General features: G+C 45.0%; 1 protein-coding gene across 1 annotated transcript; it reads right to left on the bottom strand.

Moving 5' to 3' along the window:
• On the bottom strand, window positions 370,678-882,953 carry HS3ST4 (heparan sulfate-glucosamine 3-sulfotransferase 4). The gene is made up of 2 exons (XM_003124532.5): window positions 882,220-882,953; window positions 370,678-372,714 (listed from the first exon to the last, which is right to left on the bottom strand). Exons 1-2 carry the CDS (start codon window positions 882,951-882,953, stop codon window positions 372,078-372,080), a joined length of 1,371 nt encoding a protein of 456 aa, XP_003124580.3. The 3' UTR covers window positions 370,678-372,077.

Consider the following 1,153,433-nt stretch of genomic DNA (forward strand, 5'->3'; position numbering starts at 1 on the left):
TGGGAATTCTCGCTTTGGCTCAGTGGTAGTGTACCTGACTAGTACCCATGAGGATGCAGGTTCAATCCCTGGCCTTGCTCAGTGGGTTAAGAATCCAGCATTGCTGTGAGCTGTGGGGTAGGTTGCAGATGCAGATTGGTTCTGGCATTGCTGTGGCTGTGGTGGAGGCCAGCAGCTGCAGCTCTGAGTGTACCCCTAGCCTGGGAACTTCCATATGCTGCAGGTGCAGCCCTAAAAAGGGTGAAAAAATTAAAAAACTTGACCTGAATCAAAAATGTTGGCGTTGGGGTCTGACCAAGTTCTGTCTGGTTCAGAACCTTCGACAAGTCTCAGGACAGCCACCTTGTACGTCCCTAAGTCTGAGAATGACTGATGTTGCCGTTGTTTTGACAAAATCATATTTTGTGGGAAGTTTCTAAAACCTTTTTTTTTCTGGGAAAGTTTAATCACTTTAGAAAAAAAAATCATTGCAGGGAGAACACAAAGGCAGAGATACAGCTTTGGAAACATCACTGCCTCACTCTTGTCTCCATAAATAAAAATGCTCATGTTCAACAGGCTTCAATTTTCTTGGAAAATGCTCAATTTATATTCAGGCACAAGGCATTTGCACAAAGCACTGTGGGTTCTCAATGTTTGTAAAGGAGCCACTAAATTTTGTGCTCAAGAACATTAGCTCTGGAGTCAGACAGACTCCTGGATTCACCCCTTAGTAGCTGGGAAACATGGGGAAGCTACTTAACCTCATTGAGCCTCAGTTTACCCACTGGTGAGATGAAAGTTCGTATAGTGTCTGCTTGATGTGGTTCAGCCTGATCCCAGCTGCTCTGAAGGGAAGAGTCCACAGCTCAGGCTTACACCTGAATGATAAAAGGGAAGGTGGGACTCCCTGAACGTGGGGAGGAACTGTGATCATCAAGGTCAAGGTCAAGGTCAAGAAGAGAGAGAAACTTAAAGGAAAAGCATGGGGGCTGGAAGGTCCACTCTCTTCTTCCATTACAGTGATTCTTCTTTGGCTCCTACTTGGAACATTAGGGAGCTGGTGTGGTAAGATGCTACAGGTAGATTTGTAGGGCAAAGGCACAGCCATTTAATCAGGGGGGAAGGATAAGAGAAAGCACAAACACCCCAAACTTTCCTACCATTTTTGACTTTTTTTTTTTTTCTTTTTACTGTTGCACCTGCCGCATGTGGAAGTTCCCAGGCTAGGGGTCGAATCAGAGCTGCAGCTGCCAGCCTATACCACAGCCACAGCCACGCCAGATCCGAGCCACGTCTGAGATCTATACCACAGCTCATGGCCATACCAGATCCTTAACCCACTGAGCAAGGGCAGGGATCGAACCCACATCCCCATGAATACAAGTTGTGCTCCTAATCCGCTGAGCCGCAAGGGGAACTCCCTGAATTTTTCTTGATTATGCATTCACTTGGTGGCTCTACACTTTTGATCATTTTCCAGAGTCCTGACAAAGTTGGTTCTGACAGCTTCTGCTTGTTTTTTGATGTCTGTGTTGGAGCCCTGAGTCTGATCACTTCGTACTTGGCCAGTTCACTGACGCCAACATTCACTTTGAACATTTTTATTTGTCTCTGCCATCTCTCCCAGCCTCCACTTACCAAGATTGCTCTAAAATGGGTAGAGTAGGGCAGTAAGTCACTGGCTAAGAGCATGACTCCAGTAGTTCCCATGGCGGCTCAGTGGCTTGAGAACCGACATAGTGTTGGTAAGGATGCAAGTTCGATCCCTGGTCTTGCTGAGTAGGTTAAGGATCCTGAATTGCCATGAGCTGCATCGTAGGTTGCAGATGCCGCTCAGATTTGGTGATGCGGTGGCTGTGGCGTAGACTGTCAGCTGCAGAGTCAACCCCTTGCCTGGGAACTTCCATATGCCCTAAAAAGAAAAAAAAAAAAAGGGAGAGAGAGAGAGAAAGAGTATGAGGAGTTCCCATCGTTGCTCAGTGGTAACGAAGGGAACCCATGAGGACGTGGGTTCAATCCCTGGCCTCACTCAGTGGGTTAAGGATACTGTGTTGCCGTGAGCTGTGGTGTAGGTCGCAGACGTGGCTGGGATCCCGAGTTGCTGCGGTGGTGGTGTAGGCTGGCAGCTACAGCTTCAGTTTGATCACTAGCCTGGAAACCTCCATAGGCTGCAGGTGCAGCCCTAAAAAGATCAAAAAAAAAAAAAAAGTGTGGCTCTAAAGCCCAAGGCCTGAGTTCAAATCCTGTTCCAAGCTGTATGGCCTCAAGCAAGTCACTTACGTTTACCATGACTAGACTTTCTTATCTTTGGAAAAGAGGGATATGTAAGAATCAATGGCGGTGATTCCACTGAACTTAGAAGACTAGGTTCTCTGTAAGAGTCAGGGATTTTCTCTCTGAATATCTCATTTACTCCCGATTTCCAAATGCCTCCTCTGTCTTCCTAAGATGCAGGCAACACTCTATCACTTTCCTCCCCAGGATCCTGAAACCACAGTCATGCGGGCTTGTGAAAACCACTCTCCTTGGGAAATCCTTCTCATGGTGATTCTCAAAGAGAAACAGAGCTAGGGAGTTCCCGTCGTGGTGCAGTGGTTAACAAATCCGACTAGGAACCATGAGGTGGCGGGTTCGATCCCTGGCCTTGCTCAGTGGGTGAAGGATCCGGCATTGCCGTGAGCTGTGGTGTAGGTCGCAGACATGGCTCGGATCTCGTGTTGCTGTGGCTCTGGCGTAGGCCAGTGGCTACAGCTCCGATTCAACCCCTCGCCTGGGAACCTCCATGTGCCATGGGAGTGACCCAAGAAATGGCAAAAAAAAAAAAAAAAAGAGAGAGAGAGAAACGAAGCTTGCTGGAAGCTAAGCAGCAATACTATGTGAGACCCCACTAAGCTAAGTGTTCCCTTGAGTAGCTCTATTTAATTCTGCCAAGTTCATGCATTCATTTATTCACACCAATTTGTTAACCAGCACGGTATGTCGGTCCATGTCCTAGGTGCTGGCTCCACCGCCAGCTCTATAAACTTGGGCCTGCCATTGAATCTATCGGAGCCTCACCTCCTGATCTATAAAGTAAGGACGATACTAACGTTCCCTGAAGACATCATTTTGAAGATCTGCTAAGACATACATGCCAGGCGATGAGCATAATGCACTGTAACACGTAATAAATGTTATTATTAATACTATTCCCAACAATATCATCTTACCACCAATTACTTACCACATGAGCTTTTACTAGCAATCAGGTAGTGAAGTTTGCTGAGCTGTTCCCATTCATCAATTCAGCCATAGAGAGAATAACACCTCTCTGAGTTCTAGGTATTATTCTGGACTCTAGAAATTTCGTAGAGAACACAACAAAGCCTCTGCTCTCATGGGGGTTACATCCAGGGAGAAGGACAATGAACAAGCTCACACCAATACTTTTATCTAGAAATATCACTGTCATTTCACAGATTGAGAGCTTGGGGCAGTTGAAAAGATTGGAGTTCAGGTGCCCAGCCCCTATCCCTGCCACTCCTGGCATCGGCCCTCGTTCCGCCAAACGCCGAGGCCCATGCCCCCCAAGCTCCCTCACATCAGGCTTGGCTAAATTACCTTCCTGGATCCAGCCCCAAGAGATCCCCTTCTGTCCGGCTCCCTCTGACCCTCGGAGCATCCTCCTGGCCCCAGAAACCCCTCTGGGCTGCTTTGGAACCGAGAAGGAGCTGCATCTCTGATGAGCTTTCCTCCGAGCAAGAAAATATACAATGCCCGATTATCTATCTTAGTGGGAACAGCGTGTCTCCTCGGTGAAGGACAATTTTCAGCTAAGTGCATCTTATTTAAGGCTCGAAGAATGGCAGTTAAGCAAATGCAGGGGAGAAATGTATATGAAAACTATCCATGGAGAGCCCGTGGCTAAATATCTCAACTGCCGAGGGATGGTTTCCACATAATAGAGCATGATCGCTGCTCTCCAGTCGCAGAGGCATCCAGGGCAGGGGCAAAAGGCTTCGGGGTTTGATTTGCTCTCATTGATTTTCTTTATAGATCAGTTTGATACTAGACGTTATAAGGTTAATTTTGGGTGATTAACTCCTCCATTTTGGGATATTTGATTTAGTTCTCCTTTCAGACACTTTTTTCCCCATCGATTTTCAATGCTGCGCTTTCCAAGAGGGAGGTAGGCTTTAGCAAGGACCCGTCAAGCAGAGGTTCCCCAGGGCTGCCCAACCTTCCACCTGCGCGGGGAGAATAATGTGTGGGCAGCTGCGGGAAAAATACACCTTGTGACAGTCTGGGGAGACTGACGGCTTACCCTGGATATATCTGAGCAGGGCCTGGCATAGAGGAACATGAGCAAGGATTTCCGAGGATGTTACGCCTGGGCTTGAAGTTCAGCCCTGCCATTTATATAATGATTGACCTTGACCGTCAGGAGTCGACCCCTCAGTTTCCTCCTGAGTAAATGGATACTTGCTCTTTTCGAGCTCAGCATTCAGTTCCTCTTCTAGAACTAGAACCCTCACCTCCCCATTGTGCCATGCTCCCACCTACCCCTGGCCCTTTGCACATGCTGTGTCCACTGTTTGTTTCGTAGTCTCCTTTCAAGACACTCCACACCTTCTAACCCCCATGCTTCCTCTTTTTTTTTTTTGTCTTTTTGCCATATTTAGGGCCGCCCCCGTGGCATATGGAGGTTCCCAGGCTAGGGGTCCTGTTGGAGCTGTAGCTGCCTGCCTATGCCAGAGCCACAGCAACACGGGATCTGAACCATGTCTGCAACCTACACCACAGCTCACGGCAACGCCGGATCCTTAACCCACTGAATGAGGCCAGAGATTGAATGCACAACCTCATGGTTCCTAGTCGGATTTGTTAACCACTGAGCCATGACGGGAACTCCCCCCATGCTTCCTCTTGCTGGCTTCTCCATCTGCTGCCTCCCGGTCAGAGCCAGGATGCTGACTCCTCTCAGATTGGATTGTCAGTTCCATGAGGTAGGAATAGTCTCTAGCCTCGTGCCTGATTCATTGAGACCCACACTGGCTATTTCAGGAAGAGCAACTAAGATCAATGAACAAGTTTAGAATATGACTGGGGATTGTGTGTAGAGACACTTGAATTCTAGAATGTCCTTCTCTACAATTCAGGCAATGGCAGGGGTGGTGATTCCCTCTTTCGTGGCTGAGCCTAGCTTCTCACTGCCTCCCGACTGCATTTTTTGTTTGTTTTGTCTTTTTGCCTTTTCTAGGGCCGCTACCTGCAGCATATGGAGGGTCCCAGGCTACGGGATGAATTGGAGCTGTAGTCTCCAGCCTACACCAGAGCCACAGCAACGCAGTATCCAAGCTGCGTTTGCAACCTACACCACAGCTCATGGCTACGCCAGATCCTTCACCCACTGAGCGAGGCCAGGGATCGAACCTGCAACCTCATGGTTCTTAGTTGGATTCGTTAACCACTGCGCCATGACGGGAACTCCCTGACTGCATTTTTACCTAACAGATTCCAGGGACCAATCTCCAGAGTGTCCCTGGCCTCAGCTACAGCTCCTGGTCTCTGTCTACTCCGATGAGCAGAGATAAACAAATCGGGGACATCTGGTATTCCCTTCACCCTTATCCTAAAAACCCTAGAACCAGAATTAATCCAATAATAGCCACAGCTAACACTTAACTGGTTGTTAACGATGTGCCATGTTTTTTCACTCCTAAATGATTTTTCACTCCTTGAATTTCCATACAACCCTAACTGTTAGGCGGTGTTACTATATTCATTCCCATTTTATTGATGGGAACACCAGAGCCTAGAGAAGTCAAGTAACTGGGCAAAGCTCACACAGCTGGACGTGTACGTGGAGGATTTCACATGGTTCATCACCATCTCAAGAGCAGCCACCCTGTCCCCTACCTCCACTCTCCGCAGTCTCTCACCTTGACCTTCCCAGCCTTGACATGTGTCTGACACTCAGATCTGAATGGAATGAAATCGGATCTGACACTCAAACACCCCAACTCCTTTTCTGGACCTGTCTTTTCCCAGCTCAGTTCTGCTGGTAGGCACATGACTGTGTCTCTGACCTTGACCTGTGGCCAAGAAGGAGACTCAAACTGGCTTGTGGTTTCTGTTGGAACCTGCACCTGCCACCTGGAGTGCCGTCCTGGTGACCGTTCCACTCAAGGTCATGTCTACGCTCTATCATAGCTTCTCCTTGTCTAACCTGCTTTATACTTTTCTCCATCCCACTGGTTAGAAATGGGGGAGTCTGATGGTCCCTCTGTCCCTATGCCCTTTATGGGTGCCCTCTTTCTGACCCAAAGTCCTTAGCAGGAGTCTCAGCCGCTGATTCTTTTTTTTTCTTTTTGAATAGATCATTCCTGAATAAAATAAGAAACTGAGATATCAATTACCAAGCAGAGAAACTAAAGGTATTAAGAACTATGAATATGTTTGGTGCCACCCTGAGATGTTCTCTATAAGAAAATACATATTTTTTAAGAAATTATTGATATTGATATAATTATTTCTGGGTAAAGAAAGCGATGGGAGTTTGGTGGAAAGTGGACCCTGAGAAGAGTTTTTTGCATGATCAGGACTGATTTAAGTTTAGAATAAATTTAATTGAGTAAATTAATTTTAAAAATAAACTGGTGCAAAACCTGAGTTTAGCTTTTCTGTCTGTTAAGGGAACGGAGTGTTTTTTTTTTTTTTTGTCTTTTTAGGGCCGCACTTGTGGCATATGGATGTTTCCAGGGTAGGCGTCGAATTGGAGCTGTAGCTGCCCGCCTACACCACAGCCACAGCAATGCAGGATCTGAGCTGTGTCTGCAACCTACACCACAGCTCATGGCAATGCCGGATCCTTAACCCACTGAGAGAGGCCAGGGATTGAACTGGAATCCTCGTGGATACTAGTCGGGTTTGTTTCCGCTGAGCCACCTCAAGACAGGAACTCTGAAGGCTACTTTTGATAAGAGATTATATGAAGTTTTTTGCCTTTAGCGGGTCTGCTGTATTTGCTGTTGAGATCTCTTGTAACTTTGGTTAAGGGAGACATAGCCACAGTGACCTATGATGCTGTCGGAACAAATGTTTGTTAAAAACTGATAGTTTTGATGAACTTCATATCAAATTCTAAATAAAGTTCTTTTGATGTCACAGCCTCTGATTCTTATGATAAAAAGAGAAATTATGGTGGAAGTTAGCGTTTACTCTCCACGTACTGAACAAAGGGCCTTATGATATTCTTTCATTTAACCTTTTTCCCCTTCTGCCGTCCTGTCAGTGGGGGTATCATGACTCTGTGCTAAGGATGAGGCTTTTCAGATTGAGAGCAGAAGAACTGTAGGTCTGGAGTTCCCCTGGTGGCTCAGTGGTAACGAACCCGACTAATATCCATGAGGATCCAGGTTCGAACCCTGGCCTCGATCAGTGGGTTAAGGGTCCGGCATTGCTGTGAGCTATGGTACAGGTCACAGACGAGGCTTGGATCTGATGGTGCCATGAGCTGTGGTGTGGGTCTCAGACACAGCTCGAATCTGGTGTGGCTGTGGCTGTGGCTGTGGCTGTGGTGTAGGCCGGCAGCTGAATCTCCGATTAGACCCCTCGTCTGGGATTTTCCATGTGCCATAGGTGTGGCCCTAAAAAGTTCAAAAAAAAAAAAAAAAAAGAATTGTAGGTTTGATGTGGCAGGGCTGGAGTTTAAACTCTGACCTGTCAGACTCCTGATTCTGGGCTCTCTACACCTGCCCTGGCCCAGACCCCTGCATTCCCAGCCTGGGTTCCCCTGCCCTCTTCCCATGCCAGCCGGCTCCCCCACTTCAGACTCCAGACAGCATCCTCTCTGCCCCACCCTCCACCACCTCTTCTCATACTGATTGTCATTGTCTGAGACTTCTTTTCTTCTCCCCGATTCTACTGTCATTGTGTCTCTTAATCCCATAATGGGATAAGCCAGAAGCCATAGCGGGACAACAGTGGGGAAGGGATAAAGTTTCCAGAAGCTCACGGAGGCCCACTGCCATGATTCTATCTCATCCGATGACTGGTTAGTCCCCTGGTTATTGGAAGCCGATCGGCACCTGAGCCTTTTCCTTTGAGTCAGGGGATCCTGCTCCCTCTTCTTGATGCTTCCTGCCCTTAAACAATGGACAATGTCACCCCCTTCTTGATCATTCATTGTGTTCAGTCAGCCGCAAAACATGGGTTGATTTTCACAGAGTCCCTCCTCTGTGCCTCGCCCTCCACCAGGCTGGTCCTGTCGAAAAAAGGAAAACAGCAGGAAAGCAGTCAATTACAAATCCACATCGTAAGTATCAGAAAGATCTGAGCTCAGATCTGGGCTTCCCCATCCACTGACTAAGTACCCTTAGGTGGATCAATCCATTAATCTCTTAGGCTCCTCATGCAAGGAGCAGAGCGGGGCAGGGGAAACTTGGACATAACATTTACCTGGAAGGCTAGTTATGAGACTACTACTCATAATGAGCACTCTTCCCAGGATTAGACGCATAAAAGCCTTCAATAATAATACTATTGTTTAATCACAGACAGGAAGGGCAGATTGTGGTCGCCAGGGGGGAGGGGGGAGGAAGAGGGATGGACGGGAAGTTTGGGGTTGATAGATGCAAACCATTACATTTAGGATGGATAAGCAATGAGGTCCGACTCTACAGCACGGGAAACTCTATTTAATCTCTTGGGGTAGACCACGATGGAAGATGGCATGAGGAAAAAAAATGTATGTATATGTATGATGGGGTCACTATTCGGTGCAGCAGAAATTGACACAACGCTGTAAATCAACTCTACTCTAATTAAAGAAAAAAAAAAAAGATTTGTTTGGAGGTCCCGTTGTGGTGCAGCAGAAAGACATCTGACTAGTATCCATGAGGATGTGGGTTCAATCCCTGGCCTCGCTCAGGGGGTTAAGGATCTGGCGTGGTGCAGGTCGCAGACGCAGCTCGGATCTGGTGTTGCTGTGGTGTAAGCCTCCAGCTCTGGCTCCATTTCGAGTCCTAGCCTGGGGACTTGCATATGCTGTGGGTACAGCCCTAAAAAGAAAAAAATTTTTTTTTTTAAGATTTGTTTATATACTGAATGATTTCTAAAAATTAAAAAAGAATATTTAAAAATTATAATTTAAATAATATTTATATGATTAAATATAAATAAGATTAAATATAGAATAATTATAATGAATTACTACAATATATAATAATTAAATCCAATACATGTAATATACATATTAAATAATTTAAATAATAGTCCTAATAAGAATATTTGGTAATAGCATTATTCAATGTGATCATAATTGCAATAACAATAGCAAAAAAATCCACCGTTGTGAACATAACACTGATGGTGAGAGCGATGCAGACGGAGGAATCACGGAGAAACAGCACAGAGGTGGAAACACATGTCTGATTAGGGAGTAGGAGAAGGCTGCTTAGTGGAAATGTCTCAGGCAGAGTGATTCCTCAAGGGAATCGAAAATTAAAGTAAGAACAGCAAAGCGAATGAAGCAGAGAATGGGCTCCGGAGTCAAAGGGATTTCCTCTGCAGAGAGATCTTTCTGCAAAGTCCCAAAGGCAAGAGAGAAAACACATGCCAGGCCACCCCTCCCCCAGCAGGGTCCTCTGGGTACCTTGCCTAATTAAAACCTTCTTCCAACATTTGAATCAAAATCTGACTCTTGCTCCCCTGCCAAATTCCTACTTCCAGCCCCCTGGTAGCATTCAGAACATATCAGACCTCCTTTCTAGAATCATCTTCCTGCTATGGGAACAGAGAGCTGGTTCCTTCTATGTCCCTCCCCACCAGGGCAATGATGCCCAGCTCCTCTTTCTAGCTCCTTCTAGCTTTGAGTGATCTCACCCACCTGGTTGGCCCACCGAACCTCTGCTATTGACCCCTTGGCTTCTTGCATGTTTTCCAATGGTTAGTGAGTCATTTTCTCCCCATCATAACACTGGGGCTGACACCTGTGTCTTTAAAGGCAAAACCTCCATTGGGTGCAACTCCAAGGGCAGGTTCATCTCCCACATGGAAGCAGAGAGGCCACCCTGCTTAAAGGCTTCAAAGGACCAGTTGTTTTTTTTTTTTTGTCTTTTTTTTGCCTTTTCTAGGGCCACTCCTGTGGCATATGGAGATTCCCAGGCTAGGGGTCTAATCAGAGCTGTAGCCACCAGCCTACACCACAGCCACAGCAACGTGGGATCTGAACCACATCTGCAACCCACACCACAGCTCACGGCAACATTGGATCCTCAATTCCCTGAGCGAGGCCAGGGATTGAACCCATAACCCCACAGTTCCTAGTTGGATTCGCTAACCACAGAGCCACGACGGGAACTCCTCAAAGGATCAGTTTTGACTTGTGAATCTGTTAAGACTGTTTCCAAGCCCCTAAAAACTGGTCTCTCACTGCTCCCCCGCTTCCAAACCATGCTGCCAGCCCCCAGTCAGCCCTCCCAAATTAATGGCTCTTTGTTCTTCATAAGGAATGTTTGCTTGGTCCCATCCAAAGCTTGTGATATTGAGGTCACTTGCCCCCTCATCAGAGTTCAGACACCATCTGGGAACTGGAAGGGATTTCTTCCCAGAGCATCATCTTAGAAGAGTCCCAGAGCGCAGGGAAGACAGTAGTAAATTGTTCTCCCACGCAGGTGACAGTGGTGGAATGGACCCTGTGCTGGAGGCCCAGGGAGAGGAGTCAGAAGTCCAGGCTAGTCAGCCAGAGGGGAGTCTAAGGCCAGCAAGTATCCTACTTCCCAAGGTCACGGCCAGCAAATATGCCACTGCCCAAGGTCACAGTTCTCATCACGACAGCCTCAGCCTCCTGCACCACCTACAGAATGGCATTTCCAAGTGTCAATCCTTTGGACATGCACAGATTTTGATTTGTCCCTATGTCCCAAAGAGCAAGGAAGTAAAGTGCTAAAATAATACCTAATTTCTGAAACTGTTCCTGATGGTTTATGAGTAATAATTGCTTTTTACTCCCTGCGTCACAGAGAAGGGAGCCGATGACTATAGTATCTGAAACTTGCTTTGTCTTCTCTCGAGGTCTCCCTTCTGGAAATCCAGCCCTTCTCCATTCCCTCTGCTTGTATTTCACAGATACAGAAGCTTTCCTCTGGCTCGGGGAATGGGCACATGACTGAGTCCTCAGCCCGTAATCCTGGACATTGCTTCAGGGAGACTCTAAGGCTAAAGTTACAGGTGGTCATTTTTTTCTCTACCAAGAGAACCTATCTGAGAATGAAGCCAATAGAGAAAGAAGGAAACCCAATAATCAGAAAGAAACTTTTTTTTTTTTAGAAACCAATGTGCTTTGCTTTATAGTTTGCATATCTTCTTAACAATTAAAGTATAATTGATGTACCATGTTATGCCAGTTTCTGCTGTACAGCAAAGTTGTCCGGTCATACATATGTATACATTCTTTTTCTCATATTATCTTCCATCGTGTTCTGTCCCAAGAAACTGGATATAATGCCCTGTGCTATGTAGGAGTTCATTGCTCATCCATTCTAAACGTGATCATTTGCATCTACTCACCCCCAACTCCCCATCCTTCCCACTCCCTCCCTGTCTTCCTCTTAGCAACCACAAATCTGTTCTCTATGTCTGTGAGTCCGTTTTGTAGATAAACTCATTTGTGCCATATTTTAGGTTCCACATATAAGTGACATCACATGCTATTTGTCTTTCTCTTTTTGACTTACTTCACTTAGTATGAAAACTCTAGTTTTATCCACATGGCTGCACATGGCATTATTTCATTCTTTTTTATGGCTGAGTAGTATTCCATTGTATATAGCTACATCTTCTTAATCCATTCATCTGTTGATGGACATTTAGGTTGTTTCCCCACCTTGGCTATTTTGAATAGTGCTGCAATGAACATAGGGGTGCATGTACCTTTTTGAATTATGGTTTTGTCTGGATAGATGCCCAGGAGTGGGATTGCTGGATCATATGGTAGTTCCATACTTAGTTTTCTGAGGTACTTCCATACCGTTTTCCATAGTGGTTGTATCAATTTACATTCCCACCAACAGTGTAGGAGAATTCCCTTTTCTCCACACCCTCTCTAACCTTTGTTATTTGTAGACTTATTAAGGATGGCCATTCTGACCTGTGTGAGGTGATACCTCATTGAAATTTTGATATTCATTTCTCTAATAGACTTATTAATACAAAATTTTTGGATCCAGCTCTGCCACCCTGGAATGTACCCAATTCCTGAGCTACCGACAAATCATTATCTCAACTGAAGACAGATCCACTAGTGTTTTCTTTGCTTGCATCCAAAGATTCCTAAGACACCACTCCTAAAATCAGGAAATCCAAAATATGGGAGAGCAGAGAATGAGAGGAGAGTCTGGAGGTGAGGTGGGTGGTTGGATGCTAAACAAACATGGAAGGATTCTGAATTTGGTTTTTCAAAATGGCAGTGATACAAGTTCCTAGTAATTGTAGAGTAACTAGAAAAGACCTTAGACCCAGATGTGGTGACGCTAAGATTGCAGGTGTCTTTGTGCAATGTAACTTCTACATTCTCCTCAAACCCTCAGGAGGATCTGCTATACACACTCACCTTGGTTTATGATTTGAGGAAAATCAAAAATGGAAATAAAAGCTGCCTCAAAGATCTGATGAACAAAAAACATCCAGGAGAGATGCGATGAGATGTGTCTAAGTGTAAGAACTACCATAGGATCCAGCAATCCCACTGCTGGGCATTCATCTGAAGAAAACCATAATTCAAAAGATACATGCACCCCTATGTTCACTGCAGCACTAGTTACCATAGCCAAGACACGGAAGCAACCTAAATGTCCATCAACAGAGGAATGGATAAAGAAAATGCGGTGCATATATACGATGGAATATTACCCAGCCATCAAAAGAGTGAAATGACATCATTGGCAGCGTTGTGGATGGACCTAGAGATTATCATACAAAGTAAAGTATGTTAGATAAAGGCAGATACCATATGATATTATTTATATGTGGAACCTAATTTAAATGATGCTGAAGAACTTATTTATAAAGCAGAAACAAACTCATGGATTTCCACATCAAACTTACAGTTATCATAGGGGAAACATTTGGGGCGGGGAGGGATAAGTTGGGAGGATAGGAATAACGTACACACACTACTGCATATAAAATAGGTAATTAACAAGGACCTGCTGCATAGCGTAGGGAAAGCTATGCAATAGTCTATAATTACCTACCTGGGAAAAAAGAATGGATATCTGTATATGTAGAACTGATTCATTTTGTGGTAATCCCTGAACCTCATACAGCATTGCAAGTCAACTAAGCCCCAATAAAATCTTTTTAAAAATAATCTATCAGGTAGTCCTTCCTTAGGGATGCTAAAAGCTGCAAGAGAATGTCACTCCTGTGCTAACAATGAGAAAAAAAGCCGATAACCTGCAACATCCTATTTTTTGGAGGCCAACAGAGAGCTACGGTTATAAGAAAACTATGAGGCTACTGAATTTCAAAAGGCAACGAGCCCTTCCGAGGAGACATGGAATGAAATGATTGCATCTTTGGCAGAGCATGGCCAAGAAGGAGTGGTCATCAGAAAAGAGAGTAGAAATCAGCCTTTCTTCAGAAGGGGCCACGGTATTAGGTGTAGGAAACCCTTACAATGGGGTCCTTCTGTGGGGAAGAGAAATTAGACCCAACTCTGAATACAATGAGGACAAGTGAGAACTGAAAGCCAAGGACCAGTGGATGGAAAGTTCCTAAGAGGAAACATCGAGGAGAGAGGATGTGGTAGGGGGGATTCTGGCTAAACCCAACTGACAGGATTCTTGCTGCAGGCCGTCCAGGGTGACCAGACTTCATGCCTGGGTGATGGCGGAGGAGGAGGAACCCCAGCAGATATCAAAGTTGATCTGATGAAGAGGATTGGACGTTCTGGCTACACTGGAAGTAGGACTCAAGTTGGACAATGTAAAAACAGACGCAAAAGTCCAAAAGCTGAGGACTAGTTGAGGAGTTCAGAGGATGCCGAGTAGAGCTTAGCCAAGGAGAGCCTCTGTGCCACCTGTTTGTATGGACATAGAGTCAGGCCCAAACACACATGCATATGTAATATCCTTTAGTGCTTTTTTTTTTTTTTTTTTTTTTTTTGCTTTATAGGGTCACACATGCAGCAAATGGAAGTTCCCCAGGCTGGGGGTCGAATTGGAGTTGCAGCTGCCAGCCTAGGCTATAGCCTCAGCAATGCAGCATCCAAGGGCTTTAGGGTCATATCGTAATTATCTCTTTGGGCAAGGCAAGTCACATAGCTGGGTCTTACATTAATGGTATGGGGGACCTATCCTCCTTCTGTGATACTTTAAAAGAAAAAATCCAAACTCTTCTGCTACCTCCGCTGAGATCATTGACTTCACTTTGAGCGGCAGTTGCCTCCCCTAAAACGGTATCATCCTTGACCCAATATTGTTCCTGCGAAATTTAAGTGAGGCAAAAATACAAAGCTCTTAGCCCACTGCCTGATAGTGAGATGTTTACTGCACGCGTTTCCCCATCCTGTGTATTCACTGAACAAATATCTGTAGTAGGATCCATTGACACAGAATTTTAAAAGAATTATTGTTATGCAAAGCTTCAAGGGGTTGGGGAGAAAGCGAGAAAATGAGAAGAAGAATCTGCCTTTTAGTGAGAAGTGGTTTTTGCAGCACTCAAACCCTCCTCCTGAAATTCAGATTTAATTAAATCTGTCAAGATGTCCCACGCCAGGCAAGGTAGCAGGAAAAGGCAATGGCACTCTTGAGATAAAATTACCTTGGCGATAAAAATTGCAAAACCATTGTCCAGTCTGAAGGGGCATGGTGGTTTCAGTTCCCCAAGTTTCTAGCTACTGCAGTTTATCTCAGCTTATCCCTCTGGTGCAGGCTTGATATCTGAGAAGTGTTTTCAAGGAGACTGTTTAGCTGAGATTAACACTAAGGAAAGGATTGTCTTGCTTAAACCTTGAGCCCACATGGTCTCAGACGGGCATCCTGGAAGTGGGAGGGGCTGAATCTTGGAGAGGAGCACCGCTGACTGCTGGATGGCAGAGATTTCAGCAGGTGGCAACACCAGGCTTCTGGTTTTCTTGTCAACAAAGCTGTGATGTTGCATTCAAAAAGAACCGAATTTGGGTTGTTTTTAAGAATCGCAGCCTGAATTCCCAAGGCCTGGGAGTTCCATCTCTGGCAGTGAGAACACCAGCTTATTTGGAGGTGAATGAGAATTTCAGGTAGGGTTGCCAGAGGCAATAGAGAATTTCCAGTTACATTTGAATTTCAGGTAAAGAGTAGCTAATTTTTGAGTGATTAGCAAGTTTATACTAAAAAAAAAAATATTGTTTACCTGGAATTCAAAGGTAACTGGTTGGGAGTTTCTGTTGTGGTGCAGTGGAAATGAATCAGACTAGCATTCATGAGGATGTGGGTTCGATCCCTGGCCTCCCTCAGAGGGTTGGTGATCCGGCATTGCCGTGAGCCATGGTGTAGGTCGTAGATGCAGCTTGGATCTGGTGTTGCTGTGGCTTTGGTGTAGACCGGCAGCTACAGCCCCGATTGGACCCCGAGCCTGGGAACTTCCCTATGCCGCAGGTGCGGCCCTAAAAAGGAAAAAAAAAATGTAACTGGTTGTTCCGAATTTTTATGTGGTAAATCTAGCGATGCTAATTCCAGGAGGAATGTCTATCTATGTACAACTGGATCACTTTTCTGTACAGCCGAAATTGACAAAACATGGCAAACCGACTCTAAGAAGAAAATAAAAAAAGAATTGTATAAACAATTTTTAAACATTGAAGCGTGACTTTTGTGAGCATCATCAAGTAGACTCACAGATGTTACCTCATTGGTCCGCACGATGACCTTGGAAAATACACAGTCTGTCACCTAATGTCACGCATCTGTGACCAGAGCCCCGCAGCCTCCGATGGGCCAGTGTAGACTCAACCCCATGGAGATGTGCCACATCGAATGGTACAAGCTCAACTCAATCCCTCCCTCCCTGGTAGAAGTGTAAATTCAGGGAACACACACACACACACACACACACACACACAGTCGGTGGGGGCTCCAAACCAGCTCCCTTACTGTCCTGAGCAGGGTTTGGCCATCTTCCTGGCTTCCTAGAAAGCCTGCTGTGCATTAGAGAACCCGGGAGGCTGGGCAACAGTTGTGAGTCCTTGGGCGATGGATGAATTCCCTTGCACTTCCTGATCCTGTATATTCTTAAAATCCATCGACACTAAGCTAAGTGATCTCTGAATGCTTCTTCTTTCACTCTTAGGAGACAGACTTTCTGGATCATTACCGTCGCTGGGCTCTCTTGGCAGGTCAGCTCTCTGAAACAAGAGTGGACTTTCTCATGGAACAACGTTGTAAATTGGCATTAAACTCGCGCATGGTCCTTTTAACCTGTGACAGAACGGACGAATTATACTCCACCTTAGACGCGAGGCAGAATATTTGCTGTGTGTGACCCTGAGCTTCTGATTCCTATTGACAGGGTGAACATCCTAGCTCGGGTAGCCCAAACCCTTCAGCCAGTAGAGAGGGAGAAGGTGAGCTGGAGTTCATTTGAGCCAAGTTTAGTTCAATTTGATTTCTCCAATATTTTTGAGACCAAACCAATGCTTGGGATTAGAGCGGATGACAGGGCATCAAACGTAGTGTCCCTACGTCTTGACATAATTAAATCTTTCATTCCTGTTGACCACCAGAAGGCTGGCTATTTGCTTCTCCTTTTTTTTTCCCTGTCAAGAAGTCTGCTGCCAATAATATATCCAAACAGGAGTGTGTACCTGGCCAGTGCCTCAAGCATCAGAGCTGCTCTATAGTGTTTAAATGAATACATGATTGTGAATGAATTGGTGACATGGTCTGGGAGAGAATTAGGGCAAGGTAAATAGGTCTGCGATAGCTGACCACTAATAAACTACTGTCTGGGTCACAGTCCAATCAGGTTTGGTACACTTGACCTTGATCTAAGACCGGGTTGATATTAGAAAGCAGTGGGAAGAATGTTTTGGCAGCACCACAGTCCAGAGCTCCACTCTTGGAGCAGAAACTGCCGTAAATAGCAGGACCCACTTCCCAACTCAGCACCGTGTAACCTTGGGGGAAATTAATGAGCTACATACACTCTCGGGTCCTGCGTCTCCTCCTTGTAAGTACAGCGGGCATGATAATATTGCCGACCCCATAGAGGTGTTCATTCCACAAATGAGTTTTGAGCCCTGAGTCTGTTCAAAGTGTTCTCTGGGCAGTGAAGCTGCAGCAAATAGCAAGTCAGAATAGTTTCGGGCTTCCCACCCCCAGTTGCTTGTATTCTACTATGGGAGACAGAATGCAAACAACAAAAGGGATCAATAAACTTGTCTGTTATAGAATCATAAGAACTATTAAATTGTGTAAGAGAATATAATGTGGTTTTTACTGAGCTGGATGACATCCCCCTAAAATTGGGATCATTGGGGATGTCTCTGAAAAGACGATATTAACTCGAGGCTAGGATGATGATAAGAAGGCAGCTTTGGAGTTCCCGTTGGGGCTCAGGGGTAACAAACCCAACGAGCATGCATGCGTTCGTGGGTTTGATCCCTGGTCTTGCTCAGTGGGTTAAAGATCCAGCATTGCTGTGAGCTATGGTGTAGGTCACAGACTCAGCTCGGATCTGGCATTGCTGTGGATGTGGCGTAGGCCAGCAGCTGCCACTCCAATTCGATCCCTAGCTTAGGAACTTCCATATATTGAGGGTGTGGCCCTAAAAATATATATATAAAAAAAAAGTGGCTACTTTTTGAAGAGCTGATAAAGAGCATTCTAGGAAGCTGGTGTAAAACCCTGGCAATGGAAGAATGAGTATGTTTTAGGATTAAATGAAATTATGCATATAGAGGATTTTGCAGCGTGCGAAGGATATGTTGAATATAAGATAAACAGTATCTGTGATAATGATGAGGATGAAGATGAGGAGGAGAGGATGATGAATTAGCACTAGAGTCTGGCCATGGCAACAGGAGCAAATCCCACCCCCCCAACCCCTGGAAAGAGACCAGCAAGAACGAGGCTACGTGTGTTGTTGCTCAGAGCAGATGCACAGGCAATGGGGTGGGTAGAGAGGAAGGCTTCCACTCGGTAGGGAAACTTTTGCTGAGCTCTTCAGACTGTTCTCTTGCAACCACAGGATTGGAGAACAAAGGAGCTCCTGATAGCCCTCCCCACTCTGGTGAGGTCTAGCTCTGAGACGAGGTGGGGTCGAAGCTGCAGGTTGGAGAGGAAGCTCTCTGCTATTGAGCTGAGCTGGGACAGCGGGAGCCCACACTTCCCACCCTCAATTTATCAGACTCATCCACAGTCCAGAGAACCCTCACTCCCTACCCTTTAGAAGCGCTGGCAGCCCGGCACCTGCTCACAGGGAATCCGGAGCTGAGTTTATAAACATGCAGGTGCCTGCAGAGAGGCTGGCAGGGAAGCACCGTTGCCGAACATGTTCTCCTCTTGGATCTTTGTTGCAAACACTCCGGTGCCAGATCTCATTACTGCTCTGAGACCGTCCTCGCAAGGACTGCCTCTTCCCCGACATCTCCTTCTAAGTGGGCTCAGACTTTTGTGGTGCCGGCTCCACTCCCCACCCTGACACTGGGACATTCATATTTGATGGTGTTGGAATGAATTATGCACACACACCCCCTGAACACAGATTTAATGAGGGGATTTCTTCTCTGTTCCTTGCTTTGGTTTTTAATGGATTCCTGCCTTTGAATTAAGCATTGACTCAGCAACTTGACACTGCAGGAGAGAAGCTGTCCCTCCAACTAAGGGCAGCTTGGAGGTGGCTGTTTTGGAAATCAGCTCCATCTATAGGTTCGCACCATCTGGATCCTATTTCTGGGTCTGGGGCGAATCCAGTAATGAGGTCCTCCATGAGGGTCAGAGAAACAAAGACTATGCTGAGCAGGTGAAGAATAAATCTGCAGCTCTATGAATAGGGTTAACCCAAAGGCCACGGCGAGCCACAGCTGAAGATGTACTATTCTGAAGGGAAAATATGGAGCTGCCCATAGAAAAGCTGTCAGGGGCTCAGGGCTGCCCAGCCTCTGTTACCTGTTTTAATCTGCTATCAATAGCCTGATTTTTCTTATAAGGACATCGCTGCTCTATTTGAAACTGATATGGTCCTGGTAGGTAGAAGTAAACTATTCCATTTAGAATGAGTAAACCCTGGGGTCCTACTTGTACAGCAGGGGAACTATGGCCAAGCTCTTGGGTTAGAACATGATAGAAGATAGTACGAAACAAAAGAAGGCATGGATGTATGGACTGGGTCGTTTTGCTGTACAGCAGAAATGGAAGGAACATTGTAAATGAACAATACTTGAATGGCATTTAAAAAAAATAAACTGCTGTGGTCCAAGGAGGGGTTGACAGCCCCCCGTCTCAATGTGTGGACTTAGCCAATCAGAGTCTTTCACCCCACTGGCTAAAACGTTGGGTCCAGTGTAGGCATATTACCCCAAACTGGAATCAGCCCAAGGATGTTTGCCTAAAATTATGGAAAGATGCTTTTTTTTCTCTCTTTCTGCAATTCTTTATTGTAGAATGTACAGCTCTAGGAGCTGCTGTGGGCCACCACATTGAGAGGATTCTGGCCATAAAGTAACTGGTCCAGAGGCAATGAAGCATATCGCAGAGAAGTAGAGGGCGATGCTGAATGTACGTGACATTATGGGAGCACCTGGATCCAGTCATACCTGAAGCTAGTTTTCAATGAATACATAGCAACTGTTGTTAAACTCATTTGAGTTTGCTTTGTTTCCTTAAAAAAAGAGAAAGACCTCTTGACTTATGTGAAACCTGAGAGGAAACCATAAAAAAAAAAAAATAGGTTTTCCTGATCAGGTTTTCTTTTGAACAGAAAGTTGTTCAAGAAGAAATGGGTCAGGATGTAATAGGAAATGAAGAACCATTTTTATAGGGTGCTGGGTTCTGGCATGAAGCTTGCTTATAGATAAGGAGCTGGTCTGGCCGTGTCTCTGTTCCTGTGTCATTCTTGTTAGAGCCAGAGCAAATTTTTTGCTGTGAACTATCATAAGAGCGAATTTTTGCAGTGAAATTGATCCGCATGAAAATAATTTCAGGAGTTCCTGTCATGGCGCAGCGGAAATGAATCTGACTAGGAACCATGAAGTTGCGGGTTCAATCCCTGGTCTTGCTCAGTGGTTTAAGGATCTGGTGTTACCGTGAGCTGTGTAGGTTGCAGATGTGGCTCGGATCTGGTGTTGCTGTGGCTCTGGAGAAGGCCATCAGCTACAGCTCCGATTGGACCCCTAGCCTGGGAACCTCCATACGCTGTGGGTGTGGCCCTAAAAAGACAAAAGACAAAAAAAGAAAAAAAAGAAAATAATTTCAGTAGAATGAAAATAGAAAAAACATTGGAAGGTGTTTAACTATACCGAAAATTGATCCAAAAGTTAAGTAGCTTTGAAGAGTTAGTTCCAAAAATAATTTCTCCATGAAAATATATCGTTTATTGAAATCTTGATTAAAATTTAAATCCCCTCATTTTAAATACTTATGATGTCTTCATTCACACTTGGGATAAATTCTGAACTCTTTACCTGAATAGGACATGATCCGGCCCCTGCCTACCTCTTTGATGACATGGTTTATGTCCCCTTTCTGCCTAGATAACATCAAGTCACGATAGCTTTTTTCCATTTCCTTAAAAGAGTCAAGGTTTGTTCCTATCCTTTGCACATGCTATTCCCTCTGCCTGGAATGCTGTTCCTCATCCTCATTCTGCTCTCAGCGCAAACATCACCTCCTTAGAGAAGACTTCTCTGAACACTCCGTGTAAAATAACTCCCCCAGTCACTCCCTGTTCCATTAGAATGTCTTCATAGTGTTTTTCATTATCTGAAATCATCTTGTCTGTTTGTTTACTTGCTTATTTCTCTCTTTTAATAAAGGGAGTAAAGTCTATAAGGTTGCCAGCCTTGCATTCTTATTCAATGCTGAAATCCAGGAGGCAATCAACAAATGACTTCCCCAAACCATTAATATCCATTCTTCCTGAGTTTGCCTCAAGGCACATGCCACCTGGGCAGACTCTTTTTAAAAAGAATTTATTTTTATTAGAATATAGTTGATGTACAGTGTTGTGTCAATTTCTGCTCTCCTGCAGAGTGACCCAGTCATACATACACATACATTCTTTTTCTCATACTATCTTCCATCCTATTCTATCCCAGGCGACTGGATATAGTTCCCTGTGCTGTACAGTAGGACCTCATTGCTTATCCATTCTAAATGGAATAGTTTGCATCTACTAACCCCAAACACCCTGTCCATCCCATTCTCTCCCCCTTTCCCCTTGGCAACCCCTGGTCTGTTCTGTATGTCTGTGAGTTTGTTTGTTTTATAGGTAGGTTCATCTGTGACATATTTTAGATTCCACATAGAGGGGATATGATACGGTATTTGTATTTCTAGTTCTGATTTGCTTCACTTAGTACGAGACGCTCTAGCTTGAGAGGGCATAGAGAAAAGGGAACCTCCCTTCACTGTTGGTGGGTCACCATTGCCTGTCTTCTCATCTCTTGGACACCCCAGCACCACCATGTCACTGTCAGGGTCATTTACTGACACAGACCCTATGCATGTCCCTAGTGTCCACTTCTTCAAGAGGCCACTGAAACAGAGGCACTGCTACCCCCCCCGAATTGTTCTTTTATCTCGACTGAAAGGACCCATAATTCCCCAGGCTTGAGTGAGTTCCAGCGGCAACAGGATATCTTCCTGTTTGATCTATTGACATGAAATGAACACAACACGCAGACATCCACAAATGCACATCTTCGATCATATTAATAGAATAATAGTGTTTAGACGGAGGGAGGTGATGGTTCCACTCCTAAATAATCAGACGAAAATCCAAATATTTTGTCGGTACCCAAGGGTGCTGCTTTAATAATGTGGCCTTTGCCTATTCCATCCGTATCACTCTGCTCAGTTACTCTTCTTGTTCACCATTGTATCTACAATTCCCAGCACAGTTGCTGACACAAAGTTGGGACCACATGAGTCATTGAAGATGGACTTAATTTCATAAAAATATGTACCTTAGTGCCCCATCACCATAAGTCATCTGAACATGTAGCTTCCTCAAAACCTACTTGATATACTAATACCTGTTATATAAACACATGGCAGAAGAGTCTGTTAGTTAAGCGTTTAGCCTCCAGAGCAATATTTCTGTTTGCGTTGTATCCTTATTTCTTCATGTACTGACCAGATGGATTTAGGCAGTGTATATAAAATCTGAGTGATTTGTTTTATTTACTTATGTATTTATTTATGTATTTATTTATTTTAACCTGTAAATGAGGGCTGCCAATATGAACACCCAATAGCTATGTTTTTTTTTTTTTTGTGAAGATCCAGTGGTGTGACAATAACCACACAGGGCACCTCAACAAATGGTGTTTATCACCTATTAGATTCCGGATAGTCTAGTGCCTTCTCCTTTATCACCGCCTTCCAAACTACTTCATACAAAGGAGAATGTTAACATTAAGAATGGAAGGAGTTCCTGTTGTGGCTCAGCGATAATGAACCTGACGAGTAACCATGAGGATGCTTGTTCGATCCCTGGCCCCGCCCGCTCAGTGGGTTAAGGATTTGGCGTTGCTATGAGCTGGGATGTAGGCCAGCAGCTACAGCTCCTATCTGACCCCTGGTCACCCCACCTCCCCAAAAATGGAAGGAACATAGCTACATGAACGTATCTCTTCTTTCCAATCTACCCTGCCCTGGCATCCTAGGGAGTGCAAAAGCATCCTCATGTGGTGGAAGAGGCGTAAACAGCGTTCTCGATGGGTCTCTGTCCCGGATAAGCTGAGTCGGTCAAAGAGCTGGAACCACAGTAGTGGAGATGATTCTGGCACCGCTTCCATCTGGAGTGGCTAAGTGGACTCCAGACGCTTGTGTTAAGTGCCATGTGCAGGATCTGGTACAGAGTGGATGCTCAGCAAATGTTTACCAACCTGCCTTTGAGTACAGAGACCTGCTTGCGATGAACTGAGCTCAACTGACAAGGCTAATGCTGGCTGATTGAATTCCCTGGGGAGCCCCAAGCATTGTTAACAGGAGAAATGCTACAGTTCCATGAGAGGCTTGTCTTGTGTAGATTCTGTGACTGGTTCATTAATTCACCGTTCCGTGTTTTATTAAATTAATTTGAATTTTAATGAAAAAAAACCTAAGCCACAATGAGTCTTGTCTTGGGGAGAAAATAGTATTTCTCTGTAGGTTCAGGGACTAGGAGGCCAGAGAGGAGAGAGAAGCCTCCGAAATTTCCCCAGAGGTTAGAATCCATCGATTTACAGAGCAGGAAGTTTAAAAAAGATTATCTTCTACACAGTGACGGAGAGCTTGTCATAAATGGGAAAATGTCACCTGAAAGACATGGTGGGACGTGAGAAAAATGAGGTGGTAAGTAGGAGGAAGCCGGGGCTAGGCAGGGCAGGGACTGGGACATTTCGCTGGAGACAAAGAGAGCCCCTGGGATGGTCTTTAATAGCATGCGTAAGCTTGGGAATTTGGGCTGGTCTCTGAAGGTTATCCTGCACAGGAGCAGTGTGGTGGATGGCCAGCTCTCAGCAGTCTAAAAGGACTGTGATGGGCGTTCCTGGGGTGGCTCAGTGGTAATGAACCTGACTCGCATCTATGAGGATGCAGGTTTGATCCCTGGCCTTGATCTGGCGTGGCTGTGGCTGTGGCATAGGCTGGCAGCTGCAGCTTCAGTTAGATCCCTAGCCTGGGAACTTCCTTATGTGGTGGATACGGCCCTAAAAAAGACAAAAAAAAAAAAAAAAAAAAAAAAAGGAAATTCCCATTGTTGCTTGGTGATAATGAACCCGACTAGTTTCCATGAGGGTGCAGGTTTGATCCCTGGCCTCGATCAGTGGGTGAAGGATCCAGCTTTGCCACGAGCTGTGGTGTAGTTCGCAGAAGAAGCTCAGATACCATGGTGCTGTGGCTGTGGCTATGGGATGGGCCGGCTGCTGTATCTCTGATTTGCTCCCTAGCCAGGGAACTTCCGTATGCTGTGGGGTGGCCCTAAAAAGCAACAAACAAACAAACAAACCAAACAGTTCAAAAAAATAAATAAATAAAAGAATCGTGATGTTTTTCCTTAGGTGGGCGAATGGTGTTTCAGACCCTCCAAACCTAATGCCACGTATTATTCAGGAATGTGTTGTTTCCAAGGAATCAAACACCAATCAAACTGTCTTAGGCAATAAAGCATCTGGCTGAAGTAACAGAAAAGAGAGATAGGAGGGGTTTAGGAATAGCTGGATCCAGGTACTTGAACAAGGCCTGTGCCCTTCCTTCTCTTGAAGGTTGGCTTTAATCTCAGGCAGGTTCCTTGCACATGGTCATGAAATTGGTCACAAATAACTCTAGAGCTTCAAACTTATATCCTATCAGCCTAATAATCCCAGCATAAAGAGAGCATCTCTCAGTTATTATTCTTGTGGCAGTTCTGAGGTTTTATTTTATTGGCCCACCTTAGCTATTCCCTGGTTATTGTTAAAGGAATTGCAGTAAGCTATGATTGGCTGGTTTGGGTCATGTGTTCACCCCTACCTGTATGTAGCCAATCCCACGCAAAAGACACCGTCGTAAACTGAGGCTGGGTAGTTCCTTACAGGGTGATTGGGGTGTTAGTGTCTTCTTCGTGGTAGAAGGCAGGAATTCCAGGGTCTGGTGCAAAACGAAAATCAGATTCTGAGTCAGGAAATGAATGGTAAGCCTTAGAATAACCTGAGAAAAATAAATGTCTAAGTTTGCTGGATACCTATGAGGGTTTATCTTATTTACCCTTGTATCCCCGGTCTCTGTCTTGGTGCATGACACATCATAGGTGTTCAATAAATCTTTGCTAATACAGTGGAATATTATCCAGCTATAAAAAAGAGTGAAATGATGTCCTTTGCAGTAACATGGATGCAACTAGAGATTATTGCACTAAGGGATGTAAATCAGAAAGAGAAAGATAAATCCCATACGATATCTCTTTTATGTGGACTCTAAAAAGATGGGACAAATGAACAAATCTACAAACCAGAAACAGACTTATGGACATAGAGAACAGACGTGTGGTTGTCAAGGGGGAGGGAGTAGGATGAATAGGAAGTTTGGGGTTCCTAGGTGCAACCTATTCCACTTAGAATGGATAAGTCATGAGGTCCTGCTGTATAGCACAGGGAACTATGTCCAGTCTTTTGGGAGAGACCATGATGAAAGATAATATAAGAAAAGGAATGTATATGCATATATGACTGGGTCACTGGACTGTAGAGCATAAACAGGCACACCATGGTAAATCAACAACACTTTAATAAAAAATTATAATAAAGAAATAAATATTTGATAAATAATGACTAAAAGTATGTTACAACAACGGCTATAATTCCTACTAAAATGATGACAATGGCAGTATTATATAAATAATTGACCAAGCCAGATATTCAAAAGAAGCCGCCAACCACTACATAACTATTGTCTAACATGTACTGAGTGATTTCTATGTGCCAAGTACTGTGCTAAGCATTTTAGTTCCAGTATCTCATTTAACCTTCACAACAATCCGATAAAGGCAAGGCTTCTGTTATCCCCGTTTTACAAAGGAAGCTCAAAGAGATTATTTGGTCAAGGTGGTTGGATTTGTTCATCTAAATTGTAAAAAAAGGACCCCCCCAAATTTCACGGTGCCTACACCATGAAAGTAATTTTCTTGTTCATGTCAAGTCCAGTGTGGCTGGGTAGTGCAGGTTGTCCTGCAGGCAGTCATTCAAGGACCGGGGTTTCTTCCCTTGTGGCATTCTCCTCTCTTCCAAGGCCATGTGCTGCCCTGCATCATCCAGTGGATGAGGAAAGAGAATGTGGGGAAAGTTCACTGGCTCTTAACCAGCATGACTGGCAGGGGTACATTGCACTGTTGCTCACATTCCACTCATAGACGCAGTTATGCACCCTTCCCCCAAATCCAGGTGGGGTGTGTGCAAAGGAAATGGCATATTATATATTGATGATGCAAGAGTCATGTGTTCACCTAGACTCAGGTGAACACCCCCCATCATGCACAAGTCACACCCCCACCAAACTCTGCATACACACTCGAGCACTTACATTTGTCTTTTCGTCTGGGCATTAGTCAAATTTTCTCTACCATTGACCTCATCTCCATTCTCTTGCTGTATCTCCGCTATGACCTCTGCATGGACTCCCCCATGGGTAGAGGGCACTCTGTGGGTGACCTCTGGACCAGAGCAACCACAAGCTGAGCATTCACATGGGGACTGGAGGCAAAGCATGCTGACCTTGGCTCTTTGTCTCAATCAAATTCCACCTGCAGAAGTCATCTCGGCGGCGGCAAGCCCAAAGCCGAAATAATTTGATGATTTGATTCTAAGGAGATTTGGGGATATTAGTTGACTGAATAAGAAAGGTGCCTTCTAAAACCATCCCTCTTTCTAATCTCTTTGATCATTAGATTTGTTCTTAATCTCACACACAGACATTCTGTGATTTTTTTTTCCCCTTTTTTGGCAGGTTAATTAAACCTGTCTTTAATTTTTTCTTTTTTTCCAATTTCGTCTGAGCGCTGGGGAAAAGATCTGAGTCTCTAATCTCTGGCAGCATTTGTCATGGAATATTCCAGGCATTTGGAACCATAAACCATTCCTTCATTGAACTTGCGCTCCCGGCACTGCTCATTTCAGGCTGCCAGAAATCATCCCTCACTGCTTGAGTAACTCTAACTTGGGGGGGGGGGTCACTTAACAAGAAAATTGAACAATAAAAGTCTCAGGAAATTGGATATTTAAGCATTCAAAGTAATTGATATTGAAGAAAAAGTATGATGGACTAGAAATTATAGCCACACAATCTACTGCCCATTAGTTGGGACGTTCACATAACCCTAATCTAAAATTATGAGGGTTCATTACAGATGCAGTCAGACACAATCATCTCTAGTCCATATTTCAAACGTCCATGTGCTCCAAAATCCTCCTTGTCTTTCTATCCCTACCTTCGGGAAGCTGTAGGTTGAGATTTGATTTTTCTCATATTAGATTTCATTAGGGCATTGTGTCCTAGAAATTCCACATTAAACATAAGACTTAGGAAAATATTAAAAAGGTTGAAATACCAGCTAGAGAGCTAGAAGTAAAAAATATGAGAAGTGGTGCCCTTCAAGGACGAAACGAAAAAGGTTAAGAAAAGGAAGAAAGAGAACCTCTCTATCTTTATGGCCAGAGGGAGCTGTTGGAAGAACTCTTTCCCGGCTCAGACACACACCCTGGCTTCCCGTGATTGCTCTTCAAGGTGGCTGGTCAGCATGTACCTTGGTCCTTGCCTAATCTCAACATGAATTTCAGGTAATAGGAAAAAACAAAACAAAATCCAAGCTCAAAGCGAAACAACTAAAGCATGGAATCTGAGCAAAAGCCTGAAAATCTTTGATTCACTCAAGCTTCCCAGCCTTAAATATTCCCTCTGTAACCTTGACCTCATTCTGCCTTCTCCCATCCCCGCTTTCTCCCATTGGAAGGCTCTCCAGCCTCAAGCAGCAGAGAAGCCCTCTTTGAATTTAACATCCTTCTTCTGGTACCTCCTTAGTATATTTTTCTCTCTCCCACTTTTCATTCTGGAAGCCTAAGTGGCTTTATTATTTTTTTTTATAAAGTATAGTTGATTTACAGTATTGTGCCAATTTCTTCTGTACAGCATAGTGCCCAGAATATATACATTCTTTTCCTTATACTCTCTTCCATCATGTTCTATCCCAAGAGATTGGATATAGTTCCTGTGTTACGCAGTAGGACCCCATTGCTTATCCATTCTAAATATAACAGTTTGCATCTACCAACCCCAAACTCCCAATCCATCCCACTCCTTCCCCTCATCCCCCTTGGCAACCACAAGTCTGTTCTCTAGGTCTGTGAGTCTGTTTCTATTTTGTAGATAGGTTCATTTGTGTCAAATTTTAGATTCTACATATAAGTGATATCATATAGTATTTGTCTTTCTCTTTCTGACTTACTTGATTTAGTATGAGAATCTCTAGTTGCATCCATATTGCTGCAAAGGGCATCATTTCATTCTTCTTTATGGCTGAGTAGTATTCTTTTGTGTATATATACCACATCTTCTTAATCCATTCATCTGTATAGGGACATTTAGGTTGTTTCACGTCTTGGCTTTTAATAATGCTGCAATGAACATTGGTTTTTATCTGCATGCCCAGTACTTGGCTCACCTCTGAGAATTATCACACTCCATTGTCCTTTTCTGTTGGGATCTTCCTCTCCTTTGCTGACAAGTAGGCTCACAGCCAGGGGCAGAGTTTTATTCATAACTGCAACCCTAGTACTTAGTACATATAATTATAAATAATAATAGAATACACAATAATTACAGACTATACTGAATTGACTTCATTCATTCATCATCATTATTCAATAAAAGGTACTGTAAGTAAGTTTACCTTCAAAGTCTAGTTCAATGATTTCCAAAATGTTGATTGCAACCCAATGGTAGATGATGAAATCATTGAATAGATCGCAAGTTGCATTAAGGGAAAAAGAAAATTAAATGGTGGAATTGTGACATAGAATAGAGTAGGAGAGGGTGGAGTGGGTTAGATTAGGCTGGATGAAGGCAACATAAACTAGAACATGTCAGAGTGTGCTTCACATAGAAGGTTAAGTATTATTTCTCAAAAAATATACACTGTATCTATCTATGCTTATGTAACAACATCCGTTTGTACATACACACAAGTGTGTGTAGGAGGGTGGGTGTATTCTGGGTCATGACCTAAAAATTTCATAAGTATCTGATTTAGATAAACTAATTTATGCTCAGCTCTTGGTAGCAAAAATAAGTAGATGGTATATTTTGTCAAGCTACTGTGATGATCAGCAAGTTCCAAAGTCAAAATTTTAACACCCGTGAGGCAAGTTAATTAGCCCCCATGGGCTGTTTATTTGTGTTCTATTTTTAGCATCAGTCTTGAATTTCTATCCCAATATTTATTTTCCTCCAGTTCAGAGACATGCTTAAGTATATATTTGTTAAAAGCCAGGCCAATAGACTCCACTGCTTTCAATTGCCCAGCAACCCATCTTCTACTGCAAGCATGTTAGTTTCATACCAGGGAACCACTGGTTCCCCACTCTCAGTTCATATTGTTCAGCGTGGGAAGACCTTGCCTCTCTCTGGACCTAGGAATCTGTAGTCCATGTGTGTCTGACTCCCATCCTTTATTCCTTGACCACAGTGATTAATTTAGGTTACATCACTCCAGTTGCTCCAATGAGATCTAGCTCTGGAGTTTGGGCTGTCATTGAGGGGAATTTGCACAGGGCAAGAAAACTGGCGTCCCAACAGATCATATCATGGAGGACACCTATTTGAGAACAGGACTACCCCCCAAAAAAAACATAGCCAACAGGTGCAGTCCTACAACCAGCCATGGCCAAGACCAGGCACAGTTCCTCTTTCAAAATTAAGCCTGTGTGAGCTGATTTTGTTGTTGTTACAATGGAAACAACAACACAACCTGGCAAATACAGCCACCTTAAGACCTGTGTAAAATGGGGAATGTCACACATTTCTATGGTTGTCCCCTGCTAGTCACTTTTCCTCTCTCTGGGAGGGCAGTGCCACTCCACCACTTGACATTCAATGTGCCTTTTGTGTTCTGCTTCCCTGGGACTTGGACATCAGGCTTGGTCATCTGACTTGCTTGGATCAATGGAAGGTAAGAAGTGGCCCAAGGTCAACACCAAGCTAGAGTTTTAATAGTTTTTGTGTGAACTTTCTCTCTGCCACCAGAAAGGCATGTCCCATATGGTCCCATGGCCTGTGTCATCCTGTAATGTGAAGATACAAGGGGCCAAGCCACAGCCCACCCACAGCCCACCACATCCAGCATAGGCAGGAAATAAACTCCTGCATGTCTAAGTCACTGAGATGGGAGGCTTCTTTGTTTTCACAGCCATAAATTATTGATTCATTTTGCCTTCATCACTGCATCCACCCCCATAAGTCATTTTGCAGTATAGAGTTATGAGTGGACACACACACACACACACACTCTCCACACCCAAATTCCTTAGAGCTCTTTTCCACTGACATTTTCCCTTAACAAGTAGACTTGAAATAGAAGAAACATTTCAAAACCCTCTGTGCAGATTCCAGAAAGACAGAGTGGAGAGAAGAAAACACTATGGTAGATGCTTTAAATCAGATGAAATGATGCAGCCTGGAAAACTGGCTTCAGGAAACAGGTGGTGTAGACACCACTGGTGGCCATGGTTATCCTGCAACATGCACACTCTGGGCTATAACAAGATAATGGAGAGATGAGTTCTAAGAGGTCTGTTCTATCTTTGATCACTGCAGAAGCAGAGAGGCTCTGACTCCTGTGAGGCTGTCTGTGGTTGAAACAAACTTTGTATTTTATTTACTTTAATTTAAAAAAAAATTTTATTAGAGTACAGTTGATTTACAATGTTGTGTTAGTTTCAGGTGTACAGCAAAGTGAATCAGCCATACATATACATATATCCATTCCCCTTCAGATTCTTTTCCCATATAGGTTATCACGTAGGTGGGACATGTGTACAGTGGAATATTACTTAGCCATTAAAAAGAACCAAGTAATGCTATTTGCAGCAGCATGGAGGGACCTGGAGTACTAAGTGAAGTCAGTCAAAGACAAGTACCATATAATATCACTTATTATGTGGAATCTCATTTTTAAAAAAGATGCAAAAATGATATAAATGGAATGAACTTTGAATCCATTAACTCAGCTGTACTGTTGTAGATGCTGCAGGTATGTTGGCAACAGGATACCATACTGCAAGGAGGAGGCAGAACCATGTGATAGACAAGAAACAAATGCATTTGATGACTTCAGCATGTGCTCTGAGCTATGGAGATAGAAGCTGGGATAGTGATAAATGTGGTGGTGGGGGGTGGAGGGGCGTATTTGGAGGAGCTGCTGTGTTTAAGGAGATTTAGAGCTGAAGGACAAGGAGGCAGAAGATGATGAGGGGAGCGGTGCTCCATGTGGAGAGAATAGTACATGCAAAGAACCCGTGGCAGAGAATGCTGGTGTTTACTAATATCTGAGTTTCTCCCCTCTTGCCTGGGCACATATCTGGCTTGTGTCTCCAGTCCTGATGTAGAGCAGAGCCACACGACAGAGTCCTGGCCAATGGCATAGGGTGGAAATGATTCACTATTTTCAGGTGCAGCCATGATAACTTGTCTCACGTTCCTCCCTCCTCCCCCGGGGGCACCAGCGAATGCAGCCCTCGGGAACTGTGGGGTGAAGCCTCTGTCAGCTCTTCAGCCTCTGCCTCCCTGCCCCTCCTCCTCCACTGACTTGTATTGGACGGAGATGGGAACGAACAAGAAATAAACCCATCGTGTCAAGTGATTCAGCTTCTGGGGGATATTTATTACAGCAGCTCCTGATAGTTATCCTGTCTCACAACATTCTGAGGCAGGAAAGAACTTTCCTCTTGATTCCCCTTACTGGGCAAACCTGCCATGAACTTCAGTCTTGGCTGAGATGCAACAGTCAATAAACCCATTTGTCAGATGAAGAAACCGAGTTCCAGGGGGGAAAAAATGTCTAGGTTTCCACCTTCTTTTAAGACCTTATGTGTGCCTGTGTACCTATATCTGACTGGGTTGCTTTTCTGTACAGCAGAAATTGACAGAGCATTGTAAATCAACTATAATAAATTAAAAAAAAAATGGAAACAAAACAAAAAAAGACCTTGAGAAATTGAGCAGCGTTATACCCCCATTTCTATATGTTAACAGTTGGCTAGAAATGATGTGAGGGTGCCCATCTCACCCCACAAAGATTCAGTACAGGCTCCCTATTTTATGTCCTTCTGACCCTCTGTATACGTTATTCTTTACACTTATTTCACAAACACTGATACAGCACGTACTGAGTACCAGGCCCTATTCTATGAGCTTGGCAAATAGTAACTCACATAATCACCTTAACAACCCCACCGCAGGGGGACGGTTTTTCCACCCATTTGATGGATGAGGAAACTGAGGTGGTGAAGAGACTTGCCAAATGCCTCAGAGAGCAAACACGTGGTGGAGCGGGGATTTGAACCCAGGTATGTTGGTCACCAAACCTCTGCTCCTCATCACTACACCATGATGCCTTTTGTTGCTAGGCTGGTCTCAGTATTTGCGTTTGTGGCCCTTTAATAAACAAGGTGGATTTTTTTTGGCATGTGAATGGAACACAGCTGCCATCTTGCCTTTGTTACTTTCCCTCCAATTACTGCTTGTCAGCTGGATAATTCTAGGAACTTCCTTCTCGCCTTTGGCCAGGCTGCTTCCTAGTTGCGAAGGTGGTTGTGCATGTCTCTTAGCCCTTTTCCTAAGTCAAAGTGAGAAAAGCTTGGAAGCTAATTCCAAACCTGAGCAAGAAAACCTTGCAAGAGATTGAGTATGGGAGGGAGCCTTACTAACCCACGAGGGTGAAAAAGTGCTCCGTGTGTCATCTCGAATAATCCTCTCTGCATCCTTCTACTTTCAGAGCTCTCAGGGTCCCACCATCTTGAAGAGCTGTCATTTTATTTTCTCCCAACTCCTCAGCCTCTGACTACAGTGTCATTTATAGTGACGGTTCCTTCTTGGAAGCACTCCAAGGAAATGCCCTGTGAGAAGTGAGTTTTTACCATTTTCCCCCTCCCAGAACCAAAATATTTAGGGTCTTTAGAGAATGGTCTTCCCTGGAATACACAGCCTCCTCTGGAATGATTTGGTCTCAGTCTGGTGCTTTGCAGAAAGAAGGTCAGTGGAACTGAACTTAACCTGAACTGGTTTCCCACCTGGTACAGAAACTGCCACCATCACGTCACTGACAAAGAAGCTCTCTGCCCCCACTGGGAAGTACTTCAATGACAAGAAGCTCATGACTTTTCCACTTCTAGACAGCTTGTAGAAATTGGGAGCTGGTTCTTCCTGCCTTTTTGTAACCTGAATCCATTGGTCTGCCTTCCATCCCTTGGTCCATATATAATTAAGCAACCTGATTTTCTCTCTCACTCTTTTATCCTTTTTAAGGCCTCCCCAGGCTGTTTGCTAAGAGAGCTCTGAATAAGGGGAAATGGCACCTGTGCAAATATTAACAAACTTCTGCTTTCATTACATTTGTATATCACTTTTCTTAGCAACTTAATAGAGAAACTAAAGCGAAAACCATGTGTTTATGTGGGCAACCTTGGGTCCTTGATCTCATAAACCATCCAATGTCAATAAACCTAAGCTCAGTCTTAACATGGTGGTTAGAAAGAATGATAGCTCTCTAGTAAGAGATTGGCTTTTCCACTTACTAGTTGGGTGATCTAGGATAAGTCAACACCTCCATAACTTACTCAACCTCTTTGATCCTCAGTTCCCCCTTTTGCAGAGGGGCAGTCTCAATTGCGCCAACCTTATGTTGCTGCTATGAGAACACAAGTGAGATAATGCAGGTGAAGTCTTGGAATAGTGCCTGACATGGAGTAGGTGCTTGGTCAATGGCAGGATGGGGTGGAAGAAGAGGGCAAGAAAAAGAAAGAGACAGCAAGAGAATTGGGTTGTTGGAGTTCCCATTATGGCTCAGTGATAACAAATCTGACTAGTGTCCATGAGGACACGGGTTGATCCCTGGTCTCGATCAGTGGGTTAAGGATCCAGGGCCACACCTGCAGCATGTAGAATTTCACAGGCTAGGGGTCAAATCAGAGCTGTAACCACTGACCTACGCCACAGCCACAGCAATGCCAGATCCAAGTTGCATCTGCAACCTACCCCACCGCTCAGGGCAACGCCAGGTCCTTAACCCACTGACTGAGGCTGAGGTTCGACCCCACCTTCTCCTGGATACTAGTTGGGTGCATTACCACTGAGCCAAGATGGGAACTCCTGTGTTCCTTCATTTAGATGTCAATTACAGGTGAGTAAAAGGCATGAACTCCACTTGCACCTCCTGCTTCCCTTTTCTGGATCATTCCTCTTGTTTAGATCCAGAGTTTGAGAACTCCCTTCAGTTTACGTTCCTGTAGGAAAGGGAAGCAACTGCTTACCAAGTATCTGACACTGTGTTTTACATTCGTATGTAATGGATCATGTGCAAGGACGTTATCCACTGAGCTGATGGTATGCTACTCTCCTACACACGCACACACACACTCACACCCCTATCTTACAGGGGATGAGAGCCAGCATCAGAGCAATGAATTGCCCAAAGTTAGAAGTGGTGGAGCTGGCATCCAGACCCAGACTGGCTAACTCTAGAGAAGAAGCTTTCAATAACTCGGCTGTATTGTCTTTCATGAAAATAGAATTTGGGAGCCAGAAAAATCCTCTCGTGTCTCAGCTCCGTCCAGGCAAAAGCAAATGAGAAAGGGGATCCGTGTCCCTTGGCCTTCTCGCAGCAGCCAGCCAGAGCCATTCGACCTTGAAATCCCTCTTAGTAAGTTCTGAGCCTGCCTTTCTCTAATTTCCAAGGAGTTGCATTTGGCATCCAGTAAATGACCTGAAACTCTGCCATTGCTGGTTTCATTTCCATAGCCTCCTCATGAATGTTGAGAAATAGCTGGTATTTTCTCCAAACCTGACCCTCTAATCCCCAGGGGATGAGGATGGAAGCCAGATAAAAGTCTGTGTCCAAGCCGGACTTCACCTTCTATCTTGGTGGTTCTTGGATATGACCACTTGACCCATGCTCATTAGTTACAGGGACCCTGAGGGAACTCGGCCACCCTTACAAATGCCGCCAGGGCAGAGAGGAGGGAGGCTGTGCATAAACAGCCACACAGAAGGAAATGTTTCATTCATTGTGTACTGCTCCATTGATGTGCGTTGCCATGGTGACCTCTGATTATTTTTGAACCCGGAGAATTAATCCTATTACATTTTTCTGTCCTAATAACTTAAGAAATTAATTTTCTATATTATAAAATTCAAATGCACCATCCCATGAACCAAGGTTTAGCAAGTTAAACGAATCCATCCGATTGCATTCTGGGCTCAGAAATCCTGTTTTGCCAGATGGGAAAGGTCAGGACCTGGCAGCCAATGGGCACTGCTGACTTTACTCCTGCTCTGATAGTTGGCCCTTTATTTACAAATGCGGAGGCTCTTGCAGCGTTGTGAGAATCTTCCAGAAAGGGCAAGGCATGCTGAGACTCATAGAGCTTTGTTTTCTCCTGCTTATGGATTTTCAAATCCTGCCTGGTCGGCTTGGGTACCTCTCACCACCTCCCTTCTTCACTCTAAGCTCATGCTTGCCCTTTGTCCTGAAATAAGAGCCAGAGACCTGAGAATGGATGAGTTTTAGCATTAAATTTACCTGGATGTCACCCTGCTGTACAACAGGAATTGACAGCACATTGTAAATCAAATATAACAAAAGAAATTTTTAAAAAGGGAGTTCCCATGTTGGCTTAGAGGTAACGACCCCAACGAGCATCCTAGAGGATATGGGTTCAATTCCTGGCTTTGCTCAATGGATTAAGGATCCAGCGTTGCTGTGAGCTGTGGTGTAGGTGGCAGCTGCAGCTCCGATTCCACCCCTAGCCTGGGAATTTCCATATGCCATGGATGTAGCCCTAAAAAGGAAAAAAAAAAAAAAAAAGAGGTTTACCCAGTTGGACTCTGGCATTGGGTGACTCAAGGACCATCTTTGGCACTGCTGCTATAATGTCCTGTATGAACAACTTCGGTCCAAGGCGACTCAGCTGCCTCCTGATGACAGAACAGTTATGTTCTTTCTGCATTTCCCCCCGTCTAACCGCAACCATTTTTGCTCAGACGGTACGATTCCTTTTTCTGCCTTGGTCTCTGCCTGATCGTCCCACCCTCCCTTCCGTGATGAATTTTTCTACCAGGTTACCTCAACACCTCTTGCCCTCAAGAGGCTCCCTTTTGCTTCCCCCTTCAGGATTGGAAACATGCTCTGGAAAGATTGTCTGGGCTTTGAAACAGCTGTTTTCCTGACGGATTTCCCTCAGCTCTCCCGCTCCTGTGCTTGGTCGCTGTGTCAGGGTGATGAGAACGCTTAGACCCATTGGATACGGTGTGTCCGAAACATGGAAGAAAAGCCAGAGCTGCCTCTGCAAATAGCCCATCTCTTTTAGCTCTTACTCTGCACGGGTATATACGTCCATACCAAGCTCCAGCTTGACCTTTTCCCCACCTGCCACGTTGCCAACATCACCACTTTCTTCCCAATAGAAGACTAAGAGCTGAACAAAATCCATAACATTGGCGGTTTCCGTCCCTTTAAGGCCATTTGGGGCAACATGGATGGACCTAGAGATGATCATACGAAGTGAAGTGAATCAGACAGAGACAAATATGTGCTAGTGCTTATATGTGGAATCTTAAAAAAAAAAATACAAAGAAACTTATTTACAAAGTAGAAAGAGACTCACAAACATACAACATGAACTCATGGTTACCCATGGGGAAATGGGGGAATGGGGGGTAAGGGATAAAATAGGAGTTTGGGATTAACATGTATATACTGCTCCTGAAACAGGATGTCCACACCCAAGGCTTTGATGGATTACACATCCTAAAAAGCGTAGGAGCTGAAGGACACGATGTGAATCCAAAATGAAGTTAACTGGAAATATTAGAGGTCGAAGTTTTGGGACTGTGACCCTGATGGGATCTGTCTGACTACCACTGCCCTTGAAAGTGACACAGGGAATGCAGGACCCAATTTTGAAGGCTCAGCTCTTGGGCTCACAGGAACAGTCCTGGGGTTAATGTTTGACAACTGAGCTTCATACAATTTTGTTACAATTTCCTATAGATCCTCTTTGTCTCTTATAGGCTCTCAGGGCTCCCAACTTCCGAGTCATACAACTTCTAATCAGAGCCTTATTTAGGTAAACCAGACCCTACCCTGCCCCCCAGCCCCCATCAGCCTCTGTGATGGTTTGAACTGGAGCTGCAGCTGCCAGGCTACACCACAGCCACAGCAACGCAGGATCCAAGCCATGCCTGTAACCTACGCCACATCTCACAGCAACGCTGGATCCCCAGCCCACTGCGTGAGGCCAGGGATCAAACCCGCATCCTCATGGATACTAGTCAGATTCGATTCCACTGCTCCCCAATGGGAACGCCTCATGCATACTTTCTTAAGTCACTTCTTCTCCAGTGATGCTTGGCTGGATCCTGTGCTTCAAGTAACATCATTCTGGAGAAGGAGGAGGAGGGAAAGGATCCGGAAGACAAGGAGGAAGTGGAGGAGGAGGAAGAGATGGCAGACAAGAAAGGATGCTTATTCACAGTGTCATAGATACTGTACCAGTTCACGACATTACAGGGGCAAATGAGACTACTGTTGGCCTCAATCCGGTGTAGGAAGATGCAGACACCAATTTATACACCCGCAATGGGATCAATGCTTTTAGAGGTTTGCTTAAGATGCTGGTGGACAGAGAAGAGGAAGTGACTTCCTGGGAGGTTCTAAAAAGCTTAACTGAAGAGGTGACTTTTGAACTGGCATTTAAAAGATGCAAAGAGGCACCTCAGTTAGAAAAGGCAGGAGAGAAGTTCCCGTCGTGGCGCAGTGGTTAACGAATCTGACTAGGGACCATGAGGTTGCGGGTTCGGTCCCTGCCCCTGCTCAGTGGGTTGACGATCCGGCGTTGCCGTGAGCTGTGGTGTATGTTGCAGACGCGGCTCGGATCCCGCGTTGCTGTGGCTCTGGCGTAGGCCGGTGGCTACAGCTCTGATTCGACCCCTAGCCTGGGAACCTCCATATGCTGTGGGAGCGGCCCCAAAGAAATAGCAAAAAGACAAAAAAAAAAAAAAAAAAAAAAAAAAAAGGCAGGAGAGAGAGACATGCCAGGCTAATAACAACAACTTTTGCAAAAGCATGGCTTTGTGAACGAATAGGACCCCTATGGAGCAGGACTATTTTGTCTGGAAGTGACAGGAAACCCAGCTCGAACTAGTTTCAACGACACCATGACGCACCCCAAATCAAAAGGGAGTCATTGATGCATGTAACTGACACATCAGGAATATATGAGGTTCAGGAAGTACTGGATACAGGTGCTCAAGCAATAGCCTCCAAAACCTCTGCCTTTCTCTGTCTCTCTCACGTTCATGGAGCTGTTCTCACCAACACACAGCATTTGTAAAGCCTCCTCTCTTCACTTGTGCACTCTCTTTTGGGCATCTTTCTCTGCTTTCCTTTCTCCACCATCTCTTCTAGTCTTAGGTTGACTTGCCTGTGCGTGGGCACACATGCCCCCCCCAACCCCACATGCGCGCGCGCGCGCGCGCACACACACACACACGCACGTGTTTGTCTCATAAGAAATTCTCATGCACAGAGACTTTTCCCTCAATTTCTCTGTCCTTCTGTCTCTGTTTCCATCTCTCGTACTTATCTCTCCTCCACTCTGTTTTTTCCTCCTTCCAAAGCTGTCTCTTGCACAAGCTATTGGTTCTCAATGCCCTGTGGGGCATTTGGAAATGGGAAGGGACAATAATTTTGTGTTCTCTCTTTCTCTTTACCATGAGACCTCTCTCTCCTCCCTCCCCCATTTGCCCAGTTCAGTCCTGTCTGACCCTTCTCTGATAAATAACTCACCAAGGGAAGGTGTCATGAAGCTGGCATGGACCGCAGCCCCCAGCTTTCAGCAGGAAAAATGACTCTGACAGGCTTTTCCAGCAAGAGCCAGGCACTTACTGCCACAGCTGAGTATCTCTTCACTTTCACTGTATCCACGAATTCATATCAACAATAGCTAAAACATAGACTTTGGAAGAAAACCTAGCCCTTACACCAGATAAGCTCACAAATTCTTGTTTGGGTGGGGGCAGAGTCTTAAAACTTATATAACTATGTTGCAAATCCTTTTCTTCTGTTGCTCTGCTTCCTTGCCATGGGGACACAGATTTGACGTCCTGAAGCTTCCATGTTGCTTACTTGCCATAGTGGGGAACATTTGAAGATGGCTCTTTTCCACTTTCACCAGGGGATTGGCCATTCCTCAGATTTTCTATGAGCTCATTCTCCAAGCAAAAGCCTGAGTGACCCCGGAATCGGATGCATGTATCCACAGTTGGAAGTGAGTCTGGGTCTGATGAATCACGTTTCTATATGTCACTGTTGTAATGTACATGCATCCGAACCCTATGTACTTACCCCAGGGTCAGCAGTTGTACCCCAGTGTCTGTGGGATTGAGGGGAAGTGTTTTCTGAGAATATCTGTATGTGCTTCTCTGGCTGAGCTTTTGCATGAATCTGAGTGTGTGTGAACAACAATCATTCATTGACTTTTGATCTTAACTGGGGACAAGTTATTTTGAAACAATATCAGATATACAGAGATTCTATCTTGTTTGGAGCACCTATTCTTCTAGTGAGGAATAATCAAAATGTAAACATAATCGAATACTTTAGCCTCTCATAAAAAAAAATCAAGAAATGTATTCCAAGGAAGAGGGGGAGGGGGTGGCATGAACTGGAAATTTGGGGTTCAGAGTTGCAATCCATGACATTTAGAGTGGATAAGCAAACTGTTTGGAATGGATAAGCAATGAGATTCTGCTCTATAGCCCAAAGAACTATATCTGATCATTTGTTGATGGAACATGATGGAGGATAATGTGAAAGAAAAAAATAATGTATTTATGTGTGTAATTAGGTTACTTTGCTATAATAGCAGAAATTGACAGAACATTGTAAATCAACTATAATTGAAAAAATTTTAAAATACTTATATAATGGATAAGCCATGCGGTCCTACTGTATAGCACTGGGAAGTATATCCAATCTCTTATGATAGAACATGATGGAAGAGAGTATGAGAAAGAGAATGTCTATATATGTATGACTGGGTCACTTTGCTATACAGCAGAAATTGACACAACATTGGAAAACAAATCTAATTTTAAAAATTCAAAAGAAAAAGAAAGAAATGTACTCCCGGCATGCCCATCTCCAGAGAACACAGGTCTTAGCTCAGGAAAGAGACATAAGCAGCAGGCACGATTCATCTAGGCTTCCCAAGATACACTTTGAGACATTAGAAGTGACACAAAGTGAGGTTGAATTAATTGGAGAGTGTCAAGGGAGCAGGGCTGGGCACAGGGAGTGAAGGGGGCGTTCTCCTTTCCTGGGGAGGCTTTCTTGTCTGGATCTGGGGATTTCTCTCTGGTGGCAGATCCTCTCAGCCTCTGATGTTTGCTGCCTCCCTTGGTCCCACGGTTCAGTGAAAGCCCTTTCTATTTTCCAAACAGAGGATTAGAAGCACTGTTTTCAAGGTCACCCACCGCACAACAAGACCCATGCTTCCCTTTGAGGCTTGTTATGTAGAATCTGCTTGAAGCTCAGGTTCCTCTGGGGGTCGCCAGGCTGCGTGCGTGTGTGTGTGTGTGTGTGTGTGTGTGTGTGTGTGTGTATCCAGGTGTGAAAGCACCTGACTCTGGCTGAGACAATATGGGTGAATAAGGATGAAGATGATGCTTTGTGTGTGCGTGTGTGTGGGACTGTGTGGATTTGTCAGATGTGTGATTGGCCATGTGAGGCTGGCTTCATGGGGCCATTGATCTCTAGCGGGAGATCCTTTGTGTGAACCCACTGGGAGACAAATGACCCCATGATGCTCTCTGTTAACCACAATCTGAACCACGCTCAAGGCTGCAAAGGCATAGGCACATGTGGTGACTGATGCGCACACACACATACACACAGAGGCATGAAATTTCTTCCCATAGGCACCAGTCCTTACCATCTCCGACCCCAACACACACTACACATAGAGAGCTACTCAGCTACAGACTCACTTGCAGAAGATTTTTTTTTTTTTTTTTTTTTTTTTTTTGTCTTTTTAGGGCCACACATGCAGCATACGGAAGTTCCCAGGCTAGGGGTTGAATTGGAGCTACCTCTGCTGGTCTATGCCACAGCCCCGGCAACACGGGATCCTGTAACTCACTGAGTGAAGCCAGGGATAGAAGCCGCATCCTCATGGGTACTAGGAGGATTCTTAACCCGCTGAGCCGCAATGGGAACTCCCAAGGCGTCAGGTCTTGCAGTTCATCTCCAGTGCCCCAGCCTGATCTCCTGCCTCTTGCCCACACTGTGCCCTCCTCGCCCCGTTTCTGGGCTTTCCATGTATGTCTTAGTGTTTCATCCCTCTGGGATTTTGCACATTATGTCCTTTTTTCCCCTGAAACACCTTCTTACATTTTCTCTAGTTGGAAAATATCTTTCTCCGGGATTGCCCATTTCGTGAAATCTTTCCTGACCCATCATGACAAATTTGATTATTCTTTCTTGGGCGCTACCTCTGGACCTGAGCCTCTGTCTATTAGACCCCATTGTAATTGTGTTATACTTACAAGCATCTTGCCTCCCACACTGAATCAGAAGCTGCTTGAGGGGACCTGGCTGTGAGATGGTGCTGGGGAAAGAGATTGACAGAGCCAGGCTGGGATGTTTCTTCTGCGTCTGCTTAACTGGCGCTGTGCACCACTTCCTGATCTCTGCATGGCTTGGTTTCCTCCTTTGAAAATATGAATAAAACATGTGCCAGTGAAGGCTATTGTAATGGAGGAATGGGAAATCTTTCAGAGTTGGGTGTTTGACAAAAGATTGATTTGACTATTGCCCGTCACCTCTGTGTCCTTTGGGCTTTCAGCACTATTCCTAGAAGATATTTGCAGTCAAGGCAATTTCATCTGCCTGACCTGGAAAGTCAAAACCGGGATCCGTGGAGTTCCCATTGTGGCGCAGTGGAAACGAATCTGACTGGGAACCATGATGTTGTGGGTTCGATCCCCAGCCTTGCTCAGTGGGTTAAGGATCTGGTGTTGCTGTGAGCTGTAGTATAGGTCACAGACGTGGCTCGGATCTCCTCATTGATGTAGCTGTGGTGTAGACTGGCAGCTGCAGCTCTAATTGGACCCCTAGCCTGGGAACCTCCATATGCTGTGGGTGCAGCCCTAAAAAGCAAAACAACAAACAAACGACAACAACAACAACAAAAAACTGGATCCATGCACATCATGAGGAACACAGGAATTTTTGGAAAATGGTCTTCTTTTTAGGGCTGCTCCCATGGCATATGGAGGTTCCCAGGCTAGGGGTCTAATTGGAGCTGCAGCCACTGGCCTACACCACAGCCAAAGCAATGCGGGGATTTGAGCCGAGTCTGCGACCTACACCACAGCTCACGGCAACGCTGGATCCTTAACCCACTGCGCGAGGCCAGGGATCGAACCCACAACCTCATGGTTCCTAGTCGGATTCATTTCTGCTGCGCCAGACGGGAACTCCTGGAAAACGGTCTTTGAATAGTAACTACAAAAGGGCCAGTAATCTTTTTTTTTTTGGCTGGGTCACATAGTACAAGCGTTTTTATTTTTATTTAAAATTTTTAATTACACTTGATTTACAGTGTTCCATTGTTGGGGAGATGGCTCGGATTTTTAGTGTTGGAAAATGAGACACATGAACAGAGGAAGATCTCGACAAGGCTCTTTACTTCTGCAGGAGGGCGTGGGTACTCAAAAAGCACCTGCAAAAAAGAAAAGACCCTCCCTATTCATCCCTAACGCAGGTGATGTACCTGTCCCCTTCCCATGGGTCAGGTCAGGGCGCACATTCTTCTCGGTTGGCTACTTTGAAACAAATTGTTCCTGGGAGAAGAGGGAAAGAGGAGGGGGAGTTTCAGGAAGGCATTTCAGCAGAAACCAGAGCAAAACGGAGTAACCCAGATTTCCTTTGATAGAAAAGACATCATGTTACTTTCCACACCATCAATTTCTGCTGTCCAGCCAAGTGAAGGGTCAATAATGTTTAATCCAAGAACCTCACTTTGGTGGATGTAGCCTAAGAAAACAAGAAAAAAACCAAACCAAACCAAACCAAAACAAACACGCTGCCTGCACAAAGATGTTCATGGCTGCGTTATCTATATTTGCCAAAGGAAACAAAATACCCGACAGGCTTCTAAATGGCCAAGAATGGAGTTGGTAAGTGAATTATGACACATCTATTTGAAATCATATTGATCAGTTATTTCAAAGCTCAGTACAAAAGATTTCTAGTGATGCAGGGAAAATACTCTGTTCTAATATTAAAAAGATAAATACAAAACGGTTATGCTGGGATTTTTATTTATCTGATTTTCATCTGCAGGTGAAAAATATTTAAAGGAAATGTGTAGAAAGGAAATAAATCAGGCTTCTATTTTTTTTTGTTATATATTTCTCATTTTCTCCTCCTGGATATAAAATTCTTCTCTTTTCTCAGGTAGAGAAATTGATCTATTCTCTAAGTCTTTGCTGAGAGCCTCCATCAGATGAGAATTAGGGAATACACTCAGAAGATGGAGCTTCCACCTGTTTCTTTGAGGAGCCACAGTCTCGGGGATCAGACCAAAAGAGCCCCAGAAAATTATACTGAAATATGAAGAGGAAGCAGTTTCAGAATAAGGGGAAATACAAAGGCTTTCGAATGAAACAACCTGAGTCCTGATTGCAACCTGTGTGGTTCAAATCTTGTCGCTCCTATTAAAACCCATGATGTTTCCTCCCCTGACGCCCTCAGCATAAAAGTCAACCCCCTTACAATGCCTCCCAAAGCCCTACATGACCTGGACTGCCTCCCGACCTCATCACCTAGCACTTTCTGCCTTGCTCATCTGGGTAGGTCCAGCTGCTCTGTTCCCCTTGCTGCTCTTCCACACACCTAACCGAGCATGTTGGCCTTTGCAATGGACTGTTTCCACTGCCTTGAAAATACCCTTCTTCACCCACCAGGTATCACCAACTCTCTCGCTTCCCCCAGAGTCTGTATTCAAATGCTAATCATTTTAATGAGGTTTTCCTTGACCTTTCCCCCAAAAGTTGCAACTGAGTCTTTTTCAAATGCTAATCTTTTTAACAAGGCTGTCTTGGACCATTCTTCAAAAACTTGCAACCCTTAACTCTTCTGCAATTTTCTGCTTCATTTTTTTATAGCACTCAACTCTATCAGAAGTAATATGGATTTATCATTAGCTTCTGCCTCACTCCACTAAAACACGAGCTGCTTAAGGGCAGGGATTTGCACCTGTTTTGTTCACGGCTGTCTTGCCAGAGCCTAGAAGGATGCCTGGCACCTCCTAGGTCCTCAACAAATATTTGTGTATCAAATAAACATTTGAGAGCAAACTTCCATGAGTCCATCCACAAAATGGGCCATGATGATGTTCTCTTTATATTGAGTCACTCCATCAGAGCAGCTGACACCCAAAACACACTGAGGAGACCTGAGCAGAGGGTGAGTGTTGAATCATCTTGGTAAAGATCAGAGGGCTGGACAAGTAGTGCTCAACCAACTAGAATCCCTTGTAAAAGAGACAGCACACCAGCAAAGCTCCAGGGCCTACCTTGGAGACTCAGAGCTTTTCAATAAGAAAACACGCTTCCTTGCTGCACCCAGTGGCACAGAAAGTCAACAGCCCTGGGAGGGGGAAAAAAAAGACAGAAGAAAAGAAAAGGAAAGTCACCTCAGCTATTTTTGCATGCTGCAAAGGGCACAGATTTTTTTTTTCTTCTTCAAGTAATAAAACCAGAGAAACAAAAGCAATCAGTTTAACAAGTTAGATCTAGCTCTAGTCAAAGGAATGATTTTTTAAAGCCAATACTAAACAACCCCCTCCCCATCCCGCCCAATGCTGTAAAAGTCTCCAAATGTGAAACTCTTGGAGCTTGAAAAGGTCTGTCTCACCAGTGAAAATGCTTCCAATAATACCCAGAAACAAGATTCATTAAAAGCTATCTTTAGCGGTATCAGCCATGTGCCCTTCATAAAGTGCATCACAGTTCTCCACTGTGAATTGCAAAAGGAGAAGCCTGGGAAGGGTGGGAAGAAAAGAAGCCCTGGACCCTGGGGAGTTGTCTTACTTTGCCGGGAGAGCCAAAGCAAAAGGGAAGAGAAGGATCTGGGAATTTAAAGATAAATTCAGACTAGAAGTGGCAGGGATGGAGCAGGCACAGAGGTAGTTTATAAGTCCAATAAGGGCCCATAGATAGAGAGAAAAGCCTAGGGGACTATGAGAGATCACTGGAAGTTCATAACTGCTCAAGAAAGCCATCAGAACAAGGCGGGCTTTCTAGACAAAGGAAGCGTGAGATATGCCTCAGGTCATTGGGTGGGGGAATGGGGTGAGGCTTGAATTCAGGTTCAGACCAAGGGCAGGCGATTGAGGGCCGCCCTTCTGCTGATTTGAATAAGTGCCCTGACAGTCCTAGTCTGACCTTATAGGGTCAGATATTCTCTTACCAGATACAAGAGAGGAGTTACTACTGAAGAAAGAGGAAGCATCCCATCCCCAAACTCCTTAGGTGATAAATCACTCAAGAAAGCCATCCGAACCTCATGGAACAAAGCAGGCTTATGGAAGTATAAAACTAAAGAGAAGCACAAGATATGCCTCAGGTCATAAGTGAAGCAGAAAATGAGGTCTGCGTTCAAGTTCAGCAAGAAAATCATCCTCAGGACCAAGGACAGAAATTTAAGGGAAAGATGACTTTCCATTCCAAGAGACCCTCAGTGTACAGAAACCTGAGATGATTCAGCATATTTGAGCATATGTTACCGCCCTTCTGCTGAGTTGAATAAACACCATGCCTGTCCTAGTTTGACCTCACAGTGTCAAATACTCTCTTCCCAAATACAAAGGAGGAGCTAGTGATGTTAAGCCCTAAGAAGGAAGAAGAGCCTGTCTTTTCCCACCCCCGCTCCCCTTGGATGATAAAACTGTAGCCCACCTAATCCTCGGGGCAGAACCTCCTCATCCACCTGCTTGCCTCTCTCACAAGCATCCTATCTTCATAAATGTATTTCTTGCCTCTCGCTTTGTCTCTCGCTGAAGTCCTTTGCTGAGACACAAAAACCTGAACCTCACTAAGTCCAGACGCCAGGTGAGTGCTTCTCATTTTTTAAAAATGTGAGTGCAAGCCCCAATCTGGCGTCTGGCTGGGTTTGCGTCGCAACGCATGTGTTCAAGTTGGGGTTTAGTTTGGGTTCAAGTCAGTGGCGTTGTTGGTTACACTTCCAAGGCCTGCATGTGGGCTCTTGTCTAATGCTTGGAAATAAATTGTCCGAGGAGACACAAGTGCTGACAAAGCCAAAGGCTTTATTGGGAAGGGGTGCCTGGGTGAGCAGCGGGGTGAGCGCAGGAGAAATTCTCTGACGGGTGACACGCCGTCTCAGGTTTTATGGGAATTGGGTTAGTTTCTGAGTCGTCTCTGGCCAGTTATCTTGCTCAGCCCATACTTGATCTGATCTGACTCATGCTCCTTTTTGGTGGCAATGGTGCCTCTCAGCCAAGATGGACTCCAGCGCCAAGGATCCTGGAAGGTTGGTCATCTCTTCCCTCCCGTTGGCCCCTCCCCAGTCCTCTGGGTTCATCTTCAGGGCAGCACCCTGTCCCTTATCAGGGCCTCCTGTTTTGAGACAACTCATGCAAGCAGCTGTTAAAAGGCCTGACCAAGATAGGCAGTTGCAGTCAATGGTCCCCCAAGAATATGGTGGAGTTAATTACCCAAAAAAGAGAGGGTTTGGTCATCATAAAAGACAGCAGAGCTGATGCAGTTCAGGTTTCTGAGGTTGGGCTGAGATGTGTGGCAATGAATCAGCCATAGTTTCCCAAGGAATAAAATCAGTAGGCAAAGCTCCTTGGTTTCCTGAAGTTCTTTAGGCACCTGTAGCGCCCAGATCCTGTGTTCCTTGTGAGGCTGTAAAGCCATTTTCCAGTGTATGCTCATTGGTTCTCAGGTACTTACTGTGCACCAGGCATTGTGCTAAGCACTTTCCATGCATGAACTTCATCCTCCTAACAGCCCCCGAGGAAAATGTGGTTAAGAGCTAGGACTCTGGAGTGTGGGAGCTGGAACCCAGCTCTAGGTCTTAGGACCTGAATAGACTTGGGAAGTTAGGCAACCTCCATTGATACATCTGTAAAATGAGGATAATAATAATACTACTTATTTCAGACACTTGTAGGGGTTAAAGAATGAGTCCATCTCTAGCACTTAGAACATACCAGGCACAGAGTCAGTGCTTTCAAGCTGTTAGGTAATATTGTCGCTTATTGTGTGGATGAGGGAACTGAGTCCCAAAGAGATGAAGTCGCACAATCCTGATGTGGAAGAGCTGGAATGAAAACAAAGGTGATTTTGTCTCTCACATTCATGTTCTCCATTTGTCATATCATTTTTTTTTATGTCGAGGAATCCAAAATCCTGCATCACATAAAAATAGCTCTGATATCAGCTCTTAAGCTGTTATATCACAAATTGGGGGAAACTTGGGATAGAAACAGACAGATACCAAAGATTTTTACAAGGGCAAAATCTATAGAAGTTGAAGCTTGGGTCGGCTGCACAGGAAGAATGTAAGAAAGAGGTCAGCGTCGTTCCTGATTTTCCAGACAGGGTGCCTGAGTAGGAAAGAGAAAGACTTCCTTTGGGCTGATGGGCTGGGGAAAGGCTGCCAAGTGCTGGGTTAAACCACTGAGTTTAAACTGGGTGTGGTACAGATAGGGATAGAGTAGGATAGTTACAGAGCTGGTTGTAGAAGTCCCAGTAGGGGGGCCGTAGACAGAGAGGAAAACCTAGGGAACTTTGGGAGATCCCTATAAGTTAATAATGGCTCCAGAAAGCCAGCAGAACATCCTGGAACAAAGCAGGTGGCTTACCTATAAAACCATAAATAAAAGCACGAGCTATGCCTCAGGTCATATGATAATACGAGGTCTGCATTCAAGTTCACCAAGACAATGACCCTCAGACCCAGGACAGGATTTGAAGAGAAAGGTGACATTCCAAAGTAGGAGACCTTCATTATATGGAGACCTAAGAGGATTCAACATATTTGAGCATAGGTCTCCTGCCTTCTGCTGAGCTGAATAAACACCAAGACAGTCCTAGTTTGACCTCATAGTGTCAAATACTCTTATTAGTGGACACAGAGGAGGAGCTAGTGATGTTAAGCCTGAAGTCTACACAAAGAAGAAGGAAGAAAGCGGTCTTTTCCCCTCCCCCACTTTCATTGGCTTATAAAAATGTAGCCCAGCTAATCCTTGGGGCAGAACCTCCTTGCCTGCCTGCTTGCACCTTTCACAAGCATCTTATCTTAATAAGTCTATTTCTTGCCTATCGCTTTGTCTATTGTGAAATTCCTTCTGTGCTGAGACACAAAGAACCTCAAACTCAATAAGTCCAGATAGCAGGTGAGTGATGCTAATTTTTTAAAAAATGTGAGTTCAAGTCCCAATCTGGCTTCTGGCTGGGTTCAAGACCTGTCATGTGGGTTCAAGTCCCAATCTGGGTTTAGTCTGGGTTCAAGCCAGAGGTTTTTTTTGGTTTCAGCACATCCTAAGGGGCAGCAAGCTGTCTGGGTCCTGACCTCAGCTCAGAACCCTGGGGTAAAGCACAGATCTGAGAGTCATCAGACTATAAAAAAAGTGAACCTGGCGGTAGAGTCCTTTGCATGAGAGAAGCAGGGAGTCCAGCGGAAGCTCTCAGAAAACACTTACAGGTAGAGATGGGAGAAAAGAAGCCCCAAGGTGGATGGAGATGGTCGCATTTCAAAATGAGGGGTGTGCTGCCCAGACATCTGTTCTGTCTCAAATTAAATGCACATAATGCATAGCAATTCAACTCTACAGTTTGGAGAGAGAGAGAGAGAGAGAAAGAGACCCACACAGAAAGACAGGAAAACACAGAGAAAAAGTAAAGAGTACTCATGGATCTTTTTCTCAGTGAAACACATGTGTTTGGAAAAATGTATGAAACAGGACATACAAATCAGTGCCTTTCAATTGCTCTGAGCTGCTATAGAGTGTAGGCATCTTGCCACCCTGAGTGACAGCTAAACAAAACCACCAGGTCTATTCCAACCTGTAGTTGAGCTAAGAGATGGGCGGTGGGGGGCACACATGAATTATGATATACTTACCTGAGGCTTTATCTGTCTTGGAAACCTGGAATCCATTATGAAATAACCCTTAATGTCACCAGAACAAGCTCCCTGAGTAGTATCATGACAAACAAGGGAAGATGAGCCACTCGGTGGTGAGTATTTTACAGCTGTGGAAGAAGCTGTAAATTTTCTTGCTTTCTTCCTTTTTTTTTTTTTGGTCCCCCTTCTTTTTAGGGCCACACCTGCAGCATATGGAAGTTCCCAGGCTAGGGGTCAAATGGGAGCTGCAGCTGCCAGCCTACACCACGGCCACAGCAAAGCAGGATCTGAGCCATGTCTGCAACCTACACCACAGCTTGTGGCAACATTGGATCCTTACCCCACTGAGCGAGGCCAGGATCAAACCTGCATCCTCATGGACACTAGCTGGGTTCTTAACCCGCTGAGCTACCATGGGAACTCTAGAAGCTGTCCATTTTCCCTGGAAATCTGGAGTGAGAGATTAGGTGGTTCCATCTTCAAAAACTAGTTTCTGAGGACTGTTACCCCAAAGGCTGGGCTTAACCCAGAGAAGGCAAATTTAGCAAACAGACCTGTAGACCCTCTTTGCCAATCATTTGGCTTAGACGGGCAAGGAGAAGGCATAGGAGGGAAAGCAGAAGCCTGAGATTTAGAACTGGTAAATTAAAATCCCTGTCCTACAGCATTCCGGCTGTGGGATCCCAGGCGAGGCTTTTTACCCCGTTCAGGTCTTGATATTCTCTTCTTCCTGGGCAATGGCATGATAATGTATGTCTCGCAGAGCTGCTGGGAGGACGTGTCACAAAGTTCTGAGTGCTTGGCCCACAGGCAGTGATCCGTCACCATGAGTCTTTCCAAGAGGACTCACATAATGACATAAAACAGCAGACTAACTGCAAAGATCCATCAACCCCCTCATAAGCAGGAATTTTGCCAAGAAACCTATGCATGGTACTTAATAGATGTAGACATATATGTGACTGGGTCGTTATGCTGTACAGCAGAAATTGACACCACCCCGTAAATCAACGATCATAAAAATAAAAATTAAAAGATGTAAGAAACACGTTAAATAGGAGGAAAACGGTAAATCAACCATAATACAAATCAAAATAAAAAATTTGTAAAAAAAATCTTAAATAAAAGGAAAATGGTAAATCAACCCTCATAAAAATAAAAAATTGTAAAAAAAAAAAAAAGTTTTAAATAGAAGGAAAACTGGATAAAGATAACTGACAACTCTTGAATGCCCCTTTGGTCCCTTATATTCACTCCTTTAATTAATTCTCAGAGCCATGAGGTGTGTAAAATCATTCCTAGTTTAAAGATAAGGACGCTAAAGAGTTCCCGTTGCGACTCAACAGTAATGCATCCAACTAGTATCCATGAGGATACAGGTTCGATCCCTGGCCTTGCTCAGTGGCTTAAGGGTCCTGTGTTGCTGTGACGGTGGTGTAGACCGGCAGCTGCAGCTCCAATTCAACCCCTAGTCTGGGAACTTTCTGATGCTGGGAGCGCAGCCCTAAAAAGCAAAACCAAACAAGCAACCCCCCCCCAAAAAAAAATAAAGAACGAAAACAAACAAACAAGAGATAAGGACTCTAAAAGACGTGGAGTCATTTACATAAGGATAAGGCGGAGAGCTTGGAGCTGAACCAGGCTTTTCTGATGTCCAGTTGACAACACTTGTTATCACTAAGGTGCTAATCTAGGAGAATGGACAGGAGGTGGGCCTAGACTTCTCTGCTGCTTGGAAATATTTCCCCATTTTTTAAACATTGTATTATTCATGTTATATGTATCTTTGCACAAGACCCTTTGAACCCTTTTTTGGCATGAGATAGAATAACAACCACTCTCAATTAGAAAAAGTTATATTTGTACGTATGTGTTCATCTATACCTATTCCTACGCATGTAGCTGTATGTGTATGTGAATGAGCAGACCCCATGGCACCCAGTAGGTCTTCACTGTGAGTGAGGACTGTGCTTAACCCCTGACTTCACTCCGTGGAAGCACTTGGTACTTTCTACTGCAACAGCATAGAAGGCTCCTAGCAACTTGCACCTGCAGTCCTGTTTTCCGAATCAGTCAATCGCCCTGAATACTGGCAAAAGCCATTTTCTACAGGGAAAGGCTTTTATTTTTCATCTGTCTGCCATCTCTGTTGGAAAAATCCCCTCTCGGCTCTGGAAGCCTTCCTCACAGTCGGTGAAAATTGCAGGTCTCTGGATCCAAACAGGGAGGCAATTAGACCCTGAGTGTCAGTTAGCAAACATTCCGCCCACCCGTGCCCCCCAGGATCAGGCAGGCTTGCAAGACATGGAGGAGCCTTGTCTTGCCAGGACCCTTACAGACTCAATGACTCTTGCTACAGCTGGAAGTCTTTCTCACCTGGGACAGGTTGCAGGTGGTTCTTACAAGTCAGGAGCTCACTGCTGCCTAGACTTCTGCTCTGCCTCCTTGCCTCCCACACCCTACTTTCCTTACTCTTTCCTTTCATCCTCTCTGTTGATCGCTCCCACTTTGTGCACATGGAAATTGGGTGTGGTGCCCTTAGAGGTGTAAACTCCATCTCCGTTTAAGAAAGAGCTTGTTATTTAGCTGCAAGGAGTGCATCAAACTGAGAGCCCTCTGAGTCAAGGGGGAGATTGAAGTGTAGTTAATTTCAACAGATTTATGTTGAGCCCCTACTATGTTCTAGACGTGATTATGGGTACTGCAGGCCCACCTTTATGGAAAACAAAGATGGTGCCCATCTCCAGGGTGCTTGATTCTCACAGGGCGAGGGAAGAGAAGGTGGGCCATAACTAACTAAATAATAAGATTTCAGGTAGTGAGAAATACTCCAAAACAAATGAGCCAGGGCAGTGAAATCCAGAAAGGTGTGTAGGTGTGTATGGGTGTGTGTGGTGTACTATTTTAGCTAGGGTGGTCAGAGAAGGTCTCTCTGGGGCTTTTGAGCAAAAACCTGAAAAATGAAGGAAGACAGAACATATAAAGATCTTGAAGGAGAGCATTTCAGGCAGAGGGAAAAGGAAGGCTGAAATTCTTGATAACTATCCCCGAATAGTTTTCTCAAAATTATATTTTATGCCACATCGGCAAATCGTCTCTGTGCCACCAGTTATTTGTCTCATATTTTGGCAAACCCCAAGTGGGATGATCTCTAAATTGCCTCATTCTTTTATTGTGTGAGTCTCCCCAGGAAAGGCCAGTGTCTGAATGAAGAGAAGGGTTTGGAGGAAGAGAAGGGGCTATGAGTCATGGGCTTAGGATCTTCCTTGCAATGGTGCAGCCTCCAACTTTCCTTATCCTCACTCTTCTTCTTATTCAGAGTTAGAGTATAAATATCAAAACATGAGACAATTCTGTTCCTTCTCTTCCACCCACTCTCACCATTCACCTCAATCATCTTCCACCCTCCCCAGATTTCTGGATCTAGAGAAGAGAGAAGAATGAAGATCAGTATACTGTTGGTTGAATGCACTGCTAAGATTCTGCAGATTCAGCTCCATGTTTCTTTCATTCAGCCCCTGGCTGGGCTTTGCAATGCCTCATCCTCAACAAGAGACAATAGCTTCTCACCAGGATAGAGCAAATCTCTCTATACATTTCACACAGTTTCTAAGCTCTGACAGTGATTTTTGGGCAACAACTTTCTCAATTTGCCCAAGGATGAGTCAATGCCTTCTATGGATTCATGGCTTCATGATCTAATGACAATATGCAGATGAGTCTTCTAAATTTTATGTAGAAATTTGGATTTTCATGCACAAGGTGGTCTTCTGCACTCCCGGTCTCATAAGAAACCACATAAATTCTCTAGCCCAGGGTTTCTCAGCTTCGGCACTACTGATGTTTTAGGCCAGATTGTTCTTTGCTGTAGGGGACTACCCTGTTCATTGTTGGATGTAGTAGCAGCATCCCTCGCCTCTACTCATTAGATGCCAGCAGCACCTCTGTGCTTAGTTGTGAAAGCCAAAAAAATGTTTCCAGACATTGCAAAATGTATCCGGTTGAACACAACCATTCAAACCTAACACTTAAGCAGAAGGTATTTGATTGAAGATAAGAACACCTTTCTGATTCATTCACACAAATTAAATTTACACTGTCTCCACAATATCCTTGGAAGAGTAATTTCTGCCGTTTTTAGTAAGAAGCTCATTCAGAGGTCCTTAGTCTGGAGATTCCCTTCAGTCGGAGGTCCATTCACTGAGAAAATTAAAAGTTTGTATATATATTGGAGTTCCTGTCATGGCTCAGTGGTTAACGAATCTAAGAACCATAAGGTTGCAGGTTTGATCCCAGACCTTGCTCAGTGGGTTAAGGATCCGGTGTTGCCTTGAGCTGTGGTGTAGGTTGCAAACTCGGCTCGGATCCCTCATTGCTGTGGCTCTGGCGTAGGCTGGAGACTACAACTCCAATTAGACCCCTACCCTGGGAACCTCCATATGCCTCGAGAGTGGCCCCAGAAAAGGCAAAAAGACAAAAAAAAAAAAGTTTGTATATATTGAGAAATAATCTTCATGTTCAATGTCACACATTGCATTGCAAGAAGTGTTTCAGCAGCCCACACACTGAGAGATGCTCCCCTTGAATAACATTAAGACTGATGAGACCAACAGTGAAATCTACTAATTACAACTTACAGAATCCTGATTTCTCCCTGGCAAAATGCATAGAATTGACAATTGTTGGAGCATTCAGAACCCAGGTCCTGGGAGTTCGCACTGTAGCACAGTGGGTTAAGGATCAAGTGTGGTCTTTGCAGCAGCTCAGGTCGCTGCTGAGGCTTATGTTCCATCCCCAGCTCCGCACAGTGGGTTAAGGATCTGGCATTGCTGCAGCTGTGGCATAGGCGGCAGCTCAGATTGGATCCCTGACCTGGGAACTTCCATACGACGCAGGGGTGGCCCTAAAAAAGACATGAATAAATGAATAAATAAATAAATAAGAAAGATAAAACTCTGTTGTATTTACACCACCAGTAAATTGGATTTTTCTCTTTTCTGCTGACAAACTTAATCTTAACTGAATACAGTGCTTGTTACAGGGACTGTGAAACCCAGATTTTGGTGGCTCCTGTTTACCAGAACATAGCTATAAATGTTGAATTCAGTATATAGATTTCTTCCCTGCTGGGTTTTCTGAGTTTTCTGGAGTTAGCCAGGATCTAGAGAGAGACGCTACAGTCAGAGTTTGGCTGTGGTTCTTCTCCAATTGTAGCTATTTCCTGAGGCTTAAAAAAGTACCTGTGAATAACAACACACAAAACATCCTTGGGAGTCAGACTACTTATGTTCAAATCCTAGCAATTCCATCCGCACATTGTGTGACCTTCATGACAGGGTAGAACCTCTCTGTCCCTTGACATTCTCACCTGTAAAATTAGGATAAGGAGGGTAGGTTCCCGAGACGTTGGTGTGAAGGTCAAATGAAGCTGCCCACGTAAATCAAGAGGACAGTGCCAAGCCCTCTGGTAGCATTTGATAGATAAGTTAAATAAATATCACAGCCTCCTTCATAAGCTAGACATTATCATCATCTTTCTCCTATAGGGTGATAAGGAGCAAATAAGACAGGGGAAGGAACAAGCGTTGTTAGTACCTGGCACATAGTAGACACTCAAAAATGTGAATTCTTAAGAGTCCCCATTGTGACTCAGCGCGGTAAGAACTCGACATAGTATTGGATGGAGGTTCAATCCCTGGCCTCGCTCAGTGGGTTATGGCTCATGCATTACTTACTGCAGACAGCAGAGTGAGGTGCAAATGAGTCTTGGATTCGGCATTGCTTAGCTGCAGTTCCAGTTCAACCCCTAGCCCAGGAACTTCCATGTGCCACAGGTGAAGCCATAAAAAGAAAAAAAATTGTTCATTCCTTTCCACATCTCTATCTGTCACAATGGAGATAATGTTTCTCCGGGCATGGATGCTCTAGACAACCAATTTCTGCATCAGCCATTCCATCCTGTAGCCACAGATAAGGCAGCCTGACATTCAGATGAAGTGGAGACAGATGGTTTCGGGACAATGGACAAGATTTTGCTCTCAAAAAGCCCAGGTAGGATTTTCCGTCATGGCTCTGTGGTAACAAACCCGACTAGTACCCATGAGGACTCAGGTTCGATCTCTGGCCTCACGCAGTGGGTTAAGGATCCGGCATTGCCGTGAGTTGTGGTGTAGGTTGCAGACAGGGCTCGGACCCCACGTTGCTGTGGCTGTGGTGCAGGCCAGCAGCTGTAGCTCCAGTTCGACCCCTAGCCCAGGAAATTCCATACACATGACCCAGCAATCTCACTCTTGGGCATATATCTGGACAAAACTTTCAGTGAAAAAGATACATGCACCTCTGCACTGTTCACAATAGCCAAGACATGGAAACAAGTGTCCATCGACAGATAAATAGATTAAGAAGATGTGGTATATATACACGATGGAATATACTGAGCTATAAAAAAGAACAAAATAGGGGAGTTCCCATGGTGGCGTGGTGGAAACAAATTTGACTGGGAACCGTGAGGTGGCGGGTTCGATCCCCGGCCTTGCTCAATGTGTTAAGGATCCGGCATTGCCATGAGCTGTGGTGTAGGTCACAGATGTGGCTCAGATCTGGCGTTACTGTGGCTGTGGTGTAGGCCGGCAGCTGTAGCTCTGAGGAGACCCCTAGCCTGGGAACCTCCATATGCCATGGGTGTGGCTCTAAAAGGACAAAAGACAAAAAAAAAAATAAAAAGAACAAAATAATGCCATTTGCGGCAACATGAATGGAACTAGAGATTCTCATACTAAGTGAAGTAAGTTAGAAAGAGAAAGACAAATACCATATGATATCACTTATATGTGGAATATAATATACAGCACAAATGAACCTTTGAAATGCATGGACTTGGAGAACAGACGTGTGGTTGCCACAGGGGAGGGGAAGGGAGAGGGATGGACTGGGAGTTAGGGCTTAATACATGCAAACTATGCAATTTGGAGTGGATAAACAGTGAGCTCCTGCTGTATGGCACAGAGAACTATATCTGGTCGCTGCTGTGGCACATGATGGAGGATAATGTGAGAAAAAGAATATATATATATATATATATGAGTGACTGGGTCACTTTGCTGTACAGTAGAAGTTGACAGAACACTGCAAATCAACTCTAATGGAAAAAATAAAAATCTTAAAAAACAAAGAAAATACGACTCAGTGAGATCCTCTAAATGAGGGCGGGAGAATTTTCTGCTCGGCAAAATGTTCTTTCATTTTTTAAAAGGATTCAGTGTAGGAGTCCTTGGAAACAGCAGGTGCATCTGTACAATGGATACATTTGCTGATAAATGGTGGTTGAAAACCACCTGCTCTGGAACCTACAAATTGTGTATCCCCAAATGAGCAGCTGGCTACAGGCGTGGCTGGAGAGGTACAAATGCTTTGTTATAACAAAAGCCCCAAGATCTGAAGGACAATTTCTCCCTGAGAGACAGAGAGCAAAGCCTTGGTATCCTGGGATCTCTAAGAGCATGCTCTCATTGCCACAGAGCTGCATAGAGTGAAAATTCCAGCGACGGTGGCATCTTTGCAACGGCACAGTTACCAAGTACATTCAGATGGGTACCTAGCAAAAAATAAACTCTCAGTCGCAGTTCAGCACTTACCACCTGGGTGAGGCTTAGCCTCAGCTTTCACCTCGAAGATAAGGATAAATTATTATGCATCACAGCCACCCCCTGGGTGGCTGAGACGATTGGGTGGGATGGGTGGGATATACAGGTATACAGAGATATGTGCCGATATATTGAAAGCAATTACTGTGGTGTCTGGCACTTAGCACATTCTCAACAAATGTTTATATTAATAATTGTGGCCATTATTGTCATCACCGTTATTATTTTCAGAACCCCTTCTGTTGCTTTCCACTAGCTTTCATGATGCCATAGTCTGGTTTTGGAGTTTTTTTTTTTTTTTTTTTTTTTTTTGCTGTTTCTTGGGCCGCTCCCACGGCATATGGAGGTTCCCAGGCTGGGGGTCCAATTGGAGCTGTAGCTGCCAAGCCTACACCAGAGCCACAGCAACGCGGGATCTGAGCCGCGTCTGCAACCTACACCACAGCTCACGGCAACGCCGGATCGTTAACCCACTGAGCAAGGGCAGGGATCGAACCTGAAACCTCATGGTTCCTAGTCAACCACTGCGCCACAATGGGACTCCTGGTTTTGGAGTTTTGAAGCTACACTTTAGAGGAAATAGTTTTAAGTTCTTCCTGTGTTGAACTTAAATTTCATGGGACAAATTAACTCTTTAAACAGTAATAGTGGGGAGTTCCCATCGTGGCTCAGTGATTCACAAACCCAACAACATCCGTGAGGATGTGGGTTTGATCCCTGGCCTTGCTCAGTGGGTTAAAGATCCAGTGTTGCCATGAGCTGTGGTGTAGGTGGCAGACCCCATTCATGAGGATGGGTTCGATCCCTGACTTCGATCATTGGGTTAAGGATCCAGCATTGCCATGAGCTGTCAGCGTACGTCGCAGATGCAGCTTGGATCCTGCGTTGCTGTGGCTGTAGGGTAGGCAGGCAGCTGTAGCTCTTATTCAACCCTAGCCTGGGAACTTCCACATGCTGCGGGTTAGGTCCAAAAGATCCAGCGTTGCCATGAGCTGTGGTGTAAGTGGCTCAGATCCTGTGTTGCTGTGGCTGTGGTGTAGGCCAGCCGCTCTAGCTCTGATTTGACTCCTAGCCTGGAAACCTCCACATGACACAGGTGCGGCCCTAAAATGACAAAAAAAATAAAATCATAATAGTGATTCCAATTTATCACTGTGTTACTTTTTCACAAACAGTATTTCAATTTATTCTTGTAAAACTTCTATATAACCTTGAAAACTCTGCAGTTAGAGACACATAGGCTATGGGGAATTAAGTTATTTGGCCAAGATCAGACAGTTCATATTTTTTTGTAGTTTAAATTTTGGAAAGTACAAGCCAAGATCTTCTGGTTCTACAGACCTTACTTGGCTCATTCCTCATTATAGTGTCATGAGTGAAGATAACTAGCCACCTCGAGATACAGGTGTTCTTTTCCCTGGCTGGTTGAAGGTTGGCCAAGATGCTTACCTTGTTTCTCTAAAATTATACATTAAATGAAATTCATCGTTAGACATTATTTCCCTGTGCTTTGATTTAACAATGTAGGGACAGGAGTTCCCGTCATGGCTCAGCGGTAATGAGCCTGACTAGTATTCATGAGGATGGGTTCGATCCCTGGCTTCGCTCAGTGGGTTAAGGATCCAGCATTGCCATGAGCTGTACACCTGTTTGGTGTACGGCGCAGATGCAGCTTGGATCCTGCGTTGCTGTGGCTGTAGGGTAGGCAGGCAGCTGTAGCTCTTATTCAACCCCTAGCCTGGGAACTTCCATATGCTGTGAGTTCGGTCCTAAAAAGCAAAAAAAAAAAAAAAAAGAAAGAAGAAAAAGAAAAAGTATTTACAGACATGTTGTTTGCCTTGTAATAATTTTCTAGTCCAAGAGAGGGCCATTGATCCTCTTTTTCCAGGTGAGGAGATAAAGAAACGAGCAGGTGGTCTGCCTGGGGTCCCAGAAGTGCTCAAGGGCAGTGCAGGGAACACAGCTCACGTTGTCCGATACCCAGCCCATGACTCCTCCCCTTGTGTCCATAATTACCGAGGCCATCTTTGATCATGGGCTACTCATCCGTAATTAGAGAGAATCATATTAAAATGTTGTCTCCCGATGCATCCCGGGAAAGACAAAGCACTCTACAATTTTCTGCAGCCAAGCCCCTTTCCAACTCTTTTGTTTTGCTTTGCAGTGAAGGAAATGCAAAAGGAAATACTCAGTGTTTGAAAATAACCCCCCAGTGTATACCGATGAACTCTTTGCCTAAAAATAAATTCAATTGGGCAAGAGCCACCTGCTGTTTCTTATAAAGCAGCTCAGGAAACACAGATTCAAAGGCCTCAGGGATTTGATCACTATTCTTTCCCGATTCCCCATACTCTCTTCCTTTTAAAACCAACATCACTGAGCTCTAATTAAGGTACAATAAAACATGCGTATTTTAAGTGTACGGCTCCATGAGTTCAGCAAACACGGAGACCTGTGTTGCCATCATCCTGATAAAAATAGAGAATTTTTCTCTCCCTCAGAGCATCTGCTTATAAGCCTTTGCGGGAAATCTCCTCTGACTTCACATCCTAGGCAATGACGGATCTGCTTTCTTTTACTATAGAATAGTTTTGCCTACACTTCGAATTAATGGAATCCTGGGTGTGTTTGGTTTTTTTTTTAACTCTGACGTCATTGACTCAGCATAATGTTTTGGTGTTTGGTCCGCATTAGCCTGTGTATCAGTAATTTGTTTGTTTACATGGGTAAAAAAAGTACTTGAAGTACAAATAATATCTGACTGTAAACGCCTTCACCTGGACATTTAGTTGTTTCCAGTTCTTGGTTATTATGAGAAACGCTGCTATAAAATATTGATAAACAGGCTCTTCGTGGAACAGAGTATTCGATTTCTCTGGTGAATTGCTAGATCATCTGAGAAATGGAGGTTGAACTTGGTAAGAGACCTCCAAACCTTTTCTGAAAGGGGTTGCCAAGAATGAGGGTTGTGATTTTACCATGTTTGGCGTTATTCTCTTCTCTCAGTGCATCGTCAGGCAACAGCTTTCTGTCCCTATAGCTTAGTTTGCAATCTGTAGCATTCTAAGTAAATGGAACAAGTGTTCTTCTTGTTTGACTTTGACATTCAGCACAATGCTTTTGAGATGCATCTGTTTTCACAGGGCTGCTTGCTGCTACTGAGTCATATACCATTGCGTGGACGTACCACAATCTGGTTATTCCCTAACCTACTGAAGGACCTTCAGGTGATTTCCAGCCTTCAGCTAATATAAATATGAATAGACTTTCATTTACAGGTAGTTGTGTGGATACTTGCTTTGGTTTTTCTCAAGTTGTTCCCTCCAGGTGTAGAATAGCTGGGTCATGTGGGATGCATGCAATTAATGTTTGAAGAAAGTGCCATATTATCTCTCAAAAGGGTTATACAATTTTATATTCCCATGAGGAGTATAGGAGAGGTCTAGTTGCTTCCTATCTTTACCAGGATTGGGCATGATTATGCTTTTTAATTTCAGGCATTACATTGGTATGTAATATTGTCTCATTATAGTTTGAATTTGAATTTCCCAGTAGCTAATGATGTATAACTTTTCATGTGCTTATTTTCCACCTGTCTATCCTTTTTCGGTGAAATGTCTGCTCAAAACTTTTGCCTCCTCCCTTTTTTAAAAAATTGAAGTATATGTCTTCTTGAGTTGTCAGCATTCTTCATTTTTTTATCTTATTTTTTTCTCATTTAGGGCCACACCCATGGAAGTTCCCAAGCAAGGGGTTGAATCAGAGTTGCATATGCCAGCCTATGCCACAGCCACAGCAAAGCTGGATTCAAGCCACATCTGCGAACTACATCACAGCTCATGGCAACACCAGATCCTTAACCCACTGAGCAAAGTCAGGGATTGAACCTTCATCTTCATGGATACTAGTCAGGTTCATTATAGCTGAGCCACAGTGGGAACTCCTCTTCATTTTTTAAGATACAAGTCTTTTTATTATTATTTTTTATTATTGAGGTATAAATGACCTACCACACAATGTTAGTTCCAGGTGCACATATAGTAATTTAATATTTCTATACATTAAAAAAGTGATCACTGGGGTTCCTGTCATGGCTCAGTGGAAATGAATCTGACTAGCATCCATGAGGATGCAGGTTTGATCCCTGGCCTTGCTCAGTGGGTTAAGGATCTGGGGTTGCTGTGAGCTGAGGTGTAGGTCACAGATGTGGCTTGGATTCTGGGTTGCTGGGCTGTGGTGTAGGCCAGCAGCTCCAACTCCAATTCGACCCCTAGTCTGGGAACCTCCATATGCCATGGGTGTGGCCCTAAGAAGACAAAAAAAAAAGTGATCACTGAAATAAGTTTAGTTACTCTCTGTTACCATTAAAAGCTTGGGTAATTTTCAACACTCTGTCTTCCAATGTGCTGATCTGTTCTTCTGTATCATCTAATCTTCTGTTAATTCCTTCCTTCTGTTATTGTAGTCGTCATCTCTGATTGGTTCTTCTCTGTATTTTCTAAATCTTTGTTAAATGTCCCCCAGTGTCCATCCTGAGTTCACTGAGCATCTGTATGGTCATTATCTCGAACTCTTTGTCAGGTAGACTGCTTATCTCCACTTCACCTAGTTCTTCGTCTGGGAGTTTATCTTGGTCCTTCATTTGGAATAATTTCATATGTGGCTTCATTTTACCTAAATCTCTCTTTTTACTTCTATGTATTAAGGAGATCATTTTCGTTTCTTAATCTTGGAGAAATGGCCTTGTTTAGGAAATGTCCTATGGGGTCCAACAGCACATGCTCCTCTGGTCACCAGAGTTATATGCTCTAGGGGTGCCTCCTATGTGGGTTATGCAGACCCATCTGTTGTGGGGAGCCTGTTACTGTAGGTTTGCTGGTAGGTTGAGCTGTCGCCTGAACCAGTTGGCTGCCAGACTCCACCTCATGCAAGGAATGTTGTCTGCTGGTGGGCAGGGCTGTGTCCTGGAGTGACTGGCAGCAGAACTGGGGCAGTGTGGGTGGAGATGGGGTGTTCCAGCACTGGTGCTGGTCTTCTGTTGGGTGGGATCATGTCTCTGAACCCACTGGTAGGTGTAGCTAGGGGCCAGGGGTCAGATCCCAGGGAATCTGTTTGTGGGGCCCTCAGGGTCCCAGGGCTGATACCAGGTCTCTGATGAGAAAACCCCCCTATACTTTTATTAGTGCATCATTAAAGCACATGTTAGGGTAGATCTAGAAAGGCTTTTCTCTACAGTGACATGACTCTTAAACTCCAGCCTTCCTAAAAGGCTGGGGCAGAGTGAGTGACAAGTTGTTAAAACGAAGTCTCTCTTTGGACCAAACTGGAATTCTAACATCCCTTCATAACTTGACCTCTAGTTTATCCCTGTTTCACTTTCATCCCAGGAGTAACCTCTATCTTCTAAGACCAACACTGCGTCACTCTGCACATGTGCAATCTAGCCTTTAGCCAGGCTCATGAGGGCCTCTCATGCAGACTCCTGGGGCATTCTCCTTTTCATATCTCCCTTTCAGTTGTGTATGTCACACATTCCAGCTTCTTCAGCCACCCTGGAGACTGTTCTCGACTTCCTTGATGCAGTAAACCTGGCGTATGTACTCTGTTTGGACCACAGCCTCTTTTTCAGTTGGGAAGTTCTTCCCTGATGGAGAGCTAGAACAACTGTGGGACTCATCTGAATAATTTTCCTTCTTTCAGGGATTGTGGACTTGTGTAGCTTGATGTCCAATCCCTGAAAACTATTACCTTATTTATTCTGTTTAGGTGGCTTTTGTAAATGGCTCAACTTCACCCATTACCCGTGAACTTTACCAATTTTAACCCAAGAGACTTTAAGATCTGGGGTCCAATGCAATGGCATGTAGCTACCACTTCTCATCTTGCCCTCAATGATAAGCTAGTGTGTTTTTGTTCTTCAAGGGCCTTGTTTCTAAGCTGAAGTCTTATATCCAAAGAGAGAGAGAAGGAATATTTGGGGAAAATGAACTCTTTGGCCTTAGGTGCCAAAGACAATCTCTTAAGGCAAATCCTTTGAATATCTTGATGTGCCTTTCTTAAATTTTGAGTTTATAAAACCTCTCTATCTGAGTAAAGTCCAGGCTGAGACATGGCCATGCCTCATTTGTCATAAATATTTAACGAAAAAGAACTGTCATGGTCACTTATCAAGCTGGCAAAGCTTCCTTAAATATTAATACTTAGTTTTATTAAGAACGTTGTCAGAGTTGCCTTGCCTTAGACTGTAGGACATGTAAAATTTGCACAACTTTCTGAAAGGCACTGTAGACCATATCAAACAGTTCTAAAAAATGTTACAATTTTGGAAATTATTTTCCAGGAACGTATCCTTGTTAAAAAAAAAAAAAAGCCCACGGAGAGTAAAATGGTTTAAAAAAAAATTCTGGTGCAGTCACATAATGAATGAATACATGACTATGGCACAGCCATGAAAATGGCAATTGTAAGGAATATGTGTTGACATAGGAAATTGCATATGATGTAATGTACAGAGGTGAATAAAAGAATACAAATAAGTGTATGCAGAGCGTGTAGTCAGGATAGGCTAAGGCATGCTGTATCGATAAACAGACTTTTGAATCTCAGTTGCCTGATTCGGCCAAGTTATGCTTCACGCTCTTGTTCCAATCAGGTGCTGATGGCACAGCCCTCCTATGTCACTCTCCTTTGAGTCATAAACCAGCCATTGAAGTATCCTTCTACCATAAGACAAATGAGACAGAGAGAGCCAATAGCTGATTGGGCAGGGAAGATTGACACCAGACTGGAAAATGTGCCACCCCCATCCTTTGACCAGACTCAGTCTCAGGACCCAACTGGCTTTAAAGGAAGCAGAGAGATGGGTAGGAACTTATGGAGAGTGACGTGGAACAATGTCTGATACATTACGACCTGGATTTTTAGAAAATCAGGCTGTGTATCTACCCAGGTATCTATTTATCTTCAGTCGGACCTATCCATCTATTCATCCACCCATTCTTTTATCAAGCTCTATTTAGGAAGCGAGCAGAAGAAATACCCGGGTGTGCTTACAGTGATTGTATACAGACATAATGGGTGATTTTTTTCCCCTTATCTTGTTCTAAATTTGCTAAGTTTATTACATTGTAGGCGCCCTTATGTAATCAGAGAAGAAAGATGTTCCATTTAATTTTAAAAAGAGCAAGCCAACACACTTCAGTAATCTCCTTGATTGAGGGGGAGGCTAATTTGAATTAGCAACATCCTGAGTTATAGACTGTTTGCAAAGAGATACGGCTTTATTACTTTTAACTAGCATCTTGGACCTGTTTTAATGAATAGGTAGGCATGATTTATAATTAGCCTAGTAATTGTTTGCATCTAATTGAATACTTCTAAAGTGGCTTGAGAACTTTCTTATGTGCTTCCGAACATCAACTCAATTTCTCTTTTACTGTCACACATTCTTGAACGGCTAGCATCCAAATTCAAGAGCTTTTATTGTGAACAAATCAAAATAAATGCTCACGCTAATAGAAAAATGAAATGCTACATGACTGGGGGAGAAGCACTGTCCAACAGATATTTACCAGTGCCTCATATGAGATAAGGCCATGCTTTCCATCCTATAGGAAAGCACAGATGTGTTTTTCTTGAGCCCATAGACACAAAGGGGCTAGACTCTATTCTCTGCCCTAAAGCAGACTCAATGAGACCTGCTATTTTCATTCCATGTATTCAGAAACACTTCCTGGAGGAAAGTTTGAATGTGTTCGACTACCACTTCTCCTTCAGCTTAGAGCACACACTTTCTCAATTTTGCTCTACAGCCAGAGGGCTTCCTAGTCAATATGCTTCCCGCTACCCCAGGGCCTTTGCATATGCTCTCTGCTGTACTCTCAGTGAGCTCCTTTTCTCTTTCTCTATTTAATTCTTACTAATACTTCAGAACTCAGTTCGATTTTCCTGGCAGAACTGTTTGTTGAGCCTAAATCTCCCCATCACACACCATGCATCTTTCTTTCACGTATTCATCTTAGGAATCACTTTACAATTCATGGAGAATTTTTATTTCTGCCAATTTCCCCAATTAAAATACAAGTTTTGGAGTTCTTGTTGTGGCTCAGTAGGTTAAAAACCCCATGTTGTCTCTGTAAGGATGCTGGTTCAATCCCTGGCCTCATTCAGTGGGTTAAGGATCTGACATGTCACCATAAGCTGCGGCATAGGTTGCAGATGCCGCTCGGATCTAGTGTTGCTATGGCTGTGGTGTAAGCCTGTACCTGCAGCTTCAATTTGACCCCTAGCCTGGGAATTTCCATAAGGTACAGGTGCAGCAGTTTTTATTTTTTTTAAAGAACAGAGAAGGCAATTTCCATGATTCATTCTTCTTCAATAAAGAAGAATAAATTTGTCTTTATTTCCCAGATTTTAACACTGGGCTTGGCACAGAAGAGGCAGTCAATGAATACATGGTGAACTCGTGGATAAGTGAAGGATTTGGTGAGAAAACTAAGACACAGAGAGGTTAAGGAACAGGCTTGCAGCTAGAAGGAGCATGCTGCCTCCTTAGAGATTTTATATTATGAACCTAGAAAAGAAGATAATAAATGATCATTCATATTAATAAATAATGCTAGAGACGCCTAATGGAGCTAGCCACCATTTATTGTCATGGGCTCTGTGCCGAGTGGTTTATTATAATATTCAATCCTCCCAGAACCTCTGCAGTAGGTTTATTATCCATATTTTGCAAATTAAAAGTTAGAGAAGTTAAGCAATTCGGGGGGCGGGGGGAGCTTATAAACATTATTTATTTATTTATTTATTTATTTAAAGGGTAGTTGATTTACAATGTTGTGCCAACTTCTGCTCTACAGCAAATTGACCCAGTCATACATTCCCTTTCTGGTATTATTTTCCATCATGTTCTATCTCAAGAGACTAGATATAATTCTCTAAGGTCCTATACATAAGATCTCATTGATTGTCCATTCTACTTTTTTTAAAATTTTTTAAAAATTTTTTATTTTTTTGTGTGTTTTTGCCTTTTCTAGGGCTGCTCCCATGGCATATGGAGGTTCCCAGGCTAGGGGTCAAATCGGAGCTGTAGCTGCTGGCCTACACCACAGCCACAGCAACGTGGGATCCAAGCTCCATCTGTAACCTACATCACAGCTCCCAGCAACACCAAATCCTTAACCCACTGAGCAAGGCCAGGGATCGAACCCGAAACCTCATGGTTCCTAGTTGGATTCGTTAACCACTGAGCCACAACGGGAACTGCTGCTTATCCATTCTAAATGTAATTGTTGGCATCTGCTAACTCCAAACTCCTAGTCCATCCCCCTCCCTCCCCACCGGCCGTGACAACAAGAAGTCTGTTCTCTATGTCTTTGCATCTGTTTTGTAGATAGGTTCATTTGTGCCGTATTTTAAAGTCCACATATTTTTAACATATAAAACACTTTAGACACATTGAGAATAATGTGACAAACAGCCATGAGGTCAGACAGCATGAAAGGGTGGAGTGAAGATTCAAATTCAGGACTGCCTGACCCCAAACACCCCCAGTGTACCTCCTATGCTAATTTGGCCCCTGAAATTTAAACCATGATAACTGAGATACACTGGAGAGAGGGACTGGGGAGATTGGTTGTAACATGAGAGTTCAGACAACGGAGGGGTGAATTTTTATGGCTTACAACCATAGTTTTATTTCTTGCTTCTCATATATTCATTGAGCATGAGTCAGAGGCCCTAGGCCATGTCTTAGATGTCATGTTCATGGCAGGCTGACAAGGCTGCCCGCATCTGAAGCATCTATAGATGGAACGGATGAATGTGATAAACAGAGCGAATGTGATAAATACAACTCTGACCCTTAGAGCTTTCACCCCATGGGGATCCATGTCCCTTTTGCTCACATTTTACTGGCCAAAGCAAGTCACGTGGCTTACCAGCTTCCACAGGGCAGGGATGTCTGATAATCCTTTGTATCTAGAAAAGTGGAAAACCAAGCATATTGGGGTGATCCCCATCAATGAGCACTGCAGTGAGCATTCGCTGTGTGCTTGAGCAGATTTCTTAACTTCTCTGTGCTTCAGTTTTCTCGACTTCAGAATGAGGGCAGTCACCTAACAAATTGTTGTGAGAAAGAAATGGAAGCCTGTAGACGTGCTTAGCCTAACACGTATCTCATGATACATGCGCAGTAAGGAAGCTTTGTCTTTATGGCAGTTTGGATTTAACCAACTCCTATTACTTGAAGTGGTTTGATTCAACTTTCCTCCTAGTCTAAACAAATACATGGGGTCATTTCTCCCTACGATCTGTGTAGGTGGAGTTCTCTGATTAGCCAGGCATGACCAGGAGGTCACAACATTACGTCCAGGAGTCTCTGGCCTTGTAAATAGTTTCAGGTGAGTGGGTCCAGAAAAGCAGCTAAACTGTTTTGATGGGTCATGGGTTGAGTCGAGGAAAGACGAGCATGTACTTTGGAATCAAACCAAGGGAAAGCCCAGCAGGAGGGGTGGATGTAAAGGGTGCATCTCCAAAGCCTCCTTTGTGCCAGGGACAGAGACCAGGGAAGCTCACAACGTGGAAACAGAAGGATGAGCAGGAGGCAGACGAGCAGATGGGAGTTATTTTTAAAAAGAAGCAGCAAAAAAAGTCGTGGGAGGAGAATGCTCTAGACAAGGGAGCCCCGGGCTGGGCTATGGCTCCAGGAGTCCTATGGAGAAAAACATCTATCTGGGTTGAGAAGCTGGACCGTTATGCTGGGATGCAAAAATTCTCTGAGATAATAGGAAAACTGATACTAGCAGTATCTCCCACTCACCATGCCCCAGGCTCCCCAAAGAAGAGCATCCTCATTTAAGTCAGGAAACAATTTTCAAGTGACAGAAAACTAACTTTGAGCTGGTTTAAACACAAAGGAAACTGTACAGGTTCACATAATTGCAAAGTCCAAGGTGGGGCAGCAATGTCAGGCAGAAGTCACGTGGGTCTAAATCAGCATTGCAGGGATATTGATTTCTCTGTTTTGTTTTCTCCGTGTTGCCTTTCATCCTCAAGCAAGTTCTTCCTTCCAGGTGCCAGCTGGCAGCTAACACCTCTGGCTTGCGTTTGGTTTCTGATCATTCTTTTTTTAAAAAACATTTTTATTAAAATATAGCTGATTTACAATATTCCTTCAATGTCTGCTGTACAGCAAAGTGACACACACACACACACACACACGTATATGTATTCTTTTTTTTCCCATATTACCTTCCATCATGGTCTAACCCAAGAGATTGGACGTGGTTTCCTGTGCTGTACAGCAGGACTCCCTTGCTTACCCATTTTAAACATAATCATTTGCATCTACCAACCCCGAACTTCTGGTCCATCCCACTCCCCTTACTCCGTCCTGGCCACCACAAGTCTGCTCCATGTCCACGATCTGTTTCTATTTCATAGATAGGATTATCTGTGCCATATTTGAGATTCCACATATAAGTCATATCACATTACACACGGGCATCTCTCTCCCAGTCACTCTAGCAAGCGTTCGGGGATGCTCTATCATCCTTGTTGCAAACACCTTCCAGAACCGATCACCCAGGAACATGTGGTTTTCTGATTGACTAGGCTTGGGTCCCAGACCACTGATGGAATCAGCGCCTCTTGGATTACATGAATGGAATGAACAAAAACAACAACAACGGCAACATCGAAAAGAGTAGTTTCCTAAGGAGAAATGATAATGCTTAAGATGCAAGGAAAAAGAGGAGGTCGCCGAACAAGAAAAGGGAACAACTTTGCACATTGTAGGGACACCGGCAGTGGTCAGCAGCACCACCACTGCCAGACAGAGCATCACTCTCAGCAGGGATGAAGGATGTTCACCAGGTAAGCACACCTCCAACCCGGTGGGAATTCTGTCTGAGAGCCATCACTGCCCTTATGTCTATCCATGCGCCATGAGCATCGGTGTCCCTGCCCTGCTCTTTGAGTCCCCAGAGAAGCCCAAACTGTCTGAATCCCAGAACACTGACTGAGAGCATGAGACCATGATTATCTGTTGCTCGCTCCATATTCCCAGACCTCCACCTCTTTCCTGAAGACGCAGTCTTAAGTCTTCCTCTACGTGAGAGAAAGAACCTGGAATCCAGACACCAAATCCACATGCTGTTTTCTGCCACCCCTTGGGAGCAGACCTTAGAGGTAAATCTGGATCTTATTTGGACACGGTACTTAAAAATGTCCCCACAGAGAATGCGAACGTGCCTTTTCAGGCTGGACCCATCACGACCCCAGGTCAGCTGTGCAGAATCTGGAGTGAAATCGTAAGCATCTTATTTGGGACCTTCCTTCTCAACTGGAAAACCCATATGAGCTTGAGGCTCATTTCAGTTATCACCTGCTCTCTGAGCCATGGCCAACCCCCTAGAAACGAGTAGCTGTTTCCTTTTCCCTTGCTCCCATAATGCATGGATCATGTCCAAGAGAGCATTTGTGTGCCTTTACGTCAATCTTTCTTACTCATTCTTGTATCATTTCCTGGGTGGTAGGTAGGTACTTACATAAAAACATGCAGTGAATGAACAAATGGATTGTTTATGCAGATTGAGCTGGAAGAAACAGGCATTTCTAGGCATTTAGAGCATCCAAACCATTGATTCTATAGCCAAAGAAACCATCAGCCAGGGAGGGCAAACCGCTTACACAAAAGCATATGGAAAGTTCACAGCTATGTGAACTTGAAGGTGTCTTCCCTCTCAACCCATAGCTCTTCATCTTCCGGTTCCATCCCCCAGGGGACACTCTGTCTTAGCATTTTACATAATTGCATTCGCTCTTCCTGGTAAGCCTTGCTCTCCTGGTTCTAAAGATAGGAAGCCTAGGGTCAGAAAAAAAAAAAATGATTGCTAATATGTTTTCCAGCCCTGTGAATGCTTTAGGAACTGATTGGCCAACTCGGCCTCTGCCACTCTTCCTTGTTGGTAGAGAAACTGAAAGTATCTGGAGCCCAGTCTGCCTAGTAGAATGAACGTGTATTTTTTTCCGTCTCACTTCTCTCTATGCCGCCCCCCCCCCCCAACAAGGCAGAAGATCCAGTAACCTGAGAAGGAAAGGCTTTGAGGGAGTTCCCGTCGTAACTCAGTGGGTTAAGAACCCGACTCGTCTCCACGAGGATGCGGGTTTGATCCCTGGTCTCGCTCAGTGGATTAAGGATCTGGCATTGCCCTGAGCTATGGTGTAGGTCACAGATGCGATTCAGATCCCGTGCTGCCCTGGCTGTGGTGTAGGCCAAGCAGCTGCAGCTCCAATTTGACCCCTGGCCTGAGAACTTCCATATGCTACCCTAAAAAGAAAAAAAAAAAAAAAAAAAAAAAAGGCAAAAAAGAAAGAAAGAAAGAAATGCTTTGAGTACTACCAGCATCATGCTGCCCATGGCCAGGAAGCCTACTTCAGGTTGCCAACAAGAGCAGGAAGGTTTCGGAGGTCCACACAACTGATTCTGTCCTGAACTAGACCCTGACACAGAGCTTCCTACAACCCCCTGGAGGGAGGGAAGAATTAAGGCCACATACGCCAAAACCACAAGGCAAGTATTATAAGGATCCCCACCTTACAGTGGGGAAAAAGAAGTCAGACTCTGTTAAGCAACTTGCCTAAGGCCACCCATTTAGAAACTGACCGAAGACGGAATAGAACCTGGACAGTCTGACTGCCGAGTCCCCCTCCCTAGTGGCTGAACAAAAATGTGTCCTGAACAGATTGGAACAGCTGAGCTCACATCCCCTTTTGAGATCTCTCAGTTGATATGACTCCGTGTAAGCCTTGGTTGCCTCATTGGTAACATGGAACTCAAAATGCCTCACTAAGAATGTTTGTTTAAATGAATTCATTTATTCATTCATTTATTTTCTTTTTATGGCTGCCCCTTGTATGGAAGTGTTCAGCCTAGGAATCAAAATGGAGCTGTAGCTGTGACCTAGGCTTCAGCTTGAGGCCACGTTGGATCCTTAACCCAGTGAGCAAAGCCAGGGATCGAACCCCACAGCCACCACAGCCAGGGCAACACTGGATCCGAGCTGCATCTGTGACCTAGTCTGCAGCTTGCAGCCACGCTGGATCCTGAACCCACTGAGCAAAGCCAGGGATTCAAGAAACTGAGTGCAAAAGAACAGGAAAGGATAGTGGGGAAGGAGAGATTGAAGGAATGTCCAAGTGGATAATTTCACTACTTACTTACTGCTGCTAGAATCTTAAGACATGATTTGTGGGTATAAACGTGTAAATATCAGGAGTTTCCTCGTTGGCATCCTTGTGGAGACTCGTTGGGTTCCTAACCTGCTGAGCCACAGTGGGAATTCCCTGGTTTTATGATTATCAACATTATCTATAATGGTATGTAATGTGGGATGTAATTTTTATAGCAGTGGTGGAGAAAGCTTTGGAATGAAGACATGGTTCCATGTCCAATCTCCCTGACAAACTAACTCTGTTCATAGACTAAGTTCTGTGAACCTTAGACTTGAAATTAGTTGTGAAAATTTTTTAGTCTGCTAAAGAAGAAGAAGAATTGCTATTTACGAAAGATGGTTGTGAGTAAAGACTCCAAAACCTGTAAAACATCCAGCACACTGACTTGTGTATAGTCAGCTCTCAGGGACCCTCATTTCCATTCTTCCCTCTTTGCCAATTTATTGCCTGTCACTTCTTTAATTAATCCACCCCAATCTATAGGGAGGCCTCAATCCGGAATCCAAACTGTCAGAGACAGACTGGAAGCTCAAAACCCAAATGTGGAGCGAAGGTGCTTAGAGAATGAGAAATCTGGGGAGCATAGAGGAACTCAGAAAGTTAATGAGGCTTTTCAGATTTCTGCAGGGCACAAAATGATATTTCAGATATTTCTTAAGTTAGGAGCTGCTTAAGGTAAAGTTGAGGAATCAAGAGCTGGAGACAATTTATACAGCTTTTGTTGCTCCCAGGAGCTCAGGGGCTGCCTTAAAGGCAGAAGTGGAAAGTTCTGGCAGCGTGCACTCCCAAGGCTAACAGAGCTGAGCTGCAATTTCACTGCTTAACAGCAGGTGTCAGTATTCGCCATAATGCATACCACCATGTGCCAAGCTCTTGATTTTGGAAAATAGATTAATTGCAATTTTATCTAAGTCAATAAAGCTTCTATTTGAATACAGAAGTCCTCACCATGAGTGTAACAATCAATCACAAAGGAACAGAGCCCCAGGCTTCTCAGAAATGGTTATTTTGATCGTGGGCTAGAAAAACCTGTCAGAATTCTTAAACCTGGTATGAAGCCTAGCCATAGAAGATGAGCTGGTTAATAGCTGCCCAAGAAACTGAGTGCAAAAGAACAGGAAAGGATAGTGGGGAAGGAGAGATTGAAGGAATGTCCAAGTGGATAATTTCACTACTTACTTACTGCTGCTAGAATCTTAAGACATGATTTGTGGGTATAAACGTGTAAATATCAGGAGTTTCCTTCGTGGGTCAGCAGGTTAAGAACCTGACTAGCATCCATGAGGATGTGGGGTTCTATCCCTGGCCCCCCTCAGTGGGTTAAGAACCTGACGTTGCCTCAAGCTGCAGCATTGGCTGCAGCTGCAGCATGAAGCTGGTGTTGCTGTGGCTGAGGTGTAGGCTGGCAGCTGCAGCTCTGATTCAACCCCTAGTCCAGGAACTTCCATACGCTGCAGGTGAGGCAGGAAAAAGAAAAAAAAATAAATGTAAGTGTCCCGTGGAAAAATTACACACAGACACATATACCCATAAACCATAAGAAGTTATTTCCTTTCTATAAAAATATGTGCATTTGATAAGATATTTAGTGTGGTTAAAAGCGACAGCTCTGGGTGAAGGGTCTGGGTCAAAAAGTTAAAGCCATCACATGCTGGCTGAGGAAACTTGTGCATATTATTCATCTCTGGGTGCATTGGTCTCCTCATCTGCAAAATGCAGAAGTACTACCACCCACGGCACACAAGCATGAGGGTGAAATCATGCATGTTCAGTGCTAAACATATGCAAATATGACAGCTACATAATTATTCATAGGTAGGAATCTATGTTCTGATTGGTTGGGGCAGTCATACTGACAGACCTGTTAGGAATTATCCTAGTTTCCTGGCGTGGACACTGGGTGAAGGTTGGGATCTTTGGCTAAGAAGGTGGAGCTCCAGAGAGAACTCGTTTTGGCTCAGCAGCAGCAAATTCAACTGTTAGGAGCTGGAGATGATGAAACATGAGTAAAAAGGTCATATTTGACAGCAAACTTCCATCTTCTAATCTGTTTTCACTTTTTTTTTTTTTTTTTTTTTTTTTTTTTGGTCTTTTTAGGGCTGCACTTGCAGCATATAGAAGTTCTCAGGCTAGGGGTCGAATCAGAGCTGCAGCCACCAGACTACACCACAGCCACAGCAACACCTTATCTGCAGCCTACGCCACAGCTCATGGCAATGCCAGATCCCCAATCCACTGAGCGAGGCCAGGGATTGAACCTGCGTCCTCATGGACACAAGTCAGGTTTGTTGCCACTGAGCCACAACGAGAACGCCCTGTTTTCACATGTTTTAATATCTCATTTGGACCTGGGCTACTTTATTTCCAAGAGCCAGAGTCCCTTTCTGCCCCCGTTCTACCGGCTGCAGTATTTACGCAAGCCGTCACCTTATGCAAAAACATCATCTATAGCCTACCGGGCACCCCGCATCAACGCCAAAGCCCATCCTCAAGGGTCATGGAGATGTCCGCTGGACAAACCAGGAGGCACCTGATCTCAGATACGGAAGAGGTGTAGTTTCCCAGACTTTAAAAACAAAAAGAGAAAACAAACCCCAAACCCTTCATCTTTGAATCTGGATCCCTGGCCTGAAGCGCTGGGTCTGTGGCCCCATGCCTGCTCTTCTGAGATACTATTTATCGGTTTAGGAGGTTCTGTTTGCAAAGAGCTTAATGATGGTGGATAGAGGCTGTATAAAATATGGGCTGATTTGCAAACACGAAGGTGATAAATGAACAGATTTTTCCCTCAGATTGCTGAGCAAACATCAGCAGGGCAAACTAATGTAAAGATATAATCGTGATTAATCTCTTGATTAAAATAATTAATCTTGGTTAATTCTGCATTTAATCATCTCTTTTTATCAATGTCTACCATGCAGCTTTATAGAAATATTCATTTAGACTAATGGATAGTTCATTCCTCCAATTAGTCTGTTTACTCTGAGCTTCTCAACGCCTCAGATGCCAGCGTTTCCATCTGCAGCAAACTTCAGTTGTACGATCGTAGCTCTAGGCAGAATGTTCTTTTCGTTCTTTTCGTACCCAAGATGTCTCTACACAGTTTCATGAATGACAGAAAGTCCTGGAACGTAGAAGGAGATCTGAGGGCTTCAGGACCCGAAGGTAGCTGTAGGAATGATCCTGATCAAACATTTACTTCGGGATCCAGAGTTTTATTTTGTGGCTACTAATTACTTGTCATAGAAACATAATAGTATGCATTCGATAGGAATTACCAATTCATTCTTTCACGTCTGACATCCGACCTAATTCCTGCTGAGAGAAGGACTCGCTTTCCATGAAATCGCTTGTGTGTGGAATCTGAACTGTGGCACAGAGGGTCCTATCTGCAAAACAGACACAGATCACAGCCAAGGAGAGCAGATGTGTGGTTGCCGGGCAGAGTGGGATGAATGGGAAGTTGGGATTGGTGGATGCAAACTGTTATATTTGGAATGGATGGGCAATGGGGTCCTGCAGTCCGGCACAGGGAACCGTGTGATTGGGTCACTGTGCTGTGCAAAAGAAATTGAAGAAACATCGTAAATCCACTACACTTTAAAAAAAAAAAAAAGAACTTGCTTCCTACTTCAGAGGCGAGAGAACAGAAGTGTCAAGTGGTTATGGGGCTTCCTCGGGTTCATGTAATGAACCACAGAGGTAACATTGGATCCTGGCTTTTAAGACTATCAGGGCTCATTCCCAGTTTGAGTAAACTATGCCAAAAAACAAGAATGGCCGAGAAAGGCCAAGGGCCGTCAGCGCTTATAGGTTCTACAGGGAGCTTCCTGAAGGAGGTTGAACTAGCGTTTCTCCATCTGGATGAAGAAGCAGCAAGTCATTCATGCCTCTGATTTTTTTTTTTTTCTTCTTTTTTGGCCACCCCGAGGCATCTGGAGTTCCCTAGCCAGGGATCGGATCTGAGCTGCCCTTTAACCCACTGTGCCAGGCCAGGGATGGAACCTGTGTCCTGGCACTGAAGCAATACTGCGGATCCAGGGGTGCCATCACAGGCAACTCCTCATGCCTCTGATTTTTTGATGCATGCATTTGGTCAATATTTATTAAATATGTGTCTACTTTATCACAAGTACTGTCCTGGAAATAAGAGATCCATGAAGGAACAATAAAAAAGAGACTAAAACTGTGACTTCTGATCCTAGTGAAGCTACAGGGATCAAGTTTAGTGCTTGGATCACTGGATCACAGCTTGTACGATCCAGCATTGCAGAAATATATGACAGGACAGGGGCTCAGGGAAACGAAGTGGAGAGGAGAAGGAATGGCTGTTGGGGACAGAACTGGGGAGAGGACATATTCCTTTGGGAGTCACTTGCTGGATCATTCCCTCCCACTCTGTCTAATTTCACCATCCCACTTTTATTTTCACCAGGTTACGTGTGCCGTATGAATTTAGGTGATTTATTCATTGGCCTTGTTCTTCTTCTTTTTTTTTTGGTTCTCTCTTTACTAGAAGATAAGCCTCAGGGGATGTAAATTTATCTTGTTCCTTGCTATCTGCACAGTGCATAAAACTGGCTGACTCATGGAAAACAATGGGTAAACCCTTGTTGCATGAAGAAAGGGGGAGAGTGTCCGGTCTGTGGGACCTTAGGTGACACTAATTGGGCACCGCCTGCATACCATGCTCTATGGATACATCATTTTATTTTATTTTACTTATTATTATTTTTTCTTTGTAATTTTAGGGCTGCATCCACAGCATATGGAAGTTCCCAGGCTAGGGGTCAAATCGGAGCTGCAGCTGCCAGCCTACACCACAGCCACAGTAACGCAGGATCTGAGCCACTTCTGCGGCCTACACCACAGCTCATGGCAATGCCAGATCCTTAACCCACTGAAAGAGGCCAGGGATCAAACCCACATCCTCTTGGATCTTAGTTGGGGTTTGTTACCACTGAGCCATGACAGAAACTCCCATCATTTCATTTTATCCCAGATCCTTAACCCACCGAGCAAGGCCAGGGTTCGAACCTACAACCTCATGGTTCCTAGTCGGATTCTTTTCTGCTGCGCCATGACAGGAACTCCTATACATGACATCTAGTTACTGGTTAAATTAGTGATTCTCTTTCCATCACCACACCTGATCTCCACTTTGGATCTTAGCCCTTCCAAACCTTCTTCCACCTTCCCATGGATTTGCCCTGGTTCAGATTCCTCCTTGGGCTCTAGACATTGTGGGGCTTGGCTCCCACCTCTACTTTCAAAACAAGATACAAAGTTTACAATGTGGAGCACCTATTGTGGTTCAGCAGAGTAAAAATCCGACATAGTATCCATGAGGTTGCGGGTTTGATCCCTGGCCTTGCTCAGTGGGTTAAGGATCTGGCATTGCTGTGAGCTGTGGTGTACGTGGCAGATGTGGCTTGGATTGGCAGTGCCGTGGCTGTGGTGTTGACTGGCAGCTGCAGGTCCGATTCCATCCCTAGCCTGGGAACTTCCATATGCCACAAGTGTAGCTGTTAAAAAAGAAAATTTTTTTAAAAGTTTACAGGAGTTCCTGTCATGGCTCAGAGGTTAACGAATCTGACTAGGCACCATGAGGTTGCAGGTTCGATCCCTGGCCTTGCTCAGTGGGTTAAGGATCTGACGGTGCCATGAGCTGTGGTGTAGGGTGCAGACGTGGCTTGATCCCGCGTTGCTGTGGCTCTGGTGTAGGCCAGTGGCTACAGCTCCGATTCGACCCCTAGCCTGGGAACCTCCATATGCTGTGGGAGCGGCCCAAGAAATGGCAAAAAAAGACAAAAAAAAAAAAAGTTTACAATGCAGTTGTAAAACAGATTTCAGAATAATTTCAAAACCACCCTCCATCTTATCACTGTCATTCATTTTCAATTTCCCTTTTCTTGCTCTTACAACCTGAGGAGCCTGCCAGCTAAGCCACGGACACACAGAGAGAATTTTAAACTCTGGAATGGACCATGAGAAGTTATTTAATTTGATGCCTGACTTCTGCAGATAGAGACATAGAGACTAAATAGACAATGACACAAGTCATATGCTGGGAATTGGCATAGTTGGGATTTAAACCCACTCTGTCTTTCTAGCTCTCATTTTCTCTCAACCGTGTCCATCTAGTCTCTAGAAGTCCTGCCCCGGACACCAAAGTCCCCCACCCCCGCCACCTCCGTACCCCCCAACCCCCACCCCCAGCCCAGGCCTTGGGCCAATCAAGCTTCCTAAATGCCCAATCCTACCAGCTAGGACCCTCCCCTGTCCTCAAAGCTTTCAAGGCCAGACAGAGTCACACTCTGAATAGATGCCATCTGTTGCATATCTACCTTGGGTTGGTTACTTTGGAGAATTCAGGTGAAACCCCTGCAGCAAGGCCTGTGGGCTCCATGCTATTAGCTCTCATCTGCAGATCACGAAACTGAGGTATAGCAGGTATGGTGACTCCTCCGTCACATGGCTGGTAGGTGGTGGGGCCCACCTGTGAAGTGGTCTGTCTCCACCACTCCCGCGTGTGCTCTTTCCACTGAACCCGTTTCCCTCCCTAACCCTAACCCTAACCCTAACCCTAACCCTTTCCCGATGATGATTCGGAGCCCCCAGAATCATCATCGGGAAAGTGGGACGCTTTTCGCTTGAGTGGTATTCAAGTGAAACTTGACTTTTCAGATGAACTCTAAGCTAGAACAGGGATTTGATAAAGTGCTAGAGGATAGAGGTACAATTTTTTAAAAAATTATTGGGAACCTCCATATGCCATGGGAGTGGCCTAAGAAATGGCAAAAAGACAAAAAATAAATAAATAAATAAATAAAAATATTGGATTATGGTTGACTTACAATTTTGTATATATGAATATATATATAAAAGACTGTACATCGTCTTTTTCATATTATTTTCCATTATGGTTTATTATAGGGTGTTGAAGATAGTTCCCTGTGCTGTACAGTAGGATCTTGTTGATTATTTATTTTATGTATAATAGTTTATATCTGATAATCTCAAACTCCTAATTTACCTACCCCTCTTCCCCCTTTGGTAACCATATACTTGCTTTCTACATCTGTGCGTCTGTTTCTACGTCCTAACTAAGTTCATTTGTATTATATTTTAGATCCACATGGAAATGCGATCATGTGCTGTTTGTCTTTTTCTGACTTCACCTAATAATGATCACCTCTAGGTCCATCCATGCTGCTGCAAGTGGCATTCTTTCATTCTTTTTGTGTGTGTGTGGTTGAGTCAGATTCAATTCTGTATATGCGCCATATCCTCTTTATCCATTCGTAGGTCAATGGATATTGAAGTTGCTTCCATGTCTTGGCTATTGTAAACGGTGTGGCTATGAATACTGGGGTGCATGTATCTTTTCAAATTATGATTTTCTCCAAATATATGCCCAGGTGTGGGATTGCAGGATCACATGGTATATATTTCGTTTTTTAAGGGACCTCCATACTGCTCTCCACAGTGGCTCCAACAACTTACAGTCCCACCAACAGTGCGGGAGGGTTCCCTTTTCTCCACACCCTCTCCAGCATTTGTTATTTGTAGACTTTTTTTTTTTTTTTTTTGGTCTTTTTTTGTGATTTCTAGGGCTGCTCCTGCGGCATATAGAGGTTCCCAGGCTAGGGGTCTAATCGCAGCCGTAGCCACCAGCCTACGCCAGAGCCACAGCAACTTGGGATCCGAGCCTCGTCTGCAACCTACACCACAGCTCACGGCAACGCCAGATCCTTAACCCACTGAGCAAGGCCAGGGATTGAACCTGCCACCTCATGGTTCCTAGTCGGATTCGTTAACCACTGCGCCACGACGGGAACTCCTGTAGACTTTTTAATGATGGTCATTCTAACCAATATGATATGATACCTCCTTGTAGTTTTGATTTGCATTTCTCTAATAATTAGCGATGTTGAACACAATTTCTTTGTCCTATTGGCCATCTCTCTGTCTTTTTTGAGGAAATGTCTTTTAGGTCCTCAGAGCAGAAATACATTTACTTGCAGAACGTTCATTGGTCCGTGCATTTAACGAGTATTTTAAGGGCAAGCCCTTGCGCTGGGACAAAAGTCTGGACTAGGAGTGGGACCTTGGGATGAGGTTCAAACTCTGCATCCCTCAACTGAGGGGTTTTTGGAGACCCTTTCTTCTCTCTTTTTTCTCTGGAATTCCCATCTCTTGTGTGGTCAGCACAAACATGATGAACCTGGTGCTTCCTTCGGATTGATGGAAGCTATTTTCTCTCTCTGAAAGGCAATGCAAAGAATTCAATTCCAGCCTTCATGGATAAAGAGTCTGTCTCTGTCTTCACCTTGGAGATAGTTAGTAGGTGGGCTGAGATCAACTGTGGGTCTCAGGTAAGGAGCCCGTGTGGCTGCCTAACCATATTTAAAGCCTGTAGGTTTGTGTTTTTCCTAAGCTGGCCTTCAGGACTCTTTGAGCTCCTGGTATATCCACTTGGCTGAAAGTCTGTAGTGTCCTTTGAAGCAAAAATCCTGATCAAAATGATTCTCAACTTCCAGTGGAGCTTCAGAATCAATTGGAGTGAAAACAGTAGGAATGTCTGTCTTACCCCTCGAAATTCTGTGTCAAAGGGTCTAGGGTGAGAGCAGTACACATCCAGGCATGAGAGTTGTTGCTTTTAGAAAAGTGAAACAAATGCTTTTGCATCATGGGGTGTACCTGCCCCACATGCATCCTTTGGTCTGGTTGCAGGAGAAGCAGCTGGCTGGGTCTTTGAGGATTTGGGGGTCTTAAGTAGGGTTATGTGAGGTATTAAGTTGGCCTCTTTACCTTAAGGACTTCATGTTTACAGCAGCCTGAGGACTTTGGAAGTGAAGGGATGGACTGGAAAATGATGGGACGGCATTTCCCTCCTTCTCCTACCCCATCCCCGAGAATGATGGGACGGCATTTCCCTCCTTCTCCTACCCCATCCCCAAGAATTCAGGTCTAAAAGGGAATCGCAACTCTTTCCGCTTTGGAGCCATTCCCAGCAAAGACAATGCCTCGGCTTCTCTTTAATGAGACATGGAATGACACATTCCTGGCTCACTTCCTCTGAGGTCAGAAGCAGAGTCGAGATACTCTTTTCTCTGGGGAAGGAAAGATGCAAGACGTGGACCAGTGTGGAGGCAGAGGAATAGCCTGGATGACTTCTCACCTCACTAGCTCCAGATGGAGACAGAAGTCCTGCCTGTCATCATTGGACTGACATTCTTTAATTAATCTCATAACCTTCCCTGTTGGGGAGGTACAACTGCAGCTTTGAGACCCGCCAGACTGAATAGATTGGGAGTGGCATTCATGTCTAGACACAGAGCTAGCTGTGTTGCATAGGTAGCGGCACTCCAGGGTCTGGAGTTGCAAGGCAGAGGGGAGAGGGATTAGAGGATGTGTGTGCCATTTACAATATTGAAATTGGATTCTTCCTGGCTGGGGACCTATCACCCTGTGGAGTCAGATCAATGTTCAGAGCACGATGCAAATTCATGCTGGGTCTCCACATAGGCACCCCTCCCCACCCCTCCTCAGCTTTTGGCAGTCAGTTGTTCAATCAGTAAACAATTACTGGACACCCTGCTGGCTTCTAGGCACTGGGCTGGGAGTTTATTTATTGCTGCTAAGTTCCAACTGTGCATGGGACTCTGGGCTAGGTGTTCATTCACAGGTGCTACCTGAACATCTATAGTGGTAACCATTATTCTTGCCTCAAATAATGCTAAAATTTTTGTCAGGTGCTATTCTAAATGCTTGATATATTTTTAGATATTTGATCTTCCCAACAACCCTATAAGATAGATATTACCACTATTTCAATTTTACAGATGAAGAAATCAAGTCCCAGCAAGGTCACAGAGGAAGTGAGGAGAAACTCAGTGATTTAACCCAGGGTATTTGATGCAAGAGTTAACACTCAACTTCTCGGCATGTGCTTGGCAGAAGTTAGGTCCATATCTTTTTTTTTTTTTCCTTTTGTCTTTTTGCCATTTCTTGGGCCACTCCTGTGGCATATGGAGGTTCCCAGGCTAGGGGTCTAATCGGAACTGTAGCCACCAACTACACCAGAGCCACAGCAATGCGGGATCTGAGCTGCGTCTTCGACCTACACCACAGCTCACGGCAACGCTGGATGCTTAACCCACTGAGCGAGGCCAGGGATCGAACCTGCAACCTCATAGTGCCTAGTCAGATTTGTTAACCACTGAGCCATGACAGGAACTCCAAGGTCCACATCTTAATACGGGAGTAAAGACTCTGGGTGGTAGAGTTCACACTGCCTCAGTCTGAAGCTTGTGTCCATTGCTTACTTGTTGCAAGTCATTGAACTCTCATTAAATGACTCATCCTCATCTATAAAATGAAGTAAGTAAAAGTTCTCATATTCAGAGTTATTAATGGGATTCCATGACAGGTGTGGAATATAGACACACAAACACACACACACACACACACACACATATAGGGTGTGGCATATAGTTGTAAATCAGAAAATACTGAAAATATTAGTAATGATAATTATTAATAATCAAAACATAATATGGTAGTATTACAATTATATCATTATATATATATATATATATATATTTATCTCCTTGAAAATTTGGTCAAAGAGAGTTTCCACCCCTAAATATTTTATATTCTAGCTAATTTATGCACAAGTGTTTGGGGGTGGGGAGACAAAAATGCATAGAGAGATGGTTCTCAGTACATTCCTTGAGGGCCATGAATTTGTCTGTCTTACTGGCTGTATGTGCACCCTCAGTTCCCAAGCATGTCTTTCATAAAGTAGGTGAAACCTAAATATTACACATTTAATCAATCAATTGACCCATCAATCAATGTGTGAAAATACCAGAAATACCAGACTGAATTAGCTCTATGTCTAAGTATTATGGATCCATTATATACTTGCTGTCATTCAAAAAAAGAGAGAAAAGCTCTAAGGCATCTTGAGGTCTTGACATTAAAAGGGCTTTAAGACCACATAGATGAGAAGTGAGGTGTTGGGCACGGGGAGTTTCCATTACAGCTCAGCCGTAAGGAACCCAACTAATATCCATAAGGACGTGGGTTTGATCCCTGGCCTTGCTCAGTGTGTTAAAGATCCAGTGTTGCTGTGAGCTGTGGTGTGGAATGGTAGCTGTACCTCTGTTTCAATCCCTGGTCTGGAAACTTCCATATGCTGCAGGTGCAGCCCTAAAAACCAAAAAAAAAAAAAAAAAGTGTTGGGCAGGTTTGGCATAAGTGAAATACAAGACATTAAAAAGGTCAAGATGCATTTGGGAAGACAGGAACTGATCAGTCTGGGTGAGACAGAATATGCTATTTATATGAAGAGTAGAATGAGACTGCAAAGGAGACTTGGAGCTCGATTGTAAAGGGCTGTGAAGGATTTGGGACTTTGTCAAGTCATTAAAACCTTTCCACTGGTTGTGACATACCAGAATAAACCTGGAAACTGGCTCGATGGAAAAGGGTGTGACTGGAGCCCAAGATAGTCCACTGAGACACTTGCAATAATTCAAGTGAGAGGCAGTAAACTCCGAGCAAGGGACAGGGTCAATAGAAAGGAAATTAACTCACCTCTTTCTGGGATTCTGCTAATAGGAAAGAAGAGAAGAAAAGGAAGGCATTGGATTGACAACTAGCAGAGTCTGCTTCTACGCAAACCACCATCTCCGTGGAAAGAACCTTGACATCCGATGATTCTAGAATTGAACCCAGATCGGTTCTTACTGGCTATGTGAGGATGAGTGGATTCAATATTCTCTGCGAAGCTCTGTGTTCTCCTCTTTAAGAAATACATCAGGCTGGGTATACATGCATTATATAGGTGTGTGTGTCTATGCATGTGCACATATGTGTGTGTAGGGGGAGTGTGCATATGTGTAAATCTTCATGCCTGGCCTGCGTAGAGGATCCTAGACATGTAGGGTAGATTTTGGTCTTCTTTGTCACTTATTACTACACAATCAAAGAACTGATATTATGGCATGTCTTGCTTTTAGAGGCCAGGAACTGATTCTGAAGACCGAAGTGCATTTAGGAGAAGGTGACTGGACCAAATCTCGTGAATGTCCCTGAGCCTTAGTTGATTTATTTGTCATATAAGACAATGATATTTGCTCCATAGTGTGGCCGAAAGTGTAAAATGAGATACCAGTGCATAAAACACCTAATATTGTGTCTTGTACATCATAGTTACACAATTTAAAGAAGAATTAAATACTCTCTGATCGCTTGACCCTTTGGACACAAAGGTAGTGGCAAGTGGTTGAGGGAACATGTGACAGCTTTTGAGATACATCTTGAGGAGCAATCATCAGCTTGGGAGACCAATCAATGCCCAATCCAGGGCCATCTGATCTACAGACCTACTAAAGTTACGCTTTTTTAGCAACAAGATCTGATATATTTGACCAGAAAAATGCTACGTGAACATCCCCTGATTTCCCTCTGGAATTGAGCTTTTTCTCTGAGTTTTTCACAAAGCTGCAGCATGACAGGTAGCAGCCTATTTGGTTGGGGAAAAAAAGCCCCAATTCATTTTTATTGCAGATGTCTGCTTCAAAGGAGCAGTCCCCCCGACTCCATCTGCTGCCTGCCCCCCCACCCCCAACCCACCAGAAGCAATCACAGATTATTTTGGTAACTCCATGCCTTTATCTCAAAATCACTGCCCCAAATATAGATGCAAATATTGTTTTCTTCATCAAAAACACCTCCCACGCTCACACGGTGACTTAGCAGTTCCCTGGCACCCCAGTGCTTGTGACAAACCTCCCATTTTCTTTCAAAGGGTGGTCTCCTCCTGACCTAGTTGGCGGCTTAGGCTCCGCTGGACAAGAAGGCTGCTGTCACAGGTGCTGAAAAGAGATCGGGCTTCGCTCCTCCCACCCCCACTCCTAGGAAGTGACACACTGCGTGCAGAACGAATAGCTCTAACCCACTTTGATATTCCCTGGTATTTCCTGCCAGGCCTTGATTTCCCCAGAACATTTAGTCTGCTCTTCTGAGGGGCACTCCTCTGCCCTGCAGATTCAGGTCTGGGCCAGACCTGATCTGAGTTTAGCTAAAAATTGGAGTGACATGGTAGAGCCAATCAGAACCAGGATGCCAAAAAGGCTGGCAGTTCCTGAGAAAGTTACACACAGAGGAACCATTCCACCTAGCAATTCCACTGCTAAGTACATATCCAAGAGAAATAAAAACATACACCCACATTAAAAAAAAAGAACGAGGATGCCAGAGGAAATCATAGACGTTGACACAAGTCTCTCTTCAACCCTCACATGTGCACCAACTGAGGAACTGGAACATGAGCTCCAGGTTGTCCATGTGTGTCTCCCTTCTCCTCTCTTCCGTTTCTCTCTTTACTCATTTATTCAACAGCCACTGCTCTTTGCCAAGTCACTGTTAGTGTGTGGAAGAAAAATACATCAGGCACAATTCCTTTTCCTCAGGAATCACAATGTAGAACTATAGCATGGGAGACAGGTACATATATTTAGAGTTATTTCATAACCACACAACAGAATAGGTGTGTGTGTGAAAAGATTGGGGTAAAGGTATGCTCAAAAAAAAAAAAAAGTTGAATATACGCTAGGGTGGCTAGTAATTTTTTAGAGGTGGTGAGCAGGAAGGTATTCTCAGAAACGTAACATTGAACTTCGGCTTTGACAGATGAATAGGAGTTCAAAATCTAGGCCAGGTTGGGAAAACCATCTTCTGGGGGAAAGCAGCAAGATCAGAAAGCAATAGACATCGTGTAATGATAGATTCTCTGGGCAGCATTCAGAACTCCTTGGTGACTAGACTGAGCAAAAGCCCTCACTAAGTTGATGATGACAGCAAGGAGATTCTTGTAGGTGAGTAAACATTGTAAAAACATTTCACTGCCTTGATTAAATTGTATCCTTAGGTATTTTATTCTTGATATGATTGTATCGGAGCCAAAATTCATGCTGAGGTCTATCTGACACCGACATCTGTGTTCTTAATTTCCTTTTTGGATTCTTTGTTGTTGGTGAACAGAAACACAATGAATTCCTTCGCATGTTGATATCATACCCTGCACATTTGGTGAATTCATTTATTAGCTCTAGTGAGTTTTGTATGTGTGTGTGTATTCTTCTGATTTTTGAACATACAGGATCATACCACCTGTGAATACAGATAGTTTTACTTCTTTCAAATCCAGATGATGTTTATTTCTTTTTCTTGCCTAATTTCTCTGGCTAGAACTTCTGGCACAATTTGGAATAGCAGCGGTCAAAACAGGCATCTTTGTCCTTTCCTTATCTTAGGTGAATCAGTCTTCCACCACTGAGTATGATTTAGTTCATTTCCTAATATCTTTGAATAATATTTCATTGCCTGATTTATTTTTAAGCTAAAATATTTGCTTTGTCTGGAATATATTTATTATAAGGAATTAAGTAGGGATCTAGCTTATATCCACATGGATTGCAATTTTCTCCATAAGATTTATTAATTCATCTTTTTTCTCCAGTAAAATGAATTCCCTGTATCATGATCTCAGTAAATTTATCTCTGTATTTGTTTCAGTTTTTACATTCTCTACTTCCCTCTAGTGATCTGTCTTTATTCATGTGCCAGGACCATTTTACTTTAACTACTGTAGCTATAGATTATTTCTTCATATATAACATTAATCCTCATCAAAACGCTGGGTTTTTTATTTTGTTTGGATATTTTTATTTTAATGTAAACTTTAATGTCAGTTTCTTTGGTTTAAAAATGAGCTTGTTGGAATTCCCATTGTGGCGCAGTGGTTAACGAATCCAACTAGGAACCATGAGGTTGCAGGTTCAATCCCCGGCCTTGCTCAGTGGGTTAAGGATCCGGTGTTGCCGTGATCTGTGGTGTGGGTCGCAGACGCAGCTCGGATTTTGCATTGATGTGGCTGTGGTGTAGACCAGCACTTGCACCTCCAATTGGACCCCTAGCCGGGGAACATCCATATGCTGCGGGAGTGGCCCTAGAAAAGACCAAAAAAAAAAATTAAATAAAAATAAAAATGAGCTTGTTGATACATTTTAAGAAGTTATATTGAATGTACAGATTACAGATAATTCATAGTTTAGATTCATTTTATACCCCACAAAAAGAATATTCCTTTCTGTTTATGCAATATTTTGTGCCCTCCACTATTTTTTAAAGGTTCTTTTCATGTATATCATGAGCATTATTATTTTTTTTTGTCTTTTTGCCTTTTTCTAGGGCCGCTTCCCATGGCATATGGAGGTTCCCAGGCTAGGGGTCGAATCGGAGCTGTAGCCACCGGCCTACGCCAGAGCCACAGCAATGCGGGATCCGAGCCGCGTCTGCAACCTACACCACAGCTCACGGCAACGCCGGATCGTTAACCCACTGAGCAAGGGCAGGGACCGAACCCGCAACCTCATGGTTCCTAGTCGGATTCGTTAACCACTGCGCCACAACGGGAACTCCAGCATTATTTTTTTAAATGTATTTCTAGGCAAATTGAATCATTTCTCACCAAAAAGCTTCCACCTTTATTTGATTTTGAGGTTTGGCACATCCCCGTAAGCACCCAGTAAGTCCCGTGTTTTTATCCTTGAAGTACACACGGAGCTTCAGAGCCAATATTCATGCCGAAGTCTATCTGACACTGACATCTGCATTCTTAATCACAACGTTATGGCACATAGTTGAGAGGGAAGGACTGCGTTGCCCTTAACAGGTCAGTCTTACCAAAGACAATTATAACACACACCCAGCTGTCTGTGCGTAGAGCTGGACCTTTGGTATTTGAGAAAAATCAAAGCACAGGGATCCATTCCTACTCCATTAGTTTAGGACTGTCTTCAAAATCAGCCAGTGCCCTTCCTTTTCCGTGCCCCATCCCTATGATGCACATATCTATTTCAGCACTGCAGGTCTAGAGAAAACACCTCCCACTTACCCCGATGAAGGACGTGTTGATGGAAGAGTTGATCTTTGCGTTGAGGCTCCAGGATGCCAAAAGCTAGAGAGGGACAGTCTGGGACATAGCACGTTCCAAGATTTTTAGTAAAGTTGGATTTTGCTCCTCAATGATACTATTTGTGACTACCAGGAACATGAGTCAGTAAGAAGGAGGTGGGAAACTATGAAGTAAAAATGGTAAAATTTCTTGAATAGTCAATGTTACTGGAAATACGTGGAAAAAAAAACTTTAAAAATTCACACTGACATATTTATGGGGCCTGGGTTCTGAAATTTTTGCAACAACCACACAGCAAAGAAATTTGCCTTGTGTATTGACTCTGATATATAGAGATCCTACTTTTTAATGCAGAGGTACTTTAAAGCAAATATATATTTTTTTTAATTTAGAAAATATTTCTCTATGAGGTGGGATACTGCAGGCTAGGCTTTCATGCTGCTTGAGGATTTCAATTTAATCTCTAAGAATTTAAGGAATCTTCAGTCTACAAAACTCCTATAGAGAAGTAACTAATGTTAATATTTTGATACATTTCCTCTTATATCTATTGTTAACGTGTTTGTGTGTTTCTGTAGTGGGCTCATTCTTCAGCCCACTTTATTTTTTATGAAATGATGCCTCCTATTATCAACCATTTTTCAGAATATTATTTTTGTAAGTATGTAACATTCATATTATTGATATACCATGATTTCTTCTCTTACTTTTCTTATGTGGGACAATATTTTATTATTAAACAAGAGGCTGTGAAAAATATATTTTACTCTATGGACAAAATCTAACCCGTATTAATTTATTACTTCTACCTTAAAATACAGGCTGTGGACAAATGCCTGAATCAAAAGTCTGTGTGAGCCCACTAATACCAGTGGCTTTCTTCTGTTCCTCTGAAATGGGCCAAGTGACAAATACCTCTGGCGGTAACTCTGACTTCCGGAAAGATAAACTAGAAAGAGAATGCAATAATAATAACAACAAAATAACCATAATAATACTCACAACGAACACTTCTAAAGCACAAATCACAAGCCAGGCATTATTCTAAACACTTTCCATATTGTCTGATTTAATCGTCACATTAACCTGCGATATATTGTCACCACTTAATAGGCACCGAAACGAAAACACAAAGAGTTTAAATGACTTATGCAAGATTGAATAGCAAGTACAATGGCAGAATCAATGTGGTCTAGCTCCAGAGTTTATGCTTGAACCGCTGCACCCACATCTCTAATGAGATCACAGAATCAGATACAAATGATGGGTCAAGAAGACGGGAAGGAGGGCAGAATGCAGGTGAATGGCAGGGAAGATGGGGGAGGCTGCTACAAGGATACGTAGGCACTATGCCGGTCACTTCCTGTCTTATTTAACACTGAAGGGCAAAAATATGTATCCCGATTTATAGATGGGTAAATTGAGCCTCAACATTTGATTTACTTGCCTAAAGAGACAGAGCTTGCTTTGGATGAAGCTTGTATTCTCTGTATCCTCTCCATAAGAGCCTCATAGGAGAGTCCCCACAAGAGCTGAAAAAAAAAAAAGGCTCATGGTCCAGATTTGGGTGCTTCTTTTAAGTCACCCCAAGCCTTCTGTATGCTCATCCACAGAGCATCTTCCACTGCAAAGAGACATTTGTCATCAAAAATGTTCCTCCAGCCACCCAGCCTATCTGCTAAGGACCAAACATGCTGAAGAATTGCTTCCCACCTGATTTTATTGACTCTCACCCCAAATCATCTTTCTTTAAATAGGCTGTTTTCAAAGGGTGAGTGGAGAGAAGTGCCATTCCATCACACGACCGCCAAGACAAATCGCCCAAGAGGTTGGCAGCCCCGAAGAAAAGCTTTCCTGAAGTTACAGATGTGGAATTAACCTTTACATCCATCCTGCAAAGTGGGAAGACACAAGCGAGTGAGATGTAACTGGGGAAATAAAAGAAGAGTCTTACCCAGTGTTCAGACAGCAAGCAGAAAATGCCAGAGGAATCTATTACCGTCTTGGGCGGGCAGCTCAAAATGTTAGAATAGCCACAGGCTCGGCTTCTTCTGGCACCTTTCATCTCTGAGCTCTTTACAACATATAAATACACGGAGCGCTCTTCACTTAGTGCTGTGAAGTTGTCACCCCTGAGAGAGAATGGAACGGTCATTTAGCATCCTCACTACTACCTCCAGCATCTAAAACGCCCTCTTTTAAAATTCCCTCAGACAAGAGGCTTCCTCAGGAAGCCACTTGACGGCTGAGCAATGGGTCCAGGGCTTTGGTGCCATTCGTAGGGTTCACACTGGCCTCTACCCACAGCTCGGATGTCACCCCTTACCATCCTCCCTCTACTCGCCGCTACCCTCCAACCACCTTGGTCTCCAGTTCCTTCCTCCCCATCTCCAAAACCTTTTCTGCCTCCACATTTGGAATCGTTTCTCAACTTCTGCTTTTCCTGAGACTCTTCCTCTCTCTCTTCTGCATCCTTCAAGACATGACCAGTCCCCATAAAGAACTTCTCTGTCTCCATCATGGAAAGTAGCATTCTTGTCCCCTCTCAATTTCAGGTACTATCTGTTACCTCACTTGCTTGGTGTCTTTGTAGAACTTACAGGAATGTACCTTCTTTACCTGTTCTTTGATTTATCATCGGTCTCTCCCATTAGCCTGAAGCTCTGCAGGGACAAGGATCCTGTCTATCTTGACTCTTTCATCCCCCTCATGTCCTTATAGCTGTGAACTGAAGTTTGGCACTTGCCATCCGCCTCTACATGGGTTAAAGCATGAGCTACTGCAGCTACAACCCTCAACATCCCCTGAGCGGGGAGCTCTGGATAAAAACACACTCTGTGTGCTGGGAAAACTGGAAGAACAGGTCTTCAGATAGTCAAATATTTTTGGGAGATTTTATGTGCCCCGTTCTTGCATCTCCCCCTATCTAGAACAACACTAAAATCCAAGATGATGTCTGCTCCTCGAGACTAGCAGTAACTTCAGCTGCATGCACCTCCCCCTCACCTTTGTCATATCCTGATAGCCCCCCTTTCCTCTTTGGGGCGACATTTCAGAGCTATCTGAACTACCACCTTCCAGGCTGTAGTTAAGGATAAAACAAAGAATGTCATAGTCATCTGTAAATGCACTCTCCTCCAAGGGTGAAAGCTGGTGAGTCCTTCAGGATGTTGAAAACTCAGGATATTGACCCTGATGGCAGAGGTGCATATCAAAGGAATGATTTCAGTGAGCCCAGGCCTCTCTTGTTCCTGCTTCCTGCCCTTTGTTGCAAAGACTCATATATATCCTAGCTCTCCCCTTGGCCTCCCTCAGAGCGGTTTCTCAGGGCTACCTGAGATGCTGTCTCCTGGACTTTAGTCTTATTTTCACCCCAAATAAAAATTAACTCTCAACTTTCAGGCTGTGCATTTTTTTTTTTAAGTCAACATAGCTCAGCACCACCCAGCAAAGTGTTTGGTTTGTAGGAAATAATAACATGTCTTGGAAGGAATGAATCTATGAAGGCATGAAAAATATGAGGTAGCCCCATCATTTACGTGAACATCCCCACTTTCTGCTACGGCTTAAGCCATTTTCTCGTTCACCTCCCAGTGAAAATATCCATGAAGAGTGTAGGAAAGATTTAATGCACCATAGAACTGGAAATGAAAGAACACATTCTGTCTCATCTCTATTACTTAATTACTGGGTATTTTCTAGAACTACAAACTCTCAGAACATGAATTTCCTAAGGGAGTTACTGGGGGCTTCTGGGCAAAGTGGCATACTCAAGTTGAATCACACATCTACATTATTCTCCCAATACTCAGGAAATTAATAAAAATGGTAAGAGCCACAAAAAAATTGCTGGCAGCAATTGTATAATGAAAGGGATCCAACCGAAAACCTTTAAAAATGAGAATGAAGAAAAGGAACAGAATATTCTGTCAAAGAGCAGCAGACTCACTCAGCTTGAATTCACCAAAATAGTACTGGGCATGGAGGGGAAGTCAATAAAATGCTTATCAATACTTCCTAGTTTAGGGAGATCTGGCCTGAGGACTTGCTCATTAAAAGTTATAGAACAGCTTTCAATCTTGGCGACTTACCAGAGAATTCTTTTTTGCTGAGACGGGTGGAACCATTAAGTTCTGCCTCTTTTTTTTTTTTTTCTTCAGCCCCCTTAGACCTAATTAGGCATAATATCCAAAGTGTGAATTAATTTTCTTAAGGCATTGAACTACACCTTCAACTAAAGGGGAAAAGAAGAAGAAGAAGAAAAAAAAAAATCCTAGATCTTGGACATTTAATGAAAGAGATAGAGATAGAAATGAGGGGGGCGGGGAGGGAGAAGGAAAGCCTTGTTGATCTAATAATTTCTATAGCAAAGCTTACTCCCTGCCCCCACCTTACATTCCCTTATATTCTTACATATATATAAAAGTGCAGGTAAGGGATGCCTAAGCTCTTGCTGATCAAAAAGATAAGGACTAATGAGGGAAAAGCAGATTCACTTGATCTCTGTCTCTGTCTCTGTGTGTGTGTGTGTGTGTGTGTGTGTATTTACTTCATAGAAAGGGCATGGAAAGAACATCTGTGGTTAGTGTGAACAAGAGGCTTATAAAAACATTGCAATGCTGAAAATCTACTAATGCAATTAAAAGAGAAGAAACAGAGAAATATGCACTAGAGCTTACAAAAGACAGGTGAAGAAACTTGTTGAAAAGAAAACATAGCTCACAGAATTGCACCAAGGGTACTTTAGGCTACAGAAAAAAAACTAATTAGAATAAGATTTCAATAATAGGAAAGCTCAGAGTTGAGATAACAGAACAACAGAATGGGATGAAAAGGGCTATTGCAGCGTTCGGGAAATAAATTGAGACCCAAAACAACGTTATTATAAAATTAATGAATTAAATAGAAATCACAAGAATAGCATTGGCTCAGCCACAGGCAAAATGACTGTACAGAAAAACAGCTTGGGACAACCACATGAATCAAGAAGAAACTACACGAGAGGTTAAAAAGTTAAAAAAGAAGATACTGTAGGGTTTTTTTGTTTTTTTTTTTTTTTTTTGTCACCACGTGGGAAGAGCCTATTTCCGTATAAGACCAACAGAGAATAAGTGGGAGCCAAGAGATAATAAAGACAGATTCCAGGTGTTGTGACTTAATCACCTGGTTCAACTGTGCCTGAAGCTAGAAATTCCCAACTTTGGACGTTCTAGTTACCTGAGCAATAAATCCTCCACGTATTTGCATAAAAGAGTTTTAGTTATTTTTTTTTCACTTGCACCTCAAAGAAACCTTCTTAAGAAAATGCTTAGAGCTGAATGATCTAACATTGCGTGTGTTCAGTGTCTTATGTCCTCACCAACAACATAGAGATAATAATTACACCTACCCCATAAAGTTGCTGTATGTACCCATGTGTGGTACGTGAGCACAATGTCTGGGACATAATGGGTGTTATTCATAAAAGCTATCGTTACTGAGTTCAGAATGAATTCCACTAGGCTATTCCACCTGAAGTAGAGAGAGAGGTGGTTTCCATATTATTTGGTCTTGAAAGATGTTATTAGCTACCTTTTAAATGGCAATTAATACATGAAAGGGATTTTGCCAAGCGTTTTTACAGATGTTGATTTGTTTAACCCTTACGAAACCTATGGGGTAGATAAGTGATTATTCCCATTCATTCTCATTTTTCCGAGGAACAAGGAGGTTAAGTAATCTCCTCAAGATCACAGAGCTAATTAGTGTTGGAGGAGGTGTGACTCCAGAAGCCATGCTCCTTGCCAGGACTTCGTGCTGTCACAAAAAAGGCACTGTAAGAGCTTGTGGCAGTAGGAAAGAATCATTACAGATTCCCGAGCCAAAAAGTGACATTAGAGCAGTAAGGTATGCGTTTCAGGCAACCTAAGTCAAAAAGCTCCACGTGAGATGCTATTGTGGCTGTGTCTGTCAAGTGATTCTGTGAATGTCTTCTGTCCACCCTCTCAAAAGGAACTAAGTGAAGATACCCTGTGGGTTCAAGTTTCACCTTGGAGAGAACTTTTGATGCGAGCCAAACTCTACCCGCTGCTAGTAGCATCTAAAATAATCCTTTGACAAAGATAATTAAAATGTACAGAGAGCGAGTATGCTTTATTGAAAAAATTTCTGAAGTTCATGAAATGTGACTCTTTTCTCTGGTGATAGATAGTCAATCATTTTAACAATATAACAAGTTACCATTGTGCATCTCAAATGAAGGAGGAACAATAAAAAGTCAAGGAAGGGATGCTAATGGTTGGGATGAAGGCAGCTGCCTCCCTGAGCTGCGGGGGTGAAGGAGGTACGGATACAAATCTGACAGCAAAAAGGTGGGAGGGGAAAGCAGAGGGCGGATGCCAAGGAGTTGTCTAAGTAAGGAAACAAGAGTGAGAAAAGAAGAGGACATATTCAAAGGAAGAGGAAAAGGAAGAAGAGGTTCCATTTCTTAAGAGCCTGCTGTATCCAGGCAATGTTCGGGAACTTAAGTGTATTTTTCTTCACTTTAAAAGGGTCACAATGACACAGTTATTTTTTCTTACTTTACAGATGTAGGCATAGGAAGAAAGGGGAGAAGTGAAGGGAAGTGTTGGGTAAAGGAAGGATGTGGGGGAGAAAGAAGTGGAAGAGAAAAGGAAAGCAAAAGATCAACGTATAAATGGAGGTTGAAAAAGAGAGGTTAAAATAGAGTTTCAAAAAGAGAGAGGAGAGAAAGGAGATAGTGTTCATATAGAAGTACCAAAAAAGAAAAGAAGGAGAAAAATAGGAAAACCAACACGAGTCTAAATTCCCATAACCCTAAAGATAAGACAAGTTGAGCTCTTTTTTTCAAGAGATGCTCTACGGAAAGGGTGAGCTTGTTTCAATTCTTGTCTGTGCATATAAGGAAGAAGAGACATCCCACTAGTTGAAAAGTGGGCAGAGATTTGGAAATTGCTTCCAGGAAAGAGATATCAGTGGATCTTCTACAACGGCCTGGATGGTGGGCTGACGGGAGAACCTGTCTTCTTCCTGCCGTGACCTTCTCTCTTGAAAGTTCTTAGCAAGCCAACTGGAGGACCAATTATCCCACACAATCCTCCTAACAACCTTAGGATGTAGATATTATTATTAACGCCATCACAAAGCTAGTAAGCGGCTGAGATGGGATTCAGGTTCAACTATAAAGCTGAAGTTGGAAATACTGTCGCTTCTATGGTTGAATGAGTGGAAGGAAAATTATTATAATGTAGTCATCCTATAAGGTTAGCGGGATACAAATGCTCACCATTCTCTTAATTTGCCCTTCTCAGACCACACTGGATGAATAGTTCACAGGGCTAATCTGGAGGCATGCCTGGCTGAAATGTTTATGCCAGAATTTACTAAGGTTACACCCACTGGTTGCAACCACCCTGTAAATATGTTTTGTATGCACTGTATCGTGTTTCTTTTAAAAGCTGAATCAGTTGCAAATGTGAAAACATTAGGAGGTTTCACATAAAAACCTAGATATGCTCCTCTTCACAAGGTGGAGCCTGGAAGCAGAGAAGACTCTATTAAATAGAAGACGTATTTTAAAAATAGGACGGCCTGCTGAATAGCATTGAGAACTATGTCTAGATACTCATGTTGCAACAGAAGAAAGGGTGGGGGGAAAACTGTAATTGTAATGTATACATGTAAGGATAACCTGACCCCCTTGCTGTACAGTGGGAAAATAATAAAAAAAAAAAAAGAAAAAAAAAATAAAAAATAGGACGAGTCGAAGTCCAGAAGCTGATTCTGTTAGTTCTCAACAAACCAGCACTTCCTCATGGATTAAATACCCTGACTTGCCAGACCTTGGTTCTATGTAGTTGGGATTATGGTCATTCATATTAGAAAACCACAGGATGGGGAACTCCCATAATGGGGCAGCGGAAACAAACCCAACCAGTGTCCATGAGGATGCAGGTTCCATCCCTGGCCTCACTCAGTGGGTTAAGGATCTAGCATGGCCTTGAGCTGTGGTGTAGGTCGCAGACATGGCTCAGATCCTGTGTTGCTGTGGCTGTGCCATAGGCCGGCAGATGTAGCTCTGATCCAACCCCTAGCCTGGGAACTTCCATATGCCACAGGTTCAGCCGTAAAAAGCAAAAAAATAAAAATAATAATAAAAACAAACAAACAAACAGAAAACCTCCCCCCAAAACCCCACAGGATATGTGAGTTGGAAAGAATGGCTTCTTAAAATAAAACCAGGAAACTGTCACAGGAAGGGGAGGAAACGGATGTTTTAAAAACAGATTCCTGGAGTTCCCATCGTGGTGCAGTGGTTAACGCATCCGACTAGGAACCATGAGGTTGCAGGTTTGATCCCTGACCTTGCTCAGTGGGTTAACCATCTGGCATTGCCGTGAGCTGTGGTGTAGGTCACAGATGTGGCTCGGATCCTGCATTGCTGTGGCTCTGGCGTAGGCTGGCAGCTACAGTTCTGATTAGGCCGCTAGCCTGAGAACCTCCATGTGCTGTGGGTGCGGCCCTAAAAAAGACAAAGAAAAAAAAAAAAAGAAGAGGAAGTCAAAGGTAACTTATTTCACCAGGATCTTACTATTTTCCAGGCACAATTTTAAGTTACTCTTTCATTCAGTCCTTGCATTAGCCCTGTAAGTAAGAGGGGTGTTAGCACTATAAAAGATGGGGAAATCGTGGAGAAGTTTCTAGGCACTGTGGTCAAGGTCGCAAATCTAGGTGCTTATTGGTTTTGGATATGAACATAGATACTGATCCCCCCCCCACTTCCATTAAGGTGAAGTTAACTGCTCTTCTGAAATTTTCCCATTAGCCTACTTATCACACTAAAGCATTTGCTCATTTGCTTACGACATCCCATTAGATTGCAAGCTGCTGGTAAGGACAAATTGTGTCTTTTATACCTGTGTGGGTGACAACAATATCACCTAGTCAGTGGTTTGGCTCAACAGATAACTTAAATGAACATATGAATGCATGATGCATGCTTATAAAATTCATGGTATTTATTTTATTCTTCCACACGTTTTTGTGTATTTGTTTAAAATGCCTCTTGGCTGTCTCAACACTTGGAGCCCTCCTCACAACCCTTACTCATACAATCATATGCAAACCTATATACAAAATAATGTTTTATGAAAGTTGTTTACTTTACAGGAATAGGCAATACTCAAATCAGTGGCTGACCTTTGCTTTTCTTACTCAACAATGCATTGTAAACATACCTCTAAAATAACAGGTGTAAAAATCCAGTCCTTTTTTTTTTTTTTTTTTAAACCATGTATTACTTTATGGAATAAATGTACTGGGATTTGTTCAATTCTTCCTTTATTGGTCAGTACTCAGGCGGTTTCTTTTTTTTTATTTTTATTTTTTTATTTTTTCAGGGCCGCACACATGGCATATGGAAGTTCCCAGGCTAGGGGTTGAACTGCAGTTGCAGCTGCTGGCCTATGCCACAGCCACAGCCACGCAGGATCCAAGCTGTGTCTTTGACCTACACCACAGCTCAGGGCAATGCCAGATCCTTAACCCACTGAGCAGGTCAGAGATCCACCCCGAGTCCTCACGGATACTAGTCTGATTAATTACTGCAAAGCCACGATGGGAACTACCAGGATGTTTATGACTTTTGCTTTTGTCATTTTAAATATATCTGCATGCACATTTTTTTTTAATTTCTATTTTTTTTTTTGCTTTTCCGGGCTGCACCCACAGACTTTGGAGGATTTCCAGGGTAGGCGGTCTAATCAGGGCTATAGCTGCCGGCCTACACCACAGCCACAGCAATGCCAGATCTGAGCGACATCTTCGACCTGTGTCATAGCTCACAGCAGCGCTGGATCCTTAACCCACTGAGTGAGGCCAGGGATCAAACCTGCAACCTCATGGTTCTTAGTCAGATTCATTTCTGCTGCGTCACGAGGAGAGCTCTTGCATTTTTTTTTTTTTTTTTTTTTTGTCTTTTTCTAGGGCTGCACCTGAGGCATATGGAGGTTACCAGGCTAGGAGTCTAATCAGAGCTATAGCCGCTGGCCTACACCAGGGCCATAGCAATGCGGGATCTGAGCCGTGTCTGCAACCTACACCACAGCTCATGGCAATGCTGGATCATTAACCCACTGAGTGAGGCCAGGAATCGAACCTGCAACCTCATGGTTCCTAGTCAGATTCATTAAACACTGAGCCACGGTGGGAACTCCAGCATACATGTTTTTATTCACTCATACATTTGTATTTATGGAATAGATTTCCTGAAGTGGGCTTATCTGGGTTAGAGGCTGTATGTGTTTTTTTGTTTTTTTAATGTGCCAGATGTTGCCAGACAGCTTCCCAAATAGGTGGTAGCATTTCTTATTTATAGCACAAACACACGAAAGAATCCCTTCTCCTCAAGTCTTTGCCATACCTGTGTGTTAACAGTTTTATTTCTTTTCAGTCTATTGAATAAGAAATGACATTTTAACTTCCTTTTTTCAAATACTAATACTTGCCAGGATCTTATCATATGTTTATTGGCCACTAATTTCTGTTCTCAGGAATTACCAGACTGTGGCAGCATCTTCCAGGTGCCTGTCAAACCCCATTTCCTCTTTATCTGAAGCCCATAAAGGGACTACATTTCCCAGGTTTCCTTGCAGTTTACTGGGTCACGTGATGGAGTCCTGGCCAATAGAATGTGAAGGGAAGTAATGTGTTTTTCACCCCCAGGCGTGTTCCTCCATATCCTGTGGGTGATCCTTCATTCTTTTCCTCTAGCTTCCATCCTAATATAGAGGACTTAGACCCTAGAGAAGGGCAGAGCTGCCAGATGGAAGGAGCCTGGCGCGATAACAGCCACTTAACACACGTAAAGACTCAGTCTAGTCCTCATGGAAGTGATATAGAAACTTTTCTGTTCAGCTGTGGTGATTTGGATGTCACTGAGCCCCTGTCACTATCTCTAAAAATACTCCATTAATCTCCTTTGGCCTTGATTTTTTTTTTGTATTTTTGAAATGCTTTATTTTTTTCTAAATATTTATGAATCACCTGTGCGTAAACACCAATTTCACTTGCAATGTTTCGAATTTATGTTTTTCCAATCTATTATTTGTCCTTAGATTTCATAATACCTTTTCCCCTTCATTTTTTTTTTGGCAGTGATTTTGAATGTCCTCTGTTATTTAAGAAGTTTTCCATCAACCTGAGGTCTTACAAATATGTTCCTTCAGTGGGTGTTCATATTTTATTATGAATTATTTTTTACTTACATTTTCATTACGTCTTTTTTCCCACCTGGAGTTTATTTCTCTATGTTGGGGTTGTGTATAGTAGGAGTTATGCTTTGTGTCTTCCCGGAGGGATGGCCTGTTATGCCAGAACCTTTTATGAAGTGGACCTTTATTTTCTCATTTAATTAAAATATCGTCTATGTCAGAGACTAAATTTATTTATATACCAGAATCTATTCTATATTCTCTATTACTTTCTACGACAGTATCTATTATTATGCCAATACTGTTTTGATTAGAGAATCTTTAGAGTATGTTTTTATATAAGTGAGAGCATAATTTCTTCGCCTCCGTTCTTTTTTTTGTTAAAAAAAATCCAAAAAATTTTAATGAACTTATTTTGCCCCATTCTCCTAAAAGATGATCAAAGCAAAAAAGTTATTAAACAAAATAAAACATGGGAATTCTGATAGAAATTTTGGTAAATAGGTTTATTAATTTGGAAAGGGTGGATATTTTATGATACAAAGTCATCCCATTCAGGAGCATGCTCTGTCTCTCCATTAATTCAGATCATGTTTTATGCTCTTCAATAAAACTTTATAGTTTTATTCAGATAAGTGCCGTGCCGGCTAAATTTATTCATAGATATTTTATAGGTTTTATGACTATGGTGAATGGGCCTCCCCTCCTCCCACTTTCATTTCTAACTGTATATTTTTAGTATTGAATGATCTTTGATTTTCTGCCTCTATAATTCACACTACACTAGGAAGCCCTACCATAATCATTGTCGTAGAGAATGTGGAGGAATACATGCTTCCAATGTTTCTTTTATTCTGATAAGATCCAGAGCATCACAAACTATACATTCTAGTGGGGATATTCAGGGGACCAGGTTTAAAAACTGCTGAGCTACATGTGGTCTAAAGAATGGATGAACAATTCGGGTATGGACAGAGGTTGAGCTAAACTGATGACCTGTTTCAGCTGAGCTGGTCCCTCTTGAACGTGCATGGTAAGTATATTGGTTAGGACATCCCTTGGGTACATGTCAATACCTTGGTGACATAACTGAGCAAGTTCCCAGTGACGAGCTTAGGATGAGCTTGGCCTTCACGATGAGGACATGAAAAATAGGACCAAGAACACCATGCAAGGGACCTGTAAGGAGACTGAGACTATGGTAGGTCATAAGGAATACTCAAATTCCCAACAGATTAACTGAGCAGAACAAGAATTGGAGACCAGCGGAGGACACAGACAAATAGGTTCCAAGTGCTGTTATACAAAGTGCAGGATACAGTTCGATTGCATTTCTATGTACTAGAAATGAACAATTAGAAAATTTTAAAAAGTGAAATGCAAAGGCATAATTTTTCTAAAAGATGTACAATACCTATACAATAAAAATATATTTTTTTTCCTTTCTATGGCCACACTCGCAGAAGCTCCCAGGCTAGGAGTCAAATCGGAGCTGCAGCTTCCGGCCTATGCCACAGCCACAGCAACACCAGATCTGAGCTACATCTGGGACCTACACTACAGCTTGCAGCAACACTGAATCTCCAGCCCACCCAGTGAGGCCAGGGATTGAACTCACATCCTCATGGATGGTTCTAAACCCACCGAGCCACGATTGGAACTCCTAAAAATAATTTTTTAAATGTATAAAATCAATTAAAGAAGATCTAAAAATGGAGAGATATACTGTGTGTGTAGGTAAGAAAACTCGATGCTTTTAAGCTGTTTATTTCCTCAAACTCTAATCAAAATCTTAGCAAACTATTTTCTTATAGTAATTGATAAGCTGATCCTAAAATTTGTGTGGAAATTCAAAGGAGTTAGAATAACCAAAAATACTTCGAGGCACAGAGCTGGAGAACTTATACTATTGATGCAGAAAAATTTTATACACACATATATGTGGAACAGAATAGAGATTTACAAGCTCATACATCCATATGGGCTCAACGACTTTTCACAAAGGTGCTGAGGCAATTCACTGGAAGAAAGAATAATCTTTTCAATAATAATTGATTAGCTATAAATAAATAAATACATAATAAATAAAAAAAGAACCTCGATACTTGCCTCTTATACAAAATTTAACTCATGGATTATGGATCTAAATGTAAGAGCTAAAATATAAAACTTCTGAAAGAAAACACAGGAGAAAATCTCAGTGACCTTATTTTGGCAACTATTTCTTTAATAACACATGCACATGTGCATGAACACATGCACGTGCCCATGTACACATGCACGTGCCCGTGCATGCACACACACACACACACACCAGGAATGATAACAGAAAATATCACTAAATTAGATTTTATTAAATTTTAAAATGTTATTCTTCAATAGACTTCGAGAAATCAAAAGGCAAACCACACACTTGGAGGGAATAGTTTCAAAACATATATTTGACCAAAACTCGCATTTGAATATATAAAGAACTCTTATAATTCCAAACTAAGAAAACAATCAAACTATTAAAGCGATGGGCAAAATATTTGACATACACTTCACCAAAGACGAATCATGAATAACAAATAAGCATCTGAAAATGTGCTCATCATCAGTCAGTATAGAAACTTACCAAAACTATAGCGATACTGGAATGGCTAAAATTAAAAGACTGCTCATACCAAGCGTTGGCAAGGATGTGGAGCAAGAAGAATTTTCATACTCTGGCAGTGGAATGTAAAGTGATATGAAGTATGATCACTTTGAAAGTTTGTCAGCTTCTTTGAAAGTTAAGCATTCACTTATCATTCAACCAGTCCTTCCACCATTATGCCAAGAAAAATGAAGGCGAATACTGCAGAAAGGCACTTGAATAAGATTCATAGCAGCTTTATTCTTAATAGACCTAAAGGAGAAACGATCCAAATGCCCATCAAGAAGTGAATGGGGAGTTCCCATCATGGCTCAGTGGTCACGAACCTGACTAGGATCCATGAGAACGTGGGTTCGATCCCTGGCCTCGCTCAGTGGGTTAAGGAGCTGGTATTGCCGTGAGCTGTGTGGTGTAGGCTGAAGACGTGCCTTGGCCCCAGCATGGCTGTGGCTGTGGGCACTTCCTTTGCCTACCTGCCATTATTTCATTAAGCCCATGCTTTCCGCCACCAGTCTGCCTTGTTGAAACTTATAAAGTTAGGACTGGCTTGTACTATTGCTCATGCCCATTTAAACCTTCCAGAAGGCATCTCTAAGACCCAGATATTTGCTAGTATTAAGACCCAGATATTTGCCAGTAAGGATGACCTTTCTCCCATGGTGAGGGGAGTGGTCTCCATGGCCCCCTGCACAGGCCGTTTGAAAACAGGAACCCCAGCCTCTCCTCACTTGGCTGTCTGCCTGTTCCTGGAAGCTCCCGGAGCCAGCCTTTGACAGGATTAAGGTTTGATTTGACACCCCACTGGGGCACCGTTCAGGAACTCAGTTGTGCCAAGCAATGGAGTAGCACTTATTGGTTTCAGAGGGATGGAAAACAATTTAAGCAACCTCTGTTCTCTTCAGCCCAGACACACACCACTGCTCTGTTGACTTAGGAGCAGCTGCAGACACAGCAGAGACGGGAGCTCTCTATGAAATCCGTCCCTCATCTGTCTCCAGTACATCAAGGGAAAAACGGCATGCACGGATCAGTCAAAATCCTTTCCTTGTACCCTCCGGTTAATGCAATTCCTGGCTGCTTGTCTCGGGAAAGGCAGGGTGAGGCTGGGAGATATCAGAATTCTTCAAGCCTTGAGGAGATGAAATGCCCGAGAGAATGTAAAGATTTTCTTTTTCTTTAAGGAAAGAGCAGGGGCTGCAGGGAAAACTGAAAATTCTTGAGAAGTAAAGGAAACGGAGAGGAGATGGAGAGGTTTTTTAACGGAGACCAAGTGGGTGGATGTCTTTATGGCAAACAGGAAGAGGCACACCGGCACAAATGTACTTTCCAAAGTCTAAAGAGCAAAAACCAAAAAAAAAACCTGACAAACAAAACAGATCGATGGGAATTCCTGCTGTGGCTCAATGGGTTATGAACCTGACTAGTATCCGTGAGGATGTGGGTTTGATCCCTGGCCCCCGATCAGTGGGTTAAGGATCAGCATTGCCGTGAGCTGTGGTGTAGGTCGAAGACGTGGCTCAAAGCCCGTGTTGCTGTGGCTGTGGTGTAGGCTGTGGCGTTCGACCTCTAGCCTGGGAATTTCCATACACCACAGGTGCAGCCTTAAAAAGCAAACAAACAAAAACAAACAAAAAAACCCACCAAAACTCTTGAGTCTGTCCAAGTGGGGTGTGGTATTGGCAGAAAGTAAGAAATGGAAGGATGACCTTTAAAAGTCCCTAAATTTTAGGGTTAGGTCTCCAGAGCTAGACTGTGGGTCCAGGATGAATCTGGCCCCAACTTTGTCTTCAGGATTTTGTAGTCTAGTGGCATGAACATACGGGTTCTGATGACAAACACAGTGAGCTGTGGAATGCGGGGTGATAGAGAAGCATGCATGGGATGTGGTGAGCAGAAGACAGGTATGTTTTCTTGAGGATTTGAACAGGAGTTACCGCAGCAAAGACAGGTAGGTGTGTGTGTGTGTGTGTGTGGGTGTGTGTGTGTGTGTGTGTGTGTGTGTTTATGAGCATCCTAGGAAAAGATGGAAATTGGAACAAGGATCTGGAAGTAATACATGTTAAGATCCAACTGAGAAACCTTCAGGGGAGGGTAAGTTTAGAGTAGTGGTTTTCAAACCTGGCAGCAAGTTGGAGTCACTGAGAATGCTTAAAAATACTGATGCTCAGGTGCCACCCCCAGAGATATTGATGACACTGATGTAATTGGTTTTGGATAGGATTTTAGAATTTGAATATTTGTAAAGCCCATCAGGTGACTCTAATACAACCAGAGTTGAGAGCCCCTGGTTAAGAATAGCTAGTAGAGATGAATGGATTTATTGCGGGGGGGTGGGGGGCAGTCAGCATAGATCCTGACTTCTTTAGTGATAGTCCTTTATTCTGCTTTGAGGAATTACCTCTCCCCATCAGTGGGCAATCCTGATGAGGTGGCCACATGTGGTTGTGCAGGTTGCGCACTGCACATGGTTTCCTTGTGAGTTCAAGGCTGAAATGGAGCCCTCATTCTGTTCTCTAACCATGCACAGTGGAAGAGGGTTGTGCCTATTTCAAAGAAGGGCATTTCCTCCAAACTTATACCAAGGTTGTACCAAGGTACCATTTGGACTGGCAGCTACCTTGATTGTCAATCAAGAGTCCCTGCTCCCCCTTAGCCAGGAAGGAGGTACATAGCCACATGCGTGCCACCAGGGTTGTGTCTCTTCTTGGAACTTGTATCAAGGATGGAAAAATGATGGGAGTTAATTCACTCCAGTGACCTAAAACAATCCTATCAGCTCCTGTTACAAGAACCTCCCCAAACTCCCTCATCCCTGTGCTTTTTGAATTTGTCCTTCTGCCTTTCTGTTGATGAGGTGCTTTGAGAAAACTGGCACAGTTTCAGGGGAATAACATGGCACAAGAAGAGAGGTGCTAGCTTAGATAGGATGGGACATTTCTTGGAAGAGGTACTATAAGAAGCCATACATGGTTCTGATGGAGGGAACTTCCAGGCAGGTGGGAAGAGCAGGTGAAAAGGCTTTGAGGCTGGACTGACATGTGAAGAACAAGGGACAAGTCTGAAGAACAGCAATGACATTAGTGAGACTGGAGCAGGGTGCTTAGGGAGGTCCGTCTTAGGACCACAGACAGCATCTGGTGTGGCAGAGGATGAGACCATGGGCTCCGGAGTCAGCCAGTTCCTCTTGAATTCACCACCTTCCAGCTGCGCACCATTGGTCATATTATCTTACCTCTCTATTCTTCAGTGTCCCCATCTGTTAAATGGGGCTAATGATAGAACTACCCCCCAAGGTCCTTGTGACATGTTAACACATGTCAAGTGCTTAGAAAAATATCTGGGACATTAGAGTTCCATAAATGTTAGTTATGGTTGCCCCTCATGATGATGATTTGATTTTTATTTTCAGTGAAATGAGAGTCCTTGGAGGGCTTTAACCAAGGGAGAGGCGTGCTCAGATTCAAGGTTAAAATGACTCTGGCTGTTGTATTGAGAACAGCCTGAATTGGGCAAGTGGAGAAACAGAGATCCACGCATGTGACAGTGGTGGCTTAGAGTCAGGTGACAGCAGTCTCTTTATTGTTGCTGCTCTGCTACAGTTACTGGGACCCACTTCCTGCCCTTCCAAGCAAAGACTCCTAACCATGATAAGGATGTGAGGCTCAAGGTGGTGGGAGAGGAGGCAGGAGAGACAGGTGAAGGTCAGATCACAGAAGGTCTTAAATGTGATTCTAAGGAGGCTGATCTTTTGAGAGAAGGCAATGGGCACTCTTTGGAGGGCAGAAGGATGATATAGTCAGATTTACATTTTCCAAAGATCCCACAGATCTGCGTGAAATGGAGAGGAATAGGAGAAGGGAGATTTGAGATCAGAAATCTGGAAATAAGTATCACTAGCCAGGAGGCTGGAGAAAGAATGTTCTGATGGCAACATTAAGGTCTTAGAAATAATAACTATTTCTAATTCTTCTTAGTGGTGGTTTAGAACTTCTTTTTTTTTTTTTTTTTTTGTCTTTTTGCCATTTCTTGGGCTGCTCCCGGGGCATATGGAGGTTCCCAGGCTAGGGGTCCAGTCGGAGCTGTAGCCACCAGCCCACGCCAGAGCCACAGCAACACCAGATCCGAGCCGCGTCTGCAACCTACACCACAGCTCATGGCAACACTAGATCCTTAACCCGCTGAGCAAGGCCAGGGATCAAACCCACAATCTCATGGTTCCTAGTTGGATTCGTTAACCACTGAGCCACAACGGGAACTCTGGTTTAGAACTTCTAATCAGAAATTCAGCATGGGCTGAGTCCTCTAGAACCTGGAGAAATACCATCACATATTGATTTGTTTTAAGCCAGCGCTGGGAGAATTCTGTAAGGTGAACACAGCAGGACTTAACTCAGAGCTACTGGAAATAATCTCAGCCTCCAGCCTCCAGACCAGAGGTTATGGCAAGGCAGCATGTGTGCCAAAAATGACACCATCATGCTTTGATGGCCCTCTCCCTATTTAAAAATGTAAATGAGTCGCTATGGGGATTTTATATTCATATTTCAATTTTCTATACACAAAAATCTGGCTGACCAGGTGGGGCCCGCATTCCCACTGGCAGGATGGATCAGAGGTGGGGCATGGTGGAACCTACTCTCTAGTTTGCGGAGCCCCCATCGGGCCCGTTGAGGAGTTTACCCTACTGTCCAGCCTCTGTAAACCTTTTGCTGGCGATCCCTGCAAAGACGTGCTTAGCCCATATTCTGTGCGAAGGAGAATAATTGAAGCTGTGGGAAGCTCAGAGCCTACCTGTAAATAGAAGGGCCCTGGAATGAGTTACCTGTTCATCCCCCCAAATATGCCTGGCCCCCATCAACACCCCGTGCTCGGCACCCAACAGCATCCTGGCAGCTGTCCCCAGGGCCCGCTTCCCCTGGCAGCCTCACTCTCTTTCTTCACTCTACGCACCGCTTGTGCTCGGCTTCCAGGTCCTTAGAATAATTGGGTCTGAGCAAAGCACTGCCTCTATAAATATTAATTTGGTTATGCTTGGAATACTCTGCTTCTTTTAGATGAATTGTTAACTAGCTTTCTAATCGGGAGTTTCTTGATGGGCAACGCCAGCGCTCTCTCCCAGCTCCTTCCTTTGCTGGGGATGGGGGAAGGTGGAATTCGTTAGAAGTTGCCAGGGTTTATTTAGGAGACATAAGCTATGTAGGGTCCAACCCCCTGAAATTATAAGCACCCCCAGATTCTCCTGAACAATCTCAAGAGGAAATCAGTATGGGTGAAGAGGTGGATTTTAGCAACTGACGGATCATAATTAGAACTTCAGCTCTGCCGCAAAGTAACAGTATGTATTGAGGCAAATTATTTAACCTCCTGGCCCTTTGATGTTCTCATCTATAAAATGGGGGTGATAATATGATTCTACCATGGCTGAAACAGGGATTTAACTAGGTAGTATATGCACTAGGTACCACATAGCCGGTTTTCAGGGGAAAAAGAGAATTATTAACAGAGTTCTCTTGTGGTGCAGCAGGTGAAGGACCCCGGCATTGTCACTGCAGCAGCCCAGGTCACTGCTGTGGCATGGGTTCGATCCCTGGCCAGGGAACTTCCACATGCTATGGGCACAGCCAAAAAGAAAAAAAAAAGAAATATTAATGAAGGAGAGAAGATTTTAGAGCAACTTCGGGTGGGGGCTGGGGCTGGGGGGGAGACAAGGCATTTAGACATTTCTGGCCACCTATCCAAGCTTCAGAGAGGCATGATTTTCAGGTTTCCTGGATTCAAGTTAGAGTGTAGAGGCGGTCCTGCCACACAGTCGGCACCTCTAAGTCACGACTGTGTCTCAAGGTAGCAAATCCACCCATTTCTTCAATGAACAGTAATGGAGGACCCACTACGCACCTTCTATGGGAACGGTCCTGAGGAGAGAGTGGGGAATGGATTCAGTGTATGAGATCTGACAATGGAAAGGGGTTTGTGGCTGGAAGCCAGTGAGTCTGAGGGTTTAACAGAACAGATTTTTGGACCAGAGCGACTATTGGGTTCTCCGTTGTGTGTAGCTGTGGGATCTTGAGCTCACGTATGACCCCAGCTCACCATCTTTCCATACGTCATCTGTAGTATGGAAACACCTCCCACCAGAGCTGGGGACTGTAGTTTCTGCTTTCCTTGTGTGTCAGGGCTGCTTTCTCCTCCTCTTCCTTCTCTTCTTTTCTTCTTCTTCCTTCTTCTCCTCCTTCTCCTCCTCCTCCTTCTCCTCCTTCTTCTTCTTCCTCCTCTTCTTCTTCCTCCTCTTCCTCCTCCTTCTCTTCTTCCTTCTCCTCCTCCTTCCTCTTCTTCCTCTCCTTCCTTTCCTTCTTCTCCTTCTTCTTATGGCTGCATCTACAACATATGAAGGTTCCCAGGCTAGGGGTCCAATCAGAGCTGCAGCTGCCAGCCTGCACCACAGCCATAGCAAAGCAGGATCTGAACTGCATCTGTGACCTATGCCAAAGCTTGCAGCAACGCTGGATCCTTAACCCACTGAGGGAGGCCAGGGATCAAACCCGTATCTTCCCAGTCACATGTTGGGTGCTTAACCCGCCAGGCCACAAAGGGAACTTCAGGGCTTCTTTTTTGAAGGTTCGCAATCAATGAGCCAATGAATGTGAACTTGCTTTGTGTACAGCAAAATACAAATGAGTGTGCAGTGTTCCCCTTCTGAAAGGACAGTCACCAGGCCCAGCTCCCGTGAGATTTATACCAGGCTTATATCATTGTCACGGGCAGCCCTCCTTGGACTGACCAGCTAGCCAGTGACCTGTCTACTCTGTTCCAGCAGCCAATCAGTTTCATTTCTTGAGAGGATGGAAGCAAGCAAGGTGGTTCAGACCAATGAGCTCACTTTACAGGTGATCATGTCTGTGTGTCTTCCAGAAAGGCAGAGAACTAGAGCCCATATCCTCCAGAAACTCTGAAGTGCCTCTCTGTCTACATAAGTGGAATGTCAGGCCTTGCCCCAAAGCGCCCCCTTCCTGCACCAAATAACATTGACTTGTTAGCCCCCCCTCCCCGGGGAAAGTTCTAGACTAGCCTGACCCTAGTAGAGTAGTTAGCTATGTAGACTCCAAAGCCAGGCTCCTTGGGCTCCATACTTACTCTGCCATGTCCTTGGCATCTTGTCACCCTTTCTCGGCCTCAGTTTCTTTGCACAGTGGAGATAGTAATGAAGCCTAAGTAATAGGCTTGCTATAAAGTTAGCTGAGGTAAAGCAGTGACCATGGCATCTGACACATCGCAAGTCCTCAACTAATTCTATTATCATTATTATTATTATCATTGTCTTTTTAGGGACACGCATGTGGCACGTGGACGTTCCCAGGCTAAAGGTCGGATTGGAGCTACAGCTACCAACCTACACCACAGCCACAGCAATCCCAGATCCAATCTGCATTTTCGACCTACACCACAGCTTACAGCAATGCTGGATCCTTAACCCACTGAGCGAGGCCAGGGATCGAACTTGCGGCCTCATGGATACTAGTCAGGTTCATTACTGCTGAGCCATGATGGGAACTCCCAACTAATTCCGTTATTACTTGGATGTCATCCTTCCTGGTGCTCCATGGTGCCAACAGCTCAGACTGGGTCATCGCTTAGTGTGAGGCTAAAGGAAATAATAGAGAAAGTGACTAAAAGGACCTCAATACCTGGTTTTGTTTCATTCCTATCGCTTGTCATTACTATTAGTATTCATTATGGAGTGAAGACAAAGCTGGTGCCAGTTTCAGATAGGGAGCCTTGGGTTCCCACCCATGAGGTTATGAGGACTGTTAGACTGGGCAGCAGACAGCTCAGGGAAGGAAGGCTTTAAAGAAAACTGGCCTGGTCCAGAGGGCTGTCATTATTTCCATTTGTTCATTTCCCTAAGAGCAGTTTTCATATGAGCTGATAATTGCTGCCATTGTGGATTCCTGTCCCTTCCTTTGACCTGGGCTCAGATGGACATTGCAGAGGCGTCTCACACAAGCAGAAGAAGCTCACACACACTTTACACTGTTATCTGCCCTCACGGGTGTGATTAGGGACTATCCTTAAGGCAATTGGGACAATCCAGCAGGAACAGCCTCCTGAGGTGAAAAGCTGCTCCATCAGTCTCTTCCTGGCCTCTGAGGTTCTACATGGCTCTTCCTCTAGTTGCTTAGAGCAACTTGGGCTGGTGTGTCCAAAGTCTCCAAGGTGGGTTTTCAAGAAGCAGCAAGGTGTCTACTCCTGTCTAGGAAGAGCTGACCTGAGAATGAGGTGTTAGCCACTCTCTCTCATCTCACTAGCTTTTGAGCTCCAAGAAGGCAGGACCCACATCTGTTTGTCTTCTGCACCCACAATGCTCAGCACATATCAGGTGCTAGGAAGTATTGGGTGGGTGGATGGATGGATGGATGAGTGATGAATGAATGAATCAGTGCGTTTCTCTACATCTCCTATTTGCTACAGCCCCAAGGTATGTTCCATAATATCCACTGACAATCACAGCTCAGCTCCTAGATTCTTCTCAACAAAGCAGAGTTTTTACAACCCAGTCATTCCTTGGTATTTCCACCAGATGGGCTCAGCCCTATCTGTCTTCACTCCATTGTCTAACTCCATCGCAGACTCTTCAGAGTTAACCAGACCTCAGTGACCCAGCACACACTCTTTGGCAGCCTTTCCCATCTGTATCTACAACTGAACCCAGATGTATTCAGGTGATTTTCAGTCTTAAGCTGGATCCTTATGCTCTGAATAAAGAGAGCGAATCAAAGATTTAGACCTCAGTGTCCACTGCTTGTCTATAGAAGACCAGTGATGGCCAAGGTCCTTGGGTAACAGACTTTGCCCAGCTGGATATCAATCACTCCAGTTTGGGGCACCAACTTGATTGCTTAAGCCAGAAACCCAAAAACCCTTGACTCATCCCTTTCCTTTTCACCACACACCAAATCTCTCAGCAGGTTCTCTTGGTTCTTTGGGTCTATCTCCAAAACATACCCTCACTAAACCACTTCTGTTAATTTTATCTCTTGGGTATAACTTACACTCAAAATTGCATATAAGTATTGAACTCTATTCATTTTCCCATATGAATGAAAAATTGTATACAACACTTACACACAAAATTGTATTACACTCCTCTCATTCTTACATATGAATGCACCTGGGCTACCATCTGCAAGATATACGTTTCCAGCATCGGAGAAGTCTTCCCCCATAATCCTTTCCAGTGAATATCCTTCTAAGGTAACCATATGCTGGCTTCTATCACCTGTTCTTGACTCACACATTAAAGGACTCAAACTGTATATACTCTTTGGCAACTGACTTTTTTTTTTTTTTTTTTTTCCGCTCAACATGATCCATGTGACTTGCATGCATGTTGTTGTGTGATTTGGTAATTGATTTTCTTAACCATTTTCCTGCTGGTGGATATTTGGTTTCCTAGTTTGAGGCTTCCATCAATAAAGCTGTTAGAATTCTTTTACGTGAACGTTCATTCTTGTTGAACGTGTTCCCAGGAGTCAACGTCTGGGTCTTGAGATAGATGTATCTTGAGCTTTAGAAGAGACTGTCAGGTAGTTTTTAGAATGTTTGTAACAGTTCCTATTCCCACCAGTAGTAAATGAGAGTCTCCCTTGTACCTTTCTTTGCCATTACTCAGCATCTTTCATTTCCTTAATTTTAAGCCTTTTTTGTGGGTGTAGAGGCAATCACATCTTACCATCTCCATTGCTATCGCACTACTCCAAGGCACCATTGTTTGTTGCCTGGACAACTGCAGTGGACATCCCTTTGTTTTTAGCTCTTGCCATACCCCCTTCAATGCATTTTCTACCAAGCATTCAGCGTCCTTCACTTCCCCACTAAAACCCTCCAATGTCTCTTGGTTGCACTTAGAAATACATGTATGCTCTTATGGTGACCTTCAAGTATCCACATCTCCTCTTTCATCATTCAGATTTCATCCCAAATAGTATCTCCTCAGTAGACCTTTCCTAATGGATCAAGCCACATAATGTCCCCAGAGAATCACTACCTATTGAATCAATTGCTGCATTTTCTTTTTGTGTCTTTTTTTTTTTTTTTGGCAGTGGGGGGGCTGTACCCATGGCAGATGGAGGGTGCCAGGCTAGGGGTTGAATCAAAGCTGCAGCTGCCAGCCTATGCCACGGCCACAGCACCATAGGATCTGAGCCGGGGTCAGTTCAAGGCAACACCATATCCTTAACCCACTGAGCAAGGCCAGGGATTGAACCCAAGGCCTCAAGGATAGTCAGGTTCATTACCGCTGAGCCATGCCAGGAACTCCCATTGCTGTATTTTCTACACATCTCTTATGTCTACCTCCATCATTTGATTATTGGCTCACCACGAACTATCTTTTCCCACTTACCCTTAATCTCCATGAGAGCAGGACTCAGTCTTCCCTGCTGTGTCCCAGCACCCAGCCCAGTACCAGGCACATGGTAAGCCCTCCATGTGTTGGTTGGGTGCACTTGTCTCCATCTGGGAATGGAGTCTTGGGGGAGCCCCCAGTGCAGGTTCTTGAAGCTGTTTCTGTTGTCACCAAGCCACCATACTTCTCAAATAGACCTCAGACAAATGGTGGTCAGTGATATTAAAAGCATCAGGATGGGATGCTCAATTTCCCAGCCAGACTGGCCTGATTAGAATTCAACTCTATAGAAAGATGCTGACCAAGAAGAGCCCAACCTGCAACTTGGCAGCCCAACTACCCTCACTCAAGACTGTTTACCCAGAGTTCCCGTTGTGGCCCAGTGATTAACGAATCCGACTAGGAACCATGAGGTTATGGGTTCGATCCCTGGCCTTGCTCAGGGGGTGAAGGATCTGATGTTGCCGTGAGCTGTGGTGTAGGTTGCAGACACGGCTCTGATCTGGCATTGCTGTGGCTCTGGTGTAGGCTGACAGCTATAGCTACGATTGGACCCCTAGCCTGGGAATCTCCATATGCCACGGGAGTGGCCCAAGAAATGGCCAAAAGACAACAATAACAACAACAAAAAAGGCTTTTTACCCATGCTTCTTTGCGACAACCACTGACTCCTCAGTCTGAATATCTCCCCATCTCTGAACATGCCCCCTCCCCCCTGCCCTCATCCTCCACAGCTTCTATAAGATCTGCCTTCTGGAGGACTCTTGGAGATTGACTCTTCCCTTCCAGAGTCACCTGTGAGGGCAAGAAAGGTGTTGTTATTCTTCTCTCCATTTTTCACTTGGACACCCTGGGGCATGCTCTAATGGAGTCCCCCTCCCCTCCCCTCCCCTTCTCCACCTCCCCTTTCAGGGTTACCTGGAGGCTTTGCCACCTCCATCTGGCTACAGGAGTGAGACAGGCTGTGGAGAATCCATCTCCCTTTTGGAGACTGCATTTGAGAGACAGCAGAAACAGAGAAGAGCTGCTTTTAAGGGTTTGAAAAAAAAATGAAGTCTTTTCCTAAGCAATTTCTAGTCATGTAAAAGGACTGACACACCATAAAGCAGGCAGGGTAATCACAGCGTGCAGGATGAAAACCACTCTGGGAGAGCACAGATCCCAGGGCCGTGGGGGTGGGCTAAGCGCTGCTGGCAGCCTCTGTGCTAGGCGCTGCCCCCGTCTCTCTGCCTCTCTGTCTCCCTGTCTCTCCATTCTCCCACTGTCTCTCTTGGATTCAGTTTCTCTGTCTCTTTCTCTCTCCCATCCCCCAATTCCTCCCCAACCTCTGCTCCAGCCACCAGGAGCCCACATGGACCTAAACTCCCAAACAACAGAAATAATATCTCCATCCTTCTTCTTCCTTAAGATACAGGCCCCTCTGAAGGGAGAATGTTCAGAGATAGCCCACAAACGTTTCTCTCAATTACACACACACAAAGAAACACACAGGCACACAACTGCTGGTGCACACAACTGCTCGTGCACACCCACATGCATGCACACAAACACACACACCCTCATGCACACAGCTACTCATACACCCCCTCTGCCCACGAGGAGCGCCTCTGGCTCTGCCATTTATTCACTTCCTTTTACCCTCTGTCTCCCTTCAGTATCTTGGACACACCCACACTCTGGGAAGGACCCCATTTGGATTCTTCATTCTGGCTGCTTTGGTTTCCTTCTGTCTCTAGGATATAGATGTACATATATTTAAATATGCACCTGTCTTTTCCTCCGGCTGGGAGATGCTTTGCTGCACATCTGTGATATGGCAGCCCTTGCATTCCTGCCCCACTTGGCTCCAGAGTGGAGCTTCAGTGCATTGCCTTGGTGGACCTTGTGCAGTGGTGACTTCTACCATTCTCTTGACATGGTGTCACTGTGGTTGATGGCAGTAACCAATGGCCCTGCCTCCCCTCCTGAGTGAGAAAGGGTGCACAGCAGCATGGCAACAGCCGCCTGCCGTGGAGCAAGGGCCCCTGCAACTGAGATCAGCAGGGCGGGATCTTGGTTCAGCTCCCAGCCTCCCCTGGCTGTCTGTCCACAGGTCAGGGGTTCTCCTTTAAGGACCCTAGTCTCTTTGTCTGCGACTTGAGGGTGGCACAGGGGTTATTTTTCCTATACACCCGTTGCTTATCATTTTGTTACTTGCTCTGTATTGACCGAGAAAAGCTTAAATAGTCAATGAACTTCTTATGGAAAATCAATTAATATTCCTCTGGGTTCGAGCAGCAAGAAATCAAAGACCAAGGGCATAAAATGTATGTGCTCTGTCATTGAATTATCCATCCATCCAATCATCCATTTATCCATCCATCCAACCATCCATTTATCCATCCATCCAATCATCCATTTATCCATCCATCCAACCATCCATTTATCCATCCATCCAACCATCCATTTATCCATCCATCCAACGATTTATCCATGCACCGCTCTCCATCTCCACATCCATCATTCTAGGCAAAGCGAACCTCATCCCAATCCTGCACAACTACAGCATCCTTCCAGCTGATACTTCCGCTCCCATTCTTGCTCATCCTTCCTGCAGTCTCTTCACCACTTAGCAGCCAGAGTGATCTTTGACAAATATAAAGTGATTCATGTCGCTTCCTGACTAAAACCCTCTAATGACTACTCCCTCTTCTTGGATGTAATTCAACCCCCCTATTTAACTCAAGGTTTTGAGGGATCTGTCTTCACCCTCCTTACAGGACTTAGACCCCAATTCCTCCATCACCTCACTATGCTTTAAATATTTGAGCGTTCTTTCAGTTCCTTTAGCATACCAAGATCCCTCTCATATAAGGGGTTTCTCTCTCTTTTTTTTTTTTTTTTTTTGTCTTTTTTTGTCTTTTTAGGGCTGCACCCTTGGCATATGGAAGTTCCCAGGCAAGGGGTCAAATCAGAGCTACAGCTGCCAGCCTACATCACAGCCACATCAACATGGGATCCGAGCCCACAGGTAGGTCTGTGACCTACCCCACAGCTCTCTGCAAAGCCGGATCCCCCATCCACTGAACGAGGCCAGGGATCAAACCTTCGTCCTCATGGATACCAGTTGGATTCGTTTCCGCTGCACCAGCATGGGAATTCCTCATTAAGGGGTTTCTAGTGCCACTTAAATGTCTGTCTCCCGAAAGATGCCCCACAGTCTTGTTGGATGTCTATAAAGATCAATGTCTAAGTCAGAGCTGATCACAGCCCCTGGGATCCCCTTGTGGGCCACGTCAAACCTGATCAACAGTCTCAGTTGTGGTCAAATCCTCACCATTTTCTCCTCTCATTGGCTCAAGTTAATGAACTTCCATCTGACACAATTTATTCAGGTTATGCCGCTCCAATTCAAATTCAAGTCATACTAAATACTTCTGGACTCGGAGCTCAATAGATCAGATATGACGTTGAGTATAACTTCCTAATATAAATAATGATGTGATTATGACTGGTCTCCAAAGGACAAGAGCTTCCCTATGAAGGGCAACGGGCTTTTCTTTCAAGTGTCATAGATTTGGCCTTGACCTGGTCAAAGCCAGGGGCATGGACTCTGGGTCCTCCACGCTGGCTATTTCAGAATTCCATCGCAGATTCTCCACCCCCTGCTGAGCTTTTCGTATCCATGCCTTGGTAGTAACCAGGGTTCTCAACACCCCCTAATCTTATTATTATTATTATTATTATTATTATTATTATTATTATTATTTTGTCTTTTTGCCATTTCTTGGGCAGCTCTTGTGGCATATGCAGGTTCCCAGGCTAGGGGTCAAATTGGAGCTGTAGCCACCGGCCTACGCCAGAGCCACAGCAACGCGGGATCTGAGTCGCGTCTGCAACCTACACCACAGTTCATGGCAACACCGGATCCTTGACCCCCTGAGCAAGGCCAGGGATCGAACCCACAACCTCATCATTCCTAATTGGATTCGTGAACCACTGCGCCACGACAGGAACCTCCCCCCCACCCCCAATCTTATTTAACCGCTGTTCCTGAAAAGGAATGGGGTGGTTTTCAGTCAGTTCACGTTGAGATTTAGTGCGGCACGCAAGTGGTTGAGCCGATGTCAACGTCCGAATCAGGAGCAGCCGGCAGTCACCAGCCTTCCGTGCCCCCGCTTCTGCGAAGAGCATCCCTTGTCCATGTTTAATGGCCGAGATGCCCCTGAAGGCTGGGGACGCCGTGTCCCTTCTGACTCCGGGGAACGGGGTAAGCGGGAGGTCGGAGGTGGCTGAAGGGAGGAGCCTGGTCATCTGCCCCTGAGGTCCGGGAGTTAAGAAACCTGGGTCCGCCCTGGGGCAGCTCCACCCCTCCCCCTTCAGCGTCCTATTGGCCAGGTCACCGTCTGTCTCCGGACCTCAGTTTGAGCCCCAGATTTCCTCATTGGTGAGAAGACAGTTTGGACACCTCGTTCGGAGTCTGTCATGCACAAGTGGGGATCAAGTTCTCTCGCTGCCGACCTGCCAACCGCCCCATCGGAGGCTAGAAATCTGACAGATTGGTCAACTTTGTGTGTGTGCATTTCACTGTGTGTGTGGGAACTTTTTGGCTAACTCAAAAAGGGACAGATGTGGTCTCTAAAAACTTGTCTGTAGGATGTTAGGTCATTTACGATGATTAACTTAATATAATATATAACGTAATAATAATTTATACTCTATTCCTATAACAATTATAGGAATAGAATACAAATTGTATTGACTCTATTAATATAATATAAATTATATTAAAGATTTATGTGTGTAATATAATAAATTATATATATAATTTATAACATGATAAATTATATTAATATTATATATAATATAATTGTATTAAATAACCTAATATTTTACATGTATTATATATACTAGTTTATTCTCTCTCTCTCTCTCTCTTCTTCTTGTCCTCTTTCCTTCTTCCTTCCTTCTTTTGCTTTCTCTCAACAAATATCTCTTGAGAATAGTTATGTTGCAGGTGTTTCTATAGGCACTAGTAATGTCATGGTGAACAGGATGTGACAGTAGATTCTCATCATAATGGATGGAACAGGGCAACTGGAGAACCCGGCAGGTGTTGCAGGATCGCCGGTTATTAGCAGTATATAGAGCTAAGTAAATTTGGATGCTTTGGCAGGTCCCTAAGATCGGAGATTTGGGAGACAATAGGTGTCCTTTTCTTTTGTTAAACTCAGGTGATATGGGAGGCTCAGTCCCTTGCAGATCATTGCTTTGATATGGACATTCACAGGGACCATGGCATAACCTGGTCTTCACTAGAATTCCCAGGTTCTAATCCAGGCTCTCATGCCCACTAGCTAGGCCACATCAGGGAGGCTATTTTGCTTTTGTGTGTCTACAAAACAAGGATAATCAAAGAAAATTTCCCTCTTAGGATTCCAAGTATTTAATATGCCAATAGTTGTTAAGCGCTTAGAATTGAACCTGATCAATGGTAAATTCTGTAAGGACTAGTAAAATTATTTCCTCTATCTTTTATTTCAGTATATCTAAAACGAAGTGGGTTATCTTTTCATAAATAACATTTTTTTTTGGAGGCCTACACCACAGCCAGAGCAACGCAGGATCCGAACCACATCTGTGACCTTCACCACAGCCCACAGCAATGCCAGATCCTTAACCCACTGAGCAAGACCTGGGATCGAACCCACAACCTCATGGTTCCTAGTCGGATTCGTTAACCACTGCGCCACGACGGGAAATCCAGTAAATAACAGTTTCTTTTTCCTGTCTTCCCTATTTCCATGAACAATCACCACCTTTGTCCCAGGCTCCCAGGTTCCCGTGGAATCCATGCTGAGTGTTTTCTAGCACAGTCTTGGGAAGGCTTTGATGAGACAGAATGGTGGTGTTACCTCAGGATCCCCCAGGCTCATCCCTCTAATGAATCAACTTCTTCCCATCACTTGCAGGCTGAAGACATTGTATGGCTCCTAATCAACTGCTCTTTTTTTTGTCTTTTCAGGGCGGCACCCACGGCATATGGAGGTTCCCAGGCTAGGGGTCCAATCGGAGCTGTAGCCGCCGGCCTACACCACAGCTACAGCAACGTGGAATCGGAGCCTGTGTCTGTGATCTACACCACAGCTCACGGCAACGATGGATGCTTAACCCACTGAGCGAGAGCAGGGATCAAATCCTCATGGATGCTGAGCCATGACCGGCAGTCCTCAACAACTCTTCAGTTGAGCATTTTACAGATGGTCCAGCTACCTGTTCAGTCTCCTGTAACACCTGTTTGAGAGGCTCCCAACATTCCATCTTCCTGAACCCCATCATTCCTTCCTTTCCCATCTCTGGGCTTGTATTACCACCCACGGCTAGGAGGCATCCTCTTCTGCCTCTAGCCAACCAAGTGTCTCCCTTGCTTCAATATTCCATCACATCCAGTAGCATGTGTGTGTGTGTGTGTGTGTGTGTGTGTGTGTGTGTGTGTGTGAAGTCGCCCATCAGAGAGGTTTGCTCCCTTCTCTGAACCTCCAGGGGTGGAAGTCTGTGCTGCACGCTCCCTATTATCCGGTTATCAGGGAGATGGCAGGTCACAGGGGTTAATGGTAGAGACTCTGGGCTCTGCTCATCTTGGCTTTGTCCTCTCATTTTCGCACGTACCAGGGTTGAAACCATGGATACGATTCAGCTTCAAGGGCGTTCCTGTTGTGGCTCAGCAGGTTATGAACCCGACCCATATCCTTGAGGATGTGGGTTCGATCCTTGGTCTCGCTCAGTGGGTTAAGGATCTGGCGTTGCCAGGAACAGTGGTATAGGTCACAGAAGTGGCTTGGATCCGGTGTTGCTATGCCATAGGCCATGGCTGTGGCCCAGGAGGCCAGCAGCTGCAACTCTGATAGAGCCCCTAGCCTGGGGATTTTCATATGCCACAGGTGCAGCCCTAGAAATCTCCCCTCTCCATCCCCCTAAAAAAAGAAAAGAAAAAGAAAGAAAAGAAAAAGATTCAGCTTCAAACCTCAGGTTTTCTATTTACACAATAGTAAGAATAGTGCCTGCCCCAGAGCCTCCTAACTGGTCCCCAGCTCTACCTTTGTTCCTGAAATACATTCCCCACAGGAGGCCACAGTAATTCTCTGAAAACTTGATGTGACCCCTCTGATTTGAAATCCTCCAAAAAATGTCCATTGCCCTCAGAATTAAATATCAAATATCAAAATCCTGTCCTTGGCCAATAAGACTTCTCTGCTCTCCTTTCCCACCATCCCCCCACCCCCACCCCGCCCCGCCCCGCCCCGCCCTGCTTCACCTGCTGGCCTCCTGGTCATGCTCCTTGGATATTCCAAACCGGCCTCAGGGCCTTTACACCTGCTGCATCGACCTGAAGTTTCTTCTCCCATATCTCCCCATCACTCCCCCCCCCTTTTATTTAATGGCCACACCCGCCACATATGGAAGTTCCCAGGCTAGGGGTCAATGCAGAGCTGCAGCTGCCTGCCTAATCCACAGCTACCACAACCCAGATCCGAGCTGTGTCGGTGACCTACACCACAGCTCACGGGCACGCCGGATCCTTAACCCACTGAGTGGGGCCAGGGATTGAACCTGCAACCTTATGGATACTCGTCGGGTTTGTTACCAGCTGAGCCACAGCGAGAACTCTCCCATCATTCACTTTTATTTCATTCGTTCATTGGAGAGACTTTCTCAGATCTTCTGGCCATAAAATTTCACTCCAGCCCCTCTCCACTGACTTTGTACCTTAAGTTATTACCGCCAGGATTTATTATATACGTCTTTGTCTATCTATTGCCTGTTTATCTCTCCCCCTCAACACCACCGTAGGGGATATAAATTCCATGAAGGGAGGGGACCACGGTGGGATGCATTCTTTCATTCCGGGCCCTGGAAACAAAACAGTTCTTGGCACATGGTTGGCATTTGAGTAAGAGTAAATTAACAAGGGCGGCTTAGCCCAGTGCCAACATCCAGGTGGGCGCTCCACGTGCCATCCCCGTCATTGCCAAGCGCTCACTGCTGGCGCTCACATCTGTCTTCCGGCAGTGGGTGAACTCTTCAAGGGCAGCGGCTGAGTCTCATTCATCTCTGTATCCCACCCTGCCCCCACCCCTGGTACCTAGCACCGTGCAGGAGCCAATCCAGGCAGGTTCTCCTCAAAGACCTGCAGACTTCAGAAGGCAAAAGCCACAAAAAGGGAAAAAAGAAAAGAAAAAGCATGAAAGCCGCCCCTCGCTGGGGTGTGCGAGCACTGGGAACATTTCATCACTCTCTTATCTCTGGCAGTTAAGACACAGAGCCCTGGCAGAATGGAAGGAGAAGCGCTTCCAGGAGGGCTGCGGGTCTGACCATCCCGGGAGGAGGGGGTGTGCACGTTTCCGGGAGGAGCGTGCTCCCAGGGGTAGGTAGCCTTGGCCTTGGCCCCTGCCTGCCTCTTGGCCTTCCATTCCTTCCCTCCCCCACGGAGTTCTGCTTCCCCTGACCCTCAGCATCCCCTCCAGCATCCCCTCCCGCATCCCCTCCCGCATCCCCTCCTGCATCCCTCCTGCATCCCCTACAGCATCCCCTCCTGCATCCCCTCCAGCGTCCCCTCCTGCATCCACTCCAGCATCCCCTCCAGCATCCCCTCCTGCCAGAGCATAGACTCAGACTCCTTCCCACATCACCGTGACTCACTCTCTGGGACAGAGCTGTGACCAGACCCCAGGGCTGCGATGCCCTGGAATTCTCTGCCCCCTGGAGAGCCTTGGGGACTTTCTCTGCACTCTTTGTCTTGCTTTGAATGTTATTGAGGTGCCCTATTTATCAGAGTGAAAAACAAAACAAAACAACCGGCTTCAACCCAACACTGTATAGGGTTTAAAATACAGGCTGTGAATGTAATTTCCACGTGAGCCTGTGGTGAATAAGAGCTAAAGGGGAGGAGTCCTTACCGTTCTCCAGAGGGAAAACAGAAGGCCAGACAGACACTCCCAGGCGGTTGGTTCCTTTTCTCCTGCCAGGCTCAGACCCTCCCTCCTTGGCCTCTGGCTGCTTCCTGATGTCTTTGGAGACATGCCATTACCCTCCCCTAGTGAGAGATGGGCTGGCGGTGATGATTGAGGGGGGCGATGCTGATTGAGGAGGCGATGATCTTGCCAGCTGCAAACATCTGGGACATTCCCCAGGTGTGTTTACCTAAAGAAAGAGGGAGCATCAATAACAGTAAGTGTGGGGCTAGTGATTTAAAAAAAAAAAAGAAAAAAGAATAAAAAAGGGAGTTCCCAGTGTGGCTCAGTGGGTTAAGAACCCGACTAGTACCCATGAGGATGCAGGTTTGATCCCTGGCCTCCTTCAGTGGGTGAAGAATCCATAGTTGCTGTGAGCTGTGGTGTAGGTCACAGACTCGGCTTGGATCTGGGATTGCTGTGGCTGTGGTGTAGGCCGGCCGCTGCAGCTCCGATTCAACCCCGAGCCTGGGAACCTCCATATGCAGATGCAGCCCCCTGGAAAGGAAAAAAGATAGGTCGTGTTTGTCCCCCCCCCCAAACTTGGCATCCAGGCAATGGAACTGAGCAAAACTCAGCATCACAATAATAACAGTTTGTCTATATGATTATTTTCCATGTATCACATGTCAGGCTCTGCCCTAAGCGCTTCTTTTGCGTTACTGTATTTAATCTTCAGAAGCATGCTGAGACAGATACTACCATTATTCTCCTTTTCTAGATAAGAAACCTGAGGCTCAGAGAAGTTAAGACTTTACTCAAGGCCACACAGCTTCTAGGTGGCAGGTGGATTTGAATGTAGGCAGAGTCCCTGGATGGAAGGGCGGGTCTGGATCCAACTATCACTGTAAACATCACCTCGCATTTGTACAGCTGCTTTGTCCTTTCTTATAATGCTCAGAATAATGCTAACAACGACTTATAGTTAGTGATGCTTAGCAGATGCTGTCCTGAGCCCTTCTCTTGTGTGGTCTCGTATATTCCTCCCATCAGCCTCAGGAGGCAAGTTCTGTTATGACCCTGATCTTGCAGATACCACATCGGAGGACCAAGAACGTGAAGGCATGGACCCAGCATCTCCCAGCTGATAAGGGGAGGAAGCCGAGGTAACCCCAGGTAGTCCGGCTCCAGAGGCTACTCTCTTAACTGTTACAGTCGGTGTTTCACGCGCATCAGCCACAGGAAGATACTTGAATTCAAAAGGCAAGCTTGTTTCCTTAACAAACACAGCTCCAAAATATCTCCAAGAATGATGCATGTGCCAGAGGTACTTGCCAAGCATTAGGGGGCACATGAAGGGACCATCTCAATTTCCCCCCAAAAGTTTGTATGATTTTACCATGTAATTTGGGGGAAAGATACAGGCTCAGTCACACACTGGCTGTGCGAACCTGTGCGAGTCACTCATGCCATCCAAGCTGCCATGTCTTCAGTTTCACCTGCAAAACGGGAGCATGAAAACCTACTGTGTACAGTGAAGTGTCTGAGGCAGGGGAGGCCCTCTGTGTGTGCGGGAAGAAGACAGGACCCAGGGAGGGAGGAAGGGCATGAGGGAGGTGGCAGGGAAGGAAGGGACAGAGGGAAGAAGAGGAGAGGGAAGGCGAGGAAGGGAGGGAGGGAAGATGGGGAGGAAGGAGGGAGGAAAAAAGAAAGAAAAGAAGAAAGACAGGGAGGGAGAAAGGGAAGGAGGAAGGAAATAAGAATGGAAGGATGGGAGAGAGGGATGGAGGATGTGAGTCAAAGAGGGAGGGAGGAAGCAAGGCAGGAAAAGAAAGAGAAAGAAAGAAAGGGAAGAAAGAAGGGAGGGAGAATGGGAGGAAGGAGGGCGGGCAGGCAAGATGCACCACAAACTGATGTGTATCCCTGTGCCCTGAAAAGATAGCTCTAAAGCTGTAGCCACCTTTGTTTTTTGTTTTGTTTTGCTTTGTTTTTGTTTGTTTATTTGTTTGTCTTTTTTGCCTTTTAAAGGGCTACTCCCTCGGCATATGGAGGTTCCCAGGCTAGGGGTCGAATCGGAGCTGTAGCCACCAGCCTACGCCAGAGCCACAGCAATGCGGGATCCGAGCTGCGTCTGCAACCTACACCACAGCTCCCGGCAACGCCGGATCCTTCACCCACTGAGCAAGGCCAGGGATCGAACCTGCAACCTCATGGTTCCTAGTCGGATTCGTTAACCACTGCACCACGATGGGAACTCCAAGCTGTAGCCACCTTTGAACAGGCACTTGCTCTGTACCAGGTACTGTTGGAAGGTGCGCACATCTCCTCACCCGCATGTGGACCCTGTGATGTAATGAACATTCTCTCCATCCTGCCGCTGGAGACACTCGGGCACAGAGAATTGTGCCTGAGCTCTTGTGCTAAGAGCTGGCCCAGCCCAAGCAGTCAGGTTGGAATCCCTGCCATTCATATAGGGTGGCTCCATCCAGGGGCAAGAGGCGGGGGCGTGGGGCATGGTCAGTCTTTACCCATATAGAAGCTGACTGTGTTCTCTTCCGGTGGCTGAGCTGGCCCGTGCCCCCCGACACTGGGCACTTTGCAGGGACCTTCCATTAACTTTGCCATGTTGGGATCTTCCTCACCTGTGAGGTTGGCACTGAGAAAAGCTGAAAAAGGAAGTGCTGGCCATCTCCTGTGCGCTAGGCTCAGTTATGGCCACGCCCTTCTCTGTGCAGGCTGTCCCCAAGCGCAGTCGGGGTGCCACTGAAGTGGCCTATGGAGGAATCACCCAGTTTTGAAAGTTATCTACTATGTTAATGTTGCTGAGATATGCAGGCTATTCTTAATAAGGTCGTGGATAAATAATATTCGAGTTAAGACTAGAAGTAGGTCAATGTAAAGGGGGAAAATTAAGCAACTCATCACCCTGAAGGTGCAAGGACATGAAAGGCAAGACAAGAATGATGGAAGAGGAGTTCCCTTTGTGAATCAGTGGTAACAAACCTGACTGGTATCCATGAGGACACGGGTTCGATCCCTGGCCCCACTTCCTGCTCCCTGGGTGGAGGATCTGTCATTGCTGTAAACGGTGGGGTAGGTCACAGACACAGCGAGGACCCTGTGTTGCTGTGGCTGTGGTGGAGGCCAGCAGCTGCAGCTCCGATTTGACCCCTAGTCTGGGAACTTCCATATGCCATGAGTGGAGCCCTAAAAAGCCAAAAAAAAAAAAAAAAGGAATAATGACACATTAGGGAACTGCATTGTTTCATCAAATTCTGCTTATGAATTGGTTAATCCCATTTTACAGATGAGGAACAAAGGGTTTGTTTATTTGTTTATATTTTTCTTTTTAGAGCCTCACCTGAGGCATATGGACGTTCCCAGGGTAGGGGTCAAATTGGAGCTGCAGCTGCCAGCCACAGCTACAGCCACAGCCACAGCAATGCCAGATCCTTAACCCACTAAGCAGAGCCAGGGATCGAACCCTCATCTTCATGAATACTAGTTGGGTTTGTTACTGCTGAGCCACCACTGGAACTCTGGAACAAGGGGCTTAGGTCAAAATCAAATCGTTTTCCCAAGGTCTCAGCCCTTGACATCAGGCAAGCGGAGCTTTGAATGCAAGCACCTGACCGTTTGGGGTTCTCCCTCCACCATCTCAATGGTCTATTCCTCCTGTTGCACTTGACCTTGAGACACCCCTCCCCCACGTTGCCCCCATCCCCGACCTCCCTTTCCCATCAAGGGTCTCACTGAAATCTGGAGGCGTCACTAAGGCCAGTAGAAGTGCATTTATTTAAATTGTCAAGATAAATTAACTTTCAGAACCCCACTGGAGGAGTCCTGCACGTCTGGGCTGTGGGTTGGGAGGCATGAATATGCAAGTACACGCAGCCATGGAATTAGGCAGCGGCAAACATATTTGGAGGCGGCTGCTCATTTAATAATCTGGGACGACCACAGGAATAGACAAGTGGTCGCTCTGGCCCATGTGCGTGAGTAAAGTGATCATTTTATAACACAATTGCAGCCATTAGGTTTCCCCAGACAAAGCCAGGGGAACACCATTTGGGAGCAATCTTGGGTGTCGGCAGCTGAAGTCTGCTGCCTCCTCATTTCAGCTGTCAGACGGAACAACCTGTTTCCCATGGATGCAGCCTTGTGAAGTGGTGTGTGTAGTGGGGGGTGGGGGGCAGGGCCCAGGAGTTGAACAGCCTCGGGTTTGAGTCTCAGCCTTGCTACTGTTGTGTTTGGCACGTGCCATCAGCCTCCACGTGGAGTCAAACATGAGCCCCTGCAGCTGCTGACACGCAGCACCCCCTGAGCTCAGCTCAGCAAGGAGACCAGAGCTGAGGCTCTCTGTGCTCTGGGAAAACTGGAAGGACAGGTCTTCAGATAGGTATTTGTTTTGTTTTGTCTTTTCTGGGGCCGCTCCCCCGGCATATGGAGATTCCCAGGCTAGGGGTCTAATCAGAGCTGAAGCCACCAGCCTAACGCCAGAGCTGCAGCAACGCGGGATCCGAGCCACGTCTGCAACCTACACCACAGCTCACGGCAACGCCAGATCGTTAACCCACTGAGTAAGGCCAGGGATCGAACCCGCAACCTCATGGTTCCTAGTCGGATTCATTAACCACTGCGCCACGACGGGAACTCCCAGATAGGTATTTTTTAGGGGAAGATGTTATGAGCCCAATTCTTGCACCTCCTCATATCTAGAAAACCTAAACTCCTGTATGGAGTCTAGTGGCTAGTGGTCTCCTTCACGAGGCCAGCAGCAAACTTCTATAAAGTGTGTGCCTGGCTGCATGCACCTTCCCCTTCACCCGTATCACTTAGATCTAGATAGCACCCCATTCCTCCTTGGGGCAGTCTCTCAGGGCTGTTTGAAATACGGCCTCCTGGGCTGTAGTGAAGTGGACAAAAGAGGTCACAGTTATCTGTGAGCACAGCCACTCCCAAGGATGGGCCTGTGAGCCCTGAGGGAACTCAGGAAAGAAGGAAGACGGGCCCACCGTTGAGGTGTCTATCAAAGGAGTGGTTCCAGGAAGACCAGACCTTTACCTCTCCCCATAAAAAAACTGGTTTTTTGGGAGTTCCCATGGTGGCTCAGCAGAAACCAACTGGACCAGTGCCCATGAGGATGCAGGTTCAATTCCTGGCCTTGCTCAGTAGGTTAAGGATCCAGCATTGCCATAAGCTGTGGTGTAGGTCACAGATGCAGCTCGGATTCCACATTGCTGTGGCTGTGGGGTCAGCCAGCAGCTACAGCTCTGATTAGACCCCTGGCCTGGGAACCTCTATATGCCATGGGTGTGGCCCTAAAAATACAAAAAAACCCAAAAAAAACTCCAAAAACCTAAAAAACTGGTTGTCTGTAAATCTTTTTCTATAAATCTGGATATCTATAAACTTTTTGCTCCTACTATCCTCCCTTTGCTGCAAAAACTCAAATATCCTAACCTCCCCCTCTCCTCCCCAGAGTGGTTTCTCGGAGCTACCCGAGATGCTGTCTCCTGGGCTTAAGTCCTACTTTCATCCCAAATAAAACTTAACTCTCAACTTGCAGGTTGAAAAAAAAACAAAAACAAAAAAACCTTTCAGGTTGTGCATTTTTTTAGTGGACATGACCCATGAACTATGCCACCCACGCCTAAGCTGATCACCTGCTCTCTCCGAACCCCAGGTTCATTCATCTGTGAAAGGGGTTACTCTCAGGACCTTCCTTTAATGGGTAGTTGTGAGGTTTAAAAACGCTCATGATTCTATAGCTTTTAGAACATTGTTGCGTACAATGATTCTCAACTCCCCTGCACACCAGAATCACTTAACAACCTTCCAAAAATTTGCTCATGTCTGGACCCCACCTCTAGGGATTCTGCTTTGAGTGTGAATCTTAGAAGCTTGCAAATATCCCCGGGGATTCCAATGTATTGTTCAGGTTGAAAACCACTGTTCGAGTACAAAAGAGAAGTTTAATAGACAGAAGCTAGAGTTATCATTTCCTCATCGTGTTATTTGCCCTCCTGAGGCCAGCATAAAACTCCTTCCTCTCTTCTCAGGGGGCTTGAACTTCATCAGCAGCTCAACCTCTGTCCCCAGCCCTGATCTGGCTCAAGTCTACTCTTCTCAGAAGGGGAGAAAAGTGGGAGGGGATGGAGCGGGGGAGGGAGCACAGCTTCAAGGAGGATGGGATGCTGATGGGGCATTCGCTCTGAGCACATTTTCTAAAACTGGAGCTTTTTAAATAGTCACTCAAGATAATAAGACATAGACAGAGAGTTATAGCTACGATAATAGTCACCGGAGGAACGGTGTTCAAATAAGACCATGGAGCACACAAAGTGGTCCAGGTATATTACCCCTTAGAATGGTCATTCCCAGCCCATCCCCCCGTGGGGATGCTGAACCAGTTACCCTGACCCTGACCCTTTTACAAGGTCCTCACTCAATGCTATAACTTGTTCTTCCTGGGCGTGTCGGGGGAGGGGAGGGCATGAGGCATGAACCCAACCTCTGGGCAGCTAGGTGAAAAACAAGCTGCAGCCTCCTTGTCCAATGACACGTGGCCTCTGTTCTGGTCCTCTGCTCATCCTACGCCATGTCCCTCCTGGAGTTGAAATCCATCCGAAATTCTGGCCTTCCTTTTTTTTGGGGGGGGGCGGCGCCCATGGCATACAGAGGTTCCCAGGCTAGGGGTCCAATGGGAGCTGTAGCCATCATCGGCCACAGCCACAGCCACAGCAATGTGGGATCTGAGCCGCATCTGTGACCTACACCACAGCTCACAGCAATGCCGGATCCTGATCCTTAAGCCACCGAGCAAGGCCAGGGATCGAAACCATATCCTCGTGGATGCTAGTCGGGTTCGTTAACCATTGAGCCACAGTGGGAACTCCTCAAATCCTGACCTTCTTGACTGGGTCAGTGTGTTGGTGGAATACCCAAGAGCCATCCTCAGCTCCCTTTGTGCTGGCAGAACCCACTTCTTATCTTGGAGTGCCAGGCACTCATGCTCCCAGACCTTTTTGTTGTTAGTGGCGGCCAAGTGGTCCAGTGCTGGCCAATGCTGTGTGGGCCAAGCATCCTCTGGAGGCTTTGAGTTTCAGAAAGCAATGAAGATATTGATCAACACAGCTTTATTTCCGAGTTCCCGTCATAGCTCAGGGGTTAACGAATCCGACTAAGAACCATGAGGTTGTGGGTTTGATCCCTGGCCTTGCTCAGTGGGTGAAGGATCCGGTGTTGCTGTGAGCTGTGGTGTAGGTTGCAGATGTGGCTCGGATCCCGAGTTGCTGTGACTCTGGCGTAGGCCAGCGGCTACAGCTCCGATTGGACCCCTCTCCTGGGAACCTCCGTATGCCGCAGGAGTGGCCCTAGAAATGGCAAAAAGACAAAAAAACCCAAAAAACAAACAAAAAAAAACCCACACAGCTTTATTTCCCAATGAGTCAGGCTTCCAAGTCTTTGAAACGAGAATAAGCGTCCTAGGAAGTCTCCTGTTATATAATAATAATGGACTTCAGGACACCCATGGGTGATATGTCAATTAAGGATTATGATAATGAACCTTAGCATATAGTTCATAACCTGACCATGTGGCCACTCTCTGCCTTCGAAAACACGCAGGAATCCGGTAGCCCCTGATCTGAAGAGAGCAGGAGCACACGGCCGGGGCTGGCTCCCTGTGGGTGGAAGTTGGGATTCTTAGCTGCTGACTGGGGTGGCCAGATGAGCAGTGAAAGCTCTTTGGCAGCCCTGCAGCCATGATAAGGCATATGGTGAACATTGAGTTGGGTTATTGAGTTAGAAAGCTCAGGAGCTTGGATGCTGGGCTGGATGACGTGCAAGAATAGCTCTTGCAATCTTTATCTTTGGAGAAAAATAAGACCTACAAATGCCTAAGGCTGCTGCTATGGACTGAATTGTGCCCCCCTCCCCCGCCTCCCCCCCCCCCATTCCCTTGTTGAGAATCTAACCCTGAACGTGACTCTATTTGGAGATAGGGCCTTTAGGGAGGTAATTAGGATTAAATGAGGTCATAAGGATGGATCCTGATATGGTAGGATTCGTGTTCTCATAAGCAGACACCAGAACACCCACTCATTCTCTCTCTCTCTCTCTCTTTCTCTCTCTCTCTCTCCCCGCTTCTGGCATGTTAAGACACAGCAGGAAGGCAGCCTTCTAAGCCAGGAAGAGAGAGCTCTCATCAGGAACCCAGTGGCATCTTGATCTGGGACTTCTAGCCTCCAGAGTTGTGCAAAACTAAATTTCTACGGATTAAGCTCTCCAGTCCATGGTATTTCGTTATGGAAGCCTGGGCCAACTAGGACAGCTATACATCAGCGTATTCAGGATCACTTAAGGCGCAAACTAGCAGCCTAAAACAAAGGACTGTCCTCTGTGTCAGGGTGAACATGGTGGGGGTGGCTGATAAACTCTTGGGCTGACTCCCTGAGGGCCTGCTTCTCTGAGCTGTGGTCTACTAAGTTGCCGTCTGCCTCCACACTTTTGTTTTTTTCCTTTTTAGAGCCACCACCCATGCATGTGGAAGTTCCCAGGCTAGGGGTCTAATCAAACAGCTGTAGCTGCTGGCCTGTGCCACAGCCACAGCAACTCGGGATCCGAGCCAAGTCTGTGACCTACACTGCAGTTCATGGCAACGCCGGATCCTTAACCCACTGAGCAAGGCCAGGGATCAAACCCACGTCCTCATGAATACAGATTGGGTTGGTTACCACTTAGCCACAATGAGAAATCCTGCCTCCACACTTTTTGCTATGCTATCTAGAAAAGATACCTTCCTAAGACGTTAACCAGATCTCTGATGTTCTCTTCTCCCTGCTGAGACCAGGATTAGTAGAATTGTCATGACTCTTCTGTCAGGTACCCAAGAATCCCTTCTACCTTTTTGTGGGCATGATATCCTACAGGTTTTGGAAAAGTGTATAAAAGTCCTATGTGGGTGTGCTCCACTACGCTGTGGCAAAAGCAAACAAAAAACTAAGTACACAGAGTTCCCATTTGGCTCAGTGGTAACAAAGCCAATGAGCAACCATGAGGATGCAGGTGAATCCCTGGCCTCTGGCTCAGTGGGTTCAGGATTTGGCATTGCCATGAGCTTCAGTTTAGGTCACAGATGTGGCTTGGATCCTGCATTGCTGTGGCTGTGGTGTAAGCCAGCAGCTGCAGCTCTAATCTCCAATTTGATAGCCTGGGAACTTCCATATCCCCTGGGAGCAGCCCTAAAAATACAAAGAAGAAGGAGGAGGAGGAAGTGGAGGAGGAGGGAGGGGGGGAGGAATACACAAGCCAGAATGGTCATCATCAAAAAGTATACAAACAATAAATGTTGGATAGGGTGTGGAGAAAAGGGAACCCTCTTACATTGGTGGTGGGAATGTAAATCGGTGCAACCACCATGGAAAATAGTATGGAAGTTCCTCAATAGACTAAAAATAGGACTACCATATGATCCAGCAATCCCAGTCTTGGGCATCTATCTGGAGAAAACCATAATTTGAACATATATATACACCCCAGTGTTCATAGCATCACTATTTACAATAGCCAAGACATGGAAGTGACCTAAATGTCCTTCAACAGATGAATGGATAAAGAAGATGTGGTACATATATAAAAAGGAATATTATTCAGCCATAAAAAAGAATGAAAGCATGCCATTTGCAGCAACATGGATGGACCTAGAAACTCTCATACTAAGTGGAGTTAATCAGGCAGCAAAAGGCAAATATCATATGATATCACCTACATGCAGAATTTTTTTTAAAAAAAAGGATACAAATAAACTTATTTGCAGAACAGAAACAGACTCACAGGAGTTCCCGTCGTGGCTCAGTGGTTAACAAATCTGACTAGGAACCATGAGGTTGTGGGTTGGATCCCTGGCCTTGCTCAGTGGGTTAAGGATCCGGCGGTGCCATGAGCTGTGGTGTAGGTTGCAGATGTGGCCCGGATCCCATGTGGCTGTGGCCCTGGTGTAGGCTGGTGGCTATAGCTCCGATTAGACCCCTAGCCTGGGAACCTCCACATGCTGCGGGAGTGGCCCTAGAAAAGCCACAAAGCCCCCCCCCCACCAAAGGAAACAGACTCACAGACTTTGAAAAACTTATAATTACCAAAGGGGTCAGGAGAGGGGGTGGGAGGAATGAACTGGGGGTTTGGGATTGGCACATGCCATGCACTCTGCGGTATAGGGAATGATTGGCCAGTGGGGACCTGCTGTACAGCCCTGGGAACTCTACCCAGTGTTCCGTGAAGATCTATGTGGGGAAAGAATCTGAAACAGAATGAATGTGTATATTTGTAGGACTGACTCACTTTGTTGTACAGCAGAAATTATCACAACCTCGTAAATCAACTGTACATCAACAAAACTTTTTCCCCCCGTGGAGACACAGGGAACATTTATTGAGCACCTACTGTATGCAGGCTGGGGCTGTGGAAACAGGGGGATCTGGCCGCCCCTTCCTGGGAGCTCTGGTCTGAGTCCAAGAACCCAGCCTGCTCCCACTTTTCCAGGGTTCTCCTTAGAGCTCCACCAGGCTGGATCCTTTACACCCCTCGAGTCTCAGAAAGCCACCCACCCTCACTCTGTTCCCCAGTGGACTGTTTCGCTTCTTCACAGATCCAGCACTTCTGAAATTCTGGTTTACCCGCTGTGCCCTCCACACTAGAATAAGCATCTTGGGAGATTGGCCCAGCTCTGCTTCCCCAGCTGCTGGAGGAAGTGCTGTGTCCACCTGGGTGCCCAGGACTCCTGAAAGCAAAGCTAATCCCACCCAATGACGTCCTGACCACCTTGGCCTTTGGCCCCAAACACTGGGTAGCAAGTCACCAGCCAGAGGGGGCTGAGGCTCACAACTGTCCTGGGATGTACCCAAGGTCACTGGCCAGAGATGGGACAGAAATGATGGGAAATGTGGGGATGTCAAGAAGCCTGCCTCTGAGGAGTTCCCATCGTGGCTAATGAATCCGACTAGGTTGCGGGTTCAATCCCTGGCCTTGCTCAGTGGGTGAAGGATCCGGTGTTGCTGTAAGCTGTGGTGCAGGTTGCAGATGAGGCTCGGATCCTGCATTGCTGTGGCTCTGGTGTAGGCCGGTGGTTACAGCTCCGATTGGACCCTTAGCCTGGGAACCTCCATATGCTGCAGGAGCGGCCCAAGAAATGGCAAAAAGACAAAAAAACAAAACAAAACAAACAAACAAACAAAAAAAACACAAAGAAGCCTGCCTCTGAAAAAGGGCTTTCCTTTTTTTCTTTTTTAGGGCCACACCCACAGCATATAGAGGTGCCCAGGCTAGGGGTCGAATCGGAGCTGCAGCTGCCAGCCTACGCCACAGCCACAGCAATGAACCAAAACTTTTGGTAAAAAAGAAATGGATTTCCTTGGATACGTGCAAGGAAAAGAGGCTCAGAGATGTCATTTAACTTATCCAAGTAGGTGGTAGAACCAAGGCATAGCTCTAAGCCCGTAGGTCTTAATCACTACTTAGCGTTGGCAGTGAGGTGTAGTATGAAGGAGAAATCAAAAAATCACCCTTGGGAGTTCCCGTTGTGCTCGGTGGGTTAAGGACCTGACTAGTATCCATGAAGGTTACAGCTCCGATTGGACCCCTGGCCTGGAAACTCCCATATGCCACAGGTGCAGCCCTAAAAAAAAGAAAAAAAAAAATCACCCTTCAGCCCGCAATCCAAAGGGCCATATTTTATCTGTGGACATAAATCTTGGGGAATCACCATGAAACAAATCTTTTTCTGAAGACGCCAGGACCATAGGTAAAACCTGTACACAGGCCTAAATCTCATTCATTAGAAGCCATCACTCTCAGCTACGCTTGCCATTGTGTTTCTTTTTCTTTCTTTCTTTTCTTTTTTTTTTTCTTCTTTTTTTTAAGGCTGCACCTGTGGCATTTGGAAGTTTCCAGGCTAGGGGTCCAATCAGAGGTGTGGCCCCCAGCCTACGCCACAGCCACAGCAACTCGGGATCCAAGCCATATCTGCAACCTACACCACAGCTCACGGCAACGCCAGATCCTTAACCCATGGATCGAGGCCAGGGATCGAACCCGAGTCCTCACAGATAGGAGTTGGATTCGTTTCCGCTGCGCCACAGCAGAAACTCCGTCATTGCCTTTCTGATGTCAGGACATGCTCCCTGTGTTTAAAGAGCACCTATTTGCTGCAGACTGACTGGAGGGTTGGCTTGACTTTGTTGCTATCACTCTTCCTTATTTGAAAAGAGACATCACTTGCAACCAAATGACACACAATCCAGCCTGAAGGGAAATAAGAGACCAGAAGTCTATTCCCCACGATGGTGTAGGGATTTCTGTCTAGCTGTACACCTACCATGGAAGATAACCTTGCATACCTCAGTATTCTTTTTTTTTTTTTTTTTTTTTGTCTTTTTAGTACTGCACCCACAGCATATGGAGGTTCCCAGGCAAGGAGTCCAATCGGAGCTGTAGCCACCGGCCTACACCACAGTCACAGTAACGTGGGATCTGAGCCATGTCTTCAACCTACATTACAACTCACAGCAACACTGGATCCCTAACCATGGATCAAGGCTGGGGATTGAACCTACGTCCTCATGGATGCTACTTGGGTTCACTAACAGCTGAGCCATGACAGGAACACCAGTACTCTTTTGTATTCAATAAAATATCCATCGTTTTAAAGAACAGAAGAATAATAAAATTCCTTATTGTCAGTGTGGGTTTTCTGCTATTTATAGCCAAAATAAAACATGGCCCCAATTCATGTAGTCAATAAGGACCTTTCTTATTTTCGCAAATGAGACCCCACGTCCACTCACCAATCTCAGCTACTCCTAGTTTTCTCCATCATGGATTTCTAGGTTCCCTGGAATATTAGCCTATTTGGCTAGAATAAGAAATCCAGGGAGTTCCCATTGTGGCTCAATGGTTAATGACCCCGACTAATATGCATGAGGATGTCAGTTCGATCTCTGGCCTCACTCAGTGGGTTAAGGATTCAGCGTTGCCGTGAGCTGTGGTGTAGGTCATGGCTCAGATCTGGCATTGCTGTGACTGTGACGTAGGCCAGCAGCTGCAGCTCCAATTGGTCCCCTAGCCTGGGAACATCCATGTGCCACAGGTGTGGCCTTAAAAAGAAAAAAAAGAAAGAAAGAAAGAAAGAAGTCCAGGAGAAAAAAGGCCCAGCACGTGTAGGTGCTCACTGGTGTTTCCTGAAGGCAAGGTGGTGTTAGACGCCTTCCACCAGAATTTCTGTTTCCTGAATTTGGAGGCTTCCAGTCCCCATCGTTGGCCTCTCCATCCTCCATCCTTAACTGGACCCCCGGGGGAAGGGTAGGGAGGCTGAGGACGTGGGCAGAGAAGAGGAACCAAAGGAAATGAGGATCCAATTACCAGCTGTATGACCTTGGGGAAGTTGCTTAATTTTATGGAGCCTCTTCTGCTAAATGATAATAATGGTAATTATCGAACTGATTAACTCAAGGAGAATCGTTGCATTGATTCCTCACTGATAAATAGTATGACATTCTGCCCAAAGCCCCTCTTCAGAGCCCGCCCTCCTCTTCCCCAGGCGCTGGGAAGGCTGGCTATGGATGGCACAGCCCCCCCACCACAGGCAGATGACAACTTGGCCAAGATCGTGGGCTGGGGTGGCCCCAGCCTATGAGTGACTGCTGTGCAGACCTAAAGGAGCATCACCTTGGGTCACTTCGGGATAACATTCAAGGCCATCCCCCTCCCGAATATCCTGTGGGAGCTTCTGAGTCCTGGTCGCAGCCACATGGCAGGTCCATTTCTCTTCCTGCCCAATCTTGCCATCCCAGCTTCCCGACAGGTCAGTCTCCAGAGAGTAATCCTGAGTAAACTCTCTGAGTGCAATTCTCATTTCTGAGTCTGTTTCTAGGAAACCTTATCGAAAACAATGCTGATGACGGGGAGGCTACTAATGATAGTGGATCCACCAGGGCTGTGGGAGTCTGGGACAAGATAAGGACGGTCAAGAGTTGCCGCTGTCTAACACGAAAGAGTCAATCCTGAATCTGAAGCTTCTCTTCAGTGAGGGGGGAAGAAAAAGATTCCCTTGAGAGTCATTTGGTGTGATTTATTTCTCCTTCTTATGTTATCCCAAGAGGAGAGCCATTAGTTTCTCTCGTGGTGGCTGTCCTGGGTCCCCAGAGGGAGTTATTCCACAGGGAGGGGCCCTACCCTATAATATGCTCCGAGTCCCTGGCATTCTGTATGCTGTCAATGCTTTACCCTCTCTGAGCACTTCCATCAGAATCCATACCCTCAAGCTACAGACATCCTCTCTCACCTCCTCTCTCAGCTTCCAAGAGAGCTAATCCCCCATCTAGTGCTTTATCTGTCTAGAGAGAAACGCCCAGAGAAACCTGCCAATCTGAACAGAATAGAGTGTGGGAAATCGTATCAGACCTCCCTGTAAGTCACCAAACAGTGCAGGCAGTAAAATTCTAATACCACGCTGAGTCTGTTATTGTAATGAGAAGAGAAACTGATGCAACGTCAATCCATCCTTATTGCAGCATGAAGATTCTCCTATAATGCCGTACTGAACTCCAACTTGGAGGCAATCCCCTGCTAACCTACTCAAAACTGCCCTAGAATCAGCCTTTGAGTCTTCAGAATTTTTAGTCTGATGATAACCAAGAGAGGATTGTGGCTCTCAAAAAAAAAAAAAAAATCATTCCCACTGAGATCTTGAAACAGAGCCTCCTACAAAATTCAGTAATAGAAGAGAGATGGATGGGATAGAAATGCAGACTGGCAACCTGAGACATCGCACAGGTGAGGGAATATTGGTCCATATTTATTATTTTGCCTCCTGACAGCATCTTCAGACCAAACTGCCACAGAAGAACTCAGTCATGGTTCCAGGAAAAAAAAAAAGTACACAATTAGAGATAGACAGGGCAGATAGATAGTGATAGGAAAAAGAATACTTCCAGGCAAGGTAGAGCAAATGGCAAGACATCCAGGTCAGTGGCACTGGTGTGACTGCAGACAAATTCACATTTCCCGGAAAAAAAAATGAGATAATCATTGGGAGGAGATGGCAGGATGTGGTGGTGCATGTTTGACACCAGTCCTGTTCCTTTATTTGTGCCAGGATGGCTGATTTTGATCAAGTTGCAAAGCTCCCACCTCAAGGAAGCACATCATATTTCTAAGCCAGTCAAGGTACTCTGTGCTTTTGTGGATTATTTCCAGGTAGACTTGTGATGAGCCAATTAAATGAAAGAGACAGGCTGCTGGGGCTGGTCGGCAAGACATCTCTCCACAGAAGGATCGAGGTAAAGCCTAGGACTCTGTTATGCCATGCCCAGCTTGTTCCAACACATGTACACATAATATATAGTCATCAAAATATGCATATGGGGAGTCACAGCAGACCTATCCATCCATGACCTGAAAGAACTTGGAAGCAACTCAAATAACCATAAGTAATAGAATAAATAAGCGCCAGTATAACTATGTAGTGGAATATTACACAGCAATGACAATGAACAAAATATATGTACTCTCGACTCACTGGATGAATCTGTCACAGCCACAGAAGACAGTTGCCATAAAGGACATGCTGTGTTATTCCATTTACATAAAATTTTATTTTTTAATTTATTATTTATTTATTGCTTTTTAGGGCCACAGGTTCAGCACATGGAAGTTCCCAGGCTAGGGTCTAATCAGAGCTACAGCTGCTGGCCTCTACCCCAGCCACCTCAATGTGGGATCTGAGCTGCATCTGCGAACTACACCACAGCTCATTGCAATGCCAGATCCCACGAGCGAGTCCAGGGATGGAACCCGCATCCTCATGGGTACTGGTTGGGTTTGTTTCTGCTGAACCACAAGTGGAACTCCCATTTACATCAAGTTTTAAAATAAGTGAAACCTAATCTATGGTATTTAAAGTCAGGTGAGTGATTTACCTTGGGTATCAGCTAGAAGTGGAAAGTGGCCAAGGGTACCTCTGCATGCCAATGATACTTTGTATCAATGTTTGTGTACTTTGTTTCATGCCTGGATTTACTCCATGAAAGGTCATCCAACACACACTCTTGATTTAAGTACTGTTTGTATACTTCAGTTATACATCACTGAAAATTTATATCTAAAATTAAAATTGGTGGCAGCAGGGAGAAAGTTCTATTACTGCCTCTATCCCCTTACTTCCTAATTTGATGCTGTCTTGTGAAGAGGCAATGGCTGGAGCAGTGGCAGCCATTTTATTGTCACAAGGAAATATTCATGGGGTGAAATCCAAATATGCCAGAGAGAGTGGAGCAGAAAGATTAAGAGCTCCAGTTCTGGACAGTATGTTCAAGCTATGGAATTATTGCTTACCTCTTGGCTTAGATTTAAGGGGAGAATAAACAGCTTTATGATTCAAGCCACATTGTTGAGTTTTCTGTTACATGCAGCCCAAGGAATCCTAATTGATTCTGAGAATGGAAGGTGTATGATACAAACCCCTGTAAGAAAAAGGGGCTAGGAAGTATCAGAGAGAGTGCTGGGGCAGTAGCTTTATAACCTGGGTTCTAAATCCAGTTGATACTGGACTTGGAAGAAAATGAAGAAAATTTTGAGATTCGGTGGGGATACTTCTTTCAGACAATAATAGCTCTCCAGCAGCAATCCTCACTCAAGCCAAATTCTTTGTAGAGTTGAGGCTATGGCTAGACTTTTTGTCTTTGTCCAAAGTGGCTCCAGAACTGGGATAAAACCTTCAAGAGGGAGGGAAGGCAACCACAAAGATTATTGGGAGAAACTTAGAGAGAAAAAGTCTGCACACAAAGTCACATTTTTTTTTCTTGCTTTTGATACTGGGTTTCATTTCCTTCTCACCTTAGAAGTGAGCATGTGGTCTTATAAAATACCAAGTCTCTTTACTCTTCATCTTCATCCCAGAAAATCCTAGTCACCATTTATGAGTGCATTGCTTGGCAGAAGTTTCCCTCCAAAGAGCTTACGAAGGCAGGTCACCCTCTCTTCTTGGGTATTTGAGCAAAGGAAGCCTCTTTCATTGCTGGTCTTAAGCTCCCAGAGGGTTAGGGTTAGGGTTAGGGTTAAGGTTAGGGTTAAGGTTAGGGTGTTAACCATAACCCTTTCCCATCTGAAAGAAGGGGAACCTGCAGGCATGGCTGAATCCTGACATCACAACCACTGAGCTACAGAGACTCTGCCTTCCCACCTCCCTTGGAAAGAGCAGGTCATCCAAGAGGTCAGAGAGAACCTCGCAGACTCCTTTGTATATCTCCTGTGATAATGACCCATGGTTCCCATTGGATTCAGGCAATAGCCAGGAGGCAGAATTTGCAAAGAAGTGTGAGGAGCGTTGTCCTTGGGAAGAGGGTGGCTATAAGGTCATCTGATGTCCTGTCCCCTCCATGCTGCTCATGCTCTCCTAAACAAAACCTTCCTGCAACCCAGAGCTGGGTTTGCACACAGCAACAGGCACCAGACTTGGAGACCTTCAGAGTCAGAAGCTCCCTCTTTCCCTCCAAGAACGGCCTCATGGGGCATGATATTGATGATCGCATCCAGTTTTTTTAACTTTTTGTTTGTTTGTTTGCTTTTTAGGGCTGGACCTGTGGCATATAGAAGTTCCCAGGCTAGGAGTCCAATCAGAGCTATAGCCCCTGGCCTACACCAAAGCCACAGCAACACAGGATCTGAGCAGCGACTGCAACCTACATCACAGCTCATGGCAATGCCAGATCCTTAAGCCACTGAGCGAGGCCAGGGATCAAACCTGCATCCTTATGGATACCAGTCAGTGATCATGGTGTGCCATTTATTGTACGAAGGCTTCTCATTATGGCATATGTTTATCATGGTCATCGTTCTACTGTCTCTTATTTACAGAGATAACATTTAAAGTCATGGCCTAACTTTCCCAAAGTCACATAAGTAGTGGCAGACCTGGGAATTACAAGGCAGGAGAAAGAGTGGCAGGAACAACACTGAGTGCATTGACCTACTTCTGAGCCATTTATCTGTGAGGAATTGAGCAAAATCGGACTAGGAACCACGAAGTTGCAAGTTCAATCCCTCACCTCGCTCAGTGGGTCAAGGATCCGGCGTTGCCGTGAGCTGTGGGGTAGGTCGCAGATGCAGCTCGGATCTGGCATGGCTCTGGTGTAGGCCGGCAGCTACAGCTCTGATTTGATCCCTAGCCTGGAAACCTCCATATGTCACCGGTGCAGCCCTAAAAAGACAAAAGACCAAAAAAAAAAAAAAAAAAAAAAAAACCAGAAACCAAACCTGTCAACACTTTGAGCTTAGACCTCCAGCCTCCAGAACTGTGAGAAAACACATTTGTATTGATTGAGGCCCTCGCATGTGTGGTATTTGGTCGCAGCAGGCCCAGCAGACAAATACAAGATGCTACTAGATGTTGGGAGATGTCAAACTCCGTAGACACTTCATCCTGCGTATTGTAGCCGTTCAGTCCTCCAGCCTTCGTCTGCATCTAAATCACCTGGGGCATTAAAAAGGCCAGACAAAGGAGTTCTGTCAAGGCTCAGTGGTTAACAAACCCGACTAGCATCCATGAGGACGAGGGTTCGATCCCTGGTCTCGCTCAGTGGGTTAAGGATCTGGCGTTGCTGTGAGCCATAGTGTAGGTCACAGACACGGCTCAGATCCTAAGTAGCTGTGGCTGTGGTGTAGGCTGGCAGCTACAGCTCCAATTCGACCCCTAGCCTGGGAACCTCCATATGCCGCAGGTGCAGCTCTAAAAGACAAAAAGCAAAAAAAAAAAAAGCCAGAGAAAGACAAAATTCCATATGATATCCCTTATATGTGGAATCTAATAAGAAATGCTACTAAAGAATTTATTTATAAAATAGAATCAGGAGTTTCCATCGTGGCTCAGCGGTCATGAACCTGACTAGTACTCATGAGGACACAGGCTCGATCCCTGGCCTTGCTCAGTGGGTTAAAGATCTGGCATTGCCATGAGATGTGGTGTAGTTTGCAGACATGGATTGCATCTGGCATTGCTATGGCTCTGGCGTAGGCCGGCAGCTGTAGCTCTGATTTGACCCCTAGCCTGGGAACCTCCATATGCCACAGGAGTGGCTTAAGAAAAGGCAAAAAGACAAAAAAAAAAAAAAAAAAAAAGAGAGAGAGAGAGAGAGAAAAGAAAAAAATAAAGAAATAAATACATAAATGCGTAAAAGCAAGCTCACAGATTTCAAAACCAATCTTATGGTGACCATAGGTGAAATCATTAAGTGGGGATAGAAGAATTGGGAGAGTGGAAATAAAATACATACACTACTGAATAAAAGAGATGATTAACGAGAATCTACTGTACAGCACAGGAAAATATGTTCAATAGTTTTTAATAACCTACATGGAAAAAAAGACTGCATATATTTATATGTATGACTGATTCACTTTGCTGTACACCTGAAACAAATACCACATAGTAAGTCAACTATGCTCCAATAAAATAATGTTTCCAAAAAAATGCAACACTTCCCGTCGTGACTCAGCGGAAACAAATTGATGAGCATCCATGAGGATGCTGGTTCAATCCCTGGCCTCGCTCAGTGGGTTAAGGAACCGGCGTTGCCGTGAGCTGTGGTGTAGGTCGCAGACATAGCTTGGATCTGGTGTTGCTGTGGCTGTGGTGTGGGCTGGCGGCTATACCTCTGATTCAACCTCTAGCCTGGGAACCTCCGTATTCCGAGGGTTCAGCCCTAAAAAGAGGGAAAAAAAAGTGGGTGTTTAAGATTTACTTCCCAAGATCCTTGAGTTATGTTTTCTTACCATTCAGATCTGGACACACAGTCCCAGGGTGCCCCACCTGCTACCCCAGGACCACTACCCATCCAGGACAGCCCTTCTCTCTCCAAACACTGTTTCACTTTCCCCAGAGCATTAATCACCCTGAAAAAAGATCAGTGACTTGTATGTTTATTTCTCTCTCTCCAGAAAAGTAAGTTCCATGAGGTCAGGGATCTTGACCGTTTAGTCTTTTTTTTTTTTTTTTAAATTCATTTATTTTATGGGCTGCTCTCTCAGCATATGGATGTTGCAAGGCTAGGGGTCGAATCGGAGCTATAGCTGCCAGCCTATGCCAGAGCCATAGCCATGTGGGATCCAAGCCATGTCTGCAACCTACACCACAGCTCAAGGCAACGCCGGATCCTTTACCCACTGAGCGAGGCCAGGGTTCGAACTCACATCCTCATGGATGCTAGTTGTATTTCTTTCAGCTGTGTCACAACAGAAACCAATTGTTTTCTCTTTCAATTCCAACAACAGTTCTGTCAATTACATCTTACAAGCCCTATTTATGGACGGGGACACTGAGGTTCAGAGAAGTTACTGACTCCCCTCCCCCACTCCATCACATGGGTCAGAAGTGGTAGAATTGGGGCTTGTTCCCAGATTTGATTGAATCAGGAGCCACCCGATGAGGCTACTTATCTGTGAATTATTTCCTCTCTGTGTTATATTTTACAAACTATTTTTTTTTCACCAGAGAATCTCATTAATTTACTGTCCTGATGGAACTATCACTAACCCCACTTTACAGATGAGAAAACTGAGGTCTGCAGAGGGTTTAAGTGAGTCACCCATGATCATCAAAGCCCAAGAGGGGAGGTGGGGGCGTCAGTTACCTCTGTCCACAAATTTCATTCTTTTTCCCATCCTGCTGTTCTGTTTTCTGTTTCCTTCCCTCGCCTACCTGTCAAGTTTCCTCTTCTTTCCTGATGAAGTAGCAGCTCTCCCAGGCAGACACATCAGGACAAGGAATAGCCCACCAAGGAGCATCCCAGCAGAATTGCTCCCCGCAGGAAGCTGTGCCTGGCTTCTCCCTGGCAGCTCCATCAAGCCAAGGCCTCCCGTTGGCCCTTTCGTGCTGAATTAGGAAATGATAAGATTAGAATAGTCTAGGAGAAGGGAAAAGGGATTAGCATTTCAGCGCTCCAGGGCTGTGAAACAATCAGTAGGAATCTTGGTTGCCAAGGGGGGGGAAGGAAGTGGGTTGGACAGGGAGTTTGGGGTTGGTAGACACAAAAGATTACATTTATGTATTTATCCTGTAAGTCTTTTTAGGACCTCCCCGGAAGCATATGGAAGTTCCCAGGCTAGGGGGTGACTCTGAGCTGCCGCTGGTAGCCTACACCACAGCCACGCAACACCAGATCCAAGCCGCATCTGCAACCTACACGGAAGCTCTCGGTAACGCTGGATCCTTTAACCCACTGGGCAGGGTCAGGGATCAAACCAGCATCCTCATGGATACTAGTTGGGTTCGTAACCCACTGAGCCACAACGGGAACTCCCTGATTGTTAGGTTTTTTTAAACAATGTGCTTGAAAGCAGAGTCTTTGCTTGATGCTGCCACCTTCTACCCTAGAAATCGGCTTAGAGCTGGGCACACAGTAGACCCTCAGTTAATGGCAAATTGTATCACGTCTCTGTCTTCATTTTACAAGAGAGGAAACTGCGGCTCTGAAAGTTTGGGCCCCTTACCTAAGGTTGCCCAGCAGAGCTGGGACTTCAGCCTATCAGCTGCCTGACACAGAGCCTCACTTGACCTGCCAATCTGTCAGCTGAGGCGAGGTCTGGGGTCTGGGGAGAAGGAGGGAGCCGCGCTGGGCATTTCAACTCCTGGGGAAATAAATGGGGGTTGTGAAAGTTGGCCCATCTCTGCTCCATCACCAGCCACTTAAGAGGCCAGGCTCCTGAGAGCCACTCTCAGCGGTGGGGGACAGACCAGACCGATGGTCCCTAAAGACCCATCTCATTATCCCAGGAGCCAAATTGGGACCCTCGGAGAGGCTAACTGGCCCATAAATAAACCCCACTAATTTGGCAACTGAACAGGGCAGAGACACTGACTGAAGGCCAGGGAACTGGGGCTCCTGACGCCCTTCCCTCTGGGCTCATGGTCATGCTCAGAAAATAAACAGAGCCCTCCCCATGGCGCCAGAGAGCATTTGCGATAATGAAGCGTAACTGTCTTAAGTGAGTGCCTGACGATCTAATGAGCTGTTAAGCACAGTTCATTGTGCTTCTCCATTTGCAGGCAGTGAGTGGGCCCTGGTCAGTGGCAGGAGGGGTTTGGAAGACCAGCTGCAGATACATCTGGAAAAATGCAGTGGGTTACTGCATGTGCACGAGCACCTGTGCATGAAGTCAGCTGCAGCCGGGCTGTGCCTCTGCAGACACGCGGACAAGTGCAGGCGTGTGTCTGCAAGCACGTTGGAGCACACGGAGGCATGTGGTGCGTGCATGCTTGTGAACAGTCATTGCCCGTGGATGTGCACACCTGCGCAATTACACCTGTCCCTGCAGGCTTGTTCTGTTACCCACTAGGCATCCACACTCTAAGACGTGACTCCTAGGAGTTACTCAATAAAAATAGGCTGTCAGGGGGGTTCCATGGTGGCTCAGGGGTAAGGAACCTGATTAGTATCCATGAGGACCTGGGTTCAATCCCTGGCCTCACTCAGTGAGTTAAGGATCCGGTGTTGCTGTGAGCTGTGGTGTACGTTGCAGACACAGCTCAGATCTGGTGTTGCTGTGGCTGTGATCTAGGCTGGCAGCTACAGCTCTGATGGGACCCCCTAGTCTGGGAACCTCCATATGCCTCGGGTGTGGCCCTAAAAAGAAAATTGTAATAATAATAACAAACAGAGAGGGTAGAAGTATTTCTAAACAGTAGGAGAAGGTTGAACATTCTCAAAGCCATTACGTAGCTAAAGATGTCTGTGAAAAGTATTTTTCTTCTCTGATCCTTGGTCTCTGCTTGTCAAAGGAAGGCTTCAATTAGCATAGCAAGCAGGAGGATGATGGGAGTTTATACCTACAAACTTGTTTATACCTACAAGTTTATACCTTTTCTTGTAAGAGGCAAGGCCATTCCCTGAGAGGGTGTTGGCTGGAGAGCCGAGGAAGAGGATTTGAGGACAGGTGGCTAAATCTTGGAGGATTTTCCCACCATAAATAAGAAGGCAGGATGGCCCAGGTCAATAATAGGAGTCCCGAGGTGCCCTGGGCCTGGGTAGAATCTTACCCTAAGAATCCATGGGCTGGAGGCACCCCCCCCCCTTCTCAGATGCATTTGGAGCTCTACAAAAAAAGACAAGGGGAGTTCCCATCCTGGCTCAGCAGGTTAAGAAGCTGCCTAGTATCCAAGAGGAATCGGGTTCCATCCTCGGCCTCGTTCAGTGGGTTAATGATCCAACATTGCCATGAGCTACGAGATAGGGTTTGACTGCGCTGTAGGCTGGGAGCTCCAGCTCTGATTTGATCCTTAGCCTAGGAACTTCCATATGCTGCAGGTGTGGCCTTAAAAAAAAAGAAAATAAAAAAGACAGAGAGAGAGAGGCGCCTCTTTCAGGGGTGGGGCAGATGGGATGCTGATGGGCAAGTTCAAGGTGAAAGTGAAGGAGGATGACTTCAAGGAAGAAGGGGCGGGGTTAGAGACTGAGGTCTAGGGCAATGAGGGGTTCTTTCTAGGGGAAGAGGCGAGCTTGCACCTCTTTGATAATCTTCTAAAAATCACAGGCTCTTTCCCTGCAGAAATGCCCCGATCCCATTCTTTCAAAGAAGATGCACAGATCCGGAAGCTCCTGGACCAGCTGGCCCCTGATGCGTAGGATACTGGCTGGCTGGCAGATCCCACCGTAGCGAAGCCCGGGCTGCGAGTGGAGGGGGGGAGAGCAGGAAGCCAGAGTCCAAGTCCTTGGTGAAGACAAGGCTGTGATGAGGAGATGAAGTGACAAGGAGGCAGAGGATGTTGCCGTGGGGCCCAAGGCCAAGACGCCTGGCTGGTTAACAGGCCTCACAGGTCAGAGCAGAGCCCCGATACAGAGTTTTCCTGGTAGAATTGCCGAGAAGCATGGGCCTGACGTATTTACAGCTGCCTTGTATGTGTCTCTCTCTCTCTCTCTCTTTTTTTTTTTTTTTTTTTTTTTTTTGGTTTCTTTTTAGGGCTGCACCCAAGGCATACAGAGATTCTCAGGCTAGGGGTCGAATCAGAGCTGCAGCTGCCAGCCTACCCCACAGCTACAGCAATGCCAGATTAAGGCCAAGTCTGTGACCTATCCCAGAGCTCATGGCAACACCAGATCCTTAACCCACTGAGAGAGGCCAGGGATTGAACCCATGTCCTCATGGATACTAGTTGGGTTCATTACCGCGGAGCCATGAAGGGAACTCCAGCTGCCATCTCTTGGTCTGTGGGTATTAGAGAGAAAGATGAGACTCACGAATAAGTCCCCAGGATCTCTTTCCTACAGCTGCTGCCTTCTCATTTTTCCTTTCTTTCTTTCTTTCTTTTTTTTTTTTTTTTTTAATTCCTGTTACTTCTATTCCAAGATCTGCCTCCAGCTGTCTGTCTGCCACCTTGGAGTGCTTGAGTGTCCTTATCCAGCTCCCAAGACAGTTCTCCCATCTTATCCCTCTTCCCTGGAGTCTCTGAGCATCCTTTTGTCCAGGGCTGCCTTGTCCCTCACCTTCTCCCTGGGGGACCCTATGGCTGCTGCGCTCACAGCCTCAAATCCCTTTGTCCTTCCTGCCTCCCCCCATTTCTCTTTACTCCGCCCACCTTCCCATAGCGCATCCAGACACACCTAAGAATCTATGGCAACGGATGATGGTTCATTTTTCTTCTCACTTCTTGCAGCAGCGCCAAGCTGCTCCGTGTCCTGAGCATTTTGAAAGCTAAATGTTGATCATTCACCAATGACCCACAGGAGCAGAACATGGGGTGAAGCTCTTCCATCAACCTGGCCATTGACAGCAGATAAGCAAGCCTTTGCCACTGAATGGACAGCATCAATGCCCATTATGCATCATCCTGGAGTTCCCACTGTGGCTCAGTGGTAATGAACCTGACTAGTATTCATGAAGACACGGCTCTGATCCTTGGACACATGGGTTAAAGGAGCCGGTGTTGCCATGAGCTGTGGTATAGATTGCAGATGCAGCTCAGATTCTGCATTGCTGTGGCTATGGCTTAGGCCAGTGGCTATACCTACAATTCAACCCTTAGACTGGGAACTTCCATGTGGTTCAGCCCTAATAACAAAAACAACAACAACAACAAAAGACCATCTTCCTGAATTTCCCTGCTGCACTGTCAGAGACCTTCCATCCAAAGTCTTGAAAGAGCTAGGATCTGAAAAAGAGAAGAATGAGCCAGGGAGTTCCCATTGTGGCTCAATGGGTTAATAACCTGACTAGTATCCATGAAGATGTGGGTTTGAGCCCTGGCTTCTCTTGGTGGGTTAAGGATCTGGTGTTGCCGCAAATTGCAGCGTAGGTCACAGATGTCACTCAGATCCAGCCTTGCTGTGGCTGTGGCATAGGCTGGCACTTGCAGTTCCTATTCGACCCCTAGCCTGGGAACTTCTGCTTGCCACAGGTGCAGCCCTTTAAAAAAGGAAAAAATAAATAAATAAATAAGGAGCCAGGAATCTGTGGGTACCACAAGAGTGAAGATGAGGAAGCATGTGGGCTTCTTGTCTCTGTCCCAGGAGGATGTGGTGAATTCAAACATGGGTCTTAAACCTCCAGTGGTTCAGGCACGGTCCTGCGAGCACCTGTTCTTGCCACCACTACTTTGCACACTGTTCACACCCAGGACATATCGTTCTGAATTATAACTGCCTCTTGACCAGTCGGTTTCCTCATTAGACCTTGATCTCCCCTTGGGAATGTATTTTGTTCACTGTTGTATCTCCATTGTCCATCAGAGAGCCTGGTGTGTGGTAGGATCTCAGAGAGAGTTTGTTGATTGACTAAAGAATGGAACAAATGATGATCCATAATTCATAGACCGATAATGCATGCAGAAGCATTTGTCAGGTCTCCAAGGACCATTTCATTTAAAATCTGCAAGTGGCTGGAATTTATGTCAACTATGTTGACCAAGAGAGCTTATGTATTCAGTATCTACTATATGCCAAGTTCAAGGTGCCAAACTGCACAATGAGTGCACCAAAGTCTGGAGCATGTAAAGAACTGCCAAGCAGTCTGAATTTCAAGTATTCTTGCACAACACATTTCAAAGCCAGGCTTGGAATATGGGCCTGATCTGGAGTGCACGAATCATAGAACCCAACTTGGATTAAAAATGTGGGCCATAGTCTCCAACCTGATCTGAAAAAGTCTTAGGCCTTTTTCTTCCTGGAGAAATGTTTATATTTTCTTTTCTTTTTGTCTTTTTGCCTTTTCTTGGGCCACTCCCTTGGCATATGGAGGTTCCCAGGCTAGGGATCGAATCAGAGCTGTAGCCGCTGGCCTACGCCAGAGGCACAGCAATGCAGGATCCGAGCCGCGTCTACTCTCATGGCAATGCCGGATCCTTAAGGAAGGAATCGAGGTCAGGAATCGAACCCGCAACCTCATGGTTTCTAGTCGGATTCGTTAACCACTGCGCCACCACGGGAACTCCGAGGAATGTTTATTTTTATTGTTCCCACTGTGTCTTGAATGAGGAAGTCAGCAGAAGCTGGAGTTGAAAGACCACTTTACCTAAACAGTGGGGCATTTCTGCCACTTTGCTGAGCAGAATGATTCAGCACTAAGATAAAGCCAGTTGGGATCCTAACACCACCAAAAAAGTCACTGCCACTTTTTCAGTGTGCATCACAAAGGACAGTATCAGAAGCAAGGAGGAGGAGCTCATTTGTGACTCCAGGTCATCAGGGGCTGCTGGGAAAGAAATCAGGATTAACAGACCTAAATGGCAAAGACCTTGCAGCACATAAAGGACCCAATGGGGGATTAAGTCAAGATCAAGGCCCAGGCGGACAGCAGACAGTGGGACATGGGAAATAGAGGCTTCAGGCTCATCAACCCCAGTGCAAGGCCAAGACACAACAGGGAGATGGGTGACAATGGAGGACAGGCCAGTAATAGAAGCGTTGGCTGGATGTCATAGGCTAGATGAGCGCCTGGAAAATTGGAGTCAGGCAGACCAGAGATGGGATCCTTACTCCATGTCATTCCCGCTACGAAAATCCTGGTCATGTTATTAGCATCCCTCTTAAAATGGATATAAGCACATTTTCCATGAGAAGGAAATGAACTCAACATAGGAGAATCCTTAATTTATTCATTCCTTCATTCAACATATTTATGATCAGGGATAAGGATTTCTGATTTTTTTTTTTTTTTTTTTTTTATGGCTGAAGTTGCAGCATATGGAAATTCCCAGGCCAGGGACTGAATCTGAGGTCCCAATGAGATCTGCACTGCAGCTGCAGCAATGCCAGAGCCTTTAGCCCACTGCACAGGGCCAGGGATCAAATCTAAGCCTGCGCCCTGTCTGAGACGCTGCAGTCAGATTCTTAAGCCACTGCTCCACAGCAGGAATTCCATTGCGATCCTTGTTGCGTGTTTGCTATGCCCTGGATAATGTGTAAAGCGCTTCATAGGTATTAACTCTTTCAATCTCTAGAATAACCCTATGAGATAAGTATTCTATCTCTAGAATAACCCTATGAGGTAACTTCAGGAGTTCCCATCATGGCTCAGTGGTTAATGAATCCGACTAGGAACCATGAGGTTGCGGGTTCGATCCCTGGCCTCGCTCCGTGGGTGATGGATCCGGCGTTGCCGTGAGCTGTGGTGTGGGTCGCAGATGTGGCTGGGATCTCACGTTGCTGTGGCTGTGGTGTAGGCCAGCAGCTACAGCTCCGATTCGACCCCTAGCCTGGGAACCCCCATATGCCACGGGAAGTGGCCCTAGAAAAGGCAAAAAGACAAAAAAAAAAAAAAATTGAATTGAACTGAGTAAAGACTCTTCCAAATGAAGGCGCCAACAGGATGATGATTTAGAAGAAAAGTGTCCCAGAAAAAAAGGAACAGCAGGCATGAAGCTGAGGCGCATCAAGGAACAGAAAGAAAATAGCCATCCTGGTAGAGGTGAAGTGCAATCTCACTGAGGTTTTGACTCGCGTTTCCTTGATGACTGGTGATGTCGAGCCTCTTTTCACGTACCCATTGGCCATTTTTATATCTTTGAGGAAATGTCTCTTCAAATCCTGTGGGTGAGGAGATGGAGAAGTTGAAATCCTTGCGCTTTACTGATGGGCATGCAAAATAGTGCAGCCACTATAGAAAACAGTTCGGAGTTTCCTCGATTTTTTTTTTTTTTTTTTTTTTTTTTTTTGCCATTTCTTGGGCCGCTCTTGCAGCATATGGAGGTTCCCAGGCCAGGGGTCTAATCAGAGCTGTAGCCTCTGACCTATGCCACAGCCACAGCAATGAGGGATCCAAGCCGCATCTGTGACCGACACCACAGCTCACAGCAACGCTGGACCCTCAACTGACTGAGCAAGGCCAGGGATCGAACCTGCAACCTCATGGTTCCTAGTCGGATTCGTTAACCACTGTGCCACGATGGGTACTCCTTTTTTTTTTTTTTTTTTTCAAAATAGAAATACCATATAATCCAGCAATCCCATTTCTAGGCATTTATCCAAAAGAATTGAAATCAGGATATTGAAAAGATAGTAGCACTCCCATGTTCCTTGCAGCACTATGCGCCGTACCCAAGATGTGGAAATAACCTAAATGTCCACAGACAGAGGAATGCATAAGGAAAAATGTGTCATATACACACATACAATTAGCCTTCAAAGAGGCAGAAATCCTGCCGTATGCAACAGCATGGATGAATCCTGAGGACATGATGCTACGAGGAAGGAGCCAGTCGCGGAGGATAAATGCTGCAAGATTCCACTTTCATGAGGTATCTAAAACACTCAAACTCATTGAAATGGAAAGCCCAATAGCAATTGACCGGGGCTTGGGGAAGGGGGAAGTGGGGAGTTGTTCATCAGTAGGTATCAAGTTTCAGTTACACAAGTTGAATAAGCTCAAGAGACATGCTGTATCAGAGTTCCCATCGTGGCTCAGTGGTTAACGAATCCGACTAGGAACCATGAGGTGGTGTGGGTTCGATCCCTGCGCTTGCTCAGTGGGTGAAGGATCCATCGTTGCAGTGAGCTGTGGTGTAGGTAGCAGACGCGGCTCGGATCCTGCGTTGCTGTGGCTCTGGCGTAGGACAGTGGCTACACCTCCGACTGGACCCCTAGCCTGGGAAACTCCATATGCCACGGGAGTGGCCCAAGAAAAGGCAAAAAGACAAAAAAAGAAAAAAGTTAATGGGTAGATCTCATCTTAGGTGTTTTTACACACACACACCAATAGAGAAGCCGAACTAGAGTGAACACAGGTAAGAAAACAGTGGTCAAATCGAGTAGGTCAGGACAAGTGGTTGGATGGTCCTGATAAAAAGGGTTGTTTTTTTTTTTTTTTCTAAATGTCAAGGAAATACCACTTGAACAGTCTTTAAAGGAGAATAGAAAGATCCAGTGTGTTCCTTTTAAAAGATCACTCTGGCAGATGTGTCAGGAATGGATCAAACTCCTGCCTGGCAGAGATGAAGCACTCGGTAAACGTACGTTCCCTCCACAGGCTAGGAGGCCCCCGGAGAAAGAGACTAGGACGCTAAAATTCAGTGCAGTAAGTCCACACTCAAAGTCCTCTCTCCTGCAAGAATCGGGGAGGCTGTAAACCCCTGTAGGGAAAAACGACTTTGAGAGTATTTTGTTTGGTCCTGCGCTTATAGTCTTTGGCCAAGACGTACCCTCTGTTCAGACGCCTCTTTCCTTGGTCCATCCTGGCTTTATGCAGTGTGTATCTTATCATCTAAACAAGCAAGTCCTTTCAGAGCAATATTCATGTATTAATAACCCAAGGGGTCCAATCGGTTTGGCAGAGGTCAAAAGTAGTGGTGACTTTGTGCCCACTGACCAGTCAAGGCATCTCTAATGTCTGATCAAAAGAGGTTGGCTGCTGAGACATGATTCCTTAATTGTGGCATCTGAAACTGTTTTCTGCCCACTTGGGACCAGGAGGACTGACTCATCCTTTTGGTTGCCAGAAACAAGGATGACAAAACCAAAATTCTTGTCTTTAAAGAAAGACAAGTGTTGGATTTAACAGGAAGCAGTGTCTTCCATGAGAGAAACAAGGCATGTTAGCAATGGTCACCCCAAAATGCTGGCCATTCCACTCCACATACAGTATCTTCATACCATTTTCTTTTCTCTCACTTTTGGGGAGATGCCCAAAGACCCAGAACGGGACCTGGTAAAGGTCTGAGCTCAATTATGTGCTCAGAAGCCACTCAGAGATGTTGGTTTTCCAAACAAGGGTCCCTCAAATATCTCTGGGTCTCTCTGTTTCATAACATCCAGGCAGGCTGGGTTTGAAGCCCATGATGGGATGGAGTCTTGATTGGTAAGAGTCCATCAGTGGCTGCCATTGCAAACCTGGATGATATCAGAAGCTGAAAAATGGTAACACAAAGCAGGTACCAAATATCAGTGAGGGTCTCCTGGTGAACAGGGTAAAACAAAAACATTTGTGCAAAACCCTTTCTCCAAAGCTCTAAACCGTTACACTCCTAAGTCAAACAACTTCAAATAAATAAAATACAATCTAATGCCCAAGCCAAGAAGGATGATTCTCAAGTAAACTGGAGAGGACGAGGGACCTTCTGGGCTCAGTGCAGAGCAGGATGTGAAACTCTGAGGCTGAGAGGCTGATGTTCTCAGAAAAACGGTGGTCAAGGCTGCAGTATCTGTGCCCTGCAAGGAGAAGGAATGGGGGTCCTGGGAAACATTAGGGGGCCAGGGAAGATGCTAAGTCTGGATATAAGGAGGAGACACTGCCTTCCAGCCCCGGGACAGAGCCCAGAAGTAAATGTCTTCCCAGGGAGCTGAGAGAAAGCAGTTATTCATGAAGTGTTGGGATCCCGGATGAGCATGGGATGTAGGTGATAAATCCGAGTGCGAAATCTTCACATGGAATAGAAACTCCAAGGCCTAAAATTAAGGCAAAAGCTAGCCAGGGACAGGGCAATCTCTGGCAGAGGCAACTGCGAAACCAGACTGTGGCATTCCTCCCAAACATACATGCGCACAGCTGTGGAGGACAGCTCCCCCTGAAAGTGGGATCATGGGCAAAAGTGACAAAATAAATTGTATTACAAACTACATAGTCTGGGAGTTCCCGTCATGGCGCAGTGGAAACGAATCCGACTAGGAACCATGAGGTTGTGGGTTCGATCCTTGGCCTCACTCAGTGGGTTGAGCATCCGGCGTTGCCGTGAGCTGTGGTGTAGGTCGAAGATGCGGCTCGGATCTGGCATGGCTGTGGCTGTGGTGTAGGCTGGCGGCTACAGCTCCGATTAGACCCCTGGCCTGGGAACCTCCACATGCTGCGGGTGCGGACCTAAAAGACAAAAAGACCCAAAAAAAAAATTACATAATCTAATATATGGCACAAATGAACCTGTCTACTAAAAAGAAACTCATGGATGTGGAAAACAGACTTGTGGTTACCAAGGGGGAGGGGGAGAGCAGGGGAGGGACTGGGAGTTTGGGGTTAGTAGATGCCAACTATTGCAATTGGAGTGGATGAGTGATGAGATCCTGCTGTATAGCCCAAGGAACTATATATGCTCACTTATGATGGAACATGATGGAAGACAATACGAAAAAAAGAATGTGTATGTATATATATATATATATGTATAACTGGGTTACTTTTCTGTACAGCAGGAATTGCCAGAGCCTTGTAAATCAGCTATAATAAAACCATTTTTTAAATAAACTACATAGGGACTAAGGGAATTTACAACCAAAGAGACACTTGCTGAAAGAATCTCTACATGCTATAACCTGGCATGAAGAAAATTGAATCTAGGTAGACGATGAAAAGAAAAGAAACAAATGAAGGTAAAGACAAAAGAAAGTAAACATAGTCCCTTCTTGGCTAGAGCGTTGACAGGTTCACAAGTGAACACAGCTCTGGCTCTGGGATGCATAGAGGCAGGTGGGCGTGGGGTGGGTACCACGGGAAACAATAGGAGCTGTGTTTCCAGCTACACTGTCTCTCTTACCTTGGACAGCTGGCTATCCTCTGTCTCTGTTAGGAGAAGCTGCTCCCAGCCTTCCCAGATGATACAAAGTTTCTTCGCAGCATCAGAAGTTAAGTGTGTGGGTACCAGAGTGAGGAGACAGGAAAAGAAAGCCAGCTTTTTTCAAAACACTACAGCATCCTCATGGGTGGCCCAACCACTTGCTCCACCAAACAGACCTCCTTGTGGCTGGCCCATGAAGAAGCTTAAGGATGTCAAGAGCCTTTGTTTCTTTCTTTTTTTTTTTTTCTTGCTTTTCACTGCAATATCTGCTAACTTAAGCATGGCCTCCTGCGTAGCACACGTGAGCCGGCGATGGCAATGTCATGTCAGCACTCACTGGTACCTTTGGATGTGAACCTGTTGGCAAATTACAACCTGTCACTCTCAAATGAGTGAGCTGAGATGGAAATGTCAAGTCGAGCAGATGCCTTTTTTTTCCTTTTTGCGCTACAATTCAGGGAGGTGGCACAGATATGATGTACATGCTTAATGGTGGAGTTTTCAATTCAATAGTCGAAAGAGGGGAGAGGCAGAAAGAGGGTGACAAAAGGATTTTCATGGTTTATTGAGCAATCAAAGTGGGCCGGGTAAGAGGAATAGCACGGACTGGCGAGATCAGCTCTTCAATTAGGGAAGATGCAATAAAAGGACCAGAGCTTGGTTTCAAAAGCAGCCTAGCAAGGATGCAGGAAATCCTAGCAACCGTAGCATGCCTGCAGGAAGCGCACCCCAGGTCAAACCATGTGTTCTGATTACCACAGCTGCTCCGGGGAACTTGAGAGCAGAAGCACGGTGACGCATCTGCAGAAGGGACCATGGTACCTTGTGAGGACAAAGTCCCTCTGGGTCCCTTTCGAGTCCTGTGATATTGAGACTTAAAAGAAAGCAATTTCTGTGCTTTAAACTCCCTGAACTAAAGAAACTAGGTTCTATTTACAGTTTCTAGCAGGCAAAACATAAGACAGCAATGCTGTTTATTTTCTGAAAGTGTTCTTTCTCCCTGCCCTGGGCCCCAGGCATGTGAAGCAAAATAGAAACACCAAATTACAGTGCACATAAGCCAGCCCTGTGTTAAGGTTCTTGATCCTTCCTGATTCTGGTTCAGCAAGTGGGAGGTTTGGGGTACGGGGGTCACTGAGAACCTTAGAGCTAAGGTCTCAGACTGAAGCACTATTTTTTACCCAGGAAAGCACAAGGTTAGGCTCAAGTTCATAAAAGGGACTATCAAAAGGGTTTGGATGTGCTCTACCAGGCACCCAGATAAAGGACAGGGGATATTTCCAATCATTTTGACCCGTAATTCTCTCTCCTTTTTCCCCCTGCTCTGGGCAGTGTTTTCACAGCTTCCAAAGCATCCTATCTCAGCTTCTCTTTATGCACTTTGACAGCCCAGAAATCATTTGCGCTGGAACCTTTTATCTTTCCCCTATTTGATGTGAGTGTTGAGAAGACATATACGTAGTAAAAACAGCAGCTCACATTTATTGAACACTTACTGGGAACCAGGGATTAGCTTACTTAATCTTCACAACCATCTTTGAGGTAAGTACTAACACTTGCCCATATCAACTGTTGAAAGTCTGACGCCGAGGCTCAGCAAGGGGTTGCCCTCAGAGTGGGTCCAGGCAGATGGGCTTCAGAAATGTAGGTTTATCCATCACTCCCTAAGGCGATTATCCATTACTCATCTAAATGGCCAAGTTGATCCGAATGACAATGGCAACTCTTTGTCAGCAGGGGACAAAAGCCATGAAAAGATGATTCAGTTGCCACATGAAACCTTTGAGCAGGAATGCCCATGACTTTGAAGGAAGGTTTCATTTGCAAGGTATCTCTACATCTACCTGATGGCATGCCCTGTTGGGAATAAGGTATGCATTTTCTTCAGCATCCATAACAGACTCCCACACCCCCCGCCCACCCCCAAATAATAGACTTCATTTTTTAGTACAGTTTTAGTTTTAAAGGAAAATTGAACAGATGGTGCAGAGAGAGTTCCGTATACACACCTCACCTCCATTCCACCATCTCAGTGGATCATTGCTCCTAATATGAATACCTTGCATTTGTGTGTTGCTTTTTTTCTTGCTTTTTAGGGCCGCACCTGTGGCATATGGAGGTTCCCAGGCTAGGGATCTAATCAGAACTACAGCTGCCAGCCAATGCCACAGCCATAGCTACACCAGATCTGAGCCGCATCTGTGACCTACACCACAGCTCACAGCAACACTGGATCCTTAACCCACTGAGCGAGGCCAGGGATCAAACCCGCAACCTCTTGCTTCCTAGCTGGATTCGTTTCTGCTGCGCCACAACCGGAACGAACTCCTGTTTGTTGCCTTTGTTACAACTGTCATACGTTGTCTACTAAAATCCTTGATTTACATTAAGGTTCTTTCTTTGTGTTGTACATTTCCATGCGTCTTGACAAGTGCATGACGTGTACCAATATCACGGTGCCATGCAGAATAGTTTCATCGTCCCCCCAAAATGTCCTGTGCCTCATCGCTTCATCCCTCTCTATGCTCTTCCCAAACCCCTGGCAACCACGGATCTTTTTACCATCTCTACGCTCTTGTCTTTTTCCAAAATGTCATATAGTGAGAATCATGTAGTCGCTTTTCCGGACTGGCTTCTTCCACTGAAGAAAAACGCATTTAGGGATTTTCCATGTCTTTTCAGAGCTTGACAGCTAACTTCTTTCTATTGCTGAATAATATTCTATATTACAGATAGATCACAGATTATTCATGCACTTGTTGAAGAGTATCTTGGTGGCTTCCAGATTTGGGCTATTATAAATAAAGCTGCTATAAAGCTGTGCGCAGGATTTCTGCATACATACGTTTTCCACTATTTTGGGTAAATACCTAGGTGCATAACTGCTGCATCATATGGTAAGGCTATGTTTAGCTTTGTAAGAAATTGCCATTCTGTCTTCCAAAGTGACTGTACCATTTTGTATCCTCACCAGCAATGAATAATCTTTCCTGTTGCTCTGCATCTTTGCCAACATTTGATGTTATCATTTTTTTTTCTTTTTGGCTTTTAGTCATTCTAATAGTTCTGTAATGATATCTCCTTGTTGTCTTAATTTGCGATTCCCTAACATAGGATGTTAAGCACATTTTCAGATGCTTATTTGACATTTGCACCTATTTTATGGAGAGATATGTGACAGATCTTTTGCCCATTTTGAAAAATCCATTTGTTAGTTTTCCTAATATTGAGTTCAAAGAACTCATTGTATATTTTGGGTAAAAGTCCTTTACTAGATATGTGTTTTACAGATATGCTCTCCCAGCCTGTGGCTTGTCTCTTCATTCTCTTAAGAGCATCTTTCTCAGAGCACTAAACCTTGATTCTAACCATTTTTTTAAACCATTTTTTTTTTTCCTTTTATAGGGTGTGCGTTTGCTGTTGAATCTAAAACCTTATTAAGAATCCCAAGGTCACCTAGATTCTCTCCTATGTTACCTTCTAGAAATTGTGTGACTTGGAATTTACATTTAATAATCTAATTCAAATTAAATTAATTTTTGTGAAATTTAGAAAAAATATACCGATGTTCAAAAAAAATTTTTAAGGGGCTGCACCCACAGCATATGGAAGTTCCCAGACAAGGGGTCGAATTGGAGCTGCAGCTGCCGGCCTACACCAAAGCCACAGTAACACCGGATCCTTAACCCACTGAGCCAGGCCAGGGACTGAACCCATATCCTCATGGATATTAGTCAGCTTCATTACTGTTAAGCCACAGTGGGAACTCCTAAGATGTTCCAATGTTTTAGCACCATTTGTCTGAGAAGGTGTCTTTTCTCTCTTGAATTGTCTTTGCTCCTTTGTCACAGATCTGTTGGTTCTACTTGTATGGGTCTATTTCTGGATTCTCTATTCTATTCTAGTGACCATTTGCCCACACTTTCATCGATACCATATGTCATGATTATTGCAAGTAGATAATGTCCCCAAATCAGGAGGTGTCTGTCCTCTGACTGTTCTTCTGCAGCTTTGTGCTGACTAGTGCTTTTCCAGATTGACTTTATTTCTGTTTCATTTATTTTATTTTTTTTGGCCATGCCTGAGGCATGTGGAAATTCCTGGGGCAGGGATTGAACTCAAGCCATGGCAGTGGCAATGCTGACTCCTTAACCTCGAGGCCCCCAGGGAATGCTTCCATAGAAACGTCAGCATCAGCTTATCCATATCTACAATAGTAACTTAGTTTTGATTGTGATTGCATTGCATCTATAGATTAAGTTGGGAAGAATTGGTACCTTAGCAATATTGAGTTTTCTTCTTATGACTATGGGATATCTCTTCATGGATTTAATTTTTGATTTTTTCAAATCATAGTTTCATGGTTTTCCTCATATAAACATGATAAATATTTGGCTAGAATTATGCTGAAGTTTTTTGGTTTGTTTTTAGTGCTGATATAACATTATATTTTTGGTTTTAATTTCAAATTCCAATCGTTAATTTCTGGTATCCAGGAAATTGACTTTTATATATTAATCTCATACCCTATAACCTTGCTATACCCTCTTATTCCAGAAGTCTGATTCTTTTATTATTATTATTATTATTTTTGGTCTTTCTGCCTTTTATAGGGCCGCTCCCACGGCATAAGGGGGTTCCCAGGCTAGAGTTCTAATCGGAGCTGTAGCCACCAGCCTACGCCAGAGCCACAGCAACACAGGATCCGAGCTGCATCTGCGACCTACACCACAGCTCATGGCAACGCTGGATCCTTAACCCACTGAGCGAGGTCAGGGATCGAACCTGCAACCTCGTGGTTCCTAGTTGGATTCGTTACCCACTGAGCCACAATGGGAACTCCCCAGAAGTTTGATTCTTTAGGATATTTTACCTAGACAATCATGACACCTGCAAACAGAGAGAATTTTGTTTCTTCCTCTCTGTGTATTTTATTTCCCTTTTTCATGTTCCTACATTAGCTCGAACTTCCAGTAACTGTTAAATAGGAGTGGTTAGAGGGGACCTCATCGCTTAGTTCCTGATCTGAAGAAAGATTTACTTTCTCACCATTACGTATGCTTTTAGCTGCAGGGTTCATTATATTTTTTAAAATCAAATTGAAGAGCATACCCGTCGTGGCTCAGGGGTTAACGAATCTAACCAGAAACCATGAAGTTGCGGGTTCGATCCCTGACCTTGCTCAGTGGGTTGAGGATCTGGCATCACTGTGAGCTGTGGTGTGTCACAGATGCGGCTTGGATCTGGCGTTGCTATGGCTGTGGTGTAGGCTGGCGGCTACAGCTCTGATTTGACCCCTAGACTGGGAACCTCCACATGCTGCAGGTGCAGCCCTAGAAAAGACAAAAAATAAAATAAAAGTCAAGTTGAAGTTTTCTGAGCATTTTTGTTAGGAATGGGTGTTGGATTTTGTAAAATGCTTTTTCTCTTTTTCTGGATATGATCGTATGGTTTTTCTTTTTTTACATCTGTTGATATGATGGGTTGTGCTACTTGATTTTCAATGCTGAGTCACCCTGGTAAGCCTAGAATAAATCTGACTTGGTCATGGTGTATTAATTTCATACATTGTTGGATTCTATTTTCTAATGTGTTAAGGATTTTTGCAACTATGTTCATGGGAGATATTGATGTGTAATTTTCCTTTCTTATAATGGCTTTATCTGGGTTTAGTGTTAATCCCGGACCAGGTAATGCTGGCCTCGTTGAGTGAGTGAGGAGGGGTTCTCTCTGCTTTTAGCTTCTGGAATACATTGTAAAGAATAGCCTTCAGGGAGTTCCCATCTTGGCTCAGAGGTTAACAGACCCAACTAGTATTCATGAGGATACGGGTTCGATCCCTGGCCTTAGCTCAGTGGGTCAAGGATCCAGCGTTACCGTGAGATGTGGTGTAGGTCGAAGACTCAGCTTGGATCCTGAGGTGCTGTGGCTGTAGGCAGGTGGCTACAACACCGATTGGACCCCTAGCCTGGGAACTTCCATATGCCATGGGTGTAGCCCTAAAAAGACAAAAAAAAAAAAAAAAAAAAAAAAAAAAAGAATAGCCTTCATTTCTTCCTTTAAATGCTAGATAGAAGTCACCAGTGAAAACGTCTGTGGCTGGTTCTTTCTTATTCCAGTGATTTTTAACAATACATTTATTTATTTAAGAGAGTTAGGCCTATTTAGATGATCTATTTTTCCTTGCATGAGCATTGGTGGTTTATGTCTTTCAAGGAATTTATTTAATCAAGGGTGGAGGCATAGATATATTCATAATGTTTATTTACTCTCTCTTTTTTTTAAGACTGTACCCACAGCATATGAAAGTTCCCAGCTTATGCCACAGCCATAGCAATGCGAGATCTGAGCTGTGTCTGCGACCTACATCACAGCTCATGGCAACGCCGGTTCCTTAACCCACGGAGGGAGGCCACGGATCGAACCTGTGTCCTCATGGTTACCAGTCAGATTCATTTCTGCTGAGCTACAATGGGAACTCCTATTTACTCTCTTTTAATGTTGCTAGGATCAGGAGCAATGCCCCCCTTTCATTTCTGATATTAGTGATTTGTATCTTCTCTCTGTTTTCCTTGTTACCCTGACCAGAGGTCTGTCAGTTTCACGGACCTTTTCAAAAACCAGCTTTGGGTTTCATTGCTTTTCTCTATGGATTGCCTTGTTTTCAGTTTCATTAATTTCGTTCAAAGTTTCATTCTTTCTTTCTCTTTGCTTTAGGTTGGGATGGTTCTTCTTTATCTAGCTTTTTTTTTTTAAGATGGAAATTTAGAATATCGACTATTGATCATTTTTTTCTTTTCTAACACGTACATTCCTCATTTATATATCAACTTCTGCACTGGCTTGGGGGGGGTGGTTGGCTCAGGGACAGGGAAGTCCCCACCCCCAGTATTCTTGGCTGGATTCTGATACTGCCTGATTCTGCCTTTCTGTAATACTAACTTTGCGGATGAGTTCCAGAACAGAAAAACAGAACAATTGGCTAAAAAAACTGTTGTTATCTTTTGATTAGACTTTGGGGTGCTTCCTTTTATTTTTCATCCTTTGTGATATCTTTTGTTATTGTTGTTGTTGTTGCCTTTTTGCCTTTTCTAGGGATGCTCCCGCAGCATATGGAGGTTCCCAGGCTAGGGGTCTCATCGGAGCTGTAGCCACTGACCTACACCACAGCCACAGCAATGTGGGATCCTTCACCCCCTGAGCGAGGCCAGGGATTGAACCCACATCCTCATGGATACGAGTGAGGTTCATTATCGCTGTGCCACCATGGGAACTCCAACGGAATCTTTTCGTATGTTGAGTTTGTATCAGAATTTCTGTTTTAGGGGTGAGGGGGTCGCTGCTATAGCTAACACCACAAGGGACATCTTCATGCCTGTAGTTCCTTTCCAGGTTGTAGCAATTTCCTTAAATGTAATTTCCATATGTGAGATTCCTGGATGACAGCATGAAGCATTAGGGTATCATGTAAGCTCTTTTATCTCCAATGTAATTTTCAATAGGGTTATATTAATTATCAATATTGCTGGCTATACCTTGCAGCAGCTGTTTTATCATCTCCTCGCCAGCCGTGGCCACAGATATTTTTTTTTTTTTCCTCCTTCTCCTTGCCTAATGACAGATGCCTTTGAAAACAAAGATGTTTTTTAGCTCCTCCATTCCCTCACCACTGGCGGAGTGAATTTCTCTCAAAAAAACTGGCATATCAAGCCAGATAACATTTCCAATTTATCGCTCCCATGAAAGTGGCTGCAGGATAAGAACAAATACAGTCTGTGTTCCATCTATTCAATTAGAACAGAACAAGGAATTTATTTCAACACGCACAAATCAGCATATCCCATTCGGGTGGAATCCCATTTAGCATTTATGTAAGCTTAATTAAATCACCAATGGGGTTTCTTACAAGGAGAATGGCCTTCCGGAAATCTGCTTGCTAAATACTCTTCCCTCACGGTTGGGGGTCATAAATAAGTGATAGGGGCTGGTTTTCAGAGTCCGTCCCATCCCCTCCAAGTTTCAGATCTCTGCCAGAGCTCTGAGCTTGTAAACACAGGAGTGAAAGCTGGGGTGTCTGGGAGGCGAACATTATGCCGCTAGATTTATCAGCATCAAGCCTCTCTGTCTGCCCTTTCAGGAGGACGCATGGCTTCTAACCCAGGGGCCAAGATGTTCCTACAAAAACAAGCCAGACCTCATCAAAGTGGTGGGTCAGGAAGGAGTGAGAAGGACGCTAATACCAAATATTCCTGTGAAAACCAATGGCTTGCTGGCCCTGCACCCAAGTACGTTTCCAAATGCTTCCCATCTCTCTCTCTCTTTATGCCATCATTCTCCCCATCTCTGTCTCTCTCTCTCTCTCCTCTCCCATCCTTCTCCCTCCCTCTCGCTCCTCTCTCTCTCTTTCTCCTCCTCTCTCCATCTCTCCCTGTTCTTTTCAGTGGACAAGGATCCAGTCCGCATGCTTCCATCACCCAAGCCAGCATGGTACCCTTCTGAGTGCAAGCACGTTCATGGCCCTTTGGGTTTCATTCTTGATCAGCCAAGCCTTTCATTACCTTTCAGATACCCAGCTAAGCTTGACATGGACTCATTGGGTCAAACTCAAGGAGGCAAGGACTGTACTTGCCTAAAGTATAGGGAAGAGAAATCTAAAGATGCCTTTCCTAAGTGCCTGTGTCTCTTGTGTGGAACCCCAGGAATGAATGCATCAGCATAATTACTGAGGAGTGTTCCTTTCTTCTTTTTTTTTTCATTTTTGGGGCCACACCTGTGGCATATGGAGGTTCCCAGGCTGGGGGTCAAATCGGAGCCGCAGCTGCCAGCCTACACCACAGCCACACCAACACAGGATCTGAGCTGCATCTGCTACCTACACCACAGCTCACGGCAACACCGGCTCCCTGACCCACTGAGCCAGGCCAGGGATTGAACCCGCATCCCCACAGATGCCAGTCAGATTTGTTTCTGCTGTGCCACAGTAGGAACTCGTATGTTCTCCTCGGATAGTTTGGGTTTCTGCATCTTAATGCACTTAAGAGGACCCTGCGGCTATGTAGGCCTGAGGGTGAGATCCAACGTATTAACAGAGAGTCAGAAAAAGAGAAGCCTTTTTAAAATTATGTTTTAATTAGTCAAATCTTATTTCCCTAATTTCTTTTTACTGGACTCTCGAGCTCCAAAAATGGTGTGGTCTTTTGGGGGCACCTGCTCTAAAGAAATCCCTTCCCAAGAAGAATGAAGGGAGGAGTTCCCATTGTGGCTCAGCAGCAATGAGCCCAACTAGTATCCACGAGGATGTGGGTTCCATCCCTGGCCTCACTCAGTGGGTGAAGGATCCAGCTTTGCCCTGAGCTGCGTGCAGTGTAGGTCACAGACAGGACTCTGCTCCCCTGCGGATGTCGGCTGTGGGGTAGCCTGGCAGCCGCAGCTCCAATTCAGCTCCCAGCCTGGGAACTTCCATGTACCATGGGTGCAGCCCTAAACAGCAAACAACGAAAAAAAACAAGGAAAGCTGAAAAGGCCTGGGAAGCACCTCATTCATCCCCTCCATTTACACACGAGGACCCAGAAGGGAGGTCACCTTGCCCGGATCACACAGCCAGAGCGGGTCCCTTGGTCCTTATGTCTTCGGCTCCATGTTCCCTGCAGGAGAGCCGTGTAATTTGTCTTCTCTTTGACAGTCAAGGGATGGCATTTCCCTGGGATGGATGAGTTCCGACTCCTGCGATCCTTATTTACAAAGATGCTAACTCCATTTGCTTTGCTTTGCAGGCCTCAGGTGGCGGTGTCGGGGTAGGTTAATAGCCTCTTTGAATATGAAGACCTGTGAATTGGGATGCAGCTGAGTGTCAGAGGAAAATAAATTTGAGAGTGGAACGGAGGGTTGGGATTCTGGTTCTGCCGATTGCTCTGTGTTTGATCTGGAGGAGCTCTACACGCTCTCAAGCCTGTACGGTCCACCATGGCACCCTGGGGGTCCGTGACAAAACCTGACATGTATCAGGTGACACCTGCATGCATTCCAACAGAACTCGTTCTTTTAAAAAAGCCATGGAGGAGTTCCCGGCGTGGCGCAGTGGTTCAGGAATCCGACTAGGATCCAGGAGGTGGCGGGTTCAGTCCCTGGCCTCGCTCAGTGGGTGAAGGATCCGGCGTTGCCGTGAGCTGTAGTATAGGTTGCAGACGCAGCTCGGATCCCGCATGGCTGTGGCTCTGGTGTAGGCTGGCAGCTACAGCTCCGATTAGACCCCTAGCCTGGGAACCTCCATATGCTGTGGGAGTGGCCCAAGAAATGGCAAAAAGACAAAGAAAAAAAAAATCTGTGACCCTAGGAAATAAATTTGTAATGCAGAGCCTCCACGTTATTGTCTATAAAATATGAGTAATAATAGATTCTCCTGGAAGGATTGTCAAGAAGACTGAGTAAGAGAACAGGCCTAGAAGCTGGTACCTGGCAAGCACCTGATTATCCTTCCATGTACCTGTGGGGAGAGGCAGCGAGAGATGGAAAGTTCCCAAGGGGCCATATTTCAAATGACCTTGAATGTTACACTGTGGAATTGAACTTTATTTATTTATTTACTTAGCTTTTTAAGGCCATACCCGTGGCTTGTGGAAAGTCCCAGGCTAGGGGTCAAATGGGAGTGACAGTTGCCGGCCTCCACCACAGCCACAGCCATGCAGGATCTGAGCTGCATCTGCCACCTACACCACAGCTCACAGCAACGCCGGATCCTTCACCCACTCAGCGAGGCCAGGGATCGAACCCGCGTCCTCATGAATACTGGTGGGGTTCGTAACCCGCTGAGCCACAATGGGAACTCCCTGAACTTATCCTTATGCACATCCCATTTTATGGAATGAATTCCAAATGGTGAATGTCTTGGGGAGTTTTTTGGACCACTCAGGAAATGTGTCCAAAATGAGCCTATCAGAAAGGCTTTCTTCCCTCCATCCTTCCTTTTTTCAGCCTTCTTCTCTCCTTTTTTTTTCCTTTCCATCTTCAATCTGCACATCAGATGGAGGGTCTCCGTTGCAAATGTTTTTCCCTTTCGGTGACCAAATTCCTAATAGGCTGTGCCTCCCAGAAGCAAATTCCCTAACCCTGAGTGCATGGCGAACACATGGACACCTTTAAACCCATCCCACTTGGCAGAAAAGCAAAACCCCAGATCTTATTATAACCTCCTGTTCTTTGTCTCTTCTGTTCCTTGTCACCAAGGTAGTTGGAACCTCTGTCTTCAGTCTCCTCCTCCTCCTCCTCCTCACGTCCTGTCTGATTCATGTGTTGATGTCTCGATTCTGAGCCGAGCCAGCTGCTGCAATGAACTGTGACATCACAGGCAGAATTTATGAGCAGCATAAGCATCTGTCAGGAGAAAGTAGGAGAGGCTGGGGTACACTGCACAGGGAGCTAGATTGGCTGAGTTCAGACAGGACAGTGAGTGAGGCCATTGTACACTGTTATTTACTAATAAAAAATAACAATGCACGAAGTGCTTTTGTTTTTTATTTTTATTTTATTTATTTATTTATTTATTTATTTTTTGTCTTTTTAGGGCCACACCCATGGCATATGCAAGTTCCCAGGCTAGGGGTTGAATCGGCGCTGCAGCCTGACGGCCTATGCCACAGCCAAAGCAACATCAGATCCGAGCCACCTCCGTGACCTGCACCACAGCTCATGGCAACACTGGATCCTTAACCCACTGAGCGAGGCCAGAGATTGAACCCGCGTCCTCATGGAAACTAGTCAGCTTTGTAACCCACTCGGCCACAACAGGAACTCCCCTAAGTGCTCTTAAACATATTAGTTTGAATTCTCTTCATATCCCTATGAGGTGTGTATTCTTGTCCCTATGTTATAGAGGAGAAAACTAAGATTCACAGGCATTAGTGGCCTCCCCAGCTTTGCAGAGCTAGTCATGGATACAGTCAGGGTTTAAAGGTAGTGTCTTTTGGAAGAGAAAGTCTGTGCTTTTCAGCTGAACTTTCTCCCATTGGAAGACCCTCCCCTAACAGGAAAAGAAATGAGGGAACTATTTCTTGCACATTCTCAGGGATGAGAACAGGGATCATATCTTATGACAAGTGGAGAAGTGTCTGAGGATTGGCGTGGTTTAGGCGGGAAGCAGGGAGAGTGCACTGGCTGGGACCAGGCAGAAGATTACCCCATAGGTCAGAGCAGATGCTGAGAAATTCAGTCTGGCTGCAAATACTGACCTCAGAGGTGCAAGTGAGCAACAGAAGCCTCGTGTAAAAGTATAAACTTAATTCCAAGCATCTGAGATTGTAGCAGACACTAGTAATGCAGAGGTCAAGTGAGCAGGTAGCCCCACCTCGTGACTCAGTTCTGGGAATAGGAGAAAAGATTAGACTCTAGCCTTGAAAAGGAAAGGTGGCTACAAGCAGGCAGGGCAAGGGAGTCAGCACCTTGGACAGTTGTGGGGGCTATGGAGAAATCTACAGGGTAAGGCAGGCAAAACTTAGGAGCAGGGCTCAATCTCTTTCATGGATGTTCCTCTATTGAGCAGAAAAGAAGCAAAGATGCTATCCACATACTTGAGTGGTTAGTTCAGAGTCTACTAGCAGATAATTGCAATGAAGTGTGACATGTGCTAGCTATCACGGGACAGAATGAATTCCCAAGGAAGGGGTACTGCCTCAGCTTGAAGAGATGGAAGCAAAGAAGGCTTCAGGGAGTGAGTTGTATTCTGCCACTGCAGTCAGGGGAAGAAGGAGGTGGGAGGTAGAGGGAAGTCTGAGCAGAAGGAGAAGCAGATGCAAAGTCTTGAAGGTGGGAAACTGCCCGATGCATATTGAAAATCAGAGTAAGATTATCATGACTGGAGGGTGAAATGCAGATAGGGGTGAGAGGAGAGAGGCGTTTGGAACCAACCAAAAGAAAAGCAAAACCTAAAAGAGCTTTGGAAACCCTGGTGAGGAGTTTGGAAAATTATAAATACCAAGGACCCCTGGATACCTGGCTTTTCTTTCAAAAAAGAGCAGAAAAGATCTGGAAACACCTGGCCCCATGGTGCTATATAACTTGAAGTTGAAAAATGGCTGTCCCATTTAGGATGCTGAATGCACTCTAGTTTCCTATATCTTCCTCCTTCATGCTCTAGTGGTGGGACAGTGGAGTTTTATTTTGAGCATTTATTTCAAGCAGGAGAGGGATATGACCTTATCTTTACAAACATCATCTTGACTTCTAGAGGAAGGAGGGATTGAAGGGAAAATTATCAATTGTCTGTCAATGTTATATAAGTGAGAGATAATGGTGTCCCAACCCACAATGGTGGTGGAGATGGAAAAAAGAATGAATAGATGGATGGATGGATGGATGGATGGATGGATAGAAAGATAGATAGATAGATAGATAGATAGATAGATAGATAGATAGATAGATAGATAGATAGATAGATAGAAGAAAGGAGGAAGGGAGAAAGAGAAAGAGGGAGAGAAAGAGTTTTCAAGGAATTATCTCGCTCATGCAATTGTGGAGGCTGGCAAGTCCAAAATATGCAGGGTAGACCAGCAGGCTAAAGATCCAGGGAAATGTTACAGCTTGAGTCCAAAGGCATATTGGCAGAATTCCCTTCTCCTCATGGGAGGTCAATCTTCTTTCTACTGAGGTCTTCAACTAATAGGATTAAGCCCACTCTCATTACGGAGATTATTTGCTTTATTTAAGTCTACAGATTTAAATGCTGATGTCATCTAAAATATTTTCACAGAAACATCTAGAATAATGTTTGACAAAATATCTGGGTACTATTGCCTAGCCAGGTTGATACAAAATTTACTATCACAGACAGGAATTGTTCAAGCTTGTTAATATCAAAATGCCTATTAGAGATTCAAGAGCATCGTATAGACCAGGGATCAGTGAACCATACAGCCCCTGAGATAAATCTTTCCTGCCACCTGTTTTGATAAATAAAGTTTCATTGAAATACACTCACAGCCATTTACCTACATATTGTCCATGGCTGCTTTCATGCTGCGATGACAGAGTTGTCTCAAATTATCCATGGGCAACAAAAAACTGGCATATGTGAAAAAAAAGAATGTATATAATGACTGCATCACTTTGCTGTACAGCAGAAATTGACAGACCATTGTAAATCAACTATAACAGAAAAAATAAAAAACTTAAAAAAAAAAAAAAAGACTGGCATAAAGATCCAGTTTCCTCTCCCAGGGAGGTTGGCAAGTGCCATAGGGGATGTCAGGGCCCAGTCTCAAGCTGAGTTCAGGGTCAATGTCCAGTCCTAAAAGAGAACTTTGCTTTTGGGCAGGAGAACTAGAATTGAGTATTTGCAGCCATTTGGTCTGCAAAACTGAAAATATTTACTGTCTGAACCTTTATAAGAAAAATGTGCCATCTCCTGATATAGACGATTAAAGATATGTGCCTGGAACTCAACTTCAAGACTGAATTGAGACAGGAAGGTGCAAGAGAGTGTGGATTAGAAATGAGATGAGTATTTGGACAGGTTTCTGAGGTGCTCTGATATTTAGAGGTCAAGCAGAGGGTGTGAGTGCAGAAAGGAATCTAAAAAGACGCAGTCGAGTGAGACTGGAGGAAAACCAGAATATTGTGGTGTCCCCAACTCAGAGAGAGAGAAGTCTTAAGAAGGAAGTAAGTTATGTCAAATTCACATGAAATGCAAAGTAAGATGGGGACCCCTGGATTTGGCAGCATGGTGGAGAGGTGAGCACTGATGAGTTTGAATCAGGACAATGAAGTTGTGAAAAAGAAACTCAGTTGAGCTAAAACGAAAAGGAATTGAAATGTCGGAAGGCTGATCAATCAAGAATCATCAAGAAGTTCCCACTGGGTTAAGAATCCAACTGCAGCTGCTTGTGTTGCTTCAGAGGCATGTGTTCAATTCCAGTGCAGTGGGCTAAAGGATCTGGCATTGCCAGAGCTGCAGCGTAGGTTGCAGCTATAGCTTGGATTCAGTCCTTGACCCGGGAACTTTCATGTGCCATAGATGAAGCCATTAAAAGACAAAAGAAAAAAGGATCAACACACTTTTCAAGGAGATGTGTCATAAAGTAGAGAAGATGGTGCAGGAATTTAAGATTAAAGATTTTTTTGGCGTTCCCGTCATGGCTTAGAGGTAAGAAAACTGACTAGTATCCATGAGGACTCGGGTTTGATCCCTGGCCTCAATCAGTGGGTTAAGGATCCAGCATTGCCCTGAGCTGTGGTGTAGGTCACAGTCGCGGCTCCAATCTGGCATGGCAGTGGCTGTGGTTGTAGGCCGGCAGCTACAGCTCTGATTCGACCCCTAGCCTGGGAACTTCCTTATGCCGTGGGTACAACCCTAAAAAAAAAAAATTAATTAATTTAATATTTTTGTTAAATCATAGCATATACAGAAGACGGCATAAACCATAGGTGTGCAAAATATTTTACACAAAGTTAATATACTTTTGTAATGATGACTCCAATCATAAAACGGAATATTACCAGCATCTCAGAGCCCATTTGTTATAGACAATATATTTTTGTCTCCCCCAAGTTCATATGCTAAAACCCCAATCCCCAGTGTTATGGTTCTGGGAGATGAGGCCTTTGGGGTGTAATTAGGTCATGAGGGTGGAGTCCTCCTGCTAGGATTCTTGTCCTTATAAGAAGAGAAGAAAAGAGAGCTTGCTTATTTCTCTGCCATGTGAAGAAACAAGGGGAAGATAGCAACCAACAAGCCAAGAAGCCAGAATGCAACCATTCTGGCAGCCTGGTCTTGGACTTCCCAGCTTCCAGAAATGTGGGAAATATATTTCTGTTGTTTAAACCATTCAGTCTTTGGTATTTTGTTATGAGAGTCAGAGCAGAATAAGAGGCTTTCCTTGTACATCCTACAGTCTGTGTGGTCATCTGCTCTAGAGATGAAATTCCAGGTTTTGTTTGCTTGATAATGCCTTTATCTCACCTTCTTTATTTGAAGGGTATTTTCACAGGAATTTCTAACTCCTGTCTTTCAGCCCTCAGAAGAAATCATTACAGTTGCTTCTGGATCCCATCATTTCATATGGGAATTGGACCATCAAGTTACTGTTAATCCTTTTAATGTAACCTACCCCACCCCTTACCTTCTTCCAGCTGCGTTTACAATTTTCTCTGTGTATTTCAGCTTTAGTAGTTTTCTTCCAAGTGCTTAGGTTTTATATCTGTTTGTTTGTTAGCCTGCTTGGAGTTTGTAGGGATTCCCAAGTCTATGGGTCTCATCCATTTTGGAAAAAATAAAAAATCTATTTTCACTCTAGTCTCTCTCTGTGTGTGTCTCCCTCTACCTCTCTTTCTTTCCTCTCCTTATGAGAGTCCACGTACACAAAGATGAATCATTTCATTTTGTCCAATATGTTCTCTTAAGATTTTGTCTTTGAGTCTTTTTCTCACTTCTTCATACCGTCTTGTTAATACAGTATTGTTTTTTATAAAGCTCTCTTTTCCAGTTTAATGATTTTTTTCCTTCAGATCAGTTCTAAAATATTACTAAACCCATCCATTGAACTCTTAAACTTGATTTAGTTTCTTTCTTATTTTTCAATTTTTAATTTAATACTTTCAAAATATATATATATTTCAGTTCTCTGGTAGAATGCTCCACCTTCTCACCTGTTCAACTAAACATATTGATCAGAGTTATTTTAATGTCTATGCCCCAAAAGTCCAATATCTGAATCATCTATGACATGTCTCTTTCTATTATAGTTCTCCATGATTTAATTTCTTTATGCGCTTGGTAATTTTTTATTGTATGCTGGACATCGCACATGAAAATCTGTGAGTCTAGGAATGATGTGATTTTCCTCCAGAGTATTTGTTTTAGCTGTGGAGACAGATTGAGATATATCACCTTAATCCAATTAGGTATTGAGGTGATAATAAGCCTGAATTTCAGACTATATCAGGTCCTGTAAGACCAGCAAAAAGAACTTCCAGGCTCGGAAGAGGCGACTCCCCTTAATCACTCACGAGAAGCGGTCTTGATGCAAACAGCAAGAGGATTTTTATTCCAAGCGCGCTGGGGCCCACAGTCATACACCACGCAGGGGTAGAGGACTGCGGCGGCGAGTGTGGAGTCAGGACAGCTTTTATGGGGTTCACAACAAAGCCCGCGCTTCGTGGACCAATTAATTTAAATTGTTTTGGAGTTACACATTTGCGCATGTTTCGGGGTGGGGGAGACATGTTGTCACCAAGATATGTGTATCAACATTTCAACATCTTTATGGCGCAACCAATTTGAGGTTGTTTTAGAGATTAACCTCCTCTCCTTTTATCTTTTGCAAGCAGTTCTACAGAAGCTAAACAAGCAGTTAGAAACTCCCTTTTCTTGTTATCTCAAATAGTTTCAAGAAGTTTCATGCCTAGAGACACGTACTCAGGGCCTATTTTACTTCCGCATATTTTAAAACAGCAAAAAAACCTAACCTTTTACCTATAAGGAACAAACTCTGGAATTCAGAACAATTTTAAGCTTCTCATTAGCTTAGGTTGTATTTTCATCCTTTCAGTCCTATATCTGGTTTACCTTTAATCTCAGCTTATAGCCATTCAGGAGTACCTACGAGAATCCTGAGTGTGTCCAGGTCCCTGAAAAAAAAAAAAAAAGCCTTGCTTCATTTCTAAACCTCTTAACAGAAATTTATATTCAGTTTCTTAATCTTCTCCTGTGATGCTTGTGAATCAGAAAATGGCTCTGTGGGAAAAGTACGACAGAGTTTTAGGCTTACTTCTCACTAGCGTCTTGGTCCCTCAATTTCTGGCTGCTTTCATAACGTGGAATCCCAATTTTCATTTTCTTAATCCCAAGTGACTGCCAGAACTCTGTTTTCTGTTACTTTCTGCTCCAGCTCTTGACATCTTGGCCTTTTGTAATTGACAAGTTTTTAATGATAAAATATACATATAGCATAAATGTTACCATTTTAACTATTTTAAAGTGTACAGTTCAGCATGGTAAGTACACTCCACTGTTGTGTAGCCATCACCACTATCCCATCTCCAGAAATTTTTTATCATCCCAAACTGAAACTCTACACTCATTAAACATAGAACTTCCCATCCCTCCCTTCTCCCATATTTCCTCCAACTTAACAGGAGGGAAGTCTAAGAAGAGGAAACAGGTATAAGGAGATGCGTGGGGAGGGAATGAAAACTTTCCTCCGCTGACATCTGTTTTCCAAAAAGATGGGACGTCATATCATCAGGAGACCAGGAGGCGTGGAGAAGGAGAATGAAAGATCTGAAGGAAGGAGAGAAGTGATGAAATAGGCCTCTGGAGGATAGGAAGTCGTCTTGCTGGAGAAATACCATAGACCAGTCCTGAGCATCCTTATGAGGTGTGTGGTCATGAATTTTAAGTGCAACTGGTTGGTCTGCCGGTTTGATATTTTTCTCAGTAATGTTTAGCTAAGTAGGGAATTAACCATGTGAATGAGATGAAAGGAGAAGGAGAGAGAGGGAGGGAGAGAGAAAGAGAGAGAGGAGGGAGTGACAATGTTTTCAAGGAAGTAATGACAATAATATTCATGAAATATAAGCTGGACGAGGAGACAGAGACAAAACGCTGACAAATGGTAGAAAGATGCTGTGGGTAACGGACCAGAGGATTGTGACCAAGGAAGAATGGTTGTGCCGAGGATTCCGGTGTAGATGAGCAGGAATATTCAGGGATGGTTTAAAACTGAGGTCTTTTAAATATGTTGCAGATGTGCAGAGGAAGTAGTTTTACTGGGAGTGCGAAGTTCAGGGTATGAACAGTGGAGTGGGTGATAGAGGTAGAATAAGAGGTGGTTGGAGGACGGTAAGTCAAAGAAAAAAGGGACGGAATTCCTGTTGTGGCTCAGAAGTAATGAACCTGACTGGTATCCATGAGGATGCGGGTTCGATCCCTGAATTAAGGATTCAGCCTTGCCATGAGCTATAGGGTAGGTCACAGACATGGCTCAGATCCTGTGTTGCTGTGCCTGTGGCGTAGGCTGGCAGCTGCAGTTCCCATTTGACCCCTAGCCTGGGAACCTCCATATGCTGCAGGTGCAGCCCTAAAAAACACACACACACACAAACAAAAGCAACAAAGGGACTCAGTCACTTGAATTTTTTAGCCACCAAGATTGATGTGAAGAGTTGGGATAGGAAGAAAGATTATGAGTCAGGTGCTCCAGTGAATAGAGAAATCCAAGTGGACTCTGTCTTCACTTTCAGATATACATTCTTTCTCTCTCTCTCTCTCTCTCTCTCTCTCTCTCTCTCTCTCTCTCGCTGCCCCTCAACTTTGTTAGAAGAGATCCAAAAACCAGAAGATCAAACTTCCTACCATTTAAAATAGCTTCATGCCACCCTGATCTAATCCTCAGAAATGTTATCTGAATTTCCACGTGTCGCACTTTGAGAAGAGATTCTATATACGAGCAATGTCAATGCTAAACTCCTTTTGGAATTTACCTTGCATCTACTCAAGTTCCCTCTAATTAAAAACAAATCTATTAAGGCCTGGAGAGAAAGTAACTACATAGGAAATGCTGGCTTCCTTCCCAGCACCCATTTATCTTATTGAGAAGTTGGTATGTGGTTTGGGTGGAATTGACTCTACTCTTGCCTTCATCAGCATCATGTCATCCCCCTTGGACATGAGTGCCTTAGTGTTAGGCAAGTACACTGAGTTACACTGGTCAGAGTGAAGCTCAGAACTTTCTGTGGTTGGGAAAGAGGAGTTCTGTCAAACTCGGATGTGAATTCCAGACCTGCTGCAGCTATTTGGCTACGATGAGGACAAAGTCAGACGGACAAACCTGGAGGATGACAGAAATTGGAGAAGAACCTTGATCAAACAATGCATGACACTCAATAACCCTAGATTTCTTTTTTTTTATGAACTCATACAATTCTGTCCATATTTAATCCAGTTTACATTTTCAGTAAGTTACATCTGAAAGCATTCTTACATCCAACACAGAAATATCAGACTTGCCCCCTCCTGTGTCTACATCAGACAGCCAAAGTCAAAGCATCTTCCAGGTGAATGATCGGATTTAACCGAGGCTGAGGTATGACCAAGACACACGCTGATAAGCTCATGGTTGGTTTTCTGCCATGCTTTTGGTGAAAGTTCTCCAATGGGAGTCCTCGAAGAAACCAACTGACTTCTGAGTGACCCGAAGATTTAATCTGAATTTAGACACACCTGTTCTTCTGAACATCATTGTGGCCTGGCCACAGAGGCTCTGGGCTGGTTTCAGGCAAGGAGCAGATATTGTGAAAACACACTTGCCATCATCACAAAGGTCCTTCACTGCATATACAAGCTTCCTCCAACATGATTTTTCATTCAGACCTCTGCTCCTTGATATCAGAGCTGATTTAAGCTGTTGGATTGTGAAACAGAGCTTGCTCCTGATGCCCTAAGGGAACTCAGTGGTGAGACCGCTGGCAGCTGATTAGGTCAGAAATGCAGCCATATTAAACATGCCTATTGACAATCTAACTTGAAAGCTAGGAATTTCCCTTGCCTGTTAGGCTGCTCTAGTTGGCCTGATCGCCATGCGCTCCTAATGAGGAAAAAGACGCAGAAAGAGTTCTTGGAAGGACAGTACTTCCTGCTAAACTGGCAGCTGAGCTCACTGTTGCATAAAGCGCCATCTCATTTACCTACTGGAGGGGACGTTGGTGTTTGAACAGTTGCAGGATCGAAGGAAGGAAATCAGCCTGACTAGTCTTGCCCTTAGAAACCTGGGCTTATTGGACTAAGGAGCACGCAGGACCCAGGATAGAAAGTGTAATCCTCTTTGCCAGTGTTTTACTTAATAAAAAACAATTGCTTTTAGCATCTGATTCCCTCAGCTCCATTTGGCTGCAGGTGTTTTTTTCAAGTTCAACATGCAGCACAGTCCTTCCTGGAAATTAAGACACCAGGTAGGAATCAATCAGCATTTGCATTTGCATTTGCATCATTTGCTGAGAAATAGTATTTTAGATGTAAGTCTACTTTATAGGTTAAGAGGCTAAAGCTGTAAAGTTATCCACAGTCATAGAGCTAATAAATGTTGCAGCTGAAATGTAACCTCAGCCCACCTGAGAGTGAACTCTTTCTCTTATAACAGAGAATCTCAACCCTGGCTGTTCATTGGAATCACCAGGGGACATTTTAAAAAATTACTGATAAAGAGATCCTATCCAAATTTCCACCCAATTCATCAGAATATTTTGGAGTGGGACTCAGACATCAATATTTTATATGATCTCTGCAGATGAGCTTACGTTGCTGCCAGAGATGAGAACAATAGGGCTATTGCAGAGAATCTCAAATTTTAATATGCATCTGCAACCACTATGGAAAACAGTACAGAGGTACCTCAGAAACCTATGATCCAGCAATCCCACTTGTAGGCATATATTTAGACAAAACTTTCATTGAAGAAGATACATGCACCCCTATGTTCATTGCAGCACTATTCACAATACCCAAGACATGGAAGCAACCTAAATGTCCACCAACAGATGAATGAGTTAAGAAGATGTGGTACATATACACAATGGAAAACTACCTAGCCATAAAAAAAAAAAATAATAATGCCATTTGCAGCAACAGAGATGGCACTAGAGACTCTCATGCTAAGTGAAACATGTCGGAAAGAGAAAGACAAATACCATGCTATCACTTATAACTGGAATCTAGTATACAGCATAAATGAACCTATCTACCGAAAAGAAACAAACTCATGGACGTGGAGAACAGACTTGTGGTTGCCAAGGGGGAGTGGGAAGGACGGGGAGTTGGGGGTTAGTAGATGCAGACTACTGCATTTGGAGTGGATAAGCAATGAGATCCTGCTGTATAGCACAGGGAACTATATCGAATCACTTGTGATGGAACATGATGGAGGAGAATGGGATAAAAAGAATGTGTATAAATGTACAACTGGGTCACTTTACTGTACAGCAGAAATTGACAGAACACTACAAATCAACTGTAATAAAAATTTTTTAATATGCGTACTAATTTTGGAGGATTACTGTTAAAAAGGCAGATCCTGATTCAGTAGGTCTGGGGTGGGGCCTGAGGTGCTGCATTACCAAGAAGCTCCCAGGTGATGGTGATGCTAATAACTGAGGACCTTACTTTGAGTGGGAAAACTCTACAACAATGTTTTGCAAAATGTGATATATATAAGCATCACCCAGAATGCTAATAAAGTAGCTCAGGTTTGCTGGTATAGAATAGGACCTGGGCTTCTGTGTTTATATCAAGTTCCCCAGAACCACTGATCTACAACTGATTCTCAAAATTGGCTACACATAGGAATCAGCTGGGAACTTAAAAAGGGGGTGGGGGTAGGGGGAGTTCCCATTTTGGCTCAGCGGTTTAATAACCGGACTAGTGTCCATGAGGATGCAGGTTTGATCCCTGGCCTCACTCAGTGGGTTAAGGATCTTGCATTGCCATGAGCTGCAGTATGGGTCCCAGACACAGCTTGGATCTGGTGTGGCTGTGGCTGTGGCATAGGCCAGCAGCTATAGCTCTGCCCCCTAGCCTGGTAACTTCCGTATGTCACAGCTGTGACACCTAAAAAGACTAAATAAATAAATAGATATAAGAAATGGAAAAAAATAATGATGCCAGGGTCCTGTCCCTAGAGCTTGTTCTTTCATTGATCTGGATTGAGAAAACCACAAGCAGATGCAACATTCTATAAACTTGCCTGCTATAATAAGAGTGGGTTCCTTGGCCAAACCCCAGGCATTCCTTATGATTTCGAATCAATGGGAGGTTAATGTGAGATTCTAAATTTTTAGAAAGCATCACAGGTCCTCTTTGGATGAAGTAAGATTTAAAAATAAATAATAGGTATGACCCCTAAAAGATATTTTATAGGAAAAGTTTTTTGCTTTTCTCTGGGTCTGGGATGAATTTCGTCTCTCTTGCTGAATTGTGGAAATTTGGATTTCATCTTCTAAAATGTAAAAGCTAACCTTTGATTAGTGTTTGGTTCCTGCTATTAATTATAGCTGTTGCTTTGTCTCCAGGCTCCTGGGACCTGTTTCCTTCCCTCATGAAGTGAGGGTTGACCCACTATGCAGCCTCTAAGAATTTTCCTGTACTATATTTTATTTTATTTTATTTATTTATTTATTTTTGTCTTTTTGCTATTTCTTGGGCCGCTCCCTCGGTATATGGAGGTTCCCAGGCTAGGGGTCCAATTGGAGCTGTAGCCACCAGCCTCCGCCAGAGCCACAGCAACACGGGATCCAAGCCACATCTGCAACCTACACCACAGCTCACGGCAACGCCGGATCGTTAACCCACTGAGCAAGGGCAGGGACCGAACCCACAACCTCATGGTTCCTAGTTGGATTCGTTAACCACTGCGCCACTACGGGAACTCCCTATACTATATTTTAGAAAGAATGTTAGTGAAGTAGACTCCTGTTGTTTGCCTCCCTAGAAACTCTTCCACATGATTCCAGTAGCAGTCCTTGTTTTCTTTTTTCACCTTTTTTTTTTTTTTTTTTTTTTTACAGCTGCACCTGTGGCATATAGAAGTTCCTAGGCTAGGGGCTGAATCAGAGCTGCAGTTGCTGGCCTATACCACAGCCACAGCCAGGGCAAAGCAGGATCCAAATCACATCTGTGACCTATACTGCAGCTTGTGGCAGTGCTGGATCCTTAACCCCCTGAGCGAAGCCAGGGATTGAACCCTCATCCTCTCGGAAACTAGTTGGGTTCTTCACCCACTGAGCCACAGTGGGAACTCAGAGTCCTTGTTTTCATTTGAGGGTTTTTCTCGCCTCCCATTCTCTGACCTGGCTTCAGAATTTGATACATGTTATTAGTGAGAGTCGTCCAAAGAAACAGAAAGAGGGAGAGAGAGATTATGGGGAACTGGTTCATGTGATCCTAGAAGCTGAGAATTCTCACAATCTGCCATCTGCAAAATAGAGACACAGGAAAGCCAATGGTATAATTTCAGTCCAGGTCCGAAAGCCTGAGAACCAGGGAAGTTGATGGTATAAATGGTCTAAATCCCAGTCTCAGGACAGAAGATGACCTGAGATGTTCCAGCTCAAGCAGTGGAGCAGGAAAAATGGGCGATCGCTCTTTTCTCCACCTTTTGTTCTATTCAGTCCTCAATGGATTGGATGGTGCCCACTGACATTAGACCATAAGCGTTTGATGAGATTCAAATGCTAATTTCACCAAGGATCATCTTCACAGATACCCAGAAACAAAGGCAGTCAAAGTGGCACATGAAATTAACCAAACACTACAGCACATAAATGAGACCTAAGTTGATCAAGGTATCCCACACCCCTGGCCCACTCATTGGTTCCAAGGATGGGCAAGCATGTGACCAAAATAGAGTGAAACAAAACAAAGAAATAGAATCTTTTGCTTCTGGGAGTCAAGAAAGAACTCTTTTCCCATTGGGACTGAACCTGATGGCATGTGAAGAGGAGCCACTGTATTTGTCTTGCTTTCTGAAGAGAGCAATGTCATTGAGCTTGAAAATGAAACCAACATAGTCATAAAACTGAAAGTTCAACGAAGACAAACCAAATCCTGGACACATTGCTTTACACCTGGATCCAGCGGTGCCTGAAGACATCCCCCATGGATTTTCTATAATATGTGTCAATTTGGATTTTGCACAGACCAGTTTGGATTGGGTGCCTTTCCATTTGGAATCAAAAGAGAGTTCACTGAAGTAGTTAGCATTTAAAAGGTGACTCAGGTGTATGCCATAAGAATAGGGAAGCTGACCTAAAACCTCAAAGAATGTATATAAAATTGATATATTAGCAGAAAAAGATACCCCATATAGGGGGTATTTTTCACTGCTTCATAAGGCATGAGGAGGGAAATGAGTGTGGTTTGCAAAGGTAGCTATCTTATGTAAGGACAATTTCCTTTCTCCATCATTAGAAGATTTGAAAAGTTCAGTTGCCAAGGGAGTGGAGGAGGGAGTGGGGTGGACTGGGAGTCTGAGGTTAATAGATGCAAACTATTGCATTTGGAGTGGATAAGCAATGAGATCCTGCTCTATAGCACTGGGACCTATATCTAGTCACTTATGATGGAGCATGTTAACGTGAGAAAAAGTAATGTATACCTGTATGTGTAACTGGGTCACCTTGCTGTACAGTAGAAAGTTGACAGAACACTGCAAACCAGCTATGAAGGAAAAAATAGAAATCATTAAAAAAAGAAGAAAAATTCAAAGCAGTCTCCCTAGAACTGTATTTCCTCACCTTGCATTGTCATCAGACCCTTTAGTGGTCATCCGGTGACTGCAAGGACTATGAATTTTGAGTATTTCTTTGAAAGATTCGCCACAATGTTTTCAAATAATAAAACCACCAGATAACACTTTATCAGTTATTCATGTGGACAAACATTCATTCCCACTAAAGCAGTGGTTTTCAATCAGAGGCTCTTTTACCCCCTGGAGACATGTGGCAATCTCTGGAGACATGGTGGGAGGGATGCCTCTCGCATCTAGTGGACCTGGATTGCTGAGAATGTGGCTGAATAGTCAGTCTATCCTGTCCACGAAAGCTTTCAAAGACAGAAGTGTTTAGCCCCAAATTACAACCGTGCTAAAGCTGAGAACCCTCAGTCAGCTAGAGGTCTGATTATGTTTGCATTCTTCCACCTCGATTAATCAGGGTTCAATCAGCATGGGAGAGGTTCAACATCCAAATTTGTTATCACATTCTACCACATTAGAAAATCCCAGGGCACTATTCAAGATTGCTGAAAATAATATAAAATATTTAGTCGCTTTGTCATGCAGCAAGGAGCGGTGTTGACCATAAATAGACCAAGAAAGCTATTCAGGAACCAAAGCAAATCAGGATACTACTTTCTCTGAGCATCATGCCTTTGGTTGGCTATCTTTCATGGTACCTGTCTTTGGCCTTGACTTGTTCTATCCCTCTATCCTGCTGGCTGGCCAATTCCCTCCCTGTGAGGCCATATTTGTGTGGGTAATGACCACACCCATGGCGCAGCTAACACCGTTACCCTTGGTTCTCAAGACTCTCCAAAAAAAGCCCATCGGCTGACATGACTTAGCAATAACAATGCTTGGAGTTCCTGTTGTGGCATGGTGGAAATGAATCTGATTAGTATCCATGAGGATGAGGGTTCGATCCCTGGTGTGGCTCAGTGGGTTGGGGATCCAGTGTTGCCGTGAGCTGTGGTGTAGCTTGCAGATGCGGCTCGGATCCCGAGTTGCTGTGGCTGTGGTGTAGACCAGTGGCTACAGCTCTGATGGGCCCCTAGCCTGGGAACCTCCATATGCTGAGGGAGCAGCCCTAGAAAAGGCAAAAAAAAGGCAAAAACATACCAACAAACAAACCCAAAATGTGTTCACATGCGTAGTCTCATTTGGTCTGCGGAGAAGCCTCCTTAGACTGAATCTAAAGGTAAGGAGATGGAGGCTCGAAGTGTTTCAGTTCCTTGCCTTGGGTCACACAGCTCTTAATAGGAAGAACGGGTACAGAGTCTGGTTTCTGCGAGTGCTATTCTCATACTGTTTTTAAAAAGATGTTTTTCTTATTGTGTTTTTAACTACAAATGGTTTGTGTTCTTATTAACTAGCAAAGCAACGCAAGTTGAAGAAATACTTAAAACTCTCTCCATTTCCAGAGTTCCCCTTATAGCTCAGCAGGTTAAGAACGCGATTAGCATCCATGAGGATGAGGGTTTGATCCTTGGCCTCCCTTGGTGGGTTAAGGATTTGGCATTGCCACAAGCTGTGGTGTAGTTTGCAGATGCAGCCCGGAAGGCAGCAGCTGCAGCTCCTATTTGACCCCTCACCTAGGAATGTCCATGTGCCGCAGGTGTGGCATAAAAAAAACAAAACAAGACAAAAAAACACCTTTCCACGTCCAGTTTCTGATGCAATTGTTCCCAACCCTGGCTATAGATTGGAACTACATGGAGATCTTTTAAAAGTGTCATGCTGGAAATTCACGTCCAAGGGTAAGAGAGTGGTCTGGATTGGGCTAGAGGCATCAAGCTTTTTCAAAAGTCCTCCAGGAACTAAAATCATGTAGTTGATCTAAGTAACTTTGGAAAATGGTACTGTGACCAAAAACTGGAAGGCTAAAGACAAAAAAAAAAAAAAAAAAAAAAAAAAATTATATAAACTCTGAACTCTGTTTTGTAAATTTGTCTTTCATAGGGATTTATCTATCACCAATTCTCAAAGTCCTTTCATCTATGCTAGGGTTGAACAAACAAGGAAATGACTAGAAGCCAACAGGAGCCAAATATCTCACTGTCCCTAAAACAAATGAAACATTAGCAAAGATGGGAGTTCCCACTGTGGCTCCGTGGAAATGAATCCAGGAGGATGCAGGTTCGATCCCTGGCCTTGCTCAGTGGGTTAAAGATCCAGCGTTGCCGTGAGCTGTGGTGAGGGTCGCAGACGAGGCTTGGATCCTGTGTTTCTGTGGCTGGGGTGCAGGACAATAGCAACAGTTCTGATTAGACCCCTAGCCTGGGAACCTCCATATGCCATGGGTACGGCCCTAAAAGGACAAAAGACAAAATAAATAAATAAAATAATAAAATATTATTCAGAAAGAAGAAAAGACAGAGAGTTTATGTTCTCTTTATGTTTCAGCTTTGATCAGAAGACTAAGACTGTTTACAAAACAAAACGTCCTCTAGAATCATCTGGAAAGAGCGTCCTCTTCCTCCAACAATCGGCGTAATTATCAAGGCTGGGAGCAATTTCTTTCACACATCCCCAATCATGCTGCAGCAGCCCAAGAGTTCAGAGACAGGGGAATGTCTTTCTTTCTCTCTCTCCCTCCCTTTTTCTTTTTAACATAATCTAAATTTAACGAGCCCATTAAAGCCACTGTTTCCACAGTCGACGTTGAACTGATTACAATATTTAATAAATCCTATTCCCAAATGAGGGCTTTTAACCACCAGCCAGGATCCACAGTTGTAGTATATTCATCGCTTTTGTGCCAAGATCTTGTGGGAGTGTTAGATGGGGAACCCCTTTTGTGTGCCATCAAAGAGAGAGAAGTAATTATGATCACCTTTAAAGGTGCCATTTATTGTTCCCAGTGCGCTTCATAATGCCTGATAAAGCTGGAATCCAGGAGTTCCCGTTGTGGCTCAGTGGTTAACGAATCCGACCAGGAACCATGAGGTGGCGGGTTCGATCCCTGGCCTTGCTCAGTGGGTGAACGATCTGGCGTTGCCGTGAGCTGTGGTATAGGTTGCAGATGTGGCTTGGATCCCGCATTGCTGTGGCTGTGGTGTAGACTGGTGGCTACAGCTCCAATTCGACCCCTAGCCTGGGAACCTCCATATGCCACCGGAACAGCTCAAGAAATGGCAAAAAGACAAAAAAAAAAAAAAAAAAAAAAAAATCCCATCGTTCTGAGACCCTAAAACATGGCCAGGGATGTTGCATTCCCATCCTGGCTGTGTGCCGTTGGGTAAGCCACCTTGTCTTTCTGGACGTGGCTCAACTAGCAAACAGAAGTGTCTGACAAAATGAGAATTTTTGCTGTGCTAGTTTACGCTTCCGTGATTACAGTGCCAGTGTCACTGGCCTTTGCTGAGTGACCGGAGGAAAGACAAATGTCCCATGAAAATTGATTCACAGCTTTCTGTTCCCTGGGGGTGCAGACATCTTCCTTGTACGCATATGGGGGTCCCTGTGTCACAGCTACATTGCTTACCTGCTGAGGTCTGCCAGGGCAAGCCTGACTCTTTAGTGTGGCAGGTGGAGGGGGCATCTCCCCATTCTGGAAGGTCTTTCCTGCTATGAAAAAGACGAGAAATCTGCAGACTGGAAATAAGAACGATGGCAGTGGATCCCAGTGGTACCCGGGACGGTCTTGGAGAAGAATTGCATCTCTCAGATTGTCTGTGTCTCAAAGCACCTGAGGGTTGCTGGGTTACCAAGACTCTGTGTGTCTGGATGTCTGACTCATGTCTACATTTTTTTTTTTTTTTTTTTTGGTGGGGTGGGGTGGAGGAGCTGTGCCTGCAGCATGTGGAACTTCCCAGGCCAGGGATCCAAGCTGCACCCCAAGCCGCTGCAGTGACACCACACCAGCTCCTTAACCCACTGCACCACAAGGAAACTCTTTGCCTACATTTTTTTGGGGTGAGACCCAATCTTGCCAGTCATCTGTCTTTATACCTCCAGCATTTTTGTCTCCCGGGGGCAGCTCTTTGTCTGTCCCTTGTGGGCATGGGCCCCCGCTGGGTGTTAGCAATCTTGGCCTGCCTCTGCATTTCTTTCTGTCTTTTTTTTTCCCCCTTTAGGGCCTGAAATTTACTAACCTTTGCGGCTTCTGGCTTGTGTGGCTGTCTGAAAGGGCTTTTAAAGATGCAAAATTTACAGCCAGATGAAAGAAAAAGTCAGCCTGGGAACATCCCAGGGCATGGTACCAGCCCCAGGGTGACTGCAGCCCTTGACAGCCAGCCTTCCCAACCTTAGGGGAAATCCTTCTTCCCTCAGAGGTCCTGGGTGGCAGGCCTGATGGGAGGCACGAAAATGAATCAGCTGGAGCCCCAGGTTCCCCAGAGGAAGGGAGAACAAGCTGCAGAGCTTTGCATCATCTGTGTTTTCCTGCCTCCTGGCTCTGGGCTGCGTAGAAAAGAGCCCAGGGGGATCCCTTTATCAGATAGCTGATGGTCTCACGCCTCTCTGGTTCCCAGGGAAATCATGCTTTGGTCCATCATAGGATTTTCCTGGGCATAAATACACAGCAGAAAGGCCTCTGCCCTCCCGGAAGATGTACGGTAGGGTCCTGAGGCCAGCTGCCAAGCACATCTGTCCGTCCCCATCCTTCCTCCAGCACCTGGCAGCACAGAGAGGGGCAGGAGGCTGAGTCGGGTCCTCCAATCAGCCATCCTGCATCGTCCCTGCCTGCTTCACCCTCAGGTCCCCAATCAGGCTGCATCTGAGGGGATCCCCTGGTTTGTACCCTGGGATCTAACATGATGCTTGCCACACAGTCAGGCAAAATATCTAGTTTCTGAATTTGTAAAAGGTGGTTTACGCCCCTAAAGAGAAGCAGTAGGACGTCTCAACCCTAAGCTGAAGATTTTACAGCAGCCCCCACCCCCACTCCACCGCCCCCCCTCCATACTCATATCCATTCCCACCCAGGGCTGCATCTTTCTCACTCCCCTCATTTTTTTTTTTTTTTTTTTCAAATAAAGCAGAATGAGAAGTTCCCATTGTGGTTCGGTGTGTTAAGAACCCGACTGGTATCCATGAGGATTCGAGTTCCATCCCTGGTCTCACTCAGTGGGTTAAAGGATCTGGTGCTGGGAGTTCCCATCGTGGCTCAGTGGTTAACGAATCCGACTTAGAACCATGAGGTGGCAGGTTCGATCCCTGGCCTCGCTCAGTGGGTTAAGGATCCGGTGTTGCCGTGAGCTGTGGTGTAAGTCGCAGATGTGGCTCGGATCCCTGGTTGCTCTGGCTCTGGCGTAGGCTGGCGGCTATAGCTCGATTAGACCCCTAGCCTGGGAACCTCCATATGCCATTGGAGCGGCGCTAGAAAAAGGCAAAAAGACAAAAAAAAAAAAAAAAAAAAAAAGGGGATCTGGCGTTGCTGTGAGCTGCAGTGTAGGTTTTAGAAAAGGCTCAGATCCTGCATTGCTGTGGCTGTGGTGTGGGCTGGCAGCTATCGCTCCCATTTGACCCCTAGCCTGGGAACCTCCATATGCTGCAGGTGTGGCCATAAAAGGAAACAAAGAAAAAGAAAAGAAACCAGAATGACACATAAGAAATAAGTAAAGTGGCTGCTCCCAAGGAGGAGTTGGGCCACACCAGGAGTGGAAAGGAGAGTTAATTTAACCTGTATCAAAATAAACTTTGACTTAAAAAAAAAAAATCGCCAATAGGAATTGTCCTATCAAATATTAAGATAAGTTTAAAATTTGAATATGTAACATAATACTACACATAGTAAAGTATTTTATTTTATTTTTAAATTTTTTTCATCTTTTTAGGGCCGCATCCGCGGCATGTGGAGATTCTCAGGCTAGGGGTCGAATCGGAGCTGTAGCCACCAGCCTACACCACAGACACAGCAAGCTCAGATACGAGCCATATCTGGGACCTACACCACAGCTCATGGTAACCCCAGATCCTTAACCCACTGATCGAGGTCAGGGATTGAACCCCGGTCCTCAGGGATCCTAGTCGGGTTCCTTACAACTGAGCCATGATGGGAACTCCTAGCAAAGCATTTTAAAAGTATAAGTACATCCAGTGACAGGGAAGGTTTCCATTTACCTTTGTGGTCGGCAGAATGACAATTCCAGGAGGTGTCTGGGTCCTGCAGCCTGTGAATGTGTTACTTAACAAGGCCAAAGGAACAGGAAGATTGTCCTGGATTATCCAGATGGACCCACTGTAATTGTAAGAGCCCTTTTTTTTTTTTTTTCCTTCTTTTTTTTTTTTTTTTTTTTTGGCTATGCCTAAGGCAGGTGGAAACTTACAGACCAGGGATCGAACCTGAGTGACAGCCATGACAATGCCAGTTCCTTAACCCCCTGTACCACAAGAGAACTCTTGCAAGGGTCCTTTTAAGAGGGAAGAAGGAGGGTGAGAGTCCATAAAAAAGATGTGAGATTCAGGAACAGAGGCAGAGAGAGGCAGGGTCCTGAGCACAGGGATGCGGGAGCCTCTAGAAGATGGAAAAGGCGAGGAAATGCCTTCTACCCTTGAGCCTCCAGGATGCTTGTGGTCCTGCCCACGAGCTGTCAGATAAAGGGTGCTGTTTTAAACCCCTGGGGAAGTGATGATTTGTTAAAACAGCAGGAGGAAACGAATACAACCTCTGACTTCTCGTTCCCCTTCCCAGAGGCAATTTTCTCCTTCTCATTCTTTTGTCTCCTTCAAGAAACAATATACAATTGACCCTTGAACCTGGTGGTGGTTTGGGGTGCTGACCCCTCCGCACAGTTGAAAATCTGCATATAATAATGTATACAGTCGGACCTCCCACCCAAAGTTCTGGGTCCATGGATGCAACCCAACTTCAGATCATACAGCAACGTAGCACGTAGTTAGTGAAAAGCATCTGCATTTATTTATTTATTTATTTTTATTTTATTTATTTATTTATTTATTTACTTATTTATTTATTTTGCCTTTTCTTGAGCCGCTCGCGTGGCATATGGAGGTTCCCAGGCTAGGGGTCAAATCAGAGCTGTAGCCACTGACCTACACCAGAGCCACAGCAACGCGGGATCCAAGCTGCATCTGCAACCTACACCACAGCTCACGGCAACGCCGGATCCTTAACCCACTGAGCAAGGCCAGGGATCGAACCCATAACCTCATGGTTCCTAGTTGGCTTCGTCAACCACTGCGCCACCACAGGAACTCCCAGAATCTGCATTTAAATGGACACGTGTAGCTCAAATCTGTGTTGTTCGAGGCCAGCAATACATACACACATATGTACAAATTTATATATATACATAAATTATTTATAGCAAAATATGTATACATACACATATAGGCATCTATGTGATAGATTCACAGATGCAGAGAGGGAGACGGATCTGTAAATACATAAATAATATAGGCAATGCATATGTCATATTTAAAAAATACAAAAGATGCTAGGGATGTGTGCATAGGTATATATGGATATTTGCTTTGTTTTATGCAAATAGCATGCACCATACACCTCTCTCCACCTTGCTTTTTTCTCCTAACAGTATATCTTGAAGACCTCTCAATATCAGTGCACACAGATATACTTTGTTCCTCCAAAAAATTTTTTCATAAAAAATACAGAAAAAAATCAGCAAGAAATTCCTTGAGACACTGTGGGGTTTGATGTCTTGATTCTAAATACACTGGCCTGCTTCCTAGGGGCCCCTTCTTTAGTGTCTTGAAGGAATTTATTGATGATTCAGTAGCTGTCTTACTTCTGATGGACTATTCACTTCTCTCTGCCACCTTGTCATAGTTAGTGTCTCCTTCTAAAAGAAAAAAACAAAACAAAACCACAATCAGGCAGGAGGAGTTGGTGCACGTAGTGCGTGGGCACAGAACACTTGTCCTGTAAGTGGGTTTAACCCCTGTGGAAATTACCAGCCCCCCCAAAAACAACCATCTCTCTGAAGCCAGGGGGTTCTGGGTTCAATTCTGGCTGAACACCTGCTGGGGGTGTGAACTTGCCCTCCTATTTCATCTTGGAAGACAATCGCTGGGTATTTCAGTTTTATCTCTTGGAGATATTGAAGATCAAATTAAATGAGATGTGGAGTTCCCACGACAGCTCAGTGGGTTAAGAACCCAACTAGTATCCATGAGGATGCAGGTTTGATCCCTGGCCTCGTTCAGTTGGTTAAAAATCCAGGATTGCCGTGAGCTGTGGTTTAGGTCACAGAGGCAGCTTGGACCTGGTGTTGCTGTGGCTGTGGTGTAGGCCAGCAGCAGCAGCTCCAATTCAACCCCTAGCCTAGGAACTTCCATATGCCACAGGCGCGGCCCTAAAAAAAAAGAAAGAAACAAAAAATTAATGGAGATGCCACAAAAAAAGCCCCAGAACCATGCCTGTATTGGAGGTCCCTAAGACCACCCTCAGTTTTCAGGATTCTGAAGAACTCATGGTTATGGTTTATGACAGTGCAAGGATACATATTAAAATTAACAAAAGAAAGAGATACAAGTGGAGTGTCCTTCCATTTGTGCTTTTCATATGGAGCGAGCTTAATGTTTCCAGCAATGACCTGTGACAACATGCTTGAAGTATTGCCAAGCAGGAGAGCTCACCCATGCCTTGGTGTTCAGGGTGTTTTATCAGGGTTCAGTCACATAGGATGGAGCACCTCTCCCCACATCAGTGTCAAATTGATACAGCCTACCCCAAAGCCCTAGGCATTAAAAAATGGTCATTTACCTTACATCACACTGTTAGCATAAACAAGCTGGCATGGCTCAAACTCAGATACACAAAGACAGTCTTATCAGGTGGACTATTTCAAGGAAACTCACAGGTCACATCCCAGGAGCTGATCAAGACCTGAAGATCCTTGTGAATGTTCAGGGTTTGGGCAAACCATGTGTGCTGAGTTAAACCTTTCTGTACAAAGATTATCCCAGCAAATAAATAAAGGCTTCTATCTCTCTCCACTCCCCTTTCCTCTCAATTCAAACAAGATACCACATCAGTCTTCATGTCAAGCCTTTGTTAGTGTCATCCTACATGACTTTCCCAGTGATTCTCAATGGCGTCATCTGTCTCCTCTTTTACAGAAGATGAAACCAGGCTCAGAGAGGTAGAGGAACTTATTTCAATCACACTTTTACTGTGTTCAGGGAGAAGATTCGTTAAGCCTCTGACCCTATAAGCACTTCTGCTTCATCCCGATTTACTAAAATGGGCACCAAACAGATGACTGACATGGTATTTTGCATGGATACCCAGTAAATTCATAAGGTTTTATTTTTTTAATCTTTTTCTTAAATGTCACTTCCCCAAGAAAGACTTCTGTGGGTCCTCAAACTTAATTCCATCTACCTGTCAGCACCGTCACAAGCAATTTATATTAAGAACAATCAGGGAGAAATGGAGACTTCAGTCCTGAGAAGAAGTGGATGAAGATAGGCTGCCTCATTTGCTGTCATGAATCGGGACACCCTGTCCTTGGCCAAGAGGGTGGGTACCACTTCTTCTCCACGCTGCCAGGGAGGCTCAGCCTAGACAAACACCTGATTGCTCCCAGGATGGGGGAAGCAGCAGCCTTTGATAGTTGTAAGAAAGGCGTTTGCTGAGGGAGAAAGGGCATGACATTTGTACAGTCTTCTAAATCATTATTTTAAATGTTAAATGTTTAAATTTCTTGGACCCTGGGCCAAATTCCCAAATCACACTATCATTTAAAACGTGCACAGTGGTGCATTTCATTGCTTCTCTGAAGTACACAGGAAAACTGTAATAACAATTATTTAAAATTCATAACAGCTATTTTCCTAATATGTGTTATAAGTTGCTTGAAAGCAAGAATAATTTCTGCCTCATTCATCATATCACCCGTGTCTACAACAATGCCTAGCGCTTAGCCGACTTTCTGCAAATGCTTGATGAATAAGTACGTGAATAAATTAATACAGGGTCATAAGAGGGGTGTTCTCCTTAAGGATAGTTTCTTATGCCCTCTGGGAGGGCTGAGCACTTAGGGATAGACTGCTGTTCTATCAGGAAGACAGGAGGATAGACGGACTAAACTGTGTGTCCTCAGAATTCTCATGTTCAAGCCCTAATCCCCAGTGTGATTGTATTTAGAGATAGGATCTTTATGGAGGTAACTGAGGTTAAATGAGGTCATAAGACTAGAGCTCTTCTCCCATAGGATTAATGCACTTGTAGGAGGTGACATCATGGGAGGACACGGTGAGAATACGGCCAGGTGTGAGCAAAGAAAAGAGCCCTCACCAGAAGCCAAATTGGCCAGAACCCTGGACCTTGGACTTCCCAAGCTCCGGAATTTAAGAAAACAAATGTTGTCATTTAAGCCGCTGAGTCTGTTACCTTCTTTTGATGACCTGAGCAGACTAACAGGAAGGCTGTAGAGGTTAAGAGCACCTGCTCAGAAACCAGATTTGCCTGAGTTCAGTCCCCATCTCTGCCACTTACTACCTCCATAAGCTTCAACCTAATAACAATCCTCTCTGTGCCTCTCTTCCCTCATCCACACGATGAAGATGACAGTGGTCATCTCACAAGGTGTTGATGATTAAAGGGCTTGTCGTTACACAGAAAAGTGCTTAGAAGAGAGCCTGGGACAAGCTACGAACTGTATGAATGAGACAGACTGTGTTTGCAGAGATGGTCAGAGCAAGGTCTCATTCCACTGGCTCTTCTGCGGTGAGATCTCACTGCTCCTTCATGAGGAAAGAGACAAGAGTCCACATTTTCTTTCCTTAAATCTGGATTTTCCCCATAACCTGCTTGGACCAGAGGAATGTGGCGGGAGAAAGCTGCGTAACTTCAAGACTGGGCTTTAAAAGATCAGCTTCTGTCGTCATCTCTTGGAACATGAATTATTGGAACCCGGTCTCCATGCTATAAGAAGCTAAATCAGCCACAAGGAGGCCCAGAGGCAAGAAAATCAAAGCCCCAGATCACCTTCCCAAATGACCTCCCAGATGGCATCTGACACATATTGTCAGCCATGTGAGGGAGGTCACCTTGGACTTCCCAGCTTTCCCAGAACCTCAGTTGACACCATGGGAAGCAAGAATATTACCAGCGCACCCACACAGTCATGAAACTAATAAAGTGTTATTGTTTCAAGACATAAAATTTGTGAGGGATTTAATATAGCAAGAGGTAAGCCAAACAGAAATTAATACTAGAAATTGTGTCCTAGGTAACAAAAGCCTAAAACATCTGGCACTAGCTTTGGGATTGGAAGACGGCATGGGCTGAATGAAGGGCAGGGAGGAGACTGTTAATAAAGGCTGGAAGTGCAGTGAGAAAATTATTATTGAAGGTTTGAGGAAAGGGGACCTGTCTTAGGTAATAGCATAGCATTTGGTGACACTTTACCTATAGCACGGTGAGGGATAAAAGGCGTTCCTAATAACTTTATGAATCTGGTTAAGGAGGTTTCCTGAATAATACTGAAATTAACAAGCAGCTTTTTTTAAGCTGCCTATGATAAAGTATGCGGAAAAGCAAGATGATCTAAAGAAGGAAGTGTTCAATATTCAAGCAGAAATTAAAGAGCATATTCTCAACCTAGGACCTGCAGGTTTAGACAATAAAATTATTTCTATTTCCCAGCTTCTCTATGGAGTCACAGAGCCTCAAAGTAAACAAAAACTTGAGGCAAAGATCAAATCTAGGATATTGCCACTAAAACTGTAGCCTCAGGACAAGGTCAGGTAAAAGGTTTGGCTGTAACATTCCTTGTTAAAGCTTCAGAAAAACATAAAGAGGTAAGGCCTAGACCCCATCACCAGACAAAAGGACTTCAAATCATGTTGTGCTGCAGGGTCTTGCCTACACCCCAAAGTAGAGAGACCTAGAGATCTGTAGGGTTTTTTGGTAGGGCTTTTTTGTTTGGTTGGTTTGGGTTTGTAATGTGACCCTCAACGAGATTTATGAAAACAACACATTTTTTAAAAGAATTGTATTAATGAGAGTGACGCCAACCTGATCTAAAGAGACAGAGATAAAACAAAATGAAAAGTAAAAAATCTTTGCGTTCCCAAATTTCTATGACTAGGGAGCATTTTTTAGATAGCACCTCAGCTATAAAAATTCTAGTGGAAAAGAAAAAAATTACTTAGAAGGAAAAATCCAGGGGTCAGAAACCAGAGCCACAAACTACTGAGCATGATTCCAAGAAACAGAAATAGAACCTAATCAATATCCATTCTCTGCCTGCAGAGCAGGGAACACTAGCAACATTTCAGAAATGCTATGGACCAGTGGCTGCCTTGAGCCTCCCAGTCATGCTGGTTTTATTCTATTTCACACTGAACTTGTAGAAGCAGATGGATTGTCTTTTTTGGCTCATACATCTCTTCATCTGAGGAATGAAATCCAAGGAATTGAATTCAAGGATCCACATTTTGAATGAGATGACAATCTTGAACCTTCAGGCTGCGCCTGATGCCATAATTAAATGGGAATATTAGCCGTCTTGGGAAAAAATAAATATAGTTTGCATGCCATAGGGACACACATTGCACCACTGGGTATACTGTGCTAGATCTTGATTCAAATAATGGCCCCAGCAATGCCTTTCATTTCACATGTCCTCATGAAATGTAATCTTGAATGATGTTGTGATGGTGACAAACCAGAAACAACCTAAATGTCTAACATCAGAAAATGGGCAAATTGTGGTACTGGGCACTAAAATCATGTAGCAGCTGAATGTCTAATGGCATAGAGTGAATAATGCTCATGAGAAAATTTTTAAATAAGAGGCATAGTACAAAACAAACATATGTATATGTGTATACATACATATATGTACACACACACACACACACACACACATGTAAATGCAAAAGTGTACAAGAAAGCAAAAGGATAGAAAATCAACTGGGAAGGTAAACCCTCAAATGTGAAGAAAATTATCATTATCTCTAAAGTGGGATGGTGGTAATTTTTGTTTGCTTTTTACTTACTTCCATTTTCTAAAAATTAAGCTGGGAAGTTCCTGCTGTGGTACAGAGGGTTAAGAATCTGGCATTTTTTGGGAGGAGTTCCCGTCATGGCTCAAAGGTTAACTAATCCGACTAGGAACCATGAAGTTGTGAGTTCGATCCCTGGCCTCACTCAGTGGGTTAAGGATCCGGCCTTGCCATGAGCTGTGGTGTAGGTTGCAGACGCAGCTCGGATCTGTTGCTGTGTCTGTGGCATAGGCCAGAGGCTACAGCTCTGATTAGACCCTTAGCCTGGGAACCTCCATATGCCATGGGAGTGGCCCTAGAAAAGGCAAAAAGACAAAAAAAAAAAAATTTAACATTTTCTTTTCAGCAGCTCAGGTTGCTACTGAGGTATGTATGTTCGATCCCTGGCCTGGCACAGTGTGATAAGGATCCAGCATTACCACAACTGTGGTGTAGGTAAAGCTGTGGCTCAGATTCTATCCCTGGACCGGGAACTTGCAGAGGCCACAGGAGCAGCCAAAAAATAAATAAATAAGCAAATAAAAATGAAACTTTGCAACTTTTGTGGTATTTATATTTTTACTTTTTAATAATAATATGTATACTTATGCACACAGCACCCTGACACTCTCACTTTTTATATATATATAATATTTTTATAAATCCTGTAAAATCAGATTTTTATGATCATTATACAACTACAGATGTGATAAATTCATTTGAGTAATAAAAAATTAAAAAAAAATAAAGTTATGTTCAAAACAAGAAAAAATATGTTTACAATATTTCATTATAATTTATAATAAAAAACTCTCATCTTATAAATACATATATGTATTTCCATAGTGTTTCATTTTTTCCTTGCCCTGGCTCAGGCCCACACTGGATTCACTGGAGAAACAGGTGCATAATATGTCTGGTTGTCACTCAATCTTGGCTTGCGGTGAAGCAGCTTTGCAAATCACCTCTTACACAGCCTGCTGGAACCCAAATAAAGTCACAGATTGGGAGACGCAAAGATGACACAGATACCTGTCAGAGGATATGATGAAGTTTAACAAGGATGAATGCAAGGCCCTGACTTGGTATGAAGATGCCAGCTGCCCAAGGACATGTGGCTTAGCAGAGACACATATTTAAAAGCTCCATCTTTTTTTTTTTTTTTTTTTTGCATTAAGCTTTTAAGTCCTGTAAGAGTGATGAAGCTGCCAAAAAATCTGATGCGATGGTCGGCTCTATTAATAGAAGCAAAACACCCAGCATATGCGCTTACTGTAATGGGGTCAGTTCACATGCAGAAGATTCAGTTTGGCCCAAAGTGCTTCACAAGAGACAAACTGGAGTAAAACCAGGGGCAAGAGGCAAGACAGTCAGCCTTACTCAAAAAGACACATATTACTCTCAATTCAAAAAGACTTTAAGGAATTCCCACTGCAGTTCAGTGGGTTAAGAACCTATCACCCATGAGGATGTGGGTTCAATCCCTGGCCCCGCTCAGTGGGTTAAGAATCTGGCATTGCCTTGAGCTGTGGTGTAGGTCACAGACACGGCTCAGATCTGGCGTTGCTGTGGCTGTGGCATAGACCGGCAGGTGCAGCTCCGATTGGACCCCTAGCCTGGGAACCTTCATATGCTGCGAGTGCAGCCCTAAAAGGACAAAAAAGACAAAGTGACTCTATAGCTTTATTTAACTACAATAGTCATTAAAAGTATTTAAACCAGCTTTTCAATTGAACACCAAGAATAAATGCAAATAAATTGGGGCTTATATATCAGGGTTCAAATTTCTGATTAAACAAGGAGATTAAACCTAAAATTAAAAAAAATAAAAATACTTTGAATTAATGAGTGGATAGATGAATAGGTAAATGAGTAAGAGAGTAAGTCTTAAACTTTTTTTTTTTTTTTTTTGGTCTTTTTGCCATTTCTTGGGCCGCTCCCTTGGCATATGGAGGTTCCCAGGCTAGGGGTCGAATCAGAGCTGTAGCCTCCGGCCTACGCCAGAGCCACAGCGACGCAGGATCCAAGCCACGTCTGCAACCTACACCACAGCTCATGGCAACACAGGATCCTTAACCCACAGAGCAAGGCCAGGGACTGAACCCGCAACCTCCTGGTTCCTGGTCAGATTCGTTAACCCTGTGCCACGACGGGAACTCCAGTCTTAAACATTTTAAAAAAGCAACCCTATGTCTCGATAGCATCTATGTGTTCAACACTTACTAAACAGAGACTGGATCCCAAGCATTCTTCTAAGCATTAGAGAGAGAGAGGTTAAGTTTCGTGCCATCTTGTAACTTAAATTTTAGATAAAGCAAAAAACACCAACACAATAATTTGGGAGAGTTATGTTAGGAAGCAAATAAATCAGATTGTTTGGGTAGAAAGCTTTTGTGGGATCAAACATTTTCTATTTTGGTGATTCCAAGAAAGCCTCTCGGAGGAAATGACATTTGAAAAGTTGTGCAAATGAATTGGGACATATCGGAGTTCCCGTCGTGGCTCAGTGGTTAACAAATCCAACTAGCAACCATGAGGTTGTGGGTTCGATTCCCTGGCCTTGCTCAATGGGTGAAGGATCCGGCGTTGCCGTGAGCTGTGGGGTAGGATGCAGACACGGCTCGGATCCTACGTGGCTGTGGCTGTGGTGTAGGTTGATGGCTACAGCTCCGATGAGACCCCTAGCCTGGGAACCTCCATATGCCATGGGAGTGGCCCTAGAAATGGCGCGCGCACACACACACACACACACACACACACACACACAAAGAATTGGGAAATATCTTTCTAGAGAATAAGGACAGAGAGTGAAAATATCCCCCATCAAAGATGAGATGGCTTAACTAAGATAAAAAGTGAGAAAAAGGCAATGAGGTTGGCGCACAAAGAGAAGAGGAGCGTGGTGTGAGCTAAGATTAGTCAGGTAGGTGTGTCCCTTCTTGAACCTGAACGTTGTTCCACTGTCCCCAGCGTATGGGCTGACCCCGCCATATTTGGGGGTTTGAAGTCAGGGTTGAGGCTTGACCAACAGGATGCTTGTCCATAGAAGAATAAGCAGAGGGGCTAGAGAAGCAGCTATAGGAATAGTCTAGTTCCCGTAGGAATCCTCTTCACCTCTCTGGCAGGCTGGCATGTAGAATTGGTGTCCAAACAGAGTCAGGGCTTGTGTGCACAAGAGGTAGCTCAATGGTATCAGTTGATGGAAGCACAGGGGGCTGTTCAGCTCATCAAGGGCGGCATTTTCATTTTTCTTCTTTTTCGGCTGCGCCCATGGGCATGCACAAGCTCCCAGGCCAGGGATCAAACCTGAGCCACAGAAGGAACAACGTCAAATCCTTAACCATTAGGCCACCGGGGAACTCCAGCATTTTCTTCCTCTTTTTTCTTTTGCTTTTGAGGGCTGCACTCACAGCCTGTAGAGGGTCCCAGGCTAGGGGTCGGATTAGAGCTACAGCTGCCGTCCTACAGCACAGCCGCAGCAACTCCGGATCCAAGCCACATCTGTGACCTACACCACCGCTCCCGGCAATGCCAGATTCTTAACCCACTGAGCGAGGCCAGGGATGGAACCCGCACCCTCATTGTTCCTAGTTGGGTTCATTTCCTCTGCGCCACGACGGGAACTCCCAGCATTTCCTCATTTATATCTGTACCCAATGACAGAAGCTGTCTTGGTGGTTAATGAGTTGAAGTGAAGAGAAGTCGGGATACTTACGACCTTCAGATTACAGTAGTTGGACGGCAGTAATTGATGCCAGACTGGAATTAGAATTTTCCAAAGCACGGGGCACACGCCACAGTGGGTAATGTAGATGTTACGCAGACATACTATTACATAACATCAAATCAAGCAGTAAAAAGCTTCTTCCTTTTCAATTTCTTTTCAATTATTTCAATTTTGTCAAGGAGAACATCTCATTTGTCTTTAATACCTATGACTTCCTCTGTATCTCTTTTGGAAAAAGGGAAATAAATCCTTAAATGAAGACTCTTTTGCAGGTAATAATATCTTGCAAGACGTTTTAAACATTTTTGTGCTCTTATTGCGTTTATGTATCTAAGTATTTATATTTAAGGTAAGAGACATGGGATTGCAAAACTTTTTCTTTCTTTCTTTTTTTTTTTTTTTTTTTTTTTTTTTTTTTTTTTTTTTTGGCTTTTTAGGGCTGCACTGGCAGCATACAGAAGTTCCCAGGCAAGGGGTCAGATCAGAGATGCAGCTGCCAGCCTACACCACGGCCATGGCAACTCAGGATCCGAGCCGTGTCTGTGACCTACACCACAGCTCATAGCAAAGCCAGATCCTTAACCACTGATCAAGGCCAGGGCTCGAACCTGCATCCTCATGGATACTAGTCGGGTTCATTATTGCTGAGCCACAATGGGAATTCGGACTTTCTTTAATTTATTTTTTATCAGTTGATTTACAGTGTTGAGGCAATTTCTGCTATATAGCACAGTGATCCAGTCATAATACATTTTTATACATTCTTTGTCTCATATTATTTTTCCATTACGGTCTATCCCAGAAGATAGGATATAATTCCCTATGCCATACAGTAGGACCTCCTTGCTTGTCCATTCTAAATGCCATAGTTGGGATTGCAAAACCTTTTAAATGTTATTTTGTTCTTGTACTTATTTATGTAAGTATTTATATATTTAAGGTACGTGGGATTTATATTAATGGCAGTCATATAAGGATTACTTTTGCAAATAAACCATGTTGTAAAGAACCCTGTTGCTTAAAAGAACAAAGTATCAGGCACAGATATTTTATGTTGTGAACTGTAACTATGGGGAAAATGCATTAAAGTGCTAAGAAAATAGCTGAAATTTAGAAATCCCTGGTTAGAGTTTAAAGGCTTTCCCAAACTTGAGTTCTTTAGATTCCAGGGAACAAAATGGGTTTAAATCGCTTTGCTAAGTTCGTTGAACAAAGTCAACCCTATTCCAGAAAGCACCAAGCCAGTTTTCAGTTGTGTATGTTCAGAGTTCAAGAGTCATTTGCAAGAAGTATTAGCCCCACCTCCACTATCTTAACTGCAAGTTTCAGAAAACCCATGTGTAATGATTAATTTTATGTGTCAAACTTGGCTAGATCACAGAAATTTGTTGTTGGGTCAAACATCAGTCTAGATATTGCGGGAAAGGTATTTTTCAGATGTGACTAATATTTGCAGCCTGTCGGAGTTCCCATTGGGGTGCAGTGGAAACCAATTTGACGAGGAACCTTGAGGTTTCAGGTTCGATCGCTGGCCTTGCTCAGTGAGTTAAGAGTGGGTTAAGGATTCAGCCTTACTGTGAGCTGTGGTGTAGGTTGCAGGTGTGGCTCGGATCCCGAGTTGCTGTGGCTGTGGGTTAGGCCGGCAGCTGTAGCTCTGATTCTACCCCTAGCCGGGGAACCTCAATATGACGCAGGTGTGGCCCTAAAAAGACAAAAAACTAAAACAAAAAAGAAGTCTACTCATTGTAAATTTTTTTTGTTTATTTATTTATTTCTTTATTTATCTTTTTAGGGCCCCACCCGCATCATATGGAAGTTCCCCGGCTACGGGTCGAGTCAGAGCTATAGCCGCTGGCCTACAGCACAGTTCACAGCAATGCCAGATTCTTAACCCACTGAGCGAGGCCAGGGATCGAACCTGCATCCCCATGGATGCTAGTCAGATTTGTTTCGGCTAAGCCATGACAGGAACTCCTCAGTTGACCTTTTAAGAAAAGCAGAGTAGCCTCCAAAATGTGGGTGGGCCTGGACCAATCAGTTGAAGGCCTTATGAGCAAAGCCTGAGGTTTTTTCCCCCCAAAAAGAAGAACTTCTGCTTCCAGACTGCAACATGAGAAATTCTACCTGAGTTTCTAGCCTTCAAACTCAAGACTGCAACCTCAACTTTTACCTGGATGTCCAGGCTGTCAGCTTCCACTAAGAACTTCAGACTTGTCAGCTCCTACAATTGGGTGAGCCAATACCTTAAAATAGAATTAGATGGATGGATGGATGGATAGATGGATAGATAGATAGACAGACAGATAGATGTTAGATCTGACTAGTTAACTAGCTAGCCAAATAAATATATATCTCTATGTATAGTTTTCCCTTTACATATATGTATGAATCTATCTGTATAGGTAGGTAGGTAGGTAGGTAGGTAGGTAGATAGATAGATAGATAGATAGATAGATAGATAGATAGAGATATAATAGTAACAAAACCAGGAATTTACTAATAGCATGAAGGTATCTCTTCAGGCAACCCACAATCCAGGGGCTCAAGGAATAGCATGAAGATTTGCTTTCACCCATTTCTTGGCACTAATTTCTGATTGCAGTTGCATCATCAGCCTCTATAAGATGGCCTTTGTCAGCTCCAGCTTGCATCCTTCGAAGGATGATGAAGAGAGTGATTCATCCCCCCCCGCCCCCAATGCAAACCACTGTCATGGGCCTGAATGCATCTCTCCTGGATTAATCGCGTGCTCATTTCTGAACAGGAATCACTGAGGTCTGAATGGGACACACTGATTCCCTGACCCACAGACCTGAGGGTAGAGTGGACTGACTCCTCAAAAAGAGTGAATTCGAGGTATTATCAGAACGAGGGTGAGAGACTTTGGAAGCGGAATACAGAGCTCCATTGTACCGTGGCTTCTCCAACATTAGAACTAATCACCAAGGGATTGGTTAAAATGAAAATTCTGATTCTTTAGGTCTATGAGAGCGCTTGACTTCGGCATCCCTAATAAACCCCTGGTAATTCTCATAGTGCTGGTCCAGGGACCACATTTTGGGTACCAGGCGTTGCAACATAACATCCCAGAGGCTGGCTGATAACCATGCTTAGTAATGGTCAGTGGTCAGACTAAGTGAGAAGGGAGATTCTGCTTCAACACCGTCTATTATCAGCCCCTACTCATCACTGCAATAAGGCCTTGGCTTTCACATCCAGAGAGAGCCTGTCTCTTCCTTGCCGGCTGGAGGCATGGGCAGAAAGATGGTCAGATACATACATCATGTACCATGAGCCCCTGGGGCTGCCCAGTCATGCTCAAGGTATGAGGGGACAGATAAAGTTGTCCCTGTTACCTGGATGCCTTTGTATAGAAGCCTGCACTCCTCAGGATTGACACAATTCACCAGCTGGATCAGAGAAACAGCCCAGAGCTGCTGTTTGTATTCTATGAGCAAGATTCACTGGAGAAACCAGAGGTCAAGGTAGAGTCATATAATTTCATGGTTGAAGACTTTAGCCCATACTGCATACTTCTCAGATAAGGTGTTTATTGCTGTAGGGGAAATTTGAACTTTGTTGGACAAAGGAGACCAAAGTCTTTTACTTTTTAAATATCATGTTAGTCTTTCAGCCAACGGCTTACAGTCAGCCTTCTGTGTCGGGGTTTTAAGGAGTATGGGATTTGGGAGGTATCTGACATGAGAGAATCATTGAGCCTTATAGAAAATGCCTACAGTTGGATCAACTGTTCCAATTTAGATGCCAGGCAATCGATAGCTGATTCAATCAAGGTTTTCCCTATAACGAGGAATAGATATATCTGTGTCATTGGAGGAATTTGATGAATCTTGGCATAGCTGACCCAGTTCTCAGATATGGACCACAAAGAAATAAAACAAATGCAAAAAAAAAAAATCATTAGTCTTCAAGAAGTTGTGGATATGTCCCAGGATCCCGATATGACTTGCAAGAGTAATTTCTTGCAAAATATCATTCAACCAGGCCAAGGAACCTTGAGTTCACAGTATGGGGTAGGAGTTGAGGTTCAAGCCATATATCCCAGCTTCTTTGCACATTTGCATGAGTCTGAAATCAATCTCCCTTGCTACAATAAATCTGAAGTGATGGAGATGTATTTCTAAAGCATCTTACTTCATTTCATTTAATCATTGGATTTTTAAGTTCATCCATGTGTTCCTGAATTGCTTTCCAAGATGCAACCAAATCTATAATGGAAAAAAAATAATCAGGAATATGCGAGTATTTTCCTTGATGGAATAAGACTTCTCACGAAGACAGAGAAAGCAGGTCTTGTGTGAGAGGGCTCTCTACCACTGGCACAGTACTTGGCACATAGGGGGCATTTGACTGTGTTATGAAACGGGTGATATAACAGGTAACTGGATAAGAATATCTAGAAAGACATATTTGTCCTCTCACAAAGTTGATTTTCTGGTGGGAAGATAAACTTAGGTAAGGAAATGATTTGTGTTTGCAAAGAAACAGAGGCATAAAATTGCCTGGTGTGTTTCAAAGCAGGCAAAGATTTGGATATCAACCATGTGATAAATACGATGTCGGGAAAAGGTGAGAGGTTAAGTATGAAAAAGAGCAGATTATGACGTGTATTTTCCAAGCCCCTTTCTGTTGCAAGAGGCAAAACACGATTAAAAGTTGTTTAAGCAGAACATAAACAGTATTGGCATATGTACATGCAAAATCCAGAATATCTGGATTCAGGCATGGTTAGATCTAGATGTTCAAATGATGTCATTAGGAATCTGTGTCCCTAAATATATTTTGCTTTTGTTGCTTGTTCTCATTTTCAGATAGGCTCTCTGCCCGGGTTAAAAGAGCGATCATCAGCATCCACAAGCTAACATCTTCCTAACTGAGGAATCCCACTGGAAACAGATACCACTTGACCTGTGTTTTGAGGAAAACACAGCGTCTGAGGCTTGTTGGCTTTGGTCCTGGAGGCTAGGACTTTGTCCATTTTTTAGCCAATCAGTAGAGCCCCGGGAATATGCTAGTCTCATTGGCCACCCTGGATGGCTATCTCTGCATCCTGGAAGTATGATCTATTCAACCCAAATGGCGTGGGTTAAATTTGGGAGGCATAGGATTTTTTTTTTTTTTTTTTGTCTTTTTGTCTTTTTTAGGGTTGCACCTGCAGCACATGAAGGTTCCCAGGCTGGAGGTCAAATCAGAGCTACAGCTGCCAGCCTACACCACAGCCACAACAACACAACAACGCCAGATCCGAGCGGTGCCTGTGACCCACACCACAGCTCATGGCAACGCTGGATCCCCAACTCACTAAGCGAGGCCAGGGATTGAACCCACATCCCCATGGATACTGGTCAGACTCGTCTCCGCTGCGTCACAGCAGGAGCTCTAACATAGGAATTCTTAGAGAAATACCAGATGGAAGAGGACGAGCAACCCAGACCACTTATAAAAGTCCCACTTATAAAAGTCCCACTTATAAAAGTCTACAAGAGGCAAACTTATCTAGAGTAACAGAAATAAAATCAGTTACTTGCAGAGGGGAGGAGAAGTAGAAAAGATGAATTACCGAAAGGGCAGGAGAGGGATCTTCTCTCCTGGTGGGCACCGTGGGTTAAGGATCTGGTACTGTCACTGCAGAAGCTTGGGTCTCTACTGCGGCACAGGTTCAACCCCTGGCCCAGGAACTTTCATACCCTGCAGGCATGGCCAAATAAATTAATTCATTAATTTTAAAAAAAGACAGAAGAAACACTTTTGAGGTGATGGATAGATTCATTGTCTTGAGGGGTTCCAGGGTATAGCCAGCCGGTTCTAGGCTGACTCTCGGCAAAATGATTTGCTTTCCACGAGGCCGCTCTTTCCAGTTCTGTTCTCTATGGTAGCCAGCTATGTTGGGAATGGGTAAATGACTCAGAGCCTTGGCTCAGTTCTGGAAAAGAAAATATCACGCCTTCTTTCTCCCTCTGGTACTGGTACTATACCAGTTCCCAAAGGGCAGGTCCCCAGCAGATTGGTCGATGGACCTTCCGTATCCTTTGCCTCTCTTATCAGCTTCCCAAGGGCTCCAGGGACCCTTGGACAATGTCAACATAATGAAGCCTAACCCAAAGAAAGACAATATCCGGATGGTCAAGTCCTTTTCCACGCTTAGAGCATAGGACATATGACCTTTCTTTAGAAGTATTCTATTCCAGCAAGTTGGAAAACCCTTGTTCATGGCTTCTTGTCCTGAGACAAACGTCACTTCTCTCTAATCACCCTCTTTTTTCGTTCCAAATTCCCCTGTACATCTGCCTTCTCTCTGAGCCCTTAACTCTTTTTACTAGATGGTGTATTCCTTTCTCTGCCCCTCCAAGATACGATTGCATTTGCTAAGGAAAAGACTCTGCCATCCAGCTCCTCATTCTCTGTGATTAGCACAAAGTTTTTCTCCTCGTAGATACTCAGTCATGGGGGCTTCTTTGGTTCACTGGATAGAGAAAAGCTAATTGGCCCATGTGGGGAAATACGTGCGTGACATTGGCATTATGTCTATGAGCTTGGAGACAAGATTTGCATGCTTTTGTGGTCAAGGGAGCCACAGACTGTTCAAAGCCCTGGGGCTGGAATACGGGGATATCGGACAATACACCTCTTTAGTCAGATAATGGGGTCCTATTCACATCCTGTAGGAAGGGACTCAATGACATTCCTGGCCCCTTGGCCTTTGACAATCGACAATCGTCTTTCTGAGCAGCCGAAAGAAAGAGCCGCTGAGAAGGTGATTCATGTGAGCTCCTGCTGAGAACTTCAAATTGATCTTGGCTAAGAAAATGTCATTTCTCTGCCTGTCCCTTGGTTTCAGAGAAAAATATGGGGCGTTTCAAACAGACTGAAGAAGACACACAAGATAGTCCCCGGGGAAGACAGTAAGGCCATCCTAGGGTAAAAACAAATACATTCATCGACTCAATAATTGAAGTTCATTTCCATGCGACTTTGCCTCCACATTGAGCTACCTGGTTGATTATGATCTTCTTTAGCAATGATACACCTGACCCTCCCTGTGACATCCTGACATCCCAGGCTGCTGATCCCACCATGAAGTTCATTTTTTTTTTTCATGTATTAATAGACTACACCCTGTTGGCCTGATATTGTCCTTGACGTTGAGTTCATAGAAATAAATCAGACATGGTTTCAACTCTGAAGAGAAACAGTGGAGAAACATATATAAAAACAGGAAATTAAAATCTACTATCAGAAAGGTAGTAATAGAGACAACAATGAAACATATTGGTGATACAGAAAAAAAAAGCATCCTAGTTGTCACTTTGGTTGTTGAACATATGCATGCTAGCAACGACCATGTGGTGTACCAGGCTCTAGGGTCGCAGCAATGACACGAGTTGTTAAAATTGCTCATTTGAAAGGTCCCTGAGCTGATAAACTCTTGGATTGTTCAGAGATCTGAAGAGATAACAGTGTGGCTAGAGCTTGCTGGGCACAGGGCACACTGGCGTAAAAGGACATGGCAGAGCGGGGTCCCATCATGATGGGCTTTATAGGAAATGCTAAGAAGTGAGTTTTTCATGGTTTTTTTTTTCCTAGATAAAGGTAAACATGGAGTAATACAATATGATTTATGCTTTCCCACGATCATTCTGGCTGCCAAGTGGAGAATGGATTGGGCACAGTTGAGGGTAAAAGAAAAGTTGAGATTTGAAGCAGAGACGTCAGTGGGGATGTTGTCACCATCATTTGGGTGAGAAATGATGGCACATTCGACTTGGAAATGACCATTCAGATGGAGAGGAGAAGATGTGTAGAAAGGCATTCTCCAATAAGGCACGGATGAGCAAGCATCCAAGAAAAGGGGAACATGTGTACAAAATATGGAAGCAAGAAACAATTCAGGGACCTTTATCTTTCTTTTCCCCAGTCACCGATAAGAATATAAATCACACCAGAAACATCACAGCCACCCCCCCCACCATCATCATCGTTGTCACCAACTGTCATCACCACCCACCACCCTCACCATCACCCACCGTCAGCATCACCGTTATTGTCATCATCTTCGCTGCCATCCTCATGGTCATTGCCACCCTCGCCTTCATCATCTTCATGCTGAATACCATCAGAATGAATAATAATTTGTAATGCATAACAGTTGGGTATAAAAATGAATTTTCATCAGCATGAATTCATTTGAATTTCTCAAGGGGACTGGTTCAGTTTGGAGTTCCCAGTTGCTCACCACAACTGCTTTATTTGACACCTCTCTTCCCACCACTCCACTCAGTGTCCCTGGATGTTCCGATCCTGCAAAACTTATGACTGTCCTAAGACCGTTCATCTCCATGGTCTTCATGTGCCTCCCTTCCTAGTTTCATCACTTGGCCAGGTGTTCCCAACCTGTCCTGGACAGCTGTGTAGGTCTCATCATTTGTTTGAGACCCTTTACAGAGGAACGAGTTCTTAAACTTGGATCACTTGAGCGATCCATTTTTCTAACTATGAACATCACAAAAGGAATTATAATTCAAGTTTTCATGCTTAACTACCTTAAGAAATATCTTTCCGTTTTCAAATCATCCCCACACCATCCAAGCCCCAAGGTCATCTTGATTCTTCTCTCTTCAGCAGTCAGCTCCATGGAGAACCTCAATCTCCTACATCAACGAAAAGACAAAGAAAACCTTCATGCAGGACCACCTCTACTCTGCAACTTAAAATCTTTCTTCAGATCTTTTTTTTTTTTTATGATTTCAATTCAGCTTGTCTTTGCTCAGTGTCATCAGTAATGGATTACATCCTAGTTACCTGATTTCCTTATGTCAATTGAAACTTCTCCCAGCAGCTGTCAGAGAGAGCTGCCTCTTGAAGACTTTAAATTATTCCACTTTGTCTGAGTAGGCTATCTAGCTAACATCTGCCTTAATGATACTTAAAGTCACCGTATTTTATTCTCTCCATGCAGAGTTTGGGAACTTGGCACTCATTGCTCAGCTCTGAAACAATTAGAATACGGGCCTGTCTCTTGGTTAAATCCCTTGGTTTATCATTGAAAGAAGTGGGGTGCCCTTATAGTTAGGGACATATCCTTGTTAGATCCCTCTGCCTCTCTGCAGTCTAACTGCTACCCCCCTCCCCAGGGTCGACATTGGTCTGTTAAATCACAGCAATGTGATTTCAACTGGTTACAAAAGGAGCTAATCTTTTTTTTTTTTTTTTTTTTTTTTTTTTTTTTTGCCTTTTTGCCTTTTCTAGGGCTGCACCCACGGCATATGGAGGTTCCCAGCTAGGGGTCGAATCGGAGCTGTAGCCACTGGCCGACGCCAGAGCCACAGCAACACGGGATCCGAGCCGAGTCTGCAACCTACACCACAGCTCACGGCAATGCCAGATCGTTAACCCACTGAGCAAGGCCAGGGATTGAACCCGCAACCTCATGGTTCCTTGTCAGATTCGTTAACCACTGAACTACGACAAGAACTCCCTACAGAATATACTCTTGAACTCAGCTCAGTATCAGAACATCAGTCAAGAAAAAAATCCCATACAGAAAGTTATTGAAAAGGTATGGTCCATGATGCCAGAAATTTCAAAAAAGCTCTCTGGACAAAACCAAGCCACTAGACTGCTGGCAACCAAAATGTCATTTACAGATTCCTCAAAAACTGCTTTTCCTCAAATGATGCTTTGATGGGATATCCTCAAACTCTATTAAAAACAAACACACAAAAAAAGCATTGTTGAGTACTCTGTTCTTTTTTTTTTTTTTTTTTTTTTTTAGGGCTGCACCAGTGGTATATGGAAGTTCCCTGACTAGGGGTCAAATCTAAGCTACAGCTGTCAGTTTATACCACAGCAATGCCAGATCCAAGCTGTGCCTGCGACCTACACCACAGCTCACGGCAACGCCAGATCCTTAACCCACTGAGCAGGGCAGGGATCGAACCCACATCCTCATGGATGCTAATCGGATTCATTTCCACTGAGCCACGGCAGGAGCTCCCGAGTACTCTGTCCTTGACATCACAGAGACCCTCTGTATGAAAAGAAACAAAAATAAGCTATAAACATTATATAGTTAATCCATAGAGCTCATTCTTCAGGAATAACTCAAATTCCCCTTTGGAAATGGGAAGTTTCTATGGGAGTCCCTGCTGAGGCATGGCGTGTTAAGAATCTGACTGAGCCGAGGCTTCCGTCACCACGGAGGTGTGGGTTCCATCCCCAGCCTGGCACAGCGGGTTAAAGGATCCAGTGCCACTGCAGCAGAATAGGTCATGTCTGGGGCCCAGAGTCAATCCCTGCCTTGGGAACTTCCATACTTCCCTATGCCAGGGGTGCAATCATTTAAAAAAAAAAGAAAAAAGAATATTAAGCACAAAATACCATTACCATTCCTAGTCATTACAAACAGAAGCTCTGGGGCAGAACAATGTGGATTAGAATTTTAGTTTAGCCACTTCCTAACTTTGTGACTTTTTTTTTTTTTTTTTTTTTTTTGCTCTTTGGGTCTGCACTAGCGGCATGTGGAGGTACCCCGGCTAGGAGTCAAAGTGGGGCAACAGCTGCTGGCCTACAGCATAGCCACAGCAACATGGGAATCAGAGCTGCGTCTGCGACCTACACCACAGCTCACGGCAACGCTGGATCCTTAACCCACTGAGCGAGGCCAGGGATGGAACCTGCAACCTCATGGTTCCTAGTCGGTTTCGTTTCCGCTGCGCCACAACGGGAGCTCCCACTTTGCGACTTTGGATAAGTTAATTTGGCTCTCCTATTCTTAACATCAAAATTTCTGAAATGGGAACAGTGACGGTACCTGCTTAAAGGTTTAGAAGGCACATACATATACAGTGGAAGAGAGCCTGCGGTATGCTCAGCCTGTAAATAAGTTTTTGTTGCTAGGATATTGGGATCCAACTTATTTTTTATTTATTTATTTTTTTTGTCTTTTTGCCATTTCTTGAGCTGCTCCCATGGCATATGGAGGTTCCCAGGCGAGGGGTCTCATCGGAGCTGTAGCCACCAGCCTACTCCAGAGCCACAGCAACTCGGGATTCGATCCGCGTCTGCCACCTACACCACAGCTCATGGCAACGCGGGTGGGATCCAATTTTTAATTCCCTTCTGCCTGCCATGTTGCTATTATTCTTACATGCATGGTGCACGCACACATAAATACTCATTCTTCAGGGATGCTAATAATCCTTTGCTTGAAAAAGAGTGAAGTTGCTGTCCGTAGGTCATCCAGATCTTTACAAAACTCTGAATCCTAGGAGGGTCTCCCCATACCTGAAGGGCTTTCATTCACATGGTGACTATATCTTTCTTTGACCCCCAAAGCACGAGCCGGGGGTCAACGTTGCTAGAAACCAACCTCAGAAGAACAGGAGCTGGGGGATTAGAATTTCAGCTCTTCTTAGTTGTGATGTTTGGTTTCCAGGGCTCAGATATGAAATAGAAGAAGTGAGTGAGAGAATGGGAAGAGTATGAAGCCAAAAGTGTTTCCTAAAAGCAAGGTAAACTAGGGAGTTCCTGTTGTGGCGCAGTGGTTAACGAATCCGACTTGGAATCATGAGGTGGCAGGTTCGATCCCTGGCCTTGCTCAGTAGGTTAAGGATCCGGCATTGCCGTGAGCTGTGGTGTAAGTTGCAGATGCGGCTCGGATCCCGCGTTGTGGTGGCTGTGGTATAGGCCGGTGGCTACAGCTCCAATTCAACCCCTAGCCTGGGAACCTCCATATGCTGCAGGAGCGGCCCAAGAAATGGCAAAAAGACAAAAATAAAAATAAAAAATAAGAAAACCAGTGTTAAATTCAGCCTTGCCCCAGGAAATTCTTGGTCCTCACTTCCAATCCTCTGAAGAAGGGTGGAAACAGAGTCAGAAACTACCCCCAGCGTTGGCTTTGCTATGGGCTATGGTGTAGGCCGGCAGCAACAGCTCTAATGAGACCCCTAGCCTGGGAATCTCCAAATGCTGTGGGTACAGCCTTAAAAAGACCAAAGACCAAAAAAAAATAAAATACAATAAAATAAGTAAAAGAGTTCCCATTGTGGCTCAGTGGGTTACGAACCCGACTAGTATCCATGAGGACTTGGGTTCAATCCCTGGCCCCTCCCAGTGGGTTAAGGATCCAGCGTTGCCATGAGCTGTGGTGTAGGTCATAGATTCCGCTTAGATCCTGCGTTGCTGTGGCTATGGTGTAGGCAGGCAGCTGCAGCTCCAATTTGACCCCTAGCCTGGGAATTTCCATATGCCACGGGTGTGGCCCTAAAAATACCAAAAAAAAAAAAAAAAGGCTATAAAAACAGGGAAAGAAAGCATCTGTGACTTTTTTTTTTTAATCCATAGGGTATTACAGAATATTTTTTTATTTTTGAAGGACATAATCCTTACATGTGAAACATTTATATTCCAAAGATTAGATACCTTTAAGAACAAATATACGAAAATAACTCACATGAAAAAATTGAATTTAATATTTAAAGTTTATCTTAATAAAAAATTAAATAAAACCTTAGATACTGATCATTCTCTTCTATAAATGTTAATATTTATTTTACTGGAAAACTAGTGTTTTAATGTATTTACCAACAGATATAATTAGCACTACTGAAAAAAAATATCAGTGATTTCTTATCCTTGTCTCATAGGGCGCTAAAGCCATCAATTTTGGAATGCTACTGAGTTCTGTACTGTTATACTCACCTCATGACTAATTTTTTAAAAAAGCAGCAGAAATGAATCTGACTAGGAACCATGAGTTTGCAGGTTCGATCCCCAGCTTTGCTCAGTGGGTTAAGGATCCGGCGTTGCTGTGAGCTGTGGTGTAGGTCACAGACACGACTCAGATCCCACATTGCTGTGGTAGTGGTGCAGGCTGGCAGCAACAGCTCTGATTCGACCCCTAGCCTGGGAACCTCTATATGCCGTGAGTACGGCCCTAAGAAGACAGAAAAAAAAAAAAAACAACAAATGCTCTATGGTCTCCATTTGCTTATGTTTGTGTGTGTCTGTATATGTGTGTTTTATTTATTTAATGTTATTTTATTATTATTATTATTATTATTATTTTGATTTTTAGGGCCAAAACCGTGGCATGTGGAAGTTCCCAGGCTAGAGGTCCAATTGGAGCTGCAGCTGAAAACTATATCACAGCTCACCACAACGCTGGACCCTTAACCTACTGAGCCAGGCCCAGGATTGAACCTGCATCTTTATGGATACCAGTCAGATTTGTACGCACTGTTCCACAGGAACTTCTGTATATGTATGTTTTAGATGTGTGATATTTTTCTACCTGTGGATGGTATTACCAAAACTAATTTATAAAGAGCTGTATTTAATTGGTTTAGAGTTAAGCACTTATAAATTGAGTACTTCCAAAGTTCTCAGAAATTTAATGAAATTGAACCCAAATGCTTTTCAGTTTTACAGGAGCTAAGAAAATACTATTTATTAAAGCTAATTTAAATTTCTTGGTTTAATTAAAATAGACGTGTCTTAGAGTTATTAGCATTAAATATAAAACTTTTATTCTAGCTAGGTTTACTTGTCAAACTCGTGTTCTGTCTTGTACAAAATCTATCAGCAAAAGAAAAAAAAACTTGGTATAATAAAATTTTCATATCATAATTGTTTTGAAAAAATCAATTATATAGATGTAAGATAAGAGATTTTAGGTGCAATAATTATGCTTTATGATATGTATACTTAAACAGTTTTGGAAATCTTCTGATACCTTGACACTTCAGAATTTTGCTGAGTTAAATTAATGATGAAAATATATTGATATCTAGATTATTTCCAAATAAGAAAAAATACTGAACATTAATTCCTGAACATAGGTTTATCTACTTTTTGTCTTCCCATCACGGAGGAACCGAATGATAAATTTGAGTGTGTTAGTAAACATATCTTCTTTTTAAAATTTTTTATTGAAAAATTGCACTATAAGAAACGTATTACCTAGATTTTTCTTTTTTTTTTTTTTTGTATTTTTAGGGCTGCACCCGCAGCATATGGAGGTCCCCAAGCTAGGTGTCTAATTAGAGCTGCAGTTGCTGGCCTACACTACCGCCACAGCAACTTGGGATCCAAGCCACGTCTGTGGTGTAGACCTACACAACCACCACAGCAATGCTGGATCCTTAACCCACTGAGCAAGGCCAGGGATCGAACCCGCAACCTCATGGTTCCCAGTCAGATTCATTTCCGCTGCGCCATGACGGGAACTGCCTAGAAATTCTTTGTCTTTTTCTTCCCTTGGATGAGGTCACCATTCCACTGGTTCCTTTTCTATCAGTTGAGGAGTGGGTTAGAGATGATAGTCTCTCTGGGGGAAGGCACATTTCCTATAACAAAACAAGACCTGTGGGGGGTGTTACTCTCTGCAGCCCTTAAGCCATAAATGTTAATCAATAGTCATATCAGGAATTCCCGCCATGGCGCAGTGGTTAACGAATCCGACTTGGAACCATGAGGTTGCGGGTTCGGTCCCTGCCCTTGCTCAATGGGTTAACGATCTGGCGTTGCCGTGAGCTGTGGTGTAGGTCACAGATGCGGCTCGGATCCCGCGTTGCTGTGGCTCTTGTGTAGGCCGGTGGCTACAGCTCCGATTAGACCCCTAGCCTGGGAACCTCCATATGCCGCGGGAGTGGCCCAAGAAATAGCAAAAAAGACAAAAAAAAAAAAAAGTCGTATCAAAGAATGTATTGGAGTCCATGCTCCTACACGAACTACCTGAGTTACAGTCCATCTCAGGAGGATGCAGGTTTGATCCCCGGTCTCGCTCAGTGAGTTAAGGATCCATTGCTGCTGTGGCTGTGGCACAGGCCAGCAGCTACAGCTCTGATTCTCTGATTCGACCCCTAGGCTGGGAATGTCCATATGCTGTGGGTGCAGTCCTAAAAAGACAAAAAAAAAAAAAAAAAAAAAAAGAATTCTAATTGAAATATAACTAAAACTACTAAAATTAATAAAGGAAATATATGCAAGGAAAATAAGATATGTATTTTAAGTAAAAGAAATAATGCAACATAAAATGCCTTTCGTTAAAGGGAAAAGAAGTTGATTTTGTCCTGAAAAGAGGCTAAAAAAGGAGAGAAAACATAGGACGAAAAGGAAATTATAGAGGTGTGTGGAAAAGGAATCTTGAGAACAGAGTTATACATAGTCAAGCTAAGACCGAAATACATTTAATTAAATAAAAGAGTTTTAATACCAAAAGGAAGCTGAGACAAAATTAACATCTGGCTTTTCTAAAAGGACAAACTATAACATAGAACCAAGAGCGAGAGAAACAGGAAATCTTACACTGTCAAGACGGCTAAAATTGAATTAACATAGGGTTTTTTTTTTTGTCTTTTTGCTATTTCTTTGGGCCGCTCCCGCGGCATATGGAGGTTCCCAGGCTAGGGTCTCATCGGAGTTGTAGCCTACGCCAGGGCCACAGCATCGCGGGATCCGAGCCACATCTGCGACCTACACCACAGCTCACGGCAACGCCGGATCCTTTAACCCACTGAGCGAGGCCAGGGATTGAACCCGCCACCTCATGGTTCCTAGTCAGTTTCGTTAACCACTGCACCACGACGGGAACTCCTAACATAGGATTTTTTAAATTAAGCTTTAAGACCAATAGTGGAGGGAAATCTCCATTTCTAAGGGTGTCCCTTTGCCTGCCCTGGGAAAAGGAAGGAGACCAAAGCTCTAGAAACTTATCAATTAAGAAGGCAGCAAGTTAAATCTACATAACAACCTCACCCTTGTTTACCGTGCTTTTCCCAGTAAGGTCCCCAAAAGTAGGGTCTGGCTCGGTTTTCCTCTCTGTCTATGGTCCCTACACCTACCTGTGCCAACTCTATCCCTATCCATCTGAAAAACAGGGATCTGATTTCTGACACCTAGTTAGTTCATCAGGACTTCACTTGGGCAGTCTTGGCCCAGGCAATAAATAGCACTATTTTCCCGGTGTCAGACAAAGGCATTCAGAGGGGTGATCACAGAGGGCACTGCCGTGTCGGAGGCCTCTTTCCTGGGCCTGGATTCGTGTGTGCATCACTACGTGGCACTCCAAGGCCTCTGCAAGGAGAGAGACCTCAAAACCTCTGGCCCAGATAGGAATTACCAGGCCCTTATCATCGCCCTACTCCCTCTCACTGTAATGCCCCTCCTGCACCTTGAGCAATGGGACCTACTCCTTCCCGGCCCCTGCAAGGAAAGCATGTGGCCCACTTCTCACCCTGCCCCTCTAGGGCCCTTATATGCCCCCCAGCCAACCAGCAAGGGAATCAGAAGATCCCTCTTTGTCCAAGCAATCAGCAGGTCAGCAGGTGTATCCTGAGATCTTTCCTCTCCCTGGACGATAAAAACAGACATCTGCCCAGGGTTGGCTTGATGGAGGCACCTCATACCCCTGAGAGAAAAGTTATATTCCTTATGCTTCATTTTGAAATGAATACTTTGAAAGTGAACAGCTTAGAGTTCTTCCTTGTCCTTCTCCCAGACTCAGTTACACCCTAAACGCAATCGCCCATAAGCTAAAATTGGGCACCCTGAGCATAATTGCCTGTGGGTTAAAGATGATTAGCACGTGATGTTTTTCAGGACCTTTCTTAGTTTGCTCTCATCTCTGATCCATATGCCCTTTCCGCAAGTATTATACCCCAGAAAACCACCACCAGGACAATAACGAGATCTCCTGACTCCAGCACTTTTTTTTTTTTTTTTTTTTTTTTTTTTTTTTTGTCTTTTTGCTATTTCTTGGGCCACTCCTGTGGCATAGGGAGGTTCCCAGGCTAGGGGTCCTATCGGAGCTGCAGCCGCCAGCCTACGCCAGAGCCACAGCAATGCGGGATCCGAGCCGAGTCTGCAACCTACACCACAGCTCACGGCAATGCGGGAGCCTTAACCCACTGAGCAAGGGCAGGGACCGAACCCACAACCTCATGGTTCCAAGTCGGATTCGTTAACCACTGCGCCACGACGGGAACTCCTGACTCCAGCTTTGATGACTAAGAGTCCCCCAAAGATAAAAATTAAAAAAGAAAAAAGAAATAAAAAAAGAAAAAGGAAAGAAAGAAAAATTTAACTTGATTATGGGGCTTCTCTCTGTAGTGGAATACAACATGGCTATCAAAATTATTACGTTTTTAAAGCGTTTTTAATGATATAGCATATGCTTAAGATATAATGTAAACTTTAAAAAGGAGAATATGAAACTGTATTTGCAACATCCAATTATGTGACTGTAAATATAAATAAAGATATAAATACAGAAAAATATTAAGGAAATTTTAAAAAAAAAGGAAAAAAAAAGGTTCCCCCAAAGAAAGAAGCATGCATGCTAGTCCCCATCCTGATTCCTATCTGAAAACTTGTTTTTCTCCTTTTTACGATAAAACTCCTTGCAACTCTAAGGGGAGGTGCATATTCTTTAAGGCATTAGCCTGCTGGGACCCTCCTTTGCCTGGCAAAGCAATAAAGCTATTTTTTTTCTCCTTTCCCCAAAACTCTCTCTGGGTTTCAATTCAGCACTGGCAGAGTCTGAATTCCAGCAACAGGCTCTCTCTGATTATCAGGAAGGGTTCCTATTACATCCTGCTACACTAGCAGTGTCTCCTCTCTAAACTCTTCTTTCTCTTGACCTCACTCCACTGGAAACTTTCCAACCCCCATGCATGGACCATGACACATTAGTCTTACGAATATATATCTGCATTCTCTTCTTCACTTCCAGCATCTGATTGGGGGTTTCTCTAGGTGGCCAAGCCAATTCTGAAATAAGCTGGGCTGGGAGTTCCCGTCATGGCACAGTGGTTAACGAATCCGACTAGGAACCATGAGGTGGCGGGTTCGATCCCTGGCCTCGCTCAGCGGGTTAAGGATCCGGGGTTGCTGTGAGCTGTGGTGTAGGTTGCAGACACAGCTTGGATCCAGTGTTGCTGTGGCTCTGGCGTAGGCCAGCGGCTACAGCTCTGATGAGACCCCTAGCCTGGGAACCTCCATATGCTGTGGGTGCAGCCCTAGAAAAGACAAAAAAAAAAAAAAAAAAAAAAAAAAAAGAAGTAAGCTGGACTCGATCCAGGTTGTGGAGAATGAGTGGAGCGGCTCAGCAAGGTAGAGGCAGGCTCCTCATCCCGTGCCTTGGGGAGGACCAGGCAACGAGAGCATCCTCAGACCACACATGCGCAAAGCTGGCCCCACACTCAGAGGGGCTGCCAGCTCCTTCACTCAGCCACCCTAAGGCACACAGCCAGCAGCACTGCTGGTTCCCTGAACATGCCTAGAAATAGGAACACTCCCCTGTCTGAGTTAATTAAGATTTCAGCCTCCAGCAGATGCTACTGTGACTGCGGGGAAAGAAAAAAAAAAAAAGCCCCAATTTTCTTTCTTCTGAGCTCTTTCTTGTCTTCATGTAGACGTGTTCCCTGGAGATGCTACTGGAAGGAACACGGATTCTGAGTCAGGTTTCACGGACCATCAGGACAACCATGGACCACTTATAATCGTAACAATAACATCGACGGCCGTAAGAATCATACTAGCCATGGCTTCCTAGATGTTTTCTACAGTCCAGGCATCTGGTCAGGCACCTTCCAGTTGAGCATCTGGTTTCATTCTCACTCCAACCTAAAAGCTAAATAAATCCCGTGTTCCACATTTTATTTGGTGGAAACTGATCTTAGAAGGAGTTACATCACTGCTCAAATGCCGGTCTGCTTAGCCAAGAGACTTTTCTTGACCACGTTGTCTGAAATAAAATGTGTTTGCCGACAAGCACATGGGAATGCATGTATTTTCACGTCACCTGCTTTATTCGTGGTCATAATTCTCATCACCTCCCAACATCTGTATTCAATTTCCATTGTCAGCCTTGTCCCAATATTGATTTTGAGAACAGTCTCTTGCCTTCCCTCTTTGTACCTCTAGAGGCTAGAATAGCACCTGCCACCTAACAGGTGCTCCAGAAATATCTGCTGCTTGAACTCCTTCAATGAACCACTCATTTCCCACATAGCATTTATTATCATCAAGGATTATTTGAGTTACGTATACATTGACTGTGACTCTCTGTCCCTGCACTGGAATGTTAGATCCAGGACAGCAGAGGCTTTGCCCTGTTGGCTCCTGACTATAGTCCTTGTGCCTAAAACAGTGCCCTGTACCTACCGGGTGGTCAGTAGATGTCTATCTAGGACCCCGAGCTGATAAAAAGAGCACTGGTATTGAGCTCAGATCTCCCCGATTCCATATGCCCTGTGCTGGTTCTCTGTCATCAGTGTAGTCTGAAGATTCATTGTATCACAAACATCCCTGAAAGTTGAATGAGAAGAAAGAAGATGACAGCGCTATGTCCTTCCTGGCAATGAACTCCAGAAAGTGAGACCTCTTCAGAGAGAGCATCTTCCCTTTCCACCACTTCGGCATAGCCAGCTGGGGACATGGGGACCTGACTTACAATGAACATCAATTGTCTCCCAGCTTTCTCCTGCTGAGAAGATCAGTGGAGGGATTGCCTGGAATATTAGGCAGAAGAGAATAGGTTTGTGGATTCAATCAAAGTGGAATTGAGCTACAGTTGCCCAAACTGGGCCTCTGTCCCCTGGTGCCGAATAGAAATTCAGAGACAGAGTCTTGGGGGAAGGAGAAAAAGATCGCTTTTATGGCTCTGCCAGGCAAGGGGGACCACGGCAGACTAATGGCCTCAAGACTGTGTCCCCCCTTGGGAAGAACTGTGGGGAGTTTTACAGTAAAAAAAAGAGGACAAACAGGCTTTCAGACAGGAATCAGGACTGGGGCAAACACGCACGCTTCTTTCTTTGGGGGTGTCTTTAGTCATCAAGGTTGGGCGTGGAAAAAAGGGTCACAGGTAAGGATTAGGGTCGGTGCAAGCTTGCATTCTTCAAAGCTGGTGTTTAGTGGCCCCAGGACACGTCTTGGTGGTCCTCCTTCTTTCTGGAATGAAGACTGCTTCATCAAGTAGTTCATATCTTTCATGTGTTGGGGGTTTGAGTTCCGCAGAAAAGCTCAAAGATATTGTTATATGTATCCCTGGAGGAGGAACCAGGACTCTGGTCCAAGGCTATGTGATGGTTTCTTGATGGCTCCTCCCTGGTCTCTGCATCCAGCAACTGTTTGAACCTGCCCTTTGGAACTCCGAGAAGGTCAAAGATGCTGAAGCTTATTCCCTAAAAACTGGGAAAGGGGGACATAAAGGTTTTTGTGGCCAGGATCCCCAAGGGGCCCCGCTCAGTTACACTGTTAGTTTATTGACACATGTTTACCAAGCACCAACTCATTGGTAGGTCTCTTTCCAGATGCGAAAAGGAAGATACACTGTCCCTGCCTTCATAGAACTCAAAACCTCCACTATGCCCAAGGTCCCCAAGCCAGGACACTAATGCAAGCTCATCTGATCTGCAAGTCCATGCATTTCCCTTTGATGTAAATGGGGCATGCAGGTACATCCTTTCAAAGCCACAGAGAAACCTGAGCATCAGAAAGACTAAAGATGTATGCAACTCCAGGCAGCTAAGCAGCGCCCAATCCAAGTCCACAAATATCAAGTGCAGTTGTACTGAGTCAGCTAGCCCTGCAAAGGGAAGAAGAAGGCAGGCTTGGCCTCTCCCAGAGAAAACAAGTTCATTTTCCCTTCCTCCTCCTTTGCAAGCACCGAACTAAAGAAATTCACTTAAGGGGTCCTGTGGTTGGCAATCAGGAGAGATATATCTACTCTATTGGAAACTGGAGTAGCCCATTAAGTGGGTAGTCACACTCAAAGCTTTTTTTAGGGCTGCAGTGTGGCATATGGAAGTTCCCAGGCTAGGGGTCCAATCAGAGCAGCAGCTGCTTCCCTAAGCCTCAGGCGCTGCAATGCCAGATCCTTCACCCACTGAGCAAGGCCAGGTTTGGAGCCCATATCCTCATGGATACTAGCCAGGTTCCTTACTGCTGAGCTGTAATGGAAACTCCACATCCAAAGCTTTCTTCGTCATGCCTTGACTTTTTTCTTTGCTTTTTGTCTTTTTGTCTTTGCAGAGCCACACCTGCTGCATATGGAGGTTCCCAGGCTAGAGGTCGAGTCGGCGCTGTAGCCACTGGCCTGTGTCACAGCCACAGCAGCAGGGACTCTGAGCCACATCTGCGACCTGCACTACCGCTCACAGAAACGCCGGATCCTTAACCCACTGATCAAGGCCAGGGATGGAACCTGTGTCCTCAACGGTTGCTGATTGCATTTGTAAACCACTGAGCCAGGACAGGAACTCCTTTTATTTTTTTATGGAAGTATAGTTGTTTTAAAATTTTCTATTCATTTTAAGTATACAACTTAGGGATTCAATATTTTACAGACTGCACTCCATTTAAAGTTATTCTAAAATATTGGGGAGTTCCTGTCGGGGCGCAGTGGTTAATGAATCCGACTAGGAACCATGAGGTTGCGGGTTCGATCCCTGGCCTTGCTCAATGGGTTTAGGATCTGGCGTTGCCGTGAGCTGTGGTGTAGGTCGCAGATGAGGCTTGGATGCTGTGTTGCTGTGGCTCTGGCATAGGCCAGCGGCTGTGGCTCTGATTCAACCCCTAGCCTGGAAACTTCCATATGCCGCGGGAGCGGCCCAAGAAATGGCAAAAAGACAAAAAAATAAATAAATAAATGAAATATTGGCTGTATGCCCTGGGCTGTATGATATAACCTTGTAGCTTCTTGTTTTCTACTTAGTATCTTGTGCCTCTTAATCCCCTAACCCTCTCTTGTCCCTCCTCCTGCCCCTCTCCCCATTGGTCCAGGCAGTTTTATCTCTACATCTGTGAGTTGCTATTTTGTTACATTTCATGTGTTTTCTTTTTCAGATTCGCCACCCATAAGTGATCACACACTTATTTGTCATTCTCTGTCTGACTTCATTTACTAAGCATAATGCCTTGATCTTGATACATTCCCTCAGAGTACCAATGCTTTAGGCAAGGCAACTTTTCCCCCCATGAATCCAAGGCCAGATTACTTTTTAGGAAGAGGGAACCTCTCCTGGGAACCTCTGCCCCTAGTCCTCCTCTTATTCTTCTTCTTCTTTTTTTTTTTTTTTTTTTTGTCTTTTTGCCATTTCTTGGGCTGCTCCCATGGCATATGGAAGTTCCCAGGCTAGGGGTCGAATCAGAGCTGCAGCCACCAGCCTACGCCAGAGCCACAGCAATGCAGGATCCGAGCCGCATCTGTGACCTATACCACAGCTCATGGCAACGCCAGATCGTTCACCCACGGAGCAAGGGCAGGGATCGAACCCTCAACCTCATGGTTCCCAGTCGGATTCGTTAACCACTGGGCCATGACGGGAACTCCCTAGTCCTCCTCTTCTTAAGCAAAAGTCCACTTTCATGACTCTTCCAGGGTTCGGAGCAACCCTAAAGTCCATTTCAGCCATGGCCTCTCCTTCTTCCAGGTTCCAGGACGTAGGCTCTGCAAAGCCTGCGTGGCTTCATCACACCCTTGGATTCTCTTCTAAGTCAAGCTTGATTCACTCTCCCCATTTTCCAGGCAAATGACTTAAGGATCACTGCAGTTTCCTGGCTGATCCCAGGTCAGGCATCCAAGAAGCTGAACTCTGATTCGGACCCATGCTTACTTTTTGCTAAAAGTTTTGGCGTGAGCTCAGTGTAGTGATGGAAAGCCCCCCGACAACCTTTTTAAAAATTAAACTTAGGAGATAATTATAGCATCACATACAGCTGTAAGAAATAAAATAAAGACGATTCCCTATATCCTTGACCCACTTTCTTCTAATGGTTAAGATCCTGCAAAATAGATAGTGAAATAACACAGCCAGAAGACTGATGCTGCCAGAGTTAAGATACAGGATATTTCCATCACTTCAAAATCCTCTCATATTGCGCTTGTAGAACCAGATCTACTGTCTCCCACCTCCACCCCCTCCATAACCTCTGGCAACCATTAATCTGTCATCCATTTCTATAAAATTGTCATTTCAAGAATGTTATCCAGAAGCTTCCATTGTGGCTCAGGGGTAACAATCCCGACTAGGATCCATGAGGATGTAGGTTCAAACCCTGGCCTCTCTCAGTGGGTTAAGGCTCCTGCATTGCCGTGAGCTGTGGTGTAGGTCACAGACACAGCTTGGGTCCCACGTTGCTGCGGCTGTGGTGTAGGCTGGCAGCTATAGCTCTGATTCCACCCCTAGCCTGGGAACTTCCATATGAAAAGCACTGCTATTAAATGAAATCCTTAATTTTCTTGATTTTTCTCTATTTTGTCTCCTTGTACTCAATTACTGCTCATTATTAGTCCCTTTCTTTCTTCTCTGTTTAGGCTTATTTTGCTTTTCTTTTTTTCTAAATTCCTGAGCTAGAGACTTAGATTATGGATTTAAGTCTTTTCCTTTTTTCTAACGCACACATCCTAGTGCTATGTGTTTCCTTCAGCATTGCTTTAGCTGTTTCCCACAATTTTTGATACGTTTCATTTTCATTTTCTTTCATTTCGATTGATTTTTATTTCTTTCGAGACTTCCTCTTTGATCCATGGATAATTTACAATGGCACTGTTTACTTTCAACCTGTTCAGAAAATTTTCTGTTTTCATTCTGTAACTAATTTTCTGCTCGCTTCCCCTGTGATCAGAAAACACATTCTGTGATTACTTAAGCATGTTTATGAAAATCCTTTTTACAGCGTTTTTGAGAGTATCTCCTTGTATAGCTTTTTTAGTGATTGTTCTGGATGTTACCTTTTATTTACAAAAATTATTCCTGCTTACTAATATTGTTATTTTACCAAGTCAAGTGAAATCTTCTTCCTTTACAATCATCTTAAATATTTCCTTTACATCCATGTAAAACCACATCGGCGTCACAATTGCCTTTTCGATAATCAAATACAGTTTTGAAAAGTCAAGAGGAGAAGGAAAATACTGTATTTATTCATCGTTTGGCTGACTACCTTTTTTCTTTCTTCTTTCTTTCTTTAACAGTTTTCTTTCTGTTTAGAGAACTTCCCCCCCCCGCTTTATTTTTTTTTTGTCTTTTCTAGGGCCGCTCCCATGGCATATGGAGGTTCCCAGGCTAGGGGTCGGATCCGAGCTGTAGCTACCAGCCTATGCCAGAGCCACAGCAACACGGGATCCAAGCCTTGTCTGTGACCTACACCACAGCTCACAGCAATGCCAGATCCTTAACCCACTGAGCAAGGCCAGGGATCGAACCCGCAACCTCACAGTTCCTAGTCGGATTCGTTAACCCCTGAACCATGACGGGAACTCCTAGAGAGCTTCCTTTAAAAATCTTTAGAAATCTTCCTTTATCAGGCAGGTGTGCTGACAAGTTCTCTTAGTTTTCCTTCATCAAAGAATATCTTGATTTCTCCTTTATTACTGAACAATATTTTCACAAGTTAATATTTTTGAGTTAGGAATCCTTTTCTTTCAGGTGGAAAGACAGTGTTGCACCACTTCCTTCTGGTCCTCCCTGTCTGTTAAGAAATCCTCTGTAATTCAATTTTTTTTCTCCTATAGAATAAGAAGGAATTTCTCTCTGGTTGCTATCAGGATTTTTCCCTTGTTTTTAGTATTCAAAAGTTTGACTGTGATGTTCCTTGGTATAATTCCTTCGGATGTATCATTTTTGGGATTCACTCAGCTTTTTTTTTTTTTATCTTTTTGCCATTTCTTGGGCCGCTCTCACAGCATATGGAGGTTCCCAGGCTAGGGGTCGAATCGGAGCTGCAGCCGCCAGCCTACACCAGAGCCACAGCAACACGGGATCCGAGCCGCGTCTGCAACCTATACCACAGCTCACGGCAACACCAGATCCTAAACCCACTGAGCAAGGCCAGGGATCGAACCTGCAACCTCATGGTTCCTAGTCGGATGCATTAACCACTGCGCCATGATGGGAACTCCAGGATTCACTCAGCTTCTTGAATCTATAGGTTCCTGTCTTGGAAGTTCTCAGCTCTTATTTCATCCAGCTCATATTCAGCGCTTATGTCTTCAAGTGCCTTTTCAACTCCATCTTCCTTTATCTCTCTTTCTGGGACTTTGATGGCATATGTTAGATCCTTTATAAAAGCCCCACAAGGCTTTGAGGACTTCTTGCTCAACTTGTGGTCAATTTTCCCTGTTACTCAGATTTGGTCATTTCTCTTGTTATATCTTTCAATTCACTGCTTCTTCCTTCTGTCCTCTCCATTCCGCTGACGAGCCCATTCATTTGGCCTTTTTAGTTCAATTATTCTATTTTTCACATCTGACCTTTCCTTTTATTTATACTTTAGAGCATCTACTTCCTCACCGAGAGTTTCTTTTTTAATGTATTTTCAGCATGTTTGTAATTTTTTGATGACAACTACTCTCAAATCTTTCTCAGATAATTCCAACCTCTTTGCCATTTCAGGCTGGCACTGATTGATTGTCTTATCTCATTCAAGTTAAACTTTTCTTGATTCTTGGGCTCATGGATGACTTTAGTTGAAATCTGAACTTTTCAGGTATTCGGTTATGAGACTCTATACCTTAGTTCAACTTTCTGCACCACCTGGCTTTCTGGAAGACTGCTTTGGCAGGGAAAGGGGCTCTCCACGTCATTACTGCTTGGTGAGGGCAGAAATCTATGTGCTTTACTGTGTCTCTGTGTATAGCCAAGTGGAGGGTGGACTAGACTTCCGCTGGTACCTCCCTGGCTGGGATGGGCAGGTGTGCCATGTCGCTGCTTCCCATCCCTTCATCATTGACACCACAGGGTATGGCTTCACTGCTGGGCAAAATTGCAAGTCCTGAAACCACCGCAGTGGGGAGAGAATCAGAGAAGGAGATAGGAGAATGGAAAGAGAGGTCGCGGAGCGAGGTGATTGCAAGCATTGAAGATAGAAGATGGAAGATATTCACCAGCCCAGGAATCCAACAGCCTTTAGAAGCTGCAAAGGCAAGGAAACACGTCTCTCCTGTGGCTTCCAGAAGGACCACGGCTCTGCTGGCACCTTGATTTTATCACAGAATATTGAAGTAATAAATTGGCATTGTTTTAAGCCACCAAGTTTGAGGTAATTTGCTCCAGCAGCAAAGGGAAACGAATACAGCATATTGGTGACATCTGATTAGCAAGTTCTTTTTAACAAAATTGTGATGAAGATGGAAGGCCTTCGTGGATTTGTTTATTTGTTCATTTATTCATGTTTTTGAGTATCTACTCTGTGCCAGACACAGCCATAACTTTGGGAAGGCGACAAAGTGGGTGGATTTAAATATGAATTGAAAGCCTCCCTGCCCTCAATACACTCATCGTAAGGAGGCATTGCACCCATGGACAAGCGTCTCGAGACGCAATTATTGTCAGGGTCCACAGAGAAGTAGAGGCTACCAAGTTGTGGGTTTTTTTGTTTTGGTTTTTTTTTTGGTTTTTTTTTTTTTTTTTTGATGAAAAGAGAGAATTCATCTTTGCCCAACACGACCTTACGACTTTGTAAAATAATAAGCCGATATAAGCCAGAGTTGAAGAACCTTCTAGAAGTGTTGTGGTACAGTGACCCAGAAACCAACCACAGTGCCTCAGAGCCATGGGACACCCCCTGCCTGTGTTTGTCCCTGGTCCTACATGACCATCCACGTGACCTGGATGATAATAGGAGCCCTTACCTTTTAGTGTTGTGATGAAACTTAAATGCGTCTATTTGTGTAAGCATGTAATAAACGTAATACATGAGATTGCTAAATTGAAAGAAAGAGCTTGCAGAGCTCCCGTCGTGGCTCAGTGGTTAACGAATCCGACTAGGAACCATGAGGTTGCGGGTTTGGTCCCTGGCCTTGCTCAGTGGGTGAAAGATCTGGCGTTGCCCGTGAGCTGTGGTGTAGCTCGCAGACGCGGCTTGGATCCCGCGTTGCTGTGGCTCTGGTGTAGGCTGGTGGCTGCAGCTCCGATTGGACCCCTAGCCTGGGAACCTCCATATGCTGCGGGAGCAGCCCAAGAAATGGCAAAAAGACAAAAAAAAAAAAGAAAGAGTTTGCTTCAGACCCTATATCAGAATTTCTGGGAGCAGTGTTTAGAAATCTCTGTTTTAACCTTCTGGATACTCAAGATGGGAAGCTGTTGTTCTAGCTTCCCCCGCCCCATCCGTCCAGGCTAGACAGCCATTGGACCACGCCTCGTGGTTTTTTGTTTTCAGTGTGTTTTCTAGAGAAAGACTTTTTGAACGTTGCCCTGTCAACATTTTCCTTCCCAGCCTCATGAATTTTCTTTCAGTCTAGCTCAAACTTCATTTGTTGCAAAGGTATCTATCCCCTTTTTAAAATGCCAAAAAGGCGTTTCCACCTTTTTGGCACAGTGGAAACGCATACGGGTAGTAACCATGGAGTTGCAGGTTTGATCCCTGGCCTTGCTCAGTGGGTTAAGGATCTGGTGTTGCCGTGAGCTGTGGTGTAAGTAGCAGATGAGGCTCAGATCCTGTGTTGCTATGGCTGTGGCTGTGGCCAGAGGCTATAGTTCCTGTTTGACCCCTAGCCTGGGAACCTCCGTATGCCATGGGTGCAGCCCTAAAAAGTAAAAAATAAATAAATAAATACAGACAAATAAAATGACAATATTGGTGCTTTCTAGGGAAAGATCAGTGAGAATTCCCTGTCTGTATACACTTATCCAGCAGCTATTTAATGGGTCGTGCCCTGTGCCAGATACGCGTGTGCACTCAAGTATTTGTGTGTGTGTGTGTGTGTTATATTTATTTCTGGAGAAGTCAAAGTTCTTAACAGCAAATAGAACTCAGCCAACCAAATGTACATGAGAAGGGTACAGAAAAACAATATAATCCATGCTGTCAAAGACAGTTTTTCATTCAGAAAACTCTCTGGTTTCAACTTTGCTGTGGGTGAAGAGAAAACGGGTGCCTCATCCTTTGACTCAGCAGCAGTACAGGGCATGACAAGGCTCTACTCATAGATGCAACAGTGGCTGGTATCTGGTGAAATAGAAGTGCCATATCAAAATTCACTCATGGAGTTCCTGTCGTGGCGCAGTGGTTAAGAAATCCAACTAGGAACCATGAGGTTGCAGGTTCCATCCCTGGCCTCGCTCAGTGGGTTAAAGGATCCGGCGTTGCCGTGAGCTGTGGTGTAAGTTGCAGACGCGGCTCGGATCCTGATTTGCTGTGGCTGTGGTGTAGGCCAGCGGCTACAGCTCCAATTGGACCCCCAGCCTGGGAACCTCCATATGCTACGGGAGCAGCCCTAGAAAAGGCAAAGAGACAGAAAAAAAAATTCACTCATGGTTCATGCAGGAGCTGAGTGGAGGAGGCAAGAAGCAACAGGAGGCAGCGGGACAGAGTTCAGGGAGATACACCCTTGTACCACGGTGGCTCACATCCCAGGACTGGGAGCCAGACATATTTGGATTCTGATCCTGATTGTGCCAACTCCCAGCTGTGGGCACTTGGGTGATTCCTCAGTAAAATATAGACATGTTGTCAATGTAATAAAATGCAGTACAGGTAAAATTGTCCTTCCCCTAGGAGTTCTGGGAGGATGGCTGACATAATATCCATAAATATTCAGCCCAATCCCTGGCACATCTTTCTTTAAAGAGAAGCAGTTGTTGGGAGTTCCTGTGGTGGCACAGCAGAAACGAATCTGACTAGGATCCATGAGGATGCGGGTTTGATCCCTTGCCACACTCAGTGGGTTGGGAATCCCACATTGCCATGAACCCTGGTGTAGGTTGCAGACAGGGCTCCAATCCCATGTTGTTGTGGCTGTGGCATAGGCTGGCAGCTGCAGTTCCAATTCGACCCCTAGCCTGGGAACTTCCATATGCCGTGAGTGCAGCCCTAAAAAGCAAAATAAAATAAAATAAAATGTAATATAATATAATAATAAAAAAAAAGCAGCAAAAAAGAAAAGCCCTTGTTGATATCACCGGGTTTGAGGATGATAAAGATGGGGCTGGGTACCACTGTTTGTTTCCAGTTTGTTTTATTTTTCTTTTTCATCTATTATCAAGGTAACAAATGTAATACAAGTTCATTAGCAGATAAGGAAACACCAACTGCTTCTGTTTCCCCTGGACCCCTTCACCTGGCCCCCTCCGGTACCTCCACAGCCCACCTAGGACTCTACCGACACAGCTAAACACCAATAATGCCGACGAATGAAGCCTTCACGGTTGGCTCAAGAAGAACTTGAGGTCTCTGAAACAAGTACCCCACCCAACCCCAGGCTATCATGATGAGGGAGCCTGACTAAGAGCCTCATGATGGAACTTATTTAGAAGGTGAGTCCTACCAATCTAGCCCCTGATTCTTGTTCATGGACCAGGAGTTTCCAGGATCAGGTGGAAGATGAAGATGCTTCTTGATCAGTCTCCATAGAGCCTTCAGTGCAAGACAAGCCTCTTCCTGTCAAGTCCTGGAGGATGTATAAGCCCTTCTTATTTTATTTTATTTATTTATTTATTTGTCTTTTTGCCTTTTCTAGGGCCACTCCCGCGGCACATGGAGGTTCCCAGGCTAGGGGTCTCGTCAGAGCTGTAGCCTCTGGCTTACACCAGAGCCACAGCAACTCAGGATCCGAGCCACGTCTGCAACCAACACCACAGCTCATGGCAACGCCGGATCCTTAACCCACTGAGCAAGGCCAGGGATCGAACCCGCAACCTCATGGTTCCCAGTTGGATTTCTTAACCACTGCACCATGACAGGAACTCCCCTATGTCCTTTTTAGAGCTCTATAAAACATCAGCAGTTTATAAACTGTGGTCTCGGGCACCGTTGAGTGCTGTCCTTTCCCAGTCTTCATATCGGCTCCATTCTGTCTGCATCACACCACACGCCAAATACCAGGGCACCTTAGGGCAGCGGAATGCTCTCAACCAAGCCTCACAAGAATTACTCATGGAGCACTTACCATGTGTTGTTTTCTTAAGAGGTAAGTAGTGACAGATAGGAATTAACCAAAGGTAGCAAATCTGTCCAAAGCACGCCCCTGTGAATATGTAAATATCAGAGAGGAAGCACGGTGCAAAGGTTAAGGTCAAGGACCCGAGCCAGACGATCTGGCTCAAATTCTAGCTTGGCCACGCACTACATGGGTGATTTGAGGATGCTGATAACTTCCATGGGACTCACTTTCCTCATCTATAAACATCGACCACATCCTGATCATTGAATAACAGGGGTTGTGAAACCCAAGGATGCTCCCTTGTGCATCTACATGTTTGGTTTTTATAAACTCTGCTCAGCGATGCCTGGACACAAAGTATCTCTGACAATATCGCCGTTGTTTCTCAAAGTCTTGGCAACATGGACACTAGTAGTTTCCTGAGCCTCGAGGTTGGGGAGAAAAAAAAAAAAAAAAGAGGGCAAAGAATTACAGAAGGTGAGAAGAAAGAGGTCTTGGAGTCTATTAAGGAGTCTGCACATAAAGCAAGACACAGGTATTTGGAAACACAAGAAATCAATGTGTTGAAGGCATCACTCGATCCATTCATTCATTTATTAGCTCAAAGCCTTGGCTCTTGGCATTGGGAAGGAGAATGGATTTTTATTGCTTAATTGCCTGAAAGTGAAGGACTAGTGAATTGCAAAATCTTGTTGCTTAACTTGTAACATTAAGTATTGAACTAGCCAAAAAAAAAAAAAAAATCATTTCTGGGTGGTTGCTGATTAGCTTTTCTCAGGATATTGAGAGTTGAGTGCCGTTATTGCTCTTCCCTGTAATTCATAAAACACTGTGCGTGAGACACCTGAGCACACGTTTGCTCTCTTAAAGCACATGTTTTGCTGGGTGGCCAGCATGCTACAGATGCTTCATGGGCTTCCTTATCACGTGGTCCCAGCAACGGCTCTGGGTGAGCCCGAGTTCTGGAGACGGTGGCATCCTCATTGTGTAGTTGTGCAGAGATGCACACTGTTGGGGAAATGCCAGCTTCTTGGGGGCTCTCCTTTGAGTGTCTGCCCTCTGCTGTGCCCAGTCTCATTTATCTGCATGTCCAACCACCCAAGCCCAGCCTTCAAGGTAATAAAACCCCTACCTCCATCTGCAGGTGGTGACTGCAATTTGTTCATCTCCATAAATTCTGCATTGTCATATCAGAAATTTCTGACCCTTGCCTGCCCCTGACCAGCAGTCCTCTACTCTCTGTGACAACCTAGTCTACAAGACTTGGTCAACTCTTGGTTTCTTAGTCAGCCATTCACATCAAGAGAAGGCAGAAATCAGTTCTTCTAAGACATCCTTTTTTGTTTATTTTGGGTTTTTGTTTTTTTTTTTTTTTTTGGCCACCCAATGGCATATGGAGTTCCCAGACCAGGGATCAGATTGGAGCCACAGTGGTGATCTACTCTGCAGCAGTGGCAACACCAGCTCCTTTAACCCGCCAAGCCCATCCAGGGATCAAACCTGCGTGCTGGTGCTGCAGGGATGTCCCTGATCCCATTGTGCCACAGCGGGAACTCCTCTAGGACATCTTTTATTTTCACTTATTTGCATTTTTATTATAAACTCTTATCATTATAATTGTTTAAAATGATGACTGACATTTAAAGAAACAGAGCAATGATTTGGGGCCAGAGAAAACACACCAAAGGTCAAATTCATGGTTTTACGATTTTTGAGATAAAACTTCCTGTGACCCAAGAGTTCTTTTTCTTCCAGCAATGACCTTTCCCTATTTCTTTCTTTTTTTTTTTTTTTTTTTTTTTTTGGCTTTTTAGGACCACAGGCGTGGCATATGGAAGTGCCCAGGCTAGGGGTTGAATCAGAACTGCAGCTGCAGAGTTCCCGTCGTGGCGCAGTGGTTAACGAATCCGACTAGGAACCATGAGGTTGCGGGGTCGATCCCTGCCCTTGCTCAGTGGGTTGATGATCCGGCGTTGCCGTGAGCTGTGGTGTAGGTTGCAGACGCGGCTCGGATCCCGAGTTGCTGTGGCTCTGGTGTAGGCCGGTGGCTACATCTCCGATTGGACCCCTAGCCTGGGAACCTCCATATGCCGCGGGAGCGGCCCAAGAAATGGCAAAAAGACAAAAAAAAAAAAAAAAAAAGAACTGCAGCTGCCAGCCACAGCCACAGCCAGAGCAACACAAGATCCAAGCCATGTCTCTGACCTTTACCGCAGCTCACAGCAATGCTGGATCCTTAACCCACTGAGCGAGGTCAGGGATCGAACCTGCATTTTCATGGATACTGGTCAGATTCACTTTGCTGTACCACAACGGAATAGGAATGCTTCCCTATTCTTTTTTTTTCTTTTCTTTTTTTTTTTTGTCTTTTGTCTTTTGTCTTTTTAGGGCCACACCCATGGCACATGGAGGTTCCCAGGCTGGGGTCTAATCGGAGCTACAGCTGCCCACCACAGCCACAGACACAGCAATGTCAAATCCGAGCCATGTCTGGACCTACACCACAGCTCACGGCAATGCCAGATCCTTAACCCACTGAGCAAGGCCAGGGATCGAACCTACAGCCTCATGGTTCCTGGTTGGATTCATTTCCGCTGCACCACAACGGGAACTCACATGCTTCCCTATTCTTGAAGCATCTCTTCTATAAGTTTAATTTTTGTAATCTTACTTCTGTAAGTAAGATTAATTTCATTTTTGAGAGATTCCACCTTTACAGGTCTCTCTTTTTAAATTGCTGGTACAATTTCTAAATTACTATAGCTGTATCACACCTTGTGCTAATCTTTTCTGGAAAATCTTTCTTTTTCTTCCTTTCTGCCCTTTTCAAAAAAAAAAAAATCAAGTTCTGAGTATGTCCTGGGCACTGAGTTTGAAAAATGAGCCAGGAAGCAAGTTTTCCTCTTGAAGGACACACAGGTGGACAGACTATGAGGGTATTACGATGTAGCATGATAAGCATCATGGAATTGAAAACCAGAAAATGTATCTTCAGCTCTATCCTAATCAGGGCAACGAAGGCTTTTCAGAGAAGGTGACATTTGAGGCGAGTCTCAACAGATGAAAGGAGGAGAAAAACAAAGGCTGAGAAGAATTCACTCAGGAAGGTTAGATACAGTCAAAAGATTGCGGATTCTGTTGTGGCGCAGTGAAAACACATCTGGCGAGTATCCATGAGGGTGTGGGTTTGATCCTTGGTCTCACTCAGTGGGTTGGGGATCCAGCGTGAGCTGTGGGGTAGGTCATGGATGGATCCTGCGTTGCTGTGGCTGTGGCATAGGTCGGCAGCTCCGGCTCCAATTTCACCCCTAGCCTGGAACTCCCATATGTCACAGGTGTGGCCCTAAAAAGCAAAAAAAAAAAAAAAAAAAAAAAAAAAAGAATGTAATGATTTTGCTGTATAGCACAGGGAACTATATCTAGTCACTTGTGATGGAACATGATGGAGGATAATGTGAGAAAAAGAATGTATATATATGTATGACCGGGTCAATTTGTTGTACAACAGAAATTGACAGAACATTGTAAATAAACCATAAAAAAAAAAAAGATTGCAATTAGCCCATCATGAGATATGACCTAGAAACGGACAGACAGGAGACAAGAGAAGTAGGTGGTACCCAGCTCGGCTCCAGAAGGGTCTTGTTCTCTCCTTGGAGACCATTCTTGAACCTGCCAATGAGAGGCACCATTTGGAGGTGCCCAAGCTGCAAATGAACAGTGTTTGGGTTTGCTTTTGAGACAGTCCCCTCTGGCAGCAACCTGGACATTGGATTGAAGGAAGGGGAGGGAGGGGAGGTGGGTAGACCAGGTGAGAATTGACAAGGGCAATCTCAATGAGGACAACAGCAGGGATGGAGAGGAGACAGTAGGTTTGGGATGAATTAGGAGGGAGAGAAACCTCCCAGTGTGTAGCCACAGCTCTAATTCAGGCTGTCCTTATTCTTACCTGGATCATTGCAGCAGCCTCCCTAGCTGCCTCCTTGCCTCCTGTCTCTCCCTCTCCAATCTGACCTCTACTGTTGCAGGATCCTTGTCCCGGGAGACAGGACACCGAGGCTTTTGAGTCAGGAAGCAGCGTTTGTTCGTGCCGGCAATGGCTCAGCAGATTCGTACCCAAAGGCTGAGCCCCGAATGCATCGGGGCATCACTTTATATACCCCCTTAGGTTTCCTGTTACATCTAGGTCCCTTTGACCCCCTTATAAGGTTTTCCTTAATTTTTGAGGACAGTTAGAGATACGCCTGAGCTCACGGATGCAGGTTATGCTACGTTGTTGCAGAACTGCACACACTCGGGCACAAATGCTGGCGTTGCATGTTGCCTTCCCTTTGTTCTGGAAGGACCCTTCCCCCTCCCCAGGGCACTACCAGAAAAGTTATGCTAAGAATCAGTAGCCATGCAGTCTGCTCCCCTCCTTTAAAAACTGTTGACTCCCTATCAGCTCTAACAGTGGTTCTCCAGGGAGTAGAAGGGGTATTTTGTTCCCAGAGTGACATATAACAGCAGCTGGAGATGTGTTTGGTTTTCACAACTGGTATGTGTGTGTAAGAGGGGGAGGGGGGTGAGAGTTCTTGCTACTACCGTCTAATGAATAGAGACCCAGGATGCTGCTAAACATCCTACAAAGCACAGGACAGCCCCCCTGCTACAGACGCATCAGCATGTTGCTGATGCTGAGATTAAAATAGTCTCAGCTGGAGGTCCCATAGTGGCGCAGCGGAAACAAATCTGACGAGGAACCAGAAGGTTGCAGGTTCGATCCCTGGCCTCGCTCTGTGGGTTCGGGATTTGGCACTGCAGTGAGATATGGGGTAGGTTGCAGACTTGGCTCAGATCCTGCGTGGCTGTGGCTGTAGCATAGGCTGGCAGCTGTAGCTCTGATTTAGCCCCTAGCCTGGGAACTTCCATATGCCCTCCTAAAAAGCAAAAATAAATGAATAAATAAATAAATAAAATAGCCTGAGCTGTAGGATAGAGTCCCAAGCTCTTAATATGCTGCAACAGAGTCCCCGGTAATTTCTTTCTCTCCAGTCTCATTTAATTTTCAAGGAAATATATATATATACATATATATATATACACATATCTTTGTGTCCTTACTCAGGCTCTCAGCTCTATCTGGGATGCCTTACTTATCTACCTGAGGAATTTGTCCTCTTCTCTTTTTTTTTTTTTTTTAGGGCTGTACCCTTGGCACATGGAGGTTCCCAGGCAAGGGGTCCAATCAGAGCTACAGCTGCTGGCCTGTGTCGCAGCTACAGCAACGCAGGATGTGAGCCGCATCTGTGACCTACACTACAGCTCACGGCAACTCCAGATCCTTAACCCACTGAGCGAGGCCAGGGATCCAACCCACAACCTCATGGCTCCTAGTCGGATTCGTTTCCGCTGCACCACGACAGGAACGCCGGTTCTCTTCTTTTTTTCTGTCTTTTGTCTTTTTTGTTGTTGTTGTTGTTGTTGTTGCTATTTTTGGCCGCTCCCGGCATATGGAGGTTCCAGGCTAGGGTTGAATCGGAGCTGTAGCCACCGCCTACGCCAGAGCCACAGCAACAAGGATCCAAGCCGCGTCTGCAACCTACACCACAGCTCACGGCAATGCCGATCGTTAACCCACTGAGCAAGGGCAGGGACCGAACCCGCAACCTCATGGTTCCTAGTCAGATTCGTTAACCACTGCGCCACGACGGAACTCCGGTTCTCTTCTAGATTCTAAGGTCTGTTTCAGACAGCCCCTCTCTCAGATCTTTCCAGTTTCCTTTGCATAATGTTTATATCTACGTTTCTACACCTCTGAGACTTAGTGTTATCATGGGCCATCTCCCCCCTCCCCCCTTTTATTTCTGCCTTTTTCCTATTTAGAAAAATTCAGATTTTCAGATTACAAAAACACTTTGATTGAAATAGCACAATATGGAGTGCCTGTTGTGCTTCAGCAGGTTAAGAACCCAACATAGTATCCGAGAGGATGTGGGTTCGATCCCTGGCTTCATGTGGTTTCAACCCCTGGCTTCCCTCATAAGGAAGGCATTCCAAGGATTCCGAGCTGCCATCAGCTGTGGTGGTGCTCACAGATGTGGCTCAGATCCCGAATTGCTGTGGCTGTGGCATAAACTGGCAGCTGCAGCTCCCATTCGACCCCTGGCCTGGGAACTTCCATATGCCGCAGGTGCAGCCCTAAAAATTTTTTTTAAAAATTCATAGTACAATATAAAACAGTAACTATGCCAACCCATCATTTCCCTGTTATCCCACTTCCCCGATGCCTCCCTCTCCTCTTCCCTCACCCCCACCCCTTGACATGCTGTAAAGTATCAGACTTTTCTTCTAACTTATATGGCTGTACATCATCATATGTTTATTATGCATAAAAGGGCTTGTCTTTGCTGTTTATTTATATATTGCTGTGCCACCTGGATCTCATACTTGACAACCTTACAAGCAATAGATATAAATATAATCTTTTTGCTAATTTGCTTCTGCATATATATTCAGATATCTGTAACTAACCAGAAAGGCATCATATTATGGCTGGGGAGTTCGATTTTTCTGTTACGACGTGGGTTGTTTTTTGTTTGTTTGTTTATTGGCCCCACTCACAAATCCCATAACCATGTAACCTGTGCTTAAAAAAAAACCAGCTGTACATTTTTTTGTCTTTCTCTATTTTCATGCTAACTATTTGCAAACTTACACTCACACACCTTTGTCATTACTTGTTTAATAAAAGCACTATCATAGCAAACACATTTCTTTTTTTGTGTGTCTTTTTTTTTTTTTTTTTTTTTTTTTGGTCTTTTTGCCATTTCTTGGGCTGCTCCCACGGCACATGGAGGTTCCCAGGCTATGGGCTGAATCGGAGCTGCAGCCCTGTAGCCGCCCGCCTACCCAGAGCCACAGCAACGCAGGATCCAAGCCACGTCTGCGACCCACACCACAGCGCACGGCAACGCCAGGTCCTTAACCAGATCCTTAAACCTCTAAGCAAGCCAGGGATCGAACCCGCAACCTCATGGTTCCTAGTCGGATTCGTTAACCACTGCGCCACGACGGGAACTTTGCAAACACACTTCTTTACTTTTCTTACTCCACAACACCTTGTAGAAATTCTCCTGCTACAGCTATGTCATTCTTTCAAGTGGCTGCAAAATATCCTATCATATAGATTTTTCAACTCTTTCTTTGTCATCGGCACTTATTTCTATGACTTCACGCAATGCTGCCATAAACATCCTAGGATATGGATCCTAATGTATTGATGTTTTTGTTAACAAGGGTTAGATTCCCAGACATGGAATTGCTGGTTCGAATAGCATGTGTACTTTTAATTTTAAGAGATATTGCCATATTACATTCCAAAATGACTGTAAAAATTTATACTTCCTTCAGTAACTGTTGAGACAACAATTTTCACTTTATGCTCACCGGAATAAGTGTTAAAAATTTCAACTTCTGGAGTTCCCATTGTGGCTCAGTGGTAACGAACCTGACTAGGATCCATGAGGTTGCAGGTTCGATCCCTGCCTTGCTCAGTGGGTTAAGGATCCAGAGTTGCATGGCTCTGGTGTAGGTCACAGACACAGCTTGCATCCCATGTTGCTGTGACTTTGGTGCAGGCTGGCAGCTGTAGCGCCTCTTTGACCCCTGGCCTGGGAGCTGCCGTATGCCATGGGTGTGGCCCTAAAAGACCAAAAAAAAAAAAAAAAAAAAAATTTTTTTTTCAACTTTTTTCCAAACTTTTAAGAGTAAGGTGATTATTCTTTCATTACATGGATTAAAATTTTCTGACTATGAATGACTCTGCACCTCTACCTCACAACATGTAAAAAACAAATTCTATATCCACGCCAAGACTTGCACAGGAATATTCTTAACTTCGTTATTCAAAACAGTCAAAAATTCTCCTTCCGCTGGAAAATCGATAGACGTCTAAATAAAATCTAAATTAAAATATTAGAAACCAGTTGAAGAGACCACCTCTACAAATTCTTAGAATAATAAAACCTCATTAACTGCGACAGGATATATAGAGACTACAGAGGAATATGTAGGCAATTGGACTGAAGATAATTTTATGTTTACATCTCAAAATTATATTAAACAAAGTCAAAGGACAAATGATAAATTTCAGGACCTTTGTAATACAGATGACATGCAATGGCTAAAAATCTATAATAGTCAATGGAGTCTTATTTATTGAGATAAAGAGGCCAATAATAAGAGAAAAATTGACAAAGCCTATGTAATCACAGAGAAGCAAATCTAAGTGGCTAGGGGGAAAAGGATTTTTAGTTAATCACAAAGTGAATCCATAATTAGTGTTAAAAAGTTAAATCAATGATAAGCACTATAGGGAGTTCCCATCACGGCTCAGCGGAAATGAATCTGACTAGCATCCAGAGGAAGCAGGTTCGATCCCTGGCCTCACTCAGTGGGTTAAGGATCCAATGGTGCAGAGCTGTGGTGTGAGTCAAAGACGTGGCTCAGATCTGGCATTGCTGTGGCTGTGGTGTAAGGCTTAGATTTGACCCCTAGTGTGGGAACATCCATATGCTGCAGGTGTGACCCTAAGAAGACAAAAAGAAAAATAAACACTATAGAAATATTTAGAATGAAAATCGAATCACCTCTTGCTTGAAACAGGGTATTGACAGGCAGCAGAAGACCCACCTTGAGGGGTTTAAGTGAAGAGAGATAAAAGAAGGTGTAGGTTCAATCCCTGGCCTCACTCAGTGGCTAAGGATCTGGCGTTGCTGTGAGCTGAGGTGTAGGTTGCAGATGCAGCTCGGATCCCTTGTTGCCCTGGCTGTGGTTTAAGCCAGTAGCTGTAGCTCCGATTGGATCCCTGGCCTAGGAACCTTCATATGCCCTGGGTGTAGCCCTAAAAACCAAAAAAAAAAAAAAAAAAAAAAAGAAGGTGCAGTAGGCAGAGGTGTGGGCACAGAGAAGGAAATCTACAGAGGAAAGTCAAGGACTGACCTCCAGCAGCAGCAGGAAGCCCTTGATGCCCCAAGTTGAAAGTGGCCACGGGAAGCGTTTCTAGATCGACAGTTGGATTGAGGGAAGCTGGATCATCAGAAAGAAGCTGTAACCACAGAGGGATGCAGGCTTCATCCGAGCCGCAGCAAGGCAGGGAGTGCAGGAGACGTGTACCTGTTCCCCTCTCTCCTCCTGCCCTCTGATCTAGTGTCACAGATGCCCATTAGCCAAAACCCACTGGAAAGGAGAGGGCAAGGGAATCGTAAGAATGCAATGTGAGTTCCCACTGTGGTGCAGCAGAAATGAACCTCACTAGTTATCCGTGAGGATACAGGTTCCATCCCTGCCTCGTTCAGTGGGTTAAGGTTCCAGCGTTGCCTTGAGCAGTGGTGTAGGTCACAGTGGGGCTCAGGTCCTGCATGGCTGTGGCTGTGATGTAGGCTGGCAGCTGTAGCTCCGATTCGACCCCTAGCCTGGGGACTTCCCTAAGCCATGGGTGCGGACCTAGGGGAAAAAAAAAGGAAAAAAAAAAAAAAAAAAAAGAATGCAATGCATAAGACCAACCTCCTGAGGCACAGGGTAGGGCAGAAAAGGGTGGAGGTGGGTCAGGTGAAAAGGCAAATTGAGATTAACTAGCTTCCTGCCTACCAGTTTACCCTAATCCCCAGAGATGGAATAATGATGACTACTTGTTTGAGGTTTACTCTACCAGGGTGTTTTCTATTTTTTTTTTTTTTTCTTTTTTGCCTTTTTGTCATTTCTTGGGTGGCTCCCACGGCATATGAAGGTTCCCAGGCGAGGGGTCGAATCAGAGCTGTAGCTGCAGGTCTGCACCACAGACACAGCAATGCTGGATCCTTCACCCACTGAGCAAGGACAGGGACCGAACCCGCCACCTCATGGTTCCTAGTCGGGTTCATTAACCACTGCACCACGATCGGAACTCCGCTACCAGTGTGTTTTCTATGCACATTCTTATCACCACTTTTGTTTTCTCCCAAAGCTAATGTATTGGATGTTTAAGTAACCTTACTGTGGTGGATCAATAAAGAAAAAAAGAGGAAGATCCAATAGAAAAGAAATGAGGCACATAAATTGACGGTGCTCAAATGAAGAAATATACATATGGATAATATAGGGCTAAAAGAATCATCTCATTTGGTAATCAAATACATGCAAATTAAAACAACAAAATGCCATTACTCATCTATCAAATTGACGAAGAGCAGAATTATATATGGAATGCCTCTTGTCAAGAGTGTGGAGAGATAATACATTCACTGACGGTGGGAGAAGAAATTGTTTTATTCTTTCTTGAGGGTAATTTGCCAGGATATATCAAAAGGCTTATAAAAGTGTTATATTCTCTCCTCTGGTAATTCGGCTTCCGAGAATTTATCCAAAGGAAATATTCAGAAATTCACGAGATATTATCACCTCATTATTTATAATACTGGTACATTTTTTAAAAAACATAAATAGTCACAATAGGAGATGGGTGAGCGGAATTATGGCAGGGACATACAATGAAATATTATAAAGCCATTAAAATCACATTGCAGAGAGTATTTAGTGACAAAGGAGAATGCAGATGGTATTTTACGGAGAAAAACAATCTGAAATAAGTGATATATTGTATATTCTATAGTCTTAATTTTGTAAAAAACAAAAAGTGTGCGTGTGTGTGTATATATATCACATATATATATGATATATGTAATTTCAGATTTTAAGTACTCTAGCCAACTATAATCTCCCTTTTTCTGTATAGAGAAGAGATACCTCTACATCTACATAGAGAAAGAGGGAGGCTAGACATTAGGGGGAAATCTACTAAGTATTGACAGAGGTTCTATCTGTGTATAGAAATTTTCATACTCTGTGTCCTTTGTTTTCCTCAACGAACCATTCATCACCTGTACAAATTTCATGGAGGCAGGCATAGGCATTCCGCAATCAAGTCTTTTTTTTTTTTTTTTTTTTTTTTGGTCTTTTTAGGGCTGCACCCATGGTATATGGAAGTTTCCAAGCTAGGGGTCCAATCGAAGCTTCCATTGCTACCTATCCACAGCCACAGCAACTCGGGATCTGAGCCATGTCTGCGACCTACACCACGGCTTGCAGCAATGCTGGATCCTTAACCCAACAAGCGAGACCAGGAATCGAACCCATATCCTCATGGATACTAGTTGGGTTTGTTAGCGCTGAGCCACGATGGGAACTCCTCAGGTCATCTTCTCTTTGGCCACATGCAGCATCTGCTTCTCCCTTATAGGTCCACTGAGTTGATAGGTATGTTAAATTCCCAAATGAGAGATATAAAGGGACTAGAATTTGAAGAAGAAACATCAGTGTCTTTCCAAATACATTGTGATGTGAAGCTCTGTGGCCCCTGGATGATTTTCCTATGGATGCACCAATAAATGGTTGGATTTTTTAAACAGCTAAATTCTGGAAGATTTTATCAGCCCTTTGCTTGTAATTCAACCTTGGAGTTCTGTGTTCTTCTGGCTCTTTAAATTGTGTGGTTCATGGATGAACTGTCTCTAACAGGAAGGATTGGTAGGGGAGTTCCCTTCATGGCTCAGTGGTTAATGAATCGACTAGGATCCATGAGGATGCAGGTTCGATCCCTGGCCTCGCTCAGTGGGTTAAGGATCCTGCATTGTTGTGGCTGTAGTGTAGGTTGCAGACACGGCTCAGATCCCTCGTTGCTGTGGCTGTGGTGTAGGTCAGCAGTTACAGCTCGATTTGACCCCGAGCCTGGGGACCTCCATATGCCCCCACCCCCCCCCACCCCCACAAAAAAAAGCATTAGCAGGAGAGAACTTGAATGAGACCCTCTCTCTGTGACACTGACTTTAACTCTGTGGGTCTCTGTTTTGTTGCCAGAACTTGTGCCACATAGAAGCTGGGAGACAGAGTTTGGGGTGAAGGGGAAAAAAAATAGCTTTATGGCTTTGCCAGGCAAGAGAGGTCACAGAAGGTTAATGCCTTAAAGACTATGCTCCCCTTAGGAGAGATTGGGAGGTGATTTTTATAGCTTGGGAAGTGAAAAATAAGGCTGCAGATAAGGATCAGGGGAGAGGCAAGCTTGCATTGTTTTCAAAGCTGGAGGTCAGGGGTCTGGTGGTCTTTCCAGAATAAACAATGCTGAATTAACATCTTCTATTTGTTGGGAGGAAGCAGGACCCTGCCCCAAGGCTGCGCTATTGTCTCTGGGCAATATGCCTCCCTGGGGTCTGCCTCCCCTCCCTTTCCTGATTAGCAACTGTGTGAACATGCTCTTTGGGACTCTGGGAAGGTCATGGCAGCTGAAACTTACTCTCTCAAAATAATAACTGGGAGACCCAGAAAGGTTTGTGCACAGAAGCCCCTTAGGGCCCTGCTCAGTTAAAGTGGGAGAAATAAGAAAAATATAAAAAGGGGAAGAAAGGAAGGAAGAAAAAAAAAATCACCCATAATCTTATAACTCAAATGAAATTATAACACATCATATAGCCATCCAGGTCTTTTCTTAAAAATAGTGAGTTCATTGTTGGTTTGTTTATTTGTTTTTCAAAAAAGAACTCAACACTGCATCATTAGCATCTTTCCATAGCAATGCTTGGAAGTTATCATTTTAGTTATTTGTAGTAATGAATGTAAGTATGGTTGATAATTTCTTAATGTTGAAACTTTATAATTTTTTTTAATCCGAAGACTATCGCTAAACTAAGAACAAATTATAAGGTGTTCCTGTCGTGGCTCAGCGGAAAGGAATCTGACTAGTATCCATGAGGACACAGGTTAGATCCCTGGCCTCGCTCAGTAGGTTAAGGATCTGGCATTGCTCTGAGCTGTGGTGTAGGTCCCAGATGCAGCTCGGATCTGGCACGGCTGTGGCTGTGACATAGGCCGGTGGCTACAGATCTGATTCAACCCTAGCCTGGGAACCTCCATATGCAGATGGTGCAGCCCTAAAAAGACAAAAACAAACAAACAAACAAAACCAAAAAAACCCAACTGCCTTCACTTTTATTTATTTATTTATTTATTTATTTATTTATATTTTTTCCCACTATACAGCATGGGGGTCTTCCCTTCTTTAAAAAGAGTAAATATCAGAGTTCCCGTTGTGGCTCAGTGGTTAACGAATCCGACTAGGAACCATGAGGTTCGGGTTCGATCCCTGGCCTTGCTCAGTGGGTTAACGATCCGGCGTTGCCCTGAGCTGTGGTGTAGATTGCAGACATGGCTCAGATCCTGTGTTGCTGTGGCTCTGGTGAAGGCTGGTGGCTACAGCTCTAGATTAAATTCCTAGCCTGGGAACCTCCATATGCTGCAGGAGCGGCCCTAAAAAGGCAAAAAAAAAAAAAAAAAAAAAAGAGTAAATATCCATTCACAGCGTGGCCCTGATTTTGAACACTCTTGGATCATACAGGTGGAGACTGGTCTCTTAGGGAGGTGAAACCAGACACGGCCCTGTGGGGCTCCTGGGCGCGAAAGCCTTTCTGGGTCCCCCATTTCTTGTTCTTAGAAATGGGACCCATTCAATCTCCATGACCTTCCCTGAGTTCCCAGGGACAGGGTCAGACAGTTGCTGATCAGGGAAGGGAGGGGCAGCCAGGCAGCAATAGTCCAGCCTTGGGGCAGAATTCTGGTTCCCTCTCGAGGGATACGCCTAGTGGTACAGGCATCTTATACACCTAAGAGAAAAGTTATATTCCTTATGCTTCTTTTAAAAATGAATACTTTAACACTGAATAGCTTAGAGTCCTTCCTGGCTTAACTGCACCCTAAGCACAATCACCTATAAGCTAAAGATGAGGAGCCCTGAGCACAATTGCCTGTGGGTTAAAGATTATAAACACATGATGTTTTTCAGGAACTTGCCTAGTTTGTCCTAATCTCTGATCCATGTGCCCTTTTTAAATTTTTATTTATTTATTTATTTATTTACTTTTTGTCTTTTTGCCATTTCTTGGGCTGCTCCCGTGGCATATGGACGTTCCCAGACTAGGGGTCAAATAGGAGCTGTAGCCACCGGCCTACGCCACAGCCACAGTCACGCAGGATCCGAGCCGCATCTGCGAGCTACACCACAGCTTACGGCAACGCTGGATCCTCAACCCACTAAGGGTGGCCAGGGATCGAACCCGCAACCTCATAGTTCCTAGTCGGATTCGTTAACCACTGAGCCACAATGGGAACTCCCCATGTGCCCTTTTTGCAAGTACTATTATTCCAGACAATACCCCAAAAGACCACCACCAGGATCAGGCAGAGATCTCCTGACTCCAGCTTTGATGACTGAGATTCCCCCAAAGAAAGAAGCATGCATGTTTGTCCCCCTCCTGCATCCTATCTGAAAACCTGTTTTTCTCCTTGTTACCATAAAACACCTTGCAATTCTTTCAAATGGCAGGCACAGTCTTTAAGGCATTAGCCTGCTGGGACCCTCCTTTGCCTGACAAAGCAAGAAAGCTATTTTTTCCTCTTTTCCCCCAAACTTTGTCTCTGTGTTTCAATTCAGCACCTGCAACAGAAGCTGTAGCTCTCATCTGCACTATAGCCTCTGCCCCTCAAGCCCAGACATCATTCTCTTTGATGTGCTTCCCTGCTTTTCAAGGTCCTAATTTTCTGAGAAAGACCAAGCCCCGCATCCCACCCCACTGATTCCCTAAGCTTTGGCGGATAGTCTCTGTGTCATTTTTCTCCTTTTATGTAAACAAACTTGAATGCTTAAGCTGTTCTAATGTTCAAAGGATTTTGCAGATTTATTAATATATCCTCATTAACAACTCTCTAAAGTAATTTTGGGGGGGGGTCTTTTTTTTTTTTTTTTTGTCTTTTTGCCATTTCTTAGGCTGCTCCTGCAGCATGTGGCGGTTCCCAGGCTAGGGGTCCATTCGAGCTGTAGCCACCAGCCTACGCTAGAGCCACAGCAACGCGGATCAGAGCTGCATCTGTGACCCACACCACAGCTCACGGCAACGCCAGATCCTTAACCCACTGAGCGAGGCCAGGGATCGAACCCGCAACCTCATGGTTCTTAGTCGGATTCGTTAACCACTGCGCCACGACGGGAACTCCTTTGGGGGGGGTCTTTTTAGGACCACACCTGCCATAGGGATGTGGAAAAGGGAAGAGGGAGCTTGACAAGAGTGAAGCCATTTTGCTGCCACTGTCCATCTTGGTGAACTTAAGGCGACTCATACCAGGGCTCTGAGATAAACAAAGTCATTAGGACTTGAGAAACTCCAGGCTCTGATTGTTCTAAAGAAATTCAAAAATAGCTCTATTGCCTTGAGGTTCATCATTAAAGTAACAATATAAGGCATTCTGTACAGCTATACATCTTTCTATATCCTGCATGTAACTAAAGGTTGATGTAGCATGTCAGACACGTAAGCAAGCACTATAAATGTATCTCCCCCTTTCTGTTCAGGGTTCGTGATTGGGAAGTGATTCTCTGTGGACCCGCCAGCATAATAAAGCGGTTCCCATCTTCCTCCAGTATCTACACCATGGCATATGGAGGTTCCCAGGCTAGGGGTCGAATCAGAGCTGTAGCCCCAGCCTACGCTACAGCCACAGCCACGCCAGATCCAGCTGTGTCTGCAACCTACACCACAGCTCACGGCAACGCCAGATCCTTACCCCACTGAGCGAGGCCAGGGATCGAACCCCGTCTTCATGGATGCTTGTTGGGTTTGTTAACTGCTGAGCCACAATGGGAATTCTTAAAGTAAATTTTCTTATGTGCAAAATTCTATAAATGTACTGGCGTATCCTTTGTGGACTGGAGTTTGACCCTTGCCCTCGTTTGCCATCAATCCATCTACATGGATTGAATCATAAGCCACTGCTGCTGACCCACAGCCTCCGCTGAGCAGAGGTCAGGGTGAAAATCAGGAATGAGGCACTCTGCGCTCTGGGGAAACTGGAAGAATAAGTCTTCAGATAAATATTTTCAGGAGATTTTATGAGCCCAATTCTTTTTTTTTTTTTTTGCCATTTCTAGGGCCGCTCCCACGGCATATGGAGGTTTCCAGGCTAGGGGTCGAATTGGAGCTGCAGCCACCAGCTTATACCAGAGCCACAGCAATGCGGAATCCGAGCCGTGTCTGCAACCTACACCACAGCTCACAGCATCACCAGATCCTTCACCCACTGAGCAAGGCCAGGGACCCGCCACCTCATGGTTTCTAGTCAGACTCCTTAACCACTGAGCCTCGAAGGGAACTCCCTATGAGCCCACTCCTTGCATCTCCTCATATCTTTAGAAAAACACGAAAATCCTTCATGGTGATGTCTGCTCCTTGTGACTGGTAGTGACCTTCAGGAGATCAGCAACACACGTTTGTAGCATGTGTGTGTGCACGGCTGCATGCATCTCCCCCTCCCCTCAATCCTCTCCTGATAGCCCCCGATTTTCCTCCTGGGGTGGTATTTCAGCCCCATCTGTAGTTAAGGATAAAACAAAGAATGTCACGGTCATCTGTGAATGCAGTCACCGCCAAGGGTAAAAGCAGATGAATCCCCCATGCTGTGAAAACTCTGGATAGTGGCTCTGAGAGATGAGGTGCATATCAAAGGAATGAGTTCAGGGGGCCCAGGCCTCTTTTGTTCCTGCTCCCTGCCCTTTGTTGCAAAAACTCCTATATAGTCAAGCTCCTCCCAACCCCCAGCTCCTAGGAGTGGTTTCTCAGGGGCTACCTGAGATGTTGTCTCCTGGGTTCCAGTCCTAATTTTACCCTAAACAGAACTTAACTCTCAACTTTCTGGTTGTACAATTGTTTTAAGTCAATACCTTATGACCACTCTATAATCAAATTTAACTAGAATCCCCATTTTAAATATGGGAAAACTAAGGCTCATAGGGGTTACTTTTTTCCCAGTTACCTAGCTAACCAAGCAGCTGAATCAAGATATGAAAGCAGCACAGGACTTCCTGCTGTGGCACAAGGGGATACGCTGGGACATGGTTCGATTCCAGGCCTGGCCCAGTGGGTTAAGGACCTGGGGTTGCCACAGCTGCAGGGCAGGTAGCAGCTACTGCTCACCCAGGAACTTCATAGACCATGGGGTGGCCAGAAAAGAAAGAAGAAAGGAAGGGAGGAAGAAGGGAGGGAGAGAGAGAGAGAGAGAAAAGAGAGACAGAGAGAAAGAAAGAAAGGAAGAAAGAAAGAAAGAAAGAAAGAAGAAAGGAAGGAAGGAAGGAAAGAGAAAGATAGAGAGACAGAGAAAGAAAAGAAAGAAAGAGAGAGAGAAAGAAGGAAAGAACAATTCTTTTCCTTCCACGCTGATGGAAGAATAAAAGCTATTATACAAAAGCAACAAAACCTGTGGATTCCAGGTTGTGTCTTTGTGTGTGTGTGTGCATGTATGAATTCCAAGAAGAGAGTAATTTTTTTTTAACATATGAGAAACCCTTCATCTTTATTTTCTTGAATGAAATAATCACCAGCCAGGGCAGGGAATCTTAAGGGGCCAGAAAGCTGTGCCTTTTACAGCCGAGCATCACTTAAAGGAACCACATCCTTCCCAAACTTATTAGGACATAACCTTTCAAACCTGAGAGAAAAGGTCAGCTGTAACTAGAGAACAAAAGAGGTGTCTGCATTGGAGGTGGCGCTTTCACTGTCTCAGCTTCCCCAGTTTTTCCCCACCTCCGTGATGGTGAAAATCCTCGTTTGCAGGAATGCAATTACTCCTGCTGATTACACAAAGATTATCAAAGTGGTAAGCAGCAGAAGATTGGCTGAGATCGATGGTGTACAAGGCTCATATTTAACAGAGAAATGAAAGGAAGAGGGCTTCTGCAGCCAATAACCGAGGAGTGTAATGTCACATCATCAGGCTGAAGGTAAAGACATCATTGAAATCTACATGAGAGCGTGCTGCGCTGGGTCCTCCAACTCAAGATGAGCGTGATTCTGATTTCATATCTGAGCAATTCATTTGCCTTAAGCAGCACCAGCTTAGGAGGGTGTTTTTTCTTATGTCATTGCTCCATGAAGTTTGACCTCGATTAGTGGCAAATTAGGTTGTCTTTTTGCAAACGAGATGATGACAGATGGTTCACGAAACCACTGCAGCCGCATATTCCCAGCCAGAGTTTTGGGAGCTGAGGCCAGAGGCAGGATTCTACAGTGGTGACCGGCATGGGCTTTGATGCTGGAGAAATGTGGCCTCTGGGTTAGGGTTCCCCGCACGGTCATTGGGCAATCGTAAGTCAGTCACTTGACATCGAGGGGTCCCACCTGATCTGTAAAATTGGGTCTTTCTGGGAATTAAGGGGGACGTCATAGGAAGGTTCCTAGCAGGCATTCACAGACATTATTTAGCTCGTGCGCCAATGCAGTATATCAAACCCACTATTCATGGCACCTCTTCCAGGAAGCCTGCCTTCCTTCCTGCCTGCCTGCCTTCCTTCCCTCCCTCCCTCCTACCCCTCTCTTTCTTTCTTTCTTTCTTTCTTTCTTTCTTTCTTTCTTTCTTTCTTTCTTTCTTTCTTTCTTCTTTCCCTCTTTCCTTCTTTCCTTCTTTCCTTCTTTCTTTCTTTCTTTCTCTTTTTAGGGCAACACTACGGAAGTTCCCAACTAGGGGTCAAATCGGAGCTACAGCTGCCAGCCTGCCTCCATATGTCATGGGACACGCCCCTAGAAAAGCAAAAAGACAAAAAAAAGAAAAAATGTGTGTGTGCGTGTATAACTGATCACTGCTGTATAGCAGAAATTAACACAAATTTGTAAGTCAACTATACATCAATAATTTTGTGTGTGTGTGTGTGTGTGTCTTTTTGCCATTTCTTGGGCCACTCCCGCGGCATATGGAGGTTCCCAGGCTAGGGGTCGAATCAGAGCTGTAGCCGCCGGTGTACACCAGAGCCACAGCAATCCGAGATCTGAGCCATGTCTGCGACCTACGCCACAGCTCATGGCAAAGCCCGATCCTTCACCCACTGAGCAAGGCCAGGGATCGAACCAGCAACCTCATGGTTCCTAGTCGGATTTGTTAACCACTGTGCCACAACGGGAACTCCTTACGTGTCCTCTTAAACAATATGCATGTCAAGAGTGGCGATCCCATCCCCTTGTTCTTCAGTCTAAGCATTGAACATAGTCCGATGTCAGCAATAAGTACTTGGGACATTTTCCTGGAAGAGCATCATGAGAGGGACAAATATTCACATAAGTAGCAATGAAGATGGCCCCTGTGGGCATGCCTAAGTAGAGCCTGGAGGGCAGAAGTGAGTCCAATGGGTGGGAAAGAATGTACAGATCCTGAAAATCAGGAGACACAGTTTCTTTTTCTTTTCTTCTTCTTTTTTTTTTTTTTTTTTTTTTTTTTGTCTTTTTTGTCTTTTCAGGGCTGCACCAGGCTAGGGGTCTAATCAGAGCTGTAGTCGCTGGCCTACACCACAGCCACGTCAACACAAGAGCGAGCCACGTCTGCAACATACACCACAGCTCACGGCCATGCCCGATCCTTAACCCACTGAGCGAGGCCAGGGATCGAACCCGCAACCTCATGGTTCCTAGTCAAATTCGTTTCCACTGCGTCATGATGGGAACTCCAGGAGACACAGTTTCTACATTGACTCTTGGCACTGACTTGCTCTTCGTCATTCATTTACTCACACATTCATCTAACACATGTTCATTCAGCACCTACTAGGTTCCAAGCAAGCTCTCGGTCCTGGGCTAAAGGACAGACTTGGTCTCTGCAAAAACAAACCCTAATCTAGTGATTACAAGGATGATGCAGGTAATGAGAGGTCAAATACATGATGCCAAGAGAGCACAAAGCCAGTGACTCTCCCTGGCCAAGAGGTCCAGCAAAGCCCCCCATGAGGAAGTGGCTTTCAGGTGAGGCCCAAAGGAAGGTGATAGGTCAGAGGGAGAGATGGGGGGGAATGTGGTCCATGATCAGATAATCAAAGGAGCCCCATGCCAGGTATAAGTGTTCATGTCCTATTAAGATAGAACTGGTCTTGGAGTTCCCATCCTGGCTCAGCTGAAACGAATCTGACCAGCATCCATGAGGACCCATGTTCGATTCCTGGCCGCACTCAGTGGGTTAAGGATCCAGCATTGCCGTGAGCTGTGGTGGGGTTCACAGATGCAGCCCGGATCTGGTGTTGCTGTGGCTGTGGTGTAGGCCAGCAGCTACAGCTCAGATTCGACCCCTAGCCTGGGAACCTCCATATGCCGCAGGAGCAGCCCAAGAAATGGCAAAAGGACAAAAAAAAAATTGCTTTATAGCCAATCACAGTAGTTAAACCTTCACGGTAAAATAGACCTGGGTGTGAATTTCACTTTTTAGCGTTGGACAGCTTTTCTTTCTCGGCTCCTTCATATCCATTGCAGACTAGAACTGCATGGTTTCTTCCAGTCTGGGAGCTTTAAAAAAAAAAAAAAAAAAAAAATCTTCTATCTCTAATTACTTAACTACAGCAAGTAAGGTCTCTCTTGGATCCACGGATCAGATTTCACTCTTGCCTGCTGCTCTCAAATCACTCTGTGATTTGAGATGTTTTATCTAAATTGGCTACAATTCTAAACAACATCTAAGCACTCAAGTGTTGTTTGTAGGTCAGGCTTCCATCCTGAAGCAATACGGTACCTAATCAGGAGAGCCATCCTCTGTAATTCCCTGATGGCCTTATCTTCTGTAATTCCCACATGGCAATGGATTCGGGAACATGCACAGAGATTACACCTATCTGTATCTGTATCTGTATCTATATCTGTATCTATATCATCTATCTATCCAAGCTGTATGTTGTCATGGTTACCTGAAAGCTTGCATATTACCTACACACATGTGATTGGACCATGGAAATATTCATCTATATTTTAGCAAGGAGTCACATTATTATTATTATTATTATTATTTTGGTCTTTTTGTCTTTTTAGAGCCACACCCATAGCATATGGAGGTTCCCAGGGTAGGGGTCGAATCGGAGCTACAGCTGCCAGCCTATACCACAGCCACAGCCACATGGGATCTGAGCCGCGTCTGCAACCTACACCACAGCTCATGGCCATGCTGGTTCCTTAACCCACTGAGGGAGGCCAGGGATGGAACCCGCAACCTCATGGTTCCTAGTCGGATTCGTTTCAGCTGGGCCACAGCAGGAACTCCGCTTCTGTGTTATTTTGCAATAACAAAGGGTCCAGGTCAATAATGGAAGCACAAGAGGTAGGACCTGACCTTTAGGTCCAATGCTCAAGGTGTGTTGGCTGAGATTCAGGATTGCAAATCATTTTTTGGAGAAAGAAAGAAAGAGAGAGAGGAAGCTTAGACACACGGAGAGAGAAGAGTCTAGTTGGTAGAGAAGATCATACAGGGAGTTCCGATTGTGGCGCAGCAGAAAGGAAAAACTAGCTAGTAGCCATGAGGATGCAAGTTCGATCCCTGGCCTCCCTCAGTGGGTCAGGGATCCAGCGTTGCCGTGACCTGTGGTGTAGGTCACCGATTTGGCTTGAATCCTGCCTTGCTGTGGCTGTGGTGTAGGCAGCTGTAGCTCTGACAGGCCCCCTAGCCTGGGAACTTCTGTATGCTGCATCTGCAGTCCTAAAAAGCAAAAAATAAAAATAAAAATAAAAAAAGACCACATAGGGACCTGCAAGAGACTACATCTCAAAAGCTGTTTGGACACACAAGTTCCTGTCCATGTCGGCTAATACCAGTTCTCTGCCATAAAGAAAATGAAAAAAATAAAATAAAATAAAAACCTGAAAACATATCTGCCACATGAATAACCAAGGAAGAATGCACATCTTATATGAATCCATGAGAAAAAAAAAAAAAAAAACCTTTACGTCTTTACAGTAGAAAGATGCACTTTGAAAGGGAAGGAAATATGAATATCTCATAAACGTATTCTACTTTAATATCATTATTTATCTAGAAATTTTTTGAGACACCATTCTACTTCATCAGACTGGCAATATTTTTTTTTCTTTCTTTTTTTTTTCCATGCCTGTGACATATGGAAGCTCCCAGGCTAGGGACGGTATCAGAGCTGCAGCTGCTGGCCTAGGCCACCGTCACTGCAACATGGGATCCAAGGTGCATCTGCGACCTAAGCTGCAGCTTTTGGCAATGCCAGATCCTTAATCCACTGAGCAAGGCCAGGGATCGAATCTGCATCCTCAGACACTGTGTCTGGTTCTTAGCCTACTGAGCCACGACAGGAGCTCACAGATTGGCAATATTAAAAGAAAAAGTCTAATAGTATCATGCATGTTGAGGAGGTGGAAAAACAGGAAATTTTTTTGTTTTTTTGTCTTGTTGCCATTTTTTGGACCCCTCCTGTGGCATATGGAGGTTCCCAGGCTAGGGGTCCAATTGGAGCTGTAGCTGCCAGCCTACACCAGAGCCACAGCAACGCAGAATCCGAGCCATGTCTGCAACCTACACCACAGCTCACGGCAATGCCGGATCCTTAACCCACTGAGCAAGGGCAGGAATCGAACCCGCAACCTCATGGTTCCTAGTCGGATTCGTTAACCACTGCGCCATGACGGGAACTCCAAAAGGAGGAATTTTTATTCATGGCTAGTGGGTATTACACCCACTCAGGAAGGATCTATCCTTACATGATAGAGTTAAACTTGCTTCTTGGCATAGCTGAGCAATTCCATTCATAGGTGTACATTCTAATTTTTTTTTTTGTCTTTTGTCTTTTTAGGGCCCCACCCTTGGCATATGGAGGTCCCAGGCTACGGGTCAAATCAGAGCTGGGTCTGCCAGCCTATGCCACAGCCACAGCAATGCCAGATCCAAGCCACGTCCGTGACCTGTATCACAGCTCACAGCAATGCTGGATCCCTAGCCCACTGAGTGAGGCCAGGGACAGAACCCATGTCCCCATGGATACTCATCAGGTTTGTCAACTGCTGAGCCACAATAGGAACTCCATAGGTGTATATTCTAAAGAAACTTTTGCATATGTCCTAGGAGACAAGCTCAATAACATTTTACAGCAGCAGTATTTGTAGTAACAAAAGAATAAATATTCCAAGTGCCCATCTTCAAAGGAATTTATATATACATTATGGTGCATTTGTACAGGAGAATGTTACACAGCAATCAGAATGATCAAACTACAAAGCCGCGTACATGGATCTCACATTACAATTTTAAGCACAAGATCCAAATGATAAAGAAACGCATTCCCTATGATGCTTTGTGTATTATCTAAAACAGGCAAAAATAGGGTTTGGGAATGCACGCCTCTGCGGAAAATCTATAAACTGCAGTAAGGAATGAATAACACAAAATCTGAAGAGCATTTCCTTCGAAGAAGGAAAAAGGAGGCGGTCAGAAAGGGACACAAGGCTAACTTTCAAAGCCCTGATGATGTTTCGAGTTCTATTTCTCAACTGAAGTCATAGATATATAAGCATTTGTTTAAATAGTGTTTTGTTGTTGTTGTTTTAAGGCCACACCTGCAGCACATGGAGATTCCCAGGCCAGGGATCGAACCCACATCCTCATGGATGCTGGTCGGCTTTGATTCCACTGTGCCGCAATGGGAACTCCCGAATTGCATTCTTAGGGCTCCCTTGTCCTCTCCTGTGTCCTCGTGGATACTAGTCAGATTTGTTTCCACTGAGCCACGACAAGAACTCCTAAATAGCATTTGAAGATACACACATCCCTTTGTGTACTGGCATAAAAGATGTAAAAAAGATATACTTAATAGAAAAAATAATTTTAAATGGAATACAGGTATGAGACAGTAAGACTATTTCCAAAATGTCATCGAGAGGGCTGTTATAGGGGTTCCCTGGTGGCCTATCCAGTTAAGGAGCTGGCATCATCACTACTGTGGCTCAGGTCACTGCTTTGGTGCAAATTTGATCCCTAACTGGGGGAGTTTCACATGCCGTGGGCATGACCAAAAACAACAATAAAAAGACACCTGTTATATCGGACTTGCCAAGAAAGGAGGTTGGCTTAAAAATATCTCTTGTAGCATCAATCAGAAGATGCGAAAGGTGAGATTTATCCCGGTGATATGTGGGTAACATTCAGGAAAATTCAGGTGAAATCCAAGAATTCCCTCACAGTCATGAGTCCTCCAGGACAACTTTCCACATCTAATTTTTGCAGATGGTGGTGGAACAAGTGGAGAATCCCACATTCTCTTAGGAAGGACTCATGCCATCTAATCCACCAGCAATGAAAATGACAGCTAGTATTAGTTGAGCACTTACTATAACCCAGCCACTCTCCTAAGTGTCTGTACAAGAATGACTTCATGTAGGAAATCTTACTGCGTCTCAGTAAGTTAACAACCCAACATAGTATCCGTGAAGATGTTGTTCAATCCCTGGCCTCACTCAGTGGGTTAAGGATCCAGTGCTGCCACAAGCTGCAGGTCACAGATGAGGCTCAGATCCAGCATTGCTATGGCTGTGGCATAGGCTGGCAGATGCAGCTCCAATGTGACCCCTGGCCTGGGAGCTTTCATATGCCACAGGCGCAGACATAAAAAGAAACAAAAAGAATTAGTTCATTTAGTCTTCACAATAACCTGATAGATATATATTAATTAGAGACATAGGTGTTCCTGTTGTGGCTCAGCAGTTAACAAACCGGACTAGTATCCATGAGGATGCGAGTTCGATCCCTGGCCTCCCTTAGTGGGTTAAGGATCCGATGTTGCCATGAGCTGTGGTGTCGGTCACGGCTCGGATCACCAGTTGCTGTGGCTGTGGTGTAGGTCGGCAGCTACAGCTCCAATGTAACCCCTAGCCTAGGAACCTCCATATGCCACAGGTGCAGCTCTAAAAAGACCCCCCCCCAAAAAATAGACTTTTTTTTTTTTTTTTTTTTTACCAATAATGGCACTGAAGAAGCTAGCTAATGGTAGTAACTGAACTCACACTAGATACGTTTGCACCCAAATCCTTTGATCTAAACTTTTGTGCTACACTGTGTCTTTCAGTTTCCTCTGATTATATCGAAACATAAGAAACCGAGTTCAAAAGGTTGCATTTAATCCTTCTTTTTTTTTTTTTTAACAATGGAATAAAGTCATTCACTTTCCTGTCTTTTGGAGCTCTTATGTTCAGCACTGGCTGTGTATTTCATGCAGCACAAAGTGATGAATTATGGCATATGGTCCAACCATGTTCCTCTTTCTTTGGTGGTAATTCTGAGACATAATATGAAAGTCAGACTGAGACAGACCTCCTGGGATTTCTTCTAAGAACCTATTAATAAATCCATTAAGATGAATAATAACTTTCTCTTTATTAGTTTTTAAGTTGCCAAAATTTTTTTTGCATTATTTAGAAGATTAAAAAAAAAGTAAGTTTATATCTCCCTGAGTAATTACTTTGACTTCTAGGAATTTAATCTCATGAATATCCAAACAAGTGTATTATGGTGTCATTTTCAGTTGCCCAACAGCCGTTCTTTTTTTTTTTTTCCTATTGAAGCCCTCAGATTTTTCTTTGGGAAATGATTCTTTCTCTGTGATGTTGGTATAAATAAAGATGGTACGTATTTCTCTTGGCTAAATGGTGGACATGGAGCAAGACAAACCTCAGGGACTCTCTTTCCTGGACTTCAGTGGAGATGATTCAAGGTCAGACAAGAGTTGAAGTTGATTCATGTCCATGGTAGTGGCCTCAATGGACTTTCCATTAATGTCTGCTACTTGAGTCTTCAGAGCTCCCTAGGTATATTGCCTTTCTGATGTCTAGTCATTTCTTTTGAGATTCAAATTTGTAAGTTACCTCAATTGTTCCAGTAAATTCTTTCTCCCGTCAAGCTAGCCAGGGTTGAATTCTATCCCTTAAAATTGAAGGATCCTGGTGGAAATATTATACAAAAATATATTATGACACTCATCATTGTATTGTCCATAATAGTGAAAAAACAGGAAATGTCTTACAACATGAGAATAGCTTATATAAGGATTTATTCAAATAATAAATTGTGCCATAAGTACTCAAATTGGTGATGTAGATTTACATTTATTGCATAGTTTTATTTATTGACGAAATAAATTTGCCACATATTGCTAAGTGAAAAAGCAAATTAAGGAACAGTATGTATAATACGATTCATTATACAATATCATTTTCCACCAACATGAGTAGTGACCACGCCTGGAGTTCCTGTTGTGTTTCAGTGGTAATGAATCTGACTAGTAACCATGAGGACACAGGTTTGATCCCTGGCCCTGCTCAGTGGGTTAAGGACCTAGTGTTGCCTTAAGCTATGGTATAGGCCACAGAGGTGGCTCAGATCTGGCGTTGCTGTGGTTGTGGCAGAGGCTGTCAACTGTAGCTCCAATTTAATTCCTGGCATGGGAACATCCATATGCCATGGGCATGGCCCTAAAAAAAAAAAAAAAAAAAAAAAAAAAAAATACACACACACACACACACACACACACACACACACACACACACACATATATAGTGATGATTCCTGTATAGTGAGGTTAGGAAGGCTGTATTTCTTCTCTACTGTATTTGCTAGTGTTTCTTCAATGTATTTTATCTCTTTAGAGGAAAATATTTATTATTTTAATTTATGCTTATTTGAACAAATACAGTTTTCCCCCTCCAGTAATTTTTACGCTACAGTTCTGAGAAATAAAATGAGAATTCCAAATATATTGTTGCTGAGAGTTCCAATAAAGCACTACAGATTTTCATGGGACTAGATTCCTGCTCTGTATTTTTTTAATGGCTTCAGTGATGGACCAAATCAAAAACAATGACAATTACTTGAGAGACAAGTATTAATGGCTTAAACAAGGGAAATAATCTATCAGTCAGCTTTCTCACAAATCAGAAATAGGATTATTTATCCCTTAAAATGAATCAGAGCTATATAATGGGGAAAATCAGTGAACTGGAGTAAAAAAAAAAAAAAAATGTGTTTTCACCCTGGATCTGTCACTAACTAGTGCTATGTTATTGGGCTGTTGCTTAACCTTTTAGTCCTGCTCATACATAAAATGAGAGGCAGAAATAGTTGATCTGTGTAGTTTCTCTAGAGTCTAAGTTTCTTCAGTTTGCAAAAGGGTATAGAAACTCATTTTTATGTCCAACCTGTTGCATTTCTTGTCTAGCATCTCCTCTAATCATAATACCTGGTGTTGAAGTGGGAAGCCAATGTTTTTTGTCTTTTTATGGCCACATCTGTAGCATATAGCAGTTTCTCGGCCAGGGGTCAATTTGGAGTTGCAGCGGCAGCCTATGCCACAGCCACAGCAATACCAGATCTGAGCCACCTCTGTAACCTACAGCCTGGAGCATGGCTTGCAGCAACGTCAGATCCTTAACTCACTGAGGAATCAAGACTGCATCCTCACAGAGACTACAGGTCCTTAACCCACTGAGCTACAGTGGGAACTCCAGGAAGATGATCTCAAACCATCAAGTGTTTCATTAATCAGACATAGTCAATAAACTCGTTCTTTCTAATGGGGAGTCAGTGGATGGTTCAGAGCTCAGTCTGTGCCCCAAACAGAACCAATAAGATGGACTTCAGGGATTTTCCAGGATGGACTGGAAACAAGGCACTTTCTTCCTCCTAGAACTGATAAAATTGCAAAAGAGTTGCCCTCAGAGTCCTCTTTGCCACCAGAAGAGGAGAACATGGATGAAAACTTCACCCTAGAGGAGAAAGTAAGTCAAAGATGAGAAAAAAGAGAAAACCCTGATACTATTATTTCAACAACTGAATCCAGCCACTCCTAAAATCATGATGATAGCTAATCAATTAACTTCCCTTTTAGAAAACTTATTTTATGTGCCCACTTGACTGGGGATGCCCTGACAGCTGGTAAAACATGATTTCTGGGAGTATCTCTGCAGGTGTTTCCAGAAGACATTAGCATTTGAATGGGGGGGGGCAATAGCCAATTCGCTGAGGGTTCAAGTAGAATACAATTCCGTGGAAGGGGGAATTGGCTTTCTCTCCTTCTTGAGCTCAGATATCCATTTTCTCTTCTCCTGCCCTGGGACAATGATGCTTCTGGTTCTTGGGCTTTCAAATTCAGAGGAAGACTTTCAAAATTGGTACTTAACTATTTAATTATCCTCCTGGTTCTGTTTCTCTGGAGACCCCTGACAGATAACAGTTGCCTTGGCTAGAAACCAAAAGGATCTAATTTTACATGCACTCTTTTTAGGTTTATACATTTCTTTTTTTTTTTTTTTTTTTGTTTTTTGCTATTTCTTTGGGCTCTCCCGCGGCATATGGAGGTTCCCAGACTAGGGGTCCAATCGGAGCTGTAGCCAGGGCCACAGCAACGCCAGAGCCACAGCAACGCAGGATCCGAGCCGCATCTGCAACCTACACCACAGCTCACGGCAACGCAGGACCGTTAACCCACTGAGCAAGGCCAGGGACCGAACCCGCAACCTCATGGTTCCTAGTCGGATTCGTTAACCACTGCGCCACGATGGGAACTCCCGGTTTATACATTTCTTTATGGAGGAAAATGGCATCATATTTATTCTAAAAGTCAAATCCGTCAACAACAGATCCACCTGCATAGGGAGGCACTCATGTCAGCTTTATTCTCGCAAAAATCTGGGGAGGTTGTTACTATTTTCTTTATTTTAGGGACAACGAATATGAGGCTTAATGAAATCGTTTGCCCAAGAGAAGTGAATCAGTGAGTCTTCCTTTGGCAAGAATGATCAATTATCGGCAATTTTGGGATTATTTATTTCTCATGGGACTTGTTTACAAACTGAAATTTAGTTTCCTTTCCCTTTGGGCTATCACCTAACATTTATAGAGCCTTTAGTTTTAGCAAATTTGTTGATTCATTTATGACTTATTTATTTATTTATTTATTTTTAGGACCGCACCCTCAGCATATGGAGGTTCCCAGGCTAGAAGTCAACTCAGAGCTGTAGCTGCCAGCCTACACCACAGCCAAGGCAATGGCAGATCCTTAACCCACTGAGCGAGGCCAGGGATCGAACCCACATCCTCAAGGATACTAGTCAGTTAACCACTGAGCCACGAGGGGAGCGTCTCAATGCTTCTTTACAAACAAGTGTATGCGGTGAAAACCAATCGTTGTTCTCACCATCTCTTCTCCCTGTCTCACTGATAATGGGAATATAACCGTGTGGAGGGGATGGGGGGTTGGAGGCAAAATACTGTGTTTCCCAGTGTCCTTTGCAGTTAGGCATGATCATGTGACTACGTTCTAACCAATGGAACGTGGTGTGTAAGTGTCACGTGGCAGCTTTCTTAAAGGGCAACGGTAATTTACCCATTACCTTGCCTGTCTTTGCTTGTTTATCCACCCTCTATGTGGAATGTAAGTATGTTGAGTGGGGATCTAGCCATCACCTTGGATCAGGACGAACATGCAGTTTTCTGGAAGAGGCTTGGGTCCTTGAAGATTATGTGGGACCAAACCACTATGATCAGCCTTGGATGGTCTTCCCCTCTAATTTACATGAGAGAAATAAGCTTCCATTGTTTAAGCTTTTGTGGGTTTGGGGGGATTTTCTTTTTCTTTTTTTTTTTTTTTTTAAGTCTGCTTTCACTAGCTGCCAAACCTTCTGTAAAGTGATACAGTTTATTTGATGGAACAATTGACGTATCCTAGAACTAAAAAATTGTAGCGTGGGAAGAAAATTTTCAGGTCTTTAATTCCTATATCCACATATTAGAAATGGAGACCTTACATCTTTACAAGAGGGGAGGGTTCCTTTTAAGACAAATCAATCATCATTTTAGCTATCTTTTTTCTTGATATGCTAAATGCCCTTACATTTTTATCCAACGGCATAATTTCATGGCACCCAAATTTCTCTGATTATTTAGCCAGCTTGTTTTTAATTTTCATAAGGAATCAATAAGAATAATCAAAAAATAAAGTAGGAGCTTTGATTTCAGAGATTCATGAATTGGGATCCCAATATTAGCCTCTTTCTGACGCTGGAAGTTCCTTGTCCTTACTCAGTTCAATTACTTGTAAATTTCAGTGGATAACATTTAACTTTATAAAATTTTTAGAAGATGAGTAAGATGGTATAATGAATGATGTCTGTGAAAACCCCAGTGTCTAAGGCATAGTAGGAATTCCACGAATATTATTTTATTCTTTCAAATAGGAAACACAGCTTCATTTTACAGTTTGCATGGTGTGGCATGATGTAATAAACATTTATTTTACTTTCAGACCCAACCTGTGTTTTTTTCTAATACCTCATCCATTGGGTATGTGATTTTTAACACCACTTAACTTCTTAGACCCTTATTTTTCAAGATGAAAAATAGTTTTAATTGTATATCACATGGGTTGTGAGAAAGATTCGATATCATTTGTCCCAAAAGTCTAATATATAGGAGGTGTTCAGCAAATAGCAGCTATTATTAATGCTGTGGTTCCACTGCTACTCTCTGCAACATATATATTTTAATATAACAGAAGTTTCCCTGGATTCACTATGGTAATGAGAGGAAGACTAAGCATAGTCTGAATTGGGGGGTGGTCTTCAAAAATTTCTATCGTCCTCATGGAAAGACATGTTGGGATCATTCAAGTCCTTTTTAAGTACATTTAGACATACATTTAGAAAAAAAATAGCTATGTATTTACTCTCTTTTTCTTTTTCGGGCCATACTCACAGCATATGGAAGCTCCCAGGCTAGGGGTCAAATTGGAGTTATAACCACTGGTCTATACCACAGCCACAGCAATGCCAGATCTGAGCCACATCTGTGACCTATACCACAGCTCATGGCAATGCCGGATCCTTAATCCACTGAGCGAGGCCAGGGATTGAACCTGTGTCCTCATGGATACTAGTCAGATTCATTTCTGCTGTGCCTCGACAGGAACGCCACGACAGATCATTTAAAATAGCTTGTTCCCTTTTGCTTATACCAGAGGGAAACCCCAATGAACACTAACATGAGCCCATACACTCCCACAAATTGATTGTCTATTTAATTGAGGAATTCACCGAAGTCTCAGCCATGGCTGAATCTATATAATTAACCTTCTCATCATCATGAGCTCATTATGATATTCTCTCTTCCCCCTTGTCACAGCTCTGCTTCATCTGTTTTGCCTATTGTTTTTTTTTCTTTTCCTTTTTACATCTGCAACTGTGGCATATGAAAGTTGAGAGCTGCAGGTGCAGGTCTACGCCACAGCTACAGCCACACGAAATCCGAGCTGAACCTGCCACCTCCACCGCAGCTTGCAGCAACCCTGGATCCTTATCCTACTGAGCAAGGTGAAGGTCTGAACCCACCTCCTCATGGATACTAGTTGGGTTCTTAACCCACCCGAGCCACAGTGGGAACTCCCTGTTTTGGCTTTTGTATTGGATGAATTATCCCCACAGGATGGCAACTAGGTCCACAGGTAGCTACAAGCTTATATCCTAGCAGCTTAGCCACCTATTAAAAAGAGAATGTCACTTTCCCAATAGTGTTTGAAAATTAAAATAACAGATAAGTCCACAAATAACAAATGCTGGAGAGGGTGAGGAGAAAAGGGAACCTTCCGACACAGTTGGTGGGAATGTAAATTGGTACAACCACTATGGAAAACAGTACAGAGGTATCTCAGAAAACTAAATATAGGACTACCATATGACCCAGCAATCCCACTCTTGGGCATATATCCGGACAAAACTTTCCTTGAAAAAGACATATGCACCCACACGTTCATTGCAGCACTAGTCACAATAGCCAAGACATGGAAACAACCTAAATGTCCATTGACAGATGAATAGATTAAGAAGATGTGGTGTGTGTGTGTGTGTGTGTGTGATGGAATACTACTCAGCCATAAAAAACAACAAATAATGCCATTTGCAGCAACATGGATGGCACTAGAGACTTTCATCCTGAGTGAAGTAAGTCAGAAAGAGAAAGATAAATACCGTATGATATCACTTATATCTGGAATCTAATATACGGCACAAACGAACCTTTCCACAGAAAAGAAAATCATGGACTTGGAGAACAGACTTGTGGTTGTCAAGGGGGAGGGAGAGGGAGTGGGATGGACTGGGAATTTGGGGTTAATAGTTGGAAACGATTGCCTTTGGAATGGATAAGCAATGGGATCCTGCTGTATAGCCCTGGGAACCATATCTAGTCACTAATGATGGAGCATGATAATGTGAGAAAAAGAATGTATATATGTATGTGGGATGGGGTCGTCTTGCTGTATAGTAGAAAATAGACAGAACATTGTAAGTCAGCTATAATGGGAAAAATAAAAATCATTTAAAATTAAAAAAAGAAAATTAAATGAACAGAGAAGTAGACAATGAGGGGTTTCATGTGCATCTCAGGGATTTTTGCCTTCGCCATGAAAGCTATGGGGAAACACTGAAAGTTTTGAAGTTAGAAATTTTCTCTCTCCCTTGGGAGCTCCCGTTATGGTGCCGCAGAAACAAACCTGACTCGCATCCGTGAAGACTCGGGCTCCATCCCTGGCCTCGCTCAGTGGGTTAAGGACCCGGCCTTGCTGTGAGCTGCGGTGTAGGTTGCAGATGTGGCTTGGATCCTATTGCTACGGCTGTGGTGAAGGCCAGCAGCTGTGGCTCCGATCTGACCCTTAGCCTGGGAATGTCCATATACCCTGGGTACCGCCCTAAAAAGAAAAAGAAAAAAAATAGAAAGAAAAGAAAAGAAATGTTCTCTCTCCCTAAAAGACAATGGAAGAGAATAGGGAGAAATGAATTAGAAGGTCATTGCAGAAATGTAGGTTTCTGCATGACCTCTGATGATGGCAATGGAGACAGAGAAGAGAATTCTGAAGCAAGAAAGAGTTTTGAGGTCACATTGATAGGAGAGGGCCACCTCTACGGCAAAGAGAAGCAGAAAGGGTGATTCAGGGTATTTCTCAGTTGAGCAACAGGGTAGATCTTAGGGGAGTCCCCCGAAGCTGGTCAGAAGAAAAACGTCAATACGAGGATGTGAGGGGTTCCACGGACAATGAGAGCATGACCTGTCTCCACAGGTAGAGATGCGAATTTATCCAGAGCATTGCAGGAATAAGGAGATGGGTTATGCTGCGTGATAAAGACTTGCAGACAATGCTGAGTCACTCCTCAAGTGGATAATCGACAAATTAGAGCCAAGTCGGGGAAGGAAGCTCTGATGATGAAGAGCCTGAGAGTTATTATCAGGTGACTGGGTGTTTTATCTATCTGCCTCTTAGTATTATGGTGAATAATTAAAGCATTTCAATGCCTGCAGGGCTTTCTTGGCAGTACTAAACACTTAGTGAGAGGAAACTGTTGTTAAGAATCGAGGAAGGGGCATTCCCGTTGTGGCTCAGCAGAAATGAACCCGACCAGTATCCATGAGGATGCGGGTTCGATCCCTGGCTTCGATCAGTGGGTTAAGGATCTGGCATGGCCTGGAGCTGTGGGGTAGGTCACAGATGTGGCTCGGATCCCACACTCCTGTGGCTATGGCTGTGGTCTATAGCTCGGATCCCGCACTGCTGTGGCTATGGCTGTGGTCTAGGCCAAGAGCTATAGCTCTGATTCTCCCCCTAGCCTGGGACCTTCCATATGCCATGAGTGTGGTCCTAAAAGCAAAAAAAAAAATTCAAGGAAGGAAAGAGTGTACTTAGCTCAAAAGAAAAAGAAAAAAAAGGCAACTACTAAAAGATCAAGCAATATTGCATGTAAAAATATATCGACTCATCATGCTGTTACACATTAAATATATTATAATTTTGTCAAGACTTCAGTAAAGCTGGAGAAGTTATCCTAAAAGTCATTAAAAACCACTTTCAAGGGGCAGGAAAAGAAATTCTCTGCCTACCAAAAAAAAGCCTCTGAAGAATACTCCCCGCACCTGAGTAACCCTGCTCACAGCCTTTGGGACTTGGTAGAAATACATTTCAAAAGTAAAAGAAAAGCAGTGTCTAACAACGTGCAATAGACGCAGAGAAAATTGAAAAATATAATGTCAATTGTCCTCTTATTTGCAATTGAATATCTTCTGCATCTGCCTAGTGAGGCTTGTCAGGCTAATGAAATTTGGCACTTGGTAGCATTTCTATAGGAAATGAATCAGAGATTAGATGCTCAGAAATTTTAGTACCGGGAAGTACCTTAGAGAGTCCTGGTACATCCCTCTTACTTTATAAATGTAAAAGTGAACCCCAGAGAAGTCAAAGGACATCCTCTACCTCTAGTTTTAGTGAAAGAATAAGTGCTAGGAGTTCCCGGCGTGGCACAGTGGTTAACGAATCCGACTAGGAACCATGAGGTGGCAGGTTCGTTCCCCAGTCTCGCTCAGTGGGTTAAGGATCTGGTGTTGCCATGAACTGTGGTGTAGGCTGCAGACACGGCTCGGATCCCATGTTGATGTGGCTGTGGTGTAGGCCGGCAGCTACAGCTCCAATTCGACCCCTAGCCTGGGAACCTCCATAGCTGCAGGTGCGGCCCTGGAAAAAGACAAAAAGACAAAAAAAAAAAGAGTAAGTGCTAGAGGGAGCACCCGTTGTGGCTCAGTGGGTTATGAAGCTGACAAGTATCCATGAGGATTCAGGTTCGATCTTTGGTCTTGTTTAGTGGGTTAGGGATCCAGGGTTGCCGTGACCTGGGGTGTAGGTGCAGGTGGGGCTCAGATCCCATATTGCTGTGCTTGTGGCATAGGCCTCAGCAGCAGCTCCAATTCGACCCCTAGCCTGGGAGCTTCCATAGGCAGCAGGTGCGACCCTAAAAAAAAAAAAAAAAAAAAAAAAAAAAAAGGGCTAAAACCAAGTCATCTTGAAAAGCTCTGTTCTCTTTCACTCGGTGGAAAATATATCAGCGCTATGGGTGTTGACCTACAGGAAAGGTCACGCTTCCAGTGAGGGCCCCGCACAGAAAAAGAAGGTAATGGTTTGATTTACTTGTAAAGGGGGTAGCATTCCTTTTTTGTTTTAGTTTGAAGAGAAACAGGAAGCCTTCAACTGTTCTCTAAAAATCAATACGAGGAAACACACTCTTTTCATAAGCAAGAATTTAAGAGCTTCTTTGGGCCCCTGAGAGAAGCGGAAACAAAGAGAGATGACAGACAATCAAAGAAAAAGATCTATGTTAGGAGGAAAGAAGAACTAGGAAAAGTTGACAATGAAGAGGGGAGTGAGAAACAAAGTAGAGAAACAAAGTGAGAAACAAAGTAGAGGAGTTCCCATCTTGGCACAGTGCTTAACAAATCCGACTCAGAACCATGAGGTTGCGGGTTCGATCCCTGCCCTTGCTCCGTGGGTGAAGGATCCGGCGTTGCCGTGAGCTGTGGTGTAGGTCACAGACGCCGCATTGCTGTGGCGCTGTGGCTGTGGTGTAGGCCGGCAGCTACAGCTCCGATTTGACCCCTAGCCTGGGAACCTCCATATGCCGCAGGAGTGGCCCAAGAAATAGCAAAAAAAAAAAAAAAAAAGTAGAGAAGAGAAGAGAGGAAGGAATAGAGAGAAAGGGGGGGAACCAGATGGAAACCATCAATCCCAGCGTTGGAAAGAAAATGAAGAGATAAGGAGAAGGGTCTCCAAAATCAGAGAAAGAGAGCACAGGTTACATGAGATGAACTTACTGCATTAAGAATAATCATCAGTGAGTTCCCTTCATGGCTCAGTGTTTAAGGAACCCAACTAGGATCCATGAGGATGTGGGTTCGATCCCTGGCCTCACTCAGTGGGTGAAGGATCCGGCGTTGCCGTGAGCTGTGGTGTAGGTCACAGACACGGCTCAGATCCCATGTGGCGTAGGCTGTGGTGTAGGCTGGAAGCTGTAGCTCTGATTCAACCCCTAGTCTGGGAACTTCCACATGCCGTGGGTATGGCCCTAAAAAAAAAAAAAAAATTGTCACTGGGTCATACACCCAGGAAATAACAATTGAGAAAACCATGGCTTGTGAATGCTACCCTTTGGATAGTATTTCCTATGTATCATTAAGAACAAGAATGTTTACCATTTTTAAAGCTCCTACTGTGTACCAAGGGGCCCTACAATGATCAGGGCTAACCCTCAGAGCAGCACACCATGTTATTATCGAGTTTCCTGATCAGAAAGCCAAGGTCAGAGTTCCTGTCATGGCGCAGTGAAACGAATCCAACTAGGAACCATGAGGTTGTAGGTTCGATCCCTGGCCTCACTCAGTAGGTTAAGGATGCAGTGTTGCCGTGAACCATGGTGCAAGTTGCAGACGCGGCTTGGATCCCTTGTTGCTGTGGTTGTGGCGTAGGCCGGCAGCTATATCTCTGATTTGACCCCTAGCCTGGGAACCTCCATGTGCCACGAGTGTGGCCCTAAAAAAAAAAAGAAAAGAAAAAAAAGAAAAAATAAAAATGGCTTGAGACATTAACTTGACCGAGTTCACCAGAAAACAAATTTTCTCATTTCATTTGAAAGGGTTATTACAGGAGGGATAAGGCTAATTTCTCCTTCAAAAATAAATCAAGAAGATTTTACACATTCTAAAAGAACTTTGATTTTAGAAATCCCCTTAGTCTCTAATTCTGCACCAAAAGGGATTCTCAGAGCATTAGGAGCATTCAAACGATATTTGTTGAATAAATTATTGAGGAGATGGATAGAGGCATCCACCCGTATTTGTTGAGAATTATGCACCCCATGCTGGATACTAAAAATACAGGAATGACTAGGCATGTAAGCAATGAGAAGATAGCTTGATGAAAATTGAGGTTGTGGGAGTTTCCGCTGTGGCTCAGCAGTAACAAACTCAACTACTATCCATGAGGATGTGGGTTCAATCCCTGGCCTCGCTCAGTGGATTAAGGATCTGGCATTGCTGTGAGCTGTGGCCGGAAGCTCTAGCTCCGATTCAACCCTTAGCCTGGGAACTTCCATATGCCATGGGTGCAGGCCTAAACATAAAAAAAAAGGCAAAAAAAACCCTTTTTTAATTAAAAAAAAAAAATAAAGGGCATCTCAGAGTTCCTGTCATGGTGCAGCACAACCGAATCTGACTAGGATCCATGAGGTTGGGGATTTGATCCCTGACCTCGCTCAGCGGATTAAGGATTGGTGTTGCTGTGGGCTGTAGTGTAGGTCGCAGATGCGGCTTGGATGGATCTGATATTGGATGTTGCTGTAGCATAGGCTGGCTGCTGCCGCTCCCATGGTGCCCCTAGCCTGGGAACCACCATAGGCCACCAGTGGGGCCCGAAAAAACAAAACAACAACAACAAAAAGGCATCTCATTACCCTCTCACCACAACAAAAAGAAGCCAACCTTCTGACCAAAGCCTTTTTAGAAATAAAGAAATTGAGGCTCCAAGAGTTTAAGAACCATGTCCAAGTTCACCTAGGAGCTGACACGGAGAGAGCCAGAATTCAAATCCAGATCCGACTTAGCCAGGAGTCTCCATCAGCAATTGCTAAGATCCTTTATCAACCACATTTTTGTATATTCTGCTCCCACCTCTCACCTGCCTGGATTTCCAAAGTTTCCCTTGGCTGCCAAATAACCAGCTCCTTGGGTGTGGTGACTTTTTTGGCTCCTGATGAGGTCCGCTAGGGTATCTCGGCTACGGGGTGAAGCTGGACTAACCACAGAAGTTGGGAAACTAATTAGGAAGTTATACGATAGAGGTAAGTCTTGTAACTGCAGACCAGCCCTCGGTTATTGAATCTGTCATCTAGGGATATTGAAATATACCTTGCCAGGCTGTCGTGCGAATGAAGCAAATAGCATAAATAAAGAAACTGGCACATGTCTGGCAGGGCTCTGACAGATATTAATTCCTTCCCTTTCTCCAACTGCTGGGGCTGAACTTCGCACTAAATCTGAGTGGCAGCAAGTTCTATTGTCACCAGGAATGAGCTGTTGAGTGCAAGAAGGCTCATGCTCATAGAACGCTTTCGAGTATATTTCAAGGGCATTGACCTCCACAATCTTCCTCTTATCCATCTATAGCCCCCTCCCACAGCCACCCCCTGCAGTGCCTGGGACTGGGTCTGGCACAGAGTGAGTAGCAAATGAATATGTGATTGAAAGACTTCCCAATGAAGAAACGCCAAGCCTGGTCACACCCACCATCTACCTTAAGTTTCCTTGCCAGCGTGAAGACTTTTGCCTAAGAGGATTAAATCATAGAGGCTAGAGTCAGACCATCTGGGGTTACTCTCTCTGTGACCTGGAGCAAGTTACCGAATGTCTCTGGGTCTCAGTTTCTTTTGATGTTTGTGTGTGTTTCTTTTTAGGGCTGCACCTGCAGCATATGGAGGTTCCCAGGTTAGGGGTCCAATCCGACCTGCAGCTGCCAGCCTGCATTACAGCCCCAGCAAAGCCAGATCCCAGCTGCATCAGGGACCTACACCACAGCTCATGGCCATGTCGGATCCTTCCCCCCCGCTGGGAGGGGCTGGGGATCAAACCCACATCCTCATGGATACTAGTCAGGTTCATTACCGCTGAACCACAGCGGGAACTTCAATTTCCTCATCTGTAAAACGGAGATGAGATACCAACATCATGGCAACAGAATGACTTCAGATGTATAAAGTGCTTGGATCCGTGCCTGGTGCAGGATGGTTAACAAGTCAGTTCTTCTCTTTGGTATCATCTTCCCATCTTAGGGATGAAAAAGCTAAGGCTCAGAGTGTTCGAATGACTTGTCTAGCATCATAAAGTGGGTCTGTGGCGTGGCCGTGGTCTTGGACATCTAGCCATAAGCTCTGGCCGTTTTTCTGGGCTTCTCGTGTTTTCCTTGGGGATTGGAGAAGCAATGGCGAAAGTGGGCAACAGGGAAGGAAAGCCCAAGGCAAGCCTTTTCCAGAAAGGAACCCTTTATCCTTTTATCCCTGGGGAGCTCAGAGCTCTCCCCATCTTCCTCCACCTCCTGCCCCCACAGGCAGCCCCCCCTGGCTGTTTGGCAGCGGTGGGCTGCCAAACAGCCAGGGAAGGAAGTGACCTGTGCTGAGCACCCGTGATCTCAACATCGCCTTATTAAAAATTAAGTGGCAAATGATAACACTCACTGGGGAAGCCTTGCTTTCCTCCCAATTACTGTTAATGGAAGAAAATTAATGTAGCAATTAATGTGGCCATTCTTACAGCCCAACGGACCATGTGCAGGGCCACAGCCCCCATTCTAACCACAGCCCGAGAACAGAACCGGGGTCTGGAGCTTAATAAAGTTTTGCTTTTCCTGTGTTTAAACTCTCAGGCCATAACTTCCTTAAGAAACATACACACACACACAAAGAGATTATTTAACATTTTAGAGGTTCCCCTGAGCCATAAATCATTTTCACACACACCATATTTGTTGAAAAGGACAGAATACATTCAATTTTACAGTATATTAAACTTCATCTAATTTGAACGTAAGAACAGACCAGCAAAATAAATGACCAATTTCTGAAGCAGAAATTACCATTTGGTTGGTGCCATTACAGAGCGGCTGGTATTTTATCATGGTCTTAACATAATATTGCTTGTCTAGCGATGCATAGTTATAATGCTATTCCAAATTAGAAGGCGGTGAAAGAGAAGTGCATACGGTTTTTTTTTAATAGGCGTCATTTGTCAGATGTTATTCTGAGGGCTTTGTGCTGATGATAATATGCAGATTAAAGGAGAAGTAAATAGGAAAAAAAGGAGCCGAGGCCAGGAGGAAAGACGTCCCCACTCCTGGGCTCCTAAGATCCCCAGCTGTCAGGAAGAAAGGGGTGGCCAGGTGCTCACAGCCCCTGGATGCAGATAATTATTTTGCACCGAAGACTTCCAGGAAAAGGAAGTTCATGGTGTTGGACCAAAAGAAAAATGCCGCCCAGAATTTCAACGTGGGGTCTTAGCTGGTACAGTAACGATGCGATAGAACCAGCCCCGGCAGGTGCCGTGCCATCTACGAAAGGTTTTCGCATCTCTTATCCAGCTGGATGGGCAAAGAAAGCCCAGAGGTTGTCACTTCATTTCCTAATTAAACCTCTGTTAGCGGGGATGGGACTCAGGCTTGGCAAGGAAAAGGAACTTGCTGGAGTGGTTTCAGCTAGGAAATGCTGGGCAGGGAGGCAAAGCCAAACTCGTCCCGCTCTACTCATCAATTCAGTTATTCATTCAAGAAACGGTAAGGGGCCAGGCTCTGCGCAAGGTGCTAAGAAACTACAGAGCTTGGACTCTGACTTTCTGGAAAGCTCATGGTCTCAGGAGGTCTCAGCTGAGCACATGAATTAAATGCCCGGAGATGGAATTAAATTGCCTGGGTTTGGAGTTCCCGTTGTGGCTCAGTAGTTAACGAATCCGACTAGGAACCATGAGGTTTCAGGTTTGATCCCTGGCCTTGCTCAGTGGGTGAAGGATATGGTGATGCTGTGAGCTGTGGGGTAGGTTGCAGACGTGGCTCAGATCCCGCGTTGTTGTGGCTCTGGTGTAGGCCGGTGCCTACAGCTCCGATTCGACCCCTAGCCTGGGAACCTCCATATGCCGTGGGAGTGGCTCAAGAAATGGTAAAAACGCAAAAAAAAAAAAAAAAAATTGCCTAGGTTTGAATCCCAGCTCTGTTCCTTACAAGCTGTGTGACTTCAGGTAGATTACCCAACCTCTCTGGGCCTCACTTGTCTCGTCCATAAAAAGGACATACTAGAGTATCGATAGCACAGACTTGTTGAAAGTGAAATAGATTAAGCTGTGTTTGGACAGTGCCCAGCTTACTGATCTGATCTGCTTTACGCCCAACCTGTAAACTCTCTCTCACCGGCTAATCCACGTCACATCATCTCTCATCTAGAGTGCTCTGCCTCTGACCTGGTCTTGCAGGCTCTTCCAGTCAATTCTACTTAGAAGAACCTCTGTGAACTTTGTGAAGAGAAAATCTGATCCTGCTGCGCCCTGCTTCCCATTGCCCTTTGGATGGATTCAAACTCCTTCTCCTGGTTGGAAAAAAATCTCCACAAGCAGACCCCTGCCGCCTCTCCAGCATCTTCTCTCGCCATCCACACTCTCTATTTTGCTCTCTCCCCTATCGAATGAGTAACCACTCCAGAGTTTTCTCTCTTCTCTCTCCCATTTCTTTGAAGCCAATCCCTTCTTTCTAGAAGTCACATCCACGTCTCAGCTTGAAGAGCTCCTCCTCTGGAAAGTCAACCCTTAAGCTCAAGACGAGCTCAGATGCTGCCGTCTTTGCTCCCTGACTTTGGTCCCTGGATCCAGTTCCAAAGTGTGTGTGGAGGCTTCCTCAGCAAGGAGCAATTCTCAGACACCAGCAGCATGTGCAAGAAGTCACCTCAATTCTGACTCTATTTACCCAGAGATAGAATCTGATGCCACAGGTTAAGGGTTTAGTCCTAACAGGCTACCCTCAACTTCAGGTGCCCATCAGAACCCCAGATTGTCACCTGTGCTTCTGACCAACCAGCTATAAATTAGAGGTGCTAACGAGCATCCCCAACTCAGGATGCCTGTTGCAAGACCAGGTCGTTACTAGTAACTGGCCTTCTCCTTGGGTGCCATTAATTTGCTAGAACAGTTCACAGAACTCAGGAAACCCATTTACTCACTAGATGATTGTTTTATTACAAAGGCTATTAAGTGATATAAACCCACACCCAGATGCAGAGAGGCACAGGGCAAGATCCTAAATAAAGGAGCTCCTGTCCTCATGGATATTGGGGTTCCACCCATGGCACATGGACGCGATCTGGCTCCCCAACCTAGACATCCTCTCGAACTCCCTCTTTTTGGATGTTTATGGCAGCTTCATTACATAGACATGACAGATGAACTCATTGGCCATGGGCCACAGATTCAGCAGCGAACCCCTCTCTCCCCTCCCCAGAAATCAGGAGGTGAGACTGAAATTTCCCAGCCTCTATTCATTGTCAGTTCCCCCGGCAACTAACCCCAAACCTCAGCTGCCTTACAAACGTCATCTTCCATAACCTAAACCCCGATTGTGGTGGAAAGGGGCTTGTCATGGGTAACAAAACATCCATTTCACCTTTATTGCTCTAAAGTGTTTTCAGGAACTGAGGACAGGAGACCAAATATTATAATAAAAAGATGCTCCCGTTGTTCTTATCCCTCGGGAAATTCCAAGGGTTTGGGGACCCGTGAGACTGCAGATGAAAACCAAACTCCTATGAGAAATATATTTTAGAAGTTCCTGTCACGGCTCGGCGGTAACAAACCTGACTAGTATCCATGAGGACGCAAGTTCGATCCCTGGCCTTTCTCAGTGGGTTAAGGATCTGGCATGGCCATGAGCTGTGATGTAGGTCACAGACTCAGCTCAGGTCCAGTTTTGCTGTGGCTGGGGTATAGACCAGCAGCTATAGCTCCGATTCCGCCCCTCGCCTGGGAACCTCCATATGCCACGGGTGCACCCCTAAAAAGAAAAAGAAAGAAAGGAAAGAGGGAAGGAAGGAAGGAAGGGAGGGAGGAAAGAATAAATAAAGAGAAAGAAAGAAAGAGGAAAGAAAGCTATTTTAGACATCTGAATGACTAAATATATATTTTTTATTAATATTTTTATTAAAGTATAGTTGATTTACAATGTTGTGCCAATTTCTGCTGTATACCAAAATGACTGGGTCATACATATATATACATTATTTTTTTATATTATTGAGGCAAGAGATAGATGGGCTCCAGAGAGATAACTGCAACTAGCTTCATATTTACATTCCTGAGTCAGGAGAGACGTGGACTTTTGGACAGACTTTTTTTTTTTTTTTGTCTTCTTGCCTTTTCTAGGGCCACTTCCTGTGGCATATGGAGGTTCCCAGGCTAGGGGTCCAATCGGAGCTGTAGCCACTGGCCTACACCAGAGCCCCAGCAACTCGGGATCCGAGCCGCATCTGTGACCTGCTCACAGCAACACCGGATCCCTAACCCACTGAGCAAGGCCAGGGATCGAACCCGCCACCTCATGGTTCCTAGTTGGATGCGTTAACCACTGAGCCACAACAGGAACTCCTGGATAGGCCTTTACAACCAGCCATCTAGCTACACTCCAGGGTAGAAATAACCACAGGCGCAAGGCAAATAACTGGTACTTCCTCCTGTGAAAAAGAGGGGCTGAGCCCTGCTTGGGTAGAACAAAGAGGTTACGTGCTCCCCATCCTCAAGATCAGGGAGACCCCAACAACACATGCACAGAGAGACCCCCCACCTCCCGGGCCAAAAAGGAGGGGGCGCCAGACCATAATAAGTCCAGATAACGTTCCCGCCATGCTCTGCTTGGGAAGCCGTCTTGGCCAAAAGATGCCCACGCAGTTCAGGGGAGGGCCCTGGATCAGGTTAGGTGTGAAAGAGAGAACAAGTTAATTGGCCAAAGGAAGACAAAGACCCAAAAGACCTGTCCTATACGTAATTTAAATCCTATAAGTACTTTAACTGTCCTATAAGTAATTTAAATTTAAATCGCTCCTCATTCGGGGGATACCCGTACCCTCATTTCTCTTTGGACGTGTATTACTGCTTTACTTCTGCTTTAGAGCAATAGACTAATATTCTGTATTTCTTTTTTTTTCTTTTTTAATTAAAAAAATTTTTTTTTGTTGTTACAACTGGTTTACAGTTGTTCTGTCAATTTTCTACTGTATTGTGTGTTGACCCAGTTACACATACATGTATAGATTCATCAGAACTAATTAGACATAGTTCCCAGTGCTAGACAGCAGGATCTCATTGCCCCTCCATTCCAAAGGCAACCATCTGCATTTATTTACCCCAGGCTCCCAGTCCCTCCCAGTCCCTCCCCCTCCACCATGGCACCACAAGTCTGTTTAATACTCCATATTTCTGTGCATATGGAAGTTCCCAGGCTAGGGGTCTAATCAGAGCTGTAGCCACTGGCCTACACCACAGCTCACAGCAACCCCGGATCCCTAACCCACTGAGCAAGTCCGGGGATAGAACCTGCAACTTCATGGTTCCTGGTCAGATTCGTTAACCACTGAGCCACGACAGGAACTCCCCTATTCTGTGTTTCTAACGATAAACTTTACACCTGTTTTTCCAGTCTTTTCCTCCTTGAAACATTCTTGCTTTCAACAGGGGCAAGAATCAGGGGGCAATTCTACCTCTAGCTGGTCTAAAGGCTGGGATGCCTGGTTTTCATCCAGGCTGCCTAGGTTCAGTTCCCAAGCAGAGAATTAGAATCTCACTTCAAGGGAGTTCCCCTTGTGGCTCAGTGGTTAACGAATCCAACTAGGAACCATGAGGTTGCAGGTTTGATCCTTGGCCTTGCCCAGTGGGTGAAGGATCTGGCATTGCCCTGAGCTGTGGTGTAGGTTGCAGACGGGGCTCGGATCCTGAGTTGCTGTGGCTGTGGCGTAGGCCAGTGGCTATAGCTTCGATTGGACCCCTAGCCTAGAACCTCCATATGCCACACGAGTGGCCCAAGAAATGGCAAAACGACAAAAAACAAAACAAAACAAAACAAAACAAGTCAGAATCTCACTTCAAGCCATCACCCACTGCTACCTCTTTGAAATCATTATCTTCCGTCTTGGTCTCTCCTAGGAGATTGGCTATAATTCCCTGTGCTGTACAGCAGGACCTTTTAAGTTTATCTTTTCTAAATGTAATACTTTGCATCTACTTACCCCAAACTCCTGGTCCCTCCCACTCCCTCCCCCCCGCCCCCGGCCACCACAAGTCTGTTCTCTGTATCCCTGAGTCTATTGCTGTTTTGTAGACAGGTTCGATTTGTGCATATTTTAGGTTCCCCATATAAGTGATCTCATACGGTATCTGTCTTTCTCTGTCTGACTCACTTCACTTCGTATGAGAATCTCTAGTTGGATCCGTGTTATAAATCACAATATTGCCCTCCCACAAAACTTTATGTTTCGCTTAGTGCAGCACGTGTCACACCATAATACAATTATCGGCTGTCTTGTTTATTCCTCCCCATGGAGCATGCGTATCCATTGCATCGGGACTGTGTCTCAAGTTCTCCATTTATATCCCAAGTACCAAGCACAGGGCCCAGCAAAGAGAAGGTTCTTAGGACTTATTGGTTGAATGAATGATTGAATAAGCGAGAGCCAGCAGCCTCTGAGCTTGAACATTGCCCTCCACCTTTGTAACACCCACAGCAAGGTGTGAAGGGGCACAGGGCTGCTGGTGTGCCAAGGTGTGCCAGGCTGAACCAGGGCTCCCTGCAAGCCCCAGATTTATGCCCTGCGCTCCTGGCTGTGGGGCCAGCTTCCCAGATCACATAAATCACCATGCAGCAATCTGGCTCCCGAGCTGGGGAGCCTCCTAAGCTCACAGCACTTTGCAGAGGAGCCGCTGGAATTAGGCATAAATCCACTTCTTGATTGAATAAGCAAACACCCCACTGCCCAAAATGATTTACTAAATTACAAGGCACAAAGGCAGGCTTGGGAGATTCGAGCCTGGACCGGCTTCGAAATTGGACTTCCTCTAATGGTAGGGCTTCGTCCGCCTCTGCCCCTCCCTGGTTCCACCTGTGGCTTCTCTCCATCCATCCACACAGTCAACCTACATTCTCAGAGCCCCCACATTGTGCCAGGTGAGGGGCTTACACATAAATGAGCTCATTCAGGTTTAATCTATGCAACAACCTCAGAAATGTGGTGTCATTTTCCCTCCCATTTTTCAGGTGAGGGAACTGAGGTTCAGAGAGGTTAAGAAACACCCATGGTCACACAGCAAATGGCAGAGTTGGGATTCGCCTTGCAAAATATCCATCAACAGATCCAGGTGTATGTCTACCGAAGATTAGATTCTCCGTTGTCATGTTTTTTCTTCTTTGTCTACAAATACCTCTTTCCACTTCCTCTTTTTATATTTTTTCTCCTTTTTTTTTCCAGCTTTACCGAGGTACATTTGCTATACAGAAAACCGCCAATAATTAACATGTATGTGTACACTTTGGAGGGTTTGGACATACGTAAGTGTTACGGTCACTACATCAAGGTAATTAAAATATCCGTCACCTCCAGAAATTCCCTTTATTGCTTGTTTGTTTGTTTGTCTTTTTAGGGCTGCACCTGCGGCATATGGAGGTTTCCAGGCTAGGGGTCAAATCGGAGCTGTAGCTGCTGGTCTATGCCTCAGCCACAGCAATGCCAGATCCGAGCAGCGACCTACACCACGGCTCACAGCAACACCAGATCCTTAACCCACTGAGTGAGGCTGGGGATCCAACCTGTGTCCTCATGGATACTAGTCAGATTTATTTCTGCTGAGCCATAATGGAAACTCTCCTTTGTTGGTTTTTGATTGCTTGGGGTGTTTGCTTATCTGGTTTGGGTGTTAAGAACACTTCGAATGAGACCTACCCTCGGGAAATTTTTAAGTGCTCAATACTCTATTATTAAATATTAGCTCTATGTTGTACAGATCGCTGGAATTTACCCATTAACTTTATAGCCTTTGATCAGTGACTCCCCATATTTCTTCTCCCATCTTCTGGTAACCACTATCCCATTGGCTAGGCTGTTTGTTAGATTATTCTAGATGTCTGATATAGGAGGAGCCATGCAGTATTTGTTCTTCTGTGATGGTCTTACTTTGCTTAGCGTAATGTCTCCCAGGTCCCTCATGTTCTTGATTTTTCTTTCTCTTCTCCATGTGTGTGTCAGGACAGGGTTGGTTTTGCTGAACTGACAGCACTTCCCGCATCTCAATGACTTAATACAACAAGGGTTTCTTTTTTTCAAAAACATCCATTTATGTATTTAAAAAAAAAATTTTTTTTTTCTGGCTGCACCCCAGCATGCCGAAGTTCCCGGGGCCAGGGATCGAACCCCTGCCACAGCAGCAACCAGAGCCACAGCAGAGACAATGCTAGGTCCTTAACCCACTGTGCCACAAGGGAACTCCATCTTTAAAACTTTATCCATGTGTATTTGCCTTGCAATGTTGTTTCAGGTGTACAGCAAGGTTTATCTGTTATTCAGATACTTATACCCATTCGTTTATAGATTCTTTTCCCATAGAGGTTATTAGAGTGTTGAATAGATTTCTCCGTGCTATACTTTAGGTCCTTGTTACTTATTATATATGTGTGTGTAGTATATGCATATTTTTTATATATATACTAGTGTGTATATGTTACTCTGGACCTCCTAGTTTATCCCTTCCCCAATATTTCCCCTTGGTAACCCTAAGTTTTGTTTTGAAATCTTTGAGTCTGTTTCTCTTTCATGAATAAGATCTTTTGTATCACTTTTGTTAGATTCCACATATTAGTGATTTCATATAATATTTGTCTTTCTCCGTTTGACTTAACGTTATTATCTCTAGGTCCATCCCTGTTGCTGCAAATGGCATTATCTTGTTCTTTTTTATGACTGAGTAATAGTCCATTGTATGTATGTAAGGTTTTCTATTTTTTCGCTTAAGCCCCATGTTTACTGCAGTCAAGCGCCAAGTCTTTTTTTTTTTTTTTTTTTTTTTTTGTCTTTTTGTCTTTTTGCCATTTGTAGGGCTGCTCCTACGGCATATGGAGGTTCCCAGGCTAGGGGTCGAATCAGAGCTATAGCCGCCCACCTACACCAGAGCCACAGCAACGCGGGATCCGAGTTGCATCTGTAACCTACACCACAGCTCACGGCAACGCCGGATCCTTCACCCACTAAGCAAGGCCAGGGATTGAACCTGAAACCTCATGGTTCCTAGTCGGATTCATTAACCACTGTGCCATGACGGGAACTCCGAGCTCCAAGTTCTTGACTACACATGGTCACTCAGGCACTTAGGCTGACCCTCTCTGCCCTTCTGTAGGGCATGGTTTGCAACCCAGGGCTGTCTTGGTCCCTAGGCAGGAAAAAGTGAGAGAAGGGAAAGTTGAGAACTGGCAATGAATGCCTTTGACAGAAAGGTACCCCTGACCCTGCGGTTCCCAGGCCACTTGATATTGACATGACATAACGAGCCATGTCCCCATGAAAGGATTCAGAAGTACAGTCTTCCATGGGCCCTAAAAGGAGAGGATAACCTTTATTGAGGAGCCCAACCTAACATGCTCATTCTCCTCCTCTTATTCGCTTACAGACATGAAGCAACACACACATAATCCCTGCACTCAGAAGCTGACTTTAGGAGTTCCCATCATGGTGCAGCAGAAACGAGTCCGACTAGGAACCAAGAGGTTTTGGGTTCGATCCTTGGCTTCGCTTAGGGGGTTAAGGATCTGGCGTTGCCAGGAGCTGTGCTGTAGGTTGCAGATGCGGCTCAGATCTGGTGTTACTGTGGCTCTGGCATAGGCCAGTGGCAACAGCTCTGATTGGACCCCTAGCCTGGGACCCTCCATGTGCCGTGGGTGTGGCCCTAAAAAGACAAAAGACAAAAAAAAAAAAAGAAGTTGACTTTATGATTAGGGATACAGATAGGAATCCAATATGTGTGCAAAGGAAACCAGCACCTTGTTCTATGAAAAATAAACAAGTGGTTTTATAAAAACCTCTAACGGACAAATGATCCCCCCCTGAGAATCAGGAGAGGCTTTTGTTCAAGTGAGGTTTTTGATGACAAGCCACGGAATCCATCTCTGGTCAAATTAACGAGACAAGAAATGGAACCAGAGGATGTGGGGCAGATCACAGACTTGAATCTACGCAGGCTCCTCCTGCTTTCAATTTGAAATCTGGGACACGTATGTCGGTTTGGTGAAGCGATGTCTCTTTTCTGCCTCAAAGAAATTCTGGAAACAAAAGTATCTGGCTTTTTCAGATGCCAGGAACGAATGACGAATGTCCACGGAAGCTACTCTGAGAAAGTAACCGTGGAACTGAGATTTAAAGGAATAAAAGGAATAGGAAAAGGAGTGATAATTTTTTTTTTTTTTTTTTTTTTGGTCTTTTCGCCTTTTCTTGAGTTGCTCCCACAGCATATAGAGGTTCCCAGGCTAGGAGTCGAATCGGAGCTGTAGCCACTGGCCTACACCACAGCCACAGCAATGCGGGATCTGAGCCACGTCTGCAACCCACACCGAAGCTCACGGCAACGTCGGATTCTTCACCCACTGAGCAAGGGCAGGGATCGAACCCGCAGCCTCATGGTTCCTAGTCAGATTCATTAACCACTGAGCCACGATGGGAACTCCAGGAGTGATAATCTTAGACTTTCTTCCCCCATCTAAAAAAAATTCAAACACGTACCAAAGTAGAGAAGGGAATACCTTGGAACTCCATGTACTCATCACTTGGCTTCAATAATTATGAACTTCATATACATTTCATTTATACCCATATATACACACATACACACACATGCATATCTCAGACATCATGAAAATAGTTTATTTATAATTGTTTTTAAGAAACAACATCCCCTTGATGCCATTTTCCCACATAAAAAATACAGTAATAATACCGTAATTATTTGATATCACCAAATACCCAATTAGTATCCTTGACTGTCAAAAATGTGACTCTGTGTGATGGATCTGAGTCCAGATGTCAGTAGAAAGGAAAGGTGTGTCAATCAGAAAAGCCAGTCCTATGGTGATTGATGGATGTATCTCTCATCTCTCTTTTTTTTTTTTTTTTTTTTTTTTTTGGCTTTTTGCCTTTTCTTTGGGCCGCTCCTGTGGCATATGGAGGTTCCCAGGCTAGAGGTCGAATCGGAGCTGTAGTCACTGGCCTACACCAGAGCCACAGCAACGGGGGATCTGAGCTGAGTCTGCAACCTACACCACAGCTCACAGCAACGCCAGATCCTTAACCCTGAACTAGAGTCATGATAAGGAGGAAGCCAGAAACTCAGGGGTTTTGGTAAGTAAATAGATGGGTGCCAGAAGTATTCAGTGTATTGGATGAGATGAGGAGGAAAATTGAAGATTCCTGATCTGGAAGGCTTAAGTCAGAGTAGGAATCTAGGGGAAATAATAAAGCTTTTTTTTTTTTTTCTTTTTAAGTCTGCACCCATGGCACATGGAAATTCCTCCCAGGCTAGGGGTTGAATCGGAGTTGCAGCTGCTGGCCGACACCACAGCCAGGTGGGACCCAAGCCGCCCTGGTGATCTACACCACAGCTCACGGCAATGCAGGATCCCCAACCCATTGCGTGAGGCCTGGGATCGAACCGCATCCTCATGGATACTCATCAGATTCATTTCCACGGAGCCACAATGGGACCTCCCAAAATAAAGCTTTGATGGGGTAGTTGAAGCGTTCGTCTTAGGAGGTGATAAGGGTGCGATGCTCAGGCAGACAGGCACAGGAGAGAACTGGATACTGGAGTCTGGGTTTTGGCCGCATTGCTGAAGAACTTATGATATTCAGGGTGCCTCTAACTACTACAGGCTTCTACTGAGCACCCCGACCATAAGCAAATTTTTATTCGGAGCTGTCAATACTTTGAACCATGTCTATAGCCAGTAGGATCAAGGTTTGGCCAGTCTCAGGCCAACAGTCAATGAAATGGCCTCATAGAGAGATTTTGCCCAAGGTGGATATGCCATGTGGCCTCATGACTCATGGACGACATTGGGGAGAAATTAAATGGCTCAATCAGATGACTTTTCTCAAGAAGTTTACATAAGAGATAGGGACACAGAAGAGGGCCTAGCATCTAGACACCCTCAGAGGAAAGCCATAAAGAGAAGCTGCGGGGTGGCAAGTCCTAGAATGGAATCAGATAAACTCCCAGGAGCCACAGCATAATCAGTGATGGAGACTTTTCACTTCCAAGATTCATCAGTTCCCAAGGATGCTGATGAATTCCGGATGGACTTCCGATTTATCGCGGAAGGCCAACTGAAACCGGTCCTGGCCCTGTGGGGCTCCTGGGCACAAAAGCCTTTCTGTGTCCTCCTCATTTCTCCTTCTTAGGAGATGGGCCTCATTCAGCCACCATGACCTTCGCTGAGTTCCTGGGGACAGGGTCTGACAGTTGCTGATCAGGGAAGGGAGGGGATGAAAGACGAGGGAGGATCAGTCAAAGACAACGTAGGGTCCTTCCCGTCCTTCTCCCTGCCTTAACTGCACCCTGAACACCCATAAGCTCAAGATGAGGCACGCTGAGCCCAGTTGCCCCTGGGTTACAGATGATTAGCACATGGGGTTTTTCAGGACCTTTCCTAGTTTGTCCTAATCTCTGATCCATGTGCCACCCCCCCTTTTGTGTGTGTGTGTGTGTGTCTTTTTGCCATTTCTTGGGCCACTCCCATGGCATATGGAGGTTCCCAGGCAAGGGGGTCTCATCGGAGCTGTAGCCACCGGCCTACACCACAGCCACAGCCATGAAGGATCCGAGCCACATCTTCGACCTACACCACAGCTCACGGCAATGCCAGATCCTCAGTCCAAGGCCAGGGACCGAACCCGAAACCTCATGGTTCCTAGTCGGATTCGTTAACCACTGAGCCACGACGGGAACTCCTCATGTGCCCTTTATGCAAGTACTGTTACTCTAGGCAATACCCCAGAAGACCACCACCAGGATCAGGCTGAGATCTCCTGACTCCAGTTTTGATGACTAAGATTCCCCCAAAGAAAGAAGCATGCATGTTTGCCCCCCTCCTGCATCCTATCTGAAAACCTGTTTTTCTCCTTTTTACTATAAAACACCTTGCACTTCTTTCTCATCGGGGGTGTGGGGGCGGGCACAGTCTTTAGGGCAGTAGCCTGCTGCGATCCTCCTTTGCCTGACAAAGCAATAAAGCTATATTTTTCTCCCTGACCCCAAACTCTGTCTCTGTTTTTCAGTTCGGCCCGGGCAGACAGAAGCTGCATTCCAGCAACACAACCTCTGAAGTCATGTCCTCATGTCACAGGGAATTCTCCTTAGGCTGGAACTGGAACTCAGATACTTCTGATCAGTGCATTGAAATGATAACTCCCTGCCCCCTCCCGTGTTCCGTATTTATTTACCTGAGTTGTTGGGCCCAAGGAGGAGCCTTGCAAAGGTGGAGGGAGGAGTTTCCATGTGTAGGAAACAATAAAGACCACAGGAGAGCCTGGGTTGCTGAAGGAAAGAAGAAATATGCCCAAAGGTGAAGGATTTGGGGACGCGCTAGACCGAGTGTTGGGGAAAAGTGACTCTGGCTCCGATCATCCGTGTTCGAAAGTGAGACACATGAACACGGGGAGAGCTTGACAAGGCTCTTTCCTTCTGCAGAAGGGCATGCGTGCCCACAAAGTGGGCACCGGGAAGAAAAGACCCTCCCTGTTTATCCCTATCGCAGGTGGTACCTCAGTCCCCTTCCCATGGGTCAGGTCAGGGCGCCCATTCTTCTGGGTTGGCTCATTGGAAACAAATTGTTCCCAGGAGGCGAGGGGAAAGGGGGATGGAGGAGGGTGTCTCAGACGAAGCAGGACCAAAATGGGGTACTCAAGACTTCCTTCGATAGAAAAGCCATGTGTTCATGCTCACAACAGGGAAGATTGCCTTTTTGGCCAAGGCAACACAATTTAGCATGGACCGAGGGATAGGGATGCTTAACCACCTGTCCTGAAATCCAACACGGCTCTAATAACTTGAGGGTGGGCCCCTTGGGGCAAGATTAAGAAACAGTTCCCTGAAAACTGGGCATTTGCATCCACGGTCCTGAGAACAAAAGATTTCAGTGAAACGGAAGCTACTGGAATAAAGAAACGTACCAACCTATTTCTTTCCAAGTTTCTTTGAGCCCGCCTATGAATTCACTGAATTCTGTGGGTAGGGACACCAAGGGAAAAAGCAATTTCCAAAAGCTAGGCAGGGCTTAGAGTTAGAGAGATTTATTTATTTGCTTGTTTGTTTATTTATTTATTTATTTATCTTAAACTTTCTGAAGCTTTTTTTTTTTTTTTTTTTTTTTTGTCTTTTTGCCTTTTCTAGGGCTACTCCTATGGCATATGGAGGTTCCCAGGCTAGGGGTTGAATCGGAGCCATAGCCACCGGCCTATGCCACAGCCACAGCAACTCGGGATCCAAGCCGCATCTGCAACCTACACTACAGCTCATGGCAACACTGGGTCCTTAACCCCCTGAGCAAGGCCAGGGTTCGACCCCGCAACCTCATGGTTCCTAGTCGGATTTGTTAACCACTGCACCACGATGGGAACTCTGGAAGTTTTTTTTTTTTTTTTTTTTTAATGATTTTGATTTTTTTCCATTGCAGCTGGTTTACTGTGTTCTGTCAATTTTCTACTGTACAGCAAGGTAGGGAAACCAAGGGAAAAAGCAATTTCCAAAAGTTAGGCAGGGCTTAGAGTTCGATTTATTTATTTATTTATTTATTTATTTTAAACTTTCTGAAGTGTTTTTTTTTTTTTTAATGATTTTGATTTTTTTTCCATCACAGCTGGTTTACTGTGTTCTGTCAATTTTCTGCTGTACAGCAAGGTGGCCCAGTCCCACATACATGTATACATTCCTTTTTCTCACATTATCAGGCTCCATCCTAAGTGACTAGATAGAGTTCCCAGGGCTACACAGCAGGATCTCATTGCCTATCCATTCCAAAGGCAATAGTTTGCATCTATTAACCCCAAATTCCCAGTCCATCCCGCTCATTCCCCCTCCTCTTTGGCAACCACATGTCTGTCCTCCAAGTTCATGATTAAACATATGGAATGCTTCACGAATTTGCATGTCATCCTTGCGCAGGGGGCACGCTGATCTTCTCTGTATCGTTCCAATTTTAGTATATGTGCTGCCCAAATTTAGACCCTAGTGCCAAGGTAACCTCATTTGTAATCACAGAACAGCCAAACCGAGAGCTTCCAGGTACCTAGGCTTCTCTGGCATCCTTAGAATAAACTCCATCTCTCAGGAGTTCCCGTTGTGGCTCAGTGGCTAACGAATCCGACTTGGAACCATGAGGTTTCGAGGTCGATCCCTGGCCTTGCTCCATGGGTGAAGGATCCGGCATTGCTGTGAGCTGTGGTGTAGGTTGCAGGCACGGCTCAGATCCCACATTGCTGTGGCTCTGGTATAGGCCGGTGGCTACAGCTCTGATTAGAACCCTAACCTGGGAACCTCCATATGCCTTGGGAGCGGCCCTAGAAAAGGCAAAAAGACAAAACAACAAAAACAAAAACAATAAACTCCACCACTTGGGAGTTCCCGTCATGGCTCAGTGGTTAACGAGCCCCATGGGTGTCCATGAGGACACGGGTTTGATCCCTGACCTTGCAGGGTGAGATAGGGATCCAGCATTGCCGTGACCTGTGGTGTGGGTTGCAGACGAGTCTCAGAACCCGAGTTGCTGTGGCTCTGGTGTAGGCCAGCAGCTTGGCTCCAATTAGACCCCTGGCCTGGGAACCTCCCTGAGCCAGAGAGGGGCCCTGAAAAGACAGAGGACAAAAGGAAAAAACAAACAAACAAAAAACCAATAAACTCCCCCTGTCCCCTTTCTTTGTGATTGTAATGAGCCTAATTAACATCCTTAAAGAAAAGGGGTGAGCCTAATTAACATCCTTAAAGAAAAGGGGAACAGCGATTCCAGGATTCCAGCAAGACCGGCCCCTTATAGGCAGCCGCTAAACTCTTTTCCAATTAACCCTTTCCTGCCTGACACTTGATCTACTTTTGGTCTTCTCTCAACAGCTCAGAAACCTGGCAGCTTAATTTATCAGCCCCCTGCTTTGTAATAATTGTCCTCCAGCAATGGCTGGGGCAGTCTTTGTCCTTTTTCGTATCATCTCAATGATGGGAGCCATGAGACCAGTTCCTTTCACATCTTTCTTTTCCTACCGAAAGGTCCCTAGTGATAGGGATGGAGGAGGCACAGGTGGTTGTAGACTTCCTGATAAAGGACCATATTTAAAGAGGGAAACTTAGGGGACATGGGGAGATCACTGTTAAGGGAATAAATGGCTCAAGAAAACCATCAGCACAAGGCAGGCTTTTTTCATTAGTGGAGCCTTGAGATTTGCCTCCGGTCCTTGCACGGGGGATGGGGTGAGGTCTGCATTCAGGTTCAGACCAAGGGCAAGAGTCTGAGGACCAGCCTTCTGCAGATGTGAAGACACCCCTTACGGGATACCAAGGAGGAGCTGCTACTCCCAGAAAGGAAGAGGCGGGCTTTTCCAACCCCCTCTCCCCTTGGAGGATAAAACCGTCGCCCACCGGCTCCTGGGGGCAGAGCTTCCGTGTCTGCCCGCTTGCATCGCTCACAAGCATTCTATCCTAATAAATCTGTTTCTTGCCTATCACTTTGTTGATTCTTTTCCTAAATAAAAAGAAGTGAGAATGAAGAATGAAGTATTTAAAGAATGATGAACTTCTCAGCCCCCACCCCCACCCCCCGCCCGCAAACACCCTCCTAAAAATTTTGCAGGCAGATCACAACGAGAGCAAGGTAACCTCTCAAGAGGCAGCTAGTCTGCAGGCAAGGGAGAAAGAGGCAAAACCCGACCTCCTGCCCCCATAATTCATTGAGAGTCTTCCTCCCATTTTTTCCTTTAAAAACGGTCATGGCTAGGAAGTTCCTGTGGTGGTGCAATGGAGATGAATCTGACCAGTATCCATGAGGATGCTGGTTTGATCCCCCGCCTCTCTCAGGGGGTCAGGAATCTGGCATTGCCCTGAACTGTGGTGTAGGTCACAGATGAGGCTTGGGTCTGGCATTGCTGTGGCTGTGGCGTCAGCTGGCAGCTGTAGCTCTGATTCAACCCCTAGCCCGGGAACTTCCATATGCAGTGGGTACGGCCCTGAAAAGAAAAACAAAAACAAAAAAGCTGTCATGGCTGAGCAGAATCTTAAGGGTTGGTCTCTGGAAACGAGTCCACCTTCTCTCAAGATGGATGGCTTTTCTGATTAAAGCATCTTTTCTCTTTCTTTTTCTTTTTGGTAATTTATTGCTACACCTGTGGCATGTGGAAGTTCCCAGGCTAGGGGTCGAATTGGAGCTACAGCTGCTGGCCACTGCCAGGGCCACACCAGATCTGAGCATCCTCTTCCACCTGCACTGTCGCTCATGGCAACGCCTGATCCTTAACCCACTGAGCTGGGCCAGGGATCGAGCCCCCATCCTCATGGATACCAGTCAGGTTCATTTCCCCTGAGCCACAACGGGAACTCTAGCATCTTTCCTTTCTACTGACCCTTGTCTCTCCACGGATTGGCTTTTGAGCTGTGAGCAGCCGAAGCTACCTGAGTTTGGTAGTAACTATGCTTCACCGCTTGTTGCTATAGAGTCCAGGCAATAGCAGCAAAGAAACCAGCCGTAAAAGCCAGTGGTGACGACGCTGCAGGTGGCCCAGCCATCGAAAGCAGAACCTGACCAAAGGATTCAGTCCCTTTGAATTGGCAAGAGTTTAAGCACAGTGTCCATCTCCCATTAAACAGGAGTTGGGGGTCAGGGGGAGACCCAGGAAAAGCCTGAAGTCCCTGGTTGGGAAGGAAGTCACTCCTAAGCTTTTCTCTCCACCTCTGCCTCCTGATCCCGCCTCTCCCTCATCTCTCACTAAGCAGCCTCCTAACTCTTTCCCCTGAAGTCTATAACCAGAGTGGCCACCATAGCAGTGGCTTTATTTTATTTTGTCTTTTTGCCTTTTCTAGGCATATGGAGTTCCCAGGATAGGGGTCCAAGCGGAGCTGCATCCGCCAGCCTACGCCAGAGCCACAGCCACGCAGGATCTGAGCCGCATCTGCAGCCTACACCACAGCTCACGGCAATGCCGGATCCTTCACCCACTGAGTAAGGGCAGGGATCGAACCCGCAACCTCATGGTTCCTAGTCGGATTTGTTAACCACTGCACCACGATGGGAACTCCCACAGTGGTTTTAAAACATCAATGAATTCCTGCCTCTCCTGTATTCAGAACTCTCCAATTCTGCCCCTCCTGCTTGGAATAAAAACCAAAGTCCCCGAAATGACATCCATAGCTACTCATTTTCAGTATCATCCGTCCCACCGCTCCCCCCACACCCTCCACCCCCCCCATGACGTGGTTTTCTGCTGTATCCCAAATGCCAGTTGTGTAGGAAACACTCAACAAAAGCGTGTTCAGTGAAGAGTAAAGGAGCAGGGGAGTTCCCATTATGGCTCAGTGGGTTAAGAACCCAACAAGTATCCTTGAGGATATCAGTTTGATCCTTGGCCTCATTCAGGGGGTTAAGGTTCCAGTGTGGCTATAGGCTGCAGTGCAGCTCACAGATACAGCTCAGATCCTGTGTTGCTGTCACCTCCACAGGCTTCGGCTGCAGCTCCGATTCGACCCCTAGCCTGGGAACTTTCATTTGCTGCCGGTGTGGCCCTTAAAAAAAAAAAAAAAAGAGTAAATGAAGCAGAAGTTCCTTGCTGGACAGGATGCCAAGCTCAACGTGATGGAGAGTGGCTCTCCAGGATCCGTGCCTCCTGATGTTCACACCATCGTATAAAGTTTTCCCCTTGAGTATGGGTGAGACTCAACAGGAAGAATATACGTCTCACCAATAGAATATGGCGAGGGTGATGCTATGTCTATGATTATCTGTCCATCGTCTTGTAGGAAGCTTGTCAGTTTCATCTTGCTGGAGTCTCTCTGACTCCCTATTGGCTTGGACTAAGCAAGTTGCCATATGGGGGCCTCTCTGTCTTGGGAAGCCCACCTATCCAGGAACCAAAGATGGCCCCTAGGAGCTGAGGGCAGCCTCCAGCAATAAACTGGCTCATCATCAGTCTTATCATTTGTAAAGAGTTGCAACAGTCCAGCAAAGACTGTGCCTTTGCTGACGGCTGTCCCTGCTGCTGCCTTGACCACAGCATTCATGATGAGCAGCCTTAGGAGCAGCCGGACGCAGCTAAGCCATGGCTGGTTCACAAAACTAAAAGATGACAAATATGCATTGCTTTCAACCACTAAATCTTTGAGGATGTATGTGCAGGACTAGAAAGAAACACAAACAGACGAAGACGCATGGTCTGTTATCCATCATACGGAGACTTTTAGGTGGAAGATAATGTATCAGTTAGCTTTGGCTATGTAACAAGTCACTGCAAGCACTTAGTCGCTTAAAACAACGCCGTAGGTAGTTGATGACTCTGTATTCACTGAGGGTTTCTCGCAGTTTGGGCCAACAGGCTCCATCTCCGCTCAATTCTCTCAGGCATCTTTGGGTAGCTGGCATTCAATCATAATTTGAGCTCTTACAATGAACTAGGATGTAAATAATTAATTCTCCCATGAACACAAACCACTCTCTCTTTCTTATACAAAAATCTTTTTCATACCTCTAGCACAAACATACAGAAGCATGTGTGCAAACACACACACCCACGTCTTATTCTCATAGACTCTCTTATACTTTTACATTTTCTCTCAGGCTAATTAAATGAATCTTACATAAAAGAAGAAGCACGTTGCTGTGGCTGTGGTGTAGGCTGGCAGTTATTGCTCTGATTCAACCCCTAGCCTGGGAACCTCCATATGCTGCGGGTGCTGCCCTAAAAAGCAAAAACAAAACAAAAAAAAAAAGAAAAGAAAAGAAAAGAAAAGAAGAAGCCATTCCAAACTTGCTCTTCATGTCCAAACTTGCCCTGTGGGAAAGAAACACTTGCAAGACAAAATTCTGCAACCCAGACTTCAGCGAGTAAAGGTAGGGTGTCCTGTTGACCACACTTTGTAACATTCAGGAGTCTATGCTCTGTCCCTTTTCATGGGACTATGAAGAAAGATGTAAGATTTTAGCTGGGTCTTCAATTTTTTTTTTTTTTTTTTTTTTTAGGGCCACACCATCAGCATCTGGAAGTTCCCAGGCTAGGGGTCCAATCGGAGCTGTAGCCACCGACCTACGCCAGAGCCACCGAAACGCAGGATCCGAGCCACATCTGCAACCTACACCACAGTTCACGGCAATGCCAGATCCTTAACCCACTGAGCGAGGCCAGGACTCGAACCCACAACTTCATGGTTCCTAGTCAGATTCATTAACCACTGAGCCTCGACGAGAACTCCTCTTGCCACTATCTTGAATACTCACTTCAATCCCGAATCTTCAGCTTGCTTCCCACACTCTTTCCTTGACTCTCCCGCTGTTGGTCTTGTTTCCTTGACTTGCAGTGACAGTTTTAGCCTCTTCTCTCTCTACGTTTTCCCATCCACTACTGCAGCCTGATGGTCCCGGCTTTTCTGCACAAGGCACTGTAGCATCTTGAGGAAGAGCCGTGGCATCCTGGAAGGAACCCAAATTCTGGTGTCACTGAGGACGAAGCCAACGATGTGATGGAAAAGCCAGCAGGAGAACTTGAAAAAACACAGGGACATAGAGACATCTGGTATAAGGACACCAGTGCCCCCCATTTCAAAGACCTTGCCCTGCAGGAACCTCATCCAGGCCAGTGCTTCTCAAAGTGTGGTCCCCGGACCGGCAGCATCAGCACCACCCGGGAACTCATTAGACATGTAGAATCTTGTGCCCCTTCAGACCTAAGGGGTGAGAATCTCTGTGTGGGAAGAGGTGAGGGGCAGGAATCTGTGTTTGAACCAACCTCCAGATAATTCTCAGGCCAACTCAAGATTGAGAACCTGGCGCATGGTTCAAAACGATGGCCATGCCAACAATTAAAATCTGCTTTGAGAGGCCGAGCCATGCATGATGCACGTTAAACAGAGCTCCAAAAACACAACTTCAATCTACCATCCTGTGGCTGTGATTAAGATTCTCTCCTATTTTGTTGACTGATACTCAGTTCTTCTGCTCATTTATTTAGCAAGAAATGACAGCAACGACTTCATCCTGAGCACATAGTCTGCCTCCTCTTGGTGGGGGAGACCTGTGAAGAGATCCAGTTAGCATCGACTGGGGGAGTTCCCGTCATGGCGCAGCGAAAACGAATCTAACTAGGAACCCTGAGGTTGCGGGTTCGATGCCTGGCCTCGCAAGGGCGTGAGCATTCCTGAGGCAGAGGCGGCGCCGGGAGCCCAGGCAGCAAAGGGCAGAGACAGTAAAAGAACACTGCGTGCTCGAAGCCCAGCAGGCCCCTCGAATGAACACCAAGGGGCAGAGTGGGAGGGAGAGGCGAGAATTCTGGAATCTAGTGAACACAAGAAAAATGTTTTCATCAAGATTCTGCAGCAGTCGAATTTTGCCCAGGAAAAGAGTAAACTTTTCAGTCTGGCTGCATCCTCTCCGAGCATCAGATCCTTCAGTAAAACCTGTCAACTCCTGAGATCAATATTTCTGTTTCTTCTCCTCGGCCTGTCTCCCAGTTTTCTCTTATCACGAGGCTTCAAAAAAGCCTGTATCTTTCTTAGTTCTTGCCTGTCAGCGCTTGCTAGGAAGGCAAGAGTGTGTTATGGAAAGTGGGCCAGGGCCTCAGAGGTGCATTTCTTGGCTCTATCTGTTCACAATGGAAGCAGGAGCAGTGTGTATGTGTATGTGTGTGTGTGTGTGGGGGGGGCTGGATGTGCACACATGCGTGCAAGTTTTGAGCAGAGAGAAGATGCCATGACAATTCCAGGGACGGTCATCATGGCAAATTTTAGGGCAAGAAAACTACTTAAAAATCATCTTTCTCGGAGTTCCCGTTGTGGCGCAGTGGTTAACGAATCCGACTAGGAACCATGAGGTTGTGGGTTCGGTCCCTGCCCTTGCTCAGTGGGTTAACGATCCGGCGTTGCCGTGAGCTGTGGTGTAGGTTGCAGGCGCGGCTCGGATCCCGCGTTGCTGTGGCTCCGGTGTAGGCCGGTGGCTACAGCTCCAATTCAACCCCTAGCCTGGGAACCTCCATATGCCGCAGGAGCGGCCCAAGAAACAGCAAAAAAAAAGACAAAAAAAAAAAAATCATCTTTCTCTTGTAAGTAAACAAATAAAATAAAAATAAATAAGTGACCCCAGAGAGTTCAGTGATTTTTCCAAAGTCACACAGCAGTAATCACGTGGGTAGAAGGCATGGAGTAATTATTTGGTCCCAAATTTAATTGCCCATTAGAAAGTCTTGGGTAGGAGTTCCCGTCATGGCGTAGCAGAAACGAATCCGACTAGGAACCATGAGGTTGCGGGCTTGATCCCTGGCCTTACTCAGGGGGTTAAGGATCCGGCGTTGCCCTGAGCTGTGGTGTAGGTCACAGATGCAGCTCGGATCCTGCGTTGCTGTGGCTGTGGCGTAGGCTGGCAGCAACAGCTCCAATTAGACTCCTAGCCTGGGAACTTCCCTATGCCCCATGTGGCCCTAAAAAAAAAAAAGAAAAGGAAGTCTTGGGAAGCTTTTAAAAAATAGATTGTTAGCCCTCCTCATGCTGGCGGAACTAAAAGTTTTTAGAAAATCTGTGTGGTTTATAAAGCTCCCTAGATATTCTAAGAAGCCAAGTCTGAGAGCCATGTTATGGGAGAAAAAGCAAAGGACTGGGAATGTGATATATTAGGATTATTTTCATTCCAAGTACTTAATTCATACTGGCAAGAGCCAAGACAGGGATTTATTGTTCATGAAACTAATTTCAGGATTAAGGCTTTCAGGCATGGCTGGATCCAGGGGCTTTCAATAATGTCATCTGCAATCTCTCTTCATCTCTCTGCTCTGCTTCATTCTCAGCTGGATCTGAGTTCTCTCCTACAGGGACAAAAAACAGTCATCATGTCTCAGGGCGTGCATTTCATCTTTTTAGTTACCCTGGCAGAATGACAGCATTGCTTTTACAACTCCATCGAAATTATCTGGATTAGATCTCATTACCCTGCCAGTTTGATGACATAGGCCCATCCTGAAATCAATCACGGTGTTGGAGACATGCTCTGATTAGCCAGGCCTAGATCCCATGTCCAACCCTGGAGACAAAGATTGTGGAACACGTCCTGCAAATAAAGCAGGAATAACAATCTGGGCAAAAACTGAAACTACCAGAGAAAGGAGGGTAGAATTCAGGTCAATGAAATAACAAAAGCAATGAGATATTCACTATACTTGGGTCCAAATTTGGTGGCCATAAATGCTAGAAATGGGAGCAGAACTCAAGTTCCTAAGTAGGGACTTCCATTACAATACCAGGAGGAAGAGAAATGATTAAATGGCATCTTCCAGTATCATCACCTAAGACCTTGCATTAGCTCCACGTGCTATCTGAGGGATGGGACCCTAGCGTCTGGCCACTTCAAAATAAAATCCTAGCTCTAGGTGCTGCCTCCTCTCCCTGTTTGGAGCCCATCAATGCTCCCACTATCCATTCTGTTATCCATTCCGTCCTATAGTGCCCTTTTATTCTGACACATTCCTTAGCCTCCTTTGCAGCTATGCATGGTCATGTGACTGCAAATCAGCCAATGGGAAACTGATTGGGAAACTGACTGACCTCTAATCTCCTCCTTAGTAGATGGGAGAAGGACAGAAATGGGGCAGATCTGAACCACAAGAGGATGCTTCATGCTGAAGATGGCAAATCACCTGCTCAAGGCATCTACCACCTGTAGCCCTGGATGGTTCTGAGTGAGAAACGAAACTCCACTCGGTTTAAGATACCTCAACTTGGAATGTCTCCATTATAGCAGCTTAGCCTTATCCTAACCAATAAGCCATCCTTGTCACTCAGTCAAATCACCTCCCAAATCACCTCCCTTTAGCAACCCCCTTTTCTTTTCTTTTTATAGCCAAACCAGTGGCATATGGAGGCTCCCAGACTAGGGGTTGAATCAGAACTGTAGCCACCAGCCTATGCCACAGCCACAGCAACGCAGGGTCCGAGCCTCATCTGTGACCTACCCCACAGCTCGTTGCAGCGCTGGATCCTCAATCCACTGAGGAGGCCAGGGATCGAACCCACAACCTCATGGTTCCTAATCAGATTCATTTCTGCTGTGCCACTATGGGAACTCCCTAGAAAATCTTGGGAAGCTTTTAAAAAATAGATTGTTAGCCCTCCTCACGCTGGCAGAACTAAAAGTTTTTAGAAAATCCGTGTGGTTTATAAAGCTCCCTAGATATTCTAGGAAGCCAAGTCTGAGAGCCATGATATGGGAGAAAAAGCAAAGGACTGGGAATGTGATATATTAGGATTATTTTCATTCCAAGTACTTAATTCATACTGGCAAGAGCCAAGACAGGGATTTATTGTTCATGAAACTAATTTCAGGATTAAGGCTTTCAGGCATGGCTGGATCCAGGGGCTTTCAATAATGTCATCTGCAATCTCTCTTTATCTCTCTGCTCTGCTTCATTCTCAGCTGGATCTGAGTTCTCTCCTACAGGGACAAAAAACAGTCATCATGTCTCAGGGCTTGCATTTCATCTTTTTAGTTACTCCATTATAGAAGCTTAGCCTTATCCTAACCAATAAACCAATCCTAACCAATAATCCCAAATCACCTCCCTTTAGCTCCCCCCACTTTTCTTTTCCTTTTACAGCCGAACAAGTGGCACATGGAAGTTCCCCAGGCTAGGGGTTGAATTGGAGCTGCAGCTGCTGGTCTACACCGCAGCCACAGCAACACCAGATCCAAGCCACGTCTGCGATCTACACTGCAGCTTGTAGCAATGCTGGATTCTTGACCCACTGAACGAGGCCAGGGATTGAACCCAAATCATCATTCATGGACACTAGCTCAGCTTCTTAACCCACTGAGCAACAATGGGAACCCTTACCCCCTTTCAATCTACTCATCTCCATTTCATCCTTCCCTGATTTTCTAATTCATCAATAGTTTCTTTTTTTTTTTTTAATTTGATTGGGGTATAGTTGATTTACAATACTGCTTTCACTTCTGATGCTAGGTTCTTTACCTTAGTGCATGACACGTGTCTCAGGACCCTGGCTCTGAAGCTCTGTTTTCCAGTGGGAAAAGTAAGGATGAGAGTCATACGACTCCTTAGCGATGGAGGGAGGACCAGGACAGAGATGTCCCTGGGATCCATTTAGCAATGACCTCCAGTGGCCTCAAGGGATGGAGTTCCCAGACACGCAGGTGACACGAATGAAAATGTCAGGGATCTTCAAGACACAGACAAAATCTCTCTCTACCTCATACATAGGAAAAGGAGCCCCCAAGGCAAAAAGTAGCTGATTTTGTTCTCTTTTGAGAACTTTTAGAACAAGGCATGTCATCGGCTGGGCGTAAGGGGTTTCATGAACCAGAAGAGAGGAAGGGAGGGGACAGGCGAGGACAAGAGGAAGGGAGCAGGAGTTCCCGTCGTGGCGCAGTGGTTAATGCATCTGACTAGGAGCCATGAGGTTGCGGGTTCGGTCCCTGGCCTTGCTCCGTGGGTGAAGGATCCGGCATTGCCGTGAGCTGTGGTGTAGGTTGCAGACATGGCTCGGATCCCGCGTTGCTGTGGCTCTGGCGTAGGCTGGTGGTGACAGCTCCGATTCGACCCCTAGCCTGGGAACCTCCATATGCTGTGTATACGTATATATATATGTGTGTTTGTTATATGCTTTAACTTTCTAAAAGGAGAGTATTCATTTCCATTGCTATTTATATATTATATAAAATATATTTTAGTATATATAAGCCGTGTAGCTATGTGAATGTGTGTATATATGTGTGCAAACCACACACACACACAAATACACATACATATAGGTAAGTCACAAAGTTGACTACCTGAATTTCTTTCCATTTTATTTATTTATTTCTTTTATTATTATTATTATTTTGTCTTTTTGCCTTTTCTGGGGCGGCACTCGCAGCATTTAGAGGTTCCCAGGCAAGGGATTGAATCAGAGCCATAGCTGCCAAGCCTACACCAGAGCCACAGCCACACGGGATCCGAGCCGCATCTGCAACCTACACCACAGGTCAAGGCAACGCTGGATCCTTCACCCACTGAGCAGGGCCAGGGATCGAACCCACAACCTCATGGTTCCTAGTCGGATTCCTTAACCACTGCGCCACGACGGGAACTTCTCTTCCCAGTTTATTGAGAAAGAAGCTTTGTTTCCTATGTTTCCTTACAGCATAGTTCCCCTGCCCTAATGAAATGATCATAAAAACCCCAATACCCAGAACACATTAGATGGACCGAAAGCTCACTGATGGGTATTAGGTTCCACGCTAAGTTCTTCTTTGACCTTTTGAGACCCAATCAGGCCGGTACGGTGATTAATTCCCATTTCAAAATCTAGAGATTGAAGGAAATAGAAGCAGAGTCACTTAGCAAATTGGCAAGGGTAGAGCAGAATTAGGACCCTGTGTCCGAGGCGAAAGCTTTGTTATGTGAAGTAATGAATAAAAGCCACAGATAGTCTGGGCTGGGTTTTTTCCATGCAGACAATTTTGCAGGCACCCGGAGCCCCCGTGGAGATGCTTCAGGGGCCTGCCTTGCTGAAGCCAATACTTCTCTCAGCCAGAGGGCACCCCCCACCCCAAGTAACGAAGGAGATAATACATAATTTCTTCAACATCTGGCCACCCACTGTTTGTATGCCCTTGGCATAAACTACTTTCAGAGTTATTCCTAGTCTGACTGTTTGAGTACTTGTTTTGCTTTTGTTTTTTTTTTTTTTCTTTTTACTGCTCCACCCGAAGCATATGGACATGCCTGGTGAGGAGTCCTATAGCAGCTGCAGCAGCCAGCCTATACCACAGCCACGGAAATGCCAGCTCCAAGTCACCTCTGCAGCCTACACCTCAGCTTGTGCCAACACCAGATCCTTAATCCATTATGCGAGGCCGGGGATCAAACCCGCATCCTCACAGACAGAATGTAGAAACCCACGGAGCCCCAATGGGAAATCCTTGGGGGGGGGTTGTTTTGTTTTGTTTTTGTTTCTTTTCTTTTCTTTTACCATCCAAAGTATCTGAAGGGCATGTCATAGTATTTCTCAAACTTCAGCTATGGTTTGCCTATCACCACCGTGATTTGGCATAATTGTGCACTATTTGTGATGTTATATATATACATGCCTTTTTTTTTTTTTTTTTCCGGACTGCACCTGCAGCATTTGCAAGTTCCCAGGCTAGGGGTCAAGTCAGAGCTTCAGCTGCCAGCCTACACCACAGCCACAGCAGTGCTGGATCCTGAACCCAATGAGCGAGGCCAGGGACAAGGCAGGTGTATATAGGCCTTTTGAATACACACCATACCCACACCTACCCATCCCTTATACACACACACATATACACACAAACACATTCCAATCCTCGTCCTCACGACAGACCTCCAAGACACACACTGCCCTTTGAAAAGCAGAAAAACAGAATCCGAGAAGCTAAGAAACTCACCCATAGTGACACAGCCAGTAAGCAAGGTAGTTAGGACTCGAATCTGACTCTCCTTGTATCCAGAGTCCGTACTCTCTGTTTCCAATTCACATTTTATTGCTCCTTTAGATATTTTTTCAACCGCACAAACAGGCAAAATTCAGTGGTGTTCCAGACACCAAACAAGGCACCAAATGGAAAATAACAAGCTATGTTCTCTGCCACTGGGGAGGGCAAAATCTGATACCTGGGGCGGAAGGATAATCAAATTATCAGAGTGTTGAGTGGCAGGTCCTGTAAGTGGGATTTTCACAGGACGTTTGGGGGCCCAGAAGGGATAGCTGGGCTATAAGAACTTGACAGAGACAAGGGCTTGGTCCTTTTGGCTGTTTGCTTCCTAGATGGTCTTCACTGGGGTGGGGAAAAGGCACATTAAGAAGCCTCCTTCAGGGAATTCCCGTCGTGGCTCAGTGGTTAGTTAGCGAATCTGACTAGGAACCATGAGGTTGCGGGTTCGATCCTTGGCCTTGCTCCGTGGGTTAAGGATCCGGCATTGCCATGAGCTGTGGTGTAGGTTGCAGACACGGCTCAGATCCCACATCGCTGTGGCTGTAGCATAGGCTGGCAGCTACAGCTCCAATTAGACTCCTAGCCTGGGAACCTCCATATGCCGCAGGAGTGGCCCAAGAAATGGAAAAAAAAAAAAAAAAGAAGAAGAAGAAGAAGCAGCCTCCTTCGGGAGTTCCCATCATGGCTCAGCAGAAGCAAATAAGGCTAGTATCCATGAGGATGAAGGTTTGTTCCTTGGCCTCGCTCAGTGGGTTAAGGATCTGGCATGGCAGTGAGCTCTGTTGTAGGTTGCAGACATGGCTTAGATCTGCATTGCTGTGGCTGTGGTGTAGGCTGGCAGCTATGGCTCAGATTCAGCCCCTAACCTGGGAACTCCATATGCTGCAGGTGCAACCCTTAGGAGCAAAAAAAAAAAAAAAAAAAAAAAAAAAAAGAAGAAGAAGAAGAAGCCTCCATCAGCTGATGGAGGCAAGACCCAGCGCAGGTGTCAGGCATAGGAACCTCCAGCTCAGCTCCCACGTACCATCTCACAGAGGGAAATGTGTTCTGCAAATATACAAAGCTGGCCACCTGCCTGAGGAGACGCAGCTTCTTCCCAGACAACAGAAGGTTGTGGTTTTTTTGGTCCACTCAGCAAACACTGACTGCAGGCTTCTGTGTGCCTGATCATGGACTGGACCCTGGGGTCTCAGAGGTGCCCAGAGGCGCATAGGAAAATGTAGCACAGCCAATACTGAAGCTGCAGTATCACCTGGAGCCAGGTTAGAAACATCCTGAGCCCAGAGTGTGGAGTAGGAGGCTTATCTTCAGGTAACGGGGGCTCTGAAAAGCTATTAAACAAAAAAAGGCAGCACCTCTATGCTTTACCAAGACCGTTCTGGGAGAATTATGGAAAATAAAGATGCGTGATTGGAAGCCCCAGGAATCAGGGTGAGCTGCCTTGGCAAGTTCACCTGTTTCAATACGTCCCCAAACTGACAAAGTTGGAAAAAGACCAGATTCACGTTTTCTTTACTCTGAGGAAGAACTAGAAGCTGAAAAACATAGGTGGAAAAAAAATTGGTCTTTTTCCCATCTTAACTGGTACACTTCCAATCCTGCCACTAAAAAACCTTTCCTTGTCATGTAACTTCAATGGTTCAGGGATCCTTCAGCCTTGGGCGAGGCTTAATTCAAAGGCGCTGAGAATGTCTTCAGGAACCTACCTGTGTCAGCACTGTTTGCCTCTGCCTTGGACCCGGTTCAGGTGAAATTCTTCCTCATGTTGATAAGATGGCTGCAGTAGCTCCAGACATGCCATTGTCTCTGAGCATCCACCAGAAAGAGGGATTCTGTTCCCTAGTGTCTCAAAGATAGTTTTAGAACTAACTAAGTCACGAAGTGTTACTGGTGTAGTCCACCCACTTAAACCAAATAGGCTGGGAGAATGGGTGAAAAGTGGTTACGAAAGGAAAATCCGAGGAATTTTTTGTTTGTTCACTGTTTTTGTTTTTGCTTTCTTTTTTGTTCGTTTTACTTAAAGAAAAGAAAAATGGGGAGTGTCGTGGCGCAGTGGTTAACGAATCCGACTAGGAACCATGAGGTTGTCAGTTCGATCCCTGGCCTTGCTCAGTGGTGAAGGATCTGGCGTTGCCGTGAGCTGTGGTGTAGGTTGCAGATGCAGCTCGGATCTGGCATGGCTGTGGCTCAGGCGTAGGCTGGCAGCTGCAGCTCCGATTCGACCCCTAGCCCGGAACCTCCATATGCCGCTGAAGCAGTCCAAGAAATGGCAAAAAGACAAAAAAAAAAAAAAAAAAAAAAAAAAAAAAAAAAAAAAAAAAAAAAAAAAAAAAAAAAAGAAAGAAAAATGGATCCTAGGTGAGCAAGATCAATAGATGTAACACGATCATAATGCTCATATTCTATTGGGAGTGATTTTCAACCAAGGGTAATTTTGCCCATCCCTGGAGGACACTGGGCCATCTCTGAAGACAATTTTGGTCCTCACACTCTGGGGAGAGGGGTGTCACTAGCATTTAGAGAGCAGAGCTCAGGAATGTGGCTCACCACCCCATGACAGATAGCACCGTCCCCTGCAACAAAGAGTTACCCAGCTCTGGAGTTCCCGTCGTGGCACAGTGGGTAACAATTCCGACTGGGAACCATGAGGTTGCGGGTTCGATCCCTGACCTCGCTCAGTGGGTTAAGGATCCGGCATTGCCGTGAGCTGTGATGTAGTTCGCAGATGCGGCTCTGATCCCGCATTGCTGTGGCTCTGGCACAGACCGGAGGCTATGGCTCTGAATAGACCCCTAGCCTGGGAATCTCCATATGTCTTGGGAGCAGCCCTAAAAAAGGCCAAAAGACAAAAAAAAAAAAAAAAAAAAAGAGTTATCCAGCTCAGTAAACTTGAGGAGTAATAAAATAGTAACTGAAGGAGTTCTTATGGTAGCTCAGCCGAAACGCATCTGACTAGCATCCATGAGGATGCAGGTTCAATCCCTGGCCTTGCTCAGTGGGTTAAGGATCCGGTGTTGCTGTGAGCTGTGGTGTAGGTTGCAGACGCGGCTCGGATCCCGAGTTGCTGTGGCTGTGGCATAGGCTGGTGGCTACAGCTCCAACTGGACCCCTAGCCTGGGAACCTCCATATGCCATGGGTGCGGCCCTAAAGAGACAAAAGAAAAAAAATTTTTTTAATTAAAAAAAGATAGTAACTGAAAACATCACTCTATAAGATGGTTATTACTGCAAAGAGGGAATAATAGCTTTATACTGAACAAACCTGGCAGACTTTGATCAAAGTTAATACCACCGGTAGGGAGATGAGCAGACATCCCGCGCCTCTGAATACAATGCCCTGAGAAGAACACACTGGCCCTTGGGTAGCATTTCTGCCCAAAGCACAAAGCCTGACTCTAACCGCGAGCAACATCCAACAAACCAAAACCCAAGTGCATTCTGTGTAACAGTCAACTAGTTGTCTTCAAAATTTTCCATGACAGGAGTTCCCATTGTGGCGCAGCAGTTAACGAATCCGACTAGGAACCATGAGGTTGCGGGTTCGATCCCTGGCCTTGCTCCGTGGGTGAAGGATCCAGCGTTGCCGTGAGCTGTGGTGTAGACAGGTGGCTTCAGCTCCAATTTGATCCCTAGCCTGGGAACCTCCATATGCCGCGGGAGCGCCCTAGAAAAGACAAAAAAAAAAACAAAACAAAAAAAAAACAACACACACAAAAGTTTCCATGACATAAAACACAAAGGAAGGTTGAAAACCTATTTCAGGTAGGAGTCTGGTCTTAATGTAAAATCCAGGATGTTCTTACTGTGAAAACACTTGGGGGTTAATTGATGATTAAGTACAAATCTGTACAAAGTTGATGACTGAGATTTGTACTGAAACAATAGTATTGCCTCAGAGTTAATTTCCTCACTTCATAAAAGAAGAAACAATAAATAGGGAGGGGAAAATGTGTAGAAATTATGTATCTGCGTGTGTGAGTATGCATATGTATATACACATACACAAATATAAGCTATTCTTATTTTTTTCTTTTGATGGCTGCACCTGCAGCATAGGGAAGTTTCTAGGTGGGAGGGGTGGAACTGAAGCTGCAGCTGCCAGCCTACACCACAGCCCCAGCAACGCCAGAGCTGAGCTGCATCTGTGACCTACACCACAGCTTGCAGCAAGGCTGGATCCTTAACCCACTGAGTGAGGCCAGAGGATCGAACTCACATATATTGGGTTTTATCCTGCTGAGCCACCATGGGAACCCCACATATAATATACTTTTTTTTTTTTTTTTTTTTTTTTTTGCTTTTTAGGGCCACACCCTCAGCCTGTGGAGATTACCAGACCAGGGGTCTAACTGGAGCTACAGCTGCCAGCCTACACCACAGGCCCAGCAAGGCCAGATCCAAGTCATGTCCGTGACCTGCACCACAGCTCACAGCAATGCAGGATCCTCAACCCCCTGAGTGAGGCCAGAGATCGAACCGGCAACCTCATGGTTCCTGGTTGGATTCGTTCCTGCTGCGCCACGATGGGAGCTCCACATACACTATTCTTGAAAAAATGTTCCAAGTACAAATTTTCTAAGCACAAAATAAAGATGAGAAGCATTTAAAAAAAAAAAAAAAAGTCATCCAGCCCAGATTATCAAGAGTGCTGAGCCTGAAAAGCTCTGGTATAAGTGATACCTTCGAAAGTAGTGAGCTCTCCAGCTGGACAGGTAACCAAGCAGAAACTGCCTGGCAGTTCCTTTGACAATAGGGCATTAGGGATTTAAGGCCTTATGGAAAAACAGACTCTACCAGAATGTCTCATTGCTTGGGTCCTCTTTGGCAGGGCATACAGGAAAAAGTTCTTACAGGTTGTAGGCTACATGTAATTCTGTGGAACCACCTGCAATTTCCCTCTCTTTCTCCCCTTCAAGAAAGCATAGCCTAAAAGAAAAAAAGGGGGGCTCTTACTGCGGCATGAATCTTCACTTTACCTGTATTGTTTGAATATTTAATAATGTGAATATAGGAGTTCCCATCGCAGCTCAGCAGTAACGAGCCTGGCTATTGTCCACGTGGGTTTGATCCCCGACCTTGCTCAGTGGGTTAAGGATCTGGCATTGCTGTGAGCTATGGTGTAGGTCACAGAGGCAGCTCGGATCTGAAGTTGCTGTGGCTTTGGTGTAGGCCAGCAGCTGCAGCTCTGATTTGACCCCTAGCCTGGGAACCTCCATATGCCGTGGGTGCAGCCAAAAAGGAAAAATAAAATAAAATAAATATGAGCCTGTGTTTATTTAAATGACACATAATTCCTTTGCCTTCACTTTTACACGTGTACAGATTGGCTCTTCCTCACAAAGAAGCATCTCACCAACCAGATTTGTGAATCACTGACTTATTATTATAAGGTCTCCTCTAGTCCTGACGTTTGATTATTCCAGGCATTGGATCTTTAAGAGTAAAGGAAGGCGTTCCCATCGTGGCTCAGCAGTAATGAATCTGACTAGCATCCATGAGGACACAGGTCCAATCCTTGGCCTCGCTCCGTGGGTTAAGGATCCGGCATTGCCATGAGTGTGGTGTAGGTGGCAGACACGGCTTGAATCTGGTGTGGCTATTATGGCTGTGGCGTAGGCTGGCAGCTGTAGCTCCAATTGGACCCCTAGCCTGGGACCCTCCATATGCCTGGGCTGTGGCCCTAAAAGGAAAATAACAATACTAATAAAAGTAAAAGCAATTTGGGAGTTCCCTGGTGGCCTAGCAGTCAAGGATCTGGTGTTATTCCTGCTGTGGCTCGGATCACTGCTATGGCGCAGGTTTGAGCCCTGGCCCAGGAATTTTGCAAGCTTTGGGCATGGCCAAAATAAATAAGCAAATACAAATAAAAGTAAAGGCAATTTAGGGGGAAAGGCTTAATATAGGGAGACTGCAGGCCCTCGGAATTCATTCATTTATTTATATGTATCCATTCATCAGCAAAAACTAACCATACATTATATACTCACCACACACAAGTCTAGGGGCTGGAAAAAAAAAGAAAATCATATATCTATATATAGAGAGATAGATACATACATATATATACTCACACACATATTCAAATATATATACATTTATGCATATATATTTTGAACCTGTGTGTATATCTACCTGGCCTTCCTGAATACCCAGGCTTGATAGCAGAAGAACGTACACAAACAGAGCAGTAATTATAAAACAGTGCGGAGACGATTTTGATGAAATTGTCCAGAATATGCGCTCCAGAAGCACAGAGTAGGGTCAGCTGAGCCAAACCTGGGTTCAGGGAAGCTGTCAGGGAGGTGACATTTAAGCTGAAGGATGCGAAGGCGGTATCCAGGGAGACGGGGGCGGGGGTGCAGGGCCCCGGGAGAGGGAGGAGGCCGCATGAAAAAAGCCTCCTCGGTAAGAAAGAGCCCAGCGGTCGGTCGGTGTTTGCCAGCCTCCGAATCTGCAGTGCCAGGTGCGCCAGCCTGGGGAGAAGAAGGTGCAAAGGGTTTCTCCGCTCTGGGTGAGCTGCCCAGGCATCCGGTTTGGGGCCTGTTCCAGCTGTCTTGATATTTCCGTCTCCCCAGAAGTGAGTCATTTCCCCACTCGCTTCTGGGGTGACATTTTTTTCCTGCAAAACCATCATCTGTAGAATGAAATGTTTCCAGCAGTGATGCTCTCTGAAGGGAAGATGGCGTGATCCGAGCCCGGGCTGGGAGGTGTGTGTGTGTGTGTGTTTCTGTCTTCTGCCAGAGAGCTGGAGGGGACCCAGACACAGCCATTGCCAGAGACACTTGGGAGGAAATAGAGGGTGTGAAAGACACTGGGTTTTCGTATGGGATGGGCTTACATCTCTGATGCCTTGGATATGAGAACATGCAGAAGTTAGGACTTGGACTCACCATAAATGGGGATCCTGCATATTTGCAAGAGATAATATGGCAGACAAGACCCCTGATGAGGGACTTCCCGTCATGGTTCAGTGGGTAACGAATCAGACTAGGAACCATGAGGTTTGGGTTCGATCCCTGGCCTTGCTCAGTGGGTGAAGGATCTGGCATTGCCGTGAGCTGTGATGTAGGTTGCGGACGAGGCTAGGATCCCGCGTTGCTGTGGCTGTGGTGTAGGCTGTGGTGTAATGAACCCAAACAGTATCCCGGAGAACTCCGATTCGACCCCTAGCCTGGGAACCTCCATATGCCACGGGAGCAGCCCAAGAAATGGCAAAAAGACAAAAAAAAAAAAGACCCTTGATGATCCACTTCTCTTTGCCCCTTATCCCTCCAGTCCTGGCACTGCCTCCAGCCACACTGACAACTTTTACTTCCTTCAGTTCACTCTTAGTGTTTCTCAATCTTGAGCCTTGCTTTTCCAGTGCATGGAATATTCTTCCTCTGGGACGTTACCAAGGCAACGCTCCTTCCTTGGCCCCGCCCATCTCTCAGAAGGAGATGATGATTCATACAGTCATGGGTAGTATATGTACTTATCCTAGTGCCATCTTTATATCGCATCACCATGGCTTTTTTTTTTTTTTTTTTTTTTTTTTTTTGCTTTTTAGGTCTGCACCCTCGGCATGTGGAAGTTCCCAGGCTAGGAGTTGAAGGTCGAATCAGAGCTGCTGGCCCTAGACCACAGCCACAGCAACGCCAGATCCAAGCCACATCTGCAACCTACACCACAGCTCATGGCAACGCCGGATCCTTAACCCACGGAACGAGACCAGGGATCGAACCGGCGTTCTCCTGGATACTGTTTGGGCTCATTACGACTGAGCCACCATGGGAACTTCCCTCCATGGCTTTTCAATTTGTCCAGGCATCCTGCTAGATTATACACCCTGCATAGATAGGATTGTGTGTAGTTTGCTCACTGCCATATATCTACCTGGCAAGTAATAATGTGACGAATATACATGTTCAATAAATAGTGGATGAATAATTAAGAGATTGAATGAAGACATGGAAAAAATTTTAGAGCTAATAGAAGGCTCCATAGGAGCCTCCATAGGAGAAACCAAAGTGTTAGAGGCAGTAAGTGAAACCAGGACCCAGTGTCAGGCCAGACACTCCCTTTTTCCCACTCCCAGACCTATTTCCATGGCAAAACTATGGGTCTGAGAGAGGTGCTCCCAGGGGATTATCAGGTTTTTGTTTTTGTTTTAATTTGGGGAGCAAGGGGCGGGGTGGTGTCTAATAATGGGAATTTGAAGATCTTGAAGCTGTGAAATAAAGACGTGAAAAAGGGAGTTCCTGTTGTGGCACAGCAGAAACAAATGCGGCTAGTATTCACGAGGACGTGGGTTTGATCCCTGGCCTGGATCAGTGGGTTAAGGATCTGGAGTTGCCATGAGCTGTGGTATAGGTCATAGATACGGGTCGGATCCCTCGTTGCTGTGGCTGTGGTGTAGCCAGCAGCTGTAGCTGCATTTTGACCCCATAGCCTGGGACGTTCCATATGTTATGAAAACAGCCCTAAAAAAAAGCAAAATCCTTTGAGGGCCAGGCAACCAGCTCTCTGCCTCTGCTGGCCTTTGCCAAGCAATTATTCTGACTAATTGAATGTCATACGAAGCATGCTCCATTCCTGAAATCAACGTATTTCTGAAGAGTTGAGATACAGAGCGAGCTATGGAAGTTTCTCGGAGATGGCTCTCCGGCCTGATCTAGCTGGGCCTTAAAGAAAGCAGAGAATTTCATAGGTGGGAATGTAGGAGGCTCTGTAATTCCACGAAAGTAAGGCCTAAGTGGTTCATAAGTGGTAAGTAAATCTTTCTGCCTGAGAGCCAATCAAGCAAAAAGAATGATAAACAAATTTATCAAAAGAAATTATTTCAAAGTTATAAGAAAATTCAATGTGTGTGCATCTCCTCGATCTGTTATTTAACCCTCTTCCATCTTTGGAAATTTTTCATTTTCATTTTGACGAGCAAAAATTTTTTTGTCTTTTTTTTTAGGGCTGCCCCTGCAGCATACGGAAGTTCCCAGGCTAGGGGTGGAATCGGAGCTGCAGCTGCCAGCCTACACCACAGCCACAGCAACTCGGGATCCAAGCTGCATCTGTGACCCACACCACAGCTCGCTGGATCCCTAACTCACCGAGCGAAGCCAGGGATGGAACCTGCCGCCTCCTGGATCCTAGTCACAAACTAGTCTGTAAACCCATCTTGTTTCTTTCTACCTCTTGTTCAAAATACTCCCATCATTTTGGGTTCCCGGGGCCACACAGGCTCGATTCCTTTTCAAGTCCTTTGCATCTATGGGCAATATTTTTCCTCTTGCAACTTCCATGGTTTTCTTTACTTTATTTGGTTCTCAGCTCACTTTTTTTTTTTTTTTAATATTTTAGGGCCGCACCTGCAGCACATAGACGTTCCCAGACTAGGGGTTGAATCAGCACTGTAGCCACTGGCGTACACCACAGCCACAGCCACAGCAACGCAGGATCTGAGCTGTGTGTGACCTACGCCACAGCTCAAAGCAACACTGGATCCTTAACCCACTGAGCAAGGCCAGAGATTAAACCTAGTCCTCATGGATGCTAGTCAGATTTGTTTCCGCTGAGCCCAACAGGAACCCCTCAGCTCACTTCTTTTTTTTTTTTTTTTTTTTTCCGAGATTTCTAGGGCTGCTCCTGTGGCATATGGAGGTTCCCAGGCTAGGGGTTGAATCAGAGCTGTAGCCTCCAGCCTACACCACAGCCACAGCCACTCAGGATCAGAGCTGTGTCTGCAACCTACACCACAGCTCACAGCAACACCGGATCCTTCACCCACTGAGCAAGGGCAGAGATTGAACCCGCAACCTCATGGTTCCTAGTTGGATTCGTTAACCACTGCGCCACGATGGGAACTCCTCAGCTCCCTTCTGAACTCAAGGAATCCCTCCCTGACCGCCTTCTTTTCTGTAGCTTCCATTCCTGGTCACTGTCTTTCACACCCTATAGTTTAATTTCCGATATGAAATTTCTCGCTCTCTCCAATTACCTTGCATGTTCATTTATTCCCTTCTTTTTCTGTCACTCCACACCAGCACACGTGTTCCATGGGGACAATAAACCCCTTTCATTGGTCTATCTCCAGCGTAGTAAGATTTCTGGGCACACAGTCTGATCCCCCAGAATATCTATTGAACCAGTGAGATGATGAGGCTACCCTTATCTGTGGGCATGTCCACAGAGCCTGGGAATTCTAGAAGCCTTTCCAAAGGAGATGGCATGGATCTGAGCCTGGACAGATGAGTAGAATTTGTTGTCTAAGAACAATGCTGAGCGTTTCCACTGTGGTCAGCCGTAACAAACCTGACCGTATCCGTGAGGATGAGGGTTCAATCCCTGGCCCTGCTTGGTGGATTAAGGATCCGGCGTTGCTGTGGCTGTGGTGTAGGCTGGCAGCTGCAGCTCGGATTTGACCCCAGCCTAGGAACTTCCATATGCCACAGGTGCGGCCCTAAAAAGACCGGGGCGGCGGGGGGGAGAGAAGCATGAACCATGAAAATTTAAAAAGAAAATTTTCTTATTTTTAAAAAGAACAATTGGGAGTTCCTGTGTGGCGCAGCGGAAAGGAATCCGACTAGGAACCATGATGTTGCGGGTTCAGTCCCTGGCCTCTATCAGTGGGTTAAGGATCCAGTGTTGCGGTGAGCTGTGACATAGGTGGCAGATACGGCTCGGATCCTGCATTGCTGTGGCTGTGGTGTAGGCCGGCAGCAACAGCTCCGATTAGACCCCTAGCCTGGGAACCTCCATCTGCAAAGGGTGTGGCCCTAAAAGGACAAAAGACAAAAAAAAAAAAAAAAAAAAAGTGCAATTGCAAAGACCCAGAGGAGGAGATTAGCATCAGTGGATGCCTGAAGAGACACTCTCTCCAGCCACCTCAAGGTGATGCTAGGATGCTAACATGCTAAGTGCTTTATCAACCTCACCTCAATTAATCTTCACAACCTTACAAATGTGGCCATAACATTATTATTGTTTCCTAAATGACAAAGCAAATTCTCAGATTGGAAAAAAAAAAAAAACCTTTATAAATGGTCCAGTGGTTACATGTTGGGGTGCTCTTAGGCACTGTGCTGCTTACCGACAGAGTGAATAGAAGGGGCAGAAAATAACTGGGAAGGGAGTTCCCGTCATGGCGCAGTGGTTAACTAATCCGACTAGGAACCATGAGGTTGGGGGTTTCGTCCCTGCCCTTGCTCAGTGGGTTAACGATCTGGCGTTGCCGTGAGCTGTGGTGTAGGTTGCAGACGCAGCTCGGATCCGCATTGCTGTGGCTCTGGCGTAGGCGGTGGCTATGGCTCCGATTGACCCCAGCCTGGGAACCTCCATATGCCAGGGGCGCCCAAGAAATAGCAAAAAGACAAAAAAAAAAAAAAAAAAAAAAAAAAAAGAAAAGAACTGGGAAGTAGAAGGGGTGCCTGGCCGATGTCTTTGTACCCCAAGATAAGAAGGTGGATCTCATTATATTAGCGATTGGCGGTCATTCCTTTTTTTTTTTTTTTTTTTTCCTTCTTCTTTTCACGGCTGCACCCTTGGCATGTGGAAGAGCCTAGATTAGGCTCACATCAGAGCTGCAGCTGCAGGCCTAGATCCCAGCCCCAGCAAAGCCAGATCTGAGCTGTGTCTGCAACCTATGCTGCAGCTTGCAGCAATGCTGGATCCTTAACCCACTGAGTGAGGCCAAGGTTCAAACCCACATCCCAACTATGTTGGGTTCTTAACCTGCCGAGCCCCAATGGGAACTCCCTGGGGGTCTTTCTAAGAGAATGAAAACATAACCAGAGTGGCATATTTGTCCGCTTACTGTCCAGTGTGAAGATGGATGTGAGAGGAGAACGATAAAGTTAAGACATAAGGAAATTAGAAAGTTTGAAAGGAATACTTTTGTCCGAAATAGCAGTACCCGAGATAAAGAAAAGAGTAGGCATTTTTGTGACCTGGGCCAGGGGTTTAGAATCATGAAGAGGACTCAGTTGCTGGTTGGATAAATAGGGAAATAGGCTCATTAAGGGGGAAAAAAAATAAAGATGCTCAGCCTCTAAGAAACAGACTTTAGCACATTGAGGTCTAGTTACCTCTTTCCTGAAAGGCAGAGCCAAACTGTCATGGGTCCAGAGTTCACCAGCCCTGTTATTTTGGTTTGGGTGGTTTTTATTTTTTATTTTATTTTATGTTTTGCTTTTTTGGGCCGCACCCCTGGCATATGGAAGTTCCCAAGCTAGGGGTCCAACTGGAGCTGCAGCTGCCCGCCTTCGCCACAGCCACGGCAATGCCAGATCCGAGCCAACACAGCTCATGGCAATGCCGGATCCTTAACCCACTGAGCGAGGCCAGGGATTGAACCCACACCCTCATGGATACGAGTCAGGTTATAACCCACTGAGCCACGGTGGGAACTCCCAGCCCTGTTATTTCAACTCATGGAGAGGAGCCCTCTACCCACTAGCTCCAGGCACACCCCTGTTTCTTCCTCTCCACCCACATTCAATTAATCCTAACATCCAGTCTCTCTTACCTCCCCCTAAATCTCCGAAATCCTTCCATCCATTGTGGTTTCCAGGCCACTGCCAGAGCCAGATCACCTGCTGCCCAGACGGAGTGGTTCTCGTGTCCCCCCTTGATACACGTGAAATTAACACCTTTCAAGAGGGTCCAAATGTTTACCCCAAACACTAGGCTTAGTAGATGCAAACTACTACCTTTTTTAATTTTTTTGTCTTTTTTTTTTTAACAGTTTTATTTTTTATTTTATTTTTTGTCTTTTTGTCTTTTCTAGGGCCGCATCCGCGGCATATGGAGGTTCCCAGGCTAGGGGTCGAATTGGAGCTGTAGCCACCAGCCTACACCAGAGCCACAGCAACGGGGGATCCGAGCCGCATCTGCAACCTACACCACAGCTCATGGCAATGCCGGATTGTTAACCCACTGAGCAAGAGCAGGGATCGAACCCGAAACCTCATGGTTCCTAGCTGGATTCGTTAACCACTGCGCCACGACGGGAACTCCTGTCTTTCTTTCTTTCTTTTTTTTTTTTTTTAATTAGGGCTGCATCTGAGGCATATGGAAATTATACATAAGATGATTAAACAAGGATCCGTATGATCTCTGCATTTAACGCTGTCCACCTTGACAGCTAATCTGGATTTTGTACGTGTAGGTATAATTTCAAATGTATAAAACCATTGTAAGAGCTCTCATATTCTCCTCACTCAGAACGATCAGTGATTTCCATTTTGCCCGATTTGAATGCCATGTTCTCTAGATATATAGCAATAGATAGCCAGATAGGTAGAGTAAACACGTATAGAATTTTTTTATCGAGACAAGATTGCATTTTCTTTATTTTTATTAAAGTATAGTTGATTTACAATGTTGTACCGATTTCTACTGTACAGCAAAGTGACAGAATCATACATATAAATACCTTCCCTTTCTTATATTATCGTCCATCATTGTCTGTCCCAAGAGATTGGATACAGTTGCTATACAGTAGGAGCTTATTGATTATCCATTTGAGGTTTTTTTTTTTCTTCCTTTTTACGGCTGCACCTGCAGCCTATGGAAGTTCCCGGGCTGAGGGTTGAATTGGGAACTGCAGCTGCCAGCCTACACCACAGCCATAGCAACGTCAAATCTGAGTCCCATCTGCAGTCTACACCACAGCTTGAGGCAATGCCAGATCTTTTCACCCACTGAGCGAGACCAGGGATCGAACCTGCATCCTCATGGAGACTATGTTGGGTTCTTAATCTGCTGCAGCACAATAGGAACTCCCTGCTTATCCATTCTGAGTGTAAGAGTTTGGGAGTTCCCCTCATGGCTCACGAATAATGAAACTGACATGGGCTCAATGAGCTGTGTTGTAGGTCACAGACCTGGCTTGGATCTGGCGTTGCTGTGGCTGTGGTGTAGGCGGGGGGCTGCAGCTCCAATTTGACCCCTAGTCTGGGAACTTCCATATGCCTCAGATGCAGCCTTAATAATAATAAATAAATAAAGACCAAAAAAAAAAAAAGTATGGAGTTCCTGTTGTGGTTCAGTGGTTAACGAATCTGACTAGGAACCATGAGGTTGTAGGTTCAATCCTTGGCCTTGCTCAGTGGGTTGGGGATCCGGCGTTGTGGTGAGCTGTAGTGTAGGTTACAGATGCGGCTCAGATCTGGTGTTGCTGTAGCTGTGGTGTAGGCCGGTGGTTACAGCTCCGATTCGACCCCTAGCCTGGGAACCTCCATATGCCGTGAGAGCGGCCCTAGAAAAGGCAAAAAGACCAAAAAAAAAAAAAAAAAAAATGGTAATAGTTTGCATCTACTAATCCCAAACTCCCAGTCCATCCCAATGTGTGTGTCTCAAAACAAAAACCTTCTCTGTCATAGCCAAGTATGAAAACCAAAAATTTTAACACAGATGCAATATTATTATCTATTATTGAATGAATTCACAGCCATATTCTTTTTTTTTTTTTCTTTTTAGGGTTGTACTTGTGGCACTAGGAAGTTCCAAGGATAGGGGTCGAATCAGAGCTACAGCTGCTGGCCTACACCACAGCCACAGCAACTCGGGATCCGGACCACATCTGCAACCTACACCCCAGCTCACGGCAACACCAGATCCCCAACCCACTGAGCAAGGCCAGGGATCAAACCCACATTCTCATGAATACTAGTCGGATTTGTTTCCACTGCACTACAACAGGAACTACCCATATTCAAAATTTGTCAGTTTTCCTAATATGTCCTTTTAAACTATCTGAATTTCCTAGTTCAGGATCTAATCTAAAATCATGTATGGGATTCAGTTGTCAGGCTTTTTTGGTATCCTTTAATCCTGGAGAGTTCCATCCCTTTGTGTTTTTTTGTTTTTTGGGTTTTTTTTTTTTTTTTCCATGTCTTTTTAGGGCTGCACCCATGGCAGGTGGAGGTTCCCAGGCCAGGGGTCCAATTGGAGCTATACCCGCCAGCCTACACCACTGCCACAGCAATGCCAGATCCGAGCCTCCTCTGTAACCTCACAGTTTATGGCAATGCCAGATCCTTAACCCACTGAGCGAGGCCAGAGATCAGAACCTGCTTCCTCATGGATCCTAGTCAGATTCATTTCCACTGCACCACGAGGGGCCCTCTGCCTTTGTCTTTTTTTGACCTTGGCATTTGCGAAGAGCGCAGGCCAGTTATTTTGCAGAATGTCCCTGATGTCAAGTTTGCCTGATGTGTCCTCATGATTGGATTTAGGTTTAATATTTTGCCAGAACTCGGCAGAGATGATGTAGGGTTCTCCTCGGTGCATTACTTCATCAAGATGATGTCAAATCGTTCCAATTTATGCTGGAACCTGGGTCACCTGGTTAAAATGGTATCACTAAGTTTCTCCACCGTAAAGTGTCTGTTTCTCTTTTTCGTTAATAAGCATCTGGTGAGAAAATATATAAACAGCTCATGCTCCATTAAACTTTTACCCACAAATTTTATAATGCGTCATGACTTTCTCATTCTATCATTCTTGCTATATTTATCAGTGGCACTTTTCTAGAAAGAGGAGCTGCCCTTTCCTCTAGTGTTTATGCATGTATTTATTCATACACTTATAACGGAGTTGATTCACTGATTTTTACTTCATTTGATAGATGAGAATCCATTTCTATCACCATTTATGTTGATAATCAAACCATCTCTTATTTGGCCGAGGGCGGGGGGGGGGTCTCTTCCAGTTGGTTCCTTGACCTTTCAGTGTGTCCCTGTCGTTCTGAGCAAGTGGGACACAAGATGCTCCAGCCTAGTCAACATTGCACTAGGTTGACAATCAAAGACAATCTCTTATCCAGTCCTCTGGGATTTTTCCCCATTTTTTAAATTGTACAAGCTCTTTCTCTTCTGCATTAGGGCATTGGGGCATGGTTGTCCAGCAAGCTATTTTTTCCTACCATAGTTTTACTAGATAGATACAGAGTAAGGGTATAACAAATACAGTTGACTAGGAGTTCCCATGGTGGCTCAATGGTAATGAATCCAACTAGCATCCATGAGGATGCGGGTTCGATCCCTGGCCTCACTTAGTGGGTCTGGGGGCTGGCATTGCTGTGAGTGATGGTGTAGGTAACAGATGTGGCTTGGATCCTGCGGTTGCTGTGGTGATGGTGTAGGCCGGCAGCTATAGCTCTGATTCCATCCCTAGCCTGGGAACTTCCATATGCCATGGGTGTGGCCCTTAAAAAAAATGCAAAAAAAAAAAAAAAATACGTGTAGTTGACTCAGTGGATAAAAATGTGAAATAAGGAATCATGTCTATTTGAGTCCAGAAGACAAAAACATGGACACATGAGTAGCAATTACAATGGAGTGTTAGGATTCTATGTCATGCAACAAGGAACTTGGGAATGTATTCAAGCAGGTGCTTTTAACCTTTTGCCAACAATGTCACAGAGAGAAAGCACGCTTGGTGGGGAAGGAAAGAAGTAGAACAGACGATGTCTGAGGTTTCTTCTAACTCTAAGAACCTATATTACTGGTATTCTATAAAGTCTTTTTTTTGGGGGGGGGATGCTGCATCTATGGCATATGGAAGTTCTCAGGCTAAGGGTCGACTTGGAGCTGTAGCCACCACCCTACACCACAGCCACAGCAACTCCAGATCCAAGCCACATCTGTGACCTACATCACAGCTCACAGCCATGCCGGATCTTTAACCCACTGAGCGGGGCCAGGGATTGAACCCACATTCTCATGGATACTAGTCGGGTTTTTAACTTACTGAGCCACAATAGGAATTCCTACAAAATATTCTCGGGCAGGTGTTTCTCGTATATTTTAGAGCCCCATATGTGGGTGGCTTTTTAACTTGCCTTTTCTTTTGGATTTTTACCAAGATTCCTGGGCAGTTGGATGATTTTAGATGCAGATTTTCCCATCAAGGTTGTCATCAGTTAAGAGGAGTTAACAAGCATATTCAGGAAGTGTTCGGTGGTAGTAATTTGTTCTTTCCAACTTTAGAAGGCGTAATTACCTGCCTTTCAACATGGAGGAGGGATCCAAAATCATGGACAACCCTTTGCCCTGGAAATCAGGGTGGTACAGAAGAAGGGCAGCTGGTCTGATGATGAGCAAAGTGGGTTTGTCTTACAGATGCCATGCCTGCTGGTTGAGAGTCCAAGCTCATTTGCAGCAACATGGAAGGACGCAGAAATTATCATACTAAAAGAAGTCATTCAGACAGAGAAAGACAAATATCGTAGGAGATCCCGGATATGCGGACTCTAAACAAACAAACAAAAATTGCAAAGGAATTAACAAAACAGAAACAGATCCAAAGATTTTGAAGCCAAATTTATGATTCCCAAAGAGGAAATGTGGGATGGGACAGATAAATTAAGGGATGGGGACCGACACAGGGACACTGTGATATATAAAATCAACAGGTAACAAGGACTTAATGCACAGCAGAGGGAAACCTACTCAGAACTGTGTAATAACCGGGAGTTCCCGTCGTGGCGCAGTGGATAATGAATCCGACTAGGAACCCTGAGGTTGCGGGTTCGATCCCTGGCCTCGCTCAGTGGGTTAAGGATCCGGCGTTGCCGTGAGCTGTGGTGTAGGTTGCAGATGTGGCTCGGATCCCGAGTTGCTATGTCTCTGGCACAGGCTGGTGGCTGCGGCTCCGATTCGACCCCTAGCCTGGGAACCTCCATATGCCATGGGAGCGGCCCAAGAAATGGCAGAAAGACAAAAACAAAACAAAACAAAACAAAACAAAACTGTGTAATAACCTATGTGGGAAAAGAATCTGAAAAGGAATGGATAGATGTCTATGTATAAGTGATTTACTTTGCTGTACACCTGAAACTAACTCATCTTCCTAAGTCAACTATACTCCATTTTTTAACATTTATTAAAAACAAAACAAAACAAAAAAAACTGTTCCAACCCTGAAACCCTATTGGACAAGGACTGATATAGGTAATGGAGCAAGGCCAATGGGAGAAAACCACATCTTTCGGGACCCCCATGTTGGTACCCCCCCATCTTAAAGGAATAGAACCTCCTATAAGACGATAGAAAGAGGGGGCTCTTCTCCCTCCTCTCAGATGTCCTGGGAGCTATTTGCTTTTCTTTAATAAAGATTTTGCTTGCTTAAAAAAAAAAAAAAGTTGGAGTTCCCATGTGGCTAAGTAGATTAAGTTCCTGACCTAGCATTCATGAGGATGCGGGTTTGATCCCTGGCCTCCCTCAGTGGATTAAGGATTTGGCATTGTTGCAAGTTGCAGTGTAGGTCTCAGAAGCAGCTCAGATCCCGAGGTGCTGTGGATGTGGCGTAGGTCTGCGACGGCAGCCCGGATTTGACCCCTAGCCCTGGAACTTCCATATGCTGCAGGTATGGCCCTAAAAAGAAGAGGGGGAAAAAAAAGATTTCAGTCTAGGTTCAGATGAGAATCCCAGCTTCATTCTCCGAGAAGGGTGGGAAATGTTTACTACTCCAGCTCAGGGAACCTCCGTTTGCTCATCTACAGAATTCTAAAAGAAAGCCTGTCTCTCAGGAATGTTGTAAGGATTGAGAGATCACATTGGTGACACTGGCAAAGAACGAGGCACCTAGTAAGAGCCAAATCCATAAATGGTTGCTGCTGTTATATACATGACATTTAAGCAAGTGGTTTCAGCTCTTTGAACCTTACCGCTGCATCTATTACACTGAATGATAATAACCGTAGGCACTTCGCATCCACATGGTGGATTCAGGCAACCATGGATCAGACTGTCCTCCACCACTTTGCATAAGAGATTTGAGCATCTCCAGCCTGTGGTCTCCACGGAGATGCGATATCCTGGAACCAATCCCTTGAGGATGCAGAGGGACCACTCGTACTTCTCTTACAAGGTTTTATTGAGGCTTCACTGCACTAGGGCACCGATAACTTCCTACCGTACTGAGTTGTCCTACGTAAATGCTCTGAACTGTTGGTGAAAATTTAATCTGATCTATAGCAATATCTACAAGAGGAAAGTTTAGATTTTAGCAATATGATGTTCTTTAATACATTTCTCAAAGATTGGCAAAATATCGTTTTCTCCATGCAGACCTTACATTTACAAAGTTACACCAGACAGGACTTAATTGAAAAATACCTCTGTCTATTTGGCTTCCAAAATGTGCACGTAGCAAAAAGGCTGTGACATTTTTAAATATGTCACGTCTCACTGAGAAAATATTTTTCAATGCAAAAAAAAATGCTTTGGGCTTCTTTTTGCTAATGAGACTATATGAGTGACAGGAATTGCTTTGGGGACACGTCCAAGGTTGGCTTGTTCTAATCTATTCCTTTTTTATCTCCCGGATTTACTCTGTCCACACACAGGGCCCTGGATAATTCACCGGGCAACTTGCAATTGGACTCGGGGTTTTATATAATGCAGGTGCCACATGTAGCCCTCTGTTCTTGTGCATCATTTTATGTGACTTATCATCCACCTGAAATGCCCATTTTCGTTGCCACCCCTCTCATCTATGTCCTCCTAGAAGATGCCTACCCTGGCCTTCTGTACACCAGCACCAATTAAGTCTCAGAGACAGAGGTTTGGGTGAAACCAACAAAACAGCTTTATTGTGTTGCCGGGCAAAGGAGGTCACGGCAGGCTAACGTCTCAAAACTGTGTCCTCTCTTGAGAGAGGACAGCAAGGGGTTTTATAGGTTTAGCTCAAAAAAACAGGACTGTCGGAGTTCCTGTCGTGGCGCAGTGGTTAACGAATCTGACTAGGAACCATGAGGTCGCAGGTTCGATCCCTGGCCTTGCTCAGTGGGTTAAGGATCTGGTGTTGCCGTGAGCTGTGGTGTAGGTTGCAGATGCGGCTCAGATCCCACGTTGCTATGGCTCTGACATAGGCAGGTGGCTATAGCTCTGATTAGACCCCCAGCCTGGGAACCTCCATATGCCACAAGAGTAGCCTTAGAAAAGGCAAAAAGACAAAAAAAAAAAAGGACTGTTGATGAAGATGAAGGCACCTGCGTTCCTCTTCTCCATAGATCATGTCAAAGGCATCAAAACCAGGAGTTCCCGTCGTGGTACAGTGGTTAACGAATCTGACTAGGAACCATGAGGTTGCAGGTTCGATCCCTGGCTTTGCTCTGTGGGTGAAGGATCCGGCATTGCCATGAGCTGTGGTGTAGGTTGCGGATCCCACGTTGCTGTGGCCCTGGCATTGGTCGGTGGCTACAGCTCTGATTCGACCCCAGCCTAGGAAGCTCCATATGCCACGGGAGCAGCCCAAGAAATGGCAAAAAAAAAAAAAAAAAAAAAAAAAAAAAAAAAAAAAAAGGCATCAAGGGGTCCAGTGATGGTTTCTGGTGGTCTTTGCGCCTTGACCTTCTCTCTGCAGGGAAGATTGCTCCCAAAAGAAGGGGGCATGGGGAGTGGTTCAAAGGAAAAGAAAATACCAGGTGTGCTATAACTCTACCTAGAAAGTAACCTTTAGTGAAAGAAAGCAACTAATCAAGGAAGAAATCATTTGTGAAAAGCTGGGACGTTCATGGCCAAGGCAGGACATAGCATCCGGGAGACTGCTTTAACTTGTGTTTAGCTGGAACCATATTTCCTCATCATTTGCTCTTGAGTCAGCCTTTTGAGCCCGAGGGGGGGCCTGGGAGGCTACAGGAAAAGCCTTTTTCTCCAAAGCCCAAGGATTCAGAGGCTGGTACATGGTTTCAGTTTCACATCCAAGCTTAAAGCGATAAAAATCTCAGGAAGAGTGTATCAGACTTGCGAGGTGTTTCAAGTAAGCGTTTGAATGGACAGGAGGAGCCATAGAATTACCAAGAATATTGGGAGGAGGGGCAGAGGAAGGAACGTTTGTGCTGGGGGGGGGGCACAAGTAAGCTAACTTAACCTTCTACACGGTTGGAGATCAAAAAAATTGAAATAAAAAGCAATGCAATGAGGAGTTGCCCTTGTGGCTCAGTGGGAGATTCATTACCAACCATGTAATTACTTTCTCTGTGTCTCAGTTTTCCCATCTGTAAAATGGCAATAAAAATAATGTAACACTCGGAATTCCCACTCAGCTCAGCCAGTTATGAACCTGCCTAGTATCCATGAAGATGCAGGTTTGACCCCTGGTCTCGTTCAGTGGGTTAAGGATCCAGTGTTGCTGTGAACTGTGGTGTGTAGGTCGCAGATGTGGCTTGGATCCTGTGTTGCTGTGGTTGTGGCGTAGACTGGTATCTGCAGCTCCAATTCAATACCTAGCCTGGGAACTTCCATATGCTGTGGTGTGGCCCTAAAAAAATAACAACAACAGCAACAACAACAATAATAATACTACAATGAGAGTGTTATCTTAAACCTTGCAGGTTACTGCCAAGAGAGCTAAGAATGATACTGGTTAAAAATAAAGACGAAAAGGCGGGGGTGGGGGTGGGGGGGTGTGGAGAAGAGATTCAACAAATGATTGTTGCTTTTTATTATGGGCTATTCATATATACATATATATATATATATATATACTTTTTTTTTTGGTCTTTTTCTAGGGCTGCACCTGCAGCATATGGAAGTTCCCAGGCCAGGGGTCTAATCGGGGTACAGCTGCTGACCTACACCAGAGCCACAGCAATGCAGGATCAGAGCCGCATCTGTGACCTACACCATAGCTCATGGCAACACCAGATCCTTAACCTCCTGAGCAAGGCCAGGGATCGAACACACAACCTCAGGGTTCCTAGTCGGATTTGTTAACCGCTGAGCCATGATGGGAACTCCCCTTTGTACTTTTAAAAATCCATATTCCTGTGTTGCTCTGATATGATAAATTAAGTAACTTCTCTCATGTCCCTGGAAAGTCACTCCTGGGTGTCTCTGGGATCCCAAAATTTATAATTGTTTATAATTATGGGTTTTTTTTTTTTTCTTTTTCTTTTTAGGGCCTAACCTGTGGCATGTGGAAGTTCCCAGACTAGGGGTCAGATTGGAGCTACAGCTGCTGGTCTATGCCACAGCCACAGCAACTTAGGATCCGAATCTTATCTAAGACCTACACCGCAGCTCACGGCAACATGGGATCCTTAATCCACTGAGCGAGGCCAGGGATCAAACCCACATCCTCACAGATACTAGTCAGGTTCTTAACCCTCTGAGCCACAGTGAAAACTCCAATTATGTTTTTATAATTAATTCTATCAGCAAACTGTGAGCATCTCGTTGGCAGGTAGGATACCTTAGTTATCTAGTTGCCCTAATGGGTCCGGTACCTAGAAAGTATAAAGGAATGGTTGTTGAATGAATAACAGGGAACCGGGGTTATAAAATGGAAGTAAACTGACATGAAGCAGAGTTCCTGTCATGGCTCAGTGGTGAACGAACCCGACTAGGATCCACGAGGAGGCAGATTTGATCCCTGGCCTCGCTCAGTGGGTTAAAGATCTGGCGTTGCCGTGAGCTGTGGTGTAGGTCGCAGACGCAGCTCAGATCTGGCTGTGGCTGTGGTGTAAGCCGGCAGCTGTAACTCCAACTGGACCGCAAGCCTGGGAATATCCATATGCCACCGGTGCAGCCCTTAAAAAAACAAAACAAAACAGGAGTTCCCATCGTGGCTCAGTGGTTAATGAATCTGACTAGGAACCATAAGGTTTCAGGTTCGATCCCTGGCCTGGCTCTGTGGGTTAAGGATGGGGCATTGCCATGAGTTGTGGTGTAGGCTGCAGACACGGCTCGGATCCCGTGTTGCTGTGGCTCTGGCATAGGCCGGCAGCGACAGTTGGGATTAGACTCCTAGCCTGGGAACCCCCATGTGCCTTGGGAGCAGCCCTAGAAAAGGCAAAAAACAAAACAAAACAAAAAAACCTGACAGGAAGCTTTCATTTAGAAGTTAGTGAAATCATCTTAGTGAATATGGAACAATAAACTGAGAGTAGAACAGTGCTCTGATAAACAAGTACACGGTTGTAGGAAACAGTGAAACCAGCGGCCCTGAGTTAGGCCAGTGGGAAAGATGGGGGCAGACAAGGAGGACTCCGAGTCCTTAAAGAAATGATATCTGTGCTGCAAACGGACATGCATCAAGGGTAGTCACTTATAAGAAGGGAACAGCCAGAACGGTCCCTAGCTCAGGCTGAAGATTCTGTTTTTATTGCTACTTTATGTCTTGGGACAGAAAAAGAGGAGCTGCCAACCAGATGTTTTCCAAGTTCAAGCCAGAGAGAGATGCGGGAGCTGAGAATGTTGGACAAGGAACGGGCTGCCAGAGGAAACGGGAGGAAACACCCCATGAATATCATTCAAAGAAAAAGTTGGGGAAATGATGTTTCCTGCTGAATACGTTGTGATGTCTCCCAGTAGGAAAAAAAGTTTTGACGTCCCTTCGGCTGCCAGCTTCTGTCCTAGGTCTTTAGTCTCCTTGGCAGTAAAATATATGGTTGTCTACATTTTCTAGCTGTCATTCTTCTCTCTCCTTTCCCTCTTAAATTTGCTCTATAAAAATTTTTTGGTTTTGGTCTTTTTAGGGCTTCATCTGCAGCATATGGAAGTTCCCAGGCTAAGGGTTGAATTGGAGCTCTAGCTGCCGGCCTACACCACGGCCACAGCAATGAGGGATCCACGGCCACAGCAATGAGGGATCCGAGCCGCATCTGCAACCTACACCACTGCCATGGCAAAGCTGGATCCTTAACCTGTTGAGCAAGGCCAGGGATCTAACCGGCATCCTCATGGATGCTAGTCAGATTCGTTTCTGCAGAGGCACAATGGAAACTCCTCCACAAAATCTTTTTCAGGTCCGACGTGACCTCTGAGTTGTCAAATCCTGGGATAAATGATTGATCTTATTAAACCTGAACTCTGTCTCTTTATCATTATTATTATTATTATTAAAGTATAGTTGATTTACAGTGTTTCATCAAGTTCTGTTGCACCGCAAAGTGACCCAATCACACACATTTCCTGTGCTGTACAGTAGGGTACCATTCCCATCCATTCCAATTGTGACAGTTTGCATCCCCAAACCCCCCCAAATGCCCATCCACTGCCTCCCCTGAACTCTCAACTCTCACAGTCTCATTCTCTCCCCCCAGATGTCACGACGTCTTCATCTGACTTTCCTGGACTTTCTCCCATTTCGTTGGTTCTCCTGCAGTTATTCTGTAGCTCTTCATTTTTCCTTAGTCTCTTAATGTTGGAGGACCAAGAGCTCGGTCCTCGGACCTCTTCTCTGCTGATGCTCGTCCCTTGGGTTTCATTCAATTCAATCTCATGGCTCTTCCTAGGGACTTCCGGTTCAACCGGAAGTCAACCCAGAATTCCCTCCTAATCTTCAGACCCATACATTGAGCTGCTTCGTCCATATCTCGGCTAGGATGTCCAAAAGACATCTTAAACTTACCATTTCCGAAGCTAAACGCTTGACTTCCCCAATGACTGCTCCAACCCGACCGCAACCTTCCCCAGATCACAGGAAGGCAGCTCTACTTTGCAGCTCCCAAAGCTAAACTTCTTCAAGTCTTCTTTTTTATTTATATCCCCATAGCATCTGCCAGGAAATCCTATTTGCTTTACCTTCTGTACACATCCAGAATCTGACTATAATTCTAGAATAATCAACCATCGTCTCTTTGATAGATTACTCTAGGAGGTCCCTGATAATTCTTCTGGCTTATGTTATGTCCTGACTTCTGCTGATCACAGAGGGCAAAATTATTTCTTTGAAATACAGGTTAAGGGAGTTCCTGTCGGGGCTCAGAGGAAACGAATCTGTCTTGTATCCATGAGGACACAGGTTCGATCCATGGCCTTGCTCAGTGGGTTAAGGATCCGGCATGGCCATGAGCTGTGGTGTAGGTCACAGACGCGGCTCAGATCCTGTGCGTAGGTGGTGGTGTAGGCCAGCAGCTGCAGCTCTGATTGGACTCCTAGCCTGGGAACCCACATATGCCATGGGTGCAGCCCTAAAAAGACAAAAATACAGGTTAAAAGAAGACATGACAACCATCTTATACAAATGCTTTCAGAGAACAGGAGAGTGAGCACTTGCCAATGCATTATACAGAGTCAGAATTACTGTGATACCAAACCTGACACAAACATTATAATAAACACAAGTACAGCCTAATATTGTTCATGAACATAGGTACAAAAATCCACAACAAAATATTAATAAATATGTTAAATCCAACAATATATAAAAAGAGTTTGTTCTAGGGACACAAAGTTGCTTTAACATTTTAATTTTAATTTTTTTATTTTATTATTTTTTTTTTTATCTTTTGTCTTTTTTGAGGGTCCCATCCATGGCATATGGAAGTTCTCAGACTAGTAGTCTAATTGGAACTACAGCTGCCAGCCTACGCCACAGCCACAGCAATGCCAGATCCGAGCCACATCTGTGACCTACTCCACAGCTCACGGCAACGCCAGATCATTAACCCACTGAGCAAGGCCAGGGATCGAACCTGCAACCTCATGGTTCCTAGTTGGATTCGTTTCTGCTGCGCCACGATGGAACTCCAACATTTTTAAAGCAACTGGCATAGGAATTCCCATTGTAGCTCAGTGGTAGCAAACCCGACTAGTATCCATGAGGATCTGGATTCAATCCCTGGCCTTGCCCAGTGGGTTAGGGATCTACCAGTTCCGGGAGCTGTGGTGTAGGTCACAGACGTGGCTTGGATCCTGCGTGGCTGTGGCTGTGGTGTAGGCCAGTAGCTGCAGCTCCAATTTGATCCCAGCCCAGGACTTCCATATGCCACATCTGAAGGCCTAAAAAGCAAAAAAGAAAAAAAGAAAACCAGTAAAAAAAAAAAATAAATGAATGCATCGACTAGCATACTTCATATCAATAGAATAAATGAGGAAAAACAGATCATTTTAATAGGTGAAGAAAAATAATGTGATAAAACCCAATACTCATTTGGGATTAAGAAAAAAAGCATTAATATTCAGAAGCTATGAACAGACGGCATCTCCCTCAATCAAACAAATGGCATCTATGAAAACCTTTCAGCCAACATCATATTTAATTTCAAAATACTGAGTGTTTTCTTCCTGAGTTAAAGGTATAGAAAGGATAAGTACTCTATTCAGCAGTCTACTGGAGCCAGAGTAATAAAAGCAAGAACAATACAGAAAGGAAAAAGTAAAACAATCTCACATTTCGGAAGGAGAAACTTCTATATTGTTCTACAAACATTCTGAGCTGGAATTTACAAAACAATAACTAGAACTAAAAATTAACTTCAGCAAGTGTGCAGGATAAAAGTTAATATATAAAAATAAACAAATAAAAATCAAATGTATTTGGGGGTCTCAGCAGAAACAGTAAGACAGTAAAATTGGAACAACAATTCCAATTATCGTAATGAAAAAAACTAAAAAACTCAGACATAAATTTAGCAAAAAACATACAAGATTCTTTTTGAAAAGCTTGGGACATGGCTAAGAGAAATTAAAGAAATTCTGGAGTTCCCATCATGGCTCAGAGGAAACGAATCTGACTAGCAACCATGAGGACATAGGTTCGGTCCCTGGCTTTGCTCAGTGGGTTAAGGATCCAGTGTTACCGTGAGCTGTGATGTAGGCCGGCAGCCGTAGCTCTGACTGGACTCCTAGCCTGGGAAACTCCATGTGCCATGGGTGTGGCCCTAAAAAGACAAAAAAAGAAGGAAAAAAAAAAAGAAGACAAAAAAAGAAAAAATAAAGAAAGAAATTAAAGAAAATCTAAATAAATGAAGAGCTATACCAAGTCCATAGACACAAAGATTCAATATTGCTAAAATTTTCAGTTCTCCCAAAATATATCTAGAGTTAATGAACTCCCAATTGAAATCTCAGTATGTATGAAGGGTCAAGCTGACTCTAAAATGTATAACAGAAACTAATAGAACTAGAATAGTCAATCCGATTTTGTTTTTTAAAAAATATAGGGAGTTCCCCAGTGGCTTGATGGGTTAAGGACCTGGCATTATCACTGCTGTGGCTTGGGTCACTGCTGTGGCATGAGTACAGTCTCTGGCCTGGGAACTTCCACATGCCATAAGCATAGCCAAAAAATAAAAAAATAAAAATAAATGTAAAAATCCATATAGGAGGACCTAAGCTATTTGATTTTAAGGCTTACTCTAAAGTTATAGTAATCAAGACAGTGTGAGATTTCCCATCGTGGCTCAGCAGTAACAAACCTGACTAGTATCCATGAGGACGCAGGTTCGATCCCTGGCCTTGCTCAGTGGGTTTAGGATCCTGCATTGCTGTGGCTGTCAGGCAGGTCGGCAGCTGCACCTCCAATTTGACGCCTAGCCTGGGAACTTCCACATGCTGCCAGTATGGCCCTAAAAAGACAACAAACAAAAAACCAGTGTGGTACTGGCAAGTAATAGACAGATAGATCAATGGAACTGGAATAAAATCCGGAAATAGGCTCACACACATAGAGTTAATGGTATCAATTTTTGACAATGGACCAATGCAATTCAATGGGAAAATGATTTTCTTTTTTTTTTAAGAAACAGCGATGGACCAACTGGCTCTCTGTGTGGTGGACAATGAACACCAGTCTTTATCTAACACTATGGAGAAAAATAACTCAAGATTGATCATGAACCAACATGTAAAATATAAAACCATGAAAGTGTCTAGAACAATATGGGCAAAAAGATCTTTGTGGGAGTTCCCATCATGGCTCAGTGGTTAACGAATCCGACTAGGAACCATGAGGTTGCAGGTTCGATCCCTGGCCTTGCTCAGTGGGTGAAGGATCTGGCGTTGCTGGGAGCTGTGGTGTGGGTTGCAGACACAGCTCGGATCCCACATTGCTGTGGCTGTGGTGTAGGCCGGCGGCTACAGTTCCAATTGGACCCCTAGCCTGGGAAGCTCCATATGCCGCGGGCGCAGCCCAAGAAATGGCAAAAAGACCAAAAAAAAAAAAAAAAAAAAAACTTTGTGATCTTGCCTTAGACAAGGATGTCTTTGCTGGAGCCCAGGAACTCAAAAATCTTATCTCTGGCAGCATTAATTTGAAAGAACTGCTTCAGGTCACAATCACTCAACGAAAACACTTTAATTGGGGTTCCTAGGAAGTTGAGGCAGTAAGCAGGGCTGAATGATAAAGGGGGGTGGGGATTATCAGGGGGCTTTAAAGAAAACACCAGCCCCCAGCCCTCAAAGGTCCTTACCGCCTTCATCTCGTTCCCTGAAAGTAAAACGAAGGTTCCTTGGGGTTAAGCTCGACTCTAGAGATGAGGTTCTCTTTACAATTATCCATTCGGGCTCATTCAACAAAGACCTAATTATGCCAGCCTAGTGTCAAACAGCGGTGAGCAAGCATCAGAACCACTCAGAGGGCTGGGGAGGAGTTCCCACTGTGGCTCAGCGGTAATGAACCTGACTCATACCATGAGGATGTGGGTTCAATCCCTGGCCTCACCCAGTGGGTTAAGGATCCTGCATTCCTGTGAGCTGTGACATAGGCTGGCAGCTGTAGCTCTGATTCAACCCCTAGTACATGCAGCCCCCCCCCCCAAAAAAAAAAAAAACCACCCAGAGTGTTGGGTTGCTGGGTAAAACACAGATGGCTGGGCCCCAAGAATTTGCAATTTTAACACATCTTTCAGAGCCACTGCTTTAAACTAAGGAGGAAGAGCGAAGGATTTCTTGTTAGGTCAATCCTATGCTCGAGCCAGTTTCTACTGGTTTGCGAGAGCCAAGCGAGAGCTTGACATCAGTTTTTTTTTTATATATATTTTATTTTATTTTATTTTCCCACTGTACAGCAAGGGAATCAAGTTATCCTTACATGTATACATTTTTCCCCCACCCTTTGTTCTGTTGCAACATGAGTATCTAGACAAAGTTCTCAATGCTACTCAGCAGGATCTCCTTGTAAATCTATTCTAAGTTGTGTCTGATAAGCCCAAGCTCCCAATCCCTCCCACTCCCTCCCCCTCCCATCAGGCAACCACAACTCTCTTCTCCAAGTCCATGATTTTCTTTTCTGTGGAGATGTTCATCTGTGCTGGATATTAGATTCCAGTTATAAGTGATATCATATGGTATTTGTCTTTGTCTTTCTGGCTCATTTCACTCAGTATGAGAGTCTCTAGTTCCATCCATGTAGCTGCAAATGGCATTATGTCATTCTTTTTTATGGCTGAGTAGTATTCCATTGTGTATATATACCACATCTTCCGAATCCAATCATCTGTTGGTGGACATTTGGGTTGTTTCCACTGACATCAGGTTTTTTTGTTTGTTTGTTTGTTTGTTTGTCTTTTTTTTTTTTTTTTTTTTGCTATTTCTTGGGTCGCTCCCACGGCATATGGAGGTTCCCAGGCTAGGGGTTGAATCAGAGCTGTAGCCACCGGCCTACGCCAGAGCCACAGCAACACGGGATCCGAGCCACGTCTTCGACCTACACCACAGCTCACGGCAACGCTAGATCCTTAACCCACTGAACAAGGCCAGGGACTGAACCCGCAACCTCATGGTTCCTAGTCAGATTCGTTAACCACTGCGCCATGACGGGAACTCCTGACATCAGTTTTGATGGGCATATTCATGCCTGAGAAATGGACAAACTCTCCAGATGAGGACTTCTTATTTCCCAGAGAGCTCCTTATAACTTTGACCAAGATGCTACTGAGGCAGACACACCTTGCCACGTTCGCATTCTAGTTTTCCTGTATCTGTTAATACAAGAACTTTCAGCAAGGCACGTACCATTTGCTAAGCCGGTTTCCCCATCTGCAAACAGGCTTGCCTACACGATTGCTGTACAGATTAATTGATAATAATAACGTGATTATTTAGTTAGTATTTAGTACGTGGCACATGTTATGCCCCCATAAGAGAGCTATTATTTTATTATTAGTGGGAGCAGCCTGAAATGTAAATGCAACTAGGGAGATACAGTCTGAGACAGGCCCTCATAGAAGGAGAGGCGGGATGTCATCAGAGCACAAAAGAAAGCCCTAACTTCCAAATTGGAAGCTTATAGTCAGAGACACATTCCTTTACCATTTCTTTAGAACCCAGCAGGGTGAACCAAGTGGGGAGGCAGAAGGGAGGGACCAGCATCCCGCACTCTCCTGGAGGGACCTTCTGACATGAGGCTGTGGGACTTGATTCCCACACAATGAAATCCAGGTTCTGCACATTGTTAAATATGTGTCAGATTCAGTTTGTCATTTTTGATCACATCAAGAGCCCTGTTGCTGTTAGCCAGGGCTTCAGAGCTAGTTGCTCTGGCATTGCCGTAGATGGTTCAAGATTTTCTTTCTTTTTTTTTTCCTTTTTGCCACTTCTAGGGCCGCTTCTGCAGCATATGGAGGTTCCCAAGCTAGGGGTCAAATCGGAGCTGTAGCCACCGATCTACACCAGAGCCACAGCAACTCGGGATCCGAGTCACATCTGTGACTTACACCACAGCTCACGGCAATGCCAGATCCCCAACCCACTGAGCAAGGCCAGGGATCGAACCCGCAACCTCATGGTTCCTAGTCGGATTCGTTAACCACTGAGCCACGACAGGAACTCCAAGATATTCTTTAATAATGAAAACAAGTGGGGCTTCTGCAATACTGTGCCCAGCCTTTCCACTTCCTTGCATCATTTGCCCAAGCACCATAGTAGGAAACACAGGTTTATTTGTTCCTGTGCCTGTTTATTCAGAGCATATTCACCAAGCACCTACACTGTGCCAGGCTCTAGCCCACACCCTTAAGATGCAGGAGTGGAGTTCTTGTTGTGGCTCTGCAGGTGAAGAACCCGACTAGCCTCTATGAGGATGCAAGTTCATTCCCTGGCCTTGCTCAGTGGGTTAAGGATCCTGCAGTGCCGCGAGCTGCAGTGCAGGTTGAAGAGGTGGCTCAGATCCTGAGTTGCTGGGGTAGAAGCCAGCAGGTGCAGCTCTGATTTTGCTAGGGATGGAATAGGCACCTGCGGTTGTAGAAGGGCCAATAAGGGACCATAGATAAAGAGGGAAACTTAAGGGACTTTGGGAGATCACTGTAAGTTAATAAATTGCTCAAGAAAGCCACCAGAACAAGGCAGGCTGGCTTGCCCAGTGGAGAAGCGAGAAGTGCCTCAGGTCCTTGGGTCGGGGGATGGCAGGATGCCTGCATTCAGATTCAGATCGAGGGCAAGAGTTTGAGGACCGCCCTTCTGCAGATTTGAATACACCCCTTACTGGATACCAAGGAGGAGCTGCCACTTCCAAAAAAGAAGAGGCGGGCTTTTCCAACCCCCACTCCCCTTGGAGGAGAAAACTGTCACCCACCGGATCCTGGGACCAAAGCCTTGCATCTGTCACAAGCATCTTACTTATCTTAATAAATCTAATTCTTGCCTATCGCTTTGTCTCGCACTGAATTCCTTCTGCGCAGAGGCATGAAGAACCTGAACCTCAGTGAGTCCAGACACCAAGTGAAGGATTCTAATATAAAACCGTGGGGGCGAGTCCCCATCTGGCTTTAGGCGGGAGTTGCATCCCAGCCACATGGGTTCACATCCCTGTCTGTGTTCTGGCTAGGTTCAGGCCCTTAGGGCTGTCTGTTGCATTTGAACCCTAGCCCAGAAACTCCCATATGCCGCACATGCTCCATTAAAAAAATAAAAATAAAAATAAAAAGATGCAGGGGTGAGTACAACAGACAGGATCCGTGCACGCACGGAAAGTATAGACTTAACCCTCTCTTCATTCATTCCCGTATTTAATTGCTATCGGGACGATAAAATGTGAGCTCATAATTAGCAAACTCATATAGTCTGAGAAGGTGACATTTACCTTGAAACCGAAAAGGATGAAGGGGAATGAGTCAGGGATGTTGGGTAAGAGCTAAAGAAGGGGACTCCACGCTCCGGAAGAATTTTGTACCAAGGAAACGGCAGAAACAGAGGCGGTCATTGATATAAAGGAAGAGCAGCCTGGCGAGAGCTCAGGAGGTCAAAGAGAAATGCAGGCTATAGGCTGAGAAATGCCAGGGCGTAACTGCACAGGGAGAATTAAGGATTCTAAGCTGGGAAACGACATACCAGTGTTTTTGTTTATTTGTTTGTTTTTGCTTTTTAGGGCCAAACTAATGGCCTATGTGAGTTCCCAGGCTAGGGGTCGACTTGATGGAGCTACAGCTACCGGCCTATACCCCAGCCACTGCCACAACAACGGGGGATCTGAGCCAAGGCTGTGACCTACACCACAGTTCACGGCAACGTTGGCCAGAACGCTGACCCACTGAGCGAGGCCAGGGATCGAACTCCCATCCTCACGGATACCAGTTGTATTTGTTGTTTCTGATAGGCCACAATGGGAACTCCCAGCTTTGTATTTTTAAAAGCTCTCTGGAGAGTTCCTTTTGTAACACAAAGGGTTTGGTGGCATCTCTGGCGCTCTGGGATGCAAATTGAACCCCCCCTCCCGCCCCCCACCTGGCCTGGGGGAGAAGGATCTGGCCTTGCCTCAAACTGTGGTGTAGGTTGAAACTGCAGCTCAGATAGGATCTCTGGCCTGGGAACTCTGTATACCAGTGGGCAGTCAAAAAAGGAAAGGAAAAAAAAAAAATCGAGCTCCCGTTGTGGCTCAGTGGGTTAAAAACCTGACTCACTATCTGTGAGGATGTAGGTTCTATCCCTGGCCTCACTCAGTGGGTTAAGGATCTGGCATTGCCCCAAGCTGCTTTGTAGGTTGAAGATGTGGCTTGGATCTGGTGTTGCTGTGGTGTAGGCCTGCAGCTGCAGCTCAATTTGACCCCTGGTGCGGGATCTTCCTTCCATGAGCCACAGGTGTGATAGTTAAAAAAAAAAGAAGAAGAAAAAAAGAAAGGTCCCTGGAGTTAAGGGAAATGCCTGAGACTAAGACTGGAAAGATTGCAAGATTCATTGATTCTTTTGATGGGGGTGGTGAGAGAAAGGATAGGGTCAAAAATGAATTTTCTTCTTCCTCTTTTTAGGGTGCACCTGCAGCATATGAAGTTCCTGGGCTAGGGGTCGAATTGGCAGAGCCTACACCACAGCCACAGCAATGTCAGGTCCAAGATGCATCTGCAACCTATATCATACCTCAGGGCAATGCTGGATCCTTTAACCCACTAAGCGCGACCAGGGATCGAACCCACATCCTCATGGATGTTGGCAGCGTTCTTCACTACTGAGCCACAACCGGAATGCTGAGTCCTAGGTTTTTAAGCCTGAATGTCCTGGGGGGTGAGATGTTCTCCTCCAAGATCAACACTGGGGGAAGGTCAGTTTGGGAAACTGGAGGTGCTGCGGGGGAACTAGGAGCAGGGGAGATATGTCGGTGGTGACCTCAAGCCGTCAGTTAGATTTATGAGACTCGGACCTCAGAGGAAGGATCCAGGCTGGAACGCTAACTTCCAGCGTGATCAGCGTGGCTCCATGACAGTGAAAGCTCCGGATGCGAATGCACTCACCTGGGGGCAGGGAGGTCGTGGAAAGAAACAGAGCTTGAAATCCTGCCCTTAGGAGTAATAACAGTGAAAGAACCAGACAAGGCGAGCCAGAGAATATGCAACTGACAGCACGTAAGACGCGAACCCAGCCAGAACCCAGATTGGGACTTGAACCCACATGCAGGCAGGGACTAGAACCCAGCCTAAACCCAGATTAGGACTTGAACAGCTTTTTAAAATGAGAATCACTGCTTTAAAGACCTGGTGTCAGGACGTACTGAGGTTCAGGTTCTTTGCACCTCCGTACCAATAGGAATGCAGCGAAAGACAAAAGGCTAGGCAAGAAATAGATTTATTTTTATTTATTTATTTATTTTTAAAATTTCTGTCTTTTTGCCTTTTCTGGGGTCGCACCCGTGGCATACCGATGTTCCCAGGCTAGGGATCGAATCAGAGCCGTAACCACCGGCCTACGCCAGAGCCACAGCAACGTGGGATCTGAGCTGCATCTGTCACCTACACCACAGCTCATGGCAACGCCGGATCCTTCACCCACCGATCAAGGCCAGGGATCGAACCTGCAACCTCGTGGTTCCTAGTCGGATTCATTAACCACTGAGCCACAACGGGAACTCCAAAAAATAGATTTATTAAGATAAGATGCTTGTGAGACATGCAAGCGGTTAGGCAAGGAGACTCTGCCGCAAGGAGGGCTACAGTTTTAGGTGGGCTACAGTTTTATCATCCAAGGGGAGTGGGGGTGGGAAAAGAACGCCTCTTCCTTCAGTAGCAGCTCCTCCTTGGTATCTGATGATAAGAGAACATTTGACCCCACGAGGTCAAACTAGGTCTTGGTCTTGGTACTTACTCAAGTCAGCAGAAGGGGGGTCCTTAAACTCCTGCCCTTGGTCTGAACCTGAATGCAGGTCTCACCCCATCCCCCTCCCAGTGACCTGAGGCATATCTCACGCCTCCACTCGTCAAGCCAGCCTGCCTCGTTCTGACGGCCCTTCTCATCGATCACCAACCCACCGTGGTCTCCCCAAGTTCCCTAGTTTTCCCTCTCAAACTATGTCCCCTTACTGTGTGCCTATCTTACTCCATCCTCTAGAAACAAGGTGGGGAGTGTGATGAGAGGAGAAACTGCTCAAGAGCCCACATCGAGGAGTTCCCATCATGGCGCAGTGGTGAACGAATCTGACTAGGAACCATGAGGTGGCGGGTTCGATCCCTGGTCTTGCTCTGTGGGTGAAAGATCCGGCGTTGCCGGGAGCTGTGGTGTAGGTTGCAGACGCGGCTCAGATCCCACATTGCTGTGGCTCTGGTGTAGGCTGGCGGCTACAGCTCCGATTCGACCCCTAGCCTGGGAAGCTCCATATGCCACGGGGGCAGCCCTAGAAAAGGCAAAAAGACAAAAAAAAAAAAAAAAAAAAAAAAAAAGAAAAAAGAAAAAATCCACATCAGTTAAGCTGTAAGCAGTAAGCAAAGCCAGGGATGGAAAGAGCTCCTTGGACCTACCAACACGGCGTAAATAGTGACCTTGGGAAGGAACCTCCCGGGGTGGGAGGGTTGCGCAAAGCAAGGGGTCAGTTTGCAGGAGATGGGTTGCAAATGATGGTGGAGAAGTGGACTTGAAATAAGAACTAAGAACTAGGAGTTCCCGTCGTGGCGCAGTGGTTAACGAATCCGACTAGGAACCATGAGGTTGCGGGTTCGGTCCCTGCCCTTGCTCAGTGGGTTGACGATCCGGCGTTGCCGTGAGCTGTGGTGTAGGTTGCAGGCTCGGCTCGGATCCCGCGTTGCTGTGGCTCTGGCGTAGGCCGGTGGCTACAGCTCCGGTTCGACCCCTGGCCTGGGAACCTCCATATGCTGCGGGAGCGGCCCAAGAAATAGCAACAACAACAAAAGACAAAAAATAAAATAAAATAAAATAAAATAAAAAAAAGAACTAAGAACTAGAAAAATGACCCCCCCCCCCCCCCCCGCCACCAGCTAGAAAGGCAGCCACGTGCCTGTCAGCAGGTTTGCTGGCCACACCCCAGTCGTCTAGCAATCAGAAAGCAACCAGGTGCCTATGTGACTGTCAGCAGGTCCACACACCAGATCTCAGCAATCTTGTCTAACAGCCCCCTTTCCCCTGGTAGGAGTTGCAGCTGATCAGTTCACTTCTGTAATGTTGCTTGCTACCCAGGGATAGGAGAGGGCAGGGCTGGGGTTGCTCTCTCTGGAAATCGTAAGACCCACAAGTCCACAAGTCCAGAAGTCCGTATTGCTTAAAGGTTACCCAGCACAAAGACCTGGTGCTCAGACTCTGGAGGCAACTCCTCTGAGCCCGCACCGCTGCTGAATTAAACCTGGCTGTGCCGCATCTCTGAGGGCCCCTTGTCTCTTTCTGCGGCCCCGGTGTCTGCAACAGAGTCAGGGAATTTATCGAGACTCCTCCGTGTTGAGCTGTCTGCCAGGAAGAAGAAGCAAGAGAAAGCCAGTGGCCAGAGTGAGATGTAGGTGACAGTTTTTGTCCATTGTGTGCTTTTCTGCACCAAGTAGCAATGGCACATCGATCATTCAGCAAACTGATTTTTTTTTTCTTTACAGTTTGATTTTAGGTGAATTTCAGTAAATTGACCTAGAGCCAAATTCAGAAGTCCAGGTCAATAAAAGCCATCAACTATGGAGTACTTTCGACAAGGTAGGCTCCCAGCTGAGTGGACACGCTACGATGTCTCATTAACACCTCACACATCATTAGGAAGTAGGGTGGTTTTGGTCTCAATTTACTGGCCAGGAGATTCAGGCCCACGAAGGGTCTGTAACATGCTAAGATCACACAGCTGGTAAACAATGGAGCCTGGATTCAAGCTGGACCAGCCTGGCACCAAGCTCAGGGCTCTTCATTGTCATGCCTGGGCTGAGTTCCAGTGCAAGGGATAGCTCTGGAATGGCTACACCCAAAAGTGTCTTCCTGAACAGAAAGCAGCAAGGAACTCCCTTTTTTTTTTTTTTTTTTTTTTAAGGCTGCACCTAGGGCATATGGAATTTTCCAGGCTAGCGCTTGAATCTGACCTGCACCTGCCAGCCTATGTCACACCCACAGCAACACAGGACATGAGCCGTGTCTGCAACCTACACCACAGCTTGCAGCAATGCCAGACCCTTAACCCACTGAGTGAGGCCAAGGATTGAACCTGAATCTTCATGGATCCTAGTTGGATTCTTAATCCACTGAGCCACAGTGGGAACTCCAGCAAGGATTGACTTCAGATCGTAGAGTGAGAATTGGATCTTAGAAAAGCATTATTTGGGGCGTTCCTATAGTGGCACAGTGGAAATGAATCCAACTAGTATCCATGAGGACATGGGTTCGTTCAATCCTTGGCCTTGATCAGTAGGTTAAGGAGCTGGTGTTGCCATGAGTTGTGATGTAGGTCACAGATGTGGCTCGTATCTGACATTGCTGTGGCTGTGGCATGGGCTGGCAGCTGTAGCTCCAATGCGATCCCTGGCCTGAGAGCTTCCATATGCCATGGGTGCAGCCCTAAAAAGCAAAAAAAAAAAGCTTTATTTTAAGGTTTCTCAGATAAATGGAGAGGGTGGCCTTATATCAAGGAGGTCTTCCTTCTTTGTAACTTTTTACTTGCGTATATTGTTTCCTCTCTCAGATTTCAGTGTAATTGTCACTTTCTCAGGAGCACAGCCCCTGACCTCACTAAGTGGGAGGTTTCCCTTTACGGATGTGGAGTCTCATAGTTCGGTGTTTCACGCCTATTCAGAGCTTCAAGTTTTCATATGTACAGGGATGAGAGACATCCACCCCACCCCCCAAGACACGCAAACATTAGAAGATTAGACGTAAAAAGTCAGGAACCTAATGAAACCCAGCAGGACCCCATGGGGTTCCTGGGCACAAGCCTTTCTGTGTCCCCATTACTTGATTTTGAGGAATAAGGTTCAGCCTCCATGACCTTCCCTGAGCTCCAAAGGGCACTTCAAACAGATGCTAATCAGGGAAGGAAGGGGAACCAAAGACCAGGGAGGAGCCGTCAAGAGGCAATAGTGCAGCCTTGGGGCAGGGTCTTGGTTCCTCTTCAGGAAATATACATAACGGCATCTTTGAGCCCTTATGCAGAAATAAAACTCCCAGCAAATGAAAACAAGAGAGGAAGACCACCAGAACCAGTCCTGGGGCCACTAAACGACAGCTTGGAAAAAGAATTAAAGCTTGAGTCTAGCCTGAACCTTATCTGTGGCTCCAGTTTCTTTTTCTTTCTTCCTTCCTTCCTTTCTTCCTTCCTTCCTTTCTTCCTTCCTTCCTTTCTTCCTTCCTTCCTTCCTTCCTTCCCTCCCTCCTTTCTCTCTCTCTCTCTCTCTTTCTTTTTTTCTTCCTTTATTGCTAGGTCACACCTGTGACATATGGAAGTTCCCAGGCTAGGGGTCAAATCAGAGCTGCAGCCTACAATGAAGCCACAGCAACACAAGATCCAAGCCAGATCTGTGACCTACACTGCAGCTTGTGGCAATGCTGGATCCTTAATCCACTGAGCAAGGCCAGGGATTGAATCTGCATCCTCAGGTTCTTAACTTGCTGAGCCACAGTGGGAACTCCCCTATTTTCTACTCCCAAACTATGAAACACCTCCTAATCTCTCCCAAGGGAAGGCACAGTCTTTAAGGCATTCACCTGCTGTAACCTGCCTTGCCTGGCAAAGCAATAAAGCTGTGTTTTTCTCCTTTACCCAAAACTCTGTCTCCCCATTTCTATTTGGTGCCAGTGGCGAGAGGCTGAGTTTCAGCAATGCTAATTGCCTTCCTCTGCTTGGCACCTAGCACAGTTCTTGGACCATATTAGGGGTTGACAAACGTTTGTTGAATTAACAGGTTGTGGGAGCATCTCCCCAGGGGCACGGGGATGAGGTTGTAACCCCATCACAACCTCTGCTTTCATCCTGGGTACCCTACAGCACTGGGACATGCAGGATGTGAGTTCCCTGGGCAGCAGAGCATCACGGGGATGGAAAGGGGTGTCATGGTCTATGCACACGGGTCAGAAAAAGAATTTTCCAGATTCAAAGCAAGGTAAAGAAAAGACAACTGTATTGAGGCAAGAGACCCTGTTACCACATCGAGGGACCTTCTGATGATTGGGGAGAGCTGACCCCGTGTGCATGGTCGCGTCTGTTTTTGTAGCCTAGAGACAAAGGGGAGAGTGGAGAGGGCTTAACAATACATCTGCTGACCAGTTGATGCTTGTGGAAAGATGAGGTCTTACGATACACATGTTGGTTGGTGAGGGGCATATAAGACCCCTATAAGGATGAGTAAGGTGTGGGCCACATGCATTTCCTAGTAGGGGGCAGGAAGGAGAAGGCCAGGTTGCTCAAAGAGGGGAGGGGGCTCAGGAACATTGTAGCAATTACAATGAGACGGGTGTGATGATAAGAGTCTGATAATTCTTATCTTGGCCAGAGGTTTTTGGAGTTTTGTTTCCTTGGAGAGTTCTTCAAGTCCCACAAGGAGGAGGGTGTCTCGGACACTTAGGTCTAGAGAGCTGTCTTGGTGAATCAAAGAGGCCAAAGATCCAAGCCATGCTTTAGACCCCCCGCTGGAGACCTCTGGCTGATGCAATTTGTCCTTGGATCAAAAGGACATTGAACTGGAATAGTCAGGTATTTCTGCTGTGCTTTTTAAATGGAAGGGCCTTGGGTATATTTGGCAGGCTATGTACAGATGTCGAATCCGGCTTGCTTATCTCCGGTTGGGTAGGGGACCAGGGGACACCATTCTCGCCGTGTACGAGTCAGTTTCTCAGCCATCCTAGAATTCTCCCCGCCCCCTGTCCCCTCCCTCTGCCTTCCTCTAGACATACATGCAAGCTCATAAGTACAGTCTTCCTTGTAAACCTCTCCCTAATTCATCCTCATCTCTCCAGTCCATTGCTTATGTTCGGGATCTCGCTCTTTCTTACCTGGGCTTTCATCTTGGCCTGCCATTGAGGTCACCTGCCATCCCTTCTCTCAGCAGGGGTGTACTTTGTAAAACACCCATCTGACCCTGCTGCTCCTCTTATAGAGCACGTCAGTGGCTCTCCACTGCACTTAGGATAGAGCGTAAACCCTCTCAACAGGCAATGAATTCCGCCCCCAATCTAGTTCCATCGATCCCTCCCACTCCATCTCTGGCCACTTCTCTCAAAGAGAACTTTTGCTGTAGCCATGGCATCTCCCAATTGCATGCCCTGCGAATACTCAGGTCACTATGCCTCTGAAGAGACCATTGCCTCCACCTGGAAAGCCAGGTGCCCAGGACAAAGTCCCGCTGACTTTTCAGGACTCAAATCAGACATATACCCTCATTGTCAAGCCATCCCCCAAACCCTAGGATAATTCACTTGTATCCAAGTGAGAATCAGACTGTAATCCATTGTCTGTGATCACCTGGAAACTTATGTGATAATTTCAGAGTTCTTAACACCTTCTGTCATTTTTTTTTTTTTTTGTCTTTTTGTCTTTTTGCCTTTTCTAGAGCCACTTCCCGCGGCATATGGAGGTTCCCAGGCCAGGGGTCCAATCGGAGCTGTAGCCACCAGCTTACACCAGAGCCACAGCCACTCGGGATCCGAGCTGAGCTGCGTCTGCGACCTACACCACGGTTCACGGCAATGCCGGATCCTTAACCCACTCAGCAAGGCCAGGGATCGACCCCGCAGCCTCATGGTTCTCAGTCAGATTCGTTAACCACTGCACCACGACGGGAACTCCACACCTTCTGTCTTTATCTGCACTCCCCCACGAGTCAGTGGGAAATTTAAGGAGGTTCAAGGCACACCATGGCCCAGAGCTTGGGAATTCAGGCAATGGTGTCATCGAGTTCTAAGTTGAACTCCTGGTTAGGTCACCGTATGGACCTGGGGGACTTTTTAACTCTCTGCATGGGAGATTTTTTTAATCCGTAATGTGGGCAAAAAGAGCAAGCAACTTGTATCCTTCTCGTGGTACCCACTGAGTACAGAATGCTTAGTGATACCATTGCTGGGTTTAGCATAGAGCACCGAGTACAGGCACAGACATCATCCGATGAAAATGACCATCGCACACGTGTTCCCTGTCCCTTCACCCTCTCGTCCCCACAACACAGCGCCTGGGACAGAGGCAGGGTTAAATTTTGTGGAACGAATGAAGTGCGAGTTCAGAGGGAGGTGTGGGGATGAGACGAGGAAACGTGTCCATTTCTTCGATCGGGACTCAGGTTGGAATGTTACCACCCAGCTTCGTGCTTTTTCCACTCACAGAAGCTGCAAGGAGACCTGACATTTTCCTAGTCAACCTTTATTCAACCCTGGTCTGTGTGCCAGGTTCCTGGGCTGTATGCTTTCATGCATGAGCCAGATGTGAGTCTACCCGGCATTGTTATTGTTTTTTTTTTTTTTTCTTTGTTTCTTTTTACGATTGCCCCTGCGGCATATGGAAGCTCCTATGGGCTAGGGGATGAATCTGAGCTGCAGCTGCCAGCCTGTACCGCAGCCACATCAACACCAGATCCATAACCCAAGGAACAAGGCCAGGGATCAAACCTGCATCCTCACAGATACTGCATCAGATCCTTAACCTGCTGAGGCACACAATGGGAACTCCAAGCATGCCCTTTTTGTCTTTTTTTTTTAGGGCCCCACCCTCGGCATATGGAGGTTCCCAGGCTAGGGGTCAAATCAGAGCTCCAGCTGCAGGCCTATGTCACAGCCACAGCAACATCAGATCCAAGCCGCATCTGTGACCTACACCAGAGCTCATGGCTGGATCCTTAACCCACTGAGTCAGGCCAGGAATCAAACCCGCATTCTTGTGGATACTAGTCTGGTTCCTTACCTCTGAGCCACAACGGGAACTCCCCAGCATGCCCACTGTTCCATGAGAAAACAGAGAGGCAGTGAAGGTGAGTCAGTCAGTACCGCTGGAAGGGCTTGAACCATCATCTGCCTGATTCCAGAATCCCAACTCCAACTTCTGTAGTCAGCATCCACGGCATTAAACCAGAACGCTCCCCCAGGGTTCCCAGGTGGCCCCCGCATTTCTTTGCAGAAAAAGATTCAGAGGAGAGTGCTTCTGCCGATGCCGTTGCCTTGAAACATAAATAGTTCCTCACTGTGGAACTGTTTGTTATGAGGAATGTGCGGACGGGAGAGAAGTCAGACATAAAATCATTATTTCATGCAGAAAAGACACTGCCAAAGGGATAGAATTACTTACTATATTAATTCTGTCCTTCAGCCCCCAGCTCATCTCTCTGCATAACGACTTAGTCACAGAATGTATTGTTGGCAGCATTTGGGGACATTTCCACTATGATTTCTGCAGAAATTGAATAGTCTGAGACTTCCCGTACTATTCCCTTTGGCTCTATCGCCTCGCTCTTCTGCTGGTCCTTCGACCCTTCTCCACCCACCCCCGTTTCACCCTATTTGCCAATTGCTATTTCTTCCCACCTGCTTCCTTTCCTTCCTCGTATCCCCCCTTCTCTTCCTCCAACCCCCTCTGTCAACCCTCCTTTTCCCCTCCCTCATTTTTCCATCTGCCAAATGGCATCTTGTGCAACAGGCTGGAGGAGCTCCCAGTGGAAATTCCACATTTGCCTTAAATATGGTACTGCAAGGAGAGGGTCCATAGGGCATCATTTATGTTATTTATTTTTGTCTTTTTGTCTTTTTAGGGCTGCCCCTGTGGCGTATGGAGGTTTCCAGGCGAGGGGTCCAATCGCAGCTACAGCTGCCAGCCTACACCACAGCCACAGCAATGCCAGATCTGAGTGACACCGCAGGATCCACGGCAGCGCTGGATCCTAACCCAATGAGCGAGGCCAGGGATCGAACCCACATCCTCATGGATGCAAGTCAGATTCGTTAGCCACGGAGCCATGACGGGAACTCCCATAGGGGATCATTTTAAAATCATCATCTAGAAGCATCCTACAGAATCATCTTCTAGAATCAATCCATAGACCCATCATACGGATCAATCACAGAGAACTATCCTATAAAACCATTGTATAGACACATCACACAGCCCCTCAGAGTTAGAATGTCGTGGATTAAGACAGTGGGGAGGTAAACCTCATCTGTTTACCACTATGTTTATGTATCCATTAACCATTCTTTTTTCTTTTTCTTTTTCTTTTCTTTTCTTTTCTTTTTTTTTTTTTTTTTTTTTTTTTTTTTTTTTGTCATTTCTAGGGCTGATCCCTCGGCATATGGAGGCTCCCAGGCTAGGGGTCTAATCGGAGCTGTAGCCACTGGCCTACACCAGAGCCACAGCCATGTGGGATCCAAGCTTCGTCTGCAACCTACACCACAGCTCACGGCAACTCCGGATCGTTAACCCACTGAGTAAGGCCAGGGACCGAACCCGCAACCTCATGGTTCCTAGTCGGATTCGTTAACCATTAAGCCACGACGGGACCTCCCATCCATTAACCATCCTTAATCCACATTTTTTTTTCTTGCTTTTCATTTAGGGTCACAGGTGCGGCATGTGGAAGTTCCCAGGCTAGGGGTCAAATCAGAGCTACAGCAGCCAGCCTACAGCCACAGCAACACCAGATCCGAGCTGCGTCTTCAACCTACACCAAAGCTCATGGCAACGCCGGATCCTTCAACCCACTGAGCAAGGCCAGGGATCAAAGCCACATCCTCACGGCTCCTAGTCAGGTGCATTACCTCTGAACCACAGCGGGCACTCCTCTTAATCCACATCTTAATGGATAGAATGTGATAGGCATTTCCACGTCGTCCAGAAGTCCAGTAGCTTTCATTCAATAAGTAGTTGACTAGATCTGCTCGGAGGTATGAAGCAGGATTAAGTAAAAAAAAAAAAAAAAAAAAAAAAAAAAAGAGTGGAGTTCCTATTCCAGCAAAGAGGAAACAAACTTGACTAATAGCCACGAGGTTGCTGGTTTCCATCCCTGGCTTCTCTCAGTGGGTTAAAGGATCCAGCATTGCCATGAGCTGTGGTGTAGCTCACAGAAGTGGCTTGGATCCCTTGGATCCGGCGTTGCTGTGGCTGTTGCAGAGGCTGGCAGCTGTAGCTCTGATTTAACCCCTAGTCTGGGAACTTCCACATGCCGCATGCTCGCCCCCACTCCGCCAAAAAAAAAAAAAAAAAAAGAGTTTAAGCAACAATATTGCCACTTAGATGATGTTTGCTAACCTCCTGCCTCACTTCAGAAGATTTATGAGCTAATTGTACCAGGGGCATAGAGAGTTGTCGTGTGGAAGAGGAATTTTCTTCATGGTCTAGTATGAGCTAAGGTCTGAGGCTGTTTTGCAATTTCTTTTAAATTAACGCCAACTCCTGCCACCCCACGTGGATACCTGGTGTGCTGTGCATGGCTCTAGGAGATTTAAATTAACCACCTCATTTAACCCTCCGAGCAGGGGCGAGCATGTCCAGTTTAAAGATGAGCAGAGGAAGTTCAAAGAGATGAAGTCATTTTCCCAGTATTAACAATACTATGGAATATAAATAGTAGTTATAACTGTTGCAAGGAGGACACAAAATGTGCAAGGTAGATAAAAAATTGCTACCAATGTTTACTGAGCCTTCTTAAAACTAGACTGAAAAAAGCGGAGACTTGTTATGCTTTTCTTTGGAAGAATTATATTTCAAAACCATTACCTCTCCTGACTTAGGAGTGTAAATAAGTTCGATCAAAATCCAAAAGATTTTGGAGTTCCCGTCATGGCTCAGCGGTTAAAAAACCCTACTAGCATCCGTGAGGATGTAGGTTCGATCCCTGGTCTCACTCAGTGGGTTAAGGATCCAGTGTTGCCATGAGCTGTGGACTAGGTCTCAGACGTAGCTCGAATGCCACGTTGCTGTGGCTGTGGTGTAGGCTGGCGGCTACAGCCTCTATTGGACCCCGAGCCTGGGAACCTCCATATGCCACAGGAGATGCCCTAAAAAGACAAAAAAAAAAAAAAAAAAAAAATCCAAAAAATTCTCGTATCTTAACAGAGTGATTCTTTTTTTTTTTTTTTTTTTATTTTGGCCACACTCACTACATGTGGTTCCCAGGCCAGGGATTAAACCCACACCACAGCAGTGACAATGCTGGCTCCTTAACCCACTGAGCCACCAGGAAACTCCAATAAAGTAATTCTTAAATTTTAAAAATCAACATCCTGGGGCAGCTAGGAAAACATTAATAAGCAGTGAGAAGAATGTCTGTTAGTGTAAACTAATAAACTAATTTACTAATATAATAATGTAATGATATGCTAATGAGGAAGGTGTATATAAGTTATATTCGTAAAATGAATATAACTTATATGAAACAGTGTGGGAACCAGTTCAAGAATGGGTAGGTTAGTCAAAGAAAAAGAAATATCCCAAGAAGAGATAAACATATATAAAAATGTACAATATGATAAATATGGCATTTCACATCAGCAAGAGGAGAAAAATGAGGTCAAAGCATCCTTTGATTCCTTCATTGTAGCCTGTGAGAGCTTCAGCTAAACTATGCTTATATTCCTTGCCACAGAGACTATGAGATAATAAGGGTCATTTTAGGCCCCTGTATTTGGGGACCACTTGTTACACAGCAATAGATAACTAATACACAGCTTTATATAATAACTAATACACAGCTTTATTTATAATAATGTGAAACAATAAAAATGTCCTTTAAGAAGAGATAGAGTTTGAATAATCCAAAAATTTATATGGAGCCATAAAAGACCCAGAATTATCACAGCATTTTTGAGGGGGAAAAAACAAAAACAAAAACAAAACAGGAGGCATAACTCTCCTAGACTTCAGACAATATTGCAGAGCAACAATAATCAAGACAGTGAGGTATTGACAGACATAACAGATCAATAGAACAGAATAGAGAGCCCAGAAATAAACCGATATACCTATGGTTAATTAATCTTCAACAAAGGAGGCAAGAATATAAAATGGGAAAAAGACAGTTTCATCAGCAAGTGGTGCTGGGAAAACTGAACAGCTGCATGTAAGTCACTGAAACTAGAACACAGCCTCATGCTATGCACAAAAATAAACTCGAAATGGCTTAAAGACTTAAACATAAGACATGACAGGCGTTCTTGTTGTGGTGCGACAGGATCAGTGGCATTTTGGGAGCACTGGGACGCAGGTTCGATCCTCAGCCTGGGACAGTGGGTTAAGGATCCAGGATTTCAACAGATGAGGCTTAGTTTGCAACTATGGTTTGGATCTGATCCCTTGCCCAGAAACTCCATGTACTGTGGGGCAGCCAAAAAAGAAAAATAAACAAGCAAAAACAAGACATGACACCATAAAATTCCTAGACGAGAACACAGGCAAAACATTCTCTGACATAAATAGTAGAAATGTTTTCTTAGGTCAGTCTCTCAAGACAATAGAAATAAAAACAAAACTAAACAAATAGGACCTAAGCAAGTTTATAAGGCTTCATGCAGCAAAGGAAACCATTAAAAAAAAACAAAAAGACAACTTGTGGAATGGGAGAAAATCACTGCAAACTGGCAACTGACAAGGGCTTAATCTCCAAAATATACAAACAACCCGTACTTCTCAAAAAGAACAAAAAAACTAAACCAATCAAAAAATGGGCAGAAGACCTAAATATTCAACCCAAGCCACAGCAGTGATGGTGATAATGCTGGATCCTTAACCCACCAAGCCACCAGGGAACTCCAAAATTGATCTCTCTTTTTTTTTTTTTTTTTGGAGGTAGATAATAGTTCATCCCAGGTTTTTTTTTTTTTTTTTGTATTTATTTATTTTTTGTGAAAGTATAGTTGATTTACAGTGTTGTGCCAATTCCTGCTGTACAGCAAAGTGACCCAGTCATACATCGTACATACACACGCATTCTTTTTCTTTTCTTTTCTTTCTTTTTTGGCCATACCCGCAGCATATGGAAATTCCCAGGCAAGAGGTTGAATCGGAGCTACAGCTGCCAGCCTACACCACAGCCCCCATCCACTCGGGATCCGAGCCATGTCTGCCACCTACACCACAGCTCACAACAACACTGGATCCTTGACCCACTGAGCTTAGCCAGGGATCGAACCCACATCCTCATGGATACTAGTCGGTTTCATTACCACTGAGCCATGACGGGGAACTCCCATCCTTTTTCTTATGTTATCTTCCATCGTGGTCTATCCCAGGAGATCCATCGGAATGGCCAAAAATAAACAAACAAACAAACAAATAAATAAACATTAAAGACAAAAAGGTTTAACAACACAGAATTTTCATGAAGCTGTCGAATGAGTCTTCTAAGCCTGTACCTCCTAATATTTTTCGGACATTTATACTTAAGAATTTTGATGGTATCTTCCAAGTTTTTTTTTTTCCCAGAGCATATTCTTACATGCGCTACTCACAGTATCCCTGGAAAGCACTGGTTCTTATGCTCAAGCAGGCATAAACGGTACCTGAAAACTTGCTAAAACAAGCATCTCGAGGCGTTCCTGTCGTGGCTCAGCGGTTAACGAATCCGACTGGGAACCATGAGGTCACGGGTTCAATCCCTGGCCTTGCTCTGTGGGTGAAAGATCTGGCATTGCCATGAGCTGTGGTGTAGGTGGCAGACACAGCTTGGATCCCGAGTTGCTGTGGCTCTCGTGTAGACCGGTGGCTACAGCTTTGATTCGACCCCTAGCCTGGGAACCTCCATATGCCGTGGGAGTAGCCCAAGAAATGGCAAAAGGACAAAAAAAAAAAAAAAGGAATTTTAAGTCCACACCCCTAGAGACTCTTTTTCTGTAGTTTTGAGGAGGAGCTTGAAAGTCTGCCTGTCCAACACGTTTCCCAGGCTCTCGATGTTGCTGGTCCACGGACGGCACTTTTAGGAACACGCAGAGGAAAGAATCATGTCACCCATTTCTCAGATGTAGAAATGGGTCATCATCTACAGAAAGCTTGTAAAAGAGACTGAGCGCCTCCATCTGAGCTGAAAATAATAGTCACTCCTTTCCCTAGGGGCTGTGAGCAGCCAGCTCCGGAAGGATGTCCAAGCAAATTCCTTAGTCCATCTTTGGTAAAATCTTTTAGTAAAGTTATTTTTCTCATTCTGTCTCTCCTTGTAGCCTTGGGCTAGCCGGGCCAATCGTGGAAAAGGTGAATGATGAGCAAATGTGCTGTGATGAATATTCCTACAAGCTTATTAGGGAAAGCTGTCTCTGGCGTAATAAGAAAACAATCTTCTCTAGTCCCATGGCCAAGGTTAAGAACTCCCCAGGTCACATCTAAGCCATCCCCAAGCTGCCTGCCTACAACTTTCCCTTGATGTTGATTAAGGATAATTTATTACAGACCCAAAGGGGAGGTTGGGAGGGGTGGGGAGTGATGGTGGAGGCAAAGATGAGCTTACCTTCCATCACTCCCATCATGAAAAGAGCTAATCAAACCATTTTCAAAAATGTATTTCTCTCTTTAGGGGACCCCCATCTACCTCCATTTGGGGCAATTGATTTCACAGCGCTGTTGTCTTGCGTTGAAAAAATGAAAAATGGAAAAAAAAATGAGGATGTAGTGAACTATAAAATTGCTAATTATTTTCTAGTAAATTTATTTTTAAATAACTTTAGACATCAATTACAGGCACCATTAGGCACCATGAAGGTCTGGACGTGTTTACCAAACAAGGGCAGCGCATGGCTAATTCTTGTCCCATCTGGGAGTCCTCATCCTTCCCTTCCCGCTCCCCTCAAGCACCCCTCCTCCAGCCCTCCTCCCAGACCCCGTGTTAGTATCAAGAGCTGAAATTAAATGTCATAAATAATGGCAGATCGTTTTCATTTCAAGGGCCATGGCTCAGTCAAGCCACAGGTGTCTTAGATGAAGGTGCGTGCAGGGGGATGATTTTCATTCTAATTGTCACTTTGGGGTGCATTTTCCAGCCCAGTGTTTCTCTACTATTGCCACGGATTAGAATCACCTACCTGGGAAACTTCCACAAAAACTAAACCATCTTCCTGCCTCGGCTTCCTTTCAAGCCGAGTACCTTGGAACTTAAAAAATTGTTTTAAAAAATGTCTCCTGCCTTGGAGTTCCCACTGTGGTACCAGGGGTTAAGGATCGGGTGTGACTGAAGGGGTGGTGCAGGTCGCAGCTCCGGCTCAGATTCGATCCCTGGCCCGGGAACTTCCATGTGCCAGGGGTGGGCGGGGGGAGAAAAGGAAAAAACAAATGCTCCTTTGTGGGGCTAATATTCATCCAAGGATGACTTCAGCCTTCGCCCTCACCAGCGGCAGGCTCAGACTTTCCAAACCAGAGAGGTAGCAGCAGCATGTTAACCTCTGCCTTTCTCTTGTTTCATGTGCGTTCAGTTGACTGGAGTTGAGGGTTAAATAACAAGCCAGAACCGAGATGCACTGGCTCACCTGGAATGGTGGGATCGTCTCGGGTGAGTCTCTACCTGTCCATCATAAAACTTGGGGGCCTCTATAACCCCCCTCCTTTTTTTTTTTTTTTGCATTTTAGGGCCACACTTGCAGCCTATGGATGTTCCCAGGCTAGGGGTCGAATCAGAGCTGCTGCTGCAGGCCTACACCACACCCTCAGCAACACGGGATCCGAGCCATGTCTGCAACCTGCACCACAGTTCATGGCAATGCCGGATCCGTCACCCACTGAGCAAGGCTGGGGATCGAACCTGTGTCCTCATGGATACTAGTAGGACTCATTTCCCCTGCACCCCAACAGGCACTCCCTTTATAACCATTTTATTCAGCGGCCTTTTCAAGGTAAAATCGAACATGCTCAGACTCTGCTTTCTCTGGCATCATAGGCAAACCTCAAGTTGCTTACCTGTCAAACCAGGACAGAAGGCTGGTGCTGGATTCTGTGCATCAGCTCCAGCGTGGAAGTTCAGGGTCCATCCTTTGGTGTGACACCCTTGGCTTCTTAATCTGACTCTGCCACTCGGTAGCTGTATCATTTGGCCTCCCTGTGCCTCATCTCCTCTTTGGTACCAAGTAAGAAGGTTGGGAAAGTGAAATGAGTGAATATATGGAAAGATGCTCAGAGAATTGAAAAGGGCTCCAAGCCTGGTGGCATTTCTAAAAAACACAGGTGACACTGTCTAATCCACAGTAGGTATGTACCTCCTCGTTTTATTTTATTATTTTATTTTTTTGCTTTTTTAGGGCCGTACCCACTGCATTTTGAGGTTCCCAGGCTAGGGGTTGAATTGGAGCTGTAGCCACCATCCTACACCACAGCCACAGCAATGCCACATCTGAGCCATGTCTGTGACCTACACTGCAGCTCATGGTGACACTGGATCCTTCACCCACTGAGCGAGGCCAGGGATCGAACCTGCATCCTCATGGTTCCTAGTCGGGTTCGTTAAGCACTGAGCCATGACGGGAATGCCAGGTGCTTCCCTTTAGGATTGTTGAGTTCCCCTGCCCAGTACCCAGTGTTTGTTTCCACATTTAGCCCACGTGAACCCCCGGGGCAGAGGGCTTTTGCCTGGTATGGCACTATTTGCAAATACCCACATCACCTCATTTTCCCAAAACGGCGCCTGTGGAGGGGCAGACGAGGGAAGACGTGGGAAGACGTGGCTGGATGTTTGCCATGTATCTGGTCTCCAATGTTCCATTATCCCTTGGCGTCTGTTGTGCCATGTCTTGGCTTCCGAGTGGAAGTCCCACACCACTCTGGCATCAGAACCTGGATGTTCCTTCTTAGACACAGTGCCTGGACCACCCATCATGATCTGTGATCTCTCTTATCCTTTCATGCAGACGCTGCTTCTCTCCAGGTTTGTCCTCACAGCAGACACCCCAGCATTTTCTATGTTTTTTTTTCTTTGATTTCGAGGACCACACCCATGGCCTATGGAGGTTCCCAGGCTAGGGGTCAAATCGGAGCTGTAGCCACCAGCCTACGCCAGAGCCACAGCAACGCGGGATCCGAGCCGCATCTGCGACCTACACCACAGCTCACAGTGATGCCGGATCCTTAACCCCTTGAGTGAGGCCAGGGATTGAACCTGCAAGCTCATGGTTCCTAGTCAGATTCATCTCCTGTGCTCCATGACGGGAATTCCCACCCCAGCATTTCTTACGCATAATCCCCCTTTTTTTTTTTCCAGAAAGATCCTGGAATTGTCTGGGCTGGGCTGGATGGGCTGTTGGGTGTAGAGAAGATATCAGGTTTTAATAATACAGTAAGAGCATATGAATTCCCACATGTGACTCTAATGTATTGGGTTTTGGTTTTATTTTTTTGTTTGTTTGTTTTGTTTTGTTTTGTTTTTTTGCCATTTCTTGGGCTGCTCCTACGGCATATGGAGGTTCCCAGGCTAGGGGTCAAATTGGAGCCGTAGCTGCTTGCCTGCACCACCACAGTCACAGCAACACAGGATCCGACCCGTGTCTGCGACCTACACCACAGCTCACCGCAACGCTGGATCCTTATCCCACAGAGCGAGGCCAGGAATCGAACCATCATCCTCATGGACACTAGTTGGATTCAAGTTCTGCTGTGCCACAATAGGAACTCCTTCACTAATGTTTTTATTGTGGCAAATACACAACCATCAAATCCATTTTTTTTTTTTTTTTTTTTTCCTTTTCAGGCTGCACCTCCTGCTGCGTATGGAGATGCTCGGGCTGGGGTCAGAGGCGAGCTGCACAGCCACAACAATGCAGGATCCGAGCCACATCTGAGACCTGTGCCACAGCTTGTAGCAATGCTGGATCCTTAACACACTGAGCAAGGCCGGGGATTGAACCCGCATCCTCATGGATCCCAGTCAGGTTCTTTTTTTTTTTTTCTGTCTTTTTGGTATTTCTTTGGGCTGCTTCCGCGGCATATGGAGGTTCCCAGGCTAGGGGTCCAATCGGAGCTGTAGCCACCGGCCTACACCAGAGCCACAGCAACTCGGGATCCAAGCCGCGTCTGCAACCTACACCACAGCTCACGGCAACGCCGGATCGTTAACCCACTGAGCAAGGGCAGGGACCGAACCCGAAACCTCATGGTTCCTAGTTGGATTTGTTAACCACTGCGCCACGACGGGAACTCCCCAGTCAGGTTCTTTAACCACTGAGCCACGAAGGGACCTCCGAGAATTCCCTTTCTTTTTAAGGTGTTATCTAGGTTATCCACCTATGGACTCTTGGGTTTCTCTTATGTTTAGTTCAATTCATTTATGTGGAATAAATAATGACCCCTGACTGGACCATTGAACTTGGAAGAACTAGTTTCTGATCCCAGTTGTGTCTCGGGAGCTGGCTTCTCATGTCACCAAACCACTCTCAATTTCCTTATTGATAAAGTTGGTTGGAGGCTTAAGAATCAAATACAGGAGTTCCCGTCGTGGCGCAGTGGTTAACGAATCCTACTAGGAACCATGAGGTTGCAGGTTCGGTCCCTGCCCTTGCTCAGTGGGTTAACGATCCGGCGTTGCCGTGAGCTGTGGTGTAGGTTGCAGACGCGGCTCGGATCCCGAGTTGCTGTGGCTCTGGCGTAGGCCGGTGGCTACAGCTCCGATTGGACCCCTAGCCTGGGAACCTCCATATGCTGCGGGAGCGGCCCAAGAAATAGCAACAACAACAACAACAACAAAAAGACAAAAAAAAAAAAAAAAAGAATCAAATACAGGGGGGAAAAAATATATATATATACATACACACACACACATATATAAAACATTTTTTATTTCTATATATTCTGGAAAGTTGATGCCAGCCCGGCTTGGGTTTGTCCCTTAGGGACTGGGTGACCTTGACAAGTTAGTGACCATTTTTATGACCATAAAGTCTGGACCCATAGACTGCCTCCTCATAGGCTAATTAGGAACATAGAGAATACGGGGGTGAGGAGTTCCCATCGGGGCACAGCAGAAATGAATCTGAGCTGAATTGTTGCCAGTGGACAGAGGCTAAGTCTCAGCTACACGATTAGAGCGAGGGGGTTCCCGTCATGCCTCAGCAGGTTGTGAACCCAACTAGTATCCATGAGGATGCCAGATTGATCCCTGGTCTTGCTCAGTGGGTTAAGGATCCAGTGTTGCTGTGGCTGTGGTGTAGGCTGGCAGCTGCAGCTCCAATTCAACCCTAGCCTGGAACTTCATATGCCATAGGTGCGGTCCTAAAAAGCAAAAAAAAAAATAATAATAATAATAATAATGCTAGGAGTTCCCGTTGAGGCTCAGCAGAAATGAATCTGACTGGTATCCATGAGGACACAGGTTCAATCCTTGGCCTCGCTCAGTGGGTTAAGGATCTGGCATTGTGTGAACTGTGGTTGAGGTTACAGAGGCAGCTTGGATCCCGTGTCGCTGTGGCTCTGGTGTAGGCCAGCAGCTGCAGCTCTGATTTGACCCCTAGCCTGGGAACCTCCATATGCTGAAGATGAGGCTGTAAAAAGAAAAAAAAAATATAACTCAAGACTAGAGCAGATCCAGGAACAGAGCTGCAGGGCTGACCAAGAATCTCTGGTGAAAATTAGAAGGAGGATCCTAGGTGGGACAGAGGGTCAGGACATGTGTTCTTTGGCTGAGAAGAGACTTAATATGATTTTTTATCGCCAGAGCAGCAGCAAATGATGTGTGAGGGGTGGGGTGGGGGCCAGGCAACAGCCAAGGTGAGCTATCAGTTTGAGCTGACAAACCGTGAGCCTCTGCATTTTTATTTTTTATTTTTTATTTTTTGGGTCTTTTTAGGGCTGCCCTCATGGCATATGGAGGTTCCCAGACTAGGGGCCAAATGGGAGCTATAGCCACTGGCCTACGCCACAGCCACAGCAACACTGGATCCGAGCCTCATTTGCAAACTACACCACAGCTACAGCAATGCCAGATCCGAGCCGTGTCGGTGACCTACACCACCACCCACAGCCATGTCACATCCTTAACCCACCGTGCAAGGCCAGGGATCAAACCCACATCCTCATGGATTCTAGTCAGGTTCATTACCCTGACCCATGACGAGAACTCCAAGCCTCTGCAGGTTCACCTGAGCCTTTCCAGAGATAGCAAGACCACATACCTCTACACGGAAGAACATAATGATGCTTCCTTCCCAGGGCTGTTAATGTCGGTGAAAACATCCCCAGTCCAGGTTCCTCGGCGTTGGCTGCGGTACCCAGAATGAGATGATAAAAAGCATCCATTTGACAGCCTCTTTTTCTTGCACTCAAAGTTTTCACGGCTACAAAATAATCATCGTGATGGGATGAGCCATCAGTGCTTAGAGCATTTGCCAGGTCTGAGCACTTTGCTGAGTGTTCTGCGTGGCGATCTCAGACCCCCACAAGCCTAAAAGCTTGGTCCCATTATGTGCCAATTTGACGGGCCAGTGCTGCAAAACTGATTATGGTTGGGAGCTGTGCGTGGCTAGAAAAGAGGTTGGTTAGGTGGTCCAGGGCTACACAGTGAAAAAATCCATACCCCACTGGCCCTTCCCTTCCCTTCCCAGTTTGGGGGGGCGGGGGGGATGATGGATGTTTCCTCTACAGGCCTCATTTCTTTCACCTTTGAAAGGGAGACGAGCTGGGGTTCATGCTGTGGTCCGGTGGGTTAAGAATCTGACTGCAGGAGCTCCCGTCGTGGCGCAGTGGTTAACGAATCCGACTAGGAACCATGAGGTTGCGGGTTCGGTCCCTGGCCTTGCTCAGTGGGTGAAGGATCCCGTGTTGCCGTGAGCTGTGGTGTAGGTCGCAGATGTGGCTCAGATCCCGTGTTGCTGTGGCTCTGGCGTAGGCCGGTGGCTACAGCTCTGATTCAACCCCTAGCCTGGGAACCTCCATATGCCAAGGGAGCGGCCCTAGAAAAAGGCAAAAAAAAAAAAAAAAAAAAAAAAAAAAGAATCTGACTGCAGTGGCTTGGGTTGTTGAGGAGTTTCAGGGTTAATCCCAGCCCAGTGCAGTGGGTTAAGTTCATGACATAGTATCCGTGAGGATGCAAGGTTCTATCCCTGGCCTTGCTTTGTGGGTTAAGGATCTGGCATTGCTGAAAGCTGCAGCACAGGCTGCAGATGCGGCTCGGATCCAGCATTGCGGTGGTTGGGCGTAAGCCGGCAGCTGCAGCTCCAATTTACCCCCTAGCCTGGGAACTTCCCTACTCTGTGGGTGCAGCCATTAAAAAAAATGTAATTGTCTAACAGTCTAGTGGAGTCCTGTAATTTTCTTGAGGGACAGGTTGTTTGGGTCATCTCCCCATGGTCTAATAAAGTTACCTGGCAGAAGATATTATCCTCTCTTCCTGGGTAAGAGGCTCTGATCACTCTCTCTGGCCACAAAGATCAAGAAATGCAGAGAGGGGTCAGCTAGATTAAGTTTATCTGGGAGCTCTCTTCTCACAGTCATCTTTCACAGCACTGGCTACCCAGGAGGAACAGTCTCTCTGTTTGAACAGAATACAGTGATATAACGTCCCCTTTTTTTTTCTTTTTTGGCTGCCCCATGGCACATGGTGTTCCCGGGCTAGCGATCAGATCTGAGCCACAGCTTCAACTGAAGCTGCAGCTGTAGCAAAGCCAGATCCCAACCCACTGTGCCAGGCCAGGGATAAAAAAAACATCCCATGATGCCACCAATTGCACCACAAAAGGTACTCCCCCCCCCTTTTTTATTTTTAGGGCTGCACCCATGGCATATGTGAGTTGCCACACTAGGGGTGGAATCGGAGCTACAGCTGCTGACCTACACCACAGCCACAGCACTGCCAGATCTGAGCCATGTCTGCTACCTACACCAGAGCTCAAGGCAATGCCAGATCCCCTTCTGCTGGCTGAGGCCAGGGATAGAAACTTCATCCTCAGGGATCCTAGTCAGATTCATTTCTGCTGCACCACCACAGGAACTGACACTCCTCTTTTTTTCTTTTTTTTTCTTTTTTTTTTTTTTTGGTCTTTTTGCTATTTCTTGGGCCGCTCCCGCGGCATATGGAGATTCCCAGGCTAGGGGTCTAATCGGAGCTGCAGCCACTGGCCTACGCCAGGGCCACAGCAACTCGGGATCCGAGCCGCGTCTGCAACCTACACCACAGCTCACGGCAACGCCGGATCGTCAACCCACCGAGCAAGGGCAGGGATCGAACCCGCAACCCCATGGTTCCCAGTCGGATTCGTTAACCACTGCACCACGACGGGAACTCCCCTCTTTTTTTCTTAAAGGAGGAACTTTGCAAATGGAATTGTTCTTACCCAGCACTTTGAGAAACTGCCAGGATGTTCCATTCCAGCAAAGATGACCAATGCATGGTCTGGGTGGCAGAAGGCTTTTCTCAGTATGAGCCCCTATTCTTCCTGTGAAACTCAAGCCACAGCATATCAGCTCAAACACAAAACCTGGAGCTGAAGCTCATGACAGGCCTGGCTCTCTTCCTATAAAGAACTAGCCTGCCCTGGCAAGGTCCCCTTCTCTCGGTAAAGAGATGGCTTCTCCAGGCAGGCCCTTATCTGGAATGAGAATTTCAGACCCCCAGCCAATCAGTAAAATCACACCACCCTTCCTTATTCTCTGGCTATAAAAAGAAGCAGCCAAATTCCATTGGGGGTTGGCTTCCCCTGACCACCAGGAAGCCATCCTGCTGTGCTAGCAGTGTTTCTTATCTCAATAAACTCATCTCTCAGAGTTCCCACTGTGGTGCAGCAGAAATGAATCCAACTGGTATTCATGAGGATGCAGGTTCAATCCCTGGCTTCGATCAGTGGGTTAAGGATCCAGTGTTGCCATGAGCTGTGGTGTAGGTGGCAGACATGGCTCAGATCCCATGTTGCTGTGGCTGTGGTGTAGGCTGGCAGCTGAAGTTCCGATGTGATCCCTAGCCTGGAAACTTCCATATGCGGAGGATGGAGGGGAGAGCCTAAAAAGCAAAATAAATGAATAAATAAACTCATCTCTCTCCTCACCTTGCTCTGCATCTGGAAATTCTTTTTCCAACCCTCGCTAGGACCATGCCGCTTCTGCAAGCTCGTCATGTGGCTGTAAGCTGTTCCCTGCCTGGGGAGGCAAGCAGGGAAAAGGAAACTAGCCAGCGTTGGAAAACTTCCTCTGGGACAGACCATTTAACCTCTCTATCTTCTGTTTCTTTTCCTGCAGAATGGGAATCATAACCTAAATCAGAGTCGAGTGTCCTCACGGATGGGAAAACGATTTATAACCTACTAAGTGGCGAAGTCAGTTCCATAGCTCATCTGTGCCGGTCCAGCAATAGCTCAGTAAATCTCTTTCCTCTGGGGTCCACATGGTGTCAGAGAATGTTTGGCTACTGCCCTGGGAAAATGTCCCACAAGGAACTTGAGAAGAATATAAAATCCCATCTCAGCTTTTTTTTTTTAGTGAAGCCCAGAAATTCCCCAAAGGAGGAGATGCTCCCTGAGTCCTGATTCTGCCATGTATTTGTTATGTGACCATAAAGTATCCTTTTAACTCCCCTAAGCTTCAATTTCCTCGTATATAAATGAGGGAATATATAAATGGAAGAATATTCATGCCTACCTCATAGGGTTGTTGGATAAAGTTGATTAAAATAACCTATATAAGGTGCTTATATATGTCTTTATCCAACTTGGTAACCATGCATTGAGGCCTTACTACATGTGAGGCCCTTTTCCAGGAGCTCAAGGGCAGAGGGGTAGACCACAGTCAGGGGGTCTCTGCCCTTTCCTCCACCCCTGCCCCCCCAAGATAATGTCCCAGTGGAGAGAGCCATTGAACACAACGTGATGCATGCTCTTGATGTAACAACAGGCACCAAGAAGTGCTATGAACAAAAATGGTCCAGGCTAAAATTTGGAGGGGTTATGGCTTTATATGGGGTGGTTGGGGAAGACCCTTCCAAGATGGAGATATTTGAACAGAGACCTGAGGAATGAAGCAATAGGTCACATGGATATCCAGCAGCAAATGACTCTGGGTGGAGGTGATCTTGGAGAGACAGCACTGAGTGATGGTTTGGAGTGAGATCTTAATTCTCTGCTCATAAATTGAACCTGGGCCACCTGGAGGAAAACCAGGAATCCCAGCCACTAGACCAGCTAGAAGCTAAAGGTAGAAATTGCCCTGATCGCTATCCCCTGTTAACACCAAGAATGTTTCAAAGAGGCAAAGACTGTGAAAACAGGTATAAAGTTGATTGTTAGAGACACAGTACAACATGTGGGAGATCACACAGAGAAGGAGTTTATTTATTTTAGGCAGAAGCAAAGCAGTAAAACACACCCTAAAGAGGAGTGTGGGTGTGGGCATCTTCCTGAATGAGAAGTGCATCAGAGAGGTGATTTAAATCACTTATACATGACAGTTCTTCTGGGTCTTTGTTTTCCTTTGGCCAATTATCTTGTTTTATTTTCCACACTTGACTGGACCCAGGGCCCTCCCCAATATGCATGTGCATCTTTTGGCCAAGATGAATTCCAGAGCAAAGTGTTATGGGATAGTTATCAGGACTTATAGAATGACACCCCCTCCCTTTTGACCCTAGGAGTCTTTCTGCACATGTATAATTTGGGAGATCTCCTTGACCCTGGGAGTAATTGAAGTCGTCATCTTATCTTTCTTTGCCTCCAGCAGAGCTCAGTGTCTGCCATTAAATTTCCCCTTGAGGTGTCAAAGAGAAGCAAGGCCCAATTTACTAACAAGTCTCAGGTGTCCTTAACCCAGGGGCCCATCAACCTCCTACATCAGAGGGAAGAGCAATCAACACTTAGTAAGTGATCAATAAACACTGGTTTGAAATAAAGGGGAAGCTCTATAGACAGATGGGATTGAGTCAGATATAAATGGAGAATTCTCATCCATGATGATAAAATGCTGAAAGGAACCTGAATTGGTTCTCCAAAGCCTTTCTCCAGAGAGATAAAAACTGTCTCTCCTGAACAGCCTATATGTTCATAGACAGAGGAATGGATCAAGAAGATGTGGTACATATAAAAATGGAGTACTACTCAGCCATGAAAAAGAATGAAATAATGCCATTTGCAGCAACATGGAGGGAAATAGAGATTCTCATACTAAGTGAAGTAAGTCAGAAAGAGAAAGACAAATACCCTATGATACCACTTATGTGTGGAATATGAAATAGGGCACAAATGATCCTGTCTATGACATAGAAACAGATCAAGGACATGGAGAGCAGACTTGTGGTTGCCAAGGGGGAGGGGAGAGGGAGTGGGATCGACAGGGAGTTTGGGGTTAGTAGATGCAAACTATTACATTTAGAATGGATAAGCCATGAGTCCTACTGTACAGCACAGGGAACTGTATCCAATCTCTTGTGATAGAATATGATAGAAGATAGTATGAGAAAAAGAATGTATATACATACAGCTGGGTCACTATGCTGTATAGCAGAAGTTGACACAATGCTATAAATCAACTATACTGTTAAAACAAACCAAAACAAACAAACAAACCAAAAAAAAAAAAAAACCTGTCTTTCCTGGACTGTACCCTTTCATCTTGTAGTCCTCCGTGATGTTTTCAGAGGAAAAAGTCAGTTGCTCATCCCAGCCTAGCAAAATATACAGAGCACAGCTCTTTGCTTTCCTTTATTCATCACATTATTTCTTCACGAGAGATCAGTACGCTCAGTGGGTAAAGAGGCAATGATGGGAAAGTGAGATTAAGAGCAGGTAATGGACTTGTTCAAGGTTACCTAAGTAGTGGGGCATGAGCTTGAATGAACCCAAATGAAGAGAGCAATCTCTTTGGGGCTCACCTCATTAAATACCATGTTTACTCATTCACTGAATGCTTTATTCATCACCCTTTATTTGCTGTATCAATCCTAACACTCAACGTCAGGGGAACAGAGCTGAATGAGACACTCTTACTCCCATCCTCCCAAATCATGGCTCAGAGGACTGAATCACGGGATCTCCTTGGCACTGCAGAGTTTTCAAAGTGCTGAGGATGGGACAACCAGTTCAACCAGGGAGTCATGGAAGGGATATTCCCATAGACTTTTCCAGCATGAATACTATTTTGCAGAAAAAGGATTGGTGAGGGGAAGGTATTACAACTGAGCCCCTATGGGACTCCTCGACACACAAGCCTTCCTGTGTCCTCCATTGCTTCTTTTTAGGGAATAAACCTCAGCCTCCGTGACCTTCCCTGAGGTCCAAAGGGCAGCAGCTGATCAGGGAAGGGAGGGGATGCAGACACCAGGGAGGAGCCATCAAGAGACAATAGTGCAGCCTTGGGGCAGGGTCCTGGTTCCTCCTCAAGGAATATACAGAACAGTATCTTTGAGCCTTTCTGCAGGACCCAAACCCTGCCACAAAAGGAAGAACAACTTGATGAGTCATTCTTCATTCTGGGAAGAAGGAGGACCACCAGAACCAGTCCTGGGACCACTAAACACCAGCTTTGAAAGACAACACAAGGGAGTTCCCGTCATGGCTCAGTGGTTAACGAATCCGACTAGGAACCGTAAGTTTGCAGGTTCGATTCCTGGCCTTGCTCAGTGGGTTAAGGATCTGGCATTGCCATGAGCTGTGGTGTAGGTTGCAGACGTGGCTCGGATTCCGAGTTGCTGTGGCTCTGGGTGTAGGCCAGTGGCTACAGCTCCAATTCAACCCCTAGCCTGGGAATCTCCATATGCCTCAGAAGCAACCCTAGAAATGGCAAAAAGACAAAAAAAAAAAAAAAAAAAAAAAAAAAAAAAAGAAAAAAAAGAAAGAAACTGAAAGACAACACAAGCTTGCCTCTACCCTGGTCCTTACCTATGGCCCTACTTCCCACTCCCCAAGCTATAAAACCACCCTTCCAAAGAGGACACAGGGTTTAAGGCTTTAGGCTGCGGTGGCTCCCTTTACCTGGCAAAGCAATAAAGCTATCTTTTTCTTCTTCACTCAAAACTCTGTCTCCACATTTTTATATGGCAACCACAGAGAGAGGCAATAGTATCACATGTACAGGTGTTGCCGTGTTGCCTCCATCCACCAGAGTGGAATAGAAATGAAGAGACAGAGGCCTTTTGGTCTTGTAGGCAAAGGAGACCACAGAAGGCTAATGCTCTAAAGACTGTACCCTCCTTTGGGAGAGAATAGGAAGTTGTCTTCTAGTTTGGGAGTGGAAAATAGGGCTACAGATAAGCATCACAGTAGATGCCAGCTTGCATTCTTCTTCATAGCTGGTATTTTACTGGCCCCAGGACTGGTTCTGGTGGTTCTTGAGGTCATCTCATTGTGACCTCCTTTCTGGAATGAAGGAGGCTTCACCAAGTAGTTCACATCTTTTGTTTGTTGGAGGTTTTAATTCTGCAGAAAACCTCTAAAATATGGTTATGTGTCTTCCTTGGGGAAGAACCAGGACCCTGCCACAAGGCTGCACTATTGTCTCTTGATGGCTCCTCCCTGGTCTCTGCAACCCCTCCCTTCCCTGACTAGCATAGGTTTGAACCTGCCCTTTGGAACGCAGGGAAAGTCAGGGAGGCTGAAGCCTATCCCCTACAGGTGAGAAATAGAGTTGGGGGGGGTGGCACAGGCTCCTGCTCAGTTTCACAGGTAGAGCAAAAACTGTGTAGGGAATGATGGCAAATCAGTGTGGCAGGACCACTGGGTATGCAGTAGTTGTCAGGGAGGAGGTTGGAGGGGTGGTTTAGGGGGAGATTGTAAAAATCCTTATGAGCTAAGCTGAGGAATTTGGAATCTCTCAAGAAGGCGATAGGGGACCATGAAAAATATTTTTTCTGCTTCCCAGCGTCTCTGTTTGGAGTCATTCTCCCTCATTCCATAATTATGTTTTCCAAATCTTAAGGGCAGGGGCTGGCTCTGTCTGGTCCCCAGGTGTGACTTAAGCCGGGCTAGGAGAGGGCTTTCAATTCCTGGCCACAGTGATTGGTTCCTGAGTAGTCATGTGACCCATTTATGATGGAGCTCTTAGGCAAATATGTTTTCTGGGGAATTGTTAAGAGTCCTGTGGGTTGGACTGCAAGCAACCATAATAATATAATGTGAAAAGACTCTGAGAATGATAAGACTCTCATCATGTGAAAAGAGATCTGTGGAGGCAAAATATTGGAAAACAGAGCGGGTAGAGGAGAGGAGACTGAAAAAGGGCAGACATACTGATGTATAGACAATTCCATTCTTGGATGCAGTTATACTTTAAGCCACCATCTTTTGGAAAACTCACTTACAGTGATCCAGTAATTATGAGGCAGAATAATAACTCAGGGAGTCCGTGTAGGAGCAGGGGCTTCGATGCATTCTTTGAATAGGGCCATTGATGAACATTTGTGGCTTAAGGGCTCCAGGGAATAACATCCCCACAGGCCTTGTTACTACAGAGAGTGTACCTACGCCCAGATGGACTTGAATCCCTAACCCCCTGTGACTCAGTCTACAAGAAGAGAAGCACACAAAAAAACATGAGATTTACAGGATATTTCCACCCCCAAGACCCCTACTGGTCAAGGACTGCTGTAGGTAACTGGGCAAGGCCAGTGGGAGAAAACCACATCTTTCTGGACTCCCATGTTGGTACCCCGCATTTTTAAGGGATAAAACCCCCTATAGAACAATACAGAGGGGGACTCTTCTTCCCTGTCCTGGTCCTGGGAGCTCTTTGCTTTCCTGTTATCAAGACATTGCTTGCTTGCTGCCTGTGTGTTCTCGAAGTTCAGTCTTCGGCTCTGTGAACAAGTATCTGGATTACAGGAGTTCCCGTTGTGGCACAGTGGTTAACGAATCTGACTAGGAACCATGAGGTTGCGGGTTCGGTCCCTGCCCTTGCTCAGTGGGTTAAGGATCTGGTGTTGGCTGTGAACTGTGGTGTAGGTTGCAGACCCAGTTTGGATCCCACATTGCTGTGGCTCTGGTGTAGGCCAGTGGCTACAGCTCTGATTCGACCCCTAGCCTGGGAACCTCCATATGCTGCAGGAGCAGCCCTAGAAAAGGCAAAAAGGCAAAAAGTCAAAAAAAAAAAAAAAAAAAAGAATCTGGATTACAGTAACCTCTTTCCAGCATCTTTGTCTCTTTAGTCCATATTCTCCTTTGAGTCAAACTGTCTGTCCCTGCCAGGTAAAGAGGTGACTAACTTATACAGGAGTCATGAGTAGTTTATTAGAGGAAGTTATTATCAGTTTCCTTTGCCAGCTACCATGGCCCCAGATGCAGGATTAATTATAAATAAGAAAGGGACCAAGCTAGTGGAAAGGAGACCACTTATAGGGAGACCTCAGAAGATCATAAGAGAAATATAAATATTTAATATAAATGTGCTTTGTTTGTTTGCCTTTTCTAGGGCCGCTTCCCATGGCATATGGAGGTTCCCAGGCTAGGAGTCGAATCAGAGCTGGAGCCATCAGCCTACGCCACAGTCACAGCAATGTAGAATCCGAGCCGCGTCTGTGACCTACACCACAGCTTAGGGCAATGCCAGATCCTTAACCCACTGAGCAAGGCCAGGGATCGAACCCGCAACCTCATGGTTCCTAGTCAGATTCGTTAACCACTGCACCACGATGGGAACTCCAATATAAGTGTGTCTTATGCAAACCTCAGAAGACCATAAGAGAATGTAAATGCTTAATATAAGTATGTTTATGTAATTGTTTGCTACATCCGACAGCCCTGAGCGGAAGTGATGAGAAGTAGCTAAATTCTGGACATACTCACTTTAAAATAATATGCAGGGTATAGGAGAAAGACAAGAATGAGGATGGATGTAACTTTTTGGCTTGGAAAGACAAGCCATTTCCTCAGATGGAGACACATTGGGAGGAACTGAATTGGGTGGGTTTAAAACAACTGGAATTTGTTTTAGGTGGATTAAGATTGAGATACCTTCTATGCCCTCCAAATGGACAAGTCAGAGGTAGTTTGAGATAAGAATCTGGAGTTCAGGAAAGAGATTTGGGCTTCAACTATGAGATTCAAAGTCACCAGCAGGGAGATGGAGTTTAAAACGATGAGAATGGGGAGTTCTTCTTGTGGCACCGTGGAAACGAATCCGACTAGGAACCACGAGGTTGGGGATTCGATCCTTGGCCTTGCTCAGTGGGTTAAGGATCTGGCGTTGCTGTGAGTTGTGGTGTATGTTGCAGATCTGGCATTGCTGTGGCTCTGACAGCTACAGCTCTGATTGGACCCCTAGCCTGGGAACCTCCATATGCCTCAGGTGTGGCCCTAAAAAAAAAAAAAAAAAAAAAAAAATGCTATGAGAATGGGAGTTCCCATCATGGCTCAGTGAAAACAAATCTGACTAGCATCCATGAGGACACTTGTTCCATACCTGGCCTCCCTCAGTGGGTTAAGGATCCGTCATTGTTGTGAGCTGTGGTGTAGATTGCTGAGATGGCTCGGATCCTGTGTTGCTGTGGCTGTGGTGTAGGCCTGCAACTCAGCTCCTATTCAACTCCTAGCCTGGGAACTTTTTTTTTTTTTTTTTTTTTGCCTTTTTATAGGGCCGCTCCCTTGGCATATGGAGGTTCCCAGGCTAGGGGTCGAATCAGAGCTGTAGCCACCAGCCTACGCCACAGCCACATCAAGGACAGATCCGAGCCGCGTCTGAGAGCTACACAACTGCTCACGGCAACGCCGGATCCTTCACCCACTGAGCAAGGCCAGGGACTGAACCTGCAACCTCATGGTTCCTAGTCGGATTTGTTAACCACTGCGCCACGATGGGAACTCCTATATGCTGCAAGTGCAGCCCTAAAAAGACCAAAAAAAAAAAAAAAAAAAAAGGGAATTCCTGTCACAGCTCAGCAGTTAATGAACCCAACTAGGATTCATGAGGATGCGAGTGTGGTCTCCCACTCAGTGGCTCAAGGGTCCGGCGTTGCTATAAGTCACAGATTCGGCTCGGATCCCATGTCGCTTCGGCTGTAGCGTCAGCCGGCAGATGCAGCTCCAATTGGACCCTTAGCCTGGGAACCTCCATATGCCGTGGGTGGGGCCCTAAACAGCAAAGCAAAACAAACAAACAAAAAACAACTATGAGAATGCATGAGATTGCCTGGAGCAAATGCAGATGAAGAAAGAGTGAGCCTTGGAAGATGAAGAGCCAGCAAGCATGATGGAAGAGCAGCCAGTGCTCAATATTTGTCTTTAAGTCAGGATGGAGCCCCTGGGAGTTGTTTACCTTAATGGGGGTGGGGGGAAGGGGGGAGAGGCATTTACAGTCTGGTTAGGATTTAATAGCATCCTTTTAACCTGGAATGTATGGACTGCATACTTTGGGAGAAAACCATGTAAAAGCTTGAAGAGATAGATCAACTTCTTGAAGTTTGAGAAAGCACCTAGGGGAATGTATAACTTTCCTAACACTGGTGGTGCTGAAAAGATGATGGATCTGATGATGTTTTGTGAGATGTGGCTTTTTATGGTGATGGAGGGATAGAAGTGGGAAGAAATGGGCAAGTGCTTTGTACTATGGCAATGATGGCAACATCCATGTCCTTCTAAGGCCAGTTCTGCCCTCTAACCTAGGCTCCATATACCCTTGATTGATCCCATTGAGGCAGGAGATAGAGGGGCTCCTGGATAGACATTTGCAACTAGCCCCTGGTTTCCACATCCTGAGGCAGGAGATAGGTGGGCTCTGGGATAAAGATTTACAACCAGCCACGATCTAGACTCCAAGATAGAAATAACAACAGGCACAAGGAAGGTAATTAGTACTTGCCTTCTGTGAACTTGTTAAAAAATGGTAATGAGGAGTTCCCATCATGGCTCAGTGGTTAATGAATCCGACTAGGAACCATGAGGATGCAGGTTTGATCCCTGGCCTTGCTCAGTGGGTTAAGGATCCGGCATTGCTGTGAGGGGTGGTATAGGTCACAGATGTGGCTCGGATCTGGCGTTGCTGTGGCTCTGGCATAGGCTGGTGGCTGCAGCTCTGACTTGACCCCTAGCCTGGGAACCTCCATATACCATGGGAGCGGCCCTAGAAAAGGCAAAAAGACAAAAAAAAAAAAAAAAAATGGTAATGACAGGATCAAAAGAGGGCCTGAGTCCTGCTTGGGCAAAAAAACAAAGAGGTCACATACTTCCCATCCTTGGGGTCAGGAAAGCCTCAATTACGCATGAGCAGAGATCCCCCACCTTGGATCAGAAAGGGACAGGGTGTCAGACCATAATAAGTCTAGATAACCTTCCCACCATGCCTTGCTCTGGAATCCATCTTGACCAAAATATGCAAACGCAGATTCGGGAGGACCCTGGGTCTGGTCAAGTGTGAAAGATAAAACAAGATAAAAAGGAAGACAAAGACCTGGAAGAACTGCCCCACAGAAGTGGTTTAAACCACCTCTCTTGTGTACTCCTCATATAGGAGGATACCCACAGCCATGCTCCTTTGGGTGTGTATTACCACTTTGCTTCTGCCTTAGATAGACTCCTTCTCTGTGTGCTCCCCCACATGTCATAGGGTCTTTCTTTCTTTTCTTTCTTTCTTTCTTTCTATCTTTCCTTCTTTCTCTCTCTCTTTCTTTCTTTGTTTTTTAGGGCCACACCCATGGCATATGGAGGTTCCTAGGCTAGGAGCCAAATAGGAGCTGTAACTGCCAGCCAACGCCATAGCCACAGCAATGCAGGGTAGGATCTGAGCTGTGTCTACGACCTACACCACAGCCCAAGGCAATGCCAGATCATTAACCCACTGAGCAAGGCCAGGGATCAAACCTGTGTCCTCATGGATGCTAGTCAGATTCGTTAACCACTGAGCCACGACAGGAACTCCAGTTGTAGTGTGTTTCTAACTACAAACTTTATACTTATTTTTACAGTCTTTGCCTCCTTGAAGCATTCTTGTTTTCAACTGGAGGCAAGAATCAGGGCAATTCTGCTTTTAGCCTCTAGCTAATCTAGTGGCTAGGATTCCAGCTGCCCAGGTTGGAGCAGAGAATAAGATCTCACGTCAAGCCATCATTTACTGCTGTCTCTCCAAGATCTCCATGATTCTAGTTAGCATCCTGAGGTCATGGTGATTTCTCAAACACTGAGGTGGGCTGATGCAGGTATTCTCTTTCTTGCTCCGTGGATGCTAGGGGTGTATAATTTAGGATGCTTTAATATGCAAAAAATGTTACACACAATTACAGGAGTCTCAAGTCATGAAGATGTTTCATCAGTCCTGTTCCAACATCCTCAGTGTTGGCTTTGTTTCTTTCCCTCATGGTTACAATATGGCTGCCACAACTCTAAATCTGTCATCCTTTCAAAACAGCATTCAAAAGCAGTAAAAAAAGAAGAAAAAAAAAAAAAAAGGATTACTGTCCTAACCTATTGTAAAAAAATCTTTAAAGATTATGTTTTTCAAAAGTCCTGAGCAGTCCCCTACTCAAGTCCCACTGGCCAAAAGAGGAGCACATGTCTCCTGGCCATGGGGCATTAAGTGAGCGGAATTGCTTAGATTGGTCATGGTTCATCCTGTGGGTTGTGGAAGAGGTCCACCTTCCATGTACCTATTGCTACTTCTTACCAGAACTAAACCAGGGTTCTGTTATCAGGGAAAAGGGGAAGAGAGAAGTGTTGGATAGGGTATCAACAACATCTGTCACAAGCATCATGGCCATTGATACTATAGTTTTAGAAGGCAGATTATGATGTATTGTTGAAACCATGGGAGTAAAAGAGATCTTCCAGAATATACACAAAATTGAGAATTGAACCAAGCAGAGCAACCTCCACCATTGAAAAAAGAGAGAGTCTGTGAAAGACATAGGAAGAGATGGGACAAGTATTGGAGAGAAGAATGATATGGAAGTGATATCGTATGATACCATATGGAATGATATGACAGCAGGAGTGCTTCATGGAGCAAGGAAGTGGCCAACAGTGTCAAACGCTAAAGAGAGATTATGTAGATGAAGGCTGAGAATGGCATTTATTTATTTATTTGTTTATTTTTAGGGCCACACCCACAGCATACGGAGGTTCCCAGGCTACAGCTGCCAGGCTACACCACAGCCACAGCAACACCAGATCCGAGTCTCCTCTGTGACCTACACCACAGCTCACAGCAATGCTGGATCCTTAACCCACTCAGCGAGGCCAGGGATCGAACCTGCACGTTCTCAGCCTTATCAGGTCCCAAAAACACAGCTGGGCTTTCCAAACTGCCCAGCAATGGTTGGCACACATGCACCAAGACCTAAGAGGTGATGCCAAAATGACTCGAGGTTCATTATGCTGCATTTATAATAAAGAAGCGTGGCAGGTTTTGCCCCACCCCCACCCCCACTGTGGTTTTCACTTGGGTGTTAATGAGTAAGTGCCTGCCCACAAGGAGAAAATTTCTATGACCGAAAGCTGTCAATCACCTTGTCAATCAAATGAAGCAGGACACAGGGAGGGACTTTCTATGACTCTGAAAAACCAGCCCTTGCCCCGCTGCTGAGCTTCTTCTGGTTTCCAGCCAGACAGTCCGCTCTCATCTCTAAGGAGTGTGCTGTAGCTTGTTTTGCTTAATTAAATTTCTGCTTCTTGAAACTGCTCTGTGTCTTTTGTTTGAATTCTTTCAGGGAACAAGGAGAGAGGAATTGTAATAGATTAACATTAAATATAAAGACCAGTGAAGAGCAGTTCTGTCGTGGTGCAGCAGAAACGAATCCAACTAGGAAACCATGAGGTTTTGGTTCGATCCCTGGCCTCCCTCAGGGGGTTAAGGATCTGGCGTTGCTGGGAGCTGTGGTGTAGGTTGCAGACTTGGCACAGATCCTGGATTGCTGTGGCTGTGGTGTAGGCCAGCAGCTGTGGCTCCAATTCGACCCCTAGCCTGGTATCCTCCATATGCTGCAGGTGCAGCCCTAAATAAATTAAAAAAAAAAAAAAAAAAAGACCAGTAAAGCAGGGGTTAAATGAATAAAGCACATGATCCTAGAGGTTAAGAGTTGAGGATTCAAGGCGTTCTCTTCTGGTGCAGTGGGTTAAGGATCCGACATTGTCACTGCAGCAGCTTGGATTCAGTCCCTGACCCAGGAATTTCCACATGCCATGGATACAGCCAAAAAAAAAAAAAAAAAAAAAAAAAGTTAGGATTCCATGCAAAAGTAGAAAATGATGAGACATATGGGTGGAGGAATTAAGGACGCAAAATAGCTAGTAGTCTATAATAATAAATATTATAATAATGATAATCGTAGCAAGTCTATTGAGCTCTCTCTTCTCCAGCCCCCTCTTAAATTCCCTGCCTGTATCATCTCAGTCCTCTCTCCACCCTGTGAGGTGTGCGCTGTCATTGTTTACATCCGATGGATGAGGGGAGGCAAGTCCAACGGGAGGCCGAGAGGCAGGACGTTGATTTTTCTCTATGACGTCAACCCCCTTGGCCAATAGAACCAAGTGTGGGTGGGGGGACTTCCGGATAGGGAGAGCAAGCTTGAGGAAAGGTGGAAATCTTTGTTGTTGAAACTTGGCCTCTGTCTGCAATTGCCGAATAAAAACGCAGAGACAGAATTTGGGGGGAAGGAGAAAAAGATCGCTTTATTGCTATGCCAGGCAAAGGGAGCCACCGCAGCCTAAAGCCTTAAACACTGTGTCCTCTTTGGAGGGGTGGTTTTATAGCTTGGGGAGTGGAATCAGGATTAGGGCCATAGGTAAGGACCAGGGTAGAGGCAAGCTTGTGTTGTCTTTCAAAACTGGTGCTTAGTGGTCCCAGGACTGGTTCTGGTGGTCCTCCTTCTTCCCAGAATGAAGAATGACTCATCAAGTTGTTCTTCCTTTTGTTGGAGGGGTTTGGGTCCCGCAGAAAGGCTCAAAGATACTGTTCTGTATATTCCTTGAGGAGGAACCAGGACCCTGCCCCAAGGCTGCACTATTGTCTCTTGATGGCTCCTCCCTGGTGTCTGCATCCCCTCCCTTCTCTGATTAGCAGCTGCCCTTTGGACCTCAGGGAAGGTCACGGAGGCTGAGGCTTATTCCCTAAAAAGAAGCCACGGAGGACCCAGAAAGGCGCGTGTGCCTAGGAACCTCACAGGGCACTCGCCTGGTTACAATCCATGAAACAAATTCAAGGGACCAGGGGGGGAAAAAAAAGAGCTGCCCAGGGAGAAATAAAAGGAATGAATAACAGAACTGAGAACCTAGCTGTGGTTAGAAACCGGAAATTTATAGAGACCCCAATCTGCATCCTCTGCCAAGTGCACCAGAGCAGAATAAATGGATGATGGGATTCATCTCGGCTTGGGGACTGGTCTGCGAGTCTATGATTTAGACGCTGTGCTCAGATGTGCTGCCTGTGGCATAAACAGTCCCCGTTTTGGTGTTTGCTTTTTCCTTCCTCTCAGCAGGATGGTCAGAGTAATGAAAGCCCTTATTCCCAAAGCCCTTCCCCCAAGCAATCCCAGAAGCAGAGCCTCTTCGCTGGCACCCCTTCTACTGGGATGAAAACCAAAAAATCTTTTCTTCTTTCAATGACGGAGAGAAGACGCCATCACAAAATCTCGCCTTGGATCGTCAAAGCCACAGTGGAATCTGCAGCCCTCATCTCAAATGGTACTTGCTCTTTTCTCGTGGGAGAGAAGGAAGCAAAGTGATTGCTAAATATCGCTTTTTCCATGCGTTATCGAAAAGAACACACACCACTTTTTTTCTTTATACCATTTATTATAGATATTTTTTTTATCATTCCCAAGGCTGTTCCTATGATCTTAGAAACAAACTAGTGACAAAAGCTCATCCCCTAAAGACATGTACATTTAAGGGGAGATATCATTTGTTAGAGAGACACTGGTGTAATTGAGTTGCAAGTAAAAATATGGCAGAGGTGGATCTGCCAAGGGGATTGGGGTTCTTGAATATTTTTGAGAGGAAAAAAAAAGACTAAATCCTTCCATCCAGCACAGAGCTGTGTGAAAGCTGCCCTGTGCTGTCCCAGCTTTGCCTTTGTGGACTCACCATCAAGGCATGTGGTTCAAGAACCACAGTTTGCCATTTTTTTCAACCTGACTCCAACCTCATCCTGCAATTCCAGCTCACTTCATTCCCCTTTTCCCCACCAGGGGGTTTTGTGTTTCTCCCAGGCAGGGAAAGATAAAACACAACCAAAAAAAGAAAGTTAGTTAGAAATGTTCAAAAAGCTTAATGTTGGAGTTCCCTTGTGGTGCAGTGGGTTAAGGATCTGGCATTGTGTCACTGCAGCAGCTTGGGTCACTGCTGTGGCAAGAGTTTGATCCCTGGCCTGGGAACTTCCACATGCTGAGGGCACGGTCAAAAGGAAAAAAAAGCTTCGTACTGACTGCCCTCTCAAGTTGAGACTTTATTTTTTTATTATTTTATTATTATTATTAATTTTTGTCTTTTTGCCTTTTCTAGGGCCCCTTCCTGTGGCATATGGAGGTTCCCAGGCTAGGAGTCTAATCGGAGCTGTAGCCGCCAGCCTACGCCAGAGCCACAGCAATGCGGGATCCTTCACCCCCTGAGCAAGGGCAGGGATCGAACCTGCAACCTCATGGTTCCTAGTTGGATTCGTTAACCACTGTGCCACAACAGGAACTCCAGCAAAGCTACTTTGAATACCCTCAGTTTGTCTCCTTTATCTCTGATGTGAGCGTAGTGGAAAGTGCATTGGGCTAGAAGTCAGTAGACACAGGCTGGGAGCATGTCTCTCCTGTTACCTTAAGTGAGAAAAGATGCTTCTTTTTTTTTGGTCTTTTCACCTTTTCTAGGGCCGCTCCCATGGCATATGGAGATACCCAGGCTAGGGGGTCTAATTGAAGCTATAGCCACCAGCCTGTGCCAGAGTCTCAGCAATGCAGGAACGGAGCCGCGTCTGCAACCTACACCACAGCTCATGGCAATGCCGGATCCTTAACCCGCTGAGCAAGGCGAAGGATCGAACTGGCAACCTCATGGATGCTAGTCGGATACATTAACCACTGCACCACGACGGGAACTCCGAGACAAGATGCTTCTTAATTGTGTGTCTCTAAAGTGAAGACCTAAGTAGGACAGGATTCTTGACGCCTAATGTCTTTATTAATTAGTCTGAACCTGGATTCCTGCATCCATTATTCTAGTTCTCAGAGCCCCTCTAAAGATTGCTCCTGACTTTCCACTGCTTTTTTTTTTTTTTTTTCTTTTTTCCCTCTCAGAATAGCCTGCCCTGAAGCTGCAGGACCCAGGTTCCCTAGGCATATGCAAAAGATAATCCAGCATCTCTGTTAAGGGAAGACGTCTCTCAGCAGAAACAGTGAGGTAGGAGGGGGCTGGATGATAAGAGCAAAGGGCAAGAAATCAATCAGGGAGAAGTCCCCATTGTGGCTCAGCAGTAACAAACCTGACAAGTCCATGAGGACCAGGGTTCGATCCCTGGCCTCGCTCAGTGGGTTAAGGATCCAGTGTTGCCATGAGCTGCGGTGCAGGGTGCAGACTCACCTTGGATCTGGTGTTGCTGTGGCTGTGGGCCTAGGCCAGGAGCTTTAGCTCCCATTCAGCCCCTAGCCTGGGAAACGTCCATGTGCTGGGGGGTGGCCCTAAAAAGACAATTTTTTAAAAAAGGAATTAATTAGGGAAGGATCTAGCTAGGAAACCTACTGGGACGTACTTCTGGGGCCGGGTGGCTGAGACAAGAGATCTGATGCTCTGAGACTGCTCACCGTGAAGGTAGATCTTTTTTTATTTTGGACCAAGAGCCAGAAAATGGGTTCAAGCTTGCTTGACGTTGGTCAGTGAGATGTGCTCCACCAAAGGAGCTCCTCGTCTCACATTTTGTCCTACTTACTGTCCTGCAATTGTCACAAGAACAGGGTGTTATGGGTCCACTCAGAGCCAGAAAGAAGCTGTGACGGAGATCGACGCCCCCCACCCGCCCCTCTCGCCCCCACCACCTGCCGCCGCCGCTGCCAACACAACAGACTGTTCCAGCACGGCCTCAAGGATGAGCTGCTAACTGGTCATTCATCTCCTGTTTTAAAATCATCCTGTTCCAAGTGGTCCAGCGTGATTGGATGGAATCAGAGCTATTCAGGAAAGGCCTTAGAGAAAAGATTATGAAAAGACCCTTTGAAATCATATTTCCTGCTATTATGTAGGACAGGCTGTAATGGGGGCTTCTGCCTTCCACAGTCCCCAAGGCAGCAACCTGGGCTGCAATTTTCCTTCAACCATCACGCGGCTGCACAACTTAAAGTCTCTGAAAGTCCCATCACAGTTCCCGTCTGTAAGATACTGGCTAAGACTTGTTGGCCATCCCTGACCTAGAGGACAAAAAAAATCTAACCTAAGATTTCTGAGTGCGTGTGTATTTCCTTTGGACTGGTATTGATTCTGTTCCGTTTTCAGAAAAGGTGGGTTTGGATTCCTTCTGGCTGTGGGGTTCCACCATAGTTGAGAGCCAAGGAAAGAGGGTGGTCATTTGACCGTGGCCTTAGACCATGCCAAGGAAATTCTAGCCAGGTGTGGCGGGGTGTCTCTAGCAGGACTTATGTGCCCGATTCGTGGCTGGACCAGAGTCGTTGAAAGACAAGACAGAGCAAGTTCTGAGAAGAGCTTTTTCTTGCTTTATTTATTTTGTGTTTTAGGGCTGCAACCAGAGAATACGGACGTTCCCAGGCTAAAGGTTGAATGGGAGCTAAAGCTGTCAGCCTACAGCACAGCCACAGCCAAACACAAGATCAGAGCCACATCTGCAATCTACGCCACAGCTCCTAGCAAGGCTGGATCCTTAATCCACTGAGCGGGGGCCAGGGATCAAACCCTCGTCCTCATGGATCCTAGTTGGGTTCTTGACCGCTGAGCTACAACAGGAACTCTGAAGAGATGATTTTTGACAGTAAGATCCCTTAGGCCTATTTCTTTCCTGTCCCCAAAATTCTCTGCCTCAGAGCCGTCTTTATCCAATCTTGTTATTTTTTGTGTTTTTTTGGCGGGTGTCTACCTCTTTGTGCTTTGGCCTAGTTTCGAAGCCCAAGAAGAGTTTGATGATTTGAGATGAAGCAAAATGCTGCTGAGGAGGGGGTTTTAGAAGCCACAAGGACTTGGTGGTCTTTCTTTTGCCTTAGTTATTACCACCGCCCCCAATTTCATGTTTCCGTAGCATCCTGTACCTCATCCTTGCTCATCACGGTGCAATTTTTCTTTTTCTTTTTCATTTTGGGCTGCCCTGTGGCCTATGGAGGTCCCAGGCCAGGGATCTGATTTCAGCCACATCCTTCACCCACCGTGCTCGGCTGGGGAGAGAACCTGGGTCCCGCTGCTCCAGAGATGCCACCACGGCTCCCCTTGCACTACAGCAGGAACTCCTTTGTTATTTTTATTTATTTATTTGTTTTTACTCTTTAGGGCCGCACTCGCAGCATATGGAGGTTCCCCAGGCTAAGGGTCCAATTGGAGCTACAACTGCTGGCCTACACCACAGCCACAGCAATGCAGGATCCCAGCCGCTTCTGCAACCTACCCCACAGCTCACAGCAACGCCGGATCCTTATAACTCACTGTGCAAGGCCAGGGATCGAACCTGAAACCTCTTGGTTCCTAGTTGGATTCATTTCCACTGCACCATAATGGGAACTCCAGGAACTCCTTTTTTTTTTTTTTTTTTTTTTTTTTTATTAATGGATGTACCCATGGCATATAGAAGTTCCTGGGTCAGGGATTGAATCTGAGCCGCAGCCTTGACCTATGCCACGTGAGGTCACAGCTGCAGCAATGCCTGATCCTAACCCACTCTACTGGGCTGGGGATCAAACCCTTGCCTCTGCAGGGCCTGGAGCAGCTGCAGTCAGAGTCTTAGCCCACTGCACCACAGTGGGAACCTCTAGTGTAAACTTTTTCCTATGTTTTTCATTTCACCCGTGTCCAGCTTCCCTACTAGGCTGGGAGCCCCATCAAGGCATATCATCTCAGCTCTCTCGCGTCTCTCTCTCTCTTTCTTTCTTTCTTTTTTTTGCTTTTCAGGGCCACTCCCACAGCATATGGAAGTTCCCAGGCTAGGGGTTAATTTGCAGCTGCAGCAGCTGGTCTACACTGCAGCCACAGCACCGCCAGATCCGCGCTGTGTCTGCAACCTACAGCACAGCTCACGGTAACACTGGATCCTTAACCCGCTGAGCAAGTCCAGGGATCGAACCTGCATCCTCACAGATGCTAGTCAGATTCGTTGTTAACCACTGAGCCACAACGGGAACTCCATCTCGCATCTCCCTTTCAACTTCCCCTTGGTCACTCTACACATAAGTGTGGAATAAAAGCCTGAATGAAAGACGCTGACTCTAGAGCACAGCTTTCCCGTATCCAGGGACACTCAAGATGCTTGCCCATCTACCCTCTGTGGACTCCCACGTCATGCATTTTCTTGGCCTTTATTTCTTGCCTTGTTGATGGAGGATGTACTACTCTTACCTTGAAATAATGTATTTTTGCAATTTATAAAAAGCAGTTTCAAGTAGCTCTTCTGTCTGCAAAGGATACATCCTTACCCCCCTTCATAAGGTAGAAATCACATGAACACATCTCTCCCCACCCCAATTCGTTACCCCAAGAACCCGAGGCGGTCCCTCTGCCTACTCTGTCTCCAGAAACATAAGAGATCCCCTCCCAAGCACCTGCCCTTGTTCTTAAGCTTCTTGTCTTCCAGGTAAACATTTTGGAGTCAAGAATTCAGAGCCCAGGAGTTCCCGTCATGGCTCGGTGGTTAACGGACCTGACTATGAACCATGAGGTGGCGGGTTCAATCCCTGGCCTTGCTCAGTGGGTTAAGGATCTGGCGTTGCCCGTGAGCTGTGGTGTAGGTTGCAGACATGGTTCAGATCTGGTATGGCTGTGGCTGTGGTGCAGGCTGGCGGCTACAGCTCTGATTGGACCCCTAGCCTGGGAACCCTCCATATGCCACAAGTGCAGCTCTATAAAGCAAAAAAAAAAAAAAAAAAAAAAAAGAATTCAGAGCCCAGAAGCTTGCAGACTTCACCCATTTCTATCTCAAGAGGATCTGTTTTGCCCCCTTTGTGCATGAGTCTCAGTGCCTTGTGGCATCTAAAGAACCTTGAGGAAGTTCCCACTGTGGCTCAGCGGTAATGAGCCCGACTAGTATCCACGAGGATGCAGGTGCAATCCCAGTCTCTCGATCGGTGGGTTAAGGATCTGGCATTGCTGTGAGCTGTGGTGTAGGTTGCAGACGTGGCTCAGATCTGGCATGGCTGTGGCTGTGGTACAGGCCGGCGGCTACAGCTCTGATTGGACCCCCAGCCTAGGAACTTCCATATGCCTTGGGTGTGGCCCTAAAAAGCAATAATAATAACAAAAGAATGTTGAGCAGAGGAGCAAGAGGAAGGCGACAGTGAGGAGAACCTGTTTGGATATGGGCTGGGGGTGGGAGTTGGGGGGTCGGGGGAGGGGCCTGACCTGGGTAGGGGGGAGGTTTCGCATTTAAATGCCAGAAATCCAGCCAGTTCTGAGCTATTTATAGGGGGCTTTTCTTCTGGCCGTGGTTAGCTCAGAGCAAAGTCAATGCTGTTTCCTCCCTCCTAGCACTCACATCGTGGTCCAGTCTGAGTAAAGACACACCCTTGAAACACCATCGAGGCATGTTGTTCCAGAAGAGCTATCAAGAAGCTCCTTCCTTCCCCACCTCCTCGATACTTTCATCACTTTTTTTTCTTTTTTTCTTTTTTTTGTCTTTTGTCCTTTTAGAGCCACACCCGTGGCATGTGGAGGTTCCCAGGCTAGGGGTTTAATCAGAGCTGTTGCTGCCGGCCTATATACCACAGCTCACGGCAACACCAGATCCTTAACCCACTGAGCGAGGCCAGGGATCAAACCCGCCACCTCGTGGTTCCTAGTCGGATTCGTTTCCGCTGCGCCCTGACGGGAACTGTGCATCATCTTCTTCTCAATCATCATCAGCATTGCTGCCATCATCCTCACTATCCAGTATGTCAATAAAGCACTTCATTATTTTTAAATATCTTCCGTCTATTAATTAGATGGTCATTAATTAATTACCACCCAGGGTTATCACAGTAACTCTGGGTGGTGATCCAGTAGGGATTAAATATGCTTATTTTTTGAGGTAGAAAAACTGAGGTTCAGATGGGTAAGGCTGCTTGTCCAGGAGAGGGGCATGGATAAAACCTTTCTTCCGATGGTAGTGAGACAGACGTTCTTTTTTTTGGGGGGGGAGGGGGGATGAAGGTAGAGGATGGACACATGGGAAGGGGTGGGACAGACTGGAAGGCTCTGAAAGGAAGAGACAAGGGATTGACATTTGAAAGAAGTGATCCGATGAAGACTCTCAGGGAGTTCCCTGGCAGCTCAGGGGGTTAAGGACCTGGCATTCACTGCACTGGCTCAGGTCGCTGCCGTGGCACAGGTTCGATCCCTGGCCCTGGAACTTCTGCATGCCTGGGGGTGGACTGATCAGACCACCCTCTCCTGAACTTGAAATTTGGTCTGAGAGGCTCCTAAAAGTTGCAGAAACTTGCCAATGAACGGCCACCTTCTTCCGTGGCCGTGAAACTCTGACGTCAGGGTTTTCTAAAGATAAATGGGGCCAGTGAATGCCTGTCGCGATGTTATTCTTGCTGTTGTGTTTTGAGCTGGTAGTTCTCGGTTATAAGGTCAAGGTCAAGGTGTTTCTACCACTCAGGTACAGAACGTTACAGGCAAAAAGCAATGAACTTGGGGACAATGACAGCTGTGCTCTTTGGAAGGATGAATTCTCCCTTCTTCATCTCGACCCACTCGCCAGAGCCTCTCCAAGATTGTGAATCATCCATTTGAGGGAACGGAGGGAATAGAAAATGAGCTATAATTTATGCTTTGCTAATTCAAATCAGAGACAGGATCCAGTCTCCCGTGAGTCGCGATGCTCACGTTTAAAAAGGGTGGAAGGATTATGAACCTGACTCTATTTTAGCAGCTTGACTTGGCTTTTTCGGATAGGAAATAATTCCTTTGTCAAGTGTCCCCCCTGATGAAGGAGACGGCTGCGCAGCTCACTCGGAGGCACAAGGATCAAACCAGAGGAGACATTGTAGAAAAGGGACCTTAAACATGTCAAGTTTGCCTTTCTTTTCAGACCCAAGAGCTCTCAAGCATATCGCCCAACAGACTCTTCAAATAAAAATCCTCCAGATCTCAAGGATTAGACCTCTGTTCTATTTCTCCAGAGAATTTTAGCCTCCTGTTATATGCAAGAGTGAAGAAATAGTTCCAGGAGGGTTCCCCATTTTATTTTGTGGGTGAAAATGTCTTTTTCTTTTTTTCTTTCTAGGGCCAAGCCCGTGGCACATGGAAGTTCCCAAGCTAGGGGTCGATTTGGAGCTACCGCTGCCAGCCTACACCACAGCCACAGCAACTCGGGATCTGAGTCACCTCTGCGACCTACACCACTGCTCACGGCAACGCTGGGTCCTTAGCCCACTGAGCAAGGCCAGGGACCGAACCTTCATCCTCACGGATACTAGTAGGACTCATAACCCAGTGACCCACAGTGGAACTCCTGGGTTCTCTACTTTTATTTCCCGGGTCAGAACATCTTCTTAATCAGAACTAACCATATTAAAAATTGATTTGTGGAAGTTCCTGTCATGGCTCAGGGGTTAACGAATCCGACTAGGAACCATGAGGTGGTGGGTTCGATCCCTGGCCTTGCTCAGTGGGTTAAGGATCCGGCATTACCATGAGCTGTGGTGTAGGTCACAGATGTGGTTCAGATCTTGCATTGCTGTGGCTGTGGTGTAGGCCAGCAGCTGTAGCTCCGATTCGACCCCTAGCCTGGGAACCTCCATATGCCTCGAGTGTGGCCCTAGAAAAGACAAAAAGACAAAAACAAACAAATTAATTTGCTCATCCTACTTATGTGAGAATACATACTTACTGAGTTTCTTCTTTTTTTTTTTTTTTTGTCTTTCTAGGCCGCACCCAAGGCATGTGGAGGTTCCCAGACTAGGAGTCAGATTAGAACTGTAGCCTCTGCCCTACACCACAGCCACAGTAACACCAGATCCTTAATCCACTGATCGAGGCCAGGGATTGAACCTGCGTCCTCATGGATACTAGTCAGATTCTTTGACACTGAGCCCCGTCAGGAACTCCCTCACTGGGTTTGTTTTCAAGCATCTTCTTTTTAAGCATCCTTAAGGTCTTGATGTTCTGGGTTTATGGGGACAGACAGACAAGTCAGGGACATGGGGAATGTGTACATGTGACTGAGGGACTGGGCTAACATGTGTCCAGCCACCAGAGAAGAGATATGGGTAGGCTCGAATAAGGGTCATCCTTCGATGGTGGAAAAACATCCTCAACATTTTCCTAGGAGTTCCCAATGTGGCGCAGCAGGTTAAGAACCTGATACAGTATCTGTGAGGACTCGGGTTTGATCCCTGGCCTGACCCACGGGGTTAAAGATCTGGCACTGCCGCAAGCTGTGTCATAGGTCAAAGATGCAATGTAGATCTGGTGTCACTGTGGCTGTGGCGTTAGACTGTAGCTGAGGCTCCAATTTGACCCCTAGCCTGGGAACTCCCATGTACTGCAGGTGTGCCTATAAAAAAAGAAAACAACAACAAAAAAACCCAAACAAAATGGAAGAAAAAAAGCTTTCCTGCCCTTTGACCTCTTAAGGTGTAGGCTCTCCCCTTACCTAGCGGTCATTGAACCCCAAAGGGCACCTATTCCTCCAAGGAAGCCATAACCCTAGCGACCATGTCTCTTGGAAATATCCCCAAAGAATCATAAAAGGAGGGGAGGAAGGAGAGGGCAAAGAAATACACAGGTAAGACCTCCTTCCTTCTCCATCCCAGCTTCCATAAGAATGTTTTTGTTTTGTTTCTGTCTTTTTTTTTTTTTTTTTTTTTTTTTTTGCTATTTCTTGGGCCGCTCCCACAGCATATGGAGGTTCCCAGGCTAGGGGTCAAATCGGAGCTGCAGCCACCGGCCTATGCCAGAGCCACAGCAACGCGGGATCCGAGCCGAGTCTGCAACCTACACCACAGCTCACGGCAACGCCAGATCCTTAACCCACTGAGCAAGGGCAGGGACCGAACCCACAACCTCATGGTTCCTAGTCGGATTCATTAACCACTGCGCCACGACGGGAACTCCCAGAATGTTTTTGAAAAGGATAGATGCCTGGGCCCCAGCCTAGAGATTCTGATTCTTTTTTTTTTTTTTTTTTTTTTTTTTTGTCTTTTTCTCTTTTCTAGGGCGGCTCCTGGGGCACAGGGAGGTTCCCAGGCTAGGGGTTCAATCGGAGCTGTAGCTGCTGGCCTACGCCAGAGCCACAGCAGCCCAGCATCCGGGCTGCATCCGCAACCCACACCACAGCTCACGGCAACACCGCATCCTCAACGCACTGAGCAAGGCCAGGGATCGAACCCGCAACCTCGCGGTTCCTAGTCGGATCTGTTAACCACTGAGCCACAATGGGAACTCCGAGATTCTGATTCTTTGAAAAGTCTGAAAGGGAGCTTAGGAAGCTGGAGCTTGAAGACACACCCCAAAGGTGACTCGGATGTGTAACCAGGTCTACTCCTTGCTTTGCTTATAAAATAAGGCCCCAAATCAACCAGCCCCTAGTACACTTTTCTCAGCCAACAGGTCATTGCTTTCCTTCAAATAAGTATGTATGTGCATATGTGCATGCATTTCTATCTGTCTTTTTATTTTTTTTTTTTCTTTAGGGCCACACCCGTAGCATATGGAAGTTTCCTGGCTAGGAGCTGAACTGGAGTTGGAGCTGCTGGCCTACACCATAGCCACAGAAACTCAGGATCCCAGCCACATCTGTGACCAACACCACACACAGCTCATGGCAATGCCAGATCCTTAACCCACTGAGTGAGGCTAGGGATCAAACCTGCATCCTCATGGATACTAGTCAGATTTGTTTCTGCTGTGCTACAACTCCAATAGCTACTTTCTTACCTGGAAAAGAAATTTCCTTGTGAGGTTGTTTCTGAATCTGGCACATCAGTGCATTCCTCGCCAGGACTGGTAAAGCTAGGGGGGCATGGTACCCCTTGCGGGGGGGTGGGGGGGAACTCTTCCTTTGTTCTATTTTAAGAATCATCCTGAGGTTAACAAATGGTTAATGAACACGACTAGGATCCATGAAGATGTGGGTGTGATCCCTGGCCTGGCTCAGTAGGTTAAGGATCTGGCGTTGCCATGAGCTGTGGTGCACGTCAAAGACGCGGCTCAGACCCTGCATTGCTGTGGCTGTGGTGTCGGCTGGCAGCTACAGGTCCAATTCAACCCCTCGCCTGGGAACTTCCATGTGCCATGGGTGCAGCCCTTAAAAAAAAAAAAAAAGAATCATCCCACCCGGCATCCCTAATTCCCCAGATGATTCCCTAACCTGGGTGTTTCTGGCTATCCCAGAGAAGGGGTGCTCCCAGCATTTGAGGGAGAGGGAGAGAGGTGGGGATGGGGGGTGACCAAGACAAACACACCATCAGAGCCCATAAATCAGGTTGCATTAAGCTTTATAACAACACAGGTTTCATTTAGCGGGAGAAATGACAGTTTAATAACAGCCGAACAGATTCCGCTCCCCCCCACTCATACATATTTCCAATTTTGCAAGAACAGTTCCTGGTTTTGGAGATCTGTGAAGAGTGCTTTATGTCAAATGCGGCATTTTAATCAAATCCAACTAATGGGAAGGGACATTGTATTCAAGAGCCCTTGATGGGGGTGTCCGCAGACAGCCCTAACCCTCCCCCACCCCCACTCCCTGGCTCTCACAAATGGAGTCAGCCCTCCGGGTACCACCCTGACGCGTGCCATCTCTGAATCGAGCAAATGAAGCATGAGGTGACCATGTGGGGGTGTTGGGGGGCGGCAAATAGATGGTGACGGCTCTCTTGTGGGTTGTGCCGCTCAAGGTCATGCCAACATGACAAAGACATGCCAACGTTGGGGTCCTTCCCCCCCTGGGGACCCTAAAGGACAGAGCCTATCCTGATAGCACATCTCAGAAGCATGGGGCTTGCTGAGGATCTGCAGGCACAGAGACCTCCCACCAAGAGGATGGGCTTTCACTCCCAGAGCCCGCTTGGATGTGCACCAGCCTCGGGGCTCTGGACGCAGCGGCAACTGCACTGCTCTGAGAGCAGCCCCGTGAGCCTGCGTCTAAGGAGGGCGTGGGCTAAGCTTTTGCACAACCCAGGATGCGCATGAAGAGGGAGACCCGAGCCCCCCTCGGAGGGCTCTTAGAAGGCTTCCAGGGGTGTCAGCTTTTGCGGGGAGGGGAAGGAACACGCATGCCTCTGCCTTCGCAAGGTGAGGAGGGAGGAAGTCAAAGGGTTGTGGGATGAGAGCTGGAAGGACAAGGCTAGAGACACCTTGGAGGGAGGACCTTGCTCCCTAGGAGTCCTGGAGCACTCAGCCACAGTTAGTATTCTGGTGAGATGCCGAAGCAGAGGTTGATAGAGCAGGAGCCTTTGACGGAGACGGGGCTAGAACTTGGGCTTCCCAAATGAGACTGAGAGCTCCATGCCAAAAGCAGAGCTTTTGTCCTTTTATGATCATGGAAACCAACCTTCACGGCCCTGTCTCTGACCCTGGCTGCTAGCTGTCCCATCTTCAGACTCAGTTGACCCACGGAAGATGAGAATGAGCCGTGGATTCTGGTGGCCATCTGGTCAACCAGATGCCTGGTACCCACCCACCCCGCCCACCAGGAGCACACCGTGGGCTCTGCCCCTCTGCCTGAGCCAATAGCGTTGGAAGCAATCCTGATGGGACCAAAGGAGGAGATTTACTTGGCACCACAGCAGGGCTGAGGCTGCAGACCCTGGGGGAGCCAGGATTCAGGTAAGGAGCCTCCAGAGCGATTCCCCAGCCTTCCCTCCCCAGCTCCAGCCTCATTTGTCACTCTCTTCCTGTTCCCACTGGAAATCTTGACCCGTCATTTGGTAAAACATCATGTTGAAGGGTTTGTAGAATTTCCGCAGTCTGTGGATCACATCTGGGTCAATGCGAGGATGAGTCCGACCTTTGCTCTTGCCCAAACACCTTGGGGCACCGCTGTCTTCTGGCTTCTTGAGGCAAGGGAACCCCTTGGTTTTATTGAAATAGAAATGTTTCTCAGTCACCACACGCTTGAGGCCCAGAAAATCCTGTACTTTGGCCATTTCCCCGGCAGGGTCCACTATGAGTCGCTCACCGCTGACAAAGAGGATCTGAGAGAGGGGAAAGTACTGGAGCCAGTTTTCCAGATGCAGCGCATAGATGCCTATTCGAATGGCGCTCCAGGAGGCATCGATCAGCCCGAGGGTCCGGTTTTTGAAGGCAAGCACCTCGAAGGTGGGGATCTCAGGTTTCTTCGACAGCGTCTGGGTGTAGTCAGAGATGGCCCTGGTCACGGGGTTTCTCACCACCACGATCAGTTTGATGTCCTTGGCCATGGAGTGGATGCGCTTGGGGGCTTCGTTTGTCACAAAGTAACTCGGCGTCTTCTCCATGGTTAACTGCCCCTCCACCGTCTTAGGCATCACATTTCTGGAAGAGGGAGGAAAAGGAAAGACAGCCATCATTCCTCTCCAGCAGGCATGTAACTTTTTTTGCACAAAATGTATGCTATCAGGAGCCACGTGGGGAGCTCCCACATGAAATTCACATACACTAGGAAGCTCTTTTTGACTCTGTGTTGCACTATAGCTCCGAGTACCGTAGTTTCAGAAAAGGTAGCCTAAGGCTTAGGCATTCATTCTTGGGAACTTTACACACCTGAGTTTACCTGTTACGCTGAACCCAGATAGACTCTCTCTCTCTTTTTTTTTTTTGTCTTTTTGCCTTTTCTAGGGCTGCTCCCAAGGCATATGGAGGTTCCCAGGCTAGGGGTCGAATCGGAGCTGTAGCCACCGGCCTACGCCAGAGCCACAGCAACGCGGGATCCAAGCTGCGTCTGCGACCTACACCACAGCTCATGGCAACGCTGGATCCTTAACCCACTGAGCAAGGCCAGGCATCGAACCCACAACCTCCTGGTTCCTAGTCGGATTCGTTAACCACTGCGCCACGACGGGAACTCCTGAACCCAGATAGACTCAATTTCTCTATGTATTAGTTTTATAATCTCTGAAATGATGATAATGAGAACACCTACTTTGTATGGCTGTAAAAGGATTAAGGAAAAGAATGCTTTTCAAGCATTTGGCACAGAGGCTGGCATGTGTAAGAGCTTAATAAGTCAAGGATATGATTTAAAAATTTAAAAGAAAAATTTTTTTAGGGCTCCGCCCACGGCATATGGAGGTTCCCAGGCTAGGGGTCCAACTGGAGCTGTAGCCTCTGGCCTGTGCCACAGCCACAGCAACACCAGATCCAAGCTGCATCTGTGACCTACACCACAGCTCACAGCAATGCAGGATCCTTAACCCACTGAGTGAGGCCAGGGATCGAACCTGCTTCCTCATGGATGCTAGTCAGATTCGTTTCTGCTGAGCCACGATGGAAACTCCAAGGATATGATTGTTGCAGTGACTTTCCAGCAGTGTTTGAGCGCAACAAGACCTCAAAAATGATTTAGCCCAGGAGTTTCCATCATGGAGGAGTGGAAACGAATCTGTCTAGGAACCATGAGGTTTCGGGTTTGATCCCTGGCCTTGCTCAGTGGGTTAAGGATCTGGTGTTGCCATGAGCTGTGGTATGGGTGCCAGATGTAGCTTGGATGTGGCATTGCTGTGGTGTAGGCTGGCAATTACAGCTCCAATTAGACCCCTAGACTGGGAACCTCCATATGCTGCGGATGCAGCCCTAAAAAGACAAAAAAACCCCACAAAAAACAAAAAAAACATCTAGCCCAGGAGTTGCCCAACTATGAATTGCCTCCTGTTTTTGAATGAGCCACAGCTAAGAATAATTTTTAATCTTCAAAAGATTGGGGGGAAATACCTGAAATAATAATACCAACATTTTGTGATGCATGAAAATTACATGTGATTCAAATTTCAACGCTTATAAATAAACTTTCATTGGAACACCGTCACATTCCTTCCTTTTTGTCCTGTCCTGTGGTTGCTTTTGCATCTACAGCAGAGCTGAAGAGCTGCCAGAGACAGCATAAAGTTGAACACATAAAGTTGAACATATTTCCTATCTGGCTCTTTAAGACAAACCTTTGCTGACCCCTGACCTTGTCCAGAGGCATCTTTATGTGAAAGAGGAAACTGAAGCCCAGAGCTAGGGCATTAGTCAGGCTTTGTGACCTCTGTATGTTGAATCACCTTCCTAAGCCTTATTATCCTCCTGGGTAACATCCTAAAACTTACCTCAAGTTCTGCTGAGACAGCAAGGACATACCGCGTGACAGCATCTAGCATAGAACTGGTTTTATATGGGAGTTCCCATCGTGGCGCAGTGGAAACGAATGCTACTAGGAACCACGTGGTTGTGGGTTTGATCCCTGGCCTGGCTCAGTGGGTTAAGGATCCGGCATTGCTGTGAGCTGTGGTGTAGGTCACAGACATGGCTGGATCTGGTGTAGCTGTGGCTGTGGTGTAGGCCAGCAGCTGTGGCTCCGATTCAACCCCGAGCCTAGGAACTTCCATATGCCGTGGGTGTGGTCCTAAAAAGCCAAAAAAAAAAAAAAAATGGTTTTATACATGGGATTTCTTCATTCTTGACTCCCCAGGTGGCCCAGCAAGCCAGTGATGGATCCCACCCCAGGCCCCATGTCTCTTGGTTTCCTTCCCAAGGTTGCTTCTCCAAACCCACCCATCCAGCCGTGTTCACCTCCCCAGTGACCTGGGTTTATTGGGGAGCTCCAAGATATCAAAGGAGTTTTGAGGCTTCCTACTCACACCCAATGTGGCAGGTCTATCAGCGAGAAAATGAATCTCGGGATCCTATTATACAGTCAATTTGCTGTAGGGATATGTAGTCCAAAGTTAATTGGCATCAACCTGTTCCCTACCTGTCCGTGCAGCAGGCCATCTGCCACCACGTGCTCCATTAAGCCAACGCCCTCTCGAGCCTCGCGCCAAAGTGGTACATGGAGAATTACACAAGACCTCTTTGTTATGATGACATGCTTTTAAATGTCTCCGCTAATAAAACTTAATACAGACGAAGATCCCTTGGCTTCCCCTACCATAATTAAATTTATTTACTATCGTGTGTTCGGAGAAAGAATGACTTTTCTTTTATCTCTAATTCACATGCTCTGTCAATAATTAATTGCTACTGGGTTTTGAGCTTTCTCGGCAAGCACTTTTATTAGGCAAGAGGAATTTGCCTGGTGGAGAAATTCACATTGAGTTCGACGCTGTTAGTGGCTAACGGGTGGGCTGTGTGTAGTTTTCAGATCAAAGCAACAGCTTTGGCCATGAGTAAATGTGCTCATCCTGAACTGACATCGCCTCTCCAGAATTTTTTTTTTTTTTTTAACCGATGCATGTTTTTAAACATTTAATTTGATTTTTTATGAGTGTATGAGTTGATGTACGGTGTTGTGTCAATTTCGGCTGCACAGCAGTAGTGAGCCAGTCATACACATATGTGTTGTATGTATACATATATATGTTGCATGTATATATAATATATATCATACCCAATATATAATATACACAAGAATACAATACACAAGACAGAATATGTGTATTTTATGTATACACTTATATACATATATAATGTGTATGTATATATATGTATATGCATATTCTCTTTCTTATTCTATCTTCCATCATGGTCTATCCCAAGAGATTGGATATAATTTCTGGGCTGTACAGTAGGACCTCGTGGCTTATCCACTCTAAATGTAACAATCTGCATCTACCAACCCCAAACTTAATTTTATTTATTTATTTTTGTCTTTTTTTTTTTTTTTTTTGCTATTTCTTTGGGCCGCTCCCACAGCATATGGAGGTTCCCAGGCTAGGGGTCGAATTGGAGCTGTAGCCTCCAGCCTATGCCAGAGCCACAGCAACTCGGGATCCGAGCTGCATCTGCAACCGACACCATAGCTCACGGCAACGCCGGATCGTCAACCCACTGAGCAAGGGCAGGGACCGAACCCGCAACCTCATGGTTCCTAGTCGGATTCGTTAACCACTGTGCCACGACGGGAACTCCCCCAAATTTAATTTTAAAGGCCTTCATGTTTGTGGGCCCATTTGGCTTGCCTCAAATTTAATTGTGTCATTTGGGGGGGTGGCAGGGCTAAGGAACACAGTTTGGGGGAGTCAACCTGATTCAAGAACTCTAACCAGGAGTTCCTGTCATGGCACAGTGGAAACGAATCCAACTAGGAACCATGAGGTTTCAGGTTCAATCCCTGGCTTCACTCAGTGGGTTAAGGATCTGGTCTTGCTGTGGCTGTGGCATAGGCTGGCAGCTAGCTCCAACTGGACCCCTAGCCTGGGAAGTTACATATGCCATGGGTGCAGCCCTAAAAAAAAAAAAGACAAAAAAAAAAAAAAAAAAAAAGAGCTCTGGAGTTCCCATTGTGGTGCAGTGGAATTGAATTCGACTAGGAACCACGAGGTTGCAGGTTCGATCCCTGGCCTCACTCAGTGGGTTAAGGATCCGGTGTTGCCGTGAACTGTGGTGTAGGTCACAGATGAGGCCTGGATCTGGTGTTGCTGTGGCTGCGGTATGGGCTGGCAGCCGTAGCTCTGATTGGACCCCTAGCCTGGGAACCTCCGTATGCCATGGGTGCAGCCCTCAAAAGACAAAAGACAGAAAAAAAAAAAGCTCTGACTATCCAGGCAGGTCACTTTGATGGTGTTACTTAACCCACTCCGAACCTCTATTTTCTCATCTAAAAAAAAAAAATAGTTTAATAAGATTCCCTCTCTTATAGGGTTGTAGTGATAATTGCATGTGATACTGCAGGTAAATCACTCCCAATAGTGTCCAATTAATGCTGGAATTTAAAAAACTTACACCAGATGAGCAAGAGCAATGGGCACAGCAATTCTCAGAGGAGTGCAAGGAGAAAATATTTACATTTGACCAAATGGAAAAGCTGAGAAATGTGGGAACGAAGGAACCGATCTAAGGGGAGAAAAAAAGTATATTCTGATTCGAGCCCATAGTATCAACTCTAATTCCGAATCTGGAGGCTGGCGATCAACAGGGGAGCTGTTATTAGTTGAGCTGGAGTTGAAGGAACATCCAGATACCCTGTTTTTATCTCAATTGGAGAGAGAGATTTTTCTGATTTCCTTATGGAACTCGCGCATAGTATAAAAATATTAAATAAATGTTGATGCAAAGAAGTACTGAAGACAGATATTTTCACATGGCCTTTTCCAGATTTCCACCCCTCAGATGTGTTTTTGCTCCTTTATTTTTTTTGCCTTTTTCCCTCGCACAGGAGCAGCTGCAGGGTTTTTCTTCTCATTCTGTCTCTGTCATTCACTTCTTAGACTTCAGTGTTTGTTTTCACATTGACCCCCTTCAAATTCAACTCTTTCGCTTCAGCAAATTGCTACAGCCTGTCAAGCTCTTTGTGAATCTCGAGTCTCTTTTTTTTTTTTTTTTTGCTTTTTAGGGCCACACCCACTGCACATGGAGGTTCCCAGGCTAGGGGTCGAATCTGAGCTCCAGCTGCTGGCCACAGCCACAGCCACAGCAACGGGGGTTCCGAGCTGCATCTGCGACCTACACCGCAGCTCACAGCATCGCCGGATCCTTAACCCACTGAGCGAGGCCAAGGATCAAACCTGAGTCCTAATGGATGCGAGTCAGATTTGATTCCGCTGAGCCACAATGTGAACTCCTGTGAATCTTGAGTCTTATCGGAAGCATCTGGGAGAAATGGTACCCAGCCTATAAGCCCGTGTGTATAGGGGAGTAAGTGCGTGCCTAGCTCAGTGCTTTGTGCAAAAGGGAATGGGGGGGGGGGCTGGAGAAGGTCCTGGAGAAGGGAGAGGGGGGCAGAGGAGCCCAAATGTCTTTGATCATTATGGGACAGATGGATTACGCCATGTACTTCAGCAGAGTTCCTGCATTTGAGGCACATGCGGTAAAATCATTTCCTTGTGCCAAGATACAACTGTTGTGGCGTGAGATACATAGGATTTTTGCCAGTAAGAAGCTATTCAGTAGCTGCTCAAAATCAACCAAGGAGCAGCTGTTCCTCCTTCCCCAAACTGATTCTGAATCAGGTACACTCATTCATTCCTTCATTCCATAAGTGCTCACTTCCATAAATAGAAATATAATAGTGACCCAAACAGACAAGGAGGCGCTGACCCCACAGAGCTTCCGCTCCAACTACGACGTCAGATAAAAGGAGACCTCTTTGTAGCATCACATAAATAATCAACAGAGCAGGTATTGGACTTCCTGATGTGGCTCAGTGGTTAACGAACCCGACTAGTATCCATGAGGACGTGGGTTCGATCCCTGGCCTCGTTCAGTGGGTTAAGGATCCAGTGTTGCCGTGAGCTGTGGTGTAGGTGGCAGACATGGCTCTGGCATAGGTCAGCAGCTACAGCTCCAATTTGACCCCTAGCCTGAGAACCTCCATATGGCATGGGTGCTGCCCTAAAAAGACAAAAAATAAATAATAAATAAATAAATAAAAATCAACAGAGCGGGTATCATCACGCATCCACTTTGCAGAGAAGGAAACAGACTTAGAACATAAAGACATTTTTTTTTCCAAGTCTCACTGAGTGACTATGTCTGGTTCCTAAGCTCACTGGCCAAGCAAACACCTGACAGCCATTCCTGGCACGTAACAGGTGTTCAATAAATATCCGCCGAACAAATGGATGAATAAGCCATTGATCGCCTGTCCTTAGCTGAGGCTTTTTTTGGGATAGGTTTTCTTATCCTCATCTGCCCATTTCTCAGCTCTTATCCCCTCATTGGTCTCCCCACCTGGGCCCTGATCCAGCAGCTATTTCTCTTATTTTCATCCACGCCCAGGGCAGGTGGAAGTTCCAGGCTGGGAATCGAACCCACCACCACCATAGTGACCTAAGTTGCTGCCGCTGCAGCAGCTATTTCTATGTTTCCTAGTCTCCTTCTTCCTGAAACACTAGAGAAGGCAGCTCTCACATATGTGTAAAACCAACCTCTCCCCAACTGGGCTTTGGATGTTACCTCCTTCTACCTTTTCTGGAAATTTCCACCCCCAATTCTCCTTCTTTCTCCTGGTTTTAAGTAAGTTGTTTCTGACCGGGCCTGACACTTCACATGCCTGTGTTCTCCTGTCTTCGTGTGCTTGAGGAATGGACTGGAGACCAGCCATCCTGAAGGGGCGGGAGCAAAGCTAAAAAAGTGAGAAAAGAAGGTAAGCAGATGGGGAGGGAAGGACATCGGGATTCTCAGGGTCCAGGGGAAAGACACGGAATTTTATTCCCTCTGTGATGAGAAGCCATTGAAGAACATTCACAGGAGAACATAAGATCTGCCGTTTAAAATATATCTATCCAGGACTTCCCACCGTGGCTCAGTGGAAATGAATCTGACTAGCATCCGTGAGGATGCAAGTTCGATCCCTGGCCTTGCTCAGTGGGTTAAGGATCTGGCATTGCCGTGAGCTGTGATATAGGTTGCAGACACGGCTCGGATCTGGAGTTGCTGGGGCTGTGGTGTAGCCCGCCACTACAGCTCCGATTTGACCCCTAGCCTGGGAACCTCCATATGCCGCAAGTGCAGCCCTAAAAAGAAAAAAAAAAAAAAGAGTGTCAGAAATGACTCCAAGATTGTTGACCTGAGCTCATGTTTCAGCCTAGTGCAGTTGATGGATGTGGAGAACATGGGGAAAGAAGCCGGTTTCAAGGGACAATACCAAGTCTGACGTTTTGATCAGACTTAGGAGACACTCCAGCTGGGGAGTGGAGGAGTCCTCTGGACACAGGATTCCGAAAGGCAAGGGGGAGCCCCGGTGGAGGTGGCCTTTTATTTTTTTTAATCTTTTTGCTATTTCTTGGGCTGCTCCCGCAGCACATGGAGGTTCCCAGGCTAGGGGTCCAATCGGAGCTGTAGGCACTGGCCTACACCATAGCCACAGCAACGTGGGATCCGAGCCGTGTCTGCAACCTACACCACAGCTCACGGCAACGCCGGATCCTCCACCCACTGAGCGAGGCCAGGGATCGAACCCACAACCTCATGGTCCCTAGTCGGATGCATGAGCCACTGAGACACGACGGGAACTCCGAGGTGGCCATTTATAACGTGTTCATAAGCCACCTGCAGAATGTAGGGAGAAGGAAAGTCAGATTCTCTTTACCTTCACCAGGAGAAGATGGGTACCTGACCTTTGCCTATTTGGGGAGTTCTCCTGAATAGGAAAGGTGTTTATTGATTTATTTATTTTTTAAATTTTTATTTTATATATATATATATATATATATACACACTTTTATTTCCCCAATACATTTTTTTTTCTACTGTACACACGGTGACCCAGTCACACATACATGTATACATTCTTTTTTCTCCCATTATCAGGCTCCATCATAAGTGACTAGACATAGTTCCCAGGGCTACACAGCAGGATCTCATTGCCAATCCATCCCCAAACCAATAGTCTGCATCTATTAACCCTAAGCTCCCCATCCATCCCACTCTCTCCTCCTCCCCCTTGGCAACCACAATCTATTTTTTAATTTATTTACTTTTTTGGCTTTATTATACGGCCGCACCCACAGCATATGGAAGTTCCCAGGCTAGGGGTCGATATGGGGCTGCAGCTGCTGGCCTGCACCACAGCCACAGCAACTCGGGATCCTAGCCATGTCTGCAACCTACCCCATAGCTCATAGCAACATCAGATCCTTAATCCACTGAGCGGGGACAGGGATAGAACCTGCATCCTCATGGATACCAGCCTGGTTTGTTACCATTGAGCTGCAACTATAACTCCCTAGGAAGGGTGTTTAGATGCCAGCATGCAAAAAATCTTTTAAAATTCCATTACAAAGATTTTCATTAACTCCTTTGAATTCCTGGGGTCTTTGGTAACTTCCTGTATGGCAGAGCTTAGAATAATGTCATAACATGGCTTGTTTCCCTGCCTTCGGTGACTAGTCTTGAAAACGGGGAAGGAACCTACGGGAACCTCCTGGGCACAGAAGCCTTTCTGTGTCGCCCTTTTCCTGTGTGTAGGAAATTGGCTTCATGCAGTCTCTTTGACCTTCTCTGAGTTCCAAAGGGCAGTTGCTAATCAGGCAAGGGAAGGCAGAAAAAAAAAAAAAAAAAAAAGTCATGCGGCCTTGGGGCAGGGTCCTGATTCCCTAAAGAATTTTCATAACCATATCTTTGACTTCTTCTGCAGGGACTAAAGCCCCCATTCAGGTGGAGGTGGTATATTCACGCTGAGGGTAAGATTCCTGGAGCCCCGCCCCATCGCGTCACCACCAACCAATCAGAAGAAAGTCACACACCCTGCAGCCCTCGCCCCAAATTTTGCTTATAAAAACTTCTCCCCACAAACCATTGAGGAGTTCCAAGGTTTTTGAGCGCAAGGCACCCATCTCCTTGCTTGGCTCTGCAATAAACCTTTCTGTGCTCACAACTCCGGCGTTTCTGTGTGGCCTCACTGTGTGTAGGTCGCACAAACTTTGCTCAGTCTCAGTTTCTCCAAGCCAAGGGCAAAGTTTTATTCACCTTTGTATCCCCAGTGCCTGATGTAGTACCTGCCACCTGGCAGGTGCCCCATAACGATGTGTGGTTGTTGATTGAATAAATGAATGACAGGCCAATGAAACATGATCCCTGGGGGTCAGGAAGACTGGGGCAGTTTGGAGGACACGACTCCTCTAAGCAGGTTTTCCCTGCGCCGGGTTCAGCATTTCTGAGTTCCTTACCATCCTTCCTTGTCTGAAAGACCCTGCAGTGCAGCGTGGACCATATGGTGAGAAAACACTGCATCTGGGCTTGGAACAGCTCGTTAACAGTATCTGGGGTGCTCAGAGCAGCCGTGACATTGGCGTCAACACACAGTCCTGAAGCGAGAATCATTCCGCAAGATCACACAGCTGGTCTCACAGCCCCAAATGTTTATGAGACACCATCCAACTCGCTCACCCTCCCCCACTTTCGCTCCCCTGGCGGTGGCTCCAGGCTAAGCCCCAGCCCCCTCGGAATGCAGGTCAATCACCACAGCAACAACATATTGCAGCCATCCTACCATCGTTATCATACATTCACCCAGTGCTTACTCAGTGCTGTTCGGCCGCTGAGAGTTCAAATTCTGATACCAGATCAACGTCTCCAAGCGCTTTCAGACACTGGGCTCTATAGCTTGCGGGTTAAGAGGAGAGACAGGAATTTGGATCCACTGATCATATAGCTAAGCAGGACGACAACCCTCTCTCCCAAATCATCTTTTTTTTTTTTTGTATTTTTTCTTCAACACTTTTTTTATTTTATGATTTTAATTTTTTCCATTATAGTTGATTTACTATGTTCTGTCAATTTCTACCATACAGTAAAGTGACCGGTCGTATGTATACATATATATGTTTATATATTCTTTTTCTCACATTATCCTCCATCATGTTCCATCACAATTGGCTAGATATAGTCCCCCCCGAATCCTCTGCTTTAGCTTCTCCCTGAAGTACCTGGATAGCAATATCTGATGCACACTTCCTGAGTTGTTTTACAGATGCTAAAACTCCCACCAAATGGAAGAAATTAATTACTTGATGATGGGGAGCACCTAGCCCCCAGGCTTAATAGCGCATAAAGATGGATAATATTAACCCCTGTGACGTCACCCGGTTACCTCACCATCAGTCAATCAGAATCGTGCACGAGCTGATGGTACCCTGCAACTCCCTTCCCTCACCTGGCTTTTAAAAATGCCTTCCTGAAACCCAGCAAGGAGTTTGGGCTTGTTGAGCACTAGCTACCTGGATTCCTTGCTTGGCACCTGCAATAAACGCTGCACTTTTCTTCACTGCACCTCAGTGTGGGTAGATTGGCTTCATTGCTCGTGGGACAGCAGACCCTTATTTGGTTCAGTATTAGCTCTGTGACTCTGGACAAATTACTAACCCAAGTAGTTGGCGTCCCAGTCGCATCATCTGGAAAATGGGCGTCATACTAATTACCATTTCAAGGCGATTATATGAGGGTTACATGAGTTAATGTCTAAAAGAATGCCTCACATATTGTAGGTTAACTATGAAATTTTTTTTTTTTTTTTTTTTTTTTTTTTTTTTTTAGGGCCACGCTCTTCGAATAAGGACATTTTCAGGCTAAGGGTCAAATCAGAGCTGCAGCTGCCAGCCTTTGCCGCAGCCTCAGAAACACCAAATCTGAGCCACAGCTGCAATCTCGAAACACCAGAGCCTTAACCCAATGAGCAAGGCCAGGGATTGAACCTGCATCCTCATGGATGCTAGTCGGGTTCTTAACCCATTGAGCCACAACAGGAACTCTAGTTGTGAATTTTTAAAACAACTTTCTTAAAGAGGTACGACTGGGAGTTCCCTGGTGGTCTAGTGGTTAGGATTTGGCACTCTCACTGCTGGGGCTGAGGTTCAAACCCTGGCCTGAGAACTGAGATCCCACATCAAGCTGCTGTACCCTGAAGGGGGAGAAAAAAGGTACGACTATTCTCCCTACTTTTTTTTTTTTTTTTTTTGGACTTTTCCATATGTACCTGCAGCATATGGAAGCTCCCAAGCTAAGGGTCAAATCAGAGCTGAAGCTGCCAGCCTACACCACAGCCACAACAATGCAGGATCTGAGCCTCAACTGCAGCCTACACCACAGCTCATGGCAATGACAGATCCCCAACCCACTGATCAAGGCCAGGGATCAAACCTACATCCTCATGGATACTAGTGGTTCTCTACCACTGAGCTATGATGGGACCTCCTCTCCCCACTTTAGAGGTCAAGAAACTGAGGCTCAGTGGAATAGATTCATTAGTCCAAAGTCAGAAGAGGTGGAACTGAAATTCAATCTCAGGTCTGCCCTGCCCCTTAGCTCAAGCTCTTAGTCGCTGCCTGACAATGCTTAACCAAAGCACAGAGGCTCAGCAAGGTTGCCTAAGTAGCTCAAGTTCACTCTGCGGGTAGGTGTCAAAACTAAATCAGAAAATGAGACTCATTGCGTTTGTCGTAAAGATGGGCTGTCACTGACTAACCCCTGGGAGCTATAGAAACCTGGGCCAGAATCCCCAGAAATTCTGGCCGGATCAAGCTCCATCATTCACTGTGATCTCTCTCTCTCTCTCCCCAGCCTCCTCAGTGGAAGCAAATGGACACGATCAGAACGCCGAGAAGAGGGCAACATTAGATAGAAAGAGCCTGTGATCTCTGGGAGGGTCAGCAGCTGAGCTTGCCTTTGGCTGGCCTGAATCAGAGGTACGCGGGCACCTCACATTTTCCCAAATGCATTTTCCAGTGGAATAAACGGTGCCTACATGAGCAATGGTTTCTGAGCCCTGCTGATAAACCGTAACCCAGGGGAACGGTGATTAGAGCCAGGGCACAGGGGAGGGCTGTTTCCTCTGCATTGAGGAAAGAATCTCAGAAATGCAACTGGTCACCTGCCACTTGCCAAGCACTGAGCGAGGCAATTTCACCTCTTATTCCAGCTGAACCTCACGCTTGCGAGTATTCACTGCGCCCATTAGAGAGATGTGGAAACTGAGCGTCAAAGAGATAATGCGCCCTGCTCAGGACCACGAAACTAGAGACTTTTCAGTCCCATTCTGTTGGAAAGTTTATTATCCTATCCTATTCTATTCCATTCCATTCTAGACTATTCTAGACTTTTCTAGTCTAGTCTAGTCTATTTTCTCTTTTTAGGGCTGCTTCAGCAGCATATGGAGGTTCCCAGGTAGGGGTCCAATCACAGCTGCAGCTGCCAGTCTACACCACAGCCACAGCAAGACCAGATCTGAGCTGCATCCACAACCTACACCATAGCTCGTGGCAATGCCAGATCCTTAACCCACGGAGCGAGGCCAGGGATCGAGCCTGTGTCCTCAGAGATACTAGTCAGATTCGTTTCCGCTGAGCCACGATGGGCATTCCCTGTTGGAAAGTTGATGGTGATTTTCAAATCCAAACTTATCAATCCTGGAATCCCTGGAGGCGAAAAGTCAAACCCTTTGGAAAGTATGTTTCTTATGTGAAGACCCCAGAAAAGCATCTGCCAGGGCCTTAGGGAAAAGGGCTAAATTGAAGCGGAGACAAAAGGCATCCTGCGTTAAAGCTCTAACTTAAGACCTAACCTGGAGGAGGTCCCTCCATGGCACAGTGGGTTAAGAATTTGACTGCAGCGTCAAGGGTTCGATCCCCAATGGGGTGCAGTGTGTTAAACGCATTCAGTGTTGCCATGGCTGCAGCTTAGATCCAAATTGATGGCCCAGGAACTTCCATATGCCATGGGGGTATCTCTACAAAGAAAAATAAATAAATAGATTAAGTGAAGAGCAAGATCTTGCCCTGAAGAAGCGTGCATCTTTCTGAAACAGTAGTATACTCTGAGAAGTCTACCTTGTTTCAGGATTCACAGGGGCTCCATGAGTTTCTGGCAGGAAATCACTGGGAGGCGTTACTTGCTGAGGTCAACTTGATTCGACTTGATTCCAGGGTCTATAATCACCTCCTTTATTTTTTTTAATTTAATTAATTTATTTATTTACGTCTTTTTTTTTTTGCCATTTCTAGGGCCGCTCCCGCGGCATATGGAGGTTCCCAGGCTAGGGGTCCAATCGGAGCTGTAGCCGCCAGCCCACACCAGAGCCACAGCCACACAGGATCCGAGCCGCGTCTGCAACCTACACCACAGCTCATGGCAAGGCCAGATCCTTAACCCACTGAGCCAGGCCAGGGATCGAACCCGCAACCTCATGGTTCCTAGTCGGATTCGTTAACCACTGCGCCACGATGGGAACAAGCTTGTCAGTGGGAGCTCATCCTGACAAAGGTGAGTGGCTCGGTGTTTCACTTCGGGGTTCTCTCTGTGAACCACGACGGGCTTTGAACCACCCACTTCCTGGGTTTGATGCTCAGTTTCATCATCTGTTGAAAAGGAATAATAACCTCCACTCAAGCACAAGAAAAGGCATCCGGCATCCCAGCCCGGAGCACGTATTGGTAAAAGACGACCCCTCCTTCACCCCCGCACCACCCCCCGCCCTGCCCCCGTCTTGCTATGGCTGCTAGTGTAACACAGCACATGGTAGGTGCAAACAAATGGATTCATTGAGTGAGTAAAAGAAACGACTACCCTTGCTTAAATTCTGAATCTACACGCCTCTTGCTGGTTACCTCATGTACCCGCTGCTCTGTAAATATTGATGACCTTGGAGTTCCTGTTGTGGCTCAGTGGTGGACGGGCCTGACTAGCATCCTTGAGGATGCGGGTTCGATCCCTGACATTGCTCAGTGGGTTAAGGATCCGGCATTGCCGTGGGTTGTGGTGTAGGTCCCAGACGTGGCTCAGATCCGGCGTTGCTGTGACTGTGGCAGTAGTCTGGTGGCTGCAGCTCCATTTGGACCCCTAGCCTGGAACCTCCATGTGCCTCGGGTGTAGCCCTAAAAAGACAAAAAAAAAAAAAAATTGATGACCTTGATTGACAGAAACCCACCTCTCCAAGGGGTGTTGATACAACCCACTCTGAGAGCACTAGACAGCTTTTCTTTGGCACATAGATTCCAGCGAATTCCTAGAAATCTCTCCTCTCTTTTTTTGGTCTTTTTTAGGGCTGCACCCACAGCCTATGGAGGTTCCCAGGCTAGGGGTCGAATCCGAGCTGCAGGTGCCAGCCTGCCCACAGCTGGTGGCAAGGTCGGATCCTTAGCCCACTGAGCCAGGCCTGGGATCGAACCTGCGTCCTCATGGATGCTAGTCAGATTTGTTTCCTTTGAGCTCCGACGGCAACTCCGAGAAATCTCTCCTCGCCTCCCTGGGTTACCCAAGCATTTGATCATTGCTGGGCAGAGCATGGGCCACTTTAGGGGGCCCACACCTCAAACCGCACAAATCGTAGGCTTGCCTTTCTTTTTCCCTGTCTTCTCTGACTTTTCCCAGTGCGACACCCCGGCTTTAGCATCAACAGACCACCATATGCCGAAGCCGCCTTGTTCGTATGGTTTGATTTAGAAAGCACATATGGACAGAAAGCAACGATGCAGTTGACGATGAATTTGTGATGGAGTCATTACCACTGAATCTACATTTTTGAGAGTGGCCATGTGTGTATGAAATTTTCATTGATGTGGTCCATACCCAATGCTTGGTATTGATTTCATCTATACCCGATGCTTGGTATCTCGAAGGCTGGAAAGGTCCCTTGCAATAATTCTCAGGTTGCAGTAAGTCACAGGTTGGGAAGCAGGGCTCTAAAATCTGACCCATTGCCTGCCCACAACCTCCATCAGCGCCTTCTGACCCACCACTTCCCCTTCAATCTTTCCTCTTTTGTTATTGGAATGCCTCACCCCAGAGGTTCTAAAACAAGATGCTCCCTGGTTGGAGTTCCCTTCATGGCTCAGTGGTTAGCGACTCCAACGAGGATCCATGAGGATGTGGGTTCGATCCCTGGCCTGGCTCAGTGGGTGAAGGATCTGGTGTAGATGTGGCTGTGGCTGTGGTGGAGGCTGGCACCTACAGCTCTGATCTGACCCCTAGCCTGGGAACTTCCAGATGCTGCGGGTGCGGTCCTAAAAAGAAAAAAAAAGATGTTCCCTGGTTTTGAATGAATGAGCTTATGGCTCACTTCACCTGCCCCTGACTGGAGATTCCCCCTGGAGTTTATTGTTTCGATACTTTATTCATACGCATTCAAAGGGCGCCCCACTGCAGAACCTCAAGCACCCATATCTATTAGCTGTTTTACTGTATTTTCTTTTCTCCGGCTCCACGTTTCAAAGGGCAGGTGCCACAATGAAATGATGAAGGAGGTGTCAGCGTGTCTGCACCAGCACCTCGTGTTCATGATTTAATGGCTGGTGACAGGAGCCAGCTCCTCTTGGGAAGGCTTTATTCCAGGTCTCTCCAGCCCGCCCTGCACTCTTGGCTGTGTCAGTGCATCACTGCCTCGGGAGCCTGCCAGCCCTGCTTCCTTCTCACCTGCCTCCTGCAGCTGAACCAAGCCCTACTTCCTCTTGCCGAGTCTGCCTCCTTCACCTGTATGTGTGTCTTAGCCCGACAGCCTCTAACTGTGGGGTCCCATCCTGGCTCTGCTATTGTTCATCTAAAGAACTTTGGGAAAGCTAATTTTTTTTAAATTAATTATAATTGATTTACAATGTCCTGTTAATTTCTGCTATACAGCAAAGTGATCCAGGAGGCATACTTATTTTTTTGTTTGTTTGTTTGTGATTTTTTGTTTCTTTGTTTATTTTTTTAGAGCTGCGCTTGTGGTATATGAAGGTTCCCAGGCTAGGGGTCAAATGGGAGCCACAGCTGCCAGCCTACGGTACAGCCACAGCAACGCGGGATCCGAGCTGTGACTGTGACCTACATACACCACAGCCCACAGCAACCCGGATCCTTAACCCACTGAGCAAGGCCAGGGATCGAACCTGTACTCTCATGGATACTAGTCAGGTTCACCCTCGCTGAGTCACAATGGGAACTCCAGGTATGCTTTTACATACATTCTTTTTTTCTGTACTGTCCTCCATCAAGGGATTGGATATAGTTCCCTGTGCTATACAGCAGGACCTCAATGCTTATCTATACCAAATGCAGACGTTTGCACCTGCTAACCCCAAACTCCCAAGTCCATCCCACTCCCTCCCCCTGGGCAACAACAAGTCTGTTCTTCCGGTCCATGAGTTTGTTTCTCTTTTGTAGACAGGTTCATTTATGGTGTATGTTATATCTGGTATTTGTCATTCTCTTTCTGACTTTTATTTAAACCACCTCAAATCTTAGTTTCCTCATACAGTGGGGATCACCAGCAAGACCAATCTCGGAGCATGTTTTATGAAGATTAAAGGGCTGGTGCTTAGGATGGGGCTGTAGACTGTTGGTCCCCTCCCACCCAAATTCATATATTAAATCATAACACCTGATGGGATGGGATTAGGGGGTGTGGTCTTTGAGAGGGGCTTAGGTCATGAGGGTGAAGCTCTCATGAACAGGATTAGTGCCTTATAAAAGATACCCCGGGAAGTTCCCTTCCTTCTTCTGCCACATGAGGATATAGAAAAATTGCCTTTTAAAACCTGCCAGGCAGGTTATCATCCGATGGTGACCCGCCAGCTCACTGATCTTGGAATTCTCAGCCTCTAGAACTGTGGGAACTAAATGTTTGTTGTTTAAGCCACTCAGTCTATGGTATTTTTGTTCTAGCAGCCTGAACAAATTACAACTTAGCACAGTGCCTGGAAGGAATTAACTGCTCAGTACACATGTTAATTATTTGCTATTATATATGAAGGCTGTTTATTCATTGTGCATTCATCTTAGAAGCGTGCACTGATGATGAGGTCATTTCAAGTTTACCTCATGTGCATCCTTAAAGCAAACTTGGCTTTTGTACATAATTTGTATGGGTTTCTTCCTTGTGATCCAAGGAGGCTGACCAGCTAGACAGATAAGGCTCAGTCAAAGCACTCAGTGTTTTATTGGTGGAAGGAGTTGCTCTGGTCAACTGATGCCTGGCCATGGAAACGTGTTGAATAAGTCGGTCAAGATGGGAAGCATCCGTCTACGGGAAGGACAGGTGTGAATGGTGTAGGAAGAACAATGTTTTGTCAGACTGACAGGTGCCAGCTCTAGTGTTGAAGAAACTTGTTCTTGCTGCTGAGAGAATGTAGCCCAGAAGCCCCCCTTTGGGGCTACATTTGGTCACAATGGCAGGACAGCCTCTCTTACACTGTGTCCGGGTAAGAGCCTTCCACGTTTGCCCTTGAGATTTTTTCCTTCATAAAGTTGCATTCCCAAACCAACAGCTCCAGCTCCCATGGTGTAAAGCAGCATCATAAATTCATTAGTGCTTCCTACTGTGCCTGTACTTAGATCCGACTCTCACAGCTTGGGGCGCACGAAATACTCAACAGATTTTCAAACCCATCAATCTGATCATATAACAGATGGAGACATGACAGTTAGAGAGGAAAGAAGAACAGTGCACACCTAGAAAGATATCCACAAACACACACACACTCTGCTCCAAAGACTGAAGTTCTTATATTATCAGATATTCCCCTAGAGGGTATCTCTCTCCATCTCTTTTTCACACACACACACACACACACACCCTCTGCTCTTCCCATAACTGACTCCTTCTCATTATTCAGGTCTCAAACATCACCCACTCACAGCACAATCCTCATCCTCAGGCACCATCTAAATCACTCTCCTTCTCACCTCTCTCCTTCTCTTTGTTCATTTCCTAAGGCTTATCATTTTCCGACATTATCTTGTTTATGTGTGCATTTTCTTGTGTGTTGTCTGTCCTGAAGAGGCAAGCTCCCAAGAAGGAAGACAGTTTGGCACTTCTGTATCCTGCTGAGTCCCTGGCACCCCACATGGTGCCTAAGATTGAGACATAGGTCTCAATCAATATTTGCCCAAGGATGGAAGATATAAAGGAAGGGAAGAAAAGAAAAGGCATGATTGGAGACAAGAGAAGGAGGAATAAAGGAAAGGAGGAAGGTGGAAGGAAAGAATGAAGGATGGAAGGAAGGATGGAAGGGAGGATGGAAGGGAGGGTGGAAGGACGGATGGAAGGACGGATGGAAGGGAGGATGGAAGGATGGATGGAAGGACGGATGGAAGGACGGATGGAAGGGAGGATGGAAGGACGGGTGGAAGGACAGATGGAAGGACGGGTGGAAGGACAGATGGAAGGACGGATGGAAGGACGGATGGAAGGACGGATGGAAGGGAGGATGGAAGGATGGATGGAAGGACGGATGGAAGGGAGGATGGAAGGACGGGTGGAAGGACAGATGGAAGGACGGATGGAAGGGAGGATGGAAGGATGGATGGAAGGACGGATGGAAGGACGGATGGAAGGGAGGATGGAAGGATGGATGGAAGGACGGATGGAAGGACGGATGGAAGGGAGGATGGAAGGATGGATGGAAGGACGGGTGGAAGGGAGGATGGAAGGACGGGTGGAAGGGAGGATGGAAGGACGGGTGGAAGGGAGGATGGAAGGACGGGTGGAAGGACAGATGGAAGGACGGATGGAAGGGAGGATGGAAGAATGGATGGAAGGACGGATGGAAGGACGGATGGAAGGGAGGATGGAAGGATGGATGGAAGGACGGGTGGAAGGGAGGATGGAAGGATGGATGGAAGGACGGGTGGAAGGACGGATGGAAGGACGGGTGGAAGGGAGGATGGAAGGACGGTGGAAGGGAGGAAGGAAGGGAGGGAGGAAAAAAAAGATGGAAATATAAGAAAATGTGCCCAAATTGAGGCATAGAATTACACCCAATAGCTTTCCTAACACACCTCCTATTGAGGATTGAGAAGTAAAGACTGACTTATACATAAAGCCCACTTAGTAACTCCACCTAAACTTTAACTATTGTTATTGTCATTATTACTGTCATAAAATTCATCTGCTTAAACCCACTTAATAATACCTCATTTTTTTTTTTTTTGTCTTTTTGTCTTCTTGCCTTTTCTAGGGCTGCTCTCGCAGCACATGGAGGTTCCCAGGCTAGGGGTCTAAACAGAGCTGGAGCCGCCGGCCTACACCACAGCCACAGCAACGCGGGATCTGAGCCGCATCTGCGACCCACACCACAGCTCACGGCAACGCCGGACCCTTCACCCACTGAGCAAGGCCATGGATCGAACCTGCAACCTCATGGTTCCTAGTGGGACTCGTTAACCACTGAGCCACACCGGGAACTCCTTAATAATATCTCATTCTATTAAAAAAAAATCTTACCTTCTTTTAAGGATTTACATGGATCTGTGTGATGTGTCCTCTAAACTCAATCCCATTTCGTCCAGGTCCCAGCAACACTGGCCTACTTTCTGTCCCCACCCACTCCAAATCTCTTCCCTCCTGGAGTTGCTTTTCCCTCATCCTGCAATGGTCTTGCTCCAGATCTCGGAGGGCTGGCTTTTTCCATCCTTCAGGTCTGATGGTCAATGACTGGCTTTGGGCTATTAGGAAAGCCACTAGCCACATGGAGCTATTAACATTTACATTCATTCAAATTAAATTGAATTAAAGATTCAGTTTCTCAGTGCCAGGAGCCACACTTTGAGGGCTCAATAACTACAAGTGGCCAATGGCTACTGCGGTGGAGATGCAGATCTAATCTGGTCCATTATTGTATCATGTATATTCCATTATCTTATCATGTTCTATTGGATAGCACTGGCCTGGTCCATCAGCTATGATTTTTGTGACATCTGTATGCCACTTAAAATTCATCTTTCAGGAGTTTCCTGGTGGTTCAGCTGGTTAAGGATCCAGCATTGTCCCTGCTGTGGCTCTGGTCATTGCTATAGCTTGGATTTGATCCCTGGCGTGGGAACCTCCACACACCGTGGGTGCAGCCAAAAAAAACAAAAAAAACACAAAAAAGTCATCTCTCAGAGGCTTTCTCTGATCATTCTACCAAAACGCATGCCACTCTTCATCCCATTTTTCTGCTTTCTCTTCCTCTTCACCCTTGGCGGCACTGATTAAGATTTGGAATTATGGAGTTCCCGTCGTGGCGCAGTGGTTAACGAATCCGACTAGGAACCATGAGGTTGCGGGTTCCGTCCCTGCGCTTGCTCAGTGGGTTAACGATCCGGCGTTGCCATGAGCTGTGGTGTAGGTTGCAGACGCGGCTCGGATCCTGCATTGCTGTGGCTCTGGCGTAGGCTGGTGGCTACAGCTCCGATTGGACCCCTAGCCTGGGAACCTCCATATGCCGCAGGAGCGGCCCAAGAAATAGCAACAACAACAACAACAAAAAGACAAAAAAAAAAAAAAAGATTTGGAATTATCCATCTGGTTTTACTTACTGGAATTATCTGCTTTCACTTATCAAATTCTGATGGCCATTCTACTTGGAAGTGAACTCTACAATGGCAGAACTTTGTCTTATTCACCAGGTTTTAAATCTATCTCTAATAGAGCATGGTACTTAATAAATGACAATGGGTAAATGAATGACTCCCCCTGGAGGTTCACATTCACATTTTTACACACATATACACACTCCTTTCATACATGCATATAGCAGGACAAAGGAAGAGATGTAAGTTCTAAGCTGGAGAGAAGGTAGACAAGGCGGAATGCTAAGAGTTCCCGCTGTGGCTCAGTGGGTTAAGAATCCAACTAGTATCCATGAGGAGGCAAGGTGTGATCCCTGGCCTCGCTCAGTGGGTTAAGGATCTGGTGTTGCTGCAAGCTGCCGTGTAAGTCTTGGATGCGGCTCAGATCTGGCGTTGCTGTGGCTCTTCGACCCCTAGCCTGGGAACTTCCATATGCTGCAGGTGTAGCCCTGGGAAAAAAAAAAAAAGGCTGAGAGCTGATTCTTACTCTTGCCCAGCCCAGCCCAACCCACTTCACAGAGACGCTACACATTTATTATTATTATTATTATTATTATTATTATTCTGCTTTTTAGGGCCTCACCCACAGCATGTGGAAGTTCCCGGACTAGGGAATAGGAGCGGTCACCTCTGGCCTACGCCACAGCCACAGCAACAGAGCAACATGGGATCCGAGCCATTTCTGCAACCTACACCACAGCCACAGCAATGCGGGATCCGAGCTGCGTCTGTGACCTACACCACAGCTCACAGCAAAGCTGGATCCTTAACCCCTGAGTGAGGCCAGGGATCGAACCCGCATCCTCATGGCTCCTAGTCGGATTCGTTTCCTCTGTGCCACAATGGGAACTCCTGAGGCTCTCTACACATCTTGCCAGACTTCTCCAGGTCTGGACTCAGGGTCCTAGTCAGGTTTGAGCACCCAGGAGAAGGAGCTTTGGGAATGATCCAAGTCTAGGACATGGGGTCTGTGCTGCCAGCTGGCCGGGGGCACACGCAAAGTCACAGCCTTGCTGCACATCTGATTGACTGCCCACAACTTCTTGCCCTCACATCTATCCACCGTAACCTGCAGTCATTACACTCACATGTCAAGAAAGCGGCCCTTTGGGAGAGGGTTTTGGGGGGAGTCAATATTCTCTGGCCATTCTCCTTTGATGCTTCTCTCTAGAGCATCTATCTCACAACTGAGTGGGCAAAGTAAGATGCTGCTTTTGCTGAAAGATCCCAGGGAAGCAGGACACTGCCCCCAGGTGCCTGTGGATCTTATCTTCTGCCTGGACTCGCTCTGCCTGGTCTGTAGAATGGTTTGTCCCATTCCTGAGCTCAGCACACATTTGATGAGTTGCGGTGGGACACAGTCTTCCTTTTACTTGGCAACCTCTGTGGACCAATTCTTTTTTTTTTTTTTTTGTTCTTCTTTTCTTTTGAGGGCTGCCCCCACGGCCTATGGAACGTCCCAGGCTAGGGGTCGAATTGGAGCTACAGTTGCCCGCCTACACCACAACCACACCAACATGGGATCCGAGCCACCTCTGCGACCTACACCGCAGCTCAGGGCAACGTCAGATCCTTAACCCACTGAGTGAGGCCAGGGATTGAACCTGCAACCTCATGGTTCCTAGCTGGAATGTTTCCACTGTGCCACAGTGGAAACTCCTCACATCTCATTTTTTAAAAACTATTTTTTTAATTAAAAAAATTTTAAATTACAGTTGATTTACACTATCCTGTTAGTTGCAGGCATACAACACAGTGATTCATCTCTTTCTCTCTCTCTATTATGTTCTAGAGATAGAGATACATCTGTTCATTTTTTGTTTGTTTGTTTTGTTTTTTTGTCTTTTTAGGGCTACATCCGCAGCATATGGAGGTTCCCAGGGTAGGGGTTGAATCGGAGCTACAGCTGCAAGCCTACACCACAGCCACAGCCATGCCAGATCCAAGCCACCTCCGCGACCTATATCGCAGCTCACGGCAATGCCAGATCCTTCACCCAGTGAGCAAGGCCAGGGATCGAACCCACAACCTCATGGTTCCTAGTCGGATTTGTTTCTGCTGCGCCGCAACGGGAACGCCTATCTGTTCTTTTTCAGAATCTTTCCCTTATGGGTTATTACAAAAAATTGAGTGTATTTCCCTGTGCTATATACAATAGGTCCTTGTTGGTTAACTCTTTGATATATGGCACCGTATATATGCTAATTCCAACCTCCTAATTGGTCCCTCTCTCGACCCACCACATCGCATTTTTCAATGAATGTTGCATTTTATGGTAAATGCAAATCACTGTTTATTTAGCCATTTCCTCATAGTCTTTGGATTTTCATCAACTCCTAAAACAAAGAGTTCCCATCGTGGCACAGCGGAAATGAATCCAACTAGCATCCGTGAGGATACGGGTTCAATCCCTGGCCTCATTCTGTGAGTTGGGGGATCCAGCGGTGCTGTGAGCTGTGGTGTAGGTCACAGAGGCGGGCTCGGATCCTGCACTGCTGTGACTGTGGTGTAGACCGGCAGCTGTGGCTCTGATTCAATCCCTAGCCTGGGAACTTCCATATACTTCAGGTACGGCCCTAAAAAGCAAAAAAAAAAAAAAAAAAACAAGAAAGAAAAGAAAAGAAAAGAAAAATTCCTATTTCGATAAACAATGTTGAAGTGAGCCCTGCTGCACGTGTCTCTCTTTGTATGTACTTGTTTGAGAATTTCCCAGGTTGGGTGGTTGAGTCATGATGAGGGTTGGTGTCTACAGATCTTAATGGATACTGGCACACTGCCCTCTGTGGTGGTCAAGCCAAATTACACTCCCACTCATAATAAGTGACCCATGTCCCCTCACATGTCTCATTTATTTATTTATTTATTTATTTATTGGTCTTTTTAGGGCCACACCCGCAGCATATGGAGATTCACAGGCTGGGGTCTAACTAGAGCCTACAGGTGCCGGCCTACACCACAGCCCCAGCAACACCCGATCTGAGCCACATCTGCCACCCACACCACAGCTCACGGCAATACCGGAGCCTTAACCCACTGAGCGAGGCCAGGGATCGAACCCACAACCTCATGGTTCCTAGTCGGATTTGTTTCTGCTGCGCCACATGGGAACTCCCTCTCACAGGTCTTAATGATACTCTTTATTTCCACCAATCTGGTGTCTAATAACCATCCTTTAGGACTCAGCCCCCTTGTCCTGTTTTCCCCAGGGAGACAAATTACTTCCCTGCTCTGGCCTCTGCTGCCTGGTCTATTTGTGCTATTGACCTATCGTGCCATAGGGCACGTATGTATTTTTATTATTTATTTTTTGTCTTTTTGCCTTTCCTAGTGTAGCTCCCATGGCATGCGGAGGTTCCCAGGCTAGGGGTCTAATCGGAGCTGTAGCCACCGGCCTACGCCAGAGCCACAGCAACGCAGGATCCGAGCCGTGTCTGCAACCTACACCACAGCTCATGGCAACACCGGATCCTTCACCCACGGAGCAAGGCCAGGGATCGAACCCACCACCTCATGGTTCCTAGTTGGATTCCTTAACTACTGAGCCACAACAGGAACTCCAGGGCACATATGTATTGCCTTGTCTTCTTTATCAGATTCTGAGCAACTTGGGAAAAAGGCCAAAATAGTCTCCCAGGAAAAGTTTGCTTGGTTGGACCAGATGAACCCCCTGCTTTTCCCAGATGCCATACTATGTCTTTGCCAGGAATTCTTGTACCCCTGGCACACCAGGCACAGGTGGAGTATCATGTGAACTTCTGACATTGAGAAATACGATGGGAAAATAATTCTAGGCAGAAATGAATGTGATGGAGTACAACTGAGCAGAAATAGAGGAGGAACGAAACTCGAATGAAGAGCCTGCTGGCAAGAATAAGTGTTAGCCAGGCTCTGGTGACCCCCGCATTCCAGCACCTTGGTAAAGAATATTGTACTCTGGCCACCGTCCTGCCCTGTGCTCCCTGGACTCTATGCTTTAGCCTCTTAGAACTTCTTCCCATTTCCCAGATACAACAGATTTTTCATGTCTTATATTTTGCACATGATGTTCCAGGTTCCCGAAATGCCCTTCCCTTCCTGCCCAGTGTCTGGGCGGGTCTTTGTTCATGGCACACCTGATCCAATGGACTCCTCCTCTGGGCAGCTTCCCTGGAGTGAAGCTTTCAACAATCTCAAATATTCCCAGATAGCCTTATGAACCCATCCACCCACAAGGGAACAAGAAGATTCGATTTATTACAGAGATCGCCTAAAGACTAAAGAAAAAACAACAACAAAAAACCACTCTCCTGATTTTTGGTTAGTGTGTATGTGTCTATCATAAGTTGCATTTCTAAACAATACACTGTTTCATTTCGTTGTTTTTTTTTTAATGACATAACACAGTATTTAGTCTTTTGTTCAATTTTTATTTTTTTGTCTTTGTTAAGGCCACACCTGCAGCATGTGGAGGTTCCCAGGCCAGGGGTCGAATCAGAGGCACAGCTGCCCCGCCTACTCCATGGCCACAGCAACACAGGATCTGAGCCACATCTGAGACACACACCACAGCACACGGCAATACTGGATCCTTAACCCACTGAGTGAGGCCAGGGATTGAACCCGCATCTTCATGGATCCTAGTCAGATTTGCCAACTGGTGAGCTATGACGTGAACTCATGTTCAATTTTTAAAAATTAAACAGTATCTTTGTAAAATCTATTCATGCCATGACATTCAGAGTTGGTCAATCCATTTTCACTGCTGTATAGTATTCCAATATGTGGACATGGCATTATCCATTTTTCTCATGATGACACTGGGGTTGTTGCTAGACTTTTTTTTTTTAAATAAACAATGGTGTTATGTAAATCCTTGTGCATGCCTCTTGATATAAAGGGGAAGAATCTCTCTTAGGTATTTTCCACACAGTGGAAATGCTCTGAGGCACTCATCCTTATAAGATGATCGCACTGAAGTTATAATCTACCCACCTGTGCGTAAGAACCCCACATTCATCCTCCTTGTGGCTTAATGTGTGGTACTGTCAATTTAAATTTCTCTGCACTTGAGAGGCCTTGTTTATGTACTGATGGTTTATGTTTCTTCCTGTGTGAAATATCTGTATCATTTATCCATTTTTTTTATATTGGATTGTCTTTTTTTTTTTTTGGTAGGAGTTCTTTCTATATTTTGGGTATACTACTCCTTTCTCTGTTATGTAAATTGCAAATATCTTCTCCCAGTTGGTGTCTTAACTTGTGACCTTCTTTATGTGTCTTTTGATGGCCCAAAGTTTTATTATTATTATTATTATTATTATTATTATTATTCATATTTAGGGCTGCACCTGTGGCATATGGAAGTTTCCAGGCTAGGGGTCGAATTGGAGCTGCAGCTGCCAGCCTATGCCACAGCCATGGCAAGACAAGATACAGGCTGCCTCTGTGACCTATGCCACAGCTTGCGGCAATGCCAGATCCTTAATGCAAGAGGCCAGGGATCGAATCCTCATTGTCACGGACTCTATGCCAGGCTCCTTAACCTACTGAGCCACAACGAGAACTCCAGGGTGGAGAAATATTTGAGTGTCAACAATATATACAGATGGTATACACTAAAGCATATACCAAGATGCGAAAAGGCTCCAGATAATTTTACATTGATCTCAGGGGCTGGAGGTGTAGGCAGATGGATGTGCCAGGAGATAAGCCTGGGAGAGCAGGTGTCTCCAGATGGACCAGACATTTCTTCCCCCAGCTGTGCACCAATTCTGCATCCCAAATCTGGGATGCGCTGCCAGGGAACCAGCGCCATGCCCAGTTCCCTCCACCCCTCTCTTCCTTCACCCCTAGACAAATTACTAGCACTGGCTAATGTTTGCTCTGGCTCATAAATGCATAATGCCTACCACACAAACCTCAACTGCCTGTAATCGAGACTCACGCACATGCAGAAAAGATTGTGTGCGTGGAAGATATAAATGACGCCGTCGCCTGGGGTTGCTGCAGGAAACGGGGCCACTGACATGGAAATTGCATTCTGCATTTACTACCTAAACAGCCTGCCTCCCTTTGCCGCCCTGGAAGGTAAAGGGAATGAGCTGTAAATATTTTACAGTTGGTAATTTGCGGGAGTAAATCACAGTTCGTTTTGCCAGGGAGTGCATGGCGGGAGCGGAGTTTCTTTTTCTTCTAGGGGTTATTTGTGATGTCATCTTCCTGGTTTTCATCCTGCATTTAATTTAGCCCTCAGCATGTTTCTATCTTTGTAGCGGGAGTGATGCCGTGTCTCTTGGATGGACTGGAGCAGTGGGGTAGGGTGGGGCGGGGAAGGGAGGCAGAATTCCTGTAGATGCTCCAAGCCTGAGCCCACTGGGTACCAACGTGCTTCACCCGGCCATTTTTTCATTCACTTGCTAAGCCATTTCTGATTAATCACTGTATATCAGATAGCTGCTGAGTCCTGGAAGAAGAAGATCAATATTACCCATCCCTATCAAGGAATTCACAGCCTATTTGGGAAATTCCTAATAATACCTAAAACATACTCATACCAATGACTGTTCAATATTAATATTTATTGAGATTCCCAAGTGCTTAACAAGATTAAACCCATTGAACCCTGTGAACAATCCTCTGGGGTAAAAATGACTTTTTTGTTTGTTTGTTTTTATTTTTTAGGGCCACACAGGCAGCATGTGGAGGTTCCCAGGCTAGGGGTCAAATCAGAGCTATAACCTCGGGCCAACACCACAGCTCAAGGCAACACCGGATCCTTAACCCACCAAGGGAGGCCAAGGATTGAACCTGCATCCTCGTGGATGCCAGTCAGATTTGTTTCTGCTGAGCCGTGATGGGAACTCCTGAAAATTACTTTCATCCCTATTTTACAGATAAGGAAACTGAGGGACAGGGTTGTTCGAGGTCACACAACTGGCAGGATTCCACTACAATAGCTCCTTTGACCCCATCCATGCTACCTTTTGATAGGTGAACAAGCAAGAGGAAGAGGGTTAATTCTGATGAAGTATCTATCCCATTGGCTTTATGATCTGTGTGTGGTGGTGACTTCTACAAAAAATCCTTTAATTTCCAGTTCTGGAAAATAAGCGCTATGATTTTTACGAAAAAAGTAGGCTCAGAGAGTGACCCACCCAAAGATACCCAAATAGCATGTCCCCAGGCGGCGATTCGAAGCCAGAATCTTCTGACTCTATACCAAGCTCTTTCCATGCTGCGGTGCAATGAGGGTAGATGCAGACAAAGATATCTTAACAGAGAATAACAAACCCCTGGGCATCTGGGAGGTGAAAAGGGGGCAGTTAGTCTAAGTGATGAAGATGATAAAGAAGATTTCAGATAAGCAAGGGTTGTAAAGGCAACAGAGCTGCTGAAATATCACCACCGATGATTTGTTTGCCTAAGTTCTTACAGGAGGGTGTCAAGTCCTTCTGCATCCAGCAGAGGAGGAGAGATGCAGGGAGGTGGCACAGGAGAGGCTCAGGAACTGATGCCATGAAGTCTTCCCTCCTCTCCCCATCTGGGCTTGGAGGTAGGCACGTGAAGAGAGGTACCTGGTTCTACTTTCTTCTGCTCACGTTTTTGCTATTTCCAAGGAAGGCACTTTTCCTGCCACCATTGTGAATATTCCCAAAGCTGCTCAAAGGCAGGGGCTAAACATGCTGTTTATTCTAAGTGGAGGGTTGGTCTGAGCTACATGATCATGCATGATGCCCCTTTGGGTTATTTAAACCTCACACCCTTCAATGTTGAGCTCTTGGCTTTTCCTTCGAGTTGTATGCATGCTTTGGGCTCCATTATTTAGAACACTGGTTAGCAACAAGAAACGTTTCCAGACAACTATTATAAGGGAGGCATTTATTCAAAGGATATATGAGGTGACTCATAAGGAAGAGTCTGTGAATGGGCTTAGAAAGGGTAGGCTATACGGGAGCTGGGAACACAGGCTGCCGGGGCCACCAAAGGGATGGGTCAGAGTCAACGGTCTTTGTTTTCTCCTTCATTTAATTTGTCTTTTGTTCCTTATTTATCCCTTCTTCTTCTTCATCTTCATCTCCATCTCCTTCCTCTCCTTCCTCTTCCTTCTCCTCCCCCACCTTCTTCTCTTCCTTCCTTCTCTCCCTCTTCTTCTCCTTTTCCAAACCACTCTACTAAAAATCAAAAGTCCTGGCAGAAAACATCTGATTGGTTTACTTTATTATCCAAGTGAGAGACAGTCCCAAACTCCACAGAGTGGGACAGAGGCGATGCCCTGAGTATACATGGGGGCCCTTTAAAGCAGAAGACCAGGTCAGAGGTGGCATCCGAAAAGGGATGCAGAAGGAGTGAGAGGATGGCAGAGGAAACACCACTGCAAAAAAGTTCCGGGGTATCCAAGGATCAGGGAGCCAGGGGCCAGGGTAACTAGAAAGAAGTGTGAGACTGGGAGAGCAGGAGGAAATTAGGGCAGAAAAGCAGCCAGGGTTGGATAATGTAGAGCTTCGAGGCCACTGTAAGAATTCTGGATTTTATCTTGTAATGAGATGGGAACCCATGGATGGTTTTGAGGGGAAAGACATGGCCAGCCTTATACATTTGGAAGATTGCGATGCTTGATGTGTGGAGAAGAGACTCTAGGGGGTAAGTGTTGAAGGAAGACCAATTAGGAGGCTACTTGAAATCATTACAGTGAGAGGCGATGATCTGGACCAAGGCAAGTGGGATGGGGACATGATGACAGCCTGATGACAAGAGCATGGGCCTGTAAACTGAACTGAAGGCGTGAGAGAAAGACAAGAAACAAGGATGACCCCAAGGTTGCTGTGCTGTGTAAAAGGAAGAACAGAGCCAAGGCTTTCTGTGAAGAGGAAGACTCATCAAGAAGCAAGGTCTGGGGAGTTGAAAAACAAGAAAAGACTTTGCTTTTGGACTCGTTCACTTGGAGATGCTTCTTAGACAGCCAAGTGGGACTGTTGAAAAGGCAGCTGGAATTACAAGTTGAGAGTTAATAAGTCTGGATTGAGAGCTGTCCACTGAAGATCAGGAGACAAGAGGTGTTGATAGCCTTGAAAGTGGCTGAGCTCAGAAAAGGAGTGGGTGAAAATAGAGAAAATGCCTGAGACCCGTGTCCTGGGTTCTCCCTGAGCCCCGAATGAGAGAGCTTCCACAAAAGGAATCTGCTGATCCTTTAACACGTGGCACCAGCACAGAATGGTCATGTTTCAGTCACTTACTAGAGTCAGAAGAGTGAGTCTAAGGTGACGTCAACTTTCTGGCCCATTGTCTTTTCTCAACCCCATGCCCATCACAAACAGTTCAAGCCTAGGGATACAGTAGAGACTGGGATGGGTTGGTGGGAGAGAGGCTGGGTACCCAAGCTTCCGGGAGGGCAGTCTGCTCCCTGACATACTTAGATAGTGTAGCCAAGCAGGACCCTGGGAAGTCTTCCCAGAGTGGCCCCCCACTCATGTCCTCCACCTGCATTTTTATCTCTAGAAAAACTTTAGTCAAAGAATCCATTTAATCAGAGAAGTGAGAAAATACAGAGAAAAAGGAAAACTGTCAAGCAAGACAGAATGATAAGAGTTTAGCCATTCAACGAAGTCAAGGACCTTTAGTTCCTTCTTCTTCAAGGACTATAGATAATAGTCTGAGCTATGTCCTTGGAGTTGCTTTGCAGGTACTGAAGGGTCCCCCCTCTCCCCCAGCCACCCCACTGCACCAGGTAGAAAAAGTCAACTGCATGCTGTCCACAAGCACATAGACCCCAGACCAGTTGGAACCAGAAGGGTGAAGATGCTGACTCCCAGTGACCTCACTACTCACCAGTCAGGAAAATGTCCATGAGCTGAACACACCCTGCTCCTCAAACACTGTAAGACTTCTCACTAACCCCTCCAGCGGGGGGCATGGTCCTTGAGGCACTAGCTTGCTGGGTTCTCCTCTTTGGCAATTACAGCTACTTTTTCTATTTCCTCCAACTCTGTCTCCAAGTTCTATTTGGCATAGGTGTACAGAGGCAGCTGAGATTTTGGCAGCCATAGGATGACTGGTAGTAGTACCAGAGGAAGGGAGGCCTTCCAACAAGATAATGCCAAGGTCTTAGATGATGCCTTAACTGAAGCCTGTTTGTCTAAACCAACTTCTCTTAATGAGCAGCCCACCTAGTGGTCAGGCATGAAACTCCCACTTCCTCTGAGGAGTTCTACATCTAGTCAAATATATATATATATAAATATTTAAAGTACATTTAGGGCATTTTAAAGACCTAAACAAATATGTTTAAAAGCATTCCAGTTGAGCTTTGTATTTGCAGTGTGTATGTGTGTGTATATATTTATCAAATTTGCACGTTTTATGAAAGATGGGCTTTCTCTGTATTGGCGTGGGCGTTGTCTTATATTTTATCTACTTTCAACCCCTTTAAGTAGTTTTTAATGCCACTGTTAGAAACCCATGTTTGAAACTTTGGTTTCAGGGATAAAAAGAATAGGATATGCAAATGGACGTGAAACATTCAAGGGTATTGCATTTTAGAAAATGTGGTCGTTAAGTGAATTTATTGCTTGGCAAAATAGCGTCAGGCTAATTAAGCTGAGAAAGTTTGGATTAACCGTGTACCCAAAGACGCATCCATGGAGATCAAATAAAGTGGCCAGACAGATTCATTTGAAGGAATAAAGTCAATGCACTTGTAGAGAAAAATCCTTGGGGAAGCAGGAGGTGGGCTGGATAGAAAAGTACTTCCCAGCCAGGATGGCCAGGGTAATGCTGTCTGTCCTAGGAGGGCAGTAGAGGCCCGGGGGGGTGTCCCCCTCCCCTTCACAGCTTTCATGGCTATTCTGAGAGCTCCAGAGCAAGATCTTTTCCTTCCTTAGGAGTTGTGATTCCATGAGAAGAAAACTGAGTGGGCATCACACGGCTCCAAGTTCAGATCTGGACCCTCCAACTTATAAACGGTAACAATGATGGTTCTCTTGCCATTTACTTTATGTCTTAGGCTTCATTTTCCTCCCTGATGATGGTGATGATAATGTCTTCTTTACCCCACGTGGTGATGACTCAGTAAGGCCGTTATATAAACATCCCCAACTCTGAGTAGCAGAGTTAAGGTTGGTAACTCCTCAAAGTCCTTCTCCAGGACAGATAACCAGATTGCATTTCCCAGCCTCCCTTCTAGTTGAATATGGTCATGTGATTGAGTTCTGGCCAACAGAACATGAGCTCAAATGATGAGTTCACTCCCAGATCTGCCCCATAAAAATTTTCCACTCATGATTCCCAGCTTCTTTCTTCTTCCACCTGCTGGATGTTGACATCCAGACAGGTCTTAGAAGCTATGTGTTTACAATGTCAGAGCCTATATCAGCCTGGATTCCTGAGTCACTGTGTGGAGGAATCCTTTTCTCCTCGTGCCCAATGATCTGCAAGCCCTTGGCGATTTATGTGAGTAAAAAGATAAACTCCTACTGTATTAGCCTGCCCAAACTGAAATAGACAGAAACTGACACACTGAGTAAATGAAAAAAAACCCAGAGAGAGTAAATCACCAAACATTATACAACAGAGACAGCAGCTGGACATGAAGTATTGTTGGATGGAGGTGGGATGTATTTGTTTTATATGTACCAGATCTTGAATGGGATAATGAGCCTCATGCCGCCCAAGGGACAGCTGTTTCAAGGAATGGTATTTTACTTGGCATGATTTGTTACCATGTGAGGAAATGGCTAGGAAGAAAATGGTAACAGCAGAAGAGAAAGAAAGAAAAACAAATGGTGGTGGGACTGATGAGAAACCCTGAGGCTTTTCCTTGTAGCAACATGGAGAATTCAAAGAACCACCTTTGGTGAGTCTGTAGGATTCACGACAAATGCCCCAGCAGGTAGGTAATATCAGAACTCAGGACCCTGGGCGATGGTGATGCCAAGTCCCTTGGAGGCCTTCTTGATAAGAAAAATCCTTGCTAGACTGAGCCAAGAGACCTTACAAACACTGGATGTTAGCCTGACTTTAGGCTTTTAATTGCCATAGGCTACTTATGGAATGGTTACATTGACCTGAATCGAACCACTATCTATAAATTAAGAGTGCTTGTAGGTGGGATATGCTTTTGTATCACACAACTTTTTTCTCATGTCCTTGGAAGAAGGGAAATGATACCAAAAAAAAAAAAAAAAAATTAATACTTTCCCGAAACAACCCATGTTATTGTGCTAGAGCCTTCTGATTGGGGTCAGAGAGGAATCTCTTGTCTGTTAAGAGACTATAACCCTAGAGTTCCCGTTGTGATGCAGTGGAAATGAACCATGAGGTTGCGGGTTTGATCCCTGGCCTCGCTCAGTGGGTTAAGGATCTGGCATTGCTGTGAGCTGTGGCGTAGGCCAGCAGCTGTGGCTCCAATCTGACCACTAGCCTGGGAACCTCCATATGCTGCAGGTATGGACCTAAAAAGCCGAGAGAGAGAGAGAGAGAGAGAGAGAGAGAGAGAGAGAGAGAGAGAGAGAGAGAGAGAGAGTAACCCTGAGACAGATATCAAAAGGAGATAGAGAAAAGATTGCAAACAAGGCAAAGGTTGGGGGGGGTTGACAATAACAAAAATAATATAGTTTCATTATTTGGTAAAGAAAAAAAGAAACCTGTGAGATCACAAAGTAAAAAAGCATATACCCAGCCTTCCATCCATCCATCCATCTATCCATCCTTCCCCTCATTCATCTATCTATGCATCCATTCCTGCATCCATTCCATATGCATTGATTGAGGACCATTGGTACCTAAATCCTATGCATAGAAATGCTCAAAGTATCAAGACAATGAACCAAGAATCCTAAGGAAAAGGAGAGGGACATACTGATGAGCAATATATGTAAACAAAGTCATGTTTAAGTTCATGCATTTATTCCCCAAGTGTTTACTGAGCACCGCCCAGGTCTTGGGCACTGGGATGGCAGACACATTCTGTGCCCCCCAAGGACCCTCCACTTCAGTGGTGACAAGGGGCATGATGGGACAGACCATGGGTGCAGGTAAGCACCTTACAAAGCAAAGAACTGAGAAGTCATAAATTTCAACAGAAGAGTAATCAGGAAAACTGCCTGGGACACGTGTAAGCTGAGATCTGAAGGAAGAGAAGCTAACCCCAAGAAAAGCCAGACAGTAGATTTCTAGTATACGGAGTTGCATGGGTTTGGGCCCTGAGTCAAGGGAATAAAAAGTGACTAACTGGCCACGACATAACTGGCAGGGGGAGGGTTATGATATGAGGCTGGAGAGGATAGCCAGGCCCAGGAGTTTGGGTTTCTACAGAAAGCCCTTTAAGTACAAGGATGCTTTGAAGTGGGTCAGTTGTGAAGAGTCCTCCCAAGCTCCGGGGGTGGGGGGTGGGGAAGGGACTCGAGCTGTGGGGGGATATAAGTGAGGAGCCTACATGAAGAGAAAGAGGGTAGCTTGGCTGGAGATGGGAGGAGGAGATGGGGGAGGCTGAGGGGCCTTGGAGACATACTGGAGTAAACAGCTCTGCTGACAGGCTGGACAAAAGCAGTGTGGGATGTGGTGACAGCAAGGACAATCCCCAGGCTTCAAGTGTCAAAAACTGGGCAGATGATGGTGCCATTTACAGAACTGGAGGATGGCCTCGTCCAGCCCTCATCTCCTGCCTTTAGCCCTGGATGAGCTAGGGAGTTCCTTCTGCCTCATCTACAAAGTGGGCATAATAATAGCTTCCTTAACTACCTCATAATACTATTAAGAGGATCTCAAGAGATAATGTGATAATAATGAAAACACTAATGCAGGCATTTATGGGACGAAAGAGGCTCTCCATGATGCCAGGTGGTGCTTCAAGTACCTTTTTTTAAAGATCTGTACTAATGATTCCAGTTGGGGTGGGGGAGATTTATGAGGCATGAAAACGAGGCAAGGGGACTAATTTTCAGAAGTCAGAGTGGAAAAGTATTCCTGTTACTATGTGGTTGTACCATGGACTGGGAGAGAGTGCACAAGAGTGACTCGAACATACCACCCTGAGCCCCACTGTTCTCAAAATCTGGGGCAACTAAGTCATCCTTAGATGCCTTGGGGAACCAAGAAGGCACCTGCTTAAGGGCACAGATCTGGAGGATCTGAGAGGGCCCCTGTCCCCAAAGCATGTGTGGTGAGGGTATCCAGACTTGTTCCAAAGAGGCTGCCATTCTGTGACCTTGAAGCAAGTACCCAACATGAAGTAATTACACCTGTTCATGCATGACACTGGGAGGATTAATGCCTTCAGGGCACCACTGTTATAAGAACAAGATGACGATACAATAGATGGAAAGGTCCTTCCCCCAGATACCCACTTGGCCCCTTCAGAGTTTCTGTCCTTTCTCCTTCTCAGGGACCTCCCCCTTCTCTTCTTTTCCAAAATAGAGATCGGATAATCCCTATGCCTTCTCCTCTTAAATCTTATCACCACTGTCTCCCGTTTTTGTTTATTTATTTACCATCTGCCTCCCTCACTAGAATGTAAGCTCCAGAAAGGTAGGAGCTTTGTCTAGTCTGCTCACTTCTCTGTCCTTTGGTACCTGGCTCATCATTGGCCCTCAGTGCATATTTGTTGACTGGATGAAGAAATGAATGTGAGTTAATTTCTCACGAAGATGACAGACACGGAGTGCATGTTGGAGTCCCCTCCTTTGACTCCCCCATTGACTGTGGGAGCAATGTTCCCTCCAGTCCAACTCAGACCTGTCCTTCATCTTGAGGTTTGAGTGCAGGATGGAGTCTGAATGCCTGGCTTCAAATCCTAGGTCTGCTGCATTCTAGATATTTGACTTGGGCTGATATTTAACCACTTCATATCAAGACCCTCCCGTCTTTCCTCTAACCATCGATCAATCCATCCTCATGCCCGTCTGTATCTTCATCCATCAACAATCACGTATCCAAACTTTCATCCATCCATCCTCATCATCCATCCAATGCTGATGCATTTGACAAACATCTACTGAACACCAGCTTTGTGCCAGATTCCATGCCACACCCTTCAGATCCCAAGATACCTAAATGTGATGCTGAATTTCATGGGTCAACTTGATTGGGCCATGGAGTGCCCAGGTATTTGAGTAAACATGATTTCTGGTGTGTCTCTGTTTCTGGATGAGATGAAACTTGACTTGGCAGACTGAGGTTGAAGCCCTTCCATCCATTAAAGGGCTGAATAGAACAAAAAGGCTTAATGAGAAAGGACCTTTTCTCTCTCTCCCCTACCCTCTCTCTGTCTGTCCATCTTCAAGCTTGGACATGGGCTTTCTGTCTTTGGACTTGGACTCTGACTAGAATTTATAGCATTGGTTTTCCTGGTGCTCAGGCCTCCGGACACAGACTGGAACTTACATTATTGGGTTTCCCGGGTCTCCAGCTTGCAGACTGCAGATCCTGGGACCTCTCAACCTCTCTAATGAGATGAGCCGATTCCTTAAAATAAACCTCAGTCTCTCCCTCCCTCCCCTTACCCTCCCTCTACTCTCTCAATAGATAAATAATCTCTTATTGGTGATGTTTCTCTGGAGGATCCAGACTAACACAATAAGCCAATGTTTCTGTTGCATGATCTAGAGCCAGGACCTGGAGCCTCTACCCCACCAGGTCTAGTAAATCATCTTCAGTTGTGATGCCTCAGCAGAATGGTGACTGGACAAAGAAAAGTGGGAGCCACGTTGCTCGGCTGTGGCCAATCTCCATTACTAACTTCATTTTGGCATCTCTTTAGGATATATCTGCCCTAACCTCCCTTTTGTGTCTGCATCTGGTTCATTAGCCCCCTCCCACAGTTGGCCTTTTTTTTTTTTTTCTTTTTTGTCTTTTTAGGGCCGAACCCACCAGATCCAAGCCGCGTGTGTGACCTAGACCACAGCCACAGCAACACCAGATCCAATCCATGTCTGCAACCTATACCACAGCTCATGGTACCACTGGATCCTTAACTAGCTGAGCAAGGTCAGGGATAGAACCTGCATCCTCATGAATGCTAGTCAGATTCACTTCCACTGAGCCACAAGGGAACTCCCCAGTTGGCCTTGCACACAGAGGTCCCCAGCAGCAGAGGAGAAACAAAGTCTGGTCATCATGGGATATCAAAGGTATCAGGAAACAAATGCCAAGGACCTGACAGATGGGCTTCAATAACAAAGAAAGGACAGAACTACAATTCAAAAAGATACATGCATCCATATGTTCATAACAGCACTATACACAATAGCCAAGACATGGAAACAACCTAAATGCCCATCAACAGATGAAAGGATTAAGAAGATTTGGCACATATACACCATGGAATACTACTCAGTCATACATAAAAAAGATTGAAGTAATGCCATTTGCAGCAATATATCCTTGCAACTACAGATGCAAACAGAGATTCTCATATTAAGTTAGGTAAGTCAGAAAGAGAAAGACAAATACTATATTGTATCACTTATATGTGGAATCAAAAATTTGGCACAAATGAACCTATCTACAAAACAGAAACAGACTCACAGACATGGAGAATGGACTTGTGGTTGCCAAGGGGGAGGAGGAAGGGAGTGGGATGGATATAGAATTTGGGGTTAATAGATGCAAACTATTACATTTAGAATAGATAAACAATGAGGTCCTACTGTATAGCACAGGGAACTGTTGTCCAATCTCTTGGGATAGAATATGATGGAGAATAGTATGAGAAAAAAATGTATGTATGTGTATGACTGGGTCACTTTGACGTACAGCAGAAATGGCACAACATTGTAACTCACCTATATTTTAATTAAATAAAAATAACAAAGAAAGGCTAGGAGCAGGTGACCAAGTTATCCTCTGCTACTTAAAAAAAAAAAAAAAAAAAAACAAAAAACCCAACATGTACTTGAATCTGATTGGACATAATTTACATCCAATAAGCATCCATTGACTCTTATGTGCCAGATCCTATGCTAGATTTCTTCAGTACATCTATTGATGAATCCACCCAACAACACACCTGATAACATGCATTAAATTCATAGAGGCTTAATATGACCATAGATCAAGGTAAGCCTTACAAGTGAAAAAAAAAAAAAAAAAAAAAAAACCACCTCCCACCATTCCCCATCCCTCTTCTTCTTTTTTTTTTTTTTTTTGAATGATTTCTATTTTTTCCATTATAGCCCCTCTTCTTTATTAGGGGTTGCTTAATTATCTAGAAGGCATAGTGATTGAACTGTGAAGATATCTGCATACAGACATAGCCTTTGCCTCTTTCTTTGGTCTACCTTAGCAGTTCTCAAACTCTAATGCACCTAAGAAAAACTTTACAGGGTTGTATAATAAAACCTCATATACTGTGCTTTACAGGTGGTTTCAGGAATTCTCCAGGGTAATGTTGACTCTGTATCTTGAGTGAGCCCCATGTGCTCAGAAGCTATCCTAGTAAACCCGATTCCACTTCATCTTCCCAACATCAGCCCTCACAAGTCCCTTGATGAATCCTCAGGGCCGGGTGAGGGGGCCCAGGCTGGCAGAGGCTTTGCCAGCTCTTGCTGGCCTCATGCCACCCTCTTCCTATAACTCAGTGTTGCTGATTCTCTTCGTTGTTGCTGGGAGTTTGGGCATCTCAAAATTAAAATCCCTTATGACCATTTATGATGGCACACCCTTCAGATGGTGGGGCAAATCTTCCACAAGACTCCCGGGGGTCCCTAGGGGCAGGGGTTTCGACGTGGCAGTGTGGGATTCTCAGGTCACCTTTATGGAGCTCGTCGCTTTTATGGGTTTGGCTCCTTGGGTCTCATTCATTGGTTCTTGAGGACAATCCCCTTCCTGGGGGAAATTAGGTGCCCTCCCCCACCCCTCAGGTTCTTCTGCAGAATGAAGGGAATGGGGCATTGATTATGAATCTAGTTGCTTTTATGGGTTTGGCTCTTTGGGTCTCATTCATTGGTTCTTGAGGACAATCCCTTCCTGGGGGAAATTAGGTGCCCCCCACCCCACCCCGGCCTTGCAGGTTCTTCTGCAGAATGAAGGGAATGGGCCATTCTCTAGACAGGGCCCTGCAGGCTTTCTGTACCATCTTCCCCAAGGTCTTTCAGCCCATATGCCACAGCAAATCCTGTGTGGACACAGCCCAATAATTAATGACTTCCCCAGGATGGCTGAAAGAACCATGTTGGCAGGTGTCAAGTGATTTATTCAACTCTCCCTTTCAAAAAGAACTCTGGCTCTACAAACCGATTCCACACCAGTCCTGATCTTGCCTCGTTCTAGCTGTGTGAGCTTGGGAAAGTTTCTCAACGAATCTTGAGTCTTCTGTAGAGTTGTCCACAGGAGAGTTGTGAAAATTAGGGGAATGGAAAAGAAGGGTCAGATATTAAATGTCTATGATGCACCTGTTACTTCATATATATACTTTCATGGGAGGCCTATTAACAAAACTATGAAATTACAACTAGTATTAATGATAAGGGGGCTTGCCATCATAGCTCAGTGGAAACACATTTGATTAGCATCCATGAGGATGTAGGTTCCATCCCTGGCCTTGCTCAGTGGGTTAAGGATCTGGTGTTGCTGTGAGCTGTGGTGTAGGTCACAGACACAGCTTGGATCTGGCCTTGCGGTGGCTGTGGCATAGGCCAGTGGCTACAGCTCCGATTCCACCCCTAGCCTGGGAACCTTCATATGCTGCAGATGCAACCCTAAAAAGACCCCCCAAAATGATAAGTGTGAAAATGAATTACTTACAAGACTGGCACCAGGCCATCTATTCCTCATGCATTTTCTTATATGGCTCACAAGCCCCTATCAGGTGGGTAATGTTGTTTGTCTACAGGAAAAACTGAAGCACAGAGAGGTTAAGTGACTTGCTCCAAGTTGCACAGTCCAGAATCTGGGCACCCAGGACCCAAACTAACAAGTCACTGGCTCAAAAGGCCATGTGGGCTCTCCTGTCTCCTAGTATCATTGTTCCAGTCTTGCGGGTATGGAAATTAAAGCTGTGAGAGATAAAACAATCAGCCTCAAGTGGCATAGCTTGTAAATGGCAGATCTGAGGTCTGACCCCTGAAGCATGCTGCCTCTGGGATTACTGTGACCACAGGTGTCAAGGCCAGCAGCACTCAGCATACGTGAGCATCCTTGCTGCTTTCCTTCAGTGTCCTTGTCTTTCTATCTGTTCTTCATCTACTCTCTGCAGTGTCACTTGGCATGCTGTCCCTTTTCACAAACCTACCCTAACCTCTCTGGCTCCGGCATCAAGCCCTCCTCTTCTACCAGGCTTGACAGCAGACTGCAGAAGTCAGGCTGCATGCGCCCTCTATCAGGACTGTCAGGTGGTACCCAGCTCTGCTCTCTGCTGCCACAGGCTGGGAGCAGCCCTTCCACCTCTCAGCTGGAAGAAGTCAACCTTCACCATCTGGAGACGCAGACAGCTTCATTCTGATTTCTAAAGGCCTGTAGGTTGCCTCCTCATAGGCACTTTCTCTGGGAGATGCTGAGGGGTCTGGCTAAAGGCCCTCTAGGAGGAAGAGTGGGGCTGGGACCACCTTGTGACCCCTGCTCAGAAGAAGTCCTGCTGCTAGGGACATGCTTGCGTGGGTGTGTACACACATACACACACACACACATGCACAGAGCACACACACAGATATGCAGCCCCCACAGGAACCCTGGAGCAAGTCCCCAGGCAGGCAACAAACAAGGGGAGACAGGTCTTCTGGGCAGACTTTCATTCAGAGACAATTAAGCTTCTGCTATTGGTTTGTCTGGATGACACTATGAGAAAGCAGCCGGGTGGATTTTTGTGGAATTTGCAGGGTATACTTTGGATGGCTTGACATAAAATGCAACCTACATGGCCCAAGGAAAATTTAATACTGGGGGGTCCTCGTGGAGACCCCACATAGAAAGACAGTCTTTCTCCAGAGCAGTTGAAACAGAGGCAATGAGAGGCCCATGTGATGGCCAGTTAGAGGAGGCATGACACCTGCTCACATGTCAAGGATGGATAATATAAGCTTCTAGTCACCATCTGATCTGGAGCTCCTAATTGTAGGTGCTGGTTTGCAATGTGCAGCCTTGTCCATGGCAATCAAACATGCAAGCTCCTCCCTTGTGTGCTCATTGAACATAACTGACATGGTGTGTCTGGAGGATTTGTGCCTGAAATTAGAGTTGTGTGAATTCATCAGCCTCCCATTTACTCTATCTTCAGCCACTGCCATCACCAACCAACCAACCAACACAACAATGACCACCACCAAAGAGCCAATGCAAAGCAATCTATACTATCATCAACCACTACCACAACTAACCACACATCATGACAGCCAATCAATCATGAGAACCCACCAACATCACTACACAAAACCAGCCATCACCACAGCTGGTCACTCTCTCAACCAGCCATCCACTACAAGCAACAAGACAACTATCACGAACACACACAACAACCACAACCATAGTTAATCAAAGACCATCATAGCTAATCAGACATTTCAACCAACTTCCAACACAGCCAATCACCAGCACAACCAACCACCAAATGCCTTTATATTCAAGCAGCCACCACCACAACCCAACACTACCATCCCAACCAACCAACGGCTAACTCACCCAATAGCCACCACTATTAGCTAACTTGTATCTAGCTTTTACTATGTGTTAGGAACAGTGCTAAGTACTTCTTGTGGGTTGACTCATGTTATCCTACCCTAACCCAAGGGGATAGACATTACTGCTGCAGCTGTTATAGCCACTACTATGATGTTTCACTGTATTAGTTATACTGTATCATACTCTGATGCCGTGGTCATCACCACCAATGCAGAAGGTGTGATATAGAGAGGTTAAATAATTTGCTCAAGGTTACACAGATAGAAAAGGGCAGATTTGGAAACAGAATTCAGGCACTCTAGCTTGAAGCCAAACACTCAGCCACTAAATAAAATTATTCTGAATGACAGGGATCCTGTGCTAAGCACATCCCCCAGACATGCACTGCTGTCCCTCGGAAGGTCTTTCCATTTGACGGGGACATCTCTCGTCAACACCATGCTGGTGCTGAGCATTCTGCTAGTTTCTGGGAGAGGCAGCCCACCATGGGCCCTGGCTGACACTGCGAGCTCTTGCTGAGTGAACCAAACCACAAGACTGATCTGATGCTTCTCAGAGGCTGAACTGTTTCTATAGCTGGTCACACGGGCAACTTAGTAGGTCAAGGCAACCATAGTGGCTCCCAGGGACCTGCTGATTCCCAGGAGATGGGACAGCCTCGTTAATGCTTGCTTCTTATGGTATAGAGCCCCTGGCCTTGGTCCCTTGATGGTCAAACAGCACGGGCAGCATTTATTTGGGCCATCGTGTTGCCCATGGGACTCAGGAGCAAGAGGTAATGTACCATGTTGATGCTCCCACTATTTGTCATGCTTTGAGTAACAGATCATCCCACTCTGGTCCATGGAGTCTCCCCATCTACACTCAGGGTTGCTCCCTGCTGTCCCCTGTATGGCTGGGGTTTGTCCCTCATCGTAAATAATGGAGCTAAATACGAGGAAAATGGATGTGGTCTCACCCTTATGAGCTTTAAGTCTAATGAGAGGGACAGACACAAAATACAATAATTAAATCAATGTTAAATTGTAATAACGACAAATGGTGCAGAGATGATGCACGATAGATGGTAAAAGCCTATAATTTAGGGATTTGACCAAGTCAAATGGACAGAAAAGGCTCCCATGAAGAAGAGTTGCAGTTGGGCTGTAAACATTTTCAGGACCTTGGAGAAGGCCACACGCCTGAAGGGTTTTTATCTTTTTTCTTTTCTTTCTTTCTTTCTTTCTTTTTTTTTTTTTTTTTTTTTTTTTTTGTCTTTTCTAGGGCCACACCCATGGCATATGGAAGTTCCCAGGCTAGGGGTCCAATCGGAGCTGTAGCCAGCAGCCTACACCACAGCCACAGCAACAGGAGATCCAAGCCGCATCTGTGACCTACACCACAGCTCGAGGCAACGCCAGATCCTTAGCCCACTGAGCTAGGCCAGGGATGGAACCAGAAACCCCGTGGTTTCTAGTCAGATTTGCTAACCACTGAGCCATGATGGGAATTCCCAAAGGGTTTTTATCCTTATGGGAAGAGAAACGGGACAGCGCTTCAGGGTTTTAAGTCATGGGGGATGTGAGAGATATAATCCGAATCATCTTATGTTTTTAAATCATCACTTTGACTTCTATGGGGAAAATGGTTTGGGGGGAGGCAGGATCATTGTGGAATAGATTGAAATGGGGGTGGCCGGGGCCAGTCGTCCAAGAAAGAGATGTCAGTAGCTTGGCCTCAGGTGGCAGAGATGGTGCGAAGTGGAGAGATTGGAGTTATTTCAGGGTTTAAATCAGAGGGCTTGCTAATGGCTTTGATGATAGGAGAGTGAGGGAGCCAGAGGTGTAGGTAGGTCCTGGGTTTGGGGTTGGCTCCGCAGAATGACAAGGGTCCCCTGGTTCCTTTAAAAAGCTGTGTTTTCAGTTAAATCCCAATTCTAATACCAGCTTGTGCCTTAATGGGAACGAAGGGGCCCCCAGTGAGCAGCTGATTCATTATGTTCTCTCCAGAGCAGCTTGGGGCTTGCTCTAACCAAGTCAAGGGGATTGAAATCCTATTCATTGTGAGTAAACACATTTGACTGCCCAGAGGTGCCCCTCTGTGTGGCCAGCATCACACCTGCTGCTGACTTGAATGGTCAAATTACATCTTTCACCAGCTCCCATCAGGAGCTGGTGAAAGAGATGCCAGCAGGTTCTTAATTATCCTGGCTCTTCCAGGTGTCACAAAATAAACAGATGCAGAAACTGGAACCCCCAAAGTGTTTAAAGAACAATTAATCATTAAAGAACAATTAATCAGCACATTCCGCATTAAAGGCTTGGGGAAAAAAAACCCTACACAATCGAGGTGGTCTGGAGGGAGAAATTATTGGCTTAACGATGATGGGGGGGGTGAAAGAGGAGGGACAGAAGGCAGGGACTGTACCAGCTCTACATCTGGGCCAGTGTGTGCTGTGCCCAAGACCCAAGTAAACCACTGTCAGGTCATCACAAAATATGGAGAACAGACCTGATGTGCACTCGTGAAAGATGCAGTTAAAGATCAGTTAGCAGAGAGAGAAGTGAAGGAAGGGACTGATATTTATGAAAGGTCAGGGTTTTCTGCATTTCATTCATTTGGCAAGTATCTCTTGTACATCTGCTAAGAGCCAGGCATTATTTTAGGTGTTTGGAAAACAGGTGCAATACATATCCTCTTGGGGCTGATGTTCTAGTGGGTGCATCAGACAGCAGAAGGACTATAAGGGAAAATAAAACAGTGCAGCAATAAACATTAGGGTGCATGTATCTTTTCACATTATGGTTTTCTCCAGATATATTGCCCAGGAGTGCACTGCTGGACTGAATAAGGATGTGGTACGTATATACAATGGAATATTATTTAGCCCTAAAAAAGAATGAGCTAATGCCATCTGCAGCAATATGGAGGGACCTAGAGATTATGATGCTAAGTGAAGTAAGTTAGAGAAAGACAAGTATACAAATACATGAGATCATGTGTATGTGGAATCTAATGAAAATGACACAAAAGAACTTATTTATAAAACAGAAACAAAACCAATCTTCTAGTTACCAGAGGTGAAACCACTGGGGGAAGGGAGGAATTGGGAAGGTAGGAAAAACATATACACGCTACTGTATAGAATAAATGATTAACAAGAACCCACTGTATAGCACAGGAAAATCTACTCAATGGTTTGTAATGACCTATATGGGAAAAAAAGAATGGATATAATTCATGCGTATGACTGCTTCACTTTGTCCTACACCTGAAATGAATACAACATTGTAAACCAGCTATACTGCGATAAAATTCTTTTAAAAATAAAGTTGTTATGTTAACTAAAGAATCAGAACTTTTGTGAACGGGATCAGAAAGCAAAATAAACAATTACTTCTTTCTCAAAAAAGAAAGAAAAGAAAATGAAATGAACAGAGAGGGAGGCTGCTATCATGAGTAGAGCAATGAGGAAGCGACATTTGAGCCGAGGCCCTGAATGAAAAACAGGCATTGGGATTAACTGGGGGAGTTAGCACTCCAGGAACATCCCAGATAAATTCCACTTAACATCCAAGACCAGTTCGTTTTTGAAACCCATTTTACAGATGAGAACGTGGAGGGCTGGCAAGATGAGCTGGTAGGGCTGGGGTCATTAAGCTTGTGACTGGCAATGCTGAGGTTTCACCCTGCACATTGGCCAGGCTTTAAATCAGCTCCTCTTTCAACTGCACTCATCTACCTGCCTGCTGTGACGTTGCATTTCAGGGTGCCATCAGTCACGGTGAGCGTTCGGTTCCCCCCATAACTGAGCATGGATTAAGGCTGCCTTATCCATGGTCTCTGCTGAGGGGAAGCGCAGCAGAGAGAGCAGATAGAAAAGACATGGACCACGGAGGAGAGAAGGATGGGTCCCTATGTCCTAACTTGACTCACACATAAATCCTCCGTGACATTCACTCCTTTCTGCTACAAAATGCACCTCCTAAGATGCAAAGAACACCCCGTGGATGGTAGCTGTAAATGAGGCGTCCGCAACAGCTATGACAATGGCTAGAAATCTCCCACGTGTTTCTTGAGATCTGAACCAGGTATCACCCCTTTGTTGAGACTTTCTGAATCCCTCCAAGTAGAATTCATCTCTCCTCTTCTTGTTTCACAAATCCCCACTCAAGTATTTATTTGTCTTTAAATGGAGCCATAAAGTGTGCTTTTTGGAGGATAAGACTAAAAAGGTTTATGGGGCTTGATGGGCCTCTGTCCTACCCTGTGGAATTTTAATCAATGTCTTTTTGGTGTTCACATGTGACATACAATCTAAGATGCCCTAAGGATTCTTTCGTATATGGGATACAGGAATTTCTGAAAAAAGAAGTATCTGGAACATGAACTACAGGCCCTAAACAATTATTATAAGACTCACAAAGATTCTGCCCCTAGCCCGGAAAACCAAGACTGAATCGAACAAAATCAGTGCCAGCCACGAAAAGCTGTGTCATCCAAGGTTTTTTTTGGTTTGTTTTTTGTTTTTTGTTTTTGCTTTTTAGGGCTGCATCCGCGGCATATGGAGGCTCCCAGGCTAGGGGTCCAATCGGAGCTACAGCTGCCAGCCTACACCACGGCTATGGCAGGGCAGGATCCAAGCTGCATCTGCAACCTACACCACAACTCACGGCAACGCCGGATCCTTCACCCACTGAGCAAGGCCAGGGATCGTACCTGCGTCCTCATGGATCCTCGTTGGGTTCATTACCACTGAGCCACAAGGGGAACTCCCCATCCGAGATTTTAAACAGAATAAACTCTTTTCCTAACCTGCACAAAGCCATCAGTTACAGCACCTAAGAATTTCACCATTCTTTCTTCTCTAGTTGAGCAGCGTATCTTATTGGTTAAAGGCACAGGTGTTTAGAGACAGACTGACCACCTAAGATCCGAATCCTAGCTATGACTCTATTATCTGGTTGTTTTTTTTTTATTTCTGTTAAATATTTTATTTTTCTTAGTTGAAAGCTATTTGATAAGTATGAAATGATGCAAGAAGTGAACATTTTCAAACACAACAAGAAATCCAGCATAGGAAATTCACCATCCCCGTAACATCTGAGGCAGTGGTATCCCAGATAGACCCGTTTCTGTCATTATTCATGAAGACAGATGGAAGCCACCTTTATTTTCTCAGTTTGTTCCAAGGTTCGTAAGAGAAGCTGGTAAGGCAGAAAGGAGAGAAAGGCAGAAAGGAGAGAAAGACAAAACCTAGGATAAAAAAATTCCGTTTTCTTAGGCCATGGCTCAAAGAAGGTACTGCAAGGAAACAAAACAGCTCCCCCTCCCCACTCCACATATTAAAAAGTCAAACTGCAGGCTATCTTAGACTGATACAAGGCGAAAAGAAATGGGACCACCTTGGGTATGATGACATTTAAAAAGAGGTAACAGGAGTTCCCACGGTTGCGCAGCGGAAATGAATCCAACTAGGAACCATGAGGTTGTGGGTTCGATCCCTGGCCTTGCTCAGTGGGTTAAGGATCTGGCGTTGCCGGGAGCTGTGGTGTAGGTCGCAGATGTGGCTCAGATCTGGCATGGCAGTGGCTGTGGGGTAGGCCAGCAGCTGAAGTTCCAATTAGACCCCTAGCCTGGGAACGTCCATATGCCACAGGTACAGCCCTAAAAAGCAAAAAAAAAAAAAAAAAAGTAACAAACCTATGTACTGTTAGAAAATGATTACAGAGATGACTCCAGAAAATATGAAAAATAAATGGGTAGGTTTCTCTTGAGGGGGAACAAAAAGAGCCCAAGAAAGAAGTCTGAAGGTTGACCAGCCTGGAAACTTACTATGTTTGACCTTGGGTAAATTCCATAACTTTTTTAGCCTCAATTTTCTGATGTGTCTACCTTAGGAGTAACATATACTTTTTTTTTCATAAGGACTAATAGAGATCATTCAAGGGCTAGCACAATGGTTAAAATAACACTCACGAAATGGCACGGTATTATTATTATTATTATTATTATTATTATTATTATTATTATTATTATTATTATTATTTCTGCCCGATAACACGACTGAAGCTCTGGACTCCTACACCCTCAATACATATTGGTTGGATGATGAAATGAATGAACTCACTTTTACATGTGCTACTTCATCTTCACGCAATTCTGTGGGATGATCCTTGATGGGGGTCCCAGGTTAGAGATGAGAGCTTTGAGATTTCCAGAAGCGGGTGAACGAACCTGCCCCCAAATGACAGAATTGCTAGGGAAGCGTCAGGGTTTGAGGTTCATTTTTCTGGATCTAAACCCTAGCCTCATTTCACCTGGCGGAACTCTCCAGGATGCTGGATGAGAGAGGAGCCAAAGGAGACAGGACTTTCCATCCAAGAGTCCCATCTGGAAGGCCAGGAGCTGTGTCCCACTGAGCGAGCCACCAAACGGAGGAGAGCTGCGTTCAGATGCAAGGTCTGCAGGTAGCACGGCAAAGGGTTTATTAGCAGCCAGGACTCAAGGGACGTACCCAGAACAAAGGGAACTACCACAGACGCTGGTCCTTTGGTTGGCAAAGGGTGGCTCTTAGGAGACGAAGAAGTGATGGAAGCCTGATCACTGTTTAGACTGGAGAGCATTTAATATTTCAGTCCCTATAATCTTTTGAGAACAAGCTATGGGAGATGAACTGGGGTGTGAGGTTTGAGGCTGGACTTCAGAAAGAAAGGCAAAAGGAAGACTGGCCAGAGAAAGTGAATTCCAGGGGAGAGGCTATTTTTCAAGGGCCTGGGTGGCTTGAGAAAGACAAATTCCCTGTAAGTCTCCATAGAAAGCCCTTGGCTGCAGGCATTGAAGTAACAGAGAAGGATTAAGGAAATTAAGTCTGTTTCATTTGGATAAACAGGGCGGAAGAGGAGGCATAATAACCATTCACAGACATCTGAAGAAAGGAAAAATTCAAGAGCAACAGATTATAAGAAGCTAGCCCATGGGGATCTGGCCAGGAACAAAGGAACCAAGTTATGCCAAGGGAAACTGGACCATTGGGGGCAAGTCCAAATTTGGCAGAGAAGCCATCTTACCGAGAGCAACTGGTCCTTTTGCTGTTTCTCAACATACTACGACCATTCCTGCCACAGGACCTTTGCACTTGCCGCTCCTCTGTAATTCTGCATTTTGCTGTAATTCTCTCCTCCCCAGACCTCATAAGTTTGCATCAAGCTCATTTCCCATGTTATCTCCATCACAATCCACATCGCGGGAGCCCTTAATCTGCCCCCAGCAACCAGCAAATTATGGTTTTCTCTTATTCAGGGCACATGTCACAGGTGAAATTATTGCCTTTAAATCTCTATGAGTTTTTTTTTTTTTAAATCTTCTCTGTACTGGACTATAAGAATGTATGCCTTTGTCCATCTAAATCAGAGATCTGCCAAGTGCTGACCAGGGTCAAATGGGGCCCCTCGGTTGCTTTTGTAAATACACTTTTATTGGAACACAGCAATATCGATCCACTTACGTATGGTCGGTGGCCTGTTTCCTGTCACAATAGTGGCGTTGAGTAGCGTGACAGAGACCTTATGGTCTGCAAAGTCTAAAATGTGTATTACCTGGCTCATTATAGAAAAGTTTGCCAAATCCTCGTTTGGATAGCACTGAATATTCAAGAGCTTGAGAAAGATTCGATAGAATGAATGAACGAATGAGTGAAATAAAGGTTGGAAGGGGATAAAAGTCTAAGATGCTCAAACTAGTTGCAAGAGCTACAGAAATAGTCAAATTGATGCCGTTCTTTTTGTTTGTTTGTTTTTTTGTTTTTTGTTTTTTGCCATTTCTTGGGCCGCTCCCGCAGCATATGGAGGTTCCCAGGCTAGGGGTCCAATCAGAGCTGTAGCTGCCAGCCTACACCAGAGCCACAGCAACGTGGGATCCAAGCTGCGTCTGTAACCTAGACCACAGCTCACGGCAACGCCGGATCGTTAACCCACTGAGCAAGGGCAGGGATTGAACCCACAACCTCATGGTTCCTAGTCGGATTCGTTAACCACTGTGCCACGACGGGAACTCCTGCCGATCCTTCATTTTAATACAGTTTTCCAAACACTCATTCTAGTGTCACGGACTGTGCCTACAGCTGGGGACGAACAAAATAATAGACATCATTCGAGTGGAGATTCTAAGAGGTGGTGTGGGAGAGACACTAACAAGTAAATTGCCATAATTCCATGTGCTGCAGAGGCATAGAGAAGGCGCTGTCAGAAGACCAGTGGGAAGAGCTAATTATGTCAGACAGGAAAACAGAAGCAGGTGACAGAGAGTATCACTGCACATGTCATTTCACCTTGACATTGAGTGCCATTACTAATGGCTTCTATTTATCAGGCATTTTCTTTGTGCTGGGTATCGTCTAAAGGCTCATTCTGGAGTTCCCGTCGTGGCGCAGTGGTTAACGAATCTGACTAGGAACCATGAGGTTGCGGGTTCGGTCCCTGCCCTTGCTCAGTGGGTTAACGATCTGGCGTTGCCGTGAGCTGTGGTGTAGATTGCAGACGCGGCTCGGATCCCACGTTGCTGTGGCTCTGGCGTAGGCTGGCGGCTACAGCTCTGATTCGACCCCTAGCCTGGGAACCTCCATATGCTGCAGGAGCGGCCCTAGAAAAAGGCAAAAGACAAAAAAAAAAAAAAAAAAGAAGCTACTATTTTAACATGAAGGTTCAGGTTTGTAGCTCCGAGGTTGGAAAGGATGGAAAAATCACACACAGCTCTTTCTATCTTCTGTGCACAAGTGGTCCAAATAGGTCACGTGACCATGCTTAACTTCAAGGGCCCTTGAAATGTGCCAGGAGGAGGAACAGGAACTAACCAGTTGCGTATTAGTGATGTCTACCAAAGGGTTATTTACAAAGGGCAAAACCACAGTACATAGAGGTTAGGTAATTTGTACAAGCTCATACCACTAGGGAGAATGAAATCTGGTTTCAAAATCTCATCAGACTATGTCTGATCCTACCACTTGTTCCCTTGGCTAAAAGGTTTAAAACAATCCTAAATGCTGGACCAGAGTTTCCCAGGGAGAGAAGGGGGTCATTTAAGGCATCTTTAAGTCAGTGATTTAAAAAAAACAGAGGGTAAAGCTCAGCCAGCGATTAAGGAGTGCTGGAAGACAGCACAGCCATCACTGCAGCCTGGAAAGTGTGCCCAGGTAAAGAAGAGCTGCAGTCACGTCAAGGCTTAGAGAATTGTATGGGAATCTGAAAGCGACTGACAGAATGAGATGCCACATCGCCATAAAGCCTATGCGATAAAGACCCTGTGGAATACCAGCTCGGTTCGTTCCTATCGCTCTCTCATTTCAGAGAACACATCCCATGAATTAAATGGTGTCTGCCTGGCAATTCCTACATGGCTTGGGGTCCTCTTCCTGGCACCTAACTCTTGGTACATGCTATTTCCTATCCCTCAGACAGTCTTCTGATTTCTCCACTCCGGGAAATGCTCCTGCTCCTGATAGGGACGGAGGAGGCACAGGTGGTTGTAGAAGTCCCAATAGGGGGAACATAGATAAAGAGGAAAACCTGGAGGGGGGGGCATTGGGAGACCACTGCAAAGTTCAAGTAAGCCATCAGCACAAGGGAGGCTTGCTGGACTAGTGGAGGTGTGAGAACTGCCTCAGGTCCTTGGGTGGGGGGATGGCATGACGCCTGCATTCAGATTCAGACCAAGGGCAAGAGTTTGAGGACCACCCTTCTGCAGATTGGAATACACACCATACTGGATACTAAGGAGGGGCTACTACTCCCACAAAAGAAGAGGTGGGCCTTTCCAACCCCCACTCCCCTTGGAGAATAAAACTGTGGCCCCCTGGATCCTTGGGGCAGAGCTTCTGTGCCTGCCCGCTTGCATCACTCGCAAGCATCCTATCTCAATAAATCTATGTCTTGCCTATACTTTGTCTCTTGCTGAATTCCTTCTCCACAGAGGTATGAAGAACCTGAACCTCAGTGAGTCAAAACACCGGGTGAGGGATTCTAAGTTAAAACTGTGGGTTCAAGTCCAATCTGTGTTTCGGCTGGGTTCAGGCTGTCAATTTTAGTCCCAAGGACACAGCTTGGACACCTGGTCTCATGGAAGCAGAGCAGTATATGCCCCGGAGTGGACCTCCCAAAACACTGTATACTTACTTTATCAATAGACTTCCTGTATCAGTGTACAGTATTTAAAATGCCTCATAAACTCCTCGAAGGCTCAGCCTGAACATTACTCATCCCTGACTCCTCTACACCTAGCGGAGGGCTTGGTACTTTTGAGATTCTCAATATATGTCTCTTGAATCAATGACTGTATTTGGAAAAATTTCTATAGCCCAGGGCTCCCCAAACTTTGATATGTATGTTTATTATCTAGGAATATTTTAAAATCACATCTTGATGGCATCACTCTGGGGTGGTGCTTGAGATTGTAGATTTCCAATAAGCTCCTAGGCGATGCGCCTAGATGTTGGTCCATGGAAACTGATTATCCAGGCTGTCGGAGATGCTGCGGATGCCCACCTGTATCTTTTCCTCTCATTGTTTCCATGGATGCCAAATGGATTGACTGCAGCGGCCAGCATCGGTGACTCTTTGCTTGAGGTCTTTCTCTGGCTGCTGGACCGCCCCCCTCCAACTCAGCCCTGCAGGGGGCAGACGGGAAGTGGCTTAGAATGAACAGCCCCAGGAGATGCCATCAATGGGTCACTGAGGTTACCTGGTGAATGAATACCCAGGCTCCCCCATCCCTCAGTGGAAGTTGCTCTGAGATGTTCTCCGCAATGAATCCCAGAGTTTCCCTGTGGGATTCTGCTTCCACTGCCCACACTGGTGACCTGCCTGATGGTGCATCTGCTATGTGCTTTCTTTCCTTCTCTTTTTTCTCCTCTTTTATCTTCCCTTTTCCTGGGATGACGATGAACATGAACCACCTGTAATCCCATCATTGGCTCAGAGATGCTCTCAGGGGAAACCACCTTAAATCAAGCCTCTAAAATTCTAGCTACCTGCTCTGCCTGTCCTTGGACTTCTGTTAGGTATTCATTCATCCTTTTCACTCATTCATTCTACAAGTGGGCATGTAGTGAAAGATCAATCAATACTTAAGAGTAGAAAATAATTTTGATTTTGTTTTTCTGTGTTCCTAATTCCCAGCAGAAAAGCAGACAAAAACAGATTTCCAAAGGAGTTTCCATCATGGCTCAGTGGTAACGAACCTGACAAATATCCATGAGGATGCGGGTTCAATCCCTGGCCTTGAGCAGTGGGTTAAGGATCCGGTGTTGCCGTGAGCTGTGGAGCAGGTCGCAGATGCAACTCAGATTCCGAGTTGCTGTGGCTGTGATGTAGGCCAGCAACTGTAGCTCCGATTCGACCCCTAGCCTGGAAACTTGCCTATGCCGCAGGTGTGGCCCTAAAAAGAAAGAAAGAAACAAACAAACAAAAACAGGTTTCCATAAAATGCTGGTTGGTGAGAGGAGGACAAAAGGAAGAAGAGACTTTTTTTTTTTGTCTTTTTAGGGCCGCACCCAAAGCATATGGAGGTTCCGAGGCTAGAGTCCATTTGGACCTGTAGTTGCCAGCCTACACCAGAGCCACAAGCCATGCCAGATCCAAGCTGTGCCTACAACCTACACCACAGCTCACAGCAACGCCAGATCCTTAACCCACTGAGCGAGGCCAGGGATCGAACCTGCAATCTCATGGTTCCTCGTTGGATTTGTTTCAGCTGTACCACAATGGGAACTCCCGCCTTGTCTTTTTGAATCTAGCTTTGGCCATGGTGGGTGGAGCTCTCCAAGTATGAGAAGTTGGGCTGTCAGGCAGATGAGTTCAAATTTCCCTTCTACCAATTGCTCAAAACGTACTGGAATTCTCTGTCCTTATCTTTAAACCTGGGCTGTCAATAGGATGTATTTTGCTGGCCTAGTTATTATGATGATTAAATGAGATAATGGGGAGTTCCTGCCATGGCTCAGTGGAAACGAATCTGACTAGCGTCCATGAGGACACAGGTTCGATCCCTGGCCTTGCTCAGTGGGTTAAGAATCCGGGGTTGCCATGAGCTGGGGTGTAAGTGGCAGATGTGGCTCAGATCCCGAGTTGCTGTGGCTGTGGTGTAGGGCAGCAGCTACAGCGCCCATTGGACCCTTAGTCTGGGAGCCTCCATATGCCATGGGTGTGGCCCTAAAAAGACCAAAACAACAACAACAAAAATTAGACAATGGATGAACATGCCTGATGCACGATGCTCATAAAGCAGCAGATTCCATGACATTATTTTTATCACTGGCTTCTTCCAATAAGCCAGCTCCAGTGCTCAAGCCCTTATGACTGTTGCCTGAAAGAGTCTACAACAGAGCTGAGAGGCAGCTCTTGATAGGTGAGATCCCAAGAGGAAGCTCCCTTTCCTCCACCTGAACATACATGGTTTTGCCTATCACAGTGGAAGTTCTGGAATCAGATAGACAAGGTGGCATTCAAATCCCAGCTTTGCTACTGGGGATTGTGGGCAATTCCATCACCTCTCTGAGCTCCGGTGTCCTCATCAGTCTAATAGGCATAGTCATAATATTCACCTTACACCATTAAGGTTTTGCAACGTTTGAAGGACATCAGATCTATAACACACCTGACAAGTAGTCAGAGCTAGATAACCATTTGCTGTTTTCATTATCATCCTTGCTCTTGTTAATATCAGACTGATGCAGGTGACAGGGCTTTGAGCTCAGCCTGTGTCTGACCCTCTGTGAATCCAGGAGTCCAACGCTTGATGGGTTCTCCTTGACTGCCAGCTTCAAAAGAGCTCTTCATGTTTCAAAGGATACATTTGTTAAGTCTGTGAATTTGCATGCTGCCCAAAGCCCCCCATGGCTCCGGTAAATTCAGATTATTCTGTTTATTCCTTCGGTCCCCGCTGCCGGGGATCGGGTGGAGGTAGTTTGTTGCTTATGTCTCTGCCTTCCTAGTTGCCCGCAAAAGGCAGGCTTTGCTGCCGCCACGGCCCCTGAGTGACATGTAGATGGTGGCACCCGCGGTCCCGGTCACCCACAAAGGGGCTGAGATGTTCCTGGGAACAGCCCCTTCCTTGCATCCTGCCAGGCACCACAAGGCACACAGCCGGCTGCCTGTTTCACGATCAGTTTTCGGAATCAGTACCAACAGCTGCTTTCATCCTTATACAAGACAAACACAGTCCTTCCCCTGTTTTATTATTAACACATTCTGGCATAATTGCTCGGGCTCTCAACTGTGACCTGTTAGAAAAGCACTCAGCTGTGGAATTTTCAAGGGGAATACAGCATCGTGGTTAAAGACAGCCATGCTCCTGTTTCTGGACCAAATCTATTTGTCGGCAAGCCCCTAAGTCAAATCTCTTGTTGAATTTGTTCAAACATAAATTAATAGTTGAATTTACATAGATTTAATGTCTCATAATCTCTCTGGTCTGGGAATCTACATTCAAGACTAGATGCACGGGCTCAGATAGATCGCATTTAAGGCTGAAAATAATCTTAATCCCCCCAAAGCCCAATCCTTTTGCACATTACTAAGCCAGACAGCCAATCCTTTCTAATAAGATGCACAAAACCTGCTGCTGCCAACGAGTAAATACACATTTCTAGGATTTGGGCCACAGGCAAGGGTCTGTTTAAAAAAAAAAAAAAAAATTAAAGCTCAGACATTTTGCAAAGGAAATGTGGTCACCTGTTATTTCTGTCCCCCCCACCCCATGACACAAACACTGTTCATCACGGAGGGTTATTCAAAGTGCTCGGAATATACATTCTTTCAGTGACATCCACATACATGTCAGTTAAATGAATTCAATTCATGCGTGCAACCAATATTCATGGAGTCTGTGTTAAGTGCCAGGCCCTGGCCTTGAGCACACAGCAGTGAACAAACCCAGTGAAGGCTCTGCTTTCCTGGAACTGATATTTCAAGGGGAGGAGACAGACATGCATAAATGTGTAACATGGCAGGTGGCAGTAAGTGCTCAGAACATAAGTATAGCAGAGTAAAGGTTAGCGTGACAGTGGTGGCTGGGACATGGTGGCAATACTGCCTGTTGGATAAGGTGGTCAGCTTCCTGCAAAGCCTGAGCCATGCAGATAACTAGATGTCATAAGCGATTATCATCAGGGCCCCTGATCAGTCTGGCCTCATTGTGACCACACTCTTTTGCAACATCCACGTTGCTCTTCCTTCTATCAAGAGGTGGCATTTATTTCCCCACCTCCTTGAGTCTGGGCTAGCCATTGGTCAAAGCAAGCCATTCTTGCAGCCCTGTCTTTATTCAACCCCGAGACCTCCATGATGCAAAGAGGCCCAGCTTAGCCTCCTAGAGGCCAGAGTAGCCCAATGAAAAGCAAGCAGAGTGGCTGGACAAGTCAGTGAGGTCATCATGGACCATCAGAGGATTGTAGCTGATCCCAGGTGAGAAGAGCAGAAGTGCCGCTCAGGTGCACTCCACTGAGACATGAGAAAATATAAGTCGGGTTGTTGTGAGTTTCAGGTGGCTTGTTATGCGGCAATAGCTAGCTGCAACACTAGGGAAAGCGTATCCCCAAAAGAGGGACTAGCAATGCACAGGTCCTGAGGCCAACTCTACTTATGGATGGTGGGGGAGAGGGGAGACAAGGGTGGTTCAGAGAACCACAAAATGGCTAGTGTGGCTGGAATAAAATGTGCAAGAATTCTTAACCATTCTGAATAATTTCTACGGAATGCAGAGTTCCAGTACCGTGAACCTATAAAAGGATGGCTACTCCTGTCTTCTGCGTCCTCACGTTCCAATACCAAGACCTACTGTAGCTTGAGATACCTTCTGGTTACTTCATTTAATCCTTGACATGGAAGACCTCATTCTTCCCATGTTAGACATGAGAAAACTGTGCTTGGAGACAAGACGTTTTGTGCCTACCTGGTGAATGAAAAAGCCAAAAATGGCTCTAACTCCAAAGGTCATGTTTTGGTCATTATGCTTCCCAGGCTCTGAACCCTTCATTCCCTCCCAAGCTCAAACAGTGGGGGACTTCTTCCAAACCCACTGTCTTGAATGCAGCCATTCTGATAGTATGGGGGGGGGGGCTGAGTCACTCTTCCCCAATCCAATACTTTAATTGATGTTAACACATTTAACCCATTAGAATGCAATCTTTGGGTACAGCAAGCCCATGTCAATGCCAGAATCATTGTTCTAACAATGTAAACCCCTATATTGTGTTCCTACTAGATTCCTGGACTGCCCGTATCCCTCCCTATCAAGTCTACACAGTGCCCTTTCGGGATGTATTGGGCAAAATGTTTAAGGAGAATGAATTGCAACCATATTTATATCCCAGCCAGCTGAGAAAATATCTAAGGATCATGCTATATTGTTTCTTAAGCACTTTAGTCCAATTTACTGCCACGTTCCCAAGGTCTACAGATTATTTGCATAAAACTGCACAAGACCACATCCTGGGATGAGTCATGCAGCTTTCCAGTTCGATTCACAAGTGGTCATAACACATTCCAACAGAAAATATACAGTTATCCATTCATTCTTTTAACAAACCTTTGTTGAGTATCTGTTATTGATTGGGCATCCTGGTCAGTGCTAGACACACAACATCATCCCTGTCCTCAGGTAATTACCATCTGATAACAGAAGAGATAGCATGGTAAGGATTGAAATAGAATATCCTAAGCCCTGGGGCCAAAGGGAATAGGTGCTAGGCAATCACCTCAGAGGTCTGCCAGCCCATACTGTGAGGAAGAGAGTTGAGGGGGAAAAAGAGAGTCTGGAGAAATTTCTTGGACTCAGTAACACACTTTTTGAGTCTTAAATTAAGAGTCAGTCAGACAAAGAAAATAGGGACAGGTGTTCCCCCAAAGTAAACTCAGGAGCCAGGATACTGGCAGAAAAGATATAGGAAAAGTGATAGTTGATGGACAGTGGGCGGGAGATAATGGAAAGTATGAATATTCATATTACCAACCACATTGTGTGCCAAGTCTGGAAACTAAAGCTTTCTTCTGATTTCAAAGGTCAAGAATTCATATACTAAGAATGATAAAAAAGATATTCAGCTGATAAACCACGTCCTTTACGGACCCAGGCTTTTTCTTATTTCCCTTCCATTATTCTCAGCCAATTGATGTTTTTCCTTTCCTGCCTATCACTGTCAGATGGCTACTCGGCTCCAGGCATCACATCAACATTCAAAATAGGAAGAAGGACGGAAGGAGACAGCACCATTCCTAAATGTCCTTTTATCAAAACCCCAAAAGCATTCCCAGAACTGCCTCCACAAATATCTTTCTACATCTCACTGTCCAGAAATATTCCCTGGGGCCCCTATCTAGTTGCCAAGAAGGATGGAAATGTCTGGAGTGTTTTCCAGCCCCCATAGTAGAAAAAGAGCCATTTGAGACTAGTTGGTCAGAGAGTTGTGCCTGATGAGGGATTTTAAGAAAAAAAAATTTCACTGGGGGGGGGGGGGTGGTGTGGGGAAGAATTTCTGAAACATGTGGAGAAGCCACAAGTTTCCTGTCTTTAGAGGGTCCTGAGAAATGATGAGGGAGAAGGAGAAAGAGGTGGCATGGAAATGACAGTTCATATTAAATGAAGGGCTTTTAGTCTGAAAATTGGAAGGCTGAGAGGGGATTCCTGAAATACTCAGTAAAAATAATCAAAATTGGAAAAAGAATGTAAGTTATCTATCAATTTCTACAATTTCCACAATAATACCTAGACAGTGCATTAGCATTAGCTCTTGCAACACAGACCATTATGCTCTGTGTTGTTCAGTCCTACCACAGCTCCTAAGTAGAGAAAATTGAGGAAAGTGAAAGCAACAAAGTTTCCATCCAAGGCTGACACAAGTAACCATTGGCAGAGGTTGTCAAGATCAGGATTGGGGCATCACATCCCCAGTAACACATTATATCTCTGATAGAATATTAAGGAAATTGAATGATGCCTAGAGTATATATGATGCTTAAAGATTATTTAGATTTTGAGTCTAGATTATGAAGTCAAAAAGGATGACAGCTCTCCAAATCTGCATAATCCTAAACTTTTCAAGAATAATTTTGACTCTACATAAATTTCACCCTCAATAGTGATATTAGAACCCAGTCTCCCTGCAAAATGGGACAACACTCTTTCTAATGGTGGCTGTAAAAAAATAAAACGAGTCATGTAAAGTGCTCAGCACAGTGTCTAGAATACATAGAGTGCTCAATAAATGTCTGTTGAATACATAGATGAACCTAATAGGGTCCCTTTGCTGTACAGCAGAAATCAACTATAATATATTTTTTAAGGAACTTACAATAGTAAGAACTTAATAGTAAGACCTTGTAACTCCAGAACTATGTGCTGGACAGTGTTCTAAGTCTTGCATGTATTAACTAAGTTAAGTCTCTGAGATAAGTGGTAATGTTTTGCCCCATGACATGAAAGCGATTTTGACCAGTATACTGTACTGCTTTCCATGGGCAAGAAAAGGAGCTATGATGTCTTGGTTGCCACCTTAAATTTCTAAGACAGAGGCCACCATCACACAGATATATTCCTTCCAACTATGCCAGGGGCTCTAGATACCACTGGTCTGATATAAGTACCAATTCTGATGCCCCGTATCCCCTACCAAAAGCACCACACTCATTAGTCAAGATTCTACATGGTAGGTAGAAGATGGACCATCCATATTCTAGATGGCTCTTCTAAAAGCTAACACCCCTCCTCCAAAATCCTGGGTAGTCTGAGTCAGAATGGCCCAAAGAAATAGCACATACAAATATCTTCTGAGCATTGAGAACAATGAGCCCCAGAAAGGAAAGGCACCTGGACAAAGTCACCCAGTGGTGGTGCACCTGCATCCAGAACCCATTCCTTCTGGTGCTGTTTCTTTTTTAAAAAGTTTATTTATTTATTTATTTATTTATTTATTTATTTATTTATTTAGGGTTGAGGGTATGGCATATGGAAGCTCCCAGGCTAGGGGTCGAATTAGAGTTACAGCTGCTAGTCTACCCCACAGCCACAGCAATATGCCAGTTCTGAGCCATGTCTGTGACCTACACCACAGTTGGTGGTACTACTGGATCCTTAACCTACTGAGCGAGGCCAGGGATGGAACCCACATCCTCATGGATACTAGCTGGGTTCGTTTCCATGGAGTCACAATGGGAACTCCAAGGTGCTGAGGTTTCTACATTACTCTGTGCTGACTTTCTCAAGAGGATCCTTCCATGCTTGATGAGCCTTCCTTCAGTTACCGTAAGACCCAAAAAGAGCATCATCTCCATTGGAGAAGGTGGGAAAAGCATTTGACCCAAGTTACACTTTTCCAACCAGACTTCTGATAAATGTTTCAAATGAGGTTATGCATTCAGCAACAGTGATACACTAACATGATTGAAAGACATGGCACATTCCACGAGGGCAAGGACAAGAATGAGGAAGGTGAAGTGCCTTGGGCACTAAACTGGAGGGGGTTCCATCCTGACAACGAGCCCCTTCTAAATTTTGCACCCTACACACGCTTGACTTCCTTCCTGCAAGTCCTGGCCCGAGTGCCTCCTGAGCTTTAAACCTGAGTCCTGGGACCCACTTTTATTTAAAAATAAATCTTCCAATTACCCCAAGAAGAGCACAACTATTTTGCATCATATTTTCCTTAGCAAAAGCTTTAAACATAAACATTTGATAAATGCCACCGTCCATAACTGTTTTGACATTTCATGATTTTTTTTTTTTAAATATAGCAAAGCCTCAAAAAACATAAGGGCCCCGGGACATCTCAGAAATAGAGATATCTCTAAGTTCAGAAACACTTTCTCTTTGCTCTGGAGTCAGCTTTGGGCTTAGAAGTTCCCTGCCTGGCCTCCCTCTTCAGTCCTGAAGCATCACTTGGGGTCTCAAGCACCCATCAACTTCTCTCTCTCCCCACAGCCCCTTCCCTGACCCCTGTTCTCCCTCACCCCTCATTTACTCCTGCTGATGTGTCTCTCTCTCTGTTTCATGTGCTGCCTCCTCAGATCACAAAGAATTTCCTCCTCAGGGTGCGTGGAGCTCTGTGTAGGGGTGCTTATGGGGCTTCATGCATAATTAATGGCAATTCAGCTACACATGTTTTCTATTAGCAATTCAGGCTCTTTTAGGACTTTTTAAAACACACTTTGCAATTCACCAAAATTCTGAGAGGCATTTAAATAGGAAAAATCTATAAAAGCACAGAATGTTGGAGGGTTCTGGAAGGAGGCTTTAATGAAGAATTTCTCCCCAGAGGAGCATTTTCTGAAATGCTTTTTGCTCTGTACCACAAGTTTCTCCAGATGAGTACAAGACTAAATCGCAGGTCTCCTCAAAAACAATGTCAATGGAATACATTTTTTAAAAAATGGTCCTGGGTTACCATAACAACCAAGGTTCCAACATCATGTTGACTAACTGCAAAGTGATATGATCAGGAAGACCAGAGCCGAGAACAAAAGTATCAGGTTGCTATAGCAACCGGATATACAGAAGATGGAGTTGTTTCAATAGGGAAGTTTTCAGTGCAAAAGTAAACGCACGGCATCCTTCTAAGGTGAAAGATCACCCAGGCAATTTTTACATTCGTCAAGTGTTATCCTATCATTTTATTTGGTTAGCAAAGCTCTAGGGCAGAAGCTTTATCAGTGAGCTACTGCTGTATAACAAATAATCTGAAAACACAGTGGCATTAAACAATAACCATTTATTTTTCCCACGAGTCTGTGGGTTGCTTGGGGGAGTCCTGCATATCTGGGCTGGGCTCAGGTTATATGTGCCAGGCTCCTCGGATTTCAGCAGGGCTTGTTCAAGAGTCTGCAGTCAGCTAGTAAGTCAGCAGGGGGGGCCGGCCAGACTAGGAATGTGTCACTTGTGATGACTTGCTTTGTTCCTTGCAGACTTTACCATCCAGCAGGCTACCCTGGATTTCCTCTCATGGTGCAGCAGAGTTCCAAAAGAAAACCAAATCTCAGAAGACCTCTGGAGCCCTTGAATCAGAACAGGCAGGCTACACCTTCTATGACATCTATTGACTAAAGCAAAGCATGAGGCCAGCCCAGATCCAAAAGGGATGGAGGAGTTCCCATCGTGGCTCAGTGGAAATGAATCTAACTAGTATCCATGAGGACACAGGTTTGATCCCTTGCCTCGCTCAGGGGATTAAGGATCTGGTGTTGTGGTGGCTGCGGCATAGGTGGGCGGCAACAGCTCTGATTTGAACCCTAGCCTGGGAACTGCCCTTTTAGGGGTGCAGCCCTAAAAAAAGAAAAAAAAAGACAACAACAACAACAAACAGGTATGGAAAGGGACTCCATGTCTTGATGGAAGAGGCTGTAACATCCCATTGCAAAAGGTGTCGATAAAGGCAAGAATTGAAGTAGTTTTTGCAAACAATATTCCAAGATGCCAACACTTAAGTATGACACACACTTGAAAATCACACACCAAAGCTGAACATGCCCAAATCAAACAATCCACCTACACATTAAAAGTCATTTTGCTTCCAGAGAACAAAACAATATCATAAAATGCCAAGTTAGAGCTCATGCATTGAACATAATTTTTGACGGTGTATTTTCAAGCTTCTGTACTTGGTCTTTAATTTCACTCCCTTCCTTCAAAACGGAAGAGAGTCAAGTGACACTTGAGGCCCAAAGGGCAGATAAGTGAAGCTGAATCTGAGATTGCCCCAAATGTTCACTCATCAGCTGATGGAAAGAGGCAGTTTGGTGAAGTGATTCAAGTGTGGGCTTTAGAGTCAGACTGTCTGGCTTCAAATTTGCTCTCAAACTCTGGCTACATGAACTTGGATAAGATGTGGGACCCTCATGATGCCCAGAATTCTCATGTGTAAAACGAGGGTAGACTATATCGTTGCTCCGAAGATATACTTTTCACCTTTCATTATCTCTGAAGTTGAAGGTGAGAGGTACCATACAATTAGTGCCATGTTTAAAAGTCACACGTGACACTGCTGTGTATCCAGTTAATGGCACCTTAGACGCGGGAATTATGGGGGTGCCTTCTTCAAAGGGCTGAGTGAAATCTACACCGCCTGATTCAAAGAGTGTTTATCTCCAGCAAATGCTCCAAAATATGAGTCTTGAGGAGGAAAGTTCACATTTGGCTCACAGATTGGAGGTTTAAGAAAATAGACATACAGAGTTCCTGCGATGGCTCAGCAGGTTAAGAACCCAACATGGTGTCCCTGAGATGTGGGTTTGCTCCCTGGCTTCACTCAGTGAGTTAAGGATCTGGTGTTGCCACAAGCTGCAGTGAAGGTCACAGATGCGGCTCAAGATCTGGTGTTGCTGTGGCTGTGGCATAGGCTGGTGGCTGCAACTCTGATTCGACCCCTAGCCGGGGAACCTCCATATGCCATAGGTGAGGCCCTAAAAGGGGGGAGGAAGAAATAAAAAGAAGTAGACATATATTTATGTACATTCAAATGATGCACAGTTTGAAAATTTAAAAGGGAAGGACAGTCTGAATCTGCCGCTTCTGTTTTTTGTTTGTTTGTTTTGTCTTTAGGGCTGCGCCCATGGCATATGGAGGTTCCCAGGCTAGGGGTTGAATCGGAGCTGTAGCCGCCAGCCTACACCACAGCCACAGCCATGTGGGATCTGAGCCGCACCTGCAACCTACACTACAGCTCACGGCAACGCCAGATCCTTAACCCACTGAGCAAGGCCAGGAATCGAACCTGCATCCTCATGGATACCAGTTTGATTTCCACTGAGCCACAACAGGAACTCCTGAATCTGCTCCTGTTGATGTCTTTTCAGGAGAAGTGAAGACACTGAACTCCCTGGATGCCTCATTGGTGCCCGCAGCCATTTTTCTTGACCACACAACCCTGTCACAGGAACCCTGGGTGAACAATGCCACCTGCCCATTTTACTGAAGAGAAGCCTCAGAAGCAGCGAGGTGGACAAAACTGGTGTTTGGGGTCATCACGTCAGAGAGGGTTCAAACCCAGATTTCTCTGACTCCAAATTGCCTTCATTCATCTTCCCTGGAGCAGGGACAAGCAGAGAGGGAATAGGAAGGTCTCCACTGTTTCACTGATCGGAATTGCTGTGTTAAATCTGTAGCGGGGTGGGCAGCAAGGCAGGACATCTCTCCTCTACAGGCAGTAATGTGGTTGGATGTGGGGACTGGGGGACTTTGTGCCATGGACTGAATATTTGTATGCCTCTCAAAATTCCTATGTTGAACTCCTAGAGGAGGTGAGGACTTTGGGAGGTAATACGATCCTAGGGGTGGAGTCCTCACGAAGGAGATTAGTGCCCTCATAAAAGAGGTCTGACAAAGCTCCTTGTCCCTTTCCATGAGAGGAGATGACAGCCAAAACCAGGAACCTCCATGTGCAGCAGACATGGAAAAAAAAAAAAAAAAAGAAAGAAAGAAAGAAGGAAAGAAGGAAAGATGAAGCCAGGCTCCCATTTCTTAAACTGTCACGTGTACTAGTCACCGTGCTAAGCATTGCGAAAAAGCTAGTACTATCCCCATTTTAAAGATGAGAAGACTAAGACCCAGAGGCATTAACCAGCAAATAAATATTAAATCCAGAAGGTGAACCAGATCTTAATCCAATGTTCTTTTCTCTTAACTTCTCGGAATTGGATCTGAGATATTCAGTTGGATTTGAATTTGGGGATTCTGGCTCTGAGGCAGAAATCTCATGATTGGAGAGTGGACATATGCTCTTTGGGCCACTCAGTGTTCACCAACCTCTCTCTCCCATGTTTAGCCCACGTCCTTCAAATAGAACTCCATCATCAACTCTAAAAGGTGGAGCCCATGACCCAACCTAGCTGATTAGAAGAGTTCCCTCTGCTGGCTGCTCTAGGATTTGTTCAAGGCTGAGCATGTGACCTGAGACCATCCAATCAGGATGAATCTCAGGAATGTGGTAGGGACCACGGGGAGGAAAGAAAACAAAGGAATGTCCTTCCCATGCAACCTGAACCTCAGGAGGATTCGAAGCTAAAATTGCTGGTTCCATCTTGTCACCACAAGATCAGAATTGGTTAATCACTTCTCGGTGTTTTGGGCTCAGATCAAGTGTAGATCAGAATTGGTCAGAGAAGAAAGTTAGCACAGAGGTCTGAGCCCTGAAATGGAAGAAGAAAGAGAAACTGAGAATCAGAGTCTTTTTTTTTTTTTTTTACAGCTTCACTTGCAGCATATGGAAGTTCCTGGACTAGGGGTTCGAATCGGAGCTGCAGCCGAAGCCTATGCCACAGCCATGGCAACACCAGATCCAAGCCTTTTCTGTGATTGTAAGGCCAGGGATCAAACCTGCATCCTTATGGACACTATGTCAGGTTCTTAACCCACTGAGCCACAATAGGGACTCCAGAATCAGAGTCTTAATGACATCATCTGAAGCTGAGTCAAACTGCACTTGAAGCTAGCATGACTCTGACTTTGTTTGGGGTTTTTTGGTCTTTTTTTTTAGGTCCACACCTGCAGCATATGGAGGTTCCCAGGCTAGGGGTTGAATCAGAGCTGTAGCTGCCAGCCTACACCACAGTCACAGCAATGCCAGATCCAACTGTGACCTACACCACAGTTCACAGCAACACTGGATCATTAACCCACTGAGCAAGGCCAGGGGTAGAACCCGCATCCTCATGGATACTAGCTGGATTATCTTCTACTGAGCCACCACAGGAACTCCCTAGCATGACTCTTAACATTCTTCCTATTCCTGAGCCGATAAGCTCCTAGCTGTGTAGACGAGCATGTCAGATTTTCTGCCTACAATGAAAAAAAAAAAAAAAAAAAAGTCCTATCCGAATTCTGGGCATGAAGTAAAGTTAAAGATGCCAAGCTCCCAATTATTGGGCCAGGATTTCTTCAATCCACCCTCCTTCTGGTCATAATTATTCCCAGATGCTGGTGGGCAGCCCAGATGGTGAGCGGAGGTCAAGAAGAGCTTGCCGAAAGAAGAAGGGGTGGAGACTTGGCACAGGCGAGCCTGGGGGGTCTCTGCTGTGGCCTAGGGTTGCCCTCTGTGCCAGGACCACCCCATCCAGCCGTAAGTACTCTCTGTGCAGTGAACTACCTCTTCTTAAAGACGGACAATGCAATGTCCACAATCAAGTGCAACCAATTTATTAGTGCTTTCCGAGATGCCAAATAGCCAGTTGGCTGAAGGAGTCTGTGGAAATAATTTAATTAGACAAAAAAAAAAAAAAGACAAAAAATCTTTGACAAATTTCCACATCAAAAGCTGTTCAAAACACTGCATCACCAGGGGATTGGGAATGTGTGTGCCTTTTGCCATGAATAGAAAATGTGCTCAGAAACCAAGAACAGAGACATAAACAGGCCCTGGAAAGGATGAAGACATGTAATAAACGCAGTTCCTCAAGGATCAAGCACAGCATTCGTCTTACTGAACATCCTTACAAAAGATCGAGGATTCGTTGTAGAGTAAAAAAATCCCATTGCATGGATACGAGTGAATTTCTCCCATTAGTGGGAAGCCAAACGGAAGGGAGAGAGACTCCTGCCGGAATCCCAGGCCATTCAGTAATCAATGACTGATCGGTTAATGACAAATCCAGGCTGATCCGTGGCAGGAAGGTCTTTGAAGCTACTCTGCTCTAGTGGGCATTTCTAGATTGAAGAGAATTAGAAACTGCTGCCTGGTGCCCGATACCGTATTTGGTAGAGGGCTGAACACGTACGAGGCATTCAATCAATATGTGTTAAGTCATTATACCAGATTTCAGATGACAAATCCGCCATCACCTTGGCTCTCTCCCACCTCATGGCTAATTAGGGAACCACGTTGAGAAAGAGTCCCAGTGCCTGTCACACCTAAGTGTCAGGATTATGATTGATTGGCAATGTCTGCCATGGAGAAAAATAAAAGAAAGAGAGCAGAGGGCAATGCAAATACACCAATGCATTGAGTGTCTGAAGGCTCTGTGCAAACTGAGCTGTTTGAGAGCAGGAAGCCAGGTGCTCAGGTGGGAGGGCATTTCAATCACGCCATGGCCACCAGGACATTCTCAGAGCAAGCGAGGAAGGCAAGAGCTACAGCAGAGCTGAAATGGAGTCTACTCTGGTGGACAAGGTTCCAGCTAGGGGTTCTTGCTGTGGGTTAGCGGGTTAAAAACCTGACATAGTGTCCATGAGGATGAGGGTTCGATCCCTGGCCTTGCTTACTGGGTTAAGGATGCGGCGTTGCAGCCAGCTGCAGCGTAGGTCACAGATGTGGCTCAGATCCGGTGTTGCTGTGGGTGTGACATAGGCCGGCAGCTGCAGCTCCGATTTGACCCCATAGCCCAGGTGCAGCTATAAAAAGAAAAAGAAAAGGTTCCAACTAATGCGTCATTGGTGTTTATCCCAGGTTACCAGCCACAGAGACCCCTAGTAGCAGGAGAGCATAGGTCAAGTTCAAATTGCTGCATCTACGTATCAGGGCTTCTGGCTCCTAGGATCTCTGAGGGAGCTTGAGAAGTCATCAATCTTTCCATGGCGGGCAGGACTGAATTTCTCTGAATTGGCCTTAAGAAAACCCTAATGCACGCACTTAGGCTCTGACAATAGTCAACACAATCACAAGCAAAAGAAGGCTAATAATAATAATGATAATAATAATAATAATAATAATAGTCTTAGGGTTTATGGATTTCGGAATACAATGTGTTCCTAGAGTTCCGTCTTCCTAGAGTAAGCCATTCCATCCTATCAAAATCCCAGTAAGATGTCGCCATTGTCACCATCTTCACAGCTCAGGCCCTGAGTGTTTTTATGTTCTCCCTGTCTCACCTTGGGAAGAACAGAGCTGGGACCCTAGCATATATTAGGCGTGCTCATGACTCAGTAAATGAATGAAAGAATTGGTTGATGAAGCCAGCTTTTCTAACCCAAGTCGAGTACCTTGCCTATTTCTTCCAATATTGGTACCCAAAGGGTCCTCTCTTCCCTATGGTAGTTCATTGTTAAGAATAAAAGGTTGCCGGGGGCGGGGGGGACTGGGAGTCTGGGGTTAATAGATGCAACCTATTGCATTCGGAGTGGATAAGCAATGAGATCCTGCTGTAGAGCACAGGGAACTGTATATAATCACTCGCGATGGAATGTGATGGAGGACAATGTGAGAAAAAGAAGGGACGTATATGTGTGACTGGGTCACTTCGCTGGACAGTAGAAAATTGACAGAACACTGTCAGCCGACAATAATGGAAAAAATAAAAATTATTTTTAAAAAAAGAATAAAAGATAGCAATGTTGTGAACACAGGTCTACCTCTTCTGACCTGGTAGTATTCTGTAAGAAAACCGGATCTCACCTCTTAGGGACAGTATTTAAGAAAAAGGGGGGAGGGGGGTGGGGTGGGGAAGAAAGACCAGGAAGGAGGAAAAAGGAGCAGCCCAACGATCCCACTGGTCATCATCCTGAATCGGTCGCATGGACCAGGGCTTTCATTGCTTCCAGAGCTTCTGCCACCCCCTCTTTATGTAGTCTGGGTTTCCCCTGGTGGTGCCTCCTTCTTTGAACTAGAGGCTAGGTGAGCTGCTCTGGCTTTCCTGTTGATCCCGTCTCAAAATCTTCCTTTGGATGACATTCGTTCCACCTGCCTCAGAAAGGTGTGACCCACGGGGCCTCGGACTTCAGTTCATGCCTTCACAGCCAGCATCCTCCTACTTGCCCCCCCGACCCGCAGCTTGAACCCAGACAATGACGGAAGGCACCTGAGGCTCTCTTGACACCTGTTCATTTGACCTAACTGTGGAGACCCCACGGTCCAGCTCTGCAGTTTGGGGTCTATGCCCTCCCTCACCCCCCCTTCCCCCTCTGAGCCTCTGTTATTCCATCTGCAGCAGAAAGGGGCTGAAGGAGAGGTTCCATGAGGATGCTTCCAAAGCCAAGATCCTGGAATGTAACTGCATCCATGTGGAAGAAAGCAGAAGCAAACTGATAACAGAAGCAATTTCCAACCCTCCTGATTCTTCTGCCTTAGGGAGCGGGAGGGCTAAGCAGAAATACAGCCATTCTCCAGTCATTCTTCCATGTTGCTCTGAGGCAAAGATATGACGGACAGGAAAGAATCCTGTAATCACCAAGCAGGAGAGCGTGCAATCCATTAAGACCTTTTAGTCAAAGCTGCCACCGAGCTGTCCACCTCCTGCAGTGCCATGAGCCTTGCCACTCCCCAGTTTTGATGGCTGAGGAGCCCTCCCCTGCTGACCCCGTTAGCTCACTCGTGTCACCGCCCTCCCCAAAGGCCCCACTGAAGCCAACCAAAAGGCCTGCACCAAGCGATACAATCTAAAAATATTACCATCACTTGGAACCTGATTTCTTTTTCTGCTTTTGACAAATGGGAAAGTCTCCATGGGTTGCTCTGAGCTAATGCCCAGATGATGCTCAACTAACACTCACTTGTGCAGCCAGGAGCTCAGCTTCTCTCCTCTAGTGGTGGGAACACTTTCTAAAGAAAAGTCTGGTGGGAGTTCCCGTCGTGGCGCAGTGGTTAACGAATCCGACTAGGAACCATGAGGTTGCGGGTTCGGTCCCTGCCCTTGCTCAGTGGGTTAAGGATCCGGCGTTGCTGTGAGCTGTGGTGTAGGTTGCAGATGCGGCTCGGATCCCACGTTGCTGTGGCTCTGGCGCAGGCCGGTGGCTATGGCTCCGATTCGACCTCTGGCCTGGGAACCTCCATATGCCGCAGGGGCGGCCCAAGAAATAGCAAAAAGACAAAAAAAAAAAAAAAAAAAAAAAGCCTGGTGGCTTCCTAGCAATCACACAACTGGAGTTCCCCTTATGGCTCAGCAAGTTAAGGACCCAACATAGTGTCTGTGAGGATGCAGGTTCATGGTTTTGTGTTTTGTTTTGTTTTGTTTTGTTTTTTGCTTTTTAGGGCCACACCTGCAGCATTTGGAAGTTCCCAGGCTAGGCGATGACTCTGAGATACACCTGCCAGCCTGCACCGCAGCCACAGCAATGTGGATCAGAGACACATCTGCAACCTACACTGCAGCTCACGACAACACCGGATCTTTAACCTACTGAGCAAGGCCAGGGATGGAACACACATCCTCGTGGATCCTAGTTAGGTTCATTAATCACTGAGCCGCAAAGGGAATTGCCAAGGATGCAGATTCAATCCCTGGCCTCTCTCAGTGGGTTAAGGATCTGGTGTTGCCACAAGCTGCAGCAAAACATCAAAGATGTGGCTCGGATCCGATATTGTCGTGGCTGTGACGTAGGCTGTAGCTGCAGCTCCCACTTGACCCCTAGCCTGGGAGCTTCCATATGCCACAGGCACCACAAGTACAGAGCCTATCTTCAAGGCTTCAATAGGGCCTTTTTCTTGCAATGACTTCTGTTACTCACACTTTTCAAGGATAACCTCCCCCCCCTTCCATCAGGACATGATTAAATGTCCCCTCGTCAGGAAGAACTTCTCAGATCGTCATCACACTATATTTTAATCCTCTCTCATACTTTCTGGAAGGACTGTGCGCTTCTGCTTTGGACTCCCGGTGAGATGTCCCCTCTGTCTCCTCCATCATGGAGACCCTAGCTTGGCCCCAGACCTGTGCCTCTCTCCGCTTCACACACACAGACTAGATACATTCCTCGATCCCTATGAGCCTTGGTTTTCCCACCTGTAAAATGGGGATAGTATCAATTTCACAAGGGCAATGTAAAGACTAAATAAGAGCATAATGTGAACCACTCAATAAATTGTACCCAGTGCTAATTATAAACTGAAATACGTCTTATAATACTAATCATGAGAAATACACTGAACTTGGCATCTCTGGGTAGTTACATGATGAAGGATGCCAAGGCTGATCTGTGGTATCATGAAAATCAAGGGAAAAAAAACAGTCAATAAATGACTGTGTGTCATGGCTCATTATTGGGTCAAGTGCAAGGATGCTCTTTGTGATTTTTTTTTTAATATTCATGGAAGGCGTTAGCAGAAGCGCTTAATCAGTGAATGAAAGAAGAGGCTGGAGCTTCAAAGGGTGAACACAGGTGGGTAAAGAACATCAGGTTTTACTGCCCTGAGATAGACTTGGTAGCATCTTGAAGCTCTGAACTCTTCACTATGCATTCATGGGAATCCATGGCCATGATCTCTGCCCTCAGCTCAGGCTCTCTCTGAAGCCTTTGGATTCAGATGATGAATCCCAAAGGTATCTTTTGATGGAGTCTTTTCTTGTAAAGTAATGAATGTCCTGGCGCTAAAACCACTCGGGCTCCCATTTCTCATCTTTCCATTTCATTTTGGTGAAAATCGCCCCCCTTCTTACACAACCCTGTCCTGATCACTAAGCTCTCAAAAATTACCACTTTGGTTCATTGGCCACAGTTCCGATTATTCGATTGCCCAACTTTCCTGCTTCCTTGATAGAAATTGACAAGGATTCACGGAAGAGAGGATTTAGCACTTGCACTGGTAGGTAAACTGAATCCACTGAGAGGGGAAGTTGATTAGAAAAGACAAGAGTTAACATCCTTCTGAAAAAGAAAAGCTCTTGATGTGTATTCTCTCTCTCCCCCACCCCCAATCCCGTCTCTCTTTCCCTCTCTCTCTCTCTCATGCAGGCACCCCTCCCTCTCTCTCAGAGGTGAGGATGCATTAAGATGTAAATCCAACCTGTCAGGTATGGAATTGTGTTTACACTCCGAAGGGCGCTTGATCAAATGTCCAGTGAGCCTGAACCATGTGGCTAGACAAGCCAGGTCATTTAGAACTCTTGGCCCAAACTTCCTTGTCTACGTGAATCGAATCAACCAGATGGTTAGTATGTAACTTCTTTCTGGTCGATGTATATTCAACTGTTGTGAATTACAATATATGAGGAAGGTATTGTTCACAAGGTTACCTAAGAGGAGAGGGAAGCGACAGAGTCTCCACATGCATCTTCACCTGATGACTCTACAGAGTGGAAGACATTTGGACAGGGACTAGGTTCAGAGAATTTTAAAGTGAGCCATTGGTGGCTTCTTCTATGGGAAGTTTTTCTTCAAATCCATGAGATTTGACGTCTATTTGTAGCCTTAGCTCCATCGATGCGCAACACCTAGACGGAGGCTGTTGCCTTGGATCAGAAGGTATGCCTGAGGCTTCCCAGATAGCCCCTGGACCAGCCAGATCCAACCCCTGCCCCTGCCCCGTGACTCAAGCACAGTGCCTGAGTTCCCCCTAAATCTTCATCCTCCTTGGTCCAATACCTGCCATGAAGTAGGCAAAGTATGATGCTCTACTAACATCAACTAACCCTCAGAACGGAGAGCTGAGCCTCAGAGAGGGTAAATCACTTATCCAGAGCCACTTAGCTTCCCAATGCTAGAGCTCAGATTTGGAGCTCGTCCATTCCAGCTTCACATCCTGTGCCTTCCTCTTTGATCCCAGCGGCTCCCTCCCTGTTGGAGCCTTGTCCCTCTCATGAATGATTCACATTAAAGAGCATTTTCAGATGATCCAAAAGGACCAACTTGTCCATTTAAGAAAGGTTAACGGAGAGGTGGTAAAGCTATGGTGGGACCCCGAGTTCAATCTCATAGGCACAAAAGAGAAGAATCCAATTTGATTTTCATTAGGTCCTCAGAGAACTTCTAGTCCTGGAGTTGGGAACGCGTGGGACTTCAGGGTCTGCCTACGAGCTACTGGGGAGTCAAGATTCTCTGCTGAGCGGGGGAGCAAACACCCTTCTGTGGACAAAGGTGGAGCCTTCACAAATATTTGCTTCTGCCACTCTGAGCACATGGTAGAACTGCATGTTTTCACCTACTTACACTCAGCCATGGCCTTATGACTTACTTTGACAAATGAAATGGGGGAAGAAGTGACTTGTTGCCTGTTAAGATCCAGGGCATCTCCTGCCACATGCTCCTTTGCTGGTCTTTGTGGTAGCAGAAGTCTGGGTTTCAGGGGAGCCTCCATGCCGGGCAGTGCACCCCAGTTGATGCATGATAGACATGTTTTCTAAACGAGGAATAAGCACTAAGATTTTTTTTCATTTTTATGTATTGAGATTTTTGTTGTGATTGTTACAGCAACAGAACCTAACCCATACTGTTACTTGTCCAAACATCCACAGTAAGTGCTAAATAATAACCATAATAGTAGTAATAGTAATAACAAATGTGAAAATTACGAGAGGGAGAGTGAAATGACTATATTGGGGGGAAAATCATATATACATATACGATTCTGATTTTTAAGTCTCTAGTCAAGTAAAGTGGGTCCATAGAGGTCCATCCTTGACCCCCATAGTGCACAGGAATACATATGGTAGTCTCAAACTGAGAATCAAGATGTGGTATATATACACAATGGAATACTACTCAGCCATAAAAAAGAACAACATAATGCCATTTGCAGCAACATGGATGGAATTAGAGACTCTCATACTGAGTGAAATAAGTCAGAAAGAGAAAGATAAATACCATATAATATCACGTATAACTGGAATCTAATGTACAGCACAAATAAACCTTTCCACAGAAAAGAAAATCATAGACTTGGAGAATAGACTTGTGGCTGTCCTGGGGGAGAGGGGAAGAGTGAGAGGGATCGGGAGCTTGGGGTTAACGGATGCAAAGTATTGCTCTTGGAATGGATTTACAATGAGACCCTGCTGTGTAGCATTGAGAACTATGTCTAGATACTTACACTGCAACAGAACAATGGGAGGAAAAAGAATGTATACATGTATGTGTAACTTGGTCCCCATGCTGTACAGAGGAAAAAAAAATTAATTAATTAAAAAAAATAGATTGCTTGGGAGTTCCTGCTGTGGTGCCACAGACACAAATCCAACTAGCATGCATGAGCATGCGGTGGGTTCGATCCCTGGCCTCATTCAGTGGGGCAGGGATCTGACGTTGCCTTGAGCTGTGGTATAGGTTGCAGGCGTGGCTTCAATCCTGTGTTGCTGTGGCTGTGGTGTAGGCTAGCAGCTGTAGCTCCAATTCAACCCCTAGCCTGGGAACCTCCATATGCTGTGGGTGTGGCCCTAAAAAAGAAAACACCAAAAAAGAAACAAACTCTTTGTCCTGGGTTGATCAGGACCACATTTTCTAAAGTTCAAATTTGGGTCTTCCTGAAAAAGAATGACTCCTGTTCCCTTTAGAGCATCACAGATGATGATATAAAGGGAAGAGAGGTTCCTTCCTAAGACCCTAGTGTTGACATCTTTTGGAACCAGTGTATGTTCATTTTCCTCTACCTGCCATTTCTATGTCTTGGGAGGTTCATGCTGGATGTTTGAAGCAACAAGTGGTAACATTAGTTGTCCCAGTGCTGTGATGAGCATTTAAAATGATTTATCTCATTTGAACTTCTTGAATGAGAAACCTGGCACCCACTCTCACTGACCATCATAGAAAGACAACGTACACATCAATCTATATGGGAAAGTGGGCTTTGAGGGATGCATCTTGTGTTGCCAGGATACACACTTAGATGGCAGAGCTGGAAGGGCCTAGACAGTATCTTTTACAGATGGGGAAATGGAAGCCCGGAGAGGGAAAAGGGCTGCCTCAAGTGAGGACCACAGCACCCTAGCGGCTTAAGACGTGAGTCCAGGAGTCCAGTCCTTGTGGTCTGTTTCACTTTATTCCAACAAACCTCATGGAATCATGTGAAGGCAGCCAGCATATGTTCCATAAGAGGGAGAGAGTTCAAGAAGGTAGAAAGGGCATATGTTTAGTAAATCAGAAGTCCCCATCTCACATCAGAAGTCATCTGCAGAAATAACGGTCCCTGCATGGAGGCAAAGCAGCAGCAAGTAGAAAGAAGGACACAAATACATTCCGGCTGCAGAGTCCAGGAAGCATTGGGAGTGGCGGGGACCAAGCACAGGCCACATGGTCTGCATGGTGTGAGCTACACACTCCATCTGACCATCACGATGGAGGAATACAATGCCAGCGTGGCCAGATCTTTGGCGTGTTTCAGGATAAGCCACAATTCTGGATCTTAACTTTTTTTTTTCAAAAAAAAAAAAAGATGCAATCTCCTGACTTTTAAATGTCATCCCTCCCCTCCTCCCCAAAGAGCATTGTGTAAGATGGACAGAAAACTTTTTGCAACATCTGGGAAGCAGAAGGCTTAGGTGGGCCAATTTGAGGCAAAGAGAAGGAGGAGGAGCAGACAGCAGGGTAGCATGGGGTCTGGTCCTGCCTGCTAGGACCACGTCAACACATGGACGGTCTCTCTGCCTTGGTCCCCAAAGCGTACATGATCTGCACCCAGCTGATTCTTCTCTGAACCCATCTCTTCCCAGTTTCCCCTACTGCTCACCCAGGCTCAGCGCCACAGATGGTCCTGCTGTCTTGACAACACACCGACCTCATCCCTACACACTACTATTCTGGCTCCATGTTTGCGTTTCCCCCAAATCCGTATGTTGAAGCCCTAACCCCTCTTGGGGTGGTATTTACAGATGGGGTCTTTGGGTGGTGATTAGGTTTAGATGAGGTCCTGCGGATGGGCTCCTCACGAAGGGATGTGTGCCTTTAGTAGATGAGGAAGAGACAGTACAGCTTCCTTTCTCCAGCAAGAAGGAGGCTGTTTGCAAGCCCAGCAGAGATTCGTCATTGAAAACCAACTTGGCCAATACTTTGACCTTGGACTTCCAGCCTCTGGAACTGTGAACAGCACTGCCTGTTGTTTAAGCCACACTGTCTGTACTTTTTTGTTTCAGCAGCCCAAGGAGAGTAGAACAGGCACCTTCGTGCTTGCTGCTTCCTCCACTTGGAATGCTCACAGGGCAGACCTCACAGAGTTTATTCCTTTACCCCATTCAGATCTCAGAACAACTGTGATGCAAGACAGCCTCCTATTCGCCTCCACTTCAACACCTGCTTGCTTGTCATCCTTCCCCATGGCCTTGACCCTTCCCTGAACTTATCTGACATGCTACCTTGCTTGACATTACTTTTGTTTCTTTCTCATCTGTCTCCCCTCCTGACCGTCATGGAACTCATGGAAGCCAAGACATGTCATGTCTTTTTCATTTTTTATCTGCAGGGGTCAGCCCAGCACTGAGGGGTATCTCAATGGTATTTGTTGAAAGAAAGAGGACGAGGGAGTTCCCATTGTGGCTCAGTGCGTTAAGAGCCCAACTAGTATCCATGAGAATGTGGGTTCGATCCCTGGCCTCACTCAGTGGGCTAAGGACCCAGCATTGCCATGAGCTGTAGGTCGTAGATACCGCTCAGATCCTGAGTTGCTGTGGCTGTGGCATAGGCTGCAGCTGCAGCTCCAATTCTACCCTTAGCCTGGGAACTTCCATAAGCCACAGGTACAGCCGTCAACAGGACCAAAAAAAAATGAAAGAGGATGAGAAGAAAGGATGGAAAGGAGGGAAAGAGGAAGGAAGAGAAAATGAGAAACGGAAGGAATGGGATAGGGAAAAAAAAGAGGCAAGAAAAGAAAACTCCCCTCCTCCAACCTGGGGGATCCTGAAAGTACCATTTTGTATCTTTCAGCCTCCGAGTCCTCTGGGATAAATAAACACAAGAATGCTGACCTCCCAGGGTTGGTTTGGAATTAAAAGAGACATCCCTGGAGAAAATGCTGTTAGACACACATGCCCTGCAAAGGTGGGTTTCCTGGAATGATGCTGATCTTCCTCAGGAAAGCTTGTGGTAAGACAGCTGTATTATCTCTATTGTGGGAGCCTAGGCAACTGCGTAAGGCTCCCACACTTGTCAGCCTCTGCTTGAGGTTTGCGGGTAATTAAAGGTACAGTAGGCAGGTGTCACTAACTTCTTAACCTGAAATTCTCTCCCACACCTGCCCCCACTGGCAAACAGATTCCCACGACTCAGAAGATTTCCTTTCAATTATTCTCCCCGGAGTGCTGCACCTTTGTCGGGCTCGTTATTAAAATTGAGAGGCCGCATTTATTAAACCACGGTACTTCGCTAGATGAACACACCATGGATGCCAAGCTCCTTAAAAAATCACTGCTCCCCAAGGAAGATCCTTGACCTCCAAGCCTGCATGGTCCAAGCCTGCATGGTCCTCCCTGCTGCTGAGAGGTTTTTGTTTTGTTTCTTTTTTTTCATTTCCAGCTAAATTGCCCAAGTAGGGAATTAGGTCTTCTGAGGAGGTGTGTCTTTTGCATGCTTCTGAGTAAAAGCTGTAAAGGCAAAGATGCTCTTTTTTTTTTTTTTTTTTTTTTTTGGTCTTTTTAGGGTTGCACCTGAGGCATATGGAAATTCCCAGGCTGGGGGCTGAATCGGAGCTGTGGCTGCTGGCCTATGCCACAGCCACAGCAACTCGGGATCTGAGTCATAGCTGTGACCTAAATCACAGCTCACAGCCATGCAGGATCCTTAACCCACTGATGGAGGCCAGGGATTGAACCCATGTCCTCATGGATACTAGTTGGGTTCCTTATCACTGAGCCACAACAGAACTCCAAGGCAAGAACGCTCTTGAGTGGCTCTTGGGAAAGACTGGGTGTGAGGTTCACGGTAAGAACATAGACCACATGCCTCGCACAGTTTGCAGTGTGTTCATACATCTTGGCTCATTTATTATCAGGGCTGATGTAAGGGGTAGATCTCAGCCCACTTGGCACGTGAGGAACAGAGGCTCAAAGGCTCAAAGAGTTCAAATCCTTTGGCCAAGAGTGCCTGGTCAGAAAGAGATGCTGCTGTGAGTCAGAGCTGTTGGAAAGTTCTCTGGTCTCTTAGCTGGGACTCCATCTGACTTTTTTTTTTTTAACTAAAGTATAGTTGATTTACAATGTTCCTTCAAATTCTGCTGTACAGCAGCAAAGTGACCCAGTCATATATATATATTTTTAAATAGTCATTTTTGTTTCATACTATCTTCCGTCATGTTCTAACCAGAGAGACAGAGCATAGTTCCCTGTGCTGCACAGTAGGACCCCATCACTTATCCATTCGAGATGTAATAGTTTGCATCGACCAACCCCAAACTCCCCGTCCACCCTACTCCCCCCCCATCTATCTTAATCCCTGTTTTAGCTGCAGCGTCCTGCCCAAGACCTGGCACGCTGAAAGGACTCAGTAACTCTTTGTGGATAACTGTTTCCAGAAAGACGAGCAGAATTCACACTCTTCTGTGCTGCATAGTGTGGGGCTCTATTCAGTTCCGTTTATAGAGAGGAAAGAAAGGCAGAGCCAAGCTTCCTAATTCTTCTCTGTGGATGAGGCAATTCCAAGGTGTGAACACACACACACACGTGCACACACACACACACACACACATGTCCCTCTCCAGCACGCACGTGCACACACACGTCCCTCTCCAGCACACATGTGCACACACACACGTCCCTCTCCAGCACACACGTGCACACACACACACACACACGTGTCCCTCTCCAGCACACACGTGCACACACACACACACACACACACACACGTGTCCCTCTCCAGCACACACACGCACACACATTCACAAGGACATCCTTCCCCCAGATGATTTCCCAGTAACTGTCGCCACTTTCCCTCCTCTTTTCCTTGCCTCCGCCCACGAGAGCATTTCCCAGGATCCACATCTTTGCGTTCCATCTTCAACACTTTTGCTCTGGCTTATCAGAGTTTTTCTATTGTTTTCATGACACTTTCTTTAAATCAACCCACTTAAAAAAAAAAAAAAAAGCAAACAACCACTTGGCTATCCTGAGATATCAAAGGCAAGTTTTTGATGCTTATGGCAGGTGGGGGCTCAGAATCATCTCATAAATGAAAGGCAAGCTTAAAAATCAAGTAAGATGGGAACAAGGGTATTCTCTCTCTCTCTCTCTCTCTCTCTCTCTCTCTCTCTCTCTCTCTTTTTGTTGTTGTTGCCTTTTAGGATTGCACTTGCAGCTTAGGGGTCCCATCGGAGCTACAGCGCGGCCAGCCTACACCACAGCCACAGCACCACCAGATCCGAGCCACATCTGCGACCTACACCACAGCTCATGGCAACACCAGATCCTTAAACCCACTAAGCAAGACCAGGGATCGAACCTGCGTCCTCACGGATACTAGTTGGATTCATTTCCACTGCAGCACAATGGGAACTCCCAGAGATAGGATTTTTAAGAGGTGATTCAGTTAAAATGAGGTCATCAGGATGAGCCCGCACCCAGTAAGACACGGCGTCCTTATAAGAAGAGGGATTAAGACACAGACACGCAGAGAGGGAAGACCACATGAGAAGGAGAGGGTGGCCGTCTGCAAACCGAGGAGAGAGACTTCAGAAGAAACTCACCTGCAGACCCCCTGATCTCAGACATCCAGCCTCTAGAACTGTGAGAAAACATATTCATTTTGTTTAAGCCACCCAGCAAACTAACACACAGTCAAAACAAAAGTTGAGCCCCTTCCCAAAGTTCACGTATTCTCCCTCTGTCTAGGCCATTATGACAGATCTGTGTGAATCAGAAGCCATGATCCTCTTGGGAGTTCCCGCTGTGGCTAAGCTTGTTAAGAACCTGACTAGTATGCATGAGGATACAGGTTCGATCCCTGGGCTCACTCGGTGGGTTAAGGATCCGGCATGGCCCCGAGCCAAGCTGTAGGTCGAAAACCCAGCTTGGATCCAGCGTCGCTGTGGCTGTGATATAGGCGGGCAGCTGCAGCTCCAACTTGACCCCTAGCCTAGGAAATTCCATATGCCACACACATGGCCCTGAAAAAAAAAAAAAAAAAAAAAAAGAAGCCATGACTCTCTTCAAGCACCACTTTGAAGGCTTCCTTCTCCGTGAGATGTTTTCCATGCAAGTGTGATTTCTGCTTTTTTGCCAAAACCCCTGCAGGCTTCTCTTCATGCTGCTCACCATCCATGATGGAACCAGCACGTTCTCTTTTTTTAAATTTTTTAATGTTTTTGTCTTTTTAGGGCTGCACCCATGGCATATAAAAGTTTCTAGGCTAGGGGTGGAGTTGGATGAGTAGGAGCTGTAGCCGCTGGCCCGTGCCACAGCCACAGCAACACTAGATCCAAGCCACGTCTGCAACCTACACCACAGTTCGTGGCAACTGGAGGGTCCCAGAACTGAGCGAGGCCGGGGACTGAACCCACGTCCTCATGGTTCCTGGTCAGATTTGTTTCCACTGAGCCACAATGGGAACTCTGGAAGCCTTCAAAGCGGTGCTTGAAAAGGGTCATGGCTTTTTCTTTTTCTTTTCTTTTCTTTTTTTGCCTTTTAGGGCCACATTTGTAATATATGGCTAGGGGTCCAATTGGACCTGCAGCTGCCAGCTTACCCCTTTCTCTGCTCATCCTGAGCTTCTAGCGTATAAAGCCCGGGTCTTTCTTCGGTACTAGGAGCTCAGTAACTGCATCTTCGATAAGCCTGGATTAAGGGAAAGGAAGTGAAATGATGGGAGACGGGAGAAAGTGAGAAATAGCTGAGAAAACAAGGGCTCTGGAGACCAAATCCAGGCTTGAGCTCTGCTCACTGTCATTTGCTGGCTGTGTGACCCTCAGTGACTTCTGAGGCACTCTGAGCTTTCCTTCTCTCACCTGTAAGGCAGGGTTGATAACAGCACTCTGTGAGGTTGTTTGAAGGATTAAACTAGACAACGAGGACTTCCAGGGCAAGAGACCAGCTGGCAAACGACTGCACCCACTGTCGACCAAACTTCCCACTCCAAGAATCAGGAAAACACACACACCAATAAATGCAAAGTTGCTGCAGCCCTGGGAACAAGACATATCGATCAAAATCTTTGAGGCTTTTGAAAGATTTCCTCTAATTAAAGAAAGGAAGTGTCCTTGCAGGAAAACAAGGCCAGGCCCTTCTGGGACAACTTCTCAGCCACAGAAGCTTAGAGCCCAGAGCCCTGTGCCAGCCAGAGGCAGGGGAGCTCCCTGCACCAAGTGAAACTCTTTTCAGAGGTACCCATGCATACTTCTTCTTTCTATTCCTCTAATCAGTGCATCCTTTCTGGATTCATGCTGGACCAGGATGCCCAGATGGGAACAGCTCTCTGACCGCTTCTCTTAAATAGGAAAGGAAAGGAGGTAAGAAGGAGACATGAAAACCAGAGCAGCTGTGGTTTTCCACATTTTTTTTTTTTTGCAAGAAAAGAATGAAAAGGAAGCATGTCATATAGCAGTTAAGAGCACAGCCTCCAGAGCTCCTTGCTCAGGCGAAAATGCTGGCTTGAACATTCATCAGCTCTGTGATGCTGGGTAAATTATATTGACTCAGTTTTCTCATCTGTCAGGTGAGGATGCTAAGAGTAGCAACCTCATAAGGTTCTGGTGACATTTGCATAAGTGTAAAGGGCTTTGAAATAGGGCCCAGCACTTTAGTAAGCATTGTTTAATGTTTGTTAAATAAACTATAGCATATGTGTGTATAAATGTGAACTCATGCACACACACACACACACACACATTTCTCTGCATAAAGCAAAGATAGAAAAATTCCTTCTGAGTCTTAAAAAACCACGCTGGCTAAAAGTCCTCTAAGGTGTCAGGAATTCAGCTCAGAGTGGTTAATAGCACTGATAGAAGAGGAGGTCTAACAGGAATCAGAAGTACCGCAGAGGACATACAAATGAATCCAGAGTCTGACATGGGCAAACATCATAAGATGATGGTTGAGAAGTCTTCTTGTCCTGGAGTTCCCGTCATGGCTCAGTGGTTAACGAATCCGACTAGGAACCATGAGGTTGTGGGATCGATCCCTGGCCTTGCTCAGTGGGTTAAGGATCCGGCGTTGCCTTGAGCTGTGGTGTAGGTTGCAGACATGGCTTCGATCTGACTTTGCTGTGGCTCTGGCATAGGCCGGTGGCTACAGCTCCAATTCGACCCCTAGCCTGAAAACCTCCATATGCCGCGGGAGCGGCCCAAGAAATGGCAAAAAAAAAGAGGAAGAATTCTTCTTGTCCTTTCATGAGAAACTATAAGTACAGCCAAAACTTGTACGGCAACAAAAAAGGGATGCAGTGCCCACACTCATGAACTGTGGGTAGAAAACACCCATGAAGAAGATATACTCCAGGCAACAAAAGAAAATTTCTGAAAGCAAAAATGTTTTATGGCCCCAATAAAGTTTCAAAGACATAAACTCAATGAAATAAAAAATAAAGTGGAGATGATAAAACGATGAACTGAAATGGAAAGAGCTGTTTCTGATAAGCTAGATTGGAAAACAATAATAAACTCAGAGAATAAAAATATGCATTAGGCACGGTAAAGGAACAGGTCCTCGTCAATGGACAAACAGAGTCGTTAATGTTGCAGGAACATTGGGAGGTTATAAAAGTGTAGAGAACCTGCCAACAAAAGATGAAAATGTTGAGAGAGGTGGGAAATTCACAGATGACAGCTGTTCCTGAAGAAAAGGCCAGAACACACAAAACCAGTACTCACAGGTTTAGGAAGACACCGTGGAGAGACGTTAGACACAAAGCTGGCCTTAGCAGAGCTCTAGTGTGGGAGAATCTCAGCAATGAGATAAAAGTCACCAGGAGGGATAAAATTCACCCTCTTCCCACGTTCTGCAAGTTCTAGTGTTGTGCGAGACTAAATCAGTATTTCCCAAACTGAATCCCGGGGGAGAGTGTTTGCAATACTGCTGCTTCTTCTGGGTAAAAACATCTCTCTGGACAAATGCATTTGGACGAGAATATGTTAAACTAAACTAAAAATAAATTCCTACTCCATAACTTTAATGCTGAGCTGCATTATGAATTTTGAAGAGAGCGCGATATTACGCCGCATTTTCAAAATCAGAAAGGATAAGAGGTCATTTTCTGCTGATACTTTTGACCATGATGCCAACCGCCCTGTCTTTTTCAGCTCTTGTAACTGCTACTGACATCTCCCAGACACGGCGGAGAAATGCCAAGGTAGACCTTGAGCAAGCAAATGCCAGGATCGTAATATGTCAGACTCTCACAGATGTGCCCTCAGCGCTACCCCCGCAGCCTTTAGAGCAGCTTGATATACAAATTACACATTTACACAGGCTGTCGGTGCCTTCGGAAAAACCATGGTTGGGAAGACCCCTGGCAGCCTTGCAGGAAAGCACTGAGATCCACAGACCGGTCACCCAGAAATCCTGTCCCAGAACTTAAGTGCTTCTGTTTCCTTTTCCCGACACTCTAGTGCTGAGCCCCTGCTTCCATATGGCTGAAGCTTCACTGGGACATGGAGGACGTGTCCCCTGGGTCCTGCAGCATCACATCTACCTGGGATCTGGCCCCCACACCAGCAGCCTCTGCTATCAGCAGAATCCGAGCACCATCCCCACTGGATGGCAGAGTTGATCTGAACCCCCTACTTTCTCCACCTCTAGTCCAGGCCTCCTCCTTTTTTTTGTACGTGGTCCAGATCTGCCTCTGGACTGCATGTTCTGATGCATTGATGGTCTCCCACCAGGACTCATTTGTAGATTTCTGCCTTTCCTCCTCCTCCCACTCTCTTCTGGTGGAATGGGGCTTGGTTGCTCCTTGGAGCCCCTGAAGAGCCAATGCTGCAACACTTACAACAGCTCTGATGCAACATCTGGTGAGGGAGAAGCAGGACTCACTCGAGGTGTAATTAGCAGGTGTAGGAGGTATTGCCAGGTTTCCACATCCAAATAGTGCCCTGTGCCCAGAACTGCAGGGCGGGGAAGAGCTGAGATCTTGGAGCTGGGCTGCTTGGATTGGAATCCTTGTAACACCACAGACTAGTTGTGCGGTTTGGGGCTATCGGTTGAATCTCTCTGTGTCTCAATTTCCTAATCTGTAAAATGGGCAGTGCCTACACTCACTGAAATTGGTTAAGAGCAAGAATGAAATATTGCCATTGGGAGCAACATGGATGCAACCAGAGATTCTCATATTAAGAGAAGCAAGTCAGAAAGAGAAAGACAAAGACCCTAGGATATCCCTTACATGTGGAATCTAAAATGTGGCACAAATGACTCTATCTACAAAAAAGAAACAGACTCAGACACGGAGAACAGACCTGTGGTTGCCAAGAGGGAGGGAGGAGGGAGTGGGGTGGACGGGGAGTTTGGGGTTAGTAGATGCAAACTATTGCAATTTAGAATGGATAAGCAATGCGATCCTACTGCACAGCAAGAGAACTATGTCCGATCTTTTTGGATAGAACATGATGGAAGATGGTATGAGAAAAAGAATGTACGCACATATGATGACTGGGTCATTTTGCTGTACAGTAGAAACGGGTACAACACTGTAAATCAACTATACTTTAATAAGAAAATGAAAAAAAATAAATTGGTTAAGAGGTTCTTGCATCATTCCAGGCAAAAGATAATAAGGGCCTGGACTGATGTAATAAGAAGATGAAGATGAAGATGAAGATGAGGGGCTGGAATGTGAAAAGCATTTGGAGATCCAGTGGTCCCATCGGAGGTCAAGTTATCACGGGAGATGGGTTCTAAGAAGATGGGGAGGTGTAAAATGGGAAAGAAATCATTCCAGGGTAGCTCCTAACATTTTTCCTAGGGTAGCTGAGAAAGCGTGGGCGATACCAACCAAGACAGTTCATAAAAGAGACTCATGTTTGCTGAGTGTATTCCCAGTAGTTCTGCTGTAACGATGACTATCTCTGTTCATTTTCGTCACCACGCTGTGGTGACAATCCTCAGATAAGAAAACCGCGTCCATGGCTTGACATCTGCTACTTCTCTTAATCCTCACACCAGCCCCAGGAGGCAAGTGTTCTACTCTTACTTCCATCAGGTCACAACGTAACTGAGCATCGGAGAGGTAAAGCACCTGGCCCGAGATCACACAGCACCTCGGCTGGGATGTCAACCCAAGCATTGAACTCCTTGAGTTATCTGCCTTCCAGTATTACACGCTGCCTCTCAAATACACTCTACCCAAGAGGCATTCCACACCTTATCATCTGCTCCATCTTCTTGCATGAAATAGTTCAGAGTCTTCATTTTTTCTTGGACCCTTCCTTGTATATTTGAGAGTTTACCTTAGCTAGCATGGAGGTATGTTACGCATTTGTCACAACTGTTCTTCAAACCTGTGTGGGCATTATGTTTGCATGGTGTGGTTTCTGTGTCTAATTATAGCGTTGAAAGCTCTGACATGCATAGACAGATATGTATAGAGAGATTAGCAACACACAGCAACACCATTTTAGCATCCAAGTTAAAGAAGAATCGCCTGTTTTTAACTCTTGGGCACTCTTTGCCTAGCTGACAGCTAAGTGAAATTAGGGAGTGGTAGAAAGCTGTGAATTCTGCTCAATATTACTATTACAGGTTAGTGGGGAAAAGGGGATTTTCCAGTATAAAATGATACCGCCAAAAATCCAGCCAAAGGCTTCAAAGTCCAAGCCACTCTAAATGTTGATTTGACTCAATTGTGCAATTTACAACATTCCTATTTCCCCGGAGAAGCGTCGTTCCTGAGGAAAATGGTGAAAATGGAATGGAAAAGAGGAAGGAGAAGAAAAAAAGTAATCTCACAGAGCCACAGTGGCCGGGGTTCACTTGCATCCTTGGGGAAATTTATTTCCACCTCCCCTCCAAAAAAGAGCCACAAGTAATGCTTCTCCCAAGCCACCATCCCAGCTGGATCACGGTAAAAAGCTTTTAGAAGGGAAGCAGTAAGTACATTCAACGGTTGAGATGTATTTGGATGTAATCCTAAAGCAGTAGCCTGGGTAATCGCCAAGCCATCAACAACTAAAAGGATTGAGACTATTAGATGCGGACAACAGAGAAATAATGGATGTTAAGGAGGTCGGGAAACAGAAATGATTGAATTCACCCACCGCATGGCTCTGAAGCTGATGACGGGAGAATGGAAGCTCCATTTTCTAATCACTGAACTATTAAACACACACACACACACAGGCTGATAAATGCCAGCCTCAGTGTTATCACGTAGGTGGCTCAACAGTCACTTTCCTCTTCAATGTTTTGAAATACCAAAGGACCTTGGTCTTTTACTCATTTCAGAGTGGAAGATGAAGGAAGTCTTCCTTCTCCGCCAACAGTTCAGTCTGGGACGGCTGGATGCCAGGCCATCGAAGGTTCTAGAACCTTGGAGGCAGGATGCTGGAACATAAGGCAGGCAGGGACATGCAACATGTCTATCCATGATCTTAAAGGATTTTTGAAGAAGAGCCAGTCCTTTTTCTCCAGCCAAGCTTTTGCTACTTGCCAAGAACATGATGCTTCCGTGGATCTGTGATTCTTGCAGTATGGACCCATAAAATCTACGCATATCAAATCATCTGTGTCACCTGCTAAAATGTGGAATCCCAGACAAAGGTCCCCCCACCTAATGAAGGGCCTGAGTTGGGGCAAGGATTCTTATGCCACTGTCTTCGAGAAGGACACGGTCATCAGTGGGATCAGAAGGTGTGGTTTGAGCAGGATCATCTTAAATTCCAGGCTCTTGGACATTTTTATGACCAGGGGTCCGCAAACTACGGCCCACTGGCCAAAACTGGCTGCCACTTGCTTTTATAAGGAAAGTTTTCATGGAAACATGGTCAGATTCATTCATTTTTCTCTTGGAGTCGTTGAGACTAAATGTTTACAGAATCAAAAATATTTACTCTCAGGGCCAGAAGAAGCTGGCTCCCTTCCAAGGTAGACCAAGGGTTTTCAAGCATTTCTCTGCATCTGAATCACTTAGAGATTTTTGAAAAAAAAAATTTGAAGTACAGTTGATTTACAAAGTTGTGTGCATTTGTGCTGTATAGCAAAGTGATTCAGTGATACATGCATACATTCTTTTTCCATTCTTTTCCATTCTGGTTTACTAGAGGACTCTGAACACAGTTCCCTGTGCTATACAATAGACTATGCTGTTTATCTACTCTGTATTGAATAGCTTGCATCTGCTAATCCCAAACTCCCAATCCTTCCCTCCTCCTCCCCCCCTCCCCCTTTGGCAACCACAAGTCTGTTCTCTAAGTCTGTAAGTCTGTTTGTTTCATAGATAGGTTGATTCGTGTCTTACTTTAGATTCCACATATAAATGATATCATATGGTATTTGTCTTTTTTTTTTTTGTCTTTTTTTTGTCTTTTTTGCCTTTGCTAGGGCTGCTCCGGTGGCCTATGAACGTTCCCAGGCTAGGGGTCCAATCGGAGCTGTAGCCGCCGGCCTACACCAGAGCCACAGCAACGTGGGATCTGAGCCGCATCTGCAACCTACACCACAGCTCACGGCAACGCCGGATCCATAACCCACTGAGCGAGGCCATGGTTCCTAGTTGGATGTGTTAACCACTGCACCATGATGGGAACTCCAGTATTTGTCTTTTTTTTTTAATTTGTTTCTATCAGGGTATTGTTGATTTACAGCATTGATTCAATTTCTGCTGTGCAGCATCGTGACCCCGTCATACAAATATACATTCTTTTTCATATTATCTTCCATTAAGATCTATCCCAAGAGACAGGCTATAGTTCCCTGTGCTATGCAGCAGGACCTCATTGCGTCTCCACTCTAAATGTAAATAGATGGCATCTACTAAGCCCGTAGTCCCCCCCAGGCCAGTTGGGTCAGAGTCTCTGGGAACAGGTCTGGGAACGTGGTATTTGTCTTTCATACCATTTCCCCAGACTCATTCTCAGAGACTCTAAACTGACGGGTCTAGGGTCAAGCTGGGATATAGGTACTGTTTAGAAGGTTGTTCAGATGATCCACCATGCAGCCAGGATGGGACCCCCTGCTGTAAAGGAGATTATTGCACACAATTTGCGAACAGGTTGGAAAGAGCTTGCTTCATAATCCCAGCTCCCCACCGCTGAGTGTCCTTGGGCAGCCTACGTAACTTGTGTGTCTCAGCCGCCTTATCTGTAAAAGAGGGATCAATGGTCTCTTTGTTGGGTGAGGTGTTATAAAGATTAGAGATGAGTAATGCCTACCTCCCCAGACAGGGCTTCGCATCCAGGAAATCTCCATAAATGATGGTGGTGATGAGGGGGTTGGTGACAAAGGGATGCTGACAATGACAACCGGCGAGGGAGGGCAATGCCTATGTCTTTAATGATGCAATTCAGCATACTCGGGAAGGGGGAACCAAGATAAAAAAGAGATGATGGGAGTTCCCGTCGTGGCTCAGCGGAAACTAATCTGATTAGCATCCATGAGGATGTAGGTTCAATCCCTGACCTCATTAAGTTGGTTCAGGAGCCGGCGTGGCCATGGGCTGTGAGGTAGATGTCAGATGCGGTTTGAAACCTCCATATGCCCTTAAAAGCAAAAAAAAGAAAAAAGAAAAAAAATGTGATGACCCTCTGATGAAGCTCACAGCCACGTCAGACAAAGAGGCACATAAAAAGATATTGACTGCAACAGAAAAGAAACACGGGCCAATAGAGGCAGACAGGTGGCAGAAGAAGAGAAACTAATTTCCAATAAATACACACAAACAAGTTCAACCTCAGTAATAATCAGGGAAATGAGAAATAAAATGTGAGACATTTTCTCCCAGGAAACACGCAAATATTAAAAATGTTGAAAATATTCTGCATTCATGGAAGTGTAATTTTATAGACTTTTTAGAGGGTGAATGGGCAAGTTAATATCTGTATTCTTTGCAAATTCTCTATTTATGTTGAAGATAGCTAGTCTGTAGGAATATATATACACACACTCAGAGCAGAGACCTGTGTAAGAAGGTCCACCATGGCCTGGTTGTAACAATGGAAACCATCTAAATACCCCACAAGATGAGGACTGGCTGAGTCATCCCTCTAAGTAATCCCTCTACATAATTTATTGATTTTTTTTTTTTTTTGTCTTTTTGTCTTTTCTAGGGCCGATTCCCATGGCATATAGAGGTTCCCAGGCTAGGGGTCCAATCGGAGCTGTAGCCACCAGCCTACACCAGAGCCACAGCAACCCAGGATCCAAGCCATATCTGCAACCTACACCACAGCTCACGGCAACGCCGGATCCATAACCCACTGAGCAAGGCCAGGGATCGAACCCACCACCTCATGGTTCCTAGTGGGATTCGTTACCCACTGGGCCACCACGGGAACTCCATCTCATCAAACATTTATGGGGTGTCTCCTTTGAGCTCAGGAATGTCCCAGGTGCTGGATATATGGCAAGAGAAAAACACAAAGGCCTGCCCTTATGTTGCTTCTCTTCTGGTCTCTAGAGTGACAAGATGCGATCATGATGAAATGCATCATGTAATGGTGAGTGGCACAAAAAGCGTAAAGCTGGAAGGGGGGAAAGGAAATGGTGCGTGGGAATGGGGCCCCTTTTTCAGTTAGGGTCACCTAATTGTGGCCACGCTAGGAGGTATCATGAACAGAGAGCCAAAGGAGCCATGGAAACAGAGGAAAGAGCTTTCCAGGCACAAGAATAGCAGGTGCAGATGACTTGACTCAGGGCTGAGCTTGCATCTCCCAGCAACAACCAGGACCATCCCGCCAGCGTGGGTCAGCAAGATGACTGGGGGTCAGAGGGCGGGCAGGGGCTGGGACAGCTCACATAAAGCTTTGTGAAATATGAAAGGGATCCTGGGCTTTTCCTGAGAAAGATGGGGGGTGGTGCTCCCTGGAGGCCTCTGAACGGAGAAGTGGCTTGAGCTGTTCTATGCTTTAAAGGATCCTTCTGGCTGCTCCACTAGGAAGACTCCAGAGGCAAGAGTGGAAATGGAGAGACCGGCTGGGAGGACCCTGGATGTGCACGATGTGCTGAAGGCCTGGGTAACTGAGTCTGTGGGTCTGGATCATTGGATATAAGTGGGGGAAACAGGATCCCGGCAAGACGTGGACATCACTGGACCCGCTTCCTTAGGAAGCAGTTCCCTAATTCTCTCTGACAAACGTGCCTATAACATTGCAGAACCCAGCGTGGGGGCCATATCCCACATGTTGAATTACTGGAAAGTTTTAAAGCAATCTATTAAAGTGTTATAAAAAATATGTACTATCCTCTCATCTTCATAATGACCTGGAAAGTCAAGTTCAAATTTATAATGCTCTTATTTCTCAGGCAGTCTTGCTAAAATATGACAGCATGGGGCGAGCTTATGGCTTGTGGCTCCTGGATCCCTACTCTCAGCCTGTCCCCCACTTTCCTTCCTCCTGCCAGCAATGTCCATCACTGGAGTGGCTTTTTGTCCATGTGTGGGTACCTTGCAACCTGCACATTGAAGCTGATGGACAACTAGCTTTATATCCCCTCATATCCCCTCTCGGTTTGGTAGGCAACCTTCTCTCAGTAGAGCAGATCTAGGGAAGAGGCAGCTTGGGTAGGGAAATCCAGGTTCACTATTACCAAGAGAATAGTCCAGAGGGGAAGGGACTGGTTGCAGTGAGCAAGTGGCCTTGGTCCATGGCCTCCTGGTCCCAGGGGACGTGGGAGAAGAGCTAGAGTGGAGACCTTCAGGGTATATGACCCAGGGCAAGGATGCTTCTTGCATGGGCTTAAGAATGGTGGTACTTCCCTTCTTCTTCTTCTTCCTTTTTTTTTTTTTTTTTTTTTTTTTTGCTTTGTAGGGTTGCACCCATGGCACATGGAAGTTCCCAGGCTAGGGTTACAGCTGCTGGCCTATGCCACAGTCACAGCAATGAGGGATCCAAGTTGTGTCTGTGATCTATACCACAGCTCACAGCAACACCAGATCCTTAACCCACTGGGTGAGGCCACGGATCGAACCTGCATCCTCATGGATCCTAGTTGGGTTAGTTAACCACTGAGCCGCAAAGGAACTCCAGGTACCGCCACCAATGAGTTTTATCCAGGTGGCAAGGCTTAAGAATGGCACTGCGCTTCTGAACCAAGATGGTCACTGCTCTTTACCAAGGGATATAGGATGCTATGATGGGTAACCCCACCAAGAAACCACCCAATGCAGAGGAGTTCCTAGGAATTTGAATCATGAATGGGGGGGGGGACGCTGAAGGAAAAGTTTTGGACTGGCCACGGGGTCTTGAAATACTTGTCTCTTACGTCCTATTCTCTGGGGTATTGGGGGTCTTCTGGGTCCAGTCCTCTCTTAGATCCCTTTGTTCAGCTATTACTTCCATTCCATGAGGTTTCCCCAAGGTGTTCTTTTTAAGGCATTCGTCATTCTGAGATAGGTTTCTGTGCCTGTAACCCCAGAAACCCTACAAGATGTTACAGAGAAGTTCATGCAGCACGTGAGAAGAGGTGAACTTCAGTCCATAGAAAACTGGAGCTTGTTAAACAGAGAAGTGGCCTGGGGCTTTGTTTGTTGGTTAGTTTGGGTTTTGATTTTGTTTTCAAAAACAAGTGGGGAAGATGGATGGGAAAGGAAGAACATATGTCTGGCCTTCCTTTCTCCTCCAGGGCTTTAATCAGTGGCTTAAACACTGATATGAATTTGTACCTCAACCTGAAGTTGAACCTCAAGAAAGGAAGCAGAAAACATTGAGGGTAGGTAGGTAAGAAAGATGCCAGGAGAAGAAGAAGAGCTAATAAGCTCATTTTCAGACAAGAGCAAAGATTCAAGCCTGACTCCCAGGAATTACAGACTGGTCAGAATCACATCAAACCCCAGTTCACTTCTAGAAAACATTATAGAACAGATGGTTTTTGAGCAGGGAGAAGCCAACCGAGGTTCGGTGTGATGCAGCCATGCCAGACATCTGTCAGCCCCAGCCTTCCCCAGGCCTGTTTAGCTGCACGAACTGAAATGCTTCAGCAGTAGGATGCATGCTGGGTGCTTTGGCCTCACTATCTAGTGTGATCTTAATAGGGTTGCCCTGAACTTGGTATATGTACCTCGATTCTATTTAGCCGTAGCTTTCCCTTAAACCTTCAGCCTCTAAGTCTCTTGCTGAAATCAATATCTCAACTCACCTGTCTAGGGTCTTGAAACCACTACTGCTTTATAAAGTACTCCCTTGAGAAATTCTCCCTGGAGAGATTGCCCTTATGGTGGCTGTCTGCTGTCTGTACCTGGCCAGCATCCACTTCCCCTTGGGCTGGTGATAGCTCCATATTTGACCTTGAGAGAGGACTCTTCCTCCAACCTCAGTTCCCAGGCTCAGTGAGGCAGAGGGAAAAGGGGTCGTTGACTTTGTGTCCATCTCCGGGGCTTTATCTTTGTTGAATGACATAAGGAGATGCCACCAATGAGTTTTAGTAGGTTCCTACAAGGACAAGGTCAATGGCAGGATGATTGGATCGGGTGTTCATTTGGGGAACATCCCTCAGGCTCACATGGAGGAAGAGACAGGATGCAACAAGACCAACTGGGAGACCATTGAGAGTTTTTGAGAAAAGAAGATGGTGGCTTGTACTAAAATATTGGAAGGAGTAAGAGAAGGAGTTGGACTCAAGTGACTTAGGGGCTAAAATCAACCAGCTGGTGATGACCTGGACTATGAAGGATGGAGAGAGAAAAAGATGTTGCAAAAGAGACTAAGCTTGTGCTCTGTGCACGGATGGATAACAGTGACTTCGCTAATAAAAGGGGAATCTGAACAAGAACCAAACTTTGAAGGCATTCATGAAGACTATGGCTTCCATTGAATATTTTGACACACCTAAGAGAAAGTGTTAAGAAGCCATTGGATATGCAAATATGGACCCCTAGAGATGTGCCTGGGTTGGAGATACTAACTCGCCTGTCGGTGTACAAAGCTACAGATGTGCAGTTTATATCAGTGAGAAAAGAAGAAAGAGCCAGAGACTAACTCGGAGTTCACTTTGACAATTCTCTCTTCCCATCTAACACTGAGGCTATTGGCTTTCTTCCCTCTACAAAGACCCGCCCATGACTTGTTCTGACTTAATTAAACCTCATCACCACCATGGCTAATTTCTGGGGATGGTATTTTGACTTCGTGAACTATTTTTCATGGCACAAGTATAACAGTGCCTTGCATAGGGATGGTTTAAGAGATCTGACCACATGATAAGGCTGATTCAATTTTTTGTAATTGGTTCTCCTAATGGAGACACCAAGCATCTGGAAACTGAAACTCTATCCTCTGCGATTCTGAGACCCCCTTCTCCCATTTCATGGAATGTCACCAGTTTGGGGGGATTACATATCAGGGCAAAAGTGGATGAGTCTGATGATAACTTATGGATAAAGGTCGCAGACAGAGAGCAGCCAGGAGAACAAGCAGGATGGGAAACAAGATAACGTGGGGGTTATTAGGGAGAGGTCTGACAAGAAGGGAAAACAGACTTGTTCTTTGTGGCTCCTAGAACAAGAGTGGGGGACTTATACCTCTTGTGTTCTCCAGCCCGCATAAGCCTGGTACACAGCAGGCTTCAATAAATGGGTGTCAAAAGACTCTATTGATGATGATGAATGGATGGAGCAGGGATGAGGCTTAGCAGAGGATGCTGAAGTTGTCACCTGTGTATCTTGTGTATACATCACCCTTAAGTGCTGCCTGGTGCCTGGGCATTTGTTTTTAGCACCCACTAGAGTCTTGCCCCTGATAACAGGATGTCCATGGCCCCACCTCCAGCTGGTCCCTCCCTGGAACCCGAAGAAGCTAGAGTCGGACAGCAGGTGCTCCAGAAAGATCCTGGAGAGGAGGCAATCGGGGTGAGATTCTCACAATCATTTACTGCAGCTCTGACTGTCTTTCCTGCCATCACCCAGAGCTGAAATCCGACTGTGGAGCCTGGACTCCAGATGGCAGGGCATGGATGGGAAAACATTTATTCAACTAGACGATGTGCAGTGCAGCCTTTTCACCTCTCTTGGCCCACATGATCCGCAGCACACCTCGGTCCTCCCGTGACCTTTCTTTAAAGATGAGGAAGTTAAGGGAGTTCCCTCTGTCACTCATCGGGTTATGAACTTGACTAGCATCCATGAGGATACAGGTTCGATCCCTGGCCTCGCTCAGTGGGTTAAGGATCAGGCATTGCTGTGAACTGTGGCGTAGGTCACAGAGGCAGCTCGATCCCATGATGCTGCGGCTGTGCTGTCGGCTGGCAGCTGCAGCTCCAATTCCATCCCTAACCTAGGAACTTCCATATGCTGAGGGTGCGGCCCTAAAAGAAAAAAAAAAAAAAAGATGAGGAAGTTGAGGCTCAGAGAGGCTGGGATGAATTCCCCTGCTTGCAAGTCACAGAGCGTGCTTCAAGCTCTGAGCCTGGCTTCTTTCCATTCATCTTGGCAGCCTCTCTCCAAGGTCTTGATGAGTAGGTCTCACCTCCCACACACCCTCCAGTGAGTGTAAAGAGAACCCCTGAGCTAGAGCCACTTTTCCCTAACTTATGATGAGGATGCTAGGGCCAGAATTTAAATCAGGGTGAAAACCACGTCTCACTCTGCCGGGCAGATGACAAGACTAAGGGACTTCAGAATGCTTAGGAAACTATTCTCAGGGTCACGGAGCTGGAGTGTGACCCCAGGCTGGCTGGAACCAGGGGTGTAGTTCTGGGGCACCATATACCCATTAGCTACGTGAAGATAAGATACAATAGCTTTTTTTTTTTTTTTTTTTGCTTTTTTAGGGCAGCACCCGCGGCATATGGAGGTTCCCAGGCTAGGGGTCCAGTTGGAGCTAGAGCTGCTGACCCACGCCACAGCCACAGCCATGCAGGATCCAAGCTGTGTGTGCAACCTATACCATAGCTCACGGCAATGCCAGATCCTTAACCCACTGAGCGAGGCCAGGGATCGAACCCGCAACCTCATCGGATTTGTTCCCTCTGTGCCATGATGGGAACTCCCAAGATACAGTAGCTCTTATGCTCAGGGAAGCCTGGATTCCCAAGTGAGAGAGTTCACTTTACTCTACACCCTCTCCAGCATTTATTGTTAACAGACTTTTTCTTTTCTTTTCTTTTATCTTTTGTCTTTTGAGCATCACACCCATGGCATATGAAAGTTCTCAGGCTAGGGGTCAAATCAGAGCTACCGCTGCCAGCCTACACCACAGCCACAGCAACGTGGGATCTGAGCCTCATCTGTGACCTACACCACAGCTCACAGCAACGCCGGATCCTTAACCCACTGAGCGAGGCCAGGGATTGAACCGGCATCCTCATGGATACTAGTCAGGTTCATTACCCCTGAGCCATGACAGGAGCTCCTTTTTTTCTTTTTCTTTTTTTTTCTTTTTTGGCCACCCCAGAGCATATGGAGTTTTCAGGCTAGGGTTCAGATCTGAGCCACAGTGACAACCTGTACCTCAGCTGTGATAATGTTAGATCCTTAACCCCCTGTGCGGGGATTGAACCTGCGTCCCAGTGTTGATCCCATTGCACCACAGCAGGATCTCCTGCAGACTTTTTGATGATGGCCTTTTTGTGACATCCCCATGTATCACATGTCATAGGAGGTGATACTTCACTGTAGTTTTGATTTGCATTTCTCTAATAACTAGCAATGTGGAGCATTTTTTTTTAATGTGGTTTTTGGCCACCTGTATGTCTTCTTTGGAGAAATATCTGTTTAGATCTGCGGCATTTTTTGATTGGGTTGGTGCTTTTCCTTTTGGTTTTTTTATTTGGAGAATTTTTTCATGTGGTTTTTGGCCACTTGTGTGTCTTCTTTGGAGAAGTGTCTTTTTAGATCTTCTGCCCATTTTTTGATTGGGTTGTTGGTTTTCCTTTTTTTTTTTTTTTTTTTTTTAATTTGGGACCAAGTTGCTCCTGTCTGCTTGATTAGGAGCTAGCACTCGCCTAGTCCAAATAGATTTGATGATAATTAGCCCTGACCCCGTGCAGTGTTTTAGTGGCGTAAAGCCCCCTTAGCTCCCTCCCTGGTTGGCATATGAACATCTTTCTTGGGCACGCGAAGTCCAACCATGGCTCTAAACTTATTCTGATAGAAATGAGTCAGACAGAAGCCTCATCTGTGCCCACGGGGTCGAGGCAGGAATTGTTCCAGCTGCTGCCTAGCTGGGAGCTGCTCGGTGATCTGAAGCCATCTCCTTTCTCAGTTCTACTGGTTCTCCTGGGGCGGTCCATGCACTGGGGTTTACGTGTCAGCCTCTCCAGTCCTCAACACCAAGTCAGATCCCTCTTCTCCATCCCAGCAGCAAGCCTGGGGCAGGCAGCAGGGATGGGCAATTCTGCTCCAAATGGAGCTCTTGGCTGGAGCCTCCGTGCTCCGACCCACCTGCCTTCCTAATATCCCCAGCTGTCACTTTCCTGAGCCTGCTACATAGGTGCCTGCTCCAGGTTAGATATTTTGCATAAATCATATTATTTCATTTTCTCCATAATCCCCTTTCTTCACAGATATTTACTTTGCATTTCCTGTGTGCCAGGCACGGTCCCAGGGAAGCAGCCATGAACAAAAAGCAGGCAATGGTTTGCCCTGGGCGGCGGGGGGGGGGCTCATGTTCTTTAATGGGAAAGCAGCTCTTTATTTTTATTATTATTTTTTCTTTCTACAGCTGCATCTGTGGCCTATGGAAGTTCCCAGGCTAGGGGTCGAGTCAGAGCTGCAGCTTGCCGGCCTGCGCCACAACCATAGCACCACCAGATCTGAGCCTCAGCGAGATATACCACAGCTGGCAATGTGGGATTCTTAACCCACTGAGTGGGGCCGGGCATGGAACCTGCATCCTCACAGAGACAAGGTCGGAGCCTTATCCTGCTGAGACACAATGGGAACTCCAGGAAGCATCTCTTTAAATGACACCATTATCCCCATTTTTAAAGAGAAAAATAAAGACCGGAGAGTGTTTTTTTTTTCTTTTTTTTCCTTGGGGCCGCAACCGAAGCATATGGAGGTTCCCAGGCTAGGGGTGGAATAAGAGCTGCAGCTGTCAGCCTACACCACAGCCACAGCAACACGGGATCTGAGCTGTGTCTGCAACCCACACCATAACTCGTGGCAATGCCGGTCCTTGACCCACTGAGCGAGGCCAGGGATCAAACTTGCATCCTCATAGATTCTAGTCGTGTTCATTACTGCTGAGCCACAACGGGAACTCCCTCCCTCACTCCTTTTGACTCTGGATATGGAAATGACGGCCACCCAACCAGGATGAGCCCCTCTCTGGCCAGTGCCTTCCGGCCAGCATCCTTTTTCTCTTGGGATCGGTGCTGAGAGAGACCCAGGACTCCCCCAGGCAGAAGCAGCTTCATACTTTGCAGGGCCTGGTACAAAGGGAAAATGCGGCATCCTTGCTTCCAACATTATTAAGAATGTCAAGATGGCAAAACCAGATCCTTCAACCAAGTGTGGGGCTCTTCTCAATGCAGGGCACAGTGCCCCCAAGCCAGTCCTGTCCCCCGGGTCTCCTACAGCTACGACAATGTCACCTCCCTTAAGCATCTTTTCCTCAAGGCGATTCTGGGGACTGACTTATTATCATGTCCAAGTTCCAGATGAGGAAACCGAGTCTCTAAAGCCAAGAATGACCCCGAATGACCCCATCCAGCTCTCAGAATTAGTAACTGTGGCCAGATCAGAATGATAACAAAACAGCCAAGAGTTAACATGTATGGGGAGTTCCTACTGTGGCTCAGCAGTAAGGAACCCCACTAGTATCCATGAGGATGTGGGTTCAATCCCTGGCCTCGCTCAGTGGGTTAAAGAGCCGGCGTTGTCATGAGCTCTGGTATAAGTCACAGATGTGGCTCGGGGACCCTGTTGCTGTGGCTGTGGCATAGGCTGGCAGCTGCAGCTCTGATTCAGCCCTTAACTGGGGAACTTCTAGGTGCTGCAGGTGTGGCCCTAAAAAGACAAAAAAAAAAAAAAATTTAATATGTATGGAGTCTCAGGACTCAAACCTAAGATTCTCTGAAGCCAAAGCCCACGCTGGCGCGCACGCTGTCTCTCTGCCTCCTGCCTGTAGCTCGGGGCCTCTGTGTTGAATGTAGAGCTTAGATGGGTTTGTGCCTGGATTATAAAGTCTGGCCTGGACCACTTAAGCTTTTGCCCAGAGGTAGAATCAATGCATGTGTCAACCACTATCCAGGGCCGTGAATATCCTCCCCAAAGCCTAGAGGAGAGGCCCAAGCGGAGACAGCGGGTAGCATCTTAACAGATTGCTGTTGCTGCCAAGTCAACCTTATCCTCCGGCTGGCACAGGGACCAGGCCATCACGGCGCACTCAACAGGCAGATGGAGGGCTTTCTCTCCTGGATAACTAAACATGCCCAATAGAGTTTTCTATTTAATTACTGCAATTTTTAAAATGAGGTTCAAAATAGAGCCCCTTCCTCTCACTTGCTCTCTGCCCCATTTAGACCATTTTAGTACCAAGTTAAGACTTTGGGAGTTCCCGCTATGGCACAGTGGGTTAAGAATCCTACTGTGGTGGCTAGGGTCACTTTGGAGGCTCGGGTTTAATCCCTGGCCCGGCACCATGGGTTAATGGATCTGGCATTGCTGCCGCTGCAGCATAGATTGCAGCTGCAGCTTGGAATCCATCCTTAACCTGGGAACTCTATGCCTAACCATGTGTCGTGGGTATAGCCCTTAAAAAATAATAATAATAAAAATTTTTAAAAAGGCTCTTTGTTATCCAGATCACTTCTTTCCTGTGTGATGCAATCTGGCCACACCCTTAGGTGGGTAAAATGTTTAAGACCCAAGAGGCAGGCATAACTGAATTTAGGTCCAGCCTCTTGTATAACCGGATGTGTCAAGGATGCTTTAAACCTCTCCTAATCCTCACTTTCTTCTCAGCATAACAAAAGCATGCAGCATTGTAACTACTGGGTCCTGAGCCCATGAGCATCCTGTTTAATAAATGGGAACAACTCGCAGAGAATAACTGGCAGTAACGCTCTTTCGTTGTTCTCCTCAAACACCTCTGCTGCCTCATTCCCCTCTTCATTCATTTATTCCATATAAAGAAAGCTCACTGCCCACTTCCTAGGTCCCAGAGCTGTACCACAGTTTGGAGAAGCAGAAGAGAGACAGAGATCCAGAGGTGCTCACAGCCTAGCAAGCCAGGAGGAAGTAAAGGTTGACCTAACTAGTTATACTACCCAGGAGCTGACGCACCGGAGAACTTGGAGATAGGACAGGACTGGGTAAATCAAGGAAGGCTTCTTGGAAGAGGGGGCATGAAGCTGGGCTTTTCCATTGGACAGGAAGCAGCTCAGTGGGTAGTGTTTCCACTACTGGCCAATGAGTGCCACCGAGGTTTCTTAGCAACGGAATGCCCTAGTTTCTGGACAGCAGTGGCTCGAGTCCAGGGTCATCCCCAGTTCAGAGTGTTACTTTTGAAAAGGCAAATACATTTTTGTGTTAATTTAAATGTAACTTCTGAAAGCAAAGAGATCTTTTTTCATACGCGAAAGGTCTACAGTTGGAATTTAGGAGAGATGGATGAGCAGGAGCCTTCCGAAGGAAGAGGGAGGGCGTTGACTTATGAGTAAGGATTCTGCCAGGTGTCCTTGGGTATTTTCTAAGTGCTGAGCCCACAGAGGTATGCAGGCACAAAAGGTTTAGCATTTATCACTCAAATGGCCTGCAATGGCATCTACCTCCCCTTTGGCCTTTAGCAGGAGGTTTGGGGGGCTCCTTCTTCATTGAGAGCATGCGCACCAATGTCCATTTTCTGTACCTGCCTTGGAGGACACCTCGGATTTGTCCCAAACACTTATCATGATCCCATTTCTCTTGCTAGGGATTCCTTCAGGGGTCGATTCGTGACCCAGTTCGGAGAACAGATGTTTTTTTTAATGATTTTTATCTTTTCCATTATAGCTGGTTTAGAGTGTTCTGTCCATTTTCTACGGTGCAGAAAAGTGACCCAGTCACACACACACACACACACACACATATATATATACACATTCTTTTTCTCACATTATCCTCCATCGTGCTCCATCATAAGTGACTACATAGAGCTCCCAGTGCTATAGAGCAGGATCTCATTGCTTATCCATTCCAAAGGCATTCGTTTGCATCTATTAACTCCAGATTCTTAATCCCTCCCCCTCCCTCCCCCTTGGCAATCACAAGTCTGTGGAGAACAGACTTGAGGAGTTCCCGTCGTGGTGCAGTGGTTAACGAATCTGACTAGGAACCATGAGGTTGCAGGTCCAGTCCCTGCCCTTGCTCAGTGGGTTAACAATCTAGTGTTGCGGTGAGCTGTGGTGTAGGTTACAGAGGTGGCTTGGATCCCGCATAGCTGTGGCTCTGGTGTAGGCTGGCAGCTACAGCTCCGATTAGACCCCTAGCCTGGGAACTTCCATATGCCGCGGGAGCAGCCCAAAGAAATAGCAATAAGACAAAAAAAAAAAAAAAAAAAAAAAAAAAGAAAAGAAAAGAAAAAAAAGAACAGACGAGCAGAAATCAGCTGGGAAGCTTCTAACAAAAAGGAGCAACAAAGAATGATCTGGTTTTTTGCATTCTTGTTCTTCTGGACAGAGCTGATTCTGGATGGGATGCCTCATATTGCTGCATCTAGTTCATAGCTATGAAGAAAAGCTAGCCGGTATAGAAAACTGACACATCACAACAGCAGAGGAAGACAAGAATAACCAGATCATTAGTGACATTGCTGAGCTACTGAGTCATCCAAAATTGGAGCATCTCACCTTTCAAACTTATTATGTCCAGTAGTGCATTGTTCCTTTTGTGTAAGTTGATAGAAGTAGAACTGTTATTTGTGGCTAAAGGCATATTCATGATTAAGCTCTAGTCTGTTGTGTTTTTTTGTTTTTTTTGTTTTGTTTTTTTCTTTTTGCCATTTCTTGGGCTGCTCCTGCGGCATATGGAGGTTCCCAGGCTAGGGGTCTAATCGGAGCTGTAGCTGCCAGCCTACACCAGAGCCACAGCAATGCGGGATCCAAGCCGAGCTGTATCTGCGACCTATACCACAGCTCACGGCAACACCGGATCGTTCACCCACTGAGCAAGGCCAGGGATCGAACCCGCAATCTCATGGTTCCTAATCGGATTCGTTAACCACTGCGCCACCATGGGAACTCCCCATATTGGTTTTTGAAATCACCGACTTGGTCCTGGTTATCAACATAAGGAAAAATGAGGGGCATTTATTAACAAATGGATGTGGTTCCTAAGCCTTCTGGTACTTGGGAAACTTAATTGCTTGTTACTACCCATCCTCCCGAGTGAAAACATCCATCCACGCTACAGAGGCAGGAGCCAATCCTGGCCTTTCACTCACCACCCCCTCTTGGCTAGCTAGTAATTAAAGAACTAATGGCAATCAGCAGCCAATCAAAGACAGCCTTGAGTTCTAGGGAGCATTCGGGACATCAACTGTGGGACCCAGGGTAAGAATAAAATCATAACATACAGGGAAAGGTGGCAATCAAGCCGACCTACAACTGGGATCCTATTTTAATATCAGGTGATGTTACAGCACCTTCCTGGTGGAAAAATTTGACCTTTGTGTCAAAAAGTAACACATCTTCTCTCTTATATCAGAGATGATTTCAAAGTGTTATTTTCACCCTCTGCAAAATTGTAAAAGCACCACATACCCCATGGTTTGGAGGCGATGGGATGGAATTCAGTTAAAAAAGTAAAATGTGAACTTTGCTCTGTAGTAACTTTATTATTAACGGCATGGGAGAGAGGGGTGCATAAAATCAAGACAATTCACATCGCATGAACTAGCTTCTCGTTGGCCACGCAACTCTAAGCAGGTCCCTAAGATGAGCTGGCCTTTGGTTTCCTCATCAGAGGTAAGGAGGCTGCACTTGACTCAGGGCTTTTACTAGATTATATTTTGTCAATGTGGCTCAGGCTGGGATTATGAGATCAATTAAAGAGGTTTGGAAAGAGTTGTGTAAAACATGAAGCATTATGTTAAACAAGATCCATTTAAAAAATAAACAAAACCCAAACCAAAACCAAACAGACTAGTTCCAGGGTGCTCTTCCCACATGTGACTTGTGTCGGAATTCCAAAGCAAAGAGAGACGTAACACCAGCTCATGATCAATTATAATAATTCGAGATCTCATTCACGGACATGTCCTGGACACTAGATACTGATCAACCCAAGTGCTTTCTATATATTCCCTCTGTTACCAAGAATGATCCCATAGGAAAAGCATTTTCAGATGGGGATACAGAGACTCAGATTGGACAACTTGCTGAGGTCACACAACCTACAAGCAACAAAGCCGGGATGCAAATCTGGCTGCAAACCTCATGCTAATTCTATTCTACTGTGCCACATCAATTAGCAAGACCAAAGGTGAGAACTGGCCAGGAAAACTCCGTTATGCATGCTGGCGTTTCAAAGTAGCCAAAATTACTTTTTTTAAAAATTCTGTCCTTCTGTCCATTTATTTATTTATATATTTAGGGCCACACTGGCGACACATGGATGTTCCCAGGCTAGGGATCAAATTGGAGCTGCAGCTGCCAGCCTATGCTACAGGCAACAGCAAGGCCAGATCTGAGCCACATCTGTGACCTAAGCGACAGCTGCGCAGCAACCCCAGATCCTTAACCCACTGAACAAGGCCAGGGATGGAACCCACATCCTCAGGGACATGGTCCGGTTCTTAACCGACTGAAACATAACGGGAACTCTCTTCTGTCCGTTTCAATACCCTTTCTCTTATCAAACCGATTGTGCCACTGTTTGGGGCAGGAAAAAAAAAATATGGTCCATGGATATACATAGCCTTTGGGGGGAACTAGGGGACATCAATGTTACCTCAATATGACAATTTTCAGTCATTAACAACGAAGATGATTAAGATTTTTTTAAATTGAAGTTTAGGTGACTTACAGCATTATATTAGTTTAAGGTGTACAAAAGAGGGATTGAGTTAGTACTTTTATAGATTATACTCCATTACATGCTATTACAAGATAATGGCTGTGAATCCCCTGTGCCATACAATTTATCCTTGTTGCTTATCTATTTCACAGAGTAGTTTTTCATCTATTTATTACTATTTTTTGTCTTTTTGTCTTTTCTAGGGCCGTTCCCATGGCATATGGAGGTTCCCAGGCTAGGGGTCTAATCGGAGCTGTAGCTGCCAGCCTACACCAGGGCCACAGCAATGTGGGATCGAGCTGCCTCTGTGACCTACCCCACAGCTCACGGCAATGATAGATCCTTAACCCACCGAGCAAGGCCAGGGATCGAACCCGCCACCTCATAGTTCCTAGTTGGATTCGTTAACCACTGAGCCATGACGGGAATGCCTCACACAGTCGTTTTTAACTCTTAATCTTCTTATACCCCTATGTTGTCCCTTCCCGACGCAGTCTCCCCACTGGTAATGGATAGTCTGTTTTCTGTATCTGTGACTCTGTTTGTGTTGTTATATATATGTTAACCCTTTGAAGTTTTCAGATGCCACATATAAGTGATATCATCCAGTATTTGTCTTTCTCTGTCTGCCTTCTGTCATTAAGCATAATATTCTCCAGGCTCATCCACATTACTGCAAATGGCAGAATTTTGTTCTTTTCATGGCTGAGTAGTATTCCACAGTCTATGTGTATATATACACCACATCTTCTTTATCTATCTGTCTGTCCAGGGACATTTAGGTTGCTTCCGTATTTTGACTCCTGCAAATAATGCTGCTCTAAACATGGGGGTGTATGTATCTTTTCAAATAGTGCTTTCATTTTGGGGGGAATATATACCTAGGAGTGGGCTTGCTGGGTCATATGATAAATCTATTTTTAGTTTTTTGAGGAATCTCCAAACTGTTTTCCATGGTAGCTGCACTAATTTACATTCCTGCCAATGGCATAAGAAGGTTCCCTTTCCTCCACATCCTTGCCAGTGTTTGTTATTTGAACTTTTTTTTTGGGGGGGGGGCCATGCCTGTGGCATGTGGAAGTTCCCCGGGCTTGGGATCAAACCCACCTCATAGCAGTGACTCAAGCCACAGCAATGACAATGCCAGATCCTTAACCTGCTGAGCCACCAGGGAACTCCTTATTATTTGTGGACTTTTTGATAATAGCCATTCTGACAAGTGTGAGGTGATATCTCATTGTTGTTTCAATTTGCAGTTCTCTAATAATTATCTATGCTGGGCACCTTTTCATGTGCCTGATAGCCATCTATATGTCTTTGGAAAAAGAAACGTGTAGTCAGGTCTTCTGACCATTTTTTGATTGAGTTGTTTGTTTTTTTGATCTGGAGTTGTAGGGACCTGTTATATTTTGGATAGAAATCCTTTGTTGATCATATCATTTGCAAATATTTCCTCCTATTCTGTGAGTTGCTTTTTGTCTTATCAATGGTTTCCTTAACTGTGTGAAAACTTTTACTTTAAATTAGGTTCTACCTATTTATTTCTGCTTTCATTTCTTTTGCCTCTGTAGACAGATTCCCCCAAAATATAGCTATGATTTATGTCAAAGAGTGGTGTACCTATGTTTTCTTCTAGGAATTTTATGGTTTCAGGTCTTACATTTAGGTCTGTAATCCATTTTGAGCTTATTTTTGTATAATATCATTCTTTTACATGTAGCTGTCCAGTTTTTCCAGTTTCTCCAGTTGTATAATATCACTCTTTTACATGTAGCTGTCCAGTTTCTCCAGTTTTCCTGCCTCCTTTGTCATAGATTAATGGAGCATAGGTGCATGGGTTTATTTCTGGGCTCTCTACTTTGTTTATTTCTGTTTTTATGCCATTACCATGCTATTTTGAGCACTGTAGCTTTGTAGTACAGTCTGAAATCTGAGAACCTCCAGTTTGATTCTTTTTTCTTCATGATTGTTTTGGCAATTTGGGGTCTTTTGTGGCTCCATATGAATTTTAGAATTATTTGTTCTAGTGATGGGAAAAATGGCATGAGTATGTTGATAAAGATGACATTAAATTTGCAGATGGCTTTGGTATGGCCACTTTTACAATATTACTTTTCTGATCCAAGAACATGGACATCTTTCCATTTCTTTGTATCATCCTTAATTTTCTTTTTTTTTTTTTTTTGGTCTTTTTGCCATTTCTTGGGCTGCTCCCACAGCATATGGAGGTTCCCAGGCTAGGGGTTGAATCGGAGCCATGGCCACCAGCCTATGCCAGAGCCACAGCAACATGGGATCTGAGCCGTGTCTGCAACCTACACCACAGCTCACGGCAACGCAACGCGGATCCTTAACCCACTGAGCAAGGCTAGGGATTGAACCCGAAGTCGGATTCGTTAACCATTGAGCCACAACGGGAACTCCCTCAATTTTCTTCATCAACATTTTATGGTTTTCAGAGTAGAGATCTTTCACCTCCTTGGCTAAGTTTATTCCTAGGTATTTTAATCTTTTAAAAGCATGGGAAAATGCTTGAGGAATAAAGTAAAGAAAGGAAAGGGAAAAAAATACCAAATAGCATACACAGTGAAATGACTAGTTTTCTAAAAAGCATTGTTATAGGCTAGAGAATACTATGCAAACATGAACTTTTTCTTTTTTTAATGGCAGCACTTGCAGCATATGGAGGTTCCCAGGCTAGGGGGTTGAATCAAAGCTGCAGCTGAATGCTTACACCACAGCCACAGCAACGCCAGATCTGAGCTGCATCTGTGACCCATGCTGCAACTTGTGGCAATGTCGGATCCTTCCCCTACTGATCCAGGTCAGGAATTGAACCCCCATCCTCACAGAAACAACACTGGGTTCTCAACCTGCTGAGCCACGAGGGGAGCCCCACATCAACCTTCTTACTGACTTAGGGCAGGATAACAAATGAAGGTCCATGGACCAGATCTGCCCTGCCACCTGTTTTGTACAGCCTGCAAATTCAGCCATCTGCCTCCGTCTACCTGTTATTGGCAACAGCTTTCAAGCTACATGGGTAGCCTCTTGGGCCCTAAAACCTTAAAATACTTATTATTTGCCCTTTGCAGAAAAAGTGTCCAGACCCTGGCTTAGAGGCTTGGGATTATGAACGTATTTTTTTGTTTGTTTGTTTGTTTTTGTTTTTGCTTTTTAGGGCTGCACTCGTGGCATATGGAAGTTCCCAGGCTAGGGGCCAAATGGGAACTACAGCTGCCAGCTTACACAACGTGGAATCCAAGCCACATCTGTGACCTACGCCACAGCTCACGGCAACACCAGATGGGATTCTTAACCCACTGAGCGAGACCAGGGATCAAACCTACATCCTCATGGATATTCCTTGGATTCGTTTCCACTGAGCCACAACGGGAACTCCTGAACATGTCATATTAATGCTCAGTTAATCCCATGGGAATAGTAGAAAGGGAGTGGGCATTAGACATTGCCTACCACTAACATTTTTTAGAGATCGCTTTCTTGATTTCAACTAAAATTCATCCATGAAGTGAGTATGCACCATTGTACTGAGAAGAGAACTTTGATGAAATGTAAGCGTTTTTTTTTTCTTTTTTTTTAGGGCTGTACCTGCAGCATAGAGGCATGCCTGGGCCAGGGATTGAATCCCAGCTGCCGCTGCAGCAATGCCAGATCCTTTAACCCACTGCCCCTAGCCAGGGATTGAACCCACTGTTCCTTAGTGACCTGAGCTGCTTCAGCTGGATTCTTAACCCACGGCACCACAGCAGGCACTCCTGATGGGATGTGTTTAGAAGCCTCCAGCGATGCCAGGCATCCCTGTAGCCTTGCAGATCTATGGGTCTCTGTGGCAGACACAGTGGCGCAGGGATGGCCACTTTATATCATGTCCAGGGAAACTCAAAAGTGCAGAAATTTCTTTTTTTTTTTTTTTAAATCAAAATTTTTTTTAATTTTTTTTTTGTCTTTTGTCTTTTGTTGTTGTTGTTGTTGTTGTTGTTGCTGTTGTTGTTGTTGTCGTTGCTATTTCTTGGGCTGCTCCCGAGGCATATGGAGGTTCCCAGGCTAGGGGTTGAATCGGAGCTGTAGCCACCAGCCTACGCCAGAGCCACAGCAACGCGGGATCCGAGCCGCGCCTGCAACCTACACCACAGCTCACGGCAACGCCGGATCATTAACCCACTGAGCAAGGGCAGGGACCGAACCCGCAACCTCATGGTTCCTAGTTGGATTCGCTAACCACTGCGCCACAACGGGAACTCCCAAAAGTGCAGAAATTTCTAACTCCGATGTCTCGCAGAGCTAGACAGGCAACACAAACCAGTAAAGTGGACTGTGCATAAGACAATAGGGAGCGGTGGGGACAGAGGGAAATGGAGATGACCACGCCCACCCCATCCCACACGTGATGGATGCTGCTGCCCCTCCCTGGCTGGTCACTGCTCTGCCTGGCAAGAATGCAGGCTTCCTGTGGCCAGATCTTTGACCTTTTCTAAGGAAGCTAAAAATCCAGCTAGTTAGGTAAAATCTCCCCCTATTTAAAAGTTGGCAATTAAGGAGTTCCCGTCGTGGCGCAGTGGAAACAAATCTGCAAGTGCTTTAACTCTATTACTTTAGGAAGCAAGGACCGTCTCCGCCGTCCCCATTTTATAGATGCAGAAACTGAGGCATAGGCTAGGTTCATTCATTCATCCATCAAAGATAGCAAAACTAGCAAATGCAGAGATTGGCTTTGAATCTAGGTGATGTGGGTTCCAGACTTCTTTGGGTTCTTCGCCTGAGCTTTTCACCCTTAAATGCCCACACAGATCATCTGCAGTTCTAGTTAAATTCAGATTCTGGTTCAGGAGGTCTGGGGCGGGGAGCTTGAGCTTCGTTTCCTACAAGCTCCCAGGTGATGCTGATGCCACTGGTCCGTGAACCACACTTTGAGGAGCAAAGCTCGTAACCACTCCTCCAGGGGCTCTCAAAGTATGATCCTTCAGAGCTGCGTCACCAGCATGTCTAGGGATGTGGGAGCTCCCTAGACATGCCATGCATCAGGTCCCATTTCAGATCTAAAGTCTGGGGTGGGGGTCCAGCAATCTGTGTTTGCAAGGCCCCCCTCCCCGCAATGATTCTGATGCAAGTTCTTAGAAATGCAAAGCCTCAGTCTTTTTTTTTTTTTTGCTTTTTAGGGTTGCACCCACGGCATATGAAAGTTCCCAGGTTAGGAGTCCAATAGGCGCTACAGCTGCATTCCTGTGCCACAGCCACAGCAATGCAGGATCTGAGCCAAATCTACGACCTATACCACAGGTCACCACAATGCCAGATCCTTAATCCACGGAGCAAGGCCAGGGATTGAACACGCATCCTCATGGATCCTAAACAGGTCCATTAACCACTGAGCCACATAGGGAGCTCCCACATCCTCAGCCTTAGGGCTCCCACAGCCCCATCCTTTGTGAATGTCCTCTAGCTTGGCTCTGGTAACAGAGTGAGGCGTCCCTCTGTTTTAGGACTTTGATTCTTGCCTGGGCTGGGGAGACACAGTATAGGGTGCCAGTGGCTCTGAATTCCTCATTCCTGGAGCCCCACAAAGAGCATCACTTCCTTAAGTAGAAGCAAGGGCTGACTCTGTTCTACAGATTTATCTTCCATTCCAGGCTAAGATCAAGTGAGATAAAATCACCCTGGTTTGACTCAAGTCCCCTCTTTTTTTCTTTGTCTTTTTTTTCCTTTTTAGGGCTGCACCTGCGCATTCCCAGGCTAGGGGTCCAATTGGAGCTACAGCTGCTACCTTCGCCAGAGCCACAGCCACGCGGGATCCAAGCCGCGTCTGCATCTATACCACAGCTCAAGGTAATGCTGGATCCTTAACCCACTGAGTGAGGCCAGGGAGCGAACCCCATCCTCGTGGATCCTAGGCAGGCTTGCAACCCATGGAGCCCCAACGGGAACTCCTCAAGTCACCTCTGATTCCACTACCAACTGTCAAAGGTAACTGCCTGTGATTCTCTGGACTTGCCGTCCCTTCTCGCAAGTTGCTCGTTTCCTGCAGTTCAGGCATCCACAGACTTTGCAAGGTTAGATGGGCGGGAGCTTGGGCGTACTTGGAGGAGGGGTATGGGGGGGGGGAGGATCCCAGAAACCACACAGCTGTTATCTGAGGCGCCAGAAGTGTTTTGACAGTTTTCAAGATGGACATTAAATCACACACCGGAGAGAAAGTGAAGTGGGTGTCAGTCAGGCTGGGGGTGGGGGTGGTGCAGCTGGCGAGTAGCAATTGCGGTGGCTGTGTGCTGGGATTCAGAATGAGAATCATAAATCTTGATTATTCTCTGTCTCAGCTGATTTGAACCAAACGCCTCGGACAGGGATAGAGTTCACATCGTGCTGAAAACTGCCAAAACAAACCCCCACCCGATGACACGTACCAATGGATACAAACAGCCCTCGATCTATGTTCACACTCACGCTGTCACCACTGAGGCAAAGAGGTTATGTTTGGCAGATCTGGGATCTGTTCTTTCTTTCTTTTTTTTTGCTTTTTTTTTTGCTTTGTAGGGCCACATCCACAGCACATGGAGGTTTCCAGGCTAGGGGACGAATCGGAGTTATAGCTGCCGGCCGTCACCACAGCCACAGCCGTAGCAATGCGGGATCCGAGCCAGGTCTGCGACCTACACCACAGCTCACGGCAACACCGGATCCTGAACCCACGGAGCGAGACCAGGGTTCGAACCCGCAACCTCACGGTTCCTAGTCAGATGCATTTCCAATGCGCCACGATGGGAACTCCAGGGGATCCCTTCTGATAAGAAGAGGTAGGCTGGATCTGGGGGAATGGGGGGCAGGGGGGAAGGGGAGGAGGGACCCACTGCCCTTTCTCAGTGTTTTCATTCCAGTCTCAGGGAATGGCTATCCCCACGCTGTCAGAACGCTAGCTGCTCTTATAATGAAGGCAATTAGTAGAACCAGCCCTCCTGACTCTGAGTGCCCTCCTGTTCAAATGAGGCACCCTATGGAAAAATGGAAATGCAGAGTCGTTACCATAAAGCCATAATTAAGTAAACCATTCAATTATGGATGAAAAAAAGGCCTTTAGATTAATAAGAATATTGTATGCTTAAGAGCATTAAAATATTGGCAGATTACCATTTCTGCATACATAATGAATGAACTTGGAGACCAGAGTGATTGGGATATAAAAATACTAAACAATGATGCCCTTCCTTGGAGCCTGATGCTGCTGCTGGGGATCTCGGCATGGAGGGACGTGCCAACAGGACAGGACCCCCGACACTCCCATCACTGCTTAGAAGTGAGGGTTGAGAGGTGAGGTGGAAGGGAGGGGAGATGAGAAACAAACGTGGAGTAGTTGGCAGCTTCCCTGTGCAGGATGAGCATGGGGCTGGAAGAACTCTCAGCATCCAGATGAGAAAATTCAAAGGCATGATGTGGAGAAGGCGGGGGATGGGGGAGAGCCAAGTCACATGACTACAGGGGCCAGGCAAGTGACACTAACAGGTCAACTGAGCTAACGGAAAGGTCATGAGGGAGCTTCCGTTGCGGCTCAGCGGTAATGACCCCTACTAGTGTCCATTAGGATGTGGGTTCCACCCCTGGCCTCCCTCAGTGGGTGAAGGATCTGGTGTTGGGCACAGAGAGATAAAACAGTGTTAGCCCTGCTCTCAAACAGCATCCAGCCTAGAAAGCTCCAACAACCAGTGAGCATGAAAACAGAAGGCCACGGGATCAACGCTCCCAGGGCCATGCGGGCAAGGTGCCATTTTGGTTTGGCTTTTTGACCCAACCGTCCAACCCACCTGGAATCCTGCCTCAGGAAAGAGATTCTAGAAGCTACTGCCTGGCTTCTGAAAATGTGTGTCCCAAGTTCATCTCTGCTCTTTTCCAACCATCCTCAGAATAATCCTCACTGTCCCAAATCTCCCTTTGGTACCATCTGTGGGGTCTGCCTTTCCTTCCCAAAGTCTTTTTTTTTTCTCCCCCACCAGCCTACGCCAGAGCCACAGCAATGTGGGATCCGAGCCACATCTGCAACCTACACCACAGCTCACAGCAACGCCGGATTCCCTAACCCACTGAGTGAGGCCAGGGATTGAACATGCAACCTCATGGTTCCTAGTCAGATTCGTTAAGCACTGCGCCACGACGGGAACTCCCTTCCTTTTTTTTTTTTTTTTTTTTTTAAAGGCTTTTGCCTCCTTCCACTCTTCAGGGCTACCCATCCTAAACTTCCTAAATAAACCAAGGGACTCTCAGTGCTGTCCTCTGAGGTCACTTTCCACCCGGAAAGTCCCATTGTTCCGACTTCCTACGAACCCCACGAAGGGGCTGATGGCTTATGGGAAAAGGGTCTTCCTGATACCATAAAATTTTGGCTCTGCAATAACTCACCCAGAAGGGTGATTTAGCACCATGCTGCCATTAAAGCGTTTCCATTTTTGCCAGGTCGACATACCTCCTGTTCTATCACTAGGCAAACAAGGTATAGAGCCTCTATTTCCTTGTTTCTGATGGCAAACTGGCCAATGTTTTCCTAGCTTGTGGCATGCATCAACTATCCCACCACATGCAGCCAACTGCAGTCCTGGTTTCCTACTCTCTTCCAGAAGCAACCCGTTAATCTGGCACATGGTCTGCCTCTCAATTTATCATGGGACAGGTTTTTGCTTTGTTCTTTTTTTTTTTTTTTAAGGCTGCATCTGTGGCATATGCAAATTCCTGCACTAGGGGTCGAATCAGAGGTGCAGCCAAAGGCTAGGCCACGGCCACGGCCACGGCCACATCAGATCCAAGCCACATCTGCGACACCGGTGATCTACAATCCTTAACCCCCTGAGCGGGGCCAGGGATGGAACCCCCCCCATCCTCATGGAGACCATGCTGGGTTCTTTTTTTTTTTTTTTTTTTTTTTTTTTTTTTTTTTTTTTTTTTTTGTCTTTTGTCTTTTTTTTTTGTCTTTTGTTGTTGTTGTTGTTGTTGTTGCTATTTCTTGGGCCGCTCCCGCGGCATATGGAGGTTCCCAGGCTAGGGGTTGAATCGGAGCTGTAGCCACCGGCCTACACCAGAGCCACAGCAACGCAGGATCCGAGCCGCGTCTGCAACCTACACCACAGCTCACGGCAACGCCGGATCGTTAACCCACTGAGCAAGGGCAGGGATCGAACCCGCGACCTCATGGTTCCTAGTCGGATTCGTCAACCACTGCGCCACGACGGGAACTCCCCCATGCTGGGTTCTTAACCTGCTGAGGCACAGTGGGAACTCCTGTCATGAGACAGTTTAATCAAATGTGGACCACGGCCTAGCAAGGATCACCAGGTTAGTTGCTAAGAGTCTTCTCGCCCCTCACCTTCCCATGGGTAAGTTAATTCTAATTATTTTTTTGATATAGAGAGTTCCCGTCATGGTGCAGTGGTTAATGAATCTGACTAGGAACCATGAGGTGGTGAGTTCGATCCCTGGTCTTGCTCAGTGGGTTAAGGATCCAGCGTTGCCATGAGCTGTGGTGTAGGTTCCAGATGCGGCTCGGACCCCATGTTGCAGTGGCTCTGGCGTAGGCCAGTGGCTATAGCTCCGATTGGACCCCTAGCCTGGGAACCTCCATATGCCGTGGGAGTGGCCCAAGAAATGGCAAAAAGTCAAAAAAAAATATGTATATGTTATAAAATCACCCCTTACCTGGTACTAAGTTCTGTGTTGTGAAAAAGGCTAAGTTGTGCTGTGATCACAAATTAATCTTGAAGGGTCACTCCCCCACTTTTTTTTTTCTTTTTCCTTTTTCTGCTGCCCCTTCGGCATATGGAAGTTCCCGGGCCAGGGATGGAATCAGAGTCTGAGCTGAGACCTATCCTGCAGCTACAGCAACACCAGAGCCTTAACCCTCTGCACCAAACCAGGAATCGAACTGGCACCTCCACGGAGACAAGCCAGATCATTAACCCACAGAGCCACATCAGCAACTCCCGTGTCAGTGCCTTAATGCGATGAATGGTTATTCTTTGGCTCATGCTGTATGAGCGATGCTGGCTGGCAGGGGGCGCTCTGCTCGACACAGTCCCTTAGCAAAGGCTACACTGGAGAGGGCTGAGGTTATTTCAACACACAGCTTCGTGGTTGCCTGTGGTCTGGATGAATCACACAGAGTTGAGTCTTCACGTGAGCTTTTCCTTGCCTCAGCTGCCTCTTAGGACCAATTCAAAGCCCTGCCTAACTACAAAAAACAGGACACAGAATCTCCTTGCATACCCAGGAGGGAGGGAAAAGCCAGATAAACTCTGGACATCAAAGCCTGGTGAGCTTCCTCGATTATTGGTAGGATAAGGCATCATTTAGGATAATAGAAGCTCTGTGCTTGGAGGCCCTCCCTGCCCGAGTCTCCCCTAAAACTCTCTTTGGTTGGTTCTGAGATGTATCATTCTGAGTCTCCCCTAAAACTCTCTTTGGCTGGTTCTGAGATGTATCACTTGCTATAATAAAACATGACTGTAAGTACAGCCCTTTTCTGCGTTCTGTGAGTCATCCTAGGGAATTATCACACCTGAGGGGAGTTGTGGGGGCCCCTAACTTTGTAGCCAGCTCGTCTGAAGTGGGATCACCCTCCACACGTGTGGCTAAGGGTCCGCTATCTTGGGCAAACTTGACGTCTAGAAGACTATATTCTCAACCGCCAGTGTGGCTAATTCCACGTGACAGTGACAGGGTGGGATGGTTACATGGGTAGTCGTGGAAATCCCAGTAGGGGACCACAGACAGAGAGGGAAACCTAGGGAACTTTTTGTGTCTTTGGAGTTTTTTTGGTGTGTGTGTGTGCTTTTAAGGCTGCACCCATGGCACATGGAAGTTCCCAGGCCAGGGGTCGAATCAGAGCTCCAGCTGCAGGCCTACGCCTCAGCCACGGCACTGTGGGATCTGAGCCACATCTGCAACCTATACACCACGGCTCAGGGCAATGCTGGATCCTTAACCCACGGAGTGAGGCCAGGGATCGAACCCACATCCTCATGGATAATGGCGAGGTCCTTAACCCACTGAGCCACAAGGGGAACTCAAACCTAGGGAACTTCAGGAGATCACTGGAAGTTAATGATCACTCAAGAAAGCCATCAGAACATCGTGGAACAAAGCAGGCTTGCTGAGCTATCAAACCATCAATAAAAGCACCATGACCGGCCTGGTTTGACCTCTTAGGGTCAAATACTCTCTTAACCTGAAACAAGGCAGCAGCTAGTGATGTAAGCCTGATGTCTACTCGAAGAAAGAGGTGGTCTTTCCCCCTCTCCCACTTTCCTTGGATTATAAAAATGGAGCCCCCCTAATCCGCACGGGGCACAGCTTCTTTGCCTGCCCGCTTGCATCTCTCACAAGCACCCTATCTTAATAAATCTATTTCTTGCCTATTACTTTATCTCTTGCTGAATTCCTTCTGCCTTGAGACACAAAGAACCTGAGCCTCACCAGGCACCAGGTGAATGATTCTAATTTAAAAAAAAAAAGAGGGTTCAGAGTTCCTGTCGTGGCTCAGTGGTTAACGAATCCGACTAGGAACCACGGGGTTGCGGGTTCGATCCACGACCTTGCTCAGTGGGTTAATGATCTGGCATTGCTGTGAGCTGTGGTATAGGTCGAAGACACAGTGGTTTGGGGATCCGGCATTGCCCTGAGCTGTGGTGTAGGTCGAAGACGCGGCTCGGATCCCACATTGCTGTGGCTGTGGTGTAGGCTGGCAGCTACAGCTCTGATGAGACCCTGTGCCTGGGAACCTCCATATGCCATGGGAGCAGCTCCAGAAAAGGCAAAAAGACAAAATAAAATAAAATAAAACAAAACAAAACAAAATAAAATAAAACAAAATAAAATAAAAGTAAAAATATTTCAAATTATTAAAAAAAAAAAAAAAAAAGAGGGTTCAAGTCCCCATCTGGGCTTTGGCTGGGTTTGAGCAGAGGTGTTTCAGTTTCACAAGTACAAGTGTAACAGGGTCCTCTATTTTTCATCATCAACTTTATTCATTTTGTCAGAAAACTCTTTTCTCCAGTGGTTCACTATTGCTCCTTGTGGGAAAGGGCTGTTCTGTTGTCCATAATAACCAGAAGGAGCTTCCAATATGCTGAGAGACAAGATGTGACGGAAACGAATCGGATCTTGAAGTCACGAGCGTAAACCCTCAGTCCATCCCTGTGTTTGTTTGTTTGTTTGTTTTTGTCTTTTCTAGGACCACTCCTGTGGCATATGGAGGTTCCCAGCTGCGGCCACCGGCCTACACCAGAGCCACAGCAACATGGGATCCGAGCCGCGTCTGCAACCTACACCCCAGCTCACGGCAATGCCGGATCCTTAACCCAACGAGCAAGGCCAGGGATCGAACCCGCAACCTCCTGGTTCCTAGTCGGATTCGTTAACCACTATGCCACGACGGGAACACCCATCCCTGTGTTTGTAAATGGTGGTCAAATCACTTCACTTTTGGGGGGATTCGCTGTCTTCCCATGTAAAATGGTGGTGAGGGAGCTTTTCATCTGTTCATTCATGAAGTCTCCCTGGAGCAGCCATTATGTGCCAGGCAGTGACTGGGCTCCAGGGATAGAGTTTCCAACAAGAGGAAATCCCTGCCTTCATGGAATGCACATTCCAGGAGGAGAAATGGACCACAGACAAGGAACTTGACATGATGAGAAACATCACACAGGGAAATTAAACGGGGGAAGGAAAGAGAAATCGATAGTGGAGTGGATACTTTTTTTTGGCAGACTCTCTTAACACCTCTCTGAGGACACATCGCATGTGCAAAGGCCCTGAGGCAGGCACACGTTTGCTGTAATTGACATATAGAACAATTCAGTCATCAAGAATCACATGAAATAAAACCTACAAAGTTAAGGAGCTTAGCACCCAATGCTTAAATGAAAATTTCAACCCTGGTTAGGTGGCTCTGTATAAATGTGCATTGAATATTACTGGAAAACATGCCCGGGAATAAAAATGGTTGTTTTGTTTTTTCGTTTTTTTCTTTTTTTTCAGGGCTACACCTGCAGCATTGGAAGTTCCCAGGCTAGGGGTTGAATTGGAGCCGCAGCTGCTGGCTTATGCCACAGCCACAGCAACGCCAGATCCGAGCCACACCTGCCACCTATACCACAGCTCACGGCAACACCAGATCCTTAACCCACTGAGCGAGGCCAGGGATTGATCCTGCGTCTTCATGGATGCTAGTTAGATTGGTTTGTGGTGAGCCACAGTGGGAACTCCAAAAATGGTTGGATTTGATTGTGTGTTTTCCACGTATTTTATATGTATTAATGTATCTGATCATCACAACGTCCTCCTAAAGTTGATAATGTCATCACCATTTTTCTAGCTGACACTGAGGCAAGAATCTTAAGTGCATACTCTGCGCAAATGCATACTGCTTATAAGGGGAAACCCAGGAATAGGACCTGGGCCATGATCTCTTGAGTATCTTGCCCCTAGTCCCTGAGCTCTACTGCACAGGTAACAACGGCTCTAGGAGTTCCCTCGTGGCACAGTGGGTTAAGGACCTGGCACTGTCACTGCAGCAGATTGGGTTGCTGCTGTGGCACAAGTTCCATCCCTGGCCCAGGAACTTCCACATGCTCCAAGGGTGGCCAAAACAAAACCAAACCAAAACAAAATCCAAGATCTGATCCTCTTTTTCTGCCCCCCAAAAACACACGTGGCCCTCTCCTGGGAATTCCTCATTTCATACATGTATGTAATAAATTTATTCAATGAGCATTGATCAAACCCCTGGGAAGTTGTCAACCCTTAAACAGGCCCTGGGAATATAAGAATGCAGCCCAGTTTCTCTGCATGCTGGAGTGTGGGGGTAGAGACAGGTGCAAAATCATAACGCACTATTTCAAGCCTCGAAATGTCATTTCACTGTCTTCCATGACTTTAGCTTGTCTTCCCAACAGGGATATATCAGCAGAGGCTGTGGCATGTAGAAAATTTACTGCTAGTGTATCTGGACATTTTCATAAACAATGGGGAAAATATTAGTGGCTTCTGAGAAACAAACAAACAAAAATTACAATGGTAGAATAATAGGTTTCAAGAAAGCTTCAATTATGCTTAGAAGAGACTCCACGAACAAGGTGTTCTCAGCTGCTTGAACCTTGGTTTTTCTACCTCAATCTTTCCCCTTCATTTTGGGGATGTATTTGTTTGTTTGTTTATTGGCCGTGCGTGTGGCATGCGTAAGTTGCCAGGCCAGAGGTCCCACTGTAGGTCAGTGTTCATGAACCCGACTAGTATCCATGAGGACTCGGGTTCGATCCCTGGCCTCACTCCGTGGGTTAAGGATCTGGTGTTGCCATGAGCTGTGGGGTCGCTCGCAGACTCAACTTGGATGCTGCCTTGCTGTGGCTATGGCGTAGGCTGGCAGCTGTAGCTCTGATTTGACCCTTAGCCTGGGAACTTCCACAAGCCATGGGTGCTGTCCTAAAAAGAAGGAGGAAGAGGAGGAGAAGGAGAAGAAGAAGAAGAAGAAGGAGTTTTTGTTCCTGGGCCAGGGATCGAACCTGTGCCCCAGCAGTGATGATGCTGGATCCTTAACCCACTGAGCCACAAGGGAACTCACCTCTTTTCCCCTTTATTGGAAGATTTGGCTCATTGGATGAGGTGCAACCTGTGCCTTTCTTTTGGCTACTGTTGCATATTATTTCTTCTCTCCCTGGTCTTCAAGCTCACACACTTTGACAGGAAACTGTGGAGTCCTTTCCCCACGTGCCACGGGAGAGGCGGTAAGACGGGCATCTCTGTGTTCTTGTTTTACGGTAAAATAGGATTGTCTGCACCCTCGTCCTGCTGGCTTATCTACGGAGACACAGGGCCCTGTTGCCGTGGTTGATTAATTCTCAAGATTGATTTGGAATTTGTACATATCTCCTTCACTATCATTAAAGAGGCATTAATTGATTATTCAGGTGCAGAATCTATTCTGTTCTCCAACTTTTACAGCCCTCTCAATCTCTTCCAGAAATTGCAAGGGCTGTTTGGCCCTGATCCGGCTTTCATTAATCTTGGCTCGAGTAAGACGTGGGAAACGAAGCCAGGACCCTGCAGACCGCGTCGCCTCATTTCTGTAACTTAGATCTGCACCTCATCGAGTCCTTCTAAGATGTGCCATTGATGAGTGAAACGTGGGTTTCGGAGTTCCCGTCGTGGCACAGTGGTTAACGAATCCGACTAGGAACCATGAGGTGGCGGGTTCGATCCCTGGCCTCGCTCTGTGGGTGAAGGATCCGGTGTTGCCGTGAGCTGTGGTGCAGGTTGCAGACGTGGCTCGGATCCTGCATTGCTGTGGCTCTGGCGTAGGCTGGTGGCTACAGCTCCGATTGGACCCATAGCCTGGGAATCTCCATACGCCGAGGGAGAGGCCCTAGAAAAGGCAAAAAGACAAAAAAAAAAAAAAAAAAAAAAACGTGGATTTTGCTCTCCTGTCTATCATCTCTGCACTGTCTCCATTTAACACACACACACACACACACACGTATGCATGCACATACTCCTGCTGGCAGAGTGTGACTGGCAGTCCACCCGCCAAACCCAGCCTGAAGTCATGTTTTATACCCCGGTTCACGTATTTGAAACAGTAAAATTGGAATGCTTTCAAGTAATACAGGGGCTCTGCAGTGTTTTGGATACCATAGATGCTACCAGTCTTTATCCTCTGGTTTCAGTCATATACCTCACCTGCCTGGCCGCTGGAGGAAACTGAATTTGCAACCCTTATCTCCGAATGGAGTGGGATCCTGACGGGCTCCCGGGCACAGAAGCCTTTCTGTGCCTTCCAGTTCTTATACGAAATGGGCATCATGCAGCCTCCGTGACCCTCCCTGAGTTCCAAAGGGCAGATTCACACATTTGCTACTCAGAGAACAGAGGGGAGGCCGAGACCAGGAAGGAAAAGTCAAGAAACAATCGTGCAGCCTTAAAAAAATTTCTTTTAGATCTTTTTTATGGCCACGCCCATGGCATATGGAAGTTCCTGGGACAGAGATTGAAGCTGAGCCACACCTGCAGCAATGCCTGATCCTTTGGACCTGCTGTGCCAGGCCAGGGAATGAACCCACACCCCCACAGTGACCCTTAGCTGCTGGAGTGGAACTCTTAACTCACTGTGCCACTGGGAGAATGCCAAGACATACACGTAAATGTCCAGCAGGACAAATGCTTTGAGATGAGGTGATGATACCATGAAATAAATTAATAGAAGCGGGAGTTCCCATTGTGACTCAGCAGGAATGAATCCGACTAGTATCCACGAGGATGCGGGTTCGATCCCTGGCCCTGCTCTGTGGGTTCAGGATCCGGCGCTGCTGTGAGCTGTGGTGGAGGTCGCAGATGCGGCTTGGATCTGGCGTTGCTGTGGTTGTGGTGTAAGCTGGCAGTTGCAGCTCTGATTCGACCCCTCGCCTGGGAACCTCCATATGCCACATGTGTGGGCCTAAAAAAAAAAAAAAAATACATAAATACATGAACGAATGAATAGAATCAGCTGATCAGAGAGACTTCCCCAAGGAATTCAGAGTTGAGCAGAGAGCTGAAGGAGGAGAAAGAGTGACTCGGTCATGGCTTTGGAGGAGGGAGAAGAAGCTGTGAAGCAGAAGCAAACACATGGGCAAAGGGCCCAGGACAGGAGCCGCTGGGTTTAAGGAACTGAACGAAGGCCAGTGATGCGCCCGGAAGACCAGCAGGGAATATCCCCGCTGTCTCTGACCACCAGGCACATTGGAAGCATGGTCATTTTACCCATGGGAGCTGCATGCAAAATAACGTAGGGCTTGGAAGGTACTAAAACCCAGCAGCTACTTCCCAGAAACCAGCTGAGTCTGAATCTGTGGCAGGTACTGAATTTGGTACTTCCTGCTTAATTTTTCTTCTTTTCTTTCTTTCTTTCTTTTTTTTTTTTTTTTTTTTTTTTTTGCCTTTTCTAGGGCCGCTCCCACGGCATATGGAGGTTCCCAGGCTAGGGGTCGAATCGGAGCTGTAGCCACTGGCCTACACCACAGCCACAGCAACCTGGGATCCAAGCCACGTCTGCAACCTACACCACAGCTCACGGCAACGCCGGATCCTTAACTCACTGAGAGAGGCCAGGGATCGAACCCGCAACCTCATGGTTCCCAGTGGGATTCGTTAACCACTGAGCCACGATGGGAACTCCCTCTTTTCTTTCTTTCTTTCCTTCCTTCCTTAATGCCTTCCCTTCTTTCTTTCCTTCTTTCTCCCCCCTCCCTTCTGTCTTTGCAGCTGAGACTCTGTATCAACTGCTTTGGGTCCTAAAAGTTCATGTCCTTGGAGGGAAAAGAGAGACAAGCCATGTGGGGATGCAGGTCCCCTGGTGTGGCCTCATAAACCCCTATTTCCATTCATATTTCATGACCACAAAATGTGAGGTCCTTGAAAGTCATTGTCGTATGATGGATAAAAGCCCTGGTCTTCATTGCTCGAAAGTGCACATTCGCTAGAAAGGAAAGGGCCTTTTCTTGGGAGCTTGCACACCTTCTGAGCAGCAGGCCAGGGGATGTGAAAAAACAGGACAAGGGCGGCAGCATTTTATTAAGTTCTAGGGGGCTTTCAGATACGATGCCCTCTCCTTCCCCAACTTCCCTAAATTGTATATGGAAACACATTCCCATTTGGCAAATGTGTGCAGAGGTTAAACCAGCCACAGATAAGGAAACGGAGACAAACGGGAGTCCCAAAGCTGGTAAGTGGGAAACCTAAGATCTGAATCCAGTTCCATGGGATCCAGCGTCTTCCCTGAGCTAAACCAATAAGCTTCAGATTATGCAAAAACATGTTTTCAAACATGTACAATAAACTTTATTTTATATATATATATACACACACATGCATACATATATGTCTATATGCTATATATGTATATATGTGCATATATTAAAGTATAGTTGATTTGCAAGTTTGTATGAATTTCAAGTGAACAACAGAGCGATTCAGATATACTCTTTTTCAGATTCTTTTCCCTTATAGATTATTACAAAATATTGCGAAGAGGTCCCTGTGCGATAGAGCAGGTCCTTATTAGGTTATCTGTTTTATATATCATAGTGTGTGTATGTTAACCCCAAACTTCCACTTTATCCCTCTCCCACTTCCCCCTTTGGTAACCATGTTTGTTTTCTATGTCTGTGGATCTATTTCTATTTTGTACATAAGTTCTCTTGTATCATTTTTTCTTAGATTCCCTGTATAAGCAATATCATGACGCTATTGGTCTTTGTCTGGCTTCCTTCACTGAGCATGCTAGTCCCTAGGTCCGTCCACGTTGCCGCAAATGGCCTCATTTCCTTCCTTTTTATGGCAGAGTAATAGTCCACTGTGTATATGTACCACCTCTTCTTATCCACTCCTCTGTGGATGGACATTCAGGTGACTTCCAGAGATTGTGACACCTAGAAAACGGCAGTTATAAACACAAATACCCCCAGGAGCCTGTGCAGGACAAATGAGGGAGAAGCAGGCTGGGAGAAGCACAGTAGAAAGGGGATCCATGAGCACAGGCTCTTTTGAAAAGGGGCAGTTACTCATCTGCCCCTATTGGTAATTGCCCTGTGGCACCGAGGACAGATCTCCCGATATTTCAAGAGAGTTTTCAAATCCAAATAGTTATGTAAAACCTCCAAGCTGTTACATTACTAGCATCTAAGATAGATAGATAGATAGATGATAGAAATGATTGATAGAATAATTATTGATGATAGATAGATAGATAGATGATAGATAGATAATGATTGATGATAGATAGATGATTGATGGATAGATAGATGACTGACAGATAGATAATGATTGATGATTGATAGATAATGATTGACGATAGATAGATGATTGATAGATAATGATTGACGATAGATAGATAGATGATTGATGGATAGATAGATAGATAGATAGATGATAGATGATAGATGATTGACAGATAATGATTGATGATATAGATGATTGATAGACAGATAATGATTGACGATAGATGATTGATATATGATAGATGGATAGATACATAGATGATTGATAGATAATGATTGACGATAGATAGATAGATGATTGATGGATAGATAGATGATAGATGGATAGATAGATAGATAGATAGATAGATAGATAGATAGACTGACAGACAGCTAGATAACCAACCTCTGTAGGAACCAGAGATGTACTGAAGCCTCATTTAACCTAATGGTTCTGATTTTGGCCTCCAGGAGACATCTGTCCATGTCTGGAGACACTCTGGCTTGTCACAACCAAGGACAAGAGATGCTATTCTCCTCCAGTTCTAGAGGCCACGGATGCTTGTCAATATCCTCCCATCTGTAAGGACAGCTCCCATCATGCAGATCTAGCTCCCAAATGGCCACCGTGCCAACGTCAGGAAATTCTGGTTTAACTTCTGGTCCCTCCAGCTCCGATTTCTAGTTTAAAGATTTCTCTCCATCCTCCACGTTCCTCATCCCTCACGGCAAACATCCGACCACAGGGGTGGCGTGATACTGACTTGCTTTTTCTTTGGTTCGCCTTGTTCCAGACCCAGGCTAATTCTTACCCACGCGGAAGGTCCTGCGTTATACTTGAAAATCCAGCTTCATGGTCAAGTGTATAAGAAACAGGAGCAATTCAACTCCAGTCAATAACGTAAACAAAGCCCAGTGGAGATAAACCCCATTACCAGGCCCGAAGTGGCCCAGGGCACCTCTGCTCCTGCTGATTAGCGTAAATGCTAAACACAGCCAATTAACACACTCTAAGGCTGCTTATCTCCTGTCACTTCTCGTGGAAATAAAGTGCAGTGCTAAATACACATATTGATTTAGCCATTAAAGCCAGCATCACTCAAAATAAAACTCATTATGTTATTGGGTAACAGCAAAGTCACCATAGTTTTCAGGATGGGCCGTGTGATGAAGAAATTTCACGCTTACATTTTTCGATTGCTTTCCCAAACCATCCTGAGCCCCTCCTCCTAGTCTGTGTCATCACCAAGCCTAGAAAGTAGAATTCTGCCTTCACCTTTACGTGATCTTTGCTTTTAGCCCTAAAAACGGACGTGCATAAGAGGGTCCTTTGTCTTTAAAGTGTTATTTCAGCACAGACAAGGAAATTGTATGCTTGAAAGGAAGGGAATTAAACAGGAAGATGAACTGGGATATTAAACAACAAATACAAAAGAAAAAAAAATCACAGGCATTATAATAAAAACGGGTTAACTTTGAACATGAACCATAGGCACTGATCCGATGCTTATGGGCCAAAAAAAAAAAAAAAGGCAGAAATATCTTCCTAGTTGAGGGGTACACAGGACTGAGTTATCTGAAAAAAAAACTTTCTCATGAAATCACTTCGAATAGATATTTTAATTTATTCTGCATTAGAGACCAAGTGCCACATAGCACGTCCTAGCATTTTGGCAGCCATCCCATTTTACCAAGATGATTTAAATCTCCCCCATGGGAAACCAAGCCCCAGTGAACGCTTTGTCGCATTGACCTTCATTTTCCAGATGCTAATGTGGGGTGTGGCAGGTAGGGGACCTTCTTCCATGGCTGTGATCGGTCTCCAGAAATGCCTGCTTCCACAAATGCCCAAAGAAGTTAAGGATCTACTTCTAGGGTTTATGTTCCCACAGATTTCATTTGAGGGCTCTTTCCCCTTTATTTCTGATGGACAAGGTTGGACCCATGATCTGAGCCCTTGTCAATACCTCTCTGCCAAACACTGTCTGTATTACAGCATCTTTGTCGAATACGAAATAACCAGTTTATTTATCCGCTGCTCTTAATACATGGTTCTGGTGTGTTACAAATCAATGATGGAAAAAGAAGGGTACTTACAGCTCAGGGAAGTATACATAATCCATAGACTCTCCTATTTATTCAACACACCTTATCGATGGAAATCTGTTATACTCAGGAATATTATTTGTCAGGCTGGCCAGAACCCTTGCTTTAAAAAAAAAAAACCAAAAAAAAAAAAAAAAAACAACAAACTTTCTGTAGGAAGTCAGGATTATGAGATGCAGTGAATGTGTGCATTTTTCTCTTTTCCCTCCAGAAATACCACTAAAATGACAGTAAATACATGTGAAACTCTACTTTCTAGGTTTGTTAGACATGTATAAGAAAATACATGGGCAAAGAGAGCAGGAGAGGCGACAAGAGTGGGTAAGGAAAATGCCAGGGGGAGATGGAAGGATACACCGGATCTAAGCCACATGCAGCCTGGCAGGCACCAAAAAGAGGCAAGCAAAATTGTTCCAAAGAAACATGGAAGGGCCAGAACTTGGAGGTTCCAGGCAGAAGGGGTGATCACATTACATGGAGATATACAGAGTGTTGGGCGGAATGTCTGCTTTTCTCAAACTGCATTGTCAGGCGATTCCGCCCCACTCCAGCCCACCCTGTCACCTGCCACGCTGAAACGACCTCCAACATGAAAGAGACAGAAACAAACACAGATGGTGGTTTCAGGAGGGGGACCCAATCAGGGCAGTTCATCCCACTGCCCATACTGACCAGTTCAGGGACGGCTATATCGCCTATAGCTGTCTCCATGCAAATCACCCTGGGAACTTCTGCTGGAAATATTAAGCAAAAGACACATTCCTCTCCCTGGGATTACTAAACTGGGTAGAATTTGAGCCTAGAGTTTCTCCTCGTTCCCCAGAGGAGAGACTGTCTGAGAAGAGAGTCATTAGGAAAGCTGGTCCAAAAAATGAGAGAGGCAGATTCATGATGGACATTGTTTGAGCACCAGGATCCAGCCATACCTGAAGCCAATTATCCCTGGATTAAAGTTAGCAAATACTTATTGAGCAGTTACTATGTGTCAGCCCATGTTCTAAGAGATTTACCTCCATTAAGACAATTAACCCTCCCTGCAGCCGTGTGATGAAGGTACTATAATTATTTCTGTTTTACTGATGAGAAAATTGTTTGGACAAGTTAAGTAAGCAGTGGATCCAAGAGTCCACCTTGGGAGGTCTGGCTCCAGAGCCTGCGTGTTTAAAACTTGCTATTACATAATCCCTCATTGTTAGTTCTGGGAGTCAATCAATTCATTTAAGTCAGCTGGAGTTGAATTTCTGTCTCTTTTATCTGAAAGAGACTTAGCCAATCTACCATCTTGTCTGATGGGAACAAGAAAGAAATCTTTGCGGATGCGAGCCTGCCAAGCATGTAAACACTATTTGTATAAAATGCCTTTATAAACCTTTCTCCTGTGAATCATTTTCAAGTAAGGGAATCTAAGGATGCATCTGGGAATCTAATGTCCTTTCTCTGGAAACACTGAATAATCCAAATCTTGTGCTCTTTCTAAAGTCCAACATGTTCAGGAGCTCTTATTTCTGGATTTTTTTCCCAGGATCTAAGCCCACCTTCCCATCATTCATCGAGATTTGTCCATTACTACAATTTCCGGTCAGAGAGGAATTTAGCTCTTAACCCTTGCCACTATTTCTGGTTTATTTCCTCTCCAATAAACGACCTAGAACGTTGTCACACTTTGTCCCACATGGCCTCACAAAGTACACTCTATCATCTATCTATCTATCTTTCTTTCTTTCTTTCTTTACCTCCCTCCCTCCCTCCCTCCCTCTCTTTCTTTCTTTCTTTCTGGTTGCACCTGTGGCATATGGCAGTTCCCAGGCTAGGGGTTGAATTGGAGCTGCAGCTGAGGCCGATGACACAGCCACAGCAACTCGGGATCTGAGCCACATCCACGACCTACGCCACAACTTGCGCAATGCCACGAGCGAGGCCAGGGATCAAACCCGCATCCTCATGGAGACAATGTCTGATTCCTAACCTGCTAAGCCGCAATGTGAGTGCCACAAGGGACATCTCAGTGTGTTGAGTGTTATGGTCCCTTCCCTTTTCCTTGTAATCCCAGCCGTTCCTAAGGTGTTAATGACAGCCTGTGCACGGATGGTCCCCAAGAATCATAGGGAGTTTTGACTCTTCTGAACACTATACCTCAAATTTCAATTTCCTACAAAACATATGCAGCTGGAAATCTCACAGGAGGAACTACATCAAAACAATTTCGATCACTTTCGAGCTGCTTCAGAACCCCCACCCACCTATCCCTTCATCTATATTTCAGGTCTGTTCATGGTGATACCATTCACTCCAGATTCTAAAACATACAACTTGATTTTTTCCTCCTTGTCCTGGCCCCCTGTCCAATTAGTCACCAAGTCCCAACGACTCTTCGTTAAAATAACTCTCAGAGGAAAAAGGAACCCTCTTCTCTTATGCTGTTGGGATGAATGGAAACTGGTGCAGCCACCATGGAAAACAGCATGGAGTTTCCTTTAAAAACTAAAAATAGGAGTTCTCGTTGTGGCTCAGTGGAAATGAACTCGACTAGTATCCATGAGGATGAGGGTTCGATCCCTGGCCTCACTCGGTGGGCTAAGGATCCAGCATTGCTGCAAGCTGCAGTGGAGGTTGCAGATGGAGCTGGGATCTGGCATGCCTGTGGCTGTGGCATAGGCTGGCAGCTGCAGCTCTGATTCTACTCCTAGCCTGGGAATTTCCGTATGCTGCACCTGTGGCCTTGGAAAAAAAACCCAAAAAACCCCCAGAAAAACTAAAAATAGTTTTATATGATCCAGTAATCCCACTCCTTGGCATACACCCAGACAAAAATCTAATTCAAAAAAGATAATGCTCCCCAGTGTTGTTTATGTCAGCCAGACATGGAAGCATCTAAATGTCCATTGAAAGATGAATGGACAAAGAAGGTGTGTATATATGTGTATACACAAATATATATACATATACACACATACACACATACACGTGCTGGAATACTACTCAGCCATAAAAAAAGAATGAAATAAGCCATTTACAGCAACATGGATGGACCTAGAGATTATCACACTAAGTGAAGTCAGCCAGACAAAGACAAATATCATACGATATCACCTATATGTGGAATCTTAAAAAAATGATATAAATGAATTTATTTACAAAACAGAAATGGACTCACAGACACAGAAGACACACTCAAGGGGAAAGGCTGGGAGAGGGACAAATTAGGAGTTTGGGATTAACCTACATATACTACTATACATAAACTAGATAACCAACAAAATCTACTCCATAGCCCAGGGAACTATATTCACTATCTAGTAATAACTTGAAATGTAAAAGAATCTGAAAAATACACACACACACACACACACACACACACACACACACACACACACACACAGATGACTGAATCACTTTGCTGTACACCTGAAACTAATACAACGTTGTAAATCAACCACACTTCAGGGAGTTTCCGTTGTGGCTCAGCAGGTTAAGAACCTGACATAGTATCCATGAGGATGTGGTTTCAATCCATCCCTGGCCTCGCTCAGTGGGTTGTGGATCTGCCATTGCCACAAGCTGTGGCGTAGGTCACAGAGGTGGCTCAGATGCTGTATTCCTGTGGCTGTGATGTAGGCTGGCAGCTGCAGCTCCTCAGTCTCTCTTCACCTCCAAGGCATTTCCAACCGAATCTGCTCTCTCCACTGTTTTTGTTTTGTTTTTGCTTTTTTTAGGGCCGTACCTGCGGCATATGGAGGTTCCCAGGCTAGGGGTTTAATTGGAGTTGCAGCTGCCAAGCCTACACCAGAGCCACAGCAACGCCACATCTGAGTCTCATCTGAGATCTACACCGAAGCTCACGGCAACGCCACATCCTTAACCCACTGAGCAAGGCCAGGGATCGAACCTGCAACCTCATGGTTCCTAGTCAGATTCGTTAACCACTGAGCCATGACAGGAACTCCTGCTCTCCCCATTGTAACCAGCGCAATAGCTTTTCAAAAAAAAAAAAAAAAAAAAAGTCACAGTCCTGGAAAAAATGGCACAGTAGGCACAGGCAGTTAGGAAACTCTTTCTCAAATCCCTTTAAAATGCCCTCAAACAACCAATAAGAGGATAGTGTGATATCTCTGCAAACAGGATAAAATCAATCGCATCCTGAATCAGGGCCGGGTTTATATTAATTGCAGTGTCTTTCGAAATGGATTTTAAAACATATCTTCTTATATCACAAGCTTGTTGAAAAATCTCAATTACTTTGCTATTGCCTAAAGAAAGATAAATTCCAATATACTTTAGACGTTTTGTTTGGAACTAATTTCAAACTTAGAGAAAAGTTGCACGAATAAAAATAGCACAAAAAAAATACATGTACTCAGATTCACCTATTGCTAACACTTTGCACCTATCCTTTGCTTGATATAAATATTCACACAGACTAATATTTTCTAATCCAATTTTCGAATACGTTGAATATATTGTAGCCTTTCACCTGGAAATAGGTCAGTGTCTATTTCTAAGAACAGGAGATGTTCCGAAATTTTTTTTTTTTTTTGGTCATTTTACGGCCACACCCGTGGCATCTGGAAGTTCCCAGGCTAGGGGTCGAATCAGAGCTGCAGCTGCCAGCCTATGCCACAGCCACAGGCCCACCAGATCCCAGCTGCTTCTGCATCCTCCAATGCTGGATCCTTAACCCACGGAGCGGGGGCCAGGGATCGAACCCGCATCCGCATGAGTACTAGCTGGGTTCGTAACCACAATGGAACTCCACGAATAAGAGATGTTCTTCTATATCCACAGTACAGTTATTCTCTTCGCTAAATTTAACACCGATTCAGTATTTTTTAAATCACATCTGCCATCTGAATTCCAAGACTGTCAATTGATCTATTACAGTCCTTGATATATTTTTCCTCCCTTTAGTATAGGATCTAGCTGAGGATCAGAGACTGCCTTTAGTTGTTACATCTCTTTAGTCTTCTTTCATTTGGAACATTTCCACAACTTTTCTCTATCTTTTATAACATTGATATCTTTCAAAAAATATAGTCCCTTTTAAAAAAAATAATAGAACTTCCCTCATGTGGGGTTTGTCTGATAGTTCCTCATGATAAGGTTCAAATTAACCACTCCCCCAAGGAATACCATATAAATATAACCCTGTCCTTCTCAGGATAATATGTCTAGAAACCCAAATACATCCAAAGTGACATTCAGGGTCTTTACGTATTGACACTCCCTGGAAGCCATATGCTCATTGGTCTCTGCCTAGCGGACCACCCAGGGACCAGCCTTTGGAGAATCTGTTCACCTACCCATCATCATTTCATTTGGAGAATGCCCTCCCCGAATTCTTTGTGAATGTCTTTTGGTCCTCTTGGTTTCCATGGGGTAAGTCCTGAAGCATCTCTGACTCCAGAGATAACATCAGGGACCAGGAATGGCCAATGAGGTCCTTCCTCTCCTTAGACACAAGCAAGGATGGACATATATCGCTATAGAGAACACTATGGAGCTTCCTCAGAAAACGAAAAATCAAGTTGTTGTATGATCTGGCAATCCCACTCCGGGGCATATATTCAAAAAAGATGAAATTTGAAAAAATACATGCACCCCTATGTTCATAGCAGCACTACTTACAATGGCCAAGACATGGAAAGAGCCTGAAGATCCATTGACAGATGATTGGGTAAAGATGTGGTACATATATACGATGGAATACTACACAGCCATAAAAAAGAACAAAAAATAATGCCATTTGCAGCAACGTGGATGGACCTAGAGATGATCATACTAGGTGAGGTAAGTCTGAAAGAGAAAGACAAATATGATATGGTAATTATATATGGAAGCTAAAATATGACACAAATAAACTTATCTTGGAAACAGAAGCAGGCTCACAGACATAGAGACTCATGGTTGCCAAGAGGGATGGGGGTGGGGAGTGGGTCTAGCGGATGCAAACTATTGTACATAGAATGGATAAACAAGTCCTATTGTATAACATCAGGAAATATACTCAATATTCAATATACAAGTCCTATTGTATAACATCAGGAAATATATTCAATATCCAATATATTCAAATATATTCAATATATTCAAATATATTCATGATAAACCATGATGGAAAAGACTATAGATATTCTTATATGCTTTTCTGCATAACTTTGCTGTACACCAGAAACTAATGCAATTAAAAATCAATTATGCTTCAATGAAAAAAAAAATAAGGATGGTCACCTCTCCCAAGTTTGGCCACCCTGGACTTCCTCTGGACTTTTAAGGACAACTCTTTACTTTCAGCTTGTGAATTATGTGTTTGGATCTATGAAGAAAGAATAGCTGATCACAATGTAGAGCGCCTTCTTGAGAATAGGGAAAATGTAGCTATAACTTGAACATACAAGAGAGAGAGAAAAAAAGGAAGAGCTATGTGATGGCCTCATATAAGCACCTGATTCCTGCCATGCCTGAAGCCTTCCTTACCCAGGGCTTATCAGTTCCATGAACTGCTATAACTTCCTGTGTTGTTGAAGCTAAACATGGATGTCTTTATCTTGCAAACTGCACTACACTGACTTTTTCACCTTTTTCACATTAGTCTGTGTTGCCGACATTCCAGCATGGTAACAGATTGGGCAATAATACATACATTTACTCTTTTTTCTTTTTGTGTATCTTTAGGGTCCCACCCATGGCATGAGGAGGTCCCCAGGCTAGGGGTCGAATCAGAGCTCCAGCTGCCAGCCTATGCCACAGCCTACACCACAGCAATGTGGGATCCAAGCCACGTCTGCGACCTACACCTCAGCTCATGGCAACGCAGGATCCTTATCCACCGAGCAAGACCAAGGATCAAACCGGAGTCCTCATGGATGCTAGTCGGGTTCATTAACCGCTGAGCCAGGATGGGAACGTGTACATACATGTACTTTTCAAGAGTGTGTGCATTTATCTACAGAACAGATCAGCATCTCTGATTCTGTGTTTGCCTATTTTTTTTGGCCATGCCCATGGCATGTTAAAGTTCCTGAGCCAGGGATTGAACCCGAGCCACAGCAATGACCCCAGCCACAACAGTGACAACACCAGCTCCTTAACCCTCTGAGCCACTGGGGACTTCCTCTATGTTCATATATTGCTGAACCGAGTGTGCAACCTTCCTCAGGAGTAGCCTGATAGATGAGACAAGTACATAACTATTTAAAATTATATTTTAAACAGAAAGTTCAAAATGAGTTTCTAAGAACCCTTAAGATGTGTCTAAAGTAGTTCTCAGAGGAAAACTCATAGTTGTAAATGCTATGAATTTTAAGTTCTACAAATGAAAATAAATTATACTTAACTCAAAGACCCAGAAAAAAGAACAAGATAAGTGCAAGGAAAACAGATGGCAGCAGTTTAAAAAGATAAAAGCAGAAATTACTAGATTACAGAATAGAAGAAAAATACTTGAAATGATGAGAACCAACCAAAACAAAGTTTTCAGAAAAACCATCTGTTCACCTAATCAAGAGAAGAAGAGAAAAATATGAATTGACAATATTGAAATAAGAATGGAGAAACAGTCTCAGATGCAGAAGCAATTCTCTTATGCAGGAAAGAAATACACACCCAGAAAGCTTCAGAAATCAATTATATCAAAACTCCGAGGGGAAAGGAAAAAAAAAAAAAGTCTTGCACCATTTAACCTGTTATGGAGCATCTTTGTTTGTTTGTTTGTTTTTCCTGCAGCATCTATAGTATGTGGAATTTCTCAGGCTAGGGGTCGAATGCCCCAGTCACAGCAATGCCAGACCCGAGCTGCACCTGTACCCGACATACAGCTTGTGGCGATGATGGATCCTTAACTCAGTGAATGTGGCCAGGGATTGAACCTGCATCTTCACAGATACCATGTCAGCTTTTTAACCCACTGAGCCACAGGGGGAATTCCCAGAACATCTTTTTAAAGCAGAAGGCATTAGGTGTACAGAGGGAACTCTTAAAAATTTATCAAGGCACTTCAGCAGGAGCATTTTGCTAGTTCTCAAAGTCTGACTATGGATTCATCAAATGGACCAGAGAGGGAAGTTCATCCTACACAACAGGAATTTGGGGAGAAAGTCTTGGATGTACTAACATAAAGAGGAAATAAGCATTTATCAGATGGCAAGAGCCTGAGAAGAGTGAAACAAGGATTAAAGTCAGGATCAGAGATGAAAAATACTCTGGGAGTTCCCATCCTGGCGCAGCAGTTAACGAATCCGACTAGGAACTATGAGGTTGCGGTTCGATCCCTGGCCTCGCTCAGTGGATGAAGGATCGGGCATTGCCATGAGCTGTGGTGTAGGTTGCAGATGTGGCTCGGATCCTGAGTTGCTGTGACTCTGGCGTAGGCCAGTGGCTACAGCTCTGATTGGACCCCTCGCCTGGGAACCTCCATATACCATGGGAGCAGCCCTAGAAAAGGCAAAAAGATGAAAGAAAGAGAAAGAAAGAAAGAAAGAAAGAAAGAAAGCAAGCAAGCAAGCAAGCAAGCAAAGAAAGCAAGCAAAGAAAGAAAGCAAGCAAAGACAGAAAGAAAGAAGAAAAGAAGGAAGGAAGGAAGAAAAGAAAGAAAAGAAAAAAGAGAGAAAGAAAGAAAGAAAAAGAAGAAAGGAAGGAAGGAAGGAAGAAAAAGAAAGAAGGAAGGAAGGAAGGAAGGAAGGAAAGAAAGAAAGAAAGAAAGAAAGAAAGAAAGAAAGGAAGGAAGGAAGGAAGGAAGGAAGGAAGGAAGGAAGAAAGGAAGAAAGGAAGGAAGGAAGGAAGGAAGGAAGGAAGGAAGGAAGGAAGGAAGGAAGGAAGGAAGAAAAAGAAAAATACTCTGATAATCTGGATATGGTACTAGACTTTGGTAGGTAAGACCAGAGAAGTAGTCACACTGTGATATCAGGCACATGACACCAACTCATCATGACTCAAAAATACAAGGTGGTTAATGAAAATGGGAAGTAACTTTAGGTTACACTGCAGAAGTCTAGTATCTAGCCAGAAGAAAATAACAGCCTCCCTCGACAGTGTTCTGGTCAGTACACTGATAGAGTGCTCAGTTTTAAATTTAAATCAGTATGGCTGTACCTCAGAAAACTAAATCTAGGGCTACCAAATGATTCAGCAATCCCACTCCAGGGCATATATCCAGACAAAACTCTCGCTGAAAAAGACACATGAACCCCTATGTTCATCGCAGTGCTATTTACAATATTCAAGACATGGAAACAACCTAAATGTCCACTGACAGATGAAGGATTAAGAAGATGTGGTATGCATATACAGTAGAATATTACTCAGCCATAAAAAAGACAAACGAATGCCATTTACAGCAACATGGGTGGAACTAAAGATTCTCATACTAAGTGAAGTAAGCCAGAAAGACAAAGACAAATACTGAGTGATATAACTTATTTGTGGAATATAAAATATGGAACAGATGATCCTATCTGAAAAAACAAACAAACAAACAAACAGAAACTGATCATGACCAGGGAGCACAGACTTGGGGTTCCCAGGGAGGAAGGGGCAGGGGTGGTATGGATGGGCATTTGGGAAGTTTTCTGGATGCAAACTATTATTTTTGGAATGGATGGCAAGGGGATCCTACTGTACAACACAGGGAAATGTGTGTGATTAGGTCACTTTGCTGTACAACAGAACTTGAAGAAAGAGAATGAATCAACTATAATAAAAGAAAAAAAATTTTAATCTTTTTTTTTAAGGACCATATTCAGAGGAACCCTAGGGGGTAATGATGTGTGTTTCAATGTGGTGTTGAAACAAATAAATAGATGGGGGTGGCAGTAATAAACCTTGAGATTATATTAATATGTGTATTTACCTATCTCTATCTCCAGTAACCAAAGCATACTTTTATTTAATAAACGGTGCTGGCACAACTTCTTCTTATCTGGGAAAAAATGGAACCCTATATCTTGATGGAATCTACTGTTTTGCTTATTCTTATCCTTTGGGGAAAAAGAATTCACTTCTCTTTGGGGAAGAATTCACACACACACACCCCCCAACACACACACACATGTGCACACATGCCCAAGTTGGGCCCTAAAATCAGCCAGAGCAGTGGATACATGATCCAGGCATGTCCAACCACAATCTCATCCTCCTGGAAGAAAGGAACTCATTTGTTTATAGGCTCATGGTCCCCAAATTAACTTGAGACTTCAGTTGGAACTATTCAAAAAATACTCACTTCTTGCTGGGATTCCTACATGGAGGGGACACAAGTGTGGAACTACTAGGGGACATGTGACCATGAAGCCAGTGAAGAAAACATCATAAATAAGGGATGGAGAGACACGGGTTCCTGACGCCATTAAAGAGAGAACCTAGGTCCAGTCTTTCTGGCCATATGAACTTTCCAGTTACGTGAATCTACAAGGCTCTGTACCTAGTTTGAGTTCCGTTTCTGCTAGTCGCCATCCAAAGATTTCTAGCTAATTCGACCTATGAGGAATGACTAAAGGAACTGCTGATTTTGAAATTGAAGTGACCCATGGAAACCATGATTGCCCTCTTTAAACTCGCAAAAACCATTTTTTTTGACATCAAGATAAGGCGAGGCTAACCTGTATCATGAGTATTAGTTTGCTTTTTTCTGGAGATTTTAAAAATAAGAGGAGTTCCCATCATGGCTCAGCGGAAACGAATCTGAATAGCATCCATGAGGACATGGGTTCGATCCCTGGCCTCACTCAGTGGGTTAAGGATCCAGCATTGCCGTGAGGTGTGGTGTAGGTCATAGACGTGGTTCACATCTCACGTGGTTGTGGCTGTGGTGTAGGCCAGCAGCTGCAGCTCTGATTGAATCCCTAGCCTGGGAACCTCCATATGCTGTGGGTGTGGCCCTAAAAAAAAAGACAAAAAAATACAGTAAGACAAGAAAAATAAATTAGTTCCTGTACTATTTGAAAAGAAGAGCTTTTTTTTTTTTTTCTTCTTTTCTTTTGTCTTTTTTTTTTTTTGCTATTTCTTGGGCCGCTCCCGTGGCATATGGAGGTTCCCAGGCTAGGGGTCTAATCGGAGCTGTAGCCGCCGGCCTACGCCAGAGCCACAGCAACGCAGGATCCGAGCCGCGTCTGCAACCTACACCACAGCTCACGGCAATGCCAGATCGTTAACCCACTGAGCAAGGGCAGGGACTGAACCTGCAACCTCATGGTTCCTAGTCGGATTTGTTAACCACTGTGCCACGACGGGAACTCCTTTTTTTTTTTTTTTTTCTTTTGGCATATACAATTATCTAGAAAAACCATTTTCATTTGACAAAGTGGCTGGATGTAAGATAAATACAAAAATACATTTTCTAAATCAAGCATTCACTCACTGAAAATCAAAATCGATAAAAACTCTTAAACATAATAAAAGAAATACTTAGAAATAATTTAACCTACATGATATGGGACTTACATAAAGAAATCTCGGGGAGTTCCCGTCGTGGCGCAGTGGTTAACGAATCCGACTAGGAACCATGAGGTTGCGGGTTCAATCCCTGGCCTTGCTCAGTGGGTTAACGATCCGGCGTTGCCGTGAGCTGTGGTGTAGGTTGCAGACGCGGCTCGGATCCCGAGTTGCTGTGGCTCTGGAGTAGGCCGGTGGCTACAGCTCCGATTCAACCCCTGGCCTGGGAACCTCCATATGCCGCGGGAGCGGCCCAAGAAACAGCAACAACAACAACAACAAAAAGACAAAAGAAAATAAAAATAAAAATATCTTCTAAAAAAAAAAAAAAAAAAGAAATCTCTACAAATGTATTTAAGAATGTCAATCTAGGAGTTCCCATCGTGGCGCAGTGGTTAACGAATCCGACTAGGAACCATGAGGTTGCGGGTTCGGTCCCTGGCCTTGCTCAGTGGGTTAACGATCTGGCATTGCCGTGAGCTGTGGTGTAGGTTGCAGACGGGGCTCGGATCCTGCGTTGCTGTGGCTCTGGCGTAGGCCGGTGGCTACAGCTCCGATTAGACCCCTAGCCTGGGAACCTCCATATGCCATGGGAGCGGCCCAAGAAATGGCAAAAAGACCAAAAAAAAAAAAAAAAAAAAAAAAAAAAGAATGTCAATCTACAGATCAGTAAATGGGAAGATGTATTATGCCCATAGATGGGATGACTTATCTATTAATACATTGATATTTGAAAACTGCCATACCAGGTCAACACAATTTCAATTTTGAGTACCAAATTCTTGTTAATTTTATAAAATTATATTAGTTTTCATATAGAAGAATGAGTTTCCCCAAAATAACCAAAAAAAAAAAAAATGAGTTAAGAATAGTAAAGAATGACTTGCCTTGCATGGTATTAAAACATACCTTGAAGTTACCATAGTCAAAACAATATGGTGTTGAAACAGACAAATAGATGGGGGTGGCAGTAATGAACCTTGAGATTATATAAATATGTGTATTTACCTATCTCTATATCCAGTAACGAAAGCAAAATTTTATTTAATAAATGGTGCTGGCACAACTTCTTCTGATCTGGGAAAAAATGGAACCCATTATCTTATACTGCATATTAAATTTTTGATAGACTAAAACTGTAACATAAAGAAATCATAATATAGTTAAAATCCTATGTTATAATTAAAATTCTATGCCTATCTCCAGATATCTGAACCACACAAAATAACCAGAAGCTATAAAACTCTCTCCTAACACTTTATCTTGTCCTCAATCTTATCTTGTCCTCTGATGGAGATGGATGGATGCAAAGCAATCACAGAACAAATGAAGGCTTCTTAGAATCTATGAAGCTACCAGGGGGTAGTGCCGTTACCACCAATGCCTGCAGAGAATCGCTATAACCAATAATTAGAAGGCCTTCGGTCTCAAATCTTATCTGGTCTCTAATCACATTTCTTTGCTAGTTCTCAGCTAAGGAAAATTTTTCCTGTATCATTATTTACACTGATTATCTCCTGGTCCATCTAAATTACAAACATAGCATTTTTTACAAGGAACAAATCAACTGAAGCAAATGTGCTTCTTAGCGAGGTGACACACAGTCACTGTTTAAATACATAGTCCTGGGAGAGTCTTGGGAAAATGGAAGTGGGAACATCAGAAGAGAAAAAGTTCTCGATTACTGTGCAAAATACTTTTAATATTAAAAAAAAGTCAGGTTATGTCATTACCTCCGTTTTATAAGTGAGGAGACTACATCTCAGCAAGTTTAAATAACTTATTCAAGATCATGGTTTTAAGTTTCTTGATGTATTTTCCTATCTGTTCTCTCCTTGCAGCACTCTGATTTCTCACTGAGAAAAACCATGTATCCTCATTCTCAGTCCTTGTGTATCCAGGGATGAGCACATGACTGAAGCAAAGACAATCACTGTTTCATCTCCTCACCACACTCAGGGATAGGCATGCGACTGGTCAGTCCTATTAGAATAAACTTAAAAATTTTGTTGGAATTGTTGAAAAACAGAAGCTATTTCCAGTCGGGTAGCTGAGCTGGTAAACTGTAAGCCTTGAGCTGCCAGAGGCTGCCCTGTGGACAGAGTCAGCCTAAGAATTGAGCTGAACAGATGAAAGCATTTTCAAGAACTAGGGCAAGAGACAGAGTCTTGATTGTACAGTTTGAGCCCCTGGATCCAGCCATACCTGAAGCAAACACTGCCTTTGGACTTTGCAGGTACAGAGACGGATAGATTCCTCTCTTTACTTAAATCGCTTTACGTTGAACTGCTGTCCTCTGCTCTGAAAATGTCTTGATTAATTGAGGCACCACTGAGCTAAGAAGTGATAGAGCCAAGATACAAATGCTTTTCTTTTCTGACTCCAAGTCATCATCTTTCCACGAGGTCATGCTTCCTGGAAAAGCACTGTCTATTAGCTGGAGGAAAACAGTACAATTCACAAAAGAATCTGCTCTGATAGCTGACACATCTTATCCTGCTGTGAACACTACACTGTCTTTGATAAATGGGATTAAGGAAGAATGTTCTGGGAAAGTTGATGTTAATGGGATTTAAATTGTATTTTAAAAAAACCAATGAATTAATTCCCAAGGATTTGGCTTTATTCAATAGGTACTTGACTTGGGCAAAAAGCACATGTTGGAGTGGAAAGAACAATGGACTCTGAGTCAAAACAACAGAAAAGTAATTCTGGTTTTAGAATTCATCCATTCTGTGTGATTTTAGGCAAGAAGGGGGTCGTTCTCAGAGCCTTAATTCTTTCTCTTCCCCCTGGCAGAGATTTTGTAAGATGAAAATAAGATCTTGGCTGTTAAGTTCCTTTATTTATTTTTTAATTACAAAGGGCTATAAAGTAATATTATTAAATGTTGCTGGAGTATTTGAGTACAGTTTAGATTTCCAGTGCCCTTATTACAACATATAATAGCGAGTCCTTAGAATGAGCATTAAAAACAAATAACATATTTAAAGAAATGAATATTGGTTAAAAAAATAGATAAGTAGGATCTAGTTAATTGCATCTAGTAATAGAAGACATTAGCTCAAAGGCAGTACTTGAAAGATAAAAATGGTGACTCAAATAAACAGCATAGATTGTGTTCCCTTCACAATATTATATGAAAATGGTAAGATACGTAGATAATATAAACACGATAAAATGGTCAAGAGGACAAATAAGTTATAATAAGCCGGAAAAAATAAATCTAAAAGATTAAAAATACAAACAAAGACAATGCAAGAATAAAACTTAAAACATGATAGGGTCATTAATAGGGAAAAGAGGAATATATTATAAAACTCAGGGAGTTAAGTAAAACAATGCACTAAGGGGGTCAGAGGGATTCTAAAGTCAGACAGCTACTTGGATCTGCACCTGAGATTTACTGAATTCATATAGTATATTCCAAGGACTCGGTATTTTTTTTTTTTTTTTTTTTTTTTGTCTTTTGTCTTTTTGTTGTTGTTGTTGTTGCTATCTCTTGGGCCGCTTCCGCGGCATATGGAGGTTCCCAGGCTAGGGGTTGAATCGGAGCTGTAGCCACCGGCCCAAGCCAGAGCCACAGCAACGCGGGATCCGAGCCGCGGCTGCAACCTACACCACAGCTCACGGCAATGCCGGATCGTTAACCCACTGAGCAAGGGCAGGGACCGAACCCGCGACCTCATGGTTACTAGTTGGATTCATTAACCACTGTGCCACGACGGGAACTCCGGACTCGGTATTTTATATTCAGTACCTCATGTATCCTTTTTTTTTTTTGGTCTTTTTTGTCTTTTCTAGGGCTGCACCTGCGGCATATGGAGGTTCCCAGGCTAGGAGTCTGATCGGAGCTGTAGCTGCCTGCCTACGCCAGAGCCACAGCAACGTGGGATCCTAGCCGCATCTGCGACCTACACCACAGCTCACGGCAACTCCGGATCCTTAACCCAATGAGAGAGGCCAGGGATTGAACCCGCAACCTCATGGTTCCTAGTTGAATTCGTTAACCACTGCGCCACGACGGGAACGCCAGTATCTCATTTATCCTAACAGTAACATTGCAAGTTCAGGACTAACATTCCCATTCTACAAACAGGGACGTTGAGGCCTGGCATGGTTAAAGTATGTGTCATGGTTTCACAGCAGGTACAAGTGCAGCTTAGGTCAGAAGTTCGGCGTTTTGGCTTCTAAAGCACGCCGGCTTCACTGCACACTGTCTCTCAAACAGCCGGGGATACCGCTCAGCGCCCCACAAAGGCTGCTGCTGGGAGTCACTGAGATTTCCAGACAGAATTACTATCTCTGGGGCATGAAGTAAAAGCTCCATGGAGCCTACGATCCAACCCACGTAATTTCAGTAACCATCCCATTCACCCCATTTCTTCCCTTGGGAAACCACCATACCGCACTGGCAGCTCATCCTAACTCTGGGCGGAGCACCTAACCCAGGCCTCAGCCAATCAGGTTAGCCATTCCTTTCACAACAGTGATTGGCTCCAAGGTGGTCAGATGACCCGAACTGGGCCAATCAGAGCTGTAATCTCAGATTGCAGCCTTCCCCATTGAGATCTTCGAGCATCCCCACCCAAGCCACATCCATCCTTGATTTAAACCGAAAATACGAAGTATCACACCGGCGGCAGCCGTCTATCCACCACAAAGGGGAGTGCCCGCCTGGGAACGCGCCACACAGAGTACAGGACTGAGCTGAGCAGTGGAGAAAGAACAGTGTCCTCATGGCACTGCTTTACCCTCTGGCAAGCCAGACCTAAAGCGAAATTACCCTTGCACCTCACACGGGCAAGAGCCAGCGTGCCTGGAGGTTTCTCTTCTTCGTAACCTAAAATTTACAAAGACATCACCTTGAAGCCTTATGTCTCTAGGGTGAGAAGCCATGAAGGATATCAAGAATATTTCTCAGCCCAGCCTCAAGCCCCAACAAGATGCTGACTGTCATCTCGGGCTATGCGTGTCACTTGTCAGACTGCTGTGGTCCTAAAGGGGAGCTCCCGATACCTCTCCAAGGTCTTGGATGTTTCCTTTTCAGACTATGTGGTTAAGAAGATCACAGATTCCTCAGGCAGCTGCAGCTGCGATTTGACCCCTAGCTTGGGAACCTCCATATGCCGCGGGTGCGGCCCTATAAAGACAAAAAAAAAAAAAAAAAAGAAGAAGAGCAGATTATTACCTTTTGCGTTGGGTTTCAGGAGAGAGTCAGATAATCCTGGATTCAAAGATGAGCTCTGTCATACTAAAAGCTTTTCCCTTCCTCTGTGCCCTGATACATATTCCACCACCTGAAACACACTTCCAATCCTCTTTCCACCCCTCTCACCCACCCTGCCCCGTGTGCCTGGCTTCCCACTGGTCAGCACACAGAACTGTTTAGACATCACTCCTCCAGGAAGCCTTCCTTGACTTCTCACCCTCAAGTCTAAAGTAAGTTCACTTTATCAAGATTCTCAAAGCACTTCCATGTTTTCCTTGTCTCAGCACTTGTAGCACCGTAATTATCATAATCGTGTGATAGATATCTAGTTCTTCCCACCAGAATAGAAGCTCCAGGAGGCAGGGAGTGTTTCCTAGAATTTACCATTGAAACCTCATGAACTAGCACAGTGCAAAAGTTCTGATGAATGAACAAATATCTCAGCCTTTCCATTTCTTCATCTGGGTAAGGGAAGCGGCAGCCAGCCTTCCAGGATTGCTTGGAGATTTAACTCAGGGTGTAGATAGATAGCCCAGTGCACGTGTGGCACACACTGGGTGCTCAATAAATGTTAATTCACTTCTACATCAGTCATTTACGCTTTCCAAGAAATTTTTTTCTTTTTCTTCTTCTTCTTTTTTTTTTTTTTTTTTTGCTTTTTAGGGCCACACCTGTGGCAGGTTCACAGGCTAGGGGTCAAATCAGAGATCTGGTTGGCAGCCTATGCCACAGTCACAGCAACGCAGGAACTGAGCTGCATCTGCGACCTACACCACAGCTCATGGCAATCCAACTAGTATCCATGAGGACTCAGGTTCGATCCCTGACCCACCAAGCGAGGCCAGGGATCAAACCTGAGTCCTCATGGATACTAGCTGGATTCATTTCCACTGTGCCACAATGAGAACGCCCCCCCCCTTTTTTTTTTTTTTTTTGCTTTTTAAGGCTGCACCTTTGGCCTACAGATGATCCCAGGCTAGGGGTCGAATCAGAGCTGCAGATGCCAGCCTACACCACAGCCACAGTGATGGGAGATTTGAGCCACATCTTTAACCTATGCCACAGTTTATGGCAATGCAGGATCCTTAATCCACTGAGTGAGTCCAGGGATTGAACCCACATCCTCAAGGATGCTAGTCAGGTTCTTAACCGGCTAAGCCACAATGGGAACTCCCAGAAATTTCTTTCTTATGGAGTCATTCTTTGCTAATCACTAGCTTGCTCTTTCCACATGCCATTAATAAAACTAATAAAATCCTCACTGTTTCTTCAGGAGCCCATGACACCTCAAGGGTTAATAATAATCTGTCTCAGCTTGACAGTAATTCCTGGGTCACAATCACCCCCGGAAAGCTCTTTTTCTCTCCATAGCTGTCAACACGGAAATAAAGTGATTAAAAGTGTTAAAGATCATATATAATAAATGGCGCCAATATAAAACTTAATGCCCCTCATATTTCCTTTGAGTTGCTACCTTTTGCATTAATTGAAGCAAGAAATGTTCCACTTAGTTAAAATATCTACTTAGTATCCTGCTCATAAACACATCTGCAACCCAGAGCTCACTGGTTCAGTGGGTTTAAATTAGTTGGTATCAATGTTATTGATGACAGGAGGATTCAGAGAGCATGCAGAGGCCATAATGTGGAGAATCTGGCTCTAGGTTTTCATTTTCTGCACAGGCATGGACACAGTTTTGCAGATGTGTGTGTGTGCGCACGCGCACGCGCTCACGCGCACGCGCTCACTGCAGGGTCTTACAACAAGAGCTACAAAGAGGACGACAACAGGCCACTTTATGGCGACCCTGCCATCAGAATGGATCCTTGGCTGAAATGAATGGAAACTGTCCTGTTATGTGCTGGAGGCAGCAGGACATTTTTATTGAGCATCTATTATAGATGAGGCAACAGTGGGCACAGTGGTTAACGGCACTGGCCCCAGAGTCAGAGGGATTTGGGTTCCTTTCGAATATACCTCTGCCACTCCCTACATCTCCTTGGGCACAGCACTAAACTCTTTGATCTGCTGTTTCTTGGGGATGAAGTCGGCAGAATAGAAGGAATCGAGCTCAACTTCTCTCCTAAAAACAGCAAAATTATAAGCAAATGCTGGGCAATCTTCAACCAAATGGACTGGAAACTTTCAAAAAGACATCCTACTCCAGAAGACAAAGAGGAGGCCACATCAAGAGGTAGGACGGGCGATTATGTGATAAAAGCAACCCCATCGCTCCCGGGTGGGAAGCCCCACAGACTGGAAACGAACTGGTTCACAGAGACTCACCTACAGGAGTGAGAGTTCTGAGCCCCACGTCAAGTCCCCACGGCTGGGGAATCTGGCACAGGGAGAAAGAGCCCCCAGAGCATCTGGCATCGAAGGCCAATAGGGCTTGTGCGCAGGAGCTCCGAGGAACTGGGGGAAAAGGAGACCCCATTCTTAAAAGGCGCACACAGACTTTCACGTGAGCTGGGTCCCAGGGCAAAGCAAAGTCCCCATAGGAATCTGGGGCGGACCTGACTGCAGTGATTGGTGGATCTCCTGGGAAAACGGGGTGAATGTGACTTGATCTGCTGTTTCTTTATCTGAAAAAAATTGAGATAAAATAGTACCTGTATCATGAGGTTATTGTGAGAATTAAATCCACCTAAGGCACTTAGCAGTGACGGGCACATATCAAATGCTAATTATTATCATTATCATAATACTTGGGTAATGTGATTTCATCTTCACCCTGGTCTTATTAGGCTTGCGTTATTATCACACTGGAAGGTTCACCTGATTTAGAGCCAAAAGATCTGGGCTCACAAGTTGTTAAGAATGGCTAAAGTCCAGGGAGTTCCCGTTGTGGCTCAGTGGTTGACGAATCCGACTAGGAACCATGAGGTGGCCGGTTCGATCCCTGGCCTTGCTCCGTGGGTTAAGGATCTGGCCTTGCCGTGAGCTGTGGTGTAAGTCGCAGACGCGGCTCAGATCCCACGTTGCTGTGGCTCTGACGTAGGCTGAGGGCTACAGCTCCGACTGGACCCCTAGCCTGGGAACCTCCATATGCCACGGGAGCAGCCCAAGATATGGCAAAAAGACAAAAAAAAAAAAAAAAAAAAAAAAAAGAATGGCTAAAGTCCAGAACACAGCCAATACCAAATGCTGCCCAGGATGTGGAGCAACAGAAACCCTGGTGCATTGCTGGTGGGAATGCAAAATAGTACAGCAACTCTTGAAGACAGCTTTGCCTGCTTCTCACAAACCTAAACTTCTCTTACCATACAATCCAGCAGTCACACTCCTTGGTATTTTCACAAACGAGTTGAAAAATTATGTCTACACAAACACCTGCACAAACACCTGCATGTCCCCACAAACTAAAGCTGCATATTTGTGGCAGCTTTAGTCATAACTGCCAAAAGCTAGAAGTCACCAAGCTGCCCTTCGGAAGGTGAGTGGATAAATAAGGTATGGTATATCCAGACAATGGAATATTATTCAGCACCAAAAAAAAAATGAGCTATCTAGCCCAGAAAAGACATGGAAGGGAGTTCCCACTGTGGCTCAACAGGTTAAGAACCCCACAAAGTGTCCATGAGGATGCAGGTTCGATCCCTGGTCTCGCTCAGTGGGTTAAGGATCCGGTGTTGCTGCAAGCTATGGTGTAGGTCACAGATGCGGTTGGGATCCGGCATTGCTGTGGCCATGGGGTAGGTCTGCAGTTGCAGCTGCAATTTGACCCCTAGCCTGGAAACGTCCATGGGCCACAAGTGTGGCCCAAAAAAAAAAAAAAAAAAAAAAAAAAAAAAAAGATCAGCAGTTGCCAGGGGCTAGGGATGGGAGAGGGGGAGGGGAAGGCGATAAATAGGCAGAGTCCAGAAGAATTTTAGGGCCGTGAAACTATCCCGCATGATACTACAATGTATCTCATGGTTGATCCATGTGATTATACATTTGCCGGTAGAATGTACAACACTGAGAAGGAACTGTATTGCGGACCTTCGGTGCTTAAAAAAGAAAACCATCCTAGAGCCCAAGTACTGCATCACCTTAGAACAGTGTACTCCATCTCTCCAAACATCCATGTTCCTATTCATATAACAGCAATAAACGACCTAAGTCAAGGCGCTCTGAGTTTAAACGAGGTCACACATTTGAAAGCCTCTAGCTCAGGAGAGGCGATCAAGAAGTCCGTGTTACAGATACTGACTCACAGACTTCGAAAAACTTATGGTTTCCAAAAGAGACAGTTTGCGGGGTGGGGTGGGGGGATGTGCTGGGGTCGTGGGATGGAAATCCTATAAAATTGGATTAAATTCATTGAGTAAGAAAAATAAAATAAAACAAAATAATAAAATAAAATAAAATAAAATAAAAACAAGTTAGTGTTAGACCCAGGACAGAAATGCATCCACAGTCCCACGTGGCCTCAGCTTGGGGGCGGGGCATCTGTTTCCGGAAGCACAGCCTGGACTAGGGGTGGAGCCTGGAGGCAGGCACAGAGCCAGCGGCTGACAGGAGGAAGCCTGTGCTGTTTACATTCCTAATTACAGGAACCAAGGCTTCAGCACAGCCAGGTGTCATTCCAGCAGACAAGGTTAATAGGATGTGAACGGGCCCAGCTGCCACCGCTCTGCTCACGGAACGACAGGCGTGGAGGGGACGTCAGATGCAGGAGCCGGCAGCCTGGCCGGGCTGGTCCGCTTCAGCTGCTCGGAGGCACAGGTTAAAATTCCGTCTTGCGGATCCTGAGTTTCTCTTCCGACCCCCTCAAGGTTGCTGGAGGTCCGTTTCACAAAAGGGCACTGGCACAGGGGTGGGGGGACGGAGGCCAGGTCCGATATGTAGCCAGTGGCTTCAAACATTGTCCTCTTTCCCCCCAGCAGCGGTGAAATTTAGGGAGGAGACATGCATGCGGCTGTTAGCCCACAAGCTTCCGAGGCCAAACCCTAGGGTGGCTTCCCGCCTTTGCCACTTTCAAGCTATGTGAACAGCAGCAAAGCATTTAACCATTTTGGAATTCAATTTCCCCATCTATAATATGGGAGGAGTCCTTTTAGGGTTGCTAAAGCACATGGGAAACTCCTTACAGGCACATGGGAAACTAGCTCAATCAATATGAGTGAGGGAGCTCCCATTGTGGCTTAGTGGGTTACAAATCCGACTAGTATCCATGAGGATGTGGGTTCGATCCCTGACCTTGCTCAGTGGGTTAAGGATCTGTGTTGCCAAGAGCTGTGGTGTAGGTTGCGGATTCGGCTCAGATCCCGCGTTGCTGTGGCTGTGGCGTAGGCTGGTGGCTACAGCTCCCACTCAACCCCTAGCCTGGGAACTTCCATATGCCACGAGTGTGGCCCTGAAAAGCAAATAATAATAGTAATAATAATAATAAATAAATATTAGTGAAAATGATTAGCAGTATTGCTTTCATGGGCTACCTGGATGAGTTCTGTGCCCAGACATCCATCAGTCCACGGTCTGTGCCCTGCCAGCCGGCAGACGCTTTAACCAGACCGATTAACAATCTGTTTCTGATCAATGATTTATGGCTTCTGTGTCCCTGTTAATGAAATGTAATTGCCATGCCTGAGATGTAACGCGGCGGCAAAAACAAACCGCCATCTGAAAATTACATCCCGGGTCCCATGAGTAAAGCCACAGCAAACATGCGGAATGTCTTCTGATCAGAGAAGCGAGGGCTGCCAGGCATCGCCTTGGAGGCGCTTGTTCTGTTTGAAGGTGGGAGAGGCGCTCCTTGCCAGTGTATTATTCTCCATAAAAATTAACGCCATAACAGGACGCCAAATGGCTTCGGCTAATGTGCTTTTGAATGAGGGCTAAATTTAATTCATAAGCATCCGTGTCAGGACTAAAATACCATTTTTATGGACACTGTGAGCATAAACAGCAGGGCTGCCACAACCAGGACGGCCACTGAATGTTGACTTGTTTCCCTCCGCGTGGCTGTTCAGACAGCAGGGGACTGGAAACCAGAGAGAGAGAGAGAGAGAGAGAGAGAGAGAGAGAGAGAGAGAGAGAGGGAGGGAGGGAGGGAGGGAGGGAGGGAGAGAGAGAGAGAGAGAGAGAGAGAGAGAGAGAGAGAGAGACTGTGGGCTGGGGTCCTGCCTCTGGCTTCTCCTGTTTTATGATCTCGGAAGCAACACAACCAGAAACGAAAATGAAAACACACCATCCTTGACCTTCCGTCTCATCATCTGGAAAATGGGGAGAGTCACAAAACCCACATCAGGGAGATGCTGTAAATAATTAGCCTCTTTTTTTTTTTTTTTTTTTGTCTTTTTGCCATTTCTTGGGCCACTCCCGCAGCATATGGAGGTTCCCAGGCTAAGGGTCCAATCGGAGCTGTAGCCACTGGCCTACGCCAGAGCCACAGCAACGCGGGATCCGAGCCGCGTCTGCAACCTACACCACAGGTCACGGCAACGCCAGATCCTTCACCCACTGAGCAGGGCCAGGGATCGAACCTGCCACTTCATGGTTCCTAGTCAGATTTGTTAACCACTGAGCCACCATGGGAACTCCAGTAATAAGTCCCCATTTATCCCTTCGCGCATAATGCCAATTTCCCGTCTCGGTTCTGGGTACGTGGCAGTCATCGTCAAAACAGAAACCACCTGGATCTTGTGAAACTTAAACTCAGGCAATAGAAAATAAGTACACTGGGGAGGGAGTGGGAGGGATCGGGAGCTCGGGGTTATCAGATACAACTTAGCATAGATTTACAAGGAGATCCTGCTGAGTAGCATTGAGAACTATGTCTGGATGCTCATATTGCAACAGAACAAGGGTGGGGGGAAAATGTGTACAGGTAAGAATAACTTGATCCCCATTCTGTACATTGGGAAAAACATTTAAAAAATAAAATAAAATAAATGACAAAAAAAAAAAGAAAAGAAAAGAAAAGAAGTACACTGGATGCTATGCCAAGGAGAGGTCGTTGCCATTGAGAAAGAAATGAAACAGAAGAAGAATGGTTGTGCCCAGGGAGTGAAGGATGCAGGCAGTTTGAAAAGGGGTGGTCAGAAAAGACCAGCCCGAAAAGATGCCATTGAAATAATCCTGGCGGTGGTGGGTCTATATAGGGCAGGACTTGAGCAGAGAACCAGACTCAGGCGGTAAACAGCCAATAAATGGTACCTATTGCTCCTGAGTTGCTGCTGTGGTTCCTGGGTGTGAGAGTGCAAGTGTGAGAGCTTTGACTGCAAGAGATGCAACACGAGTCAATGGATCTGTGTGTGTCAGACTTTTGTCCCTCTTCCTGCAATAGAGATTAACTTTAACACGGGTGCCCTGAGCAGGAGAAGTGCCCTTGACCCCAGGAAGGCCGAGTGTTCTGACTCGTTTCACAGAAGGTCTCCTCTACCTCCTACAGCAGCCCATACATGCTGGGCGCTCAGATATTTGTTCAATGACTACATGAAGCCAAAGCACATGGGGAGGCAGGGAGGCTTATGGCACGTGGAAATTCCTGGGCCAGGGCTCGAACCTGCAGCAACGGCAGCGATCTGAGTCACAGCAGTGGCAATGCTGGATCCTTAACCCACTGAGCCACCAGGGAACTCTGTGTTTCTAGAGACTCCTAAAATTAAAATTCCTTAGGTGGATTTAAGAAAGGGAATGTGCACATATGTATGATTGGGTCACTGTGCTGTAGAGCAGAAATTGACACAACACAGTAAATCATCTATACCTTAATAAAAATAAAATTTAAAAAACAAACAAAAATCCTAGGGAGTTCCCATTGTGGCTCAGCGGAAACAAACTCAACTGGTGTCCATGAAGATACAGGTTTGATCCCTGACCCCACTCAGTGGCTTAAGGATCTGGTGCTGCGATGAGCTATAGTGTAAGTTGCAGATGCAGCTTGGATCTGGCACTGCTATGGCTGTGGTGTAGGCCAGCAGCTGTAGCTCTGATGAGATCCCTAGCCCGAGAACTTTCAGGTGCTGCAGGTGCACCTAAAAAGAAAGTAAATAAATAAATAAAATTCTAGACATCCCCCTTCTGGAATCAAAAGACCAACCCTCAAATCTGCGCCCTGAAACTTCTTAACTGAGTGCTATCGAAAAATGCCACGTTCCCTAAACTGGGGATTTTAAGAGTAGCTTATGAGTCACAGAACAGGGGTAGAAATGGGACCTAAATGCAGATTTTTCTGAACTCAAAATCCCATGCGCTCGTGGATTCAGGATGGTGCGGGCATAGCTCTTTCCGAAGCACAAGGGAAGAACTTCACACAGGTTCAAACAGGTTCACACGGTCAGACCCTGCCTTGGCTCTCTTACTGTATTTCTTCCGACAGAAGCTTTCTGATAATAGGAAAGCCGTGACCTTGGGATTCAGAGAGAGAGTTAGACTACACAGATTACCTGCATCTGAAAAAGAGGAATCCAAATGACCTTATGCCATTGCGGGAATTAGAAATTATATAGAGCATTTATTGAGTATTAATAGGACACAAGCGCAATGCTAATAAGCATTCTTGGGCCATCACTGGCTTTAATTCTTACAGCAAGAGTACCGCTATCCCCATTTTGCAGAATAAGAGATTGAGCCCTGGAAAGGTAACATTTTGCCCATGTCACCCAGCAAGAAAATTTGGGTTAAATATAAGCAGTCTGGGAGTTCCCGCTGTGGCTCAGAGGAAAGGAACCCAACTAATATCCATGAGGATGTGGGTTCAATTCCTGTCCTCGCTCAGTGGGTTAGGGATCTGGCGTTGCCGTGAGCTGTGGCATAGGTTGCACAGCTCAGATCTGGCATTGCTGTGGTGGAGGCAGGCAGCTGCAGCTTCAATTCGATCCCTAGTCTGGGAATTTCTATATGCTGCAGATGTGGTCCTAGAAAGCAAATACACATGTGTGTGTATATAAATATAAATAAAATATATATACATACACACACACACTCACATAAATATATATATGTACAGTCTGACTTCAAAGCCTATGCAACAAATTGATACCATACATTTCCCTTAAAGGCGCCAGCCCTCTTCTGGGTACACCGTAGGTACTTAAGCAAGAGATTAGTCCTAACCTTTCTGTAAGGTGAAACCCTATCCTTAGTGCCTATGTGCACTGCCCTTCTTTCCACTTCTATGCCTTTGCCTGGAAGGGCCTTCCTGCCCGAAGCGCTTTTCCTGCTTCTCTGGTCAATGCGGTATCTGCCATGTTTATCATGGTGAAAAGGAAGATCTACTTTGTGAAGCCAACAAAAATGGCAATGGGACAGCCAGGTTGACCTTAAATTCCAAACAATCTACCTGCAGTGCAAGTACAGTGCACGGTTTTGGTTTGCTTGTCTTCTGTTTTACTGACTGCCCGTGTCTCTTTATCTAGTCTTCTAAAAATAACCTCAATTTTCTTTTGAGGGAGATTTCTCATCCAAGTTATCAGTCCCAGGTAGTTTATCAGAAATAACTCCAATTCCAGGCTCTAGGAATGACACACCATGCACCCAGGGTCACCTATCATACCTAAGGTGTTTACTAAAACTATATTAGGATATACACAGCTTTTCTTCTGGGATGACCAAATTGGGGGTGTGTAAACCCCGGATAGACAGACCTATGGCCATCTTTTTCTTTACTGAGGAGAACAGAGATGAGAATTAAGAGTAAAAGAAAAGGAGACAGATACCTCCATGGCATTGTCTGAAACTCCTTGATCTAGCCATACCTGAATCAGTTCAATGATTCCATACATCTACTTTATTTTCCTGAAGCCATTCTGGGTTGGGTTTCTGTCATTTGCAACCAAAAGACACCACATGCACACATTCTTTAATATTTTAGCCCTAACCTTTTTGTAACGTTTATTACCCAAAAGTATATATTCGATGACCTCAGTGATTTTATAGACGCCTTACGAACAGCATCAGATTCCTTTCCCAAGTCACTAAGAACTTGCAAGAGGGTCGAGGGTACTTGGCACCGGCTCGCATTAATTAGAATCACCTATTTAGCAGCCTTGGGTTTTGATGCTTACAGCATCCATGGTGTTCTGGTCAGAGATGGAGATATAAAGTCAGGTTCTCTTAGAACTGGCCCTATGGTTTACTGTGTGATCTTGGCAAAGCCCTCTCACCTACTGAAGTCTCAGTGCCCTCATAGAAACTGGGGAAAATGATCTTGTCTGGAACAGTAGGTGGAAAAGGGACTTGATAAGACTCCTCTCTTGAGAAAGACAAGCAGTATCCCCCACTTCCCTTCCCTTTTCCTTGGTCCCTAATTCTGTTTCTATCCACACAGGCAAATGGACTGCTCTTCCAGGCAAGTAAACAAATCGAAATTAATTTATCCCGACAGGCGTGTCAACTCTGCTTGAACGCACAAGGGAAGCCGGCTGGCCTGGTTTATACCACACAACAGGAAAAGCACCAGCCATCACCTATCACGGGGCTCTCGTGTGACTGACATGATGCTGGGGGGAAATCAGCTGCAAACTGCAAAGCACACAGGAGGACCAGATAAGTAAAGGATACACACTTTCTGGAGGTCAGCAAGGAGCTATGAGTCCTTAATCAAAGTTCCAACAAATCCCTGAGAACATGCTTTCTTTTACTGGGCAAATAAAGTGTAATCGAATGCAAAAAACAAACGAACAAACAAACAAAAAACAACAACAAAAAAAAAAAAAAGAGAGAGAGAGAGAGAGAGGTATCTTCTAAGTGCTAGCCTGAAGTTTCAATATACATCTCTAATCATCACAATTCATTCCAAAGACATGAACTGACTCCTGGCTGTATGTTACTTAGCAAAGGGATGAGGTTAAAGCAAATGGCCCCAGAAACTCAGACCAGGGAAGGAGAAGAATGTGTGAACAGGGGCCCCAAGAGAAGCCTGTGCAGAGAAGTGAAGGAGGCCCCCATCTAGCTGTCAGTCCCAGTCTGTATTCCTGGGACCCACGAGCAGGAACCAAGGTAGGAAGGGAGATGCTGTGCAAATACCCCCCGCTCCCTTGCCCCTTGGGTGGGATCGCCTTGACGTCCAAGGTCAACTTTAGCTCCTGGAGTTCCCCATGGGATCAAGAACCCACAGCAGTGACTTAGCCATTACTGGATGTGTCCCCTGTCCCCAAGCCTTCCCCGCTCCCCTACCTCTATCTCCTGGAATCCCTTTCCAAAGTCACTCTTTGCACTTGAGTCTTTGTCTCAGGGCAGCATCTCGAGCCACCCAAACCAAGACATCCTATGAGGGAAGAATCACTGTGCCTGTTCTTTACAGAGGCGGGCCTGAGATGTAAGGTCACACAGGGGGGGTCCCCCCACGCCCTCCCAGTTCGTGATGGGGATTTATAACAGGTTATGTCACTACATGACATCCAGCGAACCAATGGAAGGATCTCTTCTGAGATTCTCCACTGTCACCGCCAACATTGGCAAGGGATGCTTATTTCTCCCCCGCAGATGAAACACCGGGTCGCATTAAGTGGTGAATAATTCACTTCACTCATCTTTATGAATATGTATGGAGGTCCACGGAGTACCAAGAGCTGACCCGGGCCATGCAATAAATATTAACTCAGGACAATGACACAGATCATTACTTTAGATGCTTACAGAGATGGAGGCACATAATTTTTGTTGTTGTTGTTGGTCTTTTTAGGGCCGCACCTGTGGCATATGGAAGTTCTCAGGCTAGGGGTTGAATCAGAGCTACAGCTGCCAGCCCACAGCCACAGCCACAGCCACACCATATCCGAGCCATGCCTACAACACAGCTCACGGCAACGCCAGATCCTTAACCCACTGAGCAAGGCCAGGGATCGATCCCGCATTCTCATGGATCCTAGGTGGGTTTGTTACCACTGAGCCACAACGGGAACTCTGGAGGCTCATACTGAACCCCAGATCCTATAACTCTAGGAGGCAACGCAAGCAGGTCTGAGAGTGGGATTTGGAAAGAAAGGGGCAGGAATGCCAGATCGTCTTCCCAGGCTCTTCCAAGGCGGTGTCACCACGCTTGTCCCCTCTCTAGAGTTCCAGTCCCATCTGACCTCTGGGTCATTCCTGACCAGCCTCATTTCCACCCACGGCAAATCTCTGCAGTAAGGGTGCTGCTGTGGCGGGCAGCTTCTAAGACGGCCCTGGTGATCCTCGGCTCCTGGTGGTCATGCCACGTGGCACCCCTCCCCTTGGGTGGGGACTTGGCTCCCCCACTCCTTTCTGACAGAGCCTGGCAGAAGTGATGGGCCGTCATCTCAGAGATGAAGATCTAAGATGCTCACTGCCCCCGTGCCCATGCTCACTCTGGCCCCTTCCCTCGCTCACTCTGAGGGAAGCTGTGTCATACACTGTCCTGGTGGCTGGGAACCGAATCTGCCAACCACCTCAACAGTGAGCCTGCCAAAGGATCCTCTCTCTTCTCCATCCTAAGATGACCACAGCTCCAGCTGGCACCTCGAGGGCAGCCGGTAGACTATGGCAGAAGACTTGGGTAAGTTGTGCCCGAATTTCTGACTCAGAGAAACTGAGATAATGCATGCACCTTTTTTTTGAGGGGGGGGGCACCCCTGAAGCATATGGAAGTTTCCCAGCTGGGGTTGCATCAGAGCTGCAGCTGCCAGCCTACACCACAACCACAGCCATGCCATATCCCAGCAGTATCGTGACCTGTGCCGTAGCTTGTGGCAACACCGGATTCTTAACCCACTGATGGGGGCCAGGGATCAAACCCACATTCTCATGGAGACTATGACTGGTTCTTAGCCCGGTGAGCCACAAGGGGAACTCCACACATGTTGTTTTAAGTCATGGCATTTTAAGATCATTTGTGACACGGCAATAGGTAATTAATACAGATACTTTCTCATCATCTTCAGTGTTGTCCTTGCTATGACTAGGCTAACATACTAGTGCTATTCCTAATTCAACTTCTACTAATTTTATGCTTCTACTATTTCCATTAATACTGCAATGCCTGGAGCAGTGTAAGTGCTCGAGAAATATTGGAAGCCACCCGCCTTAGTCTGTTTAGGCTGCAGTAACAAAAGACCACAGACTGGGCTGCTCATAAAAAGCAGAAATTTGGGGTTCCTTTTGTGGCTCAGTGGGTTGTCTCTGTAAGAATAAGGGTTCACTCCCTGGCGTCTCTCCGTGGGTAAGGATCCGGCGTTGCTGCAGGTTGTGGCATAGGTTGCACATGTGGCTCGGATCTGGTGTTGCTATGGCTGTGGTGTAGACCAGAAGCTGCAGCTCTGATTCGACCCCGAGCTTGGGAACTTCCATCTGCCGCAGGTGCAGCTGTATAAAGAAAAAAAAAAAAAAAGAAATTTATTATTCACAGTTCCAGAGGCTTGAAGTCCAAGGTCCAGATGCCAGCATGGTCGCGTGAGAACCGTCTTCCAGGTGGCAGACTTCCCATTGTGCCCTCACAGGGCAGAAGGGATGAGGCAGTTCTTTCCGGCTTCTTTTATCAGAACACTGATCCCACTGACAAAGGCTCCACCCTCTTGACCTAAGCCCCTCCCCGAAGCCCCACATCTCCTCATACCATCACCTTGGGGGTTATGGTTTCAACATATGATTTTGGGGGGGACAGAAACGTTCAGACCTTGGAGTTCCCGTCGTGGCTCAGTGGTTAACGAATCCGACTAGGAACCATGAGGTGGCGGGTTCGATCCCTGCCCTTGCCCAGTGGGTTGGGGATCAGGCATTGCTGTGAGCTGTGGTGTAGGTGGCAGATGTGGCTTGGATCCCACGTGGCTGTGGCTCTGGCGTGGGCTGGGGGCTACAGCTCTGATTGGACCCCTAGCCTGGGAACCTCCATATGCCGTGGGAGCGGCCCAAGACATGGCAAAAAGACAAAATAATAATAATAATAATAATAATAAAAAATAAACATTCAGACCTTGGCACTCCCACCACCATCACCATCGCCTTCACTACCATCACCTCCACACAACCAGTATCACCATCGTCATTTCAGCATCATCCCCAGTATCGCCATCATCACATCAGTATCAGCATCATCACCCTTATAATTATCATTGTCTTTACTATTTAACGACAGCTACTGTGATGTAACCTCCGTAACGAGGGCAACCAACAGGGGCATATGATCATATGTAAATCTCAAAACTGATCTTTTTTTTTTTTTTTTTTTTTTTTGCTTTTTAGGACTGAATCCAAGGCATATGGAGGTTCCCAGGCTAGGGGTCGAATTGGAACTTTAGCCACCAGCCTACACCAGAGCCATAGCCACATGGCATCCAAGCCGCGTCTGTGACCTACACCACAGCTCACAGCCACGCCAGAGCCTTCACTCAAGGAGCGAGGCCAAGGATCGAACCCGCAACCTCGTGGTTCCTAGTCGGATGCGTTTCCATTGCGCCCCGATGGGAACACCTCCAAACGGATCTTTTCAGGATAAAAATCAGATCCCCCACCTGCCATGATGGTGACCGTGTTTTCTTGGGTTCCCAGTGCCCTTCTGATGTGGATCAAAATCCCTGACTTGTTCTAGGCTTTCTTTCCCTCTCTCTGTGTCAGCCACTCTGGCTTGAAGTCCCTCAAAACCCCCCTGGCTTCCTCCCAGCTCAAGGTCCCTGCACCTGCTGCTGTGCTGCAAGGTCCCCTCCCTCCCTGTGTCTTTAATCTCTGGAGTCCTCTCTCTGAGCACTGCTCCAGCTCTCAGCTCTGCCTTGCCTTAGATGACCACTGCCCTGCCTGAGTCACAGAAGACATAGCCATCTCTTCACTGCATGTTCCCCACAGCTGACTTGCTGCATCTGTTGGTTTTTTTGATTTATTTCTCCCTCTCTCTCTTGGAGTCCTGAGGTCCACAAGCGTAGAACCTGTGAGTATCTTCTTGTACTGAATCTTCCAAGAGCCTTGTTTGAAATGTCATTTTTTTTGAGCTCCGCAGAAGCCCTGTACCAATTAGTTCCTTGACATGTCCTGAATGAATGAAGCAAATTTTGAAAATGAGGATGCTGTGTTCAGATCACACCGCGGCTACATAGCAAAGCCAGGATTCGGACTCGGGTGCTTCAAGGGTTAAGTCCTTTAGGCAACCCTTACACAAAAAAAGCCTAAACTCTCCCCTTTTCTTTCTTTCTTTTTTTTTTTTTTTTTGTCTTTTTGCCATTTCTTGGGCCGCTCCTGCAGCATGTGGAGGTTCCCAGACTAGGGGTCCAATCAGAGCTGTAGCCGCCGGCCTATGCCAGAGCCACAGCAACATGGGATCCGAGCCACATCTGCAACCCACACCACAGCTCACGGCAACGCTGGATCCTTAACCCACTGAGCAAGGGCAGGGATCGAACCCGCCACCTCATGGTTCCTAGTTGGATTCGTTAACCACTGCGCCACGACGGGAACTCCCCCCTTTTCTTGATAAACCTGAGCCCACAAGAAGCACTTTTCCTGGACTTGTCTCAACACCTGTTTCTGACATAGCCCCAAACCACAGAACGTGGGAGTGTGTCTTCCTTGGGCTTACTTTCCCTTGGGTCATCTTTTCTGTGACTTAAGGGTAGAACTAAGCTCCCGAAAGCAGGCTTTAGACTCTCTTTTCTGGAAACGGACAGCAATGGGCTAAAAGTCACAGAACTGTATTTCCTGTTTCTCAGTCCCTTCCCCGTGAACCCAGCACATCACGGATAACTGCCAGGAGCCCACGTCGTGAATTTTAGACTGTCTGCTGCCCCGCTATAGTGGAGATAAGGCTTTTCTCTTCTCACCTGTTTTTCTGGTGATCTTACTCTAGAAGAGAGGTCCTCAAAATGTGATACCAAACTGGCAACATCTCTCCTTCTTAGAAATTTGATAGAAATGTGAATTCTTGGGCCCCATTCCATGCACTGTGCCAGGGACCCTGCAGGAGGGGACAGCAATTTGGTTTTTTGTTTGTTTGTTTGTTTTTGCTGCACTCATGGCATATGTAAGTTCCCAGGCTAGGGGCTGAATTGGAGCTGCAGCTGCCGGCCTAGGCCACAGCCACAGCAACATTGGATCCAAGCGACCTACACCGCAGCTCACAGCAATGTGGATCTTTTAACCCACTGAGCACAGCCAGGAATCGAACCCACATCCTCATGGATACCAGTCAGGTTCTTAACCCGCTGAGCCACACCGGGAACTCCAGCAATCTGTTTTTACAAGCTCTCCAGGCAAAGTTTGAGAACCACAGACAAAGAGACTGATGACCCCCCCTGGCCTGCCGTACCTCCCCAAGACAAGAGGTGAGAAGACAGAATGTGGCTCTCTGGCTCGTTCTCAGAGCACCGAACCAAGATGACATGTGGAATTTATGGAAAAGAAATAATGAGAACACACAGAACTACACCTGAGCAAATATAGCCTTGAAGGGGAAAGGAAGAAACCAATGAAAATGGAAAAAACAAACAAACCAAAAAAAAAAAAAAAAAAAGAATAACCAGAGAATAACCAGGGGAACCAAGAGAGAGCTATACTGGGTTATGGAAGCTGAGGGAGCGAATAAACATGGATAAGAGAACCTGCTTCCAGATCGGGTTCCATCTCCACCGCTGCCAATATGGCCATCTCAGCCAAAGAGCTCTGTGTTTCTAGAATATTCTTCCCACCCCATCACTTCTCTGAAATCACTCTCTGTAGAATGACAAGCCACCATCTAAACATCGTGACCTCTCGTCTTGCTTGGTGTATTTCTTATTCTTCTGGAACTCTTTATCTTCTGAAACTGCAGACCAGCTCCTAACTTCTTTGAAACCCTCTCTCTTCATGTTGCCTCAGTCTACCTCTTGGGAGCAACTCCTAAACGCCAGGCACTGAAGTAAGTATTTTCACATGGCAGGTCTCATAGAGTTCCCACAGCAACCCTGCCATGTGAGCATGAGATACTCATTTTATAAACAAGGAAACTGAAGCAGAAGATATCTGAGTGACTTGCCCAGTGTTACAGGACTGATCACTGGGGGCCTAGGGATATACCCTCAGTAGCCCAATTTCAGAGCTAACACTCTCAACCCCCACATTCTCTATCCATGGCATGAGGCTGGCACTGTCCTAAGACCCTCAACTCTGAGATTAATAGTCTTCCTCTCAAATGACTAGACTGGGAGTTAGGTGAGCAGAATTCCCTTGGTACAGTCATCCGTCAGTATCTGTAGGGGATGGGTTCTAGGACTCCTAGGGATACCAAAATTCATAGATGCTCAAGTCCATTATATAGGACACTTTGGTTCAGTTGGCACTCCATATTTATTGATGATGCAGCGGTGGATTCAACCTATTGCGGATCTCTCGGGTTAGCTGAATCCATGGATGCAGAACCCAGCCCAGGACATGGAGGGTTAAAAACTACACCTTGCTATCTTGGAATGAAGCTGAACTTCTGCTGCAGTTCTCTATGAAACATGCTGTGTGTCCCACTGGGATCCCGAGTCATTGCAGGACTGAAGTTAAAAGAAGCCATGCAGCCCCCACAGCCCTCTGATGAACATTTTTTAATCCCTTAATGAACCTCCATCCCCAAAAGCACCATCTGAGTCTATTTTTCCAGATTTTCAGGAACCTGATTCCTAGGCTGGTGAATCATGTGTGTGTGTGTGTGTGTGTGTGTGTGTGTGTGTGACACAGTATGCACCTCACACTTCCATTCAACAGGCTTTGCTAGAGCCCTGAATCACTGGTGTGTACCAGCCTCTGCTACAGACTGGGAGTCAGGGCCGAATAAGACAGAGTCCACTATCCAGGAATCCACCACCAATTCCAGCACAGAAGTTGTGTGGCTAGGCAAGCAGTTCAAGAATGTTCATTCAGGGAGCTGACCAGAGGGAATGACCTCCTGAGAGAGAAGAGAGATGCTGCTGGAGGAGGCAAAAAGGAGAGGATTCCAGGCACAGGCTGCACATTGTGAGAACACGTCCACAGAGTTTAAACTGTAGGTCAAGCTTTGCCCTGAGGGTCCTAGGTATGCCATCCCATTTGTTGTGCACAAGATTCTGGGATGGAAGCATTGCTATTATCTTCCTTTTTCAGCTGAGATAGAGCCTCGGGCGACATAAAGCAGGGAGAACAGGTCTACCCTACCCTGAAATCTGGGGATGCTTGGTGGAGGGTGAAGATGGTGAAGAGGCTGGAGCATCAGTGGACCCGGGTAGATGGTGGTGGAAAAGGACCCTAAAGAGGGAAACTGGGCTTCAAGGGTGGAGGAACTTGAAGAGCAGCCTTGTCCCCTAACCTGCCCCCCACCTTTCCCTCTACTCATTTTTCTTCTGGCACTTACTGTCACACAACACTCTGTGCATATTTATTTATTTATTCGATATCACACCTCGTCACTGGAATGCAAGCTCCGCGAGGCTAGGGTTTTTGCCTGTTTTCTTCACTCGTGTCTCCACAGTGCCTAGAACAGGGCCTGCCCCCCAGCTGGTGCTCGAGAAATATTTCCTTAATAAAGACTAGATGGTTGCAGACCAAGAACTAGGCACCTCCAGCTGTAGACAGAGGAGTGCTGAGCTCAGTTTTATTTTAATAAGAGAACTGTGGCTGGGGAGGCATTTGGCCCCAGGAGGTAAAGGCGGGCACCTGTTTATGACAAGGGAACAGAGGCCAAGGTGATGGAGCCAGGATGACCCTGCACAGGTTGCCAGATGTCGCTCCAACTTAAGCCCTCTGAGCAAACACAGCCACTGGGCAAAATGCACAGGAGAAAGGACATGGAGGAAACTGGAGGGGACCCAGTGCCTGGAAAGGCACACCTATCAGTTTATTTATTTGTTTTTTGGCCACACCCCTGGCATGTAGAAGTCCCCAGGACAGGGGGGCACTGAACCCGTGCCATAGCAGCAACCCAAGCTGCAGCCGTGCTAATGCTAGATCCTTAACCGGCTCTACCACCAGGGAACTCCAATGCCTTGGAGTGTAGACGTCACCCTGGGAATAAGCTGGAACCGCTGAAGTCTTAGGGAGCAAGGGGTCATATTTTTAGTTTGGAAACACTCACTGTGTGGAGAACGGATTGGAAGGAGACAGGACCAGAGGCAGGAACACCAGGAAAGAAGCAGGTGGGATATGAGCGAGAGAGAGCGGATGGGGCCTGAAGTGGGAGCAGTAGGAATACAATGGAGGAAGCAGAGCCAAGAGGGAGGCGTGGAGTCAGGGTGGATACTGGGTTACAATGTACACCACTGGGTCAGTGGCAATACACTATCTCTTCTGGATGATCCACAGAAGAGAGGAAGCCAGTTGAAGGTTCAGGGGTGGGGAAGGACCTCATTCAGTTTCAGTCTTTTTTTGGGGGGGGGTCTTTCTAGGGCTGCACCTGCAGCATGTGGCGCTTTCCAGGCTAGGGGTCCAATCAGAGCTGTAGCCACCAGCCTACACCACAGCCCCAGCCACGCCAGATCCTTAACCCACTGCACGAGGCCAGGGATCGAACCCGCAACCTCGTGGTTCCTAGCCAGATTCGTTTCCACTGCGCCACAACGGGAAGGTCTCAGTTTCAGTCTTAAAGGACATCTAGGAGGAGCTGGTGGGAGAGTCCAGTGAGGTAAGAGAGACAGCAGGTCAGCCGTCTGACTTGGGCAGAGCCGTAAGCTCTCTCCATCAGGACCGCGTGGTCCTTAGGTCTGCGGGTCCTGGCTCACCCCGTTCAGGACATCGTCTTCTCCCCAAGTTTCTCTGTGCTCTTTTTCTGCCTTTGCTCTATATGTTCTGCTCCTAAACCTGAGGATAGTCAGTCGTGCAAATAGTTAGAGGAAGACGGAGAAGGCAGGGAGGGGAGGGAGAAGCAGAGGTGGGGGGGATGGGAGACGTAGAAGCTGTCTGAGACTTGTCTGGGTGCATCTGAATCCAGGCACAACATTCCTAAAGAAGACAATGACTTATTTTTATTTTTATTTATTTTTAGGGCTGCACCTGCAGCACCTGCAAGTTCCCCGGGGCTAGGGGTCAAAATGGACCTGAAGCGGCAGGCTTCCACCACAGGCACCGCCACAGCAACACCAGGTCAGAACCTATGCCACAGGTGGCAGCAACGCTGGATCCTTAACCCACTGAGCAAGGCCAGGGATCAAACCTGTGTCCTCACGGATACTAGTCAGGTTCTTAACCCGCTGAGCCACAACAGGAACTCCTGCTGGCTTTTTTTTTTTTTTTTTTGTCTTTTTGTCTTTTTGCCTTTTCTAGGGCTGCTCCCGTGGCATATGGAAGTTCCCAGGCTAGGGGTCGAATCAGAGCTGTAGCCACCAGCCTATGCCAGAGCCACAGCAACGCGGGATCCGAGCCGCTTCTGTGACCTACACCACAGCTCATGGCAACGCTGGATCCTGAACCCACTGAGCGAGGCCAGGGATCGAACCCATCAACCTCATGATTCCTAGTCGAATTCGTTAACCACTGAGCCATGACGGGAACTCCCTACTGGCTTCTTTAGAATTCACATCCTCAGCCTTATGATACTTGGCCTATGAAAGGAAAGAGGGAGGGTATAGCTACTTCTTTAATTAAAGCAGTAGTTGTGACTACAGCTGTTGACAGTCTGATTTAAACTCCTCTTTGGGGAGGAAGAGGAACCCCCAGCACCTCTGAGTGGATGCCCTGCAATGTCCAGTGATGCCAGACACAGGTGGCTGCCCCTAGCCTGGGGACTTCCATATGCTGCAGGTGCTTCCCTAAAAAGAATACAATACAATACAATACAGAAGCTGGCAACCTGCTATGTGGTTAACAGGGTAATATTTCAGGATGGAGTTCTCAGACTCATTCAAAGGCGAGTTCAGGGAGTTCCCGTTGCGGCTCAGCGGAAGCAAATTCGACTAGTATCCCTGAGGACATGGGTTCAATCCCTGGCCTCGATCAGTGGGTTAAGGACCCGGCATTGACACCAGCTGCGGCACAGGTGGCAGATGCAGCTCGGATCTGATGTTGCCATGGCTGTGGTGTAGGCTGGCAGCTTCGGCTTCAATTGGACCCCTAGCCTGGGAACCTCCATGTGCCGCAGGTGTGGCCCTCAAAAGCACCCACCTCCCCCCAAAAAAATCAGGTTCAGAAAACTTGAATGTGATTCTAGGGGGGAAATTATTTAAAAACAAAGAGACGTCATGTTGGAAAATAACGACCTTTTAGGTCCGGGGCTTCTGATCGTGTTATTTATGGTCTCAGTATTAAGAGGAAAGTGGTTGGCCATGTTTAAAGGATTAAGGTACAGGATGTGATGAGAATTTAAAGGTGAAAGAGGGCACAGTGTGTTCCCAGGACTAAAAGGCTTTCGGTCTGTCGGAACCTGGCAGGCAGGTAGGGAGTGGTGACACGTTATTTGCATTTACACAGAGTGAGAGAAACAAAAGCATGGCATGTCTGCGAGGTACCAGGGATGTCTCTGCACATTAGATTAGCCTAGTCATGCTCCAGCGAATATGTAAGGCGAGAATTAGCCCTCATTGAAAAACTGACAACTCTGATAATACGTTACAAAAATCGTATTAGTATAATAAGAACAGTAATGATATATGCTAAGCGCTCAGTCTGGGCCAAACAACAGGCCAAGTTACTTACAAATATCTTCTCATTCAATCAGCCCCCAAGATCCTAAGACAGGGGTCAAACCCTACCTGGGAGCTAAGGATGGTTTTCAGAATATTAAGTAGTTGGGAAAAAAAAAAAAGGTGATTTGGTCATGTGAAATTTACATGAAATTCAAATGTCGGTGTCCATAAATAAAATGTATTGGAACACAGCCCGGTTCATTCATTTCCATGTCACCTATGGCTACTTCAGCACCACAAAGCAGAGGTGAATTGATGCCACAGATACCACATGGCCCATGCAAGCCAAAAATGTTTACTATCTCGGGTCCTTTAGAGAAAGAGTTTGCTGACTCTGGCCCCAGGAGATGGGCAGGCATTCTCCCTCGACACACTGTGCTGGTGGTACATAGCTTTATGATTATTTTTTTCCTGTCTTTTTATGGCCATGCCCACAGCCTATGGAGGTTCCCAGGCTAGGGGTTGAGCTGGAGCTGGAGCTGCCAGCCTATACCACAGCCACAGCAACCTGGGATCCAAGCCACATCTGTGACCTACACTGCAGCTCATGGAAATGCCAGACCCTTAAGCCACTGAGCGAGGCCAGGGATCGAACCCGCATGCTCATGGATACTAGTCAGGTTTGTTACCATTGAGCCACAACAGGAACTCTGGTACAGAGCTTTAAAGAATCCCCTCTCTGGCCAGCTTTGCACAGCCAGGACACAGCAGAGCAGTGGCTAGAAACCCCTCCTCTCTTTCCAGACACCACATGTCTAAATAAGACCCCACACTGCCTCCCACCGGCCACTCCTTCCCAGACATGGCTTTGCAGGAAGCACCAGGAACCTTCTAGTGATTCAGAGATGAGGGGAGTCAGGAGTTACGTTGACACTTCTGGAGAAATCGGGGCAGAACACACCAAAAGACAACTCACAAATGATCAAGAATGGTTTGAAGAAAAAGGCACATGAGCCATTTGCGGTAAAATAAGCACCATTAAGAATAGATACAATATTTAAAACTATGAAGTGGGGATACAGGAAGAAATTGTAAAATTCACTGCTGTTGAGGGTACAGGTTTTCAGATACTCTCATACAATTTTGGCGGAAAGAGAAACTGGGGCTAAGTTTCCGGACATTAAACTGGAAGCATTATTCAACTTCTCTCCTTTCCTGATACAACTGGAGACGGTCCCTTTATTTAATTCCTTTTGTTTAGTAAGAGGGGTGCTCTATGAATCCCACTTAGAGAAATCATATGAGATGTAAAGAAGGAATTCCCGTGGTGGCGCAGCGGAAATGAATCTGACCAGGAACCATGAGGTTGCGGGTTCGACCCCTGGCCTCGCTCAGTGGGTGAAGGATCTGACATTGTGGTGAGCTGTGGTGTAGGTCGCAGATGTGGCTCGGAGCTGATGTTGCTGTGGCTCTGGTGTAGGCTGGCAGCTGCAGCTCCGATTAGACCCCTAGCCTGGGAACCTCCATATGCCGCGGAGGCAGCCTTCAAAAAGACAAAAGATGAAAAATAAATAAATAAAAATAAAAATGGTTGTTTGCTTGCACCGTTGTACACTAGCAATAAAATTGGGGGTAGGTGAGGAATTCATCCATAGGTAAAGAAATTTACCAGCATATCACACTATTTAGCCCTACTAGCCATTTAAAAAAAACAAAAACAAAAACGTGGTTTTGAAGACTATTTCACTTATGAATTTTGTTCTGCATGAGATCAGAAGCCACAGAGAGATGTGACAGAGATGGGATGCTCTTGGACTTAACATTCAATGATCTTCCGTCGTGGAAGGAGTGACTCGGAAGAGGGGGGAGATGACCGATTAAAAGGGCTATTGCAATATCCTAGGTGAGAAATGATTTTCGCTTAGACCAGTGTGGTCACGGGAGAAGGAAGAAGTCATCAGGATATTTTTCAAAAAGAGAGATTAAAAAGAAATAGAGATGACAGGATTCGCGGATGTATTTCTTGCATTTCATGGTCAATGCAGAAGTCAAGGATGATTCCAGGGCTTTTGACCTGAGCAACCGGATGTATAGAGTGGCTATTTACTAAAATGGGGAAGCTGGCATTGGAGGAGGTTTGGGAAGAGAGAGGAAGCAAAGGAGGGAGGGAGGAAGAAAAGAAAGAAAAAAAGAAAGAAAGAGAGAGAGAGAGAAAGAAAGAAAAAGAAAGGAAGAAAGGAAGAAAGAAAGAAAGAAAGAAGGAAGGAAAGAAGGAAAGAAGGAAGGAAAGAAAGAAGGGAAGGAAGGAAAGGAAGGAAGGAAAGGAAGGAAGGAAAGAAAGGAAGGAAACAGTGTGAATACATTAAATCCAAAATAACTATTATGGCAATTTCATGTGATTCTGTAGTTTTGACTGTCAATGATTTATTACAAATTATTGAAGGATGACAGCATACCAGTTTATAATGACATTTTTCTAATTGTTATTACGATTATTATTTTTTGTCTTTTCAGGGCTGCACCTGTGACATATGGAGGTTCCCAGGTTAGGCATTGAATCGGACCTGTAGTTGCCAGCCTACGCCACAGCCACAGCCATGCCAGATCTGAGCCACGTCTGCAACCGACACCACAGCTCACAGCAACGCTGGATCCTTAACCTACTGAGCAACCTGCATCCTCACGGATAGTAATCGGGTTTGTTAAGCACTGAGCCATGAAGGGAACTCCTCTAATTGTAATTTTTTTGTAAAAACGATAAAATAATACATTCATTAGAGAAGAAAATACACACACACACACACACACACAAAGAAAATGACAATTGCTTATAAAGCCCCCTCTCTCAAGATAACCACGCTATCCCTTGCCTTTAGACAAGAAATTTCTTTCTTTTTCTTTTTTGGCTACACCCGTGGTAGCATGCAGAAGTTCCCAGGGCAGGGATGGAAGCTGTGCTACAGCAGCAACAGCAGTGACACCAGATCCTTAACCCACTAAGCCACGAGGGAACTTACTAGGCAAAAAGTTCATGCTATGTTCTTAAAACATGGTCCTTGGTTGCTCCAGGGCCCCAAAGGGGAATTTCTTTGTCACCTGGAACTGTAAAGATCTAGCAACTTCCTTTGCTGGCTTCCCCATCAGGACACATTTTCCATCCCCCAAACCAGATTAAAGGCTCTCTCTGGGGGAATTTGCATCCTTTAGTTTCTGAGCTTCAATTTCAACATGATTTTCATGTTCTTACAGAGGCTTTCCCACGACGTGGTGCTGCAAAGGGGCTAAGAAGCTTAGCGCCTCCGTGTCCTATAATACTATCCAAGTTATCGCTGGGGGTGGCGGGGGCGGGGGGAATGCTGAAAATAGCTTCAGAGGCAAACAGCCTTGGACACCACGCAGGACCCTCTGATATCTCACAAATCCTAGTGTCGGATGAAATAGTAACAACTAATGGCTGGATGGCTGCTGAAAAGGTATTTAGATAAACACAGCTCAGAGAGATTTAAAGGTGAAGTCTTGAAAAGAGAGGCTGACCCATTAGGGAGAAATGGAGAATATTTAAAATTTAAACCCCTTCAGTCATATAACAAATATATATCTTGTCTCCGGTCAGAACTGAGCAAGAAGCTAGGGTCAATCTGAACCTGCCCCCTTGTCCTTGTGAGGAAGCTGTCTTGTTCTGTCTTGGTTATTTGTTTTTTTGTTTTTTAGGGCTGCACGTGCGGCATATGGAGGTTCCCAAGCTAAGGATCAAATCAGAGCTACAGCTGCCAGCCTACACCACAGCCACGGCAACACCAGATCCGAGTGGAGTCTGTGACTTACGCCACAGTTCACAGCAACGCCGGATCCCCCCACCCCCTGATCGAGGCCAGGGCTCGAACCTGTATCCTCATGGATATTAGTCAGATTCATCACCTCTATGCCACAGCGGGAACTCCATTTTGTCTTGTTTTGTTGGCTGCACCTGCAGCATGTGAAATTTCCCAGGCCGGGGATGAAACCCATGCCACAGCAATCATCAGAGCCCCAGCAGTGACAACACTGGATCCTTAACTCACTGAGCCGCCAGGGAACTCCTGTAAGCAAGCTGTCTTGTATGTTTGACCTCAGGCAGGCAGAAAGACTCTTGCTTTTCTCTGAGAGTTTTGCAAAGAGGGAAAGGCCATTTCTTTAGCGTGTGGACACTGGCACTACAGTAGAAGTACTTGGGCTACAAAATCAAATAGCCTGGAAGTTGTGCTCTGCTAATAACACACCCTTAAGCTTTCAAGTCTCAGTTTCCTTCCCTGTAAAATGGGTATAATAAAAGTCTACAACACTGTTGAGTTCTCAAAAAGTATGCCACAAACAGTAGCAATAAGTGTATGTGTGTGTGTGATTGTTAAAATATTCAAGCTCAACAAAATCATCCCCATTTCAGATGAAGAAATGGAAACACAAAAACTCCAATGACAAGCCCAAGGTCCCAGACCGAGGCACGGGGTTCAGACTACACATGAGCTCTGCGTTCTTGGGATTATTTTCCAATAGCCAAGCAGCCCTCGGACTGGGAGGGAAAAAAATGATGCTCGCTTTGTGGGCCCTTCCAGGGATCATTTTGCAGAAGAAATCATTTTCTGGCTACTGGATTTTCTCCTGTGAGACTCTCAGGACCAAGAAAGATAACCTCTTTTCTGAACTGGAATAGGTGGCTTCAGAGCCTCTGGTCCTGTCCCTTCCTTCTCTAAGGTCATCCATCTATGCCTATGACACGCCTCAGCTTCAAAAAATCCTTCCTGGCTTCCCACTTGGTAGGAGATGGGCTCCGAGCACCTGTCACAATCTGGCACCAGCCTAACGTTCTAACCTTCAAGGGTCCTGCTTTGCAGCCAGAGGGAACAATTGCTGATCCCCGGACACATCCAGGGCCCCCCAGCGCTGCTTCTCTGTCCTCCCCTGACCACACGGCAATCATTCTCTCTTCTGTGGTCTTTACTTTTGAAAGGAACATCCATCCCCCGGGACACCAGGAGCTCTGTGAAGAAGGACCCATGGAGAACTCATCGGCTCCCAGTCTTCCCTCGGGTCATTCCCAACCGCACCAAAGATGGTGACTTTGAAATAGGAGGAACCTTAGCACATATTTGCTCAAATAGACAACATATATGAGCCGCATCTTCTTAATCCATTCAAATGAACCTGTTTACAAAACAGACACAGATTCCCAGACATAGAGAACAGACTCCTGGTTGCCAAGAGGGAGGAGGAGGGAGTGGGATGAACTGGGAGTTGGGGGTTAGGAGATGCAAACTATTCTTATTTTATTTTATTTTAGTCTTTTGTCCTTTTAGGGCTGTACCCATGGCATATGGAGGTTCCCAGGCTAGGGGTCTCATTGGAGCTGTTGCTGCTGGCCTATGCCACAGCCACAGCAATGCCAGATCTGAGCCACACCTGCGACCCATACCACAGCTCACGGCAATGCCGGATCCTTCACCCACTGAGCGAGGCCAGGGATCGAACCCACAACCTCATGGTTCCCAGTTGGATTTGTTTCTGCTGTGCCATGATGGGAACTCCAAACCATTACATTTAGAATGGCTAAGCAAATGAGGTCCTTTTGTGCAGCAGAGGGAACTATGTCCAATCTCTTGGGATCGACCATGATGGAAGATAATATAAGAAAAAGAATGTATATACACATATATCATATGTGTGTGTGTGTGTGTGTGTGTGTGTGTGTGTGATTGGGTCACTTTGCTGGACAGCAGAAATTGACACAACACTGTAAATCAACTCTACTCTAACCAAAACAAGCAAACGAACAAATGTGACATAAATAATATTAGCCATCATTAATAACTATGGGTTTTTAAGTGCGAACTATGTCTCTGACACACCTCCGAAGGCTTTACTTGCAGAATTCGTTTAATCCTCATAACCGCTGTGGTGGGAGCTTCAGACCTGGCTCCCAAGGATCCGCCCCACGGTGGCATTCATACTTTGATTATGGGCTGGACCAGGAGACTTCCTTCTATTGTCTACAACACACACGAGTGATGGGATGTCACCTCTGAGATTAGGTGATACAGGATGAGTGTCTTGATAGCACTCTTTTTTTCTCTTACCCTCTCATTCTCGCTGCTGAACCAGTCCGACAAGCTGTAAGCTGCCTTACACACAGAGGTTCATGTGGTGAGGCACCAAGGAAGCCCTCAGCCAACCTTCTGGGAGCATCTGAGCCCTATAACTCAGATCCCATGACCCTCAAGGAATTGCATCCTGACAGTACCCTCTTGAGTGAGCTTGGAAACTGACTGCCTCCAGCCTTAAAATAACTACGGCCGTGGCTCACATCTTGACCGCAGCCTTGAGAAAGACTCAAAATCTGAGGACCCAGATACACCATTCCTAGATTTTTTTTTTTTTTTTTTGTCTTTCTGTCTTTTCTAGGGCCACACCGTGGCATATGGAGGTCCCCAGGCTGGGGGTCTCATCAGAGCTGTAGCTACCAGCCTATGCCAGAGCCACAGCAACACCAGATCCAAGCTGCATCTGCAACCTACACCACAGCTCACAGCAACACTGGATCGTTAACCCACCGAGTGAGGCCAGGGATGGAACCTGCAACTTCATGGTTCCCAGTTGGATTCGTTAACCACTGAGCCATTATAGGAACTCCCATTCCTAGATTCTTGACCAGCAGAAGTTGCGAGATAACAAACAGTGTACTTTCATGCCATTGAGATTTGGGCTGATTTGTTACACAGCAATAGTTAGCTAATACAACTGCTTACTATCCCATTTTGTAGATGAGTGAAATAAGGCCAGGAATGGCTCAGGGCTTTCAAGTAAACTGTTTAGCTAGGAAGCAGCAGAGCCAGGATTTGAACCTAGGGACTCTGGCTCCAGAATTTTCACTCCTGACCTCAATGCAATAACAATAACGAGGGATGAATGGAGGAATGAACAGTTCATGATTTTTTTCCTTTCCCTCACTTGAAGGGACCTGCTCACTCCTGGGGAAAAGCTCATTATTAACCTCACCAAATGGCACCCTCAGTCCCCAACAGAGTATTTTACCAGCAAAGAGACTCTGCAAGAGTGTCTATGTCTTAGCAAAGGTAATGTTTGGGTGGAAGGGATGTGAACAACGCATGGAAATGGACTGCACGAGTTGAGGAATGACATAATAATGCAATAGCTGAGAGCTTGCAACAGGCTTCTAACAGATGCATCACCTTATCAAGTCACATATATTATAGGAAATGATTTGCTTTCTCTCTCTCTTTTTGTGCTTTTTAGGGCCGCACCTGCTGCATATGGACGTTCCCAGGCTAGGGGTCGAATCTGAGCTACAGCTGCCAGTCTACACCCCAGCCACAGCAACACAGCATCTGAGCCCCATCTGCGACATGCACCACAGCTCACGGCAATGCCGGATCCTCAACCCACTGAGCAAGGCCAGGGATTGAACCGGCATCCTCAGGGATACCGGTCGGATTTGTTTCCACTCTGCCACCATGGGAACTCCCTGCTTTCTCTCTCTAAAGACCTTCTAACATCCTCAAGTGAAGTTCTTGGTGTTATGAATTTTTGTATCTCCACTGCTTCCCAGGGACTTGTCATGTGAAGAGTTCTCCTGCCATGAGTGCTCCTCAGAGGAATGAAGGAATGAATGAGTTAATGGGAAAAAAATGAATTAATGGGTGGATGGGTGGATGGATGGATGAAATGCATTTATGATGATTACTATATGGATGCATTCCATCATGAGCTTCTTTGATATCTAACTCACATATAAAAGGATTACTCAAGAGCCAAACCCTCCCTTCACTCGAAAACAATCAAATGAAGGGGAAAGGAAAAACTAATACTTCTTGAGCACCTATTATGTTCCAGGCCTTGTCTTGAAATCATGTTTAATCCTCCCCTCTCAACAGCTTGACTGTCCCATTTTCATCTTGCAAAGGGACTCCGGCAGGTGATGTGGGCCTGCCCCAAGTGACACAGAGGGCCAGATTTCTGACCCCATTGCTTCCGACGTCAAAGGCCATTTCTCTCCCTGTCCTTCCACTCGTGGCTGCTGAAAGGATGGCGGGGGGAGGGACGTATGTGCATATTTCGAATGAGAGTGTCTATACTGCCGACCATAAGGGTATCAGGCTGTATTCATTCTACCCACGAACACTGACACGAGTGCAGTGCTGTTCTAGGCACTAGTTCAGAGCGCTGTTTGGGGTGACATTTGGGATGGCACTCTGCTCTGGGAGAACTCAAAACACAGATCTTGGAGCATGCGACCCTAATAATGCTCACACTGAATAATCAGCTCCTCTTCCCAGGCTCCAGGAGGATCTGAAAGGGAGACCATCTGCTCCTTATGAGTACACGGTGAGCTCAAGTTCAAGTCCGTGCAAGGCCACTTGCATCGTCCCTTAAGAAAAAAAAGAAGGAGGAGGGCACGACACCACTTTGTCTGCAGTGTGCCAGCCTCCCACGCACAGACTGCCTCAGTCAACTCGGACACAGGCTGGCAAATTGCCATGGGCCTCGTCTAAGGAGAAAGCTGACACTCCAGGGGGCCAAGGGACTTGGCTCAGGTTGCAGATAGGAAGAATAGGATCTGGAATGAAATGAAGGCCACCCAGCTCTACGGTCGAGACTCGCAAATACAGTACTGTGCTGACGGCTTTGCAAAACATTTACACACACACACACACACACACACAGACACACATGCACCAGACCCTGCTGACACCTCTACCAATTTTTTTCCAGGTAGATTGTGGGGTCCTACCAGCCCAACATGACAACACTATTTTTGCATGCATTCAGCTAGAATGGTTTTATATGGCCAGGATCCTAGACCACTCCCTGTTTGAAGGAATAAAATATCTACAGAGGACAGGAACCTACCCCCAAGCTTTGTGTTCCGAAGACTCTGGGACCCAAGGCATGCGAGCCTAACAGAAGCACTAAAAGAACACTAAATCCATCATTAGTCATTCAAATATTGGTAGAGCAGGTGTATAATGTAAATGACTAATGATACTAACATGATCATTCGTAGTCACCACTGGAGCCTTTGCTGGATAGTGACTAATGGTCAGATGCTAGTCTATACCCTTCACTTGTATTAAATACCCATTCATTCCTCATAGCAACCTTTCTTGATGAAATTTAAAGTTGGGGAAATACAATGCACGGAGGGGTTAAAGAATGAGGTCAATGACTTCAGACCTTCCTCCAAAGCTACGGTCATCAAAACAGTATCTCCGGAATCTAATATACGGCACAAATGAACCTTTCCACGGAAAAGACACCCATAGACGTGGAGAACACACTTGTGCTGGCCAAGGGGGAGGGGGAGGGAGCGGGGTGGATCAGGAATCTGGGGTTAATAGGTGCAACCCATTGCCTTTGGAATGGCTACGCAGTGAGATCCTGCTGGGAATAATTCCACTGGGAATTATACCTGGTCACTTATGATGGAGCCAGATGGAAGATAAGGTGAGAAAAAGAATGTATCAAGGTATGTGTGACTGGGTCACTTTGCTGTACAGTAGAAAATTGACAGAACACTGTAAACCAGCTATAATGGAAGGAATAAAGATCATTAAAAAATAATAAATAAATGTTGTCTACTCAAACAAACAAACAAACAAACAAACAAAAACCAAGTGGTATAATACTGGTGCAAAAACAGAAATATGGAAACAGATAGTTGGAACAGCATAGAAAGCCCAGAAATAAATCTGTGACAAAGGAGGCAACAATATACAATGGAGAAAAGACAGCCTCTTCAATGAGTGGTGCTGGGAAAACTGCACAGCTACATGTAAAAGAATGAAGTTAGAATATTCTCTAACACCATACACAAAAAGAAACTCAAAATGAATTCATGACTGGCATTCCCATTGTGGCTCAGCGGAAATGAATCTGAGTAGTATCCATGAGGATGCAGGTTCGATCCCTGGCCCCACTCAGTGAGTTAAGGATCTGGCTTGTTGTGAGGTGTGCTGTAGGTTGCAGACATGGCTTGGATCTTGTATCGCTGTGGTTGTAGCTGTGGCTGGCAACTACAGCTCCGATTCGACCCCTAGCCTGGAAACCTCCCTCCATAAGCTGTAGGTATGGCCCTAAAAATAATAATAATAATAAAAAAAGGATTAAAGACCTAAATATAAGACCAGATACTATAAAACTCTTGGAGGAAAACATAGGCAGAACACTCTTTGACATACATTCAGCAATATCTTTTTGATCCACCTCCTAGTGTAATAAAAATAAAAACAGAAATAAACAAATGTGACCTAATTAAACTTAAAAGCTTTTGCACAGCAAAGGAAACTATCAACGAAATGAAAAGACAACCCACAGAATGGGAGAAAATCTTTGCAAATGAAGCAACTGACAAGGGATTAATCTCCAAAATATACAAACATCTCATACAACTTTAGACCAAAAAAAACCTAAAAAACAACCCAATTAAAAATGCTCAGAAGATCTAAACAGACATTTCTCCAAAGAAGATGGACAGATGGCCAAACCGCACATGAAAAGAGGCTCCAGGAGTTCCCGTCGTGGTGCAGTGGTTAACGAATCCGACTAGGAACCATGAGGTTGCGGGTTCGGTCCCTGCCCTTGCTCAGTGGATTAATGATCCGGCGTTGCCGTGAGCTGTGGTGTAGGTTGCAGACGCGGCTCGGATCCCGCGTTGCTGTGGCTCTGGCGTAGGCCGGTGGCTACAGCTCTGATTGGACCCCTAGCCTGGGAACCTCCATATGCCGCGGGAGCGGCCCAAGAAATAGCAACAACAACAACAACAACAACAAAAAGACAAAAGACAAAAAAAAAAAAAAAAAAAAAAGAGGCTCCACATCACTCATTATTAGAGAAATGCAAATCAAAACTGCAATGAGGTACCACCTCACACCAGTCAGAATAGCCATCATCAAAAAGTCTACAAACAATAATCGCTGGAGAGGGTGTGGAGAAAAGGGAACCCTCCTACACTGTTGATAAGGTGGTGCCACCACTATGGAGAACAGTAGGGAGGTTCCTCAAAATATGGAACTGCCATATGATCTAGCAATCCCACTCCTGGGCGTATAAACAGAGAAAACCATAATTCAAAAAGACACATGCACCCCAATGTTCATTGCAGCATTATTTACAATAGCCAAGGCATGGAAAAAAACCTACATGTCCATCGCCAGTGGATTAGATAAAGAAGTTGTGGTACATACACACAATGGAATATGACTCAAGCACCGGAAAAAGAATGAAAGAATGCCATTTGTAGCAATAGGGATAGACCTAGAAATTATCACACGAAGTAAATCAGACAGAGAAAGAAAGGCAAGCAGCTTGTGTGAGATCACTAAGATGTGGAATTGAATGAAAAAATGATGCAGAAGAACTTACAAAAGAGAAATAGATTCAAAGACTTTGAAACCAAACTTACGGTTACCAAAGGGGAAATGTTTGGGGGGGGGGTGGCGAGAAAATTAGAGTGTTGGGACTAACATATATACATATATACACGGCTATACATAAAACAGAGAGGAAACAAGCATCTACTGGATGGAACAGGGAATTCTCCTCACTACTGTGTAATAATCTATATGGGAAAAGAATCTGAAAAGGAGTGGATATCTATCTATCTACCTATCTCTCCTATCTATCTATCTATCTATCTATCTATCTATCTATCTATCTATCTATCTATCATCTATCCTATCTATCCCATCTATCTATCTAGCATCTATCGATTGATCAATCTATCATCTATCATCTGTCTAATTATTCTATCTATCTATCACCTATCTATCTCTTCTATCTATCCCATCTATCTATCCCTTCTATCTATCCCTTCTATCTATCTAGCATCTATCGATTGATCAATCTATCATCTGTCTAATCTAGTCTATCTATCTATCTATCACCTATCTATCCCTTCTATCTATCTAGCATCTATCGATTGATCAATCAATCATCTATCATCTGTCTAATCTATCCTATCTATCTATCTATGTAACCTACCCTATCTATCATCTATCTATCCTATCATCTATCTATCCATACGTGTATATATATAACTGATTTACTTTACTGTATGCATGAAGCAAACACAACTTTGTAAGTCAACTATATACTCCAATAAAATTTATATATATATATATATATATATATAAAGAACTAGGCTAGTCACACAGCTAGTGAGGGGCAGAGGCAGGATCTGAACCCCAGCAATTGGGATCTAGAATCCATATTCTTTTCAAAAAAATAACTGATGTATAGTTAAATTACAAGGCTGTGGGAGTTCCCGTCATGGCTCAGCGGAAAGGAACCTGACTGGTATCCATGAGGACAGAGGTTCGATCCCTGGCCTCGCTCAGTGGGTTAAGGATCTGGCGTCGCCGTGAGCTGTGCTATAGGTCATAGACACGATTTTGCGTTGCTGTGGCTGTGGTGCAGGCTAGCAGCTATAGCTCCAATTCGACGCCTAGCCTGGGAACCTCCACATGCCACAGGTATGGCCCTAAAAAGACAAAAAAAATTTGCAATATTGTGTTAGTTTCAAGTAGACAGCAAGTGATTCAGTTATATATATCTTTTCAGATTCTTTTCCATTAGAGATATTGATATTTATATAGATATGTAGATAGATATCGGTAGTATAGACATTGAGTATGGTTTCCTGTGTTATCAGTAGGTCCTTGGCATTCACACTCTTAAAATACTACATCATGCTACTTATCATTAATATGAATACAGGAAGGGAGTTTCCTGGTGGCACAGAGGGTTAAGGACCCAGTATTATCACTACTGCAGTGTGGGTATGATCCCTGGCTTGGGAATTTCCACCTGTCTCAGGCACAGCCACCCCCCCAAAATATATATATAATTATATATATAAATACATATATGTAATTATTATTATTATTTTCTTTTTTGTCTTTTTGCCATTTCTAGGGCTGCTCCCGCAGCATATGGAAGTTCCGAGGCTAGGGGTTGAATCGGAGCTGTAGCCACCGGCCTACACCACAGCCACAGCAATGCAGGATCCAAGCCGTGTCTGCGACCTACACCACAGCTCACGGCAACGCCAGATCCTTAACCCACTGAGCAAGGCCAGGGATCGAACCCGCAACCTCATGGTTCCTAGTCGGATTCGTTAACCACTGAGCCACGATGGGAACTCCTATGTGTAATTATTTATACATAACAAAACACAAATGAAATAACCTGCCACTCAACCTCAGTGAATGAATGGTGGTGACGGGGAAAGGCACAAATAGGAGCGCTCATGCCTCATCTAAGGGGGCAGCCCCTGTTCACCTCCCACTGCTCTCGGCCTCTAGAGGTCCTGCTTTTCCAGATTTGAAGTGTTGGCCCTGTGCTAGCCAGCAGAAGACACCCACAGGCCCATCAGCTTGCACGCCACCTGTTTGCAACTCATCCTCAGGAAGGACAGGTCCCAGGCCGGGAGTCCCTGACTCCATCAGGGAATCCTTCCAACTCTGATTGCCGGGATCTTCCTGAGCCCAGGCTAACATCTATCTGCCCATCCAGCCTCCATCCTGCTTCTTCCCTCCTGTGCAAAAGCCACCCAGGACTTCCCTCCGACAGCTTTTTACATACTTTGATCATTGCAATGATTTCGGAGCTGACACAAATCTCATCCCATCTAACAGAGATGAGAAGGCAGGTACCATATTCACACGCCCATTAGAGCAGCTGAGGGTCACTGCCTCTAGGGCAGCTCTGCCAACCCCACCTGGCCCCAGGCCTCCCCCCCGCCCCACCAAGGCAGGCACAGAGCCTCTGAGCCACCAATTAGCCCCTGAGGTCCCCAACCCCATCACTGGGTCAGATGGCTCAGCCTTATCTTCTTCTCCTTCTCCTCTCCTGAGTCCAGGAGGTGATTTTCAGATTAACTCATCAAAATTAAGGCAAACCAGTGATATCCTTATTAGGATTTGAATTGGGAACAGGCTCAAAAGAAATACTTAAAATGGGTATCTTTTGCTAAGAGGTAAGATTAGTGGGTGGGCAACTTTCTTAAATTTTCTTTTCGCAAGCCCTAATTTTTCTAAAAGAATAGTGTATGCTTTATATGCACACACACACACACACACTTACATATACACATATACATATATAAATATATATTTATAAATTTATATATAAGTATTTTTTTATAAATTTATATATACATATATATATAATTTTTTTGGTCACACCAGCAGCATATGGAAGTTCCCAGCCAAAGCAGTGACAAAGCAAGATCCTTTAACTGCTAGGCCACCAGGGATCTCCTGTACGCTTTACATCATACAGGCAAAATATTTCAAATCTCTGATTTTAAAATAAGAACTAGGAAATACATTTCTTGCACTGGACCAGCAGTCCTCACACCTGAACTTGCCCCAGAATCATCTAGAGGACTTGCTACAGCTGAGATTTCTGGGACACACTCCAAGAGTTTCTGAATCCGTAGGTCTGGGGTTGGGCGGGTGCCCAGAAGTTGTGTTTCTAGCAAGCTCCCAGGCAACCACATTTGGGAACCACCACTTGAGAACAATCTGAATAGACCCATCAAAGTTAGGCAAGGTGCTGGTCTGCCCCCTGGGTCTGCCAGCCACTCCATCTCAAAATTAGGCCTTTTTTGCATTGTGGCTCAGGGGAGATGAATCCAACTAGCATCCGTGAGGATCCAGGTCTGATCCCCGGCCTTGCTCAGTGGGTTAAGGATCCAGCGTTGCCGTGAGCTGTGGTGTAGTTCGCAGATGTGGCTCGGATCCGGTATTGCTATGGCTGTGGTGTAGGCCAGCAGCTGTAGCTCCTATGTGACCCCTAGCGTGGGAACTTCCATATGCCGCAACTGCGGACCTAAAAAGCAAAATCAAAAAACCAAAAAAAAAAAAAAAAAAAAAAAAAAAGAAAAAGAAAAAAGAATTAAGCTTTTTCTTCTATGGGACTCTGTGCAACTGGCTCCAGGCAAATCTTCTCCCTGCCCATCAGCATCACCTTCCATTCAGGCAGAACTGGGTAAGCACGTGTGTTGCAAGACCGTCTCCCTGGTACCCAGCTACCCAGCATCCCAGAGCAGACGTGGCGGACAATGATGTACTTCTCACTTCTGGGCAATAGTAACCTCACTGTACCTTTCAGAATCTCATCATTTGGTCCCTCCCTAGTCAAAAGCCACCCTTTCCCAGCTGGTGACCCATACCCGTGAAGACAGAGAATCCAGTGGCAGGCCATGGAGCCTCCAGGTCCAAGCCTGTGGGTGGGAATGGGAGGCACCATCCCCAAGGGAGGAGGAGGCTTGATGCCTGAAGTGACACAGCCACTCCCCTTGGCCCTGCCAGGAGTCAGAGGATGGCTTGGGGGCTTGTTCCTGAGAACGATCCTGGTCCCAGCAGCCTTCTAATGGGGAAGAATGGTAACATCAGGGCACCGTGAGAGGCACATACAGCATAGTGGTAAAGCATGCAGGCTCTGACGTCACAAGTGCATGAGCCCACCCATCTCTGTTACGCTCTAGTCATGTGACCTTGACCGTGTCCCTTAACCTCCCTGGGCCTTTTCTCCTGCCTCTGTAAAATAAGTCTAATAACTCTTCCATCTTATTTTTTCCCTTTCTTCCTCCCTCCCTTCTTTCATTCCTTCCTCTCTTTTTCAGCTATACCCCCAGCATATGGAAATTCCAGGGCCAGGAGTCAGATCCGAGCCAGAATTCCAAGCCAGACCGGTGACCTATACCACAGCTGCGGCCAAGCTGGATCCTTAACCCATTGCCCTGGGTGGGGGATCGAACCAGGGCCTCCAGAGACAAGCCGGATCATTAACCCCATGCTCCACGGCAGGAACTCCCAACCCCTACTCTGCTAAAGGACATCTATGAATATTAAATGCGATCCCCCGGCTAGGACATTTTCCACAGCGCTGGGGCACAGGAGAGGCACTCAGAAAATGTTAGGTGCCACTTTTCAAAAGAAGGACGCACTGTGACATTAAATCACAGGTACAAAAGTACTTACAAAGAGTTCTGGATGTAAAATGACATGAAGTTGCACTCGAGCACATTTATAAATATTTTGTTCACTGTGATTTGGGGTAAAAGAATACCATACCATGCCTCACATCAGTCCAGATGGGTGAACGCGACCTGGAGAAGGAGAAGGAAATGTTTCTGCTAACAAGGCACTTGAAGGCACAGACGTGGAAAAAAAATTTTAAAAAGAATCAAAGAAAGAACGAAGGAAAGGGACTCACGACGGGGAGTTTTGCACAAGGCAAGCAGTGGTGCTCGCAGGCGGAGGGTCAGAGTACTGCGAAGACGGAAAGGCAGGAACCTGTGGACTCAGTAACTCTGGGGCGCACACTCCCTGCTCCGAATATTAACATCCCTGTGTGGAAGGCATCTGGCCCTGGAAACGGCACAGCCCATCTGCTCACGGCTTCAAGGCCAGGGATCCAGGATGCTGAAGTCAAGATCCCAGGATCGCACGATCTCTGCAGCGCCGCCTCTCAAACCAGCGCCTCCTGGACCACAGGGCGGGGATCCTTCCGCCTCCAGTCTCCCAACCCCTTTCATGCGCAGAAGAGTGGGTGCCCATCTCTCGAGCTGAAGGCACCACCTTCTTTGATCTGTTACAGCGTCCCCCGTGAACCTGTCAATGTCTTTAGAACGGAGCCTGCCCGATTGTTTTTTGTTTTTTTTGTCTTTTTGCCATTTCTTGGGCCACTCCCACGGCATATGGAGGTTCCCAGGCTAGGGGTCCAATCGGAGCTGTAGCCACCAGCCTGCGCCAGAGCCACAGCAACGTGGGATCCGAGCCGAGTCTGCAACCTACACCACAGCTCACGGCAACGCCGGATCGTTAACCCACTGAGCAAGGGCAGGGACCGAACCCGCAACCCCATGGTTCCTAGTCGGATTCGTTAACCACTGCGCCACGACGGGAACTCCAGATTCCTTTTTTTAAAAAAAATTTCATTGGATATAGTTGATTTACAAAGTTGTGTTCATTTCAGGAGCACAGCAAAGTAAATCAGTTATACATATACATATATCCACTGCTTCTCAGATTCTTCTCCCATATAGGTTATTACACAGTATCGAGTAAATTTCCCTGTATACAGTAGGTCCTTGTTAATCATCTATTTTTTATACAGTGGTGTATAAATATCAATTTTTTTTTTTTGTCTTTTTGCCTTTTCTAGGGCCACTCCCGTGGCATGTGGAAGTTCCCAGGCCAGGGGTCCAATCGGAGCTGTAGCCACCTGCCTATGCCAGAGCCACAGCAACATGGGATCTGAACCACATCTGCAACCAACACCACAGCTCACAGCAACGCCGGGTCCTTCCCCCACTCAGCAAAGCCAGGGATCGATCCCGCAAACTCATGGTTCCTAGTCGGATTCATTAAGCACTGTACCACGATGGGAACTCCTATATATCAAGTTTAATCCAGTAATGTATTTCCCCACCACCTGCCATGTTTCCCCTTTGGTAAATATAAGTTTGATTTTGAAATCTTTTAGGTCTGTTTTGTACGTTCTATTGTGTCATTTCTATTAGATTCCACAGATTTGTGATCTCAGATAGTATTTGTCTTCTCTGTCTAACGTACTTCACTTCGTAGGTATTTCTACTTCAACGAAGTCACTCTAGAACACCTGAACTTCTATTCATTTTTATGCACCTGGCACTTAACCTATTGCTTGGCGCATAGCAGCTACCTTTAAATGTTTGTGGAACAAATGAAACAAAATGAATAAATGCTTAAGTAAAGTGATATCGATGGAGCATCATGCCGTGTGATAACACATCATCATCAAGACGACTGGCAGCACAAAGTTATGTGGATAAGCTAATGTTACATGAAATTACAGGAAACAAGGTGATGTGTTCGCTAGGATTGAAACGATGGGGCAATGTTTACATCTGAGCTGAATCTGAAAAAAAGAATAGACAAGAAGCATCATTCTGATTAATTATCCTTTACTGAGCGACAGAACTCAAGGGATTTAGAACAAAGGCTTTGAGGAGTTTCCTTCATGGCTCAGCAGTTAACGAACCCGACTAGGATCCATGAGTATGCGGGTTCGATCCCTGGCCTCGCTCAGTGGGTTAAGGATCCAGAATTGCTGTGAGCTGTGGTGTAGGTCGCAGACTGGCCTCGGATCTGGCCTTGCTGTGGCTGTGGTGTAGGCTGGCAGCTGTAGCTCTGATTCAACCCCTAGCCTGGGACCCTCCATATGCTGCAGATGCAGCCCTTAAAAAAAAAAAAAAAAAAAAAAAAAAAGGCAAAAAAGTAAATAAATAAGAAAGAAGGCTTTGGAATCAGTTCGCCTGTGATCAAAACCACGCCACCAGGTCTTAGCTGTGGGACTCTAGACATGTATTTAAATTTGCCTTCATTTTCTCCTCTGCAAAGTGGGACCTCATAGGGTTGCCATTACGTTATTAGCTAAAACATGCCAATCACTTGAAACAGTGTCTGTCAGAAACAAGTACCCAGTGCTATGTATCCATGCTTATGATGAGGGGATTGGGAGATTTTTTTTTTTTTTCAGTGATCTTTAATCTTGCTATGCTGAAGGGGGTCCATTTTCTTTTTGATTCTTTTCTCTTTTCTTAAATAAATTTTATTGGAGTATAGTTGACTTAACAGTGTTGTACTAGTTCCAGGGTCACCGCAAAGTGAATCCGTTTTACATATAGACGTTCCCATTTTTTTTTTCCCAAATAGGTTATTACAGCCTATTGAGTAGATTGCCGTGTGTCATACAGTAGGTCCTTATCACTTTTTGATTTTATATATTGTATGTTTATATATATATAAATATATTGTATATATTGTAGGTTAAACCAGAGCTCCTAATTTATGCCTCCCGCCCACGGTCTTCCCTTTGGTAACCCTATGTTTGATTTTGAAATCTGTGAGTTTGCTTCTGTTGAATGGTCCACTTGCTTATTTATTTATGTATATATTTATTCATGTATTTATTAATTTATTTATATTAAACTCTAATTGATTTATAATATGCCAATTTCTGCTGTATAGCAGAGTCATACGCGCATACACATTCTTTTTCTCACACTATCTTCCATCATGTTCTATCCCAAGAGATCGGATATAGTTCTATGCTGTTCAGTAAGACCTCATTGCTCATCCAATCTTAAATATAACGGTTTGCATCTACCAACCCCAAACTCCCCATCCACCCCACTCCCTCTCCCTTCCCACTTGGCAACCACAAGTCAGCCCATTTTCAAGAGCATTCCTTAAATCCTGCCCAGAGATCACACCAAGTCACCCCACCCCATCGTCCCCTCCCACACGTCAGCAGCTCCCCAGCACGGATGCCCTGACTCAGCCCATAGAACTAGATCCGCAAAGGACGAGGATGCAGAGCTAAAACGGAAGGACGTTTGCCTCCAGCATTACAGCACTGAATTCTTTGATGATTCCGAGAATAAAATGCTGATGAAATCCCTCCGGGAGTACTTGCTGCTGGGTCAAAAATCATTGAAGGTATTTGGTCTGTTTGGAAACGGGAAATTCATAGGCCAGGTAGGAGAGAAAAGAAGCGTTGGTTTGAGGTCTAACTGTCTCTATAACTGGCTGAGGTCTTTTTTCAGCACATGGTAGGAGAGTCCCAATATTCCAGGGCTGTAGATGCCCAGACTGTCCACTGGGGGCAGCACTTCAGAAAGTCCATCTAAGGCTAATTAAGAAGGAGTACAGTAGAAAATGGACAGAACACTGTAAACTAGCTATAACGGAAAAAATAAAAATCATTTAAAATTTTTAAAAAAGGAGGTAGAAAGTACAGAAGCTGGTGAGAAGGTGAGTCCCTGCAGTTTAGACGTTCAGCAAGCAGGAACACGAAGAACCCAGGTTGGGCAAGGAAGGGCAGGCATGGCCAACCTTGCCTATGGAAGGGCATTGCTTCAGGGTTCATGAGCAAAATCTGGAAGTTGAAGATTCAACTCACGCTGCATCTCTCTTCATGCAACCTGGGTACAGATGTGAAGCCAATGTAACATCAGGTAAGGGGGTTTGCATTTGTCCAGAAGTACACCTCTGCTTTCTAGAACACACCTGATTTTGATACCCGTGGCTACCACTGCCCCCAGGATTCCTCCCTGGCATTCTCTCTTTTTGATTTTTTAGGGTTGCACCCAAGGCACATGGACGTTCCCAGGTCAGGGGTTGAATGGGAGCTGTAGCTGCTGGCCTACACCACAGCCACAGCAACGACGGATCAAGCTGCGTCTGCAACCACAGCTCATGGCAATGCCGGATCCTTAACCTACCGAGCGAGGCCAGGGATTGAACCCACATTCCCATGGATACTAGTCGGATTTGTTTCTACTGTGCCACAACAGGAACTCCCATTCTCTCTGTTTTGATAGGACTATACTTTCCTCTGTATCTCAGGTGGGAGGGGGAGGAGAAGTGATAGCAGTTGTAGTCGCATTATCTATTGAGTGGTTCCTTTTTTTTTTTTTTTTGGCTTTTTGGCTTTTTGCTATTTCTTTGGGCCACTCCTGCGGCATATGGAGGTTCCCCGGCTAGGGGTCTAATCGGAGCTGTAGCCACCAGCCTACTCCAGAGCCACAGCAACACAGAATCCGAGCCTCATCTGAAACCTACACCACAGCTCACGGCAACGCCGGATCCTTAACCCACTGAGCAAGGGCAGGGACCGAACCCGCAACCTCATGGTTCCTAGTCGGATTCATTAACTTCTGCGCCACGACAGGAACTCCTATTGAGTGGTTCTTATGTGCTGGACATTATTTTAAAGGATGATACATGTGGTAACTGATGTAGCCACAGCATTCCAATGGGATAGTGTGGGAGAGATTCTTAGCATTCAGCAATGACCCCTCCACATCTCCCAGCCTGCCTGGGTTTGGTCAATCACGCATCTTCTTCTGAAAGGAGTAGGACCATGTGGGTCACTCCAGACTGAGGTGCTCAGCATCTCTCTTGCCTCCCCTATGGTTTCAAGGCTGGATGTCAGAATGTCAGAATTCCAGAACAGTACAACCAAAGGATGGAATGGCTGGATCCCTGAGTCACTGCCTGGAGGAGAATTATTCTGGAAAGATGTGAGCCCGTCACGGGTCTGTAGGAGGAAGAAATGTTTACCGTGGTTAGCTACTGCTATCTGGGGTTGTTTTTTATGGAAGCTAATAAATGACTCTGATGAAAACAGGTGGAGATTGTTGTCATGTCCACTTTACAGATAAGAACACAGAGGCCAAAATAAGGATCAACAGGAGTTCCCACTGTGGCACACTGGATTAGGAATCCAGCTGCAGCAGCTCCGGTGGGCTGCAGAGGCTTGGTGGGTTTGATCCCCAGCCCCGTGCAGCAGGTTAAAAGATCCGGTGTTACTGCAGCTCTGGCATAGGTGCAGCTATGGCTCAGATTCAATCCCTGGCTTGGGAACTTCAATATGCCATGGATGCAGCCACAAAATTTAAAAAAAAAAAAAAAAAAAAAAAAAAAAAAAAGGATAAGCAACATTTCCAAGGTCAAAAACCAGTGAAGGTAAGAGCTGAGATTAAACCCAGATCTACCGAGCTCTAACATCTGCGCTCTTCTTCTTCTTTTTTTTCATCCCTTGTTTATGGTTTTTGTGTGTGTGTCTCTTTTCACATTTTCCAGGATGGATATCATCTTATACAAGTTCCAACAGTTAAAGTGAGCCCCAGGAGGGGCATCTCTCATTTTTTCCTGGATATTTGGGAATAAAATCCATGACAGTCTACCTTTTGTCTTCTTCGGGTGTCCATGAGAGCTACCTACACCAGAAGATGCTAGTGAGTTTGTTCAAGAACGGTTTGTCTGGAGTTCCCGTTGTGGTGCAGTGGTTAACGAATCCGACTAGGAACCATGAGGTTGTGGGTTCGATCCCTGCCCTCGCTCAGTGGGTTAACGATCCAGCGTTGCTGTGAGCTGTGGTGTAGGTTGCAGACGCAGCTCGGATCCCGCGTTGCTATGGCTCTGGCTTAGGCTGGCAGCTACGGCTCTGATTGGACCCCTAGCCTGGGAACCTCCATATGCCGTGGGAGCGGCCCAAGAAATGGCAAAAAGACCAAAAAAAAAAAAAGAATGGTTTGTCTGCCATTCCCTTCTTTCTATCATTGCGTCGCACCATCACATCTGGCTAGAAAGAAAATTAGTGTCCAAGAACCTTGCACATTGTCTCAAAGCCTAATGCGTTTTATTTTCTAAATATCAACATCACCATCATTCCCTGAAAACCTGCTTCCCAGTTTACAGAGCAAATATGCAGAGATAATTGGGCATAGGAGGTGGCACAGCAAGAAAGTGAATGGCGTGAACTTTTTTAAGTCAAGGAAAAGATTTGTCTAACTCTTTCATTCACTCCTGTGTGACCAGATGTAAGCCTCTTGCTATGTAGGTCAATTTACTCCTTGTTAATAAGAGAGATTTATCCCACTGGGGGGCTGTGATAATTCAATAAAATAGTGCTTTGGACGCCTAGGTTTCAAGTAAGAGGAAGCTGGGTTCAAAAAGCAATGTGGATAACTATATTGCCCTGTTCCCCAGGTAAGAAACTTACTCTGTGTAGTTATTTTGAGCTCTCATTTTCATTATTCTTGGAGATCAGGAAATACATCATATTAATCTGTGGGTTCCTTGTGTATCGAAGGTATGCAGCACCAACAAGGACCTACTGCAGAGCACAGGGAGCCCTACTCAGCCGTCTGTAATGATCCACTTGGGAAAAGAAGGTGAAAAAGAATCAAGGAGTTCCTGCTATGGCTCAGCAGTAACGAACCCAACTAATATCCATACGGACTTGGGTTCGATCCCTGACCTCGCTCCGTGGGTTAAGGTGTAGGTCACAGATGCGGCTTGCATCTGGCATCACTGTGGCTGTGACTGCGGCCGGCAGCTGAAGCTCCAATTCGACCCCCAGTCTGGGAACTTCCATATGCTGCAGGTGTGGCCCTAGAAAAGCAAAAAAAAAAAAAAAAAAAAAAAAAAAAAAAAAGAAGGAAAGAAAAGAAAAAGAATGGAATGGAATGGATAGATGTATAATGGAATCACTTTGCTGTACACCGGAAAGTAACAAAACATTGTTAATAACTTTTTTTTTTTTTAGGGCCACACATGGAGGTTCCCAGGCCAGGGGTCTAATCGCAGCTGTTGCCGCCAGCCTACGCCAGAGCCACAGCAATGCGGGATCCGAGCTGCATCTGCAACCTACACCACAGCTCACGGCACCGCCGGATCCTTAACCCATGGAGCGAGACCAGGGATCGAATCCGCCACCTCACGGTGCCTAGTCGGATTCGTTTCCACTGCACCACAACGGGAACTCCAATAATATTTTTTAAAAAGAAACATAACTGACATTCCTTGTGATGTAACTAGATATGGTGAAATGATTATCACAATAAAGATTAGCTATGGGTTATTATTTTTTTAAGCATGGGGCAAAATAAGTGTTCATTGCGTGTTTTGGAAGAGGAGAGACGCAAAGACCACAGGGGTTTAAACCACATGAGTAGCGATAGGAGGGATTACACTGCCAGGAACGCATGGGGGGCAGAGGCCACACACCCCGAAGACACGGCCACCTCATGGGTGGCTTGGTTGACCAGCAGTCTCATCCTTCCACTTCCTTCTCATCCCCACTCATCCCGCTCCTAGTTCCTAGGACAAATTTGTATGTGACAAATTCCAAGGTACTTCCTGGGGCCCATTTGCAGATGGGCGTTGTGACCGTACATCCGCTAACCATTGTGCCCTAGGAGTGTCTCTTGTTCTCTCCTTCCTTCCAACCCAAGACGGAAGATGCACTAACCTGTCCCAGAGGCTGTGCCGAGACCAGTCCTTTTACACGTCTCCTTCTATGTGTCCAAATATGTATGTTTTGAACTATGGGAAGAGGCAGCAATGGGAGGGAGGCGAAAAGGGCAGGGCTCATGCATTAAGCCTAATTTTCTTTTTTTTTTTTAATTGACGCATAGTTGATTTACCATGTTGTGCCAATTTCTGCTGTGCAGCAAAGCGATCCAGGCATTCACATATATACATATGCACATATATCCATTCTTTTGCTCGTATTATCCTCTTCCATCATGTTCTATCCCAAGAGACTAAATGTAGTTCCCTGTGCTATACAGTTGGGTCTCACTGGAAGAAAAATCTCAAATAAACAACCGAACCTTACACCTAAAGCAATGAGAGGAGGCAGCTTAATTTTCTGACACTCTTAGCCATGCATCTGAGGATTAAGCCCAGTGAGCAATCGTCACCTAAGTCTCCTTGGACCAAGTTTCATGGTCTGCTCAGGACCTCATGGGGATGAGTGTCTGGCTGGGCAAGACAGGTTAACACACATCACTCCGATTTTTTTTTCTTTTTCCTTTTTAGGGCTCTACACCTGCGGCATATGGAAATTCCCAAGCTAGAAGTCAAACGGGAGCTGCAGCTGCCAGTCTACACCACAGCCACAGCATCGCTGGATGCCAACAGCATCTGCAACCTACACCGCGGCTTTTGGCAATGCCAGGTCCGAAACCCACTGTGCGAGGCCAGGGATCGAACCTGCATCCTCATGGATACGAGTGGGGTTTTGGACCCCCTGAGCCACAACGGGAACTCCAGAACAGCTATTATTCTGAACATTAATTATTGTCTTATTATGGATCTCTCTTCAATTGCACTCCTGAGGGTTTGCTGCCTGTGGAGTCCCCAGAGTCTAGAACCGTGCCCGGTCCGTAGTAGGTATGCAGAGATTCCCGGGAGAAAGAAGCGGACCATGACTTAGCAGACACACCTGCTGTGAAGGTGCCTGGTTGCTGCGGGATGAGACCCCCTGCTACTGCGGTCCACACATCTGTCTCCGCACCCACCGGCATCTCGGGATTCACAGCTGCTCCCAGGAAACACTAAATTCCGCCAATGACAGGCTTCCTCCCTTCCCGCGGTTGTTTTGCAAGATAGAGTGTTCAGAGGACTGCATGGAAGGTTCACTGATTTTTCATCAGCTTACATAGCTGCAGATAAAATTTAATTAAACAGATCCCTGCAGTCATGTGCCCACTGCCCCGGATCAAGCCAATTATTTTCCTTTCGTGGCTTTGATGAGAGAAGATGCAGAGAAGGTGTTCAAGCTGGTGAGATGCTCTGTGGCCGAGAAACGGGGAGCTTCTCTCCAAAGGAGGAGTCGGAGGGTCTGGGGAAGGGCTGAGGGTGGGAACCCTGACCAGCTCTGACCACAGACTATTCTAGACTCCTCATTCTCTGATCACCTCCCATCCTCCCCAACACGACCCCCGTCTGGGCTCTGAGGGTCTCTCTATGGAAATCTTGCCTCCTGGTCTCCAGTTTCATCCAGATCCAACACCAAACCCCACACTTCAAGCAGGGCCCCTCCCTTTCTTTCTTTTTTATTTTGTTTTTCAATTTAAAATTTTTTTGTATTTTTTTTATTAAAGTATAGGTGATATACAATGTTGTGCCAGTTTCTGCTATACAGCAAAGTGACCCATTCCTACATGTGACCTCACTGCCCATCCATTCTAAATGCAATAGTTTGCACCTACTCACCCCAGACTCCCCGTCTATCCCACTCCCACCGCCCCGCCCCTGGCAACCACAAGCCTTTTCTCCATGTCTGTGAATCTGTTATCATTCTGTAGACAGGTTCCTTTGTGCTATATTTTAGATTCTAAGTCCAGGAGACAGATACCCTATCATGTCACTTACAGGTGGACTCTAAAATATGGCGCAAATGGACCTTCCTTTATTTTTTAAGACACAAACTTCATCACACCATCTCTTGCTCCGGGAAAGTATCCACAGGAAATTAAAGTCTTTCGTATTCCGACCTCGTCATTTCCTCTTTCCCGCACGCTTCCCCGCACTAAGGGGTTGGAGGTGGGGCAAGTGATCTAGTTTGGGCCAGTGGGAGTTTATGGATTGGGTCTAGGAAGGCTTTTACTCTGGGATGAAAGAAACTATGGGGGAGTTCCTGTCGTGGCGCAGCAGAAACGAATCCGATGAGGAACCGTGAGGTTGCGGGTTCGATTCCTGGCCTCGATCAGTGGGTTGAGGATCCGGTGTTGCCTTGAGCTGTGGTGTAGGTCACAGACATGGCTCGGATCTAGTATTGCTGTGGCTCTGGCATAGGCCAGCAGCTACAGCTCCAATCAGACCCCTAGCCTGGGAACCTCCATATGCCACGGTGCGGCTCTAGAAAAGGACAAAAGACAAAAGACAAAAGACAAAAAGAAAAGAAAAGAAACTATGGGGAGCCCTGTCTCTTCTTCCTGCTGTGAGCATGGCTGTGTGAGCATGAGAATGGCAGACAGGGGGCAGACATCAAATTGCCATAAGGCAACAAGCCAACACCCCAGGGGAAAGCAGAGTGGAAACCCAGGCAGCGCCCTCACACCTGAGGACATGTCTCAGTCTACCAGACCAACTTTGTGTAAGACAATGAACTGTGTGTGGGGTCCATGCCTCCAAATAGCTCATGGCAATGACACCTTTACCCACTACAGTCAATAAAACAACACGCTTATACAAGGCACTATGGAATGAATCACTTAGCCAAAGGATATTGGCCACCATGTTGGCTCAGATCAACCAAGGTTTATCACCATGGCCTGATCTCCCAGAAATGTCACCATTTCTCCCCAAACAAGAGTCTATACACATGGAGAAAAGGAGAACAGCTTGGCTTTTTTTTTTTCTTTTGTGGCCACCCTGCAGTATATGGCGGTCTCAGGCAGGGGATCCAATCTGAGCTGCAATTGCGACCTACACCACAGCTGCAGCAATGCCAGATCCTTCACCCACTGCTGGGCAAGGATGGAACCTGGGTCCAGGTGCTGCGGAGATGCCGTGGATCCTATTGGGCCACAGCGGGACCTCCAAGGAGAGCAACTTTTGAGGAGGCTACCAGCACAGTCTACCATCGCCGTAAACGAGAAATAAGATTTTGCCAAGAGAAGAAGAAAAGATGCGGGCTTTAGGCAGAGGCATTAATATGCATTAGACTTGTGGCTGCCGGGGGCGGGGGGGAGGGGAGTGGGAGGGATGGGGAGCTTGGGGTTATCGGATGCAACTTGGAATGGATTTACAAGGAGAGCCTGCTGAGTAGCATTGAGAACTATGTCTAGATACTTACATTGCAACAGAACAAAGGGTGGGGAAAAATATATACATGTAAGTGTAACTTGGTCCCCATGCTGTACAGCAGAAAAAAAATTAAAAAAAAATATGCATGGAGGCATGGGGGTGGGTGAAGGATGCGCAAAGTCTAGGGCTTGGGAGCAGAGGTAGATGTTACTTCTCTAACTCCTCCAAGTGAACTGGGATGACGCCTGACATCTTTACAAAGGACGCATGTGGTCATCATATAACTGAGTCTATCTTCCCCAAGACACTGCCAAGTGCAGTTCCACGTCCTATTCCTCTTATTCACGTTGCTATCATCTTCCAGCAACCATACTAATCACTCCGATGAATGCTCATTGGATAAACAGAGGAAAGACAGAATCTCATTAGAAGTGCCCTGGGAGTGAAACAAATCAGACCGAGAAAGACAAATACGGTATGTTCTTCACTCACATGCAGAATCTAGAAACAAAGCCAAACCACCACCACATTCAGAGGAAAAGAGATCAGACTTGTGGTTACCAGCTATGGGGGCAGGAAGAGGGGAAATTGGAGGACAGGGGTCAAAAGGTACAAATTTCCAGTTCTGGGATAAATAAATACCAGGGATCAAATTATGGCAGGATGACTCTGGCGAACATTGCTGTTCTGTGATACTCTATGTGGCAAAAGGATCTGAAAAAGAAGGGATACATGCAGAGTTCTCGCCATGGCTCAGTGGTTAGTGAACCCAATTAGTATCCAGGAGGATGCGGGTTCCATCCTTGGCCTTGCTCAGTGAGTTAAGGATCCAGCGTTGCCGAGAGCTGTGGTGTAGGTTGCAGATGTGGCTTGGATCTCACGTTGCTATGGCTGTGGTGTAGGCTGGCAGCTACAGCTCCGATTGGACCCCTAGCCTGGGACCCGCCATATGCCACAGGTGGGGCCCTAAAAAGACAAAAGACAAAAAAAAAAAAAAAAGAAGGGATATATCTATTTATATAACTGAATCGCTTGGTTGTACAGCAGAAATTATCAGAATATTCTAGATGAACTCTTCTTCAATAAAACTTTAAAAAATGAACAAAAATGCTGTATGTGATCTATAAAGTTGTTAACAGACTGTATACTAAGAGTTCTCATCCCAAGGTGAATTTTTTTCTTTTCCTTTATCTATACGAGATGAAGGATGGTAACGACACCTCCTGGGGTCAGCTTTTCAAGATATACGTAAATCAAAGCATCATCCTTCTATACACCTGTTGTATGTCAATTATTTCTCAGTAACATTGCAAAAAAAAAAAAAAAGTTCTCTGGGAGTATATCTGCCACTAGGCAGCCCATGGCCAAACTCTCAGAGCCCAGGGCAGGGAGGCTTGCCCACATCGGAGATAAATAGACTTCGCATACTCATCTGTTTACAGAGCCACTGTAAAGATTCCTAGTGGGTCATGCATTGTCAGGGCTCACAGTAAAGACGATGGCTTAAAACAGTAGACTTGAACGGGTTTCCCAGGGATAAAAAACGATCAGCGGGAGTTCCCATCGTGGCGCAGTGGTTAACGAATCCGACTAGGAACCATGAGGTTTCGGGTTCGGTCCCTGCCCTTGCTCAGTGGGTTAAGGATCCGGCGTTGCCGTGAGCTGTGGTGTAGGTTGCAGACGCGGCTCAGATCCCGCGTTGCTGTGGCTCTGGTGTAGGCCGGTGGCTACAGCTCCGATTAGACCCCTAGCCTGGGAACCTCCATATGCCGCGGGAGCGGCCCAAGAAATGCCAAAAAGACCAAAAAAAAAAAAAAAAAAATGATCAGCGAATGAACCTCTGCACTAAGAAAGAAAGGATGCTTGCCCACTGTGGACTGGAAACGCATTCTGAAGGCTATCAAGGCACGGATGCGGTTCATTACCCCGTGAGGACAGCTTGCAGGGACTCTGTCTTTTCTAGTCTCACAGCCCAGGGCCCTAACCTTCTAGAATATCCCTATCTGCCAACCAGCCTCCGTTGAAGGGGAAATGCAGCTGGGGGCCAAAGGTACCTATAAGGTGACCCCGTCACAAGTTCAGCATATCAGCCAGAGGGGCTTTGAGTGGCAAAGGAGAGGAGGTGGCAGCTTTTCAGAAATACCTTGTTCCAAGTCCCACTCATAGGGACCACCTGCTCCCTGGCCTGCCCTTGGCCTTACAGAGTTTCTAGGACAAGAGCTGCTACGGCCCTTTGCTACACGCCTTTGACTCAGCTCCTCGGGTTGATTTTTATGACAACAAGCTATTCCCCAAGCCCATTCACTGCAGCATCCCACCCCAATCTTTACCAGGACTCAGGTTCTCAGGCGTTATCCATCCATCATGCATAAGACAAGATTTTGAAACTTTTCACCATGGCACAGTACTTAAGAGCTGGGAAGCTGGCAACAGACTGCAAGGGGTTCAAATCTTGGCTGTTCCCTAATTTTTTCTCACTTGTTCAGCCATTCGATAAATATTGCCTGAGTGGTTGCCGTGTTGCAAACAGCCTTCTAGTTACCAGACAGGAAACGATCCACAGAGGGTCACAGAACTTAACTTTGTGTGTGTGTACGTGGGCAATGATTGGGCTGATAATACCATGTACTAGACTCAAATCATTCTCACTATCATTGGATGCATCATGTAGGATCAGGTTTGGCTGTAAGTGACAGAAAACCCAACAATGGCTTCAACAAGACAGATTTCCTTTTTCTTTTTTTGTTTCATGTTTTAGGGTGGCACCTGCAGCATAGGGAGGTTCCCAGACTAGGGTCGAATCAGAGCTGTGGCTGCCAGCCTACACCATAGCCCCAGCAACTTGGGATTCAAGCCGCATCTGCGGCTTATGGCCACGCGGGATCCTGGACCCACCGAGCAAGGCCAGGGATGAAACCCGCCTCCTCATGGATATTGCACCACACGGGAACTCCCAGATTTCTTTTTTCTTTGACCTAAACGCTTGAGGTACGCTGTTCAGACCTGGTGTGATGGCGCCACAGTCTGCAGGCTCCAAGGAACCTTCTTCTGCTTCGCTCCCTATGGTCAACCTCTTAGTCCAGAGCAGTTGTTGCCAGGGCATCTTTTTGCCAGAAGTATCACCATTCCAAACAGGCTGACCGTGCCTGGCTGCAAGCACCTGAGACTCTCAGGGTGTTTGGTCTACGGATGAAAGCCTGGAAGTGCCAGGGAAGGCATGTCCCCCAAAGCAGCCCTTAACCAATGGCAGTCAGGTGTGGGCACATAAATACCCCAGGTCCCCCACCTTTCAATCCGAAAGCTTCTGAAGCATGTGTTAGCATTTTCCCCGGAGCTCCCGAGCAGGATGGAGCTGTCGCAATTTGCTCATTCACACATGCTCTGCTAGCTTTCTCACCTTGTCTCCCTTCGCCATCCCCTATCTGGGCTTCCTGGGATCCCTCAGCACATACATCACTTGCTCTGAGATCTCTGATGGAGTCAGCTCTTTTGGGAGAAGCTCATCTAAGACACAGCCTAAAAGGGTCCCCTTCAGCTCTGCCCATCTCACCCCGGTTCCAGCCAGTAGGAAGGAGGAAGCAGTGCAAAGGGGTGAGCTCCCCTATGTATCTATTTTTTCATTCCTTTTTACGGCCATTCCCAGGCTAGGGGTCAAATCAGAGCTGCATCTGCGACCTACACGGCAGCTTCTGGCAAAGCCGGATCCTTAATCCACTAAGCAAGGCCAGGGATTGAATCCGCATCCTCATGGATACTAGTCGGATTCCTTTCCACTGTGCCACAACAAGAACTCCCTGGTTGGTTTCTTAACCCACTGAGCCACAATGGGAACTTCAGGAAGACCTACTATCTCTCTCTCTTTTTTTTTCCTAGTTGCTCCCTCGGCACATGACAAGTTCCCAGGCCAGGGACCAAATCCAAGCTGCAGGTGCAGCAATGGCCAGGGATTGAACCGGCGCTCCATAGTAACCCAAGCTTCAGCAGTCAGGTTCCTAACCCACTGTGCCACGGTGGGAACTAGCTCCCCTTCCCTTTACAGACTATTTCTAGGACTTCCCTTTGTGGCTCAGCAGTAACAAACCCGACTAGTACCCAAGAGGACACAGGTTCGATCCTTGGCCTTGCTCAGTGGGTTAAAGATCTAGTGTTGCCGTGAGCTGTGGTATAGGTTACAGATGCGGCTCAGATCCCACATGGCCGTGGCTGTGGTGTAGGCCAGTAGTTGCAGCTCTGATTTAACCCCTAGCCTGGGAACTTCCATATGCTGCAGGGGCGGACCTAAAAAAAAAATAAGAACAAAAAACAAACAAACAAAAAGACCATGTCTCTTGGAAATTCCATTGGCTACTTTGCTGACACCCATTGACCAGAAACGACACGGTTTCCCTGGGTAGTGAAGGAAGCTGGGAGTTTTAGTTCTTAGTCTGAGTGGTTGTACGTGCTGTGAGATCAGAGACCATATCACTAAGAAAGAAGAGGTATGTGGCTCCAATAAGCCAGCTTGTCAGTGTCCAGGGCATAGGAAAGGCAGAGCCTTGTGGGGTAGGCTGAGGACCCACGAGCAGGTGCCTGGGTTCCTGCTCAATCATAAATAGCATTTCCCACACACCTTTTTGCCTTCCTCCCCACACGCTGCCCAACCCAGTCTAAGCCTAACTTCCTCGATCTCTCCAATCCTGGGAGAAAAGCCAGGACTTTGTGACATCAAACCAGGCCAGGATACAATTTATTTACTTATTTATTTATTTTTGTCTTTCTGCCTTTTCTTGGGTCACTCCTGCGGCATATGGAGGTTCCCAGGTTAGGGGTCCAATCGGAGCTGGAGCCACTGGCCTATGCCAGAACCACAGTAATGCAGGATCCGAGCCGCGTCTGCAACCTACACCACAGCTCACGGCAACGCTGGATCCTTCACCCACTGAGCGAAGCCAGGGATCGAACCCGCAACCTCATGGTTCCTAGTCGGATTCAATAACCACTGAGCCACCACGGGAACTCCCAGGATACAATTTGTATATTCAAATCATTCATGCTGGCTTTTCCCTCACCTCAATTTTGGATAAATAACAAGTGGCACAGAAGCCCGCAACCCTCAAAGGGCTTCGATGAGTCATAAAGAAACAGGACAAATAAAGCGATGTGGGGTGACATGTGTCTAGTGAGAAATGAGTGGACCAGGGTGGAAGCCACAGTGATGAGAAGCGCTATAGACACTGAAAGGCCATAGAGTATCAGGGTTGGAGTTCCCGTTGTGGCGCAGTGGAAACAAATCTGAGTAGCATTTGTGAGGAGCACCCGTGAGGACGCAGGTTCGATCCCTGGCCTCGCTCAGTGGGTTCAGGATCCGGCGTGGCCGTGAGCTGTGGTGTAGGTCGCAGATGTGGCTCAGATCTGGCATTGCTGTGGCTGTGGTGTAGGCTGGCAGCTAGAGCTCTAATTAGACCCTGAGCCTGGGAACCTACCTATGTCATGGGTGCAGCCCTAAAAAGACAAAAGACAAAGGAAAAAAAAAAAAAAAAAAGAAAACATGCACTATCTGAAGACATAAGCTTCCCAACCACTCTATAGGTAGGTTTCATTACTGGCACCATTTTATTTTTTTTATTTTTACGGCTGCACCTGAAGCACATGGTCGTTCCCAGGCTGGGGGTCGAATCGGAGCTACAACTGAGGTCTATGCCACAGCCACGGCAACACCAGATCCTTAACCCCCTGAGCGATGCCGGGGATCAAACCCAGATCTTCACGGATGCTAAGTCGGTTCTTAACCTGCAGAGCCACAACGGGCACTTCACGGGCACTATTTTAAAGATAAAGAAGCGAAGGCATGCCCTCCGTCATACAGCCGGTAAGAAAGAAGCAGGGAAAAATAATTTTTGAACGTGGATAATCGTCATACATATTTTAGCTCTTTTTGATGTGCCTGGCCCTGGGCTGAGGGCTTGTCGTGTTTATGAAATTGAAGCCTCGTGATGGCCCTTGAGGTAAGGATGATTATTTACATTGTACACGTGAAGAAACTGAGACCGAGAGAGATTTAAAAGCTTGAAAGGAGTGACACCAAGATTGAAGAGACCATTGTGTCCAAGGGCCGATCAGATGCCCGAATCCCTTTTATGGATGGGTCTGCCTGTGGCTACATGTCCATCCTCTAAATTGCTTTACATCAGAGAACACACAGCATCCTAGACACATCCACTGCTTTCTTTTCTTTTTCCTTTCTTTTTTTTTTTTTTTTGTCTTTTTGCCATTTCTTGGGCTGCTCCCGCGGCATATGGAGGTTCCCAGGCTAGGGGTCGAATCGGAGCTGGAGCCACCAGCCTACACCACAGCTCACAGCAACGCCGGATCCTGCACCCACTGAGCAAGGCCAGGGATCGAACCCGCAACCTCATGGTTCCTAGTTGGATTCGTTAACCACTGAGCCACGACAGGAACTCCTCCACTGCTTTCTTGAACAAAGCCAGCTACACAGTCACTGGGTTGGGGTTTTTTGTCTCTTAAGTAGTTATCTGAATTTATTTAAAACTTTATTTATTTGCATTGATGTATATTTGATTTACAATGTCATGTCAGTTTTAAGAATACAGCACTGGGATTCAGATGGATGGATAGATAGATGTATGTGTATATATATATTTGTACTCTTTTTCAGATTCTCTTCCCTTATAGGTTATTATAAAAATTTTTTTTGTCTTTTGTCTTTTTAGGACTCCCCACCCCCCACCCCAGCATATGGAGGTTCCCAAGCTAGGGGTCCAATTGGAGCTGTAGCTGCCAGCCACAACTACAGTCACAGCCACAGCCAAGCAGGATCTGAGCCAGCGTCTGCAACCTACACCACAGCTCACCGCAATGCCAGATCCTTGACCTACTGAGTGAGGCCGGGAATGGAACCCACATCTTCATGGATACTCATTGGGTTCTTAACCTGCAGAGCCACAACAGGAACCCTGGCATGGCACTGCTTTTATCAAGTGGCACATGGTTAGAGAATTGGGGTATGGTTTGGGGCTGGCCTGCCTCAATTTCAAGGACCTCAAGGTTAGCCTACAACCAGAGGACTAGCATGGGAAGTAGAACCCACAGAGTAAGAACCCACATGGCCTCCCTACGCAGGTAAACTTTTTTCAAGTTTCCATTTGTGCATCAGAGCATGTCACAGCTCCCAGGAGTAGCAGGTTCTTGCCTTTTCTCGCCATCATGACACAGGAATGTATGATCGAGGCAGGATAATAACTCAGGGAGTCCGTTTAGGAGCATGGGCTTCGATGCATTCTTTCATATGGCCATTGATGAACATATGTGGCTTAAGGACTCCAGGGAATATCATCCCCACAGGCTTTGTTTACTACAGGGAGTGTACTCATCTCTAAGCCACTCCTCAACTGATAGAAAAGGAATGAGAGAGGCGTTCCCGTCATGGTGCAGTGGTTAACGCATCCGACTAGGAACCATGAGGTTGCGGGCTCGATCCCTGGCCTTGCTCTGTGGGTTAACGATCCGGCATTGCCGTGAGCTGTGGTGTAGGTTGCGGACGCGGCTCGGATCCCACGTTGCTGTGGCTCTGGTGTAGGCCGGTGGCTCCAGCTCCGATTGGACCCCTAGCCTGGGAATCTCCATATGCCATGGGAGCAGCCCTAGAAATGGCAAAAAGACAAAAAAAAAAAAAAAGAAAAGAAAAGGTATGAGAGGAATGGTGACTCAGTCTAAGGACGAGAAGGCCAAAGAAACCATCAAACGTACAGGGCATTTCCAATCCTGAGACCCCGATTGGACAAGGACTGATATAGGTACCTGGGCAAGGCCAATGGGAGAAAACCACATCTTTCTGGGCCCCATGTTGGTACCCGCATCTTTAAGGGATAAAAACCCCTATAGGACAAGAGGTGGGGCGGGGGGAATCCTCTTCTTTCCCCTCCCAGCCTAGCCCAGGAGCTATTTGAGTTCCTATAATGAAGACTTCGCTTGCTTGCTACCTGTGTGCACGCAAAGTTCCTTCTTTGGCTCCGTGAACAAGAACCCGGATTCCGGTAACATCTTTCTGGTGTCATGATTATCCTCACTTTCACAGGTAAGGGAATCAAAACGCAGAGAGGTCAAATGACTTGCCCAGTATCACCCAGCCTGTAGCAGGAATTCACATCCTTCCATCACTAAGGATCCTGCACTGGATGCGCAGAGACGTGAACCACAGGCAGCCACCCCCTGGAAAGACCAACGGTGGCTCCAAGCTCATAAGCTGCATATTCACTGCTTCAGGCCCCATCAGTCGCTAAACCCTGTCTCTGGTTCCAGCGCTACCCAGACCCAGGTGATGCTGGAAGGCCTATGCCCTAGCAGCAGGTGGGAGTCAACCTTCCAGAGGGAGGGACTCATCAGAAGAGCCAGTGGGATGCCCTTGCCTAGAATCCATGCTTCCCACGGAAACAACACATGCTGGAGTCCACATGCTGCTGGGGACAAGGAAGGCCCAGTAGGGTGGCGGCAAAGGAGTTGATCCAGAGACTGTTTTCAGTAACAATAGCAAAAGTGATCAAAGCCGGCCTATGGAGGACCTTTCCTCCTGCTGGGCTTGGGTCAAGGGGCAGCACAAATGTTATTTCACTTAATCCCCAAGATAACACTAGGAGGTGGGTTTTACTGCACTTATTTGCAGATGAAAGAACTAAAGCTCAAGTGATCAATGCATCACGCTGAGCAAGAAGGTGGACGCCAAAGTCCAAGCTCTTCTACCTACTGGGCTCAGGAATGCAGCTCCCAGGTGTCAGCCTGGACCTTATCCTCCTTCGCCTTGTAATGGCTCAACAGCCATTGACCCAGAGATGCTTGAAAGGCCCCAATGGAACTGGCTTAAAAATAAATATTTCAACGGGGGCAAAGGCAAGATAAGGATATGCGATTACCAACTACTCTGTATAAAAGAGACAAGCAACAAAGATGTATTGTACAAACCAGGGAAATATAGCCATTATTCTGCAATCACTTTAAATGGAATATCATCTACAAAAATATTGAATCACAATGCTATACATCTGAAACTAATATACGGCTATTAATCAATACACCTCAATAAAATATTGAAAGTATTTACACAGGGAAAAAAGTTTATTCATATTTTTTTTTTCATTTTTGTTTTTTGGCCATGCCCGAGGCATGAAGAAATTCCTGAGCCAGGGACTGAACTCAAGCCACAATAGTGATGATCCCTAACTGCTCAGCCATCAGAGAACTCCATAGGGAAAAATTTCTTTAAATAAATATTTTGGGCATAGACTAGTCAAATTTACATAGCATCAAAGAAGAAATGTGACAGTCATCATTTATTCATTTGTTTATCTGGTCATCCATGCATCCATTTATTGGTCTATCCAGATACCTGTCCAGCCATCCAATTAATCAATCATTCATTTAAATGTATAATCAGTATTGCCTGGGTCCCCTCTATTAGGCCCTGTGCTAGCCTTGAAGAGGGAAAATAAAAAAGATGAATAAGACCTCTTCCCAGACCATTCCCAAGGATTAACATTTTAGATCAGTCACATTTCTGAGGACTACCTTGTGGGAAAGAAGGGCAGGTGCACACCTTTGCAATACGGTCACTCGAGGCCAGGGAGTTGGATGGGTCGTCTACCTGGACTTGAGTGAATCCGTGGTCCTTGATTCCCTCCATCTCTTTTCCAGCTCACTGCCCTCATTGATGCCAAGGCTATCATTCCCTGAAAGATTAGAATTTGGGTCAGTGAATAAACATCATGAGTTGGTACAACAAAGATACTGTGTGAGGTTGTAACAAATTTGCAATGTGAATTGTCCTACAAAGGGATATGCCCTAGAAGACACTGGACTCTTTGGGGTCATTCAAGGAGACTCTGATCATCATCCCCACACGCAAGATTTGCTCTTGACCAAACTTGGGTCAAGTTCCTCTCAGCTCCATTGTGACAAGACCCAATCTTGGGTTCTATCTTTGGCTCATTTAATCCAGTTGAAGCAAGAATCAGGCAGGGTCAGTTTAGCAAAAAATCTCCCACCCTTGATATCTAATCAGATTCCTGGTCCCCCACCCTTAGCACCCTGGCCTGTCTTCAGCCAGATTCCTGCTGAGTCGGTTTAGCAAGAACAGCACTTAGCCCTGATGTAGCCTCGAGGGATTTTTCCATCCATTGACCACCATCTTGATTCTTGGCTAGAAACCCCGACTTGTCTTTTGTTGTATTGGGAATGGAGCCCGGTTCCATACTGCAGTCTCTCTTCTCCTATTGCAATGGTCCCTAAATAAAATTTATTTTTACGACTTGACGTTCTGTCGGGCTCTGGGTTGCTTTGACACATGGATGCTACGGAAGGAAAGTCCACGTGGAGATGATTCATTTGCTCCCTCAAAAACACCTCATTAGATGATACCTGTTCTGAAAAGCAATGTATCCCAGTGGGTTCTGAGGCAGAGGGAGTAACAAATACCATCTGGACATGGAAAGTCTTTGGGCTGACTGTCAACTCAATAGTCTCATCCTCAGACTCCAGCTTCTATTAACTGGCAAGGTAGTAAATCTTTCTTTGCTTCCGTTTCCTTGTCTGTAAAATAACAGCATCACTGCAGAAAGATGTGAGGGTCAAATCCTGCAATGAGTACCCGCTCAGGGTTTTACACACACTCAGTGCTCAACAGTTACTAGCAATGATAACCATGGCTCCTAAGGGTAACCTGTCTATAACTAGTAGTAGTTGTTGACATAAAAAATATACCCAACTTGGGAGTTCCCATCCTGGCTCAGTGGTAAGGAACGTGATTAGGATCCATGAGGATGCGGATTCAATCCCTGGCCTTGCTCTGTGGGTTAAAGGATCTGGCATTGCCATGAGCTGCAGCGTAGGTCACAGTGAGGCCTGGATCCCGAGTTGCTGTGGCTGTGGTATAGGCGGGCAGCTGCAGCTCCAATATGACCCCTTCCCTGGGAATGTCCATATGCCACGGGTGTGGCCCTAAAAAAGACAAAAAAAAAAAAAAAAAAAAAAAAGTACAAGGTAAAAGTTGAGAGTTAAGTTTTATTGGGGGCAAAATGAGGACTATAGACCAGGAAGCAGCATTGCAGACAGCTCTGTAATACACCTTTCCAAAGCGATGGGGGGGGGGTGCACATATAAATGATTTTGGTGAAAGGGGAGGTACATGCAACCAAGCACACATGTTACAGAAGGCTGCTGCTGGTCATGAGGTGCAGATGTCACCAGAAAGAATTTTAGCGCTTGTCTAGATACGAGGCGATGTCAAAATCAGGCTCGTGAAATCTTCTCCTGAAAATATCTAACGATCTGAAGACCTGTTCTGCCAGTTTTCCCAGAGCACCGAGTGCCCACCCTGAGCTCTCCCCTGAGCTCCTTCCAGGGGGTGCTGAGGGGCAGCAGCTGCTGTGGCTCCTGATACAATTGTGTAGAGGCAGGTGGCAAGTGCCAAACTCCAGTTCACATAGTCATTGATAAGAGGGTATGAGAGGAGTTCCCATCATGGCGCAGTGGTTAACGGATCCAACTAGGAACCATGAGGTTTCGGGTTCGGTCCCTGGCCTCGCTGAGCGGGTTAAGGATCCGGTGTTGCTGTGAGCTGTGATGTAGGTCACAGACGCGGCTCGGATCCCGTGTTGCTGTGGCTCTGGTGTAGGCTGGCGGCTCCAGCTCCAATTGGACCCCTAGCCTGGGAACCTCCATATGCCGCAGGAGCGGCCCCAGAAATGGCAAAAAAGACAAAAAAAAAAAAAAAAGAGGGTATGAGAGAAGGGATGGGGTGATGGAGGCACAGTGCATTTGAGTCAGAGAACCTTTACAAAGCGGCTGGAATTTTACACCATCTCTAAACTCAAGAATCAATATAAGTAATTAGAACAAGGGGGTACAGAGTGATCAATGCTGTGAGAAGGCAGCAGCAGGAGAAATTCTTTCCAGCTTGGGGGATAACAGGTCTTCAAAGAATGAGGTGACATTTGAGATCATGGCAGGACTAGAGTTTATCCACGAAGAGGGGTCTGGAGGGCCTTTCAAGAGAAGGAAAGCAGGGCACACGTGCCAGGACCCACCCACTGGCACAGGTGTTCAAAGCCAGTACCAGCTATCATCCTTTTCCCACAAAGTTAACATCCAAAATCCTTTTTCTTTTTTTTTCTTTTTTTTTAGGGCTGCACTCCCTGCATATGGAAGTTCCCAGGCTGGGGGTCGAATTGGAGCTGCAGCTGCTGACCTACACCACAGCCTGAGCAACTCAGAAGCCAAGCCGAGTCTGTGACCTGCACCACAGCTCATGGCAATGCTGGATCCCCCACCCACTGAGTGAGGCCAGGGATCGAACCCACATCCTCATGGATACTAGTTAGATACGGTACTGATGAGCCATGGTGGGAACTTCCCAAAATGCTTTTTTTTGGGGGGGGGGGCATGGCCTGCAGCAGTGTGATGGGGGATCTCAGTTCCCAGACCAGAGATTGAACCAGGGCCATAACAGTGACAAGTGCTGAGTCCTAACCACGAGACCACCAGGGAACTCCATTTTGGGACAATGCCTGAGCTGATAAAAATGTTTACCCTTGTTGTTTTTCCATTTTGTGGCAGCATATTCAAGACTTGGGTAACAGGTTGTCGCTCCAGAATCCAGTGAGATGTTATGTGTTTATCACACGACCCTGTCTTTCTAAAACTGAAATAATTCTAAACGTCAAAATGTCTGGTTTTGAATAAAAAGATAGGAAACTATATTGAAAATCTCTAACATTTACTGAAACCTCCTTATATTCAAGCTCTTCCCCAAGCACTTAACTAAGTTAATCTTCCAATGCAGGTAGGTAGTGCTATAAATATTTTTGCACAGATGAGAAAACTGATATATGAGGAGGTTACTAACGTGCCCAGACTCACACAGCAAGAAAATTTCAAAAGCCAGGATTCCAAGCCACAAACCTTTATTCTATTTTATTCTATTCTTTATTCTATTTTTATTCTATTTTATTTTTTTCTTTTTTAAATTTTTGTCTTTTAGTCTTTTTTAGGCCTGCACCTATGGTATATGCAGGTTCCCAGGCTAGGGAGCTAATGGGAGCTGTAGCTGCCAGCCTACACCACAGCCACAGCAACTCAGAATCTGAGCCTCATCTGCGACCTACACTACAGCTCACGGCAACGCTGGATCCTTAACCCAATGAGCGAGGCCAGGGATGAAACCCACAACCTCATGGTTCCCATTTGGATTCGTTTCTGCTGAGCCACGGGAATGCCATTTTTTTTTTTTTTCTTTTTGGCCTTTTAGGGCCGCCCCCTTGGCACATGGAGGTTCCCAGGCCAGGGATCAAATCAGATCTGCAGCTGCCGGCCTACACCACAGCCACAGCAACTCAGGATCCGAGCCTCATCTGCCACCTACCCTACAGCTCACGGCAAAACCGGATCCTTAACCCACTGTTTAAGGCCAGGGATTGAATCTGAGTCTTCATGGATGCTAGTCGGGTTTGTTAACCCCTGAGCCGTGACAGGAACCCTTCAAAACCTTTATTCTTAAATTCCACATTCAACCATCTCTACACACTGAGATTAACTAGGAGCAAGTGTGGGTGATTGTATGTATTTACTCCCAATTCTTCTTTCCTTCCTTCCTTCTCCTCTCTGTCCATGCCTCGCCCTTTAGAGCAGGACTATAGTTCCCATTCTCTTGAGGCTGGCTTGCTTTAGTCAACCAGATGTTAGTAGAGGTGACATGAGCAGAGACTTTATTTTTTTATTTTTCTGTCTTTTTACCATTTCTTGGGCTGCTCCCACAGCATATGGAGGTTCCCAGGCTAGGGGTCCAATCGGAGCTATAGCCACCGGCCTATGCCAAGAGCCACAGCCACTCGGGATCTGAGCCACGTCTGCAACCCACACCACAGCTCATGGCCACATCAGATCCCCAACCCACTGAGCAAGGCCAGGGATCGAACCCGCAACCTCATGGTTCCTAGTCGGATTCATCAACCACTGCGTGATAACAGGATCTCCGAGCAGAGACTTTACATGGGTTTTTGTGGTTTGGCCTGCCCCCTAATCCTCTCATGATGTATCCTGGAAAGTGAGATCCAGGGAGCTGAAATAGGGAACACGTAGACCTGACCTGCACCCCATTCAGAGCGTGAAGCACAGCTGTCTCTGGCAACTCACTGCTGACTCACGGAGGGGAAAAAAAAAGCTTATTGGAAGCCACTGAGGTCTGGAGAGTGTTTCTTACTCAGCATGATCACAGCAATAGCTGACTGACTCATCTGAATTGCTGAGCATGAGGTGGATAAGGGAGCATTTCCTGAGATGAGGATTTAAAGCTGACAATGGGGAGTTCCCGTCGTGGCGCAGCGGAAGCGAATCTGACTAGGAACCGTGAGGTTGCGGGTTCGATCCCTGGCCTCGCTCAGTGGGTTGAGGATCCGGTATTGCCGGGAGCTATGGTGTAGGTCGCAGACATGGCTCGGATCTGTTATGGCTGGGGCTGTGGAGTAGGCCGGCGGCAGCAGCTCCTAGCCTGGGAACCTCCATATGCTTCGAGTGCAGCCCTAAAAGACAAAAAGAAAAAAAAGACATAAAGCTGACATTGGCCATAATGGGAAGTATCCTAAAAAAAATGTTAAAAGTTTTGAATTCCATCCCCAAAGCAATGGGGAGTCTTTAGATCCTTCTGTGCACAGACATCAAATGATGACTTCTATTATCTACGCTGCAGCAGAGTCACCTCTTGAAAATACAAAATGAGTCACTACCTCCATCCCCCATCCTCAGACCTACACTTACTTAATACCTGTTCACAGCTTTCTATTGTCTTAAAACAACATCCCAAAGGCTTAACATCACCCAAAGTCCTCAGTCTGGGAGTTCCCGTCGTGGTGCAGTGGTTAATGAATCCGACTAGGAACCATGAGGTTGAGGGTTCAATCCCTGGCCTCGCTCAGTGGGTGAAGGATCCGGCGTTGCCGGGAGCTGTAGTGTAGGTTGCAGACGCGGCTCGGATCCCGCGTTGCTGTGGCTCTGGCTGTAGGCCTGTGGCTACAGCTCCAATTCGACCCCTAGCCTGGGAACCTCCACATGCCGCATGAGCGGCCCAAGAAAAGGCAGATAAAAAAAAAAAAAAAAAAAAAAAAAAAGTCCTCAGTCTGGCCCCCACCCCCCTCAGCTCCCCAGCCAAATCTTGCCCTATGCGTCCCCTGTCACTGTGTTCCAACCCCCACGGTCCTTCTTTCAGTCCCCTGAATGTGACCACTCCTATTCACCACAGGACTTTTGCATGTGTTTCGTGTGCCGCTAGACAAGCTCTGTCCCTAACACTTTGTACTTAACTCTCAATCAACCTGTCACTTCCCTCTGGAAGCCTTTTCTGCGTTCTTGGCTAGGTCAATTTCCCCTGTTACATGTGCTCTTAACACCATGAATTTCACTATATGTCACTTCTGAGCGTTGTGGTTTCACACTTGTTCATGAAATCTGATGAGCATCTGTCTCTGAGACTTAAGGGTTGACTTTCTGAGAGCAGCCACGAGGTCTTCGGCCCCTTCCCCTTATCTTTTGTCTCCCCAGCCTGGGCACAGCCCCTGATACAGGGCTGATGCCCCATAAAAGGTGCCGAATGAAAGAACATTATTGGATGTTAGCTCAGAGCGCAGGGAGGACAACGGATGATTTTGGTTGCCTAAAGCACCCGAGAGCAGAACGAATCCTGCTTCCTTACATTTGCCCTTTCAGCTTCTGCTTGGTTCCTCTGAGATGCTGCCAAGACAGACCGCTTCCAAAGCACGAGTGCAGTGGAAATGCATTATCAATCTGTTAGGACCAACCGGGAAACAGGACCTCAGCGCGGTGCCACGTGGTCCATCGATGTGGCAGGTGCTCATCCGTGGATGAACCCCGCGCTGTGATTTTACAATCCCAAAGACTCCCGTTATTGAAGGAGGATGAAACATCTGGATACGGCAAACTCTCCCGACAGGTTGTCTATACCGTCCCCTTCAAAATCGATGCCCAAGAAATGAGCGTTTCTCGGACAGCAGAAAGAGCAGCGGGCATGTGCCGTTTAAAACCCTTCGTGGTCTCCAGCAAAGACGGCCTGGATTTCCTCTGGGAGGGACCGGGAATCTGGGATCAGGTCATCCAAGAGGCCAGGGGTAGGACTGAATGGTGCCCTCCTTTCCCTTGTGTTTGTGCTGCGGGAAAGGACATCGCTGTCACTCACAGACTTGTGAAATACACAAATGAATTCAGCAAGTAATTAATCAACACCCCGGGATCAGTTCTGATCATCAGATGGAAGTCTGTATCCCAATAAAGGTCAAATGAGGAGCAGCTAAGTGAGGTCATGAAAGCTGGGGCTGGAAAATGGGCAGTAGGCAAATAGGATGCTGGAAACCATGATCTAAATTTGCTATGATTCAAAAATTAAGCACCAAGGAGAGAATACATTTGAAAGAGCATAAAAATCAAATTGGGGATCTCAAACATTGGTGAGGACGTGGCAGGAGAAGAAACTGCCTTGATTTCTTTGGAAGGCGCTAAGGCATTGTATTTTTTTTTTTTCCTCTTTTTGTCTTTTTTGGGGCTGTTCCCTCGGCATATGGAGGTTCCTAGGCTAGGGGTCTAATCCAATCTGTCGCTGCTGGCCTACACCACAGCCACAGCAATGTGGGATCTGAGCCCCATCTGCAACTTACACCACAGCTCACGGCAACGCCGGATCCTTAACCCACTGAGCGAGGCCAAGGATCGAACCTGAAACCTCATGGTTCCTAGTCGGATTCGTTAACCACTGAGCCACGATGGGAACTCCCGAGGCATTGTATTTTAAAAAATGAGACGCACATACATTTGACGTACAATTCTTCTCAGGATATTCCTAGAGAAACACTCATCCAAGTGCAATAGGAGGCAGATGATGGGAAGTTCACTGCAATATGTTCATCACTGCAAAAACTGGCAACAACCTCAGCTCTCCAGCATTAGAGGACTGATGAAATAAATCCATCTAGGCAACGAATTTTTTTTTTTTTTAAGGCTTGCACTTGCAGCACACAAAAGTTCCCGGGCTAAGGGTCGAATCAGAGCTGCAGCTGCAGGCCTATGCCACAGCCAAGCAACGTGGGATCCGAATTGCATCTGCAACCTACGTCACACCTTGCAGCAGTGTCGGATCCCTAACCCACTGAGTGATGCCAGGGATGGAACTGCATCCTCATGGATACTATGTTTAAGTTCTTAACCTGCTGAGCCACAGTGGGAACTCCCAGGCAGCAATGTTACTACCCATAAATGCTTCCAGAAGATACTGTAAGCAAGTTCTCAAATGACATAACAGCTGTGTTACAATGACCTTAAATGCACATATCTAAAATAAGAAAAGTCTGAACCTAGAAATTATCATACTAAGAGAAATTAGTCAAGACAGTGAGAGACAAACATCATATGCTATCACTTATATGTGGAATCTAAAAAAGGATACAAATGAACTTATTTGTAGAACAGAAACAGACACATAGGCTTTGAAAAACCTAGGGTTATCAAAGGGGACAAGGAGGGGTGGACTGGGGGTTTGGGATGGAATCCTAAAATTAATGTCCTAAATTAGGTTGTGACAATGGTTGTACAACTATAAATATATTTTAAAAAATGAGCACTGTTGTTAAAAAAAAAATAGCAATAGTGTATATTGTGCCTTTTTCTTTTTCTTTTTTTTTTTTTTTTTGCTGCACCCTTGGCATATGGAAGTTCCAGGGCCAGGGATCAAACCCGTACCACAGCAGTGACTTGAGCCACAGCAGTAACAACTCCGAATCCTTCACCCACTGAGCCACCAGGGAACTCCAGTATATTGTGCTTTATTTTTTTTTCCTTCGATGACATTTATATGTGTGCACTTGCGTAACGGTGGCCCAATACGTTACACCCCAGATAGTTAAGAGTGGTCACCTGTGGAAATGGCGTGGGAACTGGAATTGGGTCTGGAGGTTCCTGGAGATTTTGGCAGAGTCTATAATACTCTGTCCATTTCACAAGGGATAACAGAGCCAGACTTAACTAGCAAACTTAAACACTTCAAAACAAACAAACCAAAATAAAATAAAATTAAATTAAATAAATAAATAAAAGGGTCCCCATGCTGTATGGTGGGGGGAAAAATTGTTGGGGAAATAACAATAAAAGATAAATTAAAAAAAAAAGTTGCAAAACAAAGCACGTGCATCAAGAGCATGCACGCGTTAACCCAGAACCAAAGAACTGAGTTGACTGACATTGTACTTGAACTTGCAGCCAGGAGAATGGAGACGTTGCTCAGAGAGAGACCGAGGGTGTCCTGATGCTCCGATGTGGTTCTGAGGGCTTTTGCTGCGGGCTGGTCTCTCTGCAGACATTCTCAGCCCTAGGCTACCGCCGGGTACCAGGGCACCTCGGACACATGGGGAAAACGAGGCTGTTTCCTTATAGATCAGCAACGTGGAAAGGGGAAGGGGGGCGTGGAGAAAAGAAGCAAGAGAGCAGGGAAATCGCCACCTCTCGCGAGATAAAGAAAGGCTCCCCAGGCACCACGGCTGCCGCTGGGCTCATTGAGAGTTTTTACAAATCATCGGAAAGGGACTTACAGTTTGCTATCGAAACATACAAAGTCCACTGAAGCTCTGTATATAGGAAATAGGAAAATGCCACGCAGATAAGAATAAACAGACCACAGAGTCGAGATGACCACAGGTCCAACCTCTTCTAATAATTCTTACATCTCACCAAGCTGCGGCTGATGATTACATAAGATTGCTCATGAAGGTCCCTGGAAATTGCAAACTGGTACACAAATGTTTATTTCTCTGATCATGTCGTGGCTGGTTTTACATCAGATTTGATAACAGACCTAAAAACAGAATCCATAAGAGAGTCTGATTTTTTTGTTTGTTTGTTTTTTGCTTTTTAGGGCCGCACCCGCGGCATATGGACGTTCCCAGGCTATAGGGGGTGAATCGGGAGCTGCAGCTGCCAGCCTATCCCACAGCCACAGAAACTTGGGATCTGAGATGCATCTGCAACCTACACCACAGCTCAAGGCAATGCTGGATCCTTAACCCACCGAGTGAGGTCAGGGATCCAATCAGTATCCTCATGGATCCTAGCGGGGTTCCTAAGGCTCTGAGTCGCAACAGGACCTCCTATGGAGTCTGGGGTTCTATTCAGCCATCCATCCTGATCGTGAGTACTTTGCAAGAATGATTTTGGGAGTTCCTGTTGTGACGCATCAGAAACGAAAAGAAAACTGATTTTCCTTTCATAAGGAATCAGCCTCAATTTTTGGTTTGTTTTGGTTTTTCTGTTTTCTTTTTTTTTTTTTTTTTTTTTTTTTTTGTCTTTTGTCTTTTTAGGACCACACCCACAGCATATGGAGGTTCCCAGGCTAGGGGTCTAATCAGAGCTATAGCTGCCAGCCTACACCACAGCCACAGCAACACCAGATCCAAGCTGGATCTGCGACCTACACCACAGCTCCCGGCAACGCCCGATCCTAAACCCGCTGAGCAAGGCCAGGGATCGAACCCGCAACCTCATGGTTCCTAGTCGGATTTGTTTCCGATGATGCGTCACGACGGGAACTCCTGTTTTGGTTTTTCTTAATGGAAGTACTATATCCAAATTTAAAAGTTGGAGAAGTAAGACAAGGGGAAAAAAGCCACCCAGAGTCTCACTAGCCCCCAAATGCCACCCAATATTTGCCATATGAATGACGGAATGAATGAAACGCGTCCACGTGTATCATTTGGCTGCCCTCCCTTTTCAGTCTTTTCTCATTACCAGGCTTTACATGCTGGTAAGGGGAGTATCGCTCTCCATTTTTCCTGCCTGCACTTTCCACTAATACCACACACAGCTTCTCATGTTGCTCCACAGGCTTCAGAACTGTGCATCATTTCCTGGATTTGAGGTACGATCGTGTATTTAATCCATCCTTGAGGTTGGAACCGGCATCACATCCTCTGTATCCCCTTCCAGGGGGTATCTCTGTTCCAAGTTCTCCATTCTCTGCCCTATACTTAATGCCCAAGACTTCCCAGTGCTAGGCATTTATATCCAATATCTTGTAATAACCTATAATGAAAAATAATCTGAATATATACACATATACACACACACACATCCCTATATAACTGAATCGTTTTGCGCTACATCTGAAACACAATTTTGTAAACCAACAGTAAAAAAAAAAAAAAAAAAGAATATCTCAGGGCTTAGAATCTGGTTGATGAGTGGTGGCTGGCAGGGGCTCCATTTTACATAATTATTCACCTTCTCATTAGTTTATAGTCCTGATTATTGTTATCTCTGTGTGTGAATACAGTGGCTTGTCTTCCAAACTGCTTGGTTTATTCACTGAATTTTTTTTTTTTTTTTTTGGTCTTTTTGCTATTTCTTTGGGCCACTCCTGCGGCACATGGAGGTTCCCAGGCTAGAGGTCGAATCGGAGCTGTGGCCACCGGCCTACGCCAGAGCCACAGCAATGCTGGATCCGAGCCGAGTCTGCAACCTACACCACAGCTCACGGCAACGCCGGATCGTTAACCCACTGAGCAAGGGCAGGGATCGAACCCACAACCTCATGGTTCCTAGTCGGATTCATTAACCACTGCGCCACGACGGGAACTCCTGTATTGTTCACCTGGTGATGGATATTTTCTCAGCTCCTGTCTCTCCTCCCTCAGAACCCAGGTTTAGGGCCCCAGGTCCTATAAGGGTACTGAATTTCACTACCCATCCCGTGGACCAGCTCCCACTACCTAAGCCTTACTGCCAAATAATTACAGGACCACGTGACCCAGGGGGATTCTATTCATCTCCCGAATTCTTTCCAATGGGCTTATTCCATCCCATGGACCAAGCTGCTGTTCATCTGCAGATTCAGTCAATAAATACTGATGGACCATCTATCGTGTGTCACGCATGGTTATAGCTCTGAAGATAAATGACAGAACAAAGATCCTGCCCTCATGCGAATCCCATTCTAGAGCTGGGAGATGCACAGGAAAGATGTGAATCAGTAACCAAGGCCAGTACAGAAATGCTATGAAGGAAATACACACGCGTATTGGGTGGAACGTAACTGGGGGTGGAGGGAAAGGACTTTTGTTTGGCTGGTCAGGTAAGGGCTCTCTGAGCAGTTAATATCTGAGATGCGACCTACGTGAGAAAGGGCCAGCCAGATGTTCGAGGCAGAAAGAATAGCAAGAGTGAGGACCCACTGCAGAAATGAAGTAGATATGTTCAAAGTCCAGAAAGGAAGCCACGGGTTGATTTTTCTGGGTCAAGGTCAACGAGCAAAGGGGAGAGTGGTAGGTGATGAGGATGCGGAGGCCAGAAAGCGAATTACCAAGCAAAGGAAAGGACTTGGTGAGAAGGGTAATATTCTTTTTTTTTTTTTTTTTTTTTTTTGTCTTTTTAGGGCTTCACTCATGGCATATGGAGGTTCCCAGGCTAAGGGTCCAATTGGAGCTGTAGCCACCGGCCTACACCACAGCCACAGCAATGCCAGATCCGAGCCACATCTGCGACCTACACCACAGCTCAGGGCCACACTGGATCCTTAACCCACTGAGCGGGGCCAGGGATCGAACCTGCGTCCTCATGGATACTAGTCAGATTCATTTCCACTGAGCCACAACGGGAACCCCAAGGAGGGTGATATTCATGAGAGTGAAAAGCTTCTACCTTATAAGCACTTTAGTCCATCTGGTCAACCTACCTTATGCTCCACTCTCTCAAGGGGACTGAGGTTTTTCTCCTAAACCCCTCTTCCTATGATTCGTTTATAGCTCTTATAATAAATCTTCTTCCCTAGGGAACTGCCTCTGCTCTCCATGCTGATCAAGACTTGCAGACTTGCCTGAAAGGGAGTTCTCTCCCAGCCCCATGGTACAGCTGACCCTGACTCCAACCTTCTGGTTCATTCTGTACATCTCAGCTCACACCTCTGAACCATGCCTGATTCTGCTTTGCCTGTTGGACTAACACCCCGGGCATTTGGGGAGCAAGTAAGCATACCCTAAACCCGCACCCTACCCCTACTAAGTGGGGCTCCACTTGATCCTGTGTCCTTCTTGCTCCCCACTTAGTCCTGGGGCTGCTCCTAGCACGCCTTGTCCTGACCATGCTCTTGTTAAGGCTCATTTGCACCTCATACAGGTGCCCCCAAACAGCACTGTAAAGCTTAATCCTCAGACTCATGCATTCAACTAGCTCCAAATAACCCTTGATTGTTTCAAAAAATCAAATCTGGAGATCTGTCACAATTTGAGAATGTTCAAAAATCACCTTCAGACTCTGATGGTAATTTCCGAAGAGCAGTTCCCAGAATAGCTGGGAAATCGCCATGCACTTGGAAGAAAGCTCTGACCTCCTCAGGGGTCCGCCTGGAAGAAGGACCACAACCATGAGGATGCACGAGAACCAATGTATTTGTTAATAATTGGCCTCATTACCCGCCTACCACCCACGCGTTTTGTGGTCATAACTCTTGCAGCACTTTGGGGTCCAGATTCTTATCTGGGCAATTAGGCACCAAACTGGGAGAGCCAGGGCAGCAAAGCTGAATAGTCCCATTATGTATTTGCATTTTGGGCAACGGCTCCTTTCCTGGCATGGTCTCTGGATCCTTCATCGTTCTGGCTGCCCTCTTTTCACCTGTACTTTGCAAAATAAGCATCTTTTAAAAGGATACCGAGGACAGAATTCTCTCCTTCTGATGCAATCCGGGCCGTGCAAAAAAAGGCATGTGCACTGAGCCTTTCTCCAGAGAAGGGCACCCAGGACCCACAGGACCAGGGCGAGCGTCCACAGGACTGCTTGGGTCAATCGAGTGCCTGCTTTGAAAAAATATCGTTGTGAACATTATACAGCTGGAAGGGAATCCGCAGGATCAAGACGTCAAAACTTCCTTAATGATACTGCAAGACCTGTCCACACGGAGTCAAGTCTACTTTGCTTGTAAGGCAACCGATGCTGATGCAAAGGAGTATCTTCACCCTTTCACCAGGGTCCCCACCTGACCCGGTGAGGTGTCTGTCTTTCTCTCTCTCTTTCTTCCTTTTTTCCTTTCTCTCTCTCTTTCCTTCCTTCTTTCTATTTCCTTCTTTCTTTCTATCTCTGCTTCTTTCTGTCTTTCATTTTTTCCTTCCTTCCTTCTTTCTTTCTTTTTCTTTTTGTCTTTTTCTTGCAGCAGCAGTATACAGAAGTTCCCAGGCTAGGAGTCTAAGCAGAGATGTAGCTGCCAGCCTACACCAGAGTCACAGCAATGCGGGACCCAAGCCACGCCTGCAACTTACACCACAGCTCACGGCAACGCCAGATCCTTAACCCACTGAGTGAAGCCAGGGATCAAACCCACATCCTCGTGGATACAAGCCAGGTTCGTTACTACTGAGCCATGATGGGAACTCCAGAGGTGTTATGTGTTTCTGATCTCTGCAGGTAGGTTTCACGAGCCAAACAATTCAGCGTTGCAAACATATCTGATTTAGAGTCAGAAGGGCCAACTTTATGCATTCAGCCAAAAAGAAAGAAAAAAAAAAAACCACCATAGATCATTTATTAAGTGTCAGATATCACATTAGACTCTGAGGATACAGTCATGAGCAAGAAGATGCAGATGTTGCCCTTGCAGAACTTCTCGTTTGGTGGGAGAGGAGGAGCATAAATCAACAGTTACCCGCCTTACTTACTAATGGCCAAGGTGAGAAGTGTTTCCGGGGAAAAACAGAGGCACCTTGAAAACACAGATAATGGAAATCTGCATTCTGGGAGTTCACTCTGCGGCTCAGTGGTAATGAACCCGACCTAGGATCTATGAGGATGCGGGTTTGATCCCTGGCCTCGCTCAGTGGGTTAAGGATCCAGTGCTGCAGGAGCTGTGGTGCAGGTCTCAGATGCGGCTCGGATCCCACATTGCCGTGGCTGTGGTGTAGGCCAGCAGGTGCAGCTCTGATTCGACTCCTAGCCTGGGAACCTCCATATGCCCGCAAGTACAGCCCTGCAAAGCGAAAAAAGGAGTTCCCATTGTGGCGCAGTGGAAACGAATCTGACTGGGAACCATGAGGTGGTGGGTTCGACCCCTGGCCTCACTCAGTGGGTTAAGAATCCAGCGTTGCCGTGAGCTGTGGTGTAGGTTGCAGACGCAGCTTGGATCTGGCATTGCTGTGGCTCTGGCGTGGGCTGGCAGCTGTAGCTCCAACTCGACCCCTAGCCTGGGAACCTCCATATGCCGCGGGTGTGGCCCTCCAAGGACAAAAGACAAAAAATAAAAATAAAATAAAATAAAACAAAACAAAACAAAACAATTAAAAAGCAATAATAAAGAGAGAAAGAAAAGAGAGAAAGAAATCATCGTTCTCCAGGGGATCAAGGAAGCCTTCTCTGATACAGTGACACTTCAGCCAAAGTCTCAAGGACAAGAACAAGGAGACAGGACACGTGAAAAAGAGAGGAAGAAGGGTCCCAGGATGAGGGAACACCGGGGACACAGGCTTTGAGCCACGAAGGAGGTTGGCGTCTCGTGGGAATTAAAAGATTTTTTTTTTTTCTTTTCTTTTGCTTTTTAATATTGTAGATAAAACCTTGGGAGGATTTTATTACTGTTTCTTTCTTAAGAACAGGGGTCAGGTCTCTATCACCGTGACGATCTTTCCAATATGCTCTGTATTGTGGAGCCAGAGACAGGTGTGCGGGCTCCTGCCTGCGTTTTCACACACAGACGTGTTGCACCCTGGCAGAGAAGGCGCACTTCTTCTTTTTTTTTTTTTTCCCCCTCCTAAAAAGACAATGAAATATATGTACCTCCTAAGTCCCCAACCTCATCAGCCCATGGATGCAAAATGAGATTCTGCTCTTCTTTCATAGGCAAATTATTATGGCCGGAGGCCCTCCAACTGTCTCCCAGCTGTTTCTGAGAGTTTGCGTGGGGCTCCTGTGTGTCCAGAATTATGCTTTTAGTTTCAGTTTGCTCTGAGCTTCTTGCCTTGCTGGGCCCATCTGTCCTCACGCGTGATGACTGCTGTTGGAGTTCTTGGCTTTAGAGAGAGGATGCTGCTGTTGAGGTCCAAAGGGACAGTCCTGGTATGTTTCAACACGTGCTAGGACCAGCCGAACATGGAAGCATCTTTGAAGCTAGGACACTGAGCCAGCGCTGCTCCCGACCATTGGCTACCCCCGGAAAAGCCTGGGCTGCGGTGATGTCGCCATCCTTCCTGTTCCCTCCTGCCTCCTTGTGGCCAGAAGTCTGGTGGCTCCCACCAAGGGGTCCCTGGATCCAACAGAGCTGGGATGCTTCCCTCCATAATCAAGAGCGAATGGCTGCATTTCTCTGTTCCTAATGCTGTGTTTACAAAACAGATACACCCACCAACTTCACAGTGTCCTTGGGAGGACAGGACAAGCTAACGAATGCAGAAGGCTTCTGTACCTTCTGAACATTAGCCACCAAAGCCTCGCACAGAAGATCCAAGCTCTGCCCAGGTAAAAGCTATACTTAGGTGGCCCCTCAGAGCCAACCAGACAATGGGGGCCTTTGTAATCCAGGGAGTCCTCAAGACTCACAATCATCGACAGGTTCCTAAGAAACTGGAAGAAGCCCCCTCCTTTGGAATATAGTTGGATAGCAAGAGACCATGGTTGGGAGTTCCCACTGTGGCTCAGTGGTAATGAACCTGACTAGTATCCATGAGGATGCAGGGTTGATCCCTGGCCTCATTCAGTGAGTTCAGGATCTGCTGTGGCCGTGAGCTGTGGTGCAGCTCGAAGATGTGGCTCTGACCCCGCACTGCTGTGGCTGTGGTGTAGGCTGGCCGCTACACTCGGATTGGACCCCTAGCCTGGGAATTTCCATATGCTGTGGGTGTGGCCCTAAGAAGACAAAAAGAAAAACCAAAAAGAAAACATGATAGTAAATTGACTTGTTAGTGCAACGAGACCTTCTGTGTTTCACTAGGTCTGGGGTTCATATGAGAGCACAGGGCACAACCTCTCTTTGCTTGCTGTCTCTTTCTTCCTGATGCTTCCATTGCTTCCATTCTTACCCCCTTTAAACTCACGCTCACCACCCAGCGGCAGGAGTGCCCTTGTTCTCTCTAGTTGGCAATCGGCTGGACAGATGTTCAATTTCCCTATTAATCCCAAAAGTAGTCCCGCAAAGATAACACCTTGTCCCTAATTGGTCCAACATGGGTGGCCAGAAAACCGACTGCCCCGACAATGTACTCCACCCTGACCTTCAGGAGCTGAGTGACCTCTGTTCAGAGCACAAGCCTGAAAGATCCCCCAAAACCTCAATGCCACAAGCCAAACGCCAGTGGCGAAAAGCACGAATATCCACTACGGCGACCCCTGCAACCATGCTCTCCATTTTCCATGGGAAGAATTTCTGATCTTCCTTCGCAAACCCACTTTGCTAAAACTCTTCATCACAAGAAAAACAACCACAACTCTGTATGGTGATGGATGTTGACCAGACTTACCATAGTAATAATTACGCAGCGTATACAAATATCAAATCACTATGCTGCACACCTAAACCGAAAACAGGCATCCCTCTGTATCTGCAGGGAACAGGTTCCAGGATCCCAACCCTCCAGGATACCCAAAATCTGAGGCTTAAGTCCCTTATATAAAATGGCACAGTATTTGCCTATAACCTACGAACAGTCTCCAATATATTTTAAATCTCTGGATGCCTTGTAATACCTACGACAATAGAAATGCCATGGAAAGAGGTACCAATACAATGTAAATACTATGAGAAGGTTGGCAGGGTGGCAAATTCAAGTTTCACGTTTTGGAACTTTCTAGAATGTTTTTCCAAATGTTTTGATCTGCAGTTGGTTGAAGGTTCCGTTACAGAAAGCTGGATACAGAAGGCTGGCTGTTTAATGTGATCTGTCGGTTGTACTTCAATTTTAAAGACCTTCGGAATTGGGCTGTGATGATGGTTGTACAACGATAAATGTAATAACAGGCATTGAGTTAAAAAATAAAAATTAGGAGTTCCTGTCGTGGCTCAGTGGCTAACAAACCCGACTAGTATCCATGAGTATGCGGGTTCGATCCCTGGCCTTGCTCAATGGATTAAGGATCTGGCGTTGCTGTGAGCTGTGGTGTAGGCCAGCAGCTGCAGCTCCAATTGGACCCCTAGCCTGGGAACCTCCATATGCCATAGGTGTGGCCTTAAAAAGACAAAAAAGAAAGAAAAATAAAATAAAATAAAACCCCCTTGTTTTGCCTCCCATGTGAAATCATATAATGCTAGAAAAGCAGGCACTTGTATATTCTGGATTCCCCCAGTTCTGTACAGAATTTATCCCACTGGACAGTAATATATCCGAATCTGCTGCTGGGAGAGCCTCAAAGGCAGAGACCCAGCCTTATTCATCTCTATATTCCCTGCATGTAGCGGGTTCCTGGCACAGAGCAAATGCTTAGTAAGAGTTGATGAATGGGCGACTATCTATATATTTTTGGCCTCTGCTGTTTTATTATCTTCATCAAACTGCTGGTGATATTCATCTTCTGGTCGAACCAGTCCCCCCAGATCTTATGCTGTTCCTGCCTTTACAGGTACACCTTCCAATCTGGCTTTTCCTCTCATCTGATGAAAATGCAATTCATATTTTAGACCTAAATACAGACTTGGCCTTAGCGCTTACCAAGGATCCACGGGTAGTCTCAAGATCGGAGAGTTCTAAGTCTTGATTTCATGCTTCCTCTTAATAACTATGATGCTCACTTGGCATCATTTGCATATCTGATGAGGAGGCCTCCTAGGTCCTGAGCAAATCCCTGATTAAAATGTTTACTAGGGCAGAACCGAACACGGAAGGTCCTTGGTGGACCCATGGGTCTCGAACACAAGACTCCTTCTAGGTGCAAAAAGAACTATCCATCACATCCCAAGGTTCAACCAGCTGGAGAGTCACCTGAGGTTGTCGGCATGAAGGAAATACATCATTGTCTTTTTTTATTCCTTTTCCGGCCATGCCTGTGACATGAGGGAGTTCCCCGGCTAGTGGTCGAATCAGAGCTGCAACTTCTGGGCTATGCCTCAGCCGCAACAAAGGATCCTTAACCCACTGACTGAGGCCGGGGATGGAACCTGCATCCTCATGGACGCTATGCTGGTTTTTTGACCCACTGAGCCACAACGGGAACTCCACGTCATCGTCTTAATCCATGGACATACAGAGATGCTTCCTCAGTTATCCAGCAGAAGCCAAGAGATCCTGGTACCCTAATGTGCTTTGTTGGCCCCGTGAATTTTTTTTAATTTGGCTTTTTTGTTTGTTTGTTTTTTAGGGCTGCACCTGCGACATCGGGAAGTTCTCAGGCTAGGGGTTGAATCGGAGCTGCAGCTGCTGGCCACAGCCACAGCTGATCCGAGACACATCTGTGACCCACACTGCAGCTTGTGCCAATGCTGGATCCTTAACCCTCTGAGCGAGGCCAGGGATCGAACCGCATCCTCACGGATGCTAGGTGGGTACTTAACCTGCTGAGCTACAACAGGAACTCCACAATTTGACATTTTTTAATGTGGGAAATTTCACAAAGCGGTCTCCATGTCTAGCTTTCCAAAAAGCACCCCCCACACACACCCCCGCCAACACCGGTACCATGGGGCTCATGTCACCAAATTGCAGCCACCAGCCTGAGCTCATTCTTGAGAGAAAATACCCTCCAGTTGGCCACAATCCACATCTGGAGTCCTCACTGATCTGCCCAGACCTCACCAGCATGGGAACTCACAAGCCCTGGTCTTTAGCCCACTTCCCATATGCTAAAGTGACTGTTCATTACTGTGGCTCTGGTGTAGGCTGGCAGATGTAGCTCTGATTCGACCCCTAGCCTGAGCACCTCCATATGTCATGGGTACGGCCCTAAAAAGACCAAAAAAAAAAAAAATTTCAACTGTCAAAGGCTTGGAAGTTCCCCAGGATCAGAGTTCCATGTGTGTACCTGCAACAAGGCTCGAGCAGGAGAGCAAAGGGCCTCAACCTGAATATTCCCAGTATCAAAAGGCCCCGAGAAACGATCATGCTAAGTGAAGTCTGCCATATAATGAGACACCAACATCCGATGCTTTCACGGACATGGGGCATCTGAAAAAAGGACGCAAGGAACTTCTTTGCAGAACCGATACTTTGAAAAACGTATGGTCTCCAAAGAAGACAGTTTGGGGTGGGGGGAGGGGGATGCGCTGGGGTCGTGGGATGGAAATCCTATAAAATTGGATTGTGAGGATCACTGTACAACTATAAATGTAATAAATTCATTGCGTAATAATAATAATAATAATGTCCATAGTACCGCAGAATTCACTCTGCCTTTTTTTTTGGGGGGGGGTCTTTTTGCCTTTTCTTGGGCCGCTCCTGTGGCATATGGAGGTTCCCAGGCTAGGGGTTGAATCGGAGCTGTAGCCACTGGCCTACACCAGAGCCACAGCAACGCGGGATCCGAACCGTGTCTGCAACCTACACCACAGCTCACGGCAACGCCGGATCCTTCACCCCCTGAGCAAGGCCAGGGATCGAACCTGCAACCTCATGGTTCCTAGTCGGATTCGTTAACCACTGAGCCACGACGGGAACTCCTCACTCTTGTCTTTTATAACAGAACCAATCATTCGTGTCTGTTTTCATGAGTGGGTAACATGTCCCCCTCAACCTCCCTTCTTCTCCATCTGACTGGGTCTTCTCCTCTGGCATCACACTGGAAACAATGACAACGTCTTCCAGGTGCCAGGGTGCCAAGTTTTTCAACTTTGCCTCTTGTCTCCCCCTGGTTGGGTGAGTCTTTTCTTTAATCACTTCGGTTCCTTCGGTTTTTTTTCAGGGGGCATGGTTTCCAGTCCCTGCCTATCAGCCTGATCCCCTACTCTTACCCCCATGAATGGGTGGCAGCCTTCAAAGGGCAGCTGACATCAAGAGGCAAACGGAGCAGACACTTAGAAACAAGTGCAAAAGGCATCTCTCTGGGAGGTGAGGACCTCCTGCCAGGAATTATCAAGGAGTCTCAAGGTTGGAAGGAACCTCAGGAATCCCCTGGCCCTTTCTAAGATACAGGAGAAGACATCCAGGGTGCTGGGAAAATCAAATGGGATTCACTCTCCTCCAGGGGATACAGAAGACACAGCAGATAGACTTGGACTGCACAGGACATTGTGACACCCGCCAGAGAGTTCCAAGGGCAGGGTCAACCTCCACCATGGCCTCAAAGAGTTCTTTTTCTGCCCCAAGAAACAGGGGACGTGGAAATTTTTTTTTCTTTTTTTGGCTAGGCAAAACCTTACTTTAAATGTAACAGAAGGTGGAAAACCACTGCAAGACGCCTCTGTTTGGAATGATGCTTCACCTGGGAACCAATTATCACCAGGAAGAGTGTTCGAGAATTAGGGAAACTAACCTTTTCTAATCCGCTGTCTAGCAGACACCTCTCAGCAGCCAATCAATATCGGCTGCAGTGGAAGGGCACCCGAGGTCTCTCGCTTCGCCTTCACATCAGTAATTAAAGCCAGTTTAATGAGACTGCCCAGGAGCTGGGTGTCTGAGCGCACGAGGGGGAGACGGCAGCATTGAGTGAGAGCGAGCTGGTGGGTGTGAATCACCCTGAAACTCTCTGGCAAAAGTGGGATGAGATGCTGGGGAAACAGGCCTCTGAATAAACAGAAAAGGCTCTTGATGGCCTGCCGTCCTTGACAGCCGAGGGAAGGAGAACTTGAAAAAGATCCACGTTATTGTCTGAGATTATTCCCCACCCCCCAGCCCAGCCCTGTTCCCATCTTGGCAGAAAACGCAGCTCTGAAAGCTCCTCGTCCCTCTGTGGAGTGGTGGAAAGAACCTAGATTTATTTTATTTTATATAATTTTTGGCTTTATAGGGCCACACCCACAGCATATGGAGGTTCCCAGGCTAGGGGTCGAATCAGAGCTGCAGCTGCCGGCCTACACCACAGCCACAGCAATGCAGGATCCGAGCCACATCTGCAGCCTACACCACAGCTCACGGCAACGCCAGATCCTTAACCTGCTGAGCAAAGCCAGGGATCGAACCTGCTTCCTCCTCATGGATATTAGTTGGGTTTCTGTCCACTAAGCCATGAGAGGAACTCCGCATAGAGCCGAGATTTAGAAACCGGATTTAAACTGAATTTAAAGGCCACTTCTGCCACTTAGAAGCGGTGCTATCTTGAACGAGCCCTGCTTCACTTTCTCGGCCGCCTCTTCTGTCGAATGGGATAATAACAACACGGGCCTCTCTGAAGGATTTCCTGGGGGATACGTGGGCTCATGCATTTAAAGTGCCAAGCACGTGGAGCGCCCTCGGAGGATCCGGCTTGTCTCTGTGGAGGCGCCAGTTCGATCCCTGGCCCGTCACAGTGGGTTAAGGATTTGTGTTGCTATAGCTGTGGCCTAAGTTGCAGCTCCGGCTCAGATTCCGTCCCTGGCTTGGGAGCTTCCCTATGCCGCAGGTATGGTGGAAAAAGGGAAGAAAATAAAAATAAAAACAAAATGCCAAGTGTAGTGATTGCCTCCCAGCGAGCATTTAACCCATCAGGTAAGGGGATCAGCTATTGCTTTCCCTCTGTGTCAAGCGCGGTGCCTGGCTCCCGGGAAGCATTTAAAGCCATCACGTACAGGGATCAGCTACTGTTTTCCCTTCTTGTCTCAGGCTTCTCATCCAGGAAATGGGAGGAATAACATCCCACAGAAGGATGCTGTTAGGTTGATGAGAGCCTTCACTAAGCCCAGCAAGGAGCAGCCACGAAAGCCGGCAACTCCTAACTCCTTTTCTGGACTAAAAACTGCAGACGGAACATCAGCAAAGCGGGATCAGGCAGCAAACGGCTTTACAGAGGGTCGGTGTTGCAATGTGGGGGGGTGGGAGTGGGGGCGAGATCAAGGGCACGTCACTTCAATGCAGTGTTTTGCTCTGTTTCTTTCCAAAACCTCTCCTCGAGGGAAAAGCAGCCTTTGGAAACCGAGTCCCATCTCATTGAATTGTCTCCCCATCATCTGCCCATTGGAAGCCGTGAGACAGCCTCTGCCATGACATCTCTTGGACATGGGGAACCCTGAAGGCAGAGAGGCAGCCCCCAGACAGAACCACATGGCTTGCGACACGTCCCACATAAATTACCTCTGGGCCCTGAGCGAAACAAAAGAACTGAAAATCAGCCTGCGTTTTAACGGCATCTCCCTTTCAGTGGCACCCGTTCCCACCAAACAGAATCTATCTGCATTCGCCTGGACCAGACGCATCCTGGTGATGGAAGAGCAGCGATTTCTCATCTCCATTCTACCTAATGAAGTCCGTCACATTTTATGGCCAAATGGCCCTGGTAATGCCTCTGTAACTGCCCATGGAAGGTGCTTTGGCTTGCGGGGAATAAAGGGCGAATCTGAATTTCACCCAGATAAACTCATGACTGGGTCAATACATCGGATGGTTATCGTGGCTGCCCTGCACTTTATCTAGTTTTAGGCCTTGTTTCTGCAAGGAAATAAAAATACAAATGACCTGAGTGCCTAAAAGCCACAGGCCTGAGGGAGAGGAAGAGCGTTGGGGAACCGTTTTCTGGAAACGTGAGGAGCACAGGGGGCCAGGCCTTCGCTGTTGGTAGCAAAAATGTAGTAGGGATTCAATGGGGGCAACAGAAGGAAAGAAAAAATCACTTATTCCGGCACCAACTTGGCCTTTTTCTCCACCATGGGTGATATTCCATTCACAAGGGTTTAAACAAGTGATGAGCTTCATTTCACAGCAGTGGAAACTGAGGAGCAGCAGTAGAAGGGGGCTTTTTCCAGGTCACGGGGGGATTTTGGACCTTAGATGGGAACCGTGGTTCTGGGTCCCTCTCCTCCCAAATACGTGGGACAGTCCCCTTCCCTGGTCCTTTGGGGGTTAGGTGTGATCTGTGACTCATTTCGGACCCTGTTGAGGGAGCAAAGGAAAGAGTGTCACCTCCATGAGAAGCTTCAACCGTCAGTGTACAATTCACAACTCTCTCTCTCTGCTGGGACCAAACCCAAATACCAGAATGGTGCAACCTGGACTTTCTACCTCCTTCTTTATTAGCATCTTAGATGGATTTTCTGAAGTGCTGCCCCCAGTGGACAGTCTGGGCATCTACAGCCATGGAATACTGGGAATATCCTACCATGTGCTGAAAAGAGATGGGAGTTCCTTTTGTGGCGCAGTGGAAATGAATCCGACTAATCACCATGAGGTTCCGGGTTCAATCCCTGGCCTCGCTCAGCAGGTTAAGGATCTGGTGTTGCCAGGGGCTGTGGTCGCAGATGCAGCTGGGATCCAGCATTGCTATAGCTGGGTCCTGAGCGGCTGTGGCTCTAATTCATCCCCTAGCCTTGGGACCTCTATATGCAGTGGGTGTGGCCCTAAAAAGCAAAAATGAAACCTCAGCCAAATATAGGGACCTTTAGACCTCAAAGTTGCCCTTTTGACTTTCCGACCAGCGCTGCTTTTTCTCTCTCACCTGGCCTATGAATCTCCCGTTTCCAAACAGACCAAATACCTTCAATGATTTTTGACCCAGCAGCAAGTACTCCCACAGGGATTTCATCAGCATTTTATTCTCAGAATCATCAAAGAATTTAGTGCTGTAATGCTGGAGGCAAACGTCCTTCCGTTTTAGCTCTGCATCCTCGTCCTTTGCGGATCTAGTTCTATGGGCTGAGTCAGGGCATCCGTGCTGGGGAGCTGCTGACGTGTGGGAGGGGACGATGGGGTGGGGTGACGTGGTGTGATCTCTGGGCAGGATTTAAGGAATGCTCTTGAAAATGGGCAGACTTGTGGTTGCCAAGTGGGAAGGGAGAGGGAGTGGGATGGATGGGGAGTTTGGGGTTGGTAGATGCAAACCTGGGTCCTGAGCAAGCAGACAGGAGCAGAGCTCCAGCCAAACCGTGATGGGCACGAGCGAAACCGAGAACAAACGCTTTGCCATCTCACGCCCCTGGGATCCGGGTACTGCTTGTTGCTGAACCACACCTGAGCCCATCCTGACTCTCAGCTCCTGTGTTGAGCTCTTCCCTCCACTGACAAAGTCAGAAATTGAGCTCAGGTCTCCCAGATCCAAGTCTCCAATTGTTCTTTGGCCCGCCTTCTGCCATGAGGATTGCCTTCATTTGTTTTACCCCTGTTTGTAGAATACGAAATTAAATTAAATTTGGAGTAAGTCACTTGTCTGAAGGCACAGTGCTGACGAGTAGCCTTATGATGTCTGTTTTAGGATCAGAGCCCCTCTGAGCACCCTCTCCTTTGATTCCTTGTCCTCGCCACTCACCCCTCTCCCCACCCCCTGCACCCGGAAATCCTTCGTCCAGGAATTAGCTGCACCCTCTGTGGAGTCGGATGCAAATGCAACTTCGCCTAAGCATCTCATCTCTCTGAGTCTTCATTTCTTCATCTATACAAAGGGTGGCAATCATAAGGCACCCACCTCATGGGGTAATTGCATAATGTGCAAAAGTGCTCGACGCCCGCCATTCAGGACATGCATTAAGCGCCCAATATATTCTCACCCTCACTCCCCTTCATTCAACAGTACTTTGGGACTCAGAAGATGCCAGCTTTCCTTGGGCATGGCTACTGCCAGCTCAGTTCTCCCACTGTGTCCACCAGCCTGTCCTGCTGAGATGCCAGGAAGCCTGTCCCTCAACCTCAACAGTGCAGGGGGAGGGACCCTGCTTGCAGTGGGTTCCCTGAGGTGGATCCATGGGCAGGTGGCTTCTGGCCTTGGGCCACGACTGCCCAAACTTTTTATCCTCCAGGGCTCACTCAGCTACACAAACTATAATCAATTGTCTTAACCCTGTTATTATTACTTTGGATGTCCAAGAACTCACATTCCTTTTTCTTCCATTTTCACTAAATATCAGTCCAGTGCCTACCAGGTGCCAAGGCATGGTGCTAGGTGGCTAGAATATAAATGCGATTCAGACACAGCCCCCCTGGGATTGACAGATAGCAAGGGAGAGAGACATAGAGAGAGAAAAAAATGTAGAGAGGAGCCAATCTAAAACACTGATCAGGAGTTCCCGTCATAGCTCAGTGGTTAACGAATCCGACTAGGAACCATGAGGTGGTGGGTTCGGTCCCTGCCCTTGCTCAGTGGGTGAAGGATCCGGCGTTGCCGTGAGCTGTGGTGTAGGTTGCAGACGCAGCTCGGATCCCGAGTTGCTGTGGCTCTGGTGTAGGCCGGTGGCTACATCTCCGATTGGACCCCTAGCTTGGGAACCTCCATATGCCGCGGGAGCAGCCCAAAGAAATAGCAAAAAGACAAAAAAATTTAAAAATTAAAAAAAATAAATAAAACACTGATCAGTGTCTATGATAGAGGATGTATGAGGCGTCCTGGGGGCACAGGGCTTTTATGCGACAAAAATTGACTGAGCACCTACCTCTTCTGCATATGACATTTTGTCCACCACTGAAAGCACAGTGCTGGAAAGGCCAGGAACTCTTCATTCTCCCGTGGGGTTTAGAAGCGGCTCTCTGCACCAGGTCTATTCTCCCTGTTGACTCTCTATGGCCAGTCTGATGGCTTAGGCATGACTGACTCCACTCTCTGAATCCTAGGATGCTTCTGGCATCAAGACTTGGCCAGGGGGAGCCTGGTGACAGTTCCTGGTTCAGGAGCGGGGGTATCAAATATCCATGGAGGGCGTGACAAAGAGGTCATCTCAGCTTACTGGGCTTCCTACACTGCTAGGATGTAAGCCTGGGGAAACCAATGTATCTTTGTCAATGTTTAGAGAGGATCAGGCTGAGGATGAAACCAGCAAGCCAGGAAAAGGAAGACAAGAGATGGAGAAAGGAAGATTTCTCTCAGTATTCTCTCAGCCACAGTCCTGCTGAACTACTGGATCCAGCCATACCTGAAGACACTATTATACCTTGATTTTAGAGTTAATTGAACTTTTTTTTTTTTTTTGCTTCAGCCAGTTTGAAGGGCTTTCTGTCCCTTGCAAATCCTTCATTTCATTCTAAGACAAGAGGCAAGAGGAAGAGGAAGTAGAAATTTCTTTGACGAGACCACAGCATTTCCCAGCCCAGGACTTTACAGATCTCAGAGCGACATTTTACAAAAGTGTTTCTCTAGCAAATGGTTAAGGATAGGAGTGGCTGGCGTTTAGACAGGGCTGACCCAGAGAGGTCTGTGCCAAGTAAAAGCTCCACCCCAGACTCATCTAGAAAAACTGACATTTTTTTAGGCAAGATCACTGCCACTTGGCTTTGCAAAGGTCAGCAAACAGAGGCAGACTCCTGCCTGCTCCTTGTCGGACAAGCGGGCCACAGCTATTTCATTTGTCCCTTCGCTGGTGTTAGATGGGCACCCTGGCCAAGCCTTGAGATGTCAGTGCGGAAAACTGAGCTTTCCAGCCCTTCCTTGGATTCGGGTTCAAGTCTCCCAAAACTAGTGACCTCGGGGACAGAACAGTCACTCCACACTCATCTTGTCTTGCCTTTGGTTTTCACCTGGGGCAAGGGGTCCAGGCAAGAGGGCATTACAGGGGGTGGGCTGGGGTCTGAGATTAGAAGGCAAGAGACCTGGGGGGGGTAGTCCTGGCTCCTCTGAGGTGCCCTTGAAGATGACCTTCGACCTTCCGGAGCCAGTTTCCTCATCTGTCATCTGCCAAACTAGGTTGCTTGCTCCACCTGCTCCCTTTCCCGCTTTTCTCCACTTGGTTCCTACTTTCATGACTTCTCTGAGTTTCACCAAACTCACACAATATAAATACTCCACCATGCCCACTGCCACTGCAGCAGCATCTTTTTAAATTTTTTTTTGTGTGTGTGTGCGTCTTTTTGCCTTTTTCTAGGGCTGCTCCTGTGGCATATGGAGGTTGCCAGGCTAGGGGTGCAATCGGAGCTGCAGCTGCCAGCCTACACCACAGCCACAGTAACGTGGGATCCAAGCCACATCCGCGACCTACACCACAGCTCACAGCAACGCCGGATCCTTAACCCAGTGAGCGAGGCCAGGAATCGAACCCGCAACCTCGCGGTTCCTAGTCAGATTTGTTAACCCCTGAGCCACGATGGGAACTCCTGAATTTTTTTTCATTGACGTATAGTTGGTTTACAATGTTGTGTTAGTTTCTGGTGCACAGAAAATGATTCAGTTATATATATATATAATTTTATGTATATATATGTGTATGGTATGTATATGTATTTATTATTACTATACACACACACATATATACACACACATATATATATATTTAAGATTCTTTCCCTGTATAGGTTATTACAGAATGTTGAGTATAGTTCCCTGTGCTACACCGTAGGACCTTGCTGATGATCTATTTTACATATAATACTGTGTATCCGTTAACCCCAAATTCCTAATTTATCCCTCACCCCAGCCTTTTCCGCTTTGGTAACCGTAAGTTTGTTTTCTATGCCCTCGAGTCTGTTTCTGTGTGATACCTCAGTTCATGTGTGTGCTATTTTAGAGTCCGCGTATAAGTGAGATCACATGGCCTTTGTTTTTCTCCATCTGACTTGCTTCCCGTAGGGGAATGATCTCTAAGTCCTTCCATGCCATGCAGAGACACCCCAGGCTTAACATTCTCAGGTGCATGCATGGGGTCCAGCAGAAGAGGGACTAGATGGACTCTTTTTTTTTTTTTCCTATTTTTTTTTTCCTATTTCCCTGCAGCATATGGTGTTCCTGAGCCAGGGATCAGATCTGAGCCACGAGCCACAGGTCAGACCTACACCATAGTTGTAGCGATGCTTGCTTCTTGAACCCACTGTCCAGGTGCATCCTGGGTCTGCAGATCTGCCACAGATCCCATTGCACCACGGCGGGAACTCTGAGATGGATTCCTGGAACTGGAGAAGGCTCACCCCCTGCCTGGGCCCTGAGGAACCTCAAAGGGAGCATTCCTCACAGCCACATGGGCCACATGAGGTGAGTGAGAGCATAATGGTTGGGATTCTGGGATTCTGGACCCAGAATCTTTGCAAGAGTAAGAAGAAGGACAATTACTGCCCAAGGAGCAGTCTACAGTGATCAGAGAAATAGGCCTGAGCTTATTCAGGGCTCCATGTTGGGGCCAAGTAAAAGAAGCTAGCTGGATGGTGGTGGCTGGTGTACGGTTTGCAGATGTGCTTATTCTTATTCAAAACTCTCCTCTTTAGACTTCTGCATCTACATTGCAATAGTCTTGTTTGTGAGTTTTGGGTTTGATTTGGGCTGGCCCCGGTTAAGAGGGATTCCTTTGATCTGAAAATGGGGGTCCTTTGAGGTCTCTTTACAAATTAGCAAAATGAAGTCTGTGGGGGCCTTTCTCATGCTTTAGAATGGGAGCTTTATGGTAAGCTGGTAATTTTTTTTTCGGGGGGGGGGGTATCCACCAAGGAGGCTGAAATTTGCCTAAAGCCTCACTTTGCAAGACAAACACCTGCTTTCCCGATGGTTTGTGATCCATGGGCAACACGGTATGGGGTGGCAAATGGGGTTGCTGCAATTTTTTTAAGACACAGGGTCCTGCAGAGCCAAGTGAAGCTCTGAAAATGGGTGAGGAAAGGGCGCCGCCCTGCCGCCAAGTGTGTATTTGCAGGCAGACATCCCGGTGTCCAGGGGAGACTCTAGCTGGACACTGACACCCCATGTGGAAAGCAGGAAACAGCAGCGAAAGCATCCATAACCCTCAAGGTCACGGCAAGGAAAAAGGGCAACTTTTTTCAGAGCTCCAGGGATCCCACTGGATGGGGCCCAAGCACCAAAGTCACAGGTTTCAAATTGGCCCATGGCCCGCACCTGGCCAGCAAATAGCATCTATTCCGTGTCTACTTGTTTCTAATTGGCCAAGCAGGATAAAGGCTTGGTCTCCCCTGTCCAATCCTATCCTCAGCACCTAAAGCTGTATCCTCAATAAACAATCACCAAATGGATGGATAAATGGATCCTGGAAATTGAGTGATTTTTCCCATAAACATCCAGATGTACAGCTGCTTTTGAAAAATTAGAAAACTAGGAAGCGGGGGCTGTGTAGCAACTGTACCCTGAAGACAGAAGCTACTCCCTTCCCTTCCTCCATTTGACCACAGTCCTCACCACTCCCTATTGTCTCATACTGTTCATGTCTACACATCACTGCCAGCGGGTAAGCGTTTTATGCTTGCTGACCTAAGCCACTGTGAGAATTTTCCAGGTTAAAGCAACTCTAGTCCCTGAAGAGGGTACAGTCAGAGAACCCAGCGTATCACTGGCTTTGCTAGCCCCATAAGCATCCCTCTTGAGAAAGCTGGGCCTCACTTCTGCCAGGATCTGTGAACCACAGGAGGTCAAAATGTCACAAACCCATCCCGTATCTTGTTCTTCTTTTGCTTCCAACATTTCCAAAACTGGGAACTGGGATCATTGCAAATTCAAAAGAATCCAGCTACTTTTTAAATTTTTTTTTTATTATTTTATTATTTTATTTATTTATTTTTTAAATCTTTTTCGAGCCACATCCGTGGCCTATAGAGGTTCCCAGGCTAGGGGTCTAATCGGAGCTGTAGCCGCAGGCCTACGCCACAGCCACAGCAAATTGGGATCTGAGCCACAGCTCATGACAACGCCAGATCCTGAACCCACTGAGCGAGGCCAAGGATCGAACCTGCAATGTCATGGTTCCTAGTTGGATTTGTTTCCACTACACCATGAACAGAATTCCCCAAAAGAATCCAGCTCAGTTTAGTTTTGTTTTTTGTTTTTTTTTTTCTTAGTAACCTCACAGGCAGTTTTTTTCTTTCTTTCTTTTTTTTTTTTTCCTAAAATGCTTTCCAAATGCTAAGTTCATTATTACTACCTCACATTGCACTGGGCCTTTGCCTTCCAGGCATCAGTGTGGCAGGGAAAGATGCAATTGGTGTAGCTGATCAGGAAAATCAAAGAGCTTCACACTAAATTAGTCAAGGACCTTAAACTAGTCCGAATGACCCCACTCATCTTGGAGGGACCCCAAAGTGAATGCAAAAGGTAGGGGGGCACGCACTCACCAAATCACAATTAACGCCTAAAAGGTACAGACCTATGGGGATCCCAGTAAATCCATTAGGTATGGTTCTTGGGAATACACTATCAGCAGCTGGGAAGCACAGCAGTTTGGGGCTGAAGTATATGGATTTCTTGGTTAACGAGATCCAGGTTTGAGGTTTGGCTCTGTCACTGACTATCTGCAAGTTCTGAGCTTCGGCTTCAGTCTCCACATCTGTCAATGCCCATAAGACGAGAAAGTACATTTTCTGGAGTTCCCGTCCATGGCGCAGGGGTTAACGAATCCAACTAGGAACCATGAGGTTGCAGGTTCGATCCCTGGCTTCGCTCAGTGGGTGAAGGATCCGGCATTGCCATGAGCTGTGGTGTAGGTCACAGTCGCAGCTTGGATCTGACATTGCTGTGACTGTGGTGCAGGCTGGCATCTACAGCTCCGATTAGACCTCTAGCCTGGGAATCTCCATATGCTGTGGGAGCAGTCCTCGAAAAAAGGCAAAAAGACAAAAAAAAAAAAAAAAAAAAGTAAATCTTCAATGGATGTGAAGGTCAATAAGGATGGTGAGGTTTCATTAGTAATATAAAGACCTAGCAGAACTTCTGGCACCCTGGAAATGCCAGGGCAACATTAGCTACACTCTTCTAAAAGAGCAATGGCATCGACGTTTGCCCCGGATCAAGCAATAAACTGAATTCATGCCTGTGATCAGTCCTATATAGACTGTTTTGCTTCATCGATCGTTTGCAGTCGTTCTGTTCAACCTGCAGGGTAAGAAAGTGACCTGTATATTTACACTCAAGGTGGAGAAACACACACGGAGACAACAACAAACAGCAGGTCATTTTACAAATGCATCCAAAGGATGCTAGGAGCCTAGAAGATGAAGGTACTCTGCCAGGAAGAGTCTAAAAGTTCTCCTAGGAGTTCCCATCGCGGCGCAGCGGAAAAGAATCTGACTAGGAATCATGAGGCTGCAGGTTCGATCCCTGGCCTCAATCAGCGGATTAAGGATCCAGCATTGCCGTGAGCTGTGGTGTAGGTGGCAGACAGGGCTCAGATCCCGTGTTGCTGTGGCTGTGGCATAGACAGGCGGCTACAGATCCGATTCGACCCCTAGCCTGGGAACCTCCATATGCCGCAGGTGCGTCCCTTAAAAGATAAAAAGACAAAAAATTTTAAAAAAAAGTTCTTGGAGAGGCAAATTTACAGAGACAGAGAGATTCTGTCAAAGTGGTTGCTTGGGGTTGGGGGGGTGAACTGGGGAGTGATTACAAAGGGGCGTAAAAGATCTTTTGGGGGAGAATGAAGTGTTCTAAACTGGACTGTGGTGATGATGCAACTATGTGAATTTGCTAAAAATCATTGCATTGCACATTCAAGTCAATTTTAGTAATTGAATCTCGATACAGTGCGGTTTTTTGTTTGTTTGTTTGTCTGCTTGTTCATTTTTGCGGCACATGGAAGTTCCCAGGCTAAGGGATGAATCAGGGCTACGGCTGCTGGTCTGCACCACAGCCACAGCAAAGTTGGATCTGAGCTGCGTCTGTGATCTACTCCACAGCTCATGGCAACGCCAGACCCTAAATCCACTGAGCAAGGCCAGGGATCAAACCTGTATCCTCATAGATACTAGGTGGGTTCATTACTGCTGAACCACAATAGGAGCTCCCTGTTCTGTTTTGTTTTTGTTTTCTCTCTTTTTTTTTTTTTTTTAAAAAAAAAAGAGTTTACAGAGGCGGTGCCATTTAAGCTAAGCCTGCAGGATGGGTAAGATTCACTGTATAGAGAGGATGTGTTTTTTTTCCCCAAGTCCTGACATAGAAGCAAAGGCAGAGAGCGGGCAGAACTTAGCTGATCAGAGACCACCAGTATCACGGCAGGTGGAGGAAGAGGCTGGTGAAAAGGCAGGTTGAAGCATTTCTACCCCGTGATGAACTGGGGGGCAGGGGCGCCCCAGGACCCAGTTGTATCTCCCCACCCTCTCTAAAGCCTGCCCTCCTCCGCTGTTTCACCTTCTCTCTCCTGCTCTAACAGTGGGCTTTGACTTTGCAAAAAAAAAAAAAAAAGTCTGCACACACTGATTGAAACCAGAAATCCCCTCCTAGGACCTGAGAGCAGAGCACAAAGTGTTTGATTTCTCTGTCGTTCCCCCCATGGAGGCTTCCCCTTCACTGGTACTTAGAGGATTTGTAGCGTCTTTGCGGAACCAGCACAAGAGGTGACTCTGCTTAATCCCCAGATCTTCAGAGTTTGGGCTGCTCTCGGTTTATGTTTCAAGAGCTCCACGGTGTCATCTGTGACAATGAGCCCCGAGCTCTCCGTGCAGGGAGCAAGCTGGGAGAAATTGGTGCTCAGAAAGCTTTTAAAGATGAGAAAGCTGAGGCGACAGCAGCACTCTCCAAGATTTTTACCCAAGCCACAGTTTCCCTGCTGGCATGTCTCCTCTGCCCCCTTAGCAAATGGGGTTAGAGTTCCCGATCCCACCCTCCTGATCTACGGTGACTGGATCTCTGATCCCAGCCAGGCCACTCATGTGATCGCTTTGAAGCATTTAGAATGGAACTGAGGGACATTCATTGTGCTGGGCGGGTCAATGAACCTGCACCCATATCGAATTGAGATGGATGGAGTTAACCTTTTCCCTCCATCCTAACAGCTGTCTATATCCCAGGTCTCATCCTCTCTGAGGTTGGGTTCGCTTCATTACCTCCTTGGGATTTAGTTCATGTTCGGTATGCTTCTAGAAAATTCCTCCATCTGGCTGACACAAATCGGAGGCGCATTCCTTCCACCTGTAACCACACTGTCCTAACTGAGTCAGAGAGCGGTTTGCCCAAATCCCAATGCGAAAGCCACAGCAGAGTCCTTCTCTCCCACCAAACCAGGCATCCTGAGGTTCATTTACCCAGGATGGCAGATGTCAGCTGCTCATCAGTTCCGGCACCTACATAGCATGCACGTGATTGCTTTCCAGAAGCGAATCCACTTCCAGTCCAGCCTGAGAGGGAACTGCATTTTATAAGAGAAGGACAAATTGTAGTGTGGAAATGACAAATAGAAACACAAGCCAGGAGAGGCGAGGAGGGGTTACAGTCACTGGACTTCACAGCCACTGCAACAGTTCTGGTTTGGCTTCAAAAATGGGTCACCAGGAGTTCCCGACGTGGCGCAGTGGTTAACGAATCCGACTAGGAACCATGAGGTTGCGGGTTCGGTCTCTGCCCTTGCTCAGTGGGTTAAGGATCCGGCGTTGCCGTGAGCTGTGGTGTAGGTTGCAGACGCGGCTCGGATCCCGCGTTGCTGTGGCTCTGGTGTAGGCTGGTGGCTACAGCTCTGATTAGACCCCTAGCCTGGGAATCTCCATATGCCGCGGAAGCAACCCAAGAAATAAAAAAGGGTCAAAAAAAAAGACCAAAGAAATAAAAAAGGGTCAAAAAAAAAGACAAAAAAAAAAAAGGGTCACCACATATAAAACACAGAAGAGTGCCGAGCACAAAGCAAGCGCTAGTTACCCTTAAAGACTTGTTACTATCCTGCAGGTAATGGGAAGCCTGTGAACAGTTGTTAGCCGAGGTAATATCACTTTTAGGTATTGAAGGTCCCCTGGATGCAGGGTGGAGAGTGAAGCAGTCAAGAGCCTCAGAGGATCGAGGAGATGGGTGGAAGGCTGTGGCCGATCCTCAAAATGGGAAATGACAGTATCTTTAACTAGAGTGGTGTCTGTCCGCAGATAGAGAAGCCAATAGACCAGGGCGATGCTGAAGGGGCGAAATTGACAGGACCAAGTAACAGACTATTTGGACTAAAAACCGCAAGCATCTCAGAGATGACGCCTCTGATTTTGGACTGAACACCTAGATGGCTGATCACGTCGTTTAACTGAGACAGGCACGAGGAGAAAACTAAGTTGTGTAGGGAGGCGATTAAGTTCCGTCTTTGGGGACTCTGAATGTGACATGAATGCGAAACAGCCAAGTGAAGATGTCAAGTAAGCATCTGGGTATTGATGACCGAAGCTCAGAGGGGAATCCGAAAAAGGAAACATTCTGAGTCAGTGTTGTTGCAAAGCAGAAGCCATGAGTACGGATGAGATGCTCCAATGCAAGCTCTTGGGGTCACATTCCAGAGAAATCCAATGGGATCTACCTAAGCATGATGGATGCTGCAGCCCACGGAGCACCCTCCCCCAATGCCGCCACCCCCAACTCAATGAATATTTACTTATTGAATAAACAAATCAATCAATCCATTCATGAACGGGACTGAGAGCTCGAGCTACTTATCAGATCCTTCCATGGAGGCAGCGAGAGGGAACTAGGTTCTGGAACCCAATTTTTGTCTTCCCGGTTTTATGGAGAAACCATGGGCATGCATCCCTATATATGTTTAAGGCATACAGCATGATGGTTTGATGTGCATGTACTGTGTGTGCAATGATCACCGTGACAGGTTCAGCTCACATCCATCATCCCATATAGATACAAGGAAAAGAAAAAGACATTTTCTCTCTGTGATGAGAACTCTTAGGATTTACTCTCATAATCACCTTCTTATATATCATACCACAGTGACAGCAGCAGTCATCAGATTAGGTAGCACATCCCTGTTACTTTCGTAGAACTGAGAGTTTGTACCTTCTGACCACCTGCCTCCAACCCCCACCCCAATTCTGGTGACACGTCTGATACCTTTTTCCACAAGGTGTTGTTGCTTTTTTTTTTTTTTTTTTTAAATATTCCACGTATAAGTCACATCATACAGTATTTGTCTTTCTCTATCGGACTTATTTCGCTTAGCAGAATGCCTTCAAGATCCATCCCTGTTGTCTTAAATGGTAGGACTTCTTCCTCATGTTATGGCTGCGTAATATTCCATTATAGCCATATACCCTATCTTCTTTATCCCTTCATTTGCCAATGGACAGCTAGGTTGGTTCACGCCTCCACTACCGTAAATAATGCAGGGATGAATATGAGAGTGCAAACGTCTTTTGAAGTTACTGGTTCCATTTCCCTTGGATATATTCCCAGACATGGAATTGCAGGATCATACGGTAGTTCTATTTTTAACGTTCTGAGGATCCTCCATACTGTTTTTTCCATAGTGGCTTGTAGCTGTACCTGCACACAACTTTCCTTCCCGAATTCTAGGCTCTCCTTGACTATCATTCATATATAGAGATGGATATGAATACTCACATATTTCAGAATAAACACAGAGCCAGACATGGCAGGTAAATAAAACACGTCTGAAGCCTCATTCCAAAAGCAAGAACCAAAAAAACACCCCAAACCGGATTTCACTGCAGAAATCTATGCATTACTATTCTTCCAACATATCAGCCTCTTTTACAGATGCCTAGGTTTCAGGCAGCAGAATTCTAGAAGAGTCAAGCCCTGAGCTTTGCAGCATGACCACAGGAAAATAGAGAAGAATCAGGCAAGCTTGACTGAGAGGAGACATTTCATAACTTTGTTTCATACAGATACAGAATGTGCCTGGAGTACCGGATCTTCCAGTAACATCAGCTCAAAAAGCTCTCAAAACACCCTGCCACCTCCTCAAAAGAAATTCCAGGAGTTCCCGTCGTGGCGCAGCGGTTAACGAATCCGACTAGGAACCATGAGGTTGCGGGTTCGGTCTCTGCCCTTGCTCAGTGGGTTAAGGATCCGGCGTTGCCGTGAGCTGTGGTGTAGGTTGCAGACACGGCTCGGATCCTGCGTTGCTGTGGCTGTGGTGTAGGCCAGTGGCTACAGCTCCGATTAGACCCCTAGCCTGGGAACCTCCACATGCCGTGGGAGCGGCCCAAAGAAATAGCAAAAAGACAAAAAAAAAAAAAGAAGTTCCAGAGAGGAGTAACCTGGAATGCGAAGATTAGCATCTTAGAATGCCTTGTGTGGAGTTCCTGTTGTGGCGTCGTGGAAAGGAATCCGACTAGGAACCATGAGGTTGAGGATTTGATCCCTGGCCACACTCAGTGGGTGAAGGATCCGGTGTGGCCATGAGCTGTGGTATAGGTTGCAGACTCAGCTTGGATCCGGCATTGCTCTGGCTGGGGCATAGGCTGGCAGTAACAGCTCCGATTCGACCCCTAGCCCTGAGAACCTCCATATGCTGCGGGTGCAAGTCCTAGAAAGACAAAAAAGACAAATAAAATATAAAATAAAATAAAATAAAATAAAACAAAATAAAACAAAATAAAACGAAATAAAATGAAATAAAATAAAAGAAGGACTTGTCTGAAATCCATTCAGCGTATGGATCTGTGCAATAGTGGTGAGACACATGGACAAGAAGAAAGAGCAAAAACAAGGTTGGTGAACTTGATAGAGTGGAGTCAGAAAACCTAATTTTTAAGGGTGGCTGCTATGGTCATCCAGTAATTGTGTTTCTATCAAAAAGTTTATATTATATTCTAGATGCCGCCCCTCCGGCAGGCCCTTCCGAGGAAAACTGACCAATGGACGTGCCCTCTGCCATTGAGTGGACAAGGGTGAAACTCAGCTCCAGGGCAGCTCTTCTGTATGGAAGTATTTCTTAAATTTTACTGTGCAAAAGAATCAACCAGAAAACTTGTGAAAATAGTTGAGTGGGACCCATGCTCTGAGACTGGAATTCAGTAATTCGGCACGTAGCCATGAATTTGCAGGTCTAATAAGCTCCCATGTGGTGATGCTGGTACCCAGGACCGGTTGTGAGTATTTGGTTTAACAGCTGTTATCTCTGCCGTGACAGGGGTGCACAAGTAGCCAACATGCCCAGAAGAGTGTCAAGCCACAGTAGTTGCTCAAGAAATATCTGTTGAAGGGAGTTCCCATGGTGGCACAGTGGTTAATGAATCCAACTAGGAACCATGAGGTTTCGGGTTCGGTCCCTGGCCTTGCTCAGTAGGTGAAGGATCCGGTGTTGCAGTGAGCTGTGGTGTAGGTTGCAGACATGGCTTGGATCCCGTGTTGCTGTGGCTCTGGTGTAGGCCGTTGGCTACAGCTCCGATTCAACTCCTAGCTTGGGAACCTCCATATGCCGCAGAAGCGCCCCAAGCAATGGCAAAAAGACCAAAAAAAACAAAAGAAATATTTGTTGAATAAACAGTCTGCTGGCTGCTCAGTCCAGATCACAGACAAGACACAATGGTGGCTTAGACTAAGGAGGAGCAATAGAAGAGGAGAAGCAGCATGTCATTGACACGGACATGAAAAAACAAAGGCTTTTTCAATAACAACAACAGCAAAAAACCAAACGACCCAAGCAAAAAACCAAATGACCCAAGCAAAAAATGGACAGAAGACATTTCTCCAAAGAAGACGCACAGAGGGCCAACAGGCACACAGAAAGATGCTCAACATTGCTAATTATTAGAAAAATGTAAATCAAAGCTATAATGAAGTTATCACTTCACACCTGTCAGAATGGCCATCATCTAGAACATCTGGAGAGGGTGGGGATGTGCATTGGTGCAGCCACTATGGAAAACCGTATGGAGAGTCCTTCAAAAACTGAAAATAGAGTTGCCACATCCCACTCCTGGGTCTACATCCAAAGATACAGGAACCCTAATGCTCACAGCAGCACCATTCACAATAGTCCAGACATGCACGCAACCTACGTGTCCCGAGGACTGGCATAAGACGATGTGGTACATATATACAGTGGAGTACTACTCAGCCATAGAAAAACATGAAATAATGCCATTTGCAGCAACATGGGTGGACCTAGAGATTATCGTATTGAGTGAGGAACGTCAGAGAAAGACACATACCATGTGACAGCACTGGTACGTGGAATCGAAGCTATGAGACAAATGACCTTCTGAACAAAGCAGAGAAGATTCACAAGCAAAGAAAACAAACCTTTGGGTACCCAAGGGGAAAGAGGGCCGGGGAGGAAGAAATTAAGAGACTGGGATGAGCAGATACAAACCACTATATATAAAAGAGATAAACAACCAAGTCCAGCTGTATAGCACAGGGAGCTGCTTCCAAGATCCTGTAATTCACCATCATGGAAAAGAATATGAAAAAAAAAGTATACTTTTTAATTGAATCACGTTGTCGTACATCAGACATGAACATATCAACTATACTTCGATAATTTTTTTTTTTAATTTTGGGAGTTCCTCTTGTGGCTCAGTGGTCACACACGCACCCGACTAGGAACCATGAGGACTCGGGTTCGATCCCTGGCCTCGCTCAGTGGGTTAAGGATCCGGCATAGCCATGAGCTATAGGGTGGATTGAAGACGTGACTCGGATCTGGTGTGGCTGTAGCTGTGGTGTAGGCCGGTGGCTACAGCTCCAATTGGATCCCTAGCCTGGGAACTTCCATATGCCACACGTGTGGCCCTAAAAAGTACAAAAAAAAAAAAAATTTTTTTTTTTTTTTAAAGAAAACAATGGCTTTTGAGGGAAATCAAAGACAACAGGGTGAAAAGAGGCACAGATCCCATAAAATACACAAGGCAGAAGACTTCAGTCCACACCCTCTGCTTTATAGATGTTTAGCCCCTGGATTCTTTCCCTGACAGTGGGCAGGAACTGGGCCTTTTTCTCGGGGCCTTTGTCAAGCCAAGCCTCTTGGAAGCCTTAACATAGGCTACATTGAATTCTTCTCCTCCTTCTCACTTGTCAACCCTCTCAAGATGGATTATTTCCTCTTCACTCCTCTAAAATGATTGCAGAATCCACAGGACACAGGTAGGGCCCTATTAGGCCTTAAGCCAGCAGCGTTCAGACCCAAGTAGCCATGTCATCATTCTGAGCGCTAGCCCCTCTCCGCGTTGGTGGCACCAGCTTTCCTAATTTCCCCTCAAATCACCTTGTCGCTCTCACTTCTAACCTGGGTCCTTGTAGTCTTCCCACTGCAGTAGAATTTGCCAAGGCGCAGGCCTGGACCGCTTCTCAATCCACACAAGCTCCCATGACCTGCAAATCCAGTTATTGCCAATGACACCCCCAACCTTCACTGATGCCCTGACCTCAGGCGGATACACACAAGTGCTTTCTTGACCTTTCTAGGTGCATGTGTACCGGGACCAGGCATCTCACACTTAGATCCAAGCAGAATGCTGGATGTATCCCCACCCCCCACGACACTTCAAATCTTCCCTAGTTAATTCTGATTATGATCACTTTTTGTCTTTTTAGGGCAGCACCCTTGGCATATGGAGGTTCCCAGGCAAGGGGTCCAATCGGAACTGCAGCCACTGGCCACAGTCACAGCAACAGCTCCGATTCGACCTCCTTGCCTGGGAACTTCCCTGTGCCGTGGGTGTGGCCCTAAAAAGCACAAAGAACAGAAAAAAGCAAAAAAAAAAAGGAGGAATTCACTTCATCCTAACAAGGATATGAGCAAGTAAAATGACCATTTTACAGATGAAGAAAACAGTTTGGGAGAGTCAGAATAACCTGTCTAAAACCACCAAGTTATGAGTAGTGGGGCCAGCTTGTGCTGCATTGAATGGGTGTGATTATTTGTCTGCAGAAAGACCAAAACAAAAGTTTCTGGAAGCTCCCTGGTCCACAGTTAATGCTCTAAAGGCATCTGTGTCCAAAAGATGCTTTAACCTGATCATGAGGTTTGGAGATTTTTTTTTTTTTTTTTTTTTTTTTTTTGGCTTTTTGCCTTTTTGCCTTTTCTAGGGCGGCTCCCGCAGCATATGGAGGTTCCCAGGCTAGGGGTCGAATCGGAGCTGTAGCCACTGGCCTTCACCCCAGAGCCACAGCAACGCGGGATCTGAGCCGCGTCTTCAACCCACACCACAGCTCACGGCAACGCCAGATCCTTAACCCACTGAGCGAGGCCAGGGATCGAACCTGCAACCTCATGGTTCCTAGTCGGATTCGTTAGCTACTGCACCACAATGGGAACTCCAGTTTGGTCATCTAAAAGTAAGCATGTTTGGGGCGAGTCAATACATTTACAGCCTAGGGCAAAGGGTTTGTTTTTTTTTTTTGTTTTGTGGGTTTTTTTTTTTTGGACCCTGACCAAGTTTCTGTTTCTTACCTGTTTGTTTTATCTCTGGAAAGGCACCTGAAACTTATCAACAAAGGTGATGGTCATGGCTTGAAGGTTTGGTCAGCAAACACACACAGTTGCAGGTTACAGAAAATCTGTTTTCACCCAAAGAAGTCAATATCTAGGTTCCATGTACAGCGATGGGGACAGCCAAAGCTGGTCTGTGAGTGTGGGCAGCGTAAGGACACTCAGAATTGTCCAAAAGGCTCATCTCCACGACTCCCCATTGCACCTGAGACAGTAACCCTCACGGATTCAGTCTAGGCAGCCCGTCTCTGGCTTCCCTGTCCAATTCATATCCCAGTGTGTTTAGAAAGATGACAGAATGCCTGTTTGCTAAGCCACTGCTATGCGCCAAAACCAAGCAAGGCATCTTCCCAACTCATTTAACCCTCACTTAGGAGGGATCATTATCACTTTTTATTTTTTTAATTTTTTTTTTTTTTGTATTTTTTTAGGGCCACACTTACAGCATACAGCAGTTCCCAGGCTAGGGGTCGAATTGAAGCTACACATGCCCACCTACACCACAGCCACAGCAACTCAGGATCCTTAACCCACTGAAGGGAGCCAGGGATCGAACTCTGGTCCTCATAGATACTAGTCAGGTTCGTTACCACTGAGCCACGACGGGAACGCCCCATCATCTCTTTTTAGAGATTCGGAATGTGAGTAGGTTAACTTGCCCAAGATGGTAGGATTGGCTAAGGACAAAAGGCAGCGTGGAATTCCCGTCATGGCGCAGTGGTTAACAAATCCGACTGGGAACCATGAGGTTGCGGGTTCGATCCCTGGCCTCGCTCAGTGGGTTAAGGATCTGGCGTTGCCGTGAGCTGTGGTGTGGGTCGCAGACACAGTTCGGATCCCGTGTTGCTGTGGCTTTGGCATAGGCCGGTGGCGACAGCTCCGATTCAACCCCTAGCCTGGGACCCTCCATATGCCGCAGGAGCAACTCAAGAAAATGCAAAAAGACCAAAAAAGAAAAAAAAAAAAAAAAAAAAAAAGGTAGTGGTACCTGCACTGAAGAACCAATTCAAAGAATGACACAACAACAACAAGGAACCTACAGCCGTGGATCTGTACCCTTCAGAGCGCATGCTGCCTCACTGAGCATCAAAGATCCACTTTCTACTCACGCTGCCAGGGCCCTCTCCTGGCACACAGTGTGGGACTGTTGAAGGGACATGGCTTTTGGGGTCGGATCTCGATTTGACGTTTTCCTCTGCTACTCATGAGCTATGTGATGCCCGGGGATTTGCATCTCTGTACCTCTGGTCAGGGGATCACGCGTCCTGTGGCGGTCTAGCCTCTAAGAGGCACATCAGTGAAAATTATTTCTGCTTTTCCTTCTCCCTGTCCCAAGGAAACGAGCAGGATGTTTCCCTTAAACCCCGACACTGATTCCTTTCCTTTCTTTTTTTTTTAATTTTATCAGAGTAGCGTTGACGCCCCGTGTTGTATTCGTTTCGGGTGTACAGCAAAAGGAATCAGTTTGTATAACTGGATATTCAGAAATCCATCCTTTTTCCCATAGGTTATGACAGGGTTTCCGGTAGGTCTATAGACCATTGAGTAAATTTCCTGTGCTCTGCAGTAGGTCCTTGTTAATTACCTACTTTACATATAGTGGTATGTATGAAATCCTTCCTTTTTTTCTTTTTTTCTTTTTTTTTTTTTAACATGCCAGGCATCCAGCTAAGCCCTTAATACACCCCGCGTTCATTTAATCCTCCCATACTTTCATTTAATCCTCCCCTTTCCCTTCCAGATCAGGGAACTTACGAACTTGGCCTTGGAGAGGTTAGCTTGCCCAGTCTTGGAATGAGGTTAGGACTCTGACTTGAACCCTCGCCTATTTCAAGCTGGAGCCCAAGCTATGTAACCACTACCTTATACTGCCTCTCTCTCTACCCTCCCAGACAAAACATACTTGAGAAAGCATAAGCTTGTTTCATTCGTTCATGCCTTTCACAATAATATTCCCTAACATGGCATGCTACAGTTATGCATAATCACCAGGACATTTTTTTGGTTTGTTTATTAAAGTTGACCAAGCACATTTAAAGGGAGAAAAATCAGGAGACATCAGCTCAGGTTGTATAAAAATCAGCCCACCTGATCTGATCTGACGACAGACAGGAAATTACGAGACATTCAATATCATCCGTGGGAGTTTATTCTGGGTATTATTTTACCTAACAAGTATTCTTAGAACTCCAAACACATGCGCAGACGTTAAGGACATGAAACTTTTATGCTCTATGTTTTCATCAACAGCTCCTTATGCATCAAGAAAGGGTAAGGGGGAGTTCCCGTGTGGCTCAGTGGGTTAAGGACCTGACGTTGGCACTGGAGTGGCTCAGTTCACTGCCGTGATGTGGGTTCCATCCCTAGCCCAGGAGATTTCACATGCCCCTCAGGCGTGGCCAGAAAAAAAAAAATAAGGGAGAAAGGGCCGAGAAATAGACGGAAGAGGCAAATAATTTCATCCCTTTTAAAACAGACTTGAAAAGCAGATGCATTTGTGCTGCTCATGTCAGGCCAGGTTCGCCTCTCCTTGCTGCTGCAAGCAGATCGATCTGGCTCAGAAGGGATGCTCTTCAACAGAACCGCTTCCAGGAATCTCTCAGGGCTGCTGACTATTTGAAGGCTCTGGGCTTCCACGAAGCGAAGACAAAGAATGACACATGTCATGCTTTAGAGCAGTGGCTCTCAGCCGTGCCACCCCAGGTATAACTGCCAACATCTGGAGTCATCTCGGACTGTCACAGGCGGGGAGGTAGATGCTCCCGGCATCTCGTGGGGAACTGCTAATGAAATCCTACAATGCACAGGATAGCTCCCCCACCTTGCAAGAAACAAGCGTCTGCCTATAAGGTCAGTAGTGCCCCAAATCAAGAGACCTTGCTTTAAGGAAATGTCTCTGGTTTTGTTTGTTGTTTTCAAATTTACCCTCTCCTGTCCTGTCCTGTCCTGTCCTCTCCTTCCCTCCCCTCCTCTCTCGTCTCCTTTCCTTTTGCTATTTGAGTCCACACCTGCGGCATATGGAAGTTCCCAGGCTGGGCATTGAAGAGGAGCTATAGCGGCTGGCCTACACCACAGCCACAGGAATATGGGATCCAAACCACACCTGCAAACTACACCACAACCCACAGTTATGTCGGATCCCCGGCCTACGGGACAAGGACAGGGACTGAACATGCAACTTCACGGACACTAGTCAGATTCGTTTCTGCTGCGCCCACAACAGTAACTCCTTAAATTTATTCTTTTCTATGTTAAGACCTAAACGAAATCTCTTCTTTAAAGACAGATCTCCCATTTCCCTCACACCCTTTTTCTAAGAACAATATATTTCAATTCTCATTACAAAGAGAAGTTTTAGTAAACAGAGGTGCCCACTCTCATGCTTTCAGCAAAATATATACAAATCCATTATAATATTTAAGACAATCCTAGACACCAACAGAGGAAATGTCTCCGGTTTTGAATTTATTTATTTAATTATTATTTAAATTATTATTTTTTTTAGGGCCACCCATGCAGCATATGGAAATTCTCAGGCTAGGGGTCGAATCAGACTTACAGCTGCCAGCCTATATCCCAGCCACAGAAACGCCAGATCCAAGCCACATCTGCGACCTCCACCACAGTTCATGGCAACGCCGGATCCTTAACCCACTGAGCGGGGCCAGGGATCAAACCCTGGCCTCATGGATACTAGTTACCACGAACAAGAACTCCTGGTTTTGAATTTAAAAAAAAAATTAGGAGTTCCTGTTGTGGCTCAGTGGTTAACGAATCCGACTAGGAACCACGAGGTTGTGGGTTTGATTCCTGGCCTTGCTCAGTGGGTTAAGGATCTGGGGTTGCCGTGAGCTGTGGTGTAGGTCGCAGATGCGGCTCGGATCTGGCATTGCTGTGGCTCTGGCGTAGGTGGGCAGCTACAGCTCTGATTCGACCCCTAGCTTGGGAACCTCCATATGCAAAAAGACAAAAAATAAAAATAAATTATCAGTGGCAAAGCAAATTACTATCAGCCTATCAATAAAACGGTCTTTCTAAAAATTATTCCATTAGATTACTTTCTGAATGAGCCTCTGAGACTCCCTCGCCCTTTCGGGACTGTCTGCATCCCTCAGCCCAGGGAGCAAGAATCTCTGCAATCTGATTGGCCACCTTCTCCTTCCCAGCTCCTATCCCACCAAGAACCAACTGCGCTGGACTTCCCACCACCTCCCAGGCTAGCCTTGAACCTGCACCCTCCCTGGGCCTCTGCGCACCATTTACCCTCAGCCCGGGAACTCTTTCTTTTCTCCTCTACCTTGCAAAACCCGATTCATCCTTCAAGGCTTCATGCCATCACCTTCTTCAGCTTTCTGAAAACCCTTTTGCCCAAAGTTCGAGGACCCACAGCATGGGAAAACAGAATCTCAGGCTGGCATCCCAGACCTAGTGAATCAGAAAGAGCTTGCCTTTCATCAAGATTCCAGAGGCTCTATTTGCACATGAAAGTGCGAGAAAACTGCTGGGGGCCTGAGCTGCCAGCCGCCTTCTCTCCACTCCCAGGGCTTCCTAAACAGACCCGCAACCCCAGATCCCTGGTGACACAACAATCATTTGTTGGTGTGTCTGTCTTTCTCTCTACTCTGTAACCCTGATCTGGAGAAGGATGCTAGGGTGTGTATCTTTGTATGACGGGCATCAAAATAGAAGAGGCACATAGCAGACACTCAATGGACGACAGAGAAACAAATGATCAGCCTATCCATCCAAGCTTCCCCCCATCCCTGCCTGATGGAAACACTCCAGTCTTCCCCAGACCACTGAGTCTGGTGGGAATCCAGGACCAGCCACAGGGGTATAACAGCCTCAGCGCACCCACCCAATAGTTCTTAGAATTAAGAAGACTCAGGATCCTTGGAGTTCTTCTCCATGGGGCCACAACAGTGAAGAGAACAGACACAAAACAACACAAACTCCAGCACTATTCCCAAGAACCAAGACATGGAAACAACCTAAACGTCTATCAACAGAGGAATGGATTAAGACAATGTGGTACGTACACACAATGGAATACTACTCAGCCCTAAAAAGGACCAAATAATGCCCTTGGCAGACACATCGACGCAACTTCAGATTCTCATACTCACTGAAATAAGTCAGAAAGAGAAAGGAAAATGCTACAGGCTATCACTTCTACGTAGAATCTAAAATGGAGCACCAGTGAACGTATTTACCAAACAGACACAGATCACAGGCACGGAGAGCAGACTTCTGGCTGCTGGGGCCGGGCAGGGGAGGAGGAAGTGGGATGGATGTACGGGGAGTTGGGGGTTGATAGATGCAAACTATTATATTTAGGATGGATCTGCAATGGGATCCTGTTGTATAGCACAGGGAACTATATCCCCTATTCATTGGCCCTAACAGCTCCATCAGTTTAGAATGATGGGGTATCATGACAGAAGATAGTATGAGAAAAGAATGTACTTAGGAGTTCCCTTCATGACTCAGTGGTAAAGAACTAGTATCCATGAGGATCCGGGTTCGATCCTTGGCCTTGCTCAGTGGGTTAAGGATCCAGCATTGCCACGAGCTGCAGTGTAGGTTACAGATGGGCCTTGGACCTGGCGTTGCTGTGGCTCTGGCGTAGACCAGCACCTACAGCTCTGATCTGACCTCTCGCCTGGCAACTTCCATATGCTACAGGTGCAGCCCTAAAAAGACCAAAAAAAAAAAAAAAAAAAAAAAAAAAAAAAAAAAAAAAAAAAAAAAGGAATGTATTTATATGTATGATTGGGTCACTATGCTGTACAGCAGAAATTGACATAACACAGTAAATCAACTATATTCTAATAATAATAATAAACCAGCACTCATCCTTCTTCTCTGGAATCTGCCAGGGACTGGGGAGCAGGAGACAGGGATGAGGGAGAGGAGAGCTCCCAGGTAAGCTCCACCCCCCTGAGCTCAGACCCTCCCACCACTTCCTCCAGCCCCCTTCCATGACCCCCATTTCTGCATACCCCCCAAGGACATGGGGAGGGGGCCTTTTCTAGGGATCCTGATTTCATGATTCTTTAAGGAGCTCTCAGGCCTGGGAAACAACCGGGGTGGAGCAGTCTCCCCTGACTGATAACACTTATCTGGGTTCCTCTGTCTGGGGGAGATTCATTCTGTAATTTCTGGGACCTCCGAGGGAACGTCTTCGTATTTCTCAGTACAATAAACAGTAGTCACTATTCATTGGCCCTAACAGCTCCGTTATCAAAGAGTCCAATATTATTACCAGGCATTAAGGTACCTGCAATTAGTTTGTTTTATTCTCCCTTTTGGTGAGATAAGCCACGAAGACGGGGCAGTCTGGGTATCATTTGCAATTTGTTTGTGAGTTAGACAAATTTCCATCTAGAGCCTTATCTACCCTCCTTCCTGGGCTTTCTTGTTGGACCTCTTGCTGTGCCTTCTTCCCATTAAGAATATGATTATAATAATGCTCCTTATCAGGGGTCTGCAAACTATGACCCGGGGGGCGATTCTGGCTCACCAGGCTGCTGCTGCAAATGGAATTTTCCTGGGAAATGACCACGCCCGTTCATTCACTTATTGCCTTTGCCGTTTTCATGATCAAACAGCAGAGCTGACTAGTTGAAACAGCAGAGACCCTCAAATCTGAAATACCTGCAATCACGCCTTTTACAAGCAAAGATTTTGTTTGTTGTTTTTGTTTTTTCTTGGGCTGCACCCACGCATATGGAGGTTCCCAGGCTAGGGGTCCAATCGGAGCTGTAGCTGCTGGCCTATGCCAGAGCCACAGCAACGAGGGATCCGAGCTGCATCTGCAACCTACACCACAGCTCACGGCAACGCCAGATCCTTAACTCACTGAGCGAGGTCAGGGATCGAACCCGCAACCTCATGGTTCCTAGTCGGATTCATTAACCACTGAGCCACGACGGGAACTCCTACAAGCAAAGATTGCTGAAGGTTCTGTTGGGGCTCCGTGGGTTAAGGATCCAACGTTGTCTCTGTGAAGATGTGGGTTTGATCCCTGACCTCACTCAGTGGGCTAAGGATCCCACATTGACGCAAGCTGCAGTGTAGGTAGCAGATGTGGTTCAGATCTGGCATAAGCCTCAGCTGCAGCTCTGATTCAGCCCATGGCCCGGGAACTTCCATACGCTGCAGGTCAGCTGTGAAAAAAGGAAAGAGAAAATAAAATAAAGTAAAATAAAATAAATAAAACAAAACAAGACAAGACAAAAAAGAGAAAAGTAAAGGAAAAAAAAAAAAAAGACTGCCAATGCTTGCGTAATAGCTAATGTTTCTAACATTTAAGTCCTATGAAAAATCCTTTAGATGGTGTGTGTCCTTTAATCCACAGAAGATCCCATTTTACAGACCAGACTATCAAGGCTCAAAAGGGCTGGCCCAGGGCCCCATCCGTGCTAAAGAGCAGGGTCAGGGTTCCAGGGTCTGTGGCCTCAGCCGTGTCTCACTGACATCTCCCCACACCTCTTGAGATCTGAACCTGTCCTGACGCTCACCAGCCAAGGGCCCTTGTTAAATCAGACACGTCACCTTGTCCCCTCCTGCACATGCGTTCAAAGCAGCCCCCTGATAAAACCGAGTACGATGCAGTTCTGGGTCTTAGACGCCATGTGGCGGGAAAAACATCTGGGGTCTGGGTTAAACATTTTAAGGTGGTTGCTTCTCAGGAGACCTACGTCCATCTGTAGCGGGCATGCTGGGTCCCCGCTGGCTGCCTGGTCCCCAGCTGTATCTGGTCTGATCCGGTTCCTCTACTCTCTCATGTCGCAAACGGTGGCCCACAGACCATCAGCGCCAGGGAAGCATCTCGGGCTCCTCCCTAGACCTACGGAACCAGGATCCACGTGCTAACAACACCCCAGGGACTCGGTGGGGATCTGAGAGGCTCTGCTCATAACCCATCCGGATGAAATCTTGCAGATGACACCATCAGTCTCAGCTGGTAGGATGAGCCAGAGCGTCTCCAGAGTCTCACCATGCTGGCCAAAGGGACATCTGTCCTGGATTCTTCAATCTCATACTTTCCAAAGACGGCACCCCATTTTGCCCCCCCCCCAAGACCCCATGGTTTGGACGCGCAGATGACTTCCAGGACTCTGACACTTTTGCCTTTTATCCCTTTCCCTGTCCCCTCCCCCTGCTGTGCTGGGATTCCAGACACTTAAATACACTCCACTCTCCACCGAAGAGCCCCTTCTATCCTGCCAGGGCAAGATCTGCACGCCCTGGATGCTCGCAGAGATAAGCCAATGCCGACCTCCTATGTGCTCGACCTTGACGGCTTATCCTCACCCTGGCTCCTGTTCCCGATGCCCCAGCCAGCCTCCCGCCTGGGACGTGACACTCAGTAATCCCTTGTAGGCAATGCAAAGGGTGTTTTGCCCTCACCTGCAGATGGGACACGCCTGTGCATGAGGATCTGGACCAAGCCTCACACAGCCCAGGGCTCAGCATACAACAGATGCTCACTCACGGCCTGATGATGGACCCACGGATCGCCAAACGCTGTGAATCCCAAAACAGTGTTTCTGACCTCAGGTCTCCCCCCTCCCACTTTACCTCCATCCGTCTCAAGCCCATAAGAAAGAAAGAGAGTCAGTTAATAGCCTGGGTGGTGAGGCAGCACCAGAGTTGAACGATGCCACCAAACAGAGCATCTTTGTTTTTTTTTTGTTTGTTTTTTTTTTGTTTTTTGGTTTTTAGGGGCACACCCGCAGCACATGGAGGTTCCCAGGCTAGAAGTCAAATCAGAGCTACAGCTGCCAGCCGGCACCTCAGCCACAGCAACGCGGGATCCCAGCCACATCTGTGACCTACACCACAGCTCACGGCGATGCCGGATCCTGAACCCACGGATCAAGGCCAGGGATCAAACCCGCATCCTCATGGATCTTCGTGGGGTTTGTTCCCCACTGAGCCATGAAGGGAACTCCACACACATCATGCTATGCATGTGACCCCCCTGCCCCCCGCCTCCCCGTCCCATCACTTGGTATCTCGGCTTCCCAGGGACTCAGCTGTGGCAGATGTCCCCAGATCCAAGCAGAACCCCGCCAGGCGGAGCCGGCGCTGTTTGCCTACCTCCTAAAACCAGTCCGATGTTCCAACACAGATGCCAATTGGCTTCTCATCTCTCTCTCTCTCTCCCCACACCTATGAGTCAGCCTCCTCCTCCCTCTTCTATCGCAAACACACATCTGTTCCGACTTAGGATAACTCAAGCAAAATTAAACGAATCTGTTGCGTGTGTCTCCAAGGTTATTTATAGGACTTTAATACAGGCTGATACAAAATAAAGAAAGAGAGAGAGAAATAAAAATAAGTTATCTCCTCGGGAAGCCAAGCAAAGTTCAAGGAAGAGAAACATTCGTCATGTCCTTGGGGCTGATGAAGCTGTACGCGTCTTGGGTTTATCACAGTCTTTCTTCCAGGTCCTGGGAAAATCAATGAGGCCTGTTGGATTTTGAGAGATCGATATTAAAAATATGCGCTTTGCAATGCAGAACATGTGCGCGGTGTGCGTGTTTCAAGGGCCCCAGCGCCAGCAGGACCATCCTAATCCGGCCCTTGGAGGATGTAAATATTGACCGTGAGGATAAGGACACCTTCCCTGTGCAGCCCCTTCAACGCCTGTCTGTGGGCTTTGCGCTGGCCCGCGGTGGCAGGTGGCTGAGCCCTTGGGTCACTGAGGAATCTTCAGCTTTCTTTACTCCCTGCTTGCGATGACGCCTTTTATTATTATTATTTTTTTTTTTGTCTTTTCTAGGGCCACACCCGCAGCATATAGAGGTTCCCAGGCTAGGGGTCCCATCGGAGGAGCTATAGCTGCTGGCCTACGCCAGAGTCCCTGCAATGCCAGATCCGAGCCGCATCTGCGACCGACACCACAGCTCATGGCAACGCCAGATCCTTAACCCACTGAGCAAGGCCGGGGATTGAACCCGCCACCTTATGGTTACTAGTTGGGTTCGTTAACCACTGAGCCACGACGGGAACTCCTGATGATGCCTTTTCAATAATTTTTTTGGCCACGGCATGTGGAAGTTCCCGGGCCAGGGATCGAACCCAGGCCACAGCAGCGACCCAAGGTGCAAGAGTGACAATGCTGAGCCTTAACCTGATGAGCCACATGGGAACTCTGTGATGATACTGCTTAGAAATAGGTCAGAGAGGAGGTTTTATAATAACTTTGTATGGTGTGCCATCTATAAAGATATCAAATTACTATGCTATATATCTGAAATTAATATAATATTGTAAGCCAGCTATTCTGTAAATAATTAGATAAATATTAATTAATTAATTGGGGGAAAATGCTATTAGGGACGTGTATAGGCATAAGGATCTCATATACTTTTTCAAACAAGCATATTCTGAAATGCCATGTTATTAGAAGTAAATAAAGTTTTGAGGAGTTCCTGCCATGGCTCAGTAACCATGAGGTTGTGGGTTTGACCCCTGGCCTCGCTCAGTGGGTTAAGGATCCAGCGTTGCCGTGAACTGTGGGATTGGTCGAAGACTCGGCTTCGATCCCCCGTTGCTGTGGCTGTGGCCGTGGCCGGCAGCTACAGCTCCAATTCGACCCCTAGCCTGGGAACCTCTATGTGCCGTGGGTGTGGACCTAAAAAGACAAAACGACCCCCTCCCCCCAAAAAAAGTTTTGCCTCTTTTTTTTTTGCCCCTTCATGGTGGGAGATCTAAAACTAGCCAGAAATGGGAGTTCCCACTGTGGCACAGTGGGTTAAGAATCCAACTGCAGCAGCTTGGGTCTCAGTGGGTTAAAGGATCCAGTGTTGCTGCAGATTCAGGTCACACCCCGCAACTCAGATTCACAACCCCTGGCCCAGGAACTTCCATATGCTGCGCAAGCATGCCACACACACACACACACACACACACACACACACACACACACACACACACACACACACACACACACACACACACACAAAACTAGCCAGAAATGGTGCCTTTGACATTAAAGGACACACAGAGATTGTTCCTGGACATGAGCAGGAAGAGATGGTGCCTGGCGCCTACAAAGACTCTTCATGTGAAAATACTGGACAATGAACAAGTCCATGATTCCTGTTTCACACGCACAAAAAATAGGCAATGAAAAATGGGAAAGAAACAGGTCAGAGCAAGACCTACAGGTGCCAAAGGAAATGACCAACCAGAATGGTAAGATCAGTGTTTGCTCCAACCTGGGAGACCAGGTACCCTGTCCACTGCTAGACCCCCTCACTCATCTCCCCATCTTCCCAGCATCTCCCCAGCCTCCTCTCCCCACACACCCCTCCTCACCTCTGCTAGAACCAGCCCCCAGGTCTCACCCCCTCCATCTCGCCTCCACACTCTGGGTTAATCCCTCCGCCACGCCCGCATCTGCCACCTGCCATGCAGCTGCCCGCACAGCCTCGATGAAGACAGGCGTCATAATTGTGTTTCTCTAAGGCTTGAATTCTAACATGTGGGGCCTTTTGTTAGGAACTGATCTGATTTCACTTTGCTCAGGAGCGGTCCCCAAACACCCTCCCCAGATACCAGGCACACTGGCCCTTAGCAGGTTTTGTGTGTTCACACCTCCAGGCATTGGCTTAGTAAACAGCTAGTCATCCACATGAGGTGCGAAAGCCTTCCCTCTGTCCTTAAGTTCAGATTTTCTTGGGCAGATGTAAACATTTCTTTTTTTTATGATAACATAGGTTTTCTCGATTTCACATCTAGTCCACAGTATGTTATATTTCATATGTATCTATTTACTTGTTTTATACTCTGTCTTTCTCATTGGAATATAACCTTTCTTTTTTTTGGGGGGGGGGTCTTTTTAGGGCCGCACTCATGGCATATGGAAGTTCCCAGGCTAGGAGTCACATTCAAGCTATAGCCAACAGCCGACACCACAGCGCACGGCAATGCCAGATCCTTAATCCACTGAGCATGGCCAGGGATCGAACCTGCATCCTCATGGATGCTCGTCAGATTCGTTTCCGATGAGCCACGATGGGAACTCCCGATAACCTCTTTTGTGGTGGTGCTTGTTGTTGTTTGGTTTTTTTGGCTGTGCCAGGGGCACACAAAAGTTCCCGGGCCAAGGATCAAACCCACGGCACTGCAATGACGCCAGCCACAGCAGTGACAATAAAGGGCACTTAACCCGCGGAGGCACAGTGGCACCCTTGGAAGGTAGTTACTCTGAAGACAGTGATGCTGTCATGTTTATGGCTCTAATCTAGAATTAGCATCTGGCACATCATAAAGATTCAAAATGTATGTGTTGAATGAACGAATGAAAGCCCCCAGGCTCGACGGTGCGTTCACTGAAGTCAGAATTTCTTATTCATTTCATATTCTGGGTACAAAGTGAAGTGCCTGACACAAAGTAGGAATCAAAAAAAAAAAAATCATAATATTTTGTTGAATCAAATTGGCTCGAAAAGCACTTGGCAGGGGGACTTTACCAAGGGGGTCCTCAGAACTGCTTGTCTCTGTACAAAGCCAGATTAAAAGCTCAAAAGTGCGACGGCCTTCCGCAGACAGAGACGGGAGGCTTCCGGAAGGCTCAAGGACAAACGATTCCCCACATCTCAACCCCCCATATCGGCGATTACACGTCCCAGGCTTCACAATTCTATTTATGAACGTAAATCTTCACCTTATCTCAAGGACACATGCTGCAATGTCAACTCGATTTTAAAAGACCTGTATCGTGGTCACCACTTTGATCTATACATTTTATGGTGGCACCATGTGCACTGCTGCAGTTAAGCTTGAGTCAGCACTTTCAGAAGGAAATCCATGTTCTGGGGATTTATAACTTGGCCGTAAACACTTAACTTCGGCGTTGGTGATAAAGAAACAAAATCCGCCCCGATGTGCAGACATGTGTAAGGGAACCCGATGAGCTCAGGGAGAAACCACGGGTCTCCCTTCTGCGAGCTGAAATTTGCCATCAATGTCAAGAAGACCATATCATGAATGAAGACGAGAAGCTTCTTCCACTTTTCAAAGCAGAAGCTTGATTATGTGGACTCGTGGACTCTCTAATGTCCACTTAGTTACCAGCCTCTTCCCCACGTCCAGGCAGTCACAATATCCTACTGGTCTACCTGCCAGCCTTCTCACGTCTTCATGGGCTTGTGAATTACCTGGGCATCTCCCTGGCATAAAGCCTGGGGTGTTACCCCAGAGTCTGCCTGCCTTTCTCTTTCTTTCTTTCTTCTGTCCTCCCTCCCTCCCTTCCTTTTTTTTTTTTATGGCCACACCTGTGGCATATGCAACTTCCCAGGCTAGAGGTCTGGTTGCATCCCAGAGCCACACCAGATCTGAGCCTCATCTGTGACCTACACTGCAGCTTGTGGCAACGCTGGATCCTTAACCCACTGAGTGAGGCCAGGGATTGAACCCAGATCTTCACAGACACCAGGCGGGGCGGGTGTTCTTCACCCAATGAGCCACAATGAGAACTCCAGAGTCTGCATTTCTTATAAGCTCCCAGGGGCTAGAGAGGCTGCTGCCCCGAGGACCAGTCTTTGAGACGGCCAGCCTTGGAGAGCCCCCAACTTGTCCCCCCCTCTGCATCCCCCTTCTTCCTAACTGCAGACCCTCCTCATTTCACAGCTGGCCTGGTTTCACATCTGTCCCTCTATCTACTTTGCTGCAATCCCATCTGCTTTGACTGTGTTTCATCCTTCCGTATGCTGCCGAGGAAGTTTTAGAGGCGAAATCAAAACCGTATCACTCCCTGCTTAAAACATTTGATCATCCCAATACTACCTTCCCTAAACAATTAGGCCAGACTTTTTTTTCTTTGTCTTTTTTTTTTATAGCCACACCTGCAGCCTGTGGACGTTCCCAGCCTAGGGGTCGAATCGGAGCTACCGCTGAGATCTACACCACAGCCACACAGCAACACAGGATCCAAGCTGCCTCGGCAACCTACACCACAGCTGGCAGCCATGTTGGATCCTTAACCCACTGCGCGAGGCCAGGGCTTGAACCCGCATCCTCACAGACACCATGTCAGGTTCTTAACCCCCTGAGCCACAGCGGGAACTCCTAAGCCAGAATTTTTTAGCCATCCCCAGCCATCTCCCCATCTCCCCAGAGAGGATGAATCATTCAATCCTTTCCTGGTCCTACCACTTCCTACACACTGCCATTAAATCTGTCAGAGTTTCTATTTATTGACCCATGTGTCTGTCGACCTCAGCTGACTGTAAGGTCGCAAAAGGTAGGAAGCAGAGTTTACTCAGCTCAGGGTCTGCCAGTCAATAGGAATTCAATAAGTGTTGGATGACAGGAGGAATTAATAAATTCATGAGTTTATAATAAGAGCTAACATTTATTGAGCACTGCCTGTTTACCAGGCACTATGCAGTAGGCTTTATATTTGTTAACTCATTTCATGGTCAGAACCACCCTGACAGTTAAATACAGTAAGCCCCACGCTGTAGGTGAGCAACTCGAGGCTCAGAGACGCTGCATAACTGTCCCAAAGATGCACAGCTACCAAGCGGCAAAAATCAAATTAAGTTCAATTTGATGAAAATTCCAAAATCCTTTCTCTTAATTGCCAAGCTATAGCGACTGATAAAAAGAGCCCCACACAATACATGAGCAAGTCGAGGCTCAGTGAAGCTACGTAACTGTCTCAAAGACGCACAGCCACTAAGTGGCAAAATCAAATCCAAGCTCCATCTGGTTGAAATTCCAAAATCTTTGTCTTAATTGCCAAGCTATAGCGACCGATGGAACAGACAAATGAAGGCGGGGATGCAGGAATGAATGGCTTTTGTTGCCCTTGGAGATCCACAAAGCCAGGCAACCTCTTCCCCGGCATTAATGAACGTACCCTATTCAGATGGCCAAGTGCGAATAAAAGAACAAAAAAAGGAGATATAGGCCTCTGGTTTATGGCCTTGACCTCTGGCAGCTCCAAATAAGATTTTATTTTTAAAAAGCAAATGCCTCCACCTGCTGTTTCAGCTCCTTGACACCAGGAATGAAGGACACGAAGATGCCGCAAGATGCTTGGCCCTCTCTGCTTCCAGTAATTGGAGGATGTCATTAGCTCGGCAGAGCTACAAGCGGTGTCCTGAGAAAGGCCTGTGTCATGTTGAGGGGACTTGATGTAACTATATTCACATTTAGTGAACACTCAAACACGGTGGAACAAACACACAGACACACACACATCTATAGCTATGTCTGTCTGTCATCTACCTAGCTAGTTATCTATCTACCACTTATCTTCATCCTTCTGTAAAGCAACTTCCGTTCTGACCCTAAGTCTTTAACATGCAGAGTGCAGTGGAAGGGGAAAAAAAAAAAAAAAAATCCCAGGTCCAGCCAGATGTCATCCCCTGATGTTGAAGTTCAATGACAAGATGCTGGGAGTTTGAGGGTAGGATGCTAATGACTCCGGGGATCTATCCAGCCAGTGTGCCCTGCTGCCTCCAAGGCTCTCTGCTACTTCTGTATCGTGCTCAGAACCTGCAGTTTTTTAGAAAGCTACCCGGGAGTCTATTTGCCTAGAAACGCCGCATCGACTTTTCTTGTGGAATCTTCTGGTCTCCCCTGCATGCATCCAGGAGGTGTGGGGTCGCCTCTCTTTGGCATCCAGAGACTTCGCCCTCCCTATGGTCAATCATTCTCTAACTAGATGGGTTGAAAGGAATGACTCTCTTCCTAGGATGGGGAGGAAGAGGCCCATCCTCTCCCCACAATACCACTCTACACCCCAAATCACTGCCCCTTTTGGGGGGCCTCACGGTTTTTGTTGTTTTTTTTTACGGCTGTACCCTCAGCATATGGGGGTTCCCAGGCTAGGGGTTGGATCAGAGCTGTAGCCACCAGCCTACACCACAGCCACAGCAATGTGGGATCCGAGCTGCATCTGCGACCTACACTACAGCTCACAGCTCAGCTGGATCCTTAACCCATTGAGGGAGGCCAGGGATCGAGCCCCCATTCTCATGGATATTAGCTGGGTTCGTTACCGCTGAGCCACAACAGGAACCCCCGGGCTTCAGCTTTTGAACACAAAAACCAGAAAAAAAGTGTGGGGCAGGCAGCATTGGTTTTCTTCCTACTAGATCTTTCTTTGAAGCAATGAGTACTCAGCTGAGTATCTCCTTTGCTGGGGCTGGACTAGGAGAGAGAAGAAAGAAAAGGCTGAGACGTGGAGTTCCCGTCATGGCTCAGTGGGTAACGAATCCGACTAAGAACCATGAGGTTGTGGGTTGGATCCCTGGCCTTGCTCAGTGGGTTAAGGATCTGGCGTTGCCGTGAGCTGTGGTGTAGGTTGCAGATGCGGCTGGGATCCCGCGTTGCTGTGGCTCTGGTGTAGGCTGGTGGCTACAGCTCCAACTGGACCCCTAGCCTAGGAACCTCCATATGCCACAAATGCGGCCCTAGAAAAGGCAAAAAGGCAAAAAAAAAAAAAAAAAAAAAAAAAAAAAAAAAAAAAAAAGAGAGAGAGAGAGAGAAAGAAAGGAAAGAAAAGGCTGAGATGTGCAGAATAAAAGAAACATCATTAATATCCCTCTTTATCATAGACATGTGCCATGGCCATGAATATAGAGACATCACTACAGAACCAATAGATAGTGGACATAAACATATGACAAGATAAAATAATGTTAATAGACTTGTATTTCCCAACTTCTAATCTTTTCAGGCTAACTCATTTTTTCCCATTTCCCAAAACTCTAAGGAAGGTTCTGCCTGGAGAGACAGATTGGGGTGGGGGCGCCATTGTAATGGAAAAAATGAAAGCAGGGGAGCAGAGGAAAAGAAAAGGCTGAAAGACACTAGTACATCATTTAGGATGAGAGGCGCTGAATCAGCTTTTCTGTGTGAGAAGAAGAGCAGGACAGGGAAAGAAATGAAAGTGCATTTTAAGAACGATTGCTGAAAAGGTCCAATTACTCCCTGGAGCCGGAGGTGGGATGTCACACCATCAGCTCCCACGAGGTGGGGGAAGGTTCTGCAGGTGCTAGGAGTTGCCCTCACTCAGATGATGTACATGGCTGGGACTCCACAGAGACCCAGGGACCATCCTGGTACAGAAACAGAGACACGTGTGTAGGGCCAGGGATGGATTTTGTCCCAGAATCTTTACCCGGAACCTGCATCGGAGGAGGGAAGGTGACCAGCTAGAGAGAAGGCAATGCCTATGAGCTCACGGATGCCAGAGACCCTTGCCTAACACCACAGAGGCAAGCACCCAGCCCATTCACTCAGGGTGAACCGCAGGGTCCCTGTCCTGACTTCCAAGAAGAGTAGATCAAACTCCAACAGCAAGGGAGTTCCCCTTGTGGCTCAGCAGTAATGAACCCAACAGGTATCCATAAGCATGCAGGTTCAATTCCTGGCCTCCCTCAGTGGGTTAAGGATCCATTGTTGTCATGAGCTGTGGTGTAAGTCACAGATGCGGCTTGGATCTGGTGTTGCTGTGGCTGTGATGTAGACTGGCAGCTGCAGCTCCAATTCAACCCCTGGCCTGGTAACTTCCATATGCTGCAGACGCAGCACCCCCCACCCCACCCCCCGCCAAAAAAAAAAAGGAAAAAAAATTTCAACATCAAGGAATCAGAAGCAGGTGTCACTAGGGTGATGGAGCAGGCAGAGCAGGGGATCCATTGTCTCATAGACTCTTCAATCTTTCTAAAACCATCCTTCCTCTGCTAACAACACCCCAGTCTTTTTTTTTTTTTTTTTTTTTTTTTTGCTTTTGCTGTTTAGGGCTGCACCCTTGGCATTTGAAAGTTCCCGGGCTAGGAGGGTTGACTTGGAGCTGCAGCCGCCAACCTACACCACAGCCACAGCAACTGAGGATCTGAGCTGCATCTGCACATCTGAGACCTACACCACAGCTCAGGGCAATGCCAGATCCTTAACCCACTGAGCAAGGCGAGGGATCGAACCCGCATCCTCACAGTTACTGGTTGGGTTTGTTACTGCTGAGCCACAACAGGAACTCCAACATTCCGGGCTTGCTGTGTTACATTAATCCACCCACCTAACTCGCCTGGTACCTAAGCGGATCTGAATGCACCCTAACTCTCTCCTCTTCCTGCCCCCCCCCCCCGCAAAGACTCAAGGATATACATGTTCATGGGTTTGGAAGGAAGTTAGAAAAAAAAATACAGAAGAAATCATCGAGTGTCATTGTTTAAATTCTAATGTAAATTCCAATAAAGTTGTGAAGTGCTATGGGCATAGAAACCAATTTCTGCCAATACCAGTTATTCATTCATTGATTCATTCCTTCCCCTTTGATCAACCACCAGAATTACACCATAGAGGTGATGGATGCAGACTCTGGAGCCAGACAGACACAGAGTTGGAATAAACATCAGCTATTTTGTTGATAATGATAATAATAAACACTACCGTGCACCAAGCGAGGGGCTGAGTGAGGGGTGAGTGAGGGGCTTATAAAGATAACCATCCTTCATTTACCTTAGAATTGCTCAAAATCCGGCCAGAGATGAAGTCTAGTAAAGAAACTCTGCTAGGGAGTTCCCGTCGTGGCACAGTGGTTAACGCATCTGACTAGGAACCATGAGGTTCCAGGTTCGATCCCTGGCCTCTCTCAGTGGGTTAAGGATCTGGCATTGCCGTGAGCTGTGGTGGGGGTCGCAGACACAGCTCGGATCCCGAGTTGCTGTGGCTCTGGTGTAGGCCGGCGGCGACAGCTCCGATTCAACCCCTAGCCTGGGAACCTCCATATGCCACGGGAGTGGCTCAAGAAAAGGCAAAAAGACAAAAAAAGAAAGAAGAAAGAAAAAAAAGAAAAAAAGAAACTCTGCTAGGAAGGCTTTCAACCGCACATAACTGATCTTCTAGATAATTGTGCTAAACCTATGAGAACATCCATCATTTATGGAACAAGTTTGAAAGGAGGTGGTCCCAGGGTTGGACCGGCAACTCTGTGATCTCCTGATGAGATGTCTATCTTTCCACATCTCCTTCCTGAGTATGTACGTCAGCTTATTATCCCGGTATATGTTGCTGGGTGACCAGAACAAGGCTGCCACTGAAGGAGGTACCAGGGTTGGTTGCCTTTAAGACAGGAAGGAGGGAGGGAGCGGTCCAGCGGAGCCTACTCCCAGGCTTGCCCTGACCATCCAGAAGCAAAACACCTTTCTAGAAGTCCTTCGACGGACTTGTCCTAAGATCTCAACAGATACACCTGGGTCACAGGACCTCCCCCTCCTCCCACAACCCCGTTAAGTTCAGGAGAGGCAGATGAAGTCCATCTTTCTATTTTTTTTTTTTTATACCTGCACCTAAAGCATATGGAGGTTTCCAGGCTAGGGGCTGAAATTGGAGCTGCAGCTGCCGGTCTACACCACAGCCACAGTAACACCGGATCTGAGCCTCATCTGCAATCAGCTCCTTGACTTGCGGCAACGCTGGATCCTGAGCCCACTAAGCGAGGCCAAAAATTGAACCCAAATCCTCATGGACCCTTGTCGGGTTCTTAATCCACTGAGCCACAATGGGAATTCCTGAGCACACACTTTTTTTTTTTTAACAAAGTTGGGTTTTTTTTTTTTTTTTTTTTTTTTGGCTTTTTTTCTAGGGCCGCACCCATGGCATATGGAGGTTCCCAGGCTATGGATCAAATCAGAGCTGTAGCCACTGGCCTATACCACAGCTCATGGCAACACCGGATCCTTAACCCACTCAGCAAGGCCAGGGATGGAACCCCCAACCTCATGGTTCCTAGTCAGATTCGTTAACCACTGCACCACGACGGGAATGCCTACAAAGTTTTATAAAGACTTGCCATGAAGCGTTCATACATGCAAAAGGTTTAGAATCGTGCCTGGCACGTAAAATAAATAGTAACTATTGGAGTCCTATCAGGATTATGCGTATCATCAGCTGAGAGGCAAAGCGAGTTCAAGGAAGGGTGATGAGATGCTGGAGACCAGCAAAGAGGTAGTTAGTTCCACAGAACGAGGGGACGGTGGGGATGGCGAGAGAGACCATAGACATTTAGGAAGAGGAATCTGCAGGTCTTTGTGTAACAAAAGTGAAAGCGAAGGTCCCTCGTCTCTGCGCCGGGGCTCCAGGCGGTCTGAGTCGCAGCCTCACCCTGACACACTGCCCAGTCCTCCCGCACAGACTGACTCCAGTGAGCACTGTGCATACACAGATAAAAATCCTCGAGCACATTCTGTCCCCAAGGAGGCGCCTTGTCATTTTCAGAACATTAGCTGTCACAAAGAACGAGAGCTCTCTTCTGCTGAAGTGAAAAAGGAAAAAAAAAAAAAAAAAAAAAAAAAAAAAGAAAAAAACAAAAAGGAGTTCCCATCGTGGCACAGTGCTTAATGAATCTGACTAGGAACCATAAGGCTGTGGGTTCGATCCCTGGCCTCGCTCTGTGGGTTAAGGATCCGGCACTGCCATGAGCTGTGGTGTAGGTTGCAGACGTGGCTCGGATCCTGCGCTGCTGTGGTTCTGGTATAGGCCGGTGGCTATGGCTCTGATTCGACCCCTCACCTGGGAACCTCCATACGCCACAGGAGCAGCCCAAGAAATGGCAAAAAGACAAAAAAAAAAAAAAAAAAAAAGAATCTGAAATTTAAAAAGGATGCCAAATCTTGCTCCAAAGACCATATCGACAGCCACAGAGCGTTCTCCATGAGGCTGCCTCCCCAGGAATATCATACCCAGGAACACAAATGCCGCATGGCCCCCCAGCTGGGAGGAAGTGGGGGGAAGAAGCCCAATTGCAGGGTGTTTACCTGGCCAGTAATTGCACCCCCGCCCACCCACGCCCCCCCCCATCTGACTCAGTCCTTATCTTGGTCCTATAGACACCAGAGCACAGTGCCATTGGGTAACTGGCCAGTGGTGGCGCATCTAACAAAAGGTCTCTCTGGGGAGGTGGACCGTGTTTGACCAGCCCGTGTTTTGCCCCAAGTGCAACTGTGGGTGAATATTAAGGAAACCTCAACATGGGGCAAAATGAGGGCTTGAAGGCTAATAGGACACGGTAATGTTATTTTGGACTTGATCGTGTTGAATCACCCAAGACGTTTCCCTTTCTCTCTAACCAAGTCCTGGCATCCTTTCATAGGTCCATAATTAGATGTGTAGCAGATTAGATAAGCTACAGGGCACTGGAATCAGATTACATTGATTCCAACCCCAGAGGGCTCCTCTAAGAAGGGACTGAGAGAAATTTGCATCCTGGCTCAGCGGTAATGAACAGGGCTATTATCCATGAGGATGAGGGTTTGATCCCTGGACTCGCTCAGTGGGTGAAGGATCCAGAGCTGCCATGAGCTGTGGTGCAGGTCACAGATGCATCTCAGATCTGGCGTTGCTGTGGCTGGGGCACAGGCTGGCAGGTGTAGCTGTGATGCAACCCCTAGCCTGGGAACCTCCAAATGCCATGGGTGTGCCCCATACCCCCCCAAAAAAGAAGGGGCTGAGATTCTGTTTGTTGGTCGGCGGGGGGGGGGGACCCAAAGGGATGTGTGGTGTCAAGCCTGGGCCACCACCTCCTACTCCCTGAAAGAAGTTGCTCAGCAGGGCTGCCGATGTTGCTCCCACCCCATCTCCCTTTCTTCTCCATCTCTCTGTCTCCTTGGCTGCTGCCATAATGGAAGGTTGGTGTCCCTCCAAATTCCTCTGCTGAGTCGTGATCCCCAGTGTGATGGTGTTTGGAGGTGGGGCCTTTGGCAGGTGATTAGGTCCAGAGAGTGGAGCCCCATGAAAAGGATTAGAGCCCGTTTGAGAAGAGACACACGCTCGCTCCCTCCCTCCCTTCCCCTCTCTCTCCCTCTCTCCTTCCTCCACCCCATCTCTCTCCTTTCCTCTCTCTCCCCCTTCCTCTCCCCTCTCCCTCTCCCCTCTCTCTCCCCCTCCCCCCTGCCTTCCTCTCTCTCTCTCTTCCTCTCCCCTTCCCCTCCTCTCTCTCCCCCTTTCTCCCCCCACCGCCTCTCCCCACTCCCTCTCCTCCTTCTCCCCCTCCCTCCTCCCATCCTCCCTCCCTCTCCTCATCCTCCCCCTCCCTCCTCCCTTCCTCTCTCCCTCCCCCCTTCCCATCCTCCCTCTCTCTCCCCCTCCCCATCCTCCCTCTTTCTCCCCCTCCCCCCTGCTCCTCTCCCTTCCTCTCTCCCTCCCCCCTCCCTTCCTCTCTCTCCCTCTCCCCATCCTCCCTCCTTCCCTCTCTCTCTCTCCTCCCCTCCCTCCCTCTTCCTCTCCCTGCCTCCTTTCCCCCTCTCCCCCTCGCCTCTCCCTCCTGTCTTCCTCTCTCTCCTTCCCTCTCCCCACCGCCCCCTCCCTCTTTCTCTCTCCTCTTCCCCCTGCCCCCTCCTTTCCCCTCTCTCCCCCTTTCTCTTCCCCTTCCCCCTCTCTCCCTCCTCTCTCTCCACACCCACCCCGTCTCCGCCGCCCCTCCCCCTCCCTTCCTCTCTCTCCCCTTCCCTCTCCCTATCACCCGTTCCCTCTTTCTCTTTCCTCTTCCCCCCCTTCCTCTCTCTCCTTTCCTCTCCCCCTCCCCCCTCCCCTTCCTCTCTCCCCCCATCTCGCCCTCCCCCCTTCCCCTCCTCCTCCCTTCCTCTCTCTCTCCCTCCCTTTCTCCCTCCCCTTCCCCATCCTCCCTCTCCCTCTCTCTCCTCCTACACCTGCTCCTCTCCCTCTCTCCCCCCTCCCCATTCCCCCTCCTTCCTTCTCTCTCTCTCTCTCCTTCCCTCCCTCCCCCCCTCCCCCTCACCCCCTGTTCTCTGGACAAGGGGACCATGGGCAAACCAAAAAGAGAATTCTCGCCAGACACTGAATCAGCCAGCACCTTGAGCTCAGACTCCCCAGGCTCCAGAACGGTTGAGAGAAGTACCTCTCTGTGGCTTAAGCCACGAGTCTGTGGTCCCCCGTTATGGCAGCCAGAACTGACTCACCAGAACAGACTAGGAAGGCCTCTGCCTCAGCTCTGGCCTGCATCCCTCCCTGTCCACTGCCTGCTCATCAGGCTCCCATCACTGGTCCTCGGATCACGCCCCCGTCCCTGTCCACGCTCTACAAATGCATCAGCATGATCTTTCCAAAATGCACCTCTGATCACGTCGCTGCCCAAGACTGAAAGGTTCCATCATTCCCCACTGCCCCATTCACCATGGCCAGACCTATACTGTCTGATCCTTGTCTACCAACCAAGCTTCACATCCATATCAGGCCAGGGGAGTTTCCACTGTGGCTCAGCAGGTTAAGGACCTGACGTTGTCTCTGCGAGGATGCGGGTTCGATCCCTGGCCTAGCACAGTGGGTTAAGGATCGGGAGTTACCACAAGCTGCAGTGTAGGCTCTAAGTCACAGACATGGCTCGGATCCCCTGTTGCTGGGACCGTGGCGTAGGCCGGCAGCTGCAGCTCCGATTCAACCCCTAGCCTAGGAACTTCCATGTGTCGCAGGTGCGGCCCTAAAAAAAAACAAAAAAACAGCCCCAGCCCATCCACCCTTTCTCCCAGTCCCACTTGAACGGACATCACCTATTCCCGCAAGCCCTGATGCGTCTCTTTGCACACCCTGTTCCCACCGCCCAGCACACACACGCGCCCTGCCTTCCTCATCCAGTCTCCTCTCCCACAGCCCAGCTCAGGCACTTCCTGGAAGGATGCTCCCCAGCAGTCACTCTCATGACAGCCCTCATCCCGCTTCCTTCCATTACTGCTTCTCTTCTCTGACTCCCAGACCAGCCAGAGCCTAGAAGCTTGACTCGCTCCTCTCTCCATCCTTACTGTCCAGGACCTGGTATGCAGTAGGTACTCAGTAGATGCGGGCTATGAAACATGAGGGATTCCAGGCTAGAGGGAACTCCAGGCAGGGTGGGAGAAGTATGCCTACCACCTTGGCGCCAGTAAATGAAAAAGAAGCCTGTCAACTACAAGACATTATTACAATGTTACGGAAAAGCCAAAGACCCCCAGAAAGATGCCCCTCCAAGCACCCCCATTCTGCTGCCCAAGGTGCTTCGGGCTCACCTTGTCTCCTACCTCATCGATATTTATTGACTACTGGCTTCTTTGTCTAGAGCTGGGAACCACTTCATTTGCATACTATTTGCATACGATACTGTTTTATTTCAGCTTGAAGCAGGCTTAAAGTAAGAAATTGCCCCTGTGAACCAGGAGCCCCCCTACCCCGACTCTGTTCCATTAACAGAACAGAACTTTTGAACCTCTGAGGATGCCCAAAGCACGCTAAAGAAAGTGCCTAAAATGGTAAAGGGAGTTCCTTGGTTTCAGTCTGGATTGTTCCTGGCTGGTTCCCTAAGGCCGAGCCACCGCCTTAAAAACCTCTCTTAGGGATGATAATAATTGTAAACCTTGTCTTCAGTTTACTCTATGCCAGGCCCTGTTCTGAGTACGTTTCTCATGCTTAGTTTGTTTACTGTTGACAATGGATCCACTAAGATAGGTATGGTTTGTGGTCCCACTTCATGGAGGAGGAAGCTTCAAGGCAGGGAGAGTTTAAATGATTTCCGCAGCATCACAGGGCCGGTAGCTGGTGGGGCCAGGGTGGGAAGCCAGGTAGTCTGGTTCCAGAGCCTGTGCTATTGACGTTCACCTTGTAATAATTCAGTAAGACTATAAACACCTGCCGCAGATTAGATTCCAGAACGATGACACTTTTCTTTCAATGGCACTGTGACATCGCTCTCACTGAAGAGTGGGGCCCTGGCTCCCTGCCCTTGAACCTAGAGTAAGTGACACTGTGTGATTCCTCGAAGTGGTTCCTGCCATGAGTCAGTGAGTTACCTCCACCCTGGAGTCAAAGTGCTAAAAGGATAAAACCTGCAACCTAGGATACTCTATCCAGCAAGATTATAATTTAGAATTGAAGGAGAGATAAAGAACTCAGCCAAGGAGTTCCTGTCTTGGCGCAGTGGTTAGCGAATCCAACTAGGAACCATGAGGTTGCGGGTTCGATCCCTGGCCTTGCTCAGTGAGTGAAGGATCCGGCGTTGCCGTGAGCTGTGGTATAGGACACAGACTCGGCTCGGATCGCACGTTGCTGTGGCTCTGGTGTAGGCTGGTGGCTACAGCTCCGATTGGACCCCTAGCCTGGGAACCTCCATATGCCACAGGAGTGGCCCAAGAAATGGCAAAAAGACAAAAAAAAAAAAAAAAAAAAAAAAAAAAGAACTCAGCCAAGCAAAAACTAAAAGAATTTAATAACATCACACCAGCCTAAAAGAAATGGGAAAAGGTCTCTTCTCTAAGTGGGAAAGGAATGAATTTATAGGAAAGCAACAATCCCACTTGGAAGGGCAAATCTATGGTGATAACTGAGAATCAAACACTTCAGCCAATTCAAAGATTAAAAGACTAAAAACTGTAAAAAGCGATTATAAATATAATAAATAGTTCACAGACGAACATGAAGATGTAAAATATGACATCAAAAGACCAGATGTGGGGGAGAAGGGTGAAAAATGTAGATCTTTTAGAATGTGTTTGAACTTAAAGAGCTACCAGTTTAAAACACGTTGTTATAGATCAATATATATGAGCCCCAAAGGCAAACACAATAAAAAATTACAATAGATGCACAAAAAGCCAAAATGAACACAAGTATACTACTAAAGAAAATCATCAAAGTGCAAGAAAAGGAACAAAAACAAGAAATGAAAAGAACTACAAAAACAACAGGAAAACATGTAATAAGATGGTAATACGTACATACCTATCGATAGCAGTGATATTTAAAATATCCAAGCTATGGAAATCACCTAAATGTCCATCAAAAGACAGATGGATAAAGAAGATGTCATTATACCTGTACAATGGAATATTACTCAGCCATTAAAAAGAGTGAAATTCTGCCATTTGCAACAACATGGATGGACCTAGAGAATATTATACTGCGTGAAATAAGTCAGACAGAGAAAGACAAATACCATATGGTGTCGCTTAAATGTGGACTCTAAAAAAAAATAAATAAATGAATGTATATAGCAAAGCAGAAACAGACTGACATATATAGAAAACAAATTAGTGGCTACCAGTGGGGAGAGGGAAGGCAAGAGAGAGAAGATAGGAGGTAAGGACTAAGAGATACAAACTACTATGTATAAAATAGATCAGCAGCAGGATATATTATACAGCACAGGGAATTATAGCCATTATTTTGTAATAACTTTTAATGGAGTACAAACTATAAAATATTGAATTAGGATGCTGCACACCTGAAACTAATATAATATTATAAATCAACTATACCCCCATAAAACCAAAAACCCCTGTAGGATGTACAGGAAAGTCGATAAGAAAGTGGATCCTAAGAGTTCTCATCACAAAAACATTTTCTTTCTCTTCTTTTTATTGTATCCATATGAGATAGATGATGGATGTTAATTAAACCTATTGTGGTAATCAGTTCACACCACATGCAAATTCAATCATCGTGTGTGCACCTTAAACTTACACGGCGTCGCATGTCAATTACTTCTCTATAAAACTGGAATGAAAAATGCCCTGAAAAATAGTAGCGACGGCTATCTCTTAAATCCCTCACCCCCATGACTGAATAATTTGGCCCTCAAAATTGAGCCTGTGTGATTAATAATATTGTTGATGCCAGGCCAGCAAGAACCTGAGACTCAGAGAAGGTCATTGTCCCGGCATGCAGTTGCGTGATGCTGCCTTGGTGTCCCCGGAGAGGTCACATCTTAGAAAGTAGAAAATATGATCAATTATGGATCCCAAGATGGAAAAAACACTTGGTTTTTCTCCAGGAAAAAAAAAAAGAAAAAAATCCACTTGATATTCCAAAGAGGACAAGGACCCCAGTCTAGAGTTCCTCGACTTTAGAAATACCCTTTAGGGAGTTCCCGTCGTGGCGCAGTGGTTAACGAATCCGACTAGGAACCATGAGGTGGCGGGTTCGGTCCCTGCCTTTGCTCAGTGGGTTAACGATCCGGCGTTGCCGTGAGCTGTGGTGTAGGTTGCAGACGCGGCTCGGATTCCGTGTTGCTGTGGCTCTGGCGTAGGCCGGTGGCTACAGCTCCGATTGGACCCCTAGCCTGGGAACCTCCATATGCTGCGGGAGCGGCCCAAGAAATAGCAACAACAACAACAACAACAAAAAAAAAGAAATACCCTTTAGGAGTTCCCGTCGTGGCGCAGTGGTTAACGAATCCGACTAGGAACCATGAGGTTGCGGGTTCGGTCCCTGCCCTTGCTCAGTGGGTTAAGGATCCAGCGTTGCCGTGAGCTGTGGTGTGTGTCGCAAACACGGCTCGGATTCCGTGTTGCTGTGGCTCTGGCGTAGGCCGGTGGCTACAGCTCCGATTGGACCCCTAGCCTGGGAACCTCCATATGCCGTGGGAGCGGCCCTAGAAAAGGCAAAAAGACAAAAATAAAATAAAATGAAATAAAAGCCCCTCCCACCAACATGGCCATTATTATCATTATGATACACAGAAATGGAATGGATCCCTCCCAAAGAAAAGAAAGCAGAATCTTACTCTAGTCTATTTAAAAAAAAAGTATCCCAAACAATAATATCGATAATCCCTAAAATCCCACAAAGATGCAAAAACACCAACTCCCAGATTCCCAAGGGTTTATTCCCCCCCTTCCAGACACCCGCCTGTGGCTAAGACATATTTTGACCCTCATCCATTTCCTGCCATCTCAAGATCCTAATCACATTTCCATTCTTCTCCAGAAATTTAGGGATTGGAAGACCTAGCTTCTGACCTAGAGGCAGGTGGTGACCGTCTTCATCTCCAGTCTTAAAAAAAAAAAAGCCAAAACAGAAACCAAACCTTAGCCAAGTGATGATAATATCAGAGTCGCATCCTCCTGGCAAAGAGGAGAGTCCATAAAAGTGAGCGAGAAAAGATTCAATGGCAATGCAACTAATGCATCTCCAGAAGGGCTGCTATCGGCTGCAGAGCGCTCCCTATTAACGAAATCAATTTAGCATCCGAATTCTCCTCCTGTGGTGCATACTGAAGTGGGATCTGACAAGGATGGAAAACAGATTTGTGTTAAATACTGCCAATAAAGCCTGAAGCTCAAGGTTACCGCAGTCAACGGAAATCCAGGGCTGCAGAAGCCCCGAGATTCTCATCCATCAGCTAGAGTCAGCAGCTTTGAAAAGCAATCCATAGGGTTTGGCTCAGGAAGAAGGAGAGGTAACAAAACTAGGTCCCGGGGGCCACAGTTGCCTAAGTGGCTGCTTTGGGATTAGGTCCTTAAAATAAGCCGGAGCTTCCACATCTCCAAGTACCGTGTTGGTTTTTCTTGTTCACAGGCGAGATCTCTTATTTTTGCTTTCCTAGCATCCATTTGACCCAGTGTTTTGTGTGTGTGTGTGTGTGTGTCTGGGGGTCTTGGGGGGGAGTTAGGGGTCAAATCAGAGCCACAGCCGTAATGACTTGCAATCTACGCCTCATCTTCGACCTACGCCCCAGCTCATGGCAACACCAGATCCTTAACCCACAGAGCAAAGCCAGGGATCGAACCCACAAACTCATGGATAATGGATACCAGTTGGGTTCCTTACCACTGAGCCACAACGGGAGCTTCTCAGCTCAGCTTTTTCTGTCAACAGCATCCAATGTAACCCGGGCAACATCTCCTTCTCTATTTCTCAGTCCATGAGTTTTCAGTGGAATTGAGCCCCCCTCCAGCTCTAAGGGTAGGAAGTCACGGGAACGCACCCTGTCCAATCAGAGCCAAACAGCACCCTGACCTCGTGAATGCTTCCGGGATGGACGCACAACTCACGAAGGCCCATCAGAGCCAGTGTGACTCAGTCTTGGAATTCATCAAAGTTGTCTATTACAATAAGTCGTCTTCCTCCCGGGGTGGCTGGGAGGACTGGAGGCAGGTTTGCAGCTTCTGGAAAATCATCTTATCATAATAAGAGGAGAATGCAACCAGCCCAAAGAAAGACAGAGATAAGCGATGGAGAAAGACAATCCAAAATCAGGTCAGATCCTTGGAGCTCCTAGGATCAAGCCATCCCTGAAGGCCATCCCCTGGACTTTCCAGTTCCAAGATCCAATAAATTTGATCTTTCTTGTTTTTAAGTCAGTGTGAGTTAGGTTTTTCTAAGTAAGTAAGTAAGCAGGACCTGGAGTGCCCACTGTGGCTCAGTGGGTTAAGAACCCAACATAATGTCTGTGGGGATATGGGCTTGATCCCACAGTGGGTTAAGGATCCGGCGTGGCCATGAGCTGTGGTGTAGGTTGCAGATGTTGCTGTGGCTGTGGTGTAGGCTGCACGCTTAGCAATGACTCACATCTTCCTATCGGACTCAACACTCTGATGTATTAAGAACACATGGACCTATGATGGAAGACTGCATGAGATTCCTGGGAAGGAGACACAAGGTCTCAAAGCCAGACCGTCCACACACCCACTCAGACCCCTCGCCCCTTCCAAGCACTTCCTTCTCCATCTTCCTGAAAAGGCTTCCCCTGGTTTCAGAATCGTGCTTTGCCTGAGCCCACAACAAGTTGGTAGTGCCTGGGAATTGGGGAGCCCTTCCTTCTCCACTTATTTGCCTTACAGTTGATTCAGAATTTTATTTTTTGTAGGGCCCCACCTGTGGCATATGGACATTCCCAGGCTAGGGATCGAATCGGAGCTGTAGTTGCCAGTTCACACCACAGCCACAGCTCATGACAACTTGGGATCTGAGCTGGGTCAGCGACCCACACCACAGCTCACTGCAACATGGGATCCTTAACCCACTGAGCAAGGCCAGGGATCGAACCCTCATCCTTGTGGATACTAGTCAGGTTCGTTACCGCTACACTATGATGGGAACTCAGATTCAGAGGTATTTTTAAACCCCATCTCCCAGAGTTTCCCCCAAGGACTGAGTTTTGGGCATTCCCTGTGATAGCTGGCTTACTAATGCCCCCCAACTGGCCGCCTCCCCTTCCCCCATCTCGTCCCCACTCCCTCGGTGCTGTCCCTACCTCCCCAAAGTCACCCATACAAGCTCCATCACAGTCTCAGTGCTGCCCCACCTTTTGCAAATCCCCTACCATGATCCCTAAAAACTCATCTCTTCCCTCAGCCTGCCTATCTTCTGAAGCCAAACAAAATCCTAGAAGCTCCCCCATTCCTCCCACCCCCAAAACTTATCAATACCTTCATGCAGCCCAAAATAGCTTTCTTCCAGAAGGCATGCTGCTGCCACCCTGATAGGAAGTGCCTGGACACACCATCGCAAAGGATGGCAGCAAGCATGTGGCTGGTACCCAAGGGGCAGTCAAATGTCAGGAGCCCAAGTTCCCACAGTGGCTCAGCAGAAATGAATCTGACTAGTATCTATGAGGATGCAGGTTCGCTCCCTGGCATCTTCCGAGGGTTAAGGATCCAGAGTTATCATGAGCTGTGGTGTAGGTCGCAGGTGCTGCTCGGATCTGGCTTGGCTGTGGCTGTGATGTAGGCCGGCAGCTACAGCTCCGATTCGACCCCTCACCTGGGACCCTCCATAGGCTGCGAGTGTGGCCCTAAACTCACTTAAGAGCCTGGCCCACTGCTTTCCCAGGATCTGCCCCTCCCCCCACCTGGCACCCCTCTCCACCTTCCCTTTGGCATTTTATGCCTATCCAGCCACGCACTAAATTAACTACTTGCAGTTGCCCTAAAAGAGGCTCTGCCAGCTCTTTCCTTCTGCCTTGTTAAATGCTGTGCCATCTGCCTGACACCGTATCTTCTCAAAGGCTCCTTAGGACTTGCACTCCCTCAAACTCCGGGGCTCCTGAACCTTCTCACCCTAAACAGGGACAGAGCTTGGAGTGGCTTGAGTCAGAAGACAGCATCTCTCAGAGCAGCGGATCGAGACGGGTCTGATGGTACCTTGGCCAGATGTCAGACGGACTGCAGATTGCGGTAATGAAAAGGTTTGCAAAGTGGTGCACAAACACCACCATCATTTCAGGTGTTCTGCCAGATGTCTTCAGGGGATACATAAATACAGCAATAGACAATTATCAAACGACACAGTAGGAAAGATGCTCTTTTTTTTTTTGGTCTTTTCTAGGGCCGCACCTGCGGCATATGGAGGTTCCCAGGCTAGGGGTCGAATCGGAGCCGTCGCCACCGGCCTACACCACAGCCACAGCCATGCTGGATCCGAGCCACGTCTGCAACCCACACCCCAGCTCACGGCAATGCCAGACCCTTCACCCAATGAGCAAGGCCAGGGATCGAACCCACAACCTCCTGGTTCCTAGTAGGATTCGTTAACCACTGAGCCACGACGGGAACTCCAAGATGCTCTTTTCAAATGTCCTCCATTCTTTCTGATTACTTAGAAGAAGAAAGTCTCATGTTCGTTATTCCTATGTCTTCGACATCTCACACTGGCTAATCTCTCACTTGTAAAAGGCACAGAATTAATAATATTGTTTTCCTCTCATTGTATTATGTTTGTAATTATCTCCTCCTTAAGGTGAGTGATATCTTTAGTTTCTTTTCCTTTCTTCTTTTTAGGGTTGTACCTGCCTGCGGAACATAGAAGTTCGCAGGCTGGGGTGGAATGGAAGCTGCAGCTGCCAATGCCACGGCCACAGAAACGCCAGATCCAAGCCACATCTGAGACCTGTGCTGCAGCTTGGGGCAATGTCGGATCCTTAACCCACTGAGTGAGGCCAGGGATCAAACCCGCATCCTCACAGACACTATGACAGGTTCTAAACCTGCTGAGCCCCAACAGGAACTCCTGGTTTCTTGGCTATTTATACGGATGAAGTAAAGGTTTCATTTCAATGCAAAGAATCAACATAAAGCTGTAAGTTAAGGTGATATTTACACATATATGGCTGATACATCTATATATTATATACATAAAATAACATTATATATATTGCATATATTAACCACAGTGGATGCTTGAAAGATTCGTGAAGTTGGCACTCAGAGAAGTCTTAGAGGAAAAAAATACCTAGAAGAATGAGCTAGAGTAGCTGATTTTGAAGTTGTCCTTCTTGCTTGACACTGATGCAGGGTTTGGGGGGCAGATCCCCAAAGCAGGTGTCCTTCCAAATTCTCAGAAGAAGCAGAATTTGAGACACAGGCTGGAGGACACAGGTCTTCCCAGCTTCATACAGGGCTTTGGAAACCAGATGATAATTGGAACTTTCCTGCTCCGCACCCCTTAGGGTTCTAAGCTGAATTTTCACATGCCAGGATTATTTCAGAGTTGAAAAACTTCCATTCCAGCTCCACTGGGCTTCTCTGAAGTACAAGGCCAAGGAGGAAGCTCCCATCTCGCCAAATCCCAGCTGTGATGTAGGAACCAAGGCTCTTCTATCTTTGATAAACAAATGAAGCTAAACCTTAAAGATGTTTTCTGATCCTCACTTAAAGAGGCAGCCCCAAAGCAAGACAGCCAGACCTTCTTCTAAGCAGCTTTGGACCTCCAGGTTGAAAAACCATGAGTGGTTAAAGCTTGTCATTTTTATTCCGAATTGTGGCTTGGAGATATGCAAACATGGGCCTTTTCTCCTAACCTTTCTTTTTTTTTTTTTGGTCTTTTTGCCTTTTCTTCCTTGAGCTGCTCCTGCTACATGTGGAGGTTCCCAGGCTAGGGGTCGAATCGGAGCTGTCACCACCGGCCTACGCCAGAGCCACAGCAACACAGGATCCGAGCCGCATCTGCAACCTACACCACAGCTCACGGCCACGCCGGATCCTTCACCCACGGAACAAGGCCAGGGATCGAACCCGCAACCCCATGGTTCCTAGTCGGATTCGTTAACCACTGCACCACGACGGGAACTCCATCTCCTGACCTTTCCCATCACCCTTTCTCCCTCATCCAAACTCCTTCAATGATATTTATCCAGCAGGCTTTTCTGAGCCAGGCCCTGTTCTAAACACCAGGGATAAACAAGAGGCCAGAACCACAAAGCAGCTACGCTCCAGAGACTCTAGAAAGGGGAGACAGACAGACAGTAAACACCTATGACCATCAATAAATGAAAAGATGATTCCAGAGGAGGTGATGCTATTTAAAATAGCAAATATGATTCATCAAAGTATGTCCGAGAGGCCCAGACAGAGAGAACAGACTTGCGGTGGCTGAGGGGGAAGGAGCAGGATGGATGGGGCATTTGGGGTTCGTAGATGCCAACTATTCCATTTATTTTATTTTTTTTTTTTTGTCTTTTTTTTTTTGTCTTTTGTCTTTTTGTTGTTGTTGTTGTTGTTGTTGCTATTTCTTGGGCCGCTCCCGCGGCATATGGAGGTTCCCAGGCTAGGGGTTGAATCGGAGCTGGAGCCACCGGCCTACGCCAGAGCCACAGCAACGCGGGATCCGAGCCGTGTCTGCAACCTACACCACAGCTCACGGCAACGCCGGATCGTTAACCCACTGAGCAAGGGCAGGGACCGAACCCGCAACCTCATGGTTCCTAGTCGGATTCGTTAACCACTGCGCCACGATGGGAACTCCCCAACTATTCCATTTAGAATGGATCAGCAATGAGATCCTACTGTCCAGCACAGGGAACTGTATCCAGTCTCTTGGGATGGACCACAATGGATGATAATCAAAGAAAAGGAGTGTGTGTGCGTGTGCGTGTGCGTGTGCGTGTGTGTGTGTGCATGCGCGCGACTGAGTCACTTTGCTGTAAAGCAGAAATTGGCACCACACTGTAAATCAACTATAACTATAACAGCGTGGGTGTACACATGGAGAATGATTAGCTGGGGCCGTAGCTAAGGATCCCTGTAATATTTTGATCTGAAGCTTGAATAACGAAAGGATCCAGCCTTAAAAGATCGCAGGGAGGGGAGGTCCCGTCGTGGCTCAGTGGTTAATGAATCCAACTAGGAACCAAGAGGTTGCGGGTTCGATCCCTGGCCTCGCTCAGTGGGTGAAGGATCTGGCGTTGCCGTGAGTTGGGGTGTAGGTCACAGATGCGGCTCGGATCCCTCGTGGCTGTGGCTCTGGCGTAGGCCGGCAGCGACAGCTCTGATTCTACCCCTAGCCTGGGAACCTTCATATGCTGTAGAAGTGGCCCAAGAAAATGGCAAAAAGATACACACACACACACACACACACACACACACAAAATCGCAGGGAGGGATGATCTTGGTAAGGGGAGACGCATATACAACAACCATGCAACGAGCCTCCCTCCATTCCCTGCACTTCTTGTCACATGGCATAGAGACGGGGCTCTAACGTGGGTCTCAGGAACCAACCACGCCACAGATCTCTCGGGGTCTCAGTTTTCCTATCTGTAAAATGGTAACAAGAGCAATAACACTTATTTCGTAGGATTGATGCGACCATATGATGGTTTATCTCAAATGCTCGGTTTACTTCCTGGTAGACGCAACGATGCTTATGGATCACGCACCTTGCGTTACTTTTCTTGGACAAACTTCAGAAGGCATTAAGATCCACAGAAGCTAGTGGACCAGTCCTTGGCAAAAGCTGACCTGAATTTGAATCCTGAGGCCCTTCTTGCTCAATGAGTTTGGGATTTGATGATTGTGCAGAAAAAAAAAAAAAAAAAAAAACCTGATGTTAAATTAAATTTTATTTTATTTTTTGTTGCTGGGACTTTCTGTTACCCCTTCAATAACTAGAGTATTCTACGCCCACTGTCTTCCCTGAAGGTTTTTTTTTTTTTTTTCCCTAGCTGGGATCCAAGGAAAAAAGGAATCCCTGTTTGGCCTTTGAGGTTCAAAGCAGGCCTTTGAAACTCAGGGCAAGGACTACAGTCTTGAGTAAAAAGGCTTTTTGAGTTTCAAGAGCCAACGTCCTTTGAGTTTCAAAAGACCCAAATCCCATGCGAAACAAAAGGCCTAGAAGAATGGGCTCGCTGATCTGTGAGAATAAGGTTTTCTTCTGCCATCCAAACATCCCACAAGCTGGTGGGAAGGAGCGGAGGAGAAATCTGAGGGTTAGAATCTGGTCAAGGATACGCACAGAAGCCAAGTCCAGTGGGACGCAAGGGTTAGGACTATAACTGAAGATATGAAGGGACAGGGGAACCTCTTTTCATCCCAAATGGAGCCCAGCAACGTCAACAGGATTCGAGAATTCTCCAGCACCCTCCTGAGGGGCAACACCAGCCTGGGGCTATGGACGAGACCCCCAAGAGGCTAGGATTCTTGGATCTGGAGACACTGCGTGGATAAAGGCTGAGGCTGGTGCTGCCTTCTGCCATTCAAGAGAGCACTGGGAGTTCCCGTTGTGGCTCAACAGGTTAAGGATCCAATGTTAACTCCATGAGGATGTGGGTTCCATCTCTGGCCTCGCTCAGGGGGTTCAAGGATCTGGTATTGCCACGAGTGGTGGGGTAGGTCGCAGATGCAGCTCAGATCCGGTGTTGCTGTGGCTGTGGTGTCGGCTGGCAGCTGCAGCTCTGATTCGACCCCTAGCCTGGGCACTTCCCTATGATTCCGGTGTGGCTGTAAATAGCAAAACAAAAAGAGAGCGGGCCCTGGGCATCACCATGGTAGTGGCTCTTTTCTTGGGTACCTGGTAAGGACAGCAGTCAGCACCCGTAACAAGGGGAAACCTGTCTGTACCCCAAGTCTTGGCTTAGCATCATCTGACTTAGCCCACGTGAACCAATCCTCTTTACAGTGGCTCAGAGTAGTCATAAGCCCTCAAGATGGAACAGAGGCTCTAAAAATCAAGACGAATCAGCCTCAGCCTCGACACTTCAGTGGGAACCCGCTTGAGTCCCCCCTGGAGCTAGAAGCACACTAAACCTCGCCTTCATTATACAGGTGCAATCAAAAGGGATTTGCTGGGAAGATAACCCACCATCAATAAACTAATGATCTAGAGAGAAAGCAGCCGAAAAGTGCCTGATGAAGCGGGCACAGCTCCCTGTTTTGTCCCCTCTCCATACACCTTCTCTCCTCGAACTGAAAGGAAATTTCGGGAACACAAACCTCTGCAACGGAGGGGTGGATGGGGAAGCTCCAGGGTCATCATTCCTTTTGCTTTCTGGATGCCTCGCTCCAGAAATCTTTCACGGAAGCTCTAACAACTAACTTGACAAGGGACAGGAGGGAGGATGGTTCTCAAGGGTGCATTCAGTTAACTCTGACTCAGCCCCGGGCTGTCATCTGTGGGCTGTAGCTGATGGAACACAAACCACCGGCTTCACGAGAGTTACGACTCTGTATATAAGCACATCAACAACAGAGAGGGATGGAAGGTAACTGCCTCGGTTTCCCCAAAGGGGCTCTTTAGGATTTCAAAAGCAAAACAATCTGAAGATACTAAAGGCAAAATGTTAATATAGGAGAGGGGGGAGCAAGAGGTATCAACCATGGGACATAAGATCGGCTCAGAGATGTCGTATGCGACACGGGAATAGAGCCAATATTTTATAATAACTAAATGGAAAGTAATCTTTAAAGAGTGTATAAAAAGACACTGCTAAAAAACGATCAACGAGAAAAGAATAATAAAATAAAACCCCAAGATGAAGAATAAATACATGAATTAAAAAAAAAAATCATTGAAGGAGTTTCCATCGTGGCGCAGTGGTTAACGCATCTGACTAGGAACCATGACGTGGCGAGTTCAATCCCTGGCCTCGCTCAGTAGGTTAAGGAACCGGCGTTGCCATGAGCTGTGGGGTAGGTCCCAGACGCGGCTCGAACCCTGTGTTGCTGTGGTTGTGGTGTAGGCTGGCAGGTGCAGCTCTGATTTAACCCCTAGCCTGGGAACTTCCATATGCTGCAGGTGCGGCCCTCAAAAGCCAAATAACACTAATAATAATAAAAAAGAACTGTGAAGAGAAAATACACATAATGACAAACAATGGGTCTTTCATTCCTCACTCCAGACTAACCTAAAGTTTTTTTTATAATGTCAGCGTAATTAACTGTAACATATTCTTTTACATAAATGGATTTTTTTTTCTTCTTAGGGCCACACCTGCGGCATATGGAAGTTTCCAGGCTAGGGGGTCAAATCAGAGCTGCAGCTGTGGGCCTACACCACAGCCACAGCCACAGCCACACCAGATCCCAGCTGCCTCTATGACCTACCACACAGCTCGCGGTAACACCAGATCCTTAACCCACTGAGCGAGGCCAAGGATAGAACCCATATCCTCATGGATACTAGTCGGGTTCCTAACCTGCTGAGCCACAATGGGAACTCCCCAAATTGATTCGGTGATGAAACTAAAAACAAAACAAAACAAAAACCCTATTGTTACACTAAGGTTTGACCACTCACTGGAAAAACCCATCCTTACTGAAAGCTACAACACTCATGGTTACTGCTGAAACAGGGAAAAGATATAAACTAAGATCAGCCAACAGAAGAGGTGCCAAGGGCAGAGTCCAGGGAAAGAACCAAAAGAGGGGCTCCCATTGCTTTCTCCCAGTGAAGTAAGGATGCATCACTTTTGGGGGGCATCCACGTGCAACAGCAGGCATGGAACATGCCAACCAAAGGACCTCCCTTGGCCTCAATGTCCAATTATTGGGGGGAGAGGGGTTCCGTTATGCAGGCATGACTGATGGCCCACAGGGCTGGTCTGTCTCCCATCTCCACCCCACGAGCCAGGACCCAAAGCCCCCACCCCAAGTGCTATTGTTGGTCTTTCTGGAGTGGCTCGGCCTCAGCCTCCAATGCGGCCATCCTCGATCCTAAATCATATTGTCAGACCATCCGGTGTGACCCAAGGTCCCAAGCAAACAAAGACATGCCAATCGCACATGACATCAGATCACCTCTCGGGAGCCAAAAACAAAGACCGCACTTCTTGGGCAAGGTCACTGCCTTCCTGCTTCCTTCTCCTCTCCCTTCTTCCTTCCACCTTCCTCCCTCCTTCCTTCCTCTCTTCTTTCCCTCGTTCTTTCTTCCACCTTCCTTCCTCTCTTCTTTCTCCCTTCCTTCTTTCTTCCTCCTTCCTTCCTCCCTTCTTCCTCCTTCCTGCCTTCCACCTTTCTTCCTCCTTCCTCCCTCCTTCCTTCCACCTTCTTTCTTTCTTCTTCCTTCCTCTCCTTTCTCCCTTTTTTCTTTCTTCCTCCTTCCTTTCACCTTCCTCCCTCCTTCCTTCTTCTTCTTCCTCCTTCCTTCCTCCTTCCTTCCTTTCCTTTCTTCTTAGAGTAGAGTTGGTGTACAGTGTTGTGTCCATTTCTGCTGTACAGCACAGAGACCCAGTCTCACGTAGACACACATTCTTTTTCTCATCCTGTCTTCCATCATGTTCTACCCCCAGAGACCGAATATCATTATCTGTGCTGTACAGCAGGACCTCATTGCTCACCCAAGGTTAAATTCTTTACCCACTATGAGAAACAAAGCTACTACAAACAACAATATTAAGAAGTATCCTTGCATTAGATAACAAATGCTTGGAATCTGATCCCAGATACCCAGAGATGCCCAAGAGCTGTTTGGTTCTGCCACAACCTTACCACCTGGACACTGTCTAGATGGGCTTCTGCCTTCCTTTGGTTGTACCCTACATCTTCAAGGGGGTTCCGACCCTCTGCCATTTTGTTGTTGCTATTCTTTTATTCTATCACAATTTCAATCATGCCAATTACAAAAACAGCAATCATTGCTATCGTGTATTGATCAGTGACAAGTGTTCCAAGGACTGAGATGAACTTTTAGCATACACAATCAAATCCCATTATCTAAAAAAAAAAAGTCTCCAGGATGTAATTTTTTTTTTCTTTTCGCCATTTCTTGGGCTATTCCTGAGGCATATGGAGGTTCCCGGGCTAGGGGTCGAATCGGAGCTGTAGCCACCAGCCTATGCCAGAGCCACAGCACCTCGGGATCCGAGCCACGTCTGGGACCTACACCACAGCTCCATGGCAACGCCGGATCCTTAACCCACTGAGCAAGGGCAGGGATCGAACCCGCAACCTCATGGTTCCTAGTTGGATTCGTTAACCACTGAGCCACAATGGGAACTCCGTTTTTTTTTCTTTTTTAGGGCCGTGCCCATGACACATGGAGGGTCCCAGGCTAGGGGTTGAATCGGAGCTACAGCTACCAGCCACAGCCACTCAGGATGTGAGCTGCATCTGCGACCTACACCACAGCTCATGGCAATGCCAGATCCCCGACTCACTGATCAAGGCCAGGGACAGAACCCGCATCCTCATGGATACTAGTAGGAATAGTTTCTGCTGTGCCACAGTGGGAACTCCTCCAGGATGTAATCTTTCAGCCCCATTCTGCAGATGAGAAAACTGGGGAACAAACACATGAAGCTCTTCATTCAAAATCTCACCGCTAAGAAGAGACAGAGCTTAGACTCAAACTCAAGTCTAAGCTCTAAGTGCCCTTGACTTTGCTGCTGCACTAATAGCTCCTCCCCTGGGGATACCATCTCATTCATGCCACTCCCCACCACCACTCTGGCCCATCCTTCGTCAATCCAGGATGACCACCTAAGAAGCCAGCTGGCCACCACTTGAGGCCAATGAAGCTTCCATCCACCAGCAACACCAAATCCTACCGAAAAGAGCCCCACGCTGATCATACAACCCAGTAGCCCTCTGTCTGGACGCTGAACACCCAGAAGCAGCTCCCAGTCTACTTCACCTGGACCCAAATGACTCCCCCAAATTCAATTCCTTTTTGGGTGTCTGTCCATTCATCCAGCGATTCTTTATTCCCAATCTCTGACATCTAATTTTTTTTTGGGGGGGGCGTCTTTTTAGGGCTGCACCTGCAGCATATGGAGGTTCCCAGGCTAGGAGTCGAATCAGATCTGTAGCTGCCAGCCTACACCACAGCCACAGCAATGCTAGATTGAGCCGCATCTGTAACCTACACCACAGCTCACGGCAACATTGGATCCTTAACCCACTGAGCGAGGCCAGGGATCGAACCCACCACCTCATGGTTCCTAATCGGATTTGTTTCCACTGCACCACGACAGGAACTCCTGTGTACTATTTTTTTTAACTTTTTTTTTTTTAACCAAAAGAGTCATGTTTTGGTTAAGTGCCCTCATTCAAAATTTATTGTAATTTGTACTGACAGATGAAAGGATAAGAAAATACACAAATAGAGTGGAAGGTCTCGGTCATGAAGTGAAAGGGTTTTAGACAAATCTACCTGCCAGGGGCGGTCACACAGATGAGCTGTCCTCACTCCTGGGCCCTGACTTCAATGCTTCCTCTTTATCTTTCCCACTAGACCAGCGCCTCTGCACTCCCTGCTTGGTTGCAGTCCTTGTCCCAAAGGCATGTTCCAGCCACCGTTTCGCTCGTGCTCAAGGAGCCAGCTGGTTCTTCCCACTTACCTCCTTGCAGGGCAAGCCATCTGCACTGAAATCAGAGCAGAGGAAGATGAACTGCCCGCATCCCACAGGATTTCAGGCAGAACCAGAGGGGACCACCCATCCGTTACAGCCAGCACATCCTCCTGCAAAACCACTGAACTCACCCCAAGTCCATAAAGCTCCATGCTTGCAATCCTAACTCGCATCTGGCTCTTTATTTAAGAGACATACAAGCAGGGAAAACCTCTGTGTTGGGACGTCTCTATTCATTCCACTCGCCTGTGCCTATTTTCACTCTATTATTTCATCTATTAATTTAGCAACCCAAGTGCTCCGATCCGTGAGTTATTTAGCAATTACTGGGGGGAATGCATGGGTCTAACAGACTTGCGGGGCCCGGGGGGCGGGGGCAGTTTGACAAATGCCCATTAGCACCAAGCCCAGTAATGGCCCCATAATGCTGCCTGGCACTTAGCCGGATGAAAGCAGCTATATATTGTAAAGCGTTTTAAAGGGTGTCAGCAACCTTAATGAATTCTCACTGCTCTGGGAGCAAAGTATTTACCCCCAGTTGGGACTCTGGGAACGGCCGCACAGTGATGATGGAGCAGCAAGAGAAAAACACCCTGAATCGAGTTCACCTTACAGTCCATTGAAGTAGTTTCAAGCACATTTGCATCTGGAGCCTTTAGCTCATTCAACAACTATTTATGGAGCTCTGGCCACATGCTGGGCAGCGTGTTAGGCTGTGGAGGAGCAAAGAGGAGCCCAGGAGACAGGGGCTCTGACAACGTGAAACTGGGTCTTATGAATGAAACAGCCATTAAGCAAAGATACCTCATTAATTGATTCATCACGCAGGCAACCCGCTGAGCTGTATGAAGAGAAGCTGCTTGATGCTTAAGAGGAGGAGCCTGGGGTAACCCTGAGTCTCGGGGAAGAAAGGTCTGGGTTTGAGTCACCGAAGGACCAGAGCCATGTGCCCTTGAACCACTTTCTTTGACTCAGTTTTCCTCATCTACCAAGAAGTATCCACATCAAAATTCCATGGAAAGGATGAAGCATATCAGCGGGCCCTGCCCCGCAGTAAGTGCTGAATTACAGTGAGCAGGAATAGCTACGATCAGTTTTCTCCAACAGCCTCCCACGGTATGGGTTCACTACTCATCTGAAGTCACATCAGTTAAAGCTGCAAGAAGTTTCTGGAATCCTTCAGAACGAAACAGATCTCTAAAGTCTGCCAAGTGCAACTGGGTCTGAGGTTAACCCCAAGGAATTCAGCTTGGATGCCGGAGACAGCGACACCCTCCCACAATAAGCATCCTCGCTGAGAGTAAGAGCTGGGAAAAGTGGTCCTATTTCAACCTGAAGCAGAGGATGGTGGCTTCGGGGAACCCTTTCTGGAGCTGCCACCAGAGTCCCCACGATAGTGCCAGAGCAGCGTGTTTACCCTTACTGAGCCAGGAGGGAGGGCGCGCTGTCAACATTTTTATCAAGGACTCCAATAAAGGCTGATAAAAATCGGCATGTGATACGAAGTCAGGACTCTATCATGCAGGCAATATGCTACGGGATGGAATCAGGATCCCAGGAGACCTCCACCAGCTGGTGGGTTGACTGATTTACACGGCATGAAATGTAGCAGACACCAACTCAAGGTCCTGCCCTCAGAGCACAAAAGCCACCTGGACAAGCCCTGAGTGGGGAAGCAGGTGGGATCGCACCTGGCCGGCTTTTGCAACCTAGAAACTCAGTACCTGTCAGCAGTGCCACGGGGCTTGCAAAGAACAGTTAGATCATTGGGGGCTGCATTCCTTGAGGTCAAGTTCTAGAGCAAGGGAGGTGATGTTTCTGTTCTGGTCTGCTTTCTGTCATAAGTTTGAGTGTCGTTCTGCTAGATACTAATACTTTTCAACATTATGGAATAAATGCAATCGGGGGCGCGATGGGGACTTTGCTTTTTTTTTTTTTTTTTGTCTTTTTGCCGTTTCTTGGGCTGCTCCCGCGGCATATGGAGGTTCCCAGGCTAGGGGTCGAATCGGAGCTGTAGCTGCCAGCCTACGCCAGAGCCACAGCAACGCGGGATCCGAGCCGCATCTGCGACCTACACCACAGCTCACGGCAACGCCGGATCGTTAACCCACTGAGCAAGGACAGGGATCGAACCCCCAACCTCATGGTTCCTAGTCGGATTCGTTAACTATTGTGCCACGACGGGAACTCCAGCGATGGGGACTTTGAATCACACCCTTTGTGGTTGGAGACACTGGGAATGATTAACACCAAGAGGAAAAGACTTGGGATGGGGGATATTAATTTTTCTTTCTTTCTTTTTTTTTTTTTTTTTTTGTCTTTTTAGGGCCACACCCACGGCATATGACGTTTCCCAGGCTAGGGGTCAAGTCGGAGCTAGAACTGCTGGCCTAGGCCACAGCCACAGCAACTCAGATCCAAGCTGCATCTGTGACCTACACCACCACTCACCGCAATGCCAGATCCTTAACCCCCTGAGCAAGGCCAGGGATCGATCATGCGTCCTCATGGACTCGAATCAGATTTGTTTCTGCTGAGCCATGATGGGAATTCCAAGACATGTACTTTCAAATTTTCCCAAAGCTGTAAAAGTAGCAATGGATTGGGGCCAGGCAACAGTCTGAACCCTAAGCATTGCAACCACTCCTTCAGTCCTCATCACAACTCCACGGGATCCCCAACGGAAACGAGGAAACTGAGACGGACAGGGGTCAAAGGACAGTACCCCCGAGACCATGCATCCTGTGAGTGATGGAGCTTGGACATGAGTTAGGTCCACGGGTGTCCTGATTCCACGTGTTAACCAAGATGCAGCTGACTCTATGGAAGACACCCCTTCCAGGAGACACATCCGAGACTAAGGTTCACGAGTGGAACGCGTGTTTGCACACTTGCCAGGAAGATCCTGACCATAGGGGCCCTGTCTTGGCCATCACATCTTTTTTTTTTTTTTTTTTTTTTTTTTTTTTTGTCTTTTCTAGGGCAGCTCCTGCGGCATATGGAGGTTCCCAAGCCAGGGGTCGAATCAGAGCTGTAGCCACCGGCCTACGCCAGAGCCACAGCAACGCGGGATCCGAGCTGCGTCTGCAACCTACACCACAGCTCACAGCAACGCTGGATCGTTTACCCACTGAGCAAGGCCAGGGATCGAACCCGCAACCTCATGGTTCCTAGTCGGATTCGTTAACCACTGAGCCACGACGGGAACTCCTTGGCCATCACACCTGCAGTGCCCTGGCCATAATAATATCTAATAAATATCTACCAAAGAGTTGAGCTAATAAATGAACAAAGACAAGCAGCGCAGTTGCAATAAGGAACGACTCTCTGTGGCAAGAATCATCTCTGTACAGAATCCAAAAAAGCATCACCAACTGGGTGGCACAAACAACATGAGGTTATTCTGTCACAGTTTTGGAGGCTAGGAGTTTGACATCAAGATGCAGCGGTTCCCTCTGAAGGCTCCAGGGAAGAACCTGTCCTTGTCGCTTCCTAGCTCCTGGCAATCGCTGGCAACCCTTGGGGTTCTTTGGTTACTGCTGCATCACTGTCATTTCTGCCTCTGTCTGCGTGGCACCATTCCCTCCAGGTGTGTACCCTCTGTGTCTAGAGCTCTATTATTATTATTATTATTATTTTGGTCTTTTTAGGGCTGAACCCACAACATAGGGAGATTCCCAAGCTGCCAACCTACACCATAGCCACAGCAACGCCAGATCTGAGCCACATCTGTGTCCTACACTGCAGCTCACGGCAAAGCCGGATCCTTAACCCACTGAGAGAGGCCAGGGATCGAACCCAAGTCCTCATGGATACTACTTGGGTTTATTACTGCTGAGCCACACGTGGAACGCCTCTAGAGCTCTTCTAGTAAGGATCCAGTCATCGGGCCATGGCCCATCCTATTCCAGGATGACCTCATCTTAACTAACCACCATCTGTCAAAATCCTATTTCCTAACAAGGTCACTTTTCCGGGGTCAGGGTGGACATGATTTCAACTTAGCATCACCACTGAAAAGGATGAGCAATTTTAGGAAGTAGGACATGGCTCAACCCTCAGAATGATCAGAAGAGGTTTTCTTTTTTTTTTCTCTCTCTCTCTCTCTTTTTTTTTTTTTTTTTTTTTTTGTCTTTTTGCCTTTTCGAGGGCCACATCCGCGGCATGTGGAGGTTCCCAGGCTAGGGGTCTAATCGGAGCTATCGCCACCAGCCTACACCACAGCCACAGCACCTTGGGATCCGAGCCGCAACTGCGACCTACGCCACAGCTCACGGCGATGCCAGATCCTTCACCCACTGATTGAGGCCAAGGATCGAACCCGCAACCTCATTGTTCCTAGTCGGATTCGTTAACCACTGAGCCACAACAGGAACTCCGGTTTTCAAATGTAACAGTGAAGACTCAGGCAATAAAATGACAGAACCATCGAGAATATCATCCTTTCCTTCAATAAACACTTACTAATCCCAGCTGTCTACTAGCATAGTCGTAGGGTTGGTAGAGTGCAAAATGAATAAGGCACAGTGGCTTCTTTGGTGGGTCTCAAAGCCTGCTGGGGGAGACAGGCATGCAAAGGAACAACCAAAATATGATACGGGAGTTCCCGCTGTGGCTCAGGGGTAAGGAACCTGACTAGCATCCATGAGGACACAGGTTCCATCCCTAGCCTCGCCAAGTGGGTTAAGGATCAGGCACTGCCACGAGCTGTGGGTTGCAGACATGGCTCAGATCCCGAGTTGCTATGGCTGTGGTGTAGGTGCAGCTCTAATTTGACCCCTAGTCTGGGAACTTCCAAATGCCACAGGCGCAGTCCTAAAGACACACACACACACACACACACACACACACACACACACACACATGATATGAGGAAGCTTGCTCTAAGGAACCATGAAAGCATAGAAGTTACAGTGATTAACTCAGCCTGGAAAGAAGATAAGGGGAAAAAAATTAAACTGGCAAGGAGGAGCGGAAACCATCAGAAACATTATGGCAAAAATGTGTGCATCCAGCCCAAGTTCCATCTGTCCTTCCCCCTTCTTGGAAAAACACAAAAATTCCATTTGGGAAACCACGCCTTCTGCATTCTCAGCACTGCCTACAGCATAGGATGAGCCCACCCCCAGCTCCAGGAGTTTCAGGCCAGGCAGTATATCCCATGTCACTGATTAAAGCCACTAAGAGACAAGAAGACAGTGGCCAAGGTGGAAGGACAGAGATGTTTGGATTTCACTGCATTCCGTGCTGTAAGAATATGAGGCTTTCAGCAGCTGGAACCATCTTGCAACCCAAAGGGGAGAATCATGGAGCTGCCAAGAAACACAGCAGATCCTGGGAATGGAGCCATTCACAGGAAGCAAGGCCAAAGGCGGGTCCTGTTAGGTTAATTTACGTCCTGAATCCAACCATACCTGAAGCCAGATCTACCCATGGACTCTTCATTATGGGCACGAAAAGATTTATTTCATTTTGCTGAAATCTGTGTGACACCTACAAACTAAACGACCCTTCATCGAAACAGTAGTCCAGGATTCAAAAATGGCATGGGAATTGCTGGTGGCTGAGCAGGTTCACAATCCTGTGTTGTCACCACTGTGTTGCAGGTTCAATTCCTGGCCCAGGACCTTCTGCGTGTCATGGGCACAGCCAAAGGACAAACAAACAAACCAACCCCAAAATTGGCAAGTCAGAAGTCACAGTAGCCAAATGAGCAGATCGCTTTCTAGGCATGGTTGTGAATTTAGTATGGAGGGTAAGTGAGCAAAAGAGGTGGCGGGTCTCATGGAAGGGAATTTAGGTCAAGGTGAGTTTGAGTTTCACTGTGAAGGTTTTACATCCCTTCCAAATTCTGAAAGTCTTTGGTTTCCAAGACGGTATTCCAGAAATCTTTGTAGGAGAAAAGAAACTTTAGCCCAAGAATAGCAGTCTAGCTTGCCTGAGTTATAGCCTCAGATGTGAATGTGCCTATTATGGGGCATTTTATCTGTAGCCATCAATCTACAGAGAAGCAGGGAGTCATGGGTAAGAATTACTGCCCTGGGCTCCTGAGCCCACGTTCCCTGGGCATGCTGATCACACACTTGGCAGTAACATTCACAGACTGCACAAGCCACCCCTCCACGGCCAAGTCTCCCCATCCTCAGGTACCTGAAAGCTGAGCATCCTTGGGGAGGCTGGAAACTTCCACTTCTGGGCTTCTGAGCATTCTTTCAAGAGCAGGGAGCAGAGCTGAAGCCTGCAATTGCCTCTTAACACGCACACAGACCCCAAGCCTCATACTGGGCACGACAGCTGTGATATCGAGTGGCCCAGGGATCGTCAAAATTCATTCTAATCCCTCTATGTGGGGCACATCTGTTGGTGTCTAGGTAGGAGATGGGGGCTGCGATGTCAGCGGTCAGCGTAGCCATGCAGATTGGACCACGCACACAGATGCTAAGAGACCACCTGGCATTCTCACTAATGCCATGAATGATCAAAGCCATACAGTGGGGGCAGAGACCCCTCTCTCTTCAAATGGAGCCAGGGAAAGAGAAGCAAGGCCCCCAGACACTCAGCTCTCCAAGAGGCAAGGACAGGGACAAGGGCACAAGTTCAGAGAAAGGGGAAGCTCTAGGAGAGCTTGCTTATCTGGACTCCTCTTGGTAACCTGGTTGTTCGTTGGATAATTATCTAATTCACTAAAATGTAGGTTCCACGACCGCAATGACTTGGTCTTTTGGGGATGAACCCTGTATTCCATTTATTTGATGATGACAAACTTTGGGGTTAGTAGATGCAAACCACTCCATTTAGAATGGATAAGCAATGAGGTCCTACTGTATAGCATTGGGAACTAGACCCAGTCTCTTGGGATAGACCATGACGGAAGTTAATATAAGAAAAGAATGTAGGAGTTCCCGTCGTGGCGCAGTGGTCAGCGAATCCAACTGGGAACCATGAGGTTGCGGGTTCGATCCCTGGCCTCGCTCAGTGGGTGAAGGACCCGGTGTTGCCGTGAGCTGTGGTGTAGGTCGCACGTGCGGCTCGGATCCCGCGTTGCTGCAGCGCTGGTGTAGCTGGCAGCTAAAGCTCTGATTGGACCCCTAGCCTGGGAACATCCATGTGCCACGGGAGCAGCCCTAGAAAAGGCAAAAAGCCGAAAAAATAAAGAAAAGAAAAGAATGTATATATGTGTATGTATGACTGGGTCACTGCTGTACAGCAGAAATAGGCACGAAACTTTAGGAACATCCACGATACTTTAATAAAAACAATTTTAAAAAAGAAGTGATATTCACTGATGATACACCAATAACACTACAATGGGGCTACTGTGGTCAGGTGGTCGTCGAAGTGCGTGTATGTGCATGTGCATGAGATCCTGTCAATAATCTCATGAGGTAGATATGATTTTTTTTTTTTTTGGTCTTTTTGCCTTTTCTAGGGCCACTCCCGCAGCATATGGAGGTTCCCAGGTTAGGGGTCAAATCAGAGCTGTAGCCACCAGCCTACGCCAGAGCCACAGCAACGCGGGATCCAAGCTGCATCTGCAACCCACGCCACAGCTCATGGCAACGCCGGATCCCTCACCCACTGAGCGAGGCCAGGGATCGAACCTGGAACCTCATGGTTCCTAGTCAGCTGCGTTAACCACTGAGCCACAACGGGAACTCCGGTAGGTACGATCTATCTTTAACCCCTCTACAAATGAGCACGCTGAGTCCTAGGCGGAATAACATGCACAAGGTCACACAACCAGTAGGAGGTGGAGTCAGCATTTGAACCCCAAGCAAATTGTCTCTAGCATCCAAGCTCTCCTGATGACCATGCTTACACTGCCTTTCAACTGCCTGGGACATTGATTCGACAAGTACTTACGGAGTATCAACGACACTCCAAGAACACTTCTAGGCGCTGAGGATTCAGCTATGAAATAATAATAAAAAAAGAAAAAAGCAGGAGTTCATTAAACATTTGCCAGATGGATGAATAGATGATGCGGTAGAATAGATGGTGAGAAAGTCGCCTGACTTGATGGATGGATGGGTTGATGGATGGCCGAAGAACAAGGTGGGAATTAGAAATATGGAAAGGATCCGTGGACTATTACAGGTGAGTCATCAATAAAAGAGGCTGTGGATCTCTCTTTGTCAGTTTTTTCTCTGCTTTTGAGAGTCATTTGTCAGTGGGAGGCACACAGGCTCCAGGACCAGAAGCCTGGCTCCATCCCTTTACCATCTGTGTCATCTGGAACAAACCACTTAACCCCCCTGGACCTGTTTCCTCACTTACAAAATGAGAATAACCCCGGTTACTCACAGAGTTGCTGGGGATTAAATGTTATTTGCTATTGTTTGGAGCCCGGTTCAAATGTTATCTCTTTTCTGTAGCTTTCAATTCAAGTCCATTCAACACATGTTTATGAAATGTGTCCTCTATGCAGACACTGCACTGGGGGTAAAGATACAACAGTAAATTAGACAAATATGGCCCTTTTATTCGGAGAAATTTAACTTTAGCAGGAAATGGGAAAAAATACCAGTGAGTGTTAAGAAAAGGAGATTGTGAGATGCTGGGGAAGTGCTGAATAAGGATAGAATTTAGCCTCTCTTCCTTTGTGCTCCTATATGGCATCGCTTGGGTTGGCTACGGGTGGCCACATTTATCTCCCCTGTCAATCAAGGCTCTTAGAGAGATGCCTACACAATCCTTAAAGAGGAATCAATGGCAGCAAGTGGATATATGGGTGGATGCTCAATGGATGGATGGGTTTATGAATGGAGGAAAAAAAGGAAGGAAGGGAGGAAGGGAGGGAGGAAAGATAGATAAATATGTAGATGGATGCATGAATGGATGGATGATGGGGTGGAAGGAAGGAAGAAAAGATAGATGCACGGATGGGTGGCTACACGGATGGACAGACAATTGAAGGAAGCTGAAGCAGTGATCCACAGTCAGGGAACAGTCAGGACTTCACAAAAGCTAAGTCCAGGTGCAAAACACAGTTTACTCTGAGGCGATGTCCACATATTTGAAAAGTCAATGGAACAAGAGCACCAGAGGGAGATCTGGGCAAAGCCAGAAACTTCAACTGAGATGATAAATAGGAAGAGGAAAAGCAGGGCCTGGCTGTAGGAGATGCTGCTGGCAAAAAGAATCACCTAGATAGCTGGACCGGGGCGTGGGCGTAGCATGTTCCAAAAGATGGCCACAAAGATCTTCCATCCTTGGAGTTCCCCTCATGGCTCAGCGGAAACGGATCAGACTAGCATCCATGAGGATGCAGCTTTGATCCCTGGCCTCGCTCAGTGGGTTGAGGATCCAACATTGCCCTGAGCTGTGGTGTAGGTCAAAGATGCAGCTCGGATCTGGCATTGCTGTGGCTGTGGCTGTGGCACAGGCCAGCAGCTACACCTCCGATTGTACCCCTAACCAAGGAATCTCCATGTGCCCCAGGTGTGGCCCTAAAATAAAATAAAGACCAGAAAAAAAAAAAAAAGATCTCCCACCCTTATTGATGCACCCCTTCGCAATATGACTTTGAAGTTCCTCTCCTGCAGAGGTGGAATTTATTCACGGCCACCTTGAATCTGGCCTTGCCCAAGTGGTCTGCTCGAGTCAATGGGACATGAGCAAGTATGATAAAAGCGGAGGTGGAAAAACACTTGCACACTGGAGTTTCCTCTCGGGCTGCTTTGGGAAACCCCTGACCACTGTGATACGAATCGCCAGGCTGACTGAGCTTGCCAGACAAAGAGGGACCCACGGCTGTGTCGCCTCTACTGAGCGGGGCTGACACAGAGCCCATCCTTGGGCAGGAATGGGACCAGCCTAGAAAAGGCAGCCTCTGCTGAGCTGCCAGCCATCTGCAGAGATCAGGTTGCATTGGCCCCTAACCAGAAAAACCACCCAACCAGCCACAGCCTCACAGGAAATAATGAAATGAGGACCATTTTCAGCCAGTAGTTTTGGGGTGGTGCGTTCTGTTCTGGAAGCTCAGGGAAACACAGCCAATCATGAGTAGCCACGCCCACCACAGCAGACTCAGCCAATAGGCTGATGTGGATGAAGTACCGCCTTTCTATTTGCCAAGCCTTGGGGCGGAGGGATCACTTCCGGAAACACCCTTCTCCTGAGCAGGCGCAGAGGAGGAGACCACTCTGGAATTCCAGAAGCAGGCGGCGCACATGTATTTATTCCATCACATTTAATTGTCGGGTAATTTATTCCACACACATGCATGGAGCATCACACAGGTTAGGCCCTGCTAAGAGAGTGAAGGTAAGAGAGATGTGGGCCGTGTCCCCACGTGGCTATGTCATCATGTCAGGGGCTGGACAGGGGTCCTCGGCAGAAAGAGAGTTTTGAGCAGGAAGTGGCATTATGACAACTGTCTGGCCTAATTCTGGGCCCTTAGCCAAACAAATCCACCCACGCACTGCCTGCCGGCACCCAGAAAGGAGGAATTACAGCTGCCTTCCCGCTTCAGAGTGGATGACAGTACAGACGCCATTGTCTGTGTCTGGATTCAGGACTTAGTATTTGCGTTAATTAATCTCCCTGTGCTTCAGTTTTCTTATTAATATATATATATATATATATATAGCTGGTAATAGTCGCTACTTTGTAGGGTCGTTGTAAGGGTTACATAATCCATATACATAGAGCACCTGGCTCTATATAAGCACTATATGTCATTATTTTAAAAAATTTTTTTCTTCCTGTCATTCTGTTCTCACTCTATGAAGTTCCTCACACATGGCTCGGAACTTTTTGGCCCCAAGATGGGTTTCCTTCTCCAGTTTAGATCCCGGGCACCCTCTCTGAGCAAGCCATGAAAATATGCCTCTAGGGTCCACTGCTGCCAAGGGTGATTGACCGTTTCAGGACTGTCCAGTGGCCTGGCCAAATTTCTTTGAGAATTGTGTCTGGGAGTTCCCTAAGGCTCAGCAGGGAAGGATCCAGCCTTGTCACTGCTGAGGCTCTGGACACAGCCGTGGTGAGGGTTCGATCCTGGCTGGAGGACTTCCACATGCCACAAGCATTGCCAAAGAGAAAGGAAAAAGAAAAAAAAAATGTATGTACGACTGGGTCACTTTGCTGTACCACAGAAATGGGAGCAATACTGCAAATCGAGTGTACCTTAATTAAAAAAAAAAAGTTAATTAACTTAAAAAAAATTATCTCTTGCAACAAGTCCCACCCAACCCTTTGGCTTCATACTTTCCCCCAAACCTCTTGTATGTTTCTTTTCATACTGACATCTGCTCCCACTCCTTGGAGGACCCAAAGTAACATATTCCTTGACTCCAGAGCCTACGTACATTCTCTGATTGCCTCTGATTATTGCCACAGGTAATATCCACCCAAACCACAAGAGTTCAAGACCCCGAGCCTCCGTCTCCCTTCTCTGTGGACCAGGAGAGAGTGGAAGAGGAGGAGGCATCAGCTCCATCTCATGTCCCACGTCTTATAGCCTCTACCTTAAACCACAGCTGAAACCTGACCACTGCCCCCCGCCACTGCCCCCCGACCTCCACCTCTGCGGTGACCCCTGGTCCAGACACACCATCCTCTCTGGCCTGTGTGGTGGCAGCAGAATCCTAGCTGTCTCCATGTCTCTGGACCAGCCCCTCTTCCACTGACTTGGTTAAAACAAAATGAGCCTATTAAACCTAAGGCAGATGATGGGGCACCTCTGTTTAATACCTTTTTTAAAAATTTTTGTCTTTTTAGGGCCGCACTCATGGCACATGGAAGTTACCAGGCCAGGGGTTGAATCTGAGCTGCAGCAGCTGGCCTATGCCCCAGCCACAGCCACTCAGGATCTGAGCTGAGTCTTTGAGCTACACCACAGCTCATGGCAATACCAGATCCTTAACTCACTGAGCGAGGACAGGGTTCAATCCCGCATCCTCATGGATACTAGTCAGGTTCATTACCATTGAGCCAGGACAGGGTTCAATCCCGCATCCTCATGGATACTAGTCAGGTTCATTACCACTGAGCTCCTGTTTAATGGCTTCCAATAGATTCCTATCTTGCTCAGACCGAAGGGTGAAGCCCTCCCCATGGTCTGAAAGGCCCTCCTGGACCTGCTCTCACCCAGCCACCAGCTCACTCCACTCTGTGTACATTTTCCCTCTGGTGCTTCCCACTCAGAAGGGTTTCGTCACTTGCTGTTCCTCTGACTGTAAAGCTCTTGCTGAAGATACTGCGGGATTTGATCCCTTTCTACTCAAATGCCACTTTCTTTTCTTTTTTTTTTTTTTTTTTGTCTTTTCTAGAGCCACACCCACAGTATATGGACATTCCCAAGCTAGGGGTCCCATCCTGGCTGTAGCCACCAGCCTATGTCAGAGCCACAGCAATGTCAGATCGAAGCCATGCCTGCGACCTACACCACAGCTCACAGCAACGCCAGATCCTTAACCCACTGAGCGAGGCCAGAGATCGAACCCACAACCTCATGGTTCCTAGTGGGATTCGTTAACCACTGAGCCATGACGGAAACTCCTCCAGATGCCGCTTTCTTAGAGAGGCCCTCACCAGCCACACTGCCTGAAATTCCAAACATCTGCTCTCTATCTCCTTCGCTATTTTTTTTCCCATAACATTCATCACTATGCAACATGGTGTATAATTTAATCATTTTATCGTGGATATTGTGAGTCTCTCCCTAACAAAAATGAAAGTTCCATGACTGTGGGTAATCTTATCTGTTTTTGTTCACTGCGGTTTTCGCAATTCATTGTATGGTATCTGGCACATAAGGGAGAGAGGAAGAGAAGGAAAGAGGGAAGAAGAGATGGGGGGAGAAGGGATGGATGGATAAAAGGATGGAGAAAAGAAGAGAGAGAGAGATGGATGAATAGATGGAGGGAGGGATGGAGGAGAAGGTGGAAGGAGAGAGGAAGGGAGGGAGGGAGGAAGAGGAATTGATAGAGGGATGGATGGAGGAAAGGAGAGAAGGTGAAAAGAAGGAAGAGAGACGCATGGATGAGAAAGGGCCAGCCAGGCACTAGAAGTACCACAAGACCATTAGAGAGAAGCAAACTGGGAGTTCCCGTCGTGGCGAAGTGGGTAACAAATCCGACTAGGAACCATGAGGTTGTGGGTTCGATCCCTGCCCTTGCTCAGTAGGTGAAGGATCTGGCGTTGCCATGAGCTGTGGTGTGGGTCACAGACTCGGCTCGGATCCCGCATTGCTGTGGCTCTGGTGTAGACCGGCAGCTACATCTCTGATGAGACCCGTAGCCTGGGAACCTCCATATGCCACGGGAACGGCTCAAGAAAAGGCAAAAAAGACAAAAAAAAAAAAAAAGAGAGAGAGAGAGAGAGAGAAGCAAACTGCTATCTGCAAAAGGGATTCTGTGTCTCCATTTCCCCAGGTGGGAGAAAGAGTCAATAACCCCACCTACCGACAGAGTCTCTTTGAGGATGACACGGGTCGGTGCTAGACTCTGAACAGATAAATACTCAATAACTGTGAGCAGTGTTGCTGCTTCTGCTGCTGAAGATGTGTTGTGCAGACTTGAGATGTGTTTCCAAGGTCCCACAGATGCCCTGGGAACCAGCGACTGAACTCCTGAGCACTCCCTAGAACTACGTGTAAGACACTGAAAGGCACTTATTTTGCTGCTGAGAAAAAGAAAAGAAAAAAAAAGCAAAACAAAGTCAAATAACTTGCCCAAAGCCAGAGTGTTTACAAGTGGCTTAGAACAAGATGGAACCCATGGGCTACGGGAGGTCTGCCTTCAACAGCTCTCCCCCTTCCCAAATCCTGGAGACTCTTCTGATCCTTCCCACACGCAGGGACACATTGACACAACCTGTGCTTCTCTACTTGTGCTGAGACTGATGTCACTTCACAGTCCAGACGTTCCCTCCCTTGAGGGGCATCTGTGCGCTCACACCATCCGTTCTCCACAGAGAGCCAATCACCAGCCTGGTCCCTGGGGCTGTGATGCAGATACAAGCCCCTCCTGTTCCCCAGGAGCAGATGGCTGCCTCTGAGGCCATATTTCATTGAACTCCTCTTGGGTACCCCAGGAACCTTCAGTAATTACTGCTATTATTCTTACATTAAATGAGTTTTAAAAAAAAAAATCAGAATGCCTGGGAGTTCCCACTGCGGCTCAGTGGAAATGAAGCTACCTAGTATCCATGAGGATGCAGGTTCGATCCCTGCCTTTCCTCTGTGGGTTAAGGATCCGGTGTTGCCATCAGCTGTGGTGTAGGTCACAGAGTGGCTGTGGCTGTGGCATAGGCCAGCAGCAGCAGTTCTGATTTGACCCCTAGCCTGGGAACTTCCATATGCCTCAGGTGTGGCCCTAAAAAAGCAAAAAAAAAAAAAATCAGAATGCCAAAGGTACAGTGGAAATACACACAGATATGTACACACAGCACTTAGATGCATTAGGGATTCTTAAGGATTTGACACAAAGAAATTCTGGGGGCATCATTCTACCAGTGGACCTGTCTACACAGAGATCATTTCATCTCATTTTCTCTTCCAGGCAGATGTCGTGTTTATTAACCACCTCGCCTGCAATTTCCCCGCAAGGAACGCAGCAGGGGGTAGGCAGTGACAATGGGTGACGGGGTAATCTCTGTTTTTCTGGATTCCTCACCCGTTTTTCAAGTTGACAACCTGAATTACAACATTTGCTCCTTAAGGAAATTACGCACCAGGAGTGTTAGCCTCCCGATGAAGCGCTCGGGTTCTGCTTCTGTTTGCTGGAATTCTGAACTGGTTTCAAAGTGAGGGCTCCCCTCATCTCAACTGTTTTCTGTTTACAAAATTGTTTCTTCTCCAACTGAAACAGGGGCTGCATCTCTTTTTCTTCTGAGACGACCCTGAAGCGGAGCAGGCTGCTGCTCGGTGTCAAGGTGCTTCTGGGTGTCTGGTACAGGCTGGAAGAGGGACATGTGTTGTCATGGCCGTGGCCTCCGATGGAGGGGAGAGAGAGGAGGAAGAGGAGAGAGAAGCAGGCTGTGATGCCTGCTGTTCCATCCGGATTTAGTATCTTACAATGAATCTTCAATGTGTGTGGGGGGAAAAAAAAATCAGCTTTTTGGCACAGAAGTTGGAAGGTAGTTGCCTTCCCTTTTACTGGAGTCCAGAGACAGTGGCCCAGTCCTGGCATTTTCCATCTTGGTGGCCTACATCCTTGAGCAGGTGGGAGACAGAGGTCGAAGCAGCAGGAGCAGCAAGGTCGCAGGTCCCGGTTCTGATGTAGTTGGTACCTGTACATCTGATATGAACTATCCTAGGATCTTTTTTTTTTTTTCTTGGACTTTTTGTCTTTTCTAGGTCCGCACCCACGGCATATGGAGGTTCCCAGGCTAGGGGTTGAATCGGAGCTGTAGCTGCTGGCCTTTGCCACAGCCACTCCAGATCCAAGCCGCATCTGTGACCTACACCACGGTTCATGGCAATGCCGGATCCTTAACCCACTGAGCCACTGAGCGAGGCCAGGGATCGAACCCGCAACCCCATGGTTCCTAGGCAGATTCGTTAACCACTGAGCCACGATGGGAAGTGCTATCCTAGGATATTGACTGCTTTATTTTTCTGTTATGTCAAAAGAATGCTCTGAAGGAGGTACACTCATATCTAAAGCTATATTCCTACCTGTTTATCTATCTTCATCTTTCTACCTCTTTGTCTTCTCTCTATATATATATCTTCCTAGTTCTCTATCCATCTATTTATTTTTCTTTTTAGGGCCACACCTGCGGCATATGGAGATTCCCAGGCTAGGGGTCAATTCCGAGCTCATGGCAATGCCAGATCCTTAACCCGCTGAGCAAGGCCAGGGATCAAACCTGCATCCTCAAGGATCCTAATCCGATTCATTTCCACTGAGCCACTTCGGGAACTGCCCCCATTCCTCTTCTAGGTGAATGGATGAGTGAGCTCCCCAGAGAACCAGGATTCCCTCAAATACTCATCAAGGAGGAATAGAGGGCCAATGAAATGGATGCTCTGACCAGGAAAATTCCTCTGCAAGAACCCCGTGCATGGACGAATAAAGCTTCCAGCCTCTTCTGCCATAAATGTTATCTTTAATATAGAAGAATAAGCCCTCTAAGTACAAGATGAATCTCCAGCCCTTTAGAGATCCGTGAATTACTTAGAAGTACAAGTGAGCTTGCATCAATAGATGACACATGTGACGTCTCAGACCATTAGCCTCTTTTATGGACTGAATCCTGCCCCCTCCAAATTGATAGGCTGAAGCTCTAACCCCAATACTTCAGACTGTGAGTGAATTTGAAGATCAGGCCTTTGGGGAGAGGATTCAGTTAAAATGAGACCATTAGATGGGCCTTAACCCAAGCTGATGGGTGTTTTTATAAGAAGAGATTAGGACACTCAGGGAGCATCCAGAAGCATCGTGCCCAGGGAGACAACTAAGGGATGAGGCAGCAACCAGGTGGCTGTCTGCAGGCCAAGGGAAGAGGCCTCCCAGGACTATCAACCCTACTGATACCTTGATCTTGAACTTCTAGCCTCCAGAGCTGTGAGACACTAAATTTTTATTGTTTAAGGTCCCTCCCCCCAGTCAATGGTATTCTGTTACAGCAGCCCAAGCACATTAACACATGAGTCCAAATTTTGGACATATTGGATAAAAAGAGGCAGATTGGAGGAAAACATAGGAGTCTGCATCATGGCTCAGCGGAAAAGAGTCTGACTAGAATCCCTGAGGATGCAGGTTCAATCCCTGACCTTGCTCAGTGGGTTAAGGATTCGGTGTCGCCCTGAGCTGTGATATAGGCCTCAGATGTGGCTCGGATCCTGAGTTGCCATGGCTGTGGTGTAGGCCAGTGGCTGCAGCTCCAATTCAACCCCTAGCCTGGGAACCTCCAGGTGCCACAGATGTGGCCCTAAAAGACGACACAAAAAAACAAAACAAACACTTCACATGTAAAGTTTCCATGTTCATGTGATTTTAATCTAACTGTCTAGATTGAATAGATTTTCTAAGAGCTTCTACTGTGGCGCCATGGGTTAAGGATCTAGCATTGTCTCTCTGGCAGCTAGGGTGGCTGCTGAAGCACGGGTTCGATTCCCAGCCCAGTGCAGTGGGGTAAAAGGGCCGGTGTTGGCACAGCTGTCATGGAGTTTGCAGTTGCAGCTCAGATTCAATCCCTAGCCCAGGAGTTTCCATATGCCACGGGTACAAATAAATAAATATACTTTCCCCCCCAAATAGACCCTATAACACCTGTCTATAACATCAAACCAATGTTTAATCTCCGTAGATGACATGGCCGTGGGAACCTTCCATCTGCAGCGAGTCAGTCAGAAGCACAGGTGACAACCCAGGCTTGCAAGTGGCATCTGCAGGGGAGGGCAGTCTGGTGGGACCGTGCCCTTAACCTATGAAATCTGGTGCTCTCTCTGGGTCAATAGTGTCATCATTGAGTTGACCTGTGTCAGAGGATTGCTTGCTGGGTTGGACACAACCCTTCACACCTGTCAGAATGGTTCCAGAATCTTATCGGGCTGGTCACCAGAAAGACCTAGCCATGATTAGAAGTTTAGAACATTAGGAGTTCCCTTCAAGGCTTGGTGGTAATGAATCCAACTAGTATCCATGAGCAGACGGGTTCGATTCCTGGCCCCCCTCAGTGGGGTAAGGACCTGGCATTGCTGCAAGCTGCAGAGGAGGTCGAAGACACAGCTCCGATCTGTTGTTGCTATGGCTGTGTTGGCAGCTGCGATGCAACCCCTAGCCCGGGAACGTCCCTGTGCCGTAAGAGCAGCCATAGAAAGAAAAGGAAAAAATAACGGGCAAATTATATTCTCAAGGGGTGCCAGGTGGTAAAAAGAAAATGAAAAGCAAGGCATCCGTTACTCTTACTTAAGATAGAGTGTGTTTGTTTTCTGCAAGAAAGGCAGGAAGATGTAATCTCCATCAAGCTATCTGAGGAGCTGGATAGAGTATCTCACGGATCAAAGTAACGGGTCTATGAACATGGCAATGTTTTCATTCACTACACTTTTTGGCGCACCATTTCATGGACGTTTTATTTTCCAAGAGAAAAGGTAAACACAAACAAAAGTGTTCATGCGTGCCAACAATTTAAATCATAAAACATTAGAAGAGAAATAGGTCTTCTTTTTCAGTCAGGGTGTCTATTTATAAAGAATAGGATCTACACTGTTTTTCTTTTCTTTAAAAAAAAAAAAAATGCTGGCGTTCCCATCGTGGCGCAGTGGTTAACAAATCTGACTAGGAACCATGAGGTTGCGGGTTCGATCCCTGCCCTTGCTTAGTGGGTTAAGGATCCGGCATTGCCATGAGTTGCGGTGTAGGTTGCAGACACGGCTCGGATCCTGAGTTGCTGTGGCCCTGGTGTAGGCTGGCAGCTACAACTTTGATTTGACCCCTAGCCTGGGAACCTCCATATGCCACGGGAACGGCTCTAAAAAAGGCAAAAAGACAAAAAAAAAAATATGCTGGTGTATAGTTGACTTACAGAGTTGTGTTAGTTTCAGGTGGACACCAAAGTAAACCAGTTATACATATATCCATTCCCTTCGGATTATTTTCCCATATGGGTTATTACACACAATTCCTGTGCTGTACCGTAGGTCCTTGGTACCTATTCTATATATAGTAGCGTGTATATGTCAGTCCTAACCTCCTAATTTATCTCTCCCCTGCCACATATCCCCTCTGGTCACCATAAGTTTGGGTTTGAAATCTTTGCATCTGAAAGTTCTTTTCTATCATTTCATATTAGATCCCACATATGAGTGATAGCGTACAGTATTTGTCTTTCTCTGCCTGACTTATTCACTATGTATGATCATTTCTAGATCCATCCATGTTGCTGCAAAATGGCAATATTTCATTTTTAATGGCTTAGTAATATTCCATCGTATATATGTACCACATCTTATTTTTTCCCCCATTTTTTAATTTATTTATTTTTTCTTTTTAAGCTGCACCTGTGGCATATGGAAGTTCCCAGGCTAGGGGTGGAATTGGAGCTGCAGCTGCAGGCTTATACCACAGTCACGGTTAACACTGGATCTGAGCTGCATCTGCAACCTAATGCTGCAACTTGCAGCCATGCTGGATCCTTAATCCACTGAGTAAGGCCAGGAATTGAACCTGCATCCTCACGGAGACAACATCAGGTCTTTAACCTGCTGAGCCACAACAGGAACTCCTTTTCCAATTTTTAAAGTTTTATCGAAGTAGAGTTGATTTTAAATGTGGTGATCATTCATTGTACAACAAAGTGATTCAGTTATATATATACACATACCCATTTTTTTTTTCCAATTCTTTTCTCATATAGATGATCACGGAATATTGGGTAGAATTCCCTGTCCTATACAGCAGGGCCCTCTTCGCCAGTCATTCCATATGGCAGGGTGTGCATATGCCAATCCCAAAGCTGAGTCCATCCTTCCATCCTACCTGTCCTCTTTGGTCAAGGTGTTTATTTGTAAGTAACGGAATCTACTCTGGTTTATTTATTTATTTATTTTGGTCTTTTTAGGGCTGCACCCGCAGCATATGGAGGGTCCCAGGCTGGAGACTGACCTGGAGCTGTAAGCCGCTGGCCTATGCCACAGCCACAGCCACGCCAGATCCAAGGTGTGTCTCTGACCTACACCACAGCTCACAGCCACACTGGATCCTTAACCCACTGAGCGAGGCCAGGGATCGAACCTGTGTCCTCGTGGATGCCAGGCAGATTCATTTCTGCTGAGCCACGATGGGAACTCCTGACTCTGGTTTTTCAAAGTAAATACATAGAACAGAAGTCACTGCGGTGCAGGGCCCACCAAAATCAGGTACAAGGTCACCCGAAGAAAGAGATTCTAGTCTGAGCTCATGGAACCACACAACAGAACTGGGTCACCAACTGAATCGCCTGCTGCCATCAAGAAACTCCTGAGTCAAGAGACACCACTGCAGCTATAGATGCCAGGGCCCCATGGTTACTGCTCTAATCTATACCTGAACAATGATGCTCGGATTCAGTTCAAACCACTGTTTCACACAAGGCTAAAAATCACCCTTGCCCTGAAAATAAGATGTGCTGGGGATGGCAGGTTTGTGCGGTATGGGGTCTTGATTGCTTGGTTTTTGTTTTTCTTTTTTGGAATTCAACCTGGACGAAGCAAAATTTATATCATGGGGTAATATCAAAATGTAGCACTCATTGGAGTTCCTTTTGGGGCTCAGTGGTTAACAAATCCAACTAGCAACCATGAGGTTGTGGGTTCGATCCCTGGCCTCGCTCAGTGGGTTAAGGATCCGGCGTCACCATGAGCTGTGGTATAGGTTGCAAATGCAACTTCAATCACGAGTTGCTGTGACTGTGGCTGTGGCCGGCAGCTGCAGCTTGGATTCAACGCCTGGCCTGGGAAATTCCATATGCCACAAGTATGGCCCTAAACAAACAAACCAACCAACCAAATAAATAAAAATAAAATGGACAACATTTTGTGTAGTTACTATACAGTAGAGAACAGTGAAAAATTAAGTAACACACATGCAATAGCCTGAGAGAGCACGCCTGCATTTAATTTTTGTTTGCCACTCTTTTTTAAAGAGATTTGCCAAAAATTGCATTGTCTGTCCTTTTTGTCTTGACAAACGTGCTTTTGTTAAGACGGCCAATCCTTCAGAAATCCACACGCAGAAGATGGAGTTAATGTGATCTGAGAGCAGGTGTCACCTTTCTCCCTCCCAAATTCCAAGGAATGACCCTCCCCCCCCAAAAAAACATGTATTTTTTAAAGGAATCTGTTCAAAAAGCCAAGGATTGTGCCAGACCTGTGGGGGGAATGTTGGAATAATCCCCACACGGCCGGAAATGACTGCTTCAAAGGAAAGATCACATGTTCCAAACCTTAAATGAACAAACGCAAAAAGTTGCAAAGTCCCCATGGGGTCATCTCAAGTTGAAAAACTGGGGCATTACATTCACAGCAGCGAGACCAAAAATAAATAATGTAATAAAAGAAATAAATAAAAGACACATACACAATGTTCAAAGGTCTACAGATATGGAGGCACATTTTAAAAATTATATGGGAGGAGTATGTAAAATTTATACCCGTCACGAAAATCCATGCAAAATGAATGACTTCTTGGGAAAATATCATTTACTGAAATTGACTCAAGAAGAGGTAGAAAACTCGAGTAGACCAATAACCATCAAAGAAATTGGAAATGCTGTCAAAAAAACTACTTGAAACGAGGTGCCAGTGAAAGCAATTTGGAAACAGCTATTAAAATTAACAACACACATACCTTTCAACTCCGAAATCCCACTCCTGGGAGTCTATTACATGGAAATAAAAGCACACCGGCACATAGATGCGTGGCAGGACTGTTAATGCAGAAATACTTGTAGAAAGAAGAAGCCGGGGAGAGAGTGAACGGCCTACCGTGGAAAATTATATAGTCATAAAAACCAAGCTAGATTTTTAGCAGCTGATTTGGGGGCAATCAGCAGATCGTCTTGATGGCAGAATACAGCGTGACCCAGAGACACATGGATACATGTATTCTGATTTTGATAACGCAATGAACAAAACAATTTCCTGTGTGTGTGGTATGGTGGGATGTGTGTGTGCGCACCACATGCATCTGGATAATTTTATGAACATAGAAAAGGTCCTAAAAACCTCCAAACCAGGCTGTTAGCCCTGGTTCCAGAGGAAGGGATGGGAAATGGGTTGCTAATGAAAGTGGAGGGAAAAATAAAAAGAAGCCGTTTATCAAAAAAGAGAAAGAGGGATTTCATGTTGTGACTCAGTGGGCTACAAACCCAACCAGGGTCCATGAGGATGGAGGTTCGATTCCTGTAAATCAACTCACTCATTGGGTTAAAGATCTGGAGTTGCGGGGAATTGTGGTGAAGGTCATGGATACAGCTCGGATCTGGCGTTGCTGTGGCTGTGGCAAAGGGCGGCAGCTGCAGCTCTGATTTGATTCCCTAGCCTGGGACCTTCCAGATGGAAGTTTTCGATGGCCCTAAAAAGCAATTCAAATAAAAAGGAGAAACAAAAAGATTACATATAAAGAGGATTCCATGTCAAAAGCTTTTCACGCTTATGATTCCTTTGATGTGTAGTATTAGCTACGTGTATTTCCAAGTATGCAAGTGTGTGTGTGTAGGTTTGTTTTGCGTGTATTCATCAGTGCATAAAGTGAAGAGTGAAAAAAGAAAAACATCAATAAATGCAAAAGACACCCACCCAAGTTTTCACAGGTTTTCCAAACCTTTAAGACACAAAACTATAATTCAAAGATACATGCACCCCTAGGGTCCTTGCAGCACTATTCGCAATAGCCAAAACACAGAAACAACCTGAGGGACCACGGACAGATGAATGGATTAAGAAGACATGGTGCATATACAATGGAATACTACTCAGCCGTTAAAAGAACTAATGCCATTTGCAGCAACATGGCTGTGAGTAGAGAGTCTCATACGAAGTGAAATAAGTCAGAAAGAGAAAGACAAATACCATATGATATCACTTATATTTGGAATCTAAAATATGGCACAAGTGAACTTTCTAAAAAACAGGAGCAGACTCACAGACATAGAGAACAGACTTGTAGTTGCTAAGGGGGACAAGGGGGGGGAGTGGGATGGATGAGGAATTTGGGGTTGGTAGATGCAACCTACTACATTTAAAATGGATAAGCAATGAGGTCCTACTTTATGGTACAGGGAACTATGTTCCAATCTCTTGTGATGGAACATGATGGAAGATAGCATGAGAAAAAGACCATTATATGGGTCCCTTGGCTGGACAGCAGAAATTGACACAACACTGTAAATCAACAATCCTTTAGTAAAAATAACTTTTTGAAAAGATGCAATAAAAAGGCCCCGAACAATTACAAGGAAGGAAGCTTCTCCGCTTGTTCTGTGAATCCCAATGACAAACCCATACAAATAAGATACACACACCAAACTAGAGCCTCGTCCCACGGATGGACCTAAGTGAATCATGGGGCATCCTCTCCAGAAGTGCATGAACGAATAGCACGGCCAGCAGGGTTCGCTCAAACCATGTCAAGAGACTTTCGGATTTAGTGCCACCAGGCAGAGAACTCGAAGTCACCACGCCCATCCTTCCAAGAAGGAGAACCTGAATCAATCACACGCTGAGCAGCAGAAATGAACACAACATTGTGAATCAACTCTACTTCGATAGATTCTTTTTTTATAAAAGAAAAAGGGGGAGTTCCCGTCATGGCGCAGTGGTTAACGAATCCGACTAGGAACCATGAGGTTGCAGGTTCGATCCCTGGCCTTGCTCAGTGGGTTAAAGATCCAGCGTGGCCGTGAGCTGTGGTGTAGGTTGCAGACGCGGCTCGGATCCCGAGTTGCTGTTGCTGTGGCTGTGGTATAGGCTGGCGGCTATAGCTCCGATTCGACTCCTAGCCTGGGAACCTCCATATGCTGCGGGAATGGTTCAAGACAAGGCAAAAAAACTAAACTAAACTAAAATAAAATAAAATAAAAAAAGAAAAAGGGGAACACTTAGAAAATGAATGACTTTTCTTGGACCCATTAGAGAAGTCCCTCACCTCATCATCTACAGGTGAATCTGGAGAGTTACTGTCAGGATCTGCTTACTGCAGTGACAGACTGTAGAAACACCTGCATGGTCATTTTGACAAATTGCTGGAAGCCAGCAATGGAAAGGGAAGATTCTTGGGGGCGGGGGGTGTCTTAGGGGGTCTCTGATCTTCGAACACCGAGTGTCCAATGATTCGATTTAATTCTGACACTAACTATCCAGAGTTAGTGCAGACCCGACAGGCTCGTGGGTTTAGTCCAACAAGACAGCCCACTTCAGATGCCGGCCACACGCAGGACACCCAGGCTGCTCACACATTGGCCAGCCAACTACAAATTTGGTAGTTCCTATGACCACCTTCGTAGATTCTATAATTTACTAGAATGAGGTCCTTGACTCAGGAACATACTTAATTTACATTGGATCATTTATTGCAAAGGATACATCTCAGGAACAGCCAGATGGAATGCATGCACTGGGCAGGGGACAGAAGTAGAGGGCGGGTGTGGCGTTTCTGTGCCCAATTTGGGTGTGACACCCTCCAGAGCATCCACCGGTCCATGAACCCACAAGCTCTCTGAACCCCATTGTAATTTAAGGGTGTTTGTGGAGGTTTCAATACATAACCACGATTGGCCATTGGTGCTTAATGCAATAACAGCTCCCCTCTTCTCCCCAGAGGTTGGCAAGTGGGACTGAAAATTCCAACTCTATAATCATGACTTGGTCTTTCAGGGGACCAGTTCCCATCAGGAAGCTACTGAGGGAGCCCCTGCCAGGCATTATCTCACTAGTCTAAAAAGAGAGCAGGGAGTTCCTGTCGTGGCGCAGTGGTTAACGAATCCGACTAGGAACCATGAGGTTGCGGGTTCGGTCCCTGCCCTTGCTCAGTGGGTTAACGATCCGGCGTTGCCGTGAGCTGTGGTGTAGGTTGCAGACGCGGCTCGGATCCCGCGTTGCTGTGGCTCTGGCGTAGGCCGGTGGCTACAGGTCCGATTCAACCCCTAGCCTGGGAACCTCCATATGCCGCGGGAGCGGCCCAAGAAATAGCAACAACAACAACAACAAAAGACAAAAAAAAAAAGAGAGAGAGCAAATTCCAAGGATTTTTAGGAGCTCTGTGCCAGGCATTGGAAACAACGAGCAAATATGTATTTTTTCTTATACCACAGAGGCCCTCACACGTTCATGGATTTTGTAACCGAGCAGGGCCCTGTGGGGCTCCTGGGCCCAAAAGCCTTTCTGTGTCCCCCATTTCTCGTTCTTAGGAAATGGGTCTCATTCAGCCACCATGACCTTCTCTGAGTTCCTAGGGACAGGGTCCGACAGTTGCTGATCAGGGAAGGGAGGGGAGGCAGAGACAGGGGAGGAACAGTCAAGAAACAAAAGAGTCCAGGCTTGGGGCAGGATCCTGCTTCCCTCTCAAGAGATACACATAATAGCATAGGCATCTTATCCACCTAAGAGAAAAGTTATGTTCCTTATGCTTCTTTTAGAAATGAATACTTTAAAAATGAACAGCTTAGAGTCCTTCCTTGTCCTTCTCTCTGGCTTAACTGCACCCTAAACATAATCGCCCATAAGCTAAAGATGACGCAGCCTGAGCACAACTGCCTGGGGGCTAAAGATTATTAGCACATGATGTTTTTCAGGAACTTTCCGAGTTTGTTTTCATCTCTGATCCATATGTGCTTTTCACAAGTACTGTTACTCTAGGCAATACCCCAGAAGACCACCACCAGGATCAGGCTGAGATCTCCTGACTCCAGCTTTGATGACTAAGATTCCCCCAAAGAAAGAAGCATGCATGTTTGCCCCCATCCGGACTCCTATCCGAAAACCCGTTTTTCTCCTTTTTACTATAAAATTCCTCGAAATTCTTTCCAGTGTGCTTCGGGGGGGCGGGGGGGGCACTGTCTTTAGGGCTCTAGGCTGCCGTGACTCTCCTTTCCCTGGCAAAGCAATAAAGCTAACTTTTTCCTCCTTCACCCAAAACTCTGTCTCTGTATCTCTCTTCGGCACCAGCTGACAGATGCCAAGTTGCGGCAACGGTTTTACCTCCGGAAAACCCAACAGGGTCTCATGGTGAAGAGCAGAATAAGATCAGCTTGTGGTTCTGCTGAGGGAGACACTGGGAAAAGAAGGCAAATCACTGCAGGATATGCTTAGAACATTCTCCCTAACAAAGGACGACTCCCTGGGGGTGAGAATCTATTGGAGATTTATCCCCTCTGTGGGAAGGGCATTCCCAGACTCCAGGAATTTGAAGTCCTGGTGCTGACAGCTACAGCAAATAGTAAATATGGTCCAGCCCATGGCCACTTAACATAAAACTTCACACTAAGGGAATATTACCTCAGTGCCTATTACCCCATATATCACATCCAACTTTCCACAAATAATTACAAGGCAAGTGAAAAGGCAGAGAATGAAAGGATGGATGGATTTGAGGGTTTCTAATTCACAGAATTCACTACATTACAGATTAAGAACAAATGTATTTGATCCAAGTAGACTGAAGAAAAGCATTTCACAAATTTCATCCTTTTTTTAATGAAAATTCTCAGAAAAGTATTTCCCAACGGAAGAAAGTATACCTACCAAAAATCTATAATAAATGCCAACATAAGACATATTCTCAATGAGGAGTCCCCATGTGGCTCAGTGGGTTAAGGATCCAGTGTTGTCACTGCTGTGTCTTGGATCACTGCTGAGGCACGGGTTTGATCCCTGGTCTGACACAGTGGGTTAACATCTGGCACTACCACAGCTGTGGCCTAGGTCGCAGCAGCGGCTGGGATTCGACCCCCAGCCCTAGGGACTGCCACGTGCCACAGTTAAGGCCAAAAAAATATATATTCTCATTGCTTGCATCTACTAACCCCAAACTCTGGATCCTACTGTACAGCACAGAGAACTATATCCACTCTCTTGGGCTAGACCATGATGGAAGATAATATGAGAAAGAATGAGTGTGTGTGTGTGTGTGTGTGTGTGTGTGTGTGTGTGTTTGACTGGGTCACTTTGCTGTACAGCAGAAATTAGCACAACACTGTAAATCAACTATACTTTAATTAAAAATATATGTATTCCTGGAGTTCCCATCGTGGCGCAGTGGTCAACTCATAGAATCCAACCATGAGGTTGCAGGTTCGGTCCCTGCCCTTGCTCAGTGGGTTAACGATCCGGCGTTGCCCTGAGCTGTGGTGTAGGTTGCAGATGCGGCTCAGATCCCGCGTTGCTGTGGCTCTGGCGTAGGCCAGTGGCTACAGCTCCAATTCGATCCCTAGCCTGGGAACCTCCATATGCCGCGGGAGCAGCCCAAAGAAATAGCAAAAAGACAAAAAAAAAGATATATATATATATATTCCCAATGAAGTTGGGTATGAATGAAAAATGTTGCCTGCCATGTCAGTAAACAAAGGATGCCACACAGCCATCAAGCCCCTACGGCCAGCCTTCCCCACTCAGCAAGCCCTGAGGGAACTCAGGATGGAGATAAAACGGCTGCCCACCACCAAGCCCTCAGCCACTGCAATCATCCCCAACTGTGTACCTGGAGAGGACTCAGGATGAGAGAGAACAGGATCCTGGCTCTAGGCAGCTAAGGTTGCATGTCAAAGAAATGACTTCCATGAGCCCAGATTCTTGCATCTCCCCACATATAGAAAAGGGACATCTTAACTTGAGATGTCTGGTTTTCTTTCATTAACAGGAATCGTTTGATATTCCCACTACCTGGGCTGGGTTGCAAAAACTTCTACATATCCTGGCTCCTTCCTTGCCACTGTGGAGCAGTCACTCAGAGCCATCTGAGATACTGCCTCCTGAGCTTGGGGGTTGCAGTCCTCAGAAAGTCTGCCAAATAAAACTTAACTCTCAACTTTTAGGTTGTACTTTTTTCCCCCAATCGCCCTGAAAAAGACAAAATCCCTGATATCATATTTGCTGTGAAATATTTTTCTAGAGTTTGAACGAAAGCAAACTGGAGACAGAATAGGAACTCAGGTAGTTAGTATAGCAGCCTGGGCTCCAATACATTCTTTTGATATGGATATTGATTAACCTTTGTGGCTTAAGGGCTCCAGGGAGTAACACCTCCAGGAGCCTTGTTTTATTATAGGAAATGTGCCTTCCCCACAGACTTTGTTTACTACAGAAAATGCGAATCTCTAGCCCACTCCTCAGCTGATAAAAAAGGAATGAGAGGTATGGCGACTTAATCTAAGGACAGGACAGGACCAAGAAGCCATAACACTTACAGGGTATTTCCAACCTGAAAACCCTATTGGACAAGGACTGATACAGGTCATTGAGCACAGCCAATGGGAGAAAACCACATCTTTCTGGTCCCCACGTTGATACCCCCCCCATCTTTAAGGAACAAAAACCCCTAAAGGACAATAGAGGAAGGGTGGGGGCTCTTCTCTCTGCTCCCAGCCGTCCCAGAAGCTATTTGCTTTTCTTGAATAAAGACTTTGCTTACTTGCTACCATGAACAAGAACCCAGATTCCAGTATCATCTTTCTGGTATCAATAAGACATGTAAAGGAGATGAAATATTAGAAAAGAAAAAGGGAAAGTCATTATTAGTAGAAGATATGAATGACTACCTGGGAAGACAGATAAAAACAACTGAAAAACGATTCGAATAACCCATTTCAGTTAGGTGAAACTGAAATACTTTATAAATATACAAAAGCCGTTCCCTGTCCTGTACACAAACAACAGTGAATTAAAAGCATTCATGATACAGATGGCCAACAAGCACGTGAAAAAATGCTCAACATCCCTGATGATTAGAGAAATGCAAATCAAAACTACCATGCGATACCACCTCACACCAGTCAGAATGGCCATCATTAATCAATCCACAACGAACAAGTGCTGGAGGGGGTGTGGAGAAAAGGGAACCCTCCTGCAGTGTTGGTGGGAATGTAAGCTGGTACGGCCACTATGGAGAACAGTATGGAGGTACTTTAGAAAACTATACGTAGAACTACCATATGACCCAGCAATCCCACTCTTGGGCATATATCCGGACTAAACTTTCCTTAAAAAAGACACATGCACCCGCATGCTCATTTCAGCACTATTCACAATAGCCAAGACATGGAAACAACCCAAATGTCCATCGACAGACGATTGGTTTAGGAAGATGTAGTATATATACACAATGGAATACTACTCAGCCATAAAAAAGAACAACAGAATGCCATTTGCAGCAACATGGATGGACCTAGAGACTCTCATACTGAGTGAAATCAGTCAGAAAGAGAAAGACAAATACCATGTGATATCACTTATAACTGGACTCTAATATACACAAATGCACAAATGAACCTTTCCACAGAAAAGAAAATCATGGACTTGGAGAATGGACTTGTGGTTGCCCAGCGGGGGAGAGGGAGGGAGTGGGAGGGATCAGGAGCTCGGGGTTAATGGATGCAAACCATTGCTCTTGGAATGGATTTACAATGAGATCCTGCTGAGGAGCATTGAGAACTATGTCTAGATACTTATATCGCAACAGAACAAAGGGAGGAAAAAAAATGTATACACATATGGTCCCCATGCCGTACAGCGGAAAAAATAAATAAATAAATAAAAATTTAAATAAATAAATAAAAGCATTAATGAAAAGATCTATCATTGTCAAATAAATGCGATAGACAAGAAAAAAACAGGCAAGACAAGTGTAAAGAAGGTGGCATAAATGTATAGAAATGCCTTAAAGAAGGTCTAAATAACTCAATAAGGCAAATAGTTTAAATCTCCCCCTGAAAGTATCTATAAGCTCAGTCCTGTTTCAATCAAATTCTCAGCAGTATTTTTATGGAAATAAACAACCTACTTTTAAAGGAAAATTATTTTCAATCACAAAAATTCTGTAAAAAAAAGAGAGGAACATCTGCTCTATTGGCTACCAATAAATTCTGGGAAGCTAAAGTAATTTAGCAAGTGCGTTCCTGATGTAAAAACAGATAACTAGGAGTTCACGTTGCGGCTCAGTAGTTAACGAATCCGACTAGGAACCATGAGGTTGTGGGTTCGATCCCTGGCCTTGCTCAGTGGGTTAAGGATCCGGCGTGGCCATGAGCTGTGGTGAAGTTTGCAGACGTGTCTTGGATCCCGCATTGCTGAGGCTGTGGTGCAGGCCGGCAGCTACAGCTCCGATTAGACCCCTAGCCTGGGAACCTCCACATGCCGCGGGAGCAGCCCTAGAAAAGACAAAGAGACAAAAAAAAAAACAGATAACTAGTAAAACAGAAGAGTGTCCAGACATACAATCATGACTTGAAAGTCTGTGTGCCACGAAAGGGGCCCTGAAAATCAGAGGAGACTCACAGAACTGACAACAAAAACTGGAGTTGGGGGAGTTCCCTGGTGGCCTCATGGTTAAGGATCTGGGCATTGTCACTGCATCGGGTTAGGTTACTGCTGTGGCGCTGGTTTGATCCCTGGCCCAGCAACTGCTGCATGCCACAGGCATGGCCAAAAAAAACCAAAAACAAAAAACAAAGGAACAAAACTGGAGGTGGCCTGACTATACATTTGGAAAATATTTAATGATATTCATCCTTCATGTTACACACACAAAATGAAACTACAGATGAATGAAGAATCTGGATATTAAAATTAAATTAGAAGACAATGTAGTATATAACACTTTTACAATCTTGGGATGGGAAAATATTACACAATACATTAAAGCATGACTCAACAAAAGAAAAAGAAAAATGATTGACTTGCCCTTGTGATAAAGTTAAAACATCTGTTTGACAAAAGACTCCGTACAGCAAGTTAGAAGGTCATATTCTGGGAGAAATCATTTGCATCATATATGAAAGAAACAGAATGTTGAAATCCATAATATTTCAGAACTCCTACAGCAGAATTTTTAAGGACAAAGAAAGACTCCTCATTTTTTAAAATGATAGGAAAGAGGAATTCCTGTCGTGGCGCAGGGGTAACGAATCCGACTAGGAACCATGAGGTTGTGGGTTCGACCCCTGGCCTCGCTCAGTGGGTTAACGATCAGGTGTTGCCGGGAGCTGTGGTGTAGGTCGTAGACACAGCTCAGATCTGGTGTTGCTTTGGCTCTGGCATAGGCTGGCAGCTACAGCTCCAGTTAGACCCCTAGCCTGGGAACCTCCACATGCCCTGGGTGCATCCCTCAAAAGACAAATAAAATAAATACAATACAATACAAAAATAAAATTAAAATAAAATAAAATGATGGGGAAGATATATAAGAAATTTAGCAAAGATGAAATATAAATAGCAGATAAATATTTGAAGAGATGTTCAAGTTCACTAGTAATCAGGGAAATGGACCAGACTCTCAAACAGTTGGAGCTGAGACATTTCAACAGTACCAAGAAGAAACTGGCAGTTAGTCCCTGTACCCAGGCTCCAGAACTGGCTGGCTTCCCATTCGTTCTGCTACCTTTTTATTCAATGTGATCTATTTTTTAATTTTTTTATTATAGTTGATTCACAATGTTCTGGCAATTTCTGCCATACAGCAAAGTGACCCAGTCATACATATACATCCATTCTTTTTCTCACGATATCTTCCATCATGTTCCAGCGCAAGTAATTAGATCGAGTTACCCCTGCTATACAGCAGGATCTCATTGCTGATCCACTCCAAATGCAATAGTTGGCATCTCCTAACCCCAAACTCCCAGTCCCCTCCCACTCCCTCCCTCTCCCCCTTGGCAACCCCAAGTCTGTTCTCCAAGTCCATGAGTTTGTTTCTTTTCTGTAGATAGGTTCATTTGTGCCATATGCCAGCTTCCAAATGTCAGCGTTATCATATGGGATTTGTCTTTCTCTTTCTGACTTTCTTCACTTAATATGACAATCTCTAGTTCCAAGTGACACGCAAGCTACCCCATATCATTCCATTGCATTTGCCCTAACGTTTTCTAGGCTCATCTTCTGTCACTCACCACCTTAGCTAACAGAAGTTTTATGGAATTTTTAGCAGGTCACAAAGCCCCATTTTCTACTTGTATTAGTTCCCTGGAGTTATTATAACAAAGTCTCACACATTGGATGGCTTAAGACAACAGAATTTACCACGTTGCAGTTCTGGAGGCTGAGAGTCTCAATCAAGACCCCACCACGGCCATGCTGCCTCTGAACCCTCTAGGGACTGTTTCGTTGCCTCTTGCTAGCTTCTGGTGGCCCCAGGAGTCCCCTGGCTTGTGGCAGCACTGCTTCCTCCCCTGACCATCTCCTCCCTGTGTGTCTTGATGTTTTCACAAGGCATGCTCCTTCCTCTCTGTCTCTATTCTTCTTATAAGGACCAGACATATAGGATTAAGGGCCCAGCCTAGTCATCTTAACAAATTACATCTGCAGTGATCTTACTTCCAAATAGATGGCATTCAGCGGTACAAGGGAATTGAATGGCAACAATTTTTTTTGATGGAGGGAGACACAATTCAACACATAGCACTACTCAATAAAATAATAATATTTTTACTTGATAAAAACAGTGCAGTATAAATACACACAGACTTGGATGGGTCTCAAAGACACTATACCAGGGAAAGAAAGCAATCTCAAAGGTCCCATGTGGCATGATTCTGCTGGAGAAAAAAAAAAAAAAAAAAGATGGAGAACAGATCAGTCGCTACCAAGTGGTAGGAATGGGGGGAAGGTGTGACAAGAAAGATGTTTGGGGGTGATGCAACTATTCTGAATCCTTATCGTGATGGTGGCTGCGTAAGTCTTTACATGTGTTAAAATTCTGGAACTGTATACCCCCAAAAAGTGACTTTCACAGCATGATAATTTAAGAAATAAAAATTCTGAAAGCCACAAATTGGAGTGCTATGGGTCTTTCAGACTATACTTAGAGAGCAAAAGGCTGGTGTTTTGAGGGCCATCCAAATATTTAGACAAAAATCATACCCCATGTTGTTTCTGCTGCATAAAATCAGCCCCAAGCAGAACTAAATGATTCTGACATATTCCCGGCTTTGCATGTATAGTCCTTGATTTGAGAGCTTTTCCTCTATTGGGAACTGTAATGCAATATTGTTTACTCATCATATATGTCACACATTGATGATTGTAGAGTCAATCCTACAGAACCACAGAAGTTCTTTTAAAAAAAAAATGAAATGAAATAGTGGAAACGAAGCTATTTTTATAAATTAATACAGGGCAGATGCAGAATCTGTGGCTCTAGACAAATTTATAACGATCCAATCCTTCCATTCCTACCAGAATTATTGTTTTTGGTATTGCTCAGTGATCCTGTTATTTTGGCACTTTCCACTGCCAAATACCTGCCACATAACAGGTACTGTGCATTTCTTCTTGATTCCATCCCAGATGGTATCTAGAGATTTCTGTCCAGAGCAATGAATGATTTTTCTGGATGGTATAAACTTAGGTTTGGTTTTCGCATTGTGGAATCTAAACAATTTTAGCAGGTCATTCAGCAAAATTCCTTGATCCCCAAAATATGCCAGGATTTTTTTTTTTTTTTTTTTGTCTTTTTTTAGCTATTTCTTGGGCCGCTCCCGTGGCATATGGAGGTTCCCAGGCTAGGGGTCGAATCAGAGCTATAGCCACCGGCCTACGCCACAGCCACAGCCACGCGGGATCCAAGCCGCGTCTGCAACTTACACCACATCTCACGGCAACGCCGGATCCTTCACCCACTGAGCAAGGGCAGGGACCAAAACCGCAACCTCATGGTTCCTAGTCGGATTCGTTAACCACTGTGCCACGACGGGAACTCCAGAATATGCCAGGATATTAGCACGGCCATTAGCACGGCCATCGTTCACCCATCACTATCATTATCATCACAATTATTAACACCTAGAAGAGCCAGTGTCTATTTCTCATCCCCACTCTACGTCCCTGGGCCCCAGCTACCTGGCTGGGGCCTTTGTTCCATGTCTCCTCTTTCCTGGACCCAGGCTGCTCATCACCTTGGCCAAGAAAAATGGGAGAAGTCTGAGCATCTCAGGTGGGTTCTCGTGGGAGGTGCCAGGAGGCGGAAATGGGCATCAAAGGCGAATGGCTAAGAAGGGCCTCTGGACTCAATGCTGTGTGCCTCTGAATCTCTGCTCCATCACTTACGCCTTCTATGACCCTGAGGAAATAACTGAAACTTTCTGTGCCTCTATTTCCTCATCTGTGTAATGGGGGCAACACGAAGCACTGCTTCCCAGAGTTACGAAGCGTCCGTGAACCAATGCTCAACGCATAACCATAGTCCATGTTCGATACGATCTTAAAAGTGATGGAAGAGTTCCCATCATGGCGCAGGGGTTGACGAATCCGACTAGGAACCATGAGGTTGCGGGTTCGATCCCTGACCTCGCTCAGTGGGTGAAGGATCCGGCATTGCAGTGAGCTGTGGTGTAGGTTGCAGATGCGGTTTGGATCCCGCGTGGCTGTGGCTCTGGTGTAGGCCGGTGGCTACAGCTCCGATTGGACCCCTAGCCTGGGGACCTCCATATGCCGTGGGAGTGGCCCAAGAAATGGCAAAAAGACAAAAAAAGAAAAAGTGACGGAGACCACTTTAAGAGTTGATCTGGGGAGTCACAACATCTGCCTTCATTGCTTTAAAAATAGGACTCATGCTAGCTTTGCTGTGGAAAACGGATGGAAGCGAGTATCAGGTATTATGTGTGTATTATTGGCAATGATAAGGGAGCAGAGGCATCCAGCGTGATCTTCAAGATTCTAACAAAGAGACTTCATTCACCAAGAGAGTTACCAAACAGTTAGGCTGAAGATTCGAGAATCGTTCAAACTGGAGTATCCAGCATACATGTGACAATACACTTAGGGAAGGGTCTGAGCTGTGGGTCTCCACGTGGGACAGTCAACAGAGCGACAGGTGTGCTAGCCGAAAGGTGAGCATCCTTCAGAGAGAGTAGGCAGAAGAAGCAGCGAAGGTCAGAGTTTCAGGAGTACTTAAGGATTTCCAAGGGAAAAGGATTTGGGAAAGAGACAGACAAGGAAGATTCAAAGAGGAGTTCCCATTGTGGCTCAGCAGGTTAAGAATCCGACGAGTCCTATTGCCTTGGGAATGGATAAGCAATGAGATCCTGCTGCGTAGCCCTGGGAACTATGTCTAGTCGCTTATGATGGGGCCTGATAATGGGAGAAAAAAGAATGTATACATGTACGTGTAACTGGGTCACCAGGCCGTACAGCAGAAATTGACAGAACACTGTAAACCAGCTATTATGAAAAAAAAAAAAAGAACCCGACTAGTATCCATGAGGATACGGGTTCAATCCCTGGCCTCAATCAGTGGGTTAAGGATCCAGCATCTCCACAAGCTGAAGTGCAGGTTGCAGATGCAGCTTGGATCCCACGTTGCTGTGGCTGTGATGCAGGCCAGCAGCTGCTGCTCTGATTCGACCCCTATTGTGGGAACGTCCACATGCCCCGGTGTGCAGCCCTCACTGGGAGACACCTAACCTGAGCAACACTGATTCAATTCCCAGTTCCACCACTGATGCACCTGACTTTGGATGATTCTCGTATTGTCACCTTCCTCATCTATAAAATCAGATTAACACAGAAGCCACCTGATACAGTTGTCACTTTGGATGATTCATAAGTGAGTCTACAAAATGCACAGACCAGGACATGTACCCCTAGGTCCCTAACCGTCTACCATTGTTAATATATCCCTGCCAGACCCATTAATAACTTCTCTAAAGTGTCGGCAGGCATTTCTCATTAAGAGATTGCATGTCACCATCAAAGCAAACTGAATGGTCCCTCTGGGGAGTTTATAACACGTGATCAATTCTCGCTTGTTGACAAGGTCTCATGCGAGTACTTCGAACACACAAGCCCCAGGATTCTCCCACTTGACCCCACTCGCCTCTATTTCAGCCGTAGAGATTATCCATCCGTGTCCTTTGCTGTGCCCTGCCAGCTATGCCCCCAAGCTTGAAAGCTAATCTTAAAGGTAACTGCAAAAGACAACAGTGATAGGGGTTATTTGGGGAAGAAAGAGAAGGTCACACGAAGAGAATGGAAAGTGCTTGTCTGGAGTTCCTGTCGTGGCACAGCAGAAACGAATCCGACTAGGAACCATGAGGTTGCGGGTTCGATCCCTGGCCTTGCTCAGTGGATTAAGGATCTGGTTGCCTTGAGCTGTGGTGCAGCTCACAGACATGGCTCGGAACTGGTGTTGCTGTGGCTCTGGCATAGGCTGGCAGCTGTAGCTCCAGTTAGACCCCTAACTTGGGAACCTCCATATGCCTCGAGTACGGCCCTAAAAAGACAAAAGAAAACAAAAAAAAAAAAAAAGAAAGAAACAAAGAAAGTGTTTGTCTGGACAGAGGACAAACGGGAGGCTCTTTACTCAATCAGCCCAGTCTGTGGCACCCACAAGAGCCTCAGCGCTCACAGAGATGGGAACAGTGGCAAATGGTGATGACAGCCAATTACAAACTTGCCCTCCCACATGGCATCAAGGACAGGGAGCAAATAAGACACAGGAAATAAAGCCAAGGGCCACATCCCCACGGTGCCAGACATCTGTATGGAAAAGCAAGCACATATTATATATAAGCCCCCAACAGAATCACGTACTAGAAGGGATGGGGCAGAAAAATGGGAAAGCGTTGCCTTATTTATGAGTCGCCGCTAGCCTTGGCCATGCCTCAGTCCTCTTGGCAAAATATTCCTTGAGTGACTGCTCCAAGTTAAGCTCCATGCTTTAGGAGTCCAAGGATGGCCAGCTATTAAACTATACGAGTGACATGGGGAACTATCAGATGAAAGGAGCAAGTTGAGTCCCCAAAGATTTGGTAATGGGCCAACAGATTCAGCCTCTCCCTTCGCGGACAAAGAGTATTTCCACATGAAAATCTATTCCTTTTTCATCCTCACCTGCCACCCCTTCTCGCCCCTTCCTTAATAGAAAACAGAGTTGCCACAATGCCCTTCTAGCAAAGTCCCAATCAGGCCCAGTGCTCTCTTGCCTTGGTGCCTCTACAGGAAATTTCCTTCCCTTTCTTTCACTTTGAAATCCTTCTGCATTCAGCAGGCACAGCCTCTGAAGACTCAGGCGATGCCAGGGTCTCTGCAGGGGGCTGCAGAACCAAGAATAGCATAGTAATTGTTTTGCAGGAAGGTGTTGGGAGCAGGGAGATTAAAGCAGCAAAGAAATAAGAATTTTGTTTTCTTTTTCATGAATTTCCCGGAAAGTTAGTTGCATAGGGACGGATCATGCAGTGTGCTAAGTGCTAGAATTTAGATGCAATAAAGTGACACAGAAACAGAAAGAAGAGATCCATTGATTGTTAGGGCTAAGGATTTCCAGAAAGGTTTCACAGGGGAGGAGATATCTGAATATCGTTTCAAAGGCCGAGTTAGAATTTGTCAAGATGCGAGGTCAAGATGTGAGGTTTTATCAACTGATACAGGATCTGCAAACTGCTGATGCCACAAGGAAAGCTTAAAAAAAAATATAATCCTATATGCTCATGACAAGAAATACTCTTGGGACAGAAAAAGGCAAAAAGATTGAAAATAAAATAAAAGGGCAAAGTGTCAGTTAAATGTAAAAAGAAGGAAAGTGGAATTAGTCATTTAAATGCCAGGAAAAAAGAAAAAACAGAATTCAAATTAAGAGACCTTATAAGGAATAGAGGAGGATATTTTACTAATAAAAGATGATCAGCTTCTTCTTATTAATAAGAAGCTATAAGAGTCATGAAAAGGCAGGCCTCTAACAACCGAACTTGAAAATAAATACACCAAAAGCATTTGGGATTCCAAGGAAAGAGTATAAATTTCCTGCTCAGATTTTCATAGATCTAGAGAGATAGACAGATAGGCGGGATTTCAATGATGGCAATTAACAAATCTGAGTAAACAGAGATATGTTCATTTACATGCTTACATGTATGTAAATACCATTGACCCTTGAACAACCTGAGAATCAGGGACACCAACCTGCCAGACAGTCAAAAATCTGCATATAACTTTATTGTTGGCCTTGCATAGCCCAGGTTCCACATCCATGCATTAAACTAACCACAGGGAGTTCCCATCCTGGCTCAGCAGAAACGAACCTGCCTAGGATCCATGAGGATGCAGGTTTGATCCCTGGCCTCGCTCAGTGGGTTAAGGATCTGGCGATGCCATGAGCTGTGGTGTAGGCTGCAGACGTGGCTCAGATCCCACGCATGGCAACCTCCATATGCCATGAGTGTGGCCCTAAAAAATACAGACAAAAAATAAATGAACCGCAGATGGTGTAGTAATGTGGATACTACATTGAAAAGAATCCACCTAAAAGTGGACCCGCATTGTCCACACCCATGTGGTTCAAGGGTCAACTGTCCACAGCTCTGCACTTTACATGTATATTTTGTATCCTGAAGACATACATCCTTTAAAAATAAATTGACTAAAGATTCCAGTGTGTTTATCAAGCCATAAATAAAATCTCGAATTCAAAAGAAGACAACACTGTTAAAGGCTCACAGGGGACTCCGTTTGGTACATTCAGAAATTATTAACAGGCGTTCCCATTGTGGCTCAAAAGAAATGAACCCGACTGGTATCCATGAGGACAAGGATTCGAACCCTGGCCTCTCTCAGTCGGTTAAGGATCCCGTATTGCCGTGAGCCATGGTGGAGGTTGCAGACTCGGCTTGGATCTGGCGTGGCTGTGGCTATGGCCACAGCTCTGATTCAACCCCTAGCCTGGGAACCCCCATATGCCACAGGTGCAGCCCTAAAAAAAGTCAAATAAAAAAAAAAGAGAGAGAGAGAGAAATTATTAACAAATAAATAGCCAAAAACTGAAAGTAACAATATCACAAAACAATCCCAAATTATATTATATCCCAAACTACACTGAACACCATTTTCTTTCCTTTTGTTTTTATTTGTTTTCTTTTTGTTTTTGGCTACACTCATGGCATACAGAAGTACACAGGGCAGGGATTAAATCCAAGCCACAGTTGCAACCCACGCCTATGCCACAACTGCAGCAAAGCCAGATCCTTAACCCACTGTGCCAGGCCGAGGATCAAACCCATGCCTCAAAAGCAACCTGACCCCGCAGAGACAATACCGGATCTTTACTCCACTGTGCTACAGCGGGAACTCCTTGAACACTGCTTTCTAAATAACTCTTGGATTAAACAGAAATTCTAAACTGAAATTATAACCTGTTTAGAAGTGAACAAATCGAATACTGCATCTAAATTACAGAATGTAGCAGGACTAAGAAAAATTTATAGCAGCAAATGCTTGTAGGAGAAACCAAAGAAGGGTGAAAATAAATGCACTAAACATTCAGCTAGGGAAGCTGGAAAACAAGAACAACAATAAAAACAAACTGAAGAAAGTAAAAAGAAAAGAATATATAAAGATAAAAACAGGAATAAATGAAACCAAAAATAAAAGAAAAATAGGAGAGACTGCGGCAAGAAAGCTAAAAGCGAGCTCTATAAAAAAAGAATAATAAACAAACATCTAGCAAGACCGATCAAGAAACAGAGCACAGATAAAAATTTTTCAAGAATGATAAAGTATGTATAACTACACATGCAAGGGAGTTTATATCATATATAAATGTATGCCAATAAATCTGAATACCCAGAATAAATAGTTTATTTTTAAGGATCGTTAATTTCCCAAAGTAAATTCAAAAAAGGTTTTAAAGAAGCAAAGAGACATTTTCAAAAAATTAAAACTCAATGAAATAACCCTTCGAAATCCCCAGACCCAGAGAGTTTTATGGATGAGTTTTACCAACTTTCTCACCACAAATAATCTAGAGCTTAGTGTGACTTTACTGTGACTCTTTTCGAGCCCTGGCAAAGATGGAAAGCTTTCCAAATGGTTCTGAGACAAATGTAAAACTGATACAACCCGTTCTGTATTTCAACAGAAACAAAAACCCTCAAAAGAACAAACCAATTTGATACGTAAACATAAATTCCAAAAATTAAAACAAAGATCAGTGGTTTTCATCTAGCAGTGTCTCCATCAATAAGATGACAGGATCAAGGAAATTTTCTCAGAGATCCTATGATGATGCATCATTAGGATTTCTGACATTAACCACGTTCCTGAAATTAAAGAGAAACCTTAGGTGACCACCTCGACATATACTGATCATTTTGATGAATATCTTTCTAAATTCCCAGGAAAAATTCACAGCAAGCTAGAAACGGAAGGAGATTTGATTTCATCTGATAAAAGATATCCCAACAGAAATCTCTTAGAAACATCACCTTTAGGAGTGAAATAGTATAGCCATTCCAATTCAAAGGAAGGATTAAATTCAAAAGTTTTCATCACTGTGATTATTCAAAATTGTTTGGGATATTCTAGACATTGGACTTACTCCCCCCCAAAAAAACTGAGAAGAGCTAAAATTATGAAGAAAACCACAAATTGTCCTCATGTGCATGTGTTTTAATTCCTGCCCTAGGGAAAAATTCTGCTAAAATCACCTTAATTTTTTTAATTAATAAAAAGGTTATAAAAGTGACCAACTGCCAACAAAAATCAATAGCCCTCCTCAACACCAATAAGAAGTTACAATGAGAAAAGATCTTAATTACGACACCAGCATGCAATATCTAGTTGTAAGCAGAAACAAAAATACAGAAGAGGCTAGTCAATTACAAAATTTTACCCAAGTATATTAAAAATACTTAAAAGGTTAAGTGTTAACTTTTTATTTTACTTGATTATCTATTATTTCAACGCAATCCCATAAGAATTACAAGGTGGAAGTGAAACAATAAACGACTTGTAAAATATATCTGGAGAAGTAAATATGAGCAAATATGACAAAATAAAAATCTGGTGTTAAGAGCTGGTTGGAAGAGGCAGAGGCATTTGCCACTCTGGGTGTTAATATTAGTATATCCAAGAAGCTGTAGTAATTAAGAGATTATGGTTCTGGGACAAGGATGAATGAGTGGAACAGAACAGACAATCCAGAAACGGAAGGAACGTTTGATTATGATATTGAGAAAACTCACTACCCGGAGAATGACATTAGAATGATGGTGGGCTAAGAAGGTCCTCACCAAAAACAATGATTGAAGAATGACCCATCCATAAAAACAGTTCCGGAAGAACTCTGGCATAAAATTAAGAAACTGTTGCAACCTGGTGGAGCATTAACAACAGAGAAGGACTGCAGAAAAAACTGTAGAAAGCATTTTATTGCATTATTTCATCCCCAGGCTGGTGTAGGTCAGTGTCAAGAAGCATCTCCTTGGTTACAATTCCCCTCCCTGCATGGGAATAAAAAGGAGAGCAGGAAAACTCCAGCAGCCTTTGCCACCCCTTCAGATACCTGCCACCATCATCCCTGAGGACCCCTGAAGTCTTGGCCCCAACATCCATGCTGACTCCAGCTAACGGGGCTGCCTGGAGTGCATGCTGCTGCTCCCCCTGTCCAACCCTGAAGGAGGCAGAACCACAGCTGCCACTGCTCATCCCAGAGTTGAAGCTGTGCCACCAGAACTGGCAGCACTGCACAGTCTATCAAGTCAGTGCCCATGTGCCCACTGATGGGTAAAGGTCTTTCCTCATGGAAGCCAGTCCATAAAGTCTGGAAGGAGTGGCTGCTCATTCAAATGCACAGACACAAGGGCAAAGCTACAGGATACATGAAAAATCAAGGAACATAATACCACAAAAAGAACACAATCATTCTTCAGTAACTAACTCCACAGAAATGGAAATCTATGAACTGCCTGACAAAGACGTTAGAAAGCAGCTCAGCAATCTACAAGAGAACACAGACAGCTGAATGAAATCGAGAAAATAGTACAAGAAGTTCAACAGAGAGTTAGAAATCACCCCACCCCAACACACACACACACACACACGTGCGCACGCACACAAGAACCAAAGAGAAATTCCGGAGCTGAAGAATACAATAAATTTCAATTTAAAAACATGATAGAGGATTTCCCAGGTAGCTCAGCAGGTTAAAGATCGATCTACTGTTGTCACTGCTGTGGCTCAGGTTTGATCCCTGGCCTGGGAACTTCCCCATGCCATAGGTGCAGCCAAAAAAAAAAAAAAAAAAAAAAAAAGCTTCAAAAGCAGACTCAACAAGGGAGAAGAAAAATCACCAAACTCAAGGACAAAGCCACCACAAACAAAGAAAACTACAGGCCAATATCCCAAAAAATGATAGTAACAAAAATTCTCAGAAAAGGATTATACACCAGCAATCCCACTCCTGGGCATATATCTGGATAAACTTTCATTCAAAAAGATACATGCATCCCTATGTTCACTGCAGAACTATTCACAGTAGCCAAGACATGGAAACAATCTAAATGTCCATCAACAGATGAATAGATTAGGAAGATGTGGTGCATATACACAATGGAAGACTACCTGACCATAGAGAAGGATGAAGCAATGCCATCTGCAGCAACAAGGATGCAACTAGAGATTCTCAAATGAAATGAAGTAAATCAAAAAGAGAAAGATAGATACCATATTATATCACTTATATCTGGAATCTAATATACAGCACAAATGAACCTTTCCACAGAAAAGAAAATCATGGACATGGAGGAGAGACTTGCAGTTGCCAAGGGAGAGGGGGAGAGAGTCGGATGGACTGGGAATTTGGGGTCTATAGATGCAACCTATTACATTTAGAACGGATAAGCAATGAGGTCCTGCTGTATAGCTTAGCACAGGGAACTATATCCATGGTCTCTTGGGATAGACCATGGCAGAAGATGATATGAGAAAGGGAATATATATGTATATATATATATATATATATATGATCTGGGTCAATTTGCTGTACAGTGGAAGTTGACAGAACATTGTAAATCAACTGTAATAAAAAAAAATTTTTTAAAGGATCATACACCATAATCAAGTGGGATTTATCCCTAGGTTGCAAGGATGGCTCACATCAGTAAATCAATAAGTGTGATACACCACATCAATGACATCAAAGATAAAAATTATACTGTCATCTTAATAGATATGGAAAAAAAATTGATAATTCAACGTCTTTTTATGCTAAAAAAATTCTCAAAAGAGCGGTTATAGAAGGAATCAAATTTAATCTAATAAAGGCCATAATATGACAAGCCTACAGCTAGCATCATACTCAATGGTGAAAGGTTGACAGCTTTCCTTCCAAGATCAGGAGCAAAAAGAGTCAAGGGTGTCCATTCTCACTACTCTTATTCGACATAGTTCTAGAAGTCCTAGCCAGGGCACTTAAGTAAGAAAAAAATAAATAAATACAAGGCAGCCCATCAGAAAGGAAGAAGTAAAATTGTCTCTATTTGCAGATATAATTTTATATAGAGAAAATTCCTTAAAAAGAAATCCACCCAAAAAACCTTTTAGGATTAATAAATGAATTTAGTGAAGTTGCAGGATATCAAAAAGAGCATACACAAATCAGTTGAATTTTTATACACTAACAGTGAACTACCTAAAAGAGAAAACAATTTCATTTACAATAGCATCAAAAAACATACAATGTTTAGGAATAAATTTAACCAAGGAAGTGAAAGACCTATGCACTGAAAATGGTAAGATATTGATGAAAGAAATTGGAGACACAAAAATAAAGGGATACCTCATATTTATGAACAAAGAGTTAATATTGTTTAAAGGTCCATGTTACCCAAACCGTTTATAAATTCAATGCAATCTCTCAAAATTCCAATGACATTTTGACAGAAAAAATAGTCCTTGGAGTTCCCATCATGGCTCAGCAGTAACGAATCCAACTAGAATCCACGAGAATGAGAGTTCAATCCCTGGTCCCACTCAGTGGGTTAAGGATCTGGCATTGCCATGAGCTGTGGTGTAGGTCACAGATGAGGCTTGGATCCGGCATTGCTATGGCTGTGATGTAGGCTGGCAGCTGTGGCTCTGATCTGGGAACTTCCATATGCTGCCAGTGCAGCCCTAAAAAGACAGAAAAGAAAAAAAACAACCCTCTAATTCATAGTTAACTATAAAAGATCCTGAATAACCAAAGTAATCCTGAGAAAGAACATGCTTCCTGATTTCAAAATATATTACCAAATAAAGAAGATGAATTCATAGAGAATAGACTGGTGGTTGCCAGAGGCTAGGGGGTGGGAAAATGAGGAAATGTTGGTCAAAAAGTACCAATTTCCAGTTACAAGAGGAGTAAGTTCTGGGGACTCAATGTAGCATGGTGACTATAGTTAGCCATACTCTATTGCATGCTTGGAAGTTGCTGAGAGAGTAAATTTTAACTATTGTTACCATAATAACAATAACAACAAATGGCTCAGATCCTGTGTTGTGTGAGGTGAAAAATGTGTTAACTAAACTTACTGCCATAATGATTCTGCAATATATACATGTGTCAAATCACCACACTGCACACTTTAAATGAAAACAAATAAAAGATTTGCGCATTGAGATTTTTAGAACATTGACAGGGGAAGTTAATTTCACAGATTAATTTCACTAATATAGATTAATGAAAAGACCTCCTGTGTTTATGCAATGGAAGAATTAATATTGTTAAAATGTCCATACTACCCAAAGTGATCTACAGATTCACATGGAAGCACAAAAAAGCTGGAGTTGCCAAAGCAATCTTGAGCAAGAAGAACCAACCTGGAAGCATCACATTTCCTGATTTCAAAATATATCACAAAGCTACAATAATCAAAATAGTATAGTAGTGGCATGGAAACAGACATACAGACCAAGGAAACAGAATCAAGATTCCAGAAATAAATCCACACACCCACTATTACATGATCTTCAATAAGAATGTCAAGGACACACAATGGAAGCATAGTATTTCAATTAATGATGTTGGGAAAACTAGATATCCTAAGGCAGAAGAATAAAATTGGACTCTTATCTCACACCATATACAAAGATAACCCAAAACAGATTAAAGACTTGGTGGTAAGACTTGAAACCATAAAACTACTAGATAAAAATATAAGAAAAAATTATCTTGACATTGGTCTGTACAATGATTTTTTTTTAATATAACACCAAAAGTACAGGCAATGGGAGTTCTCATTGTGGCCCAATGGTTAACGAACCCAACTAGCATCCATGAGGATGTGGGTTCAATCCCTGGCTTCCCTCAGTGGGTTAAGGATCCCGCACTGCCGTGAGCTGTGGTGTAGGTTGCAGACGCAGCTCAGATCCCGAGTTGCTGTGGCTCTGATGTAGGCCAGTGGCTACAGCTCCAAATGGACCCCTAGCCTGGGAATCTCCATATGCTGCGGGAGTGGCCCTAGAAAAGGCAAAAAGACCAAAAAAAAAAAAGGTACCATATGTAAGTATATAAATGTTATTCAGTCTTATAAACAGAACAAAACCGTGCTATTTGCACATGAATGAGCCCAAGGGACATTATGCTCACTGCAATAAACCAGACAGAGAAAGACAAATACTGTATGATCTCATTTACATGGACCAGGTGAGGAGGGAACGGGGAGATGTTAGTCAAGGTACGAAGTTTCAATTATGAAATAAAATGAAGTTCTAGAAATCAAATGGACAACAATGCAACGGCGGTTAACAATACTAGAGTGCATACTTGAAGTTTGGGTAAGAGGGTATATTTTAAGGGAAAAGGGAAGGAAGGGAGGAAGTGGGGAGAGAGAGAAAGAAAGTAAAAGAAAGGAAGGAAGGAAGGAAAGAGAGAGAAAGAAAGAAAGAGAGAGAGAGATAGAGGGAGGGAGGGAGGAAGGAAGGAAGGGAGGAAGAAAAGAAAAGAAAAGAAAAGAGAGAGAAAGAAAGAAAAGAGAGAGGAGTTCCCGTCATGGCGCAGTGGTTAACGAATCCGACTAGGAACCATGAGGTTGCGGGTTCGGTCCCTGCCCTTGCTCAGTGGGTTAAGGATCCGGCGTTGCCGGGAGCTGTGGTGTGGGTTGCAGATGCGGCTCGGATCCTGTGTTGCTATGGCTCTGGTGTAGGCTGGTAACTGCAGCTCCGATTGAACCCCTAGCCTGGGAACCTCCATATGCCGCGGGAGTGGCCCAAGAAATGGCAAAAAGACAAAAAAAAAAAAAAGAGAGAGAGAGAAAGAAGGAAGGAAAGAAAGAAAGAGAGAGGGAGAGAGGAAGGAAGGGAGAGAGAACATGAGGTTGCAAAGTGAGGAACATATTCAGTCTTTTAACTATGGTGATGACTTCATGATATCAACATGATGCAAAGCATCAAGTTTTACTTTATACATTAAACGTTCCCAGTGTTTCTCAATTATATCTCGATAAAGCTGAAAAAAACTCCTCTAGCTATAATATAGACCTTTTTTTTTTGTTGTTGTTGTTGTTGTTGTTGCTATTTCTTGGGCCGCTCCCGCAGCATATGGAGGTTCCCAGGCTAGGGGTCGAATCAGAGCTGTAGCCACGGGCCTACGCCAGAGCCACAGCAACTCGGGATCCGAGCCGTGTCTGCAACCTACACCACAGCTCACGGCAACGCCGGATCGTTAACCCACTGAGCAAGGGCAGGGACCGAACCCGCAACCTCATGGTTCCTAGTCGGATTCGTTAACCACTGCGCCATGACGGGAACTCCTAGACCTTTTTTTAACATAAGGAAAATGGTTGGTCCCCATGCTGTACAGCGGAAAAAAATTTTTTAAATTAAAAATTAAAAATTTTTTTTAAAAATTAGCAATGACTAAAAAAAAAAAAAAAAGAAAGAAAGAAAGAAAAATGGGATTCCTGTGGTGGCTCCATGGTTAACGAGCCCGACTAGCATTCATGAGTTTTCAGGTTCGATCCCTGGCCTCGCTCAGTCGGTTAAGGATCCGGTGTTGCCGTGAGCTGTGGTGTAGGCCGGTGGCTACAGCTCCAATTCAACCCCTAGCCTGGGACCCTCCATATATGCTACCGGTGCAGCCCAAAAAAATAAAGAACAAAAAAATAACATAAGAGAAATAAACTTTCTACTGGTCTCAAAATAACATCTTCATTTGCAGAGTGAGAAGGGTGACAAGTATTTTCCCATATAAATAAAATCAAATCCCAGGTTGCTGTTTTGAAAAGAAACATAAAAATCAGACGTGTGAATATATTCAAAAATATTTAAAAATTCCCAATGGCAATAATGAAAACATAAATCACTAACAGAGGTAATAACAGAATTTACTGCCTTCAAAATGTACATTCCAGAGTTCCCATCATGACTCAGTGGTTAACAAATCCGACTAGGAACCATGAGGTTGCAGGTTCGATCCCTGCCCTTGTTCAGTGGGTTAAGGATCTGGCGTTGCCAGGAGCTGTGGTGTAGGTCGCAGACGCAGCTCGGATCCCACGTTGCTGTGGCTCTGGTGTAGGCCGGTGGCTACAGCTCCAATTTGACCCTTAGCCTGGGAACCTCTATTTGCTGCGGGAGCGGCCCTAGAAAAGGCAAAAAGAAAAAAAAAAAAAGTTTATTCCTGTGAGCTGAAAGATGCTCTAAACTTCATTAGGCTACTGATGACCAATGGGAAAAGGCAGCTTAAGCGGCAAAGAACAGGAGATATTCATGCCAAAGATGCAGGTGCTGCTGGTGAGTTACCCAAAACTTCTCATCCATGTCTTTGGACAGTTCCTGTCTCCGTTCCAGTCCTTATAAACTTCCTTGCAGATTCTGGGAAAGCTGTAGCTTTCTCTTTTTTTTTTAGGGCCGTACCCACAGCATACAGAGGTTCCCAGCCTAAGGGTCGAATCGGACCTGTAGCCACTGGCCTATGCCAAAGCCACAGCAATGCCAGATCCAAGCCAAGTTTGCGACCTACACTGAAGCTCAGAGGCACCACCGGATCCTTAACCCACTGAGCGAGGCCAGGGAGCGAACCTGTGTCTTCATAGAAAGTAGTCAGGTTCGTTTCCACCAAGCCACAACAGGAACTCCTGTAGCTTTCTGATAAAAAGGACAGGTGTCACTGGCACTACTATTTTGTGATCCAGGGGAACAAGCCAAGAGACTTAAAAGACCCAAGGGCTGACAAGTCTGAGCCGCAGAGCAAATGCCGGCAGCTTCATACCTCTAGGCTTCATGTTGCAGAAGAAAAATAAACCCCTATTTACTAAAGTCACTGTTAATCCGGTCCCTTCTTCCTTGCAGGGACTAGCACTTCCAAACACTATCAGTGCTATAAAAGGAGCATCAGAGGAACCACAAAGACAAAAACCCAACAGAAAAACAGACAACGGTCAGAACTAGTCATTTAGGGGAGAAGAGAAATAAACAAAGGTGTGTTAAACTTAGCAAGAGTAAACTTGTGGAGTTCCCGTCGTGGTGCAGCGGAAACGAATCCGACTGGAACCATGAGGTTGCGGGTTCGATCCCTGGCCTCGCTCAGTGGGTTAAGGATCTGGCATTGCTGTGGGCTGTGGTGTAGGCTGGTGGCTACAGCTCCGATTCGACCCCTAGCCTGGGAGCCTCCATATGCTGTGGGTGCGGCCCTAAAAAGACAAAAGACAAAACACACACACACACACACACAAAAAAAACCCACAAGAATAAACTTGTAAGAAGGGACAAACTGAACAGGGAGATGGCACAATTCAACCTTCACGTGGGCAAAAATTAAAACAGAGAGAGAGAGACATATACAACAGCCAATGTTGCCAGAGCATAGGGAATGGCTAATCATTGTCACAGGCCCGTCCTTGGCATGGTCCTTTTGAAAGTCAATTTTTCATCATCACTTAATCAAAATTTTCAAGGGGCTTCCCTTTGACCCTTGACCCAGCATTTCTACTTCTTAGACTCGATGTTACAGAAAAAAAAAAAAAATGTTGCATGTGATCCCAAAGATATATATGTTCAAGGGGGACCACTGTTGGATTGGATATAATGTCAAAAAAAGTGGGGGAGTTCCCATCGTGGCGCAGGGGTTAACGAATGCGACTAGGAACCATGAGGTTGCGGGTTCGATCCCTGCCCTTGCTCAGTGGGTTAAGGATCCGGCGTTGCCGTGAGCTGTGGTGTAGGTCACAGACGCGGCTCGGATCCCGAGTTGCTGCGGCTCTGGCGTAGGCCAGTGGCTACAGCTCTGATTAGACCCCTAGCCTGGGAAGCTGCCCCCTGCCACCACCTGCGAGGGAAGTGGCCCTAGAAAAGGCAAAAAGATCAAAAAAATAAAAAAAAAAAAGGTGGAAATACAACATGAGCATCATTGAAAGAAGAGCTAAATGAATTATCTCAGTCAGCAACTACAACGTATGAGGGCAACCCTATGTACTGATACAGACAAAGGTCAAGATATGTTGTTTAAAAGAGAAATAAGGAGTTCCCGTCGTGGCGCAGTGGTTAACAGACCGACTAGGAACCATGAGGTTGCAGGTTCAGTCCCTGGCTTTGCTCAGGGTTAAGGATCCGGCATGGCCATGAGCTGTGGGGTAGGCTGGTGGCTGCAGCTCCGATTGGACCCCTAGCCTGGGAACGTCCATATGCCGTGGGAGAGGCCCTAGAAAAGGCAAGAGACAAAAAAAAGAGAGAGAGAGAAAGAAATAGGATTTCAGACACACGCTGGCCCTTGATAAATCATTTCTGAACCAGTAAGTGTGGAATGTTTCATTGAATGAATGGATGATCCCAACTTTGATGAACAAGCAACAAAACGCTAACTGTATCTTTGCAAAAGCACAGAAAGCAGTCTTGCAGGGTGGACAGCGAGGTGTTAAAAACTAATACATCCAGGGAGAATAATTCATGATGGACCAGGATGGGGATGAAGCCTGCATAGCAGTTGCAGATTATTCCTTTAACTCCTTGGCCACTGAGCTGGGGGGGAGGGGAGGGAATATTAGCATCCAGCTTAAATTAGAGCCAAATCCTGTCTAGGTCAAGAATCCAGGATCCAAACTTCAGAAGGCTGGGCCAACTTGAGAGAAGAAGCCCTTCCAATCCCATTAGAATGAAGTTCAAGTCGAGAATCCAGGATCCAAACTTCAGAAGGCTGGGCCAACTTGAGAGAAGAAGCCCTTCAAAACCCATTAGAATGAAGTTCAAGCCGAGTCCTAGCCCATCGCCTTGCATCCAGCAAGCCTGATCCTTCAAATGATAATGCCATCCAAGACTTGCATGATAATCAGAGAACACTGCATAGAATGCACTATAGCTAAAGGGACTCATTAAGAGCCAGGATTGAAAGACTGAAGTTGATTACAGCTGTTAAAGGTAGGTGATCATTGGACTCATAGCCCCATCATTTTATTTCCAGACTCTCTGCCTGAGAAGCTGAGCTCATGCTGGTAACCCATCTTGAAAGATCTTGCTTAGTGGGTTAAGGATCCGGCATTGCTGTGGCTGTGGTGTAGGCTTGGCAGCTGTAGCTCCGATTTGACCCCTCGCCTGGGAACTTCCATATGCTCCGAGGGTGGACCCCAAAAGACACAATAAAGAAATAAGTATATAACAATCATTCAGTTTCCAAGAAGACAAAGGTCCAGGAAGAGGAGGAAATGGAAATTCTGCTGTGGAAATGCAGGCAGGCGCCCGTCCCTCTAAGCAACACTTAGTAAACTGCTTACTGTCATGACTCATCTGGCTCCTCTCTTTATATGCTAATTTCATGAAATTCATCACCTCACAGGCAGATCCTATTATTAGCACCATCTTCTAGATGAAGAAAGGAAGGCTTTGGTGGGTCAGAATAACTTGGTCCAGACAGCAGAGCTAGTAAACAGTGGAACCCACCCATTCACAATTCCTTATTCTCTCGGGAAATACTGATGAAATACCTGTACAAAGGGGCCTGAAGTCCCTTGAGTTCAAAATAGCTGTTGGTCCCTGAAGATTTTGATTTCTCTGATTCTGGTGTTAAGAACCATATTTCATTGACTTCCTAATAAGAAGATTAGTAAGGCAAAAAGCACAAAGAAGAGTTGTTTGTTTGTTTTTTTTTTCCCCCCTGGGACTAATTCAATTAACTTACTGGGCTTTAAAATGTGCCCATCCAGGTCCCAGATTCTGGGAACACAGAGATGAAAAAAAGACACAGGGTCTGCCTTAACAGCATCCCAGCCCATTGGAGGAGAGAAGGAGGGCAAAAGAAAAAAGAAAACCACAGTACGGTGGGATCCATACAATTATCAAGTTGTTTGAAGTGTTTTCAAAGGAGATAAGAAAAAGCCCACACTGTTTCAGTATCTCCATTATCCAAACTTCATTTAGCATCGACTCAGATCTTTGGGTGTGCACGTGCTAGATTTCACCATCCATCCTGCAAGGACTGCACTCAGCCTAAAAGACGTGGTTCAGGGAGCCATACGTACTCCCCGCACTGAAGCCAAAGCTTCAAGATGCCTCGAGGTGACCTTTGTGTTAACAGAAAGCAGCCTCATCTGAGCCTCTTCCCTGCCCACTGGAAAAGGGCATTTCTCTGCAGCTGGACTTCCCATATGACAAAGCATCCAAAATGTCAAGGAGCCATTGACTTGCATCTTTGTGCCCACACATCACAAATATGGTTTCTTATCGTGGTGGCACTGGGCTCAGCCCCAAAGCGCCAGATGGTACCGAGTCCTCGAGAATAAAGCCATCTGCAGAACGATTCCTTCCACGGCCGTTCCCATTTGTACTGATTATAAGCCTCTATCAGAATGTGTTTAGAACTCTTATCGGTGGCTAATCCTAGCCTCTTCATTACAGCTCTGGGTTTAAGATGATACGTTGAGCTGTAAGAAGGGGAGAAACATACTGAATGAAGTGTCTGCCTATCCCCCACCGATGTAACTGCTAATGACATTCCCCCACCTTCGTGGGCGACTCACAGACCAGAGAACAATTGAGACGCACTCGTGTAATCATACAAGATGCAAATCTAAGGATAACCAGATGCTACAGGGGACGGACCCTGGTTTTGAATTAAAGACGAAGGAATTAGAAGACTTCACTATGAGATTTCATTTGGCAAACTATGAGATTCTACTGTCTAGGACAAAAAGCCGTCTGGACCATAGATGGACGGTGGATTGGGTATAGCTTACCCGTGTGTAATCGTTACAGGGGTGCTGCCTGCAACAATGAAAACTGCATTGTTTGTTTGATCTGGGACATTACAACATGTAATATCTCATAAGAGGATAGTCCGTAGGTGATGAAATCCTCTTCCGAATCAATTTTGGCCCCAGCAGGTTGATACATTATTTCCTCACAGAGCTCCAAGCATTAAGGTACTCATAAAATGAGTTAATGGCCCATTTAAAAATGCCCTTTATGGAAAAAATTACTCTTCTATTCCAGGAAGCTGACATTACATTATCTTTATCATTACAGTGGGATAGCATCTGAGAACTATTTACATGCAGGCACTGGCTAGGCTAGAAGTTACGTGATGACCAACAATGTATGTGCTATTACAAGTAAAATAAAATACGAAAGTTATTTAATATAACCTATCAAAACACTCTCTAGAGGAAGAGTCAAGATGTCTTGCTGACTTGACAGAGCCACACTATATGGAGAAACTTCTGGGTCTTGGTATATTGCTTCTCAAAATGGCTAAAGGAATCCGAAAGCAATTTCAAATTTCTACTGCAATCACCAAAGCTCTCTGTCCAGTCTTTGCAACAGAGGGTGTCCCAGAAAGGTTTTTAGGACATGTAAGGAATTCTGACCAGTCTTGTCTGAACGGGCTCCATCACACCCCCTCATATTTCAGTGAGTTTTCAGGATAAAAGAGACGTGCGGATGATCAAGGCACCTTACGCTGTCATAAGAAGAGAGCGACCAAAACAAACAAACAAAAACAAACAAAAAACCCCATTCTGGTTCCCATTCATCAATACACCATAGGCAGTATAACTCAACCATTTCATCTTGGGCCAAACCAATGTCTTCCAAGACAAATACTCCACAATGAAAATATTCCAGATTGAGCTTCTTCTCTGCCTATCCTTTCCTCCTTTGTAATCAGTAGTGTTTAGCTTTTTCTCACAAAGAACCGGACCTGCCTTAAAATTCAGCCCTTGATCCCAAAGGCCCTTAGAGCTCAAAACATTGACTGGCTTTGGTGATCATTATTTTGCCAAGAAAATCAGGGGACAGGAAAAGGGCAGAAAATCCTGCCTGGGACCTCTTCTGGATGATACTCTAGATCGTCTGTGTCAACTCATCATAGCCAAAAATGTGGTGATGACCACTGACCAGTACAAGTGGCTCTCCAAAGCCCCTGTATTTTAACAAACACTAGAATATAGCATAATACCCTCTTGCCAAAAAAAAAAAAAAAAAAAAAAGATCATATGAAAAGATTGTGTGAGTGTCATGTAAGTAACACAAGGAGGGATCCCGTGCATTAGAGATCATTGAATACGAATTCTGTGTATGCAGGGGGAGGTGGGTGGAAGTGAGTGGGAGGTGTTTTTGTCTCGCTGATCACCCCTCATAATTGCAGAGGAACTACAACTAACTGTCCTAACGTGGAAGATTCTTTAAAACTAGGGGACGGAGGATCGAGGGAGGAAGGTCATTATTTTATCCCATTGGCTCTCATGAGCAGTCTACTGGTAGAAGGGCCAACAAGTCCTCTTTTGTGAGATTTACTTTGTTTCCTGTGTGATGTCTTGAGACAACCAAATATTTCTTCCCAAACATATACATGCATAATACATTCCATAAAGACATTATCTTTGTTCCAAGACGTTCATCTTTAAAGATCTGTTTTAAAAGGATCAATACCGGGCGTTCCCGTCGTGGCGCAGTGGTTAACGAATCCGACTAGGAACCATGAGGTTGCGGGTTCGGTCCCTGCCCTTGCTCAGTGGGTTGACGATCCGGCGTTGCCGTGAGCTGCGGTGTAGGTTGCAGACGCGGCTCGGATCCCGCGTTGCTGTGGCTCTGGCGCAGGCCGGTGGCTACAGCTCCGATTAGACCCCTAGCCTGGGAACCTCCATATGCCGCGGGAGCGGCCCAAGAAATAGCAACAATAACAACAACAACAACAAAAAAAAAAAAAAAGGCAAAAGACAAAAAAAAAAAAAGGATCAATACCAAAGAAGGTAGACCCATAGAGTACGGGGTTGACATGTATCAGATATGTTAATTTTCCGAGATTTTTTATGCAGGGTTGGTTCTTGTGTTGGAGCCAGTCTTCAGGTTACCTGGCAACTTCAAAATGAGAAGGTCACCAACACCCCGCCAGACCCCCTTAACCCACATCTCCCAATGCCAAGGCCAATGTAGTTGCATTTTATTTCTGTGGAGCAGTGACACCTAGTGGCGGGGAAGGCAAATCACAAGAGAGAATTCTGAGGTACCTACCTTTCCATTCCTCAAGGGATCTTTAATGTCTCACTGGGATTACTGGGGGGGGGGTGCCCCACACCCCAAAATGGGCTTACTTATTTTCTTGGTTGTGCACTGGTCTTATTTTGACGCTATCTGAAGATATCCAGTGACTGATGCTTCAGGGCCATCTCAATGGGCTGGATGTTTTCCAGCTTCTCTGGAAAGATGTAAACCCTACACGGTGCTCAGGAATGGGAGTGGGAGGGTCTATAAAAAGACAAAGAAGGTACTGGTGTTCTAAAGAAGAAGGATGAGGAGTTCCCGTCATGGCGCATTGGTTAACGAATCCGACTAGGAACCATGAGGTTGTGGGTTCGATCCCTGCCCTTGCTCAGTGGGTTAAGGATCCGGCATTGCCGTGAGCTGTGGTGCAGGTCGCAGACGTGGCTCCGATTAGACCCCTAGCATGGAAACCTCCATATGCCATGGGAGAGGCCCAAGAAATGGCCAAAAAAAAAAAAAAAAAAAAGAAGAAGCATGAGCAAATAGGGTACCACAGCTCTTCAAGAGCCAACCAAGGACACTGGACGATGTTCCAAAGATGCTAGAGTGAAGAGCGCACTGAGGAAATTTTACCAGGACACTGAAAGATGCAAAGATGACCTGCAAATATGAATCACCGTCATATACTCATTGGTTTTCTGCCGTTAGACTGTGAGTTTCCTGAGAGCAGAAACTATTATCTTTTCCTTTTGTTAAAGCCAGCTACACGCGTCTGGCAAATAGCAGGTGACAGTACATGTTGAATGAAAAAGAAGAGCCATAAAGAGGATGAATCAGTCAGGCGAGGACTTCTGGGAAAGCTGCATAAGATAAGAAGCCTGCAACAGACTTCCACTAAAGCTGAGACAGCTTTTAGCAAACGTGATGTAGTTAAGTCATAGTACTAGGAGTTGCTATCCACGGAAGACTTACAACACGCTATGCAAATGGCTTCCTCTCTTAGCATTTAGCATCTGGGAAACCAAAGCACACTCCATTCCAGCTATGGAGTTGCAGAGTTGGGCTTCTAACCAGGAAACTGGCTCCAGCATCCCTGCTCTTGGCCAGGAGGCTATACTGCCTCTCTTCACTAAAACTGATTATTGAAGCTCTAAAAGAAGCAGTTAATTTAAAATTGAAAACAAGACCTTTTAAAGGGTGAGATCCATCATTGCATTGAAAATATGAAATATATTCTATATAGCATAGATAAATATATATTTATATACTTACTAAATACATAAATATACATTTATATATATTATATATACATACACATAATATATATAATTCCCTCAATGACTCTGTTGCAACAAAAGAATCCACCCCTTACAGAAACTACACAATCGGCTGTCCCAGCTCGAATATCCATGTACCCCTTCAAGTGTATGAAAGTAGGCACGAGCCCACCTCTACCCAAGACATGTATTTTTTATAACGTTGGCATATTTTATAAGAGGTAGGCTCCCCCCTCCTCTATGCCCAGCCCCCAGACTTTTTTTTTTTAGGGCCACGCCCACGGCATATGGAGGGTCCCAGGCTAGGGGTCCAATCAGAGCTGTAGCCACCGGCCTACACCACAGTCACAGCAACGCCGGATCCTTAACCCACTGAGCGAGGCCAGGGATCGAACCCTCCACCTCAGGGTTCCTAGTTGGATTCGTTTCCGCTGTGCCACGATGGGAACTCCCAACCCCCCAGACTTTTTAAGAACAAGATTTGAGCATTTCTTAAGAATTCCTGGTAAATGTCCAGAAAGTGGATCTCAGAATTTTTTCCCACACATTCCTCATTGAAAAACTCTTTCTTCCCGAGGCCGTTCGGAAGCCCAGTTTGTCTGCCTAGACATCGAAAGAAAAGCAGGATACGCTCTATGTCACATTCGGGGTCCGTGTGTGTCTAGTCTGAACCAGAATGAGCTGAATGGCATCCAATAAGTTTTCTGACTTGATGATATTCTGCAGTGGAAAGACCTAGGCTTAGTGCCCCAGATAAGTCAGCTTTTTCAAGAAGGAAATCTGGTATCTCCTAAGCTCCATGTGTAATCAGCCACGAATGAAAGATTGGCAAATGAGCCATGATTGGCATCAACCCATATGGACCTGAAAAGACCTGAGGTCCCCAAGAGGGCACGTGCGCCCAGAACCGCATAGCAACTCTTCCTTAAATCCTCTTTCTCATTATTACAGTACCCGGGGTTCCTGAAGAATAGCTCGCAGATACATTTGGGGGGAGCACTGAAAAGACCAACTCAATACTCCTGAAGTCACCTTACCTATAAAAACCATGTAGGCTTCCTTTAATCGGAATTCTTGTTACCTTGGGTTTTCTGTTCCCCGTACCCTTTAGTCAAGAATTATGCAAGGTTATACGCTAGGTCTATTGTTATTTAGCATTTATAGTCCACAGTGCCTTTGGGACTAGATTACCTCCCTGCGTGATATTGTTTTTCATTTCTATGCTGATAAATACACCATTTCACCCGTCACTTAAGCAACCCGTTCAAGCTCTGCTGTTATTTTAGCTCCATATTGTCAAACAGGTGGATTTATAAATGTGTTACCTGAAGGAAACGTTCCCTCCAATAGCAGAAGTGGAGACTTTATTTATTTATAATTATTTGTTAGATTTGTAAAAATGTTCCTGCTGCCGGAAAGCCTCGGGCTAAAGACAAATTAAAACCCTTTTGAATGTAGTAAAAACAGCAGTGGCATCATTTTAATTATCCATTGGGGGATGCCAGGCAACAAAGATGTATTTATTTCTTTCTTTCCTTGTTTAATGTGGCTGTCTGCTTAGGGATATGAACTTCCTGTCTGCATGTCTGTCACAGTGACTGCATCGCCAGCATCCATTTACTCCTGCCTAATAACATCCTGATTTGTGTGTGTGTGTGTGTGTGTGTGTGTGTGTGTGTGTGTGTGTGTGAAGGGGGTATAGGGAGTAGGAAGAGATTATTCTATTCTTTTATAATTTTGGGAGGAAATGAAGTCAGGATGATTCTCTTCCAAAAGAAGAGACTAGCTCTTCCCTCTGCCTGATCTCGACATGGCTGTGGCAGGTGCTGCCCAGGCCTCTGGAATATCCTTCTATCCATTTCCATTTCTTCCAGGCTTCCTTTTCATTCCTTGGTTCTCAACATTTTCCTACAAAGTTCTCCTCTGTATGCATGCACCAGCATCAATGTATTTCCTTGCAATCAAGGCTTCTACAGAAGGCTCAAAGAAAAACAAAGAAAAACAATGTGAACCGCTCTTTGGCATGAGAGACCATATGCAGATCTGTTTCCAAACCCAGGGAGCTTTAGTCGAGTTAGGGAACCACATTATTCTTAATGGATGGGGAGTTTGGGGTTCACAGATACAAACTCTTACATTTAAAATAGATCAGCAATGAGGTGCTACTATACATACAGCACAGGGAACTACGTCCAATCTCTTGGGTTGGAAGATGATGGAAGATAATGTATAAAAAAAAAAAAAGAATGTATAGATACATATATGTGTGTATTTCTGGGTCACTGGGCTATACAGCAACAAAGGAACATTGCAATCGACTAGATTTTAATAAAAATTTTTAAACAATTAAAAAAAATAAAGATAGCAGAGGGTAGTCATTAAAGCAAGGTTCTGACCTTCAGGCAGATGTGATTTCGACTTCAAACTCTGCATATACTGGCCTTAAGCCAGCTCCTTTAACTTCTCTACCCCCTCAGTTTCTTCATCTGCCAAATGGTCTCATTCTAATGGCTTCGTGAGAAAAGCTGTGGAAGGCACGTCTCTCCGAAGATGGCAATAAAGAGTGCTCAATAAAAGTTAGCGAATTTGCTTTTTTTCATCATCTGTCAACTGAGGAATAATAATATCCACACTCACTCGCAGTTATTTTTAGGATCAAATGTGTGAGACAATACTTTGAAATATATAAAGAACCTCCCAAGATGAAACCAGCAAAAAAAACCAGAGAAGCTGCCCTCTGGCTCATGCACAGAACTGAACTGGCTCAGGCAGCAAGACAATGTGGTCCCTCTGGGAAGGGATGCTTAGCCAAGAGTGAGGACATTTGCATGTTCCACTAGAGGCAGGGAGAGGAAAGCTGCCCTAACAGACCAAGAGACATATTTTAGGAAGTCTCTTTTTTTTTTTTTTTGTCTTTTTGCCTTTTCTTGGGCTGCTCCCACAGCATATGGAGGTTCCCAGGCTAGGGGTCAAATCAGAGCTGCAGCCGCCGGCCGACACCAGAGCCACAGCAACACAGGATCCGAGCCGTATTTGCAACCTACAACCACAGCTCACGGCCACACCGGATCCTTCACCCACTGAGCAAGGCCAGGGATTGAACCCGCAACCTCATGGTTCCTAGTTGGATGCATTAACCACTGCGCCACGATGGGAACTCCAGGAACGTCTCTTTTTATTTTTATTTTTTTTTGGGGGGGGGATGCTTCTTGGCATTTCTTTATGTTTCTGGGGTTTTTTTTTATTTTATTGGAGATATAATGTTGTGTTAGCTTCAGGTGTACAGCAAAGTGAATCAGTTATACATATATATATATATATATAAAACTGATTACATAGATATATGGAGATATATATATGTATACCCATTATATGTGTGTGTGTATATATATATATATATATTAGAAATATATCTATGTATATCCATTATATGTACATATATAATGGAAATACATATATATGTAATGGAGATATATGGAAAGATATATATGCATATCCATTATATGCGTATATATAGTGGAAATACATATATATGTCATAGAGATGTATATATCTCCATTCTTTTTCAGATTCTTGTCTCATATACATTGGTACAGACTATTGAGTCCCCTGAGCTCTACAGTAGGTCCTTGCTGATTATCGATTTTGTATACAGTAGTGTGTATACACCAATCCCACCCCCCCAATTTATCCCTCCCCCCAATGGTTGCCCTTTGGTAACCATAAGTTTGGTTTCGAAATCTTTGAGTCTGTTTCTGTTCTGTGAGTTAAAAAGGCCCTCTTTGGGAACTAGGTTGATGATGCTGCAGCTTAGATGATGAAACATTTATAAACAATAATATGATGAAAACCAACGCGCCCATCACTCAGCTTAAGAAATGCAGCCTTGCTGGGCGTTCCCTTCATGGCTCAGCAGGTAACGAACCCGACTAGGATCCATGAGCATGTGGGTTCGATCCCTGGCCTCGCTCAGTGGGTTAAGGATCTGGCACAGCCACACTGGGGGGTAAGTTCCAGCTCGGATCTGGCATTGCTGTGCCTGTGGCATAGGCTGGCAGCTGGAGCTCCAATTTGACTCCTAGCCTGGGAACGTCCATGTGCCTCGAGTGTGACCCTAAAAAGCAAAAAGAAAAAAAGAAAAAGAAAGCTTTGCTAATAGTGATGAAATCCTTTATGCAGCTTCTCCTGTTACATTCCTCACCCTTTCCCTCAATTTCTCCACAAATACATTCCACCATACGTACCCATAAACACATACGTACATCATTTATTTTGCAAATTTAAAAATTATAGAAAGAACGGTTCCATTTGGAATGGGTGGGCAACGGGGTCCTACAGTACAGCACAGGGAACTCTGCATGACTGGGTTACGTAGCTGTCTACCAGAAGCGGAAGAACCCCTGGAAATCAATTATACTTCAAAAGAAAAATTACCAAAGACATAGTGGTGCTGTACTGTATGGATTCTTAGGCAACTTTCTTTTTTTCTGTCTCTCACGACGTTATGTTTTCGAGATACAACATTTGCTGGCATAGTTTTTTTTTGTTTGGTTTTTTGTCTTTTTGCCTTTTCTAGGGCTGCTCCCACGGCATATGGAGGTTCCCAGGCTAGGGGTCCAATCAGAGCTGCAGCCGCCCACCTACACCAGAGCCACAGCCACGCGGGATCCAAGCCATGTCTGTAACCTACACCACAGCTCACGGCAATGCCGGATCCTTAACCCACTGAGCAAGGCCAGGGATCGAACCTGCAACCCATGGTTCCTAGTCAGATTCGTTAACACTGCGCCATGACAGGAACTCCTGGCATAGTCTTGTTCAGTGTGAACAGTGTGATTTGATAGGAACACGGACGATGATAATAATGGACATTCAGATGACTTTCGAGGCCAACATTTTCTCATGCCTCTCCTTGTGCCTCTATTCCAGAATATCTCAAGGCTAGGAATTCTCAACTTTGAGAATCCACCAGCATCACCTGGAAGGCTTCTTAAAACAAAGATTGCTAGGGCCCTCTCCCAGAGTTCCTTTTTTCTTTTCTTTACTTTTTTTTTTTTTTTTTTTTTTTTTTTTTTTGGTCTTTTTAGGGCCACACCCACAGCATATGGAGGTTCCCAGACTAGGGGTCAGATTGGAGCAGTAGCTGCTGGCCTCCACCACAGCCACAGCCACACCAGATCTGAGCCACGTCTGCGACTGACACCATAGCTCACAGCAACGCCAGATCCTTAACCCACTGAGCAAGGCCAGGGATCGAACCCGGGTCCTCATGGATACTCGTCAGATTCGTTTCTGCTGAACCACAACAGGAACTCTATTTTTTTTGTTTGTTTTGTTTTTTTTTCATAGTTCCTGATGTGGTAAGTCCAAGATGAGATTCAAGTATGTTCATGTAACGAGTTCCCAGGTGAGGCTGAGGTTGCTGGTCCAGGAAGGACACTTCAAGAACCTTCGCTCTAGGCTATATTTAAGAGGGGACGTGGTGGGCCACAGAATAGAAACACCTTCAGCTTTGCTAGAAGCAGTTGCATTGACAATGTGTAGGAGTTTCCATTCTCCAAATCCTCATGGACCCAGGAAAAAATACCTTTGTCCAGTTTTTTTGGTTTTGTTTGGTTTTGTTTTGTTTTCAGAGTTGCCAATTCATCTTCCCGCAGGGCAGAACGTTTCTCAAGGTTGAGTTTCATCAGCCCTGGCACACAGTACCCCCTGCAGAGTTGGTTATGAAGGGGTGAACGCTCAGCCCCACCTCTGAGTCCACCCAAAGCCTCCTAATCCTGCACGTGGAGAAGATTTCAGTCTATGAGACAAGAACTGAAATATCTATGAAAGGGACATGCTTGGCGACTCTATTGATTAATTTCCTTGGATTTCAAATTCTGCCTTTTCATCCAATGAGCCTCTGGGTATAACCAAAACAGAGCTCGTGCTGGCCAAATCCCACTTGTCACTTCAGGGTTCGTATCACATTGAGTGGCCAGGGATCTGTCTGGGAGGGGACAGCAGGCAGAAATCCTCATGTACTGAGTTTCCACTACAGGTCCAGACACTAGATCTCATTGAATTTTCAGAGAAGTCTACGTTGCAGGCATCTTTATCTCCAATTGCATAGTCATAGCAATACTAATACTACTAATAACATGAGCTAAAGTTATTGAGTGCCTTTTATGTATCAAGTACCTTGCCAAGCTCCTTGTATGGATCAATTCACTTTTTTTTTTTTTTTTTTTTTTTTTTTTTTAGGGCCGAACCCACGGTATATGGAGGTCCCCAGGCTAGGGACTGAATCAGAGCTATTGCCGCTGGCCACAGCCACAGCCATGCAGGATCCGAGTCACATCTGCGACCTACACCACAGCTCACAGCAACCCCAGATCCTTAACCCACTGAGCAAGGCCAGGGATCAAACCTGCATCCTCATGGCAGACCCATTTCCACTAAGCCACAATGGGAACTCCTGGATCAATTCATTTAATCCTCACCATGGTCCATGACAAGGTTTAGAGCAATTAAATAACGAGTCAGTGAAATCTCTTTTTTTTTTTTTGTCTTTTTAGGGCCGCACCCACAGCATATAGAGGTTCCCAGGCTAGGGGTCTAATCAGAGCTGTTGCTGCCAGCCTATGCCAGAGCCACAGCCATGCCAGATTTGAGCCACATCTGCGACCTACACCACAGCTCACAGCAACGCCAGATCCCTAACCCACTGAGTGAGGCCAGGGATCGAACCCACAACCTCACGGTTCCTAGTCGGATTCGTCTCCGCTACACCACAACGGGAACTCCGCCAGTCAGTGAAATCCTAATCAGTTGGCTCCCCGATCACCGTTCCTTCCTTTTTTTACCATCGGCATCAGTCACTTCTCCTGCCCACATCTGAAATGGAATCCCCAGTTTGGGGAGATGCAATCTCAGCTTTGTTTCTATCGATCCAGCTGAAATTAGTCCCAAGGATCCCAAGCCATTAAGGAGAAACACACAAAGACTTATTTGAACAACCTCCCCCTCCCCTGCCACCCAAGGAAACTAGCTGGGTTCAGTGGACCCAAACTCCAACCGGAAGGCGATTAAGGAGAGCTGAAAATAAACACAAAACTTAATTTGAAAATATATTTACCGACCCCCCTCTATCAGTCAGATGTCCACCTGGCGTTTGCACAGGTCTAAGTGCTGTGAACCTCCGCTGAAGACAGGCTTTCTGCTCCCCGTCAAAATCACTGTATCAAAGACCATTCGCATTCAGAAGCCGTTGCCTTTTCTGTATCTTATTATTTTTTTTTTGTTTGTTTTGGGAAATATGGGGAGTCTTTGCTCTAGTTTTGCTACCAGCCAGGATGAATGATCATCAAAATACAGTCAGCAAAATTTTAAACTGTGGATAAAGAAACGATATTAATATCCTTTCTAAGGTAATCAGTACTTTTTGTTTGACAAAGAAATTGCCCATGGTTTAGGGTTTATGCAAATCATACATGTTAATGTCAAAGCTGCAGAGTATATAGCTTTGCACCTAAGTGTTTGCGGAAAATACGTGCCAATACATTTGAATACTTTCCCTCCTATAAACACGACGATTTCATAAATATACAGCACCTTGTTCTTAAAAACATTTATTATAATTTTATGCAATGCAAATCACATTAGAATAAATTATTTTTTGCTAAAACGGCCACGTCAGCAAAATCACAGAGAAATAGCAAGTCCCCACCATTGTGAGCTTTTCAATTACATCAAAATGAGTTCACGTCCCCCCCCGCAAGGGTATTCACTTGGATGCTCCGAGCCAGTCACCACCCCTCCACCCCAGCCTCTCAGTCAATCCAGGCATTCTCTGTGTTCAAGGCACCAGCTCACACCTTTGCTGCCCCATGTATTTATAAACAAACTTTCTTTTTTATTTTTCTTTCTTTCTTTTTAGGGCTGCACCTGCAGCATATGGAAGTTCCCAGGCTAGGGGTCCAATCGGTGCTGTAGCTGCCGACCTAGACCACAGCCACAGCAATGCAGGATCCGAGCTGCGTCTGCCACCTCCACCACAGCTCATGGCAACACCAGACCCTGACCCCCTGAGCGAGAACAGGGATCAAACCTGCATCCTCATGGATACCAGTCAGATTCATTACCACTGAGCCCCAATGGGAACTCCCGCACAGGTACTCTCAGCTGCATGAAATGCTCACATCAACTTTATACGTTCATATCTATGATCCGCCCGAAAATTAGAGAAAATGAATGTGCCGTGAGGTTAATTACTTCACCGAGTTTACAAAGCCAACCAATGACAAAGCTTCTCTGAATCCATAGCTTCTGAAGCCATAACTTGGTTTAAAAGCCAGCTCTACTGATGGCAAGCTCTGTAGTTTGCAAGGAGTTTCCTCATTGGTTACACGAAGGGTAAAGATTTCGCAGAAAAGTACTGTATAGATTAAATGAGATGAAAAGCACAAGTCAGCCTGGCACATAGTGGGTCAGATTTACTCTTGAAAGTGGTTCCTGCAGATCAATTTAACAACTTAAAGCAATCCAATATATGGGAGAAATCAAAACATGCTCAATGCAGCATCTTCTGAGATCTTTATTCTAAAACCTAGTTGGAGACTTAAACATAAGACCTGACACCATAAAACTCCTAGAAGAGAACATAGGCAAAGCATTCTCTGACATAAACCATATTTCATTGTCTCCCAAGGCAATTGAAATAAAAACAAAAATAAATAAGTGGGACCTAATCAAACTTATAAGCTTTTGCAAGCAATGGAAACTATATGAAGGAAGGAAGGAAGGAAGGAAGGAAGGAAGGAAGGAAAGAGAGAGAGAGAGAGAGAAAGAGAGAGAGAGAAAGAAAGAAAGAAAGAAAGAAAGAAAGAAAGAAAGAAAGAAAGAAAGAAAGAAATGGAATGGGAAAAAAATAGTTGCAAAAGATGTAATCTATAAAGGCTTAATCTCCAAAATATATAAACAACTCATACAAGTCAACAACAACCAAAAAAAAACCCAATAACCCAACCGAAAAATGGGCAGAAGACTTAAAGATTTTCCAAAGAGGAAGACATACGGATGGCCAGTAGGAACCAGAAAAAATGTTCAATATCACTAATTATTAGAGAAACGCAAATCAAAACTACCATGAGATACCACCTCACACCAGTCAGAATGGCCATTGTTAATGTCTACAAATAAAAAATGCTGGAGAGGGTGTGGAGAAAAGGGAACCCTCCTACACTACTGGTGGGAATGTAAATTGGTACAACCACTATGGAAAACAATATGGAGGGTACTCAGAAAACTGAGTATAGAACTATCATATGATCCTGCAATCGCACTCCCGGGCATATATCCAGATAAAACTACAATTCAAAAAGATACATGCACCCCTATGGTCACTGCAGCACTATTCACAATAACCAAGATATGGAAACAACCTGAATGTCCATCGACAGATAAATGGATTAAGAAGATATAGTACATATATGCCATGGAATACTACTTGGCCATGAAAAAGAATAAAGTAATGCCATTTGTAGCAGCAACATGGATGAAACTAGAGGGTCCCATATTAAGTGAAGTAAGTCAGAAAAAGAGAGACAAATACCATATAATATCACTTCAATGTGGAATATAAAATATGGTACAGATGCCCTATCTACAGAACAGACACAGACTCACAGACTAGAGAAAAGACTTGTGGTTGCTGGGGGTGGGGGGAGAGGGGATGGACTGGGAGTTTGGGGTTAGTCAGTGCAAATTATTACATTAGAATGGGTAAGCAGTGAGGTTCTGCTGGATAGCACAGGGAATTATAACCAGTCTTTTGGGATAGACGATGATAAAAAAATATATATAAGAAAGGAATAAGGAATTCCCTTAAATCTATATAGATAGATAGAGAGAGAGAGAGAGAGAGAGATGATGGATAGATGATTGTGTCACTCTGCTATACAGCAAAAATTGACACAACATTGTAAATCAACTATATTTCAATAAAAAATAAATAAATACATTAAAATAAAAACCTCTTTGGAGTACTTTAGATCTAATTGAGGCCTTCAGTAAAAGAGTTCCCCTAGAAAGAAACAAAAAGGCTGGGTTTTTTGTTTGTGTTTTCTTTAAGGAGCCCATTTTATGTTTTCTACCCTGACAACAAGTTTAGAAGTTCCCTTGTGTTGTAGCAGGTTAAGGATCTGGCACTGTCACTGCAGCAGCTCGGGTCACTGCTGTGGCATGGGTTCAGTCTCTGGCCCAGGAGCTTTTACATACCACAGGTGCGGCCAAAAAAATCCCCAAACCAAACCAAAACCAAACAGCAAGTATATTTTTTGTTTTTCGTTTTTTTTTTAGAGCCGCACCCGCGGCATATGGAGGTTCCCAGGTTAGGGGTCTAATTGGAGCTATAGCCATGGGCCTATGCCAGAGCCACAGCAACGCAGGATCCAAGCCACGTCTGAGACCTACACCACAGCTCAGGGCAACGCCGGATCCTTAACCCACTGAGCAAGGCCAGGGATCGAACCTGCAACCTCAAGGTTCCTAGTCGGATTCATTAACCACTGCGCCACGATGGGAACTCCTTGCCCTGTCTGTTCTACAAACAGCCAAGCCACGGCATAAATGAAAAGACATCCCTCCCACTAGTAAGATCCTTCGTGTTATGAATGAGAAATCACTTTCTCCCAGACCATCCCTGGAGCACGTGTCCAGGGGAGTTAAAATTTCACCTGGGACCACAGCACAGCGAGTGGTGGCTGAATTCTGTGAATGAATGACCATAGAGTCATCAGCACAAGACAGAGGGGTCCCACATTTTCACAGGCAGAAAGAAGTCAGATAATCCCACCGGAAGTAGGAAGGACTGAACACAAGACTTCCGGGGTGCAGGGGCTGGAGTGGGGGATCTGTGATCTCTCAGGGACCCTCCTATCTTGAAAGCTGCCTCTCTGCAGCCCGATACACAGCAACAGACGTGTCCCACCAAGGCCTGGATACTAGTCAGGTTCATTAACCGCTGAACCACGATGGGAACTCCTCTTATTTCTTTATCAAAGACCTTTAGAGTAGTGCTATTCACTCTTAATCTCTTGATGTAGAACTGACATCTCTCTCATAGCAAATGGGCACATTCTCTCCTTGGCCAACTAGAAAATAAACAACATGTAAGCCGGAGTTTCCGTTGTGGTGGTGCAGCGGAAACGAATCCATGGGTCTGAAGTAAAGCTTGAATTACCCCCTCACATTCTTGGGGTGAGTCCAAGACCTTGGGAGGAACCCTATAGTATGTTCAGATGGTCATTTTGGCTTCTGTCTTTTAGGGCCGCACCTGCGGCATATGATGGTTCCCAGGCTGGGGCGTCAAATCGGAGCTGTAGCTGCTGGCCTACACCATAGCCACAGCCACAGCCACAGTCAGGCCAGATTCGAGCCATATCTGCGACCTACACCACAGCTCAGGGCAATACCAGATCCTTAACCCACTGAGCAAGGCCAGGGATCGAACCTGTGTCCTCATGGACCCTAGTCAGATTCATTTCCACTGAGCCACAATGGAAACTCCCAGATGGTCATTTTTTTAAAATCTGAAATAGATGTTAATTTCCATTTTGCTTTAAAAAAAGGTCTTCCCCAAAATTACACATGGAGGGTCCCACAAACTGGACAGCCTTGCCCGGGTGGAATTGATGCTTTCATAATGGGGAACACAAGGGTGTCTTTAAGCATAGAAGTGACACAACCTCTGGTGCAGAAAAATCACTGGGCCCTCCCCCTTCAAGGAGATAACGTGTTCTTGCTTCTCATTTTCCATTCCACAGCAGTGAAACAGGCCACACGGTTCTGACTGGCTTTAAAAATTGTATCTTACATGAAAACGCTAGCTCAAGAAAATAATGAATATGGTGGAAAAAATAAACAGGAAGGAGAAAGACTTGTGGGACAGGCAGAGATGGCAGAAGCTCATGTCTGTCATCTCCACTTTATTGTAACGATAAATTTTAAGTCCTTTGACATCTTGCAGAAGATGGTCCCACATCCGCATGTGGTCCCGGACACAACACTGCACCGTCATCATGGTTCATCCGCCCTCATGCTCAATCCAGCAAATCCTGCACGTCGGAGGACTTGCTTGCTCATTTCCCTCCCAGAACAAAGGAACATGCCTCCAGGTTGGAGGTATCAAGACCAGTCCTTGCACCCGCCCTACGTTGAAGATACGCCTCTATACTTCTCATGCCTTCCTGAAACCTTGGCTCCATGACCTGGGGAAGGCACAATGACACTAGCACTCATCACAAAGGCATCCATCCACTCTACAACCATTCATTGCACGCCTGGTACACAACGGATCCTGTGGCAAATGCCAGAAAGATGGGTAACGGTGCAGCTGTTGGAATCTTTGCAAACCACTTCAGAGCTAGGTGAACTTCTGCAAGATGTCAAAGGATTTAAAATTTATCGTTACAATAAAATGGAGATGATAGACGTGAGCCTCTGCCATCTCTGCCTGTCCCACAAGTCTTTCTCCTTCTTGTTTATTTTTCCACCCTATTCATTATTTTCTTGAGCCAGCGTTTTCATGTAAGAGACAATTTTTAAGTGTCTAGCTTGATGGATTTTGACAAGTGTACACTTGCAGAGAAACTCTACTGAGGACAAGATATAAACCACTCCCATCACTCCAGGAAGTCCCTTTATGCCCTGCCACCCAGAAAAAAAAAAAAAAGTTTCCTATTTCTATCGCCATGGATACATAGTATCCTAAAGAAGTATTATTTCGTGTCTGGCTTCATCTGCTCAACATCATAAAGTTGTTGTTGGGGTTTTTTTTTTTTGCCTTTTTTTTCTTGAGCCACTCCTGTGGCATATGGAGGTTCCCAGGCTAGGGGTCAAATTGGAGCTGCAGCCACCAGCCTACACCACAGTCACAGCAACACGGGATCCAAGCCACATCTTCGACCTACACCACAGCTCATGGCAACGCCGGATCCTTAACCCACTGAGCAAGGCCAGGGATCGAACCCGGAACCTCATGGTTCCTAGTCAGATCCGTCAACCACTGCGCCACAACGGGAACTCCTTTTGTGTGTGTGTGTGTGTGTGTGTGTGTGTGTGTGTGTGTGTCTATCATCATAAAGTTTTGAGCTATGTTCATGTTGTCATATAAATCAGTTGTTTCTGTTACTGTTTTTGCTGAGCGGCATGTATTCCATTGCCCGTGCATATCTACAGTTTTATCTCTCCATTTACCCAAGGATGGATATTTGGGTTTTTTTCCCCGTCTGGCTATTGTGCATACAGCTGCTGTGAACATTGCTGTACACTTTTTTTTTTTTTTTTTGTGGCCACAAGATTACATTTCTCTTGGGTGACTATCTAGGAGTGGAATTTCTGGGTCATTGGGCAAATGGATGTTTATCTTTATAAGAAATTAACAAACAGTCCCCCAGCAAGCAATGTAATGTTCCAGCAGCTGCTCCATAGCCCAACACTTGCTTTGCCAATTTTTTTTTTTTTTTGGTTTGTTTGTGCCATTCTAGCAGTCGTGGATTGATATTGCATTTGTGGTTGGAATTTGGAGTCCTCATTGACTCATGATATTGAACAGGCTTTCCATCCAGTTATTGGCTATTGATAGCTTCTTTTACGAAGTGTATGTCCAAGCCTTTTTGCTCATCTTTATGTGTTTGTGGGTTTGTATGGTAAAATTTGTATCGTAAAAATTTGCATATTCATTAGACATTCTTCATCAGATAGCTGTACAGTGACTATTGTGTATACAGTCTTTGGGCTGAACCATAAATGTAACCACACCTACCACTAAGCATTCAGTGATAGGAATCAACAAAATCCTTTTTTTTTCTTTCTATGGCCACACCCACAGCATATAGAAGTTTCAGGCCAGGGACTGAATCTAAGCCACAGCTAGGACCTGAGCCATAGCTGTGGCAACGCCAGTTCCTTTAACCCACTGCACCGAGCCAGGGATCAAACCCTCACCTCAGTAGTGACTCGAACCACTATAAAATCCTCTTTTTAGAGGGTCAATTGAATTAAGTCTCTAGATTCTGTCCTTTGCAAGTGGGAGTCCTGATCAACGTATTGAAAAATAGATGTGAGGATTAAATGAGGTTGAATGTGGTGATACATGGATAGTCTTTAGCATAGAATCCAGCATATGACAAATGGTTTTTGCTGTTTTCATTTACATCAAAAAAACATAAAGCAGCTCTTTCTATTATCAAGCGAATAATATTTCTATAGGAGGGAGAGGCAAAAAGAATCTATGAGAGTTTACGGGAAAAGCTTATACTTGAACACAGAAAGGCATGTCAAGTAAGCTTTCCAACAAAAGACTAGACCATTTTAGGCAATAGTAAGACTTGAAAAGGAAGATGGCAGAGGGAAAGTGGTGTCTAGACAAAATGAAGGGTATGAAAGAGGTCCATAGGATGCAAAGACCTGTGGCAGTTAGGCAAGGCTGTAGTGTGGGACATAATGGGACATGATGGCGATGAGATTAGGAATGGAAGCAAGGTCGGATTATTCAGAGTCTTTGCCACATAGGGTGTGTTCTTTGTCTTACAGACCTAGCTTCTTGAAATTCATCTTCAGAGCAGCCCTACCAGCATCAAGTCACCTGGGAGCTTAGTACTATGGATCAAATCAAAATCTGAACTTTAAAAACACTCCATGTGATGCTTAACACAAATAAAGTCAGAAAAGCACTGCTACGGAGAATGGGAGTTAGCTGAAGATTTGAGTAGGAGAGTGATTTGATCAAATTTGTAGGTTAGGAATTCAGAGGCATCATGGAGAATGGTCTGAAGGAAGCTAGACCAGAGACCAGAAGATCATTTAAGAGTCCATTGTTGTGAAATCTTGCCAGACCTCAAAAATTAGTGATTAGAGATGTGGTATATGTACACAATGGAATACTACTCAGCCATGAAAAAGAACAAAATAATGTCATTTGCAGCAACATGGATGGAACTAGATACTCTCATACTAAGTGAAATAAGTCAGAAAGAGAAAGACAAATACCGTATGATAACATCACTTATATCTGGAATCTAACATATGACACAAACAAACCTTTCCTCAGAAAAGAAACTCATGGACTTGGAGAACAGACTTGTGGTTGCCAAGGGGGAGGGGGAGGGAGTGGGACGGACTGGGAATCTGGGGCTAATAGATGCAAACTATTGCCTCTGGAGTGGGTAAGCAATGAGATCCTGCTGTATAGCACAGGGAACTCTATCTAGTCACTTGTGATGGAACATGATGGAGGATCACGTGAGAAGAAAAATGTATATATGTATGCGTGACTGGGTCGCTTTGCTGTACAGTAGGAAACTGACAGAACACTGTAAACCAACTATAATGGAAAAAATAAAATCACTTAAAAAAAAACACTTTCAGGACACAATGTATATTGCAGGGGTCCCTACAATACTGTTCTTCTTAGATCTTTCTGGAGACATTTGCTAATATTATTACTAAATCCTATTAATACTTATCATGATGTCTAAAAAATGTTTTGGGGAAGCCCTCTGTTGCAAATACTGGACAGAACATTTCAGAAATGTGAGATTCGTTTATCATCATTATCCTAGCAAGAGTTATTTGATATGTAATAAGCAATGCTGACATTATTCATTATATTTTGATATGTAGTTGATAGGAAATGAATTGATTATGTATTTTATAGGTAATGAATAATGTTGACATTATTCATAATAATGCCCACTACAAAGGGCACCCTTTGCACCTGACTTCTAACCTTCAGAGCAACCCTGAAACACTGGCAACTATAATAATGTGTCATTTACCTCCTCTGCATCCGTTTCCTTCCTAAACTGGAAAGACCCCTATTTTCAGCCAGATGGTTTCACAAGGACTGAAACCACCTTTAGCTCCATCTTAATAGTCATGATGATTGGTTCAGGGAAGGTCATGTGATCCAGGGGAAGCCAATGGGAAGCAAGGAAATGTCTGGAGTCCTTACAAGGAGGGTGTTTCTGTAGGAGCTGCCCAAGGAGAGGCTTCCCTTTTCTCTGTAAACTGTGATGGGAAGGTGAGAACCTGTGATGTCTGGAACAATGGAAGTTATTTCAGCTACTAGGAAGGAAGCCACTCTGAGGATAAAACTGCCACTGAAGGCCAAAATTACAGAGAATTGCAAAAAAAATATACCTAGATTCCCTGATGAGAAAATGACGCTCTGACTGGATCAAGCCACGCCTGGAATGAGTCACTTCTGAAAGTTTGTGTTAAATAAACCAATTTTGTTGTTATTTAAGCCAGCAGTTTCTGTCAATTGTTGCTAACAGTTTCCCAATTGATAGAGCGCCATTGTGTTCATTTTCCAACTAAGCTGAAAATTAAAGAGGCTAAATTATTTGTTTGATCACAGAGCGGATATTTAAAATCAAATCTGTCTCGCCCAAAAGTCCATGCCTTTTCAGCGAAGTTTTGATCCTTATCAAACTTAATTTTTGAATCAACATTAAAGAACATAAATGAGGAATAATATTTAATTGAAAACTATATGGTGCATAATTTATTCAACCAAGAGGGGAAAAAAAAATCACAGCTTGAGAAAGTAGAACATGTTCCATCTTTCACTTATGTACTTATTTAATTTTAACTTGCTAAATCACTAAGGGAATATTTGCTGGAAACCTATATTACATATGGGCACTGTATTAGAAATATAAAAATGAATAAGAAAATGATCCTACATGTGTATTCATCAAACAACAGAGCCTGGGAAAAAAAAAAGAAAAGAAACAAAAACAGATAGTGCTAAAAAGAGATACAGAAAATTCTGCAGTTCGAGTCTGATGCATAATGCCCCAAGCCCAGCAAATGAAAACACTTCTAGACAAAATCAGGAAAGGAACAGAAATTCTGAACACAATCAGCCAACAGGATCCAGTGGACATGTATAGAACATTCCCTCCAAGAAAGCAGAATATATTTTTTTCAAGCATTACAAACATTCACAAAGATAGATCATATTCCGGGGCATAAAATAAATAAAGCTCAACAGATTGTAAAGAAGTGAAATCATACAAAGGATTTCCTTTGACCACAATGGAACCAAAATAAAAGGTGATAATAGAAAGACCACAGATAAAATCTCTTACTATTTGGAAGGTGAACAATATGCTTCTAAATAATATATAAGTCCAGAAGAAAGTCTCCAAAGAAGTAAAAATTATCTACAACTAGATGAAAATACAATATATCACAATATTTGGGATGCAGTTAATGCAGAGCTGTCACCAAAATCTATAACAGTAAATGCCTACTTTAGAAAAAAGGAAAAAATCTCAAAGCAAAAAGGATAAACTTCTACCTCAAGAAACTAGAAAAAAAGGACAGAAGAAACCCAAAGCAAGCAGAAGAAAGCAATGACAATGGCAAGAGCAAAAATCAATGAAATTGAAAAATAAGAAAACATGGAGAAATCAATGAAAAGAAAAATTGATTCCTTGGTGGAAAAAAAAAATCAATAAATTTGGTAAAATTCAAGAAAAACTGACAAAAATAAAAACAGAGAAGAAACAAGTCACCAATCCACAAATGAAACAGAGGCTACCACTACAGATCTTAGAAACATTGAAAAGATAACTTTACATTCATAAACCTAACGACTTAGACAAAACAGAGAGTTCCTCAAAAACCACAAGCTACTAAAATCAAGGATGATGAAACAGAAAGCTTGAACAGTCCTATGAACATTAAATAAATTGAATGCATGATTTCAACACTACCGAAAAGGAAATCTCCAGATCCAGGTGGTTTACTGGATGATTCTACCAAACATTTCAAAAATAAACACCAATCGTGCCTCATCTCTTCTCAAAAACAGAAGCATTCTGCTGTATAGCCCAAAGAACTCTACCTGATCACTTGTGATGGCACATGATGGAGGATAATGTGAAAAAAAAAAAAAAGAATGTGCATATATGTGTGACTGGGTCACTTTGCTGTATGGTGGGAATAGACCGAACAATGGAAATTGACTATAATAAGTTCTTTTTTAAAAGATGAAGCAGAAGGACCACTTTTCAGATCACTTCAGGAAGCCAGTATTATCCTGTTTTGTTTTGTTTGCTTAAGACAAAGACAAGACCAAAAGAAAAAATACAGATCAATATTTCTCACAAACAATTAGCTAATTCGGCAACGTAGAAAAAGAATGAAACACCCTGACCGCATGGGAATTACTGCAGGTGTACAAAGCTGATTCAAAAATCAGTGTAATTCACCATCTCACCAGGCCAAGGAAGAAAAAATAAATGCAGAAAAACCATTTCACAAGATGCAACATCAGTCATGATAAAAACTCTCAGCAAGTTAGAAACAGAGTGGAACTAGACCAACCTGATAAAGATCACCTACAAAAAGCCAGAGCCAACATCATACTTGATGGTGCAAGAATTTTTCACTAATATCAGAAACAAGGCAAGATGTCCATTTTCAACCCTCTTATTCAACATAGTACTAGAGAGTCTAGCCACTGCAATATGGCAAGGGAAAAAAAATAAAAGATGAAAAGCTAACCAAATTAGAAAGGAAGAAATAAAACTACCCCTTTTTGCAGATGACATGATTGTCTGATTGTCCACATAGAAAATCCCAAGGAACCTACCCCCGAAAAACCTTCCAGAACTAACAAGTGTGTTCATCAAAGTTGCAGGATATAAAAGCAGCACACAAAGAACACTTGAATGTTCAAATGAACAGTGAACACATATAAACCAAAATTTCAAAGACAGTGTCAAAACCACTCCAAAGAAAATAAAACACTGACTTCTAAATTTAACAAGGCATGTACAGGATCTGGATGCCAAAAATTACAAAATGCTAATAAAAGTAATCAAAGAAGATCTAAATGAATGGAGAGATATGTCATGTTCAGGAATTGGAAGACTCGACATAGGAAAGATGTCAAGTCTCCTCTAGTTGATTTATATCTAATGAATTTTATCAAGATCGACACAAGGTTTTTATAGAAGTACGCAAATCTGTTCTAAAATGTATATGGCAGGAGTTCCCGTCGTGGCACAGTGATTAACGAATCCGACTAGGAACCATGAGGCTGCGGGTTCGGTCCCTGCCCTTGCTCAGGGGGTCAAGGATCCGGCATTGCTGTGAGCTGTGGTGTAGGTTGCAGACGCGGCTCGGATCCCGAGTTGCTGTGGCTCTAGCGTAGGCCGGTGGCTGCAGCTCTGATTCAACCCCTAGCCTGGGAACCTCCATATGCCGTGAGAGCAGCCCAAGAAATAGCAAAAAAAGACAAAAATATAAAAATAAAATAAAATAAAATGTATATGGCAGAGCACACGCCCTAAAATATTTTAAATGATCCTGAAGATAAAAATATAGTAAGAGGTTATCACTTACTTTGATGTTTACGAAAGTAATCAGGACAGTGTGTACTCGTAAAAAGAGAGACACACAGATCAGTGGAACAGAAGAGAGAATTCAGTAGTAGATTCCAAAACAACCGTACCCAGCCGATTTTTAACAAAACAGCAAAAGCAAGTCAACAAAGTAGGTGGGAGCAAGTGGACATTTGCACAGGCAAGAAACTGAGCACGGACCCGAACTTGAAATCTTACAAGAAAATTATCTTAAAATGGATCATGGACTTAAGCGTAATATTACAACACTTTTAGAATAAAGAGAGGAGGAAAATCTTTGAGTTGTATCCTAGGCAAAGAACTCCTGGAGTTCCCGTTGTGGCCCAGTAGGTTAAGAACCTGGCTAGTACCCATGAGGATGCAGGCTCAAACTCTGGCCTTGCTCAGTGGGTTAAGGATCCAGCATTGCCATGAGCTATGGTGTAGGTTGCAGACGCAGCTTGGATCCTGCGTTGCTGTGGCTGTGGCTGTGGTGTAGGCTGGCAGCTGAAGCTCGGATTCAACCCCTAGACTGGGAACTTCCATATGTTGAGAGCATGGCCCTCAAAAGCAAAAAAAAAAAAAAGAATTCCTTAGACTTGACAATAAAAGCATGATTCATAACAGAAAATATTGATAAACCTCATCTCATTAAAATTAAAAACATTTGCTCTGCCGAAGACTCTAATAAGATAAAGGACAAGCTACAGACTGGAAGGAAACATTGGCAAATCACAAATCTCACAAAGAACTAGTATCTAGAATATATAAAGAACACTCAAAACTCAACATTCAAAATCAAACAATCCAATGAGAAAATATTCACCAGGCAAGAAACAGCATTTCATTTCATCTTAGCAAAGAAGCACATGAAAAGACGATGGATGTCATTAGCCTGAGAAAGTTAAGACACAACGAAGTGTCACTACATATCAGTCTTAAAAATGTGCAACTTCGGAGTTCCCATTGTGGCTCAGTAGTTAACGAATCTGACTAGGAATCATGAGGTTGCGGATTCGATCCCTGACCTTGCTCAGTGGGTCAAGGATCTGGCATTGCCATGAGCTGTGGTGTAGGTCGCAGATGTGGCTTGGATCCCGCTTTGCTGTGGCTCTGGCATAGGCTGGAGGCTACAGTTCTGATTAGACCCCTAGCCTGGGAACCTCCCTATGCCAAGGGAGAGGCCCTAGAAAAAGCCAAAAGGAAAAACAAACAAACAAAAAAAAAAAACAATGCAACTTCGATGTTGGTGAAGATGCACGGAGCTGGATCACTCAGATATCACTGATTGGAATGTAAAACGGTACTACCACTCTGGACTACAGCTGGACAGTTTCTTGTAAAACAGATCATGTGACTATCACATGACTCAGCAATTGCACTCTTGGGCATTTATGCCAGAGAAATGGAAATTTACATTCACACAAAAACCTGTACATCGTGTTCACAGCAGCTTTGTTTCTAATAGCCCAAAAGGGAAAGAACCTAGAAGTCTTCCAACAGATGAACCATGAAATAAACTGGATTACACCCAGACCATGGAATACTGCTCAGCAAGAAAAAGGAATAGGAATGAATTATAGATACATACAACAACTTGGATGAATCTCCAGGGAGAGCTGTGGCGTGAAAAATCCAACCTCAAAAGGTTACATGCTGCCTGATTCCACTTATATAACACTCTTGAAATGACAAAGTTCCAGAAATGGAGAGGAGGAGAGTAGCTGACAGGTGCTGGGTGGTGCTGGAAGAAAGTGGGTGTGGTTATAAAAGGGCAACAAGAGAGATTCTTGTGATGGTGAAAACGCTGCTATATTTCGGCTGTGGACTCACAAACCTACACGTGGGATGAAATTGCACAGATTTAAACATGCAACCACCCACCACACACACACACACACACACACACACAATCATATACACAATGGTTGTAAATTTCCATTTCTCTGGTGGGTTTCACAAGTGGGTTCAAGTGAAACTGAGGAAATCTGAATAAGCTCAATGTCCCCCCAGCTGGGCTACTGTACCACGGTTTTGCAACGTTACCAAGCTCCCGTTGGGGAAAACTGCATAAGAAATAGGTGTGATCTCTCCCTACCATTGCTTACTACTGTCTATGAATTAACAATTACCTCAAAATAAAAAGTTCAATTTTTTAAAAAAGAGTGAGCAGTCTCCACTCTACAGAAGTTCGTGGTCTGTACAAACAAACAGAGGACAACCATGGAGAGAAATAATTCAAATTGCGTGTGATAACTCTCATGTACAAGTGTATGCAGTCAACTCGGAGATGCAGTGGATGTGACTGCTGTGACAGGTGCAATGACACTTGATGAGTAGAGAACTTGTAGGGAAATGAAGGCATAAGAATTGGACTAATGCCCTGTCTCCATTGTGTACACACACACACACACAATCACATACCCAGAGGAACTAACCAGAGAACCACAGAGAAGCCCTGTGTCCCTGGGCTGAATCCAGAGGAAGGTGTCACTGACTGTTAGTACTTTGAGAAATGTAGGGGACACACACTGCTGATGTAAGGGCCCTGAAATCAAGGACCACGGACAACCTCCTTACTGGAAAGCACTGGTGGCAAGATGTAATTTGAAGGAAACTAAACAGCATCCCATAAAGGCCCTCTTAAGATAGGAAGTCCCAACTCAGTAACAGTGAGTAGCATCAAAAAAGGAGCCTAGAGTTCCCATTGTGGCTCCGCAGGTTAAGCACCCAGTTAGAGTCTCCGTGAGGAAGCAGCTTTGATTTTGGCCTTGGTCAGTGGGTTAAGAAACCAGTGATGCTATAAGCCGCGGTGTAGATTGCAAACGCGCCTCAGATCCAGTGTTGCTGTGACTGTGGCACAGGCTACAGCTCCAGCTCCAGTTTGACCCCTTGCCCAGGGAACTTCCCTATGCCTCAGGTGTGGCTGTAAAAAGAAAAAAAAGAAGGAGCCAGATTGGGTCCTCCTGCTTTGCTGCCAAACAACCAGCCAAACACAGGCACCAGAGTTCTAGCAGAGAGCAATTGCTGATTGGACTCAGTTGGTCCCCAAAGCCCTGTCCCATTACTCCTGAGGCTGTGGTCACCTTGACTTTCAAATGCCAACCTAAGTCATCCACCTCTCCAGCTTGAGAAGACACTGAAACAACAATCATACCAATGACCAATTATTAAGCGCTCGTAGGAAGTGTGAGCCTATGAATGAAGCTTGTTAAACACATTCTTTCATTTCTCCATTCATGCTACGCAATTGAAGATAAGGATCCCAGAGGACCCGAGGGCACACAGAACAAAGCCCCAGACAAAGGCTGTGCAACGTGGGAGCAAAGAACAAGCAGAACCACGGCTGACCACACGCAAGGATGCATTTTTTTAAAAAAAGAAAGAACGCCACCTCCACGGTCACAAGAGGCTTGGGAACAGAACGCGTAACTTCGAAGGAGGATTTAAACACAACATACAACGAGCAGAGGAGGCTCGTATTTTCAAGAAAAACTGCTGGGGAAATTTTAGATACCATCTGCTTTGCGCTCTCCAGGAAATCAGAGAAAACACAGACCCTGTAAAAGACGAGGAAATAATAAGGCAATTTACTGCGGTCAGGGCAGGGGGGTGGGAGGGGCGAGGAAAGAGAAAGCGGATAGAGTTAGGGAATTAATTCAAGGAAAGAAATGACGGGTTCCAGAATGAAAACATGAAAGGGATGTGGCGCCGCACTGACAATACAGGAAATTCCAGCACCTTGTTGAGCAAAACAAATTGGAGACGCTCATCCCGAATGCACACGGACAAGGAAAGGAGATAAAACTAATTAGAAATTAATTGTAGAGTGGTTTCTATAGACAAGTTGATGACAGTGTCGCGAAATACAAACTTAAAAGCCTGGGGAAGAACAGGGGACCAGAGAGAGAGGAACTCCAAAGCCACGGGTGGTGTGATCACAGTTGGCGCTCACTTTGGACAGCTGAGTACTTGATCGAGGCTCTGAAGTCTGTGAACAGAGCTGGAATTCACAGCCAGAGGCTAGTCTATCCCTAGGGGAGGGATGAGGTGGGGGACAGAGAGGGACAGATGGGGAAGGGCCCAAACAGAAGGCACCTAAAAACCACAAAATGGAAGGGCTTTTTGTTCCCTCAAAAATAAAATAAATTTTTTTTTTTAATTATAGTCAACTTACACCGCTGTACTAATTTCTGCTGTCACAGCCACGGATTTTTTTTTTTTTTTTTTTTTTTTTTGGTCTTTTTAGGGCCACACCCACAGCATATGGAGGTTCCCAGGCTAGGGGTCCAATCAGAGCTGCAGCTGCCAGCCTACACCACAGCCACAGCAACACAGGATCCGAGCTGTGTCTGCGACCTACACGGCAGCTCATGGCAATACCGGATCCTTCACCCAATGAACAAGGCCAGGGATGGAAACCTCAACCTCAGGGATACTAGCTGGATTCGTTAACCAGTGAGCCACGATGGGAACTCCAGGACTTATTTATTAGCCAAAGGGAAGAAGTGAAAATACAGCAATGTCTGTAACCAAGCAGGACCCTCTGGGGCCTTCCCAGAATAGACCTCCACCCATGTCCTCTGTCTTCCCTTGATCTGCAGAAAAACTTTAGCCAAAGATTGAACTTTTTGTTTGGTTTGTCCGTTTTTAGAATTTTTAATTACAGTTGATTTACAATTTTCTGCCGTTCAGCAAAGTGACCCAGTCCTACATATATATCCATTCTTTTTCTCGCATTATCCTCCATCATGTTCCATTACAAGGGATCAGATAGAGTTCCTTGGGCAAAGACGACACGTAAGCAGAGAAGTGAGAAAATGCTGAGAGAAAGGAAAAGCAAGTCAAGGACCTTTAGTTCTTCAAGGTCTATAGACAGCACTCTGGAGCTCTTGGAGCTGTTCTGCAGATAACTGAAGCCCCCATCAGGTAGAAGAAGTCAACTCTAAGCTGCCCACAAGCAGGCAGAGTCCAGACAGGGTGGAACCAGAAGGTGGAGGATGCTACTCCCAATGACGTCATCACCAACCAATCAGAAGAACGACCGCGAGCTGACCACGCCCTGCTCCCTGAACACTGTACCCTCCTCGCTACCCCTCCAGGGCAAGGCACCGTTTTGCGGGCACCAGCCTGCTGTGGCCCCCTTTGCCTGGCAAAGCAGTCAAGCTCTTCTTTTCTACGTCACCCCAAACTGTCTCCATGATTCAATAGAGGGCCGGTGCACAGAAGCCAAATTTTGGAGATGGGGTCATATCTTGATACCACAGGAACTGGTTCCAGGACCCACCACAGATAACACGGCACAGAAAATACAAGTTTTGCAATCCAGAACTTTCTGGATCTTCCCTCCCCCCTACCCTGTCCCCAACAGAAAGTGTGGAAGCTGTGGACACAGAGGACCAGCTGCATGCAGTTCTGATGAAAAACCGTTGTAACCAGGTGACTGTCTATTCAGGAAAGTTGAAACTCCTTTGTGAAGCAGCAAAAAAAGAAATTCTCTTCGCAGACCCTGACCCACGAAATGAAGCCCTCGTGTACCTTTCATGAAAGGAAAAAAAAAAAAAAAAGTCTCTAAGAAAATGCAGTCAAATAGGGAATGAAATAAAAAATAAAACCCTTATTTGTGAGGAAGGCATGTCATAAAAGAACCAAAGACCATGAAGTGAGTGCTGAAAACACCTGCACATTCCGTTCCCCTGACCTCGGCCCCTGGCACCATGCTTCGCCTGGAACATACTCAGTGCTAGAGAAATGTCTGCTCCGTCATATTTAATGATGACAGGAGGGAGGAATTAAAGGCAAGAACAGGAACAGTAAATTGTCTCGCTTTTTAATTGAACATCATTCTGGAAATTGTTGTCGATGTGCGAATATAAGAAGAAACAAGACTTGGATAAATTTCAGAAAGGAAGAGGTAATGATAACATTATCGGTGGATCATACATCCCACTTAGAAATCCAGACTCCACCTCAACTTCTTACAAGTGTTCACTGAGAGGTCCAGGGTATCTATCATTACATTGCTATATGTTGTATATATTAAATTATGCATATCATTTAAAATCTAGCAGCTTCCCCATATGGTCACCTCCAGTTAAAAAACACCGTACCGATGACCACATTCACCATAACAACAACAACAACAAAATGTAAAACATCTTTTAAAGTTTAAATAACTTTACAGAAAAACGCACACAACTCAGAAGAAAAACATTAGACCCTTGGATGGAAGACAGAAAGTTAACAGAATAACACCGTTATAGACCCAAGGTCTTAGATGGGAACAATTCAATATTGTATATCCACTGATTTTAAGTCCTTAAACATTAATCTACAAATTGAGTGTCAGTGATTAAAATCCCTGACTTCATTGGAACTTGACAACGTGATTTTAAAATTTATCAGCAAGTATAAGAAGATCAGAACCGTCCGAAAAAATACTGCAAAAGAATGAGAAGGGAGCAAGTTTCAGTCCTAGAGAATAAAATGTACAGTAACAATAAAAAAAATTTGTTCCTGAGAGACCATAACAGAGGTAGATCAACACAACAGAATAAAACAAAATAAAGAAAAGAAAACATCTCACATATATGTGTTTAGTGCACCCTAAAGATATTTCAGATACATAGAAAGAGACTAGTATATTCAGTAAATAAATTTAGATAAAAGACAGGCTTAAACTACACCTGGGGTCTTACACTAAGATAATCTGGAAAGGAATGAAAAATTGAAAAATGAAATGATAAAAATAAACGGAAGAAAATCTAAGTATTCATGTCATCCTTTCCTGCTTGCTTTTATTCATAGCACTCAGCAGTTTCTAAACTTTTATATCAATTCTTTATTATTTTGTTGCCTGTCTAGAATATAAGCTCCAAGAGGCAGGATTTTTCATCATTTATTCCCAGTGCCTTTGAAAGCTTCTAGGACATAGTAGCTGAGCAAAAAAAAAACACAAAAAAAACACACAAAAAAACCACCTTAAGTAAATGAATGAATAATATATCAGATTATGAAAAGTTTAAGTCCACAATCAAAGAGGAAAAAAAAGAAATTAAAAAGAAAATGTACATTTTGCTAATGAATTGGTCGAACTATATTTTTGCTCAAAGCAGGGACTGTGACTCGTCCCCTTGTTATCTTTAGTGCCAATTACACAGAAGTATTTTGAAAATGTTCAGTTTGCTGACTTGAAATCACTAGGTTCTAAGCTCTTGTGCTGTTACGTAGCTTTTACCCCTCTGTCTCTGAAATAAACATTTAAAAATATTTTTAAAACATCAAAGAGGAAAGTAACACGAAGGGGAAAAATACACAAGATATAAGGCCAATTACATTTTTCTCTTCATCAAAAAAGACAAATACGGTGATATGATAGATGGCGAAATAGGTGCGACCTTCAAGGCTGACTCTCTATGATTAAATGACCAGCTTTTATAAAACCGTAAGGATGAAACATGGGCAAAGATGTTCCCCAAAGAAAAAATGCTAAAGGCCAATAAGCATTTAAAATGCGTAACATCACACAAAAGAAATCATATTAAAATAAACGTGAAAGAGACTTTGTTTCTCTTCTGCCTGGCAAAGTGTGATCACACGCTGTCTTTCATCAGTCTTGCGAGGACACTCTCACGCCTGTCAGCAGACGTCAATTTTGGTACAATTTTTCTGGAGAGCAGTGAAATCTGTCAACTTTTACACAAGCATGCCCAGTGACCAGCAATTCCACTTGCCCTACAGAAAAGCCTGCAAAAATACAGTATTCAGACATATAGGAACAAAGATTTTTTTTTTTTTTTTTGGTCTTTTTTTGTCTTTTTTTTTGTCTTTCTGCCATTTCTTGGGCCACTGCCTCAGCATATGGAAGTTCCCAGGCTAGGGGTCGAATCAGAGCCGAAGCCATCAGCTCATGCCAAAGCCACAACAACGCAGGATCCGAGCCGGGTCTGCGACCCACACCCCAGCTCACGGCAACGCCGGATCCTTCACCCACTGAGCGAGGCCAGGGATCAAACCCGCAACCTCATGGTTCCTAGTCGGATTCGTTAACCACTGCGCCACAAGGGGAACTCCCGGAACAAAGATTTTTGATGCCCTGCTAGCATCATAACAAAATTGCAACCCCTTAAATGTCTCAGGTAGCAAGTACATTAAGGTACATCAACACAATGGAATAAGATGCTACATACCAGGGTGGGTCAGAACTACATGAATATATATCAGTGATACACTGAGCAAAAGACTGGAAGTGACTCAATAGTGTGGGTGTCTTGTCTCTGTGTGTGTGTGTACAACAGCGGTTCTGATACTGTGGTCCCGGACCAGTAGCATCAGTGGTACCCAACTCCCTGAAATGCAAATTCTCCAGCCTTTACCCCAAACCTACGGAACCATAAACCTCAGGTATGGGATTCAGAAATCTGTGTGTGTGTTTCTTTTCTTTTTAGGGCTGCACCTGCTGCATATGGAAGTTCCCAGGCTAGGGTTCAGAGCTACAGCTGCCGGCCTACACCACTGCCACGGCAATGTAGGATCTGAGCCATGTCTGCAACCTACACCACAGGATCTGCAAAAATGTCCGATCCTTAACCCACTGAGCGAGACCAGGGATCGAACCTGCGTCCTCATGGATACGAGTCAGGTTCATTACCACTGAGCCACAATGGGAACTCCAGAAATCCAAGATCATCTAACGCACACTAAAGGCTGAGAACCACTGGTGAATCTTGAAAGATAGACACCAAACTGTATCTAAAAGTTGTCTCGGGGTATAGTTTCATGAGGAATTTCATTTTTTCCTTTATATAGTTCTATATTCCAAATGACATGTATTGCACTTGACATTAGAAAAGGAAAGTTATTTCCATTGCAGAGCAGAAGAAGGGGAAAGAGAGAGAATGTGTGTGAGAAAGAGAAAGAAGGAAAAAATGTGACTGAGCAATAGAAAAATGGACAAGAGATTGAAGTGGGTGATGACATTCCCGCAAAAAGGCCAGAAAATTTCCAATAAAGGTATGTTTTAAATATTCACTTTGACTAGACTTCAAAGAAATTTATAGTAAAATCTGGCAAGTTTTTCCCTTTATGCAAAAAGCACCATTAAGAAAATTACCAAAAAACCGAATGGATTCACAGGTATGGCGGACTCAGAAACTTTGGCAAATGTTACAGAAAGAACACTGGAAATTTACAACAAAGGTGTAAAACTGGGCATATATATTTGACCCAGTAATCCAAATTCTATGTATGTCTCCCCATTAAATATTTGAGGGTATGATTCTTTCCATAATAAGAAAACATAAATTGAAAGTATCTGAACTATTCTACAAAATAAAATTGATTTAAAGAATTATGCTACACACTGCTGTTGTAATAATTTTAATAATTATTTTATTTAAAAAGATAGCATCGGAGTTCCCAGTAGTAGCTCAGTGCATTAAGAGTCCCACAGAGTCTCCTTGAGGATGCAGGTTCTATCCCTGGCTTCTCTCAGTGGATTAAGGATCTGGTGTTGCCACAAGTTGTGGCCTCGGTCACAGATGTGGCTCAGACCCAGTGTTGCTTTGGCTGTGGTGTAGGCCAGCAGCTGCAGCTCCAACATGACCCTTTGCCCAGGAACTTCCCATATGCCACAAGTGCAGCTGTTGTGGGTTTTTTGGGGTTTTTTTAAAGGAAAAAAAGGATGGTGTGGAGTTTCCTGGTGTCTTAGCTGGTTAAGGATCCAGCATTGTCACTGCTGCAGCATGGGTTCAATCCCTGGCCTGGGAACCTCCACATGCCTCGAGGGTGGCCCTAAAAAGCAAAACAAACAAACAAACAAACAAAACAAAGAATAATTCATCCTAACAAGGATATGAGCAAGCAAAATGACCATTTTACCAATGAAGAAATACGACTGGAGCGTTAGAATAACTTGTCTAAAACCACCAAGTTATAAGCAGTGGGCCCAACTTGTGCTGTTGGCATCCACACTGGTAATCACTGGGCATGTAACAGCATTTATATTGGTGATGGGTCAAGGAGAAAAGGTATCTGAAAGGTTAGACACGAAAACAAGACTAATGGTTAACTCTGGGTCATGGCCTCCAAGGCAAGTTCGATTTTGTTTTCTATCAGTTTATCTTTTGTCTCTAAAGAGTCGAGCAGACTCAGGCTTGTGTAAGAGGGAAGTATTTAACTGGTGACATACTTGCTTTGTCCATGAACAGAAAAGAATGAGTAAGAGCTTCCTATGAGGGCAAGCCCTACAAAATCCAACCAGCAGAGAAAGAATCTTTGAAAGGCATGGAGCTTTGAAAAGAAATGGTACTTCAAAGTGACAATGAGGAGCTGAATGTGGGTGGCAGAGAAACCATAGAATACCATCCTTCCGCTTCAAGACTGCAGCGACCCAAAAAGAGAAAGCTCCAGGAAATGCTGGTTCTAGCCTTCTCCAGGAAAATCAAAAAAATGTGGCTTGTCCTTATGGAAGAGACCCTTGGGTCTTCAAACCACACGGGACCTTCCTGCTTCATCTACATCACCACCAAGATGATTCTTGGATTCTTCCAGAAAGCTTTTATCTTCTCATTAGAAAGATCACCTATATTAATACCTGTGCTATGTGACCAGCAATCTCAACTCAAAGTCCAGGGACCTAACAGGGAGAGTAGGCAGGTGGCTTGCCTGATGTATATGGCTCTGTGGATGAGACTTTGTCATCATAGGATGGCAGGTTCCAGGTGAAAGCTGGAGACAAACCTCTGAAGGACCAGGATGCCACAGAGCCTCATAACTTCCCAACTGTCTGCAGTCAATATTCAGATTTCTTCCATCAAGCCATCCTAGGGCATCCAATCCCTTTCTTTGTGGGAGAAATTGTCCTTCTCGTAGATGATATGATTCTTCAAAACATTACTGCCTCTCCCGTGGAAGGCTTTTATTTTTCTCCACCCACAGGCATCGAGATGGCCCATGTGACTTTCTTTGGCCAATGAAATAAAAATGCAAGTGTCATATGTAGATATCCAATCAGACGTTTTAAGAGTCCCAGTGCGCTTGTGGTATTCAGCTGCTATGTTCTCTTTTCTCTGTGCCATAAAACCACTGATATACCTGATAGGTGCAGCTCTATTACCTTGGATCCCAGAATAAATCAGTTACATAGTATAATTACACTTAACCCCAAGTCATGATGTGTGAGAAGTCAATCATGGTGGTCATAAGCCAGAGACTTTGGGGCTATTTGTTACTGCGTGGTAACTCAGTATACACTGACTGATACACTACCATTCTCCCACTTACCACTCAACACGAAGACTCACTCCCTCCTGGAAGGTCTGTGACCCACTCTCTGCATTATCAGAGATAGAAAAGCTGGCCTGTGCACATATTCCTTGCTGAAATTGAAGGCGTTTTTAACTCTCCTTTGAATTCAATGATCTGCCTCACTGGTTCCTCGCTGGAATAAAATAGCAGGCTGATGTCCCCGCCCCTTCCTTCTGCCCCAAGCTCACCACATAATTATATCAAAAACCTCTCCTTTCTTCCAGCATGTCACATGCCCCCTGCCACTCCTGTGATGACAGGAAATGAGAAGCAATGGACAGCTCCATCAGCAGAGAATGAAGTGGCCTTCAGCCAGCAGCCAAAAGAGGACAACACTGGAAATCCCTCATCCCAGTCAATATCCTTAAGGGCTCTTGGCTTTTCAAGCTTTACATAAAGCAATGTACCATTTGAGTAAACCTGTTTTCCAAGAATCCAGGATTCCGGCTGGAATCCATCACTCTATCCATTGGCGACAAAGCTTAGTTGTCACTGGCAATAAAATGCAAGCATCTGCTTTCTGAATGGTTTCTGAGCCGTCCTTTTGGACCTGGGCAAACCTATCACTTGAATGTGACAAGTTCTAGAAGACTAGGAAACAAAAATACAGGGAGCATTGGGAATGGTCAAGGGGTATCAATAACAACAATAGCAAAAACAACAGCAACAATATTGATATTAAATATGATACCTAAACAAGAGCTCTTGCATGGCACACGGGGTTCTAAGGTCCTCACCTGCATTCATTCTCTTGCCATTCCTAACCTACCTGAGAATAGAGTGCAATTTATTATCCATACTTTCTAGAGGACAAAATAGAAGATTAAAAAAGGCAACTTGCAAAAGGTCATATCATAAGTCAATGGAAGATTTTCAATTCAAATGCAGGTCTCTTAACATCACAAGCACCTAGTCATCACAAGATATTGCCTGAGATTAAGGATACAAATAAATTAAAATGCTTGGACATTCTTCCATGTCTGGCATCTTCGTTCAAGAAAAGTCATATAGATGAAGGGGAAAAACTGACAGTGTAGACAGCTTTTGTTTGAGTCCAAACAGTGGGATTTGTTCACTGTGTGATCTGGACCACCCACTTAATTTGCTCCTTAAAGGTGCTACCTCATGTATAGAATGAGGAAAATGATTTTCATTTCATAAGGTTGCAATGAAAACAGAAAGCGGTAGTAGATGCAAGCAACAGCTATAAACTCCAAAATGCTAAATAAGTGTCATGTATAATACATAATTCACTTTTGCAATGATATAATTAGTTGCATAATGGCAAGAATGAACTGATATTGACCAGAACTATTAGACCAAAGACAGGAAATCTGAATATAATATCCAGTTCTGAGCATCAGTGTCTTCCAAACCGGAGTAGCTTGTAACAGACAAAAGCTCCCACCAAAAGCAGTAAAAAAAACCAATAACATATTATCAAAAGTCATTTGTTTGAAAGCATCAGAAGTATCAGAGTTTCTGCAGCAACCAGAATTTAAAATCCACACCCTAAGGTGGTCTCCTAAGGTACAGAGGTATCTGTGGTTACTGCAGCAGCTAGGGTCACTGCTGTGGCATGGGTTCAATCCCTGGCCAGGGAACTTAGACACACCACAAGTATGGCAAAAAAAAAAAAAAAAAACTAAAATCCAGACCCCAGAGAGAAGGAAATCTCCCTGAGGTGAGCCTGGTTTTCTGAAAGCTGATATTTTCCACAGGACATCTGTCGATTCTTTTTTTTTTTTTTTTTTTTTTTTTTGTCTTTTTAGGGCCAAACCCAAGGCTTATGGAAGTTCCCAGGCTAGGGGCTGAATCGGAGCTGCAGCTGCCAGCCTACACCACAACCATAACAACACAGAATCCAAGCCACATCTGTGACTCACATCACAGCTCATGGCAACGCTGGATCCTCAACCCACTGAGCAAAGCCAAGGATCGAACCCACCTCCTCATGGATACTAGTCAGGTTCGTTACCACTGAACCACAACAGGAACTCCAACTTTTGTCAATTCTTGCCACCGGTTAGGAAGTTGAAAGGATAGGCAGGGTAACTGCTACAAGGGATAGAAACCAGCAGAGGTACAGGCAATTGCACAAAGCTAAGGTTAAAATAAATTGGAGCTCAGAGCTGCCAGAACGTGAGGGGCAAAGATCAGAGACAGAAGGAAAGAACAGAGATTTGAGACCTGTCTGTCTTCCATACCCGTTTTCTTCTTCAGGCATTTATCTATAAATGTCACAGAACAGAAGGTTAAGAAGCCACACTAAAAGGGATCAAAAGAAAAAAAGAATTTTGACCATCTCACTGGGCTAGAGAGACAAAAATTGGATTTGAAGACCTGCCAAGGGGAACAGTTCTAGGAAATGTGATAAGCTCCAAGTCAAGACACCTGGAGGCTGAGACCTGAGGATTGGGGTTGAACAAAAGGTAGCCTGGGTCTTAGAAAGAATGCAATCCAACTTCAAGTCAGCCCTGCCCATGGTGGTATGCGACGATCTGTCCCCGGCTGCCTGGCGTGGAAAATGATGAGTCTTCCATAAAGAGTGCTAACACCACCCAGAGCTTCTAAACCTTGGCATCATGATGCCCAGCATCTAGCTGAAATCACCAGACATATAAAAGAGGGGGATCCATGGAGTTCCCGTCGTGGCGCAGTGGTTAACGAATCCAACTAGGAACCATGAGGTTGAGGGTTCGATCCCTGGCCTCACTCAGTGGAGTAAGGATCCGGCACTGCCGTGAGCTGTGGTGTAGGTCACAGACTCGGTTTGGATCCCAAGTTGCTGTGGCTATGATGCAGGCGGCAGCTCCAGCTCTGATTAGACCCCTAGTCTGGGAACCTTCATATGCCGCAGGAGAGGTCCTAGAAAAAACAAAAATAAAAAATAAATAAAGTGGAGAAGGAAGCAATCAAAACCTACAATTCCTTTTTTTTTAGGGCCACACTTGTGGCATATGGAAGTTCCCGGGCCAGGGGTGGCATCGCAGCTACAGTTGCTGGCCTACGCTATAGCCACAGCAATACAGGATCTGAGCCACCTCTGAGACCTACACTGCAGCTCACAGCAACAACGGATCTTTAACCCACTGAGCAAGGCCAGGGATCGCACCCGCATCCTCACGGATACTAGTCAGATTTATTTCCATAGCACCACAACGGGTACTCCCCACAACCTACAATTCTACACTTTGAGAAAACATTCATCACTAAAGTTAAATAAATGAAGTTAATTAAGTTAATACAGGTTAAATAAAAACATTTCCAAACAAGACCTCAGAGAATCCATTGCCAGGAGACCCGTGCAAAGCAAACACTATAAAGAATTATTCAGGGAGGAGGAAAATAATCACAGAAAGAAACAAGAAATGCAAAGAGTAACTTTTTTAATGTTTAAATCTGAGAATTATCTTAATGAAACACTGTACAAAAAAGTATGAAGTTTTGCAGAATATAAAATATATGTAGGAGTTCCCGTCATGGCACAGCAGAAACGGATCCGACTAGGAACCATGAGGTTGCGGGTTCAATCCCTGGCCTCGCTCAGTGGGTTAAGGATCTGGCGTTGCCGTGAGCTGTGGTGTAGGTTGCAGACATGGCTCAGATCTGGCTGTGGCTGTGGCGTAGGCCAGCGGCTGTGGCTCCAATTGGACCCCTAGCCTGGGCACCTCCACATGCCACTGGTGTGGCCCTAAAATGACAAAAGACAAAAAAAATAACATTAAATTTAAAAATTAAAATAAAAAATAAAATAAAATATATGTAGAATTAAAATAAACGACAACTATAACACAAAAAGTTTGAAGGGGTCAAAGAAGTTAAAATGTTCCATAATTATTTGTGAATTTATTAATATTGGGCTGTAACAATTCAAAGATTCATGTTTTAATCCCTGGACAACCCCTAGAAGAATATCTACACACCAATAAAGAGGGGAAAATGGAATAATAAAAAAATGCTGAACTAACCAAAAAGTTACCAAACACACACACACACACAGAGGAATATAAGGGAAAACAAACAAAAAATGCTTAAGTAAAAATTACAACACAGTAAATAAATTAAATATAAATCATTTGATATATCAACTTAAAATATCACAATGAATTAAAATAAAAAGGTATATATTGATTTTATAAGAGATATACCTTTCATATAAAAATAAGCACAGGCTGACTGTAGGGCTTAGAAAAAGTTACAGCTTGAAAACATGAAATAATAGAAATTGATGTAGCTATTGTTATATAAGGGAAGGGAGACTTTAAAATAAGACACATAAATACAGATAAAAAGAACATAGAAATAAAATATATGTAGAATTAAATATCCTATAAACAGTCAATCCTACGAACAGTCTAAATTTGTCTGCAGCAAATAGCATAACATCAAAAATAAAAGCAAAAAAAGAATATAACTAAAAGAACAAGCAAACGCATAAATATAATAGAAGACTTTTTAACAAACTGTTCTAGTAACTCACAGTAACTGGTAAAAGAAGCAAAGCAAAATACCAGAAAGAAGTTTTTAAAATCTTGACATAACTAACAGTATTTATCTAAATGAAATATATAGGATGCTATACTTAACAATGACATAATAATACACAAAACTCAAGAGTATCTGAGTGTTTATTAAAATTTACCATATTCTGGATTTTAAGGTACAAGCAAATATAATTCAGAATATATTGTTTCACTGCATTAGAATCTAGCAACAAATCAATAATGAATTAAAAACTAGGAAATCAAAAATGTTTCGAGACTAAGCAATATAATTGTAAATAACCATGGGTGAAAGAACTTATTAACATGGAAATTAGAAAATAGTTCCCTCTGAATATTAACGAAAATAAAATTGGTAGCATATAGCTAAAGTTGTAATTGGAGGGAAATCTATAACCTTAAATTCATCTATTAGAGACGAAGAAAAACAGAAAAGAATTATCTACTAATCTAGCTGAAAAAATTAAGAGCCTACTAAACTAATACAGAAGGAAAAATAAAATAAGGGCAAACCTAATACGTAAAAAATAGAGAAAATAAAGAAAGTGGTTCCTTGAAAAAATATACAAATTCATAAACACCTAGAAGATGGTCAAGAAAAAAGAGAAACAGTAGAATTACAATAACAAGAGCGAAAGGAGGAGTTCCCGTCGTGGCGCAGTGGTTAACGAATCCGACTAGGAACCATGAGGTTGAGGGTTCGGTCCCTGCCCTTGCTCAGTGGGTTAACGATCCGGCGTTGCCGTGAGCTGTGGTGTAGGTTGCAGACACGGCTCGGATCCTGCGTTGCTGTGGCTGTGGCGTAGGCCGGTGGCTGCAGCTCCGATTCAACCCCTAGCTTGGGAACCTCCATATGCCGCGGGAGCGGCCCAAGAAATAGCAACAACAACAACAACAACAAAAAAGACAAAAAAAAAAAAAAAAAAAAAAGACAAGAGTGAAAGGAGCATCAATTCTCAACCAAATATTAGCAAAATAAAGTCACTAATACATTAAAAGGCTCATACAACATAATCTAGTGGTATTTACCCCAGGTATGCAAGGATAGTTCAGTATCTGCACATCAATCACTGTGATACACCACATTAAAAAACTGAAGAATGAAACTCAGAAGACCATCTCCAAAGACACACACAAAGCTTTTGGAAACTTTTACTATCCATTTACAATGAAAAAAAGAAAAACTCTCTGGAAAGTGCACAGAGAGGGAATATATATCAGCACAATAATAAGTCCATATATGACAAGCCCACAGTCAACATCATACTCAGGGGTGAAAAACTGAAAGCATTTCCTCTAAGATCAGGAATAAAACAAGGATGCCCACTCTCACCACTTTTATTCAACATGCTACTGAAAGTCCTAAGCGCATCCATCAGTCACGAAAAAGTAATAAAAGGAATCGAAACTAGTAAGTAAGAGGTAAAACTGCCACTGTTTGCAGATGACATGACATTATTATACATAGAAAATCCTAAAGATGCGACCAAAAGCTACTAGAGCTCACCAATAAATTTAGGAAAGGTTGCAGAGCACAAAATTAATATACAGAAATCTGTTGGATTGGGAGTTTGGGTTAATAGATGCAAACTATTACATTCAGAATGGACAAGCAATGAGGTCCTACAGGGAACTACAGGAACTGTGCTGAGGAAGCACAGGGAACTATGTCCAATCTCTTGGCATAGACCAGGATGGAAGATAATATAAGAAAAGGAATGAATGTATATATATGTATGACTGGGGCACTTTGCTGTACAGCAGAAATTGGCACACCATTGTAAATAAACTATAATTAAAAAAATATAAAAAAAAGAAATCTGTTATGTTTCGATATACTAACAATGAACTATCAAAAAGAGAAATTAAGAAAACGCTCCCATTTACCATCCCATCAAAAAAATAATACACTGAAGAATAAATATAAATATAAATAGCTCATGCAGCTCAATACCAAACAAAGAACCCAATTTAAGAAATGGGCAGAAGACCAGAATAGACATTTTTTAAAGAAGATGTACAGATGGCCAGCAGGCACATGAAAAGATGGTCAATATCAGCCATCATCAGAGCCATGCAAATCAAAACCACAATGAGATAGGACGTCACACTTTTCAGAATGGCTATCGATGAAAGCTTTATAAATAACAACTATTGGTGAGGATGTGGAGAAAAGGAAACGTTTGTACTCTGTTGCAGGACATGTAAATTGGGGTAGCCTCTATGAAAACAGTATGGAGGTTCCTCCAATAACTAAAAATAGAACTACCGAATAATCCAGCAAAGTCACTCCACGGTATATATCTGAACATGACAAAAACACTAACTTGAAAAGATACATATGCACCAATGTTCTCAGCAGCATTATTTATGAGACAGCCAAGATATGGAAACAACTTAAGTGTCCATCAACAAATGAAGATGAAGAAGATATGGATCTATATAATGGAACCGTACTTATCTGTACAAAGAATGAACTTTTGCCACTAGCAACAACATGGATGGAACTGGAAAGCATTATACTTAGTAAAATAAGTCAGACAGAGAAAGGCAAATACTCTATGTTATCATATATATATGTGGAATCAAAAAATCTAACAAATGAATGAATATAACAAAAGAGGTACAGATGCACAGATACAGAGAAAACCCTAGTGGTTACCAGTGGGGACAGGGAAAGGAGGAGAGGTAAGCTAGGGTAGGGGATTAAGAGGCAAAATGACAATGTATAAAATAAATAAGCTATAAGGATATATACAACGCAGGAAATATAGCCAATAGTCTATAATAACTTTAAATGGAGTAAACTCTAGAAAAACTTTGAAACACTATATGTACCCGTGAAACGAATACAATATTGTACATCAGCTATACACAATTTTACAAAGAGCAAAAAAGAACAACGGCATCCCAAATCCCACTTAAGATCGCGAAAGAACATTAAGAACGACGTTATGCCAGCACATTTGAAAAGTCAGATTCATGGAACAATTCCTAGAACACCACGATTTAGAAAACCAGTATGTGAAATGAAAGAAACGCCGCCAAACTGGACACTAACAGGCCAGTAAGGGGAACCCTCGTGTCCCACCATGCATTAGCAATTACTCCACACAAGAACAGACCTGAGCACATGGCCCACATCTCCAACACGCATACATCACGCATCTCCAACAGGAAGGTGTTGCCTACTTTACTCTCCAAGAAGAAGAAAACTCTCTGGCCAAAGACAAAGCAGCCAATCAGAGGCTGTAGCAGCTCAGCCAATGAGAAGCTACCGTAACTCTGACCTCCCAGCCTCCTCCAATGGCCTTTTTAGTTACTGTAGCCCCTCCCACTTCCTCTATTTCCCCTCTCCAGCAGTCTGAGCCTAGATCTGCCACAGTTCATATGCCCCCAGTTCCTCTGGCTAATCCCAAGTAAACCTCTTTTTCCTGGTAAAATAACTGAGAGTTGTATTACTAACTTTGACATGTTCCATAAGAGACGGTAAACCTGAACAGTTCTGTATCAACTAGGGAAATTAAATATAAATTAAAACTGCCGTAGAAATCGCCAGGTCCTAATAGCTTCATCAGTGAATTCTTCTTAAACATTTAAATTATAATTAACCCCAGTCTTACACAAAACCTTCCTGAGAAGAGAAAGAAAAAACAAAAACAATCAGATAAACCAGGAAGACTTCCCAAGTTGTTTTCTGAGGCCAGCATTATCTCAGAAATAACTATGTACAGCATTACAACAGCCAAAATCTAACATAATGGTCCAAGAAAGGAAAATCCCAAAGCAATCGCTCTAATAGACATGGATGCAAATACACTAAAAAAAAGAAAAATGGTCACATGCATTCAATTAATGTAATGATGCATCTCAATATTAAAAAAAATGAAATTCACTATATTAACAGAAAAGAGGAAAAAAATCATACTACTAGATGTATAAAAATCATTTGATAAAATACAATACCCTATTCATGTTCACTTATAAGCAAATTATTGATAAAATTATATTTCCTTTATCTGACAAAGAGCAACTTTGAGACCCTAGAGTAATTATCATAATTCAATTTTAAATGTTCAGTTTCCCCTCTGACGTAAGGAACAAGAACTTGCTATTCCCACTATAATCCCACAATAGACAAGAAATAAAGTTACATAAGAAAATGAAATAGGAGTTCCCATCATGGCGCAGTGGTTAACGAATCCGACTAGGAACCATGAGGTTGCGGGTTCCGTCCCTGCCCTTGCTCAGTGGGTTAAGCGTTGCCATGAGCTGTGGTGTAGGTTGCAGATGCGGCTCAGATCCCGCGTTGCTGTGGCTCTGGCGTAGGCTGGCAGCTACAGCTCCGATTGGACCCCTAGCCTGGGAATCTCCATATGCCACGGGAGTGGCCCAAAGAAACAGCAAAAAGACAAAAAAAAAAAAAAAAGAAAAGAAAATGAAATAAGAGGATTAGAAAGGAAGAAATAAAACTGTCTTATGCACAATTCATTGACTCATATATATTAGGAAACCCAAGAGACTACGCAAATTACAAGAAATGAAAGTGAATTTGGTCAATATCCCAAAAATCTATTTTATTTCTACATACTTGTAAAAAAAAAAAAAGGCTAGAAAATGAAAAGCTTTTAAAGATACCATTTGCATTATCAGAAAATACTTAGGACTAAAACTAACGAAAGATGCAAACAACCTGCACACAGAAAACTAGAAAATGTTCTGAGATAAATTAAGACGCTTTAATAGATGGCAGGATATACCACATTCATGGGTTAAAAGAGAGATTAAAGATGCCAAGGGTCCCACAAATCAGGCTGTAGATGTGATGTAATTTCAACACAAATCAAACGAGTCGGCTTGTCACGATGATTCTAAAGTATGTATGGAAACACAGACAGCCATAAAAAAAACAAGACAATCATGAAGAAAAAGAATAAGCCCGAAGGGCTGCGTCTTTCAGATATCAAGAGTCATTCTAAAACTACAAGAACTAAAATGGTGTGAAATTGGCTCCAGGATAGACAAATAGTCCAGCAAAACAGAACAGAGGACAGAAAGAAACTCACAAATATACAATCTCCTGATTTGTAACAAAAATGACATTATATTGTAGTGACAGGAAAGTGGGCTTTTCAATGAGTCATTCTGTGTTATCTGGATACCCCATCAGAAAAATAAATAAAAGAAAGAACAAATCTTTACCTCTACTTCGGCATGAATCAAGCGTATATGGAGTGTAGCTCTATGCTTGAAAAAGATAACAATAAGCTTTTAAGAAGACAAAGAATATCTTCAGACACTAGATAAAGTTTTAATTTTTAAGCAGGATTAAAAAAACAAACAAAAAAAACTTACTTTAAAGAAAAATATTGATAAACAAGTCTATATAAAAATTAAAAATTCCTGTTCACAAAGACAACATGAAGCAAAAAGGCATGTCACAGACTGGCTGACAGTATATTCCATACATATATCCAACATGGAACTTCTATACACCATAAATAAAGAGCACCTATAAATCAATAAGAAAAAAAATAAATCATTAAACAGTGGGCAAAAGACTTGATGACATACCTCACAAAAGAATATAGCCAAGGAGTCCCTGTTTTGGTGCAATGGGATCAGTGGCATCTTGGGAGCACTAGGATGCAGGTTCAGTCCCCAGCCTGGAGTGGGTTAATGATCTGGCATTGCCACAGTGGCAGCTTAGGTCACGACTGTGGCCCGGGAATTGATATGCCACGGGACAGCCAAAAGAATATAGCTTATGAAAAAGGACTCGGTCGTGTCTTGCTAACCAGCAGAAAAATCTTAAAACCAGAGTAAGATACACTACAACCACCAAAAAAGACTAAAACTTAAAATAACTGACAATACCGAGTCAGTTGGACAGCATGTTGACCCCTCAAATGCTGCTGATAGGAATTAATGTTGCCAGCAGCAAATTTCAGAAAACTGTTTATAATACCACCTAAGTTTGACGCTAAGTATACGTTATAACACGAATTGAACTACTTGGAATATACTCAACAGAAATATATATATATATATATACATATACATATATATATACACACACATATACATATACATATATACATATATATATATACATATATATACACACCCCCCCAAAGGAATGTTCAGGAATGCTAATGGGGAATTGCTGTCATGGCTGGCTCAGCAGAAACAAATCTGACTAGTATCCATGAGCCTAGTTCAATCCCTGGCCTTGCTCAGTGGATTAAGGAGCTGGCATTGCCATGAGCTGCCGTATAGGTCGCAGATGCAGCTCAGATCTGGGGTTGCTGTGGCTGGCATTGGCCAGCTACAATTTGACCCCTAGCCTGGGAACCTCCATATGCCATGGGTGTGGCCCTAAAAAAAAGACAAAAAAAAAAAAGAATGTTCACGGTAGCACTGCTTATAATAACCAAAAACCAGACTCGTCCTCAACATTCATCAAGAGTCGAATTACTTTCAATATATTCACACAATAGAATACTATATAGTGATGAAAAAGAATGAACAACAGTGTGGATGAGACTCACAATCAATGTGGCGCTAACGAAACCAGACACAAAATCTAGACAATTTACGGTTCCATAGAAGTAAAGTTCAGATAAGGCAAATTAATCTGTCCAGACAGTTTGAGTAATTGGATGGTAGTGATAAGGATACAAGTAGGTGGTGTTTTCTTTTCTTTTCTTTTTTTTTTTTGTCTTTTTGCATTTTCTAGGGCCGCACCCGTAGCATATGGAGGTTCCCAGGCTAGGGGTGGAATTGGAGCTGTCGCCACCAGCCTACGCCAGAGCCACAGTCACTCGGGATCCAAGCCGCGTCTGCAACCTACACCACAGCTCACGGCAACACCAGATCCTTGACCCACTGAGTGAGGCCAGGGATCGAACCCACAACCTCATGGTTCCTAGTCGGATTCGTGAACCACTGCGCCACGATGGGAACTCCAGGATCTTGTGTAGCAGTCTTTTCAACTTCTTCTGATAGGAAATACCCAATGCCCCCCCCCCAACTCCCAGGCCAGGAATTACAAGCAGAATTGACCCCCAGATCCACACGACCCAGGCCTGTCCAATCACAGTATTCCATCTCCTGACCGCATGATTGACTGATTAAGAAATGAGCATATAACTCAAATGTTTTTAGGAGAGCTTTTTGATGGAATTATCTGACAAGAACAGTAAAGGTGGCCAATGAGACTGATAAACTAACGTGAACACAATAATTAGCATCACAATCACACTGTGAGATTCTGCCTGTGAATAAAGAAAAAATAGAGAAAAATAGAAATAATGATGATGATGATGATGATGACAGACAGATAAAAGATGACAGATGAAGCTATAGACAGACAATACACAAATGATAGTTGGATAGAAGGAAAGAGAGAGAGAGAGAGAGAGAGAGATGAGGCGTTCCCGTCGTGGCACAGTGGTTAACGAATCCGACTAGGAACCATGAGGTTGCAGGTTCAATCCCTGGCCTTGCTCAGTGGGTGAAAGAGCCAGCGTTGCCGGGAGCTGTGGTGTAGGTCGCAGTTGCGGCTCGGATGCCACGTGGCTGTGGCTCTGGTGTAGGCCGGTGGCTACAGCTCCGATTCGACCCTTAGCCTGGGAACCTCCATATGCCACGGGAGCAGCCCAAGAAATGGCAAAAAGACAAAAAAAGAAAGAAAGAAAGAAAAGAAAGAGAGATATGATAAATAGATGATTCATACAGACTGACTTATGATGACATACTTTTGAAAACCTGAATAATGTCACATCCAATCTTGGACTTTCCGGTTTTGCAAGCCAAGAAATTCCCTCTTTTGCTTGAGGCAGGTAGTTGGGTTTCTGTCCCATGCAGAGCCCCAACTGTGAAAACTCCCAAGGCCACTTCCTGCTTTAATTCCATGATTCAGGCAGTGCATTCACACTTTTCCAAATAAGCATCCTTTATGGCCTAACGAGAATGAACAACAGATTCGGGAATCAAGTGCTTCCGTTCACAAGCTTGATATGTCTTAATCTCTTACTTTATTTATTTATTTATTTGTCTTTTTCTCTTTTTAGGTCCACACCTGTGGCATATGGAGGTTCCCAGGATACGGGTCAAATCAGAGCCACAGCTGCTGGCTTACACCACAGCCACAGCAATGCTAGATCCGAGCCGCGTCTGCGACCTACACCACAGCTCATGGAGATGCCGGACCCTTGACCCACTGAGCGAGGCCAGGGATTGAACCTGCCACCTCATGGTTCCTAGTCCGATTCATTTCTGCTGCACCACAACAGGAACTCCTATTATTTTAAATAAAAAGAACATCATGCAGATTTTCTAACCTAATCCCTAACATCTTGTCTCCATATGAACATATTTCCTCCACAGTAAAATCACCGTAAAATCCATACTCCAAGGAGTTCCCGTGGTGGCACAGTGGTTAACAAATCCAACTAGGAACCATGAGGTGGCGGGTTCGATCCCTGCCCCTGCTCAGTGGGTTAAGGATCCGGTGTTGCCGTGAGCTGTGGTGTAGGTTGCAGACGCGGCTTGGATCCACGTTGCTGTGACTGTGGTGTAGGCTGGCGGCTCCAGCTCCGATTCGACCCCTAGCCTGGGAACCTCCATATGCCACAGGAGCGGTCCTAGAAAAGACCAAAAAAAACAAAAAACAAAAAACACTCCAAGAAGAGACGCCATATTATTCTGAGTCTGTCCATGCCACCTACATCAAATGGGGAACTCCTGGGGGACAGCATATCCCTGGTTTAAAAGAACAGACATAGGAAGGGGTTCAGACCCTCATTCCTACAGGAATCAGGCAGGGAAGACAAAAGGGTACAAAAGAGAGGGACTACAAGCCAGTTAAAGCGGGCAGCTATTTCTCAGCTCCACCCCATCGTGGCTACCTAGGAATATCTCTGCAACCTACATGCAGGCCAAAACACATCTGCAAGATGAATAAAGTCAGGAGATGACCCCTTTCCCCACGATGGATTTTTATTTTTATTTTTATCTTTATTTTTTTTGCTTTTAAGGGCCATACCTGCAGCATATGGAGGTTCCTAGGCTAGGGGTCAAACTGGAGCTACAGGGCCAACCACAGCCACAGCCACAGCAAGGCCATCCGAGCCACCTCTGCAACCTACACCACAGCTCATAGCAACACCGGACCCTTAACCCATGGAGCAAGGCCAGGGATCGAACCCATGTCCTCATGGATATTAAGTCGGATTCCTTACTGCTGAGCCACAATGGGAACTCCCCCCTGTCGTATTCTCAACACACATTCCTCTATTTTTCCAGGCAAAACTGACACCGTTGCTAACATCCGGTCTCCGAATAGCCTGTATTTTCCTTCTTATGAAAGATATTTCTTTCAAACAGAGATAAAGCAGAGAAGCTTTGGCAGATGTTTATTTAGTGAAACTATATTATACTTTCGGTAAATCAGAGGGCTTTCCCTAAGCAAGCTCTAGAAGGAAAATTACCCTATTCCACCAGGGTCCCGGACCCCTCATGTTTTCTGTGACGTTTTTAACAGCCTTGAAGTTTCAACCTCAACCGGCAATGTTTGCATGGCTTTTCATTTAGCAAGTATGGAGCAGAGAATAATCTGGCAGCTCGTTCTTAGTACATGACAGAGGCAGGCTCCTCCCAGGAGAAGCTGGTACCCATGAAAGTAATTTTTTCCATGCATTTTGCTGAGACAACAGACATATGGCTGTCACTCTTAAGGCAGACACCAGCCTCGGAAATTACAGGGTGCGTCTTTTTGGATAACTTAATACAATCAAGAATTTGATGTGAATCATTAAAGAAAGGGAAAAAAATTAATTTAAAAACCGACACCAGTGACCTTTCCAATTACGGATTGTGGCTCGTGTATGACATGCATTCAAAGGCGACTGCCTGCCTGATTTATTTGTAATAAAATGTCCTTTACGGGGCACAAGATCGCATTGTTCACGGGAGTCCACTGTTCAGTTACGAAGAAGATTTAATTGGTATCTAACTGAAAAAGTGAGGAGTTATCTGCCCTGTCGCCCAGTGTTTTAGTTACACATCATTTTGGAATAATAACAATAATGAACTGGGTAACGAGATGGAGTACAGATTAGCCACAGGACACCGGGGTAGGGGTTTTCTGCACAAGTTTTGTATTTAATCCTCTCAACGCTTTAGGATAATAAGCCTTGGACCCAAGAGGAGATTAGTCACAGAGGAGTGAGGATAAGCTGTCAGAAGTTGCAGAGCATGGATCCTGGTCCAGGTCTGACACCAGAAACCAGGCTTTCAACCATGCAACCATTCACTGACTACAAAAGTTGGAGGGGACGCAGGTACCGTCCCTGGCCTCACTCGGTGGGTTAAGGATCTGGTGTTGCCATGAGCTGTGGTGTAGGTCGCAGACGTGGCCTGGATCCGGCCTTGCAGTGGCTGTGGCACAGGCTGGCAGCTGCAGATCTGATTCAACCCCTAGTCTGGGAACCTCCATACGCTGCAGGTGCAGCCCTAAAAAGACCAAAAAAAAAAAAAAAAAAAAGTTAGAGGGTCCTTTGGAAATTGAGGCAGGAGATAGAGGGGCTCCAGGACAGGATAGGAATTTACAACTGGCCTCCTGTTTACACTTCCTGAGGCAGGAGATAGGTGGGTTCTGGAATAAACATTTACAACCAGCCACCAAATAACTGATACTTGTCTTCTGTGACTTTGTTAAATGATGCTAATGACAGGACCAAAGAGAGGGGCTAAGGCCTGCATGGGCCAAAGACCAAGAGGTCACATGCTTCCCATCCAGGGGGTCAGGGAGACCCCAACCACACATGCACAGAGAGGCCCCCTCCAGGTCAGAAAGGGAGGGGGTGCCGGACCATCATAAGTCTAGATAACCTTCCCGCCATGCTTTGCTCTGGAATCCATCTTGGCCGAAAGATGCACACGCAGAACCAGGAGGGCCCTGGGTCCGGTCGGGTGTGAAAGATACAACAAGTTAACCGATCAAAGAAAGACAAAGACCTGAAAAGAACTGTCCTATATAAGTGATTTAAATCACTTCTCTGGCTGCTCCTCGTGGAGGGGGTTGCTGGCACCAGTACTCCTTCTTTGGGTGTATATGATGGCTTTGCTTCTGCCTTGGATAAATAAAAAGACCCATTATTTCTGTGTCCACTGTGTTGGACTGGGTTTCTCACAATAAACTTTGTGCCTATTTTTACAGTCTTTGCCTCCTTGAAACATTCTTGCTTTCCACAGGGGGCAAGCATCAGGGCAATGCTGCTTGTAGCCTCTAGCTGGTCTGGTGACTAGGATGCCTGGTTTTCATCCAGGCTGCCCAGGTTCCTGTCCTGAGCCGAGAATTAATTAAGATCTCACTTCAAGCCATCACTCACTGTTGTCTCTCCAAGATCAAAATCAGCTACCGTACCTTCCACTCTGCACAATCATACCAACTTCCTGATCGTTCGCCCCAAATCTGGCCATTTTCCTGTCTCCTCTCGCTCAGTAGCTATCACCACCTTCCATTTAGCTGCTCCAGCCAGAAATGCAGGAGACAGTACTGATTCAGACTCCTTCTTCCTCCCTCCCCATCCAAAGTCAAGGCCGTTCCAAGACGTGCTGATTCTAACCTCTTCGATAACAATTGTTGGAGTTCCCGTCGTGGCGCAGTGGTTAACGAATCTGACTAGGAACCATGAGGTTGTGGGTTCGATCCCTGGCCTCGCTCAGTGGGTCAAGGATCCAGTGTTGCCGTGAGCTGGGGTGTAGGTTGCAGACACGGCTCGGATCCCACGTGGCTGTGGTTCTGGCGTAGGCTGGTGGCTACAGCTCCAATTCAACCCCTAGCCTGGGAACCTCCACATGCCGCAGGAGTGGCACAAAAAAAAAAAAAAAAAAATAGCAATTGTTATCAATTCACTTCTCTCACACCTTCACCATCACCAGCCTTGTCCAAGCCAACAACACATCTCCAAATATTGCAGCAGGGAGTTCCCGTCGTGGCTCAGCAGAAATGAGTCTGACGAGCATCCATGAGGACACGGGTTCGATCCCTGGCCTCGCTTACCAGATAAAGGTTCCAGCATTACTGTGAGCTGTGGTGTAGGTTGCAGACAGGGCTCAGATCTGGTACTGCTGTGGCTGTGGTGTAGGCCAGTGGCTACAGCTCTAATTCAACCCCTAGCCTGGGAACCTCCATATGCCGCTGGTGCAGCCCTAAAAAAAAAAAAAAAAAAAAAAATGACAAAACAAAATATTTCAGCAGCCTCCACTTTCCACCCTGGTCTGGGTCCAATCTGTGTTCGGTATAGCTAAGTGACCTTTGAGCAATGCAAATGCCACCCTTCCTGCTCAATGATCATTTGATGGTTTCCCAATACTCTCAGAACAAAGACTGGAATCCCTGACAAGGCATCACCAGCCCATCGCCCTGCCTGCCTGCTGGGGTGCAAAGGACCCCCCAATTCCTCCCCGCTTGCCTCACCCACGTCCCCTCTTCCTGTCTGTGCTTTGGAAGCCATTCTGGGCTCCCGGGTTTCTGACAGCTTGGTATGCCCTCCAATCACAACTATCATACATGCTGTTCCCTCTGCCCATAAACCCTTCCCTTCCTCTTTCCGTGGCTAATTTGCAGATGTCCTTCAAGTTTCAGCTCATTGCCACTTCCTCAAAGTCAAGCCCCCTGACAGAACTTTTTTTTTTCATTTGTTGGATTTTTTTTTTTTTTTTTTTTTTTGCTTTTTTTTAGGGCCACACCCATGGCATATGGAAGTTCCCAGGCTAGGGGTTAAATCACAGCTACAGCTGCAGCTACAGCCACTGGGGATCCGAGCCATGTCTGCGACCTACACCACAGCTCATGGCAACGCTGGATAACCAGCCCACCGAGCGAGGCCAGGGATCGAACCCGCGTCCTCACGGATACGAGTCGGATTCGTTTCCGCTGAGCCACAACAGGACCTCCACAAGGGACCTCTCTTGTGAAACACTCACCATGTTGCCAAAACGAATCTCAAAGACAGAGCTGACCGAGTTTGGGATAAAAGAGACAAGAACAGCTTCATTGTTTTGCCAGGCAAAGGGGAGACACAGCAGAGGCTCAGGCAGCCAGAAACCTACATCCTTCCTGGGAGGATGTGCTGAGAAGTTTTACAGCCATGCTTCATGGGTGGGATTGCTGCTAAGGATCGGGGTGTGTACAGGGCCTGCCTTCCTTTCATCTGGGCTGGGGTAGGGGGAAGGTCTCTAGAGGAGCTTCTGTGGTTCTGAGAGGTTATCGAACCTTGCTTCTGGAATGAAAAATGCTCCATCAAAGTAGTCAACATCGTCCATTTGCTGGAGGGTTCAGTTCTGCAGAAGACCTCAAAGATACTGCTTTGCGCATCCCTTGAGGATGCCCCAAAGCTGCACCATCGCTTCTTGACTCCCTGGTCCCTGCATCCGCTCCCTTCTCAGAGCCATGGTTTGAATCTGCGCTGATGAGCCATGGTTTGCTCCTGTCCTTGGGAACTCCGAGGAGGTCATGGAGGCTGAATGAGTCCTGTTTGCTATAAATAAATGGAGGACACAGAAAGGCTTCTGACCCAGGAGTCCCACCGGGTCCTGCTCTGTTTCAAGCATAATTACAGTGCTATATTTCTGTGTGACCCCATGACACATGGGCCACTTCTCTGGACTCATTAGAAACAAATTATTTCTGCATGTCTGAAAAGGCTGAATTAATGAACAGTCCAAGGCAGCGTGGTGAAATGGTGGCATGTTTCGAGGTCAGGGACCTGAGTTCGAGTCCTGACTCTACTCACCGGCTGGGTGACCTTCAGCGAAACACGTGAACTTTCTAATTCTAACTTTTCTTGTATATAAAATAAGGATGGTGTTGACACCCACCCCTGTCTTCCCAGGGTTGTTGTTAAGGTTAAATGAGATGGACAAGTGGATATATTAGCTCATAGCTCCAGCCACATGGTAAGGATTCAACTAGCATTTATTGAAAAAAAAAAAAAAAATATATATATATATATATATGGAGTTCCCATTGTGGCTCAGTGGGTTAAGAATCTGACTAGTATCCATGAGGATGGCAGATCAATCCCTGGCCTTGCTCAGTGGGTTAAAGGATCCAGCATTGCTGTGAGTTGCAGTGTACGTCACAGATGCAGCTCAGATCTGGCCAGCACTGCAGCTCCGGATTTCACCCCTAGCCTGGAAACTTCCGTGTGCTGCAGGTGCAGCCCTAAAAAAGACCAAAATAATAATAATAATAGTAACAATTTAGATTTGTTTCCAAGAAATATTTAGTAAAAAAGAAAACTGCAGGTGGTCAAAAAGTACAACCTTCCAGGGAGTTCCCTGGCAGCTCAGTGGGTTAAGGACCTGGCATTGTCACTGCAGCAGCTCTGGTTGCTGCTATGGTGTAGGTTCAATCCCTGTCCCAGAAACTTCTGCAAACTGAAGGTACAGCCCACCCCCCCGCAAAAAAAGAGGTACAAACTTTCAGTTGTAAGATAAATAAGCACTACAGATATAATATACAGCAGTGACTATAGTTAACACTGTTATAAGTTATATATATATATACATATTTATATATATTTATACTTCTAAGTTATATTTAAAAGCTGTTAAGGAGTTCCTGTCGTGGCGCAGTGGTTAACAAATCCGACTAGGAACCATGAGGTTGCGGGTTCGGTCCCTGCCCTTGCTCAGTGGGTTAAGGATCCGGGGTTGCCGTGAGCTGTGGTGTAGGTTGCAGATGCGGCTCGGATCCCGCGTTGCTGTGGCTCTGTCGTAGGCCAGTGGCTACAGCTCCGATACGACCCCTAGCCTGGGAACCTCCATATGCCACAGGAGCGGCCCAAGAAATGGCAAAAAGACAAAAATAAATAAATAAATAAATAAATAAATAAATAAATAAAAGCTGTTAAGAGTAGATTCCAAGAGTTCTCATGCCCGGGGGGAAAAAAACTTTTTTTCCTTAATTTTTTTTGTACCTATATAAGCTGATGGATGTTAATTAAGCTTATTGTAATAATCATTTCATTTCAAATCATTATGCTCTACACCTTACACTTATACAGTGCTGCTGTATGTCAATTACACACACACACACACACACACACACACACACACACATTTTTATAAAAGGGCCACACCAGCAGCATATGGAAGTTCCCAGGTTAGGGGTTGAATGGGAGCTGTAACTGCCAGTCTACACCACAGCCACTGCAATGCCAGATCCGAGCCTTGTCTGTGACCTACACCACAGCTCACAGCAATCCTTAACCCACTGAGCGAGTCCAGGGCTTGAACTTGAGTCCTCCTGGATACTAGTTGGGTTCTTAACCATGGAGCCACAGCAGGAAATCCTATGTCAATTCTATTTTAAGAAAACTGGAAACAATTACTCAGCAATATGTCTAATATAATAGCATTTGTGTTTAAACACCCTTGAAACTGGGCTGGAGAGTACATTTCTACAGAGACCAAAAAAGGCTAGAAAACTATAATCCAAATACATGACTGAGATGGGGTTTGAAAAGAAGGCTGGCATGGAGATCAAAGTAAGGGGACTTTGGCCTTATTTCTCTGAAAAGGATAATATATTCATATACGAGTCTAATAAATAAATGTCAAATAGCCAAATAAAACAGATGAATCACTCCAGCCAATTTGCTCATCTACGAACTTTGTGTCTTTCTTATCATTACAGTTTAGACCTATGCCTGGATTAGCAAAAACACTCGAGACATACATTGAGTGAAAATATATATATTTTTTTATTTAAGTATCATTGATGTACAATATAGTGATTCATAAGTTTTAAAGGATACCCTCTATTGATAGTTATTAACAAATACTGGCTACATTCCCTGTGCTGTACAATATACCCTTGAATTTTTTTTTTTTTTTTTGTCTTTTTTTGCCTTTTCTTGGGCCGCTCCCGCAGCACATGGAGGTTCCCAGGCTAGGGGTCGAACCGGAGCTGTAGCCACCAGCCTACACCAGAGCCACAGCAACACGGGATCCCAGCCGCATCTGCAACCTACACCACAGCTCACAGTAACGCCGGATCCTTCACCCACTGAGCAAGGCCAGGGATCGAACTTGCAACCTCATGGTTCCTAGTTGGATTCGTTAACCACTGAGCCACGACGGGAACTCCATCCTTGAAATTTTTTTTAAAAAACATTTTTATGGCCACCCCTGCAGTATATGGACGTTCCAGGGGCAGAGATGGAATACAAGCCGCAGCTTCAGCCTATGCCAGAGGTGAGCAACGCTGATCCTTAACCCACTGCACCATAGCAGGAACTCCGAGTATAGCTTAGTTTATACACACTACTTTGTATCTCTCACTCCCCTACCTCTAAATTGTTCTTCCCCCATTCTCTCTCGCCCCTGGTAACCATTAGTCTCCTCTCTGTTTCTTTAGCATTACATTCACTAGTTTCTCATATTTTTTAGAGTCCACATATAAGTGATATCATGCACTATTTGTCTTTCTCTGCCTGACTTATCTCACTTAGCATAATACCCTCTCAGTACATCCATGTAGTTGCAAATGGAAAATTTTCACTCTTTTATTACTACTATTATTTTGCTTTTTAGGGCCTCACCCGAGGCATATGGACGTTCCCAGGCGAGGGGTCGAATTGGAGCTGCCGCTGCCAGCCTACTCCACAGCCACAGCAATGTGGGATCCCAGCCAGGTCTTCAACCTACACCACAGCTCATGACAACAGCAATACCAGATCCTTAACCCGCCAAGCGAGGCCAGGGATCAAACCTGTGTCCTCATGGATACTGGTCAGGTTCGTTACTGCTGAGCCACAAAAAGAACTCTGAGAATTTCACCCATTTTTCATGGCTGAGTAGTGTGTATTGAGTATATATTTCACATCTTCTTTATCCATCTATTGAGCGACACTCAAGTTGCTTCCATCAATATCTTGGCAATTGTTAAAAAAAAAATACATTTTAAAGAACAAATAAGAAAGGTATAGTGATATAAAAAGTCCTAAAAAGGAGTTCCCATCGTGGCCCAGTGGTTAACAAATCCATCTAGGAACCATGAGGTTTCGGGTTCGGTCCCTGCCCTTGCTCAGTGGGTTAAGGATCTGGTGTTGCCGTGAGCTGTGGTGTAGGTTGCAGACGCGGCTCAGATCCTGAGTTGCTGTGGCTGTGGTGTAGGCTGGCAGCTACAGCTCCGATTCGACCTCTCGCCTGGGAACCTCCATATGCCGTGGGAGCGGCCCAAGAAATGGAAAAAAAAGACCAAAAAAAAAAAAAAAGTCCTAAAAAGCATTTACAAATTTGGTCACTCAAGGAGTTCAAAATCTCTGACATCTATGTAAGTTCTAGAAGGAGATACTGGTGATGGTTGCACATCACTGTGAACGGACTTCATCCCTGAACTGGACCCTTAAAATTGGGTAACAATTAGAGTTCCTATCATGGCTCAGCAGACATGAATCTGACTAGTATTCTTGAGGACACAGGTTCGATCCCTGGCCTCACTCAATGGGTTAAGGATCCAGCGCTGCCGTGAGCTGTGCTGCAGGTCACAGACTCGGCTTGGATCCCGCGTTGCTGTGGCTGCGGTGTAGGCCAGCAGCTATAGCTCCAATCTGACCCCTAGCCTGGGAACCTCCATATGCCGCAGACAAAAAAATAATGGTTAAAAATGGCAGGTTTGAGGTTATGTATATTTTACCAACAACAACAAATTCATAAATATCTCTCTTCTGAGTGTAAAAGAAAAAGTAATGGCTGTTTCTGAATTATGACAAATCTTTATGAATTGTATTTTTCACTGTCGCCTTGCCCCATCCTTCAATAGAACGAATTTCTCTGCAAGAGTAGTTGCAGCTTCAAAATGCCTTCTGTGTCAGAGTTCCCACTGTGGCTCCGCGGTAATGAACCAGACTAGTGTTCGTGGGGTTGCCAGGTCAATCTCTGGCCTCTCCCAGTGGTTTAAGGATCCAGGGTTGCTATGAACTGTGATGTAGGTCACAGACGAGGCTCAGATCCCGTGTTGCTGCGGCTGTGGTGTAGGCGGGCAGCTGCCGCTCTGATTCGACCCCTGGCCCAGGAACTTCCATATGCCGTAGGCGCAGCCCTAAAAAGCAAACTAAATAAAGAGCTCAAGTGTCTAAAAGCAGGAAATTGTCATCAGGCCAAAAAAAAAAAAAAAACCCTAGAACTGGTTTGATGACCACAACGCAGGGGAAACGCAGCAATGGGATTTTCTGTGAAAACTGCCATCCACAGAACTGATTTTAAAACAGAGGGCAGACAAGCCAAACCCTCCTGGTTTGAAAAGCAAAGACTGGAAAGACGGCAATCTGAAGCAGCGTTAAACACTGAACCATTCTGGAAGGTATTAGAAGGATTGGAAGAGGAGTCGCAAGCTATAAATAAAAGCAGCGATGAGGTAAAGAAAGATTTAGACTGGGGACAAGAAACATAGTGGAAAATTGAAAAAGAATCTTTTCACTAACAATGACACCTTCAAATATATCTGCAGTCTATAAAATATGAAGAAAAAAAAAAGAAAGGGATTCCTCTGATAGGAGATACTAGAGCAAGGCAGATTAGCTAAATAGCTCCCCATCTTCCTCTTCCTCCCCCCAAAGAAAGCAGCAAAATGAGGGATGGATTAGGTTTTCTTTGTGCTAAGTGGGAAAAGAAAACGCTATTGACAATGAAAGCATCTGACAAGAGACCCGATACCATTGAAACAGACAAGCTATTATTGCCAAAGAACTAACATCTATGAAAAGTATTTTTAAACTCTTAAGCCCAAGAAGACTGGGGTGGATTTCACACATTCATGTTTGCAAAAATACACGAATCGATGTTATTTTTCACCCCTTTGGCGTCGTCTCATTGCATAAAATCTCATTGATTTTAAATGAGGTCAGAACATTAACGAGCTGGTATTTAATGGGCTCGCATGAGATGATTCAATATTTGTGTTAAAGAACAATTGGATAGGAGCGCCTGCTGTGGCACAACAGGATCGGTGGCATCTTGGGAGCCACTGGGACTCGGGTTCGATCCCGGGGCCGGCACAGTGGAATGGGGACCCAGCGTTGCCACAGCTGAGGCTTGGGTCAAGACTGTGGCTCAGATCTGACCCCTCGCCGGGGAGCTCCATATGCTGCAGGGTGGCCAAAAATGATCAATAATAATAATAATAATAATAATAATAATAATAATCCTGAGACACAAAATACCAGTAAACAGAACCCAATACAACCTGATCAAGTGTATTATAGTCTTCTTATAAATTGAATTCTAAACTATATTGTTAAGATCTGAGAGTGCAGAAAATCTGAGCATGAGCTAGAAAAGAATTGGTATGAAACACACACAAAAAGCAGGAGGCAGAGAGACAGCTGCTAGAGAGGGCACCGTGTACCACGGAGCCCAGGGCTCAAATGCAGTGATGCTGAACCAACGGACACCAGCAAAAGACAGGGGTGTTTCTGCTTCGTGGCTGAGTTTCGTTCTGTTTTCTGTGTGATGAGATTTTTTTAGGAGGGAGAAAACACTAGATGAAGATGACAAGGACATACCCCGCCCCCCAACCCCAAAAAGCCCACAGGAGAGGAAAGAGAATCATTTAAGCATCTTTTCTCAGACAGCAAAGGAAAAGAAGACCGCTAAATTTTAATTTCTGCTGTGGCAGCTCTGTAGCACTGGCACTCAGGTTCGATCCCTGGCCTCGCTCAGTGGGTTAAGGATCCGATGTTGCCGTGAGCTGTGGTGTAGGTTGAAGACGCAACTCAGATCTGGCATTGCCGTGGCTTGTGGTGTAGGCTGGCGGCTGTGGCTCCAATCAGACCCCTAGCCTGGGAACCTCCAAAAGTCGTGGGTAAGGCCCTAAAAAGACAAAAAAAAAATCTTGACTACATCACCAGGTCCATGTGGGATCTTGGATAAGTTATGTGTACACCCCATGGCTGGGGTTCTACTTCTCTCAATGCAGACTGTGATAAGTCCTTTGGCATCAGGCTGCGGGGGGGAGGGGGGCTAAATTTGTTTGTGGGAGACTCATGTTTCCATGGACCACATGTAAGCCATTTGTGAGAAAAGGTTCTTTCCAAGAGGACAACTTGGAAGGGAAAAAAACGGGGGAGTTCCCATTGTGGCACTTCAGGCTAAGGACCTAGGGTTGTCTTTGTGGCAGCACTGGCTTGATCCCTGGCCCCGCACAGTGGGTTAAGGACTTGGCATTGCCGTAGCTGTGTGGCAGGTCCCAGCTGCAGCTTGGATTCAATCCCTGGACTGGGAACTTCCCTGTGGCACAGATGCAGCCAAAAACAAACAAACCAAAGAAAGGAACCTCAATAGAAAAATGATGGGAATAAGGACCCCGCTTTCCTGAGAGCAGAGGAAGAAGCCATAAGTGACAATGCAGACACAGATGCAATTACTGCCAACCAGAGAATTGCTGGTGAGACTGCTCCAGCAACCAGGGGTGTATCTGTAGATGGGAGCTCAAAAGAAACCCCAAAAGCAACCATGAGAGAAAAAGCCTGCTTGAAACATCTGCCAATTCCAGAAAGTGCCAAGAGCATCTCACGACAGTTCCCATCAACTAAACACATTATCTCCTTTCCCTCTCTCCCCAGGGCCCTCTCCAACTCCGGAGAAGGCAGAAACTGGTCCATAGGATGAGGAAAGAGATCGAGGCTGGCCACCTCCCTTTCATGATGGCAAGCCACCCAATAGGCAGCAAGCCCTAGAAGCCAAGTTCAAAGTTTTAGCAATTGCCCTAGACCGGATACGTTTTATTTCAGCCACACCTGCAACAAGTGGTAGGTCCCAGTCCAGGGCTCAAACCCACAGCACAGCTGCAATCTGTGCCACAGCTGCAGCCACGTGGGATCCTCAACCCACCATACCACAGAGGAACTTCCTGGACTAGATTTTTATTTATTTTTTATTTTTTGTCTTTTTAGAGCCACAGCTGCAGCATATGGAAGTTCCCAGGCTAGGGGTCGCATCAGAGCTGCACCTGAGGCCTATACCACCAGATCCTTAACCCACTGAGCAAGTCCAGGGATCAAACCTGCGTCTTCATGGATCCTAGCCGGACTCCTTTCCGCTGAGCCACAGTGGGAACTATGGGCTCAACACTTTTCAAACAACATCCCATGTAATGTTCACAACGACCCTATTTGGGGCGGAGGGGGGGGAACCTACCATCATCATCCCCCTTTTACAGATGACTGAAAACTGCTTACTTTCCCAAAGTCACATTAATTCGCGGCAGGGCTGGAGTTTCAAGCAACCATACAAATTCTCTGTTTCTCCTCCTCTTGGAACAACTTGCGTAATAGAATAATCATCATTCTTATGGACTTAGGGCTTACCCTGTGATGGATCAGCGCAAAGGACTTTCCACGAGAGCCGCCTATGATTGCCCTCGATTTACGGATGCAGAAATCAGGGTAGAGAGAGCAGGTGACCCAAGATTATGCAGCCCTTGACGCCTAAACTAGGAATTTTTTTTTCTTTCTGTCTTTTTAGGCCCACACCTGTAGCCTATGGAAGTTCCCAGGCTAGGGGTCGAATTGCAGCTGCAGCTGCTGGCCTACACCACAGCCACAGCCACGCCAGATCCAAGCCACATCTGTGAGCTCCACCTGAGCTTGTGGCGATGCTGGATCCCTAACCCACTGAGGGAGGCCAGGGATCAAACCCGCATCCTTCAATGGAGATAACCTCAAGTCCTTAACCCCTGAGCCACAGTGGGAACTCCTAGACTAGACCTTGAACCCAGCCAAGCTGACCCCAAAACCCAAGCTCTACGACAAGCAGTGTGATCTACCGCCTCTCTGAACGTCGTTGATAAACGATCGAGTACGCTGTGAATGTCAAAAGGGACCACGACTACCCTCATGACCCCTCAGCCCCATGGGAACCAGGGCAGGTCTTGGATGACCTATCGTCACAGGGGTGTCAGGCACAGGCACGAGCAAAGACCCGGAGGCAGGAGTGAACACGGCAGGTGCCAGAAGCAGCGAGACCAGGAGCGGCTCTCACGGTGGATCTCATTCACCAGGACCACCCGGAGAGCGAAGCAGGCAGAGAATAAACCATAAATCCACGAAACAACTGTTCGCCCTCATGCACTCGCTTGCCTCCGAGGACACCCTCATCACTCACGCAAAGAAGAAATGGAGCAATAACCAACTCAGGGACCTAGGGATGAAAGCGGAGGAAATGGACTCCTCCTTTGGCGATGCCAGAGCCATAAATCCGCGGCTGCCAAGCTGCAGAGCCAGCCCTGTGCTCGGGCGCCGTCCGTCTTCCACCGACCCATCAGGAAGCCTTCCCCCTTGTAAACTGCAGCGGGTGGTGGTGTCGTTATGACTGTTCTTACCCTCCTGCGTCTCTGTGTGACTTGCAAACGAGTTAGCCTGGTGGAAAAGGAAGCTGCGCTCATCTCTGAAGACCCATCTGGAGCTCAAGTCACCTGCTCTGAGAAGGTCGGAGAAAGTGGATTTTGTTCTGAATATCTGGAAAGGGGTCCATAGCCCAGGACTTTTTTTTTTCTCTTGTGAGGGACATGTTTAAGGTCAGATGCTTTCGATTCCTCAGGGTCCAGCAGAGTCTCTGCCTGTCCATAGCGAGCAACGAAGAAATAGGAATGTGGGTTGGTTGGTTGACAAATGAATGAATAAGTGAATGAATGAATGAATGAATGAGGAGTTCTCGTCGTGCCTCAGTGTTTAACAAATCCCACTAGGAACCATGAGGTTGCAGGTTCGATCCCTGGCCTTGCTCAGTGGGTTGAGGATCCAGCATTGCCGTGAGCTGTGGTGTAGGTTGCAGACGAAGCTTGGATCCCACGTTGCTGTGGCTCTGGCGTAGGCTGGCAGCTACAGCTCCGATTAGACCCCCTAGCCTGGGAACCTCCATATACCGTGGGAGCAGCCCTAGAAACGGCAAAAAGACAAACACACACACACACACACACACACACACACACATAAATGAATGAATGAATGAAATGATCAGTACAGAGGAAAAAAATACAGACTTCAAGATCAGGTCCACTTAGGCGCAGATCTTGCTCAGTCACCAGCTTCCTGTGTGATTTTGACCAAGTCACTGAACCTCTCTGAGCTTGTTAGTTGATTTGTAAAAGGGAATAATATTAGCCACAGTGATGGACTTGTGTTCTCTCTCTTGTTTTGTTTCTTTCCATTCTCCTTACAAGGACTGTCCGTCTCCTATGTGATCTGCCTCCTTGATGTTTCTCAAACCCATCAGGCCCTCTTCCACCTCAGGGCCTTTGCACCTGCTCCCTCTTCCCCCAAATATCACCTCCACTTTTCTCCCTACTACTCTCATCTTCTCATACCTAGGATTTCGTTTCGTTATGTATCCAATGTATCAGCTGTACATGGTTGTGCTTCCTGCTGTATCCTCAATGCCTGGAGCTGTGCCTGACACAGACGGCAAACAATAAATATTTGCTGGGGGGAAAAAAATGAGTGATTGCTCCATCCTGGCCAAGTGATGGAGATGGGAAGGATATTGGCAGGCTCAGCGTAACGGATTCGAGAAACAAACAAAACAAATAAAGCAGGGACAGGACATGTTAATCAGTCAGTGGATCAGTGGCCATGAGAGTTCAACTCACTAAGTGGAAACCCAGGCACTGGGGTCAACAGAAAATCCCCACCTATACAGGGCAGGGGGCATCAGGGACACCTAATGCTTTTCAGCTGGGGAAGCCCCGCAGGAAGGGGTGTGGGGTGACACTGATCATGAGGTACATGGATTAAAATAAGGAGAAAGTATTGTCTAAGCAATACCCGTGGGGGGAAATGCATCTTGTGATGAAGGCATGCATATCTGGGAGGGAGGATTGGTTATGTTTTATTGCTAAAAACAGAATGCATGGAGGAGTTCCCGTTGTGGCTCAGCGATTTAAGAACCCAACATAGCATCTGTGAGGTTGTGGGCTCAATCCCTGGCCATGCTCAGTGGGTTAAGGATCCAGCATTGCTGCACGCTGCGGCAGAGGTCATAGATGCAGCTCGGATCCCGTGTGGCTGTGACTGTGGCAGAGGCTGGCAGCTGCAGCTCCAATTCGACCCCTCGCCTGGGAACTTCCATATGCTGCAGGTGCAGCCCTAAAAAGAAAAAAAGAAAAAAAATGCATCGAATCGGTAGAACGGTATCAGTCACCAAGATGTGGAGAAACTTAGGAACAATGCGGAGGAAAGATTCTAGAGTTGAGATATTCTTGTGTCCACAAGAAAAGGAGGACGCACTGAAGCTAGAGCTTCAGAGAAGAGGGAATGTACTGAGAGTGAGCAACTGAGCATATACAAAGCCTTAACACCCGATGTCTTTTCTCCCAGGGGCTCAATAAGCCGAACACCTAAGTGACTGAGGTCGAGTGTTTGCCCTATTGTGTCAAATTCCCAGCAGAAGCAGCAAGCCGCGTGTCTACTAAAGAATCAGCCAACTATCGTGGGTACTAAGGTTGCACTTCAGCTGAAGGTCAGACCTCTGGAACAGGAGGAGGCAGCTAACTTCTTTGACAGAATATCACTACTGGACCCCAGCCTGGGACTCACCAAGTAGCCTCGGCCCTGCAGGAACCAGACTCCTTCAAGCCAGGATTTCTAACTTATCTTTCCTTCCTCTAATAAGCACAGGGCCAGACTGTGCCAGGACTTCAAATACAAACTGCTGGAGAGATGAAACCCAAACTAAGTGGCTCCACTAGCGTACCAAAAGAAGAGGCACTAGGGCAAGTAAGTTGGTTTAATGGACTTTGCAGAAGGCTTCTCCAAAGGAAGAGTCATTCGAGCTGGGTTTTGAAGGATACATAGGAGTTTGCCATTGCAGAAAGGGAGGAAGGCAGAGCACAAACAAAAGGCACCAGCTGTAAGCGAGTATAAACCATCTGGAAACTAGCCAAAAAATTCATTGGAAAGTGATTCCAGCGTACATGCAGTGAAAAGGATAGCTTTTTGGACAGAAGCGGGGGCCTAAGATTGTACGGGCCTTGTGTGCCAGGCTAAGGATTTGGGGGTTGATTCTGCACCTAAAAGACAGCCAGCAGGTCTGCAGGCAGGTAGGTAAGATGATTGGACTGGGGTAGAAAGGGCTTTTCCCACTGAACCATCTGAGAAGCCCTGATGTTTTTTAATGACTGGATCTGTGTGCCTTCAGCCACAGAACATTCTGCAGTCATGTGCTGCCTTCTTTTATGGGAGGGCAAGAGGCAGGCAACAGCTGCTGATCCCACAGTCACATGCCAGCAACACTCATTGTCCAGATCCATTCTCTAGAATCTTCAGTATTGATGTCCCATGAGCTGGGGGCCCTTAGCGAAACCATCCGCCGGCAGATCAAACAGACAGCCTAGCCAAGGTCGTCGCAGAATAACAGAAGGAAAGGCGCCTCGGCTTCTGGAACCTTTGATGGATCAATCTGCCCGTTCGCCAACTACACATACACGGGGGTGGGTGCGACAGCAGCTTAGCCTCCAAGGCCCCTGCATAAATAACATCCTTATTTAGGCAGTGCTCAAAGAGCTGTCCCTGGGATGCATAATCGTGCAGAAGAAAAATAATAAAGTCACCAGATTTTAAGCTTGGGGCATGATGCAGCCAAGATTTCCGTGTCCCTGGAAATTCAGTGCTGCCTGAGGGAGGGACGGTGGGTGAAGCGTATATTATGAAATGCAAACAGACTCTGTTGTCAGCCAACTCACCCATCAGGAAGATGAATGCAAAACCACGCGACAAAATAGATCACGCAGGTATTGTGTGCGTGGAACAGGCAGTCCGCTCTCATAAGAACAAATGCTCGTGTGGGGCAGGCTGTCCGTCAGACACTGTTCTGGGCGCTCTCGACATATTACACCCTTTAATCCTCACCCTGAGGCTGGAAGCTCTCCTGAGCCTTGCTTTGCAGATGAGGAAACAGAGGCACAGAGACAGTAAGCGACGAGTCCAAGATCACACAGTTCTAAGCGACAGAGACGCAAGTGAAACCAATCTGGGCATCTGGCTTTAGCGTTCCACGGACAAAAACCATTGTGGTTATGGCAAGGAAGGGGGCTATTTCTTTTCATTCTTTTTTTTTTTTTTTGAGGGGGGGTATCGTTGATGTATATAGCATTGTGTCCACTTTTTCTTTTCTTTTCGCTTTTTAGGGCGGCACCCACGGCACATGGAAGTTCCCAGGCTAGGGGTCCAGTCGGAGCTGCAGGTGCCAGCCGACGCCACAGCCACAGCAACGTTGGATCCAAGCCAACATGGGATCTGTGACCCACACCACAGCTCACAGCAACGCCGGATCCCCAACCCCCTGAGCGAGGCCAGGGATGGAACCCGAATCCTCATGGATCCTAGTCGGATTCGTTTGCACTGTACCACAACGGGAACTCCTTGTGTGTATATATATTAGAAACTGAACCTGTATATTTTGGAGTTCCCGTCGTGGTGCAGTGGTTAACGAATCCAACTATGAACCATGAGGTTTCGGGTTCAGTCCCTGCCCTTGCTCAGTGGGTTAAGGATCTGGCGTTGCCGTGAGCTGTGGTGTAGGTTGCAGACGCGGCTCGGATCCCGAGGTGCTGTGGCTGTGGTATAGGCTGGTGGCTACAGCTCCGATTCGACCCCTGGCCTGGGAACTTCCATATGCCGCCGGAGCGGCCCAAAGAAATAGCAAAAAGACAAAAAAAAAGAAACTGACATACAGTTTCTAATATACAGCAAAGTGACCCAGTCATACATACACATACATTTTTTTTCTCACAACATCTTCCATCATGTTCTACCCCAAGAAACTGGACAGAGTTCTCTGTGCTGTACAGTAGGACCCCACTGCTCATCCATCCTAAATGCAATAGTTTGCATCTCCCAACCCTAAAACTATTTCCTGAAAGCAGGAGACCTGCGTTTGAATCTTAGTCCCTCCAACTCTCTAGCTCTAAGTCTTTGGAACACTTGCTCCATCTTTTGTCTTTTTTTTTTTTTTTTTTTTTTTTAGGGTATATGGAGGTTCCCAGGCTAGGGGTTGAATCAGAGCTGTAGCCGGGAGCCCACACCTCAGCTACAGCGATGCGGGATCCGAGCCGCATCTGCAACCTGCACCACAACTCACAACAACGCTGGATCCTTAACCCGCTGAGCAAGGCCAGGGATCAAACCCGCGTCCTTATGGATGCTAGTCAGATTCGTTAACCACTGAGCCACAACGGGAACTCCTGCTTCATCTTTTGAACCTCGATGTTCCCAACTGTGGAATGAAAATAGCGGCAGTGCTTATCTCCAAAGGTCTTGAACCAATTGCGTGAGTGGCTGGCACACGGGACAGCCAGTGGATGCTGGTTAAATCCCAAACTGCAAACCTACCCAAAGGGCTCTCGCTGTGGCTGCTTACCCTAATTGAAAAGCTCACACAATGAACATTCCTGAAGTGATTCATTTCACCCACTTACCTTGCCCTCCAATCATCTGGATCAAACCTCCCACTTATCTCCATAACAGCCACAACTAGCTCTCAGGGTCAAACCCTGTAGATCCTGGGCTGTTGGTTCCTTAAAGGGTGCCTTCCTTCCCTAAGGCTCCCACAAGAAAGCCCTAGAAGGTTCACCTTTGGAATGACAGTACTTCCAAGGATAAAGCCAATCACAACAGACCTTTGAGTAAATTTTTTTTTTTTTTTTTTTGGTCACCAAGATGCTCTGAGAGTCATCAAAGACTTCTTTCTTAGCAGAGCTGGTTTAAAAAGATGGGCCACTCAGAGTGTCTGTTGTGGCTCAGCAGGTTAGGAACCCAACATAGTGTCCATGAGAATGCGGGTTCGATCCCTGGCCTCGCTCAGTGGGTGAAGGATCTGGCGTTGCCGTGAGCTGCAGCGTAGGTCGCAGATGCAGCTCGGATCCAGTGTTGTCCTAGCTGCGGCAGAGGCCTCAGCTGCAGCTCCAATTCAGTCCCTAGCCCAGGAATTTCTGTGTGCTGCAGGTGCAGCCATAAAAAGGAAAAAAAAAACATGGGCCACTCAGCTTTGAAATCAACACAAAACTTTTTTTTTCCAGATAGCCAGTATTTTCAAGACATTTTTCAGTAGGTCAACTTGCAAATACCTCCAAATGTATAAATAATTTCCTATTTCAAACTCAGCAATATTTATCAGGCTTTAATTTAGTGTCTGCCACCATGCTGGGTCCTTGAGCTAAAAGGATTAATAAAGACATGGCCCCTGCCTTCAAGGAGCTTCTCATGTATTAGGGAGACAAATTCACACCCAAGGTCAATTCCATGTTTGAAGCGTTCCGGGGTATTATAAACAAAATTCTGGACGAGAAAGAGCATTTCTAGCTGCCTTGAGGAGGGGTCAGGTCATGGTGGGAAGCTTTACAAATTCATCAAAGCTCAGGGCTAAACACGTGAAGGTCTTGCATCGAAGGAGCATGGAAGTCAGCGTGGACCGAATAGAGACATTTTTGAAACTTGCAGAGATCCCGTCTGGGAACAGACCGGGGGAAGTGTGGGCAGATGAGGAACCTGACAGCTCTCTGGGTGACATTTAGTTGTCCTACACCATATGCACGTGGCTGGGGAATGTCTATACTTTGGGGATGCCGCGGGGATAAGATGCATGGTGGGCTCATGCAGTCTCTTTTTCTTGATGGGGAGCCTCCATTCATACCCCTTCTGGTCCTGCAATTTCCCTGAGTCCCTTCCACCGCTTGTAGGTATCAGATCCACCTGCCCTGAGGAGCTGAGGACGGTGGCTCTGCCCTTGGGCTGCGGAACCCGTACACTGTCACTGCCACTTTCCCATCCCCTGACGTCACAGCCACCTTTGAGTCCCAGGCTTACGTGAGACTTGTCACATTACAGGTGTGAAACTGAAATGTCAAATGGTTCTCAAAAAGAATGGTGAGATGGTTAGAAACGACGACGAACGCCTCAGACTTAAATGTCTCCCACTTTTCATAGACTCTTTCTAGAAATCTGAAGACACTGGACCTCTCTGGGCTCCGCTGGCTTTTACAGTTTACACTTCCCTATTTCAGCTGAAAGGTTGAGCTTTTGGATGAAAGTCTGCAAGGAGACAAAATAACTAACGTGTGCTCCATTTCTGCGATGCGCCTGAAACACTCCACATAGCTTCTGCCTGTTAAAACTCTACAAGGGGAAGTTCCCACTGCGGCTCAGCAGTAAAGAGCCCGACCAGGATCCATGAGGACGCGGGTTCGATCCCTGTCCTCGCTCAGTGGGTTAAGGATTTAGCACTGCCGCGAGCTGTGGTCACAGACACAGCTCGGATCTGGTGTGGCTGTGGCTGTGGCAGTAGGCTGGCAGCTGCAGCTCCAATTCGACCACTAGCTTGGGAACTTCTGTATGCTGCAGGTGCAGCTCTAAAAAACAAACAAACCAACAACAACAACAACTTTACAAGGTAAGTATGATGACCCAAGTCTCAGAGATGACAAAAGTGAGGATCAGAGAGGCTCAGCAACTCACCCTGGATCACACAGCTCAGAAGCTGAATTCAACCAAAAGAGTGACTCCAAAGCACAGGTCCTTTCTACCATAATCTTTGGTAAGATGACACCTAAATGGGCTAGGAGTGATGCGTTCAGGCTGATGTATGTATGCCATCGAACAAATAGATAATCCTTTCTTCAAGGTCCAGTTTAAAATTTTAGTTTTGGAGTTCCTCAGCAGGTTAAGGACCCAACTAGGCTCCATGAAGATGTGAGTTCAATCCCTGGCCTCCCTCAGTGGGTTAAGGATCCGGCACTGCCGCAAGCGGCAGCGCAGGTCTCGGATGATCAGCTCCGATGCTACTGTGGCTGTGGTGGGACCGGGTTCAATGGGATCCCGAGCCCAGGAACGTCCTTATGCTGTGGGTCCAGCCGTAAAAAGAAAGAAAGAAAGAAAAAAAATTTTTTTTTTTTTTTTGTCTTTTTGCCTTTTCTAGGGCCGCTCCCACGGCATATGGAGGTTCCCAGGCTAGGGGTCTAATCGGAGCCATAGCTGCCAGCCTGCACCAAAGCCACAGCAACGCAGGATCCAAGCCGCGTCTGCAACCTACACCACAGCTCACAGTAACGCCGGATCCTTAACCCACTGAGCAAGGCCAGGGACCGAACCCGCAAACTCATGGTTCCTAGTCGGATTCATTAACCACTGCGCCACAACGGGAACCTCCAGAAAAATTTTTAAATTAAAAAAAATAAAAGCCTGGCTTAGGTACCTATGTGAATCTTGGCTCTGGGAAGAGAAACCCCACTCCCCTCTTGAAGTCCTTGTCATGACAAGACTACACTCGAGCTGGGGTCAGCAAGCTCCAGCCTGTGCTGCATAGAGCCTGCTGCCACGTTTTGTCAAGAGAGTTTTATTTCATGCTACAACAGCGGAGCGGAATAGTTACAACGGAGACCAACCACAAGGCTCGAGAAGCCTAGATTACTTACGATCTGTCCCTTTACAGAAAAAGCTCATCAAGCCCCGGGCTAAAAACATTATTTCATCGTCCACAATATGCTTTTGGAAGCCGGAAGATAACCAGGAAGTGGGAGAGGAAGGAGAATGATGAGAAACCATCATTACACCCAGACAGCGTCGTGTGATGGTTAATTCTACGTGCCAGCTCAACTGGGCGAAGGGAGGCCCAGACAGCTGGTAAAACATGATTCCTGGGTGTGTCTGTGAGGGTGTTACTGGAAACAGACTGAATCAGTAGCTCTGAGTCCCGAAGCCCCACCCTCCAGAGTTCCCATTATGGCTCAGCAGAAATGAATCCAACTAGTAGCCATGAGGATGCAGGTTCGATCCCTGACCTCACTCAGTGGGTTAAGGATCCGGTATTGTGTCAGCTGTGGTGTAGGTCGCAGACGTGGATTGGATCCCGTGTGGCTGTGGTGTAGACTGGCAGCTGAAGTTCCGATTCGACCCCTAGCCTGGGAACCTCCATGTGTTGCAGGTACGGCCCTAAAAAGACCGCCCCCCCCCCAAAAAAAAGAAGGATCCACCCTCATTAATATGTAAAGTGGGTGGACGGGTATTATCCAATCAGTTGAGTCCTGATGAAAATTAAAAGGTTCAAGAAAGGGCAAATGCTCTCTCTTCTTGAGCTGGAGCATCCGCCTTCTCAGACCCTTGGACCTCAGAGCTCCTGGTTCCAGAGCCTTCAGACTCGGACCGAGTCATACCACCTGCTTTCTTGGTTCTCCGCCTTGCAGATGGCAGATCCTGGGGCTCCGTGGCCTCCCTAATCATGTGAGCCAGTTCTTATAATAATTCTCCCCTTATCTACATCTCTAAATAACCTACTGGTTCTGCTGACTCGGAAAGCCCTGACCAATACAAGCAGCTACTGCGAGTGCTCATTACAACCGTGACTGTCCCCCAGGCTGAGTGTCAACAAGACAGAGGCTCACTGACTTGCTCAAGAAATATTTACTGATGGAGCTCCTGTCATGGCTCAGTGGTTACCGAATCTGACTAGGAACCATAAGGTCGCGGGTTCGATCCCTGGCCTTGCTCCCGGGTTAAGGATCCGGTGTTGCTGTGAGCTGTGGTGTGGGTCGCAGACAGGGCTTGGATCTAGCATTGCTGTGGCTGTGGTGTAGGCCAGTGGCTACAGCTCCGATTCGATCTCTAGCCTGGGAACCTCCATATGCCATGGGAGCGGCCCAAGAAAAAGGCAAAGAGACAAAAAAAAAAAAAAAAAATTTATTGAGCACCTAAGCATCTACCACATACTGGGCATTGGAGCAGGTGCTAGGGAGACCAGTTTATGATATTCTAGTGCAATCCCTACCTCATAATCTCCACCTCCAAGAACTGATAACTGCCTGGGGTCTACAAATTCTGACAACACTGTGTAAGGAGAGCGGTAACACAGTCTCAAGACATTGGAACTTCCCTTAAGAGGAAGGAGGAGGAAGCAACTAGTTCCTTCCCCAGGAGACAAAGAAAGCTTTTCAGGTAACATGTGAACCAGGTGCTAAAGCATAGTTTGTCAAGCAGAGAAGAGGAGGAGGAATCACGTGCCGAGCAGAGAGAAGAAGACGTGAAAAGGTCCTGTGGTAGGAAATCATTTAGCACGTGAAACCCACAGCGAGAAACCACCCTGTGGCTGAAGCAGACAAGAGGAGATGGGGAGAGAGCAGAGGATGAAGTTACAATGTGGCGGGCTGGATGGTAGGTTTGCAAACAGGTTCCACAAGTTCGGTCCTCACCATAGCCATCCTGGTTCAAATCCTAGCTATAGGACTTTGGTCGATGACTTCCATATCAGCTCTCAGAGTCACGGTGAGGGCCAATGCGAAAATGCATTTAAAAACACAGCATGTTTTGACAGTTCCTCGATGCGTCAAAAGTACTGAGTCGTCACTCCTATTATTATTATTATTATCTCATGAGGCTGTCCTCCAAACTAACTGCTTCTTCATAAATTGCAACATTCAATCTCCTCCGATCTTTCTCTTTTTTTTTTTTGGCTTCCTAGGGCCACCCCCCCGCGCCGCCCCCACAGAGGGAAGTTCCCAGGCTAGGGGTCCAATGAGAGCTTCAGCTGCCAGCCTACACCTCAGCCACAGCAATGCCAGATCCAAGCCACATCTACGACCTACACCACACCTCATGGCAATGCCAGATCCTTAACCCCCTGAGCAGGGCCAGGGATCGAACAGACATCCTCACGGATCCTAGTTGGTTTCGTTACCACTGAGCCATGACAGGAGCTCCCTCCACTGATCTTTCAACTGATGGAGAGAAAAGTATCAGGAAACAGGAACCAGATGAAATGTATCAACACAGGCTCCAGTGTGGATGTGTTCCACTTAAGAGAATGGGCAGAGCTCCAATCCAGACACCACCCATCTTTGCTGTGTGGCCTGAGAGAACTTACCTAACCTCTCTGTGCCTTAGTCTCTTGATCAGTAAACTGGGGATGAGGATAGAACCAACCCCCTAGGCAGTTGTGAGGATTACAAGAGATAATCATGTAAAGCTCCAAGCAGAATGGCCAGATGGAGGGGGAGCTCAGTAAATGTTAGCTGTTCACTTATCATTGTCAAGGTCATCATTCTGTGAGAGAAATAAGTATACCTTTTCTTTCTCACACTCCGGAAGCCCTGATGGAGGAGCAAGGGTTTTTTTTACTCATCTCTTGGCAAAACCCCTTTGGATTCCGGACATCTCCAGTAAAAGTAGAGAGAAACATTGACCAGGTGGGAAGCGGCTATGAATCCTGAAATTCCGAAATTCCATTTCAACAGTCAAGGCTCCGTACCATTGTCTTTACCGGAAATGCCACCAAGTCAATCATCAAACAATACCACCTTGTCTGCATTCTGCATGTAGAAGCAGGACAAAAAACACTTGACGTGATCGCAAAAAAATATGGCAATGGGAGTTCCCTTCGTGGTGCAGAGGTTAACGAATCCGACTAGGAACCATGAGGTTGCGGGTTCGGTCCCTGCCCTTGCTCAGTGGGTTAAGGATCTGGCGTTGCCATGAGCTGTGGTGTAGGTTGCAGACGTGGCTCGGATCCTGCGTTGCTGTGGCTCTGGCGTAGGCCAGTGGCTACAGCTCTGATTGGACCCCTAGCCTGGGAACCTCCATATGCCACAGGAGTGGCCCTAGGGGAAAAAAAAAATATATGGCAGTGGACCTAGAGGAGAGAAGTGGGGGCAGGACAGAGTCTGCACAGGACAGAAGGAAGAGGAGGAAGCATTCTTACCCCCGCCTGCATTGGCTGTCTTCTCCCCGCCCCCCACCTATTGTCAACAACCTTGTAAATATCACATTTGTGTCTCTTCCTCCCGCCTCCACCGCCCCCAGGCTGGTGAGGAATTTCCCGCAGATGACGCCTTTCATTATCTAGGAGTGGAATCAATTAGAATATTGTTTGCTTGTTGGAAGAATATAATGCAGCCTGCCCCTCAAGCACCAACAGTTAAATACATGCTTATTTAAAAATCAATTGAAGAGTCAAGGTTTCCTTTTCAAAGCCTTTCCATAGGAGGGCGGTGGTGGCAGAACGGAGGGATCAAGCTTTGAGTGGTCCCACCTGCTGAACATGCATCTCAAGAAAACTGCCACAGATTTCGGAACATCGCAAATGGAAAATGATTGTGAGGGGTGAACCATGGGTAAGAGGCCAAGATCATCAGCCACGAAAGGGCCCCCACATCATAAGCGAGACAGTGCCTGGTCCTCCCTGCTCTGGACAGCATGAGGTTGCTTCACCTAGCCCGAGCACCACGGCTGAGGACCGCAGAGGCAACTGCCCCGGAAGCTGAAAGACTGAAACAGACATGGAAAGGATGAAATCTGCATGACACATGTATATATGTGCAGGCAGAGTAGATGCGGGTGGGTACAAACCCATAAAGACACACACACACACGGACCTCACACCAGATGCAGGTAAAAAGGAAATGAGTCTTTTTTTTTTTTTTTTTTTTTTTTTTGCTTTCTAGGGCTGCACCTGAGGCATATAGAAGTTCCCAGGATAGGTGTCGAATCAGAGCTATAGCTGCCAGCCACAGCCACAGCGATGCAGGATCTGGATAGTGTCTTCTACCTACCCCACAGCTCACGGCAATGCCAGATCCTTAACCCACTGAGCGAAGCCAGGGGTCAAACCTGCATCCTCATGGATCCTAGTCAGACTCATTACCACTAAGCTATGATGGGAACTCCCAGAAATGAGTCTTAATGTAGGAAAACCCTCAAGCCTCACTTTGGCCCTGGGACTTATCTCCTGCTTGGGGAGAGCTAATGGTCTGATTCTTGCTGCCAGTCCACAGGTGACGAAATGCCCCTTTTGTGTCCAGAGCCAACAGAGATTGGAACCTGGGATCACAAATTCAAATCCCTGTAGGAACCAGGAAGTTCACATCAGTAAAGGAAATGGGCCAGACATCAACAATAGGGAGTGGTGGGGACTGTGGCAAAATACAGAGCACCTTACCATCTCAAGGGAATGCCACCACTCAATACCAGCAGACCACAGTGGGGTAAGAATGCAGGCCAAGTATGGATCCACCATTCACTTCTTTTTTTCAAGAAGCCAGACACCCCAACTTTCTTTTTCTTTCTTTCTTTTTTTTTTTTCTTTTTTTTGGCCGCACCCATAGCCCATGGAATTTCCCAGGCCAGGGATCAAATCCAAGCCGCAGCTGCAACTTACACCACAGCTATGGCAACACTGGATCCTTAACCTGATGTGCCACAGTAAGGAATGCCCAGAAACCCAGATTTTTATGTTTAATCTTCCAATTTGAAAATATTGGCCATGGAAACAACCTAAATGTCCATCGACAGACAAATGGATTAAGATGTGATACAGGAGTTCCCATCGTGGCTCAGTGGAAACGAATCTGACTACCATCCATGAGGACGCAGGTTCAATCCCTGGCCTCACTCAGTGGGTTAAGGATCTGGCCTTGCTGTGAGCTGTGGTGTAGGTCAAAGACTCGGCTCAGATCTAGCGTTGCTGTGACTGTGGTGTAGGCCAGAGGCTACAGCTCTGATTTGACCCCTAGCCTGGGAACCTCCATATGCCGCAGGTGTGGCCCTAAAAAAAGAAAGAAAAAAAAAAGAAAAGGATGTGATACATATGTACAACAGAACACTACTCAGCCATAAAAAGAATGAAATAATGCCATTTGCAGTAACGTGGATGCAACTACAGAGTCTCATACTAAGTGAAGTCTGAAAAAGAAAGGCAAATACCAGATGATATCCCTGCTATGTGGCATCTAAAATAGGGCACAAACGAGGAGTTCCACGTTGTGGTACAGTGGTTAACGAATCCGACTAGGAACCATGAGGTTGCGGGTTCGGTCCCTGCCCTTGCTCAGCGGGTTAATGATCCGGCGTTGCCGTGAGCTGTGGTGTAGGTTGCAGACGTGGCTCGGACCCCGGGTTGCTGTGGCTCTGGCGTAGGCTGGCAGCTACTGCTCTGATTGGACCCCTAGCCTGGGAACCTCCATATGCCATGGGAGCAGCTCAAGAAATGGCAAAAAGACAAATAAAATAAAATAAAATAAAATAGGGCACAAACGAACCTATCTCCAGAACAGGAACCGACTCACAGACATAGAGAACGGACTTACAGTTGCCAAGGAGGAGGGGGGCGGGAGTGGGACTGGGGGTTTGGGGTGAGCAGATGCAAACTATTAGATCTAGAATGGATGCGCAATGAGGTCCTACTGTATGGCACAGGGAACGGTGTCCAGTCTCTTGGGACAGAACACGACAGGGGATGATATGAGAAAAATTATATATATATATATATATATATATATATGTGTGTGTGTGTGTGTGTGTATGTATGTGTATGTATGTGCCTGGGTCACTTTTCTATATAGCAGAAAGTGGCACAACATTGTAAATCAACTATACTTTCATAAAAAAATTACCAAAAAATATACATTAGGTATGGATTCAAAATTGTCTTCAAACCCTCTAAGTGGAACAAATCAAATCTGATCTCTGCTGTGAAACCCATCCTTTCTCTCTGCTGAGAACAGCAGGACCTGGATGGTCCGTGCAGACCAACTTTCGCAATACAAGAAACAAGAAGCTACTCAGGCTGTACGGCTTCGCCTCCGAGGCTGGCATAGGAAGCTCAGTCGCAGGGCTGGCAGGCACCCCCCCCTCCCCACGCCCGTTCCGCTCCAACATCTGGTCTGCAAGACACCCAACCCGCTCCCTCAAGCAACATCCTGGCTTGTCAGCGCCTGGCCTGCTCACCAGGGGGATCGCCCTGCGTTCCCATCATCCAGACGCTGGGCTTCTGATCATTGCGTTTGTTCAAGAAACAAGAGAAACGGAGAGGTAACACAACTGCCTTCCTAGAGCCGAGGGATCTGTCTGATTTCCCCAGGAGACTCCCTCCCCTTTGAAGCAGATAGCAGAGCCGCGACAATTTTAAAGGAAAAATAAATGACACTGGAAGGGTATGAGTCACGAACAAATTGTGTGTGTGTGGGGTGTGTGTGTGTACATATGTGTGTGTGTGTGTTTACATACAGTACGAATTTTTTTTTTTTCTGTTTAGGGCCACACCCACAGCATAGGGGTTGAATTGGAGCTACAGCTGCTGGCCTACACCACAACCACAGCAACACAGGATCTGAGCCGCATCTTCGACCTCCACCACAGCTCACCACAACTTTAACCCACTGAGCAAGGCCAGGGATCGAACCTCCGTCCCTCATGGATACGAGTCAGATTCATTTCTGCTGCACTACAATAGGAACTCCTTTTGCCTTTTTTTTTTTTTTTTTTTTTTTTTTTGCTTTTTAGGTGATTTTGTTTCTGTTGGCTGAAAACACACGTGGGTGAAAAAAGACACGAAAGCTACATGTGTGGGGTTTCAGAAAAAAAGCACATGCTGCAAAAACGTAGCTCTGCCCCCAAATGGCTCTACCCCCATCCATGACACGGGCTTAGTCCCTTCATCTTCTGGGCTTCTGCTTCCTCTTCTTTTTTGTTTTGTTTGGTTTTGCTATTTCTTGGGTCACTCCCTCGGCACATGGAGGTTCCCAGGCTAGGGGTCAAATCGGAGCTGTAGCCGCCTGCCTACGCCAGAGCCACAGCAACGCGGGATCCGAGCTGCATCTGCGACCTACACCACAGCTCACAGCAATGCCGGATCCTTCACCCACTGAGCAAGGCCAGGGATCGAACCCGCAACCTCATGGTTCCCAGTCAGATTCGTCAACCACTGCGCCACGACAGGAACTCCTGCTTCCTCTTCTATAAAATGGGAAGGTTGGGCCTTAACCTTTACGTTTCTGATCTTGGCTGGGAGCTCCACAATGACAGAGATGTGACCCTCTTCGCCCACATACCCACTGCGACATGCAGCGCTGGGGACCTGGCACATGGTGAAGGAACAAATCTCCCAGGCATCATCAGAAACTGAGAAGGGACCCACCCACACAAGTCTGAGTGGGAGCTTCGTTACTTCCTCGCTGTGCAACCCTGGGTGTGTCACTTACCCTCTCTGAGTTGCCGTTTTCACGGACAAACGCTTATTGAGCATTTGCAATGCGCCAGCCACTGCTAAGTACTCGGGCACACAGTAGGTGCTTTGGGAGAACAACCAGCATTGTCCCGCATTGTCAGGCAGCCACAGAAAATGCTCAGCCTATGACCCCACATGCCCTGGCTGCAGATGTGCTGGGTTTGGCTATGAGTTTTCAGTCCTTTCGTTGAAATGGAACTAAAATTCGAAGTCAAGATACGACACGCACGGGAGTCCCCAAGGATGGGGAGCAATGCTGGGGGGAGGGAAGACAAAACCTTCTTCATTGTCTTCTGAAATGGACTTAATCACCCCTGAATATACACATGTTTAGGTCAAAATATTGTCTCCTTCAGTGACAGTCAGGGCTTCAAGAGCAATGGGACATGGTGTTAGCACAGAACACAAGTCATAAGACCTAACTTACAAGCAGTAATTTCAGTTCCTGTGCGCAGCCGACGGCTATGAAGGATGTTACCTATTTAACTCCTTGCTGCATTTTTAGCCCTTTTTTTTTCCGTCTTTTTTTTTAAGAGCCAAGGTGATGCCCAGGCTAGGGGTCGAATCAGAGCTGTAGCCACTGGCCTATGCCAGAGCCACAGCAACACCTGCCACCTACACCACAGCTCTCGGCAATGCCGGATCCTTAACCCACGGAGTGAGGCCAGGGATCGAACCCGCATCCTCATGGTTACTAGTCAAATTCATGTCCACTGAGCCAAGACGGGAACTCCCAGCACAATTTTTTTTTTTAAATGAACACTTGTTAGAGATTTTATTTAACTCATTAAAGAGGGAACCTGTAAGATGTTACAACTAGTTCAAAGGAGAATCCAAAGAATGGGGCCATTCATAGGTCAGGAATAAGGAAATTTACATGTACAAATGGAAGTGACACTGGATTTTACCAAAAAAAAAAAAAAAAAAAAAAAAAAAAAAGATACTACACATAAACATTTGATGTGTGTTTCTCTTCAACAAGAAGCACTGACAATACTGAGCATCCAACCCCCTCCGCCATGGGAACTGGATGGAGTGGAGTGGTGGCCGCCCCCAGGAGGGGGGCATGTTCGCTCTCAGGGCCACCAGCTTTCCCACCAGGCCCCCTTCACTCATTTTGCCACCTGTCTGGCCCCACTGGGCACTTGCATCTCAGTCCCTAGACTCATTCAACAAGAAAGGAAGAGAGTCAGAGTTCCCATCATGGCACAGTGGAAACAAATCCGACTAGGAACCATGAGGTGGCAGGATCAATCCCTGGCCTCGATCAGTGGGTTAAGGATCTGGCATTGCCATGAGCTGTGGTGTAGGTCACAGATATGACTCGGATCTAGCGTTACTGTGGCTGTGGCATAGACTGGCAGCTGCAGCTCTGATTCAACCTCTAGCTTGGGCACTGCCATATGCTGAGAGTGCGGCCCTAAAAAAACAACACCACACAAGAAAAGAATGCTGGGCGGGCAGCAGGGCAAGCTCGCCTCCCAGGTGCGATGCTCACAGGAGGGAGTTAGGCAGCCCTCCAGATTTCTGCAAAGGCACACGTTTCCTTGCCCTGATGCCCTCACGCCAAGAGCACACCATTTAAATCCTGCCTTGAGGATGTGTATAACAAGGCCACATCCATTCAATTTCCCTATTCTCCTAAACTGACATATTTTTAGAATTTAGAAATATCACATTCATCTGTTTCTGACACTTTTCATTCAATTTAATAAACATTCATCAAGTACCTCCAAAAAAAAAAAAAAAAACAATGCTCGGCTAGGAGTTCTTGCTGTGGCACAGAGGGTTAAGAATCCAACTGAAACAGTTCAGGTTGCTGTGGAGGTACGGGTTCGATCCCCAGCCCTGCGCAGTGGGTTAAGGATCCGGCATTGTCGTGTCTACAGCGCAGGTCACAGATGCAGCTCAGATTCAGTCCCTGGCCTGGGCACTTCCATATGCCGCCAGTGTGGCCGTGAAAAATAAAAAAATAAAAGAACACTGGGCTAGTGTCAAACTCCAGAATCAGAGCTCACAGATGTCTATGGCATTGCATTATCCGTAAGGATAAATATTTGCCTGGCATTACAAGAAGTATCCAGAATCACGCAGAGAAAGTGTGCTATGGGAATTTAAAACCAGAGATGAAAACAAAAGTAACGGAGTGAGCTATATTTTTCCCCCTTTGCCCTTCATGGAATTTCTTAAAGTTGATTTACAAACTCTTATTCTGGAAACGTCATCTATTTTTTTCCTGTCGCTTCATATTTCTTCTTTCCCCCAGCAAGTTATCATCATGGGGAAGTGGAAAGAACGCAGGATTTGGAGTCAAGAGGCTCCACCCTGGAGTGGCTGTAGCTGGCTGGTGAAATTGCTGCCTCTTTCAGAGTCTTACTTTCCTCATCTTTAAAATGGGACGATGACACACGTTAAGAGATGCCATGAGGATGAGCTGGGGCAACACACGAGGAAACTCATCATAGTGTCATATCCACAACGAGTCCCCCTTCACGTATCATTTTTTTGCATCATCTTTACACCCCAACTGTGAGCTTCCTGAAGTCGGGGGGTTGGTTTTCATCATCACTGTCTTCCCAGGGGCTAGCACAGAACAGGCATTCGGTAATTATGTCTTGATTTAAAAAATGATGTGTGTTGAGGTTGGGAGAGGCAAACTATTACCTACAGGATGAATAAACAAGGTACCTATAGCACAGGGACCTCTATTCTATGACCTAAGATAAACCATCGTTCCATCTTCAAAGAATACGAAAAAGAAGGTATATATAGGTATAAGTGAGGCACGTTGTTATGCAGCAGAAATTAACACAACACTGTAAACCAACTATCTTTCAATAAAAAGCAAAAAATTTTAATGATGTCTGCAGAGATAGGTTAAATAAAATAATGACTGAGTGAGCTGAGAGATGAGACAAAATTGTCACCACTACTACCATCTCTCTCTCCTCTCTAGGAGTTCCCGTCGTGGCTCAATGGTTAACAAATCCGACTAGGAACCATGAGGTTGTGGGTTCGATCCCTGGCCTTGCTCAATGGGTTAAGGATCCAGCGTTGCCGTGAGCTGTGGTGCAGGTCGCAGACGCAGCTCGGATCCCGCGTCGCTGTGGCTCTGGTGTAGACTGGTGGCTACAGCTCTGATTAGACCCCTAGCCTGGGAACCTCCATACGCCGCAGCTGCAGTCCTAGAAAAGACCAAAAAAAAAAACAAAAAAATCTCCTCTCTAAATACTGCCTCAAAGTTTGGCCACCGTCTGCCAAAGCTCTCCTGACCCCAGTAACTAAAATCTTTACACAAGGTATATTCCGCTCATTTGTCCCCCGGCTGGACACACTCCTGCTACAATTCCCTCTACACCATAGGGTCACTTGGATTTCACGGTAGGAAGATGTGCCTCCTGGGGGCCAAGCACGAGGGCAGGTGCCACCATCTCAGCCATCTTCACAACCCTGGTGACATCCATCCAGTTCACGGCACCAAAGACTAAGGCATGGACGGGTGAACGGAGCTTCCCAAGACCACACAGCTCTTCCGTGGTGGTTCCTGTTTTTGAACCTCGCCCTTTGACCCAAGCCCAGAGACAGTCCCACATCCCTGAGAGGACAGATGAGATACGCCTGGGAGGGTCTTTGCATCTTTCTGGGATGCTTGACTGCCTCCTCAATGCACGTGCTCCTCCAGTCCCATTCTCTCACCACAGTGGCCGAATTACACACCAAGCCATTAACTGGTCTGGCAATGGTCTGAGCCAGAGCCTTCTCCTATGGTAAGAAGGTGCGCCTTGGGCAAGTCAGCCATGGTTCAGCCACATCCAGCACCGTACACTCAACAGACTCCTCAGATTTTTTTTCTTTGGTCTTCATTGGCCACTGATGGGACAAGAACAGGCCACCAGACTCAAAAAAGACACATGCAGAGGTTGGTTAGCAATTATCATGAGGCTTGCTAGAGAGGGTTTCTTCCACTAGGGGGCAGTGGTACCTAGTTCAGCCAATGAAAGTGTTCCCTCTGGACCAATCAGAGCAAATTCAGGAAGAGGCAGAGAAGCCAAGGACCCCTGCAGGATCCTGAAGACTGTCACAGCCCTTCACAGAAAGACGAAGTCCAGTCCTTGAGTCCTACTTACAGAAGGGCGGCATCGACACCCACTGAACCTCCCTGGGCCAAGCAATGCCAGCCCCTCTTGCCCTTGGCTCTGATTTAAAACCCGGCTCGTGTACTCTCATCTCAGCTCTAAACCCTCATCTCAGCTGGCCCTTAGTTCAGGGATGTTCAGGGAATCAGCGTTTTTCAGTCTCGGCTCAATTCTAACAACGTCAAGGGCAACTAGCTCCTCAGGATTGGGTCTTGGCAACCCGAATCCCTTCGAAATGCCTTCTCGGCGGTATTGCTGGATTTTTATAACGCTTTGGCCCACTGAACAGGAGCATCTGTCAGAATAAATTCAGTGGAATTCAGAATTTCACGCCAGGATTCATTTCCTTTTTTCACACACACACACACACACACACACACACACACACACACACACACACAAAAGAGTCTGCTTCCGAGGATCCAGACATACTTTTTAATAAGGTGATGACCTCTGGAAGCTAGTGGCCGTGGCCTTGCTCTCTGCTCTTTTGCAAAAGCTCTCACGCGGTCCCCACCCGGCTATGCTCCACCGGCCAAGTGCACTGCAAACGTGGCTGTGCTACCCACCTATGTATTTCTTCCTCCTCTTCCATCTCTCCCCCTTAAGCTATTTCTCTTATGTCTAAGCTTTTTTTCCAGGTAAAGAAAAGAGCTAGCAGGATCAGACGGTGGCCTTTCGCAAGGTTACCCATACCTCAAATAATCCCGCGCCAAGTTCATGCACACACAGCGCCGAGCGGAATTATGTTCTCATCTCTTGCGCTTCAGTCGAAAAGCGATTTCACCAAGAACTACTGCTCACGGCCACGGGAGCTGCCCAGGAGGCAGGGTCAAAAAAAAAAAAAAAAGCAGCAGCTAAATCTAGCAGCCCCCACTCCTGGCTACACCATTCTCCCTTCATCGTTGTCAGATCCAGCCAGCTAGAAACTCATGGGAGTCCTGAGATCTGGTACCAACACGCCATCCTTCTTGGAGGGGCAGTCAACACTCAATGTCCCACAGAAGAAAGCCAATGATATGTGCCAAGCTGGCAAAGGCAACTGTGATATTTTCAAACACTGACTGGCACAGGGAAGAGTGATGACAGGATTGCCTCTTGGGGAAAACACACACACACACACACACACACACACACACACACACACACACACACACACAGAGGGTGTGGTTCAAATCTTCCAATCTCCAAATCTCAGCTTGGATGCCAGAGTGTAGGACCCTTAGCCTTGCTGTGCCTCTGCTCGCTCACCTGTACAATGAGGTCGCATCACAAATATTAAGGGAAACGACTGTGACGAAAGTGCCTCCACCACACCAGGGACTAATATGCCTTTTCTCACCCTCCCCTCCTCGTGCAGCTCTGCGAACCATCTCCAGCCCAGAGCAACTGCTGGGCTTGGGGTCTGACTGCTCGTGGGCACCTCCCTGCGATGTCCCAACATGTCCCCAATAAAATTGATCATCTTCCCTCACGCACCTGCTCATCCTTCTGTGTTCCCTGCATCACTGCCTAGGACCACCGTCCACCCTGTCGCGTGAGCCGGCAGTCAGCCTGGAAGCTGCACTTTCCTTCACGAGTCTTGTAGCATCTGCCTCCTGCTTCCTAACGTCATCCACTTTTTTCAATCCCTGCTTCTGCCTCCCTAATGCAAGCCACCCATTACCTTAACTATTGACTAGTTCTCTTTTTCTTTCTTCCTGCCTTTCTCTCTTCCTTCTTTCTCTCTCTTTCTCTCTCCCTCTCTCTCTCTCTCTTTCTTTTGGTTGCACCTGCAGCATATGGAGGTTCTCAGGCTAGGGGTTGAAAAGGAGCTGCAGTTGCCAGCCGACACCACAGATCCAAGCTGCATCTGCAACCTGCACTGCAGCTTGCAGCAACACCAGATCCTTAACCCACCGAGCGAGGCCAGGGATGGAACCTGCAGCCTCATGGACACTATATCAGGTTCTTAGCCTGCTATGCCACAATGGAAACTCCTCAACTAGTTTTCTAACTTTCTGAATCCTTGCTCGCCCTATTTCATCCTTCTCTGATCCCACACAGCTCGAGAGATTTCCCCAAACATTCAAATCTGAATAAGTCACTCCCTTGATGAGAAATCTTCAGCGGCTCAGGAGTTCCCGTTGTGGCTCAGTGGGTAAGGAACCTGACTGGCATCCATGAGGATGCAGGTTCGATCCCTGGCCTCGCTCAATGGGTTAAGGATCTGGCATTTCTGTGAGCTGCGGTGTAGGTCGCAGAGGCGGCTCAGATCCTGCGTTGCTGTGGCCCTGGTGTAGGCTGGTGGCTACAGCTCTGATTGGACCCCTGGCCTGAGAACCTCCATATGCTTCGAGTGCAGCCCTAAAAAGAGAGAAAGACAAGAAAGAAAGAAAGAGAGGAAGGAAGGAAGGAAAGAAGGAAGGAAGGAAGGAAGGAAGGAAGGAAGGAAGGAAGGAAGGAAGGAAAATCTTCAGTGGCTCGTCACAGCTTTCACCATAAAATATAACCTGCTTCTGTGCCATGGCTTAGGAAGCCCTTCTTCGCTGCCTGATCTCTCCATCTCTGTGCAGCTACACTTTTAGCCTCTCCCCCAGGCTTTTAAGATCCCCACACAATGACTTTATCCCTGTCTCCTGAACGCACCCTTCAGAGCTCTGAATACGTTCCTTCCCTCCGCCTATAATACTCCAGCCACCCTTCCTTCAGCTGGCACATTCCCTTCCTTCCAATACTTGACCTAGACCGTGCCAGTCCTGTCTGCACCTGCTGCTTGGTAAGTATTTGGTAAATGCATGAACACCGTGACACTCAAAGGCTTGCCTAGAGGTGGCAGGAAAATGTCTTCTCTGGACCCAGCCCCCAGGCGGCTGGCTGGGTTTACCTGTGCCAAGCCCCTTCTCAACACCTGGTTGAAGCCTGCTGAGAAGAGAGCTAGGAGCTGGGCCTCAGGGGGCTCTTCCTGTTGTCTGGGCTGTTTTGCATCCTGCAGAAGCAGTGGAGCGCAAAGCAAAACAGCCTTGGAGGTCACCAGTGGTTGCAGTGTCCCCAAAGGCGAGTTTCCCCAGTAAACCCAAAAGTTTCTGACCTGAAGTTTTCTACCCTAACACCTGGGCCACAGATGCCCTTGCCTGAGGTCAGAGTGGGCTTCTTAGGAGCCAGCCTGCTATCCGAGCTTGCTGCTGCTCTAAGATGGATATGGGGGGAGTTTCCACTGTGACTCTGGGGGTTAAGAACCCGACTAAAACAAAGACAAAACAAAACAAAGAAGAGGAGATTAGGACACAGAGAGACACACAGACACAAGCACACACAGACCCAGGGACAACCACGTGAGGACACAGCAAGGGGGCTGTCTGCAATCCAAGAGATAGATGCCTCAGAAGATACTGATCTTTTTTTTTTTTTTTTAAGGGCTGCACTCGTGGCCTATGGAGGTTCCCAGGCTAGGGGTCCAATCAGAGCTGTAGCCCCCGGCCACAGCCACAGCCACAGCCCCGTGGGATCTGAGCCGCACCTGCCACCTACACCACAGCTCACAGCAACGCCGGATCCTTAACCCACTGTGTGAGGCCAGGAATCGAACCCATGTCCTCATGGATGCTAGTCGGGCTCAATAACCACTGAGCCACAACAGGAACTCCAGAAGATACCAATCTTAATGGCACATTGATCTTGGACTTCCAACCTCCTACGGTGAGAAAATCAATTTCTGTTATTTAAGCCTTCCTCTCACCCCTGTGTGTGTGGCATTGTTAGGGCAGCTCGAGCAGACTGATACGATTGCCCAGAATGGAGTTCAAGTATCTACCACTTACTGTGTCTCCTTAGGCAGATTTTTGAATCTCAGCCTCCGTTTTCCTATGTATAAAACAAGGATAAATGTCCACGGACAAATGAATGAAGAAAGTGTGGCACATACACATAATGGAATACTACTCAGCCATAAAAAGAACAAAATAATGCCATTTGCCGCCACATGGATGCAACAAGAGATTCTCACACTAAGTGAACTAAGTCAGAAAGAGAAAGACAAATGCCACATGATACCATATCTATGCAGAATCTAAAAGAGGGCACAAATGAACCTACCTACAAAACAGAAACAGATTCACAGACACAGAGCATAGACTTGTGGTTGCCACGGGGAAGGGGGGAGGGAGTGGGATGGACGAGAAGTTTGGGGGTAGTAGATGCAAATTATTACATCTAGATGGGAGTTCCCATCGTGGCGCAGTGGTTAACGAATCCGACTAGGAACCATGAGGTTGCGGGTTCGGTCCCTGCCCTTGCTCAGTGGGTTAACAATCCGTGTTGCCATGAGCTGTGGTGTAGGTTGCAGACGCAGCTCGGCTCGGATCCCGCATTGCTATGGCTCTGGTGTAGGCCGGTGGCTACAGCTCCGATTCGACCCCTAGCCTGGGAACCTCCATATGCCGTGGGAGCGGCCCAAGAAATAGCAAAAAGACAAAAAAAAATTATTACATCTAGAATGGATGTAATGCTTATCCAACTATATCCAACCACTTGTGATAGAACACGATGGAAGATAATATGAGAAAAAGAAGGTATATGTATGTATGACTGGGTCACTTTGCTGTACAGCAGAAACACTGTAAATCAACTGTACTTCAAATTTTTTTTTCTTAAAGGTAGAAATACCCATCTCCTTTTTCCTAGTCTCTCATATCCATTACTCTCTTGCTCCCTGGCTGTTTGCTTTCCAGCCACCAAACCCTTGCCTTCAGAGCTAAGCTGATCAGTCACACCCCAACCCCCACAACAAGCCAGTTACAGGCGGGTGGCCCCTGCTGTCAGCCAGGCAGTACCGTGACCCCTCCGCTCCCAGCATCTGTCCTCCGTGGCTGTACGGCAAGCTCCTTAATGTCATTGAGCGCAACCAGACTGCAACCTAGACAAACGAGGGCCACGTTCTCTTGCTCATCTTAGCATCCTCGGCACCTCGTGCTGTGCCTAGGACGATGGCAGAAGCTCTTAAATGCATCAGTGAAAGGGCTGTTGGGAAGATGAAATTAGTTCATCCCCAACACTCCACGCAGTGCCCAGCATGAGGCAGGCTCTTTTCAAACACCAGCTGTTGTCACCTGTAGAGAATCCTTCAATGAAGATCTGCTAGTCACCCGAGACACCTTATTGAGCCTCTCATTTCCTCGTCCCGAGCACCGTCCCTGAGCCAGGCTGACCTTTCCCGGCACTTTGGTGACACCAGAGTCCTCCCTTCCTCTCTGGCTACGGCTCTTTGGAGGCTGGCAGGTGATTGTTAGCATCCGAATCATGTGCTTTAGCTGCCTGCATATGGCATAAAAGGAGCGGCACCGGTGGCTGCAACAACTTCCATCCCAGGTGGTCCTTACGTTCTATCCTCAAAGGGGAGGGAGGAGAAGCAAGGGGACTTTCCATTCTCAAGTTCAGATACGAGACGAAAGCCCGGCCCACACATGGTCTAGACCCTCTTAAAGACCCTGGGAGCCATAGGCCACCTGCAAAGAAAAACAGCGAGAGCAGCAGGCTTGGCCCCAGGACCACATAAGGGATGAGACTGGACGCCCGCAAAGAATCCTGACGGCGGGAGAAATCTACAAGGCACCCGCCGATTGAGCGCTGGTATTGACAGCAGATGCAATCTCTTAGGAGGCAGAGACCGTGATTAACATCTGTAACCAATTAGCAATAGCTAAAAAGAGGATCAATGAGAAGATCAATACTAGGAGAGGATTGGAATGAGACCATGATGAGAGCAGAGACACTGCTGAAAGCGGAAAGAGGCAGAGACTTCCGACTCTGTTTGGAACTTCCTCCTCCAGGCTCACCTTTGGGGTGGAGAGAATTGGAGGAAAAAAGCGTATCCAAGGATGACTATATCTTCGCTATCCCATCTGGTGCCAGGAGAATATTTCTGTGACATCCGGGAAGGGCTGCAGGTTTTTCTAGTGCAGGAAATCTGTGCCCCTTAGACATCTGCCTGTAGAACAAAAGCTACCTTCTTTTCAAGGTCCCAACTGGGGAGCACATATATTAACCAGGTAACTGTGATTCTTCAATGCTCCCGAGAGTGTAAGAAGGGCTGGGAACTCGGTGCACAAGACAGGTTACCGCCTCGACTTCCCGTGGTTTGGCTTCTCCACAGCCCCCACCTGCACAGACACCTGCACCCAGACAGTCTCCGTCTTTAGTGTTTAGGAAGAAAGGCTGAGGAGTCTGAGATGCTCCCTGAACAAGGCACCTGAGCACAAGAAAAGAAGAGACGGGAATCCCATAACATACGATCAGAATGTAACAGGGAGACATAAAAAATAAATGACAAAGGATCATATGTCACAAGTCATCAGGGAAAGGCAAATTAAAACCACAACACGATACCACCACGTGCCTATGCGGGTGGCCAAAATCTGAAACCCTGGTAACACCAAGTGCAAGTAAGGATGCAGAGCAACGAAAACCTTTGCTCCTGGCCGGGCATGCAGGGTGGTGGAGCCCCTCTGGAAGATGGTCTGGAGCTTTCTGTGTTCTTTTTTTTGTTTGTTTTAAGGCCGCACCTGCAGCACATGGACGTTCTCAAGCTGGAGGTGACTCCCAGGCTGAGACTCGAGTCCCAGCCCTGGTAACACCGGATCCAAGCCACATCTGCAACCTGTGCCTCAGCTTGTGGCCATGGTGGATCCTTAAACCACTGAGCAAGGCCAAGAATGGAACCTGCGTCCTCCCAGACACTATGTCAGGTTCATAACCTGCTGAGCCACAATGGGAATGCCACATCAGTGGAGCTAAACATCTTCTTCTTTTTTTTTTGGTCTTCTTGCCTTTTCTTGAGCCGCTCCCTCGGCATATGGAGGTTCCCAGGCTAGGGGTCGAATTGGAGCTGTAGCCACCAGCCTACACCAGGGCCACAGCACCGTGGGATCCGAGCCGAGTCTGCGACCGACACCACAGCTCACGGCAACGCCGGATCCTTCACCCACTGAGCAAGGGCAGGGATCGAACCCGCAACCTAATGATTCCTAGTTGGATTCGTTAACCACTGCACTACGACGGGGAACTCCCTAAACAGCTTCTTACCATATGATCTAGCAGTTGTGCTCCTTGGTACTTATTTATTCAGTGAAACTTATGTCCACACAAAAACCTGCACACAGAAATTTTAAGTGCATCGCATTCAGTGAAAGAAGCCCATGTGAATATGCTCCAGACTGTACCACATTCTGGAAATGGCAAACCTATGAAGATGGTAAAAAAGTTAGGGGTTGCCAAGGGCTGGGGGGAGAGGGGTAACTAAGCAGTGCATGGAGCATTTTTAGGCAGTAAAAAAATATATATATATATATTATACTATAATAAAAGTATATAATATATATATAAATATATATATGTATTATACTATATATAATGTTTGGGGCATGTCATTAGAAATTTGTCCAAACCTACAGCACCTTAAATGAAAGCTAATGTTAATTATGGACTTTGGGTGATAATGAGCTGTCAGGGTAGGTTCATCAATTGTAGCAAATGTAGCACTTGTGGGAGGATGATGACAAGGAAGCAGTGCATGTGACAAGTGAGGCAGTGCATGTGTGGGAAAAGGGGAAATCTCTGCCCCTTCTCGCTTGTGCCGTGAATCTAAAATTGCTCTTGGAGAAAGACAAATACCATAGGACATCGTGTCTATGTGGAATCTAAAATATGGCACAGGGAGTTCCCATCGTGGGGCAGGGGTTAATGAATCTGACTAGGAACCATGAGGTTGCAGGTTCGATCCCCGGCCTCGCTCAGTGGGTCAAGGATCCAGCATTGCTGTGAGCTATGGTATAGGTCCCAGATGCGGCTCGGATCCCGCATTGCTGTGGCTCTGGCATAGGCCGGCAGCTACAGCTCCAATGAGACCCCTAGCCTGAGAACCTCCATATGCCACAGATGCAGCCCAAGAAAAGGCAAAAAGACAAAAATAAAAAAAAATAAAATATGGCACAAGCGAACACAACTACAGAACAGAAACAGACTCACAGACATAAAGAAGAGACTCGTGGTTGCCAGGGAAGAGAGAGGAGGGAGTGGGGTAGATGGGGAGTTTGGGGTAAGTAGATGCAAACTATGACATTTAGAATGGATAAGCCATGAGGTCCTGCTGTACAGCACAGGGAACCGTATCCAGTCTCTAGAGATGGACCATGATGGAAGATAATATAAGAAAGGGAATGTATATATACGTATGACTGGGTCACTTGGCTGTACAGCAGAAATTGGCACCGCACTGTAAATCAACTATACCTTACTTAAAAAAACATTTTTTTTTAATTTGTAAAATAAATAAAACTGCTCTTGGAGCTCCCGCCATGGTACAGTGGGTTAAGAACCTGCCTGCAACAGGTCGGGTCACTGCAGAGGTGAGGGTTCGATGCCGGCTCAGGGCAGTGGGTGAAGGAATCCGGTGTTGCTGTAGCTGTGGCTTGAGTCACAGCTGTGGTTTGGATTCAATCCCTGACCCAGGAACTTCCCTATGCCACAGCCATAAAAAAGAAAATGAAGAAAAAGAAAATTGCTCTTGGGGAGTTCCTGTTGTGGCGCAGTGGTTAACAAATCCCACTAGGAACCATGAGGTCGCGGGTTCGATCCCTGGCCTTGCTCAGTGGGTTAAGGATCTGGCGTTGCCATGAGCTGTGGTGTAGGTCACAGATGGGGCTCGGATCATGCGTTGCTGTGGCTCTGACATAGGCCGGTGGCTACAGCTCTGATTGGACCCCCAGCCTGGGAACCTCCATATGCCGCAGAAGCGGCCCAAGAAATAGCAAAAAGACAAAAAAAAAAAAAAAAAAAAAATTGCTCTTGAAAAGTCTATTTTTTAAAAGATGCATAAAATCGCAATAAATAATCAGGTGTAAAAAGACAAATTAATTAATGACTCAAAAATAAAATTTTAAAGTAGAAAAATAAATGTATTTTTATACAGAGTAGGACTCTACTACTTTTCTTCTAGCAAAGGAAACTCTTACGCTCTCCTGCCTCAATTGCTTGAACTGGGATGACCTTATTCTAGTCTTCAAAACCCAACTGGCCAGGCATCAGTAGCAGAGAGCAGTCAGGCAACTCATTAAACATCTACTATGCGTCAGGTCCTGGAATCTTCTTCTCCAGGCCCTACAGAGCAAGGGGACAAGTTCTGTGGAGGACACAATATCTGACACCCACGAAACAAGTTAAAGTAACAGTCTATTATGATACACCAGACATTGCACCAAAGGTTTAGCCCAGGAAGAGCTGGCCTTTGTTGAATGGCTACTTTGTGCATTTACACTTTACATAGATTAACTCATTTCCTCCTCATCAATTCTATGACATAGGTACTATGACTGTCCCATTTTACGGATGATACAATGAAGGCACATAGAGTTTCAATGAATTCTGGCAAAGTCCCTCAAGCAGGAGGTGGCAGAAAGAAAGGTTCAAACCCAGGCAGTCTGACCCCAGAGGCTAGGATAAAGTTCAGCATCCTCACTGTATCTGGCTTAAAGATAAGGAATGTAAGGCTAAAGGGAGGTAAATATCTTTCCCAAGGTCACATGCCTATAAGCATTTGAGATTTGAGCCCAGGTTTTTAAAAGTTATACTAGAATAAAGTTGGAGGACTCATACTTCCCAAATTCAAACATACTACAAAGCTACCACAGTCAGAATCATGTGGTACTGGGATTAGTTTAATCTACCAGGGCCCCAGCTAGGCAGGTTAAACAGGGCATAAATCTAGATAGCACCATTCACCCTGTGAAGCGTCCTTTTAGAATTGTGCAGTGCACAACCTGTTCAACCTTACATGGCCATCCCGAATGTATGGGAAACTGATTTTATTAAACCATAAACACAGGTAAAGGGTTACTAAACTTCAAGAGGAAACATGTGGCTGTGTACCTGCTCTTGGGAAATTCTTGATTTTATTAACTAAATAAGACATATATACAGGATGAGAGCTGAAGAAGTATTTTAATGCATTTCGCTCCACTTCTTTCCATAAATCATGAAGTTTCACAGGCTTTCACCACCAGGTGCAGGGAAAATACATAGCTTCAAAGCAGTTTTGCTTCTTTGTGCTATTCTGGTAGGTCTTTTAAAAAAAAAAAAAGAAATGTTTTCCACTCCATTGTAATTCTTTATCTTTCCCCATCTTTCTGCAGCAGCACCAGTAACATCTGTTTCACAAAGGAGCATTTTTATCACCAAAGCAGTTTCACGACAAAAATGTGTCTTAAGTTTTGAGAGGCTTCAGATGCCTCTGCCTCCACAGGAACGATTGTGGTCAATACCGAATGTGCAGACCTGGGTTCTTCTTTGGGGTGAAATAAGAAGAGGGAAAAGGCTACACACCATTCATCCCTTTCAAGTTCAATCCTGAATCCTGCCCTTGCTCTTGACTCCTGCCGCTGGCTTATTTTCACTCAGACTCACATTTTTCCTCATCCTCAATCTGTGGCAGCCTTTCTATCTGCAGATTCATCCAGCGTGCTCCCCTCCAATCATCACCTGCATTGACACCCAACAAAACCCCTGGCACGTCTCTGGTTAAAACTCTTCAAGATTCCTGGATTCCCGAAGTAAGGGTTATAGACCCCAACGTCTTTCAGGACCAAAGAGGTAACATAAACGAGTTCCTGTTGCTGCTCAGCAGGTTACGAACCCAACTAGTATCTATGAGGATGCAGGTTCCATCCCCAGCCTCACTCAGTGGCTTAACGACTCAGCGTTGCCACAAGCTGCAGCATAGGTCACAGATGTGGCTCGGACCCAGCATTGCTGTGGCTGAATCCGACTCCTAGCCTGGGAACTTCCATGTGCCGCAGGGGCAGCCCTAAAAAGAAAGGGAAGGGAGTTCCTGCCATGGCTCAGCGGTGAACAAATCTGCCTAGGAAGCATGAGGTTTCGGGTTCGATCCCTGGCCTTGCTCAGTGGGTTAAGGATCCGGTGTTGCTGTGAGCTGTGGTGTAGGTTGCAGACGCGGCTCAGATCCCATGTTGCTGTGGCTCTGGCATAGGCTGGTGGCTACGGCTCTGATTCAACCCCTAGCCTGGGAACCTCCATATGCTGCGGGAGCAGCCCTAGAAATGGCAAAAGACCAGAAAAAAAAGAAAAAGAAAGGGAAAAAAAGAGGCAACATAAAGGAAAGAAACGTGTGTGTGTGTGTGTGTGTGTGTGTGTGTGTGTGTGTTTGTGTGTGTGAGTAATGCCACCTAGAGCTGTCTCCTTCCCACGGTGACATACTTTGTTTGCATATTACGGATGAAGGAATTTTCTCCGCTTCCACAAGGAGATCTGTTTTCTCTCTCACTTTGCATGAAAGAGACAGACCTCTCAGTCTAGCTTTTGTTTTTCTTCTTTTAATAGAGACAGAAGGAAAAGAAATAGTTTACTTTCCTCTTTATTCTCCAACAACAGTGCAAGTATGATGATAAAAGAAAACTGATATTTAGCCACAGTGGGGGACACATAGTTGGGGGGGGGGTGCGGTGCAGGACTGGGGCAAGCTGGGACACGGGTACCCCAGCTGAAGAGGACAGCTTTGACTGGACGATCAGTCCCAGGTGGGCCCAGTGTTGTCGAATTTTCTGATTTTTTCCAAGAGAAGCTGGAAATCTGAATGTCTGTTTGGAAGATCTCATAATTAAAAGCTGGGGAATGCATTGGTTTTCTAAAACCTCCAGGCAAGCTGAACGAAGCCCAGATGCAGGCCAGAGGTAGCTTTTGTTTTGTGACCTCTGACCCATCCCATTCCTGCAGTGGCACTGCCCCTTCTCACTCTTAGACCCCCCCCCACCCCAGTCATGGGCGCCCTGGTTTACCTACTTCCATGTCTTTGCATATCCCGTTTCCTCTTCCTCTTTTTTTTTTTTTTTTTTTTTTTTTTTTACTTTTTAGGACTGCACCTGAGGCACATGGAAGTTTCCAGGCTAAGGGTAGAATCAGAGCTACAGCTGCTGGCCCATACCACAACCACAGCAATGCCAGATCCGAGCCGCATCTGCAACCTACACCCCAGCTCAAGGCAACGCCGGATCCTTAACCCACTGAACAAGGCTGGGGATCAAACCCGCATCCTCATGGACACTATTTAGGTTTGCCTCCACTGCGCCACAATAGGAACTCTGCCTCTTCCTCCTTTTCTACCTGGAAAAACTCTCTCCTCCAAAGCATGAATGTCACCTCCTCGGTGAAGCCTTCCCTGACTTCCCTGGCTCAGCTTATCACTACCTTTCTAGGGCCCCTTGGTACTCTAAACACGATGTTGTGAGCCCACTTTTTATGTGGTTTATTTTAATTTCTGTCTCTCTTAATAGCATGTAAACTTTTTTTTCCCCTTTTTTGGCATATAGAGTTCCTAGGCCAGGGATCAGATGCAAGCCGCAGTTGTGACCTATGCCACAGCTTCAGCAAGGCCAGATCCTTTATTTTTATTTATTTTTTTTATTTATTTATTTTTTTTGCTATTTCTTGGGCCACTCCCACAGCATATGGAGGTTCCCAGACTAGGGGTCCAATCGAAGCCATAGCCACCGGCCTACGCCAGAGCCACAGCAACGCGGGATCCGAGCCGCATCTGCGACCTACACCACAGCTCACGGCGACGCCAGATCGTTAACCCACTGAGCAAGGGCAGGGACCGAACCCGCAACCTCATGGTTCCTAGTCGGATTCGTTCACCACTGAGCCACGACGGGAACTCCCCCCAGATCCTTTAACCGGCAGTGCCCGGCCGAGTACTGAACCTGTGTCCTGCCACTGCAGAGACACCAGCGATCCCGTTACGCCACAGTGGGAACTCCACGTGTGAACTTCTTAAAGGCAAGAATTATGTCTTACTCATCTCTCTGGCGCAGTGGGGCTTGTTGCAGAGTAATCTTCCATGAATATTGGTTGGGTGGATGGGTGGTGGGTGGATAGATGGATATATAGCTTCTTAATGGATAAATGAATATACAAATAAATGGGTTTATAATGCTGGATAGATGGATGGATGGATGGATGGATGGATGAGTGGGTGGGTGGATGGATGGATGGATGGATGGGCAGATGAGTGGATGGATGGATGGATGGATGGATGGATAGATGGATGGATGGACGGTTGAGTGGATGGATGGATGGATGGATGGATGGATGGATAGATGGATGGATGGACGGACGAATGGATGAGTGGATGGATGGATGGATGGATGGATGGATGGATGGACGGACAGATGGATGAGTGGATGGATGGATGGATGGATGGATGGATGGACAGACGGATGGATGAGTGGATGGATGGATGGACGGATGGATGGATGGACGGATGAGTGGATGGATGGATGGATGGGTGGGTGGATGGGTGGACAGATGGACTGTGTGCCTAGAGGCTCTTCACTGGGACCTTAGGAACAGCTATTAAGATTAATCCAGACATTCTGACTTTAGTTAAGTTCCTCAAACACACCGAGCTCATTCCTTTAGCAGGGACTTTGAACTTGTTCTTTCCCCAGCTCTTTCCATGATTCAGGCTTCAACTCAGATAAAACCTTCTTAGCAAAGCCTTTCTCTCAACCATCCCCAACATAAGAACCACAACCGAGTCAATAATTACTACACAGTGGTGTTTGTTTGTAATTCTCATTGTCTAAAATTGCTTTGCCTATATTTCTGTTTAGCTGTATAGTTTATGCCTCCCCTTCACCTCCATTAGAAACCTTCATGAAGGCACTGCTCTAGATTTATGCCTACTGTTGTGTCTGGGACATTGTAGATGCTGAAAAAATATGGGGAAAAAATGAATGAACTGATTGCTAAGGGAGGAAATAATCAATTAAATGAATGAGCAGAACCCACTGCTTCAGAGATTTTTATTGGCCTTTGTGGCGAAACAAAACACAGACCAACACTGGAAATAAGAAATCTTTTGTCCTTATGAAGATTTCCCCTAAGAAAGGGCGTGGAGAAAAGGGAACTCTCCTACGCCGATGGTGGGAATGTAAATTGGTACAACCACTCTGGAGAACAGCATGGAGGTTTCTCAGAAAACTGAATATACAACTACCATGTGATCCATCAATCCCACTCCTGGGCATAAATCTGGACAAAACTACAATTCACAAGGACACATGCACCCGCATGTTCATTGCAGCACTACTCACAATAGCCAAGACATGGAAACAATCTAAATGCCCAATGACAGATGAATGGCTTAAGATGTGGTATATGGCTTAAGATGAATAGTATACAGTGGAATACTATTCAGCCATAAAAAAGAAAGAAATTATGCCATTTGCAGCAACATGGATAAAACTAGAGATTATTTGATTAAGTGAAGTAACTCAGAAAGAGAAAGACAAATACCATATAATATCACTTCTATGAGGAATCTAAAACATAGCACACAGGAACCTATCTATAAAACAGAAATAGACTCAGACATAGAGAACAGACTTGTGGTGGCCAACGGGGAGCGGGGGGAGTGGGATGGACTGGGAGTCTGGGGTTCGTAGATGCAAACTATTCCATTGAGAATGGATCAGGAGTTTAGCATTAGCAGATACAAACTATTCCATTTAGAATGCAGTCTTGCTGTACAGCACAGGGAACTATATCCAGTCTTTTGGGACAGACCATAGGAAAGATAATATAACAAAAGGAATGTGTATGTATATACATATATATATATATGACTGGCTCACTTTGCTGCACAGCATAAATTGGCACAACACTGTCAATCAACTGTACTTTAAAAAAAAAAAAGTGACGTTTAAAAAAAAAAGATTTCCTCTAGGAAGTCATATGTTACAGCTGTTAAGAGCCTTTGGTTCACACCCAGACAGACCTGCATTTGAGACCAGGACTTGGTCACCTATCATCCCTAAGTGACTGGGAAAAGCACTTAACTTGCTAAACCTCAGTTTCCCGTCGTGGCTCAGTGATTAACGATTCCGACTAGGAACCATGAGGTTGCGGGTTCGATCCCTGGCCTCGCTCAGTGGGTGAAGGATCCGGCGTTGCCGTGAGCTGTGGTGTAGGTTGCAGATGCGGCTCGGATCTCGTGTTGCTGTGGCTGTGGTAGAGACTGGCAGCTGTAGCTCCGATTCAATCCCTAGCCTGGGAACCTCCATATGGCGCAGGTGTGGCCCTAAAAAAAGACCAAAAAAAAAAAAAACCCTCCCCCCAAAAAATAAATAAATAAGAACAACACACTCAGAAAGTACCTGTGAAGACAGGGTCATCACACGTGAAAAGCACAGACCCCAAAGTCAGCCATAAACTAAATATCCAACCAGAGGGCATCAGTGGGGAACCATGAGGCCAGGGCTGCTTGCTGATCACTAATGAGACCCAGCCTGTCAAACAAAGTTATCAACACACCGGACTCCTTCCCAGGAGCTTAGCCAGCCGGCAGCTCCGTGAGAGCCTGTTGGGCTGGGCAAATGCCATCAGTGATGCCTCACACGGCTGTAGTGTTCACTCAGCGTGGGAGGAAGATTCAAGGTTTCTCCTCACTGCAGCCAAGGTGGGAGGGTGCCCCCACCCAGTGCCAGCCTGATCCGAAGTGACCCGTGCCAGGACAGCACTTGTGTCTGGGCTCCTCCTGGCAGCGCCATTCACAGAGGGACATTTCTCCCGAGTCCCATGTCCTCGGAGGTCAGGCCATCACATAAGCGAATCTCTTTGCGGGCCCAGCATATGTCAACATGGTCTTTCGCTCAGAAAACTCATAAAGAGGCTTGTCGGCTGCAATCCGACACTCCCTCTATAATACCGTCAGTCTAATTGTTTCCAGAAGCAAACAATTAAACAGTTTATGAGAAAAACTCAATCTGTAATTGTGGGGCCCCCCGCACAGCTGCTTCCCAAGAAGGCAGTTGGAGAGGAGCGGGTACAGATATCAAAATACAGTCTGGATTGAGCAATATGGCACCGAAATGCATCACAGCAGACCTATCGGGGAAATAAGCAGCCTTCAAGTGTATTTGGGGAAGACAAATACTCGATACTTCATTTAATGTATGGTTTGCAGTTAGTGGTTCATCTAAGACAATGAAAAGAGCACCATCTTTCACATGGCTATTGAGAAAATGCAGAATTGATCAGGAGAATGATGGAGGGTTTTTAAAGAGCCCAATTCCCAAGCCAGCAATGCCCTTTGTTGCTCTTTTTTTTTTTCCTCCTTCTTTTAAATCTGCCTGCAATCCATTCCGACAAATCCTTTTATCACGTTGATTTCCTCTCCTCATTATAACCAAGGTGATTAATTGCTAAAGTTTTCCCTCCTTCTTGCCCAAACGCTGAGATCTCATTTTTCATGGGCAGAAGGGCCTGTCTTCTGTCCAAGAACACATACCTATACCCCCCCACACACACCCCATCCCCGCAAAGCATCTCTATTTTACGTCTCCAGGTTATTAATGATAGATTTCGATTGGCCCGTTTGGCTGGCCACGTTCACATGTGAAATATACCTAGAGCGGGCTGCGCAAGGCTGGCGGGGAGCCCAACACCTTGATGGGATAATGAGTCGGCATAATTAGTGACAGTGACCCCCAGAGTCTTTCCTGAAGGTCCTCCTTCCGTGACATATTTGTTCACAGAGTTCAAGGAACGCTGAGAACCCTCTCTGGTCCCATCTCCACCTGGATGTCCCAAGCCAAATCATTCCCGGGTTTCAGAGCTTCCCGACAGCCCCAGCTTTAATGGGAGGATAAAAAAGAAAATACAAATAAATGGAAGCCGTGGAGCAGATGTGAAACTTACGCATCACAGAAACACAGTGGGAAAGCCTTTTGTTTTTTTTAAACAATCGAATGCCTAACAATTTAGGGACCTCCTTTTATCCATCGCAAGCTGAGATCACTACCCACAGCAGCCGACCAGCCTCTTCTCCCACTTAACCTTCCAGCAAACAGTCTAATTCTCTTCCCACAAGTACCACCACTGTGTGTAAACCAAATAGCACCGGAAAACCTGAAAGGCAATTAGACTTAAATCTAGTCCTGTTTACTCCCCACCAGTTCATTTTTTTTTCCCCCCACGAAGATGCTGGTAACAAATACAGGATTCCTGTGTAGCACAGTGTGAAGCAAAATGAAACACAGGTCTGTTCACCCTCTTCGGCTCACTGATGACATTTCCAACTCCTGAAAAGGGACCCTAAACACAGATCGCTAACAAAACCCCAGAGTGCTTTGTAATTCTTTCTATGTCCGTCTGACATAATCGGCATCGCTCCGGCACTCACAGAGCTTCGTGCCTTGCTGTGTGTAACGTTCCCTGACATTCTGCGAGTCACAGGATAAGAATCTGCAGTTCAGTCCCTGCCACCCACTGCCTCTCCCCAGGGATGGCCACACTGAAAGGGCATGTCCATGACTGGAGAGTCGGGAGGAGAAATGAATGGAGCCAGGTATATACGCCCATGAGCGAACAGGCATCAACCTGCATCCCCACACACTTTCAGGGAGAGGAAGAAAAAAAAAAAAAATCTCTTCGGAAGTGGACAGAGGAGGGATGGCAATGAGCCATTTCAAACTGGGCTCTGGCCAGGACCCACACGGCACCCTCCTGTCCAGTCGCCGGTCTCAGCAGGTGCAGACACCGGGGGCGTGTGGTTTTCAGCATCCTCCATCAATTCTCCACGTCTCCGTGAGGACAGCGAGTGGCAGCTTCTTGGCTCCTCTTCGGCGGCCCTCGCACCACACCACAGGGACTCCCTGCAAATTAACATTCCTTTCCTCCTGCCTGCCCTGCCCTCAAGTTTTCAAACATCACAACCATCTAAATGAAATAATGAGAGAGACTCATTCTAATGCTGTGGAGGGAACTGTTTTATTGCTAAGGCAGCAAAGAGAACTAATTGAATCCACTGGAAAGAAAGCATTTGAAGGGAAAAGGAGAGTCAAGGAATAGGATGGAAGGATGGAGACCAAAGAGGCTGATTCTGATTCTGCACGTGCTGATATTACACGCACGCACACACACACACACACACACACACAGAGGCAAGGAAGGTAAATAAGAACCTGAATATTCATGAGAGAGAAACTGTGTACATGTGATTGCAAAGAGCTGCCAAGATGGCAACACCCCTGAGGGCTGAGCTCACCCTACTGAGGACATTCCTCAAGGCAATACATTCTCTGAGCTTTCCAAGAGCTACATCGTATTAGTTGGTGCAAGGAACAGGGGTCTCCATCCAGACACAGAGGTAGCATGTGTGATGGCTATAAAACAGGGCTGCAAAGTCCAGCACACTTGTTCCACGGAAAATGGAAATTGAATGGAAGTCTACACCCCACCCCACCCCACCCCGCCCTTGAATCCATCACCTTTGGCCCCTAGAGTATAAAGTGATGCCATGTGACTTTCAAGGCTAGGTCATTAAAGACCATGAGGCTTCTAGCTTCATCCCAAGGATGCTCTCTCTGGGGGCCCTGAGCTGCAAGGTGGGGTCACCATACTGTGAGGAAGCCCAAGCCATACAGAGGCAGTCTAATCAACCACCCCCGCCATACCCAGCCTTTGCAACATACCAGCCCAGACCCAAGACATAGGAATTTAAGAAGCTTCCAGGGGATTCCAGCACCAAGCTATTTGGGTTCTCCCAGCTGACGTCCCAAGAGCAGAAACAAACCAGCTTGGCTAGGCCCTGTTCTATTCCTGCCCCACAGAATTCATGAGCCTAGAAAAATGCTTATTGTTGCATGGTACAAAATGTGGGGATTTAGTTATGCCACAAGAGCAAACCAGAACGGGTTTGCTTCTTCAGAAAATAACCAATGTCTACCTTATTAACCTTAACTTCAGCATCTGGAAAATGGACCTAAGACAAATAATACCTACCTCACAGAGCTTTTTAAAGAGCTACCAAAATATAGTACTACTAACTATAAACTATCAACATTTGTTTAGAGCTTCTTGTGTTTCCGGGTCCATGTGACATAATTTAATTCTCGCAACAATCTCATGAGGTACCAAGCTGTGATTATCCCTTTTAAAAATGGGAAACTGGGAGTTTTCCAGCTTAGCAGCATCTCTGCAGTGCCAGGATGCAGGTTCAATCTCCACCTGGCACAGGGTGAACGGATCTGGCGGTGCTCAGATCTGATCTCTGGCTCAGCGTCTCCATATGCCTTGAGGCAGCCAAAAAAGAACAGAAAAATGAGAAACTGAGGCACAGAAAGACTAACAACTTGCCAAAACTCACACAGTAGGAGGCAGAATGTGAATTCAAAACCAATGAAATCCTGCTCCAACGTCTAACCCACTCTAAAAATTCACTTATTAGACATAGAAGACAGTGCCTGAGACATATTTAAGCTTAAGTGATGTTTTACGGTTGTAATTATTATTGTTATTGCTGTCATCCTTGCTTAAGAATCTGATCATTAACAGACACGGACTTGCTTGGGAAATAGCAAAATGGGTCTTTTCCTCCTTCTCCTGTGTTTGCATCTACAGATGAACCTCGCAGTGGCTCGTCCACTCTCTATAATCCCCTCGGAAAATGGGCAGACTATTCATATTGTACATTTCATATGCCAAAAAGATTTCAATTTCATGCTGTACTGAACCTTAAACACCCCCCCTTTAATCCTGTTTTTATTCTAAACCGGTAGAAAAACTTTAATATTTCCTAATGGAGTGTACATTTATTCATTCCTACCAATCTAATGGCAATTTATGAGAAGTCAGGCAATAGCCAGTGAGATAAGCTTGAAGCTTTGGTTCCAAAAGTTCAATCAGTTAACCTAGGACAGCAATCACTTCCCCAGAATGAATAATGATGTAGAATAATATTTGGATGGAGATAAACCCTTTTTGCATAGAAAATTGCATTATCATGTGCAGGATCTCAGCTGGATATGTAAGTTTACCAATAAGGATATTGCTTCATGCATTTTTATCATGGAGCTTTTTGATTCTGAGATTTCCAGAGGATTCTGCATTGAGAGAGGAATCCCTAATGTCTGTATAATGTGTGATGCTCTCTGAGCTGTAGACGCGAGGGTGGAAAGGCAGAAGCTGGGCTCTGCAGCTTTTGAAAAGCTGCCACCACACTTTCCCAGGGGTTCTTCATTCCACTTAGCAAGGGGGGGAAAGCTAACAATGCACCGAGAGACTGAGTTCTTTAAAGAAATGGCGTTGAAAATAACCATCATGTCAATTTCAGCTAATGGGGCACAGTGTGGGCTCATTTTAAAGCGAGGAGGAGTGGCATGCGGCCATATGTAGGCATGCCCATCTGAGCACAGCCGGGGTCCTCTGGGGAGAACTCAACACATCTCTCCCACCGACTGAGAGCTGAATCTCCCACTGACCAGATCCCAGACAACCATTAAGGAAGTATAATTATAAACGAAATTAGTGAGAAAGCAGCTGATGTTTTTTTTTTTTATTCCCCCCACTGGCACTTCAAAGACTCCTACTGGCATGAAAGAGAGACTTAATTCCCGAATCCCCATAACTTGCCTTTCACAGGTGCAACTGCTAGAACATTAAGATGCAGACACCTGCCTGCCAGCTGACACGTTTATCCGGGAGCACCCTTTCCAACTCAGGAGCAAGCTAGCTAGGAAAAGTCCTCTTTCCTCTCATCCCTCCTCGTATTATTCAGCTGGCTCAAGCAAGATTCCAACTAGGAATAATCTATGATGCTGGGTCTCCACTGAGAAGATGCCCATGCTTAGACATCTGAAAGAAGCTGGAGAGTTCCACGAGAGTTTTTTTGGTGCCCCCTGGAAGAAAAAGGTAGTGGCTAAGAGCACAGAAATTGGCATCAGGAAGACCCGGGTTTGAGTTGTCACTCATTTCTTCTTCTCCGTGCCTCCGTTCCCCAACTCCGTAAAAGAGAAGGAAAAATGACATCTACCTGAGAAGCATTGTGAGGATTCGATGGGGAAATGCAATACCCGGGGCTGCTGAGTTACCTGCTATGTTTTGATTCTGAAGGATTGATATGCTGCACCAAGACTGAGGGTCCTGTCCTGCCTCATGTCCTGCATAGAGACAAACCACATACTTTGACCTGGAGAAGGCAGCGGAGGCTCAGCGTGGGGATGGGTGCTATCCACAGGCATGGTGCTGAAATGAGCCTTCGCTCTACCTTTAGAACTAGCACTCCCAGCTACCTCTGACTGTCAGGTCCACGGCCCCTAATTGGCCAGAATTCAATGGAAAGAGGAGTTACACGAGTATCAAGGAATAATGCCAAGGGTCTTTTTCCATGTCAGATATAAGTTTCTCTCACTTCTTTCCGATTATTTGTGATAGTTCATGTCAACTTTCAGCTCACAGCTGGATGCCCTCCTTGCTTGCTCCACACCTCAAGCTTTGATCGCGTGCAACTCTTCCTTCCTCTTCAAACACTTCCCATCACATCTCCATGCTTTTGGTACATGCTGACTGCTTTATTCATGATGCTCTAGCAAATCTCCTTCAAGGTCCAGATGTCAACTTTTTCAAGTCATTCTCCCAACCTCCTCGGCCGTCTTCCTTTGCTACCCTGTAGCACTTTTACACCAAATTACAGCGCTTGTGACACCACCTTTTGTTCAATTAATCACTTGAAAATATTTTTCAACTACCGCCACCAAACCAGATACGACCATAGGCCCCAGGAATTCAGTGATGGGCAAAGAAACAGCACTGCCCTTAAGAAGCTCACAGTCTAACCAACATCAAATGCTATCACTTACATGTGGAATCTAAAAAAAGGACACAGTGAACTTCTTTGCAGAACAGATACTGACTCACAGACTGAAAAACTTGTGGTTTCCAAAGGAGACAGGTAGGGGAGTGGAGGGGTGCGTGGAGGGTTTGGGATGGAAAGGCTATAAAATTTGGCTGTGATGACTGCTGTACACCTATAAATGTAATACAATTCATTGAGTAATAAAAAAATTAAATTAAATTAAAAACAAAAAAATCAAACAAAAGAAGCGCACAGTCTAAGGGAGCAGGGCTTAGAGTTGAGCTTAGAATCCACAGCGAAGTCCATGGAGCAATGCCGCATAGAGAACAAACATCTGATGCATGAAAAGAGGAATGGAGAAGGCTTCCCAGTGGAAGTAAAATCTATATGAAGCTAGAGATGACTTCATCAAGTGACAATGATGGGGAAAGGCTATATGCAGTGGGCATTTGTGTTTCCATAGTCAAACACGACATCTGACAAACGGTCTCATGATACTATAGACACCAGACCAAGAAAAGTAGAGCCAAATGAAACAAGAACCCAGAGCTTATACTTCTGGAAATCACGTCGATTAGTGAATCTCAAATTTTAATGGTACACAAATGATGATGTACTATATAGTCCTTTTCATATAAAATTCTAGACAAGGCAAAAATAAACTGACATAAAGCATACTTCTTGGAAGGGGACAGGGAAAGGAAACAAGGAAACTTTGGCGGCCATGGAAATGTTCTTACCTTGAAGGCACATACATGACTGTATATATGCATCAAAACCCATCAACTTAACCCTGAAATTTTTTGTAAATTTTATTGAATGTAAGCTATACTTCAATAAAATTGATTTTAAGGGGGTGATGAAATATTTAGTGTGTATACAAATATAGGACATAGCCCAGGATTCTGCATCTTTAATAAGCATCTCTAGCAAATTGGATGCAGTCTGAGAACAACCACTTTAGAAATGCTGATGGGGCGATCATCTACTCAGAGCTCAAGTTGTGCAACACAGGATCCAACGCTTGACCTTGTTTAAAATGTCATCGTATCTGTGGCCACCATATCTGTGGCCACTTCTGCCAGTTGCCCAACCCACCATTTAATCTTTCTTCCATCTGTAGCAATATACCACTTACGTTTATCTGGGTACTTAGTTCCCTAGCCAAACGACTTTATGTACCAGCCTCTCTTGCAACTATATATGGCCATGCAATTATGTCCTGGCCAATGAGAAGTGTCTTTCAGGATTTCCAGAAAAATTCCTATTAAAGGAAGAAATGTGTTCTCCTTTTGCTCTTCCCCCCCCCTCCCTTTGGAATATGAATGCAATGGTTGGAGTCCTAGCAGCTATCTTGAACCCTGAGGCAACATATGCAAGATAAGGAAACACCTTTTAAAAGGCGCCCGAGTCCCTGGTAAGCCATGGAGGATTTATAGACTATGTTAAAGAAGCTCAACTCTGAAATACTTTTATGTTGAAGAGAAAAACTTCTGTCTTATTTTAAGTCACTGTCATTTGGGTGTTTCTACTATATGTAGTGGAACCTAATTCTAACTTATACATATAGTATATGAATTCTGTATTTCACACCAAGCTGGTTTCATTGTCCAGTATCCTGGGTGACAGAATCAAACTTCAGGTAAATTTCTAGACCCACTGAAAAATGCAACAATAAAAGATACCTAGGGTGTGAAGAAAAAGGAACCCCCCTACACTACTGGTGGGAATGTAAACTGGTGGACCCACTATAAAGATCAGTATGGAGGTTCCCTAAAAAACTAAAAATAGATTACTCTATGATCCTACAATCCCACTCCTGGGCATATATTCAGAGAAAAAAAACTGTAATTAAAAAAGATACATGCACCCCAGTGTTCACAGCCGCACTATTTACAATATTCAAGCCATGGAAGCAACCTAAATGTCCACTGACAGATGAATGGATAAAGAAGATTACATATCTATATATAATGGAATATTACTCAGCCATAAAAAATAAACTGATGCCATGAGCAGCAACATGGATGCTAGAGATTATCATATAAAGATAACCTAGAGATTATCATATAAAGTGAAGTCAGACAGAAAAAGACAAATATCATATGCTACCACAGATATGGACTGTAAAAAAAATGATACAAATAAGCTTATTTACAAAAACAAAAACAGACTCACTGACATAGAAAACAAGCTTATGGTTACCAAAGGGGAGTAGTAAACTAGGAGTTTGGGATTAGCAGATAAAAACTACCATATATAAAATAGATAAATGACAAGGATCTACTGTATAGCACAGGGAACTATATTCGATAACTTTTCCTATAATGGAAAAGAATCTGAAAAAGAATACACACACACACACACACACACACACACACACACAAACATAGGTGAATCACTTTGCTTTATATCTAAAATGAACGCAACATTGTAAATTCACCATACTTCATTTAAAAATGGTTAAAAACTATCTGGTCAAATGGAAACAACCCAAATGTCCATCAACAGATGATTGGATTCGGAAGATGTGGTATATATACACAATGGAATACTACTCAGCCATAAAAAAGAATGACATAATGCCATCTGCAGCTACATGGATGGAACTAGAGACTCTCATACTGAGTGAAATGAGTCAGAAAGACAAAGACAAATACCATATGATATCACTTATAACTGGAATCTAATATCCAGCACAAATGAACATCTCCACAGAAAAAAAAATCATGGACTTGGAAAATAGACTTGTGGCTGCCCAGCGGGAGAGGGAGGGAGTGGGAGGGATCAGGAGCTCGGGGTTATCAGATACAACTTAGAATAGATTTACAAGGAGATCCTGCTGAGTAGCATTGAGAACTATGTCTGGATACTCATATTGCAACAGAACAAAGGGTGGGGGAGAAAAAATGTATACATGTAAGGATAACTTGATCCCCACGCTGTACAGCAGGAAAAAATAAAAAATAAAAAAAAAGAGAGAAAGAAAAAAACTATCTGGTCAAAATTGTGACACATGGAAGAGTCTATTCAGAGTCTTAGCTGACCACAGGTCTCAGTTTTAGTCAACCCTGTGATGTAGATAACTTTAAAAGATGAATTCATTATCAGATCACATTAAAAGAAGCAGAATACAAAGAACAAAGAGAATGAACTTCTAGTGGGCTCTTAAGACAATAGATGGGATACTGAATTTACTTCCCGACACTTCGTTTGAAGAAGAATGTAGATGAAATTGAGGGGAATCCAGAATGGAATCCAGAAAGTGATCTAAGACCTAGAAAATGTCAACCTGAGAATCTGGAGAAGGGACTACTGGGAGGGGATGCTACAGCCGATGGGAAATACCTGCAAAGCCATCATGTTCTAGAACAATAAGACTCCGCCCCGTAGCTGTAGAAGAAGCCTGGAGAACGGAATTGTGAGTCAAAGGAAATCAGTGTAAGACCTAGCAAATTAAAAAAAAAGAGAGAGAGCTGCTTTCCAAAATATTGACTTCTCTGATATGCTGATTGATTAATTGATTTACACCTCACCTTGTGCCCAAAATAAGTATCTAACATTTTAAAGTGATTACGTGATAACACTATTCCGAACGCTTTATATGTATAATTCATTTGATTCACACAACACTCTTAAGTAGTTACTATTATTATCCCTATTTTTATGGATGAGCAAACTGAGAAAGGAAGGTGAAAAACTTGCCCAAGGTCACACAGATAAGAGGGTGGGTGATAAGCCCAGGTTCAAAGGCAAGTGTTCTGAACCTCAGAGTCCACAGGTGCATCACCGAACAGCCCCAGCACCTCCCTCCTCCCCGAAAACAGGGCTTCCTATGACTGTCCCGTTACTGGAGCAGATCAGAATAGTTCGTTCTGGAATGTTCCGGTGGCACCTGGGACCTCTGATACCTTTGATGACTTGGGACTTTGGAGAAGCTCGGTGGGATTCTGGTTTCATGGAAGGGTTGGGATGCTGGACTGACAACATGTAGACTCTGAGGGGAATGTCACCCAGCTGGAAGGTGGTTCGAGAAAAGCCTTAGACATCAGAGGCACGCATCTGTCAGAAAAGTTAAGGCTGGAGAGAAAGAACTGGAAATCACCCTTTGGATACGTGACAAAGGAAGCCACAAAGCAGTCACATCTGATAAGGAGGAAAGCAGAAACCAAAGAAAGAAGATACTTGGGCTCAAACTGTGCACCACGCGCTGCACCCGGAGAGCTTAAAAAGGAGCTGATGGTGGCTAAGCATGAAAAGAGCTTCATTCTCCAGAAGACCGTACGAGAGTCTTTCAAGGAGTGCCTGTTGCAGCTCAGTAGTAATGAACCTCCCTAGTAATCATGAGGACCCAGGTTCGATCCCCGGCCCCACTCAGTGGGTTAAGGATCCGGCATTGCCATGAGCTGCGCAGCACAGGTCACAGATGCAACTTGGATCCTGCATTGCTGTGGCTGTGGTATAGACCAGCAGCTGAAGCTCCGATTGGACCCTTAGCCTAAGAACTTCTATATGCTGCAGGTGTGGCCCTAAAAAGACAAAAAAAAAAAAAGAGAGAGAGAGAGAGAGTCTTTCAAGAGGCCGAATGATTGAGAAGTGTGAGACCTCTGTTACTTTGCCCAGAATCCATTCCCCCTCTTTCTTCCAACAGCACCCCATTTCCTTCTGGGAACCAGCCCTCTGTGTCATGTTTTCCTGGTGTAACTGACCCCAGTCCCTGGGGAATCCAAGGCTGCCTGTCTTTCAAACCTGGCCAATAAGCATCGCCTCTTGCCCTGATCATCGCAGTTGGTTTAGGGTGAACAGAAGACCCAAGCAGACCCAACGAGAACCGACACTGAAACTTTTGGTGGAATTATTAGGAAAGATACTTTCTCTTTACCTCCCAGGGTACCTAAGCCTGTGAGATGAACGCATGGAGCTCCAAGGACCATCTCTGCCACTATAGAGAGAGGCTGCCCATCAATGAACCACCGTGAAAGAAAGTACAGCCAAGGGATTGGTTGCGGGGGAGGGAGCATTTGCACCGCCAGATCTTGCTGTTTGAATAGTTACCTATACCCCCTGGATTTTTCAGTTATGTGAGCAAATAAATTCTCCTTTGCAGTTGGTCCCTGTTGCTCGCCACTGAAAATGATGGCTGATATTTCACCACTATATTTCAGAGTCCACTCTCATCGTGAACTCATGCCTCTTCACTACATCATAAATTCCTAGAGAGCAAGAAAAACGCTTTCCCGGAGTTCCCGTCGTGGCTCAGCAGAAACGCATCTGACTGGTATCCCTGAGGACGCAGGTTCGATCCCGGGCCTTGCTCAGTGGGTGAAGGATCCAGCGTTGCCATGAGCCATGCTGTAGGTCACAGACTCAGCTTGGATCTGGTGCGGCTGTGGCTGTGGTGTAGGCCGGTGGCTACAGCTCCAATTTGACCCCTAGCCTGGGAACCTCCATATGCTGCGGGAGCATCCCTAAAAAGATTTTTTTAAAAAAAGGAAAAGTGCTTCCCTATATGGCAGCCCCTGGCACCAAGCCAGGCACCTTCTTGATAGAAAGAAACTTCACTGAATTTGAATCATCTAAGTGAAATGATACAGGTAAGGGGGGTTTATAAGCCGCAGAGCACGTGTTACTATTGTTTCAAAGAAAGATGATGTAAGCGCCTCTGTTTGTTTTGAAAACTTACTGAATCTGAAGTTCGATCAAGGTCACTGAGAAGAAGAACCCTCAAAGTCCTTTGCTCAGCTACATACCAACCCTACCAATCTGGCCCATTGCCATTTCTCTCCCCCTCTCCGCTCCTCTTTCTCCAATACATCCTTTTAGGAAATGCAGTGCTAGTGCTTAAAATCAAATCTTGGCAAGGTAAATGCTTTCCTTTATACAGAAACAAAACAAAACAAAAAAGACTGAGGAGTACATCATTTAAAGTAATAAAAAAAAAAAAAAAACAATTTATGCTCCATCTCTGATGTTCACATGCAAAATGGGATGGAAAAGTGTCTGTGTATAATGAATTTTGCAACATTTGCTAAAGTCCTGCATGAGAAGGAAAGAAGACAAATGATTCAAAAATAGCAATCTCTTCAATTCAAAGACTTTTCGCAAAAGTACACACACACACAGACACACGCACAGACACAAACTGTACGGCATAATCAAAAATGTAATAGTGACAGATTCTAGACAGGAACTAAAAATCTATGATAGGTTCAGTAATGAGAAACTCTCACCATATCCTTCACCTATATTTACTCATATATTCTTTCTTTCCCTTGATCTTAGCAAACAGAGATTAAAAAAATAAATAATGGGGGGAGGAGGACACTCTATCCACGATAGCAATTGAGAACATGGGTTTGAGGAGTTCCCTGGTGGCTCAGTGGGTTAAGGGCCCCGTACTGTTACTGCTCTGACTCTGGTTACCGCTATGGTCCAGGTTCGATCCCTGGCCCAGGAACTTCCTCTTGCCATGGGTGTGGCCAAAAAAAAAAAAACAAACAAGAACATGGGTTTTGGCGGGCAGGGAATCGGAGAGTCTCTGGCTCTCACACTGTGTAACCTTGGACAAGTCACCCAACCTCTGTAAGTCTCAATTTTCTCATCTATATAAGGGATGAGATAGTCACAGGTTGTTGGGATCGAGTGAGAACATGGCATGGAAAGTGCTTGCCACCAAGGAGTGATCCTTCTTATGTGATCTTTTCATCTGGCGCAGTTGATTGACTTCTTTTTTTTTTTTTTTGGTCTTTTTAGGGCCTCTCCCCAGCATATGGAAATTCCCAGGCTAGGGGGTGACTTGGAGTGGCAGCTGCCAACCTACACCACAGCCCCACACCGAATCCAAGCCAAAACTGTAACCTATACCACAGTTCATTGCAAAGCTGGATCCCTAACCCACTGATCGAGGCCAGGTATCAAACCCGCGCATCCTCACGGATACAAGTCAGGTTTGTTACCGCCAAGCCAGGACGGGAACTCCACCTGCTGTAGTGTAAATCAGCCACCACGAGATCAAGATTCCTCTACATGAAGGAAATCCGCAACCCAAATATCTGGTTGCCAATCGCAGCTCTGCTTAGAACTAACTGTTTGTGCCACTGTGACCAGGTTAATTGAACACCCAAAAAAGGAGTCACTTGGAACCTAAGATCGTTGAGACTCATTCCATCTAAGAGACCGGACCTGTTCAGAGCAGCCCAATATTTACATTAAGGGAACGGGCAGAAACGCATCCTGGGCTTAGAGGAGGCACCCTGAGCACTGGTTAAATGTATCACCTAAGTCTCCTCTCTCTCCTTCTGGAGGAAGCTCTGAAGAGGTGCCAATATTTTTTTTTTCTTTTCAGGGCCGCACCCGCAGCATATGGCAGTTCCCATCCCAGGCTAAGGGGTCGAATCGGAGCCGTAGCTGCTGGCCTACAAAATAACCACAGCAAATCAGGATCTGAGCCGCATCTGCAATCTACCACCATAGCCCACAGCAACACCAGATCCCTGCCCCCCTGAGCCAGGGATCAAAGCCACATCCTCATGGATACTAGTCAGATTCCTTTCCGCTGAGCCACAGCGGGAACTCCCAGGTGCCAATACTGGGATCACTTCAACCGCAGGAAGACGTCAATGCCGGAAGAGCAGCGCTCCCCTCACAATCAAAAGGCGTGTGGAGTTCCCGTCGTGGCACAGTGGTTAACGAATCTGACTAGGAACCATGAGGTCGCAGGTTCGATCCCTGGCCTCGCTCAGTGGGTTAAGGATCTGGCGTTGCCATGAGCTGTGGTGAAGGTTGCAGAGGCGGCTCGGATCCCACATTGCTGTGGCTCTGGCGTAGGCTGGTGGCTACAGCTCCAATTAGACTCCTAGCCTAGGAACCTCCACATGCCATGGGAGTGGCCCTAGAAAAGGCAAAAAGACAAAGAAAAAGAAGAAAAAAAAAAAAAAAAAGGCATGTGATCTCACGCTTGGAATCTCAAAGAAAGCTTAAGCGGAAAGGACATCTTTCAATAACCACTTCATAATCCTCCCCACGTCTTGCCATCCCAAACAGACAGAGATGTCCAGGGAGCCTTGCCCGAGAAAGTGCTTTGCAAGAAACAATCAGCTTAAGACATCACCCATCCAATTCACTCTGACACTGATGAGCCATGACACGGTTCCTGAGGAATGGCAGACAGTCACCACGACAGCCAACTAACTCTTTGGGAGTCTTCTTTTGAGGTGCTTGTTCTATTTTTGGTTTTCGCTTTTTTTTTTTTTTTTTTTTTAAGTGTGTCATTCTCTAAAGAGAAGACAGGGAAAGCGGGCAGGTTACAAATAGCTGCCTATCTGATTGGAGGCTGGAGACAATTAGCAGCCAATTCTGAGTCTTTGTTTGTTCACTTGTTCAATCCATATTTCAGTGTGAGGTTCTGTTCTGGATGCTGAGGATAGAGCAGTAAACAAAATAGGCGTGATCCTGGGAGTTCCTGTGGTGGCTCAGGGGAAACGAATTCAACCAGAAACCATGAGGTTGCGGGTTTGATCCTTGGTCTCGCTCGGCGGGGTAAGCATCCAGTGTTGCCCTGAGCTGTGGTGTAGGTCACAGATGTGGCTTGGATCTGGCGTTGCTGTGGGTGTGGCATAAGCCAGCAGCAACAGCTCCGATGAGACCCCCTAGCCTGGGAACCTCCACATGTTGCGGGTGCAGCCCTAAAAAGAAAAAGAAAAAAAAATAGGCATGATCCTTGCTCTTGTGGAATGTCTACACTGGTGGAAAGACACAAACAATAAATAATAAAGTAATTATGCAGCTATCAGCCAGGGTGCATCTATTTTCAATTATATGTGGAATCTAAAAAATAAAATGAACGAATATAACAAAACAGAAACAGGGAGTTCCCATCATGGCTCAGTGGGTAACGAATCCAACTAGGAACCATGAGGTTGCAGGTTCGATCCCTGACCTCATTCAGTGAGTTAAGGATCCAGCATTGCCATGAGCTATGATGTAGATCACAGATGCGGCTCGGATCCCATGTTGCTGTGGCTGTGGTGTAGGCCAGCGGCTACAGCTCTGATGAGACCCCTAGCCTGGGAACCTCCATCTGCCGCGGGTGTGGCCCTGGAAAAGACAAAAAAAAAAAAAAAAAAAAAAAAAAGGCAGAAACAGACTCACAGATACAGAGAACAAACTAGCAGTTGCCAGAGGAGAGAAGCTTGGTGTGGGGGTGGGGGGGGTGGAAGCAATATAGGGGAAGGGGATTAAGAGATACAAACTACTAGGTATAAAATAAATAAATAAATAAGCCAGCAATGGAGTTCCCCAGTGGTGCAGTGGATTAAGGATCTGGTATTGCCAGTCGCTCATGCTGCTGATATGGCATGGGTTTGATCCCTAGCCCAGAAACTTCCACATGCCTGGGATGCAGCCAAAAACAAATAAATTATTTAAATAAATTACAAAGAGGTAATGTATAGCACAGAGCATATAGCCCGCCTTAAATGGAGTACCGTCTATAAATATATCAACTCCCTATACTGTACACCTGAAACTAATGCAGTACTTACTGTAAGTCAATTGAACTACAATGAACATAATGATAACATTCAGATAAACAAGATAACCTCAGGCAGGGACAAGCGCTTCAATGGGAATAAACCAAGCCATTGGACAGAAAGTGACTCGGGCTAGAGGCAGCGGGGCTGCAGCCTATATGCAGGCAGGTTGTGCTCTGAACACTTCTAGAGCACACCATTCACACAAGAATGAGTAACAAGGGACAGACAGCCACAAAGTCCAGGGCAAAAGCCACTGATGTCAGGTTTGCTTAAAGGGAGTACTATCGGCATTGGGTGGGGAATTGTTTTTCTTTTTTTTTTTTTTTGTCTTTTTGTCATTTCTTGGGCCGCTCCTGAAGCATGTGGAGGTTCCCAGGCTAGGGGTCGAATGGGAGCTGCAGCCGCCAGCCTACGCCAGAGCCACAGCAACGTGGGATCCGAGCCGCGTCTGCGATCCTTAACCCACTGAGCAACGGCAGGGATCGAATCCGCAACCTCATGGTTCCTAGTCAGATTCACCAACCACTGAGCCATGATGGGAACTCAGGGAGCTGTTTTTCTTGTGTGGGTCTGTCCTGAGCATTGCAGGACTTTTAGCATCCCGGGCCCCACCCAGCTCATATCTGTAAGGTCCCCTCTGTAAGTCCTTGGGGTAGCCTAGAATGTGCTCACTCATTTCCTTAGAGGAAGGGCCATGACGCCCCTGGCTGAAACCACTGATACAGAAAAGAACAAAGGCCAGGGCCCTGCGTTAGAAACAAACCTGGGCTGTGCAATGAACAGGGAGAAGGCCAGGGTGCTTGGCGCATCATGAGTGATGGAGAAAGAAACGAGAGCTGAGTTCATAGAGATGCTTGGCTGCGACACTGAGTTTGCATGCTGACAGCTGGCAAGATCCCATGTCAGAGACAGAGGATGAGCAGCGCTCAGAAGCCCCAGGTACCCACACACTTTCTGCAGAGTCTCAAGAAAAGGGCTGCAATTCTACAAGCACCGAGATGACAGGGTGCTGCCCTGGTGCCACAATTAGCAAAACCAGGAGGAGCAGAGGAAAGGGGACAAACGACTATATTTCATCAATCCTGAAATGTAGAGGGGTTTTTATTATGCACCATTCAACCTATCTGAAATCAAAAGGTGTCTCACACTTGTTGTGACATATTGTCACTGCCTGAGCCTGGGCGTCAAAATCAGTAGCTGTCCGGAAGAAAATCCTAGGGGCAAAGAGGCAGCCCTCTTTAAGAAATGCTGCCAGAGCGACAGCCTGGGTAGAATTAAGAGCCATACCTACTGTATGGCACAGGGAATTGTATTCAGTCTCTTGGGATAGAACATGATGAAAGATAGTATGAGAAAAAGAATGTATATACATGCGTTTTAGTGTGTATATACATATATATGACTGGGTCACTATGCTCTACAGCAGAAATTGACACAACAGTGTCAATCAACAGTATTCTACTAAAAATAAAATCAAATTAAAAAAAGAACAATAGCACGAAGAACATACCAACGGGGGGGGGGGTGCTTAGAAGGGTCACACTTTGTTGTGTTTTGTTTTTTTTTTTTCTTTTTGCCATTTCTTGAGCTGCTCCCACGCCAAATGGAGGTTCCCAGGCTAGGGGTTGAATCGGAGCTGTAGCTGCCAGCCTACGCCAGAGCCACAGCAACGAGGGATCCAAGCCACGTCTGCAACCCACACCACAGCTCACGGCAACGCCGGATCCTTCACCCACTGAGCAAGGGCAGGGATCGAACCCGCAACGTCATGGTTCCTAGCCGGATGCGTTAACCACTGCGCCACGACGGGACCTCCAAGGGTCACACTTTGAATAGGCAATGTTAGGGATACATGGACCAATTTGTCTCATTTTATTTTTTCTGATGTAGGAATACGTGAGCGATGGAAGAGGAATGTCCAACCCAAGCATGACCACGCTCTTCCCAATAAATCTGAAATTGTAAAATTCTGACTGTAAAAGTACCATCCTGGCTTAATGAGCTGTGCTCTATTCCTTGCGATCATGGGACTTAAGAGGCCATATTACACATTCCAAGAAATCTGAGACCTTTTACGGAGCATCCAGTGAGTGCCAGGAATTTTATGTGTCTTATACAGCACAGAATCTCACAGCAACAGTCTCCGAATCCACACGCTGAACTCCCATTCACAGAACATGTAACTTCTCTCAGTGAGGTTTCCTTCCTCCCTTCGAATGAACTGTTCAAAATTTAAAGGGCTGAGGTCACTCTGGAGGAATACGATGACCAAGCCTGGTCACATCCTCAAAGACACGTCCTGACATTGTTTTTGTTTTTTGTTTTTGTCTTTATGTTTTTTAGGGCCTCACCCAAGGCATTTGGAGGTTCCCAGGCTACGGATGGAATTGCAGGTACAGCTGCCAGCCTACACAACAGCCCCAGCAACACAGGATCTGAGCCGAGTCTGCAACCTACACCACAGCTCACGGCAACACTGGAGCCTTAACCCATGGAGCAAGGCCAGGGATCGAAGCCGAAATCTCGTGGTTCCTAGTCGATTCGTTTCCGCTGTGCCACGACGGGAGCTCCCAACGTTGTGTTTTGGGATCGTCCCTCCCATCAACCTCCCTCACTCTGCCTTTGTGATGGTTCACTCTAAGCATCAGCCCGACTGGACTTCAGAGAAGCCCAGAGAGCTGGTAAAACGTGATTTCTGGGTGTGTCTGTGAGTGCGTTTTCAGAAGAGAGGGTGTTTGCATCAGCAGCCTGGGTAAAGTAAAATCCACCCTCATCAATGAGGGGGCATCGTCCAATCTTGTGAGGGGCTGAACTGAACAAAGATGGAGAAACGGCACACCTGCCCTCTCTGCCTGAGCTGGAACACCCACCCTCTCCTGCCCTCAGACATCAGCACCCCCTGATTCGTGGGTCTTTGGACTTGGAATGAATCACGTCCCACCTGCTTTCCGGGTTCTCTGTCTTGCAACCGGCAGCTCATGGGGCTTCCTGGCCTCCATAACCACAAGAGCCAATTCCTATAATAAATCCACATCTTTCTATATAGATATAGAAACAGGTATAGATATAGACACAGATAAAGGTACAGGTATAGATATAGATACAGATATAGATACAGGTATAAATATAGATATAGGTATAGATATAGATACAGGTAAAGATATACAGGTACAGGTACAGATATAGATATAGGTATAGGCAGAGATATAGGTACAGGTATAGATATAGATGCAGATACAGGTACAGGTATAAATATAGATACAGATACAGATATAGGTATAGATAGATACAGATATAGGTACAGGTATAGACATAGATACAGATATAGATATGGGTATAAATAGAGATATAGGTATAGATACAGGTAAAGATATAGATATAGGTACAGGTATAGATACAGATATAGATACAGGTAGAAATATAGGTATAGATATAGATACAGGTATAGATACAGGTATAGATACAAATATAGACACAAGTATAGATACAGAAACAGGTATAGATATAGACACAGATATAGGTACAGGTATAGATATAGATACAGGTATAAATACACATATAGGTATAGATCTAGATAAAGGTAAAGATATAGATGTATGTACAGATATAGATATAGGTATAGGTAGAGATATAGGTATAGATACAGATATAGTTCAGGTATAGATATAGATGCAGATACAGATACAGATATAGATATAGGTATAGATATAGACCTAGGTATAGATATAGATACAGGTATAGATATAGATATCAGTAAAGATAGAGACTGGCAGTTCTGACCTCTGGAGAACCCTAATACAGCCCTGGAAAATACCCTTTGACCTCTGCTCAGATGCCACAGAGAGGCCCATCTGGAGGCCACTGTGAGGCATGAAGTGATGAAATTCGCAGTAAGACAGATGGAGAGGGCTGTGTGAAAAGCTCTATAAAGGTGGATGGAGGTCAGTTATTTAAAAACTCAAATGTTACAGTATCTTGGGCGGGGAACTTGGAGCATCAGAGCCTCTCTGCCTAGGTTTGATTCTTGGATCTTCTAGTAATGAGAACCCCAACTTGCCTTTGAGGAATATCCCTCCCTCTTCTTGGTCCCTGTTGTTTGGGGCCAGATGCTTGCAGCCTAATTCCAGGGAGGGCAGGCAGACCAGGTCTGCGCCATCAGGTTCACGGTGACAGGTTCAGGGATGTAGCCCAATCAAGGCCAACGAGAATCAGCCTTTTTTTTTTTCTTTTCCTTTTTGGGGTTTTGTTTGGTTTGTTTGGTTTTCCTTTTTTTTTTTTTTTTTTTTTTTTTTTGCTTTTTTGCTTTTTAGGCCAACACCTGCAGCATATGGAAGTTCCCAGGCTAGGGGTCGATTCGGAGCTACAGCTGCCAGCCACAATCACAGCCAGCAACACAGGATCCAAGCCTTGTCTGGGACCTACACCACAGCTCACAGCAACGCCGGATCCTTAACCCACTGAATGGAACCAGGGATCAAACTCATGTCCTCATGGATCCTAGTTGGGTTCCTAGCTGAGCCACAATGGGAACTCCTTTGTCTTTTTTTCTGGTCGTTACAGTTTTTACTATGGTTTTAAAACTTTTGACATGCTCTGTACTTTTCAACAACTTTATTTTTTAAGTTTTGTTGAAGTATAATTTACAAGGTTGTAATCATTTCTGATGTACAACAAAGTGACCCAGTCATACATATGCATATATCTATTCTCTTTCAGATTCTTTTTTTTTGTCTTTTTGCCATTTCTTGGGCCGCTCCCGCGGCATATGGAGGTTCCCAAGCTAGGGGTCTAATCGGAGCTGTAACTGCCAGCCTACACCAGAGCCACAGCAACGTGGGATCCAAGCCGAGTCTGCAACCTACACCAGAGCTCATGGCAACGCTGGATCGTTAACCCACTGAGCGAGGCCAGGGATCGAACCCACATCCTGGTGGTTCCTAGTCGGATGCGTTAACCACTGCGCCACAACGGGAACTCCTCTTTCAGATTCTTTTCCCACATAGATTATCAACTTCTGCTGAATCTATCGAGAAAACCACATTCCCTTTGCCTCTGTTATGGATGGGCCATTTGAAAGGAAGCCTGGAACTACTGGCAGCCACCACATACAGGAGGCATGACTGAGCATGAAACCAAAGTAGAGCCAAGAAGGAGAGCGAAACAGGGCCCAGATGATTTTGAAAACCCTGGATCCAGCTTTGCCTGAACCCTCCCCACAATGCTAGGTTTTTCAGTGAGTTAAACAAATAGATCCCTTTGGTGGGGGAAAGATGATGTCATTAGCAACAGACAGAGCCCTGACTTACACAAACCCTATGCGGGGATCCCCCATTTTCAAAAGTTTGCTTTATGCTACTTCGACTTTACAAAAGACCTACATGGCTACCTATGTTTGCAAACAGAAGGAAATCCAAAGAGAATTTTTGCTGCTATGAAGGAAAAAAAAAAAAAAAAAAAAAAAAAAAGGAGAAAAGCAGGAAGCTCTTGGGTTTTGTTTTGCCGAGAGCCTGGTCATTACAAAGGCAGAGAACACCCCCTGCAGCGCCGGTGGCACCACGAAGCACCTCCTCCAGGAGCCATGCTCAGCATCTCAGCATCAAGCCCCCACAGCTTTGACTGAGTCTGTGGTTATCTGTGCTTTATCTCAATTTAGTTTGTGCATCCCTGGGCCAGATGCATCCTGCAGGAATTGCTTCTTCGCTTTACACCATTTCCGCTTACAAAACATTTCGTGCTCTCCTTTCGGGGCGCGAGGGAAACCTGTGTACTTATTAGCCTATCCGGTAACGCTGATGGTGTAAATCTTCAGGCAGGTGGACTGTGTCGGCCTCTTACCCAAGCTTTGAATGCGACTTCTTCTACAAGAGTGTAAGGGGCAGGCAGCCAAGCTCTTCAATGCGAAGACACCAAGAAATGTACACACGGCAACCCTAGGAAATCTGTTGCACTGCCAAGGGGTTTCTAAATCAAAGCCTGGGTCGAAATTCACAAAGCACACTGTAGACAGGACTCCTGGGAAGGTCAGCCCTCCAGAGCCTGGCGTGAGTGTCCCCAGGGGGAATAAAGTCTAATGCACAAGAAAACACGATGGGGGAGTTCCCACTGTGGCTCAGCAGTAATGAACCCAACTAGTATCCATGAGGATGCGGGTTCCATCCCTGGCCTCACTCAGTGGGTTAAGGCTCCAGCATTGCCATGAGCTGTGGTGTAGGTCGAAGACACAGCTTGGATCCCATGTGGCTGTGGCTGTGGTGTAGGCCGGCAGCTGCAGCTCTGATTAGACCCCTAGCCTGGGAACTTCCATATGCTGCAGGTATGGCCCTAAACAAAACGAAACAAAACAAAAAAGAAAAGAAAGAAAGAAAACTCTATGAGCCAGTGTAGGTAGGTACTGGTCCCATCACCGCTCTTATAATAAAGCCTGAAAATCCCCACCATCAAGTTCCCTTTGGCTTCTAGGTCCCTCCTTCTCTCTCTCTCTCTCATATAGGCTCCTTTGGGAAAAGATTTGTGTCACATAGGAAGGGTCCCCTGAATCCACTAGCTCACCTGTCCAGGTCCCATAGGTGTGCTCATTACTCAGGTTACACACAGCCTCCTAGGGCAATCCGAAAGGGCTGGGGATGATGGCATGTCTGTGGCCGAGGGCCCCCCTACCCTGTAAACCCCTTAAGTGGGAGGAAGTGTGTCTTTCCTGGGCTCCACTGTCCTCGAAGGGCTTCACGCAGTGCCTGGAACTGATGTGCACAGTATTGCATGTTGGGTGCAGGGGTGACGGTAGGCAGCCCTGAGCTCAGGAGTTAGGACCTGGTTTCTGATCCCAGCTCCACCCCAAGTCTACCTGTGCCTTCATGCCAGGCTCTTCTGCAAGCCCACATCCTCCTCGTTGCAACAAATGAGGAGATGGGTGCCTGAGGTCTGAGATCAAAGCCAGGCGTCGCACACAACTGGGTCTGTTTGGCCCATCCTGCAATTGTACACTTTTGTAACCATCTAAAAAATTGGAAGGTTTCATGGAACAACTCGGATCTCTGGTTTTTCTTTCAAAACGGAAACCAAGAGAGTCCTCATGGCATAGGCAGCAAAGAGCCAGGAGAGAGTAAAGTCTCTGCCTTTAGAAGGAGCCTGAAATCTCCCACCCTCCGCAGGTCCCGCTGTGGTCCCTGCACCAAGGTCAAAGGTCAGCAAACTTAGGATCACATGGTCCTGTTCCTTTTCTTTTAGTAAATAAATGCCTCTAAAGATAGACCAAGAGAGCCACTTTTTTAAAATGTTTAGAGGCGGAATTCCGCTGTGGCCTCTCGGCAGCACCAGGACGCAGGTTCGATCCCCTGCCCGGCACAGTGGGTTAAAGGATCCTGCCTTGCCGCACCTGCAGTGTAGGCTGTAACTGTGAGTCGGATCTGATCTCTGACCCAGGAACTCCATATGCTGTGGTGGCCAAAAACGAAAAAAAATATATTAAGAAAAAAATATTTCGAGAGAGTATGTTTCTTTGTAAACGTGAACTTAATCCCTTTATAGTTAATAATACGTCAGCCATGCAGCATCCACTACAGATGCCGGGTACCACTCTAAGCCCCTTTCAGTCCTTATAGCAAATCTCTATTGTTATGAGCATACAATAGATACTATGACTACCTGTATTTTTCTCGTAGAAGAAACTGAGGCATAGAAAATTTCAATACAGGATATTTCCACCCCTAAGACCCCTACTGGACAAGGACTGCTATAGGTAACTGTGCAAGGCCAATGGGAGAAAACCACATCTTTCTGGACCCCGTGATGGTGGTACCCCCCATCTTTAAGGGATTAAAAGCCCCTATAGGACAAGAGAGAAGGGGACTCTTCTTCTGCCTCCCAGCTGTCCTGGGAGCTGTTTGCTTTCCTGTAATAAAGACTCTGCTTGCTAAAAAAAAAAAAAAAAAAAAAAAGTTTCAATAATTTGTCCAAGATCACAGAGCAGCCCCTAGCCCTGGAACTCAGGCAACCTGTACCTATCATACCCAACACATGCCACTGCAAGGAGCTTTGGAGCTCAAAGAACAGAACCTAAAATGCACCCAGACTATCGGACTCACCTGTCAACCAAGTTAGGCTCCTCTGCTTCCCCATCATTTTTCAGAAAGAGAAATTGAGACCTATGGATGGGCAGTCATTTTTTCCCCAAACATTTATTTTTTAAAAATGGGGGACAGGATAGAGGCTAAATTCCAGCACCATGATGCTTAATCCTGGAGCCTAGACTGGAGATCAATTCCCCTGCAGCTTTTTTTTTTTGTTTTTTTTTTTGTCTTTTTTTTGTCTTTTTTTGCTATTTCTAGGGCCGCTCCTGCGGCATATGGAGATTCCCAGGCTAAGGGTCTAGTCAGAGCTGTAGCCACCACCCTACACCATAGCTCACAGCAACACCGGATCGTCAACCCACTGAGCAAGGCCAGGGATCGAACCCACCACCTCATGGTTCCTAATCGGATTCGCTAATCACTGAGCCACGACGGGAACTCCTCTCCTGCAGCTTCTTTAAGAGCCAAGAGAACTGAGTCGCTTGAGACAGTCTCACTGACTACCTGGTAAATGTGATGCCACCTGACCAAGCTTGATGCTCAGGTACCCGAGGAAACAGATCCAATTACAGAAGGGTAACGAGGGTTGGGTATGAGGTCTCCAGGCAGACAGGGGACTCCCCGTGAACTCCTGTCACCCCACCCCCAGATGCTTGGGAAAGGAGGCTAGGTAACAACACCTCCAGTTATCTGAGCTCAGGATGGGAAGAGTCAAGGTTACTCCAAGGAACAACAGCCAAAAAGACTAAGAGTTGATCTCACATTACCAACTGATTGGCAACATATTGGCACTTCTCAAAGAAGGAGATACACATGTGTCCATTGTGATAATCACGAAAATACTTCATCCCCTGTTCCCACTGCCCCGTATCCTAGAGGAAGAAGAAGCCTCAGCAGAAGGTTCTAGAAGTGGGATGCATAGGATGGACCTCAGAGACTGTCTTATTAGGAAGGCATCTTTCATTGCTCCATCTGCAAGGTAGTAGGTATGCAGCTCCTTAGTTCAGTATCAGCGGGGTAACAATGTATAATTTGAATTATTTCTACTACTGATGGCGGCAACAATGGATGTGGCCATTACCTGGCTGTGTGCTATGTGCTAATAAGCACCGTGCAGAAACCCTTCCTCGTCCGATTCCACTAATAAGTATAACGGCACCATGAACGAGGTACTCTTGTCACCTGCATGTAGGGAATGACAGCCTGAAGGGTTAGATGACATGCCCCAAGTCCCACAGCTAGAAAGTGACAAGAGCAAGATCAATAATTAAAATACAGGAGTTTCCATCGTGGCGCGGTGGTTAACGAATCTGACGAGGAACCATGAGGTTGCAAGTTCGATCCCTGGCCTCGCTCAGCGGGTCAAGGATCGGGCATTGCCGTGAGCTGTGGTGTGGGTTGCAGACACGGCTCGGAGCCCACGTTGCTGTGGCTGTGGTGTAGGCTGGTGGCTACAGCTCTGATTAGACCCCTAGCCTGGGAACTTCCATATGCTGCAGGTATGGCCCTAAACAAAACGAAACAAAACAAAAAAGAAAAGAAAGAAAGAAAACTCTATGAGCCAGTGTAGGTAGGTACTGGTCCCATCACCGCTCTTATAATAAAGCCTGAAAATCCCCACCATCAAGTTCCCTTTGGCTTCTAGGTCCCTCCTTCTCTCTCTCTCTCTCATATAGGCTCCTTTGGGAAAAGATTTGTGTCACATAGGAAGGGTCCCCTGAATCCACTAGCTCACCTGTCCAGGTCCCATAGGTGTGCTCATTACTCAGGTTACACACAGCCTCCTAGGGCAATCCGAAAGGGCTGGGGATGATGGCATGTCTGTGGCCGAGGGCCCCCCTACCCTGTAAACCCCTTAAGTGGGAGGAAGTGTGTCTTTCCTGGGCTCCACTGTCCTCGAAGGGCTTCACGCAGTGCCTGGAACTGATGTGCACAGTATTGCATGTTGGGTGCAGGGGTGACGGTAGGCAGCCCTGAGCTCAGGAGTTAGGACCTGGTTTCTGATCCCAGCTCCACCCCAAGTCTACCTGTGCCTTCATGCCAGGCTCTTCTGCAAGCCCACATCCTCCTCGTTGCAACAAATGAGGAGATGGGTGCCTGAGGTCTGAGATCAAAGCCAGGCGTCGCACACAACTGGGTCTGTTTGGCCCATCCTGCAATTGTACACTTTTGTAACCATCTAAAAAATTGGAAGGTTTCATGGAACAACTCGGATCTCTGGTTTTTCTTTCAAAACGGAAACCAAGAGAGTCCTCATGGCATAGGCAGCAAAGAGCCAGGAGAGAGTAAAGTCTCTGCCTTTAGAAGGAGCCTGAAATCTCCCACCCTCCGCAGGTCCCGCTGTGGTCCCTGCACCAAGGTCAAAGGTCAGCAAACTTAGGATCACATGGTCCTGTTCCTTTTCTTTTAGTAAATAAATGCCTCTAAAGATAGACCAAGAGAGCCACTTTTTTAAAATGTTTAGAGGCGGAATTCCGCTGTGGCCTCTCGGCAGCACCAGGACGCAGGTTCGATCCCCTGCCCGGCACAGTGGGTTAAAGGATCCTGCCTTGCCGCACCTGCAGTGTAGGCTGTAACTGTGGGTCGGATCTGATCTCTGACCCAGGAACTCCATATGCTGTGGTGGCCAAAAACGAAAAAAATATATTAAGAAAAAAATATTTCGAGAGAGTATGTTTCTTTGTAAGCGTGAACTTAATCCCTTTATAGTTAATAATACGTCAGCCATGCAGCATCCACTACAGATGCCGGGTACCACTCTAAGCCCCTTTCAGTCCTTATAGCAAATCTCTATTGTTATGAGCATACAATAGATACTATGACTACCTGTATTTTTCTCGTAGAAGAAACTGAGGCATAGAAAATTTCAATACAGGATATTTCCACCTCTAAGACCCCTACTGGACAAGGACTGCTATAGGTAACTGTGCAAGGCCAATGGGAGAAAACCACATCTTTCTGGACCCCGTGATGGTGGTACCCCCCATCTTTAAGGGATTAAAAGCCCCTATAGGACAAGAGAGAAGGGGACTCTTCTTCTGCCTCCCAGCTGTCCTGGGAGCTGTTTGCTTTCCTGTAATAAAGACTCTGCTTGCTAAAAAAAAAAAAAAAAAAAAAAAAAGTTTCAATAATTTGTCCAAGATCACAGAGCAGCCCCTAGCCCTGGAACTCAGGCAACCTGTACCTATCATACCCAACACATGCCACTGCAAGGAGCTTTGGAGCTCAAAGAACAGAACCTAAAATGCACCCAGACTATCGGACTCACCTGTCAACCAAGTTAGGCTCCTCTGCTTCCCCATCATTTTTCAGAAAGAGAAATTGAGACCTATGGATGGGCAGTCATTTTTTCCCCAAACATTTATTTTTAAAAAATGGGGGACAGGATAGAGGCTAAATTCCAGCACCATGATGCTTAATCCTGGAGCCTAGACTGGAGATCAATTCCCCTGCAGCTTTTTTTTTTTTTTTTTTTTGTCTTTTTTTGCTATTTCTAGGGCCGCTCCTGAGGCATATGGAGGTTCCCAGGCTAAGGGTCTAGTCAGAGCTGTAGCCACCACCCTACACCACAGCTCACAGCAACACCGGATCGTCAACCCACTGAGCAAGGCCAGGGATCGAACCCACCACCTCATGGTTCCTAATCGGATTCGCTAACCACTGAGCCACGACGGGAACTCCTCCCCTGCAGCTTCTTTAAGAGCCAAGAGAACTGAGTCGCTTGAGACAGTCTCACTGACTACCTGGTAAATGTGATGCCACCTGACCAAGCTTGATGCTCAGGTACCCAAGGAAACAGATCCAATTACAGAAGGGTAACGAGGGTTGGGTACGGGGTCTCCAGGCAGACAGGGGACTCCCCGTGAACTCCTGTCACCCCACCCCCAGATGCTTGGGAAAGGAGGCTAGGTAACAACACCTCCAGTTATCTGAGCTCAGGATGGGAAGAGTCAAGGTTACTCCAAGGAACAACAGCCAAAAAGACTAAGAGTTGATCTCACATTACCAACTGATTGGCAACATATTGGCACTTCTCAAAGAAGGAGATACACATGTGTCCATTGTGATAATCACGAAAATACTTCATCCCCTGTTCCCACTGCCCCGTATCCTAGAGGAAGAAGAAGCCTCAGCAGAAGGTTCTAGAAGTGGGATGCATAGGATGGACCTCAGAGACTGTCTTATTAGGAAGGCATCTTTCATTGCTCCATCTGCAAGGTAGTAGGTATGCAGCTCCTTAGTTCAGTATCAGCGGGGTAACAATGTATAATTTGAATTATTTCTACTACTGATGGCGGCAACAATGGATGTGGCCATTACCTGGCTGTGTGCTATGTGCTAATAAGCACCGTGCAGAAACCCTTCCTCGTCCGATTCCACTAATAAGTATAACGGCACCATGAACGAGGTACTCTTGTCACCTGCATGTAGGGAATGACAGCCTGAAGGGTTAGATGACATGCCCCAAGTCCCACAGCTAGAAAGTGACAAGAGCAAGATCAACAATTAAAATACAGGAGTTTCCGTCGTGGCGCGGTGGTTAACGAATCCGACGAGGAACCATGAGGTTGCAGGTTCGATCCCTGGCCTCGCTCAGTGGGTCAAGGATCGGGCGTTGCCGTGAGCTGTGGTGTGGGTTGCAGACACGGCTCGGAACCGACGTTGCTGTGGCTGTGGTATAGGCCGGTGGCTACAGCTCTGATTAGACCCCTAGCCTGGGAACCTCCATATGCTGTGGGAGCAGCCCAAGAAATTGCAAACGCACACACACACACACACACACACACACACACACACACACACAAATTAAAATACAAGGCTTCCAGAGTTCCTATTGTGGCTCAGCAATAATGAACACAACTAGTATCTATGAGGACACAAGTTTGATCCCTGGCCCTGCTCAGTGGGTTAAGGATCTGGCGTTGCCATGAGCTGTGGTGTAATCACGGACGGGGCTCAGATCCTGAGTTGCTGTGGCTGTGGTGTGTCTCCAACTGGACTCCTAGCCTAGGAACCTCCATACGCCTCAGATGCAGCCCTGAAAAGACAAAAAGACAAAAACATAAAAACAAAATAAAATACAGGACGTTCAGAGTTCCCAGTGTGGCTCAGCGATAATGACCCCTACTAGTATCCGTGAGGACATGAGTTCCATCCCTAGCCCCGCTCAGTGGGTTGAGGATCTGGCGTTGCTGTGGTTGCAGCGTAGGCCAGGAGCTGCAACTCTGATTCAACCCCTAGCCTGCGAACTTCCATGTTGCGTGAGTGTGGCCCTAAAAATAAATAAATAAACAAAATACAGGGCTTCCCGTAATCGACGCCATCCTGCCTTCTTCCAGAAATCTAACGGATCCTATTCAAGCAGAGGGATGCTTGTGCAGTTATGTTGTACCATCCAGCAAGACTGCACGAGCTTATTGCTAAAACCCATTTCTGGAGGCCTCTTTGGGGTGACAAGAGCTCCACTGGGTCACCCAGGCTCTGACCACTCACTGCGACACCCAGAATGCCAGCTGAAGGTCAATGGGTATCACTGTGAAAAACTAAAGGGGAAAAAAAAAAAAAAGCTTGCTGCTCTCCAGTGCTTGTTAGCATGAAAATAATCATGTGTTTCCCAGTGTTTGGGTGGCAGGGGTACAGGGGTCAACCAAAGAGAAGGCATATCAATGAGGTTCCCCAGAGGAGCCATTGGGATGAGAGTATCCATTTATTTGAACAGACATGTGCCAACAGAATTCCTCCAATGCAAAAAGCAAACTGATGTCAACTGCATCCCAAAAGTACTGCCTACCTGGCAATCTCCCTTCATGGTCACCTGGTGCCTAGGATGTGGGGGGGGGGGTGGAGAGCAGGGAAAGGGGTTAGAGAAAGGAAGACAAGGGAAACCTACAATATTTGCTTTAGCCTATTTGTTTTTTAAGACGTATGTTTCAAAAAGAGAAAGCCTGGAGTTGCCGTTGTGGCTCAGCAGGAACAAACCCGACTAGTATTCATGAGGATGTGGGTTCGATCCCAGGCCTCGCTCAGTGGGTTAAGGATCCCGCGTTGCCCTGAGCTGCAGTGTCGGTCATAGATGTGGTTTGGATCCTGCGTGGCTGTGGCTGTGGCATAGGCCGGCAACTGCAGCTCTGATTGGAACCCTAGCCTGGGAACTTCCATATGCCATACCCATAGCCCTAAAAAGCAAAAAAAAATAAAAATTTTTTAATTGGAAAGCCTGATCCGATTACTTTGACTGACACTGGCTTCCTGGGCCCTAAGAGAGGGGCCGGCCACCTCTAGTCACACCCCTGTGGGTTTTGCAAGATCACTACCCTTCTCTTGGGTCAGGAGAGGTCAACTGAAACTACTGTGCCGATAGGATTAAACTGCTCCTTTGCAAAAATCATGAAAAGATGTTATCCTTTCCAGGGAGAGTCTAACAAAATGGTTTGCTCACTGTGGAACAGCGGAGAGAGAAAAGCAAGTTCTTCTGATGGCCCCAATTAAGTCTTCAGATTTGCAGATAATATGAAGAAGCATCTTTACTTTCTCAGCAACTTGTCTATGCCACTGTGGGAGCGTGCATGAAAGGATTTACTCAGCAGGCTTGAGGTCCCCAACCCCAATCCCTGCCCAGACCAAAGAAAAGACTGACCTTTGACCTCATCCTGGCAGATAACTCTGAGCCCTTGGAAGATCCTGACTGACAAGAGTGGATACCTGAGTCATCAGACCCCATGCCAACCAGTTTATGGTTTACAGTGAGCAGTTACTTCTGTTTGCCTGGGGCCCCGGGCCACCCCATGTCAGCTGGGCCTCTGGAAGGACAGGTCCTGGAGGCTGAGTAGCCAAGGTCATTCCAAGGGCCCTCCTTGGAATGTCTAGGCGACTGGCCCCCAATCCAATTCCCAGACCCTCAGCCTCAGGGAGCTTCCCAGGCTGGAAATACTTAGGACTTGCGTCATACCTTGTTTTTCTGTTTTTTGGTTTTTGGCTTTTTAGGGCCACACCTGAGGCATATAGAGGTTCCCAGGCCAGGAGTCGAATCGGAGCTGTAGCTTCGGGTCTACACCACAGCCACAGCAATGCTAGATCCAAGTCGTATCTGTGACCTACACCACAGCTGGTGGCAATGATAGATCCTTAACCCACTGAGCGAGGCTGGGGATTGAACCCAAATCCTCAGAGACGCTAGTTCCGCTGAGCCACAACAGGAACTCCTGTCCACCTTGTTACTGGGAAATGAGCGCTATCTGTGCAACTCTACTGGGAAAGCACAATGGAAGCTCAAATCTGGTTTCTCCTAGACTCTATGTCTTTCACCTTTGCTAATTTTTCTTTTGGCCTCTCTATGGCACATGGAGTTCCCAGGCCAGGGATCTGAACCGCAGATGAGACCTAAGCTGCAGCTGCCGCATTGCCAGATCCTTAACCCACTGTGCCAGGCCGGGGATCGAACCTGCGTCCTAGCACTCCTGAGATAGAGCTGATCCCATTGCGCCACAGTGGGAACTCCTGCCTTTGCTGATCTGTGTATCTTTTCACTGTAATCAACCATAACTGTGAGTATAACAGGTTTTCTTTTTTTTTTGTCTTTTTGCCATTTGTTGGGCCGCTCCCTCGGCATATGGAGGTTCCCAGGCTAGGAGTCGAATCGGAGCGCCGGTCTACACCACAGCCACAGCAACGCAGGATCCGAACCGTGTCTGCAACCTACACCACAGCTACTGGCAATGACGGATCCTTAACCCACTGAGCAAGGCCAGGGATCGAACCTGCAACCTCATGGTTCCTAGTCAGATTCATTAACCACTGCGCCGCAACGGGAACTCCCTATAACAGCTTTTCTGAGTTCTGTGATTCTTCCTTGCAAATCATCAGACACGAAGGTGGTTCTGGAGACCCCCAACCTAAGCAGGGGAGGAGCGGGGAGATGGAGGGAGGAAAGGAATGAAAGAAAGGAGGGAGGGGGAGGGAGAGGGATAGAGGGAAGGAATAAAATGAAACAAGAAGAAAACCACCCAAGGAAGTGTTCCAGTGCCAAATTTCTGACTGTTTGGGCTCAGAGAAACAACAGGAAAGGAAATACCATGTATACAAGAGCCTCGAAAATAGATAAAAATCAGAAGCTGCCCATGCAACAGCCAAGACATCATTTAAGGCTCCAGCATGCCCTGGCAAAGAGATTGCTTTGTATAACCATTCCCCAGGACAACGATTAACCTCCGCCTTTGAGAAACCATAACTATTCCCTTTTGATGAAAACATTCCACTTCGGAAATAAAATAAAATTTTCCAAAGTGATCTGGAAGAGACTTCCAGGGATTATAGCATTAAGGAATGCCCCCCTCCTTTTTTTCCTTTCTTTGGGTGGTTCAACGAGAGAATAAAATGGATTGCTTGCTATGTACGTGCCCCCCCAAGCAAGGGGACAGCCACGTGCAAGGCTCCAGCAAAGCTGAGCAGCCGTGCACCAGGCCTGACTCACATTCAGAAACCCAGGGCTCCATTCATCCCCTTAACCCTTCTCAAGTCATTGGAAACCACTTCAAGCAAAAATCATTTGAAAGAAATTACCTCTGCGTAGGACACTGCGAGCAGTGAAACGTGCCCCACCCGGGACTCGATGGTCCCAAAGCAATAAAATTTTTTGCTGAAGTGCAACATGTAATAAGTCAGGGGAAGGAAGTCCCCATGACAACAAGGAAAGGAAAGGAAGGAGGGAGCATCTGATGCGTCAAGTCTCTTACAATCCAAGAGTCATCGCTAATTTGTACTCGGAAATCTGTCTGTGGGTTTGAAATCCCAGAAAGTAACCTCCTCTCTATGGCTTCTCTGCCTGCCCGGGTGATACTGTTTTCTTTCCTTTTTTTGTCTTTTTTTTTTTTTTTTGTCTTCCTAGGGCCGCACCTGAGGCATATGGAGGTTCCCAGGCTAGGGGTCGAATCAGAGCTATAGCCTCCGGTCTACACCTCAGCCACAGCAACACCAGGTCCGAGCTGCGTCTGTGACCTAAACCACAGCTCCCGGCAACGCCGGATCCTTAACCCACTGAGCAAGGCCATGGATCAAACCCACAACCTCATGGCTCCTAGTCGGATTCGTTTCCACTGCACCACACGGGAACTCCTGTTTTCTTTTCTTTTCTTCTCTTTTTTAATCTTTTTTCCCTAGGGCCATATCCGGGGCATATGGAAGTTCCCAGGCTAGGAGTCAAATCCGAGCTAGGGATGCTGGCCTCTGCCACAGCCACAGCAATGCGGAATCTAAGCTGCGTCTGTGACTTTCACCAAGGCTCACGGCAATGCCAGTTCCTTAACCCACTGAGCAAGGCCAGGGATTGAACCCACGTCCTCACGGATACCAGTCGGGTCCACTGCTGCTGAGCCACAGGGCATCTCCCCAGGCGGTATTGCTAAACCTAACTACACTTTATCAAACAAGGATGGAACCTGCGCTAGTTCCGGTTTGATGCATCTCCCAAGTCAAAATGTGCTGTGGAGGTCACAGGATGCCTGGCATTTTGGAGGGGTCACTCTGCATACATATAGGAGTTGTGGCCAGTGCAGGAAAGCACAGGATTTCACACCATGAGATGCCCAGGGTTGTTTTCCAAACACTGGGTCCCATTTTTTTTTTTTAATTTTATGTTATTTTGATTTCATCACAATTTTTTAAAGGTGGGAAAAGGTATGGTCCAAGACATAAAAATAGGATTGTTTCAGAGTTGGCACCTCTTAGGGATTGAATCGGAGCTGTAGCCACTGGCCTACACCACAGCCACACCTACACCACATCCAAGCCTGGTCTGTGATCTACACCACAGCTCACGGCAATGCCGGATCCCACTGAGGCCTGGAATTGAACCCACTGAGGCCAGGGATTGAACCAGCAACCCCATGGTTATGTCCCATTTCTTCTTCAGGAAAAGAGCCCAGGAAGGAGCTCCTAGTTTTCTCACTGAATTCCTTGGTTGGCTGCTGCCAGCCTGGCTCCTTGGTGGGGCCCTACCTCTTCAGATTCTTCCCTCACGCCCCCAAATCCATAGGATTAAAACTTTTTAAAGATTTAGCTGTCAATACTGAAAAACAGAAAACACAAAGAAACAAATCCAGGAGGTTCTCCTAGAACCTCGGTTTGAACAACCACTTCCCCACTGGGTCTGAGTCCTTCCTGAAGGTATAATTGCTGTGCCTCTCTCAGTCCTGCACAGCCCCCCAAAACCTTCTTTAATTCCCACTAACCCCTTCCTAACAGGAGGCCTCTCTTCCCAGAACAGCATCCTAACAAGAAATAGCTTTCAGCCAACCAGGATCTCCAAAGGGGCAGCCATCCGGCTACAGACTTGATATAATTTATCTCCTTGAACCCAGTCAACAGTTCTATGGCAAAGGCATTATACATTTCCCTTTTGCAAGATCAAAAATAAAATGCAGGGAGTTTCCGTCCTGGCGCAGAGGAAATGAATCTGACCAGGAACCATGAGGTTGCAGGTTCAATCCCTGGCCTCGCTCCGTGGGTGAAGGATCCGGCACTGCCGGGAGCTGTGGTATAGGTTGCAGACATGGCTCGGATCCTGCGTTGCTGTGGCTCTGGCATAGGCTGGCAGCAGCAGCTCCGATTAGACCCCTGGCCTGGGAACCTCCATATGCTGCAGGTGTGACCCTAAAAGGACAAAAAATAAATAAATAAATAAATTAATTAATTAATAAAATAAAATTCAGGAACTCCCTTTGTGGCTCAGAGGGTTAAGAACCTGACACAGAGTCCATGAGGATTCGGATTCCATCCCTGGCCTCCATCAGCGGGTTAAGGATCCAGCGTTGCTACAAGCTGTGCTGCAGGCTGCAGATGCAGCTCAGATCCGGTGTTGCTATGACTGTGTGTAGCCCGGCAGCTGCAGCTCAGATTTGATCCCTAGCCCTGGAAACTTCCATATGCCGCAGGTGCAGCCATAAAAATAAATAAATACATAAATAAAGTTAGTTCATGGAAGCCACGCAATTAGCCCAAGGTCACACAGCTAGGATCCGGCAGTCCTGAGATTTGAGCCTTGGTCAGAATGGTGCCAAAACTTGAATCTAAATCTACAGAAAATCCAATCAGAATAGAAGAGACGTCGAATTCAGGTAGAAAGCGGTGCAACGTGTGTAACACTTATGCCCAAGGTCTCCACCTGGAGCCAAAATCCCTCACCTCAAGTGCACCCCAGCGTGTCCACGAGGTTCCTAATGTTGAAGTCATAAATACTGACATTATTATTTTAAAGCGTGTGCACAGGGGTCTGGCTGCGCATATGAGTTTTTTTTTTTTTTTTTTTAGAGTTTCGGTCTTCCATAAAATACTTGAATGATCAGCACCCCTAGAAGCTGATCGTAATTCTAGTCATGAGGGGCTCCAACAGGCATAATTCAGCTTTGAAAAGGCCTCCCTTTAAATGGCTTAATGTGATTGAGGCGTTCCCATCATGGCTCAGCGGTTACTGAACCTGACTAGCATCCATGAGGATGCGGGTTTGATCCCTGGCCCTGCTTAGTGGGTTAAGGCTCTGGCATTGCCATGAACTGCGGTGTAGCTTGCAGAGGCGGCTCGGATCCTGCGTTGCTGTGGCTCTGGTGTAGGCCGGTGGCTACAGCTCTGATTGGACCCCTAGCCTGGGAACCTCCATATGCTGCAGGTGTGGCCCTAAAAAGACAAAATATTAATAAATAAATGGATTAGTATGATTGAATGATGTGGGCTCTCCCCAGGTGTCCATGGGCTGGTGGATGGACATTCTGGGAAGGGCAGTGAACTCTTTCCAAGTTATTTGCTCACCAAGGGCTGGGGAAGGATTTCCTCCACCCTGGGAGGATTCTGCTCAAAATGCTCAACTGGAAGCAACACAGTATCAGTCTCAGACAATTGAGGTGTTTTTCTGATGGATCTTTTGCTTGCTTTTCTTTTTTTTTTTTTTTTTAAAGGGTTGCACCCAGGGCATATGGAAGTTCCCAGGCTAGGGGTCGAATCCGAGCTGAAGCTGCCCGCCACAGCCACAGCAACGCCAGATCCGAGCCTTGTCTGCAACCCACACCACAGCTCATGGCAATGCTGGATCCCTAACCCACTGAGCAGGGCCAGGGATTGAACCCACATCTTCATGAATGCTACTCAGGTTCGTTACCACTGAGCCACAATGGAAACTCCCAATGGATCTTTTTCTAAAGTATCTTAGACACTTTACTCATCTTTACTTTTTCCATTATCTATTTTATCTTTTAATTTTTTAAAAAAATGTTTGTCCTTTTAGGGCTGCACCCGCAGCATATGGAAGTTCCCAGGCTATAGATTGAAAGGAGCTGTAGGTGCCAGCCTACGCCACAGCCACACCAACACCAGATCTGAGCCACGTCTGTGAACTACATCACAGCTCACAGCAAGGTCGGATCCTTAACCCACTGAGCAAGGCCAGGGATCAAACCTGCATCCTCATGGATACTAGTCCGGCTCTTAACCCGCTGAGCCACAACAGGAACTCCCTCCTTTATCAATTTCAAGAGAAGTAATATACCCATAGGAGTTTAGAAAGAGGCATGCACAGTGTCAAAGGTTTGCGCTAGACACGTCTCTGAAGCCTGTTTTTTCTCATCAACCATAGATCATGGAGATCATTCGACATCTCTCTGGCAGTGCTGTCTCATTCTTTCTATCCACTGCGTTGGATCCCTTCTGTGGCTAAGCCGTAACTTACTCAGCCAGGTTCCTCCTGCTTAGGTGCTTCCCAACCTTTCACCATCAAAAATAAAACAACGTTGCAGCCTTAAAAAAATAAAACCAAACAAAACAGCTTGCATATACCTTTTGGCTGGACGACTGAGATTTCTCCAAACTGCACACAGAGCAGGGTCGCTCTCAAGGTGGGCACTTATCTGTCCTTACAGAGATGGCGAGATCCAGCTCAAAAGTAAGGAGAGCCACGAAGAAACATGCCTAGAGCATCGGAGAGCAGGAACGTGTGAAATGAAGTCAGTCCTGAGAATTGCCTGATGCAACACAACTGGAGATTCTCATACTAAGCAAAGTAAGTCAGAAAGAGAAGACAAATACCATATAATGTCACTTCTATATGGAATCCAGAACATGGCACAAATGAACCTATCTACAAAACAGAAACAAACACAGATGCAGAGAACAGACTTGGGGCTGCCAAGGGGGAGAGGAGGGAAATGGGATGGATGGGGAGTTTGGGGTAAGTAGAGGCAAACTATTCCATTTAGAATGGATAAGCAATGAGGTCCTACTGTATAGCACAGGGAACTATATCCAGTCTTTTGGGATAGAACAGCCTGGAAGATAACATAAGAAAGGGAATGTGTATATATATAATATATATTAAATATTATATATTAAAATATATATTACATATTAAAATATATATTAAAATATATTATATATTATATGTTAACATATTATATATAAATATATTAATATATATTTAAATATATATTATATATTTGTAATATATAATATATATTATGTGTATAATACTATATAACATATATAGTATGTGTATAATACTATATAATATATTATATAGTATTATGTTATATATTAAATATATATTTATATATTTTATATATATAATACATAAATATATTATATATATAAATTATATATATATGACTGGGTTACTTTGCTGTACAGCAGAAATTGGGACAACATTGTAAATCGACTATCATTTTAAAACATCAACTCAAAATTTTAAAAACAAAATGTAAGCACTCCCCTCGTGGCTCAGCGGTTAGCGCACCTAACATCCATGAGGACGCGGGTTCAATCCCTGACCTCGATTAGTGGGTTAAGGATCCAGTGTTGTCTTGAGCTGTGGTGTAGGTCGCAGACGCAGTTCAGATCCCACATTGCTGTGGCTGTGGCACAGGCCGGCAGCTACAGTTCCGATTGGACCCCTAGCCTGGGAACCTCCATATGCTGCGGGTGCAGCCCTGAGAGACAAAAAATACCAAAAATAAAAATGAAATTTAAATAAAAATTGTGTGATGCATGGTTAACTGTATCTACAGTCCTGAAAGAATCAGGGGATCCATGGCCATGGAAAATGCAAACATCTAAAAGGATCCCAAAGAGCACTGTGTGGTGTTGAAAGCACACACTTCTTGGAGCTCCCTGGTGGCAGAGCAGGTAAAGGACCCAGCATCGTCACTGCTGTGGCTTGGGTCACTGCTGTGGCACAAGTTCCATCCCTGGTCTGGGAACTTCCACATGTTGCAGGTGCAGCAGAAGAAAAATTTAAAAAAAAAAAATTACATAAACACTCACTTCTTTTTGGTGGTGTCCAGAACTGTAAATGCTAGACCTCACCTGCAGAGCACGCTGCACGAGACATGAACATAATACAATTTAGACACAATAGCGATCTTTAGTCACAGAGCAGACCACGCCAGTGCCCCGCTGAAAACATCTCTCCCCTCCCTGCTGGGTGATGCTGCGCATTTCATCTGTGCTTGAGATTCCAAGTTAACTCCAAGAGGGTGGTTTTCATGTGTGAAGGGCAGGGAGAAGCGAGCATCCTCAGACACAGCTGGCGGGAGTGTAAATACTTATATCAGCTTCCTGGAGGGAAATTTAGCAATGTGTACCAAAAGCTTTAAAAAGCATGCTTCACGGTTCACCTTTTGACCCAGCAATGATATGCTCATGTATGCCCTGGAATCTCTTAAGAAAGTGTGTGTGGGGTTTTTGGTTTTGTTTTTTTGTTTTTTGTCTTTTTTAGGGCCACACCCGCAGCATATGGAGGTTCCCAGGCGAGGGGTCGAATCGGAGCTGTTGCTGCCAGCCTACACCACAGCCACAGCATTGCCAGATCCGAGCCGTGCCTGCAACCTACACCAAGCTCATGGCAACGCCGAATCCCTAACCCACTGAGCGAGGCCAGGGATCAAACCCAAAACCTCATGGTTCCTAGTCGAATTTGTTTCCACTGCACCACGACGGGAACTCCGTGTGTGTGTGTGTGTGTGTGTGTGTGTGTGTGTGTGTGTGTGTTCTACACTTATTTGTGCAGTGTTTTAGGACCAAGGAAACTGGATGCAAGGTAATCCAGCATCAGTTTGATACATTATAACACACACTTTCCACATAATGCATGCTACACAGCCAATAAAATTCATGTGGGAAAGGAGTGGTTTGCAAACTGTGGGTCACAAATCATTAATGAGTCATGACACCAGTTTTTGTGAACCAGGAACCGCTTTTCAAATAGAAGAATAGCAGAGGGCGTTACAGAAAGTAAGCCTAAGTATGGATTCATGAAACTTTTTATTATTTTTAATGTATTTACTTATTTATTGCTTTTTAGGGCCACTCGTGCAGCATATGGAAGTTCCCAGGCTGCAAGTCAAATCAGAGCTGCAGCTGCCGGCCTATGCCACAGCCACATACACCACAGCTCGTGGCAATGCCGGATCCTTAACCTACTGAGCGAGGCCAGGGATCAAACCTGCATCCTCATGGATGCAGTCGGGTTTGTAACTCGCAGAGCCACAACGGGAACGGCATGAAACTTTTTTTTTTAAATGTATGTGTGTTTATTCTAGGTCACTCTATAAAACATAAATAGTAAGAAAAAAAACTGAAAACCACTACAGTAATAGAATACTCAGTAGCATGGAAATATGGCAACATTCCATATTTAAATAGGGAAAAGACAGGTTAAAAATTACATAGCATAATCCTAAATTTGAGGTAAGACCCACAATCAAATACACCTGCATAGATATGTGCAGAAAAGAAACATCCTCTGGATACTACGTTTATAGAAGATAATTTGCCCCTATCTTTTGTACATGGCTTTGGTATAATCTGAATTTCCTATACTGAACACTTACCATATGAATAAGCAGAAAGAAACACAAGAGTCTATTTTTCAAGGGTGGTTTTGGTAAGTAACCTACCAACTTAAGATGCTCCTAAGCATGAGTCGATGGGGACAAAAAATGAATGTGTTGCTCTGGCAATCACCACATCCCCTGACACCCTCTTATGAAAAATCACCTTTCAGAAATGCTGCATGCCAGTGCATAGGGACAGGCAGTATGGTCGTATAAGAAGGTGCACAGATATACAACTACAGATGTGATAAAGTCATTTGAGTAATAAAAAAAAAAAGGATATATCCTAAAAAAAAAAAAAAAAGAAGAAGAAGAAGGTACACAGAAAAAGCAAAACAATGGTCGTTCAGAAATAAAAGCATTCTGGATCATGGCATAACAACATACACAAATGACTGTGGTTTCTATTAAAAAAGAAGGAACGGAGGGTGAGAAGAAGGGAGGGAAGGAAAGCAAAAAGGAAGGGAGGGAAGGAAATAAATGGAAAAGGAAGCGTGAAAAAGAAAACAGTCCCCCCAAAATCGGATATCCTAAAAAAAGGAGGAGGGAAGCGTGCCTTATCAAAATAGAGCAGCAAACAACTGGACGAAGCTTTCATTTTATGATGAGAGATTTCAGCCACTGCGTATCCATCCAAGGGTGTGAAATTTTAAAATACCCAAGAACTCAATAAACTCTCTATTTTAATTCCTCACGCATTAAAGAAGCAGTCCATGAGCTGACCTCTTTCCAAAACGGATGAGTCAGCTCTAATTCAGGCTCAGGTGAGGACTTCACCGTTAGGAAAACACCGTTACATTAAAACACAAGCATGGGCGGAGTTCCCGTCGTGGCGCAGTGGTTAACGAATCTGACTAGGAACCATGAGGTGGTGGGTTCAATCCCTGCCCTTGCTCAGTGGGTTAGGGATCCGGCATGGCCGTGAGCTGTGGTGTAGGTCGAAGATGTGGCTCGGATCCCACTTTGCTGTGGCTCTGGTGTAGGCGGTGGCTACAGTTCCGATTGGACCCCTAGCCTGGGAACCTCCATATGCCGTGGGAGCGGCCCTAGAAAACGCAAAAAGACAAAAAAAAAAAAAAAAAAATGGGGAGGGGGCTTTAGCATGGAAGCGTCATCATCGGGGAGGCTATTTAACCTTCTGCTTCACTTCAGTGGGACCCCATGGAGGTGTGATGACAAGACTTAATGTTAAACAAGGAAATGGCAATTCTTCTGCTTTCCACTTCTTCGTTTTCCAAATCTTTCTCAAGGCGAGACGGAACCCTGTCCTCAAAGTGTTTCTATTCTGTTGCGGGAGACCATGGCAGCTCTGAGATTTCTTTCCTTTCTTTTTTTAAGGGTCACACCCTCGGCACATGGAAGTTCCCAGACCAGGGACTGAATCGGAACCGCAGCTGTGACCTACACCACCACCACCTACACAGCAACACTGGATCCTTAACCCCCTGCACCACAAGGGAGCTCCTGAGATTTCTGTTTGAGTAGATGATGGAAAGTTCTAGCCGGCTGGGAAGAGGATGCTTACTGATAGGAATGATTGGTGGTAAGAGTTAAAACCACCCTTCTGGAGTTCCCAGAGTGGCCCAGTGGTGATGAACCTGACTAGGATCCATGAGGATGTGGGTTCAATCCCTGGCCTCGCTCAGTGGGTTAGGGATCTGGCATTGCTGCAGCTGTGGTGTAGGTCGCAGACACAGCTTGGATCTGGCATGGCTGCGGCTGTGGTGTACGCCGGCAGCTGCAGCTCCGATTCAACCCCTAGCCTAGAAACTTCCATATGCCTCACCTGCAGCCCTAAAAAGAAAAAAAGAAAAGAAAAAACACCCTTCCTATTGCCACTCAGATGCAACATAAATAAAAGATACAAAGAACCATTGTGCTAACTCAGGAAGAGTAAAAGCACTTCTAGGCTGAAGGAGAAAAGCATTTGAACCTTACCAGCATATTTTTGCACGAAGACGTACAAAATTGTTAGACAGATGGACAAGCCCATTCTTTTGGATGCTATGGTGAAAATTTGAAGCCAGATGAAGGTAGCTTTGCTGATCACACATGATTTTCAAAGAATACATTGGTCAAGTTTACACCATTTTTTCAAGTCTGTGACTTGTGTATTCTCGGCATCTTGCAAAGAACTGGAAAGAGCAGACAGTTACAAAGTAATTATCAAATATTAGATAAATACAGTTGCTTGATTTTTTTAGTGGAATCCAATAAGGATTTGAGAAAAGAAACATAGATGCTTAAGAAGAACAACTACATGGACTTGGAGAAGAGACTTGTGGCTGCCTGATGGGAGGGGGAGGGAGTGGGAGGGATCGGGAGCTTGGGCTTATCAGACACAACTTAGAATAGATTTACAAGGAGATCCTGCTGAATAGCGTTGAGAACTATGTCTAGATACTCATGTTGCAACAGAAGAAAGGGTAGGGGAAAAATTGTAATTGTAATGTATACATGTAAGGATAACCTGACCCCCTTGCTGTACACTGGGAAAATAAAAAAAAAAAAAAAAAAAAAAGAAAGAAAGAAAGAAAGAAAACGGGAGTGCCCATTGTGGCACAGCAGAAACAAATTCGACTAGTATCCGTGAGGATGCAGGTTCAATCCCTGGCCTCACTCAGCAGGTTGGGTGATCCTGTGTTGCTGTGGCCTAGGCCGGCTGCTGTATCTCCTATTCGACCCCTAGGCTGGGAACTCCCATATGCCACAGATGTGGCCCTAAAAGATAAAAATTAAAAATAAAATTAAAAAGGTACCTCGATTAATCTGTTTATACTGACCCCACATTTTTCATTTGGCTCCTCATTTTTAAAAATTTCCACATTGGAGTTCCCATCGTGGCTCAGTGGTTAACGAATCCGACTAGGAACCATGAGGTTGTGGGTTCAATCCCTGACCTCACTCAGTGGGTTAAGGATCCGGCGCTGCCGTGAGCTGTGGCATAGGCCAGCAGCAACAGCTCCGATTAGACTCCTAGCCTGGGAACCTCCATAAGCCACAGGTGCGGCCATAGGAAAGACAAAAAAAAAAAAAAAATTTCCACATTGTCTGCTTTGCATTATGAGTATTCATTTTTCCAGAGCTTGGCATGTGTATCTTATTGAATCCTTATAATGAGGCTATATAAGGGATGTACTATTAATATGCCCATTTTACAGATGAGAAAACCGAGTCACAGAGCAGTTCACACTCATTCAAGGCCATGCAACCAGCAGATCACACAGCCCCTACTCCTAGCCAAGCAGGTGGCTCCAAAGCCCATGTCACCCTACTCCCCCCTATTTCCAAGGTAGTCTAAACACCCAGCAGACGGCCCCTTGTTCTTTCTCCCCCAAACCACTTAAAATAGCTTGTGAACATATTGTGACCTTTCCCAAGTCACTGTATATCCACATGCCTTTGCCAGGTCCTGTCTGAGACACCAAGGTCATTTCCCCCAGGACCAGCTTCATTCCTCACCAGCTGAAAAAAAGCCAAATGAAACAAAAGGGAAGGACCAGGAGGGATGCTTTAGGCACCCGGTGTATTTGGACATACACAAAGAAAATGATTTTGATGGAGGAATGACAAGTGACAGCATTTATCAATCACCTGGTACCTTGGTAGACCAGATGACCCTCCTCATGGCGTGGTGGAGACATCAAGAAGGAGGTGCTTTTATGTCCTGGGTTTTGTACCCTCTGAGATCTGATAGAGGCCTGCAGGTTTATTGAAAATAACGTGCACTGCAGGATGCACGAGGTGGCAAGTTAATTTTAGGGTGGAATTGGTGGATTCGTCCTATGCTCCAAAAAAAAAGTCTGGTTATGGTCAACCCACTCCCAGTAGCTTCCCTCAGGCTGTTCTCGAATAACTCGGGTTTCTGGAACGGACCACACGCTGCCAAAACATCATGGGGACAATGAGAAAGAAGGAAACCGGGTGCATTAAGGACATCTGGTCACAAAGGAACAAGGAGATGTAGAGACGCCTCCCCAAGAGTTCCCTGGTGGCACAGCAGGCTAAGGACCTGGCATTGTTCCTGCAGCGGCTCACATTGCTGCTGTGGTGTGAGGTCAGGCCCTGGCCCGGGGACCATCCACATGCCACAGACATAGCCAAAGTCATTCATTAACTAATTAATTAAAGCCTCCGCACATCGTCCATGCCTGCCTTTCCACTTGAGGTACCTTCTAAGAGAAGGAAAGCTTCCCACATACACATGTATTTTCATCATAAAATGAACACATCCAGTCCTTTTGCAGAAAATGAAAGAGAGAATGAAAGAGAGAATGAAAAAGAGGCTCCAGGACAAATATCTAAATAAAAAGATATACGGTGCTTTCATCCCCTCTTATCCCGCAATGACCCTGCCTCCTCTTCCACGCTGCTCTTGCACCGAGCAAGCGGTACATACACTGTGAACGTGGAGGAGAGCTTCTCAAAGGCTGTCTGCACAAAAATACACGGAACCGGCTTTGGTTTTGTTTTAAGAGTCTAGCTGATGTACAGAGTTCCCACTGTGGCTCAGTGGTAATGACACTGACTAGTATCCGTGGGTTCGATCCCTGGTCCCGCTCAGTGGGTTGAGAATCCGGCGTTGCCATGAGCTGTGATGTAGGCTCAGATCTGGTGTTGCTGTGGCTGCAGTGGAGGCCGGCAGCTGCAGCTCTGATTCAGTCCCTAACCTGGGAACTTCCATAGGCTGCAGGTATGGCCCTAAAAAGACAAAAAGGAAAGAAATGGGTCAGCGTGGAGTTTTAGTTCTTGGGCACCTGGGGAGGGAGGCAGGGGTGAGGGAAATGGGTCTCTCATGTAACAAATGTTTAAGGCATCCCCTTCTTTGTCAGGTACTGTGCATGCCAGGGAGACAGTAAACAAGACACTTTCATCCTTCTGGAACTCACTGACAAGGTGCAAAGACAGACAAGCAAGGGCCAATCATGATTTAGGTTAATAAGGGCAGAATGTGTCAGTTTCGATGCTTTGGGCTGGAAGCAAGAGAAAACCCAATGAACAGTGACTGAGGATATTTAGATTTCATTTAGCAAGAAATCCAGATGGGTGGTCCCAGGATGGCATCAGCAGGGTACCAGTCCATGACGGGTTCAGGCTGTTCTACATGCTTCTCTTCCGCTGTGTTAGTCTTTTGGATTTTGAACTGTGGGTTGTTACGCTGTGATCTGAAGACGGCTGTGGCCGCTTTAGGTATTGTATCCTCTCATACAAAGTATGCAAAGATTGGAGTTGCTCTTGTGGCTCAGTGATAACAAACCCAGCTAGTATCCATGAGGAGGTGAGTTCAATCCCTGGCCTCGCTCAGTGGGTTAAGGATCTGGCATTGCCCTGAGCTGTGGTGTAGGCCACAGATGGGGCTTGGATCCCGTGTTGCTGTGGCTGTGGTGTGGACCAGCAGCTGCAGCTCCGATTCAACCCCTAGCCTGGGGACCTCCATATGCCACAGGCGCGGCCCTAAAAAGCAAAAAAAAAAAAAAAAAAAAAAAAAAAAAGACAAACAAACAAACAAAAACCAAAGTATGCAAAGATGGAAGGGAGGAGAAGGGACACAAAGGCTGATTCTTCAGGCAGCTCTTGCCTTTTGTTAGAGAGAAAATTCCTTCTAGAAGACCCTGGCATCTTTCTTCTACAACCACTGGCCACAAATGGGTCTTATTCATTTATTTTAAAAAATCTATTCATTCTCTACTATCTGCCAGGCACTTTTGTAGATAGGAAATATACATATTGAATGAAACAAGGGAAGTGATACTAAAGCTCAAAAGTAAGGGACCTGTACGGGTTAGCCATTTAGGATAAGGGCAGGTGGTGAGGGAAGAGTGTTGGGCAATGAGGAACAGAACATGCAAAAGCTTGGAGGAGAGAGAAGCCATGACACATACACGTCTGATGGTGACATGATATAATTCTTCTTGTTTTTTCCTGTCTGTGCCTGTGGCATGTGGAAGTTCTCAGGCCAGGGATCCAACCTGTGCCACAGCAGCAACTCAAGCCACCCGCAGTGACAATGCTGGATCCTTAATCTACTGCACCACAAGGGAACTCCTGATTCTTCTCTTTAAATGTGACTTTGGGCATGCTCACTGTGGCTCAGGTGGGTTAAGAACCCGCCTAGTATTGATGAGGATGCGGGTTTGATAGCTGGCCTCGCTCCGTGGGTTAAAGACCCAGTGTTGTCACAAGCTATGGCAGCGGTAGCAGATGTGGCTTGGATCTGGCATGGCTGTGGCTGCACTGTACACCGGCAGCTGCAGCTTTGATTCCGTCCCTAGCCCGGGAGCTTCCATGTGCCACAGGTGCGGCCCTAAAATAAATAAACAAATAAACAAACATGACTTTGGTGGTGGAATATTACTCATAGGGCATTGGGGGCTGTAACTGTGGTCTAACCCAGGGGATCCCTGAGACACACTTATACTGGGGACTGAGGGTTGCCTTGAAGAATGACCTCGTGTGAGCCCGTCTTAGTCCTTTTTGCTTTTTTATTTGATATAGCACGTGCCTGCATAGCAATGATATACTCTTCTTTCACTCAAAGCAATATTCTTCACGAATCTCCACCAATGAAATGAATTAGCATTTCCCAGCTCACTTGACTCCGGTGATGGCAGGAACACGTTCCTATGTCCACACATGGACAGGCCTGGTTGACCACTGCACTGAAAATCAAGCAATGAGGTAAGCAATGAGGTCTTTCTGTTCAGCACGGAGAACTCTAGTCAATCTCTTGATATAGATCATGATGGAAGATAGAATGAGGGGAAAAAAAATGTATACAAACTACTTATATCATTCAACAGCAAAAAAAGCCAACAACCCAATGGAAGAATGGGCAAAAGATCTGAAGAGACATTTTTCCAAAGAAGATATGGCCAACAAGCACATGAAAAAATGCTCAACACCTCTGATTATTAAAGAAATGCAAATCAAAACTCCCATGCAATATCACCTCACAACAGTCAGAATGGCCATCATTAATCAGTCCACAAAGAACAAGTGCTGGAGGGGGTGTGGAGAAAAGGGGACCCTCCTGCACTGTTGGTGGGAATGTAAGCTGGTACAGCCACTATGGAGAACAGTATGGAGGTACCTTAGAAATCTATGCATAGAACTACCATATGACCCAGCAATCCCACTCTTGGGCAAATATCTGGACAAGACTTTCCTTGAAAAAGACTCATGCACCCACATGTTCATTGCAGCACTATTCACAATAGCCAAGACATGGAAACAACTCAAATGTCCACCGACAGATGACTGGATCAAGAAGATGTGGTATATATACACAATGGAATACTACTCAGCCATAAAAAAGAACAAAATCATGCCATTTGCAGCAACATGGATGGAACTAGAGTCTCTCATACTGAGTGAAATCAGTCAGAAAGAGAAAGACAAATACCATATGATATCACCTATATCTGGAATCTAATATACGGCACAAACGAACCTTTCCACAGAAAAGAAAATCATGGACTTGGAGAACAGATTTATGGTTGCTGGGGGGAGGGGGTTGGGAATTTGGGTCTAATAGATGCCAACTATTGCCTTTGGAAGGGATAAGCAATGAGATCCTGCTGTATAGCACTGAGAACTATGTCTAGTCATTTATGATGGGGCATGATAATGTGAGAAAAAAAGAATGTATACATGTATGTGAAACTGAGTCTCGATGCTGTACATTAGAAAATTGACAGAACACTGTAAACCAGCTATAATGGAAAAAATAAAAATCATTATAAATAAAAAATGTGTGTGTGTGTGTGTGTGTGTGTGTGTGTGTGTGTGTGTGTATAATTGGGTTACTATGCTGTCCAGCAGAAATTGACACAACACTCTAAATCAACAATATTCTTTTTTATTTTATTTATTTATTTATTTATTTTTGCTTTTTAGGCGCATACCTGCAGCATACGGAGATTCCCAGGTTAGGGGTTGAATCGGAGCTGCAGCTGCCAGCCTAGGCCACAGCCATAGCAACACCAGATCTGAGCCACGTCTGTGACCTACACCACAGTTCATGGCAACGCTGGATTCTTAACCCACTGAGTGGGGCCAGGGATCGAACCCACATCCTCATAGATATTGGTCAGATTCGTTACCACTGAGCCACAATGGAAATCCCAGTGCTGACCTATTTCTATCTGAGCCTTTAGAGATATTCTTGATGTTGGATCTGGCATCCCTCAGCCCTCAGAATGCTACGCCATATCTTAAAAAGTCAGTTCTTTCTCAAGATTCATCTAAGTCAAATGGACATTTTTCAGACTTCATTTTAGAAAATCTCTTAGTGACATTCAATGTGGTTGGTCATTCTTTCCTTGTTAAAACCCTTAGCACCACAAAACTGCATTTAGGAATTCCCGTCGTGGCACAGTGGAAACGAATCTGACTAGGAACCATGAGGCTTTGGGTTCGATTCCTGGCCTCTCTCAGTGGGTTAAGGATCCAGCATTGCCGTGAGCTGTGGTGCAGGTCACAGTTGAGGCTTGGATCTGGCATTGCTGTGGCTCTGGCATAGACTGGCAGCTGCAGCTTCGACTGGACCCCTAGCCTGAGAACCTCCACATGCCACGAGTGTGGCCCTAAAAAGAACAAAAAAAAAAAGAAAAGAAAGAAAAGAAAAAACTGCATTTGCTTTCTTTTTATTGGAGTAATACTGATTTACAGAATAGAAGAAAATATTTACACGATAAGACCAACAGGGGGTTGGTATCCAAAATATGTAAGCAGCTCATACAACCCAATTTAAAAAAAAACAAAAACAAAAAGCAACTGTAGGGCACAGGGGACTATACATGCTACTCTGTAATAACTTATATGGGAAAAGAATCTTAAAAAGAATGGTTATATGTATATGTGTAACTGAATCCCTTTGCAGTGCACTTGAAACTAACACCACTTTGTAAATCAACAGTACGCCAATATAAAATGAAAATTAAAATAAACAATGAAACCACCCAATCCAAAAACCAGCAGAAGAGCTGAACAGATTTTTTTTTTCCTGAAAGAAGACACACAAATGGCTAACAAGCACATGAAAAGATGCTCAACCCTCCTAATTAGTAGAGAAAAGCCAATCAAAACCACAATGTGATAATCACTTCACACCTGTCCGCACGGCCATCATCAAAAAAGCCTACAAATAACAAACAGCAGGAGAGGGTGTGGAGAAAAGCGAAAGCTTGTACACGGTTGGTTGGAATGGAAACTGGTGGCAGCCACCATGGAAAACAGTATGGAGGTTCCTCCCAACACGAAAAATAGAGTTACCCTAGGATCCCAAAATTCCACTCCTGGGTACAGAGCCAGAAGAAACACAAACACTAATTGGGAAAGATACATGCAGCACCCCAATGTTCATAGCAGCACTATTTACAATTGCCAAGACACGGATGCATTTGTTTTCTAATTGTCCTACTATGCTTTTTTTTTTTTTAATGGCCACACCCAAGGCATATGGAAGTTTCTGGGTCAGTGACTGAATCCAAGCTGCAGTTCTGACCTGCACGGCACCTGCAGCAACGTCAGATCCTTTAACCCACGGTGCCGGGCGGCAGGGGTGGAGACCCACCCCACTGCAAGAACCCAAACCACTGAATACGGATTCTTTTTGTCTTTTTGACTTTTCTGGGGCCGCACCTGCGGCATTGGAGGTTCCCAGGCTAGGGGTCGAATTGGAGCTGTCGCCACCGGCCTACACCACAGCCACAGCAACGTGGGATCCGAGCCGCGTCCGCAATCCACACCACAGCTCATGGCAACGCCGGATCCTTCACCCACTGAGCAAGGGCAGGGATCGAACCCTCAACCTCAGGGCTCCTAGTCGGATTCATTAACCACTGAGCCACGACGGGAACTCCTGAATTCGGATTCTTAACCCACTGTGCTACAGCAGGGACTTCCACTTGTATTTCTTTTATGAGCTCATCGTTAGGTATTCTGCACCCAATTTCAAAGCCTAATCTAAGCCTTCCTTTTTTGCCAGCACATCCTTGCACCCTGTGCACAAGCATCACTCCCAAATGTAAGTCTCCTGGCCCTTCCTCTTCTCTGAGTCAGATATATATAGTATCCAACTACCTGGAGTTCCCGTCATGGCGAAACCAGTGGAAATAAATCTGACTAGTATCCATGAGGACGCAGGTTCGATCCTTGGCCTCGCTCAGCGGGTTAAGGATCTGGCGCTGCGGTGAGCTGTGGTGTAGGTCACAGATGCAGCTTGGATCCCACATGGCTGTGGCTGTGACTGGCAGCTGTAGCTCCGATTTGACCCCTAGCCTGGGAACCTCCATACGCTGGGGCTCTGGCCCTAAAAAAAAGACAAAAAAAATAATATCTAACTACTTATTTGATATCTATATGTAGATGTGTCACAACCATCTGAGATTCAACATTTTGAAAAGGATCTCATTATCTCCTGGGACCAATCAGCATCCAGATGAATGTATCGGAACCATACCTCAAGCTGACTTAAGACACTCAAGGAAAGTTCTTGGACAGAACTGGTCTGAGACATGACTGGATTCAGGAATTTAAACCACTGAATAAGTTCTAGAGTCCCTGTTGCGGCTCAGTGGTTAACGAATCCCACTAGGAACCATGAGGTTGCGGGTTCCATCCCTGGCCTTGCTCAGTGGGTGAAGGATCCAGCATTGCCATGAGCTGTGGTGTAGGTGGCAGATGCGGCTTGGATCCCGAGTTGCTGGGACTCTAGCGTAGGCCGGTGGCAACAGCGCTGATTCGACCCCTAGCCTGGGAACCTCCATATGCCGCGGGAGCAGCCCTAGAAATGGCAAAAAGACAAAAAAATAAAAAATAAAAAAAAACCCACAAAGCAAGTTCTCTCTTGCCATCTCTCTCATCACTATTCATCTCCAAAGCTTTTCTCCCTCACCGCAAACCAGCTTGCTCCATAGGTAGGAAACATCTCCGTAGATAGAATTTTCGGTAGGACTTTGTCCTCCCTGCTCCAAGACCCCAAAGACGAGTCCCCTTTACCTTCACCTCCAACATCCCACAAGAAAAAAAAAAAATCTCACAGTGCAAAACTTGGTCACGAAGCCAGTGCTGGCCACAGTGGGGGAGGTGGGTTTTTCTGAAAGGAAATCAAAGCCCACATCATATGATTGGTACATACATACAATGGAATATTACTCAGCCCCCAAAAAGGATGAAGTAATGGCATTTGCGGCAACATGGATGGACCGAAAGATGCTCATACTAAATGAGGTAAGTCAGACAAAGATAACTATCATATGATATCACTTATATGTGGAATCTAAAAAATGGATGCAAATGAACTTATTTACAAAACAGAAATAGACTTGCAGACATTGGAAACAAACTTACGGTTACTAAAAGAGAGCACAGGGTTTGCTAGACAGGTTAACTGAGTGGATGACTCCCAGCTACCCCAAGCCAGCTCTTCCCCTTGTGGCCACTGCCTTGGTAAGTACAGCCATCATTGTCTCATCCAGCTACACAAGCCAGAAACCCAGGAGTTTCAGATGACTCCCCTCTCTCATCACCCAAAGGCAAGCTAGCACCATCTCCTTTCAATTTTGCCTCCCAAATGTCATTCAACATCATCCCGATTTTTTCCAGCCACACTGCCATCACCTTAGACTAAGCTACTAGAAACTTTTCTCGTGGACTATTTTAAGAACCTCCTACTCTTTTCTTTTCAGTCCATTCCCTCTGTAGCAACCAAGCCGATTATTTCCAAGAAGGAACTCAACCCTGTCACCTGTCTGCAAAAACCATTAGCCAGCCCTCCATCTCTCGGAGGATGAAGCCCGCGATCTTTTTTTAATGTTCTTGAACTACAGCTGATGGATGATGTTGTGTTAATTTCTGCTATATAGCAAAGCGATTCGCTTATACATATACACATATCCATTCCCGTACAAGTTATCATAGGATATTGAGTAAATTTCTCTGTGCTATACTGCAGCTCCCCATTGCCCATCCATTCCACATACAATAGTGTGCACATGCCAATCCCAAGATCCCAATCCACCCCACCACCACCTTCTGCCCCTTTAGTAACCATAAGTTTGTTTCCTATGTCTGCAAGTCTATTTCTGTTTTGTAAATAAGTTCATTTGCATCCATTTTTTAGATTCCACATATAAGTGATATCATATGATAGTTATCTTTGTCTGACTTACCTCATTTAGTATGAGCATCTTTCGGTCCATCCATGTTGCCGCAAATGCCATTACTTCATCCTTTTTGGGGGCTGAGTAATATTCCATTGCATGTCTGTACCACATCTTTATCCATTCCTCTGTCAATGGACATTTAGGTTACTTCCACGTCTTGGCTATGGACTATACTACAAAGCTACCGTCATCAAAGCCCCATATATTTAACACGTCCTACAAGCCCCTGCCTGGTGACCTACCTCAGCTTCAACCTAAGCCATGCCTTTCTCTCTCACCGAGTCCCAGCCCTCTGGGCTTTTGGTTCTTCCAACATGCCTTCTGCCTTCCTGTTGTGAGGTCTTTGCATGTGCTGTTCCCCTTTGCTTCGATTGCTACCCTTCCCCGAAAGACACACACACACATACACATCACCTCCCGTTCATCCTTCACATCTCATCTCAAATTTTATTTTAGGATAGTCTTCAAACCTCCAATACGTTAGACATCACACCACACATTTGAATTGTACCCTTTGTTATAGCCTCTTACAGCCCTGGGCACTGTTCCTTCATGTGACTCATTCTGTTCCCAATTTTAACTGCATTTGCCTCGATGGACCAACTTTCTTCTCCACTGGAAGGTAAGCGCCATAAGGCCAAAAATCAACTGTTTCTGCTTACCTTCCGTGCCCCCAACACAAGCACAGAGTCTGGGACATTGTGAGGCAATCAATAAAGATGGGAAAAGAAACATCAGAGTCATTTCTGGAAAGGACAGAGATTAAAAGCACAGGTTGTGCAATAAGTGCCGGAGAGGGTGTGGAGAAAAAGGAACCCTCGGACACTGTTGGTGGGAATGTACATGGGTGCAACCACTGTGGAAAATAGGATGGAGATGCCTCAGAAAACTCAAAATAGAGCTCCCATTCAATCCAGCCATCCCACTCCTGGGCATCTATCCAGAGAAAACCATGACTTCGAAAAGACACATGGATTCCAATGCTCACTGCAGCACTATTTGCAATAGCCAAGACATGGGAACAACCTAAATGTCCATAGACAGAGGAGTGGATCAAGAAAATGTGGTACATCTACACAAGGGAGTATTACTCAGCCATCAAAAGGAACGAAATACTGGCATTTTTAGCGACATGGATGGCCCTAGAAATTATCATTCTAAGTGAAGTCCGTCAGATAGTGAGACACCGACATCAAACGCTTTCATGGACAGGTGGAATCTGAAAAAAGGACAGAATGAACTTCTTTGCAGAACAGATACTGACGCGCAGACTTTGAAAAACTTACGGTCTCCAAAGGAGACAGGTCGGGGGATGAGAGTCTGGGATGGACATGCCGTCAAATTTGGTTGTGATGATTGTTGTACACCTATAAATGCAATCTGATTCATCAAGTCATTAAAAAAAAATACAGGCTGTGGAGTCAAACAGGTTAACATCTTGGGCCGATAAAACTAAAAGGTATGTCACGTTCAAGGCATCATTTATAATTTCCCTTCTTTATGTTTCAATTTCCTCATCCATAACATGGAACAATTATAAAAGAGTCCTAAGACGATCTACCTAAAACACTTAGAACCATGCCAGGAACCAGGAGGCAGATATTTCCATTATTAGTAAGTTTATGTAAGAACGACTAAAGCCCAAAGTACTATGGCCGAAGCCATGCAGAAAGGGATCTCTCTCTTATCCAGAGGTTGCCATCCAGCTCCTTCTGTCCTGCTGCTCCTTTATCCACACAATGATGCCCTCTCCACATGGTGCCAGGTTACTGTTCAATTTCAACTCTCATATTCGCATTCACACCAGCAGCAAGGAGCATCCTTGTTGGGACTGTTCTCGGAAGTCTTACCCAGCCTCTGCTCCCAGAGTCCACTGGCCCCAGCTGAACCTTGTCGGCCACATCAAGCAGAAGAAAGACCGAGAAACATCATCTTTTATTGCAGACTGTCGTGTGCCCAACAAAAACGGAGAGCCAAGGGAGTTCCCGATGTGGCTCCACAGGCTACGATGAGGATGCAGGTTCGATCCCTGGCCTTGCTCAGTGGGTTAAGGATCTGGCATTGCCACAAGCTGCGACAGAGGTTGCAGACGTGCCTCGGAGCTGGCTGCAGCTCAAATTCGATCCCTCGTCTAAGGCCGTCCATATGTGACAGGTGCCGCCTTAAAGGAAAAAAAAAAAAAAAAAGGCAAGAGCCAAAGACAGCCTCATTCACAGCAAGACGGTCAAAGGAAAATTTTTACCTGGAAATTGGGCATTTTATGTCAAGGAATGCCTCCATAAAAGATGATACGGGCCACTGAGTCTGGGGAAGCGCTCTTCGCAGAAATGCATCTTGTCACAGTAACCAGCGCATAAATGTTGTGGCTGGGTTTTGGGGGTTTTTTTTGGTTTGTTTTTTTGTTTTTTGTTTTTTTAAATAGACTATTTTTTTGCCACTTCTTGGGCCGCTCCCACGGCATACAGAGGTTCCCAGGCTAGGGGTCAAATCGGAGCTGTAGCTGCCAGCCTACGCCAGAGCCACAGCAACACGGGATCCGAGCCGCATCTGCAACCTACACCACAGCTCACGGCAACGCCGGATCGTTAACCCACTGAGCAAGGGCAGGGATCGAACCCTCAACCTCATGGTTCCTAGTCGGATTCGTTAACCACTGCACCACAACAGGAACTCCTGTGGCTGGGTTTTAAAGAAAACCACCACCACCACGCCCTATATGGACCTGCTTTTTTTTTTTTTTTTTTTTTTTTTTGGCTTTTGAGGGCCACACCCACAGTGTATGGCGGTTCCCAGGCTAGAGACCTAATTGGAGCTGCAGCTGCCAGCCTCCACCACAGCCACAGCAACACCAGATCTGAGCCACATCTGCAGCCTACACCACAGCTCATGGCAACACCAGATCCTTACCTCACTAAGCGAAGCCAGGGATCGAACCCACAACCTCATGGTTCCTAGTTGGATTCGTTTCTGCTGCACCACCTGTATGGACCTTCTTAATCCCTGGCCCCAGGTGTCCAGTGAAAGGGTTCAGCTCTGGTTTTGCCCCGAGAGAAGGCTTCAGAGGTTCAACCCACAATCACGCACCTACACCTGCCTTGGGATGTGCTCTCTGAATGACCCCAGATGATAAGAGATGCCGAGCTGGACCGCTCAGGGTGCCGGGCAGCACCTGGGGTACCTTCCACCTGCAGAATCTCCCTCAGGGCAGGTCACTGACAGGGGGACTCTGGCTTTGCTTCCGTGACACACTAAGGGTTTCCCCATCGTCCGAGAACCTATGTCGCAGCTTGTAGCAATGCCAGATCCTTAACCCACTGAGCAAGGCCAGGGATCGAACCTGCATCCTCATCGTAACCTGCAGAGCCACATCGGGAACTCCCTTGGCTCTCCGTTTTTGTTGGGCACATGACAGGCTGCAATAAAACTTCAGACATCTCAGCTTGCTTTCCCACGAAAGCAATCCTGTCACTCCATTTAAATTTGCTCGGGAAAAGTTAGGAAAAGGAATCTTTGGCCTCCCCGAGAATTCTCAAGTCTTATAGAAAAAAAAAAAAAAAAAAAAAAGAAAGAAAGAAAAAAGATGCTGCCGCAGTTCAAAGAGAGAACAGAGGTATTTACCTTCCCTCCCCCTGCCCCTTTCTGAACACTGATTATTATTTTGCTCAGAGAAACCAAACTCTAAATAAGATCATCTGGAGAAGGATAAGCACAAAATACCTCTTTTCTTTCATCTCATGGAAAAGGTACGTGGAATCACCATCCGAATTATTCAAAGCTTTTATTGAGGACTATGAGGTGCCTGGGGGCACAAAGGGGACTGAGCTTTACTAAATCGATCACTAAATCGAACGTGAGGTCTCTCCCAAAGACTTAGAAAGACGACTGCCGTCTGAGAGCTTATCAAAATACATCCAACGGTATCAAAAAAATTTTTTTTTGTCTTTTTGCCTTTTCTAGGGCCACTCCCATGGCATATGGAGGTTCCCAGGCTAGGGGTCCAATCGGAGCTGTAGCCGTCAGCCTACACCACAGCCACAGCCACAGCCACGCCAGGTCCTTCACCCCCTGAGCAAGGCCAGGGATCGAACCTGCAACCTCATGGTTCCTAGTCGGATGTGCTAACCACTGCGCCACGACGGGAACTCTGGTTATCGCAATTTTTAACATGCACACGCCTTCCATTTTTTTCTATAGACATATGCATTCAAGAGCACAAGGGGGTCCTCTGTAGGCTTGTTTGTAAAAGCAGAGGATGGAACCCCCAAAGATGTCCACGAAGAGTGGACATGTTAAGCACATCACGAATACAACCAGACAAGGAAACTCAATGTCAAGATCGCCAAACCATGCCCTTGACCTCCGCACGGTGTCGGTGTCGTGAAAAGCGTTCACGATCTCATGGGGAGAAGCCAGTGCAAAGGCAGCTCTGAAGCCTCAAAGTCTGGCTTAACTGTTTGATAAGCCAATTACGCAACATCTCTAAGCCGGAGGTTGTTCATCTGAAAAATGGGTTCATAACAGACCAACCTCCTAGGGTCCTGTAGGGAGCGAGCCAGCACGGGGGAACTGCTGACTAGCTGTGGTACGTGGCAGCCTGAGTGGTATCAGATGATCCCCCATCAGTGTCATCCGATTCTAGCAGTGACCACCTCTTACTCTCCTATATGAATCATTCAAAGGGAAGGAAACACAGCCAACTGCACGCAGGGGCTCTCTTCTGGGAATGAAGCTGGCAGTTGTGCAAACAGAATAGAAACCTTTGCAGAGAGGGCAAGTCATTGGCTTCACTTTCATTTATGCGTTAGCGGGTTGTTTAGCTTCTAAAACCAGCTCCTGTTACTTTTTTTTTTTTTTCTTTTTGCAGCCTCATCTGCAGCCTCTGGAAGATCCCGGGCTAGGGGTCAAATCGGAGCTGCAGCTGCCAGCCTACGCCACAGCCACAGCAACCCTGGGTCCCAGCCACATGCGCAACCTACCTACCCACTGAGCAAGACCAGAAATAGAATTCCAATCCTCAGGGATACTCTATGGGGTTCTTAACCCGCAGAGCTGCAATGGGAACTCTAGCTCATGTTACTTTTATTGCTATAAAGTTTTTTCTTTTTTTCAAGATTGGCCTCGGAGGGAGTTTCTGCTGTGGCTCAGCGGGTTAAGAACCCAACATAGTTAGGGTCCACAAGGATCTGGGTTCAGTTGCTGGCCTCGCTCAGTGGGTTAAGGACCCGGCATTGCTGTGAATTGCACCTCAGATCCTGCACTGCTGTGGCGGTGGTGTAGGGAGGCTGGCGTTTGCAGCTCCCATTCGACCCCTAGCCTGGGGACTTCCACATGCCACCAGTGCGGCCCTAAAAAGATAAAAAAAAAAAAAAAAAGATTGGCCTCTAAGAATTAAATTTTAATTGCATCTCATAATGGATTAGAACAGAGTATATGCAGAGTCCTGAGAAGGAGATTCTGAGCCTCAGGACTTGATGTAACTCAACTGGAATTAGTAACACGGCTAAAGAAAGGATGTGACTACCTGTGGGCTGGGGGTGGGGATGGCACCAAGTCCTAGCAGCTGAGGAAGAACAGAGACCGCAGAGGTGCCAGGGCTTCCAGGCAGCTCAGACTGGAGAGGGGATTTGAGCCTTTAAATCTATATTGTCAGGTGTGCCCTTCTTGCCCCCCACGTGGCTTTTGCCTCTGTTATGGACCGTGTTACATCTCAGGTCTTTCAAGAGGTAACGGAGGAGTTCCCACTGTGGCTCGGCAGTAACAAACCTGACTAGTATCCATGAGGATGCAGGTTCGATCCCTGGCCTCGCTTCTGGCGTTTCGGTGAAACTGCGGTGTAGATCGCAGATGTGGCTCAGATCTGGCGGCTGCAGCGCAGGTGAACCGCTGCAGCTCCCATTCAACCCCTGGCCTGGGAACTTCCACATGCCGCAGGCATGGTGCTAAAAAAACAAAAAAGAGGTAATTGAGGCAACGTGGGGTCATAAGGATGAGAGCTAATCCAATAAGATGGATTGTGGTCCTTATAAGAAAAGGGAGTCTGGACCCAGACACACAAAGAGAAGACCATTTGAAGACACAGGGCAGAGAAGACAGCCACCCACAAGGCAGAGAGAGATGCCCAAGAAGAAACCAACTCTGCCAACACCTTAATCTTAGCCTTCCAGACCCCAGAACCATAAGAAGATACACTTCTGTGGTTTAAGCTGCTCAGGGTGCAGTATTTTGCTAGGGCAGCTCCAGCAAACGAATGCATTATGTGAGTGATTCATTTTCCATACATGAATTTTACATTTTCTATGTGCAAATCCATCAATCTTTCCCTGTATGGATTCTGGGTTGTCAGTTTTTTTTAATCATGATTTTAAAGGACTCCGCCATCCCAATATTATTAAGATATATCCATATCACCTTCTCATACTCTTAGCAATTTTGTCATTGTTACTTTTGCTCTTGTTGTCTTCTGGTGCTTCTTTTGTGTCATGCTTTATCTGAAATTTATTTCTGTAATTGGCGGTGTGGTCAGGCCCTGACTTTGGGGTGGCCCGTTGTCTGTATTACTTTCATACTCACAAAAATGTTAAAACTGAATTATAGAAGTGGATTTTAGACACAGGAAAACATGCATGATATGCTTTTAGGGGAAAAGAGGAAATTATATTTAAAAATACATGTTTGGGGAATAAAGTGATTTCTATATACTTTGCAAGTATTGAAAATTTTATGAAAGAACATACACTAAATTTATTAGCAACAGGAGTGATAGGACTTTTTAATGCTCTCAGTATTTCCTAATTCTCCTTACCAAAATAATAATTTAAATGAAATCCTACAGTGTCTCAGATTTCCTTTTCTTTTCTTTTTTTTTTTTTTTTCCATTTTACGGCCACACCTGCAGCATATGGAAGCTCTGGGACTAGGGGTCAAATCCGAGCTGCAGCTGCCAGCCTACACCACAGTCGCAGCAACACCGGACCCGGGCCAGATCTGCAACATACGCCGCATCCTTAACTCACTGAGCGAGGTCAGGGATCAAACCCACATCCTCAGGGATCCTAGTTAGGTTCAGAACCCACTGAGCCACAACAGGAACTCCCAGAATTCCGTTTCTTTTTTTTTTTTTTCTTTCTTTTTTTGTCTTTTTAGGGCTGCATCCGCGGCAAAAGGAGATTCCCAGGCTGGGGGCATATCGGAGCTGTAGCCTCCAGCCTACACCAGAGCCACAGCAACGCGGGATCTGAGCCGCATCTTTGATCTCCACCACAGCTCACGGCAACCGCAGATCCTTAACCCACTGCCCAAGGCCAGGGATGGAACCCGCATCCTCACGGATACTTGTCAGCTTCGTTAACCACTGAGCCACGGCAGGAGCTCCAGAATTCCTTTCCTTGTAAGGACACTAGTCATATTGGATTGAGACTCATCCTGATGACTGCATTTTGCCTTAACTGACCTCTTAAAAGACGCTGTTTCCGAAACAGTCCTATTCCGAGGTCTTAGGGTTGGGATTTCAACACACGAATTTGGGGTGGACATGGTGACAACCAGAGAAAATAAAATTTGACAGTGAGACTCTGGGATTCAGACCAACTTAAGCCTAAGGTGGGGAAAGTCAAATAACTGGTGACCTTGGATAATTTATTTGACCTTCCCTACCTTACTTTCCTTAGGTATAAAATGGGTATAAGAACAGGTGGTCATGAGGCAGCCACGAGGTCTGTTGTTTGGGCAAAAAAGCGCACACAAAAGTTCTTGGTGAGGCGTTCCCATTGTGGCACAGCAGAGGCGGGTCCAACTGGGAACCATGAGGTTGCGGGTTCGATCCCCGGCCTCGCTCAGTGGGTTAAGGATCCAGCATTGCCATGAGCTGTGGTATAGGCCGGTGGCTACAGCTCCAATTCAACCCCTAGCCTGGGAACCTCCATGTGCCTCAGGTGCAGCCCTAAAAAAAAAAAAAAAAAAGACAAAAAAGATAAATAAATAAATAAAAGGTTCTTGGTGGGAAAGAGACTCACAGACCTACAGAACAGACCTGTGGTTTGCCAAAGAGGAGGGGAAAGGGAGTGGAATGGACTGGGAGTTTGAGGTTGGTAGATGACATTACTTTCAGTATGGATAAGCAATGAGGTCCTGCTGTACAGCACAGGGAACTCTATCCAGTCCCTTGGGATAGACCATGATGGAAGATAACATAAGAAAGGGAATGGAGGAGTTCCCACTGTGGCTCTGTGGAAATGACCCGGACTAGGATCCATGAGGTCGAGGGTTCAATCCCTGGCCTCACTCCGTGGATTAAGGATCCGATGTTGCCATGAGCTGGGGTGTAGGTTGCAGATGCGGCTCAGATCCTATTGCTGTTGCAGCTGCAGCTCTGATTTGACCCCTAGCCTGGGAACTTCCACATGCCGCACCTGTGGCCTTAAAAAAAATATATATATATATATATATATACATATATATATATATATATGTACATATATGTCTGGGTCACTTTGCTGAACAGGCCCAACATTGTAAATTAACTAGACTTTAATACGAGATTAAAATAAAATAATAAAAAAAGTCACTGGTGGGCATAATATGCATTCAATCCATGGTGCCATCATGTCCCTTCTGACTTCAAAAATGGCCAAAGCCTCAGGAAGAGGTGTCCTCAGGGGGACAAGACATAAAGCCAGGCTTATGGAGGAGCCGGGATGCAGAAACTTGCACTTCCTACAAGACCAGGAAGTATTCATGTCACAGGGCTCGGTGACTGAGAGGCGACGTAAGTACTAAAATTAAATTCCTGTTCATGAAACCACCTTTCCAGAGGCAGCTGTCAACCCAGGAGGGGGGCTGGGGAATTTTTCATCCAGAGGAAGAATGTGACCAGGATGTCACAGAGCAAAACACAGCTTCTGCCACCAGCCCCGCCCTGCGGAGACATCCCAGAACCAAGGCGGCAGGTGAGAAACCTCCTAAGCAAGACACTACAGGTGAGATGCTCTCTTCCTCCCTCCCACTGCTTGGAAGCAGCCCAGGCTGAAGGATTTTTTTTTCTTTTTTTTTAAATATACAGCCCAGGGGAATTCTCAAACCTCAGCTGCCCCAAGAAGGGATAGCTGAGACACTGGGTCTCTGAAGCTGCTAGCTCCCAGCAGGGCTGGGAAAATCAATACCACTCTCTGAACTTCCCCAAAGTACTGGGACCTTTAAGCCAAAGTCCGGTAGGGAGACACTGTCTCCAGTCGTAGACAGCATTAGTCGCTGTGGGTTTATTTCCCAAACAGCCTGGAGATGCGACCATGGGAGCTATGCTCTAAGATGCTGACATATGGACTTCAGCCCTGGAAGCAGCTTCCAGAGAATCCCAGCTCTGGACCCAGGGACAGGTGGCCTGTGGAGGGACCACTCTCTGAGCATCACCGCGCTGTGGCTGAAAGAACACACCCTCCGTGCCAGTGCTGGAATCCAGGTAGCATCACTAAGGACCTGTGCATCTTTGAGAATCATCCTTCGCCTCTCTGCACCTCAGGGCTCACCGAAAATCAGGGACCCTCGTGCCACAGGGGTGGCTGTAAGGATTAAGCAAGATCAAAGAGGGACACGTCTGCCCTGGGGTTTTCTTTGCATCCTATAAGCAGTCAGAGGAAGTTGGCGGTTGTGGTGGAGAATACACGAGCTGCCGAGGCACGGGTGCTAGAAAGGAGAAATCACCAAATTTCACCTCCCACATAATCTGTTCCTTTTTCCACGTGACTTTTTTTCTGAACTGAGAGCATTTTGAAGAAGTCTTCAGACTCATCAAAAGAAGTTACAGGAAATCTGAAGAACAACTCTGAAAACAAACATCCAAAGATATGGACTGGGAGTTCCTATCTTTGCTCAGTGGTTAACGAACCCGACTAGGAACCATGAGGTTGCGGGTTCGATCCCTGGCCTCGCTCAGTGGGTGAAGGATCCGGCGTTGCCATGAGCGGTGGTGTAGGTCGCAGACACAGCTCGGATCCCGAGTTGCTGTGGCTGTGGTGTAGGCCGGCAGCTACAGCTCCGATTCGAGCATCACCGCGCTGTGGCTGAAAGAACACGCCCTCTGTGCCAATGCTGGAATCGAGGTAGCATCGCCAAGGACCTATGCATCTTTGGGAATCATCCCTCGCCTCTTAGCCTGGGAACCCCCATATGCCACAGGTGCAGCCCTAAAAAGACCAAAAAAAAAAAAGACCAAAAAAACCCCCAAAACAAATATGTGGACCTACTATATGGATGGCCATCAAATATTTCTGCGATTCTCCCTAGCTCCTCCATCGCCTTGACCCTCCAGCGGTCAACCCCTTAAAGGGAAGAGTCCTGTAGCTTTCGTTTGGGGGAGGAAATGAGGAAAGAATAAGACTCTCATTCCACAGGGGATGGAGGGGGACCTTAAGGCAAAGGGAGAAACATCACTGTGTCCTAATGAGAAGCCCCCAGACAATATACAAGGTACCTGTTTTTATTTTTTTATTTTTATTTTTTAATTAATTAATTAACTTGCTTTTAAAGGCCGCACCCGAGGTATACGGAGGTTCTCAAGCTAGGGGTTGAATCAGAGCTACAGCTGCCGGCCTGCACCACAGCCAGAGCGATGCCACATTCAAGCTGTGTCTGAGACCTACACCACAGCTCACAGCAACTCTGGATCCTTCCCAGGGACCAAACCCACGACCCCATGGTCCCTCGTTGGATTCGTTTCTGCTGCACCACAACGGGAACTCCTTGTTTTTATTTTTTTATTTATTTTTGGCATGGTGGCATGCGGAAGTTCCCTGGCTAGGGATCGAACCCATGCCATATCAATGACAGATCCTTAACCCATGGAGCCACCAGGAAACTCCCATGGTACCTCCTTTTTTTTTTTTTAAGACCACACTCGAAGTATATGGAAGTTCCTGGGCCAGGGACTGAATCCCAGCTGCAGCTGCAACCTAGGCTGCTGGACCCTTTAATCCACTGCCTTTGGTGGGGATTGAACCTGGGCACCTGCACCTCCACGGTGACCAGAGCCCTGCAGTCAGATTTTTAGCTCACTGTGCCACAGTGGTAACTCCTCATGGCACCTATTTTTAAACTAAACATCAAGACACTAGATTTGACCGAAAAAAAATTTCCCCCCAAAATGTGGATTTATTTTCATAAAGAGTCTTACAAAAGCATAAAAGAAAACTGCACTTAATTCTAGATCATCAGCCTTACCTTAAATGCAAAGAGGAAAATGACAGAGAATCAGGGCTGTTCTAGAAATTCTGGGCTATCTAGTTGTTACATTAAGGCTGATCAAATGCCAAACCATCTCTCCCTCTCAACTTGAAGTGAATCCGGGCAGGAAGACTTAATGTGATGACAAGATTTCACTTGCTATTTGAAGAATTTTCTTGTAAGATATACGATCCCTTTAAATTTTCCCAGGCAGCTGCTAGGGGTTGCTAAGGAAGTGATGGAAATAGACAATATTCTAAATAAATCATTAGTGATTTCTGAAGGGCAGGTTCTTTAGACTTTTTTCTCAGGAGGTCACACACCTTAGGTACTGACTCTGGACAAGAGTCCTGCCTTTGTTCCTTCTCCCTCCCTCTCTTTTTCCTTTCCTTCCTTTGTATCTGTTACAGAAGGGAAGCAGGAGTTCCCATCGTGGCTCAGCGGAAATGAATCTAACTAGCATCCATGAGGACGTAGGTTCGACCCCTGGCCTTGCTCAGTAGGTTAAGGATCAGGCATTGCCATGAGCTGTGGGGTAGGTTGCAAATGCAGCTGGATCTGGTGTTGCCATGGCTGTGGCGTAGCCTGGCAGCTGTAGCGTAGCCTGGCAGCTGTAGCTCCAACTAGGCCCCTAGCCTGGAAACTTCCATATGCCATGGGTGCAGCCCCCCCTCCAAAGAAAAAGAGAGAGAGAGAAAAGTAGAATCTTCAAGCAGGAAGCCAGAGGGAAAGGTTTTGAGCCACACTGTGCCCACCTTGATGGAGTGACACAGAAGAAGACCCAAGCCCTCCATCCCACCTAAGTCAGAGGAACCCTTGGTGTATCTGTTTTATTCTGTTGTGCTTCAGCGAAAGATTATGTCTGAACAGAAGAGTCTCGAAATAGACATCTGTTGTTTTGGCACCAGCATCCACTTCCCTTCTCTGAAAACTACATCCTGGTTCTGCTTTGGCAAGATGCCCCCATCTCACCTTCTGGGTCCCCCAGGGGAAGCATCCCACCTCTGCTCCAGGGGGGCAAGTCCCTCAAAGCCCCCCACCCTCTCTGGCCACAAGGGCTGGTTGCTGGTTGTGTGTGTGGTCTCATAAGCATCAATGCAACTTCAGCAGACACCTCCAGGACGGAGATGGCACACTTTTCCACCTGCATTGGAGCCGGAAAACTTGGCTGGCACCCACTCCCCAATGCAAGGGGATGGGTTATAAGAAAGCAGCCAACCACCTCAGAGGCAGTAGAACCCCCAAATGAGAGCGCTACTGACATTATTTAAGCCTTAAAGAGGCCGTCCCCACCCTGGCCTTTTCAAATACATAAGCCATCACATTCCATTTTGGTTCAGATTTGACCTGAAATTTCTGCATTAACCAGAAAACTCGCAGCCAACAGTGCTTCCACAGCTAAGCTTCAAACCACTGGGAGAGACTTTCTTTTAATCTGCTCTAACATATGACGATTTGGGGATTTTTTTTGGGGGGTGGGGGTCTTTCTAGGGCCGCACTCGTGGCATATGGAGGTTCCCAGGCTAGGAGTCGAATCGGAGCTGTAGCCACCAGCCTACACCACAGCCACAGTAAGGCAGGATCCGAGCAGAGTCTGAGACCTACACCACAGCTCACGGCAACGCTGGATCCTTAACCCACTGAGTGAGGCCAGGGATCGAACCATGTCCTCCCAGATGCTTGCGGTGTTCGTTAACCACTGAGCCATGATGGGAACTCCTGATTTGGGGAAATTTCTTCTTCCTGGTGGAGGAGAGGTAAAGGGACCACAGAGAGACAGAATCCCAAGAAATCCAGGAGGAAGAGTTGCAGGTCAATTAAAAAATGGGACTCCATGTGGTAATTCATATACCAAGTATAAAACAAACTCATTATTTCATCCTAAACAAGAAAATCAGCGGTTCTGAGTGAGGTCATGGGATAGTTTGTTAGTTGAAATCACCACGGAATTTTCAGAGCCTAAATGGGGAGTATACCTATTTAATATCTGGCATATATGTTATAATACTCATTTCTAATATTAAACGTCTTAACATAAATTGATGCAAACATGGGGTGTTCATTTTGTTTGTACATATTCAGCCATTCACAGCAAAGAAGGAAGGAAAAATGCCACCTGGCAACACACGCTCCGTATATGAACACAAATTTTCAAAGCTGGCTAAGAAGTGGGTAACGAAAAAAAAAAAAATAGCCAACTGTATTTGAGTTAGTTTGTTTTCAACATGCTCTAAACATCTGTGTGGATGTCTGTTTATTGTTTACTGAAAGTGACTCTTTTATAAAGTCTCCCATTTGGCAGGAGCAAAACATGCAGGATTAACCCAGGCCAGAAGAAGCCTGAAGCCACTCCTATCATTTATCTCAGGGAAAGCTTTACTTTGAAATCTGCTTGTGTCACATGACCACCACCTAGTGGCAGTATACTTAAATAGCAGGAATAGCTGACTACTAATAAACTTTTTTTTTTTTTCTTTTTTTTTTTTTTTTTCTTTTTAGGGCTGCACCTGAGGCATATGGACATTCTTATGCTAGGAGTCAAACTGGAGCTACAGTTGCCGGCCTACAGCACAGCCACAACAACATGAGAGGGATTCGAGATGCGGCTGCAACCTACACCACAGCTCACAGCAACACCAGATCCTTAACCTGCTGAGTGAGACCAGGGATCAAACCCGCATCCTCATGGATACTAGTTGGGTTCGTTTCTGCTGAGCCACAGAGGGAACTCCACATAAACATCGTTTAAATGGCTCCCGACAACATCAAAGTCATTTTGATCAGAACTAAATCTTCCTTCCAGGATGGAACTAGGAAATTAAGAAAACAGAAACCTGGGTAAGAGCAGAATAACTATGGAATTAGGCAAATATTACCAGTAACACTGTTTTTTTTAACCAACATTCCCCAGGAAGTGGAGTTCTTACCACTAGGAGTATGCAGGTTGTACAAAAAAAAAGAGGGAGAATAGGACAAAAGCTCAAATGAAGGGAAGATGAAAACCATGCAATTATCTGCGGAAAAAAGCATTATAAGTGGAGAAGGCAACAAGTGCAAAGGCCCTGAGGCAGGCCCACTGTTCATTTCTCCAAGTACAGCAGGGAGGCTAGTGTGGCTCAGGCAGAGGAGCAAAGAGAAGAAGGCAAATGAATATGGCTGAAGAGGTGGGCAAGGGCCTGATTCTGCGGTGCTTTGCAGATCATAATCAGGACTCAGAGTTCCCTCCCAGGTTGGCAAAAAGCCATGAAAAATGTGAAATAGGAGAGCAATGTAGTCTGCTTTATGTTCTAAAAGGATTGCTTGCTCCACTCACTGAGTGAGGAGCTGACTACGGAGGCCAAGAGTATTAGTGAAACAAGAACAGAAGTCTACTGCAAGTCTGGGCAAGAGATGAGAGTGGTACCAAGGCAATGGTGCCAGACTGATGGAAACATAGACAGCTATATACACAGCTACATACCTTTAGGCATGTGTATATGTACGTATAACACATTGATAGTAATGATACAATCTTAACAAATATGGAAGAAAATTACTTTTTATTTTCTCGTTAGGGCCGCACCTATGGCATATGGAGGTTCCCAGGCTAGGGGTCGAATCAGAGCTGTAGCTTCTGGCCTACGCCACAGCCACAGCAACTCGGGATCAGAGTCGTGTCTGCGACCTACACCACTGCTCACGGCAACGCTGGATCCTTAACCACTGAGTGAGGGCAGGAATCGAACCCGCAGCCTCATGGTTCCTAGTCGGATTTGTTAACCACCGCGCCACGACGGGAACTCCTAGAATCAGGTAAGTTTTATGTATTCCTCTAAAATTTCCCGGGACCTCTTAGTGAGGTGTATTCCAACTGCAGAAAGCATCATGCCTACTCAATTTATGCCATCCTTCCAACTGGATTCCCCTCTCCACAGACGAAAATGCTAAGAGGTCTAGTAGTACCATATCCATGTGCGAGTTACTTTAACAGACAGCTGACTGTCCCCCAGACTCAGTCTCCCCTCCTTCCTGGATACAGAGACACGCAAAGTTTCCCCAGACCCCTCTGCAGATGGACGTGGCCACGGAACGGAACTCCCGCCCGGTGAACGAGAGCGGAAGTCCTGAACGTCACTTCCGCCTCAGCTGCTTCAGAGGAAGACTTCGGCTTCCGGGACTCTGTCCTCTTTGCCTGACAGGTAAGGTACATGGGATGGTCTCAGCTCTGATCATGCAGGAGAAAAACCCTCCTAGGCAAAGATGCACTCAACCACAAAACATGTGCTCTCCGGAGGACATAAGGCATTTGGGGCTGTTCACAAGAGGGGGGGGGTGAGGAGGAGTTCCCGCCGTGGCTCAGTGGTTAACGAATCTGACTAGGAACCATGAGGGTGCGGGTTCGATCCCTGGCCTTGCTCAGTGGGTGAAGGATCCGGCGTTGCCGTGAGCTGTGGTGTAGGTTGCAGACGCGGCTCGGATCCCGCATTGCTGTGGCTCTGGCGCAGGCTGGTGGCTACAGCTCCGGGAACCTCTATATGCCGCGGAAGCGGCCCAAGAAATGGCAAAAAGACACACACACACACACACACACACACACACAAATAGAGAGAAGTGAGGAGTTAACTCCTGGCATCTGGGGAGGGCGGAGGCCAGAGAGGTTGCTAAACATCCCATAAGGCACCCAACAGCCCTTCACCACAAAGACTTTCCTGACCCAAAATATCCACAGTGCTGATGTTGAAAAGCCTCCCATGTAAACCACGTTTCTCAAACGTTGTGCAAAATAATGCCCCAAGTATCATCTCTTTTTTCCCTCCTTTGGCCACGCCCATGGTATGCTGAAGTTCCCAGGCCAAGGATGGAATCTGTGCCACAGCAGTGATGATGCCAGCTCCTTAACCCACTAGGCCACCAGGGAACTCCTCCAAGTACTTCTTAACAGGTAAATTCAGCTTCAGAACATTTGAGATGGGATCTGAGCTTCTGCCTTTCTAACAAGCTCCCCAAGGGATGGGAGAGCAACAAGATGGAAAGACTAGAACTTGGATCTCTGAATGGTGTCCCTGAGCACAGCTGCCCCAGCAGCTGAGTCTGGTTGCAGTGCCCAGGCAGGGCTGTTATTCAAACACAGACACCTGCACACCTCAGACCCCTGTTCTCAGCTTGTGTGCCTTCTGGGTGGCTGGTCTTCGTGCAGCACAAACTTTGACTCTTGATTTTCATTACAGAGGAGAATCATCTACCTTATTTAAGCCACTGTATTTCAGGGCCTCCTTGTTGCTACAGTTCAGTTTCCCCCACTAACCAGTCCAGTGACCTCTGCAAAGAGTGAACGGTGACATCTATGCTGCTGTTTGGCAAAAGACCTAAAGAGCCCTGGAGGTGATCTTTTCCGGAAAAAAAAGCAAAGGGAGTAAAAGAAACAAGAAGGATCCTGCTGGAAATCCCTGGAATCAGTATTTTGCTGCTGTAACAAATGACCACAAACTAATTGGCTTAACACACTGGAAGTCAGAAGTCTGAAATGGGTCAACAAAGGCATTCCTTCTGGAAATTCCAAGCAAGAACCCATTTCCTTGCCTTTTCTTTTCTTTCTTTCTTTTTGCTGCTGTTGTTATTGTTGTTTTCTTTTTGGGGCCGCACCTGTGCCATAAGGAAGTTCCCAGGCTAGGGGTAGAATCAGAGCTATAGCTGCCGGCCTACAGCGCAGCCACAGCAACATTGGATCTGAGCCACATCTTCAGCCTACATCACAGCTCAGGGCAATGCCAGATCCTTAACCCACTGTGCGAGACCAGGGATCGAACCCCTGTCCTCATGGATACTATGTTGGGTTCGTTACTGCTGAGCCACAACAGGAACTCCTTTCCTGGCCTTTTCTGTAGCTTCTAGAAGCTGCCTGATTTCCTTGGCTCCTGACCCCTTCTATCTTCAAAGCTAGCAACAACGCTGAGTCGCTTCAGTGTTGCCATCTCTCTAATTCTCCCTCTTCTGCTTCCTTCTTCCATTTAAAAGAACTCAGGATTAAATAAGATAGATGATACATGATACACCAGGATAATCTCCCATCTTAAAGTCAGCTGTTTAGCAATCCTAATTCCACGTGCCGCCCTAATTCCTCTTTGCCATGTAATGTAGCAAATTCCCAGGTTTCCAAGATTAGGACATGGGGAGCTCCCGCTGTGGAGCAACGGGATTGGCAGCCTCTCTGCAGCACTGGGACACAGGTTCTACCCCTGGCCCGGTGCATCGGATTAAGGATCCAGCATTGCCACAGCTGCAGCGGAGGTCACACCTTCAGCTCAGATCTGATCCCTGGCGCAGGGGCAGCCAAAAAAATAGAGAGAGGGATAAAAAAAGAGAGGGGAAAAAAAGATGACATGGTTCCTTCCACAGCTTAGAAAGTAGGCTCGGAGTTCCCATCATGGCTCAGTGGAAACAAATCTAAGAACCATGAGGTTGCGGGTTCGATCCCTGGCCTCACTCAGTGGGTCAAGAATCCGGCGTTGCCGTGAGCTGTAGTGTAGGGTGAAGATGCAGCGCAGCTCTGGTGTTGCTGTGGCTCTGGCGTAGGCCTGAGACTACAGCCCCGATTTGACCTCTAGCCTGGGAACTTCCATGTGCCGCCCTAAAAAGACAAAAAAAAAAAAGGAAGTAGGCTCATCAGACAGCCAGAAGCTGGGAAACGCAGCAAAGGTACCCAGAAAAAGAGACGATAAGTCAATTGAGAACAAAAATGAGAGCATCTCCTGGTCACTCCCCAAGCTCATCACCTGCAGGGCAATCCTAAGAAGAAATGGGCCCTATACCTTTTTCCATTTTTTTTCAGTATAAAAAAAAAAATGATGCCTCAATGGTCAGGAGTCAGGTAAAAGAATTATGCAGACAGAAGTTCTCCAGGAATTCTCGGGATCTTTATGCAGTCTGCCCTCACAATATTTGATATCCACAGTATATAATAGTTTCTGTAAATTAAACTTCTTAATCTAACTTTATGATAAGAGCGCTTGTCCTGTATTTCAGGTACTCCCTGGAGTGCAACATTCCAGAAAACCAATTACCTGGGGGAGGTGGTGGAAACGTGCAAGGATTAACAACTCCAGTGTGTAGACAAAGCAAATCCTTGCCCATTGCCGTTATCCTGTCCTTGCAAAACCACCGTGGAGTTATGAGAAACTGTTATTCCCATTTTAGAGATGAGAAAATAAAGCCTCCAAGGCTAAATACTCTCTCGGCACACCAAGCAAGGGAGACACAGAACTCAGCCTCAAATCTTCTTTTTTTGTCTTTTTAGGGCCGTACCCGAGGCATATGGAGGTTCCCAGGTTAGGGGTCTAATCGGAGCTATAGTGCAGGCCTACACCACAGCCACAGCAATGCAGGATCCGAGCCACATCTGTGACCTACACCACACTCACGGCAACGCCGGATCATTAACCCACTGAGCAAGGCCAGGGATCGAACCCGCGCCTTCATGGATGCTAGTGGGGTTCGTTAACCACTGAGCCATGAGGGGAATGCCTCAGCTTCAAATCTTTAATCTCTGATTTTCCGTTCCGTCTTCTTTTTCCAAATATCACACAGCTCCAAACAGGCAAACTGCCCTGCGATAAAGGCTCTCTTTGACTCAAATTTCCTCAGCTCTAAGGACACACCTAGAGTGGGTTACAAATCAAACACAGCCCTGATGTGATGGATTTTTTTTTTCTTTTTTTTTTTTTTTGCTTTCTAGGGCTGCACGTACAGCTAGGGGTCGCATCGGACTTGCAGCTGCCACCCTACGCCACAGCCACAGCCACACCGGATTCTTAACCCACTGAACAAGGCCAGGGATCGAACCTGCATCCTCACAAATACTATGTCAGGTTCTTAACCAGCTGAGCCATAGCGGGAACTCCTGTTTGATTATTACATGGCAATTATGTCCTTTTGAAACTACATGTAGAGAAACATAAGCCAAACGACTCTGAGAGCATGAACCTCTATCAGGAATAATCCAGGCTCTTCTAAAACTTTTGTCACTACAGTGACAAAAGCCAGGAACCAAAAGCTTATGTGTTGCAGTGGAAAGATGCCTGGCTTGGGACAGCCTGCTGTGTGACCCCAGGACTGTCACCTGCCCTTCTGAAGTTTCATTTTCTTTATTTGTGAAACTCAGATAAGACAGTATCTATTCAGTGGGGCTGCTGTGAAGAATAAATGGTGTGCTACTGGGACCTTCTGGGGACACTGTCTAGCCCACACAGCTTGTTTGAGTGGGTTTCTTTTTCTCGTACCCAAAATAGTCTCACCAGAATAGTTCAGGAAAGAGCTGCGAACAATTCTTAGCCAGAGTTCCCCAGAAATGTGAGCGTGTGATTCCTTTTCAGAAGCCTGGAGCTTGGGAGATCCCATCATGGCACAGCAGAAACAGATCCGACGAGGAACCATGAGGACGTGGGTTCGATCCCTGGCCTCGCTCAGTGGGTTCAGGATCCGGCGTTGGCATGAGTTGTGGCGTAGGTCACAGACGAGGCTCAGATCCCGCGTTGCTGTGGCTGTGGCGTAGGCTGGCAACTGTAGCTCTGATTTGACCCCTAGCCTGGGAACCTCCCTATGCTATAGGTGTGGCCCCAAAAAGCAAAAAAATAGAAAGCAAGAAAGAAGGCTGAAATTTTGCAAGAAAACAGCACACAGAAGGTACCCCTTCCATCCAGTAATTCACTGATTCACAATCAGCAATGAACAAGCCACCATTATTGAGTGCCTTCTGTATGCCAAGTACTGTTTTGGTTCTGAGCACCAGCAGAAACAGGGTAGACAAGACCCTGCTCCCACCGAGCTGATCTGCTGGTGAGGACAGATAAGTAATCGGGATGATTCAGAAGAGCGAGAGACAGTAATACACGCTCTGAAAAAAGAAAACATAGGAAGTTCCCACTGTGGCTCAGTGGCAAGGAACCCGACTAGTATCTATGAGAATGTAGGTTCAGTCCCTGGCCTCACTTAGTGGGTTACGGATCTGGCGATGCCGTGAGCTGTGGTGTAGATCGCAGATGCGGCTCAGATCCCGTGTGGCTGTGGCTGTGGTGTAGGGCTGGCAGCTGTAGTTCTGATTCGAACCCTCGCCTGGGAACTTCCATATGTTGCAGGTATGGCTCTAAAATGCAAAATAAAATAAAATGGAGTTCCCGTCGTGGCGCAGTGGTTAACGAATCCGACTAGGAACCATGAGGTTGCGGGTTCGGTCCCTGCCCTTGCTCAGTGGGTTAAGGATCCGGCGTTGCCGTGAGCTGTGGTGTAGGTTGCAGACACGGCTCGGATCCCTCGTTGCTGTGGGTCTGGCGTAGGCCGGTGGCTACAGCTCCGATTCGACCCCTAGCCTGGGAACCTCCATATGCCGCGGGAGCGGCCCGAGAAATAGCAAAAAGACAAAAAAATAAATAAATAAAATAAAATGCCCTCAAGCAGGAATGAGCTTGATCTCAGAACAGAAAGGGAGACACGCCCACAGTCTTTTTGGGGGGTGAGGGGACAAAACCCCACAACTAGCCCTCTGTGGGGACAGGTGACACCCAAAGCTTCAAGCAGGGACATGCAGCATTTATTCCACACTCCCAGGATGCTGGAAAACATCCCTTCGGGTGGAAAAGAGCTTTGGGACACAGGAAAAGAACTGCTGTATGGCTGGGGCCCCACGCCTGGGTCTGAAGCCCACCTCCACATTTGGGGCAAGTTCCCTGACCCCTCTGTGCCTCAGTTCCCAGACGTGTACAATGGGGGGCGGTCACAGCACCTGTCTCACCAGGTGAATCCACTGCTCAGAGCAAAGCCTGGCACCTACAGATACAGTATGTGTTCCCACCCCAGTCCTTCCCACAGCAGCCCTGGGATTCTTGCAGGCACAAATCTTGCATCTTTCTCTCCCCGATGCACTAAAAATAACCACCCCTGGTCCCTGATATATTTTTGCTCTGGAACAACAGGAGGGCACCTACATTTGCAAACTGACACTAATTCAGCTGTTCATTCACACCTTGGCACGCTCCTGCCGCCCCTCAATTTGGAACACAAAGCAGTCAGTCCATAAGGAATTCTACCACTGTTTATGAATCCAAGCCGAAATGGTTGTCTTACCATCCTCAGCCAAGGAAAACCATAAAAAGGAAGAGAATCCTATCTTTGAAGTACAACATTTTGGCCATGTTCATATAAATGATATTTTCAGAGCACCCTCAAATACACCTGACCTCAATTTAGCAGCCACGATCTCCAATAAAAAAGGGGGGTTCCTGCGGTGGCGCAGAACATTAATTCGATGAGTATCTTCGAGGATGAGGGTTCGATCCCTGGCCTCGCTCAGTGGGTCGGGGATCCAGTGTTGCCAGGAGCTGTGGTGTAGGTCACAGATGTGACTCGGATCCTGCGTGGCTGTGGCTGTGGCTGTGGCTGTGGCTGTGGCCGGCAGCTACAGCTCTGATTAGACTCCTAGCCTGGGACCCTCCATATGCCAAGGGTTCGGCCCTAAAAAGAAAAAGAAGGGTGCAGATGGGGCGGGGGGAGAGGGGAGGGGAAGGGGGAAAGGGGTAGGGAAGGAAAAGAAAGAAACTCTCTTGGAGCAAGAGCTCTCATTCCATGTACTGTTTTCTTCTTTGACGCCCCTCAGGAAAGTATTAAAATTTTGTTCTTACAAGTGCCTTGCAATTTTTGCTAAATTTATTCCTAGTTACTTTGTCTCTTTGGTGGGTTCTATAAATAGGATATTTTCTCTCATTACATTTTCAAAATGCTTGCTTTATGCACATAGGAGAACTATAGATTTTGCATAGTAATTTCCTTACCAGTCACCTTTAATGAATCCCATTATTGTTTGTAATAGATTCATGGGGGGATTGCTTATCTTAGGTTTGCCAACAAGAGATGAAATTATTGGCAAAGGGTGATAATTCTACCTCCTCCTTTCTTATTCTTTTTTTTTTCTTTCTTTTTGCATCTTCTTCCATTTTTTATTAATTCCCGAGCAATCGTAGTGATACCAGTGGGTGTTCTGGTCTTGCTCTGGATTTAATGGGAATGTTTCTAGTGTGACATCATTAAAGATGATGCTGGCTTTGGATATTCCCCAAATCAGGAATAAATATTTAATTTTATCAGACTTTTTAGCATCCATAAAGAAAATCATGGGCTTTTTCTCTAAAGGAAGCGTATCGAGAATATTGAGAGTAAATCACACTACGTGTTAGACTTCCCGAGATCTAACCATCCTTCCATTCCTAGAATAAAACGCACTTTGTCAGGACTTCATCTTGTGATGGAATCATTTACTTGTCCATTTCTCCACTCCATGAGTTCTTTCAGATCACTGGCCATGATTCATGTCTGACACATAGTTGATAATCAATACATGTTTAATGGATAAATAAATACATGAAGAATTAAAATAATGAATGCCCTGAACCTCCCCAAACTAACCCTTTGGACCTCTTCCTGGCTTAAAATAGGCAGAGCGGTCATATGCCTCTCCCAGAGTGGATCATTATATGTCTAATGAGCATGGGGTTTAACTGGTCCCTACTTCTTATTTCAACAGAAGCCTTATACACCTCATTCTTTTTTTTTTTTTTTTTTTTGTCTTTTTGCTATTTCTTTGGGCCACTCCCGCAGCATATGGAGGTTCCCAGGCTAGGGGTCTAATCGGAGCTGTAGCCGCCAGCCTACGGCAGAGCCACAGCAACGCGGGATCCGAGCCGCGTCTGCAACCTACACCACAGCTCACAGCAACGCCGGATCCTTAACCCACTGAGCAAGGGCAGGGACCGAACCCGCAACCTCATGGTTCCTAGTCGGATTCGTTAACCACTGCACCACGACGGGAACTCCTACACCTCATTCTTGATGGGGAAACCATCCCCTACACTTGCAATGGGAATAACCCTGCTTTTCTTCTCCGACCACCACCCCAAGCCACAAGGCTGGCTACATCCACCAGGCCTTATTAGAGCATTATCCAGTGACTGCTTCAGGAACACGTCCATGACCCAACCTGGGCCGGTAGCATCCCTAGGAACTTCTTACAGAAGAAAAACATTTTCCCAAAGAAATGATAAACAGAAAATATGCTTGTCTAGGGCGTTCCCGTCGTGGATCAGTGGAAACGAATCTGACTAGGATCCATGAGGACACAGATTCGATCCCTGACCTCCTCAGTGGGTTAAGGATCCAGCGTCGCCATGAGCTGTGGTGTCGGTCGCAGACCTGCCTCGGATCCCACGTGGCTGTGGCTGTGGTGTTGGCAGGCAGCTGCAGCTCCAATTCAACCCCTAGCCTGGGAACCTCCAGAGGCCACGGGTGTGGCCCTAAAAAGACCAAAAAAAAAAAAAAAAAAAAATGCTCATCTAGGGTTGTTGCTTACCACCTCGTCTAAAATGTAGTCTGACAACCTATCTGAGAATGAAGCAAGGTAGAGCTAAATACGCCAAAGAACTGAAAGAGACAGCTGGATTCAGCTTTTCCTGAAGCCATTCATCAATTACCCCCTACACTTCCTAAACACATAAGCCAATAACTACCTTTCTTTGTTTATAACGGTTGAAAATTCAATTTCCATCATTCACAACCAAAGCATATGGCCCAATTCATGTGTTAGTTTGTTTTCCTGTATATATAGCCTTCATACATTCTTAAATAAAGGTTGAAAAAAAGCTTTATATATATATATTTTAGGGTCACATCCACGGCATACGGAGGTTCCCAAGCTAGGGGCTGAATCGGAGCTACAGCTGCCAGCCGACACCACAGCCACAGCAACGCAGGATCCGAGACTCGTCTGCAACCTACACCACAGCTCACAGCAACACAGGATCCTTAACCCACTGAGTGACGCCGGGGATCAAACCCGAAACCTCATGGTTCCTAGTCAGATTTGTTTCCGCTGTGCCACAATGGGCATGCTGGAAAAAAAGCTTTTTAAACAAAGACAATCCTAACCAGTGAGTGTTAAAAAAAAAAAAAAAAAAAAAAAAATTCCACCTCCTTCGTTTAATTAATGGCAAGATAGGCTGAAAGGCTCCCTTAGCGAATTATAATTTCAGATTGAAATTCCCAAGACAGTTATAGAAGAGCTTGTTAAACCACAGAAACCAGTGGAATCAGGAGATTAACAGGGCGGCGGTGGTTCGATCAGTTTCAGAGATACCAGCCATTACACTAAACCAAAACCTTTAAAACTTTCTAATGTGCAATCCCAGCAATTCCTCATTCACTGGCAGTCTCAAGGCCTCTCCCCTGACTCAGTTTAAAAGTAAAAACATGTGGGAGTTCCCGTTGTGGTGCAGCGGAAATGAATCTGACTAGGAACCATGAGGTTGCAGGTTCGATCCCTGGCCTTGCTCATAGGGTTAAGGATCTGGCGTTGCCGTGAGCTGTGGTGTAGGTGGCAGACGCAGCTTGGATCTGGCATTGCTGTGGCTGTGGTGTAGGCCGGCAGCAACAGCTCCGATTTGACCCCTAGCCTGGGCACCTCCACAGGCCTCGGGTGCAGCCCTAAAAACACAAAAGACAAAAAAAGTAAAAACAGGTGGCACGATCTCCCCCTCCCCAAAAAGATAAATCAATCATGTCATGATAGCTGGAGAACTCCCCAGTAAAAGCTGCCAAATCTCAAGACAGGGAGTTTTGTGGGGGCTTTCTGAACCATCCTGCACCCTCAAATGCTTTCAGCTCTGCAGAAGAATGGATATCCTGAATGCCTCTGCATATATGGGGCAAGGAGCATCAGTTCCTACTAAGGGTTCAAGCAAATGTCAGGGGGCCAGCCCAGAGAGCCTAGCCATTTCCCTAGCTAGCCCATGCCCTTTTAGGGAGAACTCTGGCTGCCCTTAGCTCCTGAAAGCAGACTCTTCTCCTTCAGCTCAAGTTACAACAGACCAAATCCTGGAATCTGGTTTTGATTATCCTCTAGAGAGCTCCTTGAGAGCTGCTTCAGGGTCTGAAATCCCTCACTCAGACATCCTCTTGAAAGAAAAGACGATATTCAAATGAAAAAAAAAAAAAAAATGCATGACAGCATTCGCTTTAAGGCCTTCTGTACTGACAGGCAGGAGAAAAGGCAGGGATAGAAGGAAAAAGTTAGAAGAAGAGCCAGAAGGATGAGGAAGAGAGACAGAGAGAGGAGGGGAGGGGACAGGGAAATGCATTATGTCACAAAGTGTGTGGCGGCACTTGAATGTCTTTTCATTGCATCTTTACATCATCTCTTGGAAGGAAATACCATGGAGCCCACTCTGCAGATGAGGAAACTGAGGCTGGGGGATATTGAGGATTCTGTCCAAAGTCACACGGTGGAGGATGCTGTGGAGTCTGGCTCAGAGAGACCACCTCATGCTTCAAACCACGTTATTTCTCTTCCACTAGCTTCCTCCGTCGGAAGAGTTTCAGAAAGAAGTGTGTTCTAGCATGAAAATATTTTAGCATTTGAATGGGCCCTATGGAGCCTCATCATCTAAGTAAGAGAGAAGAAAAGAAGGAAAGAAGGAGGGGAAGAAAGAGGAAGGAAGGAAGGGAGAAGATATGAAGGAATCTGACATCTAGTCGAACTAGTATGGTGCAAAGAAAAACCTAGAACCCAATTTTTCTAGCTCTCAGGTCTTCCTCCGTCCGCGAGACCAGAATCTGTGATGTACGTACAACTGATCTGTATGGATCAAACACGAGCCCTTCGGATCAAGGACTGAACAAGTGACAATGTTACCACCTTCCAGAAAATATTCATTGGGAACAAACGGGAAATTTATGTGTGAATTGTTTTCTGCTGCTTCAATGTCCCTGCTTCTATCCAGCTTTCTTTGTTGTTGTTGCCTTCTGAGAGAGGTGCTTCCCCCATCTTGTTGCAAAATTCATAAAGGGGAAAAAAAAAATCCAAACCAAAACAGCACACATAAGCCACAATGCTGGCAACTGCCAAGGTTATGGGTATGCCAGTTACTTTCTTTTCTTTTTTGCTTTTTAGGGCTGCACTCGAGGCATATGGAGGTTCCCAGGGTAAGGGTGGAATCAGAGCTACAGCTGCCAGCCTAAGCCACAGCCACAGAAACATCAGACCCAAGCCACACCTGTGACTTACAGCACAGCTCACGGCAACGCCAATGCCGGATCCTTAACCCGCTGAAAGCCGGGGATCAAACCCGCAACCTCATGGTTCCTAGTAGGATTCGTTAACCACTGCGCCATGATGGGAATGCCACACAGCATGCTTTTAAGACATTGAAATCTGCTGCCAGCGTCCAAAACCAGGCCACGTCACACCAAAACCTGGATTTCCAGTTTCTCTGACCAAGTGGAAGACCTGGTCGCTCTGATGCCACATGGGCACATGGAAAAGACAGCTTCGAGAGACAGACGTGGCTGCCCCGCTGCCCCTTCGGACAGAACATATGTGCCCTAGTTTCTCCCCACCTAGTCTATTTCACTCATGTATATTATCTACGTGAGCCCCGAAGGCATCTGAGTTGGTGACCCTGGGTTTAAAAGGTTAAGCAGATGGAGATTGCAAAGTCAATCATTATCAGACTTTTCCCAAAAACATCCCCAATAAGAGCCTCCAGTCAATATTATAACAGCTGTGAGAGAAGGTAGAGCATATGAGACCAAAACCCAGTAGTTCATTTGGATTTCTGCTCCAGGACCCTCATTTTTTGTTTAGAAAATACATTCAGCTTTTGGAATAATGAAAGGACGCTTTGTAAAGTTCTGAGGCTTGTTTCAGCCTCAGGGCCTTTGCACTTACTGTCCCCTCTGCTTGGAAACCTCTTCAACCAGATCATCCCATGGGAGGGTCTGATTCTTTCACGTCATGTACATACATCACCTCCACAGAGAGGGTTTCCCTAATTATTTGATTTTAAGTAACACAGTGCATGCACACGTGCGCTGCATGTGCACACGTGCGCGCACGCACATGCACACACACACACACACACACACACACACACACCCCAATTATTTTCCAGGCCCCTGCTACTCAAAGGGAGGTCCAGGAATCAGCTGCCTCAGCATCACCTTGGAAATCAGAAATGCAGACTCTCAGGCCCCTCCCCCCAACCTGCTGAATCAGAATCTGCAAGTTAACAACACCCCCAAGTGACTCATGTGCTTGGAAAATTTCAAAAGCACGGCTGTGCAGGAGCGCTGCCCAGTGGCAATAAAGATTACAGGAGTCACAAGTGGAACCTGAAGTTTGCAAGTCGCCACACTAAAAGAGAGGCTTGTTTGTCTGCTGTCTCCCCAACCCCCACACCTGCCCCCAGGAAAATGTCAGTTCCAGGAGAACAATTGCTTCATCTGGCATCTTGTTCACTTTATCCTCTATCCCCAGTCCCTAAAACAGTACTGGACACAGGGCAAATATCATTAAAAATGTTTGCTAAATGAGAGAAAGAGGTAAGAGAAGGCCCCTACTAGCACTCTACGTGGGGCAGCGTAGTACCCAGGAAGAAACAGCACTTTGGGCAGAAGTGGCTTCAAATCTCAGCTCAGCCACTGATCAGTTGAGCAACCGAGGCATAGGGAGGTTCCCAGGCTAGGGGTCCGATAGGTTCTGTAGCCGCCAGCCTACGCCAAGCCACAGCAACACGGGATCCGAACCACGTCTGCGACCTATACCACAGCTCAAGGGCAACACCGCATCCTTCACCCACTGAGCCAGGCCAGGGATCGAACCTGCATCCTCATGGATACCAGTCGGTTTCGCTAACCACTGAGCCACGACGGGAACTCCTGAGTCTTTTTCCCCCTCCTGGGGCCTAGGGTAAAGCAGAAAGTCTGCTCTTTTGCTCACAGCCTCATCATGCCACGCAGAGATGCGATATGTCCATAAATCTCAAACCACCATGACAACAGGTGTTCAACACCTGCCAATGCCTTACATCGCCCTCCTTTCTTTATCTCTCTCTTTTTTTTTTAATCTGCCACAACACATAGAAGTTCCCAGGCCAAGGATCGAACCCGAGCTGCTGCAGCGACAACACCAGATCCTTAACCTGCTTCACCGCAAGGGCAATCCATGCCACCCTCCTTGCTTCCCTCTCTAGACCCCACATCTCAAGGACGGGTGGCATGCATGAGAACACTGAACCCACTTCCCCAGCTGTATCCCTCCAGCCAACAGGACGTGTGGCATAACTGCTGGCAGTGAAGACAACTGCAAACCATGGACGGTCGCTTCCCAGAGTCCTACAGCCGAATGGCTTCCAAAGCAAAGTGGTCATGGTTGCTGCACAGTCAGTGATCCACAGGGGAGACCCCAGCTCAAGTGTCACCTCCATCACTTCGACAGTTCTGCCAGGACAGCCACTTGGCAGGCCACAAGGTCCCACCCCATTAGAAGAGTTTAAGGTCTCAGCCCAGACAGTGTGTATCAGCTCACGCTGAAAGGTGGATTGCGCCCTTTTATTTCTGTTTGGGGGGGAGGGGTGTGGGAGTGGAGGATTTAATCTACCCCCCACTTATTAATCACTGCTCCGTGTCAATCCCCCCAGGGAGGCTTGCCCTGGCGTAGCTTTAATACACACCCTAATCCATCAATCCATCTTGTCCTGCAAATCTGATGCATATGTTCTAATCTCCAATGTGTTTTGCAATCACATTCCATCGACGGCATAGGTGAAAAGCACAGCCCAGATTTAGATACAACCAGAGCGACACCAAGGAGATAAAACTGGGGCTGCTGAGTTGAGTATCAGGAGACCCATGCCAGCTCTGCTGAGGGCAGCCCGAATTTCCTCTTTCTCTCCCTCTTACCCAAAACACGGTACCCGGGAACACTTGCAGAATCAGGAGGTTCCTGGGAGGCACGTCGAAAAGCAAAAGAAAAGCAAAACAAATAAATGGGGGCGGGCGGAGGGGGGGCGGAGAGGAGGATCCAAACCTTTAATGAACCTGTGACTCTCTATTCAAGCAAACAGCAGAGTAAGAGTCCAGACAGAATATCCTGGGTATGGGGAGAAAGTGTAACCATTTAAGTACAGAGGCCACCATTTAAAAGACGGGGACCGGGGAACCAGGAGGGTTTCCGTTACAGGCCTGAATCCATGTCACTGCTTCCTTTGTACAATATAGTGACAATGCTGTCCCCTTTGCCCAGATGGGAGAGACAGATGAACTCAAAGGGCAGGAGCAACTGGGAATCCCAAAAATGCCTTCACAGCACTGCCTCTTGAGGCTGGAGAGCTAGCCTAGGGGCTGAAGGGTTTCTGGGAGTCTTCCAGGTTTGGGTGGAAAATGACTCCTCTGTGTCACATAGATTCTTCTCTAGGCACTCCAATCAGCACCACTAAGTGTAATAAGCACTTATCAGGAGTTCGATGTTGGGTGGGGGGGGGCATGGAATGGCTACAGAGATATCACGTGGTCCTCTTAAGTGAGGACAAGGGAACCCAGGTCTATCGACAGCTCTTAGTCCTATTGGACACCCAGCCGGGGTACCACGAGTGATGGTTGAGGATACCACGGTGCTAGAATAGCATCTTCACAGCCACGTCGGGACAGCGAGGCAGTTTACATACCTCCTTTCCCCAGCCGCAGTATAAAAGAGCTAAGAAAACCTGCATCTTCTAGCCTTTCATTCAGAGAATACTCCAGACCCTGCGATGGGACTTCCTGATGCGTCTTCCCACCACACACCCTCTAAGTCATCTGGATGAAACACCCTCTTCTCCATTTTCCAGCTGCTGCCAAGCAACCCAAACACATGTTGCAGAGATGTGATCTTTATGCCTCCCTCTTCCCCAAAGGGCATTTGACACCTCTCAGCAGATCCACAGCTTTAAAATTAGAATCAGGGAAAAAAAAACACAGCACCCTCTTAGGAGCACAGCTACCCCAAAGCAGAAGCCAGAACATTCCTATAACCCACAAGGAAACGACTGAAACCTTCCCAGACATCATACCCCCCCCCGACTTTTTTTTATTTTGCTGTTGTTCCATTAATCATTCTAACACCTTTTTAATTGTAATTGCAAACTGGAAGCCATGGCTTGTGATATTATAAATACTGATTTTCCAGTTAAATTAAGCATTTGCTGTCTTATGTTTTGATAGGAAGGGGCTGTTTGAAGCCTCCTAAAATATTGCAATTAGTTCTCTCTGTTGAAACAGACAAGACATGAACAGACACATTTGCTGTTTCACTTGAATGTGCTGGAATGTTTATGCCTAAGTGCACTTCTCTCAAGCTTTGAAAGCATGAGGCATATTTTTAAAGGGGGGAGAAACCCATCACCATACAGACATTTTTAATATGTTTCCGAAGTTATTTCTAAAACTTTCCCAGGTTGTAATTTAAACTTAGAAAGCCCATCTCTTCATCAGGAAGGCGACTTGTCAGGAAACCATTCTTATTTTACCTATTGGCTCTGTTAAAATGATAACATCACTTTAGCTGACAAAGCCTGTGTTTCTGGTTGACAATTGCAATTAATTACTGAGATGCAACAGAGATGGGGCCAGCCATCCAAATCTGTTTTCCAGAGAGATAAAAAAAAAAAAAAAAACCAAGAAGAAAGAAGGAAGTGGGGAGAGGAAGCAAAGGAGGTCTGCCTTTGGGGCATATCCACCGGTGCTGTTTTAAGAGGTACAGCTGGTGAGAAAGCTGGATTATTCATTTATTTCACCTGCACTTAACTTAGTACTCTCTGCTCCCTTTCCCTCACCGCTGGCAGACGGTGGAAAAGGAGGGAGATGAACAAACATCTCACTAGACATAAGCTCCAATCTGTTGCAGAGGGAAGCGCGGGTTAGAAAGGGCGCGGGCACGGGGCATTAAAACTCTTAGGGCATGAACTGGCATGTACACACTGACGCTCCCGATGCAAAATTACCCCAGCGTTCGTGCAACCCAAGAAGGACAGAAAGTTCTGGAGCTAGGAAACATCCTCAGTCTTTACTAGAAAGCCAAAACTCACCAACATCATCTTTTTAACTGCCCCCTGTTCCTTTTGCTCTAAACTGAAAATCCTGAAGTTGGAGTCCAGCCACGCAAATGCGTTTGAGGGCGATTCTGAGAGATTCCAGGGGATCCCAAAGCCCTTCGGTCTATCTCAGCGTCCCCAACACAGAAGCGCACAGCCCCGCCAGAGCCAGGGTTTGCAAACACCCCGCGGGCAACAGGGCTGGGAATTTCCAGGCTTGGAACCAGGCTGATTTGGAAAGCAGCTCCCAGGGCGATGAGCCTGAGGCCGCCAGAGCAAGGGGACACCTCTCCTTGCCCAGAAATAAAGTGATCCCTGGCTAGCCTCCAGCCCTCTCCGCCGCTCCCCCAGAGCAGCCCCGCCAGGGTTCGCGAGCCCTCGCGGGGCTAAGGGCTCTCGGGACGCTGCCCGGATCCCCAAGGCGCGGTGGCTTCTCGTCCGGGTCTCCCCTACGCGCTCGTCCCACCCGCCGAGCCCGGGGTCCTACCTGTACCACTCCAGCCCCTTCTCGTAGTTCCTGTCGAAGAAGTGCGGCTCTACGCCCACCGCCCGGACGTCCGGGTGCACTCGGATCGCCTCCAGCAGCGCGCGGGTCCCTCCTTTCTTGACCCCGATGATAAGCGCCTGCGGCAGCTTCTTCTCCCCATAGTCCGGGGTGCTGACGGCGCCGCCCCTCTCGCTGCTCCCGTTGGCCGCCCTCCGGCCTGCGAGCTCCTCGTCGGTGGTGCTGGACTCCTGCGCTTCCCTCTCCAGCAGCGCGCTCTGCGCCGTGACCATCTCGCCGGGGGCCAGCGGGGTCCGGAGCCAGGCGTCCCGGGCGCCTCCGCCGCCGCTCGCCAGTCCCCAGCCGTCGGCCCCAGGGGCGGCGGGCTGCTCAGGGGGCTCGGGCGGCTCCCCGCGGCTCGCGTTGTCCGGCGGCTGCGGCGCGGGCGGCTGCGAGGGGGCGCCGAGGCGCACGGGGGGAGGCGGCAGAGAGGGTGGCGGCGGGCTCGGCGGGGGCTCCGCGGCGGCGCCCGGCGGCTCCTGCAGCGCCAGGGGGAATTGCAGGGAGCCCGAGCCGCCCAGGAGGCTGTAGCACAGGTAGGTGACGGACAGGGACAAGGTGCACATGAAAAGCAGCTTGCGCGCCGGCGGGCCCTTAGCCGAGGCGCCGGGCGGCGGCGGCGCGGCGAGAGGTGGAGGCGGAGGCGGAGGCGGAGGAGGTGCGGGCCACGGGGCCATCGCGGCTCCCGGCTCGCGGCGGCGGCGGCGGCGGCCCCCGGCGCTGCCCGGACATGGTTTCAGCCGCCGCCCCCGCCGCCGCCGCCGCCGCCGCCGCCGCCGCCGCTGCCCAGCCGCCCCGGCTGCATGAAGCGACGCCGCTGCGCCCCCAGCCCTGGCCGCTGTCCCGCTGCGCCGGGGGGGAGCCCGGCCGCATGGCCCCCCGCCCCGCTCTTCCCGCGGCGGCCGGGGGACCCCCCACCACCCCCCTCAGCCTCTGGCTAGGGGACCGAGGGGGGCGCGCGGACCCGCCGGCTGCACCTGCTCCGTCTGCAGCGCCCCCGCTTCCCCGGCTCTGCCGCGGCTCCCGCTCCAGCCTCTGCCGCCGCCGCCGCGCGCTGTTGCAGCCCCGAGTTCCTTCCCCGCTGCTAACTTTCTGCCGGGAGAGAGGAGACGCGCGGAGGGGAGGCGGAGGGGGCCGGGCGCGCGCCCCGCGCCGCCGAGGGAAAGGGGAGTGCGCCTCGCGCGCGCCTGCGGAGGGGGGCGCGGGAGCGGAGGCGTGCGCTAGGGCTGGGGCACCCCGGGAAACGGAGATGGTGCCCCCGGCGCCCCGCCCCGCTCGGCAAGCACTAGCCGAAGGTGTTCCCCGCCCAACCCCGCGTGCTTCCCTTCCCCTGGGAGCCTGGGACGCCGGGCTCTCCATCCTTCTCCCAGTACTTTTAGGGACGTAGAGCCGGACGCCTGCCGAGGGTGCTGCGCACCAGAGAGCTAGGGGCCAAAGGGTAGAGAGCTCTTGCTTCCCCTTTTCCCCTGGGACCCCAGGCAAACTCGGCCCATCGCTGACCCGCCCTTCCGTCACCCCGGATCTCTTCCTGCCTTTAGCCCTGGAGTGGTTTCTTGTCCATCACAGTTCTCATCCCAACTTCCATCGTTCCAGCTTCCCCATCTTGTCTTGAAGCTCCTGACGGGTGGCGCTTTGACACAAACGCCCAGGTTTCCCTACCCCCAGAGCTCTTGCCCCTGTCCTGCCACCTGGTGACTTTCTACTTCAAAAGATGAGGCTGTCCTTTGCCTCTCTACACCCTTCACCACAGGTACACCTGCGGCCCTTGGGGACGTTGCCAATAAAGGAGTTAGATTTCCCTGGACTGAAATAGACTGAAACCATCCTCGCTTTAAACACGTAATATTTAGAGACAAGTGGGGTTGCATTTAGGGGAGAAATGTATTTTTTTATTTTTGTTTTTATGGTTTTTTTTCTTTTTCTTTTTCTTTTTTTCTGAGTATTTCCATCCCTCACCTCCCTCTTCTAGGTAGGGGCTGGGGGGTCAGGGAATGGTAAACATCAGAAAGCTTTGGAAGATTCAGAACTAGACTCTGCTTCCGGGGTGGGGGGCGGATAATGCGAGTCCCCCACCAAGAGATGCAGAGGGATCCACGGAGCCACTCCGGAGAACTCTGCTTCCTGGTGACAGGGCCTGGCTCTACACACATCCAGGGGCCAGTATCTCTGAGGGACTGGCTCAGAGACTCCCATGTTACCCTGCCAGCCATAGCTGGGTGCCTGGGGGGGGGGGGTCTGTCTGTTTTCACCTGGCGGCTGATGTGGGTTGCATCTCTGGTTTCGTTTGATCACATCATAGGAACAACCGTTGAAAGAAAATGTATGTCATGTCTAAACATTAACTAGATACCCAGTGCCAAAGGTGGGGGGGGGATGTTAATCAAATAAGAGGAGGAACGCGGACTTTTCCCTGAGTGAACAAAAGCTCACTGCTGCTCTCAGCTGGACACGAGTTTCCTTCACTGCAGCTTTAGTTCAGATAAAGATTATTCCTTTATAATATATTTTTTATAATACACTGGAGACCTCTGAAATGCAGAGTCTGGTGTCCTGTAAATCATTCCGTGGTACCAGGGATGGTTTTTCAAACACCACACGATGGCATTTCTATAATATTCATGGGAAGAGGCCAACTAGAGCTGGAAGAAAGCACAAGCTTGGCCCGTTCCTCTTCCCATTCCAAGTCCGGCTCTGGGTGGTCAGCCAGGAGGCTCAGGGGGCAGCCGGTACTGCCACTGCCATGCCCTGTTTCCCTTTCAAGGCTCAGGCACCAGGATGCTCAGCTTGGGCAATCCCAACAAACCTGCTTGCTATCTACGTTTGCTCAAGATGCACTGCCACATTCGGAAAGGTCTTGATAAAAGGACGTGAAAATTCAACCCAAAGGTGGCAAAACTGGTGACCAGCAAAGCTCAATGTGGCCAGAACGGTGATACGAAGAAAAGTCCACTAGCTATAAACATGAAGGGCTTTCCACCCCCCCCCAAAAAAAAAACCTAGATATGAGGTTTCTATGGAAATAGCAGATCCAACAGCTTTGAACCCCTCAGCCAGACCTGAGGAGCCCCCATTGGGCGGAGCGCATGTGCCCTGTTGTTCGTGAGGCACCCAGATGGTCCCCCTACATTCCTGCTACTTGTCTGGATGTTGTTTGAGGGAGTTTCTTGGAATACCTTCTCCAGCTTGTTGTCCCTAAGTAATCACACTTGAATCAATGAATGAAAGAATGAAGCCCCGCTGGCAAAGTGTCAGGCCCCACAAAAGAGGGGGAAGAGGTGATTTAGGGGACAGAGAAGCTTTGTAGATTTCTTCCTTTGGAGTTAACGAATCCGACTAGGAACCATGAGGTTGCAAGTTCCATCCCTGGCCTTGCTCAGTGGGTTAAGGATCCAGCGTTGCTGTGAGCTGTGGTGTGGGTTACAGACGCAGCTCGGATCCCACATTGCTGTGGCTGTGGTGTAGGCTGGCAGCTACAGCTCCGATTCGACCCCTAGCCTGGGAACCTCCATATGCCACGGGAACAGCCCAAGAAATGGCAAAAAGACAAAAAAAAAAAAAAAAGATTTACTTAGCAGTTGTCTTTTTCCTTTTCTTTTTTTAAGCCATGCATGTGGCATGCAGAAGTTCCCAGGCCAGGGATCAAACCCACCCCGCAGCTGTATCCAGAGCCACAGCAATGACAGCACAGGATCCTTAACCCACCGAGCCTCCAGGGAACTCCTGTTTTGTTTTGTTTTTTCTACCCTTACTCCGGGCTTTTTCTGGGAGCGAACTCTTGAGAAACCTATGATTAAAAATGGGGAGGCGCAATCCCACTCTTGGGCATCTATCCGGACAAAACTCTACTTAAAAGAGACACATGCACCCGCATGTTCATTGCAGCACTCTTCACAATAGCCAGGACATGGAAACAACCCAAATGTCCATCAACAGATGATTGGATTCGGAAGAGGTGGTATATATACACAATGGAATACTACTCAGCCATAAAAAAGAATGACATAATGCCATTTGCAGCAACATGGATGGAACTAGAGAATCTCATCCTGAGTGAAATGAGCCAGAAAGACAAAGACAAATACCATATGATATCACTTATAACTGGAATCTAATATCCAGCACAAATGAACATCTCCTCAGAAAAGAAAATCATGGACTTGGAGAAGAGTCTTGTGGCTGCCTGATGGGAGAGGGAGGGAGTGGGAGGGATCGGGAGCTTGGGCTTATCAGACACAACTTAGAATAGATTTACAAGGAGATCCTGCTGAGTAGCATTGAGAACTATGTCTAGATACTCATGTTGCAACAGAAGAAAGGGTGGGGGAAAAAATGTAATTGTAATGTATACATGTAAGGATAACCTGACCCCTTTGCTGTACACTGGGAAAATAAAAAAAATTATTAAAAAAAAAAAAAATGGGGAGGATAGTTCCCATCATGGCACAGTGAAAACGAGTCTGACTAGGAACCATGCGGTTGCGGGTTTGATCCCTGCCCTTGTTCAGTGGGTTAAGGATCAGGCATTGCCGTGAGCTGTGATGTAGGTCGCAGACGCGGCTTGGATCTGGCATGGCTGTGGCTTCGGTGTAGACTGGCAGCAACAGCTCTGATTAGACCCCTAGCCTGGGAACCTCCCTATGCTTCGGGTGTGGCCCTAAAAAGACTAAATAAATAAATAAATAAAAATGGGGAGCAGCTTCAGAGGGCGAACTCAGACTTCATTCCTCAATTCTCAATGGATCTGGAGACCAGATAGATTTTTTTTTCTTTTTTCTTTTTTTTTTTTTTTTTCTGTTTCCATTGCCAACACCCATGCTCATTCAGGCCTATCCGAGTTTTTTCCCGTGTTCCTCCAACTGCTCTCCAGGCTTCCCACGTGCCTCGTGCGCCTCGTTTGTATCCATCCTCAGCAGCAACAGCAGATCAACGTTTCTGAGACAGAGCTGGTGACTCAGAATCCTGCCTCTCACTGCCTAACTGATCCACTCCAACCTCTTTACCTTTGCACGTTAAGGGGCCCTTGCCTTTTCATGTATCTCACCGTCCCGCCCAATCAAACAGGACCTACCATCCCAACATCCGCACTGCCTCGTTCTGTTTCACGTCTGAGAGGGATGGAGTAGGCACAGGTAGTTGTGGACGTCCCAACAAAGGACCACAGATAACGAGGGAAACTTAGGGGACATGGGGAGATCACTTACAGTACATAAATGGCTTTAAAAAAGGCCATCAGAACCGGGCAGGCTGGCTTGCCCAGTGGAGAAGTGCCTCAGGTCCTTGGGTCGGGGGATGGCAGGACGCCTGCATTCAGATTCAGATCAAGGGCAAGAGTTTGAGGACCGCCCTTCTGCTGATTTGAATACACCCCCTACCAGATACCGAGGAGGAGCTGCTACTTCCAAAACAGAAGAGGCAGGCTTTTCCAACCCCTACTCCCCTTGGAGGAGAAAACTGTAGCCCACCAGATCCTCAGGGCAGAGCTGCCTTGCCTGCCTGCTTGCACGTCTCACAAGCATCCTATCCTAATAAATCTATTGCCTATCACTTTGTCTCTCACTGATTTCCTTCTGCATGGAGACATAAAGAACCTGAACCTCAGGGAGTCCAGACACAGGGTGAGTGGTTCTAATTTAAAACCGTGGGTTCAAGTCCCCATCTGGGTCTTAGGGTGGGTTCGAGTCCTGGCACATGGGTTCAAGTCCCAGCACATGGATTCAAGTCCCAATCTGTGTTCTGGCTAAGTTCCGGCCATTAGTGCTGTCAGTTTCACTTCTATATCATCAGATGATAGAGTTAAAAAACAAAGCTGTCATTTGCTAGCTACGTAGTTCTCAGACACGTCTTATCACTCTCTGGGTCTCACTGTTGCATATATAAATTATGGACAGTTAAGACGCATCCCAAACAGTTTTTATAAAGAAGCAAATTGGGAGTTCATGTCATGGTTCAGCAGTTAACAAACCAGACTAGTAGCCATGAGGACGCCGGTTCGATCCCTGGCCTCGCTCCGTGGATTAAGGATCTGGTATTGCTGTGAGCCGTGGTGTAGGTCACAGACACAGCTAGGATCACGAGTTGCTGTGGCTCTGATGTGGGCAGGCAGCTACGGCTCTGATTGGACCCCGAGCCTGGGAACCTCTGTATGCCGCAGGTGTGGCCCTAAAAAAAAAAAAAAAAGAAGCAAATTGACTTAACAGAGCATATACAAAAATGCCTGGCTCCCTGCCTGACTTGTGGTGGCTACCTACCAATAGTTATTTGGATCTAAATATTGGCCCAGGGAGTTCCTGCTGTGGCACGGTGGGTTAAGAATCCAACTGCAGCAGCTCAGTTTCTGTGGAGGTGCAAGTTTTATCTCTGGCCCAGCACAGTGGGTTGAGGGATCTGGCTTTGCCACAGCTGCAATGTAGTCACAGCTGTGGCTTGGATTCTATCTCTGGCTCTGGCCTGGGAACTTCCCTTTGCCTCAAGTGCAGCCATAAAATAAAATTTAAAAATAAACAAATATTGGCTCAGGCCATGCCTTTGTGTGTATCCTGTTTTCAAAACCAGCCCAGTGTTTCAGCTGAAATTTACTTTCTTAAGCTGCTCAGTTGCATTTAGAATGCCTAGTCTGGCGTTCTCTTTGTGGCTCAGTGGAAACACAACTGACTACCATCCGTAAGGACACAGGTTCAATCCCAGGCCTCACTCAGTGGGTTAAGGATCCAGCATTGCCATGAGCTGTGGTGCAGGTCGCAGATGCGCCTCCGATCTAACGTTGCTGTGGCTCTGGTATAGGCCAGTGGCTACAACTCCAATTTGACCCCTAGCCTGGGAACTTCCATATGCCGTGGATGGGCCCCTAAAACACACACAAAAAATTTTAAATTAAAAAAAAAAAAATCACACATAGAAGCCCTAGCCCGTAGAATGTGGTTTGTAGGGCATAGCGATATGACCATATCCAGAGTCTTTAGGAAGTAATTAAAGTTAAAATGAAGTCGTAAGGGTAGAATCCTATCTCTTAAGAATCCTATCTCTTGAGCCTAGCCAGAACCCAGGTTGGGACTTGAACCCGTGTGCCAGGACTCGAACCCAGCCTAAACCTTGACTGGGCCTTGAACCCATAGTTTTTAAATCAGAATCACTCACCAGTGTCTGCACTTAATGAGGTTCAGGTTCTTTGTGCCTCCACACAGAAGGAATTCAGCAAGACACAAAGTGACAGGCAAGACATAGATTGATTAAGATGGGACCTTGTGAGAGATGCAAGGAGGCTCTGCCCTGAGGATTAGGTGGGCTATAGTTTTACCATCCAACAGGAGTGGCAGGGGGTTGGAAACCATCTCTTCCTCTTTCTTGGAGAAGTAGCTCCTCCTTGGTATCCGTTGATAAGCGTATTTGACCCTATAAGGTCAATCTAGGACTGTCATGGTGCTTATTCAGGTTAGCAGAAGGGGGGGGTCCTTAAACTCTTGCCCTTGATCCGAAGGTGAAAGCAGGGCTCCCCCCATTACCCACCCAATGACCTGGGGCATATCTCTTTTTCCTCCACTAGTCAAGCAAGGCTGCCTGGTTCTGACGGCCTCTTGAGCAAATAACTTCAAAGTGATCTCCCAAAGTTCCCCAGGATTCCCTCTCTATCCGTGGTCCCTTCTCAGGGCTTCTACAACTACCTGTGTAACTATCCTACTCCAACCCTATAAATACCTCAGGCTATTTCTTCCCCCTGACACACATACACACACGCCACCATCTGAGGACACAGTGAGAAGGGGACCTTATGCAGGCTATCGAGAGAGTTCTCACCAGATCCTGCCCATGCTGGTACCCAGATCTCAGACTTCCAGCCCCCAGAACTGTAAGAAAATTAATTTCTGTTGTTGAAGTCACCTGCTCTATGGTATGGTGTTATGGGACCCCAAACTGTCACATTTATCTTTTACAGTTTATAAATGGGTTCTGCTATTAATTCCAATGGGTATATGTTTTTTTGGGGAAGGGGGGGGCGGAGGTTCCCACATCAGCAAGAAATGCTTGTGACACCAACTGGGTGTTCTACAGTTCAATTTTGACACCATCTCCTTGGAGAGAATATCTCAAGACCACCCCCAATTGCAAATCCAGGTTGACTCACTGACCATCAATGCCGGTTCCCAAAGCCTCCTCCTTGAGTTTGATTAATTTGCTAGAGGGGCTCATAGGCTCAGAGAAACATTTGCCTTACTAGATTTACCAGTTCATTATAAAAGGATTCAACTCGGGAACAGCCAGGCAGAAGAGACGCCCAGGGCAAGGTGTGGGGAAAGGCGACTGAGCTTCCCTGCCTGCTCCAGGGGCATCGCTCTCCGGATATCCCCACCCCACCCCCACCCCTCCTGTTCCCCAACCTGAAAACTCTCCAAACCGGTCCTTTTGGGGTTTTATGAAAATTTCATTACAGTCAGGATTGATTAAGTCCTTGGCCATTGGCAATTGCTTCACCCTCCAGCCTCTCTCCCCTCCCTGGAAGTAGGAGAGGGTGAGGGGTTAAGGCAGGGACTAAAAGGTCTGGCTCTCCCTCCTTAGGCTACCTAAGGGCTCTCCAAAGGTCACCTCATTAGGTTAACAAAAGACACCTTTATTGCCCTTATCACAGAAATTCCAAGGGTTTTAGGAGCTCTTTGTCAAATATGCATTTCTTTTATAAATCGAAACCACAGTTCTCCAATTCTGGATCCCTAATAGCAAAACCATCCAAAGACACCAAAGAGGAGTTACTCTTCAAAGAAAGAGGTAGAGGTGGTCTTTTTCCACCCCCACTCCCCTTGGATGGTAAAAGTGTAGCCCACTTAATCCTCAGGGCAGAGCCTCCTTACGAGCACCTTATCTTAGTAAATCTATTTCTTGCCTATCACTTTGTCTCTTGCTGAATTCCTTCTGTGCAGAGGCACAAAGAACCTGAACCTCACTAAGTCCAGACACCAAGGGAGTGATTCTAATTTAAAAACTGTGGGTTCAAGTCCCGATCTGGGTTTAGGCTGGGTTCAAGTCATAAATGTTGTCAGTTTCACCATGACCACTGCATCAAGTAGGGGGAAAAAGTTGAGATGATGTAGGGAAGAAAAAAAGTAGAGTATCTTCCCTGGGCAAGAATTGGGTAATCATACCAGCATCCTTACCCACCCCGCTTCCCCAGATCCACCAGAATAATGCAGAACTCCAGCTTATGGAAACATTCTTTGAGCCCCACTCATGTTTATGTTGAGTCTAAGCACATTCCTGTGAAGGTGTTTATTTTTATTTTCATCAGTTTTCTATTGCTTAGTTGCTACTTCCTATTGATTCATAAAGCCTCGTGTAATAAGATTTTTTTTCTTTATCATATATCTCTCAATTATTAAGTTATCAGTTTGGTTTACCAGTAAACTGCTTTTAATATTTTCTTTTTTTTTTTTTTAACTGCATATGAATGTTCCCAGGCTAGGGATAAAATCTGAGCTGGAGCTGTGACCTATCCCACAGCTCCAGCAATACCAGATCCTTAACCCAACCCATTGCACCAGGCCCAGGACCAAACAGGTGTCAGGTGTCTCCTCAGAAACAAGCCAGATCAATAACCCACTGCACCGCAGTGGGAACTCCGAGTTTGTCTTTCTTCCTTTCCTTCTTCTTTCCCTCCTTCCTTCCTTCCTTCCTTCCTTCCTTCCTTCCTTTCTTTCTCTCTTTCTTTCTGGCTTTTAGGGCCACAGCCACAGCACATGGAAGTTCCATGTAGCTTGGAGCTATAGCCACAGGCCTATGCCACAGTCACAGCAACACTGTATCCAAGCTGCATCTGTGACCTACACCACAGCTCATGGCAACACCAGATCTGCTGAGTAAGGCCAGGAATTGAACCCATGTCCCCAGGGATACAAGTCAGATTCCTTTCTGCTGCACAACAATGGGAACCCCCAAGTTTTTATTTTTATACCTATAATCTCTTTTATTATTTCCTTTGTAGTTTCTATCTTTAATGGAAAGCCCAAAGTATGTAAATGTACATTTTCTTCTAGTACATCTTTTGGTTTATTTTCTACACATAAACGTTTAAACCATCTGAAGTTTATTTTGTATATGATTTTGCAAAAGGATCTAAGTTTTTTACTTTATTATCCTAACACTAGTTATTTCCCAACAATTTGTCTTTTTTTACCTTTTTTTTTTTTTTGTCTTTTTAGGGCTGCACCCATGACTTATGGAGGGTCCCAGGCTAGGGATCAAATTGGAGCTGTAGTGGCTGGCCTACACCACAGCCACAGAAATGCCTGATCTGAGCTGCATCTGTGACCTACAGCACAGCTCAAGGCAATGCCAGATCCTTAACCCACTGAGCGAGGCCAGGGATGGAACTGGCATCCTCATGGATCCTAGTCAGATTCGTTTCCTCTGAACCACAATGGGAGCACCTATTTCTCAACAATTTGAAATTTCAGTATTATATACTAAACCCAGAATGTTGGAGTTTTCCCATCCAGAAATATAGAAAGCATATCTCTATTCATTCCATCTTTTATATCTCTTACTGGACTTCTATAATTTGATTGACTGAAACCTTACACAAATCTTTGGATGAATGTTTTGACAGCTAATTCTGCTTTGTTCAGTTTTATAGTTTCTTGCTCTCTTTTTGTTTCATTCATTTATCCATTCATTCTGTTGTCATTTTGAAGGGACTCATATATTCTGGGCCCTAGATTACACATGGAGGATAAAACAATGAGACAGAAAGACACTTCCCTGTCCTCATGAAGGCAAAAAAAAAAAAAAAATTACACAAGCAAGTTTAATAAAATTAGGCATTTAAAAGAGAGAAAAAGGAGTTCCCATCTAGACCTAGAGAAAACGAATCTGACTAGTATCCATGAGGACGCAGGTTTGATCCCTGACCTCTCTCAGGAGGTTAAGGATCCAGTGTTGCTGTGAGCTGTGGTATGGGTCACAGAGGTGGATTGGTTCTGGCACTGTGTGGCTGTGGTGTAGGCTGGTGGCTACAGCTTGGATTCAGCCTTAGCCTGGGAGCCTCCATATGCCTTGGGTGCAGCCCTAAAAAAAAATTAATTAATTAATTAATAAGAACATACAGAGTACTATAGAATACATTGTTGGAGATTCCTAACTAGAATATAAGCTAGAGAGAAGCCTTCAAAGAGGAAATGACATTTAAGTCCACATATAAAGGGAAAAAATTGGATTAAGCCAGGTAAGGCAAGATTATTTTTAGTATGTGCCACATCTCACCCACTTCATTCATTATAAATACACTTAGCAAAACTGCACTGAAGTTCCTTCCCTAAGAGAAAAGGGGTATCTGCCAAAAATCTACAGCCAACGTTGTAATGAAACATGACCAAATATTAGAGCTGAACCTTTAAAGACAAGAACAAGACAAGCATGCCTTCCATCACAGCTTCTATTCAGCCTTAACCTAGGGTTCCCAGTTAATGCCATAAGACAAGAATTAAAAATTTAAAAAAAAAGAGAGAGAGTTGGGAAGAAAACACCAAACGAGTATTATTTGCATGCTATCTGTTTGTTGGCCAAAGAAATTGCATGGAAATCTATAAACAAAAGAGGTTGGCAAGGTGGCTGAATAAAATCCAAAATACAAAGAGCAAGAGCAGTTTTATATATGATCCGAATACAGTTAGAAAATACAATTTTAAGAGAAGATACTATTCAGAACTACAATAAAATCCATTAAGTACTTAGAAATAAACCTAATAAAAGGCGAGCAAGTCCTTTATAGATAAAATTATACAACTTTTTGGAAGGGCATGGTGTTAATTTCCTAGGGCTGCCACACAAAGTGCTACAAAACCGTGTGGTTTAAAAAGAAATTTAGCCTCTCACAGTTCTGGAGGCTAGAAGTCTGAAATCAAGGTGTCAGCTGGGCGGTGCTCCCTCTGAGGCTCCTTCCTTGCTGGTTCTTGCATCAGATGGTGACCATCAATCTTTGGCAGTCCTTGGCTTGCAGATGCATCCATCTAATCTCTGCCTCTGCTGTCACATAGCTTTCTTCCTGTGTCCCTGTGTCTTCATATGGCACTTTCCTCTTCTTACAAGGACCACAGTCATATAGGCTTGGGACCCATTCTGATGACCTCATCTTTTTTTTTTTTTTTTTTTTTTTGTCTTTTTAGGGCCGTACCCATGGCATATGGAGGTTCTCAGGCTAGGGGTCAAATTGGAGCTGTAGTTGCCAGTCTATGCCACAACCATAGCAACTTGGGATCCGAGCTGCATCTGTGACCTACCCCACAGCTCACAGCGATGCTGGACCTTAACTCGCTAAGCAAGGTCAGGGATGGAACCTGCGTCCTCATGGATACTAGTCAGATTTGTTAACCCCTGGGCCACGACAGGAACTCCCGATGACCTCATCTTAACTTGCTTAAATCTCCAAAGGCCCTATTTCCAAATAAGTTCTCATTTGCAGGTACTGAGGGGTAGGACTTCAAAATACTTTTTGGGGAGACACAATTCAACTCCCAACAGGCATGACAGTGTATGGATGGACAAACCTACACATTTATGCATTTATCGTATTTCTGAATGAAAAATTCTGTACCATAAAAATAAAGTTTCTCCCCATTAATCAATGAATTCCAAATAGGAAGTTCCCATGTGGGACAATGGGTTAAGGATCTGGCATTGCTGCAGTTGTGGTTAGATCACAACTGTGGTGGGGGTTCAACCCCTGGCCAAGAAACATCTATGGCCAAAAAAAAAAAAAAACCCACAAAATTTCCAAGTAATTTCAAAATCCCAACAGAGTTATGTGTAGGTATGGATCATGTATATTTTCATAATTTAATTTTGAATTTCACACAGAGGTATGGAAGCAAAATTTCTACAAGCCCTGTAGAAAAAAAGAAAATTTGTAATCAGAAAAACTAGGAGTTCCTATTGTGGCTAGGCAGAAATGAGTCTGAGTAGTATCCATGAGCAATATTTTGATTTGATCCCTGGCTTCACTCAGTGGGTTAAGGATCCAGCATTGCCATGAGCTGTGGTGTAGGTCGCAGACAAGGCTCAGATCTGGCATTGCTGTGGCTGAGGAGTAGGCCAGAGGCTACAGTTCCAATCTGACCCCTGGCCTGGGAACCACCATATGCCATGTGTGTGGCCCTAAAAAAACAAAAAAAAAACAAAAAAAAAAAAAAAAAAAAAAAAAGCAAATCTAGTGTGCTTTAAGAAGGGAAATAGATTGCAATTAGAGGGAAAGATTAAAATAAATTTCTTGGAGTTCCCGTCATGGCACAGTGGTTAACAAATCCAACTAGGAACCATGAGGTTGCAGGTTCGATCCCTGGCCTTGCTCAGTGGGTTAAGGATCTGGCATTGCCATGAGCTGTGGTGTAGGTTGCAGATGCAGCTCGGATCCCGCGTGGCTGTGGCTCTGGCGTAGGCTGGTGGCTACAGCTCTGATTTGACCCCTAACCCGGGAACCTCCATATGCCTCAGGAAGCAGCCCTAGAAAAGGCAAAAAGACAGAAATAAATAAATAAATAAATAAATAAATAAATAAAATTTCTTAGTCCAAAAAGGACTTCAGGTACTATGATGTATAGTCTACCTATATTCTGATAAGGAAGCTGAATTGACAGCCCCACGAACTAATCAAGGAGTTTAGGAGTGTTGATTTTAAACTAAGATGCAGCTCCCGAGTAGGTATGTTGCCAGGAGAGATAAATGTAACTGTATAATCTTTTTTTTTTTTTTTTTTTTTGTCTTTTTTTGCTATTTCTTTGGGCCGCTCCCGCGGCATATGGAGGTTCCCAGGCTAGGGGTTGAATCGGAGCTGTAGCCACCGGCCTACGCCAGAGCCACAGCAACGCGGGATCCGAGCCGCGTCTGCAACCTACACCACAGCTCACGGCAACGCCGGATCGTTAACCCACTGAGCAAGGGCAGGGACCGAACCCGCAACCTCATTGTTCCTAGTCGGATTCGTTAACCACTGCGCCACGACGGGAACTCCTAACTGTATAATCTGATCGCCATCATAAGTGACACGTTTGAGCCTGTGTATTTTTCTGCCCTTCCAGGTACAAAGAAAAGAAGTCTCTTGTTCTGAAGTTATTTTTATAACAGAGCATGTCTTTACCGATCTGAAATGTAAATATTTACATGTGCATGAATGTGGAAAATGCAAAATACGTTTTCCATAATTATGAGCAACGCTAAAATGTGGACAAATGCAAGGGGAGGTAGGATTGTTCATTGCGATTTGTGGCAGTGAACCCAAAAACATGGTGCGCATGTCAAAACTAAGAAACTAACCTTGCTACGATGCTATCTTCTAAACCACACATTTTCTTTGTATTTCACTGGTTTTTCCACTAACATCTCTTCTCTGTTTTGGTATCGAATTGCGTTGTTTTGATGTCATGTCTTCTTTGTCTGCTCCGGTCTGGGTGGTGGAGGAGGTCATCCAGAGCAAAGCCAGCTGACCCTGAAGCTGGTTTTGCAAATTGGAGGCTCCTCACCCCCTTCCCCTGTCCTTGGAATTGCTCTCTGCCCACTGTTCCCACAGTGGGAGTCGTGGTTTTCACAGATGTAGCCTTGAGGGACTCATATGCTATTGAGACCATCTGGATTTAATACAGAGCCCCATGAAGGCATCTGTGTGAACTTTTAACATCCCGACGAGCAGGTCAGTGACCACTCATCTTGCAGTCACTCAAGAAAAGACTTGTAAGTTTCCTTGCTTATTACACCTGCCACTTACAAGTCTGGAGTGATCTGGCTGTTTCTCTCCTCTCTTGTGGCCCTCCTTGTATGGAGTCAGTTTCAGATTTCACCCTTGGAAAGTCCTTAGGCTATGACCCCATACTCTGGGAGTTTCTCAGTCTTCCCATGTCTTTCACAACCTCGACACTTTTGAAGAGCCCTGGACAAGCGTTGCGTAAAATATTCTTCAGTTTGGGTTTTGTCTGATGTTCTTCTCATGATGAGACTGGGCTTATAGGTTTGGGGCAAGAGGACCACTAAGGTAAAGCCCCCTCCTCATCACATCCTATCAGGGATACAGGACATCAATAGAGCTTACTGGTGATATTAACCTTGAAACCAAGGTTAAAGCGGGGTCTGATGGTTTTCTCTGCTGTAAAGTGATTGCATGTCTCTTTCTGCCCTCTGGGTTTTAGAAATGCTGACTACGTCCAATCCATACTCAAAAGAAGAGCAATTAAGTTTCACTTCCTGGAGGGGGGGGGACTATGAAAGATTACGCCAATGTATGTTAAAACAAGTACCTTAATGAATAGGTATTGGGTGGAGATATTTGAAGTTATGCAAACAGCATGTTTCTCCTGAAAGTTTCACACACTAATTTCAGCCTTCAGCAGTGGTTCTCACCAGCAGCAGTTATTCCCGTGGTGATCTAATGGTGATTTTCTAGTTCTCTCATTTTTTTTACATATATTAATTGGAATTTTTATATAAGGAAGATTTATCCTTTTTCCTCTGTTTGTTTATTCAGTTGCTTACTTACATATGCACATGTGTGTATTTGCTTTATTCTTTGATCCATATAATCAGTATACTCCTATACAACTGTAATTTATTTTGTTGCTGAAAATGTTCCAACTTAATCATTCTTTCATCTTGGTTCCTGTATCTTTTTGACTTGCTCCTTTACCCCCTCGCCCCTGCCCAGTACTTTCTTACTTCTTTCCGGCCACTTCAAGATGCTCCAGTCTCATCTATCTGTCTGTCTGTCTGTCTGTCTATCTATCTATCTATCTATCTATCTATCTATCTATCTATCTATCATGTATCTATCTTTTTTGTTTTGGGGTTTTTTTGGTCTTTTTTGCCATTTCTTGGGCCTCTCCCATGGCATATGGAGGTTCCCAGGCTAGGGGTTGAATCAGAGCTGTAGCCGCCTGCCTACGCCAGAGCCACAGCAACGGGGGATCCGAGCTGCATCTGCGACCTACACCACAGCTCACGGCAATGCCGGATCCTTCACCCACTGAGCAAGGCCAGGGATCAAACCTGCAACCTCATGGTTGCTAGTCGGATTCATTAACCACTGCGCCACGATGGGAACTCCCTCTATCTATCTAGAGATAGACTGTGATTTATTATAAGGAATTGGCTCACTATATATTGGCTCGAGAAATCCCGAGATCTGCAGGGTGAGTCAGGACTCTACAGGACAGCTGGTGACGTAGCTCTAGTCCAGGTCCCTAGGCCTGAGGACCAGGAAAACCAGTGTTTCAGTTCAAGTGCAAAGGCAGGAAAAATTTCCCCTTACTCAAGGAAATGTCAGCCTTTTTGCTTTATTCAGACCTTCAACTGATTGGATAAGACCCACCTTAGGGAAGGCAATCTGCTTTACTCCTTTTACTGATTTAAATGTTGATTTCATCCAGAAACACCTTTGTGGACTTACCCAAGATAATGTTTGAGTAAATATCTGGGCCCTTTGTGGCTTGTCAATTTGGGATGTAAAATTAACCATCACACCTCCTAGGTAAACTAAATTATCCAATGTTTACTCTTGGGCCTCTCAACATTTCTGTCACCTAATTCCTGGTATTAACGTTGGAATTTTTGGACTTATCATTACTGAATCAATGTTTTAACTATATATCTTCTTTTATATTTACATGTGTTTTCCATTTATATTTGGAATAATCATCTATTCTCAGTGCATGCCATGTTAAACTTCAGCGATGGAGTTCCCGTTGTGGCGCAGTGGTTAATGAATCTGACTAGGAACCATGAGGTTGTGGGTTCGATCCCTGGCCTTGCTCAGTGGATTAAGGATCGGGCATTGCCGTGAGCTGTGGTGTAGGTTACAGACCAGCTTGGATCCCACATGGCTGTGGCTCTAGTATAGGCTGGTGGCTACGGCTCCAATTAGACCCCTAGCCTGGGAACCTCCATATGCCATGGGAGCGGCCCAAGAAATAGCAAAAACACACACACACACACAAAAAAAAAAAGCTTCAATTATTCATGCTAGTCCTTTTACATTTCCTATAATGTGAGGAATTTTGATTTGACACTTGGTTTTTCTGGAATATAACTTTCCACAGGGTTTGAGCTTTTAACTGGGTCTAGAACTTGGTAGGGTCCCCAATTAAGTAAACTGCTTTTATTTTATTTATTTATTTATTTATTTTTATGACTCAATGAATTGATCACATCTGTCATTGTATAATGATCATCACAATCCAATGGCACCCGGATTTCCATCCCACCCCCCAAGCGCATCTCCCCACCCCCCAAACTGTCTCCTCCGGAGACCGTAAGCTTTCCAGTGTCTGTAAGTCAGCATCTGTTCTGCAAAGAAGTTCAGTCTGTCCTTTTTTCAGATTCCACATGTCAGTGAAAGCATTTGATGTTGGTGTCTCATTGTATGGCTGACATCACTCAGCATGATAATTTTTAGGTCCATCCATGTTGCTAAAAATGCTGCTATTTCGTTCCTTTTAATGGCTGAGTAATATTCCATTGTGTATATGTACCATATCTTCTTGATCCACTCCTCTGTCGATGGACATTTAGGTTGTTTCCATGTCTTGGCTATTGAAAAGAGAGCTTCAATGAACATCAGAGTACATGTGTCTTTGCGAGTTGTGGCTTTCTCTGGATAGATGCCCAGGAGTGGGATTGCTGGTTCAAATGGTACTTCTATCTTGAGTTTTCTGAGGCATCTCCATCCTGTTTTCCACACTGGTTGCACCAATTTACAATCCCACCAACAGTGTAACAGGGTTCCTTTTTCTCCACGCCCTCTCCAGCAATTATTGTTTGTAGACTTTTTGATGATGGTCATTCTGGCTGGTATAAGGTGGTACCTCATAGTAGTTTTGATTTGCATTTCTCTAATAATGAGTGATAAGTAACCTGCTTTTACATGAAAGACTAGAACTGGTTATTTCTTGACACAAAAGTCTCTCAAACCAGGATAAGATCAAAACAAGCAAATAAAAAACATTTTTCATGAGAGAATAAGAATGTATAGAACTACCAGATGATCCTTCAATCCCACTCCTGGACATATATCCAGAGAAAACCGTAATTCAAAAAGATATAAGCACTTCAGGAGTTCCCATCGTGGCGCAGTGGTTAACGAATCCGACTAGGAACTATGAGGTTGCGGGTTCGGTCCCTGCCCTTGCTCAGTGGGTGAAGGATCCGGCGTTGCTGTGAGCTGTGGTGTAGGTTGCAGACGCGGCTCAGATCCAGCGTTGCTGTGGCTCTGGCGTAGGCCGGCGGCTACAGCTCCGATTGGACCCCTAGCCTGAACCTCCATATGCCGCGGGAGCGGCCCAATAAATAGCAAAAAAAGACAAAAAAAAAAAAAAAAAAAGATATAAGCACTTCAGGAGTTCCCATTGTGGCTCAGTGGTTAACAAATCTGACTAGGAACCAGGAGGTTGGGGGTTTGATCCCTGGCCTCACTCAGTGGGTTAAGGATCTGGCGTTGCCATGAGCCAAGTCGCAGGATTCTGCATTGCTGTCGCTCTAGCGTAGGCTTGGATTCTGCATTGCTGTCGCTCTAGCGTAGGCTGGTGGCTACTGCTCTGATTAGACCTCTAGCCTGGGAACCTCCATATGCCGCGGGTGTGGTCCTAGAAAAGACAAAAAAAAGACGGGAAGAAAAAAAAGATATAAGCACTTCAATCTTCATAGCAGCACTGTTTACAATAGCTAAGACATAGAAGCAACCTAAATGTCTACCAACAGATGAATGAATAAAGAAGATAGTATATACATACAATGGACTATTACTCAGCTATGAAAAAGAATGAAATAATGCCATTTGCAGCAACATGGATGGACCTAGAGATTATCATACTAAGTGAAGTAAATCATACAGAGAAAGACAAATATCATATGACATTGCTTATATGTGGAATCTAAAAAAAAATGATATAAATGAACTTATCTGCAAAACAGAAATAGACCACTGAAAAAAATAAATTTCTGTTTACTAAATGGGAAAGAATGGGAAGAGGGATAAATTAGGAGTTTAGGCTTAACACATACACACTACGATGTATAAAATAGATAACAAAGACCTGCTGTATAGCATAGGGAACTATACTCAATAATCTGTAATGGCCTATCAGGGAAAAAACCTGAAAAAAATATGTATCTGAATCATTTTGCTGTACTCCTGAAACTAACACAACATTGTAAATGAACTACATGTCAATAAAGGAAAAAATGGACAGACATGCAATTCATCCAGCCTGCCAGTAGATAACACAATTATAAGGTATCTTCCTTTTCCATTGTTTTCTGCTTTTGTAATTACAAAATAAAATATGAATACCTAGCAGTGAATTTAGCAAAAAAAAAAAAAAAAAAAGATTCCAATTATACAGGTGTAATTGGAAGTTCCTCTATTAACAACTATTGAACTTTCACATTCTCATAGAGATCATGACAGCTACTTTTCAAAGTAAAAATGCATCGTTCGGCCACTGACAGATGGATAATGAGGTGATTGTATTTACACTCAGTCTACACGGTAGTTCCCACACTTAGGCTGAGCGCTTAGATATTTAACGAATTCTATTGAAACCATCATATCTGAGAAGTCGAGAGGCAGCAAGGATATGGAAATAGTCGCTAAGAAAGGGCACATGATTTAAAAAGAACAAGAGCTTTCTGGAAATACGAGGAAAGAGAATGAAGACCATGACACGCGCGTGGCATGAATTATTTGAGTGTGAGCGTGATTTGGAAGTAAGAATGAATTGCGAGGAGTTCCCGTCGTGGCGCAGTGGTTAACGAATCCGACTAGGAACCATGAGGTTGCGGGTTCGGTTCCTGCCCTTGCTCGGTGGGTTAACGATCCTGCGTTGCCGTGAGCTGTGGTGTAGGGCAGACGCGGCTCAGATCCCGCATGGCTGTGGCTCTGGCGTAGGCTGGAGGCTGCAGCTCCGATTCAACCCCTAGCCTGGGAACCTCCATATGCCGCGGGAGCGGCCCAAAGAAATAGCAAAAAGACAAAAAAAAAAAAAGAATGAATTGCACTAAATACGAAGAGGATGGTGGCAATGACATCAACTGCATTCATGGAGAAGTGAGGAAAATGATTTGAGTGAGCAAAAGTCAGACATCCACCCACCTAGGGCTCATTGCTGACAAGCCTTGATATGGGGAATTTAAGGATTAAGTACGTCTTCAGAGGTTGCCCCTGACTCTTTGGTCTCTCGGATGATTCTCAACAGGGTGGAAAGCATGTCTGAATCAACACGCCATCAAAGCGAGTGGCCACCTAGCACATGGGGACTTCAAACTGCTGAAGAATAATATGACGCCAGCAAAGAGGATGCAGGAAGAGACCAATACCTGCCTTAACAGATTTCCAAGGAAGACAAGATGTATCTATTTGGGGAAAATGAATCTGCTAGAAAAGATATGTGTAAAAGGGAGAAGAATATGCCTGTTTTTCAAGCTTCAAGGAAATTGATTCACGCTCCTGTTAGGCAGAAGTGCAGTGGGGATCACAGGTTTAAATCTGTCTTAGTTACTTTGGAGTTGAAAACATATGGGCTTACAAATATCCTTTCAGAACCTAATTCTAGCTCACAGGGTAGGCTTGCTTTAAGTAGCAATTGTTAACAGTTTGATAGCCACTGGTCTTTTTTTTTTAATGTAAATAAAAATTGGATTACACTATAAATAATATTATTTATCAAATTCATTTTGTCACAAAAATTTAGGAGAGGGTTTTTTTTTTATTGCTATAGATCTGCCCCAGTTTTTTTAATAAGGAGTATTACACAGAAATTCATCTACCATAAAATATTCCACAATTCTACTGATGGACGTTTAGCTTTTTCACAGTTTGGGAATGTATATGTATACACATTAGATATAAATTGAATTTACATGCAAAATATATACATATAGCACAGATATGGCATATATAATATATACGTGTGTTACATTAATTTATATGCAGTCGCATTGCTGTGTCAGCTTGTACAACTTGTTTCGTAATTCAAAGAAATAAAATTCTGTTGCAATTTATATTTTCACCCAGTTATTTCTAAGTTCTTTATTTTGCAGAAAACCTTAAATTAATTTATATGACATTGACAATATGAATGCATAGAACTCCCGACTACTCTTTTTATTTATTTATTTATTTTGTCTTTTGTCTTTACAGGGCTGCACCTGTGGCATACGGAGGTTCCCAGGCTAGGGGTCTAACCAGAGCTACAGCTGCCACCCTACGCCACAGCCACAGCAACGCCAGGTCCGAGCCTCATCTGTGACCTACATCACAGCTCACAGCAACACTAGATCCTTAACCCACTGAGTGAGGCCAGGGATCGAACCCTCAACCTCATGGTTTCTAGTCAGATTCGTTTCCCCTGTGCCAAGACGGGAACTCCCCGGCTACTTTGGAATAAGATTCACCAACTGTTAACATTTTGCCAAGGCATATTTGCTTTATTCTCCCCTCTCTCTGCATTCTTTCTGATTTCAGAGTAGTTGGTATATATAATACCAATTAATTCTCTGGCATTTCATTGTATTCAAAACAAAACAAAACAAGGCGATTCCTTTATGTAATCACACGGCATGCATCAGGTTTAAGAATTTTAACTGTTGATGTAACGCTTTTATCTGCTTCACAGTTTATCTTCCATTTCGTGACTTATCCCAATAATGTCATTCACAGTATTTTTTTTTTTCCCACCAGTACAGAATCCAATCTAGAATCACATTTTGCATTTAATTGTGATGCCTCTTGAGGCTCTTTCATTCTGGAGATAGTCTTCAGTTTTTCATTGTGTTTTTAGGGCTTAGATGTTTTTACCAGACGTGGCAGCTTATGTTATAGAATGTCCCTCAATTTGGGTTGGTCTGAGGTCTCATGATTAGATTCGCATTATATTTCCTGAATAGACTATTGGACATCATGCTGTGTGTTCGGAAGTTTACATCTGGAGACACATGATGGCCATCTGCCCCGTTATTGGTGATTTTCATTTTTCTCAGCTGATAAGAGGGTTGTCTAGTTTCACTGTGTAATTGCGATTACCCACTTGTAACTAATAAATTCTCTGAAGGGAGACACGTTCAGATAATGCTAATATCCTATTCTTCATTACGCTTTCATCTCTTGAATAAACTGTCCGTTGACAATTATTATCTGAACAAGCCTTTAATATAATTATTTCAACATTCTGATTTTATACCTCCACCCCTCCCTCCACATTTTTCAGTTGACGTTTTACTGAAGGAAGCATTCAATAGGTAACTATCTGGCTATTTTGCTGACTATACATCTGTCTATCTACCGTTTAATTTACCATCTATTTATCTATGTACTATCAGTGTATACTACTGGGTTATTATTTTACTCAGTGGGTTATAATACATGAAAACCCTTACTTATTCGGATGCTCACTTTTCCCTAGACCTGTCCCGCGGGATCCCCTTTAAGCTGATTCATGTGTCCTTTTGACAAATTCCTGTGAATTTTTTTTCGGGACTTGCTCACCTCTTGGCACACCAAGATGCTCCAAGTTCTTGGATGTCTTAGCCTTGGAATTTAGTACTTTCTCCAAGGATTCCTGATCTTCTTTGGTGGGGGCTGAACGTGAAGATCTGGACCCTGGATTTTCTCACTGTCACTGGGCTGTCATTGCTTTCAGTTGCCAGAGCTATGAAATGCTTATATGATACATTAGAAATCATAGATTGATTGCTTTTCTGCATTCTTTTTTTTTTTTTTTTTTTTTTTTTTTTTTGCTTTTTAGGGCCATACAGTGGCATATGGAGGTTCCCAGGCTAGGGGTCGAATCGGAGCTACAGCTGCCAGCCTACACCACAGCCACAGCAATGCCAGATCCGAGCCTCATTTGCTACCTACCTACACCACAGCTCACGGCAACACCGAATCCTTAGCCCACTGAGCGAGGCCAGGGATTGAACCCGCAACCTCATGGTTCCTAGTCAGATTCCTTTCCACTGTGCCATGATGGGAACTCCAGAAATCATAGATTGATTTCTGATTCCAATGTAACCTCACAAATTCTTCCTCAATTTCCTCCACTTCCCAGTGACTGCTCTGGCTTCCAAAACATCAGCATACTGACTCATTTGCGCAATCCTGTGTTACACGAAAAAGAGTTTCAGAACTGCTACACCTGTATACTAAGGAAAACATATCTACTAATAAGTGTTTGAGATACATTTGCAGTTTTTGGTTCCCTAGACTAATGGTATATCGTAAAAGCACTGTGTGTAAAAGTTACTTGCCTTGCTCATTCGCCCCGAAGCTGATTGCTTTAAATTTGCAAAACAAATAGGTTCACTTGTCTATTTTTTGCATTCAATGTAGGCTTTGTTTTTTTCCCCTTATGATGATTCAATTTTATTTTGGGGAGGTCCTGTTGTGGCTCAGGGGCTTAAAAACCTGACATAGTGTCCCCAAGGAGGCAGGTTCAATTCCTGGCCTCACTCACTGGGTTAAGGGGCCAGCATTGCCACGAGCTGCAGTGTAGGTTGTGCAGATGCAACTTGGATCCTGTGTTGTTGTGGCCATGGCGATGCAGTTTGGATCCTAAGCTGCTGTGGCTGTGGCGTAGGCCTGCAGCTGTGGCACCAATTCTACCTCCAGCCCAGGAACTTCCATAGGCCACAGGTGCTGCCACAAAAGAAAAGAAAAAAATTATTTTTGAACATGTAGAACGTTAGCACTTACTTGCATTTGTCTACATATCAGCATATATAACATTCATATACTATGTTTTCACACGTCCCCCCCTTGCTTTAGCCTTATTACAATTAAACATATTACAATCGTCATGCTTACATTTACATGCTATACATTTACATTTAAATACTTTAATATATTTGTTAAATACAATTAAAATATCAAACGGCCACCATTAACACTTTTGCCAAAATTTTGCCAGTTATCTCTTGCTTGGCTGAAGTTCATGCTCAAATAAATTTTTCAGAATGGGCACAAGTGTATGGAATCCTTTGAATGTTTACATGTTTGCAACTCCTTCTATGTCCTAATTTCTCAACCTCGTAGCTATCATCATTTGAGCCTGGGATAATCTTTGTTAGGTAGGCGTGGTCTGCACATAGTAGGAAGTTTACTAGCTTTCTTGACCACTAACCACTCAATGCCGATAGGATTCCACTCCCCCTCCCCTCCCCAGGTCATGACAACAGAAAAGAACTTCAGATATTGCCAAATTGTCCTGTGAGGTCAGGGGAGAAGTTGCCTCCATTGAGAAATATTATTCTACAGCCTAGATACCTGATATAAAATACGCCTGATATAAAATCTTTGGTTAGGGAGTTCCCGTCATGGCGAAGTGGTTAACAAATCCGACTAGGAACCATGAGGTTGCAGGTTCGATTCCTGGCCTTCTTCAGTGGGTTAAGGATCCAGCATTGCCATGAGCTATGGTGTAGGCTGGCGGCTACAGCTCGGATTAGACCCCTAGCCTGGGAACCTCCATATACTGTGGGATCGGCCCTAGAAAAGGCAAAAATAAATAAATAAAATCTTTGGTTCGCACTTTCTTTCCTTGAGGTCCCTTGTTCCCTTGAATGGCTTGTTGCTCTTAAAAAGTCTGCTGCCAGCCTAATTTTCTTACTCTTAGAAATAAACTTGATGTTGATTTTTCTTCCTGGGAGCCCAGAGGACTTTGTCTCTGCCTTCAAATTTTAATCACTTTACTAAGATAGGGCTTAGAATTGATTCCAGGTCACTTTTCCCGGGAACATTGTGGTCCCATTCAAAAATGAATATTTAAGTTTTCAAAAATTCCAAAAACCGGAGTTCCCGTCGTGGCGCAGTGGTTAACGAATCCGACTAGGAACCATGAGGTTGCGGGTTCGGTTCCTGCCCTTGCTCAGTGGGTTAACGATCCGGCATTGCCGTGAGCTGTGGTGTAGGTTGCAGACGCAGCTCGGATCCCGCGTTGCTGTGGCTCTGGCGTAGGCCGGTGGCTACAGCTCCGATTCAACCCCTAGCCTGGGAACCTCCATATGCCGCAGGAGCGGCCCAAGAAATGGCAAAAAAAAAAATTAAAAAAAATTCCAAAAACGTATCTTAAATTACAGTTTTAAATACTACTTCTCTTAAGCTGTTTTTTTTCCTACCCCTGCTCCCAAACCCCCGAATCTCCAATTATATGTAACTTAGACCTTCATGGCCTGTCTTTCATTTCAACCATTTGGTGGTTTAAATGCCTTTCTTGATGGTTTTATTAAATTTTCTCTTTCAAATGCCTTCTTATTGAGACCCCTTCTATTTTAGTCTTCATTTCTTGAGATGCTTTTGTATTTTTCTTCTATTTTTTTTTCTTCAATTTGATCACATCTCACTTCATACTATGTCTATTTCTGTTCTTAGTATTTGGATTTCTAACTCTAGTTTTTTGTTGGTGTTGTTAACATTTCCAAATGCTTATTTAAAATAATTCAATGAGTGTTGTGCTATAATTTTTCTCCTCCATGTTTTCGGAGGAGCAGAGGAAAAAAAATTTATTAGCTGAGAGGCTATGGTTCACGTTTTCTGGTTTCTTTTTATAGTAACTTTTTACTTTTTATCATTATTATTTTTTTTCCTGTTCCTAGATAGTACATGGACAGGATTCCGAGTTCAGAGAGCCCACTTCCGTCAGTATAATAGTATAATGAAGTGCAGTTTCTTTTTTCTTTTCTTTTCTTTTTTTTTTTTTTTTTTGGTCTTTTTGCCTTTTATAGGGGCACTCCCACGGCATATGGAGTTTCCCAGGCTAGGGGTCCAATAGGAGCTGTAGCCACCGGCCTACACCACAGCCACAGCAACACAGGATCCAAGCCGTGTCTGCAACCTACACCACAGCTCACGGCAACGCCGGATCCTTAACCTGCTGAGCAAGGCCAGGTATCGAACCCACAACCTCTTGGTTCCTAGTTGGATTCATTAACCACTGAGCCACGATGGGAACCCCTGAAGTGCAGTATCTTTAGCAGATAATGTTACTGGGAAGTGAGAAGTATTTTTTTTTCCTCTTTCATTTATGCAGGGTCGTTAGTATTCCCTTGCAGTAGTTTCCTTACTTTCCTTTCCCTTCATTGCCACTTTTCTTTTCTTTTCTTTTTTAGGGCCACACTCTCGGCATATAGATGTTCCCAGGCAAGGGGTTGGATCAGAGCTACCGCTGCTTGTCTACACCACAGCCACAGCAACATAGGATCTGAGCCATGTCTGTTATCTACACCACAGCCCACAGCAACACCAGATCCTTAACCCACTGAGCAAGGCCAGGGATCAAATTCGCATCCTCATGGCTATTAGCCTGGTTCATTACCACTGAGCCACGATGGGAAATCCCACTGCCACATCTCTAAGGGGCACTACTTCTTTCCCAAATTTCTGATTCTCTCACAGAAGCAATGCTTCTTCAAGGCAGACACCTCTAGAGCCTTTCGCTTTCAAGCTCCTTGCTTATGGCCAATGCTGAGAACTACCATGTTGGAGACCTGTGTTCAGGATTTTAGCATATAGTGTTGGACTGACTTTGGAGGCTGATTTTATCTGTGTTTTATCGATTCCTCCATGACCCTCTCCTCCTTTTCATGAAGTCTCATCTACCTTCTTTTTTTTTTTTTTGTCTTTTTGCCATTTCTTGGGCCGCTCCCGCTGCATATGGAGGTTCCCAGGCTAGGGGTCCAATCGGAGCTGTAGCCACCGGCCTACGCCAGAGCCACAGCAACGCTGGATCTGAGCCACATCTGCAACCTACACCACAGCTTATGGCAATGCTGGATCCTTAACCCACTGAGCAAGGCCAGCGATCGAACCCACAACCTCATGGTTCCTAGTCGGATTCGTTAACCACTGAGCCATGATGGGAACTCCTCATCTACCTTCTAATCCTCCACTTTCCCAAAGGCTTCCCCTAGTGGTGGGAGAGGAGTTGGGATTTGATGTTTATTTATGAACCTCAGATAATTTGAAGGGCATGGTGTTGTCTTCTTGTAATGCTGAAGGCTTGGTTAAATATTGATCTGGCTATTCTCCTGTTGGTTATATGATCTGGAGGGAGCTGATTGATGACGGATTGAGCGTTTTGGATTCAAGGAGCTGTCATTATCTTTCAGACCCTGAAAGCTCGGCCAATGTTCTTACAAGTACCTTTTGTCCCGATGCTTTTCCAACACATAACATTATCAGCATTATTTATTTTCTCAAGATGATGGTTGAAGGTGGTCTTCCATTGTCAATTTCACTTTTTAATGAATGAGTTCTAACATCTTTGCATGTTGGCTATCTATATTTATTCCTTAGTAAATTGTGTATTCACATCCTTCGTCTGTTTATTTATTTATTTAGTCTTTTTGCCTTTTTCTAGGGCCATTCCTGCATCATATGGAGGCTCCCAGGCTAGGGGTCTAATCGGAGCTGTAGCCACTGGCCTACGCCACAGCCACAGCTATGCGGGATCAGAACCCTGTCTGTGACCTACACCACAGCTCACGGCAACGCCAGGTCCTTAACCCACTGAGTGAAGCCAGGGATCGAACCTGCAATCTCATGGTTCCTAGTCGGATTAGTTAACCACTGCGCCACGACGGGAACTCCTCCTTTATTAATTGGGTTTTTTGGAGTTCCTTCTTCAGTATTAGTACTAATCATGTGTGTATTTTGCATGTGGCTAATATTTTATCTGAGTCTAATTCATCTTTCAACTGCGTTTATGGAGTTGTTGATAAATGAAATGGCGTGTTTTCTGAGACCTTGCCCAGTAGTGTAAATTTTTTTTCCTTTTGTTTGCACTTATGACTGAGAGATTATCTGCCTATAGGATGTTTATCTCACAAAAATTTTGCCCCTCATCTCTATCTACACACTTTACTTCATTGTATTTCAGAATTGCAGGTGAATGGATTAATGCAAAGATGACGTTTTTTCTTCTTTCTTCCTAGATATCTAGAAATATTTATTTAGTTAGTTATTGCTATTTTAGGGCCACGCCTGCAGCCTAAGTAAGTTCCCAGACTTGGGGTTGAATCAGAGCTGGAGCTAGAGGTGAACGAGGCCAGGGATCAAACCCAAATCCTCTCATGAATACTACTTGGCTTCCTTACCACTGAGCCACAAGGAGAACTCCTATTCTGGGAGAAGGAGAATTTCTCAAGAATGGCTTCAGCATTATTGATTTAAATCCCAGGAGTATAAGTTCTGTTGTTGTTGTTTTATTATTGTTTCTAAGCTGCATTAATATCAAAGGAAATTTCATTGTTTTCAAGATGTTTCCTCTTGATCTCTTTCTATTTATTATGCTCGATCTTTCTTTTCATCTCATTTCTCAACTTATCATAGAAGTTTTTGTTTTGTGGTTCATGGAGCAATTTCCTGAATTTTATGGAAAACACCAACATGACAGATACGTTCCAAAAGATGCTTCTGTTTCCTTTGGTAGTTCTCTTTCAAAGACTCTTCCTCTGACTCTTGAGCTTAACATTTCTGTCTTCAATCCTACATCATCTTAAAAAAAAACTAAGATAAATGACTGAGATACATGTTGTTCCTTTTTTTTTTTTTTTTTTTTTTTTTTTGCGCAGCAGGGGTGGGGGGGCTGCACCTGCCGCATGTGGAAGTTGCTAGTTTAGGGGTCTAATCTGAGTTGCACATGGATCTGGGTGCAACAGCTCACGGCAATGCCAGATCCTTAACCTACTGAGTGAGGCCAGGGATCGAAGCTGCATCCTCATGGATGCTCGTTGGGTTCTTAACCTGCTCAGCCACAACGGGAACTGCAGATACATGTGGTTCCTATTTCTAATTCTTCTTATTCATCAGGGAATAAGAAATTGATAGCTTTTTCCTATTTGCTATATATGCAAAGTTTTGCCTCAATTCCCTGAGAGCCCATGAGGTTGGTATGTGATCCATTCCTTCGTTTTTGCTCTAATGTTGGAGAGCTGTTTAATGTGCAAAGGCTTTAGCCAACTTTCTAGTTCAATATAGCCAACTCTCATTAAACTTTCTAGTTCAAAAAGCCAATTGTTCTTTAAAATAATATTCTGAGGTTCTAAAGAGGGATATCGTAGTCCCTCTCCCTCATTGTCTTTCTACGATATTTAGAATTTATTCCCGAATAGGCTATTTCTGCATTTACGACTAAAAATCTACAACCTTTACCATGGCCGTGCCACAGCTCATTTCTTTGCAAGTGCAGTTTCATATCACAACCGATGCTGTATAAATGTGTTAAAAGACTGAATCCTCCAATAAATTGTTCCCCTATGAGGACGATCTGAATTCCTTCATTCTGATGGAAGAAAGTCCAAGCCTGTGAGATTTCTTGAAATATTTTCCCACTAAAATCACGACTATCATACCAATGGGCTTTAAAGCTTTCACTCATGGGTATTCTTCTTGTTCTTTATGGCGTCGTTGCATAATAGCCCTAATTCCCAGGGCAACCGAAACTCTCCATGTCAGTAATTTTTTTTGTTTGTTTGGGGGGGGTCGTTTGTTTTTGCTGTGTTTTTGTTTGCTTTTTAAGGCAGCACCTGCAGTATATGGGAGTTCCCGGGCTAGGGATCCAATCAGAACTACAGCTGCCAGCCTACACCACAGCCACAGCAATGTGGGATCCAAGCTACTCTGCGACCTACACCACAGCTCATGGCAATGCCGGATCCTTAACCCACTGAGCGAGCCCAGGGATCAAACTGGCATCCTGATGGATACTAGTCAGATTCGTTTCTGTTGGGCCCCATTGAGAACTCCCTCCTCCTGAGTTTTTGGAACCATAGGAAATGGCTAATCAGAAGCCACTCTATTTCTATCCTCATTAACTAAGAATCAAGTAGGTTGTGACTATGTCACACTGCTGTATAAAATCCTTCAAGGGTTTCCAGTTGTATACAGTGTATATAAAAGCCTCTCAGACTAGCATCTTAGCTCTTTACAATGTGGCATCAAGCTACATTTTCAACTTCATATTTATTCACTTCCTTCCCTCTATCTCAAACTCTTATCACACTAGATGATTAATTCCTTTCTCCAAACTTGTCATGTGATTTCAGACCTTTTTATTTCACTTCCTATACTGTTCCTTCTGCCCAAAATGCCTCGCCTCTCCTGGCATCATGGAAAATTCCCATTTATCCTTCCAAGTGGAACAGAAATACAAAGAAATACTTCTTGGTAGTATACCCAAATGCTCAAAGCAAAATTCATTATATCATTCTCTGTGGCCCCCTTGCTGTGGTCTGAATGTCCTGTCCCCCTGAAATTGATCTGTCAGATTTTCACACCCAGTGTGGTGATATTCGGAGGTGGGGCCTCTGGGTTGTGATTAAGGTCATGAAGCAGAGCCCTCGTGAAGGGGATTAGTGCGTTTATAAAAGTGGCCTGAGGAGTTCCCATTGTGGCTCAGTAGGTTAAGAACCTGACTAGTATCCATGAAGATTCAAGTTCGATCCCTGGCCTCACTCAGTGGGTTAAGGATCCTTCATTGCTGCAAGCTGCAGTGTGGGTCGCAGATGAAGCTCAGATCCTGTGCTGTTGTGGCTGTGGCATAGGCCTCATCTACAGGTCTGATTCCACCCCTAGCCTTGGAACTTCTGTATGCTGCACACATAGCCCTAAAAAGAAAATAAATAAATAAATAAATAAATATAAACAAACAAAAGAGGTCTGAGAGCCCTACCTAACCTTGTCTTAGGGAATGCATCTTCTAATAGAACACTGAATTTTTCCTCCCTTTCATTACCTCTTTCCTCTGTCTCCAAAACCCCAATTTAAAAAAAAACAGCAGACACCTATGCCGGTTCATTTTTCTCTCACATATTCCATTGTTTTGCCTTTGGCTCAGGTCTTCAAGATTCCACTGTCTTTATCATCAGATCATCAGTATGGTTGCAAAGCACAGCCATTTTTTATTCAGTCTGTCCACTGATTTTTTTTTTTTTTTAGTTCCAAACATATTTTTAATTACCAGGTACTCATTTTTGTTCTGATTGCTTCTTTTCCGGTGGCAGTCTGTTCTGACTTACGTATGTGACGTCTTTCCAGTCTCACTGGAGTCGTTTGTTAAGGTTGTAACATTGCTGGCTTTCCCCACTGATTTTTATTTCCTAAAAACACATTGATTTTATGTATGGATGTTAACATTTTTCATGCTTGTGATTTCTTCTTCTTTTTTTTTTTTTTTTGTCTTTTTGCTATTTCTTGGGCCACTCCCGCGGCATATGGAGGTTCCCAGGCTAGGGGTCGCATCGGAGCTGTAGCCACCAGCCTATGCCAGAGCCACAGCAACGCGGGATCCGAGCCGCATCTGCGACCTACACCACAGCTCACGGCAACGCCAGATCCTTAACCCACTGAGCAAGGGCAGGGACCGAACCCGCCACCTCATGGTTCCTAGTCGGATTCCTTAACCACTGTGCCACAATGGGAACTCCATGCCTGTGATTTCTTGTCCTCTCATGTTTGTTGACTCTTGGGGGTTCATTCACGTGTATGAAGACAGGTCCAGCTATTCAGTAATTAGAGTTTCATTTGGGTTGGTATAGATCTATTCCCCCCAGAAACTTCTCCCTAGAGGATGGTGTACTAGTAGGTAGGGGTCCTGGTAGGTGATAACTGGAAAACTGCATTTAAGAGTTGTGGACAAGGGGTCAGGAGGCTGTGGATAGTGAGTCCAAAAAAAGAAAACTTGATTCTAGTCGTGGATTATTTTGATGTTTTCTTTCTCGAAAAAGACTGCCTTGCCTTTCTTGGTTTGTTAGGTACCTGCTGTGGGCTCCAGAGTTTCCTCCACCTCTGCTCTGCTTCCCATTCCTGGTCTTATACTCAAAAAAGAAAACATCTCCCATGTAGGTGAGTTACTTTCTTTAAAATGCACCGCTTGGATTTTTAAATGGGGGCAGAAAGTTCTCTGTTGTCTATATTTTGGAGGGAGGTCAGGAAAGAGAAATGGGATCCAGGAGTTCCCGTCACGGCTCAGCAGAAACGAACCTGACTAGTATGGATGCGGGTTCGATCCTTGGCCCCTCTGGGTGGATTAAGGGTCTGGCGTTGCCGTGAGCTGTGATGTAGGTTGCAGTTGAAGCTCAGATCTGGTGTTGCTGTGGTGTGGTGTAGGCCAGCAGCTGCAGCTCCGATTGGACCCCTAGCCTGGGAATTTCAGCCCTGAAAAGCAAAGAAAAGAAAGCAAAAAATGGGATCCAACTAGCCCAGACTTCCCAGCTTCCATTGGTTCAATCAAATGCATTCGACACATATTTATTGGACAGCATGACAAGAGTGCAAAAATGACTAAAACCTCTGCCTATCTCCATCTCCAGGCGCATTTGCCATGTGACTTTGGGCCTCCTGGCAAGAGTTGGGGTCAATTGCTCTATCACCTTGAATCTGGGCTTGGCCATGTGACTTGCTTTGTTCAATGGGACTATAAAAAAAGTGATCTGAAAGAGAGACTTGACAATTTCTTGCACAGTGGGGCTTGTTCTCTCTTGCTGCTCTTGTAAAAAAGCTAGATGAAAGAGCAGAGAGTTAAAAATATATTCTTTTACATATGACTTCTGAGATATCAAAAGCAGCAGCCTTGGGAAGAAGCCCAAGAGGATAGGAAAGAGGTATGTGGCCCATTTGCCTCTTGCTCTGATCGACGACCTGTTAACGCTAAGCATGTGAAAAATGACTTCCCTGATTATCCAACCAGCAGCCAGCCCACAGCTGACCATGGATCCTTGAAAGAGCCCAGCATAGATGAACTGTGCTCACCCAGATGAGAACTGCCTAGCTGATCCAAATCATGGACTGAATCAAGAGATGTTGTTTGGGAGTTCCCATCATGGCGCAGTGGTTAACGAATCCGACTAGGAACCATGAGGTTGCGGGTTCGATCCCTGCCCTCGCTCGGTGGGTTAACGATCCGGTGTTGCCGTGAGCTGTGGTGTAGGTCGCAGACGTAGCTCGGATCCTGCGTTGCTGTAGCTCTGGCGTAGGCTGGTGGCTACAGCTCCGATTCGACCCCTAGCCTGGGAACCTCTGTATGCCATGGGAGTGGCCCAAGAAATGGTAAAAAGACAAAAAAAAAAAAAAAAAAAAAGAGATGTTGTTTGAAGCTACTGCATTTTAAAGTAGATCGTTACACAGCGACAGCTAACTGATACAATCACCAAATTGTGTTAATGTTCCAGGCATATTGTCTTTTTGGGAGCCACACCCATGGCATGTGGGAGTTCCTGGGCTAGGGGTTGAATGGGAGGTGCAGCTGGGACCTATGCCACAGCCACAGCAACACTAGAAGCCCGCCACATCTGTCATCTGTGCTGCACCTCACGAGAGTGCCGGATCCTTAACCCCCTGAGACAGGCCAGGGATTGAACCTGTATCCTCACAGAGACAGCACTGAGTGCCTAGCCCACACAAGGGGAACTCCTGTTCCAGGTATTGTAAATATAAGATGAACAAAGTCGATAAGTCCTCTGCTCTCAGATGGTGATAAAAAAATATACAAGGAAGACAATTTCAGAGAGTAGTACACACTGTGAGGGAAAGGAAAGGGGTGATGTGACACAGTGACTGCCTAGGATTGGGATCTAATTTAGATATTGTGGTCAGAGAAGAACTCTTTGAGTCGCTGAAGTATAGGGCAAGATTTTTTTTTTGTCTTTTTTTTTTTAGGGTCACATCCCAGGCTAGGGGTCGACTCAGAGCTGTAGCCTACATCATAGCCACAGCAACACCAGATCCGAGCCACATCTATGACCTACACCATAACTCACGGCAACGCCAGATCCTTAACTCACTGATCAAGGCCAGGGATTGAACCTGTGTCCTCGTGGATACCAGTCAGATTTGTTCCCACTGAGCCACAACGAGAACTCCTAGGCCAAGATCTGAGTGACCAGGATGAGCCAGTGACATGAAGGTGTAGAGATATCTGTTCCAGACAAAGGAAGCATCAGGAGCAAAGGCACTGGGGTGGGAACACATTTCACATATTACAGGGGATATTAAAAAGGTCATCAAGGCTGAAATATACTGAGCAAAAGGGAGACTGCGTGAAAGGCTATCAAGTCAGGGGAACAGACCCTGTGGAAAGACTTGGACTGGAATTAATTTATTAATTACCGTAATGCTTGGACTAGATCTCCTCCCTGACCTTTGTATTTGTGGACCAGGAGCTTGAAGCTTTTAAACGTTTCCTAAGGAGAGGCTCTCTCTTTCCTCCAGCATTTTTGGCTACAACTGCCCATGGTCTGTTTTCATCACTCAGATCCATCTGCCTTCCATCTTCTAGGGTTTTGTCAAAAGGCCCTCCAACTGCCTAACTTTCTAGTTTTCTAACATTATTATGGATTAATCCTTGTTTTAGAAGTGTAGCTGATTTATAGGGTTGTGTTAGTTTCAGGCATACAACAAAATGACTCAGATATATACTCTTGTGTGTAATATACACCTATTATGTTGCAGATTCTTTCCCATTGTAGGTTATTGTAAGGTATTGAATATAATTCCCTGTGCTATATAGTAGGACCGTACTGCTTGGATGAATTCTTTTTTAAAACACAGAGTTGGGAGTTCCCGTCGTGGCGCAGTGGTTAACGAATCCGACTAGGAACCATGAGGTTGTGGGTTCGATCCCTGGCCTTGCTCAGTGGGCCGACGATCCAGCATTGCTGTGAGCTGTGGTGTGAGCTGTGGTGTAGGTCACAGATGCGGCTCAGATCCCGAGTTGCTGTGGCTGTGGTGTAGGCTGGCGGCTACAGCTCTGATTAGACCCCTAGCCTGGGAATCTCCATATGCCAAGGGAGTGGCCCTAGAAAAGACAAAAAAAAAAAAAAAAAGTAAATTAAATTAAAAATAAATAAATAAATAAATAAAATAAAACACAGAGTTGGTGTTCTGTTCTGTTTTTATACTTTTTCAGCTCCTTGGTATAGGTCAGTCCTCAACTCAGTTTTTCATTGAAATCTTCTTTCTTATCTTAGAGCTGTAAACCTATTATCCTTCTTTTGTTATCCTATCTTTTTCTCTTTGTTTCTTCTCCTTTCAGCTTATCTTTAGAGTGGCTGGTAAGAGGTGAGGCCTCAATAAGATATTTGCTCACTGTTCAATAAATACTTACCTGGCATCTTTTTGACCCGCAAACAAAATCGAGGCCCTTCTCCTGTACCCGTTATCCTTGCAGCCACCTGCCTGGCTTGGTTTCAATGGAGTTGGCTACAGTTCAACCCAGTTTCAATTGCATTGACTACGGAAAACCTCATGCTGGGACACTGAGGAGACCCAAGGTTTAATTCTTCCCTCTGCCTTAAATTTCATTGGACCTTTCGGGTGTTTCATTTCCCAAGGAGGTGTTGCTTTTGCTATGTCAGAATTCATATCCCCATAAATGTATCTTAACAATCTTTCTTCCCATCTCTATTTTATCTAGCTATGTGTGTATGTATCTCTATCTCTCTATCTCTATCAATATCTATCATCTATCTATCCATCTGTCCAAACATCCATCCATCCATCCATTTTCTATCATCTATCTCTGTATCTCCATTGATTTGGGGGGTACCAGAAGTCCACAGGGGATGGTACATAGGATGTCATACCTGTGGGAATAGACCATGCCACCCCATTGAGAACAGAAGACCATTCACCCTTGCAAATGAAGATCTTAGCCCTGGTAGGCATTTGTAAAGTTTCCAGGCACAGAAAGCTTAACCCGGAGTTCCTGTCGTGGCGCAGTGGTTAACGAATCCAACTAGGAACCATGAGGTTGCGGGTTCGATCCCTGGCCTTGCTCAGTGGGTTAAGGATCCGGCGTTGCTGTGAGCTGTGGTGTAGGTTGCAGATGCGGCTCGGATCCTGCGTTGCTGTGGCTCTGGTGTAGGCCGGGGACTATAGCTCCAATTCGACCCCTAGCCTGGGAACCTCCATATGCCGCAGGAGCAGTCCAAAGAAATAGCAAAAAGACAAAAAACAAAAACAAAAACAAAAACTAAAGCTTCACCCATCTCCCTAATGCCAATAAATATACTTTTGCACAGAAATCAGCATATTTACTTGAAAGATGATATTAGCTAACTTCAGAGCCCAATACACATTCATCATATTTTCTTCCACAAATCTGTTGGGTCCTTTGCAGACCTCCAAAGTACAAAAATCTTTGCCTGTCCTACTGTTGCCTTATGCGAATAATATTCCTTCTCTTAAACCCAGAATCAGGAGGCTAGATGGTCCTGGACAAAGATAAAGTAAGCTAACCTTCTCTTCTCTGCCTCAGGGCCTTTGCATGTGCTGTTTTCTTTGTCTGGGACACCATTCTCTCTCCTCTTCCTGCAAGTCTCCTACTTATCCTGACTCCTACTTCCCCTTCTGGTCTCAGTTTATAAGCGGTTGGCTCAGATAGGCCTTTCCTGCTTTTCTAATCTTTCCTTCCCTCCCCAAGTGTCATGGATGCTGCTGGTACCCTGCCCAGGTCCCCCCTCACTGGTGGGGTGTTTATCTCTCAGGTGCTGTGAGTATTCATTGCTTAAAGGGAGCTGCCTTCCTGGGAAGTTACTCCTGGCCATAAGGGACAGCCTGTGGCCAATGATCAATTGGGTACAAAAGGCCACTGCAGGGCTTCAAGGTGCCCCAAACTTTGCAGCGTATCAGACTGAAGTTAGTCTCCAGCTAAGATCCCAGTTTTCTTCTACCTTCTCTTGTTTCCCTCACACTCTGCCTCCAATAATTCATTTCTGGCAGGATCACCAGCTCAGGCCCTGCTTCTAGGAATCCTGACTTTAGCTACTTAGGAAGCTTTATGTAAGAGGTTTATGTATTTACACAGCCTCTGATCCCTGCACCTCTACCTGCAGTGGAGATTCACATGGGCGGTCGCAGGTGTGAAGAGCATCCTGGAACCGGCCCCCCCCAGGAACCATCCAGCCTGAAGCCCCTAAAGAGCTTCCTGTCTGGGAAGTGGAGGTGGAAAAATAAAAGAGACACTGCACATGAGCAATTCACCCTGGAGGCTGTGCTGACATTTTGGAAGCAAAGCTGTTTGTCTGACCTGATAAAAAGAGTTATTTTTTAGAGGCTTTAGTAAAATCATTTAATCTAAAATTCAATATAAATGCGACTCTGTGTTAATCTTGAAGAACCAACAAGTCAATCCCAGCCCTGTTCTTTCCCTGAAATGAAGCTAATTTAGTTAAGGATGGGGGTTTGGGGGGTTTATTTGCTGGAAAGTTCAAAGTTCAAAGCCATGATTAAGTATCTTCTCCCAAACATAACCCCTTGGGAGCCACGGAAACAGCACAAACCAATAAAACATGATGAATTCGTGTTTGAAGAGCCTATGGAGACATTTACTAATGGCATGAGACCCACAGCATGGCTTAGAAATGCGTTCCCCTGCAAATATTTTAAAACACCAGTCCCTTGTCACTTACACACTCAGCACTTAACATTTAGACTCTTTGAAAGTGACAGAGCTGTAACAGTTGTGAAATTGGGGACGGGGCATGAACTTAACCCACCTGTGGCGCTGGAATGCTTAAGTTGGGAGATGATGAGGGAACCACTGACCCCTCAGCATCTCCTTGACAGGTGTGTATAAACTCACATGAAGGGATATCGGATCTGTACAGTTATCTGTTCCTAACAGAAGCACAGAGATAAAGGAAAGAAATGGCCAAAGTGGATTTGAGGACAGTCAAGACTGAAGGTCTCTTGGAGTTCCCATCGTGGTGCAGCAGAAGCGAATCTGACTGGTAACCATGAGGTTGCAGGTTCGATCCCTGGCCTCGCTCAGTGGGTTAAGGACCTGGCGTTGCCATGAGCTGTGGTGTAGGCCGGCCACTGTAGCTCCGGTTTGACCCCTAGCCTGGGAACCTCCATATGCTGTGGATGCGGCCCTGAAAAGCAAAAAAAGAAAAAGGAAAAAAAAAAAAAAAAAAAAAAGGCTGAAGGTCTCTTTGAGTTCCCATTGCAGCTCAGCGGTTAACTAACCTGACTAGCATCCATGAGGACGCAGGTTCAATCCCTGGCCTTGCTGAGTCGGTGAAGGATCCGGCGTTGCCATGAACTGTAGTGTAGGTCACAGATGCGGCTTGGATCCCGAGTTGCTGTGGCTGTGGGGTAGGCCGGCAGCTGTAGGTCCTATTCGAGCCCTAGCCTGGGAACTTCCATATGTCACAGGTGCTGCCCTAAAAAGACAACAGACAACAACAACAACAACAACTACAAAAAAGACCGAAGGTCTCACATTATTAGCATGGTTCATCCCTATCAGCCTCCACGGCTGCCTTAGAAACTGATTTTCCAAATGCCCATTGAAGGAAACCAGGGGACGAGCATCATCTTTTAAGGAAGAAGATGGAGTTTGGACCTCTGTTGAACTGGAATTTCAAGATTGTCAAGGGGGTCCTTCTTCTGATTTCCTCAGTATCCCCACCTGCAGTTCAAGTCATCTTTTAAAAGAGTCTCAGGTGAGCTCGTTCCACCCAATCCCTTCCCAGTGTAGGTTTGCTTTTCCTTCTGCATCTTTCCTTTGTGTTGATGGCACCAGAGTGATGGCTTTCCCTTGCAGCTGAGCCTTTGTTCCTGGGCAGAGAGGCAAACGGGGCCCCTCATGTTTCATTGGTGCTCCCCAAACACAAGCTTTTCGGATCTTCTTTGCAATTCTGAGGGATAAGATTCTCTACACATTTTATAGGACTATAAAAGGCAAGCAGGATGTTTGCCATCGCCTTCGCTGTTGAAGTGTCAAACCTTGGCTTTTGGCGCCTCTGCTTGTAGCCTTCTTGGTTCTTCTCTTGCCATATTAGCCTCAGGGCCCCTGCCCTCCAAGGCCTTTTGACTTCCTCTTGGGATGTTGTCATCACTTCCAGACCTCTTGAGCCATCCGTGGGCCTGGCCACATCTTGGATCTTTGTATCACTCCCCCCTTACCTCTTAGAGTCTCTCCTCCTCTAAAAGCCCTGTCATGGGGACCCACTGGGAAAATCCTCTACTTTGGCTCCGCTTCCAGGATCTCCCCCTACACCAGCTTGTGCTGATTTTTTCTTATCATATGAAGTATGTGAGATTAACTGTTTTGACTCTTTTCTCTTGTTTTAAAGAAAGCAACACCCAGATCTGTGTGTTTCCTCCCAGAAAGGATAGAGACAGGCAGGGAAGGGAAAATGTGTCTGCAAGTTTGCAGCTTAAAGCCCCATGTATTTAAAAATCATTCCTGTTTGCCTTTTATAGTCCTATAAAATGTGTAGAGAATCTTATCCCTCAGAATTGCAAAGAAGATCCGAAAAGCTTGTGTTTGGGGAGCACCAATGAAACATGAGGGGCCCCGTTTGCCTCTCTGCCCAGGAACAAAGGCTCAGCTGCAAGGGAAAGCCATCACTCTGAAATCGCTTCCATCACCGAGTCAACCATAGGAGCTCTGGGGCCCAGGGCTGTCCTGACTCTAACCAGGAGACAGGACTTGTGTCGGTTATACTCCCTGACTGATACTTGGCATTGGATTTGATAAACAAACCATTTAACCACTTTTATTTTTTAATTTTTATTTTATATTTTTCAGTTAAAATATTTCTTTATTTTTTAGTTTTATTTTATTTTATTTTATTTATTTTTTGTTTTTCAGGGCTGCACCTGAGGTTCCCAGGCTAGGGGTCGAATCGGAACTGTAGCCACCAGCCTACACCACAGCCACAGCCACGCCAGATCTGAGCCATGTCTGCAACCTACACCATAGCTCATGGCAACGCTGGATCCTTAACCCACTGAGCAAGGCCAGGGATCGAACCTGCAACCTCATGGTTCCTAGTTGGATTTGTTTCCGCTGCACCACGACGGGAACTCCTAAACATTTTTTATAGTTGATTTACAATGTTTCTTCAATTTCTGTCATACAGCAAAGTGACCCAGTCACATACAGTTCCCTGTGCTGTACTATTTTAATTTTTTAAATTATAGTTGGTTTACAATGTTGTGCCAATTTCTGCTGTACAGAAAAAAGACCCAGTTATACATGTGTATACATTCCGTTTCTTATATTATCTTTGATTGTGGTCTATCCCAAGAGGCTGGATATAGTTTCCTGTGCTGTAGAGTAGGGCCACATTGCTAATCCATTCTAAATGTAATAGTTTGCATCTACTCACCCCAAACTCCCTGTCCATCCCATTCCCCCATTTATTTTTTCTTTCTTTCTTTCTTTCTTTCTTTCTTTTTCTTTCTTTCTTTCTTTCTTTCTTTCTTTCTTTCTTTCTTTCTTTCTTTCTTTCTTTCTTTCTCTTCCTTTCTTCCTTCCTTCCTTCCTTCCTTCCTTTCTTTTTCTTTTCCACCTGCAGCATATGGAAATTCCCAGGCTAGGAGTCTAATCAGAGCTGTAGCAGCCAGCCTACACCACAGCCACAGCAATGCAGGATCCAAGCCAAATCTATAACCTACACCACAGCTGGATCCTTTACCCACTGAGCAAGTCCAGGGATCCAACCCTCATCATCACAAATACTAGTCAGGTTCATTACTGCTGAGCCACAATGGGAACTCCTCTTACTCTTTTAATATCTCCTAATGTTTTTTCCTTTTCTATCAAATGGAATAAAAGCACGGTAGTGGCTGGTGAGATGATGCAGTGCGCTTGATGACCTACCCTCCACCTAGTGTGAATTCTGAAGTCAACCCCAAAGGCCATGGGAGCTTCTTCTTCTATCTCTTTGTCTCTGTTTTCCCCTGGAAGCTACTGTCTGTCTAAGCCCAGGGGTTCCAATCTCACAACCCTCTGATCCCCCCTGTTTCAGCCCAGGGTCCGTCCTTTACTCATGAACATCTCCGATGCCCTTGCCGCCACGATCTTCCATGAACCCTGCCTTCCCATCCTCAGCTGTGCCACTTGCTACCACTTCAATATCTATAATGACAGGTGACACTTAGTAAAATCACACGAGTTATTTGCTTTTCATCTATATGGGAACTTCAATCCTTGATTATTCCCCGGTTGACCATGTAACATATTCATAATGGATTTCAAACTTTTCCACTATGATCAAGGTATAGAATCTATCCCCACTGCCAAACCCTGTAAAAATCTCATTTTGTGGGGACCAGGTGCATCCGATGTCAGTTTTCTCAAAATCTCTCTTGTCTACATTAACTTTACAGTTGTATTTTCCTTCTCACCTCAAATGAAGACATTTCCTTTGGCATTATCTCATAAAGTTGAAGATATACCTGGTCTAGGACCCAAGGACTTTTTTCTCTCTACTCATCTCCTAGAACATTTTCTTTTGCTTCTTTATTTGTGTGTTCATTTGGTTTTTTTTTTTTGGCCCTGCCTATGGCATGTGGAAGTACCTGAGTCAAGGATCAAACCCAAACCACAGATGTGACAATGCCTGCTCCTTAACCCACTAGGCCACCAGGGAACTCCTAGAATATTTTCCTACTGACTTATGGTACTTAATGCTTTTTAGAGGATCTCTTTATTTATTAGAGGGCTGAGACTGTAGAGAGAGTCATGCTGATTATGTATGCCCCTTTCCTCTGGGATCTTAAATCGCCCCCCAGATAGACACAGGGATCAGACACAAGGTCAGGGAGCTTAGAATTCAGTGGGGACGGTTGGGATATAAACTACAGTGCCGCATAGATGCTGTAATGGATGTCTATTCAAGGTTTACTGCTCATGGCACAAAGAAATGGATTAACGCTCTGAGGGTGGAGGCAGAAAAGCTTTACAGTCAAGGTACAGCTGACCAAGATATTAAAGAATTAGTATTTGAGTAGCTAAGATAAGGAGGTGTCCATTAAATATCTGTTAGATCAACAAATGTAGGAAAATGACTTGTGCAGCAAGAGTGACAAAGTATGGTTTTGTTTTTGATCTTTACTTTTTTTTGCCTCTTTGCCATTTCTTGGGCTGCTCCCGCGGGATATGGAGGTTCCCAGGCTAGGGGTCGAATGGGAGCTATAGCCTCCGGCCTACACCAGAGCCACAGCAACATGGGATCCGAGCCGCATCTGCGACCCACACCACAGTTCACGGCAATGCCGGATCCTTCACCCACGGAGCAAGGCCAGGGATCGAACCCTCAACCTCATGGTTCCTAGTCAGATTCGTTAACCGCTGAGCCACGACGGGAACTCCTGCTTTTTTACTTTTAAGGGCTGCACCTATGGCCTATGGAGGTTCCCAGGCTAGTGGTCAAATCAGAGCTGCAGCTGCCGGCCTACACCACAGCCACAGCAATGCAGGATTGGAGCCACGTCTGCAAACCACACTGCCTACACTGCGGCTCACAGCAATGCCAGATCCTTCACCCACTGAACGAGGCCAGGGATTGAACAGACATCCTCATGGATTCTAGTTGGGTTCACCCCCACATTGAGCCCCTGTGGGAACTCCCAAGAGTGACAAAGTTTAAACAGCCCAGCCTCTTCAGGAAAAATGCCAACTAGGGTAGTAGATCAAGAGGGAGGAAAAGAGTGGGGGCAAATTTGCCTAAAAGCTCAAAAAATAAGACAATTAAGGAAAATTAGACAAAGGACCTAGTGTTGATAAAAGCAGACATGACTGGTTTGAAGAGCATGAGAACAGCTGAATGAACAACTAATTCTAAGAGTTGTTTTTCCAAAAGAAAAGAGCCAAGGAGGAGAGAGGGCAAGAATCAGAAAGGAAAGGAAAAAGGGATCAAGGGAGGAAGGATAGAGGAAGGTCTTGCAAATTTAATCAAAGGCGAAAGGAAACTACATCGAAAGCAAATTTACTGAAGATATTTATTGCTTAATACTTGTCAGCTCCTGGATTAGGTGTTGGACACAAAACACCATATAAAGAGATATGTCCTCGGTCTTAGAGGAGCTGAATTTGGGGTGAGGATGTGCTTTTTTAAACCTATCATCATCAGATAAAATATAACTCTAACTTGAGAGTGGTATGAAGGAAAAGGAAAGCATACAATGACAGGTTCTGTCCGACTCAAAACTTAACATGGGTTTGGGTGCTGGTTGATGAAAGGCTTTTGGAAGCTGTGATGTTTCAGGCAATGGCTGGTAAAGGAGGCTGCGTTAACAGGCAAAAAGTGACTGGAGGAGAAATCCAGGGAGGAAAGCAGCCGCTGGGAAGGTCTTGAGGTAGCAGGTCAAGGTCAAGTAACTGGAAGAAGGTAGGTCAGGAGGCCTAGAGCAGGAAGCAGAGAGGGACAGAAATTTATAGGTAGGGTGACCCATAGTCCCAGCTGGGCCAGGACTGAGGGGCCAATGTGGGTCCTGGGATGTGGGATGTTCTGTGTTAAAACTGGGACCGTCCCTGGCTGGCCTAGATGGATTGGTCACCTTGGTCAAGATTAGAAGAAGAGGAGGTCCTGTCGTGGTGCAGTGGTTAACAAATCCGACTGGGAACCATGAGGTTGCGGGTTCGATCCCTGGCCTCGCTCAGTGGGTTAAGGATCTGGCGTTGCCATGAGCTGTGGTGTGGGTTGCAGATGCGGCTCGGATCCCGCATTGCTGTGGCTCTGGTGTAGGCTGGCGGCTATAGCTCCGATTCGACTCCTAGCCTGGGAACCTCCATGTGCCACAGGAGTGGCCCTAGAAAAGGCAAAAAGACCAAAAAAAAAAAAAAAAAAAAAAGATTAGAAGAAGAACAATATGGTAGCCGTAATCAAGGCAGCTAGGTGTATTGAGAACAGAGAGAAACAAATGGATTTAAGAAATATTTAGGAATTCCCATCGTGGCTCAGTGGTAAAAAACCTGATGAGTATCCATGAGGACTCGGGTTCCATCCCTGGCCCCGCTCAGTGAGTTAAGGATCTAGCATTGCTATAAGCTGTGGTGTAGGTGGCCGACGTGGCTCCGATCCTGCGTGGCTGTGGCTGTGGCTGTGTTGTAGACTGGCAGCTGCAGCTCCAATGTGACCCCTAGCCTAGGAACTTCTGTATGCTGCGGGTGCAGCCCTAAAAAGCAAAAACAAACAAACAAAAACAACCACCAAAAGAAATATTTAGAGGTTAAGGTGATAAACCTTGATGACTAAATGCTAGCCCAGGAAGGAAGTCGGGCGGAGGGAATAATCAGGAATGAAGTAAAAGCAGTGGTCTCATGGCTCAGCGGGTTAAGGATCCGGCGTTGTCATGGTTGTGGCTCTAGTTACAGTTGTTTTTTTTTTTGGCTTTTTGCTATTTCTTTGGGCCGCTCCTGCGGCATATGGAGGTTCCCAGGCTAGGGGTCTAATCGGAGCTGTAGCCACCGGCCTACACCAGAGCCACAGCAACGCAGGATCCGAGCCGCGTCTGCAACCTACACCACAGCTCACGGCAACGCCAGATCGTTAACCCACTGAGCAAGGGCAGGGACCGAACCCGCCACCTCATGGTTCCTAGTCGGATTCGTTAACCACTGCGCCACGATGGGCACTCCCTCTAGTTACAGTTGTGGCATGGGTTTGATCCCTGGCCTGGGAATTTCTGCATGCCACTATGGCAGCCAAAAAAAAAAAAAAGAAAAAAGAAAAAAGAAAAAGAAAAAAAGAAACAAAGAAAAAGAACAAACTGACAATTATTTTGGCTATAGAAACCAAAGGGATAAGCCTAAAAAAGGAAATGGAAGTACCAAAAATGGCACGAAAATGGCTCATTGATATCAACAGTCACATGAGGGCCCCAGATTTGATCACTGTTGAGTTACACAGGAAGTATTGGTACCCTCCATCTCTTCCCTCCCTGGCGCTGAAATGGAAACGAAGTCTGGCAGAAACCCAAATGTGCTCAAGAAAGAATTCAGAAGTCAGCTTGAACCTTCAGAGAAGGGGTGAGTCCCTCACTCTGGTAAAGGGAGGTATGACTCAACATAATGAGAGAAGGATCAAATGGAAGCCTGCATTCATCTTGCATTCAGTTGGCATGTCAAGCAATGTATGACTCTCGCTCCTCCCGCCTCCCCAACTCTCAGACGCCAATATTTAACCCAGAGGAAACTGTAACTGAATTATGAAGTCCTTTCAAAACTAGACATTTGACACATCTGTTATAGACGCCCTAAAAAACACGCTGGATGCCTGTAAATTTTATAATTATGTTAATTCAAACTCAAAGACACTCCCATGAATTTTTTAAATAATATTTCCAGCTCGAATCTCAGCGTTTGTTCTGCCTGCCATTGAGAAGTGGGGAATATTTGCTGGATGCACTAAATTCTCTTCTTTAACTGCCCATGTCAGGGGAGCCCAGGACTAGAATGAAGATGAGCACAGCAGACCAAAGATGAGAGTTCATTGAACATGTTAGGCTTAACCTAGGTTCAAAGGCACGATTCCAGGGGGATCTAAATCTGGAATCTGGACAGGTGAGACCTTGCTTCCCAATACCTTTGAATCCCAAATGGAAGGATGCTGGGTTTTGGACATAGGAGTGGAATGCAAGGCTGGGATGGGCCACCCCAAACCATCGAGCCCAATCTTACATTTACAGCTTGTTTCTCTCTCTCTCTCTCTTGTTTTTGTTTTGTTTTTTGGCTTTTTAGGGCCACATCCACAGCATATGGAGGTTCTCAGGCTAGGGGTCCAATTGGAGCTACAGCTGCTGGCCTACACCACAGCTGTAGCAACTCCAGATCCGAGACATGTCTGCAACATATACGACAGCTCACCGCAGTGCTGGATCCTTAACCCACTGAGCGAGGCCAGGGATTGAACCCACAAACTCATGGATCCTGATCAGGTTTGTTAACCGCTGAGCCATGACAGGAACTCCACAATTCTCTTTCTTTCTTCCTTCCTTCCTTCCTTCCTCCCTTCCTTTCTTTCTTTTTTTTTTTTTTTCAGGGCTCCACCTGAGGTAGATGGAGTTTCCCAGGCTAGGGGTCAAATCGGAGCTACAGCTGGCAGCCTGTGCCACAGCCACAGCAACACGAGATCCAAGCCGCATCTCGGAACTACACTGCAGCTCACAGCAACACTGGATCCCCCCCTCACTGGTCAAGGCCAGGGATTACACCTGCATCCTCATGTATACTAGTCAGATTCATTTCCACTGTGCCACAATGGGAACTCCTACGGCTTGATTTTCAAGCATTCATTTACTCATTCATTAATTTAACAAATAGTTATTTAGCTCCTACTACATACAAAGCGCTGTTTTAGGCACCTGGTATGCTAGGGAAAACTGATACAAATCCCTCCTCTCAGTGACTTTTAGATTCTAAAGGAAGGATTCAAGTAATAAACAACAGAATAAGCAGCAAACACAGTAAATGAGGAAGTGATACAGTACCACAAGTTGGAAGGTGAAAACAGTTCCATAACAAAAGAAAAAAGAGGGCAGGATGAAAGGTGAGAGTGATGGTGAGAACAGAGGGAGAATGCTATTTAAATAAGATGGTTGAGGACTTCCCATCGTGGCTCAGCGATAACAAACCCGACTAGTATCCATGAGGATACGGGTTTGATTCCTGGCTTCGCTCAGTGGTCCAGGATCCTGCATTGCCATCAGCGGAGGTGTAGGTTGCCGATTCGGTTTGATCCCGCATTGCTGTGGTTGTGGTGCAGGCCGGCAGCTATAGCTCCAATTCGACCCCTAGCCTGGGAACTTCTATATTCCATGAGTGTGGCCCTAAAAGATAATAAGTAAGTAAGCAACTAAATAAATATGATTGAGTAGGTCTCATTGTAAAGATGATCTTTGCAAAAAGATTTGAAAGAGGTGAGGGAGTCAGCTATGGGGATTTTTAGAAAGAAAGCCTGGTTGATGGATGCTGGTTTCCGCCCCCCCCAAAATAGTCCAGCATCATCTAAAACAGGATTTTTAGCAAAGCCCTCCACTCGGCTCAGAAAGCTGGGTTTTGCTTGCATCCCATCCAAACGTCATGTGTCCTGATCAATTGGTCCCGTGATACTCTAAACACCACCCTTAGCCGTCTCGCGCTTCCAGAGCTTCCACATCGGCTCTTCCATGCTGTAGCTGGACAGATTGTCTTGAACTTGTCTGAGTGGTCCATCTTTTGTACAAGGCAGTAGAGAGACTCAGAGACCAGGGCAAATAGGGTTAAACCCTGACTCTGGCTCTGCATATGGACTCTCTCTCCTTGGGCAATTGTTTAGCCTCTGTGAGTCTCCATTTTCTTTTCTTTTTCTCTTTTTCCTTGTTTTTGTTTTGTTTGTTTGTTTGTTTTTTTTTTTTGCTTTTTTTTAGGGCTGTACCCAAGGCATGTGGAAGTTCCCAGGTAGGGGTCAAATCGGAGCTCTGGCTGCCGGCCTACACCGCAGTCACAGCAACGAGGGATCCGAGCTGTGTCTGCAACCTACACCACAGCTCATGGCATCGCTGGATCCGTAACCCACTGAGGGAGGCCAGGGATTGAACCCGCAACCTCATGTTTCATAGTCGGATTCATTAACCACTGAGCCACGGACGGGAACTCTGTTCCTGGATCCTTCTTAACCCACTGAGTGAGGCCAGGGATGGAACCTGCATCCTCATGGATCCTAGGCGGGTTTGTTAACCACTGAGCCACAAAGGGAACTCCCATCAATTTTCTTATCCATAGAGGTAAGATAATAATATCTGTTAAGGAGGGTGGCACTAGCATTATCAGAGAAATGGCAGTGCACATAGCATAATGCTTGGCACACAGTAAGCAGGTCCTTAAAACAACGCTTTTGGGGCGGTCCTCACATCAGTGTCATCACTCAGGGGGCAAGCTCCCTCTTGTCTTTCATGCCAGTTTACCAGTGCCCAGCTTAGAGCCTGGCATGGATAAGTACGGTTGGGAGTAAGTATGGCTCTGAATGCAGTTCGTCCAAGACCCAGAAAAGCATGCCCAGAGCCCCACTGGAGAACTCACCCTCCGTATCTGGTTGGTAAATATCTACTCATCCATTCACCAGGATAAGAAGTCTGAACACACACAAAAGAATGGAGTTTTAGCCTTCTTTTTTCCCCTTGAATTTACCATCTTGGGAAAAGATGAGTAACCAGGGGAGAGAAATGATTGGCAAAGTTTTCTTTCCTTGCAAAAGGCGATTAAATGAGACCGTTTCTTATCCAAATTAGAGTATTTCCTTCTCCTTCTTTCTTTCCGAATGTATTCTTTTCTAAAATCAAAGCATAATAATAATAACAGAATTAATTCTCTGGTGTGCCAGGCTGCAAGAGAAGGGTAGGACATGATTCTATCCATAGAAGGGCTTCACAAAGAGAATCACATCTCTGATCCCAAATGCCTTGCAGTGTGGATAGGAAGTTAGGTACCAAATTAAAAAGATTTTCCCACAATCCCTTTTCTTACTGCATTTTAGAGTTTCGGAATTATAACATCACGGCGCTCTGACTCTGTTAGTAACCATTAGTCCCTGGTGGCTAATGGGCAAAGTTCATAATTACCCAGCCCTTCTGGATGTCCCAGCAGGAACCAAGTGATTCTGAACTGCAGACACCTCTGAAGTCTCAGGGTTGAGGGGCTCTGGATGGAAATTGTATGCTGTGCCAAGGAAAGTGGCAGTGTGATCATCCTCCCTGTGAGCTGGTTTGGATACAGTTGTTAAGAGGTCATGGTGGGAGTTCCCGCTGTGGCTCAGTGGTAATGAACCCGACCATGAGGATTCGGGTTTGATCCCAGGCTTCGCTCAGTGGGTTAAGGATCTGGCCTTGCCGTGAGCTGCGGTGTAAGTTGCAGACACAGGGCTCAGATCCTGTGTTGCAGTGGCTGTGGCATAGGCTGGCAGCTGCAGTTCCAATTAGACCCCTAGCCTGGAAACTTCCATATGCTGCAGGTGCAGCTTTAAAAAAAAAAAAAAAAGAAAAAGAAAAGAAAAAAGTTCATGGTTATCTGATACTTTTCTATATCCAAGGTTGACAAGCTGTGGTTTGCAGACCAAATCCAGCCTATTGTCTGCTTTTGTAAGAACATTTTTACGGTTGGTTTTCATGGTGACACCTCCCCTTTTCAGATGGTCTCCTCACCTGTGTGTCCATGGCTGAAGAGAAATCCTACCAATTTTCCACTTTCCTGGTGGAAGTCCGTCATCTAGAACAAAGGTTGGCAAACGGTAGCCTTCAGGTCAATTCTGGCCCACTGCTTGGTTTGTCAATAAAGCTTTATTGGAACACATACCCACTCATTCACTTATGTATTTTCTGTGAGGGTTTTCAAGTCATAATGTCAACACTGAGTTGTTGCAGTGGGGGCCAGCCTGCTAAGCCTAAAACAGTTGTCATCTGACCCTTTACAGAAAGCTTTGCAATCCCTCCGTTCTGTATGATTAAAATCTTTTTGAAGAATCTGCAGCCAGAGAAGCTTGTGAGAAAATTAAGTCATCTCCCACTTACGGCAATAGACACGTGTACTCTCAGTCAAGCAAACCTGGGGACTGGCCTTGAACCTGAATCCAGCAGGCTTGTTGCAGCCCAAAGTCATCATCTCTCACATTATTAAGGAAGAGGCTATGAAATGGATGGGTCTTGTAGTTTTGTTTGTATTTCATTTTTTTCCCGTTTTCTCCCTTTGTTTGACAATTGTGTGAGATCCAAAAGCATATGAAATTTTTACCAAGTCCTCTGTTTGTAAATATTTAATTTACGTTTGAGTCAGAATAATGTAAGTGACACTAGGACTTTTGGAGAAGTTTTGTAAGGGGATCTGTACCTTTCTCAGATGTGAGAAATGCAGGTGAAGCAACTTTTCCCTCGTATCTTCACACTGAATCCCCTGCCCTCTGTTTTCTCGCTGTCCTAACTGAACTTCTTTAACCAGAGGCCATTAGATTTTTTTCTGTAGAAGGTAGATAGGAAATATCTTAAATGGTCTCTGTTGTTCAGCATGAGGTATAAACAAATGGGTGTGGCTGTGTTGTTCCACTCAAATCTTGTTTATGAACAGTGAAATGTGAATTTCATATAACTTTCATGTGCCGTGAAATCTTTTTTTGAATGCTTTTCAACCATCTTAAAAAAAAAAAGCCCTCAGCTTATGAGCCATAAAAAGACTCGGAACTGGATTTGGCCCACCCTTGCTCTTATTATCAATGATCTTTTTTTTTTTTTTGTCTTTTTGCCATTTCTTGGGCTGCTCCCACGGCATATGGAGGTTCCCAGGCTAGGGGTCGAATCGGAGCTATAGATGCCAGCCTACACCACAGCCACAGCAACACGGGATCCGAGCCCCATCTGCGACTTACACCACAGCTCACGGCAATTCCGGATCCTTCACCCACGGAGCAAGGCCAGGGATCGAACCCTCAACCTTATGGCTCCTAATTGGATTCGCTAACCACTGCGCCATGACAGGAACTCCCAATGAATGTATTTTTTTAATGGCCCATTTAATTGCATTCCTGCTTAAAAATCTGTGCTTTATCCTACCTTTCTTACAGGACTAAGTCCATTCACATCGACCTAGCTTTTCATCCTTTAGGATATTTTTTTAAAATTTAGTTTGATTGAGGTATAGTTGATTTACCACGTTGTGTTAATTTCTGCTCTTCAACAGGGTAATTCAGTCATAATATACGCATTTCTATTCCCATAGAGATTATTACAGAACATTGAGTAAATTTCCCTGTGCTGTACAGCAGGTCCCCTTTGATCGTCCATTCCATGTACAAAAGTAAGTGTTTGCCCACTCCAAACCCCCATCCATCCCTCCCCCGCCACCTGTCCCCTTTGGAAACCATAAGTTTGTTTTCAAAACTTTGTGAGTCTGTTTCTGTTTTGTGAACAAGTTCATTTGTATCATTTTAATTAGCTTCCACAAATAAGTGATAGCACACAATATTTGTCTTTTTCTGTCTGATTTACTTCACTTAATATGATTATCTCTAGGTCCATTCATGTTCCTGCACATGGCCTTCTCGCATTCTTTTTATGGCTGAGTAATATTCTATTGTATATATGTGTCACATCTTTATCCATTCCTCTGTTGATGGACACTTAGGTTGCTTTCATAGCTTGGCTATTGTAAATAGCACTGCAATGAATATTGGGGTGCAAACATCTTTTCAAATTATGTTTTCCTCCCGAGAGTTGCCAATCCCATTTCCCTTCCACACCGCTTCATGAAACCTATGCTCTGAACACACGGAACAAATTCTTTCCCCCTTCCCCCGTTATTCTGTGGTTACTGTTGCTTTTAAAATGTCAACTTGCCTCTCTATGGGGTTTCCTTAGCCCAGAATGCCTTCCCCTCTTTCTTCGCCTGGCAGAGCCTTAGATGTCCTTTCTGACCATCTCTCCTGTACAGCACCCCCTCTTTAGCACAGGTAGCTGCTCCCTCCCCCACTTTCATGCAGTATTCAGTACCCCTACTATAGAGAGTACTTACGATGTTGAATTCTAATTGTTTATCTCAGGGTTTTATTGCCTTGATCACACGAGGCTTTTGAGTGCAGGGATTATGACAGTTAATTCCTGCAACCCTAACCTCTAGCATAGTATCCTAACACCAAGTAGAGGTACAACAGAAATCTGCTTACCAAATATTCCAGCAATTGAGAATAATAGAAATGGAGCTACTCTCTATTGAGTATTTTTTATGCTCCAGACACTCTCCTGAGTACTTTGCATGTATGATCTGATATATGTATCAAGTGCAATGCATTTTTTTCCTCCCTCTTAGTTTTTTTTTTTTTTTTTTTTTTAACTAGGTCACACCTCCTTACTTTCCTAAGGTACTTACTATACATTCGGCAGTGGAATTTTAGGCATCAGGGACAGGATCACGGGGGCAATATGTGGTTCCCCCACATCCCATTGCCTCTGCTCCACTATGAAGCCAATTCCATCTACTTGCCCCTCAGCAACTCCATGCCCTCCAAGAAGGAAAAGCCTACCAAGTTCTTACTCAAGAAAAGATAAAAATAAACTGTTGGCATTTCAGCAGAATGCTGTTTCATCTTTGTCACTGGGCAAAGTGAGGGGTATGTCCTGCTTTAGCGGAGTTGCTGGAACATAAATGAAGCCCAAGTTGAGTTGAAGAGGGCCCTGGGGACCTGACTGTGCATCCTCCTCCTGGCTGAGGCAAGAAAAGAGTTCCTTTGTTTGGCAGTGGATGCTTTCCAAATTTAGAGTCGTTAATGACTCTTCAACTGCATTACATCCTGAGGATAATTAGTAATGTTGCTGCTCGGTGGTTCAGCACCAATCAATCAAAGAAGATACACAGAACATGCAATAAATCCAGAATCTGACCGTTCCAGAGGGAAAATAGCATCTCCTTCAAGGTTCGATAAAAGAAGTCCATCCTTCAGGGAAATATATTTAGAGGGACAAACATTAAATACATAGGAGGCCCTTGTTAATTTTTATGCAGTTACGATTCTGTTTGTGTTGTTCTTCAATGGTGGAGGATAAATGGCAGGAAGCTTCTTTACGAGGAAACATCATCACATACCCAGCAGGTGAGATACAGAATTTTCCTAAAACCTGAGATAGGGCCATCTTTTCTAGCTACCTGCTTCAAAGCTACTTTTCAGAAATGTTCACTGGGTCCTTCCTGGCCCCTGGCATGAACTGTGCTAGATACTGGGTCAATTGCAGAGCTGACTCAAGCAGAGCGTCTGCCTTTACACTGTCTAGGCAAGAATATTATTCCCTAAAGTAAACAAAGAGGGGAGTTTCAGCTCTTTAGGGGATGCTGGTGAACAAGTTTGAGAAAGATGAAGGCAGAGAAATGCTCAATGGATTTAATTATGTGAAAGCAAGGGTGAAGTTGGTTGGAAAAGAAGAATGGAAAAAGAAGTAATAGGGGAAGTGGGTGTAGAAAACTGTACTGATAAAGTGTACTGTGAAAGCCAGAGTGATATTGGCAATAGTGTGCAGGGGAGGGCGAGATTCAAAAAGGGCTTTTGAGAGTATTTCTTTAAATAGAAAAAATACTTAAACTTTATTTTTCTTTATTTACAATGTTGTATTAGTTTCAGGTATACAGCAAAGTGAATCAGTCATACGTGTAAAAATATCCATTCTTTTTTCCCCAGATAGGTTATTACAAATATCAAGTAGGTTTTCCTGTGCTATACAGTAGATTCTCCTTAATTATCTATTTCATACAGTAGGTGTATCTGTTATTCCCACACTCCCTGTTCTTCCCTCCCCCCAATAGCTTCACCTATGGTAACCATAAAATTGATTTTGAAATCTGTGAGTTTGGTTTTTAAATACATTCTGGGATATCATTTTTTTATTAGATTCCACACATAAATGATATCATATGATATTTATCTTCCTCTGTCTGACTAATAAACTTTAAATTCTATTTAAACTTCAAAAGGATTTTTTTTTTTTTTTTTTTTTTTTTTTTTTTTTTTTTTTTTTTTTAGGGCCACACTTGCAGCATATGGATATTCCCAGGTAGGGGTCAAATCGGAGCTACAGCTGCCTGCCTATGCCACAGCCACAACAACACAGGATCCAAGCTGAGTCTGCAAACTCAACCACAGCTCATGGCAATGCTGGATCCTTAACCCACTGAGCAAGGCCAGGAATCAAACCCACGTCCTCACGGAGAGTAGTCAGATTCATTTCTGCTGTGCTGCAATGGGAATCCTTCAAAAGGGTTCTTGTTGGCAATCATTGATTTGTTTACCGTCCTCATAATTTTCCAAAATATCATACAAATGGAATCATAGAGTGTGTCACTTGCTGAATCTGTCTTCTTTCAGTTGGCAAAACACAGGTCAGATTCATCCATGCTGTTGTGTGTATCAATAGCTCATTCCTTTTCGTTGCTGTGTAGTAGTCCATCGTATGGATGTACCACTGCTTTTTTATCCCTTCATTCTTTAAGGGGCATTTACATCATTTCCAGCTTTGGACAGTTGTGAAGAAAGCTACAATAAACATGCACATGAATTTTTTTGTGTGTAAACATAGGTTTTCCTTCGTCTTGGGCAAATCCCCAGAAGTGAGATTGCTGAGTCATATGACAATTGTATTTTTATTTTATAATAAACTGCCAAGCTGTTTTCTAAAGTGGCTATACCAGTTTGCTTCATGTGATTTTTTTCAGACCTTAGTTAATGAAATTAAAATGCATAATAAGCCAAAGGCAAGAACCTGGTGCAGAGCAATGGACCAAAGATACAGAATGAAGTATAGGTGAATGTTATAATTTTCCAGAAGGAAGAATGGAATGGGATCCAGAGGTCAGAGGCTGGCCTTACCCACAGACACATCACCTTTCTCACTGTGAAACCAGAGAGTGAAGGAAGGTTGGTACAGACACGGGCTTGTTTACAGAGAACTGACAGGCAGTTTCCATCATTGAAGCAGAAACTAGCAAGAAGAAAGGAGGCAGAAGTCTGAGAAGAGTGTAAGCAGTCTTTGCAGTCTTTGCAGAGTGTGGAGAAACAGGCTGCCTGCAGAAGTGTAATAAGATCTACGGATGCCGTTGGGCTGGTAATCAGTGCTAGCAATCTGTTATTTTGGAGCAAACGAGTTTATGATACCAGCCAGAGAGTAACCAAGATGCTGATAATTCATCGCTAGCTGGACAGACAAGGAAGTGAAGGCAGGTGGGGATGATGGATAGAAAGAAAGTGAAAGAGTTGTTTCAATTATGAGGCTGTTGTCTCAGCTTCAAACTCACCTGGAGCTGACCGTGGTACTCTGCAAATGGCATTTTGGCATGGCCAGCTGGCATCCTATTAGACTCTGCCAACAGAGAAAGAGAGAGAGAGAGGACAGAGAGATGGGAGACAGAGAGAGAGGGGACTAGAGGGTGATTGCAAGGCTGGAGGTGAGAGAAGGGGCTTGCTCAGTGCTGTATGCACGTTATACCTGTGACCATCACGCTAGCAATGCTTCTTCACATTGGCAGTGACACTTCCTTCCTGAAGCAGCAGCTGAAACCAGTTTGCAGCTTTTCCAACAGAACCAGCTTCATGGCACCCTCTCAATGACAGCATCCCCAGCCAAGCTCTGCCCCTCCTCGGAGATCTGGGACCTAGCACCAGGGACCCCTCCTCCAAGCTTCTCTGTTTCAGAAACTCCAGCATCTTTCTTCTCTTTGTCTCTTCTTTCTAGTGATGCTAGCTGCTTCTCGCAGCTATCTCTGAAAATGAGAGTGCTTTGCCTTTTCAATTCTTCAATTCCAGGTACCACTTTTTAAGATGAAATTCTTTTTGCTCCACTAACTCATGTGGTGTTTTCTCTTGACTGGGCTCTGGGGGGTATAGGAAATGTTGAACTAGAGGTACCTCAGAAGTGAAGGAAGAATAGTAATAAAAAATAATTGGCGGAAGTAAATTAGAAGGTAGGCGATCAGCCTGCTGGAATTAGGAATTTAGAGTGGAAGAGGTTGGGAGTGATGACAAGGGAGAGGGTGCTTTGGCTGAAACAGAGGGAGGGTTAGGATATTACAGATGAGGAAATGATAGACCCGAGGTCCATTACCTAGCCATGGAAAACAACCCAGATGATGGCAAGGGCTGGGATGGAAAGGAAGAGTGCATGCCAAGAATTAAGTAGAAGGCAGTCAAGAGGTACAAACGTCCAGCTATAAGATGAGTAAGTACTCGGGATGAAAAGGGTAACATGATGACTATAGTTAAGATTGCTGTGTGGTATATTCGAATGTTGTTAAGAGAGTAGATCTTTTTTTTTTTTTTTTTTTTTTTTTTGTCTTTTTTGTCTTTTTGCCATTTCTAGGGCTGCTCCCACAGCATATGGAGGTTCCCAGGCTAGGGGTCGAATTGAAGCTGTAGCTGCTGATCTACATCAAAGCCATAGCAATGCCAGATCCAAGCCGTGTCTGCGACCTACAACACAGCTCACGGCAATGTCGGATCCTTAACCCACTGAGCAAGGCCAGGGATCGAACCCGCAACCTCATGGTTCCTATTCAGATTCGTTAGCCACTGAGCCATGACGGGAACTCCCTGTGCCATATTTTAGATTCCACATAGACGCAATGTCCTATGGTATTTGTCTTTCTCCAAGAGTAGATCTTAAGGATTCTCATCACAAGGGGAAAAAATGATTTTTCTTTCTTTTTTTCTTTTTCTTTCTTTCTTTCTTTCTTTCTTTCTTTCTTTCTTTCTTTCTTTCTTTCTTTCTTTCTTTCTTTTTTGTATCTATAAGAGATGATGGGTGTTAACTAAGCTTACTTTGGTAATCCTGTCATGGTACATATAAGTCAAATTATTATGCTGTATATGTTAAACTTATCCAGTGCTCTATGTCAATTATATTTCCAAAAAACTGGGGGTAAAACTAAATAAATAATGAAGCAAGACCCAGACTGTCATTAGATGAAAGGAAAATGGAGAGGATAGGAGGTCAGAGTTGAGTGACTTGAATTTTAGAAGAATAGTTTGTTTTTTTAATGAGATGAAGTTATAAAATTTTACTGAGAGGTATGCAAAGACTTGAATAAATAAAACAAATACCCCAAAAACCCTGAAGGGAAAGACTCAATTATCTCCAATTATTTCTAATCTAAATCTCAGTGGAACTGCTTTAGACCTTGTTGATAAATTTCTAATTCTCATCTATAAGAGTATCATGTTAGAAACAAAGAATAAACTTTTGGGGAAAAAAGGTAATTAGCATTCAATAGATATTAGCATGTACGATAAAGCTAAATTAAAAACAGCAAACTGATGACAAAGGAATATTCAGATCAATGGAACCAACTAGAGTGTAGAAATAGATCAAAAGAAATTACATGGAAGTTTAGAATATGATAAAGGTGGCATTTCACATTTGTGGGGATAATAATTTGAAGACAATTTCTCAACCATTTGAAAAAAAAATACTAGACTTACACAGCTGAGTACATAAAAGAAAAATTCTTTCTTATTCAGTTGCAGAGGTAAGGTAACTGATTCAGTATTGAGGCCTTGAACCTGATATTTCGTGTACCCTGTCTGGGCCCTTGGCTACTAGGAGGGCATCAAAGGCAGTCCCTTTGGTCAGGAATCTTAAAGTTGCAAGTGACAGAAAATGAAACTCAAGCTGGCTTAAGATAAAATGGGAATTTGATGTAGGCAACTTAAAAGCCCAAAGATATAACTGGAAAGTGGCCTCATTAAGAGTCTGAAATTGTATCACTAGAATCCATTTCATGCGATCCCTGACTGCTACTCTCTTGGCTTCATTCTTCTGTTCCCTCAGTTGGAGGCAAGACAGCTGCCAGGATTTCTTCAGCCAACTCCTCCCAGGCTCTAGAGTAGCAGAAAAAAGGGCAAGTTCTCTTCCGGCTGTTGCAGTAGAAGTCCTGTTGATTGTCATTGGCTCCATCTGGGTCACGTGCCCATTCATCAACCAATCACTGTTACCAGGAGAATACAGTGTTCCTATTGGTCAGATCTAGGCCACATGTCCTTCCCAGGATCCAGGGGTAGAGTCAAGTCCGTTCAGTTCATATGAACCACGAATCAGCAAATGATGGTTTTCTAGTGGAACTCAGGAGACTGTTAGTAAAAGAAGAAGGAGAAAATAGTGGATAGAGTAAGGCAGCAAACAGCAGCATTGAAGTTCTCCTCTTATTTATAGTTTAATTCCTTGTACACCTCCCCAGTATCCTGGGGCTCTGATCACACTTGCCTGCCCGCTTATTCTACCATTACCTACAATATGCTTTTTCTTAGCTTCCTGTGATTAGATGGGGCCTGTCTTTATCCACAAACATCCTCTTAAATGATATCAAACTCTCTCTGTAGGAATAGCCTGGAGAACTTAGGTGTCGTGAATATTCATCATTCTCAACATCAGCATTCTTTCACTCAGCAGTTATGTATCCAATAAAGTCTATGTGCAGGAACTGAGCACAGAGTGGAGGATGAGGCAGAAAAGAGGAATGAATTCGAAGGTTACACAGGATCTATAGTTTGTACTGAAGTGCATCACCCTGGGTGGTGGGCTTTACTTGTCCTTAAGGGTACCCTGTCCCTGGCTTATTGCTCCATCTCCATTGGCCCACCGTGAAAGCTCATGTATGCATCATCCTGAGTCCACATAGGTTTGAATCATTTCACATCACTGGGGTGACAATGTTCAGCATACTTTAACTCGCCTCTTGGGTCTCAATCTATCCTACTCATGGACATTATATACTCCAAGCCAAAGATAAGAAAATAGCACACTGGCTGGAATTGAATAAAAGTCTATCCACCCACCACGTGGTTTCAGAATGGGCAGCATCCCTCCCCTGAAGATGTATAGGGCTCCTGCAGCGACCAAAGGATTGTATGCAAGAAGGATGGTGAATAAAGTGTGAGTTGAGCATGCCAGGAGCTTGCCCTCTAGCCAGGAAGTAAAACATGTCCAAAGCTGGCAGCACAAGAAGAAATAGTGTACTGGAAGCCATATAGTGGCATGGATAAGAAGTTATGGAAATGGAAACATGTTCCGGCTGCATGTGGGAAGGAGCAGGATTGGAGATGGAGACAATTGCCTTTGGAAAGTGAACTCTGTGAGCATGAGCTTGTGGAATGGCTGTTGTGCTTTATAATTTATCCTAAAAGCCTCACTCCTCCTGGCCAGTTCCCTCTAAACTCAGCTTCAGCTCCAAAATACTGAATACTTACATACATGGAAGACAAACATTCTCCCACCAGTAGCAGTTATCGCTGCTGTGTAACAAATTACCCCAATACTTAGGGGATTAAAACAACACACACTTTCTTTATCACGGTGTCTATGTGTCAAGCATGGGGAGCACCTCAGTTGAGTGGTTCTGATTCAGGGTCTCTCACAAGGGTACAGTCAAGATGGCAGCTAAGGCCATGGTCTCTGAGGGTTTAATGGGAACTGGAGAATCTGCTTCTAAACTCACTCCACGGCTGTTGGCAGGAGGCCCCAGGTCTTTGCTGGCTATTGGGCGGATACTTTGAATCTTCACCGTGTGAACCTCTCCATGGGGGTCTCTTGAGTATTCTTACAGCATGTCAGATGGCTAACCCCAGAGTGAGCGATCAGAGAAAGAGAGAGAGTGAAGATGTAGCCACAGTGCTTTTTATAACCTAGTCTTCAAAGCCACACATGGTCACTTCTACTTTATTGAATTCATTACAAGTCAATGAGAGGGGAGTTAGACTCCATCATTTATGAAAAGGAATATCAAAGAATTTGGACATATTTTTAAACCACCATCCCTCCATGCCATCCCTCCATGCCTTTGATGATATTGATCCTATGCTCTTTCAGCTAGTATGGCAAAGGGGCTATGAACACAGGCTCTAGGGTCAAAATGCTTAGGTTGGAATCTCAGGTCTACCACATATTTTCAGTGTGACCTTGGGCAAACAACGTTTGGGCCTCAGTCTCCTTTATCTACAAAATGGGGGTAATAGTAACATCTACTTCATATAGGTGTTATGAGGATTAAATGTCATAAATATCATACGATTAGTCATGTAATTCATGCAATTTGTGTAAATACATGTCAAGCACTTAGAACAGGAATTGGCACACAGTGAGTGCTCCAAAATTGCTAGCTTGTTACTATTATTGTTCTTGTTGTTGTTAGCATTATTATTATCTCCACTTGGCAAACTCCTGTTCTTTCAAGGCTGAATTTGTATGCTTCCTCTTTTGCTAAGTTTTCCAGATCTCCTGGGCAAGTTTTCTCTTCCTACCTCTAAGGTACTCTAGCATTTTGATTATTCTTATAATTGGTACTTTTCAAACTGTGTCATCATTACTTAATTACACCTCTGTGTCCCCCACCAAATGGTGTGGCCCATGAGGATCGATTCAGATCTTTTCAGAGGCAGATTCTCTGGAAGGGGAAAGAAGGCAAATTATGAGCAGTCTGTGGGAAACTCAATTTTTCACCCCAGAGTTGGGGCCATGAGGAAAAAGAGGATTGAGTTTTTATGGAAAGTGGCTTCCCAACCATAGCAGCCTGGAGTTAACACCAACTGTTCCCCAGGGTGGCCTGGTGGTAGCTCTTGGAGGGAACGCTGCCTTGGGGAGAGAATCTTCTCTCTCATAGCTCTGACACCAGGAACCAGGGCACTCATTGCACATTCAGACACATCTCAGGGGAACTGTTAGCAGGTTTCACAGACAAGGAAGTACATTTTCAGGAGCATAGGATATTCTGGAAATGTCTTTATGCAGGAGAAGAACAAATAAGGAGGAGTGATAACTTCAAATTTCCCAAGCACCTGGGGACACTTGTTTTTGCATAGTGAGGTATTAGAAAGGCCCAAATTCAATCAAAACGAGTGCTCCTTCCTTCAGTATGCCCTTGGGGAGGGGTTGGGCTGGTGTTTGCTGTGTCCAAGTGGACCCAGGGTGCTCTCAACAGAAAGTTCCTGAATGTTGCACACTAGAAGGTGTTTTATCAGCCTTTTTGCATTCCCCAAAGTAAGAGACTATGATGCTATTTAATATGATGCTTAAAAGGAGTTTTCATACATTGTTCCTATGGCTATTCCAGGTTCAGGCTTTTATCCTCGTTGACTCTACATGGTGGATGTAACAGGCAAGTACATTTCCACTTTTCCCAGCCTATCACATTGTAACATTGAAAAATATAGCCTAGATTCTAGAAGATGTATAAAATGGAGGTAACTGATGGGAATATCCAAAGCATTCTGAATATTTTCAAAAGCAGCTTCTACCCAGATGAACGGGTGTCCTGAAACCCCCATGTCCATATTATGGACATCTGTTGTGACTTGCCTACTCCATCTCCAATAAGTCTCCCAAGTCAAAACTTGAAGCAGGGGGAACATCAGTTATCAACTCCCATGACATCTGGCTCCAAAAGTAGGTATGTGACATGACCCTGACTTGGCCAGTCAGAGTTTTTAGGCAGAGGATAAAGAATATACATGTTTGTCCTGACTCACATCAAGCTCCTGGATCAAGTCATTCCTGAAATCTACCACACTAATTCCAGACTCCCAAGTTACATGCCTTTATAAATTATTTTATGGAATTAAGCTATTTTTAATTGAGTTGGATTCTTTCCATTGAGGGTCCAAACAATTCTGACTTACATGAAAGAGATAAATTGTTAGAATAGCAAGTATCACTCTCCTTTGCCCTCTTATTCTACACAACAAGTATCTATCCAATTTTTTTGTGCTGGAAATTCCTCCTGATAGACATGAATACTAACAGCTTTCAGCCCTACTTCAAACTCTGTATCTTGGAGAATACATTTTTTGAGCAAATTTATAGATCATTTCTGAAAAGTAATTTAGTAATATTCATTAAGAGCCTTAAAAAGTAAACTTGTATCCTACTATATCTCAAGAATTTCCCTTTTTAGGCATTCAACCTAAAAAGTAATTGGTGGTATGGGGTTGTGATAAGGATACTTGGGAAATTAGGAAGGATAAGAATCTCATTTGCTAAATTGCCAATTCTCACAGAGACAAGAATGTCGTTCAGGATTAGATCATTCAGGAGTCAATGCTCCTATAGACCCTATTTATCTTGACACTTGCTCAGAAACCCATTGTTTTTACCCTATCAGAATGGTGAAATACTTATGCTCTGTACTTATTACTTAGTGCTCTCTACTCAGCTTCTTATTACTTTGTAGCATTTGCTTAACCATGGCTTCCACTGTCTTATGGCATCAGCTACCCTCAAGTCTGGTGCTGCTCTCTTTCTGTGTGTCTCTTAGCCACCCACCACCTTCTGCTGACTCTCTTTGGCTGATGTATGGTTCCTGCTGACAGTGGTACCTATTAACTCATGGTTCTTGATGAACAGAAGCTTGTACTAAACCTTGTTTCCTATTGACCTGTGGCCTCTGCTGAATCATGGCTCATACTAATTCATCATTTCTACAGATTCATTTTCTCCTGACCCATGGCTTCTGTTGACCCTTGCTTTTGCTGACTGATGGATCCTGCTGAATGATGGCTCCTGCCAGCCCATGGCAACCACCGACTCATGACTCCTGATAACCCTTGGCTTCTGTTGACTTATGTCTTCTTCTGACCCGTATCCTTTTTTTTAAACATAGCTCCTGCAAACCTAGGCCTTCTGAACCTCTGTGACTTGTAGTGAGAAGAAGAAAAGGATCCAGCCATTTAGGCAATTTATGGTTCCAGAAAACTAGATCCCAGTTCAGGGCAAGCCTGGAATATCAACAAAGGTCTGTAGCACTGATTATGGAAACTGATTAAGAATGTACTATCCCTATGCATACCTCTTGTGCCCTCCCTCCTGTCCTGAATTGAATTCATAGCCCGTTTTCAACCATATAGTGTCTGAGAGAGACCATGAAAAATCTTCCAGCTCCAGGATAGTGGAAATAGAGTTATTTTTTGCAGAAAATCCCTAACTCAACTTCTTTAAGGCCTCATTTCTCTGTGAAACCCCCTAAAAGCTAGTTATTTTTCAGTATGTGTGATGAGCTTTGAGCACTCTAGAAAAGTTTATCTTCAGTTTTAAAAGAAATAAGTTCATCAAGTGGAAATACTACTTGGATATGATATATTAAAAAAGAAAGACTGCAAGGAACACAGATTTATAGAATTTCAGGAATGGGAGATATTCTTAAACTTTGAATCCCTCCTCCTCTACATGATCTTGCCTAGGACAAATTCAGTCTCCCCTTGAATGCCTCCAGTGAACATGAGTTCATTAATTCTGGAGCTAGGCCAGTCCATTTTTGCATAGTTTTTATTACGGCAAAGATTTCTTACACTGATCTCACTATCTTTCTCCCTGTAATTAATCCAGCCCTATGGACCAATATAGGGCAAAAAGGTGAATTTCTCATATCACAATTCTTCAAATATTTAAATGGAAACCGTTGAATCATTCATTCATTCATTTATTCTTTAGTCTCCAACAACAAATAAAAATCTGGCCCAAAATGTCAACAGTATCAAGACTGAGAAACATTAACATAGCCTATTCCAAGACCTAGAAAGGAAAAATATTATTTCCAAGGTAGGGATTTACCTGACATGAAGGATTATTTTTCCTCAAAGTGAAATATGCTTAAGGATTGAGGGGAGAAAATGTCAGGTCCCAAAGCAGCAAGAGTAGTTGCAAGAATTACTATACTTTTTTTCCTTTTCTCTAAATTTACCAGAGTATGAAAATGAAGTTCTTGCTCATTTTGAACTTCAGAGTCTTCTAAGTAAAGTTTTCATTACATTGTTTTTCACCTGCTGTACTTACTTGAAAGGATGGTGTGGAACTCAGTGCCTTGTGGCTGCACATAGAACAAAAGCAGCCCTTTGCTCAGGGTTTACAATCAGCCTCAAAAACCCATCTCTGGAGTTCCCATCATGGCTCAGTGGTTAACGAATCCAACTAGGAACCATGAGTTTGTGAGTTCAACCCCTGGCCTCGCTCAGTGGGTTAAGGATCCGGCATTGCCATGAGCTGTGGTGTAGGTCACAGATATGGCTCGGATCTGGCATTGCTGTGGCTGTGGTGTAGGCCGGCAGCTATAGCTCCAATTAGACCCCTAGCCCGGGAACCTCCATATGCTTCAGGAGTGGCCTTAGAAAGGGCCCCAAAAAAAAGACAAAAAAAAAAAAATCTCATCTCTATATTTTCTGGATGCCTCCTGTTTGGGCTGATTTCTGCCCTGGAGTTATCTGTGTGAAAGCATAGCCCAGCATGTTTGCAGTCTGTACCAGAGATCTGGAAGTCATGGGCTAAGCCTCTCTTTTTGGGATTTCCAGCCAATTCTACTCATAGAGGAAGTATTTGTTCTTGCAAATACTCTTGCTGCTGGATGGGTTGAATAGTAATGATTAGAGTATCTTTTGCTGTAAATAAGGTGACAAGTAAATACTGATGAGGTTATTTTCCTTTTAAAGGTGAATAACAACCTAAGAGTACTATTTGCCAGAAAAAGAATTAATAATGTCCTTAATATGTAAAGAATTCTGACAAATCAATAAGAAAAACTTAAAGCTCCACTACTTAATAAAAATCAAAGTAAAAACTATAACATTTTAATCCACAAAATTATCAATTTTTTAAAAATTCGTTGTTGACCTGGGGTTAGGTATATCTGGCCTACTGAAGAGAATGAACATTAATGTAAATCTCTAAAATATCAAATACGGAATTATGTGTAAAGAACTTTAAAAATAATCAATGCCTTTTGGAGCAATAATTTTCCTTCTAGGAATGTACCCTGGCTAAATAACTAGAGATTCAGAGAGAGATTTACACACAAGAATGTAATCAAAGCATTTATAATAGAAAAAAGTATCTAAATTATTTAGAATTATGTTGTATCCTAGGCTGAAAAAGATGCCATCACTAAAATTATGATTTATTGAAATTGGTAATTCAAGAAAAACCTTCAATTTTATGTGATTAGTAACAAACATATAAAATAGTTTATTTAGTATGCTATTGCTAGGGAGGCTGAACATGGGTCAAGATGGGAAAAAAGCATCAGAGTGGTAGCAGAGATTATTTGGGGATAGTGGATCATGAATGATTCTTTGTCAATATATCTATCTTTTTCTAATTCCTGTACCATAGACACTAACACTTGGATAAATCAAAAATTGTGGGAGATTTTTAAAATCTGGTGGCAACAGGTCTGGAGGGAAGATCACTGAACTTGGACTCAGAGAGACTGGACATCGGAACTTGACTTCAACCTCAACTTCTCACTAAGAGTGGAATCCTACCATATCCCCTGGGAACTCAGGGATGGGGAAAACAGTACTACTTCATGCAGTTGTCCTAAATTTTATTTTATTTTTTTTTGTATTTTTTAATTTTTTGTGTTTTTTTGCTATTTCTTTTGGCCGCTCCCGTGGCATATGGAGGTTCCCAGGCTAGGGGTCCAATCAGAGCTGTAGCCACTAGCCTACGCCAGAGCCATAGCAATGCGGGATCCGAGCCGCATCTGCAACCTATGCCACAGCTCACGGCAACTCCGGATCCTTAACCCACTGAGCAAGGGCAGGGACCGAACCCGCAACCTCATGGTTCCCAGTCGGATTCGTTAACTACTTCGCCACAACGGGAACTCCTGTCCTAAAATTTAAATGAAATGCTGTACCATGATAGCTATGTCAAGGCTGCCCAATCACTGTTAAGTGATTGAAGAGTTTAATCTGGGATTTGGGAAGCCAGAATGATGAAACTCCCCTGAGAGTGAAAGCCTTACCCAAACACTACAGCGCAGGAAATCCTTTTTCTCTCTTTCTCTCTTTCTCTCTCTCTCTCTTCCTTCCTTCCTTCCTTCTTTTTTTAATTCTGCTTTTTAGGGCCACACCTGTGGCATGAGGGGGTCCCCAGGCCAGGTGTTGAATCAGAGCTGTAGCTGCCAGCCCATGCCACAGCCACAGAAACACAGGATCCAAGCCACATTTGTGACCTACACCAAAGCTCACGGCAACACTGGGTCCTTAACCCACGGAGCAAGACCAGGGATTGAACCTGTGTCCTCAAGGAATACTAGTTGGGCTCATTACCTCTGAACCACAACAGGAACGTCCATAGGGTAGGAATTCCTGCGTCGTGTAAAGGAAAAATGTTGCCTGCCAAAGCAGCAAAGGATGCTGTGGCCATCAAGCCATCAGTCACTATAGCTGCCTTCAAGAGTGCACCCTAAGGGGACTCAGGACAGGAAAGTAGAAGATTCTGGTGCTAGATACCTAAGGCACATAACAAAGGAAAAATTTCAATGAGCCTAGCCTCTTGCGTCTTTCCATAGGTAGAGGAGTGCTAAATTCATTAACTTGCAATGTCTGATTTTCTTTCATTAACAGTAATCTTTTGAAGTTCTGACTACCTGGTCTTTGTTGCAAAAACACCTGTATATCCTGCTCCTCCCCTCAGAGCCATCTGAAAGGCTGCCTCCCTGGTTTGAAGTTCTCAGAAAGTCCATCAATTAAAAAATAATTCTATGCCGAGGGAGTGGCCCAAAGAAATAGCAAAAAGACAAAAAAAAAAAATTCTCCACATCTAGGTGGTACTTTTTTTTTTCTCAGTTGACAGTTTCCGTCCTGAATCTACCACTTACTGCTCTGGGATCTTGTACAAGTTCCTCCATGTCCTCGGGATGCAGTTTCTTTATCTGTAAAATGAGAAATAGTAAAAGTACCTACTTCCCAGTATCCTTCAGGTCAGTGAGATAATGTAGGAGTTAGCAAAAGTGTAGCTTGTGTGGCAAATCTGGCCCACCACGTGTGTTTGTAAATTACGTTTTATTGGATCAGAACCATGCGCATTTGTTCACTTGTTGCCTGTGGCTGATATTTGTGCTGCAAGGAGGGACTTGAGTTGTTGCAACAGAGACCACGTGGCCCACAAAAGCTAAAATACTTAGGTCTAGCCCTTGAGAAATAAAATATTGCCTGCCCAATCGGTAAACAAAAGATGGCACAGTCATCAGCGATTGCAGACCCATTGATGCCCGTGAGCCCTGGGGGAACTCAGGAAGGAAACAGAATACCTGCCATGGAGCAGCCTTCAGACTGCAGCTGCTCCCAGTGGTGAGCCCCGAGGAAACTCAGGATGTGAAAACACTGGATATTGGCCCCAGATAGCTGAGATGCATATCAAAGGAAGGACTTCAGGGAGCCCACACCTTTGCATCTTCCCATGCATAGAAAAGCCCTAAATTCCTTAACTGGAGAAATCTAGTTTTTTGATGCTAGCAGGAATCTTTAGTTCCTACTACCTGCCGGTTGTGGGAATACTCCTGCATATTCTAGTGGCCCCCTTGTCTCTGTGGACTGCTTTTTTTCCCCTCAGGTTTACTTGCGATGCTGCCTCTCAGGCTTGAGTCCTCAGTTTGGTCCACTGAATAAAACAGAACTCTCACATTTTAGGTTGTGTTTATTTATGTGTCTATTTTTATGGCCACACCTGTGACACATGGAAGTTCCCAGTCTAGGGATCGAATCGGAGCTGCCCATGTGGCCCATGCCACAGCCACACCGGATCTGAGCCGCATCTGTGAGGCACAGCACAGCTTGTAGCAACACCAGAATCGAACCTGCATCCTGGCAGACACTATGTGGAGCCATTAACCTGCTGAGCCACAAGGGGAACTCCGTTTGTGCATATTTTTTGGTTGACACCTTTTACAGCAGAATTTTGCTGAACCCTGAGACGATGTATGTAAACTACGTAGAATGATGTCTGCTACTCAAAAAAAAAAAAAAATTGATGCTGTTATTATTATTATCAATATCCTTAGTATCATTATTGATTGATTCCTCTGCTTAGACGTCATTCTGAAAAATTTTTACATTCTCCAACTCCGTTTTCATTGGTATTAAACCCAATGAATCCCAGATGGCCAAGTCATTCCTGCTGACTCACACTCTATAGAAACTGTCAGAGCCAGCGTTCCCAAGGAATTCTTCTGCAACCCAGCCCAATACTTATCTCTCATCACTTTTAGGAAAAGATCTGATCTCCTAGCATTCTCTTTCATCCTTTTTTCAATGCATATGCTATTTCCAATCAAGACAAAGAAGTTTTTGGTGTGAACTTTCTGTACAGCCACGTTGCTTGTGTATGGGAGTTGCTGTCATGGCTCAGCAGTAATGAACCCAACTAGTATCCATGAGGACACAGGGTTGATCCCTAGCCTCCCTCAGTAGGTGAAGGATCCGGGGTTCCCATGAGCTGTGGTGCAGGTTGCAAAGGCCACTCAGATCCTGTGTTGCTGTGGCTGTGCTGTACACTGATTCAACCCCTAGCCTGGGAGTTTCCATATGCCATGGGTAAGGTCCTAAAAAGACACACACACACACACAAAAAGACTTGTGTATGTTCACTTCAGTTTCTTCCCCTGAAAGTAGTCTGATTCCAGATCTCTGCTATTTACTCAGGCAGGCTCTGGTCATAGGCATCCTGAGCCTCCAGGAATTCAGCCAGTGTAGAAAGGGAGAGAGGCAGGGGTCAAGGAAACCCATCTCACTATAGAGCTGGCCCAATGTACAACATCTAAAATGGGGCAGCCGTGTCAGGCTAGGTTGGAGGAGCCCAGTGTTGTGAATAGGGTGACATCGGGAGCCCAGGCAGCAGGCAGGAACCAAAGTCAAGGCAGGTAGATGACAATGGCCTTGGCTGGGGAGCAGTCCATTCAGCTCTCAAGTGCCTGCTGGGGAAACTGAGCCAAGAGAGGTTTTATCTAGATTGGGCTCATGTGGTGAAAATAGAAGCAACCTGTTTTCTGAGCCTGTGAAGTACCCGGAGTCAGGGGAGGTTATCCAGGTTCCAAGGCTCAGCCCAGATCATGGACGTAGGATGGGAGCAGAGGTGAGTCCTCAGGTGGGATATGTCAGAGATTCCAGAGGAAAGGAGATGTGGGAACTCCATTCCATACAGATGAACCTGTTCCCTTGATTTCTCTCATCGGCAGAACTTCACTCACCCATGAGTCTTTTTTTTCATATCATTATATTATTTTCCATCATGGTCTATCCCAAATTAGTTCCCTGTGCAATACAGTAGGACCTCATTGCTTATCCATTCTAAATGGAATAGTTTGCATCTATTAACCTCAAGCTTTAGTCCATCCCACTCCCGCCCCCTCTCCCTTGGCATCCACAAATTTGTTCTCTAGGTCCCTGAGTCTGATTCTTTTTTTTTTTTCATTTTCTTTGCTTTTTAGGGTTGCACCTGTGACATATGGAAGTTCCCAGGCTAGGGGTTGAATTGGAGCTGCAGCTGCCAGCCTGCATTACAGCCATTGCGACATTGGCTTTGGAGCCGTGACTGCGACCTACACCACAGCTCATGGCAGTGCCAGATCCTTAACCCAATGAGTGAGGCCAGGGATCGAACCCACATCCTCATGGATACTGGTTGGGTTCATTTCCCCTGCTCCACAATAGGAACGCCTCCATTTAATCTTTATCAGAAGCCTGAATAGGTGTTATCCATCCATTTTTGAGATGAATGGAGGGAGGTATAAAGAGATAAAATGAAATACTTGGGAGCAGTCATTCCCAACTAGAGAAGAAGTGGAGAGGTGAGGGCATGAACCAGGAGCTGCAAGAGGAAATGCCTGCAGAGACCACGCAAACATCATTGGTGAATGAAATGGTTCCCTGGCAGAAGGGGCATGTCTGTCCCCAGTTGTCACCACTTGAGAAAGGAGCACCATTATTGTGAGATCTTCCAATTTTTCAAGAGAAATTAAAAAAAAAAGACAACTTTCTTTCTTTCTTTCTTTCTTTCTTTCTTTCCTTCTTTCTTTCTTGATGTCTGCTCCCGATGCATATGGAGGTTCCCAGGCTAGGGGTCAAATCAGAGCTGCAGCTGCCAGCCTTCAGCACAGCCACAGAAACACAGGCTCTGAGTCACGTCTGTGACCCACACCACACCTCAGGGCAATGCTGCACCCTTAACCCCAGGAGCGAGGCCAGGGATCGAACCTGCGTCCTGCTAGTCAGGTTCGTTTCCGCTGAGCCACGATGGGAACTCCAAAATCACAATTTTTAAGTGCTATGGATCAATTCTAAATTTCAAAAAGTACTGTGCAAGTCAGGAAATATACATCTACCAGCTAACTTTAGCCCAGGTTCTACACCTTTGAACCCTCTATGTATTAATGCTTTTTGGTCCTAGGTGCATAAAAATTTCCTAGAGCTCTTTAAAACCATGGATTCTGATATAACAGGTTTGGCACAGGCTTGAGAGTTTTGGTTTCTAACAAGCTCCTGGATGATGCCTAGGCTTTTGCTTCATGGAATACACATGGAATAGCAAAATTCCAGAATAGAACTACTTGATGTATGATTTGTGGAAAGGCACAGCATCCCTGGAGATCTTGTTAGGAATGCATATTCTCAGCCCAACCCTAGATGCTGAATCCAGGTTTCTGGGACTGGGGCTTAGGAGTCTATGTTTTTATTTTTTATTTATTTATTTTTTATTTTTTTATTTTTTTGTCTTTTTGTCTTTTTTTTGTTGTTGTTGTTGTTGTTGTTGTTGCTATTTCTTGGGCCGCTCCCACGGCATATGGAGGTTCCCAGGCTAGGGGTTGAATCGGAGCTGTAGCCACCGGCCTACGCCAGAGCCACAGCAACGAGGGATCCGAGCCGCGTCTGCAACCTACACCACAGCTCCCGGCAACGCCGGATCCTTAACCCACTGAGCAACGGCAGGGACCGAACCCGCAACCTCATGGTTCCTAGTCGGATTCATTAACCACTGCGCCACGACGGGAACTCCTATGTTTTTATTAAAACACTTCCTACAGATCATTTTTACGCATATCCAAATTTGAGAAGTACCGTCTAGGTCAGTGCGTCTCTGCTTTGGTGTCTATTGAAATCCTTGAGATTTAAAAAATACTGGTGACTACAGACTGGAAAGATTGATTTTGCATAGAGCTGGGCACCGGGGTTTTTAGAAATCAGTTATATTGGTCATTTTAGAACTCAGTTGGTCCTAATATGCAGCCAAGTTTGAAGCCTCTCACCAGGATTTCACTTCTGATTCTTCTGTGTATTTTGTCCAAATTGGAGAAATAGGAATATGTTGGTTTTTTATTTTTTGAATTTGGGTTTTTTTTTAATCTTTTTAAGGCCACACCCATGGCATATGGAGGTTGTCAGGCTAGGGGTCGAACTGGTGCTACAGCTGCCAGCCTACACCACAGCCACAGCAATGAAGGATCCAAGCTGTGTCTGCAAGCTGCACGAAAGCTCATGGCGAGGCTGGATCCTTAACCCACTGAGTGAGGTCAGAGATCGAACCCACATTCTCACTGATGCTAGTCGGGTTCATTTCCATTGAGCCATGATGGGAACTCCAGGAATATGTTTTTTGAATAGAAGAGGAGGTTTCAGCTAAAGCTTGAGAATAGGAAGTTGGGAAAGCTGGCATAAACATGATGTCTGTTCTTCTGGGAGCCTATGAGTCTGGGAGCAAATGCTGAGAGTCTATACAGGGTAGGTAGGTCCCAGGAAGTCAACACCACTGTTTTCTCCAGCACTTCATAATTCTTCCCACAGTCATAGACCATGCTGAGAAATGAAGCTACCATCCCACTTGGCCACTTGGAGGGTGATAACCAGCCAATGCCTGGAGTGGCCAATGGCCAAAGTAACTGATTCACAAATGGTCCATCTGGTCAGAGATAGAAGCCTGGCTTTGGTGCTTTGCCTGATTGTGCATTTATAATGCAGGCCACTCTGTTTTCTGGTTTTATAAGTTAATTCTTGAGCAGTGCGGAACAGCAATATTAATCACAGTGGATAAGGACCATATGACCCCTCTCCTTGCTGATGTTTGAATGCTCTGGTCTGGATAGTTTCTAAAGACCCATTGAGCATGGGAGAAAATGAGACTAGCCCAGGGCTCCAGAACACAGAGAAAAAAAACACTGATATCCCACAAAGGATCCCGGAGGAAGATGGGTCTTTTGCAGTGGCAGAGAATGGAGCAAAGGAACAGAGCAGTAGAATCTTTAGGTCACCAAGCATACAAAGAGACAAAATGGGAACTAAAGCAGACAATCAGCCACCCAGAGGAAGCAAAACAAAGAAAGTGGGTTCTGGAGGCAGAATTTGGAAAGCATCCCAGAGGACCATAGGATGCAGGTGGATGCCGACGTTTATGGGATGCCTGTGGCTGAGTTGATGGGCTGGAAAGGCGATGTGAAGGATGATAAGCCTGTTTAGACAATGTCTCTCCTTACCTCCTTCTACACTTGTCGGTTGGTCAACAAGTATTTCCTGAGCCCCTATTATGGGCCAGACAATGGATTAAGTTGAATGGTGTTGCCCCAATGTCACTGATGAAAAGTGTTAACTTGAATAAGCCAATTCTATGCATATATTTTACATATATTTGTTGAGTACCTTTTGTATTCTAGGTACTGTGTTAAAAACCAGAGATATAGTAGCAAAGAAAACATACTATAAGGTTGCTTCTACTCTCATGGAGATCACAGGTTAGTGGTGGAGACAAATCATAAACAAAGGAACAATACAAATAAATATATTTCAGTGCAGTGAAGAAAATCTATAAGGTTCTAACAAGAAAAATCTTTTTTCTTTTTCTTTCCTTTTTTTTTTTTTGGTTGGTCTTTTTAGGCTGCATCCACAGCATATGGAAGTTCCCAGGCTAGGGGTTGAACTGGAGCTGTAGCCACCAGCCTACAGATCCAAGGCTCCAAGGCTCATCTGTGACCTACACCACAGCTCAAGGCAACACCAGATCCTTAACTCCCTGTGCAAGACCAAGGATTGAACCTGCATCCTCATCTGACCTCAAGGTCAGATTGGTTTCCACTGAGCCATGATGGGAACTCCCAAGGAAACTTTTCTTTTCTTTTTTTTTTTTTTTTTTTTTTGTCTTTTGTCTTTTTGTTGTTGTTGTTGTTGCTATTTCTTGGGCCGATCCCGCGGCATATGGAGGTTCCCAGGCTAGGGGTCGCATCGGAGCTGTAGCCACTGGCCTACGCCAGAGCCACAGCAACTCGGGATCCGAGCCTCGTCTGCAACCTACACCACAGCTCACAGCAACGCCGGATCGTTAACCCACTGAGCAAGGGGCAGGGACCGAACCCGCAGCCTCATGGTTCCTAGTCGGATTCGTTAACCACTGCACCACGACGGGAACTCCCCAAGGAAACTTTTCTTAAAGAAAACTGTTCTTTTCGAGGTGTGGAAAAGTTTCCCCAAAGAGGTGACATTTGTGTTGCTATTTGAGGGGAGAATGGGAGTTAATTCAGCCAGAGCTGTGTTGAGACTCTGGCAAAGCAGAAGAAAGAAGGTGCAAAGGTCCTGGGGCAGAGAGGACCATGATGCTTTCAGGAAATGGAAAGGGGGCTAGAACAGCTGGAACAAAGTGAACAAGCTGAAGGAATCCACTCTCGCAAAGCCTCATGTGTAATGCAAGGGATCTGGGGTTCCATCCCAGAGGAATGGTACATCATTTGAAGGCTTTCACTAAGCAGGATTTCCTAAAGGGTAATGTTGGACAAATTCTTCAATTTGTCAGTAAGGAGGATGTCCCAGCCACCCCTGACCAAAAATTTTTGCCTGAACCCAAGTCTCATCTGTTGGGCGTTCTCAAGATTTCGAGATATTGGAAGCTGTCCTTTCCCAGAGGTGCCCCTACCTGGCAATCAAATTCAAGTTTCCTAGTATCCGATCCCTAAATGTTTAGAGGGCCCAGGTACCCTCTGGTCGTCTCACCCAAGACATACAGTCAAGATTAGGTGACACTGATTACTCTCTCACACAGAGAGTTAAGGATCTGGGGTTGCCATGAGCTGTGGTGTAGGTCACCTGAGCCCTTGGCTTAACCATGGCGTAGTCAGCTTTGTGTTTTTATAGGATCACTGGGGCTACCATGAGGAGGAGGGATGGAAGGCTCTGGAGCAGGTGCACATCAGTGAGGTGCCTCTGTATATTTGTGTATTACAGTGGTTGAAGTAGATCCAGGATATCAGGTATATTCTTCTACTAGGATGGTTGGATTGCATTCAACATCTCCTTCCCATTCTTTCTCTATATATTTGTTTACTATAACGGTTGAATTGGATCCTTAAGGTGCTAGATAGATAGATGGATAAATAAATATCAATATGGATAGGTATATATCAATATAAATAGGTAGATGTCAATATAGATAGATATGAATATAGGTATCCATAGCTCTACTTCTTTCTAGCTAGGGGAACTTGGGCTCCCCTCCCTCGGTGCCTCAGTTTCCCCATCTGGACCAGCTGGGGCTATGAACGGTTCCCAACCCAGAGGGTTGTTGTGAGGCAGTATATGTGAGCCCTCAAAAGAGTACCTGGCATGTGGTGAGTGCTACCCGCATTGACGACTATTTCATAATCTTTAGCTCATTTAATCATCCTAAACTGAAGGTGGTGAACTGCTATCCCTGGTTCACAAATGAGCATAGCAACCTTCAGAAAGATTAAATAACACAGCCCAAGGACTATGTCATTAAGCTGCCACAACCCACCCCTGCTGCACCATCCCTCCGTGATCCTCTAGATTGGACTCTTTGAAGCCCGCCCCACCCTACACAAAAATCAAGTTGCTCCAGGCATCGAATCTGCCACATTAGACTTTAGACTCTTTCCTGTGTTGGCCTCACCACCCTCTTTCCATCTACCTGGCATTCCTGATGGACCGTTGTAACATGACATCACAAAGGACCAACCCAAGAAGGAATTAGGCATTCCTCATTGCTGCCCGAACCAAAATAGGTCTTGGATTCTTGGCTCTGGCATCAGCAGGGAGTATTAAGGACCAAATCCCTGCCTTCTTGGGACTTATCCTCTACTGAAAGAGACAGATGGGCGTGTCTGCCATGGTGCCGAGGAAACGAGGAAATGAATCCAAGGAGGAACCATGAGGTTGAGGGTTCGATCTCTGGCCTCGATCTGTGGGTTAAGGATCCTGCATTGCTGTTGACCTGCAGCTGTAGCTCAGATTGGACCCCTAGCCTGGGAACCTCCATATACCACAGGTGTGGCCCTAAAAAGCAAAAAAAAAAAAAAAAAAAAAAAAGAGAGAGAGAGACAGATGAACAAGTGAATATGTAACAGAGCAGGTACTAGCAGGTGCTACGCAGAGAGATAAGGCAGGGTAAACGATAGCACCATAAAAAAATCTTCAAGTTCCCTTAAACCATTGCTGTCTGTCTTAAAGCAATCATTTTTTTGTGACCTGCCATCTGACAAACATGATCTTTCCAAGTGGCCGAGACCTTTCAGAGCAGACGAGAGAGTAACACTTAAAAGATCAACTCCACGGAACAGATGGCTTAGTTATTTCATGCCAATTAAATCAACCGTTCAGCTGCCTGATCCATTGCTCACTGATCAAGCTGCAAGGAGCCTCTTGCACTGGTGCAGCTATCTGATTGCACGTAAAAGACGCTGATGGAGACAGACGTGAGGGGCACACAGACAACGGAGCAAACGCTGAGACAAAGAAATTACACGATGGCATCATGGGGAGGCAAAGGAGCAAGTGGAAATGATGAGATGAGTGATAGGGGCTAGAAAAGCATCATGTCATGAGAATGATATTGGCGAAGGTGTGACAATGCTAATTATTCAATCCATGTAGACAGATGTGCTTGTGATACCATACTCACTTTGTGCCAGGCTCTGTGCTCAGCCCTTGATCGTAGGACAAGGAAATTTGAAGGCCCAGAAGATGCTGTCTCTGCCTCTTTTTTTGTTTGTTTTTGTCTTTTGTATTTTTAGGGCTGCTCCCTCGGCGTATGGAGGTTCCCAAGCTAGGGGTCTAATTGGAGCTGTAGCTCCCAGCCTACACCACAGCCACAGCATCTCGGGATCCAAGCCGCATCTTTAACCTACACCACAGCTCACGGCAATGCCAGATCGCCAACCCACTGAGCAAGGCCAGGGATCGAACCTGGGCCCTCATGGATGCTAGTCAGATTCGTTTCCGCTGAGCCACCGGTGGGAATACCCTGTCTCTGCCTTAAAGGAATTCTTTTTTGTTTTGTTTTGTTTTTGTCTTTTTTGGTCAGCTTTATTGAGGTATAATATACATATAGAGACTACTCACCAATTTTAAGTATACAAATAAATCAGTTATGTTAAATGTATGTATCATTTAACTATCATCACGACTATGCTATAGAATATTTCCATGACCCCCAGTGACACCCTCACCTCCTCTGCAGACTGTTCTACCCTTAAAGGAATTCTTAGTCCAGAGCTAAAGACGGCTTCAGAAACAAAAAATCCATTAAGTAAAGTCTAGGGACAAATGGACAGCCATAGGGTCTCGGGTGCAACTGTTTATTTTTGTCAACTCTTGATAAGAAATTTAATAGTAATGAGATTGACTTGGCACATCCTAAAACTACCTGGGCTGTGACATGGCATGTTGATGAGAGGCCAGACTCTGGAAAACTCTGGTCACTGATGCTGGAACTTCGCATGGTTGTCCTGCAAGGACCTTCTGGAAAGGCCCATGCTCACACACTTAAAGAGGAATTAGGAGTTTCTGTTGTGGCTCAGTGGGTTAAGACCCACCATAGTGTCTGTGAGGATGCGGGTTTGATCCCTGGCCTCGCTCGGTGGGTTAAAGATCCAGCGTTGCCCTGAGCTATGGTGTGGGTTGCAGATGTGGCTCAGATCTAGAGTTACTATGACTGTGGTGTAGGCTGGCAGCTATAGCTCCGATTTGACCCCCAGCCTGAGAACTTCCACATGCCTTGGGTGTGGCCCTAAAAAAGGCAAAAAAAGAAAAAGGAAAGAAAATATTGTTTAGGACTTCCTGTCGTGGCTCACTGGGTTAAGCTACCTATTGTCCATGAGGTTGGGGGCCCCATTCTTGGCCTCGATCAGTGGGTTAAGGATCCATCGTTGCCATAACCTGCAGCATAGGTCGCAGATGCGGCTCGGATCCGGCGTTCCTGTGGCTGTGGAGGAGGCTGGCAGCTGCAGCTCCAATGTGACCCTTAGCCTGGGAACTTCCATATGCTGCAGGTGCAGCCCTAAAAAGAGAAAAGAAAAAACATAAAACAAGAAAAAAGGATGAAAGAGAAGGCTAGGAGATAAAATAGTTTCCTAAAGCTCGTGATTTTCCTCAAGGTGATGAAAGAAAAGGTTGTTTATTATTAGTACAAAGGGCACTATGATTAAAAAAATTAAATGTTCAGCCAGCTGTATAAAGGTATTACTTTTATATGTAAAGTTTAATTCACTAGAAATAACCTTACCAAAAAATAAACATTTCTAAGATTGTTTTAAAAAGAAAGGTTGCTCAGGAGTTCCCGCCGTGGCACAGTGGAAACGAATCCGACTAGGAACCATGAGGTGGTGGGTTTGATCCCTGGCTTTGCTCAGTGGGTTAAGGATCCGGCGTTGCCGTGAGCTGTGGTGTAGGCCGAAGATGTGGCTCGGATCCCAAGTTGCTGTGCCTGTGGTGTGGGCCCATGGCTACAGTTCCAATTAGACTCCTAGCCTGGGAACCTCCATATGCTGTGGGTGCGGCCCTAAAAAGTCAAAAAGACGGAAAAAAAAAAAAAAAAAAAAAGAAGGGTTGCTTAATTCTTAGCTGGAGGGGTTAGGTTTACAATTAGGTCATTCAATGTCAAAGACCTTGATTTTCCTCTTGTTGCCAATGAATAGACATTGAATGCGACTTTTTTTTTTTTTTTTTTTTTTTTTTTCTGATTTGACCCCTAACCTGGGAAACTCCATATGCCACAGGTGCGACCCTTAAAAAAAAAAAAAAAAAAATAGGTCCAGTGAAAAGTGCTATGGCTTAGAAACACTACTGTATAAAACAGATGATTAATGACCACCTACTATAGAGTATAGGAAAAGCTACTCAATAGTTTGCAATAATCTATATGGGAAAAAAGAATAGATGTATTTATGGGTGTGACTCATTCGCTTTGCTGTATACCTGAAACTAATACAGCATTGTAAAGCAACTATACCCCAATAAAATTAAATTTTAAAAAATAAAATCATGGTTCTTATCCCCCACCCCAAAAAAAGTGCTGTGGTTTGACTCCCCCCCCCTTTTTTCCGTATTTTCTAGGGCAGCACTCATGGCATATGGAGGTTCCCAGCTAGGGGTTGAATCGGAGGTACAGCTGCCGGCCTACACCACAGCCACAAAAACACCAGATTCAAGCCGCCTCTGTGACCTACACCACAGCTCACAGCAACACTGGACCCTTAACCCACTGGGGCGAGGCCAGGGATTGAACCCACAACCTCATGGTTCCTAGTCGGACTCGTTAACCGCTGAGCCACGACGGGAACTCCTGATCCTCTTTCTTTAGTTCTTTTTGGCTGGTCTTGGCTTTAATATGAATTCAGAAGAAAAAAAAAAAAAGAAAGAAAAAAAGAAAAGAAAATCTCCATTCATTTTTTTCGGCTACCCCATGGCGTATGGATTTCCTGAGCCATGGATAAGATCCTAGCCGCTATTGCAACTTATGCCACCGCAGCAGCACCTCCAGTTCCTTTAACTCACTGCACCAGGTGAGGATCGAACCTGTGTCCTGGTGTTACAGAGATGCCTCTGATCCCATTGTGCCACAGCGGGAACTCCAAAAATCTCCATTCTTTATTCGATCTCATTTTTCTCAAGCCGTGGTGACAGATGGGGGATGGGGTTCTCTTGGCTTTATCTCCCAGGACGCCTCTCACGGTCGAGAAGCTTTCTCCCGACCCAGTGACAAGACTTAGAGCACCAGCCCCATCAGGTCCCTTGGCCCAACAGCTTGGGAACTCTCAGGACTGTATTTGCCATGATCAACCTCAGAAGGTTCCCTCCAAGCACGGTTCTCCCTCAGCAAGTTAAACCAAATGTATTCAGTAGAGGACTTGACAAAATAGACCAGCCTGAATGACTGGGAACAAATCACCCCAGGCCGTTGTGCACTCCATCATTTATCCATGCCATACTCGGGAACTCGATTTCGTGTTTGGGAGATAGCGAGGGCATGCCTTTGCATAACAAAGGCAGAGCGGGGTGCCCTGCGCTCTGTCTTAGCTGCTCACTTCAGTGCATCATTCATTAGCAGGGTTGGTGCCTCCGAGAGGGAGAAACACAGAGCCTGATTAGAAGGAGAATTTATCACTCTGCCTGGAAGAGTAAACAAAACAGAAGAGCTGTCCATCACAGTGGGGTCTGGCACCACCTTGGCAGCCAACATCTGCTCCCTGGGCTGAGCGTTCGCCTCAGAAAGGGGAGAGCAAACAGACGGCTTCTAGAAAAACCCTGTGTCTTGCTGAAGACATAGCGCACGTTCCCAAATGGACCAGAAGTGTCCAGGGGTCTGTGGGCTCCAGAGCAGCAAGGAGGTCTTTTGGCAAAGTGCGTGTGTTAGATTGTGTAACGGATCCACCAAATGTTCCCGTGCCCTTCCAGTGACACCCTCCTCTTGGGAGGGTTTTGTGTCCTTAATCCTTGGACATTAGTCTTTGTCATTTGACTTCCTTGGGCAAGTGAAACCTAAGCAGAAGTGTCACTTTCAAACAGAAGATTTAAGAGACACTGTGGGTTTATCAGATCTCTTTGCCCTTGACCATGAGAGCTGTTTGGACCCCCCACTAGAGGCTGCTCTAGTTGCCTGACTCTCAGATGATCCAGCAGTCTATATATATACAAGATTGGTTTAAGTCGTGGGTCTCTTAATTTCAATGCATTTCCAACGTCCTGCATCTGTGCTTGCCTTCTTCTCGTGATGGCTGGTTTTGATATTGTATTTGGATGTGGTTGATTCCCTACTTTTACTTTCCGTTTGCCTTTATCACTGAGATTTCCCATTTGTAATTTTCTTGTTTCTAGTTGTGGTCTTGTCTTTTCCACCTGGAGACATTCTTTTAGCATTTGTGGTAAAACTGGTTTGGTGGTGCTGCATTCTCTTAGCTATTGCTTGTCTGCAAAGCTTTGGTTCTCTCCGTCAAGAGCTTTACTAGGTAGAGTATTCTTGGTTGTAGGTTCTGACTCTCAGGTGAAATGCGGTGTTGCAGGACTACAGCTGCGCAATGATGGACGTACAATGGGAGCCAGAAATGAACATTTGTTGTTATAAGTCAAGAGATTTGGGATCATTTATTAGTGTAGCATCCTCTAGTCGAGCCTGACTGAAAACATATCCATCAATTTCCCCCATACGCACGCCCACTTTGTGGTTCATTCTGTTTGAAATGGTACCAAAGTGGGGCTGCTGTTTTGTAAGTTTCGGTGAAACAACTTTGCCAGTTTTTATGAACAGGTGTCTCTATCTAGTCCCTAGTAGTTCAGGGCTAGATAGAGACAAAATCTGATGGTAACCATCATGCTGGATCCTCAAGAAACCCTTAACTACAATTACTACATCTAGATGCTGGGTCAAGTTTATCATACCTGACTTTTCCCCAACAATTGAATCATTCCCTGGGAAGCTTACTTTACATACACACACACACATTGAAGTGATTCAGATATATATATACACATGCATATATATATATATATGCGTGTGTATGTCTGTGTATATCCTTTTTAATATTGTTTTATCACAGGATATTAAATATAGTTCCCTGTGCTATATAGTAGGACCTTGTTGTTTATTTATCCTATATATAATAACTTACATCTACTGTTTATCCATCCTATATATAATAGTTTGCATCTACTAACCCCACACTCCCAGCCCACCCCTCCTGCACACCCCCTCCCCCTTGGCAACCACAAATCTGTTCCCTATGTCTGTGAGTCTGTTTCTGTTTTGTAGATAGGTTCATTTATGTCAATTTTAGATTCCGTCTATAAGTGCTATCTTATGGGATTTGTCTTTTTCTTTCTGACTTACTTCACTCAGTATGAGAATCTCTAGTTGCATCCATGTTGCTGCATATGGCACTATGTCATTCTTTTTTATGGCTGAGTAATATTCCATTGTATGTATGTACTATATTTTTTTATTCATTCTTCTGTTGATGGACATTAGGTTGATTCAATATTTTGGCTATTGTGAATAGTGCTGCTATGAACATACGGGTGCCTATATCTTTTTGAATTATAGTTTTTTGAGAATATATACCCAGGAAAGGGATTGCTGGATCATATGGCAACTCTAGTTTTTTGAGACACCTTCATACCATTTTACACTGTGGCTGTACCAGTTTATATTCCCGGGAAGTTTTTCAATCTCTCATAAAAAAGTTCTGAAACCTAGCTTAACCAGGTCACCAACCATCTCAAGCATATGTGAATCTCCATTAGAGATGATATTCAAAATATCCAAATAGTTGGCATGGAGTTATAATATACTGATTTAGTGCTATACACAGAAAGGTCATCTCTAACTTAATTTAACACTACATATTTACCAACATTTTTTTCACACAGGGTTATGTTTTAACTTCTCCCATTTAATTTCTTAATCTCTCTCTGGGATATTTTTGGAGGTGCATAGCATTAAACAGGAATTTGAACTTTGTTCCCAAATAGTCAACCATTTGCCTCAGAGACGTTTTTTTAATACTCTGTCATTTTAAAATTTGTTTTAAATGATAACATCCTTGTGTAATAAATACTTATTTGTATTTAACTCTGTTTCGATGCTTTCTTTTCTGTTCCAAAGATCTGATGGTTTCTGTATACATGATACAGTTTCAATAGAGTAAACCTTGAGAATAAGTTTGTTTTTTTTTTGTCTTTTTGCCTTTCCCTAGGCATATGGAGGTTCCCAGGTTAGGGGTCCAATCGGATCTGTAGACGCTGGCCTATGCCAGAGCCACAGCAATGCTGGATCCGAGCCGTGTCTGCAACCTACACCACAGTTCATGGCAACGCTGGATCCTTAACCCACTAAGCAGGGCCAAGGATCGAACCTGTAACCTCATGGTTCCTAGTCGAATTTGTTAACCACTGAGCCACGATGGGAACTCTGATAATAAGTTTTAATACATGGAGAGTATCATGTTTTATTTCTTTTTCAAAATATTCTTCGTTATAACCCTTTGTCATCTTACAAATGAACTATTAAATTATGTGTTAATCCTCCTTGCCTCTAAATACTATTTTGGTATTTGTATCAGGATATTTCTAAACTTCATATTAATTTCAGGAAATTAGAAATCTTTATGAAATTCAATTTTTCTATCCCCAAACTTGATAGGTCTCTTTATAATTTGACTCTATTTTTAAGTCTTCTTTTATGTTCCCCAGTCAAGTTTATATTTTTCTTTGTAAGAATTCTACCCTTATATTTTAAGTTGATTCCTAGACATTTTATTTTTAGGTCATTTTATGAATGGCGCTTTTTGGATCCATTCATTTTTTATCACATTTTTTTTTTCCAGGCATATTTGAAAGTTGTTAACTTTTAAATATTTCTCTTGTGTTTGACCACATTGTGGAAATCTCATTTTAATCCTAATAGTTTTTAAGTTGATTTTCATGAGTTTTCAAGATGGAATTTCTTGTTGCTTAAAAAAACCATTACTTTGTCTCTGCTATTCAATATGTATACTAATAATTTCCCTTTTCTTGTTTTATTATGTTGGCAAGAAGCACTAGAACAACATACAGTATGTTTTTCTGTAACTGAATTGTTTTGGTTTAAGCATATTGTAAATGCTTCAAAGATACATTGTAAATGTAGATTCCCCTGGGGGGAAAATGCAATCATGGAGCTAGAGAGTTTTAGATTTACAACATTTTTTTGTCCTGCAGGGATTTAAGAAATAATGCCTTGAGTGAATTTTTGTTATTGTAAGCTAAAAATGCCAGATAAAATTGACAAAAACAGACCTAAACACTCCTTTATTTGTTCTTCATTCTGTATACTCAGCTATTTCTTGGCCTCCTCTACCATCCATGACCTTGAATTTGAAGGTTTGATTGATGTACAACAGCCAAACGAAATAATGCATCATAAAAGCATAGCCAACTTCGAAAGCAAAGCACGCACATGTGTCTCTGGTCCATATAACAGCTTTTTTCTCTGTGCGTTTATAGAAAAATGTAGATTTTTGTTATAACTTTAGCAGACCACATGGTACAAACTGTGTTCCCTAATTCATTAGTCATGGACAGTTAATGCTTGTTTTGAAAACTTATTCTCTGGTGGAAATGCTTATAATGGGGATAGCTGCTGCCAGTCTTGCTTGGCCCTGACTGCTGTGGAATAGCCTCTACTGTCTTACCTTGTACTCTTTTTGTTGTTGTTCTTTTTGCCTTTTCTAGGGCCGCTTCCCGCAGCATATGGAGGTTCCCAGGCTAGGGGTCGAATTGGAGCTGTTGCTGCTGGCCTATGCCAGAGCCACAGCAACGCAGGATCTGAGCCGCGTCTGCAACCTACACCACAGCTCATGGCAACACCGGATCCTTCACCCACTGAGCAAGGCCAGGGGTCAAACCCGCAACCTCATGGTTCCTAGTCAGATACGTTAACCACTGTGCCACAGCGAGAACTCCTTACCTTGTGCTCTCAAACCCAATATTGGTAACATAGGTGAACAGTTAACAGCCTCAGGTATAGGCTTTTCTTTCTACTCTCTAAAAATTACAGAGACGCCAAAGATGGATGTTTATAATAAATAATAAAAGTAATAATAATAATAAAACTGACAAAATCTTTAATGCCCAAATATGGGGAGCATTTCATTCAATTGTAGGTTACCTGAATCTAAACTCATAAAAATTCAGACCTGTTTGGGTTTCTGTTTTTGCTGATTTCTTCCTTTTTTTTTTTTTTTTTTTTTTTTTGTCTTTTTTTTTTGCTATTTCTTGGGCCGCCCCTGCGGCATATGGAGGTTCCCAGGCTAGGGGTCGAATTGGAGCCATAGCCACCGACCTACGCCAGAGCCACAGCAACACGGGATCCGAGCCGCGTCTGCAACCTACACCACAGCTCACGGCAACGCGGGATCGTTAACCCACTGAGCAAGGGCAGGGACCGAACCCGAAACCCCCTGGTTTCTAGTCGGATTCATTAACCACTGAGCCACAACGGGAACTCCTGTTTTTGTTGATTTCTGAAAGCAACAGAAGAGGGTAAAAGAGTGTTTCATCAGTCCGGCATTGCCCATGGCTCAGGGAAGGGGGTGGGGCTGTAATGATCAGAGAACTGGTCAACCCTCCTGCAAGAAATACCCAGCATTCAGTTAAGAGGGGCCATCTGAGAGGAGAGTGGAAGTGGATTGAACTTGTGGAGGTGTTGTCTCCATGAGAAAAGCAGCCAGAGTGGAGATGGCAAGAGTCTGGTGGCAACACCTGACAGCAATTGCTGCTTTTTCATGTAGAATTTCAGTTCAGAGATGTGTGGAAGGTGGCAATGGGCCTAGGAAGAAAATGCCACATCAGAGGATAAGGGTTCATGAGGAAAGGTGCTGAATACAAACAGGATTTGACAGGGGCTATGCATCCAGTCTTTCATTGGTGTTTGGGAAGACCTCATTGGCTCCAATCTCCGCATTATCTCCCTTCTGGAGCTTTTCAATGGCTCCTTGAGGGTCTCTCTGTTTCTTCCCTGGCTGCCTCCCATTTAGTCTGTCTTGCACAGAGCAGTCACAGAGATTCCTTTACAAGGTAAATCAGCTCATGTCACTTCGGCTCAAAAGGCTACAGATGGTTCCCATCTTACTCGGATACAAAATTCAAATTCCTAATCACTGTTGCAAAGCCCTATGGGTCCAACACCTACCCACCCATGGGTTGGCGTCCCTGTCCTGACCACAACCCTTTGCTCATTCTGCTTCAGAGAAGATAAGGTCTTCTTCCAAGGCCACCATACAAGCCCACTGTAGTTCAAGTCCTATGGTCTTCTTCCAAGGCTCCATACAAGCCCACTGTCTTCTTGGTCTTCTTCCAAGGCTCCACCCCTCTTGGTCTTCTTCCAAGGCTCCACCCCTCTTGGTCTTCTTCCAAGGCTCCACCCCTCTTGGTCTTCTTCCAAGGCTCCACCCCTCTTGGTCTTCTTCCAAGGCTCCATACAAGTCCACTGTCTTCTTGGTCTTCTTCCAAGGCTCCACGCCTCTTGGTCTTCTTCCAAGGCTCCATACAAGCTCATTGTAGTTCAAGTCCTATGGTTCCTTCTTCCCCAGGATCTCTGCCTGGGTTGCTTCCTCAATTCATCTGGGTTTTTGCACCAGTACCAATTTATTAGAGAAGGGCTCTTTGCCCCTCCTCCACTCTCTAGTCCTTTCAGCAGCTTTGTTTTTCCCCCATAGTACTTATCACACTGAGTAAATCATATTTGTTACTGATTTTCCTCCCCCAACTAGGGTAAAAGTTCCACTTGAGTAAGACCTTGGTGTCCTCTGTTTGTTGATATAACCGTAGTGTCAGGTGCTCAATAAATGTTTGTTGGATGGATGGATGAGTGGATGGGGGGATGGATGATTGCATGGAGGGAAATTAGATACCACAGGGTAAACAGAGAAAAAGGAGCCTTTAATGTGGTAGTTTGATGAACTCCAGAGCCTGGAAAGATTTCTTCTTTTATCAAGAATGAGGAAAGGGAAAGGGAACTTGAGGGACACATAAAAAGTCCTGCTAGCCTGATAACTTTCCTTTGTAGGAAACCATTTTCATACAATCTTTATGCTCATAGAATTCTTTCTTTATCTTTAATAAAAAAATAAAAAAAAAGATAGCTCAGAGTTCATTTCTTTCTGTTGAATTTGCCCACAACTGGCTGAAACCTGTACATCAGTAACTTTGGTTCTTTCTTCTGTTCAGAAGTGCTGTATTCAATCTTGTCTTTGATTATTACATAACATTCATTCTCTCTTTCTCCCAACAACCAACACTTTAGAGCTTGAATCTCCTTTCTCTCTCCTCTAGACATAAGTTTATAACATTTTCTCTCATCATTTTCACTGCCTTTTCTTGTATTCTGCCTTCTAGAGCGTCCCAAGTTTATGTCATATACGACCAGGTTAGTGTTCTCATGGAATTTCAAATTCTGCACTGCCATTATGAGTTTTCTTAGAGTCTCCCTTTATCTCAGGCTACAATTTCATCACAGACAGCTGTGATATGATCCTATCTTTCTACTTTTACTTCATAGAGAGTGGAAAGTCCAAGTTATCTAAAATGTACTTCCAATTTTTCCTAAGAGATCTTCTTTTGAATCCTATGTTTTCTCTCCTCTTTTATATTGAAATAATCTTTCCATGGGTCTCAAGTTGTTTCTTTTTTCTTTTTTCTTTTTTAGGCTCAATTGAAACGATTTTGATCCTTGCCTAATATTTGTGAAAGATAGTGTGAGAAATCTCCGTAAGTATTCTGCTAGCCATCTGGATGCCTCAATAGCAACATGACTTTTTTCATTATCCATTACAGGATCTAACAGACTGTACAGATTGGGTAGGAATCCAGGTGCTATAGAAGCTCTCCGCCTAATTTTTTTTTTCTTTGTATTTTGTAAAGCTACTGAACTGGACACCAGTTATCTTCATTTTACAGTCTAAGCCTCTTGTCCTCTGCTTCAAGCAGACACCATGGTTCTACTGACCTTCCTTGTGATACAGCCCACTTGATCTGGGGAAATCATGCTATGTCCTGGAGAAGTCTGGTTGTTTTCCAGTTTCCAGCTGGATGTTACCATCTTTGACCATGGAAGCAGCTGCTTCTTGACCAATAAATGAAATTCATACATAGTTTTTTCCCCTACGTACTATGATTTATCCTTCTCTCTAGACAGCACCTCTTCCCATTTGAAGAGCCATCCATTGTTCTAATTTTTCATATCTTTCATTAGGACATTTGCTGCCTTTCTGTAATAGTCAAGCTTCCCTGGAGAAAGAGAACCAACAGGATACATATAGAAATATAAGAGATTTATTTTGAGAATTGGCTCACATGATTAGGAAGGTTGAGACATCCTCTGATAAACTGTCTGCATGTTGGAGAACCAGGAAAGTTGGTAATTCCACCAGTCTCAAGACCTGAGAAGAAGGAGCTGCTGATGTCAGACCCAAAGTCTGAAGGTCTGAGAACCAGGGGTTCCTATGGCCAAAGTCAGGAGAAGATGGAGGTCCCAGCTCAAGAAAAGAGCGAAAGATTTCACCCTTCCTCTGCCTTTTTCCTCTATGTGGGCCCTCGGCAGGTGGGTTGATGCCCACCCACATTGGTGAGAACAGATCTTCTTTACTCAATACTCATCTCTTCTAGAGACCCTCACAGACACATCCAGAAATAATATTTTACAGGCAATCCAGGCATCCTATGCCCAGTCAAGTTGGCACATAAAATTAACCAATTAATCACCACAGTTCTTTCAATCTAGTTCTAACTTCTCTAACTCTAGGAGAAATGTCCAAGTTTGTAGCATATGTATGTCATGTTCTCTACTTTCCCTTATACACCTCTTGGTGTCATTTTTGGCAAAACCTTACAAATTAAGAGAAGAGGGAAAGGGAGTTCCCATTATGGCTCAGTGGTAATGAACCCAACTAGCATCCATGAGGATGTGGGTTTGATCCCTGGCTTTGCTTAGTGGGTTAAGGATCTGGTGTTGCCATGAGCCATGGTGTAGGTCACAGAAGAGGCTTGGATCCCGTGTTACTATAACTGTGGTGTAGGCTGGCAGCTGCCGTTCTGATGTAACCCATAGCCTGGGAATTTTCATATGGCGTGGGTGTGGCCCTGCAAAGACAAAAATAAATAAATAAATAAATAAATAAAAAGAGAGAGAGAAGAGGGAGAATATTTCAATCACTGTTTTTTTTTTTTTTTTTTTTTTGGCTCTTCATAAATCCACACCTGTAACTTAGAAGAAAATTGTACATTTTTGTTGGGTGGGTAGATAGATGAACATAGAGGACCCAAGAGATTAGGTGATTTTCCCAAGTCCTCACAGATCATAGGGGATCTGTGATTCTGATCCCTTTCATAAGGTTCTTTTTCAGATTCTATTCATGCTTCAAAGCCCGGATTAAATATATATATTTTTTTCTGTAAAGCTTTTTCTGTTCCCCCAGTCTAAAGTTGTTTTCCCCACACTGAGTTCCCAGAGTACTTTGCTCTGTATCTCTCTTACTACTTTGATCTTTGTGTTATAGTTATTTATGGACCTTTCTTATTTCACTTATACCTATACAAAATAAAAATACTTCCTCTTTAGAGGGAACAGACTTTTTGATACCCTCCAGCATCTTTATAGGAGTTTGGTCCCCTCTAGCATCTTTACAGGGTTTAAGACTGAAAAACGAGAAGCACGTTTGAATGAAGTAAGCCCCTACTATTGTTTTCCAGCCTTCCTATATATGTCCAGGGAATCTCAGCTTTCCCATAAGCGAGAGGATACACCTGAACTGTTGGCCTTCCAAAGCAAGTATTGGCAGATTTTTCTATAGTAGGTCACAGAGTAAATACTTTTGGTTTGCAGGCCTGATAGTACCTGTCACAAACACTGGAGTCCTTTGTTGTAGCATGAAAGCAGACGTAGACACTACAGGAATGAATGGGCGTGGCCGCATTCCAATAAAACTTTATTGACAAGAACAGGCAGTGACCCTTGTGCTGTTGCTGCCAACCCCACTTCTAGACCATGGATGTCTCCTCCAGGAAAGTGGAAAATAATTCGGAATTTTCCATTCTGCTGTGGACAGGCGCTTCATAGGCCAGCTGACCCCTGTGAAAGAGGGGAAAAGTCTCCTCCACAACCAACCAGCATCACATCTGCTTTTGTGTCGCAGTCTTCATTCAACCGACAGCAGAGTGGGGTTATTGAAAGTTCAATGGTGACATCCAGAAGAAAGTTTGCACCTCCAATTGGATGGTATCAACTTTTGTGGGAGAAGTGACCTATTTCTCAATAAGTCAGTATGGAAACATCTCATAAAACAATCTTTAGAAAATTCAACAGCAAGCGCCACTCTTTGGAATATTTTAGAGAGGTCCCATCTGTGATTTTTTTCCCGAGCTAACACAGGTTCCAGTGAAGGCAGCTGTGTGCAAAATCTTATGGCAGCTCACTCTGCAAACTGACCTACTTCTTCCAGACTCAGCTTTGCAAATTGCTTGGTTCGAACAAGCCCCGTGTGTGTCAGGTTTCTTTTTCCGAGACCGCAACCTGGCTGCTATTTCATTATTGCCAACTTTGAAATTCGTCTTGATGGTTTCCCGGGTTTTATAGGCACTCTTCAGGAAAAAATAGACTCTCAATAAAAAGTGGTAACATGCTGAACACAAGTGAGGTTTGTTTTGTTTTGTTTTGTTTTGTTTTTTTTCCTGGGTTCCCATCACATCCTCCCAGGCTATGTCTCTCTCTCTCTCAGGGCCAGATTCATATCTTGTTCATTCATTGTGGTATCATTCAGAAATTCTAGTATTCATGTGGTGGCTGCCCAATAATAACAGCACAGTGAATGCATACATATAGGAGGGAGGATGAGAAGGAATGAGAAGGAGAAGAGCTTGGGAAAATGTGGGCAGGAAGGAAGAATATTTTTTGCTTCTTTCTCAGGTAGATCAGCTCCATTCATTCATCCACTCATTCATTCAATGATAATTATTTATCGAGCACCCTCCATGTGCCAGGTGCTCACAAGTCATTGGATCTCACCCACCAGTAACAAGTGCACAAAATCTGTTTGGCCAGCAATGGAGATGATGTCCAGGAAGCCTTATGTGGGGCTTGATTCTCAAATGAAAGGTGTACATTTGAATTCGGAATATGACTCTTACTTGTATCCGTGACCATGTCATTGGTAAAAATCACAGATATTTTCACATAGAAATATTATTTATGCTCTTCCTTTACTTTAAAACTAGTTACTAGACCTGCTGCTGGATCTTTTTCCATTTAATACGTCAATTAAAAGCACACATAGGAGTTCCCTTTTGGCGCAGCAGATAAAGGAGCCGGTGTTATCACTGTTGTAGCTGTGGCTTAGGTTCGATCGCTGGCCTGGGAACTTTGTATGCCATGGGCATGGCCAAAATACAGTACATATATTATCGTCTTACAGATTTGGTGTTCTCTTGGTATCTTGACGACTGTATTTAATGCAATTAAAAAGATTATTTTGAGGAGGCGTCTATAGCTTTCACCAGACTCTTAAAGGGGTCCGTGGCACAGAAAATGATTAGGAATCACTGTCTTAGAATCATACAATATTTTGGCTCTAAGAATCTCAAAGCGAAGAACATGAAAGACCCATTCATCGTCATTAGATCTGCCTGAAATAGGGAGTGGTGAAAATTGTTATTTTTATTAGTTTCTGTTCCAGCTTTACTGGTGTAAATGATCACAAAAATTGTATATATTTAAGTAAAAATTGTATATATTTAAGTAAAAATGGTACATATTGAAGTAAAAATTGCATATATTGAAGTAAAAATTGTATATATTGTAGTAAAAATTGTATATATTTAAGATGCTGATTTTTTTTTTCTTTTTATGGCCACACCCATGGCATAAGAAAGTTCCTGGGCCAAGGATTGAATCTGAGCTAGAGCTGCGACTTGCAATGACCCAAGCCATTGCAGTTGTCTGTGCCATGGCAAGAACTCCTTTAAGTTGGTGGGATTTTTTTGTTTGTTTGTTTTTTGCTTTCTTTTCTTTCTTTTTTTTTTTTTTTTTTTTAGGGCAGCACCTGTGGCATATGGAGGTTCCCAGGCTAGGGATCTAATTGGAGCTACTACAGCTGCTGGCTTGCACCACAGATCCGAGCCGCATCTGCAAACTACACCACCGCTCACGGCAACGCCGGATCCTTAACCCACTGAGCGAGGCCAGGGATCGAACCCACAGCCTCATGGTTCCGAGTCAGGTTCATTTCTGCTGTGCCATGACAGGAACTCCCAAGCTGGTGTTTTGATATATGTGTACATTGTGAATAAAGACCACAATCATGCTAGTTAACATATCCATAACCTCATGTAGTTACTATATATTTTTTTCTTTTTTGTGGCAAAACCACTTATGATCTACTCTGAGCAAATGTCAAGGTCTAATACTGTTTTACTAACTGGCGTCATCATGCTGTACATTAAATGGGAAATATTAGTCAAGAGCCCTGCGTTTCAGTTATTGCAATAAGCGGATGTTCTGGAGATCTCCTAATCTAACAAGATTTGAATGCTTGCGAGTTCTTTGAAATCTTTAGGGGTCATCACCAGGAACCAGAATGAAGACACCCCCCACGGCAAGGCTATAGTGGAATTCTGAATTCTGCATCCAATTCTGAATTGAATGAGGAAAGGAAGTATTTTTTGTTGTTGATTTTTGCTTACGTCTTATACGTCTGTATATTTTTCTTTTGTCTTTTTTTAAGACATGATTTTTTTTTTCATTATAGCTGACTTACAGCATTCTGTCAATTTTCTCCTGTACAGCATGGTGACCCCGTTACACATACATGTATACATTCTATTTTCTCCCATTATCAGGCTCCATCATAAGTGATTAGGCAGAGTTCCCAGTGCTACACAGCATGATCTCATTGCTAATCCATTCCAAAAGCAATAGTCTGCATCTATTAACCCCAAGCTCCCAATCCATCCCACTCCCTCCGCCTTGGCAATTGCAAGTCTCTTCTCCAGTCCATCATTTTCTTCTCTGTGGAAAGGTTCATTTGTGCCGTATATTAGATTCTAGATATAAGAGAAATCATAAGGTCTTTCTCTTTCTAACCTACTTCACTTAGAATGAGAGTCTCTAGTTCCGTCCATATTGCTGCAAATGGCATTATTTTGTTCTTTTTTATGGCTGAGTAGTATTCCATTGTGTATATATACCACATCTTCCGAATCCAATTATCTGTCAATGGACATTTGGGTTGTTTCCATGTCTTGGTTATTGTGAATAGTGCTGCAATGAATATGTGGGTGCATGTGGCGCATGTGTCTTTTTTTTTTTTTGTCTTTTTGTCTTTTAAGGGCCTCACCCGCAGCATGGATGTTCCCAGGTTAGGGGTCTAACCAGAGCTACAGCTGCCGGCCTACACCAGAGCCATGGCAATGCCAGATCTGAGCCACCTCTGTGACCTACACCACAGCTCACGGCAACGCCAGATCCTTAACCCACTGAGCAAGGCCAGGGATTGAACCCGCAACCTCATGGTTCCTAGTTGGATTCGTTTCTGCTGCGCCACGATGGGAACTCCTGTTCCCTTTTCTAACTGCATGTTTCAGTCATACTAGATGATTTTCTCTCTTCTCATAGTGTCTGATGAGTTAATATCAGGACTTAATAATACACAAGGCCCAGTAAAAACATCGTCTCTTCTCTCTAGCTTTCCGTGAGGCAGATTCATTACCTTTCATCTGTCTTTCCAAACACTATAGGTAGTCGTCTAGGAAAGCATTTATTCCCACTCTATCCTAGACTTCCACCTTACTTTGAACCCTTCTAAAATACAATGTGCTATTCTCCCCCCCCAAACTTTTTAGGGCCATACCTGCAACATATGGAAATTCCCAGGCAGAGGATCAAATCAGAGCTGCAGGTGCCAGCCTACACCACAGCTCATGGCAATGCTGGATCCTTAACCCACTGAGCGAGGCCAGGGATTGAACCCACATCCTCATGGATACTAGTTGGTTCATTTCCACTGTGCTACAACGGGAACTCCTGATGATCTCTTGTCTTTGGGGCCCCATGACCTAGTATTCAGGGGGTATTCAAATATATGTAGTTTGTGGAATTATAATGGATATCAACCCCTCCATCTCTCTGAAAGCATGTTTATGATGTATATTCCATCTCATTCCCTTGGAGCAGTTGATCAAAATATACAAGGCAACAGAGAAGTTGAGCATAGGGTGACTTAACCTGGGTTTCATTTACATAATCAAATAGTCTCAGATTAGGAATTACAAAGAGCTGGCAGGTCAATCACCCAGCTATCATACTGATACTCTCTACAAATTCCCAATTTAGTAATCACCTAGATCTTCTATTTGGCCCATCTTCATCCTGTGCACACGTGGTAATGACTGGCCCCTTTCCTGGGGCTGTGTCCCCACACACTCTCTGGGGCCACCCCCTTCTGCAACATTCAACTGTGGTGAAAAGGAAATCAGAGTCCAGTGTTTCTCAGATGTTTTCCAGCCTCCAGCTATTCCCCCTCCAAACCAGCTGATGCTGGTTACGTTCTGCCAAGGTCCTATCTATTTTTTTTCTTTTCTTTCTTTCTTTTTTTTTTTTTTTTCGTCTTTTTGCCATTTCTAGGGCCGTTCCCATGGCATATGGAGGTTCCCAGGCTAGGGGTCCAATAGGAGCTGTAGCCACTGGCCTATGCCAGAGCCACAGCAACTTGGGATCCAAGCCGAGTCTGCAACCTATACCACAGCTCACGGCAATGCCGGATCCTTCACCCACTGAGCAAGGCCAGGGATTGAACCCGCAACCTCATGGTTCCTAGTCGGATTCGCTAACCACTGCACCACAGCGGGAACTCCCTATCTATTTATTTTCTACTGTAATTTTGGGAAGGAGAGTTGGACTAGTTCTTGCTCTGACCTTTTACGTTGATGCTTTTTGTACTCGAGGAGAAATTCTTTGACCTTCCTGTCCATGGATAGCACTCTCTCCTAGTCATATGGCTAATGCAGATTTTCCTCCTATTTTTACGTTCTTTTGATGATGCAGTGAGGACCCGGAAAAAGGATGCAAAATGTAAGACTAAAATGCTTGTTCCAGGACTTCTCTTTGCAGCTTAGCAGGTTAAGAACCCGACCTGGTGTCCATGAGGACACGAGTTTGATCCCAGCCTCAATCAGTGGGTTAAGGATCTGGCGTTGCCACAACAGTGGCGTAGGCCATAGACAGGGGTGTGGCTGTGGTGTAGACTGGCAGCTGCAGCTCCGATTCCACCCCTAGCCTGGGAACATCCGTATGCCATAGGTGCAGCCCTAAAAAGAAAAAAAAAAAAAAAAAAAAAGCTTGTTCCAATAGGGAAGTGAAAGCAGACACTCTCCTACCCCTAACCTCATTCTTCTTCAGAAGAGAGAGATGCTCACCATGTGTGGTCCAAGGTCAAGGATACTGACTGGGTTATGTTTTCTAATGAGCAGGGGTCACACATGGTGAAGGTCATACATATGTTTACAATCCTCTCTTTTTTATGCTTCTATGTGGACATCTCTGATCTCACCTGAGCATGTTTGGACATTTTTCATCTTATTGGTCAGCAAACATAAATGCCAAAATGTGCGTTTGGGGCTTTGTCGCAGAGAGGAAAACCCTGCAGGCAATCATACTGGCTGGACACTCTAACCCAGATTGTTGGAAGCTGTGTGCTGGATGTAGAACCAGTGTCCTGATGAGAAGGTCGAAATGGCATTTGATTCCCCTTGGCCACTGTCCCTCATGTAGGCAATGCCATCTAGAAGAACCCATCTGATGGCCCATTCTGCCTGAATACACCAGGACAGATCCTGCAGCCCTGAAAGGAAATTTCTACTTTGAACACACTTAGCATGGAAAACCCAGAGAAGATGTAGCTTGCAAAGGGGCGTGTGTGTGTGAGGCGGGGGTGTCTTTCAGTGTCCAATGGTCCTCTGGTCCGCCAATGGATGAATAGGTCAAGGGGAAAATCTTTAAGGCTTTCAGCAAAGGCAGAAAGGTGTGAACTAGTTTTAAGCTGGGGAGGGAGCCTCCTGGCAGGACTTCACACACTGGGCATAATGTTATTCTTTCCTGCAAAGGGGAATGGTGTTTGCCTCAAATCCATCTCTCTCCAACATGCCAGCTTTGGAAACCAAGAGAAATGAGAGTGAGATGCTCGGCACAAAACAGGCATCTGCCACTCACGGTCACACACCATCAACTCAGCCAAATAACTTCATTCTCCAAATGCATAACACCTCTTACAATGGGACAGCTGTCACCAAATAGACATGGACTCAGAGACCTTCCCAGACGAATCCTTCTTCAGCAGAGCCATGTCAGGGGAGGAGGTGACCCGTTTGGAGAGCTGAGGTTTCCCCCCAGGGTGGGGGGGAATCACTTCAATGTTCAGAGGCCACTGACTGCATATGATGGACTGTGTCATTTGTTTATGTGGTTTCTGGGCATATAGAAGATAGGAAAGAATTATGCTGGGAAAGAGGCAGCTGTGATACTATAGAAAAAAGAGCTAGGTGCCAGAAATAAAATGGGGAGTGTAAACAGACCTGAAATGTACAGTTTAGTATAAGTCTATTCTTGTAATGTCCCACAGGCATTTAAAATGCAATCTCCAATCTGAAAGGGATGCACACACTCAGTTTTCACCCTCCAAGTTCCCACACCAAAATAATAATAATAAAAAAAAAGGAGTTCCCGTCGTGGCTCAGTGGTTAATGAATCCGATTAGGAACACCTGAGGTTGCGGGTTCGATCCCTGGCCTCGCTCAGTGGGTGAAGGATCCGGCATTGCCGTGAGCTGTGGTGTAGGTCGCAGACGTGGCTCTGTTCCCGCGTGGCTGTGGCTGTGGCGTAGGTAGGCTGGCGGCTACTGCTCTGATTCGACCCCTAGCTGGGGACCTCCATATGCCACAGGAGTGACCCTATAAATGGCAAAAAGACAAAATAATAGTAATAGTAATAATAAAACCCAAAGCAAAATCTCTGAGAAAATATAAGATTAAGTCTCTCTTCTGGACAGCAGTTCTAAAATTAGAGATAAAAGCTAGAGACAGAGTCTAAAGAAATGGTGTCCCTCAGCTACATTCTCTTTTCCATGGACCCCAATGTCATTGAATACCAGCTCTGCACTACGAAGCTGTTGAACTTGGCCCAAGGGACACCATTGCTGACTTTCCGTTTCCTTATGTGTTAAACAGAGATCATAAAACCTATGTGATGGAGTTCCTGTCGTGGTGCAGTGGTTAACGAATCCGACTAGGAACCATGAGGTGGCAGGTTTGATCCCTGGCCTTGCTCAGCGGGTTAAGGATATGGCGTTGCCATGAGCGGTGGTGTAGGTTGCAGACACGGCTCGGATCCTGCGTTGCTGTGGCTCTGGCATAGGCCAGAGGCTACAGCTCCGATTAGACCCCTAGCCTGGGAACCTCCATATGCCGCGGGAGTGGCCCAAGAAATAGCAAAAAGACAAAAAAAATTAAATAAATAAAATAAAATAAAATAAAACCTATGTGATACACCTTCAGTGAACCAATATTTCCCAATGTTAAGTCCAAGGGATTTCGACAAAGACTTTTGTTTACTCAAGCCCATCCTGAGACAGCCTGGGGAAATTATACATTCCACTTTTTATGATTCATTCCATTCTTCCATGACAAGAACTTAGTACCCTAGCATCTGTGAGGATTCTCCCTCCCCTGGGATAAGGATAAAGAATAAGGAAATTAAAGAGAAAAATGAAGCTCCAGGTAATAAGAAGAAGCCATGTCCCCTGGATACAGTGTGCAGTCTGGACAGCTGCCTGATGGTCTGCCCAAGCCTGAGGCTCCTTGAGGGAGAGTGGTGGGAGGTGGCAGTGATGAGGGTGGACTGTTGTCCTTGGCACGTGGAAGCCTCATTCTCAACCATCTGAAAGGGAAAAAAATCATATCATGAAAAACCCAAAGAGAAATGACTGGTCTCCACTGTACCACTGACTTCTTGTTTCCTCTCTTTGGACTGTAATATAGAGCCACTATTCCAATTCTGCTAATTTAAATCCACCCTGCCCCTTGTGAAGGACAAAGTCAGGCATGGGAAAGCCAGCTCTTGCACTGAATTCTCTCCTACTTTGGGCATTAGGAATTATTATACCCAATTTGCAGATGAAGAAACCAAGACTCAAAGGAAAAATAACAATCAATTTTCAATGATCAATGCCGCATTATTCAAGGGAGTTAATAGCTTTAAAGTTATTAGAGGGAGGAGCAGAGTGTCTTGGTGGCAGCCAAGGAGAGGCATTGAGACTTTATATGAGTCCTTTCTCATCCCCATTTAAATAGTAGTTGTTGGTATTTATTGCATCTGCTCCCAAGGTGAAGCTGAGCCTCACACTCTTCGATAGCTTCCTTAAGCCCATTTCTCCTAATGAAACGTAGCAGCAGGGATTCAGAACCACAGTTATGAATCTCTACTTACAGATGGAAATCAATGAAGCTTAGATATTCGCGGTCATTCAAAATTCAAGAGAGAACAGGAAGGGAACTAGCTAGCCAAAACTCCAAATTGAAACTCACTCCCTTTGACAAAGCTCCAGTTACAAGCTATCATTTTCTGGGTAAATTGTTTAACTTCTCCGAGCCCTCACTCTTAATCTGCACAATGGGAATAATAATGCTGATCTTACACAGTGTCACGATGAGAACAATCAACCGTGATTATTGTTGAGGACTACATTGGGCCAGACACTGTCTAAGTGCTTCTTACATTTTCTGCCTATATTAAATGCAAGAGTCTACCTCTAGAATGAAATGGTAAGTTTCAATAGATTGACATTCCTACAGTTAACACCTATAAACTAGGGACAAAATACCCCCAAGACAACCACCTGGATGCTCTAGAGTGCAAACAAGGACAAGAGATTTTGAAGGAGAGTTAAAACTGGAAGAAGAAATCATAATAAGATGAGTTTTCCTTTTGGGGGGGCTTTGCCCTGATGGCAGACTCCAGTCATGATTCAGGGACTCTAAAACCATAGAATACCCAAGTTGCTTGCCCAACAAATAAAAGAATGGAACCTGGAGCAATTAAGGTAGCTGGCAAGTGAAGAAGGAATCTTAAAAAAGGAGAGAATCAGAGAAGAATCCTAAATTCTGTGTACAGATGCTGCCCCAAATTTCCAGCTGATGCCTGGACCACATACACACGGGCTATAAACAGCCCAGCTAAATATAAAGTATTTGAAATTGAGATTTGAGTTTCCACACACCTAACTAAATTAATGCAGGTTATAAATACCAACACTCTTTGGAGACGTATAACAGAAGTAACAACATAACATTTATAGTGTCTGTAATACAGTCCCAGACCATTCAATGTGTAAAGAATAAAGAAAATGTGACCCATTCTCAAAAAAAAAAAAAAGAAAGAAAGAAAGAGAGAGAGGCTGACCCTGAGATGTCTCAAGAATTTAAATGATCAAACAAAGACTTTAAAACAGTACAAATATGCTCCATGGGTAAAGGAAAATATGCTCATAATGAATAAAAAGATAGGAAATCTCAATAGAGATACAGAAAATATCAAAAATGATCAATTAGGGAATTCTCTTGTGGTGGAGTAGGTTAAGGATTCAGCATAGTCATTGCAGTGGCTTGAGTCGCTGCTGTGGCATGGGTTTGATCCCTGGCCTGGGAACTTCCACATGCCATGGGTGCAGCCAAAAACAAAACAAACGAAAAGAATCAATCATAAGTTTTAGAACTAAAAACATAGTATCCGAAATTAAAATTTATTAGATGGGGTTAATAACAGAATGGAGATAACATAGAAAAGAGTCAGTAAAAGTTAACTTGAAAAGAGATCAATAGAGATTGCCTAAAAGGAAGAAGAGAAAGAAAAAAAGATTGTAAAAAAATTTACAGGTGTCTCTGGGGTGGGATCAAAAAATCTAAAATATGAAATAAAGAGGAGAAAGAATAGAGTAGAAAAATAATTTGAGGAAATAGTGGCTGAAAACTCCCCAAATTTGGTGAAAGATGTAACTTTTCTGAAATAAAAATCTCAACAAAAAAATCAAATATGAAGAAAACCATGCTTAGGATTATCATAATAAAACTACTAAAAATTTATAACTAAATCATGGAAGTAATGTCTGTCTAGAGCTCATCTTTCTATAGAGGTATTAGCCCTTCAAGACTCTTCTGCCTGTTTTATCAGAAAAATATCTTGTCTCAAATATTAACTCTACTTCTCATTACTCATCACAAGAACCTTAGAAGCTATGATTTTTTTCTCATTTTACAGATGGAGAAAGTGAAATACACACAGATGACACTAATGCTCTGATATCACATATAAAACAGGTGGTGGAAGCAGAACTTGAACCTGGATCTAACTTCAAAATCCTAACAATTTACTGTGCTAATTGGCCCCATCATGTAGAAAGTTAATCATTGCGAAGGTGCCAAGACAGTGTCTTGTGTATAGCAGGTGCAAAAATTACTAATTACAATCCTCTCTTTCTTCTTCCTGCTTCTTGGAGGCCCTTGTTGCTAACACCCTCGTTTAATCAATATTCACTTATTCATGATCTACCAAGTGCTATATTAGTTTCCTATGGCTGTTGTAACAAACTTGGTGGGTTAACACAACAGAAATATATTCTTTTATAGTTCTGGAGGCCACAAATCTGAAATTGAGGTGTTGGTTGGGTCCCACTCTGATTTTTCCTTGCCTCTTCCAGTTGCTTATGACTCCAGGTGTTCCTTGAACTGTGTAATTTCAATCTCTGCTTTGGTGTCCACATGAACATTTTCTCTGGGCCCGTGTCTTCTATTCTATCTTTAATAGAGGCACTTGTCTTCCAACTTAGATCCCATATGGGTAATCTAGAATGACCTCATCTCAAGACATTTAAGTATATTTGTAAAGACCATTTTCTAAATAGAGTATCATTCACAGGGCCTGGAAGTTAGGACTTGGACATGTCTTTTGAGGGGAGAGCCATTATTTAACTCAATGCAAGTACCAAACCCAGTTTTGCATACCATACAATTAAAATGAGAAAGGCATGTAAATCATCTCCACTTAAAAAAAAAATCCACTTAGAGCTCATCAATGAATTTGGCAAAGTCACAGGATACAAAATTAGTACACAGAAATTGATGGCATTTCTATACACTAACAATGAAAGATCAGAAAGAGAAATTAGGGAATCAATCCCGTTTACAATCACATCCAAAAGAATAAAATACATAGGAGTAAACCTGCCTAAAGAGACAAAAGACCTGTACTCTGAACACTATAAGACACTGATGAAAGAAATCAAAGATGACACACAAATAGATGGAAAGACATATCATGCTCTTGGATTAGAAGAGTCAATATTATCAAAATGACTATACTACCCAAGGCAATCTACAGATTCAATGCAATCCCTATCCAATTACCAAGGACATTTTTCACAGAATTCAAAAAAAATATTTTAAAGTTTGTTTGGAAGCACAAAAGACCCAGAATAGCCAAGGACATCCTGAAAAAGAAAAATGGAGCTGGAGGAATCAGGATCCCTGGCTTCAGACTGTACTACAAAGCAACAATAATCAAAACCATATGGCACTGGCACAAAGACAGAAATATAGATCAGTGGAACAGGATAGAAAGTCCAGAATTAAACCCACACACCCACAGCCAACTTATCTATGACAAAGGATGCAAGAATATACAATGGAGAAAAGACAGCCTGTTCAATAATTGGTGCTGGGAAAACTGGACAGCCACAGGGAAAAGCATGAAATTAGAACACTCCCTAACACCACACACAAAAATAAACTCAAAATGAATTAAAGACCTAGATATCAGACCAGACACTATAAAGCTCTTAGAGGAAAACCTAGGCCAAACACTCTCTGACATAAATGACAGCATCATCTTCTCAGATCCACCTCTTAGAGTATTGACAATAAAAACAAAAATAAACAAATGGGACCTAATTAAACATAACAGTTTCTGCACAGCAAAGGAAACCCTAAACAAAATGAAAAGACAACCCACAGAATGGGAGAAAATAGTTGCAAATGAATCGACTGACAAATGGTTAATCTCCAAAATCTATAAACACCTTCTGCAGCTCCATACCAAAAAAAACCCAAACAACCCCATCCAAAAATGGGCAGAAGATCTAAACAGACAATTCTGCAAAGAAGACATACAGATGGCCAAAAAATACATGAAAAGATGTTCAACATCACTCATTATTAGACAAATGGAAATCAAAATCACTATGAGATACCACATTACACCAGCCAGAATGACCATCATCAAAAAGTCTACAAACAGTAAGTGCTGGAGAGAAAGGAACCCTATTACACTGTTGGTGGGATTGTAAATTGGTGCAACCACTGTGGAAAACAGTATGGAGATTCCTCAGAAAACTAAAAATAAAACTCCCATTTGATCCAGCAATCCCACTCTTGGGCATCTATCCAGAGAAAACCATGACTTGCAAAGACACATGTACTCACAAAGTTCATTGCAGCACTACTTTCTTTCTTTCTTTCTTTCTCTTTTTTTTTTTTTTTGTATTTTTGCCTTTTTCTAGATTTGCACCTGTGGCATATGGAGGTTCCCAGGCTAGGAGTCTAATCAGGGCTGTAGCCACAAGCCTATGCCACAGCCACAGCAACGTGGAATCCGAGCCAAGTCTGCGACCTACACCATAGCTCCCAGCAATGCCAGACCCTTAACCTACTGAGCTAGGCCATGGATTGAACCTGCAACCTCATGGTTCCTAGTCAGATTCGTTAACCACTGAGCCACAACGGGAACTCCATTGCAGCGCTATTTTCAATAGCCAAGGCATGGAAACAACCTAAATGTCCATCGACAGAGGAGTGGCTCAAGAAGATGTGGTACATATACACAATGGAATATTACTCAGCCATTAAAAGGAACAAAATACCTGCATATTTAGCACCATGGATGGACTTAGAAATGATCACGCTAAGTGAAGTCAGCCATACAATGAGACATCAACATCCAATGCTTTCATTGACATGGGGAATCTGAAAAAAGGACAGACTGAACTTCTTTGCAGAATAGATACTGTCTCAGAGACTTTGAAAAACTTATGGTCTCCAAAGGAGACAGTTTGGGGGGTGGGGGGATGCGCTGGGGTTGTGAGATAGAAATCCTATAAAATTGGATTGTGATAATCATTGTACAACTATAAATGTAATAAATTCATTGAGTAATTTAAAAAATCCTCACAATCTAATGTGGAAATAAGACATCCATATGAATAATCATATAAAAATTTTAAATACAAAAATTTTAAAAACTTTTAAAGTAGCTCTAGGCACTTTGCTAGATGCCCACAGGTTCTCAGTCTAGAGGATCATCAAATATGTTCTCCATTTTTTCATAGAAGTTACATAAGAGCCAAGGAGGTGATGTGCTTATCCCAGGTCATTCCTTCAGTATAGTATGGTGGTTAAAGGCACTTTGAGTCTCATCTTCTTGTGAAAAGAGGATAATACCACTTCCCTCAGAGGTATTTACGAGGATGAAATTACATCGATGCATGGAAATCTATTAGCGCAATATCTAGTACTCAGTTAAGTTCTCAGGAAGGAAGCTTAAATTTTAAAGGAAGCTAGTCTTTAAAAGGTGGGTATGGGGTCAAACTCTTATTGTGCCTGGACCTAAACTCAGGTTCTTTTTATTTTACCATAAATTATCAAACAGAATAGCCCGAGCACTTACATTACCTCTATTCTCTACACAGAATGCTTCCCCAAATCCTCAGTCTTTCTATGGTGGTGGTGGTGGTGGTGGTGGTGGTGGAGGCAGGTTAGGGGGGTGGGGAATAGATGCTGCTCCCTTATTCTCCTTCCCCTCCATCTTCTTTTTTTTTTTTTTTGTCTTTTTGTTGTTGTTGTTGTTGTTGCTATTTCTTGGGCTGCTCCCGTGGCATATGGAGGTTCCCAGGCTAGGGGTTGAATCGGAGCTGTACCACCGGCCTACGCCAGAGCCACAGCAACGCGGGATCCGAGCCTCGTCTGCAACCTACACCACAGCTCACGGTAACGCCAGATCGTCAACCCACTGAGCAAGGACAGGGACCGAACCCTCAACCTCATGGTTCTTAGTCGGATTCATTAACCACTGTGCTACGACTGGAACTCCCTCTATCTTCTTTTAATAACATTTTTATTGAGCTATCACTCACATACCATGCAACTCACTATTTTAAGTAATGAATACAGGAGTTCCCATCGTGACTCAGTCATTAATGAAACCAGCTAGCATCCATGAGGACTCCGGTTTGATCTTTGGTCTCACTCAGTGGGTTAAGGAGCTGGTGTTTCTGTGAGCTGTGGTATAGGTCACGGACGTGGCTCGGATCCTGCATTGCTATGGCTGTGGCGTAGGCCAGTGGCTAGAGTTCTAACTAGACCCCTAGCCTGGGAACCTCTGTATGCTGTGGGTGTGGCCCTAAAAAGATGAAAAGGCAAAAATAAAATAAAATAAAATAAAATAAAATAAAATAAAATAAAATAAAATAAAATAAAATAAAATAAAAATAAAATAATGAATACAAATTCCGTGGCTTTTAGTCTAGTCACAAAGTTGTATAATAATCCTGACGATCAATTTTATTTTTATTTATTTATTTTTTATTTTTATTTATTTATTTATTTTTGTCTTTTTGTCTTTTGTTGTTGTTGTTGTTGTTGTTGCTATTTCTTGGGCCGCTCCTGCGGCATATGGAGGTTCCCAGGCTAGGGGTTGAATCAGAGCTGTAGCCACTGGCCTACGCCAGAGCCACAGCAACATGGGATCCGAGCTGCGTCTGCAACCTACACCACAGCTCATGGCAACGCTGGATCGTTAATCCACTGAGCAAGGGCAGGGACCGAACCCGCAACCTCATGGTTCCTAGTCGGATTCGTTATCCACTGCGCCATGACGGGAACTCCATGACGATCAATTTTAGGACATTTTTTTCTTCCCTGCCAAAAAAACCAATCCCCTTTTACAATCACTCCCCTGTCTGCACTTCCTGCTGTTCCTAGGCAAATGTTAATCTACTTTCTGACTCAGCAGATTTGCCTCTTCTGAACATTTGGTATAAATGGAATCACACAATGGAGGCTTTTGTATGTGGCTTCTTTCACTTAGCGCAGTGTTGCTAAGGTTCATCCATGTTGTAGTGTGTCTCAGTGCTTCATTACTTTTTATGGCCAAGTAATATTCCATTGTATGGATAGACTACATTTTATTTATCTATTCACTGTTGATGAACATCTGGGTTGTTTCCACTTTTTGACTACTATAATAACACTGCTATGAACTTTTACATGCAAGGGTTTATGTGGACAAATGTTTTCATTTCTCTTGAGCATATATCTAGGAGTGGATTTGCTGAGGTCATATGTTAACCCTATGTCTAAACTTCTTGGGAACTGCCAGACTATTTTCCAAGGTAGGTGCTTCCTTTTACATTCTCACTAGCAGCCTATGATGGCTCTGATTTCTCCACATCCTTGCTTAAGCTTATCCTTTGTCTTTTTAAGTATAGCTCTCCTAGTAGGTGTACAGTGGTATTTTAGTTTCAAGTTGTGTTTGATTGATGGCTAATGATGTTGTGTTTATTGGTCACTTGTATATTTTCTTTAGAGAAATATCTATTCAAATCATTGGCCCTTTCCTTAAAAAATAATTTTTTTTCACTTCCATGGCAACACGGAAGACCAATGTATCCATTTCTTTCTATTGTTCCCTGAACTGACTTCTTTGCACTCAGATCACTCTGCATTGTTTTCTTCATAGATTTTATGCTTACTGATATTTATTTATTTATGGGTATCCTTGACTCTTTTCTGTCTCCCAGTAGACTATTCGCACTCTAAAGGCAGAAGCTTATCTGTTGTTCTCACTCCTTCTTCTTCATGACCCAAAAAGTTCTTTCCCAAAGTAAACACTTGATAAATATTTTGCATGAGTGAACCTAAGATTCTTTGTTCTGTCCCAGCAAAAAGCAGGACTGTAAGGGACAGCATGTGAGCCACAAGAAAAGTGTAGGATTAATAGTTATTTTATTGATTCCCTCCCCCAAAATCAGTTTTAGAAGGAACCCCTGCAGCCTCCATCTGTTCTCACCTAAACCAAGGCACTGTGGATTCTGGAGAAGCAAAGGTCCTTGCTCAGAGGTTGCCTAGGACAGGGCAGAGGCTGCTTGTATGGAAATGAAGCTGAGCTATGTTAGGCAACATCTGCTCATTGAAACCAGCCAAAGGCATCAGCAGCCTCACACAGCTTTATTCCGAGGACTGACAGCCATTGCGTGTCCCTGAAGAGCTCTCACTTGGATACGGTTGGTAGCAAACCCAATAGTTGATCAACTCCACCAGCTAATGGATCATTGTTTGGCCATTAGCATTGCTTACCTCCTACACCACATTCCAGGCTCAATCCCCTCTCTGCACATCACCATCATTCGCAGGGTTTGTTTTCAGATGGTTTTCTTTCCTGGTTAACTTTGTAAAAAGAATGTACTTGGCCCATTTCACTCAAAAAGGAAGGCTCTTCAATGGCCCATTTTATCTTCTATCTCAGGTATATAGCCTCCTCTTATTGTAACAATTTAAAGGAGACTCCTGGAAAGATTTTATGTGAGAGAATGATGTTAAAGCTGTAAGTTTACTGGAAGGAATGATGTTACTAAAATATCAGCCCCTGATTCATCTGGGTGTGGTCTGGGGGATGGGGGTGGGGCTTGGCTCCTAAACTCAGTTCAGTCCAAGCCTTTAACCAAGACTCACCAGGGACTTTTCTGGTGGTCCACTAGGAACCTCAGCCTTTCTATTGGTGGGGAAAAAGACTTGGCCTAGACTGCAACTTGTGGACCTGGAAGAAATCACCAAACTCATCTCAGCTGGCCAAGTCTATGAAGCAGTGTCTTTCCTTCTTCTCCCTCATAGTCCATTTCCAAGCAGAGCTAGAACCTTCAATGTGATGGCCACCATTAAGCCTTAAATCCTATTCTCTTTTGACTAGTGGTTCTCAGGACTTGTTGGGACTTGCCCATTAGAATTACATGAGAAGTTTTTCAAAACTGATAATGCCTAGGCTAATAAAGTCATCACCTCTGAGTACAGAGACCAGGCACCTGAAATTTCAACTGCTCCCTTGGTGATTTCAATATGCTGCCAAAGTGAAGAATCCTGTTCAGCCTCAGATGATGGCAAGTGATATTAAGAAGGAACCATTCTCCAGGAATGCCATTGCCAACAGCTGCCTGACATTGAACCCTAGCTGATAGGGGAGCCCACATCTGAGTCTGTAGACTTGTAGATGAACAGTCTGAGGCCCCATCATCCCTGTTCTTAGTTTTCTTCTCCTCCATGATGACCCAGTGTCTGAGCATCTAAACATGTCTAAGGGTGCCAAACAGTTAGGCTGGGGTTGAACTTTCAGCTAAAACTGAGTCTGATAGGAATGGAGTAGGATAGTTACACAGGTAGGGGACCACAGATAGAGAGGGAAACCTAGGGAATCTTGGGAGATCCCTGTAAGTTCACAATCACTTAAGAAAGTGCTCAGAATGAAGCAAGCTTGCTTAACTATTAAATTATAAATAAAAGCATGAGATACATTTCAGGTCATTAAGTGAAAGATAAGATGAGGCCTGCATTTAAGTTCAGTGAGACAATGACGCTTAGGACCAAGGACAGGGGTTGAAGGGAAAGATGAATTCACAAAGTAGGAGATCCTCATTGCACAGAAACCCGAGATGATGCAACATATTTTAGCATCTGTTACTGCCCTTCTGCTGATGTGAATAAGTGCCATGACAGTCCTAGTTTGACGTCCTAGGGCCAAATACTCTCTTACTGGATATGAAGGAGGAGCTAGTGACGTAAGCCTGATGTCCACCTGAAGAACAAGAGAGAAGGTGGCTTTTTCCCCTTTCCACTTTCCTTGGATTATAAAAATGTAGCTTCTTTGCCTGGCCACTTGTATCTCTCCCTAGCGTCCTATCTTAATAAATCTATTTCTTACCTATCACTTTGTCTCTCACTGAATTCCTTCTGCCCTGAGACACAAAAACCTGAACTTCAGCAAGTCCAGACACCAGGTGAGTTATTCTCATTAATAAACTGTGGGTTCAAGTCCCATTCTGGCTTCTGGCTGGGTTCAAGTCACAAGAGTTGTTGGTTTCAAGTCTATGGCATTAAGTAGTGTCACTGGGAAAAGCATTGCATGATCCACCATACTGACACCCCGTCTCAAATGAAATTAAAATTGGGTGGATCCTTGTAGGCTGGAATGTTGCTCTTCAAATGATGTGGGCATTGAAAATCCACGGGGACTCTGATTCTGACGTCTGGTGACATTACCAGCAATTTATGTTGAGACAATTTTATGCAGTGGCTTACTGCATTGAGTCCTTCCAGATATTAATGCCAGCTCCATTCTGTTACTGGTAAATCCATGCCAGGTAGAAAGAAGTGTATGGGTTATAATAAAGGTATACACACAGAGAACAAAGAATAAAATCAGTTTCTTAGATTTCTTTTGATGTAGGATGCGGGGAGGAAATTGGAACTGGCAGTGATAAAACTGACTTGGCACAGAGAGGGGAACTAGACAATGTGGACAGAGTCCAAGGCTGTGTGACTCTCCCAATGCTAATTCTTGGAGGCAACTGTAAAGGATGGGGAAGCAATCACAGAGGCCATGGTAGCAAGAAGTCCAGTCACTGGGGGATATTTAGGAGTCTGACAGGCCATCATTATACAATGGGAAGATTGTGGGTGAAAGTAAGCAGGTTTCTGGAGTGATATGTTGAGTATGAGGTTGAGGCTAAAGGTGAATCTAGAGAATTTAGCGGTAGCACTGGGAGGAGGAGGACATGGCCAGTCAAGCCAGATCAGTCTCTCTCTCTCTCTCTCTTTTTTTTTTTTTTTTTTGTCTTTTTAGGGCTGCACCTACAGCATATGAAAGTTCCCAGGCTAGGGGTCAAAGTGGACCTGCAGCTGCCAGCCTGCACCACAGTCACAGCAGCACCAGATCCGAACCGCATCTGCGACCTCCACCACAGCTCATGGCAATGCTGGATCCTTAACCCACTGAGCCAGGCCAGGGATCGAATCTGCGTCCTCATGCATACTCGACGGATTCATTACCACTGAGCCATAGCGGGAACTCCCAGAAGCTCAGTCTCTTGAACAGAATAAACAGCGCAACTCCATACTCTAGAACCTCTGCCGTCACCACTCTGCGGACATCCAGGGACCTCCTGGAACTCAGTCTGATGAGGTGTGTCCCATTGCCAGGGACGGAGCCTAGGAAGGAGCAGGGAAGGGGGGGGCAACCAGAGGCCCAGCTCTTGAGTTGGCTCTATTTTCTGAGAATCTGAGTTCACTCTGATCCCTACTAGTCTGGGGGCGGAGACTATTAATAGACTCCGGGGCTCTGAGGAAGTCTGCTGGGTAACTGGGGCAGGTTCCACCAGTAAGCAGGAGGTCTTTGAGATACCACATTTGGGATTGCAGGAAAGGCAGAGGTGGGGCTGACCAAAGAGGGGGAGCCAGGGATAATCAGCTCCTTCTCAGTGGGTGTGGGATGACCCTTCTGGTCCCTCCCTTGCCTTCTTTCCCACTCCCTTCTGTATTCAAATTCCAGCGAACAGCCAGACTCCGCAGGGGTGAGAGCACTCTGTAAAGGCGAAAGTAAAGACCTCATTAAATCAGGGAATGCAGAGAATAGCATGAATAGAAATGAAGCACTTTCAGCTACCCCTCAGGAGGCCCCAGCAGAACAGCCCTTCTCAATGGAAAGGATCAGCTCCAAGGTAATTCCCTAATGGACTACATCTCTGCTGATGCGAGTGGAGGAGTTGATACCCAGCCCCTCACCCGCCCCTACATTCAGCCTCAGACTGAGTCCCAGGGCTGTCGGGGAGGAAACACAGGCCAGGCTGGAGAAGAGCCGGAGAGTCCAGCTTCAAATCCACCCTTCCAACCACTCACTTGCTCTCCAAGAGAGTTGTCTGGAATCCTCCCAGCAGGCCTGGCTCTTTGAGGCTATAGAATTCATTCATTAGTCAGTTAATTAATGCATTATTTATATATTTTTTTTTCAGCTGCGCCCACTGCATGCGGCAGTTCCCAGGGCCAGGATTCAAACCCAAGCCACAGAAGTGACACTGGATCTAGTGGTGCTGGAATTTAAAAGGGTGATGTGAGGGAGTTTTCGTTGTGGATCAGCGGATAAGAACCTGACATAGTGTCCATGGGCATGTGATTTGATCCCTGGCCTCTCTCAGTGGGTTAAGGATCCAGTGTTGCCATGAGCTGCAGTGTAGGTCTCAGATCTTGCATTGCTGTGGCTGTGTTGTAGGCCTGCAGCTTTAGCTCCAATTTGACACCTAACCTAGGAACTTCTATATTTCGCAGGTGTGGAATTGTGGGGAAAAAGAAAGTGAGGAATGGTAAAAATTTAAATAATTTCCATTGTCCTGGTGACCTGGGATTTCAGGATGAAGGAAAAACCTCTGCTTGGGCCCAAAGGGCTCTCATATAAAGAAAATGAGCTCTTTTAGGTTAACTTAGTGGTGGCAAAATCCTGAGCCCCAGGAAACTCAGGACATCAGTAAAGACGGCTCGATGGAGTGGGAAGCAACGGGATTCTGAGTCAGGGAACCTCGGTTTGAATCTTGATATCATTGCTACATTGCTGTATGACATTGTTGAGCCTTGCTAGGGTTTAGTAATTCTGTTATTTGTAAGTTGGGGATAATAAAGACCTATCTCATAGGGTGGACTGGAAAGATTATATGAAATCAAATATATGAATAGGTCAACATTTGAAGAGCAGACATTATCACGTCTGTAGCATTCTAGGCAGTCCAGGAGAGCTTCCTTATAGTGGCATTAATAATAGATGTTAAAAACCAGACGACAAGCCCCAAATGGAGTCACTTATGCTAAGTCCCACATGACCAAACCGGGACTCGACCTCCATTTCCCCTGTCACAGAAGTGGAATCTTAAACCAGCTACCCAGGAATCTCTTAATGAGAATTAGCTAGGTATCAATCTCCTGAAAACCCCTCTTCCATTCTCTAATAGGAAAGTAATCTTGCAATAACCAGTTTGCTTTTTGCCTCATCCAACTTCCTTGTTCCTTCTGCCTATAAAATCTCTTGCCTTTGGAGCTCCTTTCCATCTGCCAGACTGAATGCTGTCCAATTCGTGAGTCACTGAATAAAGCCAATAAGATCTGTGAAATGTACTCCGTTGAATTTTGTTAATGCAGATAATGTTTTTCAGCATTTATGAGGGGCTAGGCACTGTGCTCTACATTTGCATGTATCAGCATGTTTTTTTAATATTTAAATTTTTTATTCTCTTTTTTGTTTTGGTCACCCCATGGCAGATGGAGTTCCCAGGCCAGGGGTCAGAACTGAGGCACAGTTGTGACCTGTGCTGCAGCTGAAGCAATGGTCTGTTTCTTAACGCTCTGTGCTAGGCAGGGGCTTGGTCTTGTGTCCCGGAGCAGCAGAGACTCTGCCAATCAAGTCGTGCCACAGTGGGAATGCCTGTATCAGCATATTTAATCCTCTTAATGATGCTGTGGGTCAAGTATTCTTCTTATGCCTGTATTACAGGCCAGAAAACAAAGATTCGGAATATATAAGTAATTTGTTCAGAATCACATCCTTTGGAATTCCCGCCGTGGCTCAGTGGTTAATGAATCCAACTAGGAAGCATGAGGTTGCAGGTTTGACCCCTGGCATTGCTCAGTGGGTGAAGGATCTGGCATTGCCGTGAGCTCTGGTGTAGGTTGAAGACGCGGCTCAGATCCCGCGTTGCTGTGGCTCTGGCGTAGGCCGGTGACTACAGCTCCGATTAGACACCTAGCCTGGGAACCTCCATAAGCTGCGGGAGCGGCTCAAGAAAAGGCAAAAAGAAAAAAAAAAAATCACATCCTTAGTTAGGAACAGAGTTGGAACTAGAACCTCCATGGGTCAAGCCCCCTGTGCCACATTGCCACCCAGATGAACAAAGGAAGCAAGTTGCCCCAAGGTATGCCCTGCCCACCTGGGGAACAGAATAATGCCCCAATTGCACAGGGGGATGGTTTGGAGGGTTGGAACTGTCCCCAATATTCACAGTGGCCATGAGCAGTTCTCCTACTTAATGTTTGGTGTATGTGTTAAGTGATATTTTTGCTAAATATACCTGTGGCAGGTAACATTCTAAAGCAACACCCAGTGATCCCTGTTACCTGGTGTCACATCTGTGAAACCCCTGCCCCCTGAGTATAGGCTGGACCTAGTACAACACAGCAACACTGATGGAAAGTCACTATTTGTTTCGTCTCGCTGCGTACATTCGTCAGCTTGGGCTGCATAACAAAATACCAAAGATGAGGGAGGGGCTTAAACAGCCTTCTTGTATTTTCCCCCAGTTCTAGTGCCGGGAAGACCCAGATCAAGATTCTAGCCAATCCAGTTTTTGGTGAGCGCTCTCTTCCTGCTTGCAGACCAGCCACCTTCTCATTGCGTCCTTGGCGAAGCTGGATGGAAAGAGTGAAGGAGCTCTCTGTTGTCTCTTTTTTAATTTTTGCCTTTTTTTTTTTTTGGTCTTTTTAGGGCTGCGCCGGTGGCATATGGAAGTTCCCAGTCTAGAGGTTGAATCGGAGCTGCAGCTGCCAGCTTACACCACAGCCATAGCAACACCAGATTGGAGCCGTGTCTTTGACTTACACCACAGCTCATGGCAACACCGGATCCTTCACCCACTAAGTGAAGCCAGGGATCGAACCTGTGCGGATACTAGTCAGATTCATTTCTGTTGAGCCACAACGAGAACTCCTGGTGTCTCTTCTTGTAAGGACACTCATCCTATCAGACCGGGATCCCACCCTTTGACTTCATGTAACTTGAATTACTTCCTCGTTGGCCTTATCTCCAAATACAGTCACATTGGGGACCAGGGCTTTTAACAGGTGAATGTGAGGGTAGAAGGAGACGCAAGTCTGACTATAACACTGCATAATAAATTGCCACATTTGGAGTTCCTGTTGTGGCTCAGGGGTTAAGAACCTGACATCATGTCTGTGAGAATGCGGGCTCGATCCCTGGCCTTGCTCAGTGGGTTCAGGAGCCGGCATTCCTGCAAGCTGCGGCCCAGGTCGCAGACGTGGCTTGGATTGGGTATTACTGTGGCTGTGGTATAGGCCTCAGTGGCAGCTCTGATTCGACCCCTAGCCCGGGAATTTCCATATGCTGCAGGTGTAGCCATAAAAAAGAAAAATAAATAAATAACCACAAGCAGACATTGTACACAGGTATTAACCCATTCTTTCTGTGGACTAGGAGTCTGGGTATAGGTTTGCTGGCTTCTCTGCTCTAAGCATCACAATGCTGAAACCAAGGTCTTGGCCAGGCTGGGTCCTCGTGTCCAGAGTCTAGAGGAAAATGCACTTCCAAGCTTATGCTTGCTGTTGGTGGAATTCAGTGCTTGCAGCCCCAGAGCTGGGTTTCCTGCTCCCTTGCTGGCTGTCATCTGTGGGGGATCATCTCAGTGGCTGGGGACCACCTACATTCTTCGCTATGTGGCCCCTTCACCTGCAAGTCAGCAGGAGCATGTTTCACCTTCTCATGCTTTGAAGCTCTGACGTCCCTCAACGCTGACCTTGAGATCCAGACTCATTAAAGATACATGCGGTAGCTACCCTTCTGAAGAGCTCCTGTGATCAGGTTGGTTCCACCCGGATAATCTCCTTCTGTTTAGGTCAACTGATTTGAGGATTTGAGGTCGTGATTACATTTGCAAAAACCTTTCAGCCAGTGCGATGTAATCTAATCACGGGAGTGACATCCAGTCACATGCACAGCCCTGGAGCATAGGGGATGTGGACCCCGGGGAGAGCATCTTAGACTCTTGTATATGTAGTCACTTCCAATATTAGGTTACAAAACACTGACTTTTTTTTTTTTTTTTTTTTTTGTCTTTTTAGGGCCACACCTGTGGTCTATGGAAGTTGCCAGGTTAGGGGTCTAATTGGAGCTGCAGCTTCCAGCTTACACCACAGCCACAGCAATGACAGATCCGAGCCACATCTGTGACCTACACCACAGCTCATGGCAACACTGGAGCTCATCCCAAACCACCGAGTGAGGCCAGGGATGGAACCTGCATCCTCAAGGATACGAGTCGTTTTCATTTCCACTGTGCACCACGGGAACTCCCATGCCTTCTGTCTGGCTCACACTTTCTGTCTCTAGCTCTTTTCTCTTCTCCCTCTGATGAAGCCAGTTGCCCTGTCGTGGGCTGTCCCATGGAAAAATGAAGGCAGAAGCTGAAGGTGGTCTCATTCCCACAGCCCGTGAGGAAGTGAATCCCACCAACAGCCGGCTCCTTTCCCCCTAACTGAGCCCTCCCATGCAGCCCTGGCCACACCTTACTGCAGCTGGGTGAGAAACCCACCTCCAAAGGACCTACCTAAGCCACACCCCAATTCCTAAGTGCTGCCGTTTTAAGCTGCTAAGTTTGGGGGCTATTTCTTATGCGGCAGCCTAATACAATATCTCTTAAAAAAAAGCAATGTGATAGAGTGTATGACCTCTATGTGGGCTATTTACAAGAGGTTAAGGGAGGCAAGAACAGAGATCCAATATCCAATAATATTCCATAGAAAGCGAATCATGCAGGAATTCCTGTCGTGGCTCAGAGGGTTATGAACCTGACTAGTATGTATGAGGATGCGGGTTCAATCCCTGGCCTCACTCAGTGGGTTAAAGATCCAGCGCTGCCACAAATTGCGACATAGGCTGCAGATGCAGCTTGGATCCTGGGTTGCTGTGGCTGTGTGTAGGCCGGCAGCTGTAGCTTTGATCTGACCTCTGACCTGGGAGCTTCCATATGCTGCAGGTATAGCACTCAAAAAGCAAAAAAAAAAAAAAAAAAAAAAGATTTATAAGAGTTATCTATGAAGGTGCTTGGCTGAACATAAGTAGGCTGGTTTATGATGGCAGAGGTTTGCAATGTAAAGTAGGAGGGGTGTTTTGTTTTTTGTTTTTTGTTTTTTGTCTTTTTGCCTTTTCTTGAGCCACTGCCGCAGCATATGGAGGTTCCCAGGCTAGGGGTCAATTCAGAGCCGTAGCTGCCAGCCTACACCACAGCCACAGCAACGCAGGATCCAAGCCGTGTCTGCGACCTACACCACAGCTCACGGCAACGCCAGATCCTTAACCCACTGAGCAAGGCCAGGGATCGAACCTGCAACCTCATGGTTCCTAGTCAGATTCGTTAACCACTGAGCCATGATGGGAACTCCAGGAGGGGTGATCTTTGAGAGGGGAATTTCCCTGCTCACTTGACAGGTGGGCTTTTCTGTTTAAGCAAGGCAGTAACTTGGTTCTGTGTCTCATGAGCAACCACGGGGCACATAGAAAGCATTCAGGATTTTCTCATCTCTAAAGGGTATGACTCACCAACAATTAGCAATTGGTACCTTGGTACCATCTGGCATCTTGTGGCTATGCCCAGAACTAGTATCTTCATGTTGGCAAGACATACACCGTGAAACACCTTCCCCTGGGAGAAAATAAAATTGACTAGATTTGTTAGTTTCTTCATGAAAGAGACAAGTTCAATTGTCAGGCAACCTCTAGCATTTGCAAGGCCAAGGTCGAGACTAAAAACACAAGGCCTGGGAGTTCCCATTGTGGCACCATGGGAGTGAATCCGACTAGGAATCATAAAGTTGCAGGTTCGATTCCTGGCCTCGCCCAGTGGGTTAAGGACTCAGTGTTGCTGTGAGCTGTGTGTAGGTTGCAGACACAGCTCGGATCTGGAGTTGCCATGGCTGTGGTGTGGGCCGTCAGCTACAGCTCTGATTCAATGCCTAGCCTGGGAACCTCCATATGCCAAGGGTGCAGCCCTAAGAAGCAAAAAATAAAAAAATTTTAAAAATTAAAAAAAAAAAAAAACAACAACAAGGCCTGGAGTTCCTGCTGTGATACAGTGGGATCAGCCACCTCTCTGCGGCACGAAGACACAGGTTTGATCCCCAGCTTGGCAGAGCGGGTTAAAGGATCTGGCATTGCCACAGCTGTGCAGCTGGCAACTGCGGCTCGGATCTGACCCCTGGCCATAAAAGAAACCAAACCAACCAAACAAAAAAACCCATGAGGCCCATATACTATATGTTAATTTTTTTTTCTGTCTTTTTGCTATTTCTTTGGCCGCTCCCTCGGCATACGGAGGTTCCCAGGCTAGGGGTCCAATCGGAGCTGTAGCCACCAGCTTACTCCAGAGCCACAGCAACGGAGGATCTGAGCCGCATCTGCAACCTACACCACAGCTCCCGGCAACGCCGGATCCTTAACCCACTGAGCAAGGCCAGGGATCGAACCTGCAATCTCATGGAGGCTATGTCAGGTTCTTAACCCACTGAGCCATCAGGAGAACTCTGCAAGGATTCCTCTTGTCCAGGTCCCAGATCAATGCTGTAGCCCTTTTCCTCAGGTCTGCAGTGGGCTGATCTGCATGATAGCAGGAATTGAAAAAGCCATTGGCTGAGATTTCGGTGGAGCCACTGCACAGGCATCTGCACTGGCGGGACTGCAGAGGAAGGGGTGGTTGCAGACTGGTTCAGATTGGGAGGAAAGACCAACTACCAGCCTCAGTTACTACTCAGGGAAGAGGAACCAGAAGGAGGGTCAATTCTCCTCTCAACCCAGTCATGGAGGTGCCCGATGAGATGGATGAGCTTGCAGTTACCCGGATGGGGTCACCAAGACAAAGCCAGACAAGCAGCAAAGTAGTGTGATCCAGTGTTCAGGTCCCATATCCACCCCCCCCTTTTTTTTTTTTTGCTTTTTAGGGCGGCACATATTGCATATGGAAGTTCCCTGGCTAGGAGTCGAATTGGAGCGACAGCTGCCAGCCTACACCACAGCCACAGCAACTTGGGATCCAAGCCTCCTCTGCGACCTACCCCATAGCTCACGGCAACCCACTGAGTGAGGCCAGGAATTGAACCTGCATCCTCATGGATACCAGTCAGATTCATTTTCACCGTAGCACAATGGAAACTCCCCAGGGTTCCATACTCTTTATGTCAGTTCTTGGCATACTGAATTCATGTCCAGCTCCCTTGCTCTAGAAACCCTCCAGGTGCTGAGTCAAACAGTGTTTTTCCCTGTGACTCTCTTCCAAACCCTTCTCCAGGAGGCCCAGCCACCTACCGCAACCTGCCTCCAACATACATCACTCATACCTGCAAGGCAGCAGAGGGATGCTGAGAGATGGTCACAGCACAGTGGTAGACAGGGGTCGGAAATTAGGTCTTTAGGATTCAAATGTCCACATGCTGGAGCACCAGCTTTGTGGCCTCTCTCGCTCCCTCTGATTTGACCCCTGACCTGGGAACCTCCATATGCCACGGGAGCGGCCCTAGAAAAGGCAAAAAGACAAAAAACAAACAAACAAACAAAAAAGGTGGTCCTGGGCGTTCAGTGTTGAGCCCTGTGCCTGGAACCCAAAAAGAGCTCAACAGACATTGGTCACTATTGCATTAGAGTGAGCTGTTTATGTAATGGTATTCTATCCTAAATTATGATCTCCTTGAGGCTAAGGGCAGCATCTTGTAACTCCAGAATCTATCACAGAGCCTTGTTTAAAAAAAAAAAAAAAAAAAAAAGGAGAAACGCATTCAGGACCCTCTCTAGGCCCACATTGTGTGAGGCCAATTATGGCTAAGTATGGATTCGCCAAATCAAATGAAGACGTCAAGGGATTGTAATTCATTTATTTAACGGATTTTTTTTTTTTTTTTTTTGTCTTTTTAGGGTCGCACCCGCAGCCTATGGAGGTTCCCAGGGTAAGGGTGGACTCTGAGCTGTAGTCCTTGGCCTACACCACAGCCACAGCAACCTGCGATCTAAGCTGTTTCTGCAAACTACATCGCAGCTCACAGCAACGCTGGATCCTTAATCCACTGAGCGAGGCCAGGGATCAAACCTGCATCCTCATGGATGCTAGTCAGATTCATTTCCGCTGAGCCATGCCGGGAACTCCTAATTTATTTGTTTTTTAAAACATGTTGTCTTATAGTGATGTACAATGTTCTGTCAATTTCTGCTGTACAGCAAAGTGATTCAGTTATACATATACATACATTTTTTTTCCTCACATTATCCTCCCTCATGTGCCCTGACAAATGATTGGACAGAGTTCCCTGTGCTGTACAACAAAAGAGATTGTAATTTATAAGTAAGAATTTCCCAATTCTCAGTTAAGCGTGTCGATATCTATAGCTAAATTTGCTTGTTTCAATGTTCGCTTTTTTCCTCCCTTTTTTATCCCTTAAGGGAAAGAAAAAAAAAAGTTTCTTTTCTTTGTTTCCAAACAATCTCATATATTAGGTGGATCTGTAAATAAAACCTGCCATTCCCTCAGAAGTCTAGAGTTTCTCCAATCACACGTGGGGAAAACTGTCTCACTGCTACCTGTCCTTTGGTTGTTTTATTAGTAAAACAGCTCAGATGCAGATTCCCAGTAGGTGTCAAATCATTCCTCCTTAAGAGGCATTGCTGCAAAGAAATATATTTATAAAAGAGCCACAATACATATTTACCACGTAGCTTCCAGCAGGGTTGCCTGTGTGCAAGGAATCTGTACTGACTACCAGTAAACTGTGACCAGAATTGATTTCCACATTTCATTTATAAGCATTAAGGGCGATGGTTGAAAAATAAAAGAGAGAAGGAGAAATCAAGGGTCTCCTCCATTTGGCTTGTCTAGACTCCTCCATTAGACCAGGTTGATTTCACCACTGGATCCCCAGTTCCTAGAATGAGAAGAATGCCTGCCCGTAGAGTAGGTATTTGATGAATATTCAGTGCATGAGTGAATGAAGGAATGAATGAATGAATAAATAAATCCTGCCCTGGATATTTTACTCCACCTGGCACCTTTGTGGACCCCTGATCTGTTGTGGCATGACCTGCTCAGACCTTTCACGGATTTTTTTCTGGTTGGATTTGGAAAACTTGCTCTTTTAGAATCTGCATTCATTTTCAGAAGGTGAAACAGAGAAGCTCAGCTCTGATGGCTGGATGAGAGGATGACAAGTTCGAGCTGGCTTGCAGACATTGTGAAGTGTTAATTTCTTGTGGTCTGTTTGCCCTGGTGGCTACAGCTTCCTGCCTGAGTGCTGTGGGGAGCGTGTATATTGAATATCACTCCTTTAACTTCTGGGACATGTGGGTGGCTGGTGGCTTTTTTTTTTTTTTTTTTTAATGGAACAGCTCTTTGGTCCCCCCTTTCCTATTATGGATTCTCCACCCCCCAATTTAGCTCTTCCCATCCCCTGCTGTGTGGAGAAAAGGATGGGAGAATACACGAGGAAAAATAGTAGTAACGCAACCTGAAAATCATCCGGTCTGGAAGAAAGCAGACAAAAATAGGATTTAAGTCTAAGGTCTTGACCTTGGGAGGGGCATCTGCCTCAGAGCAGGAGGAAATGAACTCCTCTGAGAAAGAAAGCAAATCAGTGAGTGCCTGTAAGGCCAGGGTGTTTGTCAGGCTGGAAGGGAAAGAGGAAATTCAGGTAGAAGTCAATGGGAGAAAAGTTAGTGAAGAAGGGAACTCTGGTGGCTCAAGGGATCTACGAGGCTGCTTCTGGTGAAGGTGAGCAATACAATGTACCTCCAGGAAGGTCATCCTCTTTAAATATCTATTTCCAGGAGTTCCCGTCGTGGGGCGCAGTGGTTAACGAATCCGACTAGGAACCATGAGGTTGCGGGTTCGGTCCCTGCTCTTGCTCAGTGAGTTAACGATCCAGCATTGCCGTGAGCTGTGGTGTAGGTTGCAGACGTGGCTTGGATCCAGCATTGCTGTGGCTCTGGCTGTGGCTCTGGCGTAGGTTGGCAGCTACAGCTCCAATTCAACCCCTAGCCTGGGAACCTCCATATGCCGAGGGAGCGGCCCAATAAATAGCAAAAAGACCAAAAATAATAATAATAATAATAATAATAAAATCCATTTCCAACCTGGAGTGACAAGAGTAGATATCAGGATAGATGACAGAAGAGAGCTAGACGCAAACTCATCTTCAAGGATCAGAGATGGTACAAACAGATTGCCGACAGGTAGAGGAAAAGGCACTCCGAGCACTAAGCATCAGGGAAATGCTCATTAACCACTATGAGACATCACCCTCCACCTGTCAGGAGGGCTATCAGCAAGAAGGCAAGAAATAACCAGGGCTGATGAGGATGTGGAGAAAAGGGAATCCTGGTGTCCTGGATTGGTGGGTATGTAAATTGGTGCAGTCACTATGGAAAACATTAAGGAGGTCCCTCGAAAAATTTAAAATCGAACTACCATAGGCTCCAGCAATTCCACTCTGGGGTATATATTCAAAGGAAATGAAGTCAGTATTTCAAAGTGCATCTCTACTCGCTCGGTCATTGCAATATTCACAATAGCCAAGACATGAAAAGGTCTTAAGTGCCTGTCAATGGATGAATGGATAAAGAAGATGTAGTATATTTATACAATGGAATATTGTTCAGCTCTGAGAAGGAAGGCAATCCTGCCATAGGCTGGAGGTTGGGTGGAATTGAAGGGCGTCATGCTAAGTGAAATAAGCCAGACAAAGAAAAATACTGCATGGCATCATTTATATGTAGAATCTATAAAAAGGAAAATAAAAATCAAACCCATAGAACCCATAGAAATAGAGATTAGAAAAGTGGTTGCCAGGAGCTGAGGGTGGGGGGACATAAGGAGAAGTTGGTAAAAGGGTATAAACTGTCAGCTTTAAAACGAATAAGGTCTAGGAACTAATGTATAACATTGGTATATGTATAGTATATTAGTAATGTATAATAAAGTATGTTGTATTAGTTATACAATAGTTGCTAACACTGTATGTATAACTGAAATTTGCTGAGAGAGCAGAACTCAAATGTTCTCACCAAAAGAAAAAAAAAAAGATAAATATGTGAGGTAGTGGATGTGTTCATTAGATCAGGGGAATCCTTTCAAAATGTACATATATATCAAATTACTACAACACACACTTTAAATGTCTTACAGTTTTATATATAAATTATACCTCAGTACAACTGAAATGAAAAAAAGTAAGAACCAGAGATCATTTCAGGTGGATGGGGTTTGCTGATATTTAAGCAGACTTTGAAAATATAGTCATTTAAACAATGTGGTACATTGTTCAACCAGACAAAACAGATAACAAAGATCATACTCCACTATAGGTGAGATTTTAATATATTGAAAGGAAGGAAAAAGAAGATTGTTGAATAAATTGTATTGGGATACATGTTTAGCCAGGCGAAAAGTCTCTTCAATATTACACACTGGAACAAATTCCAGATAGATCAAAGCATTACTTTTTAATCAAAACATAAACAAGCTCTAAGAAAAGAGAAATGAATATTTATCGAGCTTCTACAAAGAAGAGTGTCTAGATTTAGGAAAGATTTTTTTAAAAATCACAAAGGAAAATGTGGGCCGAAGTGGTTATAAGAAAATTAAATCTTCTGTCCATCAAAAAGCACAATCAAACTTAAAAGGAAATCCCAAACGGAAACACATTTGAAGCCCATCTAACAAAAGAAGTCTTGTATCTATACATTGAATTAATACAAATCTTTAAGGAAAACAAAGTTGCCAATGGATGAATAGAGAAAGGGCAGAAACAGATTTCCCCAGAGAGGAAACGTTACAGTTTAACAAACATGGGGAAATGATTCAATATCGCTGCTAATCAAAGCCATGCAAATAAAAACAAGTGTATGTCATGCTTTTCAAATTAGCCGGTCTTTTAAAATGATAATTGGTGTGTTTACACAAGTGTTGGCAAAATGGGTATTTTCTTACATTGCAGAGTGTAAATTGGCATAGTCTCTTTTTAAGAGAGAGTGTGTAAATGTGTGCCTTCAAATAGTCACACCCTTTGATCCAATCATTACACATTGGAGTATATAACTTAATGAAGTCATTCAAAACACTGGTGGTGGGCTGAGGTGGGGGAGGGGGTGAATGCACGCCACAAGATTATGGTCACAATAGCATAAGTCACAGGAAGATAAAAATGTTTGAATTTAAAGGTTTGGTTAAATAATCCCTGCCATAATCCTAGCATGGAACATTACGGAGTCATAAAATGCAATGTTCACAAAGTCTGTATAATACCAAAAAATGCTTGTGGTATAATAGTCACTGGAAGAAAAAAAAACAAGATAAAAATTGCATATAGAGAATGGATATCATTATGTAAAAAAAGAAAGTATGCATTTAAAAAAAGCCCTGAAGAAAAGACATTAAAATGTAAATAGCGGCTCTGCATGGAGGATCAAATTATGGAGGATTCTTCCTTTTCTGCTTTTCAGGAATTTGCTCTTTTTTCCAATTATATGAGAAAAAAATGCATTTATAATCATGTAATATTTCTATTCCCTTTTGAGATCTTGGGTCATTAGGGATGTCAAACATTTGTATTGGACAAAAGACACCCTTGGAAGGCTTTGGGATGTGGTTCACGTCCGAGGAGGTGACGTCCAGTCAGACACGTAACATAAAATCTCTGGCTTAGTTCAGGCTGATATAACAAAGCCCCACAGCTTGGGTGGCTTATACACAAAAAAAATTGATTTCTCACCATTCTAGAGGCTGGATTCTGCGATCAGGGTACCAGCATCGTCTGGCTCCAACGAGGACCCCCTTCTGGGCTGCAGACTTCTCATTGCTCAGTACCTGGCTCAGTACCTGGCAGGGACAAGAGAGCTCTCTGGGGACCATTTCATTCGGGCCCTATTCCTTTCATAAAGTTTCTACTGTCATGATGTGCTTTCTCCCAAAGACTCTGTCTCCCAATACCACCACCTTAGGAGTTAGGATTTCAACATATGAATTTGGGGGTGGGGGGAAAGGGGATGGACCCTCACATTCAATCCATTGAAACCTCCCAATGCCAAACTGAGGTAGACACATGGTGCTGGCCATAACGTGATGCTCAGCAAATAGCGGTAGAATGATCGCATCACGAAACACTGATAGCTGGTACCCCTGAAGCACTCACCATGTACCTGGCACTATTCTGGTAGCTTTATGCACATTAGCTCATCCCAGGACAACAAGAGAGACGCGTGACAAAGCTGGACCAATTGGCGGCTTGGAACAATGGAAATGTACTCTCTCATAAATCTGGAAGCCAGAAGTTCAAAATCAAGGTAGTTCCTTCTGGAGGAGAAGAGCCATGCCTTTCTCTGACCTTCTGTGGCTCTGGATGTCCTTGGATCCCAGATGGATGGCTAGATGTCCTACTCCAATCTCCACCTCCATTTTTATGTGGTTCCCCCTCGGCTTGTGTTTCAAATCTCCCTCTTCTTTCTCTTAAAAGGACACCAGTGGAGTTCCCTTCGTGACTCAGTGGTTAATGAATCTGACTAGGAACCATGAGGTTGCAGGTTCGATCCCTGGCCTTGCTCAGTGGGTGAAGGATCCAGCGTTGCCGTGGCTCTGTGGTGTAGGCTGGTGGCTACAGCCCCGATTAGACTCCCAGCCTGGGAACCTCCATGTGCCACGGGAGCAGCCCTAGAAAAGACAAAAAAAAAAAAAAAAAAAAAGACACCAGTCATTGGATTCAGAGACCACCCTAAAACTAATAGGATCACATTTTGAGATCCTTAACTTAATTATACCTACAAAGACCACAAATCAGGCCACATTGAATCTAAGAAAGAAAGAAAAAAAAAAGATGCAAATGGACTTATCTGCAGAATAGAAACAGACTCACAGACTTTGAAAACCAACTTGTGGTTACCAAAGGGGACAGGTTGAGGTCGGAGGGATGGACGGGGGGTTTGGGACTGATATGCACCCTGAGGTATAGGGGATGATTTGGCCAATAGGGACCTGAGGTACAGCACAGGGAACTCTACCCAATACTCTGTAATCATCTGTGTGGGAACCTGAAAAAGAATGGATGTGCGTACATGTACAATGGAATCACTTGGTTATACAGAAGAAATGATCACAATCTTATAAATCAAACAGACTGTGATAAAAGTTAAAAAAAAAAAATCCAGTCACATTCACAGGTATTGGAAGACACAGTTTAGCTCCCTATAGTGTTTGACAGAAGAAATGAAAAGCACTGGGAAACCCTGGAAAAGTTGAAGGGGAAGGTCACTTGAGAGAATCTTCCGTGTAATGGGACAATGTAATTTTCAGTCTCCACTACTAAACGATGAATGTCTTGAAAGCATAGACCCTTTTTTTAAATGTCCCTAAGGCTTGGCATATTTGCCGGATGATGCTTAGTAAATATTTGCTGATGTGAGCTCTTGTCTGCTTCAGCTGCCACAACAAGATACCGTAGGCAGGATGGCTTAAGCAACAGAAATTTATTTTCTTACAGGTCTGGAAGCTGGAAGTCTGAGATCAGGTGCCAGCAGCCATCAGGTTCAGGTGAGGGCTCTGTGCCTGACTTGCATGTGGCTGCTTTCTCACATGGTTGGGCTGGGAGGAAGAGAGAGAGAGAGAGAACTCGAGAACTCAATCCATTCCTTTTGTCTCTCTTTCTCGTTTTTTATGGCTGCACCCGTAGTACATGGAGGTTCCCCGGCCAGGGATTCAATCCAAGCTGCAGCCATGACCGACACCATAGCTGTGCCAATGCCAGCTCCTTTAACTCCCTGCACCGGACCAAGGATGGCACTTGCCCCTCTGTAGCAACCTGCGTTGCTGCACCTGGATCCTTCATCCACTGCACCGCAGCAGGAATGCCTGCCTCCTATCTCTTTATAAGGGCAAACTAATCCCAATATGTGGGTCCCCTTCTCATCAGAACCTGATTATCTCCCACAGACCCCACCTCAATATATGAATGTGGAGGGGACACAGATATTGAGTCCATGGCAAGTTCATATTCAGTTGAGAGCCAGCAGTTCTTTAAGACGCGTTCTCTGCCAGTTGGTATAAAATTTTCTGCAAGTGAGAATACGTCCTTTATGTTAGATCTGGGATGAACACATTGTTACCAAACTGGACTGTTCTTTCTGGTATTCACACAAACTCCCCTGCCTCCACCCTTCTTAAGATCGTCTATAATATGTAACCATACAGGTTTAAAAGAAAGAAGCATGCAAACACCGAGCCAGCATCAGATGCCCATATGGAAAGTTGTATGCAGATTCCAGCATTTGTCATCAGGGTTGGCTGTAAACTACTGCAGATTATAAGCCTATTTCCTCATGGCTGGGCTCTGGGATTTGTGCTATGTCTCTGCAATATACCTTCTTCCTTTTACCATCTTTGTCCTTTGCTAAGGCAGACCTCCTTTTATTTTTTAATTTTTCTTTTTACAGCCACATTTGCTGCATATGGAAGTTTCCAGGCGAAGGGTCGAATTGGAGCTGCAGCTGCAGGCCTATGCCACAGCCACAGCAACACCAGATCCAAGCTGCATCTGTGACCTATGTTGCAGCTTGCAGCAATGCTGGATTCCTAACCCACTGAGTGAGGCCAGGGATTGAACCGGCATCCCCACTGAGACTGTATCGATCAGGTCCTTAACCCACTGAGCCACAATGGGAACTCCTTGTAAATGGATTTTTAGGCCACATGGATCAGTTCTGCGATTTTCCAGAATAACTAATAGTTTTCATTTTCTTTTTCTTTCTTTTTTTTTGTTTTTTGTTTCTTTGTTTGTTTTGTCTTTTTAGGGTCGCACCTGCGGCATATGGAGGTTCCCAGGCTAGGGGTCTAATTGGAGCTGTAGCTGCCAGCCTACACCACAGCCACAGCAATGTGGGACCCTAGCTACGTCTGTGACCTACACCACAGCTCACGACAACACCGGATCCTCAACCCATTGAGCAAGACCAGGGATCAAACCTACAACCTCATGTTCCTAGTCGGATTCATTAACCCCTGAGCCACGATGGGAACTCCTATTTTTCTTTATTTACTTTCTTTTTATGGCTATACCCTTGGCAAATGGAAGTTCCGGGCCAGGGCAACACCGGATTCGAGCTGTATCTGTGACCTACACCACAGCTTTCGCCATGCCAGATTCTTAACCCAACGAGTGAGGCCAGGGATCGAACCCACATCCTCACAGAGACAATGCCGAGTTCTTAAGCCACTGAGCCACAGTGGGAACTCCATAGTTCTACATGCTGCTTTTTCACAGCAGTCCACTAAATCAGAGATGATTATATTTGGATGTTTATATGTTTATTATCTGCCTGCCTCCTCCAAAATATAAGTTATTTGGGGAAGATGGGATCTGTCTTGTTTATTGTCGAATCTCTCTTGCCTAGTACATAATAAGACCTCAATAATAGATAACTGACGAAAGGACCCACTTAATCTTCTCTAACACATAGAAGAGAAAAAGGAAGTTAAATATGCTGAGGGACATGGCTGAGACACAGAGAGAAGGTCTTTCAAAGGAGGTGGCATTTGGGTGGCATTATACGGTGACTTACCATAAATAGTTATTTGGTCTTAGTCTGTGGTTCCTGGCTCGCAGCAGCCCAAACCTTAGGAATTTCCCTGTGTTGAGAGTGATAACGGTGTCTCTTGTTATGTTAATGAGGTGGCTTCTGGACCACGCTTAAGGTTGGGGTCTGGTTGCCAGGGAAACCAAACAGGAGGTTAGAGGCTTGGAATTTGCAGTCTCACCCCCAAAGCTCCAGGAAGGGGAAAGAGGCTGGAAAATGTGTTCAACCATCAATGGCCAATGATTTACTCAATCATGCCTATGCAATGAAGCTGCCATAAAAACCCAAGAGGACTGGGTCCAAAGAGCTTCCGGGTTGGTGAACCCCATGGACATTTGGGGAGAGTGGCCTGTCTGGAGAGGACAGGGAAGCTCCTTGTCCCTTCCCCATACTTTGCGCTGCGCATCTCTTCTGTCTTGCTGTGCCTGAGTTATAGCCTCTGGAATAAACCGATGATCTAATAGACAACGCTTTCTCTGAGGTCTGTGAGCCACTAATTGAATCTGAGGAGAGGGTTGTAGGAGCCCAAGATTTATTGTTGGTCAGAAGCACAGGTACCAACTTGGGCTTTTGACTGGCATCTGAAAGTTGGGGAGAGGGTAGGATGGAGCCTTTTCCCTGTGGAGTCTGCCACCATATCTGGGTAGAGAGTATTGGAATTGGCTTGTAGGACATTCAGTTGGTGTCCATAGCATGGCTTGTTGAGATATTCAAGGAGGTCCCCCACCCTTGGAATTTAGGGGGCAGAACACCAAAGAGGTGGAGTCCTGAAAACGGTGGAGGCCTCCAGAGGATGCCGTGGGGAACAGAGTTCTGAGCAGAAGGAACAGCAAATGCAAACATCCCTCGAAGAGAGACCAGTTTAGCCTTTTCAAGGAACGAAGAGGAAACCAGTCTAACAAGGCAGACAAAGGAGTAGCATTGACAAGTGGGTGAGACAAGGTCAGAGAGGCAGGTGGATAATACAGGGCCTCTAGGAACTGAGGAGCTGGGGAGCTGCTGCTATTGGTTTGTGCTTGGCCGCTGTGTAGGGCTTGGAGCTGGTAGCAGTTGGGAGAGGCTTTATTTCTGCTTGAGAAGCCTTAGAGTCAGTGAATCTGAGCTGGTTATTTAAATTCTACCTGGCACTAGTTTGGTGCTGAGATATGCCCTCCAATTAAAGATCACCGCATGTACTACAAAAGCCACCAACAGGGAAGTGACAGAGAAACAATTTGCAGGAGGCACTTTCAGTCACCTTAGTTCCAGATGCAGGAAAGGATGCGCTGAAAAACCTTTGCATTTAAAGTCACAGTGTCTGCTCTGGAGTTCTCACTGTGGCTCTGTGGCTTAGGAATCCGACATAGCATCTGTGAGGATGTGGGTTCGATTTCTGGCCTCGCTCGGTGGGTTAAGGATCCGCCGTTGCCTAAAGCTGCAGCACAGGTCACAGACACATCTTGACTCTGGTGTTGCTGTGGCTGTGGCGTAGGCTGACAACCTGCGTGAGAAGTTTATCTGGTTTATTTGCCGTGAACACCTGTGGCAATAGTCTGGCCCAAATGGGAAGCAGGCTCCTGGGAGCCTCAGATCTGGCTGGCTGGCCAGCTTGAGTAGCAACCCAATAATCTCACAGGTTAAGAGGCTCTATGAGGATAACTCATGCAATGTCCTTAGCAGTGGAACCATTTGCTGAGTGTTCACGCATCATAATAACAACAGCAGCAATAATAATAGCCACCACTGCCACCACCCCATTTGAATCCCTTTTTCTCTCCATCTCTGCATGAACTTGAAGACTTTCTAACTTTCCAAGCAGGTACTCAAGAGCTAAGTGATCAAACGCAACGCCTTGGACAAACTTCAATGGAAGAGATCCGAAAGGCAAGATCAGAACGCCCTCACGCCCTGGACCAGCCCTCGGAAGCAAAGAGGCTGCCTGGTCCTTGTGATGAAAAAACTCTGCCACCGTTGCTGCCCAGCCTGCAGGAGAGCAGTACCCTATCCCAGCTCCCATTTCAGAGATAACACCTCAGAAGCCCCCAGTTTATTTACAGCAAGAGTTCAGCTGCTGGTCTTCTCGGAATGTAAGTGAATTTCGAAACACTTTAAATTCAGGATAAAGCAGTGAAATGGGAAAACCTTTACACTCCAATAAGACATCATTACTGGCAAGCATATTGCACTTTCAGTATCAGACTGAAAACCATCGGTGCATGAAAGGGAATGAGGGCATCTGGGTGGGCATCGGGCAGCTTGATAGATAGGACCCTGCTGGCGAGGAACGAGCTCTGGGGGATTCCTAATGCAGCCCCCCCCCACCCCGCCCTCCTTTCTGGACTTTTAAAAGTTTCCAAAGACGGCACAGCTTCCAGCTCACATCCTGGACAGCGTGTGGGGGTGGGGAGCGTAAGTCCTGTTTGCTTCTGTGTGGTTATTCTAGGGTGGGTTCTGTTGTATCAGTAGAGGGGGGCAAGGGGGCAGGTTAGGCAGGGATCATTAGCATTTAGATTGCACAACTAAGAAGCTGATAAGTGGAAAGAATGGGTTGCTCTGATGCATAAGAGCGGAGACCAAGATCAGACATCGCAAGTCCCTGAAATTGATCAATGGCTCCTAAATGGACATCTCAACTACGGACCACAGAAGGGAGAGAGCGAGTGGAAAGGAGGGAGGTAGAGAGGAAGGAAGAAGGAAATCAGAGCAGGACAAAAGGAGGAAGGAAAAACAGGGAAAGAAAGGAAGAGAGGAAGAAAAGAAAAAGTGAAGGTACTCAGTTGAGAAGGAAGAGAAAGGGATGGCAGTGACAGAGGGAGGCATATTGATTGAGGAGGCCAAGCAAGAATTAGACGTTCTGTGCTTCATTCTGTGACTGCATTTATGAATAAGGAACTGGAGCACAGAGAAATTCAAGTTCTTTATGGTCATATGGCAGACACAAATCCCATGCCCTTTTCCTCCCCAACATGCCACTGGCGCTTCCCCAGTTCTCCCTAAGCCAAATGTTCAAGGGTACCTGATCCTTCAAGGCTGTTAAGAATAACAGGAATGGAGTTCTTGCCGTGGCTCAGTGGAAACGAATCCGACTAGTATCTATGAGGATGCAGGTTTGATCCCTGGCCTTGCTCAGTGGGTCAGGGATCCGGTGTTGCTGTGAGCTGTGATGTAGGTCACAGACTCCATTCAGATCCTGTGTTGCTGTGGCTGTGGTATAGGCTGGCCACTGTAGCTCTGATTCGACCCCTAGCCTGGGAACTTCTATATGCCGCAGGTGCAGCCCTAAACAGCAAAAAAAAAAAAAAAAAAAAAAAAAAAAAAAAAAAAAAAAAGAATAGCCGGAATGTCTAGCATCACTAATTTTCTGCTCCAAGTCAGATGCTATGCTCGATACTTTAAAATAGTGTCTCATTTAATTACATTCAAAGACACTATCCCCATTTTACAGATGAGGACACAGAGGTTCAGAGAAGCCCACCTGAACCCCAGGAATGGCATTGCTACTCACTTAGGAGCTATGTAGGGAACCAGGATTTTTTTTTTTAATTATTAGGGAATAGTTGATTTCCAATGCTCTATCAATTTCTGCTGTACAGCAAAGTACCCAGTCATACACATATATACATTCTTCTCATATTTTCTTCCATCATGTTCTACCACAAGTGATTGGATATAGCTCCCTGTACTATACAGCAGGACCCCACTGCTTATCCATTCTAAAGGAAATAGTGTGCATCTACTAAGCCCCAACTCACCTGCACCATCTTCATTCAGAACCATTAACCTCCGTTCTAGTTACGACTCAGCTATTAACTTGAGTGACCAAGGGCCTTCCATTTTTATAAGCTGTGGTGGACTGAATAATGGGCTCTTCAAAGATGTCCATGTCTGAATCTCTGAAACCAAAGTGGACTTTGCAGATGTCATTAATTTTGGGTTTTGAGATGGGAGGATTTTCCAGGATTACTGGGGCTGGGGGTGGGGGGTGGGGGGTGCGGAGGGGCAAAAGAATCCAAAAAGTCCTTATAAAGGAAAGAGGGAGGTGGGAGGGTTAGGGCTAGGATCAGAATCTGAGACATCTGAAGATGCTGTGCTATTGACTTTGAGGATAGAAGAGAGAACATGAATGAAGGAATGCTAGTGGTCTCTACAAGTCAGAAAGGGCAAGAAACAGACTTTCTTCTAGAGCCTCGGAAGGAAGGCGGCCCTGCTGACACTTTGATTTTAGCCCAGTGAGATTCATTTCAAACTTCTTTTGTGTTGTTTTAAGCCCCTCTGAGTATGGCGATTTGTTACAGCAGCAGGGAGAAACTAATACAGAGACTCTGTTTCCTTAGCTGTCAAGTGGGAATTATAATCTTGGACATGCCTAGTCAGTGTGGCTTTGATGAAGATACAATGTCTTGGGTTCTCGGGTTGGCAGTAAATACCATGTCCACTAGGACACCCCACATGGACTATGGTACCCAAAGTAGCTTTGCCCTGCCCAAGGGAGGCTGTCATCAGGCTTGTCCCCTTTTGGTCTACATGCCTTCAGACCTCCATTCTGCCTGCTCCAAAAAATAACTAGCTAATCTCCTGGGCTCCGTGAAGAACAAAGTCGAACATAGAAGAAAGCAGAGACTGAAGATGGAGAGAGACTGAGTCCTGATGACATTGTTTGAGCCCCTGGATCCAGCTATGCCTGAAGCCAACATACTCTTGAACTTTTCATTTGGGCAAGCTAAGAAAATCTCATTTTTGCTTCAACTGGCTTGAGTTGAGTTACTGTCATATATAACTTAAAACATTTTGGACATCTACTGTGTATCAGCCCCAGTAGCACAAACCTATGCTGCAACAGTCCTATTCAGGGGGATTACTCCCTTTAATAGATGAAAAAAAAAAAAAAACAAGGCACAGATTGGTTAAGCAACTTGCCCAAGTGCAATAACAAAGTAAAAAAAAGTGAGTCACATTGGAATTCATAACTAAGTTTCATTCTAAAGTCTTTGCTCTTTCCCCAGCACCAGTTTTTAACTTTCACTTAACTTGAACACAACTTGGGGGGCCATAAAGTCACATTGAAAGTGCTATTTCTCTCAGATCTTTACTCTCCCACTAAAAAGAATAGATCACAGTTGTTGTTAAGTCGTAGGATGGAGCCTCTTAAAATCACCACTGAAAATCTTATTAAGTTTTCTGTTCCGAATGTAATGCTTGGTAGTAAAAAGATAGAGGCTCTTTGTGAAACAGTTTGTATCAGAAAACACGTCGTAAAAGCTGTGGGCTGCCACGTAGTTGCCAAAGGAGTCCTTTTACTTAAATTCAAATAACATCTAGACACTTAAATTCTTCTGTTAGGAAGGAGTTTTTGTTTGTTTGTTTATTTATTTGTTATAACATAGTAGGGAAGCTTGAAAGTTGCAGCTAGAAAGGTAGGAAATATCAACATATAATTCTCTCCTCCCACCTCCTCTCTTAAAGTGGTTTCTGTGTGGTCTGATCAACTGGGTTTTTTGTTGTTGGTTGAATCCCGAACTTGAGTGGGTACGAAGAAGACCTTCTGTTCTGTCCCTCTGATCTAGAGGTCACAAACTCAAAATATGTTGATGAGTAAAGAGCCGGGGTTGTATTCTGTTTTCAAATAGAATGATCTTCTTTCTCTCTCTCTCTCTCTCTTTTTTTTTTTTTTTTTGGTCTTTTTTGTCTCTTTAGGGCCACACCTGTGGCATATGGAGGTTCCCAGGCTAGGAGTCCAATTGGAGTTGTTGCCGCTGGCCTACACCACAGCCACAGCAACTCGGGATCCGAGCTGCATCTGTGACCTATACCACAGCTCATGGCAACACCAGATCCTTAACCCACTGAGTGAGGACAGGGATCGAACCCACATTCTCATGGATGCTAGTTGGGTTGGTTAACCGCTGAGCCATGACGGGAATTCCTTTTTCTTTTTTTAATCTTCAAACATGGAAGGTGATTGTTTGCGTCCCAAGTGAAATATGGGGTCTTGACACAGGAAGTGTCTTCTCTCTGCGTTCCATTTCTCATCTTTTATTTTTTCCTTTTTAGGGCCACACCTGAGGCATATGGAAGTTCTCAGGCTAGGGTTTGAATCAGAGCTGTAGCAGCCAGCCTACACCACAGCCACAGCAATGACAAATCCGAGCCACATCTGCAACCTACACCACAGCTCAAGGCAACGCCAGATCCTTAACCTACTGAGCGAGGCCAGGGATTGAACCTGCATCCACATGGATACTAGTCAGATTCCACATCGCTGAGCCATGATGGATACTCCTCCTTTTCTCATCTTTAAGGAGAACTGGAATAAGCATGGATGGAACCAAGCCTTGGGGATGAAGGGACAATGGGAGGTAAATGGTGGGAATGAGACAGAATGGAGAGTTGGTGGGTCTGGGTGACCAGGGATGCAGACTCATTCTTTTAGAAATGTGGCAAAGGTGAGCCAGAAGATTTGGAAGTCTGCATGAAAGGCACCAATTTTTCAGTGGTACCTAGAATTATTCTTAAAATTGTATTGGCCTGACCAAAACACTCTGGGTAGCTGACTACAGCCTTGGTTTGGGGCATTTGGTATAGAGAGGAGAACTGAATAAAGCCAAGAAAGGCCTGATGGATTTTCATTTTAAAAGCAACAGAGTGAGGGAGTTCCCATTGTGGCTCAGTGTAACCAACCCAACTGTTTTCCATGGGGATACAGCTTCGATCCCTGGCCTCACTCAGCGGTTTAAGGATCTGGCTTTTCTATGGCTGTGGTTGTGGGCCGTCAGCTATGGCTCTGATTCAACCTCTAGGCTGGGAACTTCCATATGCTGCGGGTGTGGCCCTAAAAAAGCTGAAAGAAAGAAAGGAAGAAAGGAGGGAAGGAAGGAAGGAGGGAAGGAAGGAAGGAAGGAAGGAAGGAAGGAAGGAAGGAAGGAAGGAAGGAAGGAAGGAAAGAAAGAAAGAAAGAAAGAAAGAAAGAAAGAAAGAAAGAAAGAAAGAAAGAAAAGAAAGAAAGAAGAAGAAAGAAGGAAAGGAAAGGAAAGGAAAGAAAAGAAAAGAAAAGAAAAGGAAACAGAATGAATTTCTGTTGTGGCTCAGCAGGCCAAGAACCCAACATAATGTCCATGAGGATATGGGTTCCATCACGGGCCTCACTCAGAGGATTAAGGATCTGGCATTGCCACAAGGTGTGCTATAGGTCGTAGATGCAGCTCAGATCCCACATTGTGGCTGGGGCATAGGTGCCTCAGCTGCAACTCTGATTCGACCCCTAACCTGGGAACTTCCATATGCCATGGGTGTGGCATTGTGGGGGAAAAAAAAAAAAAAAGGAACAGAGCTACTTCCATACTTCCATGAGAAAAAAGATGGAAGAAGGAATGGGGGTGGGGGTGGGGAGGATAGCAATGGGGAAGTTTTGGGGAGACCAGATGAGAAATTATAGGTACCAGCCACTCTTATGTCATGTGACCTCTTAGGAGAAAGATGGAGACGGGATTTTAAGAGGCTGCTCTTTATATCCAGCAATGAAATTCCCTTTGCTGCTCCTCTGGAAGAATGCAGCATCTATTTAAATGGCTTTTTTGGACATAGGTTGAAAGTTTGTTTTGGCTGCATCACATAGGGGCTGGGTGGCCTTGAACCCAGCATGTCACTCAACTTTCTGTGCCCCAGTTTCATCATTTGTAAGATGGGACTTGCTCCTGAGGACATCTTCTTCATGAAGATAATGTTGCCAAATCACTTGGCAGAGACTGACCCTTACAAAATTCTCAATAGATGTTAGCTATTATTATGTATTATCTCATTTACCTTGGATAAATTACCTAAACTCTCAGAATTCCTCTTTCCTTATATTTCTTTTCCTTCTTCTCCTCCTCCTTCTTCTTTTCTTCTTCTTCTCTTCCTCCTCCTTCTCCTCCTCCTCCTTCTTCCTCTTTTTTCTTTTCTCTCTCTTTTTTTTTTTTTTTGTTTTTAGACCTGCACCAGCAGCATGTATACGTTCCCAGGCTAGGGGTTGAAACTAAGTTACAGCTGCTGGCCTACACCACAGCCACAGCCACAGCAATAGGATCTGAGCTGCATCTGAGACCTATACCACAGCTCACGGCAACACCAGATCCTTAACCCACTGAGCAATGAGGCCAGGGATCGAACCTGGATCCTCATGGATACAAGTCAGGTTTATTCCCGCTGTGCCACAGTGGAACTCCTTTCCTTACATTTCAATGGGATATTCAAAAATATCTACCCTTTGGGGAGGATTATTAAATAGCTTGGCAGTTCCCCCCTTATATGTGGTTTCATTCTTCTGTGGCTTCAGTCACCCACAGGAAACTGTGGTCTGAAAATTACTAAATGGAAATTCCAGAAATAAAGCATTTGTAAGTTTCCTTTTCTCTTTTTCTTTCTTTTATGGCCATACCTGGGACATGTGGAAGTTCTCGGGCCAAGGACTGAATCTGAACCATAGCTGTAACCTATGCTGCAACTGTGACCTATGCTGCAACTGGGACCTATGCTGCAACTGTGACCTGTGCTGCAGCTGTGACCTATGCTGTAACTGTGACCTATCCTGCAACTGGGACCTATGCCTTAACTGGGATCTATGCGGCAGCTGTGGCAAAGCCAGGTTCTTAATCCACTGCACCAGACAAGAGTTTAAACGCTCACCTCCACAGCAACCTGAGCTGCTGCCATCAGATCCTTAACCCACTGCGCCACCACAAGAACTCCCAGATTTCTAAGTTTTAAATTGTCTGCTGTTCTGAGTAGCATGTTGAAATCTCACACTGCCCTCTCTGTCCCACGTGGGACAGGAATCAACCCTTCGTCTAGTTTATCCTGCCCGTTAGACCCTTAATAGCCATCTCTGTTATCAGATGGACCATCCCAGTATCACAGTCCTTGTCTTCACAGTTCAGACCCTTGGGTATAGCTTTTAGTACTATCCATCACTCCAGGCATCCAGTGGGAAAGAATCCCCAGTAGGGGGCAGTACTGTACATAAAGGCTTTAACACTGCACCCCGCACATTGTAGACACTCAATCCATTGCTCCCATGTACCCGAATCTCCTCTCTCTTCCATCTCTCTTCTTCCTCTACTCTCCTCCCCATATTCCTTCTTCCAGAAAAGCTCTGCTGAAGGCTACTTGCAAATACATTCAGAAAGGCGGGCCAGGAGCCCATCATGCCGCTGAGAGACCATGGTTGGAGGTTTTATTTCAAAGGATGGGGAGCTGTAGGAGGTCCTTCTATGACAAGAAGGTCTTCAACAATTTTGAGAGGAGGGGCAAAAAGATAAGAAGCTTTGAAAATAGTCAAGCAGCTTTATAGGTGGGAAATGATGAGAACTTAACTAAGGCAGTAGGGGTGCGTGGGCAAGGAGGGGAAGAATCCGATCAGGGAAGTGAGGAGGCAGATCAATAAAGCAGGGCCACAGACTCAATATGAGCTCAAGAGAGAGAGGAGTGAAGAATGAAGATGAGGTTCCACCTCAGACAACCAAGAGATTGTGTTGCCCTTAACAGAAGTCTGCCGGGTGGAGGGATGGGTTGGATGGACAGAGATGATATATCTCGACTGGGACAGGTCTTGAGGCACATGCAAGCCTAAACAGCTAACAGGCAGCTAGAAGAATGAGGACTGAGGTTCCATGAGGGCTGACCCTGTCTGTCTTGTTGTAGGTGCGGTGGTTATGGCAGAGCCTGGCATGGTATAGACGGTCAAGAAAGACTTTCTGAATGAATGAATGAAGGGCCAGAATTCACGCAAGAAACTGAGCCTGGAAGTGAGTGTTTTGGAGTCTCTTTGCCTAGATCCATTAGCTGGAAATGCAATTTAACAGAGCAGCCCAAGCAGAGAGCAGACAGGCAGAGAGGAAAAGAGGTCCAAGGAGAGAGCTAAGCATGGGGAAGATGTTGACAAGCGCCAGTAGGTCTTTACCAACGTTGATAAGAGAGGAAAGAAGAGTCAGCAAGGTGAACATACACCAGAGAGATCTATCAGAAAGTGGGTCTTCTATTCTGAGGCTGAGAACCATTACATCAGCCTTCCGAGAAGCTACAGCTTGGAATCCTAGAAGGACGAGGGCCCGCTGGCACCTGAACAAGAAAAGAGTTGCAGAAAAAGCAACAGCGAAAACCTCCAGATTTGTTAAATCCTGCTTGAGGCAAAAGAAATTCCAGCAGATTCCAGGAAACTGTCAAGAGGAGGAATTGCCCTCACCAAGATAGCGCAACAACCACATCCCAGGAGGGCCAAGACACCTTGCTGGGGTGTCACTGAGCAGGACTCGCTGTGGCCAAAAACCAGACTGCCAGCAAGTATTGATCCCCCATTGTCTCACTTTGTCCCTCCCAGCAATTCCAAAGATCTGCCCCTTCCTCTTGCAAGTCTAAGCTGCCTGCCACAAAGGGAAAGTATTTTCTCACTCAGCAATTATGATCCTTGTTAGTACTGTTCAGTCTTTGATTTTGCTCATAATTTAGCTATCTCCTTGCTCTCGTTCCCGGGTAACTCCCAAGTTATTGCCAAGTAAAAGGTACATGGTCCCAAAAGAGTAGGACTTGAAATTGATCTTTGAAGAACAATAGTGTTATTTCTTTTTAATTGTTATGGATGCTTTCATGGGTCCCTAGAAGGGAGGAAATATCATTGCTAGTTCTGTTGGAAGAGAGGGAGAGACATCGAAAATATTTGATTCCAAAGACTTTCATGTCTTATGTCATCCATGTTCCAGGTCCCAGTATGAGAACTTCATAAATGTTTGGTCGAGTAATTTCATGCAATCAGAGGGCATTCACTCACAGACATCGCTTATGGTGGGTACAATACAAGGATTTCAAACGCCAAGGTCAAACACTGTTCTCCCAGCCATGTGCTCTATCTCCCGGAGCGAAGTCATCCTTCTCTCCAAGCCAAGCACTCAAAGTCATTGTTGACATGCCTTCTATGTCTTCATTTAATTGCTTACCAAGCTATTGGATCTTACTCTACAAAAAGATCTGCCCTTTCAGACTTGCCCTCACCCCTGTACATCTTTTGTCACTGCCTTGTTTTAGAGTTTATCCCCTGAAACTAGAAAGCTTTACTGTAATAATTGTCTCTCTCCCGGTTCTATCCGGGAGGACTTTGTTTAGTCCCTGTACCCTATATGTCTGCTAATTATCTTTGTCAAATAACATTAGTTTGTTACTCTTAATATAAAGACCTCCTGGAGAACAGACTTATGGTTGCCAAGGGGGAGGGGGTTGGGGGAAGGTTGGGATGGGAGGGTGGGGTTAGCAGATGGAAGCTATTATACATGGAGGGGATAAACAAAAAGATGCTACTGTATATTTAATGTCCTATGATAAACCATAATAGAAAAGAATATTTCTAAAAGAGAATATATATATATATATATATATATACTTTGCTGTATAGCGGAAATTAACGCAACATTGTAAATCAACTACCCTTAAATAAAAAAAATCAAATTTAAAAGAAACCCCCTGGAAATCCAATTTTTTCCAGAATAAACTCTAAACTCCCTACAGAACTTTCTAGCCTTACTCCTGGCTGTGTCTCCCATTTCAGCCTGTGTCCCAGCCACTCTGAGCTGCTCCTTGCTCCTTGAATGCATCTGATTTTAGGATGCTTGGGTACCATTCCTTTCCCCAGAATCCCTTTTCTCCTTTTGCTGGCAGAGCAATTTATTTTCTGTAATCCCCTTGCCGGCCCTTCATGGGTCTCAAAATGTGGTCCACTCCCCCTACCACCCTCTGCTTATATCCCAAGTATGGAGGCAATAAAGCCACCATACATTGTCCTTTCTGGAGGACAGAGGGCATCCTTTGTCCCCTGCAAGAGAAGACACAGTCCTCCAAGAGAGTCAGTTTTATTTCCACCATTTATTTCCTGAAATGTCCCCAGAGTGGAAGGAACAAACAGTATCATATCCATTTGAAACGTGGAAGGAGGAAAATTCCATTGTGGCTCAGCGGGTTATGAACCCAACTAGTATCCATGAGCATGTGGGTTCCATCCCTGGCCTCGCTCAGTGGATTAAGGATCCAGCATTGCTATGAGCTGTGGTGTAGGTCGAAGGCATGGCTCAGACCCTGCGTTGCAGTGGCTGTGGCATAGGCTGGCAGCTACAGCTCTGATTCAACTCCTAGCCTGGGACCTTCCATATGCTGCAGGCACGGACCTTAAAAGCAAAACAATAAAATAAAAATGAAATATGGAAGGAGACAGTCTCAAACAAGGGTTGTCACAGCAAGGCAAGAAAGTAGCACAGACTTCCTCTCTGATTCTGCACCTCCTTGGACAAGCAACCCCACGAGGCACCAGGTAGTACTCAAGAGCTCTTCTAACCCCCAAATTTCAAGGGAAAAAACCCTCAGCTCTCAGCTGGAGCCCAGGACCACCTGCTCTCTCCTACCAGCCACTGGGACAGGGGGTGCCTTCTAGAAAATGGTACTGGGTGATGTAGGCACTGTCCCGGAGAAACGAAGCTCAAAATGAAATGCACACAACCACACGACTCCATTTTTATTACTGGGAAAAAAATACATGAAAGTGAGAAAATAAGCCAGCAATGCAGAAGGATAGCCAATGAAAATGACATCTATCTCTCAACCCTTGTGCCCCAGGCAGTCTTTTACCTCCTAAAATGATGCCACCTTATATCAGAATAAGCGAGGGCACACTTTTGAAGTGAATGGAAACACAGTAAAAACACTAATCAATACCTCACTCTTCTCACTTAAAATATACATTGGAGGAGTTCCTGCTGTGGCACAGTGGGTTCAGAATCGGACTGCCATGGCTCAGGTCACTGCAGAGGCTTGGGTTTGATCCCTGGCCCGGCTCAGTGGGTTAAAGGATCTGGTGTTGCCGCAGCTGTGGTGTAGGTCACAGCGGCAGCTCAGATTCAATCCCTGGCCCCGGAACTTCCATATGCTGTGGGTGCAGCCATAAAATTCAGTGACTAAAATATAGAATAAAATAAAATATACTTTGGAGATGATTCTAAATGGTTCTACACGAGCCACAGACATCTAAGTCCTTTCACGGCTGCACCATATTCAACTGGGTGGCTGGGTCTTATTCATCCAGCTTCCATATTGAGAGGCCCTTAGATTGTTTCCAGGCTCTAGCTATTAAAAGGGTTGCCACAAATAGGGCATGCATATGTCATGGTGCACACAGGCCAATATTTGTGACAAATTCACAAACGGGAAGATGGTTCACAAAAGATGTGAAAGTATAAACCTAACAACAACAACGAAAATGAAGGTCCTTCTGTGGATGGTGGACCCCTGGAGTTCTGAGCTGCTCCACACAGCTCTGTCGGGCATTAGTGGGGAGCAACTGACTCCAGACACAGCAGCCAGCAGGACATGGTCCTGCAATACATGTCAAAAAACTGCTCTGGGTGAAAGGTCTTTGGGTGCTCTAGCGCCTTCAGACGTGTGGTCCATGTGTAAGCATGGCATTCAAGGCCTTTCACAATTTGGGCATTATATAATGAAGTGATTTAGGCCTTATCAACAAGCCACACTCCTACTTAAAAACTTGAAAGCAGGGAGTTCCCTGGTGGCTCAGTGAGTTAAGGATCCTGCATTGTCACTTCCGTGGCGCATGTTCCATCCCTGGCTGGGGAACTTCCACATGCCGTGGGTGCAGCGCCCCCCCCACCCCCCAAAAAAATAATTGAAAGCAGAATATGAGGTGCCAAGATGAACTCAGAGTGTGGCTAACTTACCTTGAGACGTACAGATCTGTTCCCCCCCCCCGCCCCCGCTATTACAGCTTCCTAGCCTGCTCCTAGGTCATTAACCAACCCTTACCTATATCCCATGATAGTCATTAGCCACATCCAAAGAGGCAGAGAAAAGACTTAGTAATTTAAGACCGAGGGCACACCTAGGAGTTCCCACTGTGGCACAGTGGGTTAAGAATCCAACTGCAGCAGCTCAGGTTGCTACAGAGGTTTGGGCTCCACCCCTGGCCCAGCACAGTGGGTTAAAGGATCTGGTGTTGCTACAGCTGTAGCCTGGGTTATGGCTACACCTCGGATTCAATCTGTAGCCCAGGAATGGAACTTCCATTTGCATGGGTGTGGCCCCCCAAAAAGGACCTAAAGGACACACTCAATTAGGAATAAAGATGTAGATATGGAATTACAAACCTACATAGCCACCACCCACCACACACACACATACACACACACACAGCAGGTGTTAGGACCAGGCTAAGTGGACAGCTCACGTCCCATCCAAAGGGAATTGCCATTATTCAGCTCAGCTCCACTTCCACTTCCTGATGGGACAGTGGGCCTGCTATGACTAGACTTTACCCACTTCCAAGACAAATTAAAAACCCTGATTTGTACATAAATCTTCCCAATTTTATAGGATTCAAAAATAACATTTTAAAATGTTTAATTTTAAACATTTTAATCCTAGGCAAGCTGGACCAAATGACTGACTTAAGTCCATTCAGGTCCACGAGCCCTCAGATCTCTCTGCTCTGTTTCCCCTTCTTCAAAAAAGTTCATCCCAATGCTTAGCGTCCATGCTTCCAACCTAAGGAATAGAAATACCCAAAGTTCTGCAACGTAGAGCTGAAACAGAGGCTGGAAAGCAAACCCACTTTTGTTGAAAGGGCTGTTTAGGACTCTCTGAGCCTGTGCTCCAGCTGTCAGAATGAGGCTCACGCATTAAGCATTCTGAGGACCTCTCAAGACAACTTCTAATTAAGAGCTAAATTATATATGACCAGCTGGCGAATTAAGTGTGTTGGGCCATATAACAATGAGCAGTCGGATCAGCTTAAGAGAGCTGCGTTTCTCCATTATTAACCTTAAAGCTGTTTTGTGATCCAAGCCTTCTTGACACTGTGCCAGTCCTCAGGGGGTGTTCTTTCCTTGATCCTTTGCAATGAGTCGTGTGCTCCTTCCTAAAGTACCTCAGAGGAAGAGCAGAAAATCCGGGGGCTGCTCATACCCATCCTTTCATTCCCCCTTTGAGTGGGATGTGCAAATTTGCTTCTCCTTGGAACAGCCTCTTGTACATATGGCATGTTCTTGGAGGAGAAGTGCCTGCATCTCAGGGAACTCACTCGGGGCAAAGTTGGCACTAGCATATGGACTTCTGTATCAGAACCAGAACAGGGGGACACGGGACTTCGGGTCACCCCAAATCTGGCTACCATTGTGCTTGGACAGGAAAAACAAGGATGGATTTAGAAGCATGGGACTCTGATTTTTCTGTTACTGTGCTGAAATGTGAAACACTGGGAGAGATTTGACGTTTGCCATATTTGTTATGTAAACCTTGCTGGGAAATTAAAAAGCCTCTCTCCATATACCCCACTCTAGTGGCTGCCCGGCACCCCTTCAATTGTCTCTTGATATCATCACCCTGATTTCCTTTTGGAAAATGATTTCTTCCCTGCTGGCTCTAGGCTTAGGGAACCTTTTCCCAGATGCTCTATCTTACCCTAGTCAAAGAGCGCAAACATTGTCATGTCTTCACTGGTTGATTTCACAAATACTCACTGAGCATCTCGTTTGTTTCAAGCACTGGCCTTGGTGCTGAAACCATACACTGATAGTTAATAGTGCAGTCTCACTTCTGACTTTATGGAGCTTCCTCTGGCCTAAGCGGGGCTAATCGTCTGGCTCCTTATATGGAATTAAGATCTTATAGAGAATGACAAAATAACTAGGAATGTTGGGACTCATCTAGTGCAGCTTGTCACCCTTGTGAGACACAGGGGGATTTTCTGATTCTTGGACCCAGAATCTCTTACATTTCTATTCACAGGGACTTCTGGGTGTTTACCTTAAATCCATATCCCATTTCCCAACCTTGTCATCAATACCATGGGTATCCAATATATTTCTGATAAGACCCTTTTGATTTTGTTTACTCATGTCAATTTTTATTGTTTATAAGAAAAGATCTTCCGTTAGCATTGGAGCTACTTCTTAGCATGTCTGGTCACTAAATTGCCTTGGGTGCCTCATCATGTCAAAACCTGGAGTGTTTTGTTTTTTTTTTTTAAATCAGTTTGGTAAAAAAAATAAAACAATTAGTTGAAATTAACTGAATCCATGCTGTAGAAAACCTGAAATTTGACACTGCCTTTCTCTCTCCATCGTACTTCTCTCTCTTCCCTCCTAGAAATCAAGAGTATTGAAAGCACATTTTTAATGATAACTGATACTGATGCCGTCCTTAGCATTGGTGGCTAGGAATATGCATGCCCTAGTTCTTGCCTATCTTGGTTTCTTCCACATTTTAATTCACCCACTTCTCCATCCCTTAGTGACTAGCAGAGCTCACTGTTTGGAGCCTGCTTATACATGCTACTTAGTAAGTGTTTTGTATCCGTGCAATTATCCTAATGGCTTATCTTTCAGACTGTCTGCACGGTGTGGCTTCAAGTGAGTTTGGTAAGGAGTGTGAATCTGTGAGATGTGCCACAAATGCAGCCTATGGCTTTCTAAGCTGAACTCCTGCATGGCAGCATTAAAGATACATTGTTTAGGTTCTTTTCAGAGTCTAAACCGATAATGCAAACAAATAAATATAGAACGACATAAGGCAATAGAAGGTGATGGGAGCCTATGAATCGGAGAGCCTTGCCTATGGGACAAGACACCATTCGGCTGTTGCCATGCAGACATGTGGGCCCAGGATGACCAGTTTTTCAAGAGTTTTGAAATGTGGATTTGTGGGTAGAATCTACCAATTTTCGAGTATTGGTAATTAACTAAATGGAATTAATGCTTAGCCTAGGCACTGTCAGTTTCTGTCTCTGGCTCTCATCTGTGCAATGCATCTCGTAACGTACCAGCTTGCTGTGCTTCTGGATACTTTCAGTTTCATGTTTTGGTTCCTCCTTCTTCACCTGCCTTGTCTGGAATGGATAGCCTTCTTTCCGAGCACTTGTTTAAAGGTGGCACTCTAGGAATTACCCCGGGTTCTGATCCTCAGGTACCCTTGACTTCATTCCAGGCCTGGGGATGGCTGCCCAAGCCTTCCAGCCTCCAGCCTGTCCTTGAATGCTCTCCATGACAGGGAATTTACTACCACCCATCAGCCAATTCCATCACATGAAGCCATATTATGTAATGGAAAGCATGTGGCTATAGGAGTAAAATCAACAGGAGTTCATTCCAGCTTGGTTACTTAGCCTCTGCAAGCCACAGTTTCATGTGTTAAACAAATACTCATTTGGGGGAATTAAATGTAATGACATTGACCAGCATATTGTCCCTGTCACATAGGAAGTAAGAGGGTCAGAGTGGTGGTTTCCATCCTTTATTTCCTCTCCATTTGTCTTGGGAATGCTCTCCTTTTTTTTTTTTTTTTGTCTTTTTGCCTTTTTCTTGAGCTGCTCCTATGGCACATGGAGGTTCCCAGGCTAGGGGTCGAATCGGAGCTGTAGCCTCTGGCCTACACCAGAGCCACAGCAACACAGGATCCGAGCCGCATCTGCGACCCACACCACAGCTCACGGCTATGCCGGATCCTTCACCCACTGAGCAAGGCCAGGGATCAAGCCCGCAACCTCATGGTTCCTAGTCGGATTCGTTAACCACTGAGCCACAATGGGAACTCCCCGGGGAATGCTCTCCTGAATAAAGGTCAACTCTTACTTTCACACTGAGATCTTTCAAAATGAAAACCATGTAGTGCCATTTGCAGCAACGTGGATGGACCTAGAGATTATCCTACCAGGTGGAGTACATCAAAGACAGACGTCATTATGCTATCTCAGGTGGAATCTAATACAAATGATACAAAGATTCTTCATAAAACAGAAACACCCAGATTTTAAAATCCATCTTATGGTTACCATGGGTGGAAATGTTGGGATGGCAGGGGGTGGGGGGAGAATTAGGAGCCTGGGGATAACATTCACTACTGTATAAAATAGATGATTAATGAGAACTTACTATAAAGCACAGGAAAATCTACCTAACAGTCTGTGATTACCTAGATGGGGAAATAGAATGGATGTACTGGACTAATTCACTTTGCTGTTCACTGGAAACGAATACCACATTGTAAGTCAACTATACTCCAATATAATTTTACAAAGAAGAAGAAACTGTGTTATGTGTTCTTTTTTCCAGACTCAGTGCAACTGGTCATTTCAAGTGTGGAGGGACCCCGTATGGACACTAACCCTAGTCACTCCTGGGATTCAGGCCACATGAGGAGGTGGGTTGGCACTAGTGACAGAGAGGACCTTCTGGAAGCCCGTCTGGGGTACTGAGGATCCACCTGGCAAAGGGATCATTTTAAGAAGAGGGTTTCTGGAGCTCCCATTGTGCTCAGCAGTAACAAACCTGACTAGGAACCATGAGGATGAGGGTTCGATCCCTGGCCTTGCTCAGTGGGTTAAGGATTCGGCGTGGCTGTGAGCTGTGGTGTAGGGTGCAGATGCAGCTCGATCCCACGTTGCTGTGGCTGTGGTGTAGGCTGGCAGCTGCAGCTCCAATTCAACCCCTAGCTTGGGAACTTCCATATGCTCCAGGTGTGGCCCTAAAAAAAACAAAAAAGGTCTTTCCCAGCACAGCATGTGGGCTTTGCAGTCCCTGATGCAGCACCTGCCTAAGACACACCTGCCTCTCTAAGGAGAAGGCAGGGCTTCAAGAAATGAGTGAAAGGAGAGCAAAAGGGGAGTTGCCATTGTGGCTCAGTGTGTTAGAATCCAACTAGTAACCGTGAGGATGTGGGTTTGATCCCTGGCCTCCCTCGGTGGGTCAAAGATCTGGCATTGCCGCCAGCTGTAGCATGGGCCACAGATGCGGCTCAGATCCCATGTGGCCGTGGCTGTGGTGTAGGCTGGCTGCTGCAGCTTGGATTCGACCCCTCGCCTAGGAACTTCTATCTGCCGCAGGTGCACATGGAAAAAAAGTAGGAGAGGAAGAAGCAGAGGAAAGGGAAGGAGAAGGAGGAGGAGGCGGAGGAGAAAAGGAAAGTAGCTGTCTTGACTTGGCAAAAATGGGCACTCGGAGCAGGATGGCTTGGAAGCTCATGGGACAAACTGACTGTGAGGATGAGAGAGAGTCTACTCCCCAACACAGGCTTTGCTCCCCACCCCCATTCCCAGCGGACAGACCCCTCTCGGGATGAAAGGGACACCGACTCTGTGATGCTTCCCACGTGAGACCTGTAATAATTGCTGTTTTTCGGTGTGACGGTACGTGACTTAGAGCGTCTGGGAGTTGACAATCAAGTAATGAACCATTGATGAGGGAAATGAACCTGATGACAGCTGAGGCTGGAGACTACGTACGGATAAGCCTTTTCCTGCGAAACGTTATCACCTGGGACTCTTTGATCATCGCTAATAATTATCACCACCTTTATTGAGATGTTACTCTGTGCAGGAAACACTTTATATGGATTAGTCCCTGTAAAGTGTCACAGCAGCTCTAGGAGAAAAGCGTTAGTCCTGTTCTGATTTACAGATGAGGAATCAGGACAGGTGGAAAACAACGCACTCCCACCAAGTGTTGGGAAATGGGGCTTCGGGCACACTCACCAGCTAGAGCGTTTAAGAGATGCTTGCAGAGAAGTGTCAGGGCAAACGCAGTGCCCTGAGCTCTGCTTGTCTTTGGGGAGGGTCGATGTTCAGGCTGGAAGCACGTGGGCAAGGATTCCACTGATTCCCCTGCGTGTCCATGGTAATAGGGTCCCTGCCTTCCAGACATAAATGCACATGACATAAATGCACATGAATGCACATAAATGCACATGAATCAGCTGAGGATCTTGTAAAAAAAATGCAGATTCTGGAGTTCCCTGGTGGCTCATGGGTTAAGGATCCAGCGTTGTCACTGCGATGGTTCTGGTGACTGCTGTGGCATAGGTTCAATCCCTGGTCCGGGAACGTCCCTGTGCCAGGGAAGCAGCTGAAAAAAAAAAAAATGCAGATTCTGATTTGCTTGGTCTGGGATGGGGCCCAAGATTCTGCACTTCTTACAATCCCCCAAGAGGTGCCAAGGCTGGGAGATGCCAAGGCTGGGAGTCCACAGATCACATTATATGTAGCAAGGATCTAGGAAACTATATAACTATGCAACGGTTCTTTTGATTAAAGAACAGATCTTGGGGAGTTCCCGTCGTGGCTCAGTGGTTAACAAATCCGACTAGGAGCCATGAGGTTGCGGGTTCGATCCCTGGCCTTGCTCAGTGGGTGAAGGATCCAGTGTTGCCATGAGCTGTGCTGTAGGTCGCAGACACGGCTTGGATGCTGCGTTACTGTGGCTCTGGTATAGGCCAGCAGCTATGGCTGCGATTAGACCCCTAGCCTGGGAATCTCCATATGCCACAGAAGTGGCCCTAGAAATGGCAAAAAGACAAAAAAAAAAAAATAATAATAATAAAGAAAGAAAGAAAAATAAAGAACAGATCTTGGCGTTCCCCTTGTGGCTCAGTGGGCTAAGGACCTGATGTAGCCTCTGTGATGATGTGAGTTCGATCCCCGCCCTCGCTCACTGTGTTAAAGATCCAACGTTGCCGCAAGCTGTGGCATAGGTCACAGATGCAGCTCAGATCTGGTGTTGCCATGGCTGTGGTGTAGGCCGGCAGCTGCAGCTCCGATTCACCTCCTAGCCTGGGAACTTCTATATGCCACAGGTGTGGCTGTAAAAAGAAAAGAGAGAGGAAGAAAGAAGCAAAGAAAGAAAGAAGGGAAGGAAGGAAGAACAGATCTTGCGGAGAAGGAGTAGCCCAGCTCTGGTCTCAACTTCCTCTATCACTGAACTAATTCAGAGTCACTGAACCAACATGTTGGTTTATTTTATTTTTTATTTTATTTATTTATTTTTTTGTCTCTTTGCCATTTCTTGGGCCGCTCCTGCGGCATATGGAGGTTCCCAGGCTAGGGGTCGAATCGGAGCTGTAGCCACCGGCCTACACCAGAGCCACAGCAACAAGGGATCCGAGCCACGTCTGCAACCTACCGCACAGCTCACAGCAATGCTGGATCCTTCACCCACTGAGCAAGGCCAGGGATCGAACCTACCACCTCATGGTTCCTAGTTGGATTTGTTAACCACTGAGCCACAAGGGGAACTCTTGTTGCTCTATTATGCAGAGGGGACAGTAGTAAGGAAAGGAGACCCCACTGCCATCCACGTGTGTCTCTCCTTAGTTCTTCCAATGAAACTATAATGCTTTGCTAGTATACAACCAGAAACCTTGCATATTAAAGGCAGCAAAAGCACAACACTAATAAAATTAATTTTTAACATCAATTGAATGTGATGGTAATATGTTTAATATTGTGGTAAATCAGCACCCATTAAGTGAACAGGATATAAATCTCTTTAGCCAAGTTTCTTTTCCTTTTAGCAACGTCTCTCCAATTTTTAGTATGAACTAACTGCAAAACTTATTTTTGTACAGCTCCCTGTGATGTTATTTGGCCTTCGCTTGGTACAATAGCATCCTTTGTCTATTAGGCTCACCTCTCATTTTGCATTAGCCTGTGACAATGAGAGTCATATGTTATTGCTTTCACGATGACAAATCAAAATTTTTATTTAATAATAACACTGGAAGCTGAAGTCTCCTTTCATGAAAGTATCTTTCAATTGCAAAAGAGAATCTTTTTCTTCCTGTTAAAATAACTCTAGAAGAATAGAAGAACCAGACAATGCAAAATTATGTGTCATCTTGTTTGTTAATTTTTTTTTTTTGTCTTTTCTAGGGCTGCACCCTGGGCATATGGGAGTCCCTAGGCTAGGGGTCTAATCGGAGCTGTAGCCACTGGCCTACACCAGAGCCACAGCAACTCGGGATCCGAGCCGCGTCTGCGACACACACCACAGCTCATGGCAACACTGGATCCTTAACCCACTAAGCAAGCTCAGGGATCGAACCCACAACCTCATGGTTCCTAGTCGGATTCATTAACCCCTGAGCCAAGACAGGAACTCCTTGTTTGTTAATTTTTCAAAACTATTTTTTAAAACTTTTATTTTTCTTCCATCAAAGCTGTGTATTTTTACTTCCTAATAGAGAAGATAGCTATGATATCAATTCTGCTTCTGTCTCTACGTCCCAGCTTCTCAGGAAGTGTTGCTTCTATAGTGTTGAGTTTACAGGGCTTTTTTTTTTTTGTTCTATAATGGTAATTAGTCCTCTGGGCTTTATCAGTAGGTTGAGTCTGAAAATTGAAAATCAATTGTGATTTCATTACTATGACTGTTCAAACGTGGTTCGCTACACAGCCGTTTCTTTCTATGATTAAATGTTCCTTTGCCTATGACTTTGTGCCTGGAGTTCAATTTTTTTAGAACTAATTACTTTAGACATATTTTAACTTTTGTTCAACTTCTACAAATTTAGCATTCTAGCACGCCCTTCTGTTTCTTTGAAGAGTCCCTCCTGGGCCTTAACTCTCTTATAATGATTTTATTCTACTACTCTATTTATTGATACTTAGCTAGGTATTGAATCCTGCATTGAAATGGTTTTCCTTTTGAAAGTCAAAAATACCTAATGTCTAGAGTTGCTGATGGGTTGTATGATGTTGGCTTTTTCTTTTCTTTCTTTCTTTTTCTTTTTATGACTGCACCTGCAGCCTATGGATGTTTCCAGGCTAGGGGTCTGGTCAAAGCTGCAGCTGAGACCCATGCCATAGCTGCAGCCACTCCGCATCTGAGCCGCATCTGCGACCTACACTGCAGCTTGCAGCAACGCCGGATCCTTAACCTGCTGAGCCAGGCCAGGGATCAAACCTGCATCCTCACAGAAACAATGTTGGGTCCTTAACCCACGGAGTCACAACAGGAGCCCCAACCTTTTATTTTCATTTTGAATTTTTTGCCCTCTATTTTGCTTTTCGGGTTTCCCTGTTATCCTAGATGTTCTGACATTTTGGAATAATGTGCTACATGTGGTTTTCATTTTTGTTTTTTGTCTTTTTTGCTTTTTCTAGGGCTGCTCCCTCGGCATATGGAGCTTCCCAGGCTAGGGGTCGAATCAGAGCTGTAGCCGCCGGCCTACACCAGAGCAACGCGGGATCCGAGCTGCATCTTCAACCTACACCACAGCTCACAGCGATGCTGGATTCTTGACCCACAGAACAAGGCCAGGGGTCGAACCTACAACCTCATGGTTCCTAGTCGGATTCGTTAACCACTGAGCCATGACAGGAACTCCTATTTTTGTTTTAATTCACTTTGCTCACACTCAGTGTACATTTTCATGGTTCCTAGTTGTTTTTGTTTTGTTTTTTGTTTTTAATCTTTTAAAGGCTGCACCCATGGCATGTGGAGCTTGCCAGGCTAGGGGTCTAATCGGAGCTACAGCTGCCAGCCTACACCATAGCCACAGCAACTCGAGATCCTTAACCCACTGAGAGAGGCCAGGGATCGAACCCATAACCTCATGGTTCCTAGTCAGATTCGTGTCGGCTGTGCCACGATGGGAACTCCTAAATGTACGTTTTCAATCGAACATTAAGTCCTTCAGTTCTGGAAGACGGTCCCTATTACTTCCTCAACACTTTCCCCCGTCTTTTGTCTCTCGGTCAGAGGTTCAGTGCTCCTGCATTAACCCTTTGGGTTTCTTTCTCACATGCCTCACCTCTTTGTTTTCCTCTTCTACTTCTGAGAGACTTCCCAGACCTAATTTTCCAATGTTTCTGTTGCATTCTTTTTGATTCTGACAAATACATCTCTACTATCTAGGAGAGCATTTCTTGGTGTGTGTTTCTTTCATTTTCACTGCTGTCCTATTCTTGTTTTAATATCTTCTCAAATCTCTCCGAGGACACACATTGGAATTTGGGGAAGTTCCCCCTTGCTCGTTGCATGACTTCTGCCCCCTCAAGCATGATATTGTGTCTCTATTTCTTTGAGGTCTCTCTCCCACATTGGAGGGTCTTTCATTTGAAGACCTTTGACTGTTCCTGCTCAAGAAGAAGTCCCTTATACCAGATAATGGACTGGCTCATTTTGCCATTTGCTCTAAGTGAGCCCAGTTTGGGGAAACAAATAAACAAGTACCTGGTGAGCCCCTGAATGATAAAATGCAAAGGAAATTTCTCGGAAGCTTTCCAGTTTCTTTGGAAGAGAATACTCCTTTAAAAACGAAGTATTGGCAGAGTTCCCATCATGGCTCAGTGGTTAACGAATCCGACTAGGAACCATGAGGTTGTGGGTTCGATCTCTGGCCTTGCTCAGTGGGTTAGGGATCCGGCGTTGCTGTGAGCTGCGGTGTAGGTTGTAGACACGGCTCAGATCCCATGTTGCTGTGGCTCTGGTGGAGGCCGGCGGCTACAGCTCTGATTCAACCCCTAGCCTGGGAACCTCCATATGCCGTGGGAGTGGCCCAAGAAATGGCCAAAAAAAAAAAAAAAAAAAGAAAAAGAAATAAATAAATTAAAAAAATTTTTTTAAGTGTTGGAATACAAGCCTGGCTTCCAAGAATTATGCCTTCCAGAACAAAGTGGGTTTGATTGTTTCATATATGACTCTTGATTAATGACCTTGTTTTCTACTCTACAATTGTAATCCTTATACCCTCTTTTATACCAGGTATTTCATAGTGCTAAGACCTTTAAATACATGGAAGGACACAGCGGGTCCCTCTTCATTTGAATCTCCTTCCTGTACATACGCTAGGCTGTGGCCTCCTTGGTTCTGCTTCACCAGGTTTCCATTCTTCATATCTTATCCATCTTCCAGAAATTTGATGAGATCTTTCTTCCGATGGCTCCATTTTTATCACCTTATCATTGAGTATTTAGAAATTATTTTCATTCCTATACTATCATTTTGTTGAAATAATAGAAGAGAGAGGGGGTAAACTCATGCGGTGAAATAGTCAACCTCAATCAGAAGTCATTATTAATATTTTTTTTTTGTCATTTTAGGGCCACATTCACGGTATATGGAAGTTCTTGGGCTAGGGGTCTAATCAAAGCTGCAGCTGCTGGCCTACGCCTCAGCCACAGCAACATGAGATCTGAATCACATCTGCAACCTACACCACAGCTCACAGCAATGTGGGATTCTTCACCCACTGAATGAGGCCAGGGATCAAACCTGCATCTTCATGGATACTAGTCAGGTTCATTACCACTGAGCCATGATGGGAACTCCCATTACTAATACTTTGGCATCAGAAATGCCAATCTCCTGAGAGCCTGCTCTGCTTACCTAGACCTTTAAAGCCAAATGCTGCCTTTCATTGGCACCAGTGATGACTCAATGCCAATGAAATTACAAACAACACGCAAAGAAGTATTTGACCGTAAGGAAATGTGTTAAATAATATGGTATTCCCTGAAAGTAACAGAAGACCTCAGCTCAATCTGTTTAAACAATAAGGAAATGTATTATTTCTTTTATCATTAAGTCAGGGGAGCCAGGACCAACAGTAAGTTTCCAGTTTTAAGATGTCATTAACTGCTCTTCTCTACATGTGGATTCACGTTAGCTTCCATCATGGTCACAAGATGACTTCCTGTGTGTACACAGGTGACTTCCTGCATGACACGGATACTCCTTTCACATACAAAAGATGACTTCGTGCATGTACACAGATGGCCTCCTGCATGGACAGAAGATGGCTTCCTGCATGGTCACTAGAGGCAATTAGGGAAACTGGTTTCTCATTTTTATATCCTGTGAATGGGGTGGGGAATACCTTTTGCCAATCACAAAATTAAAAAAGAAATCATCCTGGCAATCTCTTTTTTTTTTTTTTTTTTTTTTTTTGGTCTTTTTGATTTTTCTAGGGCCACTTCCCGTGGCATGTGGAGGTTTCCAGGCTAGGGGTCCAATCGGAGCTATAGCCTCCAGACTACACCACAGCCACAGCAACACCAGATCCGGGCCACATCTGTGACCCACACCACAGCTCATGGCAACACTGGATCCCCAACTCACTGAGCAAGGCCAGGGATCGAACCTGCAACCTCATGGTTCCCAATCGGATTCATTAACCACTGCACCATGACGGGAACTCCCATCCTGGCAATCTTAAGCTTGCCCCATATTTTTAAGTCACCAAAGAATACTGCTTTACTTAAACTGAGTTTCTGCAACAAATATTTGCAAGAGAAATAGGATTGCCATGATTTTCATAAAGAAACTAGAATCCAGGAGTTCCTGTCATGGCTCAGTGGGTTAAGAACCCGACTAGTATCCATGAGGTTATGGGTTCGATCCCTGGCCTTGCTCAGTGGATTAAGGATCTGGCATTGCCTGTGAGCTGTGGTGTAAGTTGCGAACAGGGCTTGGATCCCCCGTTGCCCTGGCTGTGGTATAGGCCGGCAGCTGCAGCTCCAATTCAACCCCTAGCCTAGAAACTTCCATATGCCGCAGGTGTGGCCCTAAAAAGACAAAAAAGAAAAGAAAAGAAAAGGAAAGGAAATCAGAATCCAACCCAAGAACACAGGCTGAGGCATGGGCATACCTAAAGAAAAGATGGTGCTTTGAGAAAGATGATTGGGAGTTCCCTGGTGGCCTCGTGGTTGAAGGGTTGTCACCGCTATGGCTCAGGTAGCTTCTGTGGCGTGGGTTTGATCCAAGATGGCTTGGGAATTTATGCATGCCATGAGGGCAGTCAAAAAAAAAGATGACTAAGAAATAAGATACAGGATATGTAAACCATAGGGTCCACCACTGGTGGGTGATCCAGGACATGCTTATGTTTTAACTATTACGTATGCCAACATGGCAACGTACCATTCCAATGTCCTCATGAGAACGCTCAGGCACCTGACAGCACATTTACAAAATGCCTCACCTCAATAGACCACACTGTTTCTCCAGATGCCGACCTTCACATCAATCATCCTCTCTGTGCTTCCTACAGAGAGTAAGCTCAACTGAATGTGCCCTCTGAGATGAAAGTTGCCTGGAAGATCTTACTTGCCAATCTCAAGAGGAGAGTCCCTAGCGAAGCTTTTGAGTCAGCTTTATGGGTGGCAAAGCCATGATGCTGTCCCGACCCCAGCGACGTTTGAAAAAGGATGACCGTTATCTCCATTCGCCTTTCCTTTCTGCTGCCAAACTTCAATCTACGGCCCATGAGCAGTTTTTTTTTTTTTTTTTTTTTTTTTTTTGGTCTTTTCATCTTTTTAGGGCTGTACCCATGACATATGGAGGTTCCCAGGCTATGGGTCAAATCAGAACTGTAGCCACCGGCCTACACCACAGTCACAGCAACGCAGGATGCGAGGCATGTCTGCGACCTACAGCACAGCTCACGGCAACACCAGATCTTTAACCCACTGATTGAGGCCAGGGATCAAACCCACAACCTCATGGCTCTTAGGTGGATTCACTTCCACTGCGCCATGATGGGAACGAGCAGGCTCAGTTCTTGATCACGCTATCTGCCTCCACCTCCCACGTTAATACTGTGTGTGCATGTAGCTCATCTTCAATGCATGACACCAGTGTCAACTGTGCCAGGCTCATCCAGGCAACATTGAAGTTCAAGTAAAATAGAAACTTGCAGAGCAAGTGCATGTTATCTTACCTAGGCTCAAGACTATCTTAGACTTCGAAGGTCCAAATTTTGTTGGTAAAAGCAGAAAACAGAGCAGGTCAAATTCGAGTCATTCTGCTTTTACTCGTGGATTTATTCCTCACACGTTCCTGAATGTCAGCTCCGAGGAAGCAGCTGGATGAGCCCCTTACGGAGACTTGGATGTGGTCCACTCTGTGTGCCTTAAACAAAGTTCCCCAGGATGCAGGCTGCTGAGATGGAGATCAGTTAGAGGTGCTCTTGGAACAAACACCTGTAAAGCAGTGAGGGAAGCAAAACTGATAAAAGGAAGAAATTAAAGAGCAATGCAGCTGCAGCAAAAGCCTGAGCTCATCCCACAGGGAGCTCTGAATGATGGGGCGCGAGGGGAGAGGGGTGGCCTTTTATTATTATCCTGAATTGAATCAGGGAAGTCAGGTCTCTATGCCTTCATTTGACTGGTCACTGGAATGTCACGGCTCCTGAGGAAAGGCTGTAATTTTGGGCAAGGCAGCTGAAACAATTCCTGCAGAGTGACCCAGCTGTGAGCAGTCAGCAGTCACTATGCCCAGAAGCTGAGGAATGAGTGCTTTGGTTCTAAGGGGAATCTGGACAGTTCAGGACTGCCTCCACGGGGAGGGGAGTTACAAACGTATAGCTTGACTTCTGGGCAAGGGAGAATTATAAGGTACACTTCTCAAAGCCCCATGCCTATTGCAAAGACATGGCAGCAAATGACCAAATATAAAAAGTAATTTGTTTGGCATTAGCAGATGCAAACTATTGCATATAGAATGGATAAGCAACCAGGTCCTACTGCAGAGTACAGGGAACTATACTTCATATCCTGTGATGAACCATAATGGAAAGAATATTAAAAGAAATGTGTATATATACATATATGTGTATAGCTGATTGCTTTGCTGTACAGTAGAAATTAACACCGCATGGTACATCAACTGGACTTCAATTTTAAAAAGTAATTAGTGAAGGGGCACAGTCATATAAGATATAAAAGACATAAATTATAAATATATGTTCATGGAGTTCCCACTGTGGCTCAGCAGTAACAAATCTGACTAGTATCCGTGAGGAGGTGGGTTTGATCCTTGGCCTCACTTAGTGGGTTAAGGATCCAATGGTGCTGTGAGCTGTGGTGTAGGTCGCAGATGCAGCTGGGATCTAGCATTGCTGTGGCTGTGGTGCAGGGCGGCAGCTACAGCTCCAGTTCGACCCCTAGCCTGGGAACTTCCATATGCCCCGCAGGTGAGGCCCTAAAAAAAAAAAGTTATATATATATATATAAAATATAATGTTCTTATATTTGACACATTCTTCTTTTTTCTTCATGGTCACAGGATGGGTCTTTAGGGCAATAAGATTATGTTCTGTAGTCATTAGAGCAACAAGTGTCCTTATTTGTATCCTGTGAGAGTGACCGAGAAAAAAATAACCTCTCCTTTAACCACAAAATAAAAGTCCTATGCTCCAGTCTGTGTTCCACCAACTCCCAAACAGCCAAGGTAATTACCAGTAGATGAGAAGCCAAAGGTGGTTAAAGGGGTTCCTGAAGCCGTCAAAAGGCAGCCAGGAGTTTGGCTCCTGCAAGAAAAATGGAGACTAAACATTCCCCACGACAGAAAGGGACAAGAGCCAAGATTGCTGTTGGAGCTCAGGAGCTAGACTGTCTTTTCCCACCTCTGAAAGAAAGCTGAAAAAGCTGAGATTTACTAGAATGAGATAGTGAGGCAGGCAGGAGGGAGAAAACACCGTCTCTCTCCTAAACTTGGACGAGCCGCCCAGTGGCTCAGTAGCTCCATCTGCGTTAGTCCAATATTATCAACAATTGCTTTAATCCAGCAAGAGACAGTTGGGTTCTGGACCTGGGGTCTTTGAAGAGCCAGCTGCCAAACTGCTAAATAGGGAGGAGAGAGCACAGAGAAAAAGAGGGAGGGAAAAAAGGTTTTCACCGAAGAGGAGACAACGATACAAACTAATAACATCTTCAGGGATATCTAATGTTAAGGAGGAAATCCTATAGAATCCACAAGGAAGACTCAGCAGTGAGTGATCATTAATGAAAATAACAATAATGAACATAAGAGAATAATCTGACGTTAACATGAAAATGATTTTGCTCCAGAGGGTGATGTCAGCATCATAGCGGCATAGGACGTCTCTCATTTTCATCCCCCTTTCCCCCCAGTCATCAACAAAGATTAAACATCCATCCATGGACAAAAGTACCTTTAGGGAGCCATGGGATCCAGCACCATATGCTAAAGGACCTGAGAGGAGCCCACCGCTACCCACCCGTTCCAGATAATAGGCTAGTAGACCTTGGTCTTGGCTGTGGACCCTGCTTTGCCCATGAACGGGCTCCAGCCCCTCTCAGACACAGCCTGTGAGCCCCTCGAAACACTGTCTTAGGTAATCGCCCGCCGATGAGACAGGCTTTGCAGAAGTCTGGGTTTCAAGGGGAGAGGGTCCAGTACCTTGTTGAGGGGAAGAACATGTGAATTTGAATTATATACATATAAAACACACACACATATATTCAAATATATAAAATAATTTGAATATATAAGATATGTGAAATTATATATAGATTATATGTAATATATATGAATTTGAATACATTATATATGATATATGTGAAATATTATTCATCCATGAGAAGGCAGTAAATTCTGTCATTTGCAAACAACTTGGATATTTGGATGGACTTTGAGGGCATTATGCTAAGTGAAATAAGTCCAACAGAGAAAGACAAATACTGCATGAGATCACTTACATGCAGAATATAAAAAAGCTGAACTCAGAGACACAGAGGGCAGAGTTGTGGTTACCAGGAGCTGGGAAGGGATTGGGGGTGGGGGGAGGTTGGGGAGACATTGATTGAAGGGTACAAATTCTAGTTATAAAATGAATAGATTCTTGGGATCTAATATGCAACATATTGATTATAGTTAATGGTACTGTGTTATATACTTGAAAGTTGCTAAAGAAGTAAATCATAAAGTTCTTACCACAAAAAAGAAATGGAAATTATAGGATGAGATGGAGCTGTTAGCTAAAACTCTAGCGGTAATCATTTTGCAAATATGTAAGCTATCAAATCAACACACTGTACACCGTAAATTTACACAAATTTATGTCAATTGTATGTCTATAAAGCCAGGAAAAGTGCAGATCTAATTATTAATTAATGTTCCAATTCTTTGAAAGAAAAAAAGGAAGAAATAACAAATAGCATTACTTAAAAAAACACCCAGAAGTTATAAGAAGATACAACTGATTATAAAATGTATATTAAAAAGTGTCTCCTAGAAATGTTGGAAATGAAAAATACGATCCTCAAAATTTTTAAATCAGTAGATGATATAAACTAGACTGGATACAATTAGCAAGAATTGGTGAATTGAAAGTACTACAGAGAATGCAATAAAATGTAGAGAGAGAAAATTATTTTTCCATTGAACAATAATTAAGAAACATAAAGAATAAATTGATAGTCTCCAAAATATGTCTAATAGAAAACTTTAAAATATAGAATAAAGTGAGCTGCAGAGTAGGAATATTTAAAAAGATAATGGCTGGGAATTTTCCAGATTTGCTGAAAGATGCACCCAAATCTAGATAGTATAAACGAAAATGAATGCACATTCAGACATATCCTAAGGAAAGTTAGGAACATGAAGGAAAAATGATCTTTAAGTTACCAGACGGGAAACATATGACCCATAAAGAAATGAAAATTACCTTGTCAGCAGACTTTTCATCCACAACCATTAATGCCTGAGGCAATGGGATAATATATCTTCACAGGGCTGAGGGAACTAGCCATAGCCTATACTTTCATATCTGGCTAAATGTAAAGGAAAAACACAAAGGCATTTCCAAATATATGATAAAGAATCTTCCAGAAAACAGAAGGACCCATTAAGGACGTTTCTCTACTCCTAGATGATATGCCCACTGGATTTCAGCCACACTGTGGGCCAGTAAATTCTGTTGTGTCTTTTGCTAATCCTATTTATTATTGAACTGAACGATGAGATTGAGATTGTCCTGTCTCTCTTACCATTCATATCAGGTGTGTGGGAAGGGCAAAGAAGGAGGAAATATGTTATCAGCTTAGCTCCCAGTTCTCTGGATAAAGAAGGGCTACCCCCAAAGAGCTTCATCTACATATGAAGGTACAGATAATGGGGTTATGGACTTTGAGCTTGATGCCTGCTTGGAGAGACTTTGAAGGTTTTAAAAGGGGATGAGTATATTTCACCCTTGAATCATTGGGACCAGAAGGCAGACTGTGATAGACTGTTCACTAATGGATCCAAATAAATCATGCCTTCTCTTAAAAAAAAAAAATATATATATATATATATAATATATAATATGTGTGTATATGTATATAGATATATATAACCTATAGGTCCTTCTAGCCACCCACAGAAAGAAATATCAAAAAACATAATTCAGGAAGAAAGAGATAATCTTTGAGCTGAGTCAGGCAGTCAGTAAACAAACATTTATTGAGTGTCTATTACACATCAGATGCTGGGTTTGCCACTGTAGGTGCATGATCCCTGCCCTGTAGAGTTTGTCATCTAGCTCTAAATGACTGAGTTGAAGAGTATCTCAGGCAGAAGGAATGGAAGATACAAAGCTATATGAGCATGAAAGCCCATGAGATGGTACAAGGATAAGTAATCAGGAGTTGAGGTCAAATGGCTCATGGTTGAAAGAGCTGAAACTGAAAAAGATTGATGGAGTCCAGGATGTTCTTATAGGCAACAGGGATCCATTAAGGTCTTTTAAGAGTGATTAAGTCCTGGTAATTTCAGTTTGGCATCAACATGATGGCATGGGTTGTTAAAAATGGGAATATAGAATGTGTGCATCCCCAAATCCTCCTTCCAGGGAGAATAAAGTTAAAACTCTCTATGGAGACATTGAAAAGATGCCAGCCCCTTTCCTGCACATCATTTCACATATCTGAATTTTTCCAGTTCTAGTTATTGATCATCTTTATATTTTGATGCTAGGGGGTCAGAAAGGGAGAGACTGCAAACAGGATAAATCCCAAATGAAATAGCAACAAATTGAAATAAAAAGGGAACCCCCTGACCTTTAGTCAGTTTCGCTTTCTGAAGAAAGACATGCACCATGAATTTGTTTCCCTAGCGACTGTGCAGAAAAATAGAAGATGCAGTATTTGTAATTTTATGGCTATTAGAATGATAAAGTGTCACAGAAAGTGACTGCACTTTAAGACATTATTCTCCTTTATGCACAGACTCTGGGGAGCAGGAAAAGACGGAGGACATCGTCATATGCAGACCTAGCTCATGTGTTTATAAGTCATTTTAGAAAAGTTCTGTGTGACTAGGCAAGAGGCTGGCAGGTCAGCAGTAGCTGTTGGGTCTGCTATGCTCTCAGGAATTACCCCACAAGGTAGCGCCTCAGCAGGTAAATACAAGGTAATGTACCTGATGCTGGAGCTTCTTTTTTGGGCGCTGGAGCAAAAAAAGATGGCAACACACACAATGTAGTAAACACACTCACACAACCATGAGTGCACCTTTTCAGGGATCTACGGGAGCTTTCCAAAGAAAACATGAAGGTCTCAGGAGTGTTTGACACTGTAAATGGTGGGGGAATGGAAATGCTTTGCTTTTGCCCAGGGAAACGAATGGGTTCTATATTCTGAAAATTATAAATTTAGTCACTGCAGCTGAATGGAAGACGTTTGAGGGAAGTATTTTTTATGCAGTTAAAAGTTGGCTTTATAGATCATCCAATCCAACCCTTGGAATCTATATATAGCCTAATTATAGTCACAAAAAAAGGAATGGATATGCCAACTGTAGATGCGCCAGTGGATATGCCAATCGTAGATGGCCTCCAGGATTCCATTTGGCAATAGAAAGCCTTTACTTGTATTCCCAAGGGCAAGGGACCGGAGTAGATTACGTGACCCTTCACCTATCTTAGGCAGTATCGTAGGGAAACCTTATCAGATGAAAGCCTGTCATTAAAAAAAAAAAAGGTCAGAGTTCCCATCATGGCTCAGCAGGTTAAGACCCTGACTAAGTATCCATGAGGATGCGGGTTTGATCCCTGGCCTTGCTCAGTGGGTTCAGGATCTGGCATTGCCATGAGCTGTGGTGTAGGTTGCAGATGAGGCTCAGATCCCATGTTGCTATGGCTGTGGTGTAGGCAGGCAGCTGTAGCTCTGATTTGACCCCTAGCCTGGGAACCTCCATATGCTGCAGGTGTGGCCCTAAAATGAAACAAAACAAAACAAAACAAAAAAACCCAAAAAACTCAACTAGCCTACTCTCTTTATAATCTATCTTACCATTGGGTAAGTCTTCCTCACAGTTCAATACACTGACACTGCTAATATTCTCTACTATCCCCTGGTTTATATGCTTCAAAAGCCCCCATTACTTTTGATTTCAAACAAAACCCCTTAGAATAGCAAATATGCCTTCTCTGATTTTTCCCCTACATACATCTTCCTCAGCTTACTCTCTGGACTCATACTTTTACTGCAGCACAAGCATTCTGTGCTTATCATACTAAACCATTCATGCTCTTTAGGACTTGCCACTCTTCCTTATTGTCTGTTTCAGATGGTCCCTGAGTTCACTCAGGGAATAAGGAAGTGTGAATTGTTTTACCCAGTCCTTCCTAACCCATTCTCCCAGACAGAAAAATGAGGGGCTCATTTCTTCCAGACTCTTGAAACCAAGGAGTGTTCAAAGAATCAAGCTGGATCTGCCCTCATCTGCCATCCCCTGTCTAAATGCCAAAGTTTTGCTCCACTGAGATGGTGACGGCTGACAATAGGTGGTACCAGTCAGTAGTGTGGTACTGATTCCTCTTGGTCCATGGCTTCACTAGGGCCGGGCCACTGACTTCAGCAGCTTTATCAAAAAGGAAACCAAAAAGTCAGGTCTAGAGTTGAAATAATAGCTGAACAAGCAAAATGTGCACCACGATTAATAAGTTAAAAACACACAAACACACATGCATACATGCATAAATATTAGCTATGATCAGGATTCTGCCTTCCACCATCCTTTTACTCAATACCTGTTATCCATCCTTGGTCCACATGCTCCAAGTTTGATATATCAGAATATAAATTTACCTCCTAACTGCCTGTTAACTCTGAAGTCAAACACATTAGAAAGAGAAGCCTATTTCTTGTCACGTCAACCATTTTATTTTGATTAATGGAAAAAATTTCAGTAATAAGAAAACAAAGATATACCAGATACACCAAAGTTTGTCTTGTGTGGAGGCTTATGGCCATCTTTTATCATAAGCCATTGGTACAACTTTCCCATTGCCCCTAGAGCTCAGCAGAGTGTCTGAAACAAAGAAGGCCACCAGTTCACACTGGTTTAATTAGGTCATGAGTGTTATCATATGATCTAGCAATCCCACTCCTGGGCATATATCCAGAAAAGATGAAACTTAACTTGAAAAGACACATGCATCCCAATGTTCATAGCAGCACTATTTACAACAGCCAAGACATGAAAACAACATAAGTGCCCATCGACATATGATTGGATAAAGAAAATGTGGTATATACATATATATACATATATAATGGAATATTACTCAGCCATAAAAAAGAACAAAATAATGCCCTTTGCAGAAACATGAATGGAGATTATCATACTGAATGAAGTAAGTCAGGCAAAAAAAGAAAATATATGATATCACTTATATGTGAAATTAAAAAATAATACAAATGAATTTATTTACAAAGCAGAAACAGATTCATAGACATAGAACACATACTTATGGTTACCCAAGGGGGAAGGGTAGGGAGGGATAAATTAGGAGTATAGGATTACTGGATACATGCTAATATATATAACATAGATAACCAACAAGGACTTACTGTACAGCACAGGGAACTATATTCAATTTCTTATAATAACCTATGATGGAAAAGAATCTGAAAAAGAATATATGTTCATTTTGCTATATACCTGAAACAAACACAATATCATAAATCAACTATAGTTTAATTTTTTTTAAAGTCATGAGTGAATATAGGTAGGAAAGTTGAGACTCACAGAGGTTAAGGAACTTATCAAAAGTCATCAGTGGTACCAGGATTGGAATCTATGACAGTCAGATTTAAGCACAGCCATCAAGCATGCAAAAATTGTCTGTTCATAAAACTATACTAAAGTCACAGAAGGCTGACCACTTATTTCACTTCAGCAATGACGGGTCATGTAAGAGTGTTTGAGGTCAGAATTAGATAGTTTTCTCTAGTGAAATATTCAGAGCTAAGAGAGTTTTCTAGTTTGATTATTTTTTCAAGTGTGCTAGGCCTTTTTATCTTTTGGGGAAGAATATAAGGATAAAAAAGCATTCACAGGTTTTTTTCAGCCTAATTGAAATATTCTCTACATCAAATATGTTCAATGTAGTAGAAACTACAGATGTTATTGCTTTAATTTTATAACCCAATTATTCTTTTATTTCTAGTTGTCTTCAGGATAAATTAACTCTTATCAGCTATTCAAATAGGTAATTATCATAAAGCTAAATACCATACAACCTCATAATCCATGTCAATTTATAGACTAAACTGGAGTAAAATCATGCTCTAGAGTTACAGGAAAGGAACTCCAGATTTTTATTATTTCTCAACATTTCATCTCAGAATATCCAGATGAAATTTAACAAGGAGATGATTTCTTTTTGTGAAGAAAAGGATCTAGAATTGGGTTTCTTTTTTATTGTAGCAAAATGAATGCTAAACTTGAGGCAAAAGATAATGAGTTTGGATGGAAGATCTATAATTTATCATCTATGTGACTTTGGTCAAATTATTTTATCCCTTTGAGTTTCAGTTTCCTTCTCTATAACAGAAAGATGAAGCTATTTTATCACTAAGATTTTTTTTTCTATCTATAAAAATCCCATGCCTTTATGCTTCTGATGGTCCTGTCATACTCTGGCCAGGATGTCTTAGGATTCAGAGCCTTATGGTTATAATAGATAATAAGGTCGCGTCTTCGAGAACAAAATTGTATTCATCTGCATCACCTCAGGGCAGGACCATGATTAAGGGGGAAGCAAGAAAGATACTCAATTTGTGCGAAATTTAGGATGACCCCCAATACTCCGTAATCAAAATAAGTATGATTTTAAAACAATATTTTAAAACATCAAAATTAATGCAAAAATCCGCAATGAACAGATAACATTTTCAGTAAAGATAGGAACAATACTCAGAAGAGGTCTGTACTAGTCAGAACAGATTATTTATGTTGCAACTTTTTGAAAATGCTTAATTCCCACATCTCAGAGGTTTAACAGGAAAAAAAAGCATTGATTTATTGTTTCTATTACAAATCCAGTGAAGGTCCACATGGGCTCTTCTTCCCACCACTACACAGGGATTTACAGCAGGCAGGGAGTCTCTACAACTGCAGCAACAGAAAGAGAACTGGAGGGTCACTGTATGAGTCCACTTAGGTTCAGTAATGCTGCGGTAACAAGTGGGCCTGAAATTTCAATAGCTTCTTGCAACAAACGTTGACGTCTGGCTCACACTACACACCCATCATAAATCAGCTGCTATATATATTTTTCACTCCAGGCCCAAGGCTGAGGAAGCAGCACTTATCTAGGACCTGTCAGTCATGGTAGAGGGAAGAGATGGAAGGGAAGTATCTTAAGGTGATTAGAAAACTCCTGCTCACAATGGCACATCTCACTTCTGCTCGTATTTCATGGCCAAGGAAAGTTACATGGCTAAGGAAAGTTACATGGTCTATCAGGTCCCAATGAAATAAAGAAGTATTATCCTTCTCCAGAGGCAGGAACAGCAGATACTGTGAATACAGTGCTGTGTTCAACAGCCCCCCTTCTTTTCATGAATATTCGCTTCCCTTCCTTCTACATATACACACAGTCCCCAAAGGAATCTACCTATTCAAACCTGGCATTTAGAACAAAGTCCAAGATCTCTACATACTGATCCCTAAACCTATGAACTAAAAAGAAAATGTTTCTGCCTCTCATGCTGTCATGAAAAAAAGTGTAGAATAGCATTATTAATTATCTGTTGCTGTGTTTACAGCAGAGATGAATAATAATAGTCCCTGTTATACCCTAAGTGAATCCCAGGCTCAAATAATTATGAGCATAATAAATTTGTTTTTGTTTTATGCATCTAAGTTTTGAAATGATTTGTGATATAACAATAAATGATCAGATCACAAGTTGGTACCCAGAGTGGGGTGCCAACAGCAACAGCACTAGATATGTGGTTTTGTCTTTTGGACTGAGCTGTAAACGAAAGTCTCAAAGAGTCTTAAAACTTGAAGTTCAGTAAGGAACTTGTTATTAGAGACTAGAGTGAAAAGAATCTGTATCCTTAATGGTGAAAAGTTTGGAAACATTGTTGCCTGAGGTATGGGATAAAATATATGTAATAAATGTATAGATTTGGCTAAGGGAATTCCCAGGAAGAATGTCGAAAGTGCTGGTGGATTTTATTTAGCAATATATAATAAAGTAGAAATGGAAAGAGATGAACTAAAAAGGGAACTCTTTAGTTTTCAATTTCAGTAATAATTTAGAGGAACTATAAGAGAGCCAGGATTGCTAGGTTCAAAAACAAAACGATTTCTTATTCCTAGACTCTTTTAAGACAGCAAAAAGATTTCAATATAAGACATGGCTTCAGGGTAAAGATCTTCTCAAGATTGAGACTGAGGTTCTTTTTTTAATACTTCAGAATGATTTATGGGCATGGCTCATGGACTCTCTCGACAAAACAAAAAGACTCCTAAGCATCTTAAAAAGGGTTGTTCCACAGTACTCTGACTCAAAAATGAAACCAGAGAGAGCCTGTCATGGAGAGATTTGTGAGTGTTATTTTCATCTAATGGAGGGAAGCTTAGTGTGATTGATAGGAAACGCACATAATATTTAAGAGAAGCAAATTTGTGGATGTACTGGCAACTTATAAAATGGATATATGGGTCTCCAATTTTCTGTGGGAAGAAGGCTGAGAAGGCTACTCAGTTGCATACCTGATTTTTTTATTCTTCTCCTCCTCCTTCTTCTTCTTCTTCTTTTGTCTTTTTAAGGCCACATATGCAATATATGGAAGTTCCCTATTTCTTATGGAATGCAATGGTCTTAGACCTTGTAACCAGGAGCCATGGAAAGCCATTACTGGAGAGTAAAACTGAGACCAAATCAAGGAACAAACAACACATTCCTGGGTGTATTTCAGAAGGGCTTTAAACTAACAACTGCTGTGGGCACTTCATTTCCCTCCTTTTAATGCCTGTTGTGTTTGCTATTGCATGGTAGGTGTATTTGGTTTTTTTAAATCATAGGTCTTCAGGTCAAGAGAAATCATACTCAAGGGAAGAAATCTAAAGAGCCTCATCTATACCAGGACTTGATTTCGATGATAATTTTCTGGAATTTGAATCAATGCCTTAATGGAGTAAGACATGGTTAGTCTTAGAAGAGAATGGGTTTATTTTTCACATGGGGGGAATGTATTTGTGGCCGGAGATTGTGGCAGATGAAAGAAGACGGCACAGTCTTGGACACCCATTCCAATTCATTTCTGCCTCTTTTGAATCTGAGCTTGCCCATGAATTCTTTGATCACCAGAACTTAGTAGAAATGACACTATACTATACAAAATAAATTCATAGATTTGGCTAAGGAGATTCCGAAGAAGAATTGTTGAAAGTGCCAGTTAATTTTGTTCAGCAACATATAACAAAGTACCAGTGGAAAGACATGAGCTAAAAAGGGAACTCTTTAGTTTTCAATTTCAATAATAATTGAGAGGAAGTGTAAGAGAGCCAGGACAAAACTCTTTCTCATTGCCTACCTCTCAAGACAGCAAAAAGATCTCAATATAAGAAATGGCCTCAGGGTAAAGATCACCCCGAAGATGAGACTGAGATCCTAGACACAGCCTACTTCAGAGCTCAGACTTTAATAAGAGGACCTGCAGTTTCTGCCTTGGTCTCTTAGAATTACGGTTGCATGATGCTCAATGATGCTCAATGCTCAGTGATTCCTTCTTCACTCCTGATTCAAGTTCACTGTGAATTGACTGCATTCCTGGTCCATGGGAATTACAGGTCACAGGATGAGTAAAGTGCCTCTATCTGATCACACCTTCATGGCCAAGGGAGACAATAAAACAGAGTAACCATATGCTGGCTCTAGGAGCTTCTCCTCGGACATGTCACATCTCACATCTGCTCCCAGCCAATGGACAAAAAACAATTCCATGGCTCAAACCGAACTGCAATGAGGCTTGGAAACGTGAAGGAGTTTACGAATGTTTAGTAAACATCTTCATCCTGGAGGGAATATTATCAAACTCACAGAAATCCTCTTGCTCTGAAGACCATTTAGGGGGTTAGTAGTGTTTTACATCAAGTCAGAAGATCCAAGACAAGGCTAAATCCAACCTCCTCTTTTTCTGAAATGTGAGATCCTAGTAGGATTTTAAACTAATTCCAAGAAAGCTTAAAATATGGCCAGGGTTGCCTTGTGAAAATTGTAGAGTAGTTCAAACTGCTTAAGCTAGTATCTTCCACGGAAATCTTGGAAGAAAAAAAAAAAATTAAATGACTGCACTCAAATCCAAATCTTTCCTGGAAGTTCCCCAGGAGTGCTTTTGGAAAAACCACTCTGGAAACATCTGGGATTGAATTTTAGAATTCTCAGATTGGAAGCAGGGAGACTAGTTAGGAGGTTGTTGCGGTAACATCGGCCAAAAATAATGAGTTCTTGGCCAATGTAAGGAAGTTGGAGGAGGAACAAGAGGATACATTCCAAAGATATTATAGAGATAGAATGAAAGAATTTCAGGAACAAATGGTTGTGGGTGGAGAATCCAAAAAGTCAGAAACTGGGGTGGATCAAATATTTTAAAAATAAAAAAATTAAAATCCCAGAATAAAATATGGAGGACAACTATTGCCTTTCATTTCATAAGTAAGAAATCTAAGGAAAAAAATGAAAGTAAATGCCTGCACTCTTCCAAAAGATATGCATTTGGACAAGGTCAAAAATCAAGGGACGACAAAGAATGAAGTGGGGAGGAGGTTGTTGCAACTCGGATAATAGAGAGTCAATGCCCTAATATGTAAAGATTTTCTTACAAACCAATGATAAAATGTAAACTCCCAAATCAGAGTTCCCATGGTGGTGCAGCAGAAACAAATCCGAATGGGAACCATGAGGTTTCAGGTTCGATCCCTGGCCTCGCTCAGCGGGTTAAGGATCCGGCATCTCCATGAGCTGTGGTGTAGGTCACAGACACGGCTCAGATCCTGCACTGCTGTGGCTCTGGTGTAGGCCGGCAGCGACAGCTCCAATTAGACCCCTAGCCTGGGAATCTCCAAATGCCTCAGGTGCAGGCCTAAAAAGACCAAAAAAGAAAAAAAGGTCAAAAAAAAAAAAAAAAAAGTAAACTCTCCCCCCAAAAAAAAGGTCAAAAATCACCAAGCGGCAACTCACAAAATATGAAATATAAAATCACCAATAAACATGTGATGTTCATTTTCACTGGTGATCAAATAAATTCGAAGTTGAAAATGTGTCATGAACTTTCCTACCAGATTACAAATATTGCAATTATTTACAAAGTCTAGTGTTGGCAATAACTTTAGGGAAACAATATATCCAAATCACTCAAAGAAAATGCAAACTAATATAATTTTTTGGAGTGAAGTATGACAATATGTAATAACTTTGAATGAAAATATTTTTTGACAAGCAATCTGAATTACAGAATTTGTGAGAAAAGGATAATTGTGCATTTTTTAAAAAGTATATTCTGGGAGTTTCTCTTGTGGTGCAGTGGAAAATGAATCCAAAGTATCCTTGAGGACGTGGATTCACTCAGTGGGTTGGGGATCCGGCATTGCTGTGAACTGTGGTGTAGGGTGCAGAAGTGGCTCAGATCTTGCATTGCTGTGGCTGTGGCTTAGGCTGGCAGCTGTAGCTCTGATTCGACCCCTAGCCTGGGAACCTCCATATGCCATGAGTGCGCCCTAACCAAGCCAAAAAAAAAAAAAAAAAAAGTATATTCAAGGAGTCATTGTGGGGATGAACCTACTGGAAAACTTAATATCCACTAGTAAAAAGAACTTGTTATGGAATGTTTATCAAAAATAAAATACAGCCTTTATAGATTTATATTTATTGACCTGGAAAGTTGTTTATATAACAAAGCTATAGCATTGTATTGTCTGATCATAAACATACAATTATCTATTTATAATTTGTAATAAGTTGGTTTGATTATAAACAGATAGTAAACCAAGTAAGCATAATAGAGAATCCCACAGCCTCCAAGAACAGAGTTGCAATAAGAATCAACAACATATATTGTCGTAACTCTCTTATTTTTCAGTCTCTACTCTCCTTCTCTGTATATATGTGTTGTCTTTAAGTCACAGCCCATCCTGCCTTTTCTGTTTTCCAGCTGGTAGGATAGAAAAGGGTGACCAGGGAGTTCCCACTGTGGTGTAGTGGTTAACGAATCCGACTGGGAACCATGAGGTTGCGGGTTCAATCCCTGGCCTTGCCCAGTGGGTTGGGGATCCGGCATTTCCATGAGCTGTGGTGTAGGTCACAGACACGGCTTGGATCCTGTGTTGCTGTGGCTGTGGTGTAGGCCGGTGGCTGCAGCTCCGATTTGACCCCTAGCCTGGGAACCTCCATATGCCGCGGGAGCGGCCCTAGAAAAGGCAAAAAAAAAAAAAAAAAAAAAAAAAAAAACGGTGACCAATATCACATCCTAAATGTGTATTTCTTTAGTTCAAGCAAGCAGCCAATCTGGTCTGGAACATTTGCACCTCAACTCCAAGTGCTCAAGAATCCACTTGGACTGACTCAATCCAGGGAGCCATCCAACCCTGGTGTAAGCAACAGTTAACTGGATAACTGTTGTATTGTAGGAGTTCCCGTCGTGGCGCAGTGGTTAACGAATCTGAGTAGGAACCATGAGGTTGCAGGTTCGATCCCTGGCCTTGCTCAGTGGGTGAAGGATTTGGCGTTGCCATGAGCTGTGGTGTAGGTTGCAGATACGGCTCGGATCCTGCATTGCCGTGGCTCTAGCGTAGGCCAGCAGCTACAGCTCCGATTAGACCTCTAGCCTGGGAACCTCTATATGCCACTGGAGCAGCCCTAGAAAAGACAAAAAGACAAAAACAAAACAAAACAAAAAAACAGTGTTGTATTGTAGAAGACTGTTTTCCCTGTGGTAACCCAGAGTGGGGGTGCAAAAGTACTATCTGCTTCATCCAACTTGGATGGTATTGTAATAAGTTTGAAGGTAAAATAAAAACTGTCCATCTTTCCTGGGCTTCTCCCTAATATCCTTCAATCTAGTATAAGCACTGCTATTACCCCCTTTCTAATGCTCATGCTATATTTAGAATATAGTAAAGAATCTATTACCAGCCATTCAGCAAAGCATGTTGGATTTTGCTTTGCTTGAGAAAAGATTTCCCTATAAAATGCTCACTACCGGGCCAACCAAGTGCTGATGGGTGTTGAGTTTTTCAAACTGAATACGAAAGAACAGTTCCTCTGGCAATCATCACGATTGGTAGAATTGCCTCCAAAATTGAAAATAACTCCAAAAAAAAACCCCAAGGAAAAGCGCATTGTTTAGATATAATTCTGAATCTACTTCAGAGAGGAAGAGAGACTTGGAGGAGACAGAATGGCCATCAAGATATTAGCCTAAGGAGTTCCCTTGCGACACAGTGGGTTAAAGATCTGGCGTTGTCCCTGCAGTGGCCCGGGTTGTTGCTGTGGCCTGGGCTCAATCCCTGATCCAGGAACTTCCATATGCAGTGGGTGTAGCCAAACAAACAAACAAAAAAAGATATTAACCTTAGGTTTTATAGATATATATACACACACATATCCTATAGGTGATGGATCTTGGCATAGTTTTATTCCATCAATTTAGTACTATTCTGCATTGCTTTAATTTTTCAGTCATTGTGTGTCAATTTGAAAATGAGAAAAATAATTTCATGATGATGAAACGAATAAAAAGATATTTTCAGGGGATAAGGATTTGGCTAAGAGAACGGAAAGGAAATAGCCAGAATTAGGAGGAAAAATAAAACAGGAAAGAGTCAATTAAGAAAGCTAAGAAAAGATTTTCAATGAAGTTGTCAGTTTCACATGCTGAAAAGAGGTCAACTGGCAAGAAAGAATAAATCGTATCCCATTACACGTAGCCATGAGGCGTTCTTTGGTGCCCGTGGACAATCTCAGGTCAGTGGCTGGAGAAGAGGTTGAACGATGGTGGTGGAGGAGTTAACTGAGAAGAGTGGAAAGAGAGGGAACAAATTTGGGCAGTGGGGGACTGTTGAGGGGTGTGCCTGGTTAGGTTCAGTCTCTAGTGAAGGATGTGAAGAAGAGGATAGATCCTAGATGGTCCTTGACCCATAGCATGAGCACTTGGAGTTCAGATCTCTAAGTCAGACCTCAATTTATAGAAAAGACATCGATTTGGAGAATTAAGATGATATTCACGAGGAGAGTAAGTTTCAGCTTAAGGGCAGCTGAACAGCGTCCAAGAGCAATTTTCTCCTTCATGAAGGAACATACACAGAAAAAGGCAGAGTCCCAAGAGGATAGGTTCCCAGGAGGATGGAGACAGACCCACCCCCTACCCCCAGCCCCCAAATGTGGCTGTTCACCTTGGACACCTGCTGTGGACACACTTTCCCCAGAATGTAGAAGCTCAGGTTGGGCAGCGAGAAACAATGGCCTGTGGAAAACAACTGTCTGCATAGACGAACCACCTACAAGGATTAACTGCCCTCTGTCATGGGACTTGACCCCCTTCCCCTCCCCTGACCTTCCCCTCCTCCTTCTTCATTGTTCCTGCCACGAGTTCCCGCCATCAACTCCAGCCACAGATTCCAACCACAGATCCTTTATAAGCTTAGCACCTCCTCACAGTCAGAGCTGGTGCCATCTTGAGCTCAGCCCATGCCCCTCTGATGCCTTCCTAAATCGCTCTTGCTTTACCAACTTGGCCTCGTGTGTTCCTCCCTTGGCAAACCTAACACAAGGAAGCCAGCATCTGGCCCTCTCTCCCTGAGTTTCCAGACTCATCCAGGACAAATCCACTTGGTCCCCTACACCAGGGGTCATGCTTCACCACTAACACATCAAAATGAACTCATGATCCAAAGTACTCACCTCCTTGCATTCAAATCTTAGAGCATTTTGTATCACCGACCACCTAATTTCCCAAGTTAGAAATGTCAGCATCAACTTCTTGCACATCCAAGTAGCCACCAAATAGTCTCAACTTCCATTCCTAAATTGTTCTCGTATTTAATTTCTTATTTTCTACCCCCTGCTATTTCTGAGTATTATTTTGGGGTCTCATCCTTTCTGACGTGAAGAATAAAGTGATTTTATAAATGATCTTTCTGTCTACAATGTCAACCCTTTCATGTCATTCTCCATATGTGTACCCAGGGTCATTCTTAATAAAACTTTTTTTCTTTGTTTTTTGTTTTTTTTTTGTCTTTTTGCCTTTTCTAGGGCCACTCCCGCGGCATATGGATGTTCCCAGGCTAGGGGTCTAATCAGAGCTGTAGCTGCCGACCTACACCACAGCTCACAGCAATGCCGGATCCTTAACCCACTGAGCAAGGCCAGAGATCGAACCCGAAACCTCATGGTTCCTAGTCGTATTCGTTAACTACTGAACCACGATGCGAATGCCCTGTTTTTGTTTTTTGAGGGTCATATCCATGGCATTATGGAAGTTCCCAGGATAGGGGTCAAATTGGAGCTGTAGCTGCTGGCCTGCACCACAGCCACAGCAACTCGGGATCTGAGCTTCATCTGCAACCTACACCACAGCTCACAGCAATGCCAGGTCATTAACCCATTGAGCCGGGCCAGGGATTGAACTCGCGTCCTCATGGATACTAGTTGGTTTTGATACAGCTGAGCCACGACAGGGACTCTCCTTACTAAAACCTAAGATCACTTGCAATCCATTCATTGCTACTCATCACCATTCGAACTGCTTTACAAAATGCTGTTTATCCCACCCTCTCCGACACACCGTATAGTCGCCCTCCATGTAACTACCTTAGTAAGGTTGTAGCCGGGTCCTAGCAAATAAGAGTCTATCTTCTTGGAATCCTTCCTCCTTCTCTTTATCTGGAAAACTCCCACTTATCCTTAAATGGAGGGTAAGACTGCCATTTGTTGTGAAGCTTGGAGCTTCTCAGGGGAGAACACGATGTCTTTTTTCTTTTCTTTTCTTTTTTTTTTTTTTTTTTTTGCATCACTCAGACCTTGCAGCGTACCTGGAAGCCAGTAGGAGATAAACAATGGAATGTTTCTGCTCCACTCCGAGCCCTTGAAGTGCAGTCAACACAACAACCACTGAATATGCTTCAGCCAGCTCCTAAGACAAAGTCACGAATAGGCGATAATGTTTCTCTTAAGGCTTTAAGCGCTTTCCTTTCAAAACCATTGGATCATTCAGGTAGTCATTACATAAATAAGTAGGTATTTTCTAAGTACTGCACCAGGGATGAGGAACACAATGCCAAGCAATATACTTTTCTTGCTCTAGGAGGTCCCCTCATGGCGCAGCAGAAACAAATCCGATGAGGAACCATGAGGTTGTGGGTTCGACCCCTGGCCTTGCTCAGTCGGTTCAGGATCCGGCGTTGCTGTGGGCTGTGCTGTAGGTTGCAGATGCAGCTCATATGTGGCATCACTGTGGCTCTGATTAGACCCCTCATTTGGGAATCTCCATAGGTCTAGGATGTGGACCTAAAAAAAAAAAACCAACAACCAAAAACCCTCCACATTTCTTGCTCTAGAGCAACTTAAAATTGAGGGTGAGTCCCAACAGTTGGCGCTTACTCTCACTTCTTGGCCTCTGAACTCATTGCCAACTACAGCCGGTTACAAACTAATCCCTCACCTTACATTTTGGACATTGATCTCCTGAATGCCTTTTGGCTTCTCCATCTCCTCTGGCTTTGGTATATTCTGTAATCTCCAAAGAGAACTTTTTTTTTTTTTTTTAAGGCCTGCTCCTGTTATGTATACAAGGTCCCAGGCTAGGGGTCAAATGGGAGCTATGCCTGCTGGCCTACACCACAGCCAGAGCAATGCAGGATCCAAGCTACATCTGTGACCTACACCTCAGCTCACAGCAACACGGAATCCTTAACCCACTGAGCAGGGCCAGGGATCAAACCCGTGTCCTCATGGATACCAGTCGGGTTTGTTTCCGCTCTGCCACCACTGGGAACTCCAAACTTTCCATTCTAATCCTTGGACACTATGGTAATACAAATACAGCTCAAACCCTTGACTGGAGAGTAGAGGAGGGAAAAACAATGGTTTTTCTGTACCCATCTTAGGTTCTCTGGAAAAAGGCATATCAACAAGAAGAAAATAGAAGTTCCCATTGTGGCTCAATGGTAGCAAACCCAACTAGTATCCATGAGGATGTGGGTTCGATCCCTGGACTCGATAAGTGGGTTAAGGATCCTGCATTGCCATGAGCTGTGGTGTAGTTTGCAGATGTGGCTCAGATCCCACGTGGCTGTGGCTGTGGCTGTGGCTGTGGCTGTAGCTGGTAGCTGCAGCTCCGCTTTGACCCCTAGCCTGGGACCTTCCATATACTGAACATGCAGCCCTAAAAAGCAACAAACAAACAAACAACAACAACAACAAAAGAGAAAAATGAACAGAAGTTAGTGACACGTGCATTGTTGGGAGCACCCAGGGATGAGTAATGCAAAGGGGTGGTTAGAATTTGGGCTTAAATTATCTAAGGCTAGGAATTCCCATCGTGGCTCAGTGGTTAACAAATCTGACTAGGAACCATGAGGACGCAGGTTCAATCCCTGGCCTCACTCAGTGGGTGAAGGATCCGGCTTTGCCATGAGCTGTGGTGTAGGTTGCAGACGCAGCTGGGATCCAGCGTTGCTGTGGCTCTGGAGTAGGCTGGCGGCTACAGCTCCGATTCGACCCCTAGCCTGGGAATCTCCATATGCTGCGGGAGTGGCTCAAGAAAAGGCAAAAAGACAAAAAAAAAAAAAAAAAAAAAAAAAAAATCTAAGGCTAAATAAAGGAGAAGGGGTTTAGGGCTTCTGAAAGGAGGAGGAAAGAGACAGGAAGGCAGGCGATGGATCAGGAAAAGCAAAGTAAACCAGGCTGCTTGGGTAAAGGCTTGTCGTGCAGATTTAACTTAGTGCCTTCTCCCTGTAGGTGCGTCGTTAAGAGTCCGCCTCTTCCTGGTAGGAGGAAGGGAGCCAGCTCTCCACATGGAAATGTCCTGTATAAATGGAAATGTCCTTTACAAAAGGAAAACCTGTGCCTTGTTTTTAGAGCTTTCCCTGCAACTGCTGGTCCTCTGAGGCCTTTAGCTCAAAATTATCCAGATGAAAAAAGAGGCATATTTTGAGGTGGCGTATTCTGGTACCCTTCACTATTGTCCTAATTTTACCAAACCCGACCTCTATGAAAATATTTTGAAGAAATGGATGACTAAGGGAGGTTTCACTCCCAAGCCTCTTTTGACTTTACTTATGATTTTCAACCCACGGTATTTGAATACTTTATATGAACAGTTTTCTCCACTTGTGTTGGGGCCAATAAGAAAGCAAGACTAGAAATGGCATGGAGAAAAGGAACCCTCCCGCACTGCTGGTGGGAATGTAAATTGGTACAACCGCTATGGAAAACAGTATGGAGGTACCTCGGGGAACTAACTGCGGAACTATCGTATGATCCAGCAATCCCACTCCTGGGCAAACATCCGGACAAACGTTCATTGAAAAAGATACATGTACCCCTAGATTCACTGCAGCACTAGTCACAATAGTCGAGACATGGAAACAACCCAATGCCCATTGATGGATGAATGGATGAAGTAGAAGTGGAATACTACGCAGCCACGAAAAAGAACAAAATAATGCCATTTGCTGCAACATGGATGGAACTAGAGACTCATACTAAATGAAGTAAGTCAGAAAGAAAAAGACAAACACCATATGATATCGCTTATATCTGGAATCTAATGTACAGCACAAATGAACCTTTCCACAGAAAAGAAACAAACACATGGACTTGGAGAACAGACCTGTGGTTGCTAAGGGGGAGGGAGTGGGATGGACTGGGAGCTTGAGGTAAGTAGATGCAAACTATAGCATTTGGAGTGGATAAGCAGTGAGATCAGGGAACTACATCTAATCATTTGTGATGGAACATGACGGAGGATAATGTGAGAAAAAGAATGTGTGTGGAGTTCCTGTCGTGGCTCAATGGTTAACGAATCTGACTAGGAACCATGGGATGGCGGGTTCGATCCCTGGCCTTGCTCAGTGGGTTAAGATCCGGCATTGCCATGAGCTGTGCTGTAGGTTGCAGACGCGGCTCGGATCCCGTGTTGCTATGGCTCTGGCGTAGGCTGGTAGCTACAGCTCCGATGGGACCCCTAGCCTGGGAACCTCCATATGCTGCAGGAGCAGCCCTAGAAAGGGCAAAAAGACAAAAACAAAAAAAAAAAAAAAAAAAAAGAGAAAAAGAATGTGTGTGTGTGTCTATATGTGTGTAACTGTATCACTTTACGGTACAGCAAAAATTGACAGAACATTGTAAATTCCACTATAATAAAAATTTAAAAAAAGAATTGAACCTCAAATGTATCACTTAAAAATAGGAAAGAAATAAAAAAAAAAGCAGGATCGAGGGGCCTGAGAGTCTTAGAGGCAGCCTACATTTTCAGGCAGTCCTTCCAAGCCAGTGAAAGAGAGAAAAGATTGAAAAGAGAGGGATGAGCAGCCTGAATGAGCTGTCAGTTTCAAGAAGGTCATTGAGTTTGTTCAGATTGCCAAGTTCCCGGGATTGTTCCCAAACTCCCACAGTGCTGCTTCAATTTGCCTACGGACTCTAGGGGAGATGAGGCTCTCTGGCTCATTCTCTGGAAGCAAGCCAGATTCCTCTGGGGTTTCAGATGCTCTACGGGTGTTAACTGGACACCTCAAGAAGTCACATTCTTGCATTCAGCCTCCTCACTGATTTTCCTGGTCAGAACGAAAGGCGGTTGTTTCTTATCCTTTGAGTATATTATTGCATCTATATGAGTTCACTTGATGCCTCCTCAAAATGGCCAGATGGGCTGGATGCTAAAGAGCAGTCTCCCATGCAGTCTTCTCTGGTGTCTATAACGTATATGTATGTCTAGAAGCATTACCGTAATAATAAGAAGAAAAAGAATAATGTTATCACTGGTTAAATTTCCAGCTAGATCTGGGCTGGAAAGCCCCCTGGATCATGCTGACTATATTCCAATAAAGAGCCAATTTCAAGATGCACCCTGGCTTACAGGCTGGATCCTAAAAACTCTCTCAGCATTGTCCTTTTTCTTCTTTCTTTTTTTTCTTTTCTTTTCTTTCTTTCTTTTTTTTTTTTTTTTTTTTTTTTTTTTGTCTTTTTGCCTTTTCTAGGGCCACTCCCGCGGCATATGGAGATTGCCAGGCTAGAGGTCTAATCAGAGCTGTAGATGCTCGCCTACGCCAGAGCCACAGCAATGCCAGATCCGAGCCATGTCTGCGACCTACACCACAGCTCACGGCAACGCCGGATCCTTCACCCACTGAGCAAGGCCAGGGATCGAACCCACAACCTCATGGTTCCTAGTGGGATTCGTTACTCCTGCGCCACGATGGGAACTCCTCAGCATTGTCATTTTGATGCTGAGTGAAAGATGCCTGTTTTCAATGGAACAAGGCTAGAGGGGCATAGAAATGGCCAACAGGAAAGAGGCAAAAGAACTGCTTTCCTTCTCAATCTTGGCTATTCTTTAGAATAATCCCAGTGCTCAGGCTTCCCCCAGACGAGTTATATCAAAATCTTTTGAAAAGAAATCTATCCATTAATCATTTGAAAGCTCCCCAGGTAATTCCAATGTGCCTCCAAAGTTGAGTAGGCAATCTAAAGTGAGTCTCAGGAGCTTCCTTCGTGGCTCAGCCGTTAATGAAACTGACTAGGATCCATGAGGATGCAGGTTCTAGCCCTGGCCTCGGGCAGTGGGTTAAGGATCCAGTGTTGCCATGAGCTGTAGTGTAGGTCGCAGATGCAGCTCAGATTTGGCATTGCTGTGCGTGTGGTATAGGCCAACAGGTGTAGGTCCGATTTGACCCCTAGCCTGGAAACTTCCATATGCTGCTGGTGAGGCCCTAAAAAGATAAATAAATAAATAAGCGAATAAATAAATAAAGCGGGATTCAGAAACTGGGAAGCAAATCTTAAGAGACTTAAAGATCTAGAAAAGATGGAGTTCCTGTCGTGGCGCAGTGGTTAACGAATCTGACTAGAAACCATGAGGTTGCGGGTTCGATCCCTAGCCCTGCTCAGTGGGTTAAGGATCCAGCATTGCTGTGAGCTGTGGTGTAGTTTGCAGATGCGGCTCGGATCCCATGTTGCTGTGGCTCTGGTGCAGGCCAGTGGCTACGGCTCCGCTTAGACCTCTAGCCTGGGAATCTCCATATGCCACGGGAGTGGCCCTAGGAAAGGCAAAAAAAAAAAAAAAAAAAATCTAGGAAAGAACCACAGAGGCTAAGATGTGTAGATAGGGGTCAGTCAGACTGTGGAATGCGACAGGATGAATGGAACATGGATGTTTCTGAACCTCAGCTAAGAACCTAAAATTATTGTCTGGGTCTTACCTCTCTGTGCGGAGGTCTGTTTGTAATACGTTCATTCCTCCTTTAAGCAACCCTTTACTGATCCTTACAATGTTCCCAACATTGTGATAGATGGTGGAGCTACAGTGATTAATGAAACCTAAACTTGTCCTCTGGAAGTCAATAATGTGGCAGGGAAACAACTAATTTACGCCTGTTGGAGTAAATCTTCTAATAGATAAAAGTGGAAACAGCCATTGGAGCAGTGAGGAGTGATACAATTAAATGTGACTTATGGCTCAGGAGAACCAGAAAAGACTTCAAAGAAAAGGTAATCTTTGAGCTGAGACTTCATATATGAATAAAAGTTTTCTGGAGAGCCATGGAAGATAGAGCATGCTAGGCGGGGAGACCAGGAAAAAAATAAAGTGTCCTACACATGAAGAATTTATTTTGACAACTGTGTCAGAGTGGCTATGACACAAGGTATGCGGCAACAGATAGCAAGAGATAAGATTTAAGAGGCAAGAGAGAGCTAAATTTTGGAGACCACTGAATTGAGGAGTTTGTACGTGACGAGCGATAGCAAATCAACTTTTGAAAAGTTCTATAAAGGAGGGCAACATCAATAGATTGATATATTTAGACATCTCTTTCTGGTTATAGGGTGACATTTGAGGGAGGGAGAGGAATGCATGAAAAATTAAGCCTACCAATTAGGTGAGTTTTTTTGTTTTTGTGTTTGCAATAGTCCAGATATAAACCTGAGCTAAACCAGTGGCCCTGTGAACAGAAGAAAGAGAGACTGACACAAGGAAGATGTCAGAAAAGTTGGTAACTTGGATGTGAACTTGGCTATTGTGAAGAAAAGAAAGAATAAAATTAGAGGTCCCTGGTGGCTTAGGGGTTAAGGTTCCAGCATTGTCCCTGTTGTGATGCAGGTTTGATCCTTGGCCCAGGAACTTCCACATGCTGCAGGTGTGCCAAAAAAAAAAAAAAAAAAAGAATAAAATCAGATGATCTTTAGATTTCTGGCATTAATAGATGTGTGGTATCATCAACCAAAATATGTAACAAAGGAGAAAGCACAAGTTAGTCAATGAAAGAATGGGTTCAATTTTTGACATGAAATTGCCCATCCTACTTCCAACCATTGAACAGAAGACTCTCAGATAACTTGCTTTCTCTTAAGGGCATAGAAAAATAGATCCCTGAGTTGCTCCAGGTTGGAAACACCAAGGAACTCCCTGGAAAAGAATCCAGTTACCTTTCATGACAATGACCTACAACTATTAATGATGATTTTTACCTATTAATTATATCGATTTAGGATCAGTCATTAGGGTTTGTCAAAAACCAAGGATTTCAAGTGCAAAAGGCTTTTGGGCAAGAAGGGTGATGTAAGTCAGGTGGTTACTGGAGGAAATTAGAGGGCTTAAGTCCTACCAAAAGGAGAAAGCTCTTACTTAGCTCCAAATGGTTATTCCTGAGCTTTAGTAGAGGCTCTGTGTTGACAGATATTTTAATGTTTATGTATATGGATTTTTTAATAGTTGTTTCCCCAATATTTTTTTTTCTACTGTATAGAATGGTGACCCAGTTACACAAAATGTGTACATTCTATTTTCACACATTCTCACGCTCCATCATAAGTGACTAGACATAGCTCCCAGTGCTACACAGCAGAATCTCATTGCTAATCCATTCCAAAGGCAATAGTATGTATCTACTAACCCCAAGTTCCCCAACCACCCCACTCCCTCCCCCTCCCCCTTGGCAACCACAAGTCTATTCTGCAAGTCCATGATTTTCTTTTCAGGAGAAAGGTTCATTTGTGCTTTATATTAGATTCCAGATATGTGATATCATATGGTATTTGTCTTTCTCTTTCTGACTGACTTTACTCAGTATGAGAGTCTCTAGTGCCATCCATGTTGCCACAAATGGCATTATTTCTTTCTTTTTTATGGCTGAGTAGTATTCCATTGTGTATGTATAACACATCTTCCTAATCCAATCGTCTGTCAATGGACATTTGGATTGTTTCCATGTCTTGGCTATTGTGAATACAGCTGCAATGAATATGCGGGTGCATGTGTTTTTTTAAGGAAAGTTTTGTCGGGATGATATATGCCCAAGAGTGGGATTGCTGGTTCATATTGTAGTTCTATGTATAGTTTTCTAATGTACCTCCATATTGATCTCCATAGTGGTCGTATCTGCTTACATTCCCACCAACAGTGCAGGTGGGTTCCCTTTTCTCCACACCCCCTCCAGCACTTGTTCTTTGTGGACTTATTAATGATGGCCATTCTGACTGGTGTGAGGTGGTATCTCGTGGTAGTTTTGATTTGCATTTCTCTAATAATCAGGGATGTTGAGCCTTTTTTCATGGGCTTGTTGGCCATCTAAGTACATAGATTTTTATGTAAACTTTACCATTTTTACATGTTGATGAGTAATTAATTAAAACAACAACAACAACACTGTACTAGCTGGTGGAATTCATCTATGACCCCTGGACTTTCAACCTTCTTGAAGCTAAAGGTTTACTATTTGGCTGGTATTATCACTTTGAGATAGTTTTGTGAGAAGGAGCACCTAAAGTTTTTCTCAGTTTTAAAAGTAGCTCTTTTCATTGGACCTAAGTCTAATTCTTCCAAATTGCTCAGGATGCTTCTTTATACTGTGCCAAGATTTTAGGAACAAGGCTCTGTTCAATCAATGTCCTTTGTCATTTGGTTGACTTTAATCATAGTCCCATTCAGCCTTCTTGTTTCCAAAAAACATTACAGATTAGTCTATGTTCATAGGACAGTAATTTACAGATATGGAAAATTTGCAGCTAAAATTGCTATTCTATTGGGCCACCTAAAATGAGTATAATATGCTCACATTAGAAGAAACCAGAGCCAGGCAGACTCAAAGTATGTGACTCAAAGATCTCAGAATGAGTTTCTGGCTGAGTAAGTATGCGAATTATCTTAACTGAGTTTCTCTTGTGCCTGGGCTGAGAGCTCATTGTATATTTGATTAATCTGTTCTCAGCTGTATCAGTTAGTCATTGCTGCATAACAAACAACTCCAAAGTGGCATAACCCAACAGGGGAATTATTTTGCACTCATGTGTCTGCAGGACAATTGTCTTCAGACAATTGGAGCTGGAATTCAATTGTCTTCTACTATACTCTCCTGGGTTTAGTTTGAGACATCATGTCTGGCTCGAGTCATCTGGAGTAGCCCTCCTCCCAGGCTACCTGGGAAGAAGGATAGTGGCTGCCTGAGGAGCAAATAGAAACACACGATGCTCTTAAAGCTGAGGCTCGGGGAGTTCCCACTGTGGCTCAGTGGGTTAAGAACTTGACATGTGTCCATGAGGATGAAGGTTCGATCCCTGACCTCACTCAGTGTGTTGAGGATCTAGTGTTGCTGAAAGCTGCAGTGTAGGTCACAGATGTGGGTCAGATATGGTGTTGCTGGGGCTGTGGCATCGGCCTGCAGCTGTGGCTCTGATTTGATTCCATATGCCACAGGTCCAGCTGTAAAAAGAAAACAAAGAAGAAGCTGAGGCTCAGCATTCGTATGGTGTCATTTCCACCTATATTTCTCAGGCCAAAGCACGTCATTTGGCAAAGTCCAACATCAGTGGTGCATACAACCTCATGGAGATAAGGGTGGGAGGAAGGAATGGATGTATACTGAGTATTAATTATATCTATCACACCTTCCAGTAGTTGAGGAAATATATTGTGCCTAACACAGCATCAAGCCCTTCATTTTATTAAATGCAGTCTTCACAAGAACACGGTGTGGTATGGATAATCACCTCTATTTTACAGGTAAAGAAACTGAGTCTCAGAGAGACTAGCTAAGTTCATGGATAGCACACATACTTACTCATAGGTGGCAGAGACGACTTTGAAAACACATCACCTGTGCACTTCACCACTAGGTAACACCGAATCTTTTCTCTCTTGCACATTTTAGAAGTCATTACCCATCTGCAGAAGCTCAGTATATTGTTGAGCCTTAGATATATATCAGTTGTATCAACAGCTGATCTTTGTCTGCATGTTGGATTGTCAGAGTCACGCTCAAACCCCTGCGGTTACAAGACACAAAGGAATAGAAGAGAAAGGCATGTACGACTATAACTGGAAGACTGGCTTCTTCCATGGCAACAATCCCATTCCATATGTTCCTAGACTGAAATTACAAAAAGAATGAAAATGTAAATCTGGGCCAAAATAATAGTGCACAGCTATTGGGTGACATGTTAGCTGTTTTCCATTACAGCTTAGCCTTCGAGTTAGAATCATAAATAAGAGGGAACATTTTTCTCTGGAAAGGCAGCCCCAGCTACTATGTAAATAACTGGAGTTGATTTAATTTGGGAGGTCAGATGGAGCAGACAAAGGACCATAACACCAGGTCAAATGTCCTTCTCTCTCCTTTGTACTAACACAGATGCCTAATCAGAAAGGGCAAGACCTGGCAATGCCACGGGCCATAAAGGGATGTGTGATGAATGAGGTTCTGAGTCAGAAATCATTGATCCCTCTGATGTTCTCTGATAATGAGGTAGCCTAATCTTCCTATCAGCTTTTATTGTACCTTAAATCCTAATGCTGGGTTTCTAAATTGGTCCTCACTGAAAGTTGCTGTTCTGATCATTTTCTTGTGCCCCAGACTATGTCTTGAGATGGAGGAACTTCCCTAATCTGACAAAGTCTTTCCCTGGAACTAAAACCTTTAAATCTGTCCCACTCTCTCTGTGACTCCAAAAAAAAAAAAATTTTTTTTTTTTTTTTGTCTTTTTAGGGCTGCACCTGTGACATATGGAAGTACCAGGCCAGGGGTCAAATCAGAGCTGCAACTGCTGGCCTATGCCACAGCAACACTGGATCTGAGCTGCATCTGTGACCTATGCCACAGCTTGCAGGCATGCAGGATCCTTAAGCCACTGAGAAAGCCAGGGATCGAACCCGTGTCCTCATGGATACTAGTCAAGTTCTTAACCTGCTGAGCCACAACAGGAACTCCCCCCAAATTCTTCAAGGATCGCCGATCTACTGATAAGCCTGATTTTGCCATCCACTGACCCATCACCGTGCTTTCATAGAGAATCCGCATTGCTAATCTTTGAGTGTGTTAAAAGAAATTGTACTTTTATATAAATGGATTTTTTTTTTTTTAATGTAAACTCCTCCAGCCGGTACTTTGACCATGAGGGAAACAGAGGAGTGGCTTCAGATCCTCAGCCACCATCAGTGGTCAGGAGAGAAAGGGTCTCATGCTACCTAATGCCAGACTTGTCAATATCAGCATCACTTTTAAGAATCTGCCACTAAGCACTGCCCTCTCTATAGCTAGTCTGGAGTCAGTTAAGAACCGTGGCTTGTCCCAGGGGTCAGCAAGCTATTACCTGTGGCTCCCTGAATGTTTTTATAGATAAAGTTTTATTGAAACACAGCCATGCTCCTTTGTTTATGTATTGTCTATGCTTGTTCTGTACTATCACAGCAGAGTCGAGGAGTTTCAACAGAGACCATATGGCCTGCAAAGCCTAAAATATTTACAATCTGGCCCTTGGCAGAAAAAGTTTGCCAGTCTTAAGCTAGTCCCGTGTGTATCTAAATAAAGATTTGTTCAGGTCCTCAAGCTGAGAATTGTCTTCTGCATAGTTCACTATCTCTCAATTTTTAGGGAACTATTCTAGCTCATCATCTGAGTGGTTGTATCAGGAGTTAATGTGTTTAAAGCTTAGATAATATGTCCATTTGAAGATATGTCCATAATAGTATATTTGCATTTTATGATAGGTATATATTCGTATGTATATTTATATTCTTGGACAATCTTTCCATTAAAAGGGAGCATCTATGTTCATTCCTCTTGAATCTGGGGAAACTTGTAACTAACATGTAATAACAAATAGAATGGGGCAGAAGTTATGCTGTGTGAATGAAACTACGTCTGAAAAAAAAGACAATGTAGGCGTTCCCATTGTGGCGCAATGGTTAACAAATCCGACTAGGAACCATGAGGTTGCGGGTTTGATCCCTGCCCTTGCTCAGTGGGTTAAGGATCCGGCATTGCCATGAGCTGTGGTATAGGTTGCAAATGCAGCCCGGATCCCGCGTGGTTGTGGCTGTGGTGTAGGCTGGCGGCTACAGCTCCGATTGGATCCCTAGCCTGGGAACCTCCATATGCTGTGGGAGTGGCCCAAGAAATGGCAAAAAGACAAAAAAAAAGAAAAAAGAAAAAGAAAAAAAGGCAATGTAGTTTTACTTTTTTGTTTTTTTTTGTTTTTTGTTTTTTTCCACTGTACAGCATGGGGACCAAGTTACACATACACGTATACGTAGTTTTTTCTCCCATTGTTGTGTTGCGATGTAAGTATCTAGACACAGCTCTCAATGCTACCCAGCAGGATCTCATTGTAAATCCATTCCAAGGGCAATAGTTTGCATCCGTTAACCCCAAGCTCCGGATCCCTCCCACTCCCTCCCTCTCCCCCTAGGCAGCCACAAGTCTATTCTCCAAGTCTATGATTTTCTTTTCTGCGGAATTTTTTGGGTATTTTTTTAGTTAAAGTATAGTCGATTTACAATGTTGTACCAATTTCTGCTGTACAGAAAAGTGACCCACTTTTTCTCTTGTTCTATCCCAAGAGACTGGATATAGTTCCTTGTGCTATACAGCATGACCTCATTGCTTATCCATTCTAAATGGAATAGTTTGCATCTACTCACCCCAAACTCTCAGCTCATCCCACTCCTTCCCCCTTCCCCCTTGGCAACCACTAGTCTGTTCTCCAAGTCTGTGAGTCTGTTTCTGTGACAATGCAGTTTACATCTTGTTTGCTGGAACCCTTGTGTTGGAGTCTTAAGCAAGATTTAAGTTCGACTGACCTCAGGCCACCCTGCCGTGAGGAAGCTCAAGCCACCTGGGGAGGCCACTGAGTAGGTACTTTAATCAATCATCTCAGCTGAGTCCTAACAGCCATCATCAGCTATCAGTCACATGGAGAAGTAAGCTTGGACATTCAACCCGGTTAAGGCTTTAAATCACTACAGCATCTGCCAACATCTGACTGCGATTTCATAGGAACCTCCAGCTGGGCCCTGCTTGAATTCTTGATCCATAAATCCTGAGAAAACTTAAATGGCTGGGTTATTTTTCATTGTGGTTTTTTTTTTTTTTTTTAAAAAAAAAAACAATAAATTTACCATATTAACCTTTTTTTTTCCTTTTTTTTTTTTTTTTTGGTCTTTTTAGGGCCACACTCATGGCATATGGAGGTTCCAATACTAGAGGTTGAATTGGAGCTGTAGCCCACCCTCCTGCCTACACCACAGCCACAGCAATGCAGGATCCGAGCCATGTCTGCAACCTACACCACAGCTCACAGCAACACTGGATCATTAACCCACTAAGCGAGGCCAGGGATCAAACCTGCATCCTCATGGATGCTAGTTAGATTTGTTTCCACTGAGCCACTGTGGGAACTCCCTTAACCACTATACAGTTCACAGCTTTGTAAACAGAGCTCCAGAACTTTTTCACCTTGCACAACAAAACTCATTGAACACAATTTCTCCCTTTCCAAGTCCATAGCAATCAGCGTTCAATGTTCTGTCTCTATGATTTTGAGGACTTCCGATATTTCATATGAGAAGAATCGTACAGGTTTTATACTTTTGTGATTGGTTGATTCCACTTTGCTTAATGGCCTTTAAGTTTATTCATGTTACAGCATGTGACAGAATTTCTCTTTTTAAGACTGCATACTTTTCCACTGTACGTGTATACCACATTCTCTTTTTCTTCCTTTCTTCCTTTCTTCCTTTCTTTCTTTCTTTCTTTCTTCCTTTCTTCCTTTCTTCCTTCCTTCCTTTCTTTTTTTCTTTTCTTTCTTTTCTTTTCTTCCTTCTTTTCTTTTGTTCTTTCTTTCTTTCTTTCTTTCTATCTTTTTAGGGCTGCACCCATGGCATATGGAGGTTCCCAGGCTAGGGGTACAATTGGAGCTGTCGCTGCCAGCCTATGCCACAGCCACAGCAATGCCAGATCCTTAACCCACTGAGCGAGGCCAGGGGTTGAACCCACATCCTCATGGATACTAGTCAGGCTTGTTAATGGCTGAGCCACAATGGGAATTGCCACATTTTCTTTATCCATTCGTCTCTCTATGGACATTTGGGTTGCTTTCATCACTTGGCTATTGTCAATAACACTGAAATGAACGTGCACCCACTAATATCTCTTTAAAGTTCTGCTTTGAATTATTTTGGATATATACCTAGAAGTGGGACTGCCAGATCATCTGGTAACTGAATTTTTAATTTTTTTGAGGAAATTCCATATTGTTTTCCAAAGTGGCTCTACCATTCTACCTTCCCACCAACAGTGTACAAGATTCACTTTTCACTACATTCATGCCAACACATGTTATCGCTTGTCTTTTTGATAATAGCCAATGATAACAGCCAATCTAACTTTCTCTAGTGAGGTGATATCTCACTGTGGTTTTGATTGGCATTTCTCTTATGAGCAGTAATACTGGGCCTCTTTCCATATGTGTATTGGCCATTTGCACCCCTTCTTTGGAGAATTTTTGTTGTTGTTGTCTTTTTGGCTTTTCTTGGGCCACTTCCTCGGCATATAGAGGTTCCCAGGCTAGGGGTCGAATTGGAGCTGTAGCCGCCGGCCTACACCAGAGCCACAGCAACTCGGGATCCAAGCCACGTCTGCAACCTACACCACAGGTCATGGCAACACCAGATCCCCAACCCACTGAGCAAGGCCAGGGATCGAACCCACAACCTCATGGTTCCTAGTCGGATTCATTAACCACTGAGCCACGACGGGAACTCCTGGAGAATTTTCTACTCAAGATCTTTGCCCATTTTTAAATTCATTTTTTTGTTTGTTTGTTTTGTTATTGGTGAGTTGCAAAAGGGGGTGTAGCATAGACACTTTCAAATAGACAATAAACCTTTTAAGGATCTTAAGAAGATGTCTGGGAGATCTTTTCCATTAAACAATAAGATTTCCAAGAACCTGAGGGATGTTATCCTACAGAAGCCTCACAGGAAGCCCAAGGCAGAAAAGGATTTATTTTAAACAAACTTGTCTGTGTGCATTTTTCTAGTGGAGTAGATGATAAGGCGATAATAAAAGAAACTCTTTGCATGTCTAAAGGAATTACACCAGAAGTAACTGAAAGGACAGTGAGAATTTGAAATGAAAAGAGGATTTTAGCATCCCAAACTTTTATAGGAAGGAATCAGGCTAAATAGTTTGCTCAATTGAAAATATAATCCACTTCTTTTTTTTTTTTTTTCTTTTAAGGGCTGCTCCTGTGGCATATGGAAGTTCCCAGGCTAGGGTTCAAATTGGAGCTGCAGCTACCGGCCTACACTTCAGCCAGATCTGAGCTGTTCTTGTGACATACACCACAGCTCACTGCAGTGCCAGATCCTTAACCCAATGAACAGGACCAGGGATTGAACCCGCATCTTCATGAATACTAGACAGGTTCATTACCACTAAACCACAATGGGAACTCCCATGAACCACTTCTTATAGAAAAAGAAGAATGATCCTGAGAAAGAAGTACAAATATGGAAGCATCACGATTCCTGATTTCAAACTAGATTTCAAATCTATAAAATAATCAAAACTGTATGATACTGGCACAAAAACAGACGCAAAGACCAATGTAACAGAATCAAGAGCCCAGAAATAATTTTATGTATATACGGTCAACTAATACTTAACAAGGAAACTAAAAATATTCAAGAAAAGATTATCTCTTCAATAAATGATGTTGGAAAAAGTGGATATTCACAGGCAAAAGAATGAGACTGGGCCCATGTCTTAAATCACTCACAAAAAAAAACCTCAAAATAAATTAAAGACTTAAATGTAAGACCTGAAGCCACAGAATTCCCAGAAGAATAGAGAAGAGGAGAAACTCCTTGACATTGGTCTTGGTAATGATTTTAGGGATATGATGCAAAGAGAAGCAGCAACCAAAGCAGAAATAAACAAGCATGACTACATCAAACTACGAAGCTTTTGCAGAGCAAAAGAAGTAATCAACTAAACAAAAAGGCAACCTACTGAATGGGAGAAAATATTCGTGAACCATCTATCTGATAAGGAATTAATGTCTAAATTATACAGGAGTTCCTGTTTTGGCTCAGTGGGTTAAGAACCCAACATAGTGCCCATGAGGATGCGGGTTTGATCCCTGGCATTGCTGCAAGCTGTGGAATAGGTCATAGATATGGCTAGGCTCTGGTGTTGCTGTGACTATGGCATAGGCCAGCAGCTGCAGCTCCAATTCAACCCTTAGCCTGGGAACTTCCATATGCCTCAGGTACATCCATAAAAAGGGAAAATAAAATAAAATAAACAAGAAACTCATAAAACTCAATTGCAAAAACCCCCACAAATAATCCATTTAAAATTGGACAAAGGGTCTGAATAAATATTTGTCTAAAGAAATTACTCAAATAGTCAATAGGTACATGAAAATGTGCTCGACGGCACTAATTATTGAGGAAATGCCAATCAAACCTAAAATGATATTACCCACACCTATTAGAATGACCATTATTGAGAAGATAACAAGTCCTGCGGATGTAGGTAAAGTGAACCCTTGCACCCTGTTGGTGGAAATGTAAATTGGTGCAACCACTATGGAGAAGAGTATGGCGGTTTCTCAAAAAAACTAAAAATAGTAGAGTCCCATTGTGATTCAGTGGCTTAAGGACACGACATTGTCTCTGTGAGGATGTGGGTTCAATCCCTGACCTCACTCAGTGGGTTAAGGATGCAGTGTTGCCACAAGCTGTGGTGTAGGCTGCAGCTGCAGATCTGATTTGACCCCTGGCCTGGGAACTTCCCTAGGTATGGCCATAAAAAGACAAAAAAAAAAAAAAAAAAAAAAACTATAAATAGAACTACCATATGATCCAACAATTCTACTTCTAGATACAATGTCTGAAGAAAATGAAATCACTATTTCAAAAAGATATTTGCACCTTATGTTCATTGCAGCATTATTTACAATAGCTAAGATATGGAAACCATGTAAGTGTCGATTTATAGATGAATGGATAAAGAAATTATGACTATAAATATATATATAAATAATTTGTATACATATATATATTTACTTAGCCATGAAAAGAAGGAAACCCTGCCTTTTGTGATGATGTGGATGAATCTTTAGTGTATTATAACAAGAGAAATAAGTCAGAGAAAGACAAATACTGTATGATCTCCTTATACGTGGAATCTAATGTGTATATATACGCATACTTCACAAAGAACTCTACCTAATACTCTGTGGTAGTCTTTGTGGGAGAAGAATCTGAAAGAGAATATATGTGTGCGCTTACATAATTGAATCACTTTGTTGTACAGTAGAAATTATCACAACATGGTAAATCAGCTATACCTCAGTAAAACTTATAAAAAAAAATCTCATAGAAGCAGAGTTGCCAAAGATTGGTAGTTGCCAAAGGTGGGGCGTGGGGATGGGGAATGTGTGAAAGTGTTCAAAGGGTACAAGCTTCCAGTTTTAAGGTGAGTATAAGTTCTGGGAATGTAATACACAGCATAGTTAACAGTACTGATTGTATATTTGATGGTTGCTAAAAGAGTAGATCTTAAAAGCTCTCATCACAGACACACACAAAAATCGTAACAATGTAAGATCATAGATATGTTAACTAACCTTATTGAGTAATCATTTTGCAATATGTCATATATCAAATCATTACATTGTATACTTTAAACATAAAATATTATATGTGAACTATATCTCAATAAAGCTGGGAAAAGAAAAAGAAGACTGACTCAAAGTATGAAAAAACAGAAGCTCAGAGGATGAAGACAAGAGCCATGGAGAACGAGATTGAGTGCTTATCAAGGAACTGACAACATTTGCCTGGCTAGATTTCAGAATTGCTATGGATCAGTGATAGCTATGCATCTCTCTTCTACACATACATTTTTGAACTGGAGTGTCTATTGCAGTCATTCTATCCTGAGATCACCCTTGTACATTAGGAGTATAGTAAGTCATATGATTTGTTTTTCTAAATCTCTAAATTGAGAGTTGTATTCTCAAGAAACCGCACCAAGGAGCCTCCCCTTGACCTGAACCTGCTTTCAGTAACAAAATCCTACAACCTGAATCTGATGCTAACTTAAGCTAAATTATCATCTAACAGATAGCATCAACTTCCAGTCATGTGAGTGAGCCCACTTTGGGAAAAAACAAAGCATTATGGGAAAAAAGCCAAGTATATTTGAAAGAGGGCCAAAGAGAACTTACAGGAGAGTATTAAAGTCTCAATAATAAGCAAAAATGGAGATTAAGGAGATAGGCTAGACAGCTTTGTAATCTGGCAAATTTAAAAGCAAGTTTTTCTTGCCCAGACAATTTTTCTCATTGCCTAAGGCCAATCAAAAGCTGACCTCACCACCCACCTCACTTGTACCACATACTGAGTCTGACTAATGAATAAGTGGCCCAGATGTTGCCTCCAAGTTTACCTTTTTAAATGACTCAAAGAAGTTGTTAATATCTCTACCTCGTGAGTTAAGAGAACAATATTTGGCTCACCAGCTGAGCAGCAATGTCAGAGTCTGCCATACTCAGTCACACTCAGTTGCACTCTGATCCTAGACTGAGTAGCAGAGTAACAGAAAAGATGATTCAGGAAAGAAACTGCTAGTTTGCCAAGTCTATCTCAAACTGGAGTCTATCTACAAAGGATAAAAATTCCCTTCATAACAAGAGTACTCTTAGTCCAAAGTAGGGTCTCCTGTTGTTTATTGCCTGTGGCAGCAAGAAAAACTTGTTGGCTTTGCTTTAACAAACCCATAAGAGACAACCAAGGCCTGGTAACCCAATGGAAAGGGGAAAGGATGGAAACTAAGACCTGGACCTAAATAGCAACCAGATCACAAGCAGAGTTAGCCCCTGCTGTGTTTTACCCATGCAACTTCTAGAAGTCATTTCAGGAGGAGTATAGATTAAAGGGGTAGAGGGGTAGGAATTAAAAGCATCTTTACCTCGGAGTCTGGTTGAATTCCATCCTGCCAACTCTACTCACCACCTTGTGTAAAGTAGCTGCAACAATGTGGGAATATCTGAGTAAATAGGCTATCGCCAAGGAGGAAGTAGGATGGAGAGGGACATTTGAGGCCACTCTAAGTAACATGACCGAAAGTAGGAAACCCATTAGTTCCAATAGTATTTTTGCCAATCCCATTGCCTGCAATGAGCCTGCTTTCCCAGGAGAACTACAAGGAAGAGCATCTCTCTTACTGTGTGAGCACAAATAGAGCCCTGAAAATCCAGGGAGCCTTGGAACTAGAAAATTCAATTGTTAATGATGATCACTATGAACTATGCATGTCTGCTAAGGAGTGACAGTTCTCTGAAACCTAAACACCTTGTCATTTGCACACCTGAGACACAGAATATTGTGAGCCCCACAAGAAGTATCGTTGAATATCAAATTCTACATTTCAGGCACCAGCCTCTCAGGGGAACCAACCTACCCAGAAAACATCAATGCAGACACACACACAATTTGATTGAGTCGAAAAGCTTTCTAGAGGTACTGCAGAATTAAGTAACACAGCAATAGTGGCAGGGCAGGGAATACTAAAACAGAGGCAGGACACAGAGGAAATTTTAGCCAAGATGTTAAATGACCTGGGGGAATTGATGGGGGAAAGAAAAATGGAGATGAGAGACAAAGCCCAAGAAGGAAGAGAAAAACTAAAGGATGAGGAAAACAGAGAGGATGAAAGAAAGGAAGAAAGGTGGTTTATAATAAAAAAAATAATGATTGGGCTTATCAGACACAACTTAGAATAGATTTACAAGGAGATCCTGGTGAATAGCATTGAGAACTTTGTCTAGATACTCATGATGCAACAGAAGAAAGGGTGGGGGAAAAAATGTCATTGTAATGTATACATGTAAGGATAACCTGACCCCCTTGCTGTACAGTGGGAAAATAAAAAAATATATTAAAAAAAATGAAAATGAAAAAACCATTTTCTAGAACTGTAGTCCTTATCATGCAGTGTTGTAATTGTCAGTTTACATCTCTGATCCTGCCTTTAATTCAAGACTGGGAACACTGCCTACATCACTGCTGTAATGCTCACAGCATCTTGAAGTAGATATTTAATAAATATGAGTGTTAAAAAAGGGACAGGTAAAAGAGCTAAAGGCTTGACTGCTCCAAGTCCTTCTTCACTATTGAAATTTGCTCTCTTTCTCTTTTTCTCTCTCCATTTAATAGCCTGGCAGGCATCCAAGCATCCATAATTCCTCCCACTTCTTTGCCCCAATTCTTCATCACCATCCTGCTGACTTTGCCTCCAAATGTTTCTTGCGGCCATCACTTTCTCCCCATCTTTGGTATCTCTGCCCTAAATTATTATATGACAGCTTCATAATACCACCTTCGTCTTCAGCTGCCAGTGTGATCACAGCCAAAACAGAAAATAAAGTATGTCATGTCCTTGCTTGAAACCCTATGACGTCTCCTTACCGCCTAGAGGACAAGGTCCAAGGACAAGTTTGGCCTGGGGACTGGACGTGGTCAGGGCTCTACCCAGATTCCCTTGAATCCCTTCTGGCATTCTAAGTATCTATCCCTCTCTTGAGCTTCTATTTGCTTTGCTTCTAGGGGTCCACATCTTAGACTGTCTCTGGAAGACTATCCCTTGCATGAATGGAGCCTCTATATGTATAGGTTCAGAGAAAAGTGTCAGGAAGCCTGTCAACAGACTGAAACAAGAGTAAGCAGACCCAGTTCCCTTGCCTCAAACAAAGACAAACTTCGAGGAATGCCTCTGCAGGATCAAGTTCAGGCTAGGACTTTTTGCCCGATATCACATTCCCACTCGGCATTCCATTTATCTATTGCTGCATAACAACCCTCCCCCCCAATTATTGTCCTAAAATGACAAATACTTACTATCTCATACAGTATCTGAGGGTCAGAAACCTGGGAGCAGCCTACCTGGCTGCAATCAAATTGTCAGCTGGTGCTGCAGTTGTCCGATGAGGGTGAAGAGTGTTCTTCCAAGATCACTCACATGGCTGTTGGCAGGAGGCGTCCATTTCTTGCCAGATGGGCTTCGCTGTAGGGCTGCTCACACTACAAGTCAGCTATCTTCTCCCAGAGCAAATGATCCAAGAGAAGGAGGGAGCCGATAAGCAAAACAAAGATAGAACTTAATCTCCCAAGGGTCATCCCATCACTTCTGCTACTGGTCACACAGCTCAGTCTTGGTACAATGGGGGAGGGGGCTGCACAGAAGGGCACTGGGGAGTGGGGGTCACTGGGGGAATCTTGGATGCTGGCTCCCCCAGTTGGATTCTTTCCTTTTTCTAGCTCACTCCTCCTAGTCTCTTAGATTTTCCTAGCAGTGCTTCTTAATGAATCACTTGCACCTAAATCCTGGTCTCAGATACTGTTTCTGTGGAACCCAACCTAACACATCCTGCAAAGTCATCCATGATATCGTCCTTGTCTCCTTCTCCAACTTCACCTCTTGCCAACTAGAGCTGTGTCCTTGATGCAGCAGCAACATTAAAATGATGCTTGAAATCATCTGTACGTGGCACCTCATCTTTCTACACTCTTCCTCAGAGTCTTAGTCATCGTTTTATCCCTATCACTTTCTACTGTTAGATATTTATAGAATGAATGAATGAGTGTCTATATCTTAAAGTACCCTCTGTCCTTCATTGGCTGTTGCAGCTTAGGTAGAGGAAAAAATATAAGGCTTTGTTCTGTCACCTTGGGCAAGTTGGAGAATTTTACCATGCCCCCCAAACTCTGGGAAAAGAAAGTAAGGAGATCCATTTATTCAACAAATATTTATTGAAAATTTACTGTGTGCCTGGTATTTCCCTGAATGCTGGAGACATAGCAGTGAAACTAAAAGTTACCTTCAGGGGCTTGCCTTCTAATGGAAGAAATAGTAGCAGTTAAAAAGCATTGAGTGTTAGAATGTCCTAGACACTGTCATATAGATATAGAGATAGAGAAAGAGATAGATAGATAGATAGATAGATAGATAGATAGATAGATAGATAGATAGACAGATCTCATTTCCTTTAATTCCTATACAACCTTCAATTTAACGAATCTTACTGATTTAATTCTTACACAACAACAATAGGGATTTGTAGAGACTACAGAGATGGGATTCAACTGTGAATACAACTAGGACAAATAGATTTACAGCCAAAGATCGGGGCTGGGGTCAGTGAATGAAGAATTATTTAAAGAAATATCAGGACTAGGGGGATTCTGGGTAAACTTCCTTGATAAGATTTTGCCAGCCCAGAGTGATAAGAAACGAAGTGTAGGAGATGAGAAACATGATCAGATATCAAGGATGGGGGATTTTCACTAATTTTTTTTTGTCTTTTGTCTTTTTAGGGTCCCCCAGCAGTATATAGAGGTTCCCAGGCTAGGGGTCGAATCGGAGCTGCAGCCAACAGCCTATGCCACAGCCACAGCAACGTGGGATCCAAGCCGTGCCTGTGAGCTATACCACACCTCACAACAATGCCGGATCCTGAACCCACTGAGTGAGGCCAGGGATTGAACCTGCATCCTCATGGACGCTAGTCGGGTTTGCTAACCACTGAGCCACAATAGGAACTCCTAAATTTTCACTAAAGTGATCTAGCAGGATTCTTGCTAAAACTGGGCTAAATGGGCCAAGAACAGAGCCCGAGGGCAAGGTCCAGTCCCAAAGAGGACTCAGAAGAGCTCAGAATGCTTGGAGCATTCCAGAACCCGTATTCCTGTCCACTCTGCTCAGTGAATACAGGAGTATAGAAAAATGTCTTCACATGGCAACATACCTGCAGACCTATTTGGCTTCCCTTATCGTGTGACGTGTCTGCTTCAAAGCTCTGATAAGGGGAAATAGAGAAACTATGCCGAGATCTCATTTACCTAGAAGAAAACTGATGCTTTGAGCTGGAATCACCTAGAGGCAATGCAGTGGAGAGGCTGAAATGGGAGATGAGTTAGAGCTTGAACTTGTACCACATGCCTTGGAGTCCATGTCCTCATTCACATGGCAATGGACCTGCTGCCACAGATGGTTCTAAGATTCTTTCCTCGATTCCCCTGAGAGCAACTTCATGGTCTAGCTCTTAAGATTCCACTCCCTTTATAGTGTGTAAACTTGCAAATTTTTCAATCAGCCTGTACACCTCCCCTCCCCTGCTTGTCGATAAGCCCTGTGTTCCATGAATGCTCTTTTACACACCATGATACATCGCATACACCACACCGTCTTGGGCATGTCTTACCATCGGGAATGGATCTCAAAGTCCAGGGAATTTCCTTGAAGAGGATCCTTCAAGGTGACAGAAGGAATAAAAAGAATCAAGATATGGGACTTCCATTGTGGCTCAGCAGAAATGAATCCAACTAGTATCCATGAGGATGTGGGTTCAATCCCTGGCCTCGATCAGTGGATTAAGGATCTGGCATTGCTGTGAGCTGTGGTGTAGGTTGCAGATGTGGCTCAGATCCCTCATTGCTATGGCTTTGGTGTAGGCTGGAGGCTACAGCTCTGATTCGACCCCTAGCATGGGAACCTCCACATGCCATGGGTGCGGCCCTAAAAAGCCAAAAAAAAAAAAACCAAAAAAAGAATCAATATTTAGATGCTGGCCTGCCCCATTCCAAAGCTGGTGCTTTCAGCAGATACCCAGTGACTCAGGAAAAAGCAGTTGCTTAAATGGAATTCTGCTGGGTCAGCGTATCATTCCTGAAAGGCTACTTCAAATAATTCTCCCTCAGCCACACACACACACACACACACACACTACACACAGAGATAAGTTCAACATTTACTTTTCAAAACGTCCCAGATGGTATACTTCACTTTGAAATCTGTCCTCCTGTGAGCAAGGAAGGTCCTGACCTGGATTCTCAGCTCAAAAACACCCTTGGGATATACTTCAGAGAAGTTAAAAAAAAGGCTTCACAAATAATATGTTTATTTCTTTAGACACATGAGGATTTATTGTATTGTTCCTAGCATGAATTTATGTCTTAAATTGCTAAATAATCATAATAATTTTTTTAAAGAACAGGAAGACATTTCCCCTCCAAGACTATTGGTTTCATTGATGAGTCATACAGTTTCAAATTCCTAGGGATACCTTGGTTCCCAAGAGTCTGTAACAATTGGGGTCCTGGAAGGAAATAGAACATGCTCAGAAGGTGTAAATGAGGAGAATTTATGGAAATGGCCAGTTAGAAAGTAGTGGGCAGAAATAAGGGAAATGAATGTGGGTGGTGTAGCAACTTAAGACTAGTATTAGCAGGGAGTTCCCTGGTGGCTCAGTGGGTTAAGGATCTGGTGTCATGGCAGTGGCTCAGGTTGCCACTGTGGTATAGTTTTGATCCCTGGCCAAGGAACTTCTGCATGCTAAGGACGCAGCAAAAATAAATAAATAAATAAATAAATAGAGTTCCCATTGTGGCTCAGTGGTTAACGAATTCCACTAGGAACCATGAGGTTGTGGGTTCAATATCTGGCCTTGCTCAGTGGGTGAAGGATCCGGCGTTGCCGTGAGCTGTGGTGTAGGTTGCATACATGGCTCAGATCCTGCTTTGCTGTGGCTGTGGCGTAGGCTGGAGGCTAGAGCTCTGATTAGACCCCTAGCCTGGGAACCTCCATATGCCATGGGAGTGGCCCTAGAAAAGGTGAAAAATAAAATAAAATAAATTAAAAAAATAAAGAAAGAGAGAAAAAAGACTAGTATTAGTAGACTCCAGCTCTTCTGAGCACAAGCCACCCATTCTCTTTGCTTAGCCCTTTCAATAAACTTTTCACTGCTCAAAAAAAAAAAAAAAGACTAGTATTACCAAGAAGTTGTTAGCACCTTGAGTGTGAAAGAGCAAGGGGCAAGGGGAGGGGCATGGAAGGAGACCTAATGAAGGCCGTGGAGAGACCTCCCAAGAGAAGCCCAACCTCTAACTATCTGCAACCTGAGCTGCGATGGGGCATGAGAGTAGGGGGAGGGGTAGACATCCTTCTCATCTCACTGCCCCATCTCTTGCTGGTACCTTACACAACAAGGAGCTGCAGGCAAGGGAGGTTGGGGATGCAGGTCCCAGGGCACAGAGCGGGATGGAAAAGAATGGAGAGGCATCTGGAGAGGCCAACTCCAGTTCAGAAGTCAACTTCTTGGGATTTCCTGTTGTTCTGACTAGTATCCATGAGGATGAGTGTTCAATCCCTGGCTTTATTCATTGGGTTAAGGATCAAGCATTGCTGTGGCTGTGATGTAGTTTGCAGATGTGTCTCAGATCTCATGTTGCTGTGGCTGTGGTGTAGGCCAGCAGCTACAGCTCCCATTTGACCTCTAGCCTGGGAACTTTCATATGCCGTAGGTATAGCCCTAAAAAGAAAAAAAAAAAAAAAAAAAGAGAGAGAGAGAAGAAGTCAACCCATTTTACCTGGGACCCAGCTCTTCAGCAGTTAGCTGTCAGAAAAGGGACCGTAGAGTCTGAATGCTGAGTATGATGTGTCTGCTCTTCTGGGTGGAAACAAGAACTGGAGTGAAATAGGAAATCTCTTCAGGGACCAATGGTGGGATGGATATATTAGCTTTGCTTTCCATAAAGGGAAAAAGCCAATTAACAATGTAGAGAAGGGAAAGTGAATCAAATGCTGTAATTAGGAAGCATAACATTACTGAAACAGTCATGCAGTTAACATCTGAAAATACAAATATGTTGCATGGGTGGCCAAAGGGGAAAAGAGACCTAAATAATGCTGGAAATTCACACAAATTCACACACTCCATAGTTTATGTAGGAAAGTGAGAGTGAACTAGATGATGTTAATTCACTGTTTGCCCATCAGTCTCAGTTCCCTCGAGCCTCTCACTGTGCAAGCATTTGCCACACTAGGTGTGATTCTAGTTCACATAGATAAAATTACACACTCTTACTACATATTTAAGATTATGTTAATATATATGCATATGTGCAGATTTGTATGCAGAAAATCATGTGATCTATTCCTTAAAAGCAATTTGAGAAATGTTCAAGTGCTTTACTGCTCTGGAGCAGCAATCAACACTTTTTTAATTTTTATTTTATTTTAATAATAAGCTGATTTACAGTGTTCTGTCAATTTTCTGCTGTACAGCAAGGTGACCCAGACACACATACCTGTATATATTCTTTTTTCTCACATTCTTTTTTCTCACATTATCATGTTCCATCACAAGTGACCAGACATGGTTCCCAGGGCTATATAGCAGGATCCCATTGCTTTTCTATTACAAACACAATAGTTTGCATCTATTAACCCCAAATTCCCAGTCCCTCCTACTCCCTCCACCTCCCTCCTGGCAATCACAAGTCTGTTCTCCATGTCCATGATTTTCTTTTCTGTGGAAAGCTTCATTTGTGCCCTATATTATATTCCAGACATAAGTGAAATCATATGGTATTTGTCTTTTTCTGACTTACTCTCTTAGTATGAGAGTCTCATGTTGCTGCAAATGGCATTACTTTGTTCTTTTTTATAGCTGAGTAGTATTCCATTGTGTATATATACGCCATATCTTAATCCAATCTTCTGTCAATGGACATTTGGGTTGTTTCCATGTCTTGGCTATTGTGAATGGAGCTGCAATGAACATGCGGGTACATGTGTCTTTTCAAAGAAAGTTTTGTCGGGATGATATATGCCCAAGAGTGGGAGTGCTGGGTCATGTATCATCTGTGGTAGTTCTATGCATAGTTTTCTTCTTCTTTTTTTTTTTTTTTTGTCTTTTTGCCATTTCTAGGGCTGCTCCCGCAGCATATGGAGGTTCCCAGGCTAGGGGTCCAATAGGAGCTATAGCCACTGGCCTATGCCAGAGCCACAGCAACACAGGATCCAAGCCACATCTGCAACCTATACCACAGCTCACAGCAATGCCAGATCCTTCACCCACTGAGCAAGGCCAGGGATCGAACCTGCAACCTCATGGTTCCTAGTCGGATTTGTTAACCACTGAGCCACGACGGGAACTCCGTATGTATAGTTTTCTGATGTACCTCCCTGCTGTTCTCCATAGTGGTTGTAACAATTTACATTTCTACCAACAGTGCAGGAGGGTTCCCTTTTCTTCACACCCTCTCCAGCATTTGTTGTTTGTGGACTTATTAATGATGGCCACTCTGACTGGTGGGAGGTGGTACTTCATAGCAGTTTTCATTTGCATTTCACCAATAAGCAGTGATTTGAGCATTTTCTCATGTTCTTGTTGGCCATCTGTATATCTTCTTGGAGAAATATCTATCCAGGTCTTTTGCCCATTTTTCAACTGGGTTGTTGGCTTTTTTGCTGTTGAGTTGTATAAGTTGTTTGTATATTTTAGAGATTAAGCCCTTGTCAGTTGCATTGTTTGAAACTATTTTCTCCCCTTCTGTAAATTGTCTTTTTGTTGTTGTTGTTTTTATGGCTTCTTTGTTGTGCAAAAGCTTGTCAATTTGATTATGTCCCATGGTTTATTTTTGCTTTTATTTCTGCTGCTTTGGGAGGCTGACCTGAGAAAACATTTCCAAGGTTAGCAATCAACACTTTTAAAAATCATAAAACCTGATGAAAAAATGTTTGAGAGTGAATAGCCTATTTTTCTTTAATTAATTAATTAATTTTGCTTTTTTAGGGCTGCATTCTTGGCACATGGAAGTTATCAGACTAGGGGTCAAATTGGAGCTGCAGCTGCCAGCCTACATCACAGCCACAGCAACTTGGGATCCAAGCAGCATCTTTGACCACACCACAGCTCACAGCAACACTGTGATAAGCAAGGCTAGGGGTCAAACCCTCGTCCTCATGGATCCTAGTCAGATTCGTCAACCACTGAGCCAGGAAGGGAACTCCCTGATCTGCCTGTTTTTATATATTGTCTTCTCTTCGCTTTAAAATCTCGCTCCTGCTTAAACTGTGACTCTACTGTAATCCCTTAACAACCAGATGGGAATGAGGAAAGGAGCCCAGGGAGAAGCCACTGTGGAAATGGGTGGAAAGTGAAAAGAGATTTCACTGAAGAATACTGAATTAAAGCCCTCAAAAAAAAAAAAAAAATCTAGTAACTTAGTCATGTCCAATAATGCTGATGTCTGGATCCATCCCTAGAAGTTCTGAGTTGGCCTGGAAGGGGGCCTGGGTTTTTCTCAGTGCTTTAAAAAAACTCCTCAGGCGTTCCCGAGGTGGTGCAGCAGAAATGAATCCGACTAGCTGCTGTCATGAGGATGCAGGTTCAGTTCCGGGGCTCCACCAATGGGTCAGGGATCCACAGTTGCCATGAGCTGCAGTATAGTTCGCAGACATGGCTTGGATCCCTCGCTGCTTTGGCTGTGGCGTAGGCTGGCAGGTGTAGCTCCGATTCGACCCCTAGCCTGGGAACTTCCATATGCCATAGATGCGGCCCTAAAAGGAAAAAAAGAATGTTTATATATTTAAGGAGTATAACATGATGCTTTAATATATGCATACATTGCGAAATGTCTACTACAGTCACGTTAATTAACACATTCATTACCTCACATAATTACCTTGGTGGTTCGGGTTTCTGTTTGTTTGTTTATGAGAACACTTAAGATCTACTCTCTTAGCAGGAGTTCCCATCGTGGCTCAGTGGTTAACAAATCCGACTAGGAACCATGAGGTTGCAGGTTTGATCCCTGGCCTTGCTCAGTGGGTGAAGGATCCGGTGTTGCCGTGAGCTATGGTATAGGTTGCAGACGTGGCTCAGATCCCATGTTTCTGTGGCTCTGGCGTAGGCCGGCAGCTGCAGCTCCAACTCGACCCCTAGCCTGGGAACCTCCGTATGTCGTGGGAGTGGCCCAAGAAAATGGCAAAAAGACAAATTAATTAATTAATTAATTAATTTTGAAAAAAGATCTACTCTCTTAGCAAATTTCGGGTACACAATGCAGTGTGGTTAATGACAGTCATCCTGCTATAACTTACATCTTCAGAAGTTATTTATCTTATAACTGAAAGTTTATACTCTTTGACCAACATCTCCCTATCTCCCCTCCAAACCCACCCCCCACCCCCCACCCCTGGCAACCACCATTCTACTCTTTGGTTCTATGAGTTCTACTTTAAAAAAAAAAAAAAAATGGGAGTTCCCATCGTGGCTCAGTGGTTAACGAATCCGACTAGAAACCATGAGGTTGTGGGTTCGATCTCTGGCCTTGCTCAGTGGGTTAAGGATCCGGCGTTGCTGTGAGCTGCGGTGTAGGTTGCAGACGCGGCTCGGATCCCATGTTGCTGTGGCTCTGGTGGAGGCCGGCGGCTACAGCTCTGATTCGACCCCTACCCTGGGAACCTCCATATGCCGTGTGAGTGGCTCAAGAAATGGCAAAAAGACAAAAAAATAAAAATAAATTCATTGGAGTATAGTTGATTTACAATGTTGTATTAGTTTCAAGTGTACAGCAAAGTGAGTCAGTTATACCTATACAGATATTCATTCTCTTTCCCCATATAAGTTATTCCAGAACATTCAGTACAACTTTTCTTGCGAGGGGCCGAATCAGAGCTACAGCTGCCAGCCTACACTACAGCCACGTGTATCCTCATGGATACTAGTCAGGTTTGTTTCCTCTGCACCATCACAGGAACTCTGAGTTTGACTTTTTTAGACCCCACATATAAGTGGGATCATACTGTATTTGTCTTTCTGTGTCTGGCTTATTCCACTGAGCATAGTGTCCTCCAGGTTCATCCACATTGTTGCCAATGGCAGGATTTCCTTCTTTTTTATGATGGAATAATATTCTACAGTATATGCAGTCCAGGTTTTCTTTATCCATTCATCCATCAGTCGACTCACTCACTCAACTGGGAGCTCTGCTCTTGGTCATCTTGTCGTCTCTCTGGGACCCAAGATGATGGAGGCCCATAGTGTCAAATATTGCAGGTCCTTGTGTTTTTTGTTTTGTTTTGTTTTGTTTTTCATTTTTTTATTACTCAAATGAATTTATCACATCTGTAGTTGTATAATGATCATAACAATCTGATTTCACAGGATTTCCATCCCACAGCCCAGACACATCCCCCCACCCCCCAAACTGTCTCCTCCAGAGACCATAAGTTTTTCAATGTCTGTGAGTCAGCATCTGTTCTGCAAAGAAGTTCCATCTGTCCTTTTTTCAGATTCCACATGTCCGTGAACGCATTTGATGTTGGTGTCTCATTGTACGGCTGACTTCACTTAGCATGATAGTTTCTAGGTCCATCCATGTTGCTAAAAATGCTGGTATTTCATTCTTTTTGATGGCTGAGTAATATTCCATTGTGTATATGTACCACATCTTCTGGATCCACTCCTCTGTCGATGGACATTTAGGTAGTTTCCATGTCTTGGCTATTGTAAATAGTGCTGCAATGAACATTGGAGTACATGTGTCTTTGCGAGTCATGGTTTTCTCTGGATAGATGCCCAGGAGTGGGATTGCTGAATCAAATGGTAGTTCTATGTTTAGTTTTCTGAGGCATCTCCATCCTGCTTTCCACAGTGGTTGCACCAATTTACAATCCCACCAACAGTGTACTAGGGTTCCTTTTTCTCCACACCCTCTCCAGCACTTATTGTTTGTAGAATTTGGATGATGGCCATTCTGGCTGGTGTAAGGTGGTACCTCATCGTGGTTTTGATGTGCATTTCTCTAATAATGAGTGACGCTGAACATCTTTTCATGTGTTTCTCGGCCATCTGTATGTCTTCTTTGGAGAATTGTCTGTTTAGATCTTCTGCCCATTTTTGGATGGGGTTGTTTGTTTTTTTGGTATGGAGCTGCAGAAGTTGTTTATAAATTTTGGAGATTAATCCCTTGTCAGTCAATTCATTTGCAAAGATTTTCTCCCATTCTGTGGGTTGTCTTTTTGTGTTGTTTAGGGTTTCCTTGCAGGTCCTTGTTGTAGAAACGAAGGTCCCACAATAGTCATCAAATCCTTGCACTAAGAATGACACGTGACTCTACAACTCGCTAGTCAGAATGAATTACATAACTGCTCAAGGGGGCTTAAGAATAGCAATCAACATGCATCCAGAAGGTGGAGAGCCAGAACTATTTGGTGTTTAGAATTAAGGGCTCTGGAGTTCCCACTGTGGCTCAGTGGGTTAAGAACCCAACTAATACCCATGAGGATGTGGGTTTGATTCCTGGTCTCGCTCAGTGGGTTAAGTTTCCAGCATTGCCACAGCTGTGGCATAGGTTGCAGACGTGGCTCAGATCTGGTGTTGCTGTAGCTGTCTCATAAGCTGGCTTCTGCAGCTCCAATTCAACTCCTAGCTCCGGAACTTCCATATGCCACAGGTGTGGCCCTAAAAAAAAAGAAAAGAAAAAAAAAAAAGAATCAAGGGCTACCTTATCAATATAATGCCCTTTTCCACACCCTGAGAGCAGCAGTTGGGACCTGGGAATCTGAACAGACAGGAAACCTGGGATCTTCACACAACTTGCTCAACAAATTCAGAGAGAAGACTTCAGCAGTTAGATCCCTGACCCTGTGCCCATGTCATCAGGACAGTGTCTTGTAAAATACTGAAAATGGGGTTGGTGATGTCACTTGTGGGTGTTTCAGTGCTTTAGTGATACAGTCAATGAACTTTTGTTTTTGATCATGAAATCCCATGGAAAAAATTTTGGAGAAGGCACACCAAAGTATATACACATATCTATACACTTCATACATGTATTAAGTACCTTACTAAACATAGAAAGATAGACATTTAAAGGATAAGAAAAAGAAATACGGGATCTAATGTTTCCCACCCGATATATCATCTCACACTCTCCCTGGGATAGTTGCACCCCACTTTGGAGACCGTCTCCCTAAGAACAGAGAGGTTCCAGCCACATTTTTAGTGGCAAAAGACCAAGACCAAAGGAGTGGGTATTTACATAAAATTATCTATAAAAAAATTATCTATAATCCCAGATATAACCCCCAAATTATAACTGTTACTATCTTGGCGCATTTCCTTTTCTCTTGCACAGCGACCCATATATGGAAGTATTTTTAAAAAGAAGTTATAATGGACAAACTGCTTTGTAATCTCCTTTTCCTCTCAGAACACATGATGAACAATACATTGCATATTATTCTACATCATTTTTATAACTTTTATCATTCACTTTATTTCAGCAGTAATATATGTTCAGTATGAAATCTTATTAAATGTGTATAAAAGAGAAAAAATAAAAATTACCCATTTTCCATTACCCAGCCATAACCACTTTTAATAGTGAATTGTTGTGAATTTTTTTTTTGTCCAGTTTCTTTTCAATCTTCTTATAGTCTTCCATTAATGGGATCACATTATGCATATTTTTCTGTCCCCGGTTTTATCATTTTGTTTGTATTGTATATACTTATCTATATAATGAAATACCCTCCTTCAACAACTTCGGAAGGACTCTACATGACAATGTTTCAAAAACTGATAGTCTACAAACATTCTTCTAAAAGAATCTAATAGGTGCATTGAGGAAAAAATGTTTCTTGGTGAAATGAGTTTGGAAAATACTGCCTATTTGAATTGTGGTAATGCATATTAGCTATTAAAATCTCTGAAAAATCCTACAACTAAAGAGAAATATTTAACTTTGTTTAACATGGTGTTTCTAAAATTTATTCAAGCATGACTCACTTTTTTGAGGCCCTTCAAATAACATCCTTCAGAGCTGTACCAATTATTCTGTAATTATGCTCTAGTCCTGTCTTCTTAAATATACAAGTTGTCACAAGTATCAACCACACATAACTGCATTGTAATGAATCTTCTTGTTCCTATATCTCAGGCTTTTCATAGATTTTAATAGAAGTTTAACAAAGCAGAATTGTCACCTTGAAGCTATATAGATTCTGGGAATTTCTCTCCTGACAAATCACTTTCCAGTAATGTTGAACTTATGTATATTCCCACTGTGAGGACATAAGAATATGCATTTTCATACAAACATGTCAGCGCTAAAAAAGTAAGTAAATACATACATAATTGATCTTCGTATTTCAAAAGCAGTCAATGTTTATGGTAGAATTTTTAAAAAGTAATAGGAGTAAAGAGTGAGAGATAAATCACCTATAACCCCAGCACTTAAAGATAATCACTATCAACAAGGGGGATGGGAATTTATTACTATGGGTATTTTGTTTCATTTTGTTCTTTTAATGGCCACACCTGTGGCATATGGAAGTTCTTGGGCTAGGGGTCAAATCAGAGCTGCAGCTGAGGCCTGTGCCACAGCCATGACAACACTGGATCCAAGCCACATCTGCAACCTACACCACAGATTACAGCAATGCCAGATCTTTTAACTCACTGAGCCAGGCCAGTGATCAAACCATAAACTTCGCAGGGACAATGTCAGGTCCTTAACCCGCTGAGCCACAATGGGAACTTCTTTTTTCTTTTTTTGTCTTTTTTTTAGGGCTGCACCCTCGGCACATGGAGGTTCCCAGGCTAGGGGTCTAATGAGAGCTGTGGCTGCCAGCATAGGCCAGAGCCACAGCAACACAGGATCTGAGCCGCATCTGTGACCTACACCACAGCTCACAGCAACACTGGATCCTTAACTCACTGAGCAAGGCCAGGGATTGAATCCACAACCTCATGGTTCCTAGTTGCATTCAGTAACTACTGAGCCACGGCGGGAACTCCCACAATGGGAAATTCTATGGTTTTTTTTTTAATCAAAACTATAATTACGCAAATTCTATATCACGCTATTTTACACTTAACATTATCTATAAAATGTTATCTCATTGCTTAAATTTGTGGTTGTTTAAATACTAGCAAAACTGAGCTGTTTTTCATATAATTATTATCTCTTGAATTCTTTTAGATAACTGTCTATTTACATGCTCATATTTCTGTTGAAGTCCTTGTGTTTTTCTTTCTTTTTTTTTTTTTTTTGTCTTTTTTGTCTTTTTTGTTGTTGTTGTTGTTGTTATTGTTGCTATTTCTTGGGCCGCTCCCGCGGCATATGGAGATTCCCAGGCTAGGGGTTGAATCGGAGCTGTAGCCACCGGCCTACGCCAGAGCCACAGCAACGCGGGATCCGAGCCGCGTCTGCAACCTACACCACAGCTCACGGCAACGCCGGATCGTTAACCCACTGAGCAAGGGCAGGGATCGAACCCGCAACCTCATGGTTCCTAGTCGGATTCGTTAACCACTGCGCCACGACGGGAACTCCCCTTGTGTTTTTCTTATTGTTTTTGGGTGCAGTTTATATTGCTTAGTAACTTGAAAATTTTTCATGTATGTTATAAATATTTTTCCCAGATTACTGTTTAGTTTTTAATTTACATATGCAGACTTTTCATACGGAAATTTCTGGTTATGATAAAATTAACTCTATTAAAGCTTTTTTCCTTTAGACACTGGTCAAGTAAAGATTAGAAATCCCTTCTGTTCTTCAAGATTGGATTATTTTCAGAAAATCTAAATAGACCAATCACTAGTACAGGGATTGAAACAGTAATCAAAAATCTTCCTCCCCTACAAAAAATTTCAGGACCAGATGCCTTCATAGGTGAATTTTACCAAATAGTCAAAGAAGATTTAATACTTATCCTTATCAAACTATTCCAAAAATTTGAAGACGAAGGAACACTTCTTAACTCATTTTGCAGGGCCAGTATCACCCTGATACCAAAACTAGACAAAGACAACACACAAAAAAAATTACAGGCCAATATCTCTGATGAATACAGTTGAAAAACCCCCAACAAACTATTAGCAAGCTAAATCCAACAATAAGTCAAAAGGCTATACCATACACCAAGATCAAGTTATTCCATGGATGCAAGGATGGTTCAACTTCTGGAAATCAATCAATGTGATATACCACACTAAAAAAAGAGAAGGAAAGAAATATGATCATCTCAATAGATGTAGAAAAAGCATTTGACAAGACTCAACACTTATTTATGATTAAAAAAAAAACTCTCGATAAAATGGCATGGAAGGGATATGTTTCAAAATAATAAAGGCCATAAATGACAAAACAACAACTAACATCTTACTCAATGGTGAAAAATTGAAAGCTAGCACTCTAATATCAGGAACAAGACAAGGATGCCCACTCTTGCCATCCCTGTTCTACATGGTATTGGAAATCCTAGCCAGAGTAATTCAGCAAGAAAAAGAAATAAAAGATATCCAAATAGAAAAGAAGAAGCAAAACTGTCACCAATTGCGGATGACTTGATTTTATATGTAGAAAACTCTAAAGGTTCCATAAGAAAACTACCAGAAAAATAACTGAATATAATAATGTTGCAGAGTATGAAATCAATATACAAAAATCTGTTGCACTTTTTTTTTGGTCTTTTGTTGCTATTTCTTGGGCCACTCCCACGGCATATGGAGGTTCCCAGGCTAGGGGTCCAATCGGAGCTGTAGCCGCCGGCCTATGCCAGAGCCACAGCAACACGGGATCTGAGCCAAGTCTGCAACCTACAGCACAGCTCACGGCAACAATGGATCCCTAACCCACTGAGAAAGGGCAGGGACTGAACCCGCAACCTCATGGTTCCTAGTCAGATTCGTTAACCACTGCGCCACGACGGGAACTCCATGTTGCACTTTTAGACACTAATAATGAACTAGCAAAAAGAGAAATTAAGAAACAATCAATGTATAAGCTGGTGTGCACATGCATGTGTGTGCACTCACACACACACACACACATACACAATAAAATACCTAGAAATAAATTTAACCAAGGAGGTGAAATACCTGCACACTGAAAACTATAAGACATTGTTGAATGAAATTGAAGAGGACACAAATAAGTGGAAAGTTATTCAGGGCTTGTGGATTGCAAGAATAAACATTATCCAAATGTTGTCATTACCTAAAGATTCAATGTGATCCCCATCAAAATCCCAAAGAAATTTTTCACAGAAAGAGAACAAAAAAATCCTAAAACTTAGATGGAACAACAAAAGACCCTGAAGAGGATAAAAGAACGAAGTTGGGGGTATCACACTCTCTGATTTCAAACAATACTACAAAGCCATAGTAATCAGAACATAATGGCCTTGGCAGAAAAACAGATATGTAAATCAATGAAATGGAATTAAGGGCCCAGAAATAAATTCACACATATATGGACAATTAATTTATTACAAAGGACTAAAAAACACACAATGGAGACAAAATTGTCTCTTCAATAAAGTGTTGGGAAACCTGGACAACCACATGCAAAAAAATAAATAAATAAAATTAAATAAAATAAAAACTAGACCACTATCACACCATATACAGAAATTAACTCAAAATAGATTAAACGCCTAAAACCATAAAACTCTTATTAGAAAATATAAGCAGTATCCTTTGCTATCTGTATGTATGTATCTTCAGGCAAAGGAAACAAAAGCAAAAATAAACAAATGGGATTACATCAAACTAAAAAACTTTTGCACAGCAAAGGAAACCATCAATAAAACAAAAATACAACATACTGAATGGGAGAAGATATTTGCAGGTAATATATCTGATGAGGGGTTAATATCCAAAATACACAAAGGATAGATACAACTTAACAACAAAAACAACCAAAAAAAAAAAAAAAAAAAAAACCAAACAAACAACCTGATTAAAAACTTGCTAGAAGAACTGAATAGACACTTTTCCAAGGAAGACGTACGTACAAGTGGCCAACAGGCACATGAAAAGATGTTCAACAATCACTAATTATAGGAAAATGCAACTTAAAACTAAAGCAAGATATCACCTCACACATGTTAGAATGGCCATTATCAAAAAGACAAGAAATAACAAGTGTTGCTAAGTATGTGGAGGAAAAGGAACCCTCATACACCACTAGTGGGAATATAAATTGGTGCAGCCACTATGAATGACAGTATGGAGATTCCTTAAAAAATTAAGAATAGAATTACCATATGACCCAGCTATCCTATTTCTGTGTATTTATCCAAATACAAAAAGACTAATCCAAAAATATATCCATACCCCCACATTCATCGAGGCATTATTTATAACAGCCAAGATATGGAAAGAAAACTTTCAACATCATATTAATGGATAAAGAAGATGCAATCTATCTATCATCTATCTATCTGTGCAATGGAATACTACTCAGTCAGAAAAAAAGTCCTGCCATTTGTGATCATATGGATGGGTCTTGAGGGTATTATGTATGCTAAGTCAAATAAGACTGATGAAGACAACTTCTGCATGACATCACACATATGAAATGTAACAAACTAACACACAAAATGAAAATAAATGAAGAAACCAAACCAAAAAAAAACACATAGATATAGAGAACATAGTGGTGCTTACCAGATGGAAAAGGGTGGGCAGAAAGACAGAAATGGGTAGAGGGGATCAACTCTGTGGTGATACACAGAAAACAAATTTCCAGGTGTGAATGTGTTGCACAGTATATGGAAGTAGAAATACAATGTCGTACACATGAAACATACAATGTCATAGATCAGTGTAACATACATGAATAAATAAATACGTACCTCCATAAATAGACCTAAATAAAAAGATTATATTATGGCATTTTTTCTTTTTCTTTTTCACTGCCATACTCCGGGCATATGGAAGTTCCCAGGCTAGGACTTGAATCGGTTCTGCAGCTGCAACACCAGATCTGAGCTGCACCTGTGACCTACGCCACAGTTTACAGCAACATGGGAAGCTTAACCCACTGAGCAAGCCCAGGGATCAAACCTGCATCTTCTCAGAGGCTACCTTGGGTCCTTAACCCTCTGAGCCACAATGGGAAGTCCCCGCCCCAAAAGATTCTATTATTTTCTTCTAGTATTGATAGTTTTACATCTTTGATCTAGCTGGAGAAACAAAAAGCAGGTGCTAGACCCAAGAAGAGGGGCTTTGTGTATCCTTTCATTTATATTCAAACCTTGCACACATGACAAATTATCATGCTGTGGATGAACATCTCTCAAACCCTGCCCTAGTGCTTGACCCTTTGTGGTCACCAGAAGGTTAAAAGTATATTGTGTCTTCCTCCTTGTCATGTCTGCAAATCCACATGTCATGCTGACTGTGGCATGTTCTTTTCGTCACCAAGGTCTGTCCATTGAATTCTATTGTTCAAACCATGTTATTTCTTTTTTTTTTTAACAAGGGAAGTATAAAACTTTTATTTTATTTATTTATTTATTTTTATTTTATTTTTTTTATTTTCCCACTGTACAGCAAGGGGGTCGGGTTATCCTTACATGTATACATTGCAATTACATTTTCCCCCCACCCTTTCTTCTGTTGCAACATGAGTATCTAGACATAGTTCTCAATGCTATTCAGCAGGATGTTATATAAAATGCTTTATACAAAATAGTCTCAAGTCCAAATACTCATTTTAAAAAACCTCTCATCAGATATCTTTGCATCTTCCTGTTACTCAATCGAATACACTTCCCTACTCTGTTAAAACATATTTGTGCTAGGAGTTCTCGGCGCAGTGGTTAACGAATCCGACTAGGAACCATGGGGTTGCGGGTTCAGTCCCTGCCCTTGCTCAGTGGGTTACCGATCCCGCATGGCCGTGAGCTGTGGTGTAGGTTGCAGACGTGGCTCGGATCCCGCGTTGCTGTGGCTTTGGCGTAGGCGGGCAGTTATAGCTCCATACAACCCCTAGCCTGGGAACCTCCATATGCCGCGGGAGCAGCCCAAGAAATGGCAAAAAAAAAAGAAAGAAAAACAGATTTATGCTGATAGACACTACCCATCCAGTGGCATCTGATATAATGAAGTCAGTGCTTGGAGGAAACTTTCAGGAGGGAAAATGGTGAGATCAGCTTTAAGTTGAATGAATTTGAGTACATAAAAATTACAAACTTCTGCTAGTAAAAAAACACAATTAAGATAAATATTTAATATCACTAATAATCAAAGACGTGTGCACTAAAATAATAATGAGAAACATTTTTCACCTATAAAATTAGTAAAGATTAAAGAGCGATAACACCCAGTGTTTGCAAGGACACAATCGAATATGTGTTGCCACAGTGGTTGGGACTATAAGAGCTTATACTACACTTCTGGAGGCCAACTTGGCAATATCTATCAAGAGTTTTTTAAGATCATTTGCCTTGGTATTTCTATTTCTAGAAAACTAACCCAAAGAAATAATCACAATAATCCCAAGCAAAGAGATTTTTGCACAAGAGTGCTAATTGCTGAATCCTTTGTGATACCAAGGGGGAAAAAATAGACAATGACTTTAGCACAGTTTGGAGTCAATTAAATACATTTTGGTGCATCCACACTCTGAAATACTATGTAGCTATTAAAAATCACGTTGCAGGAGTTCTCCTGCAGCGTGGTGGATTGAGGATCCTGCGTTGTCACTGTAGCAGTTTGGGTTTGCAGCTGTGATGCAAGTTCAATCCCTGGCCTGGGAACTCCCACCATGGGTACTGCCAAAACCATATCATGTTGCAAAAGAAAAATCAGTGACATGGAAAAATATTTGCAGTATACTGTTGGATTACCACTGGTGGTGTGAGAGCAGTGAAAGTGAGCAGTGGACTCCAGGAAAGACACAAACTGGGAGATGCCTTTGATGAGCTTACCTGGGCCAGTTCAGAGGTCAGTGTGATACAGGTAAGTGGTTTGGGAGTCTAGGGACAAGTCAGTGAGGGTCAGGGTGTGCATAAGGCGACCATGACAAAGAGGAGCAAGGGAATCTGCAACAATTTGGATCGGAAAAGTGTAGCCCACCTAATACTCAGGGCAGTGCTTCTTTGCCTGCTCGCTTGTATCTCTCACAAGCATCCTATCTTAATAAATCTATTTCTTGGCTAAAAAAAAGAAAAAGAAAATTCTTCCTGTGGTCAAGGAATTTTTCACATTATGAGTGTCTCCTTCTCAAGCTTGAAAGCATCCACAACTAACCTTCCCAGCTCCCCGTGCAACTGTGGTACAGTCCTGTGACCTGGGATCTGCCAATCATGTGAGTCCCCTCATCATTGGATGAGAGCAACCTGAGGGACAGTTTCTGCCTGGAAGTCATTTTCTGACCAGACCATCTAGGGGTGCTTTGAAGAATAGGATGGGGTCTCCCAGTGTGCTTCGTTCCTGGCTGTGGGCTCTCCAACTTTGACTCAAGCCTCTTAAAGCTTCCACGAAGGAGCTACCTGATGTTCTGTGTTTTATTTTTTTTAATTTTATTTTTTTTAAGGGTTGCACCCACGGCATATGGAGGTTCCCAGGCTAGGGGTTGAATCGGAGCTGTAACTGCTGGCCTACACCAAAGCCACAGCAATACCAGATCCAAACCCCATTTGCAACCTACGCCACAGCTCACGGCAACCTCAGATCCTTAACCTACTGGGCGAGGCCAGGGATCAAACCTGCGTCCTCATGGATACTAGTCAGATTCATTTCCACTGTGCCACAATGGGAACTCCTCATGTTATATATATATTTTTAAAATCCCTTTTCACTAGCTAAGGTGAGTTCACTTGTTTGCAGTCAGGCACATTGTCCAATTCAGACTCTACTAGACTTGCAGTGGCCACTACATGCTCACTATTTTAAGTACATTTATCTCACTTTGTCCTCCTCTACCATCTTGGCTTCTCAATCAGCAAGTGACAGAGTGGAGAATGTACCCCCAGATGTGCAAGAAATACAAACCCATTCTCTAAACGTGAGCAAGCTTCCACTCGCTGTAACCTTTGTATTCTAGCTATGCAATGAACAGTTTGGAATATAAATGGTGCTGAATTTAGGAGTTCCCAGTGTGGCTCAGCCATTTACAAACCCACCTACTAACCATGGGTTCGATCCCTGGCTTCGCTCAGTGGGCTAAGGATCTGGCATTGCTGTGGCTGTGTTGTAAGCTGGCAGCTGTAGCTCCAGTTTGACCCCTAGCCTGGGAACTTCCATATGTCACAGGTACAGCCCTAAAAAGAGAAATTAATTAATTAATTTTTTTTAAAAAAAAGAGCTCTGAATTTCTTTCCATTTAAAGTAGATAGTTCTATGCCCTGTAGAGTTTTGCCACATCACTATAGGGCATTCAAGAAATGCCTATTGGGAGCTCCCGTCGTGGTGCAGTGGTTAATGAATCCGACTAGGAACCATGAGGTTATGGGTTCGATCCCTGCCCTTGCTCAGTGGGTTAACGATCCGGCGTTGCTGTGAGCTGTGGTGTAGATTGCAGACTCGGCTCAGATCCTGCGTTGCTGTGGCTCTGGTGTAGGCCAGCAGCTACAGCTCCAATTTGACCCCTAGCCTGGGAACCTCCATATGCCACGGGAGCGGCTCTAAAAAAGGCAAAAAGACAAAAAGAAAAAGAAAAAAAAAAGAAATGCCTGTTGGGTATCTCACCTGGTGGCCACCTTTCCACCTTCCTAACAAGCTGGTGAAGTGAGATTAATCCAGACCCTGGGAGTTCCCACTGTGGCTCAGTGAGATAAGGACAAGACATTGTCTCTGTAAGGATATGTGTTTGATCCCTGGCCTCGCTCAGTGGTTTAAGGATGTGGTGTTGCTGCAAGCTTGGAAGTGGTAGGTTGCAGATGCAGCTTGAATCCAGTATTGCTGTGGCTGTGGCATAGGCCAGCAGCGGAAGCTCTGATAGATCCCCTAGCCTGGGAATTTCCATATGCCGCAGGTGCAGTCATCAATTAAAAAAAAAAAAAAATCCAGAACCTGCTCGTGAGCTTGGACCATAAGCCCCATCAGTATTGCCCAGGACTGGACAGGCTCTGAATTACTCTCGCTAGCCCTCAGCCCACATTCCCAGGAGATTGTTTCACACCCTGATGGCCCTCAGGCCACCGGAGGCATTGCCCTCACCCTTTCCCAGGGAGGCTTCCAAGGTTTTCACAGAGAAGCCGAAGCAGTGGATTCCAGTGGACAAAGCATAGGACTAGCGCTGGGGGCATCGGCTGCTCTCCCAGCACTGTTCCTTCCTGAATGGTGCTACACAAGCCACGGGACCATTCTCATCCTGTTTCCTCCTCTGCAAAATTGAAGATGGAGGTCCAGACAAAATGAGATGACACAAGGGGAACGTCTTTGAAAAATGAGGCGCATGAGGAGTTCCCGTCGTGGCTCAGTGGTTAACAAATATGACTAGGAACCATGAGGTTGCGGGTTCGATCCCTGGCCTTGCTCAGTGGGTTAGGGATCCATCGTTGCCGTGAGCTGTGATGTAGGTTGCAGACGCGGCTCGGATCCCGAGTTGCTGTGGCTCTGGTGTAGGCTGGTGGCTACAGCTCTGATGAGACCCCTAGCCTGGGAACCTCCATATGCCAGGGGAGCAGCCCTAGAAATGGCAAAAAAAAAGACAAAAAAAAAAATTGAGGCACATGATATGAATGTGAGGGGCTATTATTAATTGAGAGAGGAATTGGAGAATCTAAAACTGTGTTACATTTGAATAGCGTTTCTTATTTTGCAACAGGCTTTTCTCATTTTGTCTTCACAGCCACCATGTGAGAAAGTAGGGCAGTTATTCTTAACTCCATTTTATAGATGAGGAAACAGAAGGGAAAGTGGCAGTGCCAGTCCTGGAAGCCAGGCATCCGGATTTCCGACCCCAGCTTCCTTCTTACATACGTGCAGGAAATTTTCTCCTACCCACCACGCGCAGGTGACATGGACTAGACATTAGAGTCGTGTCAGTCATGAGGTTGGGAAATTGTCAGCAAGATCTGAGCCAACAGAAGGATGTTTAGCCTACATTGCTCATTTTGTACAAACACGTGCACTTTCTATGAAAAAAAAAAAAAAAATGGAGCGTTCCGGGTTTCTCCATTGCAATTGAGGACAGATGACTAGGACCAGAATTAGACAAATAGTAAATGCTGGAAGAGATCCTGTCCTCTTTTATTAGGATGTGTATCCCACGCCTGTCCTCTGCTGTCTGCTGTCCTAGAACTCAAGAGTCCACATCAGCACTGTGACCTGCACAGTCTGTACCAGCATTCGGCTGTTCCTGGAGCTCTGATTAGACCCCTAGCCTGGGAACCATCTGTGAGCCATCCCACAGAAAATGAATATCTAAGTAGGAAGCACAGGCTGAAGCCTCATAGACAAATTTGATTTTTATTATCACCATTGTAACAATTATGAGGCGTACATTTCAGGTGCTTTGGCTTTTATAGAGCCCTTCTGCAGCCACCGGAGTTTCCAAACAAGCCTGTAACGTAGATTGATACCTTTTCGCAAATGACTTAACCCCTGCTGTATAGCCCTGGGAACCGTATCTAGTCCCTTGGGATGGAGCAGGATGGAGGATAAGGTGAGAAAGAGAATGTATATATACATATGTGTGTGTGTGTGACTGGGTCCCTTTGCTGTACAGTAGAAAACTGACAGAACACTGTAAACCAACGATAAGAGAAAAAATAAAAATCATTACTAAAAAGTATGTCTATATGTAAAATTGGGTTACTTTGCTATATAGCAGAAATTGACAGAACATTGTAAATTGACTATAATAAAAATTTCTTTAAAAGGAAAATAATAGGAGTTCCCGTCCGTAGCGCAGTGGTTAATGAATCTGACTAGGAACCATGAGGTTGCGGGTTCGATCCCTGGCCTTGCTCCGTGGGTTAAGGATCCTGCATTGCTGTGAGCTGTGGTGTGGGTTGAAGATGCGGCTCAGATGCCGTGTTGCTGTGGCTCTGGCGTAGGCCAGCGGCTACAGCTCTGATTCAACTCCTAGCCTGGGAACCTCCATATGCCACGGGAGCAGCCCAAGAAATGGCAAAAAGCCAAAAAGCCAAAAAGCCAAAAAGCCAAAAAGCCAAAAAAAAAAAATGAAATGACTTAACCAAAGCACATCCAGCTAAGGAGGTGTTACCGTTTGAGTTGCGAGCAAACCCAACTGTCCTCTGATGTGACAGCGATGGGTTAGATCATTGTCTGGCATATTCCCTTGAGGGCTGGTTGTCTGGTTCAGCCTCACAAGCGTATATGACAGTTTCACCTCTGAAGAGGCACCATGTGTTTCCCTCGGCTTCTTTCGCTTCTTTCACTCACGTGACCTGCTCTAGGAAGGGCACACCCTGGGAAGTGGCTAATCCAGCAAGAATGAGGAGGCATTCCTGTCAAGGCTTAGTGGCTAATGAATCTGACTAGGAACCATGAGGTTGCGGGTTCGATCCCTGGCCTCGCTCAGTGGGTGAAGGATCCGGGGTTGCCGTGAGCTGTGGTGTAGGTCGCAGACACGGCTCAGATCTGGCGTGGCTGTGGCTGTGGTGTAGGCTGGCGGCCACAGCTCTGATTGGACCCTTAGCCTGGGAATCTCCGTGTGCCATGGATGCGGCCCTAAAAAGACCAAAAAAAAAAAAAAAGAACGAGGAGACATGAGACATGTGGAGGGGCCCTGAACCCAACCTGAATGCTGGTGCTCAAAGCATGGAATCCAGTGCAGGAAAGCCAAATAAATAATAGCCAAGCCAGGGACAAATATGCATGAAATAAATGCTGAGTGTTCTAAGTTTCCACACTGTGGGGATAGTTTGTTATGCAAAATAGTGCTGCAAAGAGTTGACTGACACAGTTATCTTTGCTAGAAGCAGCGATTATACTGTCCATGTTGGTTATAAAAAGGATCCTTTTTTTTTTTTTTTTACAGCCACACCTGCAGCATATGGCACTCCAAACAAAGATTCTTGATTCTTCGTAGGTGGCAGGTAAGAACTTCTCTATGCTATATAAAGGAAGAAGAATTCCCCTTATGGCTCAGGAGGTTAAGAACCCAACATTGTTTCTGTGAAGATGCAGGTTTGATCCCTGGGCTTGCCCAGTGGGTTAAGGATCTGGCATTGTCCTGAGCTGTGGCCTAGGTCACAGATGTGACTCAGATCTGGCATTGCTATAGCTGTGGCACAGGCCTGCAGCCGCAGCTCCAAATAGACCCCTAGCCTGGGAACTTCCCTATGTCACAGGTGTGGCCTGTAAGAACAAAAAATTAAAAAAATTTTTTTTAAATATATAAAGCAAGAAATGACCCATTTCTTTTTCTTAAACTAATTACACTCCAATTTTCCAAGTGCTGAAGTGATGATATGACCAATATCACTTGGTGCTAGATGGACTCCCTACGTTGTGGCCTCGAATCAAAATTCTGGGCATATATATCACCAGCCAAATGGAAGAGGTGCCAAGGAGGGCCCCAATTTTGCTCTTGCTCCTTCACTGGTCTGGAACTCCACTAGTATCATTGCTGTTGCAGGCAAGTACAGAAATCACAGTGGTGAAATGGAAGTTTTCACTTTTTTTTTTTTTTTTGTCTTTTGTTGTTGTTGTTGTTGCTATTTCTTGGGCCGCTCCTGCGGCATATGGAGGTTCCCAGGCTAGGGGTTGAATCGGAGCTGTAGCCACCAGCCTACGCCAGAGCCACAGCAACGCGCGATCCGAGCTGCGTCTGCAACCTACACCACAGCCCACGGCAACGCCGGATCGTTAACCCACTGAGCAAGGGCAGGGACCGAACCCGCAACCTCATGGTTCCTAGTCGGATTCGTTAACCACTGAGCCACGACGGGAACTCCTCACTTTTTTTTAAATTTTTAAATTAAAAAAAAAATTTTTTAGGGCCATACCTATAGTATATGAAAGTTCTCAGGCTAAGGGTTGAATCAGAGCTGCAGCTGCTGGCCTACACCACAGCTCAGGGCAGCGTCGGATCCTTAACCCCACTGAGCAAGGCCAGGAATCAAACCCGCATCCTCATGGATTCTCGTTGGGTTCATGATCGCTAAGCCACATCAGGAACTATGGTTTCACTTTTTATTGATTGACATCATGCAAGATTTGACTGGGTCAGGCTAAGAGGAAAGTCCTTTCGCGATATTGAGTCTCACAGTAAGAATAGTTGGCTGATCATATAATTTAGAGAGTTTGCAGTGAGTCTCAAGGATCTCAGGAATACAGCCAGCTCCAAGTTTCTCCATTCATTCAAGACTTCTTTTATGCTTCTCAAATGTGTTTCTCGAGTTCCTGTGGTGGTTCAGAGGGTTAAGAATCTGGCATTGTCATTCTGTGTCTCAGGTCGAAGCTGTGGTGTGGGTTCAGTCCCTGACCCCAGGACTTAAGCAAGCCACCGGCATGGCCATAAAAAAAAAGTTTCTATTTGTGTCTGTTTAGGTCCTGTATGTTTCTTATTGAGTGTGTTACTAAGTTATTTACAGAGGCGCCTCATTGGCCAAGGATACAGGCCAAGTTAATTTGGGCCCCTAGAAGTGGTTTTCATTTTATTTTTATTTTATATATTTATTTATTTATTATTTATTGCCTTTTTGCCTTTCCTAGGGATGCTTCCTGCGGCATATGGAGGTTCCCAGGCTAAGGGTTTAACCGGAGCTGTAGCCACCGCCCTACACCAGGGCCACAGCAATGCGGGATCCGAGCTGCGTCTGCGACCTACACCACAGCTCACGGCAATGCCGGATCCTTAGCCCACTGAGCAAGGCCAGGGATCGAACCCACAACCTCATGGTTCCTAGTCAGATTCGTTAACCACTGCGCCACGGCGGGAACTCCTGGTCTTCATCTTCTGACCCTTACCTACCTTAGTAGCCTCATTTCGCACACCTCCTGGTGGCTACATTATGTTTTATTCATGGCGAATTACATGAATGTTCTATTCTGTTTCCTGGCTTTATGCTTTGGTAAATACCTTCCGCTTTGCTTGGGATATTCATCCGTCATCCTCTGCTTGTACTTTAAGATCTATTTCTCCTGAGTTGTTTTTTGTTTTTTTGTTTGTTTGTTTATGGCCACACCCACGGCATAGGAAAGTTCCCCGACCAGGGATTGAATCTGAGTCCCAGCTGGAGCAATGCTGGATCCTTTAACTCACTTCGCTGGGCTAGAGATCAAACCCACACCTCCTCAGGAACATGAGCTGCTGCAGTTGGATTCTTAACCTACAGTGCCACAGCAGGAACTCCTAAGAGCTACTTTTTTTTTTTTTTTCTTTTTAGGGCCACACCCAAGACCTATAGAAGTTCCCAGGCTAGGAGTTGAATTGGAGCTGCAGCCTACACCACAACCATAGCAACACCAGATCTGAGCAGCATCTGTGACCTACAGCACAGCTCACGGCAACACCGGATCCTTAACCCACTGAGCAAGGCCAGGGATCAAACCCGCAGCCTCATGGATACTAGTCAGGTTTGTGACCTCTGAGCCACAGCGGGAACTCCCTAAGATCTACCTCTAATGGCACCTCCTTTTTAAGAGGGTCAAGACTCAGGTAAGGCAAGAGACATACCCAGGATGCAATATGTAGAGGCACTCACTCTCAAGTTCATGTCAGTGCCTCTGCCAAGTTTGTGCCCTCAGGACTCTATCGTAGTCCTGACCCTGCTCTGTGCTGTTTTTTTCTGTTATATTCCACCCCCTCCCCAAGAACAGCTCCTCTGTGACCACTTTGTCCCTTTCGTCATTACAGCATTCCCCACACTGGATTGCATTTTCTGAGGACAGAAACCACGCCTTCTCATCTTTGTAGCACCAGCACCATGCCTGCTATAGCATATTTTATGAATAGCAGTAAAAATAATAGCCATTAAATAGGAGCATTGATTTTTGTGCCAGGCATGGTTCGAACTGCTTTAGTTAGGTTGCAACGAAACCTGTGTAGATATTATCATCCCAATTTTGCAGATGAATGGACTAAGAAAAGCAAAGGGCATTGCGATAGCATACAGTGCGAAGTGGTAATAGCTAGGATTCGAACCCAGGTCCTCTTGATGCCAGACCCTGTGTGCATAACAGAAAAAAAAACTTGACTCCTCACTGCATTACACTGAATACAAATCAAGGAAGGAGTTCCTGCTGTGGTGCAATGGGTTAAGGATTCAGCGTTGCCACAGCTGAGGAGGCTTAGATTTGATCACTGGCCCAGGAATTTCCAAATGCCATGGGTGTGGCCAAAAAAAAAAGAATCAAGGAAAAGAGCATTTTGCTTTTTTTCGCCATTTCTAGGGCCACTCGCACGGCATGAGGAGGTTCCCAGGCTAGGGATCTAATCGGAGCTGTAGCCACTGGCCTATGCCAGAGCCACAGCAATGCAGGATCCGAGCCATGTCTGCAACCCACACCACACCACAGCTCACGGCAACGCCGGATCCTTAGCCCACTGAGCAAGGCCAGGGATGGAACCTGCAACCTCATCGTTCCTAGTCGGATGCGTTAACCATTGCGCCTCGACGGGAACTCCTCATTTTGTTTGTTATTTAAGACAAAAGACAAACACGGTGAAGGGCAGTGAGTCCTGTGAGATGCGGGCACTGTTTGGCATATTGTTCTTCTGGTGAACCAAGCCCTAAAGCCCTGACTTCTCCAGTCCCCAAAGGCCACCAATTTTTTTTTACATATTTTATTTTTTAAAGTTTCATTAATGTAAGTTAATAACATATAGTTAATGTATGTTGTGATAATTTCTGCTGTACAGCAAAGGGATTCTGTTAGACATGTACACACATCCATTCTTTTTCAGATTCTTTTCCGACATAGACCATCGCAAAATATTGGATAGAGTTCCCTGTGCTATACAGCAGGTCCCCGTTGGCCAGTCATTCCATATACTCCAGCCAAAGTCACCATTGTTGGTAGGACTGGTGATCGTACGTGCTGGTCCCAATCTCGAAATTTAAAAATGAAAATTCCAAGTAACTTTTATTTCTTTTATTTTTATTTTTTTGCTTTTTAGGGCCGCACCCACAGCATATGGCAGTTCCCAGGCTAGGGGTCAAATCGGAGCCACAGCTGCTGGCCTATGCCAAAGCCATGGCAATGCAGTATTGAGCCATGTCTTCAACCTACATCGCAGCTCACGGGAAGTCTGGATCCTTAACCCACTGAGCAAGGCCAGGAATTGAACCCACAACGTCATGCTTCCTAATCAGATTCGTTGCTGCTGTGCCACAGCAGGAACTCCTGAGTCATGTTTTGATGGCATTGACGGAGGACAACTCTTGCCCAGAGAAATTGGAACCCTTTGAAAATCCAGCCAGGAAAATTCTGCTCCCCAGGCACTGGATCCTTTGCCAGTCAGAGGTTTCAGAGACACTCTGTCTCCTCCATCAGCCCAAATCCATCAGCCTTGAATGGTGAGCGCTATAGCTGGTGTGTCACTGCTTCACGTTCTGTTCCTTCCAACACCAGACAACTCCCTTGCCCTTCTTGTTCTCTGCTATCCAGAGTGTATAACTAAAAACCCTGTAGCTATTTCCTAGGCCAAAAAATAGTCTTTGTCACTGTACCATGGGAAATGGACATCAGGCTAGGGGTCTCAGACTCAAATGCTTGGAACAAAGGAGTGAACTTGGTGAAACCAAGCAGGACTACTTGGAGCTCCTTGGCACAAAAGCCTTTCTGTGTCCTCTATTTCTTGTTTGTAGGGAATAGGCCTCATTCAGCCTCCTTGACCTTCCCTGAGTTCCAAAGCGCAGGTTCTAACAGATGCTAATCAGGGAAGGAAGGGGATGCAGAGACCAGGGGAGGAGCAGGCAAGAAACAATAGTGCAACCTTGGGGCAGGGTCCTGGTTCCTCCTCAAGGCATACAGAGAACAGTATCTTTGAGCTCTTCTGCAGAACTAAAACTCCCAACATATATGGAAGATGTTAACTACTTGATGAAGCGTTCTTTATTCCAGAGAGAAGGTCATGGTTCCGTGGTCGCAAGGACCACCAGAACCTGTCCTGGGTCCTGATGGGGAGATTTGAAGAAGACAAGCCTGCATCCACCACGATCCTTATCTGTGACCCTATTTTCAACTCCCAAACTATAAAACCCCTTCCTATTCTATCCCAAAGGAGGACCTTGTCTTCAGGGCATTAGCCTGCTGTGACCTCCTTTGCCTGGCAAAGCAATAAAAGCTACTCATTTCTCCTTTGTGCAAAACTCTGTCTCCAAGCTTTTCTTCATCACTGGTAGACAGAGGCCACGTTTGGGCAACATGGGCCTATTGGGAACTACAGCAAACTATAGACCCCATGCTATGCTGATCATGCCTTTTTATTTTCTTTATTTCTTTTTCTTTCTTTCTTTTTTTTACCCTGATCATGGCGTGTGAAAGTTCCTGGGCCAGACACTGAAACTGCACCATAACAGCAACCCAAGCCATAGAAATGACAGTGCCAGATACTTAACCTACTAAGCTCCAGGGGAACTCCTATTTTTGGTATTTCTGATGCTTTGACCTCTTGGGGCCAGGCTAATCCCGGAGATACTGCCCCTCCCTGAGCTAAGCAATCCCTAAAGATATCTAAGCATTGCCCTGAAAGTATGCCTTTCATATGCAAATCCAGAGCTCACACCTCCAAGCCATTCCCTTAATAAGGCTTTTACTGTCTGAGCCTCTATTCCCCTGCACTAATCACCCCAGGACCAGATACCAGGCAACAAGGGACAACCCATATGCCCCAATACCCACCCAAAATATATATTCATGTTAGTCAATGGCTTGGATCCTGTGTTGCCATGGTGGCTGTGGTGTAGGCCTGCAGCTGCAAGCCCTGGAACTTTCATAAGCCATAGGCATGGCCATAAAAAGAAAAACAAACAAACAATCTTTTCAATGGCAATTGTCTCCAGACCAGTTGGCCTTACCGTCTCTGAATAATAATAAATCATTCATTTTAAAGCTCATGCCCATATACAGGAGAGCAATCCCTACCTTTCCAACTGATTGTTTTATAATCCACATCCGCCCACCATGACAGATGTCCTGAATTTTTGAGAAAAGCAAGCAACTTAGATTTTATGCACTTCTGAAAGTTTTACTGTTCTTGTCTCATTCACACTTAAAATTCCATGTGGTTCATGCATGTATTCCAACATTAGAAAGCCAAGGAAAACAAAGACAGAGGAAAGAGTAGCCAGACACGGTAGCTGCAGAACGTAATCTGATGGTTTTCCTTCTATTGGAATTGTCCAAATCAGAGTGAACACATAGTTTTAGATCTGAGAAATAACCTCTGATCATTTCAAAAGGAAATGCTTTTCAAGTTTTTCTCTAACCTGGCTCCCAGTAAGAAATGCATTTTACATTGCAATACACACATGCACACATCTATCTATCTACCTGAAATAAAAATGTTACCCATCCTACATGTAATGCCCTTTTACATTTTCTATTCTACTCTATTCTGTTTTGCTTTTTTAAAAAATGATGCTGGTTGCTACCCACTACTACCCTGATTTCATAATTCACCAGTGGATCTTGTATCACAAATTAAAAAAAAAAAAAAAAAAAACTGGCACATTTAGAGATTAGTGGTACCAATTCATCATATTACAGACAGGAAACTGAGTCACAGAATAACAGGATTTGTCCACTATTATACAAGGTGATGGCAGAGTCAAGTCTGGAATTAATTATCTTTTCCCTAATACATTTATAACCCAAACTATATAGTGTTTATCTGTATCAGTGTGGGTATGGCTTTCAGTCAGAGTTCAGTCAATGAAGAACCCCTAGAGAGTTTCCGATGTGGCTCGTCGGAAATGAATCCAACTAGTATCCATGACGACATGGGTTCAGTCCCTGGCCTCGCTCACTGGATTAAGGATCCGGTGTTGCCGTGAGCTGGGGTATAGATCACAGACTTAACTCAGATCCCATGTGGCTGTGGCTGTGGCATAGGCCAGCCACTATGGCACCAATTGGACCCCTAGCCTTGGCACTTCCATATGTTGCAGGTGTGGCCCTAAAAAGAAAAAGGGAAAAAAAAAAAAAACACTACAATACAGATACACACATATGAATTTTTATAGGAATTTGATTGCACACAACTGAAGTTGTTAAGCAGTTTATGGAAGGCTATTCTGCTTATGTCGAATGCAAGAGTCTGAAGTCCCCAGAGAACTTTAAGCTGGACCTCATGAGGTCTCTGACCTCAGTGGTGTGGATGTCCTACAAAGGATGAAAGAGGCACTTCCTCATGGACTAACACATTGGAAGGAACCTAAATGTCCACTGGCAGATAAATAGTTTAAGAAGATGTGGTACATACATATAGTGGCATACTACTCAGCCGTAAAAAAGAGTGAAATAATGCCATTCATAATAACATGGATGCAACAGAGATTCTCACACTAAGTGAAGTCGGAAAGAGAAAGACAAATATCATGGGATATCACATCTATGTGGAATCTAACATAGGGCACAAATGAACCTATCTACAGAACAGAAACAGACTCATAGACATAGAGAACAGACTTGTGTTTGCCAGGGGGAGGGAGCAAGATGGACTGGGAGTTTGGGATTAGTAGATGCAAACCATTACCTTCAGAATGGATAAGCAATGAGGTCCTACAGTATAGCACAGAGAACTCTATCCAATCTCCTGGGATAGACCATGATGGAAAATAATATAAGAAAGGAAATGTATGTATATGCATGACCACTGCTTTGTTGTACAGCACAAATTTGCACAATGTTGTAAATCAACTATACTTTAATTAAAAAAAAAAAAAAACACACACATAGTTCAGGAGTGGCGGATGTTGAAGAAAGATTTGGATTCCTCAAGCTGAGGTCATGTGTCAGCAGATTGGCAACAACCCGTGAACTGCAAAATGGCTGCTGCTGCACATCAGCCACGCACATCTCCCAGGGAAGTCTCTCCATGGCCCATTCCCCCATTAGCAATTTAGAACACACACTCACAGCTCAATTGTTAAATTGAATATTCATTTCTTCAGTTATTAAAGTTGCAAATTCATTGCATCTCGATGAGAAAAATAGCCTACTTTGCTTTTATTACACTCTTTTCTTTCTCTTTGTTAGTTATTACTGAAATTTTAAACTTGAGTTCTTATTTTCAAAATACTACTGTTTTGTCAGTGAAACCTTCAAGGTGTGTTCACATTTGCATGCTGTAGACAACCATTATATGTCTAAACTCTATGACTGAATCATTTCTCTGCCACTCCTTTTAGGCCTCAAATTTCCCTAAAATTGACCTCTTTAATTCATCTATACATAAGATGGATCAACTCTTTTGGAGTTTGTTAGCTGGTTTCCAGTATAATACTTCCATGGCCTTACATAACTAGAAATTGTCTTTTGACTGCTTTAAAATTTGAGCAAGAATTTTACTCTTGAGTTACAACCTTTCTTCCTCAGAACTGTGTATGTCGTGTGATCTCTTGGAAATATTGCTAAGTGAAAACGCAAGTTATTGAAATGTGTGTATACCATACTACCCCTTATATAAGAAAATGGGAGATATATACACACACTCTAACACATACACTATCTAATTAACATGGTGCCGAATATATGTTACCTATGTTAAATTGTGCTAATTGACTGTGTTAATGTAGCATTATTGATTACTTGTTGAATAATGTTAAATTAGCACAATATATGAATGATATCACAATAGTGTTATAATAACATACAAATGTCAATTATACATACACTGCAACTTCTTTGCCCTCCAATTCTTTCTAACTCCTTGTTCTTTTTATTCAATTGTATTCATCTTCTCAAAGCTATGTTCCTAAGTATATTGTCAGGAATGCTAACTCTTCTTGTTGATGCTTCCACCATGATTTTTATTTAATTTATGGTTTTATTTTTCTCTTCTATTTTCTTCTTTAAGTCCTACTAAGTTACTTTTATTCTTCTCTTGTCTTAATATGTTGGGTTTTTTGTTTTGTTATGTTGTGTTTTTTTTCTTTTACAGTCTGCATCTGTGATGTATGAATGTTCCTGGGCTAGGGTTGAATTGGATCTGCACTGAGGCCTATGTCACAGCCACAGCAACACCAGATCCAAACCACATCTGTGACCTACACTGCAGCTTGTGGCAATGCCAGATCTTTAACCAGGTGATCGAGGCCAGGAATTGAACTTGCATCCTCATGGAAATGACATCAGGTTCTTAACCCACTGAACCACAATGGGAACTCCTTTATATGTCTTTTTTTGAGCTATTATATCTGTTATTTAACTTTCTTTATTTTCTTTGATTTTGTAGAGGTGTTTGTACAAATCTCCCCCAAACTACCACACACTTTTTCTAGGCTTTACTATATATTTGCCTTTATTTTAGTTTCTAAATTTTCTTTATCTTTTAATGAGAGAATTTCTTTAGAGAAACTGTGAAATAAAAGATGGTTTGGAGAACGAGCTGGGAGAGTGAACTAAGCCAGCTGGCCACTCAGAATTGTATTCTGTCTCAGAACGTTTTCTTACCAGTTGTATTATTTAACCTCCTCTCCCTTCTATCAACATTTTTTCCTCCTTTAAGTAACGTCTCCACATACATGTGTTGGGGAAGATTGTCCTATTTAGCTTGTAGTCATGTACTGTATCTTCCAAGTTTTCTTGTGATTTAATGTTTATTTTTCTTCTATCTCTTTCCATCTCTCTGTCTCTCTCTTGTTAATATCATATGCTTCACAGTCTCTAAATGGCCTCATGGATGGTAACCCTCCCATAATCCCTGCCTTTGCAGAAACAGTGTCTGACTTGTATTTGGAGAACTCTGCATGCTAACTGAAATCTGTAGAGGTACATCTCTAGTTGTATACCCTGAATCTGGCTCAACTATACTCTGTGGATATTCTTCATATGTTGTAACTTGGAGCTGCAATCTTTCCTACTTTTATTGAATACAGAATTTCATTTATTGCTTTTTATTGTTGTTGTTTTCAGTTGGTTTCAGAGAAGAGAGCAGAAACAAATACTTGAATTCATGGAAGCCTTTGGAGAATTGAGACTTGTATTTTAGAAAGATCACTTTGGTTTGAGCAAGAAACATTGTAGAAGACAAGGAAGCAGGATGGATGTAGGGAGGAGGAGGTTACTCAAGACTGGAAACAGGAAGACCAGTCTTGGAGAAACCAGTCTTTCTTCGTTGAAAAAGCCAATGAATTTCCACAAAAGAGAGAGGAGGAGGCCCATGAAAGGTCCTGGGTTAAGAGATTAAAAATAGGCAGGAAAGATGTAGGGTTTGTGACTGATCAGCTTATTAATGATCGTTCAAATGATAAAATTATGGCATGGAATCTTGTAGAAGAGAAGTGAGCTAAGACAGAATTCCTTAGACTCTTACTCTGGAATGAAAAGCAAAAAAAAGATCCTACAGAAGAAAATCAGAAGTATATAGTAGAGAAGTAAGAGGAAAATAGAGGGAACAATATTGCAAAGCCAAAGAGTGTTTCCGAAAGAGAGATGATTCATGGTGCCCAGTCAGGCTGAGAGTTCATATAAAGTCTTAAGAGTTGACCTTAGATTTAGCCATATGCAAGTCATTGATAATCCTGATGGGCGCAGTGGCACTGGCAGAAGTAGAACTCTTATATCAGGGGATTCAAATGTGAATGGAAGGTTTCAAGGTAGGGATGGTAAATACAGAAAATGTTCAAAGAAGTCGGATTGTAAATAGGAAGATAAATATAGAATATGAAGTCGGCTTAAGGGAAACTTCTTATATGGGGATACAGTAGTACCAGAGCTTTAGGGTACTCCTATACCAATAGTAATTCACATTTATACAAAAGTTTAGCTCAAAGGGGCTTCTGCATGCATAATCTCATTTCCGATTCACCTCACAGAATCACCTCGAGATTTTATTGATGAAGTAACTAAGGTTCAGAGTGATAACAATGAACGGACTTCTCAAAAGGCACAAGAAAGAAAACAATTAAAGCATAGCTTTGACTTCATGTTAGGAACAATCCCACATCTCATGTCCTGGATGAATCTAAGTTTCAGCATCCTTGTGAGGAGCAAAACGGAGCCAGCATCTTACCTGAGCCCAAATCCACCATGCAAAAGGTTTGACTGACATCCTTACTTTCATTTCCAATGGAATAAAATTGCAGAGTCCAATTGGATTCCCATTAAATTCTCTAGAACATTTTCTCTGCCCAGGTATTTCCATGCAAGGCTGATACTAGTTAATTACCTGAATTAAATATTTTACAGCCTAAAAGGGTTTTCTGTACTACACGATTTATAAATATTCATTCAGCAGAAGGGCAGGCACAAGAGAAAGTTGGTTTCCAGTGGCTGCCTTTGTAGCAAACTATTGAATAGTAACCCTTCGAGGCAGCCTCGGTGCCTGAGTAAAATGTTTTTGGAGCCTCAAATCCCTCATAGAAAAAAAAAAAATCTCTCCAGTGCCCAACCATTTTTGCTGAGCCACTAAATAACTTCTGCCGGCCCCTATCAGGGACAGCCTTAAGGTGATATGATAGATGCCAAGCAAATAATCAATACACTGGTTTTGGTCTCTGTCTATCAGTTGGGCATTGTGTGGACTAATTAGATGATAAAATGTGATGAATGTGTATTAAATTCAGCCTCTCCCTGGAAGCTCCCAGGGGTCCTTTCCCATTTTCGAGCTGACCTTTTAGAACTCAGCTTTATTGTATGTGAATGCAATTAAATCAATTTGTCAGATATTTGCATTAGTCTGGCTTGTTCAGAATTCAATTATTCAGTGTCACTTTACTGCCCTTTGGAGGCTTGTGCGCTGGCTCGTTTTCAAGTGGTGGATAAAGGCAGAAGTGGGCAGCCTTGTCAGGACTTAAGTCTGTGAATGCCTTCTTTCAGAGATGTTTCTGAGATCCAGTTTGCCCAGATCCCTTCCCCTTTCAGGTCTCAGGAGAGCTAATGATGTGGGCTCTCGACGTAGCTGAGTGTTAATGTGGACTCTGTCACTCAGTGGCGAAGTGATTTAAGTTATTTCACATATGTGAGCCTCAGGGTCTTCATGGGCAAAATGGAATCACTTTACTTTGTGTTTTCTCCAAAGTAGATCCTGAGAGTTGGATTTGCATGCAAGTAGTTTATTTGTGAGGTAACGGTAGCAAGCATTGGTTAAGGCAGTGGGTGGATGAGACAGGGGTGGGAATGTTAGGAGACCATGGACTGTAACTGCCCACTTTGGCCAGGCATGATAATAGCCACTTCCCTGAGTTATCCCACAATAGGAGGCCCTGAGAGGGAACATGCTACTGCCCTGAAGACTAACCTGCAAGATTTGGGAGGGGCGAATAGGATTCTTGCTGCTGGAATCCGTCTTCATGGAGAGGTGTGCATGTGCCACCAGGAATGACCCTGAGTCAGACCAAATATGGGCCATGCAAGACTATTGGCCAGGGACAACCAGAAACTAACCCCATTCCCATAAAACCTGAGATTGCAAGCCACGTGGCAGAGCAATTCTCCTGGGTTCCCTTACCTGCTGCTTTCTTTCTACCCAGGCACCCCCTCCCCAAGAGGCTTTTTTTTTTTTTTTTTTTTTTTTTAGGATGGCACCTGCAGCATATGAAGGTTCCCAAGCTAGGGGTCTAATCAGAACTCCAGCTGCCAGCCGATGCCACAGCCACGGCAACACCCAGCCATGTCTGCAAACTGCACCACAGCTCATGGCAACGCCAGATGCTTAACCCACTGAGCGAGGCCAGGGATCGAACCCACAACCTCATGGTTCCTAATCGGATTCATTTCCACTGCGCCATGACGGGAACTCCAGGTCTTTTGCGTTGTCAGCCTGTGTGTCTCCACAGACCACTCATTTCCAAGTGTTAGACAAGAGCCCAGTCTCAGGCCCTGGATGGAGTTCCCCTTCCTATAACAAGAAGAAGCAAATAGGAGGTTCATTAGTGAAAACGTTACCACTGCAGGAAACTGGTGCTCAGTCTCTCTGGGGGCCTCTGGGAGATGGAGCAGAACATTCACCAGAGTTGTCCCACCCAAGAGGCAAGGAGCTTGGACATAACTCCACCAACTGAAACCAAGCAGGGCGCACTGGGGCTCTTGGGCACAGAAGGCTTTCTGTGTGCCCCATTTCTTGTCTGTAGGAAATAGGCTTCATTCAGCCTCCACGATCTTCCCTGAGTTCCAACAGGCAGGTTCAAACAGCTGCTAGTCAGAGAATGAAGGGGATGCAGAGACCAGGGGAGGACCAGGCAAGAAACAATAGCGCAGCCTGGGGCAGGGTCCTGGTTCCTCCTCAAGGAATACACATAACAGTATCTTTGAACTCTTCTGCAGAGATAAAACCTCCCCAAAATGAAAGATGTTAACTACTTGATGAAGCATTCTTCTTTCTAGAAGAAGAACCACCAGAACCAGTGTCTGGGCCACTAATCACCAACTTGGAAGAAGAATACAAGCTTACAGCTACCCTGATCCTTATCTGCAGCCTGATTTTCTATTCTCAAACTATAAAATCCTTTCCTATTCTCTCCCAAAGGAGGGAACCATCTTTAGGGCATTTGGTCCACTGTGTCCTCCTTTGCCTAGCAAAAGTAATAAAGATTTTTTTTTTCTCCTTCACCCAAAACTCTGGCTCCATGTTTCTATTCAGCGTTGGTGGATGGAGGCTGAGTTTCAGCAACACAGCTGCTGTGCATTATTGATGAGAGCTCCTCCAGAGTGTCAACTCTCTGGCACTTCAAGCCTACTCTAAATAACGCTGGCTGAGCATCCTCCTGAGACCAGAGAAAGCCCTCAAGCAGAGAGTCAGAGATGCTTTCAATAAGAAGCTTTGTGGACACAGGAATATGGCAGCACACCCATGGCATCCAATATAGGGAGAGGCTACAGTGTGAAGTAAAAAATTGGCAGTGCCTATCAAGTCCTTAGCTCTGTGACTGGCCCAGAGTAAAGCACTGGATCATGAGAGATGATTTCTAGAAATGTGAAAATGTAGGAAAATAGCTTTCCTTGACACAGGTATTGGACTGTGATCCTAAGTGTGCGGCCAAGGGAAAGCCACTACACTATATGCTTTCCTGGAAGGAGTAGACCGTGAAATTAAAATAAAACATCTCTGACTTGAACCCAGCCTAAGCCTGGATTGGGACTTGAACCCATAGGTTTTAAAATTAGAATCACTCGCCTGGTGGTGTCTGGACTGACTGAGGTTCAGATTCTTTATGTCTCATCTCAGAAGGAATTAAGTGAGAGACAAAGTGATAGCCAAGAAATAGATTTGTTAAGCTAGGACACTAGTGAGGGATACAAACAGGCTTGTGAGGAGGCTCCCTGAGGATTACAGGTTTGTGATCCAAGGAGAGAAGGGAGGGCAAGAGACCACCTTCTTCCTTGTTCTTTGAGTAGACATCAGGCTGACATCACTGGCTCCCCCTTCGTATTGGGTAAGAGGGTATTTGATGCTATGAGGTCCAACTAGGACTGTCAGGGTGCTTATTCAAATCAGCAGAAGGGAGGTAACAGATGCTAAAATATGATGAATCATTTCAGGTTTCTGTATAATGAGGGTCTCCTACTTTGGAATGTCGTCTTTCCCTTAAATTTTTCTCCTTGATAAGGATCATAATCTTGCTGAACTTGAATGCAGGCTCCATTTTTTCTTTCACTTAAAGACCTGAGGCATATCTTGTGCTTATATTTTTTGGGTTGATAGTTAAGCAAGCCTGCTTGGTTCCACTGGCTTCCTTGAGTGATTATTAACTTACAGGGATCTTTCCAAGTTCCCTAGGTTTCCCTCTCTACCTATGGTCCCCTACTAGATATGCTACCACTAGATAGGAGTAACTATCCTACTCCATCCCTATCACAATCATGGAAGACTTTGGTGACATGGAGGAGGTGACATTTGAACTGGGTTTTTAAGGATGAGTAGGCCTTGATGGAGTTCAGAGAAGTCTGCTTTGACACATGGATTATTTCAAGCTGAAGACAATCAAGACCCAATAGAATTAGGAAGAGTTTGTTTGTTTTTGTTGTTTTTGACTCCCCTCTGAACTGCCTAAAAGAATTTAAATGGAAGGCCTATACCAGGAAAGAGCTAACATCAAAGAGAAATTTTTATATCAAAAAGACTTATCTGCATGCCCTGGCAAACATTTGACCAAACATCTACTCTTCTCATCTTCTTGTGTTTTATCTTCCTTCTCTTTGAGACCGCGGACCACTATCTGCTTCTTAAGACAGTACACAAGCCTCAATTACCTGATTGCTGGGGAAATTCTCATGTCTTTGTGAGGCTCCTCTATACATATGAAATTCAATTTGCTTTTCTCCTGTTCATCTGTCTTATGTCTATTTAATTATTAGATCAGCCAACAAACCTAGAAGGGAAGAAGTGAAATTTTTTCCCCCTTCCCAACCATGTTCAACAGGCAAGCATGAGGAGTTAAGACATTCTAAAAGCAGAAAGAATGGCACATGCAATGGCACAGAGATGTGACAAAGTGTATGTTTGGTGACCTGCTTATAGTATAGAATGGCTAAAGGGCAGGAAGAAAGGGAGCTTTGTGGTGCCAACATTCAAGTCATGAGAGAAAGCTTATATTAGTCAAGGGCATTATAGCATTATCCTATAAGCAATAGAGAGTCATTGGGCCCGTTCAATAAAACTTGTCATAGACGCTCAGGCGACATAAAAAGAAACTCATTTTTAAGAGAAATATATAGGTTAATGAGCATGGGTTCAAAAGATCTGCTGCCCCTGGAATGTGAGAAAAAATGTAATGATGTTTTATGTGAAAAGTACTTCAGGGTTTTCTTTGAGCCAGCATGTAACATGACTTCAAAGAGGGGGAGAAAAAAATCTAATTCACACTTAGATTGCAGTCATGGAAATCATGCAGGATCCAGATGAATGGAGGGATAGAATCATACTTGTTCTGCACTCTCTGAACAGCTCAGTAAGTTGTTGTCCACTTTTAAATGCGATGTCTTTTCAAAGAGACACTCGTTACACTGGAGCAAGCCCAGGGAAGACTAAGTGGAATGTTACAGTCTGAAATCCTATAAGAGGTGCCATGGTTGAAAGAACAGAGCAGATAAATGGCAGAAGGTAGAGGCATAAAACTCGCATGAACTGGCTTCTGTTGTGAGGAAGAGATGACCTAGACGCTGTGTGGTTCCAGAACCTGAACGGTCACACTTGAGGGAAATGCATTTCAAGTCAGTGGAAATAATCCAAGACGTCCGACATTGGTACAGCCAGTCATGGGAAGGAGAAAGTTCCCTGTTCTGGGGAGTGGGCAGTGGAAAATGAGATGAGGATGTGTTGAAGAAGTTGGGAGGAGATGCCAGTTCTTGGACTGGAACTAACCTGTAAAGACCCTCTCCAACTAGACGTCTATAATTCTGGTGCAGTGCTCACCTTCGCTGTCCCCTGTAGGAAGCACCATGGAAAAGGTGGCATTTTGCAGGGCACACCACAAAGGCATCATTTTCCGTGGTGAAAACCCAAAAGACAACGTCTCAGTGTGGTCAGCTGCAAAGTTGGATTAAGGGGGACAAGGAAAAAAAATCAGGAGTTTTGTCTTGCTCCACAAAAGAAAGACTAGGGATTGAGTACCAGCTGTGTTCCAGGTACATAAAATAACGCTAGTACTAGTACTCATAGTACTAGTACTACCAGTAATAGCACCAATAGTAGTAATAGTAATACTACAGGTGGTAGTGGTAATAGTAGTATTAATGGTAATAGCAGTAGTGGCTAAAATTTATTGAGTGTTCATATAGTTCTTTGTTAATTCTATTTAACACTCATAAAAGGTCTCTGAGCTTAATCACTTGCTAGAGGAATTATTTGGCTGTGAACAGTATTCTATGGACACTGGTGCACAGTACTCTGTGCACATATAAGACTCCTTTGGAGAAAGAAAAAAAAGTACTCCCCACTTAGGGTTTGGTCTAAAAATAAGTCTTACCTTTGGACAACATAAAATACATTCTATAAAGCATCATAAAACATCCCTCTGGAGACAATTTAGGTAATTGTGGTTGAATTTCATCTGCTTACGAATGTGTAGGCTTTTAAGCATCACTTTAGATACACTTGTTAGAACGTTCTGCTCTCTTAGCTTAGATCCTCATCGTCATCATTTTCCTGAATTGTGATAGCAGATCACTGAGCCACTTTGACCTCATACTTTGCCCATTTGGCTGGTCTTCTCGAGGCAGGAAATAGATGGGCTCCAGAATAGACGTTTGCAAGTAGCCTCCTGTTTACACTTCAAGAGGCAGAAGATAAGTGGGCTCTGGGATAAACATTTACAACCAGCCACCTATATATGCTCCAAGGTAGAAGTCACAAGAGGCACAAGGCACATAACTGGTACTTGTCTTCTGTGAACTTGTTAAACAATGGTAATGACAGGATCAAAAAGAGGGGCTCAGCCCTGCTTGGGCAAAAGAGCCAGAGGTCACATACTCTCCATCCTCAGGGCTAGGGAGGCCCCAATTACTCATGCACAGAGACACCTCCTTGAGTCAGAAAGGTAGGGGATGCCAGACCATAATAAGTCTAGATAATCTTCCCATTATGCCTTGCTCTGGAATCCATCTTGGCCAAAAGATGCACACGCAGATCTGGGAGGGCGCTGGGTCTGGTCAGGAGTGAAAGATAAAACAAGATAATTGGCCAAAGGAAGACAAAGACCTGGAAGAACCGCCCCATGTAAGTTTCAATCACCTCTCTGGTGTGCTCCTCATTCAGAAGGATGCCTGCACCTGCGCTCCTCCTTTGGGTGGGTATTGCTGCTTTGCTTCTGCCTTGGATAAATAGACTCTTCCTTGCATGCTCTCCCACGTGTTGTACTGTGTTTCTAACAAAAAACTTTGTGCCTTTTTTAGTAGTCTTTGCCTCGTTGAAACATTCTTGCTTTCAACAGGGAGCAAGCATCAGGGCAATTCTGCTTTTAGCCTAGCTGATCTAGTGGCTAAGATGCCTGGTTTTCCTCTAGGTTGCCCAGGTTCAATTCCTGAGCAGAGAATTAAGATCTCAATTCAAGCCATCATGCACCGATGTCTCTCTGAGATCATTCTGGATTAATGCCCCTTCAAAAAAAAATGGATTCATCGAGTGCCAGTCCCAACTCCTTTCTCCCACCAGACCATCTATCTGCAATTCTAATGAATACATAGATGCTGCACCTTTCTGCCCGGGATCAGGAAACTTCGCAGCACATTCTTTTTCACAAAAGTGATCTGCATTTTCATGCACTGACGTCAGCAGTTCCGGGATAAGCTCCACCCCTACATCACCAACTGCTGCCCCCAGCAGGCTCACCGATTTCTGTCGGTTTGTTAGTCTGCAATTGGAAATGTGCCAAAGAGCAAGCACATCTTAATCAAGGTTCTTTCTGTTATCTCAAACCAAAAAAGGAAACTGAACATAATACAGGGGCCTGGCTTGGCACTGAAGGCTGGCGAGTACAGCCACACCTCCCAACAAGAGACTGAAAGCAGGAGCTAGAAAACGGTCAGACACTCTGCAATCCGTCTCTCTCTCTCTTTCTCTCTCTGTCTGTTTCTTCCTTATGCTCATCCTCTCCATATAACCCGTGTTTCCTACCTTCCTCCTGTTAGCTCAAGTTCATGTTCCCAATGCACAGCGCAGCCAAACAAATTGGAATTTTGGAGTTTAAAGCAGAGAAAGCTTTATTTCAGGCCATGCAAAGAGACAGGTAAATCATGCCCCCCCCTCGCAAAAAAAAAAAACCCCACCAAACTCCCTGAACAAAATTGTAAAGCATTTTTAAAAACTAGGTGAGGGGAGATTTTCACAAATTGGGAAATGTGCATCAGATACTGTTATCTATCTAGGTATTTCATAGAGGAGTGAAAGCAGAGGATATAGGGGAGGGGTCTGTCCCCAGGTGTTAGGTTCCCCAAAGGAGGAACACACCAAGGCCAAATTGGTACAGCAAGATATTTACGGAGGCATCTGAGAGAGATGGGCTGATCTCAGGATGGCATCACCCCCGACCGTGAAGAGAAGTTAGTCTTCTAAAGGGTCGTAGTAGGAATATGTGGCTAGAGTCTATGGTGAGAACTTGTGACAAGGACAATGAAAGGAAGGTTACACAACTTGGGAAAGGAGTGGAGGGTCATGTCCCATGACCCAGTGATTGTGGCAGGGATAATTATGGGGGGATGGAAAATTATACAACATGAGGAGATGGTTGGGGTCAAGAGTCTCATCACCAGGTAAGTGCAGCAACAGGAATTGACATAGAGGGGGCAGTTAATCTTTAGAAGTGGTTAATCTCTGCAGGCAGTGGTTTCTTGCTCTCCAATTTGAATGGCTACCTTCCAAGAGAGGGAGCTTCTTCCATTCTCCTGGGAACCTATCACCTGGAAGGCCCCAAGGGTCCTGCTTTGTTATAGTCCTTCTTTCCCCTCCTCACACCCTTTCTGAGGCCAGATGGCCTTTCATCTCTGCCTCCCTGGGTCCACTTCATTCCCACTCACAGACTAGCTTAGGCTTGACTTGGAGAGAAAATGACCAAAGGCAGCTGCCCCGCTGCTCCCAAATTTGCATATTCTTAATTCTGAATGACCAGCAGAAAATAAACCACATATCCAAATCCAATTCCTAGTTTCTGGGAGGAAGACTATCAACTGGTCCATTGAACACCACGGTTTCATTTAAGATCAGGTGTCCATCCCTATAGTTCAGTGTGGCCAAGGGGCAGGAGTACATGGTTCAGAAATGGTCCCAGATTCCATCCTTGTGGGGTGGGAGCTGAGGTTCTTCAGGAAAATGGCATATGGGATAGGATGGGCTTTACTCCTCCAGCTTGATGCCTCAATCACAAAGAATCTTGGAAAATGTTCTTCCATTTTGGCTAATGCTCTGAGATCTCCCTCATTTAGTGGTGAACTTTATTTTAATCCCTTCTACCAGGCACTTCTCTGACTCATGGAGGAAAGCACATCAATAAATTAAGTTTCTAATAGCAAATATTTTGCTCATAGGAGATTCCCATGCTAGAAGGATGGAGGGAGAGGGAGGGAGGTTAGAAGAGTTCATGGAAAAAAGCTCAGGAAATGCATTATTGTGATCCTAGAAGTTCTGTTGATTCGTTTAAATAAAAGTTGTGGACTCTAGTAAGTTAATTTCCATCAAGAAAGAGTGAGTCAGGAGTTCCTATTGTGGCTCAGCACACTAAGAACACAATATAGTCTCCGCGAGGATGGAGGTTCAATCTCTGGCCTTCCTCAGTGGGTTAAGGATCTGGCATTGCTGCAACCTGTGGTATAAGCCTGCAATTGCAACTCTGACTTGACCCCTCTCCCAGGAAATTCCTTATGCTTTGGGTACAGCCTTTTAAAGGAGAAAGAAAGAAAGAAAGAAAGAAAGAAAGAAAGAAAGAAAGAAAGAAAGATCAGTCAAGAGCCCAGATATGTGTGCAAAAATTTAAAAAGAGTCAAGATAGAAAAAACACTTTTCAATGAGACATCAAATTCTAATTTCTGAAGTGTGATAGACTCCAGAAGTACAGACGAGTCTAACATAAAAACTTCATACACATTTTCTTTCAGGCAGGTGAATTTTGAATTTATTTTCAAAAAAATTTTTTTCACAGGGAACAGAGGGTAAAATCTTTATTATATATGTTTGGGACACACCCAGGTATAAGGCTGCTTATTAATGGACTGGTGAGCTAGTGAAGGAGTTAAGGACAGAATCAGACAAATCTAGATTCCAACCCTCGATTTAGTTGGACTAACTTCTTTGAAGTTCAGTTACCATCATTTACGAGGTGGGGGTAAATAATAAAATTCTCACCTTAATAGTAGTATTGTAGAGATGGAGATTGTGAGAATACAGTAGTTGGCACCATATCTGGTACAGAGTTAGTACTTAATGAATGATACCTTTTCATTCTGTTGTTGTGGTTGTAATTATTTACTATTTGGAGGAAACCACCATGCCGTATGAAAGGATAAAATGTAGCCAATTATATTGTGCCCACCTTGACCTGTGATTTCTCCAGAACTTTCCTAATCCCTTTCTCCCCTTCCTTCTATTTAAATCTCACCATCTAGGACCAGAAGCCTAATCTCTCATTGCTAGCACAAGACAAGATTATCACATTAGCCCAAGATTCAACCTTCAACCACTCTCCAAAATCCTTCCTCTGGTATGTACTTTACTTCTGCCTGTTAAGTCTTTAGCCTCACTTTCTCTCTTAACAGTTTATACTCCAGCAATAATGCCATGTTTAATGGGGCCTTGACCCCATTTGTTCCTTCATGATTTTATACCTTTATACAGCCATTCACTATACTGAATGATGAGTGGCAACTGAGATGGGACGAATCAACCAAATATCACACAGGCATATATCCAGACAAAACTACAATTGAAAAAGATATGTGCACTCCTATGTTCATTGCAGCACTATTCACAATAGCCAAGACATGGAAACAATCGAAAAGTCCATTGATAGAGGAATAGATTAAGATATGGTACATATATGCAATGGAATACTACTCAGCTATGAAAAAGAACAAAATAATGTGATTCCCTGCAACAGAGATGCAACTAGAGATTCTCATAAATAGTGACATCAGAACGAGAAGGGCAAATACCATATGATATCACTTATATGTGGAATCTAAAATATGGCACAAATGATCCTATGTACAAAACAGAAACAGACTCACAGACATAGAGAACAGACTTGTGGTTGCCAAGGGGGAGGGGGGAGGGAACAGGATGGATTGGGAATTTGGGATTAGTAGATGAAAACTATTACATTTAGAATGGATAGACAATAAGGTCTTACTCTATAGCACAGGGCACTATATCCAATCTCTTGGGATAGACCATGTTAAAAATTAAAATTAAAAAAGAATGCATATATATGCATAACAGAGTCATTTTGCTGGATAGCAGGAATTGGCCCAACACTGTAAATCAACTACACTTTAATTTTAAAGGAGAATAAAATAAAATAACCAACACAAAATCTAATAAACAAGATCTAAAATTTTCCAGAGTTCCCATCATGGCACAGTGGTTAACGAATCTGACTAGGAACCGTGAGGTTGCAGGTTCAACCCCTAGCCTTGCTCAGTGGGTTAAGGATCTGGTGTTGCTGTGAGCTGTGGTGTAGGTTGCAGATTCAGCTCGGATCCTGCGTTGCTGTGGCTCTGGCGTAGGCCGGCAGCTGCGGCTCCGATTCAACCCCAAGCCTGGGAACCTCCATATGCCGCAGGAGCGGCCCAAGAAATGGCAAAAAGACAAAAATAAAAATAAATAAAATAAAATAAAATAAAATAAAAATTTCCAAAAAAACTACACCACACAGCTCTAATAATTAAAACAACTTGATATTATTTTGAAAAAATCAGTAAAATTCAATAGTGTATCCTAAGAATATGGGAGCTAGGAGATGCATGTATACATAGAAATTCCATTTGAGTTAAAGATGACATTTTATACTCAGTATGTGGTATTGGGACAACTGCAACCCTGAGGGGGAAAAAATTTAAATTCTCATCACATCCACACACACACACACACACACACACACACACACACACACTACATATAAATATAGATCCCAGATTGATAAAAGTAAAGCATGAAAAGTTAGGCTAGTAACATACTAGATGAAAATGCAGTGAACTATGTTTGTAATCTTGGAATTCAGAATGACTTTCTAGGCAAAACTAAAACCCAAAGCCCACAAGGAAAGATTCACCATTTTGATTAAATAAAAATTAAAAACTTCTAACTAAAAATTAAAAAAATTAAAAGCCAAAGGAGAAGATAAACAAAATTTTAAAAAGATAAGCAAGAGCCTCAGAAACTAGTTGCAATAAAAATAATTGCAATAGGCAAGTCAAAAGAGATAAAGATCTGGAATATGAAGAGTTCCAAAAATCACTAAGAAGAGACGTATAATCCATGTGGAAAATGGGCAAAAGATTCCAACAGAAATTTAAGCAAAGAAAAGGATGCAATCTGTCCAAAAGATGTGAATATTTTATCAGGGAATTGCATATTAAAATGTCTGAGTACCAGTTTTTGCCTATTAGATTGAAAAAATTTGAAAATATTAGTAATAACCACTGTTGTTAAAGGTTACAGAAACAAATCCTCTACATGGTTATATGGAAGGTAAATTGGTACAATATAATTATAGGGCAATTTGACAGTACCTATCAAATTTTGAATTATGTACATCTTTTGACGCAGAAATTGCATTTTCAGGAACAATCTTAGGGATATTTTATCACACGTGAACAAAGATGTGTGTGTAAAATGTTGCCTCTAGCTTGGTTTTGTAATAACAAAACACTAAGAATGGGGGAGTTCCTGCTGTGGTGCAGCAGAAATGAATCCAACTAGCATCCATGAAGATGCAGGCTTGATCCCTGTCCTTGCTCAGTGGGTTAAGGATCCAGCATTGCTGTGAGCTGAAGTTTAGGACTCAGATCCCACGTTGCTCTGGCTGTGGCATTGGCCTGCAGCTGCAGCTCCAATTTGAGCCTGGGAACGTCCACATGCCACAGGTGTGGCACTAAAAAAGAAGCAAAAAAAGAAAAAAGTATAATCTAAGTGTCCACCACTAGGGGAATACTTAATATCATGGGGCTTTCAGATAAGAGTTGGCTGTGGTCCTGGCTGGAAGTCTCCTAATGCTCCTATTTCCTGGCATCACTTGCCATCCTTGGCTATCTGACTGCCACAACCCCAAGTTCAAGCTGGGTTCTTGTCCGACTCTGCAAATTGATCCTCAGATGTACCGGGCACTGCACAGTATCCGGTGCATAGTAAGAGCTCAACAAATAATAGCAATAGGCTGTATTATTATAGTATTATTACATGGATCTTAGAATACCATACTTAGTATTATATATGCTCAGTATTATTATACTAAGTAGCAATTGAAAAAGAAGTACATCTATAGGAACCAAGATGAAAAGGCCTTTTGAGACTTTTTATTTTTTTTGTTTTTATTTTTATTTTGGTCTTTTTGCCATTTCTTGGGCCGCTCCCGCGGCATATGGAGGTTCCCAGGCTAGGGGTCTAATTGGAGCTGTAGCTGCCAGCCTAAGGCAGAGCCACAGCAATGCAGGATCCGAGCCGCGTCTGCAACCTACACCACAGCTCACAGCAATGCTGGATCCTTCACCCACTGAGTGAGGCCAGGGATCGAACCCGCAACCTAATGGTTCCTAGTCGGATTCGTCAACCACTGCGCCACAACGGGAACTCCTTGAGACTTTTTAAATCAAAGGGCAAAAAAAATAAATTAATTAAAAAACTGCAGACTTCCACTTCTGGCCAAAATGGAATGCCATGGACTAGATTTGCTCTCCTACCTGAAACAAACATCAAATGACCAAATGGACATAACATATGAAATAACAGTTTGTAAGACATTGATACCAAGCTGTGAAGAAAAGTGAACCTGGAAAACAGAAAGAAAAGATGTAAGAATTTGTGGGTTACAGTGACTTGGAGTTACTGACATCCTAATATTTTTGCCTCATCTCTGGTCATTAACTGTATGATAAATAAAACTACTAATAGTTTTAAAGAAAAAATACAAACAATAATTACAGTTAATACATAGCAAAGACTAACTGGGTGTTATCTCTTTTAATCCATGTAACCCATGAGGTAGGTACTGTGAGTACAAATGAGGAAAGTGAACGTTTGAGAAATTAAGTGATTAGCCCAATGCTATACAGCTAGGAAGAGACAGAGCCATGCTACATAGATCCAAAGGAAAAGTTGGTTTGTGGGGACGACGTAAAGATGGAGAGACATGGGAGTTGCCTGATAGGGGAACTGGTTAAGGATCCAGCATTGTTCTCTGATAGCAATCTCAGAGAGAGAGAGAGAGAGCACTGAGTGATGGCTTAGAGTGAGATCTTAATTTTTGGCTCAGGAATTAAACCTGGGTAGCCTGGATGAAAACCAGGCGTCCTAGCCACTAGATTAGCTAGAGCCTAAAAGTAGAATTGCCCCGATTCTTGCCCCCTGTTGAAAGCAAGAATGTTTCAAGGAGGCAAAGACTGTAAAAAACAGGTACAAAGTTTATTATCAGAGTCATAGTATGACACGTGGGAGAGCACACAGAGAATTTAAGTCCCAAGCAAAGAAGTAATACACATTCTAAAGAGGAGTAGAGATGTGGGCATCTCCTGAGTGAGGAGTGCACCAGAGAGGTGATTTAAACCACTTCTATAGGACAGTTCTTCCAGGTATTTGTTTACCTCTGCCCAATTATCTTGTTTTATTTCTCACACCTGAATGAGGACACAGGTCTCTCCCCAGTATGCGTGCACATCTGTTGGCAAAGATGGATTCCAGAGCAAAGGATACCAACATGGTATCAGAACTTATTATGGCCCGGTGTCCCCTCCCTTTGGACCCCAAGCTTTACTGCACATTTATAATTGGGAATATCTCCTGGACCCCAGGAGTGATTCAAGCGGTCATCCTATCTTTCTACTCCAGCAGAGCTCAGCTCCTGAAATTGACTTTTTCCTTGAGGTGTCAGAGAGACACCTGTCAACTTAGCCTAACAAGTCCCAGCTGTTCTCAGCCCAGGTCCCATCTACCTCCGACCCCAGCAGGGAATGCTGGTTAAGGATCCAGCATTGTCACTGCTGTGGCACAGGTTTTATCCCTAACCCAGATATTTCTGCATGCTGAGGGCACAGCAAAAAAAAAAAAAAAAAAAAAAAAAAAAGGTGAGGTCTCTGCCCCAAATTGTAGTAGACATGGATCTGAATAACAAGTAGGCAGCTCTAGGAACAAGAGTGAGTTAATATTAAGCCAATGAACTTGCAAGATAAAATTCTGTTCAATAGTTCATGGGCAACGCTGACCTCAAAGTATGAGCAAAAATAAGCCAACCAGAAGCAACTGGAAGTTATTGACTGGGGGAGAGTAAGAAGCTAGGATGGTAGCACTTGTGATGAGAAGAGTGTGGTGAGGTGGGATGACATTTTGATAAAAACCTAGGTTGCTGGCAACTAGCACCATAGTTAATGAAGGCAAGCCCTGGGGAGGCCATCTAGCTTATCTGTAGGTGGAATTGTTTTTGTTTTTGTTTTAATTTTTTTTTTTTTTTGGTCTTTTTAGAGCTGCACCTATGGCATATGGAGGTTCCCAGGCTAGGGGTCGAATTGGAGCTGCAGCCGATGGCCTACATCACAGCAACAGTGGATCTGAGCCCCATCTGCAACCTACACCATAGCTCATGGCAACACTGGATCCTTAACTCACTGAGTGAGGCCAGGGACTGAAACTGAATCCTCACGGATACTAGTCACATTCGTTTCCACTGAGCCACAGTGGGAACTCTTGTAGGTGGAATTGTGAATCATTGTTTGAAAATGAAATGCAAACCGTAGAGATAAAGAATCATCAAGACAGGTCATGAGAACACACGGTGTCATTATTCCCCATTCCTATGTATACCTGAATTTTATCTATAGACCCCTTGAGGGTCCATGCTTCCCAGATCACAAACCCATGTTTTAACTGCATAGCAAGGCAGAACCCCTCTAAGTCATTAATTCCAAGACCGCACCATTAAAATAATCTATTCTTGGACCTTTTGGAGGATAAAGAATGGGTCTCTTCATCCTTGGCTCACTGGACCTGACCATTCTCTGGCATACAAGCATACCAGACATATATGCATTTTTCAACGTGCTAATGGGATATGAGTGTACCAGAACTTGGGTTTTACGCAGGATTAGAGTTAGCAACTGGAAACATCCAGAGAAATGTCCAAATCTGCATGACGGGAAAACCAAAAAGGGAGGGGGGAGCTCCAAAGCCTAAATGAATACAGAAGACAGAGTCCTAAGGGATAAATGGAGGACAGTCTCACCCAGGATTACAGTCCATGCATCTCTCCTTGAGAAAACTCAGTGCCTTGTCTTCATGAGTGTGGTCCTTTAAGGCCCCTTCAGAGAGACAGAACTCAAAGCCCCTGGCCAAGACAAGAATTACCAGACCCTTATCACCCCATGCCTCTCATTGTAACACCCCCTTCCCCACCTTGAGCAACCTGGCCTACTCCTTCCTGCCCTCTACCAGGAAAGGCATGTGGCCCACTCCTTACCCACTTCTCTATACAGGTCTTATATGCCCCCAACAACCAGCAAGTATATCTTAAGACCCCCCCCTTCCCCCAACCAATCAACAGGTCAATAGTTGTATCATAAGACCTCTCCTCTCTCCCTGGACTATAAAAACAGACATGACCATGCACTTGAAGTCAGCACTCTCTGATCATCAGGTAGTCATCTATCTGCACTAGCAGTGTCTCTCATTCCAGTAAACTTTTCTTTTCACCGCGCTATGAGTCTGGAAATTCTTTTTCCAGCTCACACATGGACAACATAAGCCTGTGCGAGCCTTCATAAGACTGAAATGCAAACTCCTCCACCACGGCTGGTGTCTGAAGAAGCAGGGGACATTTCCCATTAAAAAGCCCCCATTGGCATCCACTGGGAGACATAAATCTGATTTAATCCTCAGGAAGAGTGATTTGCATTTCCGGTCCCTGCAGCGGGAATTCGGCTGTTGTTCCCTCCCCCAGGGCACCACACACCTCAAAGGTCTTTAAAGTACCTGGTTTGTTCCAAGTGCCACAGCCTCCTAACCTTCATGCAAATTATGCCTCTAAGTAAAGAGGCTTCGCACCAAGCCTGTTGTTTCTTTTTCCCAGGGAGAAAGTGCATTCTTTCCACACTTCAGTGGCCCTGGGCCCAGAAGGCACACTTCTTCACACTGTCCTCGAACAGTGCAGGGAGCACTGAAGTGGTAATTACCTTAAAAAGTGGTTTTTCCACGTATTTGGCTGCAGAAAAAATAACACCCTGCCTCTCTTTCCATGCGTCTCACGGAATTATGTAAATAGACCCAAAGCAAACCAGTTTAAATGATTATAAAATGGATTTCCAAGTGATATCTGTTACCAGACAGGAATACTAAAAAACCTGGCTCTTTCTCAGCCACCAAGATGACAGGATAAAGTATTTAGTGAGGGGAGGCTTCACAAACGGATGGTGTTTTCTGCAGTGAGGGACTTTGGGGGCTTTGCTGACAGGGACAAAGCCCCCACTCAAGGACAGAGAAGTAATTGCCTTCCCCGGGGGCTCTGACCACATTTCATAAAACAAGGGAAGGAAGAAAGATGAACTAGAGAATGTGTAAGGGACTCGTCAAACGGAGGAATGGTTCTCAAATTTTAGCACAACTAAACTCATGTGAAGGGCTGTTAAGATGGGATTCCTGATTCCCTGAGTCTGGGTTGGAGCCCAGAAATTGTCACATTCCCAGTTGACATCGATGTTGGTGGCCCATAGACCACACTTGGGGGTAACAACAGCTTGGAGGAGACAGGGGCAGATTTCAGCCCAACAGTGGCCAGCCTCTTGCTGAGCTGCTTTTGAGGGCAACCTCTCCCCAACTGCTGGGCTTGTGAAAACTGGGGTCCTGCCTCTCTTGACTGAGGCTCTCCCATCGGTATATCTTATCTCACAAATACAGTGTGATTATTTCAAAGGAGGGTTTCCAACCCCTCAGAGCCCACATGGATGCCAGAAAAATGATACTCTTTCCTTCCTTCCAAGATCTTAGGTACTGGGAGTTCCCGTTGTGGCTCAGTGGAAATATGTCTGACTAGCATCCTTGAGGAGGCAGGTTTGATCCCTGGTCTTGATCAGTGAGTTAAGGATCCAGCCTTGCCATGAGCTGTGGCGTAGTTCACAGATGCGGCTTGGATCTGGTGTTGGTGTGGCTGTGGTGTAGGCTGGCACCTACAGCTCTGATTTGACCCCTAGCCTGGGAACCTCCATGTGCTGTTGGGTGCAGCCCTAAAAAGACAAAAATAAAAGATCTTAGGTACTAAGGACTATGTAATTCTGAAGCTACACATGTCTATTTTGTAGCTAATTGGAAAGAGATTGCCTAAAATTGAAACAATCCAGAAAAAAAGGAAAGGGAGGGAGAGAAGGAAAAAGATGTGACACTGTTGCCTAAACCTCTGGATCCAGCCAGGTGAGTCAAGAAACCTGTCTACAAAACAGAAACAGACTCACAGACATAGAGAACAGACTTGTGGTTGCCAAGAGGGAGGGGGGAGGGAGTGGGATGAATGGGGAGTTTGGGGTTAGCAGATTCAGACTATTGCACTTGGAATGGATAAGCAATGAAGTCCTGCTCTACAGCAGAGGGAATTATATACCATCTCTTGGGATAAAATACGGTGGAGGATAGTGTGAGAAAAAGAATGTATGTATATACACTATGCTGAACAGCAGAAATTGGCACAACACTGTAAATCAACTGTACTTAAAAAAATTCCCCAAGCCAGAAAAAAAAGAAGAAGAAGATGAGACCTCCTATTTTTTGAACTTAAACCAGTTTGAGCTGGTGCTTCTGTAGCCTTCAATACAAAGGTTCCTCGCAAATATGCATTCCTCCCATTGGCTATAGAAGCATCATCAACTTGAGGAGACCACCAAGGACCTTGGCATTGAGTGAAAAGAGGCCATGCATCCTGACCCAGATGCCCATAATCACATTAATAACATGACCCTTCATGTCCAGGCTTTTTCATCCCAGCTTGTGTAGCACGTGAGTTTGCCATGCATGTCTCTCAAGCTTTGAGTTTTAAAATGATCTTTCTTTAAAAGGGAACCCCTATTTGTCTAGTTGGTGAAACCATTTTCCCTCTTGGCCAGTCTTCGTATGTGCAATGCCTTAATTGTTTCAGATGATCAGAAGTGGAGTTGCCATTGTGGTTCGGGGGTGGAGAACCCGACATAGTGTCGGAGAGGATGAGGGTTCCATCCCTGGCCTTGCTCAGTGGGTTAAGGATCCAGTATTGCTGTGGCATAGGTCACAGATGCAGCTGGGATCTGGTGTTGCTGTCCATGTGGTGTAGGCTGGCAGCTGCAGCCTCCGATTGAACCCCTAGCCTGGGAACGTCCATATACCACAGGCGCTGCCCTAAAATTAAATTAAATTAAAATTAAATTAAATTAAAAAGTGAGATTCTAGGATACCATGGTCCTATTCTTTGAGCGATATAACAGTACGTCTAGCCAAATAAACTCATCTATTCAGATAGAGCTCATTCCCGATCTTCTGCAGAAAACAACATTTCCAGAGGACTCATCCTGGGAAGAATTTGCCGAATTACTTCTTAATGCCAGAACATCCTCCCAGATTTAAAAAAAATAAAATAAAAACTTCTAATTTACCTGCACCTGCTGAATTTATATCAAATTTCCATCATCGAGATGGAAGTACCATTATATTTCTGCTCCCCTAGGTGAGTGTTTTGGAGAAGTTCCACGTTCTGTCTCTTATTACTTCCCAATGAATACAGGGCTCACCCTGCTGTTGCTCTCTAAATAGTAGCCTCTTCTCTCTGCCCCTCCTACTGGTGCTCCCTCCGTGTAATTTCTCTTTGTCTTTCCTCTGAAATACTATTACATCATCACGGGGGTCGCCTCTTCTTCTCAAACTCCATCCATTGTGTCCTGGTCCTTCTGCTTAATCAGTTAGTTATTCCAACCGGATCACCTCCACTCCACCCTTTAAAGCCTTGTTCCTCCATCAGGTCCATAACCCACACTCTGTATATCAATGTTCTTAGCCTTCAAGATACTCCCAGGCCAATGTGTCATGGTTAAATATGTGGGCTCTGAAGCCAAACCCCCAGGGGTCAGCACCCAGCTTTATCCCTTACTCATTACTTAATCTCTCCAGGTTTCAGCTACTCCATCTGTGCAATGGGTATTAGGACAATAACAGTAAATGCCTTGTAGGTTTGTCGTGGCATTAAATGACAATGTAAGCAAAGCATTCGACACAGTTCCAAGTTCATAGGAAGCATTCCATACAAATGTTAGGCACTGGTATTCATATAGACACATAGGGAAAATCTCACTTGCCTGACCAATTAGGCAGAAAGAATGCTCTATTATCCTCCTTCACACAGTGTTATAATCTTTAATTTAAAACTAGAGTGTTGGGAGTTCCTGTCGTGGTGCGGTGGAAGCAAATCCGATTAGGAACCATGAGGTTGCGGGTTTGATCCCTGGCCTTGCTCAGTGGGTTGGGGATCTGGCATCGCCGTGAGCTGTGGTATAGGTTGCAGATCTGGCTCGGATCCTGAGTTGCTGTGGCTGTGGCGTAGGCTGGCGGCTACGGCTCCGATTGGACTGCTAGCCTGAGAACCTCCATATGCCATACGTGTGGCCCTAAAAAGACAAAAAAATAAAAATAAAAATAAAAATAGAGTGTTGAGGGAGTTCCCATCATGGCGCAGCGGAAACAAATCCGATTAGGAACCATGAGGTTGTGGGTTCGATCCCTGGCCTTACTCAGTGGGTTAAGGATCCAGCGTTGCTGTGAGCTGTGGTGTAGATCCCAGATGCAGCTCATATCTGACATTGCTATGGCTCTGGTGTAGGCTGGCCGCTGTAGCTCTGATTGGACCCCTAGCCTGGGACCCTCCACGTGCCACGGGTAAGGCCCTAAAAGGACAAAAGACAAAAAAAACAAAAAACAAAAAAAACCCAAAAAACAAAAAAACAAAAAACAGTGTTGAGACTGTCCTTGTTTTTTTTTTTTTTTTAATCTTTTTAGGGCCATACTTGCAGCATATGGCAGTTTCCAGGCTAGAGGTCAAATCAGAGCTGTAGCTGCCAGCTTGCACCACAGCCACCAGCAACACAGGATCCAAGCCATGTCTGTGACCTACCACGATTCACAGCAATGCTGGATCCTTAACCCACTGATCAAGGCCAGGGATTGAACTCACATCCTCATGGATACTACTCAGGCTGATTACCATGGAGCCACAATGGGAGGTCCCCATCCTGTCCATTCTTTTAACTCTTGTATGTAACCCTATGCCTGATACATCATATGTGCTCAGTAAATATATTAAAAGAATGAATCAATAATAATCACTGCCATTTAATGAAAACCAACTCTGTACCAAGCACTTCACATAATTTATGCAACTGTTAAAAAGAAAAGCCCTGCAAATTGCATATCATTTTCTAATTTTTATTTTATTTTTTAATTTTAAAATTTTATTTATTTACTTATGGAGATTCCCAAGCTAGGGGTGGAATCAGAGCTGTAGCTGCCGGCCTCCGCCACAGCCACAGCAAGGCAGGATCCAAGCCGCATCTGCAACCTACATCAGAGCTCACCTCAATGCTGGATCCTTAACCCACTGAGCGAGGCCAGGGATTGAACCTGCATCCTCGTGGTTGCTGGTCAGGTTCGTTAACCACTGAGCCACGATGGGAACTCCGATTTTTATTTTTTTAGTCACACCCACAGCATGTGGAAGTTCATGGAGCAGGGATCAAACCCGTACCACGGAAGTAATCAGAGTCACAGCAGTGACAAAGTCAGAGTCGTAACCCCTTGAGCCACCAAGGAACTCCTCCCATTTTTAAAGATGAGAAACTTGAGTTTCAGAAAGATTAAGTAACTTGTCCAAATACAAAGAGCTCATAAATGGAGGAGTGGTTCCCATTATACCAGCTTTTTCCAGCCTCTTTTTGACTCATGAACCCCTTTCATAAATAAATAGACTACTGTAAGCCCTTAGGGATTTTAATAATTTCAGTGTTTATAAATAAGTGACTTTTTGAAAAATTCCATTACAGTACTATATTATTAAGTATAAAGATCAGGCTAAAATTTCCACAATATTAAGACAAATTTTGACTTGTCCCCATCTAACATATGATGTAAAGGTGGCAGATTTACTTTTAATAATTTATGAAAGGAAAAAAAAATGAGTTGGTTTCAGGACAGAATTTTACTATGTTGCAAAGCATCAGAAAAAAAAAAAGAAACTCCTTTTATGAACGGATGTTTGGAATCCTAAATTTTGTACTGATTTTTTTTTAAACATATAATTGTCATTCTAAATGATAAGATGCAGGAAAAGGTTTCCGGCTGATGTTTGCAAGCACTTCTCTCCAAATAATATGTTGCAGGTGTGGGGAGTCATTATTCTCAATAAATGAAAAGCTATATTGTATATAATTGTCACTCTATTTTCTATTTTTAACGTTAGTTTTGAAGGATATTGTGGTGCACTGAATCAGACTTTTACCAGAGGAATATAACTTGCAAATCCAGCGAAGGTCAGTCTGAAGTAAATTTGCTGATTTATTATCATACTTTGTTTCTCGGTAACTTGCTGCATTTTCAATATCACCCTGCTGTATACTCTCTATTGTTGAATAATGGTCTACACTGCATAATCTACTCTTGGCACGCAAAGAGCCACACTGTCTCAAAGTGACTCAGATGCTCACCCCGGATTGCTTGGTCAAAGAGATAACTGAGATGGATCAGTTTCCTGCCTTCTCCTAGTGGGAGGGGCTGCATCCCGGGACTAATGCCATCTCTCCAACCTTGAAAGAAAGTACAACTTCCCATGGGCCCCGAGGTCTCTGAGTGCTGAGAGCTGGCATTGCCAGACAAACTTCGTGAACAGCTGGAAAACCTTGTGGTCTATTAATTCCCCCACTGCCACGTCAAAAGGGAGAGTAACAAGGGAATGGGTCTCTCCACTGGAATATAAACTCTCATGGCATGTCTAGACTCTCTCACCTCACTCATCTCTCCACAAGCTGATGAGAGGATAAGGATCCCAGGCTTCTCTTGATGTTTCCTTCCCTTGGTAAAGCCTTATCCCCTCACCCAGGCTGAGTGGCTGTGAAATTTGTCTTGAACCCTAGTGCCAGTGTGACAACCAATGAACCTGAAAGGCATGATGATGACGAAGCATAAAAACAACTCCAGGAGTTCCCATTGTGGGTGAGTGGGAACGAATCTGACTAGCATCCACGAGGACACAGGTTTGATACCTGGTCTTGCTCAGTGGGTTAAGCATCTGGCATTGCCATGAGCTATGTTGTAGGTCACAGACACAGCTCAGATCCTGTATTGCTGTGGCTGTGACGTAGGCTGGCAGCTATAACTCTAATTTGACCCCATGGTATCGGAACTTCCATATGGCACGGGTGCGACCCTAAAAAGACAAAAGGCAAAACACTCCAGACTGTACAATAGTCAAAGCCACTATGTCAGTTGGTGGTCTTCAGCTGAGTGATTGAGTCCAGAGCCTATGCTACTGCTCCACCATGTTCCATTCGTGTTCCCTCAAGATGTATTTGGAGGCTCTTGGAATCTCTGCTCTATTTTAAATGGAAAATATTTAAAGGGTTATTTTATTTAATTATTAAAAATAAAAATAAAAAATTAAAGCAGATACCATTGCTGCCTTGAATGAAATACAAACATGCTCACACCAAACACAAGAGTCACCATTTGGAAGGTACCATCTACACATGGGCCCTTTTAAATCAGTGGATAGTGAATCACACGAAAAACAAAGAGTTTTTATACTTTTAATTGGAAAAAAGTGTAGTTATTTTGAAAGAAAATTCAAAAACCCTTAAACTTAGTCTTCATTGTTCTTTTGCAGAAGTCTAAAGTGATGAGAAGAGAAAAAGAAAGGATAAGACTTGGAGATATTTATGCAGTTAAGACTAAGGTTTGGCCCAAAGCAATAAGACATGAAATATGTACAGGCATAAACTTTAGAAAGGAATTGACAAAATTTTTACTATTTGCAAGTTATTTATTTGCATATCTATAAAGACTAGAGAGTATTACAATTAATCTTTTTCTAACTTTGTTATAGGTTCCATTTTTTGGAATATTTTCTTTAAAAGAGTAGTTTTAAATTTAGTGGAAAATCCTTTATGTTCTCAACCCTCACAAATGTGTAGCCTTTCCCATTATCCACAACCCCTCACCAGTGTAGTACATTTTTCATAATTGATCAACCCACATTGACACATCATAATCAATCACCCAAAGCCCACAGTTTATACTGTTTCATTCTTGAAGTTGTACATTCTGTGGATTTTGACAAATATGTACTGGCAGGTATCCACCATTATAGTATCATACAGAGTATTTTCACTGCCCCCAATTCCTTTATTCTCTATTTGTTCACCATCTCTTCCCTCCCAACCCCTGTTAACCACGGTCTATTTTTTTTTTAACCTGTCTTCGTAATTTTGCCTTTTCCAGAATGTGATGTCAGTGGAATAGTACATAGCATTTTCAGATTGACTTCTTTCATGTAGTAATATGTATTTAAGTTTTCTCTACATTTTTCAGCCTGATAGCTCGTTTGATTTTATCATTGACTATTATTTCATTTTCTGAGTGTGCGACAGTTTATTTATCCATTCACTCATTGAAGTACATCTTGGTTGTTTTCAAGATTGAGCAATTATTAATAAAGTTTCTATAAACATCTGTATGCAGGTTTTTGTGTGGACATACATTTCCAACTCCTTTGGGTAAATACCAAGGAATGCAACTGCTGGATCACACGGTAAGAGTATGTTTAGTTTTGTAAGACATCACCAAATTGTCTTTCAAAGTGGCTGTACCATTTTGAATTCCCATCAACAATGAATGAGATTTCCTGTTGCTCCACATCCTTACCAGCATCTGGTGTTGTCACTATGCTGGTTGGCTATTTTAATAGGTGTGTCGTTGTTATTTCATTTTTTAAATTTTCATTTTCTTGGTGACTTATAAGGTGAAACATTTTTTCATATGCTTATTTGCCATCTATATGTTAATTTTAAATGAGCAAAATTTATTTAATTTTTAAATGAACAAAAAGGACAGATGCAAAGTAAGTATATAAAAATAAATCATATAACCATTCACTATTAGAAAAAGGAAAAAATAAATCCTATTCAAAAAGAACTTCAGGCGTTCCCATTGTGGTGCATCAGAAATGAACCTGACTAGCATCCATGAGGATGTGGGTTCAATCCCTGGCCTTGCTCATTGGGTTAAGGATACAGCACTGCCGTGAGCTGTGATGTAGGTTGCAGACAAGGCTAGGATTCTGCATTGCTATGGCTGTGGCTGTGGCTGGCAGCTGTAGCTCCAATTCAACCCCTAGCTTGGGAACCTCCATATGCCGTGAGAATAAATCTTATCCCTCTGAGTGTTATTTATAAAACTCTATTTCTAGTTATGTGTAAATGTCTTATCAAGTATAGCTACCCATCATAACCTTGGATAAGAAAACTAAAAATATTATAAAAATATAAATCCACAACAATTTAATGTATAGAAACAATGTAATGATTATCCTTCCAACTCTTACATCAACAGATACTTTCATTATTCTTATTTTTCGAGAGAGAACTGATGCTTACAGATGTTAAATAACAGTCAAATAGCCCATTAGCAGAGAGCTGGATTAAGTCTAACAGTGACGCCCTTGAGAAATCTGCCATGTTGTCTTCCAAACCCAAGTAACATCCATGTTACCTTCCAGTGAGTTTTTGCTCTTAGTGTAGAATGTCATAAAAATGTTAAAAATGAATCCTGGAATGGAAACAATCTAAGTGTCCATCAACAGATGCAGCAACATAGATGTACTTGGAGGGCATTATGCTTAGTGAAATAACTCAGAGATAGAAAGACAAATACTATATGATATCCCTTATAAGTGGAATCTAAAATACAATAAACTAGTGAACATAACAAAAAAAAAAAAGAAGCAGACTCTCAGATATTGAGAACAAACTAGTAGTTATCTGTGGGGAGGGAAAAGGGAAAACATAGGAATGAGGGAGTAGGAGGTACAAATTATTGGGTGTAAGATAGGCTCAAGGGTATATTGCACCACATAGAGGATATAGCCAATATTTTATAATAACTGTAAATGGAAAGTAAACTTTAAAAATTGTGTAGGAGTTCCCTGGTGGTCTAGTGGTTAAACGATCTGGTGTTATCACTACTGTGGCTCAGGTTGCTGCATGGGCACAAGTTCAATTCCTAACCCAGAACTTTGCAGGCTGTGGGCAGAGCCAAAAACAAAAACAAAAACAAAACATTGAGATTTGGGATTAGCATATGCATATTGTGGTACATGAAATGACTGGCCAAAGGGGATCCGCTATATAGCACAGGGAACTCTACCCAATATTCTGTGATGGTCTATATGGGGAAAGAATCTGATAAAGAATGGATGTGTGTACATGTGTAAGTGAATCATTTTGTCATATAGCAGAAATTATCACAACATTATAAATCAACTACATTTCAATAAAACTTAAAAAAATTAAAAAATGTAAGTTCGTGCTAAATATCTTCAGAAGCAATTAGAGATTTCAACTAGTTCCACCAGATAATAATTAAGTAGCATAGTATGAATGGAAGCATGAATGAAAGCGAGGCCCAATTATTGCAAGGACCTTGAGAGTCAGAGGGCTGAACTGCAACAGGAGGCCCATCCAGACTGTGGTAGAACAAAGGCCACCAGAAGAATTCATTATGCAAATGGCCTGGGGAGGATGCATCAGGCAAAAGACAGTGAACAGAAAGAGGTTCATTAGGAGAATTAAGGTTCTTGCCCCAGTTGATATCTGAAGGTAAAGATAATGGTCTGAAATGGTTCAATGGAAATAGCAGGAGCTAAAGCCAGTTGGAGAGCCATTGAGTGAGCTGGGTTGAAAGATGAAGAGGAGTATGGTGTGAGAGCCACCAAAGAATGGGAAAAGGCCAATGTGTTTTCATGGGGGCAACACAAGCCAGATAGGGGTCTCCAATAATCATAAGTGACTGAGGTCCATCAAGACTTATCACAGCATGAAAATGAGGTGTCATGAATGTCTCAGATTTGCCTTTCTCTCCAAATGAGGTTAAGAGACACAGTCTCAGTAATAGGTGATGTTGACCTAAAACAAATGCCAGGTGTTTATATCCAGCAAAAAAATGTGTTTATTTGGAATCAGCAGAGAATTGCAACTCGGGATCTGCAACTGCGGTGAGCATGTGCGGTTCCCCACATGGAAATGAAAGGAGAACTCCTTTATAGAGGGGAAAAGGAAGTTGGGGAGGTGAGAGTAAACAAAGAGTCCACGGCTTTTCATTGGCTGTGTCCTTGCCAGGAAAGAAACTGTATCTTCTTCCTGTTGGGCTCAACTATCATCACAGGATGTGAGAGCTCCCCCTTCTGGTATCCTGAATCTATTTAATTGTTTTCTATTTATCAAATTTTTACAATGAATATGATGAAATAAAAAAGGTTTACCTTAAATATTTAAATGTTTTCTGTGCTGAATTTCTTCCATGTGCTCCTCTAGATCTTCATTTCCCTTTTCCATCTCATCTTTTCTGTTTTTCTTTTTCTTTTCTTTTTTTGGGGGCGGGGCCCCACCTGCAGCATATGGAAGTTCCCAGGCTAGGGGTCTAATCGGAACTACAGCTGCCAGCACATACTACAGTCATAGCAATGCTGGATCTGAGCCACATCTGTAGCCTATGCTGCAGCTTGAGGCAACACCAGATCTTTCCACTGATCTAGGCCAGAGATCAAACCTGCATCCTCATGGATCCTAGTCTGGTTCTTAACCTGCTGAGCCACAACAGGAACTCCTCCATCTCATCTTGACCACAAAAGGTTAAGTTGTGTAGATTTCATCAATAGATACTCCTGCCCAAGGCTGGGAGTAGGGTGAGGTGAGTGAGGGACTGAGGATGCAAAATTTAAGGAAGCCTTGGCTCTCCATGCTGTGTAAGTGCCCCAAACCTGACCCCGTACTTGTGAAATTGTACACATCAGATGGAGAACTTGAACCCATGCTTTGAGACTCAAACCTGGCCAAAGCCCAGATTGAGACTTTATTCCACTGTTTTTTAAATTTAAATCACACACCTGGTCCTAGAACTTACTGAAGTTCAGGTTCTTTATGTCTCAGTGCAGAAGGAATTCAGTGAGAAGCAAAATGATAGGTAAGAAGTAGATTTATTGGGATGGAAATCCTGTGAAATCAGATTGTTATGATCATTATACAACTACAGATGTGATAAATTCATTTGAGTAATAATAATAATAAAAAAAAGAGGTAGATTTATTGACAGACGAAGTGTGGGCTGTCTCAAATGGCTGAGTGAAACACACTCTACAGACAGTGTGTGGGCCATCTCAGAAGGTGAGACATGAAAGGGCCCCAAAATACGGGGTGGTGCGTTTTTATGAGCTGGGCAATTTCATAGGCTAATGAGTGGGAGGATTATTCCAACAATTTCCAGGAAAGGGCAGGAGTGTCCAGGAATCGGGCCTTTTATGGTCAGCCTCAGAACTGTCATGGTGCCTGTGGGCATGTCATTAGCATATGCTAATGTAGTACAATGAGCATATAACGAGGCTCAAGGTCCACTGGAAGTCAGATCATCCATCCTGTTGGACCCCATTGGTTCTAGCCAGTTTTCGTCATATCCTCAAGGACTATGTCATTCTTTTTAGCTTTGTGCCTTGCCCACCCTCCCTCCCCTTTTGCTTGCACAACCCTGAGAGTGATGGCTTCTTTTAATGTTAATCTCCTGATGCCTCCCTTGCCTCACCCTCATCCCAGCCCTGCCCATGCCTTCAGCTTTAGAAGTGAGTTCTCCCCCTGAGAAGCCCTGGTAAGACTTCAGAGAGAGACTGGACCATGAGGTCACCTCATTTGTCACCTGGGTCCTGCCCTTTGAGGTCACCACAGGCCAGCTGTTGCCCTGACAAGTCAGCATGGCGGCCACGGTGACTTTCTCTCCTCACCCTGCCTCTCCTTCCATTTGTCCCTAGGAAACTAGAGGTGGAAAGTCAGCTGAAACTCGCCCAGCTGACTTTACTGTCTTTTGTGATTCCCCAACACCCACACATCTATAAATAATCCCTTTGTAAATAAGCTCTCCTTGAATAATCTTAATCAGAGCATGTCATTTTCCTGTTGAGACTCTAATACTCAAGTCCCTCACTCAAGCTCTGCTCTTATAGCGTCGTATGAATTAATATTTTATGAACCCTGTAATTATCTTATGAATAACCCAATGATATTGCATGGTACCTTTTTACATTAAAAGCATTAATGATGTAGGTGGAAATATTTCTCTTTAAATGCTTTTTTTTTTTTTTGCATAGCTGTCTTGGCCTCAAAAAATAAAATAAAAATTGATCCTGGACTTTCTTAATTCTCCTGGGACCTGGGACCACGATACCCACAAAACTTTCCCCAATGACAGTGATGCCTCAGGATCCAGAAAATGGGCTTTGGAGTTTGACTGAGATGCAAATCCCACCTCACTTCTTTCCTTTCCTCACTGAGTGACTTTGGGCCAGTCGCTTCCTCTAGCAGCCATGGCAACTCCAGCTGGTCCTCCTACACTTGGATTTGCCCACTGATGCTATTTCCCACCTCAATATCTGAGCCCAGCCCCCACATAGCCCCACCTGCCACAGCGCCCCACTCCTGCTGCATGGCACACCAAGTCTGGTCTCTTTAAGGTGAAGTTCTCAGCTCCTGAGGAACTCATGCACAGCATTAGCTTCCATATTTTTCTTTCTTTTTCTTTCTTTTTTTTTTTTTTTTTTTTTTTTTGTCTTTTTGTCTTTTTAGGGCTGCACCCACGGCATATGGAGGGTCCGAGGCTAGGGGTCGAATCGGAGCCACAGCCACAGCCATGCGGGATCCAAGCCGCGTCTGCAACCTACACCACAGCTCACAGCAACGCCAAATCCTTAACCCACTGAGCGACGCCAGGGATCGAACCCACAACCTCATGGTTCCTAGTCAGATTCATTTCTGCTGTGCCACACCAGGAACTCTCAGCTTGCATCTTCTTTAGTGCACACCTTTCCTTGCCAAATGACCGCAAATTTGATACACCTGAGGGAAGTAAATTTGGAGACGGACTCCTGGGGGGGGGGGGCAGGATGTCTGAAACAACAAAACGTGGGTTATTTTTGAAATGATTCCTTCGCAGGCCCTCCCACTCACTGTAATATCTGGCTGAGGTGTGAATGGCTGATTCCAGCAGGTATCAGTAACAGATGGAGCAAGCTAATTATGTCTCTTATATGTGAGTGGAGATAAAGCTGTTAATTGCTAATTGTACACGTCTCCTGTTTCCCCACCGCAGGGCACTGGGGCAGAGGCCACTTCCCAAACCAAACACAAACATGGCCTGTGCCTGTGGCTGAAGAAAAGAGTGGAAGGCAGTTGGAGAACAGCATCCCCAAGGATTGCCAGCCCTTCTCTAGGTTGGCAAGGAACTGAGCAGAGTCTTGAAATGAGAAGATGCCAGTTGCAGGCTCCAGCTCCCGATGCCGCGAGCCAGTGAGGACCAAACCATGAAGGCTCAGCTAATGAAAGCGCAGCATGGAGGTGGCAAAAGGCAGCTTCCCCGCCAGGAAGTGACATCTGGTAATTGTAGCCAGTGTGCTTTGGAGGGAACTTGGCTCCCAAGAAGCCGTGTAATACTGAGGTCTCTAGACAGCAGCTGGTCGGCACCCTCCTCTCCCCGACTGGATGCTGAAAAGGGCCACCGTCTAGACTCTTCCTCCATCTTCTCAGCCTCGAGACCATATCCAGTGGTGGTCACAGGAGGTTCATCGGCTTCTCTTCTCTTTCAGGGAATCATCTTTGCCCCATTCTCTGTAGATGTGCGTTGGGAAGGTGGCCGGCTCATATACCCCCCCGGGTGAGACAGAACACGCCACTCTAGACACAATGATTGGCCCAGGAATGGTCATGTGACATGAGTTCAACCAATCAGAAGCATATTCAAGACTGGTTGAAATTCACGAGAAGAAATGCTGTCTGGAATGACCTTCCTTGGGGATGTTATAAGCAATTAGATGCCCTCAGTTTTTTTTGTTTTTTTATTATTTATTTATTTATTTATTTTTTTTGTCTTTTTTGCCATTTCTTGGGCCGCTCCCACGGCACGCGGAGGTTCCCAAGTTAGGGGTCTAATCGGAGCTGTAGTCTCCGGCCTACGCCACAGCCACAGCAACGCAGCATCCGAGCCGCGCCTGCAACCTACGCCACATCTCACGGCAACGCTGGATCCTTCACCCACTGAGCAAGGCCAGGGATCGAACCGAAACCTCATGGTTCCTAGTGGGGTTCATTAACCGCTGAGTCACGATAGGAACTCCAACCCTCGGTTTTTTTAAACCACGAGTGTCACTGAGGCTGTTGATGCCACATTCCCTTGGCCCATCTGAGTTTACCCAGGGCTCTGATAGGTTTCAAACCTCAAGCATCTGTATCTTCTCTTCCTGAAGGCTTTTTGCTGGTACTTCAGGACCCTTCTGTGCAACCTTGAAGTATGAGAGAGTGAATACGACCTTCTGCCAATGGGGAATGGAAAATAGTAGATAAACATCTGAGTGTCCCTACCTCTGGTGGGACGATGCTGAGCATGCCCCATTTGGTCTCCAAGAAAATCCCAGCACTGGGAGCTCCCACTGTGGTTCAGCGGGTTAAGTCTCTGCAAGGATTTGATTCCTGGCCTCACTCAGTGTGTTAAAGATCCAGCATTGTTGCAAGGCTCGGCATGGATGTGGCTCGGATCCAGTATTGCTGAGGCCGTGGTGTAGGCCAGCAGCTGCAGCTCCAATTTAACCCCTGGCCTAGGAACTTCCATATGCCACAGGCGTGGCCAAAGGAAGGAAAAAAGAATAAAGGAGGAGTTCCCATTGTGGCTTAGCAGGTTAAGAACCTGACTAGTATCCATGAGGATGTGGGTTCGATCCCTGGCCTTGCTTAGTGGGTAAAGGATCTGGTGAGCTGTGGTGTAAGTTGCAGGTGCAGCTTGGATCCTGCATTGCTCTGGTTGTGGTGAAGGCCAGCAGCTTCAGCTCTGATTTAACCCCTGGCCCAGGAACTTCCATATACCGCAAGGGCAGCTCTAAAAAGAAAGAAAGAAAAGAAATCCCAGCGTGACTTGCCCACAGTGATCACCTGTTCATTTGTGCCCTTTTTCTTACCTTTTCTCCTGTCTCCATCTCACCTTCCCCACTGCTCCACTCGTGCATCCCAAGACTCCCTCTTGTGTGAGTTCTATGCCTTGGGAAGCAGGTGCCAAGGTAAGATTAGACAAGTACAAGCTTTCTTGGGAGAAACATTTGTGAAGGCTGGGGAAGGTGGGTTTCTGCTGTGAAGGAGAGAGAGAAGGAGGGATAATTGGACAGGAAAGGGTATGGATTGGGGCACAACTCCAGGATAAGGTTGTCCAGGGTAAGGGGAGGTTCTCAAGTCAAAGCCACCTGTTAGAGGGCCCCCACATCTACCAGGAATGGGCCTGCCTTGGTGGGCTCCCTGTGGCCTCACTGTGCTCAGTCCCTCACAGGGAGCAGCCCATGGGAAGCAGGGCTTTCACATGAACGTGATGGCAGATCATCACAGTGGACGGTGGATCCATGATGGTAGGATGGCGGGGTTGTCAAGGATGCTTCCTGGAGCATAAGATCTGAGTGCATTTTCATGGGTACCCCATCTCCAAAATTAATTACTGGCACCAGAATCCATTTTAATGCTGGTAGTGGTAGTTGAGGAACCCAAACTACGATGAGAAGCATGCCTGAGAAAAAAAACCACATAGAGAAGCAATCAGAGCCAAAGACCATCAAGTAAGAACCTGGATCCAGCCATTCCTGATGTGAGAAAACCCACTGTCTATTGCTGTTAAAGAAGTCATTACATTTTCATTTTTTGTCGTTGTTTTTGTTTTCGTAATGGATGTTCGAGCTAATGCGAGTCGGATTTATGTCAATGGCAACCCAAAGGATGCTAATTAATTACAGACGTGTTGCTATCCAGTGTGACTCGTGTTGGTCTGAAATTCATCGGGCTGCCCTGGGAATCGGTAAGCCAGCCCCTGTGAAGATTTGCTTCCCTAAGCCTTTTCTATGGCAAGCCTTGACTCTCTCCCTGCTCAGAACACAATGGCAGAGAGAGCACTCAAACCCCTCTGATTCTATGTCTACTGCAGTCTCTTTTCTTGCCCTGGGCCTGCCCGGAGCTCTAAGCTTGGGTGCAGTAACTGCTGGTTGAATTGAATGAAATTACTTAAATGTGACTTATCATAAATTGCTACTGACCCTGCACATGCGGACCACTGGCAAAGCTGCTAATTAATCCAACAATAATTCGAAGACAATCAGGCTTCATTAACGTAGGTTCTGGCCTCATTTTCAGAAGCATGTTGAGATTGACAACTGGCAGCTGGAGCAGAGACTTCTGGCTGGTGAATTGTGCCGCTTCACAGAAACTCTACTCCCTGGGAATTGAGAAGAATTTAGAAGAAGCTACTCCCTGGTCGCTTCTTCCAATCAGCCCTCTACACTCGCAAAGTAAAAAGTTTATGCCAAGGTTTCTGTCTCCTTCCGCAGCTGGCTCACCTGGGTTCTCCCCCCAGGGCAGCTTATTCTGCAGTTTCACAAAGGGAAGCGCTGGGTCCTGTGGGTTTCGTTTCCTTATTGCCAAATACAGAACCCAAAGGCCAAGACTTCTGTGCAGGAAATAAACAAAGACACATTTACAGTTCAAAATAAGTGATCTTTGCTTTTCAAAGATAGAGATGAATCCGAAGAAAAATAGAGGCGTTTGTAAAACTCTTCTTGCCGTTTTTCTGTAAATAAAAAAATTTAAATACTGAAAAAGGGGGGGGGGTTGCTATATATTTGTTAAATGGGTACAGTGCACGTTTGGGGAACCAGTGCTGTATTTTGTAGAAAATCCTTATCCTGGCATGTGAATAGTACTTTCCCCTAATTTCTCTCGCGGAGAGATTGTCTGCTATTTAAAAATACTTCTTGAGCCATTTCATTCACACAAGCTATCTTTTTTCTTTCTCTCTCTCTCTTTTTTTTTTTTTTTTTTTTTTTTTTTTTTTTTTTTGGCTGCCCTGCAGCATATGGAAGTCCCAGGCCATGATCGGATCTGAGCCACAGTTGCAACCTACACTGCAGCTGCAGCAAGGCTGGATCCTTTAAACCACTGTGCCCAGCTGGGGATCGAACCTGCGTCATGGTGCTCCAGAGATGCCACAGATCCCTCTGGGCCACAGCAGGAACTCCAATATGAGCAATCTTGAATGGCAGTTCTCACAATAAAACATTTAAAAAGAAGAGCCCACCAGTAAGTGGAATTTAGTTTCTTATCCAGACTGGAATCTTGGACCTGCCCTTACTTCTAGGATCTTAAGAGGAATTTAATTCCAAGAACTTCTTTTTTTGTTTTGTTTTAGGTTTTTTTTTTTTTTTTTTTTTTTTTTTTGCTTTTCAGGGCCGCACCCACAGCATATAGAGGTTCCCAGGCTAGTTGATTAGGAGCTGTAGCTGCTGGCCTATACCACAGCCACAGCAACATAGGATCCAAGCCACATCTTCGACCTACACCACAGCTCACGGCAACACCGAACCTTAACCCACTGAGCAAGGCCAGGGATCGAACCTGTGTCCTCATGGATGCTAGTCAGATTCATTAACCACTGAGCCGCGATGGGAACGCCTTAATTCCAAGAACTTCTTTGTCTACTCTTGGCTTCTTGCCATCACTGAACAGAATGGCTTCCTTCTCTCTCTCTTTTTTTTTTTTTTTGTAATTAATTAATTTATTTATTTTTAAGTGTTTGGCTGCATCTGTAGCATGTGGAAGTTCCAGGGCCAGGGATCAAATCAGAGCCATTGTAGAGACAACGTGTGTAATTATGCTGTAGGCCGCAGGGGAAGTCCATCCTTCTCCTTATTTCAAAGTATGTACCTGAGTTCCCGCTGAGACACAATGGGATTGGCAGTGTCTTGGGAGCCCAGGGATGCATACTGATCCCCAGCCTGGCACTGTAGTTGGGGGATCCAGCATTGCTGCAGCTGTGGCTTAGGTTGCAGCTGTGGCTTAGTTTGCAACTGTGACTCAGATCCGATCCAGAGAACTCTGTATGCTACAGGATGGCCAAAAAAGAAAAAAGAAAAAAAAAAACAAAAAAAAAAACAAAAACAAAAAAGAAGTAGGAGGAAGGGGAAGAAGGAGGAGGAGGAAAGGAAATAAAGTATCTACTAATAGACTACTTAGCACAGAACAAACATTTTTGCCCAGCAGGACTTATGCTCAGCCCATGAATGACCAAGCATTTCCTAGTAGTTCAAATTGAAGCTCAGCCAATCTCCCCAAATATCTGTGACAACGCATCTTTTAAGAGCCCTTCTTTGTTCCTTCCCCTAAAGTGATCTTACAGAGTTTACTGTAAATTGGAATGTCAGATGTATTATCTGGACTGAAAAAAAGAAAGACATAGACAGCACACACTGTGTTTCCAGGAGAACACATCACCTTAGGTGGGCAAAGAGAGGGTCTCCTGACCTTCCATCCATTTGTTGAAATACTTATTAAGTACCGGGACTGTGACAAAAAGCATGCAGATGCAAAGATGGGTCATAATCTCCATCCTTCATTCACACCTGCCAGGTCAGAATTTCCTACAAAGGGATGCAGGTATGCTGAAATGCAATCTCCTTAGCCATCAGGGCAGCTGGAAAAGTCTTTTTTTTTTTTTTTTTTCCTAGGGCCATACCTGTGGCATATGGAAGTTCCCGGGCTAGAGGTCAAATCAGAGCTGCCAAAGCAGTGCCACATCCAAGCCGCACATGAGACCTACCCTGCAGCCTGTGGCAGCGCTGGATCCTTAACCCACTGAGAGAGGCCAGGGATCCAACCTCCATCCTCATGGATGGTGGTCAGGTTCTTAACCTGCTGAGACACAAGGGGAACTCCAGAAGGGTCCTGAGATGGGAGAGGACATTCACCTGGGTCATCTCAAACACAGCAGCCTCGTCCATTTATCTCAATGCGCCATGCAAATCAGATCATTTTCCACGTACAACAAGACACAGTAAGAAATACTGGAGGAGTCAGATAATTAGGGAAAGAATGCCAACTTGTATGAGTTCTTACTACACAGCCCTTTCTGTTCTATACTTGACACATAATTACCCCCTATCTCCTCCTAACAACACCACAATGTATGTAATGATATTCTCATTTTTCAGACGAGGAAGCTGAGACAAATGTTAAGTAATTTACTCAAGTTTACAGCCAGAAATCGAAGCCAGACTTTCTAGTTCTAGACTTGTACTCCTTATCACTACACTGTACTGCTTCTCAAAGATATAATCACAATACATTACAGTAAATTCTCCAACTTCCACATGTCTAAAATGCTATGGGTATACAGTGGAAGGCTTCGCTGAAGACTTAACCAATAACCTCCTAACTATTGACTCATAGGCTGGACAACCCTGAACAGCCTTTACTGGACTTCAAAACACAATTTTGGAAAACAAAGAATTAAAACCATTTTTATCCAATGAAGGAGCACTATGATCTCATTGTGACATAAATCAGAGTGAGTGAAATGTACATAAGGGCAGGACCACCATGCCAGGAACTACCGAATCAAAATGTCAATACTTGCCTTTCTTGAACAAAAGCCTATAGTCCTGGTATTCAGATAGTGTGCTTATTTCCATCTTTACGGCATCTGTCTGTGTTGTTGACTTTTCATGTGAAATGTAGCCTGCATTTGACTTGGGGGTTTCTAGAACGTGGGGTGATTGATTTTGTATTGACCAGTTCTCTAGAACTTATCAGAAATTTTGGTCATGATTTGGCAAATTAAAAAGTTAAGGAGGAGGTCCCGTTGTGGCTTTAGGGGGTTGTGGACCCGATGTTGTTTCTGTGAGGATGTGGGTTTGATGCCTGGTCTCACTCAGTGGGTTAAGGATCCGCTATTGCCACAAGCTGCAGGCATAGGTTGAAGATGTGGCTCAGATTCAGTGTTGCTCGCTGGCTGTGGTGTAGGCGGTAGCTGAAGCTTCAATTTGACCCCTAGCCTGGGAACTTCCATATACCCCAGGTGTGGCCTTAGAAAGAAAAGAAAAGTTAAGGAATATCCTGCCTCAATTTCTTATTGAACTAGTCTATTCTTCACTGTCACTTACAAAATTTCCTAATATGAACAAGTTACACATTTGCTTAAAAACTTCCAGGACTCCCACACTATCCACAGGGAAAATCCAAGCTCAATTTTTTTAAAGCTGCACTTGTGGCATATGGAAGGTCCCAGGCTAGGGGTTGAATCAGAGCTGTAGCTGCAGCGGTAGCCTATGCCACAGCCACAGCAACACTGGATCTGAGCCACATCTGCAATCTATGCCACAGCTTGTGGCCACACTGGATCCTTAACCCACGGAGCGAGGCCAGGGATCGAACTCACATCCTTGCAGAGACCACATCAGGGTCCTAACCCTCTGAGCCACAACAGGAATCCCTCAATTCTTTATTCCAATGGGAAAAGAACTAGCATGAGTCCTGATTATCGTTTCCTCTCGTTTGCCATCGTCTCTCCTGACAAATCCTGGTCTCCAGCCACACCACATTCTCATCCTAATCCAACATTACAAGATCCACTCTCACACGTTTCTACAACTATTTATATGTTATCTATTCTGCTTAGAGTGTCTTTCCCCTACGGATACAACTGAATAACTCCTATCGCTTATTCATACATTAATATGAAGCTCTAAAGAAGTCTTTCAGGATCCCCTGCACTCAAAGTCTTGCATGAGTTTCTCTTAGATAGTTCTCTATGCTTCCTTACACAGTGTAGCCATATCTATATCTTACCTATCCATATATCTGTATATATGTATATATATATATTTCTATTTCTACCTGGAGAGAAGATAGACAGATCTATATAGTGATCTAGATACACACATATCTGTAGATATATATAGATAGGTAGATATAGATATAGATGGATAGATAGACAGACAGAAAGGGACAGTATTTAGGACACTCTATAAGTTCTTCCTGGAAAGAGCTGCCAACAAATTCACCATTTCTTAGTGCAAGGATGGATACAGAGAAGACAGCAATCGATATTGGTTGAGTCAATATATTTGAGAAAGTGCAAACACAACAGGGGGAGAAGAAAAAAAAACCCATTACTTTGAAATAAAAAAGGAGGGGGGCTTGAGGTCTGAGCATCGCAAAGAGGAGGGCAACCAAAGTGTAAACCAAGATGGAAGCATTTCCTAAAAGCACAAACAAGTGAGCTGTCCAATTGCCAGAGCTTGGGAAAGATGGAGAGGGCAGACTTATTTTCCTAACCTTAATGCAAGCCTTGGGCAGAATAAGGAAAACGGCTCAGATGCGGAGGAGAAGGTATAAGCCTAGTAACAAAGTGAAAAAACAAAAAAAACAAAAAAAACAAAACTGGCTTTGAAACAAGGGATCCAGAGTGAAAGAAGAGTTAAAATATTTATAAGGATAAAAGCCAGTGTTACAGTCTACGCTAACCAACAGGCCACGCAGCCTCTGAGCAAATCTCTGGAGTGAGGCTTTTTGAAGTTCCCTCTGAAGAGGCAGCGTGTGTGTATCTGTGGGTTGACACACAATCTCTCTCCTCAACAAACCTGAAAACTCTCCTCCACCACGGTACGTATTTGTCCTTGCTGTATCCCGCAAAGCCTTTTTTCTGCTGAGCTTAAAAAAAAAGAGAGAGAGAGAGAGAACGAAAAGAAAGAAAGGGGGAAAAAATAGGAAAGAGAAATCCTATTTAACCAACTTGCAGAGGTTATCTCCTGATAATTGAGCTTGGAACGAGGCAAGCGGCCTCCACTTTGCCAAGGTCATGGCTGACTCTTGGCGAGATATCAGGCAAGGGGGCAGGAGTGCAAGGCAGGGTAAGTGGCTTTCTTCAATCATGGCTGCTTCAGAGCCATTTTAAAGAGAATGCTTTCCTTGTGGAATGCTTAATAATCTTCGGAGCCAAGGGGATGACAGCTAAGATTACAAACTCAAAAAAGAATCCAAGAAAAGCCAGCCTGCTCCAGCCCTGGTGATTCTGTAGCCATTAATCGCAGAGACACCACCTGGGGAAGGCTAGGGCTGGTGCTTGACAACACTAAAAGAGAAAACCAGGCTCTAGAGTCCTTTACTGGAGGGATGGATGCATGCAAATGAGGCAGATCTGGGGTAAAATTGCCGCAGAACCAGCCCAATGATGTGGTACCTTCCCTGCTGCACAGCCCTCCCCGCCCCCACATCCCCCTCCATTCCCAGGTGGGTTATCATGAAAAGAAGGAAAATAATGTTCCTTCGATGTTTATACAAGTCCTAGGGACTTCTATATATTTTATTTCATTTCGTTTTCACAATAACCCTGTCAGATAGGCATGGTTATCTTCATTTTCTAGTTGAGAAAATTAAGTCTCCGAAAGGTTACTTTCTCAATGCCTTGCAACTAGGAAGGAGAGAGGCCGATTTGAACACAGACTTTCTCATTCAAGAAACATTTCTCCTCTATTTATATTACACTGTCTAAATCCTGGGTTAGATAATAGGAATACAAAAGCAAAAAAGATACCATTGTAAAGCCTCGGGGAACTTAATAGCCTGGAAGAGAAACAGGCAGAGGAAGAATTACGTTGCAGTGTAGTAGATTGAGTTAAAATTGAGATTCAGTGCTAAGTACAGAAATGAGCCTATTTGCTGGGGTGGGGGGTGGAGATCCTGAAATGATGCGAAAGCAAAGATGCCTCCACCTCATTGTTAAGTTCCAACCTTAATCTTGGGTCTTTTGATCAAGACTATGCAAATACAGAAGGAAATGAGGGCATCTAACATATATAGATTACCTACTCTGAACAGATCCAGATGCAAGGGTAGGACAAAAAAGAGAGAGAGGGAGAAATGGAAAAAAAAAAAATCCTATGTCGGGGTGGATCCCAGATCTTCCTTGCAGAAAAGAGAGGATGCTACCATGTGCCTCACACCTCGGAATGACCACACCCACTAGGACCAGCCACCTGTTCAAATGTACGGATGCTAATCTCTGTCATGACATCCACTCTTCCTTGAAGGTGAGAGAACAGAGGCAAGAAACCAGGACTTGGGATAGACTTACCATCTCCTAAAATACCCCAAGAATGGAGTTCTTTATGAAACACGTTCTATTGTGTGGGAAATGAGAAGCTAAGGATAGCTAACACACTGGGAAATGTGAAAATTAAGGAACGGGTGTCGGAGGACAAAGTTTCAGCAGTAAAGTTCTACCAAGGACTGGCCTTCCTTTTTTCCTGTGGCACTTCTGCAGACACTTTCTTCTTGTGGAATAATGAATGTGACGTGACCCTTACTACCTGCGAAGGCCAAGGCCACCAGAGCTCAAGGGCTCTTGCCAATCATTAAGGGAAACAGTGGGAGAGGAACAGGATGGAACCAAGCGCTCCCTCACCAGATGAACCTCAGCTCCAGTTGAACCTGACCTTGATGCCTGGCTTACTTCCTGTCCTTTCTCCCACCAAAGATATCTCCCCAACCCAGGCTGGAGCTATAGGGATTCTGGAAGGAGGTGACCATTTCCCAATGCTCTCACTTACCAGCTGTGTAACCACTGAAACTTACTCAGCTTCTTGGACCCCATGTGTCGTCATTTATAAAAGAGAATTGTTGCAGCTGGTCTTTTTTGCATCTTCAAGAAGATACTCCAGAGTGACTTAAAAAAATAAACCCCAAACAGCTCTTTCTTTAACTCCTGCTTCTAGGTTGGTAATTGGGGTTAAGTGCATCTGGGCACTTCTTCTGATGTTAGAGGAGATGCGTGATGTCCCTGATGCATCTGGGGTCAGCTGTCAGCTGTGTGAAATTGGCTGGCCCTCAGGAAGGACAACCAGTGGGGCACCTGGGCTATGAGGTTCTCGTCATCCAGGAGGCCGGCCTGGGTTTGTTCACATGGCAGCTCAGGTTTCCAAGAGGAGCAAAAAAAGACAAGTCCTGAGGCACAATCACTTCTCAGATCTCTGCTTGCACCCAGTTTGGGAACATTGGTGGAAACCACTACATGACCCAACCCAGTGTCCGTGTGAGGAGGTGTGACCCAAGGGCATGAATGGCGCAAATAGACAAAGGTAATGAGACCTGAACATATTGAGGCCGTTACTGAAATCAACCCACTACCAAGGTAATTACAGAATACTTGTAAGGAATAAATAATACAATGCAAGACAAAAAAAAATTAAGCAGACTTTCTGGTACCTAGTAAAGTCCCAAAGCCAGTTGTCTATCATGGCTGTTGTTGGGGGTGGGGAGGGCTATGAAAAGCATTGCTCAGATTTCCATTAAGGAGAGAGGATTTCCATTCCACCTTACAGAAAGAAAGAGTTTTAGAGGTATAATCTCCTTCCCTCTTAATACCCTCCACTCCTTCCCAAGAAAGGAGGAGTAATTTATCTATTTGGTAAGTTTCATTTCTCTAATGGGTGGTTCTCAACCTCATGGCCTGAGACGCGGATCCTGAACCCTGCTTGTCTCATGGATTTGCTAAAATGACGTTTGGAAGCATGATCATGCTATAAAATATCAATCGTATAAAAGCATCAATCATGATATTAAGTGGTGTCATATATCGCGCAACGTGGCATGATAATTCCTGCTACCATTTGTTGAGTGCTTACTATGTTCAGGAACTTTACAGGCATCATTTTATCTTCCTGATCATCTTGGCGAAGATATGTCTTCCTTTTATATACGAAGTCATTGAGCCGCAGAGAGTAAGTTACCCAAAGTTACACAGCTTGGCAAATGGTTGAGCTGAGCTTCAAATTATTCTTGCTGCCAACACACACACACACACACACACACACACACACACACACACACACGGACTATTGGGCAGTAGTGTCTGGAGACACTGGTTATCACAACTGGCAGGAGGGGAGTGCTACTGCCAACTAATGCATAGAGGCCAGGGATGCTTCTTTCTTTCTTTATTTTTATTTTTATTTTTTTGCTTTTTTAGGGCTGCGCTTGTGGCATATGGAAGTTCCCAGGCTAGGGGTCTAATTGGAGCTAAAGCTGCTGGCCTACCCCACAGCCACAGCAACGTGAGACCCAAGCTGCCTCTGTGACCTACACCACAGCTCAGGGTAACACCGGATCCTTAACCCACTGAGCGAGGCCAGGGATCAAACCTGCATCCTCACGGATCCTAGTCAGATTCGTTAACCATTGAACCACGAAGGGACTCCCAGGGATGCGTCTTAATCACCTCCAGTGCACAGGACATCCCACACAGTGAAGAATTATCTGACTCAAGATGTCCATCCTGCAGAAGTCAAAAAACTCTGTTCTAAGGAGTGCGAGAGATGGAGTCTAGTATGATGGTGACAGGAGGAGACCCTAAACTCCACTGCTTGATCCACTTACTTGCTGTGTGACTCTGGGCAACACACTGAGCATCCCTGTACTTCAGTCCCTTACCTCTAGAACAGGGTTATCTATAGTTTAAGTTATAATAACGTTTTTAGGAACGTGCTCGGCTTTTCACCAAAGCGCCATAAATATTCATCATGGATGTATTGAAAAGCCATATGCATTTGAACCTCTCTCGCCAACCCATCTCTGTAAATCTTCCCAGCCCTGCTCGTGCTTCATGCTTGTGACTGAAGGCTCTGAAGTTAGACAGCCTGGGTTTGCTGGTCTGAATCCTGACGGCTAATCTGATGGCTTGGGTAATGGGATTCTTGATTCAGATCAAGAAGGGATGAGATACACTTTCTCATTTAATACTTCAAATCACCTCATGACATTGGGGCTTACTTTTTCTCGATGAAACTTTGGAGGGTCCATTCCTTGGCCCAATTACCAGCTAATAAGTAGAGAGTGGAGGTTTGAACCAGACTCCAAAGCTGGTAACTGCCACCTCTTAAGGAGCTGCCACTGAAAAGCTTTCAGTGCCATCACAAGTGCATTTAGAGAGTCAAACCCTGCCTCTCCATCAATGGAGCGAGGGAACCGGCAGGCAGAAGTAAAGGCCAGCTCTGCCAGTTTGCAGTGGTGAGAACTTCAGAAAGTAATATCATCTCTCCGAAGAGTCAAATATAAAAAGACCTCGACTTTTTCGATTGTTGGTATCAAAGAGTATTTAAAGACATTGAGGAGATTTCACAGAGTGGATATCCTCTTTGAATGCTTTAGAAAATCTACCCATGCAGCTGGACTAATTGGCTCTGAAGAATGTACCAACAGTCATTTAGCAATCCTTGAAATTCCTCCATTTCTAGTCTGACCTTGCCCAGTTATGGGAGTTTATGGAGCAGGGTTGATGGCCAGGTATGCGTCTGCAAAATGCCATATGGCCACCCATGAACCATTTAACTGTGTCTGGGTTACACCGCACAAAAGTGAAGAGAGAAAAAAGGTCATTTAATAGGGCTATTGTACTCTCAGCTTTACCGGTTCAGTAAGTATCTCAGCATTCTCAAGAAACTAATATTCCACAGCTTGTTCTCTGCACTGAACTTTTTTTGGGGAGCTCTGACCTCTTCTTAGCTGTTTTTTGGAGACGACAGGTGAACCTCATGTATTCCTCCCATCTTCCCTGGGAGCCTCTAAATTCTCCTTGATTCTCTGGAACTGTGTTGATGTGAATGAAGCCCTGCTCCCAAAGTAAGAATTTCTAGGCGTGAATGAGCCTTGATGGGGTAACTCTGGAAAAATTACTAAAACTCTCAGAGCAATGATTTCCTCATTCATAAAATGGAAACTAATAATATTAGTGTCAAGAGCACTTGGAGAATAAAATTGGTTTATTTTATTGTACTTTATTATTTTCTTAAGCCATGCCTAGAGCATGCAGAATTTCCAGGGCCAGGAATTGAACCCACACCACAGTACTGACAAAGCTGAATCCTTAACTGCTAGGCCACCGGGGAAGCAGTTTTTTTGCTATTAAATTGCTTTATAATGTGTATAATGTATAGCACATTATACAAGTCCTATGATCACTTCTTATGTAGGTATTGCTTTTACTGTCGTTTATTGAGCCTCTCTGATGTACCATGAAACTGATAAAGAATTTACATGCATTATCTCATCCATTCCTCATAAGCAATCCTAAGACATAGGCACTGTTTTAAGGCTAAAGAAAGCAAGGATGGAGTTCCCATCGTGGCTCAGTGGTTAACGAATCCGACTAGGAACCATGGGGTTGTGGGTTCGATCCCTGGCCTTGCTCAGTGGGTTAAGGATCTGGCGTTGCCATGAGCTGTGGTGTAGGTTGCAGACGTAGCTCGGATCCCGAATTGCTGTGGCTCTGATGTAGGCTGGTGGCTACAGCTCTGATTCGACCCCTAGTCTGGGAACCTCCATATGCTGTGGGAGTGGCCCAAGAAATGGCAAAAAGACAAAAAAAAAAAAAAAAAAAAAAAAAAAAAAAGAAAGAAAGAAAGCAAGGATGGAAGAGGTTGAATAATTTCCCCAAGCCGGTAAATGGAAGAACCAGTACTTGAACCTAGTCTATCTAGTACAAGTCTATGCGCTTCTACTATGCTATAGAGTTCCTGGTTCCCTCCAAAATAGTAAAGTGTGTGAAAAACAGGGAAGGAACCAATGTTATTGACATTGAGATGACTATCCCTTTTATTGGGCTTCAGAAAACTGATATATCATAATCGTGAAGTAGAGAGGGAATGTGTGTAGTCCATCAAGTTGCAAAACTATTTACAATCCACAACTTTATAGGATAAACATCCCAATTAGCAGCTGGAAAATAAGGCGCAGGGATTTAAGAAATCCCTCCAAATCGCAGAACTACTAAATAAAGGAAGCAGGATTTAGACTCAAGTCTTCTGGGACAAATTTTGCCATCTTTCCACAATTCCAGTATGAATGTGAAGCTTGGTTAGGCATGTGCCAGCTTTGTGACCTTGGACAAGTTACTTAACCTCTCTGAGGTTAAATTATTTCTGATTTAAAAGGAAGACAGGGAGTTTCCACTGTGATGCAGCGGGTTAAGAATCTGAGTGCAAGAGTTCCCGTCGTGGTGCAGTGGTTAACGAATCCGACTAGGAACCGTGGGGTTGTGGGTCAATCCCTGGCCTTGCTCAGTGGGTTAAGGATCTGGTGTTGCCGTGAGCTGTGGTGGAGGCTGCAGACATGGCTCATATTCCACGTTGCTGTGGCTGTGACATAGGCCAGTGGCTACAGCTCCGATTGGACCCCTAGCCTGGGAACCTCCATGTGCCCCGGAAGCAGCCCTAGAAAAGGCAAAAAGACAAAAAAAAAAAAAAAAAAGAACCTGAGTGCAGTGGTTTGGGTCAATGCAGAGGTGTGGGTTAAATGCCCAGCCTGGCCTGGCACAGTGGGTTAATGGATCCAGCAATGTGGTGCTGCCACACCTGTGGCTCAGATTCAATCCCTGGCCCCGGAACTTCCATATAGCATAAGTGTGGCCATAAAAATTAAGAGAAAAAAAAAGAATTAAAAATTTTTAAAAAGAAAGAAATAACAGAAGATATATTTTCACCAGGATGATCAGGAAGATAAAATAAAATTGATGCATGTAAAATTTCTGAACATATTAAGCAGTCAAAAATTGACTGCTGAAATTATTATACCATGTCACCTCAATGTATTATCTCATTTTTGTATCATGATTAACAATTTATACATTATGTTTAATTTTTTCCTAAATTCATGTGTTTTATTTTTATGCTACTGTATGCATATGGCTCAAATTTCAAATGAGCAAACGTTCTTTTTCCAGCTTTATTGAGATAGAACTGATATATAACATTGTATAAGTTTCAGATGCATAATATAATTATTTAATCATGTATATATAGTGAAATGGTTACCACAATAAGGATAGTTAACCCATCTTACAAATTTACAATTTTTGTAGTGAAAAAGA

Source organism: Sus scrofa, chromosome 3, assembly GCF_000003025.6.
Source record: "Sus scrofa isolate TJ Tabasco breed Duroc chromosome 3, Sscrofa11.1, whole genome shotgun sequence".
NCBI classification, from domain to species: domain Eukaryota; kingdom Metazoa; phylum Chordata; class Mammalia; order Artiodactyla; family Suidae; genus Sus; species Sus scrofa.

Bases quoted from the DNA above. Each gene is read 5' to 3' on its own strand.
- HS3ST4 (XM_003124532.5), bottom strand. From the start codon at position 882,953: ATGGCCCCGTGGCCCGCACCTCCTCCGCCTCCGCCTCCGCCTCCACCT. The intron at 372,715-882,219 runs GTAGGACCCCGG...TCCCTCTTCCAG, and splicing joins AAGGGGCTGGAGTGGTACAG to AAATGTGATGCCTAAGACGG.